The sequence below is a fragment of the Hemicordylus capensis genome, chromosome 5 (genome assembly GCF_027244095.1).
Source record: "Hemicordylus capensis ecotype Gifberg chromosome 5, rHemCap1.1.pri, whole genome shotgun sequence".
Taxonomy (NCBI): Eukaryota; Metazoa; Chordata; class Lepidosauria; order Squamata; family Cordylidae; genus Hemicordylus; species Hemicordylus capensis.
The window spans coordinates 194,683,401-195,836,833 of record NC_069661.1 but is presented as its reverse complement, the minus strand read 5'-3'; the positions used below and the strand labels follow the sequence as shown (position 1 = coordinate 195,836,833).

The window sequence follows — 1,153,433 nt, the reverse complement described above, 5'->3', positions numbered from 1 at the left end:
GTATTAAATCTTCCTAAAACCTAACACAAATCAGAGATAGATGGAAATAGGAAGGGAGAGGAGGCAAGGAAGGCACTCAGGAATGGGATGGTTGGGAATCAGGAGTTAGTAGAGGGAGGAGGAAGGGGGAAAGGGGGAAGGGAAGTGGAGACCAAGGCTTTAGAAGCAGCATATTTACCAGGATCTGGCATGGGGCAGCAAGCATACGCAGCTTGGACCCAAGGCTTGGGAATGATGAGGCTTCAGATGAATAAGCTGATGCTGTATTTCACAGACAGAGTTAGCCCTTGATTCTTCACCCGCGGCAAGAATCACTGAGCAGTCCCTTGTCTGAAGGTCCTATGCCTCTGCTAGCTCTGCAGCTAGACAACAGGCACTTGAGATGTGAACATAAGCAAAGATCTGCTGGTTAGGCAAAGCTGATTTGCCATGTCCAGAGACCCCTTTTTATACAAACTGGTCCTTTTGATCTGTCATGAATCTCAAAAGTGTAAATTGCTGTTCTCCTCTAGATCTTTTCTTCTGACAATTATTGATCAGTTCAGGATATTAGGACAGTCCAGGGTAAACAGGATCTGGGTTCCATCTCGTGTTAGCTGCCATCAGAAAACATGGTATTCTTGTGTTCTCCAAACATCTGCATTTCTTAAGCTGTTGATTTGTTTTTGCTGGAGAGGTTAGATTCCTGGCCACAAAGAATGTTAACAGTCAAAGGTATATAGAAATAATCTATATGTTTGAGACAGCAATTAAATCATTTTCTTTTGTATACATTTACCTAAGGTGTAAAGTCAAAGGTGTTAGGAAAGAAGAAGCAAAGCTATATGTGTGAGACTACTTAGCCAATGCATCTGACTAAGGTAAAACAACAGGGGTGATATCAAACATGGTAAACATTCTGTCAGAGGAAGATGGGATTAGCCTAGGTATCTTCCAAAGTCATTACCTGAGAGCAAAGCTCAGACAGTTTTAGGAGTTAATCATTTCACTCCATTGAACTCCTGTTGCAAGGAGTTCAGTGATTTTTTGCAACAGGGAATCTCTCATTAGGATTGCTGGCAGAGACACATAGGCCTCAGCCTGGCCTGCTGGGCTATGAGTTCTGGTGGCACAGGTCCCAGCTTGCCCCACAGGGCTATGAGTTCTGGTTCAGTATGAGTGGCCTGGGCCATAACATATCCCAATTGCTTGTGTGTGTAAATAATTTGTAAAGGCATCAGTGATAGCATTTGGATATGTGTGAGACAGAAAAACAAGCCTGGCCATTGTGTCTCTTGATTACATGCTGCACAAACATTGTGAAACAAGGCCGGATTACCTCTACCTTCACAAAGCAATTACCATCTGTCCCAGAAGAAAGTCATGAGACCTGGGTGTCATGTACTGGGCAGTTTATCTGAGTTCAGGCACTAATTGATTTCTTAATAAAGTGGAATCAGACACAGGCCTGGATTTCACATAATTTTGGATTGGTAACTATGGATCTAATGTGGTAGTCAGGGTGGCCACAACAGGCATGCGAGTGGTGGAGTCTCTGCGGATTGGGTGGGGGGGAGGCAGATAGACTCCTACCTTCCCCCCAGTCTTCCTTGCCCTCAGCTGATTGGATCGTGTGAATGACCTTCTTGTTGGCCACTGTGGGTAACAGAATGCTGGACTTGATGGATATTTGATCTGATTCAGCAAAGCTGTTCTTATATTCTTATGTACAGCAATTAAAAAAATGTTTCCATTATAGTTGCTTTGCTATGTACTTTTTATGCATGGGAGGAGTATTTGTTCACTGATGGAGTCAGCCATTTACTGATTTTATTAATTGTTAAGCACCAGTAATATGCTTGGTGCTGTTCAGGATGCAAATAAAGATAATCCCTGCCCTGAGGAGCTTAGAGGAATGCTTCCACAGCCTAAAGCAGTTTGAACTGAATACTTTTGGCTGGTTGCACAAGCCTCATCAGTGCACTTTTGTGGCAAAGGAGCCTGTGCTTAATTAGCTTTTAACAAACCTGATGAATCCATGATTTGGAAAACATCTGCTGAACCATCCTGACAATCTAGCTTTCTTTCATCTATATGAAGAAAGAGATATCTGTCCCTACACATTTACACACAGATCACACAAGTTTCAGTTCTTTAAACCAGTTCTTTAAACCAGTTATTTGCTGCTGCTATCCTAGTGGTTCCTGCCAGCCCAAAATTGTTTTTGGGGGGTGGGTGGGTGATTTTTATTAGTGATGCCTCACGGACTGGTACCCTATGCCTCGCGGACTGGCACCGGTCCGTGGACCGGTGGTTGAGAAACACTGCTTTAAACAATCGCCATAAGAACATAAAAACAGCACTGCTGGATCAGGCCCACGGCCTATCTAGTCCAACATCCTGTTTCATACAGTGGCCCACCAGGTTCCTCTGGGGATCCCACAGACAAGAGGTGAGGGCATGCCCTATCTCCTGTTGTTGCTCCCCTGCAACTGGTATTTAGACCATCTTGCCTCTGAGGCTGGAGATGGCCCACAGCCACCAGACTAGTAGCCATTGATAGACCTGTCCTCCATGAATGTGTCTAAGCCCTTTTAAAGCCATCCAAGCTAGTGGCCATAATCACATCCCATGGCAGAGAATTTCATAGATTAATTATGCGCTGTGTGAAGAAGTACTTCCTTTTGTCAGTCCTAAATTTCCTGGCCATCAGTTCCATGGGATGACCCCTGGTTCTAGCTTTGTGAGAGAGGGAGAAAAGGTTTTCTCTGTCCACTCTACTCCATGCATAATTTTATACACCTCAATTGTGTCTCTCCATAGTTGCCTCTTTTCCAAACTAAAAAGCCCCAGATGTTGTAGCCTTTCCTCATCAGGAAGGTGCTCCAGGCCCCTGATCATCTTGGTTGCCCTCTTCTGCACCTTTTTCAGTTCTACATATACGGTGACCAGAACTGCATGCAGTACTCCAAATGTGGCTGCACTATAGGTTTGTATAAGGGCATTATAATATTAGCATTTTTATCTTCAATCCCCTTCCTAATGATCCCTGGCATGGAATTGCCATTTTCACAGCTGCCGCACACTGAGTTGATACCTTCAATGAGCTATCCATCACAACCCCAAGATCTCTCTCCCGGTCAGTCACTGACAGCTCAGACCTCATCACTATATATGTGAAGGTTTTTTGCCCCAATATGCATCACTTTGCACTTGCTTACAACTAAAAATCCCTCCAGATACTGTAGCCTTGCCTCCTAAGGAAGGTGCTCCAGGCCACTGATCACCTTGGTTGGCTTCTTCTGCACCTGTTCCAGTTCTACTATGTCCTTCTTAAGATATGGTGACCAGAACTGCACACAGTACTCCAAATGTGGCTACACCATAGATTTATATAAGGGCATCATAATATTGGTATTTCTATTTTCAATCCCCTTCCTAATGATTCTTAGTATGGAATTTGCCTTTTTCACAGCTGGTGTGCATTGAGTCAACACTCCTTGAAAGTGAGTAAGATTCTCTTACCTGGCATTGGCATATGCTATCACTGCATGAAGATCTTTCAATGAGCTGTCCACCATGATCCCAAGACCTGTCTTCTGATCAGTTACTGACAGCTCAGGCCCCATCAGTGTATATGTGAAGTTGGGTTTTTTTTGCCCCAATATGCATAACATTTGGATAGATATGTTTGGAGCTCCTCACATTCTGTTGTGGATTTCACTATCCTAACTAGTTTAGAGTCATCTGCAACTTTGGCCACTTTGTTGCTTACTCCAACTTCTAGATCATTTATGATGAAGTTAAAAACCACTACTCCCAAGACAGATCTCTGGGGGACCCACTTCTTACTCCCCCCTATTGTGAAAACTGTCCATTTATTCCTATCCTCTGTTTCCTGTCCTTCAGCCAATTACCAAATACACATATGAACCTGTTCCCTTATCCCATGACTGCTAAGTTTACTCAAGAACCTTTGGTGGGGAACTCTGTCAAAAGCTTTTTGGAAGTTGAAGTATACTATGTTAACCAGATCACCTTCATCCACATATCTGTTGACACTCTCAAAGAACTCCAAAGAGTTAGTGAGGCAAGACTTGCCCTTGCAGAAGCCATGCTGGTTCTTTTTCAACAGGGTCTGTTCTTCTATATGTTTAACAATTTTGTTCTTAAGTATGCTTTCTATCAATTTACATAACACAGAAGTTAAGCTAACTGGCCTGTAATTTCCTGGAACTCTTGGATCCCTTTTTGAAATCAGAGTTAGCTACTTCCCAATCCTCTGTACAGAGCCTGATTGTAGGGACAAGTTACATATTTTTGTTAGGATCTGAGCTCCTTCAGAACTCTTGGGTGGATGCCATCTGGCCCTTATGATTCAATAATTTTTAGTTTTTCAAGATAGATTAGAACATCCTTTCTAATCAGCTCAAATTGGCCCAGTTCTTCAGACTCCAAGCCTGAGAAGCTCAATTCCCGTGGGTATATGTTCAGTATCCTCCACCATGAAGACAGATGCAAAGAACTCATTCAGCTTCTCTGTAATCTCCTAATCCTCCTTAATAATCCCTTTCACACCCTCATCATCTAAGGGACCAACCACCTCCCTGGCAGTTTTTCTGCTTGTGATAAATTTAAATAAGTTTTTGTTATTTCCTTTGACACTTCTAGTGATATGCTCCTTAAACTCTCTTTTTGCACCTCTTATTTTCTCCTTGTATTTCCTTTGCCAGAGTTTATGTTGCTTTCTGTTCTCTTCATTGGGCAGGATTTTCATTTCTGAAGGAAGTCTTCTTTCCTTTTATAGCTTCCCTGACTCTGCTTGTTAGCCATGCTGAACTTGGTGCCACCTTTCCTCCTTCTTGATATCCATTCCAACTCAGCTTCTATTATTGTGATTTAAATAAGTTCCATGCTTTCTAGAGTTATTTGACCATCCTGACTTTCCCTTTCCACTTCCTTTTTACCAGTCCCATCATTTTTGAAAAGTTTCATCTTCTGAAGTCTAATGCATCTGTGTTGGACTTCCTTCCACTTGCATATAAGCTGAATTTGATCATACTATGGTCACTGTTCCCCAGTGGTTTTCTAACTCCGACATCTCACACCAGGTCCTGGGCACCACTCAGGATTAAGTCCAAGGTCGCCTTCTCTCTGCTTGGTTCCACGACCAACTGTTCTAAGGCACAATCTTTTAGCATGTCGAGAAATCTGGCCTCTCTGTCAATATTTGCATGTGAATTTGTGCAGTATACATGAGAGTAATTGAAGTCACTCATTATTACAGCTCTGTCTCTCTTTGACACCTCTTTGATTTGCTTTGCCAACTCCAGGTCACTCTCAGCATTTTGATCTGGAGGACAATACACATCCCTAATAACACATTTCCTTTCATTCCTCTTACTGTTACCCAGAATGATTTTGTTGAGGACTCCAGTCCTCCTAGGTTTTCTAGCTTGTTGGATTTTATCCCACAATACACAGTGCTAGCCTACCCCCAGTCCAACCCTCCCTGTCCTTTCAGTACAGTTTGTATCCAGGAATAAAAATGTCCCACTGGTTCTCACAGTTCCACCAGGTTTCCATTATGTCCACCATATCTATGTTTTCATTAGCAACCAAGCACTCCAGCTCACCCATCTTGGCTCAGAGGCTTCTGGCATTGGTATACAAACACCTATATGCTCTCTTACCTGGTGCTGGTGTATGCTATCTCCCTTACTGTCATTTGACCTTTTTGTCCAGATGTCATGTGTTTCCATCTGCTCTGCTCTTAGTTCTACTCTGTCCCCTTCTGGTTTATCTGAAACTGTTTGCACCCTTGCACCTTAGGGGATTTTGCTTGCCAAAGTAGATATCATCCTGTTCCTGTCGGCATTCCCCCAGGCATAATTTTAAAAGTTGCTCTACAACCTTTTTAATTTTAAGCACCAGCATTCTGGTTCCATTAGCTTCTTCTTCTTCATTTAATTGCATACTAGCTTTTCCCCACAACGTGGTTGGTGCTAAGGGTGGTTCGGAGGGACTGCATCTTGGAAATTGAATGCAGAAGGGGGAAAGGCAATTCCTCCTTGGTGGCCCATGTGCACTTGTGAATAGCTGTGAATAAAGCTGTAATCCTATGCACATCTGCTTTGGAAACATGTCTACATGAATACAGTGCACCAATATTATGCAGGCCATTTCAGATTGACCTGTCCTACTGTAGAGTCTTCTGCAAGAGCGTAAGTTGTGTGCCTGTACTTGAAAAACGCAGCATACATTGGAAATGTCTAGATAGGCTCTTAGAATTGGAAGACTACTCTGTGAAGAGCAGACACATCTTGGGGAGGTGAGCAAGCTTTTCTAAGCATCTAGCCCTTCCCCCCTTCAAACCAACTAACAGGAGGAGGGGAGATTTTCAGGGGCTGGTTTCTCTTTAAGGGATAAATCCTAGTCTCTCTCTGTGTGTTTGTAATTGCAAGGGTTAGAATTTGAAAGATAACTCCAGTGTTTGTTGTTTGTCCCTGTAAGGGTTGGAATTTGAAAGGGTTAGCTAACTCCAGTGTTTGTTGTTTGTCCCTGCAAGGGTTAGAATTTGCAAGGGTTAGCTAACTTCAGTGTTTGTCCCTGCAAGGGTTAGAACTTGCAAGGGTTAGCTAATTCCAGTGTTTGTTGATTGTCTCTGCCTGGAGGGGGTGGAGTCAGCTAGGGCTGGTGGGAGGCCCCACATTCCTTTGACTCATATCCTGTGTCAGTTGGAAGACTACTCTCTACATAAGAGGTTTAGGGCCGAGAGCACAGTGAGCAGTGCATAGCAAACGGAATAGCAAACAGGACATAGAAGTTTTGCAGAACTTTACCGGGAAGTGTGCAGGGGAGCCTGGAAGAAGCCCCAGTGATCACAAGGAGACTGGTGGAGAAGAGAATGTAAGTACAAATCCCTTCCTCATATTCTTGGGAAAGGCTGCTTGGACAGTAAATAGCTGACCATTACAGCTGAGACCTATCCTTCTAATAAGCTATCTCTAAATACTGTAAACAGCAAACAAAAACAGTGTGAAGATAGAAGGCCAGCAGGGGAAGGGACACTTCCCAGTGTATTGCACAGAGTGCCACATGTATGACTATTTGCCCCATGGGCAGAAGTCATGGGTGTGTGCTCGGTGCAAGGAACTCCTAGCTCTCAGGGAGCAAGTTTGTTCCCTTGAGACCAAGGTGGCGGATCTGGAGATGCTCAGAGAGACAGAGAGGCATGTGGATGAGACCGTCAGGGACGTGATAGAGACATCCCACTCCAGGGCTGATGGCTCCGCAGCTGTCAGGGAGAATGAGGGTCTCGGGCAAGGAGAACATTGGTCTGAGGAAGAGGGAAATGCTCCTTTAGAAGGGACCCCTTCCATGGATGATGAGCCCATATCCTCTCGCACAGAGGATATTCCTCTGGGGGGTGGGGGCCTCCTTGTAGTGGGTGATTTGATCATTAGAGGTATAGAGAGATGGGTTTGTGACCCGTGTGTTGACCGCACGGTGACTTGCCTGCCTGGTGTGAAGGTTGCAGACATCACGCAGCTTCTAGACAGGCTCTTAGGCAGTGCTGGGGAGGAGACAGCTGTCGTGGTGCATGTCGGCACCAACAATGTGGGGAAATGTAGTCGGGAGGTTCTGGAAGCCAAATTTAGGCTGATAGGTAGCATATTGAAGTCCAGGACCCACAAGGCAGCATTCTCAGAAATGCTACCTGTTCCACGCGCAGGTACAGTGAGACAGGCAGAGCTGAGGGGTTTCAATGTGTGGATGAGACGTTGGTGCCAGGAGGAGGGGTTTAGATTTGTTAGGAACTGGGATACATTTTGGAGTAAGCAAGGCCTGTACAAAAGGGAAGGGCTTCACTTGAACCAAGATGGAACCAGACTGCTGGTGCTTAAAATCAAAAAGGTTGCAGAGCAGCTTTTAAAATGACGCCTGGGAAACAGCCGATGGGAGTTGGCCAGTATCCCGTTCGGCAAAAGCCATCCTTTAAAGTGCGAGGCTGCAAAGGATTCAGATAAAACAGAAGGGGACAGAGCAGTACTGCATAAAGAGCAGACGGGAGACTGTGCCAGCTGGTCAAAGAGTCAAAAGAAAGATAGCATACATCAGGTGAGAGATTCAGCATATAGGTGCTTATATGACAATGACAGAAGCCTCCAAGCCAAAATGGGTGAGCTGGAGTGCTTGGTGGCTAATGCAGAAATAGATATAGTGGGCATAACAGAAACATGGTGGAAGAGTGAGAACCAGTGGAACACTGTTATCCCTGGATATAAACTCTATAGAAAGGACAGGGAAGGGCACCTTGGAGGTGGAGTAGCACTGTATGTTAAAGAAGGCATAGAATCTAACAAGCTAGAAAACCTGGGTGGACTGGAGTCCTCCACAGAAACCCTGTGGGTGACAATACAAGGCCTGAAAGGGAACGTGCTACTGGGGACGTGCTATCGCCCTCCTGATCAAAACGCTGACAGTGACTGGGAGTTGCAGCAGGAAATCAGGGAGGCATCAAGGAGAGGCAGGGCTGTAATCATGGGTGACTTCAATTACCCACACACAGACTGGGTAAATTCACAGTCAGGTCATGACAAAGAGGTCAAATTTATAGATACGCTAAATGACTGTGCCCTAGAACAGTTGGTCTTGGAACTGACCAGAGAGAAGGGAACCTTGCACTTAATTCTGAGTGGCACCCAGGATCTGGTGCGGGATGTCAGTGTCATCGACCCTTTAGGGAACAATGACCATAGTGCCATCAAATTCAGCATACATGTGGGGAGAATATCACCAAGGAAGTCTAACACAGACATTTTGAATTTCAGAAGAGGAAACTTCGCTAAAATGAGGAGTATGGTGAAAAGGAAGCTGAAAGGGAAAATCAGGAGAGTCACTTCACTCCAGAGTGCATGGAGTTTACTCAAAACCACAGTACTAGAAGCCCAGTTAGATTGTATACCCAAAAAGAGGAAAGGTACCACTAAGTCCAGGAAGATGCCAGCATGGCTAATGGGTACTGTCAAGGAAGCCATAAAAGGGAAGAAGACTTCCTTCCAAAATTGGAAGGCCTGTCCAAATGAAAAGAACAGAAAGGAACACAAACTCTGGCTAAAGAAATGCAAGGCAACAATAAGGGAGGCAAAGAGAGAGTTTGAGGAATATTTAGCTAAAAGCATCAAGGGGAATAACAAAAACTTCTTTAAATAAATCAGAAGCAGGAAACTTGCCAGGGAGGCAGCTGGACCATTAGACAATGAGGGAGTGAAAGGGATTATTAAGGAGGATATGGAGGTTGCAGAGAAGCTAAATGAGTTCTTTGCATCTGTCTTCATGGCAGAGGATACTGAGCATATACCTGTTCCTGAACCAGGCTTTTCGGGGATGGAAGCTAAAGAACTAAGTCAGATAGAAGTGAAGAGAGATGATGTTCTAAACTGTCTGGAAAAACTGAAAACTAACAAATCACCAGGGCCGGATGGCATCCATCCAAGAGTCCTCAAAGAACTCAAATGTGAAATTGTTGACCTCCTTGCTAAAATATATAACTTATCCCTGCAATCAGGTTCTGTACCAGAGGACTGGAGAGTAGCAAATGTAACACCGATTTTCAAGAAGGGATCCAGGGGTGATCCAGGAAATTACAGGCCGGTTTGCTTAACATCCATTCCAGGCAAATTGATGGAAAGCATCCTAGAGGATAAAATCGTAAAGCACCTAGAAGAACAGGCCCTGCTGAGAATGAACCAGCATGGGTTCCACAAAGGTAATGCTTGCCTCACCAACCTTTTGGAGTTCTTTGAGATTGTCAACAAGTGTGTGGATCAAGTTGATTCAGTTGACATAGTCTACCTAGACTTCCAAAAAGCTTTTGACAAAGTTCCTCATCAATGACTCCTGAGGAAACCTAGCGGTCATGGGATAAGGGGACAAGTACATGTGTAGATTGCTAACTGGTTGAAATTCAGGAAATAGAGGGTAGGTGTAAATGGAGAGTTTTCGCAATGGAGGGAAGTAAGAAGTGGGGTCCCCCAGGGATCTGTACTGGGACCAGTGCTTTTTAATTTATTCATAAATAAGAAGAAGCAGGGGTAAGCAGCGAGGTGGCCTGATTTGCAGATGATACCAAACTCTTTCGGGTAGTGAAATCCATAACTGATTGTGAAGAGCTCCAAAAGGATCTCTCCAAACTGGGTGAGTGGGCAACAAAGTGGCAAATGTGGTTCAATGTTGGCAAGTGTAAAGTGATGCACATTGGGACAAAGAACCCCAACTTCAAATATATGCCTAAGGGGTCTGAGCTGTTAGTGACTATCCAGGAAAGGGATCTTGGGGTCCTGGTGAACAGCTCGTTGAAAGTGTCAACTCAATGTGCGGCAGCTGTAAAAAAGGCCAATTCCATGCTAGGGATCATTAGGAAGGGGATTGAAAATAAAACTGCTAATATTATAATGCCCTTATACAAAACTATGGTGTGGCCACACCTGGAGTACTGCGTACAATTCTGGTCACCACATCTAAAAAAGGACATTGTAGAACTGGAAAAGGTGCAGAAGAGGGCAACCAAGATGATCAAGGGCCTAGAGCACCTTTCTTATGAGGCTAGGCTACAACACCTGGGGCTATTGAGTTTAGAAAAAAGATGACTGCGGGGAGACATGATAGAGGTCTATAAAATTATGCATGGAGCGGAGAAAGTGGAGAGAGAGAAATTCTCTCTCTCGCATAATATTAGAACCAGGGGTCATCCCATGAAATTGATTGCCAGGAAATCTAGGACCAACAAATGGAAGTACTTTTTCACATAATACATAATCAACTTGTGGAATTCTCTGCCACGAGATGTGGTGACAGCCAACAACCTGGATGGCTTTAAGAGGGGTTTGGATAACTTCATGGAGGAGAAGTCTATTGACGGCTACTAGTCGGAGGGCTGTAGGCCATCTCCAGCCTCGGGGGCGGGGTGCCTCTGGGTACCAGTTGCGGGGGAGTAACAGAAGGAGAGCGGACATGCCCTCAACTCTTGCCTGTGGCTTCCAGCAGCATCTGGTGGGCCACTGTACGAAACGGGATGCTGCACTAGATGGGCCTTGGGCCTGATCCAGCAGGGCTGTTCTTATGTTCTTATGAAACAATGTAAATTGTGTGCTCAAAGTGCCAGAGTACAACTTTTAAGTATCTGCACATTTGCGCTTCAGGATAAACATGGATGGGATTGCACTGCCAGGCTGCAATCTTTTACATACAAAGTCAAATTGAACTCTGAGGGCCTTACTTCTGCATGAAAAAGGGTTGAGCTGGTACCCCTGATAACTGGGCAAAGAGGCACCTTTTAAACGTGGTGATTCTCTTTATTTAGCAGGGGGAGAGTAGCTGGACCTATCCACTCCCAGCACAGTAGCTCCAGTGACTGTTGCTGGTGTCTATCTTACGTTTCTTTTTAGATTGTAAGCTCTTTGGGGAGAGGGATCCATCTTATTTATTTATTATTTCTTTATGTAAACCACTCTGGAAACTTTTGTTGAAAAGCGGTATATAAATATTTGTTGTTGGAAGAAGATGGTAGAGAACAGTTTTTAAGACTACAATCCTACACACACTAACCTGGGAGTAATTTGAATTTTATTTTAAAGTAAACATGTCTAGGATCCAGCTGCTTATCTAACAGCACTGCAATTCAGGCTGTGAACTTGAGAAATGATATGGAGCTTGATCCTATCCATGATTACTCAGAAGTAAGCCCAATACCGTGGTCAGTGGAATACCTCCAGGAGGTAAGTCCACAAAAGACTACAGCCTGATTCAAACTGTTAAAAGTAACTTTTAATTGTAAAAAGTGTGCCTGGTAGTACCCTAAAGTTTGACTGATTGCGGTAATAATAACAGATTTATTGCATGCGGACTTCTTCAAGGTGATCCCAGATTCCCCTTTGTTTTTGCTGTCCGCAACAAACTCACACGCAGGGCTCTCTTCTGGAATTGGTCACACACAGGAAGCACAAAGGCCGATTCAAACGTCACTCGTGAGAACAGTCCTAGGGGCCAGGTACTTCCTGCCTCTGCTTCTTCCGACGCAGAGTTGCGGGGATGCACTGTCAGAAGGAGCTCCCTTCTTCCTCCCGGCGACCTCTTGAATTCAACTGACAGGGGAGAGTTCTATGCAGCGGGACGACTCCGAGGGAAGCCCCGAAGCATCCCAGGGCACTTATTCCCTCATTGCTTTACTTCCAAGGAAGTTATTAGTTTAGCACGCGCAGAGGCTTGTTGTTGCAGGCTTGTCGGTCATCCTTTCATAATATACACAGACGGGAGGAAGCGGCTGGAGGGAAAGCATCGCGTAACTTCTTCCACGTTCCGCCTTGCTGCCCGCAACCCGCGGCTCACCCCTAGTGTTAAACCAACAAGCCGCCGCATCCCCGCGCTCGAGCTCGCTCAGAGCAAACTTCATCCGCCGCCGCTTCTCTTCACACATCTCGCGAGGCTACGTGGAGGAAGCCGGGCGCTTCCCTTCTCCCCGTCTCCTCCCTTCGCTCAGAGCGCGAGGATAGGATAGGCGCGCGGAACGCTTCCCGGGCGGTGCTTTGGAGAACGCTGTGCGCTGGGAGGAGGGAGGGAGGGAGGGAGAGAGAGAGCGCGAGCGCTCGGCCGTGGTGTTCTGTGGGATTCAGGCGGCGCTTTGCCTCTCTCCTTCTTCCTCCTCCTGCTGCTGCTGCTGCTGCTGGGTGCGGAAAGCCGCCGCTGAGGCAGAGGGACGAGAGCCGAGCGGGGCATGAAGATGGCGGACGCCAAGCAGAAACGGAACGAGCAGCTGAAGCGCTGGATCGGCTCCGAGACAGACCAGGAGCCGCCGGTGGTGAAGCGCAAGAAGACCAAGGTGAAGTTCGACGACGGCGCCGTGTTCCTGGCCGCCTGCTCGAGCGGCGACACCGAGGAGGTGCTGCGCCTGCTGGAGCGCGGCGCCGACATCAACTACGCCAATGTGGACGGGCTCACGGCGCTGCATCAGGTCGGTGGCTGCTGCTCTCTCGCCGCCGGGGCTCCCGGGGCTGGGCCTAGCTGGCCTTGGGCTGGGCAGGAGCCCTCGCTGCCGGGGAGAGGGCCTGCGCCGCCGTCGCCGCCCCCCTCTCCTCTCCCCCTGCAGCGGGATCGGGGAGGCATCTCCGGCACCCCGAGGACAGCTCCTTTCCTCCGCTGGGTTTTTTGGCCTTGGGGGCCGGAGGCCCGCTCTCTCCCGGAGGAGATCCGCGCAAGCCTCCCTTGCTTGTGCTGGAGCAGGGGAGGTGTGTGGCGGGGGGCGGGTGCTTAGGCCGGGGAGCCGGGCCTGCCTCTGCTTTGCCCCAGGGACGGTGGCACGGTGGGTGTCTTCTTCCGCCCTTCCTCTGCACTCGGGAGGTCTGCGGTGTGAGGCTGGCGGGGGATTTGGTTCCGCTGGGAGAAGGCTGAAGGGCTGCTCGGCTCCGGCCTCGGATCATCGCCGGAAGGGAAAGGGCTTCATGAAGCGGGCAGTGGTGGGGTCGCAGTCGCTTCCCGGCTTAGGAGGTCTTGGCGGTTGCCCCTGATGAATGGCTGCCGTTTCCTGCCCCCTTGTTTCCCCAAATCGCTAGACTGCCCTCCCTTTCCCGAGAAAATCGAATCGTTTCCCCCGTTCCAGTCGCAAGTCGTAGTATTGAAAAGTGTGGAGATGTGGTTCTGATACGTGCTGTGCAGTGTGGAGTAGAAACTCAAACTCAGTCCTTTTGTCGAGTGTGTGTGCTCCCCCACCCCTTAAGGGTAGAAAGCTGTAAAATAATTAGTGTGAATTATATTGTTCGTACACTTAGATTATTGTTTTCGGGGAAATGGAAGGGAAACTGGTTGTCAAGTTTTCTCAAAATGGATGCTTTGTGCATGTTAAAGTTTTATAGGAGTCTGATTGGAATCTCAAAATGTTAGCCAAATAAGGAAAGACTGTGGCAATCCAGAGATAATGCGGGTTTGCTTGAATAGTTCTAGGTTCTATTAACAGGCCAAAAGCAATAACATTAAGCTCACTGAACTTCAGAAACCCAAGAATAATCATTTTGACAGGTTGATTTTTGTTTTGAAGTTAGCTGACCTGGTAGTTCCAGAAGGACGGTAATTACAGTCGCCTGTTGAATCAGGTAGAAATTCTCTGTGCAGTATACTGATTAGTGCTTGAGATTGTAGTGCTTTACTTATCTATGAAATACACATATCAGCTTAGTATGTGTTAAAAAATTCCTAATGATGAAAGTAGTATGGGGAAGGCTTCTCTGTTTCTGCTGTGTACATAACTTGTTAGCTGAAGATGGTTTATATGTTCCACATACTTTGGTTTTTTTGTTGTGCAAGGTGTATAATCAAACCTGTCTTCTGAATGAAACCTGCCATTCTTCTCTTGACAACGTGTAATAAGTTAAGAGAATTCATACATGCCATGTTTACAAAATAACTAAAATATTAAAACTTGCATTGTAATGATAAAATCAAGAAAGACTAATTTCTGTGAAGATTTCACTTCTTTGCCAACCTCAACTGTGTTTCATCACCCTGGAGAAATGGTTTTTATTGTTGAGAGGCCACATTTTACTGGGTTAGATGCTAATCTATTCTGGGGTTCTAGAAGATGCAAAATTTATAGAACTTGTAATGGCAGTAAAAATATGATGCTTTCTTACTAAGGACTGCTGTGAAATACTAGGGTCAACATACTTTTCTTGCCAGCAACCTTTTTAAAAGGAGGACATCTTTATGGTAGCATAATTCAACATTGTTAGGTTTGTCAATGCTAGATCTAATCAAGCTTATCCTGATAAATTTCAAACTTGAGGGAATAGAGGTGCATAAGGTCTGTCAGCATAATTTTTGAAAAATAGATCTGTGACATAACTAAAAATGTTTGATTTCTGCCAACACATAGGTGGTTGAAAGGGAAGCTTTGAAGGCTTAAGCTGCTCCTAAACAGGTTTATTGAGGACCAAGTCCTGTGGAACTTGCCAAGTATGTATAAGATTGTAGCCTTAGGCTGTTTATTGTCAATTCATCTTACTCTGAAGTAGTTACATTGTGAGACTGTTCAGGAATAAGAAACCTAGAATTTGCTACTTTGTATTTTGGGAGTGCTTTCTGAGGTTGTATGAGTCATCAGAACTTTTCATACAAGATCTTAGTTCTTCAAACTGCCTTGTCCTACCTACAGACTTAGTGTTGGAAAAACGGGGTCAAGCACTCAGTTCTGAATACTGTAACTTTTGAAGATGTAAACAAATGCACATTTATTCACCATGCTTTTCTTCTGAAATTTCTTCTGAAGTGGTGACTGCATACACCACTTGATGGTAGATAACACTTGACAACTTATTCTAAGGGCAAGTCACTCAGTTGCTGTGAGGATCTTCAGTAGAGTTAGTGGAAACTGAAACTTTGTTGCTGCCATTGTTGGACAAGTATGCAAGAAGACTGGGCTAATTTCTGTCAGTGCTGACACATTGTCAAAACTGACTTTTTTCTGTACATCCTCAATGCATATTGGTGTAGTAAAAGCTATTGATTTCTATGCTGTATTTCTTTGAGACAGTAGAGAATAAATGTTCCAAATTTTAAATTCAAGCATATGTTTTACTGCTTACAGTGAAGAATGGTGATACTGGTTTAATCTGAAATTATTTAACTCTCATGGATTGTTGTACTGATACTTTGGTCTTCATTGAAAGAGCTTTATGATTGATGTTTGTATGGAAAGTCAAAAGATTTGAAGATACTTTCCAGTTTCGTTTTTCCCTAGCTAATGAAAAATATTGCTTGAAGAAGATCCAAGGGTAGTTGTCAGTTAATAGCAGTTGCTAATTTAAAGCTTGGTGGTGTCTTTGGACACTAACAAGAAATAATCCTTGTTACACACACCGATTTTTCACTTGTCAAACTTGCCATGTTAAAATTCAGACAAGACTGGGTTGTACCACTTGTTCGGTGGGGGGAAATAGAAACAACAATAACAAAAAATAGTGTGCAAGTTGACCCCTCTTTCTGCAAATACAAACTTTTCTTTGTGTATAGGAAAATTTCGGAAACAGCAGATCTCGATCTCTCTGGCTCATCCCCATATGTGAATTTAAGACCATTTTGGTTATGATTTTGCTTTATACACACACAAATCATTTTTCATTTAGAAGCTGCTCTGACGTGCCAGAGCAGCACCTTTTCACTTCCATGGACAGAGAATTTCAGGTCCTACATTGGCAAAAGCCTTACACCTGGGTCATCACCATTCTAATGTTATAAATGCAATAAAGCACACAGAGCAGAATCCAAATTCCTCACTGCCACCTGAGCATGGGCTGCTATATGGATAGGTGGTCCTTCAGTTGTGTAGGTCTCAGATTGTGTAGGGCTTTAAAGATTAAAACCAGCATTCTGAATTGTGCCCAGAAGCATGCAGGCAGTGTAGTTAGTGCAGCACAGGTTGTATATGAGAGTGTGTTGTAATACTTGTCAAGGCAAGCAGCTTGTGACTGAAGTTTCCAATTGGTCTTCAAGGGCACCCCCATGCAATTTATATTGCAATACAGTACTCTGAAAGTTATTAAAACATGGACCAACATGGCAAAATCATTCTTGTTGAGAAAGGGTGAGAATCTCTGCAACAGTGCATCTGGTAAAGGCACCTCTAGGACCAGATGTAGCCCTCTTTTAAAAAAGCAGGCTTGGTTCCAGAAGTACCACAGGTTTCTTTACCTGGTCAGACAGGGAAGTAGTTACCCACTCTGTTACAGCTTGAGATAAATCTCATGGAACACAGAATAACTTACTGCTGAGTAACTATGCAGAGCATTGAGGCTGCAAATGTTTCTTTTGAGTTTTGAAGTTGCCCCCCCCCCATCCCTCACTGCAAGCAACACACAAAATTGCCTTGTAAAAATTACAGGGTTAAATATATGTTCATTGACTACATTATGAGCTGTTCCATTTGCCTTAGTTCTTGTTTAGGATTTTCTAATTTAAAAGTGAATGTAAATAGTCATGCCGAGTTATTAATTGTCTACATTACAAATTAAAAGTCAATGGAACCCACAAAAGGTTGTTGATAGAACTTTGAAAATCAGTTTGTTTGTTTGTTTGTTTGTTAAATTTATATACTGCCTTTCATTAAAACAGTTTGAAGCACTTGACAAAAAGCAAAAACAAAACGCATCTTCTAGGTGTGATCCAGCGAGACAGACATCTTAAAACTCTAAATTGAATATCTCTCACTGAAATGCATGGGATTTAAAAGTGCTTAACTTTGCTGTATTGAATTCTAGTTCGTATGGTTGATTACCTTTAAAGGTGGTTTGACTGAGCCTAGCTCCTATTATGATCCATTTATGATCCTATTGTGATCCATTTAAAGTGGTCACTTTGAGGGTTTGTTTCTTTAAATATCCTTTGTCAGTAATGTCAACAGTGCTTCAGCAAATGAAATTAAGAATAATTAGAAATTATTCTAAAATGAATAATTAGAGTTTATAAATTAGTGTGTTAACACTTTGATCTTTTTTGTTAGGGTAGAAGATATGCATGTGCATGAACCTTGGTTGCTCTGCAAACTGGTTCGTACTGTTTTGGGGGTGGTGTTGGGGGTGGGGTGGCATTCGGCACATTAAAAGTAAGCAAGCAGGCCCTTAGCTGTGTGACCGCTGTTCCACACAGTCTCCTGCTGCGTCAGTTCTCTCCCATTTACATTCACTATTAAATGATATTCAATTAATTACTATTTCATTTACATTCACTATTACATCAGAAAATCCTAAACATGAACTAAGCAAATTGAATTGTTCATGATGCTGTCAGTAAACATATATTTAACACTGTGATTTTTACAAGGTGATTTTATATGTTACTTGTGGGCGGGGGGTGGGGGCAACTTCAAGACACACACACACCCCTCCCTCGGCTCTGCCCTTGAACCGCCAAACCTGTTCAAGGTTGTGCTGAACCGGAGTGAACCAATTTGCGGAACCACAAACTGGTCCAAATTTGGAGTGGTTGGGGTTGGACTGGATTGGATTTGCTGAAAAAGATGTATGTTTTTTTTTTAAATTGTCTTCTACATGCCTAGTAGAACATGGTTGGTTTTTGCAATAGGAGGATACTAAAATCAATTCATTGCCAAGTAGTTTTTGACAAAATACTTTTGCATTTTAGTATTGATTTTAAGCAGTGGGGCATAATTGTATGTGTGTATTGCACATAGATGTAAGCAGACATTTTTTCCCTTTACATGAAACATAATTAACACTTTTGATCCTAAAACTTTGTGAAGCTCATAATGAAGCTTGAAACACTTGGTGCTAAAAGGGTACTAGGTATTAAATATAAGAACTTGTTAACCTGTTTCATGCTACGCTGCATGTAACTTAGTGAAAGCTATATAAACTATACAATGAATTTGCCAGATTTGATACTGATGACACAAACGTGGGAGCTCAGTGTGCCAGGTTAGAGTTCCTGTTAGCTTGGTATAATTGTTGTTGTATTAATCCAAGTGAATGAGAACTTCATTGGGATAATCTTTGGTAGAGAACGTATGGACATCTTTGTGTTAGGAAGAACTCGAGTGTTGGATAGCCTATTAGATTGTGTGGCTGTTAAAATTCTATGCTATGTTTTATAAAAAAATTCTTTACAAAACTTTGTCTTCTCATGGCAAAACTTATGATTTTTAGTACACAGAGAGTGGTAATTAATAAGATGCATTTTACCATGGGCTTTAATCACCATATAATTTCCAGAGAGTAGGTTGGATACATTTACCTTATTTATAGTTGTGGCTAGTGAGGTATAGCCTATATTTCCTATCCTGGTATAGTTAACTCATTAAAAATAAGTAACCACTTCTTCTGACATTTGTGCAATGTTCATTTTGTTATAACATTGTATTAATATCTTAAAATGTATGATTTTAATTTTTCCCCATTTCTGAAGAATGGGGAGCAGATGAAGTTAGTATCTTTTTCATTACAAGTATATATTCAGAAAACTCCAGTTCCTAGAGCTGATGCAGATTAATCCATGAACACATTTATTAGACCTTCATACATGCCTGAGGGCTGTTTTAAGTATAAGATATCTCTACTGTTTATGGTACAAGTTATGAGGTGGGGGGGGGATATTGTTGCATCATCAATGTGAGTAGCACTTCATTGGATACAAGAAAATAGGTTTCTGTCTCAAGTGGCTTGCGAGCTATTATTCAACATGGAATACTAATCGAATATTTTGTAAAATGTAAAGATCAACTGGTCTATGACCATAATAAACTTTATCTATCTATCAGCATGGAATACAACAAAAAATGGAAGGATAGTGGTGCTGGGGCAACAGGAGGCTCATGTATGTGCATGACTGAAGGGTTGGGCTGGCTGAAAAAAGGTTTTTTTTTCTTTAAGCACCCTGCAGATAAGAGAAACAATGCCTGAAGCACTTTTGTGCTCCATGTGTGAGAGAGTGAGACCCCCTTATATTCAGAAGGATGGGTACCCTGACTACAATTCCACAAACATAACCACAGAATATTTTCCAGCATGCTGTGGTACAGACCAGTTTTTGGAGTGGTACAAAGTACATGAGAGGGAGAACTAACATGTCCATCAGAAGTGAGTTATTGGAAGGACAAAGGCTAAAACTTGTAAGATAGGAAATGAGAGAGCGACAGTAATTGTAAGAGTGTATAGCACTGTTCTTCATTGTGCAGCCCACAGGTCAGTGGCGGCCTGCACAGACCACACTGATGGCCCCTGGCTTGCCACTTGCCCATCTCCTGTCTCTAGCCCCCTTCTGGCCACCACTGCTGTTGTGGCCATTGCAAGTACTCGCTCTTTCGCCCTCCTGCTCTCCTTCCTGCTGCGGCCGCGTGCTCGCTTCTGCCACAGCCACCATACTCATTCATATTCTTTCTCTCTCTCACACATATTCTTCCCTCCTCCTCCTCTTGCCAACACCACTGCTGCCACTCCCCCCGCCCCTTGCTTCCCTTCCTCGTCCTGCCACCAGCGCAACCACTTCCTGGCCTGTTCGTATCTGATGGTAAGTGGCTGAAGGAGTCCTTCCATGTTGTGCCCAAGTGAGAGGAAAGGGCGCATCAACCCCCTTACTGCCCTGCAAGCAGACTGGCAACATAGGAAGCTGCCATATACTCAGTGAGACCACTGGTCTATCTACCTCAGTATTGTCTTCACAGACTGGCAGAGGCTTCTCCAAAGTTGCAGGCAGGAATCTCTCTCAGCCCTTTCTTGGAGAAGCCAGGGAGGGAACTTGAAACCTTCTGCTCTTCCCAGAGTGGCTCCATCCCCTGAGGGGAATATCTTACGGTGCTCACACTTCTAGTCTCCCATTCATATGCAACCAGGGTGGACCCTGCTTAGCTAAGGGGACAAGTCATGCTTACTGCCACAAGACCAGCTCTTCTTTCTAATGGGAAATGGTGGTGGTCGCATTGCCCAGTAAGGGGATAGATGTGTTCTTCCCTCTTGCTCGTATGTGAGCAAAGGACTTGAACCATTTACTGTCGTGCAACTGGCAAGAAGTGGTGGCACTGGCAGGAGGAGGAAGTGTGGGAGAGGGAGCCAGGGAGAGCAAGAGAGTCAGAGTGGCAAACCAGGGGCTGGGGCTTCTGCCAACAGGGCTAACTCTGGCCCAGATAGCACGGTGATGGGTAGGTGAGTGGGGCCTTGGCCACTGAGAGGTTTAGCAGAGTGGTGGGTGGGCAGGAGGCCTAAAAATTTGGCAGTGCCTCTGATATCACCCCAAAAAGGGGGAACTGTGCCCTGGGTATGTCGATGGTGGCAGCCTCCAATTCAGATATTGAAAACTACTGTTGTATAGGATGTTCATTAAAGAAGGGGCTAAACAGTTGGTTGTTATAGGTTATGCCAAAGGAGGGAGTAGGTATAGGACTAGAGAGAAGGCCTTGTCATTGGAGTGGGGTAAGTGCTAAATATTTTGTGGATACTCCCAGGATATCTCAATTCTTGTGTTATCTGGGCTGGAAACTATTTTTGCAAAGCTTCTGTGGGCTGTTGAGAGCATTTCAACTTGCCTTTAGCATATCTTTGGTTCTTGATGAGTTGTATGTATTGGAGGTTAACTGCTTGTATTTTTGCTGGGTGTTTTTTTAAAATAGCTTGATTGCAGTAACTTGAATTGAGACATAGCATAATTCATGGGTGTGTGTGTGTGAGAGAGAGAGAGAGAGGATGTTTCTATTACTTTAAATTGTAAAATTCAAGAACCTATGTCATATGCATTCTGTTTTAGTCAGGAATTTCTAATTTTGCACTTAAGCCTTGCATTCAGATTTCTGGGTTGGATAGGGTCATCCAGCAAGTTAAGCACTTTTGAATCTAATTTATTTCAGTGAGATGTAGAAGTATGTACTTAACTCTCTAACTCTCTAATCAGATGAACTTATAAGTGCCTGTCTCTGTATTTTGCTCTGTGCTTCAAATTTTGCAACTTGAGTACTGTATTGTGCTGATTATGCCTGATTTTTAGGACTATTTAAATTCTTGCTTGCTGCTTTTAAACAGAACCTTAACACTAAGAACTCATTTATTCATTCAATTTTTAGACTGCCCTTACAGATGATGATGATGATGATGATGATTTCGATTTCTGTACCGCCCTTCCAAAAATAGCTCAGGGCGGTTTACAAAGAGAAATAACAAATAAATAAGATGGCTCCCTGTCCCCAAAGGGCTCACATTCTAAAACGAAACATAAGATAGACACCAGCAACAGTCACTGGAAGTACTGTGCTGGAGGTGGATAGGGCCAGTTACTCTCCCCCTGCTAAATAAAGAGAATCACCACGGTAAAAGGTGCCTCTTTGCCCAGTTAGCAGGGCAGTTAGTTAGTTAGAATAGCTCAGCTCAAGCAATATTACCATATTGCTTTGACTTCTGCATTTTAAAACTAAGTGGCAATCTAAGGCATGTTTGAAAACTAGATCTTTCTCTGAGTGTCTGGTCTTTCTTTTATTGGTTTTCACTCAGTATTTATGTACACATATATTGGAAGATGGGTGAAGAGAGACACCAATTATGAGTGATTTAGTGCAGCTTAGTCTGGTTCCTGTGTAGTAATATGAGATTGTTCTGAAATGGTAATCTGTCAGTGCTTGGAGGTCTTGGAGAGCTGTATCACGACATAACATATAAATGGGTACCAAGAGTTTTGAAAAGCATTTCACATTGCAAGTGGGTTAATATTTTCATGAAGAAGCAAATTGATCTATATTCACTGCTTAAGTTTCTGGACATGGCTGATTCACAGAATTTGCTTGACTTTGCTGTTTAAATTGTAAATGTGTTTAATGAGCATTTTAGGAGGAAAGGCTGAATCTGTGTATTAATGCTGTGTGTGTGACACAAGCTACTTTACACACAATATACAGTATGTGGAGAAAATGTGCACCTTTGTATGCTGTTGTTTGTTTGTTTTTACATTTATATCCCGCTTCTCCTCCAAGGAGCTCAGAGCGGTGTACATGGTTATGTGTATCCTCACAACAACCCTGTGAGGTAGGTTAGACTGAGAGATACATGACTGGCCCAGAGTCACCCAGTGAGTTTCATGGTTGAATGGGGATTAGAACTTGGGTCTTCCTGGTCCTAGTTCAATACTCTAACCACTAGTTCAATACTCTAACCAATACTCTAACCAGGTTCTCAGAGCGTAGTTTGTCAAAACACCACTGTTGCCCTTGAGTTTGCAGTAGAGGATAAAGGTACAATCATAACTTTAACTTTTAGGGAGTGTAAAGTTGCAGGCAGATGAGTACTTAAAGGTTCACAACTTCCTTTGCATTGTTTACATAAACAATGCCACATCATTGCATGTAAATGCCTGAAATCCTTATTAGCATAGCTCTGTTTATCTTTGCTTTGTTGATCTGACTTAACCATAAAAAGGCAAACTCAAGTAGAGCTGCAAAGCAGTAGGGCTCTCAGTAATAAGTGCATGTTCTGATGCTATCTGGTGGGCGGAGACATTCCAAGTTGTCATGTATTGCTAGATACATTCCTGAAATGACAGTCAGTGGAAAATGTGGCATAGAATGGAGGCATTCCTCAGCTGTCACCTTTTAGTAGTCTCTTAGAGTGTATTGTTAAAACAATAAGGAAAGAGATGGTTGGCTCATATTTGTAATAAATAAAAACTTTGTTGCTCACATCAAGAATGTGCTTTCTATATCATAACTTTGTAAAAATAATATAGCTTCTCTGAATCTTGCCAGCAAATGTACTTTGTTAACATTTGAAAATCCCACAGAGAAATATTGTCTGTAAGATCCAAAAAGCTTATAGTCAGTCTGTATATGAGAAGGGAAGCAAGGCACAAACTAGCTAAGGTGTCATATCATTTGAAAAATTGGCATCATGATAACAAAAGGAAAAAAGGGTATCCTCCTAGGTTCATTATGTTGTGGGAGGGAGGAAGCTTGCTCTGTGTGGTGCTTTCAATGTAACATACTGTCCAGATAGTGAACATTCAAGCTACAGCTCTAGGATAGAATAGTATCTAAAGCTGCCAAGCAACTGCATGATCCAGTTCATGCAGAAGCATGGTTTAATCCTGGTTCTTGATGTTCTTTAGTCTTGGGTGCAAATACTCAACCCTTCCTTTTGCATGCAAGGAAAGAGAGTTCTATTCTAATCCTGGCCAGGATTTGCCACATCAAGGATTTTACTAGCCAGGATTTGCCTTAACATCCAAGTGTGGCGAATTCTGGTTTTGTTCTAAATAGGCTTGTTTGTAAAACTATCTAGAACAAACCACGATTTGCTGGGTTTGGACAGCTTGTAAGCTAGGATCAGATGAAAACTGAACCAGGATTAAAACATGGTTCCATGTGATGTCTGAACTAAGCCTAAATGATCTTGTGTTAAGGTGGTAACATGAGTGAAGTAAGCATGGTGAGGTTCTGTAAGTAACTTCTGGATGAATAGTGTACTAGATCCCCTGTTTTGTGACACGTAGAGAAGTATGAATTAGGAAGGCTGGTAATTTTTCTTTTCTTCTCTTTTTTTGGTATTTGACTGTAAAAGCATTTTAGCAGTAAGTTTACTGAAATTAAACATTCAAAAACAGTATGCAGTTTTAAAGTAGTGGCCAAATCATCTGTTCGCTACTCATTTGTCTTATACAGCATATTTTAAAAAAATAATAGAAAGATGTCTTGAGTTCTGAACAAATATTCAGAAAGCTTACATTTTTGGCCTGTACAGGAAGGTGAGAGAAGGGAATCAAGGTATGAATTGGTTAAGCTGCCACATTGCATTTTTTAAAAAAGCCAGTCAGTATAGATTTGTTACTTGATGTCCTTTGTGCAATTTAGAGATATTCATGAACAGGTTCAGAGGCCCCTTTACGGACCTCCGAACTGGTTCAAAAGTCCAGTGGTTCAGCCTGTTTGAAGATTGGGGGGAGGGGGATAGCTTTAAGGACTTGGGAGAGTGCTCTTACTACCACCACCACCACGTTTCCCCCACTGGCGCTGTGGTTTAAAATGGTCCTGCGGGGCGGCAGCACCCTCCCTGGTCCTTGAAGCCATCCCTCCCCCTTCAAACTGGCAGTTGCTGGTTCCGTGCACATCCCTAGTATACTTATCCTTCATGTCTTAGAACTGCATACTTCACAGGCTACCTAGATGGGAGTCATAGTATATCTGTTGTTGTGATGACTTGGCTTTGTAAAGAAGACTTGAAATTGTTAACTGACAATGCAAACAAAGATTTCTGAAGTTGCATTTCTGCTCAAGGGAGGAATTAGTGCTTGTTCTGACAGTTAGCATCATTTGCATAGGTATAGGAATGTAAATGACATCCTTTTAGAAAACCATTTGGTGGGCTGATGTGGCAGTTGGTGCACAAATGTAAACTTTGCTATTTGGATAAAATTAGAATAGCTTGATTTTCAGAACTGATTATTCAAGTCCATCTGAAAATATAAATGTGTTGCTGTCATCTAAATAGAGAAATGGAGATTAATTCATAATTTTTCTTTTTATAGTAAACTACTACAACATAGAGGCAGTAAATGGTAGCAAACAATCTTACCTTTTGAAAATACAATTTCTGATTTTTAGATGTTTAAAAATAGGGTTTTTCAGCTTGAGCGTATTTTAAAGCCTCGTAGACCAGGGGTGTTGAGCTGCAGTCTTCCAGTTATTGTTGGCCTGCAACTCCAATAATCCCCAGTCACAGTGGCCAGTAGCCAGGGATGATGGGAGTTGTTGGCCCACAACAGTTGGAGGGCCATAGTTTGACACCCTTGTGTAGAGGGTATGTGGAGCCCTCCTATCTTCTTGACTCACTGGCTCATGTGCCATTATTTCCAAGCAGTGGAGTAGTCTTTCAAGTTGAGACAAAAGTCCTTTCCAAGAGGGGGAGAGAAGTTAAGTGTTAGGCAGCATCCCTCCCTCCTCCTTTCCCCATAACTGGCTGGCTTCATGATCAGGCTTGGCCCACTCCTCCCTCAGCCTAACTTACAGGCTCAGCAGACAGGGCAATGCTGTATGATGTTCAAAGACAGCATTTTCCTGGCTGATAAGAGTAGACTAAGACTGAGTATCTAGCCAGTCACAAGGAGAGGAGGAAGAGGTGTGGCTAGGCCAGGGCTATGTTGTAGGGATGTGCACAAGTCAAATTTTCAGATTTGATTAGAATTTGAATCAAAACTGGCCTATTTGAATCAAACTCAAATTGATTTGACCTATTTTGACACTTTTTTTGACCAACCAGGGCACCTGAATTCTTTTTAAAAAAGCAAAAAAAAAAAAAAGCACCAAAATGTTGTCGAACCATTTGAATTCAAATCAAATTACCCTTTTTAGGGGTGATTCAATTTGAATTTGAATTGGCCAGATTCCACGTTGAATTGATTCACACATCCCTAGTATGCTGTGGAGCCCTGGCCATGAAGTTCCAGAGTGTGGGAATAGGAAGGAAACCACAGTGTGTAGTTGGCATTTTCCTTTTGTTTGCTTAATATCAGGGCAGATTAATTTTCTTATCTCCATTTGGCAGGGTTTACTTGTGTGGGTATTACAGTTCTTGACTGCTTTCATATTATGATTTTATTTCCCACTAAGTTTGTGAATATTTACATCTGGGGTCAGTCACAGTTCTTGGCTGTTGCATAGTATTATATTTCCTACTAACTTGTAAACCTGTTCCATTAATTTCAATGGGACTGCTCTGCTGATGAATAACATAGTCCGGGACACAGTGACTGTAGCAGCCTGACTTATAACTTTAACATTTAAATTCATGTAAGTATAGGGTACCTGAGCTGAAACTTTGAGACAGAAGAGCTGTGGTTTTTTATAACAAGATTAAAAACTCTGAAGATTAAAACCATCTAAACATTTCCCCTGTATTTTGAAGTGTCACTCAGAGCTTTGTGTTCTCCACCCTGGAAGTCTTGTCTTATTTTTCCTCACCTGTTTGCAATGTTTGCTTCTGTGTTAGCTCATGAGAAGAGTCTTGGAAATATACTGTAATTTTGGGGGACAGTGTGAAGCTTTCATTGAGATATTGACTGAAAAGTGGTGTTGACCAAGCTTTGTGTTCTTTTTAAATGAAGATTGCAGTCTCGTTGTTTCAGGAGCTTCATTAGTTGTATAAGTTAAAAACATTTCTGTCAAATGGTAAGATTTTGTGTATTTCTTGGGTAACTGATGCTTTCATCAGCAGACTTTTGTATGCAGTTCCCCTTTTAGACTGTCTAGCCAGAAACTTAAAACTTATCTTTAAATAGCCAAAGTGTGTGTGGAAAGTTGGAATTAATATCATACTGTCTTGATACTTTTAGAATTGGACATTTGCAGCTTTGAGAAATAATTCTCTAACTAATTTGAGAAACTCTGTAAACTGGGCATGACCAGTTAACTTTCGTCCTTAAAATTTGAATTGTTGATGTCAACTGGTCAAACAAGTACTCCTTAGATGTGTTTTTGGTCTGTCTAGCATTGAGCAAGCAGCACAATGTGGTTGTTCAGTTAGCAGTTGAAAAGTAACAGGAAATCATTGCCTCATTTTTATCAACTTCCATTCTTGTTCTCCTTTTTCTCAGGTCTATGCACATTTGCAAATGTTAGGATTATATTGACCTGTCCCTAAAGGTCAGAATGATAAAACATTGGTGAGAATGATAAACCTTGTTTATCATTTATCAGAATGATAAAACTTGGTTGATAAAATTGTCCTTTACAACCAAATCTAACATAAAGAAATGAAATATTCCTTTGTGGGGCAAAGTTGTGAAGTCTTAAGTATAAAGTACTTTGTGGTGCGTCCCAAGTACTTGTGCTGTGCCAGGATGTGGGTGGAAGATTAAGGAGCTGCAGTGGGAAGGGGTAAAACTAGTATGCCCAAGATGCTTGGTTTCTGAACTCAACACTTACACTGAAATTGTTTTTCCTTGGAATCTCTCAGATGCATTAGTCTTCCAGACATTTTTCATCAAATAGCTTGGGATAGCTAGCAATTCATTGCAAAATTAGAATTAAAGATATGCCTAAGTGTTGTCGTAACCTGTCTTTGTTCTCGCCATCAAGAGCTAACCCAAATAGAAACACTTTGATATTTCTGGCAGCCTTTAAAAATGAAATATTAACACAAGGATGGGTTTTGTACTCGGAGAGCCCTCCTGTTAGAGAGAAATGTAGTTCTTCCTATTGGATTGCTCTTTCAAACGTGTTGCTATGTTTGCTCAGGTGTGTGGTTGTTACAATGCTCTGTGACTATACTTTTGATCTGAGTAGGGGAATTAGCTCTGATTGGGGCAAACATGCATATAGCAGTGATGGAATAGTTGGCATGGGTAAAGGCAGGTCAGAGTTAGGCTACCCAAAAGGGAGCAATAGAGTCAAGACCAGGTTTTTTTTTGAAAATAAAGGTTAAGTTTAAGACAAGAGCAACACAAGTAAAAAGAGTTAGTTGGCTATCTCCCAGGGAATTAAAGACAGAGATTACTAACTACAAGGTGCTGGTCTTTAAGTAGAGCATTGCATTTGAGGTCATTCACACAAATAAAAAACAGTGTTCTACCCAGGTTTGGGAGCTGTATGTGCTCCAAATTCTCAGTTGTGTGGAAGCAAGGTAGGAGGAAAACCTGGGTAGCTTTTTCTCCTGCCTTGCTTCCATACAACTGAAAATTGGGAGCACACACAGCTCCCAAACCTGGGTAGAATACTACTACTAACTACTACTACTACAGATTTATATACCGCTTTTCAGCAAAAGTTTCCAAAGTGTTTTACACAGAGACATAAAGGTGGTTCCCTGTCCCCAAAGGGCTCACAATCTTAAGAGACATAAGACACCAGCAACAGTCACTGGAGGGGTACTGTGCTGGGCTTCCCCTGCTAAATAAAAAGAGAATCACCACTTTAAAAAGATGCCTCTTTGCCCAGTTAGCAGGGGTTAATACAGTTTTTTTTTAAATTATGTGAATGACCTCTTTGTCCCAGATGAATTGGCAGCTTTATTTACTGCCTGTGCTTAAATGGGCAGTCGTTGAGTGGGATGTGTGTATATGTTCACTGCCTGTGCCTGCTCTGGCTGTTCCTACTTCAAAGTGCGAGGGCAACCCGAGTCAGACATGAGATGGTAACACCTTTAAGATGGTCATTCTACACCTTACCAGCAGAATCTTGAGTTGCAATGTGTGACCATTCAGCAAGTCAGTCTGTGTCGGCAGAAAAGCCTTCTGTGCCAGCTACTAGTATTCTACAGTCATCCTCTCACTACCTCTTCCATTATTTCCACTACATCGAAGTTCATTATCACAATTGCTTTCATTGCCACACTTTGATCTCCAGTAGGAGCCATCATGGTTAGCTACGAAGGAGGTGTGTGTTAACTGCCTGTGCATAAAACCACGATACAAGGCTGTAGTGCAGAGATAAAGACCATGCTTCAGCTCCCTTCTGGTTGTAGAAATCTTGAGGACAAATGGAAGGGTCAGTGCTGTTGTATAGTAACCCAATCGTGTGCTGTAGTTGGGGTTTTAAGCTGGATTTTGTTGGAACCTGTAATTTCCTTCATGGACCACAATTTAAAAGGGTGGTAGAGTTAGAACAGGGATGATACTCGCACTGGATGTAAAAGAAGTGAGGGTACACCAGTCTTTTAAAATAAAAAATGTGTAAGTTGAACAGTTGTTTTCTGAACTTTATTTCCCAATTGAAGATCATGGCAGTACTTGTTGGTTGCATTAGAGTTGCTGGGTGGGTTGAGCTGGCCAAATGGCAACATTGCTTGTGCATTTCAAAGGGAGGGTTGTCCTTTGTGAAAACCTTTTTAAGATGCTGGAGCAGTTTTTGTTTCACTCTAGATTTGCACATCTATAGGTGGAGAGATGGAACAAACCAGGAGTGCAATGGCAGTAACTGTGGATTTGGACATACCAGGAAACAGAGCACAAATTGTGGTTCCTAAACTACCCTCAAACCATGATACCTGATTTGTCATCCCCTGACAAACCATGGTTTATGGACTACTGCTGCTTTGAAAATCAATCCAAATGACAGTTAAGATAAACAAGCCGTGTTTTCATGTTATGTCTGAACCTGAATGTTGTTTCCAAATTGAGTAGCATACCCGTCATTTGAACATTGATTGCCTCTTCTGCTGCTTTTGGTTATGCCATACAGTTGCATACTAATGTTTTTAAAATGGATATTGTGTATCCCATTTTATGAAGTGTAAGATCCCCAGACCACTTTCTATGTTGCTAGATCTTTAGCTCGCTCTCTCTCACTCTCTGTGAGATCACTGGGAGTGCAGGTTGAGTTGCATGGAAAAGTATAAGGAAGCGTTTGATTTTTTCTTCTTCTTCTAGCTGTAATGCAAGGACACTAGCCTTTCTGCCACTAAGAGAAGTTTTGGGTGCTTCCCCCCCCCACTTTTTTTTTTGCAAAGTACAAGTTATATCATTAATGTTTAACCAATTGGTGCTACAGCTTTCTTGATTACCACCCCAAAGCCCCATGGTTCATTACAATATAGCAACTGTTTGGCATGCCTTAACTCTTAAAACATGGGGTCTTGCTTTTAAAAAAGTATTTGTAGAACCCCAGAAGAAGCACATCTAAAATGACATCCCTAACATCTGTTTCTGTTTGTCTTCAGGGTTTGTTTATAGAATCTCGTTTCCCAAGATGAAACTCTCTTAATTCCAACATCTGATTTTTATACACAAATACATATCAAAGGATAAATCTGAGGTCAAAGCAAAATGATTACTTGAATCATTTTCTGTGTGTAATCATTTTCTGTGTGTAATCAAATGACTTTAATCATATTCTGTTGCTGTAGATTTTGTTGGTTTGTTAGTGGCACAAAGTTACATTTCCACACGTTTGGAAAGTGTATAGGATCATGTACTGGTATTGAAGAGGCTGTATGTGCCCTATACAGTACCATTTTCTTATGTATATGAAATACTGTAACTTGATGAGAGAAGGCAGAGCGCCCTTTCTTCTTGCTTTATGAGCAGAAGATGTTAGTGTGTGTATTCTTTATCTGATGGGCTTGTATGTCCAATATAATAAGGTTTCTTCCTATTAATATTTATTGTTGTGATAAGGAATCTGAATAGCCACCACTAATGAAATATATTGCCTATTGTACTAGGTTTCTTTTAATAGGCAGGATAATAAGGAAGGTTATTAGGGTTTGATGTACATTAAGCAGGAAGGAGAATCTTCTGTGCACTGGTAACCATCTAAGTTGGCTTGGGATAACTTGGAACAATCTGTTTCAGCATTGAGATGTTTGATATTGCATGTTTTCTAGCAAACATTGTAAAGTGTGAGGAGAATGCACATCCAAAGACATTGTCATGTGCAGTGAACAACCCTTACAGTCCTATGTCTTACCTACCAGATGTTTATGAACATGTTCTGGCTTCATGTCATGCCCTGATTTGGCTTTCAGACTGTTGAGGTGGAGCTATTTGAATGATAGCAGTATGGTACTGTTGTGTGTATGGCAGTTAGAATCAGTTGAGAGAGGGAGAGAAAGCACATGATGAGAATATCAGAAAGAATTAGCAATTTATAAGAAGAATTAAATTCTAAGCTCTTTTGAATTTGTTTCAGTAATTTAAACTTTGGATTTGTCTGTCTCTGCCTCTTCTCTAAAATACTCAAGTAAGATAACCTTCTTCACCTTTCCTGTGCTGAATATCACAAGTGGGGGCATGAGCAGGATTGGAAGACTAAATCAGAGACAGTTATAAAGCATGGATCCTATGGAGGGGACAGGCAGTTCTAAGGATGAGAATCCTAGCGGCCCTATGTTCATCCCATTCTCAGTACCCTGTTGTTTTGAGGTACCATGGATGCCTAAACTCAGAATAAATAATAATAATAATAATTAATAATAATGCAACACTTATTAACTGTAATGCAGTATGTAGTAATGAAGTAATGCAGCACTTATTAACTAATAAGCAGCTTCCAGTTGAACAGAAAGGAAATTGTCTGAACACCAGAGGCACAAAAGACCAGCTGCTGATTGACAAAATCATTTTAGAAAATTGCAAGAGAAGAAAAACAAATCTAAGTGTTGCATGGATTGACTACAAGAAGGCCTTCGATTCATTGCCTCACACATGGATACTAAAATGTTTAGTAACAACGGGTGTCAGCAAAAACATTCAGATATTTATTAAAGAAAGCAATGAGCATGTGGAGTACACAGTTAACAATCAATGGCAAGACACTTGGACAGGTTAGCATTAGAAGAGGCATTTTCCAAGGGGACTCACTATCCCCTCTGTTGTTTGTAATCGCCATGACCCCGCTTTCACAAATACTAAACAAAACAGGCCTCGGATACCAAACATCTAAAACATCAAGTCAAATCAACCATCTGTTGTACATGGACGATCTGAAGTTGTATGGAAAGTCCCAGTCAGAAATCGAATCACTGCTAAACACTGTCTGTATATTCAGTAGCGATATAGCAATGGAGTTTGGACTAGACAAGTGTGCTGCATTAATAATGAACAGAGGAAAAATAACAAAAGCTGCCCAATGGAAGCAAGATCAAGAACCTGGAAGAGAAAGAACATTACAAATACTTGGGCATTCTCCAGGCTGATAACATTGCACACACTGAAGTTAAAAGAAAAATTGGAAGTAAATACATCAGGAGAGTTAGAAAAATCCTCAAGTCCAAACTCAATGGCGGGAACACCATACAAGCCACATACACCTGGGCTATACCTGTTATCAGATACACTGCACGAATAATCGACTGGACCCAGGCAGAGCTAGAGATGCTAGATTGCAAGACCAGGAAAATAATGACCATCAATCATGCTCTGCACCCCCGCAGTGATGTAGATAGGCTATACCTCCCTCGCAGCTCAAGTGGAAGTGGAATGCTGCAAGTCCACCAAACAGCAGAGGAGGAGAAAAGAGGCCTTGAAGAATATATCAAGGACGGAGAAGAAGATACACTTCAGATGGTCAATAACGAGAAACTATTCAACACCAATGAAACAAAGCAGGCCTACAAGAAAGAACAAGTCAAGAACCGAGCAGAAAAATGGAGAAATAAGCCACTGCATGGTCAATATTTGCACAATATAACTGGAAAATCAAACATCACCAAGACCTGGCAATGGCTTAAGAATGGCAACTTGAAGAAAGAAACAGAGGGTCTAATGGCTGCACAAGAACAGGCACTAAAAACAAATGCAATAAGAGCAAAAGTAGAAAAGTCTACAACAAACAGCAAGTGCCGCCTTTGTAAAGAAGCAGATGAAACCATGGACCACCTAATCAGCTGTTGTAAAAATATCACACAGACTGACTGCAAAGAAAGGCATGACAAATTAGCAGGGGTGAAACACTGGAACATCTGAAAAAAATACAAGCTACCTGTAGCCAAAAATTGGTGGGACCATAAAATCGAAAAAGTTGTAGAAAATGAAGATGCAAAAATATTATGGGACTTCTGACTACAAACAGACAAACATCTGCCACACAATACACCAGATAGAACTGTAGTCGAGAAGAAAGAAAAACAAGTTAAAATAATCGACATAGCAGTACCAGGGGATAGCAGAATAGAAGAAAAAGAAATAGAACAAATCACCAAATACAAAGATCTACAAATTGAAATTGAAAGGCTGTGGCAGAAAAAGACCCAAATAATCCCAGTGGTAATTGGCACCCTAGGTGCAATTCCAAAAGACCTTGAAGAGCACCTCAATACCATAGGGGCCACAGAAATCACCATCTGCCAATTACAAAAAGTAACTTTAATGGGAACAGCCTATATTCTGCAACGATATCTGTAACAAAAGCAACAACATTGACAATAAAATTCAGCCATCCCAAGTCCTTGGGAAGGACTTGATATCTGTATAAAACAAACCAGTCAATAACTCCTTTCTGACTGTGTAAACAATACCAATAAACAACTTCATTTGTTAGCTTCCCTCCCCATAACAAATTGTTCTCTGGGCGGCTCACAACAGAGGATTAAAACATACAATAAGAACACATAATATATTAAATCATAACAAACCAAAAAAAGAAAAAGGTGAAAATAAAACATACTTTGAAGTAATCCTTCAGAGGTGAGGATGTCTTCTTTTCATGAATTTGAAGTGAAATAAAAAGCTAGCTCTTTTTGCCTGCATTGGTTGTCTGAGAAACAGAAAGTGAAAATTCTGTGGCAACAGATGGAGGAAGCTGCAGGTTGGAAGGTGAGGACTTGGAAATAGAATTGACAGCATCCATATTCTTGCTAAACTGGCCAAGATCTTGTTCCCAGTTTAATCCAATTACAACAGGAATTTTTTAAAATAAGGCTGAAGTAGTAGTCCACTAAAAACCTACCAGGATTGTGCTTTAACTCTACAGGAGCGCTCTCAGAATATTTTGTAAAGAGTGTTCCTGGGTGATATTCTCTTTGAGAATTGCCTTTTCATGAGACTTTGTGATGGTGCTCTTCATGAGGAACTAAAAAATTTAAGACAGGGCTTTACAAATCTCAGCTGCCAGGGGGCTATACTACCTAGAAATTTAACTGTGGTGCCTAGACTAGATAATTCAGAAGTACAGTTATTTTATAAAAGTTATTTGTCCCACACAACCCTGTTTCTGTTCTAAGTATCTTACTTGTAAAGGGTATTAAAGTAAAGTTGTGCCGTCGAGTCGGTGACAACGCCTGGCAACCCCAGAGCCATGTGGTTTTCTTTAGGTAGAATACAGGAGGGGTTTACCATTGCCATCTCCCATGCAGTATAAGATGATGCCTTTCAGCATCTTCCTATATTGCTGCTGCCCATATAGGTGTTTCCCATAGTCTGGGAAACATACTAACGAGTATTTGAACCAGCAACCTCTTGCTCCCTGGCAAACTACTTCCCCACTGCCCCATTTGGTGGCTCAAAAGGGGATAAAGAGAAGCCTATTTATGCTCACTCTCCCCAGTGTCTGTTACTAAATCTGGTAAGTTGTCAAGTGTCCATTATCAGGTTCCTAGATTCAAAGTCAAATTTGTCAAAGTCAGTTTTTTCAGATAAGCCATTTGCTTTCTTAAAGAGAGGCAATGGCATTTGGGAATGACTAGAAAATAAAAGAGGAGCAAGCTGATTGTCTCGTTCATGGGTGCAGCACCAGAACACGCTGACCATCTAAGTGTAATGTCTGTACCAGTTCAAAGCAGAATCCAAGCCTAAGAATCAGGAGATTTTGTATCAAGAGCTTCAGGAGCTGTCAGAGATGAGAATGGATATTCAGCAGCTCCAGAAGGCATACAAGAAGAATATCTCAGAGGAGAGAAAGCAACAACTGTTTCGGAAAGATTGTAGATCCACAGATCAATTCTATTGGAATGGTTATCCAACTTGACGATGTGGACACTTTGGATATATTGAAAGGAGATGTAAGGTGGGAAAGGAGACTTAGCAGGGACATGAGGAACCTAAAGCAGAAGGTGAAATTGCTCCAGGATTAACTAGCTCCAGACACCAGGCAAAGGGAGTATCAGGAAAATGAAATTCCAACTAAACAAAACACTAGAAGAGGCCCTTAACATTCAAACCTCTGTTGCTTCTGCCTTCAACAGTTTGATTGAGCCCAGCGTGAGCATCTAACATCAAGAGGTCATGACCCAGAATCTGTTCTTTAAGCATCAGGTGAAGATGTTTGAGGACGACTTCCAGTGGGAACAGTGACAGGGAGACAATGAATAAGGAGAAGAGGGAACTGAAGCAGCAGCTGGAGAAGGTTCAGAAATAATTAATGCTCACCAACAACTGGCTCTGGATTGTTAGAGGACTATCAGAAAGAGGTGATGGAGCAGGAGAAGTTCACTGTGAGAGAAACTGCTCACAGCGCAGAGAGCCTTCTGGTGAAAGGTCACAACTATAGCCACAGCCAGTACCAGTGGCTCCAGTTTGCCTCATGTATCAATGCATCCGTCTAACCACATCTGTATCATGGTTACAAAGACTGTCAGTAGATCGGCCATCCATCACCAATGTTAAATGAGCGTACTCCTGTTCAGTATTACCAGAGTGTTCCTCCTCCAAAATATACCTGGTATTAACTTGCATTGTATCACAAAATCCAAACAGTGGATGGTGTGAAACAACTTGCCAAGGAATCTTAGCCTACAGGTCTTGTGCTACCCAGAAGCCAAAGGCTCTTAACATTTTGGTGATGGGTGGTAGCATAAAAAACAGAGCAGCAGTAAATAGGTGGACCTTCATCTACAGCTAACTTCCTCATGCTTCTGGACACTGTTCACATTTACTGGTGTATCTCCAGCAACATTCAGAGTGAAGTGACTTAGTTAAAATGTTGCCATTAAGAGCTTGTACATGTTGCTACATGGGGGCGTGTTACAAGTTGAGAAGTGATGTCATACCCTGGCTTGGCAAAAGGTTGAGGCGGAGTTATTTGAATGACAGCAGCTCGGTGGTGTTATATGTATGGCAGTTGGAATTAGAGGAGAGAAAGAAGGATGTGCTGTAAGTGTACAGTATCAGAATGAGCATATTGGAAACTGGAAATTTGAGTTGAGAGTAGATTCATAATCTGTTCTAAACTTATTCTTATTGTAACTTAACCTTTTGGATTTGACTGCCTCTACCCCTTTAATCTAATTGACTAAGACAGCCATTTTGATCTTACCTATGCTTAATATCTCACTTAATGATGATTAACATAGCTTATACTACCTGTGGTAAATGTCTTGCACATGCATTGTAAATTGGCATTGTGAGACTGGAAAAACCGCCCATGCTTTGCTTTCAATTGCATCCCTTGAGTGCCTTTCATTGGGTGTAAAGGCAGAGTTAAAAATAAAATAATCAAGGAAATTGAGGGGGAATGTGATAGTATGGACCTGCAAAAATAAATAAATGCTGTATTGTACTTTGGTGTGCATGTATTACCTGAGCCTGTGGCTGAATGTGGTGGTGGGGAGTTAACAACAAAGACAGAAGTTTCTGCTATAAAATGACTGTCTTCAGGTGAAAATATTAGTTTTTCTGTTTTCTGGATTTTTGTGTTTGTGTATAGGGGCACTAGTGTTCAGTTGCAGTTCCTTTTCACTCAACAGAGCAACCTCTCTTCCATTCCTGAGAGTTCAGGCACAGTTTTTATTTTATTTTGAGGTGAAGAGTTAACCCTCCCACACCAAGAGCTTAAATGCATCAGCCCCCATCTCCTTCAGAAACACAAAGCTGTGAAATGGTTGGTGAGAAAATGAGTTTTGCACATCTTTCCCCCTCCAAAGCAGAAGGTATCGTGACTGTCTTGCGTATTTTCCAAGCTGAGAAGTTGCTCATTCATTTTGTTCTCCTTGCCCACTTTCTTGCTACAGAGTTCAATTAGCTCCACTCACATGCATGCCTGTTAACTGCACTCTGAGCCTACGAACATTCCGTGTTGTTGGTATCTGTGGGGCACCTCAAATCTAACACTGTGCCTCCCACACACCTGTGGGCACTCTGGTTATGCACCCATAAGGATCATAATGTTTCTAGCTCCTTTGGAAATAGATAGAAGATACCTTTAAAAAGACACAACACATTCAGATTGTGTGAGCTAAAGTGCTCACACATGTCCAAAGTCACTATGCCTTTAAAATTAGAGCAGGCAGCTGTTTATTTTCCAATCACGAGAATATGACTGCCTTGCTATATTTTGAATTCTGCTATTAGGGCATAAATTCAGAATATCATGTAAGCATGGCTTCCCAACCTTGGATCCCCAGATGATGTTGGACTACAACTCCCATTATCCCCAGTCAAAATGGTATTTGGCCTTGGTGACTGGGGATGATGGGAATTGTAGTCCAGCATCATTTGGGGACCCAGTTGGGGACTCCTGGTGTAAGTAGCAGCTCTGAATAGGAAATATTTTTACAAGTTAGAAACTCTCAAAGCAGCTTATGACAAATACAAAATACAGGTGGTTCTTATTATTCGCAGGGATTCCTTTCTCACCTATAGGTGTGAATATGGAAAACACAAATAATAAATGTTGAGTCAGTGGGAATTGGGGGGGGGGGGTTAGGTTTCTAACAAAAAAGTGGGGGCCAAAAAAGCAAGGGGGGGCAGAAATAAAAAACAGCACCTTATTCTCCAGGGCTCTTGCAATGCCCCCCACTCCCAAAACAGATGAGTATTTGCTAACATTTATTGGTTTGTTTTTAAAAGAGCCACAAAACAGCTCTCTGCTGAAAAATGGTGGCCGGAAATGATATTAGAAATAATTTTTCCACCGTAATCGCAGCCCATCCTGTAGGTAGGGTATTTCCCACATGCCTCTAGGATCGACAGGAAGTTGTAACAGCCAAAGATTTCCTGAATAAGTAGGCAGCTCCCAAATCCCGAGTTCTTTTTCGTGTCGCCTCAGGATTAGCAGCAACAGAAAGAGCTCCTCTAGTACCTCACCTCTTCTGCCCTGCACCTCTAGCATCTTTATCTCTGTTGACTTTGCAACTAGTTTTTTCAGTCCTCTGTTTCTTTTACCCTTGGTTTTTTGACCGTTAAACTCTGTGCCTCTTCCAAGCCTATTTACCTTCTTCCTCCGATACTCATTCCCCTGCTTACTCTCGAAGCCAGTCATGCATAGAGCGTGCCCATTCAGCAGAAGTCCACATGGTCTCTTTGTCTGAGGGCAAACAACAGGCAGAAACAACCGCCCCAGTAAAGTCAGCCAGCACCCCCCCGAGGGGGTGAGAGCTGTGCCACGAAAAAAGGCAAAGAATGGGAAGAAAAAGGAAAAACGTGCCACGCTCGCCTCAGAGCAATCCTCCGTTTTTGGGAGCTGCCACAACCAACAAAAGCTATTCACAAGAATCAGCGAGTGCCTCCTGATTAAGGCGGTCTGCCAGAAACAGGAGCCCCGCCAGATTCCGTCACCAAGGCTTCAAGACCACCAGGGAGAGATCGGTGAGGCGGTTGACACTGTGACATGCACACATGGTGGTGAGCAGGCCAACGCGGTGATGGGTGCTATTTTATCGCCCTCAAACCCTGAAGGTGCTGTGCTTGTGGGGAATGGGGGCAATCTGGTCTCTTCCTTACCCAACACAATTACCACCACTGGGCTGCAATCTGAGAACATTGTAACTGCGAGTAGCCCTGCATATGGACAGGGCACCGATGACTCTCCAATTCCTGGGAGTGGGGCAGAGGTCTGATACAATTCCCCCTATGGGGACCAGAGGAAACTGGTTCCAGCTCAGGTGCACAAGGACCTGGAGTGGTCTGATACTACCTCCTCTAACACTGAGGAAGGGAAAATATCAGAGGAGGGGGAGTTACACCAGCAGGCAGCTAGCTCCACTCGCCTGTTCCTCTCATCGGATATGGAGGTCTTATTCACTAAGGCACAATGCACAATTAATGCGGTAACCCCCATGGAGACCCTGACCACCAACCAGGGCTTGGATCAGAAGGTTTCCCCCTCCACATCCAATGACACACCTGTAGTTCTGTTCCCCAGCTTTTTCTCTCCACTATGTTGGATGAATGGAACACACCCTTCTCGCATAAGTCAATGAGTCACCTATTTAATAAATTATACTCTCTGACTAAGGAGATTACAAACATGCTGGCCCCCCTGTGGTGGACACCCCGATCACACAGCTGGTGTCGGGGGTGATAGTCAGTAAGGAAGGGGAAGAACACCCAAAGCTCCCTGAGGATAAGAAGCCTCCTGATTAAGGTGGTCTGCCAGAAACAGCAGCCCTGCCAGATTCCCTCACCAAGGCTTCTGGACCACCAGGAAGAGATCGTTGAGGCAGTTGACTATAGGTATTCTAACCAAATATCAGGAAGACACACCCACTGGCAGCAATGGCCTTGAGGCACAGACCGCCAATCCTTCAACAAGCAATTTCAGCCTCCTTCCTTCCAACAAAGGAAGCAATGATGTCGCCCCTGTTGGAGGTTGGCTCCTGCTCTTCAGGGAAGCCTGGTCAGCGGCCACCTTCGACCAGTGGGTACTTGAGAAGGTCTCGGGGTGGTGATGACAAATTCCTCGCCATGCCTGTGCCTAGCTCATCAGAGAAAAGGAAACGATGGAGGCTATCCAGCATTTCTTGCAGACCAACGCCATAGAGAGAGTGCCTACGACCTATGGAGAGTGCCTATGGAGTATACTCACTGCTATTTTTGGTGCCAAAGAAGAATGGAACTTGGTGAGTGGTACTAAACCTCAGACCTCTGAACTGCCACATCAGGAAGTGCTCCTTCAGAATAGAGTCCCTCAGGACTATCAAGGAATCTTTAAGGAACTGGAAGTTTCTAGTGTCGGTGGATCTGTCAGAGTTCTATCTACACATCCCAGTCCACCCAGACCACTGCCGGTTTGTCAGGTTTTCATTCGGCAGACATCACTACCAGTTTCGAGCTATGCCTTTTGGCCTCTCCTCAGCCCCCAGGGTCTTCACAAAGATCATGATAGCGCTGATTGTACACATCAGAACCCAGGGGATCTGTCTCCATCCTTTTCTGAACGATCTCATCCAATCACAGTCACTAGTGAGGGCCCAAAGAGACATGTAACAGACACTGGTTCTCTTCCAAACTCACGGTTTTGTGGTGAACCACCAAAAGAGCTACCTGACCCCCATGCAGATTGTGCTGCATCTGGGAACAATCTTAAGCACAGCATGGGGAACCATCACTCTGTGTCCGGAATGGCGGGGGGGGGGATACCTGCTGTCCAATACAGTGCTGAGAGAAGTCTCAGCCCCCTCATGACCCTGACCACGCTTCTGGGCTGCATGATAGTTTGCATAGACAAGGTGCTGTTTCTGGTAGCTGTCACCTCCGCTCGCAGGGTCTCTGAGCTGGGGGTTCTATCAGTCCCAAAGGAGCTCTTCATTTTTCAGGAGGAAGCGGTGATTCTGTACCTGGACCTGGCGTTCGTACTCAAGGTTAACTTGATCTTCCACCGCTCACAGCCGGTGGTATTACCCTCTTTTTGCCCCAAGCCAACTTACCTGAAGGAGAAGGCCTGGCACACTTTGGATGTGAAAAGAGCACTATGCATATACATACAAAGGACCAAGCCATTCAGAAAATTGGAAGCCCTATTTGTGTCCTTCAGCCACGCAACGCTGGGAAACAAGGTGACGAAGGTCGCGCTGTCAAGATGGATACTGCACACCATCTTAGCCTACAACACACTGGAGATCCCCATCCTGTGGGGCATCACGGCACACTCAACAAGAAGCGCATCTGCATCATTGGCCTTCTCGTCCAGAGCCATCTCTCTCCAAGCCATCTGTCAAGCAGCAACCTGGTCCTCAGTCTCCCCGTTCATAAAGCATTACAAGATCCCAGCCTTCCATTCAGGTGGCCCTAGGCTGTACAGTGCTCCAACAAGTAGTCTAGTCTAGTCCACTTCTGCTTCCCACCCAGGGCTATGCATGCCAGAGCTGTGGTACGCCCTTAACTACAGGATCGGCTTCGATTATGGTGGAAAAAGGAACATTGGATCTTACCTGTGCAGGGTCCTTTTTCACCATAATTGGAGCCCATCCTCTCTCCCTCCCTCCCTCTCCCCCTCTCTCCCTCCCTCTCCCCCCTCTCCCTCCCTCTCTCCCTCTCTCTCCCCCCTCTCTCCCTCCCCCCCCTACACGAGCTCTCTCCCACTTATATATAAAATTTTCAGCATCCTTTGCCCAGACAGTCAGAACTGGGGATTGGGGAGCTGCCTAGAGGCATGTGGGAAATACCCTAACTACAGGATGGGCTCTGATTACGGTGAAAAAGGACCCTTCACAGGTAAGGTCCAATGTACCTTTCTGGGTCATTTCTGGCATGGGTCTCTAAGCTCCAATTGCAGATTCAGAGTCCATGGATAATGAAAGCCAACCTGTATAGTTGTTTGTTAATTCACATGAATTAATATTTCTTTTAGTTGCCTTGAGGGGGGAAAATAAGACCAGAACTGCTGATGACTTCTACCTGGGACTATACTTGCATATTACACTTGTTTTAAGGATATGAAGACCTGATGATGGGTGGGGAGATATTTAAATTGCATGTTTACTAACTCTTTTCCCTGAACCTTTATCTTTTTGATAGTTGCAAGCTTGCAAATATGGAAATAGTGACAATAAAATGTAAGTGGATCAGTTAGGCTTTCCAGACATTTTGAACATGTTGCACTCATATTTTCATATTTTCTTCTGTGCTTTCTGTCTGCAGAAAACATTTCTGTTTTCCACAGCAAGTGTAATATATAACACTGTTGCCAGTGTATGTAAGTATTAGAGAAAAGTTCTGAATGTGCCAGTGAGGATAATACACAGTGCAGAGAGGGAAAGTAAACTGTGAAGGCTGAGCTGTACTTACGGGGCCAGTGCACGGTTAATTCAGTGACTTAACACAATATGGAAAGGCCTTGAGACCTTTCTGGAGTCTTCTAGGACCTTTTCAGGCCATCCAGATAGTAAGTTTGTGGGTGCAACCTATCAGTTGCACCTGATATAGGAAGTGATACGATGTGGGGTGAAAAAGCAATACAGAATACTGCTGTGCCTTGTAGTAGCCTGTTTTTATATGTTTTTATGCTTTGGTTTCTTGAAAGATGAAACAATAATGTATAGTGGATACTAATATTAAGTGTTCAGTAACAAATTGCAGGAATACTAATATATGCAGAGTTCCTCTTTATTTGCTCCTCTCTGGAAAGTTTAATCTTTGCACATTTAATGCAGCCACAATACAAACCTATAATTAAACTGAAGAGTAAGCTACTACAATGTGACATGTATATCAGTTTAAAACAGGATGTATTAATGTCTTTAACTTGGACCAACTAGTTTTTAGAGGTGATGAATAATAAACTCCGCCTTCCTTTCTGTGACCTCAGCCCTGTAGGCCAGTGCTCTGGAATGCTATATCATGAAGCAGAAGATCAGAGTTCAACTTCTTCTCCTAGTAGATGTCATTTCTCTTTGGCTTAAGTTTTCCTTTCAGTATTTTCCAAAACAGGAAGTCCTCCAACTTACAACACAGTTGGATTCTGAAAACTGTATCTTAAATTGAAACAACTTGTTTCCTATGGGCAAATAGCTTCAGAATGTTATAAATGGTTTGGTTCCTGAGCTAAGGCTGGATACCCTATCCCCCCCCCCCCGCTGCTGCATCAGTCACAGATGTTCAGACATGCAAAAGAGAGATAGTGGAGAATCAGAAGTTGTTCACCCTTGCCACCCACTTCCTTCCTTCTCCTCTCTCATGTTTCTATGGATGGATGCAGGTGAGGGGGGAGAGTTGGTTAGCACACCTCCATTTCTTCCTTGATAACTGTTAGATAGGGGAAAGGAGGAGGGCCAAAATTGGCTTTTAGGTGAGAACAAACTCATAGCTCAGCAGCTAAGCCTGGTGGAGGAGGAGCTGAAGCAGCAGTGGTGGCAGCAGCGTGGGAAGCATCTTGGACAGGGCAAGTCAGCCAGTCCTTCCACAGCCTCAGATGCAGCAGCCATAGCAGCTGTCTAGTGGAGCCCCCACTCTTGTGGCAAGATCTGGGAAGTTGAAAGGTTGTAAACTGATGTAAAGTTGAATCAAGGTGGCAACTTTTTGTCTTAACTCAGTGTCTCATGCTGAGGGCTTCATGTACATTTCACAGAAAATTGGCATGGTCAGTTTTCTATGTTTGAAACATGTTTTTGAATGGTAATATTCAAGGGTTATGAGTAGGCCTGTGGAAATATTCCGCTTTGAATTCCCAAGCCAAATAATCCACATGACCTTCATGGTATCATGAGGAGACTACTATCCCTACTGTTTATCTCTGTGTGCTGCTGTGGTGTTCTCATAGAGATCTGTGAGGAAAGTGTTGGGAAAGGACTTCACTACCCATTTCGCTCTGTGCCTTCCCAGACATTGCTGGGGCTTGGTAGAACTCACATTTCTGTTTAAGGAATGCCATTGTGTTGGGGGCAGTGTAGCACAGCAGGTTGGGTTGCATTTGCTGAGAGAGATTCCTGCCTGCAACCTTGGAGAAGCCGCTACCAGTCTGTGTAGACAGTTCTGAGCTAGATGGACCTATGGTCTGACTAGGTATATGGCAGCTTCCTATGTTCCTATTGATGGAAGGAGGGATATGTCATGATTCCTGCCTATTCCCTTTTTAGATTTTTTAAACAAACACACACAGAGCTGTTTTGGGGAAGTTTGATGAAGTGCTGGAAAAGCCATGGTGCTTACATGGTTTTTTCAGTGCCTTTTATGTTTTACATGGTTTGCCTTTGTGTGTGAACTCATTTGCAGTAATGTGGAAACTATTCAATGTGTGTCCCTTAATCTTTGTTTCCCCAGGGTTGCCCATGTATAGACCACATCCTTATTTATGTTGTCTTCCCTTTTCATTATGTGTGGGGGGAAGGTTGTGTCATGTTAATGCTTGGCTGTGGAAGTACTTGACCTTTTTGTATTGTGGGTGCAGCATCATATTTTAATACTTATGGTCTTTGTGTTCATCTTTTTACAAGTGCAAGGGCTTATCTTGATTCTGAAAGCATGCCTCAGAAGCATGCCTCAGATGCCAGCAGAGAGTATTCTATGTTGCTTCAGGTGCCTTTGGGCAGAGGGGGCTTTGAGTATTATGCATAAACAAGCACTGCTGCCACTTCCTTCCTTGCTGTTCCTCTAACGCAATACCTTGTAATCTGTTCAGCACTTCGTGTACTGCAGTTGCACACAGCAGCTATCTGGCTGATGTGTGATTGTAGCGAACTATTGGGTTGCATTCAAATCTTGGGCAAAGAAAGCCCATGCAAGGGAACTTAACCTTCAGGAAGAGGGCATGCTAGAGACTGTGAGGGGGAAAAATCCACGGAACTTGGCTAGAGCTCTGCTTGCAGAAGATTCCTTTGCCTGGTTTTGGAATATTCCCTCTTCAGTCCCTTGTACCCTGTCCCACATCCTTCTGGAAAGTGCCCTTATCTTCGGAAGAAACTTTAAGAACACAAGAAAAGTCCAGCTGGATCAGATCTAAGGTCTATCTAGTCCAGCATCCTGTTCCACACAGTGGCCCACCAGATGCATCTGCGAAGGCCACAAACAAGAGCTGAAGCCATGCTCTCTCTCCTTCTGTTTCTGCCCTTCCACAGGTATGTAGAGGCATCTTGCATCTGAGGCTGGAAGTGACCTATAGCCCTCAGACTAGTAGCCATTGATAGACTAGTCCTCCATAAATTTATCTAAACTCTTTTAAAAGCCATCCAGGCTGCTGGCAGTCACCACATCCTGTGGCAGATAATTCTACAAGTTGGTTATGCATTGTGTGAAAAAGTACTTCCTTTTGTCAGTCCTAAATTTCTTGGTAGCCAGTTTCATGGGGTGACTCCTGGTTCTAGTGTGATGAGAGGGGGAGAAAAGCGCTTTCCACTCTCTCCACACCATGCACGATTTCATAGATCTATTATGCTTTTCAAAAAGCTTTTTTACATTTCTATACCACCCAAAACTTGCATCTCTGGGTGGTTTACAATTAAAATTTAAAACATCAAATCACTTAACAATTAAAATCATTTTAAATGTTAAAATTTTTAAAACATTTAAAAAGAAAAGGGGGGGATTATTTTCTTTTTAGAACCATAGATCTAATGAAAAGCCAGGGTAAATAAGTGTGTCTTCAGTGCCTTTTTAAAAGTTGCCAGAAATGGGAAGGCACTCATCTCAACAGAGAGCACATTCCAAAGTCCAGGGGCCACAACGGAGAAAACCTGTTCCTGAGTAGCGGCCAGGCGTGTTGGCGGCACCCACAGATGAACCTCTCTAGATGATCTTAACAGGCAGTGGGGCTCATGGCGAAGAAGATGTTTTCTTAAATACCCAGGGCCTAAGCTGTTTAGGACTTTATAGGTAATAACCTGCACCTTGTATTTTGCCCAGAAACGTATCAGCAGGCAGTGTAGTTCTTTCAACACAGGAGTAGTATGATCTCTCCTAGATGACCCAGAGACCAACCTGGCTGCCACATTATGAACCAACTGCAGTTTCCGGACTACATACAAGGACAGCCCCACATAGAGCACATTATAGTAATCCAGTCTGGAGGTTACAAGCAGATGGACCACTGTTTTGAGGTAATCTCTCTCAAGAAACGGACGCAGCTGGTGTATCAGCTGAAGCTGATAGAAGGCACCTCTGGCCACTGCCTCAACCTGGCATACCAGGGAGAGACTTGGATCCATAAGCACCCCCAGACTGCATACTGGTTCCTTCTGGGGAAGTGTGACCCCATCCAGAACGGGCAGATCAAAATCGTCTCCCGAGTTCCGACCCCACACAATGAGTACCTCCGTCTTGACTGGATTCAGTCTCAGTTTGTTATCCCTCATCCAGCCCATTACTGACTTCAGGCAGGCATTTAGGGAGGTTATGCCCTCTCCCGATGAGGCTGACATGGAGAAATAGATTTGGGTGTCATCAGCATACTGATAACACCCACACCAAATCTGCTGCTGATCTCTCCCAGTGGTTTCATGTAGATGTTAAACAACGTCGGAGACAATATGGAGCCCTGAGGGACACCATACAAAAGTTTAGATTTTGAGGAACAGCAGTCTCCAAGGGACACCATCTGGAACCTGCCTGAGAGGTAGGAGCAGAACCACTGCAGAACAGTGCCTCTCACTCCCAACCCCCTCAGACGCTCCAGGAGGATACTATGGTTGATAGTATTGAAAGCCACCCAGAGGTCCCAAAGGACCAACTTCCTTTGTCAATTCCCAATTGGAGATTATCCATCAGGCTGACCAAGGCAGTCTTCACCCCATAGCCAGCCTGGAAGCCAATTTGAAATGGATCTAGATAATCAGTTTCCTCCATCTGGAGCTGGGAGGCCACAACCCTCTCAATTACCTTGCCCAGCCATGGAAGGTTGGAGACAGGCCTGTAGTTACTCAGCTCTGAGGGATCCAAGGTAGGCTTCTTCAGGAGTGGTCTAATAATTGCTTCCTTAAGACAAGGAGCTATCCTACCTTCCCTCAGAGATGCATTTATAATCTCTACCAGGCCTTCTATAACAACTCCCCTGCCATATAATATAAGCCATGTCAGGCAAGGATCAAGAGGACAGGTGGTGGGCCGCACCGTTCCAGTCAGCTTGTCCACATCCTCAGGAGTCACAAACTAGAACTGATCCAACCTAACAACATAAGAGTTGCTGGACACCTCCACACCAGACACTGAAGTAATTGTGGAGATGGAATCTAAGTTGGCCCAAATACGAGATATTTCCCCCCTCAAAGAATTCATTAAACACATCACAGCGGGTAATCGATGGTTCCAGATTCTGATTCAAGGGAGGAGGGGCACATACTAGCTCTCTCTCAACCCTGAACAACTCCGTTGGATGTGAATGGGCAGAAAAGAATCGCTTGTTTGCTGCATGTATTACCTGAGCATAGATCTTCAAATGAGTTCTGTGTTGCAATCTGTTGGATTCAAGCCTTTCTCCACCTGCGCTCCAGTCGTCTAACGTGCCGCTTCAGCTCCCATAGTTATTCCGTATATCAAGGGGCCAATTTTGGAGTGGGTCAGAGAGCACTCTTAGGAGCGATCATGTCTACTGCTCCGGTGAGTTTGCTGTTACAATTCTCCACCAGGGCATCAACAGGATCGCTGGCAGAGCCAACACTAAGTCTCTCCAAGGCTTCCTGGAATCTTATAGGATCCAGTATCCTTCTTAGGTGGACTATCCTAATGGACCCTCTGCCCCTGCGGAAGTGGGATGTGGTCATGAGTCCTACCTTAACCAGATGGTGGTCCATGTCCATGATAATGGAGAAATCACAGGAGTCCTCACATAGAACACCACCCTGTTCAGAGTGAAAGACCAGATTAAGCGTGTGTCCAGCAATATGCATTGGTCCCGAGACCACTTGGGATAGGCCCATAGTTGTCATGGCCGCTATGAACTCCTGAGCTGCCCCGGACAAATTGGTCCCAAAATGGACATTGAAGTCCCCCAGCACCACAAGCCTGGGAGACTCCAACGCCAAGCCTGAGACCAAGTCTGTCAGCTCAGTTAGGGACTCAGTTCGGTAGTGGGGTGATCGGTATACCAACAGAAGTCCCAGTCTATCCCTGGCCCCCAAACACATTCAGCATGGTCAGACATTTTGACAGGGATCCTGGCAAGGGAGATACTGTTCTTATAGACCACAGCCGCTCTACCTCCATGCCCAGGTCCCCTCCCCTTCTCCTCAACAGAGTACCCTGGAGCGAGAAGCTGGGACCAGACTGAGCCACCAGCCTTACCCAACCAAGTCTGTAATACATACCAGATTGGCCCCTTCATCCAGAATCAGATCATAGATGATTTCAGGTTTATTCTGGGCTGACCTGCCATTACAAAGGAGCAAGATGAGGCTCTTTGGGTGGTTGGCATTGCTTTCCAAGGTCAAAGAGCTGTCAGGACAGCCAGAAGGAGAAACAGCAATTAAGCTTCTGATCTCCCTTCCGCTACAACGGCCTGCTGACCTGTCAACGTTACTTCTATTCCCCACCACCACTGGAATAGCTGTCCCATAGTTAGTGGATACATCCCCTGTCTCCGCATCTCCAGACAGACATATTAAAACTCGACTCACCCAGGATTTTATACAGAAGCCGAATCATAATACTCATCCACCTTCACACACCACGAAGGCTCCTGAGCCAAACATCCTGGCCCTCGCCCTCATTATCCTCCCAAGTGGCTCCCCCAAAGGGCCAACGCCTTTGGGTTTCTTCCTTTTGGTGGTGGATCTGCCACCACAGGCAACGTTCCTAAAAAATCCCAGAGCTAGGCAGCTGACCTCAGGAACTGCCGAGTCACCCACCCCGACCCTAGTCCTGCACACACTCGCCAGATGTTACCCAGAGGCAGCAGGCTGCAGTCTCATGGAGGAAGCAGAAGCAGACAGGTGGTAGCAGAAGGAGCCAACATCACACACTCGGTCTCTCACCCTGAGAGGCACTGAAGGGGAAGCAGATGATGATCTTCTTACTCCTCTGCTGGGCTTCTATGTTGCCCCATAGTCATCTTTTTTGTAACTAAAAAGCCCCAGGTTTTGTAGCCTTAACTCATAAGGAACATGCTGTAGGCCCCTGATCATCTTTCTTGCTGTCTTCTGACCCCTTTCCAGTTCTATAATGTCCTTTCTGAGGTTGGTGACACAGTGCTATTGATGTGGCCACACCATAGTTTTGTATAAGGGCATTAATATTAGCAGTCTTATTTTCAATCCCCTTCCTAATGATTCCAAGCATGGAATTGGTCTTCTTCACAGCTGTCGCATATTGCGTCAACACTCTCAACAAGCTGTCCACCACGACTCCAAGATCCCTCTCATGGTCAGTCACTGACAGCTTAGACCCCATCGTGATGCATATGTGAAGTCAGTGGGGTGCTGGTGCCCCAGTATGCATCACCTTATACTTGCTAACATTGAAATGCATTTGCCATTTTGTTGTCCATTCCCCAGTTTGGGGAGATCATTTTGGAGTTCCTTGCAATTTGTTTTGGATTTCATTATACTAAATGGTTTCTCATCTGCAAATTTGGCTACCTCACCAATTACCCCATCTTCTAGATCATTTATGAATAAATTTGAAAACCACTGGTCCCATTTCAGGTCCCTGGATTACTCCACTTCTTTCTTCCCTCCATTTAGAGAATGGTCCATTTGTACCTACCCTCTATTTCCTATTGTTCAACCAGTTACCAATCTGCACATGAGCCTGTCCCCTTATCCCATGACTGCTAAGTTTTCGCAAGAGTCTTTGGTGGGGAACTTTGTCAAAAGCTTTTTGAAAGTCCAGGTGTACGATGTCAACTGGATCACCTTTATCCACACACCTGTTGACACTCTCAAAGAACTCCAAAAGGTTGGTGAGGCAAGATTTATTTTTACAGAAGCCCTGCTGTTTCTCCTTCAGCAGGGCCTGTTCTTCTCTGTTTAACAATTTTATCCTTGAGAATGCCTTTCATCAATTTGCCTGGAACGGGCGTTAATTTAACAGACACCTGTAATTTCCCAGATCCCCCCTGGATTCATCTTTGAAAATTTGGTTACATTGGCTGCTTTCTAATCCCCTGGTACAAAGCCTGATAGTAGGCATGTTTTCCCCCCCAAGGAGACTGACAATTTCACATTTGAATTCCTTAGGGACTTTTGGGTGGATGCCATTTGGCCCTAACAATTGGTTAATTTTTAATTTTTCCAGACAATTTAGAATGGCATCTCACCACCTCAAATTGGCCCAGTTCTTCAGTCTCCAAGCCTGAGAAGCTCGGTTCAGGCTCAGGTATATGTTCAGTATCCTCTGCCATGAAGGCAGATGCAAAGAACTCATTTAACTTCTCTGCAATCTCCATATCCTCCCCAACAATCCATTTTACTCCATTGTCATCTAACAGACCAACCACCTCCCTCTCAGGTTCCCTGCTTCTGATGCATTTAAAGAAGTTTTTGTTATTTTCCTTGATGCTTTTAGCTAAATGTTCCTCAAACCCACTCTCTGCCTTTTTGCCTCCCAACTTTGGTGTGGAGGACAGAGGGTGGAACAGTTGATTCCACTCATGCAGGTTTGGATGAAAGTCATTATATGTCTTTAGACCTTTATTTTAATAAAACTGGAAAAAGAAATGTTGGATTGTATGAAAGTACATACATGTGGTATAGAGCTACACATACTGGATCGTACTGAACCTAAACATTTGTAATTGTCTGAATTGAACTTCTCATATTTATAGTGAAAGTCACTCATAAGATATGTTTAGGAGGGGAGAAAACACCCTCTTGACTTAGTCTAACTCTTGAGGTTGCTGATACCATGTTTTGAGTGCTGAGTCTTGTGTAGAAGTACTTCCTTATCCTTGGCATATGTATGCACCCAGACTAGTAAAATCTATGGTGCACTATTGTAAGCAATGCATTTTTGTTTTAAGGCACAAAGGTTATTTTAGGTGTGTCATAGTTCTGAGGAATGTAAAGTGCTGTGCTCTGTCAGAGAATGTATGTGGGAACCTGTGTGAAGGTTGATCTTACAGCTACGTCATTGCACTTTTATACCCAAAGGCTTGTGTTCTAGTTGGGGATAGTCAGCTTCCTTCATCTGACTTGAGATAATTAATTGGATTAGCTTCATAGCTTCTTTGTAGTGATTAACTAATGCCCATTTGACACTTCTTTTTTTTCTTCTTGGAAATATATGAAATGTTAAGACATACTATATTTACCTGAATCCATAACTGTCCCCTCCCCAAATTCTTTCATGTTAGAAATCAGAGGGTCATCTTACATTCAGAGTCGTCTTTTTTGGGGTAAATAAAGGTATAACTTGTATTTAACCTCCTGTTTTTCAAGGGACTAGTCTTAAATTCAGAGTTGTCTCGTATTTGCGTAAATACGGTAGCTCCTTCAAGTAAAAATTGTTATATGTGTGCTACAGACATTTGGAACCAGCTGGTATGGCCTGCTTTCCACCATTCTCTATTTCCCCACACATTACCATTTATGTACTTCTCTGACTTTGGTGTTGCTGATTATTGCCTACCATATAATTAAGTCTCTTTAGAAACCTTACCACTTGTTAGCCTTGAAAACCATGATAAAATTTATGTTGTGGGAAATTACATTCATGAAATAATGCATGACTGCCCTATAAATGAGATTGCTTTATTTAAGAAGAAATGCTAAAGAGAAGGAACCATGACTGGAAAGAAGGAAGTGATGCTCTCCCAAGCCAATATTTGTTTAAAAATAGTCAATAGTTCTTTGGCAACTTAGTCTTTAGATTACATTGGGCATCAATATATAGATACATTGGGCAGCGTGTTCTCTAATTTTTTTCATCTGTGTGTAGAATGAGTTTTGTTCTGGGCAGGAGTATCAAGGCAGTGTGTGCACATTCAGAGTTGGACCTTCCTTTTTCAATCTGAATGGGACCTACATATTACTAAGCTTGTTAAAAAAAAACTTGTGTGCACACGTGCACATGACTTGGAGGGAACACAGACATTGGATCAACTAGATAATTTTGAGTTAGGAATGAAGAATCACATGAAAAAATGTGATTGGCTTTCCCACTTTAAACTTGTTGGTAATCTGATATGTCAAAAAAACCTGCCTTCTATTTACTGAGGGAAGTTCTGCTTTGAATGACTGACAAACTTGCTATTTTCCATGAAATGCTAACTACTTGTGGCCCACATGCTGCTATACTTAGCACACTTTCTTAAATGAAGGGAACAAAATGGTTGCTAATTACTACATGATGAACCCTGACATCAGTAGAAAACAACTGTATGTACAAGGCATCATTTTACATTGAGGGAAGTACAGTAACAGCCAGATTCTATGCATGCTTACTTGGAAGTAAATCCTACTGAGTTAAGTGAGGTCCACTCAAGTTAGAATGATTAGTATTTAATCCATTTGTAAAATCTGCATTCTGTAGTATACACTGTGATTTAAATGGACAATAACCATGATAGCTTGCTAAAATCTATAAGACCTGTAACCTGTGTTCTGGCAAAAGATGCATATTATAAACTTCAAACACAGTATCCAATAACAAACCAATCTAGTGTGTGTGTGTGTGTGTGGTGGGGGGGAGTCCATGTGCGATTTTTAGTAAGAAACAAGACACAAGTAGAAGCCAGAGAAATGAACAGCCTCATTTTTAGAATGTGAATAAAGTAGCGCTGTAATATTCTTGCACATTTAACCAGAAAATGCATCATCTCCTACTTTTTCTGTAGGAGAAATTCTGTAGGAGAAACAACATTTTAGAAAATTCATAGGGCAGTGGTCAGACTAGTTAGTAATGATGAACTTTTCCCACTGATTTTGATGCTGCTTAATCAGACTATCTTAAGTCCCGTTAATTTTGTTAACCTAGATCTGGGCTGCTCAACTTGGGCCCTCCTGCAGATGTTGGACTACAACTCCCATAATCCCTTGGTATGGGCCACTGTGGCTGGGGATTATGGGAGTTGTAATCCAACAACAGCAGCGGGGCCGAAGTTGAGCAGCCCTGATCTAGATGTTGTAAATAGTGTCTGAATTCATACTTTTTCTGGTGACAATGAAGGAAATTTATATTTTCCTGTTTTAGTGCTTTAAGAAGCAAGTATTTGCTGATGATTTTTTGAGTGTTTATAGTTTAAGCTCCTCAGTGGAACCAAATGCAGTGTTATCTTTCAGAGTACATTGTCTCCTCATGTGACAATATTTTTGTCATACATCTGCATTAACTCCCATCAGCAGCAACTGGAAATTCACTCAACGGTTTTGGCAGTTAGTGTTGCTTGGGGATGCGGGCAAGAATGTAAAGAGAAGAGGTTTATGGGGAAATTTTACAGACACAGAGTGTTTGAATGAGGAAAGTCTGAGAAGATGTATAGTCCAGGATGCAAACAGTCCTGTGCACATGTGGAAATTGCCATTTCTGAGCATCTTCTGACCTTTGGGAGAAGTTTTTTTGGTTGCAATAAGAGGAGGGACCAGAAATGCACAATGTTGCATTTGTGGCCATTTTGTCCCCTGATATCTAGATTCTCTGGAATCTCTATAGTGCTCAAAGTGGTGGTCTTTTTTTACATTAAGCAAGGGGAGAGCCTCCGGCCCTTTTCAGTCCTACCAAAGCATATCTCCAGTGACAGTTGCTGGTGTCTAGGTTGTATTTCTTCTTAGACTGTAAGCCCTTTGGGCTTTGAGAACTTTTTAAAATAAAAAGTGGTATATTAAAGTATAGTAATTGCAAACTTTGCAAGGTTGTTGATGTTGGAAAGCCCATATAGAGAACCCACCACCAAAGCTATAATGTAAACTTACTGAAAAGTTATCTGGTGTTTGTATGCTTTTTGAAAGGCTCTGATTATACCGTTGGCTGTAGAGAAGGTATTTCCCATCCCTAGTGAAACATAATGAGTGATGGAGGAAGCAGAATCTCCAGTCTCATGGGAGAAAATGATCTGGAGGGGAAGGTGGAAGCATTATGGAGAAGGTTCCTCCCTTCTATGTAACATATTGCTCTTTAGTGAGGAGGTCCTACCATGTCAAATAGCTATTAGCTCTGTTGGGGTTAGAGCATCCCTTACTGTTGAAAGACACCTGCATCTAAACTTAAAATTATTTGTTGCCTCAAAGTGAATTAGGGGTCACGACAGAAGTACAGCTTTTGTTAGAAATGGGTACGTTCCTTAATTTTGAACTCAAGAAGTGTTCTCCCTCATCAACTGGATGCTTTCTAAATCTTTCCACCACATGTTACTATTTAAAGTGGACACATTTAAATTGTTACTATCTTTCCAAGGGACAAATTCCTATTCTGCCAATACACAGACACTTCAGAACTCATTTTTAGAAACTTGTTTGGTTTTAGCATACATATAGTTAATGCGTTTGAGTGTTTTGCATGGGAATCCCAGAGCCTTATATGGTCAACTTACTTTGTGCTGCAGTGAACTGAAGGCACCCATCCAAAGGAAAAAAATTCCAATTGTCTTTAACTGTCTAATACCCTTTCCTTGGCCTCCTGCAGTAGCACAGTAGCTAACCTACTAAAATGTAAAACACAAGGCACATACATAGCGAATGGAATAAATTTCTTTTGTAGCAGTCAGCAACTGGATTTATACAAGGAGCATGGTATTGCCTAAATAAGGGTGGTATATACATGCACGAAATAAAATAAATACATCCTGAAATGCAAAGTAGTCATGTGCACGGACCGGTTCGGAGGCCATTCTAAAGGCCTCCAGACCGGTCTGGACACGGGTTGGTTTTGGTTCGGGTGGGGGATTCCACAGGAGTACGGGGGGGGGGGGGGCTTTACTCACCCTCCCAAGAATGGCGCCGTATTTATGTGAGTAAGCGGGCGGCATGCCTCCCTGCCGCCCGCTTCATTCCCCCTCTCGGCGTTCCCTCCGTTCAAATTCTGAATCGGGCGGCAGGGTATCTCCCAGTCCCTGCCGCCCTCTTTAATGCCCCCGCTCGGCTGGCGGCCGCCCCATTCAAGCCTTCAAGACCCCTGCCAGGCCGGCCCGGCCCTTCCCTTCCCTTCCCTTCCCATCGCAAGGGGGACGAGCGGCAGAACTCCCTGCCTTCCCCCTTGCCGGCTGCGCTGCAAATGGCTTCTTAGAAGCCATTTGCAGCGCAGCCGGCAAGGGGGAAGGCAGGGAGTTCTGCCGCTCGTCCCCCTTGCGATGGGAAGGGAAGGGAAGGGAAGGGCCGGGCCGGCCTGGCAGGGGTCTTGAAGGCTTGAATGGGGCGGCCGCCAGCCGAGCGGGGGCATTAAAGAGGGCGGCAGGGACTGGGAGATACCCTGCCGCCCGATTCAGAATTTGAACGGAGGGAACGCCGAGAGGGGGAATGAAGCGGGCGGCAGGGAGGCATGCCGCCCGCTTACTCACATAAATACGGCGCCATTCTTGGGAGGGTGAGTAAAGCCCCCCCCCGCCGTTATTTGGAACCCCCCACCCCAGTGCCGGACCGCAGCTCCGCGGTTCCGTGCACATCCCTAATGCAAAGTGCCAACATCAAGAAAGATCATAAATCACAAATGCCTTGTTTTCCTTCCACCTTGAGAGGAACTGGGGTAGATCGTACTCCATCTAAGATGCGGGGTAAAAAGGGTTTCCAGTGTGTTATGCAATGCCACATTCCAGGTCCATCTCAACTTTAAGGGCCCTGTGCTGTTGGATCAAATACTCCCATGTAATATTTAAAATAACAGTTTATGTTAATGCAGATATTGAGGTATTGCCAACCCCTATTGCATGGGAAACTGAAAGTACTATGCAATTATGGTAGTAGGGGTAAAAGACCCCACAAAATGCTGTCGTAATAATGTGACCACTCTTTATGTCTACAGATGCTTAGATCCGAACCTGTTCATTCTATGTCTTATGGGAAAGGAGCACAGAGGCTGCACACACGATCATTTCTATATAATAGAGTTTACGCTGTGGGGTGAAGTGTGTGGTGTGCACCTGAACCCTATGAGTCGTCCATCAGGCATCTGAGTGTAAAATATTCACAACCAGTACTCACCAGGCGGAACAGACAGTAAGGTAGGCCCAGAGCCAGGGCAGGAGTAGTCTTTAGAGTGGAGGAGATATTGAAGGTTGAGGATTGATCTGTGGGAGCTGCACTGAAAAGAGCAGCAGCAGATGCCCTGGAATGCTGGGGCAAGGTTTGCAGACGCAAATCATGGTATTCAAGAGGCTGGTGTAGTGCAGAGATAGTTCTGAGTAATCTCCCTGTATGAGCTGTTGCTACCAGCAAAGTCTTTTGCTATAGGAATAGTTTCATTGGATGAGCCTGTATAATAGTGTTGTGAAAGAGGGATGAAAACTTCTCGATCCACTCTGCATACTTCGCATAATCATATAAATGTCTCTCATGTCTCCCCTTACCTTTTTTCTAAACTAAAATAATGGACTTCAAATGTAGCCTTACTTCCTAAGAGAGGTTCTCTAACCCCTTATTTTGGTTGTCCTTTTCTGCACGTTTTTCAGTTCTGTAATATTGTTTTTGAGACATGATGAACAGAAATGTATGCAATATTCCTAATATATGTATCCAATCCTACAAATGTGGGCTGCATCATAGATTTATATAAAGGCACTATAATACAAGCAGTCTTGTTCTCAGTCCTCTTCCTAATGATTTCTGTCATCACCTTTTTCACAGCTGGTTAGTCACCAACATATCAGACCCCATTAATGTATATATGAAGTTGGGACTCTTTTTTTTTTTTGGTTGTCCCAGTGATTACACTATGAATGACATTTTGTCACAGGTCCTCAGGAGATGCAGGGCACAGAATGAGGTTCTCAGAAACCAAATCTAGCACGGGAGCAAAGTGTTGGGAGCAAGAGACAGGTCAGGGGACTGCAGGTAGGAAAGTCTTTGAAGGCCCCTGCAGGTTCCAGGACACTCAGAGTGATAGTTCTGGAGCCAAAGCCAGCAGCTGATATAAACTGTTGTTCCAACAGAGTGGGAGTGTCAGGAGGATACTTTTATCGATTGCTGCGCTGAAGCTGTGAGCTACCTTGTTACCCTAGACACCTGTGCTTGGTCTCTACCTTGATTTTAGGTGCTTCTTTATTCTTATTCACAGACCCTTTTGTGAGAACCTAGGCCTGGTTGCAAGGCAATTGCTCTTCTGTCATTTTTGCAGCTCTGCCCAGGCTTCTCGGCGACTGTGGGTGTGGCTGCTGGGCCCTTCTTCTGGGTCCTAGACTGTGGTTGAGGTCTGTTCCTGGAATGGGGGAGCTTGGGAGACCCTGTTCTCATCTCTTGATTCTTCATGAGGTATTGGGAGCTTCCCTGCCCCCTGGGTTCTAGTGATGCAGGATGTGCCTCTGGCCACTCGCTCTCCTGCATGTCCAGTGGTGTTTCCACTGGATAACTCTTTAGGGACCGTCTCACGTGGGGTGGCTGCACAGTCTCCCCTTCTGAGTCTGACTCAGATGTGTATGGGTGGATCATGACACACTTAATGCATTCTGCTTATACAATCAGTAAAATTTTCAGTACTCAAATGAGGGGAAAAACTGATTCACAGTTTACTAGAAACTCTGATCATTGGGGTTGGGGGGCATGGATGCCATGAAGTTAAACTGCCCTTCCTGGATTGTTTGGGGAGGTTGAACATGAAACGTGACACACATCCTTTCTTATTCTTAAGCCCTGCCTCTGCCATATAGAAATAAAGTGCTTGGGTTCTGGACTGATAGCCTCAAACCTGAGCCCCATTCGTGTTATATGGCACAGCAGGAAGGCTTCAGGAGAGTGGCAAGGAGAGAGAAAATGACTCTTTGACCTTGCTTCTGCCTTTGAACTCTCCCCCGCCCCCTGGTGTGAGCCCTGAGCACTGTGCTGCTGCTCCTGGTCAAGTCCTAGCATATGCTCACTAGCCTACTACCGCCAGAGATATGCAGCTGTGGCTTATATGCATGTACTAGAAAGCAACCTAACTGGTGTGGTTGTGAAGCACTTGTTTTAAGCTTTCTGTCACTTTAGACCAACCATATTGAACTGAAGTTGGCTCTATTCAAAATAGCCAGTTATGCCCCCAGCCCCAAACAGATACCAATGCTCTGCAAGCACTGTCTCCATTCTGAAGCTCTCTGCTGGGATGAGTTGTGGGACAACTGCTAGTGAGAAGTGGTGATTAATTTCTTATGTGAATCCAGAGTCCACACAGATGACATTTCTGACTGATTGTAGTATTCTCTCTGTAGCCTTGCTACCATTGAATAATCCTCAGCTGCCATGTTTTTGCATAGAATGTGATTTCATTGTTTCATCTGTCTTGATGCAGACACAGGAGAATTACCTTAAGGCACAATTGGCTCATGTGAAAACTTCAGCTTGGGCCCCTCTGATGACAGGTTGTTATACATGCACGGATGAAAAGTACATCTTTTAAGGTGTTGAGAGTGAAGTATGTATGCTATTTTAATTTGGGAAAAGTGTTGTTCAAATGTCAGCGGTTCGGGAAACCCACTGAGGCAGTAACTTTGGAGTGCATTCACGCTTAGTGTTGTCAGCTAATAGCCAAATATGGTTACGTAGTGTTGACAGGGATTCCAGTATGTGGCACCTGCTTGCTTAGAAACAGTTGAGGAGAAATGAAGCAAAAAACCCCACCAAAAACCTGTTGAAGTAATAGCCTTTCCTTTGTTGCTTCTTAGGATTGAATTTTGCTTTGAGCATATTTCTTTTAGCCCCCCGGCCAGCCCATCCATCAGTACATGACTCACTGAGAAGATGCTCCAAACATCCTGGAAATTGGAGCCAAGCCATTTTGTATCGCAGCCAGGCCTCCATCTCCTCCACCATCGTTCCCAGAAAACATCATTGCTACTTGTATTTTTTTTCCCAATCAGCAAAATTTTCTCCTGTTGTTTCCTCCTGTTTGTATCCCTACCCACATCATTCACTACAGCAGCAAAATGAAGTGGAGCAATTGCTCTTTCTATGCTCTCTCCACTGTAACACCCTAGTTTCTGTAGAAAGTCCAATCAAAATCTTTATGGTTACGGTCATTCGACCAGCAAAACACAAAATACAAAAGCTTTACATAAAAGCAAACTTGGTCAAATAAAGTAATAAACTATTAAAACATAGAACAGAACAGCTGTAGAAAGTCTCATTTCATTGCATCAGCTCCATTATAATAAGATGGCAAGCACCATTGTATGAGATAAGCACTAACATTATTTCATCACTACTACCCATGATCTGTATAAAAAATAACAAATTTCAGACACCTGAACTTGTAGTCTTGTTTCAATCCACTTTCTAGTCTTGAATGGGGCAGGCATAAAATATAACTGGGACAAGCTGGATAATTTTTTCCGTGGTGGTGGTGGGGAGGGCAGTTTAAGGTCTCTAGTGTTTGAGTGAGAAATTCTGGTAATAGTTTTGCTTTTGGTAGAATAGTGCACCTTTTGTCTTTCTTGTTTTGTTCTGATAATAATTAAAATAATTAAAATAATTTTGTTCTGATAATTAATTAAAATAATTCAGATAATTGTTCCCTCTGAGGGGTGTGCACACACCAACCCCTAGGCCCCCATGCAGCAGTTTCTGGCGGGTATACAGTCTCTGCTGCACCTGCCACTGCTGCCCAACTGCCCGGCACTCTGTTTTCACCTCTGACTGGTAGAGGGAGGAGTGGGTGTGCGCGCACTGTCATCCATCCGGGCTCCTGGGCGAGGGGAGGGGTTCCCGGCTGCTCCTCCCTCCTCGTTGTCCCCCCCGGCACCGGCCGCCGGTCCAGTCACTGCTTTCGGTTCGGTCCCTCTGTTGGGCATTGGGAGGCACCAGTGGTGGGAGGCACCAGCACTCGCTGTGGAGCGCTGAGCCTCCCTGCCGCTGCAGCCACTTCCTGGAGGAGGAGAGAGCAGAGGCGGCTGGAGGGAGAGTGCAGAGCCCCAGCGGTGGCAGTGGCCTGGCCCAGCCTGGGAGACCATGGCAGAGAACTTGCGCTGCCCGCCAGAGGAAGGACGATGGGCAGTGGCTGTCTGCCCCCAGCAGCCCTGGGAGCCTGGAGGTGGGGGGACACATTGATTGTTTTTTGGGTGGCAGTAGGTTAAATAATTATTTCCGGTTGTGTGTGTGCGAGAGAGAGACATGCGCACACTGCCTTGATGCTGCCTCTCAGAACAAAACTCCACTCACTAATTATAAAAATGAGAGGGGACACTGTTCAAGAGATGCAAGAAGGCTGCAGAAAGGGAGACTGGCAAAAATCACACTCAAACACCCTCTTTGATTGTGTGAAACCGTTTTCTGTGCATTTGTTAGTCTGGATGTCAGCCACCATTAGCAAAAGAAAATTCTATTTAAAGCATGATGATATGGTGAATGTCTGCATATTGAATTATACTGTTCAAGAAGTTGACTGTGTCATGAAAAAAATGTTACAGGAGAGCCTCGTTGTTCACGGAATTGCTATTCTCAGTTCCGCATATCCACAAGGTGTCTAATAGAAATCTGTTTCCAGTAGCCATGGATACTAATGGATTAAAACACACTTATCTGTGGTTCCTAGAGGGCAGGAAGAGACCACGGACATCACTTCCAGCCACCATTTGTTGGGAAGAGTCCAGAAGACAGGAGGAGCCATTTTGTGGCTCATTTCTTGGGGGGGAAAGCTCACTTCCCCCATGATTTATTTATTTATTTATTTAATATTCTTATTTATTGTTCAATTTATATACCGCCTTTCATTAAAACAATCCCTAGGCGGTTTGGTGGGCATTTCTGGGCACATGCAGGACCCGCAGAGTACACCACAGTAAGTTCTGGGTCATTTTGGGGCTTAGTTTATTTTTCCTCCCCCCTTTCCCCATAGCCCTAATGCTTTGTTACTTGCGGTTTCCTTTACTCACGGTAGTAGGCAAGTAGTAGTCAAGGAACAGAACCCCCATGAATGAGGTTCGTGTGTGTGTGTATTTATTTATTTGCAGTCTTTAAAAAGGACTATCTCCAACCCACAAAGTTGTAGATGTGTACTTAATCTGGCAGAAAAAGAGAAATACAAAGTCGCTTCTGTGTTAACCCTACCAGCTTTGTAGACAGAGAATGGACTTTGCCAACATTTCTGTCTTTTATCCCACCAGAAATACTTTTTAGGAATATTTCCACATAAAATGTTGTTAATTTTTTGAACTTCTGGGAACAAATAAAACTACCACTGATAATGAATTGATATTGTGAGTGATTATAATGTTAAAAAACCCCAACCCGCCAATTTGGGTGTACAGCACAACTCGGTGGAGCAGCAGAGCATTGTAAGAAGCTCCCCCCGCAAAATTTGACCGATTTCCGGCTGACCGGAAACCTAATCTTCATGATCCCATAGGCCTAGTGACTCAATATTCGCGGTTTCCATATCTGTGACTGAACCCCCATGAATATCGAGGTTCTCCTGTACCAATGGTTCCAGACTGGGACAGAAGGAACAATTTTTATATAGGCATAACATATTTTAAGTATTTTAAAACACGCAAATGGTATTTAAATATATTTTAAATATCCCATGATGTTCCTGTCTAATCTATCAATCTATATAATCAATCTGTATAAAAATGTCAATTCCTTCTGTCAACAGAAAAGGAGTTGTACGCATGCAAGGGGTCCTTGCACAAGAGGAGGTGGTCCTTGAGTCTTTGCAACTCTCCTTCCACAAACAGGAAGAGCTTTCAGCAATGGATAATGCTCCACCTAGGTTGCGATGCCGCTTACCAAATTTTGTGTTATAAGTTGAGTCAGTCATAAATATTGAGCTGCATGGTGATCTTTTGATTGTTTGTAGCAATTTTTATGGGTGTGTTGCTTTTAAAAAGTTTAAAAATGTGCAAGCAGGCTTTTTGCAGACTGGCATCTACGAATCCATTTGGCTTCTTGCCAGTGGAAAGTGCCCTCAGCCCTCTGGCGAGCGGGACATTCAGCACCATATAGAACTCCTCACCATAGATTTCCTTTCCACTGTCACTTTTAAGAAAGTAAAAAATGGCAGGAATCCTTTCTGAGCAGTAGGAGAGAGCTCCCACTGTTCCTTACCATTTTCCACCATAATCGGAGCCCATCCTTGACATAGGGTAATTCCATTACGCAATTTGGAATCGACAGGAAGTTATCACAGCAGAGTTTTCGTGGTGGCTAGACTGAGTGCTTATCCCCAGTTCCTTTTCCTGTCGAGCTAAGCCTAAATTTATAGATTCCTGATCCCAAATCACATATTGGAAAATTAACTTATGGTTTGGCCTGATCTCTGGATCAATCAACCATGGTTTAGGAGCCTGGGAAACCATGGCTAGAAGAAGGTTTGTGTTATAACCAGGGTTTGGCTTAATATTTCAATAGAGCTTTCAGTGCGACCATAGTATGACACTTACTCCACATCCCATAGGCGCTGCTCCTTGGAGGCAGGAATGAATATAACATTGAAGTTGAGCAAGCTAAAAATAAAAACAAACAAACAGCTGACAATTGCCTTTTTAGTATTTGAGTTCTAAACAGTGGTTAAAACTTGCGCATTATCATTTGGCATTGAGTCCTTATGTCACAAGCAGAAATTCTAGAAATTATGCTGCATATTAATTAAAGTACTGTAATACTCTTGAACATAACTATGTTTAAATTCAGCATACAAATTGGGTACAAAAAATTCCATTGTAAATTTAGACCCAGTAGAAATAGATAAATGCCTTTCTTCTTCTAAGTAGTTAGCTGTGTAAAATATCCCCACTACCCCATCAGAAGCTTCAGTTCTGTTCTTTTGAAGTGTTTGGGCATCCCTTTGAGTCCAGAGTTGACTTGAGATCATAGCTTGCAGGCAATATGCTCTGTTGTCTTTGACTCAGGTGTCTAATCAGAGTCCTGAAGATGTTTAGGAACAGTGCATAGAACTGTTGGGTGCATGTTTTGCTTTCCACAAATATCTTTCAAATCTGGAAGGATAAAGCAGTGATCTCGGAGTAATTGGGTAATATATCTTCAATGGATTTTGATGTGTGGCCAAGACTCAGGAAATCTACTAGTCTGTGCCAGATGAAAAATGATGCCCGATGAGTGAAAAAAGTCCTGATAAATAATGTACCAACATAGCTTGAGGAGCCATCTGATGAGTAAAATCTTTTGTCTGGCTGGTGAATTGAGCCAGCATTTCTTGACCTCTGTGAATGGCTGTGTCTGTGGGATATCTAAAATATGTCTGATGTGCAAAATCTGAGTAAATATTAACAAAGCGACGTGTAACTATACACAGAACTAAAGGAGCAAAGCCATGGAATGAGAAAAGATAGACTTGCAGAGTGTGCTCAAAATATAGGTGCATTTTGCATGGGTAGAAAATGAAGCCATTTCATAAATTTCAGCTCCAGAAATGGAGTGTCTACTATTAAGCAAAAATATCCAGTTGATGTTAATTTATGCCATCTTCATGAAGATTATCCAGTTCCCCAAGCATATATGATTGTATAGATTAAATTTATAATCCTGAAGAAAATTGAGTCAGTGCAGAGCTGTGGAGACAGTTTGCTATGGCACCTTACAATTACCAGTTGATTGTTCTTGGTTTGTCTTACCACAGTGTTCTTTCTTTAGTCAGGACATGTTTTTTCTTTCAGATATTGTGTACAGGATCTGTTTTGCTGCTTATAAATTGTCAAAAAGTAAGAGTAGTAGGTTACCCAATGACAACGGAAAGGCATAATGAAATGAGTTCAGTTAGGAAAGACTGTATATGTCTGGATATTTTAGCCTTGCTGTCTTATAGGGGGGCATTATCTATACTCTTTTCTGCCCTTCTAAGGACAACTGTGAGTTGGCACAGAAACCTACCAAACAACCACTTGTGAGAAGACTACTCTGCTATGGAGAGGGAAGGGCCAAGTGATGAGTGAATAAGAGCTGGAGAGTTGGAAATGGCCATTCTTGTATTTATGCAGGCCAAATATATTTGAATTATGGACTAATTCATGTAGCATAAATGATTTTGAATGAGTGCTGTGTGTGAAAGAGTGCTTCTTGTTGCCTCTGTGCAGCAGAATGGAGCTACTGCCCCCTTGCATTGCAAGTATAAAGGAATGAAATGACACTTTTGAATAGTACACTGATAAAATAAGATGCAAAATAAGAGGGGTAAAATCCTCATGTATTCCATAGGGAATAGTGTCTGCTATTGTCATAGCTTGGCACTATCCAAATATAATTAACAGGAAAGTATGTTAGGCACTTAATGGGAAATAATTCTCATAATGACAGTGTCATTCTCTCCTCACAACTGCCTTTTCTACCCAATATTAAACATATAAAGAGTGTAATTGGCAAATTGGTTTCACAAGTTTAACCCTTCTTTTTTTCTATTTATAGGCTTGCATAGATGATAACATAGATATGGTGAAATTTCTGGTGGAAAATGGAGCCAGTATTAATCAACCTGATAATGAAGGCTGGATACCTCTACATGCAGCTGCTTCCTGTGGATATCTTGATATAGCAGAGTAAGGATTTTTTTCCTATATTTAACACAAACTCTCTTAATGTGTGATAGCCTTTTGATGAAGCAAGTGCTAATAGAACAGGATGTTGTTTAACTTCAGGAGTACCTTGAGCAACCTGTTCCATTTTACGAGCTATGAAAACCGGCTTCTCTACAAGAGAATAGATGTGCGTCTGCATATGTATATACATGTACTAAGATTAATTATGATGTGATGAACTTGTGTATCTGGTGAACACAGTCATAGAAATGATCTTCATTTCATCATTCTTCATTTTGGACCTGTGCTTTCAGTTGCGTGTCAGTTAGTGAAAACTGCTTTAGTGTTTGTTTGTTGCTTCTAATTTGTTGTTAGAGCTTACCTAGGGTGAAAGAACAAGCACTTGCTGACTGGTGATTTTCTTCATTCAGTTGATTGATATTCCCCAAGAAGTTCGCAGATAGGATGGTTGTGGTTTTTGAGAATAGCTCTTTGCAGTCTTTATCATTCCCATTTGATCTTTGTTGAGTCCCTTTGCTAGGAGGAAATAGAGTTTGAGAAAACCACATTTAGGATTTTGTATGCCCTTGAAAAAAGGAAGTGGTAATAGCTATATTCTTTTGATTCTGCAGTACATTTAGAATACTGTTTGTGCTGTCAAATAGTCTAGGATGGAATTTTAGCAGTTCAGTAACTTTTCAGTGTTAGCCGAAAATTTGTTTTTAGGGCAACATACAATATTCTAGATGCTTTTCCTATCTTATTTGTTCTTGGTGCAATTTAGGTCACTTATTTTCATTATACTAGTGGGGATCTAAGTTTGCAATAATTACTAGCCCATGGCTTTGGTAAGATTTAAATGAATGCTCTCAATTGTAATAGAACGAATGAATTTTTAACTCTGCAGAAGGGGAAGCCGTTCTGATGCTAACCTGTGTACTTCACACACAAAAATTAGCAAACTGAGGAAGAAAGGCTTTCAAACACATTTTGAGATAAATATGCATTCTCAGTTATCACTGTAATTATTTGCAAGTAACTCTTGTGACTTCTCTTATTTTGCTTATGAATATATTTCATATGCTTTGATATGTTTAGTCACTATGGCGATTTCTTCTGGACTTATGCAATATTATCTCAATAGCAGATAAAGAATGGTGCTTGCTTAAAAATGACATTCTAGTCCTGAGAAGATTATTACTAGACTCTATATTAAAAGACAAATGTCAGTTTTTGTGATTAGGGAATTATAAACTCATACTCCTTGCTACTGGCATCTTATGTGAGACAGCATGGCAATACCTTAGGTTTGCTTTATTCAGAGTCCTCTATTTCTAGGATCTTTTACCAAACTATTCGGTTCAAACATACAACAGAGTTAGTGTGGTGTAGCGGTTAGAGTGTTGGACTTTGGTCAGAGAAACTTTGTTTCAAATCCCCATTCAGCCATGAAACTCATTGGATCACTTTGAAACATCACATGCTCAGCCTAACTCGTCTTGCATGGTTGTGAGGATAAAGTCGGGTAACATTCCTGTGTGCCAGTCAATTGGGGAAATGGGGGAAACTTGTGAATACTGATTTTAATAATGAATTGTATCATGCATTAACAGTGGAGCAGGTAATAAGTGAAGAAATATGAAGAAAGGATTGGAGTGATAACTAGAAATATAATTTTCCTTACATTAGAAGTTGGGTTCTATACATTCGTAGATGAAGGTGAGCCTTTTGTCAGGAATTTTTGTCACATGTTACTTATTTCTCACTTAGCTCTTCATCTGGTGTGTTTTGGTGAGTGTCTGCAATATGTGGTGGTCTTATAGCATGCATCCTCATCAGGTTGTCTATATAGCACTGATTTCACAGCAGACACTGTTTCTTTCTTAACCCCCTCCCTTCCCCCCCAATCTCTTGTCAATTAGACTTGATGAGGAAATGTTCTGTTACTGAGCTACCTTCATACATCTTTAAAAAGTATATAAACGGCCATGATGGCCTGCCCTGACGTTCAGATGCTCAACCGCATTGTGATTGTTTTTAATGAAAGGTGGTATATAAATGCAGCAATGAATGAATGATCTTTGTGAGGATGAACATTTAATGTGTTATGGCTTCTCATAGAATATTGTGTGTAGTCAAGGGAAAAAAGCAATGTATGAAGCAAACCTTTCTGATTGTTAGGTGATTTCGGATATATTTTGATATCCCATCTATCCATAGATTAAAACTGGCCCTAAGGTTGCCATAAGCTGAATTAATAACCTTCCAGGGAACAATAATGATGCCCCTGAGAGCCTCTCGAAGGATTGTTGCTTCAAACCAGAACACATCCTACCAGTCTGATTAGGCAACCAACAGAAAAACGTCTAGCTAAAATGTGATTAAGGTACATCCCTTTCCTGACAAATAAGTTTATTTCTTAACTGCCAGCTTGGTCATTCACCTGTAGTAATTAACATAGCTTGATGGATATGTCAACTTGCCCATTGTTTTGTTCCAAATCTGTAAGTGGTGCTTAGCTGAATCTCCATGGCTTGATTGGCCAAGGGTCCCATCGCAACATTTTTACCTGCAATCCCCATATTTACATGGGCAACCCCATTATAGGTCTCTAATAACATACTATCAGGGGTTCACTCACATGCTATCCTCTGCCAGCAGTGTCCTTCCACTGTCTACATAGGTCAAGCTGGTCAGTCTATGTAAAAGAATGGACACAATTCTGATGAAAAATTGCAGCATTAAACACAATGTGAGAATTTCTGCTTTCCAAGACACTCTGCTGCCAATCTAAGAATCACAACTTGGAACTACTGAATTAGAATTTTATCAGGAGGTTCAGTTCTCTTCAAGCTTTGATGAAGTCAGTGCTTTCCTGTCTCATTACAGGTGTTAATTTACTTGGCAAGCCTAGGAAGATTTTTGTTATTGCCAGTTACTGCTATTGTGAATTATCATTGTGCTAATATGTTTAATCCTATGTGCTTATACATATAATCTTGCACATTTAAGCAAGCCTTGTTGTTAAGCTTATTAAGCCTCAAAACATGCCCATAGGTTTTTTTAACTGGGCTGCTTTGGGGCAGTGGCATTTACTGCCAGTGGCAAGGCTTTCCTCCATCTTCTATTGGCTGCTTTGAAGTACAGGATAAGGACACATGGGCTGTCTTCACATAACATGGAACCATGGCCCAATGGACCCGTGGCTCCATCCCTCTCCTCTGCTCTCCCATCTGCATTCGGATGTTCAGGAGAGTCAGAGAGACTGCAGATATGTGGGAAGAGCTGGCTGTGCAGGCTTTCTTCTTGAACAGGACAGCCCGCACAGCCAATTGGGATGGAGTGAGTGAGGAAACTCCAGTTCACAGTGGCAAAACTCCACTCTGACTGAAGGTTCAATGTGGAGTTTGCGGGGGAGGAAGTGTGGGTCCCTTTCTACCGCAAATTCCATTTTCCTGAATTTGGATGTCCAGGTGAGGAAATGGAAGATGAAAGTACCTCTGGTTTTCTGTTACGTCTGAATTTGGCTCTGCATAAATTTACAGCATATTTTAATCAAAAACTTTATAGATTTGACTAAGGTTCATCAATATAGTATACATTTTAAAGAATCTCATACACAAAAAAGTAATGATTGAGTGATCCATCCTCCCCAAAAGGAAAAAAAAGAAAATGCTCTGTTCTTACACTGAAAATAAGTTCAAAAACTCAGACCAGATCTTGTAATGTTTAGAAAGACACATTATTTAACAAGAAAGGGGGCATTTGTGTACTGCTAGGATGATCAACTCATAAACCCAAATGTCAATATTTGGGGAATTCTTAAGCTTGCAATTCTGTAGAAGAATATTTAGCATGGGAAACACCCTGGTCAGCAAGTGCCATTTGTTAGTAGTAGCTCTTTCTTCTATCTTGGGAGGTTAGCCCAGCAATATCGAAATGGGGTCCAGGGAATATTTTTTAGTAAAAAATAAACTAATTGTATGCAGAAGTATAATTTTACAGTTCAGAAACAAATTTAATAACTACATCCACTCCCACTCATCTCTAGTAGTTATTGGATTTACTAATACACCGTTAATGGAATCTAACAGGGGTCCAGTATATATAGAAAACTATTTTTGTTGGATAAGCTTAAACCTCAGATCATATGATGCTTTGGCAATTCACCAGGAATCATGTCCTATTGGTCTTGTGAAGTAGGTGCATTCAATTCTAAGCTCTGTTTAACTCTTTCAGATCTAATGAGAAGACTATAGGTTGTGGCAAAATAATAGAGCATATTACATTTTGGACCTTATAATAGAACAATAACATGTAATGATTTCTGAAACATCAAATGCAGTAAGAGCATCAGGGCCAAAGCATTTAGAGATAGTTTATCTTAGCTGGATATATTGTCAAGTAGAGGTGAGTATTAAATTAAATTAAATTAAATTAAATTAAATTAAATTAAATTAAATTAAATTAAATTAAATTAAATTCTTGTAGCACCTGAAATAGTTTCAAAACAGAAGTAGAAGATTTCATTTAGTTTAAACAGGGAATACAAGCACTCCCCAAGTCTCAAGCACCAGACTTAAAAACATCCGTACATACAAACAAAGCTCCATAGCATATTACATTAAGGAAATCCCCAACTTAACAAATGGCAGCCTGCACATAGGCCGTCCATTTTGGGGACGATATGTGCTCTGTCCGAATGATGTACATCCAACTTACAAATGAACCTTTGGACTACAAGTTGGGGTCTTCCTGTAGCGGCAGATTCAACAGCATTTGAAGTGGGAATAATAACGCCCGTATTTGGCTGCTGACCTCTCTTCGTCCCTTCACCCTCAGAATGAGACAGGATATCACCCACAGACATTTCCTGCCTGATTTTAGAGTACAAATAAAAGGCTATTGACAGCAGCCTGGAATACTGTTAATGGAATGTTGCTGAGTCTGCAACATTCAAGATTCAGTGAGTAAAGATTCAGTGAGTAAAGATTCAGATGCAAGATTCAGTGAGTAAAGGGTTATGGGTTTACAACCCTGCAGTAAACCCACAGTGTATGGGTGGGTTTACAGCAGTGTTTCTCAACCACTGGTCCATGGACCAGTGCCGGTCCGTGAGCTGTTGGGTACTGGTCCATGAGAGTACCAGTCCCTCACACGTAGAGGGGCGGCCTGGGAGCCACGGAGCCTGGATGAGTTCTCCAGAGCTCATTTCTAGGCAGGTAGCCCTCACTGCTGGATAACGTTAATTTAGCTTCTTCAGATGAACATTATCCAGCAACGAGGGCTGCCTGGAAATGAGCTCTGGAAAGCTCCCGGTGGTGGCCCCTACCGGCCAAAAATTGTTTTAGAGGGCCTGGGTTTGGGGTGACCCCTATACTAACCGCTGGTCCAGGAAATTGCACATGAAGAATGTACCTTTCCATGACTCCAAAAACGTTGAGAAACACTGGTTTACAGCCCCACTGTAAACTCCAGGTCACCAATGACAATTGGATGAGTGGTTGGGGACAAGACTGACTTAAGTTGTGCAGGCTCTTCTTCTTGCATTTCATGGTCATTTGACCTTTTTCTTTTTAAAGGGTGTGTGTGTACCTACCTGAGAACTAACAATAACACTTTATACATCTGATGAATTGGACTATATCTAGTAGCCCGTGAGAACTTGTGCTAAGAAATGTGTTTTTAAAGTGCCACAAGGCTTAATATATAAGATTATTAAATGATGGCATATACCATTTATTATTTTGTACAGAACTTTTTTATTTATCATTTAATGAAGCTGGGACAAAATAGATTAGAAGATCTATGACTTTTTAGAAATCTCCTTTTTTAATTTAGTATTGGAAAATAATACATAATAAAACATATTTTATCAAAAATATATATTATAAGATTCAATTAATTCACCAAATGAAAGTTGTTGAATACATTTAAGGTTTTCTTATTTTTATTTACACAGGTTTTAAATCAGATGAAGAACAAAATTGGAACAAGGGAACTCACATTCTCTCCTATAGAATATAGAAACTAATCATTAATATTTAACAACACTTTTGAACTTGTGGATTGAGGGGGTGGAGCCCATACTGTAGAGCATTGAGGATGTCTGGTTCTGTGCTTGAATTATTTGCATTACTTATATTTTGTATGTCACGGCTTGGTTGGTTCTCTCCTCTTTAGACTGCTTGACAGTATGATGATCAATTAAGTTGAGGGGGATTTTTCCTTGTGGGGTTCAAGATTCTTTATTGATGTCTATTACTGTCCTAGTCTTAGATCTTTTAGACACAATTAATATTATCATATTCTTATGTCTTTTTGATGGACAAGATCTTGTATGTAAACTTGTATGGTTTTGTTGGACTCTCAGAGATGTAACCTTTCTGCTTCTACTTATAATACTAATAAAAGCATTTAAAAACGATGAAAAGTGCCACAAGGCTTTTCTCTGTTAACACAGCTAAGCTTGTGGAAGCTACCTTTCATTTCATGTTGAGTGTGCTAATTTTCTTGTTGAGTAACTTCCCAAGTCTTAAAGCCAGTTTATCAAATCTCCAATTCTAAGCCAGAGTACAGATCTTATTATTATTCTCTCATGGATTTTTTCTAAGTTGCCTGTAACAGTTGATACGTTGTGTGTCCGTTTTCAATAAAAATGTTTTCAGGATTCATTGTACTACATGGTAGTAGTTCAGTGACATCTTTGCATACCTAGACACTTGGGTAGCATTATTAGTTTGAAGGGGAGCTGATACTGGATGAGATTGGGAAGATGGCTCACCAAGATAGAGAGCACAGACCTTGCACCCAGAGTACACCCTCCTAAGCAGTCTGTCTGAAGAAGTCTCTACCTTAGAGTTGAAATAAGTATACAGGGATCACTGCTGGCAGTGGAGAAATGCTGTAGTAAAGCCCAGAGGAGGTGTTTGGGCTGAATGTACAAGATCTTGAATGTAAGGGGTGGTCATACTTCTCATGTAATCAGGTTTTTGATAGCCCTTATGGTAGACAGAATAAGGATTATCAAATTCTGCATGTTAAATGTGCTGTGTACTTCACACATCAGGTGGTGTGTGGGGTGAAGAGTGCAGGAGGAAGCATGAATATTTGCTAAGCAGGGTTTGCCCTGGTTTGCATTTGGATGGGGGCTACATGTGAACTCTGTCTGATGTAAGATATTATGATTAGTTATATACTGCTTTTCAACCGAAGCTTCCAAAACGGTTTGGATGGATGGATGGATGGATGGATGGATGGATGGATAGGTATAAATAGAATATTCCTCTTAGGAGATGAGGCCATAGCTTAGTGGTAAAGCATCTGCTTGCACGTGGAAGGTCTCAGATTCAACTGGGAAAGACTCCTGCCTGAAATCTTGGAGAAGCACTGCTAGTCAGTATAGACCGCATTGAGCTAGATGGTCTGACTCGGTATAAGGCAGTTCTCTATAGGTGACTTCTGTTTCAGAGCTTGTGCAAACAAAGACTATAACTAGGTGTTGTTGTTTTTTAATGAAGGGTGGTATATAAATTGAACAAAAAATTAAAACCACACTTTTGTGAATGTGACAATACCAACTATTTTAAAATTTTGTTTTTAACTTCATTTCCATTTCTATCCTACCTTTCCTCTGAGTCTCTCCCTCCAGCCCCCCCCCCCCCCAAAAAACACCACAAATCAAGCATTGATGTGACCCAGTTTTGCTTAGCCTCAGCAAGTTTGCTGTATCAAGTACTTTCAGGTCATGCCCTGGGCACTCTTATCCATGTATCTACAATCTTAGACACTCAATTCCCAATATTTTGTCACACTCCAGCTTGAGAACAGGATTCTGTTTGTGGCTGTCAGTGGCTCCCATTGAGTTCTTGCCACCTCTACAACAGTGTGTTCTCTGCTCTACAGTGCCTGAGTCTATATTCAGCTTGAAGTGCTGGTGTGGGGCCAAGTTTGGAAAACTGGGCCTGTCACTTCACCTTTATCAGGCAGTAGCCTTGATCTACAAGGAGATGTGGGCTAGATGGTCTGGTCATGTGGAACCAATGCTTGTCCTAGCTTCAGGCCCTCCCTCCCCTTGCATTCAAGGATAAGGAATTCTAGTTTCATTCTTGATTTAAAACAAGTCAGGATTTGCCAAGACGTCTGAATTGGCAGATCTTTACTTGTTCCAAATAGTTTGCAGATAAGCCAGGATTTGAAGTTGAGATTCAGTCATTGTGCATATGCCTGAAGTGAGGGGGCATGGTGTAGAATCAGGATTATCTGGATATGATGTCTGCCCCATGTCATGTAAATCTAAGTGGAATTTTGGATTGGAGAAAGGAGTAGAACTTACTATCTCTTTCCTTATCCCTTACCCACTGAACTTGATAAGCCTTTAGTTGTTTCCATATATATTACTTAAAAGCAAATCTGCAAACCTGAATTGCAAGCATAAAGAAGGGATAACACTCCTCAAATAGCACATAATGACTTTTAACAAGAACCATTATATAAAGTGGACTATTTTAAGCTACAAATAATTTTAAAATGGGCTTAAATAAATGTGAGGGAACTGTAGACTTCCACAAGAAATATTAGTATCTGATAATATTCTCATTGACATATGGCACTGGGCTGGTTTTTTTCTTATAGAACTTATTCATAAGGGTTCAGATACATCATTATTTATATACAGCAAAAATATGGTATGTATGTGTGTTCTAAGGGATTGCTTTGAAAAATATATACTGAAATTGGAAGGTGCTAGTGGCAACTTTTGTAAGTTGAGCTATGAACTGATGCTGGAAAACCAGGAGTGCATTTTGGTTTGGAATAAAATAATCATGGGCTTAACTCTGGTACTGAAGACAAGTGCTTGAAATGAACACGTTTGGCAGCACCGCATTTCCTAATTCTACATGTTGCCTCTATGTTGCCTGTGGAAGTGCAAAAAAAAAAAGAAAAGAAAAAAAAATGTGGGCAAAGTTGTGAAAAGAGAGTTCTGAAGATTTCCAAGCAGACAGGAAAATGAGGCATCGATTTCCTTTTTTAATAGAGTGGAACAGAAAATGTTTGGTTGTGTTTGTTTTTTAATTTTTGAAACATATTTTTTATACCACCCAAATCTTACGTCTCTTTAAGAAGGTACCCTTACGTACCCTTTAAGAAGGGTATGGTGAGAGTGAACCACCTAATGGAGCAGCGGGGAAATGCTTGACTAACAAGCAGAAGGTTGCCGGTTCAAATCTTTGCTGGTACTAATATCGGGCAGCCGTGATATAGGAAGATGCTGAAAGGCATCATCTTATACTGTGCGGGAGGAGGCAATGTTAAACCCCTGCTGTATTCTACCAAAAGAAAACCACAGGGCTCTATGGGCACCAGGAATCGAAATCGACTTGACAGCACATTTTACATGGTGGGAGTGTTTGCTAAAAAAAAGAGGTGTTTGGCTTATCTATCTGGAAAAGATGCATTTGTCCTGTAAGTTGCTTGAAGTATATGAACGGAAAACAGACGGTAGTTGTCTGAATTGTATGGGGTGGTGCTGTTGGAAAGGCACTGTGCGCATGCTGGCGCACAGTGGCTGACATCCTGAAGAATGAAGCATTTGCATAATGAGCAAAGTTGTGCTAGCGTAAGAAGATTGCACAGTTGCACTAAAAACCCAGGGATTTGCACACTTGTTCAACTGCAGTAAAAGTAAAGTGTGCTGTGAAGTCAGTTTCGACTCCTGGCGCCTACAGAGCCCTGTGGTTTTCTTTGGTAGAATACAGGAGGGGTATGACAGCAACTGTGCTGTCATACAATTACAAAAACGTTCCATTTAAAACAAATGAGAAGTGCCACTGTTGTGCACTGTTGCCCAAGTGCAAACATGCTTGAGAAAACACATTGCTAGTCTGGAGCACATAACAGCTTTGTACTAGTGTGATGTGCTTTGTGAGGATAACAGCCACTGCTTTTTAACTTTATTTGTGGCAGTTATATACCGCTCTTCAGGCAGACCTCCTTTAAGAATGAGGAAAGGAGCAGATTTCAGTTTCCAAGCAAAAGCCACTGTATTGAAGATGTTCAGTTTTCTTTCTCACACAGTATAGGTCACAGTTTACAAAGGGTTAACTTCCACTTCTAGCACAGACATTTCTCTAGCACATACTTCTGTTTGTGCTAAAGGAAGAAACCTGATTCTCAAGACAAGTGCAGATTGGGCATTCCATGGCAAATCAACAAATGAAGGTTGCATCATAACTTGGGGTGGAGGGAAAAGCCTGAAGATTGGTTCAAGATTGCATTTCCCCCCAAATGTGTGCTCATTCTTTTTGCTGCTGAATGAAATATACTCTCTCAGTACCAACCATTGGTCATTTTTGAAGCTCATTTTTGAAGCTCAGGATCTCTTTCAAGAATGTAGAGGACTGGTGTGCTCAAGTTGGGAGAAATAATCAGTAATTGATGGGCAAACAACTAGGACGTTTCTGCCATACGTAATTAGATCCAGTAAATGTTTTAGTTAGGTTGATTCACCTACTAATGATGAATTTGCTCAGCACACCTCATTTGTACACCAGTGTGATTATTTGGGCTGCCAAACTTGAAACATGCAAAAATGTTGTGCTTTTCCTCTGCTCACCCCCGAAATCAACAAGTGCACAAGGTGGTTTAATGTTTACAATACACTTGTTTTGTAGGTTAGGTTGTGTTCAACTCATTTTGATATTCCAAGCGATTATATTTTAAAACTGTTTTTACTGTGCATGCCAATGTTAGATGTACTCTTCATCCAGTCCTGCCATATAAATGCTGATAGTGGTGTGCAATAAAAAACACACTTCGTTCATCTTCATTTTTCATGTTTCTAATTTTTAATTTGTCATTTTCATTTGTTGCTTAATATTTTGCTTGATTCCCCTTTCCCAATCACCCCCACCCCCAATAAATGTCATGGTATTATCAGGTGTTATGTTGCTTTTTTAATGGCTAAGTAGCTGAACAATTCCATAGACATTGGATCCAAGTATTCCCATTCCATTGACTTCTGTTTTGCATCCAGTTAGCATTGATTTCTTAGGCATTGTATGACTTCCAAAGAAACAGACCTTCCATATTTTAGACACAGAGGGGCAATGTTTCCCATTTTAGAGGCAATTCTTAATAGGTGCACAATTCTGCATTGACCTCAAGACAGCAGTAGTTACCAGGCACTGGCAGTATGTGTGTATACCAAACTACAAAATAAGTGAATTTTGAATATTATATTAATTTGCACACAAGTAAAAGTAGGGGATTTTTACTACCCCTTCCCCCCTCCCCCTAAATCCATTAGTCTAAAACATTTGGATCACAGATACAGTGTGCTGGGTGAACTGATCACTAGTAGGAATATAACCAAATCTATTACTGGATCTACTTGTTCACAGGAAATAATGGACAATGAAATTCCTGAAAATTTGGAATGCTCTTAAATATTTTGACTGCCAATTATTGCTGTATTTCAGTTCATTTTGGCACACCAGCAGTCTACATTTGTGAAAGAGAACCTGCGCTCAAAATGAGCCCTTCATTACTGTTATAGGTAAGCACATCTCATTTTACAGTAAAAAGAATGAGCACACATTTTAGGGGAAATGTGATCTGGAACAAAGTTTCAGAGGAATGTGGCTCTGTCTCCAGTGATGTGTTGTTGTGTGGGATGTGTGTGTGCTGTAGATACATTTCAATATGTAACACTTCTACAAAATTTCAGCAAAATTCATTACAATGATGCTTGTGTGCCAAATTTTGTTGATTTGATATGGAACAACACAACTGATAAGAGGCTGTCATTAGCAAGCAGTATAGGTAACAATAACTGAATTAGAAAAAGTGAAATACTTTGTTTTTCCCTTTCTGCCAAAGTCTGCTCAGTATTAATTTGCTTCAGAAATAATCATATTTGTAAATATTTCATTTCTAATGTTGAATAGTTAACATTCCAGATTTTCTTCTGGTATGGTATACCTGTGTTAAAGCAAGTAGTGGTAGCTTCTGCTCAACTTGGTGCCTTGACTTCGGATGAAGACAGGATGCCTACTGAATACAAGATGTACATTACCATTGAACTGGTGAGAAATAGTGTTTTTGCTGTAACTTACTACCCACCTCCCAGGAAGATCTGCTCATTCACACTGTGGTAGAACCCTGGCAACTGAGGACAGAACAAAGTCCTTACATTGGGCACTAGCTCCCAGTGGTGTAAAAGGGACCACTGCTTACCTTTAGCCTAGTGCCTTGTAGGAGGAACAACTTTTATCTTTTATCCATCCATCCAGTTTAGAGACTGCCCTTCCTAAAGTGGCTCAGGGCAGTTTTCATTAAAATAAAAAACACATAATAAAGCAATTAAAATCAGAAAACATTTAAACCAGATAAAAACCCATTAACATTAAAATTAAAACTAGATATAATTAAAAGCCAGGCTAAAAAGATGGATCTTTTAGGCTCTCCTGAAGGCCTCCAAGGAAGATAATCCTCTTATTTCCACGAGGAGCACGCTTCACAACCTAGGGGTGACACCTGAGAAGGACCGATCTCAGGTTGCCACCACATGAACTGGTGGCACCCGATGATGGACTCGTCCTGATGATCTTAATGAGTGTTGGGATCTTGTAGAAAATGGTTCTCTCTCAGGTAACCTGGACTTAAGCAAATTCACTTGGTGAAATACTTCATCAGACATGCATCTTATGATCCTTGCTCGTCTCTAGCTAAAGGGTCTTCTGGGGTACTTAATTGGGTTCGGGGCGGGGGGAAGTAACTGAAATTTGCTCAGATGGACTATTTAAGCTGTGAGAATGGTAGGCTCTCATCTCAAAGGATTTGGGAGTGGATTATTTATTCAATTTTTATGTCTTTCATAATGAATCTCAAGGCAGTTTATTGTTGGGAGATGTACAATATGAAGCATGCACCCCCCGACTCAAATTTTCCTCGTAATATTTGCATACATCATATGAAATGAGAAGTAAAAATGATTCCCTCCCAGTGCTGTTTTACTCAGGTATGGAGCTGGATATTGCACACTCATGTAATAGAGTAGAAGGGAAGGGAGATGGTTTCAGGAGAGAAGGAAAAAGGATATCTGTCTTGTCGTCTTGAAGTCTCCCTTATGTAGCTAAAGCAGTTGTATTTTGGACTGGTAGCCAGCTCAAATAGCAGCACAGGTTCAGGAAATTTAAACTAAACTATACTGCTCTAAGGAAGTTCAGGGATGGTTGCCAGCATGGTGTGTAGCCAGTCCCAGCCCGTTAGTGTTTCAGTCAGTCGCCAAAAGCACTTGCCAGCTCACCAGGGGTGCGGATGATTTTAATCCTGGTGAGTAAGAATCCCCAAAGGGCAGATGATTTTCTCTTGTGAAGCTTACAGCCTGATTTCCTGCAGTTAGCCATGCCTCAGTCCACTGATCTCAATGTGCTTAGACATTACTTGTTCTGCACAGAATAACAATTCTAGCTTTTTGCTTCCTCGTGGGCCTGCTGGGATATTTGCAGCTGTGTGCCTTGTGTCTTGGATTGTGCCTACCGAAGGGAAATTGTGTCTACTGAAGAATAAGGATAAGAGCAGCAGCAGTGCATGCTGGATCTGGAGTGGGAGTTCAAAATGGGGTGTCATTACATAGCCCACTGAGAAGGGGGCAAATTGTGCCACCTAGCTCAGCTCTGGCAGTGACGAAGGATTCAGACGGAAGGGAGCCTGAAGTAGGAGGGAAAACCTTTTTAAAAGCATGTGTGTATTTGCAACATGCATGATTAAGAAGTGTACAAGTTGGCAGAGCAGCTGCTTATAAAAGAAGTTTTTCCTGAAAAGGATAAGCCAGCTCATCCTGCTTGCTCACCTGTGCTCGTCCTCTTGGTGGTGCAGTGGTGGGGATTGAACCCAGCAAGTCCAATCCACCTTACTGTGTTGCCCAGACAAAGAGAAGAGAGCACAAGCAGAGGTGGTGGCTGTGACTTTATTTCACTGGCTTACTCCGGATGCCCCTGCTGGACCAAATACTTCTTGGTATTCCACCCTGACACACCACCCAAACACAGAATGAGTAACAGTAAAGCCTTCTGGAAAGAGAGAACAGGCAAGTTATAGAAGCAGCAATGAGTGCTCTTGTAGCCATCACTCTCCCAGTTTTCCCTGCCTTGCCACCTGGAGAAAGAACATAGGCATTTCTAAATTTTTTAAATTTTTAATTTTTACATTTATATCCCGCTCTTCCTCCAAGGAGCCCAGAGCGGTGTACTACATACTTGGGTTTCTCCTCACAACAACCCTGTGAAGTAGGTTAGGCTGAGAGCGAAGTGACTGGCCCAGCGTCACCCAGCAAGTATCATGGCTGAATGGAAATTTGAACTCAGATCTCCCCGGTCCTAGTCCAGCACTCTAACCACTGCACCATGCTGGCACCCTTCTTACATTTGAGAGAAGGTGGTGGTGGCAGCAGGCAGATGCTGCTTTCACAAATGGTTCACCGTGCACTTGGCAATGTGGAAGGGAAATTGGACAAATGATGGGTATAAGGAGCAGTAGCTACTACTTCGAATTTCTCGCCTGCCCTCTCCCTCTAGGAGGCTCTATTTGGGGCAGAGTAGCAGGGAGGATTCCTGCCCTCACCCTCTAGGAACCCCTTACTCTTGAGGCAGAGTAGCAGGGAAGATTAGGCCCACTGGGGCCACAAGTGAATGAGAAGCAGCTGTGGCTGCTCCTACTACTGTTTGGTTTCACCCCCTGGCCAGACAGGTTTCAGTTTCTCACTCGTGCCACCCCAGAGTGCCAACGGAGAGCAGGGACAGAACGCAGCAGGCGCAACCACTGCCCACCATGGCCTGACACACCAGGACTCAAGTTCTTGTTGTCAGGGGTGCCAACAGGATTTTCTGGGCCAGTATGCTGTATGTGGATTACGTCCCCATTCACAGCCAGTATGGCAGGAACTGCTGCTTATGTACTCTAAATAAGTCCTTCTATGACAGTTTTATAGTGAACCCCTAAAGAACTGCTTCACCTCAGTCATATTCCACACCAAACCTAATCTACACATACAGAAACAAGTTGAAATAACTTGAGGATTTCAATCAAATGAATCATCATGTTTTATCAAAAAACCAACTCCTCCCACTAAATGTGAGTCTGGAATGTTCTAAATTGCTCCCTGGAATGTGTGCAGTCGTAATAAAGTGCTTGCCCAGTTTGAGCCCTACCACTGTAAGCCCACCGCAATCACCTAGAATTGAGAGATGGTGCTGCTTTAGTGCCAGCACCTCTCATTTTAACCATTTCCCTGCTTAGTCTGTTTGATTGACATACAGGAGAACCTCCATATTTGTGTGGGTTCCATCCTCTGCTGCTGCTACTGCAGATAAGGAAACCATGAATATAGAGGCAATGGTTCTATAATGGATCGTGTTGGTCAGGTTCCCAGAGTCAGGAAAATAGTTCAGAAATGGGGGAAATTGCCCTAAAAATGCAGGGGGAAGTGATCTACAGTGATCTTCAGGTCTCCAGCAGTACAACAATGCCCCAATAGCAAAAGATTGCCTGACAATTGCGGGGCTTTGTCCTTTTTTCCTGCAAAAGGAGCCATTTTAAGGCTCCCGATCTCAAAATGGCAGCCAGAAATGACCTCTGAAGTAATTTATGTCCACCCCCTACCCACAGATGTATGAAAATTAACACCTTAGTTGCCAGTATTTTTCAGCATATACCGAGTTTGGGTGCCAATTCTTGGACGACGGGTATGTGAAACAGCAAGTGTGGAGCCAGCAATTAATGAGGTTCTTCTGTACTTGTTTGACTGGAGCTAACATGTTAGATCTCCTGGAATGTGCTATTTCCTCACCTTGCCTGCTGCTCCTGGTCTCCTCAAAATGAAGTAGTCCTTCTACTCTTTCAGATTGACGAGAAAAATGTTCCTTTGCTGGTTGTGTGCTTGGGGGCGACTTGGAGTGTTGGACTTGTGAGTGTATGTATATGGCAGTTTTATGTGTGTGGAGTTGTGGGGAAGGGTGTTTGGGGATAGACTGATGTTTGGCTTGTAAGCTAAATAAATATTTGTGACTCCTTCGTTTTGCCTCTTATAGCAGCTCCTTTTATGTTATGACTCTGGATCAATTCCATTTTGTGACTCCTGAGGATGTGGACAAGTTGCTTGGAATGGTGTGGCCTACCACCTGTCCTCTTGATCCATGCCCAACATGGCTTATACTATCTGGCAGGGAGACTGTTTTAGAGACCCTGGCAAAGATTATAAATGCTTCTCTGAGGGAGGGTAGAATGCCTCCTTGTCTTAAGGAGGCAGCCATTAGACCACTTCTGATTAGAATCCTGCCTTGGATCCCTCAGAGTTAAGCAACTACAGGCTTGTCTCCAACCTTTCATGGCTGGGCAAGGTGATTGAGAAAGTGGTGGCCTCCCAGCTCCAGGTGGTCTTGGAGGAAAGTGATTATCTAGACCTATTTCAAACTGGTTTTCAGGTGGGCTGTGGGGTGGAGCTGCCTTGGCCTGATGAATGATCTCCAATTGGGAATTGACAGGAGGAGTGTGACTCTGGTCCTTTTGGATTTCTCGGTGGCTTTCAGTACTATTGACCATAGTATCCTTCTGGGACGTCTGAGGGGATTGGGGGTGGGAGGGACTGCTTTGCAGTGGCTCCGCTCCTACCTCAAGGGCAGACTCCAGATGGTGTTGCTTGGAGATGGTTCTTCAAAATCTGAATTTTCCTATGGTGTTCCTCAGGGCTCCATATTGTCTCAGATGTTGTTTAACATCTACATGAAAGCACTTGGAGGGATGATCCAGAGATTTGGTGCAGGGTGTTATCAATATGACACCCAAATCTACTTCTCCATGTCAACCTCATCAGGAGAAGGCATAACCTCCCTACATGCCTGCCTGGAGGCAGTAATGGGCTGGATGAGGGATAACAAACTGAGGCTGAATCCAGATAAGACAGAGGTACTTATTGTGCGGGGTCGGAACTTGGGAGATGATTTTGATCTGCCATTTCTGGATGGAGTCACACTCCCCCGGAAGGAACAGGTATGCAGTTTGGGGGTGCTTCTGGATCCAAACTTCTCCCTGGTGTCCCAAGTTGAGGCAGTGGCCAGAGATGCTTTTTATCAGCTTTGGCTGTTACTTCAGCTGCGTCCGTTTCTTGAGATGAATGACCTCAAAACGGTATTACATATGCTGGTAACCTCTAGGCTGGATTACTACAATGTGCTCTCCAGTTGCTGGGAAGCAGCAGTGAGAGAGCATTATTGGCCTACATGTCCCAAGGGTTGCTACTGTGGGAAACAGAATTCTGGACCAGATGGTCTGATCCAGCAACATTCTCTTTATGCTCTTAAGTGTGATGATTGTGTTCATATTTTATATAGCTTTTCAAGTTCTCAAAGCACTTTACACAGCAACTAAAATGAAAAGATGATTCCCTGCCGCAGATGGGCTCACAGTCTGAAAAGAGACACCAAGTAGCCACTGAAGATATATGGTGAAGAGCTGGACAGAGCTCTTAAGTATAAGAGAACCACAGAGAATTGTAGCAGTGGGGAAATTATGAGAAAGCTCTCTCCACCACTTCCATAGTACTGAAGTGGTCAACCTCGGGTCAATCTTCCCTCAGTGTCAGGAAGGGAAGATTTTATGCACACACCTGAACTCAGTGTTGCACTGCACAACTTGACCACATTTTGCTGTGAGTACCCATTTGTGTTTGGATATTCACAACTACATCTTGAAGTAGCTTTCTTGTACCTGTTTTGGAAAACCTATTTTTCTGCAGGGTGAGCTTGAGAGTTGTCTCACTCTGAACACTCTGTGTCCTATGCAGGGAGATACCTCAAAGTACATTAGTTCCTAAATACAGCTTTGATCTTCTTCAGCAGTGTAGTTCTTGTGTGAGGACTTGTTCAGTTTCCACTTGCCACATCACTGGCATGGGAGTGATGCATGCATCCACAAACACTGGGTTTGGCCAAACCTATACAATTTCTGACTCCTGTAGTTCATAGCTGGATTTGAGATTTCTTTAGCTCATACCTGTTCCTTTCCGCAACCTTTTCTCAGCTGGGAAGTCTTTGTTCCTTAGACTGCTATCTTGGAGTGTGTGTGTTTTTTATTATTGGACAAACTAGAATAATAGGCAGTGAACTGGTTCAACAGGCTGCCATGATGGCAACCCAACTTGCCCTTTGACACACAGGGTGCCGTTTAGTGATTAATTCCATTATCAAATCTGAACAGATGGTGCAGTGGCAAAAGCTGTACTATGGCCAGAACAAAAGTGAATTCCTTGAGCTCAAGCCGATAGTGTAGTCATTGACATTACAGTCAAGAAGTTGGCCTGGCTCAGTTAAAGATTTAGACGTGGTCCATACTCATCAGTACCTGAAAGAGGATACCCGTAGTGTATTCCTTGTAGTGCTTTGCCTCACTGTTGAAACATATCTTGCTTGAGTGTCTTAAGTTTGTTTTAAATCATTAGCCAAACACATATGCATGTGGTTGTAGCTTCACTTTAAAGTGAAGATAATAATTTGCACTTGCCCCCCGCTTGTACATGACGATAGGCTGCTTGTCCTTTTACAACATTGGGACCTGGTGTTGCAAAAGGAGATCTGGATTTGTACTGGGGAGAGTTTCATACTTGATGTGAGTTGAAACTTGAGGGCAGCTGCTTGAACTCTTGTCTGGTGTTTAGTGCAATATGTCTTGGATCCTAAAGGTAAAGTGTGCTGGCGAGTCGGTGTCGACTTTTGGTGACCAGAGAGCCCCATGGTTGTCTTTGGTAGAACACAGGAGGGGTTTACCATTGCCATCTCCCGCACAGTATGAGATGATGCTTTTCAGCATCTTCACTGCACCATAAAAGCCTCGTCTCTCTCCTCCTACCCGAACACAGCTAATGGAACCTGTATGTTTAACAGTTCCAGTTTGTTATAAATATGAGACTATGCTTCCTGTGATTATTAATAGGTGACTTGCTGGACCAGACTGACTATTTTTTAAAAGATCAAAAGGTTTGAGATTTGTGAGCCTAGAAAGTCAGTCACTTCTAATTGATACTTCTGTAACAACCAATGTTTCCCCCCCCCCTTTGTATTAACCTGGTTCTCCCCAAAGTATATAGCTGGTCGCACCTTTTCTCTGCTTCAGACAGTCTTCGGCAGCAATTTTACATATTTTCTCACTTTTATCCTCCTGCTGAGTGTGTAATTAAAATAATTATAGTTATTGTTGTCTGAAGGAGGCGTGGCTCTACAGATCCTCCTGTAGTTAGTAATGACTTGCAAGACTTCAGTTGGACTATGTGGGTGGAGGCTCACATTTCCCCAATCCTAAATAGTATTTCCTGTTTAAGATGGGTCTGAGAAAAATGGATCTTGACTGCCAGAATGGAATGCCAGAAGAACAATTGTTGCTTTATTATCTGATTCAGCACATATGCTCTGAGTATGGGAGTGAGTGTTAAAGGAAGAGGCTTTCTTCATGGCTCCTCCAAGCTGAATACTGCTTTAGAAATTGATTCAGGATTGAATTCTGACTTAGAAAGATTCAAGGCTTCAGGAACCTAATGATGCTAAGGAAGTGCTATGTATAATCAGCATTGAACGAGGAAGGAAAAGAATGTATCTATATCCTTCTCAAACTTCTCTGGGGGTGGGGGCTGACTGGGCATTTTCGTTGAAGCAATGTAGGTGGAGACATTCCCCCCATACAGTACATGCTTTGAGCTGTTCACCTTGGTGGTCATTTGGGCCACTTGAGCCTGCAGTGCTTGACACTGCAAGGGCTGGCTCAGCCCATCCAAATCATAATCAGGCAACAGGAGGCATGGTCTATTATTGGGAGCTGTTGAACCAGTGAGGAGCAGGCAACAATTGAAGGGCTTTATGGCTATCTGGGGTCATAAAAACAGCCCTGCCGAATCAGGCCCAAGGCCTATCTAATCCACATCCTGTCACACAGTGGCCCACCAGATGCTTCTGGAAACCCACAGGCAAGAGCTGAGGGCATGCCCTCTCTCCTGCTGTTGTTCCTTTGCAACTAGTATTTAGAGGCATCTTGCCTCTGAGGCTGGAAGTGGCCTATAGCCACCAGACTAGTACCCATTGATAGACCTGTTCTCCATGGATTGGTCTAAGCCTTTCTTAAAGGTATCCAGGCTGTTGTTGGCTGTCACCACATCTTGTGGAATAGAATTCCCTAGGTTAATTATGCAGTTCGTAAAAATGTACTTCCTTTTGTCAGCCCTAAATTTCTTGGCAATCAGTTTGATGGGATGATCCTGGTTCTGGTGTAATGTGAGAGGGAGGAAAAAATTTCTGTCCACTCTTTCCATACCATGCATAATTTTATAAACCTCTATCATGTTACCCCTCAGTCATCTATCTTCTAAACTAAAAGCCTCAGGTGTTGTAGCCTTACCTCGTAAGGAAGGTGCTCTAGGCCCCTGATCATCTTGGCTGCCATCTTCGGCACCGTCTCCAGTTCTATAATGTCCTTTTTGATGTATGATGACTAAAACTGTACAAAGTACTTCAAGTGGGGCCACACCATAGATTTGTATAAGGGCATTATGATATTAGGATTTTTATTAGCCTGCTTTCCTTAAGGAAAGTAAACTTATGAGATCTCCCAGCTCTGTGTGTGTCTGTGTGTATGTCCATCCCCCTATCAACTTTGCAATGCCTGGACCAATATAAACCAAAGTGGGTACAGTTGTAGGGACACAGGGACACCTCAGTGGTGTAGTTGGTGATGGTGTCATCCTCCCTGCACCACTGTCATATCCACACATTGAGACCTCTCAGCTCCACCTGTTTCACTGACCCTGCGTGTGGAATGCTACCTTGGGGGTCCTGGACATCAGTATGCTACCTAACAGCTAAATTTGGCTTCCAGGACCTCCCAACTGCATTTCCCAACTTATTTGGTGCTGACATGCACCTCAACAGCTGACTCAACAGCTGGCATCAGTGGAGAGGGCTTGAGGGAATAGGAAAGAACCCCAGAAGGTACTAGGTCCTCAGAGCTCCAGGATGTCTCTGAGCAAGTGGCCAGCTCTGGCTGCTCTAATTCTGGTGGTTCTGGAGGCTGTTGTCAGGGGTGGGAATCTAGAACAGGGCAGATGCCCCTCCTTCTTTGGACTTGCTCTCTTCTGGGTTAGTGTTTGGGTGAGCCCTGACATGGTTGCTGAAAGATGGATTTTGAGGGGGAAAGAGTTTAGTGCCACAACATGACCATTTTCTTGCTCTTAGTGCAGACTCCTAAGGACAACTTCACATTCAAAGCCTGTCTATTAAAAACAATGGCACAACTTCTAGTTTTTTAAAGGAAATTTTTGTTGAAAAACAGCATACAAATATTTGTCTTGATACTGAGTAGGCATCCAGCTAAAACCAGGAATGTATTACTCCTGACTGCCAAGTGTTGGTTGCTTATTCCTAATCAATAATACATTAACTATCATCTGTCTCTGGATTTGAACCATCCTAGTTTATACACATGCTTAGATTGTTTTTAGTTATAGGTAAAAGTACTATTATTATGGGTACAGCTGTACTGGGGTCCAGGCTCTAGGGAAGCCTAGAAAACATATTGATGGTGATTTTGGAGTGATCTCCAATTGCCTGAGGTAGAAGATGCCTTTTGAGGTACTGGCAGCATTTTATAATGGTTAGAGTTAAACATTAGAGTGGAATAATGCTTTTGAATGAAGTTGAGTCCTTAAATGATAGGGTGTATAATGGAAGGAAACTGGTAAAACCTTTTTGTGTTTGCTTGGTCCCCTGCTCCCCGGCATCTTATGTACACACATTTTCTTATATCCTACTACGAGTATATTACGCTAAATTTACACACATCATATCAAAACTAATGTTGGTTTCTTCACACAAAGTTTAGCTTTATTAGATTACCTAATTTGATACTTGTAACTTCGACATGGACTATCTCCATTCTTTTCTGAGTGGAAACGCTGCTGTTATTTAGTACGTACAAAATAACAATAACCTCAGAATTTGAATAGGTTTCAGGTAAGACCATTGCACAATCCATGCTGATGTTTTCCTCAAACATGATTAACCTGATGCATTCTACCAATTTTCTTTAAATGAATGTTGAGTTAACTGGCTTCTGGTTAACACTTAAATAAATAATACGGAAGAACAGGTCTGGCAACATAATGATCAATTATATTTGGAGTAGAAACTCCTCCCATGGAAGGTGTGGTGAGGTGACTTTACCCTAGGGGGAATTATAGTTTTCTTACTATAGAGTGGGTATTTAGATAATCTCACCCTCATTGTCCCTATGAACGTGAATAGGAAGATGTTGAGTTATTATAGCTGTATGACCTAACCAAGATAATGCTTTGTGTATTGTTTTTTAAATATCTCTTTGCAAGTAAGTTAGTCTTGAAGGGGTGCTTAACAGATTGCTTAATTTTTATATGTCTCCTGTGGATATAGTAATAGGCATTCATCATTATTTTGATGCATTGATTTTTTTTGGTCTTAAATATATTTGAGATGTTGGAAACAGTATGTCAGTGTAGTCATAGACTGAAGAGTTCTGAGTAGTGAATAGGATGGAACACAGAGCCAAGATTTAATCTTGGCTTCATGTGATGTCTCATAGCCTTAGGAAGCTTTGGAAGAATTCTGCTGATTTGTTGTGATCAGTTCTGAACCAAGTGATCCTGGCTTGTTCGAACCAAAGGTCTTAAACAATGATATGAACCCAAAGTTTGAAGTTGGCTCCAGGCCCTGCAGATCAGGTTTCTAGAGACATTGGAATAGCTACTCAGCAAATCATGATGCTGAGCTAGCAGGACTTCTGGCCTGATTTGGCAGGACTATACTTATGTCTTCTCTGAGAGGGGAAGAACTCAAACCACAAATTCATTCAGTTCTTGCAGTTAATTCAGTATTCATATTATAGGATAAAAGTTGGGAGATGGCATTAATGAAACCACATGTCCCGACTCCTTCCAACTCCAGCCAGATTTTACCTCTCCTTAAGAAAACCTCATGGCACATGGCTCTGTGGTCGCCAGGAGTCAATACTGACCCGACTGCACAATTTTACTTTAGCTTTAGGAAGATGCTGAAAGGCATCAACTCATATTGCATTGTGGGGAGGCAATGGTAAATCCCTCGTAGTCTACCATATAAAACCACAGGGCTCTGTGGGCTCCAGGAGTCGAAATCGACTTGATGGCACACTTTACCTTTATTGTGAGATGTACTGACAAATAATTATTTGGGAAGGTGCGTGGGGGAAATCTCCAGGAATAGCTTCAGTCAAAGTTGGCAAATCTTATAGTGGAGGAGGGATGGGAAGTTGAGAGAAATTAACTTAGAGCCAGGGTGGATAAAAATCAATGAGCAATGATTTTTGAAATATATAAAAGATCGGATTTTAAAAATTTAGAACAGACTTTTTAAATAAAATGCTTATTGAGGGGGGGGGAAATCTGTCTTTAAGATACATTATAGTCCAAAGGTTATTCATTATGAAATAAGGGTTAGTTTTTAATTATGTAGCATGAGGCTATATATATGCAATGTTTAAATGTTTTGGTAAATGAATTCCATTAATCCATTCACAATGTCAATTCCATTAATCCATTCACAATTGCCCACATTTTGGGCAATTTTTCTATCTAGAAGAGGACCAAAATTGAAACCTTCATCTGGTTGTAAATATTAAGATTATACCAGCAAGAATGAGTCTTCATGTAAAAATCCATGATTTAAATCTAGTCTTACTGACTAGTGATTTAAATTGTGATTAAAATCGATTTGATTTAAATCAGATCCTCCCTGCTTGGAGCCAATACCACCTTAAGTGGCTCAGCAGGGAAATACTTGACTAACAGGCAGAAAGTTGCCAGTTCGAATCCTCACTGGTATGTTTCCCAGACTATGGGAAACAGAAGAGTTTGCTTGGAGCCAGAAGGAAACTGCCTGGGTCCTTCACTGCCTGCTTCTCCAAACCAATCTGATTTATTGAAACCCACCTTACCTCCTATCTCTCCACTAGGCCCGTCCTTAGGGCGGGGTGACCAGGGTGATCACCCCAGGCCCTGTGCTGGGACAGGCCCCGCAGGGGAGCAGCCTACCCTGCAAAAATTGACCTTCCTCCCAGCTCGGCCAACCTGAAGAGCTGCAGGAGCCGCATGCAGGCTAGCCTGCACCTCCCTTTCCCCGGACCGATTCCTAGCTGTTCAGCAGGTGGGCAGGGCTTCCAAGGGCTTCTCTGCTGAAGCAGGCCTCCCTGAAGGCCTCCCAGTTTCCTGAAGCTCTTCTCAAGCCCTGAAGCTCTCCAGCCAGGAGGCAGAGTTGCCTGCGCTGATTGCCCACCGGAGTGCTGTGCACACCCACTGCCCTCCTTGCCCTGGGCTGTGCTGAGAGCTTGTGCCTTCCTCCTCAGAAAAAGTTCTCTCTATCCATAGAGTACTTCGCAACTAGTGAAAGTAGGGCTAACTGTAAACAGCTGAATAAACTTGATTTATTTATTTTATTTGTACATGTACTGTGCTCAAGTTGGTTTGCAATCCAGAAAGTGAGAACTGTGGAACAAGGGGGCATGTGTTGTGCTTTTAACCTCTCCCCCTTACAAATGCACTCTAAATCCAAGCTGGTTGGACATGCCAAAAACCTCACGCACGGACACTATTTACACAGTCTGTCATCAGTCAGTATGATATGAAATGTTAAGGAGGCCTCGTACATTCTGATTTGCCCCCCCCCTAGGGTTGGCCCTGCTCCCCACTTCTTCCTTGACAGACCAAGGCTGCTCTTAAACTGCTGGCCACTTCAATAGGCAGGGTGAAGGAGTTGGGGAATAGAGGTGAGCTGCTTTCTTGGTGAAAGGGAGGCATTCGCTCTTTAAATATTATGAGTGCAGAGAAGTGCTGCCCAAATTTCTTGAACCACAGAGTCCTGATGAATAAATTGCTGTGCACATTGAAAAGCTAGTGCGCTCACTCTCGCACGCACTCTCTGAGGCCCAGCATGGCTGCTTGATACAGCAAGTGCCTCCAAGCCCCAACAATTAGGACTATGCACGGACCAATTATAGCAGTTTGGTTTAAATTCGAATAGAACTGCTGGTCCGTGGGCCGGTTCAGTCAAACCAGCTTGCCAGTCCGGAGGATTAAGGGGCTATGCTTCTAAAGGGGAATCCGATGAGGATTCCCCTTTACAAGCCAAGGAGAATCTTGGCTTTAAAAACTTTCTAAAGGGTGGCCAGGGGGTGGGGGCATAGAGAGGACACTTTTAAAAGTAGTTGTAAGGTGCTTACCTGTCCGGGGCTCCTCCCAGCAGCTGCCCCCCCCAACCCCCTGCATGGCGGTGGTGGAATGGTCCCTGAACTCACCTGACCTGTGTGGATCTGGGCACACAAATGGCCTCTCTGGGGCTAGGTTTGTTCTGGAACCATGCCACCTCATGGGTGGGCTGCTGGGAGGAGCACCAGACAGGCTTGGTTTGGTTTGATCACGGACTAGCCCACTTCTCCTCGAGACCAGTCCAGTTCGTTTTTGAACCAGCCCAATTGGTGGTGGACTGGTTCGTGGTGGACCGGCTTGTGCACACACCTACTGACAATGCGCTTCTCCATTCCCAGCACTGTATGCCGCTGCTGGTGCAACCATCTGACTTTCTTGCTATATTTTCCTTCAAGAGAGGCAATAGGGAAGTTGACTAGTTATGATGACAGTGTATATGGGGAAAGGAGAGCTGCAAGGAGGCTCTTGGTCACTCTTGGTGGCCCTGCTGGGATGTTAACACTCACTATTGCTGAACATTATGCTGATGCTTGATGCTAGTAAGATTTGGGCTTCAGTACTGTGCCCCCAGTCATTCTGCCTGTTCAGAGGTGTCTGAACATCCTGCCTATCTTCAGGTGTCAGAATGAAAAGTCTAGGTGCAGTGATAAGCTGGTGTCCAGAATTTGTCAGTGCCTGTACTAAACTAGTAACTCTATCAAAAGGACCCGTAATCTATGTGAAACAAATCTTTTGCAAGAAATTGGTAACTTTCCATTTTTCTTTAGTGGTTTATGTTTTGATGCTTTCTCAATTCTTTGTTACATTTTTTCAGTGATTGGTATTTACAGTACTTGTTGCTCTGGAAGGTCTGAATTGAGAGACTGTAGGAAGCAGTAAGGTACTCCTAAAGCTGGCCTTGCCTTTTCCACATGTCTGCCTTCTATTCTGATCTGGAGTGCACCATAGAGATCATGAAGATAAAGATGCTGATACAAACCAGTAGTTTGTTCTGGATAGAATAGATGGAAAGAAACCTTTGCTGTCTATATTTAGGAGGAGAGGGGCAAAATTACTCAACTTGAGGAAGGTTTTCCATACTTGACTCTTATTCCATGTTTGCAGGATGGTTTTCTCCCATAGGCAAAACTTAATAAAGTTACAAATTTAGAGATCATGTTCCTTGTTAAAATTCTGGAATGAATTCAATAGGCTTAGGAGCATTTTAATTTGTGCCTCATTTGGGATACTGGATAAACTAAGCATTCTTTGACCTGTGTTGTGCATTTTGAATGATGTATGATCTGAATATAAGTTTTTGTTTTTTAATAACCAGAATTACATAATTAAGATATTATACTAAACTACTTAAGTATATCGTCTGACTAATATATTAAAGTTTCATCTAATCTTTTGATTAGAAGCAGTAACTGGTCATGACCATTGTAAAGTATTGGTAAGTACAGATCCGCACTCCTTTTCACATGCCAAGCAAAAGTTAAAGCTGTTTCTGCTTTGAGAGCATAATTGCTTTAATATTAACTTCCATTATCCCTAAAATTTTATTCTTGTTATGAACTGGATAAACAAATCTTTGAATCAAATGTGTAGAGCGATCCTGTTTGTGTTAATTTTATTTTCCCAAAAGTGCAGATATTGGCCTGTTTGTTAAATACTAATAATTAATAATGTACAGATTGGGTTATTGGGAAATTTTTTTCCTGGTCATGGTTCCAGTTCCAATGTGGAATTCAGCTCATGAACTCAAGTGTAATGTTGCAGAAATCAAGCTTCATTATTGCTTGGTTATCTCTTACCACTTCTGAATCAAGAAATATACTTTTCCTAGTATTGAATAGAACCACCTAATGGTGCAGCAGAGAAATGACTTGATTAGCAAGCTGGGGGTTGCCGGTTCGAATCCCTGCTGGAATGTTTTCCAGACTACGAGAAACACTTCTATTGGGCAGCAATGATATAGGAAAGATGCTGAAAGACATCATCTCATACCGCGCAGGAGATGGCAGTGGTAAACCTCTCCTTTATTCTACCAAAGACAACCACAGGGCTCTGTGGTCACCAAGAGTCGACACTGACTCAATGACACACTTTACCTAGTATTGAATAACAGCTTGTATTGGATATGCACTTGACTGGGTAGAGATTTTGTGCCTCAATTTCAGGCCTTGTTGGTATTAAGTGGTTTAGAGTACGGTATCTGGAATAGAGCTGGGTGGGGAATAGACAAAGAATTTGGCAGCAGGCACGGAGTCTTGACCGCCAGCGGCCCGTGTGCAGCCGTGGTGGTGGACCCACTCCCCCCCCCCGCGTCTGATGTCAGGCGCGAGGGCTAGCCACGCCCCTGCGTCTGATGTCAGACGCGGGGGGCATGGTCTGGCTCCCGAACGGAGCCCCATGGTTTCTTTTGGGAGTTGGGTGTCAGGCTGGCCATTAACTCCTGAAGGGACCACGTGGCACCTTTAGGAGCTAGACTTGGGCTGGTGCTGCATTCACAGCGCAGCCAGGAGCGGCTCTTCCCTGCTGCACTGCAAATGCAGCAGCCATTTAACTCCTGAATGGGGGGCTGTGTGGCCCCCGCTCAGGAGCTAAACCAGCACCCCTGCGTCTGACATCAGATGCGGGGGGCGTTTTGGGGCTGCGAGATGCAACCCCTGATTGGGTGCAGCCTGGGTTCTTTGAACTCGTTCACCCAGTGGTGACTCCCTGATTGGCAGCCACATGTTAACATTGTTAGGTGGCAACTATTTGGTCTTGGTAACTCAGTGTTGTATGTGGGAGTCTTCTCTTTATTGTACCTTTCTAAATAATACAGAAATGGCATAGAAGCTATGTGAGGAATTGATATTATAGGTGGATTCAGGAGGTGCTTGTGTCTATGGATAGTTAGGTTGGATTGACCTTGACTCCTTGTACATGTTGGTTTAAGACTGCCTACACTGATTGTTTTGGACCACTTGTCCCTTGTTTAGGTAGACACTGCCATTTGTGTATTTCATGTCTGCTTTTAGTATCTTGGGTTCATATCCAGCCTTATAGCTTTTATTCAAGACAGTATTATCTTTATCTCACTTTGTCTTAACCTTTCCCTTTATATCCATTCTTTTGCCTTTCCTTTCAAAATGTTTGCACCAAATGAAATACCTTCTTCCTTTATTCCTCCTTCTACTTCCACCAACAGTTTTTATTGTCCTACCTTGCACAGACCCCTTGCCTCGCCCAAATTATCAGTGTTTTCCTCTTAGAGCTATTCTGTTCCTGTATAGTTTGCACACTTGGTAATACAAACTGTTGCACAATTTATAATATAATAAGCTGCCCTGACCCTGTCATGGCCGAGAGAACTATAGTAGCCAACATGTACTGTAGAATTACACATATTGCAGTGAGTTTTGTAGATTATCAGATTTTAATGCTACAGCCTTTAATCTTTTAAGGCTATTGTAGGTTTTACTTCTACTCTTACTTTCGGCTCATCCTAACACAGTGTGTATTCATGACAGAGTGTATCTGTTTTCCTCCTGGGACAAGTGTATGTGAGTGTGAGTGAGAGAGAATCTACTTCTGCACACACTATCCTAGAGTGGATAAGCCAGGTGTTTCTTAAAAGCTTAAAAGCAGTAGGTGATGGAAATGGGTACTTCTGGTTTGTTCTTCACCAGCATCTAGTACACAGAGATATATTGCTGCTGAACATGGAAGATGTTCAGGAGATGGGACCATAGCTCAGTGGCAGAATATCTGTTTTGCATGTGGAAGGTCCCAGGTTCATTCTTAGCTTCTCCAGGTAAGGCTGGGAAAGACTCCTGCCTGAAACCTTGGAGAGCCACTGCCACTTAGTGTAGACGACACTGAACTAGATGGACCAATGTTGTAGTTAGTAAGGCAGCTTCCTATGTAATATCTATTCAAACTCGTGATAAGCCTCAGATAAATTCTACCGTCTGTGTGCTCTATAAAATATTGTATTAAGATCCTGAGACAATACATTGCATGAACTTCTGCTTTGGCTCTCGACACTCAGTTGATGATCCTCAGTTGATCATCCTGACTCTGCCAGTTTACAAGAAGTTCAACAGCCACCCTAGCTTGGCCCATTGTCAGACAGCCACCTTAACTAATGGGCATCCTGTGGGTAACTTTCTCCAGGAACCTCTCTGAGTCATTCATACATCAGAAGATGAAGTCAACAGAAGAGTTAGTGAAAGAAGGAACAGGTGAACAGCAGCAGTTTCTGAAGAATTTTAGTATGTATTTGTAGCAGAAATGTTGTTAGCACTAATTATTGCAAGCTGCTTTGAGTATATATGAGAAAAGCAACATAAAATAATTATGTAGCTAATTATGTAGCTTTTTGTTTGTCCTGGATGAAGGCTCATCTGTTACTTAGGGCAAACCTGAGCTCGAATATGTTGAGAAGATCCCCCGTCACAAAATCAAGTCACGAACATATAAAGTACTAGAATGAGTTATTGTTTTAAAGTTGCACTGAAGAATTCACTCAGCTCATTGTCTCCACAATGTTTATAAAACTATCTTCCTTTTTAGTGGCTTCTTCTGAATATGTAAGAAGTCTATTTATTATAAAGGGTGTTAGGTACACGGGGACAAAGCACAAGAATGGAGGACCAAGGACAGGTACAGGAAATCTTGCCCTTGAACTTTGTAGCTTTGGTTAGCCTTTTGTATCTTTTAAGCAGAACTTACTATTTCTTCAGACTGTTAGTCCAGGCCACTTTTAAAGTAAATGTTTTAATGAGCTTAGAGATGTTAGTTTTTAAAGAAAACTGAAAGCATTGCAATGCTTCCTATGGACACACATTCTATTTCATTTGCTTCTGGTTTTGAAAGCCTTAGAAACAAAACAATGTCTAAAACATACTCAAGGCAAAAGTGGGGTACGGGTGTGTACCATAACCTTAGTCACTCTTTGAAAACTGCATTCAGGTTTCAGAAAATCCCAGCAACAACCACCCCAACTACCCCAAAATGGCAGGTCGTCTGAAACAGAATGCAGTATTATCTAGCACTAAATGTGGATATTCAATTAAAATTTAAAACATGCAGTGAAGTGAGAGAATATATCTGAGTTGAACCAGGACCATGTCAGGAGAACAGGATCTCCTCCATTCTCCAGATCAAAGAACGAGGCAGGCAGACATCGGTTCACAAGCAAGAAGGGCCCTAGGCCTATGTGTTGATGACGCAGATGACAGTCTGCCTCCTGAGGGCGGGAAACCGTCTGGGATTTGAAAATTACAACTCTAGTATACAGGATTGGAATGGTAACTGTTCCCTACATAAAACATCTTCATGTTCCATAGTAGTTAGACAGCATTTTGAAAGAGCTGTGGGTAGGAAGTAATAACTATTTTAAAGTGATGCCTTGTAAAATATTTCATTTATCATTCTAAGAGGAAATATTTCACAAGGTTTTTTTTTCAATTTTTCAGTCTCTGGTCTTGTGGATTGGGGAGGGAAACCCACAACTTTTCCCACTTTTGGCTCCCCACCACCCATCCGGCCTCCAGATCTTTAGGGCTTCTGATACTGTGGTTGCAGCAGTCTTGTGCATGCTGCTTTAGTGTTGCCTCTTCCATCTCTTCTAACCACTTTAATCACAGTTATTTTTACTTTGAAGGTGATTGATGACATTATATCAAATGTATGGGTCTGAAACTAGTTCTATTTTTCTTTATGGTCTAATCGGTCAAGAACTACTTTGGAGATTGCATGCAGTCAGACATGAGCAACCGAAGTGGGAAATCCACTTGGTAAAACCTCTGCAAGCAGCATCCTGAAATGAGGAGAGACTTTCCTTCTCAGCTCTGTAGTTGGTTGAGGCAAATGAGGCTATTTATCTATGGACTAGGAGAACTGACTGCTCTTTCACCCATGACCGTGAAATTCTTGCATCTCCTCACAAGTGATGAACTACTACTCAAAGATGTCTCTCTTCTACGTGTGTGCATGAGGTTGCATGCCTGTGGCAGGAAGACAAATCAGTTCTGAGGAACTTACTCAGATGCTGACTGATTAAGTGCTGTCAACTCAGTAGTGACCATCTATACATTTAATTCTCTTACGGCCGACTCAGTAGGGAACTGTGTGGGGATGCGTCTGGATGCCTGCTGTAACTCTCCGAGGTCCTGCAAGAGTTCCAACCATTGCCTTGGGAGGGAAAGGCAGACAGGGAGGCAAGCGGGAGAGAGGAGAAAGAAGCAGAATTGAAGGGGAATCAGCAGAGTCAGGGGAAAGGAGGAATAAAGGAGGAAACCAGACCCATTGCCTTGGAAGGGAACAGCATCGAAGGCGGCGAGACACCAGGCACCCACCTTCAAGCCGCCCAACAGGAACTACGGCCACTTTGAGAGCAGCGTGGGTGGGAGATAAATAATGGTGGTGGCAGTGGCGAGAAAGCAGAGGAGAATGGGCCACAAGGTGGGGGGCTGAGGAGACTGGGGCAGAAGGGGGTGGGGGAGAGGAACGGGCGGGTGATAAATAATGGTGGCCGAGCAGATGGGTGAGAGATAAATAATGGCGGTGGTGGTGAGAAAGCCAAGGAGACTGGGGTAGAAGGGGGTGGGGGAAAGGAGACTGGGGTAGAAGGGGGCGGGGGGGAGAGGAGCCTGGGGCAGAAGGGGTGGGAGAGAGAGAGGAGGCTGAGCAGCACGGGCAGGAGATAAATAATGGTGGTGGCGAGAAAGCAGAGGAGACTGGGCCAGAAGGTGAGGGGCTGAGGAAACTGTGGCAGAAGTGGGCGGGGGGAGTGGAGACTGGGGCAGAAGGGGGCGGGGGAGAGGAGCGAGTGGGCAAGAAATAATGGTGTCCGAGCGTGCGGGCAGGAGATAAATAATGATGGCGGTGGCGAGAAAGCAGAGGAGACTGGGCCAGAAGGGGGCGGGAGAGTGAAGAGACTGGGGCAGAAGGGGATGGGGGAGAGAGAGGAGAGCGAGCGTCACAGGTAGGAGATAAATAATGGTGGTGGCGAGAAAGCAGAGGAGACTGGGCCAGAAAGTGAGGGGCCAAGGAGACTGGGGTAGAAGGGGGTGGGGGGAGAGGAGACTGGAGAAGAAGGGGTGGGGGGAGAGGGGACGAGCAGAAGGGCAGTGGAGGTGGGCAGAAGGTGGGGGAGGAGTGTAACTATCTACACTATCTGAACCCGCACATAACATCTGTGTGGCAGTCCACACAGATGTTATGTGTGGGTTCAGATAGTGTAGATAGATTCTCTCCAGGATTATCTGTCTTCAACTTGGCCTTTAAGGTCTCTCAGTGGTACATTCATTGCTGTCGTTGTCAAGGCCATCCACCTTGCTACTGGTTGTCCTCTTCTCTTCCCTTTAACTTTCCCCAGCATTATGGACTTAGATGCTAGGGAAGCCTTTATCGTTTGCAGCCAACTCAGACCAGTCAGGGCATCAGGTAGCTATCTGATAGTCAGCTACTCATAGAGCTGTCTCAGATTAACAGCAAATCAGCAAGTGTGTATAACCTTGGATCAGGTGAAGTGTCAGTGTAAAGTACCACAAGACAAAACGAGTTGGGAGGCCTGGAAGAAAGGAGTAAGTTTTTTGTTAAGAGATCACCACAATAAGAAGGCTTAGAGAGCACCTTCTTCTGCATGATCCTCACTGCACGTTAAGATTATCTGAGGCAGTCTGTCTCCAGTTACCACCGGTACATCTGGAGTTGACTCAGAGGCAGGCCTTCTCCATAGCTGCTCCTGGGCTGTGGAATGCACTCCCTGCAGAAATCTGTAATCTGAATTCATTATTGGCCTTCAGGAGAGCCCTCAAAACCTATCTGTTTGGCCTGGCCTTCCAAGGTTTTTAAGTTGTGTTGAATGTTTTTAATCTGCTGTAACCTGGTTTTCCAGGGTTTTTAAATTGTGTTGAATGTTTTAATTGTTTGTTGTTGCATGCTGTGTTATAGTCTCTGTTTTTAACTGTTAATTGATTTTAATTGTTTTGTTTTAATGTAAACTGCCCTCAGCCATTTTTGGGAGGGTAGCATAGAAATTAATTAAATAATAATGAAATCAATAAATAATGAATTTGAATTTTGGCCCCTAGAATGGGTGTTATAGAATGGATCTGAACAAGAGCAGATATTCAAAGTGAAGCTGCTGCAATGAAAGCCAGAGTCAGGTTGGGAAAAGAGTAGGAGAGAATGAAAGAACATTTCTGTTCTGCTGAGATGATATGAAACCTCAAAAGAAGAGGGCTGGATTTCAGACTGGAGATGTGTCTCGGGTGGTGCAGTAAGGCCATCACTGACTGATTTGGCTTCCAAGGCTTCCTGGCTGTCCCACTCCGAAAGGTCCAGCAGTGTCTGGGTGCTTGGTGGGCACTCTGTGCCAAGATTCCAAGTAGGGTTTGAACACATTGTATGCCACAAACCAGGTTTGGGGTGCAAGAAGAGTTCTTGACTGGGTGTTCCGGGGGTTATTTAGGCCAAGTGACTGCCAGCAAGCCTGTCTGAAAGCACACTATGCTCAACCAGTTCAGGTCAGTTATAGGGGTTAAGACACCAAGGTGGTTGAGCAGGTTTCTGAAGAAGGGCTTCCTGGGTGGCCCTAGAATATTATCAGCTTTTGACAAACGGTATGCATTGCTAATATTCTAGGTGAAGGGTCATTATTGGGGATTGAATGGGTGAGGTGATACTACTTGTATCTTCATTTGTGATGAAGCAAAGGCTCCAGGAGATTGACAGCTGCTATCTGGTAGAGTGCCATCAAGTGCTCTATTGCCTTTCAGAATGACTGCCATCTTACAGTGTTCATTGTATTTTTACACATTCCTAAACATTCTCATTTTGCTTATTTCCAAGCTTCATGAAAATATTGTATTGTACTGCTTTTTAGTCTCAGTTCTGAAGTCAGAATTATTTTGTGGTCCTATTTTGTGTCTTCATCTGTTCACAGCCCCCACCCGCACTCCCCGGCAAGGATCTGCTTTTGCTGTTGAGACCATGTGTCGTGACAGACTGGTTGTTCTTGTGTTGAAGCCTGCTCACCAGTGGTTCCTCTAATTTTTTTCATCTCTGTGCAGAACGAATTTTGTTCTGGGTGGCAGAATCAAGGCAGTGTGTAAGCACATGCATTCAGAGTGGGGCCTTCCTATTCAAACTGAGCAGGATCTAAAATTAACTGAGCAGACATCAGAAAACTTGTGAGCCCACGCATGTGCACACTCCTTAGAGGGAACAGTACTGCTCACTACTGTTGACACTGCATTTTTGGCTTTTCAGTGTTTGATATTCTTTTCTATTATATGATCTGATTTGTTTCCTGGAGGAATCTCTCATCTGACTGAGGAGGGTATTGCTCTGTTATTGTGATGCTGCAGCTTCTGATTTCAGGCTTAATCTTGGTCTAGATTTCCCTAGTTGGGAAGGGGACATTGCTCAGTGGTAGAGTAGGTGCTCTGCATACAGAAGCTTGTAGGTTTGGCATGCTGATTTGGCAAGGAACTTGGAGCAGTAGTAAAGTCATTTATCTGAGACTTTGAAAAGCTACTGCTTGTATAGTAGACTATGCTAGGTTATATGAACTAAGGCAGTCTTATTCCACATGCATTAACTCAGTGGTTTGGTTAACAGGAATGCAGTCAAGTGGATTGTTGTCTGAGAGATGAATAGAAAACTATCATTGGGGTATTCTACAGGAATTACAGTGGTCCCTCTACTTACGAAATTAATCCGTTCCGAATGCACATTTGTAAGTCGAAAAATTCGTAAGTCGAAAAGCGGTTTCCCATAGGAATGCATTGGGAACGGATTAATGCGTTCCGGAGCCTAGAAAAAAGACCCAGACCCCCAGTAAGGCTTGCAAACTGCACAGGAACATTTCTTTTCAAGAATAAACAGGCAGTAAACAGGCAGGCAAGTCAAGGAAACCGCATGTAAAATTGGTAAGTCGAGGAAACCCCATCTAAAAATTGGTAAGTCGAGGAAACCCCATCTAAAAATTTGTAAGTCGAAAAAAACGCATCTAAAACCGGATCTAAAACTGCCGTTTGTAACTCGAAAAATACTTATGTCGAGTAGTTTGTAAGTCGACGGACCACTGTATTGTTGTCTGGGCAGAGCAGGCCGACAAGTACCTAGTGTCATAACTAGGCAAGTACAACCAAGTACCTTTGTCATAAACACCAGGGAATCCTGGATTACATATCAATGAGGTGTAACTGCCAGTAAGACATCCTCAACCATGCCTATATATTTCTTAAAAATGCTAAACTTCCTGTGTCAATATAAATACCCTATTTAAAATATTATGCACTTCTAAAGCTGAACTCTGCAGTAGAATTGCAACCTTATTTGGCACAGGTCTTCTACCAGCTAGTTTAGTACTTCCAGATTTTAGTACTTCCAGAGGCAGTCATTAAGTCCCTCCTTAAAAAGCTCTCATTGGACCCAGATGACTTAAATAACTTTCGACCAGTTTCAAACCTCCCCTTCTTGGGCAAGGTGTTAGAGAGCGTGGGGTGCTGGGGGATGCCTGCTCCACCCTCTGGCCTTTGGCCTATGAAGTGCCACAGGGATTTATTCTGTCCCTCATGCTGTTTAACATCTACATGGAACCCCTGGGAGAGGTCATCCATGGATGTGGGCTGCGGTGCCATCAGTATGCTGATGACACCCCACTCTACCTTTAATGTCAGCAGACACCAGGGAGGCAGTGGATGCTCTGAACTGGGGCTTGGAGGCTGTTCTGGACGGGATGGGGGAAAACAAGCTGGAACTTAATGCAGATAAGACGGAAGTGCCCTGGCTTGCTAGAACTGATAATCCGAGTAATGAGGTAAATCTGGTCTGGGACAGGTTCACACTCCCTCTGAAAGACAGAGTTCGCAGCTTGTGGGGGTGGTGGTGCTGCTTCTGGTCCCAACGTTGTCCTTGGAGGCACAAGTGGCAGCAGTGTGCAGAAGCGCCTTTTACCAGCTGCAGCTTGTACTCCAGCTGCGACCCTACTTGGAGAAGTCAGACCTGACCTCAGTCACTCATGCATTGGTAACATCCAGATTGGACTACTGCAATGAGCTCTTCATGGGGCTGCCCTTGAAGACTGTTTGAAAGCTTCAGCTGGTTCAGAATGCTGCTGCAAGGATGCTTGTGGGTGCAGATCACTTCATGAGTATCACACCTATCCTGTGTCAGCTTTATTGCTTATCGGTCTGCTTCTGGGTTAGATTCAAGGTGCTGGTCTTGACCGTTAAAGCTCTACATGACTTGGGGCCAGGGTACCTGTTGGACTGCATTCACCCATATGAACCTGCCAGGGCCCTCCGCTCATCGTCTTAGATCCTGCTCATGGCCCCACCACTAACAGAGATCCGGTTGCTAGAGACAGGGCCTTTTCAGTTGTAGCCCCTCGGCTTTGGAACACCCTCCCTGAAGAGCTTCACCATGCTGCCTCCCTCAGTGTTCTTAAAAAACAAGTAATAACACATCCTTCTTAAGAGGCTTTTAAATCTTTGGTTATATCTGGTATGTTCTTTGGTTTTTCGTTTTTATAATTCTCAATTTTTAGTTTTTAAAATGACTTTTAATTTGAAATTTAATACTGATTGTGCTTTTTAACCTGACTTTTAACTTGTTTACTTAATTTGGTTAATCTTATTACTTTTATTCTGTATTGTATCTATTTTATTGTTGTGCGCCCCCCTGAGCAGTAGTGTACTGGAAGGGCGGGGCATAAATATTTTAAATAAATACATTATCTGGTGTCTGGGTGATCTTGTATCAGTTCTGCTATTTAGGAGTAGTATTCAGTTTAAGCAATTCAAATGTTGATTTTGGGTTCTATTCTCACTAGAAACCTAACCACTTTGAGGTTTGTGTGGAGGGGGGACTCTTTAGGAATATGTATGGTTGAGCACACATTATTCTTCAGAGGTTGCTATAAGTTGCAGATGTGAAAGATCATTGTGTGTGTGGTGTGTGCATGAACAGTTTGGAAATGAACTGGTCTTCCATGGGCTGGTTCATAGGTTTGGTTGTGAACCAGAATGGCCTTGAGGAAGGATGGACCAGTCTGAGATAGCACCAAATCAAAGGAGAATCTGGTGATGATTCCCCTTTGCTTGTAAAGGATTCCCCTTTTCCTTTAAAACAATAAGCGGGTGGGAGGTGGATTACAGAGGCCTTACAAAGGGAATGCGGCGAGATGCAACTTTGAAGTTAAGTTATAAGGTATTTAACGGTCTGGCGCTAGTGGTACTACTACTGCCTGGAGCATGAACAAAGGCCAGGTGAGTGCCAGACCTGTGCCACATGGGCTGGCCGGGGGGAGCATCGTGCTGTTCCAGGCAGGAGAGGTACTGCCAGCACCGGACCAGTAAGCACCTTACCATTTCCTTCAAAGGTGCCTCTCTCTTCATTCCCTTTGTTAGGCCTTTGTAAAGCAAAAGGGGAACCCTTTACAAGCAAAGGAGAATCCCAAATGGATTCTCCTTTACAGGTAACGTTTAAAGCAGCACGAACCAGCGAGCTGGTTTGGTCGAACAGAACAAACTGGCGATCTGGTTTGGTTGAAGCAGGTCAATTCGCCTGAACCAGTTTGTGGACCCACAGTTTGGTCTGAATTCAGACACCCCTAGTGTCTGTCTGCCTTTTAGCTTTCAGTTCTAATACTGCTTCTTCACTGAATTAAATTCAGTTCTTTTGGGCTGCCATATTAATAACAAATTCTTTCTCTTACAGATATTTAATTAGTCAAGGCGCACATGTAGGAGCAGTAAATAGTGAAGGAGACACTCCATTAGATATTGCTGAGGAAGAGGCAATGGAAGAATTGCTTCAAAATGAAGTGAATCGGCAAGGTAATTTCTAAAAGTCTAATACATAAGCAAAAGAAATTGTGACTATTTCATTTTATGAGGTCAGTATTCTTGTCTTGGGAAGTGGATGGGAAATGTGTGTAATTATAATTCAACACTACACTTTTAAGAAGTCTTATTCAGGGGCAGTTCGTTTATGAGGCAACTGCCTCAGGTTGCAAGTGGAGACATCCACACACCCCATCCCTGTGGCAGTCATTCCAACTCCGTGCTGCAGCTGCAGCTGCTTCCCTCACCACCCCACTTCACTGGTCCAGAGGCTGCCTTCTTCCCACTCACCACCAGATTGGACATACTGCTTCTTGTCTACCATGAGGCAACTGTTGGCATGTATGCAGCACCAGCAACTTCGCACATTGGCCTCTCTTCTTCACCATTGTGCTAGCACCAGTCAGCATGTTCTTTCCTTTTCTCCTATCTAAGCACCAAATGTGTCCAGATAGCGAGGGGGCGGGGATGGGGGAGAGAGGTGAAGAGAGGCCAGTGCCCGAAGCTGCCGGTGCTGGATACATATGATTGCACTGCCTTGTGGAGTGCAAGCCATGCTGGCAATGGGGAAGAAGGTAGCCTGTAAGCCTGAGGGGTCAGGGCAAGCAAGGAAGTGGGATAATGTCACCATTGGCTCTGGCCTATGGGTTGGCGGGCAAGGGCAGACTGCTTCTGTTTGCTTCCTGTGGTAAATACCAATGAGCAGGCACTTGTGATTTGTGTTACAGAAATTGCAGTAAGAGAGAGGGTGTGCCCTCAACTCCTGCCTGTAGGCTCCCAGTGGCATCTGGTGGGCTGCTGTGTGAAACAGGATGCTAGACTAGATGAGCCTTGGGCCTGATCCAGAAGGGCTGTTCTTATGTTATTAACTCTTGAGCTGCTCCTGACAACCTGGTCCCAAAATGAACATTGAATTCCCCCACCACCAGCAACCTGGGCCATTCCAATGCCAACTCAGCAACCAGGTCTATCAGCTCAATTAGGGACTCCACTGGGCAGCAGGGTGATTGGTACACCAGCAGAAGTCCCAGTCTATCTCTGGTCTCTAGACTTAGGTACACACATTCAATATAAGCCATATCCCTGACAGGAATCTTGATAAGGGAAATGGTATTCTTATAGGCCACAGCCACCCCACCTGCCCTACCACATCCTCTAACCTGCTCCGCCATGGAGAAATCCTCTGGGACAAGCTGGGTCCAAACTGGACCACTAGCCTTTCCTGACCTGATCTCCATAATATATACCAAGTTGACTTCTTCATCCATAATTAAGTCATGGACTACCTCAGATTTATATTGAATCGGCCTGGCATTACAGAGTAATAAGGTGAGGTTCTGTGGGTGGTTGGCATTGTTTTCCTAGGTCAAAGAAGTGGTAGGCCTGCTGGAAGGGCAATAGCTATTAAATTTCTGAATTCCCTTCCCTGTAACAGCCCGCTGGCCTACTAATGCCATATCTTCATCGATTCCCCACCACCACTGGTATAGCTGCTCCAGAGTCATCCCCCACTTCCCCATCTCTCTTCAGCCCAAGACATATAACTGTACCAGGCCTAAGTACTAGGCAACGATGAAGTGACTACTTCTTTCCAAGACAATAGGTTGGCCCCAGCCCTCAGTCCCACCCCCGAAGGCCACCACCAAAGGCTTGCCCCCTCATACTGGCAGAGAGTACGAATACTTAAAGTAGCATGCCTACATTCGGGTGATCCTACTTGGATATCTTCTGATTTAGGCTGTTGTGCAAGATGGACAGATGTTACTTAGAAGCCTGCAGCTGTGTGGGCAACTTAGAACAGCCAGTGCTAAACTGTGGAACATGTCAGCCAGTATTCCAAGAGAGATCTGAACAGTGCAGAATAGAGCGAAACAGTTACTTTTTGTGATCTGGATACAATATTATGTCAGTGCAGCCTAAGAATGCACTGGCTTTTAAATCAGCTGCATCACACTATTGACTGATGTTGAACGTATGATCCACTAAGACACCTACGTTCCTCTCCATCAGTAGTTTACATAATCATAGAGTACTAGCTTAACCAGCGCAGAGCATCTGCACACTAGTACTTGATTGCTCCCCTCAGCCCCTCCACCATAGCCTTCTCACCTCACAGTTCACTCCATCCTTACCTGAGCTGTGCTCCTGCTCCTCCATCCCCCTCACTTCTCTTGGTCGCGGCTGCAGTGTTGCCAGCGCTGATTGGACAAGCCACTGCCCCCTAACCCCAGACACCGCCCCACCTTCACCCAAGCCTTGCTCCTGCTCCTCCCCACAGGATGAGCAGCAGCAGACGACTGGGCCCTTCTTCACTGCTGCCGCCATGGCTGCTCGTTCTCCTCAGGACACTGACAGGCTCAAGCCCATCCCTCACGTGCCTGCCTGTCTCCCTCCGCCAATGGCCTCTGTAGTTCCAAGCAGCGGCGATGGTTGACCGGGCCCTTTCTTGCTTCTGCCATGGACACTCATTACCCTCAGGACATTGACAGGCCCAAGCTTGTCCCCCATGCTTCCTTCTTTCTCTCTCTCTTTTCTCTCTCTTCTCCACTCACTCTTCTCCGTCTGTCTTTCCGTGTCTTCTTTTTTTCTTTCTCTCTCTCTCCCTTCCTGATTTAACAGATCTTGTTCATCTTCTTTCCTTATCTAATTCTCAAAGTGGCAGCCTCCTTCTCCTGAAAGGGCTCTTTCCTCCTTCACAACCCTTGCTTCACAGACCTCCGCCCATATGGTCATATCTATATCTATATGATATTTCTTTCCTCTACAATCTTCCCACCAAATAACAGTTGTAATCCAACTGACCTTAACCATCACAGGTTCCTCTTCCCTATCTGCATATGGAATTCCCACTGCCCAATCACCATAGTGCTTCTGCTCAGTTACCTCCGATTGGTAAAGCACTGTGTGGGCGGGGCTTGCCACGCACCATTTGCCACAGGCAACCTAAGCCTTTATAGGGCTTAATATAGTTTAATCTATATAGAGCATCTGTGTGATTGCTCCCCTCACCCCCTTCCACGCCCCCCCCCACCTCAGCGATTCCACCCCCCTCTCCCCTCTTGGTCACTTTTCCATCCCTTTACTCCATCCCCCTCTCCTGTCTTGGTTGTGACTGCAGCATTGCTGGCGCCTATTGGCCAAGCTGAACGCCTATCCCCAGAGACCTCCTTACCTGAGCCCCTCCTCACCACAGGAGGAGCAGCAGCAGTTGACCAGGCCCTTCCTCACTTCCGCTACTGCCATGGCTGCTCGTTCCCCTCAGGCCGCTGAAGGGCCTGTCCCTGTCCCTTGCCCTTCCTTCTTTCTCTTTCCTCCTCCCTTCTTCTTCGCTTTATCTCTCTCCTCCACATGCTCTTCACCTCTGTCTTTCTTCCCCTCCCTTTTATTCTTTTTTTCTCTCCCTTCCTGAGTTACCAGATATCATTCATCTTGTTTCCTCATCTAATTCACACGGCAGCCTCCTTCTCCTGAAGGGGCTCTTTCCTCGCACACAACTCTTCTCTTCGCAGACCCCTGCCATCTATCTATCTATCTATCTATCTATCTATCTATCTATCTACTATACAATCAATAACATCTTTTGACCAGTAACAGTTGCATTCCAACCGACCTTAACCATCACAGCCTCCTCCTCCTTATCTGCATATGGAATCCGCACTGCCCAATCACCACGGTGCTTCTGCTCTCACAGGCTCCTCCCCGCTATGTGCCTATGGAATCCCCACTGCCAAATCAGGTGCTTCTGCTCGCGAACTCTCACGAGAGCTGCCACACATGGGATTAGCCATGGGTATACCTTAGAGAACTATATATAGAGATATAGATAGATAATTTTTCATGTACTTATATTAAGGTTTGATACTGAGGGCCAGGAATTGGCACATCAGCATAGGTATTAACCGGTGATCTATTAGAGCAGTCTTTTTATTCCTGTTTATACCTAGTTAAGTGTCTGATCTCTGCAACTGGTTCAGTCAGGACTCTCATAAATATTTATACCTCTGCCTATGAGTCAAAGAGCACGACTATTTGCCATTTATCTCATGGAAAATGCTGATCTCTGTGTGTTGGATAGGACAGGGTAGGTATTTGAATAATGGGGACGCTAAAATAAAAAGGACACAGGAAAGAAGCAACACTTCTCTAGTGTTTTCCAAATAGTATCCGTCTCTTCTGGTCTATGGACTGATTGATTGATTGATTGATTGAAATGGTATCTGCCTATAAAAAACTGTTATGGCTGCAGGATGATAGAGACCCTACTTAGAAATATTTTGAAGGAATCGCTTTGCTGGGTGAAAAAGGAAAATGTGGCAAATACTAACAGTGGAACAAAGAGAGGCCAAGATGTGGTTGCTGGAATGAAGCAACATTAAATCAGTATCAGTATGGTATATGTTTTTATGTGATAACAACCAATTGGTATGCACTTTTAGTAAGTAACTTACTTACTACTTTTAGTAAGTAAGACGTGAGACAGCTCCCTTTCCCTTAAAGGAGCCCCCCGGTGGGCTCAAGACAGCAGTGCACAGTAAAAATGGTAATCTCCACTTGGTGCTAGGAGGACTATGTAGAGTATTCAGCTTTGGCTGAAGATCTGTGCAGGCCTAATAAACCATTAGTCAATGGGCTGCACTTAGGGTTGATGAGATTCACCACTGAGCCCCCTAGGCCTTACAGTGAAAGTGAAACACCTTATACAGTGAAATACCTTATCCTGTTACCTGTGTCAAGTGGCCCTACATCTCCTTGTTACACTGCTTACACTTGGCACATTTTCCTTTTTTATCTAGGGAAGTCATTTCTTCAAAGGTGTCTCTTATGCCCAGAAGCTATGACAATTTTTCCATGCAAAATGTTGGACAATATAGCAAGTTGTAGAGTTGGTAGTTGCTGGGCACTACTGGGTAGACTAGTGCCATTTTTAATGACATGACACTAAAATGAATGCCCATGTATGTTTGGTAAATAGCTCAGTGTGTGTGTGTGATAGTCATTCATTTTTAGGAACCTGTAAATGTTAATGTAGCATGTTTGTGTTGAGATTTTAGCCATGTTATTGCTACATGAAAGTTGGAATTTAGTATTTTATTTATCGTTTTTTAAAGTTTGATTTAAACTAGAAATCCTACTTTAAAAATTGAAAATCCTATTCCCAGGTGGTTTATTTGCAGTATGCTGTATGTGGAGCTACCTTCAAATATGATTTGAAATGTCACTTAATACAAAATGCATTGGCTAGAATACTAAATGAGATTGTGCTTACAGAACATATCTGCAGTGTTAAAACTATTTAAAAGGCTCTGTTACTGGGCCCAATTGAAAGTGCTGATTTTGACCTTTAAAACCCACAGTAATTGAAGAATCACCTCCTTCCATACCTGTAATTCTTGGGTGTTAAGATCAGCCTCTGTTCCAGGTTCTTACCCCCATCTGAAGTGCAACAACTAGGCAGGCATCAACAAATCACTCAGGGCTGGGTGTGTGATATCAGTGTTGTGGACGCTTTAGGGAACAGTGACCATAGTGTGATCAAATTCAGCATACATGCGGGGAGAGAATCGCCAAGGAAATCTAACACAGACACTTTGGATTTCAGAAGAGGAAACTTCTCCAGAATGAGGAGTTGAGTGAAAAGAAAACTGAAAGGGAAGAAAGGAAAACTTAAAGGAGTGTCACTTTGCTCCAGAATGCATGGAGTTTACTTAAAACCACAATACTAGAAGCCCAGTTAGATTGTATACCCAAAAGGAAGAAAGGTACCACCAAGACTGAGAGGATGCTAGCATGGTTAACAGGTAAAGTCAATGAAGCTATGAAGAGGAATGAGTCGTCCTTCGGAAATTGGAAGGCCTGCCCAAATGAAGAGAACAGAAAGGAACACAAGCTTTGGCAAAAGAAATGCAAGGTGACAATAAGGGAGGCAAAAATTTTGAGGAACATTTAGCTAAAAGCATCGAGGGTGATAACACAAACTTGTTTAAATACATCAGAAGCACAAAACCTGCTAGGGAGGCAGTTGGACTGTTAGACAATGAGGGAATGAAAGGGGTTAATAAGGAGGATATATTTAAATCAGATTTTTTTAATATTTAAATTGGATTTTTTTTTTTTAAAAAAAATGCCTTTTGAGGGGGGAAAAAATCCTCCCCTCCTTCTTTGGACTTGTTCTCTTCTGGGTTATTTTGGGCAATTTTTCTATCTAGAAGAGGGCCAAAAATGAAACCTTCATCCGGTTGTAAATATTAAGATTATACCAGCAAGAATGAGTCTTTATGTAAAAAAACATGATTTAAATCTAATCTCACTGACTAGTGATTTAAATCGTGATTTAAATTGATTAGATTTAAATCAAATCCACTCTGGATACAAGTGATAATCTAAACTGTCTGGAAAAATTAAAAACTAGCAAATCGGCAGGGCCAGATGGCATCCATCCAAGAGTCCTTAAAAACCTCAAATGTGAAATTGCCAACCTACTTGCAAAAATATCTAACTTATTCCTACAATCAGGCTCTGTAACAGAGAACTGGAAAGTAGCCAATGTAACACCGATTTTCAAAAAGTGATCCAGGGGCAATCCGGGAAATTACAGGCTTGTTAGCTTGAGATCTGTTCCAGGCAAATTGGTGGAAAGCATTCTCAAGGATAAAATTGTAAAGCACATAGAAGAACAGTCCCTGCTGGGGGAGAACTAGCATGGCTTCTGCAAAGGTAAATCTTGCCTCACTAACCTTTTGGATTCTTTGAGAGTGTCAACAGGTGTGTGGATAAATGTGATCTGGTTGACATAGTATACCTGGACTTCCAAAAAGCTTTCAACAAAGTTCCTCATCAAAGACTCTTGAGAAAACCTAGCAGTCATGGGATAAGGGGGAAAGCAGTGGGGAAATGACTTGACTAGCAAGCCAGAGGTTGCCGGTTCGAGTCCCCGCTGGCATGTTGCCCAGACTATGGGAAACACCTATATTGAGCAGCAGTGATATAGGAAGATGCTGAAAGGCACCACCTCATACTGCGTGGGAGGAGGCAATGGTAAACCCCTCCTTTATTCTACCAAAGACAACCAAAGGGTTCTGTGGTTGCCAAGAGTCGACACCGACTCGACTGCACACTTTACATGTGTGGGCTGTTAACTGGTTGAAGGACAATAAACAGAGGGTAGGTGTAAAAGCAGAATTTTCACAATGAAGGGAGGTAAGAAGTGGGGTCCCCCAGGGATCTGTACTTGGACTAGTGCTTTTTAATTTATTCATAAATAATCTAAAAGTGGACAAGATCCTGGGCAGTTTGCGGGCGACTTCGTGTGCTCTTGACCCTTGCCCTTCATGGCTAATAAAAGCTGCCAGGGAGGGGACAGGCAGATGGCTGGAGGTGATAGTTAATGCTTCATTAAGGGAGGGCAGGATGCCATCATACCTCAAGGAGGCGGTGGTAAGACCACTATTTAAAAAGCCCTCCCTTGATCCCTCCAACTTGGATAACTATAGACCTGTGTCTAACCTTCCCTTTTTGCACAAGGTGATGGACTGCCTTGGTCGCTCTAGTGGATGACCTACGCCGGGAACTAGACAGGGGAAGTGCGTCCCTGTTGGTTCTGCTGGACCTCTCGGCGACGTTCGATACCATCGACCATGGTATCCTTCTGGGCTGCCTCTCGAGTATGGGAATTGGAGGCACTGCGTTGCAGTGGTTCCAGTCCTTTCTTGGTGGGAGGGTCCAGAAGGTGGTGCTGGGGGACTCCTGCTCAGCCCCGTGGCCGTTGGCCTGTGGGGTCCCGCAGGGATCGGTCTTGTCCCCCATGCTGTTTAACATCTACATGACGCTGCTGGGAGAGGTCATCCGGGGACTTAGAACTGAGTGTCATCTGCATATTGCTGATAACTCAGTCCATCTCTCCTTGTCATCTGAACCTAGGGAGGCAGTGGATGTCCTGAATCGGGTGTTGGAGGCCGTGATGGGTTGGATGTGGGCTAATAAACTGAAATTGAATCTGGATAAGACGGAGGTACTGTTGGTCAGTAGGAGAGCCAATCGGGATGAGGATATGTTACCAGTTCTGGATGGGGTTGCACTCCCCTTGAAGGAGCAAGTACGCAGCTTGGGGGTACTACTGGACCCGGCTCTGCTTTTGGAAGCTCAGGCGGAGGCGGTGGCCAGGGATGCCTTTGCACGGCTTCGGCTAGTGCGCCAGCTGCGTCCCTTTCTCGAGAAGGCAGATCTGGCCACGGTTACCCATGCCTTAGTCACGTCGCGGCTGGATTACTGTAACACACTCTACGTGGGGCTGCCCTTGAAGAATATCCGGAAACTGCAGCTAGTGCAAAACGCGGCAGCTAGGGTTTTATCCGGAGCTGCCTGTTGGGAGCACATCACCCCCATTCTGAAAGAGTTGCACTGGCTGCCAGTTTGTTTCCGGGTCCAATTCAAGGTGCTGGTTTTGACCTTTAAAGCCCTTAACGGTTTGGGCCCGGGGTATTTGAGGGACCGCCTGCTCCCAAGGGTTTCTGTCCACTTGACGAGGACATCTGAGGGGGCTCTGCTCCGGGTGCTGACAATGAGAGAGGCCCAGCTGCCATGCACTCAGGACAGGGCCTTCTCTGTTGCTGCTCCCAGACTTTGGAATGCTCTCCCAGTGGCCATTCGCTCCTTGGACTCCATCACGGCTTTTAGAAAGCTTGTTAAAACTTGGCTTTTTACCCAGGCTTTTACATAATTGCTTTTACTGCTGCTTCTGTGTGTTTTTACTTGTATTGTTTTTATGCCTGTATTTTATATGTTTTTATATTTTTTAGCTTGATGTTTTTATTGCCTTTTTTTGTATGTTTTAATTTTTGTAAACCGCCTTGGGGTTGTCTTTTAACGAAAGGCGGTATATAAATGCAACAAAAATTAAAATAAATAAAATAAAATCTCCTTAAACTTTTACTGCAGAAATTGCAAAGACTACCATCCTATGGGTAACACAACATGTTCGGATCATTCATTAGGAAAACAATCAGTGTTTACAAGAATGGTACATTATTTTCCATTTAATAAGGAAACTCATACGTTGGGAATAGGCTCTTTAATGATGTTCCCACAACTACTGACCCCAAATTCATGTTGGACCTCAGAATAACAGCCTCCAAGAATCATTGTAGGGCATACTTGGAAAATGATGTAAATATCTTTCTAAGTCAGTAAAAATGCGCATTTTTTTTCAAAACTGTGTGTGCTTCACACTTTTAGCCAAGGCAAACATTGCGAATGATGCAGGCTAACTTGGAAATAATTTTAGACCAATCTCTCTGACTTGAATATATGTTTGAAAAGCTCATCTAAAATACTTATTTTTCCAAGCAGGAATAGGCTAAGATGCTTAGGCAATATTTGAGGAGACCAATGCTTAGGGAATATTTGAGGAGACCAATTTGGTAAGATGATTAATATCCATGACTTGTAATTTCATTCTGTGATTAGTGCAACATATTTCAGCTTCTATTATAATATAGCTAATAATATTGTACAACTGTAAATGAATGTGTAATGTTTGAGATTGAATAAGATTTTTTGGGAGACTTTATCCTTGGTCTGGGATATGTTTAACAGTTAAGTTCTACAAATTTCAAATGAAAGTAAAACATGCTTAAAGGAAAGTTGTGCCATCGAGTCTGTGTCTACTTCTGGCGACTACAGAGCCATATGGTTTTCTTTGGTGAATACAGGAGGAATTTACCATTGTCATCTCCTGCACAGTATGAGATGGATGCCTTTCAGCATCTTCCTATATCGCTGCTGCCCGATACAGGCGTGTCCAATAGTCTGGGAAATGTACCAGCAGGGATGCGAACTAGCAACCTCTTGCTCCCTAGGCAAGTTACTTCCCCACTGTGCCAATACATGGCTTAAAACATTCTTAGCAAGTTGCAAAAGATAAGTGAGCTTGAAGATATGGAGAGGTTTGTTCTTAAATGGCAAACTAATCCTGTTTTGAGAAGCCTGGCAGCTGCTATACCCTAGCGCAGGGGTGGGGAGGAACCTTGGTCCTCCAGCTGTTTTTGAACTACAACTCCCATCATCCCCAGCCACAATTATTATTTTTTATGTTTTTTGTGGATTAATTGTGGATTATTAATAATTATTGTGGCTGGGGATGGTAGGAGTTGTAGTTCAAAAACAGCTGGAGGGCCAAGGTTCCCTGCCCTAGCACAACGTAGTTGCAATAGTATGCACTTCCAGCAACACACTACAAAATGCAAGATGACAACTGTGGGGGGAAAGCTATAGAGCAATAGCCCTTCCCACATTGTCCCTGAAATTGCACAACCATTTGTCAACCATCAATTTGCTTGCAGATAAAACCACCACAATCACCACACAGAGAAGTTCAAATCAATGGCAATGATTAGACTTGCATAATGATGTCACAGAATCCACCCTACACACAGTAGACAAGTAGAATCCAACGAATAAGCAACTGCACCTCTTCTGTCAGATCTTTCTGTTGTTTATTTATTTAACGTATTTTTATACCGCCCAAAACTTATGTCTCTGGTTGGGAGGCTTGTATACAGAACCCAGCTACTTCCCAGAAGAAGGGTTTGAGTCGTCCTAGAGTGTCAGGAAGTCCACATAGGCAACAATAGACAACCCATTTATATTGGTTCTGTGAGGGGAACAACCTTTTTGCAAGGGTGAATAGAGCCCTGCAGACAAGGAAAAACACACATAACAGCAATTTCAACGTGGTGAGTTGACTGGTAGTTCAGTGCTCAACAGAAGATGAATTTGATTCTTATCCCTTGAAAACGGAAGCATGTCCCCTTGAATCGAAGTTTTGGGTGCCCTATCAGCATAAATAATCTTAGGAAAGGGAAAGGTTTTGGCATTGAATCCCAGACCTCCTGCTTCAGAGAACAGCTTCTTAACCATATAGTCACAAGAACAGGCCTTCATAACCTTTAGGGACCTAACCCCTGAGGCTTGGATAATTTCTTAGGGGCCTGACCCATGACACTCCCTCTCTCTCCTCCCCCCTCCCCCCATGTACAGAACTCTGAAATCTTGGCCATATAGGCCAGTGCTGAAGGTACTTTGTGTGGATCTGTAGCTCATGGAGTTGCATAGGTTTACCATGTAAGAGCTTCCAGGTTCAATTCCTAGCTGCAGTTTTCTTGGAGGGAGCTGGGGAGAACCACAAACATATACCTGAGGGTATGCAATAGTCAGTCAGTGGTAGCTACGTGAAGCAGTAGCTTCATTCTGTCCCCAGAGTGCATTCCATTCTACCTAGCCACTTTTTCCTGTCCGACAACACTTTCCCCGTGTGTGTAGTCTACTGCAGCTGCTGATTATTTTCTGGTGTGGGGTGCTGTGGTGGTACACTTCATTCCTCTCCCATGTGAAGGCATCAGAGCTGAGTAATGGGATTTGCTGCTGATAACGAGCTTGAACAGTCAACGTTTCTATTAAACAGTGTATGTTTTTCTATTTAGTACTGATAGCATCACATACAAATAGGTTCATGAAGGTAGAGATATAAATTTTTTTGGAAATTTTGATGCCATGGGGTGGAAACTGTGTTTCTGGGAAATTTGAAATATAAATATTTAAATTTATTTATCTATTTATTCTTTTATACATACATACATGCTAGGGGTCAACTTGTAAGATGTAGTACTTCCTTCTGTGGATCTTGATGTCAGGGGGATGGGACTAGAAGGAAACAGGTTCCAAGCCACCTAATTTAAATGTTCTGGTTTCTCCTGAGGCGTTGCTACACATGGCAACCTTTTGCAGCATCAGCCCTCCTTGGCTTTCTTCTGACTCTCTCCATACAAGCAGGCAGGGCAGTTCTTTGAGGTGAGATATCAAAATATCTCCAAGATGAACAGGGGCTAAATCAAGAGGATAGTATATCCTCTTGTGTTCCTCTAGTCATGATGACAGTGCGTCCTGTGAGGGATAAAGGCCAAAATACATCTGGAATTTGAGTTATATAGAACACTGTTATACAGGATTAGATTTGTAATTATCTAATCAATAATCTAATCAATAATTTCCATTGTCTTACATAAAACATCTTCATGGTAACAAGTTAGCATTTTGAAAGAGCAATGGGCAGAAAGTGAAAACAATATTTTAAAAATAAGCCTTGTAAGCATTTCATGCATTATCCTGAGAGACCAATATTTAATCATTTTTCTTTGTTTCAAATGTTCAGTCTCTATCTGGGTTGGGTGGGTGGGGGAGTATCTGCAACTCTCCTTTTGAATTTTCCTCTCCTGCCTCGACTAGGCCTTCTCATCTTTTGAAAGCTTCATTTTCACCCCTAGTCATCTACACGCCGAATATGGCTGCACTGTTGGTTGGTTGTGCTGTTGAGTCGGTGTCGACTCCTGGCGATCACAGAGCCATGTGGTTTTCTTGGTAGAATACAGGAATGCTTTACCATGACCTTCTCCTACACAGTATGAGATGATGCCTTTCAGCACCTTCCTCTGTTGCTTCTGGAGTTTTCCATATTCTGTGAAACACACCAGCGGGGATTACAGTCTCCTGCTGTCTAGGCAGGTTGCTTCCCCGCTGTGCCATTAGCTGTCAGGTGTTGCTGCACCTAGTGCATTTCTATCTGTTACTTTTCTTAGCAGCAGACGTCCACCAAGGTGTATGGTAGCAGTCCCAAGTATGAACATCTGGCTTTCCACTACTTGCTGCTGTTGTAGGCCTTACTATATGGCATGTGTAGAGATCATGTCTTTCCTCTATATGTTGGATGGTTGCTTGTGGAGAGACAGGGCAGAGCCACATGAGAAGAGTCATCACTAATAGGTAGTGCCTTCTGCAGACATTACTCGTGCCTGGGATCATTGAGAAGAGTAATTGAGAGAGGCTACTTCCACCTGGATATGTGTGTGTTTAATTCCGCATACATCAGCCAAGTCCTTTACTCTCCCGAGTATGCACAGACTGGTAGTCGTCCTGATGTCTGCTATGCAGTATTAACCTGTTTAAGGAGGTGAAGTAATCATCCTCAGTATTCATCCACTATAAGGAATTGTGTTGAAACTCTGTCAGCAGTTAGTGTTGGTGGTGTTGCCATATGCCCTGGCTGTGAGCCTGCAGAGAAAAATAAATGAGTCTTTGGCCAGCATTCAGTAGAGTGGAACCAGGGTGGATTTGATTTAAATCGTGATTTAAATCATGATTTAAATCAGTTTGATTTAAATCAAATCCACCCTGAGTGGAACTAGGCTGGTGGATGTTCACCAGCAAAGATGACTTCCCCTGCAATCCCTTTCTCAGTGCATGGTGCTTAACTGAGTTTGAGGATTTGTGGCTGCTGGTGCTGTTACCCATTTCTGTACAGTGTGTGCTTTTCCTGTGAGTTCTCTGCAAGAGAGACTGCTTTAGTCTTGTTGGATAAGGGCGAATTGTCTAACCAGTACATTGTTTTTCCTAACTGTAGAGGTGGTAGGAAAGATGATATGTGGTCAGTGGTCATTTTGGTGATCTGTACAGCTGCCTCTTTCTCTTGGAGAGGTAGATGGAGGATAGACAGGAATGTGTCTGCCTTCCCTTAGTGGAAACTGCACCCCTAGTTGCTTACCTTTGTGTTATGCCTTGTGCCTCCAGTACGAGTTGTAAAACTGGAGTTGAGGTTCCTGGTAGGGATTTATGTTTGATGTCTTGAAGCAGGGTACCTGTAAGATTCTGAGCAAATAGATAAATTATCGAAGTGCTCTATTTCTGATAAGCGCTCATTCACAAGTGCTCATACCTCATCACTTGTGCACTTAAAGTTGCATAGATATGCAACAGAGCATGAAGTCTCCATGCAATATGTCTTGATATGAGTACTGTCTGTCTTTGTTTAGGCTTGTGGTATGCTATGATTGGCTGAGAGTTGGTCAGAATCGTACCCTCAGAATCGGACCAATGGATTGGTCAGAATCCATCCCACAGTTATGGCTGTGGAAGTAAAGGAGAAGTTGGGATAGTGAATTGTTTGGGACTCTTCCTTGATGTCAGTCAGTGACTTACGACAAGCCTTTGAAAGGTTTAATTTTGGTATACCTGAGATAAATCAAATGGCTTTTAGAACAAGTAATTAGCATTGTTAAAGTTACAAGAGAGATGCAATATTGCCATCTGTGGACCATTTATAGAAAGTACTTTGACAGTTGTGTTTTTGAACTATGTTTAAAATAATAATAATGGAAATTCTCAAAGATGCAGAATTCATATTATTTGTGAAATTACTTATTCTCTCAATTTGTGCCATGAATTCATTTTTGTGTATGGCTCAGAATTTGATTTTCTTTTCTCCACCCAACTCTCCTTTGAATACTGTGAGAAAAATTGTCTCCTACCCTGTCTTAAACTAACTTGACCAACACTGTGTTCCATCACAGCTGGCTTTATGCACATAGCAGGGTTGGGCATTAGAAAATTAAATTTAAATAAGTTGTATGTATGCATGCATGTACGCACACACATTTTTAACCTACAATTAACTATATGATAGGCATACAAGATTCTGACTATCAAGATTCTGATAGTTAGACAAGATAAGCAGTTAGTTCAAAGCTTCAAATAAGCTTTCGGTGCCATGCTTCCCAAAACTTAGGTTTGGAAAAGAGAATATCTTTTCCAAGGATAATATCAGTAAAAGATCCAACGAGACTGTCAATACAGTACTGTGAGATCAGCACTTTCAAAAGCGATTAGCAAAGAACTTTAATGATGGAAAAGTATTAATAGACTAACAGGAAATGGTCTCCAAAACTGTTTCACTTCTGACTTGGAAACCTCTTGTCTGACCTGTCATCCCTATCATTCTTGCAACCTGCTTCTCTCTCCACCTGGTACCCTACTCATTTGACAGCCTTTTGGCAACTGACCTCAGCTTGCCTCTCTGATCAACAGTTTTGCCGTGCCAAACAGTCAGATACCCTGCCTTAACCAGCTTGTTTGTTTTTCAAACTCTTTTACAGGAGGGGTTTAACCATTGCCATCTCCCACGCAGTATGAGATTATGCCTTTCAGGATCTTCCTATATCACTGCTGTTTCCCATAGACTGGGAAACAGTCTATGTTTAGGTGTTTCCCATAAGACTGGGAAACATACCGATGGGGGTTCAAACCGGCAACCTTTGACTAGCAAGCTGAAGGTTGCTGGTTCGAATCCCCGCTGGTATGTTTCCTAGTCTATGGGAAACACATAGATCGGGCAGCAGCAATATAGGAAGATGCTGAAAGGCATCATCTCATACTGCACAGGAGATGTCAATGGTAAATCCCTCCTGTATTCTACCAAAGACAACCACGGGGCTCTGTGGTCGCCAGGAGTCCTCACCAACTCAATGGCACACTTTACCAGTTTATTGCACAGGCTGGCATTGCCACCAGCTTGTATGCTTCTACTCCACACACACATGGTGTGTAGGACATAGCTGCCTGGCTCATCTTGTGTGCCTGTTGTCGATCTGTCAGCATGTGGTCATTTAAAGTACATGCTGATGTGTGGCAACAAGTCCTGTCCAGTGTTTTCTCTAAGGCGTGTGCATGTGCGTGAGATCACAAGTTTTTTCATGTCCACTCAGTTAATTTTATATCCCACAGGTTGAATCAGGAAGACCCCTTTCTGAATGCATGTGTACACACACTGCCCAGAACAAAACTGTGCACACATGGAAAAAAATTAGTGGGAGAACTGGACCTGTCTATATGGAGGAGCACCTGGCTTTGAACAGTTGATTCTGCTCACACCTTATGTTTTGTATCTTGAAAAAAACCTGAGTACTGTAGTTCTAAGTAGAACTAACGGAACCTACTTTCTGTTCCTTTTAACACTGAAGTCACATTAGTTTAAAATGAAATCAGTTCTATAATATTTGATTACTATTCTTGAAACCCGGGCTTGTTTGTCTATCATCTTTTTTCAGTGCAAATGCTTGACTGGCATCTGTTTCTGAGATGGCAAATAGGTAGCAAAAAGATACCCTAGACTAGGGCTGTACAACTTTGGCCCTTCTATCCATGTTGGACTGCAACTTCCCTCATTCTATTGCCCACTATGGCTGGAGATGATGGGGATTGTAGTCCAGCAGCTGGAAGGCTAAAGTTGTTCAGGACAGGGCACAACTGTCCTGCACAGGTTGTACCCTGTGGATAGGATAGGGCACCGAGAACCATGCTAAGAGGCAAGAATTACATTTTTGTGCATCGGGTGCCATTTAACAATGGTAAAAGTATATTGTTTCACATATGCTGTTCTGTTTGCTCCTAGATCCTGTGTGTAGTTCAGTATTTAATTTTATATTGACTGTCAATACAGTCCCTCAGCCATTGTTGAAAACAGCTTCTAAAGGGGTGGTGCTTATAGTTTGGCCATCCTCCTCCCCCCGCCCCCGCCATATGGCAGATGCAACAAAAGTTAGTATCTGATTATATTGGTTGCCATCTTGTTTCAAGATGTTGGATGGGGGGGAAATACCCCATCAGTATACACTAGGGTCTGCTCCCTGTGGTGTGAATTTGGTTTGTATCAGACTGTAAACACAAAAGTTAGGGAACAAACACACACACACCCTGACCTCATAAGCAGGGTAAGGAGACTGTTCTGTACCAAGGTAGTGTAATGGGAGCAGCAAAGGTGCAGCTGCCATCCTCACCTCTCCTCCTCCAGGAGCAGAGGCAATTGGTGATAGTACCCTGTTCCTATTCTGGGCAGAGTTGGGAAGGGATAACATGCTGCTTAAGTGTTCATTTGTTTAGATGTAAACAGCATGTACTATAACAAATCATGCAAATATTTTAAAATACCTCTTTCCATTCAGGGGTTGATATAGAGGCAGCTCGGAAAGAAGAAGAACGGATAATGCTGAGAGATGCAAGGCAGTGGCTTAACAGTGGTCATATAAATGATGTTCGGCACGCAAAATCTGGTGGTACAGCCCTTCATGTAGCTGCTGCTAAAGGCTATACGGAAGTCTTAAAGTAAGTCTAATGGTTAATATAGTTGTGTTTTTTTCAAATAGAACTTTATGTGCTTGCAAAAAGGAAGTAAAAGAACAGTTTGAAATTTGTAGTATTTCAACTTCAGACATTATTCATTTTATTGAATAATGACCACATATGGTAAGTTTGAATTATAATAAATTTGAATCTAAGATCATCTGCTTTTCTTGAGCACAATGTCATCTTTGAATTATTGATTACTGAGTCTTAAATATCTAAGAACAATAACAGTGAAAATATTATGATTATAGTAAATATGATTATATTTACCCCTGCTAACTGAGCAAAGAGACACCTTTGAAAGTGGTGATTCTTATACTTAGCAGGGGGAGAGCAGCTGGCTTCTCCAACTCTAGCACAGCATCCCTCCAGTGGCTGTTGATGGTATCTGCCTTATGTTTCTTTTTTGATTGTGAGTCCTTTGGGGACAGAAGACCATCTTATTTATGTATTATTTATTTAACTATGTCAACTGCTTTGAGAACTTTGATTGAAGAGCGGTATATTAATATCCATTGTAGTAGTAATATACTACAGTAGAATTTCTTCTTTAAACATACAAATAAAATCATCAAATCTTTCCTGGGCATAATCAGATGTAAAAAGGTGTGCGTGTGTGTGTGTGCGCCATCAAGTCAATTTCGACTCCTGGCGCCCACAGAGCCCTGTGGTTTTCTTTTGGTAGAATACAGCAGGGGTTTACCATTGCCTCCTCCCACGCAGTATGAGATGATGCCTTTTATCATCTTCCTTTATCACTGTTGCCCGATACCAGTGGGAATTCGAACCGGCAACCTTCTGCTTGTTAGTCAAGCATTTCCCCACTGTGCCATTAGGTGGCACATTCAGCTAATTTGAGTGGCAGGATAGTTAATGCAGAATTTGGTATCTGTAGATAACTGGGAAATGTGATATTCATAATTTCTTCCCAAAAAAACCCTACCCCCCCAAAAAAAAATCTTTAAAATTTTCACTGAGCATATTCCAGTGTGGAAAATAGTGCATTCAACTAATTTCAGTGGCAGGATTGTGTGTGCAAAATTTGCTATCTCTATGTCATCCAGAAGTATGGCTTTATTTCTCACAAATACTGAAAGTATATAATAGATATTTAAAGCAATATAGAAATGTTAAACGATTATTATAGTATATTGCATATTGTAAAAGGATTATTACAACCCAAGATATTTTTTGTCATTTGGTTCTGAGTTTTTAAACTAACTGGACTCTCTGCTGACATTGGACAAGTTTAGTCCAGAATTATGATGAACACAAATAGGTGCTTTTGATGCATCCTACTTTCCCATGTACTTCTGGTGGTGGTGGTGTGTGTTGCCATTTTGAAACTGCACTTAAAGAGAAATAGTCTTAAAAACCTGGTATATGTTTGCCATCATTTTTGCAGTATGTCAATATTAGGGCTGTGGGAAGCAGTATATCTATATTGGTGCTGTGGGAAGCAGCCATTCTTTGATTTGGGGGTCACATCAGCACTTCAGGGAAGCCCAGTTTAAATCAGAATGTTTTGTGGGAGCTTTTGCTTTGTTTGGGGACTACTTTGGAACAATCAGTCTGGTTCTGAAATGGTTTCTTTTAATCGGATCAAAGGGCTGTATGCCAGTTGAGTTTAACTGTTCTGAAGCTAATCGGTCTCTGAAACTTCATGCAGCCTTAATAAATATATATTAAGAGTCCTTGTGTGTGGGGAAATATAGTTTCGAAGTTAAACCCTCAACATGCATGTTTCTGTTCAAGACCCAAGGGAAATAAGCAAAACTACAACTAAACAATTAGATGATACTGTTGTACTTAAACTAATTTACCAAATTTCTACAGACTTTTAATACAGGCTGGCTATGATGTTAATATTAAAGATTATGATGGCTGGACACCACTTCATGCAGCTGCTCACTGGGGTAAAGAAGAAGCATGCCGAATATTAGTGGAAAACCTGTGTGATATGGAGGCTGTCAACAAAGTGGTAGGACTTGTGTGCATCCATGTTACACTGTACAGTTCTGTATGTATTGGTGGAAAGAAGCAGAATATCAAATGTGTCATTCTTACATAGTCCCTTTCCTGTCTACCAGAACGTACGTGTGTGTAATATGTATTTTTTTTGTTTTGTTTGTTTTCAGGCACTTGTAAAAGAGAGTTAGATAAACTCCGCTGTTACATTGTCAAGGTCCGTCACTGATTCTGAAGCTAGGAATTTCTTAGCCCTGTGAAACTTAGCCTAGTTTCTAAAAACATGATGCTTGCATATATGTCAAGAAATCCAAACAAGATAGCTTTGCGCTCCCTAGACAATGAATTAGCTTCTTAGACTTGTTTTGTCTAAAAGGTCCGGTATCGCAGAGGAATAGCAGACTCAGACAAGCCATTTTAATCACAGACGAAACCCCCCAAAGTTTATTTTGAAGCAGAGGCAAAATGCAAAATGGTGGTATTTGGCAAACTTGTTACAGTTGGAGTTGCACAGAGTTTGAAGGCAGCTCCTATGGACTAAAGGAGGAGGCTGAGGGAGTGAAGCTGTCAGAGAATAAACAGAGGGGAAAGAATAGCTTATTACCTCTCTATATCAGCTGTTTCATGTGTGATACCAAAAGGGAAAGACTTGCCACCAGGAGAAGATTTGCTGTCGCTTGCAAAGGCCTTGCCTAAGCAAAGGTTATGGGAGGCAGTAGGATGCCAGTGTGGTACCAAGGACTATGCACTATGCATGTCCATAGCTAGTAAGGGGGAGTGCTGAGGTTCGAATGCAGCCATGTGCAGGGATACGTTTGTAGAAAGTCCAGACTTAGTTGGAGAAAACATAGTGTCAAGGAGTCTCCAAGGTTTTGCCCAAGAATCAAGAGGCTCTTGAGTAGTCAGACATAGGGATGTTCTGTGGTAAGCCCATGCAGACAGTAACACAAGGATTCTGGTTTCCAAGAGTGTCCAGGGCAGATCTCCCCACAACAGTACATGGAAATGAGCATTAAATGTTCAGTAGCAGTTCTGGACCCCATGGTCCAGTATTCCAACTTGAGGCTCAGCAGGTCGGTGATTTAGCTGTTTAGGTCCTAACCTTTATAAATGCAAACCAATCTTCTCCTCAAAGTGCTAGACTACTCAAGGGAAGATTTAAGAGCCAAGTATTGTCAAGTTGTTTTCAGTGTGATCAGCATCATCTGATTTCCTCTCCCTCCTTTGTTCACACTTTCCCTTGCCAAATCTTGTGTTAATTCTCATCTTACCCATCTTACCCATGGGCCCTTTTGTAAACTAGTACATATGAGGAGATGATGATGATGATAATAGTAGTAGTAGAGGAGGAGGAGGAGAAAAGACGCCTTGAAGAATATATAAAGGACAGTGAAGAAGATGCACTTCAAATGGTCAGTAACGCGAAACTATTCAACACCAATGAACAAAGCAGGCCTACAAGAAATAACAAGTCAAGAACCGAGCAGAAACATGGAAAAATAAGCCCCTGCATGGTCAATATTTGCACAATATAAGTGGAAAATCAGACATCACCAAGACCTGGCAATGGCTTAAGAATGGCAACTTGAAGAAAGAAACTGAGGGTTTAATACTGGCTGCACAAGAACAGGCACTATGAACAAATGCAATAAGAGCAAAAGTAGAAAAATCAACAACAAACAGCAAGTGCTGCCTTTGTAAAGAAGCAGATGAAACCATGGACCACCTAATCAGCTGTTGAAAAAAGATCGCACAGACTGACTACAAACAAAGGCATGACAAGGTAGCAGGGATGATACACTGGAACATCTGCAAAAAGTACAAGTTACCTGTAGCCAAAGATTAGTGGGACCATCAAATTGAAAAAGTTGTAGAAAATGAAGATGCAAAAATATTATGGGACTTCCAACTACAGACAAATATCTGCCACACAATACACCAGATATAACTGTAGTCGAGAAGAAAGAAAAACAAGTTAAAATAATCGACATAGCAGTACCAGGGGATAGCAGAATAGAAGAAAAAGAAATAGAACAAATCACAAAATACAAAGATCTACAAATTAAAATTGAAAGGCTATGGCAGAAGGAGACCAAAATAATCCCAGTGGTAATTGGTACGGTGCAATTCCAAAACAACTTGAAGAGCACCTCAACACCATAGGGGCCACAGAAATCACCATCAGCCAATTACAAAAAGCAACATTACTGGGAACAGCCTATATTCTGCGACGATATCTATAATAACAGCAACAACATTGATAATAAAATTCAGCCATCTATTGGGAAGGACTCGATGTCTGGATAAAACAAACCAGTCAATAACACCTGTCTGACAACAACAACATAATAATAATTTATTACATACAGCAGGTATATTATATACAGCAGGTATTGTTGATTGGACACAAGCAGAATTGGATGCACTGGATTGGAAAACCAGGAAAATAAATATTAATCATGCCCTGCACCCAAGAAGTGATGTTGATAGGCTGTATCTGCCAAGAAATGAAGGTGGACATTGAATGTTGCAAGTCAGACAATCTGTTGAAGAAGAAAAATAAGCATCGGCAGAATACATCAATGAAAACCAAGAAGAAATGCTACAGGAAGTGAGTAAGACAGGACTGATGAAAATAAAGGAATCAAAGGATGAACACAAAAAAACAGCGGATGAGGAATCTGTGAGAAAAATGGCACAACAAACCATTGCACAGTCAGTTCTTTAATGACATACAATCGAAAGTCAACAATAGCACAACATGGCAGTGGTTAAAGAAGGGGACACTGAAGAAAGAAATGGAAGGTCTCGCTTTTGCAGCCCAGGAACAATCACTATGAACACATGTTATAAAAGCAAAAATTGATAAGACCCAGAAAGACAGTAAGTGTTGATTATGCAAGGAAGCAGATGAGATGGTTGAGCACCTTGTATTATGTTGTAAGAAAATTGCTCAGACTGGTTATAAAAAAAGACACAAAGTTGCTGCAATGAACCACTGGAACTTTTGTAAGAATTACAAATTGCTAGAAAGCAAGAATTGGTGGAATCATTTGATTGAGAAGGTCACAGAAAATGAAGAGGCAAAAGTCCTTTGGGATTTTCGAATACAAATTGATAGCCATTCAGCACACAATATGCTGGATCTGACAGTCATCAAGAAGAATCGAGTTCTGATAATATTGCAACCCCAGGGGATAGATGAGTCGATGAACAGTTGGAGAAAATAACTAATTACAAGGACCTTCAGATTGAAATTGAGCGGCTCTGGAAAAAGAAAAGAATAATGGTGCCAATAGTTGTTGGTGCCCTTGGTGCAGTACCAAAAGAACTTAAACACCATCTTGACACCTTGGGCATCGATAAAATTGAAACGCATCAGCTACAGAAGGCCCACACTACTTGGGACAGCACAAATACTACGACGTTATCTTTAATTTTTCTTTTGTTATCCTAGACCCTTGGAAAGGGCCCGATAATTATAGTACCAAATCCAATCAATAACATCCGGTAGACTGTGCATACATAGCATAATTTTAAAAAACATGGTTAGCCTCCCCATAACAAATTGTTCTTTGGATTGCTCATAACAGAGGATTAATAGATACAATAAAAACACATAACACATTAAGTCTTAACAGACAAAAAAAGGTGAAAATACAATACAATACAATACAAAGCAGCATTCAAAACTCATTTTAAAATTAATTAAAAATCAGATAAAATCTGAAAAGCTGAATTTAAAAACCCGAATTTAAAAGGCCTGGGTGAACAAAAAGGTCTTTACCTGACATCTAAAAGAACAAAGTGATGAAGCCAGACCTGTTCCAGCCAACTTACAGAAAAGAATTCCATCTTCAGCTTTTTATAAAGCTGTCTTTTGTAAGAAAGAAAGATATGATTGATTACTTAGCATGTGACAAACTTGAACTTTGCAAAGTTCACATAACCAAGAGAAAAATAAACATGCCTGATTATCATTCAAATAAGATCTTAAGATTTCTTGAGCACTACAGTTAGAACTATCTCAGTAGTCTAGCACTTTTCGAGCAATAGATTGGTTTGCATTTATAAAGGTAAGGACCCAAAGAGCTTCAAAGGCTTGACTGATAACTTATATGTACACAGTGGGATTTTTGATACTTGGTCTGTATCTGCTCCACATGCCCAGTCATAGGAACATAGGACGCTTCCATATACTGAGTCAGACCATTGGTCTATCTAGCTCAGTATTGCCTTCACAGACTGGCAGCGGCTTCTCCAAGGTTGCAGGCAGGAGTCTCTCAGCCCTATCTTGGAGAAGCCAGAGAGGGAACTTGAAACCTTCTGCTCTTCCCAGAGTGGCTCCATCCCCTGAGGGGAATATCTCCCAGTGCTCACATGTGGTCTCCCATTCAAATGCAACCAGGGTGGACCCTGCTTTTATTTATTTATTATTTATTTAATACATTTCTATACCACCCAAAACACAAGTTCTCTGGGCGGTTTACAAACAATTAAAAAAGCCAATAAATGATTAAAACATTTCAACAATTTAAATTTAAAAGTTAACACTATTAAAACACAATTAAAACAGTATCTAATTAAAACCTGGGTGAACAAATGCATCTTGACTGCCCTTTTAAAAGTTCTAAGAGATGGAGAGGCTCTTATTTCAGCAGGAAGTGCGTTCCAAAGCCTTGGGGCAGCAATGGAGAAGGCCTGTCCCTGAGTAGCCACCATACAAGCCGGTGGCAACTGCAGACGAACCTCTCCAGATGATCTCAATGGGCAGTGTGGTTCATAGCAAAGAAGACGTTCTATTAAATACCCAGGGCCCAAGCTGTTTAGGGCTTTATAAGTTATAACCAAAACCCTGTACTCTGCCCAGAAACTTACTGGCAGCCAGTGTAGATGTTTTAAGATAGGAGTGATATGTTCTCTCAGAGATGACCCAGAGACCAATCTGGCCGCTGCATTCTGGACTAACTGCAGTTTCCGTACAAAAGCAGCCCCACACAGAGCACATTGCAATAGTCAAGTCTAGAGGTGACCAGCAGATGTACTACTGTTCTGAGGTGATTTATCTCAAGAAATGGACGCAGCTGGCGTATCAGCCGAAGCTGATAAAAGGCACCTCTGGCCACTGCTTCAACCTGAGACACCAGGGAGAGTTTTGTGTCCAGAAGCACCCCCAGACTGCGTACCTGTTCCTTCTGGGGAAGTGTTACCCCATTCAGAACAGGCAGATCAAAATCATTTCCTGGGTTCCGACTAGCTGGGGGACAAGTAATTCTTGCTACCATAAGACCAGATCTTCTCTCCAATAGTCTTAAACTATCTATTAAATGTTCCTTAATTTCAAAATCAAAATCATTTTGCCATTCAACATATTGGGTGAGGATGCAGTGGCTCCTGTTCTAGATTGAAAAAGACAAGTCTAAAGCCCCCTTTAGGCTCACAAAATGATAGATGTTGTTTGGATCCTGGCCCAACACTTGTAGGGCAAACTTTTGTCATGACACCAGTGCTTGGAAATTAAGCACATTGGTTTGGACCCAGAGAACAGTGGTCGACATCCTGACTAATCCTGTGCTGGCTTGGCATGTTTTTCCATTGCACGAGGGGTGTGTGTGTGTGTGTGTGTGTGTTTGTTTGTTTGTTTGTTTGTTTGTGTGAGATTTTTTGGCAACCCTTCCCTTTGAGCCACCTGAAACTATGTACTTGAGGGCCCGCAGCGAACAAGGACATAGTTTCAGGCAGATGCAGAAGGAAGGGAGAGATGGCCAAAGATCATGCCATTCCCTTGTGTGTTGATGCAAGATTAGTCTGAATATCTGTCAGTGAGTGGAAGGTCAAAATAATTTAGTGTTCATCTGTGAACTCTTGAGCAAGTACTAGTAGAAGACTCTTGTAGTGGAGAGTATCAGGGACTTTGTTACAATACAACAAACATGGTGAATAGGTAAATATAGGTAAATACATGTATTTGCAACAAACTACTGGGCCATAGAAAGGTTGTGAAAAAGCTTGTGTAGTCTTTCACAATAATTTACCCAGAGGAACTTCTCCAGATTTAGGGTCATTTACCTTTCACTAAGGCAGAAACAGCCCTTCCAGGGGCAGAACAGGTTTTCTTTTACTGGAAGGGCAATTTTGAAACCAAGTTCATATCCAAATTTTGGTAACAGCTGAGAAATCTAACATCATTAGCATCACACTCACATATACATGCTTTATTTGTCTTGAGTTGATATTGGACTATATAGAAGTCTTGATTATAGTTAAAATACTGTTGCACTAAATTAATTGGGGAATATTTTTAGTTGATATGGATAAAACAGGATGGTGTGTTTTGCATGTTTGGTGAACAGACTTTGAATGTAATGGCGCATAAATTGCTATGGATTGATTGATCTCCTAAAGCAGGGGTGCGCAACTCAAATGCGGAAATCAGCAATGACTTGGTGTGAAGGGGCCAAGGTCAATTTTTAGGACATTAATTGCTAAATATTGAATATTAATTTGAATTGAGTTGAATCAAAATAAATTGAGTTAAAATTCAGGAAGGCTACCGGTTGGTTGAGAAGCTGTACAGCAGGGTTGTGAGGAATGGGGAAGATTTAGGGCAGCTGTTGAAGCTCTTGCAAGCCAAGATTAATGAAATTACTCGATTTAAATGAAAATTAAAATAGGTGGTGTGAGGGTGCTGTTACTCGCCTCCTCACACTGCTTACCCTGGCTCCCAAGGCCCTCTGCTTCCATTGGGATTGGAAGCTTCCTGGCCCCAATGGAAGCAGAGGGCCTGGGAGCCCTGGAGGGAGGGTGGCAGGAACAGTGGCAAGGTAGCATGCTGGTGCAAGGGCAGCACTGTTCGCCCTGAGCCCCAGAGAGCTTCCAAAATGAACAGAAACAGAGAGGCTCAGGAGTCAGGGTGAATGGCAGGGGGAGGTGAGTGGACCTGCCACATGTGCTGCAGAGTGCCACCTTGCCACTGTTTCTGCTGCCTGACCCACCCACCCGCTCAGAGCGACGGGGGTTGATGGTAGTGTCTGTGAGGAGGAGTATAGCTTTTTAAAAAGAATATATTTTTAATTCTAAAAAATTATACTAGGTCCGCAGAGCGATTCGGCTTTGAAGGATCAAAGCTCAGTCATTTGCATCTGGCCCCATGTGGAAGCAGCTTCTCTCTCCCACCCCGCTCACTTCCATACAGAGCACCAGGAAGCACCATTAAAGGGAATGAAGCTGCGGGAAGTCCCACCTACATTGTGGAGGTTGTGTGGGGAAATGCTGGGAAATTCAGTCCATCCCAGGATTTTCCCCATAGAGCTCTATGAGGAAAGCACTAAGAAGGACTGCTTTTTCCTATTTTCTGTGTGTGCTTTCTGCTACTTTTAGCAAGTGTTGGTGCTTGCTAAAAGCATATGACAATGAAAATAACTGCATTTGGGGCCTTGAAAGGCCACCTGGTTCCCCTTATTTAGTAATTGCAAATATATATCTATATCTATGCATAAAATTCCCTGTATACCAAATTTCCAAATTATCTGAATACCCACAGAGTAATTCAGATTTTCTGAATTATTTAAAATATATGTAATGCAAGCTGATCTTCACTAAAAATGCACTCCACTTCCTGCCCTCCATTCAAGAGTGCACATTTTGTTCTCATAAAGAGTGCTGGAACTGTGGCCGTTGTATTGGGCCTAGCTATTATAAATAGACTCCTCGGAAATGTATTCTTCTCTGTGTCATTTTATGACTGATTTAATGGCATCATAATCTGTGATATGTTGCTTTTTTCTCCTTTAGGGTCAAACAGCGTTTGATGTAGCAGATGAAGACATTTTAGGATATTTAGAAGAACTACAAAAGAAACAAAATATGGTAAGCTGTTTCAGCCTAAAAAGAAAACCCGCAAGACTCTTTCTGTATGCAAAGCATGCGCTCCATCACTGAGCCTGTTGTTTGCTTTTTTCATACGTGGTTGGCATTTTATATAAAATAAATTGTATAGACCTTTCCAAATGCTAGCATTCAATAGTTACCTTACATTAGAGGAGAAACCCTTAGGAATATGTTAATTAGATATCTGCATGAACTAGTAATGCTAGAGCTGCCCTAGATAGGAAGTTGAGGTAGAAGTCTCCAGGGAATGCTGGCAGTGATCCAGCACGTGTTAATACACCTTCTTTTGAGATTTAAAGTCCATGGAAAAGTATTAGAGAGAGAAAGTGAGTGGCTGCGATAGTGTCGCTGGCCTTTTCACTCACCCATTTATGAAGATTGGTGCCCTTGAATGACCTTACAAGAGAGCTTATAAAGAAGCTTAATACGTTTTCTTAGGTTTCTTCTGTACATGTTTTATTCCGATTTACATTTGGTCAGAAACTTGAATTTGAGCATGCTCCAAATTTTCTGTTCCCTCACTTAGCTGGCATGTACAGTGTCTCGGTACCTGCTCTAATTTCATTTTCAATAGCTGTTAAAATGTGAAATCTTGAAATTTATGCAGTATCTTCCTATAATCTCAGATTATCTGGATGTTTCGCTCTTGGTGTTAAAATGCCCTTAAACTGAAATTGATTCTAATTGGTAATCTTTAAAAAGCATTATTAAAGTAGAAAAGGTTAAAGGAATGTATTAGGCTGACCTTTTAACATTAGGGTGACTTTGGGGTAGCCAAGGTAACCAAAGATCTTTGCTGAATGCATGTTTAGGGTATAATGCTATGGGTGACCACCTGAAGATTCTTATGTTTGAATCTGTAAATGTAGAAATCTGATTGACTTTCCTTATCTTCTAAAGCTTCATAGTGAAAAAAAGGAAAAGAAATCGCCCCTAATTGAATCTACAGCCAACATGGACAATAATCAGACTCAAAAACCATTTAAAAAGTAAGTAGATGAGTTAATCGATGAGGGGAAAGACTTGCATTGAGTGGTACTGGAGGGGCGGTTAGGGAGGAAAGGAACTCTCATTGGTCCTCACAATTTCTGAATCTACATTTGCTGCTGTCACAGCCCACCTTGATGTTAACTTTTCCTGAAGCTAGTAATAAAATATATATCTTATGCCTCCAAAACAATGTTGTTCCAGTAAAGAGACTTTGATCATCGAGCAAGACAAGAATGCATCTAACATTGAATCTCTAGAACAAGAAAAAGTAGATGAAGAGGAAGAAGGAAAGAAAGATGAGTCCAGTTGCTCTAGTGAAGAAGATGAGGAAGAAGACTCTGAATCGGAAACAGAAACAGGTAATTAAGTGTTTTGCTTTACAATTAAATTCATCTTCATTTCATTCACTATAGGTGGAACTCCCATCATGTTCCTTGCTTATACTGCTTTGCAAAATTAAAAATTATTTGGAAAATGGCAAATGATTTTTATGAGCTGGTGGGAAACTGGGCTATTAAGGAGATTGGCATATTAACAGTTGAATATTGAATATTGACAATTGATTATTGAATTTACATCAGTTCCTGAGGAAAGGCTCCTGGTCTCATTTCTGGAGGTGAATGGTGGCAGAGGGGGACTTGATTGCATGTTTTCTTAATAACAGGAAGGAATGTATCAGTCAAGTGGACTAATGCACGAGTCATAAGATATGGCACTTTAAAAGTAACTGTACATAGTAAAACATATTTGTAGACAATAAATTCACTATAAACTCTAAATCTGTTCACAGTGCATGCATTAGAATCTATATATGACAATTTGGTATCCATATTTGTAAATTGAGAGGGTAAATTGTGAATTGGCCTTGAAACACTGCCAGGTTCTTGGCTGGAGGGCTAGCTTTTCATTGCAGTAGTGCAGAATTCTGAGAAACACCCCTCCCCTCTTTCTGTTAGTACTACACATTTAAGGTCAATTTTAAAAGGATGCATCAAAAGGATCTTCCTTTATCTCACTTAAATTGCATATTGTAGGCCTGGAGGGGCAAATTTTAATATATCTACATAGCTATTCCACTTGTGGCTTAAAGTTTCAGACTCATCACTTCAGCATTTGTTCAGTTACATGACTCTCATTACTGTGTTTTTCTTTGTTGCTACTATGCAATCTTGTGCCAGGAAAATATGACTGTGACACAAGAATTAATTTATGTAAACTTAGGGGTTTTTAAATATCAACAAGACTTTCATCATACTTTATTTGGCATGCTAGAGAACTTAGTCTTTTCCCTGAAGCTGAATCTCAGTGTTCCAAATTCCCTTCTCCCCCCCCCCCCCCCATTATTCATTTTAAGGTGGATTCACAAGTAAAAGGTTTTGGTACATGAAATAATATTCTAGCTGGATTAATGGAGGTTAAACAGATCTAACTAATCTGTTTTTTGTAATGTATATTTAACTTTGTGTAAATAATTTGAGAAATTTAAAAAATGGCAGTGTGTAGGCATTGCCTGTCGGTTGCTCGCTTCTTAAAAACAGAGAAAACAGTAACCCTTATATTGGTCAATTGAAATGTATCCAGTAGGCATAGCCAGGCAGTTAAAGGAACAATGGAACTCTCCTGTCCTTGAGGCCAAGCTATTGGTTTCAGCAGTTTATAGAATCCTTTGTCAGTTGTCAGCTGGAATCAGTGTATATGCCTATAAAATATTTACCAAATGCAGACAGTACATTTCACTTTCAGACTCCATCCCTTTCTAGTTGAGCTGACTTACAAAATTGTTCTTAGCATTGTGTATGCAAAGTAGGACCCATTCTTTCTCACAAGCTGAAGCTTCTAGTTAGCTTTAAGACATCTTTTTATTCTTAATTGCGTATTCAAAGTTGTGTGTCAGGCCTTCAGTCTTGATATAGAAAACAAATTTGTCGGTACCATAGATCTGTCTTTTGAAGTTCAACCCATCAGTATATGTTGGTGTGTGTTAAATATCATGTCACAAGCCATAATGATTAGAAACTTGTCTGTCTGAAAACATCCTGATATTCTTCTGTGTATCTTGATTAGCGAGTTGGCTCCTGAGGAGAATTTGCATGAGTGAAATGACACTTGTACTCCTAGGGGGTGGGCATGGTTTCTGCTTACTCCGCTCTCCATTGGCAGGTGCACAGTGTGTCATGTTCTTCTTCAGGGTCTCACAGCTCACAAAATCACCTTTTGTGGGGTGCGCTTCTAGGTTCTGCAGAGTGGGTGGGAAAGCTCTGTCCTGCAAGCAGAACACAGGTTGTGCTTCTCTCAATTTAACCCCATATGTTTCTGAGTATTCTTTTATTGATTTACTTTTCATAACAGAACATGACTGAAATGTTTATGTAGTGATGTATATTGAATGTACTTACATAGGAACATAGGAAACTGCCATATACTGAGTCAGACCATTGGTCTATCTAGCTCAGTATTGTCTTCACAGACTGGCAGCAGCTTCTCCAAGGTTGCAGGCAGGAATCTCTCTCAGCCCTATCTTGGAGAAGCCAGGGAGGGAACTTGAAACCTTCTGTTCTTCCCAGAGCGGCTTCATCCCCTGAGGGGAATACCTTGCAGTGCTCACACATCACATCTCCCATTCAGATGCAATCAGGGCAGACCCTGCTTAGCTATGGGGACAAGTCATGCTTGCTACCACAAGACCAGCTCTCCTCTCCTCACAGCATCACTCTATCTTGCAATGTATACTAACAGTGTGTAGTAAATAAGCTTCCAGATAATTAGACTAATTTTGGAGCAGAATCTGTATTGACTTGTGTCTTCTGAGCAATAAATAACTCATCCTCTGTTCATACTTGGCTATTCTGTAGCAGGCTTAGAGCACTTTTTTCCTAGACTGTTATGCAGTCTAGAAAGTATTAGCTATCTTTACATCCATTATGAATTACTTTATGTTTATTTGCAGAGAAGAACAAAACTACAACAAATAATTCAAATACCACCAATGTCCAAGCAGGTCCCATAGCTGTGACGACGCCTTCAGTTACTACTGGTCAAGTAACACCTACATCCCCTATTAAGAAGGTAAAACAATGTTTGTTTCTAATATTTTTGTATAAATGGACATTTAATCACAAATTGTTTGCAAAATTTAAACACAGTGCCTTGATAAAAGCTAGATATTATGCTATCTTAAAGTATATAAGGTCATTTTAGAATATTTTGAATGATGCTAAATCTGATTAAATGAAGCACTAGGTTTGCTCAGATTTTGTTAATGCATCATTAAGGATTTGAGTTCAGTTAGGAGGGGGAATGGCTTAGTCTAGAATGTGGTTGTAATGTGCCATTCCTACCTTGTGAACAAAAGATTGTAATTCAGTCTGGGAAATATGTATTTAAGTCACTACTGTGTCATGAATTCACTGGGCAAGTAACTACTTCATTCCAGTTTCCCACTTGCAAAATGATGATGTAGTATGTGTATTCTGAAAATTACACGAAGAAAATTGGTTGTATCTCTTGGGCTCAATAGAAAAACAACTTTCAAATCTTTAATAAAATACCACTCACCTCAAATAAGTAGAAATATGTTGAATAACAAGAAGTTTCATTACTTTAATGGAGAAAGCTATCCTGTCAGTGCTGGACAAATTCTCAGTGTGCTTAATTTGGCAGTGTAAATAAAGGATCAGTCAGGCACCAGTGCTGTACAGGCAAAAGATCCTGTTCCTAGGTTAATAGCATGGATGACTTTCTTGACAGTCACTAGGTTTGTGCATCACCAAAATAAAGTGGATTGTATCAGGTCCTTATCAAGTGCATCAGGCTGATAATACACCAGGGGTATCCTCATCAAATCAATGGAATGTCTCAGATCAACGTGATTATTTGGAGCGGGGCTTACCTGGTGTCAGCACAGTAGGCTGCTCTTCTCTCTCTGACCTTAGAAAGGAACATTGGACATACCGTGAAGGATTCTTTTTCCCTGTGACTGGAGCTAATCAGAATGGTTGTGGACTGAGCATGCTTAAGACAGGGCCAGATCACTTTTCCTGTTGCCAGGAGGCACCATAACCCCAGTTCTGAGACTAGAATAGAGTGTGGCATATGTAGAAAGAGAGAGAAAACCTAAGGTGGCAACATGTTAACAACCAGAACAATACAAACAAGAGAACATAGAGGTATATACCAACACTGTAATACCCTGAGACTTGTTTCCACCCCAAAACTGGTAGACTTCGCAAACCAGAAAAATCACATATACGGGTGGGCCTGATGAGCTCCAGTTACAGGGGAAAAGAACCCTTCATGGTAAGTCCAATGTTCTTTTCCCCCCTGTGCTGGAGCTCATCAGAATGAGACATATCCAAGTCGCCTGAGAAAGGGTGGGGGGGGGGGAGGATGTATACTCTAGACTACCTGTTGTAAGACTCAACAGCCAAAGACCACTTGGGATGAGAAAAGGAGGCTATTTTGTAATGCCAAATGAAGGGATGAACAGGAGACCATGTAGCTGCTTTATAGATATCTATCAGAGAGGTGTGTGCCAAAAAGGCTGCTGAGGTTGCTGCACTGTGAGTGGAATGTGCTGTAATTCTGGTAGGGACTGGTAAATTAAGGGTTTCATAAGTCAGGAAGATGCAAGGCCTGATCCATCTAGAGTACCCTTGGAGCCTGGTGAAGAGGGTTGGAATGAAACAAAGAGAGAGTCAGATTTATGGAATTCTCTGGTGCGACAGATATAGATGCACAGAGCCCTGTGGACGTCAAGGGTATGCCACTCCATTTCCCTAGAATGGGATGGTGACAGACAGAAGGAGGGTAGTACTATGTCCTGAGAGCAGTGAAAGGAAGAATTAACCTTAAGAATGAAGGTGGGATAAAGCTTCAGGACTACGGAATATGATTGGAAGATGCAGAACTCTTTCCTAACTGAGAAGGCACCCGACTTCAGATACTCTACGAGCCGACGTGATTGCTACCAGGAACAGGGCCTTGTAGGATAGGTCCTTGAGGGAGGCAGAGGACAAGGGTTCAAAGGGCAGTTGGGTGAATGCGTTCAGGACCTTTTTCAGGCTCCATGATGGGAACCTGTGAACAGGAAGGGGAGCAGATTGGATGTCCCCTTGAGGAATTTTGTAATGTGTGGGTGAATTGTGGACCACCCAGGAGAGGACAAGACCAGAGTGGAGGGTGGTAGAGGTCTGGCATTTCAGGGTACTAGGGCAGAGCTGCGACTCAAGCCCAGACTAGAGGAAAGCAAGAACCTCAAGAACTCCCACCGGGATAGGATCAGTGTGTTCGCTACGTGCTCATCAATAGAAGGCTGCCTATGTGGCCTGGTAAATGCGATTGGTTGCCGAGTGCCTGGAGGCCAGAATAGTATCTTGGACTGGGGCGGAGAGGTGGAGTGCATAGCCCTGAGCGTTTAGGTATGCACGCTCAATCTCCAGGTGGAGAGTTGGAGCCTCTGGGTCTAGGTCAGGGGTGGGGAACCTTGGCTCTCCAGCTGTTTTTGAACTACAACTCCCATCATCCCCAGCCACAATGGCTGGGGATGGTGAGAGTTGTAGTTCAAAAACAGCTGGAGGGCCAAGGTTCCCTACCCCTGGTCTACGTGAAGGAGGGGACCCTGTGAGAGGAGGTCCCTTAGGAGGGGGAATTGCCAGGGCAGGTGGACTGACAGAGATACTAGTTCGGAGAACCAGGATCTCTGGAGCCAGTGAGGAGCTATGAGGATCAGCTCTGCTTGTTCTAGTATGAGCTTTCTAAGAACTTGGGAGGATAGCTGTTGGAAGAAAGGTGTAGAGTAGGGCCTGTGGCCAGAGAGCTGTGAGGGCATTGGTTGCTTGTGTCAGGGGAGACTGAAACCTGAAGAAGCATGGGAAATATAGTTTTTTTGGGACGCGGTCCACCTCTGGCTGGCCTCGGTGTAACATGTACTGGCAAAAGACGTCCAGGTGGAGGCTTCACTCTGCTGGGACCACCATGCACTGGCTGAGCCAGTCTGCTTGAAGGTTGTCAGCCCCACTGAAGTGTTTTGCTGTGACAAACACTAGATATTTTCCCGCCCACTGGTAGAGGAGATTGGATTCCGTCATCAAGGACCATGATCTGGTGCTTCCCTGATGATTAACATAGGACTTGGTGGTGATGTTGTCCATGCAGATTAGGACATGGCGTTCCTGCAGAAGATGGTGAAAGTTTAGGAGGTTGAGTCTGGCAGCCCGGAGGCTCTAGCCAGTTGATGTTTCAGCATGACTCCTCAGAGGACCAATGTCCCTGGGCATATTGGTTCAAGAAGTGGGTGCCCCAACCGGTGAAGCTGACGTCTGTGGTCACTACTTTTCTCTGAGGGACCATCAGAGGGAGGCCTTCGTTGATTGCTGGAGAGATCCACCAACACAATGATTGGCACACCCTGAGAGGGATGCTTACCTGTTTGTGTACGCCTACCCTATCAATTCCTGATAGGGAAGGAGGAGCCACTGGAGGGGGCATGAATACCACCTGGACCATGGAGTGCACTCTGTGCAGGCCACCATGGATCCCAGTACAATGGCCAAGAGCTTCAGGTCTGTCTTCCTTTGGTGTAGGAGAGGTGTGATGAGATTTCATATCTTGTCTTTCCATTCCTGGGGAAGGAAGATTGATGCTTGTATAGTATTGAATAATGCTCCCAGGTGCTGAAGGGACAGTGTTGGATGGAGGTGGCTCTTTTCCTGATTGACTATGAAGCTGTGGTCATCTAGGCACTGGAGAGTCCTGTATATATCTCTTTGGACTTGATGGCTGATCTGATCAAAAGATCTTGGGTTTATATGAATACCCTGGAGGCAGAGGTGTGCATTTAATGTCACCATGACCTTTGTAAAGACCCGAGGGGCCAATGATAGGCCAAACAGGAGTGCTCAGTATTGGTAGTGTTTCTGGTCGTATGAGAATCTGAGAAATCTCCTGTGGGATGGAAGAATTGGGGATATGGAAGTGGACCTAGAGATCAACTGATGCTGTTGCCTCCTTGATGATGTGAAGAGACTCCATCTTGAACTTCCTTTAAAAAAAAAAAAAGAGGGTTTTTTGAGTGCTGCTCTCCAGGAGCTGACTTTCTTGGGCACCAGAAATGATAGATGCCTAGACATGTTTCTGATATTACTGGTTCAGTGCCCCTGATTTTCAGTATGTTGAGTGGCTTGAGTAATTTGGAGGTTTTTGCCTGGTTTTCTGGATGTAATGGTCTTGTGGGGCATGTACGAGGTTGAGGGAGTAGCCCCTGGAGATTTTCTGGCACCCATTGTTCTTGGGTGGTGGACATCCTGATGGACATCCATGTGCTGGTGGATGGATGTCCATCAGGATGCCCACATCAGTATGGATGTGGACATCCATGTGCTGGTGAATTCTAAGAGCCTGCCTTCCACAGGGTGAGTCATTATTTTTTGTTATAGGGTGCACTGGAGGCGAAGGAGCAGAGTGCCTGTGATCTGGAGTGGCCTTTGTCATGCTGTCTCCATTGGGAGCATCCGAAACCCCTGAAATTGTTGTTTTTGTTATTACCCCTATACTCTCTGGGCTGGTTGGATGGTGTTCCCTGGAATTGCCTGTGGGGACAAAAGGAAGGGTTTGGAAGAGCGGAAAGGCTTGTGAGAGTCCTTGCGCACTGATGGCATCACCTTCTTCTTGTCCCTGGTCTCCACTAGGATGCGGTCTAGGGAGGGTCTGAATATGTTGGTTCCTGAAAAAGGAAAATATGTAAGTGCTAGTTTGGATTTAGTATCCACATTCCAGTTCCTCACCCAGAGAGATCTGCGTACCACGACTCTGGACCCTATTTCACTAGAAGCATGTTGTCTGCAATCCAGGCTGGAGTCAGCCATAGGAACAGCTGCTTTCGCCATCTTATTGAGGCCTTGTCGGAATTTGGTGTTTCCAGGTGGAATAAGCAATGCCAATTCTTTGGCCCAAAGGATTGATGCTCTGGCGAAGATCGATTTCATGGTTGCCGCCTTGATGACCGTGGCAGATGCCTCATGACCTTTCCTGAGGAGTAGATCACACTCTTTATCCTCAGGTATTTGAGTTGTTCCTGCCCCTCAGGATTCAGAATAGAACCAGATATGAGTTGAGCCACAAGGGCGTCAATATAAGGAACTGCCTGAAGCAATATAATGTCTTATGGAAAAGAGTAAAGTTCCTTGCGGCAGACCCCCGCCCCACACTGTCTTAAAGGAGAAGAGTCTTTCCTACTCTGCTGGCATGACCTTACAAAACATGGGGGACCATGGCAGAAGGGGTGGAGAAGGAATGGAACACACTTCAGTCCAATTCTGTTGAGGGCTGCGATTCCTCAATAGGAGTAACATCCTGAATAGTTCTCTTAGCCTTAGGAAGAAGGACTTCAAAATCTATGGATGAGAATAGACATGAGGAGATGGGTACTCTTGTGACCTCTTCCTTCCTCCCTATCAGCCACCTGCAGGTTAAGAGATTGAGAGTGAGAGTATTCAGAATCTGACTTTGGCAAGATCGGGTTCCCAGATGGATGTGGTAAAATTGGAGGCAATACAGGTACACTACAGGCAACACCAGGGGTATTGCAGGAGGGATATATGTAGGCACTTAGGTGGAGGTGGTTGGCCCTCAGAGGAAGTGTGGCAAACCCTCCTTTTGCATCTAGTGTCCGTTCTCCTGATTGGTACAAAAAGGCCCTGTTCTGAAAGTGGAATAGCCTTCCTCCTGGGGCTGGAATCAAGAGAGGGGAAAGACATTTGCCCAGCAGTAAGTCTGGGTCTGATGGGAGGCCCTGTCGGGAGAGCAGGGGCAACCTGCTGTGGTACCACAAAGGCAGGGAGGGAGGGGTTGCATAACACCTTGTATTCCCTAGTAATGAAATCACTCAACCAGTCAGCAGCGTCTGAGGTAAAGCAAATCGCCAGTTCATAAGGAGGGACATTGGTACTTACATCAGCAGCCACTGTGGAGGCAGATCTCATGGCATTGCAAGGGCTCCCTCTGGTTTCTCCACCACTTCTTCATGAGATAGGGACCCGCCAGCAGAATCTGCTGGAAGTGGGGCGCAAAATGCCTCGGTTGGGATAGGGTGCCATTGGCACGGTGGGGAGGATGTGTGGGCCAGCTGGTTCCCCTTCCACCACAGTAATCATTGGGCTAGCTGAGTCTGAGCTTCCAGACGCACCCAATAGGCAGTAATTGAGATCCTGCGTTGTTTTGCGGCTGGCAGGAAAAGCAGGGTGGTGGTGTGATTTTTTCTTTTTTCTTTTTTGCTGACAAACTGCCTGAATCAAAATGTGCTCACTGAGCTGAACAGCTGAGGCTGGCTGCTTGTGCTCCACCACCCCCCTTTGGAGGCTTTGCTTGGCTCAGAACAATGTTTTGTTTTGTTCTCTGCCTTTTGGGGTGCCATGGAAGAGGCTTCCACAGCTGTGAGAGAGGAGGGGTCGCGGGGGTGATCTAGCCCATTTTAGGGAGCTTGGGGTTTCCATGCTAGGCTTCTGCCCCTAGAGTTTGGCTGCATGCCCTCTGAGAGGGAGCCAAGCAACAAATTGCCAGCCTGAGATTGCTCCATGTGGAGCAAATCAAAGGTGAAACTAAACACGTTAGTCAAATTAGAAATAAAAAGGCAATTTGGGAATGTAAGAGATAACTATAAACAGTTCCCTTCCTACCCTTGCACAATCTGGGAGCGGGGGGAAGGGAAGATAGAAAGAAAATGCCAAGTCAGGAAATGGAAACTAGCCTGCAAACATCTCCAAAGCTGAAGAGCTCTTTCCAAGACCTGTAAACCCAAGCAAGACAGGACTGGAACTGGGGCTATCGTGCCTCCTGGCAACAGGAAACTAGTATCATGTGATCCAGCACTGTCTCAAGCATGCTTAGTCCACAACCATTCTGATGAGCTCCAACACAAGGGAGAAACATTGTTGTCTCCATAGGCAACTGGGAAAGGATTTTAAAACTTGGGTTTTGACCCTGGCAACTGCCCCAGAATGCCCTGGGGAAGAAAGCAACATCAGCATTTTGCATCCTTTCCCTGGTGCATTATTGGTTAAAGGGGGGGCTACCCCTAGGGAGCAGTTGTTTCCGTCCCAGTAATGCACTGGGGAAAGGACGTGATGTCGTCATGTTGCTTCCTTCCCTGGGGGCATTAAAGGGCTGTATAGGAGGGAAGCAGAGTTTTTAAAGTCCACTGCTGCTGCCGATAGGTGTGACAGCATTTCTAAATTAAAGTAGAAAAGGAGAGCCCACTACACTGCTGTCAGGTAAGGTCCCCATTTCTCATCGAACTGATCTGATACTGAACAGTGTGAATCTGACATATTGGATCCAATTCAATTGGTTCCTATCAGGCACTTTTTTCATTGAATCCCAACTAAGACACTGTCTTAATAAGGCCCACATTGAATGGCATCTAATTATTGGCCTAATTTGATGCACAGCCCTAGCGTTCACATGGCATTTTTAATTTGCAAATTCTTTTACCTCTTAGACAAATAGCTATAACTGCCATGATCCTCTCATAAATGCTAGTTTCAAGCAATAAATACTAGATGATATGAATTAATGTTAAAACTCTCATAGTTCTGTTGTAAGGTAGCCACAAAAATGTATTTGAATTTGTATTTTTAAACTTTTTAAAAGCGGTTTAGAAAACGAATGTTTGTATAAACTGCTCTGGCTCCATCCTAATGCAGAAAAGTGTGCATAGATGTTTATAAACAATTTTTAAAAGCCACCTGAAATAATGATTTTCCAAGAGAGTCTTGTCACTTGGCACGTGCCCTCTTGCCTTGGTTGAGGAAAGATTGCAGCCAGGCACATGCCTAAAGCTACAAGGCTCGAGCTATGTGCAAACCACCATAACATAGCACTCTTATTTGTGAAGTAGGGTAGCATCTATAAGATTTAATGTGAGGCTGCCATTTGGCTGGCTTTAAAGTTGTGTTGGAAGAAAAGAAAAGAATGTAGTGTGCAGAACATATTTATTTATTATTTAGTTAGTTAGTTAGATTTATACGTCACCCTACTCCCATAGGACTCAGGGTGGCTTACAAGCAAACATACACAACAACACAGTTTCCTAAACATATATCTTACATAGCCTCATAAACCACATATAACACAGGGTCGTTTTCTGGAGGCCTAGGAAAACCCTGTAGTCGATATTGGAAGGTGATTGAGAATAACTGGTACAGAAGAATGGCTATAAGGAGGAGCATTATGGAGAGTTGTGGCAGCCAGCCAGCCAGCCACATAGCACCTATTTACAAGACTGATCCCAAAGGTCAACTGCTGGAGAGTGAAGAGGGAGAAAGGACTGCTAGTATATATGAGAACAGAAAAATAATGCAAAGACAAATCAGTTATATATAAACATTAGTATTTTTGCTGAAGCCAATGTGTTCAAGAATCAAAAATTGTTAGGTTTGTTTTAATCACTAAATATTAAAAGATCTAATGCTTTAAAAAAATTCTACCAGATATATTTGCACATTCTCTCTTTCATTACACATGCATAGATGAATTCCTAGCTGCCACCGGAAATCGGCTTCCTTCAAATGTGTAAGAGGGAACTCTCACATCCCTCTGTGTGGTTTATTATGCTTTTCCTGGAGTCCTGACCATTATTTTGTGGAAAAATTTCAACTCCCAGATTTTGTTCCAAGTGGCACAAAAAGATCAACTTTTCTAGTAACTTTCTCAGGATGTCTTAGACTACATGCGCAACATTTCTGTTTTTGTTTAGCAAGTATGCTACTTATGTTGAGGTTTTCATAAGTCAGTGAACTGACACAATTTGTGACTCATCAAGCCAAATACAGTCCACCAGCAGTTCAATGTCCCATTTACAGTTTCTGCCTGGAATGACAAAAATAGGTGGGAGGAGATGCAAGCATCTGGAAAGTCATGGCTGATAGGCTGTATGTTGCTATGAGATTCTGTGTGTTTCTGCATATACCCCTCTCTCATTATTCTTATAAACATATTACATGAGCAAATAGCTGGTGCTAAGCATATGTGCTGTGAGCTCAAGTGGTGGCGTTTTCATGTATGGATTGCTCATATAATGTCTGTAAAGTGCCCTGACTATTATGTCATTATTCTGGTTCTGAGCCCCCTTTATCAACATGCAGGTCAACATATTTCAATCCCTAAATGTATTTTGTATTTCAATCTCAAAGCATACTTCTCAGTCTGTGAGGGAAGTGAGACTTCAGTGGAGCAGTCATTTTCCTTTGCAGAAAGCTTCTTTTTGATCTTGGGGATTTATCCACACTTTTTTTTTAAAGTGTGAAGCAAAATCCCAATGAAACATGCATAGACAGTAGTGAGGTTACCCACTTAATGCTCAGCTTTCATTCTTCCGTTCATTCTCATTCTTTTCTTCCCTTCTATACCTATCTAAATACGCCCGCTTCAAAGGGGTAAGAAGAGAAGCAGTCCTGTATGGAAATATGTGCCAGAATATTCATACCCAAGCACTAGCTACATTTTTGTTAAATTTCAAGGCAGTGAATTAGGTGTGTGGGTGGAGGCGGGGGCGGGGGGGTGTATCTCACTTTCTCTAGACCTAATTTACGCATTCAGTGATTTTATTCCTACTCCTTTGAACTTTTCAAACTAGACTGCTGATACCTGTAGAGTGAGTGTGCACACATGCATACTTATTGGTCAATCTGTTCACTTCCCCCACCATTCTGTGCTATTCTCATCCTTTCTATTCCAGTGCATGCCTTAATTTCTTTCTCTCTCACTCCTCTCTAATCCTACCTGTGTATGTTCTCACTCTCCAGCAAGGGCGGGAGGGGCAGAAATCGGGCTAGACTTGGCTCCCTGCTGCTTCCTTCACCTGCAGGGTGTAATAACCTGGGGAGGGGTGCAACTTGTGCATAATGTGCAAATATGTAGGGCTGTTCGCTTTGGTTGCATTTCTGTTCAAAGTAATCAGGACTGAAAAATATAGACTTTTAAAGAACACCATATTTTTCCTTTCAATCTTTATCTCTCTTATATGTCTTGTCTCAATTGGCTTTAGTATGACTACCTTCCTTCTGTCATGCCCGAGGCGAATTTTGTAGATCCTGCATCATGGAGGCAGGGCTTGCGTAAAACTGGCATTGTTCTTGTGCCCAGTAAAGGTGAAAAGTCTCTGGTGAGGGCTTTGTGTGTGTATGGGTTTTCTTTTCAGGTTGCAAAATAACAAATTTTAATTCAAACATTGGCACTACAGTTGCATGATTTTAAACAGTATGTCTTTTTTGCATCTCCTTGTTCGTGTGTAGTTGCAATGTTTAAAGCTAACCTTTGAAAAGTTGACTCTCTCTAAAAGCTGAGGTTTTTTGTTTTTGTTTTAAATGAGGTCATTAACGTGCCCAGGAAATGGTTTGGGATTTTGCCGCCTCCTTACATTTTATCTGTAGGAAATTAATTTTGAAATCTCCCCTGAAGCATGGAATTCTAGAATTAGAAATATTGAGGCTTAGAATGTGTTTGTCCTCCTCCTGTATTTTCTGTATAGTCCCACATTTTTCAGTGAGCAAGTATAGGCCACCACGTGGAAACTCTTGAGCTTTGACAGGAGCAGAGTGCGCTTGCGCCCATCCCTCTGGCATCCATGTTTCCCTTTATGTGCATGATCTGAGGTAGGATTAATGACTTTGTTGACTGCCACAAAGTGCAGCAGCAGGCAGATTATTTTTTGTATTACCTCAGGTGATTTGACAAGTTTTATTTATTTTTCTGTTTATTTTTAAATTATAATATTTATTCTGTAACATTTTGGTCAACAGAACATGACCACCCCTTCTTTTAATAGTTGGATTAAATTGATTGAGTTGCCCATATATTTTACTTATGATAACGTTTCATTTAACTTCAGCTGCTGGAGATTTGTCTTTATACATATCCAAAGTAGAATGTGCTTTGAGAACTGGACAAAACAAGTTAAACCATTCCACTAAACCATTTGTCTTTTTTATTTGGGAAGGCCATAACATGAAAACTGACTTATTTTCTCAGGGATTCATTAAGAACCTTTACTAGAAATGAACTTTTTGGGTCAGAGTACAACTCTGAGAATGAGCACTAGCCATTGCTGTATAGACTATTGTGGCAGCTAAGCAAGAAAATTTGGGATCTATCCCTGCAGCAGCTGTGTGAGTTAAGCACTGAGACCAGCTGTTTAAAATTATAAAGTTCATGTGGCTTTTAAATATGCTTCATAACTGACAACTGCTGTGATGAGCCTAAAATTAATTCAGGTCAAAAGGAGGACAATGTTAGGAGGACAAAATTTTTAGGAGGACAAAAAGGAGGACAAAAAGCTTGCACTTTTTGCCAGCACCTAAAAACACCAAAGGCAAAGAAGGCTTTGCATCTGGGGCAATGTTGGGATTTAACAAGAAGAAATAATAAAGGTAGTAGAGCAAAATGCCAAGGCACATTACTGCTTGCCTCAGATCTAGAGTCCAAGATAGATGAATCTGTACTAAGCAAAGGAGTTTACCAGGCTCCCAAATGTGGGACTTCACAAAGACCACGAAGGAGAAAACAGGGCTGTTTTCCTGTAACTGTTGTTCTCCAAGTGTCCTCTGTGCAGTTGCACATCCTGCCCTCCGTCCCTACCATACAAGCTTTCCTTGTCCCGCAAATTCCTTGGTTTGTCCTTTGTGGAAGGCAATAGTCCTCTGGTTCATGCACACAAGGGAAACATGTCAGTGAGTGGGGCACAGGCATAGTCCATTCCTTTCAGGGTTCTAGAACTGCTCCTATTGTGGCCTGGGCATGTGCACTCCCAAATGTACGACTCCACAGAGGACACTTGGAGACGACTTACAGAAAAGCACCCCTGTGTTTTACAGTTCCCGACTTCAACTAAGGTTTCTCCCAAAGAAGAAGAGAGAAAAGATGAGTCTCCTGCTTCTTGGAGGCTAGGTCTTCGAAAGACTGGCAGTTATGGGGCACTGGCAGAGATTACAGCTAGCAAAGAAACTCAGAAAGAAAAGGATTCAGCGGGAGTTATGCGTTCAGCTTCAAGCCCTAGATTGTCCTCTTCATTAGACAACAAAGACAAGGTAACCTTTCTTCAGAACACGAAATAACTTTAGTCAGAATTGGTGGTGGGACATAGAGCAGGCCTTTGTATAATTCTGTCATCTGCAGAAGAGAGAATTTTGAGCACAGAATTCAGCATCTTGAGACTTTTGCCCCCAAATCTCTATACCTTGAGATTGTGAAGATTGCCATGAAAATATGTGTGTAACATCTGGTGAAGTCTTAGAAGCCTAGGTCATAAGTAGATGATGCACTGTGAGAGAGATTTCTAGTAGTCAGTACCTGTATGTGTGTGTTTTTCTCTGTCTAGTGGCCTTGGACAGAATATTTTGGGAAAAGGCTGCACTTCTGAGAATGGTGGAGCATTTTTCTGTCCTAACAAGATTTTCACTAGTCTCCAATTACTGTTTGTACAAGATCTTTTCTGCTGCTTTCTTTCATTGTTAGTAGAGCAACCTCTTTCACTTTTAGTAGATTTCAAAGATGAGAGGGCATGACACGCTGATTTCCTGAGCACCTTATGTAGGAGACATAATTCTTCATAATTACTAGGTATGCATATTGGTCTCTGAACAACTTATTTCAGGTTTGTCAACTAATTAGTTACACACAGAGAAAAATCTGTAGAGCATCAGTGGCAAGCCCACTTAGAAAGCTTTATTTAAAGGCCTAAATAAAAGCAACAAGGGTAGAAAATCTTAAAATTGCTCCATTTAAAATTGCTCTATTGTGTGCCTGTTTCAGCATTATGCTATGTTTAAATTGGTTGAACTTGAAGCAAATTGTAAAATACAGTCTGAAATATATCCATTTGGAATTAGCATTGGGATCATGTACTATGCTGCTGTGCTGTTAAATTCGCTTTTAAATATATATATATATAACTTAAGTTGATCCAAAAATGAATCTTCTTTAAAAAATGTCCTATCCTATGCAGGAGAAAGATGCAAAAGGAACTAGACTTGCATATGTTGCACCTACGATACCAAGACGGCTAGCCAGTACATCTGATATTGAAGAGAAAGAAAACAGGGATACGTCAGCCAGTTTAATACGTGGTAGTGGTTCTTATACAAGAAGAAAATGGGAAGAAGATGCAAAGAAAAATATCTCAAATGAAGGATCTACACCTCTAAACACAAGTTATCAAAGAAGGTAAGGCTTAGGTTATTGAGGTGCTTCATAAACAAAAATATAAATATTGAAAATAGAGAATCTCATTGCCAAAAAGTCTAAGTGACATCGTATGACAGTGGAATTTCAGTTTGGAAATGATTATTCTTCAAATGTGTGTGATCATGCAATACAAACCTGCAGTGTCAAAATGTTAAAAAATGTAGTCAGAGGGCAGTGTGAATTTTTCTAGAATGAGTTGTAAACATTCAGAATGTAAAAGACAAAACTTCAGGTATTTTCTTTCAGGTGCATGGCAGTTGCAAACAATTTTTGAAAGTAAACATTTTCAGATATAATGTAGAAAATGGCAGTCATTTAAGACATTTGGGTGCAGTTATTCAGTATGTTACAAAATAAATTATCAGGACCTGAGCACAGCAAGAGCTGCTTTATTACTATACTAATATTTCATTGGTTGCTAAAAGCCCATTGATTTGGGCAGAGGGAAGCATTTGAGGGAAGGTGTCACTGCCCTAAGGATGACATGCTTGTCACAGAAGGTGCAGCTGGGTAGCTACCAGCATTTGTGGCTCCTCCTGCAGCCTCGTTGATTTCTTTCAAAGGCCAAACTGTGTCCAGTCTGCCCTTTTATTCCCTCATGAGAACCAGCACAGTATTAGCTCTGGTGACCCAGGCATAGCTGTTTAACTTTGATTTTGAGGCTGGCTTGTGTGTTAAATTTATTTATTTAACATATTTGTATACCACCCACTACCTAAGTTTCTAGGTGATTTATCACTTTCTTGTGATAAAGTAGGTTATCTCTAAAGAAAACTTAGTTTTGTGATACACTGAAATTGGTAAGCCCATGTAATGTTAGTAAATATGGCATAAGATTGCCAGAAGATAACCTACATGTTTTGGGGGATTTAAAGTTCTGTAGTCACTTACGGGCCACCTTAAGTGGCGCATTGGAGAAATACTTGACTAACAAGTAGAAGGTGTCGGTTCGAATCCCTGCTGCTACTATATTGGGCAGAAGCGATATAGGAAGATGCTGAAAGGCATCATCTTATACTGCGCGGGAGGAGGCAATGGTAAACTCCTTCTGTATTCCTCCAAAGAAAACCAGAGGGCTCTGTGGGCACCAGGAGTCAAAATCAACTTGGTGGCACACTTCACCTTTAGTCAGTTACAGAAAGGTTAAAATGGGGATTGAGTTGAAATGGTGGTTTTGCTTGCTTTCCAAATGTCTGAAGCTATTCAATGAATAGAAGCTGAGGTTTGATCTGGAGGTCTAGAGGTAAATGATAAAGTGATAATTTATCATAGTATTTCTTTTGTAAATTTGAATGACTTTTCAGTGGTTCCTTTGGTAGAAGACAAGATGACTTGATTAGTTCTAGTATTCCAAGTATTACATCAGTATCAACAGTTACCTCCCCAGCTGGTCTTCAGAAAAGCCTGCTTTCCAGCACAAGCGCTGCTACAAAGGTTATGACGGGTTCAGCAACAGCAGGCATGCAAAGCAGGTGAGGTTATCAGTGTACTTTGCTAAGTCCACTGTGTGCTTATGTATGTGCATGCATTTTTGTGTAGAGGTACTGGGCTCTGGATTTTTTTCATTTTTCCTGTTAAATGTGGTCAATATTCAATTGGGCTCAAAACAAAGATGGCTTGCATTGTAACATAATAGCTATGCATGGCTGCAGAAATGTAAATCCAGTACTTGTGGGTGGGGAGTGAAAATATAATTCAAGTTCTATATGGTTATTACTTTTTCTAATCAAAGCTCTCTTGGAGCCATTTAGATACTTGTATAGCAAAGGCCTTTTCAAATTTGTATGTTAAAAAAATCCATCCCTTTGTATCACACTGTTCTAGTAAAGTGCTTTCATTGTTTAGCTGTTTCCTTTTCTCTTTTTGTGTTGCTGCTTTGATGCTATAGTACCTCAAATCGTTTATGGGCTGAGGATAGTACTGAGAGAGACAAGGACAATGTTCCTACAGCAGTGACCGTTCCCGTTGCACCATCAGTTGTAAATACTGCGACTACTACCACAGCCTTGACTACAACTACTTCTGGCACTGTGTCCTCAACTTCAGAGGTCAGGGAGAGACGCAGGTGTGTAAAAGTTCTGAGAATAATGCTTCTCTTGTGCAGAGTGATCCATTAATAGGAGGTGAATAAATGGCTACACACCAAATACAAATTTATATATCTGTAAACATGTTAAGGCTTTTATCACATTTAATGTATGTGATGGGAAACCTGTACTGTTGTGTGGGTTCAGTGGCAAACTGCAGCTTCCCACATTGGATCTTCTCTATGCACTGGTTTCCATAAATCTTTGCCACTCTATTTTTTTAAAAAGTGAAACGGTGGTGTATATATTCAGTATCTGTAGCACATTCATACTTGATCATCTGCAAATCGAGGAGAGTTGTCATGGAATGTGAGAAATTATGAATTTATTAGGTTTTCAAATTGGAAAATGTTTTCCCATACAAATAAGATTCAAGTCATCATGATCAGTCTTTAAAAAAACAAAAAAACCCAAAAAAACAATTAGCAAGTTTCCTTCTTTTCTTCTGCCTTGCTGTTCTTGCGTTTCTCTGTTTTTCTGTGAAAACATGTTATTGGGGCCAACATTCCCTTTTGTTGTCTTTCTCTCCAAGTTACTTTATGTTTTAAGGAAAATGCCATGCTTTGAACTTGCTGTGTATCTCACTTCTCAATTAGAACTATATGATTTTCTAAATTTCAAACTGGAAAAAAATAGATTTTGCTTGGATAGAAAATATTAGTTCTATGGACTGATGAAGCCTTGGAAAATGTGCCCTATGTAAATAACACCTACAAACCTCAGACAAAGAGCCCTATAATTTAAAAACTTCAGCAGATAGATCAATGAATGGAGAAAATGGCAACTTCATATAATATCCCATCAGCAAACAGCCTTTTGTACAAACAGACAAGGATGCTTGAAGGTATTCAGAGAATTCCAGGGCTTCTAGAGACTGAAGGGGACTGTTTAGACTTGCCTAAAAATACCTACCTGCTTTGCGCGCAATATCCTAGAGAGAAAAGGGACTATAGTTTTGTGCAAAGAAGAGCAGCAAGGAAGTCAGATTGTTAGAATTGAATTGTCTGACGTTTCACAGCATTCTGGTTAGGTATATTGTATACAGATACAAAAAGCTTTCTGTTTCATGCTTCTGAAAGAGTAGCTTCTTCATATGAAAGCACATACTTCAAAACCATTAAGCCTTTATGGTACCACAATGCTCTCTTTTGTTCTGGAGCAAACTAGAATAGATACTCTTGAGACTAGATTCTTCGTTCCACTTTTAAGATCAGATTGACATCATAGCCAGTGAAGAACACACCTGGAAATGCAGGAGCAAAATGGGGAGCCAAGCAATGTATTACCTTATGGCCTGAAGGCATGCTTAGGACAATCTGATTTGCAAGACACTACAACAATAGGTTCAGGAAAAGTAAAATGAGTTACTGCACCTTTTTTTCCTGTAGAAATAGATGCATCCTATATAAATGTACTAGATTTGTATTATACACTTTTAATACAACTCTGTCTTTGAAAAGCCTGAGAGGAGCTGAAAAAGCAAGAAAGTTCAAAATTCAGGCATTCAGTTTGTCTTTCACTGTCACCTGTGTGTCAAGGTGTTGCATGCATGTTGCACAGGATGAAATAAAACACTTAGATTTATTTTCATGATTTGAATTATTGAATTAACTTTTTTTATTTTGTACTGTCCCAAAGTTATTTAATTTCCTAAGACCACGTACTTGAGACCATATTAATATATTGTGCCAATTATTTTTAAATTACATGGTAGTAAAGTAGTTGCCATGTTTGCATTCAGAGAGTGTTCATATGAACTTATGATTACTTAGGAATAATTTCCTAATACCAAGAATAGGTTCTGTAGTTTTAATTTGCTTGTGGAGTAGGTCGGTTTCTGCTGATATTTTAAATTGCCATAGGTTATACGTTTTGTACTGTAAACCACCTAAATACTTTGGTGGTGGGCTGCATGCAAATTTATTAAATAAATAACACATAGACATTACCACTAATTTTTAAAACGGTACAGCATACCTAGCTCTTACAGTTTAGGTTCTGGTTGGTGGTATTATTATTATCATTTATCATTATCATTATCATTGTCATTGTTATTATCATTACTGAATAATAATACAGAAAAAGATGGTTCCATGTTCCAAAAGACTCACAGGTCACTGCAAAAAGACACTATGCTGGGGTTAGATAGAGACTTTTGATCTCCTTGTACTAAATTATGAGTCACCACTTTAAATGTTTTTTTTTAAAGCTACTTTGCCTATTTAGCAGGGTAATATGTCTGCACTGACTGAAACATGGTTAGCTATGAACTAGAACAGTGTAGCACCCCAAAATTCCAAGAAAATTCCATGCTATATACTTTTCTAAATCGTAAAACATGTTCATATCCATCAAGGCAAGGATTCCCAACCTGTGGTCCACATTTTGCTGAACTACAATTCCCACCATCTCCAGTCACAGTAAATTGTAGCTGGAGAAGATGGGAGTTGTAGTTCAGCAGTATCTGGAATACCACAGGTTGGGAACCCCTGCATCAAGCAGTATACTGAATAGGAATTTGAGGGTGGTTCTGTGAATAATTGGAACAATGTTTCTGTTTGAGTGTTTAAACAGTTGAGGTATTGCTTTTTTCTTACCACGCTTGGTGCAATGTGGTCTAGTGGCTCCCAAGCCATACATCTCCAATCCTGTCAACTGTTTTGACCAATCCTGTCAATCCTATTTTGGAAGCATTCCTTGGGGTCTTGTATGTCAGCCACAGAGTTCCCATAATTATGGCATCCATGGGAACAGGCCAATTCCTGCTGATGTTCTTACATGAATAGCTGGAGCTGTGCCAGTATTTGGGCTGGGACCAATCTGTTCACGCTTATCTATCTACCCTGCCTCAGCATAACAGCTCAAAGAATTGGACCACAAAGTTGCTGTTGAAAGAAAGATCCACTGCAGTGTATTGACTGTAGCTAAGTTTTTTGAAATGATTTAAGCCTCAGCTATTGATAAAGTCAGTGTCTTCTCACATAAAAATTCTCACAGATTCTGAGAAGACTGGACTCAAGAAAACAATAAAATAGTCTATAAAATACATGTACTTTAGCTCTTCTTAGTTACTGATACACTAGCTTGCTGTCAAAGTGAGTATAGTGGCTCCTTCCTGGTTATGTTTTATAGCACACTATTGATCATACCAATCAATTTCATGATTTTTTAAAAAAATTATATTTATATACCACCTGCTATATACATCTCTAGCTGTATACAAAGCCCAAATTATAATATACAAATAAAATAAACAAATCAATTTCACAGAATGAAAACAATTCAGAGAGTGAAACAATTAAAATAATTTTAAACTGTTTAATTGTTTTATCCTGTTAAATTAATTTTAATTAAAAGCCTGGGAGGACACGTGTGTCTTAAGGGCCTTTTTAAAAGCAATCAGAAATAGAGAAGCTCTTATTGTGACAGGGAGTACATTCCAAAGACCTGGGGCAGCCACAGAGAAAGCCCGGCCCTGAGTCTCCACCAGACCAGCTGGCAGCAACTGTAATTGGACCTCCACAGATGATCTTAATAGGAGGCAGGGACATGGCAAAGTCAGTCTCTTAAGTATCCTGGACCTAAGCCGTTTAGGGCTTTATAAGGAATGACCAGCATTTTGTATTTCACTCAGAAACATATCAGCATCCAGTGCTGTTCTTTCAAAATTGGTGTTATGGACCCTTTGGGTTATCCCAGATATCAGCTTGGTTGCTACATTCTGTACCAGTTGTAGTTTCTGAACTATGTACAAAGGCAGCCCCACGTAGAATACATTACAGTAGTCAAGCCAGCATATCACCAGAATATTTATGTCACCAGCATATGTACTACTGTTTTAAGGTCATTTACTTCTATAAATGGGTGTAGTTGACGTATTAACTGAAGCTGATAAAAAGTGCTCCTGGTCACTGCCTCAACCTGCAATGTAAGCTATGTACTTTATATTTCAGGGGGAGTGTAACCCCACTGAGAACAGACAAATCTAAACTATCTCTCAGCTTTTGGCCCCACTATTATTATAATAATATTATTATTATTACATTTATATCCCGCTCTTCCTCCAAGGAGCCCAGAGCGGTGTACTACATACTTGAGTTTCTCTTTCACAACAACCCTGTGAAGTAGGTTAGGCTGAGAGAGAAGTGACTGGCCCAGAGTCACCTAGCTAGTTTCATGGCTGAATGGGGATTTGAACTCGGGTCTCCCCAGTCCTAGTCCAGCACTCTAACCACTACACCACGCTGGCTCAGTAGCTATGTCTTATTTGGATTCAATTTCAGTTTCTTATCCCTCATCCAGCCCATTATCACCTCCAGGCAGGCATTTAGGAAAGTTACATTTTCTGATGTGGTCGATACAGAGAAATAGATTGGGTGTCATGATCTCTCCCAGTGGTTTCATGTAGATGTTAAAAAAGCATTGGAGACAGAATAGAGCCTTGTGGAAATCCCTATTTTAGTTCTTGCTTTGCAGAGCAGCAGTCTCCAAGCCATACCATCTGGAATCAACCCAAGAGGTAGGAATAAAACCTTTGTAAAACAGTGCCTCTCAATCCCACCTCCCCCAAACGATCCAGAAGCATACCATGGCCGATGGTATTGAAAGCCACTGAGAGGTCCAAAAGGATCAGCAGAGTCACACTCCCTCTGTCGATAGCCAATTGGAGATCATCCATCAGGCCGACCAAGGCAGCCTCAATCCCATAACCCACTTGAAAGCCAGTTTTGAAATGGCTCTAGATAATATTTCCTCCAGTACAGTCTGGAACTGAGAGGCCACCACCCTCTCAATCACTTTGTGCATCCATGGGAGATTAGAGACAAGGCTTATAGTTGTCTAACTCTGGTCCAGTGTAGGTTTTTTCAAGTATGGTCTAATGATAATCTCCTTAAAACAAGGAGTCATCCTATCCTCAAAGAAACATTTATGATGTTTACCAGACCCTCTCCGGCAATCTGTTAGATAAAACAAGCCAAGCTGGGGAAGGGTCAAAAGAGCAGATGGTAGGATGTACAGTTCAAAAAGGCTTGTCCACTTCCTCAGGAGTCATAAGCGGAAAGTGATCCAATCTGTCCACATAAGAGGAGTTCAGTTCAGCCTGAATACGAGATATTTTTTCCATGAAAAAATTGTTAAAAGCATCACAATGGTTAGCCAGTGGTTCCAAATTTGGATTATAGGGAGAGAGGGCGCCATATTAGCCTTTTCATAACCCATAGACAACTTCGCTGGACATGAACTTGCAGATGCAATGCAGGCAGAAAAGAATTACTGCTTTGCCACACGTATTGCCAGAACATAGATCTTCAGATGTGCTTTACATTGTAACTTGTCAGATTCAAGTCTTCATTTGTGCTCTAGTCTACCTTACCCCTTCAGCTCCTGTAATCTTTCTGAATACCAGACTAATTTTGAAGCAGGTCAGAGAGGACACTTAGGGGCAATTTTGTCTACTGCCCTAGTGAGTTCATTATTCCAAGTTTGCTCCAGACTATCAACAGAATCATCAGCAGAGCAAACTCAAAACCTTTCCAAGCCTTCTTGGAATCCATTAACCTTCAAGCCAGTAAACTAATTGGATCCAACAACTTCCTCAGGTGGACCAACCTAATTGGTCCTTCATCCCTACAGAAGTGGGTTGTGGTTGCAAGTCCTACTATTACCAGATGGTGGCCCATCCATGACAATAGGGAAATAACAGGAGTCGCCACCCACAGAACACCACCCTGATCAAAAGTCAGAATTGAGTGTGTGACCAGCAACATGTGTCAGTCCAGAAACCCCTTGGTATAGGCCCATAGTTGCCATGGTTGCTATGAACTCCTGACAACCCGGTCCCATAATGAAGACTGAAGTCCCCCACCACCAAGAGTCTGGGTGACTCTAATGCCAGCCCTGCAACCAGGTCCATCAGCTCTGTTAGGGACTCAATTGAACAATGGAGTGATCTCTACACCAACAGTAGCCCCCAATGTATCCTTGGTCCCTATTAGCTACAGACACTTTATGTGGGCCAATTCCCTGACAGGGATCCTGGTAGGAGAGACCGTGTTCTCATAGACCATAGCTATACTATGTACTCACCCACATCCTTTCACCTGCTTCACCAAAGAGTATCCTGCTGGGATCAGACTTGACCACTAGCCTCCCCCTACCAGGTTTCTGTAATCATATCAGGTCAGCTTCTTCATCCAGAATCAAATCATGGATGATCTTCGGTTTGTTTTTGACTGACTTGGCATTACAAAGTAGCAAGGTGAGGCTCTGTGGGAGATTGGCACAGCTCCCCAAGATCAAAGAGCTGATAAGCCAGCTGGAAGGGGAAATAAATTTCTGATTTCCATTTTCCTGTAACAGACTGCTGGCTTACCAACACCATTGACTCCCCGCCACCACTGGAATGGCCAACCCAGAGTCATCCCCCAATCTCTGGACAACAGCACATACCTGTGCCAGACACAACCAATAATACGGCAACACACTACTATAAGAAGTTCTTGCCCCAGTTCTCAGTCTCCCCACTGAAGGCCGACCAACTGCAGGCAGCCACCTACTGGCATGCTGGTGGCAGCTGTGCTGGAGACTGTGCCCCTGGCATTGTTCTCCTTTATAAGGGCCAAAAAGGGCTCTCCATTTTGGAAAAATCTCTCACCCTATGAGGCAGAGCTGCTGGCTCAGGTCCTTGATGTTAGAACAATTAGGAAGACCAGAGCAACCAATAAGCTGCCAGAATGAAGGCCGGGAAAGACCAGCCTTCAGCTACAGCTTAGACTAATCTCCCAGCCCAGAAGTGGGTGGGGGAGGGAAGCAAGATAGAATAAACACGTTCGTCCCAGCATCCTTCAAGTTGCCTTCTGCCTGCCCCCAGTGTTGCTCTTTTATAAGGGCCAAAAATTGGGGGAAACCCCAGCGGGTAACACTCCCTTTAATAGCTATGCTTTCCTTATGAGATAAACCTATAGCAAGATATAAGGCATGAATTGCATTTGAAGCCATGACTAAGGGGTTGTGACTACTATTTTGATGTCCTTAATAGTACTAAATTAGTATGCTAAACTAGTTTTGGGAAGTAGTAGCACTTCAATTTGATTGTCAGTTTTAAACCCTTTACTAATGGAGATTGGCTCTGCTCATAAGCAGCTAGTTTGAGGAAATTATAGGAGATTTGAGTCAGCGTTTTCACTTCTGCCATGGACTGCTAGCAAGTCTCATAGCCACCCACTGCTTTTTCAACATGTATCCTCTTTGTTTCCAAGTTATGAACTAATGCAGCAGGTGGTCCCCCACAAAAGGCTCAGTTTGGTCCTAAATGGTTGCCATGTGTTGATTCCTAGGTTAGAGTGTTAAACTGATGAGTGTCAAGCTGATATAATTATACCATGAGAAAAAATGAGCCTGTATATGATCAATGCTGTACAGCAAAAATATGGGCTACCACGTCATTGTGGTACAATGTACTACTGTGTTGTTGTTGTTGTTGTCATCTACTTGTATTAAAATGTTGCTCAGTTGGAGGGCTTCCATTGCTGCTTTTTCTGTCATGTTACTTTCTAAATGTTCAGTTACTTTGCAATGATTACTAGCTAGTGAATCTTTAACTCTAGGTCATACCTCACTCCAGTTCGGGATGAAGAATCTGAATCCCAAAGAAAAGCTAGATCCAGACAAGCAAGGCAGTCCAGAAGATCCACACAGGTACAATGATTTTAATGCAACATTTAGGAACTTAAATATATACCTATGAACAGACTAATCTTCATACAGGAAAATAGATGCTTCATGTTTTTATTAACCCTACTATTGCAATATACAAACATATTTTCCAAACGTATGGGGGGAGGAGAAAGATTGGCCTTTGACAGGTTCACAGATGTCCTTGCTAGCTCACCATTGAGACAAGATTCATCTGGTGAGAGGTGATCTTCCAGACATCATGCTGAGTCTTGGAGAGGTTTGGAAAACAGCACCATGCCTCACTGCTTTCTGTTCCTCTCTAAAACATTCATATTATAGGACCCCTGCCCCAATATAGGATATCCTATACCTAAGAAATAGTCAAATAGGAATATCCACTTTGTTGTGGCTTAAATCCTCTGTGCATTGTATTTTTATTCTTGAATAGATAAACAGTTGTCCTAAAAGGTTGTTTTTTTGAGGGGCACAGTAGTCCAGTTGAAATCAATGGAATTTAAGTCCCAATGCTCTTAATAGGACTTAAGTCACAGCTATGGTTAGTCCTTGTGAATTGAGGTGAAATATAAATCTGTAAAGGGTTTGTTTTGCAAGACTACTAAACTGTGCATAGTTTAAGATTATTTTGACTACAGTGGTTTTTCTTTGAGCTGCTCTGTTTTGGTTTTTATCTGCTGCTATTTATTTTTATGAATTTTATCATTTTTCTATTTTTACACTTTATTTTGTGGGTTATGTTATGTTCTGCCTTGTATATTTTAAAAATATAGGATATAAATGCCTTGACTGGATAAAAAGCATATCATGATAGAAGGGCAAATGTGTAAATATAGTTGTGTTAAAATACAAAATACATATGTTGTGTTAAAATACAAAATACACATATGCCTGATACTTCCCAGGTGCCATATACTAAATGCATCCCCCACAAAATGGCCTCTAAACCAGTTCTGCTGCTACTTTGCACTGACAATGCTGTAATATTATCTCAAACATCAATTGGCCTGAAAAGGGCACTTAATTCTCTTGCTCTTTATTGTAAGGAGCATGCCCTTCAGATTAACTCTACCAAAGATAAAATCATGAGGTTCACAAAGAACCCAAGGACACTGACTTGGTCTGTCAACGGATGTAGGATTGAGCAAGTCCGCTGTTATAAGTATTTGTGTATAGGTTTTCAGTATTCTAGCAGTTGTAAGGCCCACTCTGAGTATGTGCTACAAAACACACACAATTCTACACCAGCCATTTTGGCCTTTTTCTACTCAAGAGGAGCCTGTTTCATTCCTGCTGCAATAAGGCTGTTTGAATCCAAAGCCCTGGCTCAACTCTTATATGGTGCCCAACTTGGCCCATATCCCAATTTTGCAGTACTAGAAGTGGTACAATCCAAATTCCTCAGGAAGTTATTTCAAACACCTCATGGTGTCCCCAGTTTTGTTTCGTCTCGAGTCTGGTCATTCCAAGGTAGAAACCAAGATCTGGCTTTCTGTCTTTAAGTTCTGGCTTAAGCTAAATTTTTATCCTTTGGGGCTGGCTCTGCTGATGCTTGCGGATGAATTTATTTCCAAATGGGAATGCTCATTTGAGCAGAAGCTGCTTACTTATGGCCTATCACCGCAAGTACTAATAATGATGGGCTATGACCAGGCCAAGCTGGTGGTTACTCAAAGAATTTTAGATACAGAATGGCAGACAGACCAGTTTCATCCCAAGGGGATTAGTGCTTGGGAATCAAATTTTGAATACACACCCTGCCAGATATCTTAACCAGATTACAGTGACCAAGTATCACAGGGTGTTTACCCGGGCATGGTTTAATGTTTTGTGCACTGCAGTGCTTGACAAAGTTGCATTGCAGAGTGCTTTTGTCCCTGTGACTCAGGAGCTATAGAATCAATAGCACATGTTCTATTATATTGTAATTTCTATAGGGACATTTGTAATATGCATATTACTCAGTATTTATTAAACTTGCTGGGCTGCTCTGATGATTTCTACATATGCTATCTTTTATCAGATCATGATGATAAGATATCTTATGCAGTTGCCTAGATTTGCCTAATTGTTAGCAGAATTTGTAAGACCATGTTATGTTTGTGAAGAATTAAGAATCACTATGTATTGAGGATAGCTGTTATATAAGGAGTCGGACTCCCCTTAATATGTTTAATGTTTTTAGGAACTTTTAGGAATTGTATGTGACCGAAATAAAAATTACTACTACTAAATGCATCTATTTTCACTTATGTGCATCACAGTATTACCTGGCATGCTACATGTCTGCTTTTGAATGCTAGTTTCTGTATCTGAGTACAGTACCTTGTGTACGCTTCTCTGATTGCTGTTAAATATTCCCTTCACCTTTTTCCTCATCTTTAAAAGATCATTTGGCTTTAATTACAATAACTTATTACAATAAACTGCCTAGTGGTAGTGGGCGGTATATAAATACAGTTGAACCTCAATATCAATATCCACAATTGGGTAATAGACACTCAGGGGACACACACATCAATCTTGCATATCTGCAGGTCAGGGATGGCTGAAAATTACCATGGAGGTCATTTCCGACTGCCATTTTGTGTTTCAGAGCCTCAAAATGGCGCTCTGTTTTTTTAAAAGAGAAAAATGGCAAATTTTGGCCAATTTGGGTCATTCTGGGACACAGCATGACTTAGGGGGAGCAGCTAAGTACAGTAGGCAGCTTTCCCCTGCACCCCCACCAATGGAATTCTGTTGTTTGGTTTCCCCCCAACCATGAACCTAACCTGCAATGACTGTATTCACGGTTTTCATATGCATGAATACTGAGTCATTGCAGGTTAGGTTCCTCGTTTGGGGGAAACAAAACAGAATTCCATGTGAGGGGGGATGCAGGGGAAAACTGCCAATGGAGCCAGCGTAGTGTAGTGGTTAGAGTGCTGGACTAGGACCAGGGAGACTCGAACTCAAATCTCCATTCAGCCATGATACTTGCTGGGAGACTCTGGGCCAGTCACTTCTCACTCAGCCTAACCTACTTCACAGGGTTGTTGTGAGGAGAAACTTAAGTATGTAGTACACCACTCTGGGCTCCTTGGAGGAAGAGCGGGATATACACTGAGGGAAATAAGTATTTGATCCCCTGCTGATTTTGTCCGTTTGCCCTCTGGCACAGAAATGACCAGGCTATAATTGGAATGGTAGGTTTATTGTAGCTGTGAGAGACAGAATAACAACAAACAAACCCTCAAAAGCCCAGTGCCCAAAAGTCAGCGATGGATTTGCATTGTAGTGAGGGAAATAAGTATTTGATCCCCTGTCAACCAGCAAGATTTCAGGCTCCCAGGTGTCTTTTCACTATATGCAGGTAACGAGCTGAGATGAGGAACACCCTCTGTAAGGGAGTGCTCCTAATCCCAGCTTGTTACAGTACCTGTATAAAAGACACCTGTCCATAGAAGCAAGCAATCACTCAGCTTCCAAACTCACCAACATGCCCAAGACCAAAGAGCTGTCGAAGGATGTCAGGGACAAGGTTGTAGACCTGCACAAGGCTGGACTGGGCTACAAGACGATCGCCAAGCAGCTTGGTGAGAAGGTGACTACAGTTGGCACGATAACTCGCAAATGGAAGAAACACAAAATAACTGTCAATCTCCCTCGGTCTGGGGCTCCATGCAAGATCTCACCTCATGGAGTTGCAATGATCATGAGAACAGTGACAAAGCAGCCCAGAACTACACGGTGGGGACTTGTCAATGATCTCAGGGCAGCTGGAACCATAGTCACCAAGAAAACAATTGGTAACACACTATGCCGTGAAGGACTGAAATCTTGCAGTTCCCGCAAGGTCCCCCTGCTCAAGGCAGCACATGTACAGGCCCATCTGCAGTTTCCCAATGCACATCTGAATGATCCAGAAGAGAACTGGGCAAAAGTGTTGTGGTCAGATGAGACCAAAATCGAGCTCTTTGGCATCAACTCAACTCGCCGTGTGTGGAGGAGGAGGAATGCTGCCTATGAGCCCAAGAACACCATCCCCACCGTCAAACATGGAGGTGGACACATTATGCTTGGGGGTGTTTTTCTGCTAAGGGGACAGGACACCTTCACCGCATCGAAGGGAGATGGACGGGACCATGTACCGTCAGATCTTGGGTGAGCACCTCCTTCCCTCAGCCAGGGCATTGAGAATGGGTCGTGGATGGGTATTCCAGCATGACAGTGACCCAAAAGACACAGCCAAGGCAACAAAGGAGTGGCTCAAGAAGAAGCACATGAAGGTCCTGGAGTGGCCCAGCCAGTCTCCAGACCTTAATCCCATAGAAAATCTGTGGAGGGAGCTGAAGGTTCGGGTTGCCAAACATCAGCCTCGAAACCTTTCTGACTTGGAGAGGATCTGCAAAGAGGAGTGGGACAACATCCCTCCTGGGTTGTGTGCAAACCTGGTGGCCAACTGCAAGAAACGTCTGACCTCTTCGATTGCCAACATGGGTTTTGCCACCAAGTACTAAGACATCTTTTGTGAAGGGATCGAATACTTATTTCCCTCACTACAATGCAAATCCATCGCTGACTTTTGGCCAGTGGGCTTTTGAGGGTTTGTTTGTTGTTCTGTCTCTCACAGCTACAATAAACCTACCATTCCAATTATAGCCTGGTCATTTCTGTGTCAGAGGGCAAACGGACAAAATCAGCAGGGGATCAAATACTTATTTCCCTCACTGTATATGTAATAATAATAATAATAATATCAACGTATTGTGGAACAGAACCCCATGGATATAGAGGTCTTCCTTTATGTCAAATAAATAAATAAAATAAGTTGGAATGGCAATGTGCATGAAACTGGGTAATAGGCGCTGATAAGTTATGCTGTGGGTTGGAATTCTTCTACAGGGTGTGACACTGACTGATCTTCAAGAAGCTGAAAAAACTATTGGTAGAAGTCGTCCTACGCGAACCAGAGAACAAGAGAATGAAGAAAAAGAAAAACAAGACAAAGAGAAACAGGAGGAAAAGAAGGAATCTGAAACTAAAGATGATGACTATAGGCAAAGATATACACGAAGCATAGAGGAGGTATTTAATGTTTTTCTTCAATGGCATAGTCTGTGGGATTTTGTAGCGGTCTGAAGCTGTAGTAGGTGGTTTACTTGATTACAATAATTAATCTGTATTTACATGCTTCCTAAGTTTTCAAAACTGAATCAGTCTTCTTTTCCTGTTGAATAGCCATATCAACGCTATAGAACTTCATCATCTACTTCATCAACGACATCAATTGCCACCCCTTCTAGTTCTCTCTCTTCTTCAAGCCAACTAAACAGACCAAATAGCCTTATAGGTATAACTTCTGCTTATTTCAGAAGTGGAGCAAAGGAAAATGAGAGAGGTAAGAATTCTCTCTTATTTTCTGCTTTACTTTCATTCAGTGCCCCTTCAAGAGAATATGGTAGATCACATCATGAGTAGTAACTGCTATAAAATTCGGACATCATTTTGCAGATTACCACCTCCTCAGGTTCAATATTTCTTCAAAAGTCGTCTTCAGTATTGTCTTTGTAAAAGTCCTTATAGGATAAGCCTAAAGTTGCTCTTGACTTTGCATAATGCCAAATATTCCAAATTTTAATTTAAAGTTATGGATGGAATTTTGGGGGGACTTTTTTTTTTTAGAACTGCAGAATACAAGTATTGCTTCACCTTAACATAGATTCATTTTTCAGCCCTGAAGACTGCAGCAGTGAAATAAACAAGTACCTGGATGTTTGTGATTTCTTATGTTAATCCAAGGGTAAACATATTGATAAAGTGCATGATAGCAAAGGAATGCTATATGCTTGTGCAGCCCTGCTTAATAATTTTTGTACAAATTTTTTAAAAAGCATTTTGGAGCTCAATAATCAGAATTTGTAAGTTAAGACTTGATCATGCTGACCTGTTAATTAAATCTAATTTTACAGAAGCAGATCTTTGCCATGGTCTTAAAATTTCTGGATTTAATTATTGCTGTACAAAGAAAGCATCTAACTAGTTAAACACAAATTTTTAAGGTGATCCATGTTGTCTCACAAAGTGGGTTCTGCTCCTTTGCAGCAACCCCGGCAGAAGAATTCTTCAGCTCTTCAAGGCGCACTTGACTCCACCCACTGCACACAAGGCACATCCATTATTTTCAGCAGTTAGAGCACCCATTGCTCAGTTCCTTCTCAACCACCCTGAGCCATTTTGGAAGGACGGTATATAAATCCAATAAATAAATAAACTGCCATGACATTCACCTGATGAAGGATTAGCTCCTTAACTGAACTCTGTTGCCGTGAGACATTGTCAGTATACTTTTACCCTGGTTTTTTGACTTGGACCATTTAATGTTTCTCTTTTGGATCACGATTAGGAGTGGTACTAATGGATGGTATAAAAACATTTTGAAAATGTACTGTTTGTAGAGGGACTCTTCCCTCGTCAGGCATGATCAGTGTTTAATTTGTTTGGGTGAACATCATGGAACCTGCAAGATTTATTATTTTTAAAACAAGAAAAAGCAAGGAACTCCGACTTAGTGGCTTTATATAAAAATGTGTTAAGACCTCCAATGCCACAGTCACCACTGCTTTCGACTTTGACATCTTCAATGTCAATCAATAGTCGACCCTCAGGATTGAGGTCAACATTGGAACGTTCACCAAGGGAAGAGTCTCAGACCCACCATTCAGAGAAAGAGTGATGAAGTCTGTGTTTAAGAGGCCCAAAGATGTCAGCAAAGACGGGCATCAACAACGTCCTAAAAGATGGAAGCACCAGAAGGGATGATTCTCCTAACCGCTCAGGGTCGAAGCACAAATGTTTCTCAACATTGAAACCTGACTCAACATAGAGGGACAGTCTTCATTCCACATCTTCAAAATCAACTAACACACCAGCTAAAACACCGATGGTGGGTTCGGGGAAATCTCCCCATGCCCTTTCACCCTCTGCAATTCAAGTCTTTCCATCAGGTCTTCAAAGAACGCAGGTATTCTCTCGAATATCAGTGTCATCCTCTGCATTGAGTACAACTTTGACACAGACCCCAGTATCTACTACCCCAACTTATAATGTGACACGTTCGATATCAACGATGGTGTTTACATCAGCACCAACATTGATGATCCTAACCACAAATTCGCCTCCTTCAATTCCGGAGACAAAGGCAATCCCTTAACAGAATATCCAGGCATTCAGCATGCTTCAACTATCATTGTAGATTTTTCCACCAAAGATTGTGCTTTTTAACTTGAATTAGAACCTTTGACCAAGACAAAGATTCTAATTCAAGTTAAAAAGGGCAGTCTTGTAAAGAAGCCTCCCCAGCTGAACCTGTGCCAGATAAGACTACTTTAAAGAACTTGGAGTCATTGACGGGTTCTACACAATCCATCCCATCAGGATCCACCTTCAGAAGTTTATCAGTGCACAGTTTAGACAGACATGGAAGCAATTCCTATCCCCAAAACGCCTTCAGCATCTCCAGCTAGAGTGACACCTATATCTTCTCCCTCATATACACAAACCTTTTGTTGGGGAGACAGAGACCACTCCTCAGTCCCAACCTGCTCCCCAATAGATTATTGGAGTTCACTGGGGGTACGGGACCCTGCCTATGTACATGGCTTTAGATGGTTTAGGGATCCCTATTGTTATCCATCACTTGGACTCCCTTATGATTTAGATGAATACAGATTGTAGAAATCCAGGAAATTAAGAAGAAACCCTAAAAAAAAAAGGTGATAACCTAAAAGACCCTAGACAACTAAAAAGCCCCCAAAGGGACTCTTCTTTTAAAATACCTTCATTACCAGCTCAGCCACAATGTCCTGTGAAAGAAACTTCTCAAAGAGATGGTCAAACTTAACTAAAAGTCCTGATGTGGAAATCATCCACCACTCTCTAGCACCTCTGGAAAACTCCCGATAAAGAAAAGGAAAATTCAGATGATGATTATGATTCCTCCACTGATTCTGATTAGAGTTCTGCCCAGTCAGAAAATCCTTCAAATCTGTGACCAGATGAAAATGTACCCAACCAATCATCTAACACCTATGGAAGAATGAACTTTACCATATCCAAGTGGCAGAAATGGCTAAAATTCTGGGTTTGGAATTGAAAACTCCAATTCAAAAGGTGAAAGATCCAGTCTAACTAGCTGAATTTGTCAGAACCAGCAACTTAAGTAGTGATGCCAGTTGTACAGAAGACACGAAAATTGACTTAGGAAACCCCATCAGCTTCTATCTTGACTTGCAAAAGATTAGAAAGCTTCTTTAGGATTCAGGAAGAATCATGCCCTTTTCTTAAGCATTCACCACCCAAGGCCTTGATGGTATTGTGCCATGGGGAGTAAATTGGGGGAAAGACATTCAGCTCCAGTAGAAAAGGAAGACAGGAAATGGAATGCCATGGGCCATAGTTTCTATTCAGCATCATGTCTGTCTATTAAGATAGCTAATTACATGGCCTGCATGGCCAAATACCATTATTCTATTTGGGATAATTTCAAAGATGATTTAAAAGAAGTACCGGAAGGTGTTCAGCATAAGTTTAAAGCTGTTAGCCAAGTCAGCTGATGTCACAAGACAGCACTTGAGCTTAGCTAAACACCTAACGGAAACTGTCCCATTCCATTGCAGGTGCAGTGTCCAAGGCAACATGTGAGTATTCAATCAACCTTCCTTAATAATAACCTACCTCACAGGGTTGTTGTGAGGAGAAACAGAACTATGTACCCCGCTCTGGGCTCCTTGGAGGAATAGCGGAATATAAACGTAAAATAAAATAAATGATATCAAGAACAAGATTAAAAATTTTGATGTTGGATGGGGAGAATTCTTTTCTGCTCACAGACTGATGAGACCATGGAAAAAATTAGGGGTGGGGAGAACTGTGTCACACTGCAAAGACATTTACTTCTACTCCATCTCAACATTTCTATTCTCAGAAATTCAAAGGTTATACTAGACAAAAATTTCAATATAAGCAGTCTGATCACAGAAATTACGGAAGAACTTTTACAACATAAAAAGGTCCTATGGTCAAAAACCACAACAAAGAACAAAACAGCAAGATCAGACAAAACAAAATCTTTGACCCCCTTGGTCAGTGTCTTTGCTTGTTGAGAAATCTGTTCATTAATCAGGCTCACCCACTTCTCCAAATATCAGGTGCATGGGTGTTGAGTATTATAGCTGGATATTCCATAGATTTCACCACACTCTGTGTTTGTGTGTGTTTTTTAAAGGGATAAAATACACCCACCCAACTCCTACGCTACAAGAAAAGGTTCTATCTTTGCTAGGAAAGGGGATGATAGAAGCAGTTTATCAAAGAAATCAAAGGAAAGGTTTCTATTCGAGATACTTTCAGATTCCCAAGTGGGATGGAGCCATCATGGATCTATATCAGCTAAACATGAAAACAAGGAAATTCAGAATGATAACCTTACAGGGCATTTTCCCCAATATTTTCAAGGCCTTGGGTGGCCAAGGAAGAATGGCTTGGGACATTGGACTTAAAAGATGCCTATTCTCACATAGGGATAAGACCAATTCACAGAAAATTCTTGAGGTACACCCAGAGATCCCAGGTCTTCCAATATGCAATACTTCCCTTTGGCCTTTCCATGGTGCCTCACATATTTACAAAATGTATGACCGCGCTAATAGCACACCTATGGACTCAAGGTATTCTATTTCTTGATGACTAGGTAGTGACTTCACCCAACAAGGAAACCTTATGATCCCAGGTTCAGTACATCTTAGATCTTCTAAAAGAATTTGGAATCAAGGTAGACTGGATTTCTCCCAGCAACACAGATGGGAGATAAACCAGGAGATTCTCCACAACCTCTTCAAGAGTGGGGAACCTCCCCGGTAGACTTATTCGCAACACAAAATGAGAAATTCAGACTTGACTTCTCCAGAGCAGGTCTGGGGAAAGACTTGTCAGGAGATGTCTTCCAAATGCCATGGAAACAAAACCTCTATTATCTATTTTTCCCTATTATCCAAAATAATGAACAAGATCCTTCAGGAGGACACACCATGCATTCTACTCAACCCCTGTGGTGGCCCAGACAGGGGTCATGTCTTCCTTCTTAATCTCCAAGCATGGAAGACATCCTCCTAAACAAAAGGAAGGAAACAACGATGCAATTATAATGCAAATGGAACAGAGTCACACACTATGCAGTGACTAAGGGATTTGATCCCTACAAAGCCTCTATCTGACATTGTTTTATACTTAATTAATCTAAAGAACACCAGCCTATGCCTCTATAAAAGTCTATATGGCTGCATGTTCAGCAAGACATCCAGGGCAGGATGCATAGTCTATATTCTTTTATCCTGATTCGAAAAGATTCTTGAAAGGGATCAGTTACTTATTTCCCCCTATTAGAGAGTCCATCAAACCGTGGAGCAATTTATTAGTCCTCTCTACACTAACAGAGCCTCCCGTTGAATTTCTAGCTTATATTTCACTTAAGTTGAGCCCCTGTATGAGCCCCTGGTGGCGCAGTGGTAAAAAAACCTGCCGCCCTGTAACCAGAAGGTTACAAGTTCGATCCTGACCAGGGGCTCAAGGTTGACTCAGCCTTCCATCCTTCCGAGGTCGGTAAAATGAGTACCCAGAATGTTGGGGGCAATATGCTAAATCATTGTAAACCGCTTAGAGAGCTCCGGCTATAAAGCGGTATATAAATGTAAGTGCTATTGCTATTGCTATTGCTAAGTGCTATTAAGTTACTCTCCCTAAAGACTGTGTTTTTTAATGGCCATAACATCAGCAAGGAGAGTCAGTGAACTAACCGCTCTTAGGATTGACTCCCCTTATACAACATTCTTTCTAGACAAAATTGTTGTGAGGACAGATTCAACCTTTAAACCTAAGGAAGTCTCAGTTTCACATAAACAAAGACATAATCTTACCTTCTTCCTTGGTGAACCCATCTACATCTCTGGAGAAGTCACAGCACTCAATGGATATCAGAAGATCTATTCTGTATTATATGGAAAGAATCAACACTTTCAGGAAATCCAATAAACTATTTGTTTCCTTTAAGGGAAATAAAAAAGCACAACCCATCTCCAGACAAAGCCTTTCTCATTGGCTAGTTGAAGTAATTATCATGTGCTACAACATACAGAAGGTTAAGCCTCCATCTAGAGTCAAATCACATTCTACAAGAGCAATGGTTATGTCAGCAGCTCATATGTCTGGAATAAGTACGATGGACATTTGCAAATCAGCAACTTGGTATTTGGATCTCCCTTTCATAAGACATTATGCTGCGACCATCTGCTCAGCAGTGGAGGCCAACTTTGGTAAGACAGTTCTAAAGAAGGTGTTGTAACTACATCCTATCACCCACCACTGTTCAGATAGGCTCGCCAATCACCCATTTTGTGAGGGAACATGGATCACCTTAAAAATAAACAAGCTGCTTACATGTGACAGGTGATCTTTTGGTGATCCATGTTCACTCACAAGACTCACCCAGCCTTCCCTGCTGCTAGGATGCTTCCACAGTAATAATGGCTTACTTGTCCTCGTCTATCTATGTTTCATTGATCTTCACAACGATTGTTCAGGAACTGAGCAACAGGCACTCTAACCACTGAAAATAATGGACATGCCTTGTGCATGGTGGGTGGAATCAAGAGCGCCTTGAGGAGCTGAAGAATTCTTCCATGGGGTTACTGTGCAGGTGCAGAACCCATTTTGTGAGTGAACATAGATCACCAAAATATCATCTGTTACAGGTAAGCAACCTGTTTATCTCTCTCCAAAAGGATCTGTTGCACGCTGAATTCTTGATGCTTCTGGCTAAACAAATACTTATCTCAATAAGTGTGCTATGGATGCTTTTTTTGAATATGTGTTTGTAGATGTTGTAATGAATGCCCATATATTAGGCTTTGATTTTTAGGTTTAAATGTGTACATTACACTTAAATATTCTAGTTTGGCTGAGGTTGAGATAGAAATGATGGAACAATGTAAAAAGAAGGGTGGCACTTTAAAATTAAAACACATGTGCCATTATCCTCAAAACCATTTTAGGGCTTGATTTCATAGAATATTATGCCTGGTGTTTTGCTTCAGGAACCACAATAGAAAGTTGTTATACAGGTGGCCCTCATTATTCACGGGGGTTCCGTTCTTGCCTATAGCTGCAAATATGGAAACTGCAAATAACAAAACTGTACTCCTATGGAAATCCAGGAGTTAGGTTCCTTAGGCTAAAAAGGGCTAAAAAGCATAAATAAAGGGAATAAAGCATAGTACCTTGCTCTCCAGCAAGGCCCCTCAAAAAAAAAAATCCACCCAATTTTTGTAAATAATTCTTAGATTTATTTTTTTTAAGAGCCACAAAATGGCTCCGTGCTACCAAATGACAGCCAGAAATAACATCAGAAGTCATTTCCGGCCACCTAGGAACTGTGGATAGGCAAATTTTGTCTATCTTTAAAACAGCGAATAAAGAAACTGGGTCTCTAAGACCCAACTGCGGAGCCACAAATCTGCGAGACCGAGGATAACGAGGGCCACTTGTATATCAGAATCCTTTCAGGACATCATTAAAATATTCAATCATTTAATAGAAGCAGGGAAGAAAGAAGAAGAAAAGGAAGAAGATAAATCACAGACAAAATCAATAAGGGAAAGACGGCGGCCAAGAGAAAAACGAAGATCTACAGGCGTTTCTTTTTGGACTCAAGATGTAAGTGAGGAGTAGTTGACATTTCTAATAGATCTGCATGCAGAAACAGTTTATGGATGAACCAGTGTTTGTTTCAGTGAGTGGGCTTTGGAGCATCACTCATTGGCAAGCTACGAAAATTTGGTTTACATATTGTAGATTCATATTTCAAACACAGGTAATACTTAAAGCACATAAAATACCTTTTAAAAGAGACAGCACTCAAAAAAGCAATGGATAGTGATTTTGTACAGTGGTCCAGTTATCTAGTCTTTTTCAGAGATCACCAACCCAGCCATCATGCATATGATACTTCTTCCATGAGTGAGATCCCTTTACTACTACTGCTTCAAAGCAGAAATTGTGAAACATTGTTTTAAAATGTGTTGACTGTAACTTATATGATAAGCATATAGCATTTGGAGAGCTCATCCAAAGGTTATCTAGATAAAGTGCTGCAAAACAGAATAGCATCAATTGAATAAGACTCCATGGGCTTTAAGTGAGCAGCTTAGACATTCATTTGTGTATGTTCAATATATATATTATTTGTAACTCATTTGAGGTCATAGTATTGCACATAGTATACATAAGATAAAAATGTGGTGTTCAGACTTGGATATATTGTGCAGAACTGGTTAACACATTATTTTGAAAGTGTGTTATCAAACACAGGCTGCAAGCAACCATAATATGAGAGGCAAAAACTTGAAATTGTATTTTTGGTAATAGCAAAATGTATCTGTTTGTTGTGTTGAGCATGCAGTTTTAAAGAAGAGTTACCTAATGAGATGTCAGGCCGTTCAAAAATCTTAGTTTCTCACTAAGGTGCTGTGTAGGAAATGAAGCTAATGTAATGTAGGAGATAAAGTAGTGGCACAGATCAGAAAATAGCATTGAAAGCAACAAAAAGGTTTATCTCCTGGCCTGTTTTCCTATGTATAATATTTAGACTAGAACCCAGATTAGCCAGTGAGAATTGTTCTGTTCAGACTGTCGATTATAAATAAAATGGTACCTGAATAATATTGGAGAAGTTTAAGAGCAGTTTGGAACAAACTCTCGTAGCAAACATTTTTTTGTTCAAAACAATGACATTGGTCATTGAATGTATACATTCATTTGAATGTTTCAGAGTGATGAATATGAGCAGGAGCACCTATCTGACTCAGAAGAGGGAACAAATAAAAAAGAATCGCAGGTAATTGTTACATTCCATTTTGTTTTCCTGACCTGAAATGGATTTTATTATGCTGTTTGTTTAGCTTGTGTGAGAGAAAATTATAGGGAACCATCGGGAATTGAGTGCATATTTTACTAAATGCAGACTTTCACTACTCCATGTTGTAGGTGTTAAACCCTGTTTAGATATCAGTGATGACTTTATCACTCTGTTGTGGATGGATAGTGTGCATTAACTGCATTATCAATTCACAGTGGATGGATTCTCTCATTCTCACATTACTTCTTGGATGTTGGAATGTCACCATGAGGCTAATTTTACTGTTTCTGTGAATATTTCATTTGAATGAGCTCTCACATGTATTTGGTACATCATTGGAAGCTCTAGTTTTCAGTCATTTTTTCCTACTGAGGAGAATGTATACCAGTTCTCACGATGTGAAAGTGCATTCAAACAAAACAAGGAAATGTGATATTGACATAAGAGAACACCTTTTGGTACTTTTGCCACATCACAAAGTAATGTCGTAATTAGATCACAGGTTACTAAAGGAAAGGAAGGCAGAATACAGAGAAGTATTACTGTCTCTAATGCCCGAAAAGTCCTTCTAGTATTTTAGATATTTTAGTATTTTAGGTAAGATCTAAATGTCCTATTCATCTTGTACAGACATTTTGCAAATTATGGCAAAACCATGTAACTACTTCTGCATGCCCAAGGAGACTTTGGACTTGCATGCGTGTTAGCATCTCCACCCCCATACTTAATGGGAAGCTACTTAGAGAAGCAGTTTGTGATACAACTCGGAATTCAGCTGTCAGAAATTCCACCAGGCATGACCAAGCGCTTGGCACATTTGAAGTCGCTATTTGGAACCTGACTTCTGCTTCCATCATATATGTTCTATGATAGATTTTTGTTCTCACAGTGTAATTCACATATGTCATGTAAATTAATTTATCTGAACACTTGGTTGAAAAGTATTCGGCAGTTTGACTGTTGTGCTGTGAGTAATTTGATTGTTTAAATCAAATTACACCGGCTAGAGATGCACATATCAGACAGTATATAAATTGGATGGATGGATAAATAAATACTGTAATGCAAATGTATTCTAAAATTGCTTTATTCCTTTTTTTTCCTCCCAGAGTGATAGCCTTTCAAGGTATGTGTAATTCCGCCCCCCTCCCTAGCTTTTTATGATGTGTAGTATGACCTTAATTGTGCTGCAAAATGCAGAGCAAAGACTTAAGCCCGTAAGTAAGTATTAAAACTCTGGATGTTTGCTCCTGGTTTTAATGGGTTAGTGACAAAGCTGTTGTGGATAATCTGAATGGCAGCACCATACCCTTGAAAGCTCTGATCCTCCTAGCATAGGAATAAATGCCCCATATAATGTTCTCCGTTGCTGCTTCTGGACTTTGGAATGTGTTCCCTGTTGAAATAAGAGCCCCCACATTTCTGGCAATTGTTAATGTTGGATTTTAAATGATTTTAATGTTTAAATTAAAACATTAATTTAATGGTAAAGAGGCACCTTTTAACGCGGTGATTCTCTTTATTTAGCAGGGGGAGAGTAACTGGCCCTATCCACTCACAGCACAGTACTTCCAGTGACAGTTGCTGGTGTCTATCTTATGTTTCTTTTTAGATTGTGAGCCCTTTGGGGACAGGGATCCTTATTTATTATTTCTGTGTAAACCACCCTGAGCCATTTTTGGAAGGGCGGTATAGAAATCAAATAAAGACAGAAAGGAAGGAAGGAAGAGATAAAGAGAGAGAGCAAGAAAGAAAGTTTTTAATTGTAAACTGCCCAGAGAGGAAAATTTTGGGTAGTATAGAAATATGTTTGTTTGTTTCTTTGTTTAACTAATTAATTAATTAATTTAAAAAAAATAAGAAACTGTTCAGGCCAAGATACATTATGGATGTGATGACAGTTGTGTAAAGTCCTGCTTATGTAAAAGTATTTAGTGATACCCTAATTGGGTGATGATATCATGATTGAACCAATCTTGTGTTGGTTCATGGAACACACTTCCAGCCTTCATGCAATCCACCTACAACCCTGGTTTTGCTTCCCACCTCGCTGCTCATTTGTTTCTAGCTGTTAAATCTGGGGCAAATAAAAACAAAGCAGTTGCATTGCATGCTTTTATTGCTGGCTAAAGTTTAGAAAAGGAATGTATCAAAGAGATATTGTGCAGGATTTTTTTTAGCTTCCACCTGTGCTCCTGTTCCCCAAAGATGGGACACCATCTCAAAAGGTGGCAGAATGCACAGCACATTATTCCCCAGTGACCATAGTATGCAGGTTTGTGAAAAAGGAAAAGATGCTTCAGATCGCATAATGTCAAATCATCATGGCTTTGAACATAATAACCTGCACCTTGAAAGGGGCCTAGAAGCAAATAAGGAGCCAGTGCAACTGATCAAATATTGGTCATAAGACTGGGCTCCAATCAGCATCCTTGCTACTGCATTTTGCACTAGCTGAAGCTTCCAGACACTCTTCAGGGGCAGCTGCACATAGAGCGCATTTCAGTAATATTGAAGTGACTATGGTATGTTTAACTGTTGCACTCCAGGGAAGGTCACAGTTTGCACGCTTTTATTTTATTTTATTTTATTTTATTTTATTTTATTTTTAGCTTGGTAAAAGCACTCCTGGCCACAGTCTATCCAGAAACAAAGCTGGGTCCAGGTGTCTCCCACATTATGTACCTATTTGTTTAGGTGGAGTACAGCACCATCCATAACATAAAACATGGCTTGGTTTCTCAATTACAGTTAGACAAACCATGATTTGGTCTAATGTCTGAAATGAGCTTGTGCAAGCTTTGAACTTTTCCTCTTTTGTTTTTAAAGATATGACACAGGAGATCGTTATGATTCAGTACTAGGACGGACTGGGTATGGTTACTTGGAAGACCGTAAATCATATTCCAGTAAGCTTGAAAAAGAAGATACAGCAGATTTTAAAAAGGTATCTGATGTTAACAGTAGTATGTTTAACAAAATAACTTTATTTGTACGGCTGTGTTAGTTGATTTGAACTTGATACACATACTACTTACTCTTTCAGGTTATAAGGTAACTTGTGCAATAGAATGGGAAGGTTTGGAAGAAATCTCTCCTTCTGAGCTTTTGGCCTTTGACCCTCTGCCCACCTTGCCCTCTGGACTCTCCTAAGACCTTTTCCATGTTCTTTTCTTAATTGTCAGTCAGACCTGCCCCCTGCACGATTTTGTAGGGTTCAACACCAGTGATTTCTGAGCCATAGACATTTTGTTTTTGGTCTCTTAGCCACATGTCATTCTCTCATCTAGGTTGCAGAATTACACCTTTCTGCATCTGCCCTTGCACAATCACATGTGGACCAGGCTCCCCTGTGATCTCCACTCCTCCTTTGCAGTCTAAAATGGAGATACTGTCCTTATGCCTCACTTACTCTTTCCTGTCTGCACTCCATCCTTCCCCAAACACACAGCTGCTCCCTAAATCAAACTCCTTTCTTTAGAATCTGTTTGGTGTTGGCACTTCCTTATTTTCCTCACTGTGGGAGAGGATAGTATGTTATGGGGAAGTTGAAGCAACTTTGTCCTTTCCAGTAACTTTACAGATATCAAGGAGGCAACTTTGGCATAATTTCTCTGAATCAAGGCTTTGGACCTCTAAACCCCAAACCCTGCAACTTGGAGGTCATTCACACAATCAAAAAATGTGTTCTCCCAAACTGTGTTTGGGAGCTGTGTGTGCTCCCAATTTTTGGTTGTGTGGAAGCAAGGTAGGAGGAAAAGCTACCCAGGTTTTCCTCCTACCTTGCTTCCTCACAACTGAAAATTGGGAGCTCACACAGCTTCCAAACATGGGTAGAACACAGTTTTTGATTGTGTGAATGACCTCTTTGTGTCCTTCAAGTTGCCTCAGTACTGGTACTATTCTGCTGGATTCCTTCAATCATACCATCCTGCAGACCATTTGTGGGAATATGAGAACTCCTAAAAATTTCTTTAATTGTTCCAGGAAGTAATATAAACCAGTCCTTTAAATTGTTCCAGGAAGAAATATAAACCAGTCTTTAGTTTGTAGATTTTTTAATAAAACTTGACAATTGTATTGCCTTATAACACCAAAATACAAGTTTGAAGAAATGTATGATTTTTAAGTGTGCCATTTCCCCCCTAGCTTTATGAACAGATTGTAGCTGAAAATGAAAAACTGAAAGCACAGCTACATGATACCAACATGGAACTGACGGATCTTAAACTACAGTTGGAAAAGGCAACTCAGGTTTGTATTCCCAAAAACAAATTTTACTGAGAGTAATGAAGAATCCAGTATTTGGACTGGCATTTTCCATGTGGCATTGCTGGTTTGTAATGACTCCTTTCAAATAATTTAATGTTTTGGTTCTATTTGTTATAACCTAGCACAACAGTTCCATTAGAAATATTAAAGATATTAGGCATGTCACATATATGGAGATGTCCATGGATCTTACACTAATATTGGAGGAATGTGCAAATGAGACTCAATTTGGACAACATGCCAAACCAAGAATGTGGGTTTTTAATCTCATACCATGCTTTGAGCGTCCTGACATACAGCAGGCAAACCATGGTTTACAGCTCTTTACCTGTTTTCCATCTGCTCAGATTTCAGTTTCACAAGTCACTCCTGTCTCCATAGTGCAGCGCCCTCTTCAGCCAGGGCAACAGCCATAGCTGTGGTCGTTTAATTCAGATACAATAGCAAACTTTTAAAAACGTTTTAAATCCAACATGAGATCAACAGTATGATTTCATTAATTGCATTACTAGAAATCTAAAGGCTATGGAATTAATAGCACAGAAAAAGCTTAAAGATAAGTCAGCAGTAGTAATACAAACTAGCTGATCCAGTGCAGAGCATCTGCGCCCCTAGTCCCCCCACCCCGCTGCTTTTTTGCTTGCCACCCCCACCACATACTTCCTAGTTATCCCTTCTTCTCCCCCTGCCCGCAGCCACCACCTTCTCACTCCCTGCCTCATCTTCTTTCCTGCTGTTCAGGGCCGCTTTGGCCACCTGCCCGCTGGTCACGGCAGCCCACCTGCTGGGCCCAGCCACAATTCACGGCCAGCCACCATGTGCCACTCCGCCCGCCCACCCGCTGGTCACAGCTGCTCTGGCTGCCCAGCCACTATTTGCAGCCGCCCCTTTGCTGAGCCAGTCGCGGCTGCTCCAGCTGGCCGTCTGCCAGGGCCGCTCCGGCCGCCTGCCTGCCGGGGCAACTCACCTGACCACCAGCTGCCTTCCTGCCCCCCTGCAGCTGGCCATTTGCCGGGCCGCCGCTTTTCCGCCCGCCGTAGTACCCCGTCACTAATCAGCAGCTCTCTCATGAGAGCTGCCACACATGGGGGTAGCGACGGGTACACATAAGAGAATTAAATATATAGATAGGCCTGACTGTAACTCTGAAATCATTTTCCTATGCCAAATACCACCAACATCCGGTTTGCCTAAACTGATCATGCTTGGAATTTTTATATGCTACAGGAAAACTAATACATAGTAATTGGTAATATTTTGATAATACAAGAAGGATTTATTTTTTTCTCGGTGGGCTCCCACCCACCCCACCCCCATTCACTTTTTTTGTGCATGACAATGCATGTCATCAATTTTCTGTTTCAGAGGCAGGAAAGATTTGCTGACAGGTCTCTGCTAGAAATGGAAAAAAGGGTAAGATGCTCCCTATTATTTGATAGTTTGAGGTTGATATAATTTCGATAATCATGTAGAATAATTTTGAATTAGAACATGGTGTGCAAATTGGGTTTAATAGTTGCCCCTTGTATGCTATTTGAGGTGGAAGGCAGACTATGTTCTAAAAAAAAATTAAGCTGGATGTCTGAGTAGGATCTATCTGTCTGTCTGTCTATCCATTCCCGCACCCCCTCCCTGTCATGGTCGTGTCTGTTTAATAAGATTCATTTATTTTGGACTGGTTCTCATTCTCCCCTTATATTTCAACACTCTTAATAACCCCATTTTCTAAAGATTTAATACTTTGTAGAGAAATGTGCAAACTAATGAATACCTGGAATCCTTTGACTCATAGATTATAAATGTTTAAGAAAGATCTTTAATGTATTATTGCTGCAAGATTTGATGTTTGTCAAGTATGTTAATATTGTACAAAGTTGTAAAAGTAGCTGCCTATATAGACAAAATCCATATCCACTTATTGTGGATGATGATGATACTACCAAGTGGCACTTGTTGGAGGTGCCATCTGATTTTATTGGCATCTCCATACGAGGAGTTATCAATGTGACCACCATGATCTGTACAAGCACAGCCAGATTTTGCAGGTGAAATGATTGGCTGGATGTGCTGCTCTTTAGCATCCGAAGTCAGTCTGGAGATGGCTGTTTATGCTGTTTCTGTCTTTCTGAAACATGTCCAGCATAAGGGATGCACTGTGTTTATTAATATAATAGCAATAGTGATAAACCTTGCCCCTAAAAAGCTACTTCTTTATATTTAATCTTGCAACTCTTATTTTGATGGAAATTATAAAGTCTCTGGCTTACATCAGTTAACACAGTGTTACTTAGCTGAGCACTGCTACATGTGAACATATTTTTCAGAAACGTATCTCTTCCCAGAGATGATTCAGTAAAATTCAGCAAATTATTTCTGTACTAAAGTCTTGAAGCTAAAACTGGGGAAAGTATGTCTAGGAAGTCACTGAACTTCCACTGATTAAACTAAATTCAAATGGTTTGTGTCTGAAAGGTGACCGACAAGAGTCAGTATCTACGGGGCGGTATGATCTAACCAGAGTTTTACACACCTCAGTGCTGCTTGCTGTTTTGCATAACACAGTTGAATGCAGATGTTAATGTACACTCTGCAGTAATCTGCTTTTGTCTTTCACTCTTTAAAACTATTTGAATGTCCAATACTATAGATTCAGCAACTGCTTTTTAATGAGACCCACTGCAATTTATTAAGATGGGGCAAGACTCAAGCTATAATGCATTTTCCATTGTGTGAATGAGGACAGAATATGCACTGGGGCACACATACAATATTAGTACTTTGTGAGTGCAAACTAACAATTGCCTGTCTGTGAAAGCTTATGCTTTGTGCTTTTTACCGATTAAGGCAATCGGTACCTTGTCTGTATTTCTTGTATATTAAAACTTCCACAAAGTCTAACTGAAGGAGTAATAGCCAATTGATGCTGTAAAATCTATTGCCTGTTTAGCTTTATATAACTAATGGGTTGAATTGGTAAATTTAACTAAAATACTTGGTCCATCATCTTGGTTTTAAATTGGAAATATTTTTTATACATCACTGGCCTCGCAAGTCTCTTGTCCTCACTTTGCTTATTCTTGTTTAGTCTTGAAAGTCTGAAATTGCACTACAGTCACTAAAAATAAAGTATATATATATCCCAAATTGTACTGCATTGTCACTAATGCAAATTTTGCTATAGGAAAGAAGAGCTCTAGAAAGGCGGATATCTGAAATGGAAGAGGAACTCAAAGTAAGTTGAAAACTATCTGTCCTAAATTTAAGATAGTAGCATGGACCATAGGCTGCAATGTGGAAATGCTTTTATTAATGTGTTGCTTAGGAATGCGTCATATGGTTGGATGCCACTTCTGATTTTTGATGGCTTTTTAAATCTGCCTTTGCTGAAACTAATGCTGATGTAGTTCAAAAGATTACTGCTTGTTCTTATCCCACCCTTCTTCCAAGGAACTTGGCGCCATACATGGTCTGCTCTCACTTTTTATCCTCAAATATTCTGTAATAGGTAGGTTAGGTTGAGAGGCGGTTGTATGTAACCCAAGGTCAACCAGTGGGCTTTGAAACTGGGTCTCCCATTCCTTGTCTGACACCCTAATTTACACGTGCAGTTTGATAAAAGATTATTTTCTGAAAATGGCTTGGATGCTGGGCCTTTGGGCACTGGAATGGTCCAAATGTTCATTCTGTGGTTCTATAAAAAATGATTACTTATTTATTGAATTGAAGAATAACTACACCACTTTTTCCAGTTGTGCAGCTTTTTAGAAGTATAGACAGAACATTCTTGTGGTTTAATTATTCAGTAGGGCAGAAAATAGTAAGCAAAACGTTCAGGAGGTTAGGAGCATCTTACCTATGAGGCATTTGAAGTTAGCTTTAAAAATATGATTTGAAAAATGATACAACATGATAAAAGGTTTGTGCATGGTGTGGAGATAGAAGTGTTTCTTCCTTTCTTATAATATTGGAATTTGGACATCCAATGAAAGTGATTAGCAGTAGATTCAGGACAGACAAACAGTAGTCCTTAATATAATGCTATTAAATTATGGAATTCATTGCCATAAGATGTTTAGATGGCTTTTAAAAAGATTGGTCCAGTTTATGGAGGATAGGTCTATCAGTGGTTATTAGTCATTATGGTGTGGAATATCCAATTTTCTCATGGTACTCAATACCATTTGTTTTGGAAAAGCCCAGGAGGGTTGTTGACTTCCTGCCCTGAGTGTGGACTTTTTGGAAGCATCTAGTTGGCCACCGTGGGAAATAAAAAAATGCGTTAAAATTTGTTAAACAAACAAGATGCTGGATTTGATAGGGAGCTAGTCTAATCCCACAGGATGCTCTTACATTAATGTTCTCACTTATCCTTACTGTGAAAGTACAGATTCTATTTTAGTATAGAAAATGAATTCCTTTAAAATTTGGGCTTAACAAGAGTAATCCAGGCCACCAGCTAAATTCAGCAAGGGCGTAGCAAGGTTGGAGTAGGCCCTTGGTTCAAAAAGTGAAGCCAAGCCCTTGGCTTCCATCTTCTTCCTCTGAGAGGCATGAGAGGGAGATTGAAGAGGAAGCTTTAGTCAGCTGGTGTGTCCCCTCTCCCTCTTGTTCAGTTATAGATATGCCTCTGAAATTCAGCATGCCACCCCTAGGTAAAACTTCATACTGGTAAAATGTACATAAATTAAAAAAAAAAACTGTAAAGAACACCAAAAACAAAAATTGAACTTGAATTGCTTCTCAGCTTTGCTTAAGCTCTAAGATACCTTACTGAAGAATTTTTTTAAATGACAAATTCCTTTGATACTTCTGCCTACTTCAGCTTCCCCGTATCTCTTTAGCCACATTAGCCTCCATAACCCACCCAAAACTGTTACAGTTCAGTCCCCATACCTCTTCATGTGCCACATGCACTACTTTTGTCCTACTTCAAATTGAACACAACAGTGTTGACCTCCAAGTGGCAAAACAGGTGGCAGCCTTATGTGGCAACCAAACAAAGTGAATGGCGCTTGATAAAGATAAAACTACTGGCAAAAGGGCAACAACAAAAGCATTATTTAGCTGCTTTCCTCAAAACTCAACAATTGTTCAGAGAAGGTCAAGAGGGTGCTGTCCTTGGGGCGCCATAATCGGGAGACTCCATAATGAGTGTCACTACTAAAAAGGCTCTGTTTTTCATAGCCATCGGCTTTTCACAGGGCTGGAGTACTTGGAGGAGGGAGCTCTCTCAGGGTCTGAACATGTGGAAGGATTCATATAAAAGCAGGCATTCCCTTAAGTACTAAACTATTTAGGGCTTTAAAGGTTAACTTTGGATTGCATCCAGAAATGTAATTAGAACCCAGTGCAGCTCTCACAGAAGAGGTGCAATATGATTTCTGTGCGTTGCACCAGCTAACAACAACCAACCATACTCTGAGCAAGCTGAATTTTCTAAAAGTTATTTCCATAGGCAGCCTCACTAAGTTCAATACCATGATCTAATTAGGATATTCCCAAGGCATGTTAAGCAGACAAGATTTTTTGTTTACTAAGGGAAGAGCACAGCCAGTGCACCACCTGAAGCAGGTGTAAGGTGCCTCTGTCCATAGGTGCCATTTGAGTGTTGAGGAGCACCACTAGGCTTCCCCTATGAGCCCATTTCTGGGCTAGCTAACATTATATTCAGATACCAAGAATAAAGAGAAATGTGTTGTACAGCACCACATGATTGTGAACTGATCTGATGATGAACTATATAGCCTAGCTGGAATCTTTGCAAATGCCCATTGCCTTTTGCCCTCATTGCCATAGTACAGTTCCCCCATTTGTCCTCTTTTCTTTTAAATAAGTGAATTGATTCATCCATACTTAAGCAAAGAAAATGCTTTATTAATATTAATCCCTTATTGATATTACCAGTAATCAATAACTTGAATGCTGATTTATTCTATAGTGTGCAGCAGTGTTCCCTCTAAGGGTGTGCGCATGTGCACGAGCTCACACATTTTTTGATGTCTGCTCAGTCAATTTTAGAGCCCGCTCAGGTTGAATCAGGAAGGTCCCACCCTGAATGTGTGTGTGCACACACTGCCTTGATACTGCCGCCAGAACAAATCTAATTCCGCACACAGATGAAAAAGGTTAGAGAGAACACTGGTATGCAGTCTTTGCAAAAAGAATGAAAAGGATATGCCTGATTTGACTAACAGAGTTAAATACTGTCCCCACCCCCATAAGGAAATAACATTCAAGTTAAAACTCTCTCCTCCAGTAACTGTTAAAGAAAATGAAAATTCTAGTTGTTAATACAGGGCTGGGTTTGAGCATATATTTATCACACTTCAAATTTTTAATAGATTGATCTGTTAACATGCACCTTGTTGGTTATGTTAGTAATATGACTGTGTGATTGTAACTCCAAGAATAACTCTTTGCAGTGGCATTGAAATCCTTTGGAAAGATGTGTGAGATCACTAGCTGCTCTTAAATAAAATAAAGTTTTATCTATCTAACTAACTAACTAACATACATATTTTTATACGGCCCAAAACTTGCATCTCTGTTCGGTTTACAACAAAGCAAACAGAAAAAGTTAAAGCATTAGTTAAAATTAAGCTTTGAGTATGCGATTTACCTGCTCTCCATTCACATAGAGTTTCCTGCTGCTAAGGAAAGGAGCATCTCTTTACATCTCTTTTCTCTCTCTTTTAGTTGTCCTCACCTGCGATCCTTTTCCAACATACTACAGTTGCATTTCTCTCACATGTTGGTTCCTGTTTCTTTGATTCTTCCAAAACCATTTCAAGTAAAGCATGCTCAGGCTTTGAGGCATTTAAATGAGCGACTGCTAGCTGAGAATAGGGATTTAATCTGAGTGGTTACCAAGCTGTCAGGTGCCTGTAGGCATCTAATTCTGTGAACTTATTTACTTACCTTGTTGCTTCTCTTTTTGTAGCCAGGCACATGTTAAACTTGAGCTAGTTGAACTTCAGCTATCACCATGCCCTGCATCTCCCGCTATTAATGCTTGCATATCTGAAGACTGACATTGCTTGAATATTGAAGTGCAGCTTCTCCGCGCGACATCTAATCCTGCCTTATTACAAACTCCTTGATGGCATAGTTTAGTTGTCCAGGAGCTTCATTTTCTAAGTTTGAGTTAGCCTATAAGCATTTTTGTTGTAGTTTAGAGCTAATGTAAAGCCATTCTATTTCAAATTGCAAATGATTAGCTAATTATTTCTGTGTTAAATTGATGGATCTCAGCCTGTAGGTGCTAGGGATAGCAGACAGCATCCAGACTGTTAGTCATGACTAAGTCCCGTTCAGATTAATGGATCTTAAGTCAGTCATGATTAACATGTATCATGTTATAAATACATCTTATTTATTTATTATTTCTCTGTGTAAACTGCCCTGAGCCATTTTTGGAAGGGCAGTATAGAAATCAAATAAATAAATACATTTCCATAGTCGTGACTAACTCGTTTAGATATTGCCCGGTAACTTTAAAATACTATCTGCCACATCCCAGTAATGTTTCATTCCTTGGATATACATGAAAATGTTGAGGAACTCCCAAATTAAAATCTTCTCAAAACAGAATGCAACAAATTGTCACATCATTGAAAGATAAATATTATTGCAAGAAGTATGAATATAAACTTACTGATAAACTAAGACGCATTTGTGCTGAGAGCCTCTGATACTAGCATTCTACTTAAGTAGGGAAACATCAGGAATGCTATATCTATTGCTAGGGTTGCTGTATCAAACCCAGTGGGTGGTTGTGAAACATTGTGCCGAACATGGTGTTTCAACTCAATGGAACATTTTGTCAAATGTTGCATCAGCACTTTAAAAGAGATGAATGATGGGCAGTGCTTCCGTTACAATATTTTTGTATTGTATCCAAGACAGTGTTGTAATTTAAGAATTATAGTTTATATTTTGGAGTCTGGATTTTCTCCAATATAATCCACATGATCCTAACTGGAATTAAAAATTTCTCCTTCAGTAATTTTTCCTACATCAAAGACTCTTATTCCTAGTATCAGCTATTTTAGATTTTATTCCCAGTTCTTGTTACTTGGATTTTTTTGTGTGTGTGGAGGGGGGGAGGGTGAGAATGCCAGGATGCCGCAGGAATAGCAATATACAGTAATCCCTCGACCTACGAACTACTCAACTTACGTTTTTTTCGAGTTACGAGCGACAAAAAAGACCGGAAGTAGTTGCCGGTTTAGAATCAGCTTACTCGACCTACGAACGTTTAGATGCGGCTTCCTCGAATTACGAGTGTTTTGAGACTTCCGTGGTGCGCTCCTCGACTTACAAAAATTTTGACCTCCGAACGTGCGTTCGGAATGGATTATTTACGTAAGTCGAGGGACCACTGTATAAAGAACAGTGGAACTGATGGGCAGATAGATGCATTTGCAGCTCACTTCAAGGGATCACGAAAGTAGCAAATTTCATATCTACCTTATAATTAATTTGACGCCTTCTACAGCCGCGTCAGTAAGCTAGAAGAAACATTAACTTTTATAGCTCTAAAGTGGAGTCTCATTATTGGAAAGGTCACAACTCTGAGATATTGAAATTTGACCTTTGCAAGCATCCTTTCTACATGTTTGTTTGTCTGTCTTGTTGAATATGACTAAAGTTGTGGAAGTGGAGATTCATGCCAGATAGAAGGACCCTATGAGTTATAGAACTGAGATAACTTTTTCAGTTCCTAGAAAATGCCTTTTTCCCTATCCCAGAGTATTGGGGAATAGAAGAGAGTAACCCTTTTTGGTTTCCATTGACACTTTTCTATTGAGCTGATAACACTACGTTACTGCACAAGGTAGATAATTCAGATATGTGATAAAGTTTTGTATATGTGTCCTCCCTGGTAGTTGCAAAGTACTTTAAAGCAGGGGTGTAGAATTCAAATGCCCCGGTGTACTGGAACCAACCATGACCTGTTGCGTGGGGCTGGGGACTTATATATATTTTCAGCACATTAATAGTTACATTAAAATTAACAGGGATCGAATAACATTAATCGAATAAATAATGATGATGATGATGATGATGGCCTGTCAACACCCAGTCCTCTGTTCTCCACCACTGCTGAGATACGTAGCTGCCACAATCTCATTAAACGCGCCCCTTGCTCCATCCTTAACAAAAAAAGCCCAGACACATCCCTGTGAGCAGCCTGGTACAAACCACTAAAACAAAAACAAAAAAACCTAAGTTAAAAAAGAAAGAAAGTATAACTGGAGAACCTTGAGCATAACTTCCCCTCAGACTTGAGTCCCACACCTAAGGCCAGCCCCCTTTGGCAGCCGACTTTGGCAGCTGTCTGCCAGCAGCCTGCTTACCAAGGGCCACACCAGCAGCTGCACCTCTGTCATTTTAAGCCAAACTCCCCAGAAGCCTGGCTGATGAAACTGGCCCCCATGCAGCTGCAGCCTATCAGGGAAGTCAGGACTGTAGCTCATGTGGGCATAAATAATTCCAGCAACCAGTCTTCTCCACTGGTCAAGGCCAAAGGGAGGAGTCAGGGCTGGCTCAGGCCAGGAAGATTCTGAGAAAGAAGAGTCCCTTACCTCACAGCTAGCTCCCCAGTCTTTCTGCGTAGGATGGTGGTATAAGGTAGGTTCTTGAAAGAACAGCCCCCTTCAGAGAAAAAGGAACTGACTAAAAGAATGACGTTCTGCTTTTCTGGGGTGCACTTCTGTGCCTGCTGGATGCTGCCACTGCTAAAATCAACTCGATCTATCACCACTGCTGCTGCTCCTTGGTTCATCACTGCCACATGCATCTCTTCTGATCTCAAATGGCCAATTGCATTGAGCTGCTACTGCCTGTCAGCAAGGAGAGGCCAGAGTAGGGGTGTGTGTGGAACCAGTTTCTATGGTTCAGTTTGAATTTGAACTGGATCACCAGTTCACAAACCGGTTTGACTGAACTAGCCAATCTGGTTTGTTCCTTGAACCGGTTCGCCTTTAGGGAATAATGGGAACTCGAACCAGCCCATTAATCCCCATGGCTAGAGTCTAGGGACACCAAAGCAAGTTGGTTGGTAGGGTGTGATGGGTGCTACCTAAAACCCAACCACAAAACAGTTGGGGCAATTTTTAAGGAATTTTTGAGTTTTCTCTGGGTCAGCAGGTCAACCCTAACTTAGGGTTGACATATAGACCTAGAAAAAATATGAGCTCAGTTAGAACTTCTTCAGCCACATATTTACTGAAGTGAATACACTTTGCAATGCTGAGTGCAGACAGAGCCAACCACAAGAGTAATGAGTGGATCACAAGAAGTCTCAAGGACAGATATGGAGCTCATCTCACAGCAGTCACCAAGAAAATGGTTCACACGCTAGAAAGAACTGAGCTGAGCTCAACTGTCTATTTCTCGACGCACTACGATCTCACAGACCACACCTCAACAAGTCTTAAGACAGGCAGGCAACCAAGTTCTGCCCTTGTCCATCTGAGATCAAACAAAACCAGATAGTCAGTCATCAATGATAGCATTAGCAGCAGCAATAGCACAGTGACAGTGAGAATATTTATTTATTTGATTGGTTGATTGATTGATTTCTATACCGCCCTTCCAAAAATGGCTCAGAGCGGTTTACACAGAGAAATAATAAATAAATAAGATAAGATGGCTCCCTGTCCCCACAGGTCTCACAATCTAAACGTAAATGTAAGATAGACACCAGCAACAGTCACTGGAGGTCCTGTGCTGGGGGTGGATCAGGCCAGTTACTCTCCCCCTGCTAAATAAAGAGAATCACCACATTAAAAGGTGCCTCTTTGCCAAGTTAGCAGGGTTTCTCATCATTTAAACAGTGATGAGAAAAAGGCAACTGCATAGTTACTTGATAAGTCTTCTCTTCGTGTCTGGGATAAGTTGGCCTCAGATTGGCTGGGTCCTGGCTGTGCTGACAGCCTGCCTGGCTGACACATGCCAGGGCACCAGTCCACACTCATGTGCCATGGTTGCAGGGAGAGCTGTGTCTGACTCTTTGCTTCTTTGGGGAAAAGTTAACTGTAATACAAAAGGTAAAATTAAAATACACAAAAATCAAGCCACCTGCTTTCACCACCATGGCCTCTGATTGGTGCTGGGCCTCTGGGCGTGTGTGTGGATGTCTGCGTGTGTCCGCAGCACTAACGGGCAGACTGTGACACATTTGGTTTGCGGGTTGGCCAGGGTGGGGTGAGCTGACACTGGTGTTGCAGTGGGTGGGGGTGACAGCCAGCATCCAAGCACAAGTGATGAGGTGTCACCAGATCCCCAGCCATGGAGAACACCCTCTTGCTCTGGACGCTGTTTGGCAGGCAGGAGAGGAACCAACTATCTACCGTTGCCAAGTCCAGCGAGAGTTGGCAACATGTTGCCCCAAACTGGACCAGTTCCATCTCCAGGTCTGTCACCACCAGCTCCTGCAAGTACTGCAGAACAGACTGCTCTGCAGTGCCAACAGGGCTCAGTTGGTTCCTCCCATACCCCTGGCAAGGCACCAGTGCACCCCTGCGTGAGCCACTGAGTGGAAGATGAAATTGCCAGGGACACCATACTGCTGGCTCGGGAAGTGGTGGTGGTGGTGGTGCTGCTGCTGCTGCTGCTGCTGGTGGAGTGCTCAGAAGTAGGCACTCCAGCACCCTTCTCCTGGTTCTGACCCAGCTTCCTCTCTTTGGCCTGCCTAACCTCTTGAACCAGGAGTTCCCTGCACCTGGGCACCTCGTCAGGGGTTACGATGTTGCGCTTTATCCTTGGGTCACATGCACAAAACAAAACATGCTCTTCCAATTGACCCATGGTGTTGCTGACCCACTCCACTACACCAGTCCTCAACTGACCTGCCAGGGCACGTGCTTCCCCAGTGGTCAGTGAGGTCTGGAGGTCACCCATCGTCTTCTCCAGGAGAAGAGTGGCAGGCAGAGTCTGGCTCAGTGTTGCTGTGCACCTCTTGCTCTTGCAGGTGCTGGAGCAAAAGAAAAGGTGGATTTTCACCAAGTCTGAATGTCCTGAGGAATCAGGTGTTCAGGTAGGTAGAGCTTACGCTGCCTCTCCTGGAGCTCCCACCTAGCCTTTTCACTCTGCTGGAAGTGGCTTCTATCTTGTGGCACTTCTCCTCAAGAGCAGCCATGTTAGCAGCAGAGATTTCAGTGGGGAGTCCTCAACGTCACCTGTTCTTAGCCTCCTTCAGGCTAAGTGTATTTGTCATGGCCTCATGCAGAGTCCATACATCATATGGACACAGACTGCAGCGGACGGGCCATCCTCACTAAGTTGGCACCATTGTCGGTGACCAGGAACCATCGACAAAGGTTTGGCAGCACATGCAGCACAGCCCACCTGTGCTTTGCTGCATGGGAGGGGATGGCCATGCCACCAGCAGCAGATGTTCCCTTATTCTCCTGCCCCCACCAGTGTGCCATGAAGGACAAGAAAGCAGTGTGTATTCTGCTATGGCTGGTCCACAGGTCCATAGTGAAGCTCATATAAGGCACTGCTGTGTGTAGCAGCCCTGACATGACCTCCCTGCCTGCCCAGTTCAGGGAGGGCACCTGAAGGTGGTGCTTGAAAGGATTTGGTAGTCAGGGGCAAGCAGCCAGCGGAACCAGCATCCACAAGTGGCTGGTCAACACCACTGGCATTGACCAATGGCTGGTTGTCCAGAGCCATCATCTCCCCTAATGAGATGAGAGTCTGGCTGACCAGATTGCTTGCCCACTGACAGCACCCACTGTGCAACTGGAAAGTTCCCCTGCTTGAGAGTCCATGTGCCCACCAGCTGCACGTGCCTCGCCACTGCTAGTCAAGGGCACACCAGCGCTTCCAGTAGGAGCAAAGATCCCCAGGTATGACATTGCAAGTGCCTCATCATCTCCCACATCCCAAGTTGCTTAGGGTCCTTACCCCTGCTGACTTGTGCCCTGCAGTGGGTGCAGGCGTGTGTAGGGTCACTTTGACGGGGCTCAGACTGCTCGCACACCATGCTGCTATTGGTGCTTGACCATTTTGGTGGTGGTGGTATTATTGGGGCTGCTGGGCGCTGCTGCCACCACCGACCTTGGTCTGGGGCTGAGAAGGTCCTGGAACAACTTCCCTCTTCTCCTCAATATCAGACAAGGTGTGTGCACCATCAATGGGGATTTGGGAGGATGGAGAAGAGAGATCTGGCTGGGCTAGTAACCATCAACATCTCCTTCTCCTTCCCCACCAAAAGAAGAGCTGTTTCCCTAACAGGGGAACACTCCCACCCACCCACTTTCCCCCCACTCAGCTGCCACAGGTGATTGCACTGCAGGAGCAGGCAGCACCAGATAGGATGAGTCTGCACACAACAATCTCTAGCAGGACAATGGCAACTTAGGGAGTAGGCCCCTCTCGCCCCCGACCAGCATCACCCCTCCTTCTGCCTAAAACTTTCTTCCTAGCTGTGTCCTGCACCCTCCTGGAGGACATCCCTTTCCCCAAACTAGGCCCTATTTAACTCTAACCTAAAACCAATGGGGTCTGTTGTGTTGGGGCTTACCAATCCAGTGTCTTGAGCTGGAGTCTGACCAGGAAGGAGCTCAGTCACTCAACCAATGGGGGCCAGTAAGACAGCCATCCATCCAACCACATAAAAAATAACTTAAAGAAAAATCACAGCAACCACTTAATTCACTGGAGTGCTGAAACTTAAGAAAACAAAAAGCAATTGGCACTGCAAATGAGAGGGGGGAAAGACAATGATGAGCCTCTGTCGAAGGCCCAGCAAAGCAGGTGGCAGGGCAAACAGGGTCCAGCAGCAAGGTACAGTGAAAGCAGCAAGGCCAGCTCTCTTCCTCCAGAATCCAGTGACAGAGTGAAGCCAGCCAGGCACTGCCTGGCTTTAAACCCTTCATTTTTGTTCCCCCTACCCCCCCCCACAGCCAGTGGGGGCAGAGTTGACCTAAAAACACTGGTTTTGAATGACAACAAGCCAGCTGGAAAGCAGTGACAGAAAACTAATCAGCAAGGGAGAAAACTAGTAAACACATAAGACAAAATGGCGGCCGCCATAGATGTTCATATTGGTTTGAACCAGTTGGAATTGAACAGAGTCCTATTTGGTTTGATTGTGAGCCGGCTGTCTTTTTTTGAGACCGGTCTGGTTCATAATCGAACCCATTCGATGTTCAAAACGGTTCGGCACACCCTTAACCATGGCTAGGAGCCTCCATAACAGCAGGAGCCATGACACACCCCGCTTCATTGTTCCTGCTGTTGCTGCAGGAGATTCCTATCTGGGTGCCAAGCAAGAATATCTCTGTGGGACGGATCCAGTTCCTGGGCCAGTTGTTGTTCAGGCCTGCTTTAAAATAAACTGTCTGTGTCTGAACACAAGCTGAAATTAACTAAATGAAGTGTATACAGCTGCCCTGCAATGCTAATGTTTTGAATGGATGCTGTAAACTACCACAGAGTAGTACCAGAATACAGTACTAGCTGTAGAACTACTGCAGGTTAAAATGACCACTGTGTGTTTCCTTCATATTAAATAGGCCTTAGTTTAGCAAAGCTTTTGTGCACAAATTTCCAAATCCAATCCAAAGTAGTGCTTTATTTTAGATGTGGTTTTGGTTTATAAATAAGTTCAGTGACACTCAATGCTTTGCAGCTTTACTAGTTAGTCTAATGCATAGTATTTAAAATTTTGCATGTTGTCATTTTGTTTGATTATCTAGAAAGAAAATTCTGTTTCAGATGAAGCCAAAATAGTTTTATATCCTTTGCATGTTTGCTATTTTGAATAGTGAAAGCCCATCTGTATTAGTATGGTATAATGAGAATGAAGAGAAGAGTAATGGAAAACTGCAAAAATACTTCCAAGAATAGTCAGTGGTCTAACACTTAAGTGAATGGCTAAGTCACCTTTTCTTTCAATGACTGAGGTTCAGTCATCTTGCCAGGCCCCCTTCAGTGACAGTAGAAGTGCCAACAGATCACATTTACTTTCCCCATCTTCTTTGGTTGCTCAGATCTATACTTCAAAATCCATATCTCCTAGTGGGGTACCTGACAGTTGCATGTCCTTCACCTCCACGCAGGTAAGAATACATAACTCCTCCCTAGCCAAACAAATGCACCTTTACACAGTGTTATGCTGCCACTGGAGACAATTAACTCTTCCCTCTGCATCCAGACCAAGTTCCTTTTCCTTTTTACTAGAGGTGGTGGGAGCATCCCATTGCCAGGTAGCTTGGCAACAATTTAATGTCCATGTTGAGGATGCTTGGTTAAGCAAAGACCGCTTTCTATCTTAGAATAGCTTTCTCTGGCTAAACTCTGCCTGTAATTTCTTTTTGGATAATGATGATGCAGATAAAAATACATTGCTAGAGCTGTTGAATTCTATTGTTCTATTTAAAATGCCGGGTTACTTATGAACCCTCATCCACCTTTATGCTTTCCAAGAGCCATTTGCAAGGTGTTTGGTAGGCACATCAGACAACTTCAGAGACTAAAGTGTTACAGAAGAACACAGATCGTGTCTTCAAAAAGGAATATTATACAGCAGCATATAAAATGAGATGTTGAAAAATGTGTGGTTCTCTTTATTCTGCCTCATTAGCAATTAGATTTGATGTTGCTGTTCTCCCAGGCCTTCAAGAGTTTTATACAAGTAGCAGGAATAACGTTCAGTGCTGCTCCTGGTGCCTCTTGATCGATTTTAACTGAATATCAGCACAATTCAGAGTAACATGGTGAGAGGCACAGAAGTTATTTCCAGAGTTGAAGCTGAATTTTTCTAGATTCTAAGACAGAAATTTGCAAGAGTTATTCAGCTTCAAAGTAAGGTGAAAAGAGCAGAGAGGTGCTCAATAAGAACTACTCAAAACTGGAAAATGAATGTTTACCTGCTTCTGGATCACTGAGTATTGGAGAATTTCAGTAAACATAAGAGGAAGGGTGACAGCTTTGCTGTCCCCTTGGAGCAAAGCAACAGCCATATAATGAAAAGTGTGGAAAGCCTAACTGTGTCCAATGGATTATTTTGTTCATTAACTGAGCATTCAAGTCTTATCTATTTCAAAGGAAATGAAGCATATGTAATTTTCTTAGGACTGTGCAGATATACCATGTAACTTGTCTACATAGGTGTTTGTGTAGATGGGCATATACATAAGTCGGTTGTGTTGGGTCTTCCATAGATAATGGATGTTTGGATTATGGACACGCCAAAGTTTTATTTTCAAAAATGAGGTGACCAGAACTTAGATGCCCAACCAAAGCTCTTCAATTCCAGCCCTGAAGCTTGAAGTTCAGAACAGCTTCCCGTATCCAGACCTGTTGCATCTTGCTTGAATTAAGCCCTGGAAGCACACCCTCAAATAATTTGCATGAAGCAGAAATAATATTCTGCACAGAAAGAGCTCAATCTTGTTAAGTAAATGTGCGTTCTTATTTTGCATATGGAATTCCTGGTAACCTTTCCTCCCACCATGGTTCCATGTGAGTGGCTTATTGCATTTGTAAGCAGAGACTGACAAAGATGTTCAGTCCATCACACGATCAGGGTCAGGGACGCACCGAGAGTGCCCACGCTGAAATCAGTAAAAGTTGTCCTGAAACACTGTTGGAATGTCCTTCAATTGCATGAGGGACTCATCATCTGACTCACCCCATAGCGTTTTTGGAGCAATTTGGGTTATCACCCTTCTCACCCATTTAAAGGATGTCCTGAGAGTACATTAGGATGGGCATGTTCTCAGCACAACCCTGCCCTAAACAAGTGTGCTGACAGATGCTTGTCCAAACCAGCTCTAAATCTTTTGAGGGTAGTTTATAATTTCATGCCCTAGTCCACAGTGATTATTTTTGACATATTTTTTAGCAACAATAATTTGCTACTGCAGGTGGCAAATTTGATTTTTAAACTGCTAATCAGATTTTCATAATAATATAATAATTAAATTTCTATACTGCCCTTCCAAAAATGGCTCAGGGCAGTTTACACAGAGAAATAACAAACAAATAAGATGGAACCCTGTCCCCGAAGGGCTCACATTCTAAAAAGAAACATAAGATAGACACCAGCAAAAGTCACTGGAAGTACTGTGCTGGGGGTGGATAGGGCCAGTTACTCTCCCCCTGCTAAATAAAGAGAATCACCACAGTAAAAGGTGCCTCTTTGCCCAGTTAGCAGGAGTAATGTCATCGGATCTTTTTATTTTATTTTGTTTTATCCATCCACCTGATTCCAAAGGCTCTACATGCAGAAAAGGGGGGCTAATTTCTACAAAAGGATTTGTGTTCATTGTGTTGTTCTTTGTTATACCTGCTCTTTTTCTTTTTCTTTGATAGATGCTACCAGACCTGAAGGCAGATAACCAGAGGCTAAAAGATGAAAATGGGGCCTTGATCAGAGTTATAAGCAAGCTTTCCAAATAAAATGGTTTCCTCCAGCTGCAGATCATGGGATTGCACATAATTAGTAACTCCAGTGGACCATAGCATGGCAGTCACTGGAAGCCTGGGAAGATTTCTTGGAGACTGTCATTTTCAGATATCCTGCCAAATGCCCTCTTACCTGGGTGTGTTGTTTTTTAACCAAGATCATTGTTTCATGTGTTAAAGCAGCTGCTGAGAAGACATAATGACTGAGAAATCTTGTTTACAGCTATTGCATATAAGGAAAGTGTTCAAGGCCAGATAAGCCTCAGATATTTAACCAGTAAGCCTTAGTTGTACATAAACACATGCATCAAAAAAAAAAAAAAAAAGCTTTCTGCTATCACAGACAGTTACTTTATTTTGTTGTGTCACGGTTCCTGGTTTTTTCTATACTGCATTCCCCCCCCCTTTTGCATCTAAGTTTGGATTTGTGTGTGTTCCTTTCTAATTATTCATGTACCAGATTTTTTTCCTTGTACAGTGTTTTCACAGCTTTATATTTACAGAGACCACACATCCCTTTAAAAATACAATTTGTGTAGCTGAGCCTGTATTGTCCAACCAGCCAGCCACTCCCAACCAGAGAGATTTGGTGGAACATTTGCTTTCACTGTTGTGCAATATGCATTTATTTCCTATAAAATATGCTTTAAAAGTCAGTTGGAAGTAGATCGTTTATTTTAAGATTACTGTCTTCTGCCTTTATTGGTCACTTTTTAAGAAGAAGAAAAAGCAAAAGGTTTGTAGTGCAAAACGTTAGATACTGTAACCTTCACATACATTTTAGCAGGTACTGAGTGATATTGTATATATTAATGTGTGTAGTTTGGATTTTTCAGACCACCACATGACATGCTTGAATATATTTCCCTATTGCAAATGTGTGCTAAAGCAAATTAGGCTGCTCCCAGAATAGTGTTTAACAACGTCAATTGAATTTTTATGGTTTAAAGAATTTTAAAATTGTTCATTGTATGGAGCCACCCTCTGCAAAAACCTTTAAACTATAAGAAAATAATATTTTTACCTTTACCCTCCCATTTTTCATTTGAGTAATGTTCACTCATAACAAAACTTAAGTATAACTTCTTTACCACACTTCACATATCTGTATTTGATTGCTGTCCAAAACTGTTGTGCTAGCCAAAGTAATCTCTGTCATTAGAGAGACCTAACCTGTTACTCATTTATTATATACACTGCTATTGCCATGTGAAGAAGCAACTAAGTTGATTCCACCATCAAGTCAGACCATTTTATACATTTCAGTGGCCTTTTAAAAAAGTACTCCAGTGAAGATAGCTTTTGTTAGAGAACAACAGCTTTTATATTTTCACTAAAACCTACTAAATATAACCATCTTATTGGCCTACAGACAATTGCCTAAAACCACAGAACAGTTCAGCCATTAAAATAAATTGTACATTGTAAAGCTTGTAGTAGCTATTGTATTATTGATTATATTGTATACTATATTAAATGTGAATTTGTACCCCTTCATTTTAAAAGGTCATTGTGTTCTACTGCCTACTTCTTGGGGAGGGGACTCACTTCATTTGCGGGGGGAGGGAGAATGATTATTTGAGATGAGGAGGACACAAGTCCTCTTTCATGGGGTTGGGAGGGTTTTGGCGGTGGGACTAGGGGAGGTTTTCTGAAGATGTAAGGTTTTGCTCTTACTACCAAGCTCAGGATTATTGATTTTAAAGGTACAAGGATAGTTCTGGGATATTTTGTTACAGTAGGTCTGTATGAGTAACAACTTTGAAGATGGACATCTTTAGTGGTCTTTTAAGCTAATACTAGCCAAGCAGAGAATTAATCCATCTGAGTGGCAGCAACACACTGAACAGTGTGGTAGAAAGGTTAGGCATACTGTGGATTATATTTGGTAAAGTTCTGGATGCCTGTGAATGACGTGTCTAATATTTTAGTGTTTTATATATAGGTTATTTATTCTTTAAAATTGAATGGCTACTGTGTTGCGTTGATTTTATTGGTAGTATTGAGCAGACCTTGCATCTGCATGAAACTACTTGCAAAACCCACTATTTTGCAAAAAAATAAAATAAATGTATTTTGACATATACAAATAAAATGAATAAAACTATTTTAAATGTGTGAATTTTACTGAGAAGACATTTTAAACGTGCACTTGGTATTTAAATTCTTTGTGGGCATTTTTTATTGCTTCACTTGGATGCAAAGTACTTTTCAGAGATTGTAATCAAATTGTGTTTGTTTGCACATCTGTAAATGCAACAGTAAAAATGCCATATTTATGCAATCTGTAACAAATTGAAAATGTTTATATATTTTACATAAACCTGTCTGCATGCAGAAATTACATGGGAACCATTTTTTATGTGTTGTTTTACCATGGTAAAAAGTATATAATCTTGGAGCAGTTGCTTAATTAATGGAACGATTTTGTAGTTTAATATTCTAGAAGATTTATATAAAATTCATTGCCTACACTAACTCGCCCACCAAAACCCAGATTTCCATTCAGTTCTTCACTAAAAATTAGTTTGATCATTTCAGACACCTTAATATAAGGAAATTTTTAAATGAGAACCATAGAACTTGTTAAATACAAACAACATAATATGCAACATTGGTCAGTGTGTCCCAGGATAGAAGGCAATAATCTTTTCCTGAAATTCAACAGTAATTAACGTAAAAATATCTAGGATGTTGTTCAAGGGACGTTTGAGTAAATGCATCAGGCCTAGTCTCTCTTTGGGTCTTAGCTTGTTGCATTGTCTTTTTGTTCCCTAGTGTGTGCTGGGCCCCACCCCTCTCTTCCCAGTCTAACAAATTTTCATTCCGTTTGCAGAATGTAAATCATCATGGTGCAGAATCTTCTACTTTTCATATAGCATGTGGACCCCATAATAATTTAGCTGTTACCTCTTGTGTTGTCTCTGAGAAAGATGGAAACAATGCCAAGATGTGAGACTCAACTGCTTCCCCAAACTAAACACTAACAATTGGATTGCTTACTTTTCTGTTACATACACTGCTGCTTTCCTAAATGGAAAATGATTGAGTGGTCATCTTATTGTGATTTAATAATACCATTTTCAAAAAACTAAACTTAATTTTAAACAACATTTCCTTGCAGCTGAAATGAAGGTTAGTTTTCTTACAATACTAGCTGAAAGTGATACATTTTTCCACTGGAGCAGAAGTGGATAAGAAGTCTCTCTAACACTGCTGTGTGATATGGGAATGTTGTGCTGGGCAACATGCCTGCTGATAAATGTAATGCTCAGAACATAAGGTCATAAGCTTTGCTTTGGAGAGAAGCTCTTGTCCTTATGTAGGAAAAGCCAGTTGTGAGCACTGCATCATTTAAAACTAACCTAGCAACACTTGTGTGGTATCCAATAAACAAATGCTTCTAAAACCACAATGCCTACAGAAAAAGCATTGTTTTTCTTATTCTCGAAACTTAAAGACATTTTGCTTCTTCAGAAAACGTGTTTAAAGTCAAAGGAAAACTCAGTCTTTTCGATTAAGTCTGCAATCCTATAAACACTTTTCTTGGAGTAAGTTTCATTAAACACAGGACTGACTTAGGAGTAAACATGCATAGGATCATACTGCCCATCTCTTATGTTCTATTAATTGTATGGCTCTGCACTGCAGTAGTAAGCAAAACTCATGATGGTGCTTGAATTGCATTTCTTGAAAACATGCACTAAAACTGAGGCGGGGGGAGGTACCAGTGCATTAGGAAAAGGTAGCATTACATATATGCCATAGGCAAAATTAGGAGTGTACATTGCCCAGACACAACTTCACATGTTTTGGCATATTTTAAAGGCATCTGAGCTGCCTCAAGGTGTGGAAAAACTGAACAGATGCCACACCTGTTGAATTAAGTAATCTTGCTTGTGTCGTTGCCCCTGCATTTTAAACTCGTTCCAGTTAATTGTGGAAAGTGTGTATCTTTCAGAAAAACCAGGAATTCGCTTCTTCCTTGCCACCTGTTGGATGTATTAAATGTTTCGGTTGTGTAGATAATTACAAGAGAACAGCCTGACATTCCAGCCTTCCAGGGTAATTTGGCTTTTGTCTTGCAGACTGACTTGAGATTTATAAGGAACAGCATTTCCTTGGCTATCAATTATACACAAATTGAACTTATTATTTAAAATGGTAGTAAACAAGCCTAATGTAAACTTCATTTTGCTTAATACTGAAGCAGCAGGGCAGGAAAGGAATACATAGAAAAGAAGTATCTCAGATACCATATTTATTTTTCTAAGCTCTTGTGCAGGGAACAGTGCGTGTATTTCTCCCCTTCATTAGAGTCCAAATGTAAACCACTGAAATACATTGAAATCTAAGTACAAGAATTCCCTGACAAAATTTATTTTTAATTGCCGACATGTAATTATTTATGTCCTGTCCAGGTTGCCTGTGAGACAAAGGCAAGTCCACAGGACCTTGGTCCACGGGAACAAGTTGATTCAATATTACTTGGAAGCAGACTGAGCCTTTAAATACTCGTGAGCCCAGACCACCGCTCTGGGCTCTGCCCCCACCACCGAGAGTTGAAGCCTTAGAGGCAGCCCTCTGGAGTCCAGCACTCCCACACCTCCCAAGCTTGCTGTTAGTCCTGGCGTGCAGATGGCGGGGTGGGGGGCATGATTGTGTAAGAGGCCAGCTCCATAGCAGGCTTGGATTCCTTGAGTGTTACTCCAAGGAGTCTCAGGGGTACCCCAACCCTGAGACTTCCCTTGGTTCCAGTCCTGTGGCAGGGTCAAGGGCTGGGGGAAGTGCTGGTCCTGCCTCCTCAGATTCTAGGACCACTGTGTCATGTTCCAGGAATGGACTCTGTCTGACTGAGTCACTACTGTGAGCAAGGGAATGATCTTTCAATTTCTATTTATTTAACACATTTTTATACTGCCCCATATAGAAGTCCCTGGGTGGTTGCAACAATTAGAATATTGATAAAAACTTGAAAAACTTAAAGCTATAAATATCTGTCTAAGAGCCTTTAATATTGTTGTCATGGATGGACAACATCCAACCATATCTGCAGGGACTTAGGGTAAACCCAGCACACCTCTGCCCAGGCGGGGGACCAGTTAGCATGGTCTGCTTATGGATCCTAATGGATTCTTGGTGGCTCTGTGGGAGTGTACAATCTGTGTTGATTACCTGGTCTCTCTCTGGGATGAGATGAATTGGCAACTGACACAATCACGCCTAAAATGTTCACTCACAACCCGCTGAACCCAAGTGACCACCTGGTATACAGGAGAGTTGCAATCAATAAAGCAGACTGGAAGACATCTTCAATGCTGTTGGTGGAAAACTTAGAGTGAATTGATCAAACAGGCTACAGCCCATATTAGAGCCTGCTCTGTGACACTGGTGGCGAAGGAATCTTACTTCCTCCAATCATACAGGGAGGGTCACACTCAGAAGGTGGTGCTGGGAGGTGCTTGTTCCACTCCTTGACCTTTGGCCTATGAGGTGCCACAAGGATCCATTTTGTTCTCCATGCTATTTAATCACTACATGAAACTTCTGGGAGAAGTCATTCATGGGTATGGACTGTAGTGTCATCAATATGTAAATAACGTAAAGCTCTCTACTTATTTAAGTCAGCTGGTACCAGGGAGGCAGTGAATGTCCTTAATCAGTGTTTGGAGGCTGTTGGTTGGATGAGCTGAACAAGCGGAAACTTAATCCAGATAAGACGGAAGTGTTCTGGGTTGGTAAAACTGATAATTCAAGCAGTGAAGTAAATTTTAAATGGGGTTACACTCCCTCAGAGAGACCAAGGTCCAGAATGTTGCCACAAGGATGCTTGGGAGCAACAGTTGCTTCACAAGTATTGCACCCATCCTGAAGCAGCTTTACTTGCTACCCATTTGCATCCAGGCCAGATTCAAAGTGGTGGTTTGGGCCTTTTAAAGCCCTACACAGCTTGGTTATGCTGGTCTATGAATGCAGTAAAGATTGATTGACACAGCTTGGGCTCTGGGTATCTGTTGAACTACATCTGTCCATATGAATTTGCCAGAGCTCTCTGTGCTATACAGTATCACTCAGACCCCACATGTGGCCCTGCCATTGACTGAAATTGGCTGGAGTCAGAGCCCCTTTGGTTGTGGCCCCTTGACTGTGGAATGCTCCCACCTTCTGGGTTTTAAAGAAACAATTGAAATGTATTTTAGAGAGACTTTTTAGCTTGTTCTTTGTCTGTTCCAGTATGTTTTTAACCGGTAAATGTGATTTTAACTGGATCTAGTTTTTTAAAATGTTATTAAATATTATATTTATTTTTGTTGTTGTGTTTGTTGTCTGTTGTCTTTGGGAGCTGTCCAAGCAGTATCATAGCTGGAGGGGTGGGATATAAATACATCAGACCACCTAATACAGGTCACCTAATAAACTATGGTATCTTGAACTAGCACGACACAGGATTGAGGAAGACTTTCCACTTTCTGTTTTGTAGCCCCTTTGCTTAGCTGCTGCTTCATCTTGTGTTGGAGTGTTGTAAGAAGAGCCTATGGGAGGAGTCTGAGAAACAATGGCTGACATTGCTTTCTGCTATACTTGCTGTACCTGAGGATTTCAAAAGGGAAAATGCACACATACACCCTTCTAAATGGCAGAAACTCCAGTTGGGAAGAAACTTCTCATTCACACACACACACACACACACCCCAATTCCCTTCTGGTTTAAAAATATGGGCTAGGGAATTCTGCGAAGTCCCAGGGTGTGAAGTACCTTCTCTGCTCTGTATGCTCAAAAGAACTGTTGTGGTTGCCACAGGAATGTTTGCTTCTAAAAAGGAACTGTATACCACTAAATCTCTCCCATGTAATATATGTATTGTATGCTATGGAGGTAGGTCTGCCATATGGAAAAGACAGGTCTCCTATAGCTTTAATAGATATACAGAAGAGGGAATTTCAACAGGTGCAACTCCCCCCCCCCCCCCGCATAACAAGCTGCACCTGCTGAAATTCCCTCTTCTGTGCATCTCTTAAAGGTACAGAAGACTCTTTCCTCTCTTGTTGCTTCCATATGGCAGCGCTAGATGGAAGAGTGAGAATATACATTAAGCTCCTAATAATATAGTTAATGACATGCATAGTGGTTCTGTGTATTTTAAAGAGAGAACCAATATACATAAATTTAAGTATTTAAATTTAAATACTTAAATTGTTTTTTTAAGGCCAATATGTTTATGTAGGATCAAATTATACCATGACTGGAATACTCCTGTTAAAGATAAAAACTTGCTGTGACTAGTATTCTAAACCTTGCAGTGTGCAATCCAATAAGCCGGGAAAGACATTCTAAATCCAGACAGCAGGTGGCATCCATGAGCTTTTCTAAACCAAAATAGTCTACATTGCTAGAGCAGAGGATTTTAAAAGCAAAGTTCAGTACAAAAACATCACACTGTACAATATCAAGAGTGAGTTAGGATCAAGCTTTTGCTATTTTTCAGACCAAAAATCTGTACTTGGAAACAGGTATGTAATGAACAGTTTTAGCCTTTCAAAGTAGTAAACATCTAACACTTAATATAAGTATTGCCTAATGGATATTGAATCTATGTAGTGCCATCTTCTATCCCATCATGATGATCTTTCAAAAAATATATAATCAATCTGCAAAATAAACCATGTAATCCCCCGTGTCTTAAATCCTATGCATGACCTGGGATATGTATAGCTAGGTTAAGGCAGACTTTTCTCTAGACAAATGTATGCTGCAAACCAGTTCCTCTGAAATCTATCAGTACTTCCTGAATAAATACTAATACACCTGCTCTTCTTGAATATTATCTGGTATCAGATAATATTCTATTTGTCTTCTGTCTCTTGCTTTTAACTTTCCTTAGGACCTAACTGCCCATTATGTGAAAATGTATGTAACAAGAGATCAATGGCTGTTTTTCTTGGGGCAAACACAGTTGCAAGAGGTGGAGATTGGAACTGCTTGAGCCCATTCCCTGTCATCGCACTTTATTCCAAATTGGCCATGCTAGTTTTCTGCTCCACAAGGTTCCAGATGTGTTCGGAAGCTGGGAGGAGATAACTTGGTCTGGTCACTTCTACCTTTACTGTTGCTTTTTCTCTCTCATCACAAGTGGCTAACTGACTCACCCATCCTACACCTGCTTTCAGCTTTGTCCCCAATTCCATTTCTCACCCAAACAGTAATCTGTTGACTATCCACCTGTTGGTTTTACAGGAGTCTCTCTGAGGTATATCATTGCTCTACTTCCGTGAGGATTTGTAACTTGAGTTAATTGCCTGCACACCACCTCCAGAAGTCACTCTTGCCTTGGCAATTATTTATGTCTTCCTAGTCAAGAACACCTCATTGCTTTGGTGCCTTTCTAAGCGCTAGTTGGTGGGGATCAGGGGGTAGGTTTAACAGCCTCTTATATTTACCAGCAAATAAATGTATAATCATGTCCAAGGTTAAATGGTAAACTATTAAATAGAAAAGCAGAATTAAACTAATTAAATCACACAATACAAAAACCTAACAAAGACCTTAAGAAACACCTTAAAAGACTAGCATTTACTATGGCCTAAGATTTTATGGACTAGGGCCCACTTCGCACATCTGATGTGTCATCTTTAGTTGGCAGAGGTGTGTGTGTCATGCATGCATACACACACACACACCTCTCCCTTAACTGTATACAGGCTAAATGGCTATAAAACTGGTGAGAGGTACACTCTGACAATTCGATGTAAAGCTTAAATGGCTGACATGACATGCAGCATTACAGAGCTGTCGTGTTTTGTCCCAGGGCTGCTGCTGACTCAAGGCAGACCTAATCCTGTAGTGGTTGCACAAACAGCACTATTGCAGTTTTCCCCATTCTCCACAATGCTGCATGTCATGAAAGCCAATACAGTAGATAAGCATAGTGACCATCCACAATAGCAGTAACTGGTGATGTCCCTGCAAATAGCAAGGCTTCCCTGTATGGACACACCTCTTTTACAGAGGCCTAGAATCCAAGCACTGTATATTTAAAGTACTCTTCTTGAATGGATTATTAACTATGCTAACGCTTGTAGTGAGACAGGCCTGAATCCAGACAATGGTTTTCTATTCCCTGCATCTCCAATATTATTTGCATGTGCTATTAACAGCTTGCAATGTAGATGCAACACAGCAAGATGGACTAGCTTCCTATAAGGTGCAGCTGTACCAACAAGTAACCTCTTAGTGTAGCTATGGATATCTATAGTATCAGAGCATGAGTCAAAGGAGTTTCTTGAACTAACTGCCGCCGCCACTGATCCTCACCCTGGCCAATATATTCTGTATTGCTTTTGAGAATTCACTCAACAGAACTGGGCAAAGAGACACACACCAGACAGATTAAATGAAGTACAGTGAATGAGGCAAAATTTATTTTATTTATTGTTAAATTTATATACCGCCTTTCATTAACATAATCCCAAGGCGGATTACAGCAAAATTTAAAAACAAGATTGTAAAAAAGACACAATTAAAATATTAAGCTAAAAATATAAAGCAAATCTGATTAAAAATTTAAAGCACAGCATAAGAAAACAATACAAAATACAAACTTTATTATAAACTTTATAATAGTTCTAACTTGGATTATTTGCTCTAGCAAATTGAAGATCTTTTTGCTAATGTTCAAAGACATAGCTGGTCATATTTTGTTACAAAATACTGCTGATTTTATTATTTCCTTTGTATCTTGTCTAAGACACAGAATTAGGTTTGTGCTTCTGATTGGTTCACTGCACTAATGGTGTCAAGAACAATTACCTTCTGAGTGATCTGCTGTGATTAGTGAGTATTTTCACCCTACTATGCTTATATTTTAGCTACTTAAAAGCACAGCAGCTAAATTACTTGATTATCAAGCCAGAGCTTGCCAGTTCAAATCCCTGAGGGAAACACCTATATCGGGCAGCAGTGATATAGGTGATATAGTGATATAGGAAAATGCTGAAAGGCGTCATCTCATACTGTGTGGGAAACAGCAATGGTAAATCCTTCCTGTATTCTACCAAAGACAAACACAGGGCTCTGTGGACGCCAGGAGTGGAAACCGACTCGACAGCAAACTTTACCAGTATCCTTATATTTGTCCCCATTATATATAGTCTACATTGCTGACATTCTAATTTCCCTGACGGAGCCACTATTTCATCCTGTGTTCTGTTACGGAACCAATTTCTTTTTCATTTCAAACGTTTCAGAATGACATAGCGACATAAAAATGAAGGCATTGACTATCTTTAGTTCCTATCAAGGTATTTGTGTGTGCATGGGTGTGTGTGTGTGTGTGTGTGTGTGTGTGTGTGTTTTGTTTGTTTTTGTTTTTAAAGCTGCCTCACTGCCCTTTCCTTATAAATTATCCAATAATACTTGTGAGGTCACACAAGTATTATTCACACAGAGGACACACTGCCAAGTTATGCTTCCTTCAGAATGTTTTCAGTGCTTTGTGTAGTCTAACTTCAGCTGAGTACACAAAGCAACTGCTATGAGACTTGAACCACGTTCGTGGCAATTTTAGTTAAGAATTTATCCAGCAAAGCCAGGTGACACAATCCATGATTGCCATAACCAAATAATATGACATCAAAGTCTGAAAGATGGGGCAGATCAGAGGGACATTTTATTCAAGGACCACATAGCCATACATCTCCTTGTGTTCAATAGATGTTATACCTTAACTCTAACTGCTCCGCTCATATGAATAAACTAATCTCAGTAAAAGGTGGCAACTGCCATTTAAAAACAATATTCAAACAATTGATCATGCCACACATGCCATTTATTTTTATTTTTTTAAAAAAACTTCATCTATGGTACTTGGATCCTAGGCCTCTGTAAAAAGAGGTACATTTGTACAGGGAGACCTCACTATTAATGGACTCAACCATCCACGGGTGTCTAATTGACACCCATTTTCATTATCTGCAGATATGGAAGAATTAAATCCCACATATCTGCAGTTCCTAAAGGACCAGAAGTGAACATGGAGATCACTTCTGGCCCTATTTTGTCTACAGGAGCCATTTTGTGGCTTGTTTCTTTTTTATAAAACTGATTTCCCCCATGATTTTATATGGTTTTGTGGGGTTCTTTGAGCTTTTGGGGACATTCCTGAGCACATGCAGACTCTACGGAGCATGGTACAGTAAGGAATTTCACATTTTTAAGCTGCTGTTAGTTCTTATTTAAAGCTTTTAGCTGTGTTTTAGCATTATTCCTCTATTCTGGAACCTAACCCCCGTTTCCCATAGGCTTAATGCCTCATTACTCACTGTTTCGTAACTCGTGGTAGTAGGCAAGGAATGGAATCCCCACAAGTAATGAGGTTTGCCTGCACAATATAGGAAGTGCACGCAGTGGTGGGTCTAAGAACGTGCACTTACTCATCTCTGCCCTGCTTGCAATAGCCTTGATAACCCTTTTTAGAAAGAACTGAATATGCACTAAGTAATCTGTTTCTAGATAACCATGTAATGTGAGCAGGCAACTTGGACATAATAATTTCTAAGGTGAGACCACAGAAAGGATATATCCCAGCCTTTGGCCTGCTATTCTGGTTTTCTGTTTACCAGTTTTTAATGTAGGGGAGACTTCATTCTTCTGAATGTGTAGACCAGAGGTACTACTTTGGAATATAAAACTGTCAACATTTTGTTTTACAGAACCTCCAGGAAAACTGATCTAATTTTTAACTTGTTCTTACTGGAGTTGCCAAGTGGTATTCTAAGGATCACGAGAGCTGATTGAGAGTAAAACCTATATGAGTGTAGAATGCAAAAGCAAGATATAAGCAAACCTACAAAAAGATTATTACAAAGCAAGAAGTATGGAAACACAAGCAGCTGGGGGGAGGAATGAAGGGAGAAGAACGGAATTTTAGTAAAAGCATTATTTGACTGAAGTCAACAAAGAGCTCATATTGAGGGACTGGATATTAATATCCTGGGAATTTAGATAGCTTCCTCTTTCAATCTACAAGGTGGCAGCTGTTGGAATGTATGTTTGTTTCTAAGGCTGAGTCAATTAAACAAGTTAGAACACAGATAAATGATGGCTCACATACTTGGTACAGATGTAAATGAATTCTTCTAGGAGGCATTGTCTTCAAAAAGAATGTTAAATTCTATAGGTGTTCAGCTTCACTGGCAGCTTGTGGGAAATTCCAGTCAGCAGTAAGGAAGGTCATTGAGTATTGTTTTTATTGCTGCTGCTCTGTATTTTATGTTGTGTGTGTGTGTGTGTGTGTGTGTGAACGAACTTTTTAATTAACTTTTAATTAGATTTGTATTTTTATATTCCAATTTAATATTTTTATTGCGTAACTGTTTTATAGTTCTATATTTAAATGTTTTGTAAACCACCTTGATTTTGTGTTTTAATGAAAGGCAGTATACAAATCTAACAATAAATAAATAAATGTTGACATCCAACCCAATAAAAGCCAGTTAGAATGCCTGTGTTCTGTAAACCAAAACAAAGTAATTATTCTATAATTTTATGTAATTGATTATTCTTTCCTGAAAGAGGTAGGGGTGTGTGTGTGTGTGTGTGTGCGCATGTGCGTGCATGGGTGTGTGTGTAAAATCACCATACTTTACTTTCAGGAGATGTTTACAATCAAAATAATTTGCCTGTTACTTATTTATATTTTGTAGCATATTCTCCTCCTTGTTTTGTTTTGGATAAGTTGGACATGAGTAACAGAACTGAGAGAGGAAAAGGAGGTGGCTGTGTCTACCATGCCAAAAGAAGGTTATTGTAAAATTAAGAAATGTCCCTGTAACCACAAGAGACTAACCATGTTGTATTTAACATCTGATTGGAGGCATGTCATCCCAAATGCTATTGGGGTGGGATATGTCTGCTGCTCCACAAATGAAAATGACAGACATCTGGCTTTAAATGGCCAGCCTTGGAGGCTTCTGTGACTAGGAATTAAAGCTAACAGAGTATCATTTCATCTGTTCCTTGACCATTCTAGTGTTACTATGCTGATAGTGAGGAAGCTATAGCAACATACAGGTGAAACTCGGAAAATTAGAATATCGTGCAAAAGTCCATTAATTTCAGTAATGCAAATTAAAAGGTGAAACTGATATATGAGACAGACGCATTACATGCAAAGCGAGATAAGTCAAGCCTTAATTTGTTATAATTGTGATGATCATGGCGTACAGCTCATGAAAACCCCAAATCCACAATCCCAGAAAATTAGAATATTACATGGAACCAAGAAGACAAGGATTGTAGAATAGAACAATATCGGACCTCTGAAAAGTATACAGTGTACTGTGCTTGATTGGCCAGCAAACTCACCTGACCTGACCCCATAGAGAATCTATGGGGCATTGCCGAGAGAAGAATGAGAGACATGAGACCAAACAATGCAGAAGAGCTGAAGGCCGCTAATGAAGCATCCTGGCCTTCCATAATACCTCATCAGTGCCACAGGCTGATAGCATCCATGCCATGCCGCATTGAGGCAGTAATTGCTGCAAAAGGGGCCCAAACCAAGTACTGAATACATATGCATGCTTATACTTTTCAGAGGTCCGATATTGTTCTATTCTTCAATCCTTGTCTTCTTGGTTCCATGTAATATTCTAATTTTCTGAGATTGTGGATTTGGGGTTTTCATGAGCTGTACGCCATGATCATCACAATTATAACAAATTAAGGCTTGACTTATCTCGCTTTGCATGTAATGCGTCTGTCTCATATATCAGTTTCACCTTTTAATTTGCATTACTGAAATTAATGGACTTTTGCACGATATTCTAATTTTCCGAGTTTCACCTGTAGTTGCTTCAATCATCACTTTTCTCTCTTCACATCCATTTCTTGAACTTCTCCCTTCATCCCTCCCATTATTCATTCCCAAACACATGATCACCACTTTCTCCTTCCCACCTACCCTTTTCAAACTTAGTATTCTTAAAATTTCCTTGGAATCTTAGTATGCAGTATCTGGAGCTTCCTGTCTTCAAAACTATGGGTATGTATGAATGTCTGAAGCCATGAATGAATGAGAAGCAAAATGATCAGTCAGAAGGCCAGCCACCAACAGTGAGCAGTGGAACACAGCCAAGAACTGAAACTTAGTTAAAGGCACACCAGTCTCATTCAGGAGGAAGGCAGTGGCACTGCCTGAAGGGCAATGAGCCAAATAGGCTCAGGAAGAGATGGGAAAACCAGGGAGCCACTCCCAGCCTGACTGGTTTTTGAGAACTGTATGTGCAATTGCAAACCGGAGCCAATGAGAGCCACGTCATTGCCTGGTCTGAACAACTGAGCCTGGAAGGAGCAACAACTTCCTAACTCTCAACACCCCAAAGAAAAGAAGTAGATGTGCTGCCTTGAACAGGATGGCCTCAAATCTCTTGGTAGTACATTTCAGTGGCAGAGTCACCAATATCTTAGCTAAGTTTCCAGGAACTAAGGGCCACCTTTTGTCTGGGTTGTCTACCCCTTTCCCTAGGCCAGCCCTGCACGACCTTTCTAACACTGAAATCACTGCATGAGTCTTTTGTCCCCCTGGCTTTACGGGGGCGGGACTCATTTCCCATGCACCATGGCACAATGCTTGGCAGAGACCCAATGTACAGAGGCAGAACCTGTGAAGGAGAAAAAACCTTGCCAAAGAATTGTTTAGGCATGCTGCAGCAATCAGTCGTGGCCATGATGCTTTTCAAGCATTTTTACTTTTGGATTTTAACCACTTACCTTTCCTTTTCTGGTTTAAAAGCTCTTGAAGAAGAGGATTTCCTGAACCTTCTCTAAGGTTGATAAAACCTAATAAGTTCCTTCTTTGCATTCCTGATCAAAACAGGCTATATTTATAACTTTCCTTATACTAAGTGATGTCAAAACCAGCCTTAAGACATGAATTAAATTTTCATATTGGTCTAAAGTACAATTTATTGTATCATTTGCCAATACTGCAATACACTCTTTTTGCAACAAATCCGATTCAAGGGCTGTTCTCAGACCACTGTACTTGAGTGGGCTGAATTTCAGCCATTACATTTAAATTTTTGTTTAACTCCAAAAATGGCTGCCTTTCAAAGCAGTAATAGCCAGGAAAGTGATCACTATTGGGGTGATTAGTAACTTTAAAATGGTCCAAATGATCTAGGTCATTTTGAGAGACCATAATGGAATCAGTTGTGGATATTTTAGACCCAGCCCAATAGGTGAATTCGCCAGTGAAATCATCAGGTGCTGCACCACTGAGCAAATGTAACTCCAGTTTGACCATGGCTTGTGCTAAATAGGGTTGTGCATGGCACCACTCTGGGAAGTTTGGTTAGAGTTCGAATTGAACTTGAACTGAACTGCCTGGTCCGCAAGCCAGTTTAGTTTGGGCACTAGAACTGGGCTGAACTGGTTTGTCACAGTTAGAATTCCCTTTTGGAAACATAGTTGGGATCCTATAGGATTGGAAAGGGGTGGGTGGGAAGTTGGCACTCCCTTTAGTGCAGGCTTAAGCAGATGCTCAAACCGGACCCCCGTGGATTGTGGGGGAGTGCCAGTTGGGCCTAGGAGAGCCGCCATCGGCCTTCCACAGTCACCGCCATGTGTAAGGTGTCCTCATACCTTCCCCCCACCTAGCATTTTCCAACTCCATAGGGTTCCCCCCTTGCTCGTAAAGGGGAATCCCTACCAGATTCCCTTTTCCAAGTATGCAGAATCTGCCAAATTGGTTCAATCCAAACCAGGGCTGGTTCGGCGCAAACTGGCCCCATACTATATGTATGCCAGGAACTGTGTTGTTTAGTTGTGCTTTTTGGACCACTTAAGCTCTTGTAATTTTTGGAAGCTAGAGCAGTTGTGTTTTTAGGCCTGTGTGTTCCCTACCAACGCAGCATTTATGAGAAGAGTTAGAGGGAGTTAAATGGAAACACCACACCTAAAATATTTATTACCATTTTTAATAATCTCTGGCCCTAAATATTCTCTTGTGAGCACTAAGGATACTGTATGTATTCAAATCCAACCAAACCTCTGCCCCAAAGCAGGACCTTACAAAACTATAGTTTTATTCCTTTTCAAATTGAATCCCAGCATCCAGGTTATAATTTGGGCTGTGTAACTCTCAGCCATGATGCTTATTAGATAACTGTGTCTCAAATCACCTCACCTCACCGGGTTGTTGTAAGAATGAAAGGGGAGGAAATCCCATCTGCTGCTGTGAACTCCTTGGAGAAAGGAATACAAAAATATAGTTAATACTTTAAAATATAAATTTTATACTAAAACATTGCTCCTATAGCTGCAGTAAATTACTTTGATCTGTCAAATGCTGGATCAACTAAAGCTTTACAGCCAAAATAAGTGTACATAGGATTACCTTGTTACTTGATTAATTATCAGGGGGTCATTTCAATCAATGAGTTATGGGCACATTGGTTTGCTTCCCCCCCCCCCAGGCTGATTGGGACCTGGTGTGGTGCTGTAACAAGGAATGTGGTGTAAATGTTTAAAACTATTTCCTTCAATAGTTCAAAAAGGATGATTTCTAGGGGAAATCATCTTAATATGCAAATGTATACAATGGATTGGCTCAATACAGCTATTAATCAGCTAAACAGCCTTTACATTAATTTAATTGGCATAATGTTGCTCTTGCATATATTTATTGATTTGCAAGCATAGGAAGAGGCAAAACATTATATGGGGCAATGACCCTGACAGAGTTCTCCCCCTGACCCACTTTTGTACTTGTAAGATCTAACCAAAAATTGCCTATAAACCTCCAAGACAATATTTGCAGTCTTGAAGGCTAGAAACTTCATTTCAAGAGAAGGACGCTAAAACTCTCATTATACTGAGAGCACATTCTGGATGTTAAGCATATTCTGTGCCCAGCCCCATATTAATAAAGCAGCTCACTTTATGTGGGGTTGCCACTGCGTCTAACTCGGAGATTGCAACTGGTGCAGAATGCAGTGGCCTTACTAAGGTGCCTTGGCGAGCACATGTGACACCTTTGCTCTTTCAGCTGCATTGGTTGCCGGTTGAGTCCCGGGTTAGGTTTAAGGTATTAACTTTAACATTTAAAGCCCTACACGGTATGGGCCCCCCATACCTCCAGGACCGCCTTGTTTGATATGTCCCTCGCCAGATCCTGAGATCGGCCACAAATAATACCTTGGTGATCCCGGGCCCTAGGGATATTAAACTGCAATCAACGAGACGCAGGGCCTTCTCACCGGTGGCCCCGGCTCTATGGAATGGTCTCCCGGATAATATCAGAGCTCTCCATGATCTGTTGGTCTTCGGTAAGGCACGTAAGACTGAAATGTTCTGTCAGGTGTTCAGTCGCTGAGATAGCTGGTCGTAGAGTGATCTTGTAATCCATGGTTACTATGTGTGGGTACCATTTGCATGGTCAGCAACACCATGCTAACCACACAAATGGTGCCCGCGCATGTGCAGACCTTCTAGAGATGCACGCTGCCCCAGCATGAAGCTGCACGGGCAGTGGAGAGTTGGTAAGGACCTGCTCTCCTTTTTCTTAGTTCCCAGGCCCCTTGCCCCAAAAGTGCCTGAACCGTAGTTCATGCACATGCATTTAATTAATTTATATACTGCCTGACTCCAAAGGCTCTAGGCAGTTCTCAAAAATAAATAGAATAAAGACAAAATAAAACAAACTGTTAAAACAACAATTTAAAACAATTAAACATTCAAAGATTACTAAAGCCCAGGCTAAAATAATGCATCTTAAGGGCTCTTTTAAAGGCTGGTAAAGATGTTAAACCACAAATGTCTATAGAAGCACATTCTACAGCCCAGGAGCAACTACAGAGAAAGCCTGCTTGTGAGTTGCTGCCAGATGAGCTGGTGGCCTCTGGAGATATACCTCTCTCAATGATCTTAATGTGTGGTGGCGATTGTGCAGAAGGAGGCACTCTCCCAGGTAACTCAGTCCCTATAACATACCACAAGAAAAAAACATAGGTGCACCAAAACCACAAGTGCCTGTACAGTAATCACTACACTATGTTATGGGCATAAATTGAAATCCCCTAAATCCATCCACAATCTTATAGCCTGAATCTATGTATGTTGGCTAAAAATTAAATGTCATTTTGTCAATGAGATTTGCTTCCAGGTAAGTGCACACAGGATTGCAGCAGTTCCTTGTGCATGGGCATCTGCAAGAATTTGCGGGGTATGGGGGACAGTATTACATACCTGTACAACAAATATATAGGTAAAATATGTAAACTGATCCACATTGATCCAGCCAGGAACCTAATGGGGAAACCCCGCCCCCCCCCACCCTGCAGTTAACTCTAGTGCAAATCTGTGCATCTAAGTCTTAATAAATCTGATCTGCAGTTCTTAGCTAGGACACTCCGACTATACTTTTGAGTTACCGTGGGGAATCTGCTTGACTGTTGGAGAGCAGTCTATTACAGTATTAATCTTGAGCAAAGCTTTGGTTTGGAAATGATGAGGAAGTGTATATGCAGTTTGAAGATTTGTGGGGGGGTGGGGGGAAGAAGGGGCACAGAAAATGAGAAGTTAGTTAGGCAAAGTAATAAAGTCTTAACTAAGAGTTTTAACCAGAATCTCACAAAGAAGAATTTTAGCTTAAGGTCCAAATTGTAAATAAATTAATGTAAGGCTTGCTGTAGAAAGGGGTTGAATGTCGGAATGGAAAGTAAAGAGAAGGGGGATTGGGTGTGCACAAAAATTGGTTAGCCCAGTTCGGTTCAAGTTTGGACCGTGCTCGAACAGGACTGGGCATATTCAGGTGGTTTTAGCACCCTGAATGAGGGTCCCGGCTTGGCTTGAATTCAAGCTGGTTCAGGCCTTGTTTGGGGGTGTTAGGGATTTTTTTTTAATGGTGGACCTACCACCTCTGAGGCCTCAGGGGGGATGCTGCTGTGGCCATGGGGTGTGTGTGTGTGTCTCCGCTGGTCCCCCCCAACCCCTGCCAGCCTCCCCCTGGTCTCTCACAGGCTGTTCTAGCCCTCTCCAAGCTCACAATGGCCCTTTTGGAAGCCACCATGGATGTGCAGAGGCCATTTGCCTGGCTGGCATCCCAGTCACACAAATAGCCTGTGTACACATGTGGTAGCTTCCAAAATGACCACCGCAAGCTTGGAGAGGGCTAGAACAGCCTGTGGGAGACCAGGGGGAGGCTGGCAGGGGTTGGGAGACCAGGGGGAGGTTGGCAAGGAGACACACACACCCCATGGCCACAGCAGCATCCCCCTTGAGGCCTCAGAGGTGGTGAGTTCACCATTTAAAAAACAACACCACCCAAACTGGCCCGGGGGTGGGGGTGGTTGGCTTGACTTTGAGTTGAACTTGGCCCGGTCTAGCTCAAGGGCAAGTCCTTGGACTGGGCTGGCTCAATGGCAAACTGGCTTGAGGTCAAGCCAGTTCACACACCCCTAGAAGAGGGCAAGGTGATTTAGAAGGGCTAAAGGTTAGTATTACCTGTCCTTGTGTGGTAGAGTGTCCAGTGCAGGTGCACTTAGATTGTCACATGAGCAGATTTCCTCACAGGGGGAAGGCAGCAGAAAAGCAGGAAGAAAAAAGGGCAAGTGGCATAGAGTTACCACTCGCAAGCTTAAGAACTAGTATGGTAATGGTCCATATAGATTCGGATTCCAATTCTGATCCCCCAGGGCATGCGGCTTGGCCAGGAGTACTTGAACTCCAAAACATGCCTGTAGGCAATCCAAGTCATGCTCCCTCCCTGGAGGGACTGAAACGCAGGTAGAACAATGAAGTTCATGGTTGCAGGAGTTGGTCAACTTGGGTGTAAACCTACTGAACCAAAGGCTGGAAATGGCTTGGGTGAAGTGTGTGTAGAGGTCTGAATGGGTGACCATAAAAAGCTTATCTAAGAGCTGGGATTAGGGATGTGTCCAAAATGTATTCGGTGCCAGTGGGGGTGGTACTTTAAGGGCGGGAGAGGGTGTACTTACCTCTTCCGCTGCATTTCCCCCACTGGCCCTCCATTATTTGTAATCCCCTCGGGGCAGCAGCATTCCTCCCTGCTGCCCCGTTTCCCTCATCGGCCGGAAGTGGCGACTGCTCATGTGCCCTGCATATGTGCCTTGCCGTGGCAGATGGGTGTGCGCACGCGCGGTCGCCACAATGAGGGAAATGGGACGGCAGGGAGGAATGCTGCCGCCCCAAGGAGCTTACAAATAATGGAGGGCCAGCGGGGGAAATGCAGCGGGAGAGGTGAGTACACCCTCTCCCGCCCTTAAACTACCACCTCTGCTGGCACTGAAAAGCTGACACACCCACCCACCCCCGAGCTGAAACATTTCGGAAGCCTTTATAATGGCCTCTGATATGTTTCGGGCTCAAGTCTTAAGGACTTCACTCCTTAGCCCATTAGGTTGTTGACAGTGGGGTGGGGATGCCCCTCCCTGTGCTTATCTGCATTCCTACAGAGGAGAGTTATCTCTGGCAGGATGGAGTTCCCTTTGAGAGTGTGTTTTTAACCTGAGGTCTACTTTGCCAGCGTTTCCTTCTCTTTGAAGGTCAGTCAAAGAGAGGTTTTGGGGATGATTTTTCCAGTCCTTTTTTATGGTGACTTGGGCTGCATTGCCCCATAAATTGCTAGTGCTAAGCAACTGAACTGCATAATTTGCCAAATGTGGGCATGTGCAGAGTTCACTATCCCATGAGCTCAGGTATCCGAAAAATGGAAGCTGTGGTCCTACAGTTCCAAATCATATAGAGGGGTACTGTTTGCAGCACCAAGATAAGCTGTTTTAGCAAGAAACCCCAGCAAAATACCCATATGGACAGGCAATAAGGTGCAACCTAGAATGTTTGGAAGCAAGCTTTCTTCGTATTCCAGTTTTAAATATAAGGGCTCACGTGCAACATATCCCCTAGAGAATCTCCAGTTTGCGGGGCAGAGGCAGGGAAAGACTGTGTACAAAGTCCTATTTGAAGAAATGTATTTGTTTTGCTACTACTACTACATTGTCATTTATTTTAACTAATATTTTTAACTTTGTTTGCTTGTTGTAAACTGCCCAGATATGTGAGTTTTGGGTGATAGAAAAATGTTAAAATAATAATAATAATGGCAGAAAAAGACCAAAATGTGGCAGAAAAAGACCAAAATAATCCCAGTGGTAATTGGCGCCCTGGGTGCAGTTCCAAAAGACCTTGAAGAGCACCTCAACACCATAGGGGCCACAGAAATCACCATCAGCCAATTACAAAAAGCAGCTTTACTGGGAACAGCCTATATTCTGCGACGATATCTATAACAATTGACAATAAAATTCTGGCATCCCAGGTCCTTGGGAAGGACTCGATGTCTGGATAAAACAAACCAGTCAATAACACCTGTCTGACTGTGTAAACAAGAAATAATAATAATAATACATCATTGTGAATAATGACTTCAAGACATATGCCCTCAGGGCAAAAGAAACACATTTCAGACATGATATTTCCCCCCCCTTATACAGAGATATAAACTCTGGGTAGGAAAACTTCTCGTGTGAAGTAGCCCGAAGCTAAGGAAACAGAAGTGTTCCAAATATTGACAAAATGCCTTCTGCTTAAATTAAAACAAAACCATCCAAGAAGGGCTGATGGAAAAGAATTTCAATATATTAAGTTACTCTAAGTTGCGGGTGAAGAAAACATGCAAAATGATACTTAGGTTTATTTAGGACTTTATCCTTGAAAGCTTCCACTAAGAGATACCACTATTAAGATGCAACCATCTGAAGTCAGCATTTTTTGCACTGGGCGCTTAAACCAACCTCACCACAGCATAACTTGAGTTAATCAATAACAGACCATGAGGGTCACTAAACATTTTTGGAATTTAAAATATAACTTTTTAAGGAAAGAAAAAATAACTAACAACAATGACAGATGGAACTACAGTACAGGAAAAAGTATACTTTAAAACCAATATACAGCCTGATTCCATTCTTGTTTGTAAGAAAGTACCACTGAGCGGCCTTATGCACAGTGAAGGAAAATCTGATTAGATATGTATACAGCTTGATCAATACATGTTAATAAAGTATGATGGGTTGAAAGGAATCAGCATACAAGTGCACCTAAGCCTTTGAGCCCTGGTGAAGAACACCTTCCACATAACTTGAAGAAATTCCATGTGGCTGGGTGAACGTGTCTATCGAAAGCAGAGTGTGGTCCAAACTCAACCACAAAGCAGGGGATTCCCCAGGAAAAGAGGTAGCTGTGATAAGCTCTACATTGACTGAAAACCACAGGGATCCAGATAAAAGTTCCATGGAAAACCAGAGAGAGGGACTTGAGGGAGGAGGGAACAAGGATGAGGTGGACCAATGGACATGGAGGATGAATATAAGGAATAACTACCTGGTTAGTATATGCCAGTCATAAAGGGGCATAACTGAATGCCAAATGATTCCTGTGGGGTTGTAAAAACTGGGGATCTGCAATCCTGAGTTAACCCATGAGTCCACCATCTTGGTTGACCCATGCTACTTTAGCATGCTGTTTGTCATAGGGATCACTAACTTCCAATCCTAACTAGGATTGTGTCTAGGGGTGTGCATGGAACCGGTTTGTCCCGTTTGGTTCAAATCTGAACCCCATTCGAACTGGCCCAGTCCTATGTCCAGCCAAACCAGGTCCGGTCCGCTCAACCACCAAACAGGACCAAATTGGTTTGGGGGATATATTTGTAAAGGGGGATCCAGTGATGATTTCTCTTTAGAAGTAAAATGGCATTCTCAAGACAGTGGCAAGAGTGGAGAAAAGCTGCTTACTTATCCTGGCCACTCACCACCGCTCACCCTCCTCCTTTACCAGAGGCTCAATAAAGAAGGATGGAGTGCGCTTGCTGTGCCACGGGGGCAAGCAGTGTCAAGTAAGCAGATTTTCCCCCTTCTCACCGCTGCCTTGGGAATGCCCCTTACTGTCCCAAACCACTTCGCCTAAACCAGGCCCGGTTCAGTCCATGATCAAACCTTTGAAACAGCCCCAGTTCAAGGTGAACCGGTTTGGGATGAACTGTTCATGCACACCCTAGTTGTGACTTTGGGTACCCACTGATGTTTGTCTCGCTGTACTTGACCAGCTCAGACTTGCTGTTTGCTATGTATGCTGTTTTACAATTCCACTCTCTGCTGGAGTTGGTGAGTTGCTAATAAAGCTTTGAAATTATATTCTGTGTGAATTTTGTTCCTTTGGCAACAAGCGCTCAGGTGGAGAGGTCTTGTGGCTGGGCTTTGGCCAGTCTGGGCTGCAGACCTATAATATAACAGGGACTTATGCAAAAATTTCTACAACAGGATTACAATGTTAAGCATATCAGCTGACATTCTCGCTTATGGTGCATCCAACAACAAAAAAGCATGTGTGCAGTGCTAACATTTGTGCTTCAGGACAGATGAGGGGCAATTCTTGCTGATCCCTCTCCTTGTGCAACCCAGACATATGTCCCTGAGGGTTTGCAGAGGCCTGAGGGACTTACTTCTAGATAGCCTAGCGTGATTTTGGGGGGTTGGGGGGGATCAGCAAAATCTCCCCCCCCCACACACACAAGCATCTGCACTTCAGACCTGTGGATGTAGCACTGCACACATTCTTTTTTTGACTGTACGTGGGCAACAGTTGGTAAGGATGTCAGCCATTCTCTCTAAAATTACTAAACTTTTTATTTCCTGTGGAATCCATTTCTGTGATTGTTCTTTGGGTATGAAGTGGGAGGAGGAACTAGAAGATTCCAGCCAGTATGAATTAAATAAGTTTTTTAAAAATTATACTTTAATTTCTGGTTCTACAAGCACAGTAAAGAAGTTATCAGTTATGTATTTGAGAAATGACTACTGATACATCATCAAGTCCTTTTGCAAAGATTATGACAACAAAAGTTTCATAGTGTCGGGCAAAGAAAATTAGATATATACTACTTAGTCTAAAAATGGGTATGGAGCGAAATTTAAATGAAAGGGCTAATAAATAAAAAGCCCTATTACTTGTATATGAATTAGAATTCAGTTAACTGTGCTCTACAGCTAATTATATATTTAGAAGGGCTGTAGACTAATTAAAGAATTAATCACCTTTTAACTAATGCACTACTATATCTGTTGTATTTCACCAATACTCCAATGTGCCTTTTTGAGGACAAAAGCCATCTTTGATAAAAAGCCATGTGTAATATTTCAATAATACACTAAAACCAAGTTAAAACTACAGCTTTAAATTGCCCTTAACACACTGTGCTGTCAATTAGTTTGTTTTCACTGATGAATCAAGTAAAGCTTTGCCCTTGTATTTCAAAGATGACCTTCAGTGCCAAGGAAGTTGTTTCTGCTGAGTCCAAACTTTTGGCCTCTGAAACAGCTTAATTTTCCTTTTCTGTTTATCATGACCTGGCCCTGTGGATTAAGCACTTATCAATCACCCATTCAGATTAGGTTGTAAGAATGAACCATTATTTCAAGTTGGGCCTCTGACAAATCAAAATAAATATGGAGACCAAAATGTTCAGTGCTTTTTTCACTTGCATCCAATATAGGTAAATGCCAGTTACTGGAATTCAATTATCTGTGATGAACAAATGTCTGGCTGTTCTTCTGAAGTTAATTTTGTCCATGGGGCAACTGAGGGGAAGGGAAGGACATATGTCTTTATTACTATCTATCCTCAAACTGTTCACTACTGTTAATTTCAAAAGTTTCACTTAGACTGCAGTATGTAAGCCATTTACGTAAGAGTACTATAATTGAGGTTCTGTTGAAGGTCACAGGAACAGTTCCTGAATAGTAATTGAAGAAAACAGCTTCAGTATAGTTTACAGTAAAACCATATTAAGGCTGCAATTCTGTGCACATTTACTTGGGAACAAGCCCCAGTGAACTCGTTAGGGCATACTTCCACATAAATCTTTATAAGATTGAGCTGAAAATTCCTAGTAGATTTCTAATGCCTAGTAAACCTGGTGGTGATGTTCAGCTGTGGCAGAAGATAAGACAAAGTTTGGATTGTGAACCAAAGTTATACATGAACCAGAGAGAGATGTTTGCTCTTTTCTTGTAAGTGGCAGCACACCTGTTTTAAAAGGTCTAGCCTTTTAAAACAGGCTAAAACAAATGGACATAATATGGTGTGTTAGGAGCCTCTGGTCATTAATGCTGGCCTGGCTAGTCCTAGTTCAGTGCCTGCTGATCAGGGGCATAGCTAGGGGAGAGGGGGTCCGTGTTCACCCTTCTCCCCAGTGGCCTCTCAGAGGGAGGGAGAAAATGAAGAAAAAAATAGGGAGCGGGGAGCTGGGGGCCCTCAGATGCTGGTTCTTTGAACCCATTCTCTCAATTATAGCTACACCCCTGCTGCTGATCACAGAAGTAGGCATAAACACACTTAGGGTGTTCTCCTCTTCAGACCAATGCCCTAAGTGTCAAGAGCCCAGTGGGAGGATGATTGACAGTGCTGGGGATGGGATTTCTAGATATGCTTTGGGCTCTGTACTCTTATTTACCAGCTTTATTTTTGAATGCCTGGACAAGGTTGATTTCTTTATACCTTGATTTATACCTGGATTTCTGCTATCTGACCATCCATCTTCCGTGCCATTTAACTACTCAACCAAGTTACTAGAATAGGATTATTTTATCAATTTTTTAAACATTTGTTATCCTGGTATAATGTTGATTAGAAACACTGTCACTTCTGTGTGTCCAGCTCTATTCTCTAAGAATGCTTATGCCACAACGAGGTTGCGGTCCTGTGTGCCTAGGGAGTAACTGTGGAGAAAATATGCTTAAGATTACTGTGTTAGTCTTTAAAATGCTGAGTCTATTTTGCCTGTGTGAGATGATAGGCTGCTGTTGGTGATAGACTTAATGAACGTTAAATTGCAGCAACTTGAAAGAAGCAGTTCCTGTAGCAGTTTCTTAGAACAAGTACTGCAACTGTATAATGTATTATTTAAACCTGGCTGCCAAAGTGGGTAATCAGCCTCGGCTCGCGAAAGTCAAGTTTATCAGCCTGATCTATATTCCCACTGGACAGGAATTGTCATGTCTGTGCTGAAGTTCGGCAAAAGCAAGTAGTTTGTCCTGTCCCCGAGGTGGCCAGGTATTGGTGAGCTTCTTGTCACCTGCGCAGGCAAGAAACAGCACCGACACGATAAGAAGAACGAGCAGGCACTGCTACGATCAGGTTACAACAGGGAGCTCTGATGAGTTATTTACCCAGGCACCCAGGGTAGGGAGGATCCTCCACGCCCCTTCACCCATTGTCAGGGCCACCTCGGCTGTTTCCGTTCCCGTTCGGCTCCTTTCGCCTGGTCACCCTCTCCGCCCTGTGGGGAAAGTCGGAAAGCTTCGGAGCGTCGCTGATCTTCCGGGACGCGAGTTCTGCGCCGCAACCGCAACTCACCTGGAGGAGCCCGACCACCAGTAGTCAGCGCGTCACTGGCGGGTAAGATCTGCGGGGTCGATCGAGGCTGTAACATGTGGGAAGTAAAAAGGTTTCCACTCCTGAAATTTAAGTATACTCTTATTATCTTCGTCAGTCTAGACCTGCCGTGCGGATTGCACTAGAGTGCAAAGTGGGGTGGGGGATACAGAAGGCGGCTGGAGATGATTTGCAGCCTGCTGAGATACAATCGACGTGCGCGGGGAGGGGAGACTTCGCTTTTTCAAAGTTGGCATGTATTATCCTTCTCCGCTCTAGCAATCGGGGTTAAAAAGCGGCAGCGGGGTAGAAAGTTTGTCTTGTGATTCCCGATGGAAGCAAAGGCGGTGCGGGGGGCGGGGGTGGAGGGTGTGAGAAATGTTTGCAGAAAAGAGAGGGTTAAAGATCGTAGTTCTTTCATGTGCGTGTTTCTGATGTCGGAGGATTCGGGAGGAAGCTGAATGGAATTTTAGAAGCGGAGTGAAAACAAGCGGATTCCCGAGTTGCGTGCAAAATCGGAGGGGGGGGGGGAAGAGAAGAGAGATCATGGTGCTGCTGGGAGGGTTACCCCGGGGTTAGAAGAGCGGCTCCCCGGAGACGAGGATGCAGCCTCACTCGCTCCCTTTTGTCTCCTGCAGGGTGCTGCGTCTTCCCGCTCGTGCTTCTGTCTGCTCATCTAACTTGGCCGCCCGGCAGCCGCAGCAGCGTCAGGGACTGGTTGGTTGGTAGGAAGTCTCAGTAGCTCCCGTGCCCCGCTGGGAATATGGCCACCGGGGGCTACCGGGGAAGCGGCGCCAGCACCACCACCGACTTCCTGGAGGAGTGGAAAGCCAAGCGGGAGAAGATGCGGGCGAAGCAGGCACCGCCGCCTGGGGGGCTGGGGTCAGCTGCAGGGGACTGCAAGCCCTCTGGGGCCGCCCCTACCCCTGCCGCTAACCCTACCCCTGAACTCAACAACAACGGGGAGCGGAGCGGGGGTATGAATTGTGTCCCTGTGGCTAGAGATGCCCCGAAGGAGCCTCAGCCGCCCTCGCCGGTCGGAGCCAGAGGAGCAAGCGCAGAGCCTCCGGGCGGCAAAGGCGGAGCGGCCCCAGCCTCCCCCGAGGAGGAGAAATCGGCAGCCAAGAGCAAGAGTTCCTCCGGCCCCAGCGCCCGCAAAGGGAAAGGGCAGATTGAGAAGAGGAAGCTGAGGGAGAAGAGGCGCTCGACAGGTGTGGTGAATATCCCCGCCACCGAGGTAGGAGGAGGACGTAGCGCGCGGAGGGGGCGGGCCGGGAAGGGAATGTCTGGCCGCCGCTCGGAGTCCACGCCCCTCCTCAAAGTGGCTGTTACACCTGAGGAACCTGGCGCATTTCTCGGCGGCGGCTCCTCCCCTCAAGCTAAAGAGCTTGCATTGGTTGCTTCGGTAGTTCAAAAATGCTGCAGCGTATCTCCAAATTGCTCCTTGGGGGCTGGGAGGAACTTGAGATGAAACTGCTCACGGCTGCAAAACCGCACCGCACGAAATAAACAGACTTAAGTCTGTTGGCCTGGTGGGGTCTGATGGTTTGTGAGCTGCAGCCTCAGCACTGTAAACAAATGTTGCTTCCAAGGTGTGTGAATAGCAGGAGGCTTTTTGCGTTGTTGCTTCTTTCTTGAAATAAGAATCTAAGAGCCTTATGGTTAGAATTTCATTTTTGGCTGTATGAGAGCTGTGACAGCTAAAATGCTTTTATAACATCTCTGTATATGGAGTGTGTTGTGCATAAGGTGAGAATGCAATTGTATATTTATTTACTGTATTTATACACGGCCATGGTAGTTAAGGTGGTTTACAACTTGAAAAGACCAAAGCTATGACAGAAAGCAAGTTACAAACACAAAAGAACAGAGTTGTTTTAGGCCAGACCTAAACACAACTTTTTAAAAAAACAAGTGTATCCCTTCTGCTGCAAATCCTCAGCTCAAGTACCCCATAGTGTGTGAGTGCATGAATGTGTGTATGCACATGCTTCTTTTTCTATTTTAAATGTTACAGCTATGAGATGGGCTACTTCAGTCACTGGCTTATATCCAGACTGTTACTCATGAATACTCTCATTGAAATCAATAGAACAAGTAAACTTGTTCCATTAATTTCAGTCAGAATGCTTATGAGTAACTTAATATGGATGTGGAATTCAGACGGGCCTGACAAAAAGGGAATGCAACAACAGAAATACTAGCAACCACATAACTTTTATATCCTAAAGTAGTTATTGTAAAATAATACTTCCAAAGCAAGAAATAAAGGCTGTATGAATATTGGAGTGGATTTATATATATATATATATATATATATATATATATATATATATATATATATAGTGCTTCTTCTGCATCAGAGGCATTTTCTCTAACACAAGGGTTTCCAATCTTTTTAAAAACACACACACTTTTAAATTTTACGATTATGAAACAGGCAGTTTAATTCCATTCCTTGTTTTACATCCAGATTAAGTTACACATTAGTACTCCCGTTAAAATAATTTCAATAAGACTGCTTATGAGTAATTCTGGATGTAAGCTAGTGACTGGAATAGCCGGTCTCTTAACACTTAAGTGAGTGTGAGTGCGCGTACATGCGCACACACACGTAATAGTTAGGGAGACAGGCAACTATAGCTACTGGCTCACATCCACACTAAGTTACTCATAAGCAGTTGACTGAAATTAATGGGACACACTTACAGTGGTCCCTTGACTTACGAAGATAATTCGTTCCGAACGCATGTTCGTAAGTCGGAATTTTCGTAAGTCGAAAAGCGCATCCACGGAGGTCCGGAAACATTCGTAAGTCGAGGAAACCGCATCTAAAAATTCGTAGGTCGAGGAAGCCGCATCTAAACCGGCAACGACTTCAGGTATTTTTTGTCGTTCGTATGTCGAAATCTTCGGATGTTGAGTAGTTCGTAAGTCGTGGGACCACTGTACTTGTTCAATTAATTTCAATGGTAGTATTCAGTGCTAATTTTCTGAAGCCTGTCAGTCAGATTGAGGGGAGGGATAAGCTGAGCTTCAGCACCTAGCCCACCAATCAGGAGCAGAGGAGGAGGGTCTTCACCCTCCTCTTTTCCTTCTTCAGCAGACACATTACTGAAGATGTGTTGGTTTCAAGTCAGCAATCCTCTGACAAATATTGTAGCAACAATGTGGGGAGGCAGAAGAGCTCTGAGTACCCTTTAAGTGCCCTTAGGGGTACAAATACCTTCTGCTAGGGATGTGCACAGAACTGGTTGGAGGCCCCTTATGGGCCGGTTTGAAGGCTGCGGGGGTCTCCCTTTAATAGCCGGGGGACAGTGCACTTACCCCTCCCGCTGCTTTCCCTCCCACTGGTGTCAGTTTTTTTAAAAGCCCATTGGGGCGGCAGCGTACCTCCCTGCTGCCCTGTTGCCCTCATCTTCTGGATATGACCGAAAGTTGCCGGCGCGCCTGCACATCCCTATCTTCTGCTGGAAACTCGTGCTCTGATCTGTTTGTGAAAACCGTATAATCTTGTTGAAGATAAAACAGCAAAGAAAGGAAATTGAGGTATCAGTTCAGGTGTAAATGTAATATAGTTCTGACTCCAAAGCAATCTTTTGCATTGGAAAAAATGCAGTGGCTTGAAGAAGGGAGAAAAAGTTATTTTTGTTAGCCAAGACAACTGTCTTCTGTGGTTTTATGCTAGTATGAAAATCTGGCATTAATTTAAATATGCTTTTAAAGGAATTCAAAAGTGTCATGATGATAATAGCTGCAGTCTTTTCAAGCTGATGGAGGAAGGCTTGGCAAAACCTAGTGCAGATCTTCCTAAGTATTTTCCTTCTCTTCTCCCCTCCCCCCCTTCAGTGTCCTGTAAAGGAAATAAGCAAATACCATTACTTTAAGTATATTGTTTTTTCCCCTATGGCATATAAGAATGTTGTAAGAAAAGAAAAAATCACCCTAGCAGGAAGAGAAGAGGAAATTGTGTTTTCCACCACCTGATGTTACCTACTGTTTTTTCTTTTGTAACTAAATAATCATTTCACAGGCATCTCTTATAATGTCAGCAGTGTTCTGAAATGAGGAACAGCAAACAGTACCAGGTATTATTCTGTCTTGTAGAAGTTGATCCTACATAATTCAATTTTTCTAGGGCTTGCCAATCCCCAGACACCAGTCTGCGGCAGTCGACGGATGGATGCAACCAGAAGGAGGAATGAGAAAGCACAGTGCAGGCAGTTTACTCCCTTCTCCTCCTCCTGATTGCCAGGAAATTTAGGACTGACAAAAGGAAGTAGTTTTTCACACAACACATAATTAAGCTACGGAATTCTCTGGCATGTGGTGATGGCCACTAGCTTGGATGGCTTTAAAAGGGGCTTGGACAAATTCATGAGGACAGTTTTATCAGTGGCTACTATTCTGGTGGTACTAGACACTTTTGAACTAAACAAAAGTGGTAGCTTTCAGTCTCCTCCTGCGTGCAGAGGAGGAGAGAAGAAAGGGAGGAGACCATGATTGTTTGGAGGGCCCATAAAGGGTCTCCAAACAGGTTCTGTGCACATCCCCAATGTCCTCTTCAGTCATGCTGTTTGCTCTTGGAAACAGCTCTTTAATCTAGCTACTGCTTGTAGAGTTTTCACTCAGGGTACAAATCGAGGAGTCTGTACCGACTCGATGGCACACTTTACTTTATTTTTACAAATCGATTAACAAAGTGAACCCCCAGCTTCTACTTGTCTTCCCAGAACATGGAAAACTCTTAAAAGTTCCAGCATTGGGAATGCACCACTGCTTCCAGTTGTCCCCAGAAGAGTCCCAACCTACGTTTTCAGAACCTAGGATTGGAGGGGATTGCTGTTGCTTGCAGGAACTATCTTCTTTCTTCACTCTAAGCCCAGCAGTGGAGACAAGGGCTGCAGGACATTAGGGGCTGGGTTTAGATATAATGCTATCTAGCTAGCTATGGTTGATTATACTAGCACAAGCCTTGACCTTATATGCATTTCCCCTCCCCTTTGTGCATATGGGGGCAATTTCTGCTTCTTTTCTTGGTTTAAAACAAAGTGAGATTTGCTAGATTCAGACACAGTGGCAGGAATGGAAGTAGCAGGAATATTAAATCAGGAATAGAAGTAGCAAACGTTCTCCCCTCACAAATAAAAGGGAGAGAAGAATGTACAAGACTCTTGTTGGTAACACTAAACTAGGCCAGCTCAACTTAGGCTCCCCAGCTATTTTTGGTCTACAATTCCCATAATCCCCAGCCACAGTGGCCAGTAGCCAGGGATTATGGGAGTTGTAGGCCAACATCTGCAGGAGGACCAAAGTTAAGCAGCCCTGCATTAAACCATGCTTGTCTTTCCACAGCAACAGATAACTCCGTGGTTATGGATCTGAAACCATGGTTTAGTGTCAGATTTAGGGAGTCAGATTGAATTACCACAGCATTTATCCAGTGTTAATTTTTAAAAAAAATCCTCAAGAATGGTGGAAATATTTATTAAAGAAAATGTTTTTTACATATTTCTGATTCTACTGCTGTCAAATCCAAATACTGTTTTCAGACTCATTGCCTTACAGATTTATTCCTGGATATCCTCTCTTTCCATGTTTTCTATATGCTGGGATTGTATCTTGTGTTGCACCAGTATGTTTTAAATGTGATGGGCAACAAAACACCCCCCAAAAATGGATAGGGGAATGAAGGTAACTTAGGGAGACTAACATTGTTTGCTTGAAAGGCTACAAGTATAGATGCTTATTGCTTTTAAATGATGGTACTTAGCTTGTTTAAACATCCACTAAATATACACTGTTTAAAATAAGTAATTTATCTCCACTTGCAATGTACTTTAAATATGGCCCACAAGTGAAGTATAAACAGTAATGCTAAGGAAGATTAATCTTGTGTAAGAGAAGGAAGAAACTAGTTGCAGGACTTTTGGAGGTCTAATTATCATCGCTTTGGTTTGAACCTTTCATGGGGAACTCGTCTGCTCCTTATGCCTCTTCAAAAAGAGTGAGTGATGTTCTTGCTACTATACTTGACTTCAGTTCCTCTCTTCTTTGTGTGCATTGCACAAGATAATTCAGTAGCTTGCTGTCACTTTTTGTTTTACTTTTTGTAAAGGGACATATTCTTAACCCTTTACATGCAGCCTTCAGGGACATTTTCTTGGGTGGCACAGAGCCCTTCCAGGGGAAGTGGAGGCAGTTGAAATTTTCCTCCCTCCTGCTGCATGAGTGGTGAAGCTGAGTTAGTTGGACTCTGTAGAAGCACTAGTGCTTCCTCCATGCACTGATGATTCATTGGTCTGGATAAGGGTTAGTTACTAGAGCTGCCGTCATATGCACACTTACCTGAAAGTAAGTTGCATGGAACACAGTGGACTTCTCTTCTAAGTGAATATGATCAGGATCACGTTGTATGTTTCATAGCTGAGCAAGGATCAAATTCAGGCCTTTCAGGTTCAATTGCTTTTGGTTTTGTCTGTAATAATACACTGGATGAACTTGACATCATAATGAAAAGATCTCTTTGAAAAAATCTCCTGCTTCAGCAGAAAAAAAAATAAGTTAGAAATTATTAAGGGATTAAAAAATAGAATGGCAGGTGTTAATGTCATTGTATAAATATATGGTACACCTACTTTTTACAAGACTGCGTAGTTCTGGTTGCTCGGTCTCATAAAGGATATTGTAGAGCTGGAGAAAGTTTAGAAAATGGCAGCTAGGGTGACTGAGGTGGACAAGGCTGAAGTACTTTCCCTAACTATCCTGATTATTTTACTTGGTTTCTTAAATATGGATGAGGGAATGAGACATGATGGAGATTTATACTATGAACTTTACATGATATGAAAAGTGCAATGAACAAAAAAGTCAAAAAGTTTAAGCTTGTGATAATCTTGTGGAATGTTGGCGTGTACAAATTTCAAATTGGCAGTGGAGAGTGGAAGGGAGATTTTGCAGTGGCAGCCAGGAACATATGTCTGAAAATGACCCGTTGCATGTGTTTTTGACCCAAGTTGCATCCCCCTTCTCATGTTTTAATAAGTCTCTGTGTGTGGAGACTTCCAATTCCACATGCAGGTACTGTATTGACAGAGAGGCCAAATTTCTAGACATGCTAAATGACTGGGCCTTAAAACAGTTGGTCATGGAACCAGCCAGAGAGAAAGTGACCTTGGACTCAATCTTGAGTGGTGCCCAGGACCTAGTGTGAGATGTCAGAGTTGCAGAACCACTGGGGAACAGTGACTATAGTGTAATCCTATTCAGCTCATATGTGAGTGGAGCATTGCCAAGGGAGTCCAACACAGATGCGTTGGACTTCAGAAGAGGAAACTTCTCACAAATGAGGGGACTGGTAAAAAAGGAAGCTGAAAGGGAAAGTCTGGAGGGTATAATCACTCCATAAAGCATGGGACTTATTTAAAACCATAATGCTAGAAGCTCAGTTGGAATGAATACCAAGACAGAGGAAAGGTACCAACAATTTCAGGAGGATTCCAGCATTTCTAACAAGTAGTTAGGGAAGCTATAAAAGGGAAGAAAACTTCCTTCAGAAAATGGAAGTCCTGCCCACATGAAGAGAACAGAAAGGAACATGAACTCTGGCAAAACAAATGCAAGGAGAAAATAAGGGATGCAAAACGAGACTTTGAGGGGCATATAGCTAGAAGTGTCCAGGGGAATAACAAAAACTTATTTAAATATATCAGAAGCACAAAACCTGATAGGGAGACAGTTGGAAATTAAGCAGTTCTTAATTTTTACAGTTACTCCGGTCAGGTAAATTATGTGACATTTTATATGCTGCTACTTTTTAAACATGAGCACTATAAGCAGGACCGACTCAAGGTCTATGGGGATTCTTGGCAAGTAAGCTCTGTGGGCACCTTCCTCCATGGGTTGATGCAGACTTACTTTGGCAATGGGGGGGATTTTGTAACTTTCCAGGGGCTCTGCACCGGTGGCAGTGGTAACAGGTCCTCCAGACCCCCACCTGTTCATAAATGGGTAGCTTTCTCCCAAAGGCCCATGAGATAACACAAGCCTTTGGCAGCAGCCCATTCAGGAATGGGAAAGGCAGAAGGAAACAATGACAGACCAACTTTGTCAACCAAGAGAGTCATTACTGTACTTCCTCCTAGCAATTCCCATCCATGAATGGGGGTTCCCATTTGTGGATGGGAGGAGGTAACCGTGCAGACAGATACTGAATCATTACTTCCTTCTGGCCCCCTATCTACAAATGGGGATGCTCACCAAAAGTGATCATACAGGCCTCTGGAGGATACTCTCATTTTTATATGGGCTGAGTGAGAGAAAGCAGCAATGGAGTTGTACTACTGCTGCCCCACAAAAACAAGCAGAAGGTAGTGGGCCTTCTGAGAGTGCTGGGCTCTCAGCAAGTGCTGAAGTAGGCCAATCTTTTTTGCTGTACTATATGGTTTGACTAGCTGTTTTACAGAAAAACAAGAATCTGCCACTGGTAGGAAGAAAATCACCAGTTTTCAGCAAGCACATGCTCCTGGTATTTATGGCTCATTTATGTCATCCAAACTCACCATCAGGTTGACAGTGCTGGATTCCGTCCACTGCACAACATTATATTTGAATTTGGGTGGAGAGAGTTTGGTTGAGGGAACCTGACATTAGGGATGTGCACAGAACTAGTTCAGAGGCCCTTTATGGGCCTCCGAATGGGTTTGAACGGTGGCCAGTTCCACTGGTTCGAAGGTGGGGGTGCTGCTTTAAGGCCCCTCCCGCCGCTCTTCCCCCGCTGGCGCTCCAGTTTTCTAAAGTCCATCGGGGCAGCCGCATACCTCCCTGCTGCCACATTGCCCCCATTTACTGGAACTATCCGGAAGTATCTGATGCACCAGTGCATGCAGGCGCGTCAGATACTTCTGGATAGTTCTGGGTCAATGGGGTGACGGAGGTATGCTGCCACCCCGATGGACTTTAGAAAACCAGAGTACTGGCGGGGGGATGAGCGGTGTGAGGGGTAAGTGCACCCTCTCCTTCCCTTAAAGCAGCACCCCACCCACCTTTGAACCACTCCCGCCCGCTTCCGTGCACATCCCAAGCTGACATTGGTGAGCTTGGAGGACATGGAAGAGGTGGAAGTATTGAGACAGTATGCTTGCTGGAAGTTGGAACCTTCTTGTTGCCGTTACATGTGAAACCACCCATTCTGTTGCTTTGTTTCCTGCGTTCCTATGTCTTGTACCTTGAAAATTCTTGAAGAATGATTGTTGGTTCATATATTGGAAGTTTGAGATATGCAGTTCTGCTGTGTTTGTGTTTTTGTTCTCATTCTCTCACTACTGAAGCGGTCAGTATTAACAGTCATATAGATATTACAGATATTCTGTAGGGAAAACGGAAGTTGCCTAAACCAAAATATTCTATTCTTTTATTGCAGATTGCCTTTGTGGAGTGTCATAATATTCCAGTTGGGAAATGTAAATGTTGGATTTGCCAGGCGATGTATATTTTGCATGCACACACCTTCAAATTAGATGTATAGATTATCTAAAGGTATTCAGGCTTGCTTATATAAAAATTGATTTTGCTAATGATTGGAAGGAAAAGAACCCCACTAACCACTAGATGACCTTCATGGCTTCTCTCAGATCTTCTGAGCTTCCATTGGGTATGGTCCACACTCCACTACCACACACTTTCAAGAACATTATCACGCTCTTAGCGACAGCTATTTATATGCAACTATCAACAAAAGTTCCCAAAGCTGTTTACATAGATAAATAAAAATAAATAAATATGGCTTCAGTTCCCAAAGGGCTCACAAGCTAAAACAACAACATCATCATCATAAGACAGACACCAGCAACTACCACTGGAATGCTGTGCTGGGGTGAATAGCACCAGTTGCTCTAACCCTGCTAAATTAAGAGAATCACCTTTGTTCTGTTAGCAGGGGAAAGGTGGAACTTGCTTTATTTATCAATGAAATCTCTCTCTCTCTCTCTCTCTCTCTCTCTCTCTCTCTCTCTCTCTCTCTCTCTCTCTCTCTCTCTCTCTTTAGAGTGCTGAGTTCATCATGTTCCACTCCTGCATGATGCCAGCATGGAACAATAGTGTGCTGAGAGAGAGTACAAAGGAATTCTCTTTAAATCAATTTGTTTTGCAACACAGTAGAATTGATATGCATGCAAACAGATGTATGCTGTGGCAACAGAGTAAATTTGTACTGTGGCTGGAAAACAAGTTTTATGTGCTTGGGACTGCACATGGAAGTAGGTTTTCTAAAATCATAATTTGAGAACCTAGATGTACTCTTAAAAGTACCCAGGTGGGGTGCTCCCTTCTAATTTCTGTAAGGTTGTATGTATTTATATATTGTCCATGTGCTGCATGCTAGGTCAATGTGACATACAGATCTGTTTATAGAAATTGCAACCTGTATGGAATCCTGGATTGCCACCTTCACTTGAACATTCTTGACACATATTAATAGTTATCACACTTGTTTTCTAAATTGCACATTTCTGGGAAAACTAAATGCTTGATTCTATAAAACAAAGTACAAAAAGTGTCCAAGTAAACGCACAGGGAAAAAATAGCTGCCCTCCATGTCTTCTGTAAACATGGAAGATATGGATCTCAGGTAAGTGTAGAAGAAAGTAACTGATCATCCGTTGATGGTTTTTAATTGGAAGGCTGCATTTGTGCTGTGTAGATGAAAGCACTATATTAGTTGAGAGGAGAAACATTAACCACTTGAGAACTTGGTTATGGAGGTATACCTAATACTGCAGAACACCTTAGGAGCATAAGAATTGACTTGCTGGGTCAGACCAAAATAGCGCCTCCAGTATTTGGTTTCCATTAGCTGGCCAGATTCCTCTGGAAAGCTCATAAGTATGCTGGATAATTGATACCTATTCAACACAATGGCCCAGTTCAGACTCCACAGCAAACTTAAGGTAAATGTAGCTGAGGTAGGTGTTTCTGATTGTCTGAATGCCTGAAGCTGCAGTTCCATCACCCAACCACAGCTCCATTTCCCCCTCCAAAGTAGAATTTGAACCCTCTGTTTATAGTGAGTTTTTGCTGTTGAAATTGGAGGTTCCAAGGCACCAACCATTGTGTTGTCCGGATTCTGTGGCTCCTGAAACTTGGGTTTCATAAGGAAGCTCCTTCTGTTACCATAAAGAGGTCAGCTCAGAGCAGCTCAGAAATGTGTCTGTTTTGGAGCAGCCATTTCACTCAGAATGAGTGCTCTGTTTCTGCCATCAGTCCTTCTGCTGGTGCTTGGCAAGGGGGATGCTGCATCCCTAGAATTCCTGCATTTTTATTTATTTATTTATCAATTATATCCCGCTCTTCCTCCAAGGAGCCCAGAGCAGTGTACTATATACTTAGGTTTCTCCTCACAACAGCCCTGTGAAGTAGGTTAGGCTGAGAGAGAAGTGACTGGCCCAGAGTCACCCAGCTAGTATCATGACTGAATGGGGATTTGAACTCGGGTCTCCCCGATCCTAGTCCAGCACTCTAGCCACAACACCATGCTGATGCAGTACAATCTGTTGCTTCCAAGAAAAAGTAAAAGGTAAAGTTCTGCTGTCGTGTTGGTGTCAACTCCTGGCAACCACAGAGCTCTGTGGAGGGGTATACCATTGCCATCTCCCATGCAGTATGGGAATTTGAATTGAAAACCCCCTTTTGAATTGGGCATACCATCCTGGGGTATCACTAATTGTGCACATGTATGGCTGTGTAACTTAGGAATTCTGGGAAAGTCATTGCTATAAGGAGAGACAGTAAAGAGATAATATATCTTTTCCCTGCCATAGGCAGGCAGTCGATGCTGAGAAGACTTGATGGCACAGAGCATGCTTCCCTTTCACATAGTGGCCAATAGTTGATGGGTGACTGACACAGTGTCCACAGTCTGGCAACACAAGTGGAATGGAGATTGCTGGGATGGAGGCTCGGCAGACTAGGAAGAGGTTATTCTGGCAGCAGTCAGAGGTAACAAAACTGGCATTATTCTTAAGTTGAGAAATTAACAACAGGTTCATTTAACTGAGCTTTGGTGCTACATCTGAATGGGGCCAGTATCTATAGATAATTGCACTTATGAGAAGACAAGAATTGCTGTTGGTGACAGATTTGAATTTGCTACTTTATAAGTTCATGATTCTTGACTACAGAATCATACTGTAGCACAATCCATTTAAAACTGAGGGCTTCCACATCCCCTTTAACATGGAGGAGAGCAGGTCCACCCCTGCACCTCCTCCACTCACCACCATTGCAGTATTCGCAGTGCTTCCCCCCAGCTATCAGCACGCCACAGGACTTTTCCCCAGCTATCCTGTGTGTCACCAGCTTGCACATGGCCTCCATGCATGCATAGTGGCCATTTGCGTGGCCAGCAGCAGTGTTCCCTCTAAGGTGTGTGTACGTGAACTGACTCACAAGTTTTTTTAATGTTCACTCAGTTAATTTTAGTTCCCACTAAAGTTGAACCAGCATGGCCCCATTCTGAATGCACATGTGTACATACTGCTTTGATACTTACTCCCAGAACAAAACTCATCCCACACACAGATGATTTTTTAGAGGAAACACTGGTCAGCAACCATGCACATTAGTTTGCACAAGGTTAGTTTGGGTGTCCGCCAGGGACTCAGTGACTGAATGCAGCTTTGAACCCAGATATCCTCAGTCCAATTCTGACCCTTAAACCATGATGTTATACTGTTTTTCTGTGGTGTTAAATAACATTAATACATGACTAAATAATGGAGGGTGTTTCTGGTTTACCTCTGTAAGGATGGTAAAGGTTGTTTTTTTCTTTCTGACAGAACAGACCAGGAATGGATAACTTGAATTATTTTGGTTTGATGCTGTTTCAAGGTAGACAGTTAAGGAAAGTAATTGACTCTTTCATTGGCAATTTTTCTTTTATGGGCTATAAGTAGGGTTGTGCACAGAATGGGTTTGGAGGCCCTTTATGGGCCTCTGAACCAGTTAGAATGGTGGGGGTATGTGCAGCTTTAAGGGGACTCCCCCCCCGCCGCGTTTCCCCTGCTGGTGCTCAATTCCTTAAACATCCCCTGGGGCAGCAGCGTACCTCCCTGCTGACCCCTGTGTTTACCGGAAGTAGTGGATGCACACGCCCGACGTGTGCTTACGAGCACAATGTGCTCGCGCTTGTCATGCACAGGTGCATCCACTATTTCTGGGTACTGGTAAACGTAGTGAAAGGGGCGGCAGAGAGGTATGCTTCTGCCCCGGGGGATGTTTAAGGAACTGAGCGCCGGGGGTGTGTGTGTAAATGCATCTTCCCCCACCCTGAAAGCTGCACCCCCACTGTCAAACTGGCCCCCGCTGGTTCCATCCACATCACTAGTTATAAGTAAAGGACTAGCTTTCAGAATTAGTTTTGTAGAACATATCTTTAAAAAAATAATAATCTGGTAGTATTCTATGAATTGCAGTGGAATAATACCAGTGATAAGCCCAAGTATGTTGCTTGTGTTACTATTACTATAGTTACATAGTAATAAGTACTATGCAGCTGATCTTTAAATCCAGGCTTACATGCACTTCCATTATTGCTGTTAACCAGAAATTAATAGCAACTCTAGTGCTAAGCCACATACACAATCTTGGCAAGGCAGTGGTATTCAGAGACTATTATAAACAAACTTTGGCCACTTTATGGTTGAATTATAGTTTTATGCTCTAGAAGGTTAATATAAAAGTTGGTTCCTAACTTTGGCGTGTTCTCTTCTATAGCTATTTTAATTCCTATAGACATTTCAAGGCAGATTTTGATTCTGAAATAGAGGGAAATGTTAATTCTTCTATTTTCTCCCTGTCTGACCACTGTGGTAGAGCAAATAAAAGTGAAATTGTCCCTAATCGGAAAAGCTTTGCAAGAGATTGGCTAAACGTTTAACATCTGTATTTAAAGATTGATCTCAAACTTCAACTCTCTACTTCTAAATGGCAAACTAGTCACATTTCCTGCAACATTTCTGTGGTGCAGTTCAGAAAGAGGTGCACACAAGGACTAGTGCAGATGTGTTGTGGCTCTGACATCTGCCATAGCTGAGGGACTGAGTCATGGAATTGTAGACTCCCAGTATATGATGTGAAATAGTAGCAAGTCTGTATTTTCCTGTTGTCCTCTATGAAAGTTTGAAACGTACATTATTTGTGTTGTACTAATGTGCTGGGTTTACCCCCCTTTCCCTGTTAGTCCTACTGCTAAATATTTATTTTCTGACTTAACTGTACAGTCCTATATAAGCCTACTTTCACTGAGTTCAATGGATTTTATTTCCAGTTTAAATGAGTTTAGCATTGCAGCCTAAATTCTATTTGATGTTTCTTTCTTTAAGAGATTATTCGTTATGGGAAATTGCTGTTGCATAATTTGCAGCTCAGCTTCATAGTGGCTGCTAATGACTTCGTAAATTATAAAGTTTACCAAACCTGAGACAGCAATTCATGGAGGAATTCCCTAATTCTTGTGCATAGTTGTGGAATCTTATCCTGAAAGTACAAAGCTGCCTCATTTTAAAATAACTAAGTTAATGACTGCTTGCAAATAGGCCAGTTTCAACTAGCTTATACCACTCCCTCAGGAATGATTGCAACAATAATCCTAAACTATTTGTTTCAAAGATATTACAGAACTACTTAAAGAGAAATACCTTTTTTGTTTTGGCAAAGTAGTTTAGTAAAGTCAGTAATGTTCAATAGCAAATACAGCATTTGTAACTTGTGCTTAGAAGCCATCAGTGAACACACACCTTAAATTATACCAGAATGGTCATCTGTGTAATTTTATTGATTGATTGGTTTGGTTTGGTTTGGTTTGGTTTGGTTTGATTTGATTTATATGCCACCCTTCTAAAAATGGCTAATGTTGGTTTATATCAAAGTAAAAACAATTAAAATCAATTAACAATTAAAATCAAAACTATAAAAACAGCATAAAACTAATTATTATTAATAATATTTATTTGATATTTCTACCACCTTTCCAAAAATGGCTCAGGGTGGTTAACACAGAGAAATTAACAGTTAAAACATTTAAACAGTTAAAAAAAACCTAGAGAACCAGGCTGAACACTTACAGCAGTTAAAAACAATTTACAACAAATTAAAAACCCTGGAAGGCCAGGCCAAACAGATAGGTTTTAAGGGCTCTCCTGAAGGCCAACAATGAATTCAGATTATGGATTTCTGCTGGGAGTGCATTCCACAGCCCTGGAGCAACTACAGAGAAGGCCCACCTCTGAGTGGCCACCAGATGGACCGGTGGTAACTGGAGACGGACCTCTTCAGATGACCTTAACATGCAGTGGGGATCATGTTGAAGAATGCACTCTCTAAGACACATATATTTCATAAAAGGCCAAATGATGGACTATATAAATACAAGACGGCGAAAGTATTTTAAAGTACATTATTATTATTATTATTATTATTATTAAAAAATTTATACCACTCTTCCAAAAGGCTCAGGACGGTTTACATTAAAACACCATTAAAATCAATTAATTAAAACAAATTATAAAACTGCATAAAATAATAATTAAAACATCATAAAACACCAATTAAATAGCCAAAACAATTTAAACACAAGTTTTAAAAAGCTGAGAAAGCTTCGTTGAAGAGATGTGTTTTCAGAAGTTACTTTAAAATTGCCAGAGATGGGGAGGCTCATATCTTAGTAGGGAGTGCATTCCGCAATCTTGGGGCAGCAGCTGAGAAGGCCCGTCTCTGTGTAGCCACCAAACAAGTTGGCGGCAACTGGAGACGTACCTCCTCAAGTGACCTCAGTGGGCGGTGGGGCACATAGCAAAGAAGACATTCTCTTAAATACCCAGGGCCTAAGCCATTTAGGGCTTTGTAAGTTATAACTAGCACGTTGCATTTTGCCCAGAAACCTATTGGCAGCCAGTGTAGCTCCATCAACAGAGGAGTAATGTGGTCTCTCCAAGATGACCCAGAGACCAAATTCATGGAGGAGAGGCCTATCAATGGCTACTAGTCTGGTGGCTGTGGGCCACTTCCAACCTCAGAGGCACGATGCCTCTCAATACCAGTTGCGGGGAAGCAATAGCAGGAGAGATGGCATATACATACCTCTTGCCAGTGGGCTCCCCAGAGGTATCTCATTGGCCACTGTGTGAAACAGGATGCTGGACTAGATAGGCCTTGGGCCTGATCCAGCAGAGCTGTTCTTATGTTATCAGGTGGGACTAGGAAAAGGGACTCTTTATTAGTTTCCCCAGTTCTATGGAATTCCCAGTAAAGCCCACAGGAGCCTAAACTGATAGGACATTGAGGAACAAAACCAATACCTTCCTTCCTGGGAAAGTTTTAATATATAATTTATCACTGGAGGGTAATAATAATAATAATAATAATAATTCAATTTCTATACCGCCCTTCCAAATATGGCTCAGGGCGGTTACATAATAACAATGTAATACAAAAAGTATGACTTTAATGTGTAACTGATTCTCTCGTTCATATATGTATGTGTGTGTCTGAATAAATATAATAACAGGTTGAGTTGTGATAAATCATTACTGAGTCTCTTGCTCTTGTTCAGGACTAACCGGAACAACCTGAATCACAGATGAATTGAAACTGAACAATACGTCTTTTCTATAATGCTAATATAACATAGCTTTCCTTCCAATTAAGATTTTAACTGGGCTATCCCACTAAGCTTTAGCAAAGTTTATGCTTGAACAGAATGGACACTTAGAAATATGTGCTTAAAACAAACTCCAGTGTTGGGTGCAATAGGCCTAGCTCTGACTGTGTCATAAAACCACAAACTACTTAGCTACTTACCTTTCCTTTATTTTAAAACTACCACAAACCTATTCATGAAATATTTACATACCTTTAGTGTGCTCAGGATGGGTATATAGATGCATGATCAGATCTCTGGCTTATAAGGTATAGTATAGATAGAATCTTTAATTACTTTGTCCTATGGCTCCCTTCTCATGCTTCTGAATCTGTTGTTCCAGTAGAGAGCTTGCAGTTAAGAACTGTGTTCAGGGCATATCTGGAAAGTAATAATAGATTCCACTGCATTTTTTAGATTACTTCCACTCTCTTCCCTGTTTCTATCCCCTTTCATGTATTCATTCTTAAAGATGTGAAACAGACCATCAACGCTTCAATTTATATTACCAAATTTGTAAGATTATTGAATATTTAGTCTCCAAATGCAATAGCCATTATCAGGATTATAATCTTGTGAGACATTTCGTTCAAATCTTGTAGTTCTCAGGTTAACTATAACAGTTTCCAAATGGGTTTGAATACGCATTACTATCTGAGTCTGTTCTTCTCCCACATAAACTTTAGTCTCTGAACCTACTGCAGTATGACAAATAAGTTCACAAAAATATTAGTTTGATGGTTAACAGATAGATTCATACATCTAAAAAACTTTTTGGGATGAAATGTTTTATTGTTGGCCTTTACAAGTAAAAAAAACCTCACCACCACAGTGTTTATAAATACAAAATAACACTGTACAGTGCTTTACTTATAAACATCCATATCCTGTCCCTCCTTCCAGTTTTCCTTTGAGCCAACGTTTTCTGGAATTTCAGGCAGAACTTATTTTACTGTACAGACTCAGCCTAAGAACATGTGAACTACAGGAGGCCCTCTTTGTTCTCTAGGGTTCCGTTCCCACCTATTTTCACAGATAATAAAACAGTGAATAAAGAGATCTTAATCCTATAGGGATGGGGGGGGGATTGTTAGAGGCTAGAAATCACAATCAAGGCAGCCCTCAGTAATTATCTGCCTAACCTCAGAAAGTGGGGCAGCAAAAGAAAAGCTTCCAAAGAAGATCATAATATATGGGCATGTTACTATAATAATATAATAAATAATAATAGTTAAAACCTTGTTACTTTAGAGCAGTAGCTCTATTCTTTTGCACCTGGTGCAAGATTGATATTTCGCTTTTGGATTTTTTGTTATACTGACATTAAGCTGCCTTTCAGATCCTTTTGGATGGAAAGGCAGGATATAAATTATAGGTGGCCCTCATTATCCTCAGTCCCGGCACCTGCGGTTTCGAATACCCGTGGTTGGGTCATAGGGATCCAGTTTCTTTATTCAGGGGTGAAAATGGTTGTTTTCACCTATCCGTGGTTCACTTGAGTGGCTGGAAGTGACTTCTGCTATCATTTCCTGCCATCATTTTGTAGTGCTGAGCCATTTAGTGGCTCCCCTCCCCCCAAAAAACCCCAGCCCTAAAAACACCACAAAATCTAAGAATTTGGAAGTTTGGGGAGCATTTCTGGAGAGCAAGGTACAGTGCTTATTTCTCTCCCCACCCCAATTTTTCTTGTGCACTATCGCTGCACATGTTGTCTCACAATTTTAGACAAAAACAGACTTATTTCTGTCCCCAAAGAACCTAAAATTTAAACTTGCTGCCTGAACCCCCTTAGTGAAGGAATTGGGTGAAACTTTATCAGGAGTGTTCTAATTTGAATGACATCTGTCAGTGAGAAGACCTTGAATCGTGAAACCACCCACTGAACGTCAGATGGAAGCAGAATATGGTGCAAGACCTCCATAAACTGACTGACATATTTATTAACAAATCAGGCATGTTCTGAGGGACTGCAGGGGTCATGCCAGAAACCCTCATGCAACTCCCATGTGTATGCACTGTTGCACCAGAGCCCTTAGATTTCAGAGCACTCCCTGTGCCCTGGAAGTGTTCTGTTGAAGAAACGTGTTTCTGATCTTGTAGAGTGCTTCCGGAGTACAAGGAGCACACTGAACTTGAAGGACTCTGGTGCAATATGCACAACTAGGATGACTGGGCGGGGCGTGGTTTGCAAGAGAGCTCCTAGGTCATCCCTGCAGTCCCTTGAAGTGTGCATGCTTAGTTAGTCAGGATGTAAGCCCTTGATAGTTGACACATAAGCATATGGGCAAAGACTATTCTTGAGTTATTCTGTCTCCAAATCATTTAGGCTTTAAAAGTGTAAAAACCAGCACACTGAACTGGGCCCAAAACTAACTGAGAAAATGTCAAGTTAATGCGAATTGTGATGATGAATGTTAGTAAAATGCCTCTTTAACTCCCTATGAACCACAAGCAGACTTGCATAGCCGTCAAGACACCACACAAAAGCAGTTTTTAGGCTGTTTTCTGGGCAGTTGCAGCTTCTGCATAAAAAAAAAAGTGAAATGCTGACTAGAGTTCATTTGACCCTTTTGGCATTGACTTGGCCTTAAGGTAAGGAAAAGGTAAACAGAGAGTGATAAGACTTTCCAAAGAGAAGCACCATGCTTGGAGCATGAGTGACTCTGACTCGGAGTTATTATGTCCTGACTTGCTGTAGAAATAAAAGGATAATTTTTGCAAAGTGAAGACTGCTTTTAACACTAAATATGCTGAGGATGTCAAATGGGTTTTAAAAAACAACAGTAAATGAATGAGTCTTATGATGAGATGAACACACTCTTCGTGGAAAGAGGATTATCTTTCTTGGAGGCCTTCAGGAGAGCCTTAAAGACCATTTTTTTTAGCCTGGCTTTTAATGATATCTAGTTTTAATTGCAATTTTAATGAGTTTTAAGAGCCACTTAAGGGAGGGCAGTTTATAAATTCAGTGAATGAATAAATATGCTGCAGATCAAGGTGCAGAGACTCTACCTGGTTGCCTGGGAAGTAACAAGTGATATGTTTAAACAAAAACAGTTCTGGTCAACTTTCACAGCAAGTAGACTATTAAATTTCTTAACAGGTTTGCCAATTTCAAATAATCATCTGTTTTATCCAAAGGCAGAAGTCTTCAAAAATTTATTTTGCAAATAGAACTTTCGGTGATTACCCTCCTTTGGAGCGTCCCATGGATCTCATCCTGCTCTGGAGCCCTTAGAGTGGATTTTCAATGGCCACAGTCTGCTGTGAGGGGCGGGGACAGGGATGTGGGAATTTCCTTTTTTACACTTACAAATGCACACACAGATTAGGTTACAACTCACTGAATTTCCTTATAACTTCCAGTCTCTAAGATGTATAAGTTGTTGCTTTTGGAGGAGACAAGAGATGAAGTGGTTAAAACGACTATGATAAAATGGGCTCAAGATGTGGGTCATAATATAGATATGGCAGCTTGGGAAAAATTATGGAAAACTGATTTAAAGTTCACTGCATGTTATACTTTAAAAGAAAATTGTTATAAGATGATGTACAGGTGGTATTTGACACTGAAAAAATTAGCATTAGTGTATAAAAATGTTTCAAACACATGTTGGAAATGTGGACAATGTGAAGGAACTTTTTTCCATATGTGGTGGTCATGTGGGAAGGCATAGGCCTTTTGCACTATGATATATAATGAGCTGAAGAAATTTTTTTAAATGACATTTCCTAAGAGGCCAGAATCCTTCCTGCTTGGAATAACTCAAGGAGAGTTCTCCAGAAGAAATTTAACATTTTTAATGTATGCAACCACGGTGGCTAGAATAGTGTATGTTCAGAAATGGAAAGACAATAAAATGCCCTCAAAAGAAGACTGGTTGATAAAAATTTTGGAATATGCTTTGATGGCAAAACTTACAGCACTTATAAGGGATGAAAATTTGGAATGTTTCAAAGAAGATTGGGAACCATTTTTACTTTACTTAAAGAACTATTTTTCTAACATGGACCTTTCAGCAGGGTTTGAAATATAGCAATAACAGCAGGTTGGGTAAAATCGAGTAGCAGGAGTATATATGTTTTGAATTATTATAGCAATGGTTTATATGTATAGCTAACATGAACCGCGTAGACGGGTAAGCAGGAAGTCAATATTTACTTAATCAAATTAATGAATGTAATTGGATTGTACAGATATTGTAAAAACCAATAAAATTTTAAAATGCAAGATAAAAAAAAAAGAATTAGCTTACAACTTCCACTTTGTATGAGATGCTAAACAGTCATTAGATGTAAATAAAGTTCCTGATTCTCTCTTTTACCCTGTTAACTTTAAGGCCTTTTCATCTTTTGGGGTAAGAGAACTAAATAGGTGTGGAGCAACTTACCATCCTCAGGTAATCTAAGTAGCATAAATGTGAGTTGGTGTTTTTTTAGGGTTTTTTTTTTTTTTAAACTGTTAGAGGCCCTGTTTAGAATAGATGGAAAGACAAAATAAAGATAAAAGCCGGTGGATAAGATGAGCTATATTAGCAATCTGCCTAGTTGTAATAAACAGTGTGTAAAGTAACAAGTGCTTCAATTAAAACTTGTGAAATCCTATTAGCTAGCATAGATGACATAATCCTGGTTTCCTTGATTGCAAGTGGTGTCCATTCATGTTAAATATGAAGAAGTGTTAACTACCTTCCACAAAATGTCTTTTTTGTTTTTCTTACAAAACAGGTAGCATGTACTAGAACAGTGGTCTGGTAAACTTTGCTCTGGTAAACTTTAGTGGGTAAACACTGTCCTAAATAGATTGTGGTATGACCTGGCATGTTGTTTGAGCTATACATTTACTAAAAACCAAAAAGCTGGCAGAAATCCTGACTAACAAGTGCAAATGCTTTGAGGACTGTGGCGACATGATGGGAGCTGTTGCTCATCTCCCTTAGTCCCCTGGTGCAAGGGATGTTGTGCACAAAACCTTAAACCAGGGCTTGGCAATCTTGACTCTCCAGCTGATGAACTACAACACCCATCATCCCCAGACACAGTTTATTGTGGTTGGGATGATAGAAGATGTAGTTCAGCTACAGCTGGAAAGAGAAGGTTCCCTACCCCGTCTGGATCATGTTTGGAGCATGTGCTCCAGAAGGGATCTGAGAGGTCAGAAATGTGTTGTGACCTTCAATGACCTGTTGCACCCCCAGTCCTTCAATGAAGACAGGACACGCTTAGTTAGAGTAAATAAGAACCACTTTTATTATTGTGCAGAGGTAACAACACTTGCAATGGGGTCCCAATTAACTAGAGTGCGGGTACACCTCTCACGTGGTGGCCCTTCCTAGTGAAGGGCACACCACACCAGGGCGAAGGGCCGGCTCCAATTCCTGACCTCTTCTCGCCACGGGGCTCCACCCCGCCAAGGGTGGTGGTGGTCTGACATCCCCCCCCCAACCCAAGCCGTCAAAGCTCTGATCCAGTGAGTCACGCCCACCCCCCGAGTGGGGGCCATTCCCACCCTTATGGGCCATCAAAGCCCTGAAAGGCTGTTCCTTGAGCCCCTCTCCCCCAACTGGCCCTCCAGCCAAACACCGATCCCTGAATCTACCTACCCAACACCCACTGCAGCAGAGAGACTGTCCATGAGGCGGCTGCCGGGCTACTCGATCCCCCAGCCCCCTACCTTGATTGGCTAGGCCCCTGGCCACATGGAGGGGGCCAAGATGGCGCTGCTGTGCCTGCCTCTTCGGGCCGGGCACCCAACCCCGCCCCACCACTTGGGCGTGGAGGCGGGAAGCAGCATTTCCAGTCTAACAGAGTGCTTCCTGGTTCAACCCCATATTCCTTCAAAGCACATGCACTTTGTTCGGATGTCAGACAGGCACTAAGAAAGTACACCATATTAATTTTGCAAACAATATAACTATCTCAGTTGTTTTAAGTAGTCAAGTAGTTGAACTGAAATATTTGATAGGGGAGGGGCAACCAATAAACTCTATGTTTGTAAACTTTATATCCCAAACAAATTCAAAGTTCACTTGGAAGTTATTTATGTTTATGTTTGAACACCTGTAAATATCTCAACATGGTAACACATCAGTATAACAGATTTAAACTACTACGTGTACAGGTTTTTTGTTTTTGTTTTTTTTAATTAACATATTCTGCTGCTTCTGACCAAATATGTTGCTACTTATTGTCTACTAATTTATTGGTTGGACTTCAACATAGTGATGTGAGGTAGGAAAATTTGTGGTGGCAATTTTTCTGATCCCTCCTGCTCTTTACACCACTGATATATAAAGATTTGATGACTCAGGGCAGAACCAATATGATGTGGGTGAACCATGATTGCATCTCTCAACTTTAAAGCAGCTGTGTGGCGGTAGGGAGTGCCTCTGATCTGAGCAATGGTGCTCTGAGAGGAGGTTTTCCAGAACTGAATAGTGCAGACATTTAGGTCTGCTGTTAGCCATGCTCAGAAATCAATACAGATTTCTTGATATAAGAATATCTTAAAAGCTAATAGAAACTTTAGTGGGAGGGATTTCAGTCAGGAAAATGGCATAGGAGAAAGAGAACCTTCCGCTTCTCAAACACAGATCAGTACTGGAACCAGTGGTCCCTCTTAATTCCCCCCCCATCTCTTTGTGGAATGAGTTTTGTTCTGGGTGGCTGTATCGAAGCAGTGTGCACGCACATGCATTCAGAATGGGGCCTTCTCAATTCAACCTGAGCGGGACCTAAAATGAACTGAGTGGACATCCAAAAACCTGTGAGTGTGTGCATGTGCGCACGTCTTAGAGGGAAAAGTGACTGGAAGCCCTTGCTGTGTGTGTGTCTGTCTGTCTGTTTCCCTTCTAGGAAACAGACTGTTGAAAACAATGCAGATAAAGATGCTTGTGGCAGTTGGTGCTGAGAAACCCTGATAAGTGATATGTAGGCTGAAGGTTACAGGAAGAAGTCTTGCATATTCTAAGAGTCAAATGATATGTGATGGAGGCAGACAGGTTGGTTTAAACCTTTGTCTGTCCCAATTTTTTTTTTTTTAAGTGGGGTGAGGACTTAGTGTAAAATAAGTGTGCATGAGTTTCTCCTGTAGCTTATCTGCAGTCCCTCACTCAGTTTATTCCTTCTGTTGTTTTGTGCTCAGATGTTGTAAGTGAACCTGGCTGAGAGAGAAATGCCTGAGGGGGAGGGCTTATCTCATCTCACCCACACACCCTCTTGCTTTTAAAACTGGGCACCCGCCCTTTGTTTTATATGTGATTGGGCCAAACCAAAAATTAAACAAAGGAGTATGCTGTTATATATAGTGTGAGCTTTATCCGTGTTCTTTGAACTGTTCCTTACATTTCTGTTATAAACCAGAACTTACAGTGCAATAAACAAAATAACACGAGCCATTTCTACTTAAATCTTTATTATGAGTCGTTAGAGCATTCTTTGTTGTGCATGCAGTTCACGCCTTTTCTGTCTCAAGATAAGTTGGAGGAAATTCAATTGAACAACACAGTCTATAAAAATGTTTCGTTTGAATTAATAGGCACATTTTTATTCTTGTGTTGTAACATAAAGATGTTGAACAGATTTCCCCCCCTCAATTTTGTTTTGTCTAGTGTACACTTCTGCATCTTGAAAACCTGTCCGGGATAATGCTACAGAACAGCTTTTCTCCATAAAAATATTTTTGACAGCCTTTTTTTCTTCTTCCTCTCTTTGGTAAGGCAAAGGATGGTGCTTCTAATGCAAAAACTGTTTCTTTTACATAGAGAGGTTGGAAGAAAAAAAATGAATGATATATACCCATTACAGAAACCTTCTCACCAAAATTGACTTTTCTCCCTCTCTAGAAGCTTCATATTTAAACAACAATGTACAGTAATCTACATTTTAAAGTAAACTTGAAAGCTGGAGTATAGCAGTGAAGTGGCTTTCTCTTTTTAAATATATTTATCTTTCAAGCATAAAACCAAATAGTGCTTTAAAGGAGTACTTAGAAGTTATTATTACAGTTGGGACTGTTTATTTAAACAAAAGCATGTTCTAGCTGTAGTCACTTGTAAAGAATGCTAAGAGCAAATTACTTAGTCTGGTGACTCTTTACACAGACTCAAATGTAATGATGATGTTTTGTGGCTAGTGTGTTTGACTGTGGAAGACAGCCTTCTCTTTCCCACATTCTGTAGAACTATTGCTCTTTGACAACTGAAGAATGGATTGAGCAAGCCTCATTATATCAAATAGAAAATATTTGTAGGCAGGTTTCATCTGCTTTCCTTACTTAAAATAAGTTGTACTATGTGAATTGAGTGGCAACTTAATTGGGACCCAGCATTTTTCCTTTCTATGTCTTGGATCATCAAGTACTAATTTTGCTCTGTGCTGATCAGGCACTTCTTAAACATAGTGAGGCATGGAATGAATATTAAGAGATTTGGCTTTCCTGTCATGGAACTGGGACTTTAAGACATAATTGGTAATTATAGAGTTCAAGATGTTGTTGAGTAAAAGGGATCCAACAGTGATTGATGCATAAAGACTTCCTCTTTGCTCAAATTCATAAAACCTGTTCAGAGATTTAAACAAATTCTGACTTTCGCAATAATCATTTGGAAGGGCGACATGCAGCAACTGGGCAAGATGCTTTTATTTATTTTGAGTCTGATCAAATACAAGGATTGCCACACAACTAGTTACAATTATTTGTTCTTCATATGCCACGATAAGAATGAAATTGACTGATGGAATCCCTTTCTATCCTGCTACACAAGAATTAAAATGCTGGCTAGCTGATAAGCATATTAAAATTACTTTAAGCCATGGCACCCTTTTGCCCAGTTAGCCAGCAATGATGCCTAGGAACCTGTTTATGAAAGATAATTCTTCTCTTAATTGTTCTGGAGTGTTCTTGAGATAATTCTATTGATGAAACATTAAGGAAATTTTAAGTTGTGCACAGGTCTTGTTTCAGGGCAGATAACTACAAAAAGTGCTCCAGTTCCCAAACCCTTGAGAGGGGCTTGCCTTTGTGGCAATGGCAGCAGCTCAGAGCATTCCTTGGCAGCCATTCTGCAGGCCCCACCTTCCTTTACAATGCCCCAGCCACACTGTTGCAACCAGTGATACAATGGTGGAGGCTTTGCATTGTAGGTTAAAAAAAAAAAGATGGAGGCCACCTAAATGGCTCCTTCTCCAGCATCAAAGGGCCCCAGAAGCACACCTAGCCAAGAAACCTGTTAATGGAACTGTTCCAGGGTGATTGGTGAACACCCCAAAATTGTGTTCGGGCTTTGTGTGAGGAATTGGAGAGCTGGAGCAGAGCAGTTCCACATCAGAATAATTTTTGTGCAAAGCTTTTGTTACAGGAAAATGAACCGAGAGAGAGGTTGAAGTTTTAAAAAAACCACACACCAAGGTTTTATTGTAGGGTAGGGGTACAATGGGATAAGAAATTTGGTTAAAGCAATCTTACTACTAAAAGACTAACCAGATAATTGCAAAGAGGAAATTTAGCTTAGTGTCTGAATTAAAATGACTTCCAGGCTGGCTAGAGAAAAGAGGTTTTTGGATTTATGAGAACAGGGATAGGGAGACCCAGAGGGGTGCAGCGATTATCATACAACCTCATTTTCCTTTAGTGGTGATTGGATCCTCATGGCTCTGGTGCAACCAAATGACCTCTTTCCTCAGGGATGGACTGGGAAGCAGCAGACAGGAGCAGGAAATCAAGGGGTTTAGGTGGCGGAGATAGATCCAAAAAGTGTCTGTGGTAGCTGCAATGTTGGCTGGGCAGACTGGGCCAGGCAAGAAGTCCGATCTGGAGGCAGGAAGCATGATTGGCATGTAGAGCAAGACACGGCTAAGTATAATGGCGGGTGTCAGATCTATAGCCCAAGTTGTAGGTGACTCCAAGGTATAAAAACTAAATGATGTGCACTGGGAATGGAGCACACTGGCTCAAGGAACCAGGGCAATTATAGCCCAAAATGTATCCTGAGGTGACATTCCAGTTGCTCTTCTTCTTCTTTGAATAGGGTAATTCTAGGGAATCCCCAAGGCTCATTGTGTTAAACACACACACACACAGTCTGTGATTGCTGTGCTGCACTACAACACAATGTTTTAAATGGGTCAAGTGTACCCTGTTGTGTAAATTGAGTAAAGGGACATGCAAATATGATTCTCTTAGGTCAGAAGAACCTAGTAAACTAATCAATGTTTTAATGAGTACACCTCTGAGTTTCTATGGCCCACTTAGTTTTTTTCTGATAGGAAGGGAGTTGCATCACAGAGCCTTATCTGACTTCCCTGCTGAGGTAATTGGCTTTTAGCTCATTTGAGGCATCTATGGAGGAGAGGAAGACCAAGAGGGGATCACTCTTTGTGCAGAAAGAGACCTTGAATGAAACACTAACATTTGCGAATTAATTTCAGAAGTCTATTTAGGCATCCCAGCTTTGAGGCTCAAGGCTAGTTCCCCTTCAACTTAGCTATGGCAGCTGCTAATTTTGGGGTAACTGTCCCACTGCTTGCTAAGTGACTGGTCCCCATGTGCCAACAAACAGAGAGCTCATGATCCCGTGAGATTCCTGAGCACGTTAAAAGTGAGAGCCACACACCTGTGGTCTCAGACAAAAGCAGAGAGGTTTCTGGGAGCCTGAAGAAGAGCAGTGCTAGCAACAGTCCAAATGAGACTGCCACTGCACTGATTATGCTGCCATTGATTGATTGATTAAGTTTGCCATTGATTGATTGATTGATTGTCAAGTTGGTTCCACTCTTGGTGACCACATAGATACTCTCCAAGATTATCTGTCTTCAACTCGGCCTTTAAGGTCTATCAGTGGTGCATTCATTGCTGTCGTAATTGAGTCCATCCACCTTGCTGCTGTTTGCCCTCTTCTCTTTCCTTCAACTTTTCCCAGTATTATGGTCTTCTCAAGGAAGGTGGGTTTTTGCATAATGTGTCCAAAGCATGATGGTTTGAGCTTCGATGGTTTGAGCCACTCATTTATGCCTCGAGTGAAAATAAAATAAATAACATTCTGGATTGATTTGGTCTGTGATCCATTTGTTTGTTTTCCTGTCTGTCTATGGTATCCTCAAAAGTCTTCTCCAGTACCAAAGTACAAAAGCATCAATGCTTTTTCTATCCTGTTTCTTCAGTGTCCAGCTTTCACATCCATAGGGTGTCACAGGAAAAAACATTGTCCGAACAATTCTAATCTTGGTAGGTATAGACACATCACGGTGTTTAAATATCCTTTCCAAGGCCTTCATTGCAACCCTAGCAAGTGCTAGTCTGCGGTGTATTTCTTGACTGCTGGATCCTTTACTGTTGATGGTCGATCCTAAAATTCAGAAGCTATCCACCACTTCAATGTCAGTAGCTGAATCAGCAGCTGCTGCTAAGGTATTACCAATCTTTAGCATTGTTTCACTATGAAGCATTAACAGTATTTTCCTTACAAAATCAGTGTCTTAGTATTTCATATGTTCACTCTGCTTGGTGAGGTATACAGACTTAAAAGAAATGTAATGAAAGACTTCTGAGTTACAACTGTTTAAAACTTGTGAGTGGAGGAACAGGATCTTTTTGTTTCTAGCATTTTTTAGCTTTAAAAGGTACATTCCTTATGCTATCATTTTGGAAGTTGAAATTATTCCATAAAGAGGCAGGTTTTTAGTTGGTTTGATGGGAAAATATATTACGTAGCATTTAAGTTGGCTATTAAAAACCAGATTTCTGTTAAGAGTGTGGACTAATATGCTTGCAGGAAGCAAATTAACACAGGTCATTTGTAGTTACTGAAACCTGAACTCAGGGCAGGGGAGAAAGAATACTCTGAAGGGTTGTTTGATAAAATCAGTTCTGCTCATTATAGAATTAAACAGTTTGCCCTATGAATATGGAATTGGTATGGAGAATCTCTTGAGAGGAACAGAAGCCATTCAAGTTTCAGAAAACTAGAGTAAAAATCCCTCAGCTATAGCAATTGGACATCTCTTCCAATTCCTGCACTTTTAGTTAGAGAAAGTTACAACCTTGACTTCTAGTTTAGATTTTGAATGCCTCCCTATTCAGTGTAGAAGCAGGGTAGGAGCCCCTCCATACTGTAGCTTTCCAAACTGAAAACCAGAACTCAGGGTTGATACCTTAGTTAATGTTGGTGCTTTTGTTAACAGTTAATTATGGGATGGGGCAGAATTTGTATCTTGGAAGGCAGGGATCTCATGAACCCGTGGGTCATGTCCTTCTCTCTTGTGTTATGAGGTCAGCATTGGTTCCAACTCATGACATGACAGTGGCATTGTACACAAATGTTTGAAGATGTGCAGGCAGAATCCCAACTCTGTGTGTGTGTGTGTGTGTGTGTGTGTGTGTGTGTGTGTAAAGGCTTTCGACTGAATAACCCAGACCTGATTATTACAGAAGTGGTAAACCTGTGTATAATGCTGCCGATGAAGACTGGCATGACTGGAAGCTCCTCCGGATTAAAATGAACAATAGTCACATAGCCATAGCTACAGCCCATCTCCCTGACATCTAATCTTTCTCTGTGGGGGAGTGTCTCTTTTAGACAGTCATGTGAGTCCCTCTTGCAGTCAGAAGCAGTACAGTCCAGAGACAGGTTTACCACTAGGTTACAGGATCATCCCCCTTCCCTAATAAAAGTAGATAAAAGGGAAATACGGTACTGAAGTTATTGTGGGAAACATAAATGGAAATTAGACAAGTGATACCAATCAGCTTGAGTTGGAACCTTCCTATTGTGTTAATCAGTTGAAGAACCTACATGAAAGCAGCTGCCAACACCACCTACTGATTCAGTGTCCTGATGAGACTTATTTCTCTCTCTCTCTCTCTCTCTCTCTCTCTCTCTCTCTCTCTCTCTCTCTCTCTCTCTCTCTCTCTCAGAAAATAGCATGTGTGTAGTAATTTGTAACAATACAAATACATACAGATCTGCTTGTGTTCTGGATCCGTATGTATTTGTATTATTTACCTGAACTGGCTATTGAGGACTGTTATCTCTAATTTTTTTCATCTGCGTGTGGAATGAGTTTTGTTCTGGGCGGCAGTATCAAGGCAGTGTGTACGCATGTGCATTCAGAGAAGGGCCGTTCTGATTTAACCTGAGTGGGATCTAAAATTAACTGAGCAGGATATCAAAAAATTGTGCGTGTATGCACACGCCTTATAAGGAACACTGCTATTGAACCTATTCATCTAGTGCTGTAAAGGCTGCTGCCATTAATATGGGTGGTCCATTGATTCAGTTGAAATTACTGTGGCTTAATAGTGTTTCATTGACAAGCAATTGTCTACACAAGAGAGTCTCAGCGAGAATGAGTCCCTACTAGAAATTTCATCTAGCAATTTGCAGAAAGGCCAAAGCAGATCTCCAGAATGCTCTTCTGGAGAGGAACAGCTTGCTGATTGATCAATCTATCTATCAATCAAATTTCTATACCGCCCAATAAAGAAATCTCTAGGTGGTGTACAGATTAAAACATAATATAAAATATAAAACATTTAAAATTCATAAGACAGATAAGAATCACAGTAGATAAAAACACATTAAAATTTAAACATTAGATTTCAGTTAAAAGCCTGGGAAAATAGGTACGTCTTCAGGGTCCTCCAAAAAAAGAAAGAAAGAAAGACACCAGAGAAAGAGATGCCCTTATTTCAGCAGGGAGCGCATTCCAAAGCCCTGGGGCACCCACAGAGAAGGCCTGGTCCCAAGTTGCCACCAGACAAGTTGGCGGCAACCATAACTGGACCTCTCCAGAAGATCTTAATAGGCGACAGGGTTCATGACAGAGAAGGTGCCCTCTTAAGTACCCTGAACCTAAGCTGTTAAGCGTTTTATAGGTAGTAACCAGCACTTTGTATTTCGTTCGGAAACATATCGGCAGCCAGTACAGTACTTTTAGAATCTGTGTTATATGGTCTCTTCGGGTAAACCCAGAGACCAATCTGGCTGCTGCATTCTGTACCAATTATAGTTTCCGAACTACATACAAAGGCATTCTCACATAGAGTGCATTACAGTAGTCAAGCCTAGAGGTTACCAGCATATGTACAGTGAGGGAAATAAGTATTTGATCCCCTGCTAATTTTGTCCGTTTGCCCTCTGACACAGAAATGACCAGGCTATAATTGGAATGGTAGGTTTATTGTAGCTGTGAGAGACAGAATAACAACAAACAAACCCTCAAAAGCCCAGTGCCCAAAAGTCAGCGATGGATTTGCATTGTAGTGAGGGAAATAAGTATTCGATCCCTTCACAAAAGATGTCTTAGTACTTGGTGGCAAAACCCTTGTTGGCAATCACAGAGGTCAGACGTTTCTTGTAGTTGGCCACCAGGTTTGCACACAACCCAGGAGGGATGTTGTCCCACTCCTCTTTGCAGATCCTCTCCAAGTCAGAAAGGTTTCGAGGCTGATGTTTGGCAACCCGAACCTTCAGCTCCCTCCACAGATTTTCTATGGGATTAAGGTCTGGAGACTGGCTGGGCCACTCCAGGACCTTCATGTGCTTCTTCTTGAGCCACTCCTTTGTTGCCTTGGCTGTGTGTTTTGGGTCATTGTCATGCTGGAATACCCATCCACGACCCATTCTCAATGCCCTGGCTGAGGGAAGGAGGTGCTCACCCAAGATCTGACGGTACATGGGCCCGTCCATCGTCCTTTCGATGCAGTGAAGGTGTCCTGTCCCCTTAGCAGAAAAACACCCCCAAGCATAATGTGTCCACCTCCATGTTTGACGGTGGGGATGGTGTTCTTGGGCTCATAGGCAGCATTCCTCCTCCTCCACACACGGCGAGTTGCGTTGATGCCAAAGAGCTCGATTTTGGTCTCATCTGACCACAACACTTTCGCCCAGTTCTCTTCTGGATCATTCAGATGTGCATTGGGAAACTGCAGCTGGGCCTGTACATGTGCTGCCTTGAGCAGGGGGACCTTGCGGGAACTGCAAGATTTCAGTCCTTCACGGCGTAGTGTGTTACCAATTGTTTTCTTGGTGACTATGGTTCCAGCTGCCCTGAGATCATTGACAAGTTCCCCCCGTCTAGTTCTGGGCTGCTTTGTCACTGTTCTCATGATCATTGCAACTCCACAAGGTAAGATCTTGCATGGAGCCCCAGACCGAGGGAGATTGACAGTTATTTTGTGTTTCTTCCATTTGCGGGTTATCGTGCCAACTGTAGTCACCTTCTCACCAAGCTGCTTGGCGATAGTCTTGTAGCCCAGTCCAGCCTTGTGCAGGTCTACAACCTTGTCCCTGACATCCTTCGACAGCTCTTTGGTCTTGGGCATGGTGGTGAGTTTGGAAGCTGAGTGATTGCTTGCTTCTATGGACAGGTGTCTTTTATACAGGTACTGTAACAAGCTGGGATTAGGAGCACTCCCTTACAGAGGGTGTTCCTCATCTCAGCTTGTTACCTGCATATAGTGAAAAGACACCTGGGAGCCTGAAATCTTGCTGGTTGATAGGGGATCGAATACTTATTTCCCTCACTACAATGCAAATCCATCACTGACTTTTGGGCATGGGCTTTTGAGGGTTTGTTTGTTGTTATTCTGTCTCTCACAGCTACAATAAACTTACCATTCCAATTATAGCCTGGTCATTTCTGTGTCAGAGGGCAAACGGACAAAATCAGCAGGAGATCAAATACTTATTTCCCTCAGTGTACCACTGTTTTAAGATCATTTGTCTCCAGAAATGGACATATCTGGTGTATCAGCTGAAGCTGATAAAAAGCTCTCCTGGCCACAGCCTCAACCGGAGAAACCAGGGAGAGTTTGGGGTCCAGGAGCACTCCCAGACTACGAACCTGATCTTTTAGGGGGAGTGTGACCCCATTCAGAAAACCACTCTGAGCTCCTTCGAGGAAGAGCCGAATATACATGTGTAAAAAAGAAAAGAAATATTTCTTCTTATTTCAGCTTCTGTGGACATGGAGCTTTTTTAGTTGAATCCAGTTAATCGTTATGGTTTATTTGTTTAATGAATTTGCCATATAATGTTGACTGTAGGAATATTGAGTTAAAGGAAAAAAACTGATACTTAGTCTCAACAAGAGCCTTATGTTGACAATTCTTTGGAGCTGGCAAATCTAGTTTAATTTTGTGTGTGTGTGTGTGTGTGCAATCTAAGACTTTTGATTAGCCTTGAGGTAAATACAACAGAATGCAGCAGTTCTGGATGGAAAGTATGTAATTTCTGTTGAAATGCACCAGGGAATGTTGCAACAAAGGACTGACCTCTGACTTTGGAAAAAAACCACAGCAGCTCCTGGACTTAGACTTCACAAGTCAAGCTAGTGATACCAGTTTGTTTTTTCTTTCCAGTGCATTGCATATTTTTCTTGCTGTGGGCCATCAGGATGACTTGCCTTGCCAAACTCCTTCCTTTTCTTGCAGGTTCTCAGCCAAGATATACCTTGCTCCTTTCTGTCAGTGGCATACTGTAATCTGGCTGAGCTGTTAGGAATATTTGGGTTAGACCTCTGAAGTTTAACTTTTTAAAATGCCACACAGAGCCAGGATTGTATCCTGGTTTCATGCAGTGTTCCCCAGCCTTGGGCATATCCACTACTTCTCTTCCCTGCATGTGAGGGGAGAAATGATTCTGTTACTAGGGTTTCCAAATTAAACCCATCAGTTCCAGTTTCATAGTCGGGCTCACTTGCACACTTCGGCTGGAATAAGCCAAGATCATTCTGTTTGGATGTCCTGGCTTATTTTAAGTCAGGATCAGAAGTAGAACCTTTCCTTTCCTCGTGTGCAAAGGGGAGGGAAGCGTGCACAGACCAGAATTCAGTCCTAGCTCTGTGTAATGATGTATGAACCGAGTGTATGTGTGAGGGAGCAGGCCATATAGAATGAAAGGTATGTTAAAGATGCATATGGGAGGAGATTGGGGCAGGTGGAGGGAAGAAGGCAGTAAAAGGGAAATATTATTTATTATTACTAATGTTTGTTTGTTATGGCTCCTGTAAGTGTAGAAAACTATTCCTGTATTTATTCAAGTAAGACATGAAGACTAAGGTTTCAGCATTGTTGAAAAGGGCACTCCACCACTGTATCAAGATAGGGTGGAGGGAAGGAGCCATGCACATGCTCTCTCTCAGCAGCTTGCTCCTTTTGGGGGGAGGCTCACCTATGCATTGAGAAAGAAGGTATTGTGCAGGTCTTAGATTTGTAACAAGTAGTTCTGATAAGAACAAATCTGCTTACTTTCCTTTCACTGTCCCGACAACTGGACTAAATTTGGTCCAAATCAGTTAGGCAGTTTACAAGTTAGCTCACTTGTGTGTCAAACATGTATGCATCTTCCACCTTGAATTATGCATCTTCCACCTTGAATTGGGATGGGCGATGACATCATAAATTGAGGTGTCCCTGCAACTGTACCCAATTTGGTTACTTTTGGTCCAGGCATTGTGAAGTTGATAGCAGGGGACACACGGATGCCAGGTGATCTTATAAGCTAACTTTCCTTAAGGAAAGTAGGCTAAAAATAGTGTTGTAATTCAAAAACACAGAACTTATATCATCATGTTATTGTGGATTTAGCTGCTGTTGTGTGTAGGGAAATTCTTGCTATGTGTTTTTTCTTTTTAAATTTGAAAATCGTAAGTCTTTCTCTTACCTGTTTTACTATGGCTGCAACATCTGTTTTCTCTTGGACGTGGCATTGCATTAATGCAAATTAAAGGCTAGAGGTTTCAAACAGAGAGGGTCCTCTTACATGATAAAGTTTTAGCTTTCGTTTCAGCTTCTGGATCAAATAACCTCTACCATTCAAAACATACCAAAATGATTCTTGTTTGATACTTTTTAATAGCTTCTAATGCCATGAGGAACAAAATTACTGGAATCAAATTGAGCTTTTCACTATTCTCTATTTTTAAACTGCAATATTCTACTTCTCAGCTGAAGCTTTTAAGGGTTAAAGACTAGGGATGTGACTGAAGCATAGTTCAAGCAGTTTCATGGAAATTAAAAAGGGGATTTTAAGAAAAAGGAGATCAGGTGCATACCTACTCTCTGCTGCCCCTTCCAGCTTCTTGCTGGGGTGATGCTGAACCCAAAACTCCCTATACACTGTTGTGTGTGGATGCCATGTGTGTGCTGACAGTGTATGGGGCACTTGGTGACCAGCACCTCTCCAGCAGGAAGCTGGAAGGTGCAGTGGAGAGAAGGTAAGCACCTGCTCTCCTTTTTCTTAAATTTCCCTTTTTAATTTCTGGAACAGTGCTTAAACCACAGTTCGGGCACATCCCTACTGATCATCAGGGCTGCAAGCAGCTCAGCATATACTGGTTACAATGAGTCTTGTACACACCAGATGCCCACACATGAACATCTCTGTGTGCCCCACCAATGGCTAGAAGCAAGTGCAGCCCACACCACCAGCAGTCATGGAACTGACCCCCCTGCCCCATGGCATCTTGCCTCAATTTCTTTCTTTCTTTCTTTTTCTTTCTTTCTTTAGAACTGCCCTCACATCTATTCAGGTAAGCTGCAAATGACATTTGGTTTGTTTGCATTTGTTAGCCTATATTCATTTCTCATTTCTAGAAAACTGGTCATGAGATCTATCAAGTTTCAAATAACGTATTGCTATGTCGCTCATTTTTGCAGATATTTCCACTTGCTTTCCTAGTGGAAAAGAGGCTGGACTGCAGTTAATGCCCCCAACTCTTGTATTAAATAATTTCATGATTTACAGAAGAGTACTATTTTTCTGCACCACTCTGTAAATTTGTAATTGCATCTCTGAAGCAGGCAAGGTTGGTGTGTTTTTCAGGGTTGTACACGAGGGATGTAACTTTTCAGGGCTATTCTGTCTCATTGAGCAATACTACTGCTGGGTTTTGAGTAAACATATTGTAGTTTGTAGTATAGGTTTCCAAGGCCAACAGTGTTTTTAATAATACAAAAACTGCTGTGTTTTTCAAAAAGACTAGTAGCCCTTTGCTGTCCAAGGAGGGAAGGAAATAAATGATGGCAGATCAGACCCTTCCTATTCGAGGGATTTCAGTGGGATCAGTGCAGGCGGCTCCATCGGGTTTAGCAACTGAAGGCTACAGAAGCGAGACACAGTTGTTTTTCAGTCTTACCCAGCATTTCTCTGTTCACAAGAATATAGTTTTAGCTACAGATGGGCAAAAAATGTTGTGGTGGTGCGCTCTCTCTCTCTCTCTCTCTCTCTCTCTCTCTCTCTCTCTCTCTCTCTAACTTAGTATCCAGTCTTTAGTATTTGTCATTTCCCCCAACACTTTGGGTTGTCTTGATCATGATATAGTACCATTAAAAACTGTTCTATTTGCCACCTTTTTTAAACCTGGAAGGGCTGAAATCTTTAGTGGGAGAAGCTAAGGGGAGAAATAACATTCCCAATTTTCTAACAGGAGATCAAGAGTTTGTATTGGACTTGTATGCTCCCTCTTCTCTGTGTGTTTCCCCCCTTTTTTCCCATAGAAAGAAAAGGGAGGAAAGTTTCTTTAACTATGATTAGCATGTCTTTATCTAAGCTTAACAGGATTGCCTTTGGGATCACAGTGTTAAATTGAGGTGGTAAATACTGAACATATGGGAATCTGGTTAATGCTGGCATACTACATCATTGTTAAAACAAGCCAGGGAACAGAGGGAAAACTTGCATTGGGAGGGGTTGTGTGAATTTCCCCTCCCTGATCTCCTAACAATGCTCCAGGCTATAATAGGAAGTGTGACTGTTTTTATTTATTTATTTATTTAAAATATTTTTATACCGCCCAAAACTTGTGTGTCTGTAAACTAAAGATTATTCTAGTAAAATGTGAATATTTTCATTCTAACAAAAAAAAAAAATGCTACAGCCATCAACACCAGTATAGATACAAAAAGTGAATTTAGTGCAATTGTAGTATTTGTCATATGCGGATTAGTTAACAGACCAATGGATTGCACAGGCTGTTTGTACTTTATTTTAACACCATAGTAAGACCCTACCTACAACTACATAAGAACAGCCCTGCTGGATCAAATCCAAGGTCGGTCTAGTCCAGCATCCTGTTTTACACAGTGGCCCACCAGATGCTTCTGGGAAGGCTACAGGCAAGAGTTGAGGGCATGCCCTCTCTCCTGCTTTTGCTCCCTGCAACTGGTTTTTAGAAGCATCTTGCCTCTGAGGCTGGAGGTAGCCTATAGCCACCAGACTAGTAGCCATTTATAGACCTGTCCTCCATGAATTTGTCTAAGCTCCTTTTAAAGCCATCCAGGCTGGTGGCTGTTATCACATCTTGTGACAGATGGTTTAATAGATTAACTATGCCCTGTGTGAAAAAGTACTTCGTTTTGTTGGTCCTAAATTTCCCAACCTTCAGTTTCATGGGATGGTTCTAGTGTTGTGAGAAAGGGAGAAAAAATTCTCTCTGACCACTCTCTCTATTCCATGCATAATTTTATACAATTCTATCATGTCTCCCTGTAGTCACCCCTTTCCAAACTAAAAAGCCCCAGATGCTGTAGCCTTGGCTTACAAGGTGCATTCTCCAGGCCCCTCATCATCTTGGTTACCCTCTTCTGTACCTTTTCCAGTTCTACAATGTCATTCTTAAGATATGGTGACCAGAACTATATGCAGTATTCCAAATGTATGCTCGGCTTCTTCACCTTTTGATTTCAAGGGAGTACTCAATCAGATTCTAATTTAATCAATATTTTCTCAAATAATTAAAAAAGAAATAAGATACAATGCAGTCAGATGTTGTGTTCTCTGAAGTGTGTGTGTGTTTGTGTGTGTTTAAAGTGCAGATAATTGGACTTGTAGTAAATGTTTCCAAATTGAAATATTTGAAACAAAGCAGACAACTGTAAGCTGTCATTTTGAAATAAACCAGTAATAAAGATCTAGAGAAGACCAAAAACTGTGGAATGAACAGTAGTTGATGTGAAATGGTGTATTTGTATGTTGTAAACTTATGTTAATCATAACCATCTGGTAGGTCAAAAATGTGGTATTGGGAGCATTTTCTCAAGTTTGCAATGTTTTATAGGTTGACTCAAAGGTAGGGCAAATACTGTCTCTCTTTTTTTCTAATGTTCAGGCAGGTGTTTTCAAGTAGCCACTTAATAATAAGAGAGAATGAGCTGTGCTTTCAAAAAGAGTGAGGATTGTTTGTTCCAAAAACCCTTTCTTTTGGGTACCTCGTGCTTTTCTCTCTATTTCTGCTATCACTTTCTTCTAGTTCTTTCAAAAAAACTCCAGTTTGTTGAAAATTTGAATCTTGCATAGTCATCAGAATGACTAGGTCAGATCTAGAATTTGTTCTGCCAGAGTCCTCTAGTCCAGGGATGTGCAGAGGCAGCATCACAGAAATATTGGTAGTGGGAGGGCAAAGTGCATTTCTGGGGCTCAGCTTGTGCAAACTGCCTTTCCTTCAAGTGACTGCAGGAGTCCAACACTGGCGGGAACAAAGAAGTGATGACCTACTTTCTGGGGTGGCACTTGCTTCCCCTCTGCAACTGCCTATGTGAGTAGATAACAGATTGATTGTGTTTGCATTTTCCCCTAACCAAAGTTCTCAAAGTGGTTTACACAGAAAAATAAATAATACATAAATAATATGATTTTCTGTTCCCAAAGGGCTCACAATCTTAAAAAGATGGTAGACACCAGCAACAGCCACTGGAGGGATGCTGTGCTGGGGTTGGATAGGGCCAGTTGCTCCCCCCCCTGCTAAATATAAGAGAATCACCACTTTAAAAGGTATCTCTTTGCTCAGTTATCAGATCTAGATCTCTCGTCTGTTTTTGAAGCCGCATGCAAGACGACATTGTGGCATCCACATTGCTGAATTCCCTACTCTAAAGAATGAACACCACATTCTTTAATGGTGGTTTGTTACCATGTTCAAATATTTCTGTCCTAACAAGCTTTTTAATAATTCCCTCCTTTGCTTTTGGTTGAGTTTTTACTCTCTGTTTTGCTGCTTTTAGCTTGTTAGTTTTATTATTGTTGTACTGTAAATGTTAGCCACTTAGAACATCTCTTTGAGAGGGGAAAGCAAGATAGAAATATTAAATAAAAATGTGCTGCATGCATCCTACCTTTCCATATGTACATTACTTCGGCAGATCACAAAGCAATTGATACACACTAAAATGCAATCTGAAAGTTACTAGAAGTGACTGAAAACCATTCAAGAAAACCATTCCGAAAGTTACTAGAAGCGACTGAAAACCATTCAGGCAGAATAAAACAGCCTTTAGTTTCTATTTTAAGATGGACAAAGAGAAAGCAAGGCTGGGGAAAGACTTTCAGAATTGTGGTGCCTCCATCCCACAAACGGATCTCATCGAGAAGGAGGCCCAAGAGCAGGATTTCTAAAATTCATCTTGGTCCTGGCAGGTTTACAGCAGCTTCTGTGGTTACCTATTCTCAGACTACTTAGGGCTTTAAGGAACAAAACCAGCACTTTTCACGGAGACTGGAAGTGAATCGGGAACGAGTGCTGCTAATGCAGGATTAGTCTTCTATTTACAAGGGTTGTGTAAGTCAGGCTAGGATGTTGGAAATCTGAACTCCCACTATCAGGAGGGAGCAGAATGTAGGGCAATTGTCCCTGATAGTGTGCAAGTGGTGGTTGCTCTTTAATTGGGAACTGCTGGGTGGCTGAAGAGAAACATGGGAGTGTCCGGGGATGGGCGAGTAATGACACAGGGCTGCCTGGGAAAGTATGCATAGTGGTTGAGAGGAAGTGCAGGATGGATGAGTACTGTAGGTTGTTTGTTTGTTTGTTTGTTTATTTTATTAAAACATTTTTATACCACCCAAAACTTACGTCTCTGGGTGGTTTACAACAGAATAAAAACAAAGTAAAACATTCGTTAAGACAAAAATGGGGAAGAGGGAAAAAAACACATTACAACAATTTAAAATTTTTAAAATAATATTTTAAAACAGCATTAAAACCATTAAAACAACATTAATTAAAACCCTGGGTGAAGAAATGTGTTTTTAAAGACTTTTTAAAAGCTGTCAGAGATGGGGAGGCTCTTATTTCACTAGGGAGCACATTCCAAAGCCTCGGGGCAGCAGCAGAGAAGGCCTGTCCCTGAGTGGCCACCAGACGAGCTGCATACGGATCTCTCCAGCAGATCTCATTAGGCAGTGGGGTTCATGACAAAGAAGGCGTTCTCTTAAATACGTAGAGCCCAAACTGTTTAGGGCTTTATAGGTTATAACCAGCACCTTGTATTTTGCCTGGAAACATATCGGCAGCCAGTGTAGCTCCTTCAATACAGGAGTTATATGGTCTCTCTGAGATGACCCAGAGACCAACCTGGCTGCCGCATTCTGGACCAACAGTAGTTTCTGGACTAGGTACAAGGGCAGTCCCACATAGAGCACATTACAGTAACCCAGTCCGGAGGTTACCAGCAGATGTACCACTGTTTTGAGGTCGTTCACCTCAAGAAACTGACACAGCTGGCATATCAGCCGAAGCTGAAAGAAGGCACTTCTTGCCACCGCCTCAACCTGGGAGACCAGGGAGAGGCTCGGATTCAGAAACACCCCTAGGCTGCGTACCTGTTCCTTCTGGGGAAGTGTAACCCCATTCAGAACAGGAAGATAAAAATCATCTCTTGAGTTCTGAACCCACACAGTGAGTACCTCCATCTTAGCCGGATTCAGTCTCAGTTTGTTATCCCTCGTCCAGCCCAGCACTGACTCCAGGCAGGCATTTAGGGAGGTTATGTCCTCTCTCGATGATGCTGACATGGAGAAATAGATTTGGGTATTATCAGCATACTGATAGCACCTGCACCAAATCTTCTGATGATCTCTCCCAGCGGTTTCATGTAGATGTTAAACAACATTGGAGAAAATATGGAGCCCTGGGGCACACCATACAAGAGTTTAGATTTTGAAGAACAGCAGTCTCCAAGGGACACCATCTGGAACTTGCCCAAGAGGTAGGAGCGGAACCACTGCAAAGCAGTGCCTCCAACTCCCAACCCCCTCAGACGCTCCAGAAGGATACTATGGTCAATTGTATCAAAAGCCTCCGAGAGGTCCAGAAGGACCAACAGAGTCATCCATCAGGCCGACTAAGGGAGTCTCCACCCCATAGCCAGCCTGAAAGCCAGTTTGAAATGGGTCACGATAATCAGTTTCATCCAAGACTGTCTGGAGCTGGGAGGCCACCACCCTCTCAATTACCTTGCCCAGCCACGGAAGGTTGGAGACAGGCCTGTAGTTGTTCAAGTCCGAGGGATCCAGGGTAGGCTTCTTCAGAAGTGGTCTAATAATTGCTTCCTTAAGACAAGGAGCTATCCTACCTTCCCTCAGAGACGCATTTATAATCTCTACCAGGCCTTCTATAACAACTCCCCTGCCATATAATATAAGCCATGTCAGGCAAGGATCAAGAGGACAGGTGGTAGGCCGCACCATTCCAATCAGCTTGTCGACATCCTCAGGAGTCACAAACTGGAACTGATCCAATCTAATCACACAAGAGGAGTCGCTGGACACCTCCACATCAGACACTGATGTAATTGTGGAGACGGGTCTAAGTCGGCCCGAATACGAGAGATTTTCCCCACAAAGAACTCATTAAACACATTACAGCGGGTAATCGATGTTTCGTGGTTCTGATTTAAGGGAGGCGCAGCACTCACTAGCCCTCTCACAACCCTGAACAACTCCGCCAGACGTGAACTTGTGGATGTAATACAGGCAGAAAAGAATTGCTTCTTTGCCGCACATATCGCTTGAGCATAGGTCTTCAAATGAGCTCTATGTTGCAATCTGTCGGATTCAAGCCGAGACTTTCTCCACTTGAGTCCAGTCGTCTACCTTGCTGCTTCAGCCCCCGTAGTTCTTCTGTATACCAAGGGGCTAATTTTTAAGCAGAAAGGACACTTAGGAGCAATCATGTCTACTGCCCCAGTGAGTTTGCTGTTCCAATTCTCCACCAGGGCATCAACAGAATCACCAGCAGAGCCAATACTAAATCCCTCCAAGGCTTCTTGAAATCCTATTGGATCCAATAACCTTCTTGGGTGGATCATCCTAATAGGACCCTCACCCCTGCAAAGGTGGGAAGTGATTGTGAATCCAACCTTAACCAAATGGTGGTCCATCCATGACAATGGGGAAATCACAAGATTCCCCACTCATGGAACACCACCCTGTTCAGAGTGAAAGACCAAATCAAGCGTGTGACCAGCAATGTGCGTCGGCCCCAAGACCGCTTAGGATAGACCCATAGTCGTCATGGCCACTATGAACTCCTGAGCCGCCCTGGACAAATTGGTCCCAAAGTGAACATTGAAGTCCCCCAACACCACAAGCCTGGGGTACTCCAACACCAAGTCCGAGACCAAGTCCGTCAGCTCAGTTAGGGACTTCGTTGAGCAGCGGGGCGATCGGTACACCAAGAGATGTCCCAGTCTATCCCTGGTCCCCAGACTTAAGTACACACATTTGATATGGTCTGACACTCTAACAGGGATCCTGGTAAGGGAAAGGTTATTATAGACCACAGCCATTCCACCTCCCTGCCCACGGACCCTCACCCGCTCCTCAACAGAGTAGCCTGGAGAAAGAAGCTGGGACCACACTGGGCCCCCAGCCTCCCCCAGCCAGGTCTCTGTAATACATACCAGGTCGGCACTTTCATCCAGAATCAAATCATGGATGGTTTCTGATTTGTTCTGGGCCGACCTGGCATTACAAAGGAGCAAGGTGAGGTTCCAAGGATGATTGGCACTGCTCCCCAAGGTCAAAGAGCTGGCAGGACAGCCAGAAGGGGAAACAGCTATTAGATTTCCAAGTCCCCTTCCCCTGTAATGGCCTGCTGACCTGCCAATGTTCCTTCTTATGTTCCCCACCACGACCGGAATGGCCGCCCCACAGTCAGTGGACACATCCCCTGTCTCCCCATCTCCAGTTAAGCCCAGACACATTCTAAGATTATCTCACCCAGGACAAATTAAAACAAAAGCTCCACTATTAAATGCTCCCCCCATACAAATACCTAGGCCAAGAGACCTGGCCCTCACTGTCCTTCGAAGTGGCTCCCCCAAAGGGGCAACCCCCTTTGGTGGTGACCCCGCCGGTGGTGCGCCTGCTGCCACAGGCAGAAGCCGATATAGCCCTGAGCAGGCAGCTCTAGGCAGATGGACTGCAGGAAACTGCCAAGTCACCCTCCTCCCCGGCCCCAATCCTGCAAGGCCTCACCTCAGCACAGCAGCCAGTCCTGGGGGGCAGATAACAGACAGGGGGGCAGCAGGAGAAGCAAACAGGCAGGCACCCAGTCTCTCACCCTGGGGTTTACTTAGGAGCAGGTGTTGTCTCTCCTCTTCTCTCTCCTACAAGTTCCATTTTCCTGTCTCCTATGGGAGAAACTCTGAGCCAGAACTACAGTACCCAGCCATCCTGTGCTTCTTTCCAGCTGCCCTGCATCACTCCCTGCCCACCCTGGACTAGTGTTACCAATAGTCCCTTATTAGCAGGGATGTCCCTTATTTCACCCCCAAATTGTCTGTCCCTTATGGGATGCCATTTATCCCTTATTTTCAGCTAATGGGAAGAACCTATGGCTCAGATCAAGCCAGTTATTTTTTTTAACTGATAAATGAAATAATTAATGAGCTCCAAGTCCTTTTCCCTTCTCCCTCCCTACCAGAGTACTCCGTGGTTCTGATGGGCTGCAATGGAAAAAAAATTTCCCCCCCTTTTTTCCTTTATTGCAATAACGTCACAGTATATAGACATGTCAAGGATTATAATGATACATGTAAATATAACTAAAAGTGTGTGTGGGGGGGAATCCCTTAACACAGCTTAACAAAATAGGATACAACCAATTCGGGGCAGGGGATTTTAAAAAAATACAACCCAAACCCACCTTCTTCAAGGATATTTTGACTTATATTTCAAAGCATAAACAGTTCATTGAAGTTTGATCAAATTGCTAAGAATTCTTCTTTACCTTGGTGATGAAAAAACAACGCATAGTTCAAATGCAGATGTAGAGCACATATTAGTAATCCAAACATTGGCAGTTGTCAATGATGACTTAGCATTATCCAGATATCAAGATCATGAAAATCATGCAAGCGATGACTACTAGATAGTGCTCATGTGTGAAACCTATTTTTACTGGCAAACAATGCTTCTCTTTCTAGAAAATAAAATTACATCACACCCAGTTTGGCTACCCATGGTTATATCAATAAGCAGAGGAGAAGCAGTCTACGGTATATAACTTAAACCGTAGTTTAAGATGAAAGTGGTAGAAACACATACAGCACTCCCAATTTCTCACACATACTCCCTGCCTTGTGTTCCTTATTCGGGCTGCTGAATGTTGGCAACCCTACCCTGGACACCCTCAAGATTCTCTTCTGTCACCCATCTGTCCTCGCACCAGCATTGGGTCAGCAATTAAAGAACCCCCTTCACCTCTGCACTACCAGGGGTAATTGTCCTCTGTTCCGCTATCTCCTCATGGTGTGGGCTAGGATTTCCAACATCTTGCTTGACTTTCCTGACTTGCACAACCCTGTTTTGCACCTTACAGCTGACCCCACCAGTACTCTGGCAGCTGCATTCTGAGTGAGCTGAAGATGCTGGACTGTCTTCAAAAGTAGTTCCACATGGAGAGCATTGTAGTAGTCTAGAGAATGTGTCACTGCAGCCTGGTCTCACTTTCTTACTTTCCAACTGGCCTCACTTTCCAAGTGGGTATGCAGTTGGCACACCAGCTGAATTGGACCAAAAAAAAAATTGATCCTGGCTGTAGCCAACACCTGGATATCTAGGGACAGCTCTGGATCCAGGAAAACATCCAAGCTGCATACTTAGTCTTTCATGGGGAGGCAACCCTATCCAATATAGGTATAATACTAATGGCCAGGTCAGTTAAATTCCCTGCTTAAGAGGCCCACCATCTTATCTGCATTATGCATCAGTTTGTTTGTTTGCTTTCTTCCATTCCCAAACTGCTTCCACATAATGGTTCAGTGTTTTCAGTGACTCCCTGGGACCATGAGAGAGCTGCATGTCTGTAGCATACTGCTGACCCTTCAATCCAATCCCCTGGGAGACGTTTTCTAGTGGTTTCATGTAGATGTTGAAATGCATATGGGACAAACTATATCCTTGTAGCATCCCTAATGATGCAGCATCCCTAAGGGAGCAAGAGGTTGCTGGTTCAAATCCCCTATGTCGGGCAGCAGCGATACAGGAAGATGCTGAAAGGCATCATCTTGTACTGTGTGAGAGATGGCAATGGTAAACCCTCCTGTATTCTACCAAAGAAAGCCACATGGCTCTGTGGTTGCCAAGAGTTGACACGGACCCGATGGCACAACTTTACCTCTACTTTAGCATTCCAAATGCCAGCATAGGGGGCAGGGTATATCCTTGCAGCACCACAAAGACCAGTGTCATGGGCCAGAGCAATAATTTTCAGGCACCGCTTTGCTGAGACCAAGCCTCAAGGAAAGAGTAGTATCATTGATGAAGCAGTCCAGAAGTATAGCAAAGTTGATAATACTGATGCCAGTGAGACATCCAGGAGTGTCAACAAGGTCATACTCCCCCATCTATCCCCTTGCCAAGGTTATCCACCAAGACGACATGGAGAGTTTGGGTCCTGTAACCAGACTGAAAAAGATCTTAATTATCAGTTTAAATCATTTAAAAAAATATTTCAGATCGGTAAAGGAGTAAGACAAGGCTGTATACTTTCTCCTTATTTATTCAACTTATATGCTGAACATATACTGAGAGAAGCTGAATTGGATGAGTGTGGTTTTAAAGTTGGAGGAAGAAACATCAATAACCTGTGCTACACTGCTAACACTATTCTGATAGCTGATAATGCGGATGTTCTGCACGCTCTAGGAATAAAAGTTAAGGAGCACAGTGAAAAAATGGGACTACAACTAAACGTAAAGATGACTAAACTAATGACAACAGGTACAGCAACCAGCCTCAGAATTGGCAGTGAAGACACTGAAGTGGTCGATAGCTTCTGCCTTTTAGGATCGACTATAGGATCGAACAGTAAAGGATCCAGCAGACTAGCACTTGGTAGGGTTGCAATGAAGGCTTTGGAAAGGATATTTAGATGCTGTGATGTGTCTATACCTACAAAGATTAGAATTGTTCGGACAATGGTTTTTCCCACGACACTCTATGGATGTGAAATCTGGACTTGGAAGAAGCAAGATAGAAAAAGTATTGATGCTTTCGAACTTTGGTGCTGGAGAAGACTTTTGAAGATACCATGGACAGCCAGGAAAACAAACCAATGGATCATAGAACAAATCAATCCAGAATTTTCACTCGAGGCATAAATGACCAGGCTCAAACTATCATACTTGGGACACATTATGTGAAAATCCAGCTCCCTTGAGAAGTCCATAATGCTGGGAAAAGTTGAAGGAAAGAGGAGAAGAAGATGACCAGCAGCAAAGTGGATAGACTTGATTACGACACAATGAATGCACCACTTAGATACCTAAAAGGCCAAGTTGAAGACAGATCATCCTAGAGCGAATCTATCTTATGTGTTTGCTAAAAGTCGACACTGTCTTGACAGCACTTAATCAATCTTCAGTACCACTAACCTGTAATTGTTCATCTGCCAAGAACCATACCCGACTCACTACAGTTCTCAGCAAGATTGCAGTTTTTCACATCTTCATTTATTTGATTGTCTTACGCACACCAGGTTTTTCTCATTGCCCTGGTTTTTCCTTTGGGAATGTTCCATTAGCCAATATTGCAGTGAATGTGATGAGCAATGAGGATCCTAATGCTCAGTGAATGGTTCTCTTCCATGTCACAGACAGCATCCAGTGTGATGAATCTGTTGTCACAGCTTTGGACTAAAAGTAGAAAAAAAACCAATTATATGTTAGGAGTGTTCTTGCCTCATTGTTTAATTAAGAAAACAACACACACTCCATGAACGTACAAAGCTAGCATGTCAAGGAGAAGGTTTTAGTCTAGGCTTGTAACTGACGTGCTAGCTATGTGTGTGTGGCTGGTCTTACACATGAGGAAGTACTCGGATATTCAGTCCTGTACTTGTTCAAGGGCTTGGCCTTGTATTCTTGTCCCAAGAGGTAATATACAATGCAGTTTGTTACATGTGGCCTATTCAAAGTGGATAATCTTCCAAGGGAAATGAGTTCTATCTAACTGAATTTACTTCACTTCAAATTTAGAAAACAATTTTACTTAAAAATAAGTGTATAGTAGTAATTGACTCCTGGGATACTCAAGCACAGAAGTTTATTCTGTTCCAGATGTCTTATTTAAAACAAATTATGTTCTTAATGAGGTCTGCCTTATTTTCATTTTAGCTGTGCAGTGAAGCATCTTCAGAAATTCATGTATCCTCAAAATGTGGGAGAAAAATCTAAGAAGGTTTTTTGTTGTTGACAATTACACCTCTTGCACTTCAAAAGGGCTTGAATGTTGCAACCTGGTGCAGCAGGTTGTAATCTGCAGTCTTTACTGTGGATAGGAGTCAAGATGGTGATGAGGTAACAGCCTCGGTTGTTAGCTCTGGAAAAAATTTTTGTGAATGCCTTCCATCAGCTTGGTGCATTAAAACTCTGGCAGCTGTGTTTTTAAACAAACTAGTTCCTTTTTAAAAGTTATTAATTATTTTAATTATGTTACTTATCAAACCATATAGTGTATTGCCATTGCATCTTCCTTTTGCATTTGATCACTTTCACTTGCTTTTCATAGAATTCCAACAATGGAACCATGCCTCAGTCCTTCAAATTTGCATTTCCAGAATTATTTTGTTTTCAAATTGTGGCATTTCTAGGAGAGTTAAACCAGCTAGAAAAAATGCAATACAAAAATGTTGCTAAACCACCAGGTATATTGCCTGTAAATGTAACTTGAATTCACCCTGCAAATGATCAGCTACTATTTCATAATAGTGGATGGGAACAGTGTATGGGAAAAAAGTAAAATTGCTATTTTGTAATCTGTCTCAACTTCAGTACATTACAAAAAATAATAATAATGAATCTCTGGCTACAGACTACTTAAAATGAGTTCTCAAAATTGCATGTTTAGTCTTACTCTAATTATTTGAAATAATACATGCACAAGTCAGAAGGGAACTATAGTTAGCCACAGAAAAGCCGTACAAAACCATTGAACCTTGCGGACATGTGTTGTCTCTTCAAATGCTACTTTCCTTTCTCCCTCAAAAATCTGGCACTGTACAATATTGGCAGAATCCTTTGTGTACATAATTAAGACTAAAAGGCCTAAATGTCCTAATAAGGTCATTTGAGGTAATGACACATGATATTCAGCTCCCATTGAAATACAAGAGACTTAATGTATAATAAATCTCATTCTTCAAGTGAAACAAAGGAATAGCCATCTAGGAAGAGAACAATTCATTTGCAATTGCAGTGTGTAAACAATCCTGGCCATTCAATTATTTATTTTCTAAATTGAAAAAACCAATTTTAGAAAACCAAAGAGATGGATATACCTAAAGAATCTTACCTAAAGAACAAGTAATGGATAATTTTTCTAACTATTGAGAACCTTGGTTTATAGTATTCCCTCAAAGGGACAGTTAGACTTCATTTGCTTTTAAAATTAGAAGAGGAAGATATCCTATTAAATTCAGGTGTTTATTTTTGTTTGTTTTGGACAAGTCTTACTAGGCAATTGAGGTTTGTGCCTGTGTATGCTTTATACACTAATCAGGAAGTTTTTAAATACAAATGCACTGTGTGAAGGTCTACTAGCAATTGTACATTCTAGGACTATGTATCACTTTAAAACCAACAAGCTCCATTAACAGACTAGTAATGCTTTACACTAAAATCACATCTCCTTCTTGAAGGCTGTGTCTGCCTGCAACAACTCTCTGCCACATTTATTTTATGTTTTGATTTCTCTTTAATTCACCTGCTGAGTGTTTATTAATCCTCTAAACCATTATAGACATTATTTCTCTGACCATATAACTCATTCTGTGCATTAAATGGAGCAGAGGACATTGGAAAAATCCATGTTATTTAATCACGTTCGGAATCCACAAAGGTGAATTTTGGTGGTGGTATGGGTGTCCATAATGTTAGCTTAGGTGGCATAGGTGTCCATAATGTTAGCTTTTTAGCTTTCTGAATGTGCTTAGATGTATTATGCTCTCAGGATTAATATTGTTACCACTCTACATGTCTAAGCTACTTCCACATGTATAACTATGCTTTTTTCATTGGGGCAATTCCCTCTGAAAACCAACCTGGCAAGTGTGAGTAACTAAGAATTATAGTGTGGACACAAGCAAATATCAATGTTAGAGTACACCTAGAGGAGCAAGAGACTAGGAGACAAGGTTTTTGAAATAAAGAAACAAGGTTTATTGATGTAACAAATGCAAGATGATGTATTTAGCAACCTTGGCATAACCAAGGCTACAAACAATTACAACAGGAAAGAGAATGATGTGGGAGGAGAGAGAAAGAGAGAAGAGCAAGAGCATAGAGTCAGAGACGAAGTTCTGTTGCCTTTCCTTTATCTGCTGTCTCATGTGCGACACTGAAGAGTGTGTTATCAGACCTGCTCGCTTAGCCATTTTGGGGTACTTCAGTGTACTTCCTAAACTCAAGCTCCAGCCATTTTGTGTCTCCGATTACTTGGAAGAAAAAAGCTGACTGCTTTCCAGGTAAACGGTCATTCTGACAAAGGGTTTTCCTAAAAAGGCAATACTCATGTCCACTTGTAAAAGACCTGCGACAAACCCAAAGAAATACCCTCGCTGACTGGAGTATAGCATAAACAGAATAAGCAGACCAGCCTGAATGTTAAGGAACAAAAGAGAAAGGAATGCTAGCTCTCTTCCCTCTGTAATTTGATGATTTCCCAAGGTTGAGCCAAGCTCTACTCAACTCTTCCTCCCCATCTGTCATAGCTCCTGCCAGAGGAGCAGGAGGGAGTTCAATGGGGTGAATCTTTCACTGTAAGGGATTCAAAGTAGGCTGCTCCCTCATCCCCCCCACCCATGTATTGGTGTGCAGACTAAGGATTTACAGTCAACATTTCAAAATTATTCTCCAGAAATACTATCTCTTTATCCATCCACAGTTGCTGTTATAGGAGGGGATTTTAATGCAGGTTTAGGGACAGATGATAAATAGCGGTATACTAAATTTGGGACTCTGGAGCCTCTCTTATTAGTTCATCAATAAGACACTGTTGCAATTTTTTCAGGCTTATACCTGTCCCAGGCTTTTAATAAACTTGATCTCTTTTCCTTGGACTATGACTGGTGATTTTCCTGGTGAATTCTCTTTTTGGTTGGCGGGGAGCGGATGAGTATCCCTGATCACGTAGCTGTTTCATGGAACACATTAAGTCTTATGGACCAATTCCAAATTGATAGTTAAATTGCAAGTGATCATTTACCATTAATTCTGACTTTACTGCCCTTGATACACAAGTGTTCGAGGAACTAGTGGTGTTTCTAGATCTTATTGAGGGAGCCACAAGTACAATATGGGGTTCTTCCCATTTGGATTGCATTATCCTGACTACTGTATGGGAGAGTCACTTTCATTGTCTTTATTCAAGGGAGGAAAACCATTTTAGTTTAGATCTAACTGTTGACCTGCTCCCAGAATGGTCTCCAGTAACATCAAGTGAGATATTAAATTTGATTTTATTGTTATTAGTTATTATTTATTTGATTTCTATACCGTCCTTCCAAAAATGGCTCAGGGCGCTTTACACAGAGAAATAACAAATAAATAAGATAAGATGGCTCCCTGTCCCCAAAGGGCTCACAATCTAAAAAGAAACATAAGATAGACACCAGCAACAGTCACTGGAGGTACTGTGCTGGGGGTGAATAGGGCCAGTTATTCTCCCCCTACTAAATAAAGATAATCACCACGGTAAAAGGTGCCTCTTTGCCAAGTTAGCAGGGGTAACATCTGAAGCTAGGAAACGCTCAGCTATGATCGTATTCTCCTAGATTTTATAAAAATAAATAATATTGAACTGTGAGCCCCTGTTCCGGCCTTGCTTTTTAACTATTTTAAAAACTTTTTTTACAGTCGGTCAGCATCTATCCCAAAGGACTGGGGTATTGCTATCATTGTCCCCAATTGTTAAAAAGAGAAAAGAGATTTTCCAGCTAATTGACCGATAAGCCTTTTGAGTGTGATAAGCAAGATCTATGCTTGGCATTTGCATGGAAGGTTGCTAGATTGAGTAGACACTGGAAATATTCTAGCACCAGAACAGACTGGTTCTAGGCCTGGTTATTCACCATTGTCTCAGGCCTTGATTCTACGCCATTGATAGCAAAATATATTTCAAAGGCAAAAGGGGCCCTTTATGCTGCATTTGCCGACCTTATATTCACATTTGACTCCGTATCTAGGAAGAAGTCGTCTAAATTTCAAGCATCCACTATCAGTCATCGCTTACATTTGTTAATATATAAATTGCATCAGAACACCTATTTGAAATTAAGGTGCAATGCAGCAAGTTATCTTTCTAAAGGCATTCCAACAAATAGAGGCATGAAGCAACGATGTTTCCTGGCTTAATTATTATTTAATTTTTATATAAACTCTAGGGAGATTCCAGATGGTGTCGCTTGGAGGCTGCTGCTCTTCAAAATCTGAACTTTTATATGGAGTCCCTCAGGGCTCCATACTGTCTCCAATGCTTTTTAATATCTACATGAAACCATTGGGAGAGATCATCGAGATATTTTGTGCTGGGTATTATCAGTATGCTGATGACACCCAAATCTGTTTCTCCATGTCAACTTCATCAGGAGAAGGCATATCCTCCCTGAATGCCTGCTTGGAAGCAGTAATGGGCTGGATGAGGGATAACAAACTGAGACTGAACCCAGACAAGACGGAGGTACTTATTGTGCGGGGTCATCGCTCAGGAAGCAATATTGATCTACCTGTTCTAGATGGAGTCACACTTCCTCAGAAGGAACAGGTATGCAGTCTGGGAGTGCGTCTGGATCCACACTTTTTCCTGGTTCCCCAGGTTGAGGCAGTGGCCAGAAACACTTTCTATAAGCTTGATACACCAGCAGTGTCCGTTTCTTGAGGTTCATGATCTCAGAACAGTAGTACACTTGCTGGTAACCTCCAGACTTGATTATTGCAATGTGCTTGTGCTCGCTTCGGCAGCACATATACTAAAATTGGAACAATTATTGCAATGTGCTCTACGTGGGGCTGCCTTTATATGTGGTCTGGAAACTACAATTAGTACAAAATGCGGCAGCCAGGTTGGTCTCTGGGTCATCTCGAAGAGACCATATTACTCCTGTATTACAGGAGTTGCATTGGCTGCCAATAAGGTTCCGGGCAAAATACAAAGTGCTATTTCTAACCTATAAAACCCTAAACAGCTTAGGCCCACAGTACTTAAGAGAGCGTCTTCTTCTGCATGATCCAAATCATCCACCGTGTACATCAGGGGAGGCTTGTCTGTGGCTACCTTCATGTCATCTGGTGGCCACCCAAGGACCGGCCTTCTCTGCAGGGGCATATCTAGTGTGGGACAGGCAGGGCACATGCCCCAGGTGCCTCTTGAAGGGGGGCGCCATTTTTAAAAATTATTTTTTTAAAAAATGGCCGCCAAAAACAAAATGGCCACCGCACATGCTCAAACAGCCTCTGTGAGGCCCTAGGCCATTCCAGGCCTTGCAGAGGCCATTTGGGCATGTGTGGTGGCCATTTTGTTTTCAGCGGACATTTTATAAAAATAAAAATGGCCACCGCACATGCTCAAATGGGACCGCCTGCTCCCAAGGGTTGCTGCCCGCTTGACAAGGACATCTGAGGGGTCACTGCTCCGGGTGCCGACAATGAGGGAGGCCCGGCTTTCGTGCACTCGGGACAGGGCCTTCTCTGTTGCTGCCCCTAGACTCTGGAATGCTCTCCCAGTGGCCATTCGTTCCTCAGACTCCATCACGGCTTTTAGAAAGCTTTTAAAGACTTGGCTTTTTACCCAGGCTTTTGCATAATCATTTTTACTGCGGCTTCTCTGTGTTTTTATCTGTTATCTGTTGTCTTGTTTTTATGCTTGTTTTATATGTTTTTAGCTTGATGTTTTTATTGCTTGATGTTAATATTGCTTTTATTGTATGTTTTAATTTTTGTAAACCGCCTTGGGGTTTTCTTTTAACGAAAGGTGGTATAGAAATGTAAAAATAAATAAAAAATAAAAATAAAATAAATAAAATGGTCCCTGCGAGCCCTAAAGGCCAGCGGGGGGAGGGGGAACCTTTGCAGACCACCCATGGCCTTTAAGAAGCCCCCTGAAAGAGCTACAGGTAAAAAACTTTTTAAATATAAATAAAAAAAATGAATATAATATAAGTCACTGTACACATATTCAGTTTGGCACTATGCACAGAGAATCAGGACTTGTGAGTACTGAGCTGAAGCTTATGAGCTAGAATTGTATTCATTTGCTCTTACTTTGCTTCTTGTGATAAGTGAGTTAAATGTGATGTCTTAATAATATGGCTATTAATGGTGAGTTTGTCTTTGAATCAGTGTGAAATCCTTAGTATTAAGGCCCACTGGGAGTTTCTTGCTCTCTTTCTCTCATTTTAACTGTCTTTCTGAAATACTAGAATATATTCCAAGCAGTGACACAGTTTACTCTGCATATCCTTTAATTATTTTCAGAGTATCTGGGAAAAGCCAAATTCTCCATTTATTTTTAAAACTTATGTAATAGGGATGCTACAATGCATAGTAGAGAATTAGACAGGCACTTCTGTTTAGTTTTCCAAGTACACCTCCACATAGTATTTGGGTATTTCATGAGCCCCAGCATACTGAAATTTGTAGTTTTGGTCTAGCTACGTCCACTGCTAAAATATTTTTGAAATATTAGAAGATTAACGAGCTTGACTTGTATTTTTCAGCTGATATTGTGGTAAAGTTATCTGAAAGATGGGTGTCAGATGTTTGGACAGGGGGCACAATTTCAGTGCTTGCCCTAGGCACTATTTTCCCTAGATACGCCTCCGCTTCTCTGTTGTCGCCCCGAGACTTTGGAATCAGCTTCCCGTGGGAATAAGAGTTTCCCCATCTCTAGCAGCTTTTAAAAAGTGTCTGAAGATTCATCTTTTTACCCAGGCTTTTTAACTGTTTTACTTTTTAAATTTTAGATTGTTTATTGATTTGTTTTAAACTGTTTTTAGCATTTAATTGATTTTAAGGTTTTGTTTAGTGTTTTGTTGTTGTGAACCGCTCTGAGACTTTGGTTTTGGGGGGGGTATACAAATACGTTAAATAAATAAATAAATAAATAAAGTAAGTAAGTTGCCTCTCTGATTCATTCAGACTTTTAGTCTCCATTATTAGCCTATTAAAGGCAGTAGCAGTGCTTTTGTATGCAGTCGATGCTGTAATACTATCACATACCCATAATGGCCTAAGGAGAGCATTTAATTCCCTCACTTCTTATTGTAAACATTATGCTCTGCAAATTAACTACTCTCAAACACAGATTATAAGGTTTGCTAAGCACCCCAAACTATTATGATGGGCATATGCTTGAGCAGGTCAGCAGCAATACCTAAGTACTTATCTTAGGTATTGTATTTCATTCTACCTTTAGTCGTCGAATCCACCAATAATCTGTCATTCAAAATGCTCAAAGGTCATCATTGGCAATATTGGCATTTTTCTATGCTAGAGCCAGACCTTTTATTCCTGCATCCATAAGACTATTAGAGTCCAAGGTTTGGGCTAATTTGCTTTATGGAGCACATCCAAGCCTACGAAACCATGCAATCTAAATTTCTTAGAAAGCTATTTCAAGTACCACGAGGCATTTCTAAAGCAGCTTTGAGAGTGGAAGCAGGTTTGATAACCACTGAGTCTAATATTTGGCTTTTAATATTTAAATTTTGGCTTAAAATAAACTTTAATCCCACTGGATTGTTATAGTTTATGTTAGCAGCTAAATTCACTTCCAACTGGGAAATGGAATTTAAAAGGAAATTGTTTTCCTATGGGTTTGCTGCACAATTACTGTTGGCCATGAATCTTGGGCAAGCTAGCCTGGCAAGCTCCCAAAGAATTTGTGACGTAGTGTGTCAATCCGATAGAAGTTTTATATCAAGGAGATTAATGGTGGGTAACCAACTATTGAATATGAAACCTGCTAATTACTTAGATAAGCTTACAGTAGCAAAATACCATAGAGCCTTCGAACTAGCATGCTTTGGCATTTTACCTTCTGCTATGTTCAGAGGCAGGATTTTTTAAAATCCCTTATGCGGAGCAAGGCCTTGCAGGTCAGGGCTATTGAGACATTATCCCATGTGTTATTACACTATAGTTTCTACAGGGATCTTTCTTTCTTTCTTTCTTTCTTTCTTTCTTTCTTTCTTTCTTTCTTTCTTTCTTTCTTTCGATTTATATTTGATTTATATTTATACCCTTCCAAAATGGCTCAGGGTGGTTTACAATTAAAACAAGCCGTTAAAACAAGTTAAAAACAATATAACAACAATTAACAATTTAAAAACATTTTAAAACAACCATTAAACAATTACAGTGGTTAAAAGCCCCAAAATGGGGTTAGAATATTAAAACAGATTTAAAAACCCTGGAAAGCAAGGCCAAGCAAATACATTTTAAGGGCTCTCCTGAAGGCTAATAGAGAATTCAAATTGCAGATTTCCGCAGGGAGCGCATTCCACAGCCCCGGAGCAGCTATAGAGAAGGCCCGCCTCTGCGTTGCCACCAGATGAACCGGTGGCAACTGGAGACGGACCTCCTCAGATCATCTTAAGGTGCAGTGGGGATCATGTAAAAGAAGGTGCTCTCTTAGATAACTCAGACCTAAGCTGTTCAGGGCTTTAAAGTTAATAACCAGCACTTTGTATTTTGCCCGGAAACATATCGGCAGCCAGTGTAACTGTTTTAAAACAGGCATCATATGGTCTCTCCGGGTTGCCCCAGAGACCAATCTGGCTGCCGCATTCTGAACTAACTGAAGTTTCCGGACTACGTACAAAGGCAGCCCCATGTAGTGCGCATTGCAGTAGTCAAGCCAGGAGGATACCAGCTGATGCACCACTGTTTTGAGGTCATCCTCTCCAAGGAATGGGTGCAGCTGTCGAATCAGCTGAAGCTGATAGAAAGCACTCCTGGCCATGGCCTCCACCTGAGATACCAGGGTGAGGCCTGGGTCCAGGTATACTCCCAAGCTGCGCACCTGCTCCTTTTGGGAGAGTGTAACCCCATCCAGCACAGGGAGATCTAACTCATCCCTCAGATTCTGAGCCCCCACAATGAGCACCTCCGTCTTGCTTGGATTCAGCTTCAATTTGTTCTCCCTCATCCTGTCCATTACTGCCTGAAGGCAGGCATTTAGAAAGTGAGTGCCATTTCCTGAAGGTGAAAAGGAGAAGTAGATTTGGGTGTCATCAGCATACTGATAACACCCAGCACTAAATCTCCTGATGCCCTCACCCAGCGGTTTCATGTAGACATTAAAAAGCATTGGTGACAGAATGGAGCCCTGGGGGACTCCATGTAGCAGCTCCCATTTCGAGGAGCAACTGTCACCAAGCTCCACCATCTGGAATCTACCCGAGAAATAGGAGCAGAACCACTGCAGAGTAGTGCCCCCTATCCCCAACTTCCCCAGGCGATCCAGAAGGATACCATTGTTGATGGTATTGAATGCCGCCGAGAGATCCAGAAGAACCAGTAGAGTCACACTCCCTCTGTCGATTCCCCGGTAAAGGTCATTCATCAGGCTGACCAAGGCTGTCTCAACCCCATAGCCAGCCCTAAAGCCAGTTTGAAATGGATCTAGGTAATCAGTTTCCTCCAAGACTGCCTGGAGCTGGTTGGCCACCACCCTCTCAATCACCTTGCCCAACCAAGGGAGATTGGAGATTGACCTGTAACTGTCTATCACTAAGGGATCCAGAGAAGGCTTCTTTAGGAGTGGTCTAATCAATGCCTCCTTCAAACAAGGAGGCACCCTCCCCTCCCCCAGTGATGCATTTATGATATTAACTAGGCCATCTCCAACAATCTCCCTGCTAGATAGAAGCAGCCAAGTCGGGCAAGGATCCAGAGAACAGGTGGTAGGCCTCACCCCCCCCCCAAGCAGCTTGTCCACATCTTCAGGAGTCACTTAATCTATACATATCATGTATTTTATCTATATATGATGCTCTTTGTACACTGTGCTCAACATTTTTACTTAAAAAGGTGAGCACATCTTTTGCTCTACCACTCCAGTGCAGGAGTGCTCCTGTAGCCCTTTAAAAAGAAAACACACACACAAGCAGCCGAGTCCGTCACATTCCCTGCCATGTCTGAGTCCCTTCTCTCTCTAATTTTCTTTGAAGAGGGTACACTTCTGCCTTTAAGCAAAAGGTTATTTCTTTCCTCTCCTCCCAATTATGTTTGGACTTTGGATACTTTACTGCAGCTTCTGGAATGAGGCTAACAAAAGAGTAACAAGGGAAAAGCCCATGATCGGTGGTTTTTTAAATAATCCTTTTGTTTTGCTATACAACACCTAGCTAGAATCATCACACAGAGATAAGGTGTGAGGTCTAATTATCCATGACATTAAATGCATCTGTGTAGCTCCATCTTTTAGGTTACCAGCTGGGGAAAGCTGGTCTACATATTGCTGGACTACATGTCGCATATAGTTTGGTCCCAAGTATAGATTCTCTATAGATTTATTCACTGTTCCTTGAGTCCTGATATTATAAAAGATTTTCTGCCAGGAAATCTGAAGCAACTGTTTTAGCATTTCAACTGCCAGCATTTCATGTGCTGCTACTCCTCTCCCCGATATAGCTGAGGCAGACAAGAATAGGTCAAGTGCTAACCCTCTCTTCAAGTTACATAAACTGATAACACAGAAATGAATGTCAGGAATTTGTGGTCTTGGATTTAATAGGAACAGTGGCTGACATCCTGACTAAATTACTCAATACTACTGCTCGGGAGTTACAGAACTACTAAATTTCAACGGGACTTCCTCTAGTCAGGATATCAGCCAGTGGTGTTAAACTGGTGAAAATGCATAGAAAATGAGGCTTTCAGCTGCTGATGGAGATCCAGAAATTAAATATATATATATATTGAAAACATAATCAAGTTAATATGGAGAATTGCACTAGGCCCAAACACCAACTCTTTGAATGTCCCTAGCTGCAGTTTAGAGGAGCCAACTTTGGCACAATTTAGGCTAGGAAAGTCCAGGAAAAAGTAAAACCTCCTACTCTTCAACTGAAACATAGGAAGCTGCCTTATACCGAGTCAGACTATTGGTCCATCTAGCTCAATATTTTCTACACAGACAGGCAGCAGCTTTTTCAAAGTTGTAGGCCAGTCTCTCCAAGCCCTGTCTTGGAAATACCAGGGAGGGAACTTGGATTCTTCTGCTCTTCCCAGAGTGGCCCTATCCCCGAAGGGGAATATCTTACAGTGCTCACATGTAGTCTCCCATTGGTCCTATTGTGTAACTGAAAGGGGGAATGTTTAGTAGAATGTCTTGTTTAGCAAATGCTTTGAAGAATGCTTCCAAAAATTAATTAAGCAATGAAGATTAGACAAGTAAGACTAAATATTGTATACAACAAAAAATTAAGTTTTACAAAAAAGAGGGATAAGAATAAATTGATGGGGAATGCATTTAATTTTTTAAAAACTTTATTATACAAATACTATAACTTGCTCTTACATGGGCTCCCAAGGATCTCTTATCCAGATTACTGAACAGGTCCACTCAGCATGTGAACACAGGGTATACTCAGGCCACTTATTGGGCTCCCAGGAAAAACTATTTATTTTTCATTGCAGCCCTTTAAGCATAAGGCTGCTAATGCTAACCAGGTAATGCTTTAAATCTGTAAATCAAAACTGAAACTGCCAGGTCTGGTTTTCTTATGTCCCCCACCCCCCTACTGGAATTGGTGAATCTAATTGAAGAAACTGTAAATGCTTCTCCTGTACAGGACAATTCTGCACTTATATTTCAGAGCGTTCATTCTTTTTCAGGAGCTATACGTTGTGGATTACACTAAGGCTGTTGTATCCATTTTAGGAAATCTGTGAAACTGAAAGTAGTGTTAAGGTGCAATCGTCCTTCAAGAACACCCAAGATACATTTCTGTTGGCTTTGCCAACATGACAAATTCATGTAATGGTATGGAGTAATGGTATGGAGCAACCTTCATTGCTCTTTGTGTCTCTCCCCGTACCCTCAATTTCATATTTTACCTTGAAAAACGGATGAATTCAATCTTCTTGATTCTCATGCAAAATAATGGAGAGAAAACTGATAAAAATCTTCTCTAGTAACCAAAGATAAACAAGATTCCACTTTATCATTCACTTTATTGCATAACTCAAGTAGATGTCCAACTAGAAGGAAAAGGCATCGGGCTCTTAATTCAGTAGTTTTCATCAAGTTTGGATAGTGAGTGTTTTGATTTTGACTTTTTATGGCACTATCTGTTCACCAGCTACATCTAAGAGATAAATTGGTGTGCTAGTTTTTCTTTGATTACTAAATGATTGTTTCCCCTGTATGCCTGCTCCAACACTTCCTTGCTTCTCTAATGCAAGATGTGGTTTCTATACTCGCTTTCACTTCCTGTATACCAAGAAAGATCCAAAGTAAAATAGAAGGCTATGTTGCCTAAAAAGAAGCCGCTTCATTTTTTTTACATAAGACAAAATGTGAATAATAGAAGGAAATAGAGATTCAGTCAAGAATGTGGGGAAATGGAAAGGTGCGACCAAGAAACAGAGAATTTTAAGTCTTTCTGTGTCTTCAGGAACCTGGAAAGAGATACTAGGATGAAATAATTCTGAGGATATTTAAGATCAGCATATAGAATTAACTTGAAGACTGCTAGTCATCTTCGCAAGACTGATTTCTAATCATGCCATTTGGAAATGAGATTTGTATTTTACACACTTGGACAACAAAGACACTTAATATGGATAATTTTAAACAATCAGTTTTGAGCTGTTGGTCACAGGCTTGAGCCTAAGAATCTCTTTAAATATTCTGATCTCAGAGCAGTAAGTATTGAGGCATATTTGTATCACATTAGAATGAGGACCACTGTGATTATTAGCTTTAAACCCAAGCCCTGTTTATAGTGTAGTTGTGAAACAGTCCTCCCACTGTGGCAACTAAAGCATGCTTTCTCACTTGTTAATTTCACTAGTTCTGGACTTTAACAGCTTAATCTTCATCTAACTATATAACAAAGCTTTATGCCATAGAACCACAAAGAAGGATTCTGCATGCTTCCTTACACCCAGTCCGTCCTTTTCCATCTTTCCTTGGAAGTTCATTACTTCTGTCCGGTGATCTGGGGTGTTAAAGGTAAAGTGTGCCGTCGAGTCAATTTCGACTCCTGGCGCCCACAGAACCCTGTGGTTTTCTTTGGTAGAATACAGGAAGGGTTTACCATTGTCTCCTCTTGTGCAATATGAGATGATCACTTTCAGCATCTTCCTATATCGCTGTTGCCCAATATAGTACCAGTGGGGATTCGAACGATCAACTTTCTGCTTGTTAGTCAAGCATTTCCCAGCTGAGCCACTTAAGGTGGCTGATCTGGGGTGGTACTTCTCCCAAAATGCCATCTACTGTAGTAAATGTCTGGATTCAGCAGATGCAGAAACTTCTCATATCACTCCACCAGCAATCCTCCTTCTCTCCTCCAGTTTGAGGGCCAAGAGAGTCCTACATTGCCATCAGACTGAAGGTGGGGGAGAGAAAGGTTCAGCTACTGCATGTTGGATTTTTACTAAGAAATTCAAGGAGCAGGTGGTGTGTTGGAAAAATCTTGCGGAGGTATATTGGAGAGAGATTCATCAGGTGTATTGTTAGAAAATTATTGGGGAAACTGCATCTGTTGAATATCTGTCAAGACTTGTCCCTTCCTAGCTCAATGTTGAGCTGAAAAACTAAGGCAGAATGCAGGTGCATGGAGCCTAATTTGTAAATCCCTCATAATATATGAGACTGTAAAAAGTCTTTATTAATTACATGGCACAGAAGTTCAGATGACCACAAACTTTCAATTTCATTGATTGCGGGGGGTGGGGGTGGGGGTATGAGTGAAAACTGTATGCACTTAATTCTCATCTTAACCTGAAGAGCAGTTAAAAATATATTTATGAAAGAGAGTGAGAGAATGTTATATACCATGTTTTTATGATTTTTAACTTGACACACTTAAGTATCTGCACGAATGAGGAATAATATAATCTTCAATTCCAGGAACATGGATTTTTTAAGTGGTGTGTGTGTGTGTGTGTGTACTTAAACAATCCATGTTCCTGGAATAGAAGATTATACAATACATGTATTCAAGCAGTGAAGGTAACGATAACAAAGTGTGTCAGGATAATTTAATGCACAGTGGGTGCAATCTTTCATATGTCACAAGCCATGACTTATAATTGCTACCCTTCTTGTTCCTTAGCCTTTCATTAGTGGTTTGTAGCATGACTAGATTTCTGGGTCACCGGACTTTTCTTTCATCCCTCCTCCCATTTTAGAAGAATCCTTTTTAATGGAATGTTGGGAATGAAGTCATGCTTTTCTTTTCTTATTGTACCAATCATTAACTCTTGCTGGGAGAACATTGTCATTCTAAACTACTGCTTCACCATTAGAAGAAAAGGTTGAAGGTGGGGTGGTGAGACAAGGCTGGGTGAATAGATACTTACTAATTTCAAATACTTTATAGTAATGCTGTCTGGATTTGACAGCTTCTGAAAGGTGATGCCTTGTCTTCAGCAGCCGTGCCCCTCCAGCATATTAATTAGGTGACTGCCAGGAAATGTACAATGCTTCTCAGAGTAAGAACTTCAGATTACCAGAGATGTGAGTTTTCCAGAAATGTTTGAATTGGAAATTTCTCTAGAAACTTTTCTGGGGAAAGAAATCCTGTGCAAATTTCCCTTCATTTGCATAAAATTTGTGCATTTTCTTGAAAACAATTAGTATACAAATTTTCCTGAAGTTTAGGCTCTGATCTGATTTGTCATGTTGTTTGATCTATTTACATAGTTAAAAAAATAACAATTCTACTGTATTAATTTCCCATACTGTATCTCAAATGTTTTTCAGACAGCCAAGTGGTTGAACTGAAAGGTTTTATGGTGAGGGGTATCAATAAAGACATGTTTAATTATCCTATTAATACCAAATCTAAAGCTTTTATGTGAAAATAATTTGATTATTGCAATATTCTGTAAAACATATGAACTCTTTCACACACTTCCTACTTCCTAGGTATAAATAATGTAAAAATATTTGTGATATGCTGTGTGGCGAGTGTGTGTCATATCTGAAGAAGTGGGTTATAACCCACAAAAGCCTATGTATTAAAACATCAATCAGAAACAGGAGTGGTTTGGGCCCGGGATACCTGAGGGACCGCCTGCTCCCAAGGGTTTCTGCCTGCTTGACGAGATCATCTGAGGGGGCTCTGCTCCGGGTGCCAGCAATGAGGGAGACTAGGTTGTTGTGCACTCGGGACAGGGCCTTCTCTGTTGCTGCCCCCAGGCTTTGCAATACTCTCCCAGTGGCCATTAGCTCCTCAGATTCCGTCACAGTTTTTAGAAAGCTGGTTAAATCTTGGCTTTTTATCCAGGCCTTTACATGATTGTTTTATTGCTGCTTCTGCGTATTTTTATCCATTTATAGTTTTATGTGTTTGTATATTATATATTTTAATATCAGATTGTTTTTATATTTTTAGCTAAATACTTTTAATTCATTTTTATTTTGTGTTTTAACTTTTGTAAACCGCCTTGAGATTGTTTTTAATGAAAGGCAGTATATAAATCTAACAATAAAATAAATAAATAAATAACTATATAACCCAAATGCCTTGGTGGGCTGGAACCAACCATGACTTGGTGTGTGGGGCCTGAGGTCAATTTTCAGTGCATTAATTATTACATTAAAATTGACAATACTAAGGAAAGCAATTATTAGCTGCTTGTGGATCTCTTCCCTCTGTTAGGGGACTCACAATTTTAGCCAAGGATAGTACTCAGAAAATGGGCCCTGCCCCTGCTTGGTCATTGGGGTGCAGGCCAGCTCCAAACAAATGCCAAGCCCTCTCTTCTCCTTTAATTGCTGTTGCTTTCAGGCTGCAATCCTAGGCATGCTTGCTTGGGAGTAAGCCTTACTGGGCACCCCATGGGATGTATTTCAGAGTAAATGTGCATAGGATGGCATTGTAAGGCAATTTCTGGAGAGGATGCCACCCCGCTTTGGAGAAGAGGAAACTGACCAAAAGTGTGACCCTCTGCCTTTTTGGGGTGTGCTCTGCCTGAAGCTGTTCCTACCCACTCCATCCATTGTTGTTGCTGCTGCCAAGGGAACAACTGATTGATCCATTGCTGCCACATTCATATCATCTGGTCCCAAGTGGCCAACTGCACTGAGCTGCTGCTCATCAGCAGGACAAGCTTCTTCATGGCTCCTAAAGGATCTTCTTACCTGGGGCCAGCAAAAATGGTCCCATAGGTTGGATCTACGCTCTGGGCCTTAGATTGCGCAGGTCTGGTCTAAAAGACCAGACCTACCTACCTTCTTTCCTTCCTTCCTCCTACTTACAATAATCAGAAAAACATCAACTACAACTTTGAAATTGCTGGATTTGACTAATATTGTATTGACAGACATTCATTGTTCCTAATGAATTTTATGAATCAGTGCTGGATATCTGGACTAGCGTTGCACATATGCAGTTGTGCAAGTTCCAGACTACTGCTGCACTGTCACTTGAGCTGGCATTCCCCCCCCCCGCCCCATATTTTCTTCCTTCTGAAGCCCATCAGGCATCAACAAAATATGTCCCCGAAGGCCATATGTGTGCAATTCTAGTTCAGATGTTAGGCAGTGAAATTTTAGAAACAGAATATTTTCCACCGGAAAAATAAAGTATGGGAAATTTTTCTGTTATGGAAAAAATTTCCCACATCTCTGAATATGAAATCTTACATTATAGGATGTTCAGTTTTAAATCCTGAACATTTAAAGGGTTTAAAACTGAAGTGTGGTGGGGAGATAGCGTTTGAATGCTCTGTCTCTACCATCAGTTTGGCCCACAAAGTGATTTGGTTCACCTGTATACCTTACCAAATTAGTTCAATAAGAGTTGTATAATGGAATCAAGACACTAGAAAGTCTGCACCATGTTGTGGTTCTCTGCAGTGTTGCACAGTGTCTAGTAGAAGACCTTATATGGGACACACGTGCCAAGTTGTGCAAGACATATTGTACTGTGTGCCAGGATTTCCCACTAGGCAAGAGCTAGTTGTGGGCCCCTGTGTGATTTAAGCCACTGCTAATGTTTGTGTTCCATCCTCCACTTCCACCTTCATATATGCTTGTTCAGGATCTGCAAGTATGCTTACATTAAATGCCTTTCAAACTCTGCATGAAAGTAAATGGAAAGTAGTTAGTATGTATTCTTTTCTGTATCCTGTATTTTTTAATCTCTAATCTGAAGTTAAGATCTGCTTAACTTCAAGCATGTAGCTATACCATGTGCCTTCAGTTGTTTTTCTAGCAACTACAGAACACATCTGTATTTCTTTCTTTACAACTTTTCTCAAAAATAGAAAGGAAAAATTATGCTTTTTCTGTAGCACTACTTTCCAAAACAATAAAGGAAAGAAAAACATAACACTAAACATAATCCATACAATTCTACACCACATGATTTTGAAAAATGAGTCAACTATAGGCAAGCGAATCTTTCTCTTTCTACAGACTAGTTTAGAAAGATAGTTGTCCCAGACAGTGTTCCCTCTAACAGGGATTCCCAGATGTCATGGACTACAACTCCCATAATGCCCAAGCAAAAGCCATTTCAGCTGAGGATTCTGGGAGTTGTAGTCAACAACATCAGGGAATCTCTCTTAGGGAACACTGGTCCCAGAATATTGCTGTTTAATCCTATCTGAATTTTCTTAAGCATGATTTTAAAAGGAAACCAAAGCCAACATTCTCCATAGTATTTTGCAGGGGTGGAGGGAGAGAAGTGAAAATCTCCCTCCACCCACACCTTCAATACAGCTAATCTCCCAGCCTCCCTATAAGGAGAATGTTGACCAGTGTCTTGAAGGGAGCAAAGATCTCTGTGGCATTTGCCTGAGTGGTGGAAAAATTAAAGAACCCCCTCCACAAAGCCTGAAGTACACAAATAAAAGTTTGACCCCAGTGTTGGGTGAAGTTTCTGTACTTTCTTTTAGTTGAAATTGTTCTTTCTTTTCCAAAGTTTAATGCTTCTATAAAACTTATTCCAGTTGCACAAAGCTATTTTTGTGTTTTTGTTATTTTTCATAAATGCACAGAGGAAGTTTCCTCTACTATTCTTTTACAGAAATAAAACATAACATAGGGAATTTCTAGAAGTCTGAACTATAAAACGAAAAATGGATTTAAAAGCAATTATCTGTGTTGAAGCATTCAGCTTTTGTGTCATGTAGCTGAAGGTGTTACAAAGGTTAATCGCTGGGCTGTTGCAGTCTATTGTAGCAAGAGACATCTTTTAGCTAAATCAGTGTTAGCTTCCATTTAAGGAAGAATGTTCTGCTACAACCATTGGTATTTACCAACTGTGCCTGTGAAAACATTCCTTTTCACCCTCAAATGCTCATTCAGCTGTCTAAGAGACATTACAGGCATTACCGTTCACTTGGAAAAACTAAGTGCACGTTTTAATAATGTGAACAGTAGCACATGACTTCCTCCCTCATCCCAACTATGGCATTTGGTTGCTGTAATGCAGCTGTAGCAGTCTAAACGCTTTTTGCTTAAACTACACATTTTGCAGATGTGACAAAGGAAACTGGTCCCTGTTGAAGATCCAAAAGTGGAATTCATCCAAATTTGTCTTTTAGAGGAATTAAGAGATGTAGATTAACCCCCTGGAATGTGACACTGCTAAAGTGGTATATATAGGCAAAGAACTTAATTTTTAGGATAGAGTGTGACCTGTTAGTAACATTAAGTTCTATATATGTAGAACATCTTAAAAGTCTGTTGTCTTGATGATTAGCCAGATTGAAATACATTTCATGCTTGATATGTAAGCAAGGAAAATGTAAAGTAACTGATCAAAAGTATGGAGATGGCTGGTGGGTGTATAAAGTCTGCGTACATACATGTATTACCAGCAAGCTTTTGCTCTCTCTGCCTGCCAAAACAGGATCAACTTGTATCAAGGCAAGAATGCAATATAGTAATGCCGCTGGTAAATTTGGCTACCCCTAGTCAGTAAGGTGCAAACAAAACAGTGCTATAGTATCACATATTGTTAAACAAACAATAATTCTGGCACGTAACAGTCAAGAGCTTCTATTTCTTCTGAGCTTCTATTTCTCTTTGTAACTCATGAGCAAAAAGTGAAGGCACGGCTCATTTTTGTGACTTACATTGAGGGCTGTGAAGCAAAATAAAAGGCTGCAGTCTGGGATGCAGCTGAGGAAGACCAAAAAAAAAAAACAACCCACCAAAACAACACCAACAAACCACCCCTGCCCATAGTTTGGTAGGTAGGTTTGGTCTCTGGTGGTGTCCCAGTTGCACAACTTCCTAGGAATGAATGACAGCCATTCACTTATAGCAGCGATATAGCATAGTGCTTTGGGGGCACCATGGCCGGCAGGGTAAAACTTCTCCTCTAATTCCTGACACCGAGTTGTCAGTTTCCTTTGAGCAGCACCTCCTCCCTATTGGAATGAAGGCATCCTCAAAGCTCTGCCTATATCTTGGTGTTGTGGCTTGTTTTTTGTTTCTGTTTTAACTTCTGGTGTTTCCCTTTTGGGGGGCACAATCAGAATCTCTTTATATGTGCATCCATCAATTCTTCATGGTTTTAAAAACCAAATAATTATCATATGCAAATTGAAAGACTCTGATTTCCACCGCACATGCCTATTTCCTCCTAGAGCTCAGAACCGCATAGGAGTACTGTATGTTAAGCTTTCTCCAACCCAAGAGGAAGGTAGATGACTTGGAAGGTGAGTTTTCCAAAGCTTTCTTTCAAGCAGGAGGAGAGCTGGTCTTGCAGTAGTTCAAGCATGAAATGTCTCCTTGGCTAAGCAGGTTTCCAAAGCTTTCTTTCAAGCAGAATGAATTCAAGCATGAATTGTCCCCTTGGCTAAGCAGGGTCTGCCCTGGTTTGCATTTGAATGGGAGACTACATGTAAGCACTGTAAGACATACTCATTAGGGCTGGGGTGGGGAACCTTGGCCCTCCAGCTGTTTTTGAACTACAACTCCCATCATCCCCAGCCACAATTAGTAGTTCAAAAACAGCTGGAGGGCTGGAGGGCCAAGGTTCCCCACCCCTACCTTAGGGGATGGGGTTGCTCTGGGAAGAACACCTGCATGCTTGCATGCAGACAGTTCCAAGTTCCCTCCCTGGCATCTCCAAGATGAGGCTGAGAGAGACTCCTGCCTGCAACTTTGGAGAAGCTGCTGCCAGTCTGTGTAGACAATACTGATCTAGATGGATCAGTGGTATGACTCAGTATATGGCAGCTTCCTATGTTCCTAAGTTTCATAATCAAGCAGGGAACTGAACCATAATTTATTATGTACAAGGTTTAATGCTTTAGCTGTTGCACCACACTGTCTTTAGCATCAAGTTTTAGAAAGCTTAACAAATACTGTGAACAAAAAATTACAGCATGACTAACTTTGCAACCAGAAAAAACAGACATATGAAATATTAGATGCATGAATTGGGAAGATAATTTATGTTGATGGATGCTTTACACAGTCCCTTATTTTGGGTTGAATTACTCAATATATAATAATGATTGCTTACTTGTACACACCATTTCACAGTAGCATTTGGAGTGCCATCATTTCAATTAGTCTGAGAAGCTTTTCATTCAAATAATCATAAATAACAACAATCCTATACTCTGATCAGGAGAGCAGCATAAGATCTAGGCACCAAGTGATGTCAATGCTTGATGAATCCCATCGGAGAACTCAACTCTTCTTGGTCAAATATGGATACATTTTGCTTTTCTTAAATTTCAATTTTTTATGAAGACTTTCCATTTAGCTTTGTAATTAAGCCTCAGAAGTAACATGCTGAAAAAAATTATACTTGCCTGTTTCAACAGTTTCAACGTCTTAAACATTTCCATCATGCCTCTGTGAACACTTGTAAGTTCTGATAATGTCCCCAGTAACTGGCTTCTGTTGGTCACCATGTTTCCGCCCCCTGCTAACTGAGCAAAGAGGCGCCTTTTAAAAGCAGTGATTCTCTTTATTAACTGATTTTTTAAAAATGTCTTTTAAATTATTTTGTATTGTATTTTGTCTTTTCTCCCCCCTCCCCTTTTTGGTCTGTTAATGATTTAATGTGCTGTGTGTTTTCATTTCGTGTTTTAATGTTGTGTTGTAAGCCGCCCAGAGAACAATTTGTTATGGGGCGGCAAACAAATAATTTTATTTATTTATTTATTTGGCAGGGGGAGAGTAACTGACCTTATCCATACCCAGCACAGCATCCCTCTAGTAGCTTCTGACAGTGTCTATCATATGTTTCTTTTTTAGATTGGGGACAGGGAGACATTTTATTTATGTATGTATTTATTTATTCATGCATGCATCTATGTAAACCGCTTTGGGAACTTTTGTTGAAAAGTGGTATATAAATATTTGTTGTGTTCTTATAACGTGCCAAGAAATGACCTTAAGTCACTTGATAGGGTCATTCCTAAGAAAAAGAAATGGCAACTGGAAGAAGCCATCAGAAACCTCCTCAGTACTTAAAGGCACTGCTGAAAGTGCTTGCAGGGGCATAATGAAAAAATTAAAGAAAAGGAAACAGAGCCCCCAGTTCCACTCGTCCAGTATTCATTTCAGGTCACCAACAGGGACTGGGCAGGTGGTCACAGACAAGACTGTTTTCATTGCTATCTACACAGTCAACATCTCTTTTGCATATTTGTCTTAGATTTTTCTGAGTGATTTATTGTATTGACCAGAATAGTATTTATTGTTGTTTCACTCTACATTTTTGGCAACAATCTCTTTTTTTAGTTGGGGTTTTTTTTTTTTTTTTGGTATTGGCAACGCTATGTTCAGTATGATCACCAAACACAAATAAAGACTTGATTCACCATAGTGCTATGATTGAAACAAATGATGGTATATAAATAGAGTAACAAAACAAAGGCCTAACTAAACTTGAACTGTATCATTAAATTACTTACTCTTATGTTTAGCACTTCGAGCACAATTAATGTCATCTTGCAAACTGTAAGAGATGAGCTTTTAAAAACACTCTTTAAAAACTCCTCTTGGAAACAAACCACTCCTTTCCTTCTCCTTGTTACAGTAATTTCTAGCAAGATTTTTGTTTTGGAATCAAATCAAGAATAACAGTTATTGTGTCATAGCACTGGAAAACCCAAGTACATTAACGTTTCTTAAGTGTTCCATGTGCAAATAATGCTTACAAAGCCATGTCCAAATAATGAAATAAATCTACAATACCCTAAAAGTGAGTGCTTGTTTTATACAATGAACTGCAAAAATACCTTGGCAAGAACCCCTTCCCTGTCCTGATTGAGGTTTAAAAAACCTGAAAGTGCAAAATTAAAATAAATATTGATCCAAAGGTAGGTGGTTCCAGTAGACAACGGATCTCCTAGGATGGGATATTTATTTATTTGTTTGTTTGTTTGTTTATTTATTAAAACATTTTTATATCACCCAAAACTTATGTCTCTGGGCGGTTTACAACAGAATAAAAACAAAGTAAAACATTTGTTAAACAGAAATGGGGGGGGGGACACACACATTACAACAATTTAAAAACTTCAAAACAATACTTTAAAACCGCATTAAAACCATTAAAACATGAATTAAAAGCCTGGGTGAAGAAATGTGTTTTTAAAGACTTTTTAAAAGCTGTCAGAGATGGGGAGGCTCTTATTTCACTAGAGAGCACATTCCAAAGCCTTGGGGCAGCAGCGGAGAAGGCCCGTCCCTGAGTGGCCACCAGACGAGCCAGTGGCAGCTGCAGACGGACCTCTCCAGCAGATCTCAGTGGGTGGTGGGGTTCATGCAGAAGAAGGCGTTCCTTGAACTTGAGGCAACATTGTTATCCCAGAAGTACTTTACGAGGCAGGCTGTTCAATGTCCTCTTATTCCTATCTTTAAATGTATGCTTTTTTGCAGAAGCATGAGCAAATGTTTTCATAGTATTTATCATTGTTTCACTCTAAATTTTTGGCAACAATCTGTATCAGAATTCTTGAGGATATCTGACATATACTGGTTCCATATTTAAGAAGGTCCTCAGCAAGACGCCCTCTACTGGCCTTCTACCTATGTGTCCCACTAGCCTTCCCCCCTACTTTGGTGGTAAGTGTTGTGGAATAAGAGCTGTCTGCCTCTAGTGATGCAGACCAGCAGCAATGGCATTTTATCTAGCAGCAAAGTTTCCTCTCACAGTACCCCACGTGGCATCATATGGCATTACATGAGGGATTGTGGGAGGGAAAAAACATGGTGGTCGGCAGCTGCTGGCTAGGTAGATACTTACTTAAGTGGTTGCTGCTGGCCCTATCAACCAAAGATCACTATATTCATTGCCAAGAAAAATGGGAGGGAATACGCTAGATCAGGGTTTCTTAACCTTGGGCCTCCAGATGTTGTTGGACTACAACTCCTAGAATCCCCAGCCACAAAGGCCATGTCTGGAGATTCTGAGAGTTGTAGTCCAACAACATCTGGGGGCCCAAGGTTAAGAAACCCTGATCTAGATGGTGGCTGCCAGTTGATGCCTGGGCCCATTTAGCCTGTGGGTGCGTGTGCCCCAGCTGCCAATGGTGCTGATGCTGAGCTTGATATTCTACTCTGTTCCAGTGAAGAAGATTGTTTTAATTGTAGCACAGATTCAGTTTTGCAGTTTGATATTTGCTCACCATCCCACTCCATTGCTGCCACTTCCTGAAGTGTGTGGGGGTTATTTCAGTGATGTTAGTGGTCCTTTAAGGGTAGAGGTGAGAACAATGCTCTTTCTGACTCCAGGAAACAGTGCTGTTGGAGAGTCTGATCCTTATTTCTTCCAGCTGCACTGATCTTTCTAGATGAAGGAATGGCAGTTGGGTGGGGGAATGGGCAGTAGAAAAAGGGGAGTAAATTGTTAAGCAGTGGGGGAAAGCAGAGGAAGAATAAGTAGACAAATAGGCAGTCAGCCACTAATTAAAAGACTGTGTTGGTATTTCGGAAGTAACAGCTGTTGAGGAATGTTAGTAACGTGAGGAATGCTCACATTAGGAAAATGGCTAATTATCACTTGAAAGGTTGCAAGATTTTTTAAACATCTTGCTCTTCCAAGTCACATTGCATCACCATTGTTCAGCTTGTTAGTTTTATAACCTTATGGCAAAGAACCTAATAAGCTGGGATAAAAAGATCTCGTAAAACTATAGTGATTAGATTACTCCAGACATGAATAGGTCTGTAGAAGGTAGTTTCTGAGAGGCAAAAAAAAAAAAAAAAATCATCCTAGAAGGATTTTGTTAAGCACAGAATCAAATAGGTCTCTGTATCAAGGGTCAGATGGCTCAGGCTTGAAAAACATTCAAATACAAAATTCACTCACTTCAATAAGTAACAGAGGTACTTGTCCTATCAGCTGAGCAGATATCAGCCATACTGCACCTGAACAGGATTATACAATGGATAATAAATTAAAATCAGTTATAATAGGGTGTATGTAAGGAGGTGCACGAACCAGGGTTCGAGCAAAAGTTTGGTGCCGAACCGGTTTCAACAAGGTCTGAAGCAGTTCAATGCCACAGGAAGGGGAGTAGTGAGCAGGAGCTTTAAGAAAGAGGAGAGCAGATCCTTACCTCCTCTCAACTGCCCCATACAGTTTCCTGCTGGGACAGCGTGCATCTCAAGTACCCACAGGCAGTGCCAGCATGCACATGGCATCTGTGCATGTGTGGGTACCTGGGATGCACACCACCCCAGCAGGAAGTTGCATGGAGTGGTGGAGAGCAGGTAAGGATCTGTCCTCTTTTCTAAAACTCCCGCTCACTACTACCCTCTCTGTGGTGCCAAACCTTTGCTTGGACCTTGGTTTGTGCAAATCCTTAGAAGTATGCTCTTGGAGTTTTCTGAATATTTTTCCCCCTGTAGTCTCCTTCCTAAGAAGGAAGAAGGCAGTCAGCTTTGAAGGTCACTGGCAATATATGGATTCAAAGTTAGTTTGTAAACTCTAGAATCTTCATGCCATGAGTTGTCTCTGATTTATGCAGCTACTTTGTACTTCTTGTTTCCATGACAGAGGTTTAGAGGAAAATGTGTATACTGCAGTCTCTGAGTTTATTGAAATTCCAAGGAATGTTGTGGATTCTCTCTATTAAGCTCAGATGTGGAAATGTGAAAGCATCTTATTTAATATATGGTTGTATTGGAACCCCCATAGTTTGAATGGTTTGCTAAATGATTTGAATCTAACAGCTTTCTGAAAACACCAAAGCACAGGAAGGCAATACCAATAATATATGCTTCTAAGAATCTCATTCTTGTAAAGACTCTGAGAAAATTCTTAAAGGAGGGCTGTAGTTTGAGGGCAGCACATACTTTGCATTCAGAAGATCCAGATTCAATCTTTGGCATCTCCAGGTTGGACTGGGGAACACTTTTGTGAAACTCTGAAAAGCTGCTGCAAATTGGTGTAGACAGTACTAAGCTAGGCAAACCAGTGATCTGACTCTGTATGAGGCAGCTTCATATGTTCATATGAATAATGGAATTTGATGAAAAGCTAAAAAGATTAAATGATTTTAATGTGTAGTTTGCCCTTTTAAATCTTAGATGTCTTGAAGCACCCAGCTTCATAATTTGGATACCACATTCTAGCTGGCTGAAAACTTTGGAAGTCAAGGAGAGATGCAAGGGGCACGCAGCAACACCCCTTGTAGAGGCCCAGAACCATGCAGGTTGCACTGCTGCTTCTTGTCTTTGATAGTTCAATGTGTTTTCACCTTCTCATCGGTGCTGCAGCATTGAAGAAGAGTCGCAAGAAAGAGGGAAGCTGATGTTTCTCATGGTTTTGAACTCTTTCCCCTTGACTCAGTGGACAACTGATAGCTGAAGTTACTGGTGATCAGCATGCCATACGTTCTCAGAAACCTAGATTTAAACTTAGTTCTCAGCTTGTGGCCTTGGTGTGTGGGATGTGAAAGGAACAAGAATTGACTTGGAGAACCTGGAGCAAAGCACTGTTAAACATATAACCCCTTTTGATCTTAAAGCAGCTTTGCTGGTATAGGTTAGCACAGTAGCACTGAAAGACTTATGCATACCATTGGCTGGCTCTTTAATAAATGTTATCTCAAGAGATAAGTCGCCTTCATTTAAGGCAGTGAAAACTTGGGTAGATGTTGCTTTTGTGTTATGTGCAAACATTGGGAAGAGCTACATAGGGAAAGTTCTCCAGAAATAATTGGGCTGAAGTGGAAGCATCCACAAAGAGGGTGAACTGTCCAGATTTATCAGGGGCTGTCCCTATTTTCTGGTCCCTGGTAAATCGTTGTCCCCTATCTTTGTGTCTTTTGGGAATACCTTTTTAAAACCTTTGTTAATGTGGGCACACATGAACAGATCCTTAGAAATTCCCTGAATTTGGAGGGAATATGGCAACTGTGCAATAACATTAAAGGTATTCTTGGTTGACATCTGAAGCAGATCTTTTCTGAATAAAAATATTTATTTTGTGAATAAAAAGTGGTGTTGGGGGAGAGAATCAGGGCTGTCCTTAGAGGGTGGGGTGTGGGGCCCAGGGCAAATTAGCCAATGTGGGACCCCCTTCCAGTTAATTCTAATGGGGGTTAAAAGAGCGGGGCCCTGGGTGGTTGCCCTGCTTGCCATGCCCTAAGGACAGCCCTATTCTATCTGTAGTCCTAACTGAAGTGTTATGTTGGCACACTCTGGCTAAATCACCTATAAAACAGAAACTTTGATGAGGAGGCTTTTCTCACGTCCTCATATTGCATGTGTAACTGCAATTGGACTGATAGGTTGCTGTTAACTACTGCAACTAAAAGATTCCTCAGAAATCACTCAGAAATCATTAACTGACTTGCAAGCCGTCCACCACCTAATTATCTAAGCTGCCTTTGCTGATTATACACAGATCACACCGCCTCCCCTCAAAAGGTTTTTAATACTTTTAAACACTTTATGGCTAATGTTTGACATATGAGATAATGACAATGGCTGATATTCAGACTACCATTACACGTGGGGGAAAGCATTCCATGTGCGCAATGGAGCAGGGGTGATTTGTATCCATTTCCCCTTTCTCTGAAAGGCCTTTTGCCAATTGTATGTCCTTGAGGGTTGCAGGACCTTCAGGGACATATATTCATGAGGCACTGTGGGATGCAGAGGGAAGGGGAGATTGGTGGAAATTTCCCTTCCCCCCATTGCACATGTGGAACATTTTTCTATGTGGACGACGTTAGTCTGGATGTCAGCCATTGGCAGCAATTGTAAGGCACATGAATGCTGGGGCTGGGGAGTGCACACATATGGGTGCTAACCTAGGTTTCCTGCATCTGGATCTTAACATTCTAGTCACTAAACAACTGGTACAGCACTCTTCTGATTCTGTGAGCTTCCTTCTTTTAAACAGCTTAATTCCTACAAAGGCCAAATTTATTTGGAATAACTGAAAAATCATAGGCCTCTGAGTTTTAAGACTTCGCTCTTAGTTTTCTGCCGATGGCTTTATCCTAAGGCTTTGCACAATCTGAAAACTTTCTTTTTGTGAAGCTTTCCAGAGTTTTTCACATTCTGTGACTATTTTAAACACTGAGGACAGAATCAGCTTTGAGTCTTAATCACGTTTTCATTCCCCCCCCTTTCAGTAAATTAACCTACATTCCCTGCATAATCTTCCCCTACTTAAGGAGGCTTGTATGAGGTCAATAGTTCTTCTGCAGAAATGTGGCTTTCTAAGATCTGGGTCCACCTACCGCCCCCCCCCAGCGTTGTTTCAATAAATGAGCTCTGTTTTGGTTTTTGGAATGAGTTTTTAAAAATCCATTTCAAAATACGTTAACTCTTTGCCTTGAACTGAGGAGGAAGTAGTATTATGGTCTCTCTGTGTGTCTTTCTTTCCAACTTTAATCTATTAAATAAAATAGATAGGAACATAGGAAGCTGCCATATATTGAGTCAGACCATAGGCCCATCTCACTCAGTATTGTCTACACAGACTGGCAGCAGCTTCTCCAAGATAGGGTGTTTCATTTTTTTAGAGTCCAAATATTATAATTTAAATGCACTTAAATTAGTATGGCTTCACATATGTACTGGTTTCTTTTAGCCCTCTCTTCCCAGAAGCATTGTAAAAAGAATTCAGAAACTTATCTTAACTTCACGCGGGCGGGGGGTGGGGGTGGTATTGCAGCACAGTCTTATGCATGTTTACATAGAAATGAGTTTCACTCTGTCCACTGGGGCTTCCTCCCTAGTAAGTGTGTTTAGGACTGCAGTCAATTTGTTTGGAATAGCTTCCTAGTCTCACTCTTAAACAATAAAAACTTCCTAGGTTGTATTGCCTAAGTTATGTATGTTTGAACAGCACCCAGCAGAGCCAGTTTTGCATAAAGGAGATATTTTCTGAGTGAAGATGAGCTTGATAATAAGTTCTAATCCCCAAATGATGCTGAAGAATGCTTTCAAAATAAATATGCCCACGGAGTGGTAAATCAGGCCTCACCATTATGATGGCTTCACTTGGTTTCAGACGTACCCTATAGCAGGAGTTCCCAGCATGGGGTACTAGTACCCCTAGGGGTGCTTGAAGGCTCCCAGGGAGTACTCAAAACCCTTCCTGCCTCCCTGTACTGCAACCATCTCATAACTGTAATACTTAAATTTGAATGTCTACACGCTCTCTCTCTCTGGTTACCTTAGCTGAAGGTTTGTGACAGAAGGGGTACACTTGTTTAAAAAGTTGGGAACCCCTGCCCTGCAACAATGGACTCTGGACATGTAAAACTTTATGTAGAGTCAGAGCTGATCTGTTTGTCAGGACTTTTCAGTCAGACTGGAAAGATCTCTAAAAGGCACCAGCATGGAGGTTTTTCAGCTCTGTTACCATATATCAGGCCTGTGCAGTCGGATCAGTCCGATAAGCATATCAGGCCGATAATACCCGTATCGGTAGTGATTCCAGAGAGCCCTTGAGAGAGAGGAGAGAGCCCCAGAGAGTCTGAACTTCAACTCTACTCCCAGAATGAAACATATTTTCGATATGCTATTCGGAAATGTCCCCCCCCCATTAGATTTAGAGCTCTAAAGGATTCACTGTTGCAGCTCCAGGCCACTATCCAGCCACTTGATAGTAGCTGTACCAGGCCTTGTCGCCCCCACTGCTTACTCCCCCTGCCCATAGCCTCTTCAGGGTTGTGCCGGTGTGCCTCCATTTGAGGCTTTGGCGCTCCTGCTGTTGACCCTGCTCTGCAAGGTGACAAACCTCTGGTGCCACTGCTGCTTTGGCAGTGCCAAAGGCTTTTCCGAAGTCAGTGCAGGGAAAGGCCATTTTTAAAAGGGAAAAGGCCATTTATTTGGCATTTGCCTTTTTGGGAATGCCCAGGAGGAGTGGATGCCTTTGGGCTGGAGTAAGCAGCGGGGGTGGCCGGGCTGGGAATAGCAGCCATCAGGTAGCCAGGTGGTGGCAAGGGCAGTGGCTGTGATGACCCAGAGCGGCGGCAGTGAGTCCTTCTTTTAACTTTAGATGTAAAGCAGCAGGGGTGGGAGGAGGATAAAAGTATATTGGATAAGTATATTTGTAAAATATTGGTCAGTTGGAAACAATACTGATTTTGAATGTGTTTGGGGAGGCCATATCTGCCCATGGTGTGTTTGGTGGTGGGTTTTTGGTGGGTTTTTTAAAAGAATCCTTATCAGATCAGAATTGACCTGATATTTTCTTCGGTACTGCACAGGTCTTCCAGATATCCTTTAACTAGAGATTTCAAGGACTGAACCTGGAATCTCCTAGGTATACATAGCTATAGGCCTTATAGGAATAGATACAATAGCGAGGTTATACTAAAGGAGACCATTGGATCAAAATAACCACAGAGTTATTAAATACATGTAAGAGAAAATAGGATCTCCCCCCAAAAACAAAAGCAATAGAACATAAGAGAAGTTTCCAAATCTAGGCTGAGGAAGGGAATGACAACAATTTTGATGGGCCCAACAGATGTTGAGTGGTGGAGGTGACACTTTTGGAAAGGTGGGGGTTAAATAGCCTGCTGGATTGTGTCAGAACATGTGGGGTGGCTGTAGAAGGAGAAGGAGAGTGGGGGGTGAAGTTGAAATTCTGCTTTCCTCAAAATGTCTTAGTTGCACTCCTTCGCCTCTGCCTGCTTAGTTATCTGGAGAGATAAGAGTTGCTTCTCTCTCAACTCACCATTCCTTTCAGTTTCACCCTGCTACACACATTGTGGGAGGAACAGTTGTTTACAGCCAGATGCGGGAAATGAAGGAAGGCAATTAAGCTTCTCTATTCAAGTATGTATGTGCTTTGAGGGGAGCTTTGAGGGATGGGGAACCAAGTTTGGTGAAATATACTACCATTCATGAGCCTAAAACAAAACATGTGGGCAGTATAGCATTTTTAATGGGTGAGAAAGATGAACAAATGCTGAACTTGAAAAAATATTTTCCCTCCCCTACCCCCTGTCATTGGGGTAGGGGAGGGAATTGTCTCTCTGGACAATACAGTGTCCAGAGAGCTTGCACATTTAAGGTTGAACTTGCCCTCTTGAAATTTATTTGCCCTTTCTAAATTTGGCCTCCTCCACTTTTTTTTTTGGCCTAGAACTGCTAGTATCTGCCCCCTTGAAGCCCTGGAGTTTGACTGGAGGACTTCTTTTTGTCACTAGAACGGTATGGGTGAAATGCTGGGATAGTCACCTGCAGAACTGACCCATGAGCCTCTAGATGCCTACCATTTCTTTCCATCTCCCCACCTTGTCCCAAAGTGTCAGCATAAAGACTGAATTCAGTCTGAGCTTTCAGCTGTGGCTCTGGATTTTCCAGCTGTTTTGCTTCCTTTTATACCTGCAGATGTGTTTAAAATGCTGTTGAAGAGTGTGAGTTCTGATAAGATGTTATATAGCCTCCTCAGTTAAGCACTTGCTTTTTGTTTGGTTAAACTGATATTGTATGAAGAACTGAAGAAGTTTCATATAGAATCAAACTTCTGGTTCTTCTAATCTAAATGTAATATTTAATTTAATGAAACACATATTTAACAACCTTGGCAACTGTCTTGTACATAGTACTTTGAACTGTCATGCAAGTAACAACAACAAAAATTAATGTTTTCTTTCAGAGTTTGGATGAATATGATGATGATGAAGCAGGACAAAAGGAGCGTAAAAGGGAAGATGTAATCACACAACAGAATACACTGCAGAATGAATCGGCCAGTGCAGACCCAAGTGCCTCATACATATTACAGGTGAGGAAATTTTATACACACACACCATATCTAGTTTCTTATTAGTATATCCTATTGCAAAGTTCCAAACATCAAAAAATTTAACACATTTCCTTCTGGTATACAGGCAAGTTTATATTGTATTAAAATGCTTATTTAATTTAATACTTGCCACACTTACGAAGACACATGCCTCTCTCTATATAATAGGAATAAAAAAGTGTGTGTGTGTATACATGCATAGTATAAAGCTGCTTGTACTTTACTCACTCATTCACTGACTTCCATGAAACTCCCAGAACAAACCGCGACAGATAAAAACATGCCGTTTTCACAGGCAGGTTCCAGACCTCACCCTGGAAAATGCCCATTGTTCCAGCACTGTCACTTGAGCTCAGGTGCCCTCTGTTGCTTGGAGCACCTTTTTATCAGCTCCAGCTGATATGCCAACTCAGAGGCCCTGCTCCGAGTGCCCCTGCCAAACAAGGCGAGGCAGGTGGATTCTAGGGAGCGGGCCTTTTTGCTGGTTGCTCCCCATTTATGGAACAGCCTTCCCAGTGAGGTTCACCTGGCACCATCACTTTGTTCTTTTAGATGGCAGGCGAAGACCTTTCTGTTCACTCAGGCTTTTAAAATTTGATTTTAAAAGACAAGTTTTAAAATTGTTTTATATTGTATTTTGTATTTTTGGTGTGTTGTGATGTATTTCATGTGTTTTTATTGGATGTTTTAATGTTGTGTTTTAAGCTGCCCAGAAAACAATTTGTTATGGGTTGGCTAACAAATAAAGATGATGATGATGATGATCCTTAATAGGGTATTTATATTTGTGATAGAATCTGAGCTTGAGACACTTTGACTGTTTAGTTGAGCACTCACTGTCCTACAGGTCTTTGTGGGATGTTTACTGAAATGGGATATACACTGTGAGACATATCTAGGGGAACGATTTTTCTAGCCACAGGTATGACTTAGGATTCCAGGAGCTGAACATGGGAGACCTCCATGATTGCATACTCGATTTTTCAGGGGAAGTGTAACCCTGTCCAGAATAGCCACGGAGACCAAGTGTAATTGGAATGCATACCATAAATACCTCAATCCTGTCTGATCGAATTTCAGTTGATTTACTCTTATCCAGCCAATCACTGACCCCAGATATCTGTTCAGAATCTCTGCTGCCTTGCCTTGCTCAGTGGGAACGGAGAAATAGATCTGATAGTCATTGGCATTCTGATGCTACTTTATCCCAAATCATCTTCTATTTAGCAGTCTTTCCAGAGGCTTCATTTGGGGCAAGCAAGGCCTGTACAAAAGGGACAGACTGCACTTGAACCAAGATGGAACCAGACTGCTGGCGCGTAAAATCAAAAAGGTTGCAGAGCAGCTTTTAAAATGACACCTGGGGAACAGCCGATGGGAGCTGGGCAGTATCCCGTTTGGCAAAAGCCATCCTTTAAAGTGTGAGGCAAAGAATTCAGATAAAACAGAAGGGGACAGAGCAGAACCACATAAAGAGCAGATGGGAGCCTATGCCAGCAGGTCAAAGAGTCAAAAGAATAGCATACATCCGGGGAGAGATTCAGCATATAGGTGCTTATATGCCATTGCCAGAGGCCTCCGAGCCAAGATGGGTGAGCTGGAGTGCTTGGTTGCTAATGCAGAAATAGATATAGTGGGTATAACAGAAACATGGTGGAACAGTGAGAACCAGTGGGACACTGTTATACCTGGGTATAAACTCTATAGAAAGGTCAGGGAGGAGCGCCTTGGAGGAGGGGTAGCACTGTATGTTAAAGAAGGGATAGAATCTAACAAGCTAGAAAACCTAGGTGGACTGGAGTCCTCCACAGAAACCCTGTGGGTGACTATACAAGGCCGGAAAGGGAACGAGCTACTGGGGACGTGCTATCGCCCTCTGGATCATAATGCTGACAGTGACTGGGAGTTGCAGGAGGAAATCAGGGAGGCATCAAGGAGAGGCAGGGCTGTAATTATGGGTGATTTCAATTACCCACACATAGACTGGGTATATTCACATTCAAGTCAGGACAAAGAGGTCAAATTTTTAGATACGCTAAATTACTGTGCCCTAGAACAGTTGGTCATGGAACCGTCCAGAGAGAAGGTGACCTTGGATCTAATTCTGAGTGACACCCAGGACCTGGTGCATGATGTCAGGGTCATCAACCCTTTAGGGAACAGTGACCACAGTGCCATCAAATTCAGCATACATGCGGGGAGAGAATCACCAAGGATGTCTAACACAGACATTTTGAATTTCAGAAGAGGAAACTTCTCCAAAATGAGTATGGTGAAAAGAAAGCTGAGGGGGAAAATCAGGAGAGTCACTTCGCTCCAGAGTGCATGGAGTTTACTCAAAACCACAATACTAGAAGCCCAGTTAGACTGTATACCCAAAAGGAGGAAAGGTACCACTAAGTCCAGGAGGATGTCAGCATTGCTAACGGGTAATGTCAAGGAAGCCATAAAAGGGAATAAGACTTCCTTCCGAAGGGCCGGATGGCATCCATCCAAGAGTCCTCAAAGAACTCAAATGTGAAATTGCCGACCTCCTTGCTAAAATATTTAACTTATCCCTGAAATCGGGCTCTGTACCAGAGGACTGGAGAGTAGCAAATGTAACACCGATTTTCAAGAAGGGATCCAGGGGCGATCCGGGAAATTACAGGCCGGTTAGCCTAATGTCCGTTCCAGGCAAATTGATGGAAAGCATCCTCAAGGATAAAATTGTAAAGCACCTAGAAGAACAGGCCCTGCTGGGAGTGAGCCAGCATGGCTTCTGCAAAGGTAAATCTTGCCTCACCAACCTTTTGGACTTCTTTGAGAGTGTCAATGAGTGTGTGGATCAAGATGATCCAGTTGACATAGTCTACCTGGACTTCCAAAAAGCTTTTGACAAAGTTCCTCATCAAAGACTCCTGAGGAAACTTAGCGGTCATGGGATAAGGGGACAAGTACATGTATGGATTGCTAACTGGTTGAAAGACAGGAAACAGAGGGTAGGTATCAATGGAGAGTTTTCACAATGGAGGGAAGTAAGAAGTGGGGTCCCCCAGGGATCTGTACTGGGACTGGTGCTTTTTAATTTATTCATAAATGATCTAGAAGCAGGGGTAAGCAGCGATGTGGCCAAATTTGCAGATGATACGAAACTCTTCCGGGTAGTGAAATCCAAAACGGATTGTGAGCAGCTCCAAAAGGATCTCTCCAAACTGGGGGAGTGGGTGACAAAATGGCAAATGCGGTTCAGTGTTAGCAAGTGTGAAGTGATGCACATTGGGACGAAAAACCACAACTTCAAGTGTATGCTGATAGGATCCGAGCTGTCGGTGATGGACCAGGAGAGGGATCTCGGGGTCGTGGTGGACAGCTCGTTGAAAGTGTTGACTCAATGTGCGGCAGCTGTGAAAAAGGCAAATTCCATGCTAGGGATCATTAGAAAGGGGATTGAAAATAAAACGGCTAACATTATAATGCCCTTATACAAAACTATGGTGCGACCACACTTGGAGTGCGGCATACAATTCTGGTCACCACATCTCAAAAAGGACATTGTTGAACTGGAGAAGGTACAGAAGAGGGCAACCAAGATGATCAGGGGCCTAGAGCACCTTTCTTATGAGGCAAGACTACAACACCTGGGGCTTTTTAGTTTAGAAAAAAGACGACTGGGGGGAGACATGATAGAGGTCTATAAAATCATGCATGGTGTGGAGAAAGTGGAGAGAGAGAAATTCTTTTCCCTCTCAAACAACACTAGAACCAGGTGTCACTCCATGAAATTGATTGCCAGCAGGTCTAGGACCAACAAATGAAAGTACTTTTTCACACAGTGTGTGATCCACTTGTGGAACTCTCTGCCACAGGATGTGGTGATAGCCAACAACCTGAATGGATTTAAGAGGGGTTTGGATGACTTCATCGAGGATCGGTCTATCAATGGCTACTAGTCGGAGGGCTGTGGGCCACCTCCAGCCTCAAAGGCAGGATGCCTCTGAGTACCAGTTGCAGGGGAGAAATGGCAGGTGAGAGGGCACGCCCTCAACTCCTGTCTGTGGCTTCCAGCGGCGTCTGGTGGGCCACTGTGAGAAACAGGATGCTGGACTAGATGGGCCTTGGGCCTGATCCAGCAGGGCTGTTCTTATGTTCATGTAAATACTAGGAACATAGGAAGCTGCCTTATACTGAGTCACTATCAGTATTGTCTGTACTGGCTGGCAGTGGCTTTCCAAGGTTTTGGGCCAAGGTCTCTCCCAGCCCTATCTGGAGATGCTAGAAAATGAACCTGGGACCTTCTGCAGATGCTCTTCCACTGAGCTATTGCCCCATCCCTAAAGGAAATATTTTATAGTGCTCACATGCAGTCCACACATCCAAATGCAAACCAAGGCTTCTTGCTGAAACTTTACCTACGCACCCACTTCCAGTCTTCATCTAAAGGTCAAATTATACATTGATTATTACAACATGGCTTCATGGCCTACTGCAGCAAATTGCAGCTGCAAACAGAAGTGCAATGGTGGCAGATGAGAGAGAAGCAGAAACACTCTGTTTTATTTTCTTTTTAAGCACAAAGGGTAAAGTAATGGCCATTGAGGCTGGAGATGCTGGGAGTTGTCCAACAACTGGGGATCCAAGTTTGAGAACTCCTGAGTTAGTGGGTTGACGACCATGTCTTCTTGCTTTGAATTGATCCATGTGCAAAAGATGTCGTATAACTAGGAAATTAATAGCTGCCTGTGGCTCTATCGTGGATTGTTTGCTCTTTTAATTGTATCTCCCTTACGTTCATATTAGGTGTCAGAATTAGTTAGTAATTCAAATTTTCATCTTCCATTTTTCCCCCTCTTGGAGCAGCTGAGATGAGTATTGTCCCTGAATGGTTCAGATAATTAACTAGCACTTCCTTTTAAATAAAGGATGGCAAAGAGTTGTCGGATTTCCTCTATCATAAGGATAGATTTTCTGTTAGACTAATTTTGGCATTCCTTCCAGAAATAAGTAATTTTCATTTCAAACTTGTCATGTAGGATGTAGATTAAAAGCTCTTCTTTTTTGTTAGCTATTTGTTAAAGATTGTGTAACACTGCTTTAGCAATCATTGAAGAACATGTAAGAAAAGAACACTAGAGAAATTTGAGAATGCTGTACATAGGAGAGAGAACCAGGGCTAGATGAGTGTTATGGGCTTCACAGAGGTTCCTGGAGAATTGTATTTTTGAACTAGTTTGTACCCAGAACATACCTGAACGTTAAGGTACAAATCCTCTCCAGCATAATAAAATAGGGATGCACTCTGCATGCAACCCTGCCATTGACTGAGATTCGGTTGGTGGAGAGAAGAGACAGGGCTTTCTTGGTTGTGGACCATCGGCTATAGAATGCCCTCCCTAAAGAAAAGAAAAGAAAACCCTGTTTGTTTTTGACAATATATCAAAATATCAAGAAAGGATACAAATACTGTGTGCTAATGTTTTAATATAATAACTAGCTGACCCCCGCACAGTGCGCAAGTTGGGGCCAGCTGTGCCCCTCCACGCAGACATTTCTGGCTGGCTGGCTGGCCAGCTAACTGGCCGTTCCCCCCCCCTTTTCCTCCTTCCTCCTGGTGGCCAGGCCAGGGCCCGCCGCTGCTTACTCCTCACCCCGACTCCTCCTCCTTGTCTCCCGACTCCCTGTCATGGCCTGCGCTCCCCCCCCCACTGCTTTCCTCGTCACATCTTTCCTCGGTCTTTGCTGCTTTCCCCGCTGCCGCATCTTGTCACCCGCCTGTCCTGGCTCTCCCCATCACTGCCTGTGCTCCCCGACACTTCCCCCTGCCACCTCTTTCCTCGATCGTTGCTCCTTTCCCCGCTGCCACCTCTTTTCACCTACCATCTCGGAAGTTCCAGAAGACATCAACACACAGGATATAGGGCCAGGAACCTCCTCTGTCAATGCTGAGTCAAATACCCAAGATAGCCCACCAGAGATTGGGAGCACGCTGGACTCTCCTACCATCCTGCCTGGACTGGATCCAGGCCAGCTGGTCGAAGGAGCAGAAGTGATAGACAAACTGAAGGCAACACCAGGGTCACCAATAATAGATGGTCAAAGCCTGGAAGACCCTTCTCCCTCAGAGCCTCTCTACACACCCTATAGCCCCATGATGACCAGAAGACCAGCATAAGGCAAAATTACTCAGCTGGAATGTGGCTGTGTGGGGATCATCAGTAAGAGATGTCTGCTTCACTGATTTCCTGGCCACCCATGATGCCATCCTAATACAGAAAAAATGGACAATGGAGGAAATATTACTTAATGGATTCCTTTCTTTCTCAGTTAGGTCCGAACCAGTGAGGGGACGAGGAAGATCAAAAGGTGGTTTGGGGATACTAGTCTCCACTGCTCTTAGTGCATCAACAAGAGCTCTTCCCCTCTCAAGCACTACACTATGACAGTTTTAATCTAACTCAGTCATTGCTCCCTCCTGATAATTAATACTTACCTTCCCCAACAACAGTGGAAATCCCAGCTAAGAATCATCTGGGATTTATTGGAAACCTATCCTCAATCTCTCTCACCCTGATGCACTGGTGGTCCTGGCTGGTGACTTCAATGTTAGACTGGGCCTTGACGATCATACTGTATACATGAAACATTAATACCTCCCCCTCAACCGCGATGATGAGGGTCTCCGTCCCAACCGAATTGCAGCTATGAATAAAATAAAGTCCCTGGGCCTATCCTCACTTCATGTAGTTAACTTGGGGTACAACCCAGCCAAGGCACTCATCAAACAACGTGTTACGGATATAGAGCCCCTCCTTCCCTGTAAGTGAAGGACTCAGGTATTTCAGCACTGCCTTGTTATACCTAACGCAATTGGTGGTCCCAAAGCATAGGGGGCCATTAGACGGGCGCGCTGCCATGTGCTTCCCTCAGCCGTGCTTGAAGGTTGCTATAGGAAGATCCCGATCTCAGAGTGCAAGTGCCCCTGTGGCTCAGGGCAGGTAGAAACAGCAGGGTACGTTCTTCTGCAGTGCCTGTTCTACAGGGACATCCGTGCCTCCCTCATTCGCAGTGCTGGCCATTTAACTCCCGAAGGGGCCACGCAGCCCCTTCAGGAGCTAGACTTGAGCTGGGGCTGCATTCGCAGTGCAGCCAAGAGCAGTTCTTCCCTGCCTTAAAGGCAGGGAAGAGCTGCTCCTGGCCATGTCACAAATGCAGCTGCCATTTAACTCCCAAATGGGGATCATGTGGCCCCTGCTTGGGAGCTAAACCAGCACCCCTGTGTCTGACAAACGTGTGTGGGGTGGGTGGGTGTCGGGGCCGCAAGGGCTCTTTGAACCCATTCACCCAAGGGTGGCTCCGCCCCTGCTACTTAGGTTTTAAAATGTACTTTATGCTGGTCTGTGACCGTAATAAAGATTGATTGACTGATTGTCAGGAAGGACCTTGGGAGTGCCTATGCATGTTTTAACAAGCTTGCTTCCCAAGCCCTGAGCCAGCCATTAACACTTTTGTTAGAGAAGGATATGATCCTGTTACCTCTTATCTACTCTTCATGTGAGGGTGATAAGCTTGAACTGATCCACTGTGCCAACATAAGGGGAGACCACATGGCTAATTCTTCAGAAGAATAGCACTTAATACACACTTGTCTACTCCGGCTTCCTCAGCTGGATTGGAATCAGGGAGGCGAGTAGAGGGATAGTCCTCCTACAGTTGTGGGTTAAACTTGACCTAGAGCCACCTTTCCCATGCTATGTGCCAAGTGACATATCCCATGAGTTAGCTCATGTGAAACGAATTGTGAACTCGTGATCTCATGGGATCAGAGGCAAAATGGAAACTCCAAGCATGTCGCTCCCAATTAGGTGTAGGTGTGCTCCTGGGAGCCCCCAAACAGGCTATCTGGGTAACAATGCCCATACCAACATACCCATACCAACAGTTGTTGGTTTGTCAAAGATATCACTATTTATTTTCAGTTTGGTCTCATTGTTCCTCTTTTAACCTAAATCAGAATTCTGTTGAAATGCAAAGTAACAACAAAACATGCTTCAGTTCTGTTTAGAAGTGTGTGTGTGTAAATGTTGTGCTACTAGTAGAAATACTATTCCAGCAATGTGAAAGACCGTATGTAAAACTAATTTACTGTCTAGAGGTCTCCAATGACTATTTAATTCTGTGGGAATGGAGAGATTTGATGTATTAGTATGAGTTCCCATTAGCAAACAGAGCTGAAAGCTTGCCTCACACTAGTTTCCCTAGAGCTTTGTAGTTGCATGCTAATTGCCAAGAGTTCCTTCCAAACAAGCTACAGCAAACTGTGTGGCCTTCTGCTTAATAAAAGATCAAAGCGGGGGCGGGGTTTTCCTACCTTTTCAGACGTAGGATTATTTGTTACAAGAAGTCAAAATTTGCTGGTCAATGACTGAATAAACTTATCTATCTATCAAGAAGTCAAAAAGACTAGAATTATGAATTAAAAAGGTGTTTGAGGGAGCTATTGCAAGTATAAATTGTGTGTGCATGCGCATGTGTATGTTTGTGTGTGCATACACATATGACAGTGAGTGGTTGGTCACACCGTAATCGAAAGTCATGATAGATCGTGCCTTTGCTATAGTGGGTGTTATGGCTTGTGCTGCATGAGCTCTTAATGTTGTTATTGGACACACTTCCCAATTTTTAAAAAAAAATTATTTGGCATATTTCCATACCACTCTATATGCAAATCTCTGCGTTTTTTGTTAGGTATAAACACACTCTTTTCACTTCTGTTAACTAATTCTGTGTGTTCTCTGTGTGTTTTCTCTGTTCTTGTTCCATAATCACAAAGTCCTACTGGGACTTTTTTTCCACTTCCACTGTACCACACAAGATGGTTTTATTACAACTCCAGATAATTATTTGTCAACATGTAAGTTAACTAACTGTTTTGTTTACTTCTATTCACCTATGTAATCTTAAACATTTGCTTTTCATAAGCTATCTTAATTTTAATTTAAAGTTAGAAGGATACAAATGAAATGAAATAAGGTCAACTAAGTTGCTTTAAAAAAAATTGGAATCCATTTTTCATTATGAAATCATTTGGAAGCTACTCTTCCCTGGCACAGCTTTAAGATACTAGTTTGCTGAATGCTAAAATGATAATAAAGATGGAACACCCTTTGGGGTGTTTGTTAGCTGTGTCATATGGGCAACCATTACTTCACTTGTGAGAGCTGTGAGCACACTTATAAAACAGGCAGTTTCCCAAGAAAGTCACAACCACAGGCTTAAATGCAAATAAAAGTGTTTCTTTATTGAATACAAAATAAGAGGCTTGATTATAATGCTAATAAAGGACTTCCCTGTCAGAACCCTACACTCATCATCTCAGGCCCTGCTCATGGCCCCACCACTAAAAGAGATCCAGTTGGCGAGGACTAGAGAGAGGGCCTTTTTGGTTGTGGCCCCCTCAGCTTTGGAACGCCCTCCCTGAAGAACTTCACCATGTTTCCTCCCTCAGTGTTTTTAAAAAAACAATTGAAAACACATCTTTTTTAAAAGAGGCTTTTAAATGTTTCATCTATTTTTATATCTGGTAGGTTCTTTAGTTTTTATAGTTCTCAGGTTTTTAGCTTTTAAAATAACTTTTAATGTGAGACTTTAAAAAAATTAAAAAATTTAAATGTGGTTTTAGCCTGCTCTTTTAACTTACTTAAATTAAATTTGGTTATTAGTCTAAATTCGGTTATTTATGTTGTATCTTTTTATTAATGTTGTGAGCCGCCCCGAGCAGTAGTATACTGGAGGGGTGGGGTATAAATATTTTAAATAAATAAGTAAATTCTCATGTGACTCAGACATTCTGATGGAAGTGTGTCTGAGCTCAATGCTTTATCTCTGCTATAAGTTTGAACCTATTGCAGAGACAGGGATGGGAAGCAGTAGTAGGTGATTGATCTGGTCAGCATTTTGATGGTGAGGATAAAAACCAGGGAACAGACAGGAAAACAGCTTCTTTACTTGATTGGGTTGGCAGCCCCTTTCTAGTAGAATGTACAGCAAAGACTGAGCCCTGCCTCTGTGCTCTGGCCTCCATGGAGAGCCCCAATCTCCAAAGAAAGCAAAAAGAATTATGCAAATTCTGAGAGACTGCTGGGAGCCAGGAAATGAAATCAGGGAAATAATCAGTTTCTCCACCCCCCCTCTTTTTGCTGAAGGGGAGGTTGGATGGAAAACGGCAATCTACTTTGAGGTTCCCAGGATCCTACTAAGGAGAAAAAGAGGAGGAAGCTATGTGAGCAGGCTCCCTCTCAGTGGGAGAAGCAAGATGTGGATACTCCTTCCTAGTGCAACTGACTGAAAGCAACTCAACTCAGTGCCTCTGCACTACGCTACTATTGTTACCCACAGGAGAGCACACGCATGAGTGGGCATTCCTTGTGTTGGAAATTGTATTTATCTCTCTCTCTCTCTATCTTATTTTTATACCGCCTGATATATAAATCTCTAGGCGGTGTACAAATTTTAATATTAAAAATCACAGGTTAAAATACATAAAACACAGTAAACAATATAAAACCAATTATTAAAATTATTAACATTCTAATTAAAAGCTTGCGAGAACAGGAGAGTCTTGAGGGTCTTCCTGAAAACAAACAGAGCAATTGATCCAGGACCATTCCTTTCATGTGGGCCTTGGTTCTGGACTTCCCCCTCATGATGGGAGAAGAAGAAGGTCACTGTATCTTAAGAAGGGTATTGTAGAACTTGAAAAGGTACATAAGAGGGCAACCAAAATGATCAGGGGCCTGGAGCACCTTCCTTATGAGGCAAGGCTACAGCACCTGGGGCTCCTTACCTTGGAAAAGAGGTGACTAAGGGGAGACATGATCGAAGTGTATAAAATTATGCATGGAGTGGACAAGGTAGACCGAAAGAAATTTTTATCCCTCTCTCACAACACTAGAACCAGGAATCACCCCATGAAACTGAAGGTTGGGATATTTAGAACCAACAAGCAAAGGCACTTTTTCACACAGCACATAATTAATCTATGGAATTCCTTGCCATGGGATGTGGTGATGGCTACCAGCTCAGATGGCTTTAAAAGGGGCTTAGACACATTCATGGAGGACAGGTCTGTAAATGGCTACTAGTCTGATGGCTGTGGGCCACCTCCAGCCTCAGAGGCATGATGCCTCTCAATACCAGTTGCAGGGGAGCAACAGCAGGAGAGAGGGCATGCACATACCTCTTGCCTGTGGGCTCCCCAGAAGCATCTGGTGGTCCACTGTGTGAAACAGGATGCTGGACTAGATAGGCCTTGTACCTGATCCAGCAGGGCTGTTCTTATGTCACAATTATTGTGCAAGCTGGAGGGTTTTTTGCTCACTATTTTTATAAGTTGGGAGATGCTTATGGTTAGGGCTAGCATATGTTCTAATTTCCATGAAAAACAGTCCTTCAGGAAAGGCAATCTGTCTGGTATTTGCGCACCCCCATGTGAGAACCACTTGTCAATACTGGCCTCTTCGGTGCACATCCAAGGGCTGCACGGGGTTCCCTTAAGAGGAGGTGGGCAGGACTACCTGCCCATTCTCCAAGCTCCCGCTGGTCCACCACGGTGCTATTGTTACCGAACGACTTCCATGCAAACTGCAGCTTGTGCCACTTGCTCCTCTAAAATGCCGTGCCACAGTGATGTGATGCGTCCCCAGCATCGGCACATAAATGGCATTGGTGAATCATCAATGCCATTTGTGGGGCCAGCAACAGCTTTCGGTAACAATAGCACTGCGGCGGGCTGGTGGGGGCTCGGAGGACGGGCAAGTAGGACCTGCCCATCTACAGTTAAGAGAACTCAGTGCCGAAACATTTCGGTGTCAGGGAGCCAAAGCGTTTCGGCACCTCTCCAAACAGGCACCAGAACACTTCGGGCTCATCCCTTCTGGCCACCTTTGAGCCAGCAGCCATACCAGTTCCCAGAGACCAGGGCTATCAGTCCAAGAAAGAAAGCTGGCAGATAGACCTGGCCACTTTTGCACACGTGGCCAGGGCTAACCCAGCAGAGGAGACCATGTCTACATATTGCATACAGGAGGCCCTGGAAGGCCAGGTCTATTGCCACCACTGGCCCATGCAAGTCGATTGATAGACCTGTACTCTCTCACTCCAGCAGCTAGGTCAACCACTGCTACCACAGCCAGGTCTACTACAGCTACTCCCATTCGTCAGTTTGTAGACTTGACCTACATACTTGTAAAATGTTTTTGTGGTTTTTTAAGGAAATTGGACTGGCGTCCTAATTTTTCATGTTGAAAATATGATAATCAGCAGGAGAGCTGATCAAAGAGAAATAATCCAGTTCATTCCAGAGCAACTGGCACTATCCATCCAACTGGCACAGAACCTCTCCAGTGGCTGTTGCTGGTGTCTATCTTATGTTTCCTTTTTAGATTGTGAGCCCTTTGGGGATGGGGAGCCATTTTATTTCTTTATTTATATCTGTGTAAAGTGCTTTGGGAACATATATTGTTAAGCATTATATAAATATTCATCGTATTCTGGACAAGGCTTTACTCCCTCTGAAGGAGCAGGTGCAGAATCAGGTGGTAGTTGTGGCCAAGAGCACAATTTCACAGCTTTGTCTTGTGTAACAGCTATGACCCTGCCTTTAAAAAAAACCAAACGATTTCTCGCCACTATCACTCATGCCTTAGTCCCATCTTGGTTGAACTATTGCTTTGTACTCGACATGGTGCTGCCCTTGAAGAGATTTTAGAAACAACTGGATCAGAATGCTGATAGGAGCCTCTAGATTAAAGCATGTGACTTTATTTCTATTTGAATGTCATAGGCTTTCCATCTGTTTATTGGTTGAGTTCAAGGTGGTGGTTACCTTTAAAGGATATTTTGCGAATTATCCTTAATTAAAATATGAATTGTAAAATTGCCCCCCTCCAAACATTTCCTCATTTGCATAAAATTTGCCCTAAATTGATTGTGATCTGATTGGGCATGTTATTTTACCTATTTAAGTAGTTAAAAAAAACACCCCAAAACAAAACCCATCATATTAATTTCCTCTGCTGCTTCGGAAATAATTTTTAAGCAGCCAGATATTTGGACCAAGATATTTGCTGGGGGGATTAATGAAAACAATATGATTAAAATGTTTTACTGAAACAAATTAAATGCTTTGTGTGGAAAGAAATTTATTTTTATTGCAATACTCAATAAAAAATAAATGTATTCTTTTTCACACACTTCCTAAGGATAATAATCTGTAAAGCACTAATTACAAGTTTGAAATTGCCAGATGTTATTAATATTGCATTGGCATCCATTCTTTGTTATTAATGAATCTTAGAAAACAGTACTGGCCATCTGAACTAACATCTGTGCAGTGCAGATTCCAGACTGCCACTGTGCTGTTGATTGAATGGGGGAAGGGATGATTCCCCCACTCAAGCAACAGTGCAGTGGTAGCCTGGAACTTGCAGTCCTGCACATGCACAGGATGAGTCTACGTTTCAGCCTATGAATTTTTAGAAATGGAAGATTTCCCATTGAAAAATAAAGTATGGGAAAATTGCCCACCCCACATCTCTGGACCCTGTAAGTCTGCCCATTAAGAGGGAGCTCTTTGTTTCTGTCACTCAGAAAAGGCTTGCCTTCATCTTGGCCCCAAAGCTGCAGAACCGACATACTGCAAGGGGTTCGGTATACCCCTGTCCTCCAACATTTCAGACTGTTTTAAAGACTTACTTATTTATTCAGCCAGTCCATAGTTATATGATGAAGTGGGATTTCTGAGCTGAATTCTTGCTATTTTTTGTAGGTTTCACTGACCTATATTTTTGTGGTTAGTGTAATTTTATTGTATTTTAATATGGTTAGTCTGTGTTTTGTGTCAGCTGTCAGCAATCTGGCCACCCAGAAGGGAAGTCCAGGAAGATAGTCCACAATACAAACTGGGCTGCAGAAACGAAACACGGCTTGGAATAGTTCTTTATATCAGACTCAGTCTGAAAGCTCTCGACACGAAGGTTGACAAATGTTGTCTTCCAGCAGCTAACAGAAAGCTACTGACGTGCTTTATAGTCCAAGCTGATAACTCTCAGCTGGCAGGGATTCAAGGCTTATCAGCCCTCTGCGTTTACTCCTCCTGATAGCTTCCAGCTGGGCTCTCTGCCTTGTGACACGCTGTTGCTGTGGAGTCAGTGGGGGTTGCCTGCACAGCTCATCTTCTAGTCTGTCCGTCGCTGTCTCTGCTGCCTCAGACTGCTGTGCCTGCTCTGAAACATCAGCCGGACCTTCCTTAGCCGTCTCTTGGGAACTGACAGCTGGGCTCTGCCCCTCAGGCACCCCTGCATCGGCTGAAAGGCTGTCAGCTTCCCCTTCCTCCTCGCTATCTGAGATCGAGGGCATGACATCAGCTGCCTTGGGGCCACACATTAAAAAATAAATTAACATATAGCGAACGTGAGTCATGCATTTTGAGGCAGTATGGACAAACCTCTCTTGCAACTTATCCAGTAACTGTATAAATGTACAGCCTGTGATATTCTAGATGGTTATATGCTGCAGACAGATATTGGGAAAGGCAGCAAGGTCTTGGAATGTCACTGGAATTTTTGAATTAGAATGTAACTGTATCACCTGCGGTGACCACTTACCCATTCAGTGGAAGTGGCATGGAAAAGAACTAATTTGGGATGATCTGTCTAACTCTTGAGCACAGCCCTCTCCTGGTGCTGTAGTTCTGGAATCTTCCTATGCTAAAGATCTATTCTAGTAGAACTTCCCAGGGAGAAATCCCAACTTAATATGTCTCATTGGTATGGACATACCTTTCCATCTATTATCTTTACTCCATGAAGAAATTGAGTGTGCTGTCTTATTTGAAACAGAATTTTCTCAACTCTGCAGGGCATCCATAAATTAAACAGGAGTAAAGTAGGAGTCAAACAAACGAAACTAGTAAGAGTAATTAAAGGTAGGAGTCAAACAAACGAAACTAGTAAGAGTAATTAAAGATAGTATTGAATCTACTAAACAGTACATAAAGAGGCTCAATTTTTATTTTTATTTTTCTGGAAGTACTTAAGTTTATTTAAACTATATACACTTTGAAAGCAGAGACTGGGGTGGAAGATCATCCAGAGAAATGTTTACCTGTTCTCTTTTTCCATGGAAACTTTTCCATTTCAATAATTGTCCAACATCCAGACTGTCCCTTGGGGACATATTTTGGTGATGCATGTGAAATCAGGGGAAATCACCCTTTCTCTGCCCAGCTGTCAGTGTCATGGTATTCAGGAATTCACATTGCTGCACACGAACATGTAAGTCCAGATGTCAATCATTGCTTCATAAAATTAATTAGTAACAATGAATGTTACTAATACTAGGAATATTAGGCAAGTTTGGCTATTTCAAAGTTATAATTAAAACATTTTCAGGTAATTATTCCCAGGAAGTGTGTGAGAGGGTACATATATGTTTTATTGCTTATTCCAATAAAATAACTTATTTCCATCTAAAGCTTCAAAATTTTTTTTATACTATTCAAACCATACGATGTGTTTTTACTGACCCTCTGTAGTAAGGTGCCTCCCAGCAGACACACTGAGAATACGGCTCCCTGGTTACAGGGTGACTCAAAGGGATTGATTCCACTCCCTGGTTACAGGGTGACTCAAAGGGATTGATTCTGCTCCCTGGTTACAGGGTGACTAAAGGGATTGATTCTCCAGGCTGGTAATCAGGGTGCATTTGATTCAAATCAAATCGATTTAAATCACTAGTCATTAAGACTAGATTTAAATCATGGGGTTTTGTTTTTTTACATAAAGACTAATTCTTGCTGGTATAATATTTACAACCAGATGAAGGTTTCATTTTTGGTCCTCTTCTAGATAGAAAAATTGCCCAAAAAAATCTTACAGAAACCTCTGGAATTGCATGACATTGTGAATGGATTAATGGAATTAATTTCCTAAAAAAATTAAACATTGCATAGTAGTGGTAGTATGTTTATTGTGGTCACAGACCAGATTAACAAACAATAACAATTAATAGCATTAATAAGAAAATTCAGAAATTGCATATATACAGCCTCATGCTATATAATTAAAAACTAATCCTTATTTTATGATGAATACCTTTGGACTATAGTGTGTCTTAAACAGAAAACTATCTTTAGGTAGATTTTTTATTTTTTTAAAAAATCATTGATTTTTATTCACCCTGCTGGTAATGCTTGCTGCCACCACCTACTCTCCTTTAAGGTATGGTCCTTACTCTCCTTCCCTTTGGGTATCCTGGACTGGGTAGAGTAGGAGACTCAAACCACCCACCATCCAATTGGAATCAATAAAGAGCTCTCATAAGACAGGTGCAGTTGGGGACCCCTAGGCTAGATGCAGTTTTTGAATATTCTTCAAGGGCAGCCCCATGTAGAGTGTGTTATTGTAATCCAGCCATGACATTACCAAGGTGTGGGTAACTGTGGCCAGATCTGCTTGCTTGAGAAAAGGATGCAGCTGGCACACTAGCCAAACATGTGCAAAGGCATCCTTGGCCACCGTCTCCACCTAAGCTTCCAAAAGCAGAGCTGGTTCCAGTAATACCCATAAGCTGCACACCTGCTCTTTCAAAGGGAGTCAGTTTGAATCTCCTCATCCCAATTGGCTCCCCTACTAACCAACAGCACCGCCATCTTGCCTGGAGTAAATCTGTTTATTAGCCCACATCCAACCCATCACTGCCTCCAGCCCCCAATTCAGGACATCCACTGCCTACTAGAATCAGGTGATAAGGAGAGATAGAGCACAGTGTCATCTGTATATTGCTGACAACTCAGTCCTAGATGACCTTTCCCAGCAGTTTCATGTAGATGTTAAACAGTATGGGGGACAAAACTGAACTCTGAGGGACCCCAATGACCAAGGAGATGAGCAGTAGTCCCCCAGCACCACTTTCTATACCCTTTCCCCAAGAAATATGTGTGCCAGACATGGCAACGTTAAAAGTTGTTCTTGATTCATTAAGGTTAGTCAGGCAATGTTCAAAGTATGGGATGGCCCATAAGGAAATTCACAATCCACATTCCTTTACATGTTACCATCTTCACAAAATCTGACCCTCTCCTGTGCAAACTCCAGGCATTGCAGATGCCATCTGTAATGATCCTCCCAAGAGAGTAGGATGGCTAACCCTAGAGCTGCCACCTTTTTACACCAATGTGCTCCAAGCAGCTAGGCTGTGGGGAGTTTTAGGATTAGATATACTAGACACAGAACAGCAATTAGAAAATTAAAAGGAACTTTATTTTTACAAAAGAGGTAAGGGCCTCGGTTTGAAAAGGAATAGGGTAGGGGGAGAAGTTCCAACACCACACATGAAACTAAAGATAATAAAGGAACTAATTAGCCTGAATTAGCATATGCTTGTGGTCTAATTTAGCAGATTGCATGCTTAGTCTCCACCAGCCAGACTGTCTGCTCCTTCTTTTCTAGGGATGTGCAGAATGTTTTGAAAGCAAAACGTTTTGACTCAAAATGGGGTGTTTTAAGCTTGAAACAGAACATGCTTTAAATAAACGGCCTGTTTCAAGCTTGGAGCAGAACGACGTTGTTTTGATCAACATTCCAAGCGCCATTTTGGAAGCCTTTCCCATCCCCCACTCCCTGCTGATTTGTTTTTTGGCACTGGTTTCCGATTGGCTTACAATCTCCTTACTTCTTGGTTGGCTTCTTATCACACAAATCAAGTCTTGTCATGGACAACTGTGCCTCCATTGGCTGGAGGGGGCACAAAAGGAGAGAATTTCAAAATGTATTCAAAGCGATGGAAGCAGAGAGAGAGGAGTACTTTTATAGTGTGCCTCTCTTGAAGAGGATATATCTGGAGGAGAGGTGGAAAGAATTAAGGAAGGTTTGAGTTTGTGGTTGTCTTTTTCAGTACTGAGTATAATATGTTGTACTATTGCTGCTATAACTATTTGGTTTTGCTGGATCTCAGATTGACAAAGTCAGAACCTGGATGCCTGCCTTGAGTGGAGGTTTAGTTTGTTTGTGAGATAGTGTTGTGGCAAGAAATTGACAGTGACAGCTGTTTATGTGTGTGTAATATTTCTTGGTGATTTTTGTGATGAGCTCCATGTCTGGTCTTGAGACTAACTTGCGCTTTACTCACTGCTCGGCATTGTGCATTACAAAGTGTATTCGGTCACAGTCTGCTGAAGTTGCTCTAGTTGAGCTATGTCTATACTTCCTTCCAAGTAAGGGTGCTGCTGTGGCAGCAGTTGCAGTGCTAGGAAGTAATGAGTCATAATTGTGGGTGAGAGAGCAACTTGTGCTATTGATGTTACTGCAGAGCAGGCAATGTGGCTGGCAGTGGATTCTGGGTCAGTGATTCTTCTTGGGGCATTTTTGGACTGTGTTTGAAATGTGTGGTCTGTGTTGGGAGGGACAGATTCCCTTTTACTGTGTTTCTGTAGTGTTTTTTCAAGGAAGGGGTGCATGCATTGCAAATATGCAATGCAAAACCTGTGTGCACTCTGTGAGTACAGCTTGTTCCGACCATAAGGAACAATGGGGGAAACTTAAAACACTCCATTGTTTCCTATGAATAGTTCTAAGGGGCATCAAAGTGGGTTTTGTGGTAAGGCTTGGTGGGTGCTACCTACCAGCCAACCCGCAAAAGAAACTGGCAAGTAAGCAGTTTTTAACTTTTCCTTTCCCCAAGGAAAGTGGTAATGATATATTTGCAATCTTAATAATAAAATGTGTTTTTTAAAAATAATTTAACTGGACTTATATTCATGAGAGAATCTGAATTCCAGGGTACATATATAGCTTTGTGTCAGTTTTAGTTTACCTTTCTCTCTGTAAAGTAATTCTTTAATTAGCTGTTATGTATATTAAATCAGACACTAACTTGTGGTTTGTTTTGTTTTTAATAGGATACCTCTAGGACTATTTCAAACAGATATAAAAGGTAAGGAACTTTTCAGTATATCACTGAACTGTGTAGTTTAAATCAAGTGTGCCGTGTGTGCCATATTGACAAAGGAATCCTCCAAATAAGGATATTTTATGTATGCTGTTGTGTCAATTGCCGTTCAGCTAAATTACAATTCTCATTGTATCACTTTTATATATAACATTCATAGATCAATAACCAAGTTATTATTGCTTTCCATTTGTCTCTTCTGCAACTGGCCACTTAATTTTTCATAGAAACTGCATGAGCTGAGCTAGTGGGAAGTGTTCCTCCTATTGTTCCTTTAGGTCCTGATCCTCATAGTTTTGTAGTAAGTGGATAATCGAAAGGGATCAAAGTTTGGTTTCTTCTTTTAAAAAACACTTTATAATTCATTCAGTGCTGTAATAGTGGGATCTGGATCGTGATCCATTGTAATAAGAAGGAAATGGGTTCTGCGCCTGCGCAGGGACCTCGCGGGCTGATTGAATAGCTTGATTGCTTGATTGAATAGCTGATTGAATAGCTCCTCATGACGCCCCGCCTGCACGTGCTGTGCTGAGATCGTTAAAAGTGGCAGTTGGGGCGTCTCTCCCTCAGTTGCTCTTTGACCGCCTAAGCGTTCAAACCTCGTTGTGATAGCTGCTCAGTATAAAGTTCATTCTCTGGTTTTGACCTTGGATTTCATTTACAGATTGGATATGAATAACGTTCTGGCATTGTTCGGGACTTTCTTGTTGTTCTGTGACTCGACTGTGGATTGGAAAATGGACTGGCTTTGCTTGCTGACTGGACTTAAAGAATAAAACTGATTGGTGCTATGGAGGCGAAAAAGACATTCAAGCGCTGTGTTAAGTGTCGAGCTGAGCTCCCTTCCCCAGACCTCCATGACGCTTGCTTAATGTGCCTTGGGGAGGAGCATAATACTTCTGCTTGTAAGGTTTGCTGTTCTTTTTCAAAGCAGACACAGCAGAATTGAGTGTTCCGTCTTCAGGCAGCGTTATACGATGACGCGCTTTGCCCACCAACTCCGCGGCCCAGATCGTCTTCATCAGATGCCCCTAAGGAGACAAAATATTGATGTCGAAAGTTAGCCCAGGATGCCGCGGAACTGCGCTCCAGCAGTCTAAAACCGCAGTGGCAGCTCACTCCAAGCCGGGAGATGGTGCGTTTAAGAAGCCATCTGCTGTCACGAAGAAGAAGCATAGACATGGAGAACATAAGCGCCGACAGGAATCAGAGAGTGATTCCGATGAGGGCGCTGTGTTACCGGCCAAAAAAACATTGAACCCCCTCGCCGGCTTTGGTGCAGATTTACGAAGGCGACTCGGATGAATCGGTATCAAGGTCGGGATCGCGGGAGGCATCCACATCTGACCATCGTGGCCAGCCCACGAAATCGACATTGGTTTTGCCAGCATCTACAGCTGCTGCCTCGATTTCGATGGTGAAGTCACCAGCTACGACATTGACAGCTTCAACATCGACAAGTGCGGCCGTATGTCGTAGCTGGTGGCTTCACCATCGAAGTCGAGGAGGCAGCAGCAGTAGATGCTGGCAAAACTGATGTCGATTTCGTGGGCTGGCCACGGTGGTCAGATGTGGATGCCTCCCGCGATCCCGACCTTGATACCGACTCATCCGAGTCGCCTTCTTAAATCTGCACCAAAGCCGGCGAGGGGGTTCAATGTTTTTTTGGCCGGTAACACAGCGCCCTCATCGGAATCACTCTCTGATTCCTGTCGGCGCTTATGTTCTCCATGTCTATGTTCGACATCAAGACAGATAATAGTGAATGTAGCTTCGACAACAGCCACAACTGCTTCAACATTAGCTACAGCTGCAGCTGCTTCAACATTGTGAAGGACGCCTATTCAGGCGTCTGCGTCTGCAATGAGACGCTACCATTTGCTTTCTCCAGCACACACCCCAATTCAGTCACCATCGACTCCCGCAAAACCTGGGACCCATAGGTGGGTGACTGAGCCTGCAGTTACTAGTGGGGGATGTCAGGAGGAGCAGCCTACTTTGCAAGACCTCTTGGACTCGGCAACAAGCACTCCGTCGGGGTCAACGTTTCATGGGTTTCTGAGCATGGGACTTGACATCAAAAAAGAGGATGATGCGCCCATGCCCCCGCCAAGAATGCTGGCTGTTTCACCTTACAGAGTGCAGCACATTCTGGCCCAGCCTGAAGTGAGAATGCCGATTTCAGTACCAGCTCACTCTTGTGGTTTTCGCCATGCGCTACCAGACGAATATGCAGACTACCTTCATTGGAAGGCACAGCAAGCCCTGCCTACTGCGTGTAGGGAGCTGCGCCAATGACCTGCAGAACTCCCTGTTGCGGTTCCCCAGGAGCAGACAGCTCAGGAACAGTCAGCTCAGTCTTTCATATGGGATGCTACTCCCCAGCCACCGGAACAACTGGCTGGTAAGAGGAAGAGAAAATCTAGTCCTCCGCCTCCAGATGAGCCCTTCTCACTGGATGACAGTTCAGCGGAGGAGGAGGTGTCAGATGATGGTGATTCTGATGACAATGTCAGCCGGAGGTCCGATCCTCCGTCAGATGTGCCCCCTCAACTTTCAACTTCACAAACAGAAGAATTGAAAGCTTACCATGTCCTGATAAGAGATATTGCAGAAGCTTTGGGTATGGATCTCAAATCCCCAGATGCAGATGTTGTGGACCCAGTGTACAACATGATGCACAAGTCTGAAACTTCCCATCCTGTGGCTCTAGCAATGATCCCGGCGATTAGCAAAGCTGCCCAGACAGCATGGGATGTCCTCCACATGTCAACCCCCACTTCTAAGCATTTTGAAAACTTATATAGGATTCATGAAGAAGAAAATGCTTACCTCTTGCATCATCTGGTTCCTAATTCGTTGGTCATGGACTGTGCTACGACTTCGCGGGGTGGTCGCCGCCACACGACACCTAGTGATAAGGAGGGACGGAAAACAGACGTGATGGGAAGGAAGATCTATAGCACTGCTAGCCTGGCAATAAGAATTGCTAATTATGTGGCTTGCATGGCGCACTATAATCACCTGCTCTGGGATTCCCTCTTACAGGATTCTACATCCATGATGCCTGAGGAGTTCCAATGGAAATTAAGTGAGATCTTTGAAAAAACTACAGCGGTGACACGGCAGCAGTTCGATGGAAAAGGACTTTTCCATGATGACACGGACATGACAATGGAATCACTAAAAAAGTCAAAATTTACAGCATGTACCTTCATGGCATCTTCGACTACGACAGGAGCTTCATCAAAGGGTCGCTTTTATTCATGCCAGAAGCCATACAAATGTCAAGAAAAGAGAGACTACCAGAGGCAGTATAGACCCTATCAACGTTTTAAGGGATTGGCCAGAAAGCAAAAGGGAATGCACCTCACCAAAATAAGGACAATGCAAAACAGTCCTTTTGATGGGATTGTCCATCCACTGTACTCACCTTCACTGAGCAACACTCACACCATTGGTTTAGTACCATCCAAGGCCTCCAATAATTCCAGGATCCCCACCATCGGTCCTGTAGTTGCCAGAACTACAAACTGGCAAGGGCATGGCACAATATAACATCAGACCACTGGGTCCTATGGGTTATTCAAGCGAGTTATGCGATAGAGTTCAAAGCCAAACTGCCATTTTCGGGCATATGATTCACCGCAGCCTCGGCGGTACTCCAGGAGGAAGTGAAAGTGTTACTGGAAAAACAAGCGATAGTACCAGTGCAGTGGACGGACAGGTTATCGGGTTATTATTATCCGGTAATTCCAGATTCTGAAGAAAGATGGCAGAATCAGAATCAGAGCAATTATGGACTTGAAGGATGCTTACTTCCACATGGGCATCCAAGAAAGCCATTGCAAATATCTCAGATTCACGGTAGGAGAACAGATCTACCAGTATATGGTTCTGCCTTTCAGCCTCTCGATGGCTCCAAGAGTGTTTACCAAAGTAGTGGCAGTAGTGGTGGCCTACCTAAGGACACAGGGGTTTATGGTCTATGCGTGGACGACTGGCTTTGTCAGTCATGACAGAGAGCTGCTAGTCGAACAGATCCAGCTAATGGTCCACTTGCTCGAGGACTTAGGGATCAATATCAACTGGAAAAAATCATACCTCACCCCTGTAAAGCAGTTGAACTTCATAGGCGCAGTTCTAGACTTGGAAAGGCAGCGTGCGTATTTGCCCCAGGAATGCATAAAGCAGATACACACGCTTATACATCAGTTTATGAACAGACCACTGCAACCAGCAGTACTGATTCAGAGGCTTCTGGGTCTGATGGCCTCCTGCACCATAACAGTCCGCTACACACACCTCTGCATGCGCACGTTGCAGCATTGGTATCTCCATAACTTCTGGCCCAATGTGGACAGCCAGAGCATGCGTTTGGAACTGCCACAGATAGTGTTAAAGAGCTTCCGCTGGTGGATGGAGCAGGACAGTCTGACTCAGGGTATCCCGTTCGTGCCTTGCATGGGCCATTGTGTCCAAGGGATGTGGACGCGGCCTCAAGCCCGCCAGCATATCAACTACTTGGAATTGAGTGCAGTGTTCCTGGCACTGAGAGCATTCGAGCCGATGCTCCAGGGCACGGTTGTACAAGTAAAGTTGAACAACACGACGGCAATTGCCTACCTCAGTCGACAGGGAGGTACGGTCTCCATATCACTCTGTCTCCTTGCTCAGAAGATATGGGAGTGGTGTGTACAACTTGCCATCTATCCTGTGGCTCTTCACAAAAGAGGAGTGGACAATCACCTGGCCGACAACCTCAGCCGTGTGGCTGATTACAACCGGAGGCACAAGTGGGAGATAAAAAGCTCGTATCTCAAGGTGGTATTTGCCAAATGGGGAGTCCCATCGGTAGATTTGTTTGCAACGCATGCCAATAGAAAGTGTGCCAACTACTACTCTTGTGTGGGCATCAGGCAGGGGTCCCTGGGCGATGCGTTCCAACATTCTTGGGAGTGTTGGGCTGCTGTACCTGTTCCCGTCGTTGCCAATAATAGGTCGGGCCCTGGCGCAAATTATGAGAGACAGGACAACGTGCATTCTCCTGACGCCGTGTTGACCACGCCAGCCATGGTTTGCGCTGCTTCTTCAATTGCACAAGGGAACTACCACAAGTTCCCGCAAGCACCAGACCTCTGGCAAAGAGAGGGAGGAACAGTTCTACATCCCGAGGTCCAGACCCTAATAATGACGGCATGGAGGATAGGGTATTGAAGGATATCCTGTTAAACAGTTGGCACCTAACAACACAGCAGAACTATGCAAGCAAATGGAAGCGCTTTGTGACCTATATGAAAGAAAGGGGATACAGGCCCTTGCATGCTATTCCACAACAAGTCTTTCTGTACCTGACCTCCCTGAAGATGAAAGGCCTGGCTAATGTGTCAATCAAGGTGCATTTGGCAGCTATTTCAGCAAAGCACAAGGGATTGGATAGGTCTCCAGTATTTTCCCATCCAGAGTGCGAACGATTCATGAAAGGACTTAATATGTATCCGCCTGTGTGGAAACCGATAGAGCAATGGAGCTTGTCTTTGGTGTTGTCGGCAATAACTAAACATCCTTTTGAGCCGTTGGCAACGGTACCCATTAGGCTTCTCACGCTGAAAACTGCTTTCCTAATAGCAATCATGTCAGCAAAATGCGTGAGCGAATTGACGGCACTCCGGGTGGATAAGCCTTTTACCCAATTCTTCCCCCACAAGGTGGTCACGCGACTAGATCCTCCTTTCCAAACGAAGGTAGTGACTGACTTCCATTTGAATCAGGAGATAGTCCTGCCCATATTTTTCCAAGAGCCAGAGACGCCCTTAGAGGTGGCGTTCCACTTATTGGATGTGAGAAGGGCCCTTCTGTTTTACCTACAAAGGACTCATGAAATAAGGAAAACTAGGAAGCTCTTTGTAGGATACAAGGGCAAGTGCAAGGGCTGCCCGATTTCTCGCCAATGCTTAGCGCATTGGTTAGTGGAGCTAATATTCCTGGCATATAAGTGTCAGGGGGTTGCACCTCCCAATACATTTTGTGCACATTTAACCAGGGCATATGCAATGTCGGTGGCCCACCTATCAGGCATCAAGATGTCAGATATCTGCATGACAGCCACATGGTCTTCGCAACAGCCGTTCATCAAGCATTATGCAATAGATTTGAGGATGGCTCGGGAGGCAAATTTTGGAAGAAACGTTTTGAAGAGGGTATTAGCGTAAGCTTGGGGGTCGACTGCACCCACCTCCAACGGAAAGAGCTAGCTAATCACCCATTTCCTTATGATTACAATGGATCACAATCCAGATAAAAAGCGTACTTACCTGTAACTTATGATCTGGAAGTGATCCGTTGTAGTCATGAGCCCCACCCGGGCCATTCCCACTGTAGTCCTTGAAAGCGGAAAGGAGCCTCAAGACTGATCATGCAGATCGTCACCATGAGCGGTCTGCGAGAAACTGAGGGAGAGATGCCCCAACCGCCGCTTTTAACTATCTCAGCACAGCACGTTCAGGCGGGGCAGGGCGTCATGAGGAGCTCTTCATTCAGCCCGCGAGGTCCCTGTGCAGACATAGAACCCATTTCCTTATGACTACAACGGATCACTTCCAGATCTTAAGTTACAGGTAAGCAACCTGTTTTTATGAGTGGGGCATGGCAAATTGGAATTGACTGGCTTTTCAGACTTCAGAAATGGTTCACTATGTGATGAATATCAAAGAAGGTAATGAAATTTTCTTAGGTATGCTTCTCCAATGGAACTAGCCAACAAGGAGTGGTTCAGCAAGGAAGAAGAAGAAGGTCAAACAAATTTAGACTTGGCTCATTAGCAGCCATTTTTTGTAGTAATTACCAATCACCTCTCGTTCCTCAGATCCTTTTCTGGCACACAGGCAGAAGTCTTAGGAGAGAAGAGGGTCTTCTGTCATTTGCACTGGGATAGGGAGATGGTAAGAAACCATGAGAGCCCTCTGCTACTACTCAGAAAGGATTCCTGCTGTTTCTTACCTTCTCAGAAATGGCAATATTAAGTATTTCTTTTCAGAATGCTGGTTACCTTTTTAAATTTGATTGATTTAAAAAAAAAAAAAAAACCAGCATTAAAAAGACCTGAAAGGTTGAAAAGGATTTTTATTTTTTTTAATGAATTAAGTGAAGTAATGAATCTGAAGTGTTATATTTGTTCCTGAGCCCCCCTCTCTCTTTGTAATTTGTTTTCTTTTGTACCTTTATTAAAAATAAAGTATAGTTATGTAAAGTATAGTTAAAGTATAGTAAAGTTATGAATTAAAAATAAAAGTATAGAAAAAAATGGTAGTGTTAATGAGGTCACTGGTGAAGAGATCTCTGTCATGATGTCAAAGATCTTTATTTTGTGGGTAAAATCAGTCTATCAGTAGTCAGTTACATTTAGATAAAAGGAGTTTACACACAGCCTTTCCGAATTGATTGGGGGAGGATTTGCCATTACTTGACGAATCTTTTATGCAATGGCACAAAATTTGGCAGCTCAAGAGGTATCACATATATTCTTATCGGCAGGCCTGTCCTTAGGGCATGGCAAGCTGGGCGATCACTCTGGGCCCCGCTCTTTAACTCCCATTAGAATTAACTGAAAAGGGGCCCCACACTAAGTGATTTGCCCCCCCCGCGCCCCCCCGCACCAGGGCTCTCTAAGGACAGCCCTGCTTATCGGCAATAACCAGGGCTTACATAAAAGTTATAAGCAGGGCTTACATAAAAATCCATTGATTGTCCCTGTAAACCCTCTAAAAAGGGTAAAATCCAGTTACTACATGGAATGCTATAAAAATTACATTAAAGTAAAATATTAGCCAAATTTTCAACTTCATCTGATCCACAGAGATGTTTGCACAGGTGATAGCTAGGGTATCTTTTTATATCTTCCCTCCAACTAAGTCGATGGAAAAATGAACATACTGAAGTGAAGGCTCTCTGCTGTTTTGGATATGTCAGATTATAAAAATAGCTCACGGAGTAAAAATCTAGGTAACCCACCAGTTCTTAATACAGTTAGAGAGTTTACTTTTCTCTTCTTGAGATTCAATATCTAAAATACATTGTTCCATGATTCTGTTAGCCTGTTCGAACCCCACAGCAATTAAAGATACAGAAGAGAGTCCAACCATCTCTGAAGTTTTTCCATTAACCTTGACGACGACTTAGAGTGAATCTGATTCTCCAAAACTAGGGGTGCCAATCCACTTGGGTGAAATTTTAACTTCAGCCAGCTTACTGCCAACCACACTCTGGTCTTTATGTTATGCACCCCTGCCTCCAGCCTTAAGCCCAAGCTGGATATACCTTTTGGCACTTGAAGAACCTCTCCTAGATATTTAGTCTAAATGACCTCCATGGGGGTAAAATTTGAATACAGACCGAGCTGAGCTCCAAAGAGCAATAGGACCATTGATTTGGCTTGGAACAACTTAATGGCTGCTAGAACAAATTGTCTCCCTTTGGAGTGATAAAACTTTGAAACTGCAGCAGCACTTCTAAAATCGCAGCAGCATGATGGGTGTCCTGCTCGCCAGAGAGCTGGGGGCATTTGCTGCTGCCAAGTGAATTTGTAGATGCCTGCAGAAGAATGAGGGCCAAAATATATGACTGTGGCAAGCATGCTTTTCCGTTCACAAGGCTTCTAATTTTTAGAAGATTAGAGGAGTTCAATTTTTAACATCAAACAGGCTGTATAGGTGGGGAAAGCTAAACCCTTCCCTCTCTTCTCTGCACTCTGTCAGGTACTCTTCTCCCAGGCTGGCTCTGACACTGGAAATGAGCCAAGCTGGGTTACATTCCCTGGCAAGATGGCGCATGAGTATACTTGGAGGGGGTTCATCTTCCCCCACAGGCACACATCTTTCGATGATAAAGATAGGAAATCTACTCTTTCTTATAAACAGGGAAGACAACAGTGTGGCTTCCACTATCACATCTGATTAGATACTTGGAGAACAATGCTTGTCTGCAAGAGAGAGTCTCATTTTCACTAGCAGAAACTGCTAGAATATTCTCCTTTCTTAACTAGCAGCGCAAATCAGGGATCTGGCTAAGAGTTTACAGATTAGGAGTGGGGAGGCACATGGCCAGTGATGTGAACATTCTCTTCCCCAACTTGAAGATGTGTCTCAAGATGTCAGCTAAAGGTATAGGCTGGGCTTAAAATTAATACAACTGGCAGCACACATTGGTGAAATTGACTTGACAGATAACTGGCTTTCTTTCATCAGTTGCCAAAAGAGCTGGTTTTATTGTATCAACCATGACAACAGTCTTCTGCAGGATGAGCTTTTGTGCATGTTGTCAGTTTAATTAGTTATTGACGTTGCAGGTGTTGTGACAATATAGTTAGAGAACATTTTATTCTCCTTTCAGCATCTAGGGAGTTTGAAAAGCTGGTGTTCCCCCTTCAAATTGGATCTGAGTACTAGCATGGGAAGAAGTGTTAACTGTTTTCCTTGTGCCCCTTTCCTGTTTTAAATCCTTCCTCAGCAATTGTTTTCTCCCCAGAGCTAACAGCAACTCCAGGGGGCAATTTAGGTTAGGAAAACATGGGGGATAGGTAAAAACACAGTCCTTCTGCATAGGAACTTTCAACAATTTACGGGAAAAAGCAAGAGATGGATCTCCGACATAACATAAAGCTTGCCCCTACACCTCATCTCTTATATCTTAAGCTGTAGTGCACAAGGAAGCAAAGGGGGAAATAGCACAATACTTGCCTTCCAGATTTCTATACGTTAATGCCTGCAGGTGGGAAAGAGATGCAAATTGGTACTTGGAAGAGAGAGGGAAAGATTGATTGATTGATTGATTGATAGGCTTCAGTGAAGATGACCAGTTTTGGTCTCTCTTCAGATATCTGTGAAAAATATTGTTTCTGTCCTGCAGATAGTCAAATGGATTCAGTCCCTCCTATTCTAGAGCTTCAAATCATATCTGTTTCCCCAAGCCTTACCTAACGGGCTGAGATTTAAAATTAGTTCTCTCTTCTTCCATTGTGTTTCATTATCTTCCTTGTCTGTCTCTTTTCCCTGGGTGCCTATTCGGAGTGTATGCTTGTGGACAGCATCTTGTCATTTATGTTTGTACAGTACCTTGTTTGCTTGCACCTTGGTGCTAAAGAAATATACGATTATCCTATCTGTTGAATTGTACAAAAAGTTTTTCAATATTCTTTCACATTACCAGCATCTTTGTGAAGTAGTAACTCTAAAGTGCTAATTTGTTTATCAAAATAACTTAAGGCCTAGTTCTGACATCAAGCAGGGCCAAGATTGAATTCCTTTAGTGTTGGGCATGTTCTCCCCACTTTGTGTGCAAGGGGAGAAATTATTCTATTTCTGATCCTTATTTGGAGCAAGCCAGTATCTCTCATGATAACCAAACTGGACAATCCTGGCTTACTGTAGCCAGAATTTCCACATAAACTGGGATCTGAAGCTGGAAAACAAAGTTAAACAGACTTTGGCTAGAAAACACCAAAACTGGCCAGTATAGTCATAACAGATCCCGACTGGTTCTTCCCTTGCACTCAAAGAGAAAGGGGGAAAGGAAGATTCTCAAAGCTAGGGGCATCCCACAGAAGCGCAATATTATGTCTGAACTAGGTCTTAGTCATTGCACAATATGTATTCTGCTATATAAATATATTGTAAATAGAAATTGGCTGTCATTGGTTTTCTTATTTTGTAGTAAACTAGAAAGTGTTTAAATAATCATTTTTTGTAATCTTATCATTATGAATTTTTGCAGGTGTCATTCTGTATTGCTTTTCTTTTTACATTTTTAAAAAATTCTTATGGTACAATTTGACTTTCAACAAATACCTTGTCACTAAAAACAAAGAATGAAATTTGTATGCAGAAATAACTATCTAGTAAATAATATATACATCTTCTATTCATTGATTAAGGGAAGTTATTTTAGAAGCGTTTTCTTTCTGGAGCTTTCTTGTTGTCAGAGGATATATAAGGGAGACCAAATAAGAAAATTATTAAGTTCCTCAGTGTTTAAAAGTACTCAGAGATTTAGATGGATCAGACAGGATTGGCTGGCTCAGTTTACAGTAAATCAGATTAGAATTTCTTGGTGAATACGTTGAGACTGGGCACTTTACTGCATAATTGTGTGTTTTTTACATTGTTGTGTGTTTTTTTTACATCTCACAAGCTATAAATCAATATCTTTAAATTTAAATACACTATATAGTTCCCACTGTAACTCTCCTAAAACATTGTCTTCATTAAATGAGCATCTCTAATTACAGTGCCACTGGGTAAATATTTAGGTGTGACTTATCTATAGACTTCTCCCAAGACAGTAGCAGATCTCTTTGGTATAACATCTGTCCTGCAAATGTATCACACTTTGTTAATCTACTGTAGAGCATTGAAATGATTTTATACTAATTCTTGTTCTAACCAAATCAGGCATTATTTGTATTTTGAGAAACCCATGATCAAAACCAATAAACGTGTGTTATATTAATATCATAAGAAATTGCAGAAGTGCAAGGCAAGGTTTCTCTGTAGTAGATCTCTTAACCCTGCAGTGCTTTCCAGCTCATATTAGCTCATTAAGCATTTTCTATCAACTTTTAATTCCATGGTATTCATCAACAGTGGAGAATCATAAACAAGAACAACAGCTTTGCTAAAGCTACTATGTTTGTAATAGCAGTCATAAAAAAACCAAGGATGTTATAGATGTCTGCATGTTTCCAGGTCCTCCTTTGTTTTTTAATAGCTCCAAATTGCTTACTAATCCAAGTCTGGATTTCAGTTTGAATTTTGCCTGAATAATTCTAGCATCTTTGTTTACTTTTTAGCCTGATATTGGACAATATGCATCAATTAAGTACCAAAGAGACTGAATGTAGGCTGCTTTATAGGCAACACACTATCTTCCATACATAGATAATTTAACTTGCCTCACCATAATCCTACTAAGGAGCCAATTATTTCTGACAGCAATAGCTAGTGATTATAAAGCAAATATAAATAGTAAAAATAACAGGGGATAGCACTAACTCACTGCACAAGACAATAGGACAAGTCAACCCTTGAGTCAACCCATTCCTTTTTTTCCTCCATGAGGGCTAAACATATTAAAGTTATCCAAGTTTTTCACACTATCCAAGTAAGATTGTTACACAAAGCAAAAACCTGTTAACACATCTAAATATAAAAACAGTGGCCAGCATGGTCTGTAGTGTTAGGAGGGTAGAGCAATAGCTATGTACTCACGGAGAGACTGCCACAGAGCTCAGCCAAACACTTGCCTCACCATTCACTGTATTGAGGAAGTGATTTCTGCTGCTCTCCCCTCCCTCGAAAAAGACTTTTTGGCTTCCAGAAATATGATCATGAGGGCTGTACAGCCATCAGGAGTATATTTCTGGAAGCCAAGAAGTACTTTCGGAGGGAGACAAAAGCAGTGAAAATTGCTCACACCCCCCCCCCGCAAAGATTAAGTTGTGTTTCAGTCCTTTGGCTGAGCTCTGCAGCAACCTTTCTGTGACAAAACACCTCTTGCACAGCCCTCCTAGCACAGCCAAACATGTTGGCCTGTGTCTGGAACTTAGTAATTCTGATGTTTGCAGCCTTATCACAGGGGGAACTAAACTTGTTTGCACTGTTGCTGCACTAGACACTTTAAAATACAGAATTCAGAGGCTGGTTGGGGACAGGAAACTTACCCATGAGGTTTTTGTGTGTGTGTTTCGGGAGGCCTAATAGATATTAATTATTTTGTTATTGTATTCTAAACAACTTCCTATTGATTAGCAAAATACAACAAAAATTATGGACCCAGTTTTTTGGCAATAGGAAGATGAAGCATTAATTTATTGCAATGTGCTCTTCTTGGAATCTTATCAGGACATATCTTGCTACACTTTGTTTATGAAGGTTGGTCCATCTTCAGCCTTCAAGCGATTAGATACAGGAAGAATCAATCAGAAGTTCACTTTTACTTTTTGCTAGCCACCAGTAAATACAGAAGGAATCTTACCTTTAATCTCTCTCTCTTTCACACTCTCACACACATGCACTCACACCCCTCCCTTTCAAAATAAACTTATCTTGCTTTGCTAGCTTATTTTAGTCCATTTAGCTTCCGGTCCCTTCCAGGTTATATACAAGCGTACAAGCAGAGATAAGCAGTAGGAAGCCAGGAATGCTTAAATCTAGCAAACAGCTCACTGCTTGTGAAGTTAAAAAGCAAACGATACTTGCTTTGTGTCTGGATATTTCTGCTGTGTGTAAAGTGTTTCTTCTAGAGTATGAATGGAACAGGTTTTAGGGAGTTAAATTACAAACTTCATGTTGCAACATGCATATCCTGTTTTTAGATATGTTTTTTTAAAAAAGTCATGCTAGATCAAGCAGTGCCAAATATGGTAATAGTATTAAGCTGCAGAATTCCTTACAATTGTGTCATTATGTCTTGGAAAAATATTTTATATTGCAGCCCAGTGTTATTTACACCCATTAAACAGATTTATTGTGCCAAGTTGTGTATGGTCCCTAGTGTTCTTTCATTATAAAATAGATGTTATGTTTAGGAGGACACAGTAACAATGTAAAATCTTGTTAGGGTCCCACAAAGTTGAGCTTTCATATTTTAAAAAGCAACAGCTATGTCCATCCTGAGCCTCTGTGAAGATACGCAAACAACTGGACATGTTGTTCAGTGAGGTGCCACACACTTAAGGAGCTGCTTTGGAAGACTTTGGAAACTGCAACCAGAGTCGTGCCTCTGTGTGCAGTTCTGCCCAGTGTCTTTATGTGCAGTGCATCCCATGCAATTGTCAAAGGTCTCCTGCCCCTTAGAGACAGCTGATGGCTCATAGCAATAGAGAGAATTGGTAGGGAAGGTTGCTTGTGCTGATTCAGTTTGCTCTAGCAGTACATTCTGGATGCTTACATAAGAACAGCCCTGCTGGATCAGGCCCAAGGTCCATCTAGTCCAGCATCCTGTTTCACAGAGTGGCCACCAGATACCACTGGACGCCTACAGCCAGGAGCTGAGGGCATGCCCTTTCTCTTGCTGTTACTCCCCTGCAACCGGTATTCAAAGGCATCCTGCCTCTGAATTCTCAGGGTATGCTATGAATTTGGATAAATTAAAATACTTTAAAGAAGCATGCAAGCTACTAATTCTATATCCAGTGACCTACTTGTCCAAATAGATTGTGATTGATTGATTGATTGATTGATGAAGTGCCGTCAAGTCAGTGTCGACTCTTAGTGACCACATAGATAGATTCTCTCCAGGATGATCTGCAATTTGGCCTTTATGGTCTCTCAGTGGTGCATTCATTGCTGTTGTAATCAAGACCATCCACCTTGCTGCCGGTCATCCTTTTCTTCAACTTTCCCCAGCATTATGGACTTCTCAAGGGAGCTGGATCTTCACATAATGTGTCCAAATTATAATAATCTGAGCCTGGTCATTTGTGCCTTGAGAGAAAATTCTGGATTGATTTGTTCTATGATCCATTGGTTTGTTTTCCTGGCTGTCCATGGTATGCTTAAAAGTCTTCTCTAGCACCAAAGCTCAAAAGTCTTCTCTAGCACCAAAGTTCAAAAGCATCAATGCTTTTACTATCTTGCTTCTTCAGTCCAGCTTTCGCATCCATAGAGTGTTACAGGGAAAACCATTGTCTGAATGATTCTAATATTTTTAGGTGTAGACTCGTCTCAGCATCTTAATATCCTTTCCAAGGCCTTCATTGCTACCCTACCAAGTGCTAGTCTGTGGCATATTTCTTGACTGCTGGATCCTTTACTATTGATGGTCGATCCTAAAAGGCAGAAGCTATCCACAACTTCAATGTCTTCATTATCAGTTCTGAGGTTGGTTGCTGTATCCGTTGTCATTAGTTTGTCATTAGTTTGCTGTATCCGTTGTCATTAGTTCTTGACAGTTAGTCCCATTTTTTCACTGTGCTCCTTAACTTTCATTACTAGAGCTTGCAGATCATCCGCATTCTCAGCTATCAGAGTGATGTCATCAGCAAAGCGCAGGTTATTGATGTTTCTTCCTCCAACTTTAAAGCCACACTCTTCTTCTTCCAATCCAGATTCTTTCAGTATATGTTCAGCATATAAATTGAATCAAGAAGGAGAAGGTCTACAGCCTTGTCTTACTCCTTTGCCGAATTGGAACCAGTCTGTTTCACTATCTTCTTTCTGGACTGTGGTTTCCTGTCCTGTGTATAGGTTTCTCATGAGAACAATGAGATGTTCTGGGACACCCATTTTCCTAAGGAAATTCCGCAACTTGACATGGTTGATGCAATTGAAGACCTTTCTGTAGTCAATAAAGCACATATTGACTTTTTTGTTTTGTAGTTTTTGGCTTTCTCAATTATCCAGCGTGCATCAGCAATGATGTCTCTTGTTCCTCGCACTTTTCTGAAACCAGCTTGAACATCTGGCATTTCCCTTTCCATGTAGGTCTGTAATCTTCATTGGATGATCGTGAGCATTATTTTGTTAGCATGTGAAATTAAGGATATTGTTTGATGGTTTGAACAATCTGTTCAGTCTCCTTTCTTTGGTATGGGTATGTAGACTGACCTCTTCCAATCTGTTTGCCACTGTGTCATTCTCCAGATGTGCTGGCATAGTTTAGTTAGAGCCTTGACTGTTTCTTCTTCTGTTGCCTGCCATATTTCTGTAGCTATTCCATCATTTCCTGTAGCCTTCCAACTTAGTAATGACTGGAGTGCTGAACTAACCTCATATTCCTGTACTAGAGGTTCCTGCAAGTAGGGGATATCTTCAGAGTATCTTGGATGTTGATGTCCCTGCTGTACAGATTTTCAGTATACTCCTTCCATCTCTGTTCAGGGGCGTACCTATAATAGGGCAAGGGGAGACAGTTGTCTGGGGGCCCACGCCCACTGCCTTGAGGGACCCCCAGAGGCAAATCACATGACTGACTCCCCCAGCTGCACAACTGCCCGGGCTTCCTTCAGTTGTATTCATTCTCCAAAACTGATGTGAGTGTTAAGACCTGGAGCTACCAGAATAGCATGACTTTCTCTAGTACCATTAAATGATTTGCATCATCCACAATTTACAAAGCAGCCTAATTTGAGCTGAGCTTCAGTGAGGGGGGGCCCATTTTAAAATCTTGTCTCTGGGCCCACTCCAACCTTGCTACGCCCCTGTCTCTGTTTGATCTTCTCTGAATCAGTTACTATCTGTCCTTTGGCATCCCTTAACATACCAATTTGAGGTTGGAACCTCCCTCTGAGTTCAGAGATCTTTTGGAAAACTTGCCTTGTTTTTCCATGTCTATTTCCATCCTCAAGGTCCTTACAGGTGTCACTGAAGTACCGCTCCTTGTCTCAGAAGAGACAAGCTTTCTGAAATTCCCTATTAAGTTCCTTTCGGAGGTCTTTATCTTTCTTGACTTTGGCTTCTCTCCTCCTTGGCAATTTCTACTGTCTGTTCTGACATCCATTTTGCTTTCTTCTGTTTCTTGGTCTTTGGCAGTCTCTTTTCACATTCGTCCTTAACAACTTCTTTGATTTCATTCTACAGTTCCTCTGGTACCCCATCAATGAGGTTCAGAACTTCAAAGCGGTTCCTGATGTTGTCCTTGAAAATGGTGGGTACATTCTCAAGATCATATTGTGGGAGCTGGATAGCTTTGTTTTTCCATTTTAGCTTGACTTGGAACTTGCACATGAGCAGTTCATGATCTGTTCCACAATCGGCCCCTGGCCACGTCTTTACTGTTATAACTGAGCTCTTCCACCTCCTTGCACAAATAATGTAATCAATTTTATTTCTGTGTACTCTATCTGGTGATGTCCATTTGTATAGGCACCACTTTGGTTGTTTGAAGAATGTGTTAGCAATGAAGAGATCATTGGCTTGGCAGAAACTAATAAGTCATTCTCCTGCTTCGTTTCTGTTTCCTAGGACATATAGGCCAACTGTGTTTTCCTCCTGACCTTTTACAGCTTTGGCATTCCAGTCTCCAACCACCAGCATCACATCTTGCTTACATGTTCTGTCAATTTCAGACTGCACTTGAGCATAAAACTCATCAGCTCCCTCTTCTTCTGCATCAGTCATTGGGGCATAGATTTGAAAAACTGTCATGTTAAAAGGGTTGTCCATGAAATCTAATTGATATTAGTTGGTCACTGACCTGACATTGTACACTGACAGTACATTGTACAAGTACTGTCATTGCTATATCTTTCCTGACTATGAAAGCAACACCATTCCTTCTTAGTTTTTTGTGTCCTGAGTAGTAAACGGTATGGTTTTCTGACTGAGTGTCCCATTCCAGTCCATTTTAAATCACAGATGCCCAAGATGTAAATCTGTAGTCGATTCATTTCATCTTTCACTGTGTCAAGATTTCCCATATTCATGCTTCTTATGTTCCACATTCCCATTGTTATTCTGTCTTTTCAGCATTGTAATTCTGTCCCGCACAGCAACATCAGCTGCTAGATATCCCAAAGGCTTTAGTCTAACCATGTCATAAACACAATCGGTACTATGTGAGATCCTCAGCTCTACCTCAGTAGCATGTTGAGCACCTTCCAACCTGAGTGGCCCATCACACAGCACTACATGGACAATCATTCCATTTTGTCTATCCATGTGGTTTTCTTGGTAAAATACAGGAGTGGTTTACCATTGCCTTCTCCCATGCAGTATAAAATGATGCCTTTTTCATTGTCATTGAATTGATAATCTGCCTCCAGCACCTTCCTATATTTCTGCTGCCCAATATAGGTGCTTGCTTGCTTTAGCTGGGCAGCTGGGATGAACTTCACGCTTTGGGTGACCCTACTGGGAGTATACCTCCTGGCGTACTTTGCTCATCCCTCACACACACACACACCTGCCATGATGAGGCAGCATAGCAGGACTTGGGGGGGAAATAGATTGTACAACAATCTAATTAATAATACACTTGGCTAACATTACTTGTCTCAGTCTTTCCTCTTGAATACATTTATCAGCTTGATAATATGACTGCATAGGCTTTTTTTGTTCTCAGTTCTCAGTAGGTCAGTCATCCTGTGTTAAATGTTTACATTTAAAGCCAGATGTCAATGCTTCCTCAGCCCAAACCTTGTATATGTGTTAGAGTTCATAGCTGTTCATAGCTTTTCAATGCTAAAATTAATGGAAGCCCCTAGGCTGCTGGTCTGAAATCTGTATTGTGTCAGTTTTCTCTCTCTCTCTCTCACTCACTCACTCACTCACACTAACACACGATTGACACTGACAGAAATCAGGTTTCTGGGCTTAATCTGTTTCAGTATGTGGCCACTAACCTATGAGCTGGCAAAAATAAAGGAGTGACAGAACAAACAACATTTATGTAGTACCAAAACTACATAACATTTGCTCTTTAATGTTTTAATTGCTTAGTATTACAAGATTTTAAAAGTACAATTAAATTGTTGTGATGAACCAGGTTGTGGGTATAGATTGGTTTGATGGGTTGGTATGCATTATCAACTTGCCATGTGGCATAGCCACATGGAGGTACAGTAGTTGGAAGTTGCCACTTCTGTTCAAAAGGTGGTTCTTACAGATGCCATTTGTGAAAAGGGTAGAGAATTTTCTTCAGAAGCATAAGAGTATTCCCACCCATTTCAACAAACAAGAAAAGTCACTGTTGTGTGTTTTGTTCTTTTCTGCTTTGGAATCATGTGTGTGTGTTTGGGAGGCAGAACACATACTTCACTGTTGACTATTATCCATTACCTAGCTTGTGTGTAACTTCTTCCCATTGTTAACTTCTAGCCAGGGTCAGAAAACAAGAAACTGTGCTTTCTGCTATGTGAAGGCTCATGAACTTCCCCCTCCCCTTTCCTCCTCTTTTCTGCATGTGAAGAGAGTGAAAATACTTGATTTTGAACTTAACTATAGTTCCACATTGCATACTGTATGATTCCATTATTTCCCATTACATTTGAACCCAGCCTCCATTGTTTAACCTCTGTCAGAAAAGAAGAAAAGCTGTCTAAGACCCTTCACAAATTAGCAGAGTGAAATTGCAACTCTGTACACACCTGACTGTATGCTCTATTGAATACAATGGAACTTATGGCAGATTAAATGCACATAAGATTGTGGTACAAGACAAGGCTTCGAATGTGTGTAGAGTTTTCTGTGTGGATTGCAATGCACATGAAACTCACTATTTACATTATATACAGTGTGTGTGTGTATTTTAAACATTGGTATAAATGTTAAAGAGTACTGAAGGAAGATGTAGGACATTTCAGTGTACTTTCCCCCCTCTTGTATGCCAAATATGATGATGATCTGTATGTTTACACAGCACAACGAACACGTCAGATGATGATGTTTCTAGTAGATACTCTCGACCGGCAGGCAGGACAGGATATAACAGATATAACAGAGATTCAAATTCTTCTGGCAACATCATACCAAACAATTCTTTGGAAAAGAAAATTGAAGATCTTGAAAAGGTAAATATCACCATAAAATCATCAACTCTTAATAATTCTGTGCTTTCTGAAACAAATAATTTTATTTTAGATGTTTAAAAAAAATCTATATTTGCTTTAAAAAAAAAATTCAGGCCAGTGGTTCCCAAATCCTGAGTTAATCTATTCAGTTACTAAACAGACACCTAATCTATTGAGTATTTAAATTAAGCTTTGTCATGTTTGTTTATCGTTTGGTGCCATATTTTAGTTTTTCCTGAACATATTGGGAACAGGATTTATATTGGCTTAGGATCAATTTTAAATTAAAACACTCAAAATGTGTACAACTTTCTGGAATGTGTTTATCAGGGTTGGCCCAGACAATGTGCTGCTTTGACACCACACAATTTGAGAGGTGTGCCCCTGGAACCCTTGCATCACTCCCAGAGGATGCTGAGAACTGAGTCTCGAGTCATGTACACCCACATACAATGCTAGTAAAAGGGCTTGCAGTTTGCAAGCATATGAACATATCTCTATATACTTATAGTATTTTGCTATATATGGGATGTAGTTCCATATACTTTCCAAATGGGAGAGCTTTTCTATATTTTCCAGGAAAGTAATGAATTTTTCCAAGATTTTGGATTTTTTGTGTGTGGTCTGGGCAAGGTCTAGAACCTTCTGAGAAAATGGCATGTTTCTATCCTTTGTGGCAGGCCTGCTCAACTTAGGCCCCCCAGCTATTTTTGAACTACAACTCCCATAATCCCCAGACACAGTGGCCAATAGCCTGGGATTATGGGAATTGTAGGCCAACATCTGCAGGAGGGCCGAAGTTGAGCAGCCCTGCTTTGTGGCTTAGTCTGGGAGTTGCATGCTGGTCAGTGAGGCACAAGCAGCTTTATATTAGAGATGAGAGTCATGCCCATGTGATAACTGTATCATTGCAGAGATCCTTTGCCATATCTCTTGGATAAGTAAAATGGTGATGTAATAGGAATTTCAGATTGGTGTCAAATGGAGACACTATGGACCACACTTTTAATGGTTTTAATTGGTGCCATATTGAGTATGTCAACTCAATGCAACTGCGCAGGAGGCTTGTGCAGTCAGGCCAATAGAGCTTTGATTGTATCAGTAAACTGCTTCTTCTTTTGCCTTCATTTCCCCTCCTTTTCTCTTTCTCCATGCATTTTTTCCTTCTCACTGATTTTCTTGTGTATACATTTAGGCTAACGCTGTCTAGGGATGCACATGAATTGGGATTCAACGCACAATCCTAAAGACGTTCCAGGCACCTTTAAAATGGAGAATAGCAGCTGCATACCTGCTGCTCTGCCCCTCGCCACCACTTCCTGAATTGACACCGCTCCTCCCAGTTATCTTTGTGTGCCAGTGGCGCTCTCCCCATCTGCCCTCATATGACACCGGCACTCACATGACTTCCATGCCTGCGCAGCAGCCATGTGCATAGTCAGCATGGGCATGCTGGCATCGTGTGAGGGCAACTGGGATAGAGTGCTGCCAGTGTGAGAAGATAGCTGGGAGAAGCGTAAAGGTGCCAGGGATGTGTTTTGAATTGTGTGTCAAATCGTGATTCGTACACATCCCTAACGCTGACATGGGAACTAACCACGCAATCCAAGCAACCCATGTGGTTGCTACCTGTATACGTTACATCTGTGATGTGTAGCCTAATCATTCAGAAACAAGTGCTCTGCTACAACCTATTTATTTTTATTCTACTTAGAATATTTATACTTCACCACTAACCTCTTGAGGTGGGTTGTAACAAATGTTGTATTCAGAAAAACAGACAATCAGTGCTGAAGTTTAAAAAAGGGGATGCGTGGTTTCAATAAGCAAGGCATCACTACAGAGAAGGCCCTATCTTTGCCTGGATTCTGTAAGTGGGGCAGTAAGAATGAGGAACCAAGTAGTCAAGGTGAAAATAAGCAGAGGGTTCTTAAATGCAAGCTTCAAATTGACTGCTTAAACATAATAGGTCAAAAACATCACTTTGAATTATGCCTACAACCAAACTGATACCCAGTGAAGCTCTTTTAAGTGCTGCTAAAAGATGTTTCCTCCTTTCTATAGACCATAACAATCTCTCAGCTTTATCTAGATAATGGAAAAAAGTAGGGTATATGCATGACATTATTGCATACTGTTGGACAAGGATTGCAATCTTATGCATACCTACCATAGAGTATAGAAGTTTAAGAATACATTGTTTTACTGTCTTAGTAAATGTTACATCATTACCATTATGTTCTTTGAAGGAACTAGCAAAAGAGAGACAAGAAAACCTGAGGCTCGTGAGGATAGCACAAGACAAAGAGGAATTGATTGGGAAACTGAAGGAGGAAATTGATTTATTAATCAGGGTAAGTACTTAGTGGTTCACTGTATGAAAACAGGCACATTTATTCAAGCTATTCTTCCTAGAATTCAAAGACCAATTTTCCAATCCTAGATTCACTTTTGTGAATAATCCCAATGGAAAGATGATATGTGAATGTGTCACAGGTTAATAGTAGGGTTTTGTGTTTTTTAAAAAATGTTGCTGCCCATAGACAAAGAAAAATATCTGCCCAGCCCTATTTCTATGGATCTTTCTGAGAGGGAGAGATGATGTGTCTGGTCTAATGTCAGTAAAGGAAGAGAACATAATGTGACAGAAGGATTAATAGGCCTAGATTTGAGGGAATGAGCCTTAATTTTTTTTTTTAAGGTGCCATTAGCCTGACTAGTGCCTGACTAATGCTGCACTTGCACAATGATGAGCACAAGGCTACTGCATTAGGTACTTTGGAGGTTGTGTTGCACAAACACAAAGTACTAGTGTTGCGCAAACACAAATATTTCACACTTGTACAACAAGGTGTGCAACCTGTGGCCCACCACAAATGATTTACAAGGAGCTTTTGTACATTCCTTGTGATTTAGTGCAGCTATGCAATTTTCTTACACTAGCACAATTTTGTTCATTGTGGAAGTGCAGTGCTGGGATGCTGGCTAGTGAAAATTGTGCTATAAAATCCTATCTGCAACTAGCAAAAAAAGGAGGACTGGTTATAACAGTGGCCAACTTGTAGACAAACATGTTCATGAAACAGTCTCATATGTACAGCAGAGAAGAGGTGATTTTTGCTCCCTCTGCTGCCCTTGATTTTATTTATATTTATTTATTGTTAAATTTATACCCCGCCTTTCATTAAGAAAATCCCAAGGTGGCTCACAATAAAATTTAAAAACATGATTATTTTAAATACACATTAAAATATTGAGCTAAAAATATAAAAACAAATCTGATTTAAAAAATGAATAAATTAAAACACAAGTATAAAAACAGTACAAAATACAAGAAGCAGCAGTGGAGACAATCATATAAAAGCTTGGGTAAAAAGCCACGATTTGACATGCTTTCTAAAAACTGTGATGGAGACTGAGGAGCGGATACCCATGGGGAGAGCATTCCAGAGTCTGGGGGCAGTAACAGAGAAGGCCCTGTCCCGAGTGCACGACAACTTAGCCTCCCTCATTGTTGGCACCCAGAGCAGTGCCCCCTCAGATGACCTCGTCAAGCAGGCAATAACCCTTGGGAGCAGGCGGTCCCTCAGGTATCCCGGGCCGAAACTGTTAAGGGCTTTAAAGGTCAAAACCAGCACCTTGAATTGGACCCTGCCGCGTTTTGCACTAGCTGCAGTTTCTGGATATTCTTCAAGGGCAGCCCCATGTAGAGCATGTTACAGTAAACTAGCCGTGACGTGACTAAGGCATGGGTCACTGTGGCCAGATCTGCCTTCTTGAGAAAGGGATGCAGCTGGCGCACTAGCCGAAGCCGTGCAAAGGCACCCCTGGCCACCGTCTCCACTTGAGCTTCCAAAAGCAGAGCCGGGTCCAGTAGTACCCCCAAGCGGCGTACTTGCTCCTTCAAGGGGAGTGCAACCCCATCCAGAACTGGTAACATCTCCTCATCCCGAATGGCTCTCCTACTGACCAACAGTACCTCCGTCTTGTCTGGATTCAATTTCAGTTTATTAGCCCACATCCAAACCATCATGGCCTCCAGCCCCCGATTCAGGACATCCACCGCCTCCCTAGGATCAGATGACAAGGAGAGATAGAGCTGAGTGTCATCTGCATATTGCTGACAACTCAGTCCAAGTCCCCGGATAACCTCTCCCAGCGGTTTCATGTAGATGTTAAACAGCATGGGGGACAATACCAAACCCTGCGGGACCCCACCGAGCAGTAGTCCCCCAGCACCCCCTTCTGGACCCTCCCCCTGAGAAAGGACTGGAACCACTGCAACACAGTACCTCCGATTCCCATACTCAAGAGGTGGCCCAGAACGATACCATGGTTGATGGTATCGAAAGCTGCCGAGAGGTCCAGCAGAACCAACAGGGACACACTCCCAATGTCTAGTTCCCTGCGTAGTTTTGATGCCCCCAAAAAACATGTACCTGAGGCTTGTTGAACCCTTAGGGACATATTTTCAGGACACATCAGGGACAGCAGAGAGAAGGAAGGCACAGATGAAAATATTTCCTGCCCTAGAAGACACAGGAAAATATTTCCTGCCTGAAACTTTGTCCAGTGCACATGCTGCTGTTCATCTGGTTGTCAGTCAGTGTTCCTACCTAAAGTAAAAAAAATGTTATAGACAACTTGGCCAAAACTGTTCATAGTTACCAGAGTTATACCATATTTTATAGTATCCTGAGGTGGCCACTCTTGTCTAGGTTTGGAAGTGACTGCTTGGCCATTAGCCTGACCCACCATCATAGGCAAAAAGTACAAATTAAGAATTTAGTATTTAAAATATATTGGTCTGAAATAAGTTGGAAGTTCAAAGTTCAGTATCAACTTGCAGCTGCATCTATGTAGCTATCAACAATTCAAACCCTGAAAAGGCTTTGATGACTGTCTGTCTTGTCCATTTGTACCTATGTCTTGAGTATGGCCATTTTGTGGACTTGCACTGGTGTTCCACTTGTCAGAGGAGCCTCACATTCAATTTACACTTCAATTAACAGTGGGTAAAACTGCTTTGAAGTTATGCATGGTGTCATCTAAAATGATGTCCTCCTTGGATGTGAACCATAATGCCCAGGCTGCACTGGAATTCTTAGGATAGTCCTGAGAAATGCAGCATTTTTGTTGTGGACTCTTCTCATCAGTTGGAAATTATTGTGCTAGATGACTGACACTTCGTCATTTTAATGCGCATTGCACATTGGTCCTTTTTAAACGATAAGCAGTAATTTTTACATTAGGAATGCAGTTTTGGAAAAGGAATGTTAAGCATTTCAATGGAAAACAAATCCTATATGTGACTACTTTGCTTCCTTTTGATTGTTTAAGTATTTAAATTCCAAGCAGTTGTTTTCATTGGGCCATGTCCAAGTAACTCATACTCTTTAGTCATTTTTGGAATGTTATTTTTGCTGCATATACATTCCACAAGATCTTTTTCATTTTTTTAAATTTTAAAATAAATTTCAAGTATTTCTGTTCATGTGCGTTAAAATCATTGTTGTGAGCTGTATCTGTGCCATCCATCTGGATTTTGTATATTTGATTGGAAGTTAGTAAGACAAAAGCAAAATTGATCCTGTTGTATTGAAATGTTGCTTGCTTTCCTTTTTGAACCTAATGTGTCTGGCTTCTGAAATGATGTTCATGAGCATAGTGTGTGCTTTAACCAAACCTTGGATGAAGATAGTTGATGACCTCAAAATTTCATCCTGGCCAAGATCACTATATTTTGAAATGAAAAACGTTCATATTGTTTACATAAGAGAATAATAATATGCTAACAAGTTCAGTGCTGCTCCAATGAAAAGAGCAGCTGCAGTGTTATTGAAGTATTACTTCAGGTGAGGATTTTTGCTCTCTGTTTTTAGTAAGCCTTTTTATTAGTATTTTTACTTCAATCCTATTCCAAAATCCAGGTATTGGGGATAACAATGTCCCAAAAAAAGGGGAAATGTTTCCCTTTGACTTCATGGCATTTATTACCTAATTTCCACTAGCTTTTATTCATTCTGTTGTCATTGGGCAGTTACCTTCTGAGTCAGACCTCTCCTTCTGTTTCTAATATAATGGATGATATCCAGAAGCCATTATAGGCATGCAATGGAGGAATGTGCATGGATGATTTTCTTTTCATAGCATCCCCTTCTGCAACTTTCACAACTGATGGGATGTGCAGTTTTTAAAGCTGAAAAAGAGTTTGTCTCCTGAGCTGTGGCATATAGAATAATGAAAATGTCTAAGAAGTCTCCAGGCAATAACTGCTGGCGTTTTAAGGTTTTTATTGAAAACATAGCTAAGGCTTTCCATCTCACATCCATTGCCTGAAGGATCCCCTTTCCTGAATTTCACAGACCTTCCTCTCCTCCAGCTACCCCCACCATAGTATTTTATTTTTCTCCCTCTTTTTTCTTTTCTATTATTTGTACTCTACTCATTCAGCCTACCAAAAAAAAGTCAGCTTGAAGAACAGCTTGAGAAACCTTTTCAAGCTATCATCCTTCCTCAGTTGAAATTCAGTAACATTTGGTAAGTTTCCAGTGGACATGATGTCTAAACTGGCCCAAGTCCACTTTCTGAGATTTTTTACCTGATGTTCTCCTGACTTCCATCCCTAAGTTTGGGAAGTCGGGTGGAGACTTTATACCAATTTATTTCAAAATCTACCAATGTATGTCCAAATTTTTGGATTACATCGCACATGTTCAAATATGTATTCACAGTAATGGAATATTCCATTAACACCACATTGCAGGATGCAACATTTAAGGTTCTTAAATACCATACTTTTGAAACCTGTTTGTTTTAGCCTTCTGCTTCTGTAGTTGTAACATTTTATTTTTGTACTTTAATGTGTTATAATTCTGACCTTTGAAATGACGGTATCATAACTGATATATCTTTCTTTGTTTTTCTTCTAAAAGGACCTAGACGATATAGAAGATGAAAACGAGCAATTAAAGCAGGAAAACAAGACACTCTTAAAAGTTGTTGGACAGCTGACGAGGTAGAGGATGGCAGCCTCAGTGAGGAATGAAATATGAAAACTACTGATTGAATGTTAAAGATCAAGGCTAGAATATTTCCAGTGTTGCAATATGTCAAAACAACGGTCTTTGTATTTATTAATGGGGAAGAAAGGATAAATGTTTTCAAATGTTCTTTCTTCCTTCAGTGAAATAGGATCAAGTTTTGTGAATACTTTTGAACTCATTATGTTGTCTTTTCCAATATAAAATAACCCAAATATCGAGCCCTTTCTCATGATCCCGTGAGCAGGCTAGCTGGCGGGCAGCAGGGAAGGCTGCAAAAGCCCACCTTCCCTGCAGATGATCCCCAGGACTGTCTGGGCACATGGACCGCACGCCTAGATGGTCTGCTCCTGCCCCAGGCTGCACGGAGGCATGGGGGCCGGGATGCATGATCCCAGCCCCCAGATATCCCACAAGGCAGTGCATTGTGGGGATCCCCCTGGTGATGGCTAGGAGCCCGCTCCTGGGTCACCACTGGCTGAGGGCAGCTGGCACTGACACATGATTAGTTAGCCTGGGTGAAGGGTGTGCTGCTCACACCCTTAACCTCAGCTAAGTGCCGGGCTCCCTAGGCGGCTTTGCCACCAAGGCGCTGTCAGGAGCGGCAGGGGTCCCAGGAGTTCTCACAGGCAGGCAAGCCCCAGCTTAGCTGCCCTAGCCCGGTTTTGGCTGCTCATGAGAACAGCCTCACCGTCTTCTCTCAGAACATCACATTCTTAGAGCTGTAGTTGTTCATTGTGTCTTTCCATTATATGCATATGGACCACTTACCATTTGTTTAAAAACATCTGAGCACCAAAATCACATTTTGGTCTAGATGGTTGTTACTTCCGCGTTTGTGCCCCCCACCCCATGAAAAGAAGTAATAGGAGTAAACTTCGTTTACACAGAATATATATATATATATATATATATATATATATATATATATATATATATATATATATAGGGAGATATTTGCTATTTGTTTAAACAGCTGTAAAGTCTAGGTGCCTTGCTACAACACTGATGTGAAACATTTTGCAGATGGGTTACTTATTCTACAAAGAAATCTTGTATTTTGTGATTTTTAATTTTTTTTTTTTTTTACTATATTTGAAATAATGACCATGGTAGATAGTATAAATATTTTTTTCCTGTATAGCTGCTCTTTGACAAGGAAAACATTTTATAAAACTTTCATAAATCACCAATCATTATTCAATGCCAGCAAAGTAGTTTTTAGGAAAATATCTATGTTACATGCCCTAGTTAATCACCTTGTTTGCATGTCAACAGTGAAAATGGATGCTTATACAAGAGGACACCGAGAGTGCCAGCAATGGATGGTGGCTATATGAGAGTGGTATTTTGTGGCTTGCCCCAATTTTATTTCAGGGTGTCATTAAAATACAATCAATTAACATTCTGCAACAACATTAACATGTGCATTTGTATAAAATCCATATATCAGGCTCTTGTGTGATTCTTAAGGTTTTTGAAGCTGTGATAAAATTTGTTGATGAATATAGTTTACAAAAGGGAAGTTCATGATTTTGGACCCTCTAAAAGTATTATAGAGAAACATATACTCTAGAATAAATCTAATTTTTTTGAAGTATGTTACATGTTCTATTATATACTAATGTCAGTTGTCTGTATTGCTTACAAACAATGAAATATTCTTTATAAACCACTGATATGAGCTTATCTCAGGAGTACATTGTCCAGTACTGGACTAGATAAATTGTTCATCTTGAGAAATATTCCAAATTATACCTCCCCAAGCCTCTTCCAATATGAAAGTAGTTCTGTTGTCCTTAACAATACAAAATATAAAGAAATGCATTGAAAATACCACTTGACATTATATGCTGCCCTTGCAGTGGTATAATCAATGTATTCCTTTTTTGCATTTGAAACTATATACAGTATTCATTTTAGCTACAATATAGAAAAGGTTTTTTGGTGGAAATCCAGTTTTTGTGACACATTAGTGCAGTGATTCTCAAATCATTGTGCAGTGATTCTCAAATTACTGCCCAGTGATTTTTGTGTGTGTGTGTGCGCCTGGGCATACTAATGTGTCACGAGAGAGGTTGAAATGTGCCTTGAAAAATTAAGCCGCTATGCTGGATGTATCTACCACTCTCCCCCTCACTGCAGGAAGGCCAAGGCAGCCTTAATCTGCCATCTGCCAATGTACAGGCAGTGATATTATTCCAAAGGAGAAAATCTGGATGCCCTGGGATTTAGTGCTGCAGGTGAGAGGAGTGAGGGAATCTCAGAATCTCTATTACTGAGAAGACACTGCTCAAGCCCTGACTGACTGAACCAAAGGAAGAATGAGATGCCAAGAGGCAGTATTAACTGGGCTATCTCACATTTGCAAGGTGGGTATCTGGCCATTTTTAAGGGATTGATTGAGAAAATAAATATGTGTCTTCTTGAGTCCAGGCATGACATGTGTCTTGTTTTTAATCCTGAAAAAATGAGTTTCCCCTTCCAAACCTTTGGAAACACTGCATTAGTGAATAACACTTATAAACTTAAATTGATATTTATATATTTAATTGGAAAAACCATTTTAATTCTATAGAAGAATAAGATTGCATTAAGGACTTCTCTGGCTGTAGGTGAACTGTAGGTGTTTTTGAAAAAGGGCTTCAAACACATCCACAATTGCTATATTCAACTGCCCTTCCAGGGAAACAAATAGAACTCATTAAGGCAATCTTATTCTTCCATACAATTAAAATGATATTTCCAATTAGATATATGCATAATAATTACAGTATGTTGCCACTGCTCAAAGCACAAATGTGCAGTGTTCTTCAAGGACTTATACAAACTCTCACTGTGAACGCAGCATTAATTCTTATCAGCACCTTTCCCTTAAAAACAGATGCATCTCTTCCTGTCTTTGAAGGCAGACAAGAATTAGTGGGACAAGGAAAAAGTTGGACGTGGCCAGGAGCAGAAAGGAGAGATCCTAGCACTTCCCCTGTGAAGTTGCCATATACGGTCAGGCCTTTGGTTAATATCAATCTGACTGGCAGTGGTTCTTAAAAGTGTCAGGCAGGGGTCTTTTCCTCCTACCCAAGCTTCTATAACAAGAGATACTGGGAATTGAACCTAGGACCATATGCATATAAAGCATGTGCTTTGGTCAGTATTAATATATGGCACTGTTGAGATGTTATGCAGAGCCAGGATTTAATCCTGATTTCATGTGAGATCCTCTAGTGAAGGAAGGATTCTACAGGAGCAAGCCAAACAGGCAATCCTGTTTGTTTTCCTAGCCAGAATTTCCAAATAAACCAGGATCTGACTTGTTCTAAACTAGGATAGGAAATTGAGTGATTTCTCCCCTCACACAACAAGGGGACGGGAGAGGGCATGTTCAAGGCTAGGGGACTTGATGCACAACCAGGATTCATTTGACTCTGCATGACATCAGAACTTGTGTAGCCATTACTTCAAACATAAAGCCAGTCTTGCCTTCAGCCAGTCTCCTGGTTGCCATTGGTGACCTGGAATTGATGTCAAGTTGAGTGGTGTTGGAAGCGGTTAAGTTCTTTTTTTTAAAGTGTCTTTCATTGTGCTTCTATAGGGAGTAGCTGATAATGTTCTGTTAACCAGCTCATGGTAGTAATGGTTTTTTTCTCTATAGAAAGCACTAGGAAATAACTGTCTGTCATGTTGCAAGTTCATTTCCTGGTGTGTTCTAGAGGAGAAGAAATGGCAATTGGCACAAGCTAGGAACATTGTGAGCCATTCTAGCACCGCTGAAGCTGCCACTGCCTACAAGGGTACAGAGAAAAACACTTACATGCTTTAACCTGTCCAGTGTCCTGGAATCAGGCAACAAAAACATTTTGCTGGCAAATATGCTTGGAAGGCTTAATGACAAGGCTGCCTAAAAAATTTAGGGAGATGTTGCATACTTGTAAAATGGTCTTTGTCACCTTATAGTATTTTGTCCAGTTGCCAACTGTTGAACTGCTTAGTACTGTATTTCAATTAACTGTCGTGAATTGCAGAGTATCAGTGGCACCCAAATTTGAGTAAATGTCACCTCATTTGCTTGTTTAAACACACATTCCTCCAAAGAAATGTATAATCTCTGAAAATATTTCAAACTGGCACAGACCTAGATTTTTTTTTAGAAACGGTTATATCAATTACTTGGATAACTTCAATTAAAAAATGTTCCTATGATATATAGAAATAAAATGGGGCACTCAGTTGATTAAACAATGTGCAAATATCCTAAAACCAAGCATAGCTAACTTGTTCAGTAGCAAGGATCGCACTAGAAATACTTGCCATTACATATTCAAATATTATCTCTAAAACCATTAGGATTTTTCTTTTTAAAGTAAGACGTGCTGTACAAAAGAATCTCAAAAGTCACAGGTTTTCCACCCATATCCTTAACAGATTGACTTTGAAAAATGGTGGTGCGTTCTTGAAAATGGATGAGACCTGCAATGCACATGAGTTTATTAGGCCCATCAGCATAATATGGTTTATTAGGCCCATCACATCTGAAGTAAAGAGACTGTCCTTCAGGGACACAGTTTTCATTGCAAAGGAGGTCTCCTCTTCTATTTTTCATGTCACTGCCTTCCCTCCTTCTCTTCCTTTTGTTCTTGGGATCGTTTTTTCTGTGAGTTGTAGATTGCAAAGAGACAAATATAGCTGGTTCCTTCCATTTTTACTGGGGGAGATATTCCTAGCAGAAGGTAGCATTATAAAACTAATCCCATAACTAATAAATAGCTGGCAGTTCTAAATATTTTAATTGAGAAAAAAAATGAGAGAAATGACAGGCAAGCATTTTAGACTGCCTGGTGTGCTGTGATGAGCTGGCACAATGGTTATCTAAAAAAACCTTTTGTAGACCTTCACATTTTATTGTAATTTGCATCAAGACTTTTGGCTTGCCAGGTATCTGCCACAGCAGGCCAGTGAAGCAAGGAACATACACCTTTCTTATAGGACAAAATTGGACTTGTTCTTTCATTCCTGGGACAAAGTCAAAGTGACTCTTTGCAGCTAGGAAAAATGTGCTGTTATAAGATCATCAAACACATATGTAATTTTTCAAGAAGGTAGAATACATTTTTTAAAATGGATTTTGTTCGATAATAGCAAATTTTCAGTAGCTGACATGAACAATGCAATGCTGGTGTTACCAGTAGCCTGGCGCTGCTGCACAGCTCTGGTGGTGCGCAAGATTGCAGTTGTGCAACTACACAGAGCAATGCGTGTGCGCATTTGGCCAACAAAACTTAATTTGGAAACAATGAAAGTTTTGTTTTGCAAGTGAACATGTGCTGTTTTAAGGACTTGCACAACTGTGCTCTTGAGCAACACCACCAGAGCTGACTTTTACATGTGCAGCAGTGCTTGCTGATTGGTAATGCCAGCATTGGACTGTACACCATGTCAGCCCATTTCATAAAAGAGTATTTTAATTAGTGAACTTTCAGATGTATTGGTCAGAAGATGGAGGTGCAAAAGGTGTTTCTTTGCTGGATCCCATTAAACAACTCATGCCCCCCTATACCTACTGTGAATCTTCCTGTGGACAGCATCACTTCTGTTTTCAATATTTATCATGACCCAGATTCACTCCAATGTATTCCCAAACAGCAGCATGGGAACCCTTTAGTGAGATGAAAACTCAGAGTTTGAAACAGAGTACGCCAAGTGATGAGGCTATTGGGATGTCAAACAGCAGCCCTTCTGCTGTTGGTGGCCTAAAATTCCCATCATCCCTGGCTACTGGCCACTGTTACTGCAGATGATGGGAGATGTAGGCCGACAATAGCTGGAGGGCTGCAGTTTGACACCCCTGGCCTAGAGCATCATACCCATTTTCCTTCCTTACAAAGCTCCTGTCTAGTGTCAAACTGTGCCTAAGATATCATTAATGTGCCCTTGGCTTTGATGGCAAGGCATGGGACCTCTCTAGCATAAACATGCTATGAATAAGAAGATTTGCAGATTCAAAAGAAAGCTGAAAAATTCAAATTCATCGAACTTCTAAGAAACGTTTCCACATCTGTTACTTCTAGCCAATTTTATGGTTGTATACATATAATATGCAATGCAAAGATGTATGCAGTAATTGCTTACAATAATTAAATGTAGAATGGGTATATCAAGCAACATCTGTACAATAATGTAGGATTTCCTTATCCCATTGAAACAATTATCCATTAATCTGTTTGTTCTGTTTTGTTTATGGAATGTTCTTTGTTATGAGTACTTTCTGCGATATTGTAGCTACTGCCACTTTTTTAATTATGAAAAGTTGTCTTTTGTAGATGCAACACGGTCATAAAACCTATATGGATAATTAAGGGCTTTTTCTTGAAAGATTAGTCACTGAACCCTCACTTACCAATAAAGAACTATATATACACTTTATTTTATTAGCAACAGTTAATTATTGTTTTCTCATGAAATTTGCTACCCACTTAGTAATGTGCTTCTATTTTTTGTTAACTTGGAAACAGAATTATTTTTAAAATAACGGTTTTTGTGACGGAGAGTCAGTCCCACAGGGATTCAAATATCCTGAGAGAGAAAATTGTAACCCTACTGCTCAGAAAGGATGGTGAAATGTGACAAAGAGAGGGTGGAACTGATCGACTCCAATTATTTTGCCTTTATCTTCTCCCAAAAGGAGAACTAGGCACAATCCAAAAGAGTAGCATGAATTTCTTGGTGATTAAGATTGCAGTTGATTGACAAGTGATAAGTCAGAAAACTCCTGTCTACCTTAAATGAGTTCAAATCTTCAGGGCCAGTGAATTACACTCTGGGTTACTTTCAAACAAACAAAAAACCTTGTTGATGTGCTTTCAGAACCTTTGTCTGTCATCTTTGAGAAGTCCTGGAGAACTAGCAAGGTACCACAAGACTAAAGATGTCCTAATCTTCAACAAGGGGAGAAAGGAAGATTCAGGAAAAGTCAGTTTGACTTTGATAGCAGGAAGATATTAAGAAAGGTTTTAGCAAAATAGCAGGAAATGTACTAGGATGCACTCCATAAACTTCATGATAACAATGCAGTGATTATAAGAAGTCAGATTAATCTTAGCTCTTTTCAAAGCTTGTGTTACTAACAATGGGTTGTGGAAATGCTAAGGAACTTATCTTGATTTCAGCAAAGCACTTGACAAACTTCTACATGATACTTTGCTTAGCAAACTGATCAAATAAAGACTAGATAATATCAATTGGGTTCACAACTGGTTGGAAAACCGTACTCAAAGCATGCTCATCAATGGCTCTACATCAAACTGGAGGAATGTTTCTAAAAGGATGCTACAGGTCTCTGTTCTGTGCCTTGTACTCTTCAACATTATCAGTGAGAATCCTCATAAAATTTGCAGAATCCAACACTGGGAGTGAAAACCAACACATCAAATGACAGTAAGAACATGCAAAATGACCTTGGATAGAGTGGAAAACTGGGCTGAAATGAACAAAATGAAACTCAACAAAAACAAATATAATGTTATCTTAAACTGTTTTAATTGTTTTAATAATGGTTTTATGTTGTTTTTACAGTTTTTGATCTTAACAGTTAATTGGTTTTAGTTTTCTTTTAATATAAACTGCCCTGAGCGGTTTTTGGAACGGCGGTATTTTTGGCAGGGCAGTATAAAAATCTAATTAATTAATTAAGTTCTGCAATTAGGCAAAAAATAATGAAATGCCAAGGTATGGAAAGGTGGATATCTGGCTTGGCAGTAGCACATGTGGAAAGGGGTCTATGATGCAGCTGAAAATAGGCTGGTGCCACTAATAGAACCATTGCTTCCAAGTCACAAGAAATAATAGTGTCATTTCATTCTTGTGTGTTAGACCCCTTCTGCAGTACTGTGTCCAGTTTTTAAGAAGATTGTAGACCCTGGAACAGGTTCAGAGGAGAGCAGTGAAGATGGTCAGTGTTCTGGAAAACAAGGCCAATGAGGAAAGGTTGAAGAAAACTGAAATGTTTACCCTGGAGAAGGGATGGGTGGGAGTGTTGGACACAATAGTACTCTTCAAGTATCTGACATACTGTCCCAAAGAAGAGGGCAAAGACTTGTTCTTTCCTGCCTCAGAAGGCAGGACTAGATCTAATGGGCTAAAGTTACAGGAAAGCAGTTTCTGGTTAAATAGGAAAAATTGCATTAGTATAAGAACAGTTCGACACTGGATTTTCTCAGGGGAGGGAACTCTCCTTCTCTTGAGGGTGAACAGCCATGTGTTGAGGATGCCCTCATTCTGAATGCCTGCACTAAGCAGGGTATTGACCTAGATGCTGTGCCAGGCCTCCTCCAACTCTTGTAAGTCTACCATCTAGAGAACCTTAGGGCAGGAGTGCATAATGCAAGTAACTCAATAATCATTTTACTAATAAATATTAATATATTTTAATAATACAATAATACTTTTACATTCTTACTTCCTCTAGGTGCTGTATAGATCATAAAAAGGGGTGTTTGCCTAGTTTTAACCTCCTAAAATACTATGTTCTTTTTTTCTATCTCCATAGTTTTCTCTGTGTCAAATCTCTGTTAAAATTCCTTTCTGCTTCCCATCTCACATGACATCTGTGATTGGATCCCCCAACACTTTTAAAAAGTCTACAAGCAGCTGCAAGATTGCCCAAAGTGGCTTCCATGGGTTAAATCCCTCCTGAAGCTGCCCTTAGGCCCAGAGAGGGAAAAAAGGTAGATATGAGAGAGACTGGATTCCCCCCTTACAATGAAGCAAATTGCAGCTTTAATGGGGAAGGAGTGAAATTTAAACCATAGAAACAGCACAAAGCGGTGGGTTTAAACTTTGCTTCCTCCTGGATCGAAGAGTCTGGTCCCGTTTGGTCATTTTGCAGCTGCTTTTATGTATTTAAAAAGCAGTCATGGGATCTAATCATGGATCTCATATGTTACATGACCCTATATTTCCTTCCATGTTTTCTCTTCTTTCCTCATAGTCTCCATCCTCAGCTCTATCACCATCCCTCCACTCTACAGAATTCTCTGTACCTCCTATTTGTGTCTTTCTGTCTGCATCTTTTGCAGTCTTTCTGTCTGCATCCAACATCTCATCTCTGTTTCTACACTACAACAGGACTCTGCTAACAGTGATGTTACTTAGACACACACACCCTCAAATTGGCTCTCTCTCTCGCTCTCTTTCTCCATCTCCATAGGCCTCTTTATCCATTCCCATTATACTTTTAAGGAAAGGAGAAATGTTTTAAATTGATAATAATTAGTTTCCTCCCTGGGAACTGGACAGGATAGAGTGCTTTAAATGAAATTAAGCAAAGCTTAACACCAGGTCCCTGCTCAGAAATACCAGATTCCTCTTAAAAATTGTCCTTGAGCATCCTGGAAAAGTTCTTTAAACTCAAAAGCTAGCATACACATCAGGAATGCTGGTTGGCTGTAATAAAATGTGTTCTTATACAGACTCTGAATTCTGTACTAATGGACCAAAGTGATGCAAGAGTTTGTTATTTAACAAAATCAGGTTGACATGTCAAGACATATTAGAAACAAAAAGTCTTATTTATGTAAAGCTTTCTCCAGAGAAATTGTTTGCATTTTACATGTAAACCATTTACCCTGACTAAACCATTGGAAATTCTCAAGACTGAAAAGTTAGTTTCTAACGACACAAATATTTACAGAGCCAAAAATTGTTCTTCTAAAAGAGTCTGTCCTGATGTGTTGACTTTTTCTCTAAATTCTTTATGGCAGAGTTAAGTTATGAATGCCAGTTCAGTCACATGCATAGACTCTAAGAATGCCTTTGTTTTATTAAATGCAGGACTGTCTAGTAGTGCTTGTAAATTTAGCTTTTGGAAGTCATACAGTGCAATCCTATGTTTGTATCAAATTCACTCCCACTGTGTTCAGTGTGGCTTTCTCCCAAATAATACTGCATATATATTTGTATGTTTAGACATAAAGTTGTATGTGATCAGGAAATTGAGACACACTGGAGCATTTGTAGGCATTATGCAGATTGCATTCTAAATGCATTACTGTTTCCCTGTTGAAAAACTCCTGAATCTGTGCCTTTGCTTTGGTGTTTTGTTTTTAAATACAACTGCAATATAGACTAGAGTTATGCATTAGTGAATTGCACTGAAATCATTAGGAGAGATACATGTGTATAACTGTAAAGAGGACTGCAGATTACATTTCAAAGTCCTTGTGCAATATTCCTTAACAGCACACAAACAAAAAGGGAAGTGCAAAAAACCCCCAAGCATGTTATTGAAGCAACTTCATAATTATAAGCTAATGCATTGTGGTTGTGAACATCTGAGGTCATCACTGCCAGATCTCTTACTCTTCTTTTACTCTCTCCTGAACTTCAAAAGTTTAGCTCTAAGGAGGTACCATTTGTCACATTTCTTGGCATTCCAAGAAGGGTTTTCGTAAAACAAAATTACACATAAAGGTAATGCTATATTGCCAAATTAGAGAAAGAAATGTACTGCTATATAAAATCAGAAATCTCTGGATTTTAACAAGGCTGGGAATTGTACAAATGGCATTAGAAAAGTGCAACATGTCCACTAAATATGGCCCAGCAACCTCATTCATACAAATGCATATAAATGCATGCATGGTATAACTGTGTGCCAATACAACATACTCCTGAATGTGGTTTATTCCATTTCCTAATTTCTGCTACCCAATCAATATTGTCTAGTCAATTCTGGTAGCTCTATAACTAAAGGCAGTTACTGTTAACAGTTCCATTTGATATATGGAACTGTTTGATATACATTTGATATACAGTTCCAACTGATATATTAACTTGCACCATATAAAAAGGTTAGAATTAAACATTTTAATTTGTCAGGATGCTGCTTATTACCAATTCCCTTTAGTAAATTCTCTGAAAAGAACAGATCTATCTATCTATATAAAAGCCTTAGGACATATAACATACATCTGGCACATCTTGTGAGAGAGTTGTCCAGAGGAGAGAGAAGGCATGGAGTAGGGCTGAGTGGCAGTCAGAGGGGCAGCTGATGAGGAGGTGGTGGTGGAGTAAGAGGAGAAGGAGAGAGAGAGCCGAGGAGGTGGCGGCAAGGAAGAAAAGAAGAGACATTGAACAGCAGCATCCGTCACCCTGCCGTGTCTCCTTGTGAGGAGGACAGCCAGGGCAGAGTGTGACGCAACAGAGGCCAGTGGTATTAGTCAACCTTGGCGGCCGCGATGCCGCTCTCCCTAGGAAGAGGAGAGGAGGGGGAGGCTGGGAGAAGGAGGAGAGCAAGAGAGTGGGGGAGTGAGTTGTGTGAAGAGTGAGAGAGTAAGTTGGGGGGGAAGTAGGGGAGGTTTCGCCACCTCCGCTGCCATCCTGGAAGGCAGGGAGCGGCTTGGTGGGGGGGGGGGAGGCAGGGCAGGGAGCAGTGAGAAACAAAGAACTAAGGCACAGATGTTCTGCGTAGGGCAAGCTAGTATTGATTATATATGCTGTGGGCTGGTCCTGTGCGTATCATTTTAGAAACATAGGAAACTGCCTTATACAGAGTCAAACCTGGTCTGTTATCTGGGATAATTCAAAGAAGAATTATCTTCTTATAAAAGTTATTTGGTCTGTTATCTGGGATAATTCAAAGAAGAAACTCTGGCAGAGTAAAATTTGACAGTCAAACACATTCCTGTAGAGAAAGTGCTTCCAAAATGAGCAAAGTAAACAAAGAAAATATTTTCTATATGCACATGCATCACTCTCCCCAACACAATCTCTTGCACTTTCAAAGAACTCTTATTTTGGACTACAGATGTCACAAAATAAGCAGAACAGTTGAAGAGTAGGGGGGAACCAGCCCTGTGAACTACTAACATTAAGAATAACTCAAATGAAGAGATGCAAGGTCATGACACCAGCCTGGTATGCATAGTTTCTAATCCTGGTTAGTATTTCCTGTAAGACGTGGCTGTGTGACAAGAACAAAATCAAGCCAATAGTTTTTGTTAGTTTAAGGAAATGGTTACGCTTGTTCTATCTCCAAAAGGATTTTAAATAATAAACTTCTAGAAGAATAAAATAGTTTCAGGTTGCTTGAAATATAACTTTATAAGCATGAAAACCCCTATGCTTCTTTAGCTTGCCAAATTGCATTGCATAGTAAGGTGCTAGCCACATTCCTCTTACATCTTACATTTGTCCTCACATCCTTTGAGAGTCGATGTTCTCTTTGATGCATTTGTTTTGGGGAACCTGAATACTCAGGTTTGCCCTCTGTCATGGATAGAGCTATTCTTATGAAGAATAATCCCTGGACCTATAAAAAATAGCGTAGAATGATGATCTGCTACATAAATTTTGGGGACAAAAGTTCTTGTTTTGGGGAATAATCTTGACATAGACTTATTCTGAAGAGATACTACAAACAACAGATATTAAAGGAAAGTCAAAACCTGTACCATATGGTAAACTTGACTGCCCAGTTTTTCTGTTTTCTTTCTTAGAGGTGCTGTAGATTAGATATTTTCCCAACATACTACTTTCATACATATTTATTTATATATATATATATATATATATATATATATATATATATATATATATATGCGCGCAAATATCATGTGGGTCAACATAAGCACTAGAGATGAGCAATTCGATTCAACCTCAAATCGATTGGGGTCAAATCGAGGGCAATTTGGTGATTTGACCTCAAATAGAATCACCCTCAAAATAAAGGGCCCAAGTTGGGGTTGAAGAGAATCACCCCCAATTTGACTCGAATTGATTCAGGTGATTAGAATGCCATTTTGAAGCCAGTTTTTCCAGGGAGAGCTGGAAAAATGGGCCTCGAAATGGAACTTTTTCCTGAGGAGAGCTGGTCTACCAACTGGGTTGGTGGGTCCTCAACTCCAGACTTGGCACATTAGCCCATCTCTGGTACCAAATGGGGACTGGCTGGGTAGACCAGTCCTCTGAGGCAGGCTGACACGTGAAGTCCAGACTGGAGGGCTGGTCTACCTGCCAACCCCAATTGGTAGACCAGTTATCCCCTGAAGAACAGCACCATTTTGAGTCCCATTTTCCTAGCTCTCCATGGGAAAACAGACCTCAAAATGACACTCAAACCACCCGAATTGATTTGAGGGTGTTTCGAGACAGACAGCCAAGCTGGCTGTTTTCGATGAATCAATTTGATGATTCTGCTATATGATTTGAGCTGGAATTGAATAACAGAATCTGATTAATGTGCACCTCTAATAAACACTGCCTAGAGACAACTTGAGGATGTATATAAATAATAAAATAAATTTATCTTTATGTAACTACTGGGAAGTGACAGTTGCCTTTGTTTTCTTACACATGTTCTCTTATTTATATATGAAGCAAAAAATATATACACATTCAATCAAGCAAGCTAAACACAGTTTGAATGCTTTTCCTACACAGAAATGGTGTACTACATACTCCTCAACTTTGGGAGGGCAGAGTTCCGCTCTCACAGGGAGCCAGACTACTAACTGTCTTGCAGCTTGTCTCATAGCACTACACATAGGGAGTGGGATGGGGATGCAGTTTTTGCTTCTCTCCCCTCCCCACAAAGGCCCCATTCACTGCCAGAAATGTGTCCCTAAGAGGCACAGCAGCAAGTCTACTAGCTCCCTCCACCCTCATAAGGCTGCGGAGAATATCGGCAACTAACTGTTGCAGAAAATGCACTATCTCTCCAAGATCAACATTGCTATGGAGTAAAAGGTGAGAACCACCACAAATGATCTGAACATACTATACAACTTTTTTATAAGTCCGGGAAGCAGTGAGCTAACAGCTGCATTCCATGAGATTTTGTTATGCCTGTGTTCTTATCAGTTTGGGAAACAAGAGTATAGAATATTTGTGCCTTGAGCCTCTGATGATGGAGCAGGAAAATCAAAGTAAAACAAATATTTCAGGGGCAGGAGAATGAGTCTCTCCCCACTCCCAACATGTGTTGAACTTTTAGGCAACAAAACTGGAAAAGAAACTTATCCTTTTCATGTGCGACATGAGACTATGGTTCAGCACAGGTTCACCACTGTTGTATTCTATCTAATAATCTTTTGTGTTTTGTTGTTTGGAAGTTTGTCCCAGTATGGATCCTAGAGAGCAGAGGTACACAACTCAAATGTCCTGATGGGCTGGAACCAACCATAACTTAGTGTGCAGGGGCTGAGGTCAATTTTCAGCACATTAATTATTACACTAAAATTAATTATTTAAAAATTAATAAAAGTGAGGAGGCAGAGAGTTGGAGGGGGAAAGGCAAGAGGAATGAAGGATGGTGTTAGTCGGCTCCAGCCAAGGGGCGGTACTAGCCGGGCAGGTAAGGAACATCTGGTCTCAAGCGGACCAATGCATTTGAGCTGCTGCTGCTTGTCACTGGACAAGCCAAGAGCTCTTTCATGGCACCTGCTGCTGCTGTAAGACTTTCCTTCCTGTGGGCCAGCAAAAAGGTCCCCATGGGCCAGATCCTTATGCTGTGCAGGCCTGCTGTAGATTGAATGGGGGTTGGAGTCAGAAAAAGAAGGGAAAGGAGAAAGAGAAAATCCAGTTATTTCTGGAATAAATCTTAGTTAAATCCACATTTGTGTTTATGAGGGAAGCAAAACCATAAAAAGAGGTGGTGTGGTGTAGTGGTTAAAATCAGGAGCTGTGAGTTAGGAAGTCCTGGTTTAAATTTCAGCTTAGCCATTAACTCAGTGGGTGGCGTCTGGTAAGAACTTATTTCCTCAGCTCTGGCTCTTCCTTCACAAGCTTGTACTTTGGGAGTAATACTGCAAGCTGTCTATAGAAAGTAACGGTGGTACACAAACATGTTGCCATATAAAATCAGATTTTGTACTTAAAAATAATGTTTTTGCTTATATAAAACCTAACACATTTCAAGTTTTATGACCCTGTATTCACTGTTTACACAAATTATTGTCTCTCATGGGCTTATTGGCTATAATAAACTTGATGATGAACATTACAAATTTTATCTTGCTTTTCCAAGTACAATTAAATGTTAGGAGACCCATGACGGGGTCTCTTGCTATTTTTTTAAAAAGCTGAACAGCAGCCATGGGAGTGGGGAAGGGGAGAAAGATAAATCTGATTTGGGATTGCAGTACTGGAGAAATTGGCCCTCAATATTTAAGAAATCATCTTAAATAAATAAAATGCAGGTACCTCTATGTTTTTGTCCACTGGGCAAATAGCAGCTTTGAAGGGGAGAGGCAATTATTATTATTATTATTATTAGTTTGTTTGTTTGTTTGTTTACTACATTTATAAACCGCCCCATCCAGAGGCTCCAGGTGGTGCACAACAACTTTTAAAAGACAGAAAAACACAATTGAAAACATCGTGCTAAAAACAATATAAAAACAATTAAAACCATTTAAAATCAATTAAAATACTATTAAAAAACAACAACACTTTACAAGCCTTGGAAGGCCAGGCCAAACAAATAAGTTTTTAAGGCTCTCTTAAAGGCCGACAGCGAGCTAAACTGCGGCTATCTGCCAGGAGCGCATTCCCTAGACCAGGAGCAGCTACAGAAAAGGCCCGATTCCGCGTCGCCACCAGACGTACCTGTGGTAACTGGAGACGGACCTTTCCAGATGACCTCAACGAGCGATGGGGATCATACCAAAGAAGACGCTCTCTAAGGTAACCCAGACCCAAGCCATTCAGAGCTTTAAAGGTAATAACCAACACTTTGTATTTCACCAGGAAACATATTGACAGTCAGTGCAGCTGTTTTAAGACAGGCATTATATGGTCTCTCCGGGTTACCCAGAGACCAATCTGGCTGCCGCATTTTGAACAAACTGAATTTTCTGAACTATGTACAAAGGCAGCCCCACATACAGCGCATTGCAGTAGTCGAACCTGGAGGTTACCAGCTGATGCACCACTGTTTTGAGATTGTTCTTTTCAAGGAATGGATGCAGCTGTCAAATCAGCCAAAGCTGACAGAAAGCGCTCCTGGCCATAGCCTCAACCTGAGATACCATGGTGAGGCCTGGGTCCAAGAGCACTCCCAAGCTGCGCACATGTTCTTTCTGGGGGAGAAACCCCATCCAGCACAGAAAGATCTAACTCATCCCCTAAATTCTGATCCTCCACAATGAGCACCTCTGTCTTGCTTGGATTCAGCTTCAATTTGTTATCCCTCATCCAGCCCATTACTGCCTGTAGGCAGGCATTTAGGGAGTAAATGCCATTTCCTGATGATGATGATGATGATGATGATGATGATGATGATGATGATTGATGATAAGAAATAGATTTGGGTGTCATTAGCATACTGATAACACCCTGCACCAAATCTCCTGATGACCTCACCCAGCGGTTTCATGTAAATATTAAAAAGCATTGGTGACAGAATGGAGCCCTGAGGGACTCCATATAATAGCTCCCGTTTTAAAGAGGAACTGTCACCAAGCTCCACCATCTGGAATCTACCTGAGAGATAGGAGCTGAACTACTGCAAAGCAGTGCCTCCTATCCACAATCCCCCCACGTGATCCAGAAGGATACCATGGTCGATAGTATCAAACACCGCCGAGAGATCCAAAAGAATCAACAGAGTTACACTCCCTCTGTCAGTTCCCCAGTTAAGGTCATCCATCAGGTCAACCAACGCAGACTCAACTCCATAGCCTGCTCTAAAGCCAGTTTGAAATGGGTCTAGATCATTGGTTTCCTTCCAAACCGCCTGGAGCTGGTTAGCCACCACTCTCTCAGTCACCTTGCCCAACCATGGGAGATTGGAGACTGGCCTATAATGATTCATCACTGAGGGATCTAGGGAAGGCTTCTTAAGAAGTGGTCTAATCATTGCCTCCTAATCAGTCCTACCCTCCTTCAGCGATGAGTTGATGATATTAACTAAGCCATCCCAAACAATCTCTCTGCTAGATAGAAGCAGCCAAGTTGGGCAAGGATCCAGAGAACAAGTGGTAGGCTGCACCGCCCCAAGCAGCTTGTCCATGTCATCAGGCATAACAGACTGAAACTGATCCAATCTAATACTGCAAGAGGGATTGCTGGACACCACATTAATAGACTCTGCAGAAACAGTGGAGTTCAAGGTGGGCCGAAAACAGGAGATTTTGTCCGCAAACAGCCCATTAAAAGCATCACAGTATTCTCATTAGAGAAATTACAAGGGCAACAGTTTAACCACCACCCACTTTCCAGCACCACACAGTTGTAAAACACCTAAAGAACCAATTGGAGATCTGAGCATAGATCTCCTGCCATTATGCCTAGTTTGCTCCTCTGTGTTCTCATTGCACTTACCATAGATGTTTTCTATGAACAGTGTCTGTTGCCACTGAAATGTTGAATCTTTGTGCTGTTGATAATAGTAATACAGGCTTATCTCTGGGTTGCCGTAAGGATAACCGAGATAATTTATGTGGAGCAATTAAGGTTAGTGATATGTGATATAAGTTATATTGGCTGACTTACAGCTCAGTGTAACACAGGTAGTGCCGATTCACCCATGATACTACAGGCTTGCAGTGAAGTGCCAGAGGTCTTGCACTTTTGCTCAAGAGCACAAATAATTGGAGTAGCCTACACTCCAAAAGCACCACCTATATTGGAAAAGCATTGCTTGACCTTCAGGGGTATATTTCCAATATAAGTAATGGTTACAGAGTGTGGCTATGCTACTCCAAATAAAAGTAGCATAAAAATGCCAGACTGCTGGCATTTCACTACAAGTCCACAGAAATGCTGGTGGATCAGCACCATTTGCATTATGCTGCACTGGATGTCAGCCCGTTCTTAGATGTGCACTTTCAGTGGGGGGAAGCCCATTTTTGCCTTTTCATCCCTGAATATATTGTGCTGTCTTATTGTTGAGACTGTGATCAGACAGCTAAACCAACACATTATAGGAACCCTGTTGCTGTTGAGGGAAACCAAACAGACTGATAACTGTTCTAAAGTCTGGCAAAAAGCCACCTCCTTGCTCTGTGATGGTATTTTTCTTTCCTCTTATTTTTTTTTAAATAATCCCCTACAGATTATATTATGTCTTGATACTAAAATGTAGCAAAGTTTCGACATTTTGCCTGGTCACTTTTTCTTGGATCCTGCTAAGCTGTGAAATTTGTGGTACGTTTTCTTACACATTGGCACCAAAAATAATGTCTTCCCCTCCCCACAATATGGCTCAAAGCCACACGGCACTCCAGGAGGTAGAACAAAAATATATTTTTAAACTTGAAGTGAAAAAGCTTTTAAGAGCAAGGAAGGAAAATCCTAGTTTATATTTATGAACTCATCTTTACCATAAATCTGTTCATAAACTGTCCAGCTTGGCACTGTTGACAGAAGTTAAGCTTGCTTCATTCCAGAATATTTATCAACCCTTTGATTTCTTTAGCATTTTTTGCAGGTTCAAGGAAAAAAGCATAACAATCTCTCTCTCTCTCCACCCCTCCAACACACAAACACTCCTGAATTCTGTAATCTGTACAAAGTCTATTTACAACAATCAGCCTTACTGTGTTTCAGATATCACTGCTCAAAATTAATGTATAAAAATTGCACTGTGATTTATTTCACACAACAACAAAGGAAATATTTTTCCACATGTTACACGTGGCTTTTGCAACCTTTAGTCAGAATTGTGGACAAATGGGTTGAACCGACTGGAAAAAACAGTAGTTGTTTAATGTTTCTTTCCTCACAGTTGTAAAATTGAGCTTGATGGCAAATATATACCAAGCACTGTGATTTCTAATTTGCTGGTCAAAGATTGTAATAAAGACATTTGAATTTGAATTTTCCAAGCACAGAAGCAAGTGTAGAGAAGCCTCGAAATAAAAAAGATAGAAATAAAAGCTGACTGACTGACGAGAAGCCTTTCTCTATTTTATATTTTTTAGAGAAACATTTCATTTTAAAATACATTTTTCTGAATTATATGTTAAAACATAGATCAAGATTTTCTGTTCTTAAACAGCAGATAACATAAGGCAATTATGCCGTATTGTATTTTGAATTTTTCTTCCTGAATAGCAACAGATATTTTAGTGATTTCTGTTGTGGTTTACAAGGAATTCAAATTAATTAGGTGCTCTAATATCTAACAGCCAAACTTGCCAGATTTTTGTAATTTTATTTTATATCTCATCTAAACCTTTGTGCTGCTAATTGCTCTTCTATGATTTAAGAAAGGGTCAGTTTGGACAATATATCCCCAATCAATGTGATCAAAATGGGGATTCACCAAGTGCATTTTGACAATGTGCCAGCATCTGCCCAGCACGTCCCATTTTTGCATTTATGTTTATCTCATCTTTTAGCTGAACAGAACATAGCCAGACTGTGGAAGGTTGCCAAATTTTGTTACATTGTGGGTAGGATACGTTTGGAGGTTATGAATACACCTTAGTTGGATATTTTACCATTGTTATTTATAATCTTATTCCTTTATTTTATTTATATTTGTTATATTGATATTGTTATTTGTATTCTTTATGTTCTCTTTTCTGGTCAATGGCTGTAATAAAATTGAACTAGAACTAGAACACATATACACATTGCAAGAAAGGGATGCACAGGGTGGGTGTCAGGACATAACAAAACATATAATGATGGGCATGCAGTGTGCATTCTGCATGTCTGTCCCCCTTTTAATCATGTAGACCAGGAAAGTATAATTTGTTCTGGGCCCAAGAACACTAAAGAATTGCACGCTCCAGAGGCACTACATGACTTGATTGTAGTTATAGTGTTGATGATGTACTTGCACTGTTGCCAGCTTCTTCCAGAAATATATACCTGTTGTGCAATTCCATGCATATTCACTCAGAAGCCAGTCCCACTAAGTTTGTGGGGATTACTAAAAAGTAAGTGTGCACTGGATTACAACCCACATTACAGCAATTGCTAAGAACTGCCATATGGGACTCACATACCTGTATATGATTGAATACCACCAGCTGTTAAGGACTAACCACCAGTGCCCCCAGTTGCTTGAGCAACTGGGAAAAAGCAGAGTATGGTTATTTTAAATAAATTAATATTACTGTCTTTTAACTGGTGGTGTACCCCCTCCATTAACTTTTGTGGAAATGTATACACAAAGTATACCACCTGTGCTGCTTCCTTTCTTTTGTTAGCATAATGTATACAGAAGTCATTAGTTATACACAGATAAAAAGACAGGTTGCTGATACTCAAATTCTTCAGTGCTGCCAGTCACAGAGAGTGACCAAGCAGATGCACAGATTAAGCAACACAGCATACCTTCATAACAGAGACAGAAGGTATAAGGCTTAGAACTGTTAAGCTGTAAATTGCTGACAGCAAGCCTTTGGAATCAAATTAAATGTCAAGATGTCAAGGAAAATACTTCATGGATTACACATGCCCATTTATGGTTCATCTACTAGGTATTCAGTCTGTTAATTCAAAGTCTGTTTAGAAAGTCCCTTTTTCTTAGGGGAATTCTGAGGTGTGATAGTAGCAGGAAGGCACACTCTAATCAAGTGCAGGCCACACAATAGGGAAAAGAGTAGATAGTAAATGAATGGGCAGGAAGCAGGGATTAATCTTTCGTTCAATAGTGCCTGTCTGGTAGGGCAGGGAGGGACTTAGATTCCCAGTCTAGGAGTGGGAGGACGGGCTCGAGAGAGAGAGTTAGTAAAACTAACACACTGAAGAGACTTTTGGGGACAATCTGCCTCAGGGATGGACAAGTCATAAGGAGAGCTAGAAAGATCAAACCATATTTACATAGCTGTTGAAGGTTTTTCAGCTAAGTTCAGTTCCTCATGAGTCCACACAATGCCCGCTGCTTTATGAATATAAAACTAAGAGTGTGCAATTTGATTCACCCTTGTATCGATACAGGTAGAATTGGGGCAATTAGCTGATTCGACCTTGAATCAAATCACCCTCAAATTAGTGGGCCTGATTTGGGGTCAAAGAGAATCACCCTCAATTCAATACAAATTTTATGATTTGCAGTGGGTCCCCTGATAACTTGGAACCAGCCCTGTTGGTGTGTTCCCAAAATTAAACTATTTGTGAGTATCCCAAAGCAGGTAGACCAGCCCTTCAGTCCAGACTTTGCATGTCTGCTCACACTGGAGGACTGGTCTGCTGGACCAGTTCTCCAAAGTGAGCAGTCACACGAAGTCCAGAGTTGAGGGATGGTCTACGTGCTGACCCAGTTGGTAGACCAGCTCTCCCTGGGGGAAAAAAGCACCATTTTGAGGCCAGCAAAAAGGGTCTCAAAATGGCACTCAAATTATCTGAATCGATTTGGGTGATTCGAAGGTTATTTGACTAGAGACTAAGTTTTGAGTGGTACAGAAATAAATGAATGAATGAATAATTGATAGCTGGCCATACCAGCTATTTTCAACAAATAAATTTGATGATTCTTCAATTTGATTTGACCTCGAATCAAAAGCAGAATCTTCTTTGTGCACACCCTTATATAAAACATAAAAACTGTTTAGCTGAATTAAACCAAGGTCCATCTAGTCAAGGTATTGCCAATACTGAAAAATCAGATACTTTTGGAAACTCACAAACAGGGCTGGCTCCAATTTATCACAAGACCCTCTGCAAATTTCCATCTGTGGAGGAGGCAACAACAGGGTACTCCTATAAGGTTTGTGGTAGAGCTTATGGGATGAGAGATCTCCTGGATGTAAGAGTACATAAGAACATAAGAACAGCAATGCTGGATCAGACCCAAGGTCCATCTAGTCCAGCACCCTGTTTTACACAATGGCCCACCAGATGCCGCTGGAAACCTACAGCCAGGAGTTGAGGGCATGCCCTCCCTCTGCTGTTACTCTCCTGCAACTGGTACTCAGAGGCATCCTGCCTTTGAGGCCACTGTCTCGGGGATCAGCAGCATGCCCTGAGCCTTTGGCAGTTGCTCAGTGATGCCAGCCCTTCACATTGGTCTTGTTCTCAAGCAAGGCATGGTAGCCATTTCCTGCTGTTTGTCCTCAGCATTTGCTACTCAGATGTATACTGTCACTGAACACAAAGGTTTTGTTTCACTATCATGGTGAATGTCAGCAGCGAATGATTTAGATATAACATTTCAAATGTTTCTAACTCTTTTGAAAAAGCCATCTTAGAAGTTCAACCTGAATCTTTATTCAGTATATTTCAGCTCTGCTATTAATTTAATTTGATATCTTTACTTGGGTACAAAGTAAATTACAAAAATTCAGGATGGGTAGACTATCAAAATCTATACAAAAAGAGTCTATGACTAGTATTACTAGGGAGCATTCAGTTCTCTGGAAATCCACTCAGTAAAGTACTTTGAAATTTGGTTACAGGCAGGTGCCTATAGAATAACAAAAGATAATCATTTGCATTGCAGTTGGAAATAGATAAAAAGCCACACTTCTGCTCAAGCTTGTAATTAACCTGGCTTGAAAAAAACACTGGTAAATAATGAACATTTACCTTATATTTATTTATGGATTGTCTTGCTACCATTTAACCTTGTGTTAAATACACGACAGAAACTGATATTAAAACTAATATGGCAAGGCAGAGCTCTAAAGACAGTGATATTATTGCACATCCAAATTTGCAGCAATTTCAGGCTGAACTGTTGTAGAGAAAATGACACTTGTTGAACAAGAATAATTCAGTTCTCCTTTTTACTAACTTTTTATGTTGTCAAGCATAGGTTGCCAATCTGGACATATGGTTTTATTTGGCCCCTGTGTCTCTCTTAGCTGTAATTTAGTTTCTATCTTTTTAATGTTGCTGGTTTGATGTTTTCATTCTTTGTACACAGCCTTGAGGCCAAAAGAAGAAAGATGGCTTAAACATTCAATAAAGAAATAAATACGTTCCCAAGTCTATTACATTGTTCTTGAGATGTTGTGTTTGACCAGAACAGTGCACAGTAGGGATGTGCACAGACTGCAGTCTGAACTTGGACTGGTCTGCAGTCCAGCAAACCAGTTCGGCCTGGTTCGCATGAGTGGATGGGTGTGTGACAGAGTCATGCCACCACTGCACACAGGCTGCCAGGGGGAGGGCCACTGCAGCAGGAAGCTGCCTGGAGCTGTGGTCATGCTCATAAGGACCTGCGCCTTTACTTTTAAAGGCGTCTCTCACCACCCCCCTGGCGCCATCTCGAACCGCCAGACCAGTCCGTGTTTGGCTGAGACTGCGGCTCAGACCGTGATCTGTGCACACCCTTAGTGCACAGTATTCCACATCACGATAATGGCATTATAAGAACCGTATGCAATGCAGGGACAAAGAGAAGAGAACTGGATGCCTGACCTGGGTATTATAGTAACAGGTGTGGCAGTGTATTCTATTCACATACCTACAACTTCCATGCTTGCTTGTGCACTGCAGTGACTGTTAGCCAAGGAACTGATCTCCAGCTGACTGTTTGGGCCCATCAGTTGCCACCAGGCCCATTGGGTGCTCCTCCGCTGCTCCCACTCAGCAGCAGTGCATGGCAGTCTCGTCCCTGCATTGCTGCGATGCAGCAGTTGCGGGTGGGTGGGGAGAAATAAGCAGCTAGTCCAACTATGTCTTGTTAATCCTGTCCCAAGGCCTGGGTCTGGGGGAGCCGCCCAGGGCACCCACTGCTCCTGACCCTCCTGCACTCAGTCAGCAAGTTGGCTGGCTGGGAGTTTGAGGCATGCCCCTCTCCTTCCCAGCCTGTTGCTGCATTCTGCCACCTTCCAACCCTGAAAGTGAGCTAGGCAGTGAGAAAACAGCCTAAAGCACCCAGGCAATGAGGAAAGATGGGAGAAAGATGGGTTGTTGTTATTATTATTATTATTACATTTATATCCCGCTCTTCCTCCAAGGAGCCCAGAGCAGTGTACTACATACCTGAGTTTCTCTTTCACAACAACCCTGTGAAGTAGGTTAGGCTGAGAGAGAAGTGACTGGCCCAGAGCTAGTTTCATGGCTGAATGGGGATTTGAACTCGGGTCTCCTCGGTCCTAGTCCAGCACTCTAACCACTACACCACGCTGGCTCTCCATTCATCATCATTCTCATGTGTTCCTTTTGGAATTAAATACTCCTACCTTCACTTTAGAGGATAATGGGGCAAGCACGTTCTAGTCCCCCCCCCCCAAAAAAGCCATATTCAGGGATTCAGCCTGAACACATGGAGGGGGGATGAGACCATTCCTTCTGACCCACCACCATTTGAGATTGGGGGAAGGGGCAAGAAATTCTCCCTAGGCTTCAGGGCTTGCATCTTCAGACAAGTGTTGACCCGGAGTAATGCAGAAGGCATGCTTAAAAGAGTGCATTGGTATGGGGAGACAGCTGGCCAGCACACTGCTATCCACCCACCCCACCCCTGCCCACACCTCCCATGCAGTTGGACTGAATGCCTGAATAGGGCTGGAGTCCCTGGAATTTAAGTTCAACACTTTTAACATAAGTGTTAAAAGCAGCCTGGGCATAAAAGCTGCAGAAAAAGCTGAGCCTGGTGGACTTCTCAAGTGGCTACAAAAGACACACAACCCTTTTCATGTCTAGTAGATGACATTCCTTTTTAGTTCATTATTTCAAAACTTTCCAGTTAGCAAGCTAGAACATTTTGTCCTCTCTTCTTTTTTTGTTTTTAAGTGAGATAACTACGTTGGTAGTGTGGAATACCAATGTTTGACAGTGAGTCAAATTTCATATAATTTCTGGGAGGAGGACCAATAATTGAATGTGTTTAGGCTTCTTTAGGTGGGGATTTCGTGCTCACATTGCTTCTATAAAATTCATCTGCAAGAGATGATCGGTGAGAAGCAAGGAGCTGTGAAGTGCCATGGACAGAAAGGCAGGAAGGGCTGTGTTGGGGCAAGCACAGAGGCCTCTGACTCATTGAACACGACAAGCTGAAGGCACAGGTTTCAAGACTATTTCTGAAATGATTTCTATGTCTGGGATTTTACAAGTTCTGACAGGACAAGAAAACCCTCTGGGAGGAAATAATGGGTAGGCTGCAAAGTGATTAGTGTTAACTGAGGTATTAATTAAAACATAAATAAAAACCTGTCAGTTTTAAGACCAGAGTTAAGGTGCTCTTATTTTGATTCGAGTTCAACAAAGCTGGAGAATTGGAACCTAAGGCTGATGCCTTAACAGGCATGCCAGGTGATCAGTAATGATGATGTGCAATGTAAAAGTGTGCTTGCTTACAAGCCTGCCCTCCATGCACCCACACTTTTCCATGGTCTTTCAGGCCCAAATTAAGAAGCGGAGAAGTCTTAACTTCCTACAGGCTTTAAAGTGTTGTGGGCACTGGAAACTTTCCTTACATCTTAACCATAACTGGGACGCCTATGGCTGCCAGTATAATTTCATGATGGGTTTTGTTTTTTTAAAATACCAAAGAAGGAAGCTAGCAATTGTCCTACAGAAGAATCCTTGAATAACTCAGTGTAGTAGAGACCCTGTAACACAAAGTGGTCTGGCACAATGTGGTCTGGTAAGCAAAAACCAAGCTGATGCAACTCCATCCCTCACAACCTCTTCACCAGAGGCTTAGCTACGAGTTACTTAGTAAAGCAGCAAAGGCTTACAGTTGCCCAATCCTTACTCCAGTTTTCTCTCATTCAAGCAGAGAGTAGCTTTCTTGGCCACCAAACGACCTCACTTTGACCACTGACCGTGTCCTGTTGACCTTCCCCCAGCTCCTTGCCAGAACACAGGAGAATCCTTTATGACATGCTCAACTTTCACAAATAATTATCAACAAGCAACTATAAGCAGGGCATCTTCAGATGGCCCTGGGGCCCCAGCCAGTGCCCAGCCCCTGATGCTGCCTCTGTGTCTGTGTTATGCATCATGCGCACGAGCCATGAATCAGACAAGTGCAAACTTCCTGAGAGCTTTATAAACCTATTGATAGTTTAACATTCATTTGAAATAAACGGAGAAAATAGATTTAGCCAGGGATTCTCTAGCATCTATCTGGTGAATGTTGTCAGCTAGTAGAGAATGACTGGGGATTTACAGATCAGAGGTATGGTGTTTCCTAATAAAACTTTTGTTGTGGAGTGCCAGCATTTAAACCAGTAATTATGAAAGGACTGCTAATGTGCCATGAGAAATCCATTAATTACAAAGTTTAAGGTTCCTGTGAACCTAAGTGCCCACCCAAAGGGGAGACCGACTACTGGATCTTTCCCATGATTCACTGCCCCAGACTGGTTTCGTCCTAGGAGGGAGAAAACTTATTCTGCCCTGTTCCGGATCTCCAGTGGTATCAAGATCAGTACTCTGAGGTCAGGAGGGAACCAGACATCAGCTAGGTGAGAGCCAGAGGCAAGTGGCATAATATGGAGAGGTAAAGGTTAGGTCCCAGAGGTCCCAGCTGAAGATCAGGAAAGATGGCAAACTAGGATCTTACTGAGACTGAAAAGCAGGTCATGAAATGGAGGCTATAAAGAGCCCGATAGAATTGGTTCTCTGGGTAATGTGATTGAATACTAGTGGAGCTCATAATGCTGCCTAGCAGACCTGGCGCAAGCCCCCACCTGGTTCCTGAGCAGGGCTGTATTATGCCATGCTGAGGCCCTATGTCAAGCTTAAAAGACCCCAGAGAGCATTCGCTTTCCATTGCATCTTTGCCAAATAAGCATAAAGCTTTATTATTTCTATTTTCATTGCCCTTTTTGTTAAATATGTTTTTGTAATGCTATCGTAGCATTACAAAAACATATTTAACAAAAAGGGCAATGAAAACAGAAATAATAAAGCTTTATGTTTAGTTGCAAAGATGCAATGGAAAGCTAATGCTCTAACAATAACTTATCTGGCAATAAGCCGATCTGCATTCAAAATACCTTTAAATTAAAATACATTATGTAAAACTGGAAATTTATTTTTCCCCTGCCACTTTATTTTGTATTCAGAAGCCCCTCATAATGTGAGGCCTTAAGCTGCAGCTTGCTTAGCTCGTGCCTAAACCCAGCACTGCTCCTGAGGCAGTCTGGTGTGACCTGTTGTCCTCACCACCTGCCTCCCCTCACCAATTTCCCTCTACTGATCACCCCTCTAGCCCAACCAGCCACACCTGCCCCACATAGTTCTTTCCCTCCCACAGTTCTCCTGATCATGCACTCTACCCTTTTCCCTTCCACCCAAGCCCTGCTCATTCCACCTGACTCTTTCCTTCCCACACTTTTGACTTAATGACTAAGTCAAAACAGTCACTAGCTATTTTAATATGGATCAACCTTACCGTATAGATTTTGTTAAGCATGTTCAATCTTCCACATATATGTGCCATATTCATTACTTTCCTTCTTGCAATATTTTCAGATAAAATGGGTCTGAAAATGGAATAAGATGAAATGGAAGAGAGTTAAAACAGTTTTTCATTTTATTAATCTGCTGAGATAACATTCTAGGGCTGAATTTGATTAGGATCATGAGGAATATGGGCTGTCTGTTTAAGTGGTATAGTCAGTGTGCTTGGGTTTTTCCACTTTCTTTGGTGACGTTGCACATTTTAAATTTAGCAAGAACAAATTTAAGTTTGAGCCCCTGGTGGCGCAGTGGTAAAACTGCCGCCCTGTAACCAGAAGGTTGCAAGTTCAGTCCTGACCAGGGGCTCAAGGTTGACTCAGCCTTCCATCCTTCCGAAGTCGGTAAAATGAGTACCCAGAATGTTGGGGGGCAATATGCTAAATCATTGTAAACCGCTTAGAGAGCTTCCAGCATATAAATGTAAGTGCTATTGCTATTGCTATTGCTAAACTGGGATTTAAAAAAAATAATCTTCTGCTGTCTTGCCTCTAAAGGAATTAATTATGAAATTAAGAACAGGTGTGATGGTTTTGAATGCTTTCCCAGTATATCCCACTGTCTGTGTAGACTCAAAGCTGAGCTTGGATAGAAATGATAACTATATGGAAAAGCTTCTGGATTCACCTTTACTGTTATTGAACATGGCAGCACAACAGCAATTAATTCAGTGGAAGGGGTGCTGCTTACTGCCGGATCATGTGTAGGGCATATGGGCTTCAGAATCAGCAAATTGGGTCCATGATGGTGCCGACATCTGAAACTCAAAACTGGTAGAGCAGCAGTTCTCAGCTTTGCTCCACACTGGCCAGTATTTGCCACGCAAGAGAATGATAAGAGGCAGGATTAGCGGTAGATTCATAAGGGACCTTCCCTGGCTGTATTGCATCATCACAGACAAGTCCTGGATATCTGGTTTTTTAGCATGCACTATTTCACAATTTAAAGAGATGGCCCCTTTATAAAAAAATTGCAAAAGTTGCCAGTGTCACTGCTGTCTGCTTTCTCAGAATTATAAATCTTAGACAATCTTTTAAATTATATTTGCTAATGCAAATGTATTTGTTTCTAATCTTTTTGGTAGTATAATACTCGGGGGGGGGGGAAGGATCTGCTGGATGCCCATCAATTTGATACAGCAGCCTGCTAGTAGTAAGAAAGGGAGCATAGATGAACATTGTTGATTATGCTGGCACAAGAATCACTTGTTTTTAAAATAACGCTAACACCAAAATTATTGTCTTTGCCAGAAAGCTCAGAGATCATAGGTGGAAAATGTATACCATTCATATTGAACAGACTAATAACTGCAGTAATTAGGCATTCAGTCAGTGTCATGAGAAAACTACCTGGGCAAGCTATGTGGAAATTGCAGGCCTTCAAGCACTCAAAACAATGGAAGTTCTTCTAGATTTTGCATGGCTAAGAGCAACAGCTTGACTCATGCAATCTTATCAATATTTGAATGAATGATTGTTCCTCAATTAATCCAAAGCAAGATGGTGGTGGTCATTATCATGTGGGGTGGGATGAATGCTCAAAATGTCTGGGGTGGTCAGTACCATCTGGGGGTGCCATGTTCACAATTTCCCCTAGAGATGGGAAATGGAAGACAGCATTGCAATAAACTCAGCTTTCAGTGTGTTATCATGCTTTTATGGACCTGCAGTGGCCAAATGTGCAATGGTGTTTTTAAAAACAAAAAAAATGCTATACAATAGTATTGATGTTGTCAGAGGAATGGAAGTGACAGTTGGCAGGAGTGTCCTCCAAAAATTACTTCACGAAGAGAGTACAACAGTTTGTTCATTGTTACCTTATCCCTGAGCCTAACCCTATCCTGATCCCTAACTATACAAAAATGACTGCAATTTTACCCTAAATCAGATCTGCACAACATAAGGCCTGGGGGCTGGATCAGGCCTGCAGGAACTTTTTTTTTTTTTTGCTGCTCCACAGGAAGCAAAGTCCTGCAACAACAGCAGGAGCCATGAAGAGCTCTTGGCTTGTCCAGTGAGTGACAAGCAGCAGCAGCTCAATGCATTTGTCCCCTTGAGAGTAGATCAGTATTCCCTCCAAAAGGGCTTTTCAGATGTTGTTGACTACAACTTCCAGAATCCCCAGCTGCAATGGCTTTTGCTTGGGGATTGTGGGAGTTGTATTCAACAACATATGGGAATCCCTGTTAGAGGGAGCACTAGACCAGATGTTCCTCACCTGCCTGGCTAGTCCTGCCCCTGGGCCAGAGCCCACGAACACCACCCCTCACCCCTCTTTCCTCCCACCTTTCCCCATCTCTAACCCTCTGCCTCCTCACTTTCATAAGTTTTTTAAATAATTAATTTTAGGGTAATAATATGCTGAAAATTGACCTCTGCCCCTACATGCCAAGTTATGGTTGGTTCCGGCCCATTAGGGCATTTGAGTTGTGCACCTCTGCCTAAATCATTTGGGCATAACAAACAGAAAGCTGTAAGTGCAACAATGCAATCACCTATTTCCCATCTCTAGGGTGGTAGATGTGTTGCCAAGAATCACTTTGAGCATTTGTCCCCTGAGATGGTACCAAAGGCCTGGGGACAATGGAGCAGGTGGGATGAACATCCCTGGGTTGCCAGGGTCTGGGGAAGCCACCAAGGCAGCCCCTGCTCCTGACCCTCCTGCACCCAGTCAGCAAGTTGGCTGGCGGAGTGTGAGGCACGCCCCTCTCCTTCCCAGCCAGCATTTAATTGAAATGCCCATGGTAAGGAGGTGCATTTCACTGAAATGCTGGCTGACTTGGAGCTTTCCCTGCTCTTACTGAAGCAGGCGGTGGGGGTGGGGGGACCAGTCCAGCCAGTGTTTCAATGAAATGCTGACTGAGAAGGATCCCTAGTGGCAACTCCCCCTGCATCCAGGTTGGGTGTGGGGGCATAGGCAGTGCCAGGACAGGGCTACTCAGTTACATTGCAAAATTTCCCTCCCCAGTCAGTGGTTGGTTGAATTACTAACGGGGAGCTCCTTTCTCTGTGAGGCACAGAAAGTAGCTCCCAGTCAGCAATTCAACGAACCACTGACTGGGGAGGGGAAACTCTGCAGTGTAGCTGAATAGCCCTGTCCTGGCACAGACCATGTCCCCCCTGCATCTTACATGGGCACACGTGTGGTAACACACCCACAAATATCAATGGAGAAGGGAGCTGCCAGCAGGAACTTGTTCCCCTGGCGAGCTCCCTACCCAACTAAATGGTACCAGTGGTCAAAATTGGTCTCATGGACTAAATGATTTCATATGGCTGGATTATGGAGGAGGAAGGATGCCAGCCAGTTGGAGCTGGTGCAAAACTCTCCTGTGTGAAGAAAGGTTTCGTATGAGTTCCAGGCTCTACTCCACAGCACTGCAAAGTGCTGAACTAGAACCAACACAGTTAAAAATTACAACATATGCAGCTTCGGTATCATATTAGCTGAAACTTCTGCAAACAGGCAGCAAAAGATTGCTAAGGAAATGTTATCTGGAGCAAATATCTCAAGGCATTAAAACCAGCTGGGCCAAGAAACGTGATGTGATTTGTCAAAATATGGCTTTAATCCGGATGAACTGAGACTACCTCCTGTAGGTCTGGCAAAGAATAAAAAGCAGGATTAAGGAGATTAATGTACAGGTGAGCATGGACTATCTGTATAATACACAATTTTTTCACAGCATAGTGTTATAAGAGTAAACCACGTTTTGAGTCATATTTGGTTTATTTAACGTTCTGTATCTTGAGGAAAGCCTTCACTCTCCGATTTCAGACAATGCAGTTGGACTGTTTGGATGGGAAAAATGCCAAGATTCCAGAAAATGAGAGAGAAATGTGTGTGTAGTCTGCAGTCAGCAGAAGATGTTACCCATTACATGTTCAGTTGTCTGCTCCTGGGATAACCATTGATTTGTGTCATCTGAGCTAACTGATTTTGACAAGATAATTTTTTTTTTAACAAGATGTCATTTTGAATCTGGCAGGGGATCTAACAGATAAGGTTGCCTTGCATGTATCTATGAGCCAGAAGCCTAGCAGTGTGTACATGTTCAGAAGTTTGTTGTACGCTTTGGAGATCTCCTAACCTAGTTCATTCGATATTGTTTCATTGCTTTAGATTTTCACTCACAATATAAATTATTATCAGCTCATGTAAATGTAACCCTGAGTTTATGTAGCCCTGTGTTGGATGGGGAGTGCATTGAATTACTTTTGGCCCTGGCAGGTTGCCATAGGGAAGCATCTGTGACAGGGCGGGGGGAAGAATTCTGAAGGAGAGACTTGGTTAGGAAAAAGAAGGAAATATTAAGGAGTGAGATTTATTTATGTATTATTTATTTTTCTATGTAAACCGCTTTGAGAATTTTGTTGAACAGCGGTATATAAATATTCGTAGTAGCAGATTAAGACGATGACGACTTTGGGACAAGAAGAAGAACAGAGACTGAATGGCTGAAAAATAGAACTGGATATCAGCTTTCTGCTCTCCAGCATCATTCAATTACAGGCCGCCTTCGGACATCATGGGAAACTTGAGGCAAACTCAACTCAGGTTTGCCACCTGCTTGATGTCTGAATAGTTGGAGCTGCAGTCCTGCTATTCTCACCCACAGTCTCCAATTGAACCCTCAGTTGTAAGGAAGGTTCGCTTACCTAACCGAGGGTTTGGAGGCTGGAGTGTGCTGTCTGGTTTGGGCAAATCACACAAAGGGAGAGTTTTTTGTGTCATGAAGCAGCTACTTCACAAGCTTCTCTGCAGTTAGGAGACCTTAGTCTCTCTGGCTGCTGGTGCTGACTCTGTGACTATGGCTGCATTCGCACATGACACGAAACCGGAGGTCCCTCCACCTCTAGTTTCATAAACTGTATGTCCGGGTGGAGGCAACCACAATTTTGCAAAGAAATTGACTCAAGGTTTTCCTCAGCAGACTCCAATTTGTACCTTCGGTTTGCATAACGTTTCACTGCCTTCAACTCTGTTTTTGCGGTGCCAGCATTACGTACGAATGCTAGCACCACAGTTTCCCCCATATACAAGTTGAGGGAGGCTGCATCACTCCGGTTGCTATTGTCATTACTGGACAGCCAGTTCCATTTCCTCTCTGCAGTCAATGAGACTGCAGAGAAGGAGCTCTCAGTTCCGTCCAAATGCGGATGGAAGAGAGGTGCAGATTTTTATACTGCTGCCTCACCCAGATGGCTCTAGGTGGTTCACAAAAATAAAGGCAGATAAAAAACAAATAAATAACTCATTAAAACAAAATTAAAACCAACTTAGCTATAGCTCTCAGAAGCTTCACATAAATATTTTAACAAGTCAAAAGGCTTGCAGTTTTGCTAATTTTTCATGATGCTACTGGCACAGTGCTATTCACTGGATAGAAACAGTCTCTCTGAATGTAAACTCTTAGCTTTTTAAATGCTCCATGAAACAATAGTTTCGATATAGTGTTGTCTCTGGCCAAATCTGTATACTGTCTTGTTCTTTCAGCATTTTCCCTGACTTGTAATATTATTTGTATAATCCTTTTCTACATTTCAGGACTGCAGGTTGCTAGTTTGGAGGTGCTCATGGATTTAAGCATTCAAAGCTGATTTGGCACAGCACAGATAGGGTGTGTGGTTTGGATTAGAATCAAATTGGGTTTAGTTAATCCTGATTTGGCTGATACAAAACAAAACAACAAGGAAAAAATATCCTAGTGTAATGGTAATCAGCTTCTGGGAGGCTTGGAAAATATTGCCAGGGTGTATAATGGTAAACAATGAACAGATTAATGCAGCTCAGGAGTTTAAAATGCATGAGAATGATCAGTACTTGACCTGAGTACATTTTCCCCCTAAACTATCTGAATTATCCAAATAATGTTGAGGCCTTCAGAGAGTAATGGCTGAACAACAAATATTGTTCAATTCTAGCCCATAAGTAAATTCTGCAGGAAACTTCTTATTGTTAACATAGTTATGACTTCTATTTTGAGCTATAAAATAAAGCATTTGGCATGTGACGTCGTGAAGCCAGTTTTTGTTATAAAACCAAAAACAGATTTCTCTTCCCCCCCTCTATTTCTGCCCACCTCCTCACCAAGTTGAAGACTGGGCAGCCAAAGTTTTCTCTCTGGGGATTTTGGCTCTTAAACTGAAATTCAAACTGTTTTGTCCTAGCATTTTGTATTCCTGTGGGAGCCTCAACAGCATAGCTTGCCAATTTAAGCCTTGTGGTGTGCAACTCTATTGCGATCAAGTCACATGCTTCAAAATGCCCTGACTTCCAACTTGCTCCAGCAGTGCTGTTTTCACAGTAACTGTGTACGTGTTGGTATTGGGCAAGCAGAGCTTTTTGGAAATGCATTTGCTACAGACTAGGGAGGCACATTTGCACAGAACATTCTGAGATAAGTCAAAGATGGGTAAGCTTTCCTATTCAGGACTGGATGCTCTGAATCTAGTTTCTGTACCTTTGTGTTGTTAATGCCACTTGCATTGTTCTAAGGATTACTGACTGGATTTTTTTAAACAATTGCATGGAATGACTTCTGAACACCCATGAATATGTCAGCAGAAAATAAAGGAGAGTCCTTTTTAATAGAAATTGCCATTCCAACTGGAATGCAGCAATAACAAACACTAACCAAAACAAAACAAAACAAAACAAAAAAGCATTCAGGAGCAAAAGCATCAAATCCAGTACATTTGGCCCGGTTTCCTTTAAACTAATATTTTGCACCAGTTTAATACTGAAATCTATTGATTTGCTATCTTTCCTGATTTCAGGTTCAAATTGTTCTGGCAGGGGTTCATCTGCAAGGGCCAGAACAGGGAGGAAGAGATCAGGCTCGTTGCACATAATATCAGAGTGCCTTAACTGAGTCAGACCATTGGTCCATTTGTCTATGTAGTGGCCCTTCGGGGACTCAATCAAGGACCTTTCCCAACCCTACCTGGAGATGGCAGGTTCTGCATGCACAGCATACATTCTACCACTGAGCTACAGCTCTTCCATGATCCTCTAAGCTCCACACTGTGCACAGTCTGGGCCTGTGCTGCTTTCCACCCTTAGGGCCAGTATGGTATGTACCATCTCTCCCAAGTCAATGGACAACAGGCCACATCTTACGCAATTACTGTGCTTGATTCCGCATTAGTGCTGAAAAGGATTCATAACTGATGAAAAACTGATCAGTATACTGGTCTCTAAATTTTCTTATGTGCATAGAACATCATAGGAATATAGGAAGCTGCCATCTACTGAATCAGGCCATTGGTCTATCTAGATCAGTATTGTCTACACAGACTGGAAGCAGCTCCTCCAAGATTGCAGGCAGGAATGCCTCTCAGCCCTATTTTGGAGAAGCCAGAGAGGGAACTTGAAACCTGCTGCTCTTCCCAGAGGGGATCCATTCCCTGAGGGGAATATCTTACAATGCTCATGTGTGGTCTCCCATTCAGATGCAACCAGGGCAGACCCTACTTAGCTAAGAGGACAAGTCATGCTTGCTACCACAAGACCAGCTCTCCTCTCCTCTAATAAGCAGACCAAAATAGTTCTGTTGCTTGAAAAGGACCCCAGTGGCTTTTGTGTTGAAATGTACAGTATAGTATATGCAGCCTGCAGTCCAAAACAGTACTCATTTGAAGTATAAACTGCTGAAATCAACCTGACTGAATTAGAATAAGTGCAAAGAGGATAATGGCAAGAACGGCATTATTGTTTGTTGCTATTCATATGTTTAAGTGCCAACAATCTTATCTGACCCCAGTACAACCTTGTGAATCAGGATGCAGGTTTTCTGGTTTCACAGATAGGGAGCTAAAGCTGAGGGAATGAATTGCTCAAAGCCTCACAATGGCCACAGTCCAATGCAGAGTTAAGTGTGCTTAGGTTCAGTGATAGTCTTTTGCATGCTTATGATGCTTATGTCTGTCCTTGGTTCATAGGCTTCCATACCACACAAAGGAACACCACCCATGAGCACCACCCATGCCCCTGTTCATACTCAAGCCCCACTGATGGGGCTGTGCTGAAGGGCTGCTCTGCTCTGTCATAAGGACTCCGTGCATGCAGTTGCAACGAGCCACCCATTATTTCCAGTGGGCGATGTGTTGCACTTGCAGCTGTGTGCAGCCCCACTTCAGATAACACAGAACCCTTACGATGGAGGGTTCTTATGACGGTTGTGCCCAACTGATATGTCGGATGTGCCACATGTCCATCATAAGAACCCTCCACCATGAGGGTTCTTTGAGCAGGGGTGCACGAACGGACGTAGCAACCAGTGACCGAACGGGTTTGAGGAACCCGGGCTGCTCCTGGCACACCAGCCATGCCCCTGCGTCTGATGTCAGACACAGGGGCATGGAGAAATGCTGGAGTGGGGCTGCATGGCCCCATTCGCAAACCACTTCAGCGGCTAGCACCAAGTTTCCAGCCGGGCCGGGAGCTCCTTTCCCTGCTTGGAAAGGCCAAGAGAAGCTTTCCAGCGCCTCTCTGGGAACCCAGCGCTGGCTGAAGCACAAACGGAGCCGCAGCATGTGCTCAGCATGTGCATAGCCACCCACATACCCTCACATGGTATGTCACAACACATGCATTGTCAATACATGCATGAGTATGGCACAACTGGAAACATATCCAACACAAGCCTTGTTCAGGATTATATACAGAGGGGATGCTGTCGCCTCATGCAGTGTTCCTGAGAGCACGTTTGGAAGCCTCACCTCTTCTGATGTGCTCTAAACCCTGTCTCACTGCTTTACACCCTTACAGCATTCATCTGAAGAGACCAATACTGTACTCTTGGAGATTCTACCCATAGGGAACCTCAGCATTCCAGACCACGAGGAAGATCTCTCCAGAACAAACGCTAACTATGGAGGATGGACTTTCAGAGTACGTCAGTGCAGAAAAAGGACTTCCAAGGGTTCTTTCCAGGATGCTATATAGCAGCCCAACTTCATATAATATTTAAATATTTTCCTAAGAATATTGGACAATGTACTTTGTCCTTTAGATAACCCCTAAGTACAAAATCCAAACCTGGGGAGTAGTGTGGATCTCGGTTTTGAAAGGAACTGAAAACATAACTCCTGAAATTCAGAAATCTATTAATCCCTGCTTCCTAATACTGTCCACTGTCAGTATACTGAACATCAGTGTGCCGAGTTTACAAAATAAATTCTGAAAACGTGCATTGATCTCGCCTGCTTCTCTGAGTCTGGTGGCCATCTTTTCAGTTCATTCAAAGTAGAAATGTTGCACTCGCAGTCTTTTTCTGCCATCTTGTGACAAATATGTCCCACTGCAATGTAGAACTCAACCCTAAACTTCTTAATTACAGAACGACATTGGGCATTCCATGAAATTGTTACTCACACAAAGGAGACTGGTCAGCACACAACAAAAATCACAAATAGTATAGTGGTGGTAAGTTGACTTAATGATATTTAGTATTAGAATTAAAACCAAAGGGCACCCCTACATAGCAGCAGTCTGAACTTTCTGATTTGGCACTGAGGCATACAACTTGAAGCACAAAATGCATTGCAGGATAACACCTTTTTTCTCCAAGGCAGTCCTACACTCAAACTACCTGTGCAGGCCCTGGGTGTGCAATAGACGCTGTGTTAATTGTGGAAACTGTCTTATCCTGAGTCAGAGGACTGGCCCATCAAGATCAGCATTCTCTGCTCTGACTAGTATTGGCTCTCCGGGATTCAGACAGAGCAGTGGCAGCTGCGGGGATGGAGTGGGGGCGGGGGCAGGAGGAAAACCAGCCACAGGTGTGGCCTGTTCACCCTCTCACCTTCCTGCCTTGCCCAGCTGCCTGCCTCCCTCTTGCTCTGTCCCACGGTGGAATTAACCCCAGGCACTCAGGCGGCTCATTCACCAGGTTGAAGAACCTGGAGAATGAGCAGCCTGCTTGCCTCGGGGCAAGGTAAGAGGGATATAGGTAGCTGGGCATGGTGAGAAAAGGGTGAATGAGCTGGACCTGTAGCTCATTTTCCAATTCCCCCATTCGACTGTTACTAGCTGCCACTGAGACAGAGTTTTTGCCCTGGGACTGAACCAGGGACCTTTGGCATGCAGAGGATGTGTTCTGTCCCGGAGCTATAGCCCAAAGTCAAGCCTAGCTGGGTTTGAAAAAGCTCTATAAATTGCCACTGAAGGGGCTCTCATGTGGCCTGCCTGGGAACCAGCACAGACGAAGCCAAGCGCTGTGCTTATATGCACTGCATCTGGGACCCAACGACAGAGGCACATGCTACTACCACCACCACCACAATATTTATATACCGCTCGTCAACCAATGTTCTCAAAGCGGTTTACATAGGAAAATAAAGAATACATCAAGAAGATGGCCCCCTCTCCCCAAAGGGCTCACAATCTAAAAAGAAACATAAGGCAGATACCAGCAACAGCCACTGGAGGGATGCTGTGCTGGGGATGGAGAGGGCCAGTTGCTCTCCCCCTGCTAAATATGAAAAGTTTTCATCACTATGAAAGATGCCTCTTTGCTTAGTTGGCAGGGGTGACATAGACACAGACATGCCCACTATCATCATTCCTATTATTCTTCATGCTCTTTTATTCATTTGATTGAATCTATCTACCTACCTTACATTTTTATACCACCAAAACGTAAAATCTCATGGAGGTCTACATAGAGGTCTTTCACACGACTTTGAGGCTGCTGCTGGGGGTGCTGCAGCAAAGGCAGGAACCCATCTGCCTTCCCCGGCGGAAGAGCAGTGGCCGTCCTCCTCTCTGCCCCACTGTGAGCCTGCACGAACAGGACCGCAGGAGCTGAGAGTGGGAGGCCTTCAACCTGGCCTTTAAGGTATCTCAGTGGTGGATTCATTGCTGTCGTAATCAAGTCCATCCACCATGACAATTTACATATTATGTATAAGCATATTACATATTATATTTATTATCTGAAATAAAATGATGATACTCACGTTTTTAAAAGGTTGACCAGTGTCTGGTGTTTGAACACTTTAGTAGTTTTACAAAATGACTGCATTAAAGAGTCATAATGGCTCCAGACTTTCTTGCAAAAATATGGGGGGGGGGAAACAGAAGGTTCTGTATGTTCGCTATTAAGTGCTAAGATCTCCTGTTTGTTCTTTATAATTTGACCTAGGGCAAATTCTTTTTTTTTTTTTTTAAGGTTGCATTAAGTGTGCTTAATTCACAGTTCTGCATAGCTTTTAAATTAGCTCTCTGGAGTTTATTGCAGCTCTAGGCCTCTCACTGGCAACAGATAAGCCTCACCGTGACACAGGCTTTAGAGTTTGTTTCCTTAAGAAAGGCTGAAAGCATTCTGCTGCTCTCTCCTAGCACCTGTGTTTGTGGCCAGGTCTTGTTCATTCCTTTAACTTGAAGCAGTGGCCCATGCACAGTGGGAGGATAGGTATGCTTTTAATGTGCTGGGAGCTTCCCTCTTTTGCTTATATGAATTGCTCTTTATTTCCACATCTTCATTCCACTCAGCATTCCAGTCATTCAGAGACTAAAACTGTTTACATGGTCTGATGCCCTGTGGTTATGCTCTACTGTAAAAAGTGGGGTATTTTGTTTCATCCTAAAATGATCCAGCCTGGGGAATTCCCCTCCCTGGATTAATGAGCCTCTGTGGACACCTGGAAGAAATTCAAAACCTAGCTGAGGAAAGTGTCTATAGAGTTATCCACTGGAACTGTGATAACAATCCACACAGACTGTGACACAGTCTGTGTGGATTATTATCACAGCCCCAGTGGATAACTCTATCTAGTTTATTCAGGCTCAAGCCCCTTCTTGTCACTATAGAGTCCCAAACAACACCTACATCATATATGAAACTGCCTTACGCCAAGTCCTCTCAATATTGTCTACAATAGTGCTTCCCAACTTTGGGTCCCCAGGAGGTTATTCACACATGGCTTTATGCCTCAGGGTATCTGAAGAGCAAATCTGCTTTGCAGCAGATTTGCAAGGTGTTTATTTCAGGGCATTAAATGGACAGTTCACATAGTGTCGGCTCCTCTCCGCAATCCTGGGCAGATCCCTTGTTCTGGGTTTTTCCTCCAGCCAATCCTCGCAGAGGAGGAGGTGAGAGACCTTTTGTGTTGTTTTGTTAGTTTAACAGCCTTTGCGAAAGAACAGCAGGACGGGTTGCCAAGGGATCAAACAGCAGAACGCTTAACCCGAGCCTGCCGAATCTGACCCAAATCTTTGCTGATTTTTAGAATGAACTTGCTTTTGTGAGTAAATGCCTTCATCACCTCATGTCCCCCCAAACCCCCGCAGCTCAGAGGCAGGGAAGCTTAAAGTAGAAATCATTGCATTCTCTGGCATTAAGAAAAATGCAGGCAAATCAGCTAAAAAGGGGGTTGGGGCTCAGGTTACAGCAGGCTGTAGACTCCATTCTGCATATCTAAAGCCTATGTTAAGAGCCACATTTTGCAGTTTGTGCTTGCACTTTACTCTTTACACTTTACTTGTGCTTGCACTTTTATGTGGGCTCACACTCTCCATTGTGAAGCAGATTCGAACCAAAAGCCATATGTGTAAAGCCTCCAAGTATTGTTGAACTACAATTCTCACCATCTGCAGGCACAATGGCCTTTGGTGATTGCAGCTGTGGATGATGGAAGTTGTGGTCCAACAACATCTGACAGCAGCACTCCAGGGTTTCAGACAGGGGTCTTTCCCAGCCCTATCCGGAAAGGAAAGGGATTGAACGGGAACCTTCTGCATACACAACTTGGAAATGAGCTGTGGCCAATGCTTCACTCTAACTTGTCAGCATAATGTAGTATTGACTCTTTCGATGCTACAAAAAGGTCATCCTCATGACCAGCCCAATGTGGATAGGACAGGGCTAGCCCAGACAGGGCTGGTCATGTAAGCGCTGGGATCGCTCTGATTCTACCATTCCTCCTCTGGGTAGCCCTGATTGCAAAGGTTTACAGTGAGGTAGGAGGACAAGCGGGCACCTCCTACCTCACTCACTGGTCGCGTGGGTTGCCACAATGCTGGCAGCTGCTCCCAGGCTGCTGGCAGCCATCTTAATCATAGAGCTAGAGGGAAGGAGCAGCCAGGCAGCACAGTGCTTTCTCAATGCACTGTGCTGGTCATGCGGTGCATTTTGAGATAACTAGTGGCTTCTCTCCCCCCGTCCATTGCCACTTGTCTCCCCAATGCTCCAATTGTGTGGCCGTGTGGCAGCGGAGCCCTGTCCGGACTCCAATCATGTGGGAGTGGGAAGACAGATTCCTACCTTCCCTCAAACTCACTCCCATTTGGTCATGTGAACAACCTTACTGTCCAATTCCACATATGGCAATTTTACTAAAGTTTTGTAGTGGTTGGCTTCTGAATTATATACACTCATTACTATGAGGTAGAAATTTGTTTCTGCATTTGCTGCTCAGATGTGAGCTGAGCATAGTGAGTGGAGCATAGGGCAGGCCTGCTCAGCTTAGGCCCCCCCAGCTGTTTTTGGACTACAACTCCCATAATCCCCAGCCATAGTGGCCAATAGCCAGGGATTGTGGGAGTTGTAGTCCAACATCTGCAGGAGGGCAGAGGTTGAGAAGCCCTGGCATAGGGAGAAGTTCAAAGAAGCAAACCCTTTTAACATACATGTTAAAACAACTGCTTTGCATGCATAAGGTCCTAGGTTCAATCCCTGGTATCACCAGGCAGGGTTGGAAAGGTTGGTATCACCAGGCAGCTCTTTTGCTTGAAGAGCTGCTGCCAGTCTCTAGGTGGATCAATGCTCTGACTTGGTATAAGGCAGTATCATATGTTCATAATCAAGAGGCTATACCTGTGCCAGAAATATAAAACTTTATCTGTAGTCCTATTCAAACAACAAGTATGAGTAGAATCAGCATATGGAAGGGGCAGCGAAATTTTGCCCACTTGTTTCACTCCTGACTTCCACACATTGATCTGGGAGGTTGTACAAGCCTCATATGCACAAAGGTCCTACAAACGTAGGTTCTGTCCTGACGATTCGTACCCTGCAAAAAGGCCCTTGCCTGCCCATTTGTGGATGCTGAGGCAGGGGAGGGCTGGATCAGGTATCATCCAGGGCTACATGGAAATGATCAGTCACAGCATCCTGGGATGTCTTGATCAAAACCAGGATATTTGAAACAGATCTCTAGTTCTCCAACTCATGGGTTCAAGTGAGGGCTTTTTAAAAAGCTATTATTCCATTGCTGCCTCTTTCAAACTACCTGGGACAGTATCCTCCCTCAAGGAAGCACGTGCGCACACGCACACACAAACGGCGTACCCATCTCTAATCCCATGTGTGGCAGCTCTCGCAAGAGTTTGTGAGCAAGCTGTTGGCAGGGGGAGAGGAAAGCAGCACCACTGGTGGACAGGCTTGCGGGCGAGGTTGGAAAGATGGCGGGGGTGGAAGAAAAAGACAATGGCAGCAGGCGGGGAAGAAAACAATGGCAGTGGTGGTAGGAGGAGAAAGAAGGTGGTGGTGGTGGGTTGGCGGGCTAGGGGAAAAGATGCTTTGTGCCTGGCCCAGCTAGTTTATTATATTCCTCATACAACCCAATAGTTTCCAGTACTATCGATATGAGAGCATCTATGCACACTTTTAAAGGTTTTTAAGAGGTAGTGGAATGGAGAGGCCTTACCGGGAATGCTTCCTCAGCAAAGAGGCACCTTTTAAAAGTGGTGATTCTCTTTATTTAGCAGGGGGAGAGCAACTGACCCTATCCATCGCCAGCACAGCATCCCTCCAGTGGATGTTTGTGAGCCCTTTTGGGACAGGGAACATTTTATTTATTTATATCTTTGGGTACTTTTGTTGAAAAGCAGTATATAAATATTTGTCATATTCCTCAGGGAAGAGCAGCTTTTTTTAAAAAGCAGGAAGAAGAGATGAGGAAGGTACTCCAAAGAGGTCAATACAGGGAGCAGGGCCAGTTCAGGGGTCCTTGGCAAGCTGTCCTCTGTTAGTTCCTCCTACCCCGGTGGGCCTCAAGAGAGTTGTTCTGCCTCACCATCCAAAGGCTATGGGTACAGAGATGGTCTTAGATGTCACCATGGACCATAATGAGGGCCCTCGACCTTCCACAGCAATGCCAACCACTGACATCTGCCCTGACAAACTAGTATCTTGCTGTCTCTCCCTTTCCTGCCATGAGTTTTAGGATGTGCTGCTGCTCATGAACTTCCTACTGGGCCAAGGAAAGACAGGAGACTTACTCTTTCTTCTAGAGTTTCATTACCACTGCCACTCTTTAGGGATTATGGGTATCTGAGTATATCAACATTGGTTTATGTCACTTTATGCTTGTTAACAGTTCTTTATTGTTGTGCTCTTAGAAGATTATCCTTGGCTGAATAAAACTCACTAGAATCCTACAGTCTTATGTTTTCCCTTTGGATTGCTGTAGGACCCATGGACTTCAGTGTTATCCTCAAATGCATTGTAAAAGTCACCCAGGACTTCATGCTTCATTGCTGTAAAGTTTTCCCTTGCCACAGAGTTCAAGCTTCATTGCTCAGGCCTAAGCATCCAGGTTGACATTCTCAGTGTTACATTATGTCATAACCTAGTTTCTCTTTCTCTTCCTCCCCCTGCCCCTGTATCTCTTGAATGTTAATTCAAAGGAAATGTAAGGAGAATGTTTGCATTGTATATGTCCCACTTTTTAACAACTGGGCAATAGTGGGGATGAAATGAGTAAAATCTGCTTCTCACATTATATTTCCATATACTTAAATATTTGCCCATGTTTGCAGGAAGGCACATCTGTGTTGGAATCAATGGTGGTTCCTGGGATGGGCGGGGGGGGGGGGTGGTGGACGCTAGGCAGGGCAGGTGATGGGTAGAGCCACAAGTAGTGAGAGGTGAAGCCAACTGTGGGGGGCGGGGTGGTGCAGGAGGCAAAGCCAATTGTGGGCAACTGCAGAGGTGGAGCCAGACTAGGTGGGTGCCTTAGCAATAACTGGCAATGTGTAGATCTGCAGTTAACGAGTGGGATCAAAATACAAACACACACACAAGAGCACACAAATCTCAATTGCTCATCAGCAGAGATACAGAAAAATATGGGAAACATCAGTTGCTTTGTAATGCTTAACAGGACTACATAGTGTGTAGATTTGTATCTAATGTGGCAGGATCAAAGCACATGCGTGCATGCACGCACACGCGCACACACACAGAGAACTGGATAAGCCACAAGTAAAGCATAGACTAGCTACAAAAGGCTGCTTCTGTGGAGGGTAAATGCTTTCTGAAGTCACCAGGGCAGCTCTGTGTGCCTGATTAATTAACATGTTATTCTAGTAAGAACTAATCAACCAACATTCCTTTCACTGTCTCTACAACTGGACCAAGTTTGGTTCAAATCGAGGTCCACAGGTTAGATCTCTTAGCAACAGCAACAGCAATAGCACTTACATTTATATACCGCTCTATAGCTGGAAGCTCTCTAAGCGGTTTACAATGATTTAGCATATTGCCCCCCAACATTCTGGGTACTCTTGTACCTCAAATGTTCATGCGTCCGCCATCTCGGATCAGGGTGGATGACATCACTGAGGTGTCCCTGTGTGTCACTCACTACAACTGTACCAAATTTGGTTCAAATTGGTTAGACAGTCCTCAAGTTAGTGTACTTGCACCTTAAAGTTCACACACTCACCATCTTGGCTTGGGATGGATGACATCATCACAAACTACACTATTGGGGCATCCCTATTCCACACAGCTGAAGCAAATTTGGTTCAAATTGGTTAAGCGGTTCACAAGTTAGCCCACTTGCGCCTCAAAAGTTGACACAACCACCATCTTGAACTGGTGTGGATGACATCATCACAAACTATGCTGTTTGTCACTCACACACTATGCCTGTGTGTCACTCACTGCAACTGTCCCTAATTTAGTTTAAGTTGGTTAGACAGTCCACAAATTAGCCCACTTGCACCTCAGATGTTCACACGGCCGCCATCTTGAACTGGAGCAGATGACATCATCACACAGCATGCAGTTTGGACATCTCTCTATGTCACTACAGCTGTAGCAAATTTGGTTCGGCGATTCATCACAAACTACGCCTAGAGGTGTCCCTACAACTGCACCTGATTTCGTTCATATTGGTCCAGGCGTTGCAAAGTTGATAGGTAGGGGACACACACACAGATGGACACACACACACACACACACACAGAGAATTCTGGGTGATCTCATAAGTCTGCTGGAAAGCAGGCTAAAAAATGAATACGACTCTACTAGATTACATATAAAACCAAACCAAACAAACAAAGAACTCTGAGCCAGAGTAGTACAGTCGTTAGTGTGCTGGACCAGACTGGGGAAATCCAAATTCAAATCACTATTCAGCCATGAAACTCACTGGGGTGACTCTAGGACAGTCACTTATCTCGCAGCATAGCCTTCCTCATAGGGCTGCTGGGAGGAGAAATGGAACCATGTGCATCATTCTGGGCTTCTTGGAGGAAGCACAGGCTATACATGTAAAAGCAAATAAATCTATATAAGCCACAGGTAAAGCAGAGACCAGCTACAAAGGTGGAGAACTAATGCATTCTGAAGTTACAAGGGCAGCTCTGCCTGCCCATTTCAAAAATGCATACACAAATGAGAGCAAAATCACAGGTTCTTCGGTGTAGCAAGTTCATGCTTGCTACAGCTATGAACCATCTCCTGTAACTTAGAGGACACCATGGAAGCACAGATGCAGGGGGACACCCTCTCCGTACACCACGCCTGCTGAACAGCTGCGTTTGGTAGGCATGGAGTAGGGGGAGTCTGCTTCCCCTCCAAACAAACAGAGAAATAAGCTGATCTTGTGGCAGCAAGCATGATTTGTCCCCTTAGCTAAGCAGGGTCCACCCTAGTTGCATATGAATGGGAAACTTGATGTGTGAGCATTGTTAACTATTCCCCTTAGGGGATGAAGCCACACTGGGAAAAGCAAAAGGTTCCAAGTTCCCTCCAAGGCATCTCCAAGATCGGGCTGAGAGTGATTCCTGCCTGCATCCTTGGAGAAGCCGCTGACAGTCTGGGTAGACAATACTGCGCTAGATGGACCAATGGTCTGACTCAGTATATGGCAGCTTCCTATGTTCCTAACACAAACAAAGAAGCCAGCAAAATATCAGACTTACCAACAGTTAGCCAGCCAAGCTACCTGCTCTCTAACCAAAATGGTGATTCAATTCTTCTGAGTTGCTAAAAGAAAAAGACTTCTGGACACTCTGATTAGCTGCCTGAAGAGTCAATCAGCCTAGTCCCTCTCTGATTGGATTATAGAGCAGTCCTAGACCACGCAATTTGCAAAAACAAGAGTGAGCATGCTTTTTGGCTCTTGCCTTATTAATACAAATACTTTAAAAGATCTGGGGCTTTTCATTTGTTCTTTGCCACTGCGGCCCACCTCATGACTCTTAAAGTCGTAGCAGGCTGCAGGCAAGAACAGCAGGGAATAATAACAGAGGAAGTCAGTAAGCACACAAAATGGAGGCAGAGACATGGCCATTTTTTCTGACTGAGAAATTTAAGGTGAGTGCTACTCACTTTGCCCATAGATAAGATCCACTCCTCGCTGGAATGTGAAAATGACTACAGAAATGGCCTTTTCTCAGCCTGTTGCATGCCCCAGCAAGCAGAAACCCAGAGACTTTCAGTCCTGTGTATTGGGGACCTAAACTCCAATATGGCCACTGTAATGCAGCCAAAGTGTAGATGATGTGTTATAAAAACCATTCTGCAGGGAGGTGGCTGGCTAGCAATGTTGGTTCACTTGTTAAAAACATTTGAAGCAAATGGCTCAATTTTTAAAAAAGTATTTTCTAGGAGAGACCTGTTAACAATATTACTGCACATCTCTTGCAGTGGGTGAAAATTGCATGTTCTTTTCAGATCTGACACTAACTGTGAGCATGGAAAATGTTGCCAACGGAGGAAAAGAATTTCAGTTCCTCTTATGCAAATGACAAATAGGGTGTTTATAAGGAAGAGAATGTTTTCCCATTAGCCTTGGCAAGTATGACTTATCATTTTTATCAGGTTCTGTGACAGCATATTTCCTTATTTAGAAGGAGCAAAAACAAATTTCTGGTATCTTTTACTAAGGGAAAAAGATAAAAACTCAAACTGCTTGTATCAAACTGTGCCACCTGGCATGTTTGGTATGGAAACTAATTTAGAAATTCCTTTGAGCACTTTTTCTTTAGAGAGTTCTATGTCTGTGTATTTGTCTGTCTACATTAAAAGGCAACATGCTTTAATAAGTACTTGGTGAACCACATTTATGCCTAGTGAAAGGGGATGCCTTTTACGCATCTGCAGGGAAGAGATGCTCTGTAAATGACACCACAGGTGGCACACTGTGACCTATTTATCTTCTTTTCCACTAAGTGGAGCTGCAGACAAAGAGGTGTGTGTTTGTGAGCAAAAGATTAAGATGACAATATAGTCTGAATCAGCCAAAGATTGTGTTTTTCAACTGAATGTGAAGGAGGAACATCTAATCAGTCCTGTTTTATGACATTCTAAGTGCAGACATCACATTTGATCTCAGCATGAGTAAGCAGTGGGATCCATATAAATGCTTAGTCACGACTCACATTGTTAATCTAGAATGAAACTCTTATCCCGCACTAATCCAAACAATTTATCTCAAGAAAGTAATTGATTTACTTCTTTTAAAAATCCCTTTGTTCTTTCATTTAGTATAGTAAACTATGAGCATTAGGTGGACTTCTATCTCCATGGCACAAATATGCAACCAATCTGTGCTGTAATGATCTAGTTCTATAAACTGATTGAGTGTGTATGTGTATGTGTGTACACACAGAGAGAGTGAGAGAGAGGATTCTGGACGTTTTCTGGTTCTCTGAGGTCATTCTCACAATCAAAAACACGGGTTTGGTAGCTGTTTGTGCTCTCAGTTTTCAGTTGTGTGGAAGTAAGGTAGGAAGAAAACCTGGGAAGAAGTGATTGTGTGGAAGCAAGGTAGGAGGAAAACCTGGGTAGCTGTGTACCCAGCTTTCCTGGGTACCCAGCTTTTCCTCTAACTTTGTTTCACACACACCCACACACACACCCCTCTGCACCCAGTTTAGGAACATTTGGTTTTTAGCTTCAGTGATGTACACTTTTTCATTTCCCCTCAAATTCTAGAAGGAAGGAAGACACAAGGCACAGATGATTGGCTGAGTAAAATAAGGGTCACAACATTATCAAATTTTTCATCAAGCTGCAGTTTGTAAACTATGTGGCTCTCCACACAAGTAGTGTGGAGAGCCGAGGAGGGTTTGGAGAGGAGAGTGGGCTTGGCCCGCTTTCCGCGCACATGAGCACTCTGCCCTCCCTGGGCAGTCGGATTGGCCGCCCACACGATTACCGGCTCCGTCATGGAGCTGGTTGGGGTAGAGGGGATCAGGGGCCACCTGGCCCCTGGAAGTCCCAGCATGCCCCACGCAAGTGCGTGGGGCATTCTGGGGGGACCCCCAGCACCAGTAGGCTTGTTGTAGCCTCCCGGTCGGGGGTCTCCTCGTGTGTCACCACACTGTGGAGCTGCACCATGGTGGCACAGAATCACCCAAATGGGGTTAGCAGAGCACGCGCTCTGCTAACCTCATTTTAGGGGAGGGGTATTTAGGCAGGCTAGCCACCACTGAACCACTGGACTTGCCCGTGAGCCCAGAGGTTCTAACAACCACTGGAAAGCGGGCTGAGCTCCCTAAGCCCACTTTCCAGCGGTTGTGAGAATAGCCTCTGAGGCTATTCACACGACTGTAGAAAATCGGGCTAACCTCTGCTAGCCTGATTTCATACAATCGTTTGAACCACCAGGCTCGGCTGCGAGCCCAGTGGTTCTTGAGCGGGTAACCCACTCAAGTAGCCCGCCCCTTAAACCGGGTTTGCAGAGCGAGCACTCTGCAAACCCGGTTTTGAGGATCGTGAGTAGCCGTGGCGCAGCTCTGCACTGCGGCTACTCATGAGTAGACTCCCCTGCCAGGAGGCTGACAAGCAGCCTCCCGGCTCGGGGGTCTCCCCAGTATGCCCTGCACGCTTGCGCAGGGCATACTGGAGCTTTCGGGAGCCGCACCCCCCCCCAATTCCCCAGCCACCACCGGCTCCATCACGGAGCCGGCAGTCGTGTGAGCGGCCCATCCGGCTGCCCAGGGCTCCCGCCCGGCAAAACCACCAAAAGCAAAAAACGGCAAAAGCGGGTCTCACTGATCTTGAGACCCGCCTCTCTATGTTGTTTATCACTCTCCCTAGGTAATCTACCCTGTCAAGCCCCAGAGCACCCACACATCAACAATGCTCCAAGGAAGATCTAACACTACTCCACCCTGGGAAGCACCAGATAGGGCATTCCAATCCCGTGTTGCAACAAATCCCCAAACTCCCAGTTAAAAGAAGTCTGCTCCTTTAAAAAGATGCATCTAAACACTATGGGCAGTTCTACTGGGGGGGGGCAGCAGTCAAGCTCCCCAAACTCCAGAGATAAAGATGAGGCCCCTGGTGATCACACTTTCAGATTTATTTTAATTCAAAACCTTTAAAGTTCATTGTTTCGCTGTTTTAAGGTTTTGTTTTAATTATACGATGAATACGACAATATTTATATACTGCTTTTCAACAAAAGTTCACAAAGCAGTCTACACAGATATAAATAAAGGGGTTCCTCTGTCCCCAAAGGGCTCACAATCTAAAAATGAAACATAAGATACACAGCAACAGCCACTGGAGGGATACTGTGCTGCGGATGGATAGGGCCGGTTGCTCTCCTCCTGCTTAATAAAGAGAATCACCACTTTTAAAAAGTGTCTCTTTGATCAGTTAGCCGGGGAATTATTATGTGTGTTAATTTTATTGGTGAGGGGTTGTCTTGTTTTGGGAGCTTATATGGGGCAGGTATATAAAGAAAGTTTAGCAATATTTCTTATTATTTCAGTCCCAAAGACTATCCTCCAAAGTGCATCCCTCCCACCCCCACTGGTTAGTAACTGCTGCCATGGACGCTGTATGTCCATCACAGGAAAGAGAAGATTAACAATCATTCTGAAGCCCCCACCCAACCAATTGGTGTTAAAGAAGCTGGCTGCAGCTGCCATTTAATCCTACTGTGCAGCCTGCTAATCAAAGGCCAAGGAAGACCTAATTAAGACAGCTGGCTAGCAACAGTTCCATTTACTGTAGCACTGATTGTGGAGTGCACTGGGGAGGTAGGCTGACCGGACTTAAAGATCTGACCTTATCCTGCTTCTCTCTGGCTGGCATGCATCAGGCTAGTGATGCAGATGGCCCAACATATCACCAGCAAATGTCTGCTTTCCAATAGCAGTCATGGGGAAAGACTATCCCCACCCCAGCATAGGTGAGGGCGAAGTGAACATAAGAACAGCACTGCTGGATCAGGCTCAAGGCCCGTCTAGTCCAGCATCCTGTTTCACACAGTGGCCCACCAGATGCTGCTGGAAGTCATAGGCAGGAGTGGAGAGCGTGCCCTCTCTCCTGCTGTTACTCCCCTGCAACTGGTACATAGGGAGCTGCCATAGACTGAGTCAGACCATTGGTCGATCTAGCTCAGTATTGTCTTCACAGACTGGCAGCGGCTTCTCCAAGGCTGCAGACTGGCAGCGGCTTCTCCAAGGCTGCAGGCAGGAATCTCTCTCAGCCCTATCTTGGAGAAGCCAGGGAGGGAACTTGAAACCTTCTGCTCTTCCCAGAGCAGCTCCATCCCCTGAGGGGAATATCTTACGGTGCTCACACTTCTAGTCTCCCTTTCGTATGCAACCAGGGTGAACCCTGCTTAGCTTACCACAAGACCAGCTCTCCTCTCCTCTTTCATCATCATGTGAGCCATAAAAAGTAATGACAATTTTGTTATGGGCTTTGGTGGGATGGCTTTCTGAGTTATAGCTAACTCTTCTATTTGTTGCACAAAAACGAAATGAGCAGCTGAACTGCATTGACTTATAGAACTTTAAATGTCTGCTAACTTGAACACTACCATATTTAAGTTCAGTGGGAAAGCAGTCCATAATAAGACTTTGGGTTTTAGTTTTTACAAAGCCATATCTTTGGGTAGTCACCTAATGGCGCAGCAGCAAAGTAATTCGCCTAGCGAGCAAGAGGTTGCCTGTTCAAATCCCCGCTATGGGAAACACCTGTATCGGGCAGCAGCAATATAGGAAGATGCTGAAAATCATCGAGCCGGGTCTCATGATCTGTGAGACCCGGTTTGGGGAAGTGAGCGGGCAGGCCGCCCACACGATGACCGGCTCCGAGACGGAGCCGGCAGGGGGTGGGGGTAGTGGGGGCTGTGTGGCCCCCGCAAGCCCCAGTATGCTCTGTGCGAGCGCGCAGGGCATACTGGGGAGACCCCCGAGCCGGGAGGCTGCTTTTAAGCCTCCCGGCTGGGGATCTACTCATGAGTAGGGGCGATAGCAAAAAGCAGGTTTTCAGGAGCACTCGCTCCGCAAACCAGCTTTTTACAAGGGGTTCTCGAGTGGGTTTGCTGCTCCAGAACCACCGGACTTGGCTGCGAGCCCGGTGGTTCTGACGGTCAACAAAAATCGGGCTAGCCTCTGCTAGCCCGATTTTTGTTGATCGTGAGAAGCGCCCCATCATCTCATACTGTGCAGGAGATGGCAATGGTAAACCCCTCCTGTAGTCTTCCAAAGAAAAGCACATGACTCTGTGGTCGCCAGGAGTCCACACCAACTCTACAGTGCAACTTCACTTACTTTGCATATCTTTAGAATTCCTTTTAAAAAGTAAGAATCTGATCTGACACCTTGAAATGGAAGTGCTAATGCAAAAATAAATAAGCAAAGCAGCAAGTATCAGAAAATATGATCCATTTGTTTCTGTTTTGCATAAATTATAAGCAATTAGCTTATGTTCAATGAATCTTGATGTGAAAGAAGATTGAGAGATGCACTTCCTTTAGCTTGCTAAGTGAAAACATTTTTTGTAGTAGTTGATTAGGGGTTAAATGAGCTGAATAAAATGGGTGGTTTTGCTACTTTCTCGGCTTAGTATAACAGCAGTTATTTGAAGCATTTTTCCTTATGATAGCTCTAAAACTTTAATGATTATCCATAGCAGGAAAGCATATTTTGAATAACATCAAGCTATGATTTTGAAATTGTAAGAAATCTTCATATTTTGATTGAATATCCACTTCTTAGAGGAAATCTAGCTTCGTATAGCTTCTTTAACACCTTCTTCTTGGTTTGTCAGTACCTTTTTATTTTGATTTTATTTATTCAACATATTTCTACTTCCTAAAACTTGAATCTCTTGCATTTTAAAATCTATGGTCTTTCATCTGAGCGTCTTTATTGTTTTAAAATTATATCTAACTAACCTAAAGACTTTTGGCCCTCATGCATCTATCTTTTAACCAGTCCCCTCATTTTTAAAAGATGTTTTCTCTCTTGGAAAAGCCTAGGAGCCATTATGAACTTATTTCCCATTTTATGTCGGCTTAGTTTGATAGCACTGAAGTCTCTGCTCTTGATCAGTATGACAATGCATCTCACACCTGATCCTCAACATCATCTAGAATGAATCCAGGGCAAGGCTGCACTACTTCGGCCCTACAGGATTTTTTGGACAACAACTCCCATCATCTCCAGCCACAGTGGGCAATAGTCAGGGATTATGGGAGTTGCAGTCCAACATCTACAGGAGGGCCGAAACTGTGTAGTCCTGGTCCAGGGTAAACACCTTGACTAAGTGTTCTAAGGCGCAGTCCTTTCTCCTATCTAGGAATGTCCCTTTGTCACAATTTAAAGATAAATACAGCATGCCTAGTGTGAGAGTGGCTGGAGTATCCCATTGTTACAGCATTTTCTTCTATGAATGCCTCTCTGCTTTTTTTCTCCAGCATGCGATCACTCCCAGAGTTTTGATCAGGGAGGCAATAATATGTGCATTTGTCTGCCACAACCCTTCCATGCCCTTTCCCCCTGTTTCAACAGATTTCTGATACGCAGTGTGTTGTGGTATGTTTGGTTAATTCATTCATTGAACCAGGCCAGTTTTTGAAGGGTGCTCTAGTTATTTTTATTCCAATCCTGAAGTAGAGGCGGGGCTAACAGCCAGCAGCAAGAGTACTGAAGGCAGACTACATTTGCTTCTCTAAATAATATCTGTCTCATTAAACTGTTAATATTCCTGATTCAACTCCACTGTCTTATCCTTGCATACCACAACTCTTTCCTCTAGATTCTACATGTGTATGCATGCGTATATTTTGAGCACGTGCTGGGTAAATTGATGGAAAGCATACATAAGGACAAGATTGTTCAACATATTGAAGAAAAAGTCTTGCTGAAGGAGAACCAGCATGGCTTCTGCAAGGGCAGGTCTTACCTCACTAACCTTTTGGAATTCTCTGAGAGTGTCAACAGACATGTGGATAAAGGGGATCCAAAAATGGAAGGGTAAAGCAAGTGTAAAATGATGCATATTGGGGCAAAACCCCCAAATTTCACATGTACATTGGTGGGATATGCGCTGTCGGTGACTGACCAGGAGAGAAATCTTGGGGTCGTGGTGGACAGCTCGTTGAAAGTGTCAACTCAGTGCACGGCAGCTGTGCAAAAGGACAGTTCCATGCTAGAGATCATTAGGAAGGGGTTTGACAATAAAAATGCTAATATTATAATGTCCTTATACAAATCTATGGTGCAGCCACATCTGGAGTACTGCATAGAGCTCTGGTCACCCTATCTTAAGAAGGATATTGTTGAACTGGAAAAGGTGCAGAAGAGGGCAACCAAGATGATCAGGAGCCTTGAGCACCTTCCTTATGAGCCTAGGCTACAGCATCTGGGGCTCTTTACCTTTGGAAAAGAGGCAACTAAGGGGAGACAGGATCGAGATATATAAAATTATGCATTGAGTGGAGAGAGTAGACAGATATTTCTCTCTCACACACACAACATTACAACTAAGGGTCATCCCATGAAAATGAAGGTGAAACCGAAGGTTGGGAAAAGAGGAAGTACTTTTTCACACAGCACATAATTAATCTATGGAATTCTTTGCCATGGGCTGTGGTGATGGCCACCAGTTTGGATGGCTTTAAAAGGGACTTACACAGATTCATGGTGGACAGGTCTATCAATGGCTACTAGTCTGGTGGCTGTGGGCCACCTCCAGCCTCAGAGGCATGATGCCTCTCAATAAAAGTTGCAGGGGAACAACAGCAGGAGAGAGGGTATGCACATACCTCTTGCCTGTGGGCTCCTCAAAACAGATTGTTTTATTTTTATTGTAAAATAAAAGATTAATAAAGTTAAATAAGTTAAAAGACCAGGATAAAACCACATTTAAAATTACAATTTTTTTAAAAAAGTTTCAAATTAAAAATTATTAATAAAAAGCTAAAAACGAAGGACTAAGAAAACTATAGAACCTACCAGATAGCAGCAGATCAAACATTAAAAAGCCTCTTTTTAAAATGTTTGTTTCTTAATTAAACATTCAGATTAATTATCAATGTTCCCCTCCAACACTGCCAAGTTCTACCTTATCCACACTTTCCCTGAAAAATTTTACATTACCATCTCTGAGGGAATTTATATGGTAGGAAAAGTACCATCTAGGTAGTGAATTTAGATTGCAGGATGGGTCATTTTAAAAAAATTTTAGAATGGGGAACACAGTCGATTATTTGAGGAGTATTACAAGTTGATTTTGGACAGAGAGAAGGGATAAGTGCAGGGGAATATTGCAGTCCGAGGCTAATGGGATCAAGGGGACAAATGGAGAACAGACCAACAGGATGGTCAAGTCTTTCTGAGATGTGGAGAAAAGGACTGAGGAAGGTTTGGGAGAAGAGAGAGCTGAGAAAAGGTGGGAGGGAGGAAAGGAGGTCAGAGCAGCTGTTTTCAATTGTATTGAAAGAGACAAGCGAGGAGGAGGAAGGTAGTGCGGCAGACTGGCCTTAGGGCATGAAAAATAGAGAAGAGGTGCTGAGGGTCCCTAGAGTTGTTGTCCTAGATCAAGGTGGTATAGTAATATTGCCAGCAATGTGGCAGAGGACAGGGAGGGTGAGAAAGGTGTTGGGAATTATCTCTGGTAAGAGAATTTCTTTTTCATTATAGCAGAGTGCACAGAGGCACAACACAGCAGAATTTAGTTAGGCACGCGTGTATGCTGAGATTAAAGTAACTTGGAGCCAGTTCATAGTTTCAAATCAATATATATGGCATTTATTAGAGAACTTCATTCTGGATAAGAAAGTGAGGAGTTCGGATCTCTAATCTAGCTAGCTAGCTGGATGCAGATGGATTCTGCATCTCTGCACACATGGTGCAGGGAGAGGAGCTTGCATGTTGCAAGGTAGAAGGAACAGGAAGAGAAGGGAGAGAGGATTCAGGAAGTGCAAAGCAAGAAGGAAGGAAGTTAGTCCCTAAGAGTAGCAATCTACATTCCAAAGGGATAGTGTCAGAGCAGAAGAGAAGGGATGAACAATGTCTTGACCCTCTAGCCCTCTGACTCACTAGTCTGTCCTCCACTGTCTTTGAGACAAGAGACAGCGCATAGTCCTTCACTTCCAACAAAAGGGTGAATCAATAACAGACAAAATTAGACAATGCTTGTGTTCTCCTATTTCTGCCATACAAGAACAGGAATGGAGATATCAAATACAAGGAGTGAATCAGGGCTGGACTCATGTCATTTTCCCAGGATAAGCTGTGGTTCAGCATCTCCAGGCAAAAAAGTGAGTAAGTAGCAGACAATATTGTTTGTTTCCTTAAAATCAAGAGACATTTATTTGAAGCCCTGGCAGCCTCTCACTTGCTTACTTCCTTTCATTTTACAAGCATTTGCTTGTTAGGTGGAGTGGGAAGGATTCCGACGATTCAGGAAAGGTGTTGATTATCTTCTTGCCAGCTGAGTATTCCAAATAGATTTGGAGACAAAAAGTTCTGGCATTGTTAAAGTCAAATGTTAAAAATATGAGTCTGCCAATCATGAGTTAAGAAAACAGTACATTTGTGATTATACCTGTTTGTGTTCTTGTTTGAGCTCTACATACAGCTTGTGGTGATATCTGCATACCTACCAATATGTCTCTATTTTCCCATTCAGGTGAATAACCTGGGTCATGACCCGGCCACGCAGGGTTCTACTGCATAGGCATGGCAGTCTCCAAAATGGGCACCATGCCAGAGAATAGGCCCGGAAAGGGCTGAAGACCCCCAAACTGGACGTTTTTGGAAAATGGAAGGCTGGCCGGGGGGGGGGGGGAGCGACCTCCATGGACACACACACACACCCGCCACCTTGGAGAAGCTCCCTGGAGGGGGAAAGTTAAAAAGGAAAAGAATTATTTTTTAAAAAAAGTTTGATGAACCCCCAAACTGGGGGGGTGGGATGTTCGGTCCAGGGCCGAGCCGAACCTTGGGTGATTCACATACACCTAGTTACCAACAGCTTCCCCACAAGGCTGTGTTCAGTAGTTCATGTCACTCTCCAGATCAGCTTTCTTACCCAGCCTGATCTGCCCAGTCTTCCTCACTAACATGGGAAGCTGGGTCCAAGGAGGAAGCGTCCTCCTGGATTTACCTCCAACGGCTATCTCCTCCAACCTTCTTGCTCCCGGCTTGGCCTGACCTGTTCTTATGGAGTGAAGTTCATCGGTGGTCTCTAGAGCCCTTTGTCCAGACCAGGTAATATGAGCTTTCCCCCCATACTGGGCCCAAACTCTATCTCTATTCTCCTTTCATAAATCCAACAGCTTCCTTCTGTAAAAGCCTTTTTCTCTTGCCTGCCTAGGAACTTACATAATTAGGACACAATTAGCTAAAATGCTTCATGGCATTTAAACGTCTTTTTGATGGTAATATTGCTTTAACCATTTCTCTCATCTGTACCCCTTCCTACAATAAATATCATCTTATTTTGAAACTTAAATCTTGTCTCAACCCAGTCATTTCCTGAGTCCACAACTTTGCACAAATTAAAACGTGTGTGAAGCTGTTTCTTTCTGGGCTAATTTCCCCACGTGAGCCCAAAAGGTAGATTTTGGGGTGTTCATCAATCACCATGGAGAAGTTTCACTAACAGTATGATCCATCTGCCCGCCACACACCCAACGATCATCTGTGGAGGAGGTAAGTTCCTTTTCTCATCAAAAAAATTGTATGATTTCTGTTGTTTTTTTTTAAATAAAAACATGGCTCAAAATAAGAAAGTTGAATATAAAATTGGATGTATCAGGAGTTGTTACATGCTTAATTTACAGTTTTGAAAGAACAACCTTCTGTATCTGTCATCTTCTGCTTTGGTGTATATAGTTGTATAAATTAATCAACACTGGCTCTGAACATGGCAGTTTGTTTAGCTGCAAAAATAGGAACATGACTTTATTATTTAGGATGTAGGAATATGCCAACTGTTGTTCAAACAAATTTACCATTTTCACCACTATTTTTCATTGCAGATCTTGTGATTTGTGTGACAGCCTCCAGTCCCTTTTTTGCTTCTGTTTTTAAAACAAAGCCTTCTGTTGTTTGTGGTACTACGTTATGTGGATTAAAATACCTAAAACTTTCTAAAACTCTCCCTAAAACTAAGAATGCATCAGCAGAATGTTCTAATGATCAGATGGCTTTTGTGAAATGGATGAGAACTGAAGCTGCAGAAAAAATTCCTGTTAACTGGGAAAGATGGCCCTTTACGGACGCAATCTCAGCCTTTTAGCCTGACTTGGGAGTAATTTTGTTTTTGTGAGGCCAAAATTACTGGCTTACATACTCTACCAATCTGAGAGTGGGGTTCCTGCTCTGGTTCTGTCTGATTTTAAGTGGCATACACACTGTTACCAAACTCAGAGTCTCCATGGTGACTAAGAATTGCATCAGCGCTGAAGCGACACACCTGGCATAATGGCAGAAGTATCACTTCAGCATGGATGCAGTTCTTGGGCTCTGTGAGTTCAGTAATAGCATGGCTGCTGCATAGAATCAGGCAGAACCAGTTCAGGTGCCTTGCTCTTGGAGACATGGGGTGCTGCATGGCCAGTAAGCCACTCTCTTTGCATCCCCCCACAGTGTATGGCTTGGCTTACTTGTATGAGGCACCTAGAAGCTCCTTGGCCCTCTTCACTGACTGGACTGCATGAATAGAGGCTATGATTTGTTTGTGTTGCGATCCACAGCAGGGCCAACAATTTTAAAGGCATTCCAGAAAATGTGGAAGTGACCAGATGAGTGCATGTCATTCACTGTTAGTGATCTGGAAATGATTAAACCTTCCATAGTATCGCAGAATCTGCTCTGGCTTCCTCACACAGCATGCAGCACCAATAATAGCACACATATATGTTCTCTGTGTGACAGAATCAGAATGCACAACTTCAGATTTTCTATAAATAAGTAGGTCTGAGCCCTGGAGATCTGTGGCTGACATGATGTGCAGAGTCATGGAAGTTTTTCACACCAGACCTTAGTTCACATCTCCTCCACAATAAAGGTGTGTCACATTAACCCCAAAGTCCCTGCAAGATATTGGGGAGCAGTTCACATTGGCAAACTATGGGGGAGCATTTGTCCCCTGCTAACTGAGTAAAGAAAGCACCTTTTACAAGTGGTGATTCTCTTTATTTAGCAGAGGGAGAACTGGCCCTATCCATTCCCAGCACAGCATCCTTCCAGTGGCTGGTGCTGGTGTCTATCTTGTGTTTCTTTTTTGGAGTGTGAGCCCTTTGGGGACAGGGGGCCATTTTATTCATTCATTCATTTATATCTACTTTAACTGCTTTGCGGAACTTTTGTTGAAAAGCAATATATAAATGCTCCTCGTATTTGTATTAACACACAATACAGGGTTTTCATCGTGCATGTAGCAAAACTCAGAAATTCTGGAAGACAATACATTGTAGGAATGCAACAAATTTTAAACATGGACTTTCATTTTTTACCAGAAAATTTTATGTTAAATATCACCAAGCCTTATATTCCTGCATAATATATGGAGCTGTCTTTATATATGATCAATGCTACTAGGATTCTTTATGCCTAACTGGAAAACACATATTGTTCCGACATCAAGGGCAGGGTGCCTCTGAGTACCAGTTGCAGGGGAGTAACAGCAGGAGAGAGAGCACGCCCTCAACTCCTGTCTGTGGCTTCCAGCGGCATCTGGTGGGCCACTGTGCGAAACAGGATGCTGGACTAGATGGGCCTTGGGCCTGATCCAGCAGGGATGTTCTTATGTTCTTATTAGAGGAATGGCATCTTAAACTTTGGGAATATGCATCAATGGCAAAGATTACTTCATATATAAAGAACAAGTCAGCAGATAAATTTGAACTTATTTGGGAACCATTTGTACAATACAATTAGTTATAAGATCAGATATCTCACCCGAGATTTGGATCCTCCTTGCAAACAAATTCGTAAACCTTTTAAATTTTATTAATGATTAATTTCGATCCCTAAGTTATTTAAATATTTTTAATTGGAGGTTAACAAATTAAATCAAAATGAGAGTAGATAGAACAGGGTGATACGATAGAGTTGAAATGGGAGATGTGTTATTGCATTTGTGTAATTTTCTTTCTATTTTTCTTTCTTTCTCTTCTGTAATTTTTGCTCTTTCATTCTTAATTTTTTTTTTAGGTGTAGCCCGATTTATATCCAGGGTTAAAAAAAAAAAAATCCACTTTTTGTGTCTGGTTTTTTTGGGGGGCAACTTTGAACTTGCAGTAAAGCCTTGCAGAAAACCCATGGTAAAGCCTGCTCTCTGGCAAATCTCATGGAGCCATAACACTGTGCCCTGGGGCTGCTGCAGGGTCGTAAGGCAGCCCTAATGCTGTTAAGAATGGGTGGTAGTTCCCCTTAGCACACTTGTCTATTCTTAACAGTGTCAGGGCTGCCTTAGGACTCCACAGCAGCTCTGGGGCACAGTCTTACAGCTCTGTGATGCACATTGTGTCAGCCACTATTTCTTGCAGTGACTGTCAAAAGATGACAGTATACAAGCTTTAGGCAGACAGATGAGTTGCGGGATGGTAGTAATACTCTGTTGTCCTGATCCATCTCCATGTATGCCAGCATTCAGTGTTATATGCATGTAGTCCTGCTTAGATACTTGAAAGTGGTATCAATCAAGATGTCTAGGGAGAAGAGAGAGTGGAGGGGGATTAACAGAGTCCCTTGTTCCCCTTGACCTGATCAGCATTATTAAATTTTAGTTGTGTGTGCATAGCCCCAACTGGTGGATCAGGCTGGAGAATTGCACAGAATACCCCTTTATGCATGTAAGTCTTCTTCCAGATAAGAATGTATGTGCAGAGAGCTTTCTCCCTGTCCATATGATCCCCCTTGCTTTAGCGTGAATATTCCCCAACACGAGAACAGCCCCATGGAGATGTGGTGTGGATTTTACAGGCCATGACCGTGCACTAGGGCTACTGGATTGGGTGATGGTATCTGGAATTGCATTTACTTCTATTTCCATGGACAGACTGAACAATCAAATTATGAGATGGCAGATTCCAGTGTCAACTGCAACATGGAGAAAGAAAACTTGAAACACTCAAGGCATCAACAGGAAATAAAACATTTTTATTGAATATCTGTGTAGTATGTATGTTTTATTTTGACGACACCTGAAAAACTCTACTGTGGGATTCACTACACAAAAGTGAAACAAAATAGAAACCACCTCATCAAAACGGAATGTAAAATACAGCTAAAGTTGTCAGCTCGCGGGCCACGAGCAATATGGCAGGATAGAACACCCCAAACGTTTCTACAAGATACAGAGAAAACCCACACACAGAAACACTCAAGCAGGCAGTAAATATACACAAAGGCAACTAGGATCTTTCTACAGCATCAGATTCTAATATTTTACACAGCTTTGTCAGAAAGGTACATGTGGTTTCTTTGAGGATGAAAATGTCATCTTGGTCAAATAGCAGGTCTGCTCTCTGCTGAGAACCATAGTACATTACCAACCAATTCTGTGGTGACATTCAGTCTGGCAGTGTAGAAAGAGAATGCATTAAGAATACCTTAACACAATGAATCAGTTCTGGCAGTTTGAGCCTGTAAATTTCAACATGCTTTTTGTCCCTGCTATGATGAACAACTAAAGGAAGTTAGAGTGGAGCTGAAACTCTCTCCTTTTAGGCTGTAAGCCTGATGAGCTCTTCTCTTTGGTGGGATTTGGTCCTTTAAAATCAAAGGTTACAAAAGTATTCCTGTTGGACATTTTCTCATATATATATATATATATATATATATATATATATATATATATATATATATATGAAATATGCACTTATCTGACTCAGCTGTGCCATTTCTGTCTTGTATAGAAAATATGAAGACTAGAGTGGTAGATGTTGCTGGCCTTGTCTTTTTGGAAAGCTATGCAGCAAGGGGATTATGTTGTCACAAATTTCATTGTGACTTCTGTATTAAATTTGCCCCTTCTTGGGATTTGTGTGTGAGAAATTCAGCCACACAGCCCCAAGAAAGGGGGAATTTGTCAAACAAAACTTATTTGTGACACCTTTGGGGTTTAAAAGAGTTGCATTGTCAAGGTATATTCTAGGGGAAATCCCACTCTTTCTGCCAAAGGGTGCTAAGAAGCCCCTCCCCATGTTTTTGGTGCTGAGTGATACTTCTTTTAAAAAAAGAAAAAGAACAAGTACTTCAAAATATTATAAATGTATTCACAGTTTCTTAAATAAATATGCAATTTAAGTAAATACATGAATAAAAGGAGCCTCCAAGGAAGAGACCTGAGTAGAAAAAGTAATGCCCACAACATGACACAATGAAATGATATAATCTGAGAAAAGGCTGTCTTTTCTGGAGGACAGCCATCTATCATGAAAACAGGGGGAGATGTTGAATATTGCACAGTGTTGACAAAATGCTGTGTGGTCAATCTTTTCTATATGATGCCCTTGTCCTAGACATAGCTCTTCAGTTCTGAATTGGTCCATAGTTATAAGAACTGCTTGTGCTATGCACTCCTTCGGCAGTGCAGTAGAAGGGAATGGCAGTATTTTTACAATATCACTACGGAATAAGTTGATTGCTATCCACTGAGAAAACTAGTTTCTAAGCACACACGGCAGTCACAGTGATACACACAGCAGTCTTTTAAGACGCTCATGGAATGACTAATAGCTTCATAATAGTGCCATTTACTACATAGTAACATTGAAAACATTTAAAAACTCCTCCTGAAACGAGCATCTAGTGTACATAAGAGGTTGCTTCAGTTTTCTAGAACTTGTTCTTTGTTTTGTTTCACTTTTTTTAAAGGACAAATTAAAACTTATTAAGTATAAATAGTATATAAAAGGTCACTAGCTGTTATCTTTTGGCTTGCTTTGAAGTGCATTCAGAAATATGGCTAAATTTTTGTCCTCTTTTGATGGGATTTTACAATACTGTCTCGTCACCATGAAACTACTTTTGTATAATAAACACACACGGCGGTGATTTGTTTAAAAAATATTCTGCATTCCTTCTCATCTGGCTTAGTATAATAAAATATTTTGTTACAAAGTCTAATGTGCAAACTCATTAGAATTAGAGCATGTGAGATCACAAATGGGATTCACAATATGCACATTTTTTGTATAAAGGTGATAACGGAGAGCTACTGGGTTTCAGGTATGTGCTTGCCATGGTTAATTGCAGGGGTTTGTTACCATTGCATTCCCTCCATCACCCCCATCATTAACAGCCCTCCCCCACTCCAATTTATATGTTGCTATGTATAATAATTCATGCTCCCTCCCCGACAAGGAATTGCAACCTTCAATTTCTAAGTGTAAAGCCATGATTTCAGTTTGTTTTAATATATACAGAAAAAAATGGTATACTGGCTACGCTTCCTTGAGGTCAGCCATAGAGCTGCTCAGATCATGCTAAGTTGCCCACGAGAAAAGTCTACCTGTGGGATTTGGCCCTTCAAGGAGTGCCACGTGAGCATATCGAGATATTTTAATGGTCCAGTTGAAAGCTCAGATTTAAGTTGTCCTTTAAGATGTCAGTGTAACACTACTAGTGCCTTACAAGTTGGAATTTTTGCTGGAATGCAGACGATACGATAGTTAGTTACCCTATAATATATTATCAGCTCTCCTATATCTCAGTCAATTTACATAATTTAAAATAGAACATCTTATTAAAAACATCTAGATATACACAGATTAGGAAACGCTTACAACATACAAATAAACAGACTAGAAATAAATTTTTAGCATACTGGTATGTACAACTGTGTGATACAATAAATAATTTCTGTCATGCTCTATCTACACATATTGCTTAAAAGAAGAGTAGATCTGAGGGCAGTGGTGAGATGGAGGGCCTTATAGGGCTTTTCTACATTTAAAGTTGTGCAAATTAAAACAAGATTTGAAGTACCACCGATCTGTGTTAGGGATGCATGGCTGGAAATAAAAGGACCCATATTACTGAGGTATTTACAGAGACTGGCTAAAGAGCACTATATGGGCAAATGCAGAAAGGCTTCTTTTCTCATTTCATTTTCTTTTTACTTCTTGACTGCAAGCATGGCGTCTACCTCTTCCTCTGGCTGTAAGGTGTGCCACTGTGCAATGGGTCGCCGAGGGTTGGCCAACATGTCTGACCAATGTCGCAGCTCTGCACCGGTGCTGTTGTAGCCCACAAACACTTTGCCAATGGCATCATTCTTGCCAATCTTGTCATAGTCTAAAACAGTCACAACAACTTGCACTTTCTAAAACAGGAAAGAAGTTAAAAAGAGGAAAGAAAGAGAATCAGAAAGGTGAACCTCGCCACAAAACAGATGGCTGATTGCCACAATGACCATCGGCCAAGATAAGTGGCAAATGTGAGTTTCCAAAGTTGGACAGTTGGGTTCCTAATTTACATTTGAAACACCTTCCAGAACACCTGAGCCAACTGCTAGGAGTGGCCTTAAATCTGGAGTTTATGACAAATAGAATTTTTAGCGCTTATTGTGACAGAATGGAGTTTTTGAACCTCTTAACGTCTGCAAAATGTCTGCCTTTTGCATGCCACATTCAGGTTGCAGAATGATATAGTGAACTTCCTGTTTTTTTAATCCAGTTGCAAGGGCATGGGTTCTTAGTATAAGCAAGCACAGATCTACAATCCATCAAATGTCACAGCCACTGTAAGCTTACATTCTCACTCAAGACTTACATTTTTAAACTAAATCATTATATTAAATCTACTTGAATGATGGAGAGCTTTGGAATGCTCTCCCTGTGGCCATTCGCTCCTCAGACTCCATTACTATTTTTGGAAAGCTGGTTAAATCTTGGCTTTTTATCCAGGCCTTTACATGAATGTTTTACTGCTGCTTCTGTGTGTTTTTATCCATGTATAGTTTTTTGTATTTTGTATGTTGTATATTTTTAATATCGGATTGTTTTTATATTTTTAGCTAAATACTTTTAATTCATTTTTATTATGTGTTTTAAATTTTGTAAACAGCCTTGGGGTTGTTTTTAGCGAAAGGCGGTATATAAATCTAACAATCAATCAATCAATCAATCAATCAATCAATCAATCAATAAAAATGTCTACCAAATCAGTCTAGAATAGAAAGGAGGAAAAGTAGCAGCTCACAGTCAGGGACACTAGTTTTCTTCATGAACCTGATTATGTTGTGAACTGAAAACTCAGTACCGAATACAGCATTTCCATCACATTTCTGAGCTATCTGACTTTCACTGAGAGGAGAAAAAAAGAAGGCCCTCAGGGATTCTGGCAATAAATAAATAAATAAATAGATAATGACAGTTTCTAAAGAGGGGGAATCTGGGGGAGTCCTCTGCTCATATTTTTCTGTGCTTATCTATAAAGCATTGTGTCAACTACATTTCACATCATTGCGTTTCGCATCATCACGTCAGTAACTATGTTTTATGTTTCATAAGTCCTTCCAGGAATCACTGGCAGCTCTTAAGCCTGAATAACTGAATCTTCCCTCCTCCTGCTCAAGATTTTTAGTATATTAAATACTTAGAAAAATGTCTTTCATACATTATTTTGTAAATAATGTGGATTTGTTTATATTGTGCCAGTCTGGCTACAAAGCCATTGTAATGTTATGTCACTGGTATGTGTGCTGGTGCTGTATACCTTAAGGATTGGGCTTTTAAACACATATCTATGTCCAGGATCAATGTATTTATAATTATACGAAATATGCTGATAAATCTCTCACCAGTTTCTGTTGTAACAATGCTTCAGTGCCAGTGTTACATTGTAAGGTCATTCACACAATCAAATACTGTGTCCTACCCAGGTTTGGGAGCTGTGTGTGTTCCCAGTTTTTGGTTGTGTGGAAGCAAGGTAAAAGCCTTGCTTCCACACAATCACTTCTACTCAGGTTTTCCTCTTACCTTGCTTCCACACAGCCGAAAATTGGGAGCACACACAGCTCCCAAACCTGGGTAGGACACAGTATTTGATTGTGTGAATGACCTCTGTGTTTTGCAAAATTATGCTGAAACTAGTAGCATCTAGAAGCGCCCTGCATTTATATACTGAAATATTAAGCTAAAATTCTCCCCTACACTCTTAGATAATCTGCTGTGCATAAAAGATAGTGTATTTTATACCAATAAGAACAGATATAGCTCTACAATTCGAAAGAAGTGCTCTACATATTATCACTGCTATGTTCTCAGGTATATTAATATGATGAGACAAATTAAACATGTAGTGTGTGACAATGGGTTAAAAGCAAGATTGACTGCATAATCATGGTCAATAAATCTGTTGCCTCATCACTCTCTTTCCCACTGGAAATACAGCCCTACTGAATCTTTTCTAAACTCTCTTCTCTATTTTTTGCTGATGGGTTGGCATTTCCTAAGTACTATATATTTTATCATTTCTTTCTTGAAGCAGTCACACACATTTCATGAGGTGCAGAATTGGCATGTAGGTGCTAATGAAGGCATGCATATTTGATAATTAGGAAGGTTCCTGTTAAATATTTATGAGGGCTGAGGAATAGAGTTCCAAAGAAAGGCAGGAAAATGATGTTTGACATTACCTGGATTTGCTCAAATGGTACTTCAAAGCTGAAAGACTCGTTGTAATAGGGATTCAGAGTGTTCTTTTTAATTGTTGTTTTCTTCTTCTTCAGTCGTTTTCCATTCTGCATCAGATGAATTTTCACATAGGGATCTGAGCAATGACAAGAAATAAATAAATTAGGGAAGGTGCTCTGTCAATGCGGTATCTTTTACTCAGGGTGGACCTTGAGAAAAAGGAGGGGCACCAAAAGAAATTTCTCAAAGCGACTAGAACACATGTTGGCAACAAAATTCATATTTACATTGGACAAAATTGGATAATGTTGCAAATTAACTGTTCAAATAATACAGCTGTGCCAGATGTGGACACATGGGAAAACTCATATTATGGAAATAATAATAATAATTAATAAATAATAAATAAAATAATAAATTTATTATTTATTCATTTGATTAAATTTGATTTGATTTGTATACTGCCCTTCTCAGGGCGGTTTACAATTCAAACAAACCACTAAAACAGTAGAGAGCTAAAACAAATTAAAAACAATATAACAATTAAAAAACATTTAAAAACAACAATTAAACAATTACAGTGATTAAAACCCCAAAATCGGGTTTTTAATTTTAAAATAAACCAGATATTAAAAACTCCCAAATTTAGGAAGCTGAGAAAGCTTGAGTGAAAAGATGGGTTTTCAGGTGTTTTTTGAAAATTGCTAGAGATGGGGAGGATCACATCTCAGCAGGCAGCGCATTCCACAATCTCAGGGCAGCAACCGAGAAGGCCCGTCTCTGAGTAGCCACCAAACGAGTTGGCGGTAACTGGAGATGGAGCTCTTCAGATGACCTCAATGGGCGGTGGGGCTCATAATTTGACTATATTGAAATGTCTGCCTGCCCATCTAATTGCTTGACAGGAAAGCTACTGAGGCAAAAGCTGTGCTCTTATCTGATCAGTTCAGATATCACAACTGGTGTTGGTTTATTTTTAACCACAGTTGAAATTATAGTTCTTCCAACCTGTATGGGGGCAGGAAAAGGGGGAGTACACTCTCTCAAGACTTAAATACATCAAGAGGAACCAAGATTTAACAGTGGTTCCTGGTGATGTGCGAACATTGGCTTCTTTCCCACTGGTTGCAACATTCCACGAAAGAGTCAGCTCAGTAATTGATAAGGCTATACACTTCCTCTTTGCTATTCCTATCTGAGATGGGATCAAATGCAGTAGTATCACAAGCACCAGAAAATAGGGATGTGCACAAAACCGATTTGCCCGGTTCAGTTCGAATTCGAACCAGGTTCGAACTAGGAGGGGGTGGTTCAGTTTTGGTTTTGCTCGAACCTCCCCCTGGTTCGGTTCAAATTTGAACCGTTTCAAACTGGTTTGAACTGGTTTGGACATCCACAAATTGGTAGGATGGTAGCTGGCACCCAGGGGTACCTGCCACCCTAACCCCAAAGCAATCAGACACTCATACGATTTTTTATGAATTTTTGAAAATTATTTTTATTTTTTTTCTCATAGGGTATAATGGGACTTTAACCAGCCCATTATTCCTTAATGTGGAGCACCCATGGGTGCCAACAACCATGCAAATCCCAAAGCAATCGGACACCCCTATGAATATTTGAAATATTTCTAATTATTTTTCTTATAGGGTATAATGGGACCAGAACCAGCCCACATCCCCTATTGTGGAGCACCTAGGAGCACAAAGGCGGGGTGGGTGGTCGACAACCAGGGGTGCCTACTATCCCCAAAGTTCCAAGGCAATCGGACACTCCTCTGATTATTGGTGAATTTTAAAATTATTTTGGAATTCCTCATAGAGAATAATGAGGATTGCAGCAAATGTATAGCTTCACGTCGGGGAGAAAGGGGTGTACTAGAGTGGAGTGTGCTGGGTGGTAGTTCCTAGGGTGGGCAAGGAAGCTATCAGAATTATTTGAAAGGAATTGGGCAAAAGGCTGATTCTTAAGTGATTTTTGAAGTTTACGCGTCTTTAAGGTTTTTCTCCATAAAGAAGCATGGAGGTGTCAGCAAATGTATAGCTTCACGTCGGGGGGAAAGGGGTGTCCAAGAGCAGAGTGTGGTGGGTGGTAGTGCCCATGGGGGGCCAGGTAGCTATCAGAACTATTTGAAAGGAATTGGGCAAAGGGCTGATTTTTAAGTGATTTTTGAAGTTTATGTGTCTTTAAGGTTAGCAGACGAGAGTGGATTCATGATTTGTCATTGAAAATCTTATATGCTACCAAAGAATCTACACACAGCTCACTTCAGAAACAACAAAACCTAGTACCCCATGGGTTAGCAACCCATAGAGGTGGTTGGCACCCTCGCTCTGGGCCACCCCAGCACCCCCCAAGTGCAGTTATGGGGCTGCTGAAACCTCCATTCTTCCCTATGGAGAAAAACCTTAAAGCCACTTGTGGGGTGCTGGGGTGGCCCAGAGTGAGTGGTGGTCTAGTGCAAAGAGGGTGCCAACCACCTCCATGGGTTGCTAACCCATGGGGTACTGGGTTTTGTTGTTTCTGAAGTGTTCTGAGTGTAGATTATTTGGTAGCATATAAGATTTTTAATGACAAACCATGAATCCACTCTCATTGCTAACCTTAAAGACACATAAACTTCAAAAATCACTTAAAAATCAGCCCTTTGCCCAATTCCTTTCAAATAGTTCTGATAGCTTCCTTGCCTACCCTAGGAACTACCACCCATCACACTCCGCTCTATGACACCCCTTTCCCCCCAGCGTGAAGCTATACATTTGCTGTAATCCTAATTATTCAATATGAGGGATTCAAAAATACTTTTAAAATTCACCAATAATTAGAGGAGTGTCCAATTGCCTTGGGGTTTTGTGGGTGGTAGGCACCCCTTTCTGTCTACCCCTCACCCTGCTTTTGTGTCCCTAGGTGCTCCACAATAGGGTATATGGGCTGGTTCTGGTCCCATTATACTCTATGAGAAAAATAATTAAAAATATTTCAAATATTCATAAAAAATCGTAGGAGTGTCCAATTGCTTCAGGGTTTGGGTGGTTGTTGGCACCCATGGGTGATCCACAATAAGGTATAACTATCTGATTCGAGTCCCATTATACCCTATGAGAAAAAAATAAAAATAATTTTCAAAAATTCATTAAAAAATCATATGAGTGTACGATTGCTTTGGGGTTTGGGTGGCAGGTACCCCTGGGTGCCAGATACCATCCTACCAATTTTTGGATGTCTGAACTGGTTCAAACCGGTTCGAATCAAACCACCCCCTGGTTCGGTTCGAATTTGAACCTGCAGCTCGAAGCTGATGGCTGGTTCGGTTTGAATTCGAACCTTTGAACCACCCTGGTTCGAATTTGAACCAGTTCAAATTTGAACCAGTTCGCACATCCCTACCAGAAAACTCTAATGATATGCATGAGCACATTGCCTCTATCTTTTACCCATACTATAGGAAGATGGAGTACCAAATAAAAGTAGCTCTGCTGACCACTAGCTTTAAAAAAAGGAGATACACAGTGAATAGCTATTAATTATGGTTGCTAAAATGGCTACAATTGGAACTTTCATGTTCAGAAAGGATATTCTGAATATAAAAGAAGTTTCTGTGCACAGGTACCTGAGTCACATGCTAGTTTTAATGTACATGACAATTAGGGTTGCGTATCAAACTGGGGCAATTGGTTGTATCCAATTTGATACAGCCCAGTTCGGATAATTTTTGTATTGGATCAGTTCTGACACAATGAGGCTATTCACACGTGTGTGCAAAACTGGACTAAGTGAGCCCAGCCTGGTTTTGCATGTGCGTGTGAACCGCTGAGATCAGGCCAATTTTGGTGGCTACACGGTGGCAAACCGCTTATTTAGCCACCAATTAAAATGAGGTTGACCACTTTAAGTGGTGCAGTGGGAAAATGCTTGACTAACAAGCAGAAAGTTGCCATTTCAAATCCCTGCTGGTACTATATTGGGCAGCGGTGATATAGGAAGATGCCAAAAGGCATAATCTCATACTATGCAGGAGGAGACAATGGTAAACCCCTCCTGTATTCTACCAAAGAAAACCACAGAGCTCTGTGGGCACCAGGAGTCAAAATCAACTTGATGGCACACCTTTTTACCTTTAATCTCATTTTTTTGGTTGTGTGGCAGCTTGCAGTCACGGCTGGCACACTTGGGGAGGGGAGGGGAGGGGAGGGGAGAGGAGGGCTGGGGTGATTCCCATAATGGATCACAAGTGTGCAGTGCATTATTGGAGCTCCGGTGGGGGATGATGTGCAGCGCATCCCAGCACCCCAACCCTCGGAGCTGCAGGGAGAGCCACTGGTCATCAGGGCGGACAATCTGCCCACCCAGGGAAGTGAGGACGGTCATCTGTGGGGAAGGTAGGTTCAACCCGCCTTCCCCACAGCCTGCCCGTGAGCCTGTCTCACAGATCGCGAGAAGAGTTTTATCGAAGTCAATCACACAATCAAAAATTGTGTTCTACCAAGGTCTGGGAGCTCTGTGTGGTCCCAATTTTCGGTTGTGTGGAAGCAAGGTAGGAGGAAAAGCTACCCAGGTTTTCCTCTTACCATGCTTCCACACAACCAAAAACTGGGAGCACACTCAGCTCACAAACCCGGGGAGAACACAGTTTTTGATTGTATGAATGACCTCAATTTGTGTATCTCAGTCCAATAAGATATAAAACTGGATAAGACTGTATGAGCAAATTAGATGGCTTTTTTCAGTTGTTGACATGACGTGCAGCTTTCCGTCTCCCTGGGTCTGCTGTGGAGTCCTAAGGTAACTTTGGGGTTGCTCAGAACAAGTAGTTGTGCTAGGAGCACTTCTGCTGTATTCCCCTTGCAGCAAATGAGGAAAATAGTGGAAACATACTAGTGCAACTGTTCATTTTGAGCACCCCTATTGCTTCCTTAGGATTCCAGAGCAGCCTCGGGAGTTGGGAGATTGTGCATCATGTCAAGCAGTGTATTTTCTTTTGTTCAAAACTTTGTATCTCTTTTAAACTGTCAGGTTATAAAGTGAAATTCCATATGTGGAAATGGCTGAGGGTGGGGAGGTTTGAAGAGGGGTGGGGTTGTGCCCTACCCCAAGAGGCTGGGACACACATGAGCTGCCTCTCTTTTACCTTCTGATTTCAATGGCTCACAGAGTAATGTGATCGCACGAGTGGAGGAGGGGCAGTTTTTGCCTATTTCCTCTTTCCTTTGCTGCCCCCAGTGCACCCAAAGATATGCCCCTGAGGGCCCCCAAACCTCAGGGATATATTTTTTGGTTGATCAGGGGCAGCAGGTGGAGGAGAAGGGATCAGCAAAAATTGCCCCTTTCCCCTTGTGCCAAGTGTTATTCTGTTTAGTGTTTCCCAACTGCCAACAACGTGGGGTGGGGGGCACAGTCCTCTCAAGGTGTTACCATGTCCCAAGCATCCATATAAAGTTTCAAAACATGTAAAAGGGGAAGGCAACCCCTTCATCCCACTATAACTTAAAACAACGTTAGAGGCATTTCTATGGTTCCTGTTACTTCCCTTTGGGCCAATGCATCGATTCTGATAGGATGCATCAGACCAATTGAGTATGGTCTGCCATAGTCTGTCTGTACTGGAGAAATTATACAATAATTGCATGAATTGGATTGGAATTGGATCAGATCCAATATCTTTTCCTCTGCACTGCCCTATTAACAACAGCTCTTGACAAGCAACAGGAAAATACTATCACAGTAACAAGGCATAAATAAAGATTAAAATAACATGTTAACAATGGTTTCAGTGAAAGTATCAAAATAAGATTCAACACATGTTTAATTTACAGCTGCAGTACTCTGCACACTTACCTGTTGAACACAATGGGACTTACTTCTGAGTAAAGATTGTGCTGCAAATGTACTTTATTATACTGGCTCAAAGACTTTGATCTATAGTAATTTAATTTTTTGCCAAGGCTGGAAAAAAATCCCAAATACTTTTTCAGTTGTGGAATTCAGATCCAACATGTGTTTGAGAGCTAGGGTGATGTAGCAGTAACAGTATTGCACTTGGACAGGGGAGACCTGGGTTAAAATCATTCACATGCTTTCTCAGTCTCACATACTTCACATGGTTGTTATGAGCATAACCCCATGCTACCCTGATTTCCTTGGAGAAAGGATAGGATATAATTGTGAGCAATAAACTAGTTCAGCTCCCATCCACCATGCCAACAGTAACCTTAATGGCCTCCTCATGGCTTGTAGGTCACATGGGTCATATTGTTATGAGCTTGGAGTCTCATTAGGGTGCTGGCCTCTCCCTATCGCTGCCCTAAAATATTGTCTGATCAGAATCTGTCAAAAGAGAGAACATTTTTTTAATGATCCAGGATGCTTCCCTAATAGCAGACTTCTCTGGAAGGTGGGGAATGCATAAAACCTGGTTCATTCTCTCTTCTCCCTAGCCAAGGAGGTGTATGTGATTAGTGAAAAGAAACCGCAGACAGACAGTTTCGGAATGGAAACCCTAGGAGAGTTGAAGCACCTTGGGGTACAGGCTATCTGATGGCATGTGTAGCTGCCTTTGATTTACCCGTATTTACCCAAATCAAAAATGACTCAAAGGGTCATTTATGTTTAAGAGGGCTCCCTCAAACAGTAGAGGTTAAAGACAGGTTAAACCTGCATTTACTCAAAAGGAAGTGGAGTCTGAACTTAAGATGACCTACTGATTTTAATATCAAAAGAAATGGAAGAAAATCTAGTCATGGATTCAGGTATATACAGTATTGGCTGATTACATGCTAGAGCCTTATAGAAGAATCATGGCACTACCGACTGATAAGTTCTCCTTTCCAAGACCCAATGAAATGAATGAAAAAGAGTTCTCAACTGTTTTAAGGGCTTGTGATGGAGGACTTTTGCTGGGCCCCCAAGCACAACATACATCTGACTAGGGATAACTACAGTAATAACTGGGAAAACAAGCTTCAGGCGAGAAAGGTATCACATTACAAATAAACTATCTAGAGCCAGGGCATCCCTAAAGGTTTAGATTTTTAAAAAAAATTATCTTTGCCAGTTCAGAGCTAAGCCATTCACACATCAGACATTCTAGCTATTGCCATGTTTCTTTTTATGCCTCCCATCTGCAGCTGTGCCCTGCTCAATTATATATTTTAAAAAGCCATACAAAACAGTTGTTCCATCCATGCTAACAGGAAAACAACTTCTAACATAAGATGCTATTTGTATCATAAAATACTGCTCTCTGCCCCTTCATCTCCAGTTATCCAGGAGTCAAATGATGCTATTTTTGGTCAAGAGCTTAAAGCCTTTTCCAATTATTTTGGTTTAAACAAAGCTTGCAAATGGTGATATTTATTATGATAAAGCAGAATTAGGAAGCTCTGGAGGCAGGATTGCTGGAAACAGATTTGTCAGTCTCAAATCCAGCAAACAGAAAAAACCAGATTTGAAGTCTGGGATAACTGTGAAAGTTCGGAAGCCAAGTCCTCTAATTTTGGGGGGGAGAAGCAATCTCTCTGAATGGATGCTGCTGTACGGAAGGACCTTTGTCCATGTACCTGCCATACAGATGTCTGTCTAGCTGTCAGCATGGATTGAATCTACCCCAAGTGACCAATGCTGACAAAGCTAATGGTACAAATCATTTATTAGCAGTTGCCTGTGCAGACTGGATCCAACAAGGATGACATCCGACAAGGATGACCTGTGTGCTGATGCAGTGATTTGGTCAATCTAATGATGAAGTCAGTCAAGCCATTCTCCTGAAAAGGCTGTTTTGTAAATGACAGAGCGTGGCTTAGATGTTTACCAATAATGTGTCATTAAACATATTACCCACCACCAGCACCACAATGACAATTAATAAATTAGAAAGGCTGCACTATGTATTCATAATTAAGAAGTCATAATGGGGAAATAACACCATAGAATTATTCCTATACACTTAATTGCTTACATAAGTTTATGATCAGTAAAGACAGAGGCAAAGTCTGAAACCATTCAACTTGATGCAACTTAAGTAGAGGATAGTAGTGATGTTAGTTAGCCTTCCTGCATTGCCATTATTTTCTTACTGAAGGATTAATGTGAATGCTCCATTAAAGCTTTAGGCCAGGGATTCTCAACGTTGGGTCCCCAGATGATACTGGACTCCAACACCCATAATCCCCAGCCCCAGTGGCCTTTGGTTGGGGATTATGGGAGTTGAAGTCCAATAACATCTGGGGACCCAATGCTGAGAATCCCTGCTTTAGGCAACCTCTGAATGCTCCTGGTGGGTGAATGAGATGGGGATTTACCCAGTACCTGTCTCTAGCAAAGACCACAGGTGTGTAAGCACATACTTTTGTATCCTGTAGAGTACAAGAGGTCCTTCAAATTAGGAAAAAAATATATAGTAGTTTGGAGTGCTCATGAACACTGAATATGCAAAGAGCTTGGCTTCACGTATGTTTATTGATTTTGTTCATATTTGTCCCACTCTTCCTCCAAGGAGCTCAATGTTTCATGCTTCCCCACTTCATTTCCACAACCACCGTTAGGTAGGCTAGAGAGAGCGTGCGCGCGCGCGAGAGAGAGCGCACAACTGGTCCAAGGTAATTCAAGTCGCAGTCTCCCGATAACAAGTGCCGTTAAAGAGTTAGCTCTGATTGCCAAGCCCACCTACACTTCCAGGGAGTGTGGCATGAGAAAGCAGATTTCCCAGGCAATTCTAATCAAATTCCCATCAAATTCAGTATCCTAGGTATCTATCCTGGTTCAATGCAGTTTTATTGTGGCAGAGAATGGATGATATCATACATTTTTTCTTAGAAACATAGAAATTGACCAATATTAAATTGAAAACGTAGCATTCAAATTGTATGGAATATATTTTATTTGATGAGTTGGGGAGCAATAATTGCTCTAGTAATGAAAGTCAAGGAACACAGTGAAAAAATGGGACTACAATTAAATGTAAAGAAGTCTAAACTAATGACAACGGGTACAACAACCAGCCTCAGAATTGACACTGAAGACATTGAAGTGGTGGATAGCTTCTGCCTTTTAGGATCGACCATCAACAGTAAAGGATCCAGCAGTCAAGAAATACACCACAGACTAGCACTTGGTAGGGTTGCAATGAAGGCCTTGGAAAGGATATTTAGATGCCGTGATGTGTCTGTGTTCAGACAATGGTTTTCTCCGTGACACTCTATGGATGCGAAAGCTGGACTTCGAAGAAGCAAGATAGAAAAAGCATTGACGCTTTTGAACTTTGGTGCTGGAGAAAACTTTTGAGGATACCATGGACAGCCAGGAAAACAAACCAATGGATCATAGAACAAATCAATCCAGAATTTTCTCTCAAGGCACAAATGACAAGCCTCAAACTATCATACTTGGGACACATTATGCAAAGACCCAGCTCTCTTGAGAAGTCTATAATGCTGGGGAAAGTTGAAGGAAAGAGAAGAAGAGGACGACCAGCAGCAAGATTCAAGGTTCAGCAGGACTCAATTACGACAGCAATGAATGCACCACTGAGAGACCTTAAAGGCTAAGTTGAAGACAGATCATCCTGGCGAGAATCTATCTATGTGGTTGCTAAAAGTTGACACCGACTTGACGGCACTTAATCAATCAATCACTCAGTCAATCAGTCAACTGCAACAGGACACATTTCTTATGTAACTGAACTAATATATCTGAATCGTAAGTAGCAATGTTAATATTACTATACAGTTCTGCTTAACTGGTTCTTATGAGCAAAATATATAACACAGTACTGAAATACTGCAACTGCTGCAACTTAATAGATTAATGAAGTAAAGACATTGAATAGCTTTCTGATCCAAGCATGCACAACTAAACATTCCAGTGCAGCTGAGGCCACTTTGAAACATATACACCTTCCTCTGCAGTCAGCTTTGCAGGAACATTTTGTCAGTTGCAGCAGTCCACAACAACAATGGTTTGATCAGGATTGCCCAGGAACTCCGCATTCTTACATGGGAGCACTCAGGGCTTGGCGAAGACAGCCCCAGTCACCTTCATGGCTAAGTGGGGATTTGGTCTTCCAGTTCCTAGTTTGACATTCTTACCAGAAGACCATACTGGTTCTTTTCTTTCTGCAATTGTTTGTTTGGGGGAATAGAGGAGTGTGCTTCAAAGCTTTGTAAGCACAGCTGGCAAACAAAGGGAGCCGTTGAAGTAATTATTAAAGGAAGCCTGATATGGGCTACTGCACAGAGAAGACTGCAGTATAGATCCATTGCCTCGGGAAAAAAATCAAGATATAGTATCTACCACAGACAAATTGTTTGTTTTCTATAGCGAGAACATATCATCTGTATTAGACAGATCAATTGTGTCAGAAATGCTTTTAAAAAGGGACACAAAGAGAACCCTTTCTACAGATTTCCATGGAAATTTTTCTCAAAAACAACCTCTTGCTTCTCCATGTTCTGGTTCCTATGATCCCCATTCACAGGATAGTGTGTGGTGGTTTTAAAAGAGGAGTTGGCTATGCATCATAGTGCTGCCCTTTGACAGAGTAGGTTAGGTGGCTCTCTTTGATTAATATTCAACACATGGAGGTGAGCAAGCTGAAAAATTCACAATTTGTACTGATTTTACGAGCACATATCAAGGGGGGCTAATAAAGAAGCTTTTAAAAGCAGCATGGTACTTGAGTGAGATGCTTTGTTTTACTGTTGGAGGCAAAGATGTCAGCCTATTATTCAGAGACAAACAAAAGACTTGCATCTGATCTGAAATGAAAGTTGAGGTAGCATCAAACTGGCAGTAAATACCATGATCTTGATCTCATAGGAACATAGGTAGCTGCCATATACTGAGTCAGACCATAGGTCCATCTAGCTTAGAATTGTCTACACAGACTGGTACCAGCTTCTTCAAGGTTGCAGGCAGCAATCTCTCTCAGCCTATCTTGGAGATGCCAGGGAGGGAACTTTGAACCTTCTGCTCTTCCCAGAGCGGTTTCATCCCCTAAGGGGAATATCTTACTGTGCTCACACATCAAGTCTCCCATTCATATGCAACCGGGGTGGACCCTGTTTAGCTAAGGGGACAAGTATGCTTGCTACCACAAGATCAGCTCTCCTCCCGGAAACATCTCATAAACACTGTTGCTCATTTTCAAAGGAATTTCAATATCTACAGCAAGAGCTTGTGGACAGAGTGCTTACTCTAACAAATAATGTAAAAAATGGCACATCTGACATTTAAGAGAAAAATCAGGTGTCTTCCAGACAATAGCATGGTTAAATGAATCAGATGTATTGTCAACATCAAACATGTAGGCACAAGATGGAGATGGTGGAGGGCAACAAAGTGAGAATAATATTCCTGCAAACAAGCAACAGAGTCACTGATTGCCAGCAGTTTAAGATGAAAATTATGTTATAGGTACTTAATGGGGGAAAAATGGTCCCTTCTTCAAAAAGGGTAAGGTAGAACTCATGAATTTCCACTTAGCCGTAATGCCTGCAAAACAGCAATGATAAAAGTCAGCTAGGCTGAAGCAGAGTTACTGCCAGCCAAATATATTCTGAAAACAAAGACAGTGATCTTTAATAAATGTGTTCAAGTCCTCTGGCTGTAGTGTGATGAAATCAATCAGTACGAGATCTAAGCCAAACAAGGTCAGGTCCAGCTAAAGTTGAATGGTTATTTTGATGGTGGTGGTGGTTGTTGCCATTTGTTAATGTGAAGAGGTGTGTGTACAACTGCAACACAGTAAATTGTTTTATTATGATAATACTTTTGGTCTATCTGTCATCATAGGAGAGCTCAAGACCACATATATCAGGTTCCGAGGTAGTCTCCCATCCAAGCATTGACCAGGCTTAGAACTGCTTAGCTTCAGCAAGAGACTGTATCACGTACCCTCAGACTACCCTGGCACTATTAATTCAGAGCTTCATAGCACAGTTGCAGGGCAACTAGCACTACTGTATTACCATCACCATGCCCTAACTCCTATCAGTGAGTGTCCCCCTCTCCTCCTTCAAAATGTACATGCCTGAAACAGTTTACTTCCTCTAAATAATCCATAGACAAATGCAGAACACTGGAACATTTTTTCACAATCACATTTATAAACCTGCCAGGAAGTTTTTCACACATAGCTTTATGATGTGGGGTATCTGATGGGCAAATGAACGTCCGCATTAGAATCACATCAATTAAATTTGGGGGAATTATTGAGATCATTCCAATAGATATGGTTCCTCTGCATGGTCCTTGTGAATGTTTGTGTGTGCATGGTCACACAACTTGCTCTGGGGTTTTCCTCTGGCCAATGACTTCCTAGATGAGGTGGGATGCCACACTTCCCTTTTTTCGAATGGTGTATGCGTGGTGTGCTTTTGTGTTGAAATTTTTTTATAAAAGTAAGGGTTCCGCAAGAATGACTACTTGGAGCAACAGCACATGATTCTCTTAACCCCTGCATCCTCAACTTAAAACACCCCTTGACTTTGTTGATTTCTGCCTGTGACTCCATTATACTTCTTGAAAAACAATAAAAACAACCACACTTCATTTCATTTCCTGCCTCCTTTTAACTGAGATTTTCTGCTTCTTTTGACTATGAGTTCCGGAAGGACAGAGAGTCAGCAACAGGGGATTTTTTTAAATGCCAAGCAGCACCTTCTGTCGACAGTTGATGCTCTGGAAGTCCACCCAGCAAATGTTAAAACAAAACAAAACATGAAAGTGCTTTTTATCTCATGCCTCCGTTTTTTGAATGGTTTTACTAGCCTCTCCAATTCAGTCGTCTGCTCCAAGGTATTTCCAGCCTTACTCCGAGAGCATAGCGAACAGAGCATAGCAAACAGGAATAGCAAACAGGACATAGGAGTTTTGCAGGAGTTTAGTGGGAAGTGTGCAGGGGAGCCTGGAACAAGCCCCAGTGATCACAAGAAGCCTGGTGGAGAAGAGAACAAATCCCTTCCTCATAAGTACAAATCCCTTCCTCATATTCTTGGGAAAGGCTGTTTGGACAGTAAATACCTGATCATTACAGTTGAGACCTATCCTTCTAATAAGCTATCTCTAAATACTTTAAACAGTCAACAAAAACAGTATGAAGAGAAGGCCAGCAGGGGAGGGGGTACTTCCCAGTGTATTGCACAGAGTGCCACATGTATGACTATTTGCCCTATGGGCAGAAGTCATGGTTGTGTGCTTGGTGCAAGGAGCTCCTGGCTCTCAGGGAGCACGTTCGTTCCCTTGAGACCAAGTTGGCAGATCTGGAGAAGCTCAGAGAGGCATGTGGACGAGACCTTCAGGGACGTGATAGAGACATCCCACTCCAGGGCTGATAGCTCCTCTGTTGTCAGGGAGAATGAGGGTCTCGGGCAAGGAGGACATCAGTCTGAGGAAGAGGGAAATGTTCCTTTAGAAGGGACCCCTTCCATGGATGATGAGCCCATATCTTCTCGCACAGGGGATATTCCTCTGAGGGGTGGGGGCCTCCTTGTAGTGGGTGATTCGATCATTAGAGGTATAGAGAGATGGGTTTGTGACCTGCGTGTTGACCGCACGGTGACTTGCCTGCCTAGTGGGAAGGTTGCGGACATCACGCAGCGTCTAGATAGGTTCTTAGGCAATGCTGGGGAGGAGACAGCTGTCGTGGTGCATGTTGGCACCAACAATGTGTGGGAAATGTAGTCGGGAGGTCCTGGAAGCCAAATTTAGGCTGATAGGCAGCATATTGAAGTCCAGGATCCACAAGGTAGCATTCTCAGAAATGATACCTGTCCCACCCACAGGTACAGTGAGACAGGCAGAGCTGAGGGGTTTCAATGCGTGGATGAGACGTTGGTGCTGGGAGGAGGGGTTTAGATTTGTTAGGCACTGGGATACATTTCGGAGTAAGCAAGCCCTGTACAAAAGGGACAGGCTACACTTGAACCAAGATGGAACCAGACTGCTGGCGCTTAAAATCAAAAAGGTTGCAGAGCAGCTTTTAAAATGACGCCTGGGTAACAGCCGATGGGAGCTGGGCAGCATCCCGTTCAGCAAAAACCATCCTTTAAAGTGCAAGGGTGCAAAGGATTCAGATAAAACAGAAGGGGACAGAGCAGTACTGCATAAAGAGCAGACGGGAGACTGTGCCAGCTGGTCAAAGAGTCAAAAGAAAGATAGCGTACATCAGGTGAGAGATTCAGCGTATAGGTGCTTATATGCCAATGCTAGAAGCCTCCGAGCCAAAATGGGTGAGCTAAAGTGCTTGGTGGCTAACGCAGAAATAGATATAGTGGGCATAACAGAAACATGGTGGAACAGTGAAAACCAGTGGGACACTGTTATCCCTGGATATAAATTCTATAGAAAGCACAGGGAGGAGCGCCTTGGAGGTGGAGTAGCACTGTATGTTAAAGAAGGCATAGAATCTAACAAGCTAGAAAACCTGGGTGGACTGGAGTCCTCCACAGAAACCCTGTGGGTGACAATACAAGGCCTGAAAGGGAACGTGCTACTGGGGACATGCTATCGCCCTCCTGATCAAAATGCTGACAGTGACTGGGAGTTGCAGCAGGAAATCAGGGAGGCGTCAAGGAAAGGCAGGGCTGTAATCATGGGTGACTTCAATTACCCACACATAGACTAGGTAAATTCACAGTCAGGTCATGACAAAGAGGTCAAATTTATAGATATGCTAAATGACTGTGCCCTAGAACCAATGGCATATCGGGGTAAAACGGCGCCCAGGGCAAGCTCTGGCCCTGAAATGGCGCCCCGGCCCGCCCCCCGGCTCCCACATACCTGTGAGGGCGCGGCGGCGCCCCCCCCGCAGGCGGCAGATTGCCGGTGGTGGCGGCGATACGGCAGTAGCGGGCAGTGGGTCACCCGCCGAGTGCGGCGTGCGTGCAGTAGTGATTTGGCGGTGGTGGGCGGCGGCGGGTCGCCCGCAGCCCAATGAGGGCAGCGGTGGCTGGTGGCTGGCGGCGATGGGCTGTAGCGTGGCCCGAGCGGTGGCGGCGGATCGCCAGCCGAGGAGTGCAGGCAGAGCGACACCAGGCCAGAATGCAGGCTCTGCGTCGCTCTGCCTGCACTCCTCGGCTGGCGATCCGCCGCCGCTGCTCGGGCCGCGCTACAGCCCATCGCCGCCAGCCACCAGCCACTGCCGCACTCGGCGGGCGACCCCCCGCCGCCGCCCGCCGCCGCCCAATCGCCGCTGCACACCTGCCGCCACACTCGGCAGGCGATCCAGGGGGGGCGGGGGGAAGCCACTTTTTGGCACCCCCCACGTGACCCGCCGGGGTGGCGCCCAGGGAACATGCCCTGCCTCCCCCCCCATCATTACGCCCCCGCCTAGAACAGTTGGTCTTGGAACCGACCAGAGAGAAGGCAACCTTGGATTTAATTCTGAGTGGCACCCAGGATCTGGTGCGGGATGTCAGTGTCAACGACCCTTTAGGGAACAGTGACCATAGTGCCATCAAATTCAGCAAACATGTGGGAAGAATATCACCAAGGAAGTCTAACACAGACATTTTGAATTTCAGAAGAGGAAACTTCGCTAAAATGAGGAGTATGGTGAAAAGAAAGCTGGAAGGGAAAATCAGGAGAGTCACTTCACTCCAGAGTACATGGAGTTGACTCAAAACTACAGTACTAAAAGCCCAGTTAGACTGTATACCCAAAAAGAGAAACGATACCACTAAGTCCAGGAAGATGCCAGCATGGCTAACGGGTACTGTCAAGGAAGCCATAAAAGGGAAGAAGACTTCCTTCTGAAATTGGAAGGCCTGTCATTATGAAGAGAACAGAAAGGAACACAAACTCTGGCAAAAGAAATGCAAGGCAACAATAAGGGAGGCAAAAAGAGAGTTTGAGGAACATTTAGCTAAAAGAATCAAGGGGAATAACAAAACCTTCTTTAAATACATCAGAAGCAGGAAACCTGCCAGGGAGGCAGTTGGACCATTATACAATGAGGGAGTGAAAGGGATTATTAAGGAGGATATGGAGGTTGCAGAGAAGCTAAATGAGTTATTTGCATCTGTCTTCACGGCAGAGGATACTGAGCATATACCTGTTCCTGAACCAGGCTTTTCAAGGATGGAGGCTAAAGAACTGAGTCAGATAGAAGTGACGAGAGATGATGTTCTAAACTGTCTGGAAAAACTGAAAACTAACAAATCACCAGGGATGGATGACATCCATCCAAGAGTCCTCAAAGAACTCAAATGTGAAATAGTTGACCTCCTTGCTAAAATATATACTGTAACTTATCCCTGCAATCAGGTTCTGTACCAGAGGACTGGAGAGTAGCAAATGTAACACTGATTTTCAAGAAGGGATCCAGGGGTGATCCGGGAAATTACAGGCCAGTTAGCTTAACATCCATTCCAGGCAACTTGATGGAAAACATCCTCAAGGATAAAATTGTAAAGCACATAGAAGAACAGGCCCTGCTGGGAGTGAACCAGCATGGGTTCCACAAAGGTAAATCTTGCCTGACCAACCTTTTGCAGTTCTTTTAGAATGTCAACAAGTGTGTGGATCAAGGTGATCCAGTTGACATAATATACCTGGACTTCCAAAAAGCTTTTGACAATGTTCCTCATTAACGACTCCTGAGGAAACTTAGCAGTCATGGGATAAGGGGACAAGTACATGTGTGGATTGCTAACTGGTTGAAAGACAGGAAACAGAGGGTAGGTATAAATAGAGAGTTTTTGCAATGGAGGAAAGTAAGAAGTGGGGTCCCCCAGGGATCTGTACTGGGACCAGTGCTTTTTAATTTATTCAAAAATGATCTAGAAGCAGGGGTAAGCAGCGATGTGGCCAAATATGCAGATGATACCAAACTCTTCCGGGTAGTGAAATCCATAACTGATTGTGAAGAGCTCCAAAAGGATCTCTCCAAACTGGATGAGTGGGCAACAAAGTGGCAAATGCGGTTCAGTGTTGGCAAGTGTAAAGTGATGCACATTGGGACGAAGAACCCCAGCTTCAAGTATACACTGATGGGATCTGAACTGTCGGTGACTGACCAGGAGAAGGATCCTGGGGTCATGGTAGACAGCTCGTTGAAAGTGTCGACTCAATGTGCGGCAGCTGTAAAAAAGGCCAATTCCATGCTAGGGATCATTAGGAAGGGGATTTAAAATAAAAATGCTAATATTATAATAACCTTATACAAAACTATGGTGCGGCCACACCTGGAGTACTGCATATAGTTCTGGTCACCACATCTAAAAAAGGACATTGTAGAACTGGAAAAGGTGCAGAAGAGGGCAACCAAGATGACCAAGGGCCTAGAGCACCTTTCTTATGAGGCAAGGTTACAACACCTGGGGCTATTTAGTGTAGAAAAAAGACGACTGCGGGGAGACATGATAGAGGTCTATAAAATCATGCATGGTGTGGAGAAAGTGGAGAGAGAGAAATTCTTCTCCCTCTCCCGTAACACTAGAACCAGGGGTCATCCCATGAAATTGATTGCCGGAAAATCTAGGACCAACAAACGGCAGTACTTTTTCACACAATGCATAATCAACTTGTGGAATTCTCTGCCACGAGATGTGGTGACAGCCAACAACCTGGATGGCTTTAAGAGGGGTTTGTATAACTTCATGGAGGATGGGTCTATTGACAGCTACTAGTCAGAGGGCTGTAGGCCACCTCCAGCCTCGAAGGCGGAGTGCCTCTGGGTACCAGTTGCGGGGGAGTAACAGCAGGAGAGAGGGCACGCCCTCAACTCCTCCCTGTGGCTTACAGAAGCATCTGGTTGGCCACTGTGCGAAACGGGATGCTGGACTAGATGGGCCTTGGGCCTGATCCTGCAGGGCTGTTCTTATGCTCTTATGTTCCTCTCACCTGTTGCCTAAAACCCCTTTGGCTTTATTGTAATTAATGCAAGAAAAAAAAATGCAATTGGAAGTTTCAAACGGCTGCGTACAAGCCAGGCTTGGTTTCAGCATCATGCAAAGAGAGAGCATATTATGTAAAATATGTAGACAGGATTTTATTTTTATTTTATTTTTTTTTAAAAACCACCACACAAATAGTGATTGGACTATTTGAGTCTGGGTTTTGCAGCCTTACTTCCTCAAGGGAGGAAGGTTCATTTCATTGTTTTATACATACAGGGGAAGCAGCACACAGAAAATGGAAAAAGGGTTTTTTCCCCGTGCGTTGTGCAAGTTTACAGCTTGTATTTGTGAGCAGGCAGGGGGACAGTGGTGGAGGAAGAGGATGTTCCAGGATGCCAGCAGTAGTATTTGTGTTGGCATGGGGTGGGATGCCAGCAGTTCCAATCACATGCCCTCTCTCCAGTGTGCTGAGAGTTGCACAGAGTTGCCTGTGTTTCAGATATGGCAGGTCTTTAATCAGCATTCGTGCATTCCTGCTTGTACGTATAATTGAAAGCTTGCAGCAGCCAGTGCCAATACAGTTAAAAAACAGGGACGGTGGGGAAAGGGAGACAACTGCCTCTTTGCTTCTTTCCATGCACAGCTGTAAGTAAGAGATCCACCGAAGAGCAGGCTCAGGCTCTTTTTCAATGTCCGATGCCCTTTCCTCACTGCATTGTCTCATCTATACAGGGAGCATTTTTAAAAAATCACAAGAAAGGGAAGACTAGAAAGAAAGAGTTCTGCAAGAACGGTGACTCAGCAATGAGAGCTATTTTTTAAAAGTCAAGCAGCGCCTTCTGCCAACCGTTAATGTTCCAGAACACCTCCCAGCAAATGTTAAAAAACAACACACACACACACACACACACACAAACTTTGAAAAAAGCCAGGTTATCGGTAATGGCCCCTCCACACACTGCGGGAGAAGTGCCGGGGCATCTCCAAAACCTCCCCTTCTTTTTGAAAAGCCACCGCAAATAGAGGATTCTTTAACACCAGACATAATTCGAGCTAAGCTCAAATGTGCAGACCCAGTTTAGGGGAAACCAGAACCGCATGTGAAGTGCTCCCCAATTACTCGCATGGACTTTGGCACGATTCTGGCCAATGTGTGAATGCACACTCCATTCCGGAGGGGATGCGAGCTAAAGGCATGTGTGAAAAAGGTTCCAGGCAGCTGCTCTGTGCAGAAACTAAGCTTTTCCAAATGTACATGTATACTTCTTCCTTCCAACTGCTATTGCCGCAGCTGCAACACCCAGCTAAGGAGGTTTCAGTCTGGGAGGTTGAGGGAAAGATTCAGACCTAGCATTTCAGACCTGATAGGGAACACAATGTGGTCTGAGTTAGGCTTGGAATTGGGCCTAGAATTTCATCAAGTTAGTGTCCCTTTTTAATAAAACCAAAAAATATTCAATGGTGTGTACTTTGAAATAATTCTGCACAGGATTTCAGCCTTCATGTAAGTGACCTTGCTTACTTAAAGGTTAACAACTGCATAGCAGGAGTACAGACAGAGGGAAAACTTGAGAAGCAACTCATTAAATGTTTGTGGGGGAGAAGTATTCATTTCTAAATTTTTCTTTTAACTTCAGCGTGTGCAATGTTATCAGCCTGGAGAATACCCAAGTATTTGTAATGTTCTTTCTCTTCCAGGTTCTTCATCTTGCTTCCATTGGGCAGTTCTATTCCTTCTGTTTTTCTTATTTTCCCTCTGTTCATTATTAATGCAGCACACTTGTCTAGTCCAAACTCCATTGCTATATCGCTACTGAATATACAGACAGTGTTTAGCAGTGATTCGATTTCTGACTGGGACTTTCCATACAACTTCAGATTGTCCATGTATTGCAGATGGTTGATTTTACTTGATGTTTTAGATATTTGGTATCCGCGGCCTGTTTTGTTTAGTACTTGTGAAAGTGGAGTCATGGCGATTACAAACAACAGAAGGGATAGTGAGTCCCCTTGGAAAATACCTCTTCTAATGCTAAGCTGTCCAAGTGTCTCACCATTGATTGTTAACTGTGTAATCCACATGCTCATTGCTTTTTTAATAAATATCTGAGTGTTTTTGCTGACACCTGTTGTTTCTAAACATTTTAGTATCCATGTGTGAGGCAATGAGTTGAAGCCTTTCTTGTAGTCAATCCATGCAATACTTAGATTTCTTTTTCTTCTCTTGCAGTTTTCTAAAATCATTTTGTCAATCAGCAGCTGGTCTTTTGTGCCTCTGGTGTTCGGGCAATTTCCTTTCTGTTCAACTGGAAGCTGTTTGTTAGTTAATAAGTGTTGCATGACTTCATCTGCTATTATTCCAGTTAATAATTTGAACATGGTTGGCAGGCAGGTTATCGGTCTATAATTACTTGGAACTGCACCTTTTGCTGGGTCTTTCTTGATGAGATGAGTTTTCCCAATTGTTAGCCATTGTTCAATATCACCTCCTTGCAAAATGTGATTGAACTGTTTTGATAGTTGTTTATGAAGGCTTGTTAGGTGTTTAAGCCAAAAGCCATGCTGTTCATCGTCGCCTTGTGCAGTCCAATTTTTAATTTTCTTTGCTCTTTCACTTATTAATTCTGGTGTTATTATAAGATCTTGCATTTGTTGGTTACATTTTTTGACCTCTTTCACCCAGCCTGCTTTTTTATTATAATCTATTGGATTGTCCCATAATTTCCCCCAGAATTGCACTTTCTTCTTTGTTTGGTGTTTCTAAGTTTCTTGCAGTTTCTCCTTCTATGCTTTGGCAGAAACATCTCTGATTCGACTGGAATTGGAGATTCTGCCTGTGTTGTGTAATTCTGGCTTCGTATCTGCTAATCTTCTTTGACACTGCTGTTATTTGCTGCTTTTTTATTTCCAGGACTTCTCTAATTTTCCTTGAATCTAGGTGGTATTTTTGGATCAGATACTGTTTGGTGTTTTCGTTCATCAGCTTCTTGTCTTTCATATCTTTCAATTTACTAGCATCTGATATAAGCCTGGTGATTTTATTTTCTAATCTAATCTTCCATTTAGGTGATGTACTACTTTCTTTTTTTACAGGTCCACTGATCTTATATCCGAGCTCTTTTGTTGTTATTGTTGCTGCACTGTACATTAGTGGGTTTGTTTCTTGCCAATTATTGGTTGTTATTTCTGCAAGTGCAACATTTACATCTTTTAATGCCTGAGCGAGTTGTTTTTTGGCAACTGTTTTTAGAGCTGGAAGTCGAACCCTGGTGGTTGTTTGGTTCATGTGCTCAGTTATTTTTTGCTTTAGTTCTTGTTGCTTTTCTGTTAAACAGCATTCGGGTTTTTGAGGTGAAGGCAAAGGGGTGGTTGCCTGGTTTTGATTTTGAAACAGTTCAGCAACAGTGGCATCCTCTATTTCCAACACCTCCTCCTCCACCTGCGCCTGAGCAACTTCTTCAGTTGGTGGTAATTCTTCTTCCATATCTTGAGCCTGTGTTGCTCTTTGCAGTTCTTCCAGCTCAACTTTTGTGAATACTTTATTTCTTATTATGAATCTTCTCTGGTCTGCTAGCCTTTGTTCGGTTATTTCTGTATCTGGAGGCTTCTCTTTCCAAATTTGGTACATTCTTTTTAAATAACCTCTTCTAGTTGGACTAGACTTGTAATAGCAGATCATTATTTCCTTGTTGGCAATTTTTGTATATTTTTTTCCAGTTAAGCGACATTTCTTCCAGTAACCTCACAGTCTCCAGCCCTGGTTGCTCAACTGAAGATCCTGAGTCCTGTAGCCCACTTGCCACCAGATGTCAAGGGACTCCAACACCTGTTGCAGTCCTTGTTGACCCAGGCGACGACCGATCTGGTATAGATTTATTAAAGTTACATCTCACCATATTGTTGATGGGAGAGGCACTCTTCATCTGGCTCTTCTGGTGAGACCTGTCCAGTATGGTTGGACCTCTGGCATAGCTCTCACTTTCCTCAGAGCATACAAGAACCACAACCACACCAAGGTAGTGCCTCACTGAGGGATTATTATTATTATTATTACTGTTCAGCTAATGGTGGCTTGTCAACTGCAACTGATTCGGTCATCATTTCCCCTCTCTGTGCTTCTATTTATTATTATTATTATTTCTTGTTTACACAGTCAGACACGTGTTATTGACTGGTTTGTTTTATCCGGACATCGAGTCCTTCCCAAGCACCTGGGATGTCAGAATCTTGTTTTCAGTATTGTTCTTGTTGTTGTTATAGATATCGTCACAAAATATAGGCTGTTCCCAGTAAAGCTGCTTTTTGTAATTGGCTGATGGTGATTTCTGTGGCCCCTATGGTGTTGAGGTGCTCTTCAAGGTCTTTTGGAACTGCACCCAGGGCGCCAATTCCCACTGGGATTATTTTGGTCTTTTTCTGCCACAGCCTTTCAATTTCAATTGGTAGATCTTTGTATTTGGTGATTTTTTCTATTTCTTTTTCTTCTATTCTGCTATCCCCTGGTATTGCTATGTCGATTATTTTGACTTGTTTTTCTTTCTTCTTGACTACAGTTATATCTGGTGTATTGTGTGGCAGATGTTTGTCTGTTTGTAGTCGGAAGTCCCATAATATTTTTACATCTTCATTTTCTTTAACTTTTTCAATTTTATGGTCCCACCAATTCTTGGCTACAGGTAGCTTGTATTTTTTGCAGATGTTCCAGTGTATCATCCCTGCTACCTTGTCATGCCTTTGTTTGTAGTCAGTCTGTGCGATCGTCTTACAACAGCTGATCAGGTGGTCCACTGTTTCATCTGCTTCTTTACAAAGGCGGCACTTGCTATTTGTTGTGGATTTTTCTACTTTTGCTCTTATTGCATTTGTTCTTAGTGCCTGTTCTTGTGCAGCCAGTATTAAACCCTCTGTTTCTTTCTTCAAGTTGCCATTCTTAAGCCATTGCCAGGTCTTGGTGATGTCTGATTTTCCACTTATATTGTGTAAATATTGACCATTATTATTATTATTATTATTATTATTATTATTATTATTTTACACAGTCAGTCAGGTGTTATTGACTGGTTTGTTTTATCCAGACATCGAGTCCTTCCCAAGGACCTGGGATGCCAGAATTTTATTATCAATGTTGTTGCTGTTGTTATAGATATCGTCGCAGAATATAGGCTGTTCCCAGAAAAACTGCTTTTTGTAATTGGCTGATGGTGAGTTCAGCCAATTACAAAAAGCAGCTTTATTCGATTTCTATACTGCCCTTCCAAAAATGACTCAGGGCAGTTTACACAGAGAAATAACGAATAAGGCCATGGACAGGACCATTTTCTGAGGGCGGGAAAGGCACGGGGGAGGGGTGGAAGGTAAGATCTAGATTACCTTCCCCCCAGACCATTTTGGTCAATGTACTGGGCGCACGAGCAGTGCGTCCACACAATCCACACTGCTCCCAGCAGCATGGATCTCTGGAGGTTGGGATAATGAGTCTTGGCCTCCAGGAATCCCTAAATGCACTGTGCAAGTAGCACAGTACATCTAGGGATTCCGCCGTGAGTCAGGTGTTCTAGGTGCTTGCTCTGTGTCTGCTCGGGCTGCACACAACCTCAAACATGGGGTAAAGGTCACGCTCATGCCATTTATCCGAGGTTAAAGCCTGGGGTAAATTCCTGGGCTAATGGGAGAGACAGTGCCAGGATTGGCCTTGATCCTGGTGCTTTACATGGGCAGCCAAACCAAGGCAGGGCTGCCCAAGCCTGGGTTTGGCTGTTCATGTGAACAGCCTCTATTAGTTTTGACTTTTGATTGCTACCCCTTATGAGAGCTGCAACACAGAATTGCAGAAGCCCTTTGTACTTTTGCATCTGCCCTCAGAACAATGGCTGACATCTCCACTAACTGTATGCCAGGAAGAAGCATCTGCACAATGAGGACTGCTTCCTTCGCTCCACAGAGCTGATGGCACATAGGGACTATTTTTTTTTTTGGCCAATCTTTATCCCCCCCCCACCAAAGTGCCCCCAAAAGATGTCTCTGAGGATCCGTTGTGGGGATCCTTCCTCCTGGTGAGTGGCCACACAGCTTATGGCAATGCCAGGCATTGTGTATCTTGCCATTATGGTAGGAGCAAGGCCCTGATTCTGAGGCATGGACCAAACTTGCATGTTCAGGGGCTCCCATTCATTTCAATGGAAATACTTAATTGACACATACAAGAGAATGCGTACATGCATGGGCCAGCTCCTTCCATCAAAATGAATGATGTAACACAAGACAAGGGGGCTTTGTATACGCATTGAAGCTTTTCTATCTGGAAGAGGTTATTGTTGTACTTATCTACCTATGGCTGGTTTGTATACTTGGTGCTTTGTGGAGAAACAAAAGGAAATAAAGACAGGTCCTGAGTCCCTAAAACAGTGAGGCAACAAGATCACTGGATCAGGGCATATAGCTTGACCAGAACCAGCATCAGAAAACTTCTTCAGCTGCTCTTGTAGCAGGAAATGCAGTTAATCAGTGCCCAATTTCTTAAGAGTGTTCAAAGTAATGGAGCTGCTGTCTCCTTCAACATGACCATGCAGGCAGGGTTGTGTGGATAATATTCTGAATACATATTTGTAATAGGCAGCCAACAAGTGATCATGCCCACCCTAGAGCAAAGTTGCTATATGTTGTGTCAGGAAATTTCCATGGTTTGATGGAAATGGTTTGATATTACTAGTTAACTCCGCTGTCATGCTTTCTTTCTTTTTTCTTCAGTAAGCTGATACTAGTCAGTGATACAGTTGTGAAATTGCTGGCATCAGGGCTCCCCACAGAGCAGAGGGAGACCCATCTTATTTAATGCTTTCAGTTCTGTTGAGTTCCCCCCCACCCCACGAATCTCAAGACAGACTTTCTTCAAGGCCTTAAAGTTTAAACCTCTCTTCTGAGAAGATGACTCAGCTTGCTGCTTGTGGCTTTCAAGCCATGGATAATTTGCCTTAACATTTTTCCTCCTGTGTGTTTGTGTGTGGGAAGGGATAATTAAGGTCTCAGAAATAACCTCTAATGAGTTGAGAGTGATCATATGCATGGGTTGTCTAAATCAATATTCGTTATGCAAAAGCCTTGGTATGGGGAAGGAAAGCCAGGGGCAGAGAAGGACTGAACTCTCAGGGGAAGCAGCAATGGAAGGCACAATTGCTCAGAAACAGTACAGGAGCTGGGTGCTTTTGAGATTACACCACTGTTATCATTCACTTTTATGGAATCACAATGTTGTGCCTAGCTTTCTACTAGAAAAGGAACAGGCCTTACACAGAAAAAAGGATGATGATGTCTCAAAGAAAAACACTGACCTATGTTCTACCTAGAAATAAAGAAATTAATCTTGGTGAAAAAGATTTTCTCTATTTTGAGAGCAAACTTAAAAGGGGAGATAGGGAGGACATACTTTTCTTTCCATAATCAAGGTGGAGTGTCCACTCTTCAACAGGATGCTACCTGTACAGGTCTTATCACTAACTACTCCCCCCACCCCCGCTCTCTCAGAGTAGACTCAAGGTTTATTCTGAGCTTTGTTTCCTACTGGACAAGTGGTGGTTGCACACCACCCCCAATCATCATGAGCATGGTTTATTCCAGAATGTTAGTACACCACAATTGTGGTGTGGGATGATGGGAATTGTAGTTCAAAAACAGCTGGAGCACCAAGGTGGACTACCTGTATTCTTCTGACAGAAAGAAAAGAAAAAAGCTGGAAGGGAAAATGAGAATGAACAGAAAAAGGAAGAGATGGTCAGGGAGAGAGGGGAAATAAGCGAAGGAAGGAAAAAAGAGAAAGACAAAAGGGATCAAGAAAAATGGAGGTGCCTTGGAAAGAATGGGAAACAGCAACAGAAATCGCTGATATATTTTTTTGTATATGGTTATGAAGATTGAAAGGAAACAGGATTCATCTTTATTTTCTGTTTCTTTTTCTCCTCCATTTCTTTTTAATAAACAACTGACTTCCTTCTTCAATTACATAGGCCCAGTTGCAGAAAGCTTAGTTTCCACTGCACCATTTATTATTTCTTGTTTACACAGTCAGGCAGGTGTTTTTGACTGGTTTGTTTTATACAGACATCGAGTCCTTCCCAAGGACCTGGGATGGCTGAATTTAATCGTCAATACTGTTGGTTATTATAGATATCGTCACAAAATATAGGCTGTTCCCAGTAAAGTTGCTTTTTGTAATTGGCTGATGGTGATTTCTGTGGCCCCTATGCTGTTGAGGTGCTCTTCAAATTGTTTTGGAATTGCACCTAGGGTGCCAATTCCCACTGGGATTATTTTGGTCTTTTTCTGCCACAGCCTTTCAATTTCAATTGGTAGATCTTTGTATTTTGTGATTTTTTCCTATTTCTTTTTCTTCTATTCTGCTATCCCCTGGTATTGCTATGTTGATTATTTTCACTTGTTTTTCTTTCTTCTCGACTACAGTGATATCTGGTGTACTGTGTGGCAGATGTTTGTCTGTTTGTAGTCGGAAGTCCCATAATATTTTTACATCTTCATTTTCTTCAGCTTTTTCAGTTTTATGGTCCCACCAATTTTTGGCTACAGGTAGCTTGTATTTTTTGCAGATGTTCCAGTGTATCATCCCTGCTACCTTGTCATGCCTTTGTTTGTAGTCAGTCTGTGCGATCTTTTTACAACAGCTGATTAGGTGGTCCACTGTTTCATCTGCTTCTTTACAAAGGCGGCACTTGCTGTTTGTTGTGGGTTTTTCGACTTTTGCTCTTATTGCATTTGTTCTTAGTGCCATTTCTTGTGCAGCCAGTATTAAACCCTCAGTTTCTTTCTTCAAATTGCCATTCTTAAGCCATTGCAAGGTCTTGGTGATGTCTGATTTTCCACGTATATTGTGCAAATATTGACCATGCAGTGGCTTATTTCTCCATTTTTCTGCTCGGTTCTTGACTTGTTCTTTCTTGTAGGCCTGCTTTCTTTCATTGGTGTTGAATAGTTTTGCGTTATTGACCATTTGAAGTGCATCTTCTTCACTGTCCTTGATATATTCTTCAAGGCCTCTTTTCTCCTCCTCTACTGTTTCATGGACTTGCAGCATTCCTCTTCCACCTGAGCTGCGAGGGAGGTAGAGCCTATCTACATCACTGCGGGGGTGCAGAGCATGATTGATGGTCATTATTTTCCTGGTCTTACGATCTAGCGTCTCTAGCTCTGCCTGTGTCCAGTCTATTATTCCTGCAGTGTATCTGAAAACAGGTATAGCCCAGGTGTTTATGGCTTGTATGGTGTTCCCACCATTGAGTTTGGACTTTAGGATTTTTCTTACTCTCCCGATGTATTCACTTCTAATTTTTCTTTTAACTTCAGTGTGTGCAATGTTATCAGCCTGGAGAATGCCCAAGTATTTGTAATGTTCTTTCTCTTTCAGGTTCTTGATGTTGCTTCCATTGGGTAGTTCTATTCCTTCTGTTTTTGTTATTTTTCCTCTTTTCATTATTAATGCAGCACACTTGTCTAGTCCAAACTACATTGCTATATCGCTACTGAATATACGGACAGTGCTTAGAAGTGATTTGATTTCTGACTGTGACTTTCCATACAACTTCAGATCATCCATGTACAGCAGATGATTGATTTTACTTGATGTTTTAGATGTTTGGTATCTGTGGCCTGTTTTGTTTAGTATTTGTGAAAGTGGAGTCATGGCAATTACAAACAACAGAGGGGATCGCCATGACCCCACTTTTTCTCCTCCATTTCTTTTTAATAAACAACTGACTTCCTTCCTCAATTACATAGGCCCAGTTGCGGAATCTTAGTTTCCACTGCACCATTATTATTATTATTATTTCTTGTTTAGACAGTCAGACAGGTGTTATTGACTGGTTTGTTTTATCCAGACATCGAGTTCCTCCCAAGGACCTGGGATGGCTGAATTTAATCGTCAATACTGTTGGTTATTATAGATATCGTCACAAAATATAGGCTGTTCCCAGTAAAGCTGCTTTTTGTAATTGGCTGATGGTGATTTCTGTGGCCCCTATGGTGTTGAGGTGCTCTTCAAGGTCTTTTGGGACTGCACCCAGGGCGCCAATTCCCATTGGGATTATTTTGGTCTTTTTCTGCCACAGCCTTTCAATTTCAATTGGTAGGTCTTTGTATTTGGTGATCTTTTCCTATTTCTTTTTCTTCTATTCTGCTATCCCCTGGTATTGCTATGTCGATTATTTTGACTTGTTTTTCTTTCTTCTTGACTACAGTTATATCTGGTGTATTGTGTGGCAGATGTTTGTCTGTTTGTAGTCGGAAGTCCCATAATATTTTTACATTTTCATTTTCTTCAACTTTTTCAATTTTATGGTCTCACCAATCTTTGGCTACAGGTAGCTTGTATTTTTTGCAGATGTTTATTATTATTGTTGTTGTTGTTGTTGTTATTTCTTGTTTACGCAGTCATTCATTCATTCATTCATTCATTCATTCAATTTTTATATCGCTCTTCCAAAAATGGCTCAGGGTGGTTTACACAGAGAAATAATAAACAAATAAGATGGCTCCCTGTCCCCAAAGCATTCACACTATAAAAAGAAACATGAGATAGACACCAGCAACAGGCACTGGAAGTACTGTGCTGGGGGTATTTTGTTTTACCCAGACATTGGGTCCTTCCCAAGGACATGATGCATTGGAAGGGTTCTTCTTGGACATGATGCATTGGAGGGGTTAAGCGAGTGGAAGGACAAGTGGCTGACAATCTCCAAAGGGCTAGGGAAATGGAAGAAATCCTGCATGGATGCAAACAGAGCTTAACTGCACTCCAGTCTTTCCCTCAAGGCCCAGTGGTTGTGTGTGTGTGGGGGGGGGGAGGGTGCAAATTTTTCTGCTCCTTTCAGAAGGAGTTTTTGCTTCCAGGAAGCTCAACAGATTCCTGGAAGTCCATTTGGAGGAAAGAGAGAGCAGCAAAAGTAGTGTACCCTCTCCCCTCTGTCACTGCTGGGGCTGGAGGGTAAGTAAAAATGGAGCGCAGTTAAACTCCAGTCTACATCTGCACAGGCCTACTTTTGTTTCCATAGCCCTGAAGCATGGACTTCCTGTGTAGTGTTAGAAGCAGAATGTGGTGCATATCTTCTGCAGTGAGAGCTGTTAGGTTTCCCCACACAAATATGGGACGTGTACCAAATTTCCTCTTCTGAAGCTGTCTGTTCAGGTGAATGATGTCCAAATGTAACCTTACGTTGTCATCTATTTTAAAACTTCAAACATGTGAAGAATCTGGTAAGTGTAACTTGAGTGCACAACTCTGGGAATGGAATGGGTCCCCTCCCAACCAGCATCCTTTTGCATACATAGGGTTGTATCCAGGAGGTGAAGACACATAGCCTGCAATGCTAGAACACTGATAGAGAAGACAGTGCTGTAAAACTGACAAAAAGCCAATGATCTACAAATTGGAGAATTCCAGTCTGGGATTGTTAATTGCACACAGCAGACAGTCAAAACAGAATTGTTCATAATGGCCTAAGGCTTATTCTAATAGTTAAATCTTCAGAATTCCACCACTTATACAGCACTACAGAAGCCTAATGGTAAAACAAAGGTTGCAGACTAGAAAAGTGAAGATGTGTTTAAGCAATAGAAAAGATTTTGCTTTCTCTCTTTTCCCTGTCAGACATACTGCAGACTAAAGACAGACAGTTGTTGCACTTATGTGGCTCTTGCCAGCTCACCACAAACTATCCATGTTTAGCAAAATAAATTGTGATATGAAACAGTTCATTTGGGATAAACTGAGAAGCAATTGAAACCGTCATACTTTAATACAGAGCCAACACTTCAAGGCTCTCCTGGTGCAGAAGGAAGGCAGCCCAATTGTTATGAAAATGTGGTTATAATAAAATTCTAAACTGTAAAGCAATAAACCTGTCTCCACTCATCAGCTAGGGACCAGCTTCCTATGTTCAGAATGGATATGGCTGCTTGTCAATTATGCCTTGAGCATAGATAGAAGGGAGAAAAGCAGAAGTGGGTGAGAACCATACCACTTTCCACATTCTACCATATATGTGAAGCTAAAGAATGATTTGTTTTTCTCTACAATAATTGTAGTTGACCAATGAGAGAAAAGTGGATCAATAATGTTTCAAATTGTGATGAAAACTGTATGTGTATGTATTTGGAGAGTGGAATCCAGTAGGTAGTATTTAAGGAAATCTCTCTTGCAAATTTCAAATGAAACTTCAATCTGTATCAAAACGTGAACACAAAAATGAATATCAATATCTCAGCAAATGCTTCAGTACAGTTAGAGATTTCACAAATAACCCAGTCTGCAACATACTGCTCATTTCACAGGCAACTTAACCTATGTAATAATGACACAATCCCTCAGTGTGCCAAAGTGAACTTGTACCGAATCAACAGTGTATGTGTTATTTGAGAAATAGGGCATATACCTCACATGGACCTGGAATTCCACCCTCGGAAAGACATACACATGTACACATACGCATGTACTACTACAGGGAATTTATGAAAGGAAAGCTAGAAGTGGGGCTACTGGAAGGATGGAAGAAGAGGCCACAGTGGGATCCAAGTGCAGCAGATACCCAGACAATATCTACAAAGGAAATTGCACTTGAATAATGTGCATACATTCAGAGGCGCTCTTAGCCACAGACCTTGGAGATCTGGTCCGTTGCCTCCGGGGGGGGGGCTCCAAATGTTCTTGGGGGCCTTCCCAGAGCCCCGCCACTGTCCTGCACCTGCACCGCTGATATTTGCCATTTGTGCAGCCAGGGGTGGGGGGTGAGCCAAGCAGTTCTCCCCCATGGTGGTGGTGGGCACAATGGCTAGGGGGTCTATCCATCTGGGCATGCTTCATATTCACACTGTGCAGGCATGTCCTGATGAACAATCCCACCAGCCACTGTGCCCACCGCCACCTGCATGGGGGTGGCCGGATCGGCTCACGTCCCACCCCACGGATGTGCAAATGGCAAATAATGGTGAAGCAGTGGTTCGGAGGGTGTGGGAAAGTGGCGGGGCTCTGGGGAGGTCCCCCAGAATATTTGGAGCCTCTTCCCCAGTGACTGAAGCAGCAACAGGTACTTTAAAAAAATTAAGGGGGTCCTCACAACGAGGGGGGCCTCTGGGGAAGCCCCTCCGAAGCCTTTCAGGTCCAAGCTGATTTTGGACCTAGGTGCAGACATTGCTTCAATTCATTGCCCAATTTCTCTGTTAGCACAAATTATCTGATGAATGCTGGATATGTTGTTGCTCTGGTGTCTCCTACAGCAGTGTTGATGCAAGAGCTTGATGTGCTGGGAATTTTCAAGAACCAAGCTATCAAACTGGACAAAAGGAAAGAGAAGCACAAGGGACACAACCCGTTTGGACCAAAGTAGCTAGCATCCAGATTTGTGAAGCACCAGTGCTACAGGAGAAGCATGCATGTCTCTGAAGTGTTCAACTAACTCAGCTCCACCACTCATGCAGTAGAGTAGGAGTGTGCACGAAACTGATGTTGTGTTTTGTTTTGAGCTTGAAATGAAACACAAAATACTTGAAAAGTTTCCTTGAAACAGCTGCCAAGCCATCTGATGAAACACATTTGAAAGGTTTTTGAGTGTTTGGGCCATAGGGAACAATGAGGAACTCGAAACACCCCACTGTCCCCCATGGGTAGCTTCTAGGGACATCAAAGTGGGTTGGGTGGTAGGGCATGATGAGTGCTACCACCCAACCCAGCACCACCACCACCACCACCAAAAAATAAAATAAAATAAAGAGCAAGCAGGCAATTTAATTTTTAAAAAATCTTTCCCCAAAAAACCTTCCCCTATAGGGAAAGGTCAACAATTTGTTTAAAATTGCCTGCTTGCCTATCTCTTTTGTGGGTTGGGTGGTAGATAGCAGTGGCTGCCAGAACCCAAGGGTTATACTCGTGGGTCAAATGGGCCGTAACCCAGAATTTGCCTTAAAATAAGCCAAATCTAGCAACCTTCATCTAAGTGGGTGCCAAATCTAAGCACCCATCATGCTGTACTAACCAACACACTTTGGTGTCCATAGGAGTACCCATAGGGAACAATGGGGTATTTTGCATTCAACAGCAAGCAGAGTGCACAATTTTGCAACCTTGCCTTGAAAAACACTGCAGAAGCTCACAGTAAAAGGGAATCTGTCCCTACTGACACAGAACACACATTTCAAAGACAGTCCAAAAATGGCCAAAAAGGGAATCACTGACCATGAATCCATTACCAGCCACAGTGCCTGTGCTGCACTAACATCATTAGCAAGTTGCTCACTCACACACAACTATGACTTCTTTACATTACTTCTTAGCATGATTCTTAGCCACAGCAGCACCCTTAGAAGCAAGCATAGCCATAAGTTCAACTACAGCAACTTCAGCTACATTTTGCTTGAGTAGTCACCTTGCAATGCAGAACCGAGCAGAGCAGTGAGTGTAGCAGAAGTTAGTCTCAAAGCCAGACATGGAGCTCGTCAAAGCAATCACCAAGACATTTTACACACACACCTGCCACTGTCCATTTCTCATCACAACACTCTCTCACAAACCAAACAAATCACAACTCAAGAAAGGCAGGCACCCAAGTTCTACCATAGTTATAGCAGCAAGTTCTACAATAGTTATAGCATATTATACTCAGTACTGACAAGAAAACCACAAAATCAAAACTTACTTACTTCCATCCTGCCTGCCATAGAGAGTCAGAAGGACAGAGTACTGTAGACAATACTGAGTGAGATGGACCAGTCCAGTGGTGTGACAAGAAGAAACAATAAACTGACTTTTACCATGAGAAGAATTCTTCTTTATCTTCTCGAGCGTATGTATATCCCATGCTGCAACACTGCTGCCTGCATGCCTGTGTCTGGATATCACTATGGCCTCAGATTGGTGCTGGGCCCTGGCTGGCAGCCTGACACATGGGTCATGGCACTAGTCCATCATCTCATCATTGACCGTGGTGGTGTGTGTGTGCCTGCATGTGTCAGCAGCATTAATGGGCAGTTTGTGACACTTCTGGTTTGTGGGTTGGCCATAGTGGGGTTTTGGCGTTGGCCTCAGCCAACTTCCCAATGTGATTGCTTCCTCAGTGTTCAGCATAGACTGGAGCTCACCCACCATAATATCAAACCATTATCTCCTGGGTTGCTTTCAGTAATGACTTGGAGATTAATGTCTATTGCTGAAGACTCCAGGCCACTCCTAGATTGCCAGGTAAACCCATTGTGACTTCATACCTAGTTTATTAAGTTGAGGTGACAGGCTGGGCTCTCATAGAGCGAGAACATAAGAAGAGCCTTGCTTGACCAAGCCCAAGGCCTATCTAGCAGAACCATCATGTCAAGAAATAAAGAATATATATATATATATTCCTCCTCGCATTTTGCTATCTACACTGAGGTTAATTTTAAATTAAAATTGGGTAAGTTGCCACAGTGATTTGACTTGAAGACTGCTGTAACTCCTATTCATCAACATTGTGCACACAAACTTTAAGTGAGGTGGGGAGGGCAGGATAACACCTATCTACATCCTCCCGATGATCCTGTGTGGTCCTGAGGCTGTACAGCTCATGTGCCCACACAGCCAACACTGCCGTGAGCTGTGCAACATTCTGGAGGCTGGGGAAATGCAACCTGGCCTCCAGAAATCCCACAAGGCACTGTGCAAGGAGCGTGTGCACTGGGGGATTTCCCAATGAGCCAGATGTTCTAGGTGCTCGCCTCTGTGTCGACACACACAACTGGGCATGCGTGCCCTCTTGCCTCAGTAAACAGCCCTTTAAAAGAGCCATAAAATCATTTCTTTTTACCCTGGCCTTTAGTGAATACTGAAATGATTTGTACTAGTTTTACTTTTGTTTTAATGAGTTATTTGTTTTTATCTTTTTGTATATATTTGTGAACCATCTAAAGCAGTCTGGGTGAGGTGGTATATTACTTCTTGTTTACACAGTCAGACAGGTGTTATTAACTAGTTTGTTTTATCCAGACATAGAGTCCTTCCCATATTATTATTATTATTATTATTATTATTATTATTATTATTATTATTATTATTAAATATTTAAAGCTCAAGGGGTATCCTGGGCTACCCGGCAGGGCAGTGCTGGGATTGGGTCTCAGTTGAGTCTGGATCACAGCACTTAACATGAGCAGCCCAGATAGGACTGAACAAGCCAGGGTAGGACTGCTCATGTGCCTTAGCATCTTTTTTGTTAGGTAGTAAAATAGCTACTTTAGGTAGTAGAATGGTAGAAATCTGAATATGGTAAAATAGTAAAATAGTAAAATATAGTAAAATAGCTACTTTAGGTAGTAGAATGGTAGAAATCTGAATGGTAGAAATCTGAATATGATGAGCATCCTCCGCCCTTTTGTTTTTTCTTAGTGTCACATTTTGGCTTTCTCATTGGTTTCCACAGGCTAAAATATTTCCCTTGCTCTGTTTAAGGTTAATTGTTCTGTGACTTCTATATGATGTCATTTGTAATCTCCCATAAACATATGAAGATACTTGGCTGCAATACCCCTTTCAGTCAAGAAGACACTTTCAACAACTTACCTCATGAATTAAGGTTGCTTTGTTTTAAAATATTACAAAGCTTTTATCAGCTGTTACAGTTATGACATTTCAAAGGATGTTTGAATCTATACCTACTTTTTAATAAGCTGCTGGTTTTTATTTTTTATTTTTGCTTCTTTTCGTAGCAGATGGCTCGTTGAATAGACTATGTCAAGATCTTGTCTCAACTGAGTAGCAAACAGAAATATGCGAACTCTTCAAATTTAATCAAGGTAGTCAGTGAACCACAAGATCTACCTGCTCACCCACTTTTGTACCAAATTGGATATCTGCTGTTTAAATTGTAGCAGGTATCTGAGCCGAAAACCATCATGTTCCTTCATGTTTCTCATGCCTTGTGTCACATTTCAACGCCTCCTCAGTGAAAGTGATGTACAGCAAGCACCAACACTGTTAGGTGCCAATCCAGGATCCATTTGTATCTCTGAATGCCTGGCAGAATTTGAGATAGCCTGAGATTGATAGAGGCATAAGCTACTGACCACATTGTTGCATACCATTTCTGCCTCTTGTCTGTTGAGGCGGCTTCTCTCTTGCCATATAAGAAACATAGCTTAGCCACTCAAGTCCTCTCACAACTCTTGTTGCTGGCCTTGTGTGTTTTTCTTCCCTTAAATACTAGTCTATCTGCAACTGCACTTTGTATATGGCAGGAAACTTGTCTTGCACTTGTCTGTGAATTACCAAGCACATCCAGAGTGCTGCAGGATAATGGATTCTGTTGTCTCCAGCTTTCCAGCAAATGTCAAGAGCTGTGTGTATCTTTTTGAGGTCATCAATAAGCTCTGTCCTGTTCACAGAATTGTATAGCTTTTTAGAGACTTGCTTTTCAGACAGAACAATGAGTTGTTTCTTTTAAAATGTGTTGTTCGAAAGCTGTAGACGCATTAGTAGTCTGAGCAATTGCTAACAGTGTGATATATACTGTGTGTGTGTATATATATATATATATATATATATATATATATATATATATATATATATATATGAATGAGAGAGAATATTCCACTTTTCTTGCTGTTAACCGACACAGTGGCTTACTTCAAAAAGAGAAAAATAAAATAAAATAGCAGCAATTACAACAGAAAAACAATCTCAAAAAGTAGGAAAAGCCAGATCTCCATTAACAGAAAACCAACAGAAAACCAATCATAATTATTTATAATAATGTATAGGACTTTCCACAATGCTTGCCATGAACATTTAAGGCTGGCATGCCTATCATATATAGACTGTGGCCAGCAGCTCACAACACTCATAAGCACTCATAAGTTCTGCCAGATCAGGAGAAAAATAGCGATTTTTTCACCTATCACCTTTCAGTCATTTTTTAAAAAATTCGATCTGTTTATCAGTTTCCATCATAATGTCTCTTCTAATTGTTCTAAACTAAATAAATTTGCTTTGTCAGAAAAGAAAGATAAAGCTTATAAATATTCAGATATTTGGATATCTTTAAAATCTATTATATATTCTGAAGGACTTGTGTGAAATAAAGTCATACTTTTTGATGACCTTCAAAGATGCATGAACAATCCTGCCACTTAAATTAGCTGAATCATGTACTACTTTTTACACTGAAATATGCACCAGGAATTTTTTTGGTGTTTTTTTTTAAAAAAATAGTTATCATATTTTAACTGTTATTATTCTTAACAGATTTATAACACTTAATAATCATATCAATAATTTCAAAATGACATCATCTGAGATCTTGTGCTTTATATTTACCATTGATTGATTGATTAAGTAACATCAAGTAATCAATGTAATAAAATGAAGAATGTTTCAAGTTGAAATTCTACAAATTTCAAACTGTTCTTTTACTTTCCTTTTGCAAGTACATTAATAAAAATATTTATTTATTTATTTGTTTGTTTTTTATACCACCCTTCCAAAATGGCTCAAGGCGGTTTACAATATTACACATATTTAATTTCTTGAACTTTTCTATAAGTGTAATCAACACAAAATGTCTGCTCAGCCAACAGCCCTCACCTACTAGTATAATAAAATAAAAATGTTCAGTGAGAAGCTCTGAGTTAAATATGGAATTGTATCCAGCTCTTGCACATGGCAGAATGATCACTCAAGGGATTTTTCCCATTCCCTTTCTCCCCAGCAGTCCCCCATAGTAAGCTAGACAAACAGAGCTTGTCCTGTTTATTTACTTTTCATTTGGAAAAGATTCAGCAGCCCTTATTCAAGCAAAGCTCTATGTGCATTGCAGTCTCCCCATGAGAACTGGAGCTGCTGATTCAAGTTGCTGGTTCAAACATTACGCAGAACCACAATCCTTCCCATGTGTGCTTTTCCCTCCCATGCAAGCATCTACTTCCAATGTAGGTTACAATAAACCAGAATCTGCCATGACATCTGAATTGACCAGTACTGATTTATTCAAACCTATTTACTTGAAATAAATAATGATCTGTTACTCACTCTGAGCCTTGGTTACAAATCACGGTTTATTTCAGGTAAGTAGGCTAGAATAAACTAGATCTGTTGGTTTGTATATTGGTTTATTGTAGTCTAAATCAGAAGCACAACCATAAAAAGGGGGAATATGTGTTCCCGAGGTTTGGGGTTGTTGCATGCAACTGCATCTGCACAATTTTGTGCTCTCACGCAACTGCACAAATGCTCTTACAAGGCTGATGGAGCATTGTGCAGTGTGTGAATCACTATTTTCCCCCTGATCTGGCAGAACTTATGAGTGCTTATAAGCATTGTGAGCTGCTGACCACAGTCTATTGATAATAGTCACATAGCCTTAAACATTCATGGCAAGCATTGTTGAAAGTCCTATAAAAAGAAAAAGTAATGTCATAGAGATAACTTTGTAGCCCATGAAACTAATGGGGAGAAACTACTGCATTTTTAATATTTAATGTATGCCATATCTTGGTATACATTATTTTCTCTGACCAGTGTTCCTTCTAAGGTGTGTGCATGTGTGTGCGCTCACATGGTTTTTTTTTAATGTCCTCTCAGTTAATTTTAGATTCCGCTCAGGTTGAATCAGGAAGGCCCCACCCTGAATGCACTTGTGCAGACACTGCTTTGACAATGCCACCCCAAACAAAACTCATTCTGCACATAGATGAAAAAAATTACAGGTAGATGGAACACTGTCTCTGACTATGTTTTGACCCCAAAAGTTTGGCATAACCTAAATTCATTCTCTTCAACAAGTAGGGGAACAAACTTTTATCATCACACCCTTAATAACCAGTTATTGGCCTATTTTTTAATCTCTGCTCCAAATAAGCAAAACTGGGAATCTGAAATGCTTCATAAGTCAGAGCTTCAACAAATAAGTTACAGTGTAATTGGACAAACCGAAATATATGATAAGCCATCACAGAAAAATGATAATAAAAGTTCATGGAATGAACAATTATCATCTTCAAGCTCTTACTCTTAGAAAGTGCAAACGTTAAGGGGGGAAATAGCACTGACCTCCATGCAAATACTGTGTGCAGTATTCCCTCTAAAAGAGATTCCCAGATGTTGTTGAATACAGCTCCCAGAATCCCCAAGCAAAAGCTATTGCAGCTGGGGATTCTGGGAGTTATAGTCAACAACATCTGGGAATCTCTGTTAGAGGGAACACTGACTGTGTGCATGTTCCAGGCAGAAAAGGTATTGGAAATTTTCTTTGAGGGTCTTACTCTGTGAACTGCTTTCTACATGAATCAAACAAAGGAAACAAAGTAATCTGTGACATGCTCTTAATGTGAAATACAGCCTTTACTAAAACACAACAAAGATTGGCTTGTGCCTGAGCTGTGTGATAGATAAAGGGTTTTTTGTTTTTTTTAATGATTGTGAAGCTGCTGAAGAGAGAGAAAGAAATGCTAGGACTGTATTTTATATTCTTTCTGTGGAGAATTATCATTGATTTGATGCTTTTAGCTTAATCAATTGAATCATAAAACATGCCTCTTTCCCTTTGTCACATCAAAGAGTTACATCTTTACCGAAGCTTAAGAACCTTGTCCATAAAACAACCTTGTCAATACAAGAATGGTTATGGATATTTAAACAATACTACAGGTGGCTTATTCTTTGTAATTGGGATCTGGGTCATTCTGAAGTAACGTGTGTGGAAAACATAATTTCCCAACTGACTGAGTTTTTCATTGTTATACTGTATGTGACTATATAATTCTCAACACCTGCATGCTCTTATCTCAATAGAAAATATCACACACACACACACACACACACACACACACACACACTTACCTTACTTTCTGGAACAAGCAATAGAAACACTGGCTACATAAGGACTAATAAAGCACTGCTACTACAGGAGTGGCGCAGCGGGGAAAAGCAGAAGGTTGCCGGTTCGAATCCCTGCTGGTACTATATCGGACAGCAGCAATACAGGAAGATGCTGAAAGGCATCATCTCATACTGCGCAGGAGGAGGCAATGGTAAACCCCTTCTATATTCTACCAAAGAAAACCACAGAGCTCTGTGGTCACCAGGAGTCGAAATTGACTTGACGGCACACTTTACCTTTACCTTACCTTATGATTTGGCCCTCATCCTACTGTAGGGATGTGCAAAAGGTTTCGAGCTCAAAACTGCTGTTTCAAGCTTGAAACAAAACAGCCCCATTTCGACTTGTAACATTTTGAGTGTTTTGAGTGCCAGTTTGGAGGCCTGTTTTTCCCTTTCTGATTGGTTTTCCAGCACTGGCTTCTGATTGGCTTGCAATCTCCTTCTTTGTTGACTTGTTATTCAAATCAAGTGCTGCCATGGGCAACTGTGCCCCCATTGGCTGGGGCGAGAAAGGAAGAAGAGGGGAGACAAAGGAGGGATTTTCAAAATGTATTTAAGGGACTGGTGGCCAGTATTATGATATTATGGGGAACACATCACATTATCCTACAACTGTTCTGAAGAACTAAAACCTTTCAGTCAGCTTAAATCTAACATCTAGACCAATACTGCCTTGTGTAACAAAGATGCACTCATGCATGAAGCTCATGTAGAAGAGTGGATGCTTAAATCTGTTCAGTCTTTTCCATTTTCAGTCCACATGCAAAGGATAGAAGATAACTTTGCTTTACTCCCTTCAAAGAGATTCAAATCAGAAGATGTACCACAGGTTGCACAAGTTCACTCATTGCACCAGTGTAAGACTAGTCTGGAACACAAACTCTCAACACAGTGGAACTAGCCAGTGCAACAGTTTTACACTAGTGTAGCATTAGTCTAGATGTCACCCATGGAGATCATTCACACAATCAAAAACTGTTTCGGAGCTGTGTGTGCTCCCAATTTTCGTTTATGTGGAAGCAATTTAAGAGGAAAATCTGGGTAGAAGTGATTGTGTGGAAGCAAGGTAGAAGGAAAAGCTCACCAGCTCACCAGCTTTCCTTCTACTTTGCTTCCACACAACCAAAAATTGGGAGCAAACACCTGGATAGAAAACAGTTCTTGATTGTGTGAGTGACCTCAATGTATTCTACCCAGGTTTGGGAGCTGCATGTGCTCCCAATTTCTGGCTGTGTGGATAAGCAAGATAAGAGGAAGACCTGGGTAGAAGTGATTTGTGTGGAAACAATGTAGGAGGAAAAGCTAACTGCATGGTGCAGCATAGAGCTCTGGAGGCTGGGAAGACATGACAATGCACGGTGCATTGGGAGATTACCCCAGGAGAATACAGTCCCAGCGAACACACAATCCCAGAGTCTGGGTTAAGCCTGGTTAACAAGCTGGGCTAGGTGGCACTGCTCCTCCAGGATCAGGCCTGATCCCGGCAGTTCTCATGCACAGCCTAGCCTAGGTAAGGGTGCACTTGAGAATCTGTGAATGAATGACCTTATTGTTTGTTAATCCAGATTTCCTTCTATTTACACGTTAAACACCTGCCTTTAGGGAGAATGTTGAGAGAAAAATCAATGGTGATGAGAGAATACACTCAGAAATCAATGTGAGGTGGATCATAATAAAATTGCTTCATCTTGTCCTTCAAACATGTAGAATATTTGAAAAGTGTAGAAAGCAGTAACTGTTTGGAATGCAGTTTCTAACCCTGAATTTTTTTTCATTGTGCAAGTCCAACAACTTACCTTTATTCTGTAGCCGGGGGGGGGGGGGGGAACTAGATAAAAAATGTCTAGACAAATGGATTTTGTAATTTCAAAATGCCTGATTTATGATGTAATATACTTAAAATATAATCATATTGTAATAGCATGTAATGTATAACATAAAACACATACACACACCCTAAATACATGTTTCATGCAATAACTGAAAATATGTTGTGCCATGGTAAAAATCTAAGATGAAGTGATGAATGTGAAAGGTGTGAACTTCTAGGTTGATGGTATCCTTTTCCAGTTCTTTACTATCGTAAGAGGACACATCTTTGTTGTGGTTAGAGTGTTTTTTTGTTTTTTTCATGGCATTCCACAAGCTGGAAAGAGTTCTTTGGAATTGAGACAAAATCCTCTACTGCTACCATATTAGGAATGAAAATGTGCATTCGACGCCCGTCGCTGAGCAGAAATAATAAAGAGGGAACGTGTTTGCCTTCCAGTCAAATGAATAACATGACGTGACTGACAAGAAACACACACACATACACACACCCTGAAGCATGAGAGAGTGTCAAATGCAGTTTAATTGCGTTGTACTAGAGTCATAATTCAGCAAAGAGTTATCACAGAAAAATCTACAGGCTTAAGCATTTCTAGCTCTATGTTAGAATGGCCTAAATATGTAAGGGTGCATTCAAGACTTCATTTAAATAAGATATGCTGAGCCTGACTTTGCCCACAGCACAGACTTATCAGAATGGTCCCATAATTCTACATGGAGTAGTTCTGTTGCAAACATAAATCTATCTGTCTATCTGCCTATCTAAACTAACCTTGAATGCAACCTCCAGCCCCTTAAAAAGCTTCTAGTGGAAGAACGGTACAAATTCTCTCTAGAAGCATGCAGATTTCTTAGAAAATTTGGGGTTTTTTGGTCACTAGAGAAAACCCCACGATCTGCATTAGGCAAAACAACAAAATTTGGCACAGAAACATATTGGGAAATGAACATCAGAACATAAGAACAGCCCTGCTGGATCAGGCCCAAGGCCCATCTAATCCAGCATCCTGTTTTGCACAGTGGCCCACCAGATGCTGCTGGAAGCCACAGGCAGGAGTTGAGGGCGTGCCCTCCCTCCTGCTGTTATCCTCCTGCAACTGGTACTCAGAGACATCCTACCTTTGAGGCTGGAGGTGGCCTTCAGCCCTCCAGCTAGTAGCCAATGATAGACCTCTCCTACATGAAGTTATCCAAACCCCTCTTAAAGCCATCCAGGTTGTTGGCTGTCACCACATCTCATGGCAGAGAATTCCACGTTGATTATGTGTTATGTGAAAAAGTACTGCCATTTGTTGGTCCTAGATTTCCTGGCAATCAATTTCATGGGATGACCCCTGGTTCTAATATTATGTGAGAGAGAAAACTTCTCTCTCTCCACTTTCTCCACAGCATGCATGATTTTATAGACCTCTATCATGTCTCCCTGCAGTCGTCTTTTTTCTAAACTAAAAAGCCCCAGGTGTTGTAGTCTTGCCTCATAAGAAAGGTGTTCTAGGCCCCTGATCATCTTGGTTGCCCTCTTCTGCACCTTTTCCAGTTCTACAACGTCCTTTTTCAGATGTGGTGACCAGAATTGTATGCAGTACTCCAGGTGTGGCCGCACCATAGTTTTGTATAAGGGCATTATAATATTAGCAGTTTTATTTTCAATCCCCTTCCTAATGTTCCCTAGCATGGAATTGTCATTTTTCACAGCTGCCGCACCCTGAGTCGACACTTTCAACTAGCTGTCCACCACGACCCCAAGATTCCTCTCCTGGTCAGTCACCGACAGCTCAGATCCCATCAGCGTATACTTGAAGTTGGGGTTTTTCATCCAATCACACTGAACAATGATCTTGGTATTTAATGAGGTTGTGCTCATGCACACCATAACCCAAGCTAGGGAAGCCCTGCCTGGGTTAGGCTGCACATGAGAACTGCCAGGATAGGGCCTGATCCCAGCGGGGCTGCGCCGCCTAGCCCAGCTTTATAACCCGACTTTTGCTTGGAGTTAGAGGCTCAAGCAAGCCCTTAACCCAAGCTCTGGGATCATGTGTTCACTGGGTCTGTGTCCAGATGACACAGAGATGGGCGCCTAGAGCGTCATCTCTTGGGCGAACCACCAAATGCACTGCTTATGTTACGCAGTGCATTGTGGGATATCCAGAGGCCAGGACACGTCATCCTGGCCCCCAGAGCTCCGTGCTGCACCATGCAACTTGGATTGTCTGGGAGTGTGGTCCATGCTCCCAGCAACATTTCAGAAGTTGTCTGGGGAGCGGGGAAGGGCAGTGAGCAAGAAGTTGTCTGAGGGGGAGGTGAGTCTCCTGGCCCCCTGCCTGGTCATGTGAATGGCCCCAATATACAATGAGGTTATTCACACAATCAAGAACTGTGTTCTACCCAGGTATAGGAGCTGTGTTTGCTCCCAATTTTTGGTTGTGTAGAAGCAAAGTAGGAGGAAAACCTGGGTAAAAGTGATAGCGTGGAAGCAGGGTCAGAGGAAAAGCTGGGTAGAAGTGATTGTGTGGAAGCAAGGTATGAAGAAAAGCTACCCAGCTTTTCCTCCTACCTTGCTTCCACACAACTTAAAATTGGAAGCACACAGCTCCCAAACTCGGGTCGAACTGTTTTTGATTATGCGAAAGATCAGAATATCTTTTGAACTAGTACAGTCCCTAGGTTTTCTTTTTCATAGACAGGCAAGTCATACTTCATAAAAATACCATCCAGGGTATGTATTTTGTAATGATACTTGCCCTTGGGACCAAGCTGTACCAGCTAATATTGAACATCAGCACATAAATGTGGATGCATTTTGAAACATCTTCATTAAATGAAGGGCTGCTAGCCATTTATCTCATTGTGTCATTGCTGGAAGGAAGAAGCTGCCTAAGGAAGGTGATTAAAATGTATAGATTTTTGTTTGTTTCAGTTATAGATATAAACATTATGTTTCCCACCCTCTGGAACAGGATTCGGTTCACCTCACTGGGGAAACCGCACTTGCACAACACACTGGGGATCAAAAGAGACTGGATGCTAAAATGGCTTATGAGTTTGTTCTGTCTTGATTACTTACTGTGAATGAGCTACTCATGAGTGGCCAGGCTTATAATAGTCATGTTTCCAGATAGCTGGAAATTGAACTCTAGGGTTTGAAATGAAATACCCATCAGAGTTTTGCAAAGTGACACCTTCCAGCTAATGGGGCAGAGAAACAGTTTGGAGCCAGCTTTGCAACTGAATTGGGAGAGAGAGATAGAGCTTAAGCTGGAATTAGGTAGAAACTGGGATGCAGTCTTAGTGGTGGCTGAAACAATGGCTCTCTGGGAATCTGATGCAGGATCCATGTTTTTTGTTGCCATTGTTAGGAGCCCCATTGCTTCCACTATGCTATAATTATATATTTGTAAATAAAACCAATATAAAACCAAACTCCAGTCTGGCCTCAGCTTCTCTCTGCTGGGTTGTGGAGCAGGTTAGGGGAAGTGGGTGGGGATGGGTGGGTGGAGTTGTGACCCACAGGAATAACATCTCCTTTACCAGAATCCCTGTGAAAGAGCTGGCCTATACTGAGTGTGTATACCTTGAAGAGCATCGGTGAAGAGCGCTGCAACTGAGCTGCTCGTGTGAATCAGCTCATTATCTAGTTCAATGGCTTGCTGCTGAGAAAATGGGTTATTTGCTGTATATCTATCCTGCCTCTTGGTTTTCCTTTATATCCACAAGTTGGCTGTAAGGATCTGATCTACATGAGTTCATGGCTGACATGACGTGTTGGGTCTGCAGTGGAGTCAGAAGGTTGAAGGCAATGCTAGAGAGAACTGATGGTCACACAATCTGCATGTCTGCCATTTAGGACAATGAGAGAAACAGAAGTAATGAGGATTTCACAACCATTGTTTCTTTCTAGCAGCTGCCTGCCAGCTCCACTGCAGTCCCGAGTAGGAGTGAATGGCTTTGTTAGCCTGTACATCATAGCAGCCGACACCTGCAGGTCCAAACATAATTGGCTTGCATGTAATGGCTGGCCTACATATACTGGATTTTATATGAGTAGGCCTTATGCAAGCATTGCATTGACACAAACGTCAGGCATCTGTCAGGCATCTTGCATTGACACAGATGTCAGGCATCTGATGGGAAAGCACATCCAATGGATGGGCATAATAAGGCTCTACCCACACACAGACTTTTTGACTAGCTATGCTAGTCAAAGGTTCTCCAGAGAGAAGGGCAAAAGAATCAGATTAGAACCAGATTCAAAAGCAGTGTAGGAGGGTGCCAATGAAACATTAAGAAGGGACCTTCTGTCTCGAATCAAGGGAAGTTGTTCATTTCTAGGAATATTGCTGGATGTTCCAAGAATACCATCTCTCTAATAAATGTTTGTGTGAAACCATATAACTTTGACTGTCATACAGGATATAGATGGGCAGGGCTCAGGAAATCCATTAGTCTACTTGTCTGTGATGAGTGAAAAATGATGCCTGATGAATGAAAAAAATCTTGACGAGTAATGTACTAACATAGCTTGACAAATACAATTTCTGTCTGGCAGGTGAAAAGAGCCAAAATTTCTTGACCCCTGCAGATGGAGAATATAATGGCATATAATAAGATGCCATCAGCATATTTCTTTCTTACAAAAAGAACAAGATTATATTCTTCTATCGTTAACTATGAAATCCATATGAACACAAGTTCAGGCAGTTGTAATTTTCCACAGTCAGAAAACCATAATAAAGGTGGATAATTCTGAAGAAAAAGAGCTGGAGTGATATACAGTATTGCTAAGCAACAGAAATACCTCTGCCTTCTAAAAACGAGCTGTGTCTGCAATGAACAGCTTTGTCTGAGAGTTGGAGGTGGAAAGATAGGATGTTTCTATATGACTCCCAAGCCAACTCTTTGTCTGTTGAATCAGACACTTGATGTTTTGCACAATTATGTGCATGTTTTTCCTTCACAGCTATCATAACAAGCTGGTGTCCTATGCTTGCTTCTTTGGAAGAGTGGTAGGAGCTAGAAAAAACATTAGCATTTGAAGATGCCTTTAAACTGCTCATAGTATGCTCTCATACAGAACATTAGCAGATTTAGTTAGAAATGTTGCAATATTTATTTTGATTTGATTTGATTTATATACCACCCTTCCAAAAATGGCTCAGGGTGGCCATATACAACTGAATTTGGGTGGAAAGGTAAATTTTCATGGTAAATCATGGTACAGATAGTATGTTACAAAGGAAAATGCAGTGGAACTCTTCCCCTTCCTGACAGGCTTAGGTTATGAGTACATGGGTGCTCATGCATTTCAGAATGCTAGCTACTACTTTTAACTGGAGGTGTAAGACATTTTCGATATTCCCATCTAGACACCTCTTTTCTCTCCATGGTCCCAGCCCACTAGCTACAATGCCTAAACTTACTAAGCACATTCTGCTTGCCCTTACCATAAGGCTGATCATTGCTAATGACATCAGTCATCTGATTGGTGGGTAAGTGTGGGCAGGTATACACATGCACCAAAGTGCAGATCACTCACAGCTCCATGTCATGGGCCCTAGAATATTAAAGGCAATGACACACAGAAATTTGACAAAATGCTCATATTTAATGAACTCGTATTTAATGAATCAACTATTTGATTCTGCCTCCTAGCACCTGCAATTTTTTATGTATTCTTCAATGAAACTGAAAGTCTCAGCATAGTCATAGCACCTAAACAGCAAACATGTATTTATCATACTCATCACAGCAGTCAAATGAAAAGAGCATCATCATCCTAAGTGCATAGATGGATAATGAACAAGTGAATTGGAAAGTGATCCAGGAGACAAGAATTGAACCTAATCTATTAGAAGATTCAAAACTGAACTGTCATTTTCTGTCTTTTTCGGTTTTAAAGCACCATAATAAAAGATGTGGAGCTTTTACTTTCGAACTGTTCTAAAATTATTACTGTGCTTTCACTTCACTTCACAATCCTTTAACTTCATAACCCAAAAATGGTGTTTGAATTTGGACGATTTAATCAAAACCCAGGAGAAGATGACAAAAGCATTTCACTGTTCACAATAAAGTTGTAGCATCTCTATCTCTATCTCTCTATATTTTTTCCACTACTTCAAGCCCAATATTTTCATTCAATTGCTCATACAACTATGGCTTTTATCATTGTCCAAGCAGAACAATGAGTGGTTCTTTTTGACCATTCATCCTGACCAGAAAATGAGTGGTCCTGACCATTCATCGCATGGTTTCTGAGATAACTGAAATGCAAGGGCAGGTGGAGGGCACTTACAAAGGTTTCAGTAGATGGGAGAAAGAAGAGCTTAGCACCTTTTGTGCCCGCCACATCTTTTCTGTAAATTCCCCACCCCAGAACTTTCCCTACAGTCAAACCCACTCCTGATTTCAGAATCCAGCTGTCAGAGGGAAAACACCTTTAAAAATGACATAGTAGTATTTGCAGGGGAAACTGGTGGTCAAGCGAAGGTTAATCATCCACTCCCTTCCACAATTATCTCTGCAAATGCTCTCCAAGCTGATGTTAGGACTGGAAGGGAAATATGGCATTGAGAATCTGTGTTTTTCTCATCACATCTAGTTCCACCATAAGTCTGAATACAGCATTAGGTACATAAGGAAGTTTTTAGAATAGCTGCAGTGCTTGAAAAATGCTTGGTAGTTAGAGGCAGGAAGCATTTTAACCTCAGAGTAGTTATTATTTCTTCTCAGCAATCTGATATATTGGGGTGGAGGGCAGCGGTTATTGGGGCATTTAGAAGAAGGATTAATCAGTACAATTCATCAGCCTTAGCATTTTGTACCAAACCTTTTCAGTTGCAGCACATCACTTTGTAAAATGGAATGTATGCGATTTTTCCGGTATGTGAGTGTGTTGCAGATGTACAATCACATTAACTACCAGAAAAATCAAATTCTTAAAACTGCTGGAACAAGAAGAGTGAAAGCTAACAGCCCTTAGAGTGACTTTTGGTTGACTTTATAATGTCAAGGCTCTGCAGCAAAATGTCAATGGATTGTCTTGTCCATCCTGATGGCTTCCTGTTTATCTGAGACAGTTTTACTACATCCAGTACAGACAAGACAGAAAATCAGTCCTGAAAATTAATGCTGAAACTTGCCACAGCTTGATACTGATCAACCTGTTTTACTACTAAAGGAATTATTATTATTATTTAAACAACACTTCCTTATCTGACATTAGTTGCTAGAAGAATGCCATGTTTGTTTTAAGTCTGTCTCTGTGTTCAATTCTGAAAGGTGCTGCACATTTTCAAAACAGAGGGCTTCACTGACATTCAACAGTTACTGCAACGTATGAGGACTGCTCATTTTATTAATGTACCTTTGTTTTGTCAATGAATCACTTTTTAGAGATAAGAAGGAGTATAAAATCATTTACAATAAGCATTCATTTTGTGACATCAAATACTAATGTGATATGGTTTTCACATTCATTCTTGTCAGGGACAACGTCATTATGCAACTTTTACTGGTAGTGGACATTTCTTCTGATAGTGACCCTACATTTCCGTAGAACCTTTACTTTCTATGGACTTCCAGGATGTAGTAAATATTAGACTCCATCATGTAAGGGCATTCAGAATAATATCTATATAGAGAAAAATCATATTAAGGTTATATCGTGCAGGGGCATAGCAAGGTTGTAGTGGTCCCAGAGACAAGTTTTTAAAATGGGCACCCCCTCACTGAAGCTCAGCTCATGAAGTAAAGAAATTTTAAATGAGGCTGAATAGTGGTAACAAAAAGCATAATAAAATTTATATATATGTCTGTCTATCTATCTATCTATCTATCTATGTGCCACAATAGAACATCATCCTAAATTATTTTTAAAAGGTTTTGTAAATTGTGGACGATGCAAGTCATATAATGGTACTAGAGAAAGACATGCTGTTCTGGTAGCTCCAGGTCTTAACACTCACATCAATTTCGGAGGATGAATACAACTGAAGGAAGCCCAGGCGGGTGCGTGGCTGGGGGAGTCAGTCATGTGACTTGCCTCTGGGGGCCCCCCAAGGCTGTAGGTCCCCAGACAACTGTCTCTCCTTGCCCTATTATAGTTACGCCCCTGATATCTTGGTTACTGCAGCTTGTTGAGGAACAGCATGGCACTGGAACATATGCCTAACATCCTATTTATGGATTGTCATGCAATCAATTTATACATAAGTAAAGTTTATTCCCATCCACCTGTGCATGCACATGCATGTATACACACACACACACACACACACACACACACACACACACACACCCTCTCTTTCCTATGTGGTTGCAGTCCCTAAAACAATTAGATATGATTTGCAAATGTGGACGCCTATAAATTAACTTGCTGAATTGATCTGGTTTTCTAAATGCAACTCACTGAATCCTGGAAAATGATTCAAATGTGGGCATATTGGCCCAGTTTGGACAAAACTGTGTGCTTCTGCTTCCCTGCTCATCTTTCCTCATTATCTTTTGCACCCAGCAGTGGGGGATCAATCCTGGTTTCATATTCTCATTGTAAGCCACAGTTAAACCACAGTTCCTTGGTTCTGACATGCAGAGATGTAGTTTAACAATCCAGGACTCATGTGTCACTGCTTTGTGCTTGATGTAAAAAAGAAAGGGGAGGGGCTCAGCACTCATTCAAATGGTGATCACAATCCAAGAAACCATGGTTTGCTCGATTGCCTGAACGGTACCACTGAAAACAAACCAGCCTGAAATTGTTGTTCAGTTAAAGTGGCTGCTCATTCATCCTTGGTACGGGTAGACAACCTTGGCTCTCCAGCTGTTGTTGAACTACAATTCCCATCATCCACAGCTGCAATTTATTGGAACTGGGGATGGTGGGATTTGTAGTTCAGCAAGAGCTGGAGAGCCAAGGTTGCCTACCCCGATCTATGGTATGGGAGTTCAGAATTTATTCAGCTCTGGAGAAAGCAATACATCATGGCTAGCTAATGTTTCAATGTCAAAATGAGGAGAAAAAGCTTCAAGAGAAGGGAAGGGTGAGGGGCATTACATTTCTACACCCCCTTTTTAGACTACCATGGGTGGTTTTATGAAATAGATCAAAACAAGATTTCATGCCCTAGAAGAGTTTGTCTAAGTAATTGGCAGGTTGAAGCAACCTATTCCTATGGAGATCTTAATGTCAATAAAACCATTTGATTAGCTTCAAATATGTCTTACAAAAACAGCAGGAGTTCTCAAGGTATTCTTTGCAACATAATTTCACTGTAGAAGTAATTTTTCTTATCATCTAACAAAAAGGTGCCCTTGACACAACTCCAGCATTTATCAGATTCCATCAAGAAATTCTTGTCAGTTTTTCTGGCATCATTCTTCACTGGAAATAACAATGCAGTTTTTTTCCTATTAAAGAGACTGACAGTGAGGAGTTTGGTGTAATATAGCCTCTATTATTTGTGCACAGATTTTGTTGGAATGCTTAAGTAAGGTGATCAGAGCCTATGATAGGGGGGCGCAGGGACTACATCGTACCCGGGCCCGGGGTCCAAAAGGGGGCCCAGGAGTCAAAGTATTAACTGTAATCTATATTACACGTTATTGCAGCAGCTCATAGCTGATCTACATGTCAATGTAGATAAGGGACTACATGTCAATTTTTCCTTCTTACTCTAAAAGTTTCCCTTCACTCCTTCCCCTGCCAGTCCCAATCTCAACCTTTTCCTTCTCCCTGGTATGCAGAACATTCCAGGGGACAGTTTTCCCTTCTCCCTGCTTCTCTTCTTATTATGCCACACCACTGAAAGCCTGTGGCAGAGATTCTGTTCCTGCAGGAGGCTTGCTAAAGGGGTGCACAGTGACCGGAGCAAATTGTATGTTCTGCTCACTGTCCGTTTTCCCCTTTCCCCTTGCAGCATACCTTTCACTTCTGTCCTTTATTCACTGGTCCCTGACCTTGAGCTTTCCGTTCTATCTGTTGCAAAGAGTCCACCAGGGAGCAGTCCTGCCCTTTACTCTCTGTACCTTTGCCTTTTCTTCTTCCCTCCATCTTCTTAGCTGGTGGGAAGGGTGGCAGCAGAAGCCATAACCGCGATTAGTCAGGCCCATCTAGTGGCTACTAACTCCCACTCTCTCTGCCTTTTGAAAACACAAGAGACATGGAATGGAACAACAGGAAGTGTGAAGTCAATACTTCCTGTTACTCTGTTCCCCTTGCCTTATCAAAAGAGGGGGAAGTAGTAGTGGCAACTGGATGGTGTGACAAAACAGGGTTAAAGGTTTAACATGTCAAGAGGTGGAGTTAAATAAAGGAAGGACTGCCTCCCCTGGGAGGCTTCATCTTTGGTCTGTGTTATTCTAAAATGGCTGCTGATCTTTCTTTGCAAACACTACATGGTGTCAGAGTCAGCAAAGAAAGAATAATTAGAAACCACAGCAAAGGGTGAGTGAAGTGGGGTGGGGGAGAGGAGAGATTTCCATTGTTTGCTGAAGGATACAGCCAAGTGTAAATCTGGAAATTGGAAATGCGTGTGGAATGAAGCCAAATTGGTTGCATCAAACCTAAAGATAGAAATAAAACCCTCTCATAGATGTGGTGGAGTTAGGCGCAAGAGAGCAAGGCCGCAAGATGACAGCACACCTGATGCTAACTTGGAGGAAATGAATGACACAGATGATACACCAGAAGAGGCCTACTTCAGAAAGTGTGTGTTTTACGTTTTGGTAGACAATGTTATCGCAGGATTAACTGTCCGCTTCAATGCTGTTAAGCAGTTGGCAGTAAAATCTGATTTTTGTGGAAATATCTCACCATGTCTGAAGGTGATGTGGAGAGAAAAGCTTTATCTTTATCAGAGCAATATTCTGCTGACCTCAATGGTGATGATTTTGGAAAAGAAATGCAACATTTACCCTCAGTACATAAAGCAAATTTTGTAAATGCACAGTTAAAGCCATTAGATCTTTTGAACTTAACAGAGTACAGACTTGGTGACCTGTTTCCAAATGTTTTTATTAGCTTAAGAATACTATTAACAATTCCATCAACAGTAGCTTCTGCAGAGTGGTCATTTAGTAAACTCAAGCTGATTAAGAATTATTTAAGGTCTATAATGTCTCAGGAATGTCTTGTGGATTTGGCCAGGCTAAGTACTGAATCAAACAGTGCCAGAACAATTAATTTTCATGCTGTGATTTGAAATTTTTCACAAAAAAGGCCAGGAAAGCTCTTTTTAAAAAAAGTAAATACTAAGCCTATCTACCTTTTTAAAAAAACAACCCTTTTTACTAATAATTATATCTTCTGATAATCTGATCTGCATTGCAATATAAAAGGATGTTTCAGTGTGAATTCTTTCTCCTTATCTGTATTGTAGCATAAACAAAGATGTTCAAATCAAATGTGCTTTCTTCTCTCTGATCATCTTTTATTTTATTTTATTTAAATTTATCATGGTGGGAGAATAGGAGCATAAGGCCTCAAATGCAGAAAATCAACAGAGTGCTCCATTCCACCCCTCTCTCATCTTCCATACCCTTTTTGGCCTTAAGGCTACAGCTCATGGCATAAAACTGTAGTGGATAAAAACAGGATGACTAATGGAGAAGGGAAGGGGGTCCAAAAAAACTTTGTACACCCTGATAAAATTCCACTCAGAGGCCTTGAAGGTGCTCCAAATATATGTGTCTTAATAGGTAAAGTATCAGTGACCTAAATATTAATGCTGGTTTCATGTTATTTTCCATATCATTTTTTTCTGCAACAATGATTCCCTCCAGAGTGTAATAACAGATGAAATAGGATTAGTGAAATGAATTGTAATGGAGGTAAATATGAACTATATATTTGTATATTCATCCTAATAAAAAAAAGAAAAACAGCAATGCAACTTCCATCTATCATCCCCATTCACAAAAATTTGCAGCTGGGGATGATGGGAATTGTAGTTCAACAACCGCTAGTGAGCAAGGTTGTGCAACATTTTAATGACAAAATGCTTCGTGATGAGGCTGCTGTGGGCTCATAAGGCAGTTTCAAGTGCAGAAAACATGGGGAAGGTGGAGACCACACCTAGTACTCCTACACTGTACATCAGGCTAAATTACCATTTGGAATAAATGGCAGTCCCAGGACAAAGGGCTGCCCCAACAGACTAGCCCATCCCACAATCCCAGGAAAAAGGATAATCCCTAACAAACAAGCCTGCCTAGCAAGAAATTGAATTTGACCCTTAAAGACACTGAGGCAATTTACACATGCATAGAAAACAGGGCTAAGGGAGACCAGCAGAATAGGGGAAGGGAGGGTGGATTCCTCTTGCACGGAGCATTATTGGAGCTCCAGGGAGTGATTGGAGCTCCAAATATCCTGGCACCCGAACCCTCAGAGCTGCCAGCAGCAGCCAGTGCTTGTCTGGGCAGTTGATCTGCCCGCCCAGGGAAGGTGGAATGATAATCTGCGGGGAGGTAAGCTCTTTAGGGCTTCCTCCCTGTAAACCCCCTAGCCCTTTCTCGCTGCTCATGAGAAAGGGCTCGTTCTGTCTTTGTGCTACTTTCTCTGGCTAGTATTCCTTCCAATAAACCTTCAATCAATATGTTTCTAACTCCTGAAACCTCTGAATTTCCAGAAAATTCTGAAAATTCTGTCTTTCTCATTTAGAAATGCTTTAAACCAGCACTAGCATACCCCAATAACAGATTTACCATCTTTGCTGCCCTGGGCTTTACCTCCTAGGAAATCCCAGAAGAAAATTCCTATAACTACCTACCACTAACACCCCAGAATTATCCATATGTAGGACTGTGGTGGAAACTCTGCACTGCACTCCTCTGGAAGCCTCCCAAGTGAGTGTCTGCTTCTCCACTTAACCCCTGTCAGTCTTGGAAAACTGAGCTTTACCCTGGGCTAAAATCAATAACCAACATGCTACACAGTGCAATTTCATCATTAGCAAGCTGCTGGGTCTGTGGTGGACATAAAAGGCAGCCCCAGGGCTGTTGCAGGAGGAGGCTGTTGCAATACTTCTTAAACAGTGCACAGGCACTTGCTTTGGAAACAATGGAAATAGTGTCAAGGAAATGCCTGTGTGCTGTTTGTTTGTTTGTTTGTTTGTGTGTTTATTTAATTTATACCCTGCCCATACTTACGTCTCTGGGCAGCTAACAACAATTAAAACACATAAAAAGTTAAAACAGTTAAACATATAACATATATAAAAGTTAAAACAATACAATAATTTAAAAACCATAAAATTAACAAACAGTATTTTTTTAAATTAAAAACCTGAGAAGGCTTGGGTTAAAAAAAAAAGTGTTTTCAAATGTTTTTTAAAAATCGCCAGAGATGGGGAGGATTGTAATTCAACAGGGAGCGCATTCCACAATCTTGGGGCAGCAGCTGAGAAGGCCTGTCTCTGTGTGACCACCAAACAAGTTGGCGGTAATTGGAGACGGACCTCCTCAGATGACCTCAATGGGCGGTTGGATTCATAGTGAAGAAAACACTCTCTTAAATACCCAGGACCTAAGCCGTTTAGAGCTTTATAAGTTATAACTAGCACTTTGTATTTTGCCCGGAAACCTATCGGCAGCTAGTGTAACTCCTTCAGCAAAGGAGTAACGTGGTCTCTCTGAGATGACCCAGAGACCAAGCTGGCTGCCACATTCTGAACCAACTGAAGTTTCTGGACTACATACAAAGGCAGCCCCACGTAGAACGTATTACAGAAGTCAAGTCTGGAGGTTACCAACAAATGTACCACTGTTTTGAGGTTGTTGATCTCGAGAAACGGGTGCAGCTGGCGTATCAGCCGAAGCTGATAGAAAGCACCCCTGGCCACCGCCTCAACCTGAGAAACCAAGGAGAGGTGTGGATCTAGGAGTACTCCCAGACTGCAAACCTGTTCCTTTTTGGGAAGTGTGACCCCATTCAGAACAGGTAGATCAAAATTGTCTCAGGAGTTCTGACCCCGCACAATAAGTACCTCCGTCTTATCTGGATTCAGCTTCAGTTTATTCTCTCTCATCCAGCCCATTACTGCTTCCAGGCAGGCATTTAGGGAGGATATGTCATCACCTGAAGAAGTTGACATGGAGAAGTAGATCTGGGTGTCATCAGCGTACTGATAACACCCAGCTCCAAATCCCCTGATGATCTCTCCCAGCGGTTTCATGTAGATGTTAAAAAGCATTGGAGAGAGTATGGAGCCTTGAGGGACACCATACTTAAGCTCAGATTTTGAAGAGCAACAATCTCCAGTCAACACCATCTGGAACCTGTCCGAGAGGTAGGAGCGGAACCACTGTAAAACAGTGCCTCCCACCCCCAACCACCTCAGACGCTCCAGAAGGATACTATGGTTGATAGTATTGAAAGCCGCCGAAAGGTCCAAAAGGACCAACAGAGTCACACTTCCTCTGTCAATTCACAATTGGAGATCATCCATCAGGCCGACCTAGGCAGTCTCCACCTCATATCCCACCCGAAAACCGGTTTGAAATGGGTCTAGATAATCAGTTTCCTCCAAGACCGCCTGGAGCTGAGAGGCCACCACCCTCTCAATTACCTCGCCCAGCCATGGGAGATTGGAAACTGGCCTATAATTGCTCAACTCTGAGGGATCTAGTGCAGGCTTCTTTAGAAGAGGTCTAATAATTGCCTCCCTAAGACAAGGAGGCATCCATCCTGCCCTCCTCAGAGCAGGGGCATAGCAAGGTTGGAGGGGGCCCAGAGACAAGATTTTAAAATGGGCCCCTCGCTGATATACACACACAAACACACTTCACAATCTAGTTTTTTTTTTACTCTCTGCTCCTGCCGATCTCCAAAAGACTCAACATAATTCATAGGGGGTGCAACATGGGCGGGTGGGGAGTCATGTGATGTGCCTCTGGGGGGCCCCTCGAGGCAGTGGGGCCCCAAGACAACTGCCTCCCCTTGCCTAATGGTAGTTACGCCCCTGCCTCAGAGAAGCATTTATGATTTCTACCAGGCCGCCTACAACAGCTTCCCTGCTAGACAGAATAAGCCATGTTGGACAAGGGTCAAGAGAACAAGTGATAGGCCTCACCGATCCAAGCAGCTTGTCCACATCCTCAGGAGTCACAAACTGAAATTGATCTAGTCGAATCGTATAAGAGGAATTATTGAACACCTCTAGTTCAGACATCAAATTAATTGTGGAGTCTTCATCTAGATCTGAGAGATTTTGTCCGTGAAAAATTCATTAAACACATCACAGCGGGTGACTGATGCTTCCAAATTCTGGTTCAAGGGGGGGGGCAGATACTAGCCCCCTCACAACCCTGAACACCCCCGCCAGACATGAACTTGCAGCAGCAAGTGTGTTGTCATGGCCGCTATGAACTCGTGAACTGCCCCAGACAGATTGGTCCCGAAACGAACATTGAAGTCCCCCAGCACCAAAACTCTGTGAGTCTCCAACGCAAGTCCCGCGACCAAGTCCATGAGCTCAGTAAGGGCCTGGCCGCAGAGGCCAGAGGCAGCGGCGAGCCCAGCCCAGTCACTGAGGCAAGGCCCAGGAGTGGGGGGAGAAGGGGGGCAGAAGTGGCAGTGGGGAGGAGAGGCGGCTGGGCCTGGAAGTGGAGACTGGGGCAGAAGGTGGTGGGGGAGAGGTACCCGCCGACCCCAAAGAGTGCACAGATGCTCTGTGTGGGGTCGGCTAGTTCTTAGCAATTTGGTAAATTCATTTTTGTGTAGTTTTTAAATAAATCATCCCTTTAGCTTATATTTCAAGGAATTTTTATCAAGTGTGTAAAGAAGATGTTGCAGGGAGGAAGTGTAATTTGGAAGCAGATTAAGCAATCAATGTACATAAAACTGTAGTTATCTAAAAGACAAATACCACTGACACTCAAATACCAAATTAATTCACTGATACAGATGATGATATATCATCTTTTTATCTTTTATTATGCAGTACTTAGCATAATTGTTACCTAATTTCCAAGCTGGATACCCCAAATCTCTGGACCAGATGCTAGACAATCAGGTAATTTAGGTAATAATATTTTATAGGAAATGGTAAACAATCATACAATAAATCAAGATTGTTCATATTAAACTCCCTATCCACAACAAAATAATGTGTAATTTGAAAGTAAACAAAAAGCAATTAAGTTTTTCACACCTGCAAAGGAAAGAGAATTTAGTTTACTCTTTCTGAAGCTGATGCAATTCTCTCTGAACTTTGTGATGGTGCTTCACAATGCCCGATATTAATGTTGCCAAGCAGCAGGATTTGAAATGATAATGCTCAAATTTCAAGAATATCTACCTGAAAACAGAATATCCAGTGTTTAAGCCAGTGACATCACATGATAATTTTCATGGTGATAAAATTAGGGTTTTTTTCAACCATGAATCCAACGTTTGCAGAAGTTTAAAGAAAGGAAATGCAGGAGAAGTGATTTCAGTCAGTCTGTTGTGCTCTGGCTCTGCATCAAGTTAAAGCAGGGACCAAAATGAAGCCATAAATCCTCACCATTTAATTAAGGATTCCCACTGCTTATTACAATCTTTTGGAGAGGTATGCCTGTGGTTGCCACCTCCTCATCTGGTGGCGAGTCAGCACTGGGCCTTTCCTATAGCCACCCTGATACTTTGGAATGAACTTCCTGTTGTGGTAAGAGCTTCACCATCTCTAGCAGCCTTCAGAAGAGCTCTCAAGACACATTTATTCAATCAAGCCTTTGGTTAGCTGTAAGTGGGTTTTACTGTTGCCAGTATTATTTTAAACTATTTGTTTATTCATCATATTTATATACCGCCTGATATGTATATCTCTAGGAGGTGTACACAAATTAAAACTCAACAAATACAAAACAAAGTAAAAACAGTTAAAAGAATTTCATAGGATAAAAACAAACAGTTTAAGAAGGCCCAGTCCTGAGCTGAGACCAAACATGCTGTTGGCAACTGTATCCGGACCTCCCCAGGTGATCTTAATGGGTAGCAGGATTCATAACAAATAAGGTGCTCTCAAAAGTACCATGGGCCCAAACCATTAAAGGCTTTATAGGTAATAACCAGCACTTCATATTTCGTTCAGAAACACATTGGCAGACAGTGAAGTTCTTTTAAAATCAGTCTTATATGGTCCCTTCGGGTTGACCCAGAGACCAGTCGGTCTGCCACATTATGTACCAATTGTAGTTTGGTACAAAGGCAGGCCCAAGTACAAAGGCAGCCCTAAGTAGAGTGCATTACAGTAATCAAACCTGGAGGTTACCATTATATGCACCACTGTTTTAAGGCCATTTGACTCCAGAAATAGGCGTAGTTGATGTATCAGCCAAAGCTGATAAAAAGCACTCCTGGCCACTGCCTTGACCTGAGAAACCAGAGTGAGTTTTGTATCTAGGAGAACACTCAGGCTATATAATTGTTCTTTTGCGGGGATTGTAACCCCAAACAGAACAGGCAGATCTAAACCATATCTTGGGTCAGACCACAATCAGTACCTCTGTCTTATTTGGATTCAAGTTCAGCTTGTTATCCCTCATAGAGCCCATCACCACCTCTAGGAAGGCATTTAGGGAAATTATGCCATTTCCTGGTGAAGTTGATATGAAGAAAAGATTTGTATCATCAGCACATAGAGAACACCCTGCACCAAACCTCCTGATGATCTCCCCCAGCAGTTTCATGTAGATGTTTTTTTTAAAAAAAATATTTTATTTTCAACTAATACAGTACAGAACATGTGTGAAATATGTGCAGCAATGTGCAGCAATTCCAGTGCAGCAAGTCCAGTGTTAAGAAGAGATTGTCAGTTGCTGAGCATGCAGGTTCAACTTGATAGGAAAAAACTAAAAACAAAATTCAAGAAATAACATCATTCCAAAATTTTATTTGAGTGGATGGAGGGTTACAAACTCACCATCCCTTATTGACATCCTCTATAATAAAGTCCCTGGGTGTGCGCCCGTGTCCTCCGGTGTCTGCGGCCGTGTCTCCCTCGGCCGTTCTGGGCATGCGCGGAGCGCATGCCCAGAACGGCCGAGGGAGACACGGCCGCAGGCACCAGGCGGCCATGTTGGGAGCGTTGGAAGTGGCGGCGAAGCAGCAGCAGGAGGCGGCAGCAACTGGGGCCGATGGCGGCGGCGGCGGGGCAATGGAGGGGCAATGGCGGCAGCGACTGAGGCTCATGGCGGCTGCGGAGGCTGCGCAACGGGTAGTGGTTGCGGGGCCTGCCCGGCAGTGGATGGGCAGCCCGCAGTGGGCCCCGATACCAGGGCAAAAGGTGGGAATGGGGGGAGCGGTGGCTGTCCTGCAGCCGGCCGCAACGACTGACAAGCGGAGGCAGCGGCCACGGCAGGCCGTGTGGCATGGTGGGCCTGCCAGCGGAACAGGCCGTGGAGGCCAGGAGGAGCCTGTGGGACACTGGGGTGCGACGGAACCAGGCGACGGAACTTAACTGTTTGCCGCCCGGGAGGAGGAGCGGTGGGCCGGTAAGAAGAAATTTTTAAAATGCAGGGGGAGGGTGAGGGCAGGGGGAGGGGGGCAGGGGGGCAGGGGGGAGGGGGGAGGGCAAGAGGGAGTGGGGCTGGGGGGGAGGGGGGAAGGCAAAAGGGAGTGGGGCAGAGGGAAGAGGGAGGGGCAAGAGGGTATGGGGCAGGAAGGAGGGGCAAGAGAGAGTGAGGCAGGAGGGAGGGGGAAGGGCAGGAGGGAGTGGTGCAGGGAGTTGTTGTTGTTATTATTATTATTATTATTAATATTATTATTATTATTAATTCAATTTCTATACTGCCCTTCCAAAAATGGCTCAGGGTGGTTTACAAAGAGAAATAAAACAAATAAGATGGCTCCCTGTCCCCAAAGGGCTCACATTCTAAAAAGAAACATAGGACACACACCAGCAACAGTCACTGGAAGTACTGTGCTGGGGGTGGATAGGGCCAGTTACTCTCCCCCTGCTAAATAAAGAGAATCACCATGGTAAAAGGTGCCTCTTTGCCCAGTTAGCAGGGTGTTAGCAGGGTGCGGATGTTGCTTCCCTTTGTTGCGGCCGCGGAAGGGGGAATGGTGGCGGTGGGGCCCGGAGCGCACAACTCTGCTGGGCAGGGGGGAGGGGGAAAGGCAAGAGGGAAGGGGCAGGGGGGAGGGGAGAGGGCAAGACGGAGTGGGGGAAGAGGGAGTGGGGCAGGGGGGAGGGGAAAGGACAAGAGGGAGTGGGGCAGGAGGAGGGGAAAGGGCAAGAGGGGTAGGGGGAGGGGAAGGGCAAGAGGGAGTGGGGCAGGAGGCTGACAGGAAGGGGAGGGGGAGAGAGAGGGGAGGGGGAGGGAGGGGAAGAGAGGCAAGAGTGTGGGGCAGAAGGGAGGGAGGGAGAGTGGGGCAGTACTCCCAGAAAAGGGCCCCCACTCTCGGCCAGAGGAGGCGGTGGGCCCGACCAGGTGGAGGAGGACGTGGTGCGGCCGAGGCGGAGATAGCTGGCCCCAAAGGTCTACTAGCGCCCATTATTTTAATGGGCTTAAAAATACTACTATTCAATAAATGGAAAATTAACCATATTTCCAAAAACCTTTCTTGTTTTGTTACTTCTCTATCTAACCTGATTTGATGGGTTAGCTTTTCAGATAGTATGATCTTCCAGACCCTTTTGAACCAATTTTTAGTGGATAGACCCTTTGAGGATTTCCACTGTTTAGCTACCTCTATCTTGGCTGCTGCTAGCAGCAGAGTTATTAAATCTTTATGAGGTATATCTTTGTGAGTACTTTTGTAAAATGAAAAATTTGCTGCCAATAGCCTTTTACGTATGGACAACCCCACCATAAATGGAGAATACCCCTGTTTTACATCCCTGCCAACAAAATGGTGATATAGTGCATCTTGATTGGAGTAAGATGTCATCTATGTACAACCTTTAATGCTACCTCCTTTATCTGGGCATGTGTGGTTCTAAGTAGTTGCTTCAGCCAAGAGGCTCCTAAATCAATTCCCCATGTTGCTTATAGCCCTCTCAAGGAAGCACAGGATTCGGAAATGAGAGTATTGTATATAAGCGAGGCTGCCCCTAAGTGGTGTATCGGGGGGAAACGGCGCCGAGGGCTGGCCGGCCCTGAAATGGCGCCCCCCCCCGCCGCCCCCTCGGCCCCCACATACCTGGCGCGGCGCCCCCCCAGGTGGCAGATCGCCGGCGGTGGCGGCGATTCGGCGGCGTGCGTGCGGTAGCGTTGGCAATGGCCTGTAGCGGGCTGAGCTGGGAAGCAGGGCCGGGCCAGCAGGCAGGCTCGGCGCCGCTCTGCAGTAGTCCTCGGCGGGCAATCCGCCGCGCCGCCGCTCGGCCCGCTACAGGCCATGCCAACGCTGCGGCCGACCCGCCGCGCTGCCGCTCGGTCCGCTACAGGCCATTGCCAATGCCACCGCCGCACGCACGCCGCCACACTCGGCGGGCAATCCAGGGGGGTGCGGGGGGAAGCCACTTTTTGGCGCCCCCCACGTGTCCCGCCGAGGTGGCGCCCGCGGCACGTGCCCCCTTGCCCCCTATAGTTACGCCCCTGCTGCCCCTCTTGCTTTGTTAGTTAGCGAGATGCTTAAGTTTTCATAGAGAGTCAAAGATCTAGTAGCCTCTCCTTTCTGTAGCAATTTGGATGAAAAGAACCAGATTTAAATTTTATGCATCCAAGTAGCTTGGTTGCCAATCAGCATGGTATCAAGTTTAACTTCTGATACTGGTTTTCCATTTTCAATAATGTCCCTCCATCTGTAAATCCCTTTTGACTCCCACTTCTCATATTGTTGATAGTTGCTTGGGTCTCTGTATATGCAGGGTGATCTTAAAAAGGGAAGAGTGGTGAAGTGGGTGGTGCCAATTACTTATCCCAGGGATGCCAGATTCTCAGTGTGGTGGCTAAGAAGGGGTTACTCAAACCTGTTAATTTAGCTTCAGTGACCTGTTTAAAGGGGAGAGCTCAAATTTGTTTGCGCTGCTGAGGAAAGCTCAATAGACACCCATGGGAGCACTTGATCATTTTGAATGATATGGATGAGTTACTTCAGTTGAAAGGCATAAAAATAAAACTCACTTTTGGGGACCCCAAATCCACCCTTATTTGGGTGCCTGTATAGTGAACTTTTGTTGACTCTTGCTTTCTTATAATTATTGCAAAAGGTTTCAAGTGTTCCATGGGTGGAACTACAATCAAGCAAGGGCAGACAGTCATCTGGAGGTCCACTGCCTTGAAGGGCCCCCCAGAGACATGTCACACATCTCCCCATTGCCCACCAGCCCAGCCCCAAAGTCCCTCACTCAGCCAGTCCCCTGCTTGTCTTCTTGGCCGGCAATCTAAGCAGCCTGCAAGCTGCTGCTAGAGCTGCTTCTCTCCCCACCTCTCAGCTGATTGGCGGGTGGGCAGGGCTTCCAGAGAGGCCTCCTTGTAGGCCTCCCTGAAGCCTGAACTCCAGTGCTGAAGGAAGGAAGGAGGCAGGCAGAGTGGCCACCACAGTTCTCTGCAGCAGACCCTCTGCCTAGGCCAGCCAGCCCAGCCTTTGCCAGGTAGAACGTGAATTCCTTTTTGTGATTAATTCCCACCCCCACCCCCCATATAGGGATTTGCTTGTCATAGGGCTTTGATGGGGGGGGGGGAGACTGAGAAGTCTCTGAATATTTAATTTAAAACATATTGGGGGGGAAAGCCCTATAAGTGGCTTGTTTCATGGCAGAAAATTACAAAAAGTTCTGTAAAAATCAATATTATATTATATTATATTATATTATATTATATTATATTATATTAATTCATTCATAAATGCACTTATGTTCAAGTTGTTTTGCAACCGAGAAGATCTGAGTGAGAACTGTGAAGCATGTGTTGTGTTTTTATTTTATATTTTTATTTTATTTTATTTTTCTTGAGTGTGAACTGCTCCCCAATAACTTGCAGGGACTTCAGGGTAAATCTGGCCAACATGTGAATGCAGCACCTCCATTCCACAGGAGATGTGTCTTAAAGGGCTTTAAAAGCCTCCTGTGAAAAACCTCCTGGAATCAAACTTTGCAGCGAGGGGCCCATTTTAATAATTAGTGCTTCTAGTGTGTTCTAGGCATTAAAAGTAGCACACATATATAGTGTACAATGTATATCATTATATATTGTGAAGTGTGCATGTGTGTATTCAGTGAAATGTATTTCCAGGCATCATATGTACTTTGAAATATCAGACTTAAATCCTTGGGGGCCTGGGGTGTGAAGAGGCCCTGGACTTTGACGGGGGGGGGGGGGGGGGGGCTATTTTAAAATCTTGTCTCTGGGCCCAGTCCAACCTTGCTATGCCCCTGAAGTGTTCCCTGCCACTTTTTAAAGTATTGGGGATGAATCCAGATTGGTAATATTTGAAAAATACAAAGAAATTTGAGTAGAGTTACCATTATGGCTGGTATTCTCCCTAACCAGGAGAGATTCAGCCGAGTCCAATTTTTAATATCCTTTTTGATTTGTTGAAAAAGAGGGTCTATGTTTCTTTTCCTTAATTGCTTTAGATCCTTTAGAATAATCACCCCTAGATATTTGAAGCTTGAATATTGTAAGCTTAAATTAGACAACTGCTGCAATTTCCTTTGTTCTTCTATACAAATGTTGATGCATAAGAGTTCTGACCTGATAATTTATTTCTAGACCAGCTGTTTGTTTGTAAAGTGTTAATATTTCCTTGACTGACTGTATTGCTTCCCATGGGTTAGATAAAAATAATATGATGCAGTCTGCAAAAAGGTTGATTGTATGTTTTTATCATTAATTTGAATTCTATTTATTTTTCTGTCATTTTTAATTAAGTCAGCTAGTACTTCAACATCAATGGCAAAGAGCACTGGGGAAAGGGGACGGCCCTGCTTTGTGCCCCAATATAGCTTGATTGGTTTTGAATCTAGATTATTTGTGTGATCTCTGATTTGGCTTATAATTACCCTGGTGGCGCAGTGGTAAAACTGCTGCCCTGTAACCAGAAGGTTACAAGTTCGATCCTGACCAGGGGCTCAAGGTTGACTCAGCCTTCCATCCTTCCGAGGTCGGTAAAATGAGTACCCAGAATGTTGGGGGCAATATGCTAAATCATTGTAAACCACTTAGAGAGCTTCGGCTATAAAGCAGTATATAAATGTAAATGCTATTGCTATTGCTATTGCTATAATTGTTTAATGGCCATTAAAAAATGTATCCCCAAAATTCAGTTTGTTCAACAGTTTGACTAAAAATGGCAATTCCAAGATGTCAAATGCTTTAAAAGCATCTAAAGACCTCAGAGCAATAGGTGTTTTGCTATTGTTTCCATAATGAATTACATAGAGCACTCATCTAACTGCATCAGCTGTTTGTCAGTGGGCATGAAGCCTGTTTGGTCCTCAGAAATATACTCAGAGGTTCTTCACACGATTAGTGAGAAGAGCCTCTGTGGGTTAGCGGGGAGAGAGGGCTTAGCCCGCTCTCCCTGCACATGAGCAGCAGTCTGCTCTGGGCGGCTGCAACGGCCGCCCACACCATTGCCAAGTGCACAGGGCATGCCGGAGAGATCCCCAAGCCAGGAGACTGCTTTTTAGCCTTCCAGCCGGGGCTCTACTCATGAGTAGCCACGCCATGGCAACTCATGATTGGGAAGCCCGGGTTAGTGGATCGCTTGCTCTCCTGAGCCCGGTGGTTCTCATGATGGGATGAAATCAGGCTAGTGGAGGCTAGCCCGATTTCGTCCCATCGTGTGAATAGCCTCTCAGTGTTGAAAAGGTTGATCCTATTGGCTAAGACATCAGTCAAAATTTTTAAGTCCTGCTTCATCAATGCTATGGGGGAGATAAGATCCCAGGGATGAGGAGTCTTTGGCTTGCTTTGGTATAACAACTATTGTAGATTGCTTCCAAGTCTCCGGGAACTCAGCCCCCTGCATAATGCTGTTGAAGAGAGATTTCAAACGAGGGATTAGAATTTCAGCAAAAGTTCTGTAAAAAAACACACCCTCAAAGCCATCTGTCCCAGGTGCTTTTTTGCTTATCTATTGCAGCTTTGATTTCTACCTCTGAGACTCTCATATTAAGAGACTGATTATGTTCATTCGTAAGTGGTTTCATGGTTATTTTTTGTAATAAGGCTTAAATGTGATATCGATTTGGATTAGTGGAAGAATATAATTCTTTTAAAAATTTAGTGAATGCTGCATTAATATCTTTAGTATGCCAGAGGTATGTTTATTATTTTGGGTATAAAATTCTGGGTATAAAATCTAACCGCCTTGCCTGGGCGGTTAGATTGGCCACCCACACGACTGCCGGCTGCATCACGCAGCCAGTGGGAGCTTGGAAGTTTGGGGGTCGCATGGCACCCAGAAGTTCCAGCATGCTGTGCGCAAGCGCGCAGAGCATGCTGGAGAGACCCCCAAGCCAGGAGGCTGCTTTTTAGCCTCTCTGTCAGGGGGGGTCTCCTCGTGAGTTGCCGCGGTATGGATCCGTGCTGCGGCAGCACACACTCTGTTAACCTCGGTTAGCGGAGCGCTTGCTCCACTAACCTGGGCTAAGGGGAGGGCTTCTCAAGCGGGTTAGCTGCTTGTAAACCATCGGGCTCGCCTGTTGTTTGCTTGTGGTTTACACAAGCAGCAAAAATCGGGCTAGGATCTCCCAGCCCAATTTTTGCTGGCCGTGAGAATAGCCTCAAAGATTCATTCCTTGGATCATCGTATGGCCATGGTGAAATGAGCCACGTATGGCTTCTGTTAAACAACTAGTGGGGTGGGGGGAACATAGTTATGAATAAAGGTTAGTCTTCATCCCCCAGAAGTAGATAACTTGGTGGAAAGTATTTTAGGAAGTTGTCTCCTTATGGGTCTGGTTTCTGCTTCTTTTTTGCATGCTTGTGTTGCAATTCCAGGGATGGGGCTTTCCCCCACTTTGTTTCTCCTTCTTCTTTAACACCTGTCAGTTGTGGGATCATGATGTCTAGAACTTCAAATATTTAAATCACCCGATCTCTTGTTGTTGCCACAAATGTTCTTCCATTGTGAGTTATCATGAGCTCGAATGGGAAGCCCCATCTATAGTTAATTCCAGCTTTTTGGAGCTGCTCTATAACGGCTTGAGCAATTTGCACCTATGGAGAGTCTCTGGACACAAGTCTTGAAAGATTTGGATTTTATTGCCTTTACATTCCAGTGGATGCATGGTGCTTCATGCTCTAATAATTTTTCCTTTGCAAGCATATCTTGTGAAACAGATTGTTATGCCCATAGGCTGTGAAGGGTTTTTAGAGCCCAGGGCACAGTAAGCTCTTTCAAAGTCACTCAGGGAAACCTCCAGAGAGGGGCAAACTTCATTCAGCCATATGACTAAGAACTTTTCCATATTTTTCCTTTCAGCAGATTCCTCCAGACCCCTAATTTGAATATTCATCTCGCAACTCCTGTCTTGTAGGTTTTCCAGTTTAATCTGGCATTCTCTGGTTATGACAGTGAGTCCCTCAATCCTTTCCTGGTGCTAAAAGCTTAAGTTCATTGCTGGGCTAGCTGTCTCAGCTATACCTGTCAGTTTCTCTGACACTTCACTGAGTTTAGTTTCAATGGGTTGGAGTGCAACAGCCCAATCTTTTGATAAACCATGTCTTAATTGCCTAATCAGCATAGTAAGCTGGCTTTCTTCAGAACCGCTCTCAGCCATTTTGGTGCTTTTGGAGTTCTTTCCAGGGCCCTGTATCATACTGCAGCAATCTTCTCCCTCTGAAGAGCTCAGGGGATTTTGCAAAGAAAACATTATGATTTAAGACTCCATTCCTGCTTCAGTGATCGACTAAAACTCATTCCCACATATTTTGCATACATTTAGAGGAGATTTTGTCATATTTACTGTTAGTTTTTAGAAGATAGGCCTGGTGATACCAGAGCTGTCAGCTTAAGCAGCCATATTGCTTGGCATCATGCCATGCCCCCCAAGACTCATGTAGAGTTAAAGAGCATTGGAGACAGTATGGAGCCTTTTGGAACTCCATACATTAGTCCTTGCTTTGCAGAGCAACAGTCTCCAAGTGACACCACCTGGAATCTACCAAAGAAGAAGCAACAGGACCACTTTAAAACAGTGCCACCCTATCCCACCTCCCGCAAGTGACCCAGAAGGATACCATGGTTGATGGTACCAAAAGCGGCTGAGAGATCCAAAAGGATAATCAGAATCACACTCCCTCTGTCAATAACTAGTTGGAGATCATCCATCAGTTACCAAAGCAGTTTCTAACCCCACAGTCCGCTTGAAAGCCAGTTTGAAATGAGTCTAGATAATCTGCATCATCTAAAACCGCCTGGAGCTGAGAGGCCACCACCCGCTCAATCACCTTGCCCAACCATGGAAGATTGGAAATGGGTCCGTAATTAGCTAACTCTGAGGGATCCAATGCAGGTTTCTTCAAGTAAAGTCTAATAATGGCCTCCTTAAGACAAGGAAGCATCCTGCCCTCCCTCAGAGAAACATTTATAATATTTACCAGACTTTCGCTGATAGTACAATTACCAGATGAAATAAGTCAAGTTGGGGAAAGGTCAAGAGAACAAACTGTAGGATGTACAGTCCAAAGCAGTTTGTCCACATCCTCAAGAGTCACAAACTGAAAGTGATCCAATCTAATCTGTACATCTCCATAGTAGACTCTGCAATAACCATGGAATCCAATTCAGCCCAAATACAAGATATTTTATCCTCAATAAAGTCATTAAAGACATCACAGTGAGTGACTAATCATTCCAAGTCAAATTCAAGGGGGAGAGGCATATAGTAGCCCACTCACAACCCTAGACAACTCTGATGGACATGAATTTGTGAAAGCAATGTGGGCAGAAATGAACTGCTTCATTGCCGCCCACACTGCCAGAGCATAGATCTTCAACTGTGCTGTGTTGTGATCTGTCAGATTTGCACTAAGTCTACCTCCACTTGTGCTCTAGTTGTCTATGTTGCTGCTTCCATTCCCATAGTTCTTATGAATACCACAGGGCTAATTTTCAAGCAGGTCGGAGAGGACTTAGGAGCGATTGTGTCTATTGCTCTAGTGAGTTCATTATTCCATGTTTGCACCATAGCATCAACAGAATCACTAGCAGAGCCAACTCTAAATCCTTCCACGGCTTCTTGGAATCCTATTGGATCCAATAACCTTCCTAAGATCCTTCCTATTGGATCCAATAACCTTCCAATTAAGCCCAGCCTAATTGATCCTTCATCCCTGCCAAGCTGGGTTGTGGTTGCAAGTCCTACCTTAACCAGATGATGGTCCATCCATGACAATGGAGAGATGACACGAGAACCCACCCATGGACCACCACCCTGATCAGAGCAAAAGACCAATTTGAGTGTGTGACCAGCATCATGCATTGGGCCAAAGACCATTTGGGATAGGACCATAGTTGCCATGGCCACTATTAACTCCTAAGCTGCTCCTGACAACCTGGGCTCAATATGAACATTGAAGTCCCTCACCAACAGCAGCCTGGGCAACTCCAATGCCAATTCTGCAACCAGATCAGCCAGTTTAATTAGGGACTCTTTTGGGCAGTGGGGTGGTTGGTACACCAACAGAAGTCCCAGGTTATCCTTGGTCCCTAGCCTTAGTTACACATATTCAATATAGGCCAATTCCCTGACAGGGATCCTGGTAAGGGACATGGTATCCTTATAGACCACAGCCACGCCACCTCCCTGCCCACATACTCTCACCTACTCCACCAAAGAGTTTCCCTTAGGCGGAAGCTAGGACCAAACTGGACCACTAGTCGCTCCCACTCAGGTCTCTGAAATGCACAATGGACCTGCTGGAAGGGGAAACAGCAATTAAATTTCTTAGTTACCGCCCTCTGTAACAGCCTGCTGACCTACCAGCACCATATCTTCATCTCCCCACCACCGCTGGAATAGCTGCCTTAAAGTCATCCCCGACCTCTGCATCTCTGGACAACCCAAGACACATACCTGTGCCGGGCCCAACCAATTACTAGTCAACAATAATACTGTGGTCAGCAGGAATATTCCCTTTATGAATCCAAAGCAGTACGTTCAGCCCCAGCCCACAGTCCCATCCCCAATGTTGCTCCCCTTTATAAGGGCCAAACATTTAAAAGCATCACTCTAACCCACCCTATCAGGCAAACCCAGCCCAGGTGCAAGATGTTACCACAATTTAAGAGAGCAAAACAACAGATAGCAGTCAAGGGGGAAGAGCAAAACAACACCACCACCACCACCACCACCAACAACAACAACAACACAGTCAGAGTCCCTCTCCTAATTCAGAAGTGGGGGGCAGATGAAATAAACTACTACCCCACAGTGTCTCTTCCAATCACCTTCGGAGCTACCCCCAGCATTGCTCCCCTTTATAAGGGCCAAAATTTTAAAAGCCCAGTGTGTGTGGCTCTCTCACCACCCTATCAAGCAAACCCTGATATTTTAAACTGTTTTAATTGCTTGGTTTCAACTGTGCTTTTATTGTTTTTATTTTTGTGTAAACCGTCATAAGACACCCATTTTGGGTGGAATAAATGTAATAAAAACATAAGTAAATGCAGTAAAATAAATAAGAGTGAATTGACACAATGGTTTTTATTCCACAGTGAAGTCAGCTGTATTTCCCCAAGTTCCATAGAGTTTGGACTTGTATCATTTATTTTATAGGGTCCATCACACATCATGCTTGTAGACGAGGATCAATAAGCCTCAGAAGTTTACGGAATTGTAATTACCCCCGAATCAAAAATAAGGTGGACTCCTCACATAATGCAATACCATATGTGAATTTGCCACAGGTTACACGGGAGGAAGGCAATGGTAAACCACTCCTGTATTCTGCCAAGAAAACCACATGGCTCTGTGGTCACCAGGAGTCAACACCGACTTGACGGCACAATCTTTCGTTCCACCTACCCCATTTGAGGGTGGGGAGAACTTGATGGGAGAAAATGTTAGGTGGGCACAGTAATCAGCAATATCTTTGGGAAAGCATGGAATCTACATTTCAGCCACTGGCAGAAAGTCAGCATTGCCCCCACAATGCAATTAACTGCTCTGTTTTTCTCCTCAGTGGGAATCTTTATGGGCCAAACTAGATGTGACATTATATTCAGATATAGTGAAGCACATTATATATACTGGCTCACATTCTATGCAGTGTTATTTGGCCAACAGAGAGCAGCATGACTGTAAAAATGCTGTCTCAGAGCTCAGCCCAGAGCAGTAGTGTACTGGAGGGATGGGGCATAAATATTTTAAATAAATAAATAAATTGCTGAGCAGGCAAACGTGTGGCAAGACCAGTGATTTTTGCTGCTCTCTCCTTCCTCCAAAAGGACCTTTTGGCTTCAAAAATATGCCCCTGAGGATTGTGCAACTTTCAAGGACATATTTCTGAAGCCAAGATGTCATTCTGGAGGGAAGAGAGAGCAGCAAAAAGTATTCCTCCATCTCCCTTCATGTGCATTTGTCTGCTTGTCAACACTCGGGGCTGAGCTCTGAGACAGTGTTTTTGCAGCTGCTCTCTGCCACCCTACTTATGTTGTGTAGAATGTAAACCATCTGCATAGGTAAAATCACATTACAAGCATATGTACATATCACACAAATCACACATACACAGGTAAAATCAGACCATAAATAGAATATATGCAAAACGTCACAGACTTGTGGAAGCCCTGGTTGGATCAACAATGCTACCCCTCCCACCTCAAAGTCTTGAACTTATTAAACATTAGAACATACAACTAACTTTAAAAGCCAGCTTATTGGTTCCAAGTTGTTTGTCTTGCTTCAAACAGCAGACTCTTTGTCTTTCTAACAAACTTTATATTTTATTTAAACTAAAAGGTTTACAGAGCTCTCTCAGTCTGTGGCCTCTCCTCTCCCAAACCAGGCAGGAAGTGGAGTTGCCATTAACTTGTTCCAGGTTCCTCCCAGAAAACATTACTTGACCAGCCAGCCTCCAGTGGCTTTTTTCATATTGCCACAAAACTGTTCTGATTGTTATTATTATTATTTTTTACTCCTTTAAATCGCAGAGGTTTGAACAAGCTATGAATAAATAGAAGAACAAAAAATGTTTGGTTCTCCATGTCGAAATTGTTCAGTAACATATACCTGCCAAATGCTTTGGGGCATTGTTCCTTCTGTCCTTCAACAAGGGTGAGGTCATTCACCAATCCAAAACTGTTCTACACAGATATGGGAACTGTGTGTGCTCCCAATTTTCAATTGTGTGGAAGTAATGTAAGAGGAAAACCTGGGTAGAAATGATTGTGTGGAAGTAAGGTAGTAGGAAAAGCTTCTCAGGGTCCCTCCTGCCTTGCTTCCACACAATCACTTCTACCCAGATTTTCCTCCTACTTTGCTTCCACACAACCAAAAATTTGGGGCAGACACAGCCCCCCAAAGCTGGGTACGACAAATTTTTTGATTGTGTGAATGGCCTCGGTGTGCTTTGCTGTAACAAGGACATCCACATTTTGTGTTGTGAAAATTACTATTCACAGTGGGTATTGATCAAGCCACCATTTTATTTGTTTTGAATCTGTGAATATATACTGAAGTGAACAGCATTTGTCTTGGCAAAAAGTCTTTGAAGACTGAGTCCTTAGGGTTTTTAAAGCTGAAGAATGTTTATTTTTCTTATGTACACTGGCCATTAGCTTTAATGAGAGCTAAGCAGCTGAAAGGCCACACACTACTTCGGAAGGATATGGGCTGGGGATTGATTTGATTAATCTACTTATTTTTAAACATATTTGTACATCACCATGGCACTTCACACAGCTTAAAGCACACCATTAAATTAACAATGTTGTCTGGAAAGTGCTGTCAGACCCCATTATCTTGTGAGATGCAGTCACCATTAGACTTGAATGAAAAAGCTGCCAGAGCTGCAGTACAAACAGCAGGGCTAATATCAGCACACTCTGCAACAGCAGCTCAGTCAGGTGGCCTTGTTGAAGCACTAGCATATAAGAAACCCTCTTGCTGATGCATAAGGCTGAACTGCCATAATAGCTAGACTAAAAGTCTACCATTAAAAGTACAGCTGAACAGCTAAATGGCCTCATGGAAACCAAATGGCCTCATGGAAACCCTGAGGGGAATCTCTTACAGTGTTCACACATCAAGTCTCCCATTCATATGCAACCAGGGTGGACCCTGCTTAGCTAAGGGGACAAGTCATGCTTGCTACCAGAAGACCAGCTCTCCTCGAACTGCCCCTGATTCAGTGTGAATCAATTCACATGTTTTGAGTAACAGGTACTGTTTTGTCTCCGTGTTTTTGAATTGCTGATTGTTTTTCTAGCACTGGCTTCCGATTGGCTTGAGATCTCTTTGCTTCTTGCTAGCTTGTTATCTTTCAGATCAAGTGTTGGCATGAGCAACTGTGCCCCCATTCACTGGAGGCCAAAGGAGGGATTTTCAATATGTATATAATTTATATGTATGCTTGAGGCAGAGAGAGCCATTGTTGTTTTGTGCCTTGGGAGAGAAGGATCAGGAGGAATAGTACTGAGAGCAGAGTGGTGGTGTGGTCTGGGCCTGCCTGACTGCCTGGCCCCCAGTGAGTGGAGAGAAAGACAAAGAGTGCCTGCTGGGCTTATCCATCTCTCTATTTTTCCTTTAATTGTGTAGTGCCAACAATTGCTTTTTTTCTATCTTTAAAAAAAAAAAATTACCAGCAGCACCAGTGGCTTGAATTGGGTGCTGCTTGGAATTTTATTTTATCATTCTTTCGTGTAGCCATCCCCATCCCCGTGGCTTTAATAACCAGGGGGTGCTGTGTGTGCTGTCCCCCCTCCAAGTTATTTTAAAATGGTACCAGCAGTCCATGGGCTTAACTGGGTGCTTTTTGGGGATTCATTTCCTTATTTGTTTTTTCTCATTGCTTGTATTAACTGGGGTGCTGTGATATCCCCTGCCCCAGCCTACGGCCACCTTTGCTGCTGCTATCTGTGTGCTGCCTGTGCCTGGTGGTTTAATTTTTGTTTTTTGTAGGCTGATATGTGGTGCCCAGCATTCCAGGCTGCCTCCATTTACGTGTGTGTGTGTGTGTGTGTGTGTGTGTGTGTGTGTTTTGTTTTGATTGTTTGGGTGCTGGTGCCTGGTTGGTGCCCACCTTTCCTCCCCCCAGCTGCTGAGTCCCAGTGTCTGCTTGGCCCAAGAGTGCCGGACAGAGGGTGGTCTCAACCCCAGACAGTGGGCAGTGGTAGTGGCTCCCAGAAGGAACCAGGAGCCCCAGTATCTTCACCACCAACAAGGACTTGGACCAAGAGAAGCATAGTGTGGGACCACTTTGAAAACTACCCTGGTGATCTATGCTGGTGATGGTGGCCAGCCCGTCCCATGGAGCAAAGCACAGGTAGGCTGTGCTGTGTGTGGCGGTGCTGGACACTAACCACATGGCAGCTGAACCGTTGGCCATGAATCACTAGGTGGAGGAATGGCTGTCCAGGCAGCCAAACGTTTGCCGAGGGTTCGTGGTCACCAAGAATGTTGCCAACATCAGCTGAGCAGGGTCAATTTGTGTCCATCCGTTCTGTGGTGCACACTCTGAACCAGGTCATGAGGAATGCGCTTGGCTCTTCTGGGGCTGCGACCAGGCATGACATCCCCACTACAGGCGACTGGCGCCATCCTGCTGCTGCCATGGCTGCTCTTGTGGTGCCAAAAGTTAGCAGCTTTCTTCCACCAGAGCGAAAGGGGTAGGCAGATGCTAAGGAAGAGGCAGCTTGAGCTCCACTACCTGAACACCTGAGCCCTCAGGATTTTCTGACTGGTGAAACTCCACCTTTCTCTTGCTCTGGTGCCTGCTGGAGCACGAGCCAGCCAGCCACGCCCTGGCAAGGAGGTGTGTCTTGGAAGTGTGCAAACTATCCAACCAGGATTGGGTGCTGTTTTCTGTGGTTGTCTTGGCACTTGAGCCATGGCTGGTGATGAGATATGGACTGGTACCCTGACCCATGTGTCAGGCTGTCAGCTGGGGCCCATCACCAATCTGAGGCCATGGTGTGTTATCCAGACACAGGCAGGCAGGTAGGCAGGCAGGCAGGGATATATGCTTACACTGGAGAAGAAGACTTCTTCTCATGGTGAGAGATGAGCTCCATGTCTGATCTTGAGAATAACTTGTGTTTCACTCACTGCTTTTGTCCATTCTTCAATCTGAAGTCTGCATTACAAAGGGTACTCACTCAGTCAAAATGTGGCTGAAGACATTGCTGTAGTTGAGCTTATGGCTATGCTTGCTGGCTGCTAAGGGTGTTGCCATGGCAGCTGTGGCTAGTAAGGATGGAGTCATAATGGTGTGTGAGAGAGCAACTTGTGCCAATGATGCAACTGCAGTGCAGGCACTGTGGCTGGCAGTGGATTCTGAGTCAGTGATTCCTTTTTGGCCATCTTTAGACTGTGTGTTTGGCAAAATGTGGTGTTTTGTTCTGTGTTAGGAGAAACTGTGCATGCTTCTTTTCTGCAGTTTTAGTCTTGCTTTTTGTTTTGCAAGGCAGGGTTGCGAAATGTGTGCACTCTTGTTTGTTTTGCCCATGGGGAACAATTGGGAACTTGAATCACCCACTGTTCCCCATGGGTAGGTCCTAGGGACAGCAAAGTGGGTTGAGTGGTATGGTATGATGGGTGCTACCTACCACCCAACCCACAGAAGAAATAGGCTTGTGGGCAATATTTAAAAATATATTAACCTAAACCACCATAGGATCCTATGTGTGTGTGTGTTTTTAGAAGGGGGGGTTAAATTAATTATCGCCCACTTACCCATTTATTTTGTGGGTTGGGTGGTAGGTAGCAACCATTGTGCCCTCTCACACAACCACTTTGGTGTCCTGGACCTACCCATTGGGAACAAATGGGTGGTTTGCATTCTCCATTGTTCCCTATGGGCAATTCAGGAATTTTTCATGAATTTCCAATTTGTTTTATGTGAATCAATTTGAGGTTGAATCAAATCACCAGAAACAATATGAGCACACTTCTAATAGGTGTGAATACTGAAACCCCAAATAACAAAACCTGAACTCTATTGGGATTTGGGGGGCTAGTTTCTGGGGGGGGGAATGTCGTAACATGCCTAAAAAGTGGAAAGAGTTGAGAAATAAGAGTAGAAATGCACAGTACCTTGCTCTCCAGGGCTCCAGAAATGCCCCCGAAACCCGCCCAAACAGCCAAATTTTGGGCAAAAAAAAATTCTTTTAAATAAAGAGCCTCAAAATGGCTCTTTGCTCTAAAATGGTGGCTGGAAGTGACAGCAGAAGTAATTTCGGGCCACTCCATAACAGCAAATAGGCAACTTTTAGCCTATGTTCACCCTTCAGATAAGGAAACCGGGTTTCTAAGACCTGTCCGCAGATACGCGAATCCCTGGTTACTGGAATTGTGGGTGACGATGGCCACCTATAGTACTGCAGTGGTTACAAGAAGCTGATCAGCACCAAATAAAGTTTACTAGAAATCCCTTTGATTAAAACTGTAAATAAAAGCAGAGTCCTACAGGCCTACATTCTGCAGTCCACCATTTTGATAGTCTAACATTCTCCTGCATATATCAGCAGAAGTTGCCATGTACACTGAAACCACTCATGCTCTGGCCAAACTTTCCTGAAACCATTTCACAGCCAGTACAAGGAAGCGATCCAAACTGCAAAATAGCTGGTTGAGGTTGGTAGCTGCTTTTTGGCTTGGAAGTGGGAGTCACACCTTAGGAACACAGGAAGCTGTCTTATACCAAGCGAGGCCATTGGTTCATCAAGCTCAGTATTGTCTACACTGCCTAGCAATGGCTCTCCAAGGTTTCAGTTGGGTGTTTACCAGATGTACTGGAGAGGCCAGGGATTGAACCTGGGACCTTCTGCACAAAAGGCAGATCAGATACCTTTCAGAAGTGAGGGATAGCTTGTAAAAGAGACTAGATACATTGCTGCAGAATAAAAAAAGTTTTGGAAGTTCTCCTTGATGATGATTCATACACATATTCAAATTCCTTCAATATGATCTCTTACCTCATGCAATGAAGATAATATTTGTTTCTATAAGAATTAGAATGGGACTATGGGACTGGGGATGTGTGAACCGGCTCAAATTTGAGCCAGTTCACACTCAAACTGGTTTGGTTTGGCCTTGAACCAAACCTAGGTCATGCAAATGGCCAGTCCGCATACATAAAGGTAAATAAAACAGAGGCCCAAACCAGGTCCGAGCTGGCCCTACACCCTGGGTGGGGGGAGGCCAGCAAGAGCTGGGGGAGCCACCACAGCCCCCTCGATGGCACCACTGGTGGCTGTAGTGAGTAGTTTCCTTATATTTCTGACTTTTAAAAAGCACTTTTAGAAGCCACCCCACTCCTGCTGCCCCTTTATCGGAAAAGGGGAATCCTCACCAGATCCCCCTTTGCCAGTAGGGCTCCGAACTTGGCCCAAACTGGTTTGAATTTGAACCAAACTGGCTCCCGGTCTGGAGGGGAGCAAAACCCAAGTGGTCTGGCCTGGTTCAAATCCAAGCTGGGGAAACTGGTTTTGTGCACATCTCTACATGGGACTAACATTTGGTACAATCGGATGCTTGATAAAGACTCCAACTCTGTTAAGCACTGGGTTGCTGTTGTGTGTTATGTATTGATTGGTGCATATCTCATGAGTTGTATTGTGTGGTGTGTTCTGAATGTCATTAAGACAGACATCATTTTCCGTATTTCATGTTCTTTTGATTAGTATTTTTAGCCTTATATTTGAAATTACAGTTCTGATATTACATTCCATTTTACGTGTTATGTTGTGTTAATAGCTATTGTATCTGTTGTGTGTGATTTCAGGTCTATGTTTCAGATTTCATGTCAGTTGTGTTGTGTTTATACAAAGCCATATCATTGGCCCATCTATCTCAGCATGGTCTACATTGCCTGGCAGTGGGTCTCCGAGGTTTCAGATGGGTGTTTAACAGACCTACTGGAGATGCCAGGGATTGAACCTGGGCAGAGGCTCTACCACTAACCTGTGGTTCCACCCCTCATGTCTATCCTTGATCTACAGGGCCCACACTGCACTTTTCTTCAATCCAGAGTCAAGCCTGCCTGCCTGCACTGCAGATCAGTGGCAAGTGTCAGACTGGGGAAGCAGACACAGCCTTTAGGTCAGCAAAATAATACTGTGATTGTCTGCACAGTAACATTCCCTCTGTTGCATTTCCACTTTTCAGGAGATAACTACAGGTACATGTTATGTTAAACACATAAATACCCAACATCATTAGTATTTATGGTATATAATAATATTCCTCATTGCTTAAAACATCTTGTGTACATTATCCTAAATTCATAGTTTGCTTTACTCTATATTGTTTTCCAATATGGTAAGGAATTTTTTAAAAAAAGAAATAAACAGCTAAAGATGTTGAGCAAAATAGTGCTACAACATCTAGGCAGGTAAATAATATAAAGGTGAGGTGGGGGGAACCTTCAGAAAGTATTTTAAAGGCTATTCCTTTTCATCAGCATTTCCAGATGAATGGACTTTCACAGCTAAAACTCCACTGTGATTTCCATAGAGCTGCATTTTTGTAATCACTGGTGCAGATCTTGATAACTGATTGATAAAAACATTGAATAATACGCAAGCCCTATTATGAAGAAAAAACGCATCACAATAGCAATCTCTACACCGATTACAAAGCCCTTGGAGAAGAAGCTCAAAAATCATTATAACACTCTATAATTAGTTTATGATTTTATCGAGGTGTGTGTCAGCAGCAGCAGCAGCAGCAGCAAAGATACTGCTCTTCAGCAAGACAATTCTATCAGAAGGCTTACAAAGTAGTTAATGTAAAAAGCTTCTCATTGTCTGAGAATCCTTTACCATGGCAACTTGAAAATCAGCAGCTTCCAAGTGATTTTAAGCTTAACCATCCTTCCTAACCCCTGAGCTGCAGACTTCGTATTCTAACCAAGGGTATTAAGTCTTTCTAAAAGGTGTATGTATTATCTCCATGAATGCCCATATATGAGAACCTGTTTTCAGTTTCCCTACAGGAAGAAGCAATAATCTCAGGTCTCTTCTGGGGCAGACATCACTGTATCAGAATTCCCAATTCAAATCCTTCACACCTTTCTGACACACAATACCTAGATATGTGAGATACACAGGTGTTTCTCACATTACAATGAAGCTTGTTTGAATGGGACTTGCATTTTGCTCTGTCTTCCACAAAGTGACAGAGGCATACCTCTTATCACCAGGACTATCTGATAAGGATTATCTGATTCAGTGGCAACCTGAAAGGGTTTCAGGTACAGAGGTGACAAAGAGCTTATAAAAATCAAGGGGCAAAATTACTTCTCAATGCAAACCAAGAAATTTTCCAGTTCATTCACCTTGATTCTGTATTTTGTGAACAAGCCTTCTGGATTGTGTAGTTTGAATCTAAATCGGCCTGAATACAAGAGATTTTGTCCACACAAAAAAACTCATTTAAAAGGTCACAGCGAGTAATTGTTGGTTCCAAGTACTGATTCAAGGGAGAAGGGGCGCACATTAGCCCCTTCACAACGCTGAATAACTCCAACAGACATGAATTTGTGGATGTGATACGGGAGGGAAAGAATCCCTTCTTTGCCGCATGTATCGCCTGAACATAGATCTTCAAATGCTCTCTATGTAATAATCTGTTGGATTCGAGCCAAGTCTTCCTCCACTTGCACTCTAGTCGTCTACCTTGCTGCTTCAGCTCTCGTAGTTCTTCTGTATACCAAGGGGCCAATTTCGAAGCGAGTTGGAGATAACGCTTAGGAGCGATCGTATCCACTGCCCTGGTGAGCTGATTATTCCAATTCTTCACTAGACTGTTGACAGGGTCACCAGAGGAGGTGATTTTTAGCTTAATACTTTTAACTGTCATTTTTATTATATGATTTTAAAACTTTTGTAAACCGCCTTGTGATTGTTTTTAATGAAAACTAGTATACAAATTTAACAATAAACAAACAAACAAATAAAAATTTTCTTTTCCATCTAGATTGTCTGAACTGGGCCTAATTTTGGGGCTTGGATTTCTTTTTACTTACCTAACATCCACCAGGATGCACACAAAATGGTGGCATTCTGGAGTAGCTAAAGAAGGCCCAACCTTAGGGCGGGGCGACCAGTGCGATGGTCCCAGGCCCTGCGCTTGGATGGGCACCGCGATGGTGCCCGCAGCAGCTTGCTCAGCAACCTTGAGCCATATGCCCACCTCAGCTCGCAGGGGCGGCAATTAGCTGCAATGTGTGCTGCTGGGTGAGGGGAGAGAAATGGCGGCAGCACACAGCACACCAGCAGTGGCCAAGTGAGTGCGAGCAGCCTGCCTCTCCACTTGTTCAGCAGCCTTGCGTTGCCATGTGCCCACCTTAGCTCCTGGGCTCCCCCGCACAGATGGGCTGAGGAGCTTGTTGGTGGGGTGGGGGCTGCTGCTGTCCTCCCCCTACTGATTGGCTGGGCCTGGCATGTGTCCTCGGAGTGGGGAGACACAGCAGCAGCATCTGCATCCTCCTCACTGATTCATCCTTCCCTCCACTCAGAGCCATTCTTTGCCTCCTGCTTCTTCTCCTTCGTGGGACCTACAAGGAGGAGGACGGGGCAGGGAAGCCTGATAAACAAGCTGTGGGGGGAAGTAGCAGGAGGAAGAGGGGGAGGAGTCTGGGTTGGATCCACCTCCAGCAGAGTCGTCCTGGGGGTGGGGAGCAAAGTTGAAGTGGGCAGGTGGCTGTGTGGGCAGGATGTGCCCCTTGTGGTTAGGAATTGGACTCTGCTAACCCGTCCCACGTAAGTGTTGTGAAAGTCTGCTGCAGCACATGAATGGCCCCCGTGGTGAGGGGCCTTCTGAGTGATGGTGCAAGGCTCCTTTGCTGTCACCTTTGTAGGAGGAGAAGAGCACCTTTCATATAAAGTGTCTACCCTGGCAAAGAAAGTTGTGGGCCAAGGGGGAGGCAGTGTGCAGCACCTTGGGTGCCCCTCCAATATAGAGGGCTCTCCTTTTGCACTCCAAGTAGCGTGTACCCAGAGATATTTGGCTGTGTGCCCCATCAGTCTCTCCTCACCCTGCTCGCTCATGGGGACCCGGCTTTGACTGCAGAGAACCCCTGCCTTTTTAGGAGTGAGAGGGATGGAGCAGGGTTGTTCCTCTCTAAATGTTCCCCATCCATTCCACTGCCCTTCTCTGCTTCAGATCAGTTTGCAGAACCAATTTGGATCCAACTTTTAGTGGACAGTTTGAACTGTCCTGTGTCTTTCCCATTAAGCAGGTCTCTTGAATAATGGCAAATGTGTATATGTTTGTGTGCGTGTTTTATATATGATATACTAGCTGAACTCGCACAGAGCATCTGTGCAGTTGTGCACTGAGCCTGTGGCATCCCTCCGCAGCACTCTCGCTTGCTCTCCCACCAAGCACTCTTGCTCGCCCTCCACCCCCACAGCACTCTCGCTTGCTCTCTCCCCCTGCAGCTCTCCCCATTAGGCAGGCCAAGGCCAGGCCATCTTGCTGCCGCCTCCCACCTCCTCCTCCCGGCTGGTAGGGCTTTGCCCACCATCTTCCCACCTCCTTATTGCTGCCATTATTTCTTCCCGCCACCGCCTCCTCTTCCTGGCCGGAGGGGCTTTGCCTGCTGGCCCTCCACCTGACCACCGCCATTATTTCTCTCTGCTTCAATGCTGGAACTCTTGCACGCTCTAGAGCATCTGTGCGTTAGTACTTGATTGCTCACCTCACCTCAGAGATCTCTCCACCCTCACCTGAGCTGCACTCCTCTCCTCCTCCTCCATCCCATTGCTTCCATCCTGCTCACCCTTCTTGGTCGTGGCTGCAGCATTGCTGCTGCCTATTGGCCAAGCTGCAGCCCCCTATCCCCAGAGACCTCCCACTCTCACCTGAATCCCGCTCCTGCTCCTCCCCCCAGGAGCAACAGCAGTGGTTGACCGGGCCATTCTTCGCTGCTGCCACCACCATGGCCGCTCGTTCCCCTCAGGCCACTGACGGGCCCAGGCCCATCCCTTGCCTGCCTGCCTCCCTCTGACAATGACCTCAGTAGCCCCAAACAGCAGCAGTGGTTGACTGGGCCCTTCCTTGCTGCTAGTGCTGCCATGCCCACTCATTCCCCTCAGGCTGCTGACAAGCTCAGGCCCATCCCTTGCCCTTCCTTCTGTCCCTCTTTCCCCTCCCTTCTTTTTCTCTTTCTCTCTCCTCCACTCGCTCTTCCCCACTCTTTCTTCCCCCTCCCTTCATGTCTTTTTCTCCCTCCCTCCCTGAGTTAACAGATTTTGTTCATCTTGTTTCCTCATTTAATTCACACGGCAGCCTCCTTCTCCTGAAGGGGCTCCTTCCTCCCTCACAATCCATATTTTTGAAGACCTCTGCTTGCTATCCCTTTATATATAGAGATTCCTCTCCTCTACAATCAAGAACATCTGACCAGTAACAGTTGCATTCCAACTGACCTTAACCATCACAGGCTCCTCCTCCTTACCTGCATAGGGAATCCCCACTGCCTAATCACCACAGTGCCGCAGGCTTCTCCTCCCTATCTGCATACGGAATCCCCACTGCCCAATCACCATGGTGCTTCTGCTCTCACAGGCTCCTTCTCCCTATCTGCACATGGAATCCCCATTGCCCAATCACGTGCTTCTGCTTGCAAACTCTGTCAGCCAATTGCCTCCTTTCTACCACATCCCCACGCATGGCCCATCTTAGAATTAATAATATAGATATTAGATTGAAATGTTAAGGGGGCCCCACACATGCTGATTCACCCCTAGTCCCACGCCCTGCTCTTAACAGCCTTGGACAGCCCTGATCTTAAGAAACCATTCTTAAACTTATCATGCAAGGTGATTCCCTTTTACTTTGTTGGGCTTATTCTTGAATATAGTCAGCATATTAGTAAGCAGAATACAGTAGAGCTATTAATACAGTCCAATTATGAGTATCATTCTGCTACAGCAATGATCTTTGGCAAAAGCTTTAGGGAAGGACATATAGTGCACTTTTAGGAAAAGGAAGAACATGTACTGCATAATGCTATCCTATAAAAGAGAATTCATTTCATTAATAATTTAAACCTTGAAGCAGAGACTAAGAATTTGTATCCTCAACAATGTGCTTTGCCTGATTCTTAGATGACCTATGTGTGCAAGTGAGCACAGGTACAAGTTATGTTAAACTTTGGTGTTTCTCATATTGGGAGTTGGAGTGGATCCTATTGCCCTTGTTACATCCAAGAACTCCTTCAAGACTGCATTGAATTATGATGCAGCTTCTCTGCAGAGGCGTTCCTTCCCATGGATCTTGGAGATCTCATCCTTGGCCTCCTGTCTCTGGGGAGCCCTCCAAATGTTCTAGGGGGCCTCCCAGAGTCCTGCCACTACCTAGCACCTGCCCTGCACCTGCCCCACACCAGCTGATCTTTGCAATTTTCACCGCCATTATTTGCGCAGCCGGGGGATGAGGGTGGTTGAGCCGAGTTGGCCTCCCTGGCTCCCAGTTCTGCGACTTGCACTGCTGCAAAAGGCCCCCTGTGGGAAGAATGGAGCCCCTTCCTCCCTTGATCACTTGCAGCCCATCTCCGCCGCTGCCCGACCTTGGGCAGAACTGTATTCTGCTTTGCCACTGACAACTGGACACTGACTTCAAGCTCCACCAGGAGCAGCTGTGCCAGACGGAGGGCGAAGCTGCTGCTGCTGCCACCACCTGGGCTAGCTGGCTCTCCTTCTTAGCTACAACCACATGTCTCTCTCGCAGGCTGCCTGTCATCCAACAACAAGGAAGGTAGTGGCGGAATCTCTTCTCTCCAGCAGGAGACGGAAAGAAGCAGTGCAGCTTTGCACCAGCCAGGTGAATGGGAGCCAGGGACAGAGGGCAGCTTCCCAGGCTGGCGGATGCATTTTCTCTTGTTGGTGGCTGATGCCAGCATCTGCCTTCCTGAATCAAGAGGCTCAGGCAATCATGCCATCCTAGGCTCTTTCTTTATCCGTCTTGTCCAGAAGAGCACACCCCTTGGGTTTTCATTTGTCCCCAAACTATCAAGTGGTGAATCGCTAAATTGAATCAAGGCATTCTGAGGGCCGCAAAAATTCTCAATGCGAGAAAGGAATGCCCGCCACCATTTCAGAGGGAAACGATCGCTTCATTAAAGCCTGGGAAGAGGAGCTGAGAATTTGTTAAGCTGAAGAAGACTTGCATTTATGGGCTGCAAATTGCAAAGAGCTGGAGGGCAGGATGGGAAATGGGGTGGAGGATGGGGTGGAGCCACTATTGGGTGAATGGGCTCAAAGAAACTGGGCCACCACCAATCAAGGGCCACACCTTGCACCCCAGACATGCTCCCCTTGCTGTGCTGTGCTGCCAGCAGTAGGGAAAACCTAATTATATCACAGCTATCCTCTGACTGGTCACAAGGGAGAAGGAGGTGAGGCAAGCCCCATTCAAGCCATTTTGAGAAAGTGATCATAGAGAGGGCTGTGCAGTGGGGCACATTCACAGATCACAGTCCCTCCATCACAACACTCCCTAATAAACATGGCTGATGGTTGCTGGGACTTGCAAACACAGTGGAAAGCAGACATATGCTCAACAGCCACAGGTTGGGTCCCTGCTCTACACTAACCTGGGTTACGATTAAGGATTAGAAACAGGGTTCCCCAGATTCAGACTACCAAGGCTTTGGGTTTCCCCCTGGTTCACATGAGCATGCAACCCTGGGTTAGAGGAGGATAACTCAGGTTTAGAAGCTCATGTGAAGAGGTTTATGTTATTTAATAACATTACATGTTATTTAATAACTGTTAGCCTTTGACATTGGGGTGATTCTCACGATCAACAAAAATTGGGCTAGCAGAGGCTAGCCTGATTTTTGTTGACCGTAAGAACCACCGGACTCACAGCCGAGCCCAGTGGTTCTTGAGCGGGTAACCCACTCGAGAACCCCTGCTAAAAAGCAGGTTTGCGGAGCGAGCGCTCCAGCAAACCTGCTTTTTAGGATCGTGAGTAGCCGTGGCGTGCCTTCGCGGCACACCTATTCATGAGTAGACCTCTGGCCAGGATGCAAAAATCCGCCTCCCGGCTCCGGGGGTCTCCCCAGTATGCCCTGCGCGATGGCACAGGGCATACTGGGGCTTGCGGGGGGCACGTGGCCCCCGCTCCCCCCACCCCCTGCCGGCTCCGTCTTGGAGCCGGCCATTGTGTGGGTGGCCGATCCGGCCGCCCAGGGCTCCCTGCCTGCTCGTGAGCAGGGAGAGGGGGCTTAGCCCACTCTTCGCGCTCACCCGAGGAAACCGGGTCTCACTGGTTGTGAGACCCGGTTCATTGTGTTTTAAAGGTCAATTATAACATTTTATCCTCTTGTGTCTTAAAATCTACCTCAACTTAAAAGACTGCTCTCATTTTTTTGTGAGCATTAGAATGAAAAGTAGTATACTCCTGGATTTGTCACTGAATGAGAACCAAAATCAGTGATCAGACAGCCCCACCCCCCCAAAATCCTTCAAGTTTAAACAGTGCCTGTTTACAAATGCAGAAAATGTAGAAGCTCTTCTCGTGATCTTCCTGCATCATGCCTGTAGCCCGGGGCAGCTGGATCAGCCACCCATATGACTACCAGCTCCATCATGAAGCCGGTGGGGGCTGTAGGGATTGGGGGCCACATGGCCCCCAGAAGGTCTCTGGAGAGACCCCTGAGGCCAGGAGGCTGGTTGCAGCCTCCCAGTTGGGGGTCTACTCATGTGTCGACGCACACCATGCAGCACACGAGCAAAAAAATGAAGTTAATGGACTGCTCACTCCGATAACCTCATTTAAAGGGAGGGGGAATTAGGTGGTCTAGCCCAGGGATTCTCAGCGTTGGGTCCCCAGATGTTTTTGGACTTCAACTCCCATAATCCCCAGCCACCGTGGCCTTTGGTTGGGGATTCTGGGAGTTGAAGTTCAATAACATCTGGGGACCCAACGTTGAGAATCCCTAGTCTAGCCACTTTGGAACCACTGGGCTTGCCTGCAAACCCAGTGGTTCCCATGATTAGAAGAAAGCCCACTTTCTACTGATCGTGGGAATAGCTTCAATGTCTTACAAAGCTTGTTACCACACTAATGGAGCACTTTATTTTTGTAACGCACTGAACACAATACCCTTCTACAATCTCATCCCAACCAAAGATGCAATGGAAAAACAACAGTGATATCAACACATACTATGGCTGATCAGTGCTCTGGCAAAGTGTATGAATTCATGTGTTTGAAACAACACTGACTATATGCTTTCCAGAGATTTACATTAAAAAGAGAATCCCACTCCTTGGCATGTAAATGCCAAGTAAATATTTGTATAGCTATTGTAAAGTACTGTAGCTTTAGAGTACTTAATGTTTTGAGAAGTATCATGGAATCATAATGTCACCACTTCAATGACAACAGATGTATCTCTCTGACACCTGGGACATCCCTTGGAATGTCAGTGTTAGAATAAATGCACATGATTAATTAAGATGGTAGTTTCAAATAATAATATTTAGTTTTTATCTATTACATCCATATAACAAAAAACTATCATGCAATAGCTGCAATTATGACATATTTATTTTATTTATTTATTGTTAAATTTGTATACCACCTTTCATTAAAATAATATCAGTGTGGTTTACAAGACATCTGAAGACTCTTTTTCAGCTTTTAAAATCTGTACTATTTTAATTTTATACTGTTTTTAAATAGTTAAACTATTTTAACCTTTTATATTTGTTTTAATTGTTTTTATGTTGTTAACCACCCACCCAGAGACGGAAGTTTGGGTGGTATACAAGTTTGTTTGTTTAATTAATTAATTAATTAAAACAATATAAAACTATAAAAACTGCACAATAAAAATTAAATTGGAATATAAAAATGCAAATACAAATCTAATTAAAATGTTTTTCTTAAAACATACAATATAACCATAAGATAACCAAAAGATACAAAGTAGCAGCAACAAAACACTCATATAAAAGCACAGGTAAAACGCTACAATTTTACATGCTTTCTAAAAATTGTGATGGAGACTGGGGAGTGGGAGAGCATTCCAAAGTCTGGGGGCAATAACTGAGAAAGCCTTGTCCTGCATGCACAAAAGGTGAGTCTCCAACACTGTCAGCACATGGAGCAGGGCCCCCCTTCCAATGACCTTGTCGAGAGGGCAGAAATCCTTGGGATCATGGATTTATGATCAATTATGATCAAATGAAATGTATCATTGATGACATATATCAATGAATTATAGCTGGGGGTGCTGGCTGTTGTAGTTTAGCAACATCTGTGGCTGAGGATGATGGGGGTTGTAGTTCAGCAACACCTGGAGTACCATATGTTGGGAACCCCCCTGCCTGCAGCCGCTGCGTCTGCCCACCTGCCAGGGCCACTTGCCATTCGTGGCCACTTCTGCTGCCTGCCATTCGCTGTTCCGGCTGGCCACCCATCGGTCGTGCTGTCCACTGATCATGGCCGGCCGCTATTCGCAGCCACCCGTCTGCTGGGCCCGCTTGCTGGTCATGGCTGCTGCAGACACTCCGGCCACCCAACCGCCAGGCCAGCCCATTGGTCGTAGCCTCTCTGGCTGCCCAGCCGCCAGTCGCGGCCACCCTCCTGCTGGGCCCACCTACCATTCACGGCCGCCATTCACGGCCTTCCATCTGCTTGGCCTGCTCACCAGTTGCAGCCACTCTGTCTGGCCACCTGCTGGGGCCGCTTGCCTATTTGCCAGCTGCCCGTCTTCTTCCTGCTCTCCCCCCCCCCACGGCCAGCTATTTGCCTGGCTGCCGCTTCTCCCCCCTTGCAGTCCCCTGTCGCTAATCAGCAGCTCTCTCGTGAGAGTTGCCATGCATGAGATTAGCGATGGGAGTGCCTAAGAGAATTAAATATATAGATGTGATTATCATTATGGAAATTCAAACTAAGAATTAATTCATTCATCAAGTGATGTACTGCATCTTGTGTGTCCCCCCCACCAAATCTTTCTTCCCATTGGTATAACTTGTTGGACAATCTCCACCCATATTCTTCTTATGTGCATGATACCTATGTGTAGTATTCAATCCATGACTCTCATTTTCTGTGTTTATTTCATCTCATGAATCCATGAGATAATGCTCTCACAAACATGAGGGATAGAAGGGAAAGCAGTTGGGCATGACAAGGTGCATAGGATATGGTTGGTGAATACGAAACATATATTTCCTTGAGGCACCTTGCTTCTGCCATATAAGATGGTGGCAACTAGAGATTGGCTTGTTTGAACAGGTTTTAGTCACTCAGACTTTGGTGACATGTGGGCACTGGTAGACACTTAAAGAAGATGTATTGCTCATCTGCTTCAGTTCCTGGATCTGGACCAGGCTGGAATCACCTGTACTGGGGGAGAGTGGTTGATAGCCTGCACAAATCTTCCTTTGAATATTGCTAGAAGTGCTGCCAGCTGGATGAAGAATAGACTGACATTTGGCTGGTGGTTCTTTTTAAGGACTGCCCAAAGGCATTTGCTTGACTAAGGAAAGCCTTACAGTCTTTGGAGTTCCTTTAATAATAGTGTAGCCTAATTTTAGCCTTGGTTTCCTGATACGGAAAAGCAAGACATGCACCCTAAACAATTTGCACTGAATGGTGATATGAAAGCATGACCACTGTCCTAACTGAGTCCCTGCTAATGGAGCAAAAAGGCACCTTTTAAAAGTAGTGATTCTCTTTATTGAGCAGGGGGAGAGCAACTGGAGAGGAGAGACATTAGGAGAGGAGAGCTGGTCTTGTGGTAGCAAGCATGACTTGTCCCCATAGCTAAGCAGAGTCTGCCCTGGTTGCATCTGAATGGGAGACTTGATGTGTGAGCACTGCAAGATATTCCCCTCAGGGGATGAAGCCGCTCTGGGAAGAGCAGAAGGTTTCAAGTTTCCTCCCTGGCTTCTCCAAGATAGGGCAAGATTTTTTTTTTTTAATAGGACAAGATTTTTTTTATTGAACCAACAAACTACCAAAGCATACAGTACGTTGCCAAAGCACAATTATATACAAAGTGGTTGTTTGTACATGATATATCTACAAAGATTTACACACAAGGATTTGGAAACCCATAAGGTTATGAAGTATATGCAGGGAGTACTGTAACTCGGGGGTGGGGGATTTCAAGGCACATCAGGTAATCGGGTGGGGGGGGGTTACGCCTGACGTCCAGGGCTGAGAGAGATTCCTGCCTGCAACCTTGGAGAAGCCGCTGCCAATCTGTGAAGACAATACTGAGCTAGATGGACCAATGGTCTGACTCAGTATTTGGCAGCTTCCTATGTTCCTACCCAGCCCCAACACAGCATCCCTCCAGTGGCTGTTGCTGGTATCTATCTTATGTTTCTTTTTTAAAGATGTGAGCCCTTTGGGAACAGGGAACCATTTTTTTAAAATTTCCCTCTATTACTGTTATTGACACTTGTTTCAATGATGAGATGGAAGTCCTTATGTGCTCTTTCTCCCCCCCACCCTGTTTGTTTGTTTTATTTCTGTTTTCCTTTTTGTACTGTGGAAAAACTGAATTAAAAATATTTTTTAAAAAATTCCCTCTATGTAAACCACTTTGGGAACTCTTATTGAAAAGTTGTATATAAATATTCATCATCCTTTTTGTACTGCCATCACATCATCATCATCATCCTAAAACATCAATGTGTGAAAAACAGACATCATTAAAAATTAATCATGTACCACTTTTGTTACCATCTGGAAATTAGCAGTGCAGTTAAAAGAGCTGCATTCATGTGCTCCTTTTGCAAATAATAATTAAAAAAAATCAAGTGGGTGGTTCAGACATAATGTAGAACCATGGTTAAGCCTAGTCCTGCATGGGTCGAGGCTTGGAGCATACGCCTCTCCCTCTGCCATGGCTGCATGAGCATCCACTTCTGATTTAGGTTAGAATAAAACAAGTTTGATCATCATGTCCAAATCGACCAGTATCAGTTTATTTTAATAGATGTCATGACTGAACTTGGCTTACTGTAACCTAAATCAGAAGTGGATTCTCTCATGGCATGGGAAGTGAGGGCATACTCTCCCAAGCTCCAAATATGTCACATGGGAAGAAGCCTAACCATGTCTCTATGTTATGTTTGAACCAGCTCATTGAATAATTATATAATGCCATCAATGGTTTGGAGAATCAGTCTAGCCCAGAATCCCCAGTGCAAGAAACAGTAATGGATTGTAGGGTCATTGTTTTTTACTTTGGTCCAGGATACAAGGAATTTTGAACTGCTGACTTGAAAAATCTTGGGCGGGGATTCCACTATGCTGTGGTTCTAAGGGAACTTCAGGAAGACCCACAACACTAGTAAGGAGAGCAGAGAAAGTCAAGGAATACTTTTAACTCCTATAGCGGCATCCGAGTGAGGCTTGGTTGCTAGACTGAGACAATAGGACATTCTGCTCTGGCTCCATGTTGATTACAATCTTTGCCTTGCTTTGGCTCAGTTCCTTCGGATCAGAACCTTGGTGGTTGGCGGCAGAAGATCATAGCTATGTTCTGTTTTATGTTACTGAAAAGACTATTAAACTAGATTGAGGTGAACATGTCTCTTGTTTTAATGGTAATTTGTTCAAAAGCTACAATTTGCCTTTAGATGGCAGCAGTAGTCATGATTCCCCCCGCCCCATTAGATTGGCTCACCTTTGCCTTGTTACGCAGTACTATTTGAAATAAACAGCTCCAACAAGCATACAACGCACATACTTACATAGTGTATGCCACCATCCTATTTGGAATGCCTGATTGCTGCAATTTAAGACAAAACAATTCCCTTGGGCTTTTCACATTTAGAAGCAGATTTCATGGAAATTTAACTCAATTTCAGAAGTATAATTGAACTAACAATCTGTTCTCTCAGACAGTATGTCCCCTGTTTGATATTATGCAGGGCTGGACAGATGCCAAAGCAGATTTAAATTTACCTCAAAGAATGCCTGGCCTTTTCTAAAAGCTAGATGTGCATGTATGTATTGGGGTAAGGCAGGCTGCAGCATTTGGAATAATATTCTTGCTTTCCATTTCCTGTCAGCATTCAGTGCGCTAGAACTGTAAGCAAGAAGAGGCAATAGCAAGCAGAATGTAAACAAGAAGCATCTATCTTTCTGTGTGTGTGTGCGCGCGCATGCGTGTGCGCGTGCATCTAATGTAAATGAATTCTTATGTGAACTGCAGCAGCAATGGCAGGCACAGGTGCCTTCAACTCTAGAATAAAATACAAGTCTTATACAATAAAATAGAATAAGTTGTCCTAGGAAGAATTAATCTGCCTACTTTCCTTTCACTATCCCTACAACTGGGCTAAATTTGGTCCAAATTGGTTAGACAGTTCACAAGTTAGTCAATTTGTGCTTCAAATGTTTATGCACCTGCCATCTCGAATTGGGGCAGATTACATCATCACAAACTATGCATTTGAGTTGTCCCTAAACGTCCCTATAACTGTACCAAATTTGGTCCAAATTGGTTCTGACTTGCACTGTTCATGTGTCCACCATCTTGAATCAGGGTGGAAGACATCATTACAAACTATGCCCTTGGGTTATCCCTAAATGTCCCTATAAGTCCCTGTAGCAAATTTGGTTCAAGTCGGTAACAAATTTGGTTCAAGTCGGTTAGGCAGTTCATAAGTAGGTTAGCCCAATAAGTAGGTTAGCCCAATTGCGCCTCAAATGTTCAAGTGTCCGCCATCTTGAACTGGAGCGGATTACATTATCACAAACCACGCCATTGAGGTGTCCCTGTGAGTCACTCACTACAACTGTACCAAATTTGATTAAAATTGGTTTGTTGGTCCAGAAGTTAGCCCGCTTGCACCTCAAACGTTCATGTGTCCGCCATCTTGGAATAGGGCACGTCGAATGATGTCGAATGACATCATTACAAGCTACATCACTGAGGTGTCCCTATGTGTCACTTACTACAACTGTACCAAATTTGGATCAAATTGGTTAGACGGTCCACAAGTTAGTACACTTACAGTATGCCTCAAATGTTTATGCATCTGCCATTTTGAATTGGGGTGGATGACATCATCATAATCTACACTCCTATGTGTCCCTACAGCTGAAGCCAATTTGGTTCATATTGGCCCAGGCATTGCGAGGCTGTTGGAGGACACACACAGAGAAGGATACACGGAAGGATGCACACAAGGAATGCCGGGTGATCTCATAAGTCTATTGGAAAGTAGGCTAATAAAATGCAGGAAAAAATGCAACTGCTTATAAAGCAGCACGAACTATCTGTTTATGGTTTATGTCACTTAGGAGAAAGCCAGATTAATTAAATCAATGGGCAATTTGCCTATGTCAGGCCCTAAACAAGGCTTTTTGTCACTGAAGTCATGATGAACTGGTAAGAGTATACATCATGCATCCTCTCTCTCTCTCTGTGTTGTGTCTCTGCCTATATGAAGATCCATATATGTATTAATGTCACCACAAACAAAAATAGTAGAAAGGCAAAACAATGTATGAGACGATATGACAACAATTGACAAAGTTGTGATCCAGTTGGTTGCAATCTTTTTATTTATTGTTTGTTTGTTTTAAACTTTATGTTTTGTCTTTGATTGAAATACACATTGATTGATTTGTATGAGATGTAATGCTACGAAGATTTTATAACAGAGTAAATGGCTACAGTTTTAAAATTTTGTTTATGTTCAGTTCTGCTTAACCTTGCAATCTAGCAAATTCTACACAGACCTCCTTGATCATAAGCATAGGTATTTTAAAACCTCCAGTCTCTTGTAAGATTTTGTAGCTGGATTTTATGAAGCCAGGGTACCCCCCCCCCAACAAACAAACAAACAAAAAACCATGGGCCCACATATACGTATCTCACAGAGTTGTGAGGATAAATACATTGCTCTGGGCTCCTTGGAGGAAGAATGGGATATAAATGTAGAATAAAATTTTAAAAATCTATATACCACTAAGAGAGCAGGATTGTACCTTAATTAGAGCTTCTTGTGTTTCACATCCAAGGAGGAGGGAATCATTAGAGAAATTGCTGGAGAATCTAAAGCATTTTACCCGTTTTCATATTAGAAAGAATAGAATAAACTTTATTATGATCATAGCTCAGACAAATATTAGAGAGATATCACTCTGTCACTCAGATTGTTTGTCACAGTGACCCTCTGTTCTAGGGCTTTACAATTTCAGACCTCCAGCCCCTTTTAGCACTACAACTCTCATCATCACCAGCCACAGTGGCCAATAATCAAGGATGACGAAGTAGTAGGCCATCATCTGTAGGAGGGCCAAAGTTGTGCAGCCCTGAACAACTATTCTACATTCATTGACAGTCTGCAACTAATGAAAAATGATGCCTCATGAGTGAAAAAACTCCTGATGCAATGTACCAACATAACTTGACGAGTAAAATATTTTTTCTGGCTGATAAACTGAACCAACATTTCTTCACCCTTGTTCATGGATACTATATATTCAGTATACCATAACATGAGGTATTATGCATGCAGTTTCAGTTATAGGAAACAATGCTTGCTGACTTCACTGGTAATAAAGAATATGCTCTTAAAGTGATTTTTCTGTTTTCTTTTAGAGACATGTTCCTCAAAATGCTTCCCTCCAGGGAAAGGAACATGGAAGCCCAAAGAACAGGTTTGTGTACATAAAATATGACACATTTACTAATAACCACGTATGCAGTTCACAATGGATTTCATAGAAGCAAAAAAAAGAAGCATGAAATAATCATTCAATCAAGTTTCTCATCAATCATTTCTCTTTAATACGACAAGTAATACTGGCTCCCCCAGAGGTCTGGGTGTGTACCTGGGTATCTAAAAGTCTTGCACTGCTGTAAAAACTATGCACTTTCAAAAAACTATGTATTTTGCTGTAATCTCTGCCACAGCTTGAATTTTAAATCCACCTTTCCTTTCAAACCAGCATTTTCACTCTTCAGTAGCATTATTCAGTGTTTCAGTTTATATATACTTTTTTCCATAGGCTCTTGCTTCCAAAACAAGACACAAACACTTTTTTTTTTTGCAGTCGGTATCTCAAGTGCAACCATTTTCTGAATTATTAAAAATCAATTAAACTTGTTGATGAGCCTATGTGCTGCTCTGACAGATTGCCCCCAGAGCAGCAAACACAAGGCTGCTGTAATTGGGAGTCTGCAATATTTATGAATTTGTTTTATAGATGTTCATATCGTGCTGGCAATTTGTTATCATTTATCATCTACTGTGAAAAGGGCTGGTGTTCTTATCTTAACCCAAATTCTTTAAAGATAGCTAATTATTATTTGTATTTTGCAGAAACAAGAATAGAAGGCTGAGAGATTCTCAGCACATCACTGTGATCTCAGGACTGACAGCTCACTCCACATCTTGACAGCACTGAAGCAACAGAGCATAGCATTTGGCATAATGCAGGGTGGACGGATTTGAATAAAGGCATTAAACCATGATATAAATTACTAAGGGGAAAGAGTGATTTAAATAATTGATTTAAATAAGTTTCTTCCTAGTTGAAATTCACATATTTCCGGAACAAACATGCATATGAACTAGTTGCCATAACAATTAACATATGACTGTTTGCAGGTATGAGAGACAGATTTCTGTTTGGCTATCTGTGCACATGTGCTAGGAAATGAAGCAAGACTGCATACTTGGAAACTAAGATTACAGGTGGGGTGCAAGCTTCACTCCAAGGTGGGGGAGCTGGCTTGAAGGGTGGTGTATTCTATCCAGCAATCTTTTATGTGATGTTAATTAGATGTTTGTCCCTGTGGGGAATCCTGTAGAGAGTGTAGGGGGTGGAGTTAGCAAGGAAAGGGAGGAAAAGGAGACAGAGAAACAAGGCCATCCTTTAGGCGGGGAGGCGAGGCAATTGCACCCAGCCCCACGCTCTCCCAGGCCCCGTGGCCAGGCTCAGCCACCCTCACACTCCCTGTCAGCTGATGCTCCTTGACCCCGTCTCCCTGCTCAGTGAAATGAAATGGAAGGAGTGCATCTGTAGAGGAAATATCCTTAGTAGCTTTAGGGTTCATTTATTATTATTCATGTATTATTCATTTATTCAATTTATGTACCACCCTTCTTAAAGTGGCTTAGGGAGGTTTACACTAAAATAAAAAGTAACAAAATAAAAAACCAATTAAAAGCAGATTAAAAGTAAAATTAAATATTATTAAAAGCCAGGCTAAAAAGATGTCTTTAAGGCTCTCCTGAAGGCCACCAAGGAAGACAATCCTCTTATATCCATGGAGAGCATGTTCCACAATCTAGGGGCAACAACAGAGAAGGCCCTATCACAGTTTGCCACCAGATAAACTGGTGTAACCCGGACCTAAGCTATTCAGGGCTTTAAAGGTAATAACTAGCACTTTGTACTTTGCATGGAAACATATTGGCAGCCACTGCAACTGTTTATGAACAGGCATAATGTGGTCTCTCTGGGATACCCCAGAGACCAATCTGGCTGCCACATTTTGAACTGAAGTTTCTGAACTATGTACAAAGGTAGCCCTACGTAGTGAACATCGCAGTAGTCCAAACTGGAAGTTACCAGCTGGTGTACCGCTGTTTTCAGGTCATTCACCTCAAGAAATGGGCAGAGTTGTCAAATCAATCGCAGCTGGTAAAAAATGCTCCTGGCCACAGCCTCAACCTGAGGAACCAGGGTGAGAGCTGGGTCCAAGAGCACTCCCAAGCTATGAACTTGTTCTTTCTGGAGGAGTCTAACCTTGTCCAGAACAGGAAGTGCTATCCTGTCTTGCAGATTTTTATTTTATTTATTATTTATTTATTTTTGCATTTTTATACCACCTTTCGTTAAAATATAGCCCCAAGGTGGTTTACAAAAGTTAAAAACATACAATAAAAACACAATAAAAACAACATGCTAAGAGTATAAAAACATATAAAAACAGGCATAAAACAATATAACAAATAAAAAAATAAATAAAAAATAAAAAAATAAAAAAATAATAAACCCCCATTGTTTATGACCCCCAACAATGAGCACCTTCAGCATCAATGATTATGACCCCCAACAATGAGCACCTTCAGCATCAATGTATTATCCCTCATCTAGCCCATTACTGCCTATAGTGCATTTTTAGTGTATATTTAGTGCACAGTGCTACAGAGTTTGATTGACTCCCCCCTCATTTGAGCAAAGAGAGAGATGTGAGCCTGCAAAACTTGTGAAGGTTCCTGCATTTTCATTTCATTGCATATCTGGGTCTACTTTCCTGAACTGCTGCATTCTACTATAGCGGCTGCTGACTGTTTCTCCAGCTTCCTGACCTGCACAACTCCTGAAGGTACCTTTTCCTTCTCAGTCCTGAACTCTGTTGTTCACTGGATGCCCCCTGCACCATGGTTCATATCCCACCACCACATTTTTTCTTGCCTATCCCAGGAGACCTTGCTTTTTCCTTGAAACAACTGAGGTCCTAGTTCCACAATTATCTTCACACTATACAAACCTCTGGTTTTATTCCATCAAAGCACAAGACTATATTGCTTCACTGCCTGAGCCATGAAGGCCAAATAATATATACTCATTTGCTGTTTCCTGCCAACTTGGAACAGGATGCCAATCCTTATGAAACTACTCTTCAAGCCTTAGACAATCATTTCAACCCTACTTTGAATGTAAGTCTGAACCCTACAAGTCCTATTCTAGAGTCCAACTGCCTGGTGAATCTATCGATCAACATGCCACAGCACTGTGTGCCTGTGAGTTTGCCAACTTTACTGATGAAATGATCGGGGATCAGATTGTTATGAAAACATACCGCTCCAATCTGCATGAAAAACTGCTACTGGAGGGGAAACTTATCTTGGATAAAGTAATGGAAATGGCTAGGAGGGTTGAAAATGCTCTTTACTGTGCCAAATCACCCTCTTTAGTACCCCAAAACCAACTTCCTGAAATCCAGGCTGCTCAGTCTAAATGTTTCCAATCCCAATCTTCTCATATGGCACTGCCCCAGAAAGTGGCAGCACAGGAAAGAAAGAGCTACCAATGCTACCGATGTGGAGACTCTGCCCACAACAGGGGTGTAAGTTCCATTGGGTAAGGGGAGACAAATGTCTCTAGGCCCACAGGGCCTGGAGGGACTCCAAGGCCTCTTAGCCAGTCCCCTTTGCCTTTTCTGCTGGCCCCCTCTTCTGCTAGCCCTTATGCTCTGGCCAGGGGAGTGAAGCAGCCTGCAAGCTGCTGCAGCCCCTTCAGTCTCTGCCTCTCAGCTGTTCTTTGGGTGGGTGGGGCTTCTAGAGAGGCCTCCATGCCAGCCTCCCTGAAGCCTGAACTTGAGTGCTAGCAGGTAGGCAGCAAGGAAGGAAGGAGGGAGGGAGGGTGGCCAGGCAGCACTGGCTGCCCTTGCCCACCACAGCTCTGCCCAGATTTTGACTCCTCAGACTTAGTAATGGAGGTAGGATGTGATTCCTTTTGGTGGTTATTCCCTCCCGCTTGGATATTTAGGGATTGCTTGCCACAGAGCTTTAATATAAGGTGGGGGGAGGATGTAGGGCAGATTGAAATGACTCTGAATATTTAATTCAGAAACTGAGGAATTTGCTGGTTTAAAATATTATCTTAATTTTAAAAAAAACTATTTTAAAAAAGTAGTTCCAACCCAATATGGAAGAATCTGTCCATTGTCGTCATTAAAAAAACCAACCCCATTTCAGTCCCAGCCCTTAGATCACCGGGAGTGACTGGGCATAGGCTTTTGGTTTTGAACAAAGAGATGTGGGAGGAATATGTATATTTAAATTGAAGTGGATTGGACAAATTGTTGGTTTTTAATATTTTTTAAATTAAAACCATCAGAAAAATCCTATAAGTGGCTTGTTTCATGACAAAAAATTATGAACTCCTTTAGGTTTCAGTAAAATGTACTTCCAGCTAAATGTGGTTAGATTTGCTGCCTGAGGCTGCAATTCTCTACACACTTACCTGGAAGCAAACTGTACTGAATCTGTTAGGATTTATGAGAAAACATACATAGGATCGCATTGCATGGTTGAAAGTCTCCTTTGTTAATCAGTAGTGAAGGGCCCATTTTAAAATCTCGTTTCCAGGCCCACTCCAACTTTGCTACGCTCCTGGTCTAAAAAGCCAATTTTGCTTACTGTCCTGCATGGAAGGTCACTTGCAACAGTTGCAAGAAGAGGGGACACTTTGCAAAGACTTGCAAGTCTGCTTTCAACTCCATTAGTGATTCACTATATGATAAGGATGAGGCAGATGAACTACTTTCTGATAGGGATGTGCGAACAGGTTTGAACTCAAACTGGTTCGAATTTGAACCAGGGTGGTTCGATGGTTCAAATTCGAACCAAACCAGCCATCAGGTTCAAGCTGCAGGTTCGAATTTGAACCAAACTGGAGGTGGTTCGATTTGAACCGGTTTGAACCAGTTTGAACTGGTTTGAACCTCCAAATGTTGGTGGGGTGGTAGTTGGCACCCATGGGTACCTGCCACCCAAACCCCAAATCAATCGGACACTCGTACAATTTTTTATGAATTTTTGAAATTTATTTTTATTTTTCTGTCATAGGGTATAATGGGACTCGAACCAGCCCATTATTCCCTATTGTGGAGAACCCATGGGTGCCAACAACCACCCAAACTCCGAATCAATCGGACACTCCTACGATTTTTATGAATATTTGAAATACTTTTAATTGTTATTCTCATAGGGTACAATGGGACACGTACCAGCCCATATCCCCTGTTGTGGAGCACATAGGGGCACAAAAGTGGGGTAGGTGGTAGACACCCAGGGGTGCCTGCCACCCACAAAACTCCAAGGCAACCGAACACTCCTCTGATTATTGGTGAATTTTAAAATTATTTTGGAATTCCTCATAGGGGATAATGAGAATTGCAGCAAATGTGGGGGTGGGGGTGGGAAGGGTGGCCTAGAGCAGAGTGTGGTGGGTGGTAGTGCCCAAGGGGGGCAAGGAAGCTATCAGAATTATTTGAAAGGAATTGGGCAAGGGGCTGATTTTTAAGTGATTTTTGAAGTTTATGTGTCTTTAAGGTTAGCAATGAGAGTGGATTCATGGTTTGTCATTGAAAATCTTGTATGCTACCAAAGAATCTACACTCAGAACACTTCAGAAACAACAAAACCCAGTACCCTATGGGTTAGCAACCCATGGGGGTGGTTAGCACCCTCTGTGCACTACACCACCACTCACTCTGGGCCACCCCAGCACCCCACAAGTGGCTTTAAGGTTTTTCTCCATATGGAAGAATGGAGGTTTCAGCAGCCCCATAACTGCACTTGTGGGGTGCTGGGGTGGCCCAGAGCAAGGGTGCCCCCCCTCCTGATTTGAACCCGGTTCAAATTCAAACTCAACCGGGCAAAGCGATTTTGTGCACATCCCTACTTCCTGACAGCGTTTTAAGTGTGGGAGAGTCAGAGCCTGCTTCTCCACATTATCAAATTATACTTAATGGCCATGAAGTGTGGGTGATGTCTGATTCTGGTTCTCTGTACACTTTCATTTCCCATCTGCTTTACAAGAAACTCCTTATTACATCAGATCTGCACCTGCAGCCTTCAGACATCCACCCATGGAGATATGGAGGTTCCCCTGTTGCCGTAAATGGATACTTGACTGCTGTCCTGGAATACAAAGGATGTACTGAAGAAGGGAAAGTGTATGTGTCACAAAGGAGTCTCAATATTGGGCTGGAAACATCAGAAAGATCTATGGATAGTGTTAGACCCAAATAGCATGGAACTTGTATTGAAGAGGATGGAGCATCCATATGCTGATATGATTGCTGATTTCTCGGATGTTTTTGCTAATACCCCTGGCACTGCTATACATTTCAAACATAAAGTTTGGATGAAGGAAATGCAACACCTGTACAACACAAAGTGAGGAACATACCCATAGCATTGCACCAACCACTTAAAGAGGAGCTTTCAAGACTACAGTATGCTGACATCATAGAACCTATTGATTCATCAGAATGGGTGTCTCCCATTGTTCTTGTACGAAAACCAAATGGTACATTTCAAATGTGCATAGATTTAAGCAGTGGTGGAACTAGGGAATGGAGGCTGGGTTCTGTTCCATCCCCGGCGGCCCTGCCATATGTGCAATGCGTGTGCTCTATGCACCAGTGACACTCCTTGCACATGACATCACGCACACATGGGCGTGGCCTGATCATCAGAGGGCCTGCATGGGCCCTCCAGAGCTCATTCCCTGCCAGCATTTGCTGGCTGAGTGTATTTATTTCCTTCCTCTTCCTCCAGCAAGGGCAAGAAAGGGAAATAAATCCAGCCAGCCAGCCGACACTGGCTGGGAATGAACTCTGGAGGGCTTGCATGACCCTTCTGTGGCTTGTAGCTCGGTTCTTTGAACCTGTCTCCTCAATTGTGGCTCTGCTTATGGATTTAAGAGATGTGAACTCCAATATGGTAATGGATTGTCATCCATTACCCAATATAAAGGAAATGCTGCTTACTCTGAAAGAGGCCTCCATATAGACAACTTTGGACTTGTTATCGGCCTATCATCAGATCCCTCTGCTCAAAGTTCTTACAAATACTGTACACAGCCTTGGTTACTCCAGAGCATATTTTCCAACTTTGAAGAATGATGCATGCAATGTTTGGAACTACGGATGGTATCACTTTCAGGGTTACATTTTAGTGTATGGCAAAACCATTGAGGAGCATGATGCTAAGCTGACAGAAGTCTTAAGAAAACCCCAACAACACAGACTTAATATCTCTGCAGAGAAATATCAGTTTTTCACACACTTGGTGATGTACGTGGGACACACAATATCTCAGAGTGGCATATAACCCCAAACAGACTTGGTGAAAGCTATTCGGGAAGCACCAGAGCCACACAACAAGGATGCACTTCAATCATTTTTAGGACTCTAAATCTGTTAGACAATTAGCCTCCAAAGTTGCTCCATTGCATCTTCTTTTTAAAAAGAATGTAGCATTTCACTGGGATGGCTCCTGCAATTTTCAGACTCAAATTGGCCATTGCAGAAAGCCCTGCTCTCACTTCTTTTGACACCAAAGGCACACTATTGTAACCACTGATGCTTCTGAGTATGGTTTGGGTGCTGTCTTGATCCAACAAAAAAGGGGACAGGAAAGTTATAGTTGCCTTTGCTTCCAGAGTGCTTACTGCTTCAAGAAGATGTATTCTGTCACTGAAAAAGAAGCTCTAACATGTTTCTGGGTGGTGAGGCATTTCAGGATTTGTGGGGCAGACAGTTCACTTTACAGTCAGACCATAAACCCTTAACCTTTTTATTTACCACTATGGGATCAAGTCGACAACCCCAAGAACAACCAAATGGATCACCAGACTTAGGGACTTTGATTTCCAGGTGGAATATCTGCCAGCTATTCAGAATACAACTGCAGATTGTTTATCTCAAATTCCATTGCCAGGCCAAGAAGAGATCACAGAAGAAGAGGATGAAGAAGTACTAATTGCACAAATATCTCCATACACTCATGGAGTGATCACGCCTTCTGAGTGGAAAGAGGCCCTCACTGCTGATCAAGTGCTTACTGAACTTAAACCATACATAACTAATGGATGGCCCTGCAAAAACAAAGTACCTAAACATCTTCAACAATACATGCACATAGCGAGTGAGTTGTCTCTCCTCAGTGAGATGGTGCTGATGACTGATTGTTTGTTGGTGCCAACCTTCTTACAAGTGAAAGTGAGCAAAATTGCCCATGAAGGTCACCTGGGCATGAGCTTGACTAAAAGGCTAATCAAAGGAAGTTTTTGGTGGCCAGGTATGGACAAACACATTGAAGAAGTGCCCTCAAGCACTGTATGGCTTGTGCTGTATGTGACAAATGGCAGAAGACGTTTACTACACCCTTGACTCCAGTAGAGTATCCCAATGGTCCATGGGAAAAACTTGATCTGAATATAATGGGGCCTTTTGATAACCAACCCACAAAATAAAGATTTATTATAGTGATGGTGGATTACCATTCCAGGTGGCCAGATATTTCATTTATGGAATTCTCTGCCACAGGACATGAAGGGCTGTCCTTAGGGCATGGCAAGCAGGGCGACCGCCCTGGGCCCCACTCTTTAAACCACCATTAGAATTCACTGGAAAGGGACCCTGCACTGGCTGATTTGCCCTGGTCCCCACCAGGGCTCTCTAAGGACGGCCCTGGAGATATGGTGATGGCCACTAGCTTGGATGGCTTTAAAAGGGGCTTAGACAAATTCATGGAAGACAGGTCTATCAATGGCTACTAGTCTGGTGGCTATAGGCCACCTCCAGCCTCAGAGGCAAGATGCCTCTGAATAGGGATGTGCGAACCGGTTCGAATTCGAACCAGGGTGGTTCAAAGGTTCGAATTCAAACAGAACCAGCCATCAGGTTTGAGCTGCAGGTTCGAATTCAAACCGAACCAGGGGGTGGTTTGATTCGAACTGGTTTGAACTGGTTCAGACATTCAAAAATTGGTAGGTTGGTAGCTGGCACCCAGGGATACCTGTCACCCAAACCCCAAAGCAATCGGACACTCGTACGATTTTTTATGAATTTTTGAAAATTATTTTTATTTTTTTCTCATAGGGTATAATGAGACTCCAACCAGCCCATTATACCTTATTGTGGAGCACCCATGGGTGCCAAAAACCACCCAAACACCGAAGCAATAAGACTGGATTCATGGTGTCTCATTGAAAATCTCATTTGCTATCATAGAATCTACACTCAGAATACCTCAGAAACAACAGAATCCTGTACCCCATGGGTTAGAAACCCATGGGGGTGGTTGGCACCCTATGTGCACTATACCACCACTCACTCTGGGCCACCCCAGCACCCCCCAAGTGCACTTATGGGGCTGCTGAAAGCTCCATTATACCTTATGAGGAAAAACCTTAAAGACATGTAAACTTCAACAATTCACCAAAAATCAGCCCTCTGCCCAAATCCTTTGAAAACATTCAGGTAGCTTCCTTGCCCCTACCTGGCACTACCACCAACCCCACACTTCTCTAGGCCACCCCTTTGCCCCCGACGTGAAGCTATATATTTGCTGACACCTCCATGCTTCTTTATGGAGAAAAACCTTAAAGATGCGTAAACTTCAAAAATCACTTAAAAATCACCCCTTTGCCCAATTCCTTTCAAATAATTCTGATAGCTTCCTTGCCCACCCTAGGAACTACCACCCACCACACGCCACTCTACGACACCCCTTTCCCCCCGACGTGAAGCTATACATTTGCTGCAATCCTAATTATTCTCTATGAGGAATTCAAAAATACTTTAACAATTCACCAATAATCAGAGGAGTGTCCAATTGCCTTGGGGTTTTATGGGTGGTAGGCACCCCTGTCTGTATACCACCCACCCCACTTTTGTGCCCCTAGGTGCTCCACAATAGGGGATATGGACTGGTTCGGGTCCCATTATACTCTATGAGAAAAATAATTAAAATATTTCAAATATTCATAAAAAATCATAGGGGTGTCTTATTGCTTCGAGGTTTGCATGGTTGTTGGCACCCATGGGTGCTCCACAATAAGGAATAATGGGCTGGTTGGAGTCCCATTATATCCTATGAGAAAAAAATAAAAATATTTTTCAGAAATTCATAAAAAATCGTACGAGTGTCCGATTGCTTTGGGGTTTGGGTGGCAGGCACTCCTGTGTGCCAGCTACCATCCTACCAATTTTTGGGTGTCTGAACCAGTTCGAACCAGTTTGAATTGGTTTGAACCAGTTCGAATTCGAACCGAACCGGGGGTGGTTCGAACAAAACTAAAACCGAACCACCCCCTCCTGGTTCGAACCCGGTTCGAATTCAAACCAAACCGGGCGAACTGGTTTTGTGCACATCCCTACCACTGAATACCAGTTGCAGAGGAGCAATAGCAAGAGAGAGAGAGCATGCCCTCACCTCTTGCCTGTGGGCTTCTCAGAGGCATCTGGTGGGCCATTGTGTGTAATCGGATGCTGGACTGGATGGGCCTTCAGCCTGATCCAGCAAGGCTGTTCTTCTGTTCTTATTTGCTGATGACATTACTAGACATGAGGTGATCCAATTCATGGCTACAGTTTTTGCAAGAGAAGGTCTTCCTAAAGAACTAGTCACTGACAATGGGACACAGCTTACCTCTTCTGAAATGGAGCAATATTTGCATAATCATTGGATAATAAACAAGACTATTTTCTTGTACCATCCTCAAGGGAATGGCTTAGTGGAATGAACAGATTAGAAAGAAAGTTTACAACTGGCTACTATGCAACAACAACCCTGGAAGGAGGCAATCTGTGAAACTCTATTTGCTTATCCTCATTCTTCTACAGGAAAATCACCTTTTGAATTGCTGAGAGGACACAAATCTACCGCCAAACTTACCCCATGCCAAAAACTGATGGGGCTTTCCATCTCACCCTGAGGATGCAAAGATTCATGGTTGGATAAGGAAAAGGCAACAAAAATATAAACTGTATGCTGATCAGAAACGGGGTGCAAAACAGCGAATATTTCAGGTGTGGGACTTTCTTTGAGTATGGCTGCCTTATAAAACGAGAAATGGATGTTTCTGATGTTCCAGTTTTGGTTCTCGTTCACTGAAATCTGAAGGGATTCTGTCATATTGAATGATAAAAAGAAATTGAACAGTTAGAGACATTCAAGCACGTATGCTATGAGAAAAGAGGGAAGGGAGTCTGATCTCAGGAGAGGAACTGGAGAGAAATTTGATTCTGCCTCCAGTTTTGACCTCATAATTGAGCTTGATGAAAGTTATGTCAATCCTCTGTACCAGAAAACAAATTACTAACAGCTCCTGTGCCAGGGACTTCGAGAATTAGGAGAAGTGTGCATGACAGGAAACCACCTAAAAGATTTCAAGACTTCATCACCAATTTTAAGCCAATTCAATTCTGGTTGTTATAAAGGGGAGGGATGTGTTGTATTCTATCCAACAATCTTTTATGTTTAATTAGACTTTTGTCCTTGTGGGGATCCTTTAGATCCTGTGGGGGTGGCATCAGAAAGGAAAGGGAGGGAAAGGAGAAGGAGAAAAAGGGAGTTATCTCTGAATAAAGCTTAGTTAAACAAACATATGATTGCTTTGTGTTTATGAGGGAAGCAGCTATAGAACAGGTGGCTGTACCCAATTTGAATTGTGACTGCCATATTCAAGTGAGTGCCTTGTTGAAACATTTGTCCCATGCTCACTTCAAAGTGAGCATGTCCTTCAAAGTGAGTTCCACTGAACAAACTACGCCTTACATATGAGTAAATATGTATAGCTGAATCAAGCATCCAAAACTTTAGAAAAGCAAGGGATATAGTTACTGGGCAAAATTGTGCGTCACTATATGCAAAATAAAAGCCCATGCTGTTTGATTGGCGGCATTTTAAAGTAATCATAATCTGAGCAGAGCTCAGATAACTTGAGGACATAAAATGACATACAAGATAATCTCCTGAATTTGAGTGCCTGTGGTGATCTGCTAGTTCCTGAGCGCAGTGGAGAGCCTTAAGGATCCTTACAGATGCACCTTTAGAATAAGAAAGTGTGTCAATGAAAAAAGGAAATAGTGACAATTCTCTTTATGTGCAGCTATTTGCAGTTATGATGAGCCCCTGAAGAATCCCCTTTGTGTTGAAACACATCTGATAATGAAACCACCAATTACTAGTTTGTATAATACAATGTGTTCATTTGAACACATCACGTGACTGCATTATTTTGTTTTTGATTTTGGGTTTTAGAATTAGGTAATACATTCTGAAGTGCATGTATTTCAGTTTTTCATATCTATTGCTTCTTGACCTATCAGATGGGAAGCCAGTGAAGCGAGTCTCACAATCAGTGAGACTCGCTGTAAGGAGGTTAGTGGGAAGAACGGGCTTAGCCCACATGATCAGATCGGATCACATGATCGGACCACCCACATGACTGCTGGCTCCATCACAGAGCCAGTGGTGGCTGCGAGGATCAGGGCCCGTGCAGCCCATGGAAGCTCCAGGATCCAGTTGGTCTTGGAACCGACCGGAGAGAAGGCAACCTTGGACTTAATTCTGAGTGGCACCCAGAATCTGGTGCGGGATGTCAGTGTCATCGACCCTTTAGGGGAAAGTGACCATATTGCCATCAAATTCAGAATACATGTGGGGAGATAATCACCAAGGAAGTCTAACACAGACATTTTGAATTCCAGAAGAGGAAACTTCTCTAAAATGAGGAGTATGGTGAAAAGGAAGCTGAAAGGGAAAATCAGGAGAGTCACTTCGCTCCAGAGTGCATGGAGTTTACTCAAAAGCACAGTACTAGAAGCCCAGTTAGACTGTATACCCAAAAAGAGGAAAGGTACCACTAAGTCCAGGAAGAGGCCAGCATGGCTAATGGGTATTGTCAAGGAAGCCATAAAAGGGAAGAAGACTTCCTTCCGAAACTGGAAGGCCTGTCCAAATGAAGAGAACAGAAAGGAACATAAACTCTGGCAAAAGAAATGCAAGGCAACAATAAGGGAGGCAAAAAGAGAGTTTGAGGAACACTTAGCTAAAAGCATCAAGGGGAATAACAAAAATGTCTTTAAATACATCAGAAGCAGGAAACTTGCCAGGGAAGCAGTTGGACCATTAGACAATGAGGGAGTGAAAGGGATTATTAAGGAGGATACGGAGGTTGCAGAGAAGCTAAATGAGTTCTTTGCATCCGTCTTCATCGCAGAGGATACTGAGCATATACCTGTTCCTGAACCAGGCTTTTCGGGGATGGAGGCTAAAGAACTGAGTCAGATAGAAGTGACAAGAGATGATGTTCTAAACTGTTTGGAAAAACTGAAAGCTAACAAATCACCAGGGCCAGATGGCATCCATCCAAGAGTCCTCAAAGAACTCAAATGTGAAATTGTTGACCTCCTTGCTAAAATATATAACTTATCCCTGCAATCAGGTTCTGTACCAGAGGACTGGAGAGTAGCAAATGTAACACCGATTTTCAAGAAGGGATCCAGGGGTGATCCAGGAAATTACAGGCCGGTTAGCTTAACATCCGTTCCAGGCAAATTGAAGGAAAGCATCCTCAAGGATAAAATTGTAAAGCACATAGAAGAACAGGCCCTGCTGGGAGTGAACCAGCATGGGTTCCGCAAAGGTAAATCTTTCCTGACCAACCTTTTGGAGTTCTTTGAGAGTGTCAACAAGTGTGTGGATCAAGGTGATCCAGTTGACATAGTATACCTGGACTTCCAAAAAGCTTTTGACAAAGTTCCTCATCAAAGACTCTTGAGGAAACTTAGCAGTCATGGGATGAGGGGAGAAGTACATGTGTGGATTGCTAACTGGCTGAAAGACAGGAAACAGAGGGTAGGTATAAATGGAGAATTTTCACAATGGAGGGAAGTAAGAAGTGGGGTCCCCCAGAGATCTGTACTGGGACCGGTGCTTTTAAATTTATTCATAAATGATCTTGAAGCAGGGGTAAGCAGCGAGGTGGCCAAATTTGCAGATGATACCAAACTCTTCCGGGTAGTGAAATCCATAACTGATTGTGAAGAGCTCCAAAAGGATCTCTCCAAACTGGGTGAGTGGGCGACAAAGTGGCAAATGCGGTTCAGTGTTGGCAAGTGTAAAGTGATGCACATTGGGACAAAAAACCCCAACTTCAAGTATACGTTGATGGGATCTGAGCTGTCGGCGACTGACCAGGAGAGGGATCTTGAGGTCCTGGTGGACAGCTCGTTGAAAGTGTCAACTCAATGTGCGGCTGCTGTAAAAAAGGCCAATTCCATGCTAGGGATAATTAAGAAGGGGATTGAATATAAAACTGCTAATATTATAATGCCTTTATACAAAACTATGGTGTGGCCACACCTGGATTACTGTGTACAATTCTGGTCACCACATCTAAAAAAGGACATTGTAGAACTGGAAAAGGTGCAGAAGAGGGCAACCAAGATGATCAAGGGCCTAGAGCACCTTTCTTATGAGGCTAGGCTACACCTGGGGCTATTTAGTTTAGAAAAAAAGATGACTGTGGGGAGACATGATAGAGATCTATAAAATCATGCATGGTGTGGAGAAAGTGGATAGAGAGAAATTTTTCTCCCTCTCCCATAACACTAGAACCAGGGGTCATCCCTGGAGATAAGGATGGAGGACGGCTGGAGAGAAGGAAGGAGTATATGTATCTTCCTGCATATGAGATTCTTTATAGAACATTATAGGACATTATAGAACAGAAGAGAGCAACCAAGATGGTCAGGGGCCTAGAGCGCCTTTCTTATGAGGATACACCACCTGGGGCTTTTTAGTTTAGAAAAAAGACGACTGCGGGGAGACATGATAGAGGTCTATAAAATTATGCATGGTGTGGAGAAAGTGGATAGAGAGAAATTCTTCTCCCTCTCACATAACGCTAGAACCAGGAGTTATCCCATGAAATTGATTGCCAGGAAATCTAGGACCAGCAAATGGAAGTACTTTTTCACACAACACATAATCAACTTGTGGAATTCTCTGCCACGAGATGTGGTGTCAGCCAACAACCAGAATAGTTGGCTGACAGATTTTGGCTGACAGCCAACAGTATATGCTGATGCTAGATGTTGGCTGACAGCCAACAACCTGGATGGCTTTGAGAGGGGTTTGGATAACTTCATGGAAGAGAGGTCCATTGACAGCTACTAGTCGGAGGGCTGTAGGTCACCTCCAGTCTTGGGAGCGGGGTGCCTCTGGTTACCAGTTGCGGGGGCATGCCCTCAACTCCTGCCTGTGGCTTCCAGCAGCATCTAGTGGGCCACTGTGTGAAAGGGGTGCTGGACTAGATGGGCCTTGGGCCGGATCCAGCAGGGCTGTTCTTATGTTCTTATGCCCCATGTGAGCACGCGGGGCATCCTGGAGAGACCCCCGAGCCTGGGAGGCTCTTTGCAGTCTCCTGGTTGGGGGTCTCCTCGTGTGTTGCCGTGGCGCTGAGTCGCATGACGGCAATACACAATCAAATAAACAGGGTTAGTGGAGCACTCACTCTGGTAACCCTGTTTAAGGGGAGGGCTGCAGAAGAGGGTCTCCCGCTTTGGAGAAACCGGGCTTACCTGCGAGCCTGGTGGTTCTCATGCTCAGCCGCAATCAGTCTAGGCTCCTTTAGCCCAATTTTGTCCGATCATGAGAATTGACTAATTGTCTTGTATGTATGTATTCTGTATGTATGTATTGTCAGACTGGCCTTTCATTAAAATAATCCCAAAGTGATTTATAGTATCTTTAAAACAATACAAATATTAATTTTCAATATTAAATTTAAAGTCTGTTAATGTTAAAAACACATACACAAAAGATGTCTTGGCCATATGAGTGTCTACAGAGTTCTCCTGGTTAGCCTTATAAATAAAAAGGACATATCTTACAGCAGACAGTGCTCACATGTAGCCACTCATCCAAATGCAAACCAAGGCCTCTTTAGCAAAGGGAATAATTCATTCTTGCTACAAGACTGGCTCCCCACTCATAGACCATTCTCCACCCATATCAGTCTGTCATATGGAAGTTGCCTCTGAGTACTAGTTCTAGTACATCTAGTTGCAAACTGAGTCTGTTTTTGCTGATGAATCTCAGAAATAAACCTGAGATGACAGGAAGGGTTACTGATGTTTTACATTCAGCTTTTGAAATTAGTCCAGTTAAATACGTAGGCACCAGTGTGATGCTGTTAGCATATTACTCATATAATTCTTTAATAAAACCTGGGCTTGCTCATAATGCTTCAGCAAGGTTGTTGGCAAGGTCAGACCACTCATAGTGTATTTCTTCTATTATATTAAATTCATGATGACTGCCTTTTTAGTTTTTCTGTGTTTTAATGAAGTTATTAAAATAGAAGGCCTGATTTGCATAATTCATGAGCATTCACTATCTCTTTAAAAATTCTGACTCTAAACATTTTCTTTTTTATAAGTTTTTTTGAATGTGAATGGCGTGTTTAAAATAGATTTCTAATTGCAGAAAACTCTAGCTTCATTTCAAATGGAATATAATTTGATCACTTGGGAGAGTGTTATTTGCTATGCAGATGAAAAGGGGTGCAAAACATTTGATCAATTTTTTTTCTGCTTATAACTATGACAACATTATTGCCAGAAAGGACCTGAAGATTTTTTAAGTCCAGTTTTCTGAAAGGGTCTTTAGATCTAATACTTTGATAGGTTTAGCTAATGCCCTCTAGATCATAATGTGCTAGAGAAAGCTAAGAGGCATGAGTAATACATGTACGATGCCACAGTTGCTTCAGGGCTAGGAATTACATTTATTGAAATATATTCAGGTGGCTCAAGAAAACATCAGCCTTGGACATAGACATCGTGGTTAGGATAATCACTTTTGATTTGTCTGAATTCCCCATCTGAAAAATGGAAATGCAAATACACAGTGATGTGGAGAAATGCTAGTATGAACTGGGCTGCCATAGAGAGTAGCCAGAAATGTGGCCACAATAATAGAAATCCATGCCAGTTCTCTGCATGTACAAACCGGTTAACACTAATTCCCCCCCCCTCATAATTGTGGCCCGGACAATCAGGCAAAATGAACAGGAATTTTATAATTTGAATTAACTGTGAGCCGGGTCTCATGATCCGTGAGACCCGCTTTCATTTGGTGAGCGGGGAGGGAGCCCTGGGCGGCTGGATCGGCCGCCCACACAATGGCCGGCTCTGAGACGGAGCTGGCGGGTGCTGGGGAGCTTGGGGGCCATGTGGTCCCCAGAAGCCCCAGTATGCCCTGTGCAAGCGTGCAGGGCATACTGGGGAGACCCCTGAGCCAGGAGGCTGCTTTTAAGCCTCCCGGGCGGGGGTCTACTCACGAGTAGCCACGCCACGGAGCCGTGCTGCGGCTACTCACGAGCAGTTAGCCCGGGTTTGCAGAGTGCTTGCTCCGCAAACCCAGGCTAAGAGGTGAGCTACAGGAGCGGGTTAGCCGCTCCGGAACCAGCGGGCTCGGCTGCGAGCCCGGTGGTTCTAACAATCACAAAAACCAGGCTAGGATTTTCCTAGCCCGATTTTTGTGATCATAAGAATAGCCCCTGTGTGTATCTCCCCCATCTTTTAAAAATGTGAGTTCTTGAGAAGAAAAAACAGATAACACTATTTATTTTTTAAAAATTAAAGGATTACAAAGTGATCATGAGTCAGCAGTATGATACATCTGCAAATAAGACTAATGCAATTTTAGACTGCATTAATAGCACCATAGGTTCCAAGTCATGAGAAATAGTAGTTCCACTTCATTCAGCACTAGGCAGACCTCATCTAAGTACTGTGTCCAGTTGTGGGCACGGCAGTTTAAAAAGGAAGTAGACAAATGGGAAAGCATTAAATGTGATCAGGTTTCTGGAAAACCAGCCACATGAGGAAGGTTGAAGGCACTGGGATGCTTACCCTGGAGTATGAGCATGGAGGCAGCAGACATGAAAGCACTCCTCAAATGCTGTTACCCAAAATATGCTGTTATTGTAACAGCTGAAGGGCTGTTACACAAAATCTGAAAAGACTTATTCTCTGCTGACCCAGAAGACAAAACTAGATTTAATGGGCTTATGTTACAGGAAGGTAGTTTTCTGTCAAGAAAATCTTACGAGCAGTTCAACAACAAAACCAATTAGCTAGAAGGGGCTGTGGATTTTCCCTTTGGAAACATTCAAGCAGAGGCTGGACAACCATCTGTGTGGGATGCTCTAGTTCTAGGTGTACTGCCCTGAGCAGGAGTTCAGCTAGATTGTCAACATGATCCTCTCCAAAACTGTGATTCTGTGACCTTCTATGAAAAATCTTTAATAGAAAATGATTGGGCAACTCAATAAACGTTCTTTTGACACTGAGGCACCCCTACTCTCTCCCTCTCTTTTTGGTGTTTGCTCTCCTTTCTCACCTTGGATCCTCAGTAGCCACTCTGAAGCTATCAACCAAAAAAATTTAAATTGTTGTGTTTTAAATTTCTTGTTCTTTGTTTTTAACTAATGTTTTAATGTTGTTTTTATCTTGTTGTAAACTGCCCAAAGACGTAAGTTTTGGGTGGTATACAAATATGCAAAATAAATAAATAAATAAATAAAATCAACAAAGGCCAAGAAGATGGAATCTTAGAGCAACCTAACAAGTAGATGAGCAGGAGAAGGTTCATACCAAGCTGCACCCCTAAGCTGCTGTGTGCCTGTGGATTGCACTTAATTTTTTTGTTTTTGAAGGCTGGTATGTTCTCCCCCCCACCCCCGCTTTTTCTTTTTTGGGTTGATGGATGCCCACCTACTGGTGCCCACCTACTCTGCTCCCAGCAGTTGAGTCCCAGTGTCTGCTCAGCCTTAGTTCCTTGGAGAGTAGCACCTGACCAGACTCCAGCAGAAGATGCTGGAAGGTAAGTCCCCCCATCCTCCCCAGTCAGGTTATAGTTATTTAAATTGGGCCTAGTTTGGGGAAAGCATTTAGGTACAAATAGGCACTGGGCTGTAGGACAGGAGGGATTAGGAGAGGCCACAGTAATCCTCCTTCCCTTCCCTTCAATGCAGCAGCATCACCACAGCTTCCCAGTCCAGCAGGAACCTGGCAGGGTTCCAGGTGTCCCTGGCAGGGCCAAGCGAGCCAATAGTTCCACTTCAGTGTTCCACATGGTGGTTCACAGAGGGCTATCTTGGTGCCTTACCAAGGGGCCAGGAGGAACTCACTAAGCCCCGCAGTGTGTTCTGCAGTACCTGCAAGAGACAGTGGTAGGAAGGGAGATGGAGCCAATCCAGTTTTGGGCAACTGATTGCAAAGTCTTGTTGGACTTAACCATGGTTGTCAGCTGGTTCCTTTCATGACCACTGATCAGTGTTCAGAGCAAGAGGGTGCTCTCCATGGCCAGTGATATGGTAACACCCCACGGCTCATGCTTGGAGGCTGACGTGGTGGAGTGGCTGGTCTTCTTGAAGGCCAACCTCCCCCTGCTGGGCTATCCAGAGCTGGCCAAGGAGGGTGAGTGACTCATGGTCACCCCCACCCTCTGCAACATCACTGGCAGCTCACCCCACCCTGGCCAACCACAAAACCATGTGTCACAGTCTACTCATTAGTAATTCTGACACACACAGACACCCAAGCATGCCACCGCCATGGCCAATGATGAGATGATGGACTCGTGCCCAGACTCATGTGTCAGGCTGTCAACCAGGGCCCAGCACCAATCTGAGGCCATGGTGTTCTTCAGACGCAGGAAGGCAGGCAGGCAGGCAGGCAGGCAGCAAGCAGTGTTGTGGCATGGGATATACATACGCTGAAGAGAAGAAAGAAGAGTTCTTCTCATGGTAAGAGTCAGGTTTTTGGTTGTTCTTGTCAGACCATTGGATTGGTCCATCTAGCTCAATATCGTCTATAGTACTCTGTCTGTGGTAGATAAGCTGGATGGAAGGAAGGAAGGTTTGATTTTATGGTTTTCTTGTCAGCATTGAGTAGAACATGCTGTGCTATTGTTGTAATAACTATCTGGTTTTGCTGGATATCAGATTGAGAAAGGCAGAACTTGGGTGCCTGCCTTCCTTGAATTGTGGTTTGTTTTGTTTGTGTTGTGGCCAGAAATTGACAGAGGTAGTTCTCTCTGTGTGTGCAATATTTCTTGGGTTTTGCTTTTGCCATACAGCACCAATCAGCTCTTTGTCAGGTTCCTCTCAATTTGTTTCTCTGTGTACATGCCGAATATTGGAGGTGGATGGACACAGAATTTCATTCTGCAGTTTCTGCTGGCTAGACGGGACCAAATAGAAAGAAAATGCTCTGCAGAGGCATGCAACAAGCCCCTGGAGATACAGGTCTAAGACACCTCCTCACCCTCCACACTTGCTAGTATACTGAGAATAATTTCTGCCAATGAGACTAATGATGTCCTAGGGCATTTTTGCATGTGAGACTTAAATCAGTTTGTGCTTGAATGTAAACCCTACACTGCCTAGAATTTATATTTAGCTTCTTCAATCTATCCTCATGTTACAATATTAAACATGGAACAAAGAGCAGACAAAAAGATCAAAGATAGTTTTTAGTGCCACGTTTATGTGAAAATGGTAAAGAGACTCTTGTGTCTCTACTTAATACAAAAGATTGCCTTTATGAAGATAAAATATTTTATTGATTTGAGTAATAATTCCCTTACACTGTCAAACCTCTTGTGCATCTTGATAGTGTTTGGGATTAAGCTGATCTTGCAGTTGTGAGCAAGAACTGCCCCCTTTGCTAAACAAGGTCCATCTTGGTTTGCATTTGGATGAGTGACTACATGTGAGCACTGTATGTGTTAAGATATTCCCTTTAGGGGATGGGGCCATAGCTCAGTGGTAGAGCATCTGCTTTGCATGCAGAAGGTCCCAGATTCAATCTCTGGTGTGTCCAGGTAGAGCTGGGAAAGACTCCTACTGGAAACCTTAGAGGACCACTATCAGTCAGCATGTACAATACTGAGCTAGATAGACCAATGGTCTGACTTGGTATAAGGCAGCTTCTTACATTTCTATGTTCCTATCTAGTGTGGCTGGTGATGGCTTCCTGGGGACTTTGACATGGGAACTCTCCAGTCCTGCTTCTTGAGATCATTTTGACTGATGATGCCAGAGATTTAATTTAAGATTTAACTTAAGACCTTGTACATGCTCTACCATAGAGTTATGGGGTTCCCCCTGTGATATGAGAAAAATGCTACTACTAGTATTGTTACCTACTAGTATTGTTACTTACTAGTATTGTTACCCTGGTCATGTCAGGAAAAATGAACGTATTTCTTCACAGGTGCAGATTAAATTCCTCAGCTGTGAATGATGCACCTTGAAATGGCAATTTAATGCCATATGTAATGGCCATTACAGGGGAAGGGAAATCAGAAATCGAGTAGCTGTTTCCCCTTCCAGGCCAAATGACAGCTCTTTGAACTCAGGGAGCAGTGCCAACTACCCACAGAGCCTCACCTTGCTCCTTTGTAATGCCAGGTCACTCCGGAATAAATCATAAATTATGGGGTCGAGACTGCCTTTGTTGGCCTGATGGATGATCTCCAACTGGTTATCAGCAGAGGGAGTGTGACTCTGCTGGTCCTTTTGGATCTCTCTGAGGCTTCTGATACCATCGACCATGGTAGCCTTCTGGACCACCTAGGGGAGGTGGGATTGCGTGGCACTGTTTTACAGTGGTTCTGCTCCTACCTCTCTGGCAAATTCCAGATGGTGTCACTTGGAGACTGTTCTGCTAAGTAAGAACTGGAGTGTGGAGTCCCACAAGGCTCCATACTGTCTCCAATGCTTTTTAACATCTACATGAAACCGCTGGGAGAGATCATCAGGAGGTTTGGTGCTAGGTATTACCAATATGCTGTTGACACCCAGATTTACTTTTCCATGCTGACCTCATCAGGAAATGGCATATCTTCCCTAAATGCCTGCTTGGAGGCAGTAATGGGCTGGATAAGGGATAACAAACTGAAGTTGAATCCAAATAAGATGGAGGTACTGACTGTGGGGGAACAGGACCCGAAAGATGGTTTAGATCTGCCTGTTCTGGATGGGGTTACATCAGGTACATAGCTTGTGAGTGCTCCTGGACCCAATGCTCTCCCTGGTTTCTCAGGTTGAGGCGGTGGCCAGGAGGCTTCTGATACAATATTCAGGCTTCTGATACCATATTCCGGTTTTATCAGCATCAGTAGATACATCAGCTGCGTCCATTTCTAGAGGTGAATGGCCTTAAAACAGTGGTACATATGCTGGTAACCTCCAGGCCTGGCTACAGTAATGTGCTCTATGTGGGGCTGCCTTTGTATGTAGTCCAGAAACTACAATTGGTACAGAATGCTGCAGCCAGATTGGTCTCTGGGACAACATTAAGGGACCACATAACACTGGTTCTAAAAGAACTGCACTGGCTGCCAATATGTTTCAGCGTGAAATACAAAGTGCTGTTTATTACCTATAAAGCCCTTAATGGCTTGGGTCCAGGCTATTTGAGAGATTAGCTCTTTTGTCATAATCCCTGCCACCTGTTACAATCTTCTGGAGAGGACTGGTTATGGTTGCCACTGGCTCATTTGGTGGCAACCCAGAACCGGGCTTTTTCTGCGGCTGTCCCTGTTTGTTTTCAGGATGAACCTCAAGACCCTCCTGTTTTCTCAGGCTTTTAATTAGAATTAATTTTAATAATTTTAATAATTTTAAAGCACTTGTTTTAATAATTTTATTCTATCGTTTTTATTGTCATGTGTTTTAATTCGTGACTTTTAAATATTTTCAATTTTGTATAAAAATATGATAAATAAATAAATAATAAATTATCCATGATTTTTTTATGGATGAAGGGGACAATGTGGAATGTATCACAAGACGTGGTTGGGGGAGGCTGGTGGCCCTGTCTGGTCCCAGCTTCTCCCTCCAGGGTGCTCTGTTGAGAAGCAAGTGAGAGAATGTGGGCAGGGAACTGGAGTGGCAGTGGTCTATAAGAAAAACATCTGGGGACCACAGATAGACTAGAACTTTTGTTGGTGTACCAATCACCCTGCTGCCCAATGGATTCCCTAAATGAGCTGACAGACTTGGTCTCAGGCTTGGTGTTGGAGTCTCCTGGCTTATGGTGGTGTTCACTTGGGTGTTCACTTCAATGTTCACTTTGGGAACAATTTGTCCAGGGCAGCTCAGAAGTTCATAGTGGCCATGACAACTATGGGTCTATCCTAAGCGGTCTCAGGACTGACACCTGTTGCTGGTCAAATGCTTGATCTGGCCTTTTACTTTGATCAGAGTGGTGTTCCGTGAGTGGGGACTCCTTTGATTTCCCCATTGTCATGGACAAACCACCTTCTGGTTAAGGTTGGACTCACAATCACGTCCCACCTCTGCAGGGGTGAGTGACCTATTAGGATGGTTCACCTGAGAAGATTATTGGATTCAATAGGATTTGAAGAAGCTTTGGAAGGATTTAGTGTTGGCTCTGCCAGTGATCCTGTTGATGCCCTAATGGAGAACCGGAACAACAAACTCACTAGGGCAGTAGAGATTATCTCTCCTAAGTGTCCTCTATGACCTGCTTCAAAATTGGTCCCTTGGTACACGGAAAAACTATGGGAGCTGAATTGGTTAGGTAGTAGACTGGAGCACAAGTGGAGAAAGACTTGACTTGAATCCAATAGTATTCAATATGTGGAAAAGAAGCAATTCTTTTCTGCCTGTATTACATATGCAAACTCACGCCCAGCAGAGTTGTCTAAAGTTGTGAGAGGTCTAGTACATGCCCTCCAACTTTGAATCAGAATTTTGAATCATCAACTACCCATTGTGACCCTTTAATGAGTTCTTTGTGGATAAAATCTTTCATATTCAGGTTGGCTTAAGCTCACACCCCACAATTATTGCAGAGTCTAATGCGGAGGTATCCAGAAACTCCTCTTATGTGGTTATGCTGGATCAGTTTCAGTTTGTGACTCCTGATTATTATACCTCCTATGAAGAAGCCTGCATTGGATCCCTCAGAGTTAAGCAACTATAGGCCTGTCTCCAACCTTCCAGGGCTGGGCAAGATAGTTGAGAGTAGAGATGTGCAAATCGATTTGAGCTTAAATCAATTTGAGCTCAAAACAGGCCATTTGAGTGTTTTGAACTCGAAACAAAATGCCCTTAAAATAAAGGGCCTGTTTCAAGCTTGAAATGAAACAGCCCAGGTTCTACTTGAAATGTTCTGTTTCGAGTACTATTTTTAGGCCTGTTTTCCAGGGAGAGCTGGTCTACCACTTGGGGTCAGCGGATCAACCTGTCCTCTGAGGTGGGCTGATGGGCAAGTTGGCCTGGTCTACTTGCCTCATGCGGATAATTTTGACAATAAGCCAGTCTATCATTCATGCAAAACATGTAATATACAGATTGCCAATACATTACTACTACTACTACTACTACTACGGGTGTGCACAAAACCGGCTGACCCGGTTCAGTTTGAGTCCAAATTGGACCTGAACCAGACTGGGTCAGTTCATGTCCACCCCCATCAACCCCCCTGGTTCAGTTCAGGTGGGTTCATGTTTTTGTTCTTTGTTTTTGTTTTAATTTTTTTAGTACTTACCCCCCCTTCCAGGGGGCTTCTCCAAGGCCACAGGGGGTGGGAGTGTCTGCAGAGGTTCCCCTCCCCCACCGGCCTTCCTTATGTCAAAAAGCACCCAGTTCAGGCAATCTTTGGCCAGGTCCAGGCCTTCCCACTCCACGGTGGCCATTTTGAAGGCAGCAGCTCATGGTCAATTGGTCTATAAGGAAAGGCTTGGAACGGGCCAAAGAACAACCAGACCAAGTGTTTTTTGGCAAAACAGAGGCCAGCAGGGGGAGGGGAAACCTGTGCAGAGCCCCCCTGGTGGCCTCAGAGAAGCCCTCCAGAGGGGGTCATTTTAAAAAACAAAAATACAAAAAAATGCTCGTGAACTGTCCGGGGTCAAGCCGAACTGGGGGTGGTTCGGCTCGACCCCAATCTTCGGAACCGAACTGGTTCGATGTCGAGCTGGCTCAACATCATACTGGTTTGCACATCCCTAACTACTATTAATTTAATTTTTATACTGCCTGACTCAGAAAGCTTTAGGTGGTTCACAACCATAAATACAATAAAAACAACAATGAGGTAAAACAGTTTAAAACATTCAAAGATGACTAAAAGCCAGGTTAAAAATACTGTCTTAAGGGCTCTTTTAAAGACTGATAAAGCTCTTAGGCCACCGGTATCTACAGGAGGCGCATTCCACAGCCTAGGAGTGACTACAGAGGAGGCCCATTCCTGAGTCACTGCCAGATAAGCTGGCAGCATTTGGAGACAGACCTCTCTTGATGACCTTAATGTGCTGTAGTGTTTGCATCTTATGCAAGATAAGATTATTTGGGGTATCTTATTTTAATTTTTAAAAACTTTTAAAATCAATTTTTTGTTAGTATATCTTTTGTAGATTTAATTTATTACCAGACTCTTATTAGTTGATTGAATTTTTGCTGCCTTGGACAATTTATAATACTGGGGTAGACTGAACTGAGATTCAGGGTGCATTGTCATCAATAAATTGATGCAAATGCAAGAAATGCATTTGACAAGCCAGACAGTCTAATATAGTAGTAGATGTACAGCGTGTGCTCCCCTTAAGGAATAATTGTTTGGGACTTCTCAGCTTTGCTCCTCAGTGCCTCCCCTCACCCCAATTAATTGCTCCTCAAAGTTTAGGTGGAGGTTCTGACTAAGAGTGCTTTTCACAGTTGTGGCTAATGAGCAAACTGCTCCTTTTCCTAGAGAAAGAAGATCTGGCCAATGTCATATATTTTATTTAGTTATCATATTTGTACACCACCCCAAAGTTCCATTCCTAAGTGGTTTACATCAACATAAACAAATTAAAACATAAATTAAAACCTTAAGACAATTTAAAACCACAAGTCTAGTTAAAAAGCTTGGGTGAATAAATGTGTCTTTAGAGACTTTTAAAAAGTTGTCAGAGATGGAGAGGCTCTTATTTCAGTAAATGCGCTGGTCAAGCTGGTTAGGCTACCATGATGAATTCTATGTGGGACTGCCTTTGAATTGTGTTCCAGAATTGCATCTGGTGCAGAACACTGCCACTAGATTGCAGCTAGGCGCTTGTTTTCTAGGGATGTGCACAATGTTCCAAACTCAGAACATTCTGACACAGGCTGTTTCAAGTGTTCCGAGCTTGAAAGAATGCTATTCAAATGAAGGGCCTGTTTTGAGCTCAAAACGGAATGACCCCATTCCAAGTTGGAACAATCTGTTTTTTTCTTGCTTCCTGTTTTTGGCACTGGATTCCGATCGGCTTGTGATCTCCTTGCTACTTGGTTGTCTTGTTATCATACAACTCAACTTGATTTGTGTGATAACAAGCCAACCAAGAAGCAAAGAGATTGCAAGCCAATTGGAAGTCAGTGCCAAAAAGAGCAAGCAAGAGGGAAAACAGCCTGCCAAAATGGCACTTGGAACGCTCAGAACACTCAAAACATTTTGAGCTTGTTCCATCAGAACAACTGGCTTGCCCCAGAATGGAACATTATGGGGATCTGAGTTCCGTTATGAGCTCATAATGGAACACAAATCCCATTCAGTGCACATCCCTATTGTTTTCTGAGTCATAGAACTCTGATATAACGTGGCCTTTATTAGTTTACTATCTTTATTAGTTTGCTCAGTTTTAAAACCCTAAACAGTTTGGGGATCAGGGCATTGGATCAGCTACTTCTGCATGATCCCACCATCTACTCAGATCTTCAGGGAAGATTCTGCTGCTGTCAGAAGTGTAGTTGGTGAGAATATGGGATAGGGTATTCATGGCTGCAGAATGAGGATTGTGGACCTCCCTCTCCTGATCCCTTTCTTATTAAGTTTTTGTTGGCTGGTGAAGACTTCCCTTTTCCAGCATGCCTCTAATTCTAGTTCATACTTCTCAACTCATTCCTGAGCTGTTTGATTTTAAAATTGCTGCTTGATCTCTTTGCTGATTGTTGTCTATGCTGCATATTATTGTTCAGTGCTTGCACAAGGAGGCCTGCAGCAAACTGCCCTCCATAAGTCCCCCTACTACCCGTGTGAGCCCTGAAAGGATTGCTCTGCCAGCATCATAAAATGGCCAAATAGCTTTGGGTCATCTGGAGAGCCCTGTATCCTGTACTGTTGCCCAACAATACTGGACCTGTTATTTCCTTTTACTCACTGTCAGAGGAGTATCTAGGGAAAATAGCACCTAGGGCAAGCACTGAAATTGCGCCCCCTGTCCAAACATCTGACACCCCATCTTTCAGATAACTTTACCATAATATCAGCTAAAAAATACAAGTCAAGCTCGTTAATCTTTTAATATTTCAAACACTATATAGCAGTGGACGTAGCCAGACCAAAAAATGCTGGAAAGCTACAAATTTCAGTATCCTGGGGCTCATGAAATACCCAAATACTATGTGGAGGTGTACTTGGGAAACTAAACAGAAGTGCCTGTCTAATTCTCTACTATGCATTGCAGCATCACTATTACATACGTTTTAAAAATAAATGGAGAATTTGGCTTTTCCCAGATACTCTGAAAATAATTAAAGGATATACAGAGTAAACTGTGTCACTGCTTGGAATATATTCTAGTATTTCAGAAAGACAGTTAAAATGAGAGCAAGATAGCAAGAAACTCCCAGTGGCCTTAATACCAAGGATTTCACACTGATTCAAAGACAAACTCACCATTAATAGCCATATTATTGACATCACATTTAACTCACTTATCACAAGAAGAAAAATAAGAAGCAAATGAATACAATCCTAGCTCATAAGCTTCAGCTCAGTATCCACAAGTCCTGATTCTCTGTACATAGTGCCAAATTAAATGTGCACAGTGACTTATGTTATATTAAATTTTAAAAAAAATGTTTTTACCTGTAGCCCCTTTGGGGGGCTTCCTAAAGGCTGGGAGGGGGTCTGCAAAGGTTCCCCCTCCCCCCGCCAGCCTCTTAATTCACCACCGCAGCCCATCCCAGGCTGATTTTTGGGCCTGTTTGGGCCTGCAAAGATCGGCGTGGTGGCCATTTTGGAGGCTGTCATGCATGCTCAAATGGCCTCTGCGAGGCCTGGCAAGGCGTAGCTTCTCGCAGGGACCATTTGAGCATGTGTGGTGGCCATTTTCTAAAATATATTTTTTAATGGCCGCCGAAAACAAAATGGCTGCCACACATGTTCAAATGGCCTCTGCAAGGCCTGGCATGGCCTAGGGCCTCACAGAGGCCATTTAAGCATGTGTGGTGGCCATCTTGTTTTTGGTGGTCATTTTTTTTAAAAAAATTAATTTTAAAAAATGGCATGTCCCCTTCAAGTGGTGCCCGGGCATGTGCCCTGCCTGCCTTACCATAGATATGCCCTTGCTCACTGTATTTCTGCTTTTGATTTGTTGTATGCCAAATTGAGGATCTTTTGGGGGGCTATTTAAACTACTACTACTATGGCTATTTATATACCATATACATACATAATTCAACTGATCAACATGATAAACAAATGCCTGCTCACACATATCTGACTAAGGGTCTAGTCAACAAAGTGAACATTATATTATTTGAATCTGCTCCAAGCAGGGATTAAAATATGAGAATAACTATGAGCAGGTACGAAAATCATATTGACTACAATAACCACATTCATTTTCAGAATGTATTTTAGGTGCTATCCTATTTAATGTTCAGCATTGCCTAGCCAATGGTGAACAAAGAAACAGTGCATTATAAATATGAAGATTTACTATGGAACACAGCTGAAATGCCTAGGCATGTCCGTACACCTGCCATGCTGACACTGCCCAACCTTGAAAAACAAGAAGCCAAAATTTCTGCTTGGTGGACTTGAAATGAGCAGGCACATTATGGATAATGGAATCCCTTGAGAAGACAGGATATAATGCCCCGGTGTGCTGCCCATCCACTTTCATAGTACTTCCTCTAATTTTTCTGTCTTTCCCACCACCTTTCCCAAGTGAGTAGCTTATTTTTAAAGCCACATTCTTCCTTTCTTCTCCCCCTCCCTCCCTCTCATGCACAAAACACTGCATATTATTTTCCTCTTCTGATAATGGGCTGCTCTGGTGACAGTAAGTGCTGCCAATTGTGTGGGTAACATTCAGTATGAGTTCACACTGAATCCCCCACCTCCACTATGATGTATAACTTTTATGTTAGAAAAACTGAAAAGCAATTTTGGTTTCTAGGGGGAAAAGAAAAAGAAAATAGCTGTGGAGGAAGAATTATTGGGCTGATGACAGATTCTGCCATTCTTGGCAGAACCTATGAATATTTCAACCCACCCATGAATATTTCGGAATATTACACAAATATTTCAGAGCTTACACTTGCCTCATGTCTACTGACCCAAGTTGGATTGACCTGGAGCAACGTTTGTGACCTGTGAACATAAACTTAGCATCTCCATTTTTCTTATGCCAGGGCAGAGATGGCTATCATTGGGCAGAACAGGTACATAAGTAGTGGATGTTTTCTGTATAATATAAAAAATTGGAAACCATGTATCTGCCATGCAATGAGGCATGTTTGTACAAGAGATAGATACAGCTCAGATATCATGGCATGGAAGGTCTCACTTCAGATGTTCTATCAGAAACATGAAAAGGAGAAGCACAACTCACTCACACTTTCTCTCTCTTCTGTTTCTGTGTGACATCTGAAAGTGCCCTTAATCACCTTAATGTGCCCTGGTTACTACACTTCTGCTGCAGTATCAAATGGAAGGGACTTTACATTCCCAGTGCCACTTTGGTCACTTTCTGCTATTGTTCTGGGATGTTGGAGGGCTTACTACTACAGGAAGCAAGAAGATTAATTAGATGAGCAACTGCATCACAGGCAATATATCCAATGGGCCTCAGTCTAACATTCCCAGAATCTCAGTTAACTACACTTCTGTAAATTTCCTTTCGGTGTCATGGGTGGCCCAAGGTGTTTGGCCACATGAGGTAAGGAGCAAAATGCCTCTTCACCTCACCTTGCCCTGACCCCATAAGCATTTACAGGGGGCACAGTTGGGAAGAGGAGGCTGTTTGCTGTTTTTTGTCACCTTAGCCACCTTTCAAAGCTTGCAGGTGGGCTGTGGCAATAAGAAGAAACTGCCAACAAGTAGCCTCCTCTTCTTTGTTTGCAACCCAACCTTTGCAAAGCTCTGCAAGGAGGCTATTTTTACAAACAGCCTAACCTAGGCTAGGGCAACCCAGCCTGGATTAGGCTGTTTGTGTGGAGTGCTGCGATCATTCCCAGTCCTAGCACTCCTCACCTCACCTATCCCTACTTTGTACCCCAGCCTTTAGCCAGGGTTATGGGCATGCTCATGTGTATGCTCGGACTGTACACAGAGTAAGAGTGCCCAGCTGAGGGAGGATCCCTCAATGAACCATGCTCCTGGCATGGTGCATTGAAGGATGCTGGAGGACTTCGTCCTCCGACTCCCTGCTCTTCTGCTCACTGCAGCACCACTCATGTGCAATGGTGAGCAACAGAGTGGAATGGAGGGGGAGATTGTGCGTGACGAGGCAGTCAGGACCCTGCCTCCCCACCAGCCCTCCACCCCCTGGCAATTCTGGTCATGTGCATAACCTCAAGGTGTTGCCAGCAGCCCCCAAGGGCCAGTTCTGGAGCTCTCAATCCAGCCCTTGTAAAGCTGCAAAGGCTGGATTGGGTGCACCCAATCTGACCCTTGCAAGCTCTGGGAATTTTCCTTCCCCCTACCTGGTGGTGGCGGCAGTGGCAGGTACAACAACTCCTTCTTTTCATTCCCACTGAATTCTGCCTTCTGCCTGTTCAAAGCAAAGCTCTGGGAACAGCAGGAAGTGTGTTCAATAACTTTCCCCTTGGCTTCTACCTTTTGAACACGGAGGGCCTATCACAGTAGGGAGGGAGGAGGAGCGAAGGACAGTTGTGAGAAAAACACTGTGAGAAAAAGTGTTTTGAGGGGTGGCAACAGTCAGTCTGGGTGGGGCAAGGTAGTCAGGGATGGGTCTCTGGAGGCAACCAATCCATCGCCTCTGCCAAGCCACCACTGGAGGCAGCCACTGCACCTTGCCTCATTTGAGGAGTGTCCCTGATTGGAGTATATGCATGAGTGTCTCATGCCTGTACAGACAGAATCTGAAGCTTCTAAGTGCACAGATATTGTTCAGTAACCCCCACTCATCAAAACAGTACTTGATTAAAATGTTTACAATACTAGCAATCATACAGACCAAGAAGGTATCATTTCCTAGCAATCCATATCTACACAAGCTTCTGTACTGAGATCACCAGAACTAGCAAGCAACTGATAGCAAGTCAGTGAAAAGTATGGAAAAAAGAATCCTCACAAAAAACAGAATTCTCTGTACGTGTCAGCTGATGTCATAGTCAAAAACACTCTGCATGGCGTAGAGTTCCCAGAATGCACCATTATTGTAGACGGTATCCACCCACACATGTAACCAGCTCTCTTATCTTATCTTATCTTATCTTATCTTATCTTATCTTATCTTATCTATCCTCTACCCATTACCCACAGCTATAACCAACTCTGTGACCGCTCAAAAGCCTTATTTTTAAACTACCTATGGTATACCTTAATTAACTGTATACCTTATTAATTGTAAACCACCCAGAAACACAATTTTTGGGTGGTATAGAAATATTTAAAAACAAACAAATACCTGTAAAGTTATCTGGGAACTTAGTTGTGGACATACACCCAGAGGTGAGGCGTAGATCAATTCAGAAACACAACTACTGAAATACTTGCAGGGCATCAATCCTGGAGAAAAGCTTTATGAGTTTTCGCCCCATGAGCCCCAGGAATATTGAATATATTCAGGACCTGTATGTCTTACACATAGGTGGAAGACAACAGGAAGAACTAAGTATTTTGTTCTTTGGTGCATGGATTTAAACCCAGAGACCACATCTGAGAAAAGGCAGCCACAGAAAGGAGAAAGTAGAACAAAGACACTCTAATGGATCAGTTTGAAGCAATATGTACACCTACATGTAAATGTACAGGAGGAAACAGTCTCCAGAGTCCCAACAAAGGAACCCCCACTCCCCTTTTCTCAAGTCATGTAGTCCTTCCCCTGCCTGACCCTTTCAGAGTGGTTTCAGACATTAACAGATTGCCCAGCTATGGGAAATACATGAGATGTCCACTTCCTTAATAGTCCTGAGCATCTGAAGAGGGGAGATGGGTGTGCTCCTGATGCAGGTTCAGCACACATGATATCCCACATAGGAGATACAAAAATCACCATGTTACATGTTAATTCTATGAGAGTTAAACTTTCTGTATTTGCAAGTATGATGTGAAGCTGTTCTCAGCTATATATACATCCTGTGAGTACCAGTGCATCCTGTGAGTACCAGTGCATGAAACAGAATGGGTTCAGGGATCTGAAAAAGCATCACGAATTCAGCCTCTTATTGGACAAAACTATACTGTCTGGGGAAAAATTGTTTAATCTTTACCCTCCACAAAGATATGAAATATAAAGGATAATTTGCTATTTTCAGTTTCTTCAGACTCTGGAACCATCAGAGCAATGACTCATTTATAAGAGTTTAGCCACATTATTTATAACAAATAACTCATGTTTATGTATGTTCAAAAATAATTGAAGAAACAGCATTTGAAGGCACAGAGCCACCTGACTGCTGAATTCATCAGATCTCTTTGTATACCTTGAATTCTGCATAAAGCACCTAGTTTGCAACTTCAAGCACAAGAGTTATCCATTCAAGGGATATATAGAAGGTAGTTCTGACATTCTTGATTCAGCACTCATGCACTAAACTGGGAGTGAAAGGACTTAACATAGCAGGTTCCTTGCACTGTCTGTGCTGACAGGTCCTGATTTAGTGCTCCTGTGACAAAAACAGGTGAGGTTGGGATGGAGAATGCCAAGAGGGTTAAGTGTAGTCCTCCTATTTCAAAACTACTGCAGTCTTAGAGAATGCACATTTAATTCCTGCATATGAGCAACAATAATCAGTCTCTAATAGCAAGGAGCTGTCATTGAAAAGCAAGGCTAGCTGCTATATGCTTACTGCCATCAGCTTACCTGACAAGCCTCCTACGTCCATCTTCTTCAGATTCTTTGCTTCTAAGATAACAACAGTCAGCTTGCCAGCAGTAGGCACGTAGCGGAGAGAGAAGCAGATGTCACCTAGCTTCTCTTGCTGCAAACAACAAGCAAAGGGAGCTGTTATTATTATTTCTCAAGGAGTATATCAAATATACTGAAGGAAATCATGGACTTATTTTATTTGAAGTACTTTTCATAAATGTCAGGGAAATGAGTCTAAGTTCTTCTAGTAAACAGGAAAAAGTAAATGAACCCTGACACAGTGGGCCAACGTACTCATCATACGTTTAGGGTTTTGTACGTAGGGACCGCTCATGTCTGTGTAAAGGAGAAAAATGAAACATGGGAAGCATAATAAACAGATTTCACTTGCAAATGCATCCAAGAAATAGATAAGTTCATCTATATAAAATGTTTTAAAATGATTAATTATTTCAATCTGTACATAAGTAAAATCTATGTCTTCCCCTAATACATTTTGCCTGGCTACGAAAATGTGCACAACACCCACATGTGGAAAAGACCTTTAAAAATCTAATGCAAGAATTGGCTGAGACAGCAAAATTCTGTACCGGAATTTGACATTTTATGGTTTCAACCCACTGGGCACAATGCAGAAAAGAATAGGCATGCCTCATCTACATTAAAATTAGACAATTATAAATGGCTTAATGGTTTTTATCATGTGAAATTATATTAATGGTTTTGCTTTGTGAATTGTTTTTAATTGTTTTTTTAATTTGGTGAAAGTGTTTTGTTGGTTTTTGTTTTTATATTGTAATTTGTATTATGTACACTGCCTAGAAATGTATATATCAGGTGGTATATAAATATGATTGATATATAAACAAACAAATAAATAAATTTACCAGATTGAAATGATCATCCTTAAAGTGAATTCCATTGAGGCTCTCCACACGAGCAGCATGGAGAGCTGCTTAACTGGGCTCTGCAGGGAGAACGGGCCTAGCCTGCTCCCCCACAGACAGGCAGGGAGCTCACCCTGGTGAGCTGGATCGGCCGCCCACACAACTACCGGCTCCGTCACGGAGACGGTAGGGGAGGCAGGGATGAGAGGCCACTCGGCCCCCGGAAGTTCCAGAAAGCCTGGGGAGACCTCTGAGGCTGGGAGACTTGTTGGAGCCTCCCAGTGGGGGGTCTCCTTGTGAGTCACTGCGGCATAGAGCCATGCCGTGGCGACTTATGATAGCCAAAACGGGGTTAGCAGAGCGTTCGCTACACTAACCTGGTTTAAGGGGAGGGGTACTTTGGGAGGTTTTTGCTGCCGGGGGCCGTGCGGCTCCCACTGTGGCACACAACCTCCCAAAAGTGGGCTGGGCTCCCTTAGTCCGCTTTTGGGAGGTCGTGAGGATAGCCTCATAGATTTCAATAGGAAATAGGCATACCTTTGGACCATAGTTTTTCATGGAGCCCAATATAATGAAGAAAATGAACAAAAATAGTGGCTGACTAAGCTGTTGTACTAGCTAGCTAGTTGCGCTAAGTCAGGAGCTTTCATTCCAGACAAGTGTTGTGCTAGTGCAAACATGTTTGTACTTGTGTGACAAGGTTCACAATAGTGCAATGTTGGCCATCCCCATGACTTTGCAGTTTCACAGTCTTCTTGCACAAGCACAACTTTCTTCACACAGTGCAAGCATTTAGTTCGTCTGGAGGTCAGACAGTGTCAACCACACATCACAGCTTGACCTTCCTAACCCAATTTTACTTCTTTCACCTCTCTGTTATTTTGATCAGTAATGCACCTTCACGCTGTATTAATTCCATGGCATTTTCCTGCATAAAAATAATGTCATCTGTCAGAATGCCAGCAGATACACAACTGGTTTCAAAACAGTATTTTTCTGCATGCCAAAATGTGTTTGTTGTTAAGTCACAGTTTGCTGCTGAAAATTATTAGCAATCTCTTCAGCACGAATATAGGATTAGTTGCGAGAGTAATCACCTCCTCATTAGTTTTGTTGTCAAAAAAGCCCCAGTGAACTATGCTCATTTTCATCATGTTTTGTAATTAACAGACAAGCTTTAAGAGGCGCCTTTCACACATAAAGCAGATAGCAACACAAGTGTTTTCTGAAAATACACCATGACATCTACTGAATGTCATTAATGACTTGGACTGCTTAGTTTTGTTCAACCTTAACAATATATCAGAGAAAACCCTACAGCTACAACCAACTGTGTTGCATTTCTAAATGCCTTCTTTAAAATAATGCTCTTTCTTAGTCCTCAGAAAGGATGGATTGCAATCAGAAATTACAGAAATTACAGCGGTTTTGTACTGAATGCTAAGATGGATATATCTGAGTGTGAAGATACAAGAAAGATGTAAACAGAAGATCTCATGCTGCTCTGTAATGATCATTAGGAATATTAGGCCTGCTGTCTTCCTAGTTCCACGCACAATGCTACCCCTGGGGACGTAACGATGTTGCTTTCAAAAACTGTAGAATCAGGGTACACTAAACACTCTAATTACACATTTCAGGCCCCTCTGATCTTTTTTGATAGACAGCTCTCCTTATGGTGTTCAGTTTAATTTCACAATTACTTTGGGGAGTATGATAATAAACTTTCAAGACAGCTTTCTGTATGCTAGTAAGACTATCAATGATCAAGGGCAGACAAAACCTCTGCAAACATAACAATCCCCAGTCCCTTCACTATAGAGTATGTTTGTTTAGGAAATTTTAGGTCACTTTTGTATGAATCATTTAATATTTTTATTAATACATTATTATGTATGTCTATTCAATATTATAGAAGGGATGGGGACACAGCTAAGTGGTAGAGCACCTGCTTTGCATGCAGATGATCCCAGGTTCATTCCTTGGCATCTCCAAATAGGGTTGAGAAAGACTGAAACCCTGGAAAGCTGCTGCCAGTCAGAGAACTGACAAAATACTAAGCTAGATAAGAATATAAGAACAGCCCTGCTGGATCAGGCCCAAGGCCTATCTAAGTCCAACATCCTGTTTCACACAGTGGCCCACCTGTGTTGTGAAGGCAAGTAACTGTTGCATCTATATTTTAGTTGTTACAATTAGGCCTGAGTAATGTGTGATTTTCTTAAACAATTTTGACAGTGTCACAAAGCACTATCCTTTGGGTGATGTTTCAGGGATCACTGCAAAAGGGAAGTAATCACTTAGTCAGGATCTCCAGTAATGTACATTCTGTAATATTCGTGATTACATAGGATCACTCATGTGATTAGACCAGAATCACTGTCCTCTATCTAAATCAGTTTCATTTCCCCTTAGACACAACAGCATACAGCCAAATCTGACGGACAACATGGCATTGGGCTGATTCAGATGGACCTTTTTACATGCTTTCACAAATACACCCACTCCAATGTCACCCAAGGTCATACTGGTGCATTTTGGGTACATCTTATATTCATGTATAATCTTATATTCATGTGTAAGATCATCCAATGGCCCCTCTACATACACTGCAAAACTCTGTTTAAACAGGGTTTTGCAGCACATGTAGAGGGGTGATGTGGATGATCACCCTTTTCATATGATTAAAGGACATGACAAGAATGCATTGGTATGTCCTTGAATGACATAGGGTGGGCGTTTTTGTGTTGAGACTCCAGCCTTATTGCGTGTAAAAGGGGCAGTGGGCTGAAGTTTATCTGAATTGGTCCACAGGGATGTCATCAAGTTTACCAAGTAACCCCTGACTTACTGGGATCAAGACTGAAGCCCTACCCAAGTTAATAAAATGTGCTTAAAGCAGCAATGAATAAAGGGAACAATGGCAATGAAAGAAGTAACAGGGTTTTTGTTTTTGTGGGGGAATATTTTGGGTCTTCCAAGAGCACTACTTCCCCCCACTAAGAAAATGGAAATGGAATTCATTTGCTGCACCCCTAATTAAAACATAATCTTTAGTACACCAAAAGATTCAGAAATGGTGCTCAAATAGCCATAATCACTTGGACACACATTTTATGTGCCATGCACATAGACTGTTCTCTGGGGCACAATTCCTTCCAACCTAGTATTTGGAAAACAACCAATGTCTCTTTTAGCCTTTTCTGCTTTCTTTCATCAGGTGGGTTTAAGGACGATCCAAGAACACACTGCTGACACTAGTCTGCAATGCACCAGTAAGCTATCTGTGGACCACAGCCTGAGAACTTCTGCAAATAAAAGGATTCCTTCTCAAAGGAAAAGATCACACATTCTTTGAAAAGCTCATACAGTACCATACACAATACATATATATTAGCAGCAGAAATCTGACCCAATGTGTTCCAAAGATATATCCAGAACTTCAAAGAAATTCCTCTGGGAAAAATTATGTCTTCCAATTTTGAGTCCTAGAGTGTGCCATACTGTATTTTTAAAAAAACTTTTAAAACTATTTGGCAGCCAATGTATGGCAATAAAAAAGCCATAGCTAGAGGTGTGGTTTGGTAAGATAATTGCAAATCCCTGCCGGGCTAAGAGCGAAAGAGGAGTGCCTCTGCTGAGGTGATTATCTCACAGAGGTGCCTTATTGTCCTTATGATTAGCTTTCAGCTTCATGTATAAATAATTTATTTTAGCCAATTGCTCTGATCACTGAATGGAAACTTTCAGTTGGTGTTAGAACTGTCCAACTGTGAGGTTCCCAGAGGTTAACTTCTTCCCTCTGAATGCCCAATTGCCAATCAGAAGGCTCCTTCTGCTTAAGCAGCTTGATAATTTCCTTACACATAAAACTGCTGCCACTGAACAGTACAGAAATGCATTCAAAGCTTTAGCAGACAGCACCAGCACCATTTTTTCTACTTTACAATAAAAGGCCATTTAAAGTCCCACTGAGTCAGAAATGGTCCTGTTCAAAAAAGGCTCCAAATGGCTTGATTTTAAAAATGAAAAGAACAAAAAACCACCTAATTCCCCTCCTTTCCTCCTCATATTCAGCCTAATAAAATAGCTCCCTAATGAGGTATTCATAAAAAAACAACAACAGCAAAAACAGATTCCTTTGATTCAGTATGCAGCTATCTCCAGGGGATGTACATTTTGGTATAGCTTACAGTTATTTGACATGCTTTTATAAAATGAAGGAGCTTATGCTGGTGATGCGATTTTTAAACAAGTTGTTCTAGCGAGAACTAATCAGCTTGCTTTCCTTTCATTTTCTCTACACCTGAATTAAATTTGGTTCAAATCAATGTCCACAAGTTAGATCTCTTGAACCTCAAATGTTCATGCATCTGCCATCTTGGATGGGGTGGATGACATCATTACAAACTACACCATTGAGGTGTCCCTGTGTGTCACTCATGACAACTGTACAAAATTTGGTTCAAATCAGTTAGACAGTCCTCAAGTTAGTAAACTTGCATCTCAAAAGTCCACACGTCCACCATCTTGGATCAACACAAACTACACCTTTGGGGCATCCCTATGTGTCCATACAGCTGTAGCAAATTTGGTTCAAACCAGTTAGACTGTCCACAAGTTAGTGCACTTAAGAACATAAGAACAGCCCTGTTGGATCAGGCCCATGGCCCATCTAGTCCAGCATCCTGTTTCACACAGTGGCCCACCAGATGTCACTGGGAGCCTACAGGCAGGCGCTGAGGGCATGCCCTCTCTCCTGCTGTTACTCCCCTGCAACTGGTAATCAGAAAAATCCTGCCTCTGAGCCTGGAGGTGGCCTATAGCCCTCCAACTGGTAGCCGTTGATAAACCTCTCCTCCATGAGGTTATCCAAACCCATCTTAAAGCCATACATGTTGTTGGCTGTCACCATATCTTGTGGTAGAGAATTCCACAAGTTGATTATGTGTTGTGTGAAAAAATGCTTCTGTTCATTGGTCCTAAATTTTGTGGCAATCAATTTCATGGGATGACCCCTGGTTCTAGTGTTATGTGTGAGAGAGAAAAATTTCTCTCTATCCACTTTCTCCACACCATTCATGATTTTATAGACCTCTATCATGTCTCCCTGCAGTTGTCTTTTTTCTAAACTAAAAAGCCCTAGGTGCTGCAGTCTTGCCTCATAAGGAAGGTGCTCTAAGTCTCTGATCATCTTGGTTGCCCTCTTCTGCACCTTTTCCAGTTCTACAATGTCCTTCTTTAGATGTGGTGACTAGAATTGTACGCAGTACTCCAAGTGTGGCCGCACCATAATTTTGTATAAAGGCATAATACTATTAGCAGTTTTATTTTCAATCCCCTTTCTAATGTTTCCTATAGTTGTTGTTTACACAGCGAGACAGGTGTTATTGTCTGGTTTGTTTTATCCAGACATCGAGTCCTTCCCAAGGACCTGGGATGGCTGAATTTTATTATCAATATTGTTGCTGTTATTATTATAGATATCATTGCAGAATATAGGCTGTACCCAGTAAAGTTGCTTTTTGTAATTGGTTGATGGTGAGTTCTGTGGCCCCTATGGTGTTGAGGTGCTCTTCAAGTTGTTTTGGAATTGCACCTAGGGCACCAGTTACCACTGGGATTATTTTGGTCTTCTTCTGCCACAGCCTTTCAATTTCAATTTGTAGATCTTTGTATTTGGTGATTTTTTTCTATTTCTTTTTCTTCTATTCTGCTATCCCCCGGTATTCCTATGTCAATTATTTTAACTTGTTTTTCTTTCTTCTTGACTACAGTTATATCTGGTGTATTGTGTGGCAGATGTTTGTCTGTTTGTAGTCAGAAGTCCCATAATATTTTTGCATCTTCATTTTCTACCACTTTTTCAATTTTATGGTCCCACCAATCTTTGGCTACAGGTAGCTTGTATTTTTTGCAGATGTTTCAGTGTATCATCCCTGCTACCTTGTCATGCCTTTCTTTGTAGTCAGTCTGTGTGATCTTTTTACAACAGCTGATTAGGTGGTCCACAGTTGCATCTGCTTCTTTACAAAGGCAGCACTTGCTGTTTGTTGTTGACCTTTCTACTTTTGCTCTTATTACATTTGTTCTTAGTGCCTGTTCTTGTGCAGACAGTATTAAACCCTCTGTTTCTTTCTTCAAGTTGCCATTCTTAAGCCATTGCCAGGTCTTGGTGATGTCTGATTTGCAACCTATATTGTGCAAATATTGACCATGCAGTGGCTTATTTCTCCATTTTTCTGCTCGGTTCTTGACTTGTTCTTTCTTGAAGGACTGCTTTGTTTCATTGGTGTTGAATAGTTTCTCATTATTGACCATTTGAAGTGCATCTTCTTCACTGTCCTTGATATATTCTTCAAGGCCTCTTTTCTCCTCCTCTACTGTTTGATGGACTTGCAGCATTCCTCTTCCACCTGAGCTGCGAGGGAGGTATAGCCTATCAACATCACTGTGGGGGTGCAGAGCATGACTGATGGTCATGATTTTCCTGGTCTTACGATCTAGCGTCTCTAGCTCCGTCTGGGTCCAGTCTATTATTTCTGCACTGTATCTGATAACAGGTATAGCCCAGGTGTTTATGGCTTGTATGGTGTTCCCGCCACTGAGTTTGGACTTCAGGATTTTTCTAACTCTCCTGATGTATTCACTTCCAGTTTTTCTTTTAACTTCAGTGTGTGCAATGTTATCAGCCTGGAGAATGCCCAAGTATTTGTAATGTTCTTTCTCTTCCAAGTTCTTGATCTTGCTTCCATTGGGCAGCTCTATTCCTTCTGTTTTTCTTATTTTCCCTCTGTTCATTATTAATGCAGCACACTTGTCTAGTCCAACCTCCATTGCTATATCGCTACTGAATATACGGACAGTGCTTAGAAGTGATTTGATTTCTGACTGGGACTTTCCATACAACTTCAGATCATCCATGTACAGCAGATGGTTGATTTTACTTGATGTTTTAGATGTTTGGTATCCGAGGCCTGTTTTGTTTAGTATTTGTGAAAGTGGAGTCATGGCAATTACAAACAACAGAGGGGATAGTGAGTCCCCTTGGATAATACCTCTTCTAATGCTAACTTGTCCAAGTATCTCACCATTGATTGTTAACTGTGTACTCCACATGCTCATTGCTTTTTAAAATAAACATCTGAATGTTTTTGCTGACACCAGTTGTTTCTAAAAAATTTAGTATCCATTTGTGAGGCAATGAGTCAAAGGCTTTCTTGTAGTCAATCCATGCAACACTTAGATTGGTTTTTCTTCTCTTGCAATTTTCTAAAATCATTTTGTCAATCAGCAGCTGGTCTTTTGTGCCTCTGGTGTTCAGGCAATTTCCTATCTGTTCAACTGTAAGCTGTTTGTTAGTTAATAAGTGTTGCATTACTTCATCTGCTATGATTCCAGTTAATAATTTGAACATTGTTGGCAAGCAGGTTATCGGTCTATAATTACTTGGAACTGCACCTTTTGCTAGGTCTTTTATTATGAGATGAGTTTTCCCAGTTGTTAGCCATTGTTCAATATCACCTCCTTGCAATATGTGATCGAACTGTTTTGATAGTTGTTTATGAAGGCTTGTTAGGTGTTTAAGCCAAAAGCCACACAATTCATCGTTGCCTGGTGCAGGCGATGATGATGATGATTTCTATCTATTTATTTATTACATTTATAAACTGCCTCATCCAGAGGTTTTGGGCGGTGTACAAAAACTAAAAAAAAACCCCATAAAAACACACAATTCAAAACACAGTGCTAAAAAAATATAAACAATTCCCTAGCATGGAATTGGACTTCTTCACAGTTGCCGCACATTGACTCGACACTTTCAACGAGCTTTGCTGGTCAACGACTGAATAAACTTACCTATCTTTCAATGAGCTGTCCACCATGACCTCAAATTACCTCTCCTGGTCAGTAACCGACAGCTCAGATCCCATCAACGTATACTTGAAGTTGGGGTTTTTTGTCCCAATGTGCATCACTTTACACTTGCCAACATTGAACTGCATTTGCTATTTTGTCACCCACTCACCCAGTTTGGAGAGATCGTTTTGGTTCTTCAACCAGTTAGCAATCCACACATGTACTTGTCCCCTTATCCCATAATGCTAAGTTTCCCCAAGAGTCTTTGATGAGAAACTTTGTCGAAAGTGTTTTGGAAGTCCAGGTATACTATCTCAACTGGATCACCTTGATCCACACACTTGTAAATTGACACTCTCCAAGAATGCCAAAAGGTTTGTGAGGCAAGATTTACCTTTGCAGAAGACGTGCTGGTTCTCCCACAGCAGGGCCTGTTCTTCTATTTGCCTTACAATTTTATCCTTGGGGATGCTTTCCATCAATTTGCCTGGAATGGACATTAAGCTAACCACCTGTAATTTCCCGGATTACCCCTGGATCCCTTTTTGAAAATTGGTGTTATATTTGCTACTTTCCAGTCCTTTGGTACAGTGCCTAATTGTAGGGATAAGTTATATATTTTTTCAAGGAGGCCAGCAATTTCACATTTGAGTTCTTTAAGGACTCTTGGATGGATGCCGTCTGGCCCTGGTGATTTGTTAGTCTTCAATTTTTCCTGACAGTTTAGAACATCAACTCTTGTCACTTCTATCTGACACAGTTCTTTAATCTCCATCCCCAAAAATCCTGGTTCAAGAACAGGTATATGCTCAGTATCCTCTGCCATGAAGACAGACGCAAAGAACTCATTTGGCTTCTCTGTAACCTCCATATCCTCCTTAATATTCCCTTTCACTCTCCCATTGTCTAACGGTCCAACCGCCTCCCTGGCAGGTTTCCTGCTTCTGATGTTTTTAAAGAAGTTTTTTGTTATTCCCCTTGATGCTTTTAGCTAAATGTTCCTCAAACTCTCTTTTCGTCTCCCTTATTGTCACCTTGCATTTCTTTTGTCAGACTTTGTGTTCCTTTCTGTTCTCTTCATTTGGGCAGGCCTTCCAATTTCAGAAGGAAGTCTTTTTCTCCTTTATGGCTTCTTTGACTTTACCTGTTAGCCATGCTAGCATCCTCCTGTACTTAGTGGTACGTTTCCTCCTCTTTGGAATACGTTCTAACTGGGCTTCTAGTATTGTGGTTTTGAGTAAACTCCATGAATTCTGGAGTGAAGTGACTCTCCTGAGTTTCCCTTTCAGTTTTCTTTTCACCACACTTCTCATTTTGGAGAAGTTTCCTCTTCTGAAACTCAAAGTTTCTGTGTTAGACTTCTGTGGTGATTCTTTCCATGCATGTATCCTGAATTTGATTGCACTATGGTCACTGTTCCCTAAGGGGTTGATGACACTGAATCACACAACAGGTCCTGGGTGCCACTCAGAATTAAATCCAAGGTTGCCTTCTCTCTGGTTGGTTGCAAAACCAATTGTTCTAGGGCACAGTCCTTGTGCCTCAAAAGTTTACATGTCTGCCATCTTTATTTGTGGTGGATGACATTGTCACAATCTATGCTGCTGAAGTATCCCTATCTGTCCCTACAGCTGTAGCATATTTGGTTCAAATTGGTTAAGCAGTTCACAAGTTAGCTCACTGTCACCTCAAAAGCTTATGGTTCTGCCATCTTGAATCAGGGTGGATGACATCATCACAAACTACACCACTGAGGTGTCCCTGTGTGTCACTCACTACAGCTGTACCTAATTTGGTTTGAATCAGTTAGACAGTCCACAAGTTAGCCCACTTGCATCTCAAACATTCATGCATCTGCCATCTTGTTTTGGGGTAGATGACATCATCACAAGTTACACATTGAGGTGTCCCCACGTGTCCCTAAAGCTGCAGCAAATTTGGTTCAACTTGGTTGAGTGGCTCACAAGTTAGCCCACTTGCGCCTCAAAAATGTATGCATCCGCTGACTTGAACTGGTGTGGATTACATCATCACAAACTGTGTCATTGAGGTGTCCCTGTGTGTCACTCACTGCAACTCCACCCAATTTGGTTCAAATAGGTTAGAGTCCACAAATTAGTCGGCTTGCACCTCAGACGTTCACACAACCACCATCTTGGATTTGTGTGGATGATATCATCACAAACTATGCTATTGAGATGTCCGCACAGCTGTACCAAATTCAGTTCAAATTGGTTACACGGTTTACCAGTTAGCCTATTTGTGCCTCAAAAGTTTACGTTTCCACTATCTTGAATTAGGGTGGATGACATCATCAGAAACTATACCACTGAGGTCCACCTGTGTATCACTCACTGCAACTGTACCTATATTGGTTAAAATTGGTTAGACAGTCCACAAATTAGCCTGCTTGCACTTCAAATGTTAATGCGGCCACCATCTTGAATGGGAATGGATGACATCATCACACACCACGCCATTAAGGCATCTCTATGTGTCCCTACAGCTGTAGCAAATTTGGTTCAAATCAGTTAGGTGGTTCACAAGTTAGCCCACTTGCGCCTCACAAGTTTATGCATCCACCATCTTAGATCGGGGTGGATCACATCATCACAAACTACGCCATTGAGGTGTCCCAATGTGTCCCTACAACTGTACTTGATTTGGTTCATATTGGTTCAGGCGTTGGGAAGTTGATGGGGGGTGGGGAGGAACGACACACACACACATGGACACACAGATGGACCACATGGACAGAAACACACACAGAGAATGTTGTTGATATCATAAGCCTACTGGAATGAAAGCTAAAAAGGTGTGTTTATGCAGGGGGAGAAATGCTTCTGTTTTGAGTGGATGAGAGTAATATTATCCCAAATGATAAGCAAATGTAATGAAGGCAGAACACAGAGAGCAAATATCTGTTCCCTATTACAAGGCAAGGGGATAGGCAAACCTACTATCTGTATGAAAATGTCAGAAAGGAATTGTTAGGGTCTATATTAAATAAGAGTTTCTGTCCAATCTAACAAGCAGAAAATTGAGCTATTATATCAGTGCATTGAAAATGGAAAAGGTGGCACCGGTGCTGGCAGGTAAATTGTATTGTATACTTATTCAAAGCAGACAACAAGGCCCTGAATCTTTAAAAATAGATCTAAACATTTTATTTCTAGCAACATGAAGTGGAGTAAATATAAACTGAATAGGTGAAATTTGGCTCAAATGAGATTTAAAAATATATAGAATGTCTCTGATAACTGCTGGAAATGCAAGCAGCCGTGAAACCTGTGGAAGTGTGGGATCATTTCGAAGTTCTGAAGACGATAACTTGGATAATTCAAATAATGTTAGGATACCCATTCCTATGAACAGCATACTTCTTGGTTAACTGGAAAAAAATTGTTAGGAAAATAGATGTGGAAATGGATGCTTATTTAATTATGGTAGAAAAGAAGAAACTTCTTTCCAATAAAATATTTAAATGCATTATCCATAGAAGATTAGGATGTGCAGAGTGGGGAAAGTATTAAAATGCTAAAAATACTTCTTTAATGTAACACATGGGCATAATGATGATATGGACCCAGTGGCAGGTTACAATGAACCCAGTTGGGTAGTGGCACAGGGCTCCTGAAAAACAGGAGGCCTCCACATTGCTGCTCTCTGGCTTCTTTCAGAGGTGCTCAACTGCTGTATAAGAACTGCCTGAGATGAAGTTGAGAGACATTAAAGCTATTCTCACAATCAAAATCCCTATAGGCTAGGGCAGGTGCTGGGGGCGGAAACAGCAGGGTTAGGCCTACCTTCCCCTAGATAATGGTTGCTGTTTTTTCGGCATGTACACACATGATCCATGCTGTTCGCAGCATTGCGGATCACTGGAAGCCTGGAAAACAAGTCCCAGCCTCCAGGAATCCCATAATGCACTGCTTGACGATCGCGGAGCACTGGGGGATTCTCGTATTAGTCAGGTGCTCTAGGCACCTGACTCTGTGTGCACTCAAGCTGCATGCAGCCCAAACACACACACAATCCTGACCCTGGGGTGGAGGGCATGCTTGCGCCCTCTAACCCGGGTAAAAGGCCAGGCTTCAAACTGGGGCTTGCGGCTGAGGCAACGCTGGGGTGGGCTGCCCTAGCTTGGGTTGAGCTCCTTGTGATAATAGCCTTTTTGTCTGTTGCGCTCTCACTTCCCTCACTCCCCTTTCCTCCTCAAAAGAGTTCTTTATGTGGGAAGTGCAGATCTGTGGAGGAGAATGAAGGTGTTTCAAGAAGAAGCACTGGTTTGTGAGTGTCTGTTCTGCTGCCAAGGAGCTGGAATTAAGCAAGCTGAAGTGAGATGTCATCAACTTTGCTGATGCGGGGGAAGCCTTTAATAGCTCCCCAGTCAGCAAAGACAGCACGGTGGCTTGCTCAGTTGCTGTTGTATGAAACCCTTCCTACAGGAGCTGCAGCCTGCTTGATAGGTTTGATGGAGAAGCACCCACACACGTGTGCTTTTCTGGTGCCTCTGACACATAGCTTGTCAAGTTAGTGTTTTTGTTCTGTCCTTCCCAAGCAAACAAGGAGAGCAAGCAAATGAGTGCTGGATGGAGTTTCAAGAGTTTAACCTGAACAACAAAATACAAAAAGAACCCCCTTTTCACATCTCTCTCAGTATTGAAGCTTGGTTTCTTATTTCATAATTCACTTCTCCTGCATGGTTTCCCCTTCAAAGTCACCAGTGGTGGTGGATGGATATGTGATCATGATAGCTGCTAAGTTCTCCTTATATCAATTCACCTGATGCCATCAACTGTGGCATCACCATCAACAGTATCATTTTAAATAAAATAAAATCATCATCATCATCATCATCATCATCATCATTGGGCCGGTGGTTTACATTGCAAATGAATAGTTGTAGAGTGGTTGCCAACTCTGATTGAGGCGACTCCTTCCTGTATTCCCCACCCCACCAATTTTTTTCACCATATCTTCAGGCTTGCTTTCAATAGCCCACTGGTGATTGATGCCAATCCTGGGTGGCTGTTGACCCTAAATGGGAATGTTTTGTATTGTTTCCAATTAATTTTAATTAATTTCTAATCAATAATGAGGCAACACAAGAAGCATCAGCAGCACGAGCTAAGCAAAGGGACAGTGAGCCATTTTAAAAACTTCAAGTGCTGAATAGTGGATGCTCATCAAATAGTATGAGAGAGGAAACATCTGAATTAACTGATCACTTGCCAGCTTGTTCAGCTTCTGCACAATGACTGCAGAAGTTGAACAAGTGAGCTCTGTGACAACCAACCTACAAAGTATTGGTAATGTAGAAGAAAGGCAAGACACCTACAGAGTGGGTGCGGGAATGAAACTGAGTGCAAGGCCATTGTACTTTAAATCTGCCTCTGCACTGACCTATTAATGTCTCTGTAAAATAACTATGATGTTCAGCTGCCGAATTCAAATGTATTTTATGTCCAACAATGACACCTTTTATTTATCACTTTATATGATGATAATTCTTATGAAACAAGAAGGACAAGCTCAAAGGGTCTACAGAAATGAAAGCCTTTACTGTACAGTTTTTCAGGAAATTCTAGATACTGTTGTAGAAAGATGAGTTTTCTTCTTCAGAACTAATTAAGCCCTAAGGTGAAAATGTGAAGCTAAGGTTAATTATGCTCCTGCCATGGGACCATACTGGCAATCATAGGACAGTCATTTCATTGTATAATTTTTTTAATAAAATGACAAATATGTTATACTAGTAATATTAAGCCCATTACATTAACGGGCGCTAGAAGAGTTGTGCGCTCCTTGGGGACGGCTGTTCCCCCCTCACCTTCCCTCCCGCCCTGGTTTCCCTTCCACCCCAGCCTCCAACGGGCATCACACATTCAGCCCCACTCCCTTCCCCCCAAGCCCTCCCCCCAGCCTCTGTCCCAGTCCCCGGTCCCAATGCCTGCCCTCCTGCTTCTCCCCCCCCATTCCCCCAGGCCACTTCCCCCCCCCAATCCATGCCCACGGCTTTTCCCGCATCCTGACGCCCGCCTCCTCACTGCGGCTGCCAGCCACTGCCTCGCCTGGGCCCACCACCTCCTCTGCCTCCACTGCACCGCCTCCTCACAGCAGACATTGCAACCCTCCATTGTCTCCTTGCCGCCGCTGCGACCGGGCCCACCGCCACCTTAGTGTTTTATTATAGAGGATGGCATATTCAATGTGTGATCCCTGATAGGCTGAGATCATTTGAAGAGGAATGAAACAGGAATGGATTTATATCTATGTAAACCACTTTGGGAACTTTGATTGAAAAGTGGTGTAGATAGATAGATAGATAGATAGTTCAGTCTCTTGGATGCTCTTATGCAGATGGATTTTGACCATTTCTCCATTTATACCTGTCCAGGACTTTGCCTAAACCAAGGCTTGCCAAGAATTTGTTCTGTTATTTGTCCATAAATTATATCAATTAACAATAAAGCACCTTAGAGAATGTAAAGAGTGCTTCTCCATCAACACTGAATAACTGTTGATAAGCAGATCGGTATGGTAGGGTAATATCTTATTTAGAACAAACCACTCTTTTCACTGTTTCTGATAGACCTACTCACGGCCCCCTGGCCCCTACAATTTTTTATTAACCACCACGTCTGGGAAGAGGCAGGGAGACAGGACCCACACATGAGCTCAATCCCCGGCATGACTGTTTGAAGGAAGTCAAATACACGCAGTGAGAGCTGCGCCGCTAAATCTTAAATTCTCAGTTCAGCTTTACTCCCGCCTTGCCGCAAACAGCGCCCGCTTTCCGCACGTGCCGGACTCTCCTCTAAGCGCACGCGCGCTTCCCTCACACCGGTGCTCCACCCCGCTCCACATCTCCCAGGTTCCTTGAAAGCCACTGTTGTCATCTACGGGCGGGCGGCCACTCGCAGACCCAGAAAACCCGAGGAGGCACTAGGGTGACTCCACAAACTTCGCTGGCAGGCGTACGAATGCACCAGCTCGGAGCGGGCTCCCTTTGTGAGCGCTCGCTTACCTTGCTTGGGGTGCAGGCGGACTTCCCACGTCCTCGCAAGGAGAACGGAGAGAGGGTACAGCAGCCACTCTAGCCAGTCAGGAACTCGCATGGCTCCTGTGCCTTCCTCTTGTGTCCTTTTCCCCAAGGAGCCAGGTTCTTTGCCCTCAGCAACGCTACTTAGCGTTTATAGCTGCCAGCTGCCTGGGCCGACTTCGGAGTGTGTGGCTCATCCATGTTCCTGGCACCCACCTTGTCCCCTTCACTCACTGACTCTCCGCCTCCTTTCCTTCTTCCCGCTCCCTCTAGACTTGGACACGAAAGCTGCCCGCTTTGTGCTCGCTCCTCCCTACTTCTCTCTGCAGTCGCTACCTCCAGAGCCATCCTTCTCCCTTCCCGGTCTCCCAAGAAGGAAGGAAAGGGTGCCAGCTTCACTGACTCTGTGGCCACCCAAGGACCCCCGACATCAAAGTATTTGCCCTCCCCCTTGGGGCAGGGACCTGACCAATGATTGGAAGAGTCTCACGCTACCTTCTCACACACGCTTGCTTGTTCTGCTGCTTCTTGTAAAGCGACACGGATGCAGGTACCTTACCGTTGCCCCCCCCACACACACAACAATCTGAGGGCTGCCTACTCTAGGTGCCTGTTTAGAGTCCTCCTTTCTCCTGGGACACAGGTACCTTCTCCCCTACGGGGGTGTTCCTTGGGGTGGTGGGGGTTGGGTGCGCGGAGGTTCCCCTCCCCCTGCCAACCTTCATTCTCAGTGCCAGTGGCTCGTTCGGGCTTTCAAACTTCGGCGCGGCGGCCATTTTGGGGCCGGGCTGGACCCTTTGCTGCCACCTCTGCTCTCCTTGCGGCTGGTCCGGACCCTTTGCCGCCGCCTCTGCTCTTTTTGGCGGGCGGGCCAGACCCTGCGCCGCCTCTCGGATCTCCGCAGCTGGCCTGGAGCTGCCACTGCCTCTGCCTCCCTGTGGCCACCGCAGCCGCCTCTACCCTCCCTGTGGCTGCCTTTGTCATCTCCGCGGCCGGGCAAGGGACTACCGCCTCTGCCCTCCCTTCCCAGCACTCCCTCCCAGAGTGCTGCCCGCCCCTGCTCCCTTCCCGGCGTCCTTTCTCCGGGCCGGTGGGCAGAGGCGGCAGCAAGAGACCCGGCCAGAGGGCCGCTCCCGCCACCCAGAGTGCTGCCCATCCCAACGTCTTTCCCTTCCCGGCATCCTTTCTCCGGCCAGGTGGGCAGAGGCGGCAGCAAGAGACCCGGCCAGCATGGCCGCCTGGTGTCGGCGGTCGTGTCTCCCTTGGACTGTTCTGGGCCTGCGCTTTGCGCAGGCCCAGAACAGCCCAAGGAGACAGGGACGCAGATCCCCAACGTTCCAAAGGCACGGACACTCACTTAGGGCTTTGTTATAGAGGATAATAGAAAAGGTGTGAAAAGTAATGCTACATTCCAGGGATCACTAAAGTACTAAAAGTAATCCAGTGTTGGTGTGAAAAGTAATGATACTAACCATTGAATCTAAGAGGAATCTGGTAAGTGATTATGATCTGTTGCCATCCCAGCTGTGGATACCACTTTTTCAATGAAAATGTACTTTCTTTTCCATGATAAAATGAGTTATTTATTAATATACAATCACATTTGTGGTATGAAATAACTTTTGTGCATGCAAAGTTACTGAGATCACAGGGTGGGTTCAGGCAGCTGGGGCACTTGTCCCTGGAGCAGACTGTATTCACATGAATTGTGCCAATTAACCTCCTACAGAGAGCAGATTGATCATTGTGTCCATAATATTCTAGTGAGTCATCCTTGACCAGCCTTTTCTTTCTAGTATTCATAATTATTTTTAACCATTTCTAGAAAGCACTTCAATCAAAGAGGAAAACAAAATAAAAAGCTTAGTGGGGGGAAAAACAAAGAAAGACACACACCATCATTATGAGTTGAAAATGCCACTTTACGGTCATCAGCTTCAAAGTGATTACAATCAGCTCTCTCTTGCAGCATGAGAAGCTGTGGCTAAAGGTACTTGAGACAGGAGCTTAACACAAATGTACACTTTCATTTCAGATCAGGAGCCATGAATTAGAAACTAGATTAGGAACTAAAATCATTATCTCCTTAACTCAAACAAAGGGAAATCTAATTTCTAAACAAAAGGAAAGGAAATAAAGAGCCATGTTTACTATAAGGGTAGTTTGTATCCCCCTGCCCCCCACAGCCACACATATATATTCTTGAATTTACTTGCTAGTTATGCTTTAATGATTGCATCTCATTGCATTCTGCCCCTTGGCTTCTCCTCATCTCCCGCCCGATCACATTTCTAAATGTCACTCACATTTAGGCAAGCCACTGTGCAAAACAAAATTAATTTAACTCAGAATGGCAGATTAATATTATTACTTTTGACAGCATGGAAAACTTATTAACTATAACAAGTTGCAAGGATCCTCTCAGCAAGAACAGTTTTAAGTGCAACACTGAGAGGAAATGTAATACATTCAAAGGATGTTCTTTTTGGATTACCAGGAATTATTGAAAGTCAAACACCAAAGCCTTTCCATAATTACAGTACAATTATATGGCTATTGTAGCCAGTCTAAAGATAATCTTCGTCCTGTTGTATTGAGGCAAGACAAGGAATAATAGATTGCCCTTGTCTGATCTTTAAAAACCTCTTACAGTATTCTATACTCATTTAAAGTTCAGTTAATGCATTTCCACATTATCAAGAGATTGGCTGGCTTCACACATAACACCAAACTGGGAGTGAACGAGTCAGAGGTTCAATTTCATGGCTGTCTAAATGCTTGAAACTGTGGTTTCATTACAAGTGTGACTCAAAGTTTTCGAGCCGAAACCATTATCTGAACCTTCAGTTTGTAGTGAGTTTCCCTGCTCCAACCTGAAGTTTGAAGGCAGCATTGTGCTGTCCAAATTCTGCTGCTGCTGTAACTTGGGTTTTGTGCTGTGGCTGCAGCCAAAACCATAGAGAGAGCAGCTCAGACCAGCCCAGAGATGCTCCAGATCTATGCCTTCCCTGCTTCTCTCTGGCCATCTCTATATGCACTTGCCCTGCCCTCCACTGTCACTGCTCTCCTCCAATCGTTGTCCAGAAATAGCAGTAGGGGCTCCGTATTGCAGCCTTTAGGGGCTGCAAGGTTCCTCAGCTTTCCTGCTTCGGTTTATATTTTTAATGGTGGTTGTTCTTTGGTGTTTTATTATTTGTACTATTTAACTAATTTCAAGGCTTTAAATGTGATTTTCATGAAATTTCATTATATTTTAACTTTTGTTAACCGCCTTGGGATGCCTTATGAAAGGCTGTTTAAAACTGAACAGCAAACACATTTACTCCTAGGAAGTCATGATTCCTTCCCAGAAAAATAGTGCTCCTCTCCATACTGATTGGCTGTGGGGCTCTTGCGAGGGCAGTGGTGCAAGTATTGTAAGGAAAAGGGTTAAAGACCATTTAAAAGGGCTTAAATGCCCATTCCCTGCCGAGGGTGGGCGGTCCATGCCAAAAAGGCACGATCACTCTGGGCACACCCCCTTGAAGATTGTGGCCAATGGCTGCTGCCTTGCTGCCCTGCTGATGCCTTGCCCACAGTCTGGTGATGCGAGTGCTACAGAGCTTGCTGGGATGTGGCCTCGGCAGACCAGGAAGAGGGAGGGGCTCCTCCACCTAGAAACCAGAGGTTGCTGGACCATGGTTGGGAGATCATCTGTGGGGCGATTCCAGGTTTCACCAATTAGCCTTGGGTATCGTCAACCCGCAATTTCATGCTATGTCCAAAAGTGGCCATTGTCTTCGAATGAAGGTGACTGTATGAAAGATTATAAACTGCAGATCGGAAATTACACTGCAGATTGGATAATGTACAAGCTAAAGCCTCAAAAGCAAGGTAATAAATCTTTTATAGCTGAATCAGTATAAGCAAAGCTTTTCTTGGAATACTGATACTAATCTACACAATGTCATTATTCAGAACAAGGGGTTTCTCATACTGAAGACCTGTTACATATGTTCAGTCACAGCTAGACAATTATATACAGGATATGATGTGGCACAATTAGGCTATTGTATTATGAAAATGGCAAACTTTTGTGATTAGCCAGGAACTACTGGTTTAATTACAACAAATATCAGGATACAGAACAAAACTCTGTGTTATACAACAGCCATCACACATATCTGGCTGGCTTCCTCTCAAGCTGTAAGGCACTGAGGGGGTCACACCAGGATCTCTGGCATAAGGGCTGATGCCACAAAGGTTGTCTCTGTACCCCTAAAGCAACCCTTAGGTAGAGGGAGTTATCAGCCTGCTTTTCCGCTGCACTGCCATGCCACCCACACAAAAATCTTGTTACTAAGTAAATCTTGTTACTTGTCACTTTAAAGGTCTTGTTAAAGGCATATATGAGTAATAAAGGAGCCCCCTCCCAAAGAAAAACGTGATTTCCTTATCGTCTGGATTTTATTAGACTAGAAAGTTCAGCTGAACAGTTGTTAATCCTGTCACGGACACTGAAGATGGTGCAAATTCAAAAACAGTAGGGGAAAAGATGAAACTCAAAGATTAATCAAACCTTGCTCAGCCCCAAAGAGTGGGTGGTCAGTGGTTTCAGTGCTACAAAAAAGAAAAAGGCAACAGTGGGTTGGTTTGATCTTCAGAGAGTGGCTCAGTTCCCTGACAGATAGATTCCACCAGGTGCCAGAATGACAAAAAAATGTTGTTATTCAATGTCCCTCAGCAACTTTTCTAGACAGCAGCACTTATTATCAGTCATCTATGTTTCATTAATGTTCTTCTTTTAAAGTCAAATGCTGGGTACTGATGTGCAACTGAGAATATTAATTTTGGTTTAAGCAGCAATATTCAAGCCTAGCAGGCCTTCAATTGAGATTTTAACACAGGGGTTTGAAAGGGCATCTTATGCAGGATTTTAGAACACAGAGACAGCAATTTGTCATTAGAATCCAAAGTGGAAAAGCTTAAATCCACATCATAATTTATAAAGCACCTCAAAATACAGTACAAAAATACAGACATAGGGCAGGCCCTATCCACAGACTTACAATCTAATGAGCAAGAATAAAAATGAAAATAGGCAAGACATACCAGAAGATCAGATACCCCAAAGCCCAAGTTTCTTTAAACTACTTTTGTGCCAAATCTCCACACGCCCCTGAATTTAAAAGCAAATACTCCTCCTCTTAAACATTTTCTTCATTTCTATTCCATTCCCCTCTTCCTAGTCCTTCCTTTTCTCCCCCCCACCCCGTAATTGGCTTATTTTACAGTAACTCATAATAGTTCAATACTTGTGAATTTGAGGAGACAGATTATTTTATTCTGCATGTGATGGGAATGGCAAGGAAAGGAAATTCATATATGTGTAGCAATAGTATGCAGGGTGGAGGGGCTGGGGGAGTTATTGGGGGGAAACTTGTAATTCCCATGCTTTTTAGAGCATGAGTGAAAGCTGAAAGCATCTTAACTCCATGAAGAAGCCTCATTCACTCACTCTTCTATCCCAAAACAAGCAGCAGGAGCCATTGCAATCAGGTGGGTACTGTTGCAGAGTGGGTTCGGCAGCCCTGGATTAACCATAAGGCAAAACAAGCACGTGCTTAGGAAATCAAGGGAAGGGGGGAGGCACCACAGAGTTTTCTCCCTAGCTATCATGCCCTTAACTCTTTCACTGAACATAAGAATAGCCCTGCTGGATCAGACCCAAGGTCCATCTAGTCCAGCATCCTGTTTCACACAGTGGTCCACCAGATGCTGCTGGGAGCCACAGGCAGGAGATGAGGGCGTGCCCTCTCTCCTGCTGTTACTCTTCTGCAACTGGTACTCAGAGGCATCCTGCCTTTGAGGCTGGAGGCTGCCTACAGCCAGGGGCGTATCTAGTGTCGGGCAGGCAAGGCATGTGCCCCGGGCACCACCTGAAGGGGGGCACCTTGTTATTAAATGAAAAGTTTTTAAAATGGCTGCTGAAAACAAAATGGCCACCACACATGCTCAAATGGCCTCTGCAAGGCCCTAGGTCATACCAGGCCTCACAGAGGCCATTTAAGCATGCGCGGAGACCATTTTGTTTTCGGCGGCCATTTTTTTAAAAAAATAATATATTTATATTTTAAAATAGCCACTGCACTTGCTCAAATGGTCCCTGCGAGGCCCTAGGCCTTGCTAGGCCTCACAGAAGCCATTTGAGCATGCATGACAGCCTCAAAAATGGCCACAACACTGATCTTTGAAGGCCCAAACAGGTCCAAAAATCAGCCTGGGATGGGCTGTGGTGGTGAATTAAGAGGCTGGCGGGGGGAGGGGGAACCTTTGCAGACCCCCCCATGACCTTTAGGAAGCCCCCAGAAGGGGCAACAGGTAATTTTTTTAAATTTAATATAATATCAGTCACTGTACACATATTCAGTTTGGCACTATGTACAGAGAATCGGCTTGTGAATACTGAGCTGAAGCTTATGAGCTAGGATTGTATTCATTTGCTCTTACTTTGCTTCTTGTGATAAGTGAGTTAAATGTGATGTCTTAATAATATGGCTATTAATGGTGAGTTTGTCTTTGAATCAGTGTGAAATCCTTAGTATTAAGGCCCACTAGGAGTTTCTTGCTCTCTTTCTCTCATTTTAACTGTCTTTCTGAAATACTAGAATATATTCCAAGCAGTGACACAGTTTACTCTGTATATCCTTTAATTATTTTCAGAGTATCTGGGAAAAGTCAAATTCTTCATTTATTTTTAAAACGTATGTCATAGTGATGCTACAATGCATAGTAGAGAATTAGACAGGCACTTCTGTTTAGTTTTCCAAGTGCACCACCACATAGTATTTGGGTATTTCATGAGCCCCAGCATACTGAAATTTGTAGTTTTCCAGCATTTCTTGGTCTGGCTACATCCACTGCTATATAGTGTTTGAAATATTAAAAGATTAACGAGCTTGACTTGTATTTTTTAGCTGATACTATGGTAAAGTTATCTGAAAGATGGGGTATCAGATGTTTGCACAGGGGGCACAAATTCAGTGCTTGCCCTAGGAGCTATTTTCGCTAGATACGCCTCTACCTACAGCCCTCCAACTAGTAGCCGATGATAGACCTCTCCTCCATGAAGTTATCCAAACCCTTCTTAAGGCCTTCCAGGTTGTTGGCTGTCACCACATCTCGTGGCAGAGAATTCCACAAGTTGATTATGCATTGTGTGAAAAAGTACTTCCGTTTGTTGGTCCTAGATTTCCCGGCAATCAATTTCATGGGATGACCCCTGGTTCTAGTGTTATGTGAGAGGGAGAAGAATTTCTCTCTATCCACTTTCTCCACACCATGCATGATTTTATAGACCTCTATCATGTCTAAAAGTCATCTTTTTTCTAAATTAAAAAGCCCCAGGTGTTGTAGTCTTACCTCATAAGAAAGGTGCTCTAGGCCCTTGATCATCTTGGTTGCCCTCTTCTGCACCTTTTCCAGTTCTACAATGCCCCTTTTTAGATGTGGTGACCAGAATTGTAAGCAGTACTCCAGGTGTGGCCGCACCATAGTTTTGTATAAGGGCATTATAATATTAGCCGTTTTATTTCCAGTCCTCTTCCTAATTATCCCTAGCATGGAATTGGCATTTTCACAGCTGCCACACATTGATTCGACACTTTCAACGAGCTGTCCACCTCGACCTCAAGATCCCTCTCCTGGTCAGTCACCAACAGCTCAGATCCCATCAGCATATACTTGCAGTTGGGGTTTTTTGTCCCAAAGTGCATCATTTTACGCTTGCCAACATTGAAGTGCATTTGCCATTTTGTTGCCCACTCCCCCAGTTTGGAGAGATCCTTTTAGAGCTCCTCACAATCAGTTTTGGATTTCACTACCCGAAACAGTTTGGTTTCATCTGCAAGTTTGGCCACCTTGCTGCTTACCCCTACTTCTAGATCATTTATGAATAAATTAAAAAGCACCAGACCCAGTACAGATCCCTGGGGGACCCACTTCTTACTTCCCTCCATTGTGAAAATTCTCCCTTTATACCTATCCTATGTTTCCTGTCTTTCGTCCAGTTTGCAATCCACACATGTACTTGTCCCCTTATCCCATGACTGCTAAGTTTCCTCAGGAGTCTTTGATGGGGAACTTTGTCAAAAGCTTTTTGGAAGTCCAGGTATACAATGTCAACTGGATCACCTTGATCCACACACTTGTTGACACTCTCAAAGAACTTTTGAGAGTTCTGTGAGGCAAGATTTACCTTTGCAAAAGCCATGATGGTTCTCCCCCAGCAGGGCCTGTTCTTCCATGTGCTTTACAATTGTATCCTTGAGGATGCTTTCTGTCAATTTGCCTGGAATGGAAGTTAAGCTAACCGGCCTGTAATTTCCCGGATCACCCCTGGATCCCTTTTTGAAAATTGGTGTTACATTTGCTACTTTCCTGTCCTCCAGTACAGAGCCTGATTGCAGGGATAAGTCATATATTTTGGCAAGGAGGTTGGCAATTTCACATTTGAGTTCTTTGAGGACTCTTGGATGGATGCCATCCGGCCCTGGTGATTTGTTAGCTTTCCGTTTTTCCAGACAGTTTAGAACATCATCCCTTGTCACTTCTATCTGACTCAGCTCTCTAGCCTCCATCCCTAAAAAGCCTGGTTCAGGAACAGGTATATGCTCAGTGTCCTCTGCCGTGAAGACAGACGCAAAGAACTCATTCAGTTTCTCTGCAACCTCCATATCCTCCTTAATAATCCCTTTCACTCCCTCACTGTTTAATGGCCCAACGGCCTCCCTGGCAGGTTTCCTGCTTCTGATGTATTTAAATAAGTTTTTGTTATTCCCCTTGATACTTTTAGCTAAATGTTCCTCAAACTCTCTTTTCGCCTCCCTTATTGTCACCTTGCATTTCTTTTACCTCCTTGCATTTCACTGCCACACTCAACTTTAGTCGATTTTTTGTAACTGTTTTTATTTGCCATGTTCGACTTTACTCTGCATTGTTAAAGAAACATTTTCTTTGGCTCGGTGACTGACTAAAGTTTTGAGAAACTACTAAACTATGCATCTGAAGTAAAAACTCATTGATTTGCGAATGATTACTGTAAAGGGCAGTACAAAATATTCACGGAAAAGATGGTCATCTGTTATGATGTCTGACTTTGAAGATGAAATATTTTTCTCAGTAATTCTTTCTGTTGTGGTTATTTATATGAAATTATAGGCAGTGGAGCTGTTTTGTTTTACCTTAAAAATCTAGGAGAAAATTTAAATAAATATTAAGGTATAAGTAAATAATTTGCTTGAGTCTTAATGTCTTGTCAGTTAAGCAATGGAGGGGGCCAAGGGGGGGGGGCAACATTGTTGGGCTGTGCTTAGGGCATCAGTTGCCCTTAATCCGGCCCTGGGGTTCGGTCTGTGTGGAGTACAGAGCAAACATCAGTGGAAGATTTTTAAGAGAACTTTAAAGGTAAAGTGTGCCGTCAAGTTGATTTCAACTCCTGGCGCCCACAGAGCCCTGTGGTTTTCTTTGGTAGAATACAGGAGGAGTTTACCATTGCCTCTTCCTGCACAGCATAAGATGGTGCCTTTCAGCATCTTCCTATATCGCTGCTGCCCCATATAGTACCAGCGGGGATTCGAGACGGCAACATTCTGCTTGTTAGTCAACCATTTCCCCAATGTGCCAGAGAGCTTTACTTGGTAGAAAAAAGCAGTAAGAGGTCAGTACAAAACTTGCTGATTCATACACAACAACCAAACCAGGAAGGAGAATAACAGAAACTCCTAGCTAGGCCAACCAATACAGGGGAAACTATAGTACCCCTGCTGGCTTTATAGTACATTACATGCAATTTACAATATAAACTGCAGCTGCTGCATATTCCAACAGGTAGGAGGTAGGAGTCTTCCAGCCTCGCAAAGGGCAGGCCAATCCCTTAGCTTTTTTCGAAGCGATTAGTGAGACCATGTGTGTGGGGACATGCAGGGTAATCTCCCCTGCAAGTTTCAGCTGGCCTGGTACTGACCCCTCTCCCCACCCCATCTTTCCTGCTAAATGGTCTTGGACAGGTTAACTACACAAATTACGTGTGATTGATGTGAGTATTCCTACATCAAGTGCTTCACTTGAAAGAAAATTCCCAAACCTTTGACAAGTGAAAAATTACCTGAAGAACCTTATGACAAATGGGTATTGGGGGGAAAGTTGTCATTTCTTGATCTGAAGAAAGTTGTAAACTAACAACATTGATTATCTTAGCTCTGTAAGTATTTAAAGTACAGCAAAATACTTGTTCCCCTAATAATATTTTTTTGCTCCCCCAAATTAATTTTTCTAGAATTGCCCTGGGAAGAAAAGAAAAGTCCATAAAAGGAAAAGGAGGGGAATGGAATGTTTAACTATGGAAATGCCAGACTGCTCGTGGACACTAAGGCTGTTCTCAATCTCATGAGCAGTTGAAGGCAGCCCAGCCTGGGTTAGGTTGCTTGTGTGCAGTGCCAGGATCTGTATGGATCGAGGTGCCACCTCCTACCTAACCCCACTTTGAAGCCCAGCCTTTACCCAAGGTTAAGGGCACAAGTGCAAGTGTGCCCTTAGCCCCGGTGCTGGCATCATGTGTGTGCTCCAGCTGCTTGTAGCCCAAGCACATACAGAGACAGGCGCCTAGAGTGCCTGTCTCATGGGGGTATTCCCCCAATGCAACACATTCTTTGCATGGTGCATTACAGGATATCTGGAGGCCAAGATGCATTGTCCCACCCTGCATATTGTTGCTACACATATATGATTTTCTCTTCTCTACTATTCCCACTACACCCAGAATAAAATAATCTGTTGCTTCAAATTCACAGGCTTTGAACCATTCTGAGTTCCAAGATGTGATGCATTGTCCAGGCCTCCGTAAATCTGCGCTGCTGTGAGCAGCGCAGATCGTGTGAATTCATAGCAGCGCACCCGAAGAAAAACATGGCAATCATCTGTGGAGAAGGTGGTTGGACCCTGCCTTCTCCTCCGCCAGCCCTCCTGGTCCTGAGATTATTGTGTGAATAGCGTTACTCTCTATCAAGCAGCTACATCTGAAACCAGAAAATCATTCTCCAGAACTTGCCAGGACTTGTTCTCCCATCTCTGACTTCAGAACCCTCAGTGGGCAAAATCAATTTTAAGTGGCCTTAGTTGATTTTACCCTGTTATTATGTGGATTTCTGAGGCTAATAGCTCAGGAAATACTGGATTGGTTTTTTTCCAAAACAACAAAGGATTATGTTTCAACATATACCTCATTTTAAAAAACACTTAAAGGGGCATGTCCAAAATTATCCGATATGTTATCTCATGGCCAAAAAGTAGCAAACAATTGAACCGGCTCTTTTTAAGGAGGTGATATTTAAACTGCTGTGTTTCTGCTGTTTTTCAGTGGATCTGCACCTAATTTAGAGGGTGCACCCAGTTGATATCTGCATATGGTCAGGAAGATTTCATAGATAATTTTGATTTTTATGACCAATAGGGTGTTCAGGGCTTATAATGGCAGAATGTTGAAACCTCATCTTAACGATAAGGCTTGTGCTGTAGGGACAGTATCTTTTTCTGTAGGGGACTATCAGGATAGGGACAGTGTCTTTCTCTGTTTGCCCTTGCCTCCCTCTACCTGTGGCCTCCTTCCATGCTGATTTTGGATTTCTTGGATCCTCACAGGCAGCTGCACGCTCGATTTGTACTCTAGCACAATGCACATTCATGGTGTGATAAATAAGTGAATAAATATTTAAAAAAGAGAGTGGATGGAATGCTGTTTACCACCCAAAAGTGGATTAATTGAAATGTTGACTGGGACTGAACTCAGGGCTCAGGCTTACTGAGGGCCACTCCAGGCTTCTCTGTGAGCATTCTGTTTATTTAAGAGCTTCTAGGAAGTATGCACTACCATGTTTTCATAATGGAATACTGAACATTTTCATCTTAATACTAACATAATAAATGTAGTGTTAAGTCTCATGTTGTTAAAGGGTGGTCTAACATGTTTGGGAGAAATTAAAGCATTTATGTATTCCTTTATTTAGAAGAAAAGTACAATATGAGATAAATAAAGGTTATAAAATTAATCATTAAGTAAAGGTTTATAAAATTACAAATATGAGAAGAAAGTGGCTGGAATTAACAGTTTCTGCCTTTCCCATAATACAAGAACTTGGGGTCACCCAAATGAAGCTGACTGACAATCTATATCATTCCCAAAAGATGTGATGGTGCTACTACTTTGCTGGCTGTTCAGAATATTGGACACATTTATGAAGGACAGACATGCAAAAGCTATTACCCATGATAGCTAAAAAGAACCTCCATGTACAGATACAATATATCACATTCTGGGAGCAAATATCCCATCATCACCATACTCTGCTGGGGAGCATCTGTAGATTTTTTTACTTTGAACTCATCTAGCAAGTCTATTCTTATATTCTTATGAAATGTTGCTTTTATTATTCATTAGTACAATAATCTTCTTAGATAAATAATGATAGAACAAGGGTCTTTCATTTTGGAATGTACATTCTCAATAAATCCACTGAGGAATATTCTACATCAAGTATTTCCTTGCATCACTCAGCCTGTCTAAAGTTATTATAGCAATTTACAATGAGAATCCAATTGCAGCTCTTTGCATTATTGGGGCTTGTGCAAGACATTTATTCCTTTTGTTTAATAAATAAATCCTGTCTATCATAGGTAAAGTACAAAGTACTTTAAATGTCAGTTCAGCAAGTAGTTAAACTAAAGTGAAAATACAAGATCTGAAAAGAGGCTAAATGGTTACTATGGTAATATCTGACATGGTCCAAATTGGCATTTAAAAATTGGCAGGACGAATGTGAAGAAAATGACTAAGCTTTCTCTTTCTCAGACTGCTCCTCTCAAATCTTTGTTTTTAATTTAATTTAATTTTAATTTTAATCTTTTCCACAAATGCACCTTTTTTCTATTGCTTTTGGGCACAATCCAGGAAGAAATTCTCCTGTGTAAGCCCCATTAAAATAAACTCCCTGCTGAATTATGCTGTCTGCCAAAGTCTGCAATTGATACAGAGATGGGCTTGTTTTTAATTTTTGTATGGTGCCTAGCAATTTGAATAAAACACTATTATTTCTTGTTTACACAGTCAGACAGGTGTTATTGACTGGTTTGTTTTATCCAGACATCGAGTCCTTCCCAAGGACCTGGGATGGCTGAATTTTATTGTCAGTTGTTATAGATATCGTCGCAGAATATAGGCTGTTCCCAGTAAAGCTGCTTTTTGTAATTGGCTGATGGTGATTTCTGTGGCCCCTATGGTGTTGAGGTGCTCTTCAAGGTCTTTTGGAACTGCACCCAGGGCGCCAATGACCACTGGGATTATTTTGGTCTTTTTCTGCCACAACCTTTCAATTTCAATTGGTAGATCTTTGTATTTGGTTATTTTTTCTATTTCTTTTTCTTCTATTCTGCTATCCCCTGGTATTGCTATGTCGATTATTTTCACTTGTTTTTCTTTCGTCTCAACTACAGTTATATCTGGTGTATTGTGTGGCAGATGTTTGTCTGTTTCTAGTCGGAAGTCCCATAATATTTTCACATCTTCATTTTCTTCAACTTTTTCAGTTTTATGGTCCCACCAATTTTTGGCTACAGGTAGCTTCTATTTTTTGCAGATGTTCCAGTGTATCATCCCTGCTACCTTGTCATGCCTTTGTTTGTAGTCAGTCTATGCGATCTTTTTACAACAGCTGATTAGGTGGTCCACAGTTGCATCTGCTTCTTTACAAAGGTGGCACTTGCTGTTTGTTGTTGACTTTTCTACTTTTGCTCTTATTGCATTTGTTCTTAGTGCCTGTTCTTGCGCAGCCAGTATTAAACCCTCTGTTTCTTTCTTCAAGTTGCCATTCTTAAGCCATTGCCAGGTCTTGGTGATGTCTGATTTGCCACTTATATTGTGCAAATATAGACCATGCAGGGGCTTATTTCTCCATTTTTCTGCTCGGTTCTTGACTTGTTCTTTCTTGTAGGCCTGCTTTGTTTCATTGGTGTTGAATAGTTTCTCATTATTGACCATTTGAAGTGCATCTTCTTCATTGTCCTTGACATATTCTTCAAGGCTTCTTTTCTCCTCCTCTACTGTTTGATGGACTTGCAGCATTCCTCTTCCACCTGAGCTGCGAGGGAGGTATAGCCTATCTACATCACTGCGGGGGTGCAGAGCATGATTGATGGTCATGATTTTCCTGGTCTTACGATCTAGCGTCTCTAGCTCCGTCTGGGTCCAGTCTATTATTCCTGCAGTGTATCTGATAACAGGTATAGCCCAGGTGTTTATGGCTTGTATGGTGTTCCCGCCATTGAGTTTGGACTTCAGGGTTTTTCTAACTCTTCTGATGTATTCACTTGCAATTTTTCTTTTAACTGCAGTGTGTGTGATGTTATCAGTCTGGAGAATGCCCAAGTATTTGTAAGTGACCTTGCTTACTTAAAGGTTAACAACTGCATAGCAGGAGTACATACAGAGGGAAAACTTGAGGAGCAACTCATTAAATGTTTGTGGGGGAGAAGTATTCACTTCTAATTTTTCTTTTAACTTCAGCGTGTGCAATGTTATCAGCCTGGAGAATGCCCAAGTATTTGTAATGTTCTTTCTCTTCCAGGTTCTTGATCTTGCTTCCATTGGGCAGTTCTATTCCTTCTGTTTTTCTTATTTTCCCTCTGTTCATTATTAATGCAGCACACTTGTCTAGTCCAAACTCCACTGCTATATCGCTACTGAATATACAGACAGTGCGTAGCAGTGATTCGATTTCTGACTGGGACTTTCCATACAACTTCAGATCGTCCATATACAGCAGATGGTTGATTTTACTTGATGTTTTAGATGTTTGGTATCTGAGGCCTGTTTTGTTTAGTATTTGTGAAAGTGGGGTCATGGCGATTACAAACAACAGAGGGGATAGTGAGTCCCCTTGGAAAATGCCTCTTCTAATGCTAACCTGTCCAAGTGTCCCACCATTGATTGTTAACGGTGTACTCCACATGCTCATTGCTTTTTAAATAAATATCTGAATGTTTTTGCTGACACCAGTTGTTTCTAAACATTTTAGTATCCATGTGTGAGGCAATGAATTGAAGGCTTTCTTGTAGTCAATCCATGCAACACTTAGATTGGTTTTTCTTCTCTTGCAATTTTCTAAAATCATTTTGTCAATCAGCAGCTGGTCTTTTGTGCCTCTGGTGTTTGGGCTATTTCCTTTCTTTTCAACAGAAAGTGAGGCACAACCTTGGCGTGGTTGTGGGGCTTGCGTGCTCTGAGGAAGGTGAGAGCTATGCCAGAGGTCCAACCATACTGGACAGGTCTCACCAGAGGAGCCAGACAAAGAGTGCCTCTCCCATCAACAATATGGTGAGACGTAACTTTAATAAATCTATACCGGATCGGTCGTCGCCCGGGTCAACAAGGACTGCGCCAGATGCTATAGTCCCTGGACATCTGGTGGCAAGTGGGCAACAGGATCTTCAGTTCAGCAACCAGGGCTGAAGACAGCAAAGTTACTGGAAGAAACAACGCTTAACCGAAAAAAAATATATGAAACACTATTATTATTATTATTATTATTAGTAGTAGTAGTAGTAGTAGTAGTAGTGAGGAAAATTGTCATATACACACCTCAAAGTAGGGCTGTTTTCTATTGAGGATCGCTGTTCTGTACCTATTGAAATGCTAGTTTCAGCACTGAAAGACTGACAACAGTGTGGCAAGTTAGGGCAATTTTGTCCAATCATCCACAGCATGCCCAAACCTCATTTTGGAACCTTTCAAATACTGAAAGAAACCCCATGCAGTACCATGGCAAGAAATGTTAAAGTCTCCCAGCCAGAGAATTCAATCTCTTCAGACTGTATCTGAAGCATGTACCCAATCTAGCACCAGCACTGTGATATCCTCTCTCCATGCAACGGATGGTGAATAACTTCTAACCCTCCAAACAGGGGGATAGCCATGCTGCTGGAAAATGCTGTTGAACAAGCACAGCAAAGGAGACAACAAAGCAAATAATAATTTCTAAAAAGTGGCAGCGGGGTTTCACTTTGATGTTCTGCGTTTAAACTTTTGCTTTAAAATAATTCGAGCTGAAAATTCAAGCCCTCTTTAACACTCAAAGGGAATGCCTAGAGATGGAAACTTTTGAAAAGGGAAGATTAAAAAGAAAAGTTCATAAAATGGGGCAGGGGAAGGAGAATTGTGTTCTTTATTACTAAAAGACATCTATACTTCAAGGTTGTTCACACGAGCGGAATCCCTGGTGGCTAGGGACGGTTGGAGAGAAGGAAGGAGTATATGTATCTTCCTGCACATGACATTCTTTATAGAACATTATAGGACAGGGATGGGGAACCTTGGCACTCCTGCAGACGTTGGCCTACAATTCCCATAATCCCTAGCTATTGGCCTCTGTGGCTGGGGTTATGGGAGTTGTAGTCCAAAAACAGCTGGAGTGCCAAGGTTCCCCATCCCTGTTATAGGACATTATAGAACAAGAAGGTGCAGAAGAGAGCAACCAAGATGATCAGGGGCCTGGAGCACCTTTCTTATGAGGCTACAACACCTGGGGCTTTTTAGTTTAGAAAAAAGACGACTGCGGGGAGACATGATAGAGGTCTATAAAATCATGCATGGTGTGAAGAAAGTGGATAGAGAGAAATTTTTCTCCCTCTCACATAACGCTAGAACCAGGAGTCATCCCATGAAATTGATTGCCAAGAAATCTAGGACCAACAAACGGAAGTACTTTTTCACAGAACGCATAATCAACTTGTGGAATTCTCTGCCATGAGATGTGGTGACAGCCAACAACCTGGATGGCTTTAATAAGGGTTTGGATAACTTCATGGAGGAGAAGTCTATCATCAGGTACTAGTTGGAGGGCTAAAGGCCACCTCCAGCCTCAGAGGCAGGATGCCTCTGAGTACCCGTTGCAGGGGAGTAACAGCAGGAAGGAGGGCATGCCCTCAACTCCTGCCTGTAGGCTTCAAGCGGCATCTGGTAGGCCACTGTGTGAAACAGGATGCTGCACTAGATGGGCCTTGGGCCTGATCCAGCAGGGCTGTTATGTTCTTTAGCCCTTTGCCGTGTTGTGCCACCACTTACACGATCACCACTGTGGTGAGTATCACAGCATTCTAGAGGTTGGGGAAATGCTGCCTGGCCTCCTGAACTCCCATAGTGCACCTCGCTCTTCTACCTGGGCAATAGGCTAGGGTAAACTCCTGGGCTATCTAGCAGGGCAGCACTGGGATCAGTCAGGATCCTGGTGCTGCCCACAAGCAGCTCTAGCCCTGGTAGGGCTGCGCAAGCCCAGGTAGGCTGCTTGTGTGAACAGCCTCATTATTGACTTTATGTACAATATTTACCATCTGCCTTCTCTACCCAATGGTACCCAAGGCAACACATAACATTTGTGACATGATAAACCTGCTAAAAACCAAATTAAAACAGTTATGGTAACAATATCATAAGCTAAAACGTTAGCCCTCGCTACATTTTAACACAGGGCTAGCTAGCAATAACTGCACTCTCTACTTCATGTAAAATATTCCCACAATGGGGACATTAAATTCATGTGAGATAACTGAAAAATGTGAGTAATAAATGTGCTCTTATTGTGCCACAAAAACCAGCACTTTGCTCTTCTTCGTCAGATTCCTTTAAATGACAATCCCTGTGCACCCATAACAGCAGGTGAGCTACAGACGAAAAGTTCACCACGACTGCCCTTTAAAACCTTGCTAGATATTTGCTCCAGAATGAGAAAGAGGAAGTGCAAGATTCAGAAACTAACATTTCATAAAATTGTCAAGTATTGCTTTAGCATGTGTAAACAGGGCTGTGTTCCTGTTTTGTTTTGTTTTGAATCCTTCCCCAGTGCTATAAATAAGGATGCTTACCTACACAGAGCCTGTCAGGGTGGGTTATAGGCCCAGAAATTTAAAAAGCAAACAAACAAATAAATGTGTATTTATTTATTTTTCTTGGTCCTTCCCCCTTAGCTCCCACAGTCAAGTTTTCGACCCACTTTTTAAACTGCTACCCATTAGCCGATGGTCATCTTTCTTCATTTTCACCAATTGTTTGCTTTACTATGCCTGAATCTCCCTGAAGCTATGCTGCACAAGAAGCAATTATATACAACATTAACAAGGCTAACTGGAGTAAGGTAAAATGGAGTCATGACTTGTAGCTCATATTCAGTGACCCATTCAATATCCAGCAGTCATTTTGCACACTAGTACAGTTCCTTGAAACTCCCACTGAGCATAACAAATACTAACACAGCACTTCTTATCTTTAAAGTGCTTTTCCAACATTAACTTATTAATCATCCTTTTTTTGTAGAGAAATGGGAAAAGCCATGAAGCTGGTTTTCAATTTGCCTGGGTCATGAGATACAGAGGGGGACCTCTTATGTCTCATTAAAATCTCATCCTTTGATTTTTATTCCTGACCCTTTTAGGGATATTGCTGAGATTTAGTTTGCAGCAAAGAGGGCAACAACTTGTCAGATGCCTTTTCTTCTCCTCGGCTACATTGCTCATTAAAAGTATGTGTTATTATGCACAACAACTGATTTCTATATAATGAGCAGAATGATAAGGTCCTAGTGAGGAGATGGCATATGGTCTCTTGAGGTGATTAGACAAATGACCATGGCCATCATTAATGGAGGCTGAAACACTTCTTCCCTCAAGGTTCTTACTGAAATGTTAAGACTACAGCAAGGGCTCACTTCACATCAATTGCCCGTTTTCTTATAATTCATTTTCAGTGGAAAATTAAAATTTGGGGGTGGGGGGAATTAAGTGAACTCTTTATCACAGTGTGCATTACAATAATAATTGAACAGTCTGCGAATTTGGCTTTCTATGACAAATGTTACATTCTGCAATTAAAATAAAGTGAAGTCTGTTATAAAATGTCTTAGCAGTAATTGAACATAATTACATTTCTTGTACAATGTTGGATCAAATCCATTTGCTTAGGGTTTTAAGTCTATTTTAATTATGCTTTTTCTGTAATTAGTGGGCCAGGTTGTGGTACCATCTTGATGAGCACTAACAAGACAAACACATGCCCACCGTTCCACATCTGGCCTAAGCAATACCTGCTTGAATCTTTGCTGCACTGTATTGATAACTCTGTGACATTTTCTTCCGTAAACATAAAAGCATGGTTTGTTGCCTCCCTGTGTAAATCATGACAGTGTTACCAAAGAACTGAAGAGTAACAGTGAATCTCATGTCCCTCAAATAGAGCTGATTGCCAGAGAGTCAAAGGGCTAGAAGGGACTTAAAGTCCATCTATTGCAGTACCAATTTTTAAGGTAAGATCCTCCACTCAAACACCCCCACATTTGCCATGAATTAATCCTTGACAGACATATTGTTACAGTGCTCCATAAGCAGAAAACAGAGGCTATCAAGGAGTTCTATACCAGAATCGCCTGCAGTGTATAGTCAACACACTGCCAATGCTTTTCAATATTATATTAGATTGCCTGTTCTCCTTAGCCTAAGTGAAGCTCCCTTACTTCCTGCATCTGCCTATATTTGAAGGAGGAAGACATGATTTGGTACAACTGAGATAGCTCAAGCAACTGGCCTAAGCAATAATATGTCAAATGTTTTTTTGGAAGAAATGTTCAGTCCTAAACTTGAAGCAAAAATCCATCACTGGGTATCTCTAAGAGAAAATGTTCTTGCTTACTAAGGTAGCATTTATTCATGTTCCAGAAGGTGGAAAGGGAATGCAGGCGGGAGACACAAAAAGAAAGGGGAGAGACTTCTTTCTGACTCTAATGGGCCCAACTAGCATATGTACTTAAATGTAACAGATTTGACTACAGCTCAGATAACTAATCAACAATTACTGAGTCAGTCAACAGCGCTAGTAAAATGAGTTTTAACCCCAGTCCTAGCAACATTAGCCACTAACTGAGCAAATGTGATGTCATGGAACATTAAAAGTCTTCTAACCACTGGAGATGGAGGGATCGTTCATAAAATGTCAACAAAGAGTGCAACTTATGTAAGGGAAGTAAAAAGATCAGTTTGACAGGGACAAAGGCTTTCTTGCTGTGAGAAGGGAAGTGCACGAACTGGTTCAACATTCCTTTCCTGAAGCGCCGAACCAGTTTGATCAGCTGGCATTTGAACTGGCTCAAAGGGTGGGAGGTTGCTTTAAGGGACACGAAAGGCACTGCCTGCCTGTCAGCCCCTGCTTGCCGTGCCATTTCACTGCTGGCACTCTCCAAAACAGCGGGCTTGCTGGGCTGCAGCATTCCTGCTTGCGCCCTGATTTGCATCTCCATGCTCATGACCTATGTGCACACGTGTCGGCCATGAGCATGGAGACGCTGATTGGGGCGCAAGCAGGAAGGAATGCTGCAGCCCAGTGTGCTTACTGTTTGGGAGAACTCCGGTGGGGTGAAAGCGGCGGGTTGGGCAGGGGCTGACAGGTAGGCAACGCCTACTCTGTCCCTTAAAGCAACCCCCCAGGAGCGCACAAACAGTTCTTGCACATCCCTAGTTGTGAGCAGGAAGGTGGAAAATGCAGGACAACTGATGAAAGAGAGCCTAGAGTATGAGGTCAGAGGCAAAAGTTTATTGGGCGGGGTGGGGGGGGGGAAGAGTCCAGGCAATGGAATCCAAAAGCAAGGTGATTCAGGGAGTGAGGAGCAGGAGAATGATGAAGCAGAAGAATTGAGATTGGAACTGAGGAAAAGGTCCAATGAGAAACTAAAGGTGACGCCTATTAATATAAGACTAATGTTAGTAGGAATACAACAGATGATGAGGAAGCTTGGATGTTGTGGGTCAAGAGGCCAAGAGAATATAGAGACCAAAGAAGTGGTGGTAGAGCTGAAGAAGAATTTCACATAGGGATTTGGAGTGGGGTGTGCACAATCTGTTCAATCTCAAATTGGTTCGCATCGAACCAGACCGGTTTGGCAGCTCAGTCACAAACCAAACTGGGGCTGGTTCGGTCCACGATCAAAACAAACCAAGTCCAGTTCAAGATCAAAAAGTGGCGGTGCAGGGAGAGCAGGGAGAAAGGTAATCTAAGGCTGTTATAGCTCCGCCCAGCCCGGTTGCCGGTGCTACCACTCACCACCCCCTAGTGCAGCCCAATCACCACTACATCCATCCTTAAGCAGGCCACCCATGCAGCAGCGGCACAGTTCTGTCCTCCACACCTCCACGGAGGCCAGAACCGCACCACCACTGCATGGGTGCCTGCTTAAAGATGAATGCAGTGGCAACTGGGCTGCAGTAGGGGCCGCCAATCAGCCGTGCCAGCAGCTGGGCAGGGTGGTAAGAACCTTTGACTACTTTCTCGCAACTCCCCCATCGCTTTTCGGTGGATTCCACCATCCCTTCATTTGTAAAGGGAAATTCCCACTGGATTCCTCTTTACAAGTATTGCTGCTTGAACCGCTGAACTGGTTCAACCAAATGGACTAGACCGGCTGGCTAGTTTGACTGAACCGGTTTGGTGGAAAGCAGTTCAAATTGAATTTGATTTGATTCAAAACAAACTGCATTTTTGGATTTGTGCACACCCCCGATTGAGAGAAAGAAGCTACACCCAGCCTTATTAAAAATTTGCATTCCTGTTGGGGCTTCTTTTTCCCCACCTGGGTAGTGGTAGTTTCTGGAGAGCGACACCTAAGAACATCAACAAAGTGCAAAAAGATATCTTCTGAACATAATAATTATCATGATTATTATCCCTCCATTAGCCATTGAGCTCAGAGCAGCTACATAGCACAACCCACCCACCCCCATCGTAAGAACTCTGTGATAAATTAGGCTGAGAGGTAGTAAGAGATCTAAGGGCAAATGATAAGCTGGGTGAATGGTAGATTGAATGGGAGGAAGGGAGATGGAATAGCTTTGCTGGATGGGAAGATGTGGCATTGGGGACAGGGTGTGACATAGGAGGTTACCTAAGCCTGGATTAGGGATATCCTGCCGTTTTGCTGAACACTCTTTCCAACATAGTGTAGTCAATGAAGTGGGAGTAGACTTTGCTGAACAATGTGGAAAGACCAACTGGCAGCTCATAGACCAGACTTGACATTTATATTTTTTTCTTGTTCCTAGGGGCCATGTCAAATTTGAATCAAAGCAGTAATCCATTTAATCAAATGGATTGATGTAGTAACCTTTTTGGGTAATCAGGAATTTGACTAGCAGTTTTATGAATCTCTTTATGAGCCTCTCAAACATAAGCTGGTGACTGGTGATTTCTCATCATTCTTTTGGGACTGTTCTGCAAGGCCCTGAAGAATTCTATTGTTTCTCTGCTCTCTTTCTTTCATGGTGGCTGAAAATAAGAATCCTTTAGAGCACTCCTGACTGGCTAGCAAAACAGTGAAGGAATGTCATGAAATATATACAGTCCCATTATCCTATTTTTTTTAAGCACCTGATGCTTTGTGATGCTTTATGCATTGGGAGTAAGGCAAACAAGATCAACCTAGAGTATTATTTTGAGGATACAGAAGCAGATAGCTGGCTGTGATGTTTCACCAGCACCTGCATTTTGCTTACTAAGAGCTTTTGTAAGATCTGAAAAGTAATCAAGTATTCTGTACACCTAAGACAGGCCTACTGTGATTCTGCAGGAAATTAGTTCTTGGTTACCTAAAGCGGTGTTTGTAACAGAGGAGGGGGAAATAGAGGCAATTGCGACTTTGTGTAGGGAACAAAGTATGCCAACTGGAGAGATCTCATAATAGCACAAACAAAAGCTTTATGTGAACATAACTAATCAGATGACCAAAGAATATATGCTTTTAATAGTCTGAAAGTTTATTTTAATAGTTTGAAAAATTGATCAAATGTCTCTTACACTACTACATATTTTTCAGATGTGCAAATAACAAAAGCAAACCCATTATGCTTTTATTATTGTTAAAAAAAACCTTTCCTTTGAAAAAGAAAAACGATGTCATTCTAATAATGTAGCACTGTGTACTTTCAAGAACATAATTTCTCAAATATCAAGAAAAATAACCTCATCTAACTCTCGAGTTAATATAAACAATGGCAATTTCCTGCACTTATTGGCTGTTCACTTGAATGGGTCGAGCACATTATCAGAAAGATGCAAAAAAGAAACTGAAGACTTATTTCATTTATTATGGCAATACGTTTAGTGCATGAATACCATCACCCAAAAGACACGTCATTTTCGGAAGCAAGAAACATTTCTATATTAAATAGGCTCAACTATAAAAGAGGAACCTAAGATATACTTTTGCAAAGACTGCAATCTACCCACAACAGGATTATTATTATTTCTCATGGAAACCCTCTACTTTTCACATCAAATCTGGAATGAAGCTATGACTCAGAGTCTACAGTGTATGTGGATTAAATTTTAATTCACAGGTGTGCACTGATAGATAGGCAGTTATAACAAGGTATATGACTAAGTTCTAAACAAAAATAAAAACAACGAAAAGCTGCGTGTCTTGTTATTCAAATTAAGAAGGCCCTTCATCAAGGTCAGTGCCAATTAGAATTGCCATATTCTGGCTCTCCAAATCCAGGCACCCTGATTAGTCTGGGAAACATACCAGCAGGGATTCGAACCAGCAACCTCTGGCTTGCTAGTCAAATCATTTCCCCACTGCACCATTAGGTGGCTTTCAGCCTTTAGACTGCATGCCAAAAAAGTGCCTTCTTATATTCCCCTGGGACCCAAATGATTGCTATTTTACAACTGATCCTCAAAGTTGGGTTTTAAGAAACAGAAAAATGAATGTTTAGTGCTAACAGAATCTGTTCAGTAGCGAGTTTGAGGTTACAGTGCCCACAGCACTGCTCACAATGAACAAGGTGGCTGTCTTACTGCCCTGACCCTGGAGCCCACGGTCACCGCTCCTGCTCATCGTTACATTCTGCTGCCACGACCCTGCTGCCACACTCCCATCACCGCTCAACCAGCAATCTAGTGTTCCCTGCCAACTGCCCTGGCCCCTGCCCCCACGTCTCAGATGGCCTCTGTGCATGTGCAGACACCGCTGGGACATGGAGGCCATTGGGACATGTAGCGTGCCGGAACGGGTGAGAAGGTGTGTATGCGTGTATGTCTGTGTGTACCTGTGTGCATTTCTGTATATCTGTGTGTGAGTCTGCCTGTGTGTGCCTGTTTCTGTCTCTGTTTGTGTGTGTGTGTCTGTGTGTGTCTGTGTCTGTGTGTCTATGTTACTTGTGTACAACTTTTACACTGTTATTTTTAATTATCATTGTTGTTTGTATGTGTTTTTTTTTAAGAAAAAGAAAAAGAAATAAGTACAGATTTAAAGTTAGGGGAAGTGGGCGGGGGTGGGGGGGTGGAGTGGCTGTGGTCAATAAGAATACCATTTCCCTTACCAGGGCCCCTGTGAGGCACCTGACCTATATCGAGTGTGTATTTTTGAAGCTGGCAACTAGGGAAAGATTGGGGATTCTGTTGGTGTACCGATCACCCCGCTGCCCAACTGACTCCCTAACTGAGCTGTCCGAGCTGGTCGTGGAGTTGGTGTTAGAGTGTCCCAGGCTTCTGGTCCTGCAGGACTTCAATATCCACTTTGGGGCTGGCTTGTCTGGTGCAGCTCAGGAGTTCATAGCGGCCATGACAACTATGGGCCTATCCCAACTAGTATCTGAACCAACTCATGTTGCCAGCCACACGCTTGATTTGGTATTCAGATCAGGGGGGTGTTCCGTGGGTGGGGGATCCGGTGGTTTCCCCATTGTCATGGACAGACCACTACCTGGTTAAGTTTGGTATCAGAGCCACAATCCATTCCTGCAGGGGTGATGGACCAATTAAGATGGTCCGCCCAAAAAGGCTGCTGGACCCAGTAGAGTTCCAAAAGGCCTTGGAGGGTTTCGAAGTTGGTGCTGCAGGTGATTCTGTTGATGCCCTGGTGGGAACCTGGAATAAGGAACTTGCGAGAGCAGTAGACATTATTGCTCCTAAGTGTCCCTCCAGACCCACTTCATAATCGGCTCCCTGGTATACTGAGGTGTTGCGAGGGTTGAAGCGGCTAGTTAGGTGACTGGAGCGCAGGTGGAGGAGAACTTGGCTCGAATTTGACAGGATGAAGCATGTGACCCACTTGAGGGCTTACGCGGAGGCAGTGTGTACGGCAAAAAAGAAGTTCTGGTCAGTTCGCATTGCTTCTGCGGGTTCACACTCGGCAGAGTTATGCTGGGTAGTGAGGAGTCTAATTTCTACTTCTTCTGTTTCTAATCAGCTCCCGGAGGTGCTCTGCTGTGATGCCCTCAGTGGTTTCTTTGCAGACAAAATCTCCTGTATTCGGACCGACATGGATTCCACTTTTTCTGCAGGGTCTACAAAGGAGGTGTCCAGCAATCCTTCTTGCAGTATTAGGTTGGATCAGTTTCAGTTTGTGATTCCTGAGGATGTGGACAAGCTGCTTGGAGCGGTGCGATCCACCACTTGTTCTCTGGACCCATGCCCGACTTGGCTGATTCAATCTAGCAGGGAGATTATTCGAGGATGCCTGGTGAATATCATAAATGCATCACTGAGGGAGGGTAAGGTGCCTCCATGCTTGAAGGAGGCAATAATTACACCTTTTCTTAAGAAGCCTTCCCTAGATCCCTCGGCGATGGATAGTTATAGGCCAATCTCTAATCTCCCTTGGTTGGGCAAGGTGATCGAGAGGGTGGTGGCCGACCAGCTCCAGGCGGTTTTGGAGGAAACTTATTATCTAGACCCATTTCAAACTAGCTTTAGAGTGGGCTATGGGGTTGAGACAGCCTTGGTCGGCCTGATGGATGACCAATACCGGGGAATTGACAGAGGGAGTGTGACTCTGTTGGTCCTCTTGGATCTCTCGGCGGCATTTGATACCATCGACCATGGCATCCTTCTGGGTCGCATGGCGGAATTGGGGATAGGAGGCACTGCTCTGCAGTGGTTCCACTCCTATCTCTCGGGCAGATCCCAGATGGTGGAGCTTGGTGACAGTTGCTCTTCTCAATGAGAGCTGTTATATGGAGTCCCTCAGGGCTCCATTCTGTAACCAATACTTTTTAATATCTACATGAAACCACTGGGTGAGGTCATCAGGAGATTTGGTGCTGGGTGTTATCAGTATGCTGATGACACCCAAATCTACTTCTCTCTTTCATCTGCTTCATCAGGAAATGGCGTTCATTCCCTGAATGCCTGCCTACAGGCTGTAATGGGCTGGATGAGGGATAACAAATTGAAGCTGAATCCAAGCAAGATGGAGATGCTCATTGTAGGGGTTCAGAAACTGAGGGGTGAGTTAGATCTCCCTGTGCTGGATGGGGTTACACTCCCCCGGAAGGAGCAGGTACGCAGCTTGGGGGTACTCCTGGATCCAGGCCTCACCCTGGTATCTCAGGTGGAGGCCGTGGCCAGGAGTGCTTTTTATCAGCTTAGGCTGATTCGACAGCTGCATCCATTCCTAGAGGAGGATGACCTCAGAACAGTGGTGCACCAGCTGGTAAGGCTTGACTACTGTAATGCGCTCTATGTGGGGCTGCCTTTGTACGTAGTTCGTAAACTTCAATTAGTTCAAAATACGACAGCCAGGCTGGTCTCTGGGGCAACTCAGAGAGACCATATTATGCCTGTTTTGAAACAGCTGCACTGGCTGCCGATATGTTTCCGGGCAAAATACAAAGTGCTGGTTATTACCTTTAAAGCCCTGAACGGCTTAGGTCCAGGTTACCTTAGAGAGCACCTTCTTCAGTCTGATCCCCACCGCACGCTAAGATCATCTGAGGAGGTCCGGCTCCAGTTGCCACCGGCTCGTCTAGTGGCGACCCAGAGACGGGCCTTCTCTGTAGCCGCTCCTAGATTGTGGAATGCGCTCCCTGCAGACATGCGTAATTTGAATTCTTTATTGGAATTTAGGAGAGCCCTAAAGACCTACCTGTTCGGCATGGCCTTCCAGTGTTCTTAAATTGTTTTAAAGGGTCTTTAATGTATCGGGTTTTTATAAGGTTTTGAATTGTTTTACTTTTTGGCTGTTTTATTGTATTTTTAAAATTTTATGCCTGGTCATTGATTGATTTTAACTGTTTTATGATGTTTGTGAAACACCCTGAGCTATTTTGTAAAGGCGGTCTAAAAATCAAACAAACAAACAAACAAACTAAACGCAAATTATTTGCTTGGTGTTGTGTCCTTATTCATGGCTGAATAATCATGAAGTGGGATCACATTGTCACTGATACTGAATCCACTAATTTAATTTACTTATGCTTTTTCAGGTGGAGTCTGTGTGTGTGTGTGTATGTGTGTGTGTGTGTGTGTGTGTGTGTGTAACTTTATCTTAGTTGAAAGCTTTACAAGTTTCTGGTGTTCAACATCAGGAAGTTCTACCTTGTGGTTTTGGGTAAGCTCTTCTCCATAGTGTCTGATCATATTTTCCTCTTTAAAATGCCTGGAAATTCAGTAACTTTTGCTGCATGCTCTCACACTTTGCCTTGATCAGAAATCCATCAGGGACAACATTAGGAAGTGATTAGAGAAACTGTATTTGTTAAATGTCTGCCTCGATGCATCCCAAGCCCAATGTCCAACTGAAAGACCAAGGCAAACTGTGAGTGTATTAAGCCTCATTTCTAAAGCCATCATCATATACCAGACTGACAAAGTCCTTACAGCTTAAATGGCACGGATGTTAAGATGGAACCTTATCTTGCAATTTCCATTTTTTAGAGCATGAGTGAAAATGTAAAGCAGCTTAACTCATTTTAAAACAAAGGTTTTGAAATTACTGAGTTATTACATAGGTTCTAGCCTATTAAAGTTCATGCAATAACAAATGTCTTAATCTGTATGAGGTTCCATATTCATAATATTTTTTTTAATGTTCATTTGACATAATAAGGACCTGAAATGATCCTAGTTATTCTGGCACATTGCTTTTATAAGGTTGGCATAGGGCTCTTAGTTGTATTTGCTCTTACAAAGCAAAAAGCCATGCTTCTGAATATGTCATATGTGATTTAGCCATAGCGACAGAGAACCTGGAACATCATAAAGTCTGTTTGCCAATTTGGAGAAAACTTCAAGAAAAGAATATAAAGAACAACAGGGTAAAAAAAGACTAGGTTGTGTTTTTTTGGTAGAGATCCTTGGGAATGGAAAAGTGTAAATAATTATTATTAATAATAATAATAATAATAACAATAATAATACAAGAAACAACAAACAAATCCTCAGATGCAAGCTTATGTTCTCTTCTCTGCATAGTATTCTCTCTTTTAGAGCAAGACCATATTGTTTGGAATCAGTGTACAGTATTACTTGCAAATGAGTGTGCATCAGTATATAACTTAAAAACCAACACTGAAAGTTCTTGACACAACTGCCATCTTATAAAATACAGAGATGTGACTCAATTGCATGCAATTATTTCTATTTAAGCAATATATAGTAGAGGCCAGGATTCAAAGAAGGATTAGGTGAGCATGAGAGGGAACCAATGGAGCTTTGTAGGTTGTTATCTTTTCAGTTGTTCCTGTTGCCAAAGAGGCAGGCCTGTTTTAAAGCACAACAGTGGCTTGTGGAAACTGCTATGAAAGAAATACCCTGGTGTACAGATTTTCATATATCTCCTTTTTGGACATAGCCTTGTAAGGTGTTTTTTTGTTTTGTTTTCATAGCGTGGGTCTCCTTCTCTGTGTAAGAGAATAAATATTTTGCTGAATTAAGATGATATTTTACTGTTCATCTATACAATCATGAGCATTCAATAGAGATACTGTCTAGTATGCAGAGGCAAGAGGATTGTGGCAATTTTAATGCCACAAAGAGGCAAAAATTATTAAAAGATGTGATAAATAAAACAAGGAATTCTAATAGATCTCTAATATAGCTGAAAAAATTACCCAGTGGAATATTTTCTATGTGTTTATGACATATGTTAATGTGAGGCAAGGGTTTTCCAACTGGTGGTACTCCAGATATTGCTAAACTACAACTCCCATCATCCCCAGCTACAATTTATTGTGTCTGGGGATGATGGGAGTTGTAGTTCAGCAACATCTGGAGTACCACTAGTTGGGAATCCCTGATCTGAGACTCAAACAACATGATTTTGGCCAATCGGCAAAGAGATGGTTTTAGGCTGATCGTATGCCATCAACAGATATTCTTTTCTTACCTCTTCTTTTTCAGCACTTTGCAAATCCCGCCACTCCTCAGTCACATGACCGAAATCCACAGTGTTCATTGCCACCTTGTACTCCCCAATTATGTCATGTTTGGAGAAGCGGTCAAAGTCGTATACTGCCATCACTAAGGTTTTTCCTCCCAGTTCAGAATACGGCACCTATAACACAGAAAAAATGGCAAATTCTGTATGTTACACCAAAAACACTCATTACAGTGTCAATCTATTTATCTGAAAATCAGCTGTCATCTTGGCAAATTGAGCAAGAATATAAATACATAGATAATTTATTTTCTTGCAGGGTCATCTGATCTATCTATCTATCTATCTATCTATCTATCTATCTATCTATCTATCAAATCTATCTATCTATCTATCTATCTATCTATCTATCTATCTATCTATCTATCTATCTATCTAATCTGGTGTACTCTCTCTCTCTCTCTCTCACACACACACACACACACACACCACAGTAGCTCACTCAACACTTTGCAGCTTTTGCCCTGTGCTCTCTAAGTTTGGCTCTATCATGAAACTAAAGACCAATTATTTGCCCCACGGATACATGAGCTTTCAGCACTGCAATCTGTTTCTCTTAATAAATCATGCTGACACTCTCCAAAAAGGTAGGCTTCAGACTGATGGCGAAACATAAAAGTGGCTTTCTGTGTCTGACACAAGAGTAATTAGAAACTAGATAGTTTTCTTAAAGTGGCTTTATTCTGTTTTCTACTCTCTCTCCCCAGATTCTACTTTTCACATCATGGGTGTTGAAGTTCCGCCTATGGCATGATATATTGCTATACATTTTGGCAGCAGAAGGCTAGATTGCAGCTAATTTTCCAGCTGTTCTGATGTGTTAAGGACAGATGCTTCAGGTTAGGAATATGGTCATTAGTCACATTTTAATATTCATGGGAAATGATGCAGTTGATGTGAAGCTGCATTTCTGCAGTTGGCTGAGAAAAAACAATAAAAATGGTATAGATTTGGGTTGGAGGCGAGGTTAGCTTTAATAAATCTCCTATTATTATTCCAGATATGAATGGTTCCGTATGTTTCTGTAAATCTTGCTCAATGTTATTCAGTTTCTTAAAAGAGACAAATTAAAATGGAATTAAACAGCTGAGGATTTCATTTTGCTCTGCTCTGCTCTGCTTCTTTGCAAACATTTAGCTTTCATTTCTTTTAAAAAGGGCTGTTGGAACATGGGCTGCATTGCCCTTCTCATAATGTTTGTTATTAGAAAGATATGAAGAATCCTCAGGTTGAAGACCGGATCCTGTTTCCATTAAAGTAAATGAGAAAAAGCCCGGCACTGCATATTGCACTATTCAATTACAGTAGCATACTGCATTTTCTTTTATATATACAGGCTGTTCACACGACCACACACATGTAGTCAGACAGGCAGGGGGAAGGCAGGGTTCAACCTACCTTCCCCAGATGACCACTTGCAGCCCCGAAGGTGTACAAGCTGCTCTCACACACAGCCAGTGCTGCCGGGAGTGGCGCAGATGAATCTCCATGCTGCTCCCGGCAGTGTGGGTACATAGGAACATAGGAAGCTGCCATATACTGAGTCAGACCATTGGTCTATCTAGCTCAGTATTGTCTTCACAGACTGGCAGCGGCTTCTCAAAGGTTGCAGGCAGGAATCTCTCTAAGCCTTATCTTGGAGAAGCCAGGGAGGGAACTTGGAACCTAGATGCTCTTCCCAGAGCGGCTTCATCCCCTGAGGGGAATATCTTGCAGTGTTTACACTTCTAGTCTCCCTTTCGTATGCAACCAGGGCGGACCCTGCTTAGTTAAGGGGACAAGTCATGCTTGCTACCACAAGACCAGCTCTCCTCTCCCAATAAATAGAGTAAATAGGGTAAATAGAGGCCAGGACCTGTTCACCTCTGGAGATCTCACAATGCACCATGTAACACGCAGGATGCACTGGGGGATTCCTCCAAGAGACAGGCACTCTAGGTGCCTGTCTCTGTCTGCAGCCAGGCTGGAAGCAGCTCAGCTCACACACGAACAAGTAGCTCGGGTTAAGGGAGCGCTCACTCCCTTAATCTCTATTATTATTATTATTATTATTATTATTATTATTATTATTATTATTATTATTATTAAAACTTTTATACCGCCCTTCCAAAAGGCTCAGGGTGGTTTACATTAAAACACCTTAAAATCAGTTAATAATAAAAATAAAAATTATTAAAACATAACAACGATTAACAATTAAAAACATCATAAAACTACAATTAAACAATCAAAACAATTTAAAAACAAATTTTTAAAAGCTGAGAAAGCCTGGCTGAAGAGATGTGTTTCCAGGTGTTTTCTGAAAATTCCCAGAGATGGGGAGGATCGTATCTCAGCAGGGAGCACATTCCACAATCTCAGGGCAGCAGCCGAAAAGGCCCGTCTCTGTGTAGCCACCAAACGAGTTGGTGGCAACTGGAGACGGACCTCCTCAATTGACCTCAGCGGCCAGTGGGGCTCATAGCGAAGAAGACACTCTCTTAGATTAGCAGCTGAGCTAAAAAGCTGGGCTCTGCTTGCTGGGATTAGGCCCGATCCCAGTGGTTCTCACGTGCAGTCTAACCCAGGCTGGGCATCTCCAGCCGAGGTTAGGCTGTATGTGAGAACAGCCTCAATGACTCCTGTTGTTAGCCATGTGCTGTACTTTAGTACTAAGAAATAGAAATGATTTGTTGTTTCACTTATGACTTTTACTTACAAAGTAAAATTTTACTTTAAAGAAATGAGTAACTAAAAACAGTATTTTTTGAAACAAAACTTGTACTAATTCTTCCCTTTCTACAGGTTTATATGCCAAGGTGATATGCAGAGCAAAGGAGATCTGAAAAAACAAATCGAGGTCATTCACACAATCAAAAATTGTGTTCTACCCAGGTTTGGGAGCTGTGTGTGCTCTCAATTTTCAATTGTGTGGAAGCAAGTTAGGAGGAAAACCTGGGTAGGAGTGATTGCATGGAAGCAAGGTAGGAGGAAAATCTGGGTAGCTTTTCCTCCTACCCGCTCCCACACAAACACTTCTACGGAGGTTTTCCTCTAACTCGAGTAGAACACGATCATGGAGAAAGGGCTCCATGCTGCAGGAGAGGAAGCCTTAAAAAGCTTAACTCCCCTGCAGACGCTCCTGGTCTCCTTGCTGGGTTGCTTGCCCATATGTTTATTGCTGCTACTGGCAGCTGGGAGATTTGGGGACTGGGAAGTCTCCGGAACTCTCATAACACATCACACAAGTGTGAGGTATATTATGGGGAGCCTCTTGACGCCGGCCAGGAGCCCCGCAGTCTCCCAGCCCCAGCTGCAAACAGCTGGGGCTGGCATATATTCAGCAAAACACGTGAATATTCAGTGCTCACTCTCTTAACCCCATTTAAGAGGGTGGCTGGCTTGGCGGGTTTACCCAGGTTCAGGCATGATCCCAATGGTACTCACATGCAGGTAAGACTGGGCTTGGCTTCATTAGCCCGGTTTTGTCTGCGCATGAGAACAGCCTCATTAACTAGCCGAGGTCAATCAGTGAGTTCCATGGCTGAGTGGTAATTTGAACTTGGGTCTCCCTAGTCTTACACTCTAAGCCAGGGATTCTCAAACTTGGGTCCTCAGGTGTTATTGGACTTCAACTCCCATAATCCCCAGCCTCAGTGGCCTTTGGTTGGGGATTATGGGAGTTGAATTCCAATAACATCTGGGGACCCAACTTTGAGAATCACTGCTCTAAGCACTACACCATGCTGAGTCACATTCAGTCCAAAGCAGATATCTCAGGCAACAGCAGAGGCATCTGATAGACCTGACAATATGGTCATGATATACATAAATTTTGAGTTCAACAATGGTGTTTCTTTTCTTTGTTTTTAGTTGCACTGTCACTGACTTTACATCCAGTGACACAGCTATATATTTATGAAGACATTATGCAAGTTCAACACAAAGCATAGCATTTTTTAAAGGGCACAGAAAATGTTAAGTTGTCTTTTTCACTTTGATGACCTATGGTCATATCCCAGGAATCACAGAGAAGGCAGATATAAGAATCTTCGGCTATGTGGCATTACAGAACTATTTCAAGTATCTCTCCTGGGTGAACAAATTATTCTGAATAGCACTTTACTTTCAGATGCTAATGTTTCAAAAATATTCACATTATCCTGGCATTCTAGTCAGGATGTAAACCCAGACGTGAAACTTCTTTTAATATTTCATCTTTTAATATGTATGATCACAAATGTGCTAATTAAAAGCGTTTCAATCTTCTGAGGAGCTGACAGCTCACAGAATATTGTGGTTTTTCTAAATCTTTCAAGGAGGTAAGAGTGAAAGGAATTATTATTTGTGTGGAAATGCTCAAAAGAAACCTATATGGCCATGCAGACCACATGGTTATCATCATAGTAACGATTAATACAGAAGAGTAAAGTGGCTTGACATTAAACCTGCACCTCCATTATAAACACAGTGAAATTCTCATAATTGTTTGCCAGAAGAAGACTACAGGATGCATTTCATGGTGTGCTGCCCCTGAACTCATTAGCCATGACACGCTAAGTGACAAATATTAATGGATGCTTCAGTATGAATGTTAAAGATGTGTGGGCATGATGTAAAGCACCACAGGACTTTAGTAGCATAGGAGTTGTTAAGTCTCTTCTATGAAAGGACGTGGCCTACGGGCAACATACTGTCCCCTGCTCAGAGAAAAGAATGTGTTCATTGTGTTGACCTCCTAGTGAATACTTGCGTTAACTGGCTGACATCCTAATGAAGTGCATGCACAATGAGTAAAGCTGCACGAGTGCAGAAAAGCTCACATAGTTGCACTACAAACCAGGGATTTCCAGAATTGCACTCAAGTGCTATAGCACTCTTGCTCAAAAGTCTCCACAAATGAGGTGTGCTGCATGTTGTGTAACCGTGGCACAAGCATGCTTACAGTACACAATGATCTTGAATGCAAGCTCCAGGCTTAGCACAAGTAGCTAAAGCAACAGCTTCATACTAACACAATATTCTTCTGTAAGTGCTTCATTAGGATTTCAGCCACTGTATGTGCTCAGGTTCCCAAATATACAGAAGACCAGACCAGAGGCGGGCAAATTCGTCCCTCCAGCTGTTGCTGAATTACAACTCCCATCATACGGTTGCCATATTTTGACTTTCCAAATCCAGGTGCCTAATTTGCATATTATGTAAACTGGCTTGAAAATAATTATTGAGCAGAATAGTGACTGCACATTTTGCTCCATAACACTGCTTCTACAAGGGCTGGAGCTTAGCGGGTTTTTTTTTTTGTTTTTTTTTTTTGTTTTTTTTAATGAAATCTGAAATCTGGGCAAATCTGAGTGGGCTAAGCAAAATGAGTGAGATGCTTAAAATGAGGGTGAAACTGGGAATTTTGGGGGGCATGGCAACTCTCTCATCACCCTTAATCACAATTTATTGTGGCTGGGGAACTTGGAGTTGTAGTTCAACAACAGCTGGAGAACGAGGTTTGTCCATCCCTGCACTAGGCAGTGCCATCTAGATGCAAGCCATCCAGGCTGACACCCATATAGCTTTCATTTATTTAAATGAGATGATATACTTATAATGAAATGCGCATTGCACTGCTCCAAAGACAAACTTCAAATGACTTCTATACTGCATAAAAGATATTAACATAACTTACAGATTTTTCCACAAGACATGAAAGCTAAAACAGAACCGACAGAGGTTCATCTTGGTAATGTTGCTTTTTTGATCGTGAGCCCTTTGGATTTAAAGAAACAAATCTTTCTTTCTTTCTTTCTTTCTTATTTATTTATTTATTTTTCTCTGTGTAAACAGCCCTGAGCCATTTTTGGAAGGGCGGTCTAGAAATTGAATAAATAAATAAATAAATAAATAAATAAATAAATATCAATATTGGACGTTGAAGGAAATTTAATAAGACGTAAGATCAAGGAAGCAATGTTTGTAGAACAACTGAAACCTAATATTAATGCTAAGAATGAAATGAAAGAAGCCATGAGATACATTGGTCACTGAAAGAGTTAACATTTTCTCTGCAAAAGGTCTGTTCTCTGCTCCCTCAAGTCTATCATCTGTTAGCTGCTTTCAGTTCTGAGCTTCTGTATTTAAGTGCCTTCAGCTGGCATGCTAAATGTAGCACTGGGGATGGTGTATTACACCGAAATGTGTGCTTGGTTTTGTTTTAGTGTACATGTTTTGTGGGAAAATCTGTCAGTTATCTTAGTATCTTTTATGCATTAAAGAGGTCATTTGAAGTTCGTTTATTTAAATGAACTCAGTATAAAGATGCCAGTGGGCAGTGGTCATTATGTGGCAGTGTTTACTTCAATTGACTCAGCATATCAGTTTTCTACTACACTGGAGATGCTAACTGCACTTTCTCTTTTGTACATCACAGCTGAAATTCACATATATTATTGTGCTGCATTTTAAATATACTCAAAGTAAAACTTTAGTAAAGAGCATTTCTTTCCCTTCTTAAAAAAAAAAGCAGGGGGGAAGGATTATTTTTATGAACATCTTCAAGAGAAAACGGCTTATGTCTGCAGTAGTGGCAGGGGCCTCTAGGGATTTCTTGTTGAGTGATTACATAGCCAGAATCTCTTATTGTCCCTGTTTTCAAAAGGGAGCTGTCATTATAAGACTAAATATACAGAGGGAAAGGCCTGTAGCAACTGAAGTGCAGTGAACATTTCAGATGAAAGCCCTTCAAAGTATGTTCAGCTGTGTTCCTGTTATATTGCTGAAAACTGGGCTCTGAGTTGAGGGGACATGATTAAATGAATTTCTTAAATTTTGAAGCAACAGAACAGAATACTCCAATATATGTTTTGGTTTCTTCTCCCATTAATGTATAGGCATTTGGAGTAAACATGCCATATTGACAAAGAATTACTTTAGACCAGGCCTGCTCAACTTTTGTTTTTGGACTACAATTCCCATAATCCCAAGTCAGAATGACCAATAGCCAGGAATTATGGGAGTTGTAGGCCAACATCTGCAGGAGGGCCAAAGTTGAGCTACTCTGCTTTAGGCCCTGCCCTGCTTCATGCCCTGCCCTGCCTTGCCATAGCTGAAGAGACCAGGAGCAAAGGAGCCCAGAATAGGGATGTGTGCGAACTGGCGTTCAGCTGGATTGGTGGCGGGGCTTTAATTGGTGCTTTAAGAAACAAGGATTGGTGCTTAAAGAAGCAAGGAGGATGCTCATCCACCCCGCCATGTCCCCCCGGCTGGTGCTGGTGTGGGATGGTAGCATATCTCCTTGCCGGCCCGGTCAGCATCGGACCGCAAGTGGCCAGTGTGCATGCACAAATCATGCACATGCACCAACCACCTCCAGCCCAATGCTAACTGGAGCGGCAAGGAGGTATGCCCTGTGCCAACAGTTTTTGAGACAGCACTGAAAGGGGAAATGCAGTGGAGGGGGGGGGATGAGCACCATCCCTGCTCCTTAAAGGTAAACCCCCCACCTCTGAACCAGCCTGAACTCTGGACTGGTTTGAAGGTCCAGAAAGGACCACTGAACCAGTTCATGCACATCTCTAGCCTAGACTTTCATGCACAGCCCTCTCCACTGAAATAAAATAATATGTGTTACAACAACAACAACAAATATTTATATACTGCTTTTCAACAAAAGGTTCTAATGTGGTTTACATAGAGAAATAATAAATAAATAAGATGGATCTCTGTCCCCAAAGGGATCACAATCTAAAAAGGAACATAAGATAGACATCAGCAACAGTCACTGGAGGTACTGTGCTGGGGGTGGATAGGGCCAGTTACTCTCCCCCTGCTCAATAAAGAGAATCACCATGTTAAAAATGTGCCTCTTTGCCCAGTTAGCAGGGTTTTGTCTTTCTTCTTCTGTTTTTTTGTTCTGGTTTGTCAGACTTCTGGAAAATTTAGATTTCTAAACATTTGCATTTCCTGTCTGCTTCCCTCAGACAGTGTCCCATCCCATCTACAGATAATGCCCAATTCAAAGTTCCATATGCACTCTGCATGCTTACATTATTTTCTGTGAAGACCAAAGTTTTACTTCCCCCCTTCATCATACTCAGAGGCGGAGCCACCATTGTGCAAATGGGCTCAAAGAACCCGGGCCGCTGCACTCAGGGGCCGTGCCTCATGCCCAAGCCATGCCCCTGTGTCTGATGTCAGATGCAGGGGGCATGGTTTCACTCACAAACGGGGCCGCACGCCTCCTTTACAAGCAAAACCACGCCCCCTCCGTCTGACATCAGACACTGCTGTCAGACGCAGGGGGGGTGACTGGGGGCCCCCGCTGGCGGCAGGCTAAACTGAGGCCGCCACTGGCCTCCCTACACCACTGATCATACTTTAATGTACAAGGGCTTGATCCCTGTTGACCTTTAGGAAACAGCTGGAGACACATTTCTTCCACCAAGCTTTTTAGCTCTTTAGTGGTTTTTATGTTATTTTAATTTGAGCTTTTATGTTTTAAATTGTTTTTAAGATTTATTGGTTTGTTTTAAAGTTGTAAACTGCCTAGAGACTTTGGTAGTGGGCGGTATACAAATATGCTAAATTAATAAATAAGGGGAGGAAAAGAAAAGAGTGACAGACTACATTCTAAGTGAGCTTTCCTAGGAATTCAAAAGGCAGTAGAGAAAAAAGGGACTCCTAAGCATTACCCTCTTAGCACCTTAACAAGTAGAAGGTGCATCCATCTATCCATTTTGCTCTTACAGAGAGAATGAAGTTCACAACAGCACTGAGTCTCAGTCAAAGCAGTTGAGGAATGTAAACTCACCAGAGAGAGGTGGGTTGTTAAGGAGTTCATACAATCCTCTGAAACGCACCTCTGACTATATCTCCTTTGCTAAGGCAGCTTTATTCAAAATCCAAATACTCCATTTACAGCATCACCATTTCTTATAAGAGCCTCCAACCATATTAAAAACCAGATTAATAAAAGATGCCAAAAGAAAATCTCTTGTGACTTCAGAATATTGAATTCTACTGGTAGTAATCATTTGTCCTTTACTACATTTTTCACTATGAGGTGATCTCTAAAATATCTCTAAGACAAAAATCCATTGTGCTGTGGGTCACCAATTAACTAGGAAATGTGCAGTTCTGTGACTGAACATGAGATTAACCTTCAGTGTATATAGCAAACAAAGAGAAGAGAGCCATGTCAGTATCAAAGGAATACCTTGAATGTAAATTGCTCATTGAAGACAGGGTTAAGGGTTTTCCTGTGAACTTTTGTTTCATATTTCTTCTTCTTATCAGGAAGTAGAAAAACTTTCACATAGGGATCAGAAGTACCACCCATATCTAAAGCAGGCAGCTCAGCAGCTTGAATAATCCCTACCAAAAGCTGAAAGAGAGACAGAGGGAAAGAATCAGCAGAATGAAATATTAAGCTTGCATGTGCTGTTTTCTGACACTCTTCTAGGGCTGCCAATTCCAAATAAAGCTATTCTTGGATATCCCCACCCACACCCCCAGTTTATTTCCTGCTATTTTTCACTACACCAATCCATTAAAATCTCCAGGATGGCTTTCAGTCCTCACCTGGGGCACAACGCCAAGACTTCAGGGCAATCCTGGAGGGTTGGCAACCCTACTGACAACTCTGATTATAAATATACATAACAAATGAATACTTATGCACACACACACACTTTTGCAGTTGTACTTAGAAAAAGCCGACAACAACGTTGTAAGAACTGAAGAACTGAAACACTATGCGTGGCTATAGATAAAACAGCCCATCAATTATAGCAGATGTAGATTTCAAGAAACTGTTTTTAAGCAGACAAGAAGCACTCAAAGAGCTGCTGATTACAGCTATATATGGATGTTTAATTTTCTCTTCCAGTGCCAAGTTTCCTAACATATTCATTTACACTGTTTGAAAATACTTTTACTATTTAAAACATATTGTTAAACAAGCATGGATATATGCTTATTAAAACATATATTAATGGAGTACCTCATATGGAATAATTATTTAGCAGTTTTAAAAAAAAATCTTAGACATATAATCACTATGATTTGTCTGAAAAAATATAGCTAATGATGCACAAAATAAAAATCTTAATATACAAATCTTAAATAAATATCTTGTTTAACCAAGCCTACACAATAAGTTGTATAACAGAATGTAAGAATGTAGAATTCTTATACATCAGTCCCACTCATAGACTATAATCATTTGCACTATTAAAATCTATATAAGCAATCATACATAAAAAGATCTCCTATATTAAAAAATGTGTGTAAATTCAGTCATGTAACTGTGATATTTAAAAAGTCTAAATGGATGCTTCTTATGAAGTTCCAAGTTGTTGTGATAAAAATCTAATACAGCAAAAGGATAAGGATGTTTTAATTTTGAACTACATAGAATTAGAATATTAAATATTCACAATTGTTTAGATGAATTATAAAGTGTTTGGAATTTTCTGATTGGTATTACTGAAGAAAGCTAACAGCCAAAGTGCATCTGGTGTGCTGTGTGCTACTAGACTTCTTGGAGCATAGGCAGCACAAGCTAAACCAATAGGTACAACTAAATAGGCACAACAAAAGAGAAAAAGCTTTCCAGGTTTTACCTTCACTTCTATGTAATCTAAAGGGACTAATGAGAAACTCATATTGTCATCATTGGCTGATATCCTAAATTACTCAATATTGCACAGGAGTTACTCTAGGACTACTTGATTTCAATATGACTACTCAAGAACAATTTAATCTGGATGTAAGGGATTACCAATTTAGTCATGGAAGTTTTTCATACCCGGCATTTAGCTCACATCTCCTCCGGAATGGAGGTGTGTGTTCATATATCAGCCAAATTTACCCCGAAATCTCTGCAAGTATGAGAGAGCACTTCCCACACAATTCAGGCTTTTCATCCCACATTAGAGGGTAGCTCGATTTCTCTCCAGGGTAAACTTCAAACTTGCAGTAAAGCATTGTGGAAAACCCATTGTAAAGCCTGCTGTCTGGGAAAGCTTATGGTCTCAGGTTAGCCACCATTTCCCCATGAAAACTTTATTTGTGTCTGTTTATTTATCCAGAACTGCTGCCAGTTCTGGTTCTTTGACAAGCATACCTTCATGATATGCATATTTTCTCTTAAAGCAATGTGTGAAGAAGCCCTAAATCCTTGCTTTCTAACAATATTCAGATACTTCAGACCAACATCAGGTCTTGGCTGTGCTGGACACGCACAACCAGGAAACTAAAGAACTAACTGTAGTAAGACAAAGTAAGAGTATAAAGAGGATTAGACAACTAAGGAAAAGTTAGTTATGGGCAAACTAATAATCACTGTTGTCCCTATCACATGATCTGTGTGACAAATTGATTACTTTATTATCTTACCACCCAAGTATATTTTGTGTTCAGATCATTGGAATGACAAGTTTCAAAAACTGGAATGAAACATAATTTGGCAGCTAAGTGAGTGTTATCTTGGGAGCCATTTTAATTACAGGGTTTTATAGACTTAATTTGAATGAATGAATAATGTGGCATTGTGTCCATTAAGCATTTTAGTCTTTTGTTCAGATGCTTTAATTTCTTCTCTTTGTAAATCTGGATGCATACGAGTTCATGAACATGTTGATGGCTTCTGTATCTACACCACAATTTTCAAATCGAAGAGTAAACAAAGTATAGAGCAATCTTATCCTCCAGCAACACCTGCTGAATAGGATAGAACTGATCCTAGTTACCTCTGGTCCAGTAGAGAACAGTATTACCTATCAGCAGGGGCATAGCAATATTGGAGTGGGCACTGGGGCACAAAGTGAAGATGGGGTCCCTGTCCCTCCTCTCCTTCTTCAGAGAGAAGAAGTGGTCACCCAGCTTGTGGGGCCCCCTCCCTCAGGGGTGCAGGAACCACCCCCCTGTTCAATTATAGCTATGCGGCTGTCTAGCAGAAAAATCTATGCTCTTGAAACAACACCTTTGTGCCACCAGGAGGCTACCACTAGCACAACCACCATGTCCATGCCAGAAAACCATTATAGTATAAGGGACAAAAAGAGAGCATGATGGGAGAAATGAGGACCTAAGGAGGAATTCTTTCCCATTGCAATGTTCTCTCTGAGCTACTATGTGACTCCTCTTGTTGCTGGTGACTACAAACTTCCAGTTTTTGCCCTTCCTTTCCCCACCAGGCTTATTTTTCTCACACGGGCATTGCTGGACCATGTTGTTTGAAGTGTTTTAATGAATGTTTCTGCAAGAGTCTTGGGTGTTTTACTGGAGCAGGAATCTCCAGGCAAAACTGGTTGTCCTGGAAGCTGCCTGCATTTCTACTGCTAGGGGATTCATATCCCTGTGTGGAACACTGGACTGCACCTATACGAGTTAATTGATAGTCTTTGGTGTTCTGCATGGGGATCAGTTTGCCTACCTAGCTGACTATTAAGTGTGCACTGCATAGGGTGCCCTTATGGGGTCATTTGGCCATTGTTGTGCATTCATTTATGACTTCCCTGCATTAGGAATGGTAGCTGAATCTGGGGCACAGTGGGTATGTCGATTGGGTTACTATAGATTGGGATTTTGTTCCAAGGGCTGCTATGGTGTTCCTCAACTGTTGGTTGAACATAGAACTAGATTATGCCAGTGTTATCTCTGGCATAGTGACCATTCAGCATAGTGCAACCACAGCTTCAATCTGTCTACCTGAACAGTTAACAGAATACAATTCTCTTTTCTTGATTCATTCTATTTAGTATAGCTGTGCATCATTGCATCTGATGTTGATGAATCTGCAGCATGCCCCTGATGCCACACACAAGATACTGCTTCCACTGCTCCCATGGTCATAGCGCTGGCAGGAACTACAGTTCCCAGATGCCTGCATATGCCTTCTCGACATAGCTGCGTGCCTTTCTGAGGTGTCCACAAGCTGTCATTCCCGCAGAAGAGTGGAACTTCCAGCAATGTGTGGAAGTATATGAAGATGACTATGATGGAAGAAGCTGCCTCCAACCGGCATGGAAAGGAGTGTCGACAGATTCATCAGTACTGGATGTTCCGAAGTACAGTCCTACTATTTAGAACAGGTCACTATGCTCTAGGGTGTCCTTTAATAATCTTGTCTTCATTTCCAACTCTCTGCAATACAATGAGTGGTAACTGGGTTTCTTGGTTACGGTTCTGTGTGTTTTTGTTTTTCACCACTGCACTGTATTATCCTACTCTAGGAAAATTTTAGGAATTCAGTGAGGAAATACAGGTTTTGCTTCAGAGCACCACAATAAATTTGAATCCATAATAAATTCTACATAGCATCTTAATTAAAAGTAGAACATTATCAAAGATCCAATAATGAAAATAAACATTTTTAAAGACTGATTCTTAAAGCCAGCATGACACTCCTTTTAATAAAATGCATGATGATTTTTTTCATCTTCTGAGGAAGGTCAGTTCTATTTATCACAAAAGATTTACAGCTTTTCTCTTTTCTCCCTGCTTAACATCTTCTGCTCTTTGAAGATTTAAAGTTTCCTACAGATTTCAAGAGATCCTGGTGATACATAGTGGCCCACTAAAGAACTAAAATACAGAATACATTTGCAGATGTATTTGCTTTTGGAACTGAGAAGAAAGCTTCTTTATTCTTAGGCTTTTGAATTCTTTTATGTCTTATTTGAAAAGTAGAATAGGTGGCAGGAGTTAGCTGAAAAGATTCGTAGAATATGGAGTACATTCTTACTGCTGAGGCAGAAAGATTGAGGACGTATCTTGATATGTGGGTAGCACCATGCAGAGAGTTCTTAAACCAGTGCAAGAGCTGATTGGGCTCCTCACCTAAAGTTACAGATCCAGTTAGGGATCATTGTTGGCATTACATCACATTTCTTTTGGTAAAAAGTTTCAAAGCGAGATTGCAGGGTTGTTGGGTTGGAATGTATATATAGATCTGACACCATTAGGCTTATACATACACACACACCCCAACTGAGGATTACAGGGTAGCATCTGCAGAGATGCTTGCAAATGAAGTTTTAGTGGTGGTGGTGGTGATGCCCCATAATATTGCACATCCCACTAACAGAAGAACCACCATGAGTGAGGCAATGTAATATATTGCACAATACTACACTGGAATAGAGGTTACTGTCTACATATAACAACCTTGTGCAATGTCTTTCCACTTAAACAAGAACATTACTGCTAGTGGTAGACACCTCTGGATGTCTGCCACAATTAACGCTTCTGACAAAGTCATGGCCAATGAAAGTTTACGTCATAATACATGTGTGCCACACAGGAAACTTTGTTGATTTTGCTGCAACAGACTAACAACTGCTCTAGAATCAGATTCTTGAAACTCTTGAAAAGTGTCTTTGTAGTTTTAGTGTGCCTGAAAGTTTATAAGCCTTAATTCAATAATTCTTAAGGCTATTCTCATCAGCAGCCTGACCCTGCCTGGGTTAGGCTGCTCGTGTGCACTGCCAGGACTGGAGCCTATCCTAGTGCTGCCACATCCTCTAGCCCTACTTTTGATCCCAGGGCTGGGATCATGTGTATGCTTGGGCTGCACGGCAGGAATTGTGTGGTACATTCTGGGATTCCCGGCCTCCAGTGATCTGTGCAGCACAGAGCAGCACGGATCATGTGGGTGTGTGGTGGCACGCCCATGAGGAGCTCTAGAGGTGAAACCTTGCCTCCCCCCCGACCCTCCTACCTGAAGATGGTCATGTGCATAACCTTCTTTCCCCCCTCTGGAAGACTTGTGAGGGAAATCAGTAGCATAACAAGGCTAGTTGAATTTAACAACAGCTGAAGTGGTGTCTGAATTTTATTCAACAGCCTATCTAGTCTAATATTTTAGTTTGAGCATTTGGTTCTTATTAGGGTACACATTTTTGATGAGCTTTATCTGGATCAAGTGAAAAATAGGTTAGTAGAGATACAATTCAATTCGTGCTTGAGTCTAGGCAACTGGTACAAATGACAATTATGAGATGAATAACAGATGACTAGTTACCAACCTCAACTTAACACAGGGTGCAGATAATAACTTTGAAACCAATCACCTGTTTTGTCCACTCAAGTGGTTAGAAAATCTTACTAGTTCTGCATCTCAGCAGAAATCCAGAGAAGCAGAGGATAACTATTTCCTAATACTTGGAAGACAGTACAGACCAGCTTACAAGTGTTTATATGCATACCCTGCTGAGTCACTACTTGGTAACAGTCATCTGTATTCACCTAACTTTACAGAGGAATAAACTGTTAGTGTGTATTAAAAACCTATGCCTGACATTCTGACTAATGAAGCACCTGTGCAAGGGAAGAAGCTTAGCTGAACATTTGCTTCTCAAATGTTCAACTAACTCAGTACAACGGCTGACTCAGGAGTGGGGGCAAATTTCAGTGACCTTCCTCTGGAATTACTCTGTGCCACCAAAAAACATGTCCCTGAGGGTCATGCAGCTTTTAGGGTCATGCAGCTTTTAGGGACATATTTTTGGGTAACATAGAGTGCTTTGGGGGAAGGGGAAGTCACTGAAATTTCACACACACACACACACACACACACACACACACACACACACACACACACTAGCAGTGGTTCTGTGTTAGTCTGGAACTCTTCAGAAGCACTGGTGCATCTCCTGTTGCACTGCTGCTTTGTTACTTGGGATGTCAGCCATTGTAATGTTTGGAATACAATAATAAGCAATTCTAGAAATATTTGGAGTTTTAAGGATTCCCTTTTCTCTTCTTTCCACTGCAAATAGAACTAATTCAAATATTATAACTAATATTTGTTTAGTTGTTATTTGTTGTTTAGTTTATTAATGTTGTTTGTTGTACCGAAATACATTGAAAAACACATTAAAAATTCCAATCACTCCCTTTTCATCATGTCACAAAAAATTTCAAATTTCAAAGTCTTTTTTGATCACTATACATGAGTGTCAGCATAAACATGACATTTTAAAATGCCTATAGAAATGAAATGTCTGTAACATTTCCTCAATAACATTTTAATGATGAAATAAAATGCACATTAAAAATTTAATTAGTGCAAATCACTAACTTGAATGGTTGCAAAAGTGAACACTGGCTGACAACCAGACTAATAAAGTGTGGGTGCTATGTGGTGCTGCTGCTAAGCACCCAACTAACAAAGCACTGGTGCTTAGTCAGAGGGAATATATTTCAATAACCCTTTCCCCAGAAGCAATCTTTGCTATTCAGAAATATGTCTCTGAGGGCTGTGTGACCCTTAGTGACATATTTTCAGATGGCACAGAGTGCTTTCAGGGGAAGCCATTGAAATTCATCCCCTTCCATGCAATTAATAAAATATTCCATGCAGTTAATAAAATATTCATTAATCAAAATATTAATTAGCACTGGCACTTCTTATGTAGTACACATTCTTTGTTAGTCTGGGTGTCAGCCACTATATACAATTTCCATTCTCACTCATACAATGCTCTCTCACCACATTTGTTTCAAACCTGGTTGTTCTGAAAGTCATAATCCAAAGAATATTGGATTTTCCCTAATTTTTCCTCTTCTTTTTGTTCTTCTTTCTCTTCTCCATCAGTCAGCCCAGTTTCAGCATCATCATCCTTGAGGGCCTGAAAAGAAGAGGGGCAACAATAATAGTAATAAATATGATTAGCTTTCAAGCAAAAGCCCTTTATAGCAGGCACTCAGTGCTCAACCCTACATTGAAGCCATTAAAAGCAAGCAGGATGGCACAAAACCATATATGTTGTTGACATATATTTAGAATACTCTGGTTGTACAAGAGAGAGATTATCATCAGCAAGCAGCAAGGAAGCAATGAAAGAAGGGAAAAGCACCTTTGGGGTAGGGGGTATTGCAAGCAACAATTGTTTCAAAGTCTAAAACACAAAGAGAATGTCAACTTGATATTTTTTCTAGAAAAATCTGATTGAATTAAATTGCCTTGTCCAGAGGCTAATGTGGATAAACATGCTATTAAATAGGCAAGGATGCACATTCATTCAATTTAAAACAGTTGTGCATGCTGTGAATTATTTGCACTAAAGCAAAGTGTTTTGGCAGAATTACTGCTATCATAAAACATGTGACTTCTTCACATAATGAGATGCCAAACATTTTCAATGTTTTCCCCCTGTTTATGATGAGTATGGAAGCAAAGGTATCACCATGCCATTAGCAAATGCATATTCACAGAAAAGAAGACCCCTTTTTAAAATTTTCTTTTCATGTTTTCTCAGTTTAAAGCCAGGCTGAACCAAATTGATTTTAAAATGCACTGATTTTAGCACAATTATGGATAAATAATGATTGTAAATTTGACTGCTAGATAAAAGAGCAGTCTTATTTTTAAAGGCATAGCTATATGTTTTTACACAAGATTAAAAAACACACACCCTGAAAGCATTCCTTTTTGTAGCATTAGAAAGCCCAAGTTTATATATGTCATTTTAGCTTTAAAACATCAACACCCTGGTAAATCTATAGCTTCTTTTAACTAAATCAATGTGGCCGTTGGTCACAACTGGCTTGTCCCATTGCTCAATGGGAATGCTGCACAATCCTATGCATTATTTACTCAGAAATAAGTCCCACATATTCGTTGGACTTACTCCCAGGTAACTTGAATAGGAATGCAGCTTTAATCATGAATGATTTTAGTTGGAGTAAAGCCTACATGTATTTCATTATGTTTATTTTCATTAAATATAATTTTGTGTTTGGTTTGGGAAGGAATACGTTGTTCAGTTGTAATATAATGACAAACAACCTCACTTCGTTCCTTTTCCAGTGTGAAATAAGTTGCACTGCATGAGGATGAAAAATTAACACCAGCTATTTACCTCTAACTAATATGAAAACTGAATCCCTCCACAGATTTATACAGTTGTCTTCCCCTTTTAACAGAGGAACTTCAAACATTTGAAATTTATGTCAGTGCCAACAGGCACTGAGAGCAGTTAGGAAATAAATTGCCCTATTCCTATTCAGAGATAATAAGATTAGGACCACATACAATAAACAACATGGGGGGGGGGAGATGAATTATTTCCCATTTGCTGCTTTAAAAATGCGATTGCACAAATTTTTTTATAAGATAACGTGTTTGGGAATGTTTGCTTCTATTGCAGTTCCAGTTGTGCCTAGCATGACAGAACACATAAGAGATGTTCAAGGTTTTCCAAAAAGTGAATTTTTTCAGTCATATAAAAAACCTCAAAATGTGCAAATTTACAGGGGGGGGGGAGTCTCTATAATGCATAAGCATGCGTCAAAAAGACTGAGTTATGTGATATGAGTGCAAGGGTTGATAATTAAAAAGCTCTTAGCCCAGACCTGAAATATTTGTGAATCACCAAGTTCTATGCAGCCCACCTGTCAGTACTGGCAGAACCATACAAAGAAATATTGCCTGGGGGTGGGGGAGATGGAAGAGGTAGGTTCAGTGGGAGATGGGCTCTGTCTGTCTCACATAACAATCAGATACGTAGCCTGGGAGTGCTCCTGGATCCCAAACTCTCTCTGGTTCCTCAGGTTGAGGCAGTGGCCAGGAGCACTTTTTATCAGCTTCGGCCGATACAAAAGCTCTGTCTATTTCTGGAGATCAAGGACCTTAAAACAGTGGTGCATATGCTGGTCACCTCTAGACTTGACTTCTGTACTGCACTCTATGTGGGGTTGCCTTTGTACATAGTCTAGAAACTACAGCTGGTACAGAATGTGGCAGCCAGGTTGGTCTATGGGTCAACCTGAAGGGACCATATTACACCGTTTTTGATAGAATTGCACTGGCTACCGATATGTTTCCAAATGAAATTCAAAATGCTTGCTATTACCTATTAAGCCTCAACAGCTTGGGTCCAGGGTACTTAAGAGAGCACCTTCTTTGTCATGAATCATGCTGCCTATTAAAGATCATCTGCAGAGGTCCGGTTACAGTTGCCCGCCACTGGCTCGTTTGCTGGCATCCTGGGACCAGGATTTCTCTGTGGCTGCCCCGGGGCTCTAGAAATACACTTCTTGTTGAAATAAGAGCATTGCCTTCTCTGCTTGCTTTTAGGAAGACTGTCAAGACATACCTGTTTTCCCAGGTATGTCCTTTTAACTGAATTTTTAAAATTCTTGATATGTTTTTATCTTCTGAGATTGTTTTTACTTGTTTTGTGAATTCTAACTGGTTTTATATCATTTTACATTTGCTATTTTTTTTAACTTCGCACACCGCCTAGAGATGTCTATATCAGGTGGTATAGAAATTGGATAAAATAAATAAATAATCCTTCCCAAACAGAAATATCTCTTTATTTCATATTAGTGCTCAGATCCTCATGCAGTCTCAGTTAAGATTCTAATGTAAGATTCTGTTGTTTTATTCATTTGTACAGTCTAGGTGCTGTCAAAAACTGGCACTTGCTTAAACAAGTATTTGGAATGCGTGTACAGGGCCATTCAGATGAGCAATACCCTCCTCCCTCCCGACACACACACAGGAGATGTGCTGTGAAGGCACTGGGATATTATTCTTTTCTATGTAAATCGCTTTGAGGATTTTTTTCTGTTGAAAAGTGGTATATAAATAGTAGTAGTAGTAGTGGTGGTAGTAGTAGATGTCTGGGAAGGACATCCCAATGGACACATTCTTGGCACATCTCCTTCCTAATTGTGTGAGCAGGGATGGTATCATCTGAACTGGCCCTGGCCACATATTTTTATGTTTTATTCAACTTGGAATAATCAACTATCCAGTTAGGCCACATTCTCACAACCCATGGAATCATAGTTAAAGGGTTAACTATGATCAGCCAGTTGGACATACTCCCACACAGTGTGATGTGAGATGCTTTATCACTGCATATAGTCGCACCACTGCATTTAACTAGAATTAAACTACAGTTGGTAACTATGATCAGATCACAGTTTAATTCTAGTTAACCATGGTGACAGGACTACATTTGGCACTAAAGCGTGCATCCTCATGTCATGCTCTGCGGGAGTGGGCCCAGCACACCCTTAAGCATAACGCTTTAACTATGATTGTGCAGGTAGTGGGAACATGACCTCTGTGAGGCACATTTACTGCTCTGTGTTACATTCCACCTTTTGGAAACCCTGGAGCCCTTTCTCATGACCAGTGAGAAAGGGCAAGAGGGTTAGCGGGGAGGAAACCTCAAAAAGCTTACCTCCCTGCAGATGAGCTTCCCTTCCCTTCCTTCTGGGCGGGTGGATCACATGCCCAAACGATTACCAACTGCTGCTCCAAGGGTCAGGGTGCCAGACACTTCACCCCACATCACCCCAGCCCCCAGAGCTCCCATAATGCATAACGATCCCATAATGAGTATGTGGTGCATTATGGGGATCCCCAACCTCCCCCTGGAGCTGACCCGGAGCACAGGAGTTGGCCAGCCCTGGCAGCAAGCAGCCACGGCTGGCAGATGATTGGAAAAACAGGGTTAGGAGAGCACTCGCTCTCCTAATCTTGTTTTAGAGGGAGGCTTCATAGGCGGGTTTGCCGCTGCGGAGCCACCAGGATGCCACCCGATCCCAGCAGTACACATGCATGTGCAAAACCAGGCTAGGCTTCCTTAGCCCAGTTTTGCACGTATGTGTGAATAGCTTCCTGGATTGCCTTGGAGACTAAAATGATGGGCCCACTAGTGGTGTGCACGGAACCACGTAGGCGCGGTCTGGCACTGGGGGGGTGCCTAGCTTTAAGGGCAGGGGGTAGTACTTACCCCTCCTGCCGCTCTTCCCGCTCCAGCGCTGCAGGTAAAAGTTAAGTTTCGGGGGCGGCGTTCCTCCCTGCCGCCCCTGCCCCCGTTGTTGCCTGGAAGTTGTTTAAAATACCAGCATGCATGCTGCTGTGCGCACACGCAAGCGCCGCACTCATCACACGCATGCGTCACACCGCCAGACCGGACAGCTTCCGAACCAGTTTGGAGGCCTCTAACATGGCCTCCGGACCGGTTCATGCACGCCACTAGGGCCCACATGTTGCACATCACACCTGTGCTGCTGCAAGCTCCTAGTGAATCACTGGCAGTCTTGCACTTTGGTGCAAGAGCGCAAATACTTCAAGTATTTGCCTGCACTCTGGCTGTGCTAGTTAGATTGGAAACACATAGCAATAGCAATAGCAATAGCACTTACATTTATATACCGCTCTATAGCTGGAGCTCTCCGGCTATAGATGACAGGCAACATGTTTCTGATATAACAAATGCTTCCAGAGTGTTGGTGCTATACTTGAAGTATTCGTACTCATGTGTGAAAGGGCAAGATCACTGATGCTTTTGCTAGGACCCAACATCAGCACAGACAGATTAGCACTGCCTGTGTTATACCACCCAACATGTGGGTTATGCATGCTAAAAATCCCAACCAAGGCTACTACTAGGGCAAAAAGATGACACTAAAGAGGAACACCCTGAGTGCAGCTACGATGTCCCTGGAACACTTCTTAGTTTGGGAAATTATCTTGGCAGTAGCTGAACCTTTCCCCTTTATTTCTCTTTCCTGTTTCTTTACTCTCAATTATGCTTATTTTTTCCTTCTTTTCTTGGGCAGAATGTATCAAGCAGTTTATGAGGCGAGTCTCACAATCAGTGAGCCTTGCCGGAAGGGGGTTTGCGGAGAGAGTGGACTTAGCTTGCTCTTCCCACAGACGATCAAGGTGGTAGCCCTGGGCCTGTCACGGAGCCGGTGGGGGCTGCGGGGATCGGGTGTGTCAATCACTGCCTTTCACTCCCACTCCCGTGCTTTGTCTGAAGAGGCAACCACCATAAGGCACTTCTGTAACTGGCAGCCTGAAGGCCTGGTGCTACCATTAGGCCAACTAGGCAGCCGCCTAGGGTGCAGACCTCAGAGGGGCACAGAGTCTAGGGGTGGGGGGTGCAAGTACATAGCCTTGCCTAGGGTGCAAAATAGTCTGGCACCGGCCCTGGCAGCCTGGCACACCCAGGATGCAGGTCACAAAAGTGCCTGTCATCGTGCTTATGGCGGTTGCCTCTTCAGATGAATGCTGTAACCATGAGCAGACTGGGAAGGGGATTGACTGACATGCCAGGGGCAGGACTCGCACATCCGCTTTTGTTGCTTGTACTCGTGCATAGCTCCCCCCACCCACAAATAACGTTTGTATAGCCATGTGCATTTCAATACCAGTACAATGTCCCTTCAGTGGATGCTGCTGGTGTCTTCCTTGTGCCCCCCCCCCACAACCGCACAGGTGATTCTGAACCCTCTGAGACAAGGAACCATCTCATTCTTTTTTCTGTGTAACTGATTTGAAAACTTTTAATTTTGGTTGGTATATAAATAAATAATACAAAATATTTGACTAGCTGGTAAAGGCAATGCACAGTGGGGTGGTGGAATTTCTCCCTCCTCTGTGGGGGCAGGGAGCACGATCCAACAACTAAGAACAGTTTCATAGGGAACACCACCACAGCATATTTTTATTCCTGATGTGTTTCAAGATCATTGCAAAGAAAACCTCCCTTGAGAATTTATCTCAAAAGGCATCAGTAATAAAGGACACTTCTTTTACCTGCACAGCTGTTCTTGGATCTTTTCGTGCATAATTTTTGCAGAAATGTATTCCCCTTGTTTTTTGTTCCCATCTGTCCCACAACCAGCCTCACATTGCCCTAACGGCTCAATAGCTGGTACCTGTGCAGGATTCTGCATGAGTATGTGCTGTTTAGACATTCTATCCAACACAGAAAGGGCGGGAAAGGAGCATGGGTATACATATAGTCAGTCCCACTTCTCTACCAAGTACTCAGTTTATCCAATTTAGTAAATGAATAGGCCCTTTGTGTAGAAAGGGGATGGCTTCAGCTAGTAATTTGCAGCAGTAGAAGTGTTTGGGCAAGCAGAAAAGAACAAGGTGCAATCTGCCTCCTGTCCATATACTGGAAGCTGCTAGAGTTCCTGAAACACAGACCACAGTTGGTATCATGGCAGCTAACAGTGATCCAGGTAGTCTTCAAGTCTTCTGGCACAGAGTCCCGCCCCCCCCAATTAATATCATAAATTATGTTGATGCATGGTCAGTTCAGACAATACTATCCTTGCTCACGCAATGAGGAAGGGGACTTTTCCCTACCTTTTCCATGCCTGAATGTTTGCAATAAATAACTCACCCAGTTGTGAATAAGAAGAGTAGTGATTTCATGTAACAATTGATCTCCTGGATACATAATTTTACTTGCCACAGATCTGATCAATAGTGTTTAGTAGAAAAAGAGTTAGTATATTTTTATACTTCTTGTGAATTTCCATATCCAAATATACCAAACTATGTCAGAAAACATAATAGTACTGCTGTTGCAGTGACATTCTAATGTCAAAATTGGGGCAAAACCCCCCACAACTTCACTGAAAGGGACCCCCACCGACAGAAAGAGAAATCTGCCAGGAGAGAGATTTTGTGGTCATGGTGGACAGCTCGTTTAATGTGTAGACTCAGTGTGCGGCAGCTGTGAAAAATCAAATTGCATGGTAGAGATTATTAGGGAAGGGGCCTGAATTTTTTTTTTTTAAGCTAGTATTCTAATGCCCTTATACAAATCAATAGTTTGGCCACATTTGGAATACCGTGTACAGTTCTGGTCACCATACCTCAAAAAAGATATTATAGAACTGGAAAAGGTGCAGAAGAGGGCAATCAAGATTATTAGGGCCTGGAGCACCTTCCTTATGAGGCAAGGCTACAGCATATGAGGCTTTCTAGTTTGGAAAAGAGACGACTTGGGAAGATATGATAGAGGTATATACAATTATGCATGAAGAGTGGACAAATAATGCACAGAGAGTGGACAGAGAAAAAAAATCTCAATTTCTCACAACACTAGAACCAGGGGTCATCCCATGAAACTGAAGGCCAGGAAATTTAGAATCAACAAAAGGAAGTACTTTTTCACACAGTGCATAATTAATCTATGGAATTCTCTACCACGTTGCTGGCCACTAGCTTAGATGGCTTTAAAAGGGGCTTAGACAAATTCATGGAGGACAGATCTATCAAAGGCTACTAGTCTGATGACCAGGGGCGGAACTATCATTGGGCGAACGGGTTCAAAGAACCCGGACCCTGCCCAATCAGGAGCTGCCATTCGCGGCCCTGACATGCCCCTGCGTCTGACGTCAGACACGGGGGCGGTAGTTTAGCTCCCAAGTGGGGGCCGCGCGGCCCCTTCGGGAGCTAAACAAAGGCTGGCGCTGCGTTTGCAGCACCAGCCAGGAGGAGTGGCACTTCCCTGCAAAGGCAGGGAAGAGCCGCTCCTGGTTGAGCGCTGCGAATGCAGCGCCAGCCTAAGTAGCTCCTGAAGGGGCCGCACTTGGGAGCTAAAAGACTGCTGCTGTCTTCTCAACACAGCCCAGGAGCAGCTCTTCCCTGCAGGGAAGAGCCGCTCCTAGGCTGTGCTGCAAAAGCAGCACCAGCCTTCGTTTAACTCCCGAAGGGGCCATGCGGCCCCTTCGGCAGTTAAAGACTAATTGCAGGTCTTTCAGCCGAACGGAGCCTCCAAGCTCCGTTTGGCCAGACCACACCCCCACGTCTGACATCAGATGCGGGGGTGTGGCTAGCCCCGGTGTCTGATGTCAGACGCGGGGTCGGGGTCAGCGGGGCCGTGCGGCGGCGGCCGTACACAGGCCACCAGTGGGCCCGCTATGCTCCTGCTGATGACGATGGTCCACCCCATCCTCAGAGGCAACTAAATACTAGTTGCAGGGGAATAACAGCAAAAGAGAGGGCATGCCCTCAGCTCTTGCCTGTGGAGTTCTCAGGGGCATCTGATTGGCCACTGAGTGAAATAGGTTGCTGGACTAGATAGGTCTTGGGCCTGATCCAGCAGGGCTGTTATGTTCTTACTAGTGCACACTTACAGATTTGGAGCTATAATTCTTGGAAATATCGATGCTGCAAGGAATTCCCCCCACCCTGGCAGCTAAATGGGGCAATTAGGCAGTGAAAAACCATCACTATCAGTGGCATAAACAGTGCCATTCCAATGTCCTGATCTAATCAAGAGGTCTCTGTACAAAGTACCTAGCAAGTGAGGACATTTCAGCCTCATGTAATTTAAATGGCTGAGATATTACATCTCCTTCCACTCCAACACTTGGTGACCTAATAGAAGATAGAGACCATTGCTGCAATTATTCTTCAAAAATGGGGCTACATTGCTGGTAATTTTTCAGTGCCACTGTTCATCACTGATATGATTAAGTCTCTTCCTTTCCCAAAGGCTGAGCTTAAGCAAGGAATTTGCTGTACCAATACATTAAATTCAGAGTCATTAAATCAGAACCTATTAGAGTGTCTCTAGAGCCAAATGATTTTTTTCTTATGAGAAAAAATGGCAGTAGAAAATTATAGGAGACACATGAGGATTACTGCAGACTGATAAACTATAGCAGTGAAAGTTGTGCGTGGAAGATACTTCAAAAAATAATAGACCAAATATTTTCCCAGTTACACCAATGTATTTTCTGAAGTCAGTTTCATGCTGCCCAGAGCTGCAGAGACAGCTAAAAGTGTTAAAGGCCATATAAACAGCACGAGATACGGAGCATTCGATAACTGAATGAGGTTCTCAATTTTTAGTACCTATAGGAAAAGACTTCCACACACACACACACACCCTTCACAGTATTGGATTAGCTTCGATACATTGATATTTATATCTATTTATGCAAAAAGGGAACAAAAACTAGTATAGTATTTTTGATGCATATGAAAACTTGAGCTTTCTAATACTTTCTGGCTTAATATGTGTTTGCTTTGGAGAAAAATGTCAAAAAGATTTTAATCCTGCCAAAGAAAGAAATCAATTTGGTTCAGCCTCTTGATGTGTGTCAAAGCTATGTATAAGCTATGTATAAACCCCAGCTGAGGAGCCACAGCTGTCAGAAGACTAAAATATATCAGAGCTTTAGACTAGGTGTGTCCAAAGAGCAAAATAAACCTACCGCAAGTGACAATCCAGAACAGTCATGAGACACAACATAGATAAGGAGGACATAGAAGGAAGAAATAAAAATTAAAACATCCACACACGAACATTAAGAAAAACCATGGAGAAATGACCTTTTACAAAAGTTGCACATATTCCATTCACTTCACATCATTAGGATGTGCAACCTTTGACCTTTACTTAGGCCTGGTTCACTCATTCGTTGGAATCTAGGTTTAATGTGGGTTACTGACATTAGCATGATTATGTGAATCCATGACAAGGGGGAATCGATTTGGGCCGTAAACCATCTTGGCAGGGGTTCACACAATCATGCTAATGTTGGTAACCCACATTTGAATGATTCTAATGATAGTGTGAATCAGACCTGAGGCAGTTATTCCCCAGAAACTCAGTCCTCTCTACAGGCATAAAGTTTACTCATAACTTTATAAAGAGCCTGAAACCAGAGTACTTGCAAGTACAAAAGCTTATGTTTTTATTCATTTTGAAGTCCCATTAATTTCAGATAAGACACTTGACAAGGACTCTGGGTCTTCAGCTGGAAGCCTCATGGTTTGAGATTATGAACTGGTATGGTGAGGTAGTTTGAGTTAAATTGTTGTAGGGGAAAAGAGCATCTTACTTGTGTTCACTATGTTTTCATAATGAAAACTTTAAGATGAAAGTTCTGCACAGATTTACTTGAGAGTCAGCCCTACTGAATTCAGTGGGATTTACTTCCAAGTAAACATATCTAGAATTGTGCTGTAATACATTATTCTTATGTTAGCACAACCGATTTAATATTTTTAAAGTGCTAGATAGAACACAGGTTATAGGATCCGTGCCAAGGAAGTAATACAGCCAGGATGATCCTGAACAGAGAGAAACAAGGTCTGAAAAAGTAACAGCAGAGACAGTGAATAGATAAGTAGAAGACTAACCAGTAGTAGGTATCAAGCATTGTACAGATGTATCTATATTAAATCAGGAATGGCTTTCTGGGAAAATGGATTTGGTGGGGAAGAACTTGGTTCATGAAAAGAGGGAAAGGCTGTTCTCATAATAGGACATATTGCAGGAAAACAAACTAAAAGTTTGATACCAGAGCAGCTAGCCTGAGCTAGCGAGCAAAAATGGGAATAAGGGAAGGGACAGAATAGGATTACTGTAAATATAAAAGAACTGTAGGCTGGTTCTCATGTCAACTTCCAAAAAACTGATCATGTGGGTGGCCAAAATCCCAGTCAGAGGACCAGGAAGTGATCAAGTGAGAGGAGCAATCCTAGGACTCAGTGCAGTTATACAACACTTAGATTTGATCACGGGTGGAAAAGGTCCACTGCCTACACTGACTTAGTGTTGCTCCTTCCACACAATCACTTCCCAGTCCTCCAAGTGGGATTTAGGCCACTCACATGATTTATTTTTGGGCGTATGCAAGACTGTTGCATCTTAGCTGAAAGCTCCTCCAATTTACTTATGATCGTGAGAATCAGCCCCATAAATATAAAGATTAGAAACCTGGCCTATTAGCATTGTCCTATCTGATGTGAAAGCTGCCACATGTGTCGACTAGGAGCCCTGGGTAGAAACTGAGGTGCTCAGGTGAGACTCAACAACACACAGAGTAGTACAGAGTAGCATTCTGGCACTTCTGCTAGCTCTGGAAAAGCTACTCTTACAGCAGTACAGTATATAAAAAGATGATCTGCACTATGCTCTGATTATAGCCTCAATGTGTGGCGGCCAGGAAGGTTAATATGCACGGTGGCTCCTTTTCTAAAAAGGGTTGCGTGACATTCATCAAATGGGTTCCTGATGCATCAACAGCCATCTGAGCCTAATCCATCTGCACCCACCTGCTCCCTCTTTTGGGTGCGCAGCCACTTTGCCTCATTTTGATTATAAATCCCCAGAACAGAAAGTCCTGTCTTGTTCTACTATATTTGAACCTTTTGATAATGAAGACTACAAATATGAACATATAAAATGAAGAACTAGTTATATATGTTGATAAATATATGTGCTGCATCAACTTAAACTTGTGTGCATATGACACAAGGAATCTAAGCTTATATGTATTAATGTATTGCAAAAAATATTTGTCAAAAATAATGATTTGGATTGTAATTGACTGATTCATATGCAGGAACAATTAAGGGTTGAAAAAGTTGTTTCTGATCTAAGCTGTATATATTGCCTGATAAGAGGTGCTAAGCAATTGCTGACATGTCCTTGGAGGGAACTGAAAGAGTTTTCAGACAGAATTTACAGCTAATTTAGGCGGGATTAAATGGCTGTTGGCAGTGCGCTGACAGCATTAAATGTACATTGCAAATGTAATAGCTCCTTCACAGAGCATAAGAGCAGATGCTTTTTACATATAGACATGTCTGCTTGTTTTAAAATGTACTCCTCCACTGTTCAGAAAGCATTCAACCTTTCCATTTTTAATGAAATGCTGCAAAAATTGAAGTCAATGCATGTACTATTTCAAATGGCATTACTTTTAGGATTTGCTGATCCTCATTTTGAATTGTTAAAGTTTCTTGCATTGATTCAAAGATACACCATTACTTTATACCACCGCCCCCTCAAACAAGATGGCAAGAACATGTGGTCCATATAGTGAATTCATCCATCACAACTAGTAAGCCTGCTACAATTGGGCTACTAATTTATTTGCCTTATAGGCACATCACAATAAGTGTAGATGCTGTACAGTCTTCATTATTTCAAAAGAGGAGGTGTGGATTCTCAGCATGTCTCATTGAAATTCATGGAAGTCATAGAAAGAGTGACTGCTGGATTGGGCCCTATCTATGGATGAATGCATGAGGAAGTCCCCCCCTCCCCCAAAGTAAGCACAATTCTGTGAATATCAATGTGTGGATTTTTCAGGTAGTTCTAAATACAATAATATCTACACAGATCCTATATGTATATATTATAATCCTGATAGTACATCTGCATAACATTTTTTTGAAAGGGGGCATCAAATTAATGATAATTTCCATTGTGTGAAATAATTGAAAGCATTTTTCTACATCCTCAAATATTTGCTTATCTCTTGCAAGCAACAAGGAATTAACTTCTGTCTTCATTGAGAAAAGTGGCTTTGACTGAGTTTTGTATGGATACTAAAACATGCTTCTGTATTTGAAAACATTTGCAATGCTATTATCACTTTTGGTCATTTATCCAGGTCAGAACAAATATAATGAAGAACACTTAATTATATATAATAGAATTACAAGAAAATTATTACAAAACAAACATCACAAGAAGATATCAACAAAATACATAAAATTTGTCCTACAAAGAAATGACAGGTTGTTATCATTAGTCTCATTTATCAATACACACATTGACTTTTCTGTGGGGCTAACTGAAGATCCATTTCAGGTTTTCCATCTTCAAGTGGAAAGTGGAAACCATTGCCATAGTTAGATTTGCAATTAAGAAGCAAATCTTAATTAGCATGTACATGGAATGTAAAATCCTTTGCTAAAGTGGAATTAAGGTATCTGCTAAATCATGAGTCTCTCTCACTGATTAAAGTTAGTCTGAAAGTTTAACACATTCAGTGCCGTGCCCATGTCTTTTGCAGTTATCTTTTGAGTTGCAGCATGGTAGCTACACTATTTGTACAGCATGGCCTAGAATGGAACTAGATATTAGAAGAGAAATGCAAATGCCACCATCCAATTTCTCTTTTTCCTCTGTTCAAGACAACATTCAGTATTATTACTCTATGTGTATACTTACTCTATGGGAGATTTCCCAATTACTGCTTCACACTATTGCTGGTAGTTAGTGAGTTCAGAAAAATACATAGTGGCCTACATGTTTTAGAAGAAAAGCTGCATCCTTGTAGAGAGGCTGGAGAATTGCTGTGTTGAAGGTTTGTTCTACAGCCCAGTGCGTGCAAAGAAGCCTGGAGGAGTGCTTTTTGTTTCTCTGCAAAAGATGTTTTCACTTCCAGAAATATGTCCCTGAGGACTGTGTGGCCCTCTGGAACATATTTCTATAAGCTAAAATGGCTTTTGCAGGGAAGGGGGAGAAGCAGAAATAACTTCCCCATCCTCCTGCCCACATTCTCTGGCCTTTTTTTGTGAGGGTTCAGTCCTTCTTACACTCTCATATCACTGTGCAACATGTCAGCCAGTATAATCACCTCATGTGTTATATTAGACACCTCCAGGAAACAAGGAGATGGAGCAGTGTCAGCTCTGCATCTCTTGCAACATCTGCTTCTATCCTTCGGACCATGTCCAAATATTTGCTGAACCAGTACAAAAATGTCTAGAACAGGGCATAACAACAACAGCACTGATCAAAAGTACCACATTGTACCACAGATAGATATAAACACAGGTGGTACCAGTGTATAGATAGAATCATATTAAAAAAGAAATTTGCACACATGCAGTGGAAATATTGCAGGAAATGGGGGGGAAGAAAAAAAACCCTTGCATATCACTGTTCATTTGGTCTGTGGCTTCTGGCCACATTGGAACAAGAAAACAAACTTTTTCTATTCACTTTTCAGGATAATATATATATCTCATTTCTCCTGTAGGCATAATCTGAATCGCGGAGCTTTCAGCCCTTCTGGAATAAGTTGTACTCAACGCAACTGTTCAAACTGTGCTCTTAGCTAAACCTGTGTTGTCACCTTTAATCTTTCTTTTTCTCTCACACATACTGTTCTCAGTTAATCATGCTGGCCAATTCTCCTTTCTTTAATTTCTTTTCCATTCTCTTTCCATTTTCTTTTGTTTTCCCACTGCCATAATTCTCCCACAGAATGCTTTTTGTCATCTTTGTAGGAGTACTTGTTTTCTAGAGAATGATTTAGCAGACCCAATCCACTCCTGCTTGCCAATTTGAAATAAGAATGTTCATTACATCCGTGTACACAGACCTAGATCAAATATAATGAGAATGTTAGCCTACCAGAAGCATTCAAGAGAACTTGTACCATTGTACCAGTGAACATTTTCTTCAGTGTATACACTGTATATAATATTGCCTTTCCGATAAAAAGAGAAAGTGAACCAGCTTCTTTAGAGGTTAACATCAGTAGAGCATATCAGTGCCTGAAGACCTTTACTTGTGGGTAGCTACTTTATCCTTACAAAAATGCTATTAATTTATCAAAGACAGCAATAGCAGAGAAGGTTACAGCCCCTATCACCTTTCCCTTACATCAGCTAGCATATATATCTGGCATAAGAAGGGTAATTTTTACCAGTTGGATGTCAGTACAGAATGATCAGTGCATCAAAGAGAATAAAGGAGACCAAGCCCTCTAACCTGAAAAACCTTCTCTGTAATTCTATGTGCATGGCATAGGCAGAAGTAAATTGATACTGAAGTGGCAGTCATCAGGCAAGAAATGCATGATGTGAGAGACCCAGAGTCCAGGACACTGCCAACATGGCTCCTAAAACTGATTTTGAATCAGTTGGTTTGAAGGTTGCTTCACATGTTACAATTTCTACATGTATGTGTTACAGACCCATAAAGCAGACCTGGTAAACTGTAACATTTGGAGCATACATACATCATAACCATCTTCTTTTTTTAAAGTTCATAATGGCTTTCCCCAAAGAATCCTAGGAACAGCAGCTATGTGAATGTGCAAATAATTCTCTCTTTCATTCACTGTACCAAAGTTCCCAGATTTCTTGATTGGTAGCCATGATCATTAGAGTTGAAACTGGCTGATATCTGTATCACTGACAGGCCTGAACGCTTTGCAGAAATCAAAGCTGCAGTCATAATGCACTCTTACTAGGGAGTAAGCTCCGGTGAATTCAATGGCACTTTCTTCTGAGTAAGCATGTACTGAAGTGGGCTGCAGGAGAATAAAAAGGAATATTCTCCTACAATGGTTACAGAAACCAATGCACATTCATTGATATCCTACTCCAGATGTTTTGAAGCGGAACATAGCATTGAAAACAGGTTCCAGATCCCAAACTCCAGAGAAGGTAGCAATTCTATGCATACTTACTTGAGAGTAAGCCAAATCAGAGGGACTACTATCAAAGTAAACATGGGATAGGATTACACTATGGGCAGGGGTATAGCTATAACTGAGCAGATGGGTTCAAAGAACCTGGGCACCCCCAGCTCCTGAAGACCCCCCAGCTCCACTCCTCCCTATTTTCTTCATTATCTCCCTCACTCCGAGGGGCTGCTGGGGAGAGAGGTGAACACAGGCCCCCTCTCCCCTAGCTACGCCCCTGACTATGGGTCTTGAGAGTTAGGCTAAACACTTTCCAATATGTTAACACTGCTACTGGATGACCTTATTTCCCCCTCCCCGCCCTCGCAGAGTTAAGTTTTCAAACAAAACATCCTCCAAGAACAACATGTGTACTTTACCTGATCTTTCAAGTTCTTCCCTAAATCTTTAACATCTTTCATGTTAATCGCATTCTTGCCTCCTTTTTCCTTGCCCTTCTTCTTGTTTTTCTTTTTGAACAAGCACTTCTTACAGAGACAAAAACAGCAGGTAAGGATTAATAGGACTGCAACTATGGCTATGGCTATTAAGGCCCAAGGTGGCACTGTGAAGAGAAAACACACACACAAGACAGGCACAAAACAAAGTTGCATACTGTTAGTCACAAAGCTTGAGATAAAAAAAAAAAAAAAAAGCACAAGCACAAGCAAAGACAGACGCTGTCTTTGGAACAATACATCTAAAATCAATTACATCTCCTAAGCAAAAGAATTCCAAATGTCACACTATTGTGTTTGATATCCCTCCTCATGCAAAGAGAGCTTATATGTAATACAAATATGAATTATCTACATTAAACAACAGGATACTGCCGTGCAAACAATAGCTTTTCTACAGTAAAAACCATTTCCTTAGTCTCATGGGCTTCTAACTGTGCGTGTTGTATTTAAGGAATTATTCATCTCTAGCTTTATAATCACCCCCTTAACCCACCTTGCATTTTGACCTGGTAAATCAAGCTAGCTTCAAGTCAGCAGGAGCTGGTTGGGGATTTGACTCATCCAGAGCTTAGGAAAACAAGTGCCTGTGATCAACATAGTCAGATATAATGAGCAACATTTCTCCACTTGCTGCTGCCTTTTCTTGACAGTGACTCAGATTCAGGTCAAGGTCAAGACTGAACACGAGCCAAGGGCAAGGATTACCCAGTTCAAAGATATTCATGGTGTTAGCTCACATATCTGTCCATGTTTTAGTGGTAAAAAAATATATATACTTTGATATACAGGAGAACCACAAGCATTCTGTTTAGTCATTCAGATGCGATGCCTAGGCAGACACTGCTCTAATACAAAGTGATACTCCAGCAAATATGAGAAGAATTTTGTTTGATATTAGTGAGGATCAGCATTTAAAACCAATGAAGACCATGTAATGAAAAAGTCAATCATATAACTAAACTTCAGTGCGATCAATATAATAACCTTCCTATGTGAAGATTAAAATTTCATTATCATCTTGTAAAACAGGATTTAAAGAAAGCAGTCATGTTTTTCTCCAAGAGACTTATCCAGTCTCTTGGATCAGCAATATTTTCTGCCAACCAACTTACACAGAAGTCTCTACAATTATGATTTGCAAAACGGAAGGCTGAATGGAATTTGACAGATGGTGCCAGTGAATTGCAAGAAGAAAATGAACAGTGAAAATGCAGGAAAATTAACTGCTTAAAGTGACAGAGATGAAAGTGGAAAGCTTTGAAGAAGGTATTGTGCCACACCCACTAATGTATGACATAAGAGGTGCTGGAGTTCAAGCCTACCTCAACATCAGGCCTACAGGCAAATACTTCCCCCTCTCTCCCAAATTTGCAGACATTGCTTGTGGTTCTTCAGTGGCAAAGGGAACATGCCCCTCTTTCATTATTACTTCAGGCTGAATCCCAAGGTTGAATCCTGACACTTGAAAACAAATTCTGGGATAAAAACCCAATGAATCTTGAATCGGATTAAGCAGAGTTCTTGACAGAATGCAAGCTTGTTAGCAAGCTTGTTTCTCAAACCCACTTTCCCTTCTTCTAACTACAGTGTACATGGATTGATAATTAATCACCTGTAGAACAGAGATTTGAAAATGTTTTCCTATCTTTTTGGGGACTTCCAACATAAAACAGAAAGTGAGCTGGAGAATCAATGTAGAATGTGGGTGTCAGGAGTGGTTACATGCTTGTTGTTCACATACGCTTAAGTCTGGTAGTGCCCGGGTAGGCACGTCATAGGATCTTGCCTAAGCATCCAAGTGCTTTCCAAGTTCAACATAAGTGGCAAGCCAAGCTCAGATGTAGACAAACCAAGGCTTGCAATAAGATGCATGGGCATCTGTGAGTATCAGACTCACAAGCTTAATCCTCCTCCTCTTGCATGCATAAGAGGAAAATAGAGGCTTTGTTTCTGGTTAACAGCAAATCACAGTTTGCCATTGTATCCAAACCAGTAAAGCACTGTGGAGGCGGGCGAGGAGGGAGTGCCCAAATCCAAGCTTTCTATTGGCTCATCTCTGTAATGACGAACCAAAGTTTGCTGTTATGCTTGAATGCAGCCACCATTACTGCACTCCAGCAAGAATTTGTTTTCTGAAAGGGAAAATGGCAACTTTTAAAAATATCTATGCAGAGTTTCCTGTCACAGGGATGATTGATCACAACACTATTAATAAAAAAGATCTCCACAAGATGTTCAAGAAAAGTACAGCAGGCTCCAGAACACTCTTGGTTTTGAATTATACAATTTTTTTAAAACTAGGCTAAACATACCTAATTTCTTTTGCTTTTTTCTCATAGGATTTGTCTTGCAGACCCTTTATCATCTTCATAGCTCTCCTCTGCATCCTCTCCAACTTGTCCACATACTTCTTGAACTGTGGCACCCAGAACTGAACTGTTGCTCAGTTCCAAGACTTCCTCCTACTACTGTTGCAATGTGGTACGTTGCTGCACCGTGCCAATGGAAGAGGTTTGCACATAATTCTAAACACTGTTGTGGTGGAAAAAGATGTAAAGGATTGGACTATAAGGCTGAACCCCCAAGCATGCTTATTTGGAATCAATGATGTTACTTCTACATAAATATGTAGAGGTTACAGGCATTTGAAAATTCTTCCAATTGCTTGAGCATTGCATGCACAATTCCATAAGCATGTCTCACAGAAAGAAGAGGAATTGGGAGCGATTGCAGTAGGAGATTAATGTATGACAGCACATCTTTCTTACAAGTAAAGCAGTCCAACATAAAAATGTACCAGGCTTAGCTAGCTGCAATTTCTGCTGCCTACATGATTTGTTCCACATTACACAGCAATATCAGCTAAGCTTTGAATTAATTTAAGCTCCAAATTCCAGCAGATGAGCTAACTTAGTTCCGTAGGCACAAATGCACAGCAGTACAGAATAAATTAAAGGACCATAAGCCATACCTCCTGACCTCAGTCATAAAAGCCAAAATCCCTGTTTGTCAGAAGTCTATTCTGCTAATCATGTTTGGCTAGTCAAATTGCTGAAATGTTGTTTTTTGGATTTTTTGTTGTTGTCATGCCTTTCCTTTCCTCAGAAAAGAAAACTTGCAGCTGAACAGCCCTTAAAGCTTGGCATGCACTGAGAGGTTTTCCAGATGGAGAGGTTAATTGCAGGAAGAAGCGTAGTGTAAAGTGATGAAGGATAACAGGAGTCACCACGGGACATCCACACCTACAGCTTTTATTTTAGCATTCCTTCCCCTATGTCCCATCCACACAAGAGTCTTTTTGCAGGGATATACTGCAAGTTTCCTCTTCCCTCCTTTTCTTTTCCCTGCCCATCAGTACCCACTTTCTTTCAGATTTGCCCACTGCCCTGCCTGCTGCCACAGTATTCATGAATGTCTGCTCTGCTGTCACACACCTGGATGGTGTATGCATGTTGCAGTATTTCACAGCATGGTATGCAGGTACAAACAAATAAATATTAATTTTATGTATTTTCACACTTTACATTTTTAAAATAATTTTATGCCATAAATGTACTGATTTGTGCTTGCAGAACTTTGCAGACTCACCAGCTAGGGGTGTGCACAAAGCCAGTTTGCCCAGTTCAGTTCAAGTCCAAACTGGACTCTAACTGGACAGGGCATGTTTGATTTTGTGCAGCCAGTTTTGTGAACATTCCCAAACAACCTCAGTTCAGTTCGGGGGTGGTTCTATATCGAACAGGCCATGTTTGATATCGAACGGGTTTGGCTGGTCATGTTGCTTTGGAATCAAAGCTGAAGGTGGAATAAACCTCCGTCTGGAAAACCTCTGCATTCAGCTCTGTATGAACCACTGCTAAAAACATTCTGCTTGTTTCACATACTCAGACAAAACAAAGAGAGGCACCTGTCCAAGCTGGAAAAATGAGGGGAAAGAAAACTTTCTTCAAGGACCTAAAATTGGAAACTTTTATTAATTTATTCTTGTAAAGTTGCCTGACATATTTTGATCAACCCCTTTTGATCAGGGGTCAAAACTGATTGTGAAATGAGTACAAAGGTGCTACTTTATTTTTTGTGCAGCAGAGTACTTCTATTGCAGGACTTTTGAGCCCCCAGTAAAGATGTTTCCCCCAAAATGCATTGGACAACTTTACAAGAATATGCGGATAAAAAATATCCTAATGAATGCACTTTGAGGAAGTGCCCTCACTTTGTTTCTGGCTTTTTTTGACATTCTTATCATACGTTTGTTTATTTGTTAATTTATTTTATTTCTATAACAGCCTTCCAAAAATGGCTCAGTCAAAATTGACTGAACAGTACATTAAAAAGTATGGAGGATTGTCCAGAGGTTAGGGTTTGGATGTCATTAATAGCCTGATTAAACTCAATAAAAGGAAACACAGTGAGGTTGTTCTCATGACACAAGTTACCTGGGCAGGAGTGAGTTAACCAAGACAGCTCATGTCGTCTGCACCACCAGGAGGCCTCCCAACCCAGCTGTCCCAGAGTTGGGTAGCCCTGATCCACTACACAGGTACAAAGTGAGGTAGGAAGGTAAGGCAAGCATGTACCTCCTACCCCAGATTGTGGTCATATGCCACTCGGCACTGCTTGCAGCTGCTCATGAGCTGTGGCAGCCATCTTAGCTATAGAGCCGGGGAAAGAGTGGCCAGGCAGCATGCGGTGCATTGTGGGATACCTGGTGGCTCAACTCCCCTCCCCTCCAATTGGCCCTCATCTCACCACCACACTGCTTATGTGAGCACACAGCAGGCAGAGCCTCAACCAGGCTCTGGTCATCTGGGATAAGGCAGGTAAGCTCCTGCCTTCACCCCAGCCCATCCCCTTGTGGTCATGTGTACCAATTGCAGTTTTCAGACTATGTACAAAGGCAGCCCCACATACAGTGCATTCCAGTAATCCAGTCTGGAGGTTACCAACATATATACCACTGTTCTGAGGTCCTTTACCTCAAGAAATGACCGCAGCTGGCATATGAGACAAAGCCGATAGGATGCACCTCTGGAGACCGCCTCAACTTGAGGCACCAGGGAGAGGTTTGGATCAAGACTGTGTACCTGTTCCTTCTGGGGGAATGTGACCCCATCCAGGATCGGCAGATCAAAATTGCCTGCCGAATTTCGACCCTGCACAATATGTACCTCCTCCTCATTTGGATTCAGTCTCATAAGGGATAATGTTATCCCTTATCCAGCCCATCACTGCCTCCAGGCAGGCATTTAGTGAGGTTATGCCTTCACCTGATGATGCTGACATGGAGAAATAGATTTGAGTGTCATCAGCATACTGATAACACCCTGCACCAAATCTCCTGATGATCTCTCCTAGAAGTTTCATGGAGCCCTGGGGGACTCTATATCAGTTCCCATTTTGAAGATCAACAGTCTCCGAGGGACACCATTTGGAATCTGCCCAAATGATAGGAGCGGAACCACTGCAAAGCAGTGTCTCCCACCCCCAACCCCCTCAGGTCCTCCAGAACGATATTATGGCCAATAGCATCAAAAGCTGCCGAGAGATCCAAAAGGACCAACAGAGTCATACTCTATCAATTCCTAATTGGAGATCATCCATCAGGCTGACCAAGGCAGTCTGCAGCTCACAGCCCACCCAAAAGGCAGTTTGAAATGGGTCTAGATAATCGGTTTCCTCCAAGACTATCTAGAGCTAGGAGGCCACCACCCTCACAATTACCTTGCCCAGTCATGGAAGGTTGGAAACAGGCCTATAGTTGCTTATAGATGAGCCCCTGGTGGGGATGAGCCCCTGGTGGCGCAGTAGTAAAACTGCCACCCTGTAACCAGAAGGTTACAAGTTCGATCCTGACCAGGGGCTCAAGGTTGACTCAGCCTTCCATCCTTCCGAGGTCGGTAAAATGAGTACCCAGAATGTTGGGGGGCAATATGCTAAATCATTGTAAACCGCTTAGAGAGCTTCCAGCTATAGAGCGGTATATAAATGTAAGTGCTATTGCTATTGCTATTGCTAACTCTGCATGATCCAAAGCAGCTTCTAATGAGGACTAATTATTGCCTCTATAAGGCATTGAGTCATCTAAATATAAGATGCCACCATATAAGTCATGCTACTTATGCAGATTTAATTAGGAATTATCTGCTAGTTGCCACATTATCCACACAACATAATTTGTATTTTGCTGTTATGGAGACATCCTTATTTAGCATGAGTGAGGTATTGTACCAATGGCTATAACAGTAACAAAAAGCCAATGCTATCTCCAACAGAGTTTCACTCCTCCTGCAAACCAGGTTACAATGAAGGATGACAGTCACCAGGATGGTTAAGCAGAAGAATGAAAAAAAAAAAAAAGACTCAGATGTCTGGTGTTGAACAATGCCACTTCCGCAATTGCCTTACTATTGTTGTCTGCTTTTGTAAGCATTACAGCAAAGAGTGAGTTATAAGTGAGGCTTTGATTTGAGTATGTCTCTGAGCTGAAAATGGAAGCTATGAAATATACTTACACAGCTGAGACAAGGAAGGGATTCTATTAGATGAGCCCTGGTCTGCACAAAACTTAGATGTCTGATGTAAAAAATCTGTGCTATTATTCTTTTGAGAAATAAATCACATATCTATAATCTATCAGTCCATCTGTCCCTGTCCTATACACACAATAAAGCACAGAAGTGAGAATTTCTCCCTTGCCTGGTGTTTTCAGCTTTTTCATGCTGCAAAGAGCTCTCTCCTCCTGGGCTGTAACCATGATACTAGGGGTGCTCTGCACACAAAGAAACCCATTTCCAAGATGCATTTGAAGTTAATGGCCAAGTTGCTTTCCTTTCCTTTCCAGAGGCCCATTTAACAACATTATTATGATGAGGATGATTGATTGCTGGCTTCAGATTTTCTGCACAAAACGCATGATTTCTGATTGGCTTGGTAGTAGCACAGTAATGGTCATTAACTTCCTTGCAGGAACCACTGCCAAGGTGATAAATAGATTTGGTTTACATTAGCTTCTCGAGACCAAAAGCATCATCTGATCTCATTAATGGAATCTAATCAAGTCCAAAGTTACATCAGCCTTAGAGCTGGACAACAAGTTCCATAGATTGGACTAATAATTGCATTTTTTCCACTTTAGAAAAATGCAAAGTATATGAAAGCAACAAACAAATAATAAAACCAGTGAGCTTGAGCTACTTCTGACTTCCTGTGTTTTTTCTGGTGATGAATAATATTGATTTTCTTTGTACAGCATGAATTAAGCATTTGTTAGCATCTAATTCAAATCCACAGGAGCGGAGCCAGCCGAATGGTGGCTTGTGTTCGGTCCCACCCGGTGGCCCCGCCAGTGATGCCCTGTGTGTGTGACATCTCGCGCACAGGGGTGTGGCTCAGACTCCGGAGAGTCCCAAGCAAGCAAACCTCATCTCATTTCTGGCTATATTTGCTGCCTGACAGCATTTACATCCCTTCCTCTCCCTCCAGCAAGGGAGAGGAAGGGAAATAAATGCTGTCAGCAAGCAAATGCTGCCTGAAATAAGACGGGGAAAGCTCGCTCAGGCTATCCCAAGTCTGAGCTATGCCCACATATGTGTGATGTCACATGCAAAGGGGCATGGCCAGGGCTTGGGATAGCCCAAGTGAGCTCTCCCTGTCTCATTTCATGCATAATTTGCTGCCTGACAGCATTTATTTCCCTACCTCTTCCTCACTGGAGGGAGAAGAAGAGAAATAAACAATGTCAGGCAGCACGCGCTGCCTGGAAATTAGCGGGGGAGGACTGAGGCGGGCCTTCGGGCAATTGGGGCACGCCCCCCTCTGTGCGTGACATCACACACAATGGGGGCTCCAACGGCCCTTTTCATTCGTGGCCCAGGTTTTTTGAACCCATTCGCTCAATGATGGCTCTCCCCCTATAAATCCACAAACCAATTAAAAAATATTTAAAAGCAGAGGAATACTTAAACAAAATAACTTGTTTGAAACTTAACATTACACACACACACAAGTTCTAAAAAAACACCTCCACCTTTTATCTTGGCTATCCCAGAATGTTTCAAAAAAATCAGTTTTAAAAAATCTGGTGTAGTATTTAGTTTCTCTATTTAGCAAGTTGGAACTTCATAAAACTCATTGTTTAACATTCCAGCAATACCCAAGTCCGAGGCTTTGGTTAATTATAAATAATTATCATAATTAATACATACGTGTTTAAGTTAGGATCTTAAATGTCACCCAGGCTTCATTCGTATTTTCAAGAAGGTATTATACAACTATCAGTTTGGCCAATACCCAGCTCTGATGCATTAAGGCAGTGATGCAAGCAGAGAATACTGGGTAAAGATAAGAGAAGTCAACAGGTAGCTTCAGAAATCTACCCTCTGCATTGGTAGAGCAACAGCTGGTGCACCCGTACATTTTCTAATATTCAAATCATATTTTTACTGTATCTGTTAAAGAACAAAAATTTCACATATTGTTCCCAGTTTGTAAGAGATGAGTTACTATATGGGCCAACTAAGCAGAGCTTTATACTTCTCTATTAATATATCTGGAACACAGGAAAACCTGGGTGTAGTTATTTGTCTTGCTCTACGGGGTTTTGTATTGAAAACAAAACATGGTCCAGAAAGGTTTTATTCAGATCTGTGACCATAAGTATCCCAGCTGAAAGAAAATTACGTGGGTCTTTCCACCTTTGAAGATAATCCACACATATACAAGTTACGACAGTGTGTCATAAGAACAGTCCTGCTGGTTCAGGCCGAAGGCCGATCTAGTCCAGCATCCTGTTTCACACAGTGGTCCACCAGATACCTCTGGCAAGAGGTGAGGGCATGTACTCTCTCTTATTATTGCTCCCTTCAACTGGTGTTTAGAGGCATCTTGCCTCCAAAGCTGCAGGTGGCCTATACCCATCAGACTAGTAGCCATTGATAGACCTGTGCTCCAAGAATTTGTCTAAGCCCCTTTTAAAGCCATCCAAGTTAGTGGCCAGCACCACATCTCATGGCAAAGAATTCCATAAATTGTACACTGTGTGAAAAAGTACTTCCTTTTGTCGATCCTAAATTCCCTGTCTATCAGTTTCATGGGACTACATCTGGTTCTAGAATTGTGAGAGATGGAGAAATATTTCTCTCTGTCCACTCTCTCTACTCCATGCATAGTTTTATATACCTCTATTATGACTCCTCCAGTCATCTCTTTTCCAAAGTAAAGAGCCCCAGATGCTGTAGCCTTGCTTCATCAGCAGAGGCAGAGCCACCATTGAGCAAACAGGTTTGAAGAACCCTGGCTGCTGCCATTCAGGGGCCGTGCATGGTGTCCCAGCCACGCCACCTGTATCTGACGTCAGACACACGGGGCGTATCTTTGCTTGCAAACAGGGTTGCACAGCCCTGTTTGCAGGCAAAATTCCCAACCAGCGCTGTGTTTGCAGTGCGGCCGGAGCGGCTCTCCCTGTCTAAAAGGTGCTGCGAATGTGGCACTGGCCAGGGGATTTTGTTTGCAAATGGGGCCGCGTGGCCCATTTGCAAGCAAGCCCCACGCTTGCGTCTGCTGTCAGACACAGGGACAGAGCTTAGCACCTAACATCAGGCACATGGGGTGTGGCTAGGGGGCCTCAGCAGTGGGCTGGACCCGGGCCACTGCTGGCCTCCCTCTGCCCCTGCTCATCAGGAAGCTGCTCCAGGCCCCTGATTTTGCTTGCAAATGGGGCCGCGTGGCCCGTTTGCAAGCAAGCCCTGCGCCTGCTGTCAGACACAGGGACGGAGCTTAGCACTTAACATCAGGCACATGGGGTGTGGCTAGGGGGCCTCAGCAGTAGGCTGGACCAGGGTCACCGCTGGCCGCCCTATGCCCCTGCTCATCAGGAAGCTGCTCCAGGCCCCTGATCCTCATCAAAGGGATCCAGTGAGTGTGGCAACCTCTGGACAGTGCAATGCCTAATACATTTGTAGTTACTTGAAAAGCTGACGGAGAACATTTGAGATATCTGGAGCACAAGTTACACTGATGCCTTGTGAAAACATTTAGGTTTGTCCAACATGAACTTTTAGACATAGTGTGCACAAATGAAAAATACATGGTACAAGAGATTTTAACAGAAAGAGGCTCCAGCACTTAAGACTTCTAAAAGGTTTTTCTAACAATGATCTGCCTACAGAGCTCATCAGAGAGTTATCAGTGTGCACTGATATCCCAATGTGATATGTTAACATACCCGCAAGTGTGGAGACTGTGTTCTGTTTTGTATTTCAGCATCTCAGATTTGTGGATTGAGTCCAAGAAATAGTATCAATGTTAATGCACCCATTCAATTCCATGTATTTATTGTTAAGACACTACAGTTTATTATTTGTTGTGGCTGAGGATGATGGGAGTTGTCGTTCAACAACAACTGGAGAGCCAAGGTTGCCTACCACTGCTATAACTATTTCTGCAACAATTTTATTTTTCTCACATCACAAAGCAGACCTGGATCTTGCTTTGAGCAAGAAAGATCAGAGAGCAGTTGACAAACCTTTCTTTTAAAAAAACAAAAAGAGCTTTGAAGAATTCACATTGGTTGGCAGGCCCTCTCCCTCATTCAATGATTTCCTGAAGATTCATGGCTGAATTTCACCAATTATTAGATTTGTGCTAAGTAAGTATTGGCACATTGTAAGAAAAACTCAGGGGCGTAACTATGATCGGGCAAGGGGAGGCAGCTGTCTAGGGGCCCTGGCCTCTGGGGGGCCCCTCCAGAGACATGTCACGTGCCTCCCCCCACCCAGCACCTGCCGCAGCTCCTTCAATTTGAATTATTTTATTTTTCTTTTCCTCCATGCGTGCAAGCGTGCGTGCCATATTTCCTTGCCGTCCCTCCCTCCCTCTCCACTGCGGCTCGGCTGTCGAAGGGCAAGAGAAAAGCACTCTGCATGTGCTCATCTTCACTTTTGACTCTCACCAGCGTAGCGCCCTGGCCCGTGCCACCCGTGGGTGCTCCGCCCCTCTTTAGGCTGCTCTCGCTCGAAGCAGGAACTCGGGGCGCGTAAGCCCACCCAGACGCCCCGCTCCCCGCACTGCTCCCGGGATCATGGGGTGGCGGAGGAGGCGCACCTGTTACCGGAATCCACCGGGTCCTCTTCCCTATGTCGCTCTGCAACTTCCCAGCCCCTGACCATCAGGGGCAGAAAACTTGACTTGAGGAGAGGTTTACTGACCACATTCTAGTATCGGAAAACACTCACTGCTGCGCCTGATGGATGCAGGATGGACAAATGATGTTTGTTTCTAGCAGCCAGGAGGGAGCCCAGAAGACGCCTACTACTTTTAACAGCCAGCAAGGCTTTGTTCAATATGTTGAAGCAGCAACGTGTACATCTTTTCAATAGCTGAAATTCCTGCCTTAAAATCACGCTGTTAATGTCCAGTAGACGCAACATGCTTATCTCTGATCCCGAGGGGAGGGGGGACTACCTAATTTATGATTTTCTTTTATTGCTGCCTATACATGCATATTTGTTTTGTGAAAATTACTCAGCACACTATTTAGAATATATTAATTTAAAAAATAGCACAGGGCACCAAAGAGATTGGGAAGGGCTGGGTAGAGCAGTCCGCCCCCCGCATTCTGTATTATGCTCCTGCCCCGCATATGGCGACACTCAAATGGAAACCGGAAATGATCGTCAGACTTCTCTTTGTACTCTACCTTTATGTCTTTTCGCTCCTTGGACCGAAGGTTTATGTTATCCTTCGCTCTAATTGGCTCTGCTTCTGGGAGGCCAGCCAATCCCGAAGAGGACAGGACAGCTATGAGGCTGCGCATCGCGATTTGAATTTTTCAGTGCTTTCGACTGTGATGATGGCGGACGCGATCACCTCCGCTGCTGCGTTGGGTGTGCTCCCGGCAGAGACCGCCATGGAGCTCCCCGCGCGCTCAGTGAGTGAGGGGCAGGCCACCCAAGATGCTTTCACCTTCCACGCATTTCTGGGGGCGGTGGCGGGTTTCTTCTCTGGCCGGCACGTAAAGAGCTCTTAACCCAGCCTAGAAGCGCTTTCTTGTTTTTGAGCATCCTTAGAGGCTAAGGCGAAAGGCTCTCTTCATGTGCTCAGAGGCTACAACAGTGAGGGAGTGTGGGGGCGTGGCGCTCTTAATCCTGGAAGTCCGGGGCCTCCTTACACACCCCACCCACCTCCCATCCGTTCTGGGTGGTGTGGTCGCTGCTGGCCCACATTGAGCTGGGCAGCCGAGTGTGATTGTGACCTGTGCCAGCTTTAGAGACAGAGTGGGGAGTGGGGAAAGAAATATGTGGGATGGGAATATGTTGAGTGTTGAATTGTTTCTGCTACTGCATAGCTGCATACATATACCTATTTTAGGTATAGGTATAGGTATATTAATCTCATTAGCCAGATTCCCTCATGAGATGATATTTGTAAACATTTCCCCTTTGCTATGTTCTAAACACTACAACCAGCCTTAATATTTTGTTCTTTGAATTGCTTCGTTATTGCTATTCTTACCTTGTGAGTCTGCTTCTGCCCCCCTCAAGAATGCATGTGTTAAAAATACTGCGTGTGTCATGGTGTGTGTGAGTGCAGGAGTGTAACTACTGTTAGGCAAGGGGAGGCAGCTGCCTGGGGCCCCCCCATGCCTCGAGGGCTCCCCCCCAGAGGCAAGTCACATGACTATATATTGTGAAGTGTGTGTGTATGAGCGAGGGGCCCATTTTAAAATTTTGTCTCTGGGCCCACTCCAGCCTTGTTACGCCCCTGGAAAAACTCATTGATTGCTGTGCACTAATATATATTCTTAAACTGATACATGTTAGAAGCCTTTTAACATTAGAAGCTTTCTTTTAAATAATCCTATTGTGGTCACCATTGTTAATTTCTATAGCATTTCTTAATTTAGTAAGCACTTTATAGTTAATGTATCTTCACAGTAACTGTGAAGTAGACTAAGCAGAGAGAGGGAGAGAATGGCTTGTCTAAATACTTATTTGATAGTTTCATGACTGAGCAGGAGTATAAACTGGATTTCTCACTGTAATCCAATTACAATTAAATTACAGGATTTAAAAGTGCTATAGTAGTTTCCTGCAGTGAGTTGCGGGCAGAGGCGTATCTAGGGAAAATAGCACCTAGGGCAAGGACTGAAATTGCCCCCCCCCCCCGCCATCCAAACATCTGACACCCATCTTTGAGATAACTTTACCATAATATCAGCTCAAAAATACAAGTCAAGCTCCTTGATCGTTTAATTAACAAATTATGGAACCTACATGCCACGCCTCTAGCTAGAAAAAGCAGAATAATATATATAACATATATAACTATAAAGCTTAGAGACAAATGAACATGAAATAAGAAAAAATAAGCAAATTTGCAGAATCTGTATTTTCTTGGTACAGAATCTGGGTTGCTTGTGCTCAGAATTTTAATTTTTTCACAGAGCACATCCTCAAGCAATGGCAAGCAATGGCAGAACTAGTAGTGCATTCTCCATGGTTTGTCAATAAAAGGCCTATTGAGGGATTGAATCTCTTGGTAGAAATCTACTTAGGAATTCTGTATATTCTGAACCTGCCACTACAGTGAGGGAAATAAGTATTTGATCCCCTGCTGATTTTGTTATACGGGCATGTACAGGCCCGTCTGCAGTTTGACAATGCACATCTGAATGATCCAGAGGAGAACTGGGCGAAAGTGTTGTGGTCAGATGAGACCAAAATCGAGCTCTGGCATCAACTCAACTCGCCGTGTGTGGAGGAGGAGGAATGCTGCCTATGAGCCCAAGAACACCATCCCCACCGTCAAACATGGAGGTGGACACATTATGCTTTGGGGGTGTTTTTCTGCTAAGGGGACAGGACACCTTCACCGCATCAAAGGGACGATGGACGGGACCATGTACCGTCAGATCTTGGGTGAGCACCTCCTTCCCTCAGCCAGGGCATTGAGGATGGGTCGTGGATGGGTATTCCAGCATGACAATGACCCAAAACATACAGCCAAGGCAACAAAGGAGTGGCTCAAGAAGAAGCACATGAAGGTCCTGGAGTGGCCCAGCCAGTCTCCAGACCGTAATCCCATAGAAAATCTGTGGAGGGAGCTGAAGGTTCAGGTTGCCAAACATCAGCCTCGAAACCTTTCTGACTTGGAGAGGATCTGCAAAGAGGAGTGGGACAACATCCCTCCTGAGTTATGTGCAAACCTGGTGGCCAACTACAAGAAACGTCTGACCTCTGTGATTGCCAACAAGGGTTTTGCCACCAAGTACTAAGACATCTTTTGTGAAGGGATCGAATACTTATTTCCCTCACTACAATGCAAATCCATTGCTGACTTTTGGGCACTGGGCTTTTGAGGGTTTGTTTGTTGTTATTCTGTCTCTCACAGCTACAATAAACCTACCATTCCAATTATAGCCTGGTCATTTCTGTGTCAGAGGGCAAACGGACAAAATCAGCAGGGGATCAAATACTTATTTCCCTCACTGTATGTACAGTAATCTTCCTTCCTTTCTTCCTCTGTACTAGAGGGTTGCCTTGCGTTTTTCTTTGACATCAAGCCAAAAGACATCACAAGTTATATAACTGGACCTTTCCATAATACTTAATACTTTTCAAGTGCATATTAACAGAATCACCATCTTCAGGAGAGAAGAAAAAGGTAGATCCAAACTTTAAGTGGTGTTAAATGTGCTTAGCCTACCAATGACACAGAACTGAGAAATGCAGTGCTATTCCAATTCAGTAATACAACTTTTTGGATTGGTTCACCAAATAAGAAATATCTCATGAAGTAACACAGTGCTTGGGAGGGGGTAAGGAAAAGGGACTAAAGTAAAGCTGAAGACCAGAAAGAATGCATTGCTGTCTGTATGCTTGGTTTTGTGTGTGTGTGTGTGTGTGTGTGTGTGTGTGTGTGTGTGTGTGTGTGAGAGAGAGAGAGAGAGAGAGAGAGAGAGAGAGAGAGACCACACACATTTTGGAAAGACGTCTCTGGATAGCCTTGTGGAGGGAGCTTTAAATATTTTTTAACACACACACACCCCAACAAACAAACAAAAAACCCTCTCACCAAATCCAAACAAATCTCTTCCTTCCTTCCTTTACTGTATCCCCCTCCCTTCCTCTCCTTCCTCCCTCTTTCTTTCTTTCTTTCTTTCTTCCTTTCTTCACTGCCTGCCTGCCTCTTTCTCTCTAACTCTCCCTTCCTTTCACTGCACACACACTCATTCATATATATATGATGACGTGGACAAGCTGCTTGGAGCGGTACGGCCTACCACATGTTCTCTGGATCCTTGCCCGACCTGGCTGCTTCGATCTAGCAGAGAGATTGTTGGAGATGGTCTAGTTAATATCATAAATGCATCACTGGGGGAGGGTAGGGTGCCTCCTTGTTTGAAGGAGGCAATAGTTAGACCTCTTCTTAAGAAGCCTACCCTGGATCCCTCAGCGATGGATAGTTATAGGCCAATCTCCAATCTCCCCTGGCTGGGCAAGATAATTGAGAGGGTCGTGGCTAACCAGCTCCAGGCGGTTTTGGAGGAAACCAATTATCTAGACCAGTGATTCTCAAACTTGGGTCCTCAGGTGTTATTGGACTTCAACTCCCATAATCCCCAACCAAAGGCCACTGACGCTGGGAATTATGGGAGTTGAAGTCCAATAACACCTGAGGACCCAAGTTTGAGAATCCCTGATCTAGACCCATTTCAAACTGGCTTTAGAACGGGCTATGGGGTTGAGACAGCCTTGGTCGGCCTGATGGATGACCTTTACCGGGGAATCGACAGAGGGAGTGTGACTCTGTTGGTCCTCTTGGATCTCTCGGTGGTGTTCGATACAATCGACCATGGTATCGTTCTGGGGTCGCCTGGGGGAGTTGGGGATAGGGGGCACTGCTTTGCAGTGGTTCCGTTCCTATCTCTCGGGTAGATCCCAGATGGTGGAGCTTGGTGACAGTCGCTCCTCAAAGCAGGAGCTGTAATATAGAGTCCCTCAGGGCTCCATTCTGTCACCAATGCTTTTCAATATCTACATGAAACCGCTGGGTGAGGTCATCAGGAGATTTGGTGCTGGGTGTTATCAGTATGCTGGTGACACCCAAATCTACTTCTCCTTTTCATCTTCAGGAAATGGCACTCACTCTCTAAATGCCTGCCTACAAGCAGTAATGGGCTGGATGAGGGAGAACAAATTGAAGCTGAATCCAAGCAAGACGGAGTTGCTCATTGTGGGGGCTTGGAATCTGAGGAGTGAGTTAGATCTCCCTGTTCTGGATGGGGTTACACTCCCCCAGAAGGAGCAGGTGCGCAGCTTGGGGGTACTCCTGGACCCAGGCCTCACCCTGGTTTCTCAGGTGGAAGCCATGGCCAGGAGTGCTTTCTATCAGCTTCGGCTGATTCGACAGCTGCGTCCATTCCTTGAGGAGGATGACCTCAAAACAGTGGTGCACCAACTGCTAACCTCCCGGCTTGACTAGTGCATTGCGCTCTACATGGGGCTGCCTTTGTACGTAGTTCAGAAACTTCAATTACTTCAGAATGCGGCAGCCAGATTGGTCTCTGGGGTAACCTGGAGAGACCATATTACACCTATTTTGAAACAATTGCATTGGCTGCCGATATGTTTCCGGGCAAAATACAAAGTGCTGGTGATTACCTTTAAAGCCCTGAATGGCTTAGGCCCGAGTTACCTTAGAGAGCGCCTTCTTCTGCGTGATCCCCACCATGTGCATTAAGGTCATCTGAGGAGGTTCATCTCCAGTTACCACCAGCTAGTCTGGTGGCAACTCAGAGGCAGGCCTTCTCTATAGCTGCTCCGGGGCTGTGGAATGCGCTCCCTGCGGAAATCCGTAATTTGAATTCTTTATTAGCCTTCAGGAGAGCCCTTAAAACGTATTTGTTTGGCCTGGCTTTCCAGGGTTTTTAAATTCTAACCCGATTTTGGGGCTTTTAATTACTGGAATTGTTTAATTGCTGTTTTAAAATGTTTTTAAATTGTTGATCGTTGTTATATTGTTTTTAATTTGTTTTAGCTTTTTATTATTTTAGTGGTTTGTTTTAATTGTAAACCGCCCTGAGCCATTTTGGAAGGGCAGTATATAAATCAAATATATATAAATCAAATACACACACACACACACACACACACACACATGGCAAGGCTAGGCAGATAAAGTTTATCCAGTCCAGCTTTTTACAGATCTCCCTCAGAACACTACTAAGGCTACAATTCTCAAATATTTGCAAGAAATTTTAGCAAACTGAACAGAAATGTACTCAATGCAAGACATTTAGGAAGAGGTCGCAACTTTTCATTTTTCTTTAAACATACAATGCTGTTTCTGGTTGCATTCTCATAATCACAGCAATACTAAAGGGTTGTCAAGCCCCTTGGAGCTCTACTGACTGTTGGCCACACTACTATATTTCTTGAGCTATTTGGGAAAGTACAACAATTAACATCCATGCATCAAAACTTCAGTTTGTTGACTGCTAAGCTGAAAAGAAGCAGATTTGACTATCAGAAGGGTTCCTGTGAACTGGAAGTTCTCAGCAAGCAACTAACACAAGGGGTGGGAGAAATATCCTTTTGGTGGCAGCCCCTGGATCTCTTTATAATTACCACCACACTATTATTTTGACAGTAAGTGCCATAGGGATTTTGTGTAAGAAACGAGTGCAGATTTTTCTCAAATAGGGTCCTAAAAACAAATCGTTTTGCTCCATGCACCCCTACTGAAGAAGCCATAGGAAAAACACAGCTCCAGTCCCCCTCCTCAATACCTCACACATTAATGCAACGTTCCCAATCAGAACTCTCTTTATTATTTATTATTATTATTAATTTGATTTCTATACCGCCCTTCCAAAAATGGCTCAAGGCGGTTTACACAGAGAAATAATAAATAAATAAGATGGATCCCTGTCCCCAAAGGGCTCACAATCTAAAAGAAACATAAGATAGACACCAGCAACAGTCACTGGAAGTACTGTGCTGGGGGTGGATAGGGCCAGTTACTCTCCCCCTGCTAAATAAAGAGAATCACCACGTTAAAAGGTGCCTCTTTGCCAAGTTAGAGTCACTCACGCACACATAATATAGAAGGGTTTTTAAAAAGTAAGAGAGGCTCTCCTTCCAAAAGTTGAATATTGGGGTTATTCAATATGGACAGACAAACTCTCCTCAGAAGTCTGTTTTGCTGAGTCACGTGTGTTACATTTCACAAGGCAGACAAGTCTCTCTCTCCCTCTTCTCTGCTCCCCACCCCATACCCCCCTTTTTTCAACTTTAAAATAAAAGGAAAGAAGATCTGCTTGTTCCCCAACCCCCACTCCAATGCCAATGCTAAAGGTTTGAAGCTTGATTCAGCCTGTGAGCGACACCTGACACCAGCTCCTCCAAACTCCAAGGAAATCACTGGGTCTGAGAGCTGCAAAGCGCTGGGGAGAAAAACTTTTGTCTTGCTCTCGACAGCACACGGCTGGATTCAAAAGCCCACAGCCACAGGACACGCAAGGGGAATCCTCCTTCCTCGGTCAACCAGCTAACAGAGGGTTCCCAAAACACTGCATATGGTGGAGCTGGAGGGTGTCATAAAAGCACACTCCCTTTTGAAATGGGCAGGAGTTTCCAGGAGCCACCACCGAAGAAGCCTCCTTCTTTTCCGCCCCATCTGATATGGGTCAGTCTCTCTCACACAGACAGCATTCCTCCCACCCGCTGCTCTCCCCAAGTCACCCAGTCTCATGATTCAAGAGACAAAAGCAAGGGTTCCCCCATCACCACACACACAGTCATGTGTGTCATTGGTTCACGGAAGCCTTGGACACAAATCTTTCTTTGCCAAAACGAACTGCCCAGGATCAGCCTGGAGTATTCAGGTCGCGGCAATATCAATCACAGTCAGCAGCAGGCTTTACCAGAGTTTACTGCAAGGGGCTTTACTGCAAGGTCCAAGACTAGTTGCCAAAAAAAGCTAGCTGATGCAAAAAGTGGGTTGTTGTTGTTTTTACCCTGGTCCCTGGATATAAATTGGGACGGGCTAAACTCTAACACACAATTAAACAATCGGAATCCTGTGTGAAGTGCTTCCTGATCGCTCACAGGGACTGCAGGGTAAATCTGGCCAATAAATGAGGAAGATCCGGAAGCAGTTAGTTTGTTATGCAAGGGAGTAGGGGCGCTCTCTCATGCGCGACACACACGGGAGAGAGAGATTTGAGCAATGAATTATAACATAAATTACTTTGTTAATGCAGAACAGAACTGAAGAATAAAATGCAGCCAGAGGGCAGTGTGGTGGGCAAACTGCAGGCAGGCAGAGTCAGAGAGGCAGCACGAAGGAGGTGAACGATGTGAACGTCCCCAGCAGCAGCTGCTCTCTCAACCAAAGCAACCTCCTCCACTCCACTCCTTGTGTGTGCAGCAAGCAGGGAGGGGAGGTGCTGAGACAACCGGCATGGCGGGCATGTGCACTCCAGCAGCCAATGGGAGCGCCCGCCCACTGGAGATCTCATAATGACTCATCATGAGTGCACCGCTGCTGCCTGAGCCTGTGTGAGTGGGGGGGGAGGGGCCACGGGTGCCAGATCCGCCAGCCAGGCGCCTGGCCAGAGCTGGAGTCAGACACTGGTCAGCTCGGCGCCAGCGGCCACAGCGGTGAGAAGTGGGCTTTTTTAATTTGTGTGGTGGTGGTGGGGCAGTCAAACTGTGCCCCCTTCAGGATGGTGCCTAGGGCACATGCCCTGCCTGCCCCACCCTGGTTCCGCCTCTGGTTGCAGGTTGGACTAGAAGGCCCTCTAAGGTACCTTCCAGCTCTGGAATCTCATGATTCCAGGATACATACACAGCTTGAATCTTGAGATTGTTTCTTACAACAGCTGTCTTAAGGGCGGTGGGTGGGGGGGACTCTTTAAGTGGAAAGTGGAAAGCAAATTGTTCTGAATAATAAGTCCCCTTCTTAAATAAATTAGCACTTATCTGTGTTTCTGGAAGGACATTTATTTTCCGAGACAGTCTTTGCTAGCCTTCAAGTTTATTGATTGCTATTTCCCCCTTCTGTTCACTTTCTCTAAAAAGTTATGTTCTCCTTGTTTTTATTTCTTCATGCTTCATAAACTCCATTTTCTATTGCTCAGTCTCTATTTCTCCTGTAGCCAATGCACTGGGTTCTGAAGAGAAACAGAATTAATTGCTCATTACTGCTGATGCTACAGGTTTCAAAGAACTGTTAAATACCCCTAACAAAGTTTCTATTAGTTCATAAGAGAGAGTGCAACTGCTTCTTTAGTTAATGTCAGTATGCTTGCCAGGGAAACTGATGACCTGGGTTCTTGTTTATCCCTAGACATATCAGTTATAAGGGGTTTCACTCATTGTTTTGTTGTGATTCGCTTCAACCTCAAGTTGAATCTCAAAAAAATCAAATAGATTTGTAGAACTGGATAGCCATTGCCAGCCAGTTCAATGAATCAAATCAGAAATTGGCAAAAATTTAGCAATTTGCCCACAGAGAACAACGGGGAACTTGAATAAAATAAACTTAAATTAGTCCTAGGTAAACCAAAGTGGTTTGGGTGGTAGGGCATGATGGGTGCTACCCAACTCACAAAAGAAATGGGCAAGCGGACAATTTTTAATTTTTTAAAAACTCCCCCCCCCAAAAAAAACCCATAGAATCTTATGGGGGTTTAGATTAAAACAATTAAAAATTGCCATCTTGCTTATTTCTTCTGTGGGTTGGGTGATAGGTAGTACCCATCACATTGTACCATCCAACCCACTTTGGTGTCTCTAGGACCTACCCCTGGAGAACAATGGGATAATTCAAGTTCTCCATTTTTCCCTATGGGCAAAACAGAGTGCACACATTTTGCAACTCTGCCTTGAAAAACAACACTGCAGAAGAGAAGCACACACAGTTCCTCCCAACACAGAACAGAAAACCACATGTAGCAAACACACAGTCCAAAGATGCCCCAAAAGTAATAACTGACCCTGAATCCACTGCCAGCCACAGTGCCTGAATTGCAGTAACATCATTGGCACAAGTTGCTCTCTCACACACCATTATAACTCTGTCCTCACTTGCAACAGCTGCCAGAGCACAGCAGAACACATAGCCAGCTAGTATAACTATAAGCAGCCAGCAAGCACAGCCATAAGCTCAACTACAGCCATGTCTTCAGCCACATTTTGACTGAGTGAATACACCTTGCAATGCAGATTGCAGAGCAGATCAGAATGGTGAGAGAAGCACAAGTTGCTCTCAAGGCCAGACATGGAGATCATCTCTTAGCATCTTTTTTCTTCTCTTCTCCTCCAGCATAAGTGCACATCCCTGCCTGCCTGCATCTGGATAACACACCATGGCCTCAGATTGGTGCTGGGCCCTGGCTGACAGCCTGACATATAGGTCAGGGCACCAGTCCATATCTCATTACTGGTCATGGTGGTGGCATGCATGAGTGCTGGGGTTGGCCAGTGTGGGGCAAATTCCAGTGGTGTTGCAGTGGGTGGGGGTAACCATGAGTCACACCCTCCAAGGCCAGCTCTGGATAGCCCAGGAGGGGGAGACTGGCCTTCAGGAAGACCAGCTTCTGGCTCCACAATCTCAGCATCCAAGCATGAGTGATAAGGTCTTACCACACTCCTAGCTATGGAGAACACCTTATTACTTTGCTGCTTGGCGGGCATGAGAGGAGCTGTCTTGCAACCATTGCCAATTTGGCCAGACTTAGAGATGCATTGCCCAAAACTGGATTGGTTCCGTCTCCTGGCCTGCCACTGACTCCTGCAGGTACTGCAGTAGACACTGCTCAGCAGTGCTTGGTGGGCTATTTCCATATGCCTGGCAAGGCGTCAAGGAACCCCTCCATGAACCACCGGGTGGAACATGGATGCAGAACTGCCAGCTCACTTGGCCTTGCCAGGGACACCACACTGCTTTACTGGGAAGTGGCAGTGATAATACTGCTGCTAGGGGTGGACTGTGTACTCCTCCTGGTTGTGTCCCAGCCTCCAATCCTCAGCTTGCCTAACCTCTGCAACCAGGGGGTCCCTCCACCTGGGCAGCTGGGCAGGGGTAACCACTTTGACCTTCATTCTTGAGTCACATAGGCAGAACAAAACATGCTCTGCTGATTTACCCAAAGGTGACCTGAGCCACTCCAGCACTCCAGTCCTCAGCCGGCCTGCCAAGGCACTTGCTTCCTCGGTGGTCAGCATGGTCTGGAGCTCACCTATCATCTTCTCGGGGAGAAAAGCAGCAAGCAAAGCCTTGCTCAGTGTTGCTGTCTTGCCACACAAGCTGTTTATGGCAACAAAGAACGGCTAGAGTGCCAAGACAACTTCAGAAAGGAAAACCCAGTCCTGGTTGGATAGGTTGCACATGTCCAAGCCACACCTCCTTACCAGGGTGTGGATGGCCGGCTCTTGCTCCTGCAGGCACTGGAGCAATAGAAAAGTGGAGTTCCACCAGATAGGAACATCTGGAGGGATCAGGTGTTCAGGTAGGCCCAGCTAAAACTGCTGCTGTTTGAGCATATGCCTACCACTTTTGCTCTGGTGGAAGTAAACTGCTATCTTGCAGCACTTCTCCATAAGAGAAGCTGTGGCAGCAGCAGGTTGGCACCCAGCACCTAGGGATGTCCACAGCCCCAGAAGGGCCAAGCGCATCCTGTATGACCAGGTTCAGAATGTGCACCACACAATGGATGGACACCAGCTGACCCTGCTCGGCTGCCATTGTAATGTTGGTGGCATTGTTGGTGACCCTGAACCATTGGCGGTTTGGCTGCCTGGAAAGCCATTCCTCCACCTGGTGGTGCATGGCTGCTGACAGCTCAGCTGCCATGTGGTTAGCGTCCAGCATCTTCACATGCAGCACAGCCCACCTGCGCTTCACTGCATGGGAGGGGCTGGCCACATCACCACCAGCAGTTGTACCCTTACTCTCCAGCCCCCACCAGTGCACTGTGAGGAATAGGAAAGCAGTGTGCCTCCCACTGGGACTGGTCCACTAATCTGCAGTGAAGTGCATGCTGGTATCAGGTGTTGTTGCATACAGCAGCCCTGATACAGCCTCCCATCATGCCCGGTACAGGAAGGGCACCACCCACCTGCTGGTGGTGCATGGGGGGATCTTGTAGAAGGGGGCAAGCATTAGGTGGAGCCCTAACAGTGATATGGGTGGAGGGAGAGAAGCACATTCAGGTGTTGTGAGTGGTCTATTTATGGTCTGTGTGTCACACACAGCACTATCAATAGCACTGTGGTGCAAACATAGAAGCTAGAAAAATTATATCTCTCCAAATAAAGAAGCAGGCTTTATTGGGGGGTGGCTGTTTTTTGAGGGGACCGAGCAACAGGTCTAAGTGAAGGGAAGGCAAAGAAGGGCAGACAATTACTGTGACCTCTCTCTAACCCACCCCTCCTGTTCTACAGTTCTGCCACCTAATCCTTCCCTTCCCCAGCCTAGGCCCTATTTAAAGAATTCTAAGTTCTCATAACTTGACAAAAGCAGGGAGGTCTCACCTATCTGGCATCTTCAAGAGGCATCAAGGTTTCAAGAGGCATCTTCAGCTGGAGTCTGCCAGGTGTTGCTTGGGCCGAGCAGGCACCAGGACCAGGACTCAACAGCTGGAGGGAGGGCAGATGGGGACCAGTCAGGCATAAACCCACCCAAACAATCAAAACCAAAACACCCAAAAGGTCAACAGAGGGAGCCTGGCAGGCTGGGCTCCATGCACCAGCCTACAAAAACCAAAAATTAATCCACCAGGCACAGGCAGCACACAGATAGCAGCAGCAAAGGTAGCAGCAGGGCTGCAAAAATCAAAAATAAAAATAAGCACAATGCTTCATTTATTAAAGGCGGCTGGCTACAAGCAATGAGAGAAAAAAGAAACCGCACAAGGCAATAAATTCCAAGCAGAACCCAGTTCAAGCCACTGGGGTTTCTGTTGTTGTTTTTTTTTTTTTAAAGTATAAGAAAATATAAGCAGTTGCTAGCAGCACAGCAAATTAAAAGGATTTAAAAATATACAGAGACAGAGAATCAGATAAGCCTCTGTCTCTCTCTCCACTTACAGTGAAGGCCAGGCAGGTTCAGAGGACCGCCACCACTCTGCTCTCATTGATGCTGCAGTCTCTCTCTGATAATCGTCTCCTGAGGCACAAAAAGCATTGGCTCTCTCTACCTCCAAGCAGGCCTTTAAATACATTTTGAAACTCCCTCCTTTGGCCTCCCTGCTACCTGCTCCCTTCCTCTGCCAAAGAAGGCACAGTTGTCAGTCCCAACATTTGATTTGAATTTGATTTGAGCCCCTGGTGGCGCAGTGGTAAAACTGCTGCCCTGTAACCAGAAGGTTACAAGTTCGATCCTGACCAGGGGCTCAAGGTTGACTCAGCCTTCCATCCTTCCGAGGTCGGTAAAATGAGTACCCAGAATGTTGGGGGCAATATGCTAAATCATTGTAAACCGCTTAGAGAGCTCCGGCTATAGAGCGGTATATAAATGTAAGTGCTATTGCTATTGCTATTGCTATTGAATGACACAAGGCAATCAAGAAGCAAGGATATCTCAAGCCAATCAGAAACTAGTGCCAGAAAACCAATCAACAATTGAAAAACACGGAGACAAAATAGCACCCACGACACGAATCACGTGAATCAATTTGCGATGAATGTCGGGGTGGTGGTGGATTCAATTCACCTTTGCATCAGCTTCTTTCATTTAAGGGGCAATTTGATCTGTGGGCGCATCTGCAAATCACCCCAATTTGTTGTGAACTGACTTACACACCCCTATCAGTTATATAATATTTGATTTTTTAAAGATCTTGGCATATTGCTGATTAAATAAGACCAACAATTTGACCTGCATTCCTATCAACAGGCACAAGAACCTATAATACAAGTCACCACCTAAGATCTTGGGCATCTGGCTTTCACATGGCAATTCATTGTTTTATGTCAGATTGCAGAGATGTAACAAGAGGGGTAGGAAGATGCCTGAATGGAATTTACCTACCTGAACTTCTGTTGGATGCAGTAACTCCACAATATGGATGCAATGTTGGATGCAATAGCTAGAGAAAGTAAAATGGGGAAATAACAGAATTGGGAGATTGACAGAAACTAGTATATGGCTTTGTGTGGAGGATGGAAGACTTCCCAAGAGTTCTCCAGAGTGGGCAGATCCCTTTTGAAAACCATTGGAAAAAACTGAACAGGGGAATAGAAAGCACAGGGCAAAAGAGCACAGCAAGAAATTCTAACTATATGGAACAAAATGTGTCTCCAAGGTGCTGCCAACCAGAGACCAGGGAACTGGATTGCCAGTTCTGGGGCCATATCATGGAGGTCTAGGCTTGTGCCCCCAGCCTTCATGCTGTTGAGGTGTCCCTATGTGTCTCTAAAGCTGTACCAAATTTGGTTCAAATTGGTTACGCGGTTCACAAGTTAGCCCACTTGTGCCTCAAACATTTGCACAACTGCTATTTTGAATTAGGTGGATGACATCATAGGTGTCCCTATGTCTCCCAAAAGCTGTCTCAAATTTGGTCCAGGCATTGCAAAGTTGATAGGCATTGCATACACAAACACACAGAAATGTGGGTGATCTCATAAACTAGCTTTCCTTAAGTGAAGCAGGCTAAAAAAGAACTAAATGGCCACAATGGAAGATAACTAGCTAAGCAATAGCACTTCCTGGAGAAAGATTTAGGTATTCACACCTGATAACTTGTGATAGGGTTTTAAAAGACAATGCCACTTTAGTTTTGTGTCAATAAGAGCATTGTTTCTAACTATCCAAAAATTAAGCCTTTGATAAAGGTAATCAAGAGTCTAAGAGGAAAACCTTATTAAAATAGGCTGAACGAACTGAGCATATTTAGCCTAGAGAAAGAAACCTTCACGTATGTATTTAGGTATGCATACATACCTAAATATGTGTGCAAATGGGATATGTATACAGTTTCCAAATGCTGGGGAGTGGTGGAATTTTCTTCGGGTGGTAGAGGGAAGATACCAAGTTTGTACAAGCCTCTTTTGAGGACACTTAAGCTGTGTCCTCCTTCTGAATAGAGGCTCGGACAACATCATTTGACTTTTTCTGACTTTGTGATTTGTGACTTGGTGACATCCCCATGGACTGTAACATATAAGACCAATGCAAATATCATGAGCACTGTGTGCAAACAACAATATTAATAACGATGGTATAGAACAGAACACTCCTGTACTAAGAGAGTATCTCTCACAGAGAGGTGTGAGACCAGATGGATTGGAACCTTTAAAAAAATGGCTTAAATGAAGTCGTCAGCCAAGTAACATATCTTCCTAGAATCCAACTTGTGAAGAGTAGTAGAACAGCAGTTCTCAAAAGATGCCCTGAAGAGGCCAGATAGTCCTTTAATATCAAGTAATCTCATTCTGGTAACAGATAAATCTTGTCCTAATGGTGCTCTGAGTGCCAGGAGCACTTAGAAAGAGACAAAATCACTAGTGTGGATCTATGGGCATCCACTGGACAAACAGCATTGAGTTTTCCTATCCCAGGCTGGTTGTTAGCCTAGAAGGAAGAAACTGAAAATTCTCAATGAATTGTCTTCAAGGTCCTGAATATTGAGCTGCCTGAACTATCTGTAGTCCAGCTAAAGCAAAAATACACACAGACAGACAGACAGACAGACACACACGTATATATTCCTCTCGGAGTGGCAGTAGGAGAACGTCTTTATAATTTTTTTTTAAAAAGGAAAAATTGCATGTTTGCATTAAAATAAGTTGGAATGTCTTTGTGTCTACTTCATCTGCTAAGTGCTGCTACTGAGAAAGGTGCAGAGACTAAACCCCAGTGAACCTTACAGGAATTAATACCTTGTGCTATGGAAGTCTGTTCCTAACTGGATGTGGCAATTTGGTGGTAAAATAAAGGTATAGTATATATGCTCATGCTAGTGTATAGTGATATATTTCTGAAACTTTCAAAAGTCTTGAACACCTTAAAATAAAAGTGCTGGCATTCAAGTTGGCTGAAGACCATGCTCTTGGGCCTACCCCTAGGCTGAGTGACTTCTCTTAGGCCTCATTAGAGTAGAATATGCCTAAACCAGTACAACCTTAACCAGAGAAGAGAACAAATCAAACTTGAACACAAAACATGAAGAATGGGTGGGCGGTGTGAAAAAAATCACGTTTGTTTCATAAGACTAATAAACTGCACAAACCCATGATAGGGTGGGGGTGGTGAGAACACATAAGAATTTCTCAGGGCTTGATCAAGGATATATGACAGAAACCTGTATTACTACGATGGAAATTTATTCCCCTACAGTGGAATTGGGGAGGGGCATTTCCACCTAATGGTGCAGCGGGGAAGTAACCTGCCTAGGGAGCAAGAGGTTGCTGGTTAAAATCCCTGCTGGCATGTTTCCCAGACTATGGGAAACAACTATATCGCTGCTGCCCGATACAGGAAGATGCTGAAAGGCATCATCTCATACTGTGCGGGAGATGGCAATGGTAAACCCCTCCTGTATTCTACCAAAGAAAACCACATGGCTCTGTGGTCGCCAGGAGTTGACACAACAACTCGACAGCACAGCTTTAGAGTTGTTGTTTTTTTTAAACCTTTTTCCCCATCAGAGGGCATTGCCCTTAGCATGCTGTATAAAGCCAATGTCCTGAACACTGTGGTCATTAGAGAACTTTTTTGCAAGTTTAACATTAGCAATGCCTTTAGAGCCCAGTACAACTGCCATTAAAGTAAATGAAAAGACAGTAAATTGCTTCAGTGGGAGCCTGATCAGTCTGTTTAGAGATCTGGCTAAGTTCCAGCAAAAGAAATTACATCCTTCCTACCTAAATTCTTCCTGCTGTTTCAAATGGAAATTTTAAGCAGCCCACAAAATAATTGTCAGAATGGAAACAATATTGAATGTAACAACTTGTTTAAGACTCTTTCTTTGATATCAACATGTAAAAAAACAACAACCCATGTTGTACTAATGAGGCATGGGGGTAGCAAGGGCAGAACTCAGCTATACCAAGAGAACATTTCTAGAACAGAAAGGAGAAGATGTCTATGTATATGTATACACTCACCCCATGCCAACAGTGAAGATTACTTTCTGGCAAAAACCAGCAGTTGGCTAATTAGTGGTTGGTAAGGCATTGAAACCAATGGGAAACAGGGGGTTTGGGGAACCACAACCGTAAAAACACCTAAAAATCAACAGAGAAATGCTCAAAAAATGCCCCAAATCACCAATATACTCTAAATATCACCAGGAGTCACCAAGAATCAGCAAGAGTACCAAGAGTCACCAAGCGGAATGAATAGCTTGATTCCATGGAAACATTTTGAAACAACCCTCCCCCATCATCATTCAAATGCACTTTAAATCACCAGAGACTTTACACACAGCAGGCTTTACTGTGAGTTTACTGGGAGGCTTTACTGCAAACTCGAAGTTGTCCCCCAAAACAGACACAAATAGTGGTTTGTTTGTTTTTTACCCTGGATGTAAATCAGGCTACACTCTAACATGCAGTGAAAACCCCGGATCGTGTGTGAATTGCTCCGCGATAACTTGCAGGGACTTTGGGGTAAATGTGGCCAATATGTGAATGCAGCCCCTCCATTCCGGATAGGATGCAAGTTAAAGGGCTTTAAAAGTCCCGTGTGAAAAACTTCCAGGAGTCAGAAAGGGTCAGCAGGAATCAGCAAGAGTCAGCAGGTCACCAAAAGGAATGCGCATATTAAGCCTCTGGAAAGTTTCTGAACCCCTTTAAACTTTAAATCTCTCTCACACAGAAACCAGAACACAATATATCTTAATGAGAAGCTTTTCCTACTTGACACCCATGCTTGCAGATGGTCATGATGCTGAGGAAGAGGGATAGGAGGGATGTGGTGGGGTGGGGTGCAATCAGGGGGAAGACAGCTGTGGATGGGGTGGGGTGTCTCGGGGGGATTTTAATGGGGAAGAGGGAGCCTTTCCACCTTTCCCTCCTCTCTTTCCCACCTCTCTCACCCACAAAAATCGTGTCTTTTGCAAATGAAATCCAGCAAGAATCGCACATACTCGTAATGGTTCACGAGACTGATAGCAATTTCCCAGTCGCAGATACACAAAACTGTGGTTGGGAAAACCGCGGTTGGTGAGGGATGACTGTGTGTGTGTGTGTGTGTGTGTGTGTGTGTGTGTGTGAGCGCGTGCACGCACACACACAATACTTTGGATGGCTACGGATATGAAGTGAAGTGGTGCTCTTTGGATACATTCATTTCACTTTGGATCCAAAGCAACAGCTCTCTGAAGTGGATTGCGGTAAACCTGTTTTGAACTTGCTTTGGACCCTCCCTTCCAAAGGAACCCAGTGGGAAAAATCTCTGTGTCTTGGCTCCCAGGCAACTTTGGAGAAATTGAGGTGGCGGGGGACGGGGAATGCAACTTTCCATAGGGGACCCTTCTGTCCCTGAGGATCTCCTGTGGGGTTATTGTCATTCCTCCTCCTGCTGACCTTTTCCAGGTTGCAAAGCTTCAAAATTGCTGGCCAAAGCTTTGGATGCAAATCAAGGTGACCTTCCAAATTGGGATTGAAATGAAGGCCAATGTGCAACCGAAGCAGCAAAATGAATTGGGACTCCTCAGACACTGAAGTAGTGTCTGAATTGAATCTTTGCTTTTGTGCACTGCCCTAATACCTATAATGACATAATTAAAAAATAAAGTGGGCAGAGATAGACAAAAGTTGAATGACAGAATTTTTATTCTGAAGATGGGAGATACGATATTTAAGATAAACATTTTTGAGGAGACTTGAAGGCTGTTAGAGAAGCTTTAGATGTTAAACAATCATGTTTAACATTTAAGAATATTACCTCTAGTAAGTAAATACTTCAGGACTTCCCACATTTGCGTTTAAGTGTTTAGATAACATTGGGAGATGCAGCTGAAGGAGATCCTTTGTTTTTTGGCCCTAGAAGAGTCAGGATTTTAACAAAATCCTACATAATCATGGTAACCATCTAAAAAGCTCTTCTCCCGTGCAACCATAATTCATTTCAGTAACAGTTGTTCAGGAACTTCGCACAAATTCTCTTCAATTTTATTCTTATTTAAGAACATATACATTTCTTGCAAACTTTGTTATAACTCTTTTCTTGTTAAATTTTCCTGAATTTAGCAGGACTTGTACATGTTACTTATGCCAAATCCTCATAATATAAAAGCTGCTAGCAGAAGCACTTTGGGAAATTTGGTTGAGCTTATCGATGGAAGATATGTAGCCTTTCTGGATTCCACTATTTATCTTAACAGAGAAGCCATTATGGCTTTCTGTAAGGTGTTATTTTTAAAAATAGACCATAATGAGATGCATGGTATAAATCAAATGTGCTATATAAATTGCCAACCCTTGTAAATCTTTTAATATGGAAGAACATCTGAAAAGAGAGAATCACAGAAGCCATTTGACCAAAAAAACCACAAAACCACTCTGTGGTAATCGTTAGGATGCTGTAATATAAGGTTCAGCAGCTTCAAATTTACACATTAATTTAGTAATAGAAAAAGACTTCTCATTTTTCCTCAAGTGCCTATTTCTTTCTACATGTGGGACACTTTATATGCGGAAGGCAACGTTGCTAAATAGTTTCATACATACCATCATTGTTAGATATACGCTTGGCTGGCTCACAATTGCTTGGCTGGCTCACAATTGCTATCAGTCAAGTCACTTTTGACTGCTTTTTTCTCTCCCTCTAAGCCTTTTTATAATTCCAAATGCCATGCTTCAGTTAAAAATACTTCAGACATTTTCTTTCATCTACTAATCTCCCCCCACCCCCGGCAACCCGTGAACTGGGAGACCAAACCCAATCTCGAGACTTAAAACCTATCAACAAATGTTTCACCAGACAAGACAGATTGGGAAATTGGCATTCTGAAACAGTTTCATGCGTGATTACCATCACAGAGGTATGATCTAAGAAGAATATGCCAGACTGGAAGTTACGAATAGTTTATATTTTGCTGTCCTTCCCTCTTTACACATGCTCTTCAACATGTCATACTGCACACAAAGAGCAGCTTCTTGTAGTGAGATTAGAATAAGTTACAGAGGGATAGCTGCAGAGGTGCTCTTACCCCTGGACTTCGGGGACGATGTCCAGGGCTTCCACACCCCCTGGGGCCCTGCAAATCGTCTTGAGTCTGTCCCAGGTGGTGTGGATTGTGCCCTCGAGAACCTATGTGTTAAAAAATGATGATTAACTTGCAGTGGTGGGGGTCTCCAAAGGCTTTTAGGTACAGGCTCCAAAATTACCTAGGTGCACCTCTGGGTAGCTGTGTTTGTTTCAGCAAGAACAACATCATTTCTGTGGCAACTTAAAGAAAGCAGGTGATATAAAAAATATAATAATAATCATATAGGACATGTCCTGCAAAGTAATGTGGCTATTTCTGAACTGCTGTACCCCTACAGGCAAAACACACTCACATTGTTGCAAAACAAGGCTGTTTCACTACTACTTACCATTGCACATTCATATATTGCAATGCAACTTGCATTACTTCCAATGCAAGTCAAGGTGCAGCATGCAATTGCACAAACAGTAACCAGCAGTGTAACAGCTCTGCTGCACAGCAATGTGAGCAGTGTTCCCTCTAAGGCAAGCAGATCTGCGCACGCTCACACATTTTAAAATGTCTGCTCAATTTTAGATTCCGCTGAGGTTGAATCAGGAAGATCTCACTCTGAATCCATGTGTGCACGCACTGCCTTGATACTGCCACTCAGAAGAAAACTCATTCCGCACACAGGTGAAAAAAATTAGAGAGAAGACTTAATGTGAGCATGTGTTTTAGACACCTGCAGTGATGTAGGAGGTTCAGAGCCACCCACATTATGCTGCGGGACATGTCAACCAATAACACTAATACTAATAATCTGCAAATCTTCCAGGTGTCACAATAATTTTTGCTGTCTTTGGAACAATTTTTTACTTGAAGACAGTAGAAAATATAGGGGGAAAGAAGATATTTCTATGCATTAACAGACTTATTGGAGATGTCATCTTGATATCAAATCTTACGTCATGTTGCATTATGTTAACTAATATTTATTTGTTTGTTCATTCACATTTCTATTTCACCTACATCAGCAATCTTCAGGCGGAACTAAAAATGAAATGCACTAAAAATGAGATGACAAGCCCCTACAGAACAAATGTTGTCTCAGAACATTGTGACTCTGTTTCTGCAGTAGTAGTAGTAGTAGTAGTTACTACTACTACTACTACTACTACTACTACTACTACTGTTGACACCATCATAACTTTGTGGGGGCTTGTTCCTGTATAAAATGTTAAGTCCATACAAACAATGAGAAACCTGAACTAATGGAACCCTCAGAAATGCAGGCAATACTTATGCGCTCTTCAGAGAGGACAATGCATGATCAACTTTGATGAGATCAGATAAAGGAAAGCCATTCTGGGGACCCTTCTGATACTAGCTTTGTGGCATGGCAGCTGCTGCAGTGCCATTCCTTCATGTGCTGCGAAGGTCATATCAAAATCCACATTCCGGTTCCTCTCCATGTGAACATTACCCCAGTTTCTGAAAGGGTAGTACAGGCATACATGTTTCCAGGGGGCAAGAGAGACAGTCCACTCCCACCAGATTGAGCCAATTCCCATTGAATTCAATGGGGCATAATCCCAAGGAGGAGAGGGATAAGAACATAAGAACAGCCCTGCTGGATCAGGTCCAAGGCCCATCTAGTCCAGCATCCTGTTTCACACAGTAGCCAAGCAGATGCCTTTGGGAAGCCCACAGGCAAGAACTAAGAGCATGTCCTCTCTCCTGCTGCTACTCCCCTGCAACTGGCATGCAGAGGAATCTTGCCCCTGAAGCTGGAGGTGGCTTATAGCCTCCCTGGCAGGTTTCTTGCTTCTGATGCATTTAAAGAAATGTTTGTTATTTCCCCTGATGCTTTTAGCTAAATATTCCTCAAACTCTCTTTTCACCTCCCTTATTGTCAGCTTGCACTTATTTTGCCAGAGTTTGTGTTCTTTTCAGTTCTCAAAATTTGGGCAGGCCTTCCAATTTCTGAAGGAATTCTTCTTCCCCTTTATAGTTTACTTTACTTGTTACCCATGCTGACATCATCCCGGACCTGGTGGTACCTTTCCTCCTTTTTGGTATACAGTCTAACTAGGCTTCTATTAAGTGACTCTCCTGATTTTCCCTTTCAGTCCCCACCCCCAACTCCTCATTTTAGAGAAGTTTCCTCTTCTGAAATTTAAAGTGTCTGTGTTAGACTTCCTTGGCGATTCTCTCCTTGCATGTATGCTGAATTTGATCACACTATGGTCACTGTTCCCTAAAGGTGCTATGACAATGACATCTCACAGCAGGTCCTGTGCACCACTCAGGATTAAGTACAAGGTCGTTTTCTCTCTGGTTCGTTCCATTACCAACTGTTCTAGGGAACAGTCGTTCAGCATATCTAGAAATCTGGCCTTTTTGTCATTACCATAATGTGAATTTACCCAGTCTGTGTGGGGGTAATTTAAGTCACCCATTATTACAGCTCTATCTCCCTATGATACCTCCCTGATTTCATTCTGTAACTCCCAGTCACTGTCAGCATTTTGATCGAGAGGGCAATAGCACATCCCTAGTACCATACTTCCTTTCAGGCCTTGTATTGTCACCCACAGAGTTTCTATGGAAGACTCCAGTCTTTCTACATTTTCTAGCTTGGTAGATTCTATCCCTTCTTTAACATACAGTGCTACTCCACCTCCAGTCCTTTCTATAGAGTATAAGTATAAGATTTCTGGCTTTGCCGCTCCCCGCCCCATGGAAGAAGCCCTGCAGATGTCCATGCAGGCATATGAATGGTTTTTTTTAAAAAAAAGTTGGCTCCTTTCATGTAATTCAGGACTCTAGATCTGAGTTCATGTTGCAGAAGAGCTACACTATAGTTGCTTTCATACCACAATTAACATCAGATAGGACCTTAAGCTATACCACTGTCCTGATAGTTTGAAGACAGTGGTCAACATTCACCTCAGCAGAACACTGGCATTGGGGACTTAACAGGTTTGATGTGCAATGTGAAAGGCAGCCCAACAATGTTGTCCAAGTCCACCAGGGTACCTTCAAAATGACTTAAAACAGCTTCCAGGCAGTTGAGAGGTGCTTCTTCCATTGTTTCCAGTGGAAATAGTGCAGCACAACTGCTTAGAATCCATGGAATTAGAATTAGAATTAAGTTATTCTACAGTTGCCCTGTCAGGCAACAGTGTTGGGTCTGCCTTTCATTTTACGCAGCAACCCCAGTGGATCCCTAATGCCAACTTTCCACTGTGCTGAATGTCAGCCCCTAAATGCAATCCAGCAAAAGTTAGATGCCTAGCACACACTGGCTTCTTCTTCTTCTTCTTCTTCTTCTTCTTCTTCTTCTTCTAATAAATAATATTAATAAATATTATTACATTTATATCCCGCTCTTCCTCCAAGGAGCCCAGAGTGGTGTACTACATACTTAAGTTTCCTCTTTCACAACAACCCTGTGAAGTAGGCTAGGCTGAGAGAGATGTGACTGGCCGAGAGTCACCCAGCTAGTATTATGGCTGAATGGGGATTTGAACTCGGGTCTCCCCGGTCCTAGTCCAGCACTCTAACCACGACACCACGCTGGCTAATATAACACAACTATTTGACTTTCACTTACTGTGCTGCGCACTTTAAAGGTAAAGTGTGCCATCGAGTCAGTGTCGACTCTTGGTGACCACAGAGCCCTGTGGTTGTCTTTGGTAGAATACAGGAGGGATTTACTATTGCCATCTCCCACGCAGTGTGAGATGATGCCTTTCAGCATCTTTCCTATATCGCTGCTACCCGATATAGATGTTGTCTGGGAAACATACCAGTGGGGATTGCTAGGGGACCTCTGGCTTGCTAGTCAAGTCATTTCCCCACTGCACCATTAGGTGGCACTGTAGAGGTCACAATACTTATGCACCACACTTTAAAAAAGAGGATGAGGATGAAGATGAAGATGGATTGTGAACCCTTACAAAGAACCTTTTTGTTTGTTTTAGTTTTACATTGGTTAATTTAAAGAGAGGAGGGTTCAGAAGAATGTGATAGATATTTAGACACTGTATAAAGCTGAGAGAGCGAATTTTTAAAAATATGAATGTGTTTTATTTATATATTTATTTTCCTTTATCCTTCCAAGCGTTCTAGTTCTTACCCATTTATACAGGCTGTATATTTGTGCTGTACCTGAAAGGCCAGATGGAAATAGAATGTAATATTTCCATTGTGTCCAGACACTGACCTCTCTACATGTAGGTTTATTTCAGGAATATAGCTTATTCAAGCTGTAACATGAAAGGCTGATCCACAGGTGGCTGGCCATGACCAACACTTTGGTAGGGATGGAGTAGTTGGGATTCTGCCCTTTCATCACAGATGTGAGAGATGAATATGCAAGAAAATACAAAGTATCCACCAAATACACCTAAATCCACCAAAATGGCAGATGAAAGGGAACTATTTTATTATGCTGAAAGATGAAAATTGTATCACTTTTTGTTTCTTTGTCTTAGTATATGCTTGTTAAAATTGTTCCTCCTGTCTGAAAAAATATTCATAACAAAAAACCTTCCTTATTATAGGTTAGTTTAAATTTTGTATTAACTTATTATTTACTGTATTAATTTATTGACTGCATCAAATAGGATGTCTGTGGAACTGGTATGGCTGGTTCGGTCTGAATTCAAACCAAATTTGAACCGACCTGGCCCAGTCCAGTTCAACCGCCAAGCCAGGCTGAGCCAGTTTGCAGACAGGTTTGGGACAATGCTTGTAAAGGGGAATCCGCTAAGGATTTCCCTTTACAAACAAAGAGGGATTCCCTAAGGGCAGTTGGGAGAGGGGAAATTACCTTCCTGCTGATGGCGGGAATGATGGGGGCAGCAGGGCTCCTCTAAACCCCCTGTCGGCCTCCCCAATAGCAGCTTGGACTGGTGGCTGCAGCCTCGTTCAAGCTTACATGCGGTAACTGCAGAGTGTATAGCGGGCCTCCACACACGTGCAGAGGTCATTAAAATAGATAGTCTGGTGCTCTTGTGCAAAAGCACTGGGTTATCTTGTGCAAGAGCACTAGGCTATCTATTATAATGACCTCTGTGCATGCATGGAGGTCCACTGCATGCTTGTAGTTACCACACGGAGACCCGAACTGGGCCACAGCTGCCAGCCCTGGCTGCTATTGGGGAGGCCAGCATTGAGTTTAGAGGATTCCCTGCTACCATCCCACTGGTGGCGGGAATGTAAGTTCTCATCTCCCTCCCATCCACCCTTTGGGAATCCCCCTTTGCTTGTAAAGGGGAATCCTCAGCGGATTCCACTTTACAAGCATTGCCCGAAACTGGTTTTGTCCAGTTCAAACTCAGACTGGCACCCCCTTTTGCAGGGGCCGGTCTGGTTCACACACCCCTAGCATCAAACCTATCACTGGAAGTCAAATTGCACCTGAACATACTGCAAATAACTCCTAAGTTCAATGTATTGCAACTCTAGAGCAAAAATTCGATGCATACTTTCTCTTTAAAAGTGTTTATAATGAAATGTTCCATAATGCATTAATACAGATGGGGATATGTTGTCGTTTTTATTATTCACATCTGCATATAACTTGCAGAAAGAAAAGAGAAGTTGCTTTCACATAAATAATATTTTCAGCAGAATTTAGGCCTATGCAATCCTGATACATAGGTGAATAAGAGCCGTCCTATGCAAATCAAACCATATGCAGAATCACAGACATATTGCCTAGCTTGAATACAAAATATTAACATTTTAAAGATGAAAATCTCAACTTCAGCCTCAAAAATAAACTAATGAGCTACATTGTCACAGTTTTCCATCTGCAAATTTAATTCTCTACTCAATTGAATAGGAACTGGCATAACTTGACATATTCATAATGCAGCAAAACACCACCACAGCCACTGGAATGATTTTCAGGTAATAATCACAGTGCAAGAGAGGGTCTTGAGGATCTCAGGGGACCTTCATTAAAATCCTGTCACCAAGTAAAAGAAAGTATTCATGGCCATTTGCCAAGGTTGACATGCAATTTTATGAGTTGTATTCTATTTTGCCTTGAAATGCTACAAAGCAGGTAAATAATAAATTACTGAGATAATGTACATGAAGTGCTTTGACAGTTAACATGTGTTATATAAATGCTTGATTCTTCTCTCTGTTACAGTGTATAGATCCATGGCTGCTTGGGTAGGATCTTCGTGATGTTATCATCAGACTGATCAAAATCGTCCCAGGCAGGCCCACTAGAGGCACAGACTTCCCAGAAGTCCTTTAATCTGGGCAATTTGTTTATGCCTGGCAGCTGTTCCTGTTTTTACTATTTCTCTTTATTTGTACAGTATATAATTTTTGTTCACCACCAGTGTTCCCTCCAAGGTGTGCACACGTGTGCGCGCTCAAAACTTTCTTGATGTCTACTCAGTTAATTTTAGATCCTGCTCAGGTTGAATCAGGAAGGCCCCACTCTGAATTCATGTGTGCACACACCGCCTTGATACTGCCACCTAGAACAAAAGTTATTCTGCACACAGATGAAAAAAATTAGAGAGAACACTGTTCACCACTTGCAGTATGTTGTTTATGGAAACACACTTTGTAAGTTATTAAGGGAAAAAAATCACTAGCTAGTCTTTATGGCCTTCTTATAGGTTGGATGTTTGCATATGCTGCACTTCCAGATCTGAGTGAGGATGATACTGCTTACCCTCATTTATATGTACGGCTTCATACTGAGTCAGAACATTGATCTATCTAGGTTAGTACTGCATACATTGATTGGCAGTGACTCCGGTCCTACCTGGAGATGCCAGGGACTGAACCTGGGGCCTTCTGCATGCAAAGCATGTATTCTGCCACTGAGCTACAGCTCTTCTAGTGAAGATTATTTGTAGTATTAGCCAAAGGCCAAATGCATTTCATGTCAGTAAAAAGCTTAGCACAGTTTGAACCAGTGCAAAGTTAGCAGAGGTTAAACTTTTTAATATGATGCCACATGGTGAAATGGTTGTGTGAATGGACCTTACGCAGGATGGCTCCATATTGCAGCCTTCAGAAGGATCCACAGCTTCTGGAGCTTTCTGTTTTAGAAAAGCTTTTGCACTTCTCAGTAAACTTCATAGTTATTATAACATAAATAAATGCAGTGTAGTGTAAGGCTAGAATGTTGGACTATGCCTAGCATAACCCAAATTCAGATCTCTCTGTAATTATACAGTTCACTAAGTGATCTCGGGTAAACCTTTCTCTCAACCTCACCAGTTGTTATGAGAATAAAACAGGCGGGCCCACGTGGTTTGAGGATGGGCTGTGGAAAATGTGATTTTTTTAAAAGTAAGGAGCCATTTTGTTACAATCAGAATCACTTAGCTCCAAACTGTTAATCAGAAATCTGATTAACTCAGATCATTGTCAAGTTCCCCTCACTCTCCCTCCCATGGCACTCATGCTTACAGAGGCTTACAGTCTTAGATTGAAGTGGCAAAAGTTGTAAGCATGATGGTGGGTGGTTCCATGATTTGGAGACACGGAGTCTTCTGATCACAGAACCACTCTCCAACATGCTTACAGCCTACACTGCATCTGGTGAAGGTTGTAAGCCTCTGTAAGCATGAGTGCCATGGGAGGGGGAGTAAGGGGGGAATGATGGACAGTGGAGGCAGGGCAGGCTATACATCTCTCTTAGGATGGTGCACACAAGTACACTGTCCTTCTAGTAACGTCTGAATGAGTCTCCGGAATCTGGATTAATTTGTCCAGAATAGGTAGAGAATCTCATGGTTCCATACTTTCAGACACTAACATGTTAAAATGATTACTCTGCATACAATCATGTATAGAGAGGTAAGATAAGGTCTACTTTTTATCCAAGAGTGTAATTATATTGCATATGTGCCCAAAGATTATTGAAAGAGTCTTCCAATATATTATGGAATTTTGCCAACAAACAAGCTGCTGACATTTCTTATTACAGGGCAGTAGCTGATTATAAGCTATTGTCAGTGTTGAGTCATTTTTAGCCTCTCTAGGACACCTATAGTGTGCTGAAATGGATATTGTTTTTTTAATAAAAATGAAAGGCCTCTTTGAGTTCGCATACTTCTTTAACATGATACCCCCATTTTTCAACCTGCTTCCTCATATCTATCTTCATTACTATCCCTGTTCACAATTTTCTCATTGAACGTTACTGTGATTCAAAATATGATGTTATTGTATTTGTACATAAATATGGACAGAAAACAACAACAACAACAACTTTACAAGGACAATTGCCTTTTAAGTTGTTTGAGAAGGCATTTTTAGCTGCTCATTAGAATTTCTTCCTTTTTTAGATAAATGAAAATTATAGGATTTTTCCATTATAGAAACATCTTCTTAAGCAGAGAAAGGCATTTGCTGTTTGTAAACAGCTTTAAAATCCTTGTATGGGGGGGGGGAGGGAGGGGGAAAATATCAGAGTTTATGGATTATTGTAGCCAGTCAGAGAGATTTACATGGTCACAGTGTAATTATTGAGGAAAACCTGGACTGTGATTATGCTAATCAGACACTCGACAACCATAGTGCAGAGATTTGCATAACTGAGAAGAAAACTGTACAGTTATGCTTCAGTAGCCTTGTAGTGTCCCTACACTTTAATTGTATGAGTCACTGTAACAAAAATGACTCCAGTCATTTTATCCACAGTACAAAGAACAACATGACAAACCATCCTGAACATTTCAGATGTCAGGAACGAATACCTAAATTCTCCACACACAAACCAGTTTTACCTTCAGAGGACAAATTGGTGGTTATGATTTGACTCTCCATTAATTGGAATTCTAATTATTATGTTCTGCTATTCATTTTGTCATTGGTCAACCAACATTTATGCTATAACAAACCCAATTAAATTATCCTCAACAATGACAACCATATCCTATACACATTTCTTTTGGAAGCAAGCACCACCAATTTCAATTCAACTTAATTCGCCAAAGGGAATTTGGACTGAAGCATGTCCCTCACTCATTGGTTTGGGTGAGAAGTTGGTGATGTTATATTTTTTGTTTCTGTAACTGTAAGGTGAACACGAGAGTTTTGTATATGGGGAAAAGATAAATGAACTTGCAGTGATCATATGTTTAAGTTCATTTTTAATACAGGATCAGCATATTAAACTGAGGAGGGGGGAGGTTACCAAGACACTGGAAATGTACATCTTTAAAAGCCTTCAAGTCATTGATGTATTGAAGCTAACAAAGGGCCCCTCACTCACAATCAGTGTTCCCTCTAACAGGGTTAGAGTTCCCAGATGTTGACCACAACTCCCACGATCCCCAAGCAAAAGCCACTGCAGCAACAACAGTCAACAACATCTGGGAACCCCTGTTAGAAAGAACACTGCTCACAATCAACATACAATCTGGCACATTTAGTTTTCTCCAAGTTCAATAATCAAATAATACCATGTGGATTCATCTGCCTTTGTACCTTTCCACAAGGGAAACTATTAATTCTTCCTTTTTATGAAAGCTGATGATTACCTTTCTGTGGTGGGTTGTACTTTTAATTTGGGTTGTACTGTGCCTTTAAGTGGCTTGAAAGTGTAAGCCAGCTGAAAGGAGTCAGCAGATAAAAACAGCAATAGGAAACAGCAGGGAGGCTCTTCAGTGTAGGTTGTTCTCTACTGTTGTTGTGTTGGAACCGCTCTTAATAAAAGTACTTTAGACCTTTCTTGTGCCTTATTCTGGATACAACAATTTCCCTTCTTCCAGTCTTACAGCTAAGTTACATGTTCATATCTGATATGGTAAGTGCTGATTTCATGTGCCAGAATCACACACAAAGGCAGAGTGCGGCTGCAAATTGCATGCATGGAATTCGGCATATGTTGGCTTTCTCCATACCACTGTGAGCAGGGTTTTTTCCAGCCACAACAGTGGTGTGCATAGAGCCAAATCATGCACAATTCTTCAGGGGCAATCAGCAGTCAGTCACATGGCCATCTCAGCTCACAGTATCAGCACATCCAGCAGTAACTACACTGGTGCTGGTCATGTGAAATGGTCCCTAGTCTGAAAAAGCAGTGCAAAGAGTAGCTTTCAGAAGAAGGCTCCTTGAGTTGCATGATATTTTGCTAGATTTGCCAGAAAGCATAAGAAGCACTTTGCCACAATGTCTCTAATCCATCAGAGTGTTAACATGTGCAGGAACATATGCATAGCACCATGCTCAAGATTCTGAAAGGATGGCATACATACAAATCCGTATGGACAAATCAAATGGCCATCCAGAGTTCTGCCACATTAGTGGACAGTTCTATTTCTGCACAGATTTGTTTGCAGGACTGCAAGAAATGTGTCAGCAGTCTAGCCTTACATGTCAGATCATCCCTATGCATCCATAAGATGTGTATCTTACTTTGCAAACACATGAGATTTCTTTATGACAACTTTGGTCAGCCTGTATTTTTCGCACTGCATTCCATACACAAATTAGTTTGCTGTGCAACTAGCAATAGCTTCTACTTAACCACTTTCAGTGAGGCCTGGGAGAGATGAGGCAGGCATTCTGTCCATCCATTTGTTTGTGAACCACGCAACAGACATTTTTGCAACATTCCACGAGTTATATATACCCATGAATCTCTGGTTCAAGCCTCTGGATGGGGCAGTTTACAAATGTAATAAATAATAAAATAATAATAATTAATCCTAAATAGACGTATTTATGGCTTTTACTGTAACAAAACTGTTAGTGGGTTTGTTCAAGTCAGTAACAGGAATTTCTTCAAGTATCTCTGGTAACAGTTTGGGTGTTAGTTGCCTTGTGGCTAGTGTGGGCTAGTGTATCTGTGTCGATGGTCCTGTGCTCTGATGGGACTATTCTTTCACATCAGCCCCTTTTTGAAGGAAACTCTATCCCTATGCATACATTTCTATCAGCCTATCTCTATGCATACATTTTGAATACAAAGGCATGGCTTGAGGTATTACAGGTTAAAATAAGCATAAATGTCACATCCTCTCAGAAACATGGAAGCACACACCAAATGGTTTAAACTGAATCTCTTTGGGGCTTAACAGAATTGCAGGCATTCATTGTCAAACACAGTCCTCTTTACAAAATCTGTAAGACACACATTCCTCTATGATTAAACACAATTGTAAACTATCTATCCTGAGATTCTCAGTGTAAAGACCCATGTCACTTTCCTAGACATTTAATAATAAACTGAAACACATCACAGGAATGATTTTGTTCATCTTTCCTTCAACCAACTTCAGTATCAATCCTGTTCTCCACAATTCAGTTTTATTTTTTTTAAGGGGAAGATCAAGCCATCTTCTTGTTTCTTTTGATATTATTCAAAGAATTCATTTACTAAGCATTCACTAAGTCAAAAGTCAAAGCTGAAAACAGGCATCCTGTTGTATGTGAATTACAAGTTAATTTTTCCTCTTTTTAAAATTTTAACTAGCACAGGCAGAACTATATGCTATGAAGAAAAATGTGGAGTTGGGAAACTCATGTTGGCTCAAAATAGGTAATAATGTTCCAGATGATGATTGGAAATCAGGACCAAATTGGCAGATAGTGGGGCTGCTTAATCCATCCTCCACCTATCAGCTCTCCCCTGCAATCCCACGCTGTTGTTCATTTTCCCTAAGCAGAGCTGAGGAAGAAAATGGCCTGCGAAGAATGGATGGGGGGAAATGTGTGTGGGGGGGAAGGGTTACACAGCCCCCCTGCCAGTTATGTTCCACCTTGAATTACCATTTCCCAAAGACTGTGATTCTAAAATGTGTTTGCTGAGGTAACCAGTAGTTTCTTCTAAAAGAAAGAAACTATAGATGTTCTATTTAAAAATTTATCAGGTGATCCCATATGAAAACTGTCTAAGCTGGACCATGAAGATTTAAAAGCTAATTAAATACAGGCGTTGTGCTATTTTAACACGACCATTCTTGGAAGTAGAAATCTGTCCAAAAGCTGTTGCTATCAATTTTGCAAAAAACGCACCTGCCAAGTTGTCCAAATTCATTTAAAAGACAAAAATCAATTAAATTTTAAATTTGGTGTATGTCTTTGCAGTCCTCACATTATACCAATGTGATATTAAGAAACAAATTAAAATGTGCTACAAGTTCAACGTTTTCAGTGTCTTGGGAAGCTTTTCCTAAGCACCTGGAACACAAACTGCCAAACAGTCCACATGCTGGTGGTCTCAGCCAGGCTAGGGCCAGCATGCTGGGATGAGTGCCTCATGGATCCAGTCCAGAATAATGCTGTTTTTAATAATACAACCTCAAAAGCAGGATATGAATTAGGTTCCAAATCCTAGTTATGACAGAACCTGAACCCTATTCAGACATTAGGCGGTACAGATGTCTACAGGTACATGCTTCTGTGTGACTGTACAAGAGTCATTTAAAAAGTGAACCTAGGTACAGGTCCCCTCAGTGCTGTTTCTAGAAAGCCATGTTTTGGGGGTAGCACAAAGAGCACCCCTCTCAATTCATTTCCAGCATGGACTATGAGATCATAGTTCCCTTGAACCTTGTACTGTGCTCTTTAGCAAAAATTGGCCATTAAGCCACAGATTGAGCATGGCAGCATGCCTTCAGGTTAAAGAGATAACTAACTGAAAAAGGACGCACCTGCTCCTCCTCTATTGGATGCGAGTCAGCAAGTAGGCCTGTCAAAGCGGATTGTTTGTGAAGAGATCCTCCTACTTACAGTAGATATAAGCATTTGGAATGCCCTTAGCAAAGAGCACCAAATGGCTATTTCTCATTCCAATAAAACTGATTGATTGACTAGCAAGGATAAGGGAGAGAAGCTCATAAACAAATAAAATATGTGTTTCTGTACACCTGGAGACATCGTGGTTTCTTGAGACAGTATACAACCATAGCCTATTCACTTCACACAGTCACATTTGCAGAGCTGGCTCTTACCTTTTGTCCAGAAGGACCCACCTAAAGTGACTAAGTCCATGAAGCAATGGATTCTGTTGCCTTGTACAGCAACTCCTTGCCCTCCAAGGTGGGATATCCACCTGACTGAGTCAATAGTCACCTCAGGGCACATTTTTGACTTACCCTAGTCAGGCCACCATGGCCTCAGATTCTGTTTGGATCCTGTGATTCTATGGACTCTCACCTGCTGAGGGCTGTGACTCCTGCTCCCTGGTTTTTTGTCTCCACTTCAACCCTACGAATCCTTTCTCATGAGCAGAGAAAGGGCTCCAGCAGGGCAAGGATAGGGAGCCTCAAAAAGCTTACCTCCCCCACAGACAAACAGGTCCTTGCCTCTGGGCGGGCAGATCACCGCCCAGATAATCACCCCCTGCTGCTGCTTGCTCTGAGGGTCAGGGAGTCGGGACGCATTGCCCCACCCTCTGGAGCTCCAATAATGTACCACACAAGTGCATGGTGCGTTATGGGGATCCCCCCCTTCCCTGCCCGAGTCTGGTGGCTGCAGCTGCTTGCAGCCATGGCTGACAATTGTAAAAATGAGGTTAAGGGAGTGCTCAGTCCCTTAACCTCATTTTAAAGGGAGGTTTCATAGGCGGGTTTGATGTTGTGGTGCCATTGGGATTGGGCCAGATCCTAGCGGTTCATACATGTGTGCAAAACCAGGCTGGGCTCCCTTAGACTGAATAGCCTCAAGGCTTCACTTGAGAGAGGCTTGTGGGCCTGGCCATCACCCATCTTAACATGCCTGGGAAGGACTGGTAATGCTAACTTTTCCTGCCACCTATCTCTAAGCCTCCTCACCTCTTTCTCCACTTCCCTCCCCACTATCCAGGCACTTTGCACTCCAATCCTCTAAGTTCTTATTTGGAACTCTAGCCAAATTACTACAAGACTCTCCTTTAGAATCTTAGCTAAATTATTAAATTGCCTTGTCTAACAGACCTTTTACTTATTGTAATCCCCATTTGTACCTTTAATAAAGCTTTTAAATGGCACTTGCGTATCCTCATCCTTTTCAAATACACCAAACTTGCTTAAATGGATACTGGAGCCAAACCTCTCCTAGACCCAAGCTAATTTCCCCCACTTTAAGCTAGAAGCATAGTTGAAGTGTCTAGCTTGCACCTTGGGACAGTTTTGCTAACAATGCACAGTACAGACAGGAAGTGCACTATAGTACATGCATTGAATATGTGAATAACTGAATGCATATGCACTGTACATAGATTGTACGTGCACTGTATATTTTAATTGTAAACCACCCAGAAACGCAAGTTTTGGGCAGTATAGAAATAATCTAAATTAAGGAATTAAATAAATAAATAAATAAATAGTATATAACATGTGAATAGGGCTCTGGTTAGCACTAATTATATTTAAGGTATATGGCAATGCAATGACAGTGGCAGAAGGGCAAAACGATCTGATGGCGGGGTGGGTGGGTATCATGCCACTGGATTTCATTGAGTTATTTGGTTGCATTTTTGATAGGGTAATTTTGATCCATGACAACCTTTCTTTCTATTTCTTTTAGAATAATGTGGCAATTGAATATTTAACACACAGAAATGTACAGTTCATTGAAGAGGACCAGTCAATCAGAGCTCCTAAAGGATATTTTGCTGGGCATCTTCAGATCGCTTGCAATTTGAAGTCACTTGCAGTTTGTCGTGACTTTGTAAACAATGAAGGATTAAATAGTGATGGTAAGAAGGTGCTAAACCTTGTCCTATTCATAGATTTGTAGCCCATCCCATAAAAAAGCCTGAGTTCAAAATAAACAATTCTTACAAATTCTTACAGGTCCTTTTAGCACTCTGTTCTTGGTAAGCAATCATGTTATCAGTGTGAAAGGCATATGAGATACTGAAGCTACAAACATCATCATCCTCCTCCTCCTCCTCCTCCTCCTCCTCCTCCTCCTCCTCCTCCTCCTTCTTCTTCTTCTTCTTCTTCTTCTTATTATTATTATTATTATTATTATTATTATTATTATTATTATTATTATTTACATTTTATATCCTGCACTTCCACCAAGGAGCCCAGAAACTTAAGTTTCTCCTCACAACAGCCCTGTGAAGTAGGTTAGGCTGACAGAGAAGTGACTGGCCCAGAGCCACCCAGCAAGTATTATGGCTGAATGGGGATTTTAACTCCAGTCTCTCTGGTCCTAGTGCAGCACTCCAACCACTATACCACACTGGGTCCAAACATATTAGGGCTGTCAGACTCCCAGGCAACAGGGTGGGCTCCTAGCCCTTCTTTGACTCCAGAATGACTGGGTCAGCACCAAAAAAAGGTCAGCCTCAGGAACAGCAAGGGGTGGAGGATAGTTTGTAACCTGAGTCCTCCTCCTGGCTTTCTGCATTCAGCCAGTTCCCTCTCCTGGAAAACTCCTGACTCCCATAATCAGAAGCAGCCCCTCATCGTCAGCTGCCTTGTCTTTAAATACCCCAGTGCAGAGCTGACAGGGCTTAAAGCCTACTTCCAGCCATGCCCTCTTCCTGACTTTGCTTCCTGTTTCCTGTCCCACCCAACTTAGCTGTCTCCCTGGAACTGTTTTCTGCAGCTTGCCCTGCCTTGCCCTCTCAACGCCACTGCGATCTGATCAGCCTGGACCCCTGTCATCCCTACTGCCCCCCGAAGGGAACGAAAGCCCCACAGGAGGGATGCTACACCCTTCTCCAGACTCCACAGGGCCACCCAAGCAACCAGGTAACATGGCATCCCTACAAGGGCCATGGCTATGAGTCCATGGTTGTGGGACAGGAAACAAATTCATGTGCTCCCTGCTCCTCAGCATGTTACTTGCCCTGCACTAAAACCCAGTCTTGACCTCAGCCCCAGCTCCCTGCCCTCTGCAACACGGGAATCTACAAATCCACTTGCCCGTTCAGCAGTGTCAAGTGCCCACAGCCTTATGGTGAGTGGGAGACCACACAGTTCTCCTCAACAGAAGTCTCATTTCCACTGCCATTTTTTAAGAAAATAAGGCAGCAGGAGAGGGCTCCCACCGTTTATCACCATCTGTAGTATCCTAGTGAAAACGACAGCAGATCTCCCCTGAGCCTTCTGCCTGTGTGCCAGAAAAAGATCTACAGGAGGAAGGTGATTGGTGGTAACCACAAAAGCCTAAATTTGTGGGTCCCTGATAATACAGCTGTCCCTTGCAAATGCGAAGGTTTTGTTCCCGGAAAACCTTGCAGTTAGTGAATTTGTGGTAGATGAGCCATTGAAACCAATGGCAAACAGGGAGTTAGGGGAATCGTGGTTGCAGAAAAATAGAAAATAAGGTGAAAAATAGACTCACCACCTAAACCCCCAAAATCACACCCTGAACCCCCAGAAATTATCCCTGAACCCCCCAAAATTGCCCCTGACCCCCAGAAATGACCCCTTACCCCCAGAAATGATCCCCCAAACCCCCATAAATTGCCCCTGGACCCCCGCAAATTGCCCCTGACCTCCAGAAATGACCTCCTGACCCCAGAAATTTCTCCCAAAAAACCACGGTCGCAGTTGGTGAGGGTGGTCACAATTTCCCAGTCGTGGATATTGATATATTGCTACCACAGTCAATAAATGCTAATTAGGAACATTACTATTATAATCATCTTCATCATTACTGTTATAATCATCTTCATGTCCCCTGCTGGGCAAAGAGGCACCTTTTAAAAATAGTGATTCTCTTTATTTAGCAGGGAGAGAGTAACTGGCCCTAACCAAGCCCAGCATAGCATCCCTTCAGTGGCTGTTGCTGGTGTCTATCTTATGTTTATTTTTAGACTATGAACCCTTTGGGGACAGGGAGCCATTTTATTTTATTTTATTTTATTTATTTCTATGTAAACTTCTTTGGGAACTTTTGCTGAAAAGTGGTATATAAAAATTTGTTGTATTCATATTCGTATCATCCTCTCCCTGTTGATGGTAATTGTGGTTTGGTGTTATGTGTGCTGCTAACTAAAGTGCACTTTTACCTAGGATTTGAAATCAATTTCAAATCATGAAATTTGAAATCAATTTCAAATCCCGGTTTCAGATTTATAGCTATGGGTGTTCTCTGGTTAGTGATAAACACAGGGTCAGTGATGAAGTGTCCAAAACAACTCTGCCCACACGTAATTAAAAATGTGAGCTCATACATCCCACTCCCCATTCTAATGCACAATTTTTTGTAATTGCAGAGAGAGTTCATCCAAACTGCCTCCTTACATGCAATTTAAAGTAGCCTTAAACACCATTGTGAAAAACGGAGTGGTGCACCAGAATGGGGAGCAAGATGTGAGTGGATACTCACATCTTTAGAGGAGAGCTGGTCTTGTGGTAACAAGCATGACTTGTCCCCTTAGCTAAGCAGGGTCCTGGTTGCATTTGAATGGGAGACTAGACATGTGAGCACTGTAAGTTATTCCCCTCAGGAGATGGAGCTGTTCTGGGGAGAGCAGAAGGTTCCAAGTTCCCTCCCTGGTTTCTCCAAGAGAGGGCTGAGAGAGATTCCTGCCTGCAACCTTGGAGAAGCCACTGCCAGTCTGTGTAGACAATACTGAGCGAGATGGGCCAATGGTCCGACTCAGCATATGGCAGCTGCCTATGTTCGTATGAGTGTTTCTGTCCCTCATAATGTGTGAATGGGGCTGGTTTGGATGCAGTGCATGAACTGGCCATAGTTAATGTTATGGTGTCGATATAATAATGAGCTTATATTTAAAGATGGTGGTAGGAGGTCAGGGAAATGTATACATGAGCTGGTGTAGCATAGTGATGAAGAGACTGAGCTGCAAATTAGGATTGCCCCAGTTCGAATATCAGCTTTGTCATGAACTCACTAGGAGACCTGAGGCAAGTTCTGATTTTCAGACAGCAATTTATTCTAATATGAATACAGATTCCCACAAAAGTTATTCCATGGGATTCAGATTACATCAAGGGCCCTTGCACTTTTTTTTATAGCACCATATGCTGGCCATTTGTTGATAATGAGAAATCCACTGACAACCTGTATTTAATACTAAAGTATTGAAAAGAGGTGGGATTTCAGTGGATTTCTCAGATTGTCAGCAAATGGCCAGCAGATGGCGCTATGGAATAGCACAAAGTCCCTTGTTGTCATCTAGATCCTATGGAATATCTTTTATGGAACTCTGCATGCATGTTAAAATAATTTGCTGTCTGGAAATCCTCCCTCTCAGGCTCATCTTCCCAGATGCAGTACGAGGAAATAATACTAATTTATCTTACAGGATGGTTGAAAAGATTAACTCATGACAAAATCAAGAGCCTGCACACTTTAAAAGTGCTGAACAAGTTCCAAGTACTATTAAAAGTGCTGAACAAGTTCCAAGTAGTATTATGAGAAGAGAGGGGCTTGAGGAGAGTGTGCAGTTCTACAACCTGATCTTTTAATTATGCTTAAGAGTTATTTATCTGCACTAAATCAGAATTTGCCCCTTCCTTTCTGTCAAACAAGAACCTCAATATGTTAGTTGAATAGTGGGAAGAAACAGATCCTATCAAAAGTCTGAAACATAGTGCAACTAATCAAACCAATCAATTAAAAGGAACCAAAGCATGCATCCTTACAATGTAATAGCAAAAAGCCAATTAAAAGACAGCATTCCTTATACATCAGCCTGGACTAATGCATGAGCATAATACATGCATTTTTCAAGCAGTTCTTAAGTTTCAACAGCAATGTTTAAAAAGGGACTCTCTGCCCAGCTTCATTTACTTACAGGGAATTTTGTTCAGCTCATTCATAAACTTCTCCTTTAACTTGGAAAAAGCATCTTCTTTTGCTCCTCCTTTCCCCCCTCCTCCTGGAATTGCAGGTTCTGTGGCATTGTTCACTATTGCCGCTGGAACAGTAGTACCTGGTAGTGCTGCTAGGGCCTGGGGTTGGCTCTCCTTTGCCATGTCAGTCCTGAGGGAAGCTACGACTGAAAACAAAAGAGAGAGCATTTCTCAGAAGGTTAAATTACACTTAACCTCAACAACACAATGAAGAGGAGTAACCTCAATAGGTGCACCTGCTTACTGGGTAAATATCACTTCATTACCATATTGCTTCATGTTGGTTCATAAAATATTTATTAGCCCATAGGGAAAAAGACTTTCCCAGAAGGCAATAGCGGCTGTTTTTAAAAATGTGTCTACTCCTTTTCAGCACTACTGAGCCTCGAACAGTTCTATCTGTTGGGTAACTCAATATGGATAGGCATCTGTTTAAACTTTAGATTCTACCCTTTCATTTTCATTTTGAAAATGTAAGTAAACTAACTGACAGCAGTTCCACATATACAAACATTGGACTGCATTTGCATAATGATTTGTATATGTGTCTTGGTATAGAAAGTTTCAGAGCACCACTAGTAACTAAAATAAGAAGCAATTACACCAGTATAATTAATATACCTCTATGCTTTCCTGAACTCTGTAGCCAGCAGTGCACCCTATTTAAGCAAAAAAACCCAACTCTACAGTATTCAGAAAATAGGTCCCATTTTACTCTTGAGCCACATTTATTGAAAGCAATTTTCCTTCCACTGACATTTTCTTCAGACAATATTCTCTTAAATTATTTACTTGTCTCATTGGTTTTCTGATGAAACCACTGCATCTGTGGGCAGTTAACTGCATCCAGATTGGAACACCCAGAGTGTTGAAATAAATACAGTTCTACATTAACATACTTCTAACTTAATGTGTATTTCATAGGCATTTTGTGATACCTTTACTTGGGCTGCAGAATAAACTGAAGCACTTTTATGCAGCTTGTATCACTGGCTCAAATGGTGGCTATGGTTCTGAACAGGCTGTTCGGATGTTGCACTGTGTCCTAAATAACATTGATTTGAATAATAATTCTCATTTCTTTAAAAAAAAATCATAAAACCAGAAAGAAAAGGGATTTGTGAGATAACAATCATTCATTATTGCTCAGAGTCTACATTTGTTTGCACTCCCCCAGAAAGAACTAAGCCTGCTGCTTCCTACTGGGATATGGTTAAAAAACCCCAACCCAAAATGAATAAAATAAAAGATTAATCAAACAAAGAAGTGTAAAAAACATGTAACTGAAAAACCCCATGAATTACACACTGAATTACACATGAATTACAACCCCATGAATTACCCATGAATACTACCACACTGAACTCTCAAAGCCAATGGAACTGTGCAAACGGATAACCAAATCAAATTATTAAAAAACAGAGAAGAGGACATTCAGTAACTATCAAGCATTTAAAAAATGAAGACAACGCAAGCAGAATTTGAAGTGTTTATTCCTAATGTGCCTGATATTTGATTTGTAGGAATGAAGCAAAAACCAAAGCAAAAACAGTACAATGAGTTTATAAACCAAATGGCACTGGTGCTGTCCAATGAGCTTGAGGTGCTGTCTCAATGTGTTGTCCAGTGGTGCTGTCCAATATGCTGTCCAGAACCCTTGCCCCTTCGAGAGGTGAACCTTTCTTCTTAACCTGGTCTGGATTGACTTGAATGGACCACAATACAGAGTGCAAAACAGTCTCAGCCAATCACTGCCACGTATAGAGGTGCATTTCTCACTTTGTTGTGGTGATCACTGCAAGACTGATTATGCGAGCAGAGCTGGTCTTGTGGTAGCGAGCATCAATTGTCCCCTTTGCTAAGCAAGGTGTCCTCTGGTTTGAATTTGAATGGGACACTGTAAGATATTCCCTTTAGGGGATGGGGCTACTCCGGAAAGAGCATCTGCTTGCATAGAGAAGGTTCCAAGTTGCCTCCCGGGCATCTCCAAGATAGGGTTGAGAGAGACTCCTGCCTGTTACCTTGGAGAAGCCGCTGCTAGTCTGTGTAGACAATACTGAGTTAGATGGACCAGTGAAGGCAGCTTCTTATGTTCTATGACTTAAGGAGAGAAAGCTATTATTTTTTACAGTGGAAAAAAATGAAATGAAGATCGGCCTCTAAACCCACACCTCCCTGCCTTCTTTTTCAGAGTGTTGTAGGAGAAAGAGCAAAGTGTAAGCTAATGCTTAGGTGGCAGCCCCCTTTCCCTCAGGGACCCAGGGACATTTGTCCCTCCACCCATCACTTTACCCCTGTGGCATAGGCAAGATTGGAACGAGATACTTCTTAATGTTTAGCTCAGTATCTTGGCAGCTATATCACACCACTATTCTATACGTACTATCTCCTTTTATTTTAAATTATTTACTTTGTCGGGCTGGGGTAGGGTCAAACAATGAATAAGAATTTATGAGGCTTCTAGAAGACAGTGGCTGACATCCTGACTAAATTACTCAATGGGGAGTCCTATTGAAATGAAGTAGTCCTTTAAAGTAACTCCTGAGAAGTACTATCAAATAACTTACTCTACCACCCAGTGTGGTCCAGCAGACAGCTAGTTAAACTTGGATCTGTGACATTTAGGACCAGATCTCATTTCTGCTGAGGATTCATTCTGTGACATAAGGCAAGATGATACGACTCAGTTCTTCTTTCTGAAAAATGGCAACCAGCCTCTTCAGATTCCTCCTTGTTTGTGAAACTTTTCCTTAAATCCTGTGTGCATTTAGAGCCATAATGAAACTGAAGTCTGTGTAACTGGATTTGCTCACACTCATCTCTTGTTATCCTTATAGCTTTGCTTCTTCCCCTCCCTCTTTTTTGTGATGCCTACTGAAATGAATACAGCATATATTTATAAACTGCTTTTCAACAAAACATTTAGATCATAGATAGATAGATAGATAGGCTCCCTGTCCCCAAAGGGCTCACAGTCTAAAAAAGAAACATAAGAGATACACCAGCAAGAGCCACTAGAGGCATGCTGTGCTAGCGATGGATAGGACCAGTATATTAACCCCCACTAAATAAAGAGAATCACCACTTTTAAAAAGGTGCCTCTTTGCTCAGTTACAAGGGGACAAGTGAAAAGTGTTCACTTGTAAAAAAATTTGGTACAGGCACTCCTACTTTGCAAAGTACCATGCGCAGATGATACTGTATAAATAGTACATAATAATACAAATCTATTACTTCACAAGATATATAATAAAAATCACCATTATTTTGAACCCCATGGAGAAAAGCTTGCTAGAGATTCTGTATAACTTTGGATTGTTACGTATCATTTACTACATTCTCTGCAAGCAAATTAGACTAAGCAAGCATTTTTGATACTGCAAAGTTTTTGCGTTGCATAGTGCAAGCTGACTGTTTCCAAACAGCAAACACTATCCATGTTCTGGTGACTGCCAGATACAAAGCATGAGAAGTCATTAGCTATGTATTGGAGTGTTATTCGATAGTATAGCAATTTCTCAATGAATGTCAGCTAAATCAGAAACAGTTGTATGATATATCATAATTAAATTAAAATTACATTTCTTAATTAAAATATATTGCTTAATTATTTCAGGTCTGGTAGTTGAGAATTCTGGCTTGTAATGGAAGACACAATTTGCAGTGATGACTTTCAGTTAATTAAAAATTAAGTCAAATGTTGTAATTTATTTGCTTCCAATTTTGGCATCACATTTGGAAATTGTATTGGGAGTGCAAATGTAAAGTGCTACATCTCTCTCTCTCTCTCTCTCTTTCCTCTTTTTTCCCCACTGTAAGAAAGGAAAAAATAATGAAACAAGTAGAGGCTTTTGATCTCCAGGAACAATCCTCAGTGGAGTCACAGTGCAGTTAGAGGTCACTACATTTAATGAGGCATGCACAAATGCTCTGAGATTTGCTAGGAAGTTTCTAACTGTTATATGCCAAAGGAGTGAATAGGTGTGTAGCAGGCTAAAGAAAAAGAAAATCTTGATTGGAAAGAAAGTTCTGTGCAATAAGCCTAACATTTGCAATCGTACATAAACAAGCACACTCACAGATATAGCATTGTGCATCTCAGCTAATGCAGTAATTCACAGTAACAATACTAACATTGCTGAAATAATACTGTAGACCAGGACACAGGTACACCACAGGTGCCACTCATAAGCATGTACATTAGATTAAGTCACTGGGACTAACAAAAAATATTAAGTGTGTTTTGAAGTACATTTAATCCAGTTTCATTTTGCATTCTCTTTGAGAGGAGAGCTGGTCTTGTGGTAGCAAAGATGACTTGTCCCCTTAGCTAACTGCCCTGGTTGCATATGAATGGGAGACTACATGTGTGACTACATGTGTGAGCACTGTAAGACATCTCCTTAGGGGATGGAGACACTCTGGGAAGAGCAGAAGGTTCCAAGTTCCCTCCCTGGCTTCTCCAAGATAGGGCTGAGAGAGATTCCTGCCTGCAACCTTGGAGAAGCCGCTGCCAGTCTGCGTCGACAATACTGAGCTAGATAGACCAATGGTTGACTCAGTATATGGCAGCTTCCTATCTTCCTATCTTCCATTGACCACATCAAAACATGAAAAAAATAAAATAAAATATAAAAACTGTGTTATACGTATTATACAATAAATTAAAAGTTGAGATAGCCATTTAATTTTTCTGACAACAATCATGATGAAAATTCATATCATGTGACTCAAAAAAAGCAGTCAAGATTTTCCAATAACCCAAAACATGTTTTTGACTTATATAACACCCTTCTGCTCTATTATCTAAAAGGTGGTCAACTTTTTGAAAAGCTGACCAGTTTTCTTCGCCCATCAGAAACTGGGAACTAAATTTTGTGCAGTATGTATGGATAAGATGTTTTAAAAGATAGGGAACAAGGTCCTCCATTTCTCCTATGCTACATGTATATGAGGCAATGTCATGAGAAACACTGGCAAATAGACAACTATTGGCATCAGTGTTTTGAAGTAAGGACAACGGTGAAATAGAAGAAATGAGAAAAGATTTTATAAATATATAGTAAACACTGTGTGGACTGTGTTACCAAGGCATGGAATATGAATACTGGTCATATTTGTATCATGTGACATACAGATATACAACCATGAAAATCAAGAAGATGTTTCCCCTCCTCTCTCTCCCACCAGCAACAGCTTTTAAAAATGTCCTGTGACATTATATGCTTTAAAAATACATGGAACAGGAACAGTTTACTATTGCTTTCCAGTCTAAACTGTGACTTTTTGTTTAGCATTGGAACATGTCTTCCAGGTTATCTTCCATACAGTCCAGGTTATTTTAGCTGAAAATTCACAATTACTTATCTTCAAAAGTTGCATGTTAAAATCTCTCTTAAAATCCATTTACTTTAATTTAAGTGGGCAAGACACCAATTTCCTAAGGTAGTGCTTTGTATGAACTTGCAGGCTTCATCCTGTGTGATGCTTATTTAATTCTGAATTTGTAATTAGAGGATTTTAAATGCTAGTTTTTCTAGGACTACTAATTTTCCATGAAAATCCAGCTGCTTCTAAATGTCCATGTGTTGTGTAGAGCTGTTTCTGTTAATTGCTGTAGAATTCAAGGATTCCAACCCATTGCTCAATAATTTCATACTATTTAAATAATAGGAACAATAGAACACTCCAGCAGCATAACTGGATTTCATTTTTCTGATTTCTTTATATATTTGAAGAGCATTCTATAGAAAAACACCTATATATTATTATTTATGGATGATGTCTGAATAATTTCTATGGCTGCAGAGCTGAAAATGGTTTTATAATACAGTACTGAAATACTTTATTTGTTATATCATGTTTCTCCTACTTTTCTCCTAGTATTTACAATAAATAAATAATGCATTATAATCTGAATTTTAAAAATGCAAACGCGAAAGTCATAACTCAAAATAACATGATAGATTTTCACATTCTAGATAAGATTAAACTCCCCAGAAGCAACAGGTATGCAATCTTGGAGTTCTCCTGGATCCAGGTCTCACCCTCATGTGTCAGGTTGAAGCTATGGCCAAAAGCACTTTTTATCAACTTCGGCTGATAAGACAGCCAAGTCTGTTTCTTGAAAAGAACAACTGCAAATCAGTAGTGCACTTGCCAGTAATCTCGAGGCTGGATTACTGCAGTGTGCTCTACGTAGGTCTGCTTGTACACAGTCCAGAAACTTCAGTTAGTTCAAAATGAGGCAGCCTGATTCTCTCTGGGGTATCCTGGAGATAACATATTATGCCTGTTTTAAAACAGTTACAAAGTGCTGGTGATTTGCTTTAAAGCCCTAAACAGTTTAGGGCCAGGTTACCTAAGAGAGCACCTTCTTCAGTACAGCCCCCCATACAGATAATCAAGGGAGATCCATTTCCAGCTGGCACCAGTTCTGTTGGCAACACAGGACCAGGCCTTATCCAGAGGTGCTTCTAAGTTGTGAAACGCACTCCCTGTAGACATTCAAGGCTTAACAACACTAACAGCCTTCATGATTGGCCTTAAATCTCTGTCTCTCCCCCCCAGCGCCCTTCTCACTCTCTGTCTCTCCCCCCTGCGCCTCTCTCGCTCGCTCTGCCTCTCTCCCCGCGCCTCTCTCGCTTGCTCTGCCTCTCTCCCCACACCTCTCTCGCTCTCTCTGTCTCTCCCCTGCGCGCCTCTCTCGCTCTCTCTGTCTCTCCCCTGTGCGCCTCTCTCGCTCTCTCTGTCTCCCCCCACACCTCTCTTGCTCTCTCTGTCTCCTTCGTGCCTCCCTCGCTCGCTCTGTCTCTCCCCCCATGCCTCCCTTGCTCTGTCTCCCCCCCCCACGCCTCCCTCACCCGCTCTGCCTCTCCTCCCATGCCTCTCTCACTCACTCTGCCTCTCCTCCGCGCCTCTCACTCGCTCTGCCTCTCCCCCCACGCCTCTCTCGCTCGCTCTGCCTCTCCCCTGCGCCTCTCTCGCTCGCTCTGCCTCTCCTCCTCGCCTCTCTCGCTCGCTCTATCTCTCCCCCCGTGCCTCTCTCGCTCGCTCTGTCTCCCCCCGTGCCTCTCTCGCTCACTCTGTCTCTCCCCCGTGCCTCTCTCGCTCGCTCTGTCTCTCCCCCCACACCTCTCTCGCTCGCTCTGTCTCCCCCGTGCCTCTCTCGCTCGCTCTGTCTACCCCCGCGCCTCTCTCTGTCTCTTCCCCCACGCCTCTCTCGCTCGATCTGTCTCTCCCTCCTCCACACCTCTCTCACTCACTCTCTCTCTCCCCCCGCCTCTCTCTGTGGTCAGCCGCCCCCTCTCTGTGGTTGGTTTTCTCCGCCTTCCCTTCCCTTTTGCTGATTCTCACCTCCCTCGCTGCTGCTCCCAGTCGCTCCCCAGGATATGATTCCTCCTTTCCCCTCTGCCTTTCCTCCTTTCTTCTTCTGTCTCCTGAGTCTGCAGATTCCGCCTGCCATCCCTAGCTCGCTGCCCCTCCCTTCCCAAGGCATTAGGCAATCATGGCTTCAGGCATCCGCATGGCTCTGGACGCCTCCGGACGTAGTCCTCAACTTGGTCATCCGTAAGTGAATTATATAGATAATCTCTCAAAAGTACTAAGCTACCAGAAGCTATTGGTACTAAGTTTGTGACATTAAAAAACAAAACTGACTTTTTGAACAATTACCTATTACCTTCAACCGGCTTTCCCATGTGCCAAAAAGTAAGCTGTTACATTCAGGAAAAGTACATCTTATGATTCTGTGGACATACATTTAAAATGCTATTAGTATCAAAACATGCCAAAACACATACTGTACAAGTTAAACCTCATACATTGTCATTATGTGCAAATACTGCAGTAAAATGACGAAAGGTCCTTGTTTGCAGACAGACTTATGAATAAGCATGTTCCTCTCACATACCACTCTGTCATCTTTCACACTTACATCTTGTTTCCTGAAGCATTAATCTGCATTTGTGTTCCCTTGATATTTACTCCCAACAAGAGAATTCCTTTATACTGCAGCAGAAGACAAAGAACTCGTATAAAATTAATGTTCAAATGCATTTAGGCATGAAATTCTAATATCATCCATGGAGGTTTCTTGCTCTTTCTAAATAATTTCACTGTGATTCTACAAACCATGATGCAGTTTACATCAATAAAAATGCAATGTATATGCTGCATAAACATCAATTTGTAGTTATATATATGACTACTGTCACATCAATACCTTCAATAAAGCTTAGAAAAATTATAAAAAGCTACAAGGATTGATTGTGAAGTAGTGGAGTTCATAAGAAGCCATTCCAGTTAAAATGCAACATTAAATGAAGAGGGTAACATTATTAACATGCATTACTTCAGTACCTCTGGAATTATGTGTAAATACATTTCCCCAACTAAATGATTTTGCAATTGATTATTCTTACTTGTCTAAATTTTCTGCAGTCGTAGCCATAGGATTAGCAAATTGATTTTAAAACACGCAAGATGAAGAATGTATTGAAATTCAAAAATCTGGGCTACTGACAAGCACATTTTTGGTAGGCCTGTTAAGCTTTAGAATTGTTATGAAATAATTTATAATAAAATAATTTACTACCAAGTAAAATCTATCCGGGAAAGCAGCTATGTAAACTAGCAGCTCCTTAATAGTTTGTATTCTATCTCCTTTCAATTCAACTGAGTAAAACAAATATTGTTTGTTTTCTTCCCCTGTTAGATTTGTGGAAACAAAATAGCAATGAATAGTGGTCTATATTGAATTCTGCTTGTTTGTAGGGGTGTGCAAACTAGCTTGACATTGAGCTGGCTTGAACTCAAACTGGCTCAGTTTGAGGGCTCGACCTTAGACCAAGCCTGGTTCAGCTTGAGGTAGAGCTGAACCCCCCCTGGGCTGGTTCGGGCTAGATTTGGGGGTGCCAGCTATGTTAAATTTTGTTTTTTTAAAAGGTGGATTTACTACTGCTGAGGGACTCGAACAAAACTGGGCAAACCAGTTTTGTACACATCCCTACTTGTTAGTACTCTATGCAAGACAACTGATGGTAATTTCCCATGTCATCCCAACATGGCGATAAACTGTTATATACTGGAGTTCTTCACACAATTAACCTAATGTCAGTTCACTGGGAATCTGTGATCCCTGCTGCATGCATACTCCTGAGGAGCATTTGATGTGAATTCAGGCTTTTTGGGGGGGAGATCTTCCATTGGCAATGTGCCAACCCAACATAAGCCAAGATCAACAAGCTGACTTGTTGAGTTGGGTTGGTCAACTGGAAATCACCAAAAAAAGGGCTGGGTTCACACAACAAGCTCCATGGGAGCACATGGGCAACGGGGATTTCAGATTCCTGCCGAAATGACATTTAGTTAATTTGGTGTACCTGCCCACTATGCATATGATCCAGTTTCACCCCTGCATACAGAAAATTTCAATAGGACTCCTAGAGGAGTCCAGGAGGTCTCCAGGAGGTCTAGGACCAACAAACGGAAGTACTTTTTCACACAACGCATGATCCGCTTGTGGAACTCTCTGCCATAGAATGTGGTGACAGCCAACAACCTGGATGGCTTTAAGAGGGGTTTGGATGACTTCATGGAGGAGAGGTCTATCAATGGCTACTAGTCGGAGGGCTGTGGGCCACCTCCAGACTCAAGGGCAGGGTGCCTCTGAGTACCAGTTGCAGGGGAGTAATGGCAGGAGAGAGGGCACGCCCTCAACTCCTGTCTGTGGCTTCCAGCAGCATCTGGTGGGCCACTGTGCGAAACAGGATGCTGGACTAGATGGGCCATGGGCCTAATCCAGCAGGGCTGTTCTTATGTTCTTATGACTCAACAGAGCCCTGTTCCCACCCCACACTCAACTTAGGTTCAAGCAGGCAGTCCCTCAAGACATTACAGGGATCTCCCACTGTATATAACAAACTTGTGTAATATTATGGTGACACAATACAATTGAAATTGGGTTTTTTTTGTTCAGCACAGGATTATTGTGTGCCCCTTTAAAAACAAGTGAAAATGAATATTTAATCTACAACTGCAACACAGTGGATTTTTCAGAATCTTTTCAAGGATGTAGGACAATCTGCCAATACTGTTAAACAACTTTTCTTCATAAGCCTGTACTCTGTGATTATAATCACAGCTGTAAAAGAAATCTACTGCCAAAATACACCAGAGAGAGAAAGAGAAAATACAGTAGCAGCTGGCTGTCTCCAAATAGGAGAGTGTTATTTCCCTAACAGTTTCCAATTATATGGAAAATATGTTCAAGGGAAGGCAACTTAGCTATCATCCAGCAAGATTTTGTAAGTCCTAGAACTTGTCACTTAACCAAACCTAGCTACAGTCTAATCAGCAAAAACATGGGGGAGTTCAATTCCATGCCTGTATGTAACATTTGCCTGATGCCATGCAACATTTAGCAAAATGAGCATAATGTAACATCGAGTCTTTAAGTGATCTTTAGTCTCGACTAATTCAACTTCTTTTCCTCCCACACAAAACATCTCTTGCTATCACTTGTAGCTTGAGAATCCTGATTAAAGCTTGGCAATTGCCTGCCTAATTATTTGTTTATCCTGCATACATGTCCCAGGAGTCTATAATCTTGAGGGAACTCTCAGGGAACAAAACTGAAGGAGTTGTATTCCAAAAGCACATTCTGCCAACTGACTGTAGCAGTAGTCATAAGTTTAGTATGATTATAGACCAGCACAAGCCGATTGACTGTAATAACTCATAGTGGTAGAGTGTAAATCTCACTGAGTCACATTCACAGAGACATCTCTAAGGTGATCCTAAGGATAAGAGAAATGTAAGGAAGTGGTAGTCTACTCCTAGAAGTAACAAAAATGGTGGTTCAAGGTTATGTGAGTGAATGTATGCTCCGTTGGACAGACCTTAGCAAACTCTCCACAATATATGCATGTTCTTTAGAGATGTAATTTACTGTGGTCTGTCATGCCCTCCAGATGGCAATAAACTGTGGAATGTTCAAAACTTATGTGCAAGTTACAAGTACAATCTTACTCAGGGGTGTAGCTATTATTGAGCATTTGCATTGGGTTTAAAGAAACTGTGGCCCCCAATTCCTGAGGGGGCCCCAGCTCCAGCCCTCCCTATTTTCTACATCATTTCCCCTCACTGGAGGGGCCACCAGGGAGAGGGGCGAACATGGGCATAGTCCCAGTACATAAGCTGCAGCAAGTTTGCATGCTATTTCCTAGTGTGAATATGTGCTCTCTAAACATGCCAAGCAGTGATCTAATATGATTTTTGCAATGGCACGTGCCAGAAGTAGCCATCCATTTTCATTACTACTTTTGTAGGGGAAAGGTCGGTTCTTCTCAAAATACAAGATCTGGTTGGCAAGTGGGCACTGTGGAAACCTTGCAGGGCCACTGCTAGGAATGTTTACAGAGGGAAAGACTATGCTAGGAAGTAGTGCAGAGTTTGCTGCAGGAAGTAAGATTATAGATCATTACTTCCTGTCCTCCCACCCCATCCAAAGAGTTTATCAAAACATCAGAAAAGATCAGGTCAATCTCAATTGAAGGAAATCAACCAAGGAAATGCTTTCAAACTTTCCATGACCTGAAGATGTTGGAATAATTTGCAACATTATAAGCAGGCATTATAAGCAGGATGGTACAGTCATTCCACAAACAGGTTGTGCTCTATGCCTCTCCTCTCAGATGAGTAACATATTCACTTCTTCTTGCGAGAACTGCATTTACTTTTCAGATTATTTGCAGCCCTGCTTCCTGGATGCATTCCCAGCTTCTTTTATTGCTTGAGCAGGCTTCTGTTTGTGCTACAAGCCAGACAACAATGATAAGTAATTGGATCATGGGAAAGACACTATACTGGAATGAAGGGATGGATGGATAAACATATTTTTATTGCAGCTAGTTATTGAGACAAGGGTTCATCCCCTTTGAGAGCTAGCAAGCTAGCTACTTATTTATTTATTTATTTATTTATGTGTATTCTCTGCTTTTTGCAAGCAACTCAGGTCAGCTTACAATACAATAATTAAAATGATAAAAAAAATACAAGTAAACACAGCAGGAGATAGGAACAGAGAAGGATAAAAGCACAGCAGCAAAAAATACTCTGTTCTTAAAAAATAATACTCTGCTTTTAAAAGCCAGCTAAAAAGAAAATATTTTCAGCTTCTGCCAAAATGTAAATAATGTGGGGACCTTCCAGACATCGTGTCTGGCAAGTCCCCCATGGTGGGGTGTCATAGAGAGACACCCCGCGGGGACAAAATCTGGGCTCCCCCCCCCATTGAGTATGTGAAGCGTGTGCGTGCCCCAGCACCAGGTGCAAGGGGCGGGGCACCTAACACTTCCCCACCACTGCTCCTACCTCCTCCTTGGCCAGCAGCCGGCCCCAATGCTGCTGCCGCCGCCCCTGCTATGCCGCCGCCAGGATGTGGAGGGTGAGCAGAGCAGGGCAGGCCACCCCCGTGGTGGCAGCGGGCACTGTGGCTGGTGGCCAGAAAGAGCAGCCCCGCTGCTGCTGCCACAGGGGGTGGCCTGTCCCACTCAGCTCTCCCCCTACCCCTGTAGGCCAAGATAAGAAGTTGTGGCAGCGGGGCAACGGTAGGGTGGGGCAGGGAAGCCAGGGTGGGGCGGCCTTCTTGGGGGCCCCTTGGGGCCCTCTGACCCTCTGGGCCCAGGGACATATGTCCCTGCGAGTCCAATGGACGCTACTACATTCATGATTAGGAATGGGTTTGAAAATAAAAATGCTAATATTATAATGCCCTTATACATTTGGAGGTTTTGGTCACCATTTCTTAAGAAGGATATTGTAGAACTGATAAAGGTGCAGAAGAGGGCAACCAAGATGATCAGGGGCCTGGAGCACCTTCCTTATGAGGGAAGTCTACAGCATCTGGGGCTCTTTACTTTGGAAAAGAGGTGACTAAGGGGAAACATGATCAAGGTGTATAAAATCATGCATAGAGTGGACAGAGTGGACAGAGAGAAATTCTCTCCCTCTCTCTAGAACCAGGGGTCACCTCATGAAACTGAAGGTCAGCAAATTTAAGACCAACAAGAGGAAGTACTTTTCCCCACAGAGCATAATTAATCTATGGAATGTTTTGCCATGGGATGTGGTGATGGCCACCTGCTTGGATGGCTTTAAAAGGGGCTTAAACAAATTCATGGTAGACAGGTCTACCTATTGCTACTAGTCTGGTGGCTGTGGGACACCTCCAGTCTCAGAGCCACAATGCCTCTCAATACCAGTTGCAGGGGAGCAACCGCAGGAGAGAGGGCCTGCACATGCTTTTTGTTTGCAGGCTACTGAGAGGCATCTGGTGATTCACGAAACAGGATGCTGGACTAGATGGGCCTTGTGCCTGATCCAGCAGAGCAGATTTTATGTTCTTATGAAGTGAGATCTCTCACTTCTGAGGGCAGTAGAACATGCAAGAATCACAAGAATCACAATCTTACAGAGCAGGCAGATTGATAGGAAGGAAGGAGAGCAGTACCCTGTTAGCAAGGTATTTAGGGGCTTTAAAGTTGAATTGTGTCCTTGAACTATGTCCAGAAACAAACTAGTGCAGATATATCAGGATGCATGCTAAATGTTCAAAGCATTTTATTGAAGAAAATATTCTAGCAGCTGGATTTTGCATTAGCTGAAGCTTCAAAAGGTTTTGAAGCAGCCCCACATGTGTTACAGTAGTCCAGTCCAGACATAACTAAGACATGGATCACTGAGGCTAGGCCTGCCTGAGCAAGAAAAAGAACAAGCACAGCATCTGGGCACAGCTCCTTGGGCCACAGTCACATCTGATCATCCCAGGTGTGCCCAGGACCACTTCCAATCTGCAATAGATGATAACCTAACACATCTTTTAATATATTTCAAATATTTAAATAATTTACATAGATACAGCAAAAAAAATAATGGGTCTCAAACATGAGATCTAATTAAATGTGCTTATTTACAGATGTTGTTGAGATAATGAACACTCGGTTCATAAATCTGCATTGAAAGGAGAAACTCATTTTACGTTTCTTAGTTCTCATTTGATCAACTGAAGTCAGTTGGATAATCCATTAACAAGGCCCTGAATACATAATAGTGTATACACAATAGAAGTGAGTAGAAAAGCTCATTATACTTATTTATCATATTTCTATACCTCCTGATATTAGGGATGTGCAAACTGGCTCGAGGTTGAGCCAGTTCACCATCAAAGTGGGCCATCGAACCCCTCGGGCCGGCTTTGAGCTGGTTCAGGGGTTCTAAGGGTTAAAATAATTTCTTAAAAAAATTAGGACTAACCACTAACTGCTGCTGTGGGAGGGTCACTGCCATATCCCCCTCCCCCCACCAGCTTTCCCCTACTCTTCAAAAGGCTGTTTCGGTCCATTTTCAGGTTAGGGTTGGTCATCGCCCCCGGACCCATGGGGGTGCTGCCTGTGGGAGTGCTCCCATGGCAGCACCCCCGGACCTGGCGGTGAGTCCTAATAAAATATTTGTTGGGGGAGGCACAAAACCAAACATGCCTGACAAACTAACAAGTTTTGTGCACACCTCTACCTGATACATGCACCTCTGGGCAGTGTACAGTGTTAAAACACAATGTAAAACAAAATAAAAACAGTTAAAAGTACAAGACCAAAAAAAACAACACGCTCTCACAAGAGAAAAATACATTAAACATTTTAAAATTAATTTCAGTTAAAAGCCTGATAAAACAGGTGAGAAAACTTGAGGGTCTTCTTAAAAGCAAACAGAGAAGGGGATTCTCTTATTTAAATATGGAACATATTCGAAAGCCTCGGGACAGCCACAGAAATGGCATGGTCCCATGTCACCACGAAATGACCTGGCAGCAACCATAACTGGACTTCTCCAGATGAGCTTAATAGGCAACAAGGTTATAACAAAGAAGGCACTCTCTTAAGTGCCCTGGACCCAAGCCGTTGACGGCTTTATCCGTAATAACCAGCATTTTGAGTTTCACTCATAAATGTATTGGCAGCCAGTCCAATTATTTTAAAATTGGAATTATATGGTCCATTTGGGTTGTCCTGGAGACCAGTCTGGCTGCCACATTCTGTACAAATTGTAGTTTCCAGACTACATACAAAGGTAGCCCTACATAGAGTGCATTACAATAGTCATGCCTAGAGCTGACCAGCATATGCACCACTGTTTTAAGTTAATTTACCTCCAGAAATGGAAGTAGCCAACATATCACGCTCCTGGCCACTGCCTCAACCTGAGAAACTAGAGAGTGTTTTGTATCCAGGAATACTCCCAAGCTACGTACCTGATCCTTCGGGGGAGTTTAACCCCATCCAGAACAAGCACATCTAAACCATCTCTTGGGTCTCGAACCACGACCATCAGTACCTCTGCTGTATTTGGATTCAACCTCAGTTTGTTATCCTTCCTCCAGCCCATTACTGCCTCCAGGCAAGCATTTAGGGAGGTTGTGCCATTTCCTGAAGTCGATATGGAGAAATAGATCTGGGTGTCATCAGCATATTGATAACAGCCTGCACCAATCTCCTGATGATCTCCCCAGCGGTTTCATATAGATGTTAAAGAGCATTGGAGACACTGTGTAGCTTTGTGGAACTCCATACTTTAGCTCTAGCTTTGAAGAGAAACAGTCTCCAAGGCTACCATCTGGAATCTACCAGAGAGGTAGGAATAGAACTGCTGTAAAACACTCAATCCCACTTCCCTCAAGCAGCCCATAAGCATACCATGGTCGATAGTATCAAAAGCTGCCAAGAGATCCAAAAGATAGAGTCACACTCCCTCTATAGAGAGCCTATGGGAGATCATCCATCAGGCTGACCAAGGCAGTCTCAGCCCTATATTCTACTCAAAGGCCAGTCTGAAATGGATCTGCATATTTGGTATCATCCAAAACTGCCTAGAGCTGAGAGGCCACCACCTGCTCAATCACCTTGCCCAACCATGGAAGATTAGAAACGGGTCTGTAATTAGCCAACTCTGAAGTATCCAATGCACATAAGGTCTAATAATAGCATCCTTAAAACAAGGAGGCATCCTGCCATCCCTCAGAGAAGCATTTATAATATTTACCAGACCTTCTGTGATAATACAATTACCAGATGAAATAAGCCAAGTTGGGCAAGGATCAAGAGAACAGGTTGAGGGATGCATAGCCTGAATTAGTTTGTCCACATCCTTAAGAGTCACAAAATGAAAGCGATACAATCTAAACCTTTAATAGGAGTTGCTGGACACCTCTATAATAGACTTTGCAGTAAATGTGGAATCCAGCTCGACCTGAATACGAGAGATTTTATCCACAAAAAAGTCACTGAAGACATCACAGTGAGTGACTGATGGTTCCAAGTTCAAATTCAAAGGGGAGGGAACATAAACTCAATCAATCAATCTTTATTTTGGTCTTAGACTAGCATAAGAACAATTTTTAAAAGAAGGAAACAAGATGTAAGATACAGGCAAGGGGTACTGTTATGGAACTATAAAAGTGTAGGTTAGAAGTAAGGTGAAAGTAAACTTTTAAAATTTAAAGTATATAATATATAAATTACTAAGGCTGTCTATGTGAGAGCGGTCTAGAGTCTCATAAGCAGTAGGCCAGAAGGGCTAATCAGCCTGTAATTGCCCAGATCCCCCCTGGATCCCCTTTTTAAAATCGGAGTTACATTAGCTACTTTCCAGTCATCTGGTACATAGCCTGATTGTAGAGACAAGTTACATATTTTACTAGATCAGCAATTTCACATTTGAGTTCCTTCAGAACTCTTGGGTGGATGCCATCTGGTCCTGGCGATTTGTTAGTTTTTAGTTTTTCTAGAATATCCTTTCTCATCACCTCAAACTGGCCCAATTCTTCAGCCTCCAAGCCTGAGAAGCTCAGTTCCAGATTGGGTATATGATCAGTATCACAGATTTGTCATCTGTGAAGACAGATGACAAATAACAGAAGACAAAGAACTCATTCAACTTCTTAGTAATCTCCATCTCCTCCTTAATAATCCCTTTCACAACTTCATCGTCTAAGGGTCCAAGCGCTTCCCTGGCAGGTTTTTTGCTCCTGATAGATGTGGGTGTTTTTTTAACTTTTTTGCTCCTGATAGACATGTTTTTTAATCCCCCTTGACACTTCTAGTTATATGTTCCTCAAACTCTCTTTTTGCCTGTGAGCCACTTTTAGAATGGTGGCCTTTAGGTTTGGAACTTGGTTTGGGCTCAACAGGTGTGAGCTTGAGGTTAAGCTTTTCTGGTCCTCCTCACACAGGATCACGCCCAGGGGACCAAGGGCACCCTTCTGGTCAGTTAACCAGTCTCACTGCCTGGAAGGAGTGATGGCCAATTGTGATAGGGAACTTTAGTTCTACTCCCCAGGTTCCTTTTGGCACATCAGACACCTTATGTGTTTGGTTTTATACAGGTTTTGTGGAAGTTTTCATAAAAGTTGGGCCAGGTTTTTACCTATGCCCCATTGAACCCACTTGGTTGTCCGGCTCCTCATTTTCTCCATGCAATACGAAACTGCAGTATCAATTACCAGAGAGTAATAAAGCTCATTTCAAATTATGATGATATGAGGCTTTAGCACTGATCTACACTGAGGCTTTAGCATTGATCTGCACTGATCTTTATGAGCCTTTACCAGTGATCTACACTGATATGACTAAATATTTGTTACTCATAGGATTTTGAATGCTATTAGATACCTTCCTCATAAATTGTGACATTTATACTGGCTAAGTTTTATGTGACAATTAAGGTTAGCATCCTTTATGCCTGCTCTCTACTCTGGAATGAGGGCTGTCTATGCCTACTATCTACTCCGGAATGAGAGCTCTCTTCGTGTTACTGAAAATATTCTCTAATTGTGATTGTGATAAAGTAGAACAAAGAAAAAACAGCAATGAAATAACATCAATATACATTGTTGTTATTTGCAGTGAGTGCTGAAAATCACCAAAAATGGCAAGTGTTTTTAATACTCATGAAAATGAACTAGAAAAGAGATAAGTCAGTTTAGCTCAGTCCTACTTATCACACAAACATGAGGCTACACACCCACACACCCACACATGTAATATGGTATAATTTGTTATTAGACATAGCATTATGAATGTCAAAAAGTTTTTTTAAAAAACATTTTTTCAATTTTATTGAAACATAAGGGGGGGGGAAGAAAAACAGTGTCATGAGATTTCTTTAAGCAAGTGCTAGAAAGAAAACATTCTGAATATATTAATAGTTCTAAGAAAATTCGGAAGCAGTGATCAGCATTTGATTACATATGATCAACACTTGGTTGTATAAAGCTGGGTACATAAAGCTTCACAAATCAAATCCAGACACTGGGAACAAATGATGTCCTTGTTGGATATTAAAGTTTGGAAAGGGATCCCAAATTGACATAAATGACTCAGTTGAGACTTCATTCATATAAGCTGAAACTTTAGAAATTGAGGCATAATCACATAGTTTCAAAAACCAATCATTTAAAGAGGGGACTTCAGAAACACGCCAATTATGCGCGTATAAAATCCTGGCTGCAGTAATCATGTATAAAGACAGCTAATTACATTTAGAAGGAATATAAGGTTTTGTCATACTTAAAAGAAAGATTTCTGGTAAAAAAGGAAATTTAATTTCTAAAATTTGTTCCATTTTATCATGAATTTGCTTCCAATACAATTGAGCCTTATTACAGGTCCACCACATATGAAAAAATGACCCTGACTGGTAATTATATTTCCAACAGTATTTTGAGAATGAATTATCTATCTTATTAATTATCAGGGGAGTCATGTACCATCTGAAAAACATCTTATACCAGTTCTCCCTTAAGTTATAACACATTGTAAATTTCATGTTTCTTTTCTACTGGTATTCCCAGTCAGAAAAATCAATCGTCCTGTTGAAATTCAGCATCCACCTTATCATGCACTCTTTAACTTGCTCCGTCTCTGTCTCATATTTCAGCAACAGATTATATATTTTTCCCAACAAATGGTCCTTATTTTGGCTAATTAAGTCTTCAAAGTGAGTCAGTTCTCTAAGTTTTCCTCCTTGTATTTGTAACTCTTTCCGTACTGTCAAACTAATCTGGACCTGTTGAAACCAAGGTGGTTGTTGAGATTCAGAATTTGACTTGCTCTGCGTTAAGTCTTGAGTTAAACTTTGCAAAGTATATGAATTGTCTTTCCAAAATTTGTACTAATAAGAAGATTCTTGTTCATAAAAGTAAACATTCAAAATAGACGCCAAAGGAGATAATCTTGGACTTATTCTTTTTTTGGTATTTATCCCAAACACAAAAAAGACTTTTTCTGATAGCATGTTGTTGTATCTCAAAATCTTTTCTCATACTGGTTACCCACAAAAGTTATGCAGCCCTCTCAAAAGACCAGAGCTCTCCATACTGGCAAAACGACCATAAGGGGTTGAAATCCAAATGAAAAAAGTTAGGGTTGTCTTCTTCTTTTCTGCTACATGCTCTGGATTTCACTTTGAAGAGTACAGGGAGGAGACATGGGAAAGTAAGGGGAATGCAAAAACTATTTGGTGAATGTAGATATGAGGAACATTCAGAAAACAAGTTGCTACAGAAAGGAGTGATTATTTATTTATTTATTTGAAATTTTGTATACCGCCTCCTCCAAAGACTCAAGGTGGAGAACACCATTAAGGATGTAACCCTTGTTAAACTGCTTGTATATTATTACTGTAAACAGAGGTGCACTTAGGTAATTCTGAAGCCTGGGCCTTTGGAGGCCCCCTCTGTCATGCAAATTAAGCATCATCATACTCTGCTGGGCAACCACACCACCCAGGACAGACTAAAGAAGATGTGGGGAGCCCCAGGGGCTGTGGAGACCCTGGACTTTGGCCCTGAAGACCAGGGGTAAGAGTGCCTCTGACTGTCAATACAGTGAAAGAAAACAAGAAGTCAGGAGGGAAAAGTCAGTCAGACCTGCAGAAATGAAGAAATTCTTATTTAAAGACCTATCTCATAGGTAAGCAAAGGGCATAAACAGAAACAACATCAAGATGGAGGAAATGAACCAGCTTCCTTTATAGCTATAACATAGGAAACCCATAAAATGCACTTGGTGTTTGTATCAAGCATATAATCATCAGGATGAAGGTTTTTTGTTTTTTTACAGATTTCCAGTTATGGCAGTGAGAGGAGTGACTTTCCCAGTATTGCTAAGTGGGCTTGAATAAAAACCACCTCCAGGAGTTTTTACGCACAACAGGTTTTACTGAGAGTTTACGCTTTACTGCAAACTTGAAGTTGTCCCCCAAACCCAACACAAATAATGGATTTTTTTTAAACCAGGCTATACTCTAATACACAGTTAAAAACCCAAATTGTGTGTGAACTGCTCCCCAATAACTCGCAGGGACTTAGGGGTAAATCTAGCCAATATGTGAATGCACCCCCTCCATTCTGGAGGAGATGTGAGTTAAAGGGCTTCAAAAGCCCCATGTGAAAAGCTTCCTGGAAAACCTTTGCTAATGATAAAGTAGCTAGGTTGTTCTTTAAATGTCAGGCCACTAATGTGCCACCAATTACTAACATAGATATTTGGTAGGCTAGTAAATACATTTGTGAGTAGGAACCTTTATGGGCTTCTTTGCAAGGCTTATACGATTCTCCTAAAAAGCAATCCATATATCATTTTATGTTGCAAACTAGGCCTAGAACAGGAAAACAGCTGACCACTGCCACTACCTGGAGTCTGTCCATTTGAATTCTTTGTGCCTCCCATATATACACCTCAATTGTCTTTGTTAAATCAGTATTCCTATTACACGCTGTGTTAAAATGTTGTTAGTGTAAATTAGTAGAGTTGTCCTTTTTCAGGACTCAGCTGCCTGTCCAAGATCCCTAGATGTCAAAAATCTAAGTATGATTGTGGGTACATCTTATATGTGCATATCAAATGTATCCACACGAACAGTATGGCAGCTGCTGGGGTATTATTATTTCACTTAGTTATTTTCTGAATATATACTCTGCTTTTCATTTAAAATCACAAAGCACTTAACAGAACACAAGTATGGCAATGTTAAGCAATATAAATCACATTTTTTAAGAACCCAAAAGAAAACTTTTCAGCAGCAAAGAATGAATGTAAAGCTTTCTGGAAAGCAGGAGCCAGTTCATGGAAGGAAATCCCTAAGTGAGGTGTATAGGTGTAGATCCATAGGTGTATTTTGAACTGTGATAGAATATAGACATGTTCCAATTTTGGAATATGGTATGCCCAAATACATAAGTTTGGAACAGCAAATTCACTGGGCAGTAGACAAGATTGCTCCTAAGTGTCCTCTCCGATCTGCTGCAAAATTGGCCCATTGGTATACAGAAGAACTGTGGGGGCAGAAGTGGCAAGGTAGATAACTAGAGCACAAGTGGAGAAAGACCCGAATCGAACCCGACAGATTGCAACATAGAGTGCATTTGAAGATCCATGCTCAGGCAATATGTGCGGCAAAGAAGCGATTCTTTTCTGCCCATATTGCACCCACAAGTTCACATCCGGCGGAGTTGTTCAAGGTTGTGAGAGGCTAGTATGTGCCCCTCTTCCTTTGAATCAGAATCTGGAACAATCTATTATGTGCTGTGACGTGTTTAATGCATCTTTTGTGGGGAAATCTCTCGTATTCAGGCCGACTTAGACTCAGTCTCCACAATTACTTCAGTGTTTGATGTGGAGGTGTCCAGCGACTCATTTTGTGTGGTTAGGTTGGATCAGTTCCAGTTTGTGACTCCTGAAGACGTGGACGAGCTGCTTGGAATGGTGCAGCCTACCACCTGTTCTCTTGACCCTTGCCTGACATGGCTTAGCCTTATACTACCTGGCAGGGGGGTGGTTGTAGAAGGCCTGGTAGAGATCATAAATGCTTCTCTGAGGGAGGGCAGGATGCCTCCTTGTCAGGAGGCAATTATTAGAACACTTCTGAAGAAGCTTGCCTTGGATCCCTCAGAGTTGAGCAACTACAGTCCTGTCTCCAACCTTTCGTGGATGGGCAAGGTAACTGAGAGGGTCATGGCCTCCCAGCTCCAGACAGTCTTGGAGGAAACCAAATATCTAGACCCATTACAGACTGGCTTTCGGGTGGGCTATGGGGTGGAGACTGCCTTGGTTGGCCTGATGAATGATCTCCAATTGGAAATTGACAGAAGAAGTGTGATTCTGTTGATCCTTTTGGACCTCTTGGCGGCTTTTGATACTATAGACAATAGTATCCTTCTGGAGCATCTGAGGGGGTTGAGGGTGGGAGGCACTGCTTTGCAGTGATTCCGCTCCTACCTTTCAGGCAGGTTCCAGATGGTGTCCCTTGGAGACTGCTGTTCCTCAAAATCTGAACTTTTGTATGGTGTCCCTTAGGATTCCGTATTGTCTCTGATGTTGTTTAACATCTACATGAAACCGCTGGGGAGATCATCAGGAGATTTGGTGCAGGGTACTATCAGTATGCTGATGACACCCAAATCTATTTCTCCATATCAGCCTCATCAGGAGAAGGCATAACCTCCCTAAATGCCTGCCTAGAGGCAGTGATGGGCTGGACGAGGGATAACAAACTGAGACTGAATCCTGATAAGACAGAGGTCGAAATTCTGGAGATGAGTTTGATCTGCCTGATCTGGATGGGGGTCACACTTCCCTGGAAGGAACAGGGACGCAGTCTGTGGGTGCTTCTGGATCCGAGCCTCTCCTGGGTGTCCCAGGTGGAGGCGGTGGCCAGAGGTGCCTTCTATCAGTTTTGGCTGATATTCCAGCTGAGTCCATTTCTTGAGATAAATGACCTCAGAACAGTGGTTCATATGGGGTAACCTCGAGACTGGATTACTGCAATGCGCTCTATGTGGGGCTTCCTTTGTATGTCGTCCGGAAACTACAGCTGGTTCAGAATGCGGCAGCCAGGTTGGTCTCTGGGTCATCTTGGAGAGACCATATTACTTCTGTATTGAAAGAACTATATGGGCTGTCGATAAGTTTCCGGACAAAATACAAGGTGCTGGTTATAACTTATAAAGGCCTAAATGGCTTGGGCCCTGGGTATTGAAGAGAATGGCTTCTTTGTCATGAGCCCCACTGCCCATTGAGATAATCAGGAAAGGTCTGTCAGCAGTTGCTACCAGCTCGTCTGTTGGCTACTCAGGGATGGGCTGCTTCCTTGAAGCTTTGGAACATGCTCCCTGCTGTAATAAGAGCCTCCCCATCTCTGTCAATTTTTAAAAAATCTTTAAAGACACATCTGTTCACCCAGGCTGCTAATTAAAAACTGTTTTAATTGTTTTAACATTGTTTTAAAATATTTTGTTAAGGTTTTAAATTGTTTTAATGTTTTAACTTTTTGCTGACATTTATTTTAACCATTGTTTTAATTTCTCTGTTGTCATTATTTGTTTTAACTAATGTTTAAACATTTGTGTTGTTGTGTTTTGTAAACTGCCCAGAGACGTAGGTTTTGGGCGTTATAAACATACGTTAAATAAAGCGTATGTCTTTATTTCTTATAGACTTTTCTTCCTCTCTCTTGACTGGTTCAGATTATGAAGAAGTTACTTTGCTCTTTAATCTTTGCACCTTTTGCTCCTCTTAATTTGGTTACATGATTCAGAAGAATTTCCTAGGCCCACTACTCTGGCTCCATCTTACTTTGGCTCTAATCATTACCTCCTTTGGCAAGTCAGGGACTAGTCCAAACTGCACAGCCTTGGGCTATTTAAAAGCCAATGTAGTCAATAAAGCAAGTGTAGTGACTTATCTATGTTTTATTTATGATACAACTCCTTTAATGAAGGCTACCTGCATAATTTTCAACTTTCAGAGCTAGCTGTTGTCCTTTAATGTTGCATTTTATATTTGCTAGAACTAGTATGTCAGTTCATCTCAAGCCAGCCAGTAGAACTTCCCTGCTTTTATGTTCTGCATATTTCTGTTATATTGGTTTAAAGCCACTAGATGTATCCAAGAGTAGAATTGCAGAGCATTCTACATGCTGCATAAATAGTTGCCATGGGATCATCTCTATAATTACTGCTATGAGTCTTCAGTAAACAGAATGCTCTGCTATCAGAAGAAACAGTCTGGGTGCAGAGGCTAAACTAGATGGAATACAAATATACTACCATCCGTTATTGTTAAATAAAAATGTGGACAAACAGCACAGACATGAAGAAACAAATGCACAAATCTCACATTAACCAGACAAGCCACTGGATGGCATTGCAGATCCATACAAATATACCCAAAAGGCCAGATGTCTGACTTCAAAAACATCTTTTATCGGTGGGTGGCAGGAATAGTCAAAAATGAAAGTCTGACTTCTCTAGATTGTTCTCTGAGCATCACTAGCTGAATTGTAACTTTAAGATATAAATAAATAAATAAAATAAATAAATAAATATATAGTCATAATACTTAAAATTCTGTAGAATATCAGCATAAATTACATTTACAGGTGAACCCCGTTATCCATTGGGGTTCCGTTCTCCACTACAACCACAAATAAAAGAGCTATGGATAATGGAACAGTGGATAATGGGCCATTGTGGGAGTAGGTTCCTGGAGGCTGGAAAATTTTCAAAAACACAAAACACAAAACCAAATAAAGTGCCCTATTGTGCTGAATGGGTTTCCAGCTGTCCAGGAATACCACCACCCCAGTCCCAAATTCCCAATTTTTCTGTGAAAAATCATGGGAAAAATTTTTAAAAACCAAAATGAGACACAAAATCACTCCTCTTCACAAAATGGTGGCTGGAAATTCTCCTCCACGGGCCGTCATAACGTAGTGGTTAGAGTGTTGGACTAGGAACGGAGTGTTGGAGTATCTAGGTTAAAATAAGCCAAGACTGGTGGGTTCATACAACACAACCAGTCTTGGCTTATTCTATTCTACTTGTTTCAAACAACTTGGGATCTGTAACTCACTTCAGACCTTGAGTACAGATCTTGGATTATCTGAAGCAAGTAGGTTAGAATAAGCTTGAACTGGTGTTGGATGGGATGGGTAGAGCACACTTTCCTGAGGTTCAGGAACATCACACAGAATCTGGCTTTAACTGGGGTTCAGTATGATGTCTTTTAGGCTCTGTCTTCCTGATTTCCACTACCTCCAGCATCCTATATCTTCTTCTACATAACTCCCCTGATTCCTGCACTTCTTTGCCTTTCTTCTTGTGCTCTATACTCCCCGCTCTGAACCTTTTGTTCTTGCATCAGTGACACTCCACAGTACACTCTTTCAGTGTCTGGCGAGTTATCAGAAACAAAATGTTAACCAGCTATACTGAAGGATGTATTGATCAGGCCTACAGCAAAATAGGTAGAGGCATATTAGAAAAAGATACTGAACCGATAATATTTTGATTATTGCTTATAAGCCCTCATACGCAAGACAATACACGGATTAATGTACCTGGAGGTCATGTGTACAAGCTCTTATATTGGGGGGAGGACTCTTTTTGAACTTTAATAGATTTACTAGCAATAATGCACAGTATGGTTGAAATCCTGTATTTTATTTTATGTATTGTTCAATTTTTATACTGCCTTCATAATGCATCTCAAGGCAGTTTACAAAGGTTAAAACACAATAAAATTCTGTAAAACTTACATTTAAAATAAATTAAATATTAATGTAAGTGTAACTGAGCAGAGGATTGCTTCCTCATTTAGCACCAACAACTTGGAAGGTGCTGAAACATATAAATGGGACATGGTTCTTGATCAGTTTACTCTCTGATACCTCAAACTCAAGATCCCATCCAGGTATTGTTGTTAATAAATCTGGAACAGCTGATTTGTTTCATATTAACAAACATCCATGCAGATTAGAGTCCCCACTGGATAGGTATACCTAGAAAGAACTGAAAAATCTCCTTTCTGTTTAACTGTGAGTTCAGCTCACTGGTTAGTACATAATATAATACTGAGTGCATATCCTAAACCAGGGCAACACTGCCCCCTGAATACACAAATAATTTTCACATATTCCTGGTAATGCTTCCTTTGTAATGTCCAAAGGAGATCTTGCACTCAGGACATGTGTATCCCCACAAGCAGTCTACAAAAAGCTGTTTCAATGGCCAAGCCTTGTTCAGCCCAGGGATCACAGGGCAGCACTTAATAAAAGAGAGGTAAAGATGACCTACAGTTAACTGTTACAGAGAGATGGGCAAATAGAGCACCTGTCTCAAAGGGGTATCCCACAATGCAGTGGCATAGCGAGCTTCCCAGCAGCCGGGGGACAAAGTCCAGTCAGTGGGCTTCCTTTCCCCCCCCATTGCACACAAAGCGTGTGTGCACCCCAAGCCACACCACCTACATCTGATTTCAGATGCAAGGGGTTGGGCCAACTAGCAATGGGCGGGGGCTCCCTGGCCTAGAACACTCCTCCATCTGTCTGTCCGTCCGTCCATCCATCGAGGCGTGCCTGCCTGATTTGCCAGCAGCAGCTGCTGCAGGTTTCCAGCAGCAGAAACTTCAGGCTTGCCTCCGTGGGCCGCTCCTTCACTTTTGTTGCCCTTGGGCCTGCCAAGTTCAGAAAGATTGCAGGGGGTGGAGGAGGAGGCAGAGCAAGGGTCCCGCTCCTCAGGCGAGGCTGCTGGCCAGGAGAGTGGGCAGCAGTGATGGGCCCCTGCTCAGTCAGCAGCCACTGAGCCCAGCAGGGCATGATTCCCCCCTCGACCTCTGTCTCCTGCAGCTCTCTGGCCAAGCGTGGCGGCGGCCACCCTTTCTGGCAGGGTCAGCTCCTCTTGGACATGGTGACAGGACCGTACCAGTCTTCAGCAGCCCAGGCTGCTCTCCCACTTGTCAGCAGCAGTATCCCTCACTCTGTGGCCAGCGGACTCAGATGCACACTGCCCAGGCCCGCCCCCATGGAGGACCCCCGGGAGGGACCGCCATGCTCCAGTCCCTTCAAGGCCCCAAGCTCGGCCTCCATCTACTGGCGGTACAAAGCGGAAGCCACTATCATTGGGGGACAACTGGAGCAGTGGCATAGTGCCCAGCAGAAAGGGCAGCGGCGGGAGAGCACACCCCAAGCCAGGGATAGACTTGTGGGGGTCGCTGACCCTCCGGGCCTGGGGACAATACCCCCCTGTCCAATAAATGCAATGACCCTGCCAGCTCCTCATCTCATGGTGCATTGTGAGATAAGTGGAGGCTGAGATGCATCATCCCAGAGATCCATGCTGTGTGCAGCAGCGTGGGTCATGTGGGAGTGCTGCCTAAACTTCCCAACAACATTAAGGAATCATCTGGGGGGTAAGGTGTTTCGCGCAGCCTTCCCCACGCCCATCTTCCCTCCGTGTCATGTGAATACCATTAAAGTCTGAATCAGGCTCACATACTTTAAGTAACCGAGTTCAGCCAGGAAGACTGTTATCACCTATTATTGCCAATGTTAATTATCTTTGAATTTATCTCACACATTTAGCCTAAGTAAGAATAGTCCCTCACTGTACCTCTTGCATTCCATAGCTAGTTAGTTTCATTGGCTGACATGATGGGGACAATTACTCAGAGCTGTCCCATTGAAATTAAAATGACAAGATAGGCCTAACTTGTCTCTGGCATTTTAATTTTGATGGGACCATTTTGAGTAGTTTCCTCAGTGTGTCATCCATGATTCACAGGTCTGAGTTCATTTGTACAAGCTTTAGTTAATTAATTTACCATAGACACTTAAACTGTTTTATCAGCTATTACTGCTGATAATATTACTGCTTACCTCTCAAATTTAACTTCACATAATAATAGTCTCTAAAGCTATTTGCACGGGCTTGCACAGCCCTGCCAGGGTAGGTCTGCTCGTGTGAAGTGCCGGGATCAAGGCCAATCCCAGCACTGCCCTGCTGGGTAGCACAAGAATTTTCCCCAGATTATTATCACTAGCACCCACTCCAATCCCTAGTCATGTGTGTGCTCAGGCTGCAGGTGCTCTCTGGGGAAATCCCTCAATGTACTGTGCTCCTGACATGGTGCATTGAGGGATGCAGGAGGACATACTGCTCTGCCACTTGGCTCCTCTGGCTCATGTGCAGTACCAGTGGCAGAGCCTTACAACTTCATTTGATCATGTGGAGGGAGGCAGGTAGGAGCCTGCTTCTCTGCCAGCCCTCCCCCACGCCACCCTCACTGGTCATGTGAATGACCTTCCTGGCTGATATCCTGCCTAACAAAGCGAGTGTGCGCCTGGAGCTTTTGTGCAACTCCCCCAGTCCCCCTAATGCATTTTGTTGAACCAGGAGTTCAGGAACATAGGAAGCTGTCTCGCTTGTTTGTTCGTTTGTTTGTTTAATTTCTATTCCACTCAAAACTTGCATCTCTGGGTGGTTTACAATTAAAATCATTTAAAAACATTAAATATACTGTGATTATAGTGAGACACAGGTTTTGGGACAGTATATAAATATGTTAAATAAATAAAATAACTAAATACTGAGTCAGATTATTGCTCCATTTAGCTCAGTATGGTCTACACAGACTGGCAGCGGCCTCTCCGAGGTTTAAGGCAGGAGTCTCTACCAGCCCTACCTGGAAAGAGATGCCAAGGGTTGAACCTGGGACCTGCAAAGCAGCAGCTCTTTCCCAGAGCTACAGAAGCTCTACTCCTATCCCCAATGGTATTCAGATTGCTACTCACACTCCAGGAAGGCTCTGCAAGAGCTCCAAGGGTCAGCATCTAGTTTCTGATCTTGCGGAGCCCTTCCAGAGTGCAGAGAGAGCCCAGAACTCTACACTCTCTGATGCAAGGGCATGCATGCAGGGGCTGGGGCAGTCGTGTAAGGGCTCCTGACACATCCCTGCAGTCCCTCAAAATGTGTATGCTTTGTTAGTCAGAATGCCAGCCAGTGACTATACCTTTCCCACCTCATATCCTTTTGATCCCACCTCCACCATTCTCCCTCTTGCTTTATTCCCATGGGTGTATCCTGCCAATTGAAGAGGGTACTTCATGCATCTGATGAAGTGGACTGTAGTCAATGAAAGCTTATGCTGAAATAAATATGGAAGTCTTTAAGGTGCTACCAAGATTCTTGTTTTGCTGAAACAGACTAACACACTACCTCTCTGGAAGTTAATTCGTAGTTTGCTTGTAACAGAAAACACAGAAAAAAGTTGAATCTACCCTCTTTCACTGCGGGCTGAAAAAAGTGGGAGATATGTACTTACAGATCTGTAAGCATGGCATGTTGTAGACACTAAGGTCAGAATGGCAAAGCCTCAATGGCCAAGAAAGAAGAGAGAGAAACTAACTGGGGACAAAAGTTAGAAGTAAAACAAGGGGAAGTGTGATAGGATTACAGTTACAGATAATGAGAAGGCTGGAACTGCAGCAAAGACACACCAGGACAGAGACTTAACTAGAAAGAAGCACGACCACATAATCAAGGCATGATTTGACCTATATAATCTTATTTATGGGGTGCAACAAGCAAAGAGCAAGAGTAAGCAAGATGTGCTATGCCAAAGAGCATGGAATACATTTAGTCAAATTTGACCAGATGGTGCCAGCAATCAACCTGTGCCACATGCTAAACAGCCATAAATCCTATTAAAGTCAAGGAGTGCTTACAATGCTGGTTATCTTCCGAAGAGAGCAATTAAGAATGGTGTCACATGAAGGCACTTCTAACAGTAGCTTTATAATAGGGATCTTTCCTGACTCCCTCAGCTGCTGCACACTCCACTAAACACAGCTGTTAATTTAAAAATAGAAGCAATAAATAATAACTTTCCCTGCACCTGGCTCAATTTGTCACACTCATTTTATATTTCTTTACAACTCAAAAGAGTTAATTAATGGGTTGTTCTTGGCAGGGTTGCCCCAGTGGCCTCCTTCCTACATTTATCTATCAGCTTGGCAATAATGTTACTTTAGTCGGTAGGTGGCATCATATGCCACAGTCTCATAATTGATATGAGCCAGAGGGAAAGGAATTTAATGATAGCCCGTCACCGAGTGGGTGAATCTTCCCAGAGATCTAAAATACTAGAAACCAGCTCTTCAATGTCTGTTTTCTTGTGTTTAAATTCTTCTGTTGCATTGTCTGGCACATATCCTAATCTCTGTTGTGGTAATGTTGCCATAGATCTCTGGAGCTCAAGAACAACCAGCAGAATCAGAAAACACATATGGCACCATGTACCTTAGTGACTGACTGGAACTTAAGCATGATGATCATTGACTGCTGTGGGACAGTCAGCTGCCAGACTTTTCTAACTATCTTGATTGGCACATAAACATCCAATTCTTACTCTGTAGTGGTGGATCTAGATGTCTACCTTAAAAATAGTGCTTCTGTTCTGATGACAACACATTCTTAGTACTCAAGCAGCAATATTTAGTTACCAGTAAAATGTAATTCTTCTCCCAATTAGCACATCTATTGTTCTTGCAATCATCTTGTGGAATGTGACTGTATATGTATCAGAAACACAACTGGAGAATATATGTGGCATTACTAGGGAAAGGGTAAGTGACACCACTCCTCCCGTATCATCTTTGGCTGATACGCCAGCTGCACCCGTTTCTTGAGATCAATGACCTCAAAACAGTGGTACATTTGTTGGTAACCACCAGACTGGACTTCTGTAATGCGCTCTACATGGGGCTGCCTTTGTACGTAGTCCGGAAACTTCAGTTGGTTCAGGATGCGGTAGCCAGGATGGTCTCTGGGTCATCTCAGAAAGACCACATTACTCCTTTACTGATGGAGCTACACTGGCTGCCAACAGGTTTCCGGGCAGAATACAAAGTGCTAGTTATAACTTATAAAGCCCTAAACAGCTTAGGCCCTGGATATTTAAGATAATGTCTTCTTTATGTGCCTTACCACCCATTGAGGTAACTTGAGGAGGTCCGTCTCCAGTTACCGCCAGTTCGACTGGTGGTCACACAGAGACGGGCCTTCTTGATTGCTGCCCCAAGATTGTGGAATGTGCTCCCTGCTGAGATACGATCCTCCCCATCTCTGACTATTTTTAAAAAACGTCTGAAGACCCAACTCTTCACCCAAGCTTTTTCAGCTTTTAAAATTTGTAGGTTTTAATGTTATGCTGTTTTTAAATTGTTAAACAGTTTTAACCTTTTATATTTGTTTTAATTGTTTTTATGTCATTGTTAACTGCCCAGAGACGAAGGTTTGGGTGGTATACAAGTTAAATAAATAAATAAATAAATGTCTGCACTGTGTCAGGATAATCGTGCTGGAAAGTTATGCTGGCAGTTTTGACAGTGCTGATTATCTTCTGGTTAGAAAACTGAAGGTATACCTTTCTCATAAAATCAGGTGATTTTTGTTATCACAACTAACAGTACTATTTGTCTGGCAGTGTATGCATGGTCCCAATCCAGTCAGGAACACCATGTATTTAGCCCCAGTGCTGGATGTGTGTGTGTGTGTGTGTGTGTGTGTGTGTGTGTGTGTGTGTGTGTGTGTGTCTATGCAACACCTTTATCCTGATGGGGCTTAGTGCACGAGAGCCTGTCTTTATATGCAAGACAATTTTGTTCTAAGGGAACAATACAATTTAAAAAATGACACACACCTATTGTGGACGATATGGGGCAAATGCTAAATGTAGCATCAGTCTCAACATGGCATCAGTGCAAATGTGCTGTCCTTCCCAGATACAGATGATGTTAGAAGATGACTTGTTTTCTATAGTAATTTGCTTTATTTATGTTATTACATTTGTATCCTGCTTTTCCTTCAAGATCCTTCAGATGGTGTACATGTTCCCCACACCCTCCTCCATCCTCATACCACCTCTGTAAGGTGTGCATGAGGGTGAGCAATAGAGACTGATGCAAGGTCATCCACTAAGCTTCATAGCCGAGTGGGGATTGTAAACTACGTCTCCATGGTGCTTGTCTGACACCCAAATGACTACGCAACCCTGGATCTATTATTTTCATTCTCAAATGGATGTCTTTCTTAAGAGCAAGTACAGGCCTAGTGGGGTAATTAGGATCTTTCCCTGACCTGCTCTGTCTGGTTAAACTGAAAAATTTGGAAGCAAAATTTCCTTTGCTGGCAACAATTCTGGCTTCTGTTGTCCAGATAAAAACAACAAATATTGACTCATATTTGGCATTTCAGTAGTGCTCAGCATTGTGTGTATAAGCCTGGTACAATGTGTTACTCATTTAATCTTCAACTGCAAATAATACAAGAGGATGGGTATCGTATACACTATCTAAAGAGCATGCTGTGGTAACTGCTGTTTCCTCTAGGGCTCTTGTCCAGTTGTGGTCACTGGCTGATAATATTCTATGCATTGGAACCCACCAATCCAAATTTGCTAGCAAAACTTCGATGGAAATACAGTCAATTCCCGGGGCTTTGCCTTTTTTAGATTGTTTAATGAGGTTTCCAACTTCCATGCAGGAGATGGGCTCCCAGGGAGGTTAATATTCTATGCCCTAGATCCCTGATATTTCTTTTTAATGACTAAGTATCAGCATCAAAAACACAGCTCGAACTACAGTAACATTATATAACCACACTTCTCACACACTTCGTTGAAATACTGTACTGACTAAGAGGCTGAGTTACTGATCAGGAAGCTTCCAGTCCAGCCATGAACTCACAAGATGGCCCTAGGGAACCACTCCCTCTCAGCCTCAGCTCCACAGCTGCAATGTGGGGATAATAAAACTCACTTCACACAGCTCTAAGGATTAAAACAAGGTGATATATATGAAGCACTTTCAACTCACAAAAGCATCATTCAAATGTGAAGTATATTGTTATGACAATACATGAAAAAGTGAATCCCCCACTAACTGGACAACGAAGCACCTTTAAAAGTAGTGATTCTCTTCATATTGGGCAGGGGGAGAGCAACTGGCCCGACTCAACCCCAACACAACATCCCTCCAATGCCTGTTGCTGGTGTCTCCCTTAGGCCCTTTGGGGTCACAGAAAAGAAAAGAAAAGAAAAGAAAAGAAAAGAAAACCCATATTCTTTTTCTACGGAAACTGCTTTGAGAAGGTGATTGTTGTTGTTGTTGTTGTTGTTGAAAAGCAGTATATAAATGATCATAGTGGTAGTCAGCACCTGAGACTTCTAGCATTATTGCACTGTCTCATTTGAAAAGCAATGTGTTTGACTTAACATCAAACAAAAAGATCCCATATCAATCTCTGGTATTGTTTTTCAAACTGCGGGACAGAGCCCCTAGGGGGAGTGCAAGGATGGAGGAGAACTGGATCAGCTGCGCAGCAGTGGCAATAAGAGACAGACTGGCTAGTGAAGCTGGATGTATGCTGCCTGCTAAAGCAAGCAGTGACATTGGCCGCAGCACAGAGTGTGCTGTCAAAGGAAAGGGATTTCTAGCTCAGGAGCTGGGGTGGAAAGTCAGGTGGCAAGGTCAGTGAGGTGAAGTCAGGGGAAACAGAAGAAAATGGGGCAGCAGTGGAGAGGAAGCGGCAGTAGCAGGCAAGTGGGGTGAAGCTCAAGGGAGAACTGCACTTGCTGCCTAGGGCTGTCTCCTTACTTGGCCTAATGGGGGAATGGACTCTGGCAGACATGCATGTGTATGAGCATTCTGTAAGCTTGCTTGCTGAAGAAATAACTGCCTAGAGACTTTGGAGTCAGGCGATATATAAATCAAATAACTGACTGACTGACTGACTGCTGGTGAGTTAAGGGCCTCAGAAGGTATATCAGGTTTTAATATTTGAACAATATTTGAGAAATATCCATCTCAAGCATGAATCTGCAACAGCTGAGTCATATATGCAATATGTAGGCACGTTATTTTAGTGATGAACATGCATGTGTGAACATGCATGTCCTGACACAATCCTCAAGGGATCCAGTCAAAATGTCAGGTTACACACTATATTTATTTTAAATTTTTAGGTTTTGTAGGCTGCTTTTTTCAATATTAAAACTTAAAAAACATAACAGATTTATATCACACAGATTATCAAAAACAACATAAAAACAAACAAAAGCAATGTAAAACTATAACAAAAACCAATGAAAGTAATAATTAAGGAGTAACAAATAAAATTCAAACTGAAGGCCCATCGGAACAAGATGCTTATTGCCTGTCTACATAAGTTTGAAAAACAAGGAACTAGATGGGCTTCCTAGGGAAGGAAAGTCTGGGCACCACAACCAACAAGGCTCTGACCTACGCAGCCACCAACTGCACCAAGAGCCACCAAGAGCAGAGCTTCCCTGCAGATCTCAAAAGGCTCCCAGCAGATCTTAAGCAGACCAACAGAGTTGTAATCTCATTGTCTACATTCAGCAGTCCGTGTCTCCAAACCAGACTGGACTAAACCAGATTGTCCAGGTAACCATTTGGCCAGTGTGTAGCCACAGCTAGTCTGGACTACTAACATAGGTTTGTTGGTTTTTTAAATATATTATTCTGTGAATTAGTCTTCATTTAACTGTAATGGAGTTAAAGCAATGAAATCACAATACAGACTATGTTCTCACAATCACAAGGATCCTGGTTAAAAAAATGAAGCCCCTCAAAGCTTAGTATGAGAACGCAGAATTTCAAGGCAATCCTGGTCAAAATGCTTTTGTTATCTATCCTGGTTGAATGCTGTTTAACCGGAATGATTGACCAGGATTGCCCTGAAATTCTGCATTCTCACAATCAGTTCCAAGGGGCTCACTGATCCTGATTAATATTTGAACCAAGATCTTTATGGTTTTGAGAATGCAGCCACAGTATCTTAACCATAATAATAATCATGCAAGGAAACATACTTCCATGAAGCAAAGTACAACTACACTTTAAAAGACGTTAGGTAAAGATTTCTAACTTCTTTCACTTAACCTTCAAGCCCAAGCAATTCTACAGTACTAAAATTAAGAGGTTTCACTAGACTTGTACACATCTGTTTGCTTTTATTTACTGACATAAAGAATCATTAGTGTATGTAGGCACAGAGCAAAGCAAGTTACTTTGCATTTTTTTGGTAATAAAATAAAATTATATGAAGCATGTTTATCTACATCTGTACACGTGATGGAAGATCATTTTCATCCATAATGACGTGGCTCTCTTAAATATAGAAAAATATTTTGAAACTCCATACATCTAGTCTAGAGTAATTCTTAATTATGAACCCTTTCTTTGCAAACAATAATAGGTTTGCTTTAGGTAAAAAAGGTTTAGGTTTTTTCATTTCTGATTGGCAGCTTGTATGGGCTTTTAGAGACCATGAGGCAGCGACCATTTCTGTAAGTTGCTCTGAGAATGCTAACCCTGAAGTACAGAATATGTCTTCTAAATAAATAAATAAAATGTCACATTATACATTTAATAATGTTTATTTTTGCTTAAAGTAAAGTACAAACAACTGGGGGAGGGGGCTCCATACAGCTAGGCCAGGAAATGGGTAAATATCTAGAATTTGCAATTTAACATAGCAGTGTTTTGCATGCAAATCTTTTCTCTTCTGGAAGATACAGGTTTGGGGGTTATAATCAGGGCATGAATGAATAAGTACTATTTAACATTTATTTAGCAACAATTTTTGTGTAAAGTTCTTGCTCAGAGGGCTCACCATCTCTAAATTATGTGGATGTAAGCTTTAATCCTTAATCTTTAATATACAAGGTAGATAGGAAACCTTAAAAAAAATGGTTCAGCTTTGGTAAAGTAATGACTAGAGATTTGTAATGCAGATTCTCATCACCTTTGAAAGCAAGCCCTATAAACTAATCCAGAAGTCAGTTACAGCTGAGAAGTATATCAAAGTAATTCTAAATCCTATTCATACCGATACCTTTCCTGAAACACAGTCACCATTTCTGAATTTTTATTGCCGGATATAGAATTAGCTATACATATGGCTCATCCTCATGTATGAGTCATGGCCCTTTCATAACTCTGTCCCTTTGGTCAATACTTGATTTGGCCTGCTCTTGAAACCAACCATTCAAGCAATGGCAGGTAGTGTGGGGGCGGGGGGAGGGATTGCAGGGTTGGGCTGGCAAGTGTGTGTGTGTGTGTGTGTGTAAATGCCAGTATCATTAAAAGTGGGCAAACCTATTGTGATGGGGTTCCATTCCATGTCTGAATGAGGGAAAGTGGGGGAGAGGTCCGCTAGCCTGTCGGCAGCACTGGTGCAAAAGAAAGGATAAAAATACAGGGCTTTTAAATACTGACACCATGCAGCTACAAAGAGAGGCACCAGAGAAACTGATAGCAATCTTTTCACTCTTGTTCCTGGACAACACTTTTCTTACCATAACCCTGGACAGGATGTGCAATTTTTGCACTCTCCAGGGTGCTCCTGGACAGGGCAATCCTACCTGTACTACTGTCCTGAGTGAGAGAAGGAATTTGGGAGCATACTGATAATTTGGAAAATCTTTCAATAAAAATGTTAATTTCAGTTTTTCATCACCAGTGCACCTAGTCTTCAGTTTTCAAATATTGTATTTTTATGTATGTATGTATGTATTTATTTACAGAGTCTGTACACTCCCGCTGAAGTAGTTTTTCAGAGCTTTGATAAAATAATGTACAAGTTAAAGGATTTCTTTATCACTGTAATTTTCTAATGTTTAATATGATAGAACTTAATACAACAATCTTATTTCTGTTTTTATTTTTTGTGGGTTGGGTTTTTTTACATTTAACATGAGATCCAGCTATAAAGATAGAACTGTTTTCTCACATCAATAGCACCAACTAGAGAGCCAACTCCCCAAGTTATTTCACCTTTGTTCTCAAAGTTTCCCTATAAAACACATTAGTAGCAGTATGGGTGCTGTTCCAAATTACATCTGAATGCAAAAATAAGTTGTATTCGTATCAGCTGATTTAATATGCTTATCAGTCGTTGTACTAATTAATGGTAAGCCAAGCCCAGATCCTCCAGCCCTTCACAGAGGAAACAGGGACTCCCTTTCTCATACTAAGGATTATTGCCCAAACATCACTATTACACATTGATGAATCTACCCACTATACTTTAGAGAACTGTAGAACTACATTGTAGAACTGGAGGAGGTGCAGAAGATGGCAACCAAGATGGCCAGGGGACTGAAGCACCTTCCTTTTGAGGCAAGCCTACAGCATCTAGAGCTTTTTAGTTTGGTAAAGAGGCGATTACATGGGAGACATGATAGAGGTGTATAAAATTATGCATGGAATAGAGAGAGTGGACAGAGAGAAAATTTCCTCCCTCTTCTCACATTAGAATCAGGGGTCTTCTCTAGAAACTGAAAGCTGGGTACTTTAGGACCAACAAAAGGAAGGACTTTTTCACACAGTGCATAATTAATCAATGGAATTAGCTGCCACGGGATGTGGTGATGGCCACTAGCTTGGATGGCTTTAAAGGGGGCTTAGACTAATTAATGGTGAACAGGTCTATCAATGGCTACTAGTCTGGTGGCTATAGGCCACCTCCAGCCTCAGAATCAAGATGCCTCTGAATACCAGTTGCAGGGGAGCAATAGCAGGAGAAAGGGCATGCCCTCACCTCTTGCCTGTGGACTTCTCAGAGGCACCTGGTCGGCCACTGAGTGAAACAGGAGGCTGGACTGGATGGGCCTTTGGCTTGATCCAGCAGGGCTGTTCTTATGTTCTTATACGCTGTGCACTGCAGAGTGCGATATTGTTACAGTAAGTGTTATACACAGTACCTTAGTGTTGTGTACTAGAGACATGATGGAGATATAAGAGATTCTGAGGAGGAAGTGGGATCTTGACAAATGACGGCTTTCATAAAAGAAAAGTGAGCAAGGCATCCCCAAGAGGGAAAAACAGACAGTGGTTTACGAGTATCTACCAATATATGCCTGAAAATAGGGACAGTTGGAGTTGCTATGAATGAGAAGCTAATGATAAGGTTCTACTATGAATTCCACCACTGAAATAATAGAAATAGTCATCCACTAGGAATAGTACATTCTTTGGGGTGTCTCCTCTATTGCAGAACCCTCATCTGAGGGAAACCCACCAGATCCACATCCTTCACTTTTCAAAAAGAGCAGTCAAACTAATTTTTAAAGGCCTATTCTGTTAGGGCTTTTAAGCCTTCATGCTGTGTTTTTGACTGTACTTATTTTATTATGTCTCCTGGTGCTTTTAACTGTTTCATTGTTATTGTTTCAAAAATATTTTATTGTTCTACTGCTTGCTGCTTTGGGAACTGCAAATTTAAAAGCGGCCTATAAAACTGAAGTAATAAAATGAACCATTCCCCCGCACCCTAAGAGCTGGATTTAATCAGAGCTTCATTTTTTAAAAGGTCCAAAACATATGTCATGCAGTTTGTGAAGGCATTACTAGTTTGCAGCAGATTCTTGCATCCAATGTACTGAAATGATTATAGGATATATAGTCTTAACAGTTTCAAACTATTTTATTTATATAACATTCAACTAAAGGTAGTATACAGGGTAGGCTCCTGGTCTAAGAGTGTCCGGGACAAATGCCCTCTAGCAGTGGATGTCTATTGATGCTCCTAGTAGCAGCAATGGGGAGTAACAGCAGTGCTTCACTAGTGCTGTGGGTGTATTAGAAAAAAAGGATAAGACTTGGAATAGGCAATACTGGAATATTGGCAATTGATTGTTCTCTATTGCAGGGGTTTTCAACCAGGAACACTTAAACCCTGAGGGTACTTTGAAGTCTTGTAGGGGATACATGATTAATCTGAATGCAATACCTTTGGCTCCCTTTTCAGGAGGGGAAGGGGAGGAGTGTCAGGCTGCAATTCCCCCCCCTCCACATGACTGGCTGACCGTGTGCTCAGGCTCAGCCCACCCCTCCCTCAGGCTGACTGACAGGCTCAGCAGTGAGGGAAATGCATGCTGATGCCAGCATGGGCATTGCCCTTGCTGCCAAGCCAGGCTGAGAGAGGGAGGGGGCTGAGCATCTTGTCTGAGCACCTAGCCAGCCAGTCACATATAGAGGAGGAGGGACAGATGGCATTAGGTCAGGGGTGTGTTGCAGAATACTGGCCATGAGGGTCCAGAGGACAGTAAAAGAAAGGAAGTCACAGTGTAGTTAGGTGTTTGGGGTGTCTTTTGGTTTTTTGCCTGGTTCCAGGACAAATTCACTTAGTTTCACTAAGTTTGTATTATATTTCTTGCTGAGATTTACTGTCGTGGTTTTTTTTTCTTAAATCAGTTTTTGGCTGTTTATATGGAGTTAGTACCTGAGCTGAAGCTTAGGGATAGAAGGGGTAAAGTGTAAATTGTGCCGTCAAGTTGGTGTAAACAGAGCCCTGTGGTTGTCTTTGGTAGAATACACCTGTTTGGCCTATGGCTGCAATAAAAGAACTGACTGACTGGTAGGATACAGGAGTAGTTTACCATTGCCATCTCCCATGCAATATGAGATGATGACTTTCAGCATCTTCCTATATTGCTTCTGCCCAATATAGGTATGAATGGAGAGTCCAACAGGCAACCTCTGGTGGTACACTTGTTTAAAAAGGCTGAAAAGCCTGCACTATCTTAAAGTAATTTGTACAACTTGCTAACATTGTTTATTTCACATTTCATATTATATTCCACTTTCCCCTTCTAAGTAGCTATGTATATTTTCTATATATTGCAATTTGACATAAAGTACTGATTATCTTTTATTGTATTTGCAGTAATATGATCTGTCTTTGGTGGCTGGAATTAAAGCAAATAATCAACTGAAAGCTGTATGTGGAATTTCTGGATTGCTCAACCATCAGAGGTGGCCACAAGAAAGAATAACTTTAAATAAAACCAGAATGTAGCAGTTCCTTTCCTTATTAATAGGCTTACTGGGTTAACATAGAAGCAAAAATGTGCAGTGCTGAGGTGATTTTTAAGGAGTTTTAAAGTAGCACACTGGGATATAAGCAGACTGGGAGAGAAGGCAAGGTGGATCTGGGCATTTCAATTGAATTGCCATCTAGGTATATTTATCATTTAGGCATTTACTTTTGAACTTCAATGAATGGATGAATATGAAATGGGAGGCAAGATGGGAATTTTAGACAAAATTATTAGAATTATTTCCTTCAAGACAAAGCAATTTGCAAATTTATTGAAATGTGTGTGCCAAGCTTCAGAGCATTGCTCTAAAGAGTAAGGAATAAATTGAAAAAATACGAGGAGCAAGATATAATGATCTGATATTTTCCCCATTACTGTTATACTATCCAGTATTTATTAACAAGAATGCAGACTCCATTATTAGTTATTTTGAGGGGCAGAGGAGTGGTGCACGGCCAGCTTTTCTGCATATTGCTGGCCTTTGGGAGCATTCATTATAATGAAACACACTGTGGAAATCGCTAGTTTGCTTTATGACATCTCTATTACAAATTTCATTTATATGAAAATGACTTACTGAAGCAGTAGTGAGAATAAGTTAAAATGTGAGAAACATCCCTTTAAGATATCTCTTTTAAAATCCTTCCTCATTTTACTGAATAGTCACAGGGGGAGGGAAGGTGCTGTTCATGTTGTCTGGTAGAAACAAGTAACTGAAATGGAAGCCATGCTGACAGGAAGGTGGCATGAAGTCAACAGTTCATCACAGCTATAAAACACAGTGTTCCTTCACTTTGCCAGCAAGTGAGGAAACAAAACTGATAGTTCCACTGGAAGAAATATGGAAGGTGTCTCCGGGTGGACTGTCTGCTCCACTTTTCCTTGCTCTGTACCAGGTTTGCTCAGAAATGTGGTAGTTGCCATCCTTTGTTACTTTGTTTTAGTTAAAGTGGGGAAACCAACTAAAATTGGATGCAAATCTGTATACAGCCAGATTATTAAATCAGGTACCAGGAAAGCTGATTGGCAGAGTACCCAAAATGAGGATGATCAGGATGATGAGGATGATCAATGGAGATAAAGCAGGTTTCTTGAAAGCAAAAGCTAACTTTTATTGAAGATCAGAAATTTACAAGTCAACGGAAGTAGTTGTTGCTTCAGAAGAGCTGCTAGCAATGGCTTTCCTTAAGGGAGACCTCTGAGAATGGCCCTGAATTGCATCCAATTTGCATTCAGGAGAAGCACTGAGGGATAGGAGATAGAGTTAAGAGCAATTGTTACTAGACTCACTCGCTATGCCATTTTGGGTACTTCAGTGCACCCCTCAAACCAGATAAATGCCATTTATCTAACCTGCTTGGAAAAGAAACTATAGTTGGCTGCATTTTTTTAGATTGTGAGCCCTCTGGAGACAGGGCTCCATCTTATTTATTTATTAATTATTATTATTATTTTACATTTATATCCCGCTCTTCCTCCAAGGAGCCCAGAGCTGTGTACTATATACTTAAGTTTCTCTTTCACAACAACCCTGTGAAGTAGGTTAGACTGAGAGAGAAGTGACTGGCCCAGAGTCACCCAGCTAGTTTCATGGCTGAATGGGGATTTGAACTCGGGTCTCCCTGGTCCTAGTCCAGCACTCTAACCACTACATCACGCTGGCTCTTATTTATTTATTCATTCATTCATTCATTCATTTAATACTACTCTGTGTAAACCGCCCTGAGCCGTTTTTGGAAGGGCGGTATAGAAACTGAATGAATGAATGAATGAATGAATGAATGAATAAATAAATAAATAAATAAATAAATCGTTGCACGTAAAAGGACATTCTATTTAGGCATTTCCCCAAGATGCCTTCAGGACATTGCAAAGGGCTGTAGTGGACTAGAGGAAATGCCTCTCTGATTGCATCTGAGCATATGTAGAGAGAGATGCCCAAATTAAAGCAAAACAGACAAAAGAAGAAAAGGAATTCAAGCTCTCTTCCTCCCATATGCGATGATAAGAAGTCTCAAGGTTAAGTCAAACTTTTCACATCATTTCCTCCCTACTATTATCAAAATTGGGCAAGTATTGCCAGAGAACACAATGTGCTCCCTTCCTTCTCTATACAGATGATTGCTCTCAGCGATCCTTTTATAAAAGAATCACTGGGTATTCAAGAGAATGTCTTCTTCACCATGAGCCCCACCGCCAGTTGAGATAATCTAGCGAGGTTCGCCTGCAGTCGCCGCCAACCTGTTTGACAGGCCTTCTCTGTTGCTGCCCCTGGACTTTGGAATGTGCTCCCTGTTGAAATAAGAGCCTCCCCATCTCTGGCAACTTTTAAAAAGGCACTGAAGACGCATTTATTCACCCAGGCTTTTAATTAGATTTATAGTTTAAATATTTTTAATGGGTTTTTAATGTTTTAGTGATTTTGATTGTTCATTGATTTAATGTTTTAAATGATTTTAATTGTAAACTGCCCAGAGATGCAAGTTTTGGGTGGTATGGAAATATTTTAAATAAATAAACAAAACATTTAAGAACAGAAGAACAGCCATGCTGGATCAGGCTTAAGGCATATCTAGTCCAGCACTGTGCTTCGTACAGTGGCCCACCAGATGCCTCTGGGAAGCCCACAGGCAAAAGCTGAAGGCATGCCTACTCTCCTGCTATTGCTCCACTGCAACTGGTATTTAGGGGCATCTTGCCTCTTGGGCTGGAGGTGGTCTATAGCCACCAGACTAGTAACCATTAATAGACCTGTCCTCCATGAATTTGTCTAAGGCTTTTTTAAAGCCATCCAGGCTGGCGGCTGTCACCACATCTTGTGGCAAAGGATTCCATAATTTAATTATACAAGTGAAAAAGTACTTCCTTTTGTTGCTCCTAAATTTCTTGGCAATCGGTTTAATGGGATGACACCTGGTGCTAGTGTTATGGAAGAAGGAGAAAAAATTCTTTATCTACTCTTTCCACACCATGCATAATTTTATAGACCTCTATCAGGTTATCCTTCAGTCGTCTTTTTCATAAACAAAAAGGCCCAGATGTTGCAGCCTTTCCTCGTAAGAAAGGTGCTCTAGGCCCCTGTTCATCTTGGTTGCCCTCTTCTGTACCTTCTCCAGTTCTAGAATGTGCTTTTTAAGGTATGGTGAACAGAACTGCACACAGTATTCCAAACATGTCCGTACCCTGAATGTTTATAAGGTCATTATGATATTAGCAATTTCATTTTTAACCCTTTTGCTAATTATTTGAAATACGGGATTTTCCTTTTTTTACACAGCTGCCATACATAGCGTCAATACTGTAAATGAGCTGTACACGATAAACCCAATATCTCTCTCCTGGTAAACAACTGGCAACTCAGATCCCAACAGTGAAGTTCGTGTTTTTTGCCCCAATATGCATCACTTTACACTTGCTAACATCGAACCACATCTGCCATTTTGTTGCTGACTTCCCAAATTTGGAAAGATCGTTTTAGAGCTCCTCACAATCTGTTCTGGATTTCACTACCCTGAATAGTTTGGTGTCATGTACTGATCTGGCCACTTCGCTGCTTACACCAACTCCCAGATTATTTATGAATAAATTAAAAAGCACTGTCCCAGTGCTGAACCCTGGGGACCCCACTTCTTACTCCCCTCAACTGTGAAAACTGTCCATTTATACCTACTGTTATACCTACTGTTTCCTGTCCTTCAACCAGTTACGAATCCACATATGAACCTGTTCCTTTATCCCATGACTGCTAAGTTTTCTCAAGAATCTTTGATGAGGAACTTGGTTGAAAGCTTTTTGAAAGTCCAAGCCTACAATGTCAACTGGATCCTCATTAGCCACATGTCTGTTGAAACTCATTCAGCAGGGCCTGTTTTTCTATATGCCTAATAATTTTATCTTTGAGAATGCTTTCCATCAATTTGCCTGATGCAGAAGTTAAGGTAAAACGGCCTATAATTTCTTGGATCCTCTGTGGATCCCTTTTTGAAAATCTATGTTACATTGGCTACTTTCCAGACCTCTGGTATAGAGCCTGACTGTAGGAGGAAATTACACATTTTTGCAAGTAGGTCAGTAATTTCACATTTGAGTTCTTTATCAGGTGGATACCATGTGGCCCTGGTAATATGTTAATTTTTAATTTATCCAGACAGTTTAGAATATCACCTCTCATCACCTCTGTCTAACTCTGTCCTTTTCCCCAAGAAGCTTGGTTCAGGCACAGGTATACACTAAGTATCCTCTGCCATGAAGACAGATGCAAAGAACCTGTTTAGCTTCTCCGCAATCTCCATATCCTCCTTAATAATCCCTTTCACTCCCTCTGCATCTAATCGACCAACTGCCTTCCTGGCTGGTTTCCTGGTTCTGATGTATTTAAAGAAGTTTTTATTATTCCTCTTGATGCTTTTGGCTAAATTTTCTTCAAACTCTCTTTTTGCCTCCCTTACTGTTGCCTTGCATTTCTTTTTGTCAGAGTTTGTGTTCCTTTCTGTTCTATTTATTTGGGCAGGCTTTCTAATTTCTGAAAGAATTCTTCCCTTCTATAGTTTCCTTGACTTTACTGCTTAGCCATGCTGGCTTCCTCCCAGACTTGGTGGTACCTTCCCTCCATTTTGGTATTCATTCTAACTGGGCTTCTATTATTGTGTTTTTAAAATAAATTCCACGCATTCTGGAACAAAGTGACTCTCTTGATTTTCCCTTTCAGTTTTCTTTCCAACAAATCATTTTAGAGAAGTTTCCTCTTCTAAAGTTCAAAGTGCCTGTGTGAGACATCCTTGGTGATTCTCTCCTCACATATATGCTGAATTTGATCACATTATGGTCACTGTTACCTAAAGGTTCCATGACATCTCACACCAGGCACTGTGCACCACTCAGGATTAAGTCCAAGCTCGCCTTCTCTCTGGTTGGTTCCAAGACCAACTGTTCTAGGCGCAGTCGTTCAGCATATCTAGAAATTTGGCCTCTTCATCATTACTTGAATGTAAATTTACCCAGTCTATGTGTGGGTAATTGAAGTCACCCATTATTTCAGCTTTGTCTATTCCTGATTTCCTTCTGCAACTCCCAGTCACTATCAGAAGGGCAATAGCACGTTGCTAGTAACACATTTTCTTGTATTGTATCACACACAGAGAGTGTTTGTGGAGGACTCTGGTCTCCCTAGGTTTTTTAGCCTGTTCAATTCTATCCCTTTTTTAACACACAGTGGTACTCCACCCCCCAATTTGCCCCTCCCCATCCTTTCTATAGAGTTTATATCATGGCATAACAGAGTTCCACTGGCTCTCATTGTTCCACCATGTTTCTCTTATGACCTGACCGCTGGTGTGCCCATTGTGATGAGGCTCACTGATGGTCTTAAATAAAAGGAATTGTATACAGTGGGCTGCTAGTAAATAGCAAGTTCTTTTCAGGTACTTTGTCTAAAGACAGAGGGAGACATAGGGGCAATTATTGATGTGGATGCTTTGTGCAGCAAGGGATGGATTTCAGTATGGCTCAGAGGCGTAACTATAGGGGAGGCAGGGGGGGCACGTGCCCCGGGCACCATCTTTTCTGGTCACGTGGGGGGGGCGCCGCCATGACCAAATTTTATTTTTTTATTTTTTATTTTTTTGTTAATACAAGTGTTTCCTGCTCAGTGCAGCAACGCTGCAGCAGTCAAGGGAGCGTGTCAGTGCCCCCTTCCCCACGTGCAGTCCCTTCCGCGCCGCCTGCACCCCCCCCCCATTGCTTTGCTGGCGCCTGGTGGCCAGTCAGTGGCCTGGCTTGGCAGCGGCGGCGGGCGCTTGTGAGGAAAAACCTAAGTATAATGTAGTATGTTGGGGGGGCGCGGTGGGGGGGCGCCATTTCAGTGCTTGCCCCGGGTGCCGTTTTCCCTAGTTACGCCTCTGCTCATCCTGATTAATTCTGGGTTGCATATCTTTAGGAGTGGTTGACCTTGCATTTCTTGGCATTACTTGTACTTACTCATTAAAAAGTCTTCCTCTAGGTCTAATGGGGAGAACAGTCAGTTTATTCTGATGAACTCTGTCTATGCCCAGCAGCAACAAACAACTAGAGTGGTAATTCCCAATCCAATTCAATTGCATCAATGATCTAGGTGCATCAGGAATGTACCCAAATCAGAACAACTAATCTCCATTGACTGAGGAGATGTGCCTGTAAGGACATCTTACCTAGAAGCAGAGACAACAGTATAGCTATCATGGAAGTGACAAATATTAGGTCATGGGGGTAGAGGGGTACAATCCAGCCAGGCAGGCACTGTAACACTGTGTTCCTGGACCATGACAGTCCTGGTTCACAGGTACCTGAGGCGACAGCGGACTGTGTTCTTAATTCAATACATCTTCTAACTCAAACAAAGTTATGAAAAGAAATATGTAAGAATTCAGAACCCTTTGCTGTGATGATGGTGTTAGCCATATTTAATGGCTGGAGAAATACTAGTTAATGCCCTACTTTCTGGTAAGGTAGGTGGCAACAAGAGGCTTTTCCGTCATGGTGTCTCAGCTCTAGAATCAGAACTCCCACAACTATCAGGCAACCTCATCAATGATTTAAAAAACAACAACATAACTTGTTGCTTTGAATGAGTTTGAAGTGCTGCTGAAGTGGGTTTGTTAACAGATTTTGTCCATTCTGTACTAATTAAATTAAATTATTTAATGTATCAGCATTCATGGATTTAACGGAAACGTGGATGTGGGCATTTCAGTGTTTTTAATCTATGGCTCTGCACTGGCCTTGTAGTTACTGAGGTCATTCACACAATCAAAAGAAGTGTTCTACCTGGGTTTGGGAGCTGTGTGTACTCCCAATTTTCAGTTGTGTGGAAGCAAGGTCCACACAACTGAAAATCGGGAGCACAAAGAGCTCTCAAACCCAGGTAGAACACTTCTTTTGATTGTGTGAATGACCTCACTGGGTTTTGCAATCTTTAACATATATTTAGGGACCATATTCTATCCAAAACTGTATCCCTGTGCTTTTTAAAAGTCAAAAGGGAGATGGCAGATGGGTGCAGATATCTGTACCTATGGCACATCTACTTTCCCCAGAGCTCTTAAAGACACAAATGACCTGTCCTAGTCAAAAGTTGGCAACACTGATATAATGCCAGCAATGGGGAAACAATGTGATGCTTTCCCATTTATTCTGGTTATCCTTTTATATTTAGAACCAAGTAGCAATCTCAAATGAACACAATTGGAAATATACAGCCAATTGAGCCACGTTTTCTAAATATTAGAATAAGGAAGATACATGCTAGCAATGAGAAACAGAGGAAGACCTCAGTTATGGCCCTGGAGAACTCTGGGTTTAGTGTTTTAGGCTGGATACAGTAGTGTTTCGCTTCGTGAATCAAATGTGCTGCCTAATTTGAATAGTGCTGAACCAATGATTTGGTTCTTCAAGAAATATGGAGATTAAAAGGAAAGATGCAAAGCAGGTTGAGGAAAAGAATATATATATTACAAGAACTAGCTCAAGACTATAAAGTACTAGCAAAACCAGTCCACAGTATAGCACAAACCTTCTATACTGATAGAGACCATTTAGGGGTTGTTGTTTTTTACTCTTCTGTGCCTCAGTATAAGAACCTCTGTATAATCTAAACTTTAATTCAAAGCTTTCCTTTCAGTTTTCCTCTGAGAACTTGGGAATTTACAATATGCTTTTGGCCCAGAGTTCATTTTGCAGAGCTTTAATGTGATCTGAAGATAAATGTATGTATTTCTATCTACTCTGCCAAATGGTCATGCAACAATTCATTTTAAGTCAAATCGAAGCAGGTTTTTCATTTAAAAACTAAAGAACCTTTCTCAAATCCAAATATTAGTTCTTGCAGGCCAAGCCTGCAGTCCATCAGCAATGAAGCAGAAAAGGGACAAAGGGAGCCCTGAGCCCAATATCAGTAAGGAAATGCTCAGTATGAATTCATTCTTACTTGTGCCCATTTCTGCTTTGAAATAGACTTTGACCCCTCACTTTACACTGAATCCAATAAACACTGAGCGTGTGAGAAGACTCTCAATTATATAAGCAAATATTATATCAAAGCATCATCAGTTACATCAGCCAAAAGCCAATACATCCTATCATACATCTTGCCCCTTTTGGCTCACTATACACTTACAAGGTTGCTGTGATCGGAAATGTTGGGAACAGTCCACCACAGTTGCTTACTTTGCAGTTGCAAAGACCATACAAAGCCTTATTGGCATCTATTCTTGAGCATCTGCAGCATATAAATCCAATTCCAACCTAACAACAGTTTTTCCCAGTCTAGTGAACATTTCCAGACTTGAAAACGACTGTAGTTGTGATGACCATTCCAACGGAATGAAGATGGGTTGAAAAATGCTTGTTGCACTGTCGTTATAAGGCCCTGTGCCACAAAGACGCAAAATCATGGCACACTGCCCATTAGTCTTGCCTACCGCTGACTGTGTTTGAACATGATCTTGGTACAAGTTGAAAATCTGCAAACAAGTAATGCATGCCTTGCTAAGCAGCAGCTATTAGCCTTTCAATGGTAACACAGAAGTAGTGTCCTACAAGCTGCAATGGTAGCACAGCAAAACAAGTACTTTTTCTACCCTTTACCCAGTGAATATTACCAGTAACTGAGTTACATCTACAATCCACTGGCTCAGAACATGAATGAGGTTCTCAGAGAAGTTACCCACAGCCAAGGTGATTCACACAATCAAAAACTGTGTTCTACTTGGGTTTGGGAGCTGTGTGTGGAAACAAGGTATGAGTAACACTGGGTAGAAGTCATTATGTGGTAGCAAGGTTGGAGGAAAAGCTGTCCAGGTTTTCCTCCTAACTTGCTTCCACACAACTGAAAACTGGGAGCACACACAGCTCCAAAACACAGGTAGCAGGGGTATAGCAAGGTTGGATTGGGGCCAGAGATGAGATTTTAAAATGCACACCCCCCCCCAAGTCCAGGGCCTCTGCACACCCCAGGCCCCAAGGATTTAAATCTGATATTTCAAAATAAGTATGCTGCTTGGAAATACATTTCACTGAATACACACATGCACACTTCACAATATATAGTGATATACACTGAATACTATATATTTATGCTACGTTTAATGCCTAGAACACACTAGAAACACTAATTATTAAAATGGGCCCCTCGCTGCAGATTAGCAAAGGAGACTTTCAACCATGCAGTGTGAGCCTTTGTATGTTTTCTCAGAATTCTGAACAAATTCAGTAAAGTTTGATTCCAGGAGGTTTTTCACATGGGACTTTTAAAGTCCTTTAACACACATCTCCTTTGGAATGGAGGTGCTGCATTCACATGTTGGCCAGATTTACTTTGAAGTCCCTGCGAGTTATTGGGGAGCAGTTCACATGCAATTCAGGTTTTTCACTGCTCATTAGAGTGTAGGCTGATTTATATCTAGAATAACAAAGGACACTATTTTGTGTTTGTTCTTTGGGACAACTTCAATTTCGCAGTAAAGCCTCCGTGTATACTTGCAGTTAAGCCTGCTGTGTGTAAAAGTCCAAAGTTAGTGTGTGGAGAATTGCAGCCTCAGGTAGCAAATCTAACCACATTTAGCTGGAAGAACATTTCATTGAAACCTATAGGACTTACTAGCAAGGAAAGCCTGTCTACTTAAAAATAAACTCCATTGCATTCAACTGTCTGAGATCCTTCCCTGGTAAGTGCATATAGGACTGCACATGCTCAGGGATGTAAATCAAACCAAACTAATTTGTGCTCCCAGCATATTTTGCTCCCTATAGAAGACCAGTAAGTCCCACTGAAGCAAGGAATATAGGTGGGGAGAAATAGAGAAAAGAGCAAGAATTAGCACCATTCCTCAGGAGAAAAAAAGAAGGGGGAGGAGAATGAGGAATCTGCCTCTTCTTGGTAAAATTTTAAGATAGGTGAGACATGCCAGGGCTCACGGAGCTCCTGAAGTTACAACCTCTGTCCTAAAAGTCATTCTCCCTGCTCCCCAATGTGGAAGTAGGGCTGGTTGTGGTCTCTCACTGTTCTGAGATAAAAACCACTCTCTCAGAAGCAGGGTCATCCCTAGTGGAGTGTGGGGCTGGGTGTGTGTGCAAATCAGCATGTGCAGGGCCTCCTTAACATTTCATATCATTACAGAATCATACTGACTGATGACATACAGTGTAAATAGTATGAGTGAGGTTTTTGGACATGTCTAACCAGCTTGGCATTTCTAAAGAAAAATAAAATAAAAGCACAACACATGATTCACAGTTCTCCCTCAGACCTTCTGGGTTGCAAAACAACTTGAACATAAGTGCATTTATGAATGAATGAATGAATATAATATTGTTTGTTCCAGAAGTTTTTGTAATTTTCTGCCATGAAACAAGCCCCTTATAGGACTTTTTAGATAGTTTGTTTTTTTAAAGCCAGCAAATTTTCCAATCTGTTTTAAATTAAATATTCAGAGACTTCTCAGTCTCTCCCACCATATCAAAGCCCTATGGCAAGCAGATCCCTATATATCTGGGCGGGGGGAGGGTTAACCACAAAAAGGGATTCACATTCTACCTCCATTACTGGCAAAGGCTGGGCTGGCTGGCCTGGGTAGAGGGTCTGCAGAGAACTGTAGTGGGTAAGGGCAGCCAGTGCTGGCCACTTGGACTCCTTCCTTCCTTCGGCATTCGAGTTCAGGCTTCAGGGAGGCCAGCACAGAGGCCTCTCTGGAAGCCCCGCCCACCCACCGATCAGCTGAGAGGCGGGGAGAGAAGGAGCTCTAGCGCTTTCAGGCTGCTTAGATTGTCGGCCAGCAGGGCAAGCAGGAGAGAGGGCAAACAGGGCAAGGGGTACAAGCTGAGTGAAGGGCCTTGGGGCTGGGTGGGTGGATAATGGGGAGTCATGTGACATGTCTCTGGGGGGCCCTCCAGGCAGTGGGGGCCCCAGACAACAGTCTCCCCTTGCCTGATCGTAGTTCTGCCCATGCCAGGTAGATCATATAGAACACCCTTTTCTACCATTTACTTCTTCATTACATTTTTAAGACTTCTTATTGTAACAGACTCTCTAGGCTAAGAAGATCATCTTATACTTGCTACAGCATACATTTCTACCTTAGGGAATTTGGTTACTATGCATAAGAATAATTACAATATGCATATTGTTTATTCTTTCCATTTGCACTTTAAACATACAAAAGAGCAACAAAGCGAATTTGTAGACTAATTAACACTTAACCTACTGAAATATTATCTTCCATTTCCCTCTTTCTCCAGTGCTGGACATCCTGAAAAACCTTACTTAAGCTGTGAAAAACACTTTTCTTTTGAGAATTGTTCATGGAAGGTGCAGAGTGAAAGTGTTTTCCCATTAAGGTCATTGCTTCCTGCCTTCATTCTGGCTTTGTGACATCATCACAAATAAATCCTATTGGTGATACAGTGTTATAAAGTCATCACACTGACTACATGATCCCCAATTAGCTGGTTCAAGTAGTGAACATGAAGCCCCAATTAAAAAAAATATGGCGCTGAAACGCTTGTTGATTGGTCAGCTAAGAGAATATTAATAAACAGGTAAGAGGGGTGTTGTTGTTGTTTTTGCACTAAAAATGTTAAGTTCTATTTACCACAATACTGTTCCAAAAATACTCGTAATTGGATTGTGAATTTCACGGGTTTAAAGCAAAAGTGGCACTTTTTATATAGCAACATTTTTTGTGGAACATTTTTGTGAAAGGTTCTCTAATTCAAAAGGTCAAATAGAAAATGTTAATGAAAACAGAACCCAGTCAAGTCAAATAAAATAAGAAAATAAACAGAGATTTTGCTTCAGGCAGCCTAAATCTGATTTAAACAGCACTCTCAGAAGATTCCAGCTGTTGTTTACTGAAATGTAAAATAACATGCTTATTCTTCTTATGCAGACAGCTTTTGTATTCCTTAAAAACAGGATGTAAAATCTTTCCTTCCACAGGCAACAATCCAAAATCTTTTCATGTACAATTTAATTTAATTTAAACAATTACCTGAAATCTAATTATTCAGAGTTTACAAAATGGGTTAGCTCCCCTATGCATTTTGAATACATTAATTGTAGACTTAATAAAGAGCAGACTTAATAAAGAATGTATACATCCATACATTAATCTATTACAACAGAATTGTGGACACTTTAATACTGGTTGAATGGGCCTATGATCATCTTTTGTTTATAGCCTCAGAGCTTAATCTGTTTTTAGTGAATACAGAGACTTACTAAACAGAGAGGGTTTGCTGCAGATAAATCAGTGGCTTCATGCACTTAATTTTATCCAAAGTGACTGTGGGCTGTGCAAATGCTCCAGGTTTTCCTACTGTTTCTTCCACAGTTTCCTGCAGACACCCTGGCCTTCTGCATTAAGTAAATACTAGTGTGCTGCTCATCCACCATGTGGCAGTGCCATCCCCTTTCCTCTCCACCCATCATGGCTGCCTGCTGTTACTGCCAGTGTTGTTTGCACATCATGGGAGAACAGCTTAATTTTTATTGTTGATATTGTTAATTGCAAGAATAAACTTGTTTTTATTTGTAAGTATAAAAGCTTTATTATTTTTGACTGCCATATTGCTTGTGCCTTCCTTCCTCTTCTTCCGCTCAGCAGAAATGTGCTCCACTCTGTCCTTCTGTTTCTTAATTCCCTGATTTGCAGAGCACTTCACCTGATCAAAAATTAAGTGAGTAAGCAGCAAAGTGCTTTGAAAAGCAGAGAAAGACAAAAAACGGACAGAGTAGAGCACTTTTCTGCTGCCCAGAAGAGGTTGGGTGGGGGGAGAATAGATTGGATGGGGCAGCTCCACAGGGAGTGGCAGCCTAGATCTTTGGACCTGTCTGCACTGCAGTGGCTCCACCCTTGGGACAGCTCCTAACATTCTTCTTCTTGTTGTTGTTTGTTTATTATTATTATTTCTTGTTTACACAGTCAGACAGGTGTTATTGACTGGTTTGTTTTATCCAGACATCGAGTCCTTCCCAAGGACCTGGGATGCCAGAATTTTATTGTCAATTGTTGTTATAGATATTGTCGCAGAATATAGGCTGTTCTCAGTAAAGCTGCTTTTTGTAATTGGCTGATGGTGATTTCTGTGGCCCCTATGGTGTTGAGGTGCTCTTCAAGGTCTTTTGGGACTGCACCCAGGGCGCCAATTACCACTGGGATTATTTTGGTCTTCTTCTGCCACAGCTTTTCAATTTCAATTTGTAGATCTTTGTATTTGGTGATTTTTTCTATTTCTTTTTCTTCTATTCTGCTATCCCCTGGTATTGCTATGTCGATTATTTTCACTTGTTTTTCTTTCTTCTCAACTACAGTTATATCTGGTGTATTGTGTGGCAGATGTTTGTCTGTTTGTAGTCAGAAGTCCCATAATATTTTTACATCTTCATTTTCTTCAACTTTTTAAATTTTATGGTCCCACCAATTTTTGGCTACAGGTAGCTTGTATTGCAGATGTTCCAGTGTATCATCCCTGCTACTTTGTCATGCCTTTGTAGTCAGTCTGTGTGATCTTTTTACAACAGCTGATTAGGTGGTCCACTGTTTCATCTGCTTCTTTACAAAGGCGGGACTTGCTGTTTGTTGTGGATTTTTTGACTTTTGCTCTTATTGCATTTGTTCTTAGCGCCTGTTCTTGTGCAGCCAGTATTAAACCCTCTGTTTCTTTCTTCGTTGCCATTCTTAAGCCATTGCCAGGTCTTGGTGATGTCTGATTTTCCACTTATATTGTGCAAATATTGACCATGCAGTGGTTTATTTTTCCATTTTTCTGCTCGGTTCTTGACTTGTTCCTTCTTGTAGGCCTGTTTTGTTTCATTGGTGTTGAATAGTTTTGCATTATTGACCATTTGAAGTGCATCTTCTTCACTGTCCTTGATATATTCTTCAAGGCCTCTTTTCTCCTCCTCTACTGTTTGATGGACTTGCAGCATTCCTCTTCCACCTGAGCTGCGAGAGAGGTATAGCCTATCTACATCACTGCGGGGGGTGCAGAGCATGATTGATGGTCATGATTTTCCTGGTCTTACGATCTAGCGTCTCTAGCTCTGCCCTGGTCCAGTCTATTATTCCTGCAGTGTATCTGATAACAGGTATAGCCCAGGTGTTTATGGCTTGTATGGTGTTCCCGCCATGGAGTTTGGACTTGAGGATTTTTCTAACTCTTCTGATGTATTCACTTCCAATTTTTCTTTTAACTTCAGTGTGTGCAATGTTATCAGCCTGGAGAATGCCCAAGTATTTGTAATGTTCTTTCTCTTCCAGGTTCTTGATCTTGCTTCCATTGGGCAGTTCTATTCCTTCTGTTTTTGTTATTTTCCCTCTGTTCATTATTAATGCAGCACACTTGTCTAGTCCAAACTCCATTGCTATATCACTACTGAATATACGGACAGTGTTTAGCAGTGATTCGCTTTCTGACTGGTTGTTGTTGTTGTTATTATTATTGTTGTTATTATTATTATACATTTTCTATCCCTCTCTTCCTCCAAGGAGCCCAGAGCGGTGTACTACAGGCTTCCCTGGTCCTAGTCCAGCACTCTAACCACTACACCACGCTGGCTCTCTTCATGCTACTGCCTCTTGATGGTACTATGGATTGTTCTCAGTCCATAGTAGGAAGAAGTGCTTCCTAATACCTCTAGAGCCTAAGGATGCTACAGGTCAAAACTCATATCATCAATACTGTACTCAAAAGGCTACAAGATGATGGTGGAAACACTAGAGCATTGGTGAATGTAGTTAGTAAATAGATCAGTGATGATTAGGGATGAGCATACAGGTTTGAGGTCGAATGTGTTCAACGTTGAACCAGTTTGGTTCAACAGTTCAAAGTCGAACTGGACCACCCCCTGTTTGGTCCAACCTCGGACCGCTCCCCCCGGCTGTTGGGGGGTTCGCGAGTCAATTTTAAAAAGCTTTTTAAAGTTCTTACCCCCTCCAAGGGGTGTCTCCGAGGCCATTGGGGGGGGGGGTTGGCAGAGGTTTCCCCTCCCTCCGCCAGGCTTCCTTGTGCCAAAACCCACCCGGTTTGGGCATTCTTTGGCCCTTTCTGGGCCTTTCTCCTGTTATGGTGACCATTTTGGAGGCTGCCACACATGTGCAATGGGCCCCTGCGTGACCGGATCATGACCCAGGCCACACAGAGGCCCATTGCACATGTGCGGCAGCCTCCAAAATGGCGCCTTGAAGGGGAAAGGCCCAGAAAGGGCTGAAGAATGCCCAAACTGGGTGATATTTGGTACGAAGAAGGCCAGAGGTGGGAGAGGGAACCTCTGCAGACCACCTCCAGCATCAGAGAATCCCCTGGAGAGGGTAAATACTTTTTTTTAAGGCTAGGGTGTGGGTGGCCATTCTCTCCTATTGGCTTAGACTATCCTTTTGCCCAATTGGTCTTGCCCCTCTAACCCTGCATGATGATTATCAATCTATTTGGGCTCAGGCAATAGATGTGAAATTAGCTACCCACTGTCCCTGCTCAACATGGGCTACAATCAGGCAAAAACAATTATTAAGCAGTGCATTACAAACACTGAGTGCCAAACAGACCTCAGCAGTGTCTCAAAACTTTATATCAGTGAGGAGCTTAGATATACTGCCTCTCCTGCAGCATATCTCTCTCAACTGGAGGTCCTAAACCACAGAAGGGTGTTCACTTTGGCTCACTGGCCTAGTCTCCCCTCAGCAGTGCTTGAGGGCAATTACAGTAAGATCCCATTTGCAGAGCGATTATGTCCCTGTGGCTCAGAACAGAACAAAACTATTGAGCATGTCCTTCTATACTGCCTGTTTTATAGAGACATTCGTGCTGCCCTCATCTCCCATTGCTAAGCAAGTTCCCGGGATGTTCGAGGCAATTCTACAGTTTTCCGTTGCTCTCTGACGCTAACCCTGCCATTACACATAGTGTTGCCAAGTTCTGTGCGGCTGCGATCGACATCTGTCAAAGGGTGATGGGCTGTGAGCCCCCTTAATCTGATTCTTGATTACTCTGGATTGACCTCGCACTTGCCCATGCCACCATACCTATTGTTTTATTAAATTGTACTACATTTTATTGCATTTTACTGCATTTTATTGTCCTTCTATTGCTTTTTATAATTTTAAATCTGGACTTTTACAATTTTATACTCCCCTTTTCATCGTTTCTGTGCATTTTTAATAGAAACTGTAGTATTATATTTTATCTCTTTTAGCTTTAGTAAAAGGTTTTTAGGTTTTTAGCTTTTTCAGTATTAATGTGTATATTCTATCTATTTTACTTTTTAAACTGCAATTATTCTTAGTTTTAGCCTTTTGATAATATGTACTAATATGTATTTTAGCCTTGTCATGATATCATCATAACATCATCATATAATGTGTAATTTTTAACCTGTATTAATTTTATGCTGGTCTCTGACCGTAATAAAGGATTGAGAGAGAGAGAGAGAGAGAGAGAGAGAGAGAGAGAGAGAGTTGACTCGCGAACACACACACCCCAACGGAATCGGGGGGGGGGGGGAGGGACACCAAACTGGCCTGGTCCTGTGCTGTAATTACTTGTTTGGACTCATACTAAACGGGGTCAGCTGGTTTTGTGCACTATCAATGATACAATGAAAAAACATTATCTCCTTTCTATTCTGAAATGATTTTAACATTGCAGGTAATTATATGCTTATGAATAGAGGCCAGTATAGTGATAGACTTCTCTAGTTTGCACTTAAAGATTTATTTCTGTCTTGAGGTCTTCAGGCTCTCACAAGTACTTTAAGAGGGAAACTGGAAAGCATTTGCTGCCCACTAGCAGAGAAGCTTCATAAAAGGTTCTTCAAAAACATATCAAAGGCTGTAATTTCCATGCCATTTTTCAATGATTTTCTTTTTCTCCCTAATGATTTCATTTCTTAAAAATTGCTACAACTGCAGTTCAATTTTGCCCACGCTGTACTGTAGGCATAAATGAACAGTTTATTCTAAAACTTTTTCCTTCTTGATACTTGCAGTTTTATTTACTTCAGCAATTGTTTTCATTAATTTTTGCCACTCAGGCTGTGCTGTAATTACCTTGAGTAATTATATCTACAAGCAGTTTACATTAGTCTGCATTTCAGATATAACCTTGGAATATGTAGCTCAAAGTAAACACAATTTAGTAAGGGTGTTAATCTTTCCTCTTCCAGTTTAACTTCTGGATAGAGGAGATTAATTTTGTTCCCCTGCAATTCTGTCTGAAGAGATCTTTATTTGGTGTGTCATGCTAAAGTCAATCACAAAAGAAACACAGGTTGCTTAGGTTTCATTTTGTAATCACCATTAGATATGTTTATACCTTTTAAATGAATATTTTCATTAGAATATTTCAGTGAAAATTCTGGTACAACGGCCATGAAATTTGAGTATAGCTATACCACCAGATTCTTGAAGAAAGCAGTTCCTGTCTCCTTCATCAGTCACATGTCACAGTCTAGCTAAGGTTAGTCATGCCTAAGTAATATTGAAAGCAATGAAACTTGAGTTAGTCATGATTAAATTGTTCTATTGTTTTCAGTGGGGCTTACTTTAGCTGGATTGGAGCCAGATTTTACAGCTGAACATATACATAATAAGGGCGATGAAATACGCATTTCCACACTGCAAAGCTTTTTCAATGACCTTCTTTAATGTGCAATAAAGGTTAAAAGTTTAAAAATATTCAAAAGTTTAAAACTTAAAAACTAAACCACAGATGTAACAAAATAGCAAACGTTTTGATGTAAGACATCATCCTCAGTGCTATAGAAAGGTGCCTGAATTTTGTTCTTAAATAAAACTCCACACCATGATTCAGCTAAAGAACTGAAGGCAATCAACCAATCCTGTGCAACTCCCAATATCACATACAGTGTGTGTGTGGGGGATAATACATAAATTTATGTATATATTTTATTTTATTTTATTACATTTATATCCCAATCTTCCTCCAAGGAGCTCAGAGCAGTGTACATGCTTATTTTTATCCTCACAACAACCCTGTGAGGTAGGTTAGGCTGAGAGATACATGACTGGCCCAGAGTCAACCAGTGAGTTTAAAGGTTGAATGGGGATTTGAACTCTGGTCTTCCCAGTCCTAACTGAAACCAAGGATCTTCATAGAACTTATAGATGGGCTGTGCCCATGGTTGTTTAATGCAAATTTGCAAGTTTCTTCAAAGATTGAAAATGAGGTCATTCACATGACTGTAGCAGTGGCAGGGAGGGCAGGGTAAGGCAGGGTTCAACCTATCTTCCCCCAGATGATACATAGAGTAACTAAGCCATGCAGTTCGCGCACCAACACAATGGGAGCTGGCATGAGACGTGCAGCATCCTGGAGGCTGTGAAAATAAGTCCTGGCCTCCAGGTATCCCACAATGCACTGTGTGGTGAACATGGTGCATTAGGGGAATCTCCCATTAGTCAGGCACTCTAGGTGCCCAACTTTGTGTATGCTTTGGCTGCACACAGCCTGAGTGCAAACACGATCCTAGACCTAGGTTTGAGGGTGCGCTCATGTTCTCTAACCCCAGTTAAGGGCTGGGGTTAAAAGTCAGGTTTGTGACAGAGGCAGCACTGGGATTCATCCATCCCAGCGCAGGACACAAGCAGCCCAGCCCAGGTTCAGCTGGCCTTGCCTGGGTTGGGCTGCTCGAGTGCACAGCCTTAAAGTGTTACAGTAACTCCAAAGTCTATGGTACTTTGGAGATGGTATAATCCAAGCTTCAACTGGATCTTAACACAAAGTGATTGCAAAATTAAAAGCAAAGCAAACAAAACAAAAAAGGTAATTCCAGGATGGCAGAAAAATTAGTCACACAAATCTCTCCTTAGAAATGCTTTATAATTCACTGACAGCTGCTAATATGTCAAATGAAAATGTTAACCTGTCATATCTTTTTCTAGAAGTTCTTTAGTAAAAAAAATATTCCACCCACTCTTTTGTGGCTGATGATAACCAGCATAGGGCAAGGCATTAAAGTATTGTATATTTTATAGGTACGAGAAGAGGAGCAAAGTACATAAAATTCCTTCAGGTACATAAAATTCCTATACTCATTTAATATAAACTGTATGCTTAACAATGTCATGGTAAGTCTGAAATCTTATGCTATTGTGTATTAAATGAATGATTGCTAAGAGGAGAGAGTTATACAGTATGTTCCTAGGCACAATAATTTCCCCCCACTATTTTACTAATGCTGCAGAGCCTTTGATTGATTGCTGTTTCTCCATTTCTAAGCCTTATGCCAAATGGAGAAATGTTTTGTTCCATCCATTGCAGTGACACAATGTTCCTTGGCATGTGGCATTAATATAAAGTCATGTTGCTTGTCTCTGTTAGCTGGTTACATCAAGAATGATTTTTTTTAATCAGAAAAAAAATTAGTGTTCAGTGAGATTTCTTTTTAAAATAATAATGTTATGCTCATATTTGAAGGCTGCAATCTCACACGGAAGGAAATCTCATTTAAATCAAAAGGGACTTACTTCTGAGTTGACTTTGTTAAGTTTGGGAGGAAATGGATGTGTTAACCTTTCTTCTTTGGTTTACGTGGAGCATTGTGATAGCAATGGAAAACTTGAGCTCTATGTTATCACTTTCCAGCAGTGTTGATAGAGCATATGAAGCAATGACTAAGGTTTCACCTGGTACTGTCTATGCTTCCTCTTTAGAACTCTCTGCATGTGCACTGTGACCTAGCTAGGACTTCCCAGGTGAGACACAGTTCAGCACGGGCTGTTAATTAATCACTCAACAATGATCCTGACATTTCGGAGGCATTTCCATGAGATATAAAATCAAGCACAATCAAAACAGGATTAATATATGGTGCCTCATACAGATTTCTATTTTAACACTATTTCAGTGATGCTACACCACCTAATGGCGCAGCGGGATATGACTTGACTCTCAAGTCAGAGGTTGCAGGTTTGAATCCCCGATGGTATGTTTCCCAGACTATGCGAAACACCTATATCAAGCAGCAGTGATATAGGAAGATGCTGAAAGGCATCATCTCATACTGCATGGAAAATGGCAATGGTAAACCCTTCCTGTATTCTGCCAAAGACAACCACAGCGCTCTGCGGTTGCCAGGAGTTGACACCAACTCGACGGCACACTTTACTTTTATATCAGTCTCCTCCAAAACAACACACTCCCTAAGAAACAATATGGAATGGGATTCTGATTTGTATACATAGAGCCCTTTCGCTTGAGGGTGGGCAGCGAGGAAGGCTGCAGCAGCTTACCTTCCCTGTAGATGATCCATAGGAGTTGCTAGGCATGCAGATTACGCTCCCAGATGAGCTGCTACTGCACCAGGCAGTGCAGAGGTTTGGGCACCAGGACACATTGTCCCGTCCTCCGGATATCCCACAATACATTGCACAAGTGTGGGGTGGGGATCCCCTGGCAATGGACAGGAGCCTGCTCCTGTGTCAGCGCTGGTTGGAAGCATCCGGTGCTGACACAGGAACAGTTAGCCCCTGTCTTGCCCAGGTAGGGCTAGGCATGAGAATGACCTCGGAACTTCTGAGCAGGGATCTGTCTGGCTGTTTTCCTCCCCTCCCTCCTTCTATACACTGCGTCACAAGTAAGAAAGATATCTACTTCTCTCTCAAGTCCCTCTGGAAAGCAAAGAGGTGGAGTTTTGTGCAGGTAATCTTGGGTAAGAAACATTTCCACTCAAAATAACTGCCTGTCATTCACAGCCTCTACACTTGTCATCAGCTCTAGGGAATGCAGGAATCTTTTTGTTATGAGTATTTTTCTTACTTTAGCTGATATTTGAATAAGAAAGGGAACCACAGGAGTATTTCTTATCCAAAGCTTCATGTACCTGTGACAAAAATTCATTTCTCTTTAAAACCCTCTGCTTAGAGTGCTCAGAGGAGAGGTGGGCTTCCTCTTATCTACAATACACTTATGTTTTCCAAACTGCAATGCAGGCTTCTGGGAGCCTTCTTCACAGAAGTCCAGAGCTTTCTGGCATTGACCTAGCAACCTGAACTATGGAATCCTTATTATTTCTTAATTTGTGTCAGTTATATTCTGTATCTGATTGCTAACAGAACACTTTGCTGACCAGAAATTGGTGCTTGGCTCCAACTGGAGCTCAAATTTGACTGACACCCTGGGCACTTTCCTTATTCTGATGCCCAGTGACAAAATAGCCACATTTCAAGCTTTTATTTGAATGATCAGGGAGTTATCAAAGATAATCATATAACTAGACATTTGAATGAATGGTAGCACCATTAATGTTAAGGCTGTTTTGCTAAATGTATGTGCACTCAATTATTGCTGTCAGTCGAAACAGTCTAGTTGGATCATCATGGACAACCCAGTCCATATCTATAACTGCACTATGCCAGTACTAGTTGATATCAGATTGTTTGTTGTTGTTTTTGTCCCAGTTCCTATTTAATGCTACACTCATTTGGAAAAGCTGCTGTGTTGATGCACTCTAACAAACAATAAATTTGGATAACAGAGGATCAGATAACAGTGGTGTATAATATGTATAAAATATCTTCCAATATTTCCTTTTGTATATCATTCATACAGTTTTACCTTTCTGACTCTCAATAACCCTGTGAAGAGGTCACTTTTGTTTCAATTTTCACAGACAGAAAGTTGAGTCTGAGAGGTAGCAACCTCCACTCCTACCCTATGACATTAACAGAGCAGTAAGGAATTCTTACTGCACCGACTTGATGGCACTTAATCAATCAATCAATCAATCAATCAATCAATAGGGATGGCAGACCCTAGTAAAACACTTATTTGCTACACTGAACCCAGAAGGAGATTCCAGCCTTGAATTGGTATGTTAAGGGATGCCAAAGAACAGATAGTAACTAATTCAGAGAAGATCAAGCAGATATGGAAGGAGTATACTGAATCAGAAGAAGAATCAGTCAAGGCTCTAACCAAACTATGCCAGTAAATTTGGAGAATGACACACTGGCCAACAGATTGGAAGAGGTCAGTCTACAAACCCATATCACAGAAAGGAGATTTAACAGATTGTACAAACGATTGCACAATATCCTTAATTTCACATGCTAGCAAAATAATGCTCAATATCATCCAACACAAATTAGAGCCCTACGTGGAAAGGGAAATGCTGGATGTTCAAGCAAGTTTCAGAAAAGGCAGACGAACAAGAGACATCATTGCTGAAGTATGCTGGATAACTAAGAAACCCCCCAAATACCAAAAAGAAATCAATATGTGCTTTATTATACATCTCATTTTTCTCCAAAATGAGGAGTATGGTGAAAAGAAAACTGAAAATGACAATCAGGAGAGTCACTTCACTCCAGAATGCATGGAGTTTACTCAAAACCACAATACAAAACCCAGGTTTTCCTCTTACCTTGCTTCCACACAACCAAAAACTGGGAGCACACACAGCTCCCAAACCCAAGTAGAACACTTTTTAAAAAATTATATGAATGACATCAAAAAGAAATAAAATATTTGGCAGTGGCCTATGATGACAACTCATAGAAAGGACTTATTTAATGGGCTTACTTACTCTCATATTATGAATCGAGGTAAATGGCTTCAGTATGGCTTGGTGTGGTCCAGAAATACATCCAATTGGAGCACATTGTTCATTTCTGAAATCTGGGTCATTTCTTTTTAATACAGAAATATTATAAAAAGTGGTTAATAATCAAAATTGTCCACCAGGTGGGCTCTCTCTGATTCTAATTAGGAGGCCGACATTTTCGTTCAAAATAGTCACATATCTTTTAATTGCCTTGGCACATTACTATGATGTTATATGTAATTAAGAAGTCCTTTCTCAGTGAACAGTCAATCCAAGGAGTGAAAAGAAGTTACTGCAGACTTTCATTAGCACATTTATCTTCTACTGTGTTTTCAGGATCATCATAGGCATTTAAAATCTAAGATCTTACCTAGCACTGAAGCTACAAATGCCAAACTCTGGTTATTTCAGAAGACACTGGTATCTTGCATAATGCTCAGCAATAATGTATTGCATCTTTTAATTGTATGTATTTGGTTCCTTCGAAAGTACAGGAAATATTAAACAATTATGAAATGGTGGATTCTAAAGGTGCGCACGAACCAAAGTTTGAGTATTGATTCAGTGCTGAACTGGTTCAGACAAGGTCCAAACTGGTTTGGTGCCACAGGGAGGGGAGCAGGGAGCGGGAGCTTTAAGAAAGAGGAGAGCAGGTCCGTACCTGCTCTCTGCCACCCATGCAACTTCCTGCTGGGGCGCTGGTCATCCCAAATACCAGTGCGATGTGCCAGCACACACATGATGTTTGCGCATGTGTGGGTGCCATTTGTGTGGTCAGCAACACACAATAACATGGTGCTACAAGTGAGTACTTGGGACGAGTGCCACCTCAGCAGGAAACTGTATAGGGTGGTGGAGAGCAGGTAAGGGCCTGCTGTCCACTTTCTTAAAGCTCCCACTCCGCTCCCTGCGGCACCAGTGTGGAGGAAAAGAGAAAGGAGTATCCATTAGTGACAGGCTTGATTTCCTCTTGTTACCCAGATTTATAGCTCTACATGGCCTGAGACTGAGTGAGTGCTTTTTCTCCCTATGTGCCTCTCCAATCAGTGCTTGGCTGGTGGTTTCTTGCCTGGTTCTTTCAAATGCTGGCATTGAGCAGCACCCAAACAAGGGCTTTTCACACTCTTCCATATTCTTATACAAGAATGGGAGGTGCACAGAGGGGAACTGCTTGCCAATCAACCACCATTTTGACTTGGTGACAAAGGCCCAGTGAAAAATTTGGATCCCTGCTAACAGATCACTCCTTATTTCAGTCTCACATTTATAAAATCAATTTCCAATTGGTATTTCCCAGCTTTAAGAGACTGGCAAATTTTGGCAGAATATCAAGATAAGACAATATCAATAGGCATTTACCTCCATGTATAGAGTTTGGTTTGGTTTGTGGTTCTTCTCTGCTGTCAGGGTAATACGCTGACCTAGCTCGTGCTTTTCCTTGAATATTTTAATGTACCAAGGGAAACAGAGGAGTTTAATCTTGCACTTACATGAACTGCAAAGTGCATTATATATATTTTTACTTACATACAGTACATACATACATAAAACAACAAAAGCAGATAATATACTCTCAAATAAATATAAATATAGTAGAACGAGTGAACACGTGAATAAATATAAATAAAATAGAACACTATTACATGACAATTCATGTAACAGAAATTAGAAGTGAGGTGGATAACTTAATTAAAAAGTATGGCTTCCCATGTTTTCAGATAAAAAGGCTATGAAAGATAGTCTTCAGGGTGGTGTCAGGACAACCTAAGTTGTCTGAGACAGTGAAGCCACAAGGCAATATTTCTGTCATGGTGCTAGTAGTCAAATATTCTGACAGATCAGGCATGTGTCTAGACTACAGCTTGCTGTCTTGAAAAAATATACTCAAACAGGTTCCCTGAAGGTTTGTATGTGAGAAAAATTCTGATAAGAAGTCACCAAAGGTGGGGGTGGGGTGGGGGGAGACCCATCTTCAGGCCCTCAGCCCACACTTCACAACAGTTGTGTGAATCTTCATTATGCATCACTATGAAAAGTAATTGACTACCATAGTCATTTAAGCAGAGTAGAGTAAAGGTAAACTGTGTCGTCAAGTCGATGCCGACTCCTGGTGACCACAGAGCCCTGTGGAATTTCTTTGGTAGAATACATGAGGGGCTTACCATTGCCATCTCCTGTGCAGTATGAGATGATGCCTTTCAGCATCTTCCTATATTGCTGCTGCTTGATATAGGTGTTTCCCATAGTCTGGGAAACATACCAGTGGGAATTCGAACTGGCAACCACTGGCTTGCTATTCAAGTCATTTCCCCGCTGCGCCATTAGGTGGTAGAGTAGGTTATTTAAATTAAGCAGAGGAGTTCAGAATTGCTTCTTTTTGTGCATGGTAGCTTAAAGTATGGATGCAGAAATTGTTCATAGTATAAGCAAAAGTTATGAACATAAATCCACTGCCAATAGACTTCCTTGAATAGCAATTCTCAGATGGTAAGTAGGGACTCTATGGAAACTTGTAGATGGGTTGAACAAATGGTGTCAGTAAATGTTAGTGGTGAGGATAGGAATAAAGTACAAGTTACTACAGAGGAGTAACAACAGAAGAGGACCAAGCAGGCAACAGGCAATGTGCATTCATTTTATGAGGGGGCGGGTGGGTCTGTGAGTTTTAAAAAGGGGGAAAGTATTCAAAGTTCTAGAATATGGAACAATGGTGGTGGCGGGGGGCGGGGGGGGGGATAGGACCAACAGTTGGTACCTGACTGCAAAAATACACTGATGAAATAAATTTCATTCTTCTCTTAATTCATGAAAAAACATTTTGGAACCTTTGCTCTAAAACATTTTTGAATATTTAGAAACTTTTTTGAAACCTTAAAACTATTTTGAATGTTAGAAATATATCAGTATATTATGGACTGATATACATATTATTGTCTAACATCTTTCTTAAACCCAGTAAAGGTACTAAGTTGCTAAGCATCAACAACAGACATGCATACATTTTAGATATTTGCAATGCTTATTCTTTTGTCTTCTAAAATCCTAAAGGAGTTTTCAGTTCTACAATCATGTTTTGAGCCTTTCTGGTTGCAAAGATAACCTTTGCAAAGCTCTATCAGCTTGCCAAGTATGTAACTTTACAGACGGAAACAACAAGAAGAAATCTGCAGAATCCCCCTTTGCTCTGCTCATGGGCATTGCACAAGAACACAAATTGTGAACTCTTTAAAATTAAATTTATATGCCAACGGATGGGCTCTGAACATTGATCAGTTCCAATGGTATCTCCGCAGAGTTGGTAAACATGTTTATCATATTCACGCCAGGTCATTTGGGAGGCTATAACTCTATCACATCCCATACTCTCACCCATTTTCATTGGAGCTCATGTTTATTGATCCTTTTGGATCTCTTGGAGGCTTTCGATACTATTGACCATATTATCTTTTTGGACCATCTGAGAGGGTTAGGAGTGGGAGGCTTGGCTTTGCAGGAGGGATGTGCATGGAACCGGTTGTGTGCACTCCCAGGAGGTGGGGGTGGTTGCTTTAAGGTGCAGGAAGGGTATCCTTACCTCCCCTGCCGCATTTCCTCTGTCAACGCTGCTGCCAAAACCACTGATGTGGGGCAGCTGAATAACTTCTTGCCACTTGTATATGCGCGCTGGCCACTTTAAGTATTATGCTGACCGGGTTGGCAAAAGGGTACTCAGCTGCCCCCCGTCAGCAGTCTTGGCAACAGTGTTGATGGGGGAATTGTGGCAGGGGAGGTAAGGACATCCTCCCTACGCCTTAAAGCAACCCCCCCACCTCCAAACAGGCTCGAAAGCCAACCTTTCGAACCTGTTTGGCGGTCCAGAAAAGGACCGTCAAACCGGTTCCATGCACATCCCTACTTTGCGGTGGTTCAGCTTCTACCTCTAGGGCAGATTCCAGATGGTGTCACTTGGAAACTGTTGTTTTCTAAATGGTATCCCTCAGGGCTCCATATTGTCTCCGATGTTGTTGAACATCTACATGAAACCGCTGGGAGAGATCATCAGGAGATTTGGTGCAGGGTGTTATCAGTATGCTGATGACACCCCAATCTATTTCTCTATGTTAACATCATCAGAAGAAAGCATAATCTCCCTAAATGCCTGCCAGGAGGCAGTGATGGGCTGGATGAGGGATAACAAACTGAGATTGAATCCAAATAGAGGAATTTATTGTTTGGCATTGGAACTCAGGGGACAATTTTTATCTGCCAGTTCTGGATGGGTTCATACGTCACCAAAAGGAACAGATATGCAGTCTGGGAGGTCTTCTGGATCCAAACGTCTCCCTGGTGTCTCAGGTCAAGGCAGTGGTCAGAGGTGCTTTCTATCAGCTTCATCTGATACACCAGCTATGCCAATTTCTTGAGATAAACCACCTTAGAACAATAGTACATATGCTGGTAACTCTAGACTTGACTAATGCAATGTGCTCTATGTGAGGCTGCGTTTGTCCGGAAACTGCAGTTGGTACACGAGGCAGCTAGGTTTGTCTCTGGGTCATATTGAAGAAACCATATTACTCCTATATTAAAAGGACTATACTGGCTCCCAATAAGTTTCTGAGCAAAATACAAGATGCTGGTTATAACCTATACAACCATCAACAGCTTAGACCCAGGGTATTTAAGAAAACATCTGCTTCACTATGAGCCCCATCTCCCATTGGGATCATTGGGAGTGGTTTGTCTGCAGTTGCCACCAGCTCATCTGGTGCCTATACAGGGATGGGCCTTCTCTGTTTGTGCCCTCAAATGCTGGAACATGCTCCCTGCTGAAATAAGAACCTTTTCACCTCTGATAACTTTTTAAAAGTCTTTAAAAATGCAATTTATTCACCCAAGCTTTTAAAACAGACCTGTGGTTTTAAATTATTTTAATGATCTGATTTCTGTTTTAATTTATTTTATGTTGTTGTAAACTGCCCAGAGACCAAGGTTTGGGGTGATATATATACAAAACAAAACAAAACAAAACAGAATTGTCGGTAGCCAATATTAAGCAAATGAATATTTGCAAAGATTCTCCTGTTCAGTTCTCTCTCTCAAGATTCTGACAGTTAACTACCTAACAGGGGAAGCAAGTAAACATATTTACTGACAAGTTGTTCTGGTAAGAACTAATCTGCGTACTGTCCTTTCACTATAATCGTAATTGATAATTACCCTCACAAGTTAGCCCCCTTCAGCCTTAAATGTTTACATGTCTGCCATCTTGAATTGGGGTGGATGACAGCATCACAAACGACATCACTGAGGTGTCCCTATGTGTCTCTACAGCTGTAGCAAATTTGGTTCAAATTGGTTAGGTGATTCACAAGTTAGCCCACTTGCTCAACAAACATTTACACATCCATCTTGAATTGGGGTGGATGAAATCATCTCAAACCATGCCATCGAGGTGTGTCCCTACAATTGTACCCAATTTGTTTCATATAGGTCCAGGCATTGAGACGTTGATGGTGGGGGCGCGCGCGCGCACACACACACACACACACACACACACACAATGCTGGCTGATCTCGTAAGTTTTAGGGATGTGCACAAAGTGTTTTGTACGGTCATGGGTGGCAGAGAGCAGTAGCTTTAAAAGGAGGCACACAGGTCTTACCTGTTCCTCTGCCATCCTCTACTGCCCCACCATGGTGCTGTTGGTTCTGAAAAAGCCTGTGCATGGCGTTGGCATGCTCATGTTTGCTGTGCATGTGACACTGCATGTGGGCTGCTAGGAACTTTACTGCAGCTGACTGGTGTGCCTTTTCAGAACCTACAGCACTGTAGAGGGGTGGTTGGGGGCAGAGGAGGAGCAGGTAAGACCTGTGTGCTTCCTTTCAAAGCTACTGGTTATCCCTTGCTGAAATCATTTGGCTGCAGCAGCTCAAATGTAATGAGGCACCAAAACGATTTGGGCACATCTGTAATATGCTTAGTTTCCTTAAGGAAAGTAGGCTAAAAAGCAGCAACTCACTATGTTGTAGCTGTTGAATATAAAATGTACATTTTTGTTTTGTATAATTACTCATCTAATTGGCCAATAAGGCTTATTTTAATCAGACAGTAAACTCACCAATATTCAGATTCTCACATTTCCTGGCAGCAATATGCATTATTTAACTTGTCAAGTATGTTTCATCTTACTCCACAGACTGTCAAGTCAGGTACCTGCTCTGCTGCAGTAAATACTGCTCATTCTCTGATATGTTTTATTTTGTGTTCGCATATATTTTAAAAATCTTCTTGGTATCAGTATGACCACTAATGTACATGAATTCCTCATCAATTGCAGACTACCACTCCACTCCATTTTCTAGTATCTGAATGTGCAATTTATTCATGAATAAATATGATATTTATTAGTTTAAATATGCTTATTTAAATATGCTATTTATTGGTGAAGGTGAAGATATCAGATATGATTGATGAATATACCTAATCAAAGCTCATGCTGAGGAGTTCATAACCACTAAATTCTACAACTGATCCTACAAAATGAGTGCTGGGCATTAAGGCTTTCAGGCAGGGGCATGGGTCAGGCAGGGCATGTGCCCTGGGCACCACTTGAAGGGGGACGCCACTTTTTTTTTTTTTTAATTTTTAAAGGCTGGCGAAAACAAAATGGCCACCGCACATGCTCAAATGGCCTCTGTGAGGCCTAGGCAATGCTAGGTCTCACAGAGGCCATTTGAGTATGCGTGGTGGCCATTTTGTTTTCAGTGGCCATTTTTTTAAAAAAAAATTAAAAATGGCCACTGCACATGCTCAAATGGTCCCTGTGAGGCCCTAGAGGCCAGCGAGGGGTGGGGGAACCTTTGCAGACCCCCCATGGCCTTTAGGAAGCCCCCCGAAGGGGCTACAGGTTATATATATATATATATATATATATATATATATATATATATATATATGTCACTGTACACATATTCAGATATGTGACTTGTATGTGACCTTCAGACTTGTATTTTTCAGCTGATATTATGGTAAAGTTATCTGAAAGATGAGTGTCAGATATTTGAACAGGGCACAATTTCAGTGCTTGCCCTAGGTGCTATTTTCCCTAGATACGCCTCTGCTTTCAGGTCTGAGCCTTGTCACAGTCACTTGGCAGCATGGGTAAACAGAGGCTAGGACTCATTTTCCCAGATATTCCTCCAAATATTCCCCCAGATAGACCTTCAGATATTCCTCAAGGGATTGTGTGATGAGCGTAATGCCTTGGGTGATTCTCCCATCAGATGAGTGCTCTAGAAGCCTGTCTCTGTATCTCTGCACACAGGCTGAGGAGACAGACAATCCCAGCAACTGGGTTAAGGGTGCATTCACACCTTTAACCTCAGCTAAGTACTGGAGGGGGTTAGGCTGGGCGGGAGCACTGGGAGCTCTACAAGTCCCAGAGCTCCACATGAACAGCCTTCTGGTGGCTGCTCATTAAAGGAAAATGTAAAAACCTGAATTTCTCAGCCGTGTTTCGCTTCTGCTACCTAGTTTGGTCTTTTGTGAACTATCATCCTAGACTTCCGTACCGGGTGGTCAGATTACTGACAGTAGGGAAATAAATGCTGTCAGGCAGCAAGCACTGCTTAGAAATGACACAGGGAGGATTGGGGCGGCTGTCTGGCAATCAGGCCATGCTCCCTTTGCGAGTGACATCATACACAATGGGGCCTCCTGCAGCACTTTTCATTGGTGGCCCAGCTTCTTTGAACCCATTTGCTCAATGATGGCTCTGTCCCTGTCTTGAACTTTGTTTGTTCACTGTGCACAGTCTGAACAAGTAAAGGTTCTATGGAGAAGACAGGTACCATTTTCCACTGAGGAATGGGTACCCTGAGAATGGTTGCCATATAAGTTTACACAACAGATCATAAATATTTTGTTTTACTAGTAGTAGTAGTCAGCAATATTATTATTATAATTTGTACATTTATATCCTGCTCTTCCTCCAAGGAGCCCAGAGTGTGTACTACATACTTGAGTTTCTCTTTCACAACAACCCTGTGAAGTAGGTTAGGCTGAGAGAGAAGTGACTGGCCCAGAGTCACCCAGCTAGTTTTATGGCTGAATGGGGATTTGAACTCGGGTCTCCCTGGTCCTAGTCCAGCACTCTAACCACTACATCATGATGGCTCTCTTAGATCTCAATAGATCTACGAATGTATCCTTGAATTACTGGTGTGACTGAATTTTTCTTTTTTATCAAATGCAGAAAGCAAAAGTTTAAAAGTTTATTTGAGAAAAGGTTGGTCATGTGCAGGGTCAAGTGAAATCCTTTTCACGTTCACCCACACTTACATTTCTTTTCAGAAATATGAGAGCAAACCATCTAGTGCATACTTACAACCTTTTAGAGAGATCATTCATTTCAACTGGGTACACCTGAGTGCAAACAAAGTCCCTCATGCTTCCATTTTTTGCCTTGGAAGTTTAACACCTTTCAGACAAAATGCCAGCTAAAAATAAGGAAGTGGCGTTGCAAGAGATCAGTTACTGTTGTTGAAGCTAGACATCGTAGGCAAAAACCTAGCCATCAAATCACCAAATGTGATAGAGCTGAAACAGAAGCAAAGAGCTGTGGTTTGAGGTATCAATTATTACCTTCTTTTCAATAAAGACTTCGAGACACTGAAACAAGTAGCTATTTTCCTAACCAAACAAGCAAGGGCCTGTACAAGTTTCCTTAACAATTTTACAAATTATCACTAAAATGGATTGCTCCTAGGAGCATTCCATTTGGAACATGTTTTAACATACAAATGCTTATGGAAGAGTTGTTTTAGAATTTGATTTCCAGCTAATCAATTTTATCCATCCTTTTACACATATTGAGGCTATTCCCATGATCGCCCAAAAGCGGGCTAAGGGAGCACAGCCTGCTTTGGGGCGATCATGTGCTGCGATGGGAGCTGCATGTTTCCTGACAACTAGCCACGTAAAATCCCCCTCCCCTTAAATGAGGTTAACTGAGCGATTGCTCTGTTAACCTTATTTTTGTGCTCGTGTGTTGCCGTGGTGACACACGAGTAGACCCCCAACCGGGAGGCTGCAAGCTTCCCAAGCTCGGAGGTCTCTCCGGGATGCCCCACGCACTTGTGCAGGACATCCTGGAACTTCTGGGGGTGACGTGACCCCCAATCCCTGCAGCCCCCGCCAGCTCCATGACCAATCTGGACGCTCAGCTACGAGCGGCTGCTCATCTGCAGGGAGAGTGGGCTGAGCCCTCTTTCCTGCGGGAAGAGTGGGCTAAGCCCTCTCTCCTGTGGAGAGAGTGGGTTAAGCCCACTCAAACATTTTGAGTTCTGTTTCGTTGAAACAAACGGTTGGAATGCTATTTTGTCAAAATGTTTTGGCCATCTGTGTTTTGTTTCAAGCTTGAAACAAAACGCAAAATCTGTTTCGTGCACATCCCTACAATGTATGTATGAAACAATCTGAGCTATTACTTAGGAATAATCACAGGTGAATCAATAAATAAAAGTACTCTTTGTTGCAAATTAGTTTTTACCCAGATTCTAGTTGTGCATTAGTAATACATTGTACATAGAGAAACAACTTATATTCTCATTTCACCACACCTACATAAACTTTAAATGTCTTCTACAGTTTTACACTTATAAAGAAACTAGCTCTGTTCCTAGCTTGTTTTAGGGATAAATCCAAATACAGTACATTGCAGTAAGAGTTTTGAATTACTTCATTCCGTATTTTCAATATCCAAACTGAACCCATACTTTCTGTGTTTCAGGCCTTCAGGGAGATTAAACCCTTATCATTCCGTCTCCAGTTAATCACATCCAGTTGTTTACAAGAAAGGTAGATTTCCCACTCGAAATGAAGTAAAAGAAGGGGTGAAATTGCTCCTTAAACATCAGACTAGAAAAACATTTACACACTTATTATTAAGCATTCTGTAGAAGTTGCACCTAACTCTCATGTATATTACAATTCTATAGACTATATTACAATCTGATAATGTAAGTAAAACTGACATGAATGCATCAACTCACAACAAAACTTAAGATTATTCTGGAACAGTTGCTTAGCTAATTTTCCCCACAGCAAGACCCTCTTCAATAGCAATAGCAATAGCAATAGCACTTACATGTATATACCGCTCTATAGCCAGAGCTCTCTAAGCGGTTTACAATGATTTAGCATATTGCCCCCAACATTCTGGGTACTCATTTTACCGACCTCGGAAGGATGGAAGGCTGAGTCAACCTTGAGCCCCTGGTCAGGATCGAACTTGTAACCTTCTGGTTACAGGGCGACAGTTTTACCACTGCGCCACCAGGGGCTCAGACTTAAGAACATAAGAAAAGCCCTGCTAGATCAGGACAAAAGCCTATCTAGTCCAGCATCCTGTTTCGCACAGTGACCCAACAGATGCCTCTGAGTGCAACTGGTTTCTAGTGCAGGTTTCTAGTGTAACTGGTATTCAGAGGCATCTTGCCTCTGAGGCTGGAGGTGGCCTATAGCCCACAGATTAGTAGCCAGACCTGTCCTCCATGAATTTGTCTAAGTCCCGCAAAGCCATCCAGTCTGGTGGCCATCATCACATCCTGTGGCAGAAAATTCCATAGATAGATTATGCGATGTGTGAAAAAGTATTTCCTTTTGTTGGCCCCAAATTTCTTGGCAGAAGTTTCATGGTCGCTCCACACCACACATAATGTTATATACCTATATCAAGTCATCTTTTGTCTATGATAAAAAAGCCCCAGGTATTGTGGCCTTTCCTCATAAGGAAGGTGCTCTAGGCCCCTGACTGCCCTCTTCTGTACCTTCTCCAGTTCTATAATGCCCTTATCTCTTTTTATTCTAACAGATTACTTATTTTTAAAAATATTATATTTACATTAATAACCCCCTTCTCTCTTTCTTCATAAAGCTCAAGGGGACACGCATGGGGTTCTCAGCCAATCATCTATCCAGGCATTGACCAGACCTAGGGCTGCTGCAGCAAATTGGCTTTATGTTGGGGGCCCAGTGAAGCAATGTATCTTAAAATAAGAAATCAATTTATATTCTACAGCGCTGTAATATTTAAACATTAAGAGATATTTCTTGGAGAGAGAAATTTCTCAATTTGACAATGCTGGTAGAGTGTTTTGTCAGTGTTGGGTTTTGTTTTGTTTGTTTTGCCATCACCCCTGGTGGTGGCGGGTCTACAGCAATAGCAAAGGCATTATAATCAGCAGCCTCTGTGCCACTGGCTGACATCCTGAGCAAATTACTCAAAAGGAATCATATGGAAATCAAACAGTCCTCTAGAGTAGCTCCTGAGGAGTACTACTGGGCAACTTAGTCAGAGGTCAGCCACCATGATCCCCACCACCACAATGCCCCATATCATATGATGTTCTATAGGAGGCATTGTGGGGTGAAAAAATGGTAGCTGCCAGTTGGCTAGAATGTTATTGTTGCTGCTGCTGGCCAACTGCTGCCAGAAACAATGGAAAGAGTAAATTATCAGTGTCCCGCAACCCCTCTGCCAAGGTAAGGTGGGGGAGAAGGAAAGATTGTGCTGTTGAGTCGGTGTCGACTCCTGGTAACCACAGAGCCATATGTTTTTCTTGATAGAATACAGGAGTGGTTTACCATTGCCTTTTCCCCACGCAGTATGAGGTGATGCCTTTGCCATTGTCACTGAAGTGAGCATCCACATCCAGCACCTTCCTATATCGCTGCTGCCCGATATACAGCAGGTGACTACAAATATATATTTATTAGGCACAGTCTGGGAAGCACACCAGCAAGGATTCGAACTAACACAGCCAGGGAACTTATTCAAGAAGGAATGGACCACTAGAGGGCACTTCTTGAGGGCCCACTCATATCTGTGGCCCTGGCCAGTGGGGCTTTGGATATCACAATAGATCATGAAAAGCAGATATCTGAATAACATACACACTCACTTGGGAATTCACACACCTTTCTACATGGGAACGGTGAGCTGGATCTATGTACTGGATCCAGGTTGGAGAAGTTTGTACATCTTACTATTTGAAAATCCTTGTAATTTGAAATAAATATTGAAGAACAGCTAAAAGATATAATCACTTTTAACACTAGAAAACTAAATGCTAATTATTTACCTTTTTGGTTAAAGCATCTATAGTACATTTCCCCCTCAAATACTAAAAATGTCAGTTTTCTACTGCACTGTACTTGTTCAGCATAAGATGGTATGAATTAAATTTGTGTTGCATAAAATATGTTAAAACAGATTATAGAAGAGTACAGCAGCAGTGGATAATTCCTCCAATAATATCCTTACAACATTGTCATTGGACTTCACTTCTCAGAATCAATAATGTCCAAAATAGCACCAGATATCTGTGTTGAAATGTAGGAACTTTTCTGGGACTAAGGTTTCAAATAAAGTGCTATTAAATTTTTACTCCGACCTACTGTCTGAATTTCCTTATCTAAGGATGAGTATGTCAAGGAGCTGTGCAGCCCTTTAATAAAGTCCATGGGACAGTAAAGACTTACTCCCTTTACAAAAATTTTTTACCCTTGAAATTATCACTAATGATCTAGATTTTTAAATGTTGTCCAAAATGAAAGGGCACAGTAATATTTGCATGGTATTCTGAAGTAGGTTACATTAGTGCAAGCTTTTCTAAAAATGCCACCCTTGTATTTTGATTCACTACCTTTAAAAAAGGCCAAAACTACTTTTCCTCGAGATATTTTACCCGACTGAAAAATCTCAAGGAAGACATGATGAAGTTATTCATTCAGTTCCTTTCTACGCATCTGTATTTCTGCTGGTGTTTCAGAATGAGTCTAAAGAAACTATTTTATTTGTCTAATTTATATGCCCTTCCTATGCCTGCACTCTGCCAGCTTGGATATGTCACCTGTAATAAGTATGAAAAATTGCAGTGTGGTACATGTTCCATTCCCCCCCCCCCATCTCCCTTAGAAGCTGACTCCAACTACCAAGGGCAGTTCAGTGGTGACTCCCAGCAAATCTAATTTAATCCCATTGAGTCAAAAAATCCCCAGTCCTAATAGTCATTTTGAACAGCTGGAGAAAACTCATCAGCAAAAGGACTCTTATGTCTAGTCCATCTCTTTTATGGAGGAAAAAACGCTATTGAATCTATTTCTTAAGGATAACACAAAGCCATTTTGTAATACAATCAATAATGCCATAAAATGAGTTGCTGGTGGCCTCTTATATTGTCAGATGTACATCTTATTATTCTTAAAAGAATAAAGATAGGGAACCTAAACAAAAATTATACTAGAAGTGAGGCAGCAACATTAAGAAAGGAGGAAAAATAAGTATTTCATATAAAGGAACAGAACACTTCTTTGAAGCGTATAATTTGCTTGAAAGGCTGAACCATATTTATATTTATTCATTTTTACTGAGTGGGATAGAAGACAATTCCATGCAGTCATTTAAATAATATCTAATAACTATATATGTGGCTAAAGTAATACTGAAAGAGATCAGCATATGTGGAATTTTCAAAACCATTTCTAATGAGGGGGGAAATGGCTGTGAAATTTGTTTTGCTGTTAATATCCCAAAGTGAAGCTTTTGGCTGCAATCCTATGGACAGTTAAGTTACTTAATTTTTATTAATCTCAGTGTGATTTAAATAACTTAATTATTCATGGGTTTTCAGTCTTCAATGAATCAATAATATTTTACTACCATTATTTTCTATCTTTTCCCAAATATAGTTGAATACTGATCTGAAACACAAGAAAGGAAGGAAGGAAGGAAGGAAGGAAGGAAGGAAGGAAGGAAGGAAGGAAGGGATACGTACACACACACACACACACACACACACACACAAATAATTTTTGTTGTCTATAGTATTGATGTGAATGGATGGAGGTGTGTACAGTGTATTATGAATACTAAGTCGACCACATTTAATGTGTTCAAAAGAAACTTCACAATCGGTTCAAGAGAATAAAAATTCATCAAATCTAGATACTATAAGATGGGTCAATGGGATGGAAGTGCCTCCCTGAACAATTAGTTGATCCATGCATCCTGGAAGAACACCACTGGTATCACTGCTGTGACAGGAATAACCAAATTAATTGCTGAAAAAGTAAATTTAATTTTGTTTTTGTATTTTTTCTAACAAGAGATTGAGGTCATTCACATGACCAGGCAGGCAGGGTGGGAGGCAGGCGGGGGGAAGGCTGATTACACTCACCTTCCCCTCCCCTAGACAAGCAATTGCAGGTTTGCAGATTGCCTGGCACAGTGCACAGCTCCAGGAATCCTACAATGCATCATGTGTGTCACGATCCATAGGGCAATTCCCCCAGGAGACCGGCACTCTAGTCATCTGTCTCTGTGTCCACTGGGGCTAATCATAACCCCAGAGAACATATGATCTGGTAGCCCAGGTTAAGGGAGCGCTCATTCCCTTAATCTCAGGTCACTGCCCAGCTAAAAAGCCAGGCTAGGTGGCGCTGCCCAATCCCAGAGGTTCTCATGCACAGCCTAACCCAGGCTGGGCTTCCCTAGACTGGGTTAGGTTGTGCATGAGAACAGCCTCATTGCCTTTTTAGAACTGATTTATTTGCAATGTCCGCCAATATCATCACCACTAGACTGAATGACAGATTTCTGACTGTGCAATCTCTAATGGAGAAGACACAGGTAATGGCACTGTTGACTTTATTATTATTTTTTTTAAAAGGCTATCCACACAGCAGTCCTGCAGAGAAATGAAATAGTAGGCCTGTTACCCCCTCCCCCGCCTCATGATGCTCTCTGTTAATGTCACTGGATCCCCTGTCCTATTCAGTTGTGCTCACTACAGACATAACCAGTGAAACAGCAGACACCCTGATGTGGATTAAAATTGGCCACAACTGTATTTAATACCAGAATATAACAAGAGAGCCCATGAGCAGGCATCAAGCAGTGATCAGGGTGGCATGCCTGACAAAGCTGAACCCTGGCGGGGACTGGCTATACACAGGCTGGTTTGAAAAACTCCTCCTCCCATCAAGTTATGCTACCAAGAGAGTCCCATTGACAGAAGCCTGCAGTTTACCACTGAACAAGCCACTACTGTTAGCCATTATAGAGAAAGGGTATCTACATGATTGTGTGTCACACGGGTGGGTGGAAGGCTGTTCCACTTATCCAAAGTGAGAATGTTGCTGGTAGCATGGGACGCGCAACCAGACAAGCAGTGTGGATCTCTGGAGGCCAGGATGATGTGTCCCAGCCTCCGGGAATCCCACAATGCACCATGTTCTGAGTGTGGTGCATTGGGGAAGTCCCCCATCAGACAGGCACTCTAGGCACCTTCAGCTGCATGCAGCTCAAGGAGACATATTATGCTGGCAGCCGAGTTAAGGGAGTGCTTGCTTCCTTTAACCTTGACTAAGAGCAGGGGCCTACAAGTAAGGTTTGGCTGGGCAGGAGCACCAGGATCCATGTGGATCCAGCACTCCACAAGAGCAGCCTAGCCCAAGCTAGGCTACCCTGGCCTGGCCTAGGCTACTTGTGAGAACAGCCACAGATTGTGCTACAGATTGTGCACCTGATAAAGGTGAAGCACAACTGGCCGCCTGTGCTATGTCCCTCCTTTGTCCCTACATACAGCTCCTCTGGATGGCTCTCTTTATCTCTTTTCCAAGTTAAAACTGAGAGATGGAAGAAATGAAAGACAGAAATCTAGAGAGGCGCTTTCAGTAGAGCAAAAGAATATAGAACAGTGATTCAGTTCCCACCCACCTTAATCAAGTGCACAATCTTCCACCTGTTAGATATATCACCTTGGACTCATCTCGTCAGTCCTTTCTAACTCCTGCAGTGCCTCCTCATTCGAGGGTGGGGATGGAGGCGGGGGTGAGGAGGCTTCCCTTACTGCAATCTATAGCCAACCCACGTAAACAAGGTTACATTTCTATTATTTGTTTATTTAATTTATATACTGCCTGACTTCAAAAGCTCTAGGCAGTTAGTCATCAGGCCTCTTGGTGGAGTGGGGGAGTACAGGAGGACTCCCCTGTTGCACCAGGCCCCAAGGCTAGCAGTGGCAGTGCAAGAGGAAAAGGTTGCAACTCTAGATATACATATGCAAGAGTAATCCCACTGAATTTATAGGATTGACTCTTGCGTAACACTGCATAGGAATAGGATGTCCTTCAGCCTCTCACAACATTTAGGAGTGCATGTGTGGAGAGGCAGCAAAAATAGCTGGGCCGTGCACAGAACTGTGAACTGTAGTAATAGCAAGATGTCCTTGTCAAGTAGCAATTCTTGTCAGTAAACTGTGGGTGGTGGAACCAATTCACATACTAAGCCAACACAACTGGGCAGGTGTCAGGGTGGGTGCGTGAATGAGGCAGCAAGGCACCATGCGATGAACACGATGCCTTGGGGGATTCCTCCATACAATGGGCACTTTAGGGCCTGTCTCTGTGTCCTCTCAGCTCTGTGAAGCCAAGGAGACACATGAGCCTAGCAGTGCTTGCGCCCTTAACTTTGGCTAAGAGCCAGTCTTGTGAGTGGAGTTAGGCTGGAAGGAAGCCCCGAGATCCATGCAGATCCCTTTCCTCTACATGAGCAACCTAGCCCGGGTTAGGCTGCCCTAGCCTTGGGCTAGGCTGCTTGTGAGAATAGCCTCACTGTGTACTACAACACAGCACATCCCTGTTAGATTGGATTTGCAGGGCAACCTGCACAGTTAGCATTCCTGTTATACTGGGTGTGTGGGTAGAGGACAATCCAACAGTATACTGGGACTCAGAAAATCCTTTTGGCACCCCTGCCACATGGTTATACTTTTCATTTACATTTTTCCCCATTTATCATATAGCACAACGAACTTATTTAATAGCAACTGAAAAAGCTGATTTCATCTATGATAATATATGACTCTACTACTTGTGGCTGTTCCTCAGCTCTTGTTCACTCAAGTCCCTAGTTAGATCACTGCAAAGTTCAGAACAAATTAATCAAAACCCAAGCAAGAGAAAGATCTTCAGTGTATATTAACTGATCCCACCGTTTCTATACTGACAGAAGACACAGAGTCTCCTTAATCCAGCCCAGTTTCTCATTACAAAGACTCCATCCAAAGCTCAAGGGGACAAACTGCTTTCATCTACTGGCAATGAGCACAGTTCGTTCTGTTCTTCTCCCCAGCTGCTACGTCTGCCCTTTCTCCTGCATCATCCCTTTGTCCCCAATGTGAACTCTACTGAAGATAAATTCCCCCAACAACTCAAGTAGAGTTCCATCAGAGCTAGCTATTGACAGTACTTTCCCTTTCAGTTTCATGTCACCATAATCCCCAGCTCTACTGTCAGAGAAGGAAGAATACATGGTAAACATGAATCTTATTTTCAAATTATGCTCCTTGAATACAAGTAGAATACATTTTATGATGTGCTGACATGCATTCATCAAACATGGTGGACTAAGTTAACTACATTATAAATTCATAAAAGATAATATTTATATTTCTTTTAAAAAACAGAGATACAAAGAACAGACAAAAAGAACAAGAAAAAGTTGGGTGGAGGGGGAATGGGAATAGGTAAATTGTCATTTCCTCCCCCGAGGGCATTTTTTGGTAGTTTTTCTAGTGGGGGCGGAGGAAGATGGATCTTTGTAGGTGAGACCGAAAAACATTTTAAGAAATATTTTCTCTTTCAGGATCATGATTAAAATATGTTTAAACCAGTGTCTTAAAGGAATATTGTTACAGCCCGTTCTTCTTGATACACGGCTGTTATATTCAAGATTTAAGGACTATGCTTTATTTTATTTATTTATTCAACATATTTTTATACTGCCAAAAACTTACATCTCTGATGGTTGTATCTGAAGAAATAAAGTTAATCTATTAAAATCTCAGATGGCATCACAGTTCCCTGAGGAACCAAGTTCACAGCTTGAGGGTACTCCTGAACCCAACACTGTCTTTGGAGGTTCAGGTGATGGCAGTGTGCAGGAGTGCCTTTTACCAGCTATGGCTAGTATGCCAGCTATGACCTTACTTTGAAAAGTTGGATCTGGCCTCATTCACTCATGCTCTGGAGACATCCAGAGTTGATTACAACAATGTAGGGATGTGGAATCCGGCTCGACCTTGAGCTAGTTTGACATCAGACTGGCCCAGCTTGAAGGCTCGACATTGAAGTGGCCTTGAGCCAGACCGACCCCGGTTCGGCTTGAAGTCAAGCCGACACCCCCCGCCAGACACACACACACACACGGTTGGCTTGGGGGTTTGAACATTATTATTTTTAAAATGACTCACTGCCTCTGGGGGTGCTGCCGTGGAGGGTATGTCCTCCGGCAGTTACCCCTCCCTCCCGGCCTCCCCCCCAATCTCAAAACAGCCTGGTTTGGGCAATTTTTGGCCCATTCTGGGCTTCTGTGTAGTGGTGGCAGTCATTTTGAAGCCTATACACCAGGGTTGCTCAACTTCAGCCCTGTTGCAGTTGTTGGCCTACAACTCCCAAAATCTGCAGCTATTGGCCACTGTGGCTGAGGACAATGGGAGTTGTAGTTCAAATATAGAGGGGGGGGGGCAAAGTTGAGCAGGCCTGCTCTACACAGAGTGGCCGCCACTACACAGAGAGGTCCAAAACTGCCCCAATAGGGCTGTTTCAAAACTGGTGAGAGGCCAGCGTGTGAGGGGGACCACCAGAGACTTCCCCATGGCTCTGGCAGTGCTCTGCAAAAAAAAATAATTCAATAAATTTTTTTTACATTTGAATCTCCGAACTGGCTTGAATTTGAGCCAGGCATTCAAATGACCTGACCCCCGGGTGTTCGGGGTGTGCATGCCCAGTTCGAACATTCCTGTATTCTATTTGGGTCTGCCCTTGAAAACAGTTCAGAAGCTTCAAGCTGGTCCAGAATGTTGCTACAAAGATGTTTGTGGGTGCTAGCTGCTTAACAGTTATTACTTCTATCCTGCGGCAGCTTCATTGATTACCAGTTTGCTCCTGGGTTAGATTCAAAGTGCTGATCTTGACCTTTAAAGTCCTATCTGGCTTGGGGCCACAGTATCTGTTAGATCATATTAACCTGTCTGCTTCCCATCTCAGGCCCTACTTGTAACCCTGCTAATGACTGAAATTGGACTGGCAGAGACCAAAGGCAGGGTCTTTTTGGCTGTGGTTCCTTGATTTTGAAATGCCCTCCTGGATGAACTTTGCCATGTTCCCCTTCTTAGCATTTAAAGAAACACTTAAAGGCTTTTAATATTGTTATGCTTGTCTGTTCTAGTGGGCTTTTAATCTGTAAATTTGGTTTGAAGTGGGTCTAATTCTAACTGAGTTTTATCTATTTCATACTGTTTTATTTGTTTTATTGTTGTGAGCTGCCCCGAGTGGAAAGAGTATGATGAAATTAATGGGATGTTGATTAGGCATGACTATTTTGACTAATTGATTTCAATGGTGATAAGTCACATTTGACATCTTAGGAGACAGCCCTGTAGTACTAATAATGCTAGTGAAAAGGGCACTGGAATTATTTTGGATTGCTTAATAAGCAGGTTACAGGATTTGATGTTGGAAAAGCACTTTCAGGTGTTGCATAACATAGAATATCTATAGCTATTTGGTCTAAAGTGGGAGGAAGCCAAGCAAATTGCTTCTACAACATGGTCTTTGTACAACACTCCCTTAATTCTTATTCACATCAATCTGATGATTGTTCTCTCTCTCACACACACACGCACAAGCAGCAACCTAACACCTGAAAGAGCTGAAAAATTTGTTTCAGTCCATGGACACCTTTCATTTTCAGAAGTAAAAGTTCAGAATCAGAATCTATAGATCTTTCAGACTCTAATTATAGAAATAAACTTGATACACTAGTATTTTTAAGGGTTTAAGAAATGGAAAGAAAAAAATTAAAGGAATAAACATGGATTCAGGATATATAACTAAACTACAGTTTCTATGACACTTGAAGCCTTTTCCTTTGCATATTTACTCATAAGCAAGTCATTCTAATATCAGTGGGACTGATTACTAAGTAAGTGTGCATAGGACTGCAGCATCAATATATTGGAAAATTAAATATTATAAAATTTAACTGGCTATTCAAATTAATAATTACTCATTAATTTATAGCAATGGGTATTTTTGGCATTTCCTCCAATGTATGAATAGAGCTAAAGTGAATAATTTAAGACTCCCTGGCACAGAAAAGCATAAAATGTAACTTGCCTTATAACTAGCTAATGTGGAAAATTATACAAGGAGGCGGGTCTCACAATCCGTGAGACCTGCTTTTGTTAAAACTGTGGGGAGAGTGGGCTAAGCCCGCTCTCCCTGCAGATGAGCGGGCAGGGAGCCCTGGGTGGCTGGATCGGCCGCCCACACGATGTCCAGCTCCGTGACGGAGCCGGAGGGGGGTGGGGGGGGCCACATGGCCCCCGCTAGCCCCAGTATGCCCTGTGCGAGTGCGCAGGGCATACTGTGGAGACCCTCGAGTTGGGAGGCAGCTTTTCACCTCCCGGCCAAGGGTTTACTCATGAGTAGGCGCGGCGCAAAGCCATGCCGCGGCTACTCACGCGCCTAAAAAGCAGGTTTGCTGGAATGCTCGCTCCATAAACCTGCTTTTTAGCAGGGGTTCTCGAGCGGGTTACCCGCTCAAGAACCACCGGGCTCGGCTGCAAGCCCGGGGGTTCTTACGACCAACAAAAATCGGGCAAGGTTCTCCTAGACCAATTTTTGTTGGTTGTGAGAATCGCCCCAGCATGTTTTCATATGAAATAATGGCCTGGTTCACACAGTCATTCAAATCTAGGTTTAATATGGGTTACTGACATTCGTATGATTGTGTGAACCCATGCCAAGATGGAAATCTCAAATTCATCCATAAGCCACTTTGGCATGGGTTCACACAATCATACTCATGTCAGCCCACATTAAACCTAGATTTGAATGATTGTGTGAACCAGGCCAATGTTAAATTCATAAAGATTTCAATCACTGCTCCCATTGTTCCATCACCTCTTACAGTATAAAATAAAAGCTAAACTGGTTTTACTTGCAGCTGAGACAGAGAAAATAGATTTGGGTGACAAAAGTACAGAATGAATGTCTCATGTGACCATTTTAACATCATACATCTTTCCTAAGTGTATGGACTGCTGAGTATCAAATTAAAACAGTCAAATAGAAAATAGCGCATAGAACTTAAACAAATGCTCACAAAAATGTTTAAGATAAAACAGGATGGGCTGCTACATGAAACATATGACCCATATTATCAGCATTTTAGGTTCTATGTTTTATTTAAAAGACACTTCCATCAGTCTAGCCATCTTATATTTTAATTTTTACTACTGTGTGAGGAATGGAATGGCGTTAACAATATATCTGTTAACTGAACCTTAACTTGCTTTATCAGTTCCTCTTCAGATAAATAAGTAATGACTATCAAAAATAGAACATTTACTGCACTTGACCTTTTGAGGGTTTTTGTTAGTTTGGCAGTCTGGGTGTGCTTGTTAGCTTGACGATTTTGAACAGCAGATGTATAACTGAATTTGAAAGATTATTTAAACCATTTGTGTTACAGGGCTTGTTTCTGTGCAGTGCAAGCCTAAGCATGTTTACTAGGGGTGTGCGAGCCAGCTTGGTTCAAGCCAGGCTTGTTGGGTTTGGGGGTCGAACTGGACCGGCCGAGGCCAGTATGAGTTTGAGCCGAACTTGGCTTGGTTCAAATTGAGCCAGCTCGGAGTTAAACTGGTAAAGGGGAATCCAGTGAGGATTCCCCTTTACTAGTTCAGGCAGGGGCAGGGGGGCTTTCCTAAGTATAGAGGGGGAGGGAGGGGAGAAAATAAGTATGTATGTATCATATTTTAATACCGTCTGATATGTGCATCTCATGTTATTCTTAAATCCGATACTTAAAAGTACGAGCTGTGTCTGTGGAGGTGGCCGTGGGGTGGGGAGGGGGAAACAGGGCTCCCCCCAACCCTGCTGGCATTCCCTTGATTAGTCTGGGCCAACAACAGCCTGGTTCAGGTCTCTATGCATACACCATTTTGCTGACTTCCGCGCATGCACAGAGGCTGTTTGCAAATCTGGTTTCGTGCACATCCCTAATGCTCACTCAGAAGTTAAATTCACTGGCTTACATCCAGACTAACTTACTGAACAGTATTACTCATGGAGTAGTCTAAAGGACTATTACATTTCAATATGACTTCCTCTATCAAATTTATTCATGATGTCAGCTGCTGAGTTCAATGGGGCTTAACTTCAGGTGGCTGTGCATCGGATTGCAGTCTAAGTCGTCTGGTACTATTTGATTTGCATACATGTCATGTGTCAATAGAGAAGCTGCCTTCTAATGATGGCATGATGAGATCAGGATTTTGAAGGCAGAGGGTGTGTATATGATACTACATATAGCAAAACTGGATCAGACTTCTGGTTCCTGTTACCAGTATTGCTCAGTGAAAAAGAAAGTTATTGCACAGTAAGAAAAATCAGTAAAAATTTTAGAATGAAAACAAACTTCCTCCTTGCAGGAAACTCTTCCTATTTCATAGGAAGCTCTGCCTTTATTTATCCTACCCTTCCTGGTCCTCAGAGAGAATCAGGAAGATACAGAATTATTTGATCATTTCACAACAGTTGCAATATATCTGTATGATTCTAGGAAGCCAGAGCACAGTCATCCTGATTTTATCCTCTATATACACAATGCAATTTCTGGCTTTGGAAAGTCACAAAATGCCAGCCCAGTTTTATCTTACTCTATCCCTTCCACTTTAGTTATTATTAATTCATCAAATTAATACACTGCCCCAAAATTTCGTCTCTGGGTGGTTAACAATAGCATAAAACAAGTTGAAAACATATGCAAAAAACTTAAAACAATTTAACAATTTAAAAATAAACCAGAGATTAAAACCTAAGAAAATTTAGGAAGCTGAGAAAGCTTGGGCGAAGAAATGGGGTTTCAGGTGTTTTTTGAAAATTGCCAGAGATGGGGAGGATCGTATCTCAGCAAGGAGTGCATTCCACAGTCTCGGGGCAGCAACCAAGAAGGCCCGTCTCTGTGTAGCCACCAAACAAGTTGGCGGTAACTGGAGACAGACCTCCTCAGATGACCTCAATGGGTGGTGGGGCTTGTAGTGAAGAAGACGCTCTCTTAAATACCCAAAGCCTAAGCTGTTTAGGGCTTTATAAGTTATAACTAGCACTTTGTATTTTGTCTGTAAACCTAATGGCAGCCAGTGTAGCTCAATCAGTAAAGGAGTAACGTGGTCTCTCCGAGATGACCCAGAGACCAACCTGGCTGCCGCATTCTGAACCAGCTGAAGTTCCCAGACTACGTAGAAAGGCAGCCCCACATAGAGCACACTACAGAAGTTAAGTCTGGAGGTAACCAGCAGATGTACCACTGTTTTGACGTCACTGATCTCAAGAAACGAGAGGAGCTGGCATATCAGCTGGAGCTGATAGAAAACACTTCTGGCCACAGCCTCAACCTGAGAAACCAGGGAGAGGTGTGACTCCAGAAGTACTCCCAGACTGAGAAACTGTTCCTTTTGGGGAAGTGTGACCCCATCTAGAACAGGCAGGTCAAAATCGTCTTTAGAGTTCTGACCCCGCACAATAAGTACCTCCATCTTACCTGGATTCAGCTTCAGTTTATTCTCCCTCATCCAGCCCATTACTGCTTCCAGGCAGGCATTTAGGGAGGATATGCCAGCTCCTGAAGAAGCTGACATGGAGAAGTAGATCTGGGTGTCATCAGCGTACTGGTAACACCCAGCTCCAAATCCCCTGATGATCTCTCCTAGCGGTTTCATGTAGATGTTAAAAAGCATTGGAGAAAGTACAGAGCCTTGTGGGACACCATACTTTTCAGATTTTGAAGAGCAACAGTCTCCAATAGACACAATCTGGAATCTATCCAAGAGGTAGGAGCAGAACCACTGTAAAACAGTGCCTCCCACCCCCAACACCCTCAGACATTCCAGAAGGATACTATGGTCGATAGTATTGAAAGCCGCTGAGAGATCCAAAAGGACCAACAGAGTCACACTTTCTCTGTCAATTTCCAATTTGATATCACCCATCAGGCCGACCAAGGCAGTCTCCACCCCGTAGCCTGCCCAAAAACCAGTTTTAAATGGGTTTAGATAATCAGTTTCCTCCAAGACGACCTGGAGCTGAGAGGCCAGCACCCTCTCAATTATCTTGCCCAGCCATGGGAGGTTGGAAACAGGCCTATAATTGCTCAACTCTGAGGGATCTAATGCAGGCTTCTTTAGAAGAGGTCTAATGATTGCCTCCTTAAGACAAGGAGGCATCTTGCCCTCTCTCAGAGAAGCATTCATGATTTCCATCAGGCTGTCTACAACAGCCTCCCTGCCAGGTAGTATAAGCACGTCAGGCAAGGGTCATGTCAGGCAAGGGTCAAGAGAACAAGTGGTAGGCCTCACCGATCCAAGCAGCTTGTCCACAAAGGGAGATGTTATCCTTATAGACCACAGCCACTCCACCTCCCCGCCCACGTCCCCTCACCTGCTCCTCTACAGAATATCTTGGAGGAAGAAGCTGGGACCAGACTGGACCACTAGCCTCCCCCACCCAAGTCTCGGTAATACATAGGTTGGCCCCTTCATCCATGATCAAATCATGGATGAGTTCAGGTTTATTTTGGACCGACCTGGCATTACAGAGGAGCAGGGTAAGGCTATGTGGGTTGTTGGCAGTGCTCCCCTAGGTCAAAGAGCTGGCAGGACTGCCGGAAGGGGAGACAGCTATTAAATTTCTGACTACCCTTCCCCTGGAATGGCCTGCTGACCTGCCAATGTTACTTCTTCTAATCCCCACCACAACTGGGATAGCTGCCCCATAGTCAACAAAGGCACCCCTTGTCCCCCCCATCTCCAGACGAACTCAAATACATTACAACAACTTCAACCCAAGACCAAAACAGCTTAAAACTCATTAAACAGAAGGCCTCTAGCCCTCGCCCTCGCCCTTCCCTGAAGTGGCTCCCCAAAAGAGGTGACCCCCTTTGGTGTCGCCCCTTCAGTTTATGCCTATCCCCAGCCATAATGCTGCGGACAAGCGACAACTTAGCAACAAGAGTTCACATGAAGTTCCACATATACCTATGTGGCTCATAGCATAGTATATTGGCTTGGCTGTGGGTTGTGCTTCTGGCTTCTATTTCCTGATTTAGTGTAGTGTGACTAGGGTAAAGCTCCTAAGGACAAGAATCAATACTCATATGGTAGACTAATTTAGGTTGCTCTACAAACAGCCTACTTAGTGTGCTACTCACAGGCTGTGAAACAACATGCCGTGAGGCAACTACCCTAGGATCATGAAAGTCATGTTCTTCTTAAATCAGATCTGTCTCAGAAGATGCCTGTTAGTTTTAAAAGATCACAGAAGAAGTGACCGCTGACAAGTAGTTATCTTGCTCAGGATCACTTCAGTGATGTACAAAATATCCAAAGACAACAGGTGCCTCTGTTTTCAGGTGATACTGAAAGCAACTTGCAACTTTTCACAAGCTGAAACCCACTTCCTGAAAAAGGCCCCTATGAAAAATTAATCATTCACTTTGAGTATTGAGCAACAATTCATGACTTTAGTTGTCAGAAGTGAATAAAGTTTACCAGAACAAAGGCAAGTGGGAGGGGATAGAGAGCTGCCTGAAAACCAGTGTCTTACTCCCATAGTGGTTGACGACCTGCATGTTTCTAGAATACTTATTACAGTATCTGTATGTTATACTGAACAAAGCATTAATTCCCGGGTAAATCAGATACGGAACATTTGATAATGTGGAGTCATACAGAAACTTCCCTAGTGGACAGACAACCAATCAATCATCTTTACTATAGTCCAAGACCAGCATAAGATAGAACAGTAGAATAATTTTTTTTTTAAATTAGGGAACAGTAAAATCATATTATTTTAAAATTACTACACTAATATTATGATGCTATATTATAATACTATAAAGCTGATACCATTAGAAAAGAGGGTAGCTGTAAGATTATTAAGCAGCTGTATTTAAAAAAAAAATGAGCAAATTGATACTATGATACTATGATTTTGTAATACTGTAGAACTACACTTTAAAATAAAATAAAAAAACAAAAGCAAAACTGTAAAATCACTAAAATTATAGTCATAATTGTGAACATCTATATTTAAGAGGATAAGAACACAGAATATATAAATTATGTCTAAGGTAAAATAAAGAAATAGAGGAAAATGTAAAATGGCTAAAACAAGATATGTAAAATAGGTTAGCTAAGTGGGAAGACTGAGTGTGCAAATAAAATCGTCAGTAGTTAAAAGCAATACAAGGATTATACATGGTTATAGACTGGCAGTCAGGGCTTGGTGGATCTTACATGCTGCCACACATAATTTGGCAGTGTTATACATGAAGGAAGTGGAGAGACAAAATGAAGCTGGGAAGAACAACATCAATGACATCACAGAGGAACAGCTGACTCAACTTTGTCCCCATGAACCTTCAGGATTTGGGAAGTTGGGAGGAAAAGTTAAGAGATGGGAAGGAAGAAAAGGATGAAAAGATGGAAATGAAGTTTTGAAGGTGTTTACAAGGATCCAGAGGTCATACTTCTGAAGCCTCAGGCTAGGGAAAAAGAGAAAGAGGAAAAGGGAAAAGGTGAGAAGGGGATTATGAGTTCCAAAAACCTAACTGACACATTTCTGTACACCAAAACCTTGAAAGACTTCAGATCCGCTATCTGAATCATATTCATATTGCATCCATAGTATAAAAGTATTTGTAGCTAGAATATTTTCAAAAAGGATGCAGCTAATTTAAAAGGATATTATGGTCTGCAAAATTTAGCTTAACATCCTTATGACTGATATACTGATATTTATGAAAGTGAAAGAAAGAAATTGAGACATTGATTTTTCATTTAAATACCTCTTCAGTTTATTTCTTCTGCTCATATGACGGTTTTCAGTAGACCTATCTTCGCAGTTTACTGTGCTTGCTGTTTACCCAACAACAACAAAGCACTTTAATAAAGTGCATGCACATAATTCCAGATTACCGAAGCAAATGAGCCAAGCCCATACCCTCCAACATTTTAAAGATGAAATCAGGCCAGAGTTTCTCTCAGCCATATCTTGGAGGTGCCAGAGAGGAAACCTGGAACCTTCTGCATACAAGCATGCAGATACTCTTCCCAGAGTGGCCCCATCCCCTAAGGGGAATATCTTACAGTGCTCACAAATGTAGTCTCCCATTCCACACATGTAGTCTCCCCTTCAAACAAAAATCAGGGTAGAACCCACTTAGCAAAGGGGATAATTCATGCTTGCTACCAAAAGACCAGCTGTGAAAACTGAAGTCATAATTCTACAATCCCAGTCATCAGTTAGAGGTCAGGACTTTAAACTTGCCACCGTTCGCAACAAAACGTACAATTTCAAACCAAGAGTTATTCACTTTATTGATGTTATTTATGTGCTTTGCTAAGGAGTGGGTTTACTAAACTGAACCTGATTTTTTGAGTCGAAAGCATTAAAACTGCTTTTAAGGTTTTGAAAGCATGTTGACATATGGATATTCTCCCTTTTTAATTGAAAACTAGAAGAATTGTTGCCCTATGCTTGCAAAGAAGTTCTTGATAAATATTAATTCTGAAAGATGAAAGCAATAATAAGTGGGAATAAAGCAAGTTTAACTCACATTTTAAGCAACTTTTAAAAGCTGTTTATTTTTTTAAAAAATATCTTGCATTAATTCTATTCCTTGAATACTGTTATATTTTTAATTATTTTCCCCAAAACATTTTGTTTTTACTACCTATGTGCCATAAAGTTATTCAGTGATTTTTTTACAAATTCCAATTTGATGGTGGAATACTAAAAAATAGCTTATGATTATCTGATTCAAAAATTAATGCTTTGATTTGCCTTGTCAAGATAAGGGCATAAAGCATGAGCACTATGCCTCCAACCTTTCAAAGGATTTTAATAGGGTAACTGGAAAATGATAAGGAAAACTATATTTCTGTTCAAACAAGAAAATGATACTGTGCCTAAAAATACATCTTCAGCTAGCAGCAGGCAGGAGGTACAGTGAATAAAATCTCACTGAAAGGGCAAGCCTAAAGCAAAGTAAGATCTAGGTTTTGCCCATTTGTCCTTCACTATAGGAAGTTATCCCACATGAAACTAAACAGAGAGATCATTTTCACCCCAAAGTTGTTGCACAGTCATTACTGGCCACACTCCCTGCAGGAGGCAATCGATGGAACAGAAATGCCTGCGTATAGATTGGCAGGTGTTTGTAATTCAGCTTTGAATTGGGGTACTGAAAAATAAGACATCAAATTACAGGAAAGGGGGAGTACCACTGCTACTATTCCTGTGACCACAACCAGGGGCGGATTTAAGGAGAGGCAAAGTAGGCACTTGCCTATGGCAGGAAAATTTGAGGAGTGGCAAATTTAGCGAGGGGAAAGTCCTCCCTTTTTTCTTCTAAAAACTGCCACTGTGTGGCAGGCAGTGAAGGCTTCACAGCAGTGGCTGCGAGGGTGGGGGTGGTGGAAGGGCAAGGGGAAGTCCCCTCTTCTACTTTAAAATACTGCTGCGTGGATTTTGAAATATTTTTAATCAAATGGGTGGCAACAGCTGCAGTAGGGAAGGTGATGGTGGAGCAAGGGCAAAGTTGCCCCGTTTACCTTTAAAGCAATACCGCTGTGCGGTTGTGTGATGGCAAGGGAGACCACCTTCCCGCTCCCCTTCTCCCTCCCAAATGACTGCACACCCCCATCTTCAGTCTGTTATGGACCTTTCTCCACAGTTGTCCACATCATGGCGCACAGCAGCGGTTTTTAGAAGAAAAAAGGGGGAACTTTCCCCTTGCCACCTCTACCCTCGCTGCAGCAGTGGGGGTGGCAAATACTTGGCTGCCTACAGGTAGCAAAAGGCTTAACCCACAACTTCGGTCACATAAAGTGTGAACAGAACTTGCAATGCCAGTGAACATTATTATTTCTAGTTCACAACACTATTCATTGGGATACTGGAGGATCCTAAATGAAATGGAACCACTGCTTTGAAATCAAATTACACATTCAAACACAGGCTTTAGATTAATCAAGATTTCATTGCATGAGCACAGCTAACCACTTGATTTGTATGAAGGCAGGAACAAATCTTTAACCTACCTATTTAAATCACCGTCTTGTTTTCAAACAGTGCTTTTTCAGCCTCAGCAGACTTTGCTGCTTCAGAGTGGAATATATTGCATAATCCGCTTGATTTCTACTAGCAGCTAGACCAGAGAGACAAAGAGGAGCAGTCTTGTTCTCTCATAACTGCAGCTAATAAAAACAGATGCACAAGTTTGTAAAAATACATTTGCACCCCAAACAGCACTAAGCTAAAGAGCAACCAGAGCGGTGGGGGGGGGAGGGGGACCAGTCACCACTATTAACAGCTTTTAAATCAACCCTATTGCCTGCTTACTACTTTTCTTTGAAACCTTCTTTATGACTGTGGTGCAGATTAATCCGTGCTCAGTGGCATGAATCATGATACTATTTTGGGGGACGGTGTCCTGATTAAAAATGATGGAGAAAACGAGATTAGTGGTGGTGATGGCAGACAGTATTACAAATTCATGCAAAGCGGCCTGAGGATTTATAGGCAGGGCTGCTTTCTATATATCTATATGACTGATTTAAATTAAGGGCTGCTGAACACAGCAAGCTATGGCCTTGGGGGAAGAACCACGTCAAATGCCATTTGATGCTGCTCAGCCAGGCATGTATAAAGGCACATTGCACCAATAATATTTGACAACATTGGCTGTGCTTTTTCTGCTTCACTGACCAGCTTGTCCAAATTCCAAGCCAAGCAACACACAAATAGTTTATAAGTAGCTACACTGTCAGCATCTTCCTCGCAAAAGCTGCTGCTGCAATGGCTTCCTAATGAACATATCTCCAAATGATGAACTGCCTACTAAAGGGAGAGGGACTGAAATCCAAGCGCCCGGAGTTGCCAAACAGCAAACCCAGAGTGATCCTGACATTCAACTGTGATGCACAACAATAAGCAACTATGTCTTTTCTGCTCTGCTGCAAGGGTATTTCTGTTCTTCTTCCAGAAGCCATTAGTTCAGCTTCCACAATGACTAAGACTGCCTGAACAAAAATATCTTAGGATTTGATAGTCAAGCAGAGGGGTTTCTGTTTATTTCTTTTGTGTGGCATGTGCATGCACATATATACGCACAAAAGTGCACGTTTTCTGGCAGGTAGGAAGAAAATGCCTGGGAGAGGACTTTTCAAACATGAAATTCTTTAGGACAGAGGTTCACAGCTTTCGGTTCCAAGATGTTGTTTGACTGTGATACCCATCATCCCCAGTCATAATGGCATTCAGTTTCTCTGAGCAGTTTTTCTGATTAAAATCTCTTGCAGGCTGCTATCAACTCCTGCTAACTGGGTAAAGAGGCACCTTTTAATGTGGTGATTCTCTTTATTTAGCAGGGGGAGAGTAACTGGCCCTATCCACCCCCAGCACATTACCTCCTGTGACTGTTGCTGATGTCTGTCTTATGTTTCTTTTTAGATTGTAAGCCTTTTGGGGACAGGGATCCATCTTATTTATTTATTTATTTATTTATTTATTCATTCATTCATTCATTCATTTCTCTGTGTAAACCTCTTTGGAAAGTTGTTTTTTCTTTTTTTGAAAAGCAGCATATAAATATGTGTTGTTGTTTTTGCTATTTGTCCTGTTCTTTGCTCTAGGAAAATTAATAGCCACTGAAAGCATGGCCTTTTCTAAAGTTAAGAGGGACCTAGTCAAGCATGCAAAGCACCTTATTCATCATGCAGAAGATGATCTCTATTAATATTTCAGCCTATGTGTGGAACAGCAGCAATAGTTTGTTGTACTTGGGCCATCCTCATTGCCCTAAGCTTTTCCACATTAACTGTTTCAGGCAGCTATTGCCATATGCAATACTTTAAAGGGACAGACTGGGAAAGATCTCTCTCTCTCTCCTTTTACTTGCATAACTCTGATCTCTAGAATTCCATAGGAAAACTGGCTTAAGTAAATTGTCAGAATATTGGGGAAAACAGTTCTCCATGGATGTGCTAAAAACATCAATTGTCTAAATATTTAGACTGTTCAGATCATATTTACAAGGAGGGGGTGGAGGAAAAAGAATATTTTCTTGCTATTTAAAATAATAGTTCAAAATCCTTGATGATGCTGTTCACACACATGCAAATAGGCAAACGTCATCCTGTTCCTTTCTGGAGGAGGACTTAGTTTTGAAGTCCTAACTGTGATCAGATCACCTGCCTCTTTAGATTGTGGGCTTGATTTGGATTGAGACCATGATGCTGGGGAAGTGGGATACAACATTTCCTTCAGGACAGTTCTGCTGATTTAAATCTCACCACAGCTGCTATTTGTCCTGTTAAGGGAAACCTACATGTAAGCAACTGGGAAGGGAAATTTTCACAGGGAAAATTGTACTGTGGTAAGCATAATCTTTATTTTGGACTTTGACCAGCATAATTGTACTGTGTTAAAGGGTTAACCTTCCTTCCCAAATGTCACAGAGCCAAGCTGAATCCCACCTACCACCACCCATGGCTGATAATCTCTAATATTTAAAGAGATAGGAAAACTGATCATGAGTATCCAGCCTCTCATCTAGTTAGATCCCGAGGTGTTTATTGCCTAGCACTTTTACCATGCTTGCTATATCCTATACACATGTGTGCCTTTGGTTGCATGTCTTGCTCATGAAGCTATGTTATGAAGCTGGAGAAATCACTTGCTTGCTACTAGGGGAAAGAAACCCTTTCCCATAACGCAGCTTACTCAACTAGGGAGAGAAGCAGGCAATCATCTACCCAATCCCAGAACCACAAGCATCAAGCCTGCATGCATGGATAACTTTGGATCAGGTCATAGGAACATAGGAAGCTGTCTCCTACTGAGTCAGAATATTGGTCCATCTAGTTCAGTATTGTCTACACAGGCTGGCAGTGGCTTCTCCAAGGTTGCAGTCAGGAGTCTTTTTTAGCTCTATCTGAAGATGCCAGAGAAGAAACTTGGAACCTTCTGCACACAAGTATGCAGGTGCTCTTCCCAGAGTAGCCCCATCCCCTAAGGGGAACATTTTACAGTCCAGACAGTGAAATATCACCCTGGAGTAACTCAAAGGTGTGAACAGAGTCAGAAACAAGGATGTGTTGGGAAAAGAAATAGTTCATTTTACAAAGCACAATGCAAATAACCTGGTTTTTAAAAGGAATAGTTGTAGTAGGTTGTTTTCCAAAACTCACAGGAAGAAGGAAGGGGAGGAAAGGACTCTCAGATCTGTGTTTCTGGCACTGAAAATAAAGTGGAAACTGTAGAGGGAAGATGAAGGAAAGGGAAGAGAAAAGAAGAAAAGAACAACTGTATACTTCTCCCAGATGCTGCCGTTTTGCCAAGTGGCTGTGTCTCAAATGAGATAATCAGGATTTTCATGCTGTGGTAGTGTCTATTACTGCAGGTGCAAGAAAGCTTGGAGGACACCTGAGGCACCTCAGCTTACTAGTTAGCTGGCTGCTGGCTGGACACTGGGCTGCACTTGGACTGATACACACTGCATGCAAGAAGGAGGAAAGGCACCACCAAGTTCAGGAGGACACCATCATGGCTAACAAGTGGAATCAGGGAAGCTATAAAAGGGAAGAAGACTTCAGAAATTAGAAGGCCTGCCCAAATGAAGAGAACAGAAAGGAACACAAACTCTGGCAATAGAAATACAAGGAGACAATAAGGGAAGGGAAGAGAGTTTGAGGAACATATAGCTAGAATTGTCATGGGGGATAACAAAAACTGATTTAAATACATCAGAAGCAAAAAAATCTGCTAAGGAGGGGGTTGGACCACTAGATGCTGAGGGAGTGAAAGTGATTATTAAGCAGGATATGGAGATTGCAGAAAAGCTAAATGAGTTATTTGTATCTATCTGTCTTCATGGCAGAGGATACTGAGTGTATACCTGTGCCTGAATGAAGCTTCTCAGGGACAAAAGCTAAAGAACTGAGTCAGAAAAAGGTGATGAGAGATGACGTTCTAAACTGTCAGGAAAATTAAAAATTAACAATTTGCCAGGGTCAGATAGCATCCACCCAAGAGTCCTTAAAGGAGAGCTGGTCTTGTGGTAGCAAGCATGACGTTCCCTTAGCTAAGCAGCATCTGCCCTGGTTGTATATGAATGGGAAACTTGATGTTTGAGCACTATAAGATATTCCCCTCAGGGGATGGAGCCACTCTGGGAAGAACAGAAAGTTCCAAGTTCCCTCCCTGGCTTTTCCAAGATAGGGCAGAGAGAGATTCCTGCCTGCAACCTTGGAGAAGCCACTGCCCGTCTGTGTAGACAATACTGAGCTAGATGGATTTATGGTCTGACTCAGTATATGGCAGCTTCCTATGTTTCTAAATAACTCAAATGTGAAATTGCTGACCTCTTTGCAAAAATATATAACTTATCCTTACAAGCAGGTTCTGTACAGGAGGACTAGAAAGTAGCCAATGTGATATTGATTTTCAAAATGGGATGAAGGAGGGAACAGGGAAATTACAGTCTGGTTAACTTATCGTCTGCTCCAGGCAAATTGATAGAAAGCATTCTCAAGGATAAAATTGCTTGGCATATAAAAGAACAGGCCCTGCTGGAGAACCAGCATGGCTTCTGCAAAGGTAAATCTTGCTTCACCAACCTTTTGAAGTTCTTTGAGAATGTCAACAGGTGTGTGGATAAAGGTAATACAGTTTACATAGTATACCTAGACTTTCAAAAAGATTTTGACAAAATTTCTCATCAAAGACTCTTGAGAAAACCTAGCTGTCATGGGATAATGGGACACATTCATGTGTGAATTGGTAACTGGTTGAAGGACAGGAATCAAAGGGTAGGTATAAATGGACAATTCTCTAACTAGAGGGAAGAATGAAGTGGGGTCCCCCAGAGATCTGTACTGGGACTGGTGCTTTTTAATTTATTCCTAAATGACATAGGAAGCAGTGAGGTGGCAAAATTTGCAGATGAAACCAAACTATTCAAGGTAGTGAAATCCAAAAGATTTCACTACAGCAAGGAGCTCCAAAAGGATCCCTCCAAACTGGGGGAGTAAGCAACAAAATGGGAAATGTGATTCAATGTTAGGAAGTGTAAAGCATATTGGGGCAAAAAACCCCAACTTCACATATACACTGATGGGGTCTGAGCTTTTGGTGACTTACCAGGAGAGGGATCTTGGGGTTGTGGTGGAAAGCTCGTTGAAAGTGTCAACTCAATGTGAAGCAGATGTGAAAAAGGCTAAGTCCATGCTTGGAAACATTAGGAAGAGGATTAAAAATAAAACTGCTATTATTATAATGCCCTTATACAAAACTATGGTGTGGCTACACTTGGAGTACTTCATACAGTTCTGATAACCATATCTTAAGGAAGACATTGTAGAACTGGAAAAGGTTTAGAAGAGGGCAAACAAGATGATCAGGGGCCTAGAGCACCTTCCTTGTGAGGCAAGGCTACCACACCTGGGGATTTTTAGTATAGAAAAAAAGACAACTGAGGCTCCCCTGATAGAGGTCAGTAAAATCATGCATGGTGTGGAGAAGGTTGACAGGGAGAAATTGTTCTCCCTCTAGCATAACTAGGGGTCATCCCATGAAATGATATAGGATGACCATTTCTGCCAAGAAATTTAGGACCAACAAAAGGAAAGGATTTTTCACACAATGCATAATTACCAAATGGAATTCTCTTCCAGAAGATGTGGTGACAGCCACCAGCCTGGATGACTTTGAGAGGGGTTTAGATAAATTCATGTAGGGCAGGCCTATTAATGGCTACTAATCTGAGGGCTATAGGCCACCTCCAGTCTCGGAGGTGATGCCTCTAATTACCAGTTGCAGGGGAGCAACAGCAGGAGAGAGGGCATGTCCTTAGCTCCTGCCTGTGGGCTTCCCAATGGCATCTGGTGGGCCACTGTGGGAAACAGGATGCTGGACTAAATAGGCCTTGAGCCTGATCCAGAAGGGCTGTTATTTCACAATGACAAAGGCAGAACTTGGGTGCCAAAGGCAGCACCCATCATGCTATACCACGCAACCCACTTTGGTGTCTCTAGGAGCTACCCGTGAGGAACAATGGGGTGTTTTGAATTCCCCAGTGTTCCCTATTGCCGAAACACTCAGAACATTTCGAGTTGTTTGGTAAAACAGCTGGCTTGACCACTATTTCAACTTCGACCATTTTGCTTTTTGTTTCAAGCATGAAACAGAACACAAAATCTGTTTCCTGCACATCCGTAGTCTGAAGGCTGTTAGTATTTATAGGGTCTTTCTCTTGGGGTTTTTGTTATTGTCTTGGGGTTTCTAGGGAAATGATAGGAAAACCTTCACATCTGAAATATCATTTAGGGGAGCTGCACAGGAGAAGCAGGATGATTCAGATTGGGGTGCCAGAACAAAAGGCCTCTACTGTGCCAAATCTAATTGTCATGAGTTGGTCTGATTATATTAGGGTGTGGTTGGTGGGTCTGCCAGGACTTTCTTTTGTCCCAGGACTCTCCAAATGCACATCTAGTTTCATTCAGAATGCAGGAGTGCTGGGTGGGGTCTCCACCTTTCCCAAGCCCCATTTACATGACATATTGAGCCTCTTGGGACAAGATTTGGTCTAAGTAGTTTGTCTCCCTCAAAGCGATGGTAACTAAATTCCAAAATGGAGATGAGGTTCTCTGAGAGCACCACACAGCACAACCTAAATGTAAAATAGCAGCTGTTTGGCTGTCTGTACAGTGGGTGGGCTCCACCTACATACTCCAAAGACCAATAGGTCCCTGTAAAAATCTCTTTGCTTCTTCCCTTACTGCAAACACACTTTTGGGGGTCAACCAAGTTCTAACATTTCAGTTTTGGTGAAGTCTATTTGCTGGTTCCAAGAAAAGGAGGAAGGAAGCACTTAAACACCCAGGAACAGACACTCTCTTCAAAATCATTTCTGTTTCTGTTTTGATGAGTTATTAGTTGTACTATATGGACACCAAGTTCCACAGACAGTGACTCAAGTGCATATTAGGTGGTTGCTAGGTGCACCCCCAGTGTTCTTCTTTCCCCGTTCTCTCAGCACCTGCAGCAAAACAATCTTAATTGAACCTGGCAGCTGTCACACAGTTCTCCCCAAAGCAAAGGTCCTCGATAATGGGAGGCCAGTGCCAGAGGAACATTTCCAGTCTTTACAGGTGAAATAAAATCTGCTGAAACAGTCCATTATTGATCTGCTACCCAGTACTGTTTATCTTGGTGAGAGTTAGGAAAGAATTACCTTTCAAATCAAAAACCCCAGGCCCTTGCTAACTTTATAGCTCTTACTGCTGTGCCGTACTGTATTTAGCCTCCATGGTCTAATAGCTGATAATTAAAAACTATTTTGCATTAAAGCTGCTGAGCTATTTCCTGTCAAATTGCTCGTGGCAATTTAATAATTACTATTATTTACTGATTAACAAAAATGGCATCAGATGTTTAATATCATTATCAAATCATTCGAATGCAACATTCAAAGACTCACATCATTTCATGCAAGCGATGGCTTCATTTCAACATTAAGTGCATTATTCTCATAAAAACAAGGGCTCAGAAATGCACCTCTTACATTTTTCAAGGCGGTATTCCTGACACACCAAGGAAACGCAGTAACCTTTACAGTTGAATATATGGGGACCAGGTGCAAAAGGCTATAAGGCTACTGTATCTATTATAGTTATGTAAAAGAAGGGATGTCTATTGGTGTAATTTAGATAAGAGACAAACTGCACTTATTGGAAGGAATTCCCTTTTGTTATTTTCACCTTATTAAAGTAGTAGCAGTCCCTTCATTATACACACACAGAAATAAAGCACCGACATAACATTGGCGAAGGAAGAGAGTCAGCTTGGGTGGGGCTCTGACTGTTTGCCTCTGCCCCACCCCTCTCCAAGTGTGTTACCATCACTGCCGCTTCTGCCGCTATAATAATCAGGCTGCGCCAGGAGCATGAGCCTCTTGGCAAGAGCAAGAGCTGAAGGGTGAGAGCACAAGGGCTCTTGTCCTTGTGGCTTTCAGCCTTGGGATGAGTGATGTGGGGCCTCAGGAGACCTCCCTTTTTCCATCAAGGAGGACAAAGCTGAGAGAAATCAACCCCACCCATATGCTTGAACAAGTCTTGGGCTTGGTTTTTATTAAAACTGAGGGGCTGTGGTTGGTTGGGTTGGGAAGATGTGTCTGGGAGAGAAGAAGAGTGGGGATGGTCTGAGGGTAGCAATATTGCAGGTGGCGGGCAGAGGGAGGTATAGTGGTGGGAGTTGGGCAGGTTGTTATGGGGGGGAGGGGAGATCCAGGCAGCTGAGGCCTGTTCCTTTTTCCAGCTCTTCTCCCAACCCTGCAGCTCCAGGGAGCTCTGAGAACACTCCCTCAAGGATTAGGGTGTTGCTGTTGAATGCCAGGTTGGGAAAAGCAAAAACATCTCTCATCCATGATTTGATTGGAGATGATCATGCTGACCTGATATGTGTGTCGGAGACCTGGTTGGATGAGCTGGGTGGGGTTGATCTCTCTCAATGTTGTCTTCCTGCTTTCTTGATCCTGCAGCAGCTCTGGCTGGAGGGTCAGAGAGGGGAGTTATGGTCTGCTATTGTGAGATCTTTCCCACTTCCTTGTGCACGGTTAGGCAATCTCAGAATTTTGAGTGTTTGTCCTTGAGGTTGGGCCTCCAAGATAGGCTGGGGATTCTGCTAGTGTACTGACCACCCTGCCTGCACTTTAGTCTCCATACCTGAGCTGGTGGGGGATGGTCTCAGTGGCTTTTGGTTTCCCCACAAACTTACTGTCCTGGGGAATTTCAATGTCCATGATGAGGCCCCCTTAGTAGGAACAGCTTAGGATTTCATGGCCTATCTCTGTTGGTATCTGGCCCTACTTATATGGCAGGGAATGTGAGTGTGATTCACATGTGAATGTGAATGCCAACCAGGGAATAAATGATCTGGAGGTAGGGGAATTTGAGACAACTCCTTTGTCATGGATGGATCACCATCAGATGGGGTCTAGTTTGACTGCTCCGTCTGCCCTCTGCAGGGGTGGTGGACCAATTAGAATGTTCCATCCCCAGAGGCTTATGGATCTGCTCGGTTTCCAGACAGCCTTTGGGGAGTTTCCAGTGTCCAGAGCTGGCGACTCTATTGAGGCCCTGGTGAATCTTTGGAATGGGGAGGCAGCTTGGGAGTATTGCTGGACCTGGCTCTGTTTTGGGAAGCTCAGGTGGAGACGGTGGCCAGGGATGCCTTTGCATGGCTTCAGTGCCCAGCTAGTGCCCCGCCCCCAGCTGTGTCCCTTTCTTAAGAAGGGGGATCTGGCCACAATTACCCATGCCTGAATCACATCACAGCTGGATTACTGTAATGCGCTCTACATGGAGCTGCCCTTGAAGAATATTCAGAAACTGCAGCTAGTGCAAAATGCAGCAGCTAGGCTTTTATCTGGAGCTGCCCACTGGGATCACATCACACCCATCTTGAAAGAGCTGCACTGGCTGTCGATTTGTTTCCGCATCCAATTCAAGGTGCTGGTTTTGACCTTTAAAGCCCATAATAGTTTGGGCCTGGGATACCTGAGGGACTGCCTGCTCCCAAAGGTTGCTGCCCAATTGATGAGTTCATGGGGGGGTGGCTCTGCTCCAGGTGCCGACAATGATGACTTGGATGTTGTGCATGCAGGACAGGGCCTTCTCAGTTGTAGCCCCCAGACTCTGGGATGCTCTTACCTATGCCTGAGTCATCCACTCAGGCCATCCGCTCCTCAGTCTCCATCACAGTTTTTTGAAAGCGTGTGAAATCTTGGCTTTTTGCCCAGGCTTTTATATGACTCTTCCTATTGCTGTTTGTTTCTATCTTGTATGGATATATTGTGCTTGTTTTTAAATGTTTAAATCAGATCTATATTTTCATATTCTAGCTGATATTTTAATTATGCAATTTTTGTAGTTATTTTAATTATGTAATTTTGTTTATAACTTATTTATTTATTGTTTATAAATTATGTAATTTATATAATTATGTAAAATTATATTTTAATTATGTGGTTTTTGTAATTACATAAATTACAATTTATATAATTGTTTTAACTTTTGTGTGAACTGCCTTGAGATTGTTTTAATAACATGCGGTATAGAAATTCAACAAACAAACAAACAATAAATAAATAAATTGGTATGGCTGCCTGGACAGTTGCATTGGCTGGTATTTCAAGGCAACTCAGGACAATACACCATAGTGGGGCAATATAGTAGGTAGGTGCAAAGGCACCATGGGGGTCTCAATCTGGGGCTTCCCGCACCTTACCTCACCAGGGCTGCATGCTTGTGACATGTCTTGTGTTGCAAAAGAGCCCCATTTAGGCTGCAGTACCAGAGCCACCATCTTACTAACCACTAAATTAGCTCCACTAGGACCTATAAAGGCTTAGATCAAACCTGGAACTTGAGTCTGTGCAACTTGTGTCACTGGAGAGGACTATGCCTAAGCAACTTCTTCAGAACTTAACATAATGCTAGAATTATTCTATTCACATTTGACCCTTGATTTTCAACTGCATTTTATTCTTACAATGACCATGTGGGGTTGATTAGGCTAAGAGTGACTGAGTGGAGATTTGAACCTTTTTCACCCCTGTCCTAGTCCAATGTTGACAGTATATGCTAGCAAGACCAAAGCTGGATAGTAGAAATGTCACACAATGGATCCTCTATCATATCTCTCTCTCTCTCTCTCTCTCTCTCTCTCTCTCTCTCTCTCTCTCTCTGTGTCTATCTATCATATATTTATACCACCCAAAACTTACATCTCTGGGCGGTTTACAACAAAAAATAACAGAAAAGTTAAAACATTAATTAAAACAAATAAATGACAACAGAGAAATTAAAACATTGGTTAAAATAAATGACAACAAAAAGTTAAAATATTACAACAATTTAAAACCTTAAAACAACATTTTAAAATAATGTCAAAACTGTTAAAACAGTATTTAATTAAAAGCCTGGGAGAACATATGTGTCTTTAAAGTTTTTTTAAAAATTGTCAGAGATGGGGAGGCTCTTATTTCAGCAGGGAGTGTGTTCCAAAGCTTTGGAACAGCAGCTGAAAAGGCCTGTCCTCGAGTAGCCGCCAGACAAGCCAGTGGCAACTGCAGATGGACCTCTCCTGATGATCTCAATAGGCGGTGGGGTTCATGATGAAGAAGCCATTCTCTTAAATACCCAGGGCCCAAGCCACTTAGGGCTTTATAGATTATAACCAGCACCTTGTATTTTGCTTGGAACTCTATCGGCAGCCAGTGTAGCTCTTTCAATACAGGAGTAATATGGTCTCTCTGAGATGACAAGGAGACCAACCTGGCTGCCGTATTCTGAACCAGCTGTAGTTTCTGGATGACATAAAAAGGCAGCCCCACGTAGAGTGTATTACAGTAATCCAGTCTGGAGGTTACCACCATATGTACCACTGTTCTGAGATTGTTTATCTCAAGAAACGGACGCAGCTGGCGTATCAGCCGAAGCTGATAGAAGGCACCCCTGATGCCCCTTTAGTAGTATTTAGTAGCACTTAACAATAAAACTAAGAGACAACTATGTTCAACATGTCATTCTCTATTCCCTTTCAAAACAGCAGCTGCAAGGAAGGGATCTGGTTCAGGAATGTAGCATGGAGGGAGGGAGCTTTAATTCTTTGCATCCTTGCTATTTTCCAGTCAAAGCATCCCCTCCTTGAAGGCTATTTACCTGAATATGCCATTGCTACAACGGCAACTTTGGGGACAAATTGCCACTTCAGAGGCAATTTTTAGCAGGAAAGTGGCAGGGTTAAAGCCCCAATTCTGTCTGCACCATGGCTGCCAGTGCATGTGGCTGCAGTCTTTAAGCGCAGCTGAAGCAGTTGTAATTTGGGCTGGGAAAGGGGAAGAGGAAGCACAGTAATGGTCCATTTTCCAAGGGAATGAGGTAAAACAGGAAGAGTTGGCCATTTTTCATCGGCTATGAAGACTGATGAAAATCTCAACATTTTCAGCTGTCTTTGTGAGCTTAATACCTGAGCAGTATTGCAGTGGAGGGCAGCATGCAAATATTTCAAATAACTAACTACAGAGAAAGATGAATTATTCACAGTGAATCACAACATTTAAAGGCTTTCAGTTTGCAAGTTAAGGTGCCCATCTTAACTTCTGCACCATATAAGCTGTAAAGACTTTGTACAGTCTGGTATACAATAATGGTCTTAGAAATGAGGCTCCATGCACCCACACTTAGTCGTGGTCTTTCAGATGGACATTGGGCTGGGGAGGGATGCATCCAGGCAGACATTTAACAGGTGCAGTTTCCCTAATCACTTCCTAGAAATTCCCTGATGAATTTCTGCCTGATGCATCTCTGATCAAGGCAAAGTGTGGGTGCATGGAGACTCATTTCTAAAACCATTATCATATACCAGACTGTACAAAGTCTTAACAGCTTATATTTTATTTATTTAATTTATTTAACATATTTTTATACCACCCAAAACTTACATCTCTGGGCGGTTTACAACAAAATAAAAACAGAAAGTAAAACATTAGTTAAAACAAAAAACAAAAAGTTTAAAACACCACAACAGTTTAAAATTTTTAAAACAATATTTTAAAACAGCATTAAAACTGTGTTAAGTTTTAAAACGGAAGTTAAGATGGGCACCTTAACTTGCAATTTCCATTCTTTTTAGAGCAGGAGTGAAAATGTAGAGCATCTTAACTCTCGTCATAAACCAAAAGTTTTTGGATTACTGAATATAATAGAAAAAGTCAGAGAGAAACGGTTTTGGTTTTAAAGGGGGGAAATCATCATTTTGTCTCCGTGCCATTTTACCCCTGGCAAGATCACAGAACGTACACAGAATAACTGAATTCTAGCATCTCAATGAGACTTTAGGAGACTGTATGCAGTTGACTAGGAGTTGACACCCAGCCCCCTCCATGCACACCCAAAAACAAAAGGTGGGGGAAATCATAATAGACTCCTTGGGAGTGGAGGAAGGAACCAATGACTCCCTAACATACCAGTCCGGCGTGTAGGCAATGAAGTTAAGTGACCAAAAGCTGTGATGAAACAGGCAGTGAAGTGGGCCATCTTAGGGGACAACCCCCAAATCTTGCAAATGTTGAGTCTCTTAGCCTCAAATGTCTGCTTCAGATGATGCTCTTGGGCTGAAACACTGTCCTAGCACTACGCAGGATGGTTTTCACCATGTTATATGTTGCAGAGTTGATAATCAGCTGGTTTATGCTGTTCAAATTGGGAATACCAGCTAATCTGGAACACCTGTTGAAAGGGGAATGTGTGCTGTGCGCACTCACAAATAGTTTGAAACCAGAGGAACTTTGATCAACATTATGCTAAGGGAGTAGTACAAACCTGACCTGGCAGGCCAGAATCCAGGCCAATGTTTTTAGATCTGTTACATGCTTAAATGTGATCTTGCTGTTCTAGGCATAAATTAATTTTATATTTGGCAAAAGAACACTTCCCTCATGAACAATCTCCTCCTCCTAATTAATGACCAATTAATGCTAGAGTTTGGTGTCGAGGCTGTATTTCATTACAATGGTTTCTATGACAACCTTATTTTTGCCTCAGAAATATAATTTCTGAACAAAGCACAGAGTGCACTGGTGGTGCAAGAAAATGGTTGTTTAAATAAAAATACATGCAATGTTATCCTATGAGGAGGTAACTTTGAATGCTGTTCAAAGGACAAAACAGATCCTGCTTAAAGGGAAACCAGAAGGTTATCAGCCATGAGTCCAGAAAAAGAGTGATGGACCATCTTCGACTGTGTTTCTGGTGCATCCATCCATTAATCTCTACTATTGTGGCTTACTGTTGCTGCAACTGTCTCTCCTACATCAATCCCAACAAGATAAATCTACTGTGGACTGGTGATTCATCTGCTTAGGATGATGGTGTTCATTCTGTTCTAGATAGAGCTGCATTCTCCTTAAAGGGGAAAATTCACAGTTTGGGGTTGCTCCTAGATCTAGCTTTGTCACTTGAAGCCCAAGAGTTCTTGTGGCACAGAGTGCTTTCCACCAGCTGTGGCTCGTGTGCCAACTGTGATCTCTCCTGGACAGACAAAGCCAGACCACAGATATCCATACTCAACTTCCAGGATGGACTACTGTAATGTGTTGTAGGTGAAGCTGCCAGAATACAAATAGCTTAACTAAACAAACATATTTAGATACATGGATTCCAGAAACAATTATATTGGACAACATATGTCATGACTTATTTCTTGTTTTTTCTTTAAACTAAATTTTCTGAAAGCTTACTATACTCTGTGGAACTACAATTAACTATGATTTTGAGCTACTGTTTATAATCAAGCTGGATTTGACTAAATTTGGGTGATAAAGTGATGGAAAAAGCAAGTTTCCGAATACTGAAAAATGGTATAAAATTTTATAATGAACTCTTAATTCCGGAACAGAGACAGTTGCTACTGCCTTGACACAGAAGACAGGACCACTGGCATTCCCTTGATACCAGGAACTCTGCGCCTAGTCCCATGTTTGGCTGTGCAGCACAGTACTCTAAGAATTTCAGACTTGCTGAAGATGTACTACACATTATTCCCAGAATTAATTATAGTGGTAAGAGCTCAGATGATCTGAACCTCTGTTTGGATCATGAATCCCAGCATACACAGAAGTTAGTTCAGCAAGGCCTCCATTGCTGAAATCAGGACTTGGAAGCAAACAAGGTTCTCCAGAGACTGAGAAAGCCTCCCTATCATGCTTTGCACTGCCAGCAGACTTGCAAGCATCATTACATCAGCAGCTGTTTCCTGATTGGCCACAAAGGGGCAGGTAGTAAACCCAGCTCCACTAAAACTGGGGCAAGCATAGGATCATAGAGTGCAAAGAAGAGTGGCACATTCATGGGTGGCACCCCTGTAGCCACAGCTCTCTATTGTTTTCAAGCCTGCTAGCTCCTGGTGGTAGCCCTTAGAAAAGGTAAATGGACCCACATGACCAAAACAGCAAGGTAGGAGAGCTCTCTTTTCCTCCTACCAGGGTTAAGAGTAGGGTACAAAAGTTAGGCTACTTTGTTTTCAGCAACCTGGGTTGAAGTGATTTACGTGCAAACCAGGGTACAAGGCCTCCTTCTTTGATGCTGATGATCACGTGAAAGGCCCTAATAAGTCCCTAATAATGTTGGCCCTAATAATTCCCTAATAATGTTGGAATCTAAATCAGATTTCAGTTGTCCATCATATTTATGGTTTATCAAATCTAATCACAGTTTAGAATGTAAACATAATGATGGTACAAATTCCATGGTATGAAAATCCTTTTTAAAAAATCAAGATTCCAAATTATGCCTTGGAATAATTTAGGGGGTTGCTATCAGAAAATCCTTGTTGGACACTGTTAAAGATATTGAGGATGTTCTCACAAGCAGCCAAGACTGGGCTAAGGCTGCCCATGGGAACCACCGGAAGCCACCCAGAGGTGCTGTGGTGGCAAACCCAGCTAAGAAGCCAGGCAGTTAAATGAGATTAAGGGAGCAAGCGCTTACAGGTGCCTGCCCATCTCTGGTGGGAGCCCTACAATGCAAAGCATACTCATGTGTTGCATTGTGGGATTTCTGGGGGCCGGGACAACACATCCCAACCAGTGTTACCTCTAACAGGGATTTCCAGATGTTGTTGACTACAACTCCCATAATCCCTAGCCAAAGGCTATTGCAGATGGGTATGCTGGGAGTTGTGGTGAAAAACATCTGGGAATCCCTGTTAGAGGTAACAGTGGTCCCAACTTACACAGCTCCATGCTGCCTGGCGCAGCCGCGAATCATCTGGGCACACAATTTGCATGCCCAGCAACAATGAGGATCATCTGTGGAGAAGGCAAGCTTCTACTGCCTTCCCCACCATCTGCCTTCAAGCCCTCTCATACAGTTGTGAGAAAGGGATCATTGTTTGCCATTTTGTTTCTTTATTACACTGAGGGAAATAAGTATTTGATCCCCTGCTGATTTTGTCCATTTGCCCTCTGACACAGAAATGACCAGGCTATAATTGGAATGGTAGGTTTATTGTAGCTGTGAGAGACAGAATAACAACAAACAAACCCTCAAAAGCCCAGTGCCCAAAAGTCAGCGATGGATTTGCATTGTAGTGAGGGAAATAAGTATTCGATCCCCTATCAACCAGCAAGATTTCAGGTTCCCAGGTGTCTTTTCACTATATGCAGGTAACGAGCTGAGATGAGGAACACCCTCTGTAAGGGAGTGCTCCTAATCCCAGCTTGTTACAGTACCTGTATAAAAGACACCTGTCCATAGAAGCAAGCAATCACTCAGCTTCCAAACTCACCACCATGCCCAAGACCAAAGAGCTGTCGAAGGATGTCAGGGACAAGGTTGTAGACCTGCACAAGGCTGGACTGGGCTACAAGACGATCGCCAAGCAGCTTGGTGAGAAGGTGACTACAGTTGGCACGATAACTCGCAAATGGAAGAAACACAAAATAACTGTCAATCTACCTCAGTCTGGGGCTCCATGCAAGATCTCACCTCGTGGAGTTGCAATGATCATGAGAATGGTGACAAAGCAGCCCAGAACTACACGGGGGGAACTTGTCAATGATCTCAGGGCAGCTGGAACCATAGTCACCAAGAAAACAATTGGTAACACACTACGCCGTGAAGGACTGAAATCTTGCAGTGCCTGCAAGGTCCCCCTGCTCAAGGCAGCACACGTACAGGCCCGTCAGCAGTTTGCCAATGCACATCTGAATGATCCAGAGGAGAACTGGGCAAAAGTGTTGTGGTCAGATGAGACCAAAATCAAGCTCTTTGGCATCAACTCAACTCGCCGTGTGTGGAGGAGGAGGAATGCTGCCTATGAGCCCAAAAACACCATCCCCACTGTCAAACATGGAGGTGGACACATTATGCTTTGGGGGTGTTTTTCTGCTAAGGGGACAGGACACCTTCACAGCATCGAAGGGACGATGGACGGGACCATGTACCGTCAGATCTTGGGTGAGCACCTCCTTCCCTCAGCCAGGGCATTGAGAATGGGTCGTGGATGGGTATTCCAGCATGACAATGACCCAAAAGACACAGCCAAGGCAACAAAGGAGTGGCTCAAGAAGAAGCACATGAAGGTCCTGGAGTGGCCCAGCCAGTCTCCAGACCTTAATACCATAGAAAATCTGTGGAGGGAGCTGAAGGTTCAGGTTGCCAGACATCAGCCTCGAAACCTTTCTGACTTGGAGAGGATCTGCAAAGAGGAGTGGGACAACATCCCTCCTGGGTTGTGTGCAAACCTGGTGGCCAACTACAAGAAATGTCTGACCTCTGTGATTGCCAATAAGGGTTTTGTCACCAAGTACTAAGACATCTTTTGTGAAGGGATCAGATACTTATTTCCCTCACTACAATGCAAATCCATTGCTGACTTTTGGGCACTGGGCTTTTGAGGGATTGTTTGTTGTTATTCTGTCTCTCACAGCTACAATAAACCTACCATTCCTGGCCTGGTCATTTCTGTGTCAGAGGGCAAACGGACAAAATCAGCAGGGGATCAAATACTTATTTCCCTCACTGTATATACTATCTACACCAGGTATGCTCAATTTAGCCCCCGCCCCATCTGTTTTTGGATTACAACTCCCATAATCCCCAGCCACAGTGGCCAATTGCAAGGGATTATGGGAGTTGTAGGCCAACTTCTGCAGGAGGGCCAAAGTTGAGCAGCCCTTATCTACACTGAGCCTAAGGATAATTTTATAAAGAATCTGACTGTGGATTGAACTAGCTCTGATGAAAATGTTGTCAGGTGATAATGTTAAAACACAATGGAAAAATAATGCTTTTTAAAGTAAGTATCTTACAGTCTGAACAGGGTACACTCAAAAGAAAGGTAACGGAAGCATTGCATTTAGACAAGTTACATGCGGGGGTCAATGGTAAGGAAAAATGGAAAGAAATCTTAAAGTATATAGGCTATTAAAGGGTAAGCAGTAATTAGATTAGATTTAGGGAGAGCATCTAATGAGAGGATCTAAAGCGGGGAAGTAACTTGCCTAGGGAGCAAGAGGTTGCTGGTTTGAATCCCCACTGGTATGTTTCCCAGACTATGGAAAATGCCTATATTGGGCAGCAGTGATATAGGAAGATGCTGAAAGGCATCATCTCATACTACGCGGGAGATGGCAATGATAAACCCTTCCTGTATTCTACCAAAACAACCACATGGCTTTGTGGTCGCCAGGAGTCAACACTGACTCAACAGCACAACTTGACCTTTATCTGAACCAGGAGACAACTGCCACTTAGAGCAAAGCTGATCCTAAACTGAAAAGAAAATTTGTTCACATACATACAGTAGACTGTAAAAACAGCATTTGAATTAAACTTTTGCCTTGACTGGCAAGGTAATTGTTGCCTTATCCCTGTGGTGTTTGTTTGTTTTTTAAAATTATTATCCTGTCATGATCTTTTGGTTAAGCAATATACTGACTGATATACTGTGTATTAATAGGTATGTATACTCTATTGCTTAATGAATTCACTCCAGTTTTGTTTAGTATGTACCATGTTGACCTAGACTTTCCATTAATATTTTATAGGGAAAAATATGGAATTTAACCAGACTGTTCTTTGCTCAGCAAGCTGTGCTACCACACACATAAATCCCTCACCTACTGAGAGAACTATATACTGTATGCAAATATTTGCCTACCAGATGCACACAGTAGCATGGTGCTTCTGAAGAAGTTCATTATGCAAATCTTGTTTGTGAGCTTACTATATATTGGGCCTTTATGTTTAATTCACAAACTGCAGAACTTCTGTGGCTATCTAAACAACCCAGATGCCATAACGAATAATTTTTGAAGTTTATCTTACAGCCCCATTACAAAACTGAAAACATGTTTGGAATAGGGTTGCCAGTTTGCCAAAAGTGACTCTGGAGAAGACTTCTACCCATCACAACACACAAGGGATGCACCAACTCTTTGATCATTCAGGAGACAAATTAAAACTTAATTGTTCTCTGATGCTTTTAATGGCCTTAACATTCTTAAAGTTTTGTAATATTATTCTGCTGCTACTCTTTTGAATTTTAAGGTATTGTTAAATTAGACTTTGTTTCTGCTCTTAAGTTTTCCTAGAAGAATCTAAACTATTATTTGTACAGCACTTTGAATTTTTTTTTTAAATTCAAAAGCAGCCTATAAATATTTCAAGTAAATCAATAAAGGCTCTGTTAAACAGAGTGCTGGTCGGTCATAAGAACGACACTATTATGTGCTATGCATACAAGGACCTTCTTGCAACCTGAATGCTGCTTAAGCAGTAGCTAAACCAGCCCCAAATCCTAGAGTTAGATGTGCCATCCTTTGGCGAGGGGTGGCCTGCCATATTCCTCTGGTTAACACTGGAAGGGAAATGCCTAAGAATGTCCAAGACCTCTTGTTATATGTCAACATTGTACAAAAGCTTCTAAAACAGGTTTCTTGCTAATAATTGAGGTTGTGCACACAATGTCATGGCCGCTGCAGGGCTATAGGGAAGGCAGGAACTCACCTGCTTTCCCTGGCAGATGAGCAGTGGCTATTGTTGCCTTCGACCTGCCACGCACTCACAAGACCAGTAGTGTGGTGAAGGCTGAAGGCTGAAGCCAGCAGCGGAAGGACTTCCCCCCTCCTGCATCCCAGGGTGCGCCACGCCACAAGCACAGTGGCTGCTCACATTAGAGCAGCTGCTGTGCTCGGTACAACAACTCCTTCCCCCTGGCTCACTGCCGGAAATGGCAGTGGCCCGGGGTGGGGTGGGGGAAGCCTTTTAACCCAGCAGCTATCATTCTTATGATTGCCTGCCAAGGTTAAACAAACCTATGGTTTGTTTAACCTCGGCTGAAGGCCAGGGTTAAAAGTCGCTTTAGGCAGGAGGGCAGTGCAGGGATCAGGCTCGATCCCTGCGCTGCACATGAGTAGCCCAATCCAGCCTGGGCTGCCCTAGCCCGGGTTAGGATGCTCGTGTGAACAGTAGGGGTGTGCACGGAACCGCCACACTGCGGTCCGGCACTGGGGTGGGGGGTCGCTTTAAGAGTGGCGGGAGGGTTTACTTACCCCTCCCACCACTTTCCCACTTGGCGCCGTAATTTGTAGAGTAATTGGGGCGGCAGGATACCTTCCTGCCGCCCCTTCCCTGCTGCGGCTCTGCAAAACTCCCAGTAATGCTTTGCACGCGCATTATCCTGCCACCCCAATTGCTCTACAAATTACGGTGCCAAGCGGGAAAGCGGCGGGAGGGGTAAGTAAACCCTCCCGCCACTCTTAAAGCGACCCCCACCCCCAATCCGAACCACCCAGGTCCGGACTGGTCCGGAGGCCTTTTCAATGGCCTCCGGACCGGTCCGGGCCCATCCCTAGTGAACAAGCTTACTAAATGCTCTTTTTAAAAAAACACATATCAATTAGTGAAAGGAAAAAAACGCTATGGAATAATATTGGTAATCACAGTTAACTAGATAACCAGCAGGACAGCTTCAGAAACATTAGTCTATTATCTGACATACAGATAATAAAGCAAAAATGTTAAGCATAGTTCCAAGGTTCATATTGCACACATAAAATTCCAAAACAGCAAAACAAACTGAGGATAAACAAGCTGTTCCACTAAGAATTAATCTGCCTACTTTCCTTTAACTATCCCTACAACTGGACTAAATTTGGTCCAAATCAGTTAGGCAGTTCATAAGTTAGCCCACTTGTCCCTCAAATGTTCATGTGTCTGACATCTTGAATTTGGGTGGATGACATCATCACAAACTATGCATTTGAGGTGTCCCTATGTTTCCTTACAACTGTACCAAATTTGGTTCAAATCAGTCCCCACTTGCACCTCAAACGTTTATGTGTTCGCCATCTTGAAACAGTGTGGATGACATCATTACAAACTATGTCCTTGAGCCGTCCCTATGTGTCCCTACACCTGTAGCAAATTTGATTCAAATTGATTAGGTGGTTCACAAGTTAGCCCAATTATGCCTCAAATGTTCACATGTCCGCAATCTTGAATGTGGTGGATGACATCATCACAAACAATTCACTACGTGATTGTTTGAGGCAGAAGTGTGCTAACTTGTGGAAATGGTAATTTTCAATTAAGATTATAGTGAAAGGAAAGTAGATAGATTAGTTCTTACCACAACAATTTGTTATTATTTTGCTGTAAACCACCCTGACAACCTTAATTCAATAGAGCTGCACAAATTAGTAATAGGAGGAGGAAGAGTAAAATACTCTATAAGTATTTAGTAAGGTCATTCTCACAACAGGAGGGCTGGTGGGGAGGCAGGCTCCGACCTGACTCCCTGCACACAATCAATGTTCTACCGGCAGTTCTGCTGCTCACAACGCACTGAGCAGCAAAGCCACGACACACCGAGCGGCAAAGCCGGAGCAGGAGGAGGGAGTCCTCTGGCATCCTACAATGCACCACAACAAGAGTACAGAGCATTGAATGATTCCCCCATTGACGGGCACTTTTGCCACCCAGATTTGTGAACACTCAGGCTACAGGCTGTGCGAGTTTTCACACAATGGGGAGTGAGGTAGAAGGGCATGTTTGCACTATTCTACCCTACTGTTAGTCCAAGTAAAAAACCTGGGCTACCCCGTCGTGGAGGGCCAGGATCGGGAGCAATCCCAGCACTTTTCATGACCGGGCTATACCAAATAGGGCTGCCCTACCAGGATATAGCTGATTGTGCGAACGGCCTTAATGTACAGCAAGGTCCTTGCTCCCCTGATAACATTCTTTGTTCCCACTTTGCTACCCTAGACAAGTTGTTCTAGAGGCACTCCTGGTTTGAGATAAAGTTACTATCTTGCATAATTAAAATGAGGCTTCAGAAACAAAGGTCATGCCATTATTATTTATGGGTTCTAATTAAGCACACTATTTTTGCTTTGTTATAATAAAAAAAGATGGTTTTCAAAATATAATAGTGATGAACCTCTTTTGATGTACACTCAGAGTTTGAGAAAGCCTTTTTCTATTCTCTTCTGAGAACAGAGAAGCTTTCCATGCACAAAAAGGGGAAATATTTGTGCACTTCCCCTGTTAGAGGAAAGCAAGATGACTCTGCCAATGGGGCTTTGGACGGTGTTCTTGCTGCACAACATCACCTCCTTAACATGTACAATACACCGTACACCATTCTCAGTCAAGAGCAAAGATTCAATTATCCGAGAAAAACCAAGCCATACCTATTGGTGCCTAATGGAAAAGTACAAAGCATGTTCTGTTTTACAACCCTTTTGACAGCATGCTGTATTCTCTGTCTTCTTTGGCCTTTCTCACTAATGACATCTGCATTAAAAGAGAAATTGTATTTCTTTAGGCTTTGTCTACTGTCCCTGTCTGCTCCTAGGAGAGCTGCCCTTGCAGTGCATTATCTCAAAAATACATACATACATACATACATACATACATACATAAAACCCCACCAACTTATCAATATGTTACTCAAGAAGTGCTTTTAATAACCCAATATAAGGCCAATTATATAAAGGAATATGTAGAATAGGACACAGGAAATGAAGTCTGAACTCATTCTGCAATGCAGGAATCCACCCTAAAGCCATCATTGACAGGCAATGGAAGAACTGCTTTTCTTCTTTTGGAAACAAGATGCAAAGATTATCTTGTTTTTATGATTTTCCTATCTAAGCCTTTGATAGGTTTCTTTAGAAAAGAGAACTTGAGGGCAGAGTTGCTTTAAATCCAGCTGCCATCACACAAGACAGCGAGCAAGGTTCAGCTGCAGAAATGCCCTGAAATACCTTGACAATGTAGACAGAGAGTTCCTGATAAAGAAGAACAACCCTGGGTCACAGAGGTTCCAGAACAAGTTCAGAATGCAGAATAAAGTCAGAAATTACATAGTTTTCAGTGATGCTATTCTCACAGTGGGGGAAAACCGAGCTAAGGGAGCCTAGCCCAGTTTTCCCCCAACGTAAGAACTGGGTTTGCGGGTGAGCCCGGTGGTTTAATGGCGGCTAGCAAGTGCTCCACTAATTAATCATGAGACCCCACAGTGGTGACTCATGAGCAGACCCCTGACCAGGAGGCTGCAGCAAGCCTTCCAGCATCAGAGGTCCCCCCAGAATCTCCCATGCACCCGCATGTGGCATGCTGGGACTTCCAGGGGCCGGACAGCCCCTGATCCCTGCCGTCTCTACCAGCTCAGTAACGGAGCCAGTAATCATGTGGACAGCCGATCCAGCAGCCACGGGAGGGCTTGATGCTTATTTGCGGGGAGAGCGGGCTTGACCCACCAAACCTCATCTGGCTCTCCACACTGCTCATGTGGGGAACCTAAGTATCTCCCAGTTGCAGGACAAAGGCAAGCTCTCTCATTAGGCAAGGTCAGGTAACCCAGCTCAGATGGCTTCAAGCCTTATCAGAGGTATACTCCAGGCTGCTGGATGTAAGCTCCAGGGGACCTGGCTTTCAGCCTTGGTGGAAGAGACAGGGGCGTGGTCCAGACAAAGCAAGAGAAATATCCAGAAAAAGGTATCTCAGGGTCAGAGGAGCCAGTGGCAAAGATGTAGTCGGAGCCAGACAGAAGATCAAATTCTGACACAATAATCCCAGAATAAAAGTGCCAGAAGCAGGGATGAAGTAAAGACAGGCAGGAGTCATGATTCGAGGTAGGAATCAAGAAAAAGGAAGCAGGAACCAGACACATGCCTCATAATAGTATCAAACTATTAGGACAAAGGGGCTTGCTATGAAGCTTTATAGGACCTGATGTGCTGTGACTGGCTTTTTGTATGCCCTAACTGCCCTTGCCCCTTCAATGGTGCCACTGAAACCTAGAGGTGGGTCTTGCAGGCTGGAAATTAGAACAGGAATGTGAGTAGCACAGCTGGGCTGCTGGGAGTCCCAGTTCAAGACCTGCCACCAGGAAGCCTAAACATTTTAGGATGCCTTAAAGCAGGGTTTCCCAGATATTATTGGACTGCAACAGGCCATTGTGTCTGGGGATGATGGGAGTTGTAGTCCAACAACATCTGGGCCCAAGGTTGGAAACCCTTCAATTAAGTATTTAGTCTGTTACATTTCTAGCATCTTAGGTGGCATCATTTGGCTTTTCTGTTTCAGGCAGGCTCTGAGCAGGATGTTAGTAAGGTACTCTATTATGAAATGAATGTAATTGGTAATAAGGGTATGTTTGATATGGCAGCAGAAGGAGTACTTTAATGGTGGAGGGGGAAAGTGTGGATTCATTCTGTTTCATTTGGGAACACAGACAGTTGACAAAGTACTGTAATTTCTTTTGGGAAAGTGGGATAGCTATGGAATAAATAGTCCGTGAAAGAAAAGCCCCAATAAAGATTCTTTGATAGGGAGCTAGAGGAGTTTTCGACATTCAAAGCAAAGCAGAAAATGGCTATGCTACCACACCCATGCTACCACACATAACTGGAAAACAAACTTAAAAGTAAATACATGCACAGGTCTCTTTTTGTTTTTAATGATACTATAATTGGAGCATTAATTTCATTACATGAATTTGATTTGCAAAAAGTACCATTTGTTCCATCACTGCTGTCCAAGATATGCTTGTTGCATTGAAGAATTCAAAACAAATTACTACACATTACTAAACATAATCAAATTACTAAGACAGTCCCTTCCAATGCACTGTCTTAACTGTGGGACAATGGAGTGGGATGGATCTTGCAGAGCCATTTAAACAAAATGATTTCCTGGTTATGACTACTTATTGAGCTGAGTATGGGATATAATTCTGAAGTGCTCTCTTGAAATATTACAGGAATGATTCAACACATAATGAAATAACTCAGATGGTCATCTCCTTGAAAAGCATACAACTAACTCTATACACTGGTTGACTTAGGAAACAGAGGAAATTATTAATAGCATTACATTTAGACACCACTATACAGGGTTGGTTTTTAAAAACACCTCATTAGAAGTACATCAGTACAAAAGATTACGATGATGAATGTACCTCCATGTATTTCTGAAGTTGTATCAATGCTTAACCCACTCAACACAGATATATAAATACCATTTATTATTACCACAGTTCAGCTTTCTCAGCAGGATATAATAATAGAGATGAAGACTTAGGAATTCTACCTAATTAACGTATAGAAGAAAATTAAGCAACACTTTAAACTTAATGGAAGGGAGCTTTGTTTCAGACTTAACAACAGTGTTCCTAATGGGGCTGCAATATTTAGTGGTTAATTAGTTAGATTAACTAATTACATCTTTTGTTTGATTAAAAAGGTGACTGACTGACTGACTGACTGATTGGAAAGCAGATTATTTCAACTGAATTATATTTAATATCTCCCACCTCCAAGTCCTGCTATGCTGCCTCATTGTGGCGTGTTCCTGGGAGGGATGAACAAAGTATGCCGGGAGGTATACTCCCAGTAGGGTAATCCAAGACATGAAGGTCATCCCAGCTTCCCAGCTAAAGCAAGCAGGCACCTATATTGGGCAGCAGCAATACAGGAAGGACAGTCACTTTTAGTGATAATGGCAAAGGCATCATTTCATACTGCATGGGAGAAGGCAATGGTAAAGTACTCTAGAAAGATATTCTCTATTTGCAAGAACCTCTAGTATGGAAGTTAGATCAGCATTCCGGTCATTACGAAGTTTGAGGGCTACAGGAAGAGGCGCTCTTACCCTTAGACCAGGGATTCTCAACGTTGGGTCCCCAGATGTTATTGGACTTCAACTCCCATAATTCCCAACCAAAGGCCACTGGGGCTGGGGATTATGGGAGCTGAAGTCAAATAACATCTGGGGACCCAACATTGAGAATCCCTGCCTTAGACCATGGGGCCCTGGACCATGGCCTCCAAGTTCCTGCGCAGCCCTCCAAATATCCATGGTGGGGGCTCCTGCCGCCAACCGCCCAGTTGATGCCCCACCATGCCGATTCGGCAATGTTTTCCATAATTTTAGCCATGTGTGCAGCCGGTGGGTAGGGGGTGAGGCAAGCAGGCCTCCCCACCCCCATGGCAAAAAAAGTGGGATGCACGCAAAATAGGAGAAATAAGATGCAAAAAACTGTGCAGAGGTAATTGCTCAGAGACTAAAGAAATAACTAATGGTAGCGGAACCTCTACTAATGCTGGAAAAGTAACCAGAAATTCATATGGAGGGGGAAAGGCAATAATATCTGTGAAACAAATTCAAGATGCTATATTAGAATGAAACCATATCAATCATAATCCAGTAAACTGGAACAACATTTCAGCAAGATGTAAGAGGAAAGGCTACCTCTATAAAGATTGTAAGTCTCAACAAGAGATAAGTGGGTATGTATTGTTTTATGTATAAGGGGGAGGACATCATTGATACTATTATGTTTACTTATGGAAACTTTTGGCTGTGAGACTTGTTAGTTCTTATCTTATTGTTACAGAATTAATGTGTTCTCTGATGAAGGACCACCCGAAATGGGTTTAAGTATCCCGGGTCAACCGATAAGGACTTTCACAAGAACTCTCTCACAGGATCTTCTTCTATTTGGCAAAAAGTTTCAGCCTCTTTTGATGCTATATTTCTATACATGCATGCTCAGGCATCAGTATATCAACACCTCAACTTTATTTGGAAATTGTCATCTACATTGGAGCATTCATTATTCTACATATGGACTTATATACATTTATTTGTAGTAATTTCATGTGTATATTCACTCCTTGTTATATCGTTGTTTTATTACTAGAGTTTAAACATTTGGATATACGCATGTGTAGAATTTTTGTCAGACCACTGGTACTTGTTCCAGTTTACTGGATTATGATTGATATGGTTTCATTCTAATATAGCATCTTGAATTTGTTTCACAGATATTATTGCCTTTTCCCCTCCATATGAATTTCTGGTTACTTTTCCAGCATTAGTAGAGGTTCCGCTACCATTAGTTATTTCTTTAGTCTCTGAGCAATTACCTCTGCACGTTTTTTTTGCATCTTATTTCTCCCCACCCCCATGGCAGCAGCAGTGGCAGCAGGTGGAGTGGCCACTGAGCCTGTCTGTCCGGCCCAGCAGCCCTCGGAAACTGCGAGGCACTCCAGTGCGCTTGCACAGTTGGAATTGATTGTCACAAGTCTGTTACGTCACTGCCGCTGCAGACACTGGGGTGGGGTGGGGGAGGCCTGCTCGGCTCACACACACACCCCTCGGCCACGCACATGGCAGCTAAAATTATTGAAAATATTTGGTGTGCCATAACAGCAGCGGCAGGCTTCTGGAGAGCCCCCCTCAAAATGCAGGGTGTTTGGGGTTTTTTTTTAAACGATGGGGGCCTCAGTGGGAGGCCTCATGGCGGGGGTGTCCAGGCACAAAATTACCTAGATGCGCTACTGGCTACAGGAATTGATGTAATAGCTACAGAAATATGGTAGGCAACAGAATAAGAATCAGTCAAGGCTATGCCAGCAAATCTGGGGAACAACACAGTGGCCAACAGTTTGGAAGAGATCAGTCTACATACCAAAGAAAGGAGACTGTACAATCAAGAAATATGCCACAGACTAGCACTTGGTAGGGTTGCAATGAAGGCCTTGGAAAGGATATTTAGATGCCGTGACGTGTCTATACCTACAAAGATTAGAACAGTTTGGACAATGGTTTTCTCCGTGACACTCTATGGATGCGAAAGCTGGACTTTGAAGAAGCAAGATAGAAAAAGGATTAACACTTTTGAACTTTGGAGCTGGAGAAGACTTTTGAGGATACCATGGACAGCCAGGAAAACAAACCAATGGATCATAGAACAAATCAATCGAGAATTTTCACTCGAGGAACAAATGACACATTATGCGAAAACCTAGCTCCCTTGAGAAGTCCACAATGCTTGGAAAAGCTGAAGGAAAAAGAAGAAGAGGGTGATGGACTCGAGGCAAGGTGGATGGACTCGATTATGACAGCAATGAATGTGCCACTGAGAAATCTTAAAGGCCAAGAAGACAGATCATCTTGGAGAGAATCTAAGTGGTCGCTAAGAGTCGACACCAACTTGATGGCACTTAATGAATCATCAATTAATATTTAAGTACTAGGAAAGATCATTTACAGCAGGTGTCCACTTAGAAGAAGCAACTTCTTCTCCTCTGAGTGAGAATATCCCTCTTGCACCTTTAAAGTGGTGGATCTCTTATATTTTGTATGGAAACGGCGATTGTCCCTATTCATCCAACATACAGTTTTTTCAAGTGGCTGATGCTGGTGTTTCCCTTGTGTTTCTTTATAGATTGTGAGCCTTTTTGGGACAGGGAACCATTTTATTTTTTTATCTATTTATCCATCTATCATATGTATATACTGCCTGATATGTGTACACAATATAAAACAGAATAAAAACAATTAAAACAATTTCACAGAATAGAAGTTAAAACAATTTCATGAGATAAAAACAATTAAACAGCTTAAAATTAATTTCAGTTAAAAGCCTGATAAAACAGGTTTGTCTTGAGGGCCTTCCTAAAAGCAAACAGAAATGGAGATGCCCTTATTTTGTCAGAAAGCATATTCTAAAGCCCTGGGGGAGCCACCAAGAAGGCCTGGCCATGGGTCACCACCAAACGAGCCCGTGAAAACCATAACCAGACCTCTTCAGATGATCTCAGTAGGCAACAGGGTTCATGAGAAAGAAGGCGTTATCTAAAGTACTCTGGACCCAATCCATTTTCTCATTCCTTTTGTGATCTAGGCCTCTTTGTTAACTTTTATGGTTGAAAGACAGTATAAAATATGCAAAATAACAATATAAATGATTAATCAACAAAGAGTTCTTGAATTAGGTGGTAGCCTTAGTTATAAATGATATTATCTTAGGACAAATGTAAGATGGTAGTGATCCCACATAGACAAAAGAAAACAGAAAAAAAAAAGGTTGAGATGTCTTATATTCTCCTTGAACTGATTTGGAAATGAGCCAATCTTTTCCTTAAAAACTCCAAAGCATTTACCAAATTTGCAAGCTCTTCTTTCCTCTAAGCATATCCCATCCAGCTCTGCCCGACAGAACCTCCCCCTTCCATTTACTTACTGGTCCCTAGATCAGTGATGGGATGATAGTAGCATCTCCTTAAAACTTTAGGAAGAAAAGGAAAACTGAAGAAAACCTTTCTGCCCACTTTGTGGTTCCATTGAGTTTCTGCTAAATGTGCAGTGAGAGGGAAAGTAATTTGTACTCCTGGAACTTGGAAAGACTACAAGTTCCAAGAGGCACTGAAATCTTCCTTTATTCTTTGCATGTTAAGGAGCAGCACACCAGAGCAACCAAGGGTGGGGAAGCGGGGGGGGGGACACCCCAGCTTCTGTTTTGCTTCTTCTGACCTGCTGCTTAATCATCTAGAGAAATCATGCTATTGGCTCTACCAAGAGGGGAATCAGTGGGCAGATATGCTATCCCATATTCTGCAAATGTACCCTCTGCCTTCACTAGAATAACCTAAATCCTGGGGTAGGGGAAAAATCCGTGTTTGGCTCCTTCAGCAGGATGCCAGCCAAGACACCGGTTTGGTCCAACATTCAAAGTTCTCCCTATGGTATCCTCACTTTAAGAAAAACAGATCCACTCCACAGTATCTATTCAACTTCACCAGAGCACCACTAACGAAGGCATTTACATTTTCATTTTCAAACCATGCTGTCAGCATATATTGAGGGTAGATTTCACAAGGTTCCCATGGAACAGTGCCTCTACCCCTGTGGCCAGTGGCAAGTGGAAGACCTTAAATATTACAGGAGATTTGCACATGGGCCTTGGGCCTGATCCAGCAGGGCTGTTCTTATGTTAACCTCACCATCTGGGAATTCAGCATCCATGGTTTCGCTTATCCACAGTCAGGTAATTGACACCCGACCTCAGCATAAGCATGGGGAATGGGCAAAAAAGGGTTAATTCTGCGTATCTGTGGTTCAGGATGGCTGGAAATCACCTCCAAGGTCATTTCTGGTCTCTATTTTTAGCATTTTGTGGGTTGTTTGTTTTTTAAAATGTGATTTCCCCCCACCAAATAAATGGTAGAATTGGGTTCTTGGCGGGGTGGTGGCGGCAGGGGCGTAACTACTATTAGGCAAGGGGAGGCGGCTGCCTGGGGGCCCCCGTGCCTTGAGGGGCCCCCCAGAGGCAAGTCACATGACTATATATTGTGAAGTGTATGTGTTTGTATGTATCAGCGAGGGGCCCATTTTAAAATTTTGTCTCTGGGCCCACTCCAGCCTTGTTACATCCCTGGGGGGTGGGGTGGGCATCACTGGACATTTGGGGAACTACAGAGCACAGTACAGCACTTCACATTATTTGGACTTTTTTTTTTTTTTTTTGCTTTTTAAAAAAGCTCTTCCCCCTCCTTCAGGGACTTAATCCCATGAGTCCCATTGACTCAATGCCTCGTTATCCACAGTTCATATATCTGTGGTTGTAGCAAAGAATGGAACCACCGTGGGTTCTCCTGTATGTCCTACAATGCTCCTTTTATGGAATAATAAGAGAAAAAAGACTGGGTCAGATCACTGATAAATTCATGGGTTCTAAAACACAATTTGTTAATTAATTGTTGGAAGATGTGTTTACTTATGTTAGTGATCAAGCAGCCATTTTTGCTTTATTGTCTTGTAAAATTAGGAAGAGAACTGTATCTGCTAGCCCTGCTGCACAGCTGGCTAATTTGTCCTTCCAGGTCTAGCTCTCTGATTCGAGTTGTACCCATCAGAGATGTAACTACAATTACGCATTTAGGATTATATATCTTTTTATTTCCATGCATGTTGTTTAGCTAGTTGTTATGCTTTTTACTGTCTTATTATGTCTTGTTTGTTTTTCTTTAAGCATGACATATTAGCTATTATGTTTTATGTTGTTTTAGTATGCTTTAATTTTGTGTTATGACCTGTGGTTACAACAATAAACTTACTTACACAAATTCACAGGAAAACAAGAGGGAAGAGGAAGAGAAACGCCTCTTTCCGTATACTGTCCCCGCTGCCGTCGCCACTCATCTTACTGCTTTTCAGGAAGCAGTAAGTAAAGGGAAAGATCTAGTACACATTTATGAGTGGATAATTTTGGGATGAGGTGGGATTTGAAATAGTCACTTGTTCTTTAAGGTGAGCCTTTCAAACTTCTAAAATTCATCTCCAAGACCAAGCTTGGAAAGTGTGTTGTCTTTCCAGAAAAAAACATGCAATATGGGGGAATTACCTATATCGGGCAGCAGCAATATAGGAAGATGCTGAAAGGCATCATCTCATACTTCACGGGAGGAGGCAATGGTAAACCCCTCCTACCAAAGAAAACCACAGGGTCTCCTACCAAAGAAAACCACAGGGCTCTGTGAGTGCCAGGAGTTGCTATCGATCTGATGGCATGTTTTACCTTTACCTTACCCATATCTCTAACCCAGGATTAACACAATGTTTCTGTGTCATGTGCAAATTGTGAAACCGAGCAATACTGCTGTCAGCTCCTGCAATGCTGATCACCATTGTGTGTGCATGTGTAAACACATTCTCCCTTCCCACTTCCCCCCAGCATGTGATCAGAACAGATTGCATTGTGCTTCTTCACCAAGCACCACTGATATGTGCTGCAGCATGTGAGGGTCTCTGAATCTGGGGCTTTAGTCTTTAGAAATGTACTCTTCATAGGCATTTGCTCTTGCTTCTTTCCACTGAGTATTTAAGATTCAGTTTGTAATGGCTGTTTGACAACTGAAGACATAATGTTCCAGAAGAAAAGAATGAAACACAATACCCGGGTTTTGTGGCACTCTCATTAGTGTGTCTAATCAGCAGCACACAGAAACTCTTCAAACAGATCTGAGGTAATGTGTGTTACAGCCAGATAATTTAGACAAAGTTCAGTTCTCAAATATTTGCACCTAGACTGCCAGCACTAAGGGGGGGAGCACCCAAAAATGTGTCATTACTGCATCTACAGTGTGATTTAAATAATATGCCAATGGGACAATATAAGCCTGCTTTCAACACCACAGAGAGTTCAGATAAAAGGGACAAGCAGCAGATGAAAACCTTCAGGTGGCAGTGTTTGGAGAGACTCTGAGAAGCTATTGTTTACGTAATAAAATCCATAAATGTTAACAACATCGACGCTCTATTCAAACTCGCAGGCATTCTGGAGGGCCTCGCAGCTCTCAAGGGCTGCTGTGCTGGACGGTCAGGCTCAGCAACCGCTCCCGCTGGGGGGTGCGCAGCTCACCCCCAACCACAGCTGTGCACATGGCAGCTAGAATTATTTTAAAGACTGGCGGTTTGGCCTTGCAGTGGCAGGGACCTTGTCACCAGCTGAGCTTATTCTGCTTGCTCCCAGAAGCCTCCCTGGTTGCAACTGCATCTCCAGGCTTAGAGACTGCACCTTTGCTATGCTCAGGAGCTGCACTGCAATGTGAGCTCCCAGTCTATGTTATACATGGGGACATATAAGTTGCTTAGTTGGCAGTGGACTGGTCACCCCTAATTTGGCTGAAAGCCTCACAAATTGGAAAGGGAATTAGATCCACACTCCCTCATTCTATGCGGGGACGCTGGCTAAGCAGACTTCAGAACTAGCTACTGCAAGTGTCTGGCATTCAAGATCAGTTTGGATGAAGCACTCAGGCCAGGAAGCGAAGGCAGATAAGACAGCAGACTCTGTTACAATACGGATGAGTCAGTGATGTAACTTTGAAAAGGTGCCCATCGAAACGTTTGATAGGATTATTGGGAAACCTTTCCCAGCACAGGATATTCTTTGAACCCACCTGCAGACTCTGATTTTCATTCAGTCAGCCTTGGATACCATAGGTGATTCACAAACCCTCATACCCAGGAGAGAAGATCAGACACAATGCATTCCAGAAAGGTTGTCTGGGCTCCCTTGTTCAGCAGAGCAGGACAAAAGATAAGTTCCTTTAAGGTGAAATCTTTTTTTCACTGGGGTCCGAACCCTCTCTCAGCAGCCCTGGCAATACCTGGGGCTGTGTATGCCGAAAGGATGAAACAATGAGAGGAGAACACCTAAAGAACATCTGAAGTAGGGATGTGCAAATCAATTCATGCATGGATTGTTTCGTGATGAATTGGGGCAATTCGAGAATTTGCCTGTGAATCAAACCACCCTTTAAATGAAGGGGCTGATTCAAGGGTGAATTGAATCATTTCCAATTCATCACAAATCAATTTGTATGATTCGCGTTGCAGTCACCATTTTGTTTCCGTGTTTTTCAATTGCTGATTGGTTTTCTGGCACTAGTTTCCGATTGGCTTGAGATCTCCTTGCTTCTTGATTGGCTTGTTCTCATTCAAATCAACTTTAGCTGGGGGGGGGAGGGAGCTGGGAGTGGGGAGGCCAAAGGAGGGAGTTTCAAAACGTATATAAGAGGGTGATCAGAGGCAGAGAGAGTCATTGCTTTTTGTGCCTCAGGAGAGGATCATCAGAGAGAGGGGAGGGGGCTTATCTGACTCTCTTTTTAAAATCCTTTTAATTTTCAGTAACAAGTTGCCAACTGCTGCTTTTTTCTGTTTATTAATTAATTTATTATCATTATCATTATTATTACCAGCAGCACCACTGGCTTTAACTGGGTGCTGCTAGAATTTTATTTTGTTATTCTAGCCAGCCCACTCCCTGTGGCTTTAATAGCTGGGGTGCTGTGTGTGCTGGTTTCCCCCTTAGGTATTTTATAAAATAAACAAGAGCCCAGTAGCATAACTGGGTGCTGTTTGGAATTAATTTCCTTGTGTGTGTATTCTTTTTATCTCATTGTTAGCTCCCTTTAATAACTGGGATGCTGTGATTTTTTTCTTTCTGGTTTTATATAAATTGTAGCAGCAGCCCCCGGGCTTTAATGATATGCTGCTTGGAATTTTATTCCTTATTTGGTGCTTCTCAATAACTGGGGTACTGTGGTTATTTATAAATAAATAAATAAATAAATAAATAAACAACCTGCTGCCACCTTTGCTGTTTCACTCTGTGTGTGCTGCCTGTGCCTGGTGGATTAATTTTTTATTTTTGTAGGCTGGTGTGTGGTGCCCAGCCTGCCAGGCTCACTCTTTTTTCGGGTTTTCCAGTAGGCTTATGAGATCACCTGGCATTCTGTGTGTGTGTCCGTGTGTCCCCCCTGCCCCCACCATCAACTTCGCAACACCTGGACCAGTATGAACCAAATCAGGTACAGTTGTAGGGACACATAGGAACACCTCAATGATGTAGTTTGTGATGATGTCATACACCCCAATCCAAGATGGCGGATGCATAAACTTTTGAGGTGCAAGTGGGTTAACTTGTGAACCATTTAACCAATTTGAACCAAATTTGCTACAGCTGCAGGGACACATAGGGATGCCCAAATGGCGTAGGGAGTGATGATTTCATCCACTCCAATTCAAGATGGTGGCTGTGTGAACATCTGAGGCACAAGCTGGCTAATTTGTGGACTGTCTAACTGCCTTAAACGTACAGTGGCAGTGAGTGAAACACAAGGACATCTCAATGGCGCAATTTGTGATGGTGTCATCCACCCTGATCCAAGATGATGGATGCATAAATCTTTGAGGTGAAAGTGGTCTAACTTATTTATTTATTTATTTATTTAACATATTTTATTTAACATATGTTTATACCGCCCAAAATGCAAGTTCTCTGGGCGGTTTACAAGAAAATAAATTGTGAAGCGCTTAACTGATTTGAACCAAGTTTGCTACAGTTGTAGGGACACATAGGGATGCCCTAATGGTGTGGTGTGTGATAATGTCATCCACTCCAATTCAAGAAGGCGGCCATGTGAACATCTGAGGCACAAGCAGGCTAATTTATGGACTGTCTAACCCATTTGAACCAAATTACGTACAGTTGGCGTTAGTGACACACAGTGACATCTCAGTGGCATAGTTTGTGACGATGTCATCCACACTGATTAAAGATGGCAGATTTGTAAACTTTGGAGGCACAAGTGGGCTAACTTGTGAACCGCTTAACCAATTTGAACCAAATTTGCTACAGTTGTAGGGACACATAGGGGCACCTCAGTGGCGTAGATTGTGACAATGTCATCCAACCCAATTCAAGATGGCAGACATGTAAAACATTTGAGGCACGTGCACTAACTTGTGGACTGTCTAACCAATTTGAACCAAATTTGCTACACCTGTATGGACACATAGTGATGCCCCTATGGTGTAATTTGTGGTGATGTCATCCACCTCGATCCAAGATGGTAGATGTGTGAACTTCTGAGGTGCAAGTGTACTAACACTTGGTAGGTTGGTAGGGTATGACCAATCCTACCTAGCATCCAACCCACAAAAAAATCGGGCAAGCAGGCTATTTTAAATAAATGTTTGAATTCTCAAAATAGAATGATTATAATTCAGTGGGTGGTCAATGGGGAACTTGAATCACCCCATTCAATGCACACACACACACACACACACACACACACACACACACACACCACCTCCATGGCTGATGAGATATGGAATGGTGCCCCTGACCCATGTGTCAGGGTGTCAGCTGTGCCCAGCACCAATCTGAGGCCATGGTTTTATCCAGACACAGGCAGACACTGCCTGCCTTCCTTAAGTTGTGATTTGGTTTGCTTGTGAGATGGTAGTATTGTGGCAAAAATGCACAGTGGCATGGCAGCTCAGCTCAGCTCTCTCTCTTTTCGTGGTGAGTTCCATCCACAGTGGTCTTGGACTAACTTGTGCTTCACTCACTGCTCTTGGTCTCCTCTGAAATCTGAATTCTGCCTTGCATGGTATACTCACTCAGTCAAAATGTGGCTGAAAACTTGGCTGTAGTTGAGCTTATGGTAATGCTTTTTAGCTGCTAAGGGTGCTGCTGTGCTATGGCAGCTGTTGCAAGTGAGGACGGAGTCATAATGGTGTGTGAGAGAGCAATTTGTGCCAATGGATTCTGGGTCAGTGATTATTTCTTGGCCATTTTTGGATTGTACATTTGGCATCATGTGGTGTTCTGTTCTGTGTTGGGAGGAACTGTGTGAGCTTCTGTTCTGCAGTGGTGGTGGGTTTTTGTTTTTGTTTTGGCAAAACAGGGTTGCAACATGTATGCACTCTGCTTGTTTTTCCCATAGGGAACAATGGGAAATTCAAAACACCCAGTTGTTCCCCATGGGTAGGTCCTAGGGACACCAAATTTAATTTTGAATTATTATCTGGGCCATTAACTCAATTTATTAAGAACTACCTGATTGTTTTGTGGGTTGGCTGGCAAGCAGCCAACCCACCCAACACACTTAGGTGTCCCATGGACCTACCCATGGGGAACAATGGGGTGGGTCGAGGTCCCCATTGTTCCCTATGGGCAATCTGCAAATTTTTAATTTCCAGTTCGACAAATCAATTAAATATTTTGCAATTTGATGTTAAATCAAATAGCCAAAAAAAAAAAAAAAAAAGATTCGTGCATACCACTAATCTGAAGACCCAAGCCTAGACAGATGGCATCAGAGTCTGACTGCCTACAAAGAGCCATATGGTTATCAGAATGGCTGGGATCATGCACTGAAGAAGCCCTTTTCAAGTTTTTTTTTTAAAGGGACCACAGTAGCAGCAAATATTATTCCTGTTCACAGCTGAATGTGAAGAATGGAATCTAGAGATTTTTCATTGATCCTATCCTTCCCCTAAAATGGCAACTCTCATTTTGAAAATTGAACTGCATGAAAATTTGGTGATCTCATTAATTAACACAGGCCATTGCTCTGAGACAGACTTGCAGCTATCCAAAGGGTACATATCCGTTTGCTACTGGGATAGCAAAACAAGGCCTAAAACACACTTAATGTTTTCCTCCTTTTTTACGTCACTTTGAGTGTTTGGTACAAACAGGGGGGAAAAACACATCCTACTGGCTATATGCATACCTTTGGACTGGATGCCACTCTGTACTGCTGGATGCAAGCTATTTTGTACTGTTTCTGCAGTGTTTTACATGAAGAGATGAAGGTGAAATATGTGCAGAAAGCTTACTTTGTATGCTGAACATCAATTGCTGGATCAGGGCCATAGCCTTCACATATGAAATTATTTCTTGAAACAAAATATTACTAACCATTCACTAAAGGATCATCTAGCTCCTGGGACAATGAGCATGCACTACATCTGTTTGTTAACTAAGGGGGAAAGCTGAGAAGAATCAGAAGATAAATTAAATAACAGTGAGCAATCAATCAAGGTGCTAAAATGATAGATAGCAACAAAAGTCCCCAGGGAAGCCCGCAGACAGAACCATTTTGCAAAATTAGGTTGAATAAGTACTACGTGTCAAATAACTGCAGAATGCAAATCCATGACTTAGGTTTCCCATCTGAAAATGTGCTGCTGCTATGGCTGCAATATCAAATAAACAAATGGGAAATAAGAGCTGAGGAACTAGAATGCATAAGAACTATAAGCAAGTATAGCATAGAAAAACCTAGTATATATCACTCTTACAACAGTATGGTGGAGGAACCACTCTTTAATTACATTTTGAGACCCTCCATGGTCTATAAGATAGAAACTAGCTCCAAGATTTCCAAGAGAGCAGACTGATGAAGCGTCCTGAGCAAGCTGATGAATCATCTTCCAGGAAACAGCAAAGGCCCAAGAGCTATCACAATACACTTCCTTCTGGATAGACAGGTGCCCAATTAAATGGTGATCTAAAGCAACATCTCAGAGATAAATAAATAGCCTTTTTCCTATTCCATTTGCCATTAGCCATTCACAGCCTACTGGACAGACCAATCCCGAAACCAGCTTCCCATTGGTTTATGACATAGGGGAAGTACCATAGCTCAATAGTAAAGTATCTGCTTTGTACGCATTTAGGTCTATCCAGTTAGGCTGGGCAAGACCTTCATCTGAAAGCTTGGAGAGGCTGTGCCAGTCACTGAAGAACAATACAGAGTTAGAAGGACCAGTGGTTTGTAAATAATACAGCTTTGTATGCATGTTGGAGCCCAGGCCTCATTGGTCAAGAATAGCAACAGTCCACCTCCAAAAGTGTTCTTTTGAGAAATAGTGACTTTTCACACAAAGGGGTGGTCAGATCCCCTCAGATGAGTATGTTTCTGACAGATATCTCCCATGAATTAAAAACATGTAATAATACCCCCAATTTAGATGGAACCCATTTGGGTCATAGTTCTATGAAACTAGTAAGCCATCAGGAACATTAGGGTTTTATACAGTATCACCATGTATGCATTATGCATGGCTTGTGATAACCCTTTTGACATTCTGGCAGGACAGGGAATTAGTTCATGTTCCTTTTCAGTTTTACCATTTATCTTATTATTCAGCAATATAACATGCAGAAACCAATATATCTTTTTTTCTTCCAAAGTTCTACAGTTGCATCTTAAATAGAAATGGACTCTTCAAAAATTCAAAAGGGACCTCATAATGAGGCTATTCTCACGATGGGGAAAAACTGGGCTAAAGAAGCCCAGCCTGGTATTTCCCCATCGTGAGAACCAGCAGACTCGCAGGCGAGCTCGGTGGTTCTCTGGTGGCTAGCCCACCAAAGTAGCCCTCCCCTTAGCCCTAGTCTCCCCTTAGCCTCTCCAGGATGCCCTGCGTGTTCACGCGGGGCATCCTGGAACTTCCAGGGGCTGCGCGGCCCCCGATCCCCGCAGCCCCCGCCAGCTCCATGATGGAGCCCGCAGTCATGCAGGCAGCCGATCCGGATGCCCAGGGCTGCCTCTTGATCATCTACAGGGAGAGCGGGCTAAGCCTACTTTCCCCACAAACCTCCTCTCGGCACTTCCCACTGCTCGTGAGAAGCGCTTCAATGTGTTTTAATTTGGATATTTATTTCTTAGCATATTCAATGTGCACTATAATGTTAAATATGAACTTGTAGCTTTTCCAAAGAACAGTGAGAAACAAACTCTTATAATTCTAGAAATTTGCAAGGTTAAAAAAAAAAAATCAACTCCTCTAGTGCTAATGGAGTAAAACTGCCCATGCTATTATTATTTCCAACTGCCTGAGATGAGACTTATTTCATTGTAGCAGTCCATCATTCCAGCAGCATCCTCATGAGCTGATGGTTTATCTGAACAATAACCTAATTTGTTACATTACATGAATTTATCTTTATAATACATGAATAATGGAGAAAACCATCATTAACCAGAGTAGTCATTATGAACCATTATAGCTGTCAATTGTATGATAATCCAAAATAACTGTCATGGTAGATGAGATTTGATAGCAGTTAAGTATACGAGGATGATGAACAGACACCTCTTTTAGAAGACATCTTGCAATGGCCTCTCCTCCACAGCCACAGGATTCTTATATTTTGGCATATCAAAGCCAAATCACACATGCGGCTGAATTGTAAAATGACAACAAAATAAAAAAATAAAACCCTATGAATTTTAAAAACTGATGAAAATAAAACAAAACCCTATAATTTATTTTATTTGTTTGATTGATTTGATTTGATTTGTACACTGCCCCAAACTTCTGTCTCTGGGCAGAACATAACATAAAAATAAGTTTAAAACATACCTGAAAACTTAAAACAATCTAAATAATTTTAAATCAAACACAGATTAAAACCTGAACAATTTAAAAAGCTGAAAAAGCTTGTGTGAAGAGGTGGGTTTTTAAATGCTTTTTAAAAATTGTCTATCACATTCCTCATTGTGTTAAAATAAACAACTAGTCTTGTGCCCTCTCCTTTCAGGCACACTTTTTATTATTGTTGGCAGTGGCTCTAAAACAATCAAATTGATGTCACTCTAATCTGCTCTCTTTATAATCAACAGATATGTGCCAAGCCGCTCATCAGCATAAATAATAAAAAGGAGGCCATCAAGCCTTTATGTAAGGCCTATTCACACAAAATGTTCAATGCATGTACAATCTGTTGCACAGTATGTGCAGTCTGTCATACAGGAATATGTCTCTGAGAGGTTATGCAACCCTCGGGGATATATTCCTGGCAACAAAATGTGGTTTTGGAGGGAGGCAGGCGCGTAACAACGATAGGGCAAGGGGAGACAGTTGTCTGGGGGCCCCACTGCCTGGAGGGGCCCCCCAGAGGCACCTCACGTGACTCCCCATTGCCCCCTGCCCAGCCCCAAGGCCCCTCAGCCACTTGCCCTGTTCGCCGTCTCTCCAGCTTGTTCTCCTGGCCGGCAATCGAGGCAGCAGACAAGCTGCAAAGAGCTCCTTTTCTCCCGCCTCTCAGCTGATCGGCGGGTGGGCGGGGCTTCCACGGAGGCCTCGTGTAGGCCGCAGTGAAGCCTGAACTCCAGTAGGGCCTAAGCCAGCCAGGAAGGAGGAGGCAGCCAGAGTGGCCTCCACTGTTCTCTGCAGCAGAAGACCCCCTGCTGCCAGGTAGAGTGTGAACTCCTTTTTGTGGTTACCTTCCCCACCCCCCCCCACCCGGATATATAGGCATCTGCTTGCCATAGGGCTTTGATATGGGGGGGAGGGACTGAGAAGTCTCTGAATATTTATTTTTAAACAGCTTGGAAAATTTGCTGGCTTAAAAAAAACTATCTAAAAAGTCCTATAAGTGGCTTGTTTCATGGCAGAAAATTACAAAAACTTCTGGAAGAAACAGTATTATATTTATTTTATTCATTCATTTATAAATGCACTTATGTTCAAGTTGTTTTGCAACCCAGAAGGTCTGAGCGAGAACTGTGAAGCATGTCTTCTGCTTTTATTTTATTTTATTTTTCTTGTGTGTGAACTGCTCCCCAATAACTTGCAGGGACTTCAGGGTAAATCTGGCCAACATGTGAATGCAGCACCTCCATTCCAGAGGAGATGTGTGTTAAAGGGCTTTAAAAGCCTCCTGTGAAAAACCTCCTGCAATCAAACTTGACTGAATTTGTTCAGAATTCTGAGAAAACAAACATAGGCTCACCCTGCATGGTTGAAAGTCTCCTTGGCTAATCTGCAGCGAGGGGCCCATTTTAATCATTCATCTTTCTAGTGTGTTCTAGGCATTAAAAGTAAAACAAATGTATAGTACTCAATGTATATCACTATATATTGTGACGTGTGCGTGTGTGTATTCAGTGAAATGTATTTCCAGGCAGCATACTTATTTTGGAATATCAGACTTAAATCCTTGGGGGCCTGGGGTGTGCGGAGGCCCTGGACTTTGAGTGGGGGGGCCCCATTTTAAAATCTTGTCTCAGGGCCCACTCCAACCTTGTTACGCCCCTGGAGGGAGGGGATAGAAACAAATATTGCTTTCCCTTTCCCCTCTGCCTGTTAGGCTGAGTCACTCAATGTGCTTCATGGATGAGTGGAGAATGCAACCTCCCTGCTCCTAGTCTCACACCCAAATCTACACCACACTGGCTGTAACAAAGGTTATCAAACCACACACCACATCTAAGAGTATAAGGCTGTACCAGGAAGTGACTTCCAATCAAATGAAGTCCATATCTACAATAGCTAACATTCTGGTGGGTTCTGATCTACACACTGCATATTGTTACCTGCTGTGTGCACTTCTGCAGTGTAGACAGGTACAGCTCTTTGTGCTGTCATACTGCATGTCACAACATCCTTCCTGTTCCAAGTGGGAACAATAGTTGCAGCATCATCCCACTCATGGAAATGCAGGTTATTGCAGAGAAAAGACTCTAAACAACTTTTCTTATCACTAAAGAGGAGCCAAACTGTGTGTGAAACCTGAGAGCAGGAAACCACAGCTCCATCCTCTGCTCAGTTCATAGTTCAGTGGGTGGCTTTAGGCAAGTCCTCTTACAACTTAATCTGTTTTTATGGGGCTATTTGAAAGATGAGATAACAGTAAAGCACCTAGTGAGTGCTACAGCATTCATCAGTAATTCTGGGGAAACACACAGTGTGGGCTATCTTGACTAATAATGTGAAGGCTAAAAACAGGGACACGGCAAGGTTGGATTAAGCCCTGGGAGTGAAGCTAAGTTGCCCTCCCCTGCCTGCCTTCCTCATCCTCCACCCAGTGCTTTTAGTATGCAGCAATTGTGACTCCCATTGTTAAATCTTGACAATGCTGGTGGCAAAAGACAAGTCAATATTCCCAACTGCACGGTGTAGCTTCCTGCCATTCTCTGGAGCTTCATGTCTAGGGCCCCACAACATACCCATGGTCTGGCTCCACCTTGTCTCTTAACTGGTGGGCTAGGAGGTCAGGCTCAACCCACTCCTCCCTTAAAGCTCAGCAGACAGGGACATTCTGGCTGATTGCTCACCTACAGCAGCTGTTAGCTGCTGAGCTTGTCAGTCAGAGGGCTGAGGGCATGTTTGGAGTAAATGAGGCCTGAGCATGTAGACCGCAGACTCCAAACAGATAAATACAAACTGAGGAGAGGAGAGAAACCAAAACAAGATATCTCCTCTTCCAAAAGAATCCAAACATAAAATAACATAAGCAGACCAAGGGAGAATTAAAAAGAAGAAGAAGATTAAAATCCGAACAAATGGACAAAGAAAATTCCCACTAAACAGAGCTAGCAGAGCCAGATGCTTTCACATCACCATCTTGTCTACCAAGCATTTAGACAATCAGTCATGAAGAAAGGAGGAGGAAAGCTAACTGACACACCTCCCCTCCTGGAGAGGAAGTTCACTTTAAACCAAGATGAATCCTCTGACTGGGAGCCCAGTGAGCCAGTGAGATGAGGAGGTGGGAGGGACAATGCAAATAGTGACCGCCTCACCACCCTCTGTCTGCAGCCTTGGGACAAATGTAACTACAACCCTACTCAAAAATTAGTTAGTTTTGAGAATCTTTGTTGGAGTCATAAATATATATTTGTCAATTTAAGTTTTTAAACAACTATTTCTCTGTTATGTTATGATTATCTAGTTTGTGCAGTTATAACTCCGTTAATAAATGCATGCTGAGGGCTTCAAGGTCTGCAAAGTCAATGGGAAGTTCCATTCTTTTTGGAGCAGAGATATTGCTCTATCACAAAGTCCTCCAGGCTCTGTCTTCCCCCCCATGCTGATTTCATGCTGTTGTGTTACAACTGAAACAGAAAAAAGTGGCACTGCAAAAAAGAGATACCAGCAACTACAGAGGAGGTTTTGTGCAAAAGCTGTCCTTTGGGACTCTGCCACCAGTGTAGATGTGGCTGATCTTTTGGACTGCCACTAGCAAGGATTAGTATAACATTGAACAATGTCTGATTTGAGGTGGGGGGGGATCCCCCATCTGGAGGAATCCTACATTTATGTGTTTGAAGTAAATGATTCTTTTATGACTAGGGTTCTCAAAACAACACATTTAGAATCAGGTTGCTGAAGGAACAAACTGGAAATCGCAGGTCATTAGTATATTTGCTATATGTCCCTAAACTGGCTTTGATGCAGCAAACCAATAATTCCAATCATCAAATGCTCTGCTGAAACAAATGCAGCAGGTAATTATTATTCATTCTGTTCCATCTTATGAATTTTAGGAAAGGTCTGCTGTACTGGGTAATTTTATTCAAGAGGTCCCTACATTTGTATTAATTGGGAAAAAGCACTTGAGAGGTGAACCTATTTTGTTAAGTAAATTATGTTTCAGTTTCTTGGAGTAGGCAATAAATCAGAATTGTCCCATTTTCTCAGAAGTGAAGTGACTGTTGCTATCTGAGTCTTTCCAAACTTTGTAATATTAGGTATTGTTAGAAAAAATGACAAAAGGGTAATTCTGCATTTGATTTTCAAGAACTGAGTCCAAACTGTTTGCTAAATAAATTATGTATTACACATGTTAAATGGCCACTGCACAGTTCCATTTCTGTAATTATATATTCATGGTTTGAACATTTGCATTCTATAATCATAACGCCATGACTGATAAATTAACTGATGGATTCTATGAAAAGGTTTCATCATTATATTCTGTCTGCAGGAGGAAGGGTGATTGTATTCATTGGAGTACCACAAAGGTTGATTAATTTCTTCTGCATGTACATAAATACATTCAGATTCTATTTGAATGGTTTTGATATGAGTTCAATGTGCTCTTGCTTGCTGACAGATTAGACTAAATCAATGGAATTTTTGATTATGTCTATATGGAATAGGAAGATTCAAACAGGTCTATAACCACTTGCCCATTTCTTGATTTTGCACACACTATCGCCAGAATTCAGAGAACTGGGAATTTGATTTAAAACTATGCACACTTCTGTATGAAGTCTGTTTCTAAAAACTGAACTTGAGGCAACATCACAAACTATATACTTGCATGCCAAACTCAAATCCACATTGCAGATGCATGTCAAATTTCAAATTCACATTGCAAAAGATCCTCATACATGGCATAGAAACCTCCTTTACTATATAGAAACCCTAGAGGTTTATAGGAGGCTGCACTGAGGTTTCAAAATGTTGCCACCCTTGCTGCAGTGCATACACACCACTACAATGGATCAGCCCTAGCTACAACCAATGAGCCCTAGCTACAACCATAGGGACCATGGAGACCAATGCAAGCATGAGTAAACACTAGTAAAACGTAAAAGCTATGAAGGGATTCGGGAAATTTCTGCCCTTCTTACTAGGAACACACAAAGCCTACAAAATACTAGGAAAAAAATTGTAGCATTTATTTAGTTTTGTGTCTTCCTACAGCTGGTACTGCATCAAAAGCCAAGAAGACAGTCATACCAATATTTCCCCATGTGATGCCACACAGATACATGGATTATCTTGGTCTTTCATCTAAGAAGATTACAGGATAAATTAATAAAAAAAAAACCCTACTCCAGTGAAATGAAATTGAGTTTTGAAAGATGGCAGAATTTGCTTACCAGACTAATTTCTTGTTTGGGAACAGAAAGAACAGGCAGGTCAAAAACACAAACACGTAACAAACAGTGCTAGGCTTAGAGTACAATGAGAATGAACTTACTGTTCACACTGTGGATTTGATTGTCTTCTCTGTTTTTTCCCCCCTGTCAGAACTCCGTTTCTGTGAAGAAAAGCAACATAAGATTGTAATTATGATAAATATCTAATCAGACTATTCCATAAGAAAAATAGTGATAAACCCAAGCCCTGCAACCATGTATGATATGTACAGTCATAATGAGGTGACTTTTTGTCAGAATGCCTGGAATGATATTTCCCAATAACAACCTGGGGAGAATGGAGAAGAGAAAAGCAGCTGGCGGTGGAAAAAGTGGGAAGAAGAAATCTGAAGGAGAGCAGATACTGCTTTGTTGACTAGGCAGATGGCCAGGCTACTAATGTACCAGGTCTGGCCAATCCATAGACTTCATACTTCCTGCCCATCATGGGAGTTGGTGTTGCACACCTCTGCACCTCAAAGGGACCAAACACAGTCCCAGATAGCTCACCAAGCAGGGCTCCAGCCTAGGTTCCTAGATCAAGCCTGATTACTTGTATGTGTCATACTAAGGATGGGTCTGTTGCTCAGTAGTAGAGCATCTGGTGTGTATACTTAAAGTCCCAGGTTCAGTTCCTGGTATCTGCAGGTAGAGCTGGGGTAAAACTACCTGGAACCATGAAGAATTGCTGACAGAGTAAACAGTACTGAGTTAGATGGACTGATGGTCTGACTCAGTATAAGGCAGCTTCTTATGTACCAATGTGTGTGTCATTGTCACATGATAAAGCTTTGTGCAATACTGTTTCATGTGCTAAAAAATACCTAAATCATGAAAACAGCTAGTTTATCCATAGTACATGAAAACAAGAGGTAAATTTACCATGACAACATTGAGTGCAAATATTTTGCAACCAGCTAGAGGAGGCTGAAGAATAGCACTGCTCTGGCACCTTATGGGTTAGCAAGTTCATTTGGCATGAACTTCTTTAGGGAATAGCCTGCTTCATCAGATGCCTGAAATGGGACAAATGGGCTGAATCCCTGAGGCGCCTGCTCCTGGCACAAGCCACGAGAGCAAGTGAAGGGCAAGCGGGGGAAGGGACAGGTCAAGGGAGAAAGGCAAGAAAGGAGGTGCCTGGGCCAGGGAAAAGCATAACATCGGCCCCCATAGAGACCAGCTCTGGCCTGTGAGGGCTGTTGGGGGAGCCCCTCTCCTCCACCTTCCCAGGTGTACGGAAAGACCAGTGTGCCCTGAGAGGGAGGGAGGAAGGAGGCGCCCAGGCCAGGAAGCTCTTGTCCTCAGCTCCTGAAAAGACCCACAGCCTGAGGCAACGTTTTATTAATCTGTTATTTGCTTCTCTTAATATTGTAAACCACTTTGCGTGCCTTTGTCAAGGCAGAAAGGCGGTTTTAAAATGTAGTAAGTAAGTAAATAAATAAATAAGGGAGAGAATGAGAGAAACAGGGAGGAGGGGGAGGAAGACAGCGTGAAGCACCTTCTTCTGGCATGAGTGAGTCCCACACGTTCCCAGGCCCCGCACACTCCACTGCCCTCACCCCTGAACTGCCACCTGAACTGCAGCTTGTCTCTTGGGAAAGGCTCTCCCTTCCTGTGCTTTCCTTCCTGTGCATGCACCCACCCCTCCCCCAAGCAGCCACCCCCCACAAGAGGGGATTCTGAATCAGCTGCAAATGCAGCTCTCCTTGGGATAGGTGTACCCTTATTGGGCCCCACACTCACCTTTATTCTTTCCCTGAGAGGCTACCTAGATAGGGGGTGGGGGCAATCTGTTGCAGCCTGAAAGCACAGTCGCTCTCCAGATGAAAGGTGAGTGTTCTGGCCCCATCTCCACCATCACCGCTCCCCTGAACTATTTGGGTGGTGGTGGGACCAATCAGCTGCAGCAGCTCAGGGTACACACTGATGTCACACCAGTGTGCTGTTTTTGAGTTGCCACTGATCTTAACCTGGGCTGCTGCTGCTGGCTGTTCGTGGTTGCTCCTTACTTGCTGCTTGTTATTTGTAAGGAATACAGCTGAATCTACTGCTGTGCTTATATAACTCATATCTAGTATACTGCCATATTTCAGTCTGTGCATTTTGATCATCTTTGGTAGGCTATTTGAACATGTCAGAACTTGGAGAGGCTTGTAAAAGAAAATAACTAAAAACAGTTTTATTCAATTACTACATACTGCTTCCGTCTGAGGCCTCTAGCTTTCTTAGATACACTCAAAAATATTTAGTAGGTTACAAAAATAGGTTGTCTTAGACATGTTCAAATGTTTATAGGGTCTTTTGCAATGCCCTAGGTAGGGTGGGTGTTTCTTATTTCAGGTAGGGTGGGTGTTTCTTATTTCAATTACATTACAGGTAAACAATAATAGAACAGTATCAGGAATATGCAAAAGCACACACCAAAGAAACAGAAATTCTAACACAACCTCTTACTAAACCACTTTCTCCTGCCCTAAACTTCCAAAGCCACTAGCCTTGGCTTCCTTTTTCCTTGACCTCACCAAACTCTGGTTGAGAATCAGGCCCCTGCAGTTCTGTCTTCCAAGAGCAGCAGTCATCCTGTTGCAGCAAACTCCATTGTCACATGTCCTTCTCAGCACCTCCAGCCTAGCTTCTTCTCTAACATAGAACTCCCTTCTTCCTGGCAACAGCTCTCTAGGTCTCACCCACCTGGTGAGCTGATTGGCTGAGCCCTGGAGTTCACCAGCCTGACAGTCAAGAAAAGGGTTCACTTCCAGTTAACTCTTTAGAGGGAGGGGAGGCTGGTCACTACAGAAGCAATCTAAGTCGTAACTTATACCATAATTTAAGTGGTAAAAAGTGGTATAAACATACAGCACTCAGGCTCCCAATTACTCCTGCACACTTCCTGCCTAGTGTCCCTTATTCAGGCAGTGGAATGTTGACAACATTCCCATCTCTTACATCTTTTAAAAGGGCAGTCAAGACACATTTGTTCACCCAGGCTTTTAATTAGATATTGTTTTAATTGTGTTTTAATAGTTTTAACTTTTTAAATTTTAATTGTTGAAATACGTTAATCTTTTTATTGGTTTTTTTTATTGTCTTGTAAACCACCTAGAGAACTTGCGTTTGGGGTGGTATAAATGAAATGAAATGAAATGAAATAAACCCTATCGGGATTTTAGGATCTCAAGTCTGATGGAAGAAAAATAGTTTTTACCACTTTTCTGAATACTTGATAGAAAATGCTTGCTGGAGCTCTCTAGGGAGAGAGTTTCACGAAAGGTGACACCACCCCAAAAGGCTGTTTCTACAGCGATGGTGGCCAGCCTCAGGGTCTCCAGATGTTGTACCTATCAACTGGGTAAACTTCCCATCAACCCAGCCACAATTTATTATCCCAGGCCAGTAGAATATTTCTCATAGCCTCTATGAGAAATATTCAACTGGGAAAGGTATTGCAATAATTGTTCATTTGTTTATCAGCTTTGCTTTTAGTTGTCATGATGAACAGGTAGTTGTGATGCTGTGAAAGGTAGGTGTGAAGTATAAAATCAGTGGCAGAAAGGGTAGAATAAAAGGGAAGCTACACATAATTGTACTGTGAAATCATACTGACTTGGATCCAATTCTTTCTGCTTTGTAAGTACTGTATGTATGTTCATAGCTGGGAGGGAAATAGTTTGGAGCTACTTAGTAATATCACTTTCTGCTATATTTCAAACTTCCAGTTCACAATGAAGTGTGTGTTGCTGGGTGTATAAAAGGAAAGCAAACATGGGAATAAGGAAGTCTGGAGTGATGGAAAAATATGTGAGTATTAGAAATTACATGAAGGTTGGTATTGCTACAAGAATTACAATTGTTTATTTCCCTTTCGAATTCATGGAGATTGTAGGTTAAAAAAAATTGGGGTTAAAGAGAAGAACTGAAACACTTACAATTTCCTTCATATTCCAAAAAGAATGGAAATTGTAACATTTGCACTTTTATGTCTGCTGCATGTTAGTAGTATAATCTTATGTTCTGGGTTTTTAAAACAGGTTAGGTTCCATGTACCCCTTTTGAGTCCACTCCATTCACCAAGTTTGTGCAGCTCAATGCACTCCGAGACCAGAAGCTTGGTCACTTTACTGTACATCGAAGTAAAGTCTTAGCAAGCTGCATTCCTGAGATTAAGAGTCAATCTGATTAGTTGTTTCCTGGTGCCCTCAGGTCATTAGTGCAGCTGCAATGGAACTAGGTTATGACACTCTGATGGCATCTAAGCATGTACACAGAGTCTGGGGCAGACCAGACCAGTGTACCAAAGAGACAAAAGACAATGGAATGCAAGCTTCTTTCCCTCTTAATGACCCTCCACAAATAAGACAAGCATCCAAGGACATCCATCCTTCTTCCCTTGTCTCTAGTTGGAGAGATGTGCCTCCCTCCCATATTTATTTTCAGTCTACCGCAATAGTAAAGCACCTGTTGAGAAACTGTTTGAAGGGGACATCCTAGTGATAGCCCACAGGATATGCAATACTGATTCATTATCACAACTTATACAGAGCAGGTATTCAAAATCTTTTTGCCGGTACCCATGTACACATGTCTTCAAGCTATGTTTTGGACTATACAACCCTTCCCCATGAGGGACACATTAGTCAGAGGGTTCCTCAGGTCAGTCTTTGCTGATGCACACCCACACATGGAGAGACACTCAAATGACAGACGATCCCCACCTAGACAGCAGGTAGCTATGAATGTGTCTCTGTTCTGTCTCTTTCTCTAAACTTTCACTCTAAAATCTCTTTCTCCCTTCCTTAGTACTAGGACATGGTAAATGTGTATTGGGGCGGTCCGAGCCATTTCCAGAGAGTCTGCAAACCTGGGCCAGTCACTTCTCTCTCAGCCTAACCTACTTCACAGGGTTGTTGTGAGGAGAAACTTAAGTATGTAGTACACCGCTCTGGGCTCCTTGGAGGAAGAGCGGAATATAAATGCAAAATAATAATAATAATAATAATAAGAAGAAGAAGAAGAAGAAGAAGAAGAAGAAGAAGAAGAAGAAGAATTGGTGGGACCATAAAATTGAAAAAGTTGAAGAAAATGAAAATGTAAAAATATTATGGGACTTCCGACTACAAACAGACAAACATCTGCCACACAATATACCAGATATAACTGTAGTCGAGAAGAAAGAAAAACAAGTCAAAATAATCGACATAGCAATACCAGGGGATAGCAGAATAAAAGAAAAAGAAATAGAAAAAATCACCAAATACAAAGATCTACAAATTGAAATTGAAAGGCTGTGGCAGAAAAAGACCCAAATAATCCCAGTGGTAATTGGCGCCCTGGGTGCAGTTCCAAAACAACTTGAAGAGCACCTCAACACCATAGGGGTCACAGAAATCACCATCAGCCATTACAAAAAGCAGCTTTACTGGGAACAGCCTATATTTTGTGATGATATCTATAATAACCAACAGTATTGATGATAAAATTCAGCCATCCCAGGTCCTTGGGAAGGACTCGATGTCTGGATAAAACAAACCAGTCAATAACACCTGTCTGACTGTGTAAACAAGAAATAATAACGTGAAAGACCCTTGTAAGCAACCCGGGTGGGCACTAACCTTTGCTTAACTAACCTTTTTCTCATCCTATACCCCTTTTACCCCTCAATAAAGCAACTCTTTGTTTCAAGCTATGTTTCTGTGTTCTTTTGCTTCAACCTGCTCTAAGTTCCAGTGCATCCATACCATTATACCATATCATACTTTCTTGGCATCTTAAGCTTACAACATAGCTGTATGCTGGTTTGCGCCAATAAGAGCTAATTTCCCCAACTTTGGACAAAATATAGTCGTGAAGGATGGTTACTACCACACTTCAGAGCAAACATGGTAACAGCCCTTGTGCTCAGTCACATTTGATTAGATAAAGTAATCACATAGATGTTTATGCCCTGTCAGGTTCACAAGGAAACACTACTTATGAAAGTGTAAATCTTAAAAGGCTCCTTTACCTCTCAAATCATGACATAAATCTGCCCACACTCTTCCCCCCATTACAGAATGTATCAGACAACGTGACTGAAAACTTTTTCAACAAAGAAAGAAAATATTTCCTGAAAGAGTGCCCATTTCAGGGGTGAGGCAGAACATAGGAACATAGGAAGCTGCCATATACTGAGTCAGACCACAGGTCTATCTAGCTCAGTATTGTCTACACAGACTGGCAGTGGCTTCTCCAAGGTTGCAGGCAGGAATCTCTCTCAGCCCTATCTTAGAGCTGCCAGAGAGGAAACTTGGAACGTAGATGCTCTTCCCAGAGTGGCTCCATCCCCTAAGGGGAATATCCTACAGTGCAAACACTTCTAGTCTCCCTTTCATATGCAACCAGGGCAGACCCTGCTTAGCTTAAGGGGACAAGTCATGCTTGCTACCACAAGACCAGCTCTCCTCTCCATGAACACGTGTCCCTGGACCATGAGAGAAGGAGATGTGCTCGCTGGGAAACAGTCCACTTTTCACTCTCCTCCTCCCACCTCACTGGCTTCCAAATGTGTGAGATTACCTGCATAGGAATGAAAGAAAGGACATGCTGGGAATGTTTTGTTTTTCAACATGTCCATATAGTTCTTCTGTTTTTATCCATGTCCACACAATTTTTCACCATGTTATGTAGGAAAGACAGGTGGGATCAGGGATGGGGGGATAAAAAGAATGTAGGTAGCCCGGGGTCCATCTTGATTTCTTGTCCCAGGGCCCACTGCCACCTTGCTATACTCTTGGCCAATTTGCTTCATATTTCTTATTATTAAACTTTATAATGTGCTAGAGCATTCAAGTCACCATCTTGATTGAATATCAGGCCCACCCAAATATAGGCAATACTCCTTTGTAATTCTTGTTCTTATAGATCTATAGTACAGAGGGAGCTCATGTAGTGACAACTGTATGTCGAATACTGCTGTTGCAGCATGAGTCATCTAGTCTGGTAAGATCTGGTTTTCATTTCAATATTGTTTCAGAGGAAACAGTTTTCTAACAAAATACCAATATAATAAAATGTTTTTAGCTCTGCCTGGTTGCATCTTTCAATATCACTTTGGCACATATTCTGTATTTTTTTTTACAAACAGAGTTTGGAAAAGATCCCCTCAGGCAGTGTTCCCTCTAACAGGAATTCCCAGATGTTGTTGACTACAACTCCCAGAATGCCCAGCTGCAATGGCCTTTGCTTAGGGATTATGGGAGTTGTAGTCAACAACATCCTGGAATCCCTGTTAGAGGAAACTGACCTTAGGACCCTGAAAAAATTGTGTAAATAATATGAATCTTCGACTTAATTTACTTGTAAGAATTTAGGGGTGGATTTGGGTTTGAGTTTGGTGATATCTGAAGAGAAGCCCAGACAAATACATATTTAAAAGAGTCAAACTATGAGTGAAAAAGAGCCAAATATGGGAGAACGTGCACCACAGTTTCTACAGATTTAATTTGTAAGTGAAGACATAGGGCATGTATCAGAGATAGTCTTCACTTACCCAGATACCCAAAGCAGGAGTGGCCAGTGAGGGCAGTGCTGGGGGTGGGGGGCAACAAAAGGTAATACGCAGGTGCTAACCATTGTGTAAACAGCACCTGAAAGCCGTGTTGCTCCGCCTGCAATCCCGTGCAGGGTGGTGGCACTTTGCCCGGCATCTGGCGTGGCCATGGCGTGGCCCTGGTCTCTGCACATTTGCAGAGGATCCATGCATGCACAGAAGCTAGGGCTATGCCACGACCCTGCTGGATGCTGGGCAGAGCGATGCAGCTTGCAGGTAAGCACTTGCTTATTACCTCCTTAAAGGTGCTTCTTGCTGCCGCCACCCCACCCCTGCCTCACCCTCACCAGCCACTCCTGACCCAAAGGAAAAACAAGTTATTCTAAACAGACCTAATGGAGCCTACTTTCATCTTCCTTTAACATGGTGACTCTTACCAAGGGCCCCCTCATAAGCAGTGAATTTGGATGGTATCCAATTGTCAGCAGGTAAATTACAAAGGGTGGTTGTCTATGATTTGAGTGGCCACCATCTTGGTAGACTGGCAAAAACAACAACAACATCCAAAACACCATCCTTTTGGCACAAACAAACAAACAAACAAACAAACAAACCACCCTAGACCACCCTACCATCTGCTATGGATTTTTGTACCAACTGTCAACAAAAGAATTACAAAAGGTTTTGCCTATACTTGAGTGGGCCCAATACTGAAACAAGATGGTGATTTGGTTACAAAACACCCGTGTAGGGGTCCCCTAGGACCTCATCCCATGTGCTAGGAATTTGTTTTATATCTGACTGTAAACAAAAAGTGGGACACAGACAAACACAGACATGGTGATCTCATAAGCCAGCTTCTCTCCAGAAAGTAAGCTAAAAATAGTTAGCCAAACCAATTATGAAATGTTTCAACTATTTACAAGCTCCGACACTGAACATTAACTTTGTCCAATAGAAAGGGTGGGAGATGAAAAACAGCAATTGTCAGCCATTTCACAGTTGTTGCAATGGGTACTCTCTGACCATGCTACCTATCCTCAAATCATTGTAACTAGCTGACTTGGCACAGAGCATCTGCGCCCCTAGTCCTCCCCCGGTGGCTGGCCATTCACCAGGCTGCCACTTCTCTCCCCTCCCGGCGGCTGGCCATTTGCCGGGCTGCCACTTCTCCTCCCTTGGTGGCTGGCCATCCTAATCGCTAATCATCATCTCGCTCGTGAACTCTCACAAGAGTTGCCACACATGGGATTAGTGACGGGTACGTCTAGGAGAATTAAATAGACAGACAGATACTATCAAGCAATTGAGCACCCTCTGTAGGATGTGTTTTCTCTTTGCCTATGTTTATACCTAGAGAGTGCTTATTTCAAGAACAGGACCTGTGAAATCCCATTTTAAAGCAATGCGATAGTTTAAAACCTATTTTAAATCAAATGTATACTTTGAATTTATGTTCTGAATGTATATTGCCAGTGCATAGGTGAGGTCTGCTCTTCTGTATTACTTAAATTGATGGCTAGGATGGGTAGACCCTTTGTTGACTTTCATGTGTCTTTATAGAGTTGAAGGGTTGCCTTTCCTTCTCTAGGAATTGCTTGTGTGTTACGGGCAGGATGTGTTCTGTGCAATATCAGTAAAGAAATGACTGGAGCACAGAGGGAGGACTGAATTTCTCCTTTGTCGTTGTGTACACTGCAGTATTTTGTGCTTGGGGTTATCACCTAGGGTGTGAACAATTAAGGCAAAGAAAACTCTAGAGTGAGGTTTAAAAGAGAAAGACCTGTACCAAGGAAAAGAGGAAATGGATGTGGCCTAAGTTGCCTGGGTGTTAAAAAGTGAAGAAAATAAAAGGTGAAGACTGTGTAGACTATTTGGTCACAGGCACCCCAAATAGCCTGCAGGATGAAACTGGTGGGGTTGCCAATGAAGCAACACTGTCGCCTCCGCACCTGCCCATGGCAGCTATGGACCATCTGAGTGAACGATTAGTGTGCCCAGCAATTCTTGGAGGATAGCTGTACAAATATGGTGCACTACAATCAGGTGCTGTTTATATTTGCACAGAAGACATTTTCCCAAATAAACTCCTACAGCAACTGATTGAGCAGCACCAACACTGTGAGTAGCACCTGTCTCTCCACAGGTGCTACTCAAAGACCAGTTCACAGCATGTGACAGGAGCAGAAGAGCAACTATCCACACAAAAGCACACCTGCCTGCCAAGCTGAGTGTGCAGGAAAGGCCAAGGAAACATCCAAAATGCTCACAAAAGTAAAATGCTTGAATAAAATGGGTTGTTGCTCACCAAAGGAACTGATGGGAGTGTGTAGAAAACGTGAAGCTTATTTGCAATAGCTTAGGCAACTGCCATACACCAGGTTAGACCATTCCTCTTCCTAGCCCAGTAATGTCTATTCTGGCAATGGCTCAACAAGGTCCTAGGTATAGATCTTTCCCAACACCTAGTTCAGATTCTTTAATTGGACATTTCAGAGACTGAACATCAGACTTTCCGAATGCAAAGTATGAATTCTATTATTGAGCTATGGTCCCTTCCTGGAAAGGTATTGAGGCTATTCTCACCATCAGGAAAAATCAGGCTAGGAAAGCCTAGCCCGATTTTTCTCGATTGTGGGAACCACCGGGCTCAGCTGTGAGCCCGGTGGTTCCTAGGCGGGTAACCCGCCTAACTGCCTCTGCCCTTAGCCTGGGTTTGCGAAGAGAGCACTCCGCAAAACCGGCCTCCCCGATCGTGAGTAGCCACGGCGCGGCGCAGTGCCATGGCTACTCGTGAGTAGACCCCCAACTGGGAGGTGAAAAGCCGCCTCCTGGCTCCGGGGGATCTCCCCAGTATGCCCTGCGTGCTCGCGAAGGGCATACTGGGGCTTCTGGGGGCCATGTGGCCCCTGAGCTCCCCAGCCCCCACTGGCTCTGTCACGGAGCCAGCAATCGTGTGGGTGGCTGATACAGCCGCCCAGGCCTCCCTGCCCGATCGTCTGCGGGGAGAGCTTAACCCGCTTAGCCCGCTCTCCCCACAGCTTTGCAAAAAGTGGGTCTCATGGATCGTGAGACCCGCCTCATTGTTTATTATGCTAAACAATGAAATTCCTTCTCTTTCATAGTTTCACATAATGAGCCCTTTCTCATGATCAGTGAGAAGGGCTTGAGGGCAGGCAGCGGGGAAGGCTGCTTGAACTTACCTTTCCCACATACGACTGCTATTCCATTGCTGGGCACGCTCCCCACATGCTCAGATGATCCTCCACTGGCCAAGGGTTGGGGGCTGGGACACATTGTCCTGGCCCCTGGAAATCCCATAATGCACCCCGTGAGTGCACAGTGCATTTTGGGAATCCCCACAGCGATGGGTGGGCACCCATCACTGCTACAGCACCAGCTAAAAGTAGGTGGGGGTTCAAACAATTAAAAAATGGGACTAAGAGAGCGCTAGCTCCCTTAACTCCGTTTAAAAGGCTGGCTCCGCAGATGGGTTTGCTGTTGCAGCGTGGCTGGCAGTTAGTCGGCTCCCGCAGGGTGGGCTTACCTGCCTTAGCTTGGTCTTGGCTGCTTGTGTGAACAGCCTCAATACCTCACCCATAGCCAGAAAACTAGGTTGATATAATGCAGGTCTTAACATCCAGGCTGAACTACTGTAACATTCTACATAGGGTTACCCTTGAAGACAGCTTGGAAGCTTCAACTGGTGCAGAATGCTACTGCCAGATTGCTGATGGGGGCAAGGCAACTGGAGCACATTATGTATTATTTTGGTCTGGCTGCCAAATTGCAAGATTTAAGATCTTATCCACCACTAGCAGAAGTTTGCTTGGCAGATACCAGAGATATGGCCTTTTCAGTGGTGACACCTCATTTCTGGAATTCTCTCCCCGGGGAAGTCTGGTTTGCTTTCTCTCTAGCTGACTTTAGACAGCAAGTAAAGTTGTTTTCACACCAAAAGGCATTTTATTCCATGTCATGACAACCCACACTTTGTGGGTTTTATTGTTCTAGTGCTGCTTTTATTAACTGTTTAGTATTTTCCATTGTTGTTTCTATGTAACTTTTTACACTTTTGCAAGCAGCTTTGTTATTTTTACTAAAAGCAGGAAGAAGGGTATATAAGTTGGGATACAATTAGAATCAAGGCTATGATTCTAATCAAGGCACTGAGGCTGTTGTCATGAACAAACAAGACCAGGCTAGGGCAGCTAAGCCCAAGCTTGGCTGCCTGTGAGAACTGCCAGTAGCTGCAAGGCTTCCAGCAGCGGCTTGGCAGCAAACCCACCTAGGGAACTCACCAGTTAGCCAAGGTTAAGGGCACAAGCACACCCTTACCCTGGGCTAACTAAACGTGTTTCAGCACTGGCACAGGAGCAGGTCCCTGGCCATCACCGGAGGGATCTCCACAACACACCACACAGATGATACATCCTGATCTCTGCACTGCCCATGGCAGCCATGGACCATCTGGGTGCGCAATTAATGCACCCAACAACTCCAGGAGGATATCTGTACAAATATGGTGGACTAGAACCCAGTACTGTTTATATTTGCACAGATGTTTTCCCAAATAAACACCTACAGCAGCTGACTGAGCAGCAGTCCAACCTTAGAGCTGACATTCCTCACAATGTTGTGCAAAATATAACATTTGGAAATAGTATGTTTCTTGAGCATGCTTCAGATCTTGACACTCTCGTTGAGTGCATTACCAAGAGGATTAACTTGCTGCTCTCGAGAGGCATGATGCACCTGGTTATTGGTGATTCCTGATGAGCTTCCGCTGCCTTCCCCATTGCCCACCCTCAATTCTCTCACTGGATTGTGAGAAAGGGGTTACTGAGTATTTAAAATAAAGCGGGGTGGTGGTGTTACTCATTGAGCAATTACTTGTGTGCATCTTGAATGTACAGAAAAGGAAGAGCAGGTTGGACTAATTCCAGAATAAAAGAACATTTTTCTTCTTCAGTAGCTTCAAACCATAAATTGAGCTGTATAAGTGTTAGTATCCATTGTAGAAACATCAACTTACCATTAGCCTGCAATAATATATAAAATATGGCCATCTGACATCTTATACACTCACTAATCATGATGGAAATAATGATCTAAGACAGTAGAACAGCTAGATTCTATTTAATAACTATTTAATAAAATTCAAACCAACCTGAAGCTTAAAAACAGGATATATATCCCACCATCACCAGTTTTTATTCCTCCATGAGCAAAAAATGAATTTTGATAGCAAGCTGCATGCATTTGTTAGGAACGTCACACCATCACATAAAAACTTTGTTGCTCTGTAACTAACACCAGCTCCACTCAGCTATTTCACAGGTAGGAGGTGCTTTATAACAGCGAGTAACATTAATTTGATCAGAGCCTCAAATAAGTTGCAGCACAGATCTGTGGATTAGTTTAGCACACTGGATTTAAAGCACACGCTGTGAATCCCTACACAATCACCACTTAAAACACTATCCGTTCAGGCCCAGATGGATTGCTATGGCAACAGAATCCCAAATACCAGGTTTGTAACTAACAAAAATGTAAATAATTAATGAATGCAGAGTGTCTCTCTTGGACACTCTCCTACGGAGACACCAAGGCTTATACTTACTAGTACAGGGAGAAGGTTGATAACGCAATTTCCTCAGCACAGTGAGCACTTAATCCCGAGGGATTTCATTAAATCTTATGGCTTAAATTTTTATTCTTGGAGCAGCAGTCAGCAAGCAGAGATTACAGTAGAAAACACCACCATTCAGGTCACCGATGTCTGAACTTGGGAATTTACTGTAATATGACAGAAGCTAAAATTTAAAAGTACCTGAGAGGGTCTAAACAGACTTCATTTTGGGTTTGATGACTACAATAGCCACAATATTATACTGTGGCCAGCAGTATACAGAATGGATATCAAATACTACCCATAAACAGTAAGCACAGAAACCTTTAAAAAAAAAAGGGAATTACTAAGCCAACAAAGAATTTTACCAACTCATCAGACTTTGCCCAATTCAGAGGTACCAGGAAATTATGGCTTGGTTTCCTACTATGTGATTGAACTAGAATTCTTTATCATGTACAAACTCAGAAATTCTATTTCATTCCAAATCATAATTAAGGAACAAACCACACTCCAAAACCATGGTTTGGTACTGATTTTCTTCCTTTAACTGTGCTTTGAAATAAATCAGGGTTCTGAGTGTATATGTAACACAGAACTCTGGTCAACTCCAGTGCTTCCCATCTCTGCAAATGAGCAGGAAAGGGCAGCATGCTAGCCTATGGCTTGCAGAGCCTCATTCACACAGCAGAAAGTCAAAAAGGTCATTCACACGATCAAAAACTGTGTTCTGCCCAGGTTAGGGAGTTGCATGTTTTCCCAATTTTGGTAGCTTTTCATCCTAGCTTGCTTCTGCACAATCACCTCTACCCACGTTTTTCCACTTTTTAATTTATTCATAAACGATCTAGAAGCAGGGGTAAGTAGCGAGGTGGCCAAATTCGCAGATGATACCAAACTCTTCCGGGTAGTGAAATCCAAAATGGATTGTGAGCAGCTCCAAAAGGATATCTCCAAACTGGGGGAGTGGGTGACAAAATGGCAAATGCAGTTCAATGTTAGCAAGTGTAAAGTGATGCACATTGGGACAAAAAATCCCAACTTCAAGTATATGCTGATGGGATCCGAGCTGTCAGTGACTAACCAAGAGAGGGATCTTGGGGTCGTGGTGGACAGCTTGTTGAAAGTGTCGACTCAATGTGCGGCAGCTGTGAAAAAGGCCAATTCCATGCTAGGGATCATTAGAAAGTGGATTGAAAATAAAATGGCTAATATTATAATGCCCTTATACAAAACTATAGTGCGACCACACTTGGAGTACTGCGTACAATTCTGGTCACCACATCTTAAAAAGGACATTGTTGAACTGGAGAAGGTGCAGAAGAGGGCAACCAAGATGATCAGGGGCCTAGAGCACCTTTCTTATGAGGCAAGACTACAACACCTGGGGCTTTTTAGCTTAGACAAAAGACGACTGCGGGGAGACCTGATAGAGGTCTATAAAATCATGCATGGTTTGGAGAATTTGGAGAGAGAGAAATTCTTTCCCCTCTCACTCAACACTAGAACCAGGGCTCACTCCATGAAATTGACTGCCAGGAGGTCTAGGACCAACAAACGGAAGTACTTTTTCATACAACGCGTGATCCACTTGTGGAACTCTCTGCCACTGGACATAGTGACAGCCAACAAGCTGGATGGCTTTAAGAGGGGTTTGGATAACTTCATGGAGGAGAGGTCCATCAATGGCTACTAGTCGGAGGGCTGTGGGCCACCTCCAGTCTCAAAAGGCATGATGGCTCTGAGAACCAGTTGCAGGGGAGTAATGGCAGGAGAGAGGGCATGCCCTCAACACCTGCCTGTGGCTTCCAGAAGCATCTAGTGGGCCACTGTGAGAAACAGGATGCTGAACTAGATGGGCCTTGGGCCAGATCCAGCAGGGCTGTTCTTATGTTCTTATGTTCCTCCTACCTTGCTTCCACACAACCAAAAACTGAGAGCACACACAGTTCCCAAACCCTGTTACAACACAGTTTTTGATTATGTGTTTTGATTGATTGATTAAGTGCCGTCAAGTCGGTGTAGATTCTTAGCAACCACATAGGTACAGTGAGGGAAATAAGTATTTGATCCCCTGCTGATTTTGTCCGTTTGCCCTCTGACACAGAAATGACCAGGCTATAATTGGAATGGTAGGTTTATTGTAGCTGTGAGAGACAGAATAACAACAAACAAACCCTCAAAAGCCCAGTGCCCAAAAGTCAGCGATGGATTTGCATTGTAGTGAGGGAAATAAGTATTCGACCCCCTATCAACCAGCAAGATTTCAGGCTCCCAGGTGCCTTTTCACTATATGCAGGTAACGAGCTGAGATGAGGAACACCCTCTGTAAGGGAGTGCTCCTAATCCCAGCTTGTTACAGTACCTGTATAAAAGACACCTGTCCATAGAAGCAAGCAATCACTCAGCTTCCAAACTCACCACCATGCCCAAGACCAAAGAGCTGTCGAAGGATGTCAGGGACAAGGTTGTAGACCTGCACAAGGCTGGACTGGGCTACAAGACTATCGCCAAGCAGCTTGATGAGAAGGTGACTACAGTTGGCACGATAACTCGCAAATGGAAGAAACACAAAATAACTGTCAATCTCCCTCGGTCTGGGGCTCCATGCAAGATCTCACCTCGTGGAGTTGCAATGATCATGAGAACGGTGACAAAGCAGCCCAGAACTACACGGGCGGAACTTGTCAATGATCTCAGGGCAGCTGGAACCATGGTCACCAAGAAAACAATTGGTAACACACTACACTGTGAAGGACTGAAATCTTGCAGTTCCCACAAGGTCCCCCTGCTCAAGGCAGCACATGTACAGGCCCGTCTGCAGTTTGCCAATGCACATCTGAATGATCCAGAGGAGAACTGGGTGAAAGTGTTGTGGTCAGATGAGACCAAAATCGAGCTCTTTGGCATCAACTCAACTCGCCGTGTGTGGAGGAGGAGGAATGATGCCTATGAGCCCAAGAACACCATCCCCACCGTCAAACATGGAGGTGGACACATTATGCTTTGGGGGTGTTTTTCTGCTAAGGGGACAGGACACCTTCACAGCATCGAAGGGATGATGGACGGGACCATGTACCGTCAGATCTTGGGTGAGCACCTCCTTCCCTCAGCCAGGGCATTGAGAATGGGTCGTGGATGGGTATTCCAGCATGACAATGACCCAAAACACACAGCCAAGGCAACAAAGGAGTGGCTCAAGAAGAAGCACATGAAGGTCCTGGAGTGGCCCAGCCAGTCTCCAGACCTTAATCCCATAGAAAATCTGTGGAGGGAGCTGAAGGTTCGGGTTGCCAAACATCAGCCTCGAAACCTTTCTGACTTGGAGAGGATCTGCAAAGAGGAGTGGGACAACATCCCTCCTGAGTTATGTGCAAACCTGGTGGCCAACTACAAGAAACGTCTGACCTCTGTGATTGCCAACAAGGGTTTTGCCACCAAGTACTAAGACATCTTTTGTGAAGGGATCGAATACTTATTTCCCTCACTACAATGCAAATCCATCGCTGACTTTTGGGCACTGGGCTTTTGAGGGTTTGTTTGTTGTTATTCTGTCTCTCACAGCTACAATAAACCTACCATTCCAATTATAGCCTGGTCATTTCTGTGTCAGAGGGCAAACGGACAAAATCAGCAGGGGATCAAATACTTATTTCCTCACTGTAGATAGGTATCCACAGGATGATCTGTTTTCAACTTGGCCTTTAAAGTCTCTCAGTGGTGCATTAATTGCTGTCGTAATCGCCTCCACCCACCTTGCTGCTGGTCTTCTCTTTCCTTCAACTTTTCCCAGCATTATGGACTTCTCAAGGGATCTGTATCTTCACATAATGTGTCTCAAACATAGTTTGAGCCTCGTCATTTGTGCCTTAAGTGAAAATTCTGGATTGATCTGTTCTAAGATCCATTTGTTTGTTTTCCTGGCTGTCCATGGTATCCTCAAAAGTCTTCTCCAGCACCAAAGTTCAAAAGCGTCAATACTTTTTCTATCTTGCTTCCTCAAAGACCAGCTTTTGCATCCATAGAGTGTCACGGGAGAAACCATTGTCGGAACAATTCTAATCTTTGTAGGTATAGACACATTACAACATCTAAATATCCTTTCCAAGGCCTTCATTGCAACCCTACCAAGTGCTAGTCTACGGCGTATTTCTTGACTGCTAGATCCTTTATTGTTGATGGTCGATCCTAAAAGGCAGAAGCTATCAACCACTTCAGTGTCTTCAGTATCAATGCTGAGGCTGGTTGCTGTACCCGTTGTCATTAGTTTAGTCTTTTTTACATTTAGTCATAGTCCTATTCTTTCACTGTGCTCCTTGACTTTCATTACTAGAGCTTGCAGATCATCTGCATTCTCAGCTATCAGAGTGGTGTCATCAGCGTAGCACAGGATATTGATGTTTCTTCTTCCAACTTTAAAACCACGCTCATCTTCTTCCAATCCAGCTTCTCTCAGTATATGTTCAGCATATAAGCTGATTGTGTGAATGATCTTATAATTTCCCATTATATTTGAACCAGGTTTTTGTGTGTACCTTTTTGTTACCGGGTGGCCTGAGTAGTGGTCTGGCAATCTATTTGCCTGGAAAAGCAGTTTGTTGCCCTGGATGATAAAATATATGCTACCTGCAAGGATTGCTTTATGAATGTATATCTAAGATATTGCAACTATGCCAACAAGCAATTGGTGAGAAAAGAATGAAGAGAGGAGAGGAGAAGAGACACTGAACAGTCATGAAATTGTTCCACTGAGTAGAAAGAAGCACAAAACTATTATAGCCCACTTCACAGTGGTTGATAAGTGAGAAATGTTCCATTTGTGAGAAAATACATTTCTGAGAAAAATGAAATGCTGCTAGAGGACAGAACATAGAACGAGAAGATTCCTAGATGTACTTAGTACAAAGGGCTATTCAAGGGGAGAGCAACTGGCACTTTTCAAGCCTAGCACAGCATCCTTCCAGTGGCTGTTGCTGGTGTCAACCTTGTGCTTCTTTTTAGGTTGTGAGCCTGTTGGGGACAGGAAACCATCTCATTAATTAAGTATTATTATGCTATTTACACACAGTCTACCAGATGTTATTGACTGGATTGGGTACTTTAATTATCGGGCCCTTTCCAAGGGTCTAGGATAACTAAAGAAAAATTAAAGATATTGTTGTAGTATCTGTGCTGTCCCATGTAGGGTGGCCTTCTGTAGTTGATGTGTTGTAATTTTATTGATGCCCAAGGTGTCGAGATGGTGTTCAATTTCTTTTGGTACTACATTATTATCATTATAATTATCCTATGTAAACTACAAGTGTTTTGTTGAAAAGTGCTATATAATTAGTAGTGGTAATGCTTATAATTCCAAAACTTAAGCTCAAGCTTATGAATCCAGTTCAAATCCTTTGGGTAGCTAAGATGAGCATTATATGTAGTATCCCTTTCATAAGATGCTACTGGGTGGGAGCAGCTGCTCTCACCTACTACTATTACTACTACTACTATTTATTTACTGCTTAACAAAGTTTCCAAAGTGGTCTACATAGAAAAATAAAGAATAAATAAATAAGATGTTTCCCTGGCCCCAAAGGGCTCACAATCTAAAAATAATCATAAGGTAAACACCAACAACAGCCATTGGAGCGATGCTGTGCTGGGGTTGGATCTCACCTCTGTGGCTGAGCACAAGTGAACAACCATCAACATCTTAATTTATTTATTCAATAGAAAAATGTGATGAAGTAATCATGGATACAGTTAACAGCAACTGTTCTATAATCAGACAAGCCATTGCAATTGTGTGAATTCCTACAAGCTGTACAGTATCCATATGTGCCCAGAGTACCCTTCATGTTGCCTACAAGAGTACATACACAGTAGCAACAGGGACTGTATGTGTAAAGGGAAATGTATGAACCATCTCTCATGTAACTATAAGAAGACTGCAGATGGGAAGGGAAACCCTCAATAGTTTGCCCTTTGCAATAGGTTCCATTATATATAATAGCTGTGACTGAAATAGTTTAATATTCTTGTTTTTAAATATTTTATCAATAGTTTTTAACTTGTACACCATTTAGAGTACAAGCAGAAGCAGACAGGTTCAAACCAAATAAATTCCACCATTGCTTTAAGAGAATGCTTTTGGCTGAAAAGCAGTTAACAACAACATCATCATTTTCAGTTATGGCTGGAAGTAATGAGAGGAAAGATGAGAAAATAGGAAAGCTCTTTGGCTCTTTAAATGAAGATGTACATATGGAAAAGCTGAGGCGAGGGACAGAGAGGCAGAGACACAGTGGCAGCACTCACAAGCACAGGGGAATGAGAAAAGATAATGCTAGTCTAGAGAGCGTGTCCAAGGGATAAACTGTTTAGAGCTTCAACAGCTTCAGCTTAGTAAAACGAGGGTCTGCTAGCAGGGGCATTGGTAGGTACTAAAAAGATCCGAGGCCTGGTCCCACAGCCCCCCTTTTGATAACTGAACTCAATTATACACCTCCCAAGGATAATTGTGGGGTTTTTTTAGCAGTCTCTAATAGAGCCACCTAATGGTGCAGTGGGGAAATGGCTTGATTACCAAGTAAGAGGTTGCTGGTTCAAATCCCCACTGGCATGTTTCCCAGACTATGGGAAACACCTATATTGGGCAGCAGCGATCATCTCATACTGCACTGGAGGAGGCAATAGTAAACCCCTCCTGTAATCTACCAAAAGACAAGCACAGGGCTCTGTGGTTGCCAGGAGTTGGCACTGACTCGACGGCACACTTTAGCTTTAATATTAGAACACAAAGAGAGCTAGGTAAGGCTAGGAATTCTCTCTCGTGCTCTCTGCAAGTGCCTCTACTGCTGCATTTCTTTTCTGGAAGAGGCCATGGAGGAGGGAAGTAGCAGATGAGACTTGGGTCTCTGAGCTATTCATTGGGGGCCCATGCCCCAAAGGCCATCTGCTGATGATGTCCCTGTCTCATTTTAGCAATAGAGTTACCTCATCCTACCTTCATCGTAACCTTTCAATTCCTTGTCCCTTTGATGGCTTATAGCCCTCTGCTAAGTTTGATGAATGGGAAAGGGGTCTTGGCATATCTATAGTCCCTTTCTTAGTGCGTCCCTTATGTGGGCCATTCATCATTCATACAAGGGGACCTCTTGTGACACAACCTGGGCTTGGATATGAGTGAATGAGCAATGTGAATGAGCAGGGCTGAATCTGTTTAGTAAGGAAAGCATACCAGCATGATTGATGTATGGTGAAAGTGTGAGAAATGCAGTTAGTATGTCATAAATGTGAAGTTAATGTCTGCATCTAATAGGTTTATGTAGTACATTGGCACATGTCATGTATTGTATGTGGAAGGTGAAACTGCATAGGAACGATTCACATGATTGCCCCGGGCGAGCAGGGAGGGCATGGGGAAAAGACTGTTTTCATCTTCCCTTCCCCACAGATGACCAAATAGGTCCGCTTCAGAAATGCCTCCCACGCACCCACACAGGCAGCCCTACTCCGTGCTCCATGAAGCATGGAACAGGGTGGAGGGATCCTGGGCAGGAAACTGTTCTGGCTTCCGGTCACCCCTCAATGCAACGTGTATCATGCCCATTGTACTGGGGATTCCCCCCTCAGATGGGTGCTCTATGCACCCTTCTCTGTGATACCTGCTAGCTAGGTTAAGGGTGAAAGAGCACCCTTGACCTCAGCTGAAAGCCAGGTTCATTAAGGGGATTAGGCAGGTGAGGAGCAGAGAGATCCACGAGGATCCCACCGCTTTTCAGAAACAGGCTCACCCTGCCTGGAGCAGCTCAGCATGTGAGCACAGTCTCATAGAGTTGTTAGTGTGTTAGACTAGGACTTGGGAGACTCAGATAGTTTTTCTCATCTCCTTTCACCATGAGTTAGTTTCATAGTAATTGCAGTGTCCCAAATCCTCTGATTTTTTAGCAGGGGGAGAGCAACTGCCTCTATCCATCCATAGCACAGCATCCCTCCAATGGCTGTTGCCTGTGTCTACCTGATGCTTCTTTTTTGTTCATGAGCCGTTTTGTCACAGGGAGCCATATTTGTATGTTTTGTTTTTCTATGTAAACCACTTTGAGAACTTTGTTAGAAAGCAGTATATAAATATTAATTACTGTTAATTATTAATCATTAATCATTGATAATTAATTATTATTATTAGTATTCGTGGTAGCATTAGCGGAACATTTTACGAAGAGACTCTTTTCCTCACATTAAGAAGCAAAACTCAAACCTGATGCCTGTGTTCTCTTCCAAGGCAGCCCTTTCATGAAGCAAGGTGAGGTGGTCACCTCAGGTGGGCGGATTATTAGGGCACCAGCAGAGTTGCAAGATGTCCTCTGTGGTTGCCATTGGAATAGCTCTTCAGTACTGGTCTGACCACTGCAAGCTTTTTGAGGAGCACAAGGGGATGAGAGGAAGCTGCTGGCAACCTCCCCTCTTCCCTGCCCTTCCGTATCGATTTCAAACTTGCAGGGGACAGTTCTGAAAGGTGCATCTGAAAGACACCATGTGCATCCGTGATTCCCTTGTCTTATTCTCCCACTGTCTTATTCCCTCACCTTCCACTTAGATTCCAGACAAGGAGAAAAGGATGGCCCTCTGAAGCAATGCTCTTTTTTCCTTTCTTTCCTGGAGCTGATGAGTCCTCTAGAAAGCTGTTCTGATTTTTCTCTTTCTAGCTTCTCTGGAACATTCTTCCCCATCTTGTTGGTATAATTAGTTGCAGGCATCTTTCTTCATTTACCCACCACTAAGGTAAAGGTAAAGTGTACCTTCAAGTCAATTTCGACTCCTGGCGCCCACAAAGCCATGTGGTTCCTTTGGTAGAATACAGGAGGGGTTTACCATTGCTTCCTCCTGCGTAGTATGAGATGATGCCTTGCCTTTCAGCATCTTCCTATATCACTGCTTCCCAATATAGGTGTTTCCTATAGGCTGGGAAACATACCAGAGTGGATTCGAACCGGCAGCCTTCTGCCTTGTTAACATTTTTCACAGTTGCCACTAAATTATAAGCCAATATTATTCTAACAAAAAAGAAAATTCTGTTTCCACTCTTATTTTAGAAATTTATTACTTTAGAAATATATCTATTCCTTTCCACCCTTATTTTAGAAATTTTAATTTTATTTACCTGCAGCCAGCAAATGCATACAATTGTCAAGGACAAAATTCTGGCGACCAGCTCCCCTTGGCTCAGGTTGATGGATTTATAGCCCTCTACAATTTCTGTTTCATTCTCAGTTTGATCCCATGTCAAAAGAGCACATCATTTGACAACGTACTACTCTGATAACTGAACCATGACAACGCTTAGCTCAGTATCATAACTCTGTGATCAATAAACAATCACAGGAATCAGTGGGCATCACAAGACTCTCTTTTCAGGAGAGAAAACTGTTAATTACTTCACTGTGACACTTTTATTTACCCACAAAATCATTTTCTCCTACAGCACTTCAGCTGAAACCAAATACACTACATAGACAACAGCTATGCCACAGGGTCACGAATCATCCTGTGAAGTGTGGAGGCTACACTTGTACAAAGACCTTTTGTTTTGGAATACTGAATGGTTATCGGAAGCTTGCTCTTATCCCAGAATTCAAAACTAACTTTTCTTCCAGCTCCATGTCTTACCTAGCCAGGTGGCATGGTTCTTAAAGAAAGAATTAGAAATTAGTAGAAGCAAACGTTTGATGGGCAACAGAATCCATATTAAGAATGAGGCCTAGGTAAATAAGGCTCCTATATCACACACACACACACACACACACACACAATGAGCAGCAAGGGTGCTTGAAACTCACTGAGCATCCTACAGAGCAGCAGAGCATGTGTAGGGGGTGGGGAGGAGCTATTTTTGAAGTTCTTCCCTGTCCCTTAATTGCTCTTTGCCTTCCAGACATATATCCCTGAGGGTTGCACAGCCTGTTTCTGGAAGCAAAGAGCATTTATTCATGCGAACTGCCTAGAGCTATGTGGGTTAGGCGGAATAAATTGTTTAAAAATCAATTTAGAGGGGTAGCGGAGAGCAGTGCTTTGCTGCTCTTGAAGATGCTGGCCAAGTTCAGAGCAGCCTCTTTGTGCTCACATGCAACTCTGCTGCATCCCTCAATGGCTGCTCTGGATGCCAGCCAATGAATTCAAATAGAGAGAGAGCCCATTAGAGAACTTATTATAAAACCAGGGTCTGAGTGAAGCTTCAGATTAAGTATTGTGCAAAATGAATCATGGGCGTGGGGTGGGGTGGGGTGGGGTGGGGTGGGGGAGTATCTTCCCAAAATATTTGATTGTTTTTTGAAGGTTTATGCCATGGCAATTAACCAACCAAGTTAATTACATCAAGGTAAAAATATGACAGGCTGGTTCACCAGCCAGGCTAACTTTCCATGATGACTTACCCAGTGTGTTCTCGATTTTCGCTTGCCTGTGAGTGGAAATCCTGGTTAAATCCTGCAGAAATTACCATGTGCTGCACAGGAGGATCTACTTAGCTAGCTTTAAACAGATCCTAGATTTTTTTAAAATGCCAGCTAAACCACACCAATCACCACAGCACAGAATCATTTCTGGGCGAGTTAACTGGCATTTACACTCACAGGAACCATTCACATGACCTAACGAGTGAGTGGGTGGGGGGAAAGCTTCCCAAACCTTGCCTTCCCTCCAGACAATCATTGGTGACTTGGTGGGAGCACAGAGCTCCCACATGATCATTCCTGCTCCATGAAGTGCAGAGCAGGGAAGATTGATCTGAGGCCTGGTCATTGTCCCAGTCTCCGTCAATCCCACAATGCACCGTGTGACACACATGATGCATTGGGGATTTCCCCCAGGAGACGGGCACTCTAGGCACACATCTCTGTGTCATTTGGGACTAAACATAACCCCAGTGAACACACGAGCATTTAGTTCGGGTTAAGGGAGAGCTCGTTCCCTTAATCTCGGCTAACAGCCAGGTTTGAAAGCAGTGCTAGGCGGTGCTACCCACCAAAATTGGGCCCGATCCTGGCGGTTCGTATGTGTAGCCCAACCTGGGCTGGGCTAGCCTGGGTTAGGCTGCACATGAGAACAGCCTCACAGACAAGCAAAAATCAGGAGTGTGTTGGGCGAGTTATCTGGATAAGTGGTGAGTTAGCTCAGTTCTCAGTCATATGAAGCAGTTCTACAAGACATTGGTCTTTCATTGTATGATATTGGAGTGCAATATATTATGATAATACTAACTGTGATGCAGTGTTTTATACATAGAAAAAGTATGTATCAAGTATACGTACAGTGTTTTAGACATACAAAGGTGTTTTAACACCCACTCAAAAGGCTAAGAGTTTCCTGACAAGGATCCTATGGGGGTTTGGGGGAAAGGTTAGACATTTGTTTAAAATCACCTGCTTGTCCATTTCTTTTGTGGGCTGGGAGCTACGTGGCACCCATAACGTCCTACCACCCAACACAATTTGGTGTTCCTAGGAGCTACCTATGGGGAACAATGGGGCATTTCGAGTTCCCCCATTGTTCCCTATGGCTGAAACACTCGAAATGTTTTGAAGTTTGTTCCATCAGAACAGCTGGTTTGACTGCTGTTTCAACGAAACAGTTTGTCTGTCTGCATTTTGTTTCAAGCTCGAAACAAAACATCAAATCTGTCCATGCCTAGAAGAGGCATCCTAGAAGTTCAATCCTAGAAGAGAATAGCAGCTAATGGGTCTGGGAGTATAAATTCTCCAGGTAAGACTCTTACTGAGGTATCCAGTGCAAAATCTATTACCCTGCCTCAATTAGTTAGGGAAAATAATGGTTTTTACAAGGTTGTAAGACTGGCAATTCAAGGTACTAAGACAAAATCATTAAAGAGCATTGGTCAGCACAAGATTACAAAAGGCTAACTATTTTGATTTCAGTAACATGTATTAATTAATTTCAACACCACTTAAATGTCATATTTTAATAGATACAAATTATTCAAAAACTTTGTTGACAACAAATAAAACCTGTTATCCATTCAGTATATATAGTAATAAAATATTAAACCATTTTAACTCTTAACTTATAATTCCAAAGCAGTGTCCATTAAACCAACTATATTACATTTTTAAAAAAGAGTTGGTGTTGTAAATCATCTGATATTTGAATAATTTTAGATGATGGCTATGTTCTGTGTTGCTGCTGCTCTGTACATTGATGTGTTTTATTGCTTTATTGTGTATATATTTTTAATGTTATTAGATGTGTATTATTTTACTATTGAAATTTAATATTTAATAATGTTGTTTTACGGGTTTAATATATTTGTATTGTTACAAAGATACTGTAAACTACCCTGGGGTTATTTTATTGAAAGATGGTATACAAATCTGACAATAAATTAAAAAAAAATACATAATATCTGATTATTAAAATAGATGCTTGAATCATCATAGTAATCCAGCATAGCATAGTGGTTAGAGTGTTGGACTAGGACAAGGAAGACCCGAATTTGAATCTACATTCAACCATGAAACTCACTGGGTGACTCTGGGCAAGTCATGTATCTCTCAGTCTAACCTACCTCACAGGGTTGTTGTGAGGATAAAAATAAGCTCCTTGGAGCAAGAGCGGGATAGAAATGAAATGAAATGAAATGAATAAATGAGTAGCTGTTCTGTTCCAGGTGAAACAGTGGGGGTGGGGGTGGTTCCTACATTTGGGATTTGAATTTCACTTGCATTAACTGGGTTGCAACCCCATTCACACTTCCTGTAAGACTACAGAGTAAACATAACTTAATTTCACTTCATGCCTCGTTTATCCAACTGTGAGCATTTATAAGAACCTTCTGTACTTGGCCATAGTGCTGCATGAAGTTCAATGTCTCATTGCTTTTAGCACAGAACAAAGAAAGTTCAATAAACCACACCATCACAATTGAGGGGAAAGAATCAGCCTTTCAAATGCAGCTAATCTTTTTTGCTGAAATAGTTTGATCTTAATTTTTTAAAGTTCTAATAGTTTTCCACAACAAAAGCATTTATGTAGACCAACAATTCACCCTTTAAACTCTGCAATGAGTAGTACCCTCAGCAGTTCAAGAAATGTAATCCTATGGCTGAGTTGTTTTCATACACCAAGGACAAAAGTGGCTCCTTTAATCTTGACCAGCCATCAAGCTGCATAATTCAGAGAAAGCTATTAAGAGTGCAGGGATGGTGGCGGGGGGACCTAAGAAGCTTACAGCAGAACACAACCATTAAAACTATTTTACAGGCAGGATCTATGGCATTGTGACGGAACACATTTAATACAGCCATTACGACACACTCCACCAGATAAATAATACCGTAGCATTCAGAATCACAATTCATCCCAGATGGGCAGGCCATGCATCTTCATGCTAAAAGCTGTCTGCCTTAGGAGTGGACCATGGCCAGAAGGAGGCTACTGTATCTCTCAACAGCAGTGCTGTGAGGTAGGGATGATGTGCACAAACCTGTTCAGAGGCCCTTTTATGAGCCTCCAAACAGGTTTGAAAACTGGGGAAGTTCTAAGGTGTGTGTGTGTGGGGGTCTCACTCTAAGGGCTGGGGAGGGTGCAGTTATCCCTCTCTCCATTTCCCCCCGCCAGCACCTGGTATTTTACACGTCCTACGGGGCAGCAGCATACTTCCTACTTCCCCGTTTGCTCTTTGGCCGGAACCCCCCCTCTTTGGCCACACCTCTGTGTCTGATGTCAGGTCAGCCACGCCCCCATGCAGCTCCAGTCAGGAGTTAGATCCAGGCCAGCACAGCCAGGAGAGGCTCTTCCCTGCCTTAAAGGCAGGGAGAGCTGCTTCTGGCCCCACTGAGAATGCAGTGCTCGCCATCCAACTCTCGAACGGGGCCACACAGCCCTGTTTGGGCGCTAGATCGGGGCCAGCGCTGCATTCGCAGTGGGGCCAGAAGCAGCTCTCCCTGCATTTAAGGCAGGGAAGAGCTGCTCCTGGCTGTGCTGCGAATGTACCGCTGGCCATTTAACTCCCGAACAGTGCGGTGCGGCCCTGCTCGAGAGCTAAACCAGCACCCCCCGCGTCTGACGTCAGACACGGGGGAGTGTGGGGGCCGCAAGGTGCAGCGGCTAAGGGGCGGCAGCCCAGGTTCTTTGAACCTGGTCACCCAATAGTGGCTACGCCCTTGCGCTCCCTGCTAACTATGCAAAGAGGCACCTTTTAAAGTGGTGATTCTTATATTTAGCAAGGAAGAGCAACCATAGATATTCAGAATAACAGAATGTTAGCCTGAAGTTCCAGTGGCTATTGCTGGTGTAACCTTTGTGTTTGTTTTTAGACTGTGAGCAACTTTGAGGCATGGAACCCTTTTCTTTCATTTTTTTGCTAACACCTTTGCTCTGAGGTTCACTGTGCCTGCCAGAAATATGTCCCTGAGAGTCATGCAGCCCTCAGGGACATTTTTCAGCAGGTAAAGTAGGTTTCAGAGTGAAGGGGATATTGATAGAATTGGCCCTTCTCTTAGAACCTGTGCAGTGTTAGCAGAATGAGTGCAGCTTTAGTCTGAATGCCAGCCAATGTAACCACATAGGTGGTTGAAAATCTTTGGGAAGCAGCTATGAAGTATTTCAACAAAAATTCTATGAAGGAGAAGGAGGAGGAAAAAACCCCAACTTTTCTTTATATCTATCTTCCCCCACAAAAAACTGAGTTTTTTTAATTCAGGCTCTGTCTTGGGGAAATCATTTTGAGCCAAGCTGACTGAAATAGATGGCATACAGCTGGAATTCTTAAACACCTATTTTTTATTTTGGACTTAGAATGGCTTTAAGGCCTTATCATAAAATGTAGCACACTAAGATATTATTTGGATAGGATGTACTGACTGCTGTGCCACAGCAACATCAGAAACCACATTATGCAGATATTGCAGGTGCACTACTAAAACAACAAGTTTTGCATCACTAAAAAAAAGTGTGACCATTCCATCTTATACTGAAGACTGAAACCAATATTAAGGAGTATGAAGAAGATAGTAAAAAAGGTAATAATATAAACTAGTTTAACCTGCACAGAACATCTGTGCCCTAGTACTTTTTTGCTCTCCTTGCCCCCATTGCAGCCACTGCTTTCTCTCCCCCACTCTCATTTTTCCCCTTGCCCCTCCCCTCCCTCACCTCCTTTCTCTCTCTTAAAAAAAAAATTCTTTCCCATCACACCCCCCACCCTGGACCTTCTGCTCCATCTCCCTCCCCAAATGCAGCATATGTCGAGAGACACCCCCAGTTCTGCCCAGCAGTCACGCATCCACAGGCCATGAGGACCACCTGAGCAGCTCCACCACGTGCTGTGTGTCATTAAAGGCTGATTGTTTCCTGATTGTGGCTCAGCAGATCTGACCACCCAGCCCCACCACACCGCTCTTCCTTCAGGCTGATCTGATGGGTGGTTTGGCTAGGAGGGCGCGCAGCACACCGTTCCCAGAGTTGACCACAGTTGTAGTGGGCCTCCTGTTGCCTCTCTTCACCAGCTGAGGTAGGCCTCCAGCCCTCTGGAGAGGCTGCGGGGAGTCTGGGGGTGACAGAACTCCTGCACCAGCTATTGTTGTGCTGGGGGCACCAAGGACTTGTTTCCCCTTCCAGGGATCATCCCACCCCCAGGTCACTCATGGTGGATCTTGCCGGCACCACCTAGGTGGCTCCTCTCTATCCACGGAATTAGCAGCCCTTCCCGCCTAGGCCAGAGAGCGGAGGCGGAGCTCAGAGCTGAGGGCAGAGGCATCGCGGCAGCAGCCAACCACTGGCCTCTGTCACGTCACCCAACCCTTCTCTGCACACAGGCCTAGACGGGAAGGGGCGCTGCTTCTGCAGGTGAGGGGTCACACTGGCTGAGGCAGGAGGAGGCAAATTGAGATGTGCCATGTACCACGGGATTTGCTACATATGTCCTAAGACTATTAAATATAAATAAGATTCACACACACACACACACACACACACACACACACAGTGAGTTGGTCCTGTGGTAGCAAGAATGAATTGTCCCCTTTGCTAAGCAGGGTCCACTCTGATTTGTATTTGAATGGGAGACTACATGTGTGAGCACTGTAAGATATTCCCCTTAGGGGATGGGGCCGTTCTGGGAAGAGCACCTGCATGATGGTATGGAGAAGGCTCCCAGTTCCCGCCCTGGCATCTCCAAGAAAGGGCTGAGGGAGACTTCTGCCTTCAACACTGGAGAAGCTGCTGCCAGTCTGTACTGAGCTAGATGGACCAATAGTCTGACTCGGTATAAGGCAGAATCCTATGTTCCTAGGGTAGCATGTACTCTGTAATGAAGTCAATGTCACTTGAGATGCTTTGCAGATGAAAATCAAGCAATATGAAGTAGAGAACAAGCTCTTATGGGAGATCACAAAGTCCAGGGAAGAACTGAGCCAGTCTTCTCCATGTCAAAGAATACAAAACTGCACATTACGTGTTACAGTGCACCTGAGTTCTGTTTCAGACATTAGTGAGGCCAAGGGTGGAAACGGATAATATACCTTCACAAGTACAGAAAAGGCTGCTGGAAAACAGGGTGATAGACTGGTCAAAAGACTCCAAAGGCTGTAGATTAACTGAAGGCCAAATTTGACATTAAACATATACATATACATGACATTAAACATATAATTGTGTAGTCTGACTTTTTAAAACAAAAACCTTAAAATAGGCAAGCTGTGTATGGACCCCATGCAGGCTGAGATGATGTGCAGAGGTAGGGGGTTATTTTGGAGTAAAAAATCCTTCTCCAAAGCTATTGTGAGCTGCCAAAGATGCCATTTACTGCAATGGCTCCTTTAGGAGGATTTTTTTAAAAAACAACAAGAAGAAAACACCCCCTGCCTCTGCAGCTCAAACCCAATCTGGATCCAGCCCCTATACAGCTTCTATTTTAAAGTAAAATAAACCTCGAACTAGACAACTATGCATTTAACACCTGGTCTAGTTTGGGACTCAGTTCTACAATTTTGGGTTTGAGTACCAGGAGAGCACCACTAGATTGTTTTGAGGTAATTGTGGAAACTGCATTTCCACAAGTTTCCCTATTGTTGCAAATGTGGGAACCTCTGGAAACACACCATGTGCTTCAAAACAGCATTGGGGCTGCCTCTGAAGTTTGCAGCAGTCCCAACTCCAAGGTAGATCACAGCAGAGGTGATGAGCTGCGCATCATGTCAGCCCATAAGACTTATTCCCATTTGACATACTACAGTCTAGATATGTGGAAAATTCAAAAAAGCTAGGAAAACATTGCTTCCTAAATTATAGAAAGGAGACATTTTGAAGTTATGTTTACTCTAAAATCCTCATTAACTAGGCATTACCAGAGGGCATCGAATAGGAGTATTTATTAAATGCTAATTAGCAATTAGCAACTTCAATGCCAGATTCTATGCAGCCATGTCCCATATTAACTAAATTCATACAAAGCCCACTAGAAACATTAATATACACATGGCAAATATTTTGATTGTACTGGTTCCACTAATGAATCAAATCTATTCAGAAGCATTTCTTAGTCACTGTGGAGGCGTCTGACCTAAGCATCATGTAATCTAATTTTTCTGCCCATCCTAGGACATCATTTACTTATTATTTTTTAACGTATTTTCCTTTATTATACAGCATACTTATTTATATACAAATTTAGCCATTTTATAAGAACTACTGGTTTCCAAACAAAAGCAATCTAAAGGGGGGGGGAGGAAATATATTTCTACTGTCTCCACCGATGTATCGAGTAATTTTCTGAAATTCTTTCACTGCAATTTGCAAATGCATTAACAAAAGCTATAAAACAAAAGCAATCTGCACTACCCATAACGCAGAAAAGCATGAAAAAGAAATGTGGCAAACATAACTGATTTCTGTATTGAGAGGCTAGGATACAGTACCTCAGCACAGAGGACCAGTTTCTCAAATGTCTCATTACTCTTTTTACTGGGCAAATTACGGTTTTTCAAGCCCAGCTTTACCAATGTGTGTCATTGACAACAGTAATGGATTTTCAACTGGCAGTCCTATGGCACTCTCTCTCTCTTTACATATAGACAGACAAACATACACACACACTGCTATGTGCATACACTAGACCAGGCCTGCTCAACCTAGGCCCCCCAGCTGTTTTTGGACTACAACCCCCTTAATCCCCAGCCACAGTGGCCAACAGCCAGGGATTATGGGAGTTGTAGGCCAACATCTGCAGGAGGGCCAAAGTAGAACAGCCCTGATGGATATGCACACACAAACAATACATGTACCATTTCCACTCTATGTATATGAAGACTTTCATTTCTTACAAACCTTCCATGCAGTATGCATACTCAGCTTGCTTCTCCTCATTCTTATCCTTGAACCCTTTGCTGTTTATCTTTTCCTCTACCATTAATATTTTCTCCACCATTTTGCTTCTCTGTCCCTTTGCTTTCACTATTCTCTCTTGCTTTCAACTATCTTTCTCTCTTGCTTTCAAACTACTGAATTTCAACTTGGTATTTTATGACTCCAAGACACCTAATGGCGTAGTGGGGAAATGACTTGCCTGGCGAGCAAGAGGTTGCTGGTTTGAATCCCCGCTGGTATGTTTCCCAGACCTATATCGGGCAACAGTGATATGGGAAGGTGCTGAAAAGCATTATCTCACACTGTGTGGGAGGAGGCAATGGTAAACCTCCCTCTCCTGTATTCTACCAAGGAAACACACATGGCTGCCAGGAGTCAAAACTGACTCGAGGGCACAACTTTACCTTTATTTTATGACTCCACACATTCAAACTCTTGTGGAGTAGTCTGGACTTCCTGCATGTGTTCCATGTACCAAAGGAGTTCTCCCACTCCATCCTCACACTGCTTGCTCCTTCCATTTCATTAGGAACATATAGAAAGAAAATTATTATGATTTTGAATTTTCTAATAGTACTGAGATCCTGGGCAGATGCTTCAATTTCTCTCATGCTTTGGGTTAGACTGCTGTACATGTTGTATTAATAAGGTATTATTAATTAATTCAATTTAATTAGAAATGTTTTAATCTGGAGCAAATATACTTCTTTGCACTTCAAGGTTATTAGCAAACTCCAAAGAGCTACTATTACAGGACAATGGCTGACATCCAGGCTAAATTACTCAATATACTACTCAGGAGTTACTCTAAACTAAAGGACTACTTAAATTTCAATAGGACTTCTGTCAAGTAATTAGGCAGGATGTCAGACAATCTCTTCATGTAATTCCAGGACTTCAATAATCAGGACTTCACTAAGCAGTACCTTCCAGTGCCTTTCAAATGTGTGTTGGGTAGAATGCATGCATCTAAAAATTTTCAGCATCTGGCAAGGGAAGAAACATCTGATAAGGGCGGTCTGAAGAGTGGAGGCCCTTAATTTTAATTTCTGTAAAAAGGAAATTTAAAGTTGTGTGTCAATAAATCAGCAAGTGCAGTTCCTGAAGCTGGCTGTCATCTTTGGCATTTATATTGCTACAGTAAATATTTTCAACCACAGGACACAATCAACCATTTAATCATCCCCCCCACACACACACCCTTTCATCCTTGAAGTATGCAGACAATTTTCTAATCTCAGCTTTCCTGCAACAATGTATAGAGATAGTCAGTAAACTTCAGCAGTGCCTCAGTTTTGCTTTTTGTCCCTGTGACAAAACTCCCCCTCTTCAAAATATAAGTCAGTGACTGTTTCATGGCCTAGATTTTGCACCATGGATTCCAACAGTAAAACCTGCCTATCTGTTAGCACACAATGTCCGGCATCAAAACTAATAAACCACTGGTGCTGCTAACCCTATGCTAGTGTTGTTGCTGTTTGGGGGTGGGGTGCTAGTGTTATTGGGGATGCTAGTGTTATTGGGGATGTCAATGTGCAACCATCAGGGACATATTTTTGGGAATCAGAGTCAGCTTCAGAGGGAAGGGGAGGTCACCAGTGCAGGTTCTCTGTTAATCCATATGTTGGCAAACAATTTTGGAAGTGTGCAAAATTCCCCGTTTGAATCAGTCAAACTAATAGATATTGAGAGCATATATTTAACTAATAAATATGAATCAAAAGAACCTTTAAAAATCAGAAGTGAGTTTAAACACAGTGCTTTTCACCAGGTGGAACACATAACCCTGAAAGACTGCGAAGTATTACCAGTCCAAAAGCACTGTTTCACAGGCTTTGCACCCCCATGAATTTCTTGTGCAATGTATTTATTCAAGGAAGGAGCTAAGATGGGGCTGGATTTATGACAGCAGCATCTGGGCTGTACTGAACCAAAGACATGAAGAACTGAAAAATGGCTTCGTATGCTACTAGCAATAAATTAATGTTAAATTGTATTTGTAATCATTTTATGCATGGGCTGAACGTTTTCTACTAAGAAGTTAAAGCTGAATTTTGAAGAGCATACAGGAAGTATCTTTTTTGCTTCTTTAGTGGGAGGATGTTCCTTCAGCATTTTTTGTTGCTACTTCTTTAGTAAGTGGAAGCAGAGCTTTGTTTGGTAGCCACTAGGAAATGATCACATTTCTTCACCAGTAGGCCTCCAACATGATGCTACATAAGGACAAAGAAGCAGCAGCAACCAAAAGGAGGAAGATCACTACTGCTGCTGCTACTGCCCCTTTACTGAAATTACACATCCCTAAATCACTGAAATTCATTGCATACATTTTTGGTGCCAAAATTGAGGGTCACTTCAATTTTGTTCTCATCCATTTAAAACATGCATATCTTGCCTTCCAACTATAGTTTTTGAGGTGGCTCACAATATTGTTTAAAAACAATCAAATACTGAAAAATGGAACAAAACCACAGCCATAATCAGAACATAACAGCAGGACTAAATTAATCAACCAACCAACTATTTTTCCTGGCACCTGAAAACCATCAAGTGGGTGGCAGTCAAACTGATACTGTGAGGAAATTCCACAAATAAAGTAACTACCACCAAAGAGGCCCAGTCTTTGGTAGCCAGCCAACTCATCTCTCGAGGAAAGGGTGCTCAGAGCAGGAGGGGAAACTTGTTATGATCTATGTCAGATACCCAGCTCTGGGCACCCACTTCTTAATATGGCAGCAGACAGTTCTTTACTTGTCTCAGAGACAGGCCATCTAGAATTATATAGGGCAAAACCAGCACTTTGAATTGTGTCTGGGAACATTCATACTGGAAGCCAGTTGTTTTAATCAGTTAACAGACTTGTAGCTATCTTATGTTTCAGCTGACATTTCTGAACAGAAACAGTCTCATGTAATCTACCAACCTAGACTTTACCAAGGCAGGAATAACTACGGTCAAATATGGTTTTTAACTATGGTCAAACTATGGAAAAACGATCCCTAGTATATAGCAGCTGGTGTAGTAGCTTAAATAAGTTAAAATAATTTCTTGTCATAGACAATGCTGAACCTTTAGGAGAAATGTAACACAATTCAGAACAGACCAAAATGGAATTCCTTGGAAAACTATATTTGACTCAAAACATTATCTAGATTTAGCTGTAGCAACAGCAGTAATAATATGTACTAGCTAACCCGCACAGAGCATCTGTGTGCTCTTTGGGGTCGGCTGTTCTCACCCCCCTCATCCTGTCCCACTCTCTCTTGCCCCCTCCCTCTGACCCCACTTTGCCCCTCCCCCTCCCTCCAGCCCCACTCTCTTCGCCCCCTCCCCCCCCCAGCCCCACTCTCTTTGCCCCCCTTCCCCCGGTCCCCTCCCCACTCTCTTCTTACTGCGGCAGTGGCCTCTGATGCTTCCTGCCTTTGGCGGCCTGGCCTGGCCGGGGCGCCACCTCTTCCATATCTTGGACGGCCAGGCCGTCCCGCCGCCTCTGCATCCCGCTTGGTTGGGCCGCCGCCTCTCATGCCTGGGACGGCCTGGCCAGGCCAGGCCATCCCGCCGCAGCCTCCACCTCCCACCAGATTGGGCCGCCACCACCACTACCGCCGCCTCTTCCATACCCGCCACTGCTGCCTTCCAGCAACCAGCCCAGGCCACCTCCTCTGGCCATTTTGCGGCCCGCTCCCACCGCCGCCATTTTTTCTTCCCCCTCCCAACTCTCGCTGGGCGGGCCCGGGAACTCTTGCAATGTGTCGCGAGAGTTCCGCCACCAAATTCCTCAGGACACGCACCGGCTAAGAGAATTAATTATATAGATTATTATTATATTATAATATGTATGGTGTATGTGTGTGTAATAGTAAGAATAAAAAATGGTTTTAAAACCACCACTCTTGAAATAAAATATCTCAAACCTAGTCAATAGACTAGGGAATTTGTTTAGAATCAGAACACAACTACTTTAAATGAGTCTTTCTTGTTACTTGTTTCTACACTGGCTGCCTAGCTCCCAAGCTGTGCACAGTCTGTGCATTATTAGAATACAAACAAACAGTCTTAAAATAATAATGTCACAGTCTGCTGTATTTCTCTACTAGTCCCACAAGAGGCATCTTTCTTCTGTCAACTGCACAGCAAGGAGGCAAGGTATTTTCCTGCCATGAGTAAGTACTTCCATGCAGAGCTATTCATATAGCTTGCCAAAGAAATTCCAGCTCTTTGCCTAGGGAACCCTGTTTCTGTGCCAAAACAAAAAACCTAAACAGTCTCGAATCCTATATGCAAAAGACATTAATGAAGTCAATACAATGTATACAGCATTGTTCATTATGTACATACAAACACACTTTACGTGGCGGGGGCGGGGGCCTTTGGCAGATAGTGAGCTTTGCGGTTAAGGAGAAATGGAGGCAAGAATATTGCAATGAGTAAGTGTGGTACAAGACAAATAGATGAGCCCAGGACAGGAGGCCATGGGGAAGGAAAGGGAGCCATACAGAGCAGAATGTTTCTTTTCCCCAAACAATGGAGGCTATTATAGACACTTCTTGAAAATTTCTAGAAGTATTTCCAAACTATGATATCAAGAGGCTTGTTGCGCTAATAGTAGAAATAGGACCTCACCTAACTCTGATTGACTAGATCATAAATGCATCAGTGCCTGCACTTATTGTGCTGCGCACACACACAATGAAAAGCAGGGACAGGCATAAATAAGAGAAATAAAGTACTGTACTTTGCTCTCCAGGTCTCCAGCAATAACCCCCTGCCCCAATTATTACAATCCCCCCAACAAAAACCCACAAAAATATTAATTATTATTATGATGATGTTTACACACAGTCTACCAGTTGTTATTGACTGCATTTGGTAGTTTAATTATCGGGCCCTTTCCAAGGGTCTAGGAAAGGATTTTTTTCTAAAGAAAAATTAAAGATAGTGTCATAATATTCGTGCTGTCCCGAGTAATGTGGCCTTTTGTAGTTGCTGTGTTGTAATTTTATCAATCCCCAAGGTGTCAAGATGGTGTTTAAGTTCTTTTGGTACTGCACCAAGGGCACCAACAACTATTGGCACCACTACTGTTTTCTTTTTCCAGAGCTGCTCAATTTCAATCTGAAGGTCCTTGTATTTAGTTATTTTCTCCAGTTGTTTTTTGTCGACTTGTCTATCCCCTGGGATTGCAATATCAATTATCAGAAACCAATTCTTCTCAATGACTGTCAAATCCAGCGTATTGTGCGCTAAATGCCTATCAGTTTGTATTTGGAAATCCAAAAGGATCTTTGCCTCTTCGTTTTTTGGTACCTTCTCAATTGGATGATTCCACCAATTCTTGCTGGCAATTTGTAATTCTTGCAAAAGTTCCAGTGGGTCATCACAGCAACTTTATTGTGTCTTTCCTTATAATCAGTCTGTGCGATTTTCTTACAACAACATACAAGGCGCTCAACCATCTCATCCTCTCCCTTGCATCACTGACACTTACTGTCTTTCTGGGTATTATTATTAATATTATTACTGGGCCACAAAAGAGCTCCACATGGCCTCTGGACTGGAAATGCCACCAGAAATTACTCCGGAAGTAATTTCCAGTGCCCTGAAACTGGGGATAGGCAAAAATAGCCTATTTTTGCACCTGTGGACAAGGAAACTGGACCTTACCGCAGATATATGAAACCACAGTAGCTTAAATCACGGATAACAAAGGCTACCTTATTGCAACCTTAAATTCCTTCACTGACTAACTATCTGTTTTCTAATCCAGCATCATTACCTTCAAAGCTCTCTGGGTCATAATTAGGCATGTGCCTGAAACATTTCGGAGGCCATTGTAAAGGCCTCCGAAACGTTTCGGGCTAGGGGCCGCTTTGGCGTTTCAGCGCCGGCGGGGGTAGAGCTTTAAGGGCGGGGGAGGGTGTACTCACCCCTCCCGCCACATTTCCCCCGCCGGTGCGCTGTTGGTTTTAAGCCCTTCGGGGCAGCAGTATTCTTCCCTGCCGCCCTGTTTCTGCCCTCAGCCGGAAGTGGCTGGAAGTTGTGAGTGCGTGCGCGCACACCGTGCGTGCACGCACACCTCTCTGCCGTGTGCACGTGCGCACTAGCGACTTCCGGCCACTTCCAGCCGAGGGCAGAAACAGGGCGGCAGGGAGGAACGCTGCCGCCCCGAGGGGCTTAAAACCGACAGCGCGCCAGCGGGGGAAATGCGGCGGGAGGGGTGAGTACACCCTCCCCCACCCTTAAAGCTCTACCCCCACCGGCGCCGAAGAGCATCGTGCACATCCCTAGTCATAATGTTCCTGTCCTCATATATTGGTGATCTTCACTAATTTTCAAGAAAAATCTTCACTATTTGTCACTTTGGAAAAAACCTTCGATATCTCCCACTGTGCTGACCTCCACACTGTACTGTGCTTTTCTTAGTGGTGGTGGGAGGCTTAAGAGAGATGAATGCCTCTTTTAAGAGCTCTAGGAGGAAAGCACTGGGAAGGACTACATTTCCCAGCATTCCATGTATGCCTTCCAATATGGTGCAGGGGCTCAAGAGGACCACGTTTCCCTTAAAGAGGCCACACTGGTGCTCGACAGAAGTGCAGCACTGTCGGAATGGTTACCTCTGTGTGGTGCTGGGGCACTGTTCAGAGTATTCGGCTTTGGCTGAACCTTTGCACAGGCCCACTAAAAAATTAGCCAGGAGGCTGCACTGGCCCCTGGATATGTCAAGAAATATAACTGTCATATATCATCATATCCCCTTGACCTTTGCTTCTCCAGCTCTAAAAATCTGTAAAATACAATGCACACTGATGGAATAATACAAATAAATATATAATAAATAATAATACCACCACCCAAATGACTTCTATTTTTCTGGCTCTTAGTAGGCCTGTGTGCACAGTCCAAAATGTTGGACGCATACTGACAGTGAGACTGTTGGGGGGACCATGCATGCCCCTCTCAACTTTATGTCATCTCTTTCAGATTGGGGCTGGTCAGGACTCTATCATCTTTTACTTGGGACCCCTCCAACTGCTAGTCTCTCCCTGTCCTGTCTCCTCCTTTACCTGGGACCCAGGCAGTGGCACACCTAGGTCATATTGGAGCCCAGACCTGAAGGGCTTCAGAGCCCCACCTGCCACAAGGCCCTCCTTTAATTTTTTTTTTAAATAAAACCTGCTGCCACCCTACCACTGCCCCATGGCGCTGTTCTTTGCCATTTTTGCCACCATTTTTGCAGCCGGTGGGGGGGAGGTGAGCAGAGCAGACCTCCCCCATGGTGGTAGCAGCAGTGGGCACAGAGGCTGGAGGACCTGTCTGCCCATGTGCCAGGCCGGGAAGGGGCGGGATGCAGCAGGGACTGTGCAACCAGCCGCCAGGAGGATGCAGGTTAGATTTGAGGAGCACTGGGAACAGCCTGGGGGGTGCTTTTGTCTGTGTACCATTACAGGAGTTCCTTGGGGCTCTTAGGCTTGTTTCAGGGGGTGGTGCTAGGATCCGACCACACCAGGGTGCATGGGATGAGGAGAGTGCTCAGGACTCATCATGTCCAAATAGAGGTGGGTGGATGCCAAGTGATTCAAAGTTCTTCACATATTTGCTTAGTGACGCTCAAAGTCAGGAGCAGTAACCTTGCATGTTAAGATCTGTGGCCAGATATTTTTTCAGAGTGATAACCTTGCTTTTTTAAGCCATATGCTACTCTTTTCCTTGCTGGTTATTTTCTGTTCCAAATCTATGTGCTTGCTAAATTCTAGCAAATTTGTTATCACAGCACAAACCAAATCAGAGTCTTGTGTGACACCTTAAAGACTTAACAGACTGATTGTGGTATAAACCAGGGATTCTAAACGTTGGGTCTGCAGATGTTATTGAACTTCAGCTCCCATAATCCCCAGCCCCAGTGGCCTTTGGCTGGGGATTATGGGAACTGAAGTCCAATAACATCTGAGGACTCAACACTGAGAATCCCTGGTATAAACTGTGGTAGTGGACTAGAACTGCATGAAGAAGAGGGCTCCAGCAGTTCTTGGAAATGTATGTCACAATAATCTTTAGGTGTCACAAGTTGCTTTTTCCGCTCTTTTTAATGAGCCTATTAAAGAATCATTATTTATCCTGGAGAGCTTTGGGTTCCTTGTTTCTTAAAGGCCAGGTACATGTGACATCCAATACTCCAGCATGAAGTGGCTTAAGTTTACTCATGAGCAGCAGTCACACGAGACTCTTCAAGGTGGGACTGCAGTGCAGAAGTGGGAGGTGTCTAACCCTTTACCTCCACATTCTTCTCCTGCTGCTAACAGCCTCTCTTGAAGTTGCTAGTTCCTTTTGGGGATTAAATAGCAGCCAAGGGAGGCTTTTTTCTACAGGACAACAGCACAGAGGTAAAGGAAATACCCCCAAACCTCTGTGTTGCGATCCCGATCTTAACTACAGCCCCACACACGACTGCTGATGATGAGTAAATTTAAGCCTGAAACTACAGGCAGATGGACTCAGATCAAACACCACAGACAGGACTTTCCCTTCAAAACAGCATACTGTTCTGTTGAGAGAATTCACGCAAAGAGTGGTTTCCAGTGCACACACATGCTTGTGTGAATTAGCTTCACAATGAGGTTCACTGTTATTGAATTACTCCCATTTTCCTTTCCCTAGGAGGGCCTGGTGGGAGGCTCTGTGTGGAGGCGGCTGCTGGCTCCTCCCTGTGCCCACACAGAGGCAATTTTTCCTACAGGCACGCAGTGGGGTGGGCGTGAAGTGGTGGCAGGCCTCTGGGGAGCCACCCCCCACTGGAGACAGGCCATGGACCAGATCTCCAAGGTCGATGGGAAATATTGCCTCTGGACCCGGGCAGGGGCAGAGGACAGGCTGTCCCACTTCATCGGCACCTCAGAACAAACAATGAAATATCTTCTTGCTTTTCTGGGAAAGGATTGAGTTTTAGAAGAGAGGTTTATTTTCTTTAGCTGTCATCCTAGATGCCTGAGTGGCTTAAGTAATCCCAGAAGCAATTGGGGTACTCAGGCACTATTTGGGAAAACCTTTCTTCTAGGACCCTTAGTGAACCTCAGGTCAATGAGGAGAAAAAGGATAACATCAGTCCTGGGCTGTGGCCCTGGGCATGGGGCAGTAAATCAGGTGGCTGGAGCAGGATTAGCAAAGCAGGGTGGTATCAGTGCCAGGCTTGCCCCTAAGATAGGGCCAATCAGGGAGGTGGAGCAATGCATTGCAAATTGCCTCAACAAGCCACTTCTGTGACAGGCAAAACTCAGGGGAGGGAACCCAGTGGCATCACCTCCCTTAAGCCCCCCCCTCCAGAAAAGACATGGAGCCAGCATCAAGCCACTTCATTATTCTTTAAAGGAAAAATTGTCTGTCCTGGTTTGCATTTGAATGGGAGACATGTGAGCACTGTATGATATTTACCTCAGGGGAGGGGCTGCTCTGAGAAGAGCATCTGCATGCTTGCATGCAGAAGGCCCCAGGTTCCCTCCCTGGCATCTTCAAGATAGGACTGAGAGAAACTCCTGCCTGTAACCTTGGAGAAGCTGCTGCCAGTCTGTGTAGACAATGCTGAGCTAGATAGACTAACTGTCTGACTCAGTGTAAGGCAGCTTCCTATGTTCCTAAGCCAACTAATCATCCCAGTAAAATAGTAACAAGCCAATAATTCAGTCTAAACTAGGTTCGGGGTGTCCAGAAATGCAAGTTATAAATTTACCTCATCCTTTCCCCATGCTATTTCAATGTCCAAATAAGAGCCTGCAAAACTAATCCTTTGGCGAGATGCATCTGCTGCAAGTGCAGAGGTGGCCCTCTGCACAATGAGGCATTTCCAAACATTTCATCAGAACTGGTATGTTTGATGTGTGTTCATTCCTTGGAATATGAATTTGCAGAATTTGTATTTTGAAAGTTCCAAACATTAAGTCCATGCAAGGAAACTCACAGCTTGCTTGAATCATTTACTTTCCATCTGGTAAACAATGTATACTCAGCGATTGTGTACATTAGCAAGTATTGCAGTAAATTTGAAAACAAAGATCCTTGAATCTATAATAGGAACAATGTCACCCTTCATTTGCTAGTAAGATTCAGAGGAGTGATTTTTTGTTGTTCTTGTTTTTTGCTGGAACAGGTTCTTTTGTCTCCTCTAAAACCCTGCAAAGAAAGCTTCTCTCTCCTTAAAATATCTTTAATAAAAAGGATGCGTATCAAAAATCTTTTCAAAGAGAGTAATACCTCTGCTTATTTCACTGTTTACTTCCAGATATGGGTTTATTGATTTCCATTACAAAAGTCATAAAAGTGCTCTGGGTATTGTTACAAAGATAATGGCTGCAATAAGTAGCTGTTGATTTAAGCATTCAATTTAGACTGAAGATCCTATAAAATGCAAATGTTGACTTTCATTTTAGAAAACCTGGGTTTTGACTATTACAGCAAACACAGATTTTGGCTTTAGATATGTTCATCAACTGGCTGTGCTGAACATATCTAATATCTCCATACCATAAGTACATAGTATAGGAAACTCCAGTGCAAGTTCAGGCATTTGATATTAACAAAGAAGAATGCATTGTTCCACCCTGTGCTGAATTAAAATGTGAGCATATTGCCCAGCAATAACTGCCAGCAGAATAATGATCTCTTTAGCACTGGAAGACCCTAGGATTCAGAGGGTATTTCATGGAGAACAACAATTATCAGGGGAAACAGAAACTTCCTTGAAACTTCTGCCAACATCAGGACCAGACTGTCGTAACATTAAACCACTGGTGTGTTTTGCCAATCAACAAAGAAGTTCAAGAGTAGGCAGGTGCGAAATAGATCAGATCATATGCAGAAGAACTAGTAATGAGTCACTTTGATCATATTTTTCTACGAAGTCAGAAAATGTGACTTCTGAGCCCAGAAAGCAGCAAGTTATTTCTTAGCCCATTCATTCATTCATTCGTCTATTTGTTTATTTAGCACATTTATATACCACCCTAAATAAAATCTCAGTGTAGGTTTACAATTTAAACAAAAAGCAACTAAACCTAAAAACTTTAAAATTACCATAAAACAAATCTAACACTTTAAAATGGAGCTTGCATTTCTGGCTTGGAACACAATGAGGTCTGAACAGCCACAAGCCTGATTCCTCCCTAAGTGGAATTCATTACCTAAGTGCAGCTAGAGTAGCCCATTCCACTTCTCCTTTCTGTCTGCAGTGGCTGTGACAGAAGTGTAGGAAGATCAGCCCCTTCTGACTCCCCTGATGTGTGGGTTTCAAGCTCTACCATGACAGTGACTATGGCAGTGACCGGCTTCTGGTTTGGTACAATAGTGGTCAGCTATGGCCCATTCAACAAGGAAGGAAAGAGGAAGGAACTGACCTACCTGTTGCCTCTGCCAGGTTTCCTACTCTCAGCAAATGGAGAAGAGAGGGTTAATGGGTCGATCTTGGACATTAGCAGGTTGGGGCTAGGAGGGAGGGGCTTCTCTTCATTTCAAATCACAATTTTGAAGCTGGAGAAGAACTCCAGGATTGTAATGCATACTTCAGATTGGATTGGAGGTAAACATTACGAGTTGCCAGGTTCACATTCCAAGCAAGGGAATTGCCCCAGCATAATCATTAAGCAAAACTGACAACCTACTGTCTTTGTAACTTAAAGAGGCGATTCACACCACACGAGAGCTTAGCCCGCTCTCCCCGCAGATGAGCAGCCGCTTGTAGATGGGCAGCCAGATCAGCCGCCTGCATGACTGCCGGCTCTGTCATGGAGCTGGCAGGGGATGCGGGCATCAGGGGCTGTGCAGCCCCTGGAAGTCCTGCAAGCGCGGGGGGGGGCATCCTAGAGAGATCCCCAAGCCCTGGAAGCTGCTTGTAGCCTCCCGGCCAGGCATCTACTCATCTGTTGCCATGCCCCGTGGCGACACACGAGCAACGAAATGAAGTTAATGGCATGCTCTGTCCGTTAACCTCATTTAAGGGTAGGGTGCTTTAGGTGGGCTTTCCACCTTGGGAGAACTGGGCTCGCCTGCGAGCCCTGTGATTCCCACGACCATTGGAAAGCGGGCAAAGCTCCCCTAGCCCGCTTTCCAGTGATCATGGGAATAGTTTCAAAGTCATTGATTCTTGTAACGCATGAATAAGGAAGTGTCCTTGTAAACTGTTTGCGAGCCTCGACCATTGTATATTACAGCAACCAACTGTTGGAAGCACAGTAATGAAGACAGTAGGCCAGTTTCGATAATTATGTTGCTTGACTGGCCTGCCCCACATTATGTACACATGAATGCTGCACCGAGGGCACACATCTCCACCTCAATGTGCTGTTGTGAGGGGAAGTGGTTCTCTACCTGTAGTGCAATAAAGCATACGCAGGGAAGCATAAAGAAGAGGAGGAGGAGGAGGATGGCTCAACCTTGCTTGTGTGATCAAGGAACGATGTGCCGGGCAGAGTCATGAGCTTTATCATGTGGAGCAGGCTAGATGAGCAAAGTATCCTTGCCCGAATGAACCCATGGCACTTTTTTTGGGGGGGTGGGTGTCAAAATCACACCAGTTCCATCTGCTCCAACACCGAATCCCAGGCCCTGGTTTTGAATTTAAAGCAGTTTATGATCTGGACCTGATATACTGTATCTGTGAGGAGCATGACTCTTTTAGAAACCTCTCCTCTCTCAAGGTTAGTCTGGCCGGCCCATGTTTAGACATCACAATTCAAGCCAAGCACACAAAGCAAAATGAACCATAGTCTTGTCCCTGATTGATTTAAGTACAGTCGATGGAAATTAAATGTTTAAAAACAAACTGGAGTTCAAAGACACACAAATTACAAAACTGCTCATTTATCTTAATGGCAACACTTCCTGATAATGTGTCTCCTTTACACTGCAGAGGAAGAAATATTATTAATACATAATTTATTTTTGTAGCAGATCCTAGATGAGCTCAGATGATAGTCTTCAACCCCTTGCGATCCAAAGTGACATGGGGCTTTGTTTCTCAGAATGAGGCTTTACAGCAGCTCCCAACCCAACTGTCATCACATGGCACAATGTATCATTGAAAAGCAATTTGTAACAATGCATATTAAAGATTCAAATTTTGTTCTTAATGTGAAATTACCTCATGGCAACATGAAATATAAATAAAGATAACATTTTATGCAAATCAAGATAATAGACGAGTTCTTCTCACAACATTGTTTATATCACACTGCTAAAAACAGGCTAGCATATCAAGGTCAATCACAATTCACCATTAGGTGGTTAAATATTGATGCAGTGACGCTGTCAGGTGCTGACAACATGCTTTGGTTTTTTTCTTCCTTTATGCTTATATTAATGTCACAAGCCTAACATTTGTTCCCATATGACTAATGAGCTATTGGCAACCAGTCAACTGCTTTCAGCTGCCATTGTTCATAAACACATAAACGAGATAAATATTTATTAGGACGTTTCTGGACAGAAAAATCTTATAGTGGCTGACATCTAGAGCAATGGAGAGCTTGCAGGAGAATCTTGGACTAGTGCAAAACTGTTGAGCTGGCTAGTTGCGCTAAGTCTGGGGCTTGTGCTCCACACTAGTGCTGTGCTACTGCAAGTGAGCTTGCAATTGCACACCAGTTGGGGACATTTGTGCAAGAGCACCACACTGCAACAACACAATTCCTCAAGTCCCCACAGATTACCACCACTAAGCTAGTTTTTTGCACTAGAACAGATTTTCTCATTCATTTAGTATGGTCATGATACTAGGTATCTCAGTGGGCTGCTTCAGAGTATACCTTATCAGTCCACATTATTAGAAAGGGGACATGCCAGGAGCACACCGGTCATTATGTCTTCTACAGATGTCCCAAATGCCCTCCTAGAGCATTCCTTTATCATGTGTGTTGGGAGGCTAGTCATCTGAATAGCCACTCTACCAGGCGCGTAACTATGATCGGGCAGGGGGAGGCAGTTGTCTAGGGGCCTCCCAGCTTAGGGGGCACCGGAGAGACATGTCACGTGCCTCCCCCACCCAGCGCTGGCCCCAGCTTCCTTGAATGAATGTATATTACATTTTTTTAAAAAATTCTGCCTTTGTTCCGGCTCGGGAGCGCTGTATTTCCTGCCTGCTGCCTCCGTCCGCCCTCCACCCTTTTCCTAGTTGTAGCCGTGGGCTCCTCCTCCTCCTTCACGCAGCACGTGGCCCAGAAAGGCGCATGATCAGCTCTGCTGCTGCTGCCTTACACGTGCCGGTGCCGCCAAGCAAGGAAGGAAGAGGCCGCTGCCGTTCGTCGTTCGTGCCCTACCCGCCAATCTATCTCTAACAAGCAAGCAAGCTAGGAGACTCACTGTGTTACTTACTTAACACTTACACAACAACATGGAGCAGCAAGAGGCTCAGGAACCCTCAGGTTAGTTAGCTGACTGACACTGTGTTCTGTTTGCTTAGTCTGATTGTCCCAAGTTCCTCCCGCCCCCCCCCCCATGGTGGCCCAGCCGCTTCTCTGCCCACTGGCTTGGGCATGTCCCACTTCTACCCGCCTGACAACCGCCGCCCGCCTGCATCATATGGGGGTCTCCCCAATAAAACGTGCACCCAGGATCGCAGCCGTTGCAGCCCCAGTTCTCTGCATGGGGGGCTTGGAAAGGGAGCTGAATAGGATTTACTCCCAGGTAAAGCATGGCAATCGCCCCGATTCTACCAGCGGCACATATAACCGCAGCCCACCCGCAAGGGAAACCTCCAACCGCTTGTGTGCCTCAGCCTCCCTTCTGCCTTGGAAAGTGTGTGGGGGGCGGGGAGCAACTGCTGCCGCTGCCGCGAACATCGGGGAGCTGTGTCTTAGACAGTACTGAGAGGAAGCGTCCTCACACACTCTACACTTGCCCATTGCAAACACGCCTCTTTCTCTGTTGCCCTGCTCCTCCACACGTAAACCTCTCCCTCGAGCTCTGAGTCTGAAAATACAAATCATCCCGTTTAAAAATACAATTCTCATTTTGCACAGAGGTCATTCTCTCCCCCTGCCCCTTCCCATAAGGTCTTTCAGTATAGGTTTGACTATCTGGTGATTTATGTGTGTATTTGTGTCTGTGTACGTGATGTTCTGTAACCTTCTAGGCTGACGTAGAAAAACCACCAATGTGGGGTCCCCCCCCCGTTTCTCTCCCCCCCCCGTGCAACATTTTTGCATTTGGAGGTGGGGACGAGACCGAGACAAAAGCGCGAGCGGCTGGCTCATGGTGCTGCTGCGGCAGCGTTTGTGCAACTTAGGGTTTTTTGGGGTGGGTGGGGGGGAAAGTGGGGTGGGGGCCATCCATGCCGCAGCACCACAGCATGTTCCCCAATGTTGGCAGCAGCAGTTGCCCCCCCACTGCACGTACTTTCCAAGGCAGAAAGGGAGGCCAAGGCGCGCTGATGGAATGGAGTGATTGCCATGCTTTACCTGGGAGTAAATCCTATTCAGCTCCCATTCAGCGTGTTTGCAATGGGCAAGTGTAGAGTGTGAGGACGCTTCTTCTCAGTACTGTCTAAGACACAGCTCCCCGATGTTGGCGGTGGCAGCAGCAGTTGCTCCTCCCACCCCACGCACTTTCCAAGGCAGAAAGGGAGACAAGCAGTTGGAGGTTTCCCTTGCGGGTGGGCTGCCGTTATATGTGCTGCTGGTAGAATTGGGGCGATTGCCATGCTTTACCTGGGAGTAAATCCTATTCAGCTCCCTTTCTGAGCCCCCCATGCAAAGAATTGGGGCTGCAACGGCTGCGATCCTGGGTGCACGTTTTATTGGGGAGAACGCCCCATAGACTGCAGTGGGGCTTCTTCCTGATGAAGCAGGCATAGGATTGGGACTGCCTGCCCAGCCTGTAATCTTGAATGTGCACTTACTTGAGAGTAAGCCCTGCTGAAGTCACTGAAGCGTACTTCTGAACAAAGGCTTAGGGGCAGCGTGTAGGTTTAAGTTGGTCATCACCAAGCACCATTAAAATAAAGGAGGTGAGTTAGTCATGACTAAGTGAAGCCCCATTGATTTCAGCAGGACTTAGTCATGACTAAGTAAGCCTGGATCCTGCCTGTAGAGTTGAGTAGCGTGGCTGCAATCCTTTTAGGAGATATTTTATTGAAATACATACTTCTGTGATAGTGAGGGGTAAAGAAACATGCAATCCAAATTTTTAAAAAATACACCCATCTTATCTCTGTGGTTCATATGCAAAAGGAGAGTGGACAGAAGCAATTTTCTGTATATTCACGTTTGTGTTTAGACTTCATACTAAAGAGCACTGAGATGAAACTAAATAAAAAGCAGCCCAGAAGATGATTGGTTTGTTTTGAGGTTTTTCAGTTCATTCACATGTTGATTCTGTACATCTATGGCTACTTCCAAAGTAGGAAGTGTTCTGCAGTCTTCCCGACTAATGTCCATGTGTGAATTCACTAATGTAACTTAAAAACATGTATATCTGTATTGTTATTCCTATGGCTTATTGCCAAGGCAAAATTGAATAAAAATTGGAGACCCAAACACTGCCTAGGTATATCAGGCAGTATATAAATCCAATAAATCCCACCAAAAGTCAGTGAAAATAGAAATAATAAAGCTTTATATTAAGCTGAAAGCTTAAGAGAGAGGAAGGTGGTGACGGGGGGGGGGGGCATTTAAAATCTTGTCTCTGGGCCCAAGCCAACCTTGTTACGCCCCTGCACTCTACATACATTCCAAATACTTGTTTAAACAAGTGTTCCTAATTGTGCAGGCCAATAAGGTATTGTCAAACCAGCACAGTCTCTGTTTGCTCTGATACTGTGCAAGTGAGGAATTTATTTGCCAAGGGCATATTATTTATGTTATCACTTTGTAAAAGTTCATACATCCAAAAGGTGAAAGAGAAGGGAAGGCCTTGGACTACTGTTCCCATATCTCAAACATGTGTGCTCATTCTCTCCCTCAATCCCATTGTGGGGTGGATCTGTCACTATTTTATTTTATTTTATTTTATTTTTTGCAGAGCACTGCTGCAAAAGAGAGAGCCATACTTGGTGCTCCTTTACAACCTGCTGAAGGGTCCAACTACAATGTTTTCACCACTGCCAGGAAAAGGTGGGGGAAAGCAAAGAAGGCCCTTTGTAACCCTTTTGCTCATCCAGCAGTGGTGAGTTTACCTTTGGTACTGACAGGATGGCCCTAGGCAAAGCATCTCTCATTCTTTACATCATCTCTGACAGCAGCAATGCTGTCATAATTGAGACATCACTGACTCAGCAGGGGATGATATCCCAGCCCCACACATCTTGTTCAGTCAATAAAGTGGCAGCAGCAGCAGCAGCAGCTATTTCAGTTCTGGTAGGTATGCTTCAGGCAATGCAACTGTGTGTGTCCCACATCCATGCAGTGCTTTTTTACTTAAAGCACCATCTCATTACCATCCCCTTACCTAAAGCACCATCTCACTTTTGGTCATGCAGTATGTATGTGAAAAGAAGATGCAGATTGGTTTTTAATATATCCTACTGAAGTTGCTGTTTTGTACCTATGGGTTTTACTACCTTTCCAGCTCAGGGCCATAAGAGCAGACTCAAAGACATGCTTTCATTTATGCATACTTGTCTCCACAATCCTCTTCTATATGACTCTTGTCCTCGTTGTTCATCTGCTTCCTGTCATAGCCATTTATTTAGACGTTCGATTGAGTCCATTTGCTCAGATTGTGTTCTCACATCTTCCTCAATCTTGCTTTGATTGAATGCAAGTCTCCTACTCAGCAATATTTCTGTCTCAAATTCAGTCTGCTCCACAGCCCAGAATTGGAGTTACGTTTTTCTCCTGTACATTTTTCTCCTGCTATATGTGTTTGAATATTTCCTCCAGTTTACTAGTAGTTATTTTAATATTTAAAAACATGAGGTCATTCACATAACAGAAAACTGTGTCCTACCCAGGTTTGTGCTCCCAATTTTCGGTTGTGTGGAAGCAGGATAAGACAAAAACCTAGATAGAAGTGATTGTGTGGAAGCAAGTTGGAAGGAAAATCTGGGTAGCTTTTCCTCCTTCCTTGCTTCCCCACAGTCACTTCTCCCTCCTTCAGCCTCGTTGTTTTCACCCACATTGAAAATTGGGAGCAAACACAGCTCCCAAACCTGAGTAAGACAGTTTTTGGTTGTGTGAATGACCTCTATATGTTGAGCGTTTGAAACTCTAGAGTATTGAAGGTAATAAAAAAATATCCCTTGATGCATTTAGGTATTCCATCAAGCCCATCTTACAAATGTGCATTCTCTGGACCACTTTACTCTCACTGATGCAGCATTGTTCCAAAAACACATATTCAGAAACTTAATGGGAAATACCCTGAAATAATATCCTGGGACTAACCAAACCAAACCGGGGGAGTTTGAGGGGGGCAAAACTGAAGCGGTCTGGTTCGAGCACATCCCTACTGTAAACTAATATTTAAATGGATTCTTCTAGCTTTAGAAATTGTTACTTTAAAGTGACTTCTTTGCCAGGCTTTACATTGAAACAGAGTAGCTGCTCTAAACACTACTGAAATTATAACCAGGCCACAGCAGAAAATACAGCAGCTATTTAAATGTGAACAAATCTACAAAAGGCCAATTTGTATATAAGGACACATTTGAAGGTCTATGGCTATTATTCAACTATTTGTCAATCTACGCAAGGCCAATAGTGCTCTAGGTGACTAAGGTTACAGGCTGACATAAAGAGGAAGGGATCCTATCCTGATGGATCACTGCTATACATTTCTATTATGGAAATATGCTAGAAATTGGACATAATGTTGCACTTTGTTGGCTACATTGAATATAAGCTATTATTCAGCTACATCAAATATAAGCTATTTTTAACTAATCCCTTTTCTCATACAGCTGAAGAGTTCCTTTAACAGGCACATTCAGAACAATTGTCAAATAATTACACACTGTCTATGGTCCAAAAACGTTTCCAGTATTTGATGGAGTAACCAAGTTACTAGAGAGAGGAAGAACAGATGACTTAATTTATCTCAATTTCAGCTTTGTGTTTGATGAAGTGTCTCACAGAAAGCAAGTGACAAAAGGTCAAAAATGCTTCAGTTCATATGAGACTGGAGAAATTTAACCACAACTGGTTTATTTTGCATGACTGCCATGGGAATGACTGCCTAACACTGCAGGTGTCATTGAATTGGAACAGGTAATAAAGAGTTGTTGTTACCAATATTAAAATACTGGGGCTATTCACACACGCAGGCAAGACCAGGCTATAGAATCCCAGCCTGGTTTTGCCTGCACATAAGAACTGGTTTTGCCTGCACATAAGAGCCTGATCCACACGGCTCCCAGCAGTGGAACAGCGGCAAACCCTGTAGGGAGCCCCGGCTGTTAGCCAGGCTTAAGAGCACAAGCATGCTCTTATCCCTGGCTAACTGATTGTGTGTTGGTGTCACGCACCTACACACAAGTAGCACCTATACCCAAGTAGTCTATCGCCCTGTGTCAGCTGGCCCCCCATAATGAACCACATACTTGTGTGGTGCGTTATGGGAATTCCAGGGGCCTCCTGGCCCCCAAATCTCCTGGCTGCCAGTAGCAACCGGTGAACTCCTTGGGAAGCAATCCACTCAACCAGCCAGAAGCCAAGGATCGTCTGCGGGGGAGGAAAGCATTTTAAGGTTTCCTCGCCTGCAGTGTGGAGCCCTTTCTCCCTGATCATGAGAAAGGGCTTACTGTTTTTCAAAAGCAATGTTTCAAATAGTTAAATGTATCTGTTTAAGAAGAATGACAGTGGCTATGTTCTCACAATCACACAGACTCTGTGTTGTGATAATGCAGATTTCCTGGGCAATTCTAGACAGTGGTCTATTTTACCAGGATAGATAGCCAGGATCAGATCCTTATCTATCCTGGTTAAATGCAGTTGAACCATAGCACTTTTATGAGATTGTCCCAAAAATCTGCACTCTCACAACCAGCTACATGGGGCTCAGCAATCCCGGCTAACTCTTTAACCAGGATCAGCATGGTTGTGAGAATATAGCCAGCATAAGCAACAGACAATTCACAATTGTAACAAGACGTAACTTTGTAACTTTGGGGTAGGCAAGTGATCTGCTATTAAATCAACCAATGTGATTCTTTGCAGGTTAGGGGGTTGGTGCAACAGACATTAAAAGGGAAACCTACTATCTGGTGCATATGATATCAATAACACACATTCAAGTATGCATATCTGTCACATTATTGGATCATATCCAAAGCAGCTTTGGCCCATGGCATGGTTTATTAACTGAAGAACAAACTACAATGTTAAGATAGTAAAGGTAAGACAAATTGCTATTAACTTCTGAAGGACCATTTAATGTAGTTTTAAAACATATAATTAATGATTTTGGATTGTGTTCTCTAAAACCTGAAAGGAATTAGAGACAGAAATGTGCCTAATTCATTAATGACAGTTTTTATTTTTTGCAAAATGATTTCTACTAAATATATTCTCCAATATTTGACAAAGGAAAACAGACACACTGACAAAAGTTAATAGTATATACCAAAAGCTTAATTTCCATGGCGGGGGTGTGCATGGAATTGTTCACGGTTGTTCAGTTAGAATTCAGACCAAATTCTAACCGAACCGCCAGTCCATGAAGCGGTTTGTTAGACCTGTTCGTCGGCAGGTTCGAACTGTAGAAAGGGTTCACTGCCAGGCTGTTGGTTAAGTTCATGCTGTTGAACTGGGTCAAATTGGTTCAGCCCGGTTCGAGTACCTTGCTTGTCTTGCTTGTAAATCCAGTAAGGATTCCCCTTTACAAGCAAAGGGGATCCCTAACTATAAAGAGGTTTGGGGGACAGGTGGAGGTGCGAGCGAGAGAGCACCTTACCACCTGCAGCGACTCCTCTCAACTCTGGCCCTGTCGGCACTCCCCCCAGCCCACACACACCATGGGCTGGGTATGCATGGAAGCCAGAAGTGGGCTGCTCACTGGCCTGCAGTGTGGGGCGGAGCACCAGTAGGGCTGAAAGGGGCTGCCACAGTGGAGTAACCAACACCACCAAGGAGGCGCAGTGGTAAGGTGCCCTCTCGCCTGCCCCCTGCCTCTGAAACCCCTTTATAGTTTGGGATCCTCTTTGCTTGTAAAGGGGAATACTTACCTGGTTGAACTGGGCCCCCTTTTTGGAGGGCTGGTCCAGTTTGAGCTTGAACCAGTTGAACTGGGTTTGATTTGAACCAGCTCTGCACACCCTTATTCCATGGTGCTTGTAACATAAATCTATTTGAATTTTAAATAGTTTTTATAACAAAAACTATAAATAGTTTGTTTATAACACCAGAGAGCTCATTACATTAGCAATATCATTGATGCATGTGAGTCATCCAACATCTCACTCCTCAAGCTGGTTCAGATCTCTGGCAAATTCAGGATTAGTAATAAAATCTGAAACTGCTAAACCCTATTCAGACATTATGCTTTACATGCATTCAGATCTCTGTACACACATACATATTTTTGTTTGAATGACTGTACATGAGTTGAGTTCATGTTAAAAGTGACCCTAACCCTCTCAAATATATGTACAGACAGAAATGTACTGCTGTTCGAGCTGTCAATCTAAGTAGAATACTGTAGATGTATACAGATCTGTGTGTGTACAGAGATTGTACCTTGATCATGTGTGAATAGAATAGGGCTCTAGAGTGCCAGAAAACAGAACTCTACTGAGCATTTAGAAGATTTATGAAATTGAATGCTTAACCAGTTTTACCAAATAGCAAAGCAACTGGGTACCAATACACTAAGGCTAAATACGTAAGAACAGATTTTCTATGTAATGCTGATACTTCTTCTGATTGTTTATGTGTCTGATGAATAACCTGTAATTCAAGAGATTTCAAACTATGGTCAGTCCAATAAAAACAATACATTTGGCTATTTTGTGTCTTCTATTTTCAACCACTACTAAAAAAGGTATTTAGAGCCAATAGCATGCTACATATTGTAATGTATAATGCTTCAAAAGGCTGATTTGAACTTTAGAAAAAAAATTCTCATTGACTACTGGATGCTGGTAGCCATGACAGTGAAGCTTTACACGATGGTTCTTGGCTTGGAGAATAAACTAATGCTTATGAATGTATGACCAACAAATATAAATATTGGTAAGAAAGTGCCCCCACGCATGTGAAAAAAAATAATCCATCACCCACCCACAGGAATTTGTCTAAAAAAAATTCTTGGCTAAAACTGAGGTGTTTCTACAAAATTACAGGTGAGAATCTTTGGGTGAAAGTCTCAGTTTGGCTCTGGAGCCTAAGGTTTGGAGTCCAAATCATCTATAACAGCCATGTTTTAGGCAAAAATAGACTGTCCTACCTTTGCTCCTCTGCACACCATGAAATGTTCACAAAATGGAATAAGAGTTTATTTTGCTATGGATACCTTATAGCCAATCCCCAAACAACATTTTTTGCTGACTGTTGGAATCATTTCCATGGAGACAGGCTACATGAACATATTGTGCCAAAGTAGCTCCTACACATGAGCTGGAAAGATCCAAGAACACCTTTGACCAATCTGCTAGGAGGATGCACTCCGGCTAAACATTTTCCTGTTCATGCATCCAACAGAATTATTCTCCAAATGCCCAGTAAATGCAATAGTGCAAATTAGCTACTTGGGTTATGCTGATCTGCTGAGACAGAAGGCAAGATTGGAGGTCAACAAAATAGTCAAAGACTGGAAGAACTCAGGAACAAGAAATTTTATCAAGGCTACCATGCATAATTGGAGCAGGTGTGAGCTAAAAAGTTAAGAGGAGGATTGGCATGTATTTAGTGTTCAACAATAACATAATTTTGCTCACTCATAAGCAGGATGTTCCTTTTAAGTTGGAACTAGATAGACTAGTGGATCAGTGCTTATCTTCATCATATGTGATGTTCAGCATTAATGGAAGTCAAGAGGTCTACTCATTCAATCATGTTTGTTACAAATTCAGGCACATATGGAAAGTAAGCAAGTCTGCAGTAAATTTCAAGTCTGTCAGACTCAGTTGTTTTCAGCATTTTAAAAAGAAACCTACTGCTGAGAGACAACGGAGGAGAAATATTTCTTATCTTGGACTTCTTGTCTGTACTCAAAATTATGGGCTGTCAATTTATGTGTGACATATAATGAAAGCACACTGCAGGCCAAATAGTCTGTTTCTCACCAGGTTAAGAGAATCCAATTTCACATTGATTTGCCCCCTTCCACTTTGGTTTTCATTCTTTGTTCCCCATGATTCATTTTCTCTTATCTTGCAAAGGCACATGAGTACCACTGTAGTCATTTACCATTCTTACGTTAAATTATCCGTATACCCCAGCTATTTTCTAGAAGAATACAGATGTTTTTAAGAAAAGTAACTGTATTTTAGTGTAAATACTTCCCTCAAATTCTCCCCTCTCCCCAGTTATCAAGTTATTGAACTTCTCTTTGCAGATTAAATGCAATTTTTACATAACACTTCCGACTACATCATACTATTCTTTTGATTCACGTTAACTTCTCATTTCTATTTCATTACAATATTGTCCAATATGCCAGTCCTAAGTATTGTTACTTGGAAATACATTGCACTGAAATCAATGATATCTACATCAATGTGAATGTGTTCAGCATCAGGATGTGTGAGTTTGAGCTACTTTTCTTAACATCAGTCAAAGTTTTCTACCCTTCATCTACAAGCTCCTTAATGAAGTACCTTATCTATCTTTTCTCTGATTCTGTCATGGACACTCTCTCCACTCCAGATAGTAGCTTTAACCACTCCAATGTTTTAAGTAATTGCTCTAGGGCACCGCTTTGAATGTTGGAACAGTTGTATATAAAAATTTAAACAATATACAATAAAAAATATGCATTTCTTCCTGGTGAGTTCATATGACTTGAATTTTTTTTTACTGTTTGCTTACTTGCCTTTTAGCACAGAATAAAGGTTTTAATTAGGGATGTGCGGAACATTTCGCTACTAAAACATTTTGATTCGAAACAGGCCTCGAATGTTTTGACTCAAAACGTTTCGACTCAAACTAATGTTTCGAGTTCAAAATGGAAAACGCTTTAAATAAAGGGCCTGTTTGGGGCTCGGAGCGGAACACCCCATGTTTTGATTGAAATGTTTTTACATTCTGAGCACCATTTTGGAGGGCTGTTTTTCCCATGTTGATTGGTTTTCTGGTACTGGCTCCCAATTGGCTTGCTATCTGCTTGCTTCTTGGTTGGCTTATCATACATATCAATTGCTGTCCTGGGGAACTCTGCCCCCATTGGCTGCGGAGGGAGGGAGGCGGAACACAAAGAGGGAATTTCAAATTCAAAATGTATTCAAAAGGACATGGAGGCAGAGAGAGCGAGGGCCCTTATACTGTGCCTCTCTTGAAGGAGAGGATACACCAGGACAGGAGGAAGTAAGTTTTATTTTGTGGTTTTCTTTTCTCAGCACTGAATATAATATGATGTGCTATTGCTGCTATCTGGTTTTGCTGGATCAGAGATTGACAAAAGCAGAACTTGGGTAACTGCCTTCCTTGAGTTATGGTTTGTTTTGTTTCTGAGATAGTACTATGGCAAAAAATAGACAGTGGCAGCTAGCATGCTCTCTCTCTCTCTCTCTCTCTCTCTCTCTCTCTCTCTCTAATATTTCTTGGTGATTGCTGTAATGAGCTTCATGTCTGGCCTTGAGACTAACTTGTGCGTCTGCTCTGCAATCTGCATTGCAAAGTGTAATGTGGCTGAAGTTGCTCTAATTGAGCTTATGGCTATGCTTGCTCCTAAGTAAGGGTGCGGTATGGCAGCTATTACAATAGGAAATAAGGATTCATGATAGTATGTGAGAGAGCAACTAATGCCAGTGATGTTACTGCAACACAGGAACTGTGGCTGGCAGGGGATTCTGGGTCAGTGATTCTATTTTGTCCATTTTTGGACTATGTATGAAATGTGTGTTCTGGTTTAAAGGGTCAGATTCCTTTCTACTCTCTGCTTCTGCAGTGTTTTTTAAAGCAGGGCTGCAAAATGCATTGCAAATTGCAATGCAAAACTTGTGTGTGCTCTCTTGTGAGTGCAGTTTGTTCTGGCCACAGGATCCTATGGAGGTTTGGGGGAAAGGTTAAAAACTGCCCACTTTCCCATTTCTTTTGTAAGTTGGTTGGTAGGTAGCACCCATCATCCCCTACCCACTTTAGAGTCCCTAGGAGCTATCCATGGGGGTAGCAAGAGGTATGTGCATGCCTTTTCTCCTGATATTGCTCCTCTGCAACTGGTATGGAGAGGCATCGTGCCTCTGAGGCTGAAGATGGCCCACAGCCACCAGACTAGTAGCCATTGATAGACCTGTCCACCATGAATCTATCTAAGCCCCTTTTAAAGCCATCCAAGCTGGTGACCATCACCACATCCCATGGCAAAGAGTCACTAAGCAGGGCTGTCCTTTATCTCTTTTGTTGTTTAACTTGGCTATGGAGGCATTGGCTATGGAAGTATTGGCTATTGCACTGCATACTAATAATCAAATTTATGGGATAAAAGTAGGGGATAAGAATTATTTGTTACATCTGTTTGTGGATGATATGATTTTGACTCTTTCAAATTCTGGACGTGCAGCTAAATATATTAAGGAGGAGTTACAAGATTTTGCAGAGGTATCAGGATTAACAGTTAACTTTCTAAAATCTCAATTAATGTTTTTTCATACTCCCCCTATAATTCAGAAAGTGGTATCTAATCTTTTGGGAATACCAGTTGTCTATCATTCTTTCAGATATTTAGGTATTAATGTTACAAAAAATTTCAATAAGTTGTTTAATAATATTTTTATCCCAGTCTGGAAAAAATTAAGTAAATGGATGAAACGTTGGGAGGAAAACATATTAATATATTAGGATGGATTGCGGCTGTAAAAATGATGTTTTTTCAAGATTTAATTTTTTATTTCAATCCCTCCCAGTGGAAATTCCTGATAGAATTTTATCATTATGGCAGAGGAAAATTTGAAAATTTTTATTTTAGTTCTAAGAAATTGAGGATTAATGGGAAGATTTTTATAGGCCACAGAAGCAGGGAAGATGGGGAATTCCTAATTTAGGATTATATTATCAAGATGCACACCTTGGACATATGATTTCATTTGTATTAGAAGATTCAACTAAACAGTGGGTCTAAATAGAGAACATACAAGAGACAGATGGCTTTTTAAGACAAGTTCTTTTTTATTCAACAAACTTTTCAAAAATAGCAAAAATTAACCATTTATTTACTAAAGCTATGTTCCAGATATGGAAGAAAAGATCAGGAGCTGATAGGGACTATCTCCCCATTAACAACTTTAAAAATCTATTTTGACCGTGGTAATAAATATGTTTTGGTTCAGTTGGACTTATTGAGGAAATATGGGTTATATAGACTCAAAAATTTTTTAATGGGGAGGGGTTATGTAATAGGGAACAGATTGAGTATCAGATTGGTTATGAATTAGAATGGTTATTTTGGCTTCAAATTAAATCTATCTTGTGTAATAAAGAGATAGTAAATTCAGTAACCTGATCACTTGCATATTTTGAAAAAATAATTCTGTCTTATCAGGATCAGCCAAAACAGACAGTTTCCAAAATCTATATACTATTGTTACAAATGGAAATAGGGGACCCCCACAAGAGTTTTAAAGGATATTTGGGAAATGGATTTGGGAAGTTCCATAGAAGAGAGTAAATGGCAATCATTATGGAAATTTGGGGGATTCTTGTCAGCTGCTCTACAAGAGTTACAATGGAAGATCCTACATTGGTGACATTTAACTCCAGTAAAATTAGCATGTATTTATCATAATTACTCTGCTCAGTGTTGGATGGGTTGTAAACCAAAAGGGAACATTTTATCACATGTGGTGGTCTTGTGAAAAGGTGGTATGTTTTTGGCAAAAAATATTTGGAGAAATAAGAATTATAATGAGACAAAATTTGGAGTGTTCTCCGGAATTAGGGTTATTACATATACTTGTAGGAAATAATGCCAAGTTAAAAAATAAGGAACTTGTAATCTTTTTAATTTTGGCAGCAAAAAATAATAATGTCCAACAATAGAAATATTTGGATCTGGTAACAACTGAGTTGTTGTTATAATAAGGTGTGTTATAATAAGGTGTTGTTATAATAAGGTTGTTATAATAAGGTGTGGTCAACTGCGATGTTAGAAAAGATCACTGATAAGATTAGATTAATGAATGCTGTCAGAGTAGAATCACAGTTCTACTGTATTTGGGCAGATCATATTTATCATATTAATAGTACTAGATTTGATTCCGGATTCTCTTGTGATATATGGAAAATATGATGAATGCATTGTGTTACTATGTGAATACTGTTCCGATTTAAAAAATAAAATAAAATTATGCACCAGAAGTGTTTCCTTGGTCTCTTAGCAAAGACCATAATTTTGGTTTTGTTATAGCTAATTACATTATTAAATAATTAAAGGATAACTGTAGTCACAACTATGGCTGCTATCCATTGACTAGCAATGAGAATGAGACTTTAAAAATTGCCAGTTAACTACTAAAACAATAAAATGGTCAAACCAGCGTTCCTTTTAATTTTTTTCATCTGTGTGCAGAATGAGTTTTGTTCTGGGTTGCAGTAACAAGGCAGTGTGTGTGCGCATGCATTCAGAAGAGGGCGTTCCTGATTCAGCCCGAGTGGGATATAAAATAAACTGAGTAGATATTTAAAAAACTTGTGTGCACACACACACCTTAGAGGGAACACCAGTCAAGACAAATTAAAGCTAGCCTGGGAGGAACATGTAATTACAAACACACACTATTTTATTTCTATATACGTGTGATAACTGACATACCAAATTTTTCACTACAGTTATAAATCTAGCATAACAAATTGTGCATCTATTTGGGAAAATATAACTTATTTCTCACCAGGAAATTACCTGTTGACTAATGGAAACACATAGATCTCTGCCCACCACCTGCTTAGTGTGATTGCTTATTTAACACATTGGAAGAGAGCAACACTTTCCCTCGAAATCACCTCTTGCTGAAGTTAATGAACACTTTGTGTTGTAATGATAACTCAACTCAGATTTATATACCCTACTGAGTTTAACAACAGCTGGCAAAAATTAGTTGTTTGTTTGTTTGTTTTTAAAGGACATTCCTTCCTAGTGTTAAAAATATCTATAAGTATTCCCAGTGAAAGAAATGGCATACTTCCAGAACAATCCTTGATAGCATATTGTGTAATATTCCTTTGGGGAAGTGAAATTAATTGTTTTTCAATATTTTAGCATTTGAAATAGTCATTAATCTATCCTTTTAAAGACAACAAACACCTGCTTAGTCAGATCCAAATAGGCATTCTGTTTTCAAGAGTGATCAGCCTGTTGTCTCCAAGAAGCTCAAACAGAACAATGTCACGACAGACATTCTGTGTTGTTTGAATCCAATACTTATACTCCAAAAGTTCTACTATAGCCATCATGAGTAAGACCCTGGCTTGTTCTTTTAATCCAGGTATTCCCAACCTTGGATCCGCATATGTTCTTGGACTACAACTTCCATCATCCCCAACAACAATGGGAAAGGCCAACATCAGGACACCCAAGGTTGAGAACCCTAATCTATTTAAAAAGCCACCCAAGTGAATAGTCCATCAATCCATCTTGGGACAAATAATTCATCCTTCCTTTTGTGTCTGCTGAATCTACTGCCAATACATTTTCATTTTAATGGACAATCCAATATATTGACAGATAATATTTTTCTCTATTCTTTCTGATGTTGTTTTATACAGTTCTGCTTCAGAGATAATTTAAACATTAAGAAAATTTAAAAAATCCAGGCCTTCTGGGATTGCACCACTTGCAACTGCAGGGGGGACAATGTACTTTCAAATAAATAAATAAAATAAATAAAATCTGCGTAGAAACCTCTTGCACTCAGAAAATTAGCAGCAATCCTGAATTCTGAAGTGATGCAGTGCATGTGGCACCCCATGATTATTTTACTCTAATCTGATTGTTTAATATTTTAAATATGAAAAACAGCTGGGGGGGTTGTTCCAAAAACACAGCCCAAGGCTTGCCTGTTACATCCAATTTTGAGGTGGAGAACTGGTGGGTGTTTGCTCTCAATGAACTAAAAGTGAACTTGAGAGGAGCCATTTTCTGTAGGCTTTGTGTGAGCCCTCATTTGTGCTGAGGACACCTGCTGTTTTGCCCTTGTGCTTGGCCTTCACCTGTGCCCTCCCAGTCAAAACAATTAGATCATTGGCCCTTGACTTTCTGTTTTGAACTGGGAGGAGGGAAAGTGAGAGTGAAACTCTTTAACTGGGGTCTGAAACAGTGTATCGGGGCGGACGGAAGGGAAAGATCTTTATAAGATGCTAATGTAGCTTGGAAACACCTAGGATGAAGAAGTCAGCTGTGAAAGCATCTTTGTTAGAAAGCTCCTCCTCTGAGAGGTTTGACTTTGTAATTTTTAGTTTCCTTTCCTTGCATCCTTAACATCTGTTGATTTTTGTCTTTTTCATTCTGCTATTGCTATTGCTGTGAAACTGAAAACCTCTAATGAAGTTGTGTGCCTTGACATCATATCAATGTTTGAGCTTTGCATTAGTTAACTGGCAAATAAAGCAACATTAGAGGAGCAACAAATCCCACTTTTTTAACTTGCCTGAACAATCCTTGGTTTAGCCTAGCGTAATACCACAGGTGTTCATTTTGCTGGGAGAGGAAAAGCCTACATCAAGATAAAATATAAGTTCATGGCAGGCATGTACATCTTCTCATCAAAAGTGTTGTTTCCACGACATACCTTTTCTAGTCATTTCATAACTGTTGGTAATATCTTAAGGGAGCCCTCTTCTTAGCAACAGTGAGACCATTAAGCATCCATTCTGTTGCCTATCTGACAACATAGATAAAGACAAACAAAGCTAGATTGGAGTGAGCCATCCAGGAGGAAAAGAAGAGCTATTTTTAACATTAAAAATGGTACCCAAGTTGCAGTCAACTGAAGCTGTGAAGGGGCCTACATGTAATGCTGCTGCATGAATGCCATGTGTGGAGGGATGATGCACACCACTCTAATGTGTGTTGGTGGAGCAAGCTTTTTCTCAGCAGTACCAGTGAAAAATTCAACAAAAGAGTATCCCAATGATGGCTGAAAATTGGAGGAAACAATGTTGAGCTCTTCCCTATTGTTTTTCTGAACTAAAAAAACTAAGCTCTGTACCCTCTGTTTGTAGGAAAGATTTTTATAACTTATCCAGATCTACCATATCTTCTTTCTGAAGAGAAATTCAGAAATACAAACAATAATCTAAAATGTAGGCACATCACACATTTATACAGTGGCATTTTGAAACGTGGTTTACTTTCAGTCTCTTTCCTAATACTGTAACTCCAAGCACCAAATTGTCTTTTCACTGATGCAGCATGTTGAGCTGACAATTGAAGTGTCATTTTTTTTGAGCAGTCATCGCTGGTTTCAAGCATGATGTAGAAGATTCTGGGTGTGAGGGAAGTCCAATGTGCATTACTTTGCATTTATTTATGCTGAATCTTGTCCACCATTTTGTTGCCTAGATTCTTTTTCATCCTTTTTTTTAACTTCTTCACAGACAACCTGGTTTCAATAATATACCCTAGGGTATTGTGATATAAGTGGTATTATGTTTTAATCTTAAACTGTGTTGTATGTTCTATTCCAGGGGCGGAGCAAGGTTGGAGTAAACCCAGAGACCAGATTTTAAAATCCCCTCCCCCCACTCACTGAAGCTCAGCTCATGAAGTAAAGAAATCTTAAATGAGGCTGAATAGTCCTAACAAAAAGCATAGTCATATATATATATGCGCGCACACACACACACACACACACACACACACACACACACACACACACCCTATGTGCCACAAGAGAACAACATCATCCTAAATTATTTTAAAGGTTTTGTAAATTGTGGATGATGCAAGTCATTTAATGGTACTAGAGAAAGACATGCTGTTCTGGTAGCTCCAGGTCTTAACACTCACATCAATTTCGGAGGATGAATACAACTGAAGGAAGCCTGGGCAGGTGTGCGGCTGGGGGAGTCAGTCATGTGACTTGCCTCTGCCCCCCCCCCAAGGTAGTGGGCCCCCAGAAAACTGTCTCCCCTTGCCTTATTATAGTTACGCCCCTGTTCTGTTTGCTTGTTGTGCTAGTCACAGACTGTAATAAAGCTTGAACTGAACTGAACCTGAGATTTTGCTATGTGGAATAAATACATGGCATCTTTAGCTCAGTTATCCCAGACTTTATTTGTTAGCTTCCAGTGTCATAAAGAAAACAGAAATACAAAGTCAGAAATACATTACTAAAATCCTGGATGTAGTACATACAATTACAATGATTTGGATCCAACAGCACTCTACATAATTGAAAACACACTTCCGCTCATGCAAGGTGATCCCCAATTTCCCCTTCTACCTCCTCCTGACACACCCCACTCTGTTCCAGAGGGTGCTCATCAAGCTTCAGGGGCAGCTTTATGAGGGGTTCATGAGGCTACATTGGGAAGCAAGGTTCAGGAGAGTTCATGACTTTTTCGGTCATGTAAATAGTCACTAAAGTATGAAGGACAACATTTTATTCTGAATTGCCATTGGCTACAGAAGGAAACACCTTCTCCCATTTGAGCCCTTTTGGATCCGTAAATGAGGTTCCCTTTCAAGCATTGAGATCAGTAAGGGGCTTGAGCAGATCTTTTCCATTGTGGCACCCACTATTTGAGAATAGCTCCCCTTGATATAAATAGTGAAGCAAGTCTTCCAGATAATCATTCCACCAAAATGAAGGTGCTTATAAATACAACATAAATGGGCTGAAAGCACAGCCCACAATGTATAGTGGAAAAAGCAAATTTACCTTCTTTTGGAAGAAAGTGGGGAGTGGGGTGGAAAAATATGGGTTTGAAAAATAAGGACAGTATTGTCCTAACAGGTGTTCCTTAATGGATTTCTGCAGTATCAGCCAACTGATTCTGTCTACGGTTCTGGTGCACCACTGCCACCAGAGCATTTATGACGGGGTACAAAGGTGTCCACTATATATGTTAGTTAAGAAGAATCACCATAGGCAAGGAGGCTATTAGAGGCAATATGCCATGGCATGTGTGAAGATGTAAAAAGTGCCGCACTGATCTTTCTGAATTAATTGGGGATATTGCTAGAATGTTTATTATAAACACTCTAGACAGAAACTAATATTTCTCCCCGCTAAATAACCCTGAAATTTCAAATAATCCAGATAGGCTCTTTTTAAATGCTTTAAACATCTACAAAGTAATTACCGTTTAATGCAGCAATATCAGGAGAAAGATAATATTACGAAAGCTAAATCTAGTCTGGTCCCAAAGCTAGCATGGTACTGTAGTGTTGTTATGCAACATCATCATATCAGGTGTTCAAGCAGAGCTTGTTAAATCTAGCAGCCACCACTTAACTGCCATTGAGGGGTTGTTGGTCACAGCCATGTAATTGATTAACATTTCTATTGTTGTGCTTGACTGGACACTTGTTAGAATGAACATAAGGAGAAGCACAGCTAATGTCTGCATGCAGGTAAACCCAGTCGGAGTTGGACAGAAGCAACTGTGAGGATGAAAATTTGAACACTAAAAGGTCAGCTGGAGAGATGGGGAAAGATGGAATACAAGAGGGGAAAACAGCATCATATTCCCATGCCTTCCCCATCTCTATCGCCATCCTTTTAAGGATTGTTCTGTCAACTGAGCAGCAATTGCTCAGCTGAACACACAAACGATAAGTGACACAAGGGAAAAAGCCCTAATTAAACTGCCAATCACCATTAATAAGTTGTATCATCTTCTGTGAGAATTAACCATTTAAAAAGATGGCACAGCCAGAGTACAGATGACTAAGGACTGCTAGGCTCCATAAAAACATTAACAGCAAAAGCTGGTGAGCCCGATGCATTCTTGTGCTTTTCCCCTTTCCTGTAATTTGAACTTTACAGAAAAATATGTCACCAACATGGACTTGTCAATTATTACAAGAAAAAAAAGAAATCTGAAGCCAATTTAAGTTGTCTCCCATCCTCAATAACCTTTGGGTGCTCCCACTTGAAAAACCTTCTTTTGCACCTTGGAGACTATTCTGCCCAGTCAAGGTAACACAATTACTCAGCAGAATTAGCTTAATCCTTTCACAACAAGTACATCAAGCATGGCGACTCATGACCCTGCTACACATGATCATGCATCATAGCAAACCAACCCACATAAGTCTTTCAACCTCTTCCCATTCTTGGGAGATTTCAAACAATATAGTAAGGAACACAAAAACTAGTCAACTGTTTTTAGAAATTGTGCCAGGGGCAGCACTTGGATGTGCAATCTGATGGACAGAGGTAGAATTTTAAGATTTTCAGCCAGAGTGGACAATAAGTTGGATCCGAGGTCTGAAGTAGGCAAAGAGGTCTCAAAGCTAACTGCTCCTTAGCATCTAAGTAAAAGACAGGAAGATCATTCGCACGGCCAAAGTGGGAAGAGTGGGGGTGGGGGGGCTTACTGCTTTCCCCCAGATGATCTGAGCCTCTTCTGGGCACTGCTGTTCACACGCCCACACAAGCAGTGCAGCAGTGAGCTGGGTAGTGATTGAGAGTGGTGGGAAGGCTGCCGGGCTGCCAGGTTTCCTGCATAAAAAAAGCATGGTGCATTGGGAAAGCTCCATGCTGCCTGGCTGCTCCTTTCCCCTGGCTCTATAGTTAAGATGTCTGCCAGCAGTCTGGAAGCAGCTGCCAGCAGCACCAGGACCCACACAGAAAGTGAGGTAGGAGGCATGTGTTTGTCCTCTTACCTCACTTTCAGCCTGTGTTCCAAACCAGGGCTTCCCAGGGGGGCAGCAGTGGGATTGGGAGAGATCTCAGTGCTTCACATGACCAGCCCCACCTGGGGTAGCTCTGACCTAACCCCGTAGGGTTGCTCATGTGAGCAGCCTTAGAGTCTTAATATTGGGAAACAAAAAGCTGACAAAATGAGATAGTAAGGGGAAAAATGGGAGCAGCCAGGTAGGAACAAAAACAACCAGGTACAGGAGCAGATAGGGCAGATCAAAGGCAATGTGAAGACAGCAACATACAGTAGAGGATGGAGTCAGTATATTTACAGTGAGATAGTCAAGCATGGCTGAAAGACAGGGAAATAAGTCCAGGCACACTTGCAATCCAATCAGGCATCATGGAAGTCTGGCCTAAGGCCCAGACATTGTGGCCCAGGATGACTGGAGCTGTATTCCAACATCTGGGGACCCAAGTCTGAGAACTCCTGCCTTAGAAATGTATCGACATGCTCTCCAAGGTTTGTGTTGACTGCATGGCAAGACTAAGAGTGTTCATAATGCATACAGCACAAGACCTTGTAGGAAACTGCTGTATGTTCACAATACAGACTTTATTTTGAACCATCTGTTTTATTCATTATGTGTTATATATACCTCACTATATGTGATACGCAAGGAACACTGGTTAGAGCCAGAATCTCTATCCAGTGAATCTCTTAGAATATGTCTGTAGTTACTACTGAAAAAAGAATCACATGATTAATACTGAACATTGACTGTAACTGCATTGCTTGTACACTACTCATAGTGCTTAGTAAATTCCAGAAAAGTGAGAGTTAATGACAAAGTCTTCAGTGCCTGAACAAACTGTTACCCAAATAGCAGGAACGAAAGGCCATGAAAGTGATGATAGAAAACACTCATTTGGTTACTGATTGCCTTTTCATATTCAAAGAAAAATGTAGTCACAGCAGATAGACATACTATTAAAAAATGTCTAGGAATCTGACTGCAGCCATACTAAAGGAAATAATAACCTGAGAGCTCATGTGAACCACTTTGTATCCTAATAATCTAGCTACATCTATTATTTTGTGTGTGTGTGTGTGTGCATGCATATACATGCATATGTGCACTTATCTCCCTCTCTCTCTCCCCACACACACACACACACACACACACCCTAAAAAGTGACAATATTTCAAAATTTAGACCAAAATGATTTACCAGGCGATCATAGCAAAATAATACCGCTGCTGACATCCAAACAAACACAGTGCAGGTGCTTTAACGCTGGTGCTAGGCGGAGGAAATATTTTTGTTGATCGCCCCTTCACTCTAACATACTATACCTGTAAAAAATATGAGTTGCACAGCCTTAGGGTACAGTTGGCTTCATAAGGAAGAGGAGATCAAAATCGCCTTCCGCCCGCCCCCAGAAGCAGCACAGTATTAACAGAACAAGTGCTGCATTAGTCTAAATGTCAGCTTATGTCTTTTTGTCTACATGAATAATTGCTTTAAACATTTTTTTAATTAAATATGCATTTTAATAAATAAGCCATTTGGTTAAAAAAAAAAAGGAACAGAACAAATACAAGAAGAACAATAAAAGAAAGAGGAATTTCAATCTGGGAAATCAGTCATTCATGTCTGTCAACACATAAAGTATTATAGTACACTGGATGCCAATATCACTTGTGAAATGTTCTGAGCTTAAAAAAAAAAGGAAGGACCTTCCATGTACATACATCTGGTACAGTGTTTCCACAGCTGAATACCATTTCTTATACAATATGCTTCATTCACAGCAAATTTGCCCAATTTGCCCATTCTGTTTAGCTGTCTGTTCTATCCTGCGGTACACATGAAGTATAAATGATGTGAATATGAATTATGTGTCAAATAGAAACATATTGTAAGGGGTCTTGCATTTCTGCTGTCAAAAACACATATTCAGAGGATGTCAACATGCCTCATTCATCTGTTCCTCTGCTCTTGAAAGGTTCTCTTAGTGTATGTTCTGACTTACAACTTTGTATTAGGAATGTGCAAATTAATTCGGCATTGGATTGATTCAACTCAAATCTGGCTTTGAGTGTTTTGACTCCGGATCAAATCACCCCCAAAAGCGGCGATGGGAATAGGCCCATGTTGGGAATAGCCCATTGTTTCTTTGCTAGAACACTGGTGTTTTTGTACAAAAACACTGGTGTTCCAGCTAAAAGAACCCAGAGATATCCCTTTAAATGGCCCCCTCGCACCTGAGCAGAGGCCATTTAAAAGAGGCAATGGTAGGCTTAGCTGTGTCAGTCAGAGTGAGCAGCAGGCCAGGACGGCTGTGGGGAGGGATGGCAGGTCCGGTCACTACCTCCACACTACTGCCAGCTCTGTACCTATTTACCACTCCTGCCAGCAGCAGTTAAAAGGTGCCTCCGTGTCTCCCTTTCTTCCCACTTCTTTCTTCTTCAAAAAAGCAGCTGGTGGCCACAGGGGGATGGCGGATCAGGCCGCCGCCTGCCCCTTCCCTGCTTCAGGCTCTGCACATTGAAGGCAATTTTGGGGCACCTCGGAGGCTCTTTATTTTTAAAGGCAGTCGAGGCTCTCCCCCCCACCCAGCACAGGTCGAATAGATTCAGATTTGATTCAAATCTAATCAAGTCCGAATCAAGTCTATCTGGTTTCGAGCACATTAAATTCGTGTTTGAATCAAAACAGCAGGTTTTGATTTGAACACAAAACAAATCACAATTTTTGATTAGTGCACATACCTACTTTGTACCCAGGGTGATATTTCACCAAGTAGTCTATAAAAATCCAGTCCATAAAACACAGGAAGGTTTCCTTTTTAAATTCCAGCTATGTGCTTCACAAACTGAAATTGCTAAATGTTGCTATGCTACAGAAACACCCCATTCTATTTGCACCTGCTAGACTCTTTATTTGTTGTGAGTCTGCATTTTAAAATACTTATTTGCAAAGCCAACAGACCAGATGTGTTTCATTCTTTCACCTGCTGACCAGGGATAGACCAAAGCAATAAACAAAGCCTTAGTGTTTGGCCCAAACATATCAGAATACAAGAGGTATCAACTCCGCTCTGCTCATGCAGAATACTGTCTCTCTTCCACCTTCATGTCCATCAACATCTGCCAGAGGCAAGAGTTCTCAAGCTTGAGTTGGACTACAACTCCTATCATCCTCAGCCACAAAATCCAAAAGTCTGATAACCAAAGTCTGAGAGCCTCTTAACTAAGGGTCAAGTGAAAATTTACCAGAATTTCCAAAGGAAGGGGGTTGTATTTTTTATGATGGCTGCCTTTGTTCACATTTTTAATTTGTACATTTTTGGTACAAACATAAAATTAAATTCACACCTCCTGGAAGAGGTTGATGAATTAACTTGCCACCTGTGTACTATTTATTATGGAAGGATTGCAAAGCTTCCTCCCCTCTCCTGCTCAATAATTTCAGCCAGACTGAGCAACCATTCTGATTAGCTGAACTCAATTGAAATATTAACAATAGCTTTTGTCTAGGAAATGAATCCAAACATAAAAATGTGCACTGCAGAAGCGCAATGTAGATAAATATGATAATTAACAATATATTCAGAAAAACTAGCCAGGAAATGTAACAGGGAATCCCACAAGGACGATTTTCATTTCCTTCTTGTTTGGACGGTGATTTGTTTTGTTGGCATGCTGAAACATTGCTTTGTGATCTGCAATGCCTTGAGATATTTAGTGCCAAAAAATGAAATAAAAAAGCCCCTTAAACTATAACAAGATTACTATGTTTCCCCCCAGTATTAGTTTGTTTTTGATGCACAGCTTTGAAGACTGCCTGCTTAACCATGTAGCTGTTACTTTGTATTTTCCTTCTTCATTACATTTTCAGAATTAAAAAGGAGATAAGCACCAATACAAGCAACTGTTATCAATATCAAGGAGACACACATGAAAGATATTTGAACAAAATGAAATTTCCCATGTCAATAGCAGACAGACTACAGCTGGAAAGAGCTAGATAATTAAATCTAGGAAAGTACCAGAACTTTTGGACCTCTCTTAGGAATGTGATGTGTCTCACACAGATAAGAATAAGTACTTTAAAAACACATCAAGATTTAATATTACATTATTTGAGGATACAACCTACGATACAGTTGTTTACAATTTTGCCATTTTGTAACAAGGCATGAATGATTGTTGAGGCCATTGTCTTTATTACAGTGTCAGAATATACTGTATTTATCATTATCAAGCACTACATGTTTTCCATTTTTAAAAAAGAGAACTTTGTAAATCATGAGTGTTATAATTCTCTTCTTCAAATAAATGTATTAAAGGAAATCCCTTGTAACTGACATTTATTTGTTCTCTTCCTGGAACAAAGCTACACATTATCAATATGTATAATAACCACCAAGATAACATCCCAGGAAGCACCCACTGGGCCAAAGGGTGTATCCTGGGGGGCTACCTTGGCCCCCACCCCAATTTCAGGGGTGTAGTGCTTAAAAACCAGGTCTGGAGCCAACCAATTGCCACCCTTACCTGGGCCTCCAACCCAGAGGTGCTCTTACCCCTGGACTTCAGGGCCGAATTCTGTCTGATCCCCCAAATCATATTTAGTCTGTCCTGGGTGGTTGGTTTGTGCCCTCAAGAACCTATGTGTTAAAAAATGATGCTTAACTTGCAGTGGGGGGCCCTCCAAAGGCCTTTAGGTCCAAGTGCCAAAATTATCTAGGTGGACCTCTGTCCCCAGCCCCCCGATTATGGGGGTACCATGCTTAAAAACCAAGTTGGGAGACAGCTTGAAAGTCTTTCTAAGCCATGGGGCTGGTTTTGGTCTGTCATTAGTATCAGAAGTAGAAGGATTTTGAAAGGAGAGCAGGGATTTTAGTCAGAACAAGCTGACCTGGCACAGAGCATCTGCACCCGTAGTTTTCCCTCGGCTGGCCTGCTGGCCAGCGGCCACTTCTCCTTGGCTGGCAGCTGCCTCTCCTCATTCAGCCCTCCGGGAGAGCCACCCCCATCACTAATTGGCAGCTCTCTTGCGAACTCTCACGAGAGCTGCCACACATGGGATTAGCAATGGATATGTTTATGAAAATTATATATATACAGTAGATACTGGCTATCAGGACTCCCTGTTATCATATCAGAAATCTTTATGATAATGCCAGTTGCGGGCATATAGGTCCAATATTTCTAATGGACAGATACAATTGCACAGCCTAATAGTCACATTCCCTCTGCAGTCCACTAATTTCATGGTGGACACTATCACTGTGGAGAGTACTGTCCATATGAGCAGTAGTAATAAATAACAATTGTAAGTGTAATGTTTCATGCTATATGTAACAACTTGTATGATATACATTATATCCCATCGGACCACCTAGCTCAGACTGGCAGTAGAGGTCCATGGTCTCAGGGAGAGATTTAAAGGCTCCTAGAGAGCAGTGCTAGACTACAATAAGATTCAACTGGGGATCATATGCATTTAAACTGACTGATCCATCACTGAGCTATGGTTCTTCCCAAAAGGTGATTCCACCTCTGAGCAACTTAATCCTCATTTCTGGTGTAATATGTGGGCAAACTAAGTACTAATGAGAAGAAATCCCAGTTCACTTGTGTTTTTCTTATTTATTTATTTTTATTTAAAATATTTCTATACTGCCCAAAACTTGTGTCTTTTATCAACTTCTTAGAACTGGTGACTATTTACTCAGTGCACAGAGTATGCTGATCCCCCCATTTTGAAAAGGGGCAAATACAAGTATGAATAAAATTTATTCATTTATTGTTAGATTTCTATACCATCTTTCATTAAAAATGTATACACATATATACACTTGTGTTTACCTTTAAGGTGCCTTTTATTTGATTTAGATTGCATATTTGATCAAAGATTGCAATAAAAAAAGAACTGAACTGGTGTTTTTCCTATTTGCGCAATTGAGCACCAGATGAGCACTTTTCTTTTAGTGGAATGGGCCACTGGAGGAGGATGGATAGGGAAGGAAAGATGGCAAATTCACTGGTGGGAAGCTACCAACTGGACAGCAACAGACCTTGTTGAGTGCCTTTTAAGCTGGACATGGTAAAACAAAGGCATTCTGGATTTGGCTCAGATACAAAGACCAAGCTAGTGATGTTGGTAAGAAAGGGAGCTTTCTTTTGGGGGATGAGGGGGGGAACAAGAGATTCTTGGGGGAAGTTGGGTGAAACTGCTGGGAAACTGATTTTGAAATGGGACATTAGGGGAGGTGATCTGAGAGATAAATGAATGCTTTGAAGAAAATTAATCTAGGGAGATTCTGAGAAGAAAATATTTTTGGAGAAGGAGGTGAATGTGGGACATGAATAGACTCTGGGAGAAAAATGAATTTTGAAGACAACTGGGAGGGAAATAAATTTGAGGAAAATTAATTAAAAGGGAAATATTTATATAGGTTCTGAGAGCAAAATGAATATTTTGGAGAAAATCAACCCCCAGAGCTGAAATCTACAAGGTTCCAGTGCACATGCAACAGAAAAATTGTGTATGGTTGCTATATAAGACCAAAAATGTCCTACTGGATCAGATAGAGGGCTGTCCAGTTAGCATTCTGTTTTCTGGTTATGAGCTTCAAGATGCATCTGGCTGGCTTTTGTTGGAAACAAAGGGGAGAGACATCCTCTGTGGTTTGCCCTTAACACATAGCTCTTTGAGAAATATTGCCTCTGAACATGCTGTTTTCACTCAGCAATGAAAGTTGACAGGAGAATCTTCCATGGGCAGGGCTAAGGTAGTAAAGCAACAGCTTGGAATGGGTGAAGCCTCTGCTTTTGGGAGGCATCACCTGCCCCTGCTTTCTTGGTGACTTCTAAAATAGCCTTGAGAGAGCCAAGAAAGGTAGCACTTTTCATGTTATGTACAATGAATGTACAATATGTATACAGTGTACACATGAACAGAACTCACGTACAGAACTCACACATCATATTCAATACATGTGCAGTAGTACAGTGCACTTCCTATATATCCCTTGCATTTGAGGGAGCCTGAACCTTATTAGTAAATGTACAGTATAATGACTGAATATATCTTTTGTCAGACTAAAATGCATGGCATCAGCAAAAAGTTAATCCTGATTACAACAATGCTTGATAAAGCCTGCTTTTCAGACATTACTCTTAATTTAGGTGAATGTCTACATTACATTATAACTCATCTGCAGGTACATAAATGTGGTGCCATCTTTGTGTACTAATCAGTTTGTGCTGTCTCATACCTGCTTTGCAAATAGCTTCTTGAAGAACAGTTTTGAATCTTTTGCTAATTTGTACCATTTGGTTGCCATGTATTCTTCATACATGTCAGCATGAACACAAACACTGACAGAGGGGAGAAAGAAACATAAGCTAATTCCCATTATTAATTTATGAAAATCCTAGACAGGCAGTTGATCAGATTGAAGTCAGCTTATAATGAGCTGCAGTGTTTGTCTTCACTGACTATATTCACCCCAGACAATACCATTCAAGTCCACAAAACTGCACTGAGTTGGTGCTTTAGAGCTTCATCAGTCTAGACTGCATATGACGATACCCATCGCAGAAAGGAAATGCTTTAGGGAGCTACTAGGGAGCTACTTAGGTACAGTAGTTGTATAGCCACATAATGGTGCAATGGGGAAATGGCTTGATTAGCAAGTCAGAGGCTGCTGGTTTGAATCCCTGCTGGTATGCTTTCCAGACTATGGGAAACACCTATAACGGGCAGCAGCAATATAGGAAAATGCTGAAAGGCATCATCTCATACTGCGTGGGAGATGGCAATGGTAAACCCCTCTTGTATTTTACCAAAGACAACCACAGGGCTCTGTGTCTCCAGGAGTTGACACTGACTCGATGACACACTTTACCTTTTAGGTAGTTGTACCTTATCTGTTCAGTCTCTGAAATGAGAAGGTGGGCTGAAGAAGGGCAAAAGGGTTGATTTCATCACAGATGCCAGGGCAGAACATGCTGTAGGCCATCCTACATAAGCTCATTTCAGTCAAATGAATTCTATTCCAGCACAATTCCTATTGTGCTGGAATATAATAGACAATATAGACAATAGATAAGGTCCCAACCATCTGGCAGAATATTTGCCATTGCAAGGAATTTAACACATTTAAAAATATTTTATTTATTGTTTTTTATTTATTGTTAAATTTATATACCACCTTTCATTAAAGTAATCCCAATTTTTTTACAGCAAATTTTTTTTAACACAAGATGGTAAAAAAGACACAATTAAAATATTCAGTGGGGAAAAAAATATTTAACAAATCTGATTAAAAAATTTAAAACTAAAAGCAATAAAGATTAATATCTTTATTATCTTTATCAATAAAGCAAATATCTATCTATCTATCTAATTTGTACACCACCCCAAACTTTCATCTCTGGGCAAATATTTGGGGAACGATGAAGGAGATTCCCATGCTTCAGCAATAAACTGGAAATGTGGGGAATGTTCCTGGAAAATGCAGGTGCAATATGTGATGGGATAACCCTGAGCCAACATTGCATGCAGACTAGGCTGGCGTTCAATAACCCTCATTTGCGGTGCAAAATCATTCTCATTTGCAGGACTGTCATGGTCTGATCAGTATGAATTATTGACATACACATCTCTCTAGTATCATATGGAGGGTTTTTTTTCAAAGGGGTATCCAGACATGGATGTTGCAGACAGGACAGTGACACTACTGTGGAATCTATCACCCAAAGTACTCAAGTAATTCTATGGGAAGGAACATACATATGCCTCTGTATTGTTTTTTCTGAAATACTTCTAGCCTTATATGTTTGTTTCTACTTTGATTTTGCTTTCCACTCCATCGCCTTTTAGCTTAAGGGTATTGTATATGTTAATAATCTGCTTAGTCATATTTTGCCTGAGGATCTGAAGCACAATTAAGTGTGCATTCAGTACTTCATGCTATCTTGCATAAGAGGACCTCAAATTCAGATCTCAAAACATTTGCCAGTCTGTATATAAATGAGGGAGAGTTATCTGAAAGACCAGACTGAAAAAGTGGTGACTAACTCCTGTCACATTCTTAAAATATGTCCCAGAAGAAGCTAATAGTAACACAGATGACTGCAAAACAGGAATGAAAATTAATGTTCATTATCTCTATGATCACATACCTAGTGCAATTAACGTTTATTATCAGTGGGTGAGGATGCTGTGCAAATGATAAAAGAAAATATTCATCTTTTCTCCAGCACTTGAAAAAGGTGTACAGAATTTTGTAGTGAACACGAGACATTTAGCAAATAGATACACTTTCTGTTGTTTGTTTCCAGTGTCTGCCTTATGAGTGTACAAACGCGTCATGTTGGACATTACTGAATGTTACTGATTTGACTGGGCTCTCATTAATGACAATTGTAACGTTAGAAACTGTCTTAAGGATATTTATTTATTTATTTTTATTCACTTAGCTCTCATTAATGAAAATGAGCCATTAATTTGACTGAACTCTCAATGACAATGGTGATGTTACAAGTTGTCTTGAGGATGTTTATTTATTTTTACTTATTTATTTACAAAATATGACTTATTCAGAACAATAACTGGCAACCCACTCACAGCAATGAATATGTACACCTCAGTTCTACAGAGCATATACTTGCAAATATGTGTCTTATTAATTTAAGAGTACTTACTGGAATGAAAAGGCTGAAATTCAGAGCTCTGCTGGCTTTGATTGCTGGCTGTGGCTGATGGAACTCTACAACCTCCCAGGCAGGGGCGGAGCCACCATGGTGCACCTGGGTTCAAAGAACCTGTGCCGCCATTCCTGTGGAGCCATCCCCACAGTCAAAGCCATGCCCTCCGCATCTGACATCAGGTGCAGGGGTGTGGGCAGATGCTTCAGCCAGCACTTTCCCCCCAGCCTGGCTGGGAGCACCTCTCTCTGACTTGAAAGGCAGAGAGACATGCTCCCAGCCAGGCTGGAAACCCAGTGCTAACTGAAGTGCCTCGCAAATAGGGCTGAATGGCTGCATTTCCATGTCTGGCCATGCCCCTCTGTCAGTGCCAGACACAGGGGGCATGGCCAGTCATGGAAACGGGGTCGCCCAGGCCCATTAGCAAGGTGCTTCAGCTTTCATTGGATTCTCAGCCTGGCTGCAAGCGCGTCTCTTTGCCTTTGAGGAGACGCACTCGCATGCGCACCCTTCATCACAAATAGGGGCTACCAGGGGCAAGATGCACCCTGGTGGCTTCCTACACCACTGATCCCAGGTGCTTTCCCACCATAGCTGGCAAAGCCACATGTATGCAAATAGCCAAGGAGTACAATCCAGGAAAAGTTTATTGTAACTAAGTTGTGTAAAAATCAACAGAATCTAGTCACAACAAACTTACAATGTCAGTTGTGATCACGGTTCCATTTAATTGTTTTCAGTGGGATCTAGGTCACTATTCTTTGTTGCTATCTTATGGCTTTATGTGCTGTAGAGCTGGGATGTAATAGTGCGCCAGCTGAGAAAGTGTGCCTCATTGCTGGGCATTCCCCTGGTGTGATGCATTGATGTGCGTCACACCGGGGGGGGGGCATGCTCAGCAATGGGGAATGGAAGGTAAAAGGGCAGAGAGGCATGAAGCAGTAACCCATCCAGTCCCTGGAAAGACATGGACCTTGCTATGCCCCTATCTATTGGTCTAGTCTGAGCCCACTCGCACAACAGCATTATGGTAGCACAACTATAGTCTGGATATAGGTCATATTTTTCAATTAACTATAGTTTAAAATACTATAGTGTAAAATCAGTGTAACCAACTTAAAAGTAATACAAGAGGCATAAAGATAAAGGTATCTGACAGACGTTGTTTACTGAAACATTAATGAAGGCTGAAAATTTTCAATTAAAAATCCTTATAGGTTAAAAAACACACATGGAAACAACATATAAAATCTTACTCTACAACTAATCACTCATGTCTATTCACTTGATCACTAGGCATACGGAAATCAATACTTGAGATATGTACTTCCATAATGCAGCTCAAGTCTACTTGCCATCATCTATCCAAATGTGCTGCAACTTTTAATGTTTTAAAAATCTAATCACTAGTTGTCTGTAACCACTTGAATCACCCTGGGGAAAATAAGATTTAATTAGTTAAACATGATTCTGAGTGTCTGGACATAATTAACTTACATTAATATAATCATTATTAATATTATAAAATGTCAGCATTGTGGGATTCATTTACTGTTTCTGAATATTTAAAGAAGTGAGAATCTGATTTAAAAGACTAACAGTGCTCACAACTAACTTGAGGGCACTGTAGTCATAACTCCCCTAATGTGCAGCAATCCCACTGACATCAGTCTGGAAGAGACAGTTTAAAGAATTGCATTAGCCAGCAACAAAAAAACTCCTCAAGGCTATTTCAGACATTCAAAATCAAATCTTGTGTGCCTTGATTGCACCCAGGGACTCATTCAGACAAAGAATTCAGCATAATACCCAAGGACATCCATAGGTACAGCTGCATCTTAAAACTGATTACCAAAACATAATGCTGCCTTCTCAAAAATTGCTACCAGGAAGCTGCAGTTCTACCTATTAATGGCCAACATCATATGTTATAATCTCTTTGTGAATGCTTCCTTGTGGGCAGGCAGGGTGCACTGTGTAGAAAAGAAATTTCATGCCTAAACCAGCTCATCATTTGTATTTGGGTTGGAAGCACTCTGGTTTGCAGATTGCAGCCTTCAGCCATAAGAGCTGCCATAAGCACTGCTTCTGCAGAAAGCAACCTTTGGGCTGAAACTAACCTTTGCACACTTGTTCACAGGCTGCAGTTATAACACTCATATTGTTGATGCTTTGGGGAGGGTGAAGTTCATCCATTGCACTTTCTGAAAATACCACCATGCTTACACAGTTTACTCACATGATTTCTTCTGCAGCCACAATTATGACCACCACTTTGATCTTTCAGTGTTGCGCAACATCAAGAAGATCAGAAGAGTCAGCCAGTTACCTAGGCAACATGGTGTTGTTTTGTAATATTTTGGAGTTGTGTGCACAGTGCCAGAAAACAGGAAATCATCTCAGTGTTGCTCTCTTTTAGAAAAACGGTGATCATCATGGCTGAAAACCGCTACATAAGCATCAAATCTGAAGATAAATCTGGGTGTTCCCCACCCCCCAGAGGGATTTAGCACCCTATGCTCCCCACAATTCACCCTTGAAATACCTGCTCACTAGTTCTTCAGTTCAGTAAACCCATTTGAAATGAAGGGAATAGTCACCTTGCCTACATCTTTCATCATAAATATATTAGGGGTGAAGAAACAATTTCATTCTGTAATGCAAATTTCAAGATATAATAATATGTGAGATAATATTATGTTTTATTATTTGATTCTTCCACTTATACTACTCTGTTAATTTATTCTGAATGGTGATTTAAAAGTAACTTAAAGGTGATAAAGTGAATCAGTAAAACAAAATATTGTTAATGAAACTGCTCTGGAGCGTTGGCTTTATACTTCTGACCTGACTAATGTTTGGGCTTGTGTGGGGAATCAGCGAGAAAGCAGTCCATTGCAGAATAAATCTGTGCAAAGCTTTGGTCTTGGAAATTACTGAGTGAAGACCTATGTGCCACTCGCGAGTCAGGAAGCCAGTAAAAGTCTAAAGGGGTTCTGATTCCAGGAGACCAGTTCCCTGATGCAGCCAAGTGTGCTGCTCAGATTGGGCCTGGAGACAAGGCCAAACTGGAGTTTGCAAGTGGGATGGGCATGAAGGCCAAGGCACAGCCAGATGGAATAGCTGCTGCCCAGATGCATGTACTCACAGTGGGTGAATTGGAGAAGAGACACACTGTTTGATGGGGTTTGCAGTACAAATAGGCAGAGGTCTGCCTTTGGGCCATCTGCACACCACACCTCTTTCTTGGGAAGGATGGCATCCATGGTAGACAAAAGAATACATTTTGTCCTGTTCAGTCCAAGGTGAGTGTGTTCAAGAGCACGATGAAGTGAAAAGGTTTAGACAATCGCTATGTAAAAATATTGAATAGGCAGACTCAGAGCTTATCTCGTGTCAGGAAGACCTTCTGGGTAGAAGATAAATTATTTATTTAACATAATGAGCACTTTTCCCATGCTTCATGTCAACCATTAACACATATATTAGAGGGATGAGCCTGCTGCAATCTTATCTGCTCTTCCTGTGAAGGTGATTAGTTTAGAAGGCTAATCCTTTGTGCCAACACCGAGAAGAGTTTCAGCTACTCCTTTAGAGAAATAACTTATTAACTTGGGTCTACTCAGCATCCTCATTTATACTTGGACAGAGAAGGGGGCACGGGCAATAGTTCCCCTTTCAGCTGTGTGTTGTTACACTTGATCTGGAGTTCCTTCCCCATGCTATCTGCTAAGCGACTTATCCTTGGGAGTTAGCACATGTAGGCAAATGGTGAGCCCATGATCTCATGAGTTCATATAGTCAAAATGGAAACTACAAGCCTGTAGTTCCAAATTGCATGTAGGGGTACCGCTGGGAGCCCACAAACAGGCTGTTCTCTTAGCAACATTAAGCTAAAAATTTGTGAGGAAAAAGGCAGTAACTCTGGTGCAAACACAATAACTAATGCTGCATATATCACAAAAAGAATAGTGGTGTTTGTTGCTCGACGACAGCCTACCTGTTTTGTTTTTTACTTGTGAGGCATAAAATAGAAATATATGAAATAAATGCAACTAAAACATGGCATCCTTCAAGTGATATGTATGTTCTATGGCATTCAAGTGATAAGGTTTCAAGTGATGTGTATGTGATATGGCATACAAAAGGACAAAAACAGATGCCAAAGCATATTTTTTTACAATGCAAGACTGCTCAAGATCATCTGTGGATAATGAACCATGGAAATGTTGAATTTGATTAAGTACAAACCAATAGTGAAAGAAGGAAGGGAGTGATATATAAAGGAAGCAGGAATATCCAAACAGCCAGCAGTGCTCTCAGAACACTTCCTTCGAATTTCTCCTACCACTCAGGGCTTAAAATCAGAAAAGGACTAAGTCCTTCCCAAGATTTTTTAGAGGGCTGGGAAAATGAGTCCAGGTGGGATCGTCATGAGGTTAGCCTCCAAAGGCCCCCCTAAAGCATTTTAGATTTTATGGCCTGATACTACCATACACAGAAGAACAACAAAAGGGGTCTCCATTCATTCAAAAACTATAAAAGACTACATTTTAAAAAGACAATGTCTCTGGTGCTTTTATTTTAAAAAAGCACTATTAAATTTCATATACAAGAAAGAAGCAAACGTGGTCTCAGATACCTTATAATAATGGCATCAATGCTGTTTCCTAGTCACAAGGAAAACTTGAATGATGGATGAATCAGTGTAGGTCTACGGTACTCAGGTTATTTTTCCTATTCAAAAAGAAAAAGAAAATAACTTTGTAATCCTTGATTTCTAGTCCTTTAGTTACATTTGCTAATATTAACACAACAAATCTCTTGTATTTTAGATCAAGTGTAAATCAAACTGTACAATTTTTCAGATCCTTGTAGCAGGATCCTGGCACCTTACCAAGTAAAACATACCCCCCAAAGAGCACAGAGACCGATAGTGCTATAGTAATACATTGTTATAGCCACCTTCAAAATGGGCAGGATGAAGCAGTTCTCTGTATTCCTACAGGAGAATTCTAGAAATTGGGTTCAGGCATCTCCCACAAGCAGAGCAATGCTCACACAAGATGGATCAAACCCATTTCCAGGAATTGCCCGGTACCACTGTAACCCACCATGCCACATCCCACACCATTCCCAAGGGGTCACTGATTCTCCAGAGCAACTTTTGGGGAACTCAGGGAGCTACAGTGAGGAGGAGGAGGAGGGTGAAAGATTCTTTGCATGAGCTTCATTCCTCTCATGCAAGTCTGAATCAACCCATTATTTTATGCTTTTATGGCTGACCTAAGTGTAGGGAACAGGCAGTTTGACTAATGGTATCATAATACAAATGAGGAACCTCATGTACCAACTGATAAGGTTGTGTTAGTGAATGGATTAAATGTTTAAATGCTTGATCATTCATTCATCTTTTTTACTAGCTAGAGATAAAATATCTGGAGCACACACACATTATATGTAGTTGTCATTTTACTACTATGCTTTGATTGATATGGGCTTTAGCAATCTCCTCTGATCATTAACAACAGGGAACCCAGATGCCTACAGGTGCTTATGATAAAGAAGGTCTCTCTGAAGGAAAGAAATATCAGTAGTGGCAGAAATATATATAACTGTGAATCAAAATTCACTGACTTTTTAAATTTATTTATTTTCAACTACCATATTAGTCAGCTAATATGGTCAATGCAGGCAGTTGACTTGAATGGTTATCTTCTATCACTGGTGGGTTTCCTTTGTGGACTATAAGATGTGGTGATGACCAAGAGTCAGTTTTAGTCAACATCCAGAATCTAAAAAACCCCATGTTTTTTAGTGGCATACACATGAGCCATTTTTTGGAAGGGCGGTATATAAATTTTTTAAAAAATCTGATGCAGTAGCTTTCCCCCATTACTTTCAACCCCAACTCACTGCGCTGCACTGGAGATTTTGCCTCAAGATCCCCTCATTTTTCTATGTGAGCAATCCACATAGCCCCAAAGTCCCAGGTTTCATGCTGGCTCACATCAGATCATGCATTCTTTTTGCATCAGATCAGCACAAGAACGAAAAGGAGGAATGTGCCTTTTAGGCCACTGCTATATCAAGTCTCTGCCCCCGCCCCTTCATTTTTTTCATGGAACTTGGTGATGCAAAAGTTGAAGGGGAGGGGAAAGCCTTCCCAAATTCTGAAGGATCCAGCTCAATGCTTTCTTCCCCCAGTCCAAATGCTTTCATCTCCATATCCCTTGCCTCTCCTCTAAAGCCATGTGTGTTAACAAATGTTGACACAGGGGGCATCTCAAATCTACTTAATATAGCTGTGACCCATGACTGCCAATCTGATGACCCCCAAGGTCTGGTACATTGGGCTAGGGGAGGGCTGCTCATGTAGTCTGGTAGGTTCCAGTGGATCACACTAAATAAAAACTTTCTTGGAAAAAGAGTCTGGCAAATTAATTTGACTTCAGACAATTAACTGGTAAAGGAATAAGGATTTATAATCATTGATTGCAGCAGCATGTAACTATGATTTTAAGTAGATAATAATAAACAATATGCTTTCAGTATTGCAACATAATACTAATATTGCAAAAGCAACGTATTTGCTCCTCTTCTTTTAAATGATGGTTCCAATTTACATGTACAAATTGTATTCCTTAAACATTGCTGGACATGAGGATACCCTGTACACACTTGTACAACACAAGCAGCAAGGGGAAGGCAAGGGGCGGGGGAAGGAAGGTGACCTGAATTAAGTCCTCCACTCCCAAAAAGAGAATTAGTGCTACTAAAATCTAATCATCCAAGATGGAGGAAACAGATAAATGTGACTCTCAAATGTTAAATATCCCTTTAGGAAGGGCCTGAAATAGCCTAGCTACAGCTTAATGCATGTGCTCCATTTGGCTTTCTTCTTCTTCTTCTTCTTCTTCTTCTTCTTCTTCTTCTTCTTCTTCTTCTTCTTCTTCTTCTTCTTCTTCTTCTTCTTGCTTGCTTAGTTGGCTCTACAGTGTAGTCACCTGTGAGAGGATCACTCTACCCAGACTCTGACCTGGAGAAGACTCTCTCATAGGAGGAAGGGAATTAGAATGTCTCAGTGAAGATCCCCCAATCCAAACGAAAGCCTCTTTGAAACAACAGACCTGGAACAACCAGAGCTTGTCACCTCCTCTTGCAGTCACCTCTGCAGAGGAGACCTGGAGCTCTGGGACCTGTTGTCCTCAGTGAGGCTCCTTCCTGTCCCTACAACAATCTCCATTGTCCCTGGGACCTCAGGAGCAGAGGCAATGCCCTGCCTTGGCAATGAACTTCAACAGCACTGGAGATGAAGTATTCACCTGGCTGCTAGGAGCCTCCTCCCAGTCAGTCTACTAAGGAGGACAGGAAGGCCAGCTCAGGTATATGCTTTAAATAAGGGCCAGTCTCCAGGAAGATGTGGAGCTTCTAACTTCTACATAGCCTCTCATTTGCTGGCTGAGCCACTCTTTCCTTGCTAGACCTAGTTATGGACAGGCAATATGCTTCAGACCCCAAAACCATTGCCTGAATAATAGGGCAATCATTGAGAACATAGATGCCAGACACTCTATGAAGACCGAATGCAGAGGAAAAAAACCGAGGCTTCCAACCTGGAAGCTGAGATTCTTGCCCTGCATAGCATTCTGTGGTATGCACAGCACCCATACAGCAAGGAGATCAATGTATGATTGATCGACTTGCTGTATTCCACAGGTATAGCCCCTCTCTATACCAGCGGAATACCCTTGTAGGATCAGAATGAATAAATATGACTTATATCCAAAGGCCCACTTCCTCTAGAAGAAACTGTCCTGCCAGGAAAAGGAAGCCTGTGGGTACCAACCATTATCAGCAATATCATTTTTTTAAAAACTGACACAAATTATGAAATATGATGTACATTTTAATAAGCTTTTCCAGGTGTTGAAGATCTGAAGCATTTCTGTACAAGCCTCCTGGGTTGTAGAATGAACTTATCTTACTTATTGGATGAACAATGCATAATTTTGGGTAATAGAATAAAGACTGAAATGTAGCTAATGAGACCAAATGCAGCCTGCAAACCAGCCAGATGTTCTCCGTTACAGTATTAAAAACAGAAGCTTGGAAAGATTACTACAATTCCTTTTGCATATTTCAATCTACAAAGTGCTTTGCAATCTGTACAAAAGCCCTTAAAATATTATCTCTACACCTATCTATTTCTATCTGTGCATTAAATACATTCTTATCCTTAGTCTCAAGCTAAACATTTAGGCTGTTCTTGTGGCCAAATGGAGGTGGGCTGGAAGGAAGAAGCAGGATCTTATCTTCCTGCTTCAAGGTGACCAGAGCCTCCTCCTGGATCTGCAGCTCATGCATTCACACAAACACCACAGTGTGTTCTCCATAGCAGAAATTGCTATGGGAGCTGGGGCCCATATGGGAGCTGTGACCCGCACGGGAGCTGGAGCCTCCAGCTATCCCTCAATGCACTGCATGAGCAGCAGAGGAGCAGCCCTCAGTACTGCAGCAGCCCTGCTCTGCCTAGCCCAGTTTTTGACAGAACTCTATGGTAAACATGGCTGCCAGTTCCTGGGGGCTCAGAAACCTAGTGTGATCACCCAGACAACCGAATTATGAGGCAGGACAATGGGTATTTCTCTCCTACCTCAGTTTAGGCCTTGGTTTAAAAGCTGGGCTACCCACTTAGGCAGGAACTGGATAGGAGGGATTCCCATGGCTCCAGATGAGCCTCTGTATCCTGGTTTACCTACTTCTCCCCAAAAATGGCTGGTCATGAGAACAACTCATTACATTGTGTTCCAAGGTGTGTGTGTGTGTGTGTGTGTGTGTGTGTGTGTGTGTGTGTGAAGTAAATAAAAATAAAACCAAAATCAGGCTGAGTACTTGAGTCCCAATGCAAGAAAGAGATAAATAGGTAGGGAGAAGTTGCTTTACCCATTCTCCTCCAGTCATTTTTCAGTTCAACATCATTTTTCCCCATCTGTTTTTTTACACACACAGAAAAAAAGTACAGGGTCTTTATATATTACCTGTTACTTCCCCCCTACAGGTTAGAGAGCCATTTTAATTGGAGGGAAAATCAAAACTATTCTATCTTTCCCCACCCTTCTTTCACTTGAACTCCCAGCCTATGAGCTGTTATTGGGCTGATTTTAAGTTTTGCAGGGGAAACCTGGAGGAATTAAAAATAGCACTTTGTGTGAGCTGGTTAGGACGACACTTCTACCAGCCTTCTCAAGAACATGGGTGACAAGCATGGCGTTTCTTCCCTCATCTGGTATGCTGTCTTGCACCACCTAATCATGTGAGGTAGGGCAGTTCATCCAAACCACCAAAGTACTTGAAAACAGGATTTTATCCATGTGTGATTAGGTGGCAGTGAGATGGCATACATGTCCATGCTTCTCCCCCACAAGACTGAGAGAAAACATATTGTATGAACCAGCCATGTAACATGCAATTTGAGTCTTCTTCTGGTGCTCTCTCGCTCTCGTTCTCTCCCTCCCCCCTTCACTTAATGGCATACACAAAAACTGATCTGTGTTCTAAAATGTTGTGCACAATGTTGCATCTGCCAAATCACTAATTGTACTAAGTGTCACAAGTAGCAAATGTTTATGAAGCCTAAGGCCCATACACACGTTATGTTCCCCACTTGCACAATGAGTGTACAGTGTACACAGGTACAGTCATTCACAACTTATGTTGAATGCAGGTACAGAACAAAAGTACAGTTCCTACTGGTACCATGCATTTGAAGGGCCTGTATCCAGGTTAACTTTTAAAGGCTCTAGAGTACTGCACTGTCAGTAAAGAGTATGCTTCACTTCTCTGTAGTGTACACCAAAGAATACAGTTCATGAGGAATTTCAAGTAGTCATTCTTAGAAATGTAAAATCTATTACAAAATGGCTGACATGGCATGCAGCTTAATGTGGGTGGTTTGGAACCATATGTGTTGCTGCAGACATAGAAAAATAACATCCACTCTGCTGCACATCAAGGCTCTTACCCTTGTGCAGTTGTATCCCCTGCTTTTTAAGGGTTAAAACATTAGGTGATATAGGCTTGTCTAGTAGGGGGCTGCAGGCTGAATAGGGACTACCATATATGGTTAAAAAAAGAAGAAGACACAATCCTCAGAGGATCCAGAGGCTACTGAAGAAGGTCCCTGCATAGAGAGCTCCTGTGGCCTGGTTATTTGCTAAGCCTATATTTACTACTCTCAGACTTTCAAGAAGAGGGCACAGCAACAACAGACAGCAACACCACAGCCAAGAAAGAATTCTCAAACAAGCCAAAGAAAACCCTCAATTTGGAATCATGAGTCTGAGCAAGTCTCCATAACTTTTTATTTAGCAAATTCGGTTGTTTGTGTTAATAAAGAAACTTTAAAGTGCAAATTATCATGTAGTTGTTGTTACAGTTGCTTTCATTTATATGGAAAGTCAAAGAAATCCCACAAAGCAGGATTACACTGCCAACTGTAAATTAAGCCATACATGGTGTAAATAAAATGTTATACAATCACACATCATGACACTCCATGCATTGGGGGGGAAGTGCAAGTAGCATTGCAACTGTGCAAGGCTAAGTAGTAGAGGAAGAGCCTTCTTGCACAGCACCATGGCATTTTTTAAGGCACTCACGGTGGTGTGGGCAGTTCTGACCTGGCCTTGTTAAGCTGTACCACATGTCAGCCCCTGGTCATACATTTATTTTGACTTAATAAAAACAAATTTGGAAATGCCTGAAAATCAAAGCTTCAGGTCATCAACCACCAGTTCCACAATGAATTCTAGAAGATAGGTATCTAAATATTCATGCAGAGTGACCATGCAATCAAATCTGACTGGAAGTGTGTCTGGATCACACTGTCTGTCTCTGGAGAAGCTGAAACATTCCCAGGTGTCTGTCTGACCTGGCTGGACTGCAACCACTTTACCACAAGGGAAAAACTGACACTAGATTGTAAATCATGCTACTAAAACTCCCTCAAAATCTGTTTCTCATTTGCTTCCCTTTTTATCTTCCTCATATCTGAAATAGTATTTAAATAATATCACAGATAAAACAGACCAGGTGTTTAGAACATAAATGTTTTGTTCTGTCAAGCCTGAGATGTGATATAGAGCACATTTTCTTGACTGGTACTTTTGCAAATGATATTGCAGCATGTTAATGGAGACAAAAACATTTAATGCCCTAATAAACAGGATTGTGAGGTAAATCTTTTAAATTCTTCAGCAGTCAGATAGCTTCTCATTTACAAATGATAATCATTTTCTCAGTATGATGCAGATATCAAATGGCAGACCTCTTAGTTCAAGCACTGTTAACTAAATATTATTTTTATGACGGCATGTCTGCTGCATTTTTATAAAAACAACAGAGTATCCATGGATATTTCGTTTATATATGAAAAACAGGGAGCCAGAGAGATGCCTTCTGCTTACATAATATTTTATAGAAGCTTTCCCCCTTCTTTTAAAGTTTTTAATTCATTCTCATTGTTACAGTATTTGCTTTCAAAATGCATAACATAGTTCCAGCATTTCCTATAGTCCTGTATAGCTGCTGTTCAGGTTCTCCTCCTATCCAGTATTTAAGCTATAAAAATCTTAGGCCCACTTTCAAACGTTGGAAAAGCCACATCAAGATATGGATTCAACTGTAAAGGGGTACTGGGCTGTGTTGTCACGTTAGTCTTATTCTTGTTCAATATGCTATACCCATCACAGTGCCACTTAGGATTAATATTTTAAGGTAAGTGGGATATAAACATTTAAAATCACCAGGCAAACAGGATTGATGCCACTTGTTCAACCGCTTTTAGGTTAGGCCTTTTATCTCCCCCCACCTCACCCCGCAACTACCAGCTCTGGCCTACATTGAATAATGTGCTAGTTGGCTAAAAAAATCACCACGATTTTGCCTTGTATTTATTTTTGTAAACCTCATGTCTGTACTTGACGTGTACAATCAACATTTTAAAATGTCACTTATTTTCATCAGCTGTGTTGCTTGTACATTCGTAAAATGCTACAATCCGGGTTTAAATTAAATCATCTCAATAAATACAATACAATCTGATTATATGAATTATTCCCGTATACTAGTGCAAGGCTGGAACACAGTACTTATCTTTTTGTTAAGCGTCCCAATGTCCCACAAACTTTCTCAGCAGATACATGCTGGAGTACATAACTCTAAATCCACAGGTCAATAATACAGTGGGCATATCAGTTTCATGCCATTTCTGATATCCCAGAAAATCCTATCACTGATAAGCCATCACTCTGCCCTTTCTTTTGCAAGTATTTCCCATCCAGATCAACTCATTTATGTGCTGCTAAAACACAAATTTCAAGTTTAAACTGCAACTGTGACCTTCAGTTGCTGAGGAACTTAAAAAAAATACACAAACCCTTGATAAATCTGTTAGTATGAGCCCTGTAGTGCTGTTAGAAACAAAACCTTGCACTATTATTGCAAGGGAATAAAACACAGGCAAACTAACAAGCTGCCATTTTAAAGGGCAAGTTTTGATGTTTCCTGCTCTCTCATTGGTGGGGGAACTCAATTAGAAAAATATGAAAGTCAACAGATGTGAGCAGCTGACAAAGTATCATGCCAGTGTAGGAATGAATGCTTTTTTGTAGATGCCCTGCTGATAGAGGAAAATGTTTGCACATTATAACACAAATGTAGAGTCTTTTTTCAGTAGATAAAATAGCTGTTTTCAAAGCTCTTATTGATCTTGCTGGTTACTGAGATACTATGCTCAGCAATGCACAGTGCCCTGTACTGGAGAGTGTTTAAATCAACATTTAATTAGCTATAAGCTAGAGAAAATGTTTCCCACAACTATCAGCTAGATTTGTACTGAAATAAACATCTTCCCCCTGCTGCACACACCCTCTATGTTTTATTTTCAAATATCTTTTGACAATGCTTATTTCAAGAGGCTCGTTCTTCTAACAAGCAAGCAGCGACACGGTAAAAAAAAAAATTCTTCTCATAATGAAAAACTTGAAATCACACAATAATAAACTAAAATAAATCACCTAGACTATGAACTTATCATGTGCATTCAGGCAAAGATTTCTCACAGCTCAGGATCAGATAAAGAATTTAATTAGCTCCTTTGAAAACTGTTCACACTAAAAAGGAGGGGGAAAATTGCACCACTTCTTTTTCACTCAATATTTATTACATTATAAAATAGAATGAAATTCCCCAACACCCACCCCAAAACAAGAAGGGATGAATAGGAGATTTGTTCATGTATTATGATAATATAATTTTGTTGCAGATTCTTTGCTTCCAATCAACCTTAAAAGGATTCCTGAAGTAATATTTATGAGAACAAAAATTCTGTCTCAACACACCGGTTGACATCTTCAACAAATTACTTGATGCATGTCCCATTGAAATAAATTGTCTTCAGAGTAACTCCTGAGTAGCACAATGGAGCAACTTATTCTGGATATCCCCATTGGATCCAAAGGAATTCTGCTCACACAGAAGCCATGTTCAGACATTTTTAAAAAGAAATGCCGTACATTAGTACATCATCCCAAAAGCATGCACAGAATTACTGCCTTGGAACTGATGTTCCAAGAAGCATCACCATTCCCACACTGTCTACACTAATTAATTTGTCTGAAGAAGGAAACATTGTAAGCATGATGGCAGTTGCTCCTGGGATTGGGAAGTTGGGGAGTGTGAAGTTTCTCAGTGCATAGGGTGGGGTGAGGTGGGGTGGGGTGTCAGGTTCCCCCCAAGCCTGGCCCTGAGACCAATGATGACCAGACAGAGGAAGCAGATCTATCTTCAGATGAGGATATAATCCCAGATCTGATCTGTATAATCCCCAAATAGTAGTCTAGTCTACCCTAAGCAACAGACACCTTCAGTACCACCCACATGGTTCCATCCCTAGTGGACACCAAGTACCACCTACATGGTTCCATCCCCAGTGGACACCCAGTACCACTCACATGGTTCCATCCCCAGTGGACACCCAGAGAACCTCCCAAACCAACCACCACCCAATAGAAACAGCAGAATCCATAGTACCCTTTACAGCCCCATAGGGTCCATAGGACCCTTTACAGCCCCATAGGGTCCATAGGACCCTTTACAGCCCCATAGGGTCCATAGGACCCTTTATAACCATAACTCCAGTTGTTTGTTTGTTCAGTTTTTATATCACCTTTCATAAGACACCCCGAGGCAGTTTACAAAAGTTAAAATACAGAAAAATGTCATAAAATCACATTTAAAACCTTAAATCTGTTAAACAAGCATATCTGAAGTTCCATTCAAAGAGCCCATACATTCCAAGGCTCCCCAAGCACAGGCTTCACCCCCTGCCTCCCAAGGAATCCCCTCCAAGTTTCCACATTCAAAAGCACTATTGAACTTGAGAAGCCCTCCAAAACAGGTGCAAGAGTGCAAGCCAGGCTGATGGAAACTTACCTGCCAATGGGATTACTCAAGAGGAGGAGTAACAGCTTAGGGACTATTCAGAAGTCAGCCGAGTTTGCAGAAGGCAGGCAGTCTAGGATGTGAACCCTGCCAGGTCTATATACTGTATACCATTTCCTGCACTTGGAGCCTTTGATGGTAGTAACAGCTCATAGAGGTAGCTTGCTCAGAGCCTCTTGTGCACCACACCAACCTCTTGAGTTCTGTGTACTACTCCTGCAATCCTTGGCCCAAGCATTCCAGAGGCCCACAGATGCTCTTTCAGGTGTAGACACTACAGCTCAGTTCTTGACCTCCAGCACTTCCTTCACTCTAAGGATTACTCCAGCTCCAGGCCTACCCAACTGTTTACTCCATCTGATGAGTTCTAACTTGGAATCTCTTGTACCTCAATGCCTAATGGAACACCTGGAGGATTCAGTTCAATCAATCCATCAATTTATTACAGCCATAGGCCATACAGAGCAACAACTCACCACACCGCTCCTGAGGGTCCCCAGCTCTCAAAAGCTGCTTTTGGAGGGTGCCAGATAACTGCTGTCAGAAGGACAGGGATCCTATTCTCTGAATGGAGTGCTGCTTGTGCTTGTTGATATCCAACTCAATAGTCTGAGTGGGTATAATACTTTTCTTTGCTTGCTTTAATTGCTGCAGAATGTTTTCCTAATGGGCTTCCTATAGGATCTTTCAGACACCAAGCATGACCTGACTTGTAAGTGGCTTAGGGAGTTACAAGTCAGGTCATGCTTTGTGCTTGAAAGATCCTATAGGAAATCCATTAAACAAAAAACACAGCAGTAACAGAGCAGCTAAGGTCCAGCATATCCAGGAGAATGCCTCCTTCCCTATATCCATTGTTAACAACAAAGCTTGCAATCAAATCAGGAGAGCCAGGGCACATCGTGTGATCCTCAAACTTCCTCTCTTATCCCTGAGCCTCTCTCAAAAGATCATTCTGGTTGTTGCATCCTTTTTTTGATACAATGTTAAGCAGGAAAATGTTTGGGATTCCTGAAACTGTTGTACTGTAAGAACATAAGAACAGCCCTGCTGGATCCGATCCAAGGCTCATCAAGTACAGCATCCTGTTTCACACAGTAGCCCACCAGGTGCCACTGGGAAGCCCACAGCCAAGAGGTTAGGGCATGCCCTCTTTCCTGCTGTTGCTCCCCTGCAATGGTATTCAGAGCTGTTGCTCAGAGCAGCAACTGTAGCTATTGTTCATGCTGGGCTTTCAGAACAGGGGAAGACAGCAAACTAAAAAGTCAATAAATATTGGGAATTGGAAATAAAATAAACTATCCAGTGATGACAATGTGGTAGTAGCTGCAGCGTACACTTGTGCTGAGATGTCATATGGGCCACTGGCCTAGAACCAGAGCTAGAGCTGGGAGACAGAGGTTCATACCTCAGCTCTGCCCCAGACTGGTGGGATAGCTTTGGTAAGTGGAGCAGGGGGAGGAGAGAGAAGTCACTATTGTCCTCAGTTGTCCATTGCCAAATAAGAATTGTGATCTATCTTGCAGGAATAGTTGAGAAGCAAACAAAACTGAGACTGAAGCCTTTTGGCTAATCACATTATAGAAAAGAATAAATGACAACCACTTTATTTATGCTGGAAAGTTTCCACTTGCCAAAGTTCTTGTGCGATTTCCATTTCCCATTCAAAGCTGCACACCCTCTGTGTGGGTGGAGGTGAGATGCACTTTTACATGTCTAATTATACACTTCACCTTAACTAGACTCTTCAAAAGATAATTGCAGATTAGTGTCTTTATTTTGTCAAGGTCTCTAAATGGAAAGTTGAGGAAATAAGTAGGTACAGTCTTAGCAGTGTGATGTGGACAGCAGACGGTGAGCCCTTCCTCTCTAGAGACAAGCCAGTCCAAAGTTCTCCTAACTAGACTAGTCTCCTGTAATGGGGGTGGGGGGTGGACCAATAATATAAGTATCATGATTGTTTCATCTACCCCTTGTGTTTACTAATGCTACATAAAATAATTTCCTTTCCACACAGTACAAAGCATGTTTCCAAAGTCACCTGCAGCTCCTTAGAATCAAAATAAAAAGCCTTGCTCCTCCATCACCAGATACCCACATTTACTGAATGATGTTCCAAAGTAATACAAAACTGTGTGCTGCAGGTCCTTCGTTTTAGCTCTTTTTTCAACAGTTCTCTAGGTTGCTCCTCTTAGTCCTCATTCCTGTCTCCTATTCATATTCCACTTGATTTATCACATCACCTGCCATCACTTTATTTACTTTTATGTATCTTGTTTCAAGCAATGGGTCTCAGTTGAGCTCTTCATTTCTATTAATTCTCATATCTGACCTCTCTCTGACATTTCTTACAACCCATGTGCCTATCAGTTATTGTTGCTAATTCTAACCTTCATTGCCAATTGCCTGAAATCTGTCAGCCCCCAGCTGGAAGCAGGTGGGGCCACTGCTGTGAACTGCAAGGACAGAAAATAGCCTTCCTGGGATCCAAAAGTCACTTAGTTTCCATGCTTTCTTTCTTGGATTCAAATGCTATTGCATTCAATGTGGAAAGCCTAGTACCCTCCAAATAAACTTCCCCCCAGGGATGCTGCAAATCTCAGTACCCCACCCACTATTCCAGTAAATTTTAGATGTTTCCCCATCATTTCAATCAGTCCTGGTTTGAATCTGATCATTTTTAGGGTGGTTCAGGAGCTTAGTATAATGACAGCATTGGCAGTGTTTTCTTCTTGACTTTGCTGTGGCTGTGGATGGTGATGGGGTAGCAGAGCAATGGCTTTTCATGGGTGTCCACTCATAGCAGCTCCTCCCAGAACACACTGAAGAAGGAGGACATAGCATCACTTCCCAATGAATTCTAGAGGGGAGAAAATGGCTAATGCAGGAGCTGGCCATTGAAGTACTTGGCGCTGCTGCCAATGCCCTCACCAGCTGCAGAGGCATGACCTAAAGCTAGAAAAGAGAAAAAACACACCACCACTGCCATTGCCAACACTCCAATAAGCCTCCTCAAGCCCTCTACATTTATCAACTTGTTGGTTTCTTACAACCCAGGTGCCTATCAGTTATTGTTGCTAATTCTAACCTTCACTGCCAATTGCCTGAAATCTGTCAGCCCCCAGTTGGAAGCATGTGGAGCTACTGCTGTGAACTGCAAGGACAGAAAATAGTCTTCCTGGGATCCAAAAGTCACTTAGTTTCCATAAAATATGCAAAGGTCATAAATGAAATGTGCCTCCCATAAAATGTGCCATGGCTCATGCAACCATGAGCACAGCCATCATCCTGAAACTATGCAAAAGTACTGCATGTTCATCAAATACCTTTGGGCCACCACTAACCTCAGTTGCTGACATGTTGTACCAGGTAACGTGGCCCATTCTGAACCACCCACATCACTTTGGGTGTCTACTAAAGCAACGCTCACAGCATTGTAGGACAGGGCTCCTCCGGTACTACTTAAAATTGTATGATCACATTTCTACAACATGCTGTACAAGTGTTATTGCACAATTTTAAATAGTGGATGAGCCCTGCTGGGCCACACTGTGGTCGTAGCTTTAGACACCCGCAGCAGCTTGTTCAGAACTGACTACATTGCCTTGCGCAACATGTCACTCGGTAAGGCTGGTCATATGAGCAGCCTAACCCAGGCTAAGGTTGCCCAGGCTTCCACCACCTCTAGCCCAACTTTGTAACCTGGCCCTAACCAGGGTTAAAGGATGCGAGCACACCCTGTTGGGCAACACTGTGGTCTGGAGTAGTGTGTATATTCGAAGTAGAGTATATACTACTCCAGGTGTGGAGTAGTGTGTATACTCAGGCTGCAACCACACAGGAGCTGAAGGATCAGACATAGAGCCAAGCACCTAGAGCACCCGGCTAGAGGGGGAATCTCTCAATGCACTATGCTGCTTGTACAGTGCATCTTGGGATTCCTGGAGGACAGGACTCATTTTCCTTGCCTTCAAAGGAAAAGTGCAGATCATATGAGCACATGAGCCGCATTCTGCACAGGAATCAATGGATCATGGGGTGTGTGTGTGTAGGTTCGATCCTGACTCCCCCTGCCCACTTGCCTGCCCCACCCCGGAAACTGTTGTATGTACAACCTCTATGTCTCTGAAATTATCTCCAAAACGCATTCCCCATAATAAGGGTGCGAGCACTCCCTTTACCCTGGTCCAGGGCTTTGTGTATGCTTGGGCTGTAGGCAGCCCAAGGAGACACAGAGCCAGATATGGTGTTTTTTGGTTTGTCCATTCCTTGATCTAAGCCAGCTTTTGAAGGGGCTTGTATTCTAGTCTTGGGGTAGAGGCGGAGCTAACAAACAGCCAACAGCAAGGGCACAGAAAAGCAGTCTGCACTTGCTTCTTTGTACACAATATCTATTTTATTAAACCATTAATATTCCTGATTCCACTACACTGCCTTGTCTCTGCATAACACAACTCCTTCCTCTGGATTCTACATTGGGCGCCTAGAGTGCCTGGCTAGAGGGGGAATCCTTCAATGCACCATGCTGCTCGCACGGTGCATCTTGGGATTTTGCCAGCTTCCAGAGATCTGTGCTGCTCAGAGCCGTGTGGATTGTGTGGGTGCACAAGCTGTGCTACACAAAAGTGTCGATGGGTCATCTGGGGCGGGGGATGTGGGTTTGACCCTGCCTCCCCCCTGACCCAGAAACAGTCGTGTGTATTACCTCAATGTCTCCAGAATTATCTCCAAAGTGGATTCCCCATCATTCCTACTTCCCCTGCATCCTATTTTTAATTTAACCTTTTTTCTTCCCTCAAATCCAAATTCTTGTTCGATCAAAGACTTAATGGGTGACCTTGGTTGAACAGACGAGTACCTTAGCTGACATTTAGAAAGCCAATCCTAAACTTGTAGGAATAGAATCAAATGGATTGGCTGCTGAGCGTTCAAAGACAAAATACTTTGCTAAGTAATGAGTCATATGAAATAAAACAGAGCAATAGGTGATATTTACTGAGATACAATTTGCAAACCATTTAGCATGCCAGTCTTTTGTCAGGTATAAAATTAAGCATGAGGGAAAGGAAAAAAGGAAATTAATCTTAATTTCTCAAAGTACATAGATTTTTTTCCTTCAAAAGGCAGTTGTCTATGCTTTTTTCAATACTACCGAGACATTACCAGTGCCAAAACGTGACTCTTAGTACAGCCACTAAAGAACATTAATCAAAATAGAAGGATGAGTCATTGCAATCTATACTGAATCAGAAACGAATGGGAAACAGTAATTTACAGTACAATAGCATTCACAGCACCAGCATATGTAGTCCAGGCTCTTTAAATATTCTATAAATAATAGCTCAGAATGGCACAACTGACACAGAGAAAAGATTGGATGATGAATCATCAGGTAGTTTAAATAAAATTTTGCTTGATTAAATGCTTTGTTTTTAAGCCACCTGCACGCCACTGTCTGATGTACTAGGACAGATCGAATTGTTTGGAGCCTTTTTCTAAAAACCAGACAAGCTTGCAAAATGATAAGTTTTATTCTATTATGCAACTGATGGCAAACTGAAGTGCCATGCATTGTAAGATTCTAATTATCTCTCTTATGTTATTGCTGAGGCTTTAATCCCAGCCACTGTTAAAGAAGCATCCAATTCAGATTCATCAAGCTTCTAAATGGCTTAATGTCTCACACATGCAACGCTATGCTTTGTCTTCCTGTCTCAGGAAAATGTTTTTCTCTATCTCTTCTAAAAAGCATTTTCTACTTTCCATTCTATCTGGCAACCAGACGTGATAGACCTAATTGTGGACCTACACTGTTTACAAAATGATGCCCTTTGAGTGCTCTTGCTTTCAGGGTGTACCCTCTCACATCTCCAAATTTGGGGCTGCTGAAGAAAAGGCTCAGAACTCCAAGTTCTTCTTCATCCTGCAGTGTCATGCAAATCTCAGCTTTCCTCCACCGGAACAAAGCTGTTTTTCCTTGCTCACAGAAAGTCTGAAATGTGTTTATTTCATGTGTAGCTCTCCTCAAAAGGGAGATGCTTAACTTCTTTTTTGGCTGTGATAGCGAATGACAAAACTAGGAAGCACAATGCTTCCTTTCGCTGCAATATATTTAAAAACTGCCCATAGTATAAATGCTTGTGATCCTTTTAGGGACAGAATACTTGGAACTGCATTCATTGTGATGCCTCCTCTCTTACTTTGTAAATTCAGTAAGCCAGCGTGGTGTAGTGGTTACAGTGCTGGACTAGGACCAGGGAGACCCGAGTTCAAATCCCCATTCAGCCATGATACTAGCTGGGTGACTCTGGGCCAGTCACTTCTCTCTCAGCCTAACCAACTTCACCGGGTTTTTGTGAGAAGAAACTTAAGTATCTAGTACACTGCTCTGGGCTCCTTGGAGGAAGAGTGGGATATAAATGCTAAAAATAATAATTAATAATAATATAATTATTATAATAATAAATTCTTTTCTTAAAACCCCATTTGCCTCCATTCCCTACTGTAATTAAGCTCTAATACATATAATTGAAACAAAAGTATAATCTTCCCATTTGGCTTCATATCTCTCCCCTTCCTCTGTTGTCTCCCTTGGATCTTTATCTAAATCGTAAGTCCTTTGGGGCAAGGGCCCACCCTCTCATTCTTTGTAAAGTGCCATGTACCTAAATGGCATTACATCAATACCTAAATAAGAATCTATCCTGTCTCTGCATATCTACTGATACACCCAAAAGCATGTCAAGGGCACAAAATGGGTAAATCAACAGATATAAAGGGGGAAAAATTACCAAAGTAAATCAAGGTGTGCTGTGCATCATGCCACAGCTGATCACTGACGACACAAAGAGGAAGCGAACTACTGCTGTTCCAGCTTTACTGCTGTCCCTGTTTTAAATTCTATTTCCTCATTCTGAAATAAAATATTATGACAAACCTAATGTACTATTAAAATTTACATATTACACATTCTATGTTAATTGTTCACATAAAAGATGATGGTCACAAGCTAGTGAAAAATTAGTTCTTTTAAGTTCAATTGACTTCCATGTGTTTACACCCCCTTTATTTAAGTCAGTGGGACTTAAAAAGAGTTTAACTTTGGCTGGATTGTTTCTCTTGTTTGTGAGACTTCCGCAATATACACGTACACTGAATTGCAGCTGCAAATTACTTTGTTCTCAAGCACAGATTGTGACATTATACTTGTCACTAGTAAGATGGGGATTGTTTCCATCCACTTATATTTTAGAACAGGAGTCTGATGGATCAATAGATCGAGGGAGGCCCATTTCTTCAGTCTGGGGCAGGGGAGCCTTCCCCTGCCAAGATGTTCAGGAATTAGATCATCTGAGCTCTTCTGAATGTTATGACTCAAGTATACAGGGAAGAGCCTGCCTTGTGGTGCAACCACTGGGTTCCCCAAAGGCTTATGTTCATAGTGCAAAGTAGATGTAAGTGGCTTCAGAATGGGTGGAAGACTGGTAGGGGAGAATGGGATTTTGACCTTTCCCTATGTACACATTGATCCTTCCAGAAATGTGATCTATATAAAAAACTCAAAAGAAATCCCCCAATTGATTTATCTACAGAGAATCATATAGTGATAAAAGAGTTGGGGAAAAGAAGAGCCACGTTGATTCAGCCTAGGTGAGCAGAATGTAGGACAGGAGAGGAGAACTGGTCTCATGGTAACAAGCATTACTTTCCCCCTTAGCTAAGCAGGGTCTTTCCTGGTTGCATTTGAATGGGAGACTACATGTGAGCACTGTAAGATATTCCCCTTATAACCAAGCAAAGTATAGTTTGTTGGTATGTGACTGAGCTGACAAGCAGACTCATGCCCTCCTCCCCTTACCCTTCCTTCCTCCTTTATAAACTTGTTGAAACACATGTCGCCATGCTCATCTGTTTCCATTGCATCCCCAGATTGGATCTTGGCTGCATTGCTGTTTCTAGTAACAAGGAAGCTGCTGTTGTACGGGCACTGTTGTAATCTCATCTGAAGAATTTGCAGCATGTCTTAAGTGTGTATGTAAGTGTGTGTGTGTGTCTAGAAAGGAGGGGAAACTCTGCTGGGCAAAATATTCATCCTCCAGGAGCATGGAAGAACTGCTTTGCACATAGAAGTAGAACAGTTCGAGTGACTGGTGCTAGAATTAGTAGGGTTAGCTGAAGACTGTGGCTTTCAGAAACCACAAGTAGCTAATCGAGAAAAAGGCAAGTGACTTGACTTGACTTAAGCACATGCAAACTTGCCAGCTTTCGGTATACAAAAGTGCCATATTTATAATACATATCACAGATGCTGCAGCTTGAAACCACTGAGTGCAGTGGCACTCTTTGTACTGGACTTCCTATCCAAAGTCAGTACCAGGAAATATGCTGGGAAGCCTCCCTGCAGTCAACCACCATTGCGCCCGCCCCCACCACACCAATCTCTAGTTGCTTGTGTGTGTGCAACTGGGGGGTGGGGGCTGAGAGCTGAGCAGGCCTCCATGGCAGCAGCTAAGTCACTAGTTTGCGATTGGGCCTGGGTGAGTCTGCTAAAAGCTTGAGCAGGTGAGCTGCTTCCGTGCGCCTGCACAGTGTGACTCACGATGTTGCCAAGCACATGTTGCCACAAGCATGCAATGTGCACGAGTTGCACTGTGCAGATGCACAGAAGTGGCTTGCCTGCTCAAGCCTTCAGCATGGCCTGGCCAGGCCCAGCCTGGGTCCAGTGGCCTGGTTGTTGCCACGCCACCACGGAGGCCCACTCAGCTCTCAGACCCTATCCCCCCGGCCATGTGGCACGCACGCACAAGCAAATGGAGATCAGGGTGGTGTGGGCAGGTGCAGTGGGAGCAGGCATGGCGGCCAGCTGCAGGGAGGCTCCCCCAGGATATCTGGAGGCCCCCAGCGGGGACAGGAGATGGGCACAAAGATCAGGCCTGTGGGAAGTATATTCATACTTTTTTTCTTTTTTAAAAAGCCTTCCGGCTTTCCCTTAAAAAAGTGGGGGAAGAGGTGGCAGGGGCCTCCCAAAACCCATTAGGTCTAGGCTCCAAAACAGCCTAGGTTTGCACTGAGTGCATCCTTCTGATTCAAGGAAGCTCCCCCATCCATGGGGAGGGCCTTCAAATATCCTGAAATGCCTCTCTGCAATCCACTGCTGTGCCTGCTCCTGCTGAAAGGGCTCTACTGCGCCAATCTCTTTGCGCCCATCTCCTGTGTTCCCATTCAAGACTCTCCTGTCCCTCCTGTCTTCTGATTCAAGACTTTTCTTAAGTGCCCTCAGGTCATAGCGCAATTGCAGGGGACTACAAAATGCCAAGCTGATAGGAAATGCCACTCTGATAGGCACTGCCCTGAGCATGCACAGAAGGTGCCAGAACAGACTAACTGTTAAAGTACTAAGATTGGAATGCAGTTTCTCTCTCTTAACAAGTGAACACCCAGATAAACCAAGGAACTAAGGACAGATTCCCTCCCATAGATAAGGCTTTTAGATTCAGTCAAGTGAGTTATACTGAAAATCAGTGCCCTCTTCCCCCTACAATTGCAGAGGAGCACCTGTTCAACCTTTTGTTTTAAGAGAAATGTCTAAGAGAGCATTCAGCCCAAACATCCTCAACACCTTTTGTCTAGGTATCTCTCTGTCCACAGACAAAAGGACTCACCCAATATCATGCCCTCAGGCTATTTTGATTTTTAAAAACCCACCCTCTTTGCCACCCCACATTGGATGTGATGGTAGAGGCAATGGTGGAGGTGACAGAAACTAGGGATGTGTTAACAGGTTCAGAACCGAACCTGTTTGACATCAAACCAAATGGGCCTCTGCGTGGCTGGGTCACACAGAGGCTCATGGGGCATGTGCGGCAGCCTCCAAAATGGCCACCGTAACAGAGGGCAGGCTCAGAACAAGCCAGACCACTCAAACTGGGCAATGGCAGTAATGGAGGCCTGTGGGTGGAGGGGAACATTCCGAGACACACACCCCATGGCCTAGCAGAAGCCCTCCAGAGGGGGCACATTGATCAAAAAATTTAAAAAAAAAAGATTTTGTGAACCCCCCCCAAAAAAAAACCTAACTGGGGGGCAGGGGGTTGAGGGGATACAAAATCGAATTGGCCCAATCAGGTCTGAGTCTGGTTTGGACACGAACCAAACCAAGCCAGCCGGTTTTGTGCACACCACTAACAGACACTATAGTAAAGATTTGGGGGGACAGCTTATGGCTTACTTTGCTGTTCCCACTGTCCCAAAGGCATCTTACCTTTTAACCAACATAAATAGAGATGATCTCTGTTCAGCGTTGCTTGCACCAGGACAGTGTACCTCCCTGCCATCCTGTCCCTTCTTTGATCCAAAAGTGACCGGAAGTAGCGTGTATGCTGCCTCCCCTCTGGTCCGATTTTCAAGGGAGCGCCGGCAGGGGAAACATGGCGGGGGGTGGGGGAGTGCACCCTACCCCATCCTTAAAGTGTCCCTGAACCTGTTCAGCATTCTAATAATAGAATACCAAACAGGTTCAGGCACATCCCTAATCCTATCCACAGATAATGTTTCTGGTACCTCAGTGTACAATTGGCTGTATGCAGGTTTGTACTGTTGAGTTAGATTCCCCACATTAAGCCAAAGCATAATCATGAAGGGTGGTAACTACCACACTTCAGAGCAAATCTGATAATAGATTTATTGGTGGAGAAGATGTGTGCAGCCATAAAACTGGTAACACAAATACTTCCTCAAACCATCATTTCTTAACTCACAGTTTCCTATGAACTGCAGAGCAACTGCAGTTTGAGTAATCCCAACAAAACAGGACATCAAACCATGGTCTGATATCTTGGATGCTTAGGGTTACTTAAACCACAGTCCCCCAGTTCACATGTCTCAGGGATCTGGTTTAAGAAGCCAGGAAGCATAAAACACAGCTGTCTATGATCATAACAGCAGCCCTGAGGGATCAGGCCCAAAACTTATCTAGTCCAGCATCCTATTTCACACAGTGGCCAACCAGATGCCTCTGGGAAGCCCACAGGCAAGAGATCAGGGCATGCCTTCTCTCCAGCCGTTGCTCCCCTGCAACTGGTATTCAGAGGCATCTTGCCTCTGGGCCTGGAGATGACCTATAGTCACCCAATTAATACCATTGATAGACTAGCCTTCCATGATTTGGTCTAAGCCCCTTTTAAAGGCATCCAAACTCATGGCCATCACCACATCTTGTGGCAGAGAATTCCATAATGATGCACTGTGAGAAAAAGTACTTCCTTTCGTCAGTCCTAAATTTGCTGGCCATCAGTTTCATGGATGACCTTTGGTTCTAGTGTTGTATGCGAGAGGGAAAATTTCTCTCTGTCCACTCTTTTTACTCCATGCATAGTTTTAAACACTTCTATCATGTCTCCTCATAGTCATGCTTTTCCAAATTAAAAAGCAGCAGATGCTGTAGCCTTGCCTCATAAGGAAGGGGCCCCAGGTCATCTTGGTTGCCCTCTTCTTCACCCTTTGGTGACCAAAACTGTTCGCAGTACTCCAAATGTAGTAGTCCAAATGTGGCCACATCATAGATTTGTATATGGACATTATAATATTAGCATTTTTATTTTCAATCTCATTCATAATGATCTCTAGTATGGAATTTGCATTTTTCACAGTGGCCAAACACTGAGTTGATTAGGGATGTGTGAACCAGCTTGCCCTTGAACCAGCTGGGCTTGAAGGCTCACCCTTGAGCCAAACCGGTGGGGGGGGGAGGGCTCAGTCCAGCAGCGAGTTGAGCTAAGCCCACCACTTGTGAACCAATTCGAGGGCCATATAGTAAAGGGGAATCTGCAATGATTCAGCTTTGTAAGGAAAGGGCTGAGGTGGGGGAGGCAAGGGGGAGGTTCCCTCTTTTACCTTTAAAAATGTGCCACTGCACAGCGAGATGGGGGTGGCAGTGGAGGAGGGCAGCAAAAGCTCCTTCCAGCTCTGCTCCTGCCTCCCAAATAACTGCCCAAACCAATCTGAAGTCCATTTTGGGCCTCTCTGCGTACATACCCTTCTCCCACAGCCACTGTAGCCACTGTCGCCCCCATCCCACCGTGCAGCGATGTTTTTTTTAAGGTAAAAGGGGGAACTTGCCCCTTGCACTCTACCCTCCCTGCAGCCGCTGTGGCTGCCATTCCCATCCCACCGCATAGTGGCGTGTCTTTTAAGGTAAAAGGGGGAACACCAGCAACCATCACTGGAGGAAATGCTCTGGGGGGTGGATAGGGCCAGTTACTCTCTCCAAGCCATCTAGGGGCAACCAAGCCAAACCAAGCCACCTAGGAGCAGCTCGAATCCAGTCTGGAGTTGAACTGAACAGGACTGGCCAGTTCTGTGCACATCCCTAGAGCTGACAGTTTTAGCGAGCTGTCCACCATGATCCCAAGATCTCTCTCCAGGATGTTTTCCAGATTAGAAGCTTTGTGCTGGTAGAAGCTTTGCAAGGTGAGATGGAATGGTGCAATCGTTTCAAACCATGAGTAAAGACTTGTTCAATGCTTTGTGGTAGGCTGGTGGCTGTTCATATTTCTGTCCACTGCAATGTGGTTTCCAGTCCGGGAGGGGGGTTGTCCATATTCTGCATGAACTGTGCTATTTTGCCCTGCCCCAAACCCCCCTCCCAGACTGGAATCTGGAAAACATCCTGGAGCGAGATCTTGGGATCATGGTGGACAGCTCGCTGAAAGTGTTAGCTCTAGGGATGTGCACAGAACTGGCTAGTCCTGTTCAGTGCAAGCCATCAGGAGGGGAAAGCACCGTTCAAAAACAAAAATTTAATTGCAGCATTGCACCCTTGCACAAGTGCTGCAACAAACAAACAGAAAACAATGGCAGGGAAAGCCCCACTCCAAAATCAGAATTTAGTTGCAGAGTTGCACACTTGCACAAACGATCCAGCAAAACAAACAAACAATGGTGGAGAGGGCCCCTAGATAAACATCAGGGGAGTTGGGGATTGGGTGGATTTTGTACAAGACGTTCATGGTGGAGGAGTCAAGGCAGCCATCCCCCTTGCTTTGCCCCTGAAAAGTGGTGAGCAAAGTAAGCCCGGGCAGAGCCTCCCAGTTCTTAAGGCTCCACCCATTGCTCCCCCTCCGCACATTGTAAAAAAAAAAGGAAAATAAAGGTGGGGGAAAAAACAAAACATAAAATAAAAATCAGACAAAATCGAAGCTGGAAGGTATGATATGGACAGATCACCCCTCCCTCCCATGAACCATCCACATCATGCCACTTACACCGTGGCAACATCGTGGTAACCCTCCCACAACAGAAAATTACTGCTACTTTCCTGGAACACAGATACAATGTAGTAGTGCAGCAGCGCAGCAACAAAACCCAAAATAGGGCATCAGAAATATGGACAGCACCTCACTGCAAGTGATGTCAGATCGCGGGCAGTACGGAAGAACACTTAGTGGAAACATTGTGAAACTGTTGCAGTGTGTAATGCGGAAAGCACCCTGGACAGTCGCTGACAGGTCAGACCTTATCAGTGTATATGTGAAGTGGGGTTTTTTTGCCCCAATATGCATTACTTTACACTTGCTTACAATGAACTGCATTTGCCATTCTGTCACCCACTCACGTAGTTTGGAAAGATCCTTTTAGAGCATCCAACAATCTGTTGTTGGTCTCACTGCCCTAAATGGTTTAGTGTCATCTGCAAATTTAGCCACTTCACTGCTTATCTGAACTTCTAGATAATTTATGAACACGTTAAAGAGCACTGGTCCCAGTACAGATTCTTGAGGGGCCCCACTTCTTACTTTCCTCCATTGTGAAAACTGTCCATTTATTCCTATCCTCTGTTTCCTGTCCTTCAGTTAGTTACCGATCCACACATGAACCTGTCCCCTTATCCCATGACTGCTAAGTTTACTCACGAGCCTTTGGTGGGGAACTTTATCAAAAGATTTTTGGAACTACAAGTATACTATGTCAACCAGATCACCTTTATCCACATGTCTGTTCACAGTCTCAAAGATCTTCAAAATGTTAGTGAGGCAAGACTTGTCCTTGCAGAAGCCATGCTGGTTGTCCTTCAGCAAGGCCTGTTATTCTATATATTTAACAATTCGTCCTTAAGTATGCTTTCCATCAATTTACCCTGCACAGAAATTAAGGTAACCAGAAAATGGGAGTTACATTAGCTACTTTTCAGTCCTCTGGTAAGAATCTCACTGTAGGGACAAGTTATATATTTTTGCTAGGAGATCAGCAATTTCACATTTGAGTTCCTTCAGAACTCTTAGGTAAGAATGACATCTGGCCCTGGCGATTCAGTAATTTTTAGATTTTCAAGACAGTTTAGAACACCTTCTCTCGTCACTTCAAATTGGTCCAGTTCTTCAACCTCCAAGCCTGAGAAGCTCATTTCTGGAGTTGATATATGGTCAGTATTCTCTGGCAGATGCAAATAACTCATTCAGCTTCTCTGCAATCTTCCTATCCTCTATCATAATACCTTTCACATCTAAGGTTCCAAATGCATCCCTTGAAGGTATTCTGCTTCTAATATACTGAAAGATTTTTTTAAATTCCCCTTGACACTTCTAGGTATATGCTCCTCAAACTCTCTTTTTGCATCCCTTATTGACTCCTTGCATTTCTTTTGCCAGTGTATGTTCCTTTCTGTTCTCCTCATTTGGGCAGGACTTCCATTTTCTGAAGGAAATCTTCCTTTTTATAGCTTCCCTGACTCTACTTGTTAATCATGCTGGTGTCCTCTTTAACCTGGTGATACCTTTCCTCCTTCTTGGTATACAGAACATGCAGATCAGAAGAAAAGGAGAGCAGGAGAAAGAAGGCACATTTGGCTTGTCCACTTGTTCATGATCCAACATCCTATGACTTGTTGGATAATCTGATCCAGAGCAGAGAATTTGGAAACTGGCAATTTAACTGAAAATTCAAGTCTAGCATTATAGTGGATCTAACTTTGCAAGAACCACCTTGTCCACAACTACTAATCTGTCCTCCTAAGATGGGATAATAATGTTGAGTACAAAAGCAACTGCTAGTATATAAGAATGCACTTCATTATGCAAACATTATTAGGAACTGCGGTAAGCATTCACTTTCTGTGACTGACAGTGACAAGTCAGAATTAAACAAAATAATGGAGAGTAATTAAAAATGACTTAATTATTCTTGGAAGACAGCTGTTAATTTCAAGATGAAATAATATTGCTGCTACTAACTGCATATTGATTAAGCAAGAAGACAGCAAAACAACTATAGCTGGAAATTAAATGGTGTAGTAGTGCAAAGAGCAGACAACTAATCCCCCTACACTTCATGCAGAAAGCATTTTAATACAGTATTCCTTTTAATTAAGTATTGTTTATGGACTTTCCCCACCAACATGGCTTAAATAATAAGAGAAGCATGTCTTATGCTGTTTAATACTTTAAAAGTGCTAAATATATAGACTATATTTATATAAAGGCTAAAGATTACACAAGGATGAAATGCTAAAAGTGGAATGCCAGGGTGACAAAAAGTTCAAAATAATGGTATATCAGGAAATAAAGACTAATCGGATTCTAACTATATGAACTGGGTCTTGTGGAAGACAAAACTCCGCATCCTGGATTTCAATTACACTTTGAGACTATTCACACACAACCATAATGTATGTGCTCCCAATTGTTGGTTGTGTAGAAGCAAACAACTAGGTAGGAGGAGGGAGAAGTAATTGTGTGGAATCAAGGTAGGAGGAAAAGCTGGGTAGGACAGTGCTGTCCTATCTAGCTTTCATACCCAGCATTTGACCAAGGTAGGAAGAAAAGGTGTCCTGCCCAGCTTTCCCTCCTACCATGCTTGCACAAAACCATTCTCCCTCCTCCTACCTAGTTGTGTGCTCCCACACAACCAAAAACCTGGAGCTCACTCAGCTCCCAAACCTGGGTAGAACATTTGTCCTTTGCAATTTCGGTTGTGTGAATGACCTCTTATGTGCATAAGCATTAAATTTTCGCCCAAGTAGAGATGTGCAAAATGTTTCGACTTGAAATGGGCTATTCTTTTTTTTTTTTTTTTTTGCTTTAAATTTTTATTGATTTTAACAATATCTTGAAAATCTCATTACATCAAACAAAAATTGACTTCCAGCTCACCAATCAGCGCGAATCACTAACTATACAATTAACCCTTGCTATAATAATTCAAAACATATATCCTATACCTTACCAAACTCGATTTTAGTCTACTCAACCTGCTAATATTACAAAATTTCAAACCCTGTTGAAAAATCAATATTAGGAAAATAGTTCTTTAGGTACAGTAAGAATGGTTTCCAATCTTCTTTAAAACCTTCCAAATTTTGATCTCTTATCAGTAGTGTAAGTTTTGCCATCTCCGCATATTCCGAAATTTTTATCAGCCAATCTTCTTTTGAGGGCAGTTCATTGTCCTTCCATTTCTGTGCATATACTATTCTGGCTGCCGTGGTGGCATACATGAAGAATGTTAAATTTCTTGTGTAAAACTCTCCTTGCGTTATTCCCAGCAGGAAGGATTCTGGGCTCTTAGGAAATGTCATGAAATGGGCTATTCTGAATGTCTTGAGCTTGAAACAAAACACCCTTTAAATAAAGGGCCTGTTTCAAGCTCAGAACAAAACCACCCTGTTTTGATTCAAAACGTTTCAATGTTTTGAGTGCCATTTTGGAGGCCCATTTTTCCCTTGCAGGTTGATTTTCTGGCACTGGCTTCCAATCCTATGGGGATTTAGATGAAAGATCAAAAATTTATTTAAAATTGCCCGTTTGCCCATTTCTTTTGTGAGTTTGGTGGTAGCTAGCACCCATCATGAGCTACCACACAAACCACTATGGTGTCCTAAGAGCTATTCATGGGGAACAAAGGGTGCTTCAAGTTTCCATTGTTCCCTATAGCTGAAACACTCAAAACATTTTGAGGTTTGTTCCATCAAAACAACCAGGTGGACTGCTGTTTCAACAAAACATTTCAGCCATCTGCATTCTGTTTTGAGCGTGAAACAAAATTCAAAATCTGTTTCGTGCACATCTCTACCCCTCGGTAGATTTATGTAAGCCTGTTGCTTGTACATACTTGCTTTGTTGTAAAGTAGAGTACTGCAAGTTAAGTGAGTGAAAAATGAAGTAACTACACAGTCTACTGCAGTGATATTCACTATTTATCAAGGGGCTACTTTGGCAAAAAAACAAACAAACCACCCACAAATAGACACTTTTCAGTGTAAGTTCAGCCATTTCCCACTATTCTGAACTCTGCACAGTAATACAATTTTCTTAGTGCTGGGTAGGGATTTGCGAACCGGTTCCAGATCAAGCTGGTTCGCCATTGAACCAGTTCGGCTTGAGGGTTCACTCTCGACTTGGACTAGGCCCAGTTCGGCTCAACCTTGACGGGGGCATGCAAATACACATGCGCATGCAAATACACATGCAAATACACATGCATGACGGTCTTCAAAATGGTCATTGCGAGCTGGGAGAGGGCCAGAAAGGATCGAAAATGGGCAAAACTCCCAACCCATCCCTAGAGGCAGCAAAGTGTACCTGGGCCCGGTGGTGAGTTATAAAAAGAAATTTTTTATTTCAAACTCTGGACTGGCTGGAACTCAAGCCAGACCAGGGGCTGTTCAGGGGTGCACAAAACCAAATGTCTGGTCTGGTTCGAGTCCAGTCTGGACTTGAACCAAACTGGGCTAACCAGTTTTGTTCACACCCTTAGTGCTGGGAGAGCCCATTAAGAGACACAGAACCCTCTCTTAAGAGCTCTGTGGGGAAAGGTTGGGAAGGGTACACTTCCTAGCACTCCATGTACCCCTTCCAAAATGGTGCAGGGACCCAAGAGGGCTTCACTTCCCTGAAAGGAGTCCGACTGGAGCTGGGAAAAGCTTAGCACTGCATGGTGGGAACGGCCACCTCCACATGTTGTCAGGGGAGGGGGACTGTGCAGAGTATTCAGATTTGGACAAAGCTTCACCCAGGCCCAATAAACAATTAGTCAGGGAGCCACACTTTGCATTAATGGGAGCCATCACTAGCTGCCAGGCCTTACAATGAAGGACACTGGTCTATTGAATAGAACATTTTTGCCCCCCTGCCATAGAAAGAGTGAACTATGTACACAATTGCAAGAAATAAGTATGTCAAAATAGTGTACTGTTTTATTATCTATACGTTTTCTTCAAAAAAAGTTAAGCATACATGAAATCTTGTTTTCTTCTTTAGGTTGTGATGATGCAGAGGTTTTATTTGCTGTGTGGGATGTTTTTTAAAAAAATATGCAGTAAGCAACACGTACATAATTGGTTTGATATGTTTCACTTACAGCCAGTTTTTATTTAGGTTTCTTGTACAGTTTTTAACTTCACAACTTGACTTCATTTGATTAGATTTAACAATTAGAACTGGATTTACTTATATGCTTTTTATTTTGAATTGTGAATGTTATATATAATTTGATTTAATCAATATTTTTACACTACATATCCTGAAATATAGTTTGTTTCTTCCAAATCCCCTAAAATACCATCTGCTGAAACACATTTCTTATCTTTTTATTAAATTTTTCTAATTCTGAGCAACATTGTCTGCCTTCTTTCTTTCTTTTGTTCATTTTGTAGTTCTCTAAGTAACAGTGGTGGCTGGTCAGTAAGGGCAAGAGAGGCAGTGCCCCCCCACCCCCAACAAAAACAAACAAGCTAATAAAGGATCAGACAGCAGCCAGGGAAAGCTTCAGAGCAGGGAGCTTCTTCCAGCCCCTTGTTTTGCTCTTACTAGCTGGAACAGCGGCTACTCAAGCTGCTCCAGCAAATCTGATTCCTAGGGGCGTTCCTCCTGGCACAGCCCTAGGTAGAACTAAAATAATGGGTTAAAATGCACTTCCTGGTTGCTTCAGGAAGCATATTTTAAATATATATTTTCCCTTCTTCCTGGGGGCTGTGCTAGGAAGAGCCCCCTAACAATCAGATTGGCTGGAGCAGCTTGAGTAGCATCTATTCCAGCTAGTAAGACCAAAAGCGGAAGTTGCAGGCAGGGGAGGAGGGGCTGGAAGAAGCTCTCTGCCCTGAAGGATTCCCTGGCTGATCGTTATGTCTGATCTTTAACTGGCTTGTTTGTTTGGAGGAAGGGGAGATGCAACCCTTGCTTTCCCCCTTCTGTCCCTCTTCCTGCCTTTTGCTTCTGTCTTTCTCCCTGCTGTTTGCCCAGGCTTTTTTGCTTTCTGCCTTCTCCCGCCCCGCCCCCCCCAACTTTTGTGTTTTCTACTTTTGTCCCCGCTTTTCTTCTTTCCCCCCTCTTTCTGCTTTCCTCAATACTGGTAGGCTTGGATAAATACCCAAGCCTCCTGGCATGGAGGAAAGGCAGAGGGTAAGCTTCTGTCTCAGTGACCAGGTTCTCCCCTGCCCCTCCTAGGGATGTGCACTAAGCAGTTTGGCAGTCCTTTTACGGACTGCCAAGCCAGTTCGTAAGGTCTGGCGTTCAGCTGAACCTACAGCAAGGTGGTACCTTTAAGAAGTGGGGAGAGTGCTCTCCCCCCCCACTGCATTTTCCCCCACTGGCACAAAATCACAGGCGCAGGGCAGCAGCGTACCTCCTTCTGGCCTGGTCAGCATCCTCTTGGAAGTGGCCAGTGCGCATGCGCACATGCACCAGCCACCCTGGGAGGATGCTGACCAGGGTGGCAAAGAGGCATGCTGCTGCCCCGCACCAGTGATTTTCAGCCCTGCACTGGTGGGGAAGATGCAGTGTGGCAGGGAGGATAAGAGCACCCTCCTCATTCCTTAAAGGTAAATACCCCCCTCCCACCCAACTGGCCCGGATCCGGTTCATGCACATCCCTAGCCCCTCATGCTCCAGTGCCCACCAACCGCTACTTCTAAGTAACATGAAAAACAATTGTTCTATGACATGATCTTCAACTGATGACGGCAGAAGTGCTGTAGTTGTTTTGAACTACAAATTAAAGTATTAATTTGATCGGGGGGGGGGTTGCAAATAAGTTTTTAGCATGTTTTGCCTTGATGTTATCATCACTTCTCTCCATCCACAGTAAATTCTTATGCTTTGAATGTGAGAAGTATGTACAACAATTTATAATCCTCTAGTCATACTACACAATACATTAAACAGCAATCATCTCTCCAACACTTGCTTATTTAAAGAAATAGGTGGTCCAGATTAGAGTCATAGTGCATAGGGAGGAAGGCCCAAATCGGATTTGTTTCCCTACTGAAAATTGCCCCCCTCCCCCAGCTGTTTTTTGCATGTGAAGGTGTCAGTTGCAGCAATAGCATTCTCAGGGACAAACAGTGTTTGGCTGTAATAGTTGAGAAGAAAATGCCATGCAGATTAAGGGTACAATCTTCCCTCATCAGATGCCACAGTCTTTATCTGGACCAGCAGTTCAATTTTTGCTGCATCCAGAAGATTTGGAATTAACTTCCAACCCCTGCTCCCTCAACGTTGGTCTGTATCCAAAGGTTCCCTTCCTCCAGCAGAAGGATCCTCTTTTGGAATAATTCTTCCTTTTGTAGAAAGCTTTCTTTGGAGGAAGCAAATCTTTGGATACAACCCAATGTCTTGTAAACAATCTAGACACAGAGCATCAAGTTCCACCTCTTACCAGATATTAGAGAAGTTATTCACTAGTCACTTGCACCTAGTGGTTAACATCCAGACTAACCTCCTGCCGACATGTCACAGTTCCCCATTGTGTGAGGGGAAAGGGGTGATTTTCAATTATTCTCTCCTTCCTTCTGCAGCCACCTGTATCTCTTGAAATGATGCCCCTGATGGTTGGAGGGCTGTCAGGAGATTGTTTCAGAAGGTACAGGTGATAGCAGAGGGAAGGAGAGATTGCCAAAAATTACCCCTCATTCCCACCTCATGGTGGAAAACCTGGCATGTTGGTAGACAGCCCAGATGCTGGCCAGTATGAACCAGGGGACAAGACCACCAAGCATGATAAAGATCTGCATTTTGTGCTGCACACTTTCAAACTGACTTGGCATATTTTGTTTAACCTTGGTGGAGTCAAATACCACCTGCACAAGAGCTTGTACTGAGCTTAGCTTATATGTGAACCAATTATAGACAATCTGATGGAATGGACTGTAGTCCACAAAAACATACGTTACAATAAATGTATTAGTCTTTAAGATTCTGCTGATTTTTTTAATTGTATACTATTTAATCAGGAGGAGGTACCCTCTCTAGCAAAAACTGCCTGGTGACTTTCTAGTATGCCATGCAAAACCCCTCTCTTCAAGGTTTTCCTGATATCACTTTACCGGCTGTTTCAATTATTTTAGAGTTAGTCTTTGTTCTTGTTTTTATTATTTTAAATTTTGGTTTTAATATGGTTATTTTTGTAACCATATTGAGGACACTGTTAGGTTGAGCAGTATATACATATAATAAAATAATTTAAAATAAATAAATGACTCTGGATCACTACTTGGTAGGTTATAAAACTTGCAAGGCCATTATTTGTTAATAAATGTTTCACATTTTTCTGCAAAGAGTAGCTGACATCCAGACTAACACTGCACCAACAGATCAGTGTTTTCCATTGCACAGTGGGAGAGAAGGGATTCTTCCCCTCCCTCTGCAGTCCCAAGACTGCCTGTGTCTCTTGAAACAAATGTCCCTGAGGATCACACAACCTTCAGGGACATAGTTTCAAGAGATACAGGCAGCTGCAGAGGAAAAGGGAGATATTTGAAAATCAGCACTCTCCTATTTATGAAGGAAAACACTGGTGGGTTGGGGCAGCAGCATTAGTCAGGATGTCAGTCAGAGTCTACATCTTTATACTATGTACATCTTTAGGTTCATTTCCAACCATATTTCTTTACAAACTTATATAAGCCATTTGTTTCCCACCCAAAGAGGTCCTTGAAGCAGCACACAAGAAGTAGCAAACAAATATATAACAAATTTTAAATAATCAGACTTTAGATAATACAAGAAGAGACAAAAGCAAGAAAACAGACACAAAACCAGCAGCACAGCCAGTAGTCTCAATAAAACCAGTAGCTGAAGCAGCAGTGATGATAGCTAACCAATAATGAAATATCTTCAAAATAAGACAGTCTTGACTAAATATCTGAAAATCAATGAGGGAAGAACCAGACGAGACTCCTGAACATGTGAAGGTTAGGGGCAAGGTTTTCCATCTACATTCAGCCCACCTACAATGCATGTGTATTTTCTTTTGACAAAAGTCAAGCAGATGTCTGTACCCAAAAAGCAAGCATCATAGTCGTTTCAAAGTATTATCTTTTTTAATGAACAGCAGTCAAACAACAAGGTCTAGAAGTTTTCAAAAAGAAATCTTGCATATTACAGTGCAGAGATAATACATTTGGATTAATCAATCTGAATGAATTTTGGAAATTACTGTTCATTTCAGCTGAGCTGCTGTGGTTGGCAGCAGCTTTACAAGAAAAATATGCATGCATATTCCATCTTTTAAAATATATATATTTGGACTTTAAAAGTATAGCTTAATCTAGTGAGTCACTGGTAGGTTTCAATTTATTAGATGGTTAGTATTAAGTAGTTTTTAAGAATAGGTTTTCCTTTTTTTTGTAAGACAAAACTGACTAAACTTTGATCAAAAACAATTGGGAACACAAGTGGTAGAACCTTTTAGTGGAAGTTCTCTCCATGGACCACTACAGAGGAATTTTTGAAAAGCCAGCAGAGCTGGCTAAGTGAATAAGCAAAGTGATCATGTGGGGACAATAGCAGCAAAGAATGAATGTTTTCAAACATGACTTTAATACAGAAATGCACAGCTGGTGATGGTTGAATCCCAATCGGCAACGTCTAGCTGAATAGTCTGTAGGTGACTTTGTGCTTTGATCTGCACTTTCTCACTGAGCTTTGCACTTCATTCATTGGTATTTCTCATCAACACATTGTAGGCTGGTTCTTAAGTTGTTGGTTTGTTATTCCTTAATTTTGATTATTATCATTAGGAGCATATCCCATTTCCAACATGAGTGCTTGATATACTATCAGCTTGCTTCAATTACCTGGAACAATTGTACTACAAACCTCTTGTTGTGGTATAATTTGTGCACAGACCAATTTGTGGAGGCCTGTGAGCTGAGATTACCCCTCACAGTAGAGGGTCAAATGAAAAAAGCCTTCTGGCTCCTTTCAACTCAATGATTTTATGAAAATGTAAAATCAAATTAGTATTCACGTACTAGTTCCAATTGGCAAATGCAATAATATTATCATATTTTAATTATGTACACCAAAGGAACCTAACTTTTGAGCATGAATATAACTGGGATGAGTTCCATGTGCTTCATTTAGAAATACATTTAATATTATTTATTATTTATCAAATTTTTATACTGGCTGATTTGTACATCTCTAGGTGGTATACAAATTTAAATATTAAAAAAATCACAGATTAATATACATAACAATAAAAACAATATAAAACAAATTATTAAAATTAATTCTAATAAAAAGCTTGCGAGAACAGGAGAGTCTTGAGGGTCTTACTGAAAACAAACAGAGAAGGACATACTCTTATTTCAGCAGGGAACATATTCCAAAGCCCTAGGATAGCCACAGAGAAAGCCTGGTCCTGAGTTACCATCCTGAGTTATGGTTGCTGGTGGCAACCGTAACTGGACCTCTCCAGAAGATCGTAAAAGGTGGCAGGGTTCATGACAAAGGAGGGGCTCTCTTAAAGAGCCTAGACCCAAGCCATTAAGGGCTTTATAGGTAATAACCAGCACTTTGTATTTCACCTGGAAACATATCGGCAGCCAGTGCAGTTCTTTCAAAACTGATGTTATATGGTCCATTTGTGTTGTCCAGAGACCAACCTGGCTGCCGCATTCTGTAACGATTTTAGTTTCCAGACTACATGCAAAGGCAGCCCCACGTAGAGCACATTACAGTATATCCCAGACTTTCAGTAAAGAATACTTACAAGACAGCAGTTGCAAACATTTGAAAAACAATTTAACAACAACATTAGCCCATTTCAGATAATACTTTTAGATCTGTGTTTAGTATATGTGTTTTTTTATTGCCACTTAGATAACAGATTCAGATGAACAGACCAATGTGCATAAAGTATAGGGGTGTGTGAGCTGGCCATTTGGCTAGCTCGGTTCAAATCCAAACCTGGCCCAGCTTGGGTTCAGGCACAGCCAAACTGGGCCCGGTCCTACAAGTAAATGGTATCCCTAATCCTATTGGTAAAGGAGGCGTGTGTGTGTGTGCGTTGAAAGTAGTCTCTGTCGGCCTCCATAGCTTTAGAGGATGTGGCAGAGGCAGCAGGGGAAAACGGTGGGGTCTCCTTCAAGCCTCCTACTGGCCAGCCTTTTGGGGGGCTGGGCCAGTTTGAATCAAGCCAGCTCAATGTGGAGCCAGGCTTGAAGTGAGCTGGGTCGCACATCCCTAGCAGAGTATATTCTTCCAATCACTTGTTTAGAACCTTCCTGTCACAGATGCAAGCCTATCACTCCCCTCTCTCTATGGTTCCTAGGCTTCCTTTACCGTATTCCCTGCTTCAAACACAGTACCCTCTCATGGATATAATTATGTAAATAGATCATGCACAGTGAGTAGCTGTTGAGATGCAATTGTTTTCCAAAGCAGAACTGAGAGCTTTGGCTCCTGTGTCTGCTATGGAGATAGGCTCACCTACCTCCTAGCTCAATGTACACAAATTAAATGGGCATGTTTTGAGTTCACAGAGTGCACCCCAGGTATATATTAGTAAAAGGGCTTGCAGTTTGCAAGCATTCTTCCAAATATCAACATCCAATTTATTTCTGTGACTCTAGCATTTCCTATTTCTGTGAGGTTTCATTGTGCATGTTTTTCAATGGGAGAGTTTCCCCACGTTTTATGGGAAGGTAATGCATTTTTGTGGGGTTTGGGGTTTTTTGTTTCATTTTGTTTTGGTTTTTGTAGTGTGGGCAAGGTCTGGAACCTACCTGAAAAAATTAGATGAATGTTTTTTGTGCATTGATCTGGGAATTTCATGTCAGTGAGTGAGTGAGGCCCAAGCAGTGACAGATAGATTAATAGATAGATAGATAGATAGATAGATAGATAGATAGGAATATAGTGAGCTCTAAATCTTTCCTTTTATAGGAAAGGATCCTCACAGTTTCCAAGCCCACAACCCCAGATATCTGCTGGAGAATGAAAAGACACTGTTTTGCAGCTATAAGTGAGGTTCTAGAAGGTAGGGAAGAGAAGGCAAGAGACCAGGTAACATAAGAAACATAAGAACAGCCCTGCTGGATCAGGCCCAAGGCCCATCTAGTCCAGCATCCTGTTTCGTACAGTGGCCAACCAGATGCCGCTGGAAGCCACAGACAGGAGTTGAGGGTATGCCCTCTCTCCTGCCATTACTCCCCTGCAACTGGTACTCAGAGGCATCCTGCCTTTGAGGCTGGAGGTGGCCCACGGCCCTCCGACTAGTAGCCATTGATAGACCTCTCCTCCATGAAGTCATCCAAACCCCTCTTAAAGCCATCCAGGTTGTTGGCTGTCACCACATCCTGTGGCAGAGAGTTTCACAAGTGGATCACACGTTGTGTGAAAAAGTACTTCCGTTTGTTGGTCCTAGACCTTCTGGCAATCAATTTCATGGAGTGACCCCTGGTTCTAGTGTTGTGTGAGAGGGAAAAGAATTTCTCTCTCTCCACTTTCTCCACACCATGCATGATTTTATAGACCTCTATCATGTCACCCCGCAGTCGTCTTTTTTCTATACTAAAAAAGCCCCAGGTGTTGCAGTCTTGCCTCATAAGAAATGTGCTCTAGGCCCCTGATCATCTTGGTTGCCCTCTTCTGTACCTTCTCCAGTTCAACAATGTCCTTTTAAAGATGTGGTGACCAGAATTATACACAGTACTCCATGTGTGGTCTCACCATAGTTTTGTATAAGGCCATTATAATGTTAGCCATTTTATTTTCAATCCCCTTCCTAATGATCCCTAGCATGGAATTGGCCTTTTTCACAGCTGCCACACAATGAGTTGACACTTTCAACGAGCTGTCCACCACGATGCCAAGATCCCTCTCCTGGTCCGTCACCGACAGCTTGGATCTCATCAGCATATACTTGAAGTTGGGGTTTTTCGTCCCAATGTGCATCACTTTACACTTGCTAACACTGAACCTCATTTGCCATTTTGTTGCCCACTCCCCCAGTTCGGAGAGATCCTTTTGGAGCTGCTCACAATCCGTTTTGGATTTCACTACCCAGAAGAGTTTGGTATCATCTGCAAAGTTGGCCACATCGCTGCTTACCCCTGCTTCTAGATCATTTATGAATAAATTAAAAAGCATCGGTCCCAGTACAGATCCCTGGGGGACCCCACTTCTTACTTCCCTCCATTGTGAAAACTCTCCATTTATACCTACCCTCTGTTTCCTGTCTTTCAACCAGTTAGCAATCCACACATGTACTTGTCCCCTTATCCCATGACCGCTAAGTTTCCTCAGGAGTCTTTGATGAGGAACTTTGTCAAAAGCTTTTTGGAAGTCCAGGTAGACTATGTCAACTGGATCACCTTGATCCACACACTCGTTGACACTCTCAAAGAACTCCAAAAGGTTGGTCAGGCAAGATTTACCTTTGCGGAAGCCATGCTGGCTCACTCCCAGCAGGGCCTGTTCTTCTAGGTGCTTTACAATATTATCCTTGAGGATGCTTTCCATCCATTTGCCTGGAACGGACATTAGGATAACTGGCCTGTAATTTCCCGGATCGCCCCTGGATCCCTTTTTGAAAATCGGTGTTACATTTGCAACTCTCCAGTCCTCTGGTACAGAGCCCGATTTCAGGGATAAGTTAAATATTTTAGCAAGGAGGTCAGCAATTTCACATTTGAGTTCTTTGAGGACTCTTGGATGGATGCCATCCAGCCCCGGTGATTTGTTAGCTTTCAGTTTTTCCAGTTTAGAAGATCATCTCTTGTCACTTCTATCTGACTCAGCTCTCTAGCCTCCATCCCTAAAAAGCCTGTCTCAGGAACAGGTATATGCTCAGTATCCTCTGCCGTGAAGACAGATGCAAAGAACTCATTCAGCTTCTCTGCAACCTCCATATCCTCCTTAATAATCCCTTTCACTCCCTCATTGTCTAGTGGTCCAACTGCCTCCCTGGCAGGTTTCCTGCTTCTGATGTATTTAAATAAGTTTTTGTTATTCCCCTTGATACTTTTGGCTAAATGTTCTTTAAACTCTCTTTTTTGCCTCCCTTATTGTCACCTTGTATTTCTTTTGCCAGAGTTTGTGTTCCTTTCTGTTCTCTTCATTTGGACAGGCCTTCCAATTTCAAAAGGAAGCCTTTTCCCCTTTTATGGCTTCCTTGACGGTACCCATTAGCCATGCTGGCATCCTCCTGGACTTAGTGGGACCTTTCCTCTTTTTGAGTATACAGTCTAACTGGGCTTCTAGTATTGTGGTTTTGAGTTAACTCCATGCACTCTGGAGCGAAGTGACTCTCCTGATTTTCCCTTTCAGTTTTCTTTTCACCATACTCCTCATTTTGGAGATGTTTCCTCTTCTGAAATTCAAATTGTCCATGTTAGATGTCCTTGGTGATTCTCTCCCTGCATGTATGCTGAATTTGATGGAACTATGGTCACTGTTTCCTAAAGGGTCGATGACACTGAAATCACGCACCAGGTCCTGGGTGCCACTCAGAATTAGGTCCAAGGTCGCCTTCTCTCTGGTCGGTTCCAAGACCAACTGTTCTAGGGCACAGTCATTTAGCGTATCTAGAAATTTGACCTCTTTGTCCTGACCTGACTGTGAATTTACCCAGTCTATGTGTGGGTAATTGAAGTCACCCATGATTACAGCCCTGCCTCTCCTGACGCTTCCCTGATTTCCTCCTGCAACTCTCAGTCACTGTCGGCATTTTGATCCAGAGGACGATAGCACGTCCCAAGTAGCACGTTCCCAGGCCTTGTATTGTCACCCACAGGGTTTCTGTGGAGGATTCCAGTCCACCTAGGTTTTCTAGCTTGTTAGATTCTATCCCTTCTTTAACATACAGTGCTACCCCTCCTCCAAGGCACCCCTCCCTGTCCTTTCTACAGAGTTTATACCCAGGGATAAGAGTGTCCCACTGGTTCTCACTGTTCCAACATGTTTCTGTTATGCCCACTATATCTATTTCTGCGTTAGCAACCAAGCACTCCAGCTCACCCATCTTGGCTCGGAGGCTTCTGGCATCGGCATATAAGCACCTATACGCTGAATCTCTCACCTGAAGTATGCTATTCTTTTGACTCTTTGACCTGCTGGCACAGGCTCCCGCCTGCTCTTTTTGCAGCTCTGCTCTGTCCCCTTCTGTTTTATCTGAATCCTTTGCACCCACACACTTTTAATGGATGGCTTTTGCCAAACGGGATACTGCCCAGCTCTCATCGGCTGTTCCCCAGGTGTCATTTTAAAAGCTGCTCTGCAACCATTTTGATTTTAAGTGCCAGCAGTCTGGTTCCATCTTGGTTCAAGTGCAGCCCATCCCTTTTGTACAGGCCTTGTTTCCCCAAAAATGTATCCCAGTGCCTAACAAACCTAAACCCCTCCTCCCGTCTCCAATGTCTCATCCACACATTGAAACCCCTCAGCTCTGCCTGTCTTACTGTACCTGCGTGTGGAACAGGTAGCATTTCTGAGACTGCTACCATGGGGGTCCTGGACTTCAAAATACTACCTATCAGCCTAAATTTGGCTTCCAGGACCTCCCGACTGCATTTGCCCACATCGTTGGTGCCGACGTGCACCATGACAGCTGTCTCCTCCCCAGCACTGCCTAGGAGCCTATCTAGAAGCTGCGTGATGACCGCAACCTTCGCACCAGACAGGCAAGTCACCGTGCGGTCAACACGCGGGTCACAAACCCATCTCTCTATCCCTCTAATGATCGAATCACCCACTACAAAGAGGTCCCCACCACCAGAGGAGTATCCCCTGTGCAAGAGGATATGGGTTCATCATCCATGGAACGAGTCCCTTCTAAAGGAGCATTTCTCTCTTCCTCAGACCGATGTCCTCCTTGCCCAAGACCTTCGTTCTCCCTGACAGCAGAGGAGCTACCAGCCCTGGAGTGGGATGCCTCTATCACATCCCTGAAGGTCTCGTCCACATGCCTCTCTGTCTCTCTGAGCTTCTCCAGATCTGCCACCTTGGTCTCAAGGGAATGGATTTGTTCCCTGAGAGCCAGCAGCTCCTTGCACCGAGCACACACCCATGACTTTTGCCCATGGGGCAAATAGTCATACATGTGGCACTCTATGCAATACACTGGGAAGTGCCCCTTCCCCTGCTGACCTTCTATCTTCATACTGTTTTTGTTGGCTGTTTACAGTATTTAGAGAGTTTATTGCCCGTTTATTAGATAGTTTTTTTTAGAAGGATAGGTCTCAGCTGTAATGGTCAGCTATTTAACTGTCCAAACAGACTTTCCCAAGACTATGAGGGATACAAGGGAGGGATATGTACTTACGTTCTCTTCTCCACCAGGCTCCTTGTGATCCTTGTGATCGCAGGGGCTTGATCCAGGGTCCCCCACACACTTCCGGGTAAACTCCTGCAAAACTCCTACGTCCTGTTTGCTATCCCTGTTCGCTATGCTCTCGGGCCTTCCAACAGGTGTGACCTCTATGCCTTAAGAGACATGCCTGGTGCGCTCGCACAGGGCATGCTGGAGCTTCCGGGGGCCACACGGCCCCTGATCCTCCCAGCCCCCGCCAGCTCCGCAACAGAGTTGGCAGTTGTGTGGGTGTCCGGTTCAGCCGCCCAGAGCAGACTGCTTGGTCGTCTGTGGGGACAGCGGGCTAAGCCCTTTCTCCCTGCTAATCCTCTCCAGGCAGCTCCCAATGATTGTGGGAAGCGCCTCTATGTGTTTTAGGTGTCCCTACAACAGTACCAAATTTGGTCCAAATCGGTTCCCACTTGTACCTCAGATGTTCACGTGTCCACCATCTTGAATCAGGGTGGATGACATCATTACAAACTACACCTTATGTATTACAAACTACACTCTATGTGTCCCTACAACTGTAGCAAATTTGGTCCAAATCGGTTAGTCAGTCCACAAGTTATCCCACTTGCGCCTCAACTTTACACATCTACCATCTTGAACTGGGGTGGCTGACATCATCACAAACTATGCTGCTGAGTTGTCCCTACAACTGTACCCAATCTGGTTCATATTGGCCCAGGCATTAGTTGATGGCGTGGGACACATGGATGGAATGCTAGGTGATTTCATAAGTCTACTAGAAAGTAGGCTAAAACCAGCAGCATAACACACAAGAAACACCAGCAAGTAGCCAAAACTTTAATTCATATTTAAAAGATGGAGAAATTTTTTAAAAAAAAAATTGCCTGGAATGGAAAAGATGAAAAAGTAGGTGTCAAGTAAACATCTCTGGCAAAAGCTTTCCATAATCAGGGTGCCACAGCTGAAGAGACCCTACCCACACAATTGCTACCAGCCTAAAAGTAAGAACATCTGGAGAAGGGCCTCTAAGCCCTTCTCTTTGCACAGAGAGGTATATTTGGCAAAATATGGCTCCCCATTCTATCCTCCCTCCCAGTCACAGGCTCTTGGCAACAAGACACAGACTCTGGGTTAGATAGGCTAGAAGAAGTGAGTCCAACTGTGTACACAATGACACACATTCAAAAAATGCAGTATGCAGCTAAGACCATTCCTAGTTTTGTTAGTGAGCATTTTTTAAGAACTACCAGAAGGTTAATGAGGCTATTTATTTATTTATTTTATGTCTACATCACCCTTCCAAAAATGGCATTTCAAATGTTTAAAACAAAAGAGAGTTTATTTTTGTTGACAAACGGTAAGTCATTCAGTTGGAGTGCTCTGTGTTATTGTTTCACCATATAAATTATCATTTTGGCTGCGGCTATGCAAAAGAAAAATCCAAATTCTGTACCAAATGTTACGCTACATATTTTATGCAGGACTTAGTTTGAACTAATAATTGCTAGCAGTTAGCCCTGGAACCCTTTTTCTATAGCAAGGCACAGAGCAACACACAAAACTAAAAATAATAAAAGGGCATGCCTTGAAGCACAAGCAGAGTCCATTTCTAAATACAAAGTACAACCAGAATCTACACATCTGAGATTAGGGAGAAGAGAACACAGGTTAGCAATGTGTTAGAAAGCAGTATTATGAACAATTTATTTGGCTTGACATGGCAATGCAGAAGAAACACCACAGACTGGGCTTTAAATAACTAGAAATCACCTCAAAAAATAATGTGAATCTGTTCTGAGACTATAGGAAGAGCAGCCAGCAAATGGTACCAATGGGGAAGAATAAGATAATATAAAAAGTGGTCCTACTCTAAGATCATTAAATAATTTTATCTAGTTTATCAGATTTCGCACACTGATATTTTCATATTTCACTCTGTGGCCACAAGGAGTTAATAACTTACTATAAAAACCAAATGAAATAGTTCCAATGCTAAATTCTATACCATTAAACAGATTTTTCGCTTGCATGACTTTCATGACTGATATAGGTAACTTCATATTTACACCATACACAGACAACAAAATATTGACTCAGCTAATCTTTGACGTTGTGTCCAGATTTTAAGGAAGTGTGTGACAAACATACTGCCGGTGAAGGATCATCATATATTTGAGCTGGAATTGGAACCACAATCATACCCTACCTACTGAACATAATAAAAATTTAAATAGGTTGATTGACTATTTTAAAATAGAACTAGTTTACCCCTTACTTATGAGTGTATAAAAATATCCATGTCGAATTTCCGCTTATAAGTATACAGTTGTAGTCCAGTGATCTTCACTATTTTTCAAATGAGTGCCACTTTGGGTGAGGGGGACTTCATGTAAGAGTCATTTCCCACTGCACAGTACTGTGCTTTTCTTAGTGCTGGGAAGGGATTTCCAGAGAGAGGGAGCCCTCTCTTATGGGCTCTATGGGGAAAGCTCTGGGAAGAACTACAATTCCCAGCACTCCATACAAACCTTCCAAAATGGTGCAGGGAATGAAGAGGGTTCCATTTCCCTTAGAGGAGCCCTCAGCGCCCCAGCACTGGGCAAAGCACAGCACTGCACTGTGAGAACAGTTGCCTACACATGGTGCCCGAAGGACTATGCATAATATTCAACTTCAGCCAAAGCTTTGCACAGGCACAACAAATGATGAGAGACCAGATTTAAGTTTGATGGGGGTTGCCACTGGCCTCTGGGCCTTACAGTGAAGAATATTTTTGCAGCCATGTTACTTGGCCCCTGGATTTTGTTTAAGATTCTACTATTCATAGTCCTCCATAGATTATGTGTGTGAGGGAGCCTAAGTATGCAACTCCAAGACTTATTCTGAATTTTACTCTGAGTGGACTTCAACGAGGAAGAGGCACAGGCATAGCAAGGTTGGAGTAGGCACTGTAACAAGAAGTGAAGATGGGCCCCTGCACCGCACCAAGTCTTCTTCTTCAGAAAGGTGTGAGAGAGACAGCAAAGAGCAACTTGTCACACAGCCAGCAGCCCTAGGGGCCCAGGGACATTCCCCCCCCTCTTGTTCAATTGTAGCTGCACACTAGGAAGAGGCAAGTAATATTTGAGCAAGTCCTTAGTTATGTAGAAGGATGCTTAGTCAGCCAAAGAAACAACATTCATTCATTCATTCATTCATTCTACTTTTATACTGCCCTTCCGAAATGGCTCAGGGTGGTTTACAATTAATGTTACAATAACATTGATCACCTTCATAAAGATTTTTTATGGATTTCTATTCCTTCCCCCAAGCCACCTAATGATGCAGCTGGGAAGTAACTTGCCTAGGGAGCAAGAGATTGCTGGTTCAAATCCCCGCTGGTATGATTCCCAGACTATGGGAAACACATATATCAGGCAGCAGCGATACAGGACGTTGCTGAAAGGCATAATCTCTTACTGTGCGGAAGATGGCAATGGTAAACCCCTCCTGTATTCTACCAAAGAAAACTACATGGCTCTGTGGTTGCCAGGAGTCAACACCAACTCAACAGCACAACTTTACTTTATTCCCTCCCCATTCTTCAAAGTACCACTCTCCACAATTTTAATCATGGTTTTTCTTTATCCCCATGTCTTTGCACATGTTTATCTTGAATACAGCTACACAAATTCTGTCTCAACATATTTGAGCATCTGTTTGTAAACATGTATTATACTGTACTAAGGAAAAGTTCTATAACCCATTTTTGGTAAAAGTGTTTATATTAAGGTTGCTGTGAAAGTAAGACCAAAGGCAATATTCTTGTGTAATTCATATCACTAATCACCTGGTTTGAAAATGTGATATGTGGCTTTGATCCTGAAAATACTGGACTATAAACACACACACACACACACACACACACCATCTGCTTTGATAACCCAACACCCAATTTACATATAGATGAGATCCTCTCTGAAAAATAACTATCCCATACTACTTTAAAACTATTACAAATGTTCAGATTGTGAGACCACCTTGCTTAGTCTACCCTTTGAAAATTAGCTTTGATCAATGTTCTGCTCTCCCATTTAAAAAAGCATATTTTAGCAGAAGAATGAGATGCCTACTATTGAAATTTTGTTGGGCAATTATGACCCTAACAATAATAAGCTGTTCAGCAATTTCTTCTGAAATCTTTGCATCAACACTTCTTTAGCACCTCAGCTGCAAAATGTTCTTTTTCACTGCTTCTCATATGTTCACTCTTATTTCTAATCAGCTAATTGGTTTTACTCTCGTTAGGATCCACAACAACACCCTATCGAGTGAGCCACACAAAGAGAGCAGCTGTTTCACTAATGTGATTGTACATGGCTGCACTTCCTGGAGAGAGAAGATTTATGCCCCTGGAGCAATCTGTCCTCTTGGTTTGAAGATTTGTTTACTCAGGAAACATGCAAATGACTCCTAAGGAGAATATTCTCTAGTGACTAGAAGAAAAATGTTACAAATTCTCCACACACTCATTTATTCAATGATTTGGTTCTATTGATTTGAAGCAGAGAAATGTGGGGGGAGAAGGAAAAGTTGTTCATTTATTCCCTTCCCCAATTGAAATAGAAGGATACTCTGCAGACACTCGGGAAAGAAATCTGGTACACTGCCACTAATTCGAACTTTATGGTTGGTTTTCTTATCAGAAAAGCCACATTTCCCAATTTCTCTTTTCAACACTTCCTTATCCATATTAAGCCCAGAGGAACAAGCAGTATTTCAGACATGGTTTACTGAGCATTGGCATGATTAGTACTTAGTCCCCAATGCTCACGTGAAGTGAATTGTTCCATCAGTGTAAAACAGGCTCACAGAAAACCAGTTTCTCACAGGAGACAATAAATCATTTTAAGAAGAGAGAAATAACTCTTTCGATTCTAATTTCTAGATTTAAAATATGGACAGTATAATGAATGGGTCAAAAGAGCCCTACTTACGTTTTCATTCTCATGATTTTAGTGGAAGCTCAAGACTCTCCCTACAGTCACCCACATCCTCCATCTGTTCTGAAATGACTGTTGAAAATTTTTCCTAAATAAAACTTTGTCTCTTGTTTTCAAATTAGCAGCTAGGCAATATAGTAATGTTAATATTTCAGCACCTCAAAAAGTGTTAAATTTGTATGAAACAACACTGATAAACTTCAGGCTAGATTAAGGAGGGCTATTTTGGAAACCATCAGGGGAAGGGGGGAAAACCATTAGACCACACTGGGAAAACATTGCAGAATCACATGAAAAAAGTTATTTTGACATTTGACAGGAGGTTATAATAATGGATGCAATGGCCTCCTATAATGCAGAGTTTTTTAAAAATACGCCACCCACATGCACACACGGGCATGCACAGCAAATAGCAATTGTTGGTAAATCCAGTAAGCACAATTGCAGAGAGCATTGCTTGATACTCATAACAGCAGAATTTGCAGTTCGGCTTGAAGAATGTAAGTATCAAAATAATGCAGTTCAACATCAAGACTAACAAAGTGCTGGTGCAGTTATGCTGCACGTGTGCTACAGAGGGTGCCGTGATTTGCATCCAACTCCCCTTCCTTCTGAAGCCAACTGTGACTCCCAAAAATATGTTCCTGAAGATGGTGCTACCCTCAGGATGCCACCCAGCAGCCCCTGCAGCAGGGAATTGCCTCTGCCACTCACCTGGCTTCCACAGAGCCGATCCCCTGCCTGCGGCCAGGTGAGTGGCGGAGGCGATTCTCCGCTGCAGGGACTGCTGGGTGGCATGCTGCTTCGCCGAACAGCATTCAGATGTGGCAAGAGCTGAGGTAAGCACCAAATCCATTTACTCTTAAAGGTGCCTCCTGCCACCGCCCCCAGCGGTGCGTTCATGGGCCGCCACTGTCTGGATGTCAGCTACAATATTTTTAGACATTTATGAAAACACACAAAATATTTTAATTTTAAAATGTAGGAAACAACATGCTAATAATTCTGAGAATTTAATTTCAAATGCTTAAGAACTCAAGGCCCATACACACAGGACCATACATAGGAAATGTATTGATGGAGAGCATTCAGACTAAGTTAGTCACTCATGACTAAATACAGCTAAAATCAACAAGATCTAGCTAATCATGACTAACTTCTATCTATCTATCTATCTATCTATCTATCTATCTATCTATCTATCTATCTATCTAATTTGTACACTGCCCCAAACTTTCGTCTCTGGGCGGTTTACAATAGCATAAAACCAGTTAAAAACATATACAAAAAACCTAAAACAATTTAACCATTTAAAAATAAACCAGAGATTAAAACCCATAAAATTTAGGAAGCTGAGAAAGCTTCGGTGGAAAGATAGGCACTTATATGCCATTAGTGCCAATGGGGATTGATCGTAACTAACTTAATCTGGTATATGATTGATAGACAGACAGACAGACAGACAGACAGACAGACAGATAGATAGATAGATAGATAGATAGATAGATAGACAGACAACATAATTTAGGAATAAACTTCCTTGTAATTTATCATGCAGTCCCAATCCAGACTGGGGCACCATGGTTACTGTCTGTATAGGAAGAGACATGACCAGTCAAAAGGCCATGTGAAGACCAAAGTCAGACTCTTTAAAGCTCTAACCGACTTAAGACCAGGATATTTTAAACACCTGCACTACCTTCAGATTTTCATGCAGTGGATAAAAATACTTGTTTCCCCACATGCTGCTTGGGCTGCAGGATTTGAGGCTGATCTGTCTGGAGGTAGGGGTGTGTGTGTCTGTGTGTGTGTGTGTGTGTGTGTGTGTGCATGCACTTCTGCTGTTAATACATTTTCTTGGATTTTATTCTGGTTTTTATGTTGTACGGTGCTCAATGTCACTTTTTGCCTAAGCCACAGACGTTTAACAAACAAAATGCATCCTATTCAAAACAGAAATTACAGTTGTGTCTAATTTGGCTCTGTGTTTGATGAACAAATGTAATGAGAAGCTTTTTCCTGCCTTGTTCAACATAACATCAGATACATCAAAGATAATCCTTTTCAAAACTGAAATAATGCATCAGCACTTGTGAAATCCACACACTTTTAAGGAATCTGAAATCATTCACATTGAATGGCTCACAGATAAAATGAAATAATTATTCTCTTCCAACATATCCTCTGTGCTATCACCCCCAATGCCCCAGTCCTCAAGTGATTTGAAAATAGAAATAGAAATGCATTTAGGGCCCAAAGTATTTTTCCCTCCTTATTCTGTATTTATGCATAATGATGCCACCTTTCTGTTTTGTGCTTATCATGATTATTGTCTGAGTTTCAAATCTGTAAATTTTTAAAGAGCATTATGGAAGCACACAAAGAGAGCAGCTGTTCCCTTGATGCTCCAGAAACATATAAAGCCTGCATTTGCAAACTCTGTTCCAAGAGTTTTCTAAGTGTGGCTAGTAAATCAGAGCCTAGCTAATTTTTCTAATATCTTGACACTCACTATCTTAAATTATTAATCTCTCATCTTAATCTAACATGCTAAAGGGGAGAATTTTAATATTATTATTTTTTGCATTATCTGATCAAATCAGGAATTTTAAAAAATGCTTAAAGCAAAGATTGTTTCATGTACAGTATATTATCACTCACTATATAGAAGGCAAGTGGGGACCTGTAACGAAGTGTTCCAGTTCCATATATGTACTCTCACGATCAGTGAGAAAGGACTCCGATCTGTAGGGGAGGAAGTCTTAAAATGCGTACCTCCCCAGCAGACAATTGAGGGCTCCTTCCTGAGTGGGCGGCTTGCCCGCCCAGATCATTGCCAGCTACTGGCAGCAGTGTGGAGGCTTGGGGCTGGGATGCATCTTTCCAGCCTCCAGAACTCCTATAATGCACTGCGCAAGAGTGCGGTACATTATAAGAATTCACCCAGCACCAACGGGAGCAGTGTGGCACTGATACATGAGCACTAAGCCCAGTTTAAGGGCAAACTCGTGGCCTAAACCCAGACTAAGTGATAGGCTCCCTAAGCAGGTTTTCTATCACACCGCCACTGGGAGCCGTGCAACAACTGGCAGTTTACATGCGCAAGCAAAACTGGGCTGGGCTTTCTTTCCACATGAGCAGTGTGAAGAGCCTGAATTGGACTTGTGGGGAGAGCGGGCTTGATCCACTCTCCCCACACACGTGCAGAAAGCCCTCCCTAGGCAGATCGTTTGGCCGCCTGGACGATTACTGGCTCCGTCACGGAGCCAGATGGGGTGGCAGGGTTCAGGGGCCTCCCAACCCCACAGGGCATTCTGGGGAGCCCCCCGATGCTGGGAGGCTTGTTGTAGCCTCCTGGTTGGGGGTCTACTTGTGAGTCGCTGTGGTGTGGAGCTGTGCCACGGCAACACATAAACCGGTGGCCCACTTTTCAACCACTCCTGCACCTGAAATGCAGGTTATGCGGTGGGCTACCCAAGACGGTTTGCTGCCATGCAGCCGGGAGCCACGCAGCTCGTGGCAGTTCTCACATGCAGTGGGAACCTGGCTGGGCTCCCTTTGCCCAGTTCCCACTGCACATGAGAATATACTCACTGTGTTCTACCCGGGTTTGGGAGCTGTGTGTGCTCCCAATTTTCAGTTGTGTGGAAGGTAGGAGGAAAAGCTATCCAGGTTTTCCTCCTACCTTGCTTCCACACAATCATGTCTACCCTGGTTTTCCTCCTACCTTTTCCCCACACAACCGAAAATTGGGATCATACACAGCTCCCAAACCCGGGTAGAACACAGTTTTTGATTGTGTGAATGACCTCACTGATTGAGAGATGAAATGAAAACATACATTTGTATCATGTTAAATTTCCATACTTGATGTGGCAATTTTTTTTTTTAATCATTCAACAACTTTTTGCAAAATTCCAGAGAAGCTACAATATACTGAATACTAATATGCTGTACAGAAAAAGGGGAAGAAGCAATGTCTGTTGTTGCATTAGAACCCTAAACAATTTGGCAGGTAAATAATGCCTATTGGATATTGTTATGCAGATGATGATGATGAATTCGATTTCTATACCGCCCTTCCAAAAATGGCTCAGGGTGGTTTACACAGAAATAATAAATAAGGATCCCTGTCCCCAAAGGGCTCACATTCTAAAAAGAAACATAAGACACACACCAGCAACAGTCACTGGAAGTACTGTGCTGGGGGAAGTACTGTGCTGGGGGATTAATAGTTGTAACAGAATTCAAAACCATTTAAAAGAAATAACAAAAGCATCAAGGAATGTCTAGTTTTCCTTCATTACACAGTTGCGTTAAATGTGAGTTTTCCTTGTAAATTCAAACTCTCAAAGCAAAAAACTGCTCTCCATACATTTATGGAGGTCTTCTACAATTTAGTTTCTAATCAAATATCTATATTATAATACATTCACATATGGCATATGCACAAAACAAACAGACCACAACCTGGAAAAGTGCATTTGAGTTTCTAGTTAGTGAAAGCTTTTTATAAGAAATTTAATCAGTTGCATTTTCAATCTTTTTTTTTAAAAGAAAAACTCATTCTGCCTGACAATTGTAGTTAAGCTACATTTGGTCAATTTGTTATGCTAAATTGGCATAACCTTGTAGAAGACATACACCAAGTATAGAACTATTCCAACACTTTTCTCACGTTAACGAATTAAGAAAATTGCTGGTATCCTTTATGGTTAGTTGCATGTAACAAACCTGTACTTAAGTATCTATATATAGAGTAATTACTTTGGTGAGAACAGTGTAATTGGAAGCATTTAATATGAAGAGGTCACATGTCACTGACGTTAATCTCTCTCTGTATTTGTCTTATATAAACACAGCCATACAATGGAGCAATGCTGATAAAGGCCTTCAGGGTAGATTCTCTATCCCTTTCCATAATGAGTTTCATTGCATGATCTGACTGAGTGAATAATTTCAACCATGATGCACATGTTAAAATAGATCATCTATGATGGGTAGTTGATCTCATACTGCTTTCAAAATACAAAAATAATCTGAAACTCTGTTGATTCTTGTGTTCTTCAAAATAATGCAGCACTGGTTATTCATTACAAACTTAATTTTTCATAAAAATAAATTAAACAGTAAAGATCTATATGACTGAATTATTTTTTCGCATAAGATTAAATTGTGCACAAAAAGTACAGACTTTTTTTTTTTTTAAAGAGGAACTAGATTCCATTGTTCAAAACAGAATGAAAGTGGTAAATTGTAGTATTGGGGCACAGAAAGTATGATAACAACTGGAAACCTGAGGGATACCCAAGACTGTAAAATGGTAATGTTTCTGCCATTGTAACAAGGCATAGGTTTGGTGCCCATCTACTATTGCCCCAAGTGATTTACACTGTTTTGTGGCTCCGAGTCAGTGCTAAGACATAGGATTCACTTTACCTGACATGTCACAGGACTTCAGGATCAGCATCAGCAATGGTTTAGTCTACCACCTCTTCTCAAGGAATGAGATGCATTATAACTCCTTCCACATTAGAGCAAGTGCAGACATAACCTTAGTTAATGAGTTTCTGGAATATGTGCTACTGTATGTGTCAGATGTATTCTTCTTGAGTTTTAGTCACTGTAGAGTCTGATTTTCCCACCCTACTATCTGTTTCACTTCCTTTGCTGTCATAAGCACTCATCCTATGTCATTTATATTCCTCACTGCATTCACTATAGATTGACTGATTTAATTCAGAATTCTGCTGCTTTAGCAGCAGAGTTAGTACTATACTTGTCTATATTGTGGTTTGCACTCTTTATATATTCCAGATGAAGGACTTCTGCTCAAGACTAAGGACAACTGTGGATGCTACCCTGAATCTAGATCTCCTTCTCTTTGGATATAGAAAGAGAGATATTCTGCAAGTGGAAAATGGAGAAGGCAACAAGAAGAAGTGGGACCAGAAGGCAACAAGCTGGAAACTGACTTATTTGAGTTAGGGGCTGCCTAGTCTGTTCTCAGATAGGAAGCAGGTGCCCAGAGAGGTGACAAGCAATGGTACTTCAAACCCGCTGTTCATTTTTAATTTAGGGACACAAAATTTTTCACAATTTTTTGGCCTTTCCTAGGACTCCAGCTTCTTTATGTCTCATTTTCAGTATATCCCTTTATCCACATCCAGAAAAAGAAATTGGTTTGAGCAGAAGCACACTTGCCTCATCCTGTCTGATTCTATCTCAACCCTTTTCTGATTTCTAGATAGGTTTCCTTATCTTATCCTTTTCATAGTCCTTTCCTTTAACATTCTGATCCTTTGGTGTTCCAGATTGTGGGTAGAGCCCTCTATCTTAATAAAAGTCAACTTCAAACTTCTGCCTCCTGGTTCTGAAGGAGGAAACCAGAATGTACCCCTGCCCATACCCACAAAGAAAATTCATTAAGATAAAATCTCTCCTTCAACCAGGTTCTCATGCAGGGATAAGAAAAGCTGCACCAACTGACATTTCACCTCCTACACAGTTCTTAAGGAGCTCTCTATCCTCCTTTGCATCAGATTGTTTCCTCTCCTTTTCTCTCTTTTGACATCTCTGTCTTTCTCTCTCTCTAATATAAACCTCCACCACCACCAGCACCACCACCACCAAAATAAATATGTTGATGGTGTCACTGCTGCACTTTAGTTGTGTATGGCTTACTTATGAGCCAATGTACCAGTTCAAAACCAAGGCTGTAACTACAGGTAATAGCAAAACACATGACAGAAAAGAACAATGATATGTATTGACAAATAGAATAATAATCACCCTATACAACTATCTGAATGTTAACAGCATGAGCTATATTATCAAAACTGTGCATATGTCTATATTCAGTCCAAACCAGATCCTGGAATCATGCACTCATGACCATACATGACAACTGCTCCTTTGGGAATCAAGCCATTATGCACTCAATAGCTTGGCAATTGAGCTTTTCTTCGTTTCTTCAACCTGGGGCATCTCACATTTCTGCCTTTGCTTTAATTCATCCACAAATATTCTCTCTCTCCACCGCCAGATTCAGGTTACATTATGTGGTATGTTCAAGCAATAACCTACAACCTGTTCCCTTTAGTACAGCCCTCACATCCCCCTATATCTAAGAACAGAACCTGATGAACTTCTCAGAAGCTTATAAACCTTTTCCAAATAGGATCGAGGTTAGGTGTGACAGGCAATCACTCTTAGCCTCTTACACTACTAAGCAAAAGTGGGTCAAACAATAATCCTTAGGCGGCAATAGAGGCATTTTATCTTAGTATGTCTCAATAGCAGTCAAGTGAAATAAAAGTTTTATTAAATATTTAGAATGTTAAAAACTTTTAAGAGTGTCATTATTATTTAACTTGGATAATGTCTAATTTTGCAAGTTTATTTTTATATCTTCCTTGAGATTTTTCAGAAAATCACCCACAACGATGTTGAGCACACATATGTTTATCACTACATAATTTTGACTCATTTAAATTTGTTGAAAGACTGCCTAAAAGTTAACAGAATCTATTATTTTAAACAGCTCATTAGTAGTACTCAGATGCCTTACAATCAGTGTCTTCTTTGGGTCTCAGGCATCTGCTACACAGAGCCAAGGAGACACACGAGCCCAGCAGCTGGGTTAATGGAGCTCTTATTCCCTTAATATCAGCTAAGAACCGGGCTTAGGAGTGGGTTAGGCTGGGCAGAAGTGTCGGGATCTGTGTGGATCCCAACGCTAGGCTAGGCTGCTTGTGAGAACAGTCTCAGTATGTACTCAGAAGACCAGCTAAGATTAGGTTTCTCAAAAGATTCTGTTTTTAAACATCTCAACCCTCAAAACATAGCTTATCTTCGAGTCTTCTTTTTCTTTAGCTTTCACTAAGTGATCTGTCTCTTTTGGCAACTTCTTCGATCAAAAGACTGAAAGTCATTGACTTGGCTCCAGAAGTGTCTTTCCACTAACGGAAGGCCTCTTTTTGCTCACAGAAGGGCTATTTCCAAGTTAACAGAAGCTCATTGCATAAGAAAAGTGACCCAAATCCAGAGAAGTTGTTCTGATGGTGCAAGCTGTTGTTCAGGACTGCATGAGCTTTCCCCCACAAGATCTTTTTAATGATCTATTCAAGTTTCCATGCCATAGACTATACCTTCAAAAGGATTGCTTTCCAGCACAGCATTACACAAGCGATGCCGATTCACCCACGCTGCTGAAATGAAATGCCAGCGGTCTTGTGCAAAAGCACAAATACTTTGAGTAGCACACCCACGCTCCAGAAGTGCTAGTTAGGCTGTCAATGACATGTTTCCAACCTAACTAGCACTTCCAGAATGGAGATGCACTACTTAAAATATTTGTTCTCTTGCACAAAAGCACAAGGCCATGGCACTTCACTGCAAGCCTACAGCCCACTTTACAATGTGCTGGATGTTGGTCAATATTCTTTCACCACAACACCATTCCTGACACACTGTGGTTTTGCACGGCTAGAAATCTTCCACTAACACCTGTGCATTTATGGAACTGCACTACTGCTCTACTCACTGAGGCTGTTCTTATGATCAGCCAAAACCGGGATAAGGAAGCCAAGCCCAGTCTTGGCTGATCGTAAGAACTGGCAGGATCACACCCGATCCCAGCAGCACTTCGGCGGCAAACCTGCCAAAGAGGCCAGCCTCTTAAACGGGGTTAAGGGAGCAAGCACTCCTTTAGCCCCATTTTTTTCTATTGTCTGCCAGCACCAGCTGTTTGCATCATGGGATTGCTCATGATGTACCATGTACTGCCTGCTTGCTCACATGGTGCATCAAGGGATTTCTGGGGGCTGGGACAACACATCCTGGCAACCAACCCTCCGCACTGCCCGGGACTGCAGAAGATCGTCTGGATGCGTGATCCATGCACCGAGCTCCTTCGATGGATCCTCTGCAGGGGAGGTAAGGCTAGTGAAACTTCCTCTCCCCACCCCCCGCCAAGCCCTTATCATGGATCGTGAGAAAGGGCTCGTTTTCTTCCACTTATGGTTCCTTGGATCCAAGCCATTGCAGGACAATGGTAGAGTATTGGTTTGGATGTGGAGAATCCAGGCATTTAATCTTCTATATGATGGCTTTTAGCAAGATGCTAATTCACAGCCTAATGTATCTTTCAGTGCCATTGAAGCTAAAGTGTTACTCTGGGCTCCTCATTGGAACAACAGGTTGTAAAAAATGTGAGAAATAACTGGTGAAATAATAAGTGTTTTTTATTGAACATGGGGGAGGGGGAGAGACACCATGGGAATAAGCTTCAGCTTCTGGACGCTGGTGGTACTTTTTTGTACTGTCATTGGGGCTTTGATAATACGTAACTTATGTCTCAGACTTTTGCCATCTAACAAACTGCAGGGTTTTTATGCTGCTGCTGCTGCTGCTGCTGTTGTTTCTAGCAGTGATGTTGAGTACAACAGTGTTTATTAGTAAGTCTTTGGCTTCTAAAGCAGATGGAAGATTGCTCCACAGAGAAGTTTTCCCTGGAGAAAGGAGAAAGAAAAACACAAGACAGAGGAAATTGGCAGGAGTACATGTCGAAATAGGCAGTGTTCATAGGGCTTTTATTATGAAAACCAAGCAGCAGCTTAGCAAAATTGGTTCCTTTTTGTATAAAATTTATCAACATTGTCATACACTGACTACTAGTCAAGGAAGGGTATTGAAGGCAAGATGAAAGAATACATATGTGTGTTTATCATAAATACATTAGTAGACTGCCCTAGAAGGCTGCTAGTTTTTATGATACCTGAGTTGCTAGTTTTTATGATACTTGCTAACTGAGCAAAGAGCTACCTTTAAGAAGTGGTGATTCTCTTTATTGAGAGAGCAACTGGCACTCCAGAATAGCATCCCTCCAGTGGCTGTTGCTGATGTCTGTCTTATGTTTCTTTTTAGATTGTGAGCTCTTTGGAGACAGACATCTTTATTTCTATTTATCTATATTATCCCCTTTGGGAACATTTGTTGAAAAGTGGCATAAAAATATACATTGGGTGAATATACCCTGGGTGGCCGCAGCAGCCTCCCACACAACTGCTGGCTCCGTCACAGAGTCAGTGGGGGCTAGGGAGTTTGGGGGCTGCGTGGCCCCCCAAAAGCTCCAGTATGCCCTGCGTGAGTGCGCAGGGCATGTTGGAGAGACCCCTGATCAGGGAGGCTGCTTTTCAGCCTCCCAGTTGGGGGGTGTCCTCATGAGTAGCCGCGCTGCGGCTACTCACAATTTTAAAAACCGGGTTTAAGGTGAGGGGTAGTTTGGCGGGTTAACCACCTGGAGGCCACCAGGTTCACCTGCGAGCCCGGTGGTTCTCACAGTCAGGCGAAATCGGGCTAGGCTCCCCTAGCCCTATTTTGCCTGATCGTGGAAATAGCCACATTATTATTGTTGTTGTTGATACCATTATAAGAATTTTTCTCATTCTTACCTACATGTAGCTAACATTAGATATACAATGGGCAGCTAGGCAGTCTGGTGGTATTCAAAAAGAGATTACGAAGATAGCATCTTTAGTTTGGTTTCATTGCTGGTGAAAGAGGCCAGATGGCGAGAGAGGAATTGCAGAGACCAATATCAAGAGAATGAGCTGGGTCTCACAACCCGTGAGACCCAGTTTGGTGGGGTGAGCGGGCTAAGCCCGCTCTCCCCACTCACAAGTGCAGAAGGAGCCCTGGGTGGCTGGATCAGCCGCCCACACAATTGCCAGCTCTGTGACAGAGCCGGCAGGGACTGGGGAGCTTGGGGGCCATGCGGCCCCCAGAAGCCCCAGTATGCCCTGCGCGAGTGTGCAGGGGATACTGGGGAGACCCCTGGAGTCAGGAAGTGGCTTTTCACCTCCTATCCCGTGGTCTACTCGTGAGTAGGTGTGTCGCAAAGCCACGCTGCAGCTACTCGCGATCTAGGAAACCAGGTTTGCGGAGCGCTCGCTCCACAAACCTGGTTTGGGGGCAGGGGTCCTTGAGCGGGTTACCCACTCTAGAACAACCGGGCTCGCAGCCAAGCCCGGTGGTTCTGACGATTGGGAAAAATTGACCATCAGATTTTCCTAGCCCGATTTTCCCCTATTGTGGGAATAGCCCCAGTGTGTAGTCTTCCACAGGAAGACATGACAAACTGCCTAAAAGAGCAGATTGCCATTCTGTGCAGTGAAGCCTGGGGGCAGCAGCAACAAGGAAGCTTTGGCTGATGTTAGCCAAGGATCTGGTGAGATTAACAAGGTAATAGGGGTCATTCACACAATCAAAAACTGTGGTCTACCCAGGTTTGGGAGCTGTATGTACTCCCAATTTTTGGTTATGTGGAAGCAAGATATGAGGAAAACCTGGGTAGCTTTTCCTCCTACCTTGCTTCCACACAATCACTTCTACCCAGGTTTTCCTCTTACCTTGCTTCCACACAACCAAATATTGGGAGCACACACAGCTCCCAAACCAGGGTAAAACACAGTTTTTGATTGTGTGAATGACCTCATGGAGTGCCTTTCACCAATTGTGCTGGTTCATCTGCTGTTACTTTCCTGGAAAGAGATCTGTGGGCAGGCTATCTATCCTCTGGTAACTTCCAGGACTGACTGCTGTAATAAGGTGTCAAACATGGTTTGGTTTTCTTGCTGATTGGTTTTCTCTCACTGCCTTCTGATTGGCTAGCAATCTCCTTTCTCCTGGTTGGTGATCAATCAAATTAGAGTATTGGCGGGGGGGGGGGCTATGTGTTGTGTCCTGTGCTGGGAGATTCACTTTTTGTATTGTGTTAAGTTTCACTTGTGTGGTGCTGCACTGTTTCGCCCATAGGGTATATGGGGGACTCGAGCCACCTCACTTCATTATTCCCCATGGGTAGCGTCTAGTGACACCAAAGTGGGTTGGGTGGTAGGGCATGATGGGTGCTACCTACCACCCAATACGCAAAGCAATTGGGCAATCAGATGATATTTAATGATTTATTTTTCTGGGATAGTCGGTCAGACCTAAGTTTTTCTGATCCAGAAAAAATGATTAAAAACCACCTGATTGTGCAATCGTTTTCTGGGTAGGCAGCACCCCTCATTCCCTACCTACCAACCAATGTTGGTGTCCCTAGGCGCTACCCATGGGGAATAATGGAATGGTTGGAGTCCCCATTATTCCCTATGGTCAAGCTCAGTTTGACTGCAATCCAGACCAGCAGTCAGTTAAAATGAACCGGTTCTCAAACCCATGCCCAGTTCGAATTCAGTTCAAATTGGTTCTAACGCAAACCAAACCATGGAAACCAGTTCTGTGCATACCCCTCATTATTGTACTACTGAGATAAGACCAATGTTGGCATCACATTGCTACAGAAACCCTTATGTGTGATTGTATGTGCTGTTGTATTGTGTTGATGGGATTGGGCCATTTAGATGGGATTGGTATTCATGGGATTGGGCCATTTAGATTAGACTGTATGGTTTCTAACATGCAGTATGTAGTTGCACTGATTAATAGGTGACCAGGTGCCCGGTTAGGCAATTTCAGAATTTCAAGTGTTTGTCCTTGAGGGTGGGCCTCCGAGATAGGCTGGGGATTCTGCTGGTGTACCAACCACCCCGCTGCACTTCATTCTCCCTACCTGAGCTGGCAGGGGTGGTCTCAAAGGTGGCCTTGGGTCCGCCCAAACTTATTGTTCTGGGGGATTTCAATGTCCACGCTGAGGCCCCCCTAGTAGGTGTAGCTCAGGATTTCATGGCCTCTATGGGCCTGTCTGAATTAGTATTGGGCCCTACCCACATGCAGGATACACTCTGAATCTGGTTTTTGCTGACCGGGGAATAAATGATCTGGAGGTGGAAGAGTATGAGTATGACTCCCTTGTCATGGACAGATCGTCATCTGGTGGGGTTTAGTTTGACTGCTCCACCTGCCCTCTGCAGGGGTGGTGGACCGATTAGAATGGTCTGCCCATCAGAAGCTTATGGATCTGCTTGGATTCCAGATGGCCCTTGGGGAGTTTCCAGTGTCCAGAGCTGGTGAACCTGTCAAGGCCCTGGTTGATCCCTGGAATGGAGAGATGACCCGGGCTGTTGACACGGTTGCTCCTAAATGCCCTCTCCAGCTTAGTAGAGCCCGTTCGGCTCCTTGGTTTTCCTTGGAGCTTAGGGCGATGAAACAACTTGGATGATGGCTGGAACAACACTGGAGGAAGAGTTGTGCCGAATCTGACCAAACACGGGCTAGAGCCCATTTTAGGGACTACTCCATAGTGGTGGGGGTGGTGAAGAAATGTTTTTTCTCCGCCTCCATTGCATCTGCTCAATGCAGACCAATGGAGCTGTTTCATATGGCAAAAACATTGCTCCACACATCCCCCCAGGTAATGGGGGAGGAATTATCTACAGCCCATTGTGATCAGTTTGCTTGTCACTTTGCAGATAAAGTCGCTCACATCCGTGCTGACCTGGACTCCAGAGTTTTGCAGTTCCAGCAGATGTGCCTTTGGTACCATCTGGTCCTGTTGTGTTGGATTCTTTTCAGTTGGTGCAGCCTGAGGATGTGGACAAGTTCCTGGGCAGTGTGTGGGCAACATCATGCGCTCTTGACCCTTGCCCTTCATGGCTAATAAAAGCTGCCAGGGAGGGTACAAGCAGATGGTTGGAGGTGATCATTAATGCTTCATTAAGGGAGGGCAAGATGCCACCATGCCTCAAGAAGGCGGTGGTAAGACCATTATTTAAAAAGACCTCCCTTGATCCCTCCAACCTGGACAACTACAGACCTGTATCTAACCTCCCTTTTTGGGCAAGGTGATAGAGCGTGTGGTGGCGTCCCAGCTGCAGAGGGTCTTGGATGATACAGATTATCTGGACCCTTTTCAATCTGGCTTCCACCCTGGATATGGGACTGAAACTGCCTTGGTCACTCTAGTGGATGACCTTCACCGGGAACTAGACAGGGGGAGTGCATCCCTGTTGGTTCTGCTGGACCTCTTGGCGGCATTCAATACCATAGACCATGGTATCCTTCTGGACCACCTCTTGAGTATGGGAATTGGAGGTACTGTGCTGGGGTGGCTCCCTTCCTTTCTTGGGGGGAGGGTCCAGAAGGTGGTGCTGGGGGACTTCTGCTCGGCCCCATGGCCATTGGTCTGTGGGGTCCCGCAGGGTTCGGTATTGTCTCCCATGCTGTTTAACATCTACATGAAGCCGATGGGAGAGGTCATCCGGAGACTTGGACTGAGTTGTCAGCAATATGCAGATGACACTCAGCTCATCTCTCCTTGTCACCTGATCCTAGGGAGGTGGTAGATGTCCTGAACCGGGGATTGGAGACCGTAATGGCTTGGATGTGGGCTAACAAACTGAGATTGAATCCAGACAAGATGGAGGTAATGTTGGTCAGTAGGAGAGCCAACTGGGATGAGGAGGTTCTACCTGTTCTAGATGGGGTTGCACTTCCCTTGACGGAGCAAGTATGCAGCTTGGGGGTATTACTGGACCCGGCTCTGCTTTTGGAATCTCAGGTGGAGGCGGTGGCCAGGGGTGCCTTTGCACGGCTTCGGCTGTGTTCCTTTTTCGAGAATGCAGATCTGGTCACAGTTACCCATTCCTTAGTCACATCACAGCTGGATTACTGTAATGCGCTCTACGTAGGGCTGCCCTTGAAGAATATCTAGAAACTGCAGTTTATACAAAATGCAGCAGCTAGGGTTCTATCTGGAGCTGCCTGGTGTGATCATATCACACCTATTTTGAAAGAGCTGCACTGGTTACCAGTATGTTTCTGGGTCCAATTCAAGGTGCTGGTTTTGACCTTTAAAGCCCTTAACGGTTTGGGCCCGGGATACTTGAGGGACCGCCTGCTCTCAAGGGTTGCTGCCTGCTTGACAAGATCAGCTGAGGGGGCTCTGCTCCGGGTGCCAACAATGAGGGAGGCTTGGTTGTCGTGCACACGGGACAGGGCCTTCTCTGTTGCTGCCCCCAGACTTTGGAATGCTCTCCCTGTGGTCATTTGCTCCTCGGACTCCATCACAGTTTTTAGAAAGCTTGTTAAATCTTGGCTTTTTATCCAGGCCTTTACATGATTGTTTTATTGCTGCTTCTGTGTGTTTTTATATGTGAATAGTTTTTATGTTTGTATTTTATATATTTTAAATCAGATCTGTTGTCATATTTTTAACTTAATACTTTTAACTGTCATTTTTATTATGTTTTTTAACTTTTGTAAATCACCTTGGGATTGTTTTTAATGAAAGGCGGTATATAAATTTAACAATCAATCAATAATAGTATCTCTCTACAGAGGAGTTCTGCCTGTTTGGGAGCGAACACTATGTCCAGTGATGAGGAAACAAAATATATTGATGCATGTGAGTTAGCAGTATATTGTTTCCTAACACTGGTATCATTCATATAGGAATGGTGCTAAAGTTGCACCACAGCTATTAGTATTAAATACCAAAATGTATATGGCAGTTCCCTAAATACTTCAGACACCTCAGTATGGCATATGTTTTGGGCTTCTTATTAGGGATGTGCACGGAACCACTGCTAGGCAGTTCGAAGCCAGCGGGGGTGCCTCTTTAAGGGCGGAGGAGGGTGCACTCACCTTTCCCGCTGCTTTTCCTCTGCCGGCGCTGGTATTTTTAGTATCCTGTAGGGCAGCAGCATACCTCCCTGCCGCCTCGTTGCGCTCCTTTTCCAGACATTACCGGAAGTTGCTGACACGCCTGCACACACCCATGCCACGCCCATGCCAGTGCGGGCAGGTGCGTTGGCAACTTCCGGTAATGTCTGGAAAAGGAGTGCATCGGGGCGACAGAGAGGTACACTGCTGCCCCAATGGGATACTGAAAATACCAGCATCGGTGGGGGGGAAAGCAGTGGGAGGGATGAGTGCACCCTCCCCCACCCTTAAAGAGACACCCCCGCTGGCTTCAAACCTTGAGCCAGAACCGCGTTCAAACCGGTTCGGAGGCCTGTAAAAAGGCCTCCGAACCGGTTCATGCACATCCCTACTTCTTATATTTGCTAGACTCAGCCGCCTCATACAGGACATTCCTATGCTAGAGTAAAAGAAGAATTTTTCCTCAGTCAAACATAACATACAAAAATGAGAGGAAGAGGCAACATGTCTCTGATGTAGCATTTTGGCTCTATTAGTCAAAGTGTTGAATTCCTTAAGTATACATCAGAGGATAGAAGTGCACATAAAAAGCCATATGCCAGTTTTACAGCTATAATTTACAAAGTTATTTAAACTTATGCAAATGAAGGCATTAAAGCTAAGGCTTATAGCCGCTACTTCATATTTAGCTCACTACATGTAAGCATATGGCATACAATGTCTCCCACTGTTCTTGGAGCTCCTGGTACCTACATAGATTTTGGAATTGAATAACCTTATGTCAGTTGCTTTGTTTCTAAACTTCAAAAAACACACTTCCAAAATGACATGAGTTCAAGGTACTTCAAGTAACACTTGGTTGTCTATGTCTAATAGTACTGCCAGAAATCCAGTAACAGCACTGTAGAGGAACTGTACAGCACTGTAGAGGAACCCCAAGGATTGGGGAGGAGAGGGGAGAACGAAGGCACATCATGCAGGGTGGGGAGCACCAGGTGGTACTGCTGACCTTCGTGAGTGGTGGCATCACTGCTCTAGCCACCCACGATGTCTGGCACTGGTCTTGGCAGGGCAAAGAGGACACCTCACAGGAACTTGGGAGCATCTTGTGAGACGTGAGGGAGCCTCTTGTGAGATTTTGAAGTGAGAACTCGCTTGGGCCCGAGATCTCTCGAGACTTGTCCTGATTGACAAGGAGAGCTGGCTGGTGATGAGAGGCCAGTTAGCAAGGAAGGCTCATTCTGGCAAGAGCCCGGTAACTCATTGGATGGCTCAAGGCTACAACTTCTCCCAGGCACTGTGAACTGAATAGGCCTGGCAGCGGGGGAAGGCACTCCGACCAAGAGGACTCTGAGGCCTGGCTGTTCCCTTTCTGGGTCCCTACTCACCACCAGACCCAATCCCAATGCAGATCCCAACAAGCACCCTTTTAGCACCTAATCCAGAAGCAATATGGATCAACAGACAGGCCCAGCCTTCAGCTGGCAGACACACTGGAGAAGTCCCCTATTAACATTTCCTTACCATCACTCCATGTCTGGTTTCATCACATAGTAAGGTCTGCACTATGAGCAATCTTCAGTAAAGGTCAGCTCAAGAGCATCCCTTTATTACACAATCTTTTATTCCAGTTCCGTACAACAAGGTACATCAAAAGCCGCAGTCACATGAGAGGACACTTTCCAAATTAAGTGATGGCAGCCATGGAAATGGACTGTGGCAGGGAGCCACAGTCAGTACTCGCTTATTGGTGTACGTGGAAAACTATAAAAGATCAGAGACAAGTCTTATATGCACAGTGTATTCATTAGCCAATATCCAATGTTAATGTGTAAACATGTAATTAAATACAGGAAACCTTCCAATATCGTGGGGGTTAGGTTCCACACTTGTTTAAAATTTGCAATTTTACATTTTATGAACTACAAGAATACAACATACATTTAAAAATATTATTTAAAATATTTAAAAAACTCTTTAACTGCATGGATATTTTACTCTATACAAGTATCTTCCACACTCTGTTAAACCATGTTTGATGGGTGGGGGTGGGGGGAGGCGTTCAAATTTTTCAAGACTCTATCTTTAATGAATGTTTCCTCTAGAAAGAGTGGGAAATAAGCTTCTTTGTGGAATTAGGAATAGGGGTTAGTTCATTGTTAAGATTCCCTGACAGTTTTCCACAGGCTCAAATGGATCTGGGGGCATGTAATCTTCTTAATACAGGATTCTCTCAATCATTGTGGGGGTTACGTTCCACAATACCACCACAATTGTTGAAACCACAATAATTGCAACCTTACGCCTATGGGACTGTTGGGGTTAGGTTTCTCAGTACATTTAAGAAGTACTAAAACTTACCAACAAACCCCTGAAAAACACAGAAATAAGACAGGAGCATAGCACTGTACCTGGGCTTCTCTAGCTTTTCAGTTGAGCTCCTCCAGTAATGCCCACCATCCACAAACATACATCCCAAAATGGCTCCATGCTGCCTCTAGAAGTGTCTCTAATCCATAAATACCACTAGAAATGTCACTGGAAGTGTGAAATGCACACACAGGAACCACAAATGGAAAAATTAACTCCATGATGATTGAAAACAGGTATATATAACTGAACCATGAACAGCTGAAACTGCACACAGAACCCACAACAATCAAGGCCTCCTATATACTGTAGTATCTAGGCCTAGAATCAATGAATTTTGGTAAAGGAGCAACAGACGTGGGGAAAGGATGCTACATCTCTTATCTCTCAACACTTCCTCCAGCACAGAGCTGAGAAAGTCTTATTGATATGTGCATGCAAGCCCTGGTGGTGAACATTGCCACCATCTTTAAAGGCAGTTCTCAGATACTGAAGGAGTTAGGGATAGAAAGGGCCAGTTAATCTCCCACTACTAAATAAAGAGAATCACCACATTAAAGATGCCTCTTTGCCAAGTTAGCAGGGGTGCCAGGCTAGCAGATGAGGGTTAAAGAAACAAAAGAACATTCAAGCCCCTCTCCCGATGTACCCTTTAAGCCTGTCAGCAGTTGACTAAGCTGCTCCTCGGGAAAGGCTGGTGGAGGAAAGCAGTGAAGTAGCCTTCTCTCTCAGCCTAACCTACTCCACAGGGTTGTTGTGAAGAGAAACTTAAGTAAGTAGTACACCACTCTGGGCTCCTTGGAAAAAGAGCAGGATATAAAATGTAAAACAAACAAACAACAACAACAACAACAAGCAGCTTTACTGGGAACAGCCTATATTCTGTGACGATATCTATAATAACAGCAACAACATTGATAATAAAATTCAGCTATCCCAGGTCCTTGGGAAGGACTCGATGTCTGGATAAAACAAACCAGTCAACACCTGTCTGACTGTGTAGCAATAATAATAATAATAATAATAATAATAATAATAATAATTATTATTATTATTATTATTATTATTATTATTATTAGTGGAGAAATCTTTAAATCTTATATATGCCTTGAGCCTATTTTACCAAGAGAAACCACGTTCCAAATTTTATTGTATTCAAAACAGTTATGCAGTTGGTTCCCTCAGGGTGATCAAGGGCCTCCTCTGCATCCAGAGAAAGAAATGTAAAAGAAAACTTTTACATCTACAAAATTAATAACTTTCAATGATAATCTAATATTGTCTGAAATTTGTTTCCCAGGTTTGAAGCCCCACTGGTCTTGCCTGATGTAATGCTTTACAAACTTGTTCAGGGCACATAGCCAAAACGAGAAGGAAAGGTTTTAGCCTCCAGGCCTAAAAGGAATATGGGGCAATAGGACTCAAATTTGAAGGACTCAACTTTTCCCAAGACAAGATAAATTACCCATGCATCTTTCCAGGTACACGGCATGTCCCCTTTCTCCAATACTCTACTGAACAGGGAAGCCAAAACAGGGCTAGGGACATCCTGGAATTCCTTGTAAAAACATGATGTCATTCCATTCCTGCCAGGAGTCTGGCAGGTTTTAAGGGCTTTAACTGTTTTCTTGACATAGGAAGCTGCCATATACTGAGTCAGACCATTGGTCCATCTAGTTCAGTATTGTCTACACAAGCTGGCAGAGGCTTCTCCAAGGTTATAGGCAGGAATCTCTCTCAGCCCTATCTTGGAGAAATCCCCCACCCCCGAGTTACAGTACTTCCTGCATATACTCCATAACCTTGTGGGTTTCCAAATCCTTGTGTGTAAATCTTTGTAGATATATCATGTACAAACAACCACTTTGTATATAATTGTGCTTTGGCAACGTACTGTATGCTTTGGTAGTTTGTTGGTTCAATTAAAAAAAATCTTGTCCTATTTAAAAAATAAATAAATCTTGTCCTATCTTGGAGATGCCAGGGAAGGAATTTGGAACCTATATGCTCTTCCCAGAGCGGCTCTATCCCCTAAGGGGAATACCTTACAGTGCTCAGACTTCTACATTGACTTCATGTCCAATCTGAGCATGTGTTCATCACATGCACACATCAGTTTTACAGGTACCCTTGAAGCAAATTATGTGGTAAGAAAGCCCTAAGGCCCGTTTTGTAATTGAAAAGCAGCTTTAGAAGGGGATCCTTTTGAGTAGTAGATGAGAGGGAAGGGGAAATAGTGCATAATCCTTTCCCCATCAGCTGTTTTTCAGCTTCAAAAAACCCCATAGCGCTTTTCTCTCCATGGGGTTCCAGATGTGCATGTATAAGCGATACAGTAGCTGGAAAGGGATAGGCATACCAACTCAGTTGTTCCTGTATCCAAAACTACCATTCCTAAGTTGCTTTTCAATTACAAAAATGATTATTGGCGCTTACTTACACCAACTGAATTTTTTATATGGCAGACAAGTTTGCCATTTGCATGCCACATTTCCGTCCATGAGAATTGTTAAGTGGGAAGAGAAGCTGCAGGTTGATAAATGCTTGGCTCCCTGGAAAGCACCCACTGCAAATTGACAGACTTATCCTATCACAATTCAGAGTTCACCAGTGTACACACCAGGGGTACACACCAGGAGATAAAGCGGCAGACACATTTGCAGTGTAAGTGTGAATCTGTCCTTGAAAACAACCTAGATGAAAGCATCAGAAGCATTTGAGGAATACTTATTCGCCCCAAAAGATTACTTAGTGCTAGGAATATGAGACTCAGTCAGTACTGATTCAGATGTTGTTTTCCATAACTCACATACAAATAATGGCTTATATAAGCAATCTACTTCCCTGAGTAGTAACACTGCAGGCAATATTCACAGAGAACTGTAACATTTTCCTGCTAAAATCTTTATCAGTCAAGCATTTCACTACCCTGTTTTTATGTCAGGGAATCTGCACCAGTTAACATTCTCTGCTGTATATACTCTTTAGGGTTATCTTGATTTTGATAATTCAAACTATAGTAAAACATGGCATGTGAGCAAACTTTCCCACATTTAAAAATAGAGCTTAGATGACCAAACATTTCTCCCTTAAATTTCAATTTTTTAAAAAGTGGGTTCTTAATAGCCATGTAAGTCAATTAAGGATACCTGTGTGCTGAAGAAATAAAAAGACCATGGGATGCCAGAATTTCATCCATTCATTCATTCAACAGAATTATCTTGCTGTTTTTCATTAATTGTGATTTTGACTCTTGAGAGATAAGATATTAGAGAAGTAGAAAAATGTAAAAGTACATCATTGTTTTATTTGGGTGTTATTCCAAGAATTATTTCCCCAAGTTTATAACAAATCCGCTCTAGACAATGACAAAGTTCAATTTTCATAACACAGAATTGACAAAGGTTAATTTTATGCACTCAGAAGTTTTTACATGATTGGACTGAAGACAGGTAACAGAAGCCAGAGTAAGCTATTACTCCAACAGAAATAACGGCTCACAGATGCAGTAACTCATAGTAATATCCAATATATCTGTCACTAGATCTTGTGAAATGAATGAAATGAATTTATTTCACCAGCATGCCTTGTTTCAGCCACAGCTCACACAGACTACATACTCCTAGGATACAGAGTATACTGATATTTTATGTTGGCCTAAAGTGTTACACTTAATAATTGGAGGATAACTGTCATAGTGTATGGCAATCTGAGAATGTTCTTGAATACCACATATATTTTAATTGCATATTTCAAAAAACTGCACTCAGCACAAAAAAAATGTATTTTGTTGTCAATATTTGATTTTATTCTATTTGATTCTATTTTGCAATAAATGCTTTAAATTGGTGTTCAAGGATTACATTACTTAAGGAACTGGGAAAAATGAAAAAAACAATCTCTTTAAAAGAAGTGTTGACAGGCTAATTTTAATAACTATAAAAGATATTTGGAATATGTTAATCATCTTCTCTCCTTTGTGACAAGACATCAAGTTCTCTCTCCTTAGTAACAAGCAAAAGTAGGTGGTAACCAAAATAATAGCATGTCATAGCAGTAGATCATCCCATCTCAGTTAAAATCAGGGTTAGCATCACTAGAGGTTCTTACAAAGAAACACAGTTACCAAAAAGATATGTGGGAGATGGGGATAATGTAAGGAGGAAAGGATAAATATCTGGTTATTAACTAAATTACAGCATCCAATGTGTGGGATTAGGAGGGTGCACCAATGCTGTGCCCTCACAGAGAAGCTGCTGCACAACTCAAGAGCTGAACCACCATCAGGGACATATTTCTGGAAGCCAAAATGTACTTTTTGGGAAGAGAGAGCAACCAAATTCTCTCCACTTTCCCGCTTCATGCATGCTCGACTGTACATCAAGCCTCTGTCTGAGCTCCTGAGCTGCCTCTGTGTGAGGGAGCAGCTCTTGCTACATTTTCCTAACACTACGGAACATATCAGCCACTAGGGATGTGCACGAGCCGGTTTTGGCACCTCCTTTTGGAAGCACTGAACTGGCTCGGGCAATGCCATTCAGACCAGCTGGATGGGATGGAGAATGGTTCCCTTAAAAAGCAGGTAAGGCACTCCTTACTTGCCAGCCCCTACCCTGCTGCTTTTCTACTATTGCTGCACACTGTGCAAACACCCATGCAGGGCTATGGCACTGCTGCCTGCAGCCTCCACATGTGTGCGAGCCGACACCATGCAAAGGCTGCAGGGAACAGCACCGTAGCCCCACGCAGGGGTTTGCAAAGTGGGTGCTGGTGGTGGAAAAGTGGCAGGGCGAGCAGATAAGGAGCCCTTGCTGTTTCGAATCCCTGCTGGTATGTTTCCCAGACTGTGGGAAAGACCAAATCGGACAGTAGCGATATAGGAAGGTGCTGAAAGGCATAATCTCATACTATGTGGGAGATGGCAATGGTAAATCCTTCCTGTATTCTACCAAAGAAAAACACAGAGCTCTGTGGTCGCCAGGAGTCGACACCAACCTGAGGGCACAACTTTACTTACCTACTTTTTAAGGGAACCGTTCCCCACCCGCTGGAAGGTGCACCAATGGCTAGTGCACACCCCTATTTAACCACTGATTATAACTCTCCATTTTCTGTGATCAAGAGGAGATGAGAGTTAGAGAATGTGGTCTTAATTAGCATAAACTCTATTCTGCATCTGGGAGGCAAATGAGATAAATGTATCTCTCACATGTTGCCATAAATCACTGTATAACCCACCCATCTAAGATGTAGATCAGAGTAGCTAGGTTGGCAAAGACCCAACTGAGCTGCTTCCTGAAGCCTTAAGTATTGCCTAAGGGCAGACTGGATGGAAGCAGTCTCATTTCTGGTCTGTCCCCTAGAAGACCTGTCACCAGCCCAGCCAGCTGCCAGCTACAAGGTGAGACAGGAGTGTTGCTGCTAAGGACACACTCATGCAGCAAGCCACCACTGGCACTCTGCCCACTCAAGCACAAATCCAAGCCACAACCCATAGGAACACAGGAACAAACTGCCATATACTGAGTCAGACCATTGGTCTATCTAGCTCAGTATTGTCTTCACAGACTGACAGTGGCTTCTCCAAGGTTGCAGGCAGGAATCTCTCTCAGCCCTATCTTGGAGAAGACAGGGAGGGAACTTGAAACTTTCTGCTCTTCCCAGAGCGGCTTCATCCCCGAGGGGAATATCTTGCAGTGCTCACACATCAAGTCTCCCATTCAGATGCAATCAGGGCAGACTCTGCTTAGCTATGGGGACAAGTCATGCTTGCTACCACAAGACCAGCTCTCGTCTCTAACCAACCAAGTATAAGGGGTTTTGCTTCTATATCAGGACTCCACAGCTCACCTGCCACATACGGCAGTCTGACAGATGCTTTGTTTTTCTGCCTCCCTAGGTGTGCAAAAGCAGGAAGACTGTGATGTATGTGGCAAGCCACAATACTTGGTTGGTAGGTTATGTTCAACCAAATGGGTCACAAGCTGAACTGATATATAATATGGGAACAATCCATGAAATCTGTTCTGATTTCAGGAGAGCTCCAACTCAATACCAATTCAATAGCAATTTGTATGCTATACAAGTGCTGTCCCCCATCCAACTACAGCACAGCATCCCTCCAGTGACTGATGCTGGTCTCTACCTTATGTTTCTTTTTAGACTGTGAGCCCTTTGGGGATATTATTATTATTATTATTATTATTATTATTATTATTATTATTATTATGGAACCATCTTATTTGTTTTTCTGTTTAAATCTCTTTGAGCAATTTTGTTGTTGAAAAGCAGTATATAAATATTCTTCATCATCAGGTTCTTCCCTCAAACCAACATGTACACTTCAAAAATTCCTAAAAAATAAATTGAGTGTAAACTGAGTGGGGGTGTAGTTGACACACAGCAGTTGACAGTTGGCACTGTCCAATGACAGTCAAAATGTACAGAACAAATGAAGGCATATAATCAATCCTCATAGGGATTCATTATGAGGAATAGTTATTATACACCAAAGAATCCAAACACTTGAAAAATAGTGACTGCACATTTTGCTCCATAACTCTGCTTCTACAAGTGCTAGAGCTCAGGTTTCTGTTTTTAAAAAATAAAAGCTGGGGATCCATGTTAGGGTTAGGATGGGAGACCTCAAATCCCCATTATTTCCTATGGCGTAAATATACAAAATAAGTAAGAACTAAAAAAAAACCTCATTAAATATCAACCATGTGCTGCACTGCCTTGAAATGTGGATGGTAGGTGACACCCATAGAGACCTACCCATCAACCAAATTTGGTGTCCCTAGGACGTTTATAAGTGGCTCGAATATATACAAATCTGAATCAAATCAAAATCAAATCTGGGATGATCTGGGGGGACAGATCCAGACACAAAACAAATTAGGGATGATTTGATTTGGGCAAAATCGAATCGAGAAAATCAATGCATCCACATCCCTAGTTGTGAATATGCTCGGGCTGCACACAGCCTGAGCATACACAGATCCGGACTCCCGGGGAAATTCCCCAATGCACCACACTTGTCAAGTGGTGCATTGCAGGATTCTTTGAAGCTGGGGAAAATAGTTCTGGCTTGCAATAGCAATAGAATTGCACTTACATTTATATAGCGCTCTATAGCCGGAGCTCTCTAAGTGGTTTACAATGATTTTTAGCATATTGCCCCCAACATTCTGGGTACTCATTTTACCGACCTCGGAAGGATGGAAGGCTGAGTCAACCTTGAGCCCCTGGTCAGGATCGAACTTGTAACCTTCTGGTTACAGGGCGGCAGTTTTACCCCTGTGCCACCAGGGGCTCCACACTTCACGGGGCTCCACACTTCAATGGTCCACACTTCACGGAGCGGCACACAACAGCATGCCAAAGCATACATCATTGATCATCCGGTGCGGGGCGGGGGGGAGGTAGGCCCATGCCTGCCTCCCCCACATTATGGTCATGAAATGGCATTACTAGGTAGCAAATGTGTCTCTATAACATGCACAAAAGTTATAATCTCTATTTAAAGAGATAATGACACAATCGAATTTTACGATAAGTTCTTGTTCTGCTATTTCACATTACAAATGTCTCCTTGAACCTATCTTCTTAAGTACGGCCACCTTGAGTTATGTGATCTAATTGTTCATGTTTGGAGGAGAGGGGACCAGCCCCTAACAGGTCCAAACTACATGCTGTGTTAAATGCATATGTTTTTTACAAAACATATTAATTTAAAACAACCATGTGGGAATTAGATCAGAATGCACTGCACAGATGTTCTTTTCAGTTGTAAAGGTAAAGTGTGCTGTCAAGTTGATTTCGACTCCTGGTGCCCACAGAGCCCTGTGGTTTTCTTTGGTAGAATACAGGAGGGGTTTACCATTGGCTCCTCCCATGCAGTATGAGATGATGCCTTTCAGCATCTTCCTATAACTCTGCTGCCTGATATAGTTGTTTCCCATAGTTTGGGAAACATACCAGTGGGGATTCGAACCGGCAATCTTCTGCTTGTTAGTCAAGCACCCAGTCCAAATACAAACCATCTCCAAATGCTGCTATTAGCTCTAGAAATAAAGTTTCCATTGCCACAATGCAAATAAACTTTAGGCTTTTATTTGAATGAAGTTAGGAGATTTTGTTTGACTACATTATGAATAATAGTCTATAGACTCTCTAAACTATTTTTCTAACCACTATTTGTCTCCTGTGAGTCTGCAGTTAGGAAAAGCAGGAAGGAAATACACACAAAGGAATCAGTTATGCATCCCAAGTTTTTAGCTATTACTTTGTTTCTATGGCAATTGATGGAATAGAGAGGACAATTTGATGTTATTCAATTAATCACAGCAACATGCCCCCGCCCCGGTAAGAATAGCCAAGTAAAGTCTCAGTGATATTATTTCTTCTCCTTTGTTATAAAGATGAGTCTGTCCTCCATCTAATTTAGATGCAGAAAAACAATAGTACTGGAATAAACGAATCTTACCCAAAGGCTTGGAATCTCTCAGGAGACCAGTTAGTTTGCTTAGGGTATTATTTATGCTTCGCCATCCAAGAAAGTGTCGCACATAAGAAATTGATTCATTTAGTTAGATGAAGGTACATAGACAATAAAAACTAATTATTCTTCACTTAGAGGGGCATACAACCAGCTCTATTTAAAAAGCAGCAGTGTTTCCCAACCCCAATCATTCCAGAAGCAAAACAGAAGAATCTCACTGCCACACCAACTGCTTGCAAACAGAAATGAGTAAGATGTGTTAAGTCTTCACCTGACAAGAAATCTCACAGCACAGAATAAAAGAATCAGAGAGAACACAGCAGGTTTAAAGAGCAGGAAGCAAAGCTGGTTGGCAGACATCACAGCATTTTTCCAGCACAGAGCAGTTTGGTTATCTGTTCTGCTGTTGCTGCCTTTTGTTAATATCATGGTTGTCAGGTGTGTAAATATCTATGTACAAACTGTGATTGGAGCACGGGCTTATTTGGAGCTCAGCCCACAGTGTTGGACAATATTTCAGGGCCAAACTAGACTTGATGTGGCAAAAGTTCCTGACATTTTTGTGCTTAATGAAGAGCAGTTGCAAGTGCCTACAACAACAAATCTTTATATACCACTTTTTAACAAATGTGTCCAAAGTGGGAGGGGGAGAGGAAGGAAGGAAGGAAGGACTCCGTCTCCACAGGGCTTACAATCTAAAAAGAAACATATGATAGACACCAACAAGAGTTACTGGAGGGGTACTGCGCTGGGGGTGGATAGGGCCAGTTGCTGTCCCTCTGCTAAATAAAGAGAATCACCATGTTTAAAAGGTGTCTCTGCAGGTCTGGGCTGAGAAATGGTGAGGGGGAAGAGAAGGAGTGCATAGCATAACCCTTTACTCCAGCCATTATCACTAAAAATCTCTCCTCAAAAACCTGCTTTTTCATCATCAAGGGAAAGATATTAAAAAGCAGCTTGACAATGCAATCCTGAACATCCTTATTAGCGGGGAAAGCCCCACTGGCATTGGTGGAACTTGCTTCTAAGTAAATATGCTTAGGATTCCACTGTGGGTGAATTATTTTAAGCACGTTTAAAATGGACTGAACAGACCTTCCTCTTGTCTCTCACCTCAGCCATTTCTACTCTCAAAGTTGTAGCTTCCTACTGATGCTTTTCAATAAAAAGAAAAGAAGAAAGGTGTGCCTGGTACTGGGAAACTGCTTGCATTGAAATCAATAATAAATATATAACTTGAGCACTGAAAAGAAAGAAAGAAGCCAGGAGACTGTTTTTCGCATGTTCTGTGCAGTGCTTAGTTTGGTCCCAAGCGGTATGTTCATTTAAACCTTCAGTGCAGATATAATTTCCTCTGATAATTGACAAAACATCTTCTGATAATTGAGAAAACATCCCTAAATCACACAACCAGAACCTTTGGCACTCATGGATTGAGTTCAGCTCCATTATTTACACATGCCCACATTGGTACCTAGAATATTATGGCAAGATAAGGTTATATTTATTCTCCTCCCACCATCTATATATTTCCTTTTTACATTTGGGTTTTCAAAGGCCTTTAATAAGTCTGAAGTCAGTCAATTCAAACTTGAGTTCAATTTTCTGATCTTAATCTCCAGGGAGATTATTTTCTCTCATTCTTTTTATATTTCAGAAGTATTTTTATTTCCTGGTAGTACTTCAAAAGATATTCTCCAAAAGAAGAACTCCCCTCCCCACCCCCTCCATATTTTTAACTTTTACGGGAATCAATAAAAATGATTCAATGAGCTTAGTGATTATGCAGATGTATATAAACAGCAAACAAGAGTGGGGGAAGACCTAAAACCATTAATATTTATTTATTCATCAGAATTTGATCCTGCAAATTCATTCAAACAGGAGTTTCCAAAGCAGGTTACATCATCAACCCCACCCCCCAAAGCAATAAAAACATAAAAACTTCTATGAACATCTCTGACAGAGGTCCACTGGTGTATCTGAAGCTGGTGAATCTATCTCCTGGTGCTTTGAGAAGGGGACATTCCCATCATGGCCATCTCAATGCAGTTCCGCTATTCCAGCCAGGATAGTGCTGAGAGGACCTGCAGTCCCCAGATGCCTGAGTGTGCCTTCCCGATGTGCTTGTGCATCTTCCCAGCTGGGTTGCAGACTCAGATGTTTCAAAGTTGGGTATTCTGATGTACAACCCTAGTGGCTGGCTGGCAGCAGATTAGGGATGTGCAAGCCGACCATGCGGCTGGCTTGGTTCGAATCTGGGCTGGATTTGAAATGACCTGGCTCGGCCCAGGCTCAGCAAAACTGGGCTTGGTCCAGTTTGTCCATCGAATCGGCCAGCTCATAGGCCAGTTCAGGGAATATACTTGTAAAGGGGGATTTGGCTAGGATTCACCTTTACAAGTAAAGGAGGATTCCCTAGATCAGGCCTTTTCAGCCCTCCTGCAGATGTTGGCCTACAATTCCCATAATCCCTGACTATTGGTCACTGTGGCTGAGGATTATGGGAGTTGTAGTCCAAAAACAGCCAAGGTCCCAATGTTGAGCAGGCCTGCCCCAGACTAAGAGGGATGTGTGAAAAGGGAAATATTTACCTTTAGCTTCCCACCTGCGGGGTCAATGGAGGCGGCTGTGGCAGCAATATCAGAGGCGACAGCGGGGACTCCTCCAAACCCCCTCTTCCTTGACTCACAAATGACAAAGCAGGCTGGCTGCAGCCCAGACCGGGCGTCTGCATGTGCATAGAGACCTAAACCAAGCTGAATTCGACTTGGTCCATCATTTTGGAGGCCGGCGGGGGGGCTCATATGTCACTGCAACCACTGCACCCGTCCCAGCCAGCAGGAAACTAAACTTAAATATTCCCCTTTTGCCATCCCCCCTTCTTAGTCTAGGGAATCCTAGCTGGATCCCCCTTTACAAATATACCCCCGAGCCAGCCCGACAGTTCTACAAACTGGGAATTGTGCGGTTTGAATATGTACAGGCACTCCCCTTTGGGAAGCTGATGCAAACTCGGGCTGGCTCAATATCAAGTCCGGCTCGATGTGAGCCAGCTCACACATCCCTACTACAAATTGAATGGCTACAACTGGATTCAGTTCTTAGAGCAGAGGAGTTATATGCACAGCACTGAGGGACATATTCCAATAATTCAATTTTGGAGGAAGGAGGTAACAGTGAAGATTGCTACCCCACCCCTGCATGTGTATGCTGCTGCTCACCAAGCCTTTCACTGAACTGGGAGCAGTTTTCGCTGCAAAGACACAATTATTGCTCCAACCTCCTAATGCTGTGCTAGATGTCAGCCACTGAGAACATGTACAGGTAGTCCATGTCATCAGAGCAGCTTAGTCAACTGCTGACAGGCTTAAAGGGTCCATCGGGAGAGGGGCTTGAATGTTCTTTTGTTTCTTTAACCCTCATCTGCTAACCTGGCACCCCTGCTAACTTGGCAAAGAGGGACCTTTTAATGTGGTGATTCTCTTTATTTAGCAGGGGGAAAGTAACTGGCCCTATCCACGCCCAGCACAGTACCTCCAGTGACTTTTGCTAGTATCTGTCTTATGCTTCTTTTTAGATTGTGAGCAAGGGGTTGACCTCTGTAGGCACTATGAAATGCAAGAAGCCAAACATACCCCCAGAAATGCAACTACATTCACAAAGGGAAGCACTGCCAACTGTGTTTGACTTGGATGGACAGAAGACATTTGTTTTGTGTGTACCCAGGAAACTTGTGCCCAGGACAGCTGACAAGAAATCAAACAAAATATGTGATCATTGTGGGTGGCTGCCCTGTAGAGCAGAGCTGTTGATGTATTGATTATTAGTGTGGGTTTAAAGTGCTCATTTTTCTTAGCTGAGAACTCACATTGTTAGTGAGTTGTGCAGTCACACAGGGCACCATCCTTGGGATGCGGGTGTCAGCGCTATACACTGGAGTGAAATGTTAAATCACTGTGGGTTCTGTGGCCTGAAGAATTTGGATGTCATCCAATGTAACCAATGGGACTACTCGGAGTAGGAAGTTCTACTTATGTGTAAAAATCATGACTCCAGATTATTTATTATTTATTCAATTTCTATACTGGCCTTCCAAAAATGGCTCAGGGCGGTTTACACAGAGAAATAACAAACAAATAAGATGGAACCCTGTCCCCAAAGGGTCCGCTCCGCTCTACAGGGCAGCCACCCACAATGTTCACATTTTTGGTTTGATTTCTTGTCAGGAGAGCATCTGTTAGCGATATATGGTCGGGGGGGAGGGAGTTACCCCTCACCACAATTCTCTAAGGACATGTTCAGATGAACATTGTCCTGCACATGCAAGATCATCAGGTCTATGGCAAGAATACACTCGCCCTGATATCACTAGTGGTTGTGCCAATGGCTCAGCCTTTAGTCGCATGAAAGGGATGCTCATCTGAATCACACCTGTACATGCACTTCAGCAAGCTGCCCCAAGTGTTATGTGGCTGTACATATTGCTGCACAACTTGCAGGGCTAATTGTCTTTGTTGCAGTTCTCTAGCTTGCTTCCCAAAGTAAACATCTGTCAGTGGGTAGGATGTCTCTACATCACAGCACCTCCATAATTTCAAACTGTACTCCTTTGAATTGCTTGGAATGTGTTTCCAGAAGGGACAACATCTCAGAAACCTAACAGCTGCTCATCAACTGCAGTTCAGACCCAGGAATGTAGCTATGCTGCAGCCTCTGCACAAACAAGGTCCAGATACCTCTAATGGTTGCCAGCTTGGCAGTCACTCTTCTCTCCTGTCATGTGGCTTTGTCATTGAACCTTAAATTACTTGTAATGTCCTCAAATCATCTCAGTTGCACAGGGGCACAGAAGTAGGAAGGCCCCAAATGTACTGCCCACAGCCCCTGCAGTACTTCCTGATTGTCATGAAACATACCAGCCAGGACTAGTAGACATATTTTCAGTTCTAATAGGTCAAGGTGCTTCCATCAGAATATAGGAAGTTGCTGCCTACTGAGTCAGACCTTAGGTCTGTCTGGAGCAGCATTGTATACTCTGACTGGCAGTGACTCTCCAGGACTTCAGGCAGTATTTTGATACCTTCACGATGGTCCGTCCCCTTCACCTTTCATTGCAGGAGAGGGAATTGCTTCACTCACTGCCTCCCACTACTGGCCTCTTGATCTGGCCTCTCACCAGAGGATACAGACCCCCACCTCAGCACTATGCAAAGGGTGAGTAATAGACTGGTTGTAGACCACATTTTGCCATTATCTGCTTGTCATGTAAAAGGTGAGTGAGGTTCAGCCTACTCTTCAATGCCACACATCCCACTTCTACATCTTCTTGCTCTCTCCACCTGAAACCAAGCTCCAACACCCCGTTCTGGGATGTATCTCAATAGGAGAAACGGGGAAAGACGGGAGATGTACTGTAGCTGGTTGAATCACTGCTGCCAGGCTTACTGAAGCTGACATGTGGTTGCTCTGCAAAGTCAAATGCTTCTGAATGCTTTACTTGTTCCAAACACTAGGTCTGACATTGTGGGAGGGGCCGGTTTCATCTGCTCTAACTCAGGTGCACAGAACTCAGGTGCACAGGCCTAGTTTTGAGTCTGAGTCATCATTTGGGGAAACAAAACTGAAGTTTCCAATGAGAAACAGAGTTTCCTCCCCCATTCGAAAGAGATTTAAATGTGCATTTGATAGATATCACCTAGCCACAGAAAGCCCATTCAATTCTGGGGTGGTTTTATACCCTGTGTCATATTTTTACATATTTAATTCTCTAATGCATACCCATGGCTAATCCCATGTGTGGCAGCTCTCATGAGAGTTTGTGAGCAAAAGCACCTCATTGGGCAGTGGGGATTCTATATGCAGATAGGGGGGAGGAGCCTGTGCTGGTTAAGGTCAGTTGGAACGCAACTGTTACTGCTTGGAAGATGTTCTTGATTGTAGAGGAGAGGAATCTCTCTATATAAAAGAATAGTGGGCAGGGGTTTGAGAAGAGAGGGGTCGTGAGGGAGGAGAGAGCCCCTTCAGGAGAAGGATGCTGCTGTTGTGCGAATTAGAGGAGGAAACAAGATATGTTAACTCAGGAAGAGAGAGAGAGAGAGAGAGAGAGAGAGAGAGAGAGAGAGAGAGAGAGAGAGAGAGAGAAAGGGATAGGAATAGAGAAAGAAGGCAGGGCGAGGGATGGGCTCGAGCCTGTCAGCGGCCTGAGGGGGGAATGAGCAGCCATGGCGGCAGCAGCAAGGAAGGGCCCAGTCAACCACTGCTGCTTTTTGGGCCATTGGCAGAGGGAGGGAGGCAGGCAGGCAAGGGACGAGCCCAGGGAATGTCTGGCTATGGCAGCGGCGGCAGCAAGGAACAGCCTGGTCAACTGCTGCTGCTGCTCCTGTGGGAAAGAGCAGGAGTGAGGCCCAGGTGAGGGTGGGGAGGTCTCTGGGGATAGGAGTCTGCAGCTTGGCCAATAGGTGCCAGCAACGCTGTGCCAGCCGTGATCAAGAGGGGTAAGGGGGATGGAGTAAAGGGATGGAGGAGTGTTGGGATGGAAGCAACTGGGTGGAAGTGGAGGCGCAGGAGTGCGGCTCAGGTGGAGAGATCTCTGAGGTGGGGCGGCCTGTGGCAGGGGGTGAGAGGAGCAATCAAGTACTAGCGCACAGATGCTCTGTGTGGGTTAAGCTAGTATAACATAAATACCATAACTGGTGAAAGGCCATACTTGTAGATATATTGTGTGCCAGAGTCCTGGTAAGAATTTGACAACAGCAGCATACCTGGAAGTGCAGTGGTTTGCTTGTACACACACCTTTATACAACTGGGGGTAGAATCCACCCCCAAATCTAGATAATAGCATAATTATTTCTAGATGTCTCTGAGAGTTTTTATTAAACCTTTCAACTTGCTGCCACCATGTGACAATATAAAGTACCAGAGAACTATTAATTCTCCTTTATGCTGGTTAACATAACTTCATGAAGTGTGAGGAGGGTTTGAAAGTATTCACTCAGAACAGATTATTTTAACCAACAAAAGAATAATAAAATATATTTAAAAGGTTATTGTTTGAAGGTTTGTTTAACTCTACTCTTTTTAGTTGGTGTTTTTATGGATATTTTAATCTGGTTTTTATACTATTAAATTGGTTTGTTTTATGCTGTAAACTGCCTAGAAACTTCGGTAGAGTGCAGTATACAAATTTATTAAATACATAAATAAATATTAATTAATAAAATATTTGGTTGTAGGACTGTGAACTTGTTAAGATACAGTTATGAATAAATCAGTTCTCAGCTGCTGTACCAATCCCTAATAAGGCTTCATAGTCATTTAACAATTTTCTTATCTCTCCTGCACTAAACATCCTTGTTTTACACACTTTGATATGTTCCACTTTAACTTAGAGAGCCAAACCAGGCATCTTCTTACACCCCAGTCCCCTCATCAGGCTGTTCCTTCTTTTGTTTTATTAGACTACTTTCCAGTAGGCTTATGAGATCACCAGGAACTCTGTGTGTGTGTGTCCCCCCATCAACTTCACAAATTGGGTACAATTGGAGGGACACATGCTAACACCTCAACAGTATAGTTTGTGATGGTGTCATCCACCCCATTCCAAGATGGCGGATGCGTAAACTCGTGAGGCACAAGAGGGCCTACCTAACTGATAGGCCCTCAAATCAGTTAGGTGACCCACCTACCTGATTTGAACCAAATTTGCTACAGCTGTAAGGGCACATAGGGACCCCTCAGTGCCATAGTTTGTGATGATGTCAACCAACCTGATGCAAGATGGTGGACATGTGAATTTTTGAGGTACAAATGCACCAACTTGAAGACTGTCTAACCGATCTGGACCAAATTTGGTACAGTTGTAGTGAATGACACACAGGGACACCTCAATGATGTAGTTTGTAATGATGTCATCCACCCCGATCCAAGATGGTGGATGTGTGAACATTTGAGGTGCAAGAGGTCTAGCTTGTCGACTTCAGTTTGAACCGAATTTAGCCCACTTGTAGAGACAGAGTAGTTTGATTAGTTCTTTCTAGAACAACTTCTTTATTAATATTGTGGCCTCAGAGTCTATCTTTCTTGAGACAGCACACCAATAGCAGCAGATATCTAACTGACTACATCTTCCCCACCAATAATTTTTCCCTGCTCCACAAGATTTCAAGCATCATGCAGAGAAGTGCCAGCCATTAACTTTTTAAATACCAAATCATCACAGGTATGAGACATGTAATAAATAGCTTTGAAGATGAAATATTGTCCTAAATGTCTCCTACTTTATTCTGTGATGTACCAATTTTCTTTCATGACCTAGCCTCCGTATTATAAGCAATCTCCAAAGTTCTGTTCATACATCCGTCTACTTCTCCTTTAAAATATATTATTTATCAACCTTCTGGGCTTCTAAATATTTCATATTGCTTTTAAATTGCTTCTCAAAAGTTCTACAAATAAATGTTGTTATTTCACATGCTCCCATTCTAAATGCCTTCCTGCTCAGGGGAATGGACACTTCACTTGCTAAGAAGATATCTTTGGGATAATTTTGTGGTAATCATGAAATAAACAAGCTGTTCTCAGAATGGAACAGAATGAAATAAGTATGCTTCCAGTCCGGACACACACAGAGAGACAGGCGCCTAGAGTGCCCCTCTCTTGGGGGAATCTCCCAATGGACTGTGGTGTGTCCATTGTGGGATCTCCATAGGCCAGGACAATGAATCATGGCCTCTGTTTACCCATGCTGCCGGAAGCAGCACCAACACTCATCTATGCTGCTCCCAGCTGTGCTGGTCATGTGGGTGCACGGTTTCCACACCTTCAGGACTGTAAGCAGTCATCTTGCAGTAGGTATGTTGAATCTAACCTTCCTCCCACCCAAACACGTGCAAACGCATGGTCTTTTTTCCCTTGTAAAGTGGTATATCATAATAATAAAAGTGCTGACTTGCTCAGGTGGCTTGTGCGTCTGCAGCAGCTACCTAATAGTACAGTCCTTTGCATGTTTATTCCAGACTGTAAGTGCTACGATTAATAAACAGAAATATCCCTGTAAAGTTGGGGGAATGGAACTAACCTTTTAAAAATGAAGATTCATGGAACAAACCCTGTAAAGGGGGGAAATAATAGAAAGTTTTAAAAATGCTCTGTTCCTTAGACTAACTAGGGTAGCTGGCTGATGCTGACTTTTTGTTCAGTATTCCCTTCTAATCTCTTTCAGTCAGAGATTCCAGTTTACTTTGCTCTGTTCTGGAATATAATCAAAGTATATGACATTGCTGGATCCAGACTCTCTGAGATCCATGGATTATTCTGAAAAATATATGGCATTATCTGTAGAATATTTTCTATTTTGAATACATGAGATTAAGATATGACTTCTCAGTCAGGAATCAAATACTTGATCAAGCATTCCAACGTCCAATACCAATTTGAACTAAAGTGTGAGTAATTGGTATCAACCTGGATGGCTTTCCAGGTTTGAAAGAGTTTCTATAATCCAATGCAAGTGGTTGAGGATAACTGAATACGACGAGAAGGAAGCCTTGCTGCATAGCACTGATTGCAGATTCTCTTAGCAGTCCATATATGTTATGAAGTAGATGTCACAATGCATCAGGCAGAAATCCCATCAGGTGAATCTACAGGAAGTGGTTGTGGATTCATCCCATTTAATTTCTATCCGGACATTCACTCCAATACATCCAAGACCTATGTTGACCTGAAAGACCAAGGCAAAATCTGGCTGCACTGACAAATTTGTAGAGTTAGTTTAATATGTGATACTGTACAAAGTCTTTACTGCTTATAGGGTTTGGAAGTTAAGTGAAAAACCTAGGCATAACTGTACATTTTAGAGCATCTTCATTCTTGTCTTAAACCAAAGCTATGTTTTTTTAAAACTTGTAATTCCACGTATTCCTCCAATATGAAAACTTCTAACTACAGTTTTGTTTGAAGTGTTTCCTTTTGATAAAAATAAGATTTCATTTCCTAATTACACAAAGCCCTATTCAGACATTATGCTGTACCTGTGTTCAGATATTTGAACACTCATATGTGTTTTTGTGTGAATGACTATACAGTGTTCATTTTAAAAATGAACCTGGGTGCAGGTCCCTCATATGCATGCTACAGATATATAAAAAGTACATAAATATTCATAGTAGATAGAAAATGTACTGCTGCAGCTACAATCAATGTAATATGTGAACAACTATAGAAGCACACTTGGCACAAAATGTACCAGTGTTGAACATAATGCTTGAATAGAGTTTCAGAGTTTAGATAAGACAAGTACAGCACAAAGTAGGTAATATTTGCCAACAGTCAGTGCAAAGAAGACATTCAGGTGTACAATTTAATATATTATCTATAATATGGTAATATACACTATTATTGTGACCTAAACAAATATGTTGCAATCACAACAATGTAAATATACCCATATTTCACATGACTGCCGTATTCTATTAAGCAATAGTTGAATTGATAGAGGATTGTTGGTTCTGCAAGATCTTGTAAAACAATAATATCAAATACCATGTTTTATCTGATTAGAGGCAGACCAAGGCACTAACATGATGTTTCAGCTAGAGATATTTTCCCCCATTCTATCCATTGGAAAAAGAGTGCTGTTTCAATAGTGAAACTATTTTTCAGGCCTAATAGAACGGAACTAGAATCACAATGGTTCATCATAAACTAGTGATATCCGTATGCTATCATACATTAGAAAGATTATTATAATAAGTAAACAGATTAGAGCCCTATGTGGAAAAGGAAAAAGAAGTGCTAAATGTTCAAGCTGGTTTCAGAAAAGGCCAAGGAACAGAAGACATTATTGCTGATGCATGCTGGATAATTGAGAAAGCCAAAGAATACCAAAAAAAGAAAACAAATGTGTTTTATTGACTACATAAAAGCCTTTGACAGAATCAACCATGTCAAGTTGTGGAAAATGGGCATCCCAGAACATTTCACTGTTCTCATGAGAAATCTATACACACGACAGAAAGCCACAGTCCAGACAGAACATGGTGAAACAGACTGGTTCCAGATCTGCAAAGGAATAAGACAAGGCTCAATACTTTCTACTTCTTTATTCAATTTATATGCTAAACATATACTGAGGGAAGCTGGATTGGAAGAAAATGAGCATGGTTTTAAAGTTGGAGAAAGAAACATCAATAACTTGCGCTACACGCTGATGACACCACTCTGATAGCTGAGAATGTGGATGATCTGTAAGCTCTAGTAGTGAATGTCAAGGAGGCACAGTGAAAAAATGGGATGGCGACTAAATGAAAAGGAAAACTAAACTAATGACAACGGGTACAGCAACCAGCCTCAGAATTGATAATGAAGACATTGAAGTGGTGCATAGCTTCTGCCTTTTAGGATTGACCATCAACAGTCAAGGAACCAGCAGTCGAGAAATACACCACAGACTAGCATTTGATAGGGCTGCAATGAAGGCCTTGGAAAGGATATTTAGATGCCATGACATGTCTATACCTACAAAGATTAAAATCATTTGGACAATGGTTTTTCCTGCAACACTATGGATGCGAAAGCTGGACTTTGAAGAAGCAGGATAGAAAAGGTATTGATGCTTTTGAACTTTGGTGCTGGAGAAGACTTTTAAGGATACCATGGACAGCCAGGAACATAAACCAACATATCATAGAACAAATCAATCCAGAATTTTCACCCGAGGCACAGAGGACCAGGCTCAAACTATCATACTTTGGACACATTATGCGAAGATCCAGCTCCCTTGAGAAGACCATAATTCTGGGGAAAGTTGAAGTAAAGAGAAGAAGAGGATGACCAGCTGCAAGGTGGATGGACTCGATTACAATAGCAATGAATGCACCATTGAGAGACCTAAAAGGCCAAGTTGAAGACAGATCATCCTGGAGAGAATCTATGTGGTCACTAAGAATCTACACCAACTTGACGGCACTTAATCAATCAAACAAACAAAAATAAAGATTCATTTGGTGTATATTCTGCTCTTGTGTAGTGCTCCCAGTGGACCATCCTGATTGCCCATACTCATTTACCTTCCGTAATGCCGCATCATCTACTGTTCGCAAACCATTCATAAGAACATCCCTGCTGGATCAGGCACAAGGCCTATCTAGTCCAGTATCCTGTTTCACACAGTGGCCCACCAGATGTCTCTGGGAAGCCTACAACTGGTATTTAGAGGCATTCTAGACAAGAGCCCCTGGTGGCGCAGTGGTAAAACTGCCGCCCTGTAACCAGAAGGTTACAAGTTCGATCCTGACCAGGGGCTCAAGGTTGACTCAGCCTTCCATCCTTCCGAGGTCGGTAAAATGAGTACCCAGAATGTTGGGGGCAATATGCTAAAAATCATTGTAAACCGCTTAGAGAGCTCTGGCTATAGAGCGGTATATAAATGTAAGTGCTATTGCTATTGCTATTCTGACTCTGAGGCTGGTGGTGGGCTATAGCCCATTCACTTCCCTACCTCATCATTTAACATTGTGGGGGGGAATAGCAGCTGTGAGGAGGCAGCCATCAAGAGAACATTTCCACACCATTAGTAAATTAACAGCAATTTAAAGAAAAGAAAGCTGCTCTGTCAACTACAATGAACAACTCCCACAACTCTGTCAACTACAATGAACAACTCCCACAACTCCTATTCTTGAAAACTTATGGGGATTAAACTGGTCGTATCCCCCATATGCCATGTGACTCATTTGGGGCCTGTAGACATTTGTTTTGCAGTGAATGAAAAACTGACCAAATGGTCTCAGTTCCAATCATTACAAAATGAATGGACATCCCTAGTGAAGAATAACTCAGAGGCTAGGGCTTGTCATCAGCGGTCTGAAAAATAGTTGGATATCATGAACTATAACTGCTATAATGCAGTAGGATCCTACTACTGTTTTGAGATTTAATTCAGGATCAAAGGAAAAACATAATTTAAGTCACATCCGTGTGTGTATGTGTGCACATGTGTGTGTAATATTTCACTGATAAGCATTTGTAGTTATATAAACAGTTCTGTGTGTGTATGTATATTTTGTGTGTGTGTGTGTATAATTTGTAGTAGCAGTTAGCACAAATATGTATTTGGAAAGAGAAGGAAAGCAGTGAATATTTATCCATGCAAAAGGTACACTCATTGTAAATGATACAATGGGTGGATGTTACAATAGCAGCCATTACCTGCTACCCCAGCAACTAAATGTGTAAGACCAGGTATGAGAACAGCTGTTACAGTATGCAATACTGCTCAAGTTGCACTGATTCACTAACAAGTTGATTACTGCCAGAATACAAGCAACTACTACCAATTATCAATATGTGTGATGACACAGCACGAAAACATCCTGGGTCACTGCACCCAGACCCCCCCCCAAAGATGACACAATACACATGAATGGAGTAAACTAGGACCACTTTATGTTATGTACATAACATAAACTAGCAGAGGACGTTATTAACTATTCAGAGTGCAGGTATTCCTCCCTGTAGAGCAGGTACTCCACCCTGTATAGCCTTCTAAATGAGGACTATATTTACTCAAGGATGAAACAGGCAGGTATGCGGGGCAATTCCATGGTATAATGCCCCCCAGGCCAAACACCAATCATTAATCCTGCCGACCCACAATCCATACTCACCTGCCATCGTGACCAAACTGCACTTATTATAAGCACCACCCCTTGAAATAGCCCAAAAGCAATCCAGTAAGAAGCAGGCAAAATAGAATTCATCCTGTGCCAATCAGGTGAAGCCCAAAAATTCCTACTTGGCCTGAGAAGCAACCAGCTATCCATCACTGAGAAAGGAGGTGGGCGGGTGGGTGCTGAGCTGCCTGAAGAAGAGGCTCGAAGGCATGATCAACTTCAACTTGGCAAAGAGGCACCTTTTACCGTTGTGATTTTCTTTATTTAGCAGGGGGAGAGTAACTGGCCCTGTCCACCCCCAGCACAGTACTTCCAGTGACTGTTGCTGGTGTGTATCTTATGTTTCTTTTAGATTGTGAGCCCTTTGGGGACAGGGATCCCTCTTATTATTTCTTATTTCTCTATGTAAACCGCCCTGAGCCATTTTTGGAAGGGTGGTATAGAAAGCTTATTATTAATTATTATTATCTTGTTTACACAGTCAGACAGGTGTTATTGACTGGTTTGTTTTATCCAGACATCGAGTCCTTCCCAAGAACCTGGGATGGCTGAATTTTATTGTCAATTGTTATAGATATCGTCGCAGAATATAGGCTGTTCCCAGTAAAGCTGCTTTTTGTAATTGGCTGATGGTGATTTCTGTGGCCCCTATGGTGTTGAGGTGCTCTTCAAGGTCTTTTGGAACTGCACCCAGGGCGCCAATTACCACTGGGATTATTTTGGTCTTTTTCTGCCACAGCCTTTCAATTTCAATTTGTAGATCTTTGTATTTGGTGATTTTTTCCATTTCTTTTTCTTCTATTCTGCTATCCCCTGGTATTGCTATGTCGATTATTTTGACTTGTTTTTCTTTCTTCTCAACTACAGTTATATCTGGTGTATTGTTTGTCTGTTTGTAGTCGGAAGTCCCATAATATTTTTACATCTTCATTTTCTTCAACTTTTTAAATTTTATGGTCCCACCAATTTTTGGCTACAGGTAGCTTGTATTTTTTGCAGATGTTCCAGTGTATCATCCCTGCTACCTTGTCATGCCTTTGTTTGTAGTCAGTCTGTGCGATCTTTTTACAACAGCTGATTAGGTGGTCCACTGTTTCATCTGCTTCTTTACAAAGGCGGCACTTGCTGTTTGTTGTGGATTTTTCGACTTTTGCTCTTATTGCATTTGTTCTTAGTGCCTGTTCTTGCGCAGCCAGTATTAAACCCTCTGTTTCTTTCTTCAAGTAACCATTCTTAAGCCATTGCAAGGTCTTGGTGATGTCTGATTTTCCACTTATATTGTGCAAATATTGACCACGCAAGGGCTTATTTTTCCATTTTTCTGCTCGGTTCTTGACTTGTTCTTTCTTGTAGGCCTGCTTTCTTTCATTGGTGTTGAATAGTTTCGCATTATTGACCATTTGAAGTGCATCTTCTTCACTATCATTGATATATTCTTCAAGGCCTCTTTTCTCCTCCTCTACTGTTTGATGGACTTGCAGCATTCCTCTTCCACCTGAGCTGCGAGGGAGGTATAGCCTATCGACATCACTGCGGGGGTGCAGAGCATGATGGATGGTCATGATTTTCCTGGTCTTACGATCTAGCGTCTCTAGCTCTGCCTGGGTCCAGTCTATTATTCCTGCAGTGTATCTGAAAACAGGTATAGCCCAGGTGTTTATGGCTTGTATGGTGTTCCCGCCATTGAGTTTGGACTTGAGGATTTTTCTAACTCTCCTGATATATTCACTTCCAATTTTTCTTTTAACTTCAGTGTGTGCAATGTTATCAGCCTGGAGAATGCCCAAGTATTTGTAATGTTCTTTCTCTTCCAGGTTCTTGATCTTGCTTCCATTGGGCAGTTCTATTCCTTCTGTTTTTCTTATTTTCCCTCTGTTCATTATTAATGCAGCACACTTGTCCAGTCCAAACTCCATTGCTATATCGCTACTGAATATACGGACAGTGTTTAGCAGTGATTCGATTTCTGACTGGGACTTTCCATACAACTTCAGATCGTCCATGTACAGCACATGGTTTATTTTACTTGATGTTTTAGATGTTTGGTATCCGAGGCCTGTTAATTGGTATCCGAGGCCTGTTTATTATTATTATTATTATTATTATTATTATTATTAAAAGGCTTACCCACCTCCTCCCATTGGGCAAGTGCGATCACACACTAGTCCAACAAAAATGGTGGCCACATATGATCTCATCTTTCCAGAGGCCAGGCACAACCCCACCCACACGCTAGTGTGGGGCAGGGAGCAGCATTTTGAAGACTATTGCCCATATTGGACTGAGCTACAGATGTATTGCCCTAGATGCCTGATACAATTATCTACGAATGGCAATTTAAAGGCAGCAACATGCAAGGAGATCATCCTATGTGCATCACAGGCTGGTGTAACTATGCTGGCATAATTCACTCTCTGAACTGTCACTCCTATTGATGTGTATCTAACAGAGTGCAATTAGTCCAGAAAGTCACCCTCTGTGTAAATAAATTAAGCTTTTGAAGGACAAATTACTATTATTTCCAATATTTGTTAACCTGCAGTTGACAAGTACTAATCAGATTGCAGAGATCAAATCTGTTGGTTGGATTAATGCTTATTAATAACTAACTGATAGATTAAAGTGGGCTGACAAAGTATTTGTTAAAGGCATTTTTAACATGCAGCACTATGCCTGGCAAGAGATGGTGATGAAATAATGGAAGGATACCTTTAAGACCATTCCTCAGTATTACCAGACTTGTCCTAATATCTTATTTAATCAAATAGCATTCTAATCCACAGAGGGGTGGGGGGGGGATGGCAACCAGACTTATCTCCAGTTTAATGTTTTCTCTGGTTGGATAATTCTGTTATGATTTTCAGAGGGTATATTTCATCTTTATAACAGTTAGATATTACTTGAGGTTATTGATGTTGAAATTGGAACAAGTGGAACTAATCTAGAAGCCTGTGTTGCTTAATCTTTTGTACTGTAGGTTTTAATTATTCTGGTATTTTATTATACTTTCAGAGAGAAAATCAGCCTTTGGCAGGAAGATTAGAAAATATGCGTATATCTCTAATACATTTTGAGTTTCACAGTGGGGAGTGTGTGTCAAAAGTGTTATGTCTTCTGAATTAGCTTTGTGTTGCCTTCATTACTTCTCCAAGTTGATAGCTAATAATCCAAAAACATTAATGTCATGCTGGTCTTTGCAAGTTAGAGGTTTCACAATGCATATTTTGAAAGTTGCAAATTCCATTGCTAAACATCTTTCTAGAAGTGGAATCAAAAATATATTTTTCAGTAATTAAAAGCTATTGCAAACTTTTCCTGATTTGTCCATTCTTTGGTAAAAATGGGGTTTAAAAACCCTTTTTGAAATCTTAAAATTTTTATTGAAAGCCACCAATACAACAAAGCTACATATTGATAACTTTGGTTATATTTCATAAGAAAAATATATCATTTATGCAAGATTTTAAGGATATTTTGATCTGCAGACAAAGTTGACAAATGAGTAATTCAAACACACACAAACACACGTACATAATGCTGTGGTCTAGTACATCTATCTTTTACAAATGTGAAGTTAATTTCCCTCCCAGAAAAATTATATTTGTATTTAGTATTCATTTTACATTTAATAGCAGTTGGAATTTTGTCAAGTACCAGAATCTCACAGATTTTTCTAACCAGTCTGACATAGGTGAAGGTTCTGTTTGTTTCCATAAAGCCACTACCAGAAGTTTAACAGTTGCTAGAAGCAGATAGATCAGATCTGTTCTTCTTACCAATTCTTGCTGTAGAAGTTTCTTTTACAGTGAAGCCTGACACAGTTTAGAATCCAGTGATAATTATGAAAGAACTGAAAGTGTGCATGGTATTTCATGTCTGAAGTTGGTTTTCCATCCCATGAAATAGGGATCAACCAGCTTTCTTGATTCTCCATATTTTGCAAAATAGCCAATGATCATATTAAAATAATGAATTTTTAGTTACTATTCTAGCCATGAAACTCAGTACATGCAAACATATACTATTCGTTAATCATACTTAGTAAAAGCAGTACTTGCTGAAGTTCTAATCCCCCTTACAGCTTAACTGCCCACAGCCATTAGAAAGCCTTCTTAACCTCAACATTCACCTTGTAAAACAAAAAGCCAGACACAGCCACTTTGATTATCATCTAGCTGGCTCTACTTCCAGGCACGAATGTAGGGTGGTGGTCAGGTTATGAGGTCATTCACACAATGACCTCATGGAAGATGTTTTTCCTCCTACCTTGCTTCCACACAATCACCTCTACCCAGGTTTTCCTCTTACCTTGCTTCCACACAACCAAAAACTGGGAGCACACAGTTCCCAAACCCAGGTAGAACACAGTTTTTGATTGTGTAAATGACCTCTATCACTGCATGTAAACATTTTCAAGTAGTCAAGACAATTCTTAAGGCTAAAAGGAAGTGAGATATTAACATATGGTTGCAAAGAAAGTGTTCTTAGTTAGTGTAGTTGTTGGGATTTTATTTTTTTTATTTATTCGATTTCTAGACCGCCCTTCCAAAAATGGCTCAGGGTGGTTTACACAGAAAAATAATAAATGAAGATGGATCCCTGTCTCCAAAGGGCTTACAATCTAAAAAGAAACATAAGATAAGACACCAGCAACAGTCACTGGAGGTACTGTGCTGGGGGTGGATAGGGCCAGTTATAGGGGTCATTCCAAAATCAAGCTATAACATTTTGATATAGCCATCCCAGCACCTGTTCAGCTGAATTATGTTTTAACCTAGGATTTAGAGCCTATAATTCTTCATTCTTCATTATAGGCCTCTTCTACAGCGCAAACATTACCACAATAAGAGGGCAAAATTAAAATGTAACAATTAATTTATCTATTTCTACTCCACCCCTCCAGCACACACTCATGTTGGCTCACAACATTAATAAAATATATACAATGTAAAATAAAAGATGAATAACGTTGAACAAGTTTAAAGACCAGGCTAAAACCACATTCAAAATTACAATTTTTTGAAAGTTTCAAATTAAAAGTTATTAATAAAAAGCTAAAATGAGAATATAAAAACTAAAGAAACTACCATATATAAGCAGCAGACAAAACATTAAAAAGGCTCTTTTAAAAGATGTTTTTAATTGTTTTTCAAAAACACTGAAGCCCTCACTTAAATTTCACTGTTTTAAAATTGCTTGTTTTAAACTGTTTTAAAACTTGCCCCAGGTTTATCAATCCAATGAGCAAGAGAAAGAAAGAAAAATCACCCAAGACATATCTGCCTTCGCCCTTGCCTAACAAGGAAGGCTTGACAGACCAGCACAATTTAATTTGTTTTTCAATTCCACCACTGTCTTAGGTCCGTTAGAAGATTTTCCCCAACTAACACTGTAGATATGAAGTGCAGTGGTTCAGAAGCTTCCCAATTCAATCTAATACTGGCTAAAAGAGAAAAAATTCAAATAATTCTAAAGATTTCCATGTGCAAGATACAAAAGATGCAGCATGCTAGTAAGATTCATTGATTAGAACCAACATTCAAGACAGGCTTCGCTACCAAGCAACATGGCATGTCTCCCCCCACCCCCACATTTGCTTCTCTCTGTAGCATGGATACAGTTTAATTTTTGAAGAGTTACTCTTCATAACAACTGGATATAGTTTGTAAGCATTACATTGTGTTTCAATTTCTAGATTGCTAAAGCAATAACTGTATATAATAGCATACATGGATTAGATCTGCATAACTGAAAGCAACCTGTGGGCTCCAAAGGCTTTCTTCAAACTAGCCTGTAAACAGACTCATTCCATTTTTTAATTTTGTTGCAGCTAGGAATGAATAAATGCAGTGGGGGATATATATACACACACACACACACACACACATATATAGTGATGGAATTGAAATTCAGAATTTCATGACTTGTTATATGAATTGAGTCAGCTTATAAAGATCAGATATATTAGACAGATAGATAATGATTTTCACTTCCCCCAGAAGTTTTCCCAGCTCAGAACATAACCCTTGCTTCAATGAAATTGTTGTTGAAGGCTGGGAAATTAAGAGATCTTTCTAAATGAACTAAATTTACAAAACAATACTATGCTGAATGAACAATACTTTGCAGGGCTGATAAAAATCAATGCTATAATAATGATGATTATCATGATGATGAAGAAGATAAAAAAATATTATGGGACTTCCGACTACAAACTGACAAACATCTGCCACACAATACACCAGATATAACTGTAGTCGAGAAGAAAGAAAAACAAGTGAAAATAATTGACATAGCAATACCAGGGGATAGCAGAATAGAAGAAAAAGAAATAGAAAAAAACAACAATACACAAAGATCTACAAACTGAAATTGAAAGTCTGTGGTAGAAGAATATAATCCCAGTAGTAACTGGCGCCCTAGGTGCAATTCCAAGACAAGTTGAAGAGCACCTCAACACCATAGGGACCACAAAAATCACCATCAGCCAATTACAAAAAGCAACTTTACTGGGAACAGCCTATATTCTGCAATGATTGCTATAATATTAACAGCATTGACAATAAAATTCAGCCATCCCAGGTCTGGATAAAACAAACCAGTCAATAACACCTGTCCGACTGTGTAAACAAACAAACAAACAACAACGGATTTTCCCATTTAAAACCTTTTAATTTAAATCATTTTTTTAAAATTTGAATTGGATTTTCTTTTAAAAGATGAATATATAAAAAAGAACCCATCAAAGATATCATCATGAATGTTAATCACAACTTCTAATTATATTTTGTGAACATGTTAACAGTAGTATATGGGGTTGAAAGAGAATAGACCTGATCAATCCTATTCTGCAGGTGGTATACATGGAGCAAACACACACAAAGTCAAACCCTTGCCCTTCACATGTTCTGTTCAACACTTGTACAATGAGTATACAGTGTATACAGGTACAGATAGTCACATGTTCTGTTGAATGCAGGTACAGCAGTACACTTCTATCTGTACCATGCGTTTGAAGGGCCCATATCCAGGTTCTCTTTTAAAAGGAATCCAGGTACAGTCATTCACACAAGCACGTATGCAAGTATGTAGACATCTTTACACTCGTACAGAATAACATCTAAATTAGGCTAAAGAAGGTAAATGAATATTAAATTTGGGGTGGAACAGAGCTGAATGAGGAAGATGAATCTCAATAGAAATGTAAGGGATGGAGGAATAGAAAGTGAAATCAAAAGGGAACAGAACGTATTCATGCACTTCTGAGGAAACTTTTTCCAAATGTATTCTCCATGGTAAATGAGAAACACCTATCATAACAGCAGGCCATAAAAGATACCCCATTTGGGAATATTTTAATTAAGTTCCTTTACCTGTGGATAAGACAGGCATCTGTTGAAATCCTAACAGTGCAACAAAGAAATGCAAAGCCTGGTTGCCTGAATGAAATAGCATTATGAGATCTGTTTGTGCACCTCTTATAATGTGTACCTACCTTCTGAAAATAAAATCTACATCTATCCCTGAATATGTATTAAGATTATATTACACAAGAATGTACTTTTACTAGAAAATGATGATTAAATAGAATTCACCTGATTAGTATATTAATTTAGAGTCCTTCTGTAAAGTAATTATGGTACAATGGCTAGAAAGCTGAAAACATTTATTTTCACCTCTGACTACATAACCACCATAATTGATTCACCTTCCTAATAATGTTAGTTGGGAAAAGTACTGTAAAATATGTATCAAAAATATGAAATTGGAAACTCATGTTGCTGCCTTAAGCGAGTACTGCAAACTTCAAAGAATATCAAGGGGTCTTAAAGTATCCAGGAATATTTCCATGGGCTCAAGAATTCAGGCAGAAGTGGTTTGCCATACTCAATAAGGGCTCTATTGATTTAATAAAACTTTGAGACATCCCAGACAAAAATCAAACAAATTAAAGAGGAAACTACAGTTTTGAAATAGAAATTTGGAGAAAGATTATCTAATATTTAAACTAGAATCTTTGGATAGTGATTTTAAACAACAATATAAGGAACCCTAAAAGAATAAATTTTGCAGATTTCAAAGGGACCTTAAGGATTACAAAGAAAATAAAGTGTATTCATAGCATAATAGTAAGAAACACTTGAAATTTGAATCCAAATTGGTTATCATTTAACTTGTCTTCAGATACAAGTATAGATATGGAGGATCTACTAGGGGATACCAAACATCCCCAGTCTTCATCAGCCTCTAGAACTAACATAGCCCTTATTACCAAGAAGGAGGAACAGAGACCATTTTTAAGGTAGTCCAGTGAGGGTCACAAAGGAAGTTCTCAAGTTAAAAAGAACACAGCATGAATTCCTGGCATAATTTAACAAAAGCAGAATGACAAGCATTGGATGACTTGAAAAAAGGTAACGAATTGTTTTTAAACCAGCAGATAGAGGGAGAGCCTTGGTCATTTTGGATAGTGAGGGATATGTTTGAGAAGTTGATAGACAATTGGTTGATTCTATTCACTGCAAAATTAATCCTATAGATCCTACAAATAAAGTGCAGAAATTAATTCTAGATATGGTAAAGGAATGTATTAATGAAAGGTGGATCTCTAAATGAACAGATGATTTTTTAAATTGGGGTCGCAAGAGAGGATTCCCCTATTTTATGTCTTACCCAAAATACATAAAAATATTTTTTCCAATTCCAGGAAGACCTATAGTTTCTGGGTATGACTCTATTTTGGAGCCTATTTCCATATTCCTAGAAGCATTTTAAAGACAATTTTTATGTGAAATTCCTACCTATTTGAAAGATACAATGGGTTTTTTGAATTATATTCCAAATTTGAAGCTCACCCACAACACAATTTCTGTTAGTGACCCTCGATGCAGTTTCACTATAGTACACTACTATTGCTCAGGAGAAAGCATTGTTAATTATAGAGAAGACCTTAAACAAAATATTAATACAGGAACTAGGGGTGTGCAAACTGGCTCAGGAGAACCAGGGGGAGGCCAGAAGGGGTAGGGGGAGCTGCCGCACCACCACCACCCTGCCCGGTGGCTGCCATGGCCAGTGCCGCCAACTGTGAGTACACCCATTGACTCCCAGTACACTTAGGGAAGCCCCCCACTATCCTCAAACCTCACCCAAACTGGCTAAAATTCAAGCCAAACTGAGTCCTGGTCCCCCGGGGTGGGGGACTGAACCAGTCTGGTCTGAATCTGCATTTGGATTTAAACCAAGCTGGAAAAATCAGTTTTGTGCACATCTTTAACATGAACTACTGACTTCTTTCCTCAACAAATTAGCCAAACCGGCTCTTTTAAAAGAATGTTTTTTCAATTCATGAATAATTATTATAGGCAGATATCTGCGGTAGCCATGGGATGTAGGTTTGCCCCAGAATTGGCAAATCTTTTTATGGATAACTTTGAACAAACCTTTATTTTCAAAAATAATACATTTGTGAAATACATTATATCCTGTAAGCACTAGCTAGATGATTTTTTTTTTTTTAAATATGGTCAGGTTCAGTGGAAGAACTAATGAACTTCGAATGGTTTTAAAATGGAATTCATATGACCATTAAATTTCAAATGTCATATGGGGAGAATATAATGCATTTTCTAAAGGTTGAAATAAAATATACGGAAGGACTCTTTACAGATGTTTACAGGAAACCTACAGATGTTCTCTATTGAAATAGGAGAGTTATCCTTTGCCTTTGAAAAAAACCTTACATATTTGCAAACACAAAGATTGTGTAGAAATTGTAGCATGCTGTCAACCATTTGCAAGCAGGCCAAAATACTAAAACTTCAACTGCAACAAAAGGTATACCCTAACTGGGTGATTAAGCAAGCATTTTAATAGGCTGAATGCACAGAAAGGTATATATATCTTCCAAGACCCTAGAGTATCTTCCAATACTCTAGATAGCATGGTTATTCCTATTACTTATGATGCATACTCCCGGAGAGAGAATAATTATTCACAAGTACTGGAACCTATTACATAATGTAATTGTGATAAGTGGCCCATGCCTGAACATAGGCAAAGTCCAAACATTCAAGATGTGCTAGTACATAGTAGGGGTGTGCACAGAACACATTTTGCATTTTTTCTGAGCTCAGAACATAATGCAAAGCACCGGGACATTCCCTGTTTGTTTGACATGGTTAAAGGAATGGATAACATTAAGAAATCCCAGAATACTTGATCTGGAAGGATTTGATAGATGGTTTGGATGGCATTCCTATTTGTGGTATGATAAAACTAAAGTGCATAAAGATTTTCTTAATCACTATGTAAGAAGGAGTCTAATGCGAGTGTGGGTAAAATATAAAAAATGGCTGGAACCTAAAACTCCATTATGGGTATCCCTGATTGAAGCTTTAGCACGTAAAGAGATAAATATGCAGTCTGAATGGGGTACCTATAGAAATTTGTTATGTTTTCAAGATAAGGGCTGTAAATTAAAAAATCTAACTGAAGTTCAAAATTTGGTTAGTAACTGGTTTCAGTACCATCAGCTAAATGAAATTTATAAGAAGGATCTCAAAGCTGGATTTGAGGCTCAGATGTCAAGATCTGAAAAGGAGTGTATTAATGTATAAAAATGTTTCAAACGAATGTTGGAAATGTGGACAATGTGAAGGAACTTTCTTCCATATGTGGTGGTCATGCGGGAAGGCAAAGGCCTTTGGGGATATGATATATAATGAGCTGAAGAAATTTTTTTAAATGACATTTCCTAAGAGGCCAGAATTCTTGTTGGGAATAACTCAAGCAGAGTTCTCTAGAAGAAATTTAACTTTTTTAATGTAGGCAACCACAGCAGCTAGAATAGTATATGTGCAGAAATGGAAAGATAATAAAATGCCTTCAAAAGAAGACTGGTTGATAAAAAATTTGGAATATGCGGAGATGGCAAAATTTACAACACTTATAAGGGACGAAAACTTGGAATATTTTAAAGAAGATTGGGAACCTTTCTTACTTTACTTAAAGAACTATTTTTCTAACATGGACCTTTCAGCAGGGTTTGAAATTTAGTATCACAGCAGGTTGGGGTATGGTAAAATTGAATTGTAAGGCGGAATATATATGTTTTGTAATATTATAGCAATGCCTTATATGTATAGTTAACAAGAACCGCGCAGACAGGTAAGCAGGAAGTCAACATTTACTTAATTAAGTGTAACTTGATTGTTAAGATATTGTAAAAATCAATAAAATTTAAAATTGAGGGGGGGAAAGCACCAGGACATTCCATTTAGAACAACTGGCTGAGACGTAATGGCAGTAACAACAACTTTTAAAAGGTACCCCTCACAGCCCCCTCCCCCCAACTGCCCTCTGGCCCTTCATCAGCTGCCCAGAATAGCGGAACATTCCAGGTCAGAATGGGGTTGTTCCGTTCTGAGCCCGGGACGAGCCCTTTATTCAAAGGGCATTCTGTTCTGGGCTCAGAACACTCAGAATGGCCCATTCCAAGTTGGAACATTCTGCCCTTGGAACATTCTGCACATCCCTAGTACACAGTGGTATGAGGCATATTGGTGTAATAATGACCAACACTTTAGATGGATCTATACACTTAGAACATGGACACCTCTAGACTTAAATGATTGGCTTTTGTAGTCAATCATTTTTGTAGTCATTTTGTAGTCATTTTGTAGTCAATTGGCTTTTGTAGTCAAGACATCTATTTTCTGAGATTTTTTTTTTTAATTATAGTCATGAATGCATCTATAAGTGTAATAGTAAATTTTTGCCGGATTAGTATATGTGGCACTTTAAGGAACTCTTTCATTCAGATATCATTTGGGTAACCAATACCACATGAGCTAATTGTATTTAAGTTTGTAGGGGAGTCCACTGTTACAGGCAAAGCTACAACCATCACAACAGAATATAGTCCACAGAAATTACTAAGCGGGTAATGAGACTGGAGGAAGAAACATCAATAACTTGCTCTACGCTCATGACACCATAGCTGAGAATGTGGATGATCTGCAAGAACTAGTAATGAAAGTCGAGGAGGAAAGTGAAAAAATGGGACAACGACTAAATGTCAAGAAGACTAAACTAATAACAATGGGTACAGCAACCAGCCTCAGAACTGATAATGAAGACACTGAAGTGGTGGATAGCTTCTGCCTTTTAAGATCGACCATCAACAGTAAAGGATCCAGCAGTCAAGAAATATGCCACAGACTAGCACTTGGTAGGGTTGCAGTGAAGGCTTTGGAAAGGATATTTAGATGCTGTGATGTGTCTATACCTACTAAGATTAGATTCATTTGGACAATGGTTTTCCCCATGATCCTCTATGGATGTGAAAGCTGGACTTTGAAGAAGCAAGATAGAAAAAGCATTGATGCCTTTGAACTTTGGTGCTGTAGAAGACTTTTGAGGATACCATGGACAGCCAGGAAAACAAATGAATCATGGAACAAATTTTCACTTGAGGCACAATGACCAGGCTCAAACTATCATACTTCAGACACATTATGCAAAAACCCAGCTCCCTTGAGAGGTCTATAATGCTGGGAAAAGTTGAAGGAAAGAGAAGACGACCACCACCAGCAAGATGGATGGACTACAACAGCAATGAATGCACCACTAAGAGACCTTAAAGACCAAGTTGAAGATAGATCATCCTGGAGAGGATCTATCTATGTGGTCGCTAAGAGTTGACAATGACTTGACGACACTTAATCAATCAATCAGTCAATCAATGAGACTGTTCACACATGCAGCCTAGTCCAAGCTAGGGCAGCCCAGCCTGGATTAGTCTGTGCGTATGAAGCAGAGGGATCAAGCCCGATCCTGGTGCTGCCCCCACACCTAGCCTCGCTTTTGAACCTGGCATTTAGCTGAGGCTAAATGGACTGCGGTTCACTTAACCTCATCAGGAGATCATCTGGGTGATCACTGCTGAGTTAAGCTGAGTTAAGGCTTCCACCAGGCCTGCCTCCATTCCCGGCAGCGAGCCAGGGGGGAGGACCAGGCATGCTGAGAAATCTAAGGAGAGCTGAGAGAAAAGAGAAGAAGATGTCCTCTCACTCATAGCATGGGGCACCATGGGATGCAGGGTAGGGGGAAGTCCTCCCTCTCTCAGCTCCTGCCACCATTCATACCACCACTAACCTTTTTTTCCCTGCCGGGTGGAGCCACCACCACCTCCCATCCCGGTCTCTCTGGGCTCTGTATGGGCTGCAGAGAGGGAGCATCTGGGGGGAGCCGCTGCCACCACCTCCTCCCTTCCATCCTCCTCTGGCTGCAGCCACAGGGTGTGCCACCAGTGTTGCCTCTAAGGTGTGTGCACATGCATCCACTCACATATTTTTGATGTCCTCTCAGTTAATTTTAGATCCCGCTCAGGTTGCATCAGGAAGGCCCCACTCTGAATATATGTCCACACACAGCCTTGATATTGCCACCCAGAACAAAATTCATTCCGCATACAGTTGAAAAAAATTAGAGAGAACACTGAGTGCCACCGCCTCTGCCTCTTGTCCTCATCTCCCCTGCCCCCTTCTCTGGTCTCTCTGGGCTCTGTCTGGTTTGCTGTGGGGGGAGCCACTGGGGGGAGCCACCTCTGCCTCTCGTCCTTCTCTGGCTGCTCCGTCTGCACATCTCACAAAGGTGACATGAAGGGCGGCAGAGACGGAGGAGAGGAAATGTGGGTGCAGTAAGGCTTGGTTCTGAAGTCCTGGGGATCAGACTGTTAATGTCCATGACATTTTTGTTTTGGTTTGCTGCTTTCTGGCTTCAGAGATGTGATGTGTCTTCCCCTCCATTGCATGGCACGTCAAGGTGCCTAAGAGGAAAAGGAGGGAAGCCCATGTCAGAGGGAAGGAAGCCCATGAGAAGTTCAGGGCGACAGATGCATCTGAAGGGGGAGAGGGAGGAGAGAATAGGTGCTTGGTGGGGAGAAAGGGCCTCTGGTTGTGAGCCTCATGCTGGTTGGGGCAGAGAGGAGGGGGAAATCATAAATATTTAAGCAAGACCGACCAAAAACTGTGTTAAGCAAGACTGACCAAAAACTCCCAGTCATGGATACTCGGTAGGCAACTGTGGTAGCCAGAGGGTAGGCAAAACTGCGGTAGGAAAGGGATGAGTGTATCCCATTTTAGCCAGCAATTTTTGCATTTTATATCTCTCATATTTTATATGTTCATAATTTTTTTAAAAATACAGCTGTTTAATCTCATAGCTTCGCTCTTTTTTAAGGGTGGCAGCTCTATAGTATTATAATATAGCTTTATACTGTTAGAGTAGTAATTTTAAAAGTAATACAGTTCTATGATTCCATAATTTGTTTTTTATTATTTTGAATCATGCTCTACTATTCTATGTTATGTTGGTCTTGGACTGTAATAAAGATGATTGATTGTAGTCTGTTCCTTTATTGGAATCCAATTAAGTTGGTTTGTGCTGTTTGAAAAAATTCCAAACATGTTCTCACTAATCAGGGGTATTGCAAATTAGGAATGTGCAGATAATTTTGAGCTCGGAATGTTCTGACTAGAATGGGCCATTTTGAGCGTTCCAAGCTTAGAACAGAACATTCTGGGCTCGGAGCGGGACAAGCCCATTCCATTTGGAAAGTTCCAAGTGTTCCTTTAAAAAAAAGTTTAAGATAGTAAGGTGCAAGAGGTACCTTTAACATTAAAGTAATCAAAGCTCTTACAGGTATCTTTAATATTAAAGTAATCGAAGATCTTCTTACCAGCGGTAACACACCAGCACTGCAAGCTGCTGCCACAGCATTCCAGCCAGCATTTATATATCAAATCAAAATAAAATTGAGTCCTTCTGTAAAGCAAGTTAAATTCTGATTTAAATCAATTGGCCAAAAGTACAAGTTACAAAACAGCACATACATGGTGATCTGAGACATACTTGAAAATCAGTCTCAGTCATTAACCAATAAATGAAAGTATTTTGCACTCTGGCAATTTTAAAAACTTGTATCACTGAGTTATTATTTCATTAGCATAACTGTTCTGCAATCAGAGGCTCTGTTTTAGGATTATATATATGAATACACAGACAAGAACTAAGATTCCTTGCTGTACCTTTTACTAGATGACTGTCCTCCACCGGACTATGAAAACGTTTGGGGTGAATAAATATCTTTTCTTTTGGGATTGTAATGGATACTAATGTGCAAACATTTGCAGTGTTTTGGAAGGTGTGTATTAATGCAACTTTATTTTTAACAAACCCATTTGCAAGAACCCTGATTGGTGATAATGTGTTTGGAATTCTTTTAAATCCACTGGACTGTGCTGTTTGAGTGGATTTCCAAAAGATATCACCTCTTTAAATATCTGGATCGAATGGAGCAAGAAGGATTTTCAAGGTAAAGGGCAGCAGTTTGTGGTCTTGACCTTTGCTTTGGCTCTAATCCTACCTAGACAATGCACTTCCCTTAACATTACAAAATACATTTCCTAATGAGTAATGCAGTGAAGTGTATGTATGTGTATGCTGGGGAATATGTGGCAACATCATTGGCTGGCAGAAATGTTTTGAACAAGGAAGGTTTTTAAAAAATATATCTCGAAGACCTTTTTATTGGTCTTCACCACAATTGCAAAGTCCATTCCAAACTGAAGCAAGTTCCCCCATCACCAAGAAACAACAATCTTCTTTAAAATCTAAAGTGGTGTGAGGTAAATATATTACTCTGAGGCAGAGCAGCATAAAGGCCACGGATAGAAAGTTCTCATTTAAAACAAAGTTCCAATTTGCAAGATATGAAGGTCGTCCACACAACCTAATGGTGCAGGGCTGGGGAGGGTGGCGGGCGGGTGGGGGGGACAGGATTGCACCTACCTTCCCCTCAGATAATCCACATCATCTTCTTAACCAAACCACTCACACAACCACACGAGGCAGGCTGTCAGGAGTGGCACAGCCATCTGAAGGACAGGGAAACACAGCTCGGCCTCAGAAATCCCACAATGAACCACATGAGGAGCATGGTGCATTGGGGTTCCCCCTGCTGCCACGTGCTCTAGCCACCTGGCTCTGTGGCAACCACATGACCAGGTACTGGAGTAGAAGGGCATGCTCATGCTCGTCTACCTCAGTAAAAGCCTGGGTAAAAAAACATGGGCTACACAGCAGGGCAATCCCGGCAGTGCACATGAGCTGCCCTACCCGGGTAGAGGTGTAGAGACTGGCTGAGGGGGAGACTAGCTGAGGAGGTGAGTGAGCAATAAAGTCCTAGAGCGCAGGTGCTCTGCACGGGATAAGCTAGTATAACATAAAACAATTAAAACACATTAATACAAAGTTTTTATCCTTCAAAATGAAGAGTAAGGAAATGAGTGATGCAGATGAATTTTTAAAGGTACTCTTGGACTTTCAAGTGACAGGCATGTACAACTGAGCCTTTTATCATTGACTTGGATTGATTCATCAGCTGCATTTGGTGACCTGACCACCTCGATTCATGCCTTTAATTTCGTAAAGAGTAGACTAGAGTAATGCAGTCGACATAGGCTTCCTTTGAAGACTATTCAGAAATTCCAATTAGTTCAATGGAAGGCAGTCTGCCTGATAGTAGGGATGAGCCAATGGGAGTATATAATAGCTACGTAGAGAAATCTGCACTAGCTCATAATTTGCTTCCAGTTTCAAGTGCTGACTGACCTTTAAAATCCTGCCTAGCCTTGGTCCAGCTTACATTAGGTGAAATCTTTCCCCATATAAGTTCTTCCCTACACTGCTCTAGGCTAGACTGTGACAATAAAGAACAGGGCTTCTTCTCTGATAGTGCTCTCACTACAGAACTCTCTTCAAGGGAACACAACAAGCCAATTCAGCGCTTCCCTTTAGAAGGCTAGTAAAAAGTGCTGTTTCCAGTATGCCATTGTGGAATGATATTTTCATTTTAATGAGCTAATCTACTGGTTTGCTTTTGATAATTTCTTAGCTTCTCTGAGGGAGGGCATGATGCCTCTTTGTCTTATGGAGTCAATCATTAGATCTCTTCTAAAGAAGCCTGCATTAGATCCCTGGGAGTTGAGCAATTATAGGCCTGTTTCAAAACTCCCATGGCTGGGCAAGGTAATTGAGAGGGTGGTGGCATCTCAACTCCAGGCAGTCTTGGAGGAAACTGATTATCTAGACCCATTTCAAACTGGTTTTCGGGCGGGCTATGAGGTGGAGACTGCCTTGGTCGGCTTGATGGATGATCTCCAACTGGAAATTGACAGAGGAAGTGTGATTCTGTTGGTCCTTTTGGATCTCTCGGCGGCTTTTGATACTATTGACCATAGTATCCTTCTGGAACGTCTGAAGGTGTTGGGGGTGGGAGGCACTGCTTTACAGTGGTTCTGCTCCTACCTCTCAGATAGATTCCAGATGGTGTTGATTGGAGACTGTTGCTCTTCAAAATCTGAGCTTAAGTATGGTGTCCCTCAAGGCTCCGTACTTTCTCCAATGCTTTTTAACATCTACATGAAACCGCTGGGAGATATCATCAGGGGATTTGGAGCTGGGTGTTACCAGTACGCTGATGACACCCAGATCTACTTCTCCATGTCAACTTCTTCAGGAGCTGGCATATCCTCCCTAAATGCCTGTCCGGAAGCAGTAATGGGCTGGATGAGGGAGAATAAACTGAAGCTGAATCCAGATAAGACAGAGGTACTTATTGTGCGGGGTCAGAACTCTAGAGACTATTTTGATCTTCCTGTTCTAGATGGGGTCACACTTCTCCGAAAGGAACAGTTTCGCAGTCTGGGAGTACTTCTGGATTCACACCTCTCCCTGGTTTCTCAGGTTGAGGCAGTGGCCAGGGGTGCTTTCTATCAGCTTTGGCTGATACGCCAGCTGTGCCTGTTTCTCAAGATCAATGACCTCAAAACTGTGGTACAACTGCTGGTAACCTCCAGACTTGACTTTTGTAATGCGCTCTACGTGGGGCTGCCTTTGTATGTAGTCTAAAACTTCAGTTGGTTCAGAATGCGGCAGCCAGGTTGGTCTCTGGGTCATCTCGGAGAGACCATGTTACTCCTTTACTGATGGAGTTACACTGGCTGCCAATAGGTTCCCGGACAAAATACAAAGTGCTAGTTATAACTTACAAAGCCCTAAACAGCTTAGGCCCTGGGTACCTAAGAGAGTGTCTTGTTCATTATGAGCCCCACCACCCATTGAGGTCATCTGAGGAGGTCCGTCTCCAGTTACCGCCAACTCATTTGGTGGCTACACAGAGACGAGCCTTCTTGGTCGCTGCCCTGAGATTGTGGAATGTGCTCCCTGCTGAGATATGATTCTCCCCATCTCTGGCCATTTTCAAAAAACACCTGAAAACCTTTCTTTTCACCCAAGCTATCTCAGCCTCCTAAATTGTGGGATTTTTAATTTCTGGTTTATTTTAAAATTCAAAACCTGATTTCGGGGTTTTCAATCACTGTAATTGTTTAATTGTTGTTTTAAAATGTTTTTAAATTGTTAATCGTTATATTGTTGTTGTTTTAATTTGTTTTAGCACTTTACTGTTTTACTGATGTGTTTTAATTGTAAACCACCCTGAGCCATTTTGGAAGGGCGGCATATAAATCAAATCAAATCAAATCAATCAATCAATAATTTATGTTTTGCTGCTGTAGATGTGTGCTTATGTTCAATTTTAAATAGATTATGAGTTTTTTTTTAATTTTGCACTGCAGAACATAGGAAGCTGCCATATACTGAGTCAGACCATTGGTCTATCTAGCTCAATATTGTCTACACAGACTGGCAGTCGGTTCTCTAAGATTGCAGGCAGGAATTTCTCTTGGAGAAGCCAGGGAGGGAACTTGGAACCTTCTGCTCTTCTCAGAGAGGCTCCAGCCCCAAGGGGAATATCTTACAGTACTCACGTTTCTAGTCTTCCATTCAAATGCAACCAGGGTGGACCCTGCTTAGCTAAGGGGACAAGTCATGCTTTCTACCACAAGACCAGCTCTCCTCTCCGAGAATCAGCCAGTGAGTATCGCGAAAGGCGGTGGAAGTATCGGGGAAGGTGGTGGGGTAGGAAAATGCCACCAGCAGTGGCAGCAAATTTATCCACTGCTCGTACCTGGAATGCTGTGAGTTGAGGTGCCTGACCCAGCATCCCTCAGAGAAGCTACCTGAAACCCACTGCACATGTGCGGAGGCCAACTGATGAGCAGGGCTGGGGCAGCCTCCCTGTGTGGATTGAGTGTCTCCGCTCCACATAACATTCTGGGTACCAGCAGCACGTAGGTTTGTCACCAGGTAATGAGATATTTTCTCACCCTCACCATCCCCTCTAGTGGCCAGTGACTGCTGTCCACTGTCGAGTAGGATATAAATCCTAAAAGAAATAAACTAAATTAATTGAATAAACTAAATATTAATACATAGTGAGAAGGTCTATTGAGAAAAACAGCTCAAACTGGACACTGGCCTTTTGATAACCCTCTACAGGAATGAATTTCACCTACATGCAGAAAATGAATCAACAAAGTATGGACACAAAGACAACTGAGAGTTCAAGTGAAGAGCTATGAGAGATTACTTTCCCTCTGGCCAGCTTTTGTCTGCTTGAGCAACTCTAACCTTTGAAAAGCATCCTAGGAAAAACTGAGTGCATCTGCCACTTGAAATGCTGTTTAAATTTGCAATTACTTTTTCTTAACCCAACTTCACCTTAGTACATTTGTTTTAAATTCCAGTTCTTCTGACATTCTTAAGTCAGAATGAGTCTTAAATAGATTATTGCAGGTAATGGCTGGCTTCCAGACTACCACTGCACTAATGCAGCAGTGCCTAACATCCGGACTAAGGCTGTGCCATCACACAAGGGGTGATTTTCAACTATCTCCCCCTTTCCTTTGAAACCCATTTTCATAGCTGGGTTTCATGTGTCCCTTTGAAACCCTTAGGGACATATTTTGGAAAAGACCAGTTTGCTTCAAAGGGAAAAGAAAATTGTCAAAAGTCACCCTTTCTCTCTCATAGAACAGGCCAATCTTTATCTGGATGTCAGCCAATGTATACTATCTTACAGCTTTTTTCAAAAGCAACATGACCCAAACACAAATATAATCACATTCAGAATACTTCCTTAAATATAAATCTGTTTCTGCAGCTAATGGCCCTACTAGAGAACATTCTAACAGATAACAGACTCTAGCACCAACCACTGACATCATTAAGAGCAATGCCGATGAAAAATTCCCAATCTCATTTTCAAGTGCCTCAGACCTTTTTTCCATATATTTAATCACTGAACAAATAGGAAAATGTTAATGTTTACAGTTGTCAGGCTGAGCCATGAGCAGTAGCAGCTAGGGGTACAGAGCTCAAAGCCAGGTCCAGGTGAGCAAGACAACTGGTCTGGCCTCAGGGACCAAACTGGTAACCAGAGACCAAGCCAAGCAGATAGTAAGGAATCAAGGACTAAGCCAGTAACCAAGGTCAAGACCCAGCCAGAGGTCAAGTCAAGCAGACACATCAACAAAGCATCTAAGACCAAACACACCTGGACAAAGAAACATTGAGAATGAGGAAAGACTGGCCTAGGACAGGAAGCCTCTTATACTCTTTCTGCTGTAGGAGCCACCAGTGGTTGATCCCACAAAGCAGGGCTTGTCCAGCACCTAAAGGCCTAGCCTGCTGGAGTGCAAGCAAGCTGCCATAAGAAGCAACAACACAGAGATCCTCAAATTAGACAGAACATGACAAGAACCTAGCCCTCCATGCTGTTGCCTTTGACCTCATCTCCAACAGCAATAAAAATATTTAGTAGCTCAATAGCACTATTCCTTAAGACAAGATAAGTCTTAAGAATCCTTCTAAAGAAGTGGTATAACCTAATGGCTAAGAAATTGAGGGAGTTCCTAGTTCAAGTCTCACTTCTTCCGTGAATTTACAATATGGCCTTAGGCAAGACATGCTCCCTCAGAATTAGCATCCCCCTCCCATCCACAATATGGGGATAATAATACTGGCCTACCTTCCAAGATTGTTATACTCTTGCTAATAGCAAGCTAATGTTTGTAAGCTATTAAACTTTCCAACCTTCCATGGCTGGGCAACGTGATTGAGAAGGTGGTGGCCTCCCAGCTCCAGGCGGTCTTGGAGAAAACTGATCATCTAGTCCAGGGATTCTCAACGTTGGGTCCCCAGAAATTATTGGACTTCAACTCCCATAATCCCCAGTCCCAGGGGCCTTTGATTGAGGATTATGGGAGTTCATCCAGTAATTTCTGGGGTAATCCCTGATAATTGATAATCCCTGATCTAGACTCAATTCAAACTAGCTTTCGGGAGGGCTATGGGGTGGAGACGGCTGGCCTGAGGGATGATCTCCAATTGGGAATTGACAGGGGGAGAGTGACTCTATTGCTCGTTTTGGATGTCTCGGCAGCTTTTGATACTATTTACCATAGTATCCCACTCTGATAGCTGAGAATGCGGATGATCTGCAAGCTCTAGTAATAAAAGTCAAGGAGCAGAGTGAAAAAAATGGGACTACAATTAAATGTAAACAAGACTAAACTGCTGACAACGAGTACAGCAGCCAGCCTCAGAACTGACAATGAAGACATTTAAGTGGTGGATAGCTTCTGTCTTTTAGGATCGACCATCAACAGTAAAGGATCCAGAGTCAAGAAATACGCCACAGACTAGCACTTGGTAGGGTTGCCATAAAGGCCTTGGAAAGGATATTTAGATGCTGCGACGTGTCTACAACTACAAAGATTAGAATCAGCCGTATTCGGCTGATATGCCAGCTGCATCCATTTTTTAGATTAATGACCTCAAAACAGTGGCACATATGCTGGTAACTAGGCTGGGTTACTGCAATGGGCTCTATGTGGGACTGCCTTTGTACAAAGTCTGGAAACTGCAGCTGGTCCAGAATGTGGCGGTCAGGTTGGTCTCTGGGTCATCTAGGAGAGATCATATTAGTCCTGTGTTGAAAGAACTACACTGGCTGCTGATGCATTTCCAGGCAAAATACAAGGTACTGGTTATTACCTATAAAGCCCTAAACAGCTTAGGCCCTGGGCATTTAAGAGAACACCTGTTTCACCATGAGCCCCACCACCTGTTAAGATCATCTGAAGAGGTTCATCTGCGGTTGCCGCCAACTCATTTGGTGGCTACTCGGGAACAGGCCTTCTCCATTGCTGCCCCAGGACTTTGGAATGCACTCTCTGTTGAAGAGCTTTGGCAACTTTTAAAAAGGCACTAAAGACACATTTATTCACCCAAGCTTTTAATTAGAGTTATATTTTAAAGTTTTTAATACTGGGGTTTTAACGTGTTTAATGTTTTAAATTATTTTAATTGTTAATTGATTTGATGTTTTAAATTATTTTAATTGTAAACCACTCAGAGAAGCATGTTTTGGGCGGAATAGAAATATTTTAAATAAATATAAATAAATAAACTATGTAAATGTTAACCATTTTAAGTTGACTATCATATCTACTCTTCTGTTTTTAAGCATCTGATTTCTATTTTTATAGACAATCAATTTAGATAGCTGCCAGTCAGACTGGCAGAGATTTATATAGATCACCCTTTTAGTTCAAATATCATTCTACATTTACATAGGTCTTTTCCCAAAAGTGTATGTAGTGTCATAGGAATACACGGAAGAGATTTTCAGTGCATTTGTGTGCAAGCTTATCAAAGCAGCTCCTCTTGAGACTCTTCTCTTAGATAGTACTCTACTCTTAATATAACACTGCTGAAGCAAAGATGGATTAGTTCTGGAAACTGAATAAACATACTCTTTAATAAAAACAATGTCTTCACTTTATTCATTCATTCAGGATAAACTCAGGGTTGCCCCTTGCCTTTATCCACCTGGCTGGCTGGATAATTAAAGTCTACTTCAATGCTAGCCAATGGGCTAGTAGTAAATAGCTTTTTTGGTTTATGCTACCATTAATTAAATTCATCACAAGTGAAAGGATATCTCAGCCTAAGCAATTATGGAATTTTAACAAGAGATTATAAAATATGTATTGTCATATATGAAAATACAAAACAAGTTGTCAAGACACTAAAAGGAAGTGCAGTCTTACTATACAGATCAGATTTATTACAGAAAACGGCTTATACCAGACAAGGAGGTGGTGCACACAGGCAGCCAAACCCAGGCCTGGACAGTCCTGCCTATGTTTGGCTGCTCTTGTACAACGCCAGGATCATGGGCGATCCTGGCGCTGCCTCCTCCGCAAGCCTGGGAATCTACCCCAAACTTTAACCTGGATTAAAGGGTGCAAGCATGCCCTTTACTTCAGTGTTCAGGGTCATGAGTATGCTCGGGCTGCACACAAGCTAAGCATGCACACAGCCCGAGAATGAGTATGCTCAGGCTGCACACAGGCTAAGCATACACAGAGTTGGGCACCTAGAGCACCAGACCCCAGGAGAATCCCACACTGCACCCAGCTCATCACACAGTGCATTGTGGGATTACTGGAGGCTGGGGAAATGAGACCTGGCCTCCAGAGTTCCACACTGCACAGAGCCATGCGGGTCATGTTGGCACACAATGGCATGCTGAAGCAGACAATGCCGATTGTCTGGGGCGGGGGAGGTAGGTCCAACCCTGCCCCCCCCCCAGCCACCGCTTGTCTTCCCTGCCCCTATTATGGTCATGAGAATGACCTTAAAGGCTGAAGTACAGCTGTTTAAAATCAAAATAAATTCTGCAATAGAGTTAAAATGATGCAGATAGGGGTTAGTAGTTTACAGGTCTCCAAAGGGAAATTTGCTATAACATTAGTAACCTTAAGGCAGAGAGAACTCCATTTAGATGTTTGTCTCCTGTGCCTATAACAAAAGTTTGGAGGACAAAAATTTAATACTATTATGAAATTTTTAAGGCCCTGTAGTTTCTTTGAAGTGTATCACTGCAACTGATAAAAATGCTGCTTGAATTACATTGTTAACAGAAAGGATAGGATAATTCTCTGAAATAGTCTCATCAATTCTAATTAATGCACTGGCAAATATTCTTTCCAACTTCCTAGTGTTGGCTATGTCAAGAGGCATAGCTGCTTATTTTAGTCATTCACAGGATGTACCTGACTTAAGAGACCGCATTAAGAGACTGCATAAAAATTACAGGTTTGGATATAAAGAAGCGGAAAGGAAGGGTAAGAGCTGATGGTGCTGTTCTGCAAAAATTTCTAGAAGAACTTGCACAATAGTTCGTAAAGCACTAGTGTACATTCTCTAACAATTTTCATAATTCTGCCAGTGTAAGACATTTATAATTATTGTGAAATCTCTTGCACAGGCAACATATTGTATTTGGATTTAGTTTCACTTTTCTCACTGTGCGGCGGGGGGCCCCGCCAGCCTTACCGGCTCCGATGTTCCCTTGGCAGCCAAGGCCAGAGAGGCCCCAGGTGGGACAGGCAGCCAGGCGAAGCAGCCCGATAAGTGGCCAGCCGAGACACTGAAAGACCAAGGAGCCAGGCAAGAGGGGCCGGGGGCGAGTGAGGGAGGAAGCAGCAGCAGACAGAGGCACAGCTGAAGAGGATAAGGGTGAGAGCAGCCTGATATGGCAGGGCGGCGGTCCAATCAGTGGGGAAGGAGGATGCATAAGTTGTCAGCAGGGATTTAAGGCAGGTTCTGCCAGTGATGAGGGGCAGCTGGAGGGCGAGTGGTGCAAGCCTCTAGAGGGAGACTGCCACAAGGACCCCAAGGAGCTTGGAGGAGGATGACTCTGGTGAAGCAAACCCGCTCCCCTGAAAAACCTGCCTGGGGAAGGTGAGAGGCAGAAGAAAAACAAGAGAACAGCTGTGGAGAGACCAGGGTCGTGACACTCGCATAACGTTCTAATGTAAGGTGTAAAGCAGCCCTTTTATGAATGGAAGACACTTTTTATGGGCAGATGAACACCTTAGGATCCAACCCATTCATTGAAACAGCATACACAGCTAAAATTTTTAATGTTGCCAAAGTTTTGAATCAGAGTAAGCTCTCTTCCCAGAGGGCTTCAGAGAGAAGGAAATGCAATCCAGAAGGAATCCCCACTCAGTCCACAATGCAGCACTAGGCACTGAATGCCAGCACCAGGGAGCAACATGTGCATCTTCCGCCCACCACCACATCTTTCTAACACCTGTTAAATCAAGCACTTTATTAGTCAGTACTAGGGATGTGCAAAACGTTTCGGGTACAGAACGATCTGTACCCGAAACAGTGGATTTCGGGTGATTTGGATCTGAACCTAATCACCCACGATGAGCCCCGAATAATTTCGGATCGGAAATGAACCACCCGTTTTTGATCTGAAATATTCGGATGTTTCGGCCCTCCATCTTGTGGCCAATAAATCCCCCTCCATTTTGAGCAATGACGTCTTATGGGCAAATGAGATTTTCAATAAGACACCATGAGTCCACTCTAATTTGCTATCACAGAATCCACACTCAGAATACCTCAGAAACAACAGAACCCTGTACGCCATGGGTTAGCAACCCATGGGGGTGGTTGGCACCCTATGTGAACTACACCACCACTCACTCTGGGCCACCCCAGCACCCCCCAAGTGCACTTATGGGGCTGCTGAAAGCTCCATTATATTATAACTTATGAGGAAAAACCTTAAAGACACGTAAACTTCAACAATTAACCAAAAATCATCCCTCTGCCCAAACCCTTTGAAAAAATTCAGGTAGCTTCCTTGCCCCTACTCGGCACTACCACCAACCCCACACTGCTCTAGGCCACCCCTTTCCCCCCGACGTGAAGCAATACACCCTCCATTATACCTAAAAACCTTTAAGATGTGTAAACTTCAGAAACTCACCAAAAATCAGCCCTCTGCCCAATCACTCTGAAATTGGGGTGGTAGCCTCCACCCATTAGGCACTACCACCCCACCCCACTCTTTTGGCCCAGATCCCACGTTATGCCCCGATATGCCCCAAAGACACTAAAACTTCAAAAATTCACCAAAAATCAGCCCTTTGCCCAATCCCCCTGAAATTTGGGTGGCAGCCTCCACCCATTGGGCACTACCACCCCACCCCACTATTTTGCCCCTGTGACCCATTTTTAATCCAAATCAGTTCAGATTCGGATTAATTCGGATCTGAATTGAATCAGGGGTGATTTGGATGGGCCATATTCAGATACAAAACAGAACAGGGGTGTTTCAGTTCGGATCCAAATCGAAACACCGAAAATCTGAATGGCACACCCCTAGTCAGTACATATGTGAGCCAGTAATTTCAGAGTCAAGTAGTACATAGGAGGCTGTCTTATACCAAGTCAGACAGACCATTGGTCCATCTAGCTCAGTAGTGTTTATGCTTACTCCTACTGGCTTCCCCAATGTTTTCCCCATTGCCCAGGAGTATTTCCCAGCTGTGGCATCTGCCTGAAGAAACCAGGGACTGAACCTGGGATCTTCTCCAAGCAGACCAGATGCTCTGCCACTGAGCTATGGTAACACAAGAAGGGAGTAATTTCCGAAGGGAAAATTGTGCAAGGCAAAAGGTTAAGCACCCTGCAGGACTTATCTGATCTGCTGACTCTTGAAGCTGCTTTTTGTTTCAGAAGAGAAACTGCAAGACTTAAGCACACCTCTTAATGATGCATTCTGTATAATGCAAAGTTTGGCCTTAGAAATGTCCATGACTATGTTTGTGCACATCATGATCTAAGTCAGGGGTGGGGAACCTTGGCCCTCCAGCTGTTTTTGAACTACAACTCCCACCATCCCCAGCCACAATGGCTGGGGATGATGGGAGTTGTAGTTCAACAGCTGGAGAGCCAAGGTTCCCCACCTCGATCTAAGTGATCCTCATTATCGGGTACACTCAGCTTTCTCAGCCAGTCACACCTGATGAGGAGAAGAAGAATGACCCTGCTTTTGGAAGAGACACAGCCAGACAGTCAATCCTCCAGAGGCACAGCAACAGAGGGTGTGTGTGAGAGAGAGGGGGGAGGGATGGGGGAGAGTGGGGGAGCGACTATATTAGGGATGTGCAAATTGATTAGGGTACAAAACCATTTGTACCCAAATCTACCTGTTTGGGGTGATTTGTGGAGAAAACAAATCACCCCTGTGTTAGCTGGCTAGCTTCGGGTACAAAACAAATCACCAAAATTCCAGACCTGAAAAATTTGTAGATTCAGACCTCCATTTTGTGGCAATCTCTCTTGCTGTCTCCATTTTGTGTCAGGAAATTTTTTGAAAATCCCACCCTCCCAAGCTTCAGACTGGTGACTTACAATGTGCAACGATTGGCTGGCAATTCCCCCCTAGTTCCAGATTGGCTCATTTCCATTCAAATCTTGTGTTGCCAGGGGTGACTGACCCCATATTGGCTAGGAGAAGAGTCAAAGAAGGGACAAGGATGGGGAAAGTTCAAAGGAAGGATTTTCAGATGTACTTAAGGAGGAAGCCAGCAACCATTCTGCCTTGTGGGAGAAGAGGAGCTTTGCTTTGCCTTGCCTGCCTGCTGCCTGTAGTGGATTCTCTGTTTTTTGTTCCTGCTTTCCTGGTTGACAAAAAGAGAAGAGAATGGTTTTTCACCCCGTTCCTGCTGCTGAAAGAATCACTGACTGCACGAATCAATTTGGGTACAATATGATTTCCACCCAAATCTACCTGTTTCGGGAGATTTGTGGACAAAACAAATCGCCCCTGTGCTAGCTGGCCAGATTTGGACCCAGAGCAAATCGAGGGTGATTCAATTCAGGTACAAATCAAATTGAAAAAATCAATTCATGCACATACCTGCTAACTTGGCAAAGAGGCACCTTTTACCATGATGATTCTCTTTATTTAGAAGGGGGAGAGTAACTGGCCCTATCGACCCCCAGCACAGTACTTCCAGTGACTGTTGTTGGTGTCTGTCTTATGTTTCTTTTAGATTGTGAGCCAGGGATCCATCTTATTTATTTATTATTTCTCTATGTAAACCGCCCTGAGCCATTTTTGGAAGGGCGGTATAGAAATTGAATTATTATTATTATTATTATTATTATTATTATTATACCTAGACTACACAAGGGTGTGCACGGGACATAAATTATTTAATTCAGTCTATCTCTTGTGAAGACTAGCCATTCTCTCCTAACATCCTAGTGTGACCTGACACATCATTTAGGAATTAACTGCCTTAGACAGATATTATTATTATTATTAATTCAATTTCTATACCGCCCTTCCAAAAATGGCTCAGGGTGGTTTATACAGAGAAATAATAAATAAATAAGATGGATGGATCCCTGTCCCCAAAGGGCTCACAATCTAAAAGAAACATAAGATAGACACCAGCAACAGTCACTGGAAGTGTGCTGGGGCCACTCATTTGATTCAAATCCAGTTACTCATTTGATTCAAATCCAGTCACAAATGTGATCTGCAATAATTTCTTAGCACTAAATTCATGGCACTCTTTACTGTACCTCCTATTACTTCTGCTACTATACTTCCATTATATTAGCAAGGTTGAATTCACAAGGTAGCACATCATACTAATGGAAAAACAGAGAATCCAAAAAGCAAAATGGTGTTGTAACTTTGTTTTAGCACTGTGGGAGGTTCATAAATTTACCCACTAAGTCAAAGCCAAGCTGTGAAATAATTCCAATCAGGACCAGAAAAGTCAAAATTACTCTCCTTATAGTACTATTTGGCTTCTAGGAATTGCTCCAATGCATTTTTAATTGAACAAATAGGAATCTAGATTTAATATGCAAATATACCTCTATTAAGAACAAGGGGGGGGGAATATGTTTGTTTTCAATAAAATAAGGATTATGTACTTAAAATTAAAAAAAACCCAGGTTTTTAAAAAGTGCTTCTAAGATAATGTGACCTATATTCTGACACTTTGTAAGCTACAGTCAAATAATTTACAGGCATTTCAGTATGTTCAAGTATTCTATATTCCACACTGGGTTAATTTCACAAGATTGGCATGCTAAGTTCATCTCTTTACACTGTCCTTTGCCTTGCTCAGCTCTGGTATGTGTGATTTTCCTTGATGAAAATGCTAACCCCACAAGCTGTAATTGTGTGCTTTTCTTTAGCTTTGCAAAGATAAAGCAGGATTTAAAGAAGACAATTTTCAACTAACCTTCTAATACTGTAAAAGGTCATTTGCTTGTTCCACTAATTCTAACTTTAAAGTGATTGGCTTATTTTAAAGACACTGTTCTTGAATGTGATTCCATTTAGAGAACAAAGAACTAAATCAAGATTGTTAAATAAATCCAGGGCCTAAATTTTTTCAAACTGATATCCATTTTAAAATTCATCAAAAGTTATTAGCAGTCTCCTTTTAACGATGCTTACTCAGAAGTAAAGAGAAAATAAGCATGCATAAAAAGAAGTGTCCTAGACATTCCACCATAACTTCTCAACAAATTGACAAAACTTGGAAATATAAGCAAACAAGTTGATCAAACTATTGTTCGCATGTAGGCTCTGCACTTACGCGATTTATTGTATTTAACATATGTTTGTCAATCTAGGCAGGCTCCCAAAGTGTTTACAGTTAAAATAATAATTAAAAAGATACAATATTTAGGCAGAGGTGTTTATAGGAGTCTAGCTGCAAATAGGTTTAGGAGTGGCTGGTGTTACAGATGTCAGCCCACAAGAACAACTCTTCCATTGCTCTGTAGAGTCTTCAAATCAACTGATTATGTAATCCAAGGTTTCAGGCTGCTCCATCAGAGGAAGAGAGCAGAAGAAGCTAGATATAACAGTTGTTCACATGACCTGAAAGTGGGGGCAGGTGGGAGAGAAAGGGAAGATGGCACCTACCTTCCCCCCAGACAATCCCAGATGGCACCTACCTTCTCCCCAGACATGAGCCGTGGCCACATGGCTCATGTGCCCACATGAATTGCACAGTTAGGAGCCGAGGAGCCATCTGGAGGCTGGGGAAAATGCAGCCCAGCCTTCAGAAATCCCACAATGTACTGCATGAGGATCACAGGGCATTGGGGGATTTCCCTGCTGCAGGGTGCCTGTGGCAGACACGCAACCAAAAAAAGAAATCGAAATCGAATAAATAAATAAATAAATAACCAGCTACTGGGGTAGAAGGGTGTGCCTGTGCGCTTCTAACTTGGTAAAAGCCTGAGAAAAATACTTGGGTTACCCAGCGAGGCAGCTCCAGGATCAGGCCCGATGTTGGCACGCCACACAAGCAGCTCTACCCAAGTAGAGCTCTGCAAGTCCAAATACGGCTGCTCGTGTGAACAACTTCATAGACTCCGAGGTGAGTCAACATTAAAGATCTTAAGGGTGAGCCCACTCCACAGCAGAGAATAGTATGATAGCTCAGTGCTAGGAGCACCTGCTTTGCATGCGGAAATCCTAGATACAATCCCCGGCATCTCCGGGTAGGTCTGGGAAAGACTTTCCCCTGAAACTTTGGAGAGCTGCTCCCCATCAGTGTTCAGACAGTACTGAGCTAGATGGACCAATGAGGTGACTCAGTATAAAGCAGCTTTCCATGTCTTTGTGTCCCATAAACTGGCTCTCCATGGCTCTGCAGCATTTTCTCTACCGTTGTTCCACATATATAAACTCAAGTGCAAGTAAGTCAATTTAGGAGTCTACTGCACATGTGTAAATGCATTTGGACAAGGGACACAAATAACTATACTCCTCTCTCTTGTCAACTATAAATGGCAATTTGCTCCTGGATCTGAATGCAAATTGCTACCTGTGGTAACAGGTCATACACCATATCATGTGCAGGTAACTCTAGACTGGGTTCAATTATACATGTATTAATTTAATTTCTATTTATCTGAATTATTTGTAAAACTACAGTGGTTATTCTCATATCAGAAGGAGCAAATGCCTCCTCTAAAAACATTTTTTTGTATTTTCTTTCTTTACTTTAAAAACGTTGCTGTTTCAGAAAGTGGTTTTCCTGCTCAGTCAAATAAACAGCAAATATTATGGAAAGCAGCTTGATTCACATAAAGGTGCTCTTACCCCTGGACTTTAGGGCTGAAGTCCAGGGCCTCCACAGTCCCTGTGGGGCCCCAAATCCTCTTTAGTCTGTCCCAGGTGGTGTGGTCGCCCGGCTGAGCATGATGATACTTAATTTGCAGAAGAGGGGGGCCTCCAAAGGCCTTTAGGTCCAGGCTCCAAAATGACTTAGATGCACCTCTGGATTCACAGTATTCTCTGAAGGTTGAGTAATAAAATATCCTATTGTTCCATTTAATTAACTTCAGTCCTTTTGCCTCTCATCTGTTACGTGCTTTAAGATAACCAAGCATATATTATTAATTTTTATAAATTATACTTAATAGAATATTTGGCTATTGGACAGTGCAAGGGAAGAGAAAACTAAAACATCAAATGCAGTAATAAAGTTGAAAAAAAATTTTTTAATCTGAAATAGTAAATCTGTACCTCAAGTAAATTAGATGTAGCTCCTGGTACTACATGTTTATGGTCTGAAATAATGTCTGGCTATAGTTGAGGACTAATTATAGGCAATACAAATAACATGGGGGGAGGGGTTGCTGGAGTTCACTGGTAGCCACCATAAGAGCAATGATCTTCTATGCCATTGTTCTGTTTGCAGTCTCAGATATAGCCTCCCCACAAGAGAGGAGTAACCATATCAGCTACATCTCCAAACAGTCTCTTCACAGGCAGTCCCTGGTTAGCAGTATCTTGCACCTACCATATATAGGATTACCTTAAAACCCACTTCAGAAAAGGTACAGCTAGAAAAGAATGTAGCTATTATCACCTTGATGGTTTGTTGACACTGAAAGATGTTTATACTTGTGCTTCAGAGTTTGCCTGACCTCCTATAGTCAAAGGCAATTTCAAGCACAACTTTCAGTCTATATTTTAGAAAGCTCATACTCAAACTGTTTCAGATACTATTTTCCCCATATTATTTTGCTATCCTTAAGAGAATCCAATCTCAGCATTCATTGTTATCATCCATATACCATGGTAGAAGAAAACCTCTCTCACAGTTATGGAACTCCACTTGAAGGTTTGTCAAAGCCTGAAAGCGCAACATTTTCTTGAAGCAGTTTATGAATCCTGTTTAAATTGGCATTTGGCAGCACAAGGTTAATTGTTCAAGTAAGATGGCTGTTTGTTTTTTTAAATGGACTTTAAAATGGTAGCTTTACTTCATGTTTCCTATCAGAATGAGCTTTTAGTATAGGACTTAATATAAATGTCAATAAAATCTGCCTGCATAGAGTTCAGCTGGCATACAAGAGGCATAATATCCACCACAACATCTATACTTTTAAACTAGCTTCTAAAATTAGCCTACACTAATTAGTAGAGTAAAACATTCCTGAAGTACTTTTGCTGTCAGCCAAGCATGAAGCTTTCCCAGCATTTTATTTTTATTCATTTATTTTATTATTTATGAATAGACTCTGCTAATCCTATGTCCTGTCCTTTCCCCCCCCTCAAAATATGGGCACTCAAAGAATCTTCATATCTCTTTCAATGACAGGCAGACTATCTGGTAATTCTGAAACCTGTGGGCGGAAAGGACTCCAGAGTAGAACATTTTCCTCCACACATGCCTATTAGTTACACTGTGAGGCTACATTAAAAAGACTTGCAAGCAAAGCACTGGTTGTCAAATATTCTGGAAGCAATGCCTGAGCTCCTTTTTATGATTAATATTGGTAATCTACCTATTAAATAGTGCATAAAGCAAAGCTTGCTGTCAGCCTTTCAGATAGGTCAACATAACTAGAGGTAACAGCTGTTTAATCAGAATAAATACATGCACTGCAGATGTGTGCTGGTGAGCTCTTCTATTGCTTTTATTGTACAATGATTGTACCTTCTCTGTAATGGTAACCATTAAGGACTTGTTATTTTGAGTATAAGAAACCAGTTTTCTGTTTCTCAACCTTTTCTTTTATAGCAGGATATATTCATGGAAAAAACTGTTTCTCCGTATTGATTTATTTTTATTCAATGTACTAAGTAGAAGCAGAGTATAAAGTTTAGGTATTAAAAACTGTCCTCAAAGCAGGGGCATAGCAATGTTGGTGTGGGCCCAGATGCTGAACATAGGAAGCTGCTGTATATTGAGTCAGACCATTGGTCTATCTAGCTCAGTATTCTCTTCACAGTCTGGCAACAGCTTCTCCAGGGTTGCAGGCAGGAATCTCTCTCAGCCCTATCTTGGAGAAGCCAAGGAGGGAACTGGGAACCTTCTGCTCTTCCCAGAGTGGCTCCATACCCGGAGAGGGAGATCTGACAGTTCTCACACACAGGGCGGATCCTGCTTAGGTAAGGGGACAAGTCATGCTTGCTATCACAAGACCATCTCTCTCTCTCTCTCTCTCTCTCCAGTACAACTAGGTAATTTTTGAGCCTGGACCTAAAGGCCTTTGGAGCTAGGGATGTGTGAACTGGTTCGGGTTAGAACTGAACTGAATTGCCCTTCCCAGTTTACATTTTTTTTATTTTTTTAAAGTAGACTGGGGAACCTTTTTTTAAAAAGTTTTGAGTAGACCTCTGACTGGGGAGCTGCAACAAGACTCTCAGCCTTGGGAGATTCCCCAGGATGCCCTGTGCACATGTGCAGGACATCCTGTGACATCTGGGGGCCAGGCGGTCCCTGATCCCCACTGCCCCTACCAGCTTCGTGACGGAGGCAGTAGTCACGTGGGTGGCTGATCAGGCAATCCAGGGCTCAACATTTGATTGTGTGTGGGAAGAGCGGGTCAAGCTTGCTCTCGCAGCACAAGTCCTGCAGGCTCTACACACCAATCGTGTGTAGAGCCTCACAGTACCTTTTAACACATAGGTTCTTGAGGGCACAAACAGCAACTGAACTCACAAGACTTAAGAATACAATGCAAGTATATTTATTCAAATATGCATTAGAAAAATCACTTCAACACACAACTTAACATATTCCTATCCCACATATTTCTTTCCCCACTCCCCACTCTGTTTCTAAACATGCCACAGTAATGCTCAGCCACCCAGCCCAGCATGGACTCGCAGTGAGAACAATACCCAGGACAGACTAAAGAGGATTTGGGAGCTCCCAGGGGGTGTGGAGTCCCTGGACTTCAGCCCAGATGTGCAGGGATAAGAGCACCTCTGTGTGGGCCCTCAGACAAGAAGTGAAGATGGTTCCCTGGCCCCACCTTGTTCAGAAAGGCATGAGAGGCAGCTGGACACCCCCCCTCAGGGGCCCAGAAACATTTGCCTCCTCCCAGTTCTCTGCCTCAAAGTAATGATTACTTTCACTGAAAGAGATGATAATCTTGAGCCACAGTCCTGAATCATCAGCTCCTTTTGTTACATTATAAGTACATTTTTATGCTAACAATAATCTTAGAACCACCAGAGTTGCAAAATAAATAACTAAATAAACAAATAGGAAGTTAGAACAAATCTGTATTTCCCCACATTTGGATAGCAATCACTTCTTAAGACTGATTCTCATTTGGCTTTTAGTACTACACTGTCCGAAGTATAAAGCAGTGTGTCTTATTGCCATGTTCCCCTTTAATACACACAAGCAGCGGTCCAATCTCAAGGGTCCACAGACTTAATTAGAAAGTACAGCAACATTCACAACTCCCCATTGAACATGCGGAGCAAAGAAGCCAATGAAATCAGACAGGACACCATCGCTAACCGCAGGAGGTACAATGGGTTTTCCCAATTCTTCTCCATATTTCTATCAATATATGGTGGCATTCAAATAGCAACTTAAAATAAGGGCTGTGAACAAATGTGTCCTTTGCATACACAGTTGTATGTCTGAATCCAAATTACTGAAAATTGAGCAATTACAATGGGTTTGATGAAAGCCCTGTGGATTCTAGAAGGACTGACAAAATATTTAGAGTTTTATTTGTGTTTATTGACATCAGTATATGCCCCGCATTCTGCTATTTTCAGAGTTCAGTGTCAGCTCTAAGAGAATAGGTTAGTTCACATGATTCTCACCTTGATAGAAGGAATTCTCAGTCAGGGTAAGAGAGCTGGGTACACTCCTGATCCGTGATCATGAGGAGAGGAGAGTGATCGTGTGGGAGGCAGGAGTGGGGTTGGCTGGTTTTTCATCCACCCTTGGTAAAATGCTGGGCAACGAATCTGGGTAGGCCATGCCCATTTGACTCAGCTTCTGGCTTCCAATCACTCTCTCTTCCTCCTGCCTTGCTTTTTGAGTTCATGGATTGGGAGTGCACCTTGCTCTCCTACCCTGGCTGGGAGCTCCTCTTTACCGAATGAGAATTGTAACTAGTTAACAAGTATAGGAAATAGACAGGAGTGCACAATCGAATGCTATGGAAAACCCAACTAACACCACTTATCCTTGGGAACAGTTGACTGACACCAGAATAATGGTGAGTAATTTCCAAAGGAAAAAACAAAACAAAAGATTCATTCATTCATTCAATCATATTTCTTAAACCTCCTGACATGTGCATCCCTAGGTGGTGTACATAAGTAAAAATACAATAGAAAAACAGGATAAAATTTTAAACAATTATGATATAAAAGCAATGAAAAATTAAAAGCCTGAGAAAATAGGTGCATTTTAAGGGTCTTTTTAAAAGGAGGCCAAAGATGGAGAAATTCTTGATTTTACCAAAGAATGCATTCCAGAGCTCCGGGGGAGCCAAAGAGAAGGCCCGGTCCCGAGTAACCATCAAATGTGCTGGTGGTAACTGTAACCAGACTTCCCAGATGATCTTAAAAGGCAGAGGGTTCATGACAAAGCAGATGCTCTCTTAAATACCCTGGACCCAAGTTGTTAAGGGCTTTATAGGTAATAACCAGCACTTTGTATTTCACTCAGAAACATATCGGCAGCCAGCACAGTTCTTTTAAGGTAGGTGTTAAATGGTCAGTGTTATATGGTCTCTTTGGGTTATCTTCAGATTATCTGGCTACTGCATTCTGCACAAATTATAGTTTCCTGACTACTTACAAAGGCAGCCCACATAGAGGCCATTACAATAGTCAAGCCTGGAGGTTACCAGCATCAGTACCACTGCTTTAAAGTCACTTTCCTCCAGAAACAGGCACAGCTGAAGTATTAGCCGAAGCTGATAAAAAGCATTCCTGGCCACTGTCTCAACCTGAGAAACCACAGAAAGTTTTAGATCCAGTAGAACTCCCAAACTACATACTTGTTCTTTCTGGGGGAGTGTAACCCCATCCAGAACAGGCAGATCTAAACCATCTATCAAGTTCTGACCGCCCATGCCCCACCCCCACAGTCAGTACCTATATCTTATTTGGATTCAATTTCAATTTGTTATCTCTCATCCAGCCTACTACTGCCTCCAGACATACATTTGGGGATATTATGCCATTTCCTGATGGTTGATATGGAGAAATAGATTTGGGTGTCATCAGCATATTGATAACACCCTGCACCAAATGACCTGATTATAAATCCAAATTCATGTAGATGTTAAAAAGCATTGGAGGCAGTATGGAGCCTTGTGGAACTCCATACATTGACTCCTGCTTTTTGCAGAGCAACTGTCTCCAAGCGACACCATTTGGAATCTGCCAGAGAGCTCCAACCGACACCATTTGGAATCTGCCAGAGAGGTAGGAACGAAAGCACTGTGCCACCCAATCCCAACACCCTCAGGTGACCCAGAAGGATACCATGGTTGATGGTATCGAAAGCTGCCAAGAGATCCAAAAGATCAAAGTCACACTCCCTCTGTCAATACCTAATTGGAGATCATCTATCAGGCCAACCCAGCCAGTCTCAACCCTGTAGCCCACCCAAAAGCCAGTTTGAAAAGAGTCTAGATAATCTCTCTCTTCCAAGACTGCCTGGAGTCGGGAGGCCACCTGCCCAACTCAATCACCTGCCCAACTATGGAAGATTGGAGACAGATCTATAACTGGCTGAGGGATCCAGTGCAGGTTTCTTCAAGTAAGGTCTAATAATAGCCCTCTTAAGGCAAAGAAGCATACCGTATTTTACGGAGTATAAGATGCACTTTTTTCCTTGAAAAATATCCCCCCAAATTCAGGTGCGTCTTATACTCCGATTGGCCGGGGAGAAGTTGAAAGTTTAGGGCTTGTCGGGAAAGAGAGGGGGAGGAGGAGGAAGAAGGGTTCAGAAGGATTGAGGTGGGGGGTTCCATTAAGGGTGGGGGAGGGTTTAATTACCCCTCCCGCGCTTTCCCCACTCCGTCGCCATATTTCCTTTACAAATCGGGCGGCAGGATACCTCCCTGCCGCCCCTTTCTCCTTGTTCTGTTCAAATCGGGCGGCAGGATACTTCCCTGCCGCCCCCTTCCCCGCTGGGCTCCTTTTAGAAATCGGGCGGCAGGATACCTCCCTGCTGCCCCTTTCCAGGCTTGGCTGCAAAAGGCTTTAAGAAGGTCCCTGCCGCCCCTTTTCCACTGGGCTCCTTTCCAAAATTGGGCGGCAGGATATCTCCCTGCCGCCCTTTTCCCTGCTTGGCTGCAAAAGGCTTCTTAAAGCCTTTTGCAGCCAAGCCTGGAAAGGGGTGACTCGAGCCCGCGCAGGCGAGCGCCAGCCCGCAGGAGCTGCCGGAGGCACAAGGTGAAGGAAGTCCCAAGCAACAACTAGCAGCAGCCGCCGTGGGTCACCAAGGTGGGCTCGCTGCTGCTGACAGGTGGGAAAGGACAGAGCGGGGCTCGGTGGGAGGGCTTGGAGGGGAGATGGAGGCGAGAGGAGAAGGAAAGCTCGAAAACTCAGAAACTGGATGAAAATTTAAGGTGCGTCTTATAGTCCATAAAATACGGTACTTCCCTCCTCCAGAGAAGCATTTATAACATGTACCAGACCCTCTCTGATAGTACTATTGGCAGATGAATAGCAATAGCAATAGCAATAGCACTTACATTTATATACCGCTCTATAGCCGGAGCTCTCTAAGCGGTTTACAATGATTTAGCATATTGCCCCCAACATTCTGGGTACTCATTTTACCGACCTCGGAAGGATGGAAGGCTGAGTCAACCTTGAGCCCCTGGTCAGGATCGAACTTGTAACCTTCTGGTTACAGGGCGGCAGTTTTTTACCACTGCGCCACCAGGGGCTCCATGAAATGAGCTAAGTTGGGCAATGGTCAAGAGAACAGGTGGAAGGATGTATAGTCTAAAGCAGCATGTCCACATCCTCAGGAGTCACAAGCTGAAAGTAATTTCTTAAGAGTAGTTGTTGGGCATATCCCTGGTAGACTCTGCAATAAATGTGGAATCTAGTTTGGCCCAAAGACATCCAATATCAATGATTTATTTATTTTTACAAAATCGGAGTTATTTTTTTCACCTGCTACTAATGAGCATTTAGCAACTGATTAAGTGTTTTGTTGTTGTGTTCAGTGACACGAATGGGCCATGTGTGGTCTTAATTTGCATATTTATTAAAAGAACAATTCATCTGAAATTTCAATTAAATGTACCATCTCATTTGTTGGTGAAGTATCTGCATTTATTGAAGTGTAACTATGTTATTTAATACTCATTAGTAACATAATTGCCAACTATATATTTATGCCTAAATTCTGTTCTCACTGCAGACATGCTGATGTAGCTTTGCTGCCATGAAAATGAGTAGTGAAAATCATATAATAAAGAAAAAATGGGTACATATTTATGACACTCAAAATCGTCATGCGGAGTTCATTTTAAGATGTAATTGCTATTATCAATCAAGTGAGGGGTTCAAAAACAGTATTATTTACATGTCCTTATTATGGAATCTTACACTATTATTCCTACATATCAAATGGTGTTAAATGTTCAGGTACATTTTTTCAAGTGAATGAGTGGCAACGGTGTTCAGTCATTGCTGCCCTATTAGAAATGTAGATGAATACTTTGTAGAATGTAAAAGACTGGAGCACAGATCAGTGGTCAACATGCCACGCAGTATACTACAAGTGGTTCAGAGCTGTACACACTGCGGTGGGCTTCTAAACCAGTGCTACTGCACAAGAAAGATCTTGCACAAATACAAAAAAACTGTGCAGTCGTGCTTGTACAAGTGATGGCCTTTGGAAATAATGGCCATAACATGCACAATTTTACATATTAGTGCAAGGACACCCTTGCACAAAAACACTGACACTATTTTAGATGCTGACAGCAGGACAAATGTTGCGGAACCACCCACGGTATGCTATGCTGAATGTCAGTCAAAATGTTCTGTTTACATAGGCCATAAATCTAAAATAGCATAGTTGTTTCCTTTTGTGATTTGGAGGATACTAAATTTCTGGTGCAAAGCTTTATTCTCAATTGCTTCACAAAGAAAATAACTGAAACCATTCAAAATACATTGGTGCAACCGTTAACCTAAAAGAATCTTCCCATAACCTTTCTGTTTGGCCTGGCCTTCCAGGGTTTTAAATGATTGAGAAACTGTTTTAAATTGTTGCCCTGATTTCCAAGGTTTTTAGCTGTTTAATTGGTTTAATTGTGCTTTAATAGTTTGATTTTAATTGTTAACTTGTTTTAATTGTTTTTATCATGCTGTACACCGCCCTGAGCCATTTTGGAAGGGGAGTATATAAATCAAATAAATAAATAAAGCAAGCAAGCAAGCAGATATGCTATATCAAACCCTTTTCAAGAAATAAGAATTACCAAGACTATACTGTAGTAGAAAGGGATGGGGCTGACCCAATGGCAGGGCATAGTCTTATACTAAGGGATATGAGAAATGTGAACTATGTATTGGAAACAGCAACACCAGCCTCCAAGGGAGGGGGAGCAGAAAATAAAATAAAATTGGGAGGGTATGACAGACTGGGCAAGGAACTGTAATGCATGGGGCAGCAATGCCATGGCATTCTTCCAATAGTCTACAACACTACGAGACTCTACAACAGTAGCAGTCCTAGTGATAGCAATGTAGTCATCCTAGGAAAAGGTCCGTGGCTGACATCCAGAGCAATGGAACATGGATGTACAGTAAAAATTAATCCACATTTTGTTGTAGCCCAGTATCACCTAAAAGTATATCCCAGAGGGCCTCTAGGGACAGTTCTCAGGGACATATTTTCAGGTGACACAAGGGGAGTAAGTTCGCTCCCCTCTACTGCATACCTGATGCTGTGCAACTAGGGAAGCTCTCCAAAGTACAGACATATCTTCCTGGTGCAGCTATGCTCCGTTGCTCTGGATGTCAACCACTGTTTGGAAGATCAGCATTGTAATCTCTCAAAATTCCATTTCAAAAGTGACCTCTTTCCCTTGCATTTATTAGTTTTATCACTGAAGGATTTCGTCCTCCTCACTTTTTCCCCCATCTTCTGCTTAAAGAATTCAGCTTATGCTTGATTTTTTTTCCAGATTCTGCACTCTTAATTATTCTTCCTAAATGATAAACTTAGTGCTCCCTGTTAGCCTTCTGTACAAATTACTATTATAATATTTTTAGGAGGTTATGGTGGTTTTTTGACATTTGCTACAGTCAAAGGGAATCATTGCAAATTATGTGTTAGTCCTAGCTATTTTTCTTAATCCTAAAATGGCTGGACCCTTATGTGTCTGCTAGATACTTTCATTATTAACATCTAAATAAAAGCATCCAGTTCATTTCCTTCTGCATGGAACATTTTTAGATTATAGAAAGATCAATTTTCACATTCATAAAGGAAGCTGAAGCAGATGCTTATAGTTCTCCAAATATGAGATCTCAACACACACACCAAAGTCTTCAGTATGTCTTGACAGGAGACACTGATAGACTTCCTGTTTTCCCTCAAAATCCAATCAATGTAATTGATGTATTGCTAACAATATAATTGTTAGTACAGTATGCTAACAAATTGTTCAATGGAATGATAGTCTTATTTACACGTTTCCATTTTCCATGGATTGTATCTAAAGAATTGTGAGTTGAAGGAAACTCATGGAAAAGGGACTTTCTACCACTTAGTTCCCAAAAAGGACGGATCGTGGAGAGCCATTCTGGACTGGAAGCGGCTCAATCATCATGTATGCAAAAAGTCCTTCAAGTTGGAATCCTTGAAATCTATCAAGGAGGCAGTCAGGGCTGGAGAGTTCCTGGCTTCCATTGACTTAGCAGACGCTTATCTTCATGTGCCCATTCATCCGAATTCATGGAAGCTGTTTCGGAGAGCCAGATGACACTTGAGAACAGTAAAGCATGTAGTGTGAGGGCTGAAGAAAAAGATGAATTTTGATGAAACTGAGCTGAGACATCTTGTACAAGCAGAGGGTAATCTGCCTGATTTTGGTAGATTCTGCTCTCCACCTGCACTGTTCCCCACTGTACCTGCCATCCTGCTGCCAAGAATCCCAATCTTCAAGAACAGTGTTCAGGAGGTTCCAACAGGGGTGCGGTAGAAAACAAGCTTCCTTTCCTTCACATTTGTTCGCAAACCTTTGCTTTATTTATCAAAGGCCACCCTTTCTCAAGAACTGAGCAGATTTCATTCTCTTTCCTATTACTCTTTGTTCTTGCCCAGTGCCAAGTACAAGAATGAGGTCTGGTGATAAGGTCTCTTTTTGTATGATTTTGCAGGCTCAATATTAGTAGCAGTATTAATAAAAATATTGGCTGACATTCTCTGCAGCCATGCAGAGATGGAGGGATGAGTGGAGAACTAATGCAGACTGCTAAAGAAGCAAGGATGCTACTGCTCATACACAAGCAACATCTCTGCAATTTTCCCCCATCTGGCACAATGGAGAAAACTGAGGAGATGCTGCATTTGCATCTGTGTGACAGCAGTAGCGTCTTAGTTGCTTTCGGAGTCTGCAGCAGCATCCTCACATGTTCCTCCATCTCTGTAGGGCTGCAGAGAAGGTCAGCCATTTATCCTCTGATTTCCATATCAAAAGCTGAATGCCTATGGCAGCTTACAACAAAGATTAAGAGAAAATCAACCAGAAACAAAACAATATTTTAAAAATAGCAAATGACTGCATAAAAACAAAAGAAAAATGAGAAGCACAAGAAAAAAGGAGACAGCTATAAAATCAAGCAAACATCATTCAGGTCAAAGGGCTGCCAGAACAAGAAGTCTCTTTTATGGCAGAACAGCAGCAGGGAGGGTTCAGACAGATCCTGCAGGGTAGGAAATTCAGACCCTGGATGCAACAACAGAGAATTTATACCCACTGCAGCCAGAATTGTCTTCCTCGCTGACCTGAGTGGTCACTATTAGAAGTTCGTCTGAGTATTATTGTTCACTAAATATAAAAAAGCTCTGTACATCCTAATTCTTGTACCTTCCTTCCAGGGGTGTAGCTAGGAGAGTGGGGGCCTGTGTTCACCCCTCTCTCTGGTGGCCCCTCAGAGTGAGGGAGATAATGAAGAAAATAGGGAGGAGTGGAGCTGGGGGCCCCCGGGTTGTTTGAACCCATCCACTCAATTATAGCTACACCCCTGTTTCCTTCCTTCTTTTAGTAAATAACTGTGCTTTTAGATTGTGAACTGCCCGGGGACTTGCATATGGGGCAGTATTAAAATGTGTTAAATAGAATAAAATTAAGAACTTCTTATTTCTCATCACCGGAGTCAACAAAAAACAAATAACGAAAATAAGAATCTGGGGTCTGCTAAAATCCTATTTATATATGAGAAGGGGGGTGGTCTGGTTCACCAGATTCAGTTTGCTTAGATTCAGTTTGTTACAAAAGAGACCCAAACAACCACTAATTGCTGAACTATTACTCTTTTCCAGAAAGGCTAAAAAACCCCTCTGGATTAAAACATCTTAGTCGTTAGATGGGGGGAAAGGAGTAGATGCATTTTCTTTAGGTTCCAAACTAAACTTGTCCACTTTGTTACCTGATGATCTCAAATATTTTTATCAGTATTTGTATCAGAAACATACTTACTAGAAGCCTGGATTTGTGCTACATGCAGTTGGGATTTTATTTGTCTCTTAAAGAGAGGCAGAAAGCCAACAAAGGTTAAGCCATGTATAGAAATATATCTCCGAAAACCAAATGAAACTTCTCATATACAATTAAGAATAATGGCAAAACATGGTTGAACTGTTGGATAAAATTTATTAGATTGTAAGGATTATATTATTGTTATTCTTCCCCCACCCAATAGTCAGATCATTTTAAGACCAAATCCTTTTGATCAGATTCAGTAGTAGTGGCAATACTGATTGGCCCAAGCCTATATTTCACAAGCTAAGGAAAAGCAAGTAAAGATGGCTAAGCTTTAGTAAAATGAGGAACTGTGTAGATAAAGTGGTTAGAGAAAAACCTTCTCCACCTCCCCTAATAAGAAACTTGGGGCTAACCTAGGATTGCCACATGTCCAGTATTGGCCTGGACAGTCCATGAATTGAGGGTGTAGCTCAGTACTTTGAATGAAGAAGGTCCCAGATTCAATCTCTGGCATCTCCAGGTAGAGCTCGCAATAACTCCTGTCTGAAACCCTGGAAAGCACCTGCCAGTCAGTGTAGACAATACTGAGCTAGATGGCCCAATGCTCTGACTTGGTATAAAGCAACTTGCTATGTTCCTATGAATTGGATAACCTGTCCCAGATTTAGGGAAAGTATCATCCTGGATACAGAATGTTCAGGAATTTGAGCAGGAAGATTGCTTCAACAATCTTTACTCTTTTTTCTGGTGCTTCTCTCCAGGCATTGTAGCTACATGGTGTCAATGTTTAGAAGTTCCATATTCTTTACTCTGGCCACATTTGCACTTAATGCAGAACTGCAGTTGTATGGGCCAGAGGTTCCTGAAGAGTTCCATGTGAATGCAAACAATTGCAGTTTGGCACAGTGAAAAAACCAAGGTTTCAGTTTTCTAATTCAGTCTGAACCCTCGGTTTGCAGTGAGTTTCACCACCACAACTTGAAGTTGGATGCAGCCTGCATTACATCCAAATGCAGAACCGCAGGCTGTGTCACCTTCAATTGGAGTTGAGGGAATGGCCCTGAAAACTCATCTAAATCACAATGTAGATATCACTCCAATTTATCAAAATCTGAATAATTCAGATATTTCAGTGGCTCCTCCTCAGAATATGTTGATAAATCAGTACACTTTGTATAATATAATCATTCAGATATCTAATTAGCCAGTAAGAAATATTAGAGAGAAATCAGATTATCTAAAATTATTAAGAAAGCAATAGCTGTTATGCCTAGCTGCATCATTAATTTATCTGTTAACGGAGTTGACTAGTTTTCAATGTGTTAAAAAATTTTTTAGCAACCCTAACACCAAAAGATATTAGGTGTGTTCACACAACCATTAGAATCAGAATAGGAGCTAGGTTACCCTGTTTTTGCACGACTGTGAGAACCTACACAAATCCCTCCAACCCAGGTTGCTCAAAGCAGGGTAACCAAACTTTTGTACCCTGCTCTTAATCAAAATAGGAGGAGGAGAGGAGAGCTCTTATCTTGCTTTTCTGGTCATGTGGATAACTTACCTTGTTTAACCAGCCATCAGGACCTAGCAGGCATGGAAACAATAAAGAGTGGTGGCTACAGTGGCTGCTGTCCATGGAAGTGCCACTCTGCAAAGCACACTTTATAGAGCAGCTTCAGCAGGTCTGGGTCCTCCTCTTGCTCCTTCGTGGCCAATGAGGGCAGCTGTTGACATCAGGACAACATGCTGGGAAGGCCTGTTAGGCCTTCAGGGGACTTCCCACGCTTGCTGATCCCAATTTCAAAAAATGACACCTTGCCTGACTTCAATATGTGTTTCCTGACTTTGCTGACCCAGTGGCTCTTATCATATTCTGCTAGAATAGGAGTTGTCTAGCTCTCCAACCCATCACCAAATGGTTATGTGAACAGGCCTACTGTCTAAATTCCCTCTCTTAGAAACAAACAGAAATAGCCTAGTCATTGCAATACACAGAAAATACCTTTAGTTAGAGGTGACCACGTAAGACTTTTAGTTCAATATGAACTAAATGGGTTTCAATATCACTCTCTTGTGCTACAGTGGAATCAGAAACAACACTATCCTCCTAACCACACAAAAAAATGGTAACAGTTGTCAAATGATAACTTCAGCTTTCTAGCTGGTTTCTTTTTTCTCCTTCTACTATAATGGCTTTAATCCTCTTTAGTGTCTTATAAACACAAGCCATTAAGGGAAAAGAACACATAATCATGAAAGCTTGAGTCCTCCAGGCCCTTTAATACCAAACACTAGCAACATGAGCAGCATCACTCTTTGGAGTGACAAGATTACATGAATGATGGCAGTATTTTACACATGGGATCTCTACTTTCTGCAGTTATCTAATGTGATTACTATCTAATCCAATACATTTACAGAGGTAAATGTAAGTGTATTCTTGCAATATGGCAGGGCATTACATCATAGATTTTTTTAAAAAAATGTTCTCAAGCTATACTGTGAATTCAAACATATCAAACATTGGTTTGAAACCACTGGTTAAAACTGTGTTTTGAGATCCTGGTTTATCAGACCCAAACAAACCACAGTGTGTGGGAAGCTTACATTTAGAGATCATGAGAATCTAGGAGCAGGAAAACCCCATTCATCCATGAAACTCACTGGGTGACTCCCGGCCAGTTCCTTATCTCTCAGCCTAACCCACACACAGAGTTGTTTGTGAGGATAGACAAAACCATGTACAACACTATGGTATCCTCAGAAGAAAAACAGGCTCTAAATAAGAGATTAGTAAAACCATAATTTAGCTCAACAAATCATGGTTGATTACCTTAAGGAAGTCAACCTCCAATATCATGGGGGTTACTCTTGGAAAGCTCCACAAATGGTGAATCAGTGGTATTCAAGTGCTTAATTTAACTCAAAAAATTGGTTTAGGTTCTGCACTCAGACTGCACCAGTGATGAAGACACTTAAAGAGTTTCCAGCCACTGGTGTTCCTCTTTCAGCCTCCCTGCATGCCAGCTGGGAAGTTGGGAGAGTGGTAATTTAAATATTAAACCTCCCCACCCATCAGTTGAGTAGGGAGGTTTAAAGTTTAAATGGTCACTCTCCCCACTTCCCAGCTGATGTGCTGGGATGCTGCAAGACACAGAGTTCCTGGGAAATTTTAATTATTTCAGGGGATAGAAAATCACAAACCACAATACCCCCACGATCGTGTGTAGAGCTGAACGAGGTTTGTGGGCTGGACCCACTCTCCCCGCAAACGATCAACCACTCCTCCCTGGGCAGGAGGAAAGCCCACCCAGACGAGCGGCAGCTTTGCTCGGGCACTCCTGCGCCTAGCCACACCTCATCCAGCAGCTCCAGGCACAGCTCCTGTTGCTGGACATGAGCAGCAGAAACTGGGCTGGGCTCCCTTAGCCCAGTTTCTAGTGCTCATGAAAATCACCTCAATAACTAAATTGGTATACAAACAAGTGGCGAGTTTGTCAACGAGGATCTGAAACTATGATTTTCAGCTGGCTTGACAACCAATGTTTGATAACTGTTACATCTTAATTAGCCATATAACTTGAATACATTTTTAGTCTTTTTTTAATCTAGATTTACTTGTTAACCCTTGAGTTGTTTTAAAAAAAAAACAAACACCTTCAGAATGAAAGAATAGTTAGTAAGGATTGTCAGTAGGGGTCTCGTAACATATTGTTTACAAATTCAAGTCAATTCTGACAGAGAGGCACAAAGATTTGTGAACAATTTTGGAGTGAAAAAATTATGTTTGGTAAACCATAGTTTAGCTGCTATTGATAGGGTTTAGGCTTGTATGTGCATTTTTCTCTGCATCTCCTTGTATGTATCCCATGCATCTCCTGATTTCTGCAAACCATAGGTTGCTGAATTTGTATCTCACAGAAAACAATAATTTGCTCAAATAAGGAAGGGATGGATAGAAAGGGGAGGGAGGGAGGAGCAAGTGTGCAACCCCAAGGGCTGTTCCCAACAATTCATAATCAGAACAGTTTCAGAAAGCAATATATTAACAATAGGTGTGTGAGATGATCCCTTGATAGAGAATAGTTCTCTTTGCCTTGCGGTTGACAAGCAACAGATGAAGAGCTTTAAGCATCTGTGCTTGTGTAACAGAGGAAAGAGATACAATTTAGGCTATGTTAGGTGCATGCTTTCTAATAGTAGCTTCCCAAATTACTTACTTAAATGGGGAATTTGTTCTCCCACAATGGTTACTTTGCAGACAATTTCATTTTAGGGAATAAGATTTACAGTCATTTCTGTCTTCATTGTGGGAATTCAGTATTACCACTGGGGACCAAAAAACTCATTTTTTAACAGGCAAGTAGATACTGATTAACCCAATGAATCACCGTAATGAATATGTAGGTCAATGGTGCTGTACATAATTACTTTGTCTATTGTAATGACAACTAACTTTTGATTATGAATAAGGCATACTTCAGCCTCCTGGCAAGTTGATAGTGATAAAATTGTTTAGTTGAAATCATACCTTATTTTTGCATGGGTATATGTTTTCTTTTCTTTGATCAAAAATTTGTATAGTAAAAAGAGTAAATTTTAAGCTGTCCAGATACAACACAGCAAAGAGCTGTGCTTTCTGCTTTCTACACAGCAGAAATTAACTAATATGCCTCCACCTATTCTTTCTTTTTCCAAATATGAAGGAGTAGGGAAGAGACAAAGAGTAATGGTGACTGACTGGACATTCTAGACCTTTCAGAGAAAGGAATGTTCCCACACTGGTGGGTGATACAGGGGGAAACATACCAAAGGGAAGGTTGGCCTGATCTTTGAAAAGCTCGTGAATGAAGGATGGTATTGAGGTAGCTCAAGTACACGCTTGGGATGGGAGGTTTCAAAATTATATTCAAAGTCTGAAGTCTCTCCATAAAATATACCTGAAATGAAGATGTGCATTTTGTTTCCAGACACAGATTAGTATTTAGAGACAAAGTGTGCTGAATTTTCTTTTCATCACATCTCCAAACACCGTTAGGCCATGAACCAAACTCAAAGCCATTTTGAAACATTTCTTCTGTTTCTTTCACTAGGAAACTACATTTATGGCCATTTAAAATCATCTATAGCAACACCACAATAAGAAGAGATTGGCCACAATTTCAAGCAAAGCTTGGAATCACAGTCATGTGCTGGCATGGGCATGTTTGTAAATGGTAATGAAGTCAGCCTGTATAGGAATGAGCCAGGCATCTCTGCATTTGTGCACTCCTTATTGGCTGACCCTTGGCATAGTATTATTACCGACTTTGAACGGAAGCTACTCCAAAGCCTTTTTAGCTAGAAATAAAAGCACCACAATGAGCAGATTTGCTAAGGGATGAGCTATTGAACCACAATGAAAAGGCGAGCATCGCCAGCACCTAAAGATGCCTTTCAGGAGGAAGCCTGCAGCTGAACAGATTGAGCCGTGTTTCCTTGTCCTTGCATACACAGAAGCCATCTGGAAAGAAACATCTTGTTCTTGAAAGAGCAAATGATGAAAAAGAAAAAAATTAGAAGTGTGGGCTCCCTGATCAAATGTGAAATGATAGGTGCTTATCTCATTATTGCTCTTGTCTTAAGCTTTCCTAAGAATGCACTGCTTATCTCACCTTCACAGTCTAAAGTTTTTCCCCCTAACCTTAAGCTACCTTAAGGGTCCCACATGTTGGAAACAAAATAGTCGATAGTAAAAAAAAGTGTTGGTTTGTCCTTCTGCCAACACTGATGCTATACAGTATGAGCCATTGTGGGAAAAGCATATGGCTTATCCAGATCTAGGGGAAACTTTAATGTTTCCAGGGACTGAAATTCTCACAACATGATGGCATATAGCCAAAAACAACTTTCAGGTTAGAACATCAGTCTGTAGATAAACTAGAGGTAGTAAAGTCATGGGAGGAGAGAATTGCTCTTGGAGAAATTGGGAGATAATCTGGCCCTACTTTTAACCCAGACAGTTAACTACAAACTGGACATGTGTTGGCTTGATATGTTACCATTTTTAGCCAAATTTAGAATGCTAGGTAGCATATTGATTTTCAGGACCCCCAGGGTAGCATTCTCTGAAGTGGCACCTGTTCCATGAGCAGGGCCAGTGAGACAAGCGGAAATGAGGAGTCTCGATGCATGGATGAGACGGTGGTGCCAGGAGGAAAGGTTTAGATTTTTTAGGTACTGGGATACATTTTGGGACAAGAAAAGCCTGTACAAAAGGGATGGGCTGCACTTGAACCAAGATGGAAGCAGACAACTAGCACTTAAAATTAAAAAGGCCAGAAAGCGCCTTTTAAAATGATACCTGGGGGCTTGACGACAGGAACTGGTTCGACAAGCAAAATCACCTAAGGTGCAAGGGTGCAAACATTTCAGATAAACCAGAAGGGGACAGAGCAGAACCAGGAACAGAGCAGATGGAAGCACATGACAGCTAGTCAAAAAGGTCAAAAAGGTATTATTAGGGATGTGCTATTGCCCTTCAAATCAAAATGCTGAAAGTGACCTGGAGTTGGATAAGCAAATCGGAGAGGAGTCAAAGAGAGACAGAGCTGTAATCAGAGGCGTATCTAGGGCAATACAAGTCAAGCTTGTTAATCTTTTAATATTTCAAGAACTATTTAGCAGTGGACGTAGTCAGACCAAAAAATGCTGAAAAACTACAAATTTCAATATGCTGAGACTCATGAAATAGCCAGATACTATGTGATGGTGTAATTGGGAAACTAAACAGAAGCGCCTGTCTAGTTCTCTGCTATGCATTGTAGCATCACTATTACATCAGTTTTAAAAATAAATGGAGAATTTGACTTTTCCCAGAAAGTATTTTCCACTCTGAAAATAATTAAAGGATATGCAGAGTAAACTGCTTGGAATATATTCTAGTATTTCAGAAAGACAGTTAAAATGAGAGAAAGAGAGCAAGAAACTCCCAGTGGGCCTTAATACTAAGGATTTCAAGCTGATTCAAAGACAAACACCATTAATAGCCATATTATTAAGACATCACATTTAACTCACTTATCACAAGAAGCAAAGTAAGAGCAAATGAATACAATCCTAGCTCATAAACTTCAGCTCAGTATTCACAAGCCCTGATTCTCTGTACACAGTGCCAAACTGAATATGTGTAAAGTGACATATTATATAATACATATTTTTTAAAAAAATACCTGTAGCCCCTTCAGGTGGCTTCCTAAAGGAGGGGGGTCTGCAAAGGTCCCCCCTCCCCTGCTGGCCTCTAGGGCCTTACAAGGACCATTTGAGCATGTGTTGTGGCCATTTTTTAAAATATATATTTTTTTAAACGGCCGCTGAAAATGAAGTGACTGCAGTGCATGCTAAAATGGCCTCTGCGAGACCTGGAATGGCCTAGGGCCTCACAGAGGCCATTTGAGTATGTGCAGTGGCCATTTTGTTTCCGGTGGCCATTTTCTTCATTTTATAATTTTTTACAAAGTCGCCCCCCTTCAAGTGGCACCCAGGGCACGTGCCCTGCCTGCCCTATCCTAGACACGCCCCTGGCTGTAATAATGGGTGTCTTCAATTATCCTCACATAAACTTGGCAAATTTGAAAGTGTTGACTCAATGTGTAGCAGCTGAGGAAAAGGCAAATTCTATGCTAGAGGTCATTAGGAAGGGGACTGAAAATAAAATTGCTAATATTATAATGCCCTTATACAAAACTATGGTGCAGCCACATTTGGAGTACTGCATGCAGTTCTGGTCACCACATCTTAAGAAGGGTATTGTAGAACTAGAAAAAGGTGCAGCAGAGGGCAATCAAGATTATCAGGGGCCTGGACCACCTTCCTTACGAGGCAAGACTACAACACCTGGGTGTTTTAGCTTAGAAAAAAAGATGACTGAGGAGGAGACATGATAGAGGTCTGTAAAATAATGCATGGTGTGGAGAAAGTGGATAGAAAGAAATTTTTCTCCCTCTCATATAACACTAGAACCAGTGGTCATGCCATGAAACTGATTGCCAGGAAATTTAGGACCAACGAAAGGAAGTGCTTTTTCACACAACACATAAGCAGCCTTTGGGATTCTCTGCCACAAGATGTGGTGACAGCCAACAACCTGAATGGCTTTAAGAGGGGTTTAGATAAATTAGTAAACCAAAGGTCTATCAATGGCTACTTGTTTGAGGACTATAGGCTACTTCCAGCCTCAGAGGAAGGATGCCTCAAAATACCAGTTGCAGGGGAGCAGCAGTAGGAGAGAGGGCATGCCCTCAGCTCTTGCCTGTGGGCTTCCAAGAGGCAACTGGTGGGACACTGTGTGAAAGAGGATGCTGGACTAGACAGGTCTTAGGCCTTATACAGCAGTACTTTTCTTGTGTTCTTCTGTACTAATACTGCTTAATCAATCAGTTTATTTGTTTAGCTATAGCCATAACAAAGATACATGACTCAAATTAAGTAGTTAAAACAAGGATATAAAAATAATTTGTAGAATGCTCAAAATGCAAACATTGACTCATAATGATTAAGCCATTAGACAGATTGTAGTAATACTACTACAAAGCATCATACAGCACTTACAAGTTTTCCAGGTGCTTCATATACATTGAGGTGCTTCACACAATCCGTGTGAAGTGCCTGACAGAGTTCAGCAGGGAAAGCGGCAGATGAGCAGTTGCTCGTTGCTGGGCGGCTGAATCGGCCACCCAGACAAGCGGCTGCTCCGGTTGGGCTCTCCTGTGCCCGGCCCCGTCGGGAGCTCCGGTGGTTGGGGAAAGGGGAACACTGCTGTGTGGTGCCCTGAACCCCAAGAAGGCACCACACGAGTGTGCAGTGCCTTCTTGGGTTCCCCCCACCCCTCTCTCCACCTCCACCCGAATGTGCCAGCCATGGCTACAAGGAGCTGTGGCTGACACACGATCCCAAAAAACAAGGTTAACAGAGCGCTTGCTCCGTTAACCTCGTTTAAGGGGAGAGGTTGTTAGGCAGGCTAGCCACCAAAGAACCACCAGGCTCGCACAATTGATCAAAACCAGGCTGGGCTACATTAGCCTGGTTTTGATCAATCATGAGAATAGCTTCAGTATCTTGTTGCAATCATTGCAACAATCTTCTAAGATATATCAGCTCCATAATGCAGGTGCATAATGCAGATGCAGGGTTAAGAGCTACTTGTTAAGGCCTTCTGAGGACCTCCTGACTCATAGATCAGTTGCTTGGCCACTACTACACCATCTCTCATTTAAAAACTACATCTTCTTCAAAACTCTGCAGTTCCATGAAAACTCATCGGCAGGGCGGGGGGGCGGTTCTCCATGAAAAGATCTGCAATGGCAAACTAGCTTCCTTAAAAGATAGCTCGCCCACCAATTGTGGGCAATTAGTGGACGTGTAATTTTCCACTACAATATACAATGGAGGGTGTTGGGCAGTGATACATGGTGAAGAAGTGATGATTCCAATAAACCAAACTACCACTTTGTGAGAACTATTTGTACATCCTTGAGAATTACTCTGAATACTCCGAAACACATTCTTATTTATTTATTTATTGCATTTATATCCCGCTCTTCCTCCAAGGAGCCCAGAGCGGTGTACTACATACTTGAGTTTCTTCTCACAACAACCCTGTGAAGTAAGTTAGGCTGAGAGAGAAGTGACTGGCCCAGAGTCACCCAGCTAGTATCTCGGCTGAATGGGGATTTGAACTCGGGTCTCCCCGGTCCTAGTCCAGCACTCTAACCACAGTGTAGAAAGAGCTCCCAGAAGCCTAAGTTTGAAAATCACTGCACAATATAAATCAAGACTGAATATTGTGCTCTCAAAAAACAAACAAAAAAACCACCCCATCACGACAAGTAATAAAATGGCAGGTTTCAAGTATGCAGTGTGCAGACCAAGGCTACAATCTCCAAACAGCAGCCCTACAAGCTATTTGTTACTTTTTCTGAACTATAGTCTCCCTCACTATACTGCAGGCTGCTTTGGAAATTCCTCCTGAAGTGGCTTGCAATATAGAGTAGGGCTGCTGTTTGGAAAGAAAACAAAACAAATGCTCCATTGCACAAAATTGTTCTATATTATTACAGACTAAAAACCTGTATCCTTTTATTTATTGTATTTGCCTAGACAGCTTCTGTCTAGAGTTAAATGAGAAAGACAATGAGGTCCCCCCCCCCCACATTGAGAAATAAGTTGCTAAAGGGATTCTCAACATTAACTGGGTTTTATGGACAACACAGAAATTGGAAGTATAAAAAGTTATTAGATATGCTTGTCTAAGATTTACTTAGCTTTTACTTGTAATATAAAGTACAAAGTAACTTCTGAAACTGGGAATTGCTCCTCTGTGTTATGCTTTCTAGGATACAGAGAGACAGGAATCATTCAGGAGATTTATAAAGCACAACCCTGCATGACTATTAACAAGTTCAATGAGATTTACTCCCAAGAAAATGTGTTTAGGACTGCAGTCTTAATCTCCTTTATGGAAAATGAATGGCTGAAGTCAGTCCCCAGTAATTTCAAGTTAGCACCCTATGGACACAATCTACCAAAATCTTCCCTTTTATTGGCTCCACTATCATGATGAAAGTTACATAAGAACAATTTAGGAGCTACCACAGTTTTAATACCAAGTCAGAGTATACAGTGTTGAAATCAGTCGAGATCAAATTACTTGGATCAGTTTCAGTTAGTCATCCAAGGGTGTGCATAGAGTGCTTGAAAGTGGCCCAGTGATTTCTTTTGAGATTGAACCATTAAAACCAGTGTGAACAAGTTTGTCTGAGAGGAGGATGGTGCTAGATATATATAGCAGATATTTATTTCCCAATCAGTTACCTATATCTAAACTCTTCATTCTTGCAAAAGCTGCTGAATGGCTTGTTGCTCAGGAGATTCCCCAAAATCTGATCTACATCAGCATCATAAACATTGACTTTCTGTGTTGTTCACCAAATTGCATCCTTAACACTAAACCTGAAAAACACAGACGAAACTTGTCATATTAAAACTTTCAGCAGCCTTCAGTATGAACATCCATAAGGTTCTACAGCGATGATCAAAGAGATTGGTAAGAGTTTTATGGCATTCCACTAAATGTTTTCTCTAATTTCTAACATGATGGCTCCAGGAGATGGAGATTAGGGGTGTGCACAAAACCGCTTTTCCCAAATGGACTAGTTCTGCCCCCTCCAAGCTGGCCTCCCAACTCAGTTTGAATTCAAACCAGTTTGGGCCAGCTCAAAGCCCTACCAGGATGGATTCCCTTTTACCGGTAAAGGAGCAGCAGGAGCAGTGAGGAATCCAGTGAGGATTCCCCTTTACCAGTAAAGGGGCAGATAGAGCAAGAAGAGTAAGTAGTAAAGTACTTACAAGCAGCGCTGACACCAGCAGTTGCAGCAGCCACAGGGGCTGGTGGTGGCTTCCCTGACCCCCACCATCTTCCCCCCACCCCCGAGTCTCCAGGGCCAATGGTGGCCCAGTTTAGGCCCATTTAGTCTCTTCTCAGGCCCATTTTGGGCCTTCTGTGCATGTGTGTAGGCCATTTTTGCTACCTCCATGCATGTGCATGGGCCATTTGCATGACCACACAAATGGCCCATGCACATGCACAGAGATAACAAAAATCAACTCCACGCAGAAAGCCCAAAACAGACCTGAGAAGGGCTGAACCAGCGTGCCACCAGGCCCAGAGATTCAGCGGGGGGGGGGGATGCCAGCAGGAATCGAGGGAACCACCCCTCCACTGCTGCCACAGCTTGTGAGTACTTTACTACTTATACAGTTAGAGAAGCCCCCCACTTCCACTACCCCTTTACTGGTAAAGGGGAATTCCTCAACTTTGAGCTGACCCAAATCATCCCGAACCTGTTCGGTTTGACCTCAGACTGAAGCAGATCCGTTCTGACCTGATCGAAGGTCAAGCCCTCAAACCAAACCAGTACAAGTGCGAAATTGCTTGATTTCAAGCTGGCTCATGCATCCCTAATGAATATGAGCAGCTGTTAGTTACATATCTACTCCTACAGGTCCTAGCCTATTCCAATACACTCTGAATCCATCTTTTCATTCAGGGACATACCAAGGTCATTTACAAAATCAAAAACTGTGTTCTACCCAGGTTTGGTAGCTGTGTGCGCTCCTAATCTTCAGTTGTGCAGGAAAAGCTACCCAGGTTTTCCTCCTACATTGCTTCCACACAACCAAAGATTGGGAGCACACACACCTCCTAAACCTGGGTAGAACACAGTTTTTGATTGTGTGAATGACCTCACTGTGTAGTGACATGGTATATGATTGACTGATATCATCAATGCTCAGCTAGATTCATGAAGAGGATATCCCTATTTTTTTCTTCGAAAAACACCTGGACCTGTATTTTTCTCCCTACTGAACTACCACCAACTTGGTGGAGGATTTCATTTTGGTTAACAGTGCAGCAGGAAAAAGTGCTGAATGTCCCTTCTTTCAGTGCCACTTCCCTGATAAGACCTGTAGCTCCACACAGCTGCTCTGAAATATTTTTTAGAAGTGAGATCTCCTACATCTACATAAGGATCTCCTAGTTTGATCCTTATAGTCTCAGAGTTTATTTACACAGTGACAGTAATACTACAACAATATTAGTTGAGCACTGAAATCCACAATAGCTAAGACTATCATGCCCAACAGACATAGAGAACAGTTTGCAGGAATATGGATCTCTTGATGATGGCTGCACCGGGCAACTTCAGAGCATACCATAACACTAGAAGAAGAGGACTTTGTTCTATAAGCAGACAGAAGGGTCTGACAAGGACACAGTAACACAACACAACCTAACCTTAAGCAATCTCAATGGTTGTTCACATGATCAAAAATGCTAGAGGAGTGGAGGACTAGCAGCTAGTCCCACATACAATTGATTTTTGTTTACAGGCTCTGCCACTTGTGCGGCACACAAGTGGTGCCAGAGTGAGTGGCAGAGCAGAGAGCCAGCGGAGGAAGTCCTCCGGCATCCCTTAATGCACCACACCAGGAATGCATTGAGGGATTCTCCCTCCACCGGGTGCTCTTGCAGCCCAGCTCTGTGTGTGCTTGGGCCACGTGCATTACCTCAAATGCCCCAGCAGTTTCGGAGAGCCAGCGTGGTGTAGTGGTTAGAGTGCTGGACTAGGACCGGGGAGACCCAAGTTCAAAATCCCCATTCAGCCATTAAACTAGCTGGGTGACTCTGGGCCAGTCATAATATAAATCCCATCATGTGCCCAACCACTTTTCCTATCATAGTTTCTCAGATGGACTGAAAATATGTTTTTGAACAATTGTGATGCTCACTTCCAGAAGATGCGTAGGCTATAGTGTGAAATTTTAAGACACTATGGTCTGAGACCATTCTCGGGGCCAAAACCAAAACTGAACATAAAAGGGAATCATGAATCATGTCGAGGAAAAGAAACACAACGAAGGTGGTGAAAAACCTCACTTAGAAACAAGAGCATTTTCTGTGGCTGCAAGCAAGGAAATGGACAAGAGACCTTTGGAAGCTGGAGGATTCATTCAACATAATAGGAAAATGGGAAAGAAGCCAGAGAACTGGAAATTGAACTGATTTCCCCCACCCCCAGCATATTGACTTGCATATATTGATTTGAGCTAACCAGACTAGCAGAACTCATAGATAGATGGATAGATATTTTATATATATATTGCAAAGCATCTTCTGCATTCAGTACAACAGTCAAAGTTCAATAGGTCACAGTCAAATACTCATATCCCAAAATATACAGCAAGGGTAAGGGACTAATACAGTGAAAGGAACTGGAATAATGAGACTTGCTCTGACAGCCTGACAGGTTTTAGACTCCCTAGTTTTCATTTATATATAGTGGATTTCTGGCTTATAAAGGTTTACTTAACTACCAAGATATCCCATTAGTTTGAAGGAGGATAGAAATGAGTGAGAATTTTTAGAAGCAGATATGACCAACAAGGCCGATTTGCTGTGATGATTTTTCACAAGCTATATTGAAATTTTTCTCCTAGTCTGTTCTAATTTAACACTTCACCTTAGGCCCAATGCGAAAATATACATTCCTATGAAACAACTATCAGAATCATGTTTAAGAAGATAAATACTAAAAACCCAAAATATTCTTTGGATTCTATTCTCTGTGTAGCAGCTTTCCTGCGTTATGTTTATAACTTAGCTCTTTCCCCTGCTTGCATTTATTTTCACTGTGCTATGTTTAAACCCTACTTTCACACCCTCAGGCTTTAACATCACAGTCTGTTGCCATTTAAAGAACTGAGGTGCCAAGTATGATAGGGTCACAGGTTTTCAAAAACATGACATGATTATTAGTGTTTAAGTACCATTCATGAAAGGAATTGGCTCTGTAGAATCACCTGACTCTGGGAACAAGGAGCATGTGCATTTTGTCTCCATTATTGGGAGTAATGGGAGACTTCATCATCACTATACAATTGCACAAACATGAGGAGCCATAGAGGTTCTGTAAGTTCACTAGATAAGAGGTTGTGATTTTGGAGATGAAAAGAGACAGCACGCATGCCTAGCCCTTTGTGCAAAAGAAAACCATTATTTTTATTTATTTATCTAACTATTTATTTATCTAACATATTTATTTATTTATTTATTTATTTAGCTAACATATTTCTATACCTTAGCTCCTTGTGTGGTAATTGGATTGTGGCTTGCTGACTCCACAGAATAGAAAACTACTCTTTATGTGAGTCTGTCTTCTGGCTTAAAAGACCTGCATTTCCCTCCTGATCTGCAGGGCCTTCAGCTTGAACCCAGAACATTTGAAATCACTGCACCTACAGAAACAGTAATTATGTAATACAATTTTTCCTCTCGTATCTCTCTTCCAGCTGAAAACCAGCATCTAGCTTGATGTTGATCTAGCAACATCAAGATACATTTGTCAGCAGGCAACTATTTTCATACATGACAAACGCCGCTCAGAAAGCTCTTGTGCGGGGTCTATTTAGAGCAGATTAGTGAAAATTTATGCCCATTGCGATTTGCAGGATATTTTTAACACATGATCTTTTTATTTTGATTTTTAAAGGCCTATTTAAAGTTGGATCAACTCCAACTTTCCAACTTTCTAATGAGTTCATAGTAAAAGTTTTAATTACCATTCAAACACACAATTCAAGAATCTGGTTTGCTCTTTTGACAGCTCTGCAGGGATTTTTCGAAACGCCACATCATTTTCTTCATAATAAGGAAAATCTGTACATGAACACTCAGCTCTGTATAATGTGGCTTATTTTTAACTAGCTAGACTCTTCCACGGTTAAGCCTACAGAATGATACTGTCAGCCAGTTGTGGGTAAACAGGATTACAAATCACACTGTGCCATACTATGGGTCCTTGGCACAAAATGCCCCAAAGATGTCAGGAAGAGTGCAGCTACACACTAGTGTTCCCTAATTATGCAATCAGGTCTGGTTCATGACCAAAGGCTGCAATCCTGCCTTTAGGTATGAACACCACTAAATTATTAAGCCTGCATAACTGTGCACAGATTGTGATAGAAAATGTAGAGCTCCTCCCACCAAGTCAGGCTGGCAGATGTAGTCTACCGTCTGAATAAGGTCTCTCTGTAATTACTGAGAGCTAAGAAAAAGGCTGTACAACTAGTCTCCTAGTTTTATACTAATTATTAGTAGTATAATGTGCTGGGACAGAGGTGATGATTTTTTTTTTTTAAATCAAATTTCCAATTGGCTTCTAAAACTGATAAGGTACTTGTAGTAGAAAATAGACATAATGGGTTCTTCACATAATTGCATTTCAATTGTAATCCAAGAAACAGCAACCTTATTTTGTTACTAAATAATTCATCTTTCCCATTATAGCCTCGATGATGTATCCATGCCAGTAGCCTCATTCAGACTTTATACAATCATCCCGCTGTAGCTGTGTACAGAAGGGTGGAAAGGAAGTCTCACTCACTGTTCCCTCTAAGGTGTGCGCATGTGCACGAGCTCACAGGTTTTTGGACGGCCGCTCAGTTCCCACGTCAATCAGCAGTGCATCCCGCTGCTCACGTTTAAAGTGGGGCTTGTCTGAAGAGGGGAAAACCCAAGTATGATAGCGGGCACTTCTGTGATTGCAGGACTGGATCAATCCAGCCTCACAATCTCAGCAGTGCCTGCCATCACACTTTCAGCTCTTCCCTCTTCAGACAAGCCCCACTTTAAGCATGAGTGGTGGGGCACACTGCTGACTGACATGGTGGGGGCATGACTTCCATTCCTTTTGTACATGGTTACAGCAGAGCAATTTTATCATGTCTGAATGAGGCAAGTATGTCTAATCAAACTAAGGTGTGGCAGATCATTTCCAGAATTTCATACAAAAGGAAACTATTAGCTCCTAGGGTGGTGGTTGGATTGGGGCTCGCTGGCCCCACAGAATAGAAACCGACATAGACAAAGGGGCTAAGAATGTAAGAAAAATGATTGACACAGCTTCCAATATATTTGGGTATTAAAGGAAAAGAGAAAGACATTTAATATGACTCATGAAAGTAAACTGGCACTCCGGCATAGCAGGCATTCTTTTATTAATTGGTACCCTTCCCTCAGTGCCTCGTGCTCAAGCTTGAATCCAGATTTTTTCAAGTCACAGAAAATAGGCCCAATGCCAGATGTGCAGCTAGGTAATTTTGGAGCCTGGACCTAATGGCCTTTTGTGTCCCTCCTCCCCACCACAATATAAGCATCATCCCTAAGCATCATCCCCCACACACTATGACACACGCAGTGAAGAGATTCACACACACACAAACACTGAAAGCCAGGCTAAGGGAGCCCAGCACAGTTTTTGGTGCATGTGTGTACCACCGGGAGCCATGCGGTTCCCAGAGGCAGCATGGCAGCAAGCCTGCTTAGGGAGCCCACTGCTTAGCCCAGTTTTTGGGTGTGAGATTGCCCCAAAAGTGGGCTAAATGCTTGTGTGTCAGTGCCATGCAGCTTCACACAGGACCTACACACAAATGGCCTCCCGACTGGCATCGGGAGGCTCCTCATAATGCACTGCACACTCATACAGTACGTATAGTTGATATAATTGAATGCCTCCCATTCCCCAAAACTCCCCGCTCTCGGCAGAAGCCAGCAATCATCTGGGCAGCTGACATGGATGGGATTGTTTGCGGGGATATGCAGATATGCATTAGCAGATAATTAGCACGTAACTTAACATATCCCCATCACACAGATTTCTTTCCCCACTCCCTGCTCTGACTCTAAAGGATCCAATTTTAAAGCAACTGAATTTGCAAGAACGTAAAGATGTACAACAAGACTCTTCTATTTATTGTACTCCACTTTGTACTCCAATGATTTTATTGTACTCCACTTTGAGAACATTTAATTAGAAAGAGGATTATAATTTTTAATACAATATTTACTTGTTGGATTCTGGTAAATATTGTATGTAAAAAATTAATCCTCTTTCTTAATTAAATGGTCTCAAAGTGGAGTAAAATAAAACCATAAACACACTACAAACGTAATAAATGTTTAAGACACATACTTCATCCAATAATCCAATCTATGATACAGCAGAAATAAGATATAATCCAGAGTCTAATTACAGATCAAATTATTGCCTAGACACAAAGAGGTTTAACTGACTGCTTATATGGCCTGTGCTTGTGACTCTTGGATCTTCAATGGCAGTTCCATAAGTGTGTGGCTCCTACCAAGAAACATCTATGGATAATTGAGGTCAATCATACCTATAACACAGGTACCAGTAGGAAGATTTCACTAATAAATTTCAGTGAATAGGAAAAATATTTCAGAGACAATGCTCTCACAGCTTGACAGTGGCAGAAAGACCTGGAAATCCAACAAATGTGTGTTCCACTGTGCAGCAAGCTCTCTACCTATAGCAGTAGTGAAATGCTCCCTCAGTGTAGTGCCATTTCCTTTGTCTTTGTCATACTGGTGATCTTGTTGCAGAGTGGAATAGTTATGAACAGTTACGGAAGAATCACCAGTCCAACAACATCTGCACGCCAGGAGATATGGTGAGTAGTACTCAAAAGGCACATGGGGAGGGACACACTGGCTGGTTCACTGTGACTGCTGCCTCTCCTCTGCACAGCTGAAGAGTCTCTCAGACTCTTGCCTGCTCTTGGGGGACCACAGCCTCATGGTAGCAGCTCCTGCTACTGCCTTGTGACTCACTCTCCAGTCCAACTCCTCCCTTGCGCCGCGTGGCTTGTGCTGGCTGCTGTGTTGGAATGGAGCCAGGCTGGAGGACTCCCGATGCCAACGCGGTCACATACATGCACACAGTGCTCACACAGCACAGGCACTGGAATTGCCAACCAGAAGTGGCTGTCAGCTAGGCAGCCTTCTTGCCCGTCCCGGCCCCACCACTAACGCTGCACCTGGAGCAGATTGAACAGGCCATCAGGAAGCTGGCAGCGCTCAGCCCTCAAAGCCACTGTTGCACAGTGACACCACTCATGCTCTGCCACATGGTACAGTGTGGGCCAGCAGGGTCAGGATGGTGGGACATTCATAACAAGAAGAATTTGGGGGCCAAGGCCTGTGGGAGACCAAAAGGAAGTCCAGGGGGAATGGTGCCTCTGCCCAATGCAGGAGCTTGTTGTGCCCTGTTCCCTCACTCATTCTTTTTCCTAAGCATATCCTTCCCCTAGTTAGCAAATTCTACAATCTAGCTCCCATTTTATCTTGTGCTGCTTCACTATAGTAAGTGCAAGCCTATGGTGTTACTCCTTACACATCATTTACTAGCAGTGGCAGGAACTAGGTTCTGGACATAACCCTACTTTCCTCATGCATGGAAACAAGAGGAACTGGTTTTGGAAGCACCTTTTCTTTAACTATCTGGGTCTCCCCAGTTCTTCTCTCCTACGCCTGCCATATGTTGAGTTCACAGTTTCAGCAAGGATAGTGGATCAATCTGCAATCATGTAGTGACTGGACAAACAACAGGAGGTACATAGGTAGTGACAAATAGCCAGGCAACCATTTTGTTTCAACCAGTCCTCTCAAGCCTGTAGGCCCCATGCATTTGTTCATGCGGTTCTCTCCAAGCATAAGTTGTGCTATACAAATGCATGGCAGATACTAGCTTAAATAAAATGAATTCTAAGCCCAAAAAAAGGTCTTACCATAATTGCTAATAGTCTAACCTAACATACAAATTTTCTGAAACTACCAGTAAATTGCACACTTTAATGGGACCTTATGGAGCAGTCCTGGAGTGTTTCTGGTTTGTTTGTTTTGAATGAAATGGCCTCATATAAATGTTATAATATATGGCAGGCAACTTGAAATAACTAACCCTCTCAATCATTTGCAGGGGCCTTAAAACCTGTTAAGACAAAAGATATGAAAAAAGTAATATCTGGTCAAGGCTTTTATGCCTGCATTATCTACATGATTGACAACAGAACACTTAGGTTGTACTACTTTCTTCACTATTAATGCAGTTAAAAGTATTCTGAAATCTTAACCAATCTTTATAGGTCAGATATAATTGAATGCACCCATTGAAAGGATCACTCTGAGAACTATTTTTGAATAATAGAAATGTATTTGCAGCAGGGGCATAATTACAACTGAAGAATTGGGGACAAATGTCCTTGGGCCCATTAGGGAGAGGACCCCTCCACCGAGGTGATAGCCTGCCTTTCTCTCTCTCCCTTGCGCCTCTCTGAAGAAGAAGTAGGGGCAGGGACCTATCTTCACTTTTTGTCCCAGGACCCACTTCAACCCTGCTATGCCTGTGTATTTGAACTTCTATATCTAAACATGCCCAGTTGTAGGACACACACAGAACCACTTCAGCCGACATATACCAATAGTGGCTATTCACATGATCTATGAAATATCAGGGGACATATCCACAGAAGCTCATAGAAACTACTTCCTTGATCAGCGGCACTGGAAACTAGAAACCTCAATGTGTTATTTCAGTAGAACCTCCATGCGTTATAAATCTTTCACAGTAGCCGACTCTCATATGAGAGGTTATAAGTATATATCTGTCTATGCCCCCCCCCCCCAAAAAGTACAAATTGATGCACAATCAGGGAGGTAATATAGCCTAAAAACCAGTTCTGCAGTCGGCTGATTCCCATCACTGCATATGTGTCTATAAGACTGGGAAACTTGTAAATTCCTTCTCTCCCCAAGAGTAGTTCACTCCTGCTCAGTCAGAAAGTTTCAAGTGACAGTATCCTGTCAGGAACCTGGCTGTCAGCACCATGTGAGAATGAGAAATTTCTCACACTTTGTTCCCGTCAATTATCACTAATTTAATGTACTTATTTATTATTTATTTTATTGAATTTCTATACCACCTAATATATAAATCTCTAGGTAGTATACAAATTAAAATATAAAATATAAAAATTTAAAATTCATAAAACAGATAAGAATCACAATTAAACACATTAAAATTTAAAATTTAATTTCCCCAGTTAAAATCCTGGGGAAAGAGTTATGTCTTCAGGCTCCTCCTAAAAACCAAACAGAGAAAGAGATGTTCTTATTTCAGCAGGAAATGCATTCCCAAGCCCTGGGACAGCCACAGAGACAGCCCAGTCCCGAGTTGCCACCAAACGAATTGGTGGCAACCATAACTAGACCTCTCCAGATGATCTTAATAGGCAATGAGGTTCATGACAGAAGGCACACTCTTAAGTACCCTGAACCCAAGCTAATAACTAGGTAATAACCAACACTTTGTATTTCATTCGGAAACATACTGGCAGCCAGTGTAGTTCTTTTCGAATCAGTGTTATATGGTCCCTTTGGGTAAACCCAGAGACCAATCTGGCCACCGCATTCTGTACCAATGGTAGTTTCCAAACTACGTTTTGGAACTACATACCGCTTGTAGTTTCTGAAACTACAAAGGCAGCCCCATGTAGAGTGCACTACGGTAGTCAAGCCTAATATACTTAAATAGTATATTAGCCTCTTAAGGTCATACCTTAGAGCATCAAAATGTTTTTTTAAATGAATCAACATCAGGAGAGAAAGTTTACACTGAAGCACCCTCATTATGAACAAAAAGGACAAAGCTGAAGAAAATACTGTCTATATTTAGATTCTCCAAACAGATAAAATGTCCCTAATTTCATCTTTCTTTGCACTCTTGACAATGCATAGTGGCTGACATTCTGACTAATGAGACACCGGTACTACAGGAAAAGCACCAGTAAAGCATCAATTCTTCTGTAGTTTCAGAGTAAGACACTGTGTGTGTGTGTGTGTGTGTGTGTGTGTGTGTGTGTGTACGCACGCATGTGTGCACAAAACTTCAGCAACCTCCCCTTCCCTGGCAGCACTCTGTGCCACTCCAAAATATGGCCCTGAGGGCTGCAAGATCCTCAAGGACATATTTTGGAGGTGGCACAAAGTGCTTCTTGGGGAAAAGGTGGCCTTCAAAATTTGCCCCTACCACTGAGCCAGCAGCGGAGCTGAGTTAGTTGAACTTTTCAGAAGTACTGGTGCTTCTTCCTTGTACTGGTGTTTCACAGTCAGGATGTCAACCAATATGAACACACTTTTGTCTTTATACTGGCATGCTTTAGCAGGCTTATTTTAAGTTAAGAGGAGGACATGTATGATGATGATGATGATGATGATGATGTTGTTGTTATGGATGTATCACATCCATAACAGCAGTACAGGAACAGCAGGTCACACTAGGGAAAAGAGGAAGATGAGTTATGCAGATCTCTCTCTCCTTTTGTCAGTGAAATCTGAACATATATGATTTAACAGACTTGTTCACACAACCAGTTGAGGGTGGCTTTTAGGACTGGAGAGCTCCTACCCATTAACAACCTCTGTTTGGGTGAGCAAACCAGGAAACACACATTTCCCATAGTTAAAATTGGAAACTGCAAACTATGCCCCTCCATTGAAAGTCCTTTAAATGTCCCTTGCATGTCTTCCCAGCATGCTTTGCACTGCGAAAAGACTGGAAAAGCTTCATGACATCAGCAGCTGCCCTCCCATCAGTCACAAAGGAACAGAAGGTGGGCCCAGACCTGCCAAAGCTACGCCAGCTTCAGGATAATAGACTGTGCTTTGCAGAGTGGCACATCCACAGATCTCTCTAATGTTTCCAAGCAAGGAGTGCCTGCTGGGCAGTGTTCCCTCTAACAGGGATTCCTGGATGTTGTTGACTACAACTCCCAAAATCCCCAGCTGCAATGGCTTTTGTTTGGGGATTATGGGATTTGTAGTCAATAACATCTGGGAATCCCTGTTAGAGGGACACTGCTGCTGGGTCCCTGTGGCTGGACAGATGAAGCAAGTGGGTTCACATGACCAGAGAATCAAGGTAGAATAGCTCTCCTCTCTTCCAACCTCAGTTAAGAGCAAGGCAGGAAAGCTGGGTTACCCTGCTTTGAGCAACCTGGGCTGGAGGGATTTTTGTAAGTACATATGATCATGTAACGTGGGTAGCCTGGTTCCTGCCTTGATTTTGATGACTGTGTGAACCAGGTTCGTGTATCCTAAAAGTCAAATAGTTGTTTTCAGTCTTTAAAGCATTAATTAAACTGTCCTGCTTTAAGTTAAGTTTCAGCGTAATGCAAGTTAAAAATTGATGTCATAAACCCCACAAAACAGATGGCCATATTAAAAATGAGAATTACAGCATATTCTTGAGTATGGATAATGTAAAGTAACATTATGCTGGAATTGATTCTCATTTGGTTTTGCATGATATGCACTTGAGAAATCTAGTAGATGTATATGAAAGATCAAAACGGTAAAGACTTTTTTTAAAAAGTTGGTTTAAGTATATATTATTTGAACTCTTCAAAACATCTCACACTTCCAGGACTTGGACTGGACACTTATCGGACAGTTTGTTGTTATTTCTCTAAAAGCCACTTGGTATCATTTAATAAATGTACAATTTAAGGTTTCTGGCTTCTATAGCACTCTTATGTTTGCCTAACAAGTTTGTCATCTAATTATCTGATGGCAACCATAGATTTTTATAAGAGAATAGAGCCTTTTCTTCCTATCTCAAGTGAGGTTTTTGTCAATATTTATAAACCATGTTTTGTATATGCACATGCTGGTGTGCAGACAGTCCACTTTTATTATCTTTGCTACTTTCAACAAGTAAGGCTATCCTGCAAGTCTTATTTTCAATAATTCTACACTCAGTAAAAACAGATAGAAGTTTGGAAAATAGCAATCAAGACAGACAGATTAGGTGCCTTAAAGCTTGTCTTCTCATCTAAGTGGTTTTCTTGGAGCATTTCTGTTTTAGCACTTAATCGGGAAACCATTAAAAAAAAGTCTTTTAGTGTAGAAAACTGTATTCCAGATCCACTCTGTAAACCATTATAAAAAAATAAACCAAGATACAATGAGAGAGTGCTGAAAGCCAGATGCAGTTTACAGAGTACCATAGATTTGACCTCTGCTAAGGTCCTTCAACATTTTTCTCCCTATGCCATTGCTTTACCACTTTTTAAAAGTTTAAGTGAAATAATATTTTCAGTTTACCCTTTTAATATATGATATCATATATATATGATATATATGCTTTAAATGCCTAATACCCATTTAGGCATTTAAAGCATATATATCATATCAGCCCTGCAAATTGTACATTTATATTAAAATTCAAATAGTGCTTCTGGGCTCAAAAGAGTCCCCAAATCTGCATACAAAAACACAATATACAATATACATTGTAAAAATAGACTGGGGGGAGGGGGTTAGAAACAGCACAAATATAATGAGACAGAACCAGAGAAAAGAATCAATTGATCCAGTGAATCTACACTAACCAGTATTAAAGGGTCATATAAACAGATTGATTTGCACTTGTTTCCAAAAGTTCAATTGGAAAAAAGCTAAATAAGACAACTGAGGAGATTCTATCACACACATAACATTCTTGCAGCTGCACTTCAGAACATGGTGGGGCACACAGCAGAGTATCTCCTGTAGTCTCGATAGGTGAGCAGCATTAGTCTGGAATATGTAGTCTTTAACCCAGGGCTGCACAACTTTGGCCAATTAGCTGTTTTTGCCTAAAACTCACCAAACCCCAAGCCACAGTGGCCAATACTCAGGGATTATGGGAGTTGAAGGCCAACAGCTGCAGAAGGGCCAAAGTTATGCAGCCCTGCTTAAACCCTTTAGGGCTTTAAAGGTGATAGCCAGTACTTTGAATAGACCTGAGAAACAAACCAAGAGTTAACAAACCAGGATGGGTCACACTTCCCCAGAAGGAACAGGTAATCAGTCTAGGAGGTCTTCTGGATCCAAACCTCCTCCTGGTGTCCCAGGTTGTGACGGTGGCCAGAGGTGCTTTCTGTCAGCTTTGGCTGGTACACAAGCTGCATCCGTTCCTTGAGATAAACCACCTCAGGACAGTGGCACATACAGGTGAAACTCGGAAAATTAGAATATCGTGCAAAAGTCTATTAATTTCAGTAATGCAAATTAAAAGGTGAAACTGATATATGAGACAGACGCATTACATGCAAAGCGAGATAAGTCAAGCCTTAATTTGTTATAATTGTGATGATCATGGCATACAGCTCATGAAAACCCCAAATCCACAATCCCAGAAAATTAGAATATTACATGGAACCAAAAAGACAAGGATTGTAGAATAGAACAATATCGGACCTCTGAAAAGTATACAGTGTACTGTGCTTGATTGGCCAGCAAACTCGCCTGACCTGACCCCATAGAGAATCTATGGGGCATCGCCAAGAGAAGGATGAGAGACATGAGACCAAACAATGCAGAAGAGCTGAAGGCCGCTAATGAAGCATCCTGGTCTTCCATAATACCTCATCAGTGCCACAGGCTGATAGCATCCATGCCACGCCGCACTGAGGCAGTAATTGCTGCAAAAGGGGCCCAAACCAAGTACTGAATACATATGCATGCTTATACTTTTCAGAGGTCCGATATTGTTCTATTCTACAATCCTTGTCTTCTTGGTTCCATGTAATATTCTAATTTTCTGGGATTGTGGATTTGGGGTTTTCATGAGCTGTTCGCCATGATCATCACAATTATAACAAATTAAGGCTTGACTTATCTCACTTTGCATGTAATGCGTCTGTCTCATATATCAGTTTCACCTTTTAATTTGCATTACTGAAATTAATGGACTTTTGCACGATATTCTAATTTTCCGAGTTTCACCTGTATGCTGGTAACTTGCATACTGGACTACTGCAATGCACTATGTGGGGCTGCCTTTGTACATAGTCTAGAAACTGCAGTTGGTACAGAATGCAGCAGCCAGGTTGGTCTCTGGGTCATCTCAGAGAGAACATATTACTCCTATACTAAAAGAACTACACTGGCTACCAATACATTTCTGGGCAAAATACAAGGTGCTAGTTATAACCTATAAAGTCCTAAACAGCTTAGTCCCTGGGTATTTAAGAGAACATCATCTTTGCTATGAGCCCCAGTGCCTACTGAGATAATCTAGAGAGGTTCATCTGCAATTGCCACCAGCTCGTCTTGTGGCTACACAGGGACGGGCCTTCTCTGTTGCTGCCCCGAGACTCTGGAATGCACTCCCAGCTGAAATAAAAGCCTCCCCATCTCTGACAACTTTTTAAAAGTACTTAAAGACTCATTTTTCACCCAAGCTTCTTAACTTCCCTGTGGTTTTAATTTGCTTTATGTTGTTGTAAACGGCCCAGAGACAGAATTTTGGGGCAGTGTACAAATTTGATAAATAAATAAACAGTGCAGATGAAATAATAATGGGGTTATATGCTCCGAGCAATGAATGCAGTTTCTGAGCACTCTTTCAAAATCAGCTCCCTATAAAGCATGTTGCAAAAAAACTAGGAGGAGACCAAGACATCATGCCTCCAGCCTTAGAGGCACAATGCCTCTCAATACCAGTTGCAGGGGAGCAACAGCAAGAGAGAAGGTGTGCCCTCAGCTCTTGCCAGTGGGCTTCTCAGAGACATCTGGTGGGCTACTGTGTGAAACAGGATGCTGGACTAGATAGGCCTTGGGCCTGATCCAGAAGGACTGTTCTTATATACATGTTGTGATCATGACTGGGCAGATCTGTCGAAAAAATTCACAAATTGGTCACTCTTCCCTTTCCCACTCTAGCTTAGCCACCATCCACACAAATATTCCCTTTCTACTTAAACAAGTGGCATGTGTGCATCAGTATGTCTGTCTTAACTTTACAGCATTCGTTAAAGCTGGAAGGAAGGCTCGGGAAGCACCCAGTTACCTTGGGAAATGTTTACTCACCACAGATGAACAGCTGAATGTCTAGTTATATTAAAATTAATGATGGAGTGGATTCTAAATTTTGAGGGGTGGTACTTAAGAAGGCTTTAATTAATCTTTGCCCAATTGACCTATTCTAGCTGACACAGAACCCCTTCAGAATCCAGGCTGACCTCAAATAGAACTGATTTGGCCTACCCTTAGTCCCCACCGCCAGAATTCCTTTCTTTTTCCCACATTTAGCAAAGCAAGGTGAGCCATGAGAAAGGCTACCAGGCTCTGTCATTGTATGGTCAATCAATTAATCCCTTTATTACAGTCACCAATCAGTACAATATACAAACAGAAGCCCAACAAAATAAACCTACAAGGTTATGATACAATATTTAAGCACAAAGTTAAACACAGTTAATTATTCTTAATGAACTCCTGGCAAATTTTATTGGCTATTAAACAGAACGTAGCCACATAAGATCTCTGATCATTCTGGTCTGTCATTGTAGGAAGCCTCAACTTCCAGACCCTAGGTATTCAGACAAGCATGTGCAGCAACTTCTATGTACATTAGGAGCCATGGGAATTATATTGCTGCCTTAAGTCAAGAATGCTATCACACATTCTTGCACCAATGTCTAGGGCAAAGACCACCACAATGCGAGCATTCCTCACAATAAGAGCGAGAATGAAAGGGCTTTAACAGGTAGGAGGGCTGCACACCAGGGAGGCCTCTAGACTAATTTGAAATGCATCCAATTTAAAATATGATTAATTACAAAAATCCAACAGGCATCCTGCAAATTAAACCAGTTTGAACGTATTAATTCCAAATCTGACTTGGAGATTCTCTCATCAATTAAAACAAGTAGCAAAAAATAAAATGGCACTCTGTACATTTCCGCTGAGGCCATACTTCATGATGGTTTATTTATTTATCGTGTTTATATACCACCATATAGAATCTCAGGTTTACATGCAAAGTAGCACCTACATTATTACCTAGCCATGTAGACAACGACAATAAATATTACAGTATATATTGCTTTTCAATAAGTGTTCACAAAGCGGTTTACAAATATTTTTTTTTAAATAAAGAAGATGGATCCCTGTCACCAAAGAGCACACACACCAGCAACAACCAGTGGAGGAAGGTGTTCTGGGGTTCAATAGGGACAGTTGCTCTCCCTCTGCTAAATATAAGAGAATACAATAGGCATTTAATAGACTTAAATATACAATGCAGCTACAGCCACAAGAGATGCATCTCAAAATCTCTAACCTGTTTAGAAACAAGAACCCCTATCAAATGCACATCATCTACCTCTCATCTCAGCTCCACACCACAACAACCATATTTCTCCCTATCCAACAATTCCATAGACTCCGCTTCCACATCAACTTTCCTCAGAATTCACATCCCAGGATTGTCCACATTTTCCTGTCTCCATTAAGACTGCTGCTATACTGCCAGCAAATCTCTTGTGGGAATTAGTTATTTATATACTATGTGGAATCTGATTGTAAATTTTATATGATATAAGATAGCAGGCAACCACTGTTCCCAAGACACTGAACATCTACATACCATTTGGAAATGAATTTTAAATTATTGTATAGGATGTACGCAAACACACTTATCATACAGATATTACTTCATGTTTGGATTATATAGATAAAATAAGCATTCGTTAAAAATACAAGTTGCTGCTGCTATGCAGCTTACACACTATCCTTGGCTCTCTCTACTGTGAAAGAGCCTAGGAAGGGTTCTAGTCCCTATGATTCATTACACTTGTCAGCGTTAATTCTACTCATACACACGTGGACAAACATGTTGGTACCCCTCCACAAAAAAAGAAGAACCCACAATTGTCTCTGAAATAACTTGAAACTGACAAACATAATTGGCACCCATCATTGTTTATTCCGCATTTAACAAAAATCAAACTTTGCTTTAGAGTTTTGATGCAACCGAATATTTCAAATAATAACACAAATGGAAATGGCATGGACAAAAATGATGGGACCCTTAACCTAATATTTTGTTGCACAACCTTTAGAGGCAATCACTGCAAACAAGCAATTCCTGTAGCTCTCAATGAGACTTCTGCGCCTGTCAACAGGTAGTTTGCCTCACTCTTCCTGAGCAAACTGCTCCAGCTGTGTCAGGTTTAAAGGGTGCCTTCTCCAGACTGCATGTTTCAGTTCTTTCCATAGATGTTTCTTAGGATTCAAATCAGGGCTCATAGAAGCCCCCTTCAGAATATTCCAGTGTTTTGTCCTTTGCATTCTTGGGTGCTTTTAACTGTGTGTTTTGAGTCATTATCCTGTTGGAGGATACATGACCTGTGACTGACCTGTGACTGAGACAGTTTTCTGACACTGGGCAGTACGTTTTGCTCCAGAATGTCTTGATAGTCTTGAGATTTCATTGTTCCCTGCACAGACTCAAAGCAACCCATGCCAGATGCAGCAAAGCATAACCGAGCCTCCTCCATGTTTCACAGCAGGTTTGGTGTTCTTTTCTTTGAAAGCTTCATTTTTTCATCTGTGGACATAGAGCTGATGTGACTTGCCAAAAAGCTCCAGTTTTGTCATTAAAAAGCCAGACTGTAATTTGCTAACATGCATATTTTAGCAGACACATGTGTTTGGGGTGGTATAAAAGTGTAATAAACAAACAAATATTGACAAGCCACAATGATTCTGGGAGAATGTTCTTTGGACAGATGAGACAAAACTGGAGCTTTTGGGCAAGTCACATCAGCTCTATGTTCACAGATGAAAAAATGAAGCTTTCAAAGAAAAGAACACAATACCTGCTGTGAAACATGGAGGAGGCTCGGTTATGTTTTGGGGCTGCTTTGCTGTGTCTGGCGTGGGCTGCCTTGAGTCTGTGTAGGGAACAATGAAATCTCAAGACTATCAAGACATTCTGGAGTGAAATGTACTACCCTATGCTTCTCCAAGCCTGGCCAGGAAAACATCAGCAGGTAGAAAGTGGCTGAACAACAAACTACCGAGTTTCTTATTTCTTCTGTATCCTGAATGAGACATGGGGAAAATGTGAGATTGGGAGAAATTAACTTTCAAGAGGCACTCCAAAAACATAACATATATAGTCCCTTCATGAAAATAACTTAACCAATTATTGTATAAAGGGCACAATACCAGTCAACCTTGTGGCCATATTTATCTGATCACCCAATCTTACAAGTTAACAGTGTGTCCTCATTTAGCTGCTTCTCAGCATAACCTGTGTAAACTGTGATGGTTTGTCCAAATGTTTTGTTGCATGGCAGTTTTATTGTAGTGAAAGTTTTAAGGCCAGCTAAAAAAATAGCTTATAAAATATCTCTCTCTCTCTCTCTCTCTCTCTCTCTCACACACACACACACACACACACACACACCCCTCTATGTCCCACTGAAATTTTGATGACCAAGTGTGAATACCTTCTCAATAACGATGTTCTGTTTGACAAGGGAGGACATTTGAAACATGAAGAGGGACTGGCCCACCATTCTTTGGACACTTGTAAATCCTGAGTATCTTCTAGAAGCTCTATAAAAATTTCGTAGCTTTTGGCATTTTAGTGAGTATTTTACAACTGTTCAAGATGGGGTTTTTTAATCAATATATGTTCAGCTGGGATGCATGTTTCAATGTAGTGGTAGTACCTGTTTATAGTCTCTGAAATTGACTGAAGAAAACTGAATGAAGAAATATTCAACTTCAAAATAGGGCGCGGGGGGATTTTCATGAATTTCTACAAAAGCATGACCACATATGTTCAAAAATAACATTGTGTATAGTCCCATTTTACATTATAGCTATGCAAATTATGTTAACTGAATTTAACAGATATTTTATAATAAATTAGTAACACTATTGCCTTGATGCATGTTAAATGCTTTCCTGAGTTAGACATTGCCTAAAAACAGATTTAGTTCACATATGTTTGCCTGCCATGAGATTTTTTAAAGTCCCAAAATGTATTAGTTACTCAGACATGTCAGTTAAACCATTAAATTGTGTGTTGTTCCATTTATTATTTTGATATTTCTCCCTCTCTGTTGATAGCTGGCATGTGGCCAAAAGAGAAACAGACCTCTAGATTCCCAAGTATCTGCAAATTCAAGAAGGGAGAGGCACAGCTCCCTCTAGAAGAGAGAAGAAGAATTCCCAGTGGATGCAGCTTAAAGGAATGGGTGAAGACAAAATGACAGATAAGAAAATGCTGAAATCCCAAAGCAGTTTTAAACCAATCTGAAACTACTTACATCTGCTATTGTCTTGGTAGTTCAGGCTGCAATCCTCAAACGGCTTCTTTCTAGAGTACACATCAAGGTCAATGGACTATTTCCAATGTAAGCTACTTGAGAAGCAAAGCTTAACTGCCTTTAGAATTGCAGTACACATTACCAGAAAAAACTCAAGTGCAAACACACCATTTCAAAATGTGATCATTGAGCAAAGTATCAGAAAGAGGATCATCATAGTTGATTTCATACATTTACTCATGAACATGTGTAAATTTCCTGTTCTGTCATTAACTCAACAATAGATTTGTCATTTTGTTTGAGTGGGCAACTTTTTCACACACTGATTATACAAATGACCTCTCTTCAAATCCACCTAAATCCTGGGCAGATTTAGATGGACAGCATATTAGTGCAGCCTCTAGCTGTCAGCTTCTCATCCAAACAATCATTAGAAGCGCTATACAGATGTTGCCCTCTTTTTAAAGTTCATCTGGGCTCCACATTTCTATGTGCATTATGTTTTTGTACAGGACGCAATATTATTTGAAGCACTTCAAATCCCCTCCAGTTCACTGGTACATGGCATGAATAATACTCCCCTCCTGCCGCACAGACTTTTGTACATAAAAATCCCCAAAATAACTGTTTACATGATACTCAATTTATTCATTTAAACATGTTTATGGTGGAATCCTTTGTATATGCAATGGATAAACACAAGTCCCGCATTAGCCAAAAAGCTTTCCTGTGTGTGTTTCTACTTAAGCTCTTCTGGATACAGAATAATACTTAAAACAAATGCATCTTCTAGAAGACCAACAAAACCCAAATGGTCAGATATTTTTTCTTGTAGAATTAAATATGTACTGAATCTAAAACTCAGAGAAAAGTAGTATCATCCTGGGGCAGGGGGAAGTACTGCTAGAATACTAGCTAGTCCCCTGACCTGTAAAAAATAAATAAATCTGTTTTGCTATTTCAAATGTCAAGAACACACAGAACTCAACTTTCATAGCAACTGTTAAGAGCAATATTTTGAATGATAACATTCACATGTTTGTCAAGCTTATTTAATACCTTGATCCTGGATAGTAAATCAAGCTGAGTTTGTCATAATGAACCTCAGTTGTTACTGTATAAACACAAAACCATCACAGCAACATAAACAATTCTTTAATTTCTCTCCAAGGCACTATTAACTTTTAAGAGCTGTTTATTTAGAAATCTAAAACATATTGTAATATAGCAACGGAAAACCCAATTACCATTAGCATTTATTTTTTGGCTCATAGACTGGTTATAACTGGACAAATATGGATATTCTTCCATAAACATGTCTTTCTCTCTGTGCCTCTCACTCAACCTCTTACTGAATCTATTCAAGATTATTCGATTTAGATTAAGTAAATGTAAGTAAATAAAGAGTTGAAAGAACATTGGTCTGATATTGCTTCATACTCTATATTTGTATTCCATATGTACAACTGCCAGATGTTTAAAGCATTACATATTTTGAATTGTTTATTGGGGGTAGGGGTGGAGAAGAAATAGGCTTTAATCTGTGGGATAAAACACGCAATTCAGATTTAGATCCCTTACAACAGAGCCCGTACATTGACATCAAACATTAATAAGGCCCACTTAATAAAGCTCCTTTTCATGTGGAGGAAAATTGGGCTGGTATGAATTTGTTACAGAGAAGCATTGCATACTTTCGCAAGTGCAAGAGAATGTCAGTTTCCTACAGCATGCCATTATCCTCTGCCCTGTGGTTCAAAACTATCTCTTCTTACAGGTTCTACCAAATGTATAATTTTTACTACAGGTAATATCATAGAACACACTATACAGGCACAGTCCCACTCATTTCAATGGAACTACACCAATGCAGATAGACACTGTGAGTGACTCCCGCCGTATTTCTCAATTTTCAAGTCATACACATTTCAAAATATTCCCAATGTACATTAAAAAGTAATGTAATAATACACTTATTAAAACACACACACACAATGTAATAAACCTCCCTAGACATTATCAACAGACAACTAAAAAATGGTCTCCTAAATATGAAACTAGGTCAGGTTTAAACAGCAAAGAGTCTTGTGGTATCTTATAAAGACTTACTGTAGTAAACATTCTAGACTTGAAGAGTTCTACAAGACTCTGCTGTTTTTGCTGCACAGTTTAACACAGGTACCTCTTTGGACTAGGTCAGATTTACTAGGAGACAACATGTTTCTCCTGATCTGAAGAACCTGAAGAAAAGATCTGAAAGCTCATGAAACATTTGCCTTCTCTTTCCATTTCAACATAATGAATATCTGTAAATCGTGAATCTATTTGGGACAAGTCGCTGATTACCAATACAGTTAGAAGACTGTCTTAAGAACATCAAGTTTCAGATACAGTAGTTTTAAATGTAGGTTTTAACCTATGAGGTTTTTTATCAACTCCACCAAACGTCTGTTCTTAGACTTCTAAATCGGATAGAACAAGCAGATTATAATTAAAAATAACTCTCTCCATTAACAATACTGTAGAAGACACAGAGAACGTAGATAAAACTAGGACAGCTGTTCACAGACTCAAAATATAGTTGCACATATGAGTCATGTTATGAGTTAAAACACCAAAGTGTCCAAAAATGACTGTATTGACTGACCTCTGAATGGAAAACAGAGGAATACTGCTGCTGAAATAATATTTTCTGCTAAATGTACAAGGTCAAAACTACTTAAGCAGAGAGATCCATTCTTCAGACACAAATGGATTATTCAGTAATGAAAATAAAACTTGACATCCTCCTTGACAATCAGAGAAAGAGATATATTTGGAAGTAACATCAGTCTACTGATTGTGGCCAAATATTTTTCTCTGTTCATTTAGAACTCCACTTGGAAAGCTTTCCTGTTATATTTGCCTAGAGACTTTCTACCACTTCCCATCTGACAGAAATCACTCAGCTGGGTCTGATGAATAATAGTAAAAGGCAGCTTGTATAAGTGATGATTGAATACAGATTGTTGAAACTGCCATAAAAGCTCACTGGAAAGGGTGTGTTTAATTTATGTACTATACTCCAGTAAGTGGCTTGATATCTTTATGACAACAGCACACACAACATTCCTTAGAAACAAAATGACAACCATTTCCATAACTTTTTGACTTCTACTCCTTTAACTTTTACTAAACAAGGCAGATAAATCTATATGCATTTCATTTTTAAGCACACCACAAATACCATGATACCATATGGCATACAGACATTATGAAGAGACCATTATACATTATTGTATACCGAGAAAACAGCAGAACTACAAAGAGAACCATGAAGGAAAAGACAAGGGAGGCATTTTGAGACCTTGGGTTAGGGCGGTATAAAAATGTGCTAGCTAAATAAATAAATAAATAAATAAATAAATTATGAAAACAAAAACCTGCCAACTCGCATACACAAGGTAAACAGAGGATCCAGGGCAAGAATTATTTTTAAATCTCAGAAGCATCACTTTAGCTATGAACCACAACCACCAACACCAGCACCACCTTGTATATCCTTTAGGTTATACTGCTACAGAAGAACACCTATATCTGCATCTAATCCACAATGTTACAAATGCAAGAAGATGCCAGAGAAGCCTCAACAACTCATTGTACTGGAGGTTTTGATACCTGGCGTTGCAAGTTGTTGATGCAGAAACTCCCTTTCTTTCTCAAATAATCATTGTTGGGAGAAGAAATATGAAGTCAAAGGTTGACACTTAAAATGGACTGCAATTAACTTTTTATTCCTGCCTCCTCCTTTTTGTTCCTTTGGAGAGGAGAAGGGAGGAAAAGTGGCAGGCAAATCCTTTCGGAAGCTGATTCTCCTATCTGACAGCAGGCGCTCGAGGGTTTGCTTACTGTCTTAAGAAGCAGTTTCATTGCTTTGGACACTCTGTTTTTAGCCCGTTTCCGTCACTGGACAGCAGGCAGAATTCATCCTCCATCACCCCCCCCCTTCTCTCCCCTACACACTTTCCATTTCACCCCATGTCACCCACCAGCTGACTTCTCCTACCGAAGAGAAACACCGGGTGGGTGGAGGGCTTTTCGGAGCAGAAGTGGGTGGAGATTGCCAGACATCAACCCAGCCCAGCTTTTCAAGTCAGCAGGCACTGGACAAACTGCTTCCCCAGGATCTGTAGCCGAAACATGTGCTACCATCATTGCCCCTTCAACAGGCCACCTGGGTCTCTGCCTCTCAATTCACATTGCCCCTCCCCGCCATACACTACATCCACCGATCACAGCAAGCAAGAACGCTGCCACAGGAGGGGAAGAAATTGCAATCAAGCCCAGCATCACTAGCAGCAGCATTTCCACTACGCTGCCTTACCTGACAATCAGGAGCAGGAGGAGTCTGTCCTTCAGTGTTCTCGCCTCGGTGACTAGTAGAATCTCTCTTGCTCGCGCTCTCTCTCTCTCTCTCCCCTGGGATGGGAGACTTCAACACACACAAGAAGTGTGCGTGTGCGTGCGCGTGTCTGTGGGTAACCTCCCACACAGAGCAGGTCTGGGTTTCCCCCCCTCCCCTGCTCTCAGTGAGCTGGCTTTGTGTTGGGGGTTAAGTTTCAGCCGTTGCTGCGGGCTGAGAGGAGGGGGAGGAGGCGGCGAAGAGACACTGGGGGGCTGAACAGAGTCTAGAGCATCGCCGCTCTGCAGCTTCTCCAGGAATCCCTCCACTGAGAGGCAGACCATCGTCGCCCAGCCGCGGCAGCCCGATTGGCTGAGAGGCGGGGATTGTGTCTGCAGGAGCCAATCAGCCCTCCGGAATCATAGGTGGGACTTGCTTAGCCAGCATCGCCCATCCCATGGCTACGCTGGCTTCTCTTTTCCCCCTTCAGTGGGGAAAGGGAGCTGGGGAGGGAGTTCCCTACAAATGACAATCAAGGACATCAAATCCGTCTTTGGAACTGACAAAGTGATTCTGTGTCGCGTCCCTCCGCCCCTTCTCCACCCCGAGCCCTCTGCGATGGAAAGACAGACGCCCGGGTGACCTGATTCTCTCCACCTCCCCCCTCCCCGCGCAAAAATCTCAGGCAATTTACAGTATGGCATTTTCAGATCAACAAAAGAGAGACATAGTAAGAGGGAAGCAGGAGCTGAGGGAGGGTCAGAAAGATGGAGCGACAAACATAACCAGTAATAACAATGAAATAAACATGAAAGCAACATCTTTATATCCAAACAGAAACTCCAGCTGCTGTTTCTTCCCAGTTTCCACCCCTACTAATGAACAGGTTCAGTAGTTCACCTTTTGGGTCCTCCCTCTTTTCTTCTCTCTCTCCTTTTGCAGTACTATAGGGATTTGCCTACAAAACTCAGTATCGAAATACTTCCCTGCCCCCGCCTTTTGTAATCCTCTCTCAGACTGCCTCAGTCTGGCCATGATTTATGCCCCATTCCCGTATGCTTTCTGTAACAGTAAAAAAATAATAATAATCTCAATATGAATTTTATTGACTTTATGGCGTTTTCTGTTTAAGCACAACAGAAACAGCAGTTTGCAGAGGTTCTTTACAGCTTTGGTTCATCATGAATTAGCCTCATAATTGCTCTGTAAAAGGTAATTCACACACATTCAGTTAAGCACATTCCTTCTCAGCTGTTGGCCACAAATGTCCAATTAGAATATGAACCAGAGTTATCCAGAAGCTCCAAGGAGACATACACACATCTAGTATTTTATTTTATTTTTACAAGAAAGCTACATAAATTAAAACATTTAATATTTCATCCTATATGATGGCCATATGCCAACCATGGGGTGTCAAGGTTTCTTGAGGACTCAGCCCAAGTCCGAGCCCCATTTCCTGCATACATGCATATCTGTCATCTGGGTAGCTGCTCCTGTCTATAAGCACTAGAAGTAATGTATAACTGAGTGTGTGCATGTGTGAGCATGCATCTTTTCAGTTATGTTCTGCCATGAGATCTTAGCACAGTAGCAAAGTTCTAAACTAAAACTCAGAATTTCTAGTATGAAATACTTGATGAATCAAATGCTACATTCCAAATGCAAAGATGCATTCCACATGCAACCCTGTTTCCAGTCCACCGAGTTAAGGATTTGCATTTAAACTGTTGGTTTAGGTCACACTGCACCTATGACCACACCAGTTCTGTGGGACAAATTCCATTGTGTGAACTAAGATGGTATGGCAATGTTAACAACATCTGAACTGTTTGAGAACCTTTGTGTAAAACTTTTCATCCAGAAACTGTGATAAGAAGCTGTCCTATGAATCAAACTAATGATCCATCTAGCACAGTACTACCATCTCTGATCGACAGCAGCCCTCCAGAGGCTCTTTAGTTTTTCCAAGCCCTGCTATCTTTAACATACCAATGACAGAAATTAAGACCTAGCAGCAGAATTTAAAAATGCAACCATGCACACATGCAGGTATCACTTATACCACTGATATGGATATATAGAGGAAGGTGGCATCTGGATTTGAACTGTGTATGGGAAGGAACTATGGCATTTTATGTTTGACAGCACTCTGTGCAGAAGAACCCAAGAATGGGTGGGAAGGATATGGTGGGTACTTCACCATACTTATGCAATAAGTATGCTTAGTATTGCGTTAAAGGCCACATATGGAATCTCAGAAATCACAAAATTAAATAGAAACCCATAGAGCAAACATTAGTCCGTAGCTGAGTAATTTGGTATAAAATACTGCATAACATTTAAATGTTGGCCAAGGCAAAATGTTTTTAAGATATGGAGTGTATTTTTCCAGAGCTTGGGCAGGTGGAGTTGGGTGATGTAGGTATCATTGAGATGTCTCAGTGAGAAGGATATTCCAGTAAAACAATCTGATTCTTGGGAAATGACTACAGTCAATGCCCACAATCATTCATCAAATTTCTTGAAGCTGAAGTTCAGTGCAAAGTAGATATTTGATGCTAAGTTAAAATTTTAGCACAAGGGTTTTAAGTTGTTCCAAGCACAAATTTATAGGACACATGTCAGATCAGATACAATTGCATCATTCAGAGGAGATCAGTCAAAATCATTCTGATGGTACATGGACTAGTTTTCCTTAAGTTTTGGAAGCATTACACTGGAACCACTGCTACATCCTGGTTCTGCAATGAGGACCAAATCCATGAGAACAGCAATGTGGTTGCTATCAAAGTCTTCCAAATATACTGGGCTCCAAATACCTTTCATCAAACAGGTAAACTAGAAGATGTGTGCATCAAATGGAAAAACAATTCCACACTAGTGGAAGCAACCACAAGAGAGTACAGTATTTGTATGGAAATATTCCATATTATCAAGCCATTCCATACAGATAACTATCCATATACAGGTAATTTTATCCATAAGAGGACAGTTGCATGGAGTTCCAACCATTTGGCAGCAATTTTCAACCACTCAATCAATGAGAATATCACACCAAGCATTGTTACTCAGGGAACTCTCTCCCCACTTTAGAGACCTCTCAGCATTTATAAAGCAAGCATTTTCCTGAGAAAGTCACCACCACAGGCTTAAACTCTGACTAAAGGGGTTGCTTTATTGAATACAAAATAAGAGGCTTGATTAAACTGATAATGAGACTCAAGACTCATGTGACTTGAACACCCACATCTGGTGGGCCACTGTGTGAAACAGGATGCTGGACTAGATGGGACTTGAGCCTGATCCAGCAGGGCTGTTCTTATGTATCCTGGCAGATGGATGACCAGCTCAATGCTTTACATCTGCTTATACCTCTAAATGAAAGTATGTAGCTAGATGAAGGCAGGGGAGGGAATCAGTGTGTGTGTGTTAATCTGGTTGGTTTGCGTAAGAGGGAGAAAGGCCAGGGAAAGGGGGGAGAAATAGCCTTCTTTATTGCTCAGGGATGCAGCTGCCAATCCTCCAATTGAAGGAGAACCCAAGGCTGAATCTCACCTCTGTGTCCTGGTCTCTGTGGGAGAAGGCGGTCAGTGGAACCAGCCTATGTAGATTACAGGAGGTTGCTGGCAATCAGGAAGTGGACTTGTAGGGGGAAAGACAATCTCCTGTACTGTCAGGACAGTTCAAAGAGAGGGGGATCAACGCATGTCAGTTTGTTAGAATCTTATTGTGGGGGGAGGAGATTGGGTGAGCAGGGCTCCCTATTAATGGAAGGGACAAGAAGTGGATATCCCTTACCAGTGCAACTGGCTGCAAGTAACCCTGCTTCAGGGCTTCTCCCTAGGCTATTATTGTCCTTCACAGGAGAGCACACTCAGGAGTGGGCAATGGAACATGTGTGCAATGGAACTTGATTAAGGGCTGTGCCTTTTCTGTGGGCTTTGGACCTTGATTTGATACCATTGCCAAGTAAAGAACGTTGCTCATCAGCAGAGCTCTTGGGAGCCCCTCGGTCTTGGACCCAATCCTGGAGGATTGGTAGTCCTGGTGTCCTCTGGGGCTGCCTTCTAATTAGGGTATTTATTGCCTGAACTTCCCCAACCTTGGTGGTGAAAACGATGGAGACAACAGACAGTTTCAGAGGATCCTCCTAACATAGCCTGATGATACATTCCAGAAAGAAGAGGGTCAGGGAGAGAAGAGAGAGGTCTCAGGGATGGAGGGAGTAGGGAAAACCCCTATACTGCCTGCTCTTGACATGAAGGGAAGGGGTACCTGGATCCCCAGTGGCAAGGGTGGTAGGGATAGGGAAGAAGAGGGTCATAACTTCCAAGATGGATCCCAGAGATTGTGCAATTTGGAGGGGGGTTTGCTAGCTATTTTTAGGTTGATGAGAAACGGTAGGATGAGAAATGTTTTGTACAGTGTGGGCAACGTGCTGAAATGGGCTTCTCTGGGTTAATGGCTACTTGGGGAAGCTTCTAGTAAAGAAAAACTGGTTTTTGGGATAGTTGGCCATTACTTGTGAGTCTGCTCTCCTGAGAAGGATGTAGGATGTTGAATTAGGATTATCTGAGATGACATCAGTGCAGAGGTCAGGAGAGCAATGACGTTGCCAGGTGAAAGGTGCCTTGCCCTGGGGTTTTAAGACAGCTATAGGGGAAGCAAATTTTGGGACATCAGGGTGCCTGGTTTGGGCCTCTAGATAGGGAACAGCTGCTAGGCTTTTTCTTTTGCTGGTCTGCCTCTGAGGCTTCCAACCACAGGGGATGATCCTGTTTTATTCCTGGACTCCTTTATGGGCAGGCAGGCCTGGTCATAATGCTGCCTCAGGAGCAGAGGGGTTTGCCTGGATGCCCACTTCTGGACCTCCTAGTCAGTACTAAAAAGAGATGATACACTCTGTAGATTGTACGTAGATTATACCATCATGATTGTGTAAACATAAATGCAGCTAAATCATAGAAGGGTGGACCCCTCCATATTGTATGTTCTGGGAGAATGCACTTTGGGTGGCTTCAAAGGTTATAAGAAAGTTCTAAGAAAATGCATGAGTGACTTACTATTTATACTGGCACAGTCATGTCAGTATAGTTAAGATGAGGAATCTTTTCAACATTCTGCTATTATAAACCCTGAACATTCTATTGCTTATAAAGTCAAAAGTATCCACCTAATCCCTCTAAAATCATGCACACATAAACTAGGGAACAAGAGAATCTGGTGCAAATCCATTACAAAATGGCTGAGATACAGCAGTTTATGTTTTTACCTCCTAAAAAAAGGTTCCCATCCCATGTCATTTTAGTATTGCCCCAAACATCATGTCCATACAGGACTAGTGCCTTTTGCTGGTTTGAAAAACATCTATCTAGTGATTTTTGAGTAATTGTTGTTTGAAATCCTCATAATAACAAGAAAAACAACTAAGGGAAAGTTAGTTAAGAGCATAACTGAGTCTGCCTACTGAGAATTCTGAAGCCAAAGTTGGGAGGGGCAAGTCCTGGAAATTTCTAGGAAATGACTTCCTGGTTCTGAACACAGGTGCCTACTAAGGAGACTCCATGAGCACTCTGGCACTTTTATAGTTAAATTTTCCTCCCCTCATTTTCCTTTCATGGGCATTTGCTTTCTCCCTCTACCCCGTTTCTCCCTCTGTCCCCATCAAGGGGGAGAAGCAAAGTTCCTCAGCAAAGCTTGGAATAAATTATTAGAAAGTAAGTTCATTGATTCCTTTGGAGCTTACCTCTGAGTAAATGCACATAGGAATCAATCAGGACCAGCAGAAAGCCTAGGCAAGAATGTGGTTTCTCTCTCTTTTTCTCTTCCTCACAGCCCCTTAGCAAAGCATGGAAGGGGGCAATCCTTCTGATGTGAAAAACCCATTTATTTCTCTGAGGCTTACTTCTGAGTCAAAATGTATAGTATAGGGACCAAGGAGCCTATGCTAGGAGGTTCTGGAGGAGGAACCTCAAGGAAATAATAAAAACCCACTCCACAGAACACCAAGAAACCATATGTCTGGTGTAGACTGCTCTAGAACATGGAGGTTCTACATCAGAGCCAAACTGCCAATGAATATGGAAGCTTCACTTGGCCATACTTAAGAAATGAAGCCTCCATATTCACAGATGGTTTGGCTCTCATGTAGAACCTCCATGTTCAAAGGCAGTCTACATCACAATAATAGTTTGCTGGCCCTGGGTGGGAATGGTTTCAGGATTTCCTTGCTGCATTTCTTTGGAGCTTTCTGGGAGCATGTAGCTCAGCACTGTGAAAAAGAGGATGCTGGGCTGGAGTACACATGCTTTCCCCAGCAGAATTTTGATAAGCAATTCTACAGTACATGCACACTTAGAAGAAAGTAAATTCCATTAAGCTCAGTGGGACTTGCTTCCAAATAACGAGAGACCAGTTAAACAATCCCTAGAAAATGGTGTTGGGGAGGGGAGAATAATGGAAAGCTTCTTATAAAAATGTGAGTGGAAACCCAGCACACAGACTGTTCTCAAAGAATCTGACATTAGCCACAGCATTCTACAGGGCATAAAATCTGTTAGAATATTTAACAAAAATACCAATAATCCCTCCTCTCCTACTTTGTAGAGAATACAGCAAACAGGAGATAGCAACTGACATGAGGAGGAACATTACTCAAAGTAATCCTACTGAAATTAAAAGAACATGGTAAGGAATGCCTTATGTCCTTTTAATTTAAATGAGGCTACTTATTAAGTGGAGGCCTAAGGATTAAAGGGGAGAAATCTACTCTGTCTATGCTCAGAGGATACATCTGTACAACTTTTAAAATGTACTACTTTCTAGGCAGAAGGAAAAAAGACAGACACTAATAAGCATCATTAAAACATGCCATGACTTTGTTAAAATAAGAGCCAAGGTTAGAAGAGCTCATATCAGCTCCTCAGGGCTCCACTGTAGCCAGAGAAAAGTTCCTGGGAAGATGTGAAGAGGGCTGCTGCTCAAGTCTTCTGTGTCCTGAGTGAAGGAAGGAGAAAAAGAAGTAGATATAAAAGCTCATAGTGGTTTCCGTTCCTTAAAACAGTTGGGGTTTCAAGAATTGGGTGGCTTTTGTTCTCTAGGGGGTCATAAAGCAGAGTATGAGTCGCTACATATGGTAAAAAGGGGTTACGGGTTAATTCAGCGGATTAAGGTCTACCATTTCTGTCAGATTGGCTTAAGGCCTACCACTATTTCAGAAGACAGCATTGCTGATAATGCCATCCTGAAGGAAATTAAATCAAGAAGGAGAACTGTGAGGATTGTGGAAAATTTTGAAGAAAGCATCTTAGGATCTAAAGCAGTTGCTGTTTTTAATGATAATTGTTGTTTGTGTGAGTGTGTGTGTGTTTTTAAAGAAAAGGAAAAATTAAGTACAGATTTAAAGTGAAAACAAATTACCTGCTTCTTGTGTCTTTATTCACTGCTGAATAATCATGAGGTGAGATGGATCACACTTCCCCTATTACTGAATCCACTAATTTCGTGTGTGTGTGTGTGTGTGTTTCAGGGCGGGGGGAGGCGGACACTTCCCCATAGTGTCCCTTTTTAAATGCCTGGAAAATCCGTAATCCCCAAACCTTCCGTTTAAGATGAGAGTTAAGATGCTCACACTTTGACTCATGCTCTAAAAATGATGGAAATGGCAAGTTAAGATCACATATTAACTTCTGCATCATATAAGCTGTAAAGATTATTTACGGTCTGGTTTATGATGGTGGCTTTAGAAATGAGGCTTCATGCACCCACACTTTGTCTTGGTCTTTCATTTGGACACTGGGCTTGGGAGGGATGCATCCAGGCAGACATTTAATAGGTGTAGTTTCCCTAATCACTTCCTAGAGATGCCCTTGATGAATTTCTGCCTGATGCATCTCTGATCAAGAACATGATTTCCCGTCACCTCTGGGTCAGTATACTTTTAAATTTTATCAAACAAGAAGCAAAATACGCTAGGAATTCCAATTTCTCTTTTCTCAACCACTGTTGGCATTTTGGATGCTATGCAAACACATATGCATTGATGCATCTCTGATCAAGCGAAAGTGTGGATACATGGAGCCTCATTTATAAAGCCATCATCATATACCAGGCTGTACAAAGTCTTCACAGCATATATGGCATGGAAGTTAAGATGGCACTTTAACTTGCCATTTCCATTCTTTTTAGAGCATGAGTGAAAATGTAAAGCATCTTAATTCTCATCTTAAACTGAAGATTTTTGGATTACTTTATCTTTTTTGCTCCGCTATAATTGCAAAACTGTTACTTGTTCATCTTTGTGTGATAAAATGAACTCCCGGCATCTTGCATATCTCGCCATAGAGAAGATTCGCAAATCACTGTAGCACAGGATGACTCTGGAAGCACAAAAAGAGGATGCAAGAGGCAGTTACATATTCTCCACTGGTGTTTCCTTGTGGCATGCAAAACCACAGTTGGTATTGATTTTGATGTGTGTGTGTGTGTGTGTGTGTGTGTGTGTGTGTGTGTGATATTTAACTCAAGGTCTCCCAATATATTTCTATGTCACTTTGTAGTATAATGAGAATCAAGAGATGTAGTTTCCTTCATAACAGGGCTTGCAGATACAGAGTATTTCTTGCATCACCTAGAAGACCAGCCCTGTGGCCTTATTTCAGAAGTGCTTATCCCTACTTATTGGAGTCACTGGGGGTATTTCAAGAATTCAATATTCCAGTCTAGCTTCAGAAGTGGAAAATAGATTACTCTATTTTTTAATTTTTTTTAAGAAAATGCACTCAAAGTAAACCTTTCATAATGGATGCATCTTGATTATGAGAAAGGTTCAAAGTGCTTCTACAATGATTTCCATGAAGCAATACCTGCCAACAGTTTCATAAATGGCCTAAAACTCTTTGAGCTTATTGGCTTCCTCCCACTTAATATCAACTGTGGTCCATCATTATGCATTTTTCTGCCCTTATCTAATCCTATGGCCGCACTGTGCTGGCAGCCACTGATGTATAGTATAATGCAATCCTTTGCACCCACAGCAGCAAAGAATAATACAGGTCGATACCAGGAGACACAGGTCGATACCAAGATACCAGGACATACAGAGATAGAAGTCATTCACACAGTCAAAAACTGTGTTCTACCAAGGTTTGGAGCTTTGTGTGCTCCCAGTTTTTGGTTGTGTGTAAGCAAGGTAAGAGGAAAACTTGGGTAGACATGATTGTGTAGAAGCAAGGTAGGAGAAAGAGCTAACCAGGCTTCCCCTCCTACATTGCTTCCACACAACCGAAAATTGGGAGCACACACAGCTCCCAAACCGAGGTAGAACAAATTTTTGATTGTGTGAATGGCCTCATAAGGTAGTAATACATCAATAGGGGTGTGCATGGAACCGGCTGGTCTGGTTCGGTCCGAGTCCATACTGGACCTGAACCAGACTGGGCCAATTTGGTCTGGCACCCCCTTGAAACTGCTCTCCTGGTTCGGTCCCAAGGGTGGTGGTTCTCAAGGTGTTAAAAAAATTACACTTATCCCTTCCAGCAGAGTTGTCTGAGGCAGCGGGGGGGGGGTGTCCATGGAAGTTCCCCCTCACCCCACCAGCCCCAATTAAGAAATCAGCCACTCTTTGGCTTTTCCCTCTCTGCATGGCCTAGGTCATTGCTGGACACACACACCCCGCCTTGGACAACTCCCCCATAGGGGTTAAGTAAAAAAAGAAAAAAAAAGAAAAAAAGAACCTCGTGAACCCCCAGGAGGTTCGGACCAAACAGGGGATGATTCAGTTCAACCCTGAACTCTCGAACTGGAGAAGTTCAACGTCGAACACATTCAACGTCAAACTTGTTTGCACTTCCCTACACATCAACAGCCTGTGTAGGTTATGCCGCTTCCCGCCTCTGCTCCCGAGCGGGGGGCGGGGTTGTGCATCCGGCCTGAGAAGTAGGCATACCAGTGCCATCTTGGCCCCCTCCACATGGCCAGTGGCCTGGCCAGTCAGGAGAGGGGGCAGGGAGAAGGAGCTAGCCTCCTCACGGGCAGTCTCTTTGCTGCCGGGCACCCACCCACCCTCCCGGTACTCAGTGAGGGATAGCCGGTTGCCTACGGGGGCCAAGTAGGAATTTTTTGGGCCATGCCAGATTGGCTGAGGTGCGGCCTTTTTTCGCCTACTTCTCACTGAGGCTTAGGAGCTGAGCCATTGGTAGCCATCATTACCAAGGGACACCGGGTGGCAGGTAGGCACAGGGAATCGATTGGTCACTTTGCAGGAAAGTGCGGGTGTTGGGTAGGTAGATTCAGGGATCAGTGTTTGGCTGGAGGGCCAGTTGGGTGAGGGAGGGTCAAGAAACAGCCTTTCAGGGCTTCGACGGCCCGTAAGGTTGAGAATGGCCCCCACTGGGGGGGGGCGCGACTCACCAGCTCAGAGCTTTGATGGCTTGGGTTGGGGGGGTGTCAGTCCCTCACCCCCCCTCAGTGGGGTGGAGCCCCATGGTGAGAGGAGGTCAGGACTTGGAGACTGACTAAATCAGGACCTGGCCCTTCGCCCTGGTGTGGGATGCCCTTCACCCCGTTGCAAGTGTTGTTACCTCTGTACAATAATAAAAGTGGCCCTTATTTACTCCAGCTAAGCATGTCCTGTCTTCATTGAGGGCCTGGGGGTGCAATATTGTCCATGTTTACTTGCAATAGTGGATCTGAAGTTCCATCGTGGGTTCATGAGCTCAATGACACTTTCAACTTATATCACCTATTTTGCTGGTATAACATAACACTGTGACATGGGGAAATGTAGGATCTAGTAAGCGTAGGATTCTAAATCCTGTTCCTTCCCCCATTTCTTCCGCCCACACAGCCCCGATGCTTCCCTTTGTTGTCCCTTACATTGGCAATGTACCTTTGAAGTTGCAGTAACGCCGGAGTAGCTTTGAGTTCTGCTTGCCCAAGGGGACTTATCTATCTTTGGAGAAATCCTATCCATCTCCAGAGAGAATTGTACTTTTGGTTATATATTAGAACAGGGGACCAACTTGAGCGTTAACTGTCCTTCACAAATTCTGATGTTTTGCCTCCATCCCCAATTTCAGGCCTCATTTTCTCATGTTTGTGTTTAGTTTTCTTTCAGAGCTTGTGTGTTTGAAAGCTGAGAGGTCTGCTTATCACATAGCAGCAGTGCAATGAGCTTTCAGCTCAGGAAGAAAAATTGCAGTACCGATATTGCAGTACCGATAGTGTTTTTTTCCTGGAGTTTAGACAAGCTGATATTTACTCATAGAATTAAACTGCAGCATACAAGCCATTTTATTTTCCTCACAACTATCTCCAAAGAGATGATTTTGCCAAAGAAGCATGCAATAAAACTCTGAAGCATGAATACTGAAAACAAATAACTATTTTAAAGTGATAACCTAAAGGAGGCCTGCTTGATATCATTCATCGAATCTGTGCTCCTTCCAAGCCGTGGAGTCCTTCCAAAGAACAATCACAACAGGCTCCTATGTTACCATCCTCAGCTTAGCAAATAAGGCTCTCATTTATCAGAAGATATGATAGGACATGGTTTAAAATATACCAAACTGAAGTGTGAAAACACAGATGACTGAGATGCTTTTATTTTAAAAAATTGCTACCCACAAAAGAACTTCATGGGTAGTAGTAAGCCTCCTTAAACTTAGCAGTACAAGTATAAAGAAACAGGACATGGAAATGTGGCTCTCATTCAATCCTTATATGAATATTCAAGTTTGTGTTGCAATATCTCAAATAAGAAACCCTTGGCGCATATTGTTATCTTCTGGTTTCTGTGGCATGTCTTCTGTTAGCTCTTGTCTACATAGGTGCCACACTTTAAAAAAAAAAACATTCCATCATCGCCTAGGAGTCCTTTTGGAAATGAAGGTAACATTACCATTAACTACTCCTGAGATGAGATAGAAATAGACTATATGACAATCCATCTCTTATCCATTACCAGAATAAAATGAAAACATTGATAATGATGGATGAAGTATGAATTAATAGTTATGGTGCATATCTTTCACAATCTGAGAAACAATAGCCTTACCGTCTTTTTGCAGTCTGAGAAACAATCTGCCTGAGTGCTGAGAATGACATTTTCCTGAGTCATAAGTTCATATTTTATCCATTTGGAACTGAGTAGGCCCAAATGGTGGAAACAGAAAAATCACAAGAAAGCATCTTTTGAATATTATACATATTGTTACAGAAACACATTATTGTACATTCACAGAGATGCTAAACATATGGTTTATAAAGAGTAGGGTTGTGCATCACATTGGTCTAACAATTGAGTCCAGGGCAATGCAAGCCCTATTGAGGCATTTTAAAAAATCAGAAATGATTCTGCTGAAATATGTCTCTGATATTGGCAGCCATTTTGCTATAGAACCGAATCATATTGGTATTGAATCAAACATGATTAGAGAGGGGGGGAGCTTACCTTTTCATGAAGAGCCAGCTTCTCTGAAGAAATTTGCTGCTTTCTGGGCAGCTGCAGCCATGGTGTTTCAAATCCCTGCATTCCCTTCCCTGATTAAGGCCAATGTCCAATGCCCAACGTTGCAACAGGATGGATCATTAGGGAATCAAGCCAATAATATGCACGAATTATTAAAAAGATAGTTATTAAAATGTGGCTGTAAGACATTGGCCTTAATTCAGACAATCATCTAAACCAGGGGTTCTCAACAGGGGATACCAGTAACATTAGCATACTTGAAGGGCTTCCAAAGGCCACTCAGAGCCCTCCTGCCTCCCCACATTTCAGCCACACTATTTGTTCACTATCTGAGGATTGCCAGCATGAAGCCAACATGTCCTTTGTCCACTGCAGAAGGGGTGGGAGAAAGGTGATCCTCCTCTTCTGCTCTTGATTGGCTGGGAGCATACAATTATTAATTATTAATTATTATTACATTTATATCCCGCTCTTCCTCCAAGGAGCCCAGAACGGTGTACTACATACTTGAGTTTCTCTTTCACAACAACCCTGTGAAGTAGGTTAGGCTGAGAGATGAGTGACTGGCCCAGAGTCACCCAGCTAGTTTCATTGCTGAATGGGGATTTGAACTTGGGTCTCCCCGGTCCTAGTCCAGTCCAGCACTCTAAACACTACACCATGCTGGCTCTCAGCTTACATGCTGAAGCTCAGTGTACCTTGCCCTCAGCTAGGAGTGTGCATTAAACCGGCTGTCCCAGTTCAGTTCAAGTCGGAACCGGATCCAAACAGGACTGGGCCAGTTCGGTTTCCCCACAAACACCGACCCCCACCCCGTGTTCGGTTCAGTTGGGGGTTGTGTGTTCGCGAATCAATTTTTAAAAGTTTTTTTAAATTACACTTACCCTTCAGAGGCTTCTCTGAAGCCATGGAGGAGGGGTCCGTGGAGGTTCCCTCTTCCCCCACTGGCCTTCCTCATAGCAATAATCACCTGATTCAGGTGTTATCTGGCCCTTTCTGAGTCTTTCCCCCTCATGGCAGCCATTTTGGAGGCCACCCTGCATGCGTACTGGGCCTCTGTGTGGCCTGCATTATGACCCAGCCCTGCAGGGGCCCAGTGCGTATGTGCAGCAGCCTCCAAAATGGCCCCCGAGAGGGGGAAAGGCCTGAAAAAGGCCAAAGAACACCCAAACTGGGCTATTTTTGCTACGAGGAAGGTCGGCAGGGGAAGGAAAACCTCCTTGCCCCCCCCCCCAGCCTCAAAGAAGCTCCCTGGAGGGGATAAGTGTACTTTAAAAATTTTTTTAATTGACTTGTGAACCGCCAAACAGCCAGGAGGTTTCGGGCCAGGCCCAGACCGAATAGGGGGTGGTTTAGTTTGACATCAAACCCATTTGACATCGAAACTGTTTGCACATCCCTACCCTCAACCTGATTGGCACGTTTCCAAAAGTTAGCACCATGTACTCCCACTGAACTTAACAGGACATCTTAGTTACAAAGTCACTTATGAGTAACTTAGTGTGGATGTGAGCCGGTGACTGTAGTAGCCTTTCTCCCCAAATGTAACACTTAAATTTGTGATTTTATGTATATATGTGTACACACATACAACTTTAAATGTTGCAGTTATGAGATGGGCTACTCCCGTCACTGGCTTACATCTTACTGTCGTGCAATAAGTTACTCATAAGCAGTCTTACTGAAATTAATGGGACAAGCTTCCTTTTCCCATTAATTTCAGTGGGAATACTCATGAGTAATTTAATCTGGATGTAAGCCAGTGCCAGAGTAGCCTGTCTCATAACGGTAACATATAGATGTGTGTGTGTGTACTCACATGCACACAAAATCTCCATGGGGTACATGAGCTGAAGGTTTGTGACAGAAGAAGGGATACAGTTGTTTAAAAGGATTGGAAACCCCTGCCCTAGTCCACAGTAAATCTGTTATTTAAGAGATATGCAACATATTTGAACCTACATCAGAAAACAGGCATTCACATATTCATTTCATACTGCAATACAAGGTCTGCTTTCAGTTTGTTTGAGTTCTGTTGCATTCTGGGAATTCCTCAGAACCAGGCATATTTTAAAAGCATCTCTTGTTTTTGAAAAAAACAAGCCTCCAGGCATGTTCTTTTTACAAATAGCTTGCTACACAACACTGCAGAATAGATACAGTAGAGCCCACCATTATTTAAAAAAGGAAGGAAATGTATTTTAAATGGAACATTTGAGATACATTTTTGCTTAATACATTTAAATCATAATATATTTTATTTTATTTAAGAGATAATACAATTTTACAGCATAAAACACTGAGTGCCCGATTACAAGGAAATAATGTTTTTTTCCACATGCAGCTTCCATTTGATAATATGTTTTAAAATATGTTTTGCATGTATTTCTTCCCACCTCAATATGTCAGTGCCAGGGGCAGAGCCACTATTGGATGAACGGATTCAAAGCACCTGGACCACCACCAATCAGGGGCTGCGCCTCGCGGCCCCAGACACACACCCTGCGTCTGATGTCAGACGCAGGGGCATCATTTCACTCCCAAACAAGGCTGTACAACCCCATTTGCAAGTAAAATCTGCCAGCACTGTCTTCACAGCATGGCCGGAGCTGCTCTCTCTGCCTTTAAAGGCAGGGAGAGCTGCTCCTGGCCACACTGCAAATGCAGCGCTGGCCAATTTTGCTCCATTTGGTAGTGAGGCCTCGCCCCATAACTGACTTATGATACATGGGGCATGGCTAAACACACTCTGTGTCATACAACAGAGGCAGGGGGTGGGGCTGCGGGTGGCCTGTGGCGGCGGCAGAACCCGCGCTGCTACTTGGCTCTCTCTATGCCTGGACAGTGCTAAGCCTCACATGGATATATTTGTTTCCAAATTAAATATTGCCATGTGTCCATATATGTATGGACAGCATTCTTTGCTACAAAACCATAAGAACATCCCTGCTGGATCAGGCCCAAGGCCTATCTAGTCCAGCATCCTGTTTTACATAGTAGCCCACCAGGTGCCTCTGAGAAGACCACAGCCAAGAGGTGAGGGCATGCCTGCTCTCCTGCTGTGGTTCCCCTGCAACTGGTATTCAGAGGCATGGAGGCTGGAGGTGGCCTATAGCCTACGGACTAGTAGCCATTGATAGACCTGTCCTCCATGAATTTGTCCAAGCTCCTTTTAAAGCCATCCAGGTGGCCATCACCACATCCCATGGCTGTGTGAAAAAGCTTCCTTTTTCCTGTACTTCCTTTTGTTGGTCCTAAATTTCCTGGCCATCAGTTTCATGGGATGGCTGCTGCTTCTAGTGTTGTAAGAGAGGGAGAAAAAATTTCTCTCCGCCCACTCTCTCTACTCCATGCATAATTTTATAAAATTATATCATGTGTCCCCATATTTGCCTCTTTTCAAGACTAAGTCATGATCCGTCATGCATCAATCCACATTTAGCCCAAACAACCAAGGTCACCCCTTTCAGACTGCTGAGTGTACAACAAGCAAATTAATGGATACTAGCTTAACCCACACAGAGCATCTGCGTGCTAGTACTTGATTGCTCCACTCACCCCCTGCCACAGCCCCCCTCACCTCAGAGATCTCTCCACCCTCACTTGAGCCACACTTCTGCTCTTCCTCCTCCATCCCTTTACTCCATCCACCTCACCCCTCTTGGTCGCAGATGCTTACACCTATTGGCCAAGTTGCAGCCTCCTATCCCCAGAGACCTCCCCACTCTCACTCTCACCCGAGCCCTGCTCCTGCTCCTCCCCACAGGAGCAGCAGCAGCAGTTGACCAGTCCCTTTCTCGCTGCCACAACCACCATGACTGCTCATTCCCGTCAGGCTGCTGACAGGCCCAGGCTCATCCCTTGCCTGCCTGCCTCTCTCTGCCAATGGCCCAAACAGCAGCAGTGGTTGACTGGGCCCTTCCTTGCGGCTGCCGCCATGGCCACTCATTCCCCTCAGGCTGTTGACAGGCTCGGGCCCAGCCCTCATCTGTTCCCCTCCCTTTCTCTTTCTTTCTCTCTCCTCCACTCGCTTTCCTCCTTTGTCTCTCTTCCCCTTCTCTCTGTCTCTGTCTCTGTCTCTGTCTCTCTCTCTTGGCTGGTATGGTTATTTACAGCAGCTTATATATAGGTGGGCAAATATGGCAACCTTAAAAATTCATTGTTCATATTTTGCAAAAAGTATATGCTCCAGATTCCACAAAAAAGGATTGAAATTATTACAGTGTTAAAAGGTGAAGCTATTGAGATTTACAGTGGATTAGGGAAAATGTATAAAATGTTATGATATGTAGGGATAGTCTTGCCATTTCTTCTCAAAGTGAGTCACTGCCAGGGGCGGGGGAGGTGTATTTTTCATATCTGAACAGCTACTCTCAAATCTGGTGATCTGCCAGCTCAGAGCTTCACTTTCAGCTGAATATTGTTTATTGCTTTGAAATATGCTGTGGATGCATTTGGTTGCTTCACTATCAACATTCACTACTGTATCTCTGAGCTTTCAGATATTTACAAAAGAATTTTGAAATTGTCAGCATTCACATGTGAGCATTAACAGTCACCAACATTTGAACATTCATTATAACACATCTTCTGTAGCTGAAATTAATGAAAGGCAATGCTCGCATATTTACATATAACAAATCCAGAATATTTTCAGTCTAAATCTATGCAGTACCTCAAATCCCATCTCCAAGGGAAACCAAGATAATCTTTTATTCTTTCCATTTTTAAAGTTCTGTGAAATCCTCACAGTTTAATATCAGGGACCATATGCTGTATTTCCTATTTCGGAATCATAGGCAGTGTGTGGTCAGAGAGCTTCTATCCCATAGGAACACCAGTATTTCTTGAAGATAAACTTCTTCAAGGCTGACTTCAGCAAGTAATCTCAGCTATCAAACACATCAGCTGTGGAAAATCTCTGCACTAGCCAGAGTGAGCAGGTATCCCTTATATTGAGAAATAATAAAAAGAATTTTTTATCATTTCTATTTCATTAAGTCCTGGAATTATACAACCACTTTACTTTTTAAAAAATGCAAACTGTTTAAATGCATAATACTACTTCTCAAATAGTTTTTCTGTCTTTGCATATAATATTTTATTTTTTCTTGGTAGATATCACTGAATTATGTGTATCTAGTTACTTCTCAGAGGCTCAAGATCAATGGCTTCATATAATATTACAACATCCAGTCAAGAAACCCATTGAGTCAGATTTTAATTTTACAATATTATCGTTAATAATGTCTATTAAAACATCCATTAAAAGTCCATCATGCTAATTTAACTGGGAAAATCTAATAGAATGCCAATGGAATGCCTCTATTAAATTAATGTTAGAGACTTCTAACTGATCTCTTAAATAGATGTTGTTATTAAGAAGAGTAATGTAGTTTTAATTAAATGAGGGCAAGAGTTTCATTGATGAGCAAAGAAATTCTCATATAAAACACTGTGAAATATTCAGTGATACCCATACCAAAACTCTTCTATTTTCTGGATATGTCCTTCCATTACAAAACATGAATTGTACCATGTCATTACATGAAAGGTTCATAGCACATGCATGTTAGATAGACAGTGATCCATCTTTAATTATTTATAATATAACTTAATGTATAGAAATATAACTTTGATAAAAAATAATCCACAGCCATTTTGGATTAAAGTGGAAAAGATGGTGGCATTTAGATAACCACTGTAGAACCTAAGCCTATATAACCTGGGTTATACATCCTTGTTCACATTACATAAAGTATTAAACTATCACCAAAAGGACCACATTCTCCCATGGGAGTCATCCTTCATGCTTCCTGCCTTTAGAGGTTGGGAATGTAGCAACCAGAACAGGGCCTTCTTGATCATGGCTTCCTGTATCTGGAATCTCCTTCCCAGAGAGATTTGCCCGGTGCCAAATCTGTTGCCTTTTCAGCACTGAGCAACGATATTATTTGTTTGTTTGTTTAATGGAACACATTTATATACCACCTGTGTATTTCCGCTTGTCAGTTTTAAAAGCTGACGTTTCTGTCTTCCCACTGGAAATCACTGAGATTTTAAAGTTTCTGCTGTTTAATTCTTTGTACTTGATTGTATTGTGCTTGATTTTAATATTGTATCTGTTTAACTTCAGAGAGTCTGCTCCATCATATGTCTGCAGACCTATCCAAAGAGACTTGGATCACTCTGATACAAAGCTCCTTGGGACACTGGTGCACACAGAGAGCACTGTACTATTCAGAACCTATTTCTACAGTCAGAGAAAGCTGACTATAGAACAAAGAATAGCACATCCTATGGGGCATCTCTTCCTCATGCAAAAATCTGTGTGTGTTTGGGATATGAAATCACCTTTTCTTTGCTGTCACCAATATATCCATGAGCTAGAACTCCTTTAAACGTAAAACCTTTCTACCCAGCAGCTGGTTTGGGCCTTGAGCATGGCTTGGAACCATTTAAAAAATCTTTAAAAGTAAAAACAAAAAACCCCCACAAAAACACATATCTTCGATTTTTAAACAAGCAAACTGATTGTTTATGTTTCTTTAATTGCAGAATAGTGGCTTACATACAGTTCAACCAGCTATGCATCCAAGAAGGAAAGAAGAAGCTCACTGACTTCATGGACTCACCAATTCGTTGGCACTTCTACCGAAGGCAGAAGACACTCAATATGAATGAGCTGCTGCATGATCGCTGCTGCTCCTGTCTTCCATTGAGAATTACTTACTGACTTACAAACAGCTTAATGATCCATTCACCCAAGAGGGTGTTGGCAGTCGGGCAGAGCTGCAATGATGCAAAAGGCCATTTGCAAAGAGCCAATTCTACTCTGCTGGAAACACCAATGGAGTGGTGAATTCTACACTCAGCCAGTGTACTTGCATCCCTCTTGGGTGTATGGATCATTACGCTGTTCGTAAGTCAGTAAGAATATTTTTACAAGGTATCCGATTCCCAGCAGCTTTGCAGATATTTGGATAAGGTTGTGGCTTCACTGAAAGCATCTAACCACTCCCAGTTAAGTTCCACTTGACAATGGCCCTATTTATTTATTTATTTATTTATTTATTTATTATCATATCTATATACCGCCTGATATGTGTCTCTCTAAGCAGTGTACACAATTCAAAACACAACTAATATGAAACAGAGAGAAAAAAAAAATTAAAACTTTCACAGAATAAAAACAGTTTAAAATTAATTCTAATTAAAACCCTGAGAGAACAGGTATGTCCTGAGGGTCTTTTTAAAAGCAATCAGAGATGGAGATGCTCTTATTTTGACAGTGAGTGTATTCCAAAGCCCTGGGACAGCCACAGAGAAAGCCTCATCATAAGAACATAAGAGCAGCCCTGCTGGATCCAGCCTATCTAGTCCAGCATCCTGTTTAGGCATCCTAGCCCATCTAGTCCAGCATCCTGTTTCACACACTGGCCCGCCAGATGTCTCTGGAGAGCCCACAGGCAAGAGGTATGTGCATGCCTTTTCTCTTGCTGTTGCTCCCCTGCAACTGGTTTTTAGAGGCATCTTGCCTCAAAAGACACGGTGGCATCTGTAGCAGGACCTCCACAGATGATCTTAATAGGTTTCAGGGTTCATTCCAAAGAAGCTGCTCTCTCCTTTTCCTGATAAGAGGAAGCTGGTCTGTAATTTCCCATACTCCTTTATCAGTAAGAAGCCAGGTTCTCACCTCACACAGTTCTTAGAAATTTTGCTCTGGGATCCATCACTTCCCCTTCAGTATTTCTCTGAGCTTCCCGTTTAGTGACTTCAACTCCCCCTCCCTGCCATCCTCAAACAAATGTAAACCTTTAACCACCATATCTCCCCTCTCCTCAACAGTAACCTCACCAGCTAGTTGAAACCACACCCACTAGCAATGCCCCTAGCAACTTTTGCAAAATCCAAACATCTATCCAAAGCAAACAACATAAACGATCACATTATAAATTCTCCACAGTGGGTATCTGAGCCTATTAGAATACCAAGGTTCTTGGATTTGTTGGGCACTATCCAGTCAAGGATTTTAATGCCCCGTTGATCTCAGTGCAAGAATTAAACATTTGCTGAAATCTCCTGTTCAGATTAGTGAGATGCTAAAGAGTTTGTCTGAATAATTACTGCATACCCTCCAACATTTCAGAGAATAGCATGCCTTTAATTTTCTTGATATGCTGAATGACTGTGCCCCAAGAATAGTTGGTCTTAAAACCAACCAGAGAGAAAGCAACCTTGACTTGATCCTGAGTGGAACCCAGGACCTGGTACAGGATGTCAGTGTCATCAACCCTTTAGGGAAGAGTGATCATAGATCACACTTTGAATTTCAGAAGAGTTGGTATCGACATCTGGTGACCACAGAGCCATGTGGTTATCTTTAGTAGAATACAGGAGGGGTTTACCATTGCCATCTCCCATGCAGTATGAGATGATGCCTTTCAGCATCTTCCTATATTGCTGCTGCCCAATATAGGTGTTTCCCATTGTCTAGGAAACATACCAGCGGGGATTCAAACCAGCAACCTCTTGCTCCCTAGGCAAGTTACTTCCCTAGGCAAGTTACTTTGCACTATTCTATAAATACTCCTGGGAAGGTGGGGGAGGGGCTGCCACAACAGTCCTCACAGGTCAGTGCTGGTCTCTATGGGAGCCAATGTTATGCACTCCCCTGACCTAGGTGATTTGTACCAGGCACAGGTACCAGAAAATAGGGCCTGTATCTGGTAAATAATGACAATTGGAGGGTATGAGCCATTTCTCAATAAAAGAGAAGAAAAAACAGCAATTTAACAGAGCATGCTATTTTGAAGAAAAGAAAACATTCTGATAAAGTATATGTAAAATGAAAGGTTTCAAAACCTTATGTATATCCCAGGCAATATTATGTGGCTTATTGTTAATAGGCTGCAGCAGCAGACAATATGAAGAAAAAAATGGAAGGCAATTTAAGTGATTTATTAAAATGTTTTCCTCTACAATGAATTGTAAGACAAAACACTCTTCAAAATGCTGAATTGGTAAGTGGGAATCTCACTCTTAATTTAGAAATTGCCGTTCACTGTCACTGTGGAACTGGAATAAATAGTAGAGAGAAATGTGAGGATAAAATGAATGTTGGTGGTAGCTTCTTCAGCAGAGAACAAGTCTTATATTACTTTATAGGTTCATATTTCCTGATGTTTGTCCTATCATGTTATGATCAAAGAGCTGAAAAAGTGTCTGGGAAATACTACAGGAAGAATTGGGTTTGATGATTATGTAAACTTCCCAGGAGAGACAACTTGCATTATGCATCCTGGCTTAGAGGTTGCATATTTCTAAATATAACAGGTTCTCGTCTGGCAATCCCCTGGAGCTTTTAGCATGTTTCAGTCACTGCACAGCAGTGTCAGCAGTGGCAAACTCCTGAAACCAACTGCTAAACTAACAACATCTACATGAAATGCATCTCCTAATGCCAACCAACCATTTTCTCACAAGCTGGCAAGCAAGAGAAGTCTCACATGCAGCTACAATGCTGAACAGAGACCTGCTACACAACGCTTCCAAATGAGAGCATCGTTGCTATAACTTGCAACATTCTACATTTCAGCAAATGCAGTGGGATTTCCATTGTTGAAATAACATTTAGCATTTTAGAGGTTCTGTTGCAGTCTGTGATGGATTTAAAGGCAAACAAAATCCAAAGACTGACTAGCTCTTAAAGCAGTATGTAGAATTGGATGTCCATGAATTTAGGCAATACAATCCTACTCTTATCCCTTGAACTCAGGAAGAAATCGTTTCACTTACAGGTGTACTACAGGTTACATTATGGGAATATAAGACAGACAGACATATTGAGGAGCTTGCATTTCTGTGATTCATAAGAGGTTGAGTACTGCAGAAAAAAGGAAGTCAAAATTAAAAAAATCATAAACTAGCTTGATATGACAGACACTAAATCAATGCTCTAAAGATTTTTTTAAAATGTATAAATAGGTTAATTTGAAAATTAAATGCATGAAGGAAAAGATCTCAACAAATAAATCTTAATTCAAAGATATGACAGGCAGAGAAAGGTGCTAAAGAGGGAATGCCACAGAGGTGCAGAAATTTATTTTCGAAATGCCAGCAGTGACAGGAGGGCACTGCGGCACTGTTGCTGGAATATGGAATCAGTGGTGCCACTGTGGAGGATGCCAATTGTGTGTCCATTGGGGATGTGCACAAATCGATGTTTTTGATTCAATTTGTGCCCACATCACCCCTGGTTTGTTTTGTATCCAAATCTACCCACTCCAAATCACCTCAAATTCGATTTGTATTGGCTTCAATTCAATTTGAATTTGGACTGATTCGGACCACTTAACAAGGTCCTGGGGGTACCAAATTTGGGTGGTGGGTAGCTCCCCATGTGTGCCACCTACCACTCAAATTTCAAGGCAGTGGGACACGATTGATTTTTAATTACCCCTCCCATTTTTATTGATTTCGAACATTTCCACCACAGGAAACAATGGAGATTTGAAGTTGTCATATCCTAACCCTAAAATGGATCCTCAGCTTTATTATTATTATTTTTTAAAAAAAAAAACTAAGCTGTAGCCCTTGTAGAAGTGGCGTTATGGAACAAAATGTGCAGTCATTATTTTTCAAAGGTTTGGATTCTTTGGTGTATAACATTTCCTCATAGGAACATAGGAAACTGCCATATACTGAGTCAGACCATTGGTCTATCTAGCTCAGTATTGTCTTCACAGACTGGCAGCGGCTTCTCCAAAGTTGCAGGCAGGAATCTCTCTCAGCCCTATCTTGGAGAAACCAGGGAGGGGACTTGAAACCTTCTGCTCTTCCCAGAGCGGCTCCATCCCCTGAGGGGAATATCTTACAGTGCTCACACATCGTCTCCCATTCATATGCAACCAGGGCAGACCCTGCTTAGCTATGGGGACAAGTCATGCTTGCTACCACAAGACCAGCTCTCCTCCCCATTCTTTTTTGTTTCTGAAAAAGCACACAAATAGCACACAAAAAAGAAAAAGCACACAAATAGCACACCCTATGAGGATTCATTGCATACCTTCATTTCTTCTGTTCATTTTGACAGTGCCAACTGTCAACTGCCATATGCCAACTACATCCCCCCACCTGCAAGGCAGTGGGGTGCTCATTTTAATTTTTAGGAATATTGAAATGTTCAGATTCTTTGGTGTCTAATAACTTTTCCTCATAATGAATTCCTATGAGGATTCATTATACACTTTCGTTTCTTCTGTTCATTTTGACTATCATTGGACAGTGCCAACTGTCAACTGCCACGTGACAGCTACAACCCCCCCCCCACACACACACATACATTCACACACACTGGGGTACTTTTGGTATTTAGGTATTTTTGGTAGTTAGGTATTTTTGAAGTGTTTAGATTTTTTGGTATCTTCATTACACACCTTCATTTCTTCTGTTCATTTTGACCCCACTGCTTTGCGGGTGTGGGTGGTGAATTAGTGGCATCCCATGTTCCAGCTACCCCACAACCCACAAGCCACTGGGTACTCAGTTTATATTTTAGGAATTTTTGAGGTGTTTAGACTCTTTGGTATGTAATGAATCATCATAGGGATTCATTATGAGGAAAGGTTATTAGACACAAAAGAGCCAAAACACTTGGGGGGAAACCCTAGAACATATACTGAGTAGTACTCCACTGCCTTGTGGGTGGGAGTGGGGTGTAGTTGGCACATGGCAGTTGACAGTTTGCACTGTCGAAAAGACAGTCAAAATGAATCGAAGAAATGAAGGTGTGTAATGAATCCTCATAGGGATTCATTGAGGAAAAGTTATTAGACACCAAAGAATCTATTTTAAAAATGCATTTCAAAAGATTCTATGAAAATTAAGAGTTATGCTAAGAGTTATGTAGCAGGAGTGGTTTGAGTTCAAAACTAAGACCTAAAATGTGCTTCAAGCCGCTAGTCTAAATTGCATTTCTTCAAACGATGGAGTTTTCAACAAGCTTTTTAACAACACCATGCTGACCACGCAAATGGCCTCCAAGCATGCACGGAGGCCAGGGCTGCTCCGCTGCCCATATGGGATGCCAGGCGGAGCATTGCCGTCCTGTGTGTGATGCCTGGTGGAGTGTTGCTGCTTGAGGCAGCTTGCAGGTGCTGCAGTAATGCTGGTAAACACTTGCTAATGTATTTGTAGGGGTGCCTCTCACTGCCACCCTCACCAGCTGCCACTGACTACTGATATTATTTATTTATTTAAAATATGTATATCCTGCTCCTCCAGTATACTAATGCGGCTCACAATGTATATAAAATAGTTACAATGTAAAATCAGACTAATAGAACTAAACAAATTAAGTTAGACACGTTAAAAATCCAAGTTAAAACCACAATCAGAATTAGGTTTTTTTAAGTTTCAAATGAAAAGTTATTTAAAAAGCTAAAAACTAAGAATTATAAAAACTAAAAATCTTACCAGATATAAGCAACAGGTGAAACATTAAAAAGCCTATTTAAAAAGATGTGTTTTTAGTTGTTGTTTTTTAAAAACACTGAGCGAGGGAGCTTGGTGAAGCTCTTCAGGGAAGGCATCAAGGGGCCATAACCGAAAAGGCCCTCTCTCTAGTTCCCACCAACCAGATCTCTGTTAGTAGCAGGGCCATGAACAAGGCCTGTAATGATGAGTGGAGGGCCCTGGCAGGTTTGTATGGGCAAATGCAGTCCAACAGGTATCCCGGCCCAAAGCCATGTAGAGTTTTAAAGGTCAAGACCAGCACCTTGAATCTAACTCTGAAGTGGACCTGTAACTAGGGATGTGCACCAGATTGCTTCAGTGCACATCCAAGGGTGGTGAGGGGTTCCGTTAACAGAGAAGGGCAGGTCCTACCTACCTGTCCTCCAAGCCCACACTGGCCCACTGCAATGCTATTGCACCAGAAAGACTTCCGTGCAAGCAGCAACTTGTGCCACTTGCCCTTCTAAAATGCCTCACTGCTGCGATGGAATGTGTCCCTGGCATCCCTCGTGCAGCATTGACATGTCATTTACATGCTGATGCCACACGAGGGATGCTTGGGACACATCCCATCGCTGCAGCACAGAACTGTAGATGGGCAAGCGGCACAAGCTTCCACTTGCACAGAAGTCTTTCTGTCGCAATAGCGCAGCGGTGGGCCAGCGGTGGCTTGGAGGTTGGGCAGGTAGGACCCCGCATCCCATGCCGAAATGCCAGGGAGCCAAAGCATTTCGGTGCCTCTCCAAAGAGATGCCGGAATGCTTTGGGCTCATCTCTACAACCAATGAAGCTGCCACAGGATGGGTGTAATACTCATGAAGAGACTCATGCCTGTGAACATCCTTGTGGCAGCATTCTGGACCAGCTGAAGCTTCTGAACTGTCTTCAAGGGCAGCCCCACGTAAAGCTGATTGCAGTAGTCCAATCTGGATGTTAGCAAAGCATGAATGACTGAGGTCTACCACCACCACTACTACTACTGTTTTTATGTACCACTTTTCAAAGAAAAGTTTACAAAGTGGTTTTATGTACCTGCTTTTCAAAGTGGTTCACCTACATGAAAAACAACAATAAGATGGTTTTCTTTCCCCAGAAGGCTCACAGTCTAAAAAGAAACATGAAGGGGACACCAGCAACAGCCACTGAAGAGATGCTGTGCTGGGGTTGAAAGGAGCCAATTGCTCCTCCCACCCTTCATTGGTTACCTTTGTTTAATATAAAGACAATGACCACTTTGAAAGATGGGGATGGGGCCATAGCTCAGTGGTAGAGCACCTCCTTTGCATTCAGAAGGTCCCAGGTTCATCCTCTAGCTTCTCCAGATAGGGCTGCAAAAGACTTCTGTCTGAAACCTAGGAGGGTCTTTGCCAGTCAGCATAGAGCAGGGATTCCCAGCTTGTGGTACACTACATTGTTCCCAGCCACACAAAAAAATGTAGCTGGACATGATGGGAGTTGTAGTTCAGCAACATCTGGAGTACCACAGGTTGGGAACCCTTGGTGTCGACAATACTGAGCTAGATGGACCAAAGGTCTGACTCAGCATAAGACAGTTCTCGCCTTCAAAAGTATTTCTCTGTTGTTTTCTTCATTTCTCAATAGTGCAGGTGCACAAGGACACCTTATTAAGCCAAAGGAAGAAAAAGAGCTGTCTTTGGCAAAAAGAGAAAAAAATTCCAAATTTGGGGGGGAAATTCCAAATGTTCTGGATAGACAGCTCTCTATCCTCTCTATATAGAGAACAGGTAGTGGAGGATGGCTGAATTCTGTGTATTTTATTTCAAGTAATTTGGTTCAGCCTTTGATTTTTAAGATTTTTTTAAAAAGTGATTCGTGGATGTGATGTCATTTTTGCTGCAGTTCTCAGATGTTATTGTGATCTCTGGCTTAAAAACAAACAATCATTTAATATCAATGGCTGCACTTATTTACTTGAAAGTAAATACACAGAATTCTGCCATCCTCCACTACCTGTTCTCTATAGAGAGAGGATAGAGAGTTGTCTATCCAGAACATCTGGAATTTTTTTTCCAAATTTGGAATTTTTTTCACAGAGAGTCCTGCCACCCTTCACTACCTATGTGCCAAATTTCAGAGCTCTTGACCCAGTTATTACTGAGATTGGATCCCCCCCCTCTTTTTTCCATATATGACTTCTTTTTTTATTTTAACAAGGTGTCTTTGAACAGCCCTGCAGCTTCAAAAGGATTTATCTCTTGTTTTCTTCATTTTGCAATAGCATGGGTGTGCAAGTACATGGAAGGAAGGAAGGAAGGAAGGAAGGAAGGAAGGAAGGAAGGAAGGAAACTCTGAGAAAAATAATCACGGCTGCCATATTCAATCAGAAGAGGAGTTCAGAAGAGGAATTTCTCAGATTTTTTATCAGATTTCTGGCTGGAAATCTGATGATACCAATAATAATATTTTTAAGGGCCTCCAAGTTCAATTATGATGTTTATGATATTCGATCGGATGTGATCTGATATTTTCTGGCATGCAATGACCTAGAACAGACGAAAAATGTTATGTTCTTATTAATTAAAATGTATCAATTCAATTGTGAAGAACTCCTGAGGATGTGGACAAGCTGCTTGGGGCAGTGCGGCCTACCACCTGTGCTCTGGATCCTTGCCCGACATGGCTGCTAACCCGGAGAGACCATATTATGCCTGTTTTGAAACACTTACTCTGGCTGCCGTTATGTTTCTGGGCAAAATACAAAGTGCTGGTTATTACCTTTAAAGCTGAACAGTTTAGGTCCAAGTTACCTTAGAGAGCGCCTTCTTCTATATGATCCCTACCGCACGTTAAGATAATCTGAAAAGGTCCGTCTCCAGTTGCCACCGGTTCGTCTGGTGGAAATTCAGAGGCGGGCCTTCTCTGTAGCTGCTCCTGGGCTATGGGATGCACTCCCGGCAGAAATCCGTAATTTGAGATCATTACTGTCCTTCAGGAAAGATCCTTAACAGATAGGTTTATCTGTTTGGCCTGGCCTTCCAGGGTTTTTTTAATGATTGACAAACTGTTTTAAATTGTTTTAAATTGCTGCCCTGATTTTCCTGGGTTTTTTAACTGTTTGAATTGTTTAATTGGCTTTATTCTGTTTTTATAGATTGATTTTAACTGTTAACTTGTTTTAATTGTATTTACCATGTTGTAAACCGCCCTGAGCAATTTTGGAAGGGCGGTATATTATTATTTCTTGTTTACACAGTCAGACAGGTGTTATTGACAGGTTTGTTTTATCCAGACATCGAGTCCTTCCCAAGGACGTGGGATGGCTGAATTTTATTGTCAATTGTTATAGATATCATCGCAGAATATAGGCTGTTCCCAGTAAAGCTGCTTTTTGTAACTGGCTGATGGTGATTTTTATTTATTTATTTATTTATTTATTTATTTTTGCATTTTTATACTGCCTTTCATTAAAAAATAACCACAAGGTGGTTTCTGTGGCCCCTATGCTGTTGATGTGCTCTTCAAGGTCTTTTGGAACTGCACCCAGGGCGCCAATTAACATTGGGATTATTTTGGTCTTTTTCTGCCACAGCCTTTCAATTTCAATTGGTAGATCTTTGTATTTGGTGATTTTTTTCTATTTCTTTTTCTTCTATTCTGCTATCCCTTGGTATTGCTATGCCGATTATTTTGACTTGTTTTTCTTTCTTCTCGACTACAGTTATCTCTGGTGTATTGTGTGGCAGATGTTTGTCTGTTTGTAGTCGGAAGTCCTATAATATTTTTACATCTTCATTTTTGACCACTTTTTCAATTTTATGGTCCCACCAATTTTTGGCTACAGGTAGCTTGTATTTTTTTTTGCAGATGTTCCAGTGTATCATCCCTGCTACTTTGTCATGCCTTTGTTTGTAGTCAGTCTGTGTGATCTTTTTACAACAGCTGATTAGGTGGTCCACGGTTTCATCTGCTTCTTTACAAAGGCGGCACTTGCTGTTTGTGGTTGATTTTTTGACTTTTGCTCTTATTGCATTTGTTCTTAGTGCCTGTTCTTGTGCAGCCAGTATTAAACCCTCTGTTTCTTTATTCAAGTTGCCATTCTTAAGCCATTGCCAGGTCTTGGTGATGTCTGATTTTCCACTTCTATTTTGCAAATATTGACCATGCAGGGGCTTATTTTTCCATTTTTCTGCTCGGTTCTTGACTTGTTCTTTCTTGAAGGCCAGCTTTGTTTCATTGGTGTTGAACAGTTTCGCATTATTGACCATTTGAAGTGCATCTTCTTCATTGTCCTTAATATATTCTTCAAGGCCTCTCTTCTTACCACTGAGCCCCTGGTGGCGCAGTGGTAAAACTGCCGCCCTGTAACCAGAAGGTTACAAGTTCGATCCTGACCAGGGGCTCAAGGTTGACTCAGCCTTCCATCCTTCCAAGGTCGGTAAAATGAGTACCCAGAATGTTGGGGGCAATATGCTAAATCATTGTAAACCGCTTAGAGAGCTCCGGCTTTAAAGTGGGATATAAATATAAGTGCTATTGCTATTCTTCTCCTCTACTGTTTGATGGACTTGCAGCATTCCTCTTCCACCTGAGCTGCGAAGGAGGTATAGCCTATCGACATCACTGCGGGGGTGCAGAGCATGATTGATGGTCATTATTTTCCTGGTCTTACGATCCAGCGTCTCTAGCTCTGCCTGGGTCCAGTCTATTATTCCTGCAGTGTATCTGATAACAGGTATAGCCCAGGTGTTTATGGCTTGTATGGTGTTCCCGCCATGGAGTTTGGACTTGAGGATTTTTCGAACTCTCCTGATGTATTCACTTCCAATTTTTCTTTTAACTTCAGTGTGCGCGATGTTATCAGCCTGGAGAATGCCCAAGTATTTGTAATGTTCTTTCTCTTCCAGGTTCTTGATCTTGCTTCCATTGGGCAGTTCTGTTCCTTCTGTTTTTGTTATTTTCCCTCTGTTCATTATTAATGCAGCACACTTGTCTAGTCCAAACTCCATTGCTATATCGTTACTGAATATACGGACAGTGTTTAGCAGTGATTCGATTTCTGACTGGGACTTTCCATACAACTTCAGATCGTCCATGTACAGCAGATGGTTGATTTTACTTGATGTTTTAGATGTTTGGTATCCGAGGCCTGTTTTGTTAAGTATTTGTGAAAGTGGGGTCATGGCGATTACAAACAATAGAGGGGATAGTGAGTCCCCTTGGAAAATGCCTCTTCTAATGCTAACCTGTCCAAGTGTCTTGCCATTGATTGTTAACTGTGTACTCCACATGCTCATTGCTTTTTTACTAAATATCTGAATGTTTTTGCTGACACCAGTTGTTTCTAAACATTTTAGTATCCATGTGTGAGGCAATGAATCGAAGGCTTTCTTGTAGTCAATCCATGCAACACTTAGATTGGTTGTTCTTCTCTTGCAGTTTTCTAAAATCATTTTGTCAGTCAGCAGCTGGTCTTTTGTGCCTCTGGCGTTCGGGCAATTTCCTTTCTGTTCAACTGGAAGCTGTTTGTTAGTTAATAAGTGTTGCATCGCTATTATTCCAGTTAATAATTTGAACATGGTTGGCAGACAGGTTAACGGTCTATAATTACTTGTGACTGCAGCTTTTGCTGGGTCTTTCATGATGAGATGAGTTTTCTCAGTTGTTAGCCATTGTTCAATATCACCTCCTTGCAAAATGTGATTGAACTGTTTTGATAGTTGTTTATGAAGGCTTGTTAGGTGTTTAAGCCAAAAGCCATGCAGTTCATCGTCGCCTGGCGCAGTCCAATTTTTAATTTCCTTTGCCCTTTCACTTATTAATTGTGGTGTTATTATTAGATCTTGCATTTTTTCATTACATTTTTTGACCTCTTTCATCCAGCCTGCTTTTTTATTATAATCTATTGGAGTTGTCCCATAATTTCCCCCAGAATTGCACTGTTTCTTCTTTATTTGGTGTTTCTAGGTTTCTTGCAGTTTCTCCTTCTATGCTTTGGTAGAAACGTCTCTGATTCGACTGGATTTGGAGATTCTGCCTGTGTTGTGTAATTCTGGCTTCATATCTGCTAATCTTCTTTGACACTGCTGTTATTTGCTGCTTTATTATTTCCAGGACTTCTCTAATTTTCCTTGAATCTAGGTGGTATTTTTGGATCAGGTACTGTTTGGTGTTTTCATTCTTCAGCTTCTTGTCTTTCATATCTTTCAATTTACTAGCATTTGATCTAAGGCTGGAGATTTTATTTTCTAATCCAATCTTCCATTTAGTTGATGTACTACTTTCTTTTTTTACAGGTCCATTGATCTTATATCTGAGCTCTTGTGTTATTGTTGTTGCACTGTACATTAGTTGGTTTGTTTTTTGCAAATTATTGGTTGTTATTTCTGCAAGTGTAGCATTGACATCTTTTAATACCTGAGCAAGTTGTTTTTTGGCAACTGTTTTTAGAGCGGGAAGTCGAACCCTGGTGGTTGTTTGGTTCATGTGCTCAGTTATTTTTTGCTTTAGTTCTTGTTGCTTTTCTGTTAAACGGCATTTGGGTTTTTGAGGTGAAGGCAAAGGGGAGGTTGCCTGGTTTTGATTTTGAAACTGTTCAGCAACAGTAGTATCCTCTATTTCCAACACCTCCTCCACCTGCGCCTGAGCAACTGCTTCAGTTGATGATAATGCTTCTTCCCTATCTTGAGCCTGTGTTGTTCTTTCCAGTTCTTCCAGCTCAACTCCTGTGAATACTTTATTTCTTATTATGAATCTTCTCTGGTCTGCTAGCCTTTGTTCTGTTATTTCTGTATCTGGATGCTTCTCTTTCCAAATTTGGTACATTCTTTTTAAATAACCTCTTCTAGTTGGACTAGACTTGTAATAGCAGATCATTATTTCCTTGTTGGCATTTTTCGTATTTTTTTTCCGGTTAAGCGACGTTTCTTCAAGTAACTTTAAAGTCTCCAGCCCTGGTTGCTCAACTGAAGATCCTGAGTCCTGTTGCCCACTTGCCACCAGATGTCCAGGGACTCCAGCACCTGGTGTGGTCCTTGTTGACCCGGGCGATGACCGATCCGGTATAGATTTATTAAAGTTACGTCTCACCATATTGTTGATGGGAGAGGCACTCTTTGTCTGGCTCCTCTGGTGAGACCTGTCCAGTATGGTTGGACCTCTGGCATAGCTCTCAACTTCCTCAGAGCACGCAAGCCCCACAACCACACCAAGGTAGTGCCTCACTGGGGGTATTATTATTATTATTATTATTATTATTATTATTATTATTATTATTTTATTTCTTGTTTACACAGTCAGACAGGTGTTATTGACTGGTTTGTTTTATCCAGACATCGAGTCCTTCCCAAGGACCTGAGATGGCTGAATTTTATTATCAATATTATTATAGCTATTTTCGTAGAATATAGGCTGTTCCAGTAAAGCTGCTTTTTGTAGTTGGCTGATGGTGATTTCGGTATTATTTATTATTATTATTATTAGTTCGATTTCTATACTGATTTCTCTTCCAAAAATGGCTCAGGGCAGTGTACACAGGGAAGTAATAAATAAATAAGATGGATCTCTGTCCCCAAAGGGCTTACAATCTAAAAGAAACATAAGATATACACCAGCAACAGTCACTGGAAGTACTGTGCTGGGGGTGGATATGGCCAGTTACTCTCTCCCTGCTAAATAAAGAGAATCACCATGTTAAAAGGTGCCTCTCTGCCAAGTTAGTAGGGGTATATAAGTTAGCAGGGGTATATAATGCAAATAAATAAATAAATAAATAAATGCAAAACAAAGCTGTAAAGGATGATCACTATCACTGAGACTCTGCCTCCACAGATGATGAAGCAAACAATTATATATTTTTCCTACATCTTGACCCAAGTTGGTAACAATATTAATAGCAACTCTTACAGTGGGATTCAGGCCAGAGTAGGTTACATCAGAGAATAAGAAGCTTCCCAGTTGGTCTTCCACTTTTTCTTGAGAACTATTGGACATGTAGAGACCAGGGGCTACATGTCCCTATCAGGCAAGAGATCTAGGGGAGAAGGGGCCCATGTTTGCCCCTCTGCCCCTGCCCCTCAGGGTGAGGGAGATAATGAAGAAAATAGGGAGGCATGGGGCTGGGGAGCCCTCTCAGGAGCTGGGGCCCCGGGTTCTTTGAACCCTTCCACTCCATTATAGCTATGCCCCTGGTAGCGACAATTTCAGTTTTCCTGTGAAAGCACCATTTCTTTTTGCTACATGAAAAATTTATTTCTGTATCAGCCTGAAGTTGTATGCAGTATAAGTCAGTTAAAGAAAACTGTTGCTGTAGCCAGAAAATGTTACTTTCTTAGTCTTAGTCGATGATGCCTTATACTGATTCGACTGCTAGATGCTTACAGTTATATTCTAGGATTCTCAAAAACCTTTCAGTTTTTGAAAAACATAAAGGCTCTTGCACAAATTCACTCATGCACCAAAAAGCATGGAAATGAATCCTCCCCATGTGATTAGGCAATGGCATCCCAGAACAGTTGGAGTGATATACTTTAAATTAAAAATGTATATAAAAGGAGATGTTCTAGGTCACCACTTCTCTCCGGAGGATGCACAACGGCAGTGAACCCTTTTCCTCCAGGTGAAGGGGGATGTCAGCGGGACACAGGCTGTGGAATAAGCCAGTGGATGTGGTCAGTCTTCAGCTTCCACCGATCTACCACCTTGAGGCTTTTGTGTCTCAGGGATGGGCTGGCTTTGTCTTCATGTCCTACGTACCTGATTGTCTGACAACTGTTAAAGGAGCAGAAGCCCTGCAAGAAAAAATGACAACTGTTATATTTAGAGCAAGCTAAATATAACCTTCCCTTCCAAATCCTTTAAATTTACTTCTTGCTTAGAGCCTTGTATTTCTTATTTACTTATCTCACCTCTTCAGCTTGGCCTCCTATACTATGTACGCATACATAACGCTGAGGATATTGTTGTGCACTTCCCACTTTCTCCCGAGCAATGAGAAGTTCTAGGGGCTAGTAATACCAGGGCTTTGGTTTCCTTTGCAGGAGAGAGGACTGAAGACAAGCCATTTAATACAAGCTACTTTGTTTAGAAATATGCAAGTAGAGCGTAATTGGAGGCAAATAGAATGCACATTCCTATCAGGCAACAGATCCACTAGTTCCTATCAGATCCTCAGAAAGAGACCCTTGTACCCTAGAAGCTGCTTCAAGCTGTCTCACTCTCTCTGCTTCGATCTATTCCAAACTATCCAAATGCTCTTTCTTTGTAGGCACACACTTATCTTCCTCCCCTCAGCTAAAGAGTGTGAGATGTTCCCAAGCTCTGATGGTTCTCCCATTTAAAACATTCAGAGCAAGGATTATGTCCTTTCATTAACTTCCACTGAAGAAACATCGACTACCATTAAGGAATGCTAACAGATTTTGTCAAATCTCAGATTCTAATCAGGCTTTAAGGCAAATCCATAAGCGCTATTCAGACATTGCATTGTAAATACATATGGGTGTCTATACACTTACACATGCTATTGTGTGAATGAATGCACATAGATTAATTAGGAACCTGGGGATACAGAGCCCTTTAAATTCAGGGTCGCCAGGAGTCGACATCGACTCGATGGCACATTTTACCTCTACAGATAGGAAGTGTTCTACTGTACATATGTTGAACATAATATGTGTAACTGTATGTACATACAGATCCATATGTGTGTACACCATACATAGATTGTATGCACACTAAAGGTAACATGTAAATAGGGCTATAGTATCCCCAACAATTGGATAGCAAACCCACAGCAGTATAGATGCCTCTAATTTAAGAACTTTCCATACATGTCACATTGATTCAACAAGTACCTACCAGATCACTGCGTGAAGAGTAATCTAATAGGGATGTGCAAAATGTTTCAACATCAAAACTTTTTCTACTTAAAATGGGCCGTTTTTTTAGTGTTTTGAGCTCGAAACAAAACACCCTTTAAATAAAGGACCTGTTTCAAGCTTGGAACAAAGCAATTCCATTTCAATTCGAAATGCATAGTGTTGCTGAACACACAAATGGTGCCCACGCATGAGAGGATGCTATGCAGATGCTAACACCATGTGGGGCTTCTTGGGATGCGTGCCGCTCCAGCAGGAAGCCTCATGAGGCGGTAGAGAACAGGAAGGACCTGCTCTTCTCTTTCTTAAAGCTTCTGGGCTCCGCTCCCGAAATGTGCTTCAACTGCAGTTCAAATTGGATTATGGGTCAGTGATACTTTTTTGGCCATTTTTGGACTGTGTGTGAAATGTGTGCTGGGATGGACCGATTACCTTTTACTGTGTGCTTCTGCAGTGTTTTTCAAGGCAGGGTTGCAAATGCAAAATGTGTGTGTATTTTTCAATGCAAATTGTAATGCAAAAGTTGGGCATGATGGTGCTACCTACCACACAACCCACAAAACCCACCAAGCTTGACTATTGCAATGCACTCTACATGGGGCTGCCTTTGTACATAGTTCGGAAACTTCAGTTAGTTCAAAATGCGGCAGCCATTTTGGTCTCTGGAGCAACCCGGAGAGATCATATAATGCCTGTTTCGAAGCAGTTGCGCTGGCTGCCGATATGTTTCCGGGCAAAATACAAAGTGGTGGTTATTAGCTTTGACGTTATGAGCAGCTTAGGTCCAGGTTACATTAGAGAGCACCTTCTTTTGCATGATCCCCCCAGCATGTTAAGGTCATCTGAGGAAGTCCGTCTCCAGTTACAACCAGTACGTCTGGTGGTGACTCAGATGCAAGCCTTCTCTGTAGCTGCTCCTGGGCTGTGGAATGCACCCCCTGCAGAAATCCGTAATTTGAATTCATTATTGGCCTTCAGAAGAGCCCTTAAGACCTATTTGTTTGGCCTGGCCTTCCAGGGTTTTAAAACTGTTTTTAAACTTTAAATGTTTGGCCTGATTTTCCAGGGTTTAAAAACTGTTTTAAATGTTTTAATTGTCAATTGGTTTTATATTATTTTTCTAGTTTTTTATTTTAACTGTTAATTGATTTAATTGTTTTATTTTAATGTAAACCACTCTGAGCCATTTTTTGCAAAATCCATTTCATGCACATCCTTATAATCTAACCTGCCTGTGTCTGAGTGCAAGTGAGAGCAGCTCTTTCGTGAAGCCTTTCAGTTGTCTACCCTGGGAATAATATGTTTACAGCAAGTTACAGCAAGACATCAGATCTTGAGGCAGGTGGCCTTGAGCCATGGGAACAGTCTACAGAGGTTTTAAGTAATTTATGTTATTTATGCAACAAGATAGCCTTCCTAGAATACAGCTGAAATTCAGCAGGTTGCAAGATATACATTTTTACTTTTTTGCGAATCACATGAGAAACAGACTCTGTGTTTTAATATCTGGCAAACGCCTCCTCTCTCACAAGGTTTTAAACATTACCACCCCAGCTTACATCTTGTCTCTCATCTCCTCTTACATTTCCTCTTGGTTCACAATGTTCAGCCAAATCTGCCCACCTCTTCAATCCCTGCATCTTTCCTCTCCTACTGAAAACTACCCTTTTTTGTTTCTACAGCTCCTGATAGCTCCCTTGTGACAATATGCCAAGCAATTTCATGCCATCATTTGCCTAGCTTTATATAATAATAAGCTCTGCTCAGCTTTACATTGGATTTTGTTTATATTTTATGAAAAAAATTGAAGAACCACAACTGAAAAACACACAGTCAACATATAACAAGCCTTGCAATATGCTAGTCACAGGCATAGCCTGCACAATCATTCAAATCTAGGTTTAATATGGGTTATCAACTTTAATATGATTGTGTGAACCCACACCAAGGTGGTTTATGGCCTGAGAGACCTGTCTTGGTGTGGGTTCACACATTCATGCTAAAGTTGGTAACATAATACTGTAGATTCAAATAATTGTGTGAACCAGGCCACAGTGGTTCAGTATTACCTTGTTTTCACCCATTCCATTGCCTGATGCCTCTGGAAACCAATGCAATTGTCTGACACAGGAGGGCTGCTGTCAGGAGTCAGTGCCAACTTGAGCACTGGAACCATTCAAGGCCCAGGCGAAAAAAGCACCTGCCAGCATGGCCACTGAGAAGCACCTCAAACCATTTTCCTTACAACCATGGCAAGCATTCTCAGATCCTTGTGGAAACCCCTCCTCAGTACAGAAAGCACTCTTCATCAGTCACTGACATCTTCCTTTGTTTATAGAGCAATGCCTCACCCCTGTTTTGCATCTAGCAACAAAAAGGTGGAGGCACTGCATTACATTTTAAAAGACTGCAGCCACTAACATGGCTGTCTCTCCCTCTACAGTGGGGTACGCAAAGGCACTTGGTCAAAGGCCCCCACAAATCTGGCACTGGCACTGCTCTGCAGATGTAAAGATTCCTACAGATATGATTCTAGCCAATAATGCTACTTTTAAAGAAATCTGTCTGTGATGTTTCCTGCTAATCCAAAGATGAATTCTTTATTAATTTAGCTCCTCTCTAGATGAAATAAGTGCTCTAGGTGCAAGCAGATTTGTAGTAGCAAGCCTTGTAGAGCCTGGGCAGAACAGGACTCAAACAGGACATTGACAGAATTGATGCATTAGGTAAGAGCAAGATCAGAAAGCACTGACATCAAAGCTGTGAGATCAACCCAAACCAGAGCAATTACTCAGCAGAAGGAACCAGTAGTGACAGTATCTAGCAAAGCAATAAGATCCATCTAAGATAAGGGGGGGGGAGAAAGAGAAGGTACAAATAAAGAGCAGATCTATACAGAAACATTCACAAGACAGGCATTCCATTACTATGAAGCTGTACAGCATCATTCTGAAATTCAGCTGTTGACAAATATGCTATAATCTTTTTCCTGTTTAATTAAGGGGCAATTCATACATGCATTTTAATCATCAAACTACTACAATATCAAAAGATGACATGCAGGTGTAAAATTGCCATTATGTATAAATCTTTGTGTAATTATACTTGAAGTGATATACATGCATTTGGGAATCAGTACTTGCTAAGTGGCAGGAGCTAACCAGAATAGGCTAGCTAGAATCTAGATTGGAATGATCTGGCTGCATAAAGAAAGGTACAGGACCATCAAGCTGAGGAATAAACCCTCCCAGATAAAATATTTTGGAGGTAACATTTGCTTCCATCTTTTATCCAAATTGTAGTCAAGTCTGATTTCCAGATTTTACAAACACATGAAAAATATGCACATGGTATTACCATTACAGACTAAATACAAGTCGAGGATTTTTCAGATGTGGCAACTTTCCAGGTGTGGTAATGCAAATGTGGATTTTTACATATAGTGGCAGGATCAGAAAAAAACACACCCTGTACTGTATAACACAAAAATACTAAGTAAAGGTCATCAAAAAGTCAAAAGTGACTGTGGGACATATGACTATGATTTTATGCAATGATACTTATTTTATCTACAGGGGAGCTGAATTCATAGTTTTCATCCTTGTACTACCAGGAAACGTCAGAGAAAGATTTCTTTAAAAGTAGGTCACTCTCTAGCTCTCTGTTAAAGAATGAAGCATCTATTGTCTTTCTTCACACAATAAATGGTTTTGAGACAGAAGCAGAATTTGATATCTTAAGAAAAATTGGCTGGCTTGGATGGTGAAAAACTGTCAAGAGCTGCAAAATATTCAGCATAGCATTTTCCCCCTAAAATACCTACCTCCCAATGCTTGTTAAACAATTACCTTCCCCACTCCCTAATGCTATCCCTATTTTTTTTAATTGTTAAGCAAAATATCTTGGCAGCATACTTTTAAATGAAGGGAAAGAATGCCCTTCAGTTTATTTTCATCTCATAACAAAAACCTGGGGTGAGAGTGCAGGGGAGGCGGTGAGAGTGCCATTGTAAGCCATGATATTCCTTAAGAGGTGGAAATAGGCATGGAGGTTAACAGATGGAAGGAAGTACAGATCTGCCTCAATAAAAAGCTTGGGAATGTCAACCAGATGGTAGAAAAGCCAGGAGTCACCTTCCTCCTCCCCCATGCATTTTTTCAAGAAACTATAGCAGGACCTCCCCAAAAAGAGGCATAATGTGCAATTTTAAATAGTGTTTAGTGAAATTTTTAGTGAAATAGTGTTTCATGAAATAGTAGCAGACCCCTGCCAACTGAGCAGAGGCACCTTTTAAAAGTGGTGATTCTCTTTATTTAGCAGGGGGAGAGCAACTGGCCCTATCCAACCCCAGCACAGCATCCCTCCAGTGGCTATTGCTGGTGGCTGTCTTACATTCCTTTTTTAGACTGTAAGCCCTTTGGGACAGGCAGCCGGTTAATTGATTGATTGATTGATTGCTGTATGTAAACCACTTTGGGAACTTTGGTTGAAAAGCAGTATATAAATATTTGTCATATAGTGTCTACTTTCAGATGTAGCCATCAAAAACTATGACAGCAGCCCCTTGAATCAAGCTGGATTGGGTTATAGAATTGGGGAAGTGAAGGAGCCCTTTTCCCTGTCATGGTGGCCATTTTGGAGGTGACTGCACATGCACAATGGGCCCCTGCTTGTGGAAACCCCCCCCCCAGATTGAAACCAAAGGAAACATATTTGATGGGGGCAAAACCGAACTGGCCCGCTCTGGTCTGGGTCCAGTCCAGACTCGACCCAAACTGGGCCAGCCAGTTTTCTGCACACCCCTACCCCAGAACACTATATTTTAAGAATTGCAGGGGGGTGGGGTGGGGGTGGGTGGGGGTGGCAGCTGAGCCCAACTGGGGACCCCAAGCACATGTCAACAGTGAACCTCATTGGGGTACTAGGGTTCTGGCAGCTGCTCAAGAGGGCTATGGGCTGATCACCAGGCTGATCCACACTGCAATTCCACACATAGTTTCCCCTAAGAAGTGAAAAGTAACTACATATAAATATGATAGATAGATAGATAGATAGATAGATATCTCCCCAACAAGAGCTGGGGGAAAGTCTTGCAACATTGTCAATTTGCCAGTGGCGATATGTAGACCTCTCCACTAGAGTGATAGTAATGGTAGGGTTCTAAGACCATAGCGTTGCAGTCACTGTAATCTTCAGTCTAATGGCAATTAAAGTCCTGTTTCAGGAACCTGCCAGCTTTCCTTATCATTCTCCAATGTATCTACTCTCAGCACTGTTCTCCATCTATAGTTGGAGTTCCTGATCTGTTTGGACCTGATCTGTTTGTTGGTTCAGTATCTACCTGGCAGTATCTACCTGGCAGGTAGCTCAGTGTGTAGAAGTAGCAGCAGAAGTAGTGGACAGGAGGCAATGTGGGCAAGGAGGGCTTAGGGAATGGAAAGCAAGAGAGAGAAAAACTGCATGACAGAAGAAACATGGACAGGAAGCAGATAAAGGGAATACTGCTCACTGTCTATTCACTTCTTATTGGGAATGAAGCCATCACACACAAAAGGTCTCCGTTTCAATCCCTGGCATCTCTTGGTAGGGCTGGGAAAGACTCCTGCCTGAAACCTCAGTCAGAATAAACAGTATTGAGCTAGATGAACCAATGGTCTTACTCAGTATAAGGCAGCATTCTATGTACCTGTGTTATCCCTGATCAAAGCTAGTGCTTATCCCTTTGGTGGTGCATATGCTCAGCATAGATGTCACAGAATGATCCATTGCTGTCAGAGATCGGCAACTTCCAGATCAATATAATTTTAGTCAATTACATCACAAAAATACTATGAACTGTAAACTACAGATTAATGATAGAAGCTGGGCTGTACACGTTGTCTGATTCTTATGTAATAGCATCCAAACTGGAGTGTTCAGTAGCCATTTGCCAAATCCTATCATAGGGAAAATTACAGAATATGCATTTTAGAATAAAGCCTTTTGTAAATGTTTATCATTCTCCTAGTTCTGCGCTAGATGTTTCTGGATGACATATCATTCTGCAGCGTGGCCCTTGTGATAGGAATTGGCATTGCTGACTTTGATGATCAGTATCTCATATAAGTGGACTGCGAAGAAAAGCTAAAACAGTTCTATCTATCTATCTATCTATCTATCTATCTATCTATCTATCTATCTATCAAATTTATATAGTGCCTGACATGTGCATCCCTAGATTACATTAAATTACAAAAATTACATTAAAATACAAAGGTAAAACAGGATAAAATGATTTTAAAAGTTTTATGAAATAAAACAGACCATTTAAAATTAATTAATTAAAAGCCTAAGAAAACAGATGCGTCTTAAGGATCATTTTAAAAACAGCCAGACATGGAGAGGCTCTGATTTTGACAGGGAGTGCATTCCAGAGCCCCAGGGCACTCAAAGAGAAGGCCTGGTCCTGAGTCGCCACCAAATGAGCCATTGGTAACCATAACTGCAGGGCTTCTCATAAAAAACTTCTGAGGTGTGAATTCTCATTGTATCATAGCAAATGAGATTTTTTTTCAATTAGACAACTCTCATGACCCCACTTTCACTTTTTCACACTTACTATGAATATGAAGAAGTAATTGATTCCACCCATTGGGCACTAATGACTCCACCCATTGGGCACTACCACCCCACCCCACTATTCTGCCCCAGTCCCCACTTTCTGCCCCAATCTGCCCCAAAGACATGAAAACTTCAGAAATTCCCCAAAAATCAGCCCTTTGCCCGATCCCCCTGAAATTGGGGTGGTAGCCTGCACCCATTAGGCACTACCACCCCACCCCACTCTTTTTGCCCAGATCCCATGCTAGGCTCCCGAACTGCCCCAAAGTCACTAAAACTTCAAAAAATCCCCCCAAATCAACCATGAACCGAATCACCCGAATTTTTCATGCCCGAAATTCGGGTGATTCGGCTCAGGCCCGAAAAATATCGGGGGACATCGGGGGTGATTCGGTTCAGCCCCGAATCACCCGAAATTGCTTGTTTCGGGCACAGATCGTTCTGTGCCCGAAATTTTTTGCACATCCCTAGGGTGTTATATGGTTTCTTCTAGAGAAATGCCAAAATGTGATTCAGCAGCAGAATCACCATCACAATCCCTTCACATGCCGGCGGGGTGTCTCCCAACTGCCCCTATGCACAGCCAGCATGCACATGGCCTTTGTGCATGCATGGTGGCCATGTGCATGCCAGCATTGTGCGCAGGGGCAGCTGGGAGATGCTCCACCAGCATGCCAAGATAACCGGGAGAAATGCCGGGATTATGGAAGTGGCAGTGAGTGCGAGGAAAAGCAGGTATGGACCTGCTCTCCTTGTTGAAGGGACTGTGGAAGCCCTCATTTTTAAAGGGATTGTGCCAGTGATTCAGACACCAAATCGTGTTTCAGGTTATTCCGGAGACCAGTCTAGATGCCACATTCTGCACCAATTGTTGCTGCGTTTAATCACCAAGTGATCCCAAATTCAGAGCCACAGGAACTAGCCTTTCCAGGAAGCACAGGTGATTGGTACATGCAGTTGTTACAAATGGAAAGGTTCTCTTTACAGCTGAGCAATTTGCTTAACATTTCCGTACCTTTCTGTACTTCTTGCAATAGAAGGCAAATAATTAACTCTCTCCTGGGTTTTGCTGGCATTAATTCATTACTATCTGCAAAATGAGCAATAGAGAAATGCAAATATATATATATATATATATATATATATATATATATATATATATATATATATGTAGTATATATGCTGAGAGAGCGAGAGAGCACACTTTAGTGAGCTATAAATAAATATTAGCAGAATGAGGCAATGCTCAGGGATCAGCTAAATGCAGTTAGAGAATTTGTTGAAAAGCAGCAAATCTATATGCATATAGCCATACCAGCTTAATAGAAGCAGAACCTTGTAAGCACCTGTAAGATTCCCTCCTGGGGGCGGGGGACAGGTTGCTTTTGCAAATATATTTATGCTATGGCAAAAGACTAGGATTTATTTTGTTCATTTTAAAGAAACTAAACTTTTGGAATTAAAGAATTAAAGGGGCAAATGCAAGGAGGCAGAAAATAGATGCAATTTAAGAGTGAAGCACGGAGAGATTACATTGTTGCGATGTTCCTTTGCTCAAGAGTACAAACCACCAGTTGTAAATTTCATTTCTTCCTCCATTTTTGTCTTGGCTGGGGAAAAGGATGAGAGCTTCAGAATAATGGAGGAAAGTGGATGGGTAGTTATAGCTCCCTAGGGAGTCTGTTCTACTCCTCAGGAAATCAGCATACTATGACTGCCTGTTACATCCTTCACAAGGAGCTTATGGGAGATGCAAATTATATTCCTTTTTTAAAAGCTTGGGTGATTACAAATGTTAATAGTCTACCAAGATCGCCCTTTGGAGACACCAGTGGAATTTTGTATTTGTCTTTCATAAGTGTGTCTATGGGGTATTATTGAGAGGATGGTACCAATTGTTAAGTATTTCCACCCATATAAACATCACCATATGGAAAACAGTAGAAAACAATTTTCTCCTTGGGGCAAGCCCTCTCAGAAAAAAAAACATTAAAAGTAATCCATTTAATTAGTCTATCATCTATATCTTACCAAAAGGTATCTGGTAGCTTCAGTGCAATGTTTCATTCTACAAATCTTCTAGATTAAAACAGACCCACAGCTGTATTTCTATCAGGCCTGTGCACGAAAGTAAATGTCAGGATTGGGTTCAACCCAATACAACCCAACCCCACAAATGTCAGTTCGGGATCCCTTGGACCTTTCTAAGTATCAGGGTTGGGATGGGGCTGGGGTCAAGGTCAGACCAACTTTTAAACCAATTTAAAAAAGTAATATCAGAGTGATATAACATCAGAGGATTGCTGATTGCAGGAGAAACTCAGAAATTGGCCACTTGTGAGTTAAAACTAGGCTAAAATAAGATTTTTTTTAAAAAGGATATATGCATAGGCTGGCAGGCAGGCAGGTGGACAGATAGAAGGCAGAAGCGGGGTATCCTCCCACAGATGTAATCTCCAAAAAGAGAGAAAGAAGACTTTTGCCACCATTTGGAGCTCTGGAAAGCTCCATTTTTCCACCGTAAGTTGCTCAGAGAAGTACAAAATTTTATTATTATTATTTATTTATTTAAAATATTTCTATACTACCCAAAACTTGTGTCTCTGGGAGGTTTACAATTAAATCATTTAAAACATCAAATCAGTTAACAATTAAAATCATTTATAACATTAAAACATGAAATGGGTTTCCCAAGTTTGGATCAGGAACATCTCCAACCTCCTCTGAAATGGCCCATTGGGAACTTCCTGATCCAACATTGCACAGCCCTAATTTCTCTGTATATTTTCAACTGTACATTACATTGCCCTTGTTAGCTTCTAGTGCCTCTAGGAAAAACTGATTAATTAACTTGTACAGATTTATATGGATTAGACATAGTCCAGGCCAAGTAAATATCATGTTTCATTCTCTCCCATATAAATCTGTAGGACCAAAAATATTTAACTCTGGCTGTTTATGTCTGTTTTTCTCACTGGCATAAGCAATCTGAACTGCAGTCTCAGAGAGGCAAAGGTTAACCTGTAATAACTACTTGTGAGTAGGTCCACTTAAGAACATAAAAGTACTCAAGAGTAAGTAGTTTTAGTATTGTGTCCTTAATGAGAGGAAGTTTATACCTGCTTTGAAGTAAATTGTCTAGCATTAATCATTGACACAATTACTGTAACAATTCTTAGTGTCGCATTGGTCCCCCCCCCCTTCCATCAGACGTCTTCAGAAATTCATGAACTGCTTATTGAATTTCAACAAGAAGTTCATGAATCACTTAGATGCAGGCCTGATTAAATAATAACAAGACTATTTCCATAGAAATTGGCTCATTATTATGCTTTCAAATGGCAGTTCTGGTGGGGGAGCAGCCACCTTTATTGGGAGGCAGATTCTTTGTAGGGTAACCTTACAGCAATTTTGAACAAAACCCTTAATGATGGGGCACCTGCATGACATCATTTTAAGGCATTTTTGACTTAAGCCTCTTTCGTTTCATGAGTTTTCAACACTGCTGAAGAGAATAAGATTGTCAGATGTGGCATAGCAAGGCAAAGCTATAAATGGAAATTGTCAGGAAATTTTTAAGACTATCCTTTCTGGAGCCTATTTCCAGTTTTGGTCACCTCTGATATTTCAGATTACTGAAAAGCAATCTTCAAATACAGTACCTTACAGAAGACATGATTTCTAAATCATTTGTTATTCTTGACCATTAAGACAACTAACAGTACTAAATGTACCCAGTCCAACTGTGACATGAATATGGTTTGTCACAAGATGGTTATTCTAGACAGACAATTCAGAATCTACTTTATTAATTCTCCTGGGTGTGCCTTGGAATGTGCTTCCCAGAGCCCAGCTGATTGGTTGGGTGGCGGACGTGCCTGATTGGCTAAGGCACAGCCAGGAGGATTGGTTGCCGTGGCGGCCCAGCTGTGGAGTCCAGAGGTGGCGGGCCGGGCCTGCCCACAGAAGCAAGGCCCAGGAGGGGGGAAAGAAAGTGTGTGTGGGGGGGGAGGGAAGAAGTGACAGTGGGGAGGAGAGGTGGCTGGGCCCGGAAGCAGAGAAGGTGGGGAGGTAACCACCGGCCCCAAAGAGTGCACAGATGCTCTGTGCAGGGTTGGCTAGTACCATCTTATTCCATGGTAAATAACAATTTTTGGCGGGGCTGGGCTTCATCTGATCCAGATCCCAGCAAATAACACCCTTAGATGCTATAATAATGTCCTCTTAATGCACCTCATTATAATGTCAGAAAAGGAACTAGAGATGTTTGCACCCAGAGCTTGGAATTCCCTATGCACCTTTCAAATATGGTAGATATGAGGTTAGACAGCTTGCATTGCTTTCACATTAATATTCAGAAATACTTTTACAACAAACCGCTTGGATTTCCTTCTCGTCCATTCCTTCTTGTCCACTATTTGGTTAAGTCCCAATAGGTGGAAAATAGGTTTGGAATGTTTATATGTTTTTGCTCTTCATAGAACATAGATTTCAGGTATTCAAGCAGAGGGCATCATTATACTGCTCTCTCTACTAACTACTCTTATTTAGAATAAATATAAAATGCAGTATCAAAGTACCAAGGGAAAGCTTAGCTTAGACTATTTGCCTGAAGTGGAAGGACTACACTGCTGCCTTGTAGGAACATAGGAAGATGCTTTGTAGAACATTGGTTTATCTAGCCCAGTATTGTCTACACTGACTGTCAGCAACTCTCCAAGTTTTCAGGCAGGAGTCTTTCTCTACCTGGAAATGCCTAGTATTGAACCTGAGATCTTCTGCATGCAAGAGATGCTGAGTGACAGCCCCATCCTCATCTTACAGCAAACAGTGCTCACATGTAGTCACCCATCCAAATGAAAACCAAGGCAAACCCTGCTTAGCATATGGGACAATACATGCTCTCTACCACAAGACTGGCTCGCCCCTGTTCATTGATTATCTCTCTCCTTTCTTAAAACTCACATTTCATTAGTATGGTGGTATCCAACCAAACCCTGGAATCAGTAAAGCTACTACTATGCTCCTACTCTCTTACAGTTGGAAGGGGAACACAATTGGAAGTTAATAGCAAGATAAATACTCAAGATAGAGAAATTTGACACTGGGACCGAAGAGACCACTCCATTTCATCCAACTCATTTTAAAACAATGTAGAATACCTTGGACCCACATTTTTCAGGTAGTGCAATGTGTCCCCTTGTCACTGCTATGCAGAGAGGCAGGATTTCTTAAAATGGAGACTAAGATTTGGAAATGCACATTTGTGTACTGGTTTAAACTTCACTTTTCCTCAGCCAGCCTAGCTACATTAATATTAATTGATAATTTTAAATTAAGTTGGAAACAAGCACTGGAGATTAAGCTGCTTTATACTGGGTTTTCAAGCAAGGTTTTCTGGTCAATGGGCTATGAATAAGCTAGGAGAATATTGGTGCAACGTTTGATAGATTTAGATCGCCAAGAGGATACAGCCAGTTTACCAAGAGAGGTTTTTCTTGGCAGTGGCTCTCCTCTGCTGAGACCTGCAAGTTATCTATATTCCATCACAGTTCCCAAGAAATTAGACATTATTTAGATTTAATATTTTACCTACAGATATTCTTGAAGGAAAATTCAAGAAGGTTCCTTATGGGGCCAGGGTTTGCCCATGTGGAGCTGAGGTTGTTGAATCTTCTGTCCATGTTTTATTGTACTGTCCATATTACAGAGATGCTTGGGCTTGATTAATTTTACCCTTCCTGTCAAAATATTCAGGGCATTGGAGGCTTTCTATTTGCAAATTTTATTGTCTGATAATAATGATGCCATTTCTTTAAAAGCTGCAAAATATTGTTTTGCTGTCTGCAAGCTATGACCTGATTTAGCTGGATCATTGTTATTTTCAAGCCTCCTTAAAGTCTTAGATGATTCTTTTGACATCTCTTGCTTTTAATATTGTCTGGTCATTGACTGGATTTTTAAATAAACTTTGCTTTGGACCTGTGTGGCTAGTGGCATTTTAAGGCTTAGGAAACATATGGTGTACTAAAAAAAACCCTGGAAAACTACTGAACAACTTTCACATAAATATCTAGTTAAAGAAAATCAGAACTATAGGTTCAAAAAATAACATAAACAGTAACACATGCGAGCTGGATTATCCTTATCTATTTTTTAAAGCATTGGTATTGTTGTGAGCCAAGACCCATAAGACCTTGCATTGACAACAAACCGTTTGATTTAAAAATGTAGTAATGATTTCTATTGTATCAGATTAAAAAAATACAGTTGTAGACAATGAATGACATTTGTAACCTCACAGTTACTGACAATATAAAGTAGACTATTTATGTGCTTGTAGGTCAATAGTCCACATATTTGTTTCCTTTCGAGACTGATGTCATTACAGTTGCACATGTATCATCATGTGCTATGATGGATAGTAGTCCTGTACTTTAAGACTACTTCTCAGGACTACATGCACAGGCTGTTGCTGGAAGAATCGGTAGTCTGCCTTGGGGAGGAGAGGGCTGTTTGATATACATATGGAAGGTGAATATTGGTGTCTCATCGCAGTTAAGGATTACAAGGTGTTGTCATGCATGTGGCCAAAAGAGAAAGGACAGACAACAATGACTGTTGACCCTTGTTTTTGGACCAAATTTTGATCGGATTTCTCCTTTGGCATTGTATATTTGAAAGAATCAAGAATCATATGGGTTGGATTCTGCCTCTTGGCTAATCACCATGTTAGCAAACCATAAATTTAAATTCTCAGCATGGAATGAGAAAAACACTGATCTTTTTTCACTGCCTTATATCATTCTCTTTTGCTATTGCCTGTCTTTGTATTTAACAATATCTAGCCTCATTTTCGTTTCTTTCCACTGTTCTCATTCACACAAATGAATACTTTGTATTGAACCACATTTCAGCCATACTAGTTGAAAGAAACAGTTTGGCTGAACATCTGACATTTATGATCTGCGGTGCTTCATTGTTTAAAGCGCACCGCAGTGCTTTGGTTAGGATTTGACATTTCTGAAAAGAATATTTGCAATATGTACATTTAAATGTGTATAAAAAGAAACTGGGGGTGGGGGGGAGAGAAGAGAAGAGAGAATCCTTATTCTATAGGGGAGATGTTAATAACACATCTACATTGTCACTCACCATTATATGGTAAGTTCTGAAGATGCCATTTACTGTTGATGCTAATCCAGAACAAAATTAATCTGCTATGTATGTTGACAACAATACAACAGTGAAGCCAAAACTCATGCCATGGGTTTAATTATTGATGACAGAGGGAGGGAAACAAACTGATGAGAATGTGTCCATTTCAAGAAACAGTGAAAATAATCTATGGCTGATTTCCTGGCTAATAAAGCTCCACTGCTTCTAATGACGCCTACCAGGAAAGGATGACTGATTTAAGCCAGGAGAATGGCACAACAAAAAGCAGCCTGTTGGGACTGTGAAGAAACCTTTTCTGAGACCACCATTGCCTGAGAGGAAGGGATTGCTACTGCAGCTGCCTGAGGATCACTACTTGAGTGTAGAAGGTTGTCAGAACTGCTCCCTGGGTGCACTGGATTGTGTGTGCAAACACTGGCTGACATACTGCACAAGGGGACACAAATAATTTGAGCATTGCCCACGCCCTTGCATCCATGTAAACAACTGTGATGGGGTGGCAGCAGAGGGCAGCAGTAGAGGTATGCGCTAATTATAGTTCAAGTCAAATTTGAATTGAACTGCAAAATCCTCAAATTGATTCATCAAAAACAGCAGGCTTGATTCGAGTGTCATTTTGAGGTCCATTTTACGGGGAGAGCTGGAAAAATGGGAATAAAAATGCTTGTTTTTCCAGGGATAACTGGTCTACCAATTGAGAGTGGTGAGTAGACCAGCCCTCTGCTCTGGACTTTGTGCATCTGCCTGCCTCAGAGCCATGCCGGCCTTGGAGGAACCCGGTAGACACAGACATGCTAAATCCAGAGCAGACAGCTGGTCTACCCGCCGGCCACAATTGGTAGACCAGCTCTCCCTAGAAGAACATGTTGAAGCCCCCTTTTTCCCTGGGGAGAATTGTTCTCAATTCAGGTCAGCAGATGGACCAGCCTTCTGCTCTGGACTTAGCTCATATGCCCGCCTCAGAGGACTGGTCTATCCAGTAGACCAGTCAGAGGTGGGCAGCCCTGTTAAGTCTAGAGTGGAGGACTGCTCTACCTGCTGACCCCAATTGATATACCAGCTCTCTCTGGGAAAACAGTGCAATTTTGAGGCCTGTTTTTCCAGCACTTCCTGGAAAAATGAGCCTCAAAATGGTGTTCGAATCATTTGAATTGATTCAAGTCAAATCAGGGATGATTCTATTAGACCTCAAATCAAGCTCTTTATTTTAGGGATGATTCAATATGAGTCAAATCACTCAAATCGCCCCAATTCAGCTCAAATTGATTTGAAGTTGAATCGATCTGCACATCTCTAGGCACTGGCAGCAGCACTCACTGGGAAGGAGCTGATCAATGAATGGAGTAGCACGACATGCCACCTGTTGGAAATAATGGAGTGCAAAGAATGGCATGCAGCTCTCTGCATGGAGCCTTACCACCAAGAGCTTCTGTCCTGCAGGACAGCTCCATCGCAGCCCCATCATCTTCCAAGCAGCGGGGGGGGGGAAGAACAAACGTTGCAGAGAAGGGTCAGGGTATGTTTCTGTGTAGGTGAGCTGTATCCCAAGTTAGATTTATGAAACAGAAAGGGGACAGCTGGGGGGGTATTTTGGAGGGGCGCTTGCACCCCTGGAGCTACCTTCTTTGCAGCTGTTTACATGCATTCAGGGGTGTGGCTGGTGCTCAAACTGCCCGTGTTCCCTAAGTTCCATAATGTGAAATTCCACAGAATGTCAGTCACTGTTTGCATAAAATCCCTGAAGGACAAAATGGAGTCTACTTCATGAGAACAACTAAGTTACAGAGAAAGACTTCCTACTTTGGCTTACCCTTAATTGCTTTGATGTTTGGAAATAAACAAAATATATATATTGGAGCTGTTCTCACAATCAGAAATTCCTGGGTAGAAGAGGATTAACCCAGGAATGTCTACAGTAGTGGGAAACCTCCTGACTCAGCAGTTCTATCCCTGGGTAGCCCAGACTTACTAACCAGGCTAAAAATGGGATAGGACATGAAGAGAGCCCACCTTAACTTTTGTTTTGGTCATCTGCAGCACTGGCATGATTTAAATGCTCTTGGCCTGACGACGGCCATCTTTATCATGAGTCAGGTGGAAAAGGGGGCCAGGCAGAGTGGAGCATCTGTAATACTGAGGGCTGCCTCTCTGCTGCTTCTGCAAAGCATTGTGATGTAACTGGAAGACCAAACACCCAATTTCAGTACTGGAGATCACCGTTTATCTGGGTGTGCAAGCAGCAGAGCTCAGAGCAGGCTCTGGTTGTCTGGAAAGAGGCAGGTAGGATCCTGCCTTTCCTCCAATTCCTCCCTCACCCTACCCCATTTTGTCATGAGAACAAGCTAATTATGTGGCCAGGCTGTATTGTTTACTATACAGTTGAGCCTTTTGCTTTTAGGATAAAAAACAAGGAAACTGGAAGCAACATGAATTGACTTACAAATAGTTAGGCTTTGCTAAGATAATTCAAGGTACAAAGCCCTTCCAGGGGCAAATAATTAATGTAGCCTGCCTTTTGAAATACAAGAACCCAACAAAAAGGCATTGTTGTGCTAATGCTTAAGTTTCATTTCAATATTAGATTTTTATAAATATCCCAGTATTTGAAAAACACTTGTTCTACTCTTCTCCTTCTTTTTGAGAGGTAAAGGGAAGGGGAAGGATTGCAAAAGATCCACCTTTTCTTTTTGTGTTGGTAAGCACAATGTCACCACCACATACTCCAAATCAGGAAACAATTCAGGCAATTTAGGAAGCTGCTAGGCTGAGATCGGTGTGTTCTTGGGGTCCACCATGGATTAGAGGTGATCGGGGTTTGAAGTTGCTAGGGTCTGGTGACAGAGAAGAGAAGGAACAAAGTGGGCTGCATGAGCGAGTTCCCTAGTAGTGGGGACAGCCAAGGGCAAGAATCTCTGGGATGGATCCTAGAGGCTGTACCAGATAGGGGTCCATCTGGTGCAGATTAGTACCCTTCTGGGTTAACGGTTAGTGGGAATGATCATTGGCAGAGTATAATAGAACAATAGGTTTTGGGGTAGCTACACAGGAAGATGGGATTTTCTTGGAACAGAGACATCAATGTTGACACTGGCTTGTTAGCTTTAAGGATCTGGGCAATACGGGAAGGATGATTGAATGGCTTTAGTGTCCAGGCCAGGAGTTCAGGTATGTGGGTGAATGGGGAAAAATTATAGCAAAGGTTACAAAGAATAAAATTACACATTGTCACCAGTTTAGGTGCTAGGGAATTGAATTTAATAAAGCCCTCTTAACTAATTTTGCAACCTCCCTTGATATTTTCTCATGAGACACATACATTATAATATAGTCACATTATAGCCATATTATAGCCATACTATAAGGCACTTATAAATGCCTTGCAGCCTCCATTCAGCAATTGCCTTGAGAAGCAGAGGTGCACCTAGGCAATTTTGGAGCCTGGAACCAAAGGCCTCTGGAGGCCCCCCACCCACTGCAAGTTAAGCATCATCACCCTACACACACACACACACACACACACACACATCGTGACACATGCGGTATTTTTAACACATGGGTTCTTGAGGGCACAAACAGCAACTGAACTCACAAGAATGTAAGAATATAAAACAGGTATATTTATGCAAATATGCATTAGCAGAAACATTTGAACATGCAACTTAACATATTCCCATTCCACATATTTCTTTCCCCACTCCCCGCCCCCCGTCTCTAAAGCACCCAACACGGGTAATAATCACACTTGGCCGCCCAGCACAGTGCATGCCAGCAGCGACCACACCACCCAGGACAGACTAAAGAGGATTTGGGGGCCCCCAGAGGGTGTGGAGACTGGAATTTGGAACCAAAGTCCAGAGGTAAAAGTGCCAGTGGCTGAAGCTGTGCTCCTTGCTTGGTTCCCTGGGCTGTTATTTAGCTTCAGTGATGCACACTGTCTAACCCTTGGGCCCTGATCCAGGCAGATCCAGACTTTGCACCTTTGCGGGGGGGGGGGGGCAGGGGATGTACGGGGCCCAGTTTTGGACCTCCTAACAATATAGCCTAATTCAAGGTAATGTTTTAACAAACAGATTAATTGTGTTACCACTACGTTTGAGTTGATTACTTTCCCATGATCTACCTATTTATGATAAAATCGAAAGCAATGAAGCTAAAGCTAAATCCACCATCAAAAAGCCATATAAAAGCTGTTATAAAATTTTGGAAATCTGCAGACTTTTAATAATTCATGCCTTTCTAATGACAATAATGCTTTGCCATTCAACAGAAATGAGAGAAATGTGCAAGTGACAAGGGAGATTGCAAAATTAGTCAAGAGGGCTTTATTAAAATCAATTCTCCAGCACCTAAATTGGTGACAATGTATAATTTTCTTCTTTGTAACCCTTGTGATTTTCCCCCCCATTCATGCTGCACAAAGGGATAAGCTGTATTTTTCCATGCTTTCCACAGAAGGTTCCAAGAAATGGGCTGTTCGCCAGGTATTAAACATTATCAACATTAAATAAAGTCTGAAAGGTTAAACTTCCATCAGAATCTTTCTTGTACATATGACTTCCTGAGCACAACTATACCAGTAATCCAAAAGAGAAAAAAATAAGCTTGTCTGATACTGCTTTCAATGGATAGCATACAGAAGAACAGCATGATGAAGAAAAATGTTACTTTGAGTGCCACAAAATAGTCACCATACCAGGAAGATTTTTTGCTATATACATTTATGAATGTTTACAGCATCAACAGGGTAGGGAAGCTAAATTGTTGAAGACGTAGACAATATAGCTGACACTCAGACACTAAATGTCTGTCTCAACATTTCTATGTTGGTTCTAGAATAATGTTGAGTCTTTGCTTAAGTTTCAGATAAAGGAAGTTCTAGTGATGGATAACAGCTACTTAAAATGTAGAACTTCCAAGCATAATGCTGTCATTTGATGCACAAAATACTCCACCAAGCAGTCATGACTAGCTGACTGTAGAACTATGATGAAAAAAGGAGGACAAGATCCAACATCAGGAGTATATGCATCTTCCCAAAGGGAGAGATACAGAAGTTCTATTTTCTGGTTGTCAGAGAAATGTGGGGCCAGAAATCATGGGATACTTGCAATTTCTGAAGAACCTTCCTCATTCTTGAAGCAAGCTTATCTGTCAACTACTTGCTCCAGGTCCTGCAACTCCGTTTCCAACAGACCTTGTAGAAGTGAAGACTCACTGCCCCCTTTGCTAGCTACTAACCCCTAGATGGAATCTATCCACCCCCAACTCCAGAAGCTTATCAAATAGTAGGAGAGGGCTTGCTAGGAGGCTGGGCTCTTTTTTTTTTTTTTTTTTTTACAAGCAGAAATTCCCCTTGTTTGAGCTGGGAAGTCTGCAGAGCTGGCCCTCCCTCTGGCCTTGAGTAGCCGAGTAATTCAGTAGCCTGCTGATCCTGTGCTGGCTGCAGCCACGGTCCGATTGCCCTGATGAGCTTCAGCTGTGTGGAGGCTGTTCCAGCAGCCAGGCTCCAGAAGCTTATGTGAAAGGTAGGGTTTGGGGGCTTCTGGCTTTAAAAGGGCCTGAGGAAAGCCAGGCTACAGGCAGCTGCCAAAGTTGGCCACCAAAGGGGGATGGTTTTGGTGGCAGCCTTTGGGGTGGGACTGAGGGCTGGGATCAACTTATTCTTTTGGACTGTTGGAAGGAAGACTCCTGCTCACTAGTTGTTGCTTAGTTCTTAGTTAGGCTTGATACTAGGGGTGTGTCCAAACCGGTCTGGAGGCCATTCTAAAGGCCTCCGAACTTCCAGACCGGTTCGGACTTGGCCAGTCCGGGTCTGGGTGGGGGGTCTTCCTTTAAGGGCGGGAGGGCTTGCTTACCCCTCCCGCCTCTTTGCCCCCTCCAGCGCCCGTATTCTATAGTATAATTGGGGTGCTGGAAACCAGCCGCCCCAGCCGCCTCCGCCGCCCCCCCCCCCGCGAGCGGATTAGGGGCAAAGAAAAGCTACTGCCGCCCCCCCGCCCTCCCTCCCACCCACCTGCCACCTTGTTTCCCCAAAAATGTATCCCAGTGCCTAACAAACCTAAACCCCTCCTCCCGGCTCCAATGTCTCATCCACACATTGAAACCCCTCAGCTCTGCCTGTCTTACTGTACCTGCGTTTGGAACAGGTAGCATTTCTGAGACTGCTACCATGGGGGTCCTGGACTTCAAAATACTACCTATCAGCCTAAATTTGGCTTCCAGGACCTCCCGACTACATTTCACCACATTGTTGGTGCTGATGTGCACCACGACAGCTGTCTCCTCCCCAGCACTGCCTAAGAGCCTATCTAGATGCTGTGTGATGTCCGCAACCTTCACACCAGGCAGGCAAGTCACCGTGCGGACAACACACAGATCACAAACCCATCTCTCTATACCTGTAATGACTGAGTCACGCACTACAAGGAGGCCCCCACCCCCCAGAGGAGTATCCCCTGTGCGAGAGGATATGGGCTCATCATCCATGGAAGGAGTCCCTTCTAAAGGAGCATTTCCCTCTTCCTCAGACCGATGTCCTCCTTACCCAAGATCTTCATTCTCCCTGGCAGCAGAGGAGCTACCAGCCCTGCAGTGGGATGCCTCTATCACATCCCTGAGGGTTTTGTCCACATGCCTCTCTGAGCTTCTCCAGATCCGTCACCTTGGTCTCAAGGGAACGAATTTGTTCCCTGAGAGCCAGGAGCTCCTTGCACTGAGCACACACCCATGACTTCTGCCCATGGTAGTCATACATGTGGCACTGGGAAGTGCCCCTTCCCCTGCTGACTTTCTATCTTCATACTGTTTTTGGTTGGCTGTTTACACTATTTAGAGATAATTTATTAGAATTAGTTTATCTGTTTATTAGATAGTTTATTAGAAGGATAGGTCTGAGCTGTAATGGTCAGCTATTTATCTGTCCAAACAGCCTTTCCCAAGAATATGAGGGATATGAGGGAAGGATTTGTACTTACGTTCTCTTCTCCACCAGGCTCCTTGTGATCACAGGGGTTTGTTCAAAACACCCCCGCACACTTCCCTCTAAACTCCTGCAAATCTCCTACATCTTGTTTGCTATGCTCTCGGGCTTCCACTTCTTATGTAGAGTAACCTTCCAACTGAGACACAGGATGTGAGTCAAAGGAATGTGGGGCCTCTCCCAGCCCTAGCTGACTCCACCCCCTGGAGTTTGGTAGCCCTAGCAAATCCTAGCCCTGGGAAATTCTAACCCTAGAAAATAACAGACACACAGAGAGAGACTAAGACCTACCCCTTAAAGAGAAACAGCCCCTGAAAATCTCCCCTCTTCCTATTATGTTGTTTGAAGAGGGAAAGGCTAGATGTTTAGAAAAGCTTGCTCACCTTCTCAGTGGTGTCTGCTCTTCACAGAGTAGCCTTCCAACTGAGACACAGGATCAGGATCAGGTCAGTTCAAAATAAATCTAACATAATGTATGACTTGATCATAGATGAAGGAGCTGGCTTGATATGTATCGCAGAGACCTGGTCGGGTGAGGCTAATGGTCCAGTTTGGTCCCAGCTTCTCCCAGAGGGTTACTCCATGATGGAGCAGGTGAGAGGATGTGGGTGGGGAGGTGGGGTGGCTGTGGTCTATAAGAAAACCATTTCCCTTACCAGGATCCCTGTCAGGGATTTGGCCTAAATTGAATGTGTGTACCTAAGTCTAGAGACCAGGGATAGAATGGGAGTTCTGCTGGTGTGCCCGATCGCCCCGGTGCCCAGTGGAGTCCCTAATTGAGCTGATGCACCTGGTTGCTGAGTTGGCATTGGAGTGGCCCAGGTTGTTGTTGTTGGGGAACTTCAATATTCATTTTTGAATCGGGTTATCAGGAGAGGCTCAAGAATTCATAGTGATCATGCTGACTGTGGGCCCAATTGGTCTCTGGATCAACACATAATACTGGTCATACGCTCAATTTGGTCTTTTGCTCTGATCAGGGTGGTGCTCCATGAGTAGGGACTCCTGTCATCTCCCCATTGTCATGGACGGATCACCATCTGGTTAAGGTAGAACTTACAGCCTTGAACAACTTCTGCAGGACTGAAGGACCTATTAGATTGGCCTGCCCAAGGAGGTTATTGGATCCAATAGGATTCCAAAAAGCCTTGGAAGGGTTTAGGGTTGGCTCTGCTAATGATTATGTTGATGCTCTGGTGCAAACATAGAATAATGAACTCACTAGAATGGTAGACACAATTGCTCCTAAGTGTCCTCTCCGAGTTGCTTTAAAGACAGCCCCATGGTATTCGGATGAACTATGGGAGCTGAAGTGGTGAGGTAGATGAGTAGAATGGAAGTGGAGGAAGACTTGATGTCAGTCTGAATGGGCACAACACAGAGCACATTTGAACATCTATGCTCTGGCAGTGTGGGTGGCAAAGAATCAATTCTTTTCTGCCTGCATTGCTTCTGCAAATTCATGTCCAGCTGAGTTGTTTAGGGTTAGAGGGGGCTAGTATGTACCCCCTCGAATTTAAACCTGGAACCATTGGTCACTCACTGTGACATTTTAAATGACTTTTTTGTGGATAAAATCTTTCACATTTGGGCCGAGCTGGATTCCACAGTTATTGTAGAGTCTACTGTGAAGGTGTCCAATAGCTCCTCTTATGGGATTAGATTGGATCATTCGTGACTCCTGAGGAAGTGGACAAACTGCTTTGGACTGTGCATACTACAACCTGTTCTCTTGAACAACTTGGCTTATATCATCTTCTAATAATATTATCAGAGAGGGCCTGGTAAATATTATAAATGCTTCTCAGAGGAAGGGAAGGATGCCTCTTTCTCTTAAGGAGGCTATTATTAGATCACTTTTGAAGAAAGCTGCACTGGATCCCTCAGGGTTAGCTAATTACAGACCTATTTCTAACCTTCCATGGTTGGGCAAGGTGATTCAGCAGGTGGTGGCCTCTCAGCTCCAGACAGTTTTGGATGATGCAGATTATCTAGACCCATTTCAAACTGGCTTTCGTGTGGGCTATGGGGTTGAGACTGCCTTGGTCGGGCTGATGGATGATATCCAAATGGCTACCTACAGATGTAGGGAGTGTGACTCTGCAGATCCTTTTGGACCTCTCTGTGACTTTTGATACCATCGACCATGGTATGGTCTGGACTGCCTGAGGGAGGTGGTATTGGGTAGCACTGTTTTACAGTGGTTCCACTCCTACCTCTCTGGTAATTCCAGATGGTGGCTTGGAGACTGTTGCTCTGCAAAGAAAGAACTGAGGAGCTTGAAGACTGTTGCTCTGCAAAGCGAGAATTGAGGTGTGGCATTCCATAAGGCTCCATACTGTCTCCAATGCTCTTTAACATCTACATGAAACCACTGGGAGAGATCATCAGGAGGTTTGGTGCAGGGTGTTATCAATATGCTGATGACACCTAGATCTACTTCTCCATGTTGACCGCATCAGGAAATGGCATATCTTCCCTAAATGCCTGCTTGGAGGTGGTAATGGGCTGGATGAGGGATAACTAACAAGTTGAATCCAAATAAGACAGAGGTACTGACTGTGGGGGGTCAGGACCCGGGAGATGGTTTAGATCTGCTTGTTTTGGATGGGGTTACAATCCACCTGGAAGATCAGGTACGTAGCTTGGGAGTGCTCCTGGACCCAAAGCTCTCCTTAGTTTCAGTGGCCAGGAGCACTTTTTATCAGCTTTGGCTGATACATCAGCTACATCCATTTCTAGAGGTAAATGACCTTAAAACAGTGATACATATACTGGTAACATCCAGACTTGACTACTGTAATGTGCTCTATGTGGGGCTGCCTTTGTACATAGTCTGGAAACTACAATTGGTACAGAATGCTACTGCACTGGTTGCCGATATGTTTCCAGGTGAAATACAAAGTGCTGGTTATCACCTATAAAGACTTTAACAGATTGGGTCCAGGCTATTTAAGAGAGCGCCTCCTTTGTCATGAACCCTGCCACCTGTTATGATCTTCTGGAGAGGTCAGGTTATGGTCGCCACCAGCTTGTCTGGTGGCAACTCAGGACCGGGCTTTCTCTGTGGCTGCCCCAGGGCTTTGGAATATGCTCCCTGCTGAAATAAGAGCATCTCCATCTCTGTTTCCAGGAAGACCCTCAAGACTCTCCTGTTCTTGCAAGCTTTTAATTAGAATTAATTTTAATAATTTTAATTTGTTTTAATAACTGTTTTATACTATTGCTTTTATTGTATCTCATGTATTTTAATCTGTGTTGATTTTAATATACACAATCCAGACTGTGAGGTTCGAAGTCTAGGGGTGATTCTGGATCCAAGCCTCTCCCTGGTCTCCCAGGTTGAGGCGATGGCCAGAAGTGCCTTCTATCAGCTTCAGCTGATAGGTCAGCTGTGTCCGTTTCTTGAGATGAATGACCTCAAAACAGTGGATTACTGCAATGCACTCTATGTGGGGCTGCCCTTGTATGTAGTCCAGAAACTACAGTTGGTCCAGAATGCGGCAGCCAAGTTGGTCTCTGGGTCATCTTGGAGAGACCATATAACTCCTGTATTGAAGGAACTACACTGGCTGCTGATATGTTTCCAGGAAAAATGCAAGGTGTTGGTCATAACCCATAAATCCCTAAACAGCTTGGGCACTGGGTATTTAAGAGAACGTCTTCTTCGTCACGAACCCCACCGCCCACTGAGATCATCTGGAGAGGTTCATCTGCATTTGCCACCAGCTCGTCTGGTGGCCACTCATGGACTGGCCTTCTCTGCTGCTGCCCCAAAGCTTTGGAATGTGCTCCCTGGTGAAATAAGAGCCTCCCCATCTCTGACAGCTTTTTAAAAGCCTTTAAGGCTGCATCTGTTCACCCAGGGTTTTAATTAATATTGTTTTAATGGTTTTAATGGTTTTAAATATCTTACATTTTGTACACTGTCTAGAGATGTACATATCAGGTGATATAAAAATATGATAAATAAATAAATAAATAAATAAATAAATTTCCCTTTCTCTCTTACACTGTGTTTTCTAAAAAGAATGGAGTTAGTGGTGGAGACCACATTCTTGTCTGTTATACTGTTCTGTCCTTCTCTCTTCACTCTTCTCCAGACTCTTCTTTATTGACTTGCTTGTGGCTCTCCCACTCCCTGTGAGAGAAAGGCAGCTGTGGCAATCTACTCTTGTGTTCTACATTGAGGTGATGGTCTGAAGCCAAGAGAACCTCTAAGGAGGAGACGTAAAGTGTAGTTCAATGGGAGCTGTGTTTCAGAAGCCAGGAGTCAATATGAAAGAGCACAAAGGGGCAATCAAAGAGGGAAGCCAAAGGTCAGAAGCCAGGAGTCTATATGGAGCAGCCCACAGGAGCAGACAAGAGCATAGTCAAGGGAAGCGAAGGATCACGATGTTGCTTCAGCAACTGCTTACTGCAGACTGAGCTCTTATATAGTCTGGCTGCTGTTAAAGTCTGTAGCTATGTCCCCTCTTCCAGATACTCTGGCTGTTTAAAGGGGCCAATCGCTATTCCTTAACCACAGGCTCCTACAGAGAGGAGGCGATTCTTCAGCCCCTAAAGAAGAGGGAAGGTTGTCTTCCAAGTCAGAGGATATGGGCAATGGAGTATCCTCTGGGCGAGGCACAGGTGGAGGCTCTTTGGGGGGAAGTGTCTCTTTGGTTTCCATATCCTCAGAGCTTTCCTTACTCTGCCCTGACGTGGCTGGGGATACACATGGTTTCCAGAGGGGAGTCTTGGAACCGGATTGTGTGGGTGTCTCCAGGAGACTTGGAATCCAGGGTGATGCCTCATCCTTTGAGCTCTCACTGTCTGCTTCTGCATGGTGTGGTGGTAGATCCATGACATTCACCACTACACTTCGAGAGTGCAGTTAGATTATTTTCTAGTTTCTTTATTTCTATCCAATCAAACATCATGACCGTAGCATGGCTGTTGCAGGAATGTAGACCCACCAGTTAAATGGAGGAACTTGGAGATTATAGGTAAACATAAAGGTTTTACAATCTAGTGCAGCAGGGCCTTGCCTTAATACCACAGGGTGGTTTTTCAGAGTGTGCTTCCATTATGCCTGAGCATGAGACACAGTTTTAAGTCACTTGCTTTCATGGGCAAGAAGTGTGCTCACAATTGGTTAAATTTTCTTTTCCCATTTAAATGCATTCTGAAGCGAGACAGCTCAGAACTGCATGAAATTGATATCCACCCAAAAGCAGCAAGATGTCTTGGCAGGGATTAGTTCATCTGAAATTATTTTAATAATTTCTGAAAACGTTTAGAAATGTTGCAGAGGGAAGCAAATAAAGATACACTAATATCTAGAACCAATAATGTTCCTTTATTAAAGGAATATCGCAATTACATGCTAGCAATTAAGACCGCTTTAAAGGATACATTCTTTCGATAGCTTCAGGCAGGATTCATGTATCTGGGCACAATGGTTTGTGAATGCCAGTCTTCCTGGGCATTGCATTGCAATGGGAAGGACTATCACAACTTCCTTCACAGAAGATTTAACCTGCCCCACATGAGTCAGTCATGTCTGAAGCAGTGAAGGCTGTAAATGAAATGATGGATGCTTCCGTGATCAAGAGGCTTGGTCACTTCAGATGAAGGCTGTAAGCATGACTGACCCATGCAGGGCATGCTGGGCGGGACTTCTGGCTCAGTTTCAGAGGCTGAATGAGAGTACAGCTTCCTCCTATAATGTCTTAATGAGGCTTCTCGCACAGTGTACACAGGTACAAATCTGTACACAGGTATAATTATTCATCTGTTCTGTCGAATGCAGGTACAGCAGTAAACTTCCGATCTGTATTCTGCGTTTCAGGTGACCTGTATCCAGGTTCACTTTTAAAGTGAATGAGGAATAGTCAAGCCCTATTCAAACATACCTATTTTGGTGTGAATCCCGCTGCCTCCGCTTGAATAAGCGGAGCAGCGTCCTTGCCTGGCCCCCTTAGAAGAAGCACGAGGCTTCCCTCGGCTCTGATTGGCCGGAAAGCCCGTGCAGGGGGCGGGGCTTAGGCACAGCGTCCTGCTTCTTCTCCGAGAGAGCTCATTCTGCTCTCAAGAGGCAAAGGAGCAGGACGTGTTGTCCTGGGCTCCTGCTTGTCTTCAGAAGAGCGGGTCGTGGCGGCAGGCGGGAGCGGGGTTCCACCCCAGCGGTGGCGGCGGCTATAAAGGGGGTGGCTTTTTAAGGCCCCCCCCAGGTTTGGAGCGGCTGCTGGCCGGAGCGGGGAGGGAGTCCATTGCGTCCCGGGCTTCAGCTGGGCGAGGCCTTTGGCCGGCTTGCTTGCGGGGCCCCCGCGGCGTCTCGGGCCTCGGCTGGGGCCGGCCTCGGATGCCGGCGTGGGGAACGGCCTTAGTTGATCGGCGGGCAGGAGCTCTGGGGGCACTGGTATCCCCTGGCACTGGGTGATTTTGCCTGGGGTTGGGGGGGTTCTTCATCTGGGCTTGGGAGTGGCTGGCTAGCGTTGGTGTTGGCTCCCCTCCCCCCTCCTTCAAAGGGCTTGGCAGCAGACCGGGGTAGCAGCCTGGGTCCTTTATTGCAGCATATTACTGGGCTGGGGCTTTGCTTCGAAGGGGTGGTTGGCCTAGGTACACACCTGACACCTGCCCTCCCCCGGCACTGAACCAACTTCTGGGATTTCAATACTGAGCAACTCCTTCTGGCTCGCCGGCAGCATGGCTCCTAAAAAGGCAAAAGCAAAGACTGGTGGGAAGCGGGTTCGTCCCCCTCCTCGCCCCATGCCAGTTTCTGACTCCTCTTCGGACGAGGATGGAGATATGGGCACAGTGCGGGCACTCATTGCACGCCTTGAGGCGCTGGAAAGGCAGAAACAAGCGCCACCACCGGTAGAGCAGGGTGGTCCGTCGGGCCGGCCTGCGGGTTTGGGAAGAGTCACCAGGGGAGTTAAACGTGCCAAACTAATGCAATCCCTTTCAACCAGAATTGAAGCCCTGGAGGCGCGGGACCCGCAGCCAGTCCCTACAGCAGTGGACCTGACTTCCGACAACGGCGTTTCCCAGAGTGTCACGGGGCCTGGCGGGGCTGATCCACGTTCTACGGATAATCTAGGGCCTGGTGAGTTCTCGCACCACACTTGGCCATGGGGGATGTCACCCTGGGTTCCTCCATACCACCCCTATGGTTGGCAGACCGCCGCATTCGGTTCTATGCCCCCATACGGGGCGTGCGCCCAGGTTTGGCAAGGGAATGCACCTTCTGCAATCATCACACCGCCAGCGGTCCTGGGTGCATCGTCTGACTCGTTGGTGGCTCAGGGTCCTTACCCGCCTTGTGACACCTCCCTGCCTTTGGGAGATCACCTGCTTCCCGCTGTGAAGGAGCGTATCTGGCGCGGGGAATTTGTAGACCTTTTTCACCTGCTCTTTAGAGAGCCCGAGCCTGTTGTCAAGGAGGGCGAACAGAAGAGGGAGGAAGGGAAATCCAAGCGTAAGCCCATTGAGCACAACTGGGCCAATTGGCTGTCTGCATACACGATATACATGGGTGTTGTGCTACAGGTGCATGCCTCCAAAGGCCCCGCCATGGTGAAGTACCTTGACATAATACACCGTGGCTATAGGGACTTTATGGGCAATGCATGGGAGCGCTATGATCGCTCCTTTCGGCTTCGGGCATCCTTGAATCCATCGATCCCTTGGGATAGGCAGCACCAGGAGCTCTGGCTCCTCATCATGACCCCTTCTAGGCCTATCATGGGTGAACGCGCAGACAGTGGCCACTTAATTTCTAAGACTCCCGCAGCACAGTCCTCTGGGCCTGTTGCTGCGCAGGGAGTTCAAGGTCCCCTGCCATGTTGGGCCTTCAATACCGGTGGCAGCTGCAACAGGTCCCCTTGCCGGTTTCGGCATGACTGTGGCTTCTGCGGAGGGAAGCACGCCAGCATCCACTGCCAGCGTGTCCGGGGCCCACGAGGGGGGCCCAGGGAGCCTCCCGCAAGTGGCAGGAAAAGTGGGGGTTCCACACAGGGCGGCAATCCTGGAAAAGGGCCCCAGTCCAGTTAGGTTGCCGGTGCTTGCCCGTTTGTTGAGGGACTACCCGCTCAGAACGCAAGCTGATTATTTGTGGGAGGGTTTTGCCAGCGGTTTTCGCATCCCTTATGTTGGTTTGAGGGTTCATAGTTTGGCCCCCAACCTTAAGTCCGTGGTGGGGAGGGAAGCTGTGGTTTTACGGAAAATCCGCAAGGAGGTTTCCCTTGGGCGGGTACTTGGCCCGTTTGAGGAGCTACCCTTGCCAGATTTGCGCATATCTCCTCTGGGGGTGGTGCCTAAGAAGGCGCCGGGCGAATACCGCCTTATACACCACCTTTCCTTCCCGCACGGTTCATCCGTTAATGATGGGATTCCCGAAGGGCTTTGTTCAGTTCGGTACACCTCATTTGATCAGGCGGTCCAGGTTGTCCGTTCCTGTGGCAGGGGCGCTTTGCTGGCGAAATGCGATATTGAATCTGCATTTCGCCTCCTCCCTGTCCATCCAGATGACTTTAACCTTTTGGGGTTCGCTTTTCAGGGTCTTTTTTACATCGATAGGGCCCTGCCCATGGGCTGCTCAGTTTCTTGCGCCGCCTTCGAAGCATTTAGTTCTATGCTCGAGTGGGCGCTGCGGCGGGAGGCGGGGCTCGCGACTACGGCTCATTACTTGGATGACTTTCTCCTGGTTGGCCAACGCGGGACTAACCAATGTGGGCACCTACTTGGGGTCTTCCAGGCCTTATGTGCGGAGCTGGGCGTGCCACTGGCCCAAGAAAAAACGGAGGGCCCCTCCCCGGTTCTGACCTTTCTGGGCATCGAGCTGGACACCTCAAAGGGTTGTTCCAGACTTCCCCGGGACAAATTGGATGCCTTGCGGGCCCTGCTGGCTGCTTGTGTTCAAGCACGCAAGGTCACCCTTAAGCAGCTGCAACAGCTGATTGGGCATTTGAACTTTGCGTGCAGGGTGGTTGTCCCAGGACGCCCTTTTTTGCGTAGGCTGTGTGATGCCGTTAGGGGAGTACGGCTTGGTCACCACAGGATCAGAATTACCGCTCCCATGCGGGCCGATCTGCAGCTGTGGGAGTCCTTTTTGGACTCTTACAATGGGGTTTCCTTTTGGCGTGAACCCCTCCTCCTAGAGGCAGACTTGCAAGTTCAGTCTGACGCCGCTGGCGGGTTTGGCTTCGGCGTCTACTTTCGTGGCCGCTGGTGCGCGGAGCGCTGGCCTGCCGAATGGGTGGCAAATGGGTTAGTTAGGGACTTGACATTTCTTGAATTTTTCCCCATCGTGGTTGCCATCCACCTATGGGCTGATGTTTTCAGAGACAGGACTGTGCGTTTCTGGTGCGACAATCAGGCCACGGTCCAGGTAATCAATAGGCAGACCTCTAGGTCCCCCAGGGTGATGAACTTGGTTCGGGCCTTTGTCCTGGCCTGTTTGTCTAATAATATACAGTTTATTGCTTGTCATGTACCTGGCGTTCAGAATGGTCTGGCGGACGCGCTGTCTCATTTTCAGGTGCAGCGCTTTCGCCAGCTCGCGCCAGAGGCGGAACGTCACCCCGAACAGATGCCGTCGTGGCTGTGGAGCCTTGGCGCCTAGAAGCGCAACGGGCTGTTTGGGCCTCTTTGGCCCCCAGCACGCGCGCGGCATACCATAGACAGTGCAGGGCTTTCCAGGATTTTAGGACACAGGTAGGATTGGGTCAGGTCTGGCCCCCACCTGCGGACCATCTGATGCAGTTCCTGGTGCATCTTAAGGGTAAGGGGTTGTCCTCCAGGGCATTAGCGGGTTATTTGGCGGCACTGGCTTTCCAATCTAAGGCCTGGGGCCTTGCTGACACCACGGGGGATTTTAGGGTTCGCAGGATGCTAGAGGGTTGGTCCCGGGAGCACCCCGGCGAAGCTGACAGCCGTAGGCCCATTTTGCCTTCCGCTATTCAGGGTGCTGTGGAACACCTAGCTGGTGTTTGCAGGTCTCCTTACGAGACCGCGCTTTTCCATGCAGCTACTGTGGTCTTGTTTTTTGGGGCCTTTCGGGCCAGTGAGCTGTTCCCCAGGGGTAGGTTTAGCCCCTCCTCTAGAGTAGTGCAGTTGGGAGATGCGGCCCCCGGACAGGCTACGTTAACTTTACGCCTGCGTTTTTCCAAGACTGATCAGAAAGGGAGGGGACAACTCGTGTTGTTTCATCGGGCAGATGATGCGTTGCTGTGCCCGGTTCGGGCCCTGAACGCCTACCTGGCAATCCGGGGGGCCTCGCCTGGGTGTCTTTTCATCCACAAGGACGGGCGCCCCCTTACTCAATACCAGTTTTGGGCGGTAGCCCGCCGTGCGCTTCAGGCGGCAGGGGTGGACACCGCGCGTCTTTCTCTTCACTCCTTCCGCATCGGTGCGGCTTCTACAGCTTCCCGGCTGGGTCTCTCTGGCGAGACCATCCAGCGCATAGGGCGTTGGCGTTCCGCCACTTACCGGAGATACGTGCGTTAATGTCTTTCGCTGGACACTGATTGTGTTTTCTTTTACAGGCCCAGCGCGACGGGCTGAGAAGGCTCGGGTCCTCATCCTGGGCCACTCCATAGTTTTCTGGGCGCACAAGGCTGCACGCGGGGTGCAGCCGGGAACCCAGCTTGGCCTGGGGCAACGGGCGTCGATCTCCTGGATCGGTCGTCGTGGGATGGTCATCGCCCAATTTCTGCCTGTGTTCCAGGAATTTCTGGCGGCAAATCGGCCGCCGGATGTCCTTGTAATACACCTCGGCGAAAATGATTTGGTGTCCCAAACCGGTTTGGCTATTGCCCACAGTTTGAGAAGAGATGTTCTACAGGTTCTTGAGTGGTGCCCGGGCATGGCCGTCCTGTGGTCGGCCATGTTGCAACGCAGGGTGTGGAGAGGTGCCCGTGACCCTTATAAAGTGGACAGGGCTCGCAGGAAAGTTAATGCCCAGATGGCGCGTTTCCTGGGTTCCACGGGGGGCGGGTTCATTGCGCATCCTGGCATCCTTTTTTCCAGTCCCAGCCTCTTCAGGGGGGATGGTGTCCACCTGTCCCCTAGAGGGACCCGTTTGTTTCTCGATGATTTAGAGCAGGGATTGGCTGCGTGGTTACGCACTCGGTGGGGGTAGCATGGAGTTAAGCTAGGCTAACCCATGCTGTGGCAGGTACAGTGCGGTTGGAAAGATAATATCAGGCTGGTGAGCACCTTCGGGTAAGCGTTTGGCTATGGGTCAGAAAGGGGCAACTCCCTAGAGACTGCACGGCTCAGGGATGTCTGCCTTTGGACGACCTACCCGGACTGGCTAAGCCCTATGGAATGGCTGAACGGCTACCAGGGGGCGATGCTAGCCCAGGGGCCCGGCACTAGGCGGGCTAGGATAGGCAGCCCTGATTTCGGAGCTTTTGGGTTGCCTGGAGCCAAGGTGCATCGCCCTATGCCATAGGTTAAGCATGCCATGGTTGCGCATGCCTGTAGTACCGCACTGTAGAAGGGGATGAGCCCATCCCTGCTCTTTTATTGGTTATTAAAGTTGTTGGAGCTTAAATAAACTGTGGCCCTTATTTACACCAATACCTTGAGTCTCGTGTCTTCTTGGGTGTCGGGCAATCCCGCTGCCTCCGCTTGAATAAGCGGAGCAGCGTCCTTGCCTGGCCCCCTTAGAAGAAGCACGAGGCTTCCCTCGGCTCTGATTGGCCGGAAAGCCCGTGCAGGGGGCGGGGCTTAGGCACAGTGTCCTGCTTCTTCTCCGAGAGAGCTCATTCTGCTCTCAAGAGGCACCCACCCTCCCTTCCCTCGCTACAGTCAAGGTTTTCACTGGTCGCCTATTGGGGCCGAGCAGGAATTTTTTGGGCGCTCACTTGATTGGCGGTAGTGCGCGTCTTTTTTCGCCTGCTTTTGACTGTATCACCCGTAAATAGTAGCTAGTCGGTCACAGTGGGGCAGGTACAGTGCGGTTGGAAAGATAATATCAGGCTGGTGAGCACCTTCGGGTAAGCGTTTGGCTATGGGTCAGAAAGGGGCAACTCCCTAGAGACTGCACGGCTCAGGGATGTCTGCCTTTGGACGACCTACCTGGACTGGCTAAGCCCTATGGAATGGCTGAATGGCTACCAGGGGGCGATGCTAGCCCAGGGGCCCGGCACTAGGCGGGCTAGGATAGGCAGCCCTGATTTCGGAGCTTTTGGGTTGCCTGGAGCCAAGGTGCATCGCCCTATGCCATAGGTTAAGCATGCCATGGTTGCGCATGCCTGTAGTACCGCACTGTAGAAGGGGATGAGCCCATCCCTGCTCTTTTATTGGTTATTAAAGTTGTTGGAGCTTAAATAAACTGTGGCCCTTATTTACACCAATACCTTGAGTCTCGTGTCTTCTTGGGTGTCGGGCAATGACTGTACACACCGTAATTAGTTCATTTTAAAAGTGAACCTGGGTACACACACTCTCAAATACAGGGACAGATAGGAAGTGTGCTGCTATATGTGCATTCATCATAATGTCTGAATAACTGTCTGTGCATGCAGAGCTGTACAAATTGTATGTGTATTGAGCATAACATGTGATTAGGGTTCTGTTAGCACAAAAACATGCAGAAGTGTGCAGATGTCTGCATGCTGGTACAACATGCTGGTACAACGATCCCTGAGAAGGGCTTGAGAGTGAGTGGCAGAGAAGACTTCAGAAAGTTACCTTCCCACCACAGACAATTGCCTAGTCCTTGCTGGGTGGATGGATCACCTGCCCAGATGATTGCCAGCTGCTCCGGGCAACACAGAGGGTCAGGGGCCAGGATACATTGTCCTGGACCCCGCAAATCCCACAATGCACTGTGCAAGTGTGTGGTGCATTGTGAGTATTCCCCTGGCACTAGCCAGGAACCTTGCAGTCTTTCAGTAAAAAGCAGCCAGTGCTATTCGAAAAATTGGGCTAAGAGAGCACTCACTTCCTTAAATCCATTTAAATGGCGGGATTTGCAAGCAGGTTTGCTGCTGAAACACCACCGAGATTGGGTGCAATCTTTGCAGTTCTTACAATCAGCCGAGACTGGCCTTGGCTTCCTTAGCCTGGGTTTGGCTGATCGTAATAGCCTCAAAGTCTGAATAGGGCTAATGTGTAACCCCAGTTTTCCAGTTATCTTACTCTACTACCTACACGAAGTCATTCTGAATTCAGGGACTGTGTTATCTTCAGGCAGCCTCCATCCATCCAAAAAAAGAGTTCTTAACAAGTGCTGTTTTAATATAGAACAATGTTTTGTTGACAACCAACTCATTTGTATGCAAAGATTGCCACATGGGTTGTTCTCATGCTCTGTTTTGCTTTTATTATGAAAAGAAATTAATGATGGTTTTTGAAATATATGAGAAATCTTCACTCATAAAGGTCTAACTTTGTGGCAGAAAACAACCAGGATATTTGCAAATACCACTCTAAAATGTGCTGTTAATAAGGTCAAAACAAGCTTTGAAAGAATTACGAGACTAGAATTCTTAAAATGATTTGCCACAAAGATTGATTGGGAAGCCAAAATTATTTTGTCAGAAAGAAAGTAGATATGTAGCTAATGTGAGGAAAATACAGTCCAACTCTCCTACAGACTGTCAAATATCAAAACAGGAGCAACGATTCACAATAGCGCCAATGCTCACTTTTCAAATTGTAGGAATTATTTCCTCTTATGTTGGACTTCGAAAATAAATAGCTTTGCAGAATATTGAAGTAAAGGGGGGGGGGAATCCATTCATTTTTCTAAAAAGAAGCCTCTCTCACACACTACATAATGAACCTGGGCAGATGATTTTTGGATCAATCAATCGACAAAGAAAAAATGAGCTTGTTAGAGATGGAACAACAGGCAAAGCTTTCCCCATGGGATGGTTTAACGAGTTTCTCTTGTCTTATTCAGATGAGCAGATAGCTGGATGCTTTTATAACCTCCTCCCACAAGCTATTGTGCTGAGATGGTGGATCATATGATTAGAACACGAGTATCAGCATTAGCATGGTGCTTACTCACACAAGTGTGAGACACGACTCCAGAACACCTCACATTGGCAACATTTGATGCAGCATATTGGCCAGTCCATGTTTCCTATGAAAGAAGCAGTGTCATACAACGTGTTTCATGAGGGAGTATAGTATGGAAATTGTTCTTTTTCCATTTAAACAACCTACAGGGTTTTGGTCCAGGAACAAAAAGCAGTGGACTGTTTTCCTTGAACAAAAGGACATTATGGGATGTGTGGCATTTCCACTTGCCAAATAATGGCTGCCATGTTAGTCCAATGTTTATCTTGCTTCCCAGCTAAATGTTAATGAGCCAACCTAATTTTAATTGAATATCTGAGGCAACAGGAACTGTTTCTGTACCAAGTGTGATTGTTACATTTGGCTTTGCATGTACATGAGCAAGCCATAATATGTTGGTGCATTAAAAAAAGCTACCCACTGGAGGCTGCTCCATGCAACAAGCTGTTATCATTTGTAACAATTCATCACATAGATTGAGCCATTTTCTCCACACTACTTCAAACTACTCCAAAAGAAATGTGGCACGCTTCCTTGAAGGTACTTCACTGTTTGGAAATCCGGTTTGCATAAAATCTTTCTGCACCAAGTTTGAAATGAAAGTAGAGATTATAAATCCAATGGATATATTGGATATGGCACTGGAAGCCATCTTCAAAGAGTCATACATGACTACTGCATTTCATGACCATAGAGTAAACTCTGGCTTAAATAATAGTGGGGCCATTCACACAACTGGGCAGGCGGGGGAGAGGGTGGGCAGGGGGAAGGCTGCACAAATCTTACCTTCTCCCCAGACAACTTATTAGAAGTTGCTGGGAGCACAGACCACACTCCCAGATGATCTGCATGTACCACACACCCAGATGATCTGCAGGGCAGTGTGGAATTCCAGAGGCCAGGACGATGCATCCTGGCCTCTGGGTATCCCACAATGCTTCCCTGGGTTATGGAAGGGGTCAATGGGCTTCCCTAGCCTGGATCAACGTGCTTCTCTGGGTCAATGTGCTTCATTAGTCTGGGTTAGACTAAGACTCATAAGAACAGCCTCATTATGTTGCACGAATAAATAAATAAATAAATAAATAAATAACCAAACTTTATTTGTTACCTGCCCCATAAAAAATTGTTCCCTGGGCATCTCACAATGGAGGATTAAAACATACAATAAAACACATAACACATTAAACCATAACAGGCAAAAAGGAAAATACAACATACAATTTAAAAACAGCTTTAAAACTCATTTTAAAATTAGTTAAAAATCTGAACAAATCCAAAATCCCGAATTTAAAAGGTCTGTGTGAACAAGAAGGTCATTACCTGGTGTCTAAAAGAACAAAGTGATGAAGCCAGGTGAACCTCACTGGGTAGGCTATCCCATAAATGGGGTGCAACCACTGAAAAGGCCCTCTCCCTGGTACCCACCCGCCTCACCTCATTTGGCAGGGGCACCCGGAAGAGGGCCTCTGAAGAAGATCTTAAGGTATGGGTAGGGACATAAGGGGCAAGGTGATCTCTCAGGTAACCTGGTCCCAAGCCATTTAGGACTTTAAAGGTTAAAACCAGCACTTTGAATTGGGCCCAGAAGTGGACTGGGAGCCAGTGCAGCTGATGAAACACTGGCATAACAGGATCAAAATGTTCAGGCCCCGTTAATAATCTTGCAGCTCTATTTTGTTCCAGCTGCAGTTTCTGGACCATTTTCAAAGGCAGCCCCACTTACAACACATTGCAGTAATCTAAGCAAGAGATTACCAGAGCATGAGTAACTGTGGTCAAGCTATCTCTGTCGAGGTAAGGTTGCAGTTGGTATATTAGCCGAAGCTGATAAAAGGCACTCAGCGCCACAGAGGCAACTTGAACCTCTAGTGACAATGCTGAATCGATGAGCACCCCCAGACTGTGAACCTGGTCCTTCAGGGGGAGTGCAACCCCATCTAGAACAGGCTGAACATCATTCATCCAGGCAGAGGAACCACCAGCCGACAGTACTTCAGTCTTGTCTGGATTGAGTCTCCACTTATTCAACCTCATCCAGTCCATTACTGCATCCAAGTACCTGTTCAGAACAGTCAGCGCTCCACCTATGTCTGATGAAAAAGAGCAATACAACTGAGTGTCACCTGCATATTGATGACACACCTCAAGGCAAATCTCTTGATGTCCTCTCCCAGCAGCTTCATGTACATAGAGGAAAGAATGGAAACACTGCAGAACCCCATAGTGTTGAGGTTGAGCAGTAGTCCCCCCAGCACAACCTTTTGGGAATGGGCTTGAAATTAGGAGCGGAACCACCTCCAAGCAATGCCTCCCACACCCAACTCGGCCAGCCTATCCAAAAGAATACCATGGTCAAAACCACTGAGAGATCCAAGAGAATAAGCAGGGTTGCACTCCCTTTGTCTCTTTTTCTCTCTCTCTACATAGGTCATCCCACAGGGTGACCAAAGCAGTTTCTGTTCCAAAGCTGGGCCTGAAGCCAGACTGAAATGGATCTAAATAGTCAATTTCCTCCAAGTCCCGGAAGGGAATATTGACCACAGGCCTATAGCTGTTTACATCCTTTGGGTCCAGACTGGGTTTCTTTAGGAGTAGTCAAATAATAGCTTGTTTCAATGAAACTGGAACCACTCCCTCTCTCAATGAGGCATTTAGAACCTGCCGGACCCAGCTAAAAATCCCCTCCTTACTGGATTTAATAAGCCATGAAGGGCAAGGGTCAAGCATGCACCTGGTCAGCCAAACCTGACTAAACACCTTGTCTTCATCCTCAGGGACCAATAATTGAAACTCCTCCAGCAAAACTAGACCAGGTTTTACTCTGGGCACCTGTCCCAGTGATCCTGCTTCAGCCATAGTGTCCAATTCATGGTAAATGTGAGAAACTTTACCCTTAAAGTGCTGTGCAAATGCATCACAGTGTGCTACCGAGGGTTCTAGTGTATTCCACCCAGGGCCCGGAAGAGCCCCGCTGGATGACACTGAGGGGATGCAATGGTGGATGAAAAAAAGCATTTCTTCTGTTCCATCACTATCACAGAGCAGGCTCAGTAATGAGCTCAAACCTGTGTTTGCTCAGACTTACCCCTAGTTTTCCTACTGCACTACTGTTGACTACAGCTCTTGGTAAGTTTGTTCTGTATGTTGATAGTCCTTTGCATAGACAGAATAAGACAAATGTCAGAAGCTAGGTGAATGTTGGTTTTTACCAGTAATGCTAAAAGCTTTAGAAAGATTTTAGTGGGAAATTTCAGAAAATGACTAAATTTCATCCAGATTGCCATCATTTACTTGTAAATGTCATGATTTCAAAGAGCTTCTGACCTACACCAAAACACATGTATAAAATGCTCAACTCGACCACATCCCTGTAGTGGACAAGCTCTTGAAGTCATTTTTCCTTAGGCAAAATGATGAATCAGAACCACTACTAAGCCCTATTCAGACTTTTTTAAAAAAGCTATACATAGTACAACCATTCAAAAGTGCTCTAGAAGTCCCAGGCCAGTTAGTCAGTCACCGGCTCACCTTTGCTCTTTACAGTTATGGAGTATGCCTCTTTGAACACCACCATAACCACAAAGAGTGGGTGTGTGAATGATGCACTGGGGGCAGGGCTTCTGGAGCACATTCAGATGGCTATGTTTGTGTACAGTTTTTTTGTGTCTAGATTGGGCTCTACTGTCCATAGAATGGTAGTTTAGTTCAATTCTAGTTTACAGGACAACCATCTTTTTAAGTTTCTGAGAAAGAATCCCTTGTTGCTAAGAAAGTGCTGCCTCAAACTGGTGTTGAGGAGCTGGGTTCCTGGCCATGTATACATGGCCTCCAGAGCACAGCTCCCATTGGTCAGACCACACAGCTGGATGAAATTGGCCTTTAGGCCTTGCCTTCTATTCTTCGCTGTCTGCAATGTCACTCCACCCCTGCAATAAGGGAGATGTGAGCAGGGATGGTCCTTTTGTGAGGCGAGGCGAGGTGGTTGCCTCAAGAGGCAGATTATGGGGCTCCAGCCAGATGGCAAGATGTCCTCTGCCACCACTGGAGCAGCTCTTCAGGATTTAATTGGTCTTTTCAAGCTTTGCAAGGAGGTATCTCCTCACACTCCTTGCAGAGCTGGCAAGAGTCTCAAGGGCAGAAGAAAGGGATCCTGGCAACCTTCCCTCTACCCTGCCCCCATGCCATTTCAAAGCTTGCAAGGGTCAGGTTTGAAAACAGTCTGGTATCACATGGGGCAAGGCAGCATTTGACAGAACAGAAGATGCTGCAATAACTTGGGCCAAGCCCAAAGCAGCTGAATATGTTCAGGGCTTACTTACGGACATCATTTGGCTGGCCAGTGTTGGAAACCCTTGTTCTGGTCCTTGGTGAACGTTGGGAACCTTTGTTCTGATCCATGAAGGTTATTATTTTTTCATAGATAAATAGGTAGGTAGGTAGGCAGGCAGGCAGAAGGGCAAGCAGGCAGGCTGTTTTAATAAATCAAAAGGTCGTGTATATTCTGCATCCTTCCACAATGACTAAAATTACAAATAAAGAAAGGTACACAACCACATGATTTCAGATGATATCTAGGAAGGACTGTATCTATTTCAAAGGTCAATGCGAATAAGTAAGGTAGCCTTTGGATTACTTTTAAAAATCAAACAATAAGACTTTGCATCTTTTCCATGACTACAGGCTGGTGAGTCTCAACAATTGTTAATAAAGCATTGCAACATGCAGACTTGTCAAGCTGCTACTGTGATGTTCATTTTATTATGGAGAAACCAGGAAAAACAATTCAAAATTTCCAGGCTCTAGTTCAGAAATTACCTGCCAGCTGAAAAGTGTATTAGTAGATATTGAGGTCATTCACATGACCGGGCAGGCGGTGGGGGCAGGGGAGGTTGGTTAAACTCACCTTCTCCCCCAGAAGAATGATCACATGTTTCTGGGAATGTGGAGTGTGCTCCCAGACAAGCAATGCTGTGCATGCAGCGCACAGCTCCAGAGGCCAGGATGATGCGTCCCAGCCTCTGGATATTCCACAATGCACCGTGTGATATGTGTGATGCATTGGAGGATTCCGCCAGGAGATGGGTGCTCTAGGCATCCTTCTCTGTGCATGACCAGGCTGGGAGCAGCCTGAGCTTTCACACAAGCAGGAAGCCCAGGTTAAGGGAGCACTTAACCTTGGCCAGAGGTGTAGCTAGGGGAGAGAGGGCCTGTGTTCATCCTGATCTCTGGTGGCCCCTTGAAGTGAGGGATATCATGAACAAGATAGGGAGGAGTGGAGCTGGGGGGCCCTCAGGGCTCAGGGGCCCAGGTTCTTTGAACCCATCTACTCAATTATAGCTACACCCCTGACCGCGACTAAAAGCTGAGCTAAAAAGTCAGGGTAGGCGGTGCTACCCTGCTGGGATCAGGTCAAATCCTGGTGGTTCTCATGTGCAGCCTAACCCAGGCTGGGTTAGGCTGCACAGGAGAACAGCCTCATTATCATACTACCTAGCACTGTATGGTTTTGAGCTGTAAAAATCTACCCTATAGACATTTCCTAAGAATCTGTCTTGAAAGGTCATGGGCTTTATTATTAATGTATTGGCCCAAGGAAGGGATTATCAAAAGTCAATAGTTGACATCCAGACTAAACTTCCATGGATGTGCCAGATTTTTCCCTTGTGCCTGGGTGAAAGGTGATTTTGTTATCTCCTGTTCCCTCTGTAGCTGCTTGTACTTCTTTGAGGGTGCCCAGTTCTAAGGACATAATTTCAGGAGGCACAAGCATCTGCAGAGGGAAGGATAGATAACAAAAAACTGCCCCTTCCTCTCATGCAGTGGAAAAAGCTGGCACATCCATGGAAGTTTAGTCTGGATGTTGCCAATGATCTGATTTGAAACATGGGCTACAAACGTGAAACTTCGGGCTAGGAACTTCAAACTACAGATAAAACTAATAAAAGATTCAAAGGGGTCAAAAGTATGTTTGAAAGAACAACTTGCACTATTTTATTTGCAAGTCTAGCAGTGAATCAATTCACGTTTAATACTTCTTAATATTAATGGCTTTTCATGTTCCTTTTTGTATGTCAAATTAATGTGTCATCTGCCTATCACTGCATCCAGAGACCGTATATGGGAGGAGAAAATTGCTACTACTCATAGAAGCCCATCAGAAGGGCAGCAGATCCGTGTTTGCCTTTCCGCTCTTCACTGATATTACTGACGCGATAATTTTGTAGCAAGAATAGATTGAATTGTAACAGCTGAATTGAATTTTAAATCTTTAGGAATTGTCCTTTCTTCTTTCACGGCAGATGATTGCAGCCATTGTGGTCCCTGTAGCAGGCTGTAACATTGCGGCATGAGGCAGTATGCCCCTGAATTGTATGTAGCTATAGTGGGAGAGAGCTATTTGCTTCCATGGCCCACTTGGGATTCCCAGGGGCATCTTGCTGGCCACTGCAGGAAACAGCATGCTACACTAGAAACACCTTTGGTCTGATTGATCAGGGCTCAGGTTCTTACAAGGCAGCCATAATATGGTACCATTGACTGATAGATCCATAGTCCTCTGGCTCAATACCATTCACCCTAGAAAGCTATTTGGAGACATATATGGTAATACTTGTGGCAGCCTTCAGACAGCCACCATCCTGATTTGATTAGCCTGGATCAGTCTTGGCTAAAATTGGTTACTTCTTCAGGTGGAGAAATGTTGCTATTCAGAATTTTTGGGATGAACACACACAGAGTATTTATGGTAGAAGAATGGGGATGGGGGCCTCAGCTCAGTGGCAGAGCATCTATTTTACATGCACAAGATCCCAGGTTCAATCCCCGGCATCTCCATGTAAGATTGACAAAGAGTTCTGCCTGAAACCTCAGAGAAGCCGCTACCAGTCAGTGTAGATCAGGGGTTCTCAACCTTGGGTCCCCAGATGTTGTTGGACTTCAGCTCCCATAATCCCCAACCAAAGGCCACTGGGTCTGGGGATTATGGGAGTTGAAGTCCAATAACACCTGGGGACCCAATATGGAGAATCCCTAGTGTAGATGATACTGAGCTAGATGGACCAATGCTCAGACTTCCTATAAGGCAGCTTCTTCCTATATTCCTTTGAGAAGATTGTGGCACCAGAGCACTGGGACATTCTCGCTTCCCTTGAAGACTCATTAGAGCCTAAGCCTAAATTCCTCTGACCTTTGTTTAGTGTTGCTCCTCAAAATTAATGCTAAAACAATGTGGCTTTTCCATCTGCTGTTGCTGTAGCAGCTATGATGTCTCTTACAGCACTCTGTTAGACAAGGGTGGCTGCAGAAGGGGAGAGCAAGTGCCCCCTCAGATAAGTAGTTTGCCCCCCCACTTGCCCTCCCTTCTGCTTCAGAAATCTAATATATGGGACACAGCTCAACTAGCCATAAATGCACTCCCCCCCCCATGTAACCCAACTCATTTTTTTTCCTGGTGCTGCCACTGCTGTTCAAGGCCTTTGGGTGCCTAACATGTAGGCTACTCTCATAAAGGGTGCCTGAACCAATGCCCAGGGGCAAATAAGCTGAAACTTAATCCAAATAAGGAGGTGGTGGTCTGGATCAGTAGAACTGGTAGTGGTGAGGTAAACCTTGTCACACTGTTCCTTAAAGACCAAGTTAATAATTTGGGGGATCTCCTGGGCTCAAAGCTGGACTCAGGAAACCCAGTGGACAGCAGTGTCCAGAAGCAGCTTTTGCCAGCTTCAGCTGATATGCCAGCACAACCCTACTTGGAGAAACAGGATCTAACCTGGGTTCCCCATTCAAGTTACATCCAGACTGGATAACTGCTATGCACACTGCATGGGGCTGCCCTGAAAGACAGCTCAGAAGCCTCAACTGGTTCAGAATATGGTTGCAGGATGTTTGTGGAAGTCAGTCACTATGCAAGCATTATACTTATCCTATGGAAGCTTTATTGGTTGCCATTTTGCTTCTGGGTAAGAGCCAAAGTCCTGGTTCCAACTATCCAAGTGGGTTGGGACCCACACAGGGGTGTAGCTAGGGGAAAGGGGGCCCGTGTTCATCCCTCTCTCTGGCGCCCCCCCCCGAGTGAGGGACATAATGAAGATAATAGGGAGGGGTAGAGCTGGAGGGCCCACAGGAGCTGTGGGCCCATGTTCTTTGAACCCTTTTGTTCAATTATAGCTATGCCCCTGGACCCACAGTATCTGTCAGACAGCATTGTGTGATCCAAAGTGTATGGATGAACAGGTCCATGCATACATTGCTTGTGCCAAATAAGGTTCTTGTATGTAGTGTGTGTGTGTGTATGTGTGTGTGTGTGTACAGTTTAGATAACCTACCACATATATATTATCTTCACCTGACAATGTGAACAGATCTCAATGCTGGAGAATCCAGCAGATCCAGTCTGGATCAAAATATCAGCTTTTGCAGTGTGAGCGCCAAGGCTTCCAAAGTAAGCAAGGAATATTTGGCTTTTCCAATCATAGCAATGATGCTCAAGCAGCTAGAGGCTGCCACTTTAAACACTCAAAAATTCAGTCATGCAAAGTGCAATAAAGCAGAGTTAATGTAAATGTAAATGGGCAGTTCACATGGAATGCTATAAAATCATGTGTTCTTCTTTGCATAGTCTCAACAATAACTTTATAGGCTGTTCCTAAGCACAGGTTGGTACTGCTGTGATTTTCCATAGATGTCAAGAGCATATCTAGTTCCAGGAACCCGGACAAAAATTCAAGCACAAAGAGTAAAAATAAGAAGAACAAAACCTGTGGTTACTTTAATTTATGCCCTTCAGTTAAATCAACCTTCTCTCTACTCCCTGCTAAGTAAGTGCAGTGTACATGTTTCCTACCCAGGCTCCTTTTGGTGATTACAACTCAGGACTTGTGGAAATAGCCCGATTAACTGTAATTACACCTTCTGGGTACGTTGAACACCCACTCCATACAGGTGCTGCTGGTGGTGTCTAAGGCATTTAAAACACAGCAGTGTGGTTATCAAATGCAAAGGACTCCATCTGAGCGTGAGACTCTCCCACATGCTGAAGCTATGCTCTTATGAACAAAAGCAAACTTTATTGTGTTCCAGTAGGAATTATTCTAAAGTAAGCAGCTCACTGTTCCGAAGACAGGAACATGTATTCCCAAAGAAAACAAAAAAAGTAATAAGAGTTTTGATCTTGCTTAATCTCTACTAGTATGGTGATATGATCACTCCTAAGAGCTAGAGATATACATGAAACAGATTTTGCATTTTGTTTTGAGCTTGAAATGAAATGCGGAACATTCAAAACATTTCGTCAAAACACTTGAAACACTAGAAACATGTTGAATCCGTTTCAAGTGTTTTGAGTGTTTCAGCCATAGGGAACAATGGGGAACTCGAAACACCCCATTGTACCCCATGGGTAGCTCCTAGTAACACCAAAGTGGGTTAGGTGGTAGGGCATGAAGGGTGCTACCTACCATCCAACCCACAATGGATGGGCAAGTGGGCAATTTTAAAAATGTTTTTAACCTTTCCTCAAACCCCCCATGGGATCCTATGGGGGTTTGGGGAAAAGGTTAAAAAATTATTTATAATCGCCCACTTTCCCATTTCTTTTGTAGGTTGGTTGGTAAGTAGCTAGCACCCATCATGCCCTACCACCCAACCTACATTGGTGTACCTAGGAGCTACCCATGGACAACAATGGGGTGTTTACAGTTTCCCATTGTTCCCTATGGCTGGAACAAGCAGAGTTCACCATTTTGTAACCCTGCCTTGAAAAACACTGCACACACACTCTAAAAAGGAGTTAGCCCTGCCAACACAGATTTCAAACACATTCCAAAAATGGCCATAAAGAATCACTGACCCAGAATCCACTGCCAGCCACAATGCCTACACTGCAGTGACATCATTGGCACAAGTTGCTCTCTCCTACACAATTATGACTCCTTATGTTACTTCCTAGCATTGCAACAGCTGCCATAGCAGCACCCTTACTTAGCAGCAAGCATAGACATAAGCTCAACTAGAGCAACTTCAGCCACATTGTGACTGAGCATACCTTGCAATGGATGCAGATTGCAGAGCAGACCAGAGCAGTGAGTGAAGCACAAGTTAGTCTCAAGGCCAGACATTTTATTTATTTACTTATTGTTTGATTTTTATACCACCTTTCATTAAAACAACCTCATAGCAGTTTACAAAAGATTTAACACAATATAAAACTATAAAGTAGTTGCACAGTAAAAATATCAAATTGGAATATAAAAATACAAATCTAATTAAAAGTTTTTTAAAAAAAACCCCCACAATAAATCCATAAAATACAGAGCAGCAGCAACAAAAACAACTCTCATATAGAACCCTGGGTAAAAAGCCAAAATTTCACTTGCTTGCTAAAATATGTGATGGAGTCTGAGGAACGGATGCTCACCAGAAGAGTCTGGAACGAATAAAGTCTGGGATGAATAACTGGGAAGACTCTGTCCTGTGTGCATGACAGCCAAGCCTCCCCCATTGTTGGCATGTGGAGCAGAGCCCCCCTCCAATGACCATGTCAGGTGGGAAGAAAATCTTGGGAGCAGGCGGTCCCTCAGACATCCTGGACCCAAACCATTGAGGGATTTATTTATTGATTGATTTGATTTGATTTTTATACCGCCCCTCCAAAATGGCTCAGGGCTTTAAAGGTCCACTTAAAAGACCTTTAAACCACTTTAAAGGTCAAAACCATCACCTTGAATTGGACCCCAAAACAAATTGGCAGCCAATGTAGCTCTTTCAAGTGGGCAGCTCCAGATAAAATCCTAGCTGCCGCATTTTGCACTAACTGCAGTTTCTGAATATTCTTCAAGGATAGCCAAACGTAGACTGTGTTACAGTAATCCAGCCATGCTATCATTAAGGCATGGGTAACTGTGGCCACATCCGCCTTCTTGAGAAAGCTAGCTGGTGCACTAGCCGAGGCTGTGTAAAGACACCCCTGGCCACTGCCTCCACCTGAGCTCCACCTCCCCAAATGCAGAACCAGGACCAGCAATACCCCCAAACTGTGCCCCTGCTCTTTCAAGGGGAGTGCAACCCCCATTCAGAAACAATTGAACCCCTTCATCCCAATTGGCTCTCCTACTGACTAACAGCACTGCTGTCTTGCCCAGATTCAATCTCAGTTGATTAGTCTATATCCAACCCATCACTGCCTCCAGCCTCTGACTCAAGACATTCACTACCTACCTAGGATCAGGTAATAAGGAGAGATAGAGCTGAGTGTCATCTGCATATTGCTGACAACTCAGTCCAAGTCCCCAGATGACCTCTCCCAGCAATTTTGTTTAGAAGTTAAACAGCATGGGAGGGCCATACCAAATCCTGCAGGACCCCACAGGCAAATGACCAAGGAGCCAAGCAGTTGTCCCACCAGCACCACCTTCTGGACCCTCCTCCTGAGAAAGGACAAAATCTCCTCCAAAGCAGTACCTCCAATCTCTATACTTGAGAAGTGGTCCAGAAGGATACCACGGACAAAAGGGGGGGGGATCTGGGAAACTACAGACCAGTTAGTTTATCTTCTGTGCCAGGTAGATTGATGGAAAGCATACTTAAGGACAAAATTGATAAACATATAAAAGAACAGGCCTTGCTGAAGGAGAACCAGCATGGCTTCTGCAAGGGCAAGCCTTGCCTCACTATGCTTTGACACTTTGAGAGTGTCAACAGGCATGTGATCCAGTATACTCCGACTTCCAAAAAGCTTTTGAAAAAGTTCCCCACCAAAGGCTCTTGAGTAAACTTAGCTGTCATGGGATCATTGGACAGGTTCAATTGTAGATTAGTAACTGGTTGGAAGAGAGGAAACAAAGGGTAGGTACAAATGGACAGTTCTCTAAATGGAGGGAAGTAAGAAGTAGGGTCCCCCAGGGAGACCAGTGCTCTTTAACTTGTCAATAAATGATCAAGATGTTGGGATAAACAGTGAAGTGGCAAAATTTGCAGATGACACTAAACTATTTAGGGTAGTGAAAGCCAAAACAGATTGTGAGGAGCTCCAAAAGGATCTCTCCAAACTAGGTGTGTGCGCAACAAAATGGCAAATGCAGTTCAATGAAGGCAAATGTAAAGTGATGCATATTGGGGCATAAAACCCCAACTTCATATACACTAGCAGGGTCTGAGCTGTCAATCACTGAGCATGAGAGAGATCTTGGGGTTGTGGTGGACAGCTTGTTGAAAGTGACAACTCAGTGTACTGTAGCTGTGGGAAAGGCAAATTCCGTGCTAGGGATCATTAGGAAGGAGACTGAAAATAAAAATTCTAATATTATAATGCCCTTATACAAATCTATGTTGCAGCCACATTTGGAGTTCTGGTCACCATATCTTAAGAAGGACATTGTAGAACTGGGAAAGGTGCAGAAAAGGGCAACCAAGATGATCATGGGCCTTGAGTACCTTTCTTTTGAGGCAAGGCTACAGCATCTGGGGCTTTTTAGTTTGGAAAAGAGGTGACTACAGGAAGACATGACAGAGGTGTATAAAATTATGTATGGAGTTAAGAGAGTGGATAGAGAGAAACTTTTTTCCCTTTCTCACAACATTAGCACTGGGGTTCATCCCTTGAAACTGAAGGCTGGGTATTTTAGGAACAACAAAAGGAAGCACTTTTGTACACAGCATAATCAACTTATGGAACTCTCTGCCATAAGAGAAAGCCCACAACTCTCTGGATGTGATAATGACCACTAACTTGGATGGCTTCAAAGGGGGCTTAGACAAATTCTTGGAGCACAGGTCTATCAATGGCTACTAGTCTGGTGACTATAGGTCACCTCCAGCCTCAGAGGAAAAATGGTTTTAAATACCAGTTGTAGGGGAGCAACAACAAGAGAGAGGGCATTCACTCACCTCTTGCCCGTGAGCTTCTCAGAGGCATTTGTTGGGTCACTGTTAAAAAGGATGTTGGGTGGACTCTATGTTCTTATGTAGGGCCATTTTTATGTTCTTATGATGGTATCAAACACCACTGATCAGTGTGCTCTCTAATTTTTTTCATGTGTGTGCAGAATAGGTTTTGTTCTGGGTGCAGTATTAAGCCAATGTGTGTGCACATGCCTTCAGAGTGGGACCTTCCTGATTAAACCTGAGCAATATCTAAGATTAACTGAGTGGCTATCAAAAAAAGTGTGAGCGCATGCACACAATCATGCCTTAGAGGAAACACTGCTGCTGATAGGACCAGCACAAAGCTCATGGAGACATGGAGCTCATTACAGCAATCACCAACAGATATTACACAAAGACACAGACACACACACAGACACACACACTCCATTTCTTGCCACAACACTATCTCACAAACAAGCCAAACCACAACTCAAGAAAGGCAGGCAGGCACCCAGGTTCTGCCTTTATCAAGCTGAGATCCAGCAAAGCCAGACAGTTATAGCAGCAATAGCACAGCAAACATATTATACTCAGTGCTGAGAAAAGAAAACCACAGAATCAAACCTTTCTCGATCCTTTCCTCCTCTCCTGATGTAAGAGCTCTCCTCTCTCTGCCTCTCAGTTCCTTTGAATGCATTTTGAAATTTCCTCCTATTTTGTTCCCCGTTTTCCAATCGGAGATCCAGTAAAACCAGATAGTTATAGCAGCAGTTGAAGGTTGTGCTGTTGAGTTGGTGTCGACTCCTGGTGACCACAGAGCCCTGTGGTTTTCTTGGAAGAGTACAGGAGGATTTTACCATTGTCATCTCCTGGTATGAGATGAAGCTTTTCAGCACCTTCCTGTATCACTGCTGCTTGATATAGGAGTTTCCCATATTTGTGGAAACACACCAGCAGGGATTTGAACCAAATCCTCCTGTGCTCTAGGCAGGTTACTTCACCGATGCACCATTATCACGGCATATTGTACTTAGTAGAAAAGAAAACCACAAAATCAAATCTTCCTTCCTCCTGTCCCGGAGTATTCTCTTCTTCATAAGGACTCTCTCTCTCTGCATTCCAGTCCCTTTGAATAGATTTTGAAATTCCCTCCAGAAGTGTTCCCCCATCCCTCCCCCCAGCCAATGCGGGCATAGTCGCCCATGACAACACTTGATTTGGATACTAGCAAACCAACCAAGAAGCAAGATATTGCAAGCCAATCGGAAGGCAGTGGCAGAAAACCAATCAGCAAGGGGAAAACATCCCACCAAAATGACCCTCAAAACACTTCAAGTAAAAATGATGTTGTTCCGTTTCAAGCTTGCAACAGGCCCTTTATTTTAAGGGTGTTTTGTTTTTGAGCTCAAAACACTCAATACAGCACCTTTCACGCTCAAAATATTTTGAGCTTGAAACATTTTGCACATCCCTACTAAGAACCCTCTCCATGACAGCAGAGTCTATGCAACACCTTCGTATTCCTCAGTGTAGCGGGTGACATCTAGACCACTGGTGGAGGAAATATCCCAAGACTGACTGAACACAAGCTAGAGCCCATTTTAGGATTGATTCCACGGTAATGATGGCAACAACAATATACTTCTTTGCCACCCTTGTGTCTGCTTAATGTCACTGAATTAACTGTTTTGGGGGACTTGTGGGTGACTCTCCAGAAAGGTCTAATTGGACCCTAATGAACTCTCCAAATACATTGTAGATACAGTTACTTGTATTTGTCTCGCTAGAGACTTGAGTTTTCGAGAAATGATTGAAGAAGCTTTCAGAGCATCCTCTTATAAGATTTTGATGGACATATTCCATAGGGCTGTGCATCAAATTGGTAGAGATATGCAAATTGATTCAAATTTGAATTGATTTGACTTGAATCTGGATGATTCGAGTGATTTGAATCAAATTATCCCTTAAAAGGGACAATTCAATTCAAATTTGAATTTTTGAAATTTGATTCATATTTGATTCAAGAGCCATTGGGCACCCTTTCCAAACCATTAAGCCCCCTGTTTGATTTTAGAAGGTGCCAAAACAGGGTCAAATCAATTCAAATTTGATCTGAATTCAAACAAATTTTTGGAATTTGATTTTAATTCAAAATGAATCAAAAAATGTTCCATGCACATCTCTACAATTTTGAAGAATAATAGGACCTAACTTGATACTGTCCCTATTGGAAATATTTTCATTGTCTCCTTTCTGATGCAAAATCACTAATATTGGCACTGCCCAATACAATATCTTCCACACCTAAGCCCTATTTATTAAACACTATAAGGCTCTAGCCCCTATAAAGCTTGCTTCTCAAGGGGTATTGAAACACCACCCTCAAATATTCAACAAGTAAAGAAGGAAGCTGGACCACACCTGCTGTTTATGCCACCATTATCTGTTCATCTCCTGGCAATAACCAGAATATTTTCAAAGGGGCACCTATGTGTGTACAGCTGTATGTGTGCAGGCATGGATAGTTGTAGGCTCTCCCTGCAGAAACAACCTGAAGAAACAACCACATGTGTACTATGTGTTTATCTAATTAGTATTTATATTTATATATCACCCTTCCTTATGGGACTGCATGGCAGTACACAACAAATTCAAAACAACAAACTAAAAATAAACCAACACAGCTATAAAGACTAAAAGAAAATCAGAGGACAGCTACTCAGTGGCCAAAGGACAGTCTTCAGTCTCCTCCAAAAGACTAGGAGTGAGGCAACGATGCAGATCTCATGTGGGAAAGATTTCAACAACCTGTGGAGCAATCAGAAGGTCCTGTTATGCGTGCTCAACAAACAAGATTCAACAGATGTCAGCATGGAGCAATCAGAAGGTCCAGTTAGAAGCTGACTCTACCCAATGCCTATCATCCCCTCCGACTGAACACTTGTCTTGGTTTTAAGATTGGCCATACAAAGACTAAAATTGACCAAGGTTGCAAAGCTCTCAGTACTTTCCTTTGCATATCTGGTTATATTCACTTTGCTTTCATTTAGCTGTAGAAATGAATTATCTGCCTTGATACAGATATGGATATGTAAATGTGTTAAGCTTCCAGGCACACAGCAAAACCTATCTCTTTCCCACATGGATAAATGTATATAGGATATTATATGATTAGTTTTAATCTATTGCATCAGTAGTAGCTCACTGAGATTTTTGCTTCCCTTGAGACCTAAGCTTTTTCCTCTTTTGCCAGAAATAGCCATGACTTACAAAAAGATAGAGTGGATGAAGTTGACTTATGCTTAAAATAAGAGGGAGAGAGAATTTTCTCTTAGGGAGACCAATGGGTTTTTAATTTTCTTTTTAAAGTTCAGGTTCACTATGTACCTAATAGATGTGTATGGAGTTATGCCCAACATTTCTCTAAGTTTACCGTAGCCAGTATCACTTAAGGGTGTGTTGGGGTTTATTTTGTTTTAGCCACGTGGATATGTTTTGTTTAGAAGTCAAAAGTTTGCATTCTCTTGCTCCCTTTCTAAACTTTACTATGAGCTGGAAAATACACAAGATAATCTTTTAGGGTATGGAAGATATGATCTGAAATCCCGCAGGATGCCCGAGGTGATGGGATTTTATTTATTTATTTATTTATTTTTGCATTTTATATTCTGCTCTTCCTCCAAGGAGCGCAGAGCGGTGTACTACATACTTGAGTTTCTCTTTCACAACAACCCTGTGAAGTAGGTTAGGCTGAGAGCGAAGTGACTGGCCCAGAGTCACCCAGCTAGTTTCATGGCTGAATGGGGATTTGAACTCAGGTCTCCCTGGTCCTAGTCCAGCACTCTAGCCACTACACCACTCTGGCTCCTTACACTACCTTACACTACCTTAGCAGCCAGCCACAGATTTTCACAGTTTTGCTTTTGGATCTTGCAGGTTCTGTTTGTGCTGCTGCAGTTTGTTGTTGCTGCTGCTGCTGCTGCTGCTGCTGTGCTGTTTATGACAACTATGCCACCCAAATCCAACATTTGACATTATTTGGGTCCATTCTGTAATTCTGCATTCTCTGTAATTCTGCATTCTGTAATTCTACTTCCCGTACCACCGCACCTGAAAGCTCTTGCCAGCAGCAGCACACCGCCCGGCACTCAGCTGGTGGAGGCCATTTGTGTAACCAGAAAATGGTCTCCATGTATGTTAGAGGCCTGCTGAGTGGCGGAGTCTATCCTTGGCCACAGTGGGTCCTGGGTGCACACGGCGTCTGGTAAGAGCTTTCAGGTGCATTGGTATGGAATGTAAGCCGCTACTAATTTAGCACCTAAAGGTGCCTCCCGCTGCCCCCCCCGGGCGGTGCCCGCACCAGCCGCCACTGATACAGCAACTGTAGACTACAATGCACAACATGCAGTACAACTACGTGAAGATAACAAGCACTGGAATAATATTTAAATTAAGGAAGTATTGACACTTTTGAACTTTGGTGCTGGAGAAGACTTTTGAGGATACCATGGACAGCCAGGAAAACAAACCAATAGATCATTGAACAAATCAATCCAGAATTTTCACTCAAGGCACAAATGACCAGGCTCAAACTGTCATACTTTGGACACATGATGCGAAAACCTAACTCCCTTGAGAAGTCCATAATGCTGGGGAAGGTTGAAGGAAAGAGAAGAAGAGGATGACCAACAGCAAGGTGGATGGACTCGATTAAAACAGCAATGAATGCACCACTGAGAGAGCTTAAAGGCCAAGTTGAAGACAGATCATCCTGGAGAGAATCTATCTATGTGGTCGCTGAGAGTCGACATTGATTTGACGGCAATCAATCAATCATGGAAGGCAAATCAGCTGAAATCTGTGGAAGCAATGCAAACATATGTAGGTATCCTATTCTTAGTGGAACTCTAACATTTACCAGAATTCTGCTTTAGTAGCAAACTGTTCCAGCTTCACCTTAAGTGACACAGGGGGGAAATGCTTGACTAACAAGCACTGCAGAAGGTTGCTGGTTCAAATCCCCGCTGGTACGTTTCCCAGACAATGGGAAACTCCTATATCGGGCAGCAGCAATATGGGGAGATGCTGAAAGGCATCATCTCATACTGTGCAGGAGGTGGCAATGGTAAACCCCTCCTGTATTCTACCAAAGAAAACCACAGGGCTCTATGGACGCCAGGAGTCAAAATCGACTTGATGGCACACTTTACCTTACCTTAGCAAACTGTTCCATGGTGAAGTGAATGGAACTAAAATGTAGGCAGATGATCTTTCAAATTTATCTATTTATTTTATTTATTATATTTGTACACAACCCCAAACTTACATCTCTGGGCGGTTTACAACAACATAAAACAAATTAAAACAAATATTAAAATATTAAACTTAAAACAACACTTCTAGTTAAAACATTTGGGTGAATAAAACTGTCTTTAAAGATTTTAAAAAGCTGATAGAGATGGGGAGGCTCTTATTTCAGCAGCCTTTGCATTTTTATTATTAGCTAGAGCAAATTAAGTAGGAAATGTTGAGAATTGTTTTCCATTTATCATTCTTGTTCTTAGACCCATCTTTCTCTTATTGTCACTTAAGGTCGGGGACCTTATCTGACAGGGGATCTTGACATCCCAAAGACAGAAATCTTAACTCAGATGTCCAAATAACAGTGGCTCTCAGTGAAGAGAATAAAGAGGCCTTCCTAACTGCAGCCCCTAGTGTTGGATTCAGTGGCAGCCTGTCTGAGTGGAGCAGGTGGCGGCTGGCAGGTGGCAGAGAATGAGGTCTTCTCACTCCTTCCTAGCTGTCTTGCTCTCCATTGCCACTGCAGTGTTAATTCCAGGTGTGCAGGCTGGTCGTTTGACAGAACCAGCTGAATGACCAGCCCACACACCTGGGGTTAACCCTGAGGCAAGGGAGAGAGAGGAAGCCAAGGCAGCGAGGGAAGAGTTGGAATATATCCCCCTTGGATGGGCCACCACTTGGTTTGCCATTTCACTTGACTTGCCAAACTCTAAACAAAAACCAGTACATCTTTTGAAAGCCTCGTGAAGAAACTGGGTGCCTCAATTAGATGGCAAAAAGTTACAATTTAAGCAGTACTAAATGGATTTCAGTGGAAAATTTACGTATACTTTATTGTTACTTACTAGGGGTGTGCATGAATCAAAATATGTGATTTGGTTCAAGGTCGAATCAAATGGCAATGCCCTCAAACTGATTTGTTGAAAGCAGCCAGCTTGGCTGGTTGCCTTGACGAATCACCTCTGAATAACCGGAATCAATTCAGGTGATTCACACTCCATTTTGAGGCCCATTTCACTGGAAAAACAGGCCTCAACATGGCACCTTCCCCTGGGGAGAGCTAGTCTACTAATTGAGATTGGTGGGTAGACCAGCCCTTTACTCTGGACTGGTAGACCAGTCCTCCCAAGCAGGCAGACACAAGAAGTCCGGAGTGGAGGGTTGATCTACCTACTGATCCCAATTAGTAGACCAGCTCTCCTGTTTGTCCTGGGAGAGCTGGGAAATGCCATTTTGATGCCCCCTTTCCCCAGCCAAATAGGCCTCAAAATGGCATGTAAATCACCCAAATCAATCCAGGTTGAATCAGGGGTGACTCTCCCTGACTCCGAATTGAACCCTCTACTTCGAAGGTGATTCGATTTGGGGTTGAATCTGTGAATCACCCCCAATTCAATCCAAATCGATTTGACGGTGAATCGATTTGCACAGCCCTATTACTTACCATTGGCTTTTGAGTTGGGGTGGTTTATATTCTGTATTAGAATAAGTGAATAAAATATGGGAGGAGATCTGTTCTTGTGGTAGCAAGCATGACTTGTTCCCTTTGCTAAGCCCTGGTTTGCTTTTAAATGGTCCACCCTGGTTTGCATTTAAATGGAGATTAAATGTGTGAGAACTGCAAGATATTTCTCTTAGGGGATGGAGCCACTCTGAGAAGAGCATCTGGGTTCCAAGCTCCCTTCCTGGCATCTCCAAGATAGGACAAGATTTTATTATTATTTTTTAATGTTTAAATTTTTATTGATTTTAACAATATCTTAACATTCACATCACATTAAACAAATATTGACTTCCCGCTCACACCTCCTCATGCATCACCAACTATAATTTTCTTTTTTATAGGACAAGATTTTTTTATTGAACCAACAAACTACCAAAGCATACAGTACGTTGCCAAGGCACAATTATATACAAAGTGGTTGTTTGTACATGATATATCTAAAAAGATTTACACAAAAGGATTTGGAAACCAACAAGGTTATGAAGTATATGCAGGTAGTACTGTAACTCGGGGGTGGGGGATTACAAGGGACATCAGGTAATCGGGGGTGGGGTTTACGTCCGATGTCCATTTCCATAATTTGTCCCATTGCTGTTTAGAAGAGATACTCTTGTCTTTTTGCACATAACCATACAAACTTTTCCAGAAGAGATTTACTGTCTCATCTGCGTGAACCTCTTGGTTGCGTCTTCCCTCCCTATTCCTATGCAGGAGCATTGCATAAATGACATACAGGTTTACTAACCTGATTACGAGAAGGGGAACGTTTCAATTCCCTAGTATGAGGGCACCCGTTCCGTCCCGTTTCCTTGAAGATTTCTTTCTGGGACCTCAAAAAGAGGTTCTATCGCTCAAACCTGAGGTTAGTTCTTTTCTTCCCAAGTCTGTTTTTCTAAATCAGGCCACTCTAACAGCTTGCTTACTCCCTGCCATACTCTTTTGGCTACCACACACTCTTTTAAGAAATGTGAATGGGTTTCCCTGAATGTTTTGCCTAGCTCACTAGCTTTCCGTTTGCAGGTGATTTTAGGACACTCTTGTTCATCCTCTGGGAGCCATGGCTTAGCTGCATTAAGTGGTAGTACTTGGTGGTATAAGCACCACCTTGTTTCCCATAAATGGAAAGGGACTTTTTTCTCCTTAAAAGAGAACGATAGGATAATTTATGTTTTGAATTATTATTATAGCAAGGGTAAATTTTATAGCTGATGTTTCACGAAGAGAGATGCGCGGGAAGTCCACTTCTGTTTATTATGTTTGTTATGAATGAATATTATTACTGTTAAAATCAATAAAAATTCAATTTGGGGAAAAAAAGAGAGCGATAGGGTGATCGGGTTGCAACAAGTACTGTGAAGTGTGGTGTTTGTAGCATTTACGTTTTAAATCAGGTTTTAAAAACCCCACTTCTAGAATCTCTCCATAAATTGTTTTCCTTAGCTGCTTAACTGAGGAAGATCTTTTAAATAGATCCAGTTCAATCTTCCATTTTTTAAGTGTGAATAACAAATCTCTCAAGTAGTCCGGGTGTTCTCTTTTTAATACTTGTGTGATATTACCATTGAAAGATCCTTTCCCCCACCATGCTATGCCCCATGCTGACTTGCGCCAACGCAGAGCGAAAAGCGAGATCCAGTTTTTTTGCAGGAGGTTGGATATATTATGGACATTCACGAAAATCCAGTTTTCAAAATTGTAGGACATGAATTCAGTTACAAAATAGGGTTGCAGGGCAGGTAGGGCTAGGCCTCCCCGCTCAACCTCCTTAAATGCTACCGCATGGGCCAAAGGTAAGGACGCTGTGTGCCATACTAGACGGAAGATCTGGCTTTCAACTCTCCGAAGGAGATCGAGTGGGGGAGGATAGACTACCGCCAGGTTATGCACCGGGGTATCAGGTAAGTCCGGATGTAAACTGCTTTCTGGTACATGGCAAGGCTCAGTTTTTTCCACATGGTGATTTTAAGCATGTCCAATCCCCCCCCCCGACTTTTTCCTTAATCCCATATTCAATCCCCCAAATGTTTACTGTAGCTACCCACTTCAGTTTGGACTCTGGGGCCCCTTCGCTTTTACATTCAGAGATGGGTAGGCATGAGAGTTGCTGGCGTCCGGGGTCCATTTTAACAAATACACTTTTGTCAGCATTTAATTCTGAGCCCGAGATCTTGCCATATTCCCAGAAGAGGTCTAGTATTACAGAGATTTCATTTTCATTCGATAACAGTAATGTAACATCATCGGTATGAGCTACAAATTTTACCCTAAACTCAGAATGCGGTTCTGAGTGGACAGGTGGTTCGGCTATCCCATCACTCTCCCTCCTCCTCCCTCCCGGGAAGGTCTCGCAGGGCAGAGGGATAGAGACCGAGAGTCCTTGCAGATGGGGTTCTCTCTGAATCCTGATCAGGATCGGATCCAGGGCCAAAACATAAAGTAATGGGCTCAGTGGGCATCCTTGGCGGACACCCGAATGCAAAGTGATCGGGTCGCCCCGTCATCCATTAATCTGTGGTGTCACCTTTGCATTCCTATAGAGCAGCTGTATCCAAGTAACGAATAGGGGTGGTATACCTTTAGCTTTCAACAATGTCCACAGATAATTGTGGTTCACTTTGTCAAAGGCCTTAACTTGTTCCAATAAGAGGAGGTGACCTTTCCAACTTTCATTCTGTATAGAGTAAAACGTTCTCTCAGCAGACACAATGAGTCTGTCATCTTTCTTCCCAAGATAGCGTTTGTCTGCAAGCTGTGGACCAATTATCTATCGATCTATTGCCTATCTCCAAGATAGGGCTGAGAGAGATTCCTTCCTGCAAACTTGGAGCAGCCACTGCCAGTCTGTGTAGACAATACTGAGCTAGATGGACCAATGGTCTGACTCAGTATATGGCAGCTTCCTATGTTCCAATGTCCTACATTAAAAAAACAACAATTATACAACAATGAATATAATTCAAGGAGGAGAGAATGTCAATGCATCTGCAAGGTTGGAACTTTTGGCTCTGTATACTTTTTCCTGTACCATCTCAAGAGACTTGACTCCTTGACTTTCATTACTACAGCTTGCAGAAATAGGACAAGAAAAATTGTGATTGTGAACACTTGTATTTCTAAAGTATTTTTAGCTTTATAAAAATTAACCACAAACAAAAACACAACACTTATATTGGATTGCTATTTGTGTTCTAATTCATGATGTGCCAGCCAAATAGTCCTATGTAAGTCCAGATACAACTAAAGAGAAAGTACCTAGAAAGAACTATTCCAACCATTGTGATAGAGCTTAAACTACCTTTGATTTCCACATAGAATTTATTCTCTATGTGCTGCTTGGCTAAAAGTCCTGGCCTTGATGTCACCATTCAAGGCATACCTACCTAGTATGTACCTACCTACGTTATCTCAGACATCACTATCAGGAATCTAGGAATCTGATTATCAATAAAAAAAAAATATGGCATACCACTACATGTAATTCTTGCTGCTGCAGCAGAGCTATTGCTAGGCAACAGAGAATGGATTAATAATGGAATCTAAATGTATATCCAGGCTTCTATGCTAGATTTTATTTATAGGGGCATGAAAATATCCCCTGTATTTACTGATCAGCATTCTATGCATCTTAGGAATGCAGCAAGAAGAGTCAATGGAACTGTTTTGGTTATTCACAACTAAAATGACAAATATCACATCAGATCATGAATATGAAAAACACATGCCCTTCCCTACGGACCTTTACTCTTTCTCTGTTTAAGCTTCAGAGTGATTTGTTCATACAACTCCTTGTGCTTAAGGGGCAATTTTGGTTATAGATTTCAGGGGTGTATCAAGGTTGGAGTGGGCCTGGAGACGAAACTGTAAAATAGACCCTTCACTGCCTTCCTCTCTTTCACCTTCTACTAGGCGCGGAACAGATCTCAGTGCATGGCGGGGGGTGGGGTGGGGGAACTGGGACAAAGAAAAAAGTGGCTGCCCTGCCCCACTTTAATATAGAATCTAGCAGTTAGCTGAATCTACGTCCAGCACCAAAAAACAAAAAAACCAGAGTTCTTTCAAGGCAGACACCCCCCTCCCCCACTCGACTTAAGCCCTATCAGTCTTAACCTTCTGTACACCATCTAAAGCCTAACACCAGGATTTGGGGCTTTCCCTTGTCTCTCTTTAACATTCAGCCTGAAAAAGATAACTTCAGTGTTTGCGTGTGATATTTCAGTTGGCCCCAATAAAGGTATTACCTTACTTTGGATGCTTTCCCTTAATAGACCGATGGTCACCTACTGGTCAAATTCTGGCCACCCAGAATTTCAGGGGCCCTATCCCAACCATATCTGATGATGTCATGGATTGAACCTGGATGCAAAACATGTGCTCCTTTACAGAACTAGAGCCCCATGATCCCGAACAGACAAACGTACACCACAGTTAACACAGCTTAGGGATTCTAACATAAAACACAGAACACTGGAAAGCAGAACTGTACAAACTCCTAGTCAAAGGAAACCATGCTGGTAATGAACAAGGCTGAAAGCTAAGCAATTAGCACAAGGCCAACAAAATTAGCACAACTTGCTCTTGTTAAATTAGTGGGAATCATCAACTTTCTGATGCCAGTATACCCAATGCCGGCTTCTGCTTCAACATGCCACAGGGCTCTTTGTCTGCTCTTTGCCCCTCTGCTCTGATTCTCACCCTGTCTCACCCTGTGCTGCAGCTCTTCTGCTTTGGATGTCAGCCAGCCCTCAGCACCAGTGTTCCACCTATTTTCTTTCATCCATGTGCAGAATGAGTTTTGTTTTGGGCAGCAGTATCAAGGCAATGTTTGCAAATTTTGTGTGCCATTATAGATACAAGTGTACACACACAAACATATCCACAAATATGAAAGAAAAAATTGATTTCAGTTTTTTCCTTTATTCCATGTCACATTTGCACGTATATCTCAACCAACTAATAGGAAACAGATTCAGTCCTGAACAAAAAAAATATCTTGAGCTCATCCCAGTGAACACAGGTTTACTATGGAGTAAGTGTAAGGGTGTGTTTGTGTTCAGTTTATGCCAGCCAACCTTAATAATGTTTAGCCACTCCAGTACTTGTTTCATAGCTAAAACAAGGAATTTAGTCTCCTTTGTTTCCTGCACTCAGTACCCCACTTGGTTAAAAGCCTGGTTAGAGTGTTGGATGAGAATTGGGGAGAATTGGGTTCAAATCCTTCCATACTCAGCCAGGAAGCTCAGGGGATAACCTTGAACTAGATACTCTCTTTCATCCTAACCCACCTCACAGGATTGTTGTGAGAATGAAAGTAGAAATAAAAAATCTTACAAACACTACCCTGAGCTATGCCAACAGAAATAGAAGTCACCCACCAGGAATCAGTTTAGACAATCTCTCCCCCCGCCCAATTTGATTTCAAACCAGACAACAGAACAGAATACATGGGGTCTCCCAGTTTCTTGGGATTTAAGTAGTAAGCATTTCAGGGTCAGGAGAGAAAGGCAGCTTTTTTTTAAAAAAAATCCCCATCATCAACTGATTTGCAAAGTCTTATTTTGATGCAAGTCTTTTTAAAAGCATTTATTCAGCAGCTCTTTAGCCCCTTATAAAATGGATGATTCAGCCTGCAAGATCCCAACATTGAACACCAACTGTTCTCTCTACCTCCATAGTGCTTACTTTTAAAAATACAAGTTTCTTTTACCTTCCATCGTTCCTTCCCTTCTTGTGAGACAGAAGTACCAAGGCAGCCCCCACCCCTTTCTTGCCATCTCTTCTTCTTCTTTTCATTTGTTTTATTCTCATTCCACTTGTTCTCTGGACCCAATGGTTACTTTTAAAAATAAAAGTTTCATTTACCGTCCTCCCCCAACTTCCCTTCTTGAGGGTCAGTCAGCACAGCAGAACAAGTCAATTATGCAGCCCACAGGCAGTTTCTTTTCCTTTACATTCTTCTTCCCATCCCCATGCCTAGCCTAATACGACTTGCATTTACTTTAACCCCTGCCTTCTCTTGAGTCAGCAACAAAAACGAAACAAGGCTTTTATGCAACCCCCAGGCAGGCTCCAGCCAGCAGCTCAGCTTCAAAACTTGAGCACTCCCTCTTGCTGCTGCTGCCTGACTTGTGCCTGCCTGACGTCACTCAATCGGCATGCTCTCAGTTTCAGTGAGTGAGTCTGCGCAGAGCACAGCCAGCTGGGAGCAGCCACACTGAGAGGCAGGCAGGAGGCAAAAAAAGAAGAAGTGGGCATTGGATCACTTTGCTGCTGCTGCAGTAACAAAAAAGAGGAAAGGAGTAAGAAATGGGGAAAAGAGAAAGGGCCAGGGCTGGCCTTGGGGGGCCCTGAGAGGCCAGGAGACATTTGTCTCCCTTTGCCTAATTAATGGTACGCCCCGATAGATTGTGTTTTGGACTGCACAAGCTTTGCACCCCCTTATGGGAATTTCAAGTGCTTAACATTGGGTGGGTTGTAGTTCAAGTGAGTTACGCTCATGATTTCTGAGTTACCTAGCATCTTCTGCAACGTCACCCATGCTCTATGTTGCACAAATCTCAATAAACATTTCAACTGAGTAATGAAACTGTATCGTAACTGGAGGTCAACCAGGCCTTTTCTGTGTGAGCATCAAGTGATTGATAATTCACACATTTCCATAGCCTGCTGCTTCTCAGGGGGAAAAAATTAAAAGCCAGTCCCTTGATAATTAGCTCCTTTTGTCAAAGCTTCAGTTACAGTTTGAGAGAGAAATCTTCCTAAATGTCAAGAACCATGCAGTCTGATAAATATGGATGACATTTAAAAGCAGGGTAGGTATTTTCTACCAAATCACAAGAGACAAGAGGGAACAGAATGTGATTTTTAAAAAACCAAAAATACAGACTGCAGCCTGACTCTTGGAATTCTTATGTATACAGGCAGGATAGGCATCAAGTTCTGGGCAAAGTCCTGTACTGCGGTGGTGATGGGACTAAGACTTACAGTGGTGTGATGGGCCCCCTTCCCCTAACCATAGTGCCTTCCTCCTTCTGCTCCAATCACTTCCTCCCTCGTGTGGCCTCTTTCACAGCTGACAGCATTGAAGAAGAAGCATTCTTCCTTTGCCTGATTGGTCAGGACCAATTTTCCTGGATGGTCAGGACCTTCAGAGGGAAGTGGGGGCCCTGCTGACATGTTCTAGGCCCTTGCCTCTTGATAGTGCCTGCTCTCCCAGAAAAGCTAAAAGGGGAGTAGACATATGTTTTTTGTGACTTGTTTGGGCTCAACCATAAACATGTAGGCTATCCTGATTAAGGCAGGTTAGTGCAGTGAGAGGATCAGAACAGCAGCTTATATTATATACCAGATTATATTTACCCGTGCACTGGGGGAAGATATGATTTTTGAAAATCTACTCTTCCAAATGAAGCCCCATGTGTCACCTGAAAATATGTTCCTGAGGGCCGCATGGCCTTCAGGGACATGTTTTGGGGTTGCACAGAGGACTTAGTAGGGAAGGGGAAGTAATTTTAAAAAAAAACACCCTTTCCTTGGTGCAGCTAGTCTGGAAGTGCTTTTATTCTGATCCAGTTGCTTTACTACTGCTTCAGGATGTCAGCCATATACATTTTCAATACTCATAAAGCATTTTCATCATTTGATTCATATCAGTCAAGCACATTGTCAGTACTTTAAGCATTCTGTCTCTTGACATTTTCTGTGATAATCAACAGCAGGTTCACACAGACCAGACTTTTAAAATTCAGCTTTTGCACAATCATGAAGAGAAATCACAGAACAGCAATGGATCGTGGTCTCTTTTAGAGTGTGTGGTGGAACATCCAGATGGAGATGCTTATTCTACACTACCAATTAAGAATGATGAAGGAAGATGAAATATTAAATTATAATTTTATACATGGTTAAGCACAGCAGAGTTGCTGGTATCTATCTTCTTTGGGGACAGGGAGCCATTTTGTTTGTTTATTTACTTATATCTATGTAAACCACTTTGGGAACTTTTGTTGAAAAGTGGTATATAGATATTCATCATATTAATATTTGTCATGTATAACACAGTATCATCCACAGAGCATTGATGCTGAAATGAGAACTTGGAACATTCCTGCAATGTACTTCCCCATCTGTGTTCCAAGCCACTAACCATCAAAATCTTTGAAAATTATTGGGGCCATTCACACAACCGACCAGGCATGCAGGAGGGAAGGCTTCCCAAACTTTGCCTTCGCCCCAGACATTCCTTGTAAGCCGGGTAGGAGCACGCTCTGTGCTACCACGCAATCAGCCCTGCTCCATGCAGCGTGGAACAGGGCAGATTGCTCTGAGGCCAGGACTCATTGTCCTGGCCTTCAAGAATCCCACAATAAACCACTTGAGTGCACAGTGCATTGTGAGGATCCCCCCAGTTATAGTGTTTCCACACTGACTGAAAGCAGCTGGCATTGACAATGGACAAGCAAACAGGATTAAAAGAGCCCTTGCCCTCAACCTCATTTAAGAGCCCAGCTTCTTAGCCAGATATGCTGCCAAGGTGCTGCCAGGAGCCACACGTGTCCCAGTGGTACTCACAGGCAGCCAAGTCTGGGCTTAGTTGCCCTAGCCTGGTCTTGGATTCTCATGAGAACAGCCTCATTTATTTATTTTATCGAGGGCAGGGATTCCCCCACCTTCAGAACTATTCAGCTATAGTGACCCACATCTCTCGGTCTTTTTCCAAATGATTCTTCTTGCAGGATATAAAGAGAGAGAATTATTGCCTTATTCCTTAATGGAGAGATTCGTGCAAGAAATGATCATGTTAGTATAGTTAATGGGTGAATTACAGGCCCAATTCCGATGCTTCTGTGATTGCCTTTAGGGTGTGCAGGCCACCAGTAGGCTCACATAATGCCATAATCACAATGGGGATGTTACAAATAGGATAGATGAATAATTTTAACCTTTCTAGAGTATAGTTTTAAGAATTACAAATACTGCAATATCTATTTGACAAAGACCATGGCAGTACCAAAAGAAAACAGAATATGTGTACTGCCGGTACTCTTTAAAAGGCTATTGCCTCTGCACAGCCTAAAATACCCAAGACAGTTATATTCTGAAGACATGGAAACTAGATTACAGAAATAGGGGGGGGGGTAATGATGTAGCAAATTCAGTAGGTGACATCCAGTCCAGCACTGCACACACGGAGTAGTGCAAGTTACAGACTATCGCTGTTGCATAAAATTCAGGGACATATTTTGGTGGCACGCAATGGGCTTCAAAGGGAAGGAGAAATAGTCAAAAACCACCCTTCCCTGCTCACATGATGGCATAATGGTAGCCTGGTACTTGCACTGCTACATGCTTGTAAGTATATTAGAATGATGAATTACAAGTTTAAAACAAGTTGTTCTAGTAAGAACTAATCTGCCATCTTTCACTACAACTGGACTAAATTGGTTTGAAATCAAGGTCCACAAGTTAAATCGCTTGTGCCTCAAATGTTCATGCGTCCGCCATCTTGGATCAGAGTGGATGACATCATTACAAACTACACCATTGAGGTGTCCCTGTGTGTCACTCACTACAACTGTGCCAAATTTGGTTCAAATTGGTTGGACAGTCCTCAGGTTAGTGCACTTGCACCTCAAAAGTTCACGTCTGCCATCTTGGATTGGGGTGGACCCATCATCTAAGCTACACCATTGGGGCATCCCTATGTGTCCATACAGCTGTCAAATAGTTTAGGCAGTTCACTTTAGCCCACTTGCACTTCAAATGTTTATGCATCTGCCATCTTGAATTGGGCTAGATGACATTGTCACAAACTATGCCATTGAGGTGTCCCTGTGTGTTACTCACTACAATTGTACCAAATTTGGTTCCAATTGGTTAGATAGTCCACAAGTTAGTGCACTTGTGCCTCAAACGTCCACACATCCACCATCTTGAATCGAGGTTGTTGACATCATCACAAACTCCTCCATTGGAGCATCCCTATATGCCCCTACAGCTGTAGCAAATTTGGTTCAAATTGGTTAGGTGGTGCACAAGTTAGCCCACTTGCACCTCAATTTTTTTCACATCCACCATCTTGAATTGGGCTAGATGACATCATCACAAACTATACCACTGAGGTGCTTCTTTGTGTCAGTCACTAAAACTGTACCTAATTTGGATCAAATGCGTTAGACAGTCCGCAAGTTAGCCCATTTGCACCTCAAATGTTCATGTGTCCACCATCTTGAATCAGGGTGTATAACATCATCACATCATTGAGGTGCCCCTGTGTGTCACTCTCTACAACTACACCTAATTTGGTTCAAATCGGTTAGACAATCCAAATGTTATCCCACTTGCACCTCAAACATTCACACATCTGCCAACTTGGATAGGGGTAGATGAGATCATCACAATCTACACAGTTGAGGTTTCCCCATGTGCCCCTACAGCTGTAGCAAATTTGGTTCAAATCAGTTAGGTGGTTCACAAGTTAGCCCACTTGCATCTCAAAAATTTACGTGTCTGCCACTTGAATTGGGGTGGATGACATCATCACAAACTACGTTGTTGAGGTGTCCCTATGTGCCCCTACAACTGTACCTGATTTGGTTCATATTGGTCCAGATGTGGCGATGTTGATTGGCGGGGGACACACACACACACATGGACACACAGAATGCTGGGTGATCTCATAAGCCTATTGGAAAGCAGGCTAGAAATAAGATGGTTGCTTTATTATGATAAGTTAAACATTGCTTTTCCCCCAGTTCTGCATAATTCAGTGGTTTTAACTTTGCAGTAACTTGATTTTATGGCACATTTATGGGAGTGGAAGGCATTGCTTTGCAGTGTTTCCACTCCTACCTCTCAGGCAGATTCCAAACGGTGTCGCTTGGAGTCTGTTGTTCTTCTAAATGTGAACTTTTATGGCACCTCCCCAGGACTCCATATTGTCTCCAATGCTTTTTAACATCTACATGAAAATGCTGGGAGAGATCATCAGGAGATTTGGTGCCAGATGTTATCAGTGTGCTGATGACACCCAAATCTATTTCTCTATGTCAGAATCATCAGGAAAAGAAGGCATACCATGTGTAAAATGTCTGCCTGGAGAGGGTAATGGATTGGATGAGGGATAACAAACTGAAATTGAATCCAAATAAGACTGTGGTGCTTATTGTGTGGGGTCCGATCCCAGGAGACGATTTTGATTTGTCAGTTCTAGATGGGGTTACACTCCCCCAGACAGTGGCCAGAGTTACTTTCTATCAGCTTTGGCTGATATGCCAGCTGCATCTGTTTCTTGAGATAAACCACCTCAAAACAGTAGTACATATGATGGAAAACTCCAGATTTGACTACTGCAATGTGCTCTATGCGGAGCTGCCTTTGTACATAGTCTGGAAACTGTAATTGGTACAGGTTGGTCTTCAGGTCATCTCGAAGAGATCATATTACTCCTATACGAAAAGAAATACACTGACTACCAATATGTTTCTGGGCAAAGTACAAGATACTGGTTATAAACTAAGGCAAAGGTAAAGTGTGCAGTCCAGTTGATTTTGACTCCTGGCGCCCACAGAGCCCAGTGGTTTTCTTTTGGTAGAATACAGGAGGGGTTTACCATTGCCTCCTCTGGAGAAGTATGAGATGATGCCTTTCAGCATCTTCCTATATCGCTGCTGCCCAATATAGTCGCAACAGGGATTTGAACTGGCAACCTTCTGCTTGTTAGTCAAGCATTTCGCCAATGTGCCACTTAAGGTCATACTGGTTATAACCTATAATGCCCTAAATAGCTTAGGCTCAGTGTATTTGAGAGACTGTCTTCTTCACTATGAGCCCCATCACCTATTGTAAGGATCTGGAGAGGTTCATCTGCAACTGTTGGTCTGGTGGCTACTCAGGGACAGGCCTTCTCTGTAGCTGCCTGAAGACTTTGGAATGTGCTCCCTGCTGAAATAAGAGCCTCCCCATCTCTGATAGCTTTTTAAAAGACTTTAAAGATGCATTTATTCACCCAAGCTTTTTAATTAGAATTGTGGTTTTAAACTCTTTTAAGAGAACAAGAAACTCCTAGTGGGCCTTAATACTAAGGATTTCACACTGATTCAAAGACAAACTCACCATTAATAGCCATATTATTAAGACATCACATTTAACTCACTTATCACAAGAAGTAAAATAAAAGCAAATGAATACAATCCTAGCTCATAAGCTTCAGCTCAATATTCACAAGCCCTGATTCTCTGTACATAGTGCCAAACTGAATGTGTTCAGTGACTTATATTATATATATATATATATATATATATATATATATATATATATATATATATATAAATTACCTGTAGCCCTTTGGGGGGCTTCCTACAAGCTGTAGGGGGTGATCTGCAAAGCTCCCCCCTTCCCCTGCCGACCTCTTATTTCACCGCTGCAGCCCGTCCGGGCTGATTTTCGGGCCTGTTTGGGCCTGCAGAGATTGGCGTGGTGGCCATTTTGGAGGCTGCAACGCATGCTCAAATGGCCTCTGCGAGGCCAGGCAAGGCCTAGGGCCTCTCAGGGACCAACTGAGCATGTGCAGTGGCTATTTAAAAAAAAAAATTAAATGGCCACTGAAAACAAAATGGCCATCGAGCAAGCTCAAATGGCCTCTGTGAGGCCTGGCATGGCCTAGGGCAGGGTTTCTCAACGTGTGGGTCCCCAGATGTTATTGGACTTCACCTCCCATAATCCTCAGCCCCAGTGGCCTTTGGTTGGGAATTATGGGAGTTGAAGTCCAATTACATCTTGGGACCCACACGTTGAGAATCCCTGGCCTAGGGCCTCGCAGCAGCCATTTGAGCATGCATGGTGGCCGTTTTGTTTTCGGTGGCCATTTTAAAAGAAATTTTCATTTTAAAAAATGGCGCCCCCCTTCAAGTGGTGCCTTGGGCACATGCCCTGCCTGCCCCATCCTAGATACACCCCTAGTAAAGCACCCAAAGACATAGTTTGGGGCGGTATACAAACATAACAGATGGACAGTGGTTGGGGATGATGGAGATTGTAAACAACAGCAACTGGGGGCAAGTTTTCCCACCTCTGTGCTATATGATACATTTATTCACCCAGGCTTTTAATTAGATTCTTGGTTTTAAATTTTTAATGTTGGTTTTAAATGATTTTAATGTTTAAATGATTTTAATTGTTCAATTGATTTTGTTTGGATTTTAATTGTTAATTGATTCTAACTGTTTTTATTTTGATGTAAACCGCCCCGAGCCATCTTTGGAAGAACAGTATTTAAATCAAATCAAATAAATATGATGAAGAAAAATCCTGATTGCCTTCATCATCACTTTATGGTTTTTACCAGACAGTAAAAGTTGTTTTTCTAGTTGGTGGTGGCTAAGGGTCAATTGATACATATGATCAGTGACGAAGCTGCTGCTTGAAATGTAACAACCATGGAGTCATATTTCAACCATACTTCCAACCCCTTCCACTAACAAAAGGGGGTAAAGGTTGAAATTGATATATCCATGTGAAGCCACTGCATGCAAACACTGGGCACATAAGCTCTGTTCAGAGATGCATATAGGTGTCAGTACAACATTTATTTTAAAAGTGAATCTGTGTATGGACCCCCTCAAATGCGGGGTATACATAAGAAAAGTACTAGTGTTATGTGCACTGATCATTGTGGCTGACATCCTAACTAAGGAAGTGGATGAGTGCCAGGAAGATTCCCCCATGCTTTGGAGAATGTTCTTAGCTACAGTCACTCAGCCTTCATGAATATAGTTTTGTGTGAATAAGACGATAGATATGCACTTACGAAGGGAATGGGTCGTCTTCTAAGGAGCACCGAGATCGTTACGAGCATCTATGAAATGGACTTAATATAATTAAGAAAAAAATGGCCCTTTAACTCAGCTAATATTTAAATGGCCCTTTAACTCACCCCTGCTAACTTGGCACAGAGGAAAAGGCCCCTTTTAAATGTGGTGATTCTCTTTATTTATCAGGGGGCGAGTAACTGGCTTTATCCCCCCACCCCCACCCCCCAGCATAGTACCTCCAGTGACTGTTGCTGGTGTCTATCTTATGTTCCTTTTTAGATTGTGAGCCCTTTGGGGACAGGGATCCATCTTATTTGTTTGTTATTTCTCTGTATAAACCACCCTGAGCCATTTTTGGAAGGGCGGTATAGAAATTGAATAAATCAAGTAAATAAATAAAAATATGTGACCTTCTTGTTCAAAGAAGAGAGGAGGGACTCTCTTCTTCCTACTTCTGTACAATGACATGAAACACTATCTTTGATCTGGCTACGGTCTCCTTCAACCGGTATTAGAGACAGACACATCTCAGAAAAGGCATGCTCTCTCTATCACCCAGAACCAATACACAATACAGATAAAAACTCTCAATATTAGGGTAAACAATGAGGCTGCTCTCACGAGTAGCCAAGCCCAGGCTTAAGCAACCAAGCCTGGGCGTGGCTGCCCATGAGAACCACCAGGATCCACATGGATCCCTGTAGTGCTGCGGCACTAAACCCAGCGCCGCAGCCCAGCTTGTTGCTGAGGTTAAGGGTGCAAACACAGGATCCTCGGCTCCGGGATCATCTGTCAGCGCGAGCTGCTTGCAGTTCACGCTGACACAGAGATGGGCGCCTTGAGTGCCCGTTTCCTGGGGGAATCCCCCAGTGCACTGCAAATGGTGCATTGTGGGATTCTCAGAGCTGGGACAGCGAGCAATTTGCCCTGCTCCACGCTGCACAGAGCAGGGCTGATTGTGTGGGAACATGGAGCGTCTCCCACCAAGCAAAAAAGGGTTGTTTGGGGGGAAGACAAGGTTTGGGAAGCCTTCCCCCTGCCTGCCTGCCTGGTAGGTTGTGTTAATGGCCCCTTTGACTTACATGCATGGAATTTCCACACTGGCATTTCTTAGAGTACACACAAGATTTCTCAGTTCCTTTGCTGAACACTCAAAGTCCATGCAAATACTCATTAGAATAGCTGTGTTGTATGATTTCACATGCTACAAGGTTTTCAGCACGTTTTTGTTCAACATGCGCTATTGTGTTGTGAAACATACTTGGGAAGGCTGCTACTTTGGATGAGTATTTCTTGCTGCTGATTTCTCAGTCAGCAAGTGAGCTTGGCTTTTCTTCTCCAGCTGATTGATATGCATACCACAGGGGTATCTTTATCTAGGCTGGTGACTTTAAAAGCAAAAAAATCATTATTTTCTACTCTCTCTGGGAATGCTTACAAAACACTTTTCATTAGGAAAGTCCCCAAACTTTCTTAGAAGATGCCTCATTTCAAATAGCAGCACGTAGTCTGCAGATTAGATTTGAAATTCATAATACTGATCTGTGTTTGGATGTCACACATTCTTATATATATAAAAGAGCCAACACTGAATTCCTTTATTAAACAAACAATCCAATGTTTGACAATATCACTTGTGACGCTTGCTACCTTTGTGGTGGGAAAACAGCAACCATCAGATTATTTTGGAGGGAAAACAAGTTTAATGTTGGAAATATTGTCATGTCCTTATATTAAGTAGTTCTTTTTGCTGCAAAATATCAGTTCTGTGTAAATCTTGACTGAATCCCAAGCCTCGGGCTTCAACTTCTTCCTAGATTAGCTAAGTGCATTGAGTCTATTTAACCATTAGCTTTTATTGAAGAATAGATGAATATCTGTCCCTAAAGAATTGTGAATTAGCTACTGCCTTGTAGCAAAGTCTTCTTCCTTTTTACTCCACAATGGGACTGATATAAAACCAGCTTTTACAATATAACTGTCCACGTGGTATACATATGAAACTACCTTGTACTGAATCAGACTATTGTCCATCTAGCCCATATTGTCTACTTTGATTGGCAACAGGTCCCCCGGCTCTGAGGCTCTGAGCCTTAGGTCTCTCCTAGTCTTTTAAACCAGCAATTCTTTTCACTGGAGATGCCAGGGATTGAATTTAGGATCTTCTGCATGCAAAGCATGTGCTCTTATAATTGAACTATGTCCCCTGCCTGAAGTACAGCTAAACGAGGTGGCAAAATCTTAAGAAGCATGTGGAATCAAAGTGTGTGAAAATGAAATCAAATATCTGAGTGAGCTGTTGTTGCTTGTTTTCATTCCTTGCAAACCCTTTTATGTGATGAAAATGGGCACTGCTTCCACAAGCTGTGTTCACACAATCACAAGAATCGTGGTTAAAAAGTTAATCAGGATTGGTGAGCCCAGTGGAGCTGATTGTGTGAACCCAGAACTTCAAGGCAATCCTTGTCAAACTGTTCCAGTTAGCCAGGATTTAATCAGGATAGATAACCAGGATTGAACCGTTGCTTCTATGAATGTTGTATGGTTTGGGTAGGTTCCACAGATAATGAGTCAGGGTTAGCATTTTGTTTCCATAGTCATAAGTGGCCATATTGAATCTACATCCCTCAGTGTGATATTATTCGACAAAATCTAGTTTGCTAGTGAAAAAAATAATCATGATCTGACTGAAATGTGCTTAAATTGGTTAATTTGAACACAATTTAATTGTAAAAACAATTAAAAACAATATTTGACTTTTGTTAATATAACTTCCATGAACTTGTCATGTAACCACAAGCAAGCCCACCAAGGTGATTTCTACTTTTTCTAACATTAAAAAAAAAAAAAAAAGGCCCATGACTCTCTTTCTACAGAAAATCACCATTTGGACAACATGAAGCCTGAGCTTGTTTACTATATATATTTACTACTTATAATGGAATTTTCCCTATCCCCCCACCCCATGTTGGCTCTAAACCTAGGCTTTGAGGTTGCCCATCTAGAGTTAGCAGCACATGAATCTGGAACAATTGTGTCTGGTTGATTAAAGGGACACAGGGTAGCAGGGGTGTAGAGAGCTTCCTGGAGGCCGGGGAACAAAGTGCAGACAGAGGGTCTCCATCATGCACACCAAGCACATGCACAAAGTGCACATGCACCACAGAACTCCAAGCCACACTCTCTGATGTCAGACACAAAGGGGCTGGGCAATTAGCAAAGTGTGATGGCCCCCACTCAGTCAGCTGCCACCACTGAGCCCAGCAGGGCATGTCTCTCTCCCTCCCTCTTGGCTGCCGATCCAACCCCCACCTGTCAGGGCAGCTGGTGCGAGCTCGCTCCCTCCCTCTCTGGCAGGCCTTCTGCCATGGGGAGGTGGGGGGAAGAAGCAAGACAGCCACTCTCACCCTGGGAAGGACGGGAGCACCCTGCCCATGTGCCTGCAGCCATGAGCCTGCAGCCAATCAAAAGCTTGATTCAATGGTGGTGATGCGCTTGCCCTTACCTCAGCTGGAGGAGAATGGGAAGGAGGACCAGAAGTAGGGAGAGGCGAGAGGGAAGAGGGAGAGCCGCAGCTCCTGGAGGCAAAAAGGAAGGGCTGGCAGAAGTGGGTGCCCAGATGAGGAGGAGAAGGAGAGGGAGAGGGGGAGTCACTGGGGAGAAAGGATCAAGGAGGAGGGGCCTGGGCTCGTGTAGTGCTCGGTGGGAAGGGTGACAGCAGGTCGCACCCTGTCCTCAAGCCAGACCCTACAGGCCTGGGGACATTTGTCCCCCCTTGTCCAATGAATGCTACACCCATGCAGGGTAGGAAGATAGTCATTCGTCAGGAGGTACCAACAAAAATAAATTCCCACAGAATCTTATTCACAGCCAGCATGAGTGGTGTCTGCATCTGACACGATCACTCTGACCGCGAATGACGATAATACATAGTAATTAAATTACTTCTGTCAGCAACCGCACAGGCAGAAGCGGTTCTAGTATATTATATATATCAAAACAAAAAGAAACTGAAAGAAACTAAAGTGCAAGACAACTTACTTGGACTGGATTCAGAATTGATCAGTGCAGGAAACACTTTTATTATGTATGCAGGAAGGCAGAAACAAAGATTGAAGTGGGCAGTTCAAAGGGGGGGATAAAAAGGGAGATAAAGCTTGATTCAATGTGAAGCAAGCTTGAAATACCTTTTCTGTTCTTTAAGAAGTAGGAGAGCAATGGAGAGAATCACAAATGCATTGCTTCAAAAACCTGTTAGAGCACTAGTACAGGTAAGAGGTGACACAGCAATAGAAAAAGAAGCCAGTTCTGCAAAACTAAGCAATGTCTTCTCTTTTTCTGTTTACATTCCAGTGAATAGCAAGACCTTTGAAGTGCAATCCTCTCTTTTGCTAATTCTAGCAGTAGAAGAAGCAATGGGCCAAGGAAGTTATCTATCCTGCTGTTAACATTATAAAAGCAGCTATCTAATTTCCAAAGTATTCTGTTAAGATTTCCCTGGATCTCCACTCGAACTGCTGGCAGATCTCTTGTGAAACAAGTTGGAAAAGGTTTGGAAAATGTTACATAAAGTCCTCAATGCAGGACTTCTGAATTAAGGTGAACAGCAGTTAAGACATTTGAATTGCCACCTTGTTTCAACTCTACAACTGTGTTTCAACACAGATACACCATTTGTCACAGAGGGGAGGCTCTGCTGGATGGCTGCTGGTGCATGGACTAGAGGAGGAGGTGACAATAGTGGCTGAGGCTCACAATGTCATCTAGACTGACCGACCTGGCAGCAGCAGCTGCTGCATCTGAGGCTGCAGATTGACTCGCCTGTCCAAGATGCTCCCCCTGCTGCCTTTTCAGTTCCTCTTAGCTGTTGTACTGTGATGGTGAAAGAGAATGAGCCTGACCCATTCCCAGCCCACGTGCCACTTTCTGCCCAACCTCCTTCCTTCCCTGTCTAACAGTTGCTCAGGAGGAGGAGATGGAAGTGAGCTACTCAGTGCCTCATTGAGTAGCTTCCCTTCCTTGCATGAAAAGTGAAAATGAATGGACTGGGGAGTGGATGGCAGGGGTGAGCAACTCCTGATTCTCCATCATCAACTTATCTGTTGCGCATCTGGACATCTGCATTTCTGCTGTCAAAACTGGTGGTGTGTCAGTCACAGACAAAACACCAGCTTTGACAGCAGCAGGAAAAAAACAGGGTATCCAGCCTTGGTTCAGGAACCAATCCCTAAATTATAACATTGTTTTCTAAGGGGAAATAGGTTATGAATTCAGACGTTTCACTTAAGACAGTTTTCAGCAACCAATAATGTTGTATGTCTGAGCATTTCCTGTAGGATGTTCAGTTGCCATCTTGATTATAGCAAACTAGATGCAATGATAGCATTGTACAATTTATACCATAACCAAGATGAAGACTGACATATATTTTTAGATGTTGCATGTCGGACTGTGCCAGCTGCCACTTAAACACAAGATGGCAACCAGTATAGGATAAATAGCTTCCACAAATCTTGATAAGGCATTTGTTAGTTTTAAGAACACTAATAAACCATTTTCTTTACAGTCAAAGCTGAACAGACAAAACAAGAACCAAGACCAGAACCAAGACCAAGGGTCAAAGCTGAGTAGAGAGATGAGGAACCAGATTCAGGAAACAGGCCCAATGTCAGAGCCAAAGTCAAGTGATACAGCTGAGCCAGCAAACCAGGGACTGGAGACAACAGGACACCAGGACCAAGAAGATACTGAGGTAGAGCTTTGCTCCAAACAGGCAGCTTTTACACTGTTCCAGGAAGATCCAATTAACAGCTTGGTTTGGATGAGCCAAACCAGACACTGAGAGCTGGCAAGGCCATAGCAGTTCAGTGGTTCACCACACAGGATAGCTGTATGCAGAGTTCATTGATCTCAGCCTCAACCCATGCAGTTCCTGACATAACTGGGGTTCATAACAAAACATATTCCTTTAAGACTGTTACTCATGTGGAGAATAGTTTCCATCCTGGTCAAAGAAACATATGGGATTCAAAAAAGGTGAGATAAAACCATTTATTGGACTCCATATAGCCATATTAAAGCTTCCACTCTTTTTAGCTGGATTCGGTAAAAGGAACCCACGAAATCACTTTGGGTCATGCATTTTTGTTACATTATTTCATGTTCCAGTCAAAATAATAAAAGAGAGGTTTTCTTTGGAAAGAGAGGTGAAAAGAAAGTTCTGTCTGGGGTAGTTGATCTATGATCACATATGAGAATTACTTACAGATGATGAGCATGCTGAACATGAACATGTTTGTATGTATCAAGTGATGGGCATGTATATGTGACTTAGTAATCTGCTTTAGCTCTCTCCCAAGGACAGGAAGTGGCTGCCAGGTAAAAAAGGAACAAAGCAGCCACTTCAAAGAAAATTTTCTGTGCAAAGAGAATAAAATGTTTATGTCTGTAAAAAGGTATTGTGTAGTGAATAGCACTGGATGCAAAGCATGTTGTCATTTCTTTTCTCTTTTTCTCTTTTCTCTTTCTCTTTTTTCTCTTTTCTCTTTTTTTAATGGCAGTTAAAGGACTCCAGTGTGAAGCAACAACACAAATATTCCTACTGACATCTGGCTATTTGGCAAACTCCCCTGGCAGACAGGTTGCCAGTTATGAAATTATCTCTATGTCTGTCAACATGGTTAGCTTGTGGAAGGCTGTCAGATACTCCAGGCTACCTTGTAAAAAGTGTCAAATTGGAATTTGTAGAATCATGTCATTCTTTTGCCTACTGTTCGCCATGATTCAAGATATAGTGAATATCATGGGTGTGAATGGCAGATCCCCAAACTATGTGAATTCTGGGGTGGGGGGTTGTGCTTTTAAACATGGCTCATACATATCTCAAGCTAGGATGTCAGGGTGACAGACAGCCACCATGGTACCAGTATAGTTTCCAAAGTCTGAAACCTTCATGTAGATTTTAAATGATAACATAAAGACATTTCCTCAAAACTATCTGTCCAGAAGTTGCTTAAGTAAGCAGATCCATAGATGAATCTACAGCCATCAATTCCAAAATCAGAATTAGCTTGAAAAATAGCTGATGGTGATATATGAGTTTGTCGGGGGGGGGGAGTTCCAGTCACAGAAAAGAACTCAATTGTAAACATAATGAAGAAAATTACTCACAGTAGTCCCATTGAAATAAAATAGACAAGTTAGGCAATGCCTAACATATCCTTTTCATTTCAATGGGACTACTTTGGATAATTTTCCTCATGTCAGTCAATATCTGTAAAGTTTGTGAAAGGTCTGAAAGACAGCTACAAGACTTTTTGACTGTGCAGAAAACATTATAATAGGTCAGGTCTTTTTCAACTGTTTTTGAATTTGACTCGCTAACTGGATTCTAATAAAGGCGCACTTGAGATACCTCAATTGTCTGAGCCAAAATTGAAATGCCTACATGAAATCTTGCAATTCCAGTCAGACCTGAATACAAATGGAGTGCAACCCGTGATTTCCTTGTCTAGTATTACAGCTTCTTAAAACTACTAAAATGCTTTGTACCTAGGTCAGCACCAAGGTAATTTTTGCGCAGGGACCTGCAGGGCTTCGGAGCCGACCCACCCCCACTGTGAGGCTTTCCCCGCCACTGTGAGGCCCCCCTTAAAACCTTTTAGTTCAAACCGGGGGGCCTCTGTCCTGGGGGGGGGACTCTTGCTGCCACTGCCCAGGCCACCAAGCAGCTCTTTGCCCCTTTTGCTACCTTTTTGCAGCCATGTGTGTGGCTGGGGGGTGATCTGAGTATGCCTCCCCCCCATGGCGGTGGTGGGCGGAGTGGCCGCTGGGCCTCTCCATCTGGCCCAGCGGCCCTTGAGAACTACAAGGTGCTCCAGCATGCCTGCACAGTTGGAATAGATCACTGCAAGCCCATGACGAGCTTACACTGATCTATTCCAACTGCACAGGCATGCTGGAGTGCCTCACAGTTCTCAAGGGCCACTAGCCCAGATGGACTGGCCCAGCAGCCACTCCACCCTGGAAGGTGGGGAGAGGCTTGCTTGGATCACCCCCTGGCCATGCACATGGCGGCTAAAATTATGAAATATATTGGAGTTTGGCATGGTGGGGCAGCAGCACAGTGGGCACAGGGGTGGCAGCAGGAGGCCCCACTGGACATTTGGAGGGCCCCCCCCCAGACCTTGGACGCCACGGGCCAGGGCTCCAAGTTTCGGGGGTAAGAGTACCTCTGTTTGTACCTAAATATCAACATCAATGTTCCTAAGCAGTGGTGCTCTTACCCCTGAACTTTGGGGCTGAAGTCCAGTGTGTCCACACCCCTTGGGAGGGCCCCCAAATCCTCTTTAGTCTGTCCTGGGTGGTGTGGTGGCCAATGGCCCACATTGCAATAGGTGTCTGAGTATGATTATGACCTGTGCCGGGTGCTTTAGAGTGGGATATGTGGGATAAGAATAGGGGGATGTCACTTAATTTGCAGTGGGGGCAGAGCTTCTAGCAAGGGGGACGTTTCCAAAGGCTCTTAGGTCCAGGCTCCAAAATTACCTAGGTATACCTCTGTTCCTAAGAAGTGGTTTATAAATGTCAATGTTTTTTTCCTTAACAAACTAGATACAGTATATGACCAATTGTCTTTCCTTAGCTGCAGTTTGCATAAGTTTTGTTGTACAGTGAGAACATGATTAATTTCAATATGAAGGGGTGATGATATTCAATCGCACCATAGAAAAACAGCTTCTAGTATGGCTCTCTACTACAACAAGCAAAAATTTTAATCTATCTTTTTAGAAATAAATCATTAATGGTGACAGTTCTGTAGTACCCCCAACCTGGGATTGCCTTTCTTTTGAATTCAATTTTTTTTACAAAGAAAAAAAATGGCAAACCTATTACATTCAGAAAAATAGACTAAAAGAAATTCACTAGATATTATGCTCACATTTGAAGGACCAAGCATACTTAAAGATATCAAAAATTCCTGTACTTTCTAAGAAAATGAACACTCTGAATCTGGAGGTTTCTTGGACCTGGTGATAGGAACATATAAGAAAACAAGAAGCTGCTTTATACCGCCAAACTGTTTTAGGGGTGTGCAGAACCAGATCTATTTGAACCTGAATAGAACTGGCCCACTTCTACTGCTGCTGTTTGTGTGTTCAGACTAGTTCCATTAACCAGAATCTCTCTGTCTGCTCTTTCCTTACCTCACTCATCTCCCTCTTATCAGCAAACAAACGTGTCTGTACCAATGACATCCTATACTGATACAGATGCCATTGTTCTCCATTTCAGGCTTGGCTGTGTGTATTTTCTGCAGGGCTAGTTGTGAGACATGATACAGAGTAGTCCCCTAACAAATGGGTCCTGACAATGTATCATAAGTGGTTTGTGGTGACTCAGTATTTCAAATAATAATTTCCTATCATGTTCTGCTCATTCTATTTCTTTCTTGATTGTCTTATCATTGATTGGTACAGTTAGGATGGAATGGCCAAGATAATCAAAGTGAGGAGCTTTGAAAAGGTCAGATTTCCTTAAGTTTATCACAATAATTTCCTGGACCTTCAGCTCCTCATGCACAGCTTATTAAAAACAGCCTAATGGGAAATGAACTATATCTCCACTCTCTTTATTAAGTCTGCAATAGGCTGACTTTTGTCATAATTGGCCTTGTCCACCTAGGTTCTTCATGCATACAGTGGTGCACTGTGGGAAAAGACCATAATTCTCTTGAAGTTACCTATATGTGTAAATTGATCGTCACCCGAGGTATTGTTCTGTATTTTGTCAATTAGAAAAAAGAAAGCTTGAAGGTCCATGAGCCTGACAGGTATTTGGAGAGACAGTCTGGGCACTTCCAGATGGGGTGTTTAGTCCATGAGTGTCACACTTTGTTCACTTAGTCTTTGCAGAGGGTTCACATGATGCCACCATCCATCTGTTGGCAAATGGTATAATACAGAAAGTGTTATATTTACAAATGCAGAAAATCCAACTTATTAAATCAAATTATTATTATTATTTCTTGTTTACACAGTCAGACAGGTGTTATTGACTGGTTTGTTTTATCCAGACATCGAGTCCTTCCCAAGAACCTGGGATGACTGAATTTTATTGTCAATTGTTATAGATATCGTCGCAGAATATAGGCTGTTCCCAGTAAAGCTGCTTTTTTTAACTGGCTGATAGTGATTTCTGTAGTCCCTATGGTGTTGAGGTGCTCTTCAAGGTCTTTTGGAACTGCATCCAGGGCGCCAATTACCACTGGGATTATTTTGGTCTTTTTCTGCCACAGCCTTTCAATTTCAATTTGTAGATCTTGTATTTTGTGATTTTTTCTATTTCTTTTTCTTCTATTCTGCTATCCCCTGGTATTGCTATGTCGATTATTTTCACTTGTTTTTCTTTCTTCTCGACTACAGTTATATCTGGTGTATTGTGTGGCAGATGTTTGTCTGTTTGTAGTCGGAAGTCCCATAATATTTTTACATCTTCATTTTCTTCAACTTTTTCAATTTTATGGTCCCACCAATTCTTGGCTACAGGTAGCTTGTATTTTTTGCAGATGTTCCAGTGTATCATCCCTGCTACTTTGTCATGCCTTTGTTTGTAGTCAGTCTGTGCGATCTTTTTAAAACAGCTGATTAGGTGGTCCACTGTTTCATCTGCTTCTTTACAAAAGCGGCACTTGCTGTTTGTTGTGGATTTTTTGACTTTTGCTCTTATTGCATTTGTTCTTAGTGCCTGTTCTTGTGCAGCCAGTATTAAACCCTCTGTTTCTTTCTTCAAGTTGTCATTCTTAAGCCATTGCCAGGTCTTGGTGATGTCTGATTTTCCACTTATATTATGCAAATATTGACCATGCAGGGGCTTATTTTTCCATTTTTCTGCTCGGTTCTTGACTTGTTCTTTCTTGTAGGCCTGCTTTCTTTCATTGGTGTTGAATATTTTCTTGTTATTGACCATTTGAAGTGCATCTTCTTCACTGTCCCTTATATATTCTTCAAGGCCTCTTTTCTCCTCCTCTACTGTTGGATGGACTTGCAGCATTCCTCTTCCACCTGAGCTGTGAGGGAGGTATAGCCTATCAACATCACTGCGGGGGTGCAGAGCATGTTTGATGGTCATGATTTTCCTGGTCTTACGATCTAGCGTCTCTAGCTCTGCCTGGGTCCAGTCTATTATTCCTGCAGTGTATCTGATCACAGGTATAGCCCAGTTGTTTATGGCTTGTATGGTGTTCCCGCCATTGAGTTTGGACTTGAGGATTTTTCTAACTCTCCTGATGTATTCACTTCCAATTTTTCTTTTAACTTCAGTGTGTGCGATGTTATCAGCCTGGAGAATGCCCAAGTATTTGTAATGTTCTTTCTCTTCCAGGTTCTTGATCTTGCTTCCATTGGGCAGTTCTATTCCTTCGGTTTTTCTTATTTTTCCTCTTTTCATGATTAATGCAGCACACTTGTCTAGTCCAAACTCCATTGCTATATCGCTACTGAATATACGGACAGTGTTTAGCAGAGATTCGATTTCTGACTGGGACTTTCCATACAACTTCAGATCGTCCATGTAAAGCAGATGGTTGATTTGACTTGATGTTTTAGATGTTTGGTATCCGAGGCCTGTTTTGTTTAGTATTTGTGAAAGTGGGGT

The 1,153,433-nt window shown here is 42.5% G+C and overlaps 3 protein-coding genes and 4 long non-coding RNA genes across 18 annotated transcripts; 4 read left to right on the top strand and 3 right to left on the bottom strand.

The window, feature by feature from the left end:
- Positions 1 to 12,589: 12,589 nt before the first annotated feature.
- On the top strand, positions 12,590 to 194,050 carry PPP1R12A (protein phosphatase 1 regulatory subunit 12A). 3 transcript variants are annotated; one of them, XM_053252009.1, is made up of 24 exons: positions 12,591 to 12,991; positions 63,933 to 64,063; positions 102,060 to 102,178; positions 119,008 to 119,167; positions 121,025 to 121,169; positions 128,951 to 129,025; positions 129,947 to 130,035; positions 130,238 to 130,395; positions 132,984 to 133,102; positions 144,901 to 145,113; positions 146,031 to 146,248; positions 147,574 to 147,741; positions 148,158 to 148,334; positions 155,964 to 156,054; positions 160,936 to 161,118; positions 161,272 to 161,431; positions 168,680 to 168,798; positions 169,913 to 169,978; positions 171,109 to 171,125; positions 172,829 to 172,946; positions 174,149 to 174,253; positions 175,637 to 175,684; positions 177,453 to 177,503; positions 191,606 to 194,050. In XM_053252009.1, exons 1-24 carry the CDS (start codon positions 12,755 to 12,757, stop codon positions 191,690 to 191,692), a joined length of 3,054 nt encoding a protein of 1,017 aa, XP_053107984.1. In that variant the 5' UTR covers positions 12,591 to 12,754; the 3' UTR covers positions 191,693 to 194,050. The 3 variants fall into 3 exon arrangements, with proteins under 3 accessions (XP_053107986.1, XP_053107984.1, XP_053107987.1); XM_053252011.1 differs by lacking the exon at positions 148,158 to 148,334 and having other exon boundaries at positions 12,590 to 12,991; XM_053252012.1 differs by lacking the exon at positions 144,901 to 145,113.
- Positions 194,051 to 217,930: 23,880 nt separating this feature from the next.
- PAWR (pro-apoptotic WT1 regulator) lies at positions 217,931 to 342,921 on the top strand. 2 transcript variants are annotated; one of them, XM_053256128.1, is made up of 7 exons: positions 217,931 to 218,174; positions 218,789 to 219,387; positions 296,362 to 296,490; positions 315,446 to 315,480; positions 334,846 to 334,996; positions 337,246 to 337,350; positions 341,932 to 342,921. In XM_053256128.1, the coding sequence occupies exons 2-7, from the start codon at positions 218,914 to 218,916 to the stop codon at positions 342,016 to 342,018; spliced, it is 981 nt and encodes a 326-aa protein (XP_053112103.1). In that variant the 5' UTR covers positions 217,931 to 218,174; positions 218,789 to 218,913; the 3' UTR covers positions 342,019 to 342,921. The 2 variants fall into 2 exon arrangements, with proteins under 2 accessions (XP_053112103.1, XP_053112104.1); XM_053256129.1 differs by lacking the exon at positions 217,931 to 218,174 and adding an exon at positions 218,524 to 218,652.
- On the bottom strand, positions 313,787 to 318,400 carry LOC128327357 (uncharacterized). The gene is made up of 2 exons (XR_008308605.1): positions 318,328 to 318,400; positions 313,787 to 316,526 (listed from the first exon to the last, which is right to left on the bottom strand). It is a non-coding gene; the product is annotated as an uncharacterized LOC128327357 (long non-coding RNA).
- Positions 342,922 to 349,470: 6,549 nt separating the features above from the next.
- Positions 349,471 to 387,802, bottom strand: LOC128327356 (uncharacterized). 2 transcript variants are annotated; one of them, XR_008308603.1, is made up of 3 exons: positions 387,511 to 387,802; positions 369,284 to 369,374; positions 349,471 to 349,993 (listed from the first exon to the last, which is right to left on the bottom strand). It is a non-coding gene; the product is annotated as an uncharacterized LOC128327356 (long non-coding RNA). The 2 variants fall into 2 exon arrangements; XR_008308604.1 differs by lacking the exon at positions 349,471 to 349,993 and adding an exon at positions 364,208 to 364,393 and having other exon boundaries at positions 387,511 to 387,801.
- A 14,134-nt stretch (positions 387,803 to 401,936) lies between these two features.
- Positions 401,937 to 1,039,023, bottom strand: SYT1 (synaptotagmin 1). Of its 8 annotated transcripts, XM_053253068.1 has the most exons (12): positions 1,038,680 to 1,039,023; positions 876,353 to 876,447; positions 873,950 to 874,039; positions 796,652 to 796,711; positions 660,079 to 660,282; positions 610,142 to 610,326; positions 594,266 to 594,388; positions 586,969 to 587,136; positions 577,734 to 577,901; positions 532,708 to 532,825; positions 407,441 to 407,574; positions 401,937 to 405,124 (listed from the first exon to the last, which is right to left on the bottom strand). In XM_053253068.1, the coding sequence occupies exons 5-12, from the start codon at positions 660,257 to 660,259 to the stop codon at positions 404,918 to 404,920; spliced, it is 1,284 nt and encodes a 427-aa protein (XP_053109043.1). In that variant the 5' UTR covers positions 660,260 to 660,282; positions 796,652 to 796,711; positions 873,950 to 874,039; positions 876,353 to 876,447; positions 1,038,680 to 1,039,023; the 3' UTR covers positions 401,937 to 404,917. The 8 variants fall into 8 exon arrangements, with proteins under 8 accessions (XP_053109043.1, XP_053109038.1, XP_053109045.1 ...); XM_053253063.1 differs by lacking the exon at positions 873,950 to 874,039; XM_053253070.1 differs by lacking the exon at positions 873,950 to 874,039 and having other exon boundaries at positions 594,266 to 594,379.
- LOC128326366 (uncharacterized) lies at positions 796,723 to 802,268 on the top strand. The gene is made up of 2 exons (XR_008308002.1): positions 796,723 to 800,387; positions 801,387 to 802,268. It is a non-coding gene; the product is annotated as an uncharacterized LOC128326366 (long non-coding RNA).
- LOC128326367 (uncharacterized) lies at positions 842,363 to 857,143 on the top strand. Its single transcript, XR_008308003.1, has 3 exons — positions 842,363 to 842,508; positions 845,105 to 845,439; positions 856,656 to 857,143. It is a non-coding gene; the product is annotated as an uncharacterized LOC128326367 (long non-coding RNA).
- Positions 1,039,024 to 1,153,433: the final 114,410 nt, after the last annotated feature.

What these genes read in the sequence shown, in the direction of transcription:
- PPP1R12A (XM_053252009.1), top strand. Translation starts at nt 12,755, where the DNA reads ATGAAGATGGCGGACGCCAAGCAGAAACGGAACGAGCAGCTGAAGCGC. An exon ending in AAATGAAGTGAATCGGCAAG is followed by an intron (nt 102,179 to 119,007) that starts GTAATTTCTAAA and finishes CTTTCCATTCAG; the next exon opens with GGGTTGATATAGAGGCAGCT. An exon ending in GGCTATACGGAAGTCTTAAA is followed by an intron (nt 119,168 to 121,024) that starts GTAAGTCTAATG and finishes AAATTTCTACAG; the next exon opens with ACTTTTAATACAGGCTGGCT.
- PAWR (XM_053256128.1), top strand. Translation starts at nt 218,914, where the DNA reads ATGGCCACCGGGGGCTACCGGGGAAGCGGCGCCAGCACCACCACCGAC. An exon ending in GTGCCTCATACATATTACAG is followed by an intron (nt 296,491 to 315,445) that starts GTGAGGAAATTT and finishes TGTTTTTAATAG; the next exon opens with GATACCTCTAGGACTATTTC. An exon ending in AAATTGATTTATTAATCAGG is followed by an intron (nt 337,351 to 341,931) that starts GTAAGTACTTAG and finishes TTCTTCTAAAAG; the next exon opens with GACCTAGACGATATAGAAGA.
- SYT1 (XM_053253068.1), bottom strand. Translation starts at nt 660,259, where the DNA reads ATGGCAAAGGAGAGCCAACCCCAGGCCCTAGCAGCACTACCAGGTACT. An exon ending in AAAGTGCTGAAAAAGAAGAG is followed by an intron (nt 532,826 to 577,733) that starts GTAAGAAAAGAA and finishes TGTTGTTTGCAG; the next exon opens with CAAGAGAAGCTAGGTGACAT. An exon ending in TACCATTTGAGCAAATCCAG is followed by an intron (nt 405,125 to 407,440) that starts GTAATGTCAAAC and finishes TTCCTGTTTTAG; the next exon opens with AAAGTGCAAGTTGTTGTGAC.